At 38.3% G+C, this 1,153,433-nt stretch overlaps 9 protein-coding genes and 1 pseudogene across 31 annotated transcripts; 5 read left to right on the top strand and 5 right to left on the bottom strand.

Annotated features, from left to right (window-relative positions):
* Positions 1-27,370: 27,370 nt before the first annotated feature.
* Positions 27,371-40,700, top strand: TMEM229B (transmembrane protein 229B). 4 transcript variants are annotated; one of them, XM_022570309.3, is made up of 2 exons: positions 27,371-27,481; positions 38,592-40,700. In XM_022570309.3, the coding sequence occupies exon 2, from the start codon at positions 38,610-38,612 to the stop codon at positions 39,111-39,113; it is 504 nt and encodes a 167-aa protein (XP_022426017.1). In that variant the 5' UTR covers positions 27,371-27,481; positions 38,592-38,609; the 3' UTR covers positions 39,114-40,700. The 4 variants fall into 4 exon arrangements, 3 of the variants coding, with proteins under 3 accessions (XP_022426017.1, XP_022426026.1, XP_089763992.1); XM_022570318.3 differs by lacking the exon at positions 27,371-27,481 and adding an exon at positions 31,648-31,725; XR_016392203.1 differs by lacking the exons at positions 27,371-27,481; positions 38,592-40,700 and adding exons at positions 31,734-32,079; positions 32,248-34,705.
* A 47,237-nt stretch (positions 40,701-87,937) lies between these two features.
* On the top strand, positions 87,938-112,120 carry PLEK2 (pleckstrin 2). 2 transcript variants are annotated; one of them, XM_030763398.2, is made up of 9 exons: positions 87,938-88,098; positions 95,645-95,809; positions 104,873-105,054; positions 106,269-106,360; positions 106,718-106,863; positions 107,100-107,201; positions 108,937-109,020; positions 109,914-109,992; positions 110,746-112,120. In XM_030763398.2, the coding sequence occupies exons 1-9, from the start codon at positions 88,057-88,059 to the stop codon at positions 110,871-110,873; spliced, it is 1,020 nt and encodes a 339-aa protein (XP_030619258.1). In that variant the 5' UTR covers positions 87,938-88,056; the 3' UTR covers positions 110,874-112,120. The 2 variants fall into 2 exon arrangements, with proteins under 2 accessions (XP_030619258.1, XP_022426028.1); XM_022570320.2 differs by having other exon boundaries at positions 87,942-88,098; positions 106,676-106,863.
* A 2,229-nt stretch (positions 112,121-114,349) lies between these two features.
* Positions 114,350-133,250, bottom strand: EIF2S1 (eukaryotic translation initiation factor 2 subunit alpha). Of its 2 annotated transcripts, none has more exons than XM_022570321.3 (8): positions 133,050-133,250; positions 128,801-129,049; positions 123,776-123,855; positions 121,852-122,003; positions 117,701-117,807; positions 116,252-116,349; positions 115,372-115,515; positions 114,350-114,579 (listed from the first exon to the last, which is right to left on the bottom strand). In XM_022570321.3, exons 2-8 carry the CDS (start codon positions 129,039-129,041, stop codon positions 114,454-114,456), a joined length of 948 nt encoding a protein of 315 aa, XP_022426029.1. In that variant the 5' UTR covers positions 129,042-129,049; positions 133,050-133,250; the 3' UTR covers positions 114,350-114,453. The 2 variants fall into 2 exon arrangements, with proteins under 2 accessions (XP_022426029.1, XP_089763989.1); XM_089907863.1 differs by lacking the exon at positions 133,050-133,250 and adding an exon at positions 130,683-131,442.
* Positions 132,985-146,474, top strand: ATP6V1D (ATPase H+ transporting V1 subunit D). 4 transcript variants are annotated; one of them, XM_089907864.1, is made up of 9 exons: positions 132,985-133,295; positions 138,310-138,427; positions 139,208-139,287; positions 140,891-140,958; positions 141,667-141,711; positions 142,807-142,910; positions 143,361-143,427; positions 144,582-144,660; positions 145,771-146,474. In XM_089907864.1, the coding sequence occupies exons 1-9, from the start codon at positions 133,270-133,272 to the stop codon at positions 145,910-145,912; spliced, it is 729 nt and encodes a 242-aa protein (XP_089763990.1). In that variant the 5' UTR covers positions 132,985-133,269; the 3' UTR covers positions 145,913-146,474. The 4 variants fall into 4 exon arrangements, with proteins under 4 accessions (XP_089763990.1, XP_089763991.1, XP_022426035.1 ...); XM_089907865.1 differs by having other exon boundaries at positions 133,245-133,346; XM_022570327.3 differs by lacking the exon at positions 132,985-133,295 and adding an exon at positions 133,688-133,861.
* A 1,907-nt stretch (positions 146,475-148,381) lies between these two features.
* On the bottom strand, positions 148,382-250,309 carry PALS1 (protein associated with LIN7 1, MAGUK p55 family member). Of its 11 annotated transcripts, XM_089907855.1 has the most exons (17): positions 250,195-250,306; positions 221,043-221,123; positions 213,884-214,404; positions 199,614-199,822; positions 184,851-184,928; positions 184,165-184,311; positions 182,811-182,972; positions 180,687-180,764; positions 171,002-171,185; positions 168,051-168,122; positions 167,625-167,696; positions 165,174-165,341; positions 163,935-164,137; positions 162,047-162,157; positions 151,223-151,395; positions 149,390-149,462; positions 148,382-148,571 (listed from the first exon to the last, which is right to left on the bottom strand). In XM_089907855.1, exons 3-16 carry the CDS (start codon positions 214,248-214,250, stop codon positions 149,402-149,404), a joined length of 2,085 nt encoding a protein of 694 aa, XP_089763981.1. In that variant the 5' UTR covers positions 214,251-214,404; positions 221,043-221,123; positions 250,195-250,306; the 3' UTR covers positions 148,382-148,571; positions 149,390-149,401. The 11 variants fall into 11 exon arrangements, 10 of the variants coding, with proteins under 10 accessions (XP_089763981.1, XP_089763979.1, XP_089763984.1 ...); XR_016392202.1 differs by having other exon boundaries at positions 149,390-151,395; positions 250,195-250,304; XM_089907853.1 differs by having other exon boundaries at positions 148,382-149,462.
* Positions 250,310-270,273: 19,964 nt separating this feature from the next.
* Positions 270,274-306,227, bottom strand: GARIN2 (golgi associated RAB2 interactor family member 2). Its single transcript, XM_089907852.1, has 6 exons — positions 288,366-306,227; positions 285,167-285,366; positions 283,946-284,462; positions 280,859-281,106; positions 273,590-273,618; positions 270,274-270,907 (listed from the first exon to the last, which is right to left on the bottom strand). The coding sequence occupies exons 1-6, from the start codon at positions 288,522-288,524 to the stop codon at positions 270,843-270,845; spliced, it is 1,218 nt and encodes a 405-aa protein (XP_089763978.1). The 5' UTR covers positions 288,525-306,227; the 3' UTR covers positions 270,274-270,842.
* A 98-nt stretch (positions 306,228-306,325) lies between these two features.
* Positions 306,326-913,228, bottom strand: GPHN (gephyrin). Of its 5 annotated transcripts, XM_089907848.1 has the most exons (26): positions 912,520-913,227; positions 798,272-798,350; positions 695,306-695,363; positions 647,905-647,997; positions 635,243-635,281; positions 608,502-608,596; positions 568,073-568,139; positions 561,920-562,192; positions 560,486-560,593; positions 525,646-525,780; positions 509,743-509,799; positions 507,476-507,547; positions 468,647-468,689; positions 414,307-414,444; positions 403,281-403,373; positions 394,047-394,102; positions 387,549-387,683; positions 385,977-386,035; positions 384,757-384,910; positions 372,854-372,975; positions 334,669-334,756; positions 322,911-322,984; positions 318,699-318,763; positions 315,296-315,399; positions 307,756-307,852; positions 306,326-306,637 (listed from the first exon to the last, which is right to left on the bottom strand). In XM_089907848.1, exons 1-26 carry the CDS (start codon positions 912,581-912,583, stop codon positions 306,504-306,506), a joined length of 2,502 nt encoding a protein of 833 aa, XP_089763974.1. In that variant the 5' UTR covers positions 912,584-913,227; the 3' UTR covers positions 306,326-306,503. The 5 variants fall into 5 exon arrangements, with proteins under 5 accessions (XP_089763974.1, XP_089763976.1, XP_089763975.1 ...); XM_089907850.1 differs by lacking the exons at positions 560,486-560,593; positions 635,243-635,281 and having other exon boundaries at positions 387,564-387,683; positions 912,520-913,228; XM_089907849.1 differs by lacking the exons at positions 507,476-507,547; positions 635,243-635,281 and having other exon boundaries at positions 912,520-913,226.
* CNPY1 (canopy FGF signaling regulator 1) lies at positions 347,559-348,817 on the top strand. Its single transcript, XM_089907847.1, has one exon. It carries the CDS (start codon positions 347,573-347,575, stop codon positions 348,080-348,082), a length of 510 nt encoding a protein of 169 aa, XP_089763973.1. The 5' UTR covers positions 347,559-347,572; the 3' UTR covers positions 348,083-348,817.
* LOC149750312 (uncharacterized) lies at positions 912,582-914,788 on the top strand (annotated as a pseudogene).
* A 13,865-nt stretch (positions 914,789-928,653) lies between these two features.
* On the bottom strand, positions 928,654-942,011 carry CCDC196 (coiled-coil domain containing 196). The gene is made up of 11 exons (XM_089906273.1): positions 941,660-942,011; positions 941,403-941,555; positions 940,018-940,114; positions 938,933-938,983; positions 937,123-937,200; positions 936,837-936,920; positions 936,254-936,313; positions 935,673-935,883; positions 932,261-932,311; positions 930,852-930,907; positions 928,654-929,087 (listed from the first exon to the last, which is right to left on the bottom strand). The coding sequence occupies exons 1-11, from the start codon at positions 941,707-941,709 to the stop codon at positions 928,968-928,970; spliced, it is 1,011 nt and encodes a 336-aa protein (XP_089762399.1). The 5' UTR covers positions 941,710-942,011; the 3' UTR covers positions 928,654-928,967.
* Between the last annotated feature and the right edge of the window lie 211,422 nt (positions 942,012-1,153,433).

The following is a 1,153,433-nucleotide window of genomic DNA, read 5'->3' as shown; positions in this document are numbered from 1 at the left end:
CGGCCTCCAACTTCCATGCTCCAGCTCCCTCCTTCCTGGTCCTTCCTGCTCTGGCTGCTGGCCCAGTCCCTCCACTGAAATCACCCTCTGGAGCAACATCTCTCCTGACTCGTAGTCAGAGGGCAACCCCCAAAGAACCAGTCCTCTCTAACGAGCATACAGAAGTGTTTTTCTGGTGCCCCTTGAAAGTCATTGAGAAAACTACTTATGGTGGACAAGAGCTACGGCTTTTATGGATGGTTTGCTTTGTAGAAGGGCAGAAAAGTTCTGCCTGTCTTTCAGAAAATATGATTAAGAACCTAACATATTCAAGGCACTTTAGAAACACAAAGACACTTGAAAGACTGTCTTTTTCCCTGCCTAGTGGTAGAAGAGAAATGTGAAGAGAAAGACCATTAGTTGCCTGTGGTGGCAGGGAATTCAAACTACGTATGTGTTCCTGGCACTGTGCTATGGTCCTAACACGCATCATCTCATTTGTGCTTGCAACAGCCATGGGGTTGAGTTTTATCACCATTTCCATTTTGCAGATGAGGAAATAGGCTCAGAAAGCTTAAATAAACTGCCTCAAGACATCTGGCTGGGATGTGGGGTCTGAACTCAGATCCAAGTTGCTCTGATAAGACAAGAAGTCAAAGGGCTGGCATCCTTTGGCGTGTGTTAGTGCGGTGGGGCTTGGTTTGCCCCATGGCCCTCCACCTTGAATCTATACTTGAATCACTGGAACCACTATCATGGTGCCTACCTTCACCCAGGGCCACCCCGCCCCAATCCATTCCCAGAACACCGCATGCTTGCCTCAGCATTCTTTGGGTGAAAAGCCAGGGGACTCACTTGCTGCTACAGATGCTATTTTTAGGTCTGCTTCTGCAACAGACAGCTCTGTCCTGTACACACCTGATCTTATTTGAAATCTTCTAGGTGCAGATGGAAAGGACCTTGGATGGGGTGCCAGAAGGCCAAAGTTTGAACTGCATTCTGCCTTTACTAGCAATATAACCTTGACCATATATAATCTCTCTGAGCCTTGATTTCCTCATTTATAGAATGGGGATTAAAAACAGCTGCCTTACCCAAAGAGAGAAGATATGTCCATTGTAATGCATTATATAAATTTTTATTAGGAAGAAATGATTCCTAATTTGGGAATGAGGAAGACCCAGATGATGGAGTTAAGTCCATAGGAGAGCTGGTTACAGGAGAGAGTGACTGATGCCAACTCTTGTGCCTTAGTTCCCAACTCTTCCTTCTTCAGATTCTGTAACTGGCACCTTGGCTTCTATATACTATGGCTTCTATACTAAAATTATATAGGAAAACATTTTCTTTGACCTCAAAGTTTATTTTTTGCCTCTGATTTCAAAAGAAATTCAAACATTTTTGCTGGCCCCCAAAATATTGTGGGTGCTAGGCACTGCAAAGTACCTAATGGATAAGTCATCCCAAATTCAGATCTTCTGCCTTAACAGACCGCTGTGCTTTCCTCTGAGCAATGCTGCCTCCCCCAGCCAGAAGGGAGTAGGATCAGCGGCCAGCCACAGATTGAGAACCAGAGTAGAACTGGTCCTCCGAGGCAAGGGGGCGCCAGGGAGGTCCCTCTGCAGCAGGTGGGCTTTGCTGCCAGACTTACTGAAGCCTCTTCTTGCCAAGGTGTTTCTCGGAGGGGGCTGTCTCCTGCCTCTCTGACAGTGTTCTAGGACAGCCCACATGCTTCACTGTAGCTCTGATCGCTTCTCCCCATCTCTGCTTTACCCCCAGCAGAAAACACTTTCCTGTTATTGAAGGCCTACTGTACTGAGGACTCTACATACATTGCTATTGGGTCATCACAATATACTTATGAAATAGGCGATATTATCTCCATCTTAGAGGAGGAAACTAACTCAGAGAAGCCAAGAGCTCTTGCCACTGGCACCACATGGCTGTGCACTTCCTCTGTGGGTTTGAGAAACCCAAGACTTAGGATCAGATTAGGTTCGGACTGGAGGACAGCAGCTCAGCTTCTCATCCAGAGTGGGGCAAGGCCAGCTGGATGAACCTCAGGTTCCTTTTCTTAGAAGACTCTGTTCTGCCTTGGACCCCTGAGAGCTCTCTGTCACTGTGGCACGTGACAAAAAGGGGGTGAGGGCTAGGAGGGAAGCAGCCATCAGACCTCACAGATCAGGCCTTGGCACACATATGGTCTGTGTGAGAATTAGAAAAGAGCACCCCCTGGACGGATTATTTACAAAAAGATACCTTCAGGGGGCACTAGAAATTGTAAAAATGTCCTTCCCTCTTGGCTGCAGAGCCCAGGGCCAAACCCAGGCTTGGTGTAGGGATTGGGGCTGCATTGCCTTCCTACTCCCTGCGCAGCCTTTCTGCAGGACCCAGGACCCGCCTGAGGGGCCTGTCTCAAGGCAGGGCCCTCTGCCACTGATTTCCCACAGTTCCACATACCAAAATCTCCAGGCTTTCTAGATGACATCCATTATTTTCCACCTTCCAATAGAAGAATCGAGATTGACTTCAGAAGGAAAATCTTATGTTTAATCTTTGTGGTATAAACCAAACTGTGGGCCTTGGACGTTCAGGCTCTGCCTTAGGTAGATTCCTTAACTTCCACAGGGCTCAGTTCTTCCATCTTGAAAATGGGGATAATAAAACTCATCTTGCAGGCCCGTTTCAATGAATGGACGGCACGGAACATTATGCTGGCATATAGTGGGTCTGCAATACCATGTTGACCGTGGCCCTCAGGTAGCTGGGACCTACAGGATACCCACAGTGGACATTGTACACGCAGTCCACACAACTCCTACAAGCTGGGAGCTGAGGGGTCCCGGCTGGTCCTCTCCTCGGGGCTCCTGCAGACACCTCAAACGCAGGCGCGGTGGCAGGGGCTGGGAGGGCCGAGGAGCTCTGCACTGCAGCCACCTGCGCCGCGGCCCGGACCGAGGGCGCGCTTCCAGGCGCCCGGGGCGCCGCCGACTGACGGCGGCGCGAGGCGGTGCGGTCGGCCGGGCAGCGGACCCGGCGGGGGAACGGGGGAGCGGGCGAGCAAGGAGTTAAGCGGGGCCGGAGGCAGAGCGCTTGTCAGACGCGAGCATGTGCAGTTTGCACCGCATCCGTACTATGGGTGAGTGCCGCCGCCGCCGCCGCCGTCGCCGGCTCCGTTCTGCCCGGGCAGCGGCGGCCACAGACCCCCGACCCCCGCACCGCCGCCGCGGCGGCCGACACACAATGCGGGACTAGGCGCCGCGCGGGAGGACCGGCTGCGTGGGGGAGGCAGGGCCGGCAACTCGGCGCGGGGGGAGCCCGAGCGCCGGGCTTGGGGGCGGGGAGCAGGCGGCGCAGGAGAGCGCCCCGAGCACCGGCGCGGGAGGAGGAGCGGGAGCGAGCAGGGGAGACAGCGCTCCCGGCCGCACCTGCGCCCGGCAGGCGGCCGGCCCTGCCCTGCCCCTGCTCGCGGCCCCGGCCCCGGCCCCGCACCGGTAGGTGCCCCCGATGCCCGCAGAGAGGCCTTTCCGCCGCCGGGAGAGGTGGCCGCGCGGGGCGGGCAGCGCCGAGTGCGGGGGGGCGCGGGCGATGGTGCGGTGATGGGGAAGACCGGGCGACCGGGCTGGGGGCGCTGCCGGATCCCGCTTCCTCTTTGCTTTCGGTTTCGAAGCGGTGCCCCGGCTCGAGAGCGTGCCGCAAATTAGATGGTGCGCCCAGGCTTGGATTCCCTGAGGGGGATGGGCGCACAGGGGGGCGTGTTGGGGAAGGGGGTGCACGCTGGCAACTTTCACCTCCTGAAACAAAGGGGGCTTGGGGAGATGCGAGGGGAAGGGGTCAGCCGGGGATCTCCGGCAGCGGATGGTTGACATCCCCTCTTCCTCCGGGCGGAGAGCATCCCCTAGGCCGCCTCAGGGGAGCGGAGGGGGCGTCAGGCTGGGTGGAAGCTAGAGAGGCTTGGGAGTGGGAACCACGGACCCTCCTGAGTTTGAGGCTGAGGACTTTTCTGAAGGGGAGGGAACCGTGCCAAGATGAACCCTCTCTCCAGGGTGCATAGAAAAACTAGGTGATGGTGGACTGCACACCTAGGCGTCCTCCCCTTCCCAGCCCCCTGGCTGCCAGCTCTCCATCTGCCCACCCTGATCTCCGGTCCTCTGTGGGAGATGCGGGGCCGGGATGGGGACCATTACAGCAAGGGGAAGGCGATATTGGCCTCTTTCCCAGGTGTCTTCCTTTCCCTCTTTCTGTGCCCAGTCAGAAACTGATCCCCTTCCCTTCCTGCCCTGGACTATGTCTCCCTCTTTCTCCACAGTTTCCTTGGGGGGTATGTTTGTTTGTTTGCCTCAGGTACAGAGCTTAGGGTGGCAGGTTGCTCTGATGCCACTTCGAGCCCTCCCAGGAGGAAAGGAGCAGGACCCTTGGGAGCTGTGCCAGCATAACCTTGGGGGCTCAGCTTACCAATTCTCCTGCGTTCTCAGCACCCAGTAGCAAAGGAGCTGTTATTCCGGCCTTCAGACTTGGGTCATCAGGGGGCCTGGGTTTTTCTCTTTGCTGTAACCAGGAAGAGGGGTCAAGGGGAGGGCTGAACAGCCTTCCCGGGGCAGGGATGGGGGATACAGTGTCTTTCTCTCTAGAAAACAAATGGGCCAGTTTCCAGGTCCCCAGTCCCCGACCTTGTGTCTCCAAGAACAAGGTGCCTCCAGCTCTGATCTGGCTTGCATGTGACCACCGGCTTCCATCCTGTGGCAGGACTGCCCATTGCCTTTCTTCCTCTTAGAAAAGACAGCCCTTTGAGAGTCGGGTTTTCCCCCTGGTTGCAAGGCAGTGCTACATCTGCTTGCCTGTGGAGACAGAAGGCACTGGATTGTGTGTGTGTGTATGGGGGGGGGTTGAACTGCTGGGTGACTCTCCTGTCTGCTCCTGTGACTGAACTAATGCTGTGAGTGGTTGGGCCAGGGGTGGGCCTCCCAGGACACCCTAGAGGAATGGAGGGGTGGGCTGAGATGAGGCTTGGCCTTTCTCCCCTAGGCTTTATATTTGGGGACAGAGTTGAGTAACTGGGGAGACAGTAGAGAGTGGGCCAATTTATCTATCTCATCCTTGGAGGGAAATTACAAGCTGATTTAGTGTTGACTTTGGTCACTTAAAGGTACAGGAGGGAGGGAGCAGTAAAGGATAGCAGGAAAAAATGAAGTCCCCTGAGCTATAGCTCTATATGGCCCTGGACCTTGTGGCTGAAGTCAGATGCAGGTGCTAGACCGGAGAGCACCACCCGCCCCACTTCTAGGGCCCTTTCCCCTCTAGATGGGCAGGGTTGATTATGGCTCAGTTCTCCTTTGGGTTAATCCGCAAGCTATTCTGAGCTGAGGATAATGGTATAGAGGCCTGACCTCCCCACCTCCAGTGGTGAGAGAGGGGCTTTTCCATGGACTGTTACTCAAATGTACTGACCATAGATGGGAAAATGATACTCCCTCCGACTCCCCCTTTTAAAGTGATGAGGCATGAGTTTTTACATTTATAAAGTGACTTAAGTGCCTTGGGTTCTTGAATGAAAGATGTTAAATGAGTTAGGGAGCCTTATACTGTGTTTAATTTCACTTGTATCAGATTCACATACTGTTTCTAAAGGGAAAGGTGTCATTTTGCAGGAAAGGGCTACATTACAGCATTTGTGATAGGGAAAGCGCAGTGTTGGTTTTAAAAGTGTAAGTTTTTAATCAGAAAGGCACTTGTGGGCAGCAAGTGCTTTTCTGTCTGCCTCTGCTCTCTGGATACCTTCAGGTTACTTCCTAGTAGGGTTTTTTCTGGTAGATGGTGTGCAGCCTGGATGTCGGTGACAGTCACCCTCCAAGCTCTCAGAAGGGTCTCTGATGATGTTGGGGACGCTGATGTTATAAATTGAGACCTGGGGAAGGGCAGTAAAGTGAAGCCGCTTGACCTTATCAGCAGCCGTATCAGATCTGGCTGTCCTTGAGGGAAGGGAAATCTAACCCTGGCACAGCCTGACTGTTTTCAAATTTGTATCTCTTTACTTTCCTCCGCACTCCTCCCCCACCCCCAATTTACAGACAAGGTGGTTTGGGTTATTTTTTTTTATTTTTATTTTTTGTTCCAGGAACATTCCTTTTAAGGTGTGGATAATTTCTGACTTGTCAGACTCTCAGCTCCCTTTGTGGCAACACCTGGCTAAGGAGGGAATGTCGAAAAGGATACTGATGCTCTGAGCAAGAAGAAACTCAGCCTTACTGACCAGGTGTTCTGCTTCCTCCACCACCACCTCTCGGAAGTCAGAGGCTTTGTATTTGAAAAGTAAAGTCTAAGCTGATTTCTGGGGAAGGGCTGGGAGGTGGTACTTTTGACTGTGGCTTCCATGGAGGGAAACTGAGTCACACTAAGGGTTAGCACACTGGCTGTGGTGTGTGTGAACGTCTGTGTCGGGGAAGTTTTCCTTTCCTGGGATTTAAGGATGTTTACCGTTAAGTACCGGAGGAGATCCACTGGTTACACTTTTCCATCTTGAGATAAAGATGCACTGATAGACTTTAGGTACCTATGTGTTTGATTTCAAATGTACATTTGCCTCAGACTTTGAGCTGTGGGACGTGCCACGCTGCTATGATTCAAGGAAAACGAAGGGGTTTTCACCCCTGCAACTCACAGCCATAGATAGAACTGAGGCTGAATAAGGAACCTATCCCATTTTCTATCCCATTCCCAGATGAAAAAGAGAATCTGCTCCCTTCCCTTGGCTCACATCCATCCTGCAGGTGTGAACTCCACTCTGCTTCGCCCTAAGGCTGTCCTCAATGTTCATTTTAACATCAGTTCCTTTATGTATAGATTTGGTGGGGTCGAGGTCACAGAGTGAGTGCTATTGGCCCCCTGGTCCCTTAGAGGATGGTTCTGAAAGGTAACTTTCCACCCTCCCCGGATGTTGGTGCTTCTGCCTTTGGGGTCGGTCACCATCAAGTCTGGCAACTTGAGTAACCAAAGTCATTGCCAACTCCTGTTTCTGAACATCCAGCTCCCCATTGTTCTTTACTCTGCTTGCTCCCCAGCAGGGAGTTTGATATCCTTTGAGGGCTCTTGGCTCTCAGTGTGGCTGGTATTATAGAGGGACAGCATCCTTGGAATTAGGGCAGACAGTCTACATGGGCAGAACTTGGGTCCTCAGATTGCTCCTTTTTGCTGCTCCCTCTGGAAGCATGGCAGTTAAAACAAAGTAAGACTTGCATTGTTAAATCCTAACTTACCATAGGGAGATCTAATAAATCGGGGGCGTAATTGGAGAGGGCTCTTTCTGCCATTCCTTTCCACGTCAGAAGCCCTGCATTCAGGACACACTGGATTAGCCATTTCTGACTGCTTTCGTAGTTGGACTTGAATGACGAAGGCCTTCTAGCTGATTCATTCATTTGTTGTTTCCTTTCAATTTTTTTTTTTTTTTTTTTTTTTTTTTTTGCGGTACGCGGGCCTCTCACCGCTGTGGCCTCTCCCGCTGTGGAGCACAGTCTCCGGACGCGCAGGCTCAGCGGCCATGGCTCACGGGCCCAGCCACTCCGCGGCATGTGGGATCTTCCCGGACCAGGGCACGAACCCGTGTCCCCTGCGTCGGCAGGTGGACTCTCAGCCACTGCGCCACCAGGGAAGCCCTCCTTTCAGTTTTTAAGAGGCACTCCTGTCACGTGAGTTTCTGGAATGGTCCGTTTTCATCAGAAAGGTCACTTACCCTGAGTTTTCCTAAGGCCTTGACAGCAGCCCCGAGCTAGGGATACCAGCCAAGAAGGAGATTGAAGGGCCACAAAGAGAGGATTCTTTTCTGGAGTTCTGGAGTTCTTTGGAGCAACGGTGGGGACCACTGCCAGCCCCCATCTTCTTTTTCATAGCTGTCCTTGGCCAGACTCCATTTAGTCTTCCGTCCCTAGGACCCACACCGCCCCTCATTCCCGATCGAAAACGCCTTTCTAAAGCCAGGAATAAGGCAGCCCGGTCAGTGGTCTTACTTTCATCTGCCTTCTGAAAACACAGATGGACGAGAAATATTGTCACCAGTGGGAAACATAAGCAGCGGCTCCAGACTTTCGTTTTGTAATTGTGTTTTTGCCTGCCACAAACAAGGAGATGACCTTCCTATGCTGATCTGTAGATGCCTTAAAGCTTTCATATAGCCTGCCCAGTTTCCGGCACATGGCGAGTACCTATTACATCATCAGCCGTGGTACTTGGATATGATCAGAGACCCAGATTTCTAGGTTGTTGGGCAACGCTGTTGTTTGTGCAGGAGCTGATGGTTGGCGAAGGCTTCCGGAATTAGGAAATCCGGGATCCCTCCCTGACTCACTTGTGTGACCTTGGACAGCCCATGTCAGCCCTTTGGGATTTAATTCCACACAGGGGGCTTCAGCTGGCTTCAGTGAACATAGCAATAATAATGACGACAGCCACTGTTTATTGAATGCTGACTATATGCCAGGCATTGGGCTAAGCACTCGACAAAGGATAAAGTCACTGCCCATGTCACACAGCTAGCAAGAGTCCAAATTGGGATTTAAACTGAGATCTGTCTGATGCTACTGTGTTCAATAACCTTGGCTTGCGTGGTGGAACAAACGCTGGGGAGGAAGTAAAGTGGAGGTGGTGTTAGTTAAAGTATAGGAAGGAGAGCTGGTGCGGATTAAACACAGCTACTTAAAAGGAGACGAAAATTGAGATTCTCCTTTGAAAAACAATATCCTGACGAATGTTTGGGAAGAGAGGGGTCGGTACCCTGCACTGGGGAAGCAGACCAGATGGCCTGGGATTTGCTATAAGAGGACCAGACTTCTGCTTGGCATAGGGATGTATCTCATAAACCCCATTTCATTTGGATGCCAGATTTTTCTCTTGCTTGATAGGCTGTCTGGGCAGCATTTTGCCTTCTGTCACCCTCCTTCCACTAGTCATAGTGGTTCATCTTAGCAGATTCTTGACTCCAGGCCTCGTCCTCCAACCTAGTTTCTGGGCCTTCCCCTGCCCGTCATTATGGTCCAGCTGTGGAGACCTTGATTATGACTCCTGGTCCCAGGTATACTCTGCAAAGTACGGTAAGCATTGGACCGTCCTGTTCTTCTGAGGAAGTACTTGTGGCCACTGATTACTCCATCCAAAGGTGACCGGCCAGTTCATCGGGATGGTCCTCAACTCTTTTATCCTTGTTTGTTCTAGGCAAGTTAACTCTGGGGCTTTCCTACCACTTTGAGGTGTTTGTGGAAGAGGAATGAAGATTGAGGTGGTGGCCTGCGGGAGGGGAGCTGACCTCCTTTGGGAGTTATCATGACGGTGTATAATGGAGCGTTGTGCTGGGGTCAGGGGACTTTGTTTGGTTCTTGTCTCAGCTCATGTGACATGAGTTCGTTTCCTTGTCTGTAGAATGAGAATGTTGGAAGAGATATTCTCTAACACCTCCTCCAGCAATCATGCTTGGGTCATCTAGTAGAATCTGGATAATTTGGTTTTTTCTCAAATGATAACTCAGCTGGTCTGGAGTTGGAGGAAGTCACAGCTGGGAGAGCAGAGGTGGGGTTGAAGGAGAAAGAAGCCAAATTGGAAGTTAGGGGACTAAGATACAGTTGGAGCAAGTCCCTTCTTGGGAAGGGGACTAGGTTGGATCATTCCTCATTTGTTTAAATGGGGCAGCCGAGAGGTGGCGTCTGTTCCCCCTTATACACGCCATCTCCTAAATGATGAGGTACACCTCTTGTATCTTGAAGTGAAGGCAGCAGGGAAGTTGTGCCTTGGTGTATGTCTTACAGTCTGCACTTACATTTAGCAGATACCAGGGCCTGGTTCAGTCCAGGATCCTCCAGGGCTCCGGGACCGGAGGACGTTGGCTGTTGCTTTCCGAACGACTCAGAGCCAATGAGAATGTATCTCCCTCTGCTGCCCTAGCTCCACTTAAAAGAGCAAGATCATACTATGAGCTCAGCCTAGGAACTCAGGGAATCACAGCTTTTCTGTTCGTGAAATTGGGCCGCCTTGATTTCCCTTTGCGCAAGCCATTTGTCCAAGGATTCTGTTCTCCATTGGTACGTCTTCTGTTTTAATTTCATCGTGTGCAAGGTTGGGGAGCAAATGAGTTCCCATTGAACCCACCAAACCAATCTTTTCTGTCCCTACCTGCCTTGCTTTATTCCTGAGTTCCTTATTGCCCTATAGCAGTGATTTCTAATGGTGGTTACCATACCACTGGGAATATTGAGAGATGATTTTAGTTGGTAAAGGGACAAACATTTCATTTTAATAGCTATGTTTCTAATGAATGTAAAGAAACATGACTCATTGGGATGACTTAACTCACTAACACGACTTAATTTTGTCTCCTGCTGGACCTTTATGTTGATTCAGTGGGATTAGTTGTTTCCCTGCCCTGGGAGGAAAACTCAATCAGCCCCCATAACTTTCTGGGTCATTCTTAGGCGGTAGGAGGTCCTGTGGTCACTTTAAGTCACAAACGGTCTCAATTCAGTACTTAATACATCCAGTCCTTTGTCACTGGCCTGAGAGGGACAGGAAAGGGCTTACTTGGCCAGCACTGTTGTCTGCCAGCTCCCAGCTTCCTGGGCTTGGCAGGTACTTAATGCTGAGTCTCTTCTCGTGGCCACGTTCATGGGTTTCTCAGACACTCTTCCCCCACATTTGCTGGGACCATTTACTCCTGGTTGTCTTGAAAAGAGCAAATTATCCACTATTCTAGATCACTGCTCTCTCCTCAGCCCCTAAAATCCGCGATTCACCTCCAGCCTCTTCCGGCTAAGGTCCTTCTGTCTGTCCGAGTGGCCCTCCTGGACAAGACCTGCTCTGATCTCTTGCCAGCCCTCACTTGCTTGTGGCCCACTTTAGCCCAAGGAGACAATCACACATCCTCTGGCGCAGTGAACCTGGGAATGCAGGCCCATCCCCCAGCTCAGCCGGCTCCCTTGGCTCCGCCCACAGCAGATGGCCAGCTTTTGTCTCACACCTTGTGTGTCTCAGGTATAGTCAGATGCCAGTCCATCCTGTCCTTTCAGTTGCAAGGTCAGATATCAGATTTCCTGGGTGGTTCTTTTGGAGGCCCTCTTACCAGCTTGGGAGCGTCCTACCTGTTGTATTCACTGCCTTAGTTAAGACTTTTGATGGACCCTCTTGTTATGTATCATCAAAACCATAGCTGTCACAAGAAGCCCAGGATTTCATGGATATTATAGCTTAGGATAAGGCTACAGTACATATATAACTACAAATTTAACTTAAATTAACAACAACTAACACTTATTGAATACTTAAAATGAATGCCAGGTACTGTTTTCAGGACAGTAAACACTCTTTCATGTAACTCTTACAAGGGAGGTACTTATATTATTTCTATTTTACAAATGAGTAAACTGAGGCAAAGAGAGGTTAAGCAGCTTGTCCAAGGTCACACAGTTGGCATCAGAGCCCGGATTCAGATGGAAAGAATCTGACCCCAGAGTGGGCTCATTTAAATAGCCATGCTCTGCCTCTTCCTACGAGGGTTGTGGGCAGCCATAAATCATGAAGGCAGAACTCAAATGATTGGGAGATGCGGCCTTAGGACATAATTGTAAGTTCTTCACTCTGGCATTTAAACTCTCTATGCATTGCCTTTACCTGCTTTTCTAACAGCTCGTTCTGTGCCCTTCACCAGAGCCTAATCCACGTGCCCAACTCACCCGCCATGCACCCGCCCGCCCTGCCCCATACCTCATTATTTCCCTGCCAGGAGGTCCCTCCCCTGCTTTGCTGCCTCCCCAAATTACAGTCCTTGTAGAAGTCGGAACCCATCTTTGCTGCAAAGGTGTGTTTGACCAAAACCACTTCCGCTGGGATCTTTTACAACTCTTTTCATTTCCTCACTAAATTGGCAATTATTATGTGCTTTTATGCAGGGAGCAGTGAAGAGCAGTTTCAGCACACCTGAGTCTGATTTCTCTGTGCCACTCACTTCCTGTTTCTAACTTGTGCAAGGCCTTCACCCTCTCTGAACTTCGGTTTCATCATTTTTGAAGTGTGGGTGTGGATTAGCCCTTTTCAGATTCCAATATTCAATGATTTATGGTCACCTTCCAGTCTCCTCTAACTTTTCAGCTCTTGAGGGCTGGACCCGTGTCTAGTATGTCTCAGTACAGCCCAGGACTTTGTACAGGCTTTTACACACACACAGTATTTAACAATGTCAGTTGGTTGGTTGGCTGGTGGGAAATGCTTTAAGTTTGCTCTGGGCTTGACCAACTTTTAGAAATCGCCTTCCTCTGGGTGATCACTGCTGAGGACCGTTGCAGCTCTCTTTTCTGTACAAGTTTATAACAAAAGTTTTGGGTCCAATCTGCCGCCTTTTTTCTTTAAGAGATGTAATGTAATGCTATTCAGGCCCACACTTTTTTATCTGCAGTTTCAAAATTCAAAACATTCTAAAACCAAAAGGCTTTTCTTTAACTCGTGTGATGGCAAATCCTGACCTGGACGAACCTGAGGCCACCGGTGGTCTCTTTACTAGGCAGAGTGTGAATATTCATAGATCTGGCTGCAGAAATGTGCATGTGTTTGGGGGTGCTGCCCCCAGACCCTGCTGTGGGGATTATGTAATCTACTGGATATGCTCTACTTTACCTTTTAAAAAAAATCTAAACAATTCTGAATGCCAAGGGTTTGGGACCAGAGATTGTGGCTCTGTGCGGTATTTCTTCAGAGATGCTATTGGCAGTAAGTGGTGGATAGGTCCTTGGGATGCGGGACTGTGCTAACATCACAGACCCTCACGTGACCTCGCCTCCTTGGCCTTGCTCTAATCTTGGCCCTGGTTCCAGTATGATAGCCCACGCCTTGGTTTTCCAATTTGTTTTTTTAAAATATTGCATTATGATATAATTTATCTTGATTAGTAAGTCTTTCTTGGCACCTCCTTAAGTTTTGTGCCGAGGCAAGTGTCACTCCTCCCTCACCCTAGTCCCAGCCCTGCTTGACTCCTAAACCAAGAAGGCTTCCCTGTTGCTGCTATGGCATCTCAGGGATGAACTGATGTGTCCTCACGGTGGGAGTGACTGCTGGGTGCATGTACGTCACTTTAATCCTGGGATTGGGGGTGGGGGGAAGGGCCCTGTTGGCCCCCTGGCTGAGTCAGCTCTGCAGAGGGACTTGTAAACTCGTTCCTAGATGCATGTCCTACATCTGGATGTTTCTTCAGAGCCCAAGTGAGCCAGGTTCCTCTACTTCCTTCTGGGAAGGGATGCAGTAACTCATCTGAGAGTCAATCTGCTTGTTAATCCCTACGGCTGCTTCGACCTGACATTTTAAAATTAAAAGCAGAAAAAAAAAAATACACACACACACACACACATACAAATGTTCCTGGAAGAACATGAAAACAACAGAAGAACGTGCGGTGGTGGAATCGAAAGTGTTCTATTATGTTTTCTTCATTTTTTTTTTGATGAGGAAACCAAGAGGAGAGGTAATGGAGTCGTGAGGGTTAGTGGAAGAGCCAGGCTCAGAAAGCCTGTTTCCAGGCCTCCCATTAGCATCCAAGCCAGCAGGCTGTGCTGTTCCTTTTGTCCCAGTCTCCAGGTGTCCTCAGATGGGGAGGACACATGAATCAGTTAGCTCTCCCCTCTTGATTGAAGGACACTTTTTTTTAACCTTTCATCCCTATTTGGCAGTGACGGGCATGCCTATGGGAATTTAGGCCACCTTTCCCCTCCCATTAAATAACCAGCCCCTCTCGGATTCGGAGCCCTAAGTATTTCTGGCCTGCCTTTTTAACCTATTACATACTGTTTACTCATCTTCTCATGCATTAAGAAGATATTCCCCAGACCAAGCCTGGCACCTAGTTCTCTGACTTCTTCTAAACGCACCACTGCCTCCAGACGTTCAACCATTTGTCGTTTCCCTGGGCCCTGCAGATGGTGTGTGGTCTCCTACCTATTGTCATTACGTGCTGGAAAATGCCGCGGTGTAGTATAACTTAAATTAATCGTGGACATGAAATTTCCCAAAGGTCCCCAATTGAATAGCTCTCTTAAGCCCCATGGGTTGACCACGTCGTGTACCCATCGTTCAGGAACTTCATGTCAATATCTGTAAAAGACCATTGAATTTACTCTGTGGGGATTGATCATGCGAAGCCACCCTGATTCTACTCACCCCTCCATTTCCCTCAGCACTGCAGTTTCCCTTGCATCCCACAATCTGGGATGGTGCCCCTTTTTATTAGAACAATTATTGGTAATGCCTCCCAATTACCCCGAATAAAATTCATAGATAATATGACATACCTGTATACGTAAATTAAAAAAAAAATCCATATGCCTAAACTGTATTAAGAGAAATAAAGGAAAAGTTAATTATAATACAATATCACGTATTCCAGTATGTAATTGTTTGGGCACGACGACAGAGAAAACAGAAGGAAGGAGTCAGCTGCTTGAACCTGTACATAGAATCACTGAGAATGTAACAGCTACAAATACCCACAAGATACAGGTGTGTTGTGTGGGTGACTCAAATACCAGGAGAGGTGACGCTGGGGCTTTTTCCCAGCTGGTGGACCACTCTTGGTAAAGTTCCAAACACACAGTACAGTATCCCCTCGACTTGCACTCCGGTGGCATTCCTGGATGAGTCAGTATATGTTAAAACCATGCAAAAATCCTCTGTTTATTTCAGAAAGGGAGTTTGGTTCTAGATGCCGATAATTATGAATGGGCTTTTCACCTCTGTGAATGCCTAGTGGAATGTTCTAAAGTTATGTGTGTGGGGGGGTTCTTTTGTGGGTTGTTGTGGGAACTGCAGGGCGTCTGGCATTCCAGGTCCCCACTAATAAGTACCTGTGGTACTCCCCACCCACCATGATGCTGACAGAAGGCCCTTACCCCCGCCATCCCAGGGGTGGCCCCATTGAGAACAACTGGTCTGGAAGAAGGACCAGGACCAGGAACTGGGAGATCTGTGTTCTGGGTCTGGGCCACAGCACCTTAGTACTTGTATGACCTTAACTCTGGCTACCTGGGTCTCCTCTCTGTAAAGGGATTATTATTATTATTTTATTTATTATTTTTTTGTGGTACGTGGGCCTCTCACTGTTGTGGCCTCTCCCGTTGCGGAGCACAGGCTCCGGACGCGCAGGCTCAGCGGCCATGGCTCACGGGCCCAGCCGCTCCGCGGCATGTGGGATCTTCCCGGACCGGGGCACGGACCCGTGTCCTCTGCATCGGCAGGCGGACTCTCAACCACTGCGCCACCAGGGAAGCCCAGTCCTGCTTTCTTAATAGCTCTGGAGTCTTCGCTGATTTGAGGTGGCTGCTTGACCCTTGTTGGCATTTAGGATTGTGACCTCTACTTACTGTTTGGCTGGATTAAGATCTTTAGAGACTCTCAGCACTGACAGGCTTAGGGTCCCCCAGGTAATTAAAAATAAGTTAATATAATTCTAAATTATAATATAAAACCATGTACTTAGAAACAACAACATTTATTTGTGCGCTGAAGCCACAGTAGCTTCTTTCTGATTCTCACTCATTTTCTCTTCTTTAGAATAACTTCCTCTGGTGTCCCGTTGTGGCTGGTGCCCTCAGTGTGTGTCTAGTGGGCCAATCCAGGATCACTTAGAATGTCAGCCACCTGTGGCCCGAGCTTGGCCCTTTGCCTCTTGGGTCTTTGCGTGTACCTGGTGGCATGACATAGATACTGGGTAATTGTTTAAGGAACGTGTGAAGGAATGCGTGAATAATGAGATAAACTTGAAGTAAGTTCATTTAAGTAAAAGGCACTGTCAGAATGGAGGCTCTTATTATTTGTAGGCTTCTGCTATTTGACGCTACAGTAGAATTTCCACTGTTGTGCTTCAGCTTTCATACTCCAACCCACTTAGAATTGAGTAGTCTGTGCATAAAAGATGCATATAAGGATTTCTGAATTAATAAATAAATGAAGTTGCGCGATGAGCTGGTTTGCCCGATTCCCTTTCCTGCAGTGAGGCTGCTTAAAGAGACTCCATCAGCTGCTCCTTATTTAACGAGGTGCATTATTTAAAGTGGCTACCCCTCCTCATAGTACCTGGGGAGGGGGGCTGTGCTTGTGTGTGGGGAGGGGAGGGCAGGGGGGTTTACTCTGGAGCTAGGTGGTGGTGATAGTGGTGGGGTGTGGGAAACAGAGCATCTACCCTAGAAAGCCTGCATGAGATCTCAGAAGGGATGAACGTGGTCTAAAGGCCTAAAGTCAGGCAGAATGAATAGGACTAACCACAAATTTGCGGGGGGTGGGGTGGGGGTGGGGGTGGAAATGAAATACCATGAAACACCTAGAAGGCTGTGGCTTAAAAAATATAACCTGACTCGTTAGTATGGGCTTGTGGACAAAACAGGTGTCAGAACATCTCCAGAAAATATTAACTACATATAAGAATAGATCCAAAAGGTTAACCAGTTCTGTCCTGTGGTACTGTTAGGGCGGCCTCCTGGAAGATTGCTGATCTTGGGTAGAGGAAGGAGTAAAGAGGTGGAGAAGTAAGAAAAGGGGAGGGCCCCATTGGAGAGGAAATGTGTCTATGAGGGACATTTTGACAGGGCTGGAATTTTGGGGCTGGTGTAGACATGTGAGGACAAATGTCCTCCCTGGATTCACCCTCCATGTCTGCTCCACCCCACCCCACCCTGTCTAATGGAAGGGACCCCTTTGTTGTTGTTTTTTTCTCCAAACTTTTTGTTTTAAGTCCTTATTGAATTTGTTACAATATTACTTCTGTTTTATGTTTTGTTTTTTTGGCCACGAGGCATGTGAGATCTTAGCTCCCCAACCAGGGATCAAACCACACCCACTGCATTGGAAGACAAAAAGTCCCAACCACTGGACCGCCAGGGAAGTCCCTCTCCAAACTTTTTATTTGGAAGTAATTTCAAACTTACAGAAAAGTTGCCAGAATAGTACAGAACACGCATATACTCTTTATCCAGATCCAGTTTTTTTTAACATTTTGCCTCATTTGCTTTATCATTTATGTTTTCTCTCTCTCCCTCTTTCTCCCTCTTTTTCCTGAACCTTTTTTTTTTTTTTAATTTATTTATTTTTGACTGCGTTGGGACTTCGTTGCTGCACGTGGGCTTTCTCTAGTTGCGGCGAGTGGGGGCTACTCTTCGTTGTGGAGCGCAGGCTTCTCATTGCGGTGGCTTCTCTTGTTGTGGAGCACGGGCTCTAGGCATGTGGGCTCAGTAGTTGTGGCACTCAGGCTCAGTAGTTGTGGCTCTCGGACTCTAGAGCGCAGGCTCAGTAGTTGTGGCTCTCGGGCTTAGCTGCTCCATGGCATGTGGGATCTTCCCGGACCGGGGCTCGAACCCATGTCCCCTGCATTGGCAGGTGGATTCTCAACCACTGCACCACCAGGGAGGTCCTTTCCTGAACCTTTTTAGAGTAAGTTGCCTACATCACGGCCCTTTCTCTCTGGATATTTCAGTGTGGATTCCTAAGAATATTGTTTCACAGAACCTTCAGTAAATTGAACTTTGATATGATACTTTTATCTAATCTGCTGGTTGTCTTACAGTTTTGTTGATTGACTTAATAACGTCCTTTACAGCATTTATTTCCTCTCCAGTCCAGAATCCAGCACTGCATTTAGTTGTTATGTCTCTTTAGTCTTTTCATCCAGAACAGTTCCTCAGCCTTTCTTTGTCTTTCATGACATTGACATTTTTAAGAATATAGCCGCCTCCTCCTCCCCCTTTAAAAAAAATAGAATGTTCTTCCTTTTGGATTTCTCTGCTGTTGCCTCACATTTAGACCGAGTTATACCCTCCTGGCTAGCATACACATGAGTGATGTTGTATCTTTTTCATCGTATTACATCCAGAGGCACCGGATGTCCATTCGCCCCTTACGTGTGATGTTAAGTTGGATCACTTCGTCAAGGTGTACGATTTCTTCACTGTGCATTTACTGATTTTTCCTTGCTACTAATAAGCAATCTGTGGGGAGACAACCTAAGACCATATAAATGTCTTACTCCTTATCCACATTTTGCCCCGAGATTTACCAGTCATCCACCCTGGGTTTGCAGGTATTTCTGGATCCCAGGCAAGGCATGGGAGGTCAAGCTATCTGCGACCAGGTGACCCACTTTCGAGGGCATCACCCACGTGGGAGGACCTTGCTGTGCTGTGCCCAGCCCTGTTGAGAAACCACATTTCCACAATAGTTTTCCTCTTTCTACTCCCACCAGGATCAGAAGCTAATTCGTCGTTCATTCAACTGACACATAAGAATGTTCTTGCGAAAGCTTCTCAGCTTTATTTGGGCACAGTGGGGTATGGAACGAAAGCTAGTTCCCTCTCGGTGTCTTTAAGGAGCCTACCATTGAGTTGGGGAGACAAGACTTGGTCACTGAAAGGTAAAGGACATGTAAGTTGTCAGTACTGTGACCCCACAGGGCAGCTCAGTGAGAGCTGTCCTATGACCCTGGAGAATTAAGTGCCCTTAGGAGTTTGGGGGAGGAGGGATCAGAGTGGGTTAGGTACGATGAAGGGACATTTCATTAACAAGGGTAATCTTTGGGCCTTAAAGGACAGGCAAATCTGGGTAAACAGCGATAGATAAGGGCATTCCAGGAGGGGAACAGTGTGCACAGAGACACGGAGACGGGAGCATGGATGGAGAAATTGGGGGACAGCAAGTTATGTACCAGTCTGGATGGGGCCAAGGGTTAGTGTAGGGGGCAGGATCTACCCCCTTACTGAGCACCTACCTCGCGCCAGGCATTTTAAAAAATAACTTTCCCGATTCTGAAAGTAACACGTTTGATATAGGAAGTTTAGAAAAATAGTTTTTCTATATAAAGAAACATTTTAATGAAGTTGCTCTATTCTTTCATCCAGAGATAAGTGGTTAACCATGGTGTATTTCCGTCATTTCTGAGATCTTTATCATTCTTCTGGCAACAGCTTTGTTTGGGTTCATAGATTCAGTAGCCCCTCTTATCCCTCAGAGGATATTAATCATACTTTGAAAAACATTTCATTCTGGTGACTTTATTGATTTTGTTTTCCAGCTAGAACTTCTGTTCTCTAATTCGGTGCTTCTTTGGTTGCTTTGGTTTTTGTCAAACGTTTGGTAAGTCTTGCTTGTGTTTCTTCTCCCTTTGTATTTTCAGGGTTTTCAGTCACCTCTGTGTGAAACCTGATTCCGTGCTCTAGAGCCAGCTGCCCCTGGTTGTGGACAGGAGGGTGGGATGTGTCTGCTGGGAATGCAGGAGCCGTCTACGTGTCCCCTTGCCTCCCTACCCTAACGTCCCGGCAGGAGCCTGGGTGGAGAGGTGGGGCAGGAGCCCGCTTGCCTGGCTCCTCCAAAGCCTATGACCAACCACTCAGGGCCTCTCCTGGACCCCTAATCTCTCCAAACTTGGACCCTGCAGAGCCACTCCTCTGACTGAGTGTAGAATCCTCAGCCACACTGCTGGGGTTCAAATCCTAGCCCTGGCACTTACTAGCACTATGACCTTGGGAAAGCTGTGTAACTCTGGGTCTTATCTGTAAAGCAGGGAAAATAATAGTCTGTATTTCAAAGGATTTTTGTGAAGGTTAAATGAGATAATATGTGCTTAGAACAGCGTCTGGCACATATATGTGCTGTATGAGTGTCATTATTATTTTTATTCCATGGTTTTATTTTGGGGGGTTGTGGTTTCTGTATCTGTTTATTCTCATTTGCTTCCATCTTCAGGGAGCCCATATAATTGCCTCGTTTTCTGGTGCTGTAATGGATTTATTCTTCTTAGAAAATGTCTTTTCTGTCATTTTCTAAGACTTGGGGGATTCAGGCATTCGCCCCTGGTCTGCCGTCTTGATATAGTCATACATTTCCTTCAAGTTCTTTTTCTGTGAGCCTGTATGAGTGTGTTATTGTTATCTGTAATACATACATGAAGGCATCCGTTGCCATCTGTGTCCACTCACCCAGGAGCCTGGCCCAGGGCAGGACTCGCCACCTGGTCTAGGTTCCCGGATGCTGACTCTGTCCTGTGCAGGCCTGGGAGGTGATGAGTTCTCTTCTCGGCCTTCCTCAGGCTGGTCTGAGGCGTCCTGATGAATGTAATGGGTCCTCTGCTTCCTTCGTCAAAAGGAATGTTAATTGTTTTCAGCAGTCTAATTACGTGCCTAATGAGAGCCTGACTGAGATAACATTCCCTTTAATTACTCTTGCCTAAGTGCTGTTTGGAGCCATATTTGAGAGTGTTGCAAGGCTCGGTACTTTCACAGTAGATGAAGCTGTCTGGCGAGAGGCTGAGTGAGGGGCCAGGGTTGCTGGGCTTAAGGCCCACGGTGGAAGGGCCTGCTGCAGTCAGTGCCCAGCCCGGTGTATGCTGGCCTTTCCTCTGGGCCATTACTTAAAGGAAAGGGACAGTCAGATTGGGTCATGTATGGAGCAAACAGCACCCATCACGGCTCCCCCAGAACAACTCATTTCTCGGTCTTCCCCCCAACCCACCTGCCCTTCAAGCTCCTCTTGGCCAGGCCCCTCGCTCTTGGAGGACCTGCCCCCGTGCCTTTCCCTCCATTCAACACTTGGATTTTGAGTCCCTACCGTATGCCAAGTTTTATCCAGGACATGAGGATGCAAAGGTAAGGAACTCGTGGTCCAGATGGCTTTCTAAAACAAAAAATTTGATCATGCCCTTCTCCTCTTTGGCCAGGAGAAATGCTACATGTCTGACCCCTACCCCCTTCCAGGGTTTATCTTCTGTACTTCCTTTGGTGGCCTTCCTTTTGTTCTGATGTGGTGTCTTTCAATAACCGGGCCTTCATGGGCAGACCCTTGGAAGGCAGCTCTCCCAAGCCCCTGGGTGGGCTTGAGTAGGCTGGAAGGGACAGCTTACATGAGATTGTCTGCCCTGAGAAAAAAGGGCAGCTCTAGGTGGCCCACTGCCATAGGTAAATTAAGTCCCCTAATTCCTGTCTGCACATCTGCACCTCCCATGAATGGTGTAGCAGGGGGAAAGTGCTGATGAAACCCTTGGCCCTCCCATTTTCTAGCTGTCATTTAACCTCTGAGCTTCCCTTGCCTCCTGTCAGTCGGAGTTAATGCCTGCTTCATGGGCTCATGGAGGGGACTCATGAGATGACCTGTGTGACACCTGCCTGGCACATAGAGGGTACTCAATAAATGGTTTGGAGTTTTTTAAATACCCCAAGCAGCACCCCCTACACTGAGTTATAGCCAGAGACTCAGGGGCTGGCCTCATTTTACCAATGGCCAGAGCCCTCTCCTGGCCTCTTGGATAAAAGTCACTCTTCAGACAGTAGACAGTGACTTTCTTGGAACAAGGGTTCATCCTCCCCCATCTCACAATGGCAGCCTTGGTTAACTAGGCTTGAGGGAGAGAATGAGGGCAGTGGTGTCTGTTCAGAAAAAAAAGAGGATTTCCAAGAGCAAGGAAGCTCAGCTCAGCTTTAGGTCTGCGTGTTTCGCAGCCTTCTCATCACCCTTGGTAAGTTCTAGAGCAATGTCCAGTGGGACTTTCTGTGATGATGGAAATGTTCTACATCCGCACTGTCCAGTATGGTAGACACTTGCCACGTGTAGCTATTGAGCACTTTAAATGTGGCTAGTGAGACTAAGGAACTGACTTTTTTTATCTTATTCATTTTTAAAGTTAAATTTTAAAGAGTCACATGTAGCTAGTGGCTATCAAACTGGCTAGTGCAGTTCTGCAGTTTTCAGAAAAATATCTCTTTGTGCACTTCTTGATCTTGGCTTGGGCCTCGTCTCTAGGCTACTAGTTTTCACATGTCCTGTTTGCAGAAGTCGAGGTGTGCTAGTTGCTGGCAAGGACCAGGTAAGTCAAGGGGAACTGACAAAATCAGTGACTGGGAGGGTGATTTGGAGCCCCCAGAGCTATAGCCATCCTGCTGAGATTCACCCACCATGCCAGGCATCTGACTTTCTTATTTGAGATTCTGCCCCTTACTGTCCGCAAAGAGCAGAGCCACTGGTTTTCACAGCAGCAGAGGTGGGTAGGTGGTGCTCAGATACATGACTCTCGTGCCAGCTAGGTGTGTTCCAGATGAGGAGGAATCGTCTGTGCTAGTTAGAATTTTCTTGATTGTAAGTGACAGAAAATCCAACAAACTACCCGGAGTAAAAAGGAATATTTACCTTCTTGTTAAGGTAAAACACCCAGGCTAGAGAGGACCTGGTGAAGTTACTTAAATTCTTTTGATCAGAAACAGGTGGAAATTCCAGGCCATGAGTCAGAGGATTTCACCTTCCCTTCGTTTGTTAATAAAATTGCCAAGGAACAGCTGATGAGGGATCCACGGTTTCCAGCCCCCGCCTGCAAGAAGAGTCTTCAGTTGACTGGCTACATTTATTTGGCGGTTGGGCACTTTGCCCTGACCTAGTTGGCCCTGTAGGGATCACCAGATGACCCTTGCGATAAGGGGCAGGGAATGTCTGACCCCTAATTACACAAACTTTAGCTTCTCTGGCCTGGCTATTTCTCAAACTTGTTTAGCTTGTTTCCCTTACTGTTCCCCCTGCCTGGAATGCTTTTCCCAAAGCTCTTTGCAAAGCTTCTTTGTGTCTTTCTGATGTAGGCCCTGATGCTAGATCCTTAGAGAAGTTTAAGACTCGCCCTCCAGCACCTAATCTCTTTCTCTCCCCTACCAGGCCTTTGCCCTCCTTCGTGGCCTGTTACCAGACATTACAGTATGTGCTGGCTGGCTTACTTATTGTCTGTCTCCCCACAGAACTGTGAGCACCAAGGGGGCAGGAGCCTTGTCTTGTTCACACGGGGTACAGTGCCTGGCCTGCACCAGGTACTCAGTCAATATTTGCTGGAATACAACACCTTGTATAAACAAACCAGCCTCCACAGGACTTCTGGGACTGGGTCCCCTGGCTGTTTAGAAATCTCTGGGGGTGGCTTGGCTGTAGCAAGCTGTGAAAAGTAGGGCATTGGGAGTCGCGCTGTTGAGATGCTCCAGATTTGTCCTCCGAAAGACCAACTGGGCTTCTTTCTGCCTCCACCGGGGAGGCAATGAAGGGGCAGGGTCCCCATTGCTCCAAAGGCATGGTGCGGTGGATTCACCTGTGGGACATCCGAAGGATGTGGGCAGTCATAGGGAGAAAGCAGATACATAAATTCCCGGTCACTTTGTGGGTGAGGCTGTGAGTCCACTGCCTGTTCCTGTCCAGCTGACAGAAGGAGCCTTGCTGGTCTCACGTGATGAGGATTCTGGGGCCCCTCAGCTGCCGCCTGATGGGATCTGCATAGGGGACTATTGACGAAGGGGGGGTGAGGCGGCTCTTTACAGTAACACATGCCTTGCTGGGATGGCAGCCAGGCAGCTAATTAGAGAGCCCAGCAGCTGTCCAGCCTTTCAGGCAGTGAGCAGCAGCTACACAGTGCCAGGGGGTGGGATGGGAGGGAAAGGAAAGGAGCACGGGGCCAGAGGCCACCCTCTAAGGTGTAGGGGGTGGGTGGTCAGGGTTGGTTCCAGGGGGGGACATTGGGAGGGGTGTGTCAGGTGGAGTGGGCTGCATGGGGAGGAGGAAGGAAGAAGAGGAGGTTGTCAGGACAGGGTAGCCTGCAGGTGAGACAGAAGACAGGGTGATGAGATGTCCAGCAGGCAGGGTAACCTAGATTCCAAGCCCAGAGTGAGGGGCATGGAATGGAAGGACATGGCCAAGTGGAGGGAAGGGGGGGTCCATCCCCTATCTACACCCTTTCTTCCGCATGCCAGCCAGGCCCCAGGGCCTGGGTCTCCTTGCTCCCAAGGGGGAGCTGACCAGACACAGCCTTTCCCCTGGTGGGGGGGGGGGGTTGGCATTCCCATTGCGTTTGTAGCTGAGCACGGTCACTCCTTGGTTTGGGAAGTTGCCAATCCACTTGTGTTCAGGGCTGGTCTTACTACAGGACAAGTAGAAGCAGTTGTTCTGGGTCAAAAGGGAGGAACTGGGGAGGATTTGAAAAACCAGAGGGCTCCCCAATGGGTCTCTGGGGCATCTTCTCTTTACTCTATGGGCACCTGGGTGGGGTGATTTGGGGAAGAGGAGAACAGGAGAGAAAAAGGGATAGTGTTTGCCTGCCACTTCCTGGCTTCACTCTTAGGTTCCAGGCCATGGAGAAGGGTGGTGGATGGGGGTAGATTTGATTTTGAGGTTCCGGTCAGAGAAGCAGAGATTCAATCCTGCAAGCCCAGCTTACCTTAAATAGTTATAGGGGAGGAGAGAGAATGATGCAGAGGGAATTTCCTGCCAGCAGCTGCTGGTTAAACCTCTTTGGGAAATGAATCCTACATATATGGAAACTGGACGCTTCTTTGGAGAGTGCCAGCACATTGTAGAAATAACAGAATAGGCACTGTTATTCTCTGACCTGAACCTGAGCTTGGCTCCTTGCCCATATGAAAGCCTGCGGTGTCTCCCGGGATGCCTAGGACGCTCTGTTCCTGCCCCATCCCTCCTCATGTGACATGTCTTCTGTACTGTCCAGACCCAAGGCACTCACCCCATCTATCCTCACCTCTCAGCCTGGGTGATGGCTCTTGGAGGTGGGAGAAAGGATAGCGAGGACCCTCCTTTCTTCCCTGGTCTCCAGAGACAGCCCTGCCCATTGTAAACCAACGTTTATGGTGCTTTGTGGGAGAGAACCCTTCCATGATGGTGGCCTAAAAATTAGAGAAGAACGCCAGACATCATTATGTTTGGTTAATAACACTGGATGTTGCAATCACCCAGTAATTTAGTTGGATCCTTCTCTACCTTGCTTGTCCCTGCATCCAACGGAAGTTTCATGGTCTCAAGGAATTCATCATGTGGAGGGGGAAACAGACACATAATCATTTTAAGATGGGGCAATATGTTTCAATAGGAGGCTGTTCAAAGTCCTGTGGGAACATCAGTGATGGAATACCTGGGGGGCTGTAGGAGGATGGCATCACAAAGGAATGAAGAGGAGGCAGGGTCTCAAAGGAGGAGTGGGTGTGGTGGGCTGCAGAGGAGGGCAGTTAGAGAGGGCTTGAAATTGCATGGTAGTCTCTGCCCCTTCAAGCTTCTGGGGCATCGGGACATGTTGAAGGAGAAGCTGGACGGACTTGGCTGTACATTTACAAATAAGCTGCTTACAGGATGGACTAAGTAGATTACACCGAATGAGGGATGAGTGCACGCAGATGTGTGCCTTGAGAATGAGATTGGGATGGAAAGCAGTTTGAAGGTATGCTATATGGCAAGAGGGGTGACTCTGGAGCCCGAGGACCAGGCTTTGAGTCAAATGTATGGATGTAGCCTAATCTCTTAATATCCTGAGGCTCAGTGTTTTCATCTTTAAAATGCAGCAGGGTTGGGGACAGGGTGGGGGTGGGGAGGTAGGGTAATTCCTGCCTTCCCTGCAGGAGTCTGGGGAGAATTATGAGAGGTCATATACTTGAGAAAGTACAAGTACTACCACATGTTAGTTGTATAAGGGCTCTTCACACATTCCTCTACTCCAAAAACTTCTGGTTCAGGTCATGCTGTCCTCAAGGGAGCCTCGTGCCCTCTACACCCTGGGACCTGGTCTAAGGGACCAGAGGGTGTCAGAGGGGTCTGGGGACAGCTTGTGCACTTGGAGGCAGAGGTGGGACCCCATCACCTCCTCGTCCAGCTCTTCCCCTGGGGGAAGAGCCTGCAGACCAGGAAGCAGGAGGTGTCCAGCATGAGGCTGGCCCCAGGAGGGAGCCTGTTCTGACTGCCGCGCTTCATCCGCCAGGGCGGCAGCCTAACCAGCCTCGGGCCCCCAGGGCTAGCCGTGGCGACCAGCGGGCTGTGCTGTCAGGATGTGGGCTTTGGTTTCTGTTTCTGTTTGGTTTTGACTAGTGCTGTTAATGCGGCCTGCTTAGGGCCCAGAGAAGGGGAAGTGCCCGTGGGGGGATCGAACTCCCCAGGCACAGGGTCATGGTGGTGCTGGAGATGGAGGGCGCGCTGGACATGCCCCTGATAGGTATGTTCCAGGGTGATCCCTGCCCATGGCCCCGGCAGGCTGGGAGAAGGGAGGGGTGGGGACAGGTGGGGCAGGGTTGGGGGCTCCTGTTTGTGGAGGAGCTGGGGAGGGACAGAGGCCAGGAGAGCACAGCAGCCCGCAGCACTTCACCCACTCTGTCCTTCACTTCTCTCAGTGCAGAGGCCCAGGGGAGAGACCCGGGGGTGCATGCCCTCCCTGCCTGCAAGCACAGGTGCACACAGTGAATTTCAGGTCCCCAAGCCCTGCACTTTCACTTCTCTTGGCTCCCCTGCTGCCTCGCAAGTTGTCACCTTCGGGAGCAAAGGCCCGAGTCACCCCTGCTCAGAGAGCCTGGGGGGTTGGGGGAGGGAGGAGGGTGGCCATGGGCATCAGCGCAGGGTGGTGCCTCTGTGGCCCACCCTGCTTGGTTGTCCACTGGGGGATGGGGGCAATTCCCTCCCCTGGTCACACACTATTCTCAGCTTCTGAGCAGCCGGTCCATCCCTCTGTAGGGCTGGGCTGGATCTGATCTCTGTCCCTGGGCTCGTGCAGAAGGTACAGTTTATCCAAGGGATTTTCAGGGAAGCTTCAGCACCTTCATATTAAAGAAAAAAAAATGTCGAAGTCTCTATCAGATGGTCAAGTCTTAGGGCTCTATTAAAAATATGTATGTGGCAAGGGGCATTATAAAGTCAGATTTATATCAGCTTATAGTCAATTACCGATGTTAATAGGAAGGGTCTCGACAATAATAATAAAATAATAAAATGAAATAAATATGAGGGCAGTGGGATTGCGGGTAGAGGTTTTTAGCACACATTTTGTTGGTGTGCTTGTTTTTGCACGTGCTTGGCTCCCCAAATGCTAAAACAAATGCTCTACATCGTCTGTCTTCCGTGAGGTTCTTGACTGCCCTTGAGAACAGATGTACCCACTACAGGGGGAAGGTGAGAGTGTAATTTGAAGCTAAATTGAGAATGGAGCTGGATTCTAAAATTATATCCCTGCTCAGATTTACAAGTGTGCACACACTTCACTCATGGCACAAGAAGCACCGAGTCCTAGCCCCCATGTGAACTGCCTGGGATCCATTCCAGGCTCTCATCTCCGGATTAACCAGACCTGGGCAAGCAGGATGGCAGAGAGGAGGTGGCAGGCTCCAGGAGAGGCCCCATGGCCTGGGTGTGATGAGTGTCAGGTGCTGAGCCTGGAGCCCGGAGCTGTGGTGTTTGCCTTGAGGCCGCCTCTCTGGCTGGCCTGGTGGCTCGGAGCTGGGGATGGTTTAAGCTAATGAACTCCTCCTCTTTAATTCCAGGGACAAATGGAAGCCACCCATCCACTAGCCGAGGATCAGCTGAGCCCTGGGGCTGATGCTTGCCCACACTGTTGAGAATGGCACCGAGGCCCAGCCAGGCACCGGGACAAAGGTTAACCCGGGACACTCCTGGACGGTGATCCTGATGTCTGTTCGGAGCCGCGCACTCAAGGGTGTGATAAGTGAGTATGTTACTGGCTCCCAGGGGATCCCTGGCCCTTCCTGCCTCAGCAGCATGTGCACAGGCCTGAAGGTTCCAGTTCTGAGCCTGCTTCCGGTCCAAGGGCCTGTCACAGGGCTATGGTCCTGGAATGGGAGGGGGTTTTCCAGCAGTTTCTTGCCGTGTCACATGCTAGAGCCATTGTATAGCCACATGGCCTCTAAGAACTGGGTCAGACCCAGATGGGCTGACATGAGTGATGTGAGACACCCAGCACTTAGGAGATGGCATCTTCCCCAATTCTCTTTCTTATCTGTATGCTCATGGGTGCTTTGGGCCCTGGGCTTCACCTCTGTGCAGTGGGAACTGGATCTCACCTAGGCTTCCAGACTCTGCCCAGAAGCCATGAGTGGTTTGTGTGGCCTTGGGTAGAGCATCCAGGGCACTGGATGGTGAAGGCTTTGTGGTGCCTTAGCTGCCATAAGCGTGGCCACCAGGGGGTCGAGAGGAGCAAGTTCTCTGCTGCTTCTGCCATGTTTCAGCCATATCTCCTCCTCAGTCCAGAGGAGCGGCATGTAGGGCGAGGGGCCCCCTGGCTGGGGAGTCTCACCTGTCCTCACATAGCCTTTCTTTCCAGCCTCGGCCTCTGGCTTTTCCTTGATGATGCTTTAAAAAAATGACAGTTGGCTGCTCTCCCAAGCCGCAGAGGCTGTCCGGCCTAAAGGCTGTTCTGTCTGAAGAGGGCAGACAGTCCCACTGTGGGACCGGGGGCCGGCAGGCAGAGAGCTCCCCGGGAAACCAGGGCAGGGAGCGCTGGTGGGTTTGTACTCGGACACGTTTTAGGAGCTGTTGGACTGGTCCATGGGAGCCCAGAGCCCTTAGCTTCTATGTAGGAGTTTGCAGAGAGGGAAAGGGTAAACCGGGTATTTCTCAGCTTTAGATAGATCTTGACTCCGCTGCTAGTTGAGAGTTTAAAACTCAAGGCTAGAATCTATTTTTCAGTCAACCGAGGCTTGCAAAATCAGTTTGTGATTGGAGGGTCTTTCAGGAAGTGTGTTACCGAGTTGATTTATAGCCGGGGTGGTGTGAGAGAGCCTGGACTGTGGGAGTGGGATGGGGGGTAGAGAGATGGTCGTGGGGGCCACTGTGGGAACGCGGTGACTCAGACGGAGACCTATTCCCCGCATTACACAGAATTCCCCAGAACAACCTACATCGTCAGCCTTAAAACAGGTGTACCCTTTTGTTCAGTGACACCACTTGTAGAATTGTTCATTAAGAAATCTTTCTTTAGGAAATAGCTCCAGCAAAGAAAAGGGCTGAATCCTCTTGTTACAGGCACAGGAGAGATGTTCTTGTGGTGTCATTGTCAGAGTAGAAATGGGAGACGGTTGCTCTCCCTTTGTTGAACACCTCGGTTGAGTAAATTCTAGATTTCCACTTGGTGGACCATTACACAGCCATTATAATAAGGAGAACATAGGAAATATGACACCTTGGAAAAATTGATTATGATGTAATGAGTGGAAGTGTCAGGTTACAGGATAAGTACATTATGGTAACTTGTAAAATAAACACATGAGAAGAGATCGCAAAGGGGAAATGATAATGGCTGCTAGTTTGCTGGAATTATGAATGCCTTTTCTTCCGATGATGCATGGATTTGTTTCTTTTAAAACTAAATTAAATCTCAATGAGTACACCGCATGCCACTAAAAGTGATTTTCTCTGAGATGTGGGATGATGGGGGACTTTTGCTTTCTATATCATTCCTTTCTGCAGTGTTTAAATTTCAACGGTGAGCAAATGTCACTTTTGCAATCAGGAAAAAGAAAGACATTTTAAAATGCTAGATATAAAAAAATTTTAAAGGCTATATTTCCTAAGAAAGAGGAGAAGAGAAAGGCTGAGCTCTTTAGCTCTTTATACCTGCTCTCATCAGTGTTTAAGGGCCTGCGCCTGTTTGGGCCCATTCATTCATTCATTCATCAATCCATTCATTCACAGGTATCAGTGGGTCTTACTGCCAGGCACTGTTCTAGGCACTAGTTACCCAGCAGTGAACAAGGCAGAGCCCTGCCCTTGTGGAACTTTCACTCTAATTGGGGGAGACAGACAATGAACAAGTAGCGAAATGTCGGAAAGTGAAAGCGCTAAGACTAAAATGGGATGATGTGGGTGACGGGGAGGCTATTTTGGATCAGAGATTCCTCTGAGGGGTGTTGGTTGAGCTGAGATCTGAATGACAACAGAGAGGCAGCCATGTAAAGTCTGGGAAGGGTCCTGCAGTCCCCACCCGCAGGCTGCCCTTTGCTGCCTGAGCCCTGGTGAGCCTCGGTGCCGGGCTGACTCCGTTCCCCAAGCCCACTTGCCCCCACCGCACCTGCCAGCTGGGATTTGCTCAGCATCTGAGGCTGTCCGAAATCCTCCCCGGCCGGCTGCCCTGCACGGATCGGCTGCTTCTGCTACTCTGGCTGCTGTCGCTGCTGCAGGCACAGGGCTTCTCTGGGCAGCCTGCACGCTGGCCGCTGCTCTTGGCTGGCATCTCCGTGGCAGGGCTGGGGCGTCTGAGATTCCCGGCAGCATTGGGGCAGGCGGGCCATCGGGGAGACTCTGGGTAACGTGTGTCCTGGTGAGAGGTCTTTGAATGGCACGTGCCTTAAGGTCCAAAGGGGTGGCTGCTGCCACGGTCCTGTGAGGGTCAGCTGTGACCCTGGAGGATCTTCGTGTGGACGCTGCCAGAACGTGGCTTCGGAACAGAACTTGGCCCCTCAGAATAGACGGAGAGCCTTCAGGAGCTCTGACACCAGTTCTGGGCTTCGCTGATGATCTACCGAGAAGCTCACATCCTTCTTGCTTCCTGTTGTCTCTCCATATACCATCTCAGCCTTCCACAAGCAGAAACTCAGAAAACGGTACTGCCCTCAAAGGAGCCTGTAGTCAGCCTCAAGAACAGTGCAATGTGCTGACTGGGAGTGAAGGCTCTGGAGCTGAGTTCGAATTCCAGTTCTGCCTCGTGGAGCTGTAAGAACTTAGGCTAATTTTCTAGCCTTTCTCTGCCTCGAATTCCCCATCTGTGAAATGGGCTTGAAGATTATCTGAGTTAGTACATGGAAAGTACTGAGAAGAGTGCCTGATTATTACTGTGACTTGGGAAGTGGCAGGAGGACCAGCCCAGGGAGCTTTCCTGGGGGGGCGCCCACAGCAAGAGAGGGTGGAACTCTATGGCATTTGGGCGAGCCAGTGACCACCGGTATCTTCCCCCACTTGCTTCCCTTCTGGCCCTGAAGCAAGCCCATGTTTTCCTCCCCCTCAACCTGATGACCACAGGGGAGGCTCAGGACTGTTTCAGAACTTGCATCTGGCACCCAGAGGTAAGGGCGACCGCCCACCCCTCATTAATTCCACTACCCCACCAGGAGACTGCACTCAGGGTTGCTCAAGCTGTGCCCCCAATGCCTTGTCCTCAGAGACCCCTGGAAGGCCTGTGCATCTCCCCAGAGCAGTGGTATTAATTAACTGTAATGGTTTTGTTGCCTGGGGATGGGGAGTGAAATTTGGGAAGTAAATGAGGTGAAAGAGGAAGGCTTGCCCAGCCTGTCTGCATGGAAGGGGAATCCTGATTTTCTAGCAAGACGCTCCTCTGGACAAAAATTCCCAGAGTTGTCGTGTTGTTCCAGGAAGTTAAGATGCTACAAGATGGGGGGTTTTGGCAAAACCAAGAGCAATCATCCCATCCGGTTTTGCCTCCAGCCTGCCTTGGACTTTGACGGCATCGCTCCTCTCAACTGCTCACTCTGCACTCTGTCACCCTAGGGAATAGCTCAGCGGGTTCCAAGAGCGGCAGGTGAGATACTCCTAGGGAGCAGGGCTCTGAAAGCCAGCCCTCCCCCTCCCCCACCTGTCTCCTTGGAGGGGCAGTGCCGTGTCCTGATGACTCGCCTTGGGTTCTGGCCCTTTGCTGGGACTCCGTGTGCCTGGCTCTTTCATCACACATGAGGGCTCTTGTACTTGAGTGTTGTTCCCTAAAATCCCGCTTGAGAAGCCATCCACTGCTCTGCAGATTCTTTTCTCTGCTTTCAGTCTTGCCCACGCTCTCCTCTCTACTCCACCCTGAGTTTTCATTCCTGGGCTGTCCCATCTTTGTGTCATGGTCCTCAGGATGGTTATGTCTGTCACCAGGAGAAAGAAGCAACATCCCGTGAACTGCTGGTTCCTCTTGATGCAGGTGGACCCGGGGCTTCGATCCCAGGGCTGAACAAGGAGGTACTGGAAGGGTCTGGGGCAACGGGCTCAGGTTGGGGGAGGCCAGGCAGGGATGGAGGCTGTTGGGCCCAGCAGAGGGAGGGGAACCTGTCCTAGCTCAAAGTTCAGGCACAGCTCCGGTGAATATTAGAAGTGGGTTTGGGGAGTGGAGTTCTGAAAATCCACCCAGGCCAATGCCTGCCTTTAATTTTAGCGTCTGTCCCATCACAGTGTGAGCTGCCATCCCACCTGACGACACTGTCTCACGTCCCCGCCCCTGTCCTCACCCCCGCCTCCTGGCCCCCGCCAGCTCTTCCCCATTCATCTTCCGTGGACCAGTCCAGGTCTCCTCAGACACCACCTGACCTCGCCTAGGTATGCTTCCCCTCCACCTACCCGTGTTCCTCCAGGCACAGAGATTCTAAAACCAGAATCCAGGCCTCGAGCTCGCCCTGTTCTCTCTCCCCACACCCTCTCTTCTGTTCGGCACTTGCCCTCTCTCCCTTTGACAGCCACTCCTTTAATCTTGCTTCTGCTCCATAGGGTTTGGGCGTCCAACTCTTCCAAGTCACCTGCTCCGGGGGTGTGGGCGTGGCTGGAGCCTCTGATCTGTAACTGACTGGGAAACCATTCTTGGCCTCCCCCAAAAGATCAGACCAAGAGGCAAGGAGAGTAGGGTTTTAAAATCAGCATCAAGGAGGGGACTGGCCAGAGTGATGACCCCACCAGTTACATGAGGCTGCTGAAGTGCACATCTGAAGAAGTCCCTTCTCCGGATCCTGGGGGACAGAGGGGCCAGGGCTACAAGTTCCCGTCAGGTGGACAGACTGCGTTCAGAGGACCCTGAGTCGGGCAGGAGGCAGAGGGGTCTCCAGGCCACCACTGTCCACCCACCTCGGACTGCGGACCCCTCCTCGCTGCTCTGTGTTTCCCTGGAGCCCAAGCTCTGTTCTGGGCAGAGCTTAGCAACCTGTTGGGAGTTCAGCATAAAGCTAGAGCTTGAGAAACTGTGCCAGGAATGCTGGCCCTTTCACTCACGCTTCTTTTAAAGCCAGGCCCTCACAGGGCTGCTTCTGAGACCCCTCCCCTTTCATCACACCTCCTCAGCCACACGGGAGCTGGAAGCTCACTTCGATTCTCCTCAGCTGAGTTTTTGTTCCATGGGCTGTATGTGTGATTACTGTTTTCACGGGTAGCTTGGCTGCCAGGTTAGTGCTCTGGGTGGAGGTGAAGACCTGACTTGCTTGGCACAGAAGGCTGCCCGGCTGCTAGTGAGGCCAGGGGCAGAAAGGCCCTGCCACAGGTGGGAGGGAGAAGCGGACCAGGAATCCTGGCTCTGTGCCAGAAATGAAAGCCATCTTTTTTTGAGCATTTGCTGTAGCCCTAGTAGTGGATATCTCTTAGCTCATTCATCCTCACTGTAACCCTCTGAGGTAGTTACTCTTCTTCTCACTTTACTTATAAGGAATCTGAGACAGAGAGGTCAGGTAATGTGCCCTAGATCCCACAGGTGGGGGGTATTATTGTCCGCAACACAAACCCAGGCAGTTAGGATCTGGAGCCCCTGCACTTAACCCTACACACCATTCACACCTGTGAGTCATGGTTTGTTGTTGGGCATGGCTCAGGAGGGAAGAATGGGTGTTAATTTTACACAGTTTCAGGTTTCCTTAAGTTCACTTGTCTGGCAAATTTACTGAGCATCTTCTATATACAAGGTGCTAAGATGATTAATATATAGTCATTCAACAAATAGTTTTAAGGGACCTCCCTGGTGGTCCAGTGGTTGAGACCCCGTGCTTCCACTGCAGGGGGTGCGGGTTCGATCCCTGGCTGGGGAACTAAGATCCCACATGCTGCGTGGCCAAAAAAAGAAAATAAAACAAACAAACAAAAATAAATGTTTTTAAGATACCATTATTTTTATAAAAGTTATACATACTAGTTAGAAAAAAATTTTAGAGTCTACAGAAAAGTATAAAGATGGAAATAAAAATCACTTATGATGTCACCATCTAGAGATGATTGTGCCTAAATTTTTTGTATATTTACATGTGTGTATGCCTTTGCAAACTCAAAATCATACTCAGCATTCCACTCTGAATCCTGCTTTTTTCTCTTAATGTTGTATTAAACGTTCATCAGGTGGCTACTGGTGCTGGCCTCCAGAGGAATCATGGCAAAGCTGAACGCTAACGTTATCACAGAAGTGAACGGGATGCAGAGGTGGACAGGGCAGTGGACAGCTCCAGGGTTGCAGGTGTTTAGGAAAGTCTTCACAGAAGAGCTGGATCTTGAAGAAGGATTATGGCTTCGCAGTCCATGGTTGGGGGAAGGGCACCCCAAGTGGCAAAAACAGCAATGGAGAGATCGGGAGGACAGGCTCCGAAGCAGAAGTGGATCACGGTGGGCTTTGCCAGTCATGCCTAGGGGTTGAGCCTTACTCTGTAGATGTTAGAGATCCACTAATGGGCTTTAAGTGGGGAGAAACATTGGATGTGCATTTTAGAAAGACTGCTGTTTCTATACACGCTTTCACAGTAGTGATGAGTAAATTGAAAGGAGCAATGCAAGGCTGGGAGACTGGCTAAGTAAGAGACTATTGGAGTCATCCAGGTGAGAGATGACGGGGCTTGAACTAGAGCAGGAATGAGAAACAGGAATGACAAGGAGGAGATGGATTTCAGATGTTTAAGAGGTAGAAAGGATAGGCGTTAATGGCTGACTTGGTGGCTTTGCCATGTGACTTGCTTGGGCCAACAAGATGTTAGTGGGTGTGACTTAACAACTTAACTAGTATTGAAAAGCACCGGTGCAGTGGGGTTGCTCACTCTTGGGCCTCCACCCTTGCCATGAGAAGACCTTGCCAGGGCTAGTCCACTAGGCCCAGAAGAAGGACAAGAGGCAAGTGGAGCAGAGCCATCCCAGCCAAGCATAGGACAGAGCCCCCAGATGACTCACAGCCTTGTGACTGAGGCCAGGCAAGATCTGCCAACCCATAGGCACGTGAGTTGTAATAATAAATGAGAGTTTATTTAAGCCATTGAGTTTGGGGATGATTTGTTATGTAGCAATTGCTGAGTGATAGGAATGTCTTCATTCTTTTTTTTTTAATGTACATATTTATTTATTGGCTGCGTCGGGTCTCAGTTGTGACACGCACAGCATTTTTCGTTGCAGTGCACGGGCTCTTCATTGCGCGAATGGGCTTAGTTGCCCGACCAGGGATCGAACCAGTGTCCCCTGCGCAGTAAGACTGACTCAACCACTGGACCACCAGGGAAGTCCCAAGAATGTCTTCACTCTTGAACTGAATGCTTACTGTGTGCAAGGCACTATTCTAGGCACCTGGGGATGCAGTGCTGAATCAAAGTCCTTACTTTCAGGGAGTTCAGATTAAAGGGGGGAAGTGGCAGAGGAAGCAAGAATGACCTCTCTCTGCTAACTGGGTGCATGGTGGTACCATTAATCAAGATGGGGGTCAGGGCTTCCCTGGTGGCACAGTGGTTGAGAATCTGCCTGCTAATGCAGGGGACACGGGTTTGAGCCCTGGTCTGGGAGGATCCCACATGCTGCGGAGCAACTAGACCCGTGAGCCACAACTACTGAGCCTGCGCGTCTGGAGCCTGTGCTCCACAACAAGAGAGGCCGCGATAGTGAGAGGCCCGCGCACCACGATGAAGAGTGGCCCCCAGTTGCCACAACTAGAGAAAGCCCTTGCACAGAAACGAAGACCCAACACAGCAAAAATAAATTAATAAATTAATAAACTCCTACCTCCAACATCTTCTTTAAAAAAAAAACAAAACACAGCCCAGGCTTTACCTCCTTTGTGAAGGCAACATTAAAAAAAAAAATATATATATATGGGGGTCATACGATCCCTGAGGTGGACCTGGGTGACCTGGCCTGAGGCGGCACCTCCAGTGGGAGGCCCTCCGTACTCGCCTCGCAGCAAGGGAAGGTGACCACCCCTTCTGCTGGACAGAGGACAAGCGGTCCCCTCCCGGCCACAGGTGTGGGACAAGACACGCTGACAGTCGGGCACCAGTAGGGACGGGAAAGCTGCTGGGGCTGGAACTGCCTTCCCCCTTCACCCTCCCGGGCCCTGAGGGGCTGCTGTTCGGTGCCATGGCCGGAGCAGCGAGGGGAGCTTGAGCCTGAGGCCAGAGGCCTGGGCTCCTATCACCGGCCGGTCCTCCTACACTCTCTGTGTCGAGTTGTGTGCTGGGTGCTCCTTTAATTGCATAATTTAAAAAGAAAAAAGAAGCTAAGAGTGGACCAAAACATTGCACAAAGTGTTCTAATTTCCAAAAGAAAAAGAGAACAAATGATGGGGGTCATAGGAGATATTGGGAGGGAAGATAATGAGTTTGATTTGGGAAAGGAATATGAGGTGCCTATGTGACACTTAGGTGGAGGTGTTCGGGAAGGAGTGGGGTAAATAGGTGTAGAACACAGGAAAGCTGTTTGGCTGGGGACTGAAAGTCATCAACAGTGAAACAAAATCATCTGTACCAAAGAGAGACAGAGTACATGCTGTGGATTTTCAGGGGAGGAAGAAAGGATTTGTGGTTGGGAGGATGAAAAAGATTTTGTTCTGAAGGTAACCTGTAAGCTGGGTTTGTACTTGTGGAGGCAAGAGGAGAAAGGCACATAAAACACATTAGATGGGATGGTGGTAAGACGCAGAGAGCTGGACTGTGAGAATTAGGCTGAAAAAGTAGATTGGAGTGAGATCAGGGAGTCTTGAATGCCAGGCCAACGACACTGCAGCGTTTCATTAGCAAATGGGGAACCATTGAATGTTTTTGAGCAGGGGAGTGACATTAGGCACGCGTGTCTAGGAGATGGCTGAAGTATGATGAGTTTTGAAGTCGAAATCAAAAGATACGGATTCTAGTCTCACGTCTTCCATTCAGTGGCCCTGGGATATGGGGCAAATGACTTCTCTCTGAGCTTCAACTACCTCTCTTAAAAAACAGAAGTCAAACTACCTGCCCTTCACACGAGTCTTAATTTAGTAAGAACCAATGACAAAATGTGAATGAAAGTGATTGGAAGACCACCAAGCAATGTGCATGGGTAGGCATTATTGTGACTAGGTCTGCTTTAGCTGAAACGTAAGGCTGGGATTCCCAGACAGGTGGGCAGACTGCAAATGTCATCTTGTTAACCTGTCCCTTCTACCACCTCGGAGAGAGGACTGCCAGAGGTGTCAGCCTGGAGTCCACTGGCAGCTGGGGTTCATGTTCTCCTGCTCTGCCTGCCCGTTCTTGATATAACCCTGAACTCTCCCACCCCACCCTCCACATAAATGACGTGTCATTTAGAGAACACCTGCTCAGGGGAGGACTGTACCAAGGCCACAGAACAGAGGACCGGGAGACAGCTGCTGCCATCAAGGAGTACACAGGCTGGTTGGATAGTAACTAGGGGTGGCATTGAGTAAAGGGTCAAATGAGTGGTCCACACAGTTGCTGGTGGAGGGCCAGGCCAGTCTTCGGAGAAGCATGATGGGGCCTTGAAGGCCAGTGGGGTTTAAAAGAGAGGATCGGAAGGGAATGAGAAGTAAAGGGGAGGACTCTCTCCTCTGTCAGCCCACTGGTTTCCTCTCAATATCGAAACTAAACACCAAAACCCCACTTAAGGGAGCAGTTAAAAACAAATGCGACCACAGTAAGCAACCACTTCACACCCATTAGAATGGCCATCATCACGAAACCAGAAAATAAGTGCTGGCAAGGATATGGAGAAATTGGAACCCTTGTGCATTGCTGGTGCGAATGTAATATGGTACAGCTGCTGTAGAAAACAGCAAGGCCACTCCTCAGAAAATAAAAACAATTACCATATGATCCAGCAATTCCACTTCTGGGTAAATACCCAAAAGAACTGAAAGCAGGGACTCGAACAGATATTTGTACACCCGTGTTCAGAGCAGCATTATTCACAATAGCCAAAAGGTGGAAACATCCATTAATGGATGAGTTGATACACAAAATATACCTAGGTAGATCACAATAGAATATTATTTAGCCTTAAAAAGGGAAGAAAATTCTGACACATGCTACAACATGGATGAACCATGCAGATGTTAGGCTCAGTGACATAAGCCGGTCACAACAGGACAAATACTGCATAACCCACTTAAACGAGATACCTAGAGTTGTCAAATTCATAGAGACAAAGTAGAATAGCGGTTGCCACGGGCTGGAGAGGGGATGGGGAGATAGACAGTGTTTAATGAGTTCGGAGTTTCCGTTTGGGATGATGAAAACATTTTGGAGATGGATGGCGGTGATGGCTGCACAATGAGAATGTACTTAATATCACTTCAGTGTATACTTTAAAACAGTTAAGATGGTAACTTTTATGTTATGTATATGTTCACATACACACACATAAAAGACACATGTGACGGGCTGCTTAAAAGAGCTCACTTGAAGTATGAGTGATGTGGAACTCACCTGAGTTTGAGAAGAAGTGGGGGAAGAGATGGGGACCCCAGTGGATGGGCCTAGTGAAAAATGAGCAAGTAGCCTGGAAATGGGGGTACTCTTCCACTGACTACCAGTCAGCCTAAGGAGTTATTATAGGGAGTGTAGTAGACACCTCTCTCCAAGTAGCACTTGAGTAGCGTTTCTCAGAGGAAGCCAGTGGGGCTGTTTGTTTTCCTCCTTTTATTTCTCATGCCTACCTGGCTCAGGTAAGGAATATGAAATAAAGTAATGAACATGGAATAGGGTTAGGAGTATAATGAGTAACTAAAAGAGAAAGGTAGAGGCAGGTTTGAAATCCCCTCCGGCCTGGTCACTCCAGAGACTTGGGGCGGGCAAGTCTGTGGGCCTCCTCCCTCACTTGTGTCTCCTTTGCGTCCCTAACAGCCAGCCCCAGTCAGCGCCATGGCTTCCGCCGAGCCCCTGACGGCGCTGTCCCGCTGGTACCTGTACGCCATCCATGGCTACTTCTGCGAGGTGATGTTCACGGCGGCCTGGGAATTCGTGGTGAACTTTAACTGGAAGTTCCCGGGGGTCACGAGCGTGTGGGCGCTCTTCATCTACGGCACGTCCATCCTCATCGTGGAGCGCATGTACCTGCGCCTGCGCGGCCGCTGCCCGCTGCTGGTGCGCTGCCTCATCTACACGCTCTGGACCTACCTGTGGGAGTTCACCACCGGCTTCATCCTGCGCCAGTTCAACGCCTGCCCCTGGGACTACTCCCAGTTCGACTTTGACTTCATGGGCCTCATCACCCTGGAGTACGCCGTGCCCTGGTTCTGCGGGGCCCTCATCATGGAGCAGTTCATCATTCGCAACACCCTCCGCCTCCGCTTCGACAAGAACGCCGAGCCCGGGGAGCCCAGCGGCCCCCTGGCCCTGGCCAACGGCCACGTCAAGACTGACTGAGCTGGGGGAGGGGGGTGGGCTGGGAGGCTCTCATGGATCCTGCGGACAAGGGTACCAAGCTGGTAGGGTTGCCCCCTCTGTACAGCACAAGCCCTGCCCCGTAGGGCACACGGAGCCCCCGTGCCCCACCCCCCGCCACCGTGGGCGGGCGTTGGGGGCGTGGTCAGGCGTTGGGGGCGGAGTGTGGAGGCGGCAGGGGCACTTCGGGTAGGGTCTGTGGATCTCAGCCCAGCTCAGGGGCGGGAGGCCTGTGGCTACACAGGGACGGGACTACGTGGGTGACTTTGGAAGCAGCAGGCCCTGTCCTGACTAAGGGACACAGAGTGGAGCAGAAGGTGGGAGGCAAAGCCTGAGGAGGCTTTGGGCTGCTGCGGGGGCCACCTGCCTCCCTCTCACCTGGTTTAGTTGGGCTTCAGCTGGTTCCATTAGGCAATATTCAGGTGCTTGCTTGCAACCAATACCTCCCCCAGGGGCCTGCTGAGCTGCAGCCTAAGAAGAGACTGGGCAGCCAGGAGGCTGCTGGGCAGGAGTGCTGGTCTGCAAGGGCTGGGAGGTCTTCCCTTGGCTCCTTTCCCCTCCCCCAGGGTCCCACGCTGATCCCTTGGCCTTCGGGGGCTCCCCCCCTGGTGCTGGATTCCCACCAACCTTGGGCTTTTGGAGGTTTCAATCCCTGTGTGTTCGGCAGCATTTCCCCCTTTTCTCCTATTTTCAAAGCCTTTACCACTAGCAGCCCCTTTATCCATGTAAGCACCCCACCTGCCCCACCCACAACTCCCTAGGCAACACAGCAGCTGCCAGAGATAGAGCCCTGAGCAGACCCCTCCCACCCTCTTGCAGCCTTCCCTCCACTATTGTCGATGGCCCGATTCCTGAGAAGTCCCCCCTTATGCCTCCCCACCTGCCCCGGTCTGGGGGATTGTGGCAGGGCCCCTGGTGCTCACCTCCTTGCAGTGGCTAAAAACGAATGATAGCCCCAACGCACAGTCAGGCCATCTTGGGCCCCATGGATCCACAATGGGGACCTAGAGACAAATCAGTGTGAAGGGGGGAAGTTGGGCAGTGAAGGTACCTGACTGGTTTATTTTCAAACCAGCCGGGGCAGTCTAGCTTTCTAGGTGGTGGAGGAGCAGGTATGCAGTGCTGGAGAGTCATGGAGACTGAGGGAGGGAGAAAGAGAGAGCCTTTCAGCTTTGGGAGGGTCTTCGAAGCATCCTTAGTGGGAATGGGTCAGTACTGGTTCTGCCATAGCCCCAGCCCTGCAGCAAACCTCCTCAGGGCTACCCTGTCCTCAGCCCTCCCAGAAAGGCTGACCCACTGAGCTTGCTCCTTAAACAGTATTTACCCTGCCGTGCTCATGGGCATTGTCATCTCGGTTGCCCCGCCTTCCTCAGTGACAGGTCCATTGCTGGCAGTAGACAGGTGAAATCCTAACTCCAGCCCACTTCCAGCTCTGCCCCCTCCCTGAGTGGAGGGGTCCATCAGAACACAGCCTTTCCCATGGTACATGGTCTCTTCTTGACCACACTATGACTCTTAGGTAGAAATCAGCCTTTCCCTTTTTATAGAACATTAAAAGTGATAATACCACCTGTGGAGAGAATCTCCTCTTCTTGCTGTACTGCTCCACCTAGACTGTGCAGACAGCACCAGCTAGGGCACAGGCCAGGGTGGGGATGCGGGGTGTGGGCAGGGGCGGTGTCCTGGATTGGGAGAAAGGCTGGGAGACTCTGCCTTTGGCAGGGTTGTGTTCTGCAGTGACCCTGTCCAGGACAGTTTGAAGGGCGATCCCCAGCCTCTATGTCCTGGGCAGGCTCCTCCAGTCTAGGCACAACCTACATTCTGCAGGGGTTAACCCTACCTTTGATTTTACTGTGGCCCCAATTCCAGGGCTTTGGGGCTTCTAGGGGTTCAGCCTTCCAGTGGGGGTCAATTGCTTTCCATCTACAGGTGGAGGGGATTCCAGAGGAAGAATAGTGTCTGGTTCCCCGTTCTGTCAGTAATTGTTTCCTCGGTCTTTTCCCCTTGATCCACATTATCTCGGTCTCCTGGACCCCACTACCCCTCTAAGCCCCTTAGACCACACTACTCACCTTTGCTCTCCCCTCCACGACAGAATCTGGTGGTCAGCTTGTTGATGTCTCCCAGCCCAAGGCCTCCATGATTCTCTGCCAGAGCAAGCCCTTGGGTGGCCCACTGGGTCTGGCCGCTCCAGAGGTTGCCCTGTCTGTTCCCTGGCACTATCTCTCTGGGCCCTATAAAAACTCCCAAGTGCGAGAGGTCCCCGAGTAAACCTGCCTGCCTGGCAACGTGCAGGGCACTGTACTTCTGCTTCATCCAGGTGCCCTGAGGCTCCTATTCTCCCTCGTAGGGGACAGAGCCCCTAGCAAAGGGAGGTGATGACCTGGAGCTTGACCACAGGATCTGTGTGTCTTCAGGGCCCCAATCCCATAGTGCCCAAGGACTCAAAGTTTGGAGTAATCCCAGCCCTGCAAAGCAGAGAATCTGCTCACTTTTTATGAACCTCTGGTGTCCTGGGCCTCTCTCCACAGGACATGGCAGCATCTCTGAGTCACAGATCGCCATGTGCTGCCCTGCATGGTTGAATCGCTTCTGACATCTGCTAGGCATCCTGTCCCTTGTGCCGTGTCCCCCCCCCCCATGCCAGTGAGTCACAATGGTCTATGCTTATTCACAGCAATAATACCTAGGGAGTGCCCGTGAAGTCCTTTTGTCCTGGTCCCTCGCTTTCTGCATGGGTCTCCTGGGGAGGCAGCCACTGAGTGGGTCAGTTAGGAGAGCCTGTATTTATAGAGCTCTGGGCTATGCAGACACCACCACAGGGGATGCAGAAAATTGGGAGGCTCAGGCCTGGAGGGCTTATGGCTAAGGCAGGGAAAGCACCTTCCACTCTGAGGCCACGCCAGGCCTGGAGGAGCGGCAGGTCCCTGCTCTACAAAAGGGGCTTTGAGGCGGGTGGGACTGTCTCCCAGCTATGGCACCTCTTCAGAAGGATACATGCCTGGTTTGTGCACCCATTGCCTGCTCTGTCTCCACTGGTCTCTGTCTCTTTCTTTTCACATTCATGCACACAAAATATACCGGTGTTTGTGTTCCAGGACTGGCTCTGACCCATCTCTGTTTCTTCTGTTTTGGAGCCCCTTTCCTAGGAGCTGCTGGAGGCCAGGCCCTTCACACTCTGGCATCACACTGTCCTGGAGCATGCTGGATGGGGCCATGCTGTGGGGAGGGCAGGTGGCATTCTCCACCAGTCCTTTCCACGATCTCTGTGCTGACCATCTCTGGTAACCTGAATTCTCCAGCCGACCCCCGACTCCCCATCATAGTCTGGTCCAGTCCTAACTTTGGGACCAGGCTGCAGGGCAGATGGGGAGGCCCGGGCAGTATCCAGGTTGACTGTGGGTTACTGCATCTTCCCATGAGATGGGCTTCTCTTGAAAATGCCAGCCATGACCTGCAATGTCTCATGGGGCGGGAGGGCCCATGGAAGGAGTCTGAGGGTACCCCAAAGAGCTGGAAGGCTAGAACCCCTTACTTCTCATTACCTTGAAAGTCATGCTTTTTAGAGTTCTGCTCTCCCCCTGGCAGTGCTGCTTTCCCCTAGAAGCACATTTGGAGGGAGTCATCCCTTCCTGCTCTGTGTACCTCTGTTCTGTCTAGCATCCCTTGTCTGCCTCTCCCCGCCACCATGGTCCTGCCTACTTTCCTACTTCCAGGAAGAGGATGGAGGGTTCAGAATTTGCTCAGCCAGTTTAACCAAAACCAAAATGGCCTGGCCCCCCTGGCATAGCCAGACTGTAGAATACCTGCTGGTTTTCCGGATGGAATAGGCATTGTGCTTTCTGAATCATTGAGAAAGCCCTCTGCCTCCCCCACTCACTCGATGGTGTTCATTTCAACTGAAAGCCCTTCCCCTTATGCAAATGAGCAAAGCCCCAACAGTCATTTACATGTTAGTATAAACAAATCTATAAGGCTAGTCCATTAGAGCAGGTGTTTATAAAAAGAAAGAGGCAAGCATAATGGAACAGGGTCTACCTAATGGAGCTTCAGACAAGAGGCAAGAGGTAGGACCCAGAACAAGGAGGCCGAGGGGACTTGAGACCCTTCTTCATTGGCCAGCTCCTTCTGTACTCTACTAAATGGGTACCTTTCTTTCTTGATACTTTCCTTCCTCACCTCCTCTGCCCCACCCTCACCCGATTCAAAGAGACCTTCTGACTCATCACACCACAGGTTAGAAGAACAACTGTGGTCCCTGCTGCTGCTAGTCCTGCGACTGCGGCCAGGCACTGCACTGATTGCTCGCCCTCGTTCGCAACTTTTCTCCCATCCGTGGTGAGCACCGTTATTTCCCTATTTTACAGAGGAGGTCTGGTGGCAACCAGTCTACAATCCCGATTTACCATGTCACTCTTTTGTTAAAACGTAAGCCGAAGACCCTTTGGGGAGAACTTGTGATGAGTCACGTGTCCTTTTGTACTTTGATGAGACTCTGGATGCTGTTAGAGTCCAGTCCCTCCAAATGCTATTCACAACGTGAAATTAATGTTCAGGAGGGGGAGGTTTTTGGGAGGAGAGACGGGGTTATAAAAAAGGAAGTATGGGATGCCATCTTGGCCAAGACTTAAACCAATTGGCACAAGGATCCCTCCTCACGGAGGAAGGGTTGTGAAATTTTGGCCTCTGGCAACCCCGGGTTTGGAGGTGACATCTTCTCTACCTCCCACATGCAGCTTTATTTATTCCCCGGGCCTTTCACCTTTGATCCTATTTCCTTCTCTTGAGATTAAGCTGGGCCCCTAGCTGTTGGTGCTCTCAGAGGGTTTGAAACTACCAGGTGAAATCGTTCTCCTTTTGAAAACTCAGATGGGCCTGAGCATTGATCTGGTTAGTTCTTCAACTACTTATTGGACACCAACAGTGAGCCAGGGACCGGGCTGGTTACCGGGGTGCTCACAGCTAGTCAGGAGAAAGGCGTGGACTGCTCTTTCATGAAGACAGTTATATCAGTACAGTACAATGTTGATCAGGCCTCCAAAAGAGAAGCCTCAGTCTAACAGAGGAACTGACTCATCCACGGGGATACGTACGTAAGGCTTCCCCAGGGAAGAGACACGTAGTGCAAACCTGAAGGTCAAGTACTGATGCTTTCAGGGGTGGGCTGGCTTCTCACTGTCTGGAAATGGAAGTCTCACAGTATGTCAGCCCTAGTAAGCCCACCCTAAAAGCCAAGCTGAATGTTCCAGAGCACCACAGTCCCCTTTGGGAAACTGGAGTTAGGAATCCTGTTTGAACAACAATCCTCCCTGCCATATCTGTGCCCACCAACATAGAACAACTCACCGCCCTCCCTGCTCTTCCCAAACCATTAGTTCCCACACAGCCCTGCCAGCATTCTAGCTTCACTCTCAGAGTCCTTGGACCTTGGCCAAAGACCCAGCTCCATTGATTTGTCCAATGCTTCATTCTGGTGATATGCTTTCTAGGTGTGGGCAAAGGTGTCCTTTCAACGCCAAGCGGTACAAAGAAGAAGGATCCACTGATAGTCTAGCCTGGCTTCTTGCCTCTGTTACAGTCACACCTTCTAAACAGAAAGGAAGTGTTCTGGTTCATAAGGGTCCACTGATGGTGAAGGGTCCTGAGGCTGAATCCTCCTAGTTACAGCATGGGGATGTATTAGTTTCCTGTGGCTGCTGTAACAAATTACCACAAGCTAGCTGACTTAAGACAACAGAAATTTATTCTCTCACGGTGCTGGAAGTCATAAGTCTGAAATCAAGGTGACAGCACGGCTTTCTTCTGGCAGTTCTAGGGGACAATCATTCTTCGCTTCTTCCAGATCCTGGTGGCTGTTGGCATGTCTTGGCTTCCTAGGCCTGTGGTAGCATCACTCCAGTTTTTGCCTCGATGGTCACATGGCCTCTTCCCCTTCTGTCTGCGTCTTCTCCTCTTTTGCCTCTTCTAAGGACATTTATCATTGGATTTAGGGCCCATCTAGATAATCCAGGCTGATCTCATCTCAAGATCCTTGACTTAATTACATCTACAAAGACCCTTTTTCCAAATAAGGTCACATTCACATGTTCCAGGGATTAGGTTGTGGCTGTCTCTTTTGGGGAGCCACTCAGGTGTTAAGGAGGGAGATTTCTTCTGAAGCCCTGCATCCTATACCCATTTAGGGATTCCATTAAGAGCGAGAGCTAGAAGTACAGTGTGGGGTAACCTGGGAGAGAACTCAAGGATTTAGGTCGGGGTTGGAGCTCTTCATCCCGAGACACATCCTGTAGCTGCAATGGTTTCTCTGTTTAGATGCAGATCTGATTACTTCACTCCCTACTCCAGACTCTTTAATGATTTCCCACTAACTTTAAGATCAAGTTCACCACCTCGGCAAGGCTTTACACAGCCCTTTGTGGTTTGGCCTCATTTCTCACCTCCCCCTCAGTCCTGCACAATCCAGGGAGACTGACTTGTGGTTTCCCTGGCAGCTCCCTGCTCACTGCCTGTGGGCCTTTCCTCTTCCTGAAACACTCTTACTCCTTCTCTTAGCCCAACTAGAGACGGATGAGCTCAATTATAGCCAGCATCGTTGGTCTCTGTTTACTTCGAGCTCTCTCTGGACCCAGCTCTTGTTTTAGTTCAGGCAAACTCAGGATGGAAGCTGTCTCCCTGGAAACTCTCAGCGTGACAGCTTCCAGCAGCAGTAGCTAAGTTCTTCCAGTGCTGTCCATGCAGCAGACCTTCGTTCGTTCATTCAGCCTACTAAGCACCAGGTCCTGTGCTGGGCCTGTGCACAGCAGTGAACAAGGCAGACTATCTTTGCCCTCCCTGCCTGAAGGCTTCACCTGAATTATGGGGTGCAGAGAACGCTGATGGGCTGATTTAGGGAAAAGGAATTAACTAGAGATAGGGGTCAGGAAATATGTCTGTGTCGGATAGCCAGGAGAGGGGGTGAAGTGCCGGACTCCAGGTAGAAACGACAACACACGCAGAGACTGGGAACTCAGAGAAAGAGCAGGGGCCCCTGTGGTTCTGCAGTAGCTCCCAGGGTGAAGGGTGGAGTCCACAGGAAGGCAGGCTAGATCAGGAAATGTCTTGTAAACCAAGTCAGGGAGAGACAGATATAAACAAACAAGAAAACAACAGGCTGTAATACATTAACAGAGTGGTATGCAAATGACTAGGGAGCACCTTTAGATCAGGTGGCCCTAAAAGGCCTTTGGGGAGAGACGATATTTAGGTTGAATCCGGATAATGAGGAGGACCAGCCACGCGAAGATGGGGAAAGAGTATTTCAAGCAGAAGAAACAGCTGGTGCAAAGGCCAAAAAGTGAGAATGAGTTTGGATAGCTTGAGGAACAGATGAAAGGCTGGTGCAGCTGGAGCTTGTTGAGGAAGGGGGTGAGGAGGACATGAGAAAGGGGGTGAGGAGGACAGTGTGGAGGTGAGAGAGGCAGGCGAGCATCACAGTGTGTGGGGCTCTGGAGGCCTGGGTCGGGGGGAAGAGAAACGGAGGCGAGAGCTCTCAAGGAAGGAGACTCGTGGGGCCTGGCCCAACCCCGGCCAGGGATCCCTTTCTGGGGGTGGGGCCCGGTAGGGGAGACTGCAGGTAGAGCCTGGGGTCCCGCATGCCCTAGCATCTGTCCTGCCCTCCTAGACGCGGGGTCATGGATTGGGGTCAGCATAACTGAGACGTGGGTGTGTTTGGTTTCTGCAAACCCTTCTCTCTACCTGTTATATAAGCACTCCTGCCCTGGGGTAGATTATTCCAGGCTGGGTCCTGCAGGGCTTAACAAACTAAACTTCTCTCTCTCTCTCTCTCTCTCTCTCTCACATACATACACACACACACACACACACACACACACACACACACACACAAACCACATACACAACACACACATTCTCCTCATTCTGAGCAGCCTCTGAGGACCCATCCTTTGACTCACTCACCCTGACTCAAGCCTTCTCTCAGGATGCACAGGCCAGGGGTGTCTAATCCACCACACATCCAACCCATCTCACCTCATCTCACCCCACCTCTTACGCTTCAACCTTTGTGAGATGGGCCTGCAGAGCTGTCCTGAAGCTACCTGTGAGCCAACCCCCATCCCACCCACAGACCTTTGGGGTCTCAGGGCCCTGGCAGATTGGGGCAGCCCAGAGCAGGGCAAGGGTTGGGAACAGCATAAGTGCTGAATCAGACAGACTTTAGGCCTAACTCTGGCTCTGCCACTTACTCTCTGTATGACTTCTGATAAGACACTGAGCCCCTTTGAGATTTAGCTCAGTGGATTTAGTTCACACTTAGTTTAGTTTGATTCACTGGGAGCATATCCTAGCCTTCCTGGCAAAGCTGAGTGTAAAAGTAACCACGCTGAAGGTTTGGAGCAACCAGAGGGGGCATTACAGTCCAGTTCAGCACAGCAAACATCTTACAGTGGGCTATTTGCCACCCCTATTATTAAAAGTCTGTGGGCGTTGCCCTCAGGGAGTTTTAACTGGCCAGCTCTGGCCCATCACCGGTTGTAGGGAGACCAGCCCTCCCAGCTTGCCTGGGACTCAGGGGTTTCCTGTGCCAAAACGGGAGAAGTCTTAGCAAACCAGAGCAAACTGGTGACCCTAGCTGGTGGGCGTTTACAGTATCCTTACCAAATACAATACAATGTAGTTCCTGCTTTGCAGAATGACCCCTCTCCCCCTCGACATGCTCTTGGCGGGTCCTCCTCTCCCAGGACAAGGAAGGACAAGGAAGGACAATCAACCCTTTTTTCTTTCATTTGAGTATCAAAACGAAGCCTAAAGGGACTGTCCAATAAATCATTCCTGCCACATGGATCCCCAGAGGACTTTGGGTTCCTGTTGTTTTCTCAGAGTGTTCTTTGGTCCTTCCTTAGACACCCTGAGGTGCCCCTCACAATTTTCCAATTAATTCCTTCTTAGTCTGTGTTAGTCAGTTGATTCTGTTGCTTGTAACCTAACCGACCCTTCTCCCACTCTCCACGCAGCAGTGTTCTCACTTCTGTGTGTTGACAATCCAGATCCCTGCTACATACCTGACTTCTTTTAAGCATCCAGCCGTCACTTGTGATCATATCTTTAGCCCTCATGCTCCTCCTTCCTAATTCATGAGATGTTGCTCATGCCTTGAGCTAATACCCTCTACCCTGTCTGCACCCCACCTCTAGGAGGCCTCACCCATTACAGTCTATGCTTGCCACACCTGCACCTGTTCGGAGCCTTAGGTTGACTGTTGAAAGCTGAGGAAGCTCCAACATGGCCCTTCCTTTATAAACTGTAAAGCACCCAGAAGTGCGAATCATGACCTTTCAAAATTTGTGTATAGGGACTTCCCTGGTGGTCCAGTGGTTAAGACTCCGTGCTCCCGATGCAGGGGGCCCGGGTTTGATCCCTCGTCAGGGAACTAGATCCCGCATGCATGCCACAACTAAAAGATCCCTCATGCTGCAACTAAGACCTGGCACAGCCAAATAAATAATTTTTTTTTTTTTACCAATAACCACTTATCACAGAAAACCAACAATTTTGGAACGTTTCTTATGGTAAAGGAAAATTGTGCGACATTTTAAGATTGGCAAGTTTTTTTGTTTTTGTTTTTTTGTTTTTTTGAGGTACGTGGGCCTCTCACTGCTGTGGCCTCTCCCGCTGCGGAGCACAGGCTCCGGACACGCAGGCCCAGCAGCCACGGCTCACGGGCCCAGCCGCTCTGCGGCATGTGGGATCTTCCCGGATCGGGGCACAAACCCGCGTCCCCTGCATCGGCAGGTGGACTCCCAACCACTGTGCCACCAGGGAAACCCGTAAATATTTTTATAAAAAATGCATACACATGTAAATGTGTATGTGGTACTATTTTTTAAAAAATTGTGTATATTCCAGGATTCAGACCTGATCCAGTTGGGAGTAATCTGATTTTGTGTGTGTGTGTGTGTGTGTGTGTGTGTGTGTGTGTGTGTGCTGCATTTGGTCTTCCTTGCTGTGTGTGGGCTTTCTCTAGTTGTGGCAGGCGGGGGCTACTCTTCATTGCGGTGCGTGGGCTTCTCATTGCAGTGGCTTCTCTTGTTGTGGAGCACGGGCTCTAGGCACGTGGGCTTCAGTAGTTGCAGCATGAGGGCTCAGTAGTTGCAGCACACGGGCTCTAGAGCACTGGCCCAGTAGTTGTGGCGCACGAACTCTAGAGCACTGGCTCAGTAGTTGCAGCACATGGGCTCTAGAGCACTGGCTCAGTAGTTGTGGTGCACAGGCTTAGTTGCTCCATGGCATGTGGGATCTTCCCAGACCAGGGATCGAGCCCATGTACCCTTCATTGGCAGGCGGATCCTTAACCACTGTGCCACCAGGGAAGTTCCCGAGTAATCTGATTTAGGAGCTATCCTTTTCTGCAGTAGGGTCTCCAGGAAAACTATAGAGCTCTGAACAAATATTAGCTCTGTTTTCAGATGGGGAAACTGAAGCTCTCTAAATCCTTTAGAAGCAGGCAGTCTGCTAACCACCTCTGGGTGGACAGTGAAGGACAGCTAATGCCCACTGCCTACCTGGCTTGCCCACGGGCTGCTCCCTGGGACAATCTGTCCTGCTGAACCAAAGCCAAGGGTCAAAGCAGGAGGCAGAAACTTGTCTAGACCTCTTCAACACCAAAGAACAAGTGTCTTCCTTGAATCACTTTAGAAATGAGAACAAAATGATGTTAGGTGTTATTTTGCTGACTTTCACTCTATCTGTTCCCCCAGGGCCTCAGGCCTGCTGACCAGCAGGACCAGATGGCACCTTTTGCGGGAATATCTCATCATTTTGGCCTGTGTGTAGGCCTTGAACATCCTAAGAAACGACTCACCTTCTCCTTCTGACTGACATATCCGTGCATTCCTTCTAGTTATCCATATATTTTCCTTTCTGTGAGTCTGCTAAAGGCACTCGGGACCCAATTCTAGCTTATATTTCACGACCTTGAGATGCCAGCTGACCTTGTTGTACACAAGGAGGCAGGATGAGGGTAAGGGAGGGGAAAGTGAAGGCATAGAACCAGGAAATGGAAGGACCAGATTGTTCCACATTTATAACTCTATTTGTAACCGGCCCCTTTCTCAGTCTTTCCAGAATGTGGCCATCTACACTGTGTGTTCCCCTGGCAAATTCCTGATTGCTCAACAGAAGATGCAACATTCCAGGCTTTGGAGTCATTAGACTTGAGTTTGAATCCCAGGTCCCTGACTCACTTGGGCGTGTTATGGAAACTGTCTAAGCTTCAGTCTCCCATCTGGACACGGGGTTAATATTAGTCCACACCTCCCAGAGTTGAGGAGATCAGATGAGACAATGCTTGTCAAGTGCTTGGCATGCAATCAATATCAGGTATTAGGAGAAATATTCTCCTTTGTTAGTCTCATAAGTCAAAATGCAAGCAGATGTCACTCCAGCAAGCATCTCTGGACTCCTGCTGATGTGGTCATGGTGGCCAAAATCATGGGCTTTGAATGCTCCCAATCTGAACTGGGCCACTTATTATCAATAGGAAAGCTAATTAACCTCTGTACACACTAGCTTTCTCATTTGTAAAGTGAGAATGGTCAAACCTACTCTGTAGGATTATTGTGAAGGTTAAGTTAAATAAAATTATACGTCTAGATGCTTAGCACAGGTCCACGATTCCTTACCCCAAACCCATGGGATTTTGCAAGACTTTCTGGATTTCAGAAAAACAATAACATTTATATGATGTATATTTTGTGACTCCTGAACCAGGTATGAGTCAGCACCCGATAGTCAAACACATTATTATTTCTACAGGAAACCTATGAATATCATACCTTGTGAGACAGGCAGGGCAAGTATTAACATTCTCACTTGACAGATTACAGACTAAGGTTCAGGATAGTGGGCTGTGCAAGAGCACGTGGTCTATAATTGGCAGCACCAGGATCCCTGGGTCATCTGGTCACCTGGCCCAGGGACTCTTCCCATCACACCACACACTGTGAGAGACACCACCCTGCTACAATCATCCCCTTTGCTTAGTGAACTTAAAAAAAAAGCAGCTACTAAATAGTCAAGTTTTCTTCTCGTCTTTCTAAGTGGATGTGTGTCTATTTCTACACTCTTCACATATTCCGCTTTTCCCATTTTGGTGCTTGGTACACATTTCTCTGTATGGTATTGTGTTGTAGTGTCATTGTTAAAAACTATACAGTCTTCCAGAATCTTAATATAACTCAGTTAGCTTAGCTATTCCCCTATAACAGGGTATTTGCATGTTTCCAGTTTTGCACTGTTCTAAAATAATGCTCAGTCACTCACTTTAAACTTTGCCTTGGGGATGAGCAAGCACATTGATCTGAAAACACCTGTGCCTTGAGCCCCTGGCTGGCTGGCAGCCTTTGGGAGATTGTATTTCCAGGCACTTCCACCATATATTTGTTGTTCCCAATCAACTAATCAGTTAGGGTTTATTGAACGCCTACATGGGGAACAGGGAGCTCTTTGGTGCTGGGAGGGGGCACAGAAGCATAAGCTGTGTCTCTGACCCTTAAGAGGCTGATGTGTAACCCAGGAGGCCTTTCAACTTCAAACCGAGATGGGTTTGAGTCCTTCTAAGCAGGCCTGGTAAAGATGGGCCAGGGTGTGATGTGAGTGATGAAAGCAAGAACTTTAAATAGGTCTCTGATGTATTCCCTTGCCTGTCAAGGGCTTTGGTTCCATTCAGGAGGAAGGTGCTAAAAATGAAACAGTGAATGAGGAAAACAAGGTCAGGTATTCCATGAAACCTTCCCTAATTTATCAGGTTTTACTTTCAGACTCTAACGGTCAGGACAAATCATTAAAAATCAATAGAAAGTACCACCTCCCTGAATCCCCTTGGTGGGGGGTCAGCAGAAGGATTAAGCAAGATCTGGTTGCTGGTTCTATCTAGCTTCTCCTTAAGCAAATTACTTAACCTCTCTCTGCCTCTGTTTGCCCATCCATCAAATGGGAATGACAATAATGTTCTCATGGGACTCAGGATTGTAACGAGGACAACTTGAGATCCTGACAAATGTGTCAAAAAGAACAAAATGTTGCCCAAATGATCTGGGGGAGGCTGGGGACCACATCTTGCTCACTGCCGCATCCCAAGCACCTATACAGTGTGGGTCTGGAACATAGTAGGAGCTCAATAAACATTTGTTGAGTGAATGAGGGAATTGGCAGGTGTAATCATGAGTCCATAAAGGGCAGAGAACCGCACGTCATTCCATCAACTCTGAGCCTGTGGAGGAGACTCACTCCACTCCACCTTCAACCCCACATCCATCCTCCCCAGAGCAGTTCCCATCCTGATTCTGTCACCCTGTATCCACTATAAGGAGTCCCTCATTCAGGGCAGCAAAGATTCAAAGCCTTAAGTTCACCTGTGGTTGGGGAGCAGAGGCCAGCACTGACCTCAGCCCGTCTCCTCGGGTTTCAGGCTGCAGCACTCTGTCACAAGAGACTGGCCAGCTTCGCCCTCATTTCCCGCTCCTGTCTGCTGAGGCAAGGGAATGTCGGGCCACAAGAGTCAGCAGCCAACAGCTGCTCTCTGGCCAGCTGAGAAGGACACCACCAGAGAGCAGCCATGCCCAATGCACCACCAGCCAGGGCCTCAGGTGCTCCATCATCTCCTAGCCCAGCCCGCCTGCTGCTCCTGGGGCATTTGGTACCCACAACTCCTGGCTGGCCTGTGCTAAGGAGTTCAAAGAGGCTTGAGTCCGGACAACTGGTTGACTTTCCCAAGGTTTCCTGTATTTCTTGAGTCAATGTCATCTTTCTCATTGTGATATCCTCAAGGACAGGACAAGCTGTGAAGGTCTGCAGCTGTGGGGTTGTGACAACCAGTCACTTTCCGAAGTCTGGTTTCTTTGTGTGTTTGTCTCTTTATTCTCTGGCTTCTCCATCCAAATGTAGGGTCCAGAGGGCAGGGCGCATGTTTAACCCTTTCACTGCTTTCTCGTCCCAGTGTGAGAACCGTGCCTGACCCAAAGCAGGTGCTGAATTAATATTTGTGAATGAATGAATGAACAAACAAATGAACTCTTTTGCAATGTTTGTTATATGTGATAAGTGATAACTAGTATAAATAAGTAATTATTATAAATTACTTTAGGGCTTCCCTGGTGGTGCAGTGGTTGAGAATCTGCCTGCCAATGCAAGGGACAGGGGTTCGAGCCCTGGTCCGGGAAGGTCCCACATGCCGCGGAGCAACTAAGCCTCTGAGCCACAACTACTGAGCCCAGGTGCCACAACTACTGAAGCCTGCATGCAAAAAGAGAAGCCATGACAATGAGAAGCCTGCACACCGCAACGAAGAGTAGCCCCCGCTCGCCACAACTAGAGAAAGCCGGCGCACAGCAACCAAGACCCAACACAGCCAAAAATAAAAAAAAATAAAAATTAGGGCTTCCCTGGTGGCACAGTGGTTGAGAGTCCGCCTGCCGATGCAGGGGACACGGGTTCATGCCCCGGTCCAAGAAGATCCCACATGCCGCGGAGCGGCTGGGCCCGTGAGCCATGGCCGTTGAGCCTGCGCGTCCGGAGCCTGTGCTCCACAACTGGAGAGGCCACAACAGTGAGAGGCCCACATACCGCAATAAATAAATAAATAAACAAATAAATAAAATAAAAAATAAATTACTTTAAAGGAAGCAGTAACTTTCAGCCTCTCAAAATTAACATACACATTGTCCTGTCTTATTCATTTTAATTAATTCATTAATTCATTCAGTTATTCATTCAACCTTATATTGGCTTGGCCAAAAAGTTCGTTCGGGTGTTCATACCAGCTTACAAAAACCCGAACGAACTTTTTGGCCAACCCAATATTTGATCTGTAGGAGAGATTGGAATTATCCAGTCACGTAATGTGTATTTCGGGGTACAAAATACGGGTACCAACTTCTGCAAGCATCTATGATGGGCCAGGGGTGGGGGATTTAACCTAGTCGGGGAGGTCAGGGGAAGATTGCTGGAGGAAGTTGCATATAAGCCAAGAGCTAAAAGAAGAAAGTCATTGACTGGGAGTCAGAGTGGGGACAGAAGGATACTGAAGGAAGAGTGGAGGACATGTGAAAGGGCTGGGGGTGGGTGGGAGCATGCAAGAAGGAGAAACTGAGGACAGCCAGGGAGTGAGGAGGTCAGGATGAAACTGGGTCACCACCTTGGTGAGGCCTGAGCAAAGCAGATGGCCAGCAGCGTCCAGATGTGCTCAATAGGGGCCCTGGGCCAGGGCAGGTGCCCTTTGTAGGAGACATCACCTCCTCCAGGACACTGGTCCTGACCCGCCAGCCTAGGTTAGTCCCCTCCTTTGTGTTCCCAAGAGACCAGGGCTTCCTCTCATCATTTAACTTACAAAAGTCTACTTTAATGATCTGTTTTCTTATTTTTGGCCTCTCGATTTGTGAGGTCCTTGAGGGCAGAGACGTTGGCTATTCATCCTGTGCCACCGGTGCCTAGTACAGTGCCAGGGACGTGACACATGACCCCTTAGCGCTTGATAACTGAATGGATGGAGGGCCCTCAGGCCCTGGTGGTGCTGGACAGGTGTTTGGATTCCTATACACTCAGGAAGCCCCAGCTAAGCCCTGTGTTGCTAACAGAAGAGTGTGGATGGGGGTGTCTCTGCTGAGTGCTGGAGGGGAAGGGAGCCAGAAGGCTGGAAAAAAGAAAGGTCAGAAGATAACTGTGCAGTTAGTACCACATGAAGGAAAAAAGGATATACAGTGCCATCCTTAAAAGGAAGGAGGGATGACAGTGTCAAGGCGGATTTTCTTACGAGATGCGTAAAAGGAATTTCGACAGGTGAAGTTGCATGGGTTTAAAAGGATGAACAAGAACGTCAGCTGGGTATTTAGCAGACTCTCATGTATTACATGCCAAGCACTGTTCTAAGTTCTTTGCAGGTATTTAACATTTAAATCCTCATAACAATTGCGTGAAGCATTTAGCTGTGACTAGGTCTATTTTACAGATTCAGTACCTGAAGAGCAGAGATGTTAAATACATCTCTTAGGGCCAAGCAGCCAGGCTCTGAACGCAAGCACTTTGGCCCAGAAGCCAGGCTCTTATCCCCACCCCGTGCTGCCCTCAAGCCAACCCTTGCTCTTTGCTGGTATAACTGAGGAATTGGCTTTAAAAAAAGATAAATTTATTTATTTTATTATTTTATTTATTTATTGTTTCTGGCTGCGTTGGGTCTTCCTTGCTGCGCGCGGGCTTTTCTCTGGTTGCGGCGAGCGGGGGCTACTCTTCGTTGCAGTGCGCGGGCTTCTCATTGTGGTGGCTTCTCTTGTTGCGGAGCACGGGCTCTAGGCCCACGGGCTTCAGTAGTTGTGGCACGTGGGCTCAGTAGTTGTGGCTCGCGGGCTCAGTTGCTCTGCGGCATGTAGGATCTTCCCGGACCAGGGATCAAACCTATGCCCCCTGCACTGGCAGGTGGATTCTCAACCACTGCACCACCAGGGAAGCCCTGGAATATTTTTTAAGATCCTCCTGAGAGGGAGGTATGATTCTTCCCCATTTTGCAGATCAGAAAACTGAGTCTCAGAGAGGTTAATTTGTAGAAGACCAGTCAGCTGGTAAGTGGCAGAGCCAGGATCTATGATTACAGCCACGCTTGCTGTCTCCCATGTCCCCCTGATGCTCTCAACTGATCTCTTAACCTGGGTCGTAGGCCACTCCCTCTGCAGCGTGGGAGCCCCAGCCAAGGCCTGGCAGATGCAGTGCCCCATGTACGTATCTGACTCAGCAGCACCTTCTCTACTCCGCAGTTTCCCATCCCAGCTCTGAGCCTCTAACCCACCACTACAGAGACAGGAACACCATCTCGACCTGGCACGAAGTTAGGAGCAGCTAAATCCATCAGCAACTTTTGGGGGAAAAAGTAAAATCTATTTATACATCCCTGATGGGCAGGAAGGCAACAGCTCAATCTAGGAGAAGGTGGTTAAGGACTCAACTAGTCAGCATCCTGGGGACCGGCGTGGTCCCTGTGTAACATCCCACGCAGGGCTTGGAGCCTCTGGCAGATGCCCCATCTCACTTGGATGCCAGGATGTTTTCCCTGGTGCTGCCCCTCCCTGCTCTCCTGGTCCATCCATCAGGGGCTCCATTGGTGCAATGGCTGACAGGCTCATACACACCTGAAACCAGGGAAAGGGGCAACTGGACCCAACCCAGCCTCCTTGACATACAGGCCCAGGGCCAAGTTGATAGCTCAGACCTGTCAGGGTCCTCTGACAGCTTCCCTCCAGTACAGTCCTCCTGTGCTGAGCTAATTTTGTATGACTTTTGGTCGCTTACAGCTGAAGGAGACCTATCTGTCAATACATTCTTTGTCTTAACATTGTAACACTATTAATCCAGACTAAATAATCACACATTAATTTTCTCTCTCTCTTTCTCTTTTTCATTTGAGCTGCTATAAATTCGAATCTCCCCCTCTAGACTTTCTTGTCTAGCTCAGGAGTCAGACAGATAGATAGCAAATGGTTTAGACTTTGTGGACCATAAGATCCCGGAGCAACTCCTCAACTCTGCCATTGTAGTGTGAAAGCATGTGAACAAATGAATGTGACTGTGTTCCAATACAACCTAATTTTACAAAAACTGCTGCAGGCTGGACTTCACACACAGGCTGTAGTTTGCCAACCCTTGATCTAGTTGGTCTTTTTGGATCCGAGCCTGGTCTTCTCATTTCTCCTTATTAAACATAATCTCATTAGCTTCAACCCATCTTTCAAGTCCAGGGGCAAATTTTTTTTTGTTTTTTGCGGTACGCGGGCCTCTCACTGTTGTGGTGTCTCCTGTTGCGGAGCACAGGCTCTGGACGCGCAGGCTCAGCGGCCATGGCTCACAGGCCCAGCTGCTCCATGGCATGTGGGCTTTTCCCGGACCGGGGCACGAACCCATGTCCCCTGCATTGGCAGGCGGACTCTCAACCACTGCGCCACCAGGGAAGCCCCGGGGGCATAGTTTTGAATCCTGTTTCTACCTTCCAGCATAGCAGCTCTCCCTCCCTGCTGTATGTCACGTGCATATTGAATGAGCTTTCGGGGTCTTCATGGTTCATCAGAGCAGCAGGCCCTTGAAAATGCAGTAAGTGGCGCCATGCTGCCCATCCTGGGAAAGGACACACGAGGGAGAAGTCAGGACCGCCAAGGGTAGGGTGATTAACCGGACGGCCTTCTAATCACACAGCCTCTGTTGACCAGCACCCAGTCTCTCTCTGTTTCTCTGATTTTCTGGCTCAGGGACGGGCCAGGAGTCATCTGGAGGCTGTTTGATTCTCTGAAAAATTCCTTTACTCAACACTCATTGTTATTCAATGTGATAAACCCCCATGCCTGCTCTTTTACTGTGTCCTCCAGCAATCTCTGGGGCACCCTTCCTGGAATCCCACTCTTCAGGCTGGATAAACCTAAGCATTCATCAAGCCCAGTATCCCTCATTTTACGGATGAAAAATCTGAAGTGCGAGATGGGAGCAACTTGCCCAAGGCATGCAGGGCATCTGTGGAAGAGCCAGACTGGAACCCTAGGTCCCTCTGCTTCTTTCCACATCCTTCCAGAAGGAACTGCCTCAGGTGAGCTTCCAGGTCATGAAGGCCCAGCAGCCCTCCTCTTGTACCAGTCCAGTGACAAGAGAGGACAGGGACCCGGGAACTTGTGCATTCCAGTGCTTCTATCTGGGCCTCCCACTTTGCCATTAAATTGAACAGAATATCTAGTTTTTCCCCGAGAAGCCCTGTTTTTTGTGAACGTCTCTCACAAGCTTGGCTCTAAAGCCAAAAGGAATTTGCATTAGCCATAAGCAAACTGTGAACTGCATGAGCGGCTTTGCAAATTGTCTCCTTTAAACAAGATTGATGATGTTTCCTTGTGAATGACCATTTCTATATGCATGGGTTTTTTTTTCTGACGCCACATGGGGTTTTTTCCGTATATCCCACGTATTTCCAACACCAAATACATGTTGTTTTTCCATATCAATTCTCCAATTCCCTATCACCAACTTGGTTTCCAATAATTCAATTCAATTCTGATACTACCTACCTAGAGTTAGTATCAGATCCCACCAGTTAAAGAACTCAGTCCCACAAGATTTCCCCCGCTTTAGATGCTAGCTGCAAGTAGAATCCCTAGATGACCCTCACTTCTACCTGACCAACTACAAATCTGGGGGTTTCCACAACTCCCCTCAAGTTCTATAATTCACTGGAATGACTCAGAACTCAGGAAAGTGCTCTACTTACAATGACCACTTTATTGTAAAAGATACAACTCAGGAAGAGCTGAATGGAGGAGATACACAGGGCAAAGTATGCAGGGGTGAAGCTTCCATGGCCTCTCAGGGCACACCACCCACCAAGCACCTCGATGTGTTCACCAGCCCAGACGTTCTCCAAATCTTGCTGTTCCAGAGTTTTTATAACTCAATCTCCAGCCCCCCTCCCCTCCTCAGAGGTTGGGAGGTGGGGCTGAAAATTCCCACCCTCTTACCACGTTTGGTCTTTTGGTTGACCAGCCCCCATCCTGAAGCTATCTCTAGGGGTCCCATCCTGAGTCACCTCATTAGCATAAACTCTGATGTGTTCAAAAGGGCCTGCTATGAATAGCAAAAGACACTCCTATCAGGAATTTCCAAGGAAGCTCTGTGCCAGGAACCTAGGACAAAGACCAATTTTGTTGTTGTTATACTACACTATACTATGGAGTTCCTAAATCAGCTAGGATGTTTATAGCTAGAGCCCTAAAAACACACTCTGGACATGCACTTTATCATGCTCATCATTAAGAGGCCACCCTCCTCCCACGAAAGAAAACGATGCTCCCTTTCTTTGTACCTGTTTCCCTATTTGGGGTAAGGGGATCGACTGGGGCCATGTCATTCTTATGCCCCCAGTTCTGAGTGGACAGGACTTCCTGCCATTCCCAGGACACTGGCCCTCCTCGCCTTTGCCTGTGCCATGTCGTCTGCTTGGAATGAACTTCTTTCCCTTCTTTTCCTGTCAGATTGCAGGTGATCAAAAATGTAGGGCACAGAATGCTTTGTGATGTTGGTAGGTCTTCTATGACAGGGTACTTTTAATTTACATTTGTTTTTTTGGCTAGAAGAAATCATTTTACACTGTCACAGAACAGAGGTGTAATTTGGGGCTCACAACTGACAGCACTCATTTCACATAACTGCTGTTGGTTCTATCACATTTCTGATCATCACAAATTCTTCCCTGTGGGCAGATGCAAGGGCACACGCCCACACCCCCCTTTTCCCTGAGGCTACATTTGTGGTCAAAATCACAGCCATCCTCCCAAGCCCTGTTCAATCACTCCCTCCCGTAAGAAGCCTTCGTGGTTCATCCAGGCAGAATTAAAACAGGTCTTCCCATAGCACTTTGTACTCTGCTCCATTAGATTGTTAACAGGCTGTTTGCCTGCAGAGGCTGTGAGCATCCGGTTGTTGATCTCTGCCCTGAGCAGTATCTGACACATCATGAAGGCTCACTAAATACTGAGTCTGGGTCTACAGGAGAGAGAGGGTAACCTAATTAGACAAGATCCAGGACAGGACACAGAGGAAAACTGGTGGTGTGGGTAGGGAGGGCGCTCCCTGACAGCTAGCCTCTTCGGAAGGAGAAGCTATTGGTCTTGAATGTCTGGTTCTGATTTACTCTGCCTTCTGCTCTGCTAGATCCACCCCCACTAGACACACACGCTTCTATTAATAGATACAACTCAAGACAGCATCTTCAGAAATAACCTCTTCTTCAAGGTCAGTGCGAGGCCATAGAAACACCATCCTGGTCAACCCGCTGAACCAATAGGCGGACACTGGTTCTCAGATAAAAAGACCCCCAACCCTCAAGGATGGGGCACTGTGGAGGGTGAGCGGGACCACCTTATGCATTTCATGGGCCTTAGGCACTTGCGCCCTCATAGCCCATTCCTCTAAAAACATATATTTTAGGTTATACTTTATGACTACATTGGCATAAAGACAAATATAATTCAGCCTTGACTCATTTTTTATATATTCATTATTATTATATTCATCTTCTACTTCTGATTTTTAAAAATTAAATTAAAACACTTTCATGGGCCCCTAAAAGTATTGTGGGCCTGTATTAGACTGGGCTCTCCAGAGAAAGAGAACCAGTAGGAGATATATAGATATAGATACATAGATATATAAATATAGAGAGATTTACTGTAAGGAATTGGCATATGTGGCATCAGAGGCCAAGGAGTCCCACAGGCTGCAGTTGACAATCTGAAGACCCAGGAAAGCCAATGGTGTACGTTCTTGTCTGAGTCTGAAGGCAGGAGATCAATGTCCCAGCTTGAAGACAGCCAGGCAAAAGCTTGAATGCTTCCTTGCTGTCTTTTTTTGTTCTACTTAGGCCTCTGACAGATTGGACGAGGCCCGCCCACACTGGGCAGGGCAACCTGCCCTACGGGTCCAGCAATTCAAATGTCACTCTCATGTGACACAAACACACCCAGGGTAATATTTAACCGGATTTCTAGGTATCTTACGGCCCGGTCAAGCTGACACATAAAATTAACCAAGCCAGGGCCTCAGGCTCCTTGTCTACTGGGCCTCCTGGAGAAGTTGGCCCTGAGCGTCAGGGAGTAGGTTAGATATGGCCCTTTCCTTGGAGTTACCACTTTGTCAATGGGACCCACAGAAGAGATGGCTCTTGCACACAGTGGTTACCTGGGCTCACTGCCAGGGGTCTTGGGCCTGGGGGCTGAGACCCAGGCATTTTAACCTCTAGTTGGGAGGAATGGGAAAGAAAGAGGGTCAAGGCCTCGGATGACTGGTTTTCACGTTTCCTTCGTCACAAACCATCTCTACCCTTAGGACACTACAACAGTTAAGATCAATATTCTGCCATCATTCCCTGCCGTCTCTTCCATCGGCCCATTAGCTGGATGGCCTAGAGAAGGCCTAGAGAAGAGTACCCATTTGCTCAGGGTGTCAAGGCAGGTGGTGAAATAGAATCATGGCAACACCAGGGCAAACTGGGAGATCCATGGAGCGTGTCTCCCATGCCCCAGGCCTGACCAAGGAGCGGGGACAAGGCGAGAGAGACACAGAGTTCACAGCTAAGATTTTCAGGACAAATCCTCCCCGACTGCATATTCAAATCACAGACCGCAGTCCATGCACCTAAGGCCCATTTCATGTTGCTTTACATCCATATCAAGGAGGTTTGATCTTTGAGAAAATAAACACTGACCCAGCTTCAAACAAGTCAGACCTCCTGCTATTTATTTTTAGTTCTCTGGATGTGTACAGATCATCACCAACGCAGTAAAGAAAATGCAGAAAAGAAAAATGCTTCCCATAATTACCCAGCTAATAAATCCTGGATGAAAGGCTCCTGGGGACAGTGTGTTCTGATGACCTTTGCTGGGGAGGTAGCTCTGTCCCTGAAGAAGAAATAAGATGTGTTGGATGTGGGGTGGATTAGACACTCCTGGCTGGTGCATCCTGAGAGAAGGCTTGAGTCAGGGTGAGTGAGTCAAAGATGGGTCCTCAGAGGCTGCTCAGAATGAGAATGTGTGTGTATGTATAGTGTGTGTGTGTGTGTCGGGGGGAAATGAATGTGTTGCGTGTGTGTTTGTGTATGGGGTGTCTGTGTGTGTGTTGGAAAGGGTCTGGTGGAGGCTGAGGGAGAGACTGGGGAAGTCTAGTCATGGGTTTTGAACCAGAGATGGGGGTCTATTTCCAGGGTTTTCATGGGCACTCGAAGTTTTTTTCCTGCCAAGAATCTATTTCTCCTTTTTTCTAGTTGAAATTCTTCTTGAATTTCCCTTTTGCTTAAGCCAGTGGGTTTTACTCACTGGCAAGTGAAAGATCCCTAAGTGAACAATGGAAGAGTCCAGTAAAAAGAGCACTGGACTGAAAGTCAGGAGACCCAGGTTCCAGCACTGGCTCTGTCACAAACCAGGCTGTGACCTTGGGTAAGTCACTCCTTCCCCTGCTCTCAGTTTCCCCATTTGTCGAAAGACCAGTGGTTTTCAGATTTGGGGTTTCATGGACCAGTTTAAATCATCATAAATAACCACATCACCAGCAACGATCACCAACATTTTATGGAAGAAAGACTATTTTAACCCCCAAGGTACAAAGGACAAACTCTCAAAGTTGAAAAATGGGGTAAATCTAGATTTAAGAAAAATCCACTAGTTCGTATTTTTTCCCAATATTGCCCTAGACAGGAGAAAAGAGCACCGTAGATGTACTGCTCTGGTGCCTGGAGCTTGGTGACTATTAAACTTCACATACTCCCAGGTCCATCTTCAAGCTCTAATGTGGTAGGATGAATCTTTCAGTTCTGCACCTTTGTCCAAAATTATCAGTCTGTGAACGGTCAGTAGCCCAGCCCTTAGCTGCCCTTTCCTCCTTCTGCAGATGAGAGAATGGAAACATCTACGACGGTAAAGAGACATTTCCCCCAAACCATGCTGATGAAAACCTACTGCCACTACTGCTCCTACTATTACTACTGCTACTGCCCCTGCTACTGCTATTGCTACTGCTGTTACTACTGTTACTGCTACTACCATTACTGCTACGAATGCCATTACTGCTACTACAGCTACTAAAATACGAACAACAGCCTGTTCCTGACACTGTTAGAAGCACTGTACATATTTAGAGTTTAAAAAGCTAACTCAAGTTTCACAACAACCCCATGAGGTAGAAATGATTATTATTTGCATTTTGCAGATAAGGACATTAAGGCACAGACAAAATAATGAAGTCACAAAATAATATTCAGTTGACCTTGGACTCTCCTGACTCTGCAGAGGTCAGATTAAATGTATGTGTGTGTCTAAGCCTTGGGACATGTAGACCAAAGCTCATTGTCCCGGATCCTATAATTTCCCACCTGCCAGAGCGAAACTGGTACCTGTCCCTGTCCCTGTATGGATGGTCTCCTTCAGTCAGGGTCCAACAACAACACAATCACTGCAGCTACCATTTACCTTGATGCTCTGGATGAGGCCCTTGGGCTCCACAGTCTCGCTTTATCCTCACAAGACTCCCATAGGAAAGGGGTTTATTGTTTCTCTTTTGAAGGTGACATAACTGCAGCTTACAGAGGCGACCTGCCAAGGTCACACAGCTGGCTGGGATTCGAACTGAGGTCTTCCTGACTCTAAAGCCCCTATTCCTAACCCTGTAAAGAAAGGGGGAGACTATGTCCCATTTTGCAGTCAGAAATATAAACTGCTCAGAGAAGGGAAGTAATGGTCCCAGACCAGGTTGGAGCTGAAACCAGCATCAGGCCCAAATCTCCATGCTTCCTAGGTTCCTGTCCAAGCCCACGAGCACCCCACCTTCTAGACGCTGACCAGGAGAGGGCACTGGACAGGCATTTTTAGAAAAGGAAGGAGACTCAAGGGGAGATTGGGGACAGGACAAAATATCTTGGGGCCAGAGCATGCTGTCCTTGGAACTCTTGCCAACGTGGCTCAAAGTGGCCTTGGCGAGGTATTTGGGAGGGGGTTTCATAGCTGGGCTGGGAAAGAGGGCACCAGGCTGGGCGCAAAAGTTCCCAGATGGCAAACTGGTTCCTTGGTGTCATCTCTCGGCCCCGGCTCTTGACCTGCTGGGCTCAACCTAGTTTTCTCAGCCTGGAAAATGGGGTTCACAGGGCTTACTCAAGAGGCTGGGCAGGAACATGAGATAACGACTTCCTTGATTTTGGAGTGAGGACAAGCCTGAAGACCTTGTTCCGCTCCCATCCCCCACTCCCTGTCCCCCTCTGTCTCACCAGTCCTCCCCACCTTGGTAACTGGCACCATCCATCATCAGGCTTCTCAAGCTGCAAGTCTGAGATTCAGCCTCGCTTCCTCCCTGTCTCTCGCTCTAGCCCATCAGCAAACCTCCAGGTCCAACCTCCCAAATATGCCTCAAGCTCCACCCCTTCCCCTCCACTCCACCACCGAGTCCAAGCAGCGTCCTCTCTCACCTGGACACTGCAGGGGTTCCTGAATGCTCTCCTTTCCCCCACTCCTCCCCTAAAGCCTATTCCCAGACCTACAGCCACAGTGATGCATGAAAATTTAAACCAGATCCTGTCACTTGCTTAAAAGCCTTCAATGATCTCCCATTCTACATAGACACAAATCAAAATCCCTAGAATTGGTCTGACTGGTCTGGCCCCCGCCCATCCAACCGTTTTAGGCCACAGGTCTCACCCTCATTCAGTGAACCCCAACCCCGATGAACCTGCAGTTCCTAGAATCCATCTTCCTCCAAAGGGCTTTGGCACCTTCTGGTCCCTCAGCTGAATGCTGTTCCCGGTCAACAGCTTCCTATCACCCAGGCTCAGCTCAGAGAGGTCATCCCTGACCATCTTTTCTGAAGCAGAATTCTACTTTATATTCTAGCACAGTACCTGTTTATTTCCTTCTGAGCACTCACTACAATATAAACATGTCATTTCATGGCTTTGCTTACTTGTTTATTTTTGGCCTCCTCCATCAGACTGTAATTCCCTGAAGGCAGGGGCCTGTCTGTTTACAGTCGTAGCTCCCTAGCACAGCACTGGCACTCACATATTTTGGATGAAAGATTAAAAGTCCATTCCAAAAGTCACAATAGGATCTCAGCCCAGTGCCTCTCCTGCCCCTCCTGCTTCTACTCCTCTGCTCTCTTCCTCAACGGGGTGGCCCGCTGCACAGGAGGCTGGGAAAGTGAGGAATCTGCTCTCTGGGCTGGGTTCTGACCCCGTGGGAAAAACCTGCAAAAGGGCTGAAAGCGGCAGTGAGGTTATAGGGTGTTGATGGGGGCTGGAAGCAGAGTGATAACTCCCAATCGCCCACTCTGGTGTCCTGAGGAGATTCTTTCCCCAGCCTGGTCTCCCTCGTGGAAAAGAAGCCCCCTCTGCTGGACCACACAAGGATGCCGAAGACTGGGTACCACCTAGAGGGAGCAGCTGTGAAATAGCCAGGAGTGGGTGAGATCTGGTATTTCAGGGCCAGGAAACAGATGTGGTAGTTTGAAAGAAAGCATTTGTACTCTCCCTCAGGGCTGCAGAACATCAAGACTCAAACCTTGGGTATGTCGCTGGGCAAGGTCTGGGTCCCCCACTAATCCCCCGCTGCTCCATGTAGAGAGCGGGTGGGCTCTCCCATCCCACACAGGCACCTGGAGTCCTGGGCATTTGCCCAACCTTCTTAGGGGAGGTTGGCCAACCTTGACAGGACAGTAGTTTCTTGTGACATCCCTAGATCCTGGCAAGAAGCCCCAAGGCTCTGGGCAAGAATGGATCTGTAGGTTCCAGGAAAGAGGCTTCTGTGGGAAGCAGAGCTATGGTGACATTTCTGTACCTCAGGGATCGGCTCGCAAGGAAGTAAGCCCTCTGCGAGCCACAGAAGCTCAGAACTGCGTTAGCAACACACCCTATCAGAACTGTCTCCCCTTCTCATCCTGAAAAGGAAATATTCAGCAGTCTCCAGAAAGCTGCCTGCTAAGCTCTCCCTGCTCCCCAGTTTATTGCAAAAATGTGTGGGCAGTAAACTCTCCTAATGAGAGGACTACATCCCACACAGTGGCGCCAACGCCAGACACGGCCAAGGACGCGGTGGGGTGACACGTAAAGGGATGCGAGGGCTTGGATCGAATCCAAGGCAGAAAGGGCCTGTTACCGCCTAGAGACTGGGGGTCCAATGGAGGGAAAGGGGAGGGGGTGACATCCAGGCAGGTTTGGCTCGAGGCAGGGATCCTGGAGATTATTTGTAAGTGTTCTGTTAACTTTTCAAGTGCCCTTCCTGGGATTTTGACAAATCAGTGAAAACTTGTATGACCGTGAGGAATTTTTTAAACAGTCTCTAGAGCAAAATACAACATAACAAGCACCAAGGACTTAAGTGATTCTACCCTGTTGTGGCCACTGCTCTGTGGGCATCTCACATGGGGCATTGGCTGCCCATGGGCTTTGGTGTTTTCTGCAGTCATCACTATTCCTTCTATCCAGTTCTGTGCAGGCACAGGGTCTGTCACCTGAAACGCCGTCTAGTCCTCTAAATGTTCCCATGGTCTGCGGTTTGCTTAGAGGTTAGTGGTTCTTAAACTTCAGTGTTGTTATGGGTCAGCTGACCTGCTTGATAAAATGAATATTCCCAGGCACCCTTCAGAGATTCTCATTGACTATGTCAGAAGTGTGGCCCCAGAATCTGCATTTCTACAAGCATCCTAGGTGATTCTGATGTAGGGGATCCTAAGACCCCACTTTGAGAAGTACTAAGAAATCACTGTGCAATTGATTGCTTTCCAATTTTTTTCTATTTAAATAATACTGCCATGAAGACGTTGTAGAGATGATTTTTTTTTCTTTTACCTTATTTTCTTTAGACATTTTCTTAAAATAAACATTACGGAATCAAAGGATTGGAATTGTTTTGTAGTGTTTGCCAAAGTAGTCTCAAGGGAATTTGAATAATTGAACATTAAGTTTTAGCATTTAAATTGATTTTTATAGCAGTATAAAAGTTGTCCATATTGCAAGTTCAAGATTTATAATAGGGCTGGTCATTTTTCTATATAAAGCTTTGTGTGTAAACTATCGGCTCATTTTCTCTGATTACTTCTCAAAAAAGGAACAGGATCCTGGCCTTTTATAGTTATATCAATTCCTTAGCTATTTTGGATAGAAAGCTTCATTTGCCACATATATTTCTCCCCCTTCTGTGGCTTTCATTTTTGGATTGGCTTTATTACATTCTGTGGCACAAAAGGCTTTTAACAACACATTTGGGTCCATCCATCCTGTCTCTGATATCTCTTTCAGCAGTAGTCAAAATGTTTTCTCATCACAGTTGAAACGCATTTGCTTTTCCATTTCCTTCTCTGGCTTTTTATGACCCATTTGAAATGTATTGTAGTGCACGGTGGGAAAAAATATGGATATAAGCTAATTCTGATCCATGCTGATGTCCCACGATTTTTTTGAAAATTTATTCATTTATTAATTTATTTTCTTTTTTGGCCATGCTGTGTGGCATGTGGGATCTTAGTTCCCCGGCCAGGGATTGAAACTGTGCCCCCTGCAGTGGAAGCATGGCATCTTAACCACTGGACCACCAGGGAAGTCCCCATGATGTACCACGATTTAGATGATATTTGTTAAATAGTGACTCTTTCTTATAGCCTTGTGTTGATGCTCATTCATCTTACATCAAGTCCTTAAATAACTTCAGTCTCTTTCTGTAGAGTCTATTCTATTCCCCTGGGCAGATTCTCTTGTCTTTACTCCAAGAAAATACAGTAATGGCTGTCTGGTTATTTTAAGTTCCCCCAAAACATTTTTTGACATTTTGCCCATTCATATTCCAGCTGAGTTTTAGAATTTATTTGTTAAATCTTGTGATCCATCTCATTGTGTTTTTAAGTTATATTCTTTTGTAATCTTAACTTTATTTAGACTTTATAATCAAGAGGAGAGTTCTTCATTCATTCATGTTTTCCTTTACCCTTCCCACTTTAAAATTTTCTTTAAAAAAATATCATTGAGAGGCTTCCCTGGTGGTGCAGTGGTTAAGAATCTGCCTGCCAATGCAAGGGACACGGGTTCAAGCCCTGGTCCGGGAAGATCCCACATGCAGTGGAGCAACTAAGCCCATGCGCCACAACTACTGAGCCTGCGCTCTAGAGCCCCCGAGTCACAGCTCCTGAGCCCGTGTGCCTAGAGCCTGTGCTCCACAACAAGAGAAGCCACCACAGTGAGAAGCTCATGCATCGCAACGAAGAGTAGCCCCCGCTCGCCGCAACTAGAGAAAGCCCACGCGCAGCAACGAAGACCCAACGCAGCCAAAAATAAATTTTAAAAAATAAAAATTTATAAATATACATATATATATATCATTTTTTCCAAGTTAAATGAATTCCCAACTATTTTGGGGGGAGGGAGGATCATTTTTGTGACTAAGCCAGCTCTCCCTCTTCCTTTTTCCTTCCCTCTGCCCCACTCTTAATTTATCCTTATACTCACTAAAATATGAGTGTTTTGACCCAAAATCCATGCCAATAAAATGATACACTCCCCCACCCCCACCCCCACCCCAGGCCCAGCGTATGTTGCTTCTTGGCTGCAGCCAGCAGCAGTATGTGAGCTGCTCTGAGGTCACCTCCATCTGTCTTACTCCCTTTTTCTTCCCCTGCCTGTAAGATGGGCAGAATTGTCCTGGTACCATCTTCCTGGGTTAGGACATAGCTGGTTAGGAAGACTTAGAGTATTCCAGAAGTGTCATCCCTATTTATTGAACAAAACAGGAAGATACAGTGTAGTAAGTTGAATGAGTATCCCCTCAAGTCCATACAGAACCTCAGGATGAGACCTTATTTGGAAAATAGGGTCTTCGCAAATGTAATTAGTTAAAATGAGGTCATACCTGGATTAGAGTTGGCCCTAAATCCAATGACTGTTGTCTTTATAAAAGAGAAAACAGAGACACAGACACTCACACAGACAGACACACAGACGAAGAATGCCATTTGACAACAGAGGCAGAGACTGGCGTGATGATGCATCTATAGACTAAGGAAGGCCAAGGATTGCTGGTCACCACCAAAAGCTGGCAGAAAGGCCTGGAGCAGATTCTCCCTCAAAGCCTCCAGAGGGAACCAACCCTGCCAATACCTTGATTTCAAACTTCTGGCCCCCAGAACTGTGAGAGAGAAATTTCTGCTGACTTAAGCCACCCATTTTGTGGTACTGTGTTACGGCAGCCCTGTGAAGCTAGTCTACACAGGATCCCTGGTCTCACCTGAAATCGTCCCCAGTGCTGACTTTTCATTGTAGGATTATCTAAAACACAGAGAAATCTCCTTGTAAGCCTGCCCCAAAGCAGAGCATGGACAGTCCACTCTGGAATGTAAATACTCAAGAAATGATGAGATTTTTCCTGTTTCCTGACCAACCACAAGTCTCTCTTTGTAGAAGGTGAACTATTTATGGCATATTCCAAGTTCTAAGAACCCAGGGCTCTTTTGCAAGGGAGGCAGTGTGATGTAATTCAAAAAGCTCGGAAACTGGGCTCAGACCACCAGGGCCTAAATCTCGACTCTCATTTACCAGAAGTGTCGCTCTGAGCTGGTCACTTAATCTCTTTGAGCTGGACTCCCAATCTGTAAAAGGAGACAATAAAAATTTATACCTAACATATTTTAGGGAGTTATTGCTGGGGTCTGATGAGACAGTTTATGGGAAATCATTGTTTAAATTGTAAAGCATCAGGCAGATGTTATCAATCACTAGTGTTTGCCTGTGGGGTGGGCAGGACAGAGAGGAAGGGCAGGAGGGACATTTACTTCTCACTGTATCCTTTTTTTGTTGCATGCACATAGTGAAAATAATATGTTAAAAATATTTTAATGTGTAATGAAGGGGAAAATGTAAATAGAATTGTGTGCCCATTTCCATCGTCGCCCAGAGAAGACATCTAGAATGTGGGCACCAATGGCCCTCAGGTAGGAACCTCCGTCTCTCCTGAGCTTCCGGTGCAGGAGCTCCTGGGACATGACCCAGCTCATATCTCCTGAGCCATTTTTCCTTGCTTGTGTTAATCCACAGTTTGGAAAATAGAATTGGGTGTCCAGCCCTGCCATGGATTTCACATTGTCTGATTTACCTTTTTGAAATCTAGAGAGAATAGGGACCCCTCTTGCCAAGTGATTGGGGCAACTTATAGAATTGTGTGTAAAGACAAAGGCATATTTGGGAAGGCATTTTCCCAGAGCATTTTGAGGTCTTGTGCTCATCCCAAAGGCAGGGCAAGAAGTAAATGCTTTATACCCAGACAAAACTATAATTCTAAAAATACATGCACCCCTACGTTCATAGCGGCACTATTCACAATAGCCAAGAAATGGAAACAACCTAAATGTCCATCGACAGATGACCGGATAAAGAAGATGTGGTATACACATGTACAATGGAGTATTACTCCACCATTAAAAAGAATAAAATAATGCCATTTGCAGCAACATGGATGGACCTAGAGGTTATCACACTAAGTCAGAATGAGAAAGACAAATGCCACAGGATATCACTTACATGTGGAATCTAAAATATGACGCAAATGAACATATCTATGAAACAAAAACAGACTCACAGACATAGAGAACAGACTTGTGGTTGCCAATGGGGAAGTGGGAGGGGGAGGAAAGGACTGGGAGTTTGGGATTAGCAGATACAAGCTATTATATATAGGATGGATAAACAACAAGGTCCTACTGTATAACACAGGGAACTATATTCAATATCCTGTGATAAACGATAATGGAAAAGAACATGAAGAAGAATATATGTATAACTGAGTCACTTTGCTGTACAGCAGAAATTAACACAACATTGTAAATCAACTATACTTCAATAAAATTTAAAAAAAAAGAGGTGATTTAATCAGAGTCCCCGAGGGATCAGAATGGGAAGCAGAGCCTTGCCTCCACTTAATGAAGCTCTCTGCCCACCCCCTGCCAGGTGATGAGCAGGTCCTCCAAGGTCCTGAGGGCTCATCTGGGTCCTTCCCCCTGATTCTATGTCCCAGGGCTGTGTCTGACACTCGCACCAGCCCATTCACTGCCAAGACTCCACTCCTCCAGTTGTCACCACTGGCCTCTTCGAAAGCTCTATCCCCTCGACACCATCAGCACTAGCTGGTCAATGTGACACTCTACTTGGGTCAGCCTTCTGCCAATAAAGGCCCCCTCTTCATCCTGCTTTGGGGGTATAAGGCTTAGAGCAAAGTCCCTTGAGCCCCCAGTGGGAAGGCTCCTACGGCTCTGCCACACAGCCCTCTCCTTCGGAGCACTGACATTTCAGTCCGGCACCAGCTGCGGGGCCAGCGCAGCCTTTCTCCAGAACCAGAGGCATTTTGGCCTTGGTTTTGAGTTGGAGCCACCAGGTGAGGATCCTTCCCCACTTTAGCAGTGCCCTGATGTTATTCCCCACAACCTATCTTTCCCAAGCCCCAACTGTATATAAGTGAGCTCAGATTGTATACAGCATTCAGGTTCTGTCCCAGGAGGCCCTGGGTCCTTGTCATCCAGGGTGTGGGGTTGTCGAGCATAAGAGGGGGCTGGCATGTATGACTGTGGCCTGTCTCCATGGGCCCCAGCTCTAACCAAGACATAGCCAGGCTTGCCCTCCTCTTGTCAGAGTTTAACAAGGATGCTTGTGATTCCCTTATACACTATAATAGTTCAAGAGCAACAACTTTGGAGTCAAAGACAAACCTGGGTTCAATCTCAGCTCCACAGTTCACAAGCCATGCAACCTTGAGCAAGTTACTTAATCTCCTGCAATCCCAGTTTCTTCATTTGTAAAATGAAGATCAAATAGAGCCAGGTTACAGGGATGTCAAAAGAAGGAAATGAGATAATGCATATAAAGGGCTAACTGTTGGTACCTGGCATGTAGTGAGCACTTACTAAATATTAATTTGTTGTTGTTATTAATGAAATGATTTAGTCTCTAGTGATAGCCTGAGCTTGGTGAACTTGAGCAAGTTATTTCACCTCTGTGGGCTCTTATTTTATATAAAATGAGAGGATGGGTCTTGAGCCTTGTATTCCTTCCTACTCCATGATCCTATGATTCCTTTGACCCTAATGGGGTAATTCCACCTGCCACGGGGACCAATGTTAGGATGACCAGATGAGAGAGGCTGCCAAAAGTCTACCAGGCTTCTTCAAACCAAAGCCTGTCTCTCTCCTGGCCTAGATCCCAGGGTGGCGGCAGGAAGGGCTGTGGGGAGTTTGCCTGTAGGAGTAGCCTGGTAGATAACCAATATTAAAGGAAGGAGTGCCAGGCCCTGAAGTCTACCTGAAAAACAGAGTCTGAGTTCCAAAGGAACAGGCATCGCTGAGTAGGGTAAATGTCTGCCCCAGACTGAGTCCTAGTAAGAAAAGTTGTGAGGTGACTCCGGGCTGAAAACCCGGTTTCTTGAGCTCTGTAAAGAGGCATTGTGGGCATTGGTTAAAGACCTGGCTGAAGAGCCAGGCTGCTTGACACTTTCCTAATGACTTACACACACTTAGTCTTCACAACAACCCAGAATCTTGGTTCTTCCACTAAGCAGCTCTGTGACCTTGGTCAAAGTACTTAACCTCCCTGGGCTTCACATTCCTCATTTGTGTAGCAGGGGTAATAACAGTAGTTCCCCCCACTGAGTTGTTGTGAAGACTGAGTGCATATGAGTCCTTAGGAAAGTGCCAGGCATATAAGTGTTATGTAAGTGCTGGCTGCGAATATTTTTATGATATTGCTTTGGGCTTGGTATGCTGAGGACACTTTTGCACGGGGGAAGGCAGGTGGTCCCTGTAACGTTGCAGTAGAAACAGTCAGGAGCTTCCCCCTGGAGGTCTGGGGCATAGGTGGAGCTCCTATAAGACACTCTCTGGAGAGTCTCAGAAATGTGTGCAAAAGGCTTTTTGGATGGTCCCATAACAGTGGCAGAGTATACCAGAAAAATATAGTGTCTCACAAGTTACTATAACCCCCCATGCAGGGGCCTGAGGAAACTAAGTTTACCCCATCATCATTCGGGATCGAATCCCCTCAAGTCGGATACCCCTGGATGGGCTAAACAGTAAATTGTCATCTGCCATTCAGCGCAAATGTGTTTCTCAGATGAGCCAGTGTTTTAGCAGAAAGCGAGGAAATGAGAACTAAAATTGGATGGGGCAGGCGGGTCCTAGCACGGGCTCTGTGTGGGACAGCAGGTGGGTGGGCCCTGGGTGGCAGACAGGAAGCTCTGAGTGTGTTTTGGGCATACGTGGGGATTGCAGAGAGCAAGGAGGCAAGCACCCGACAAAGGTGGCCTGCTTCAACCTCGGGTTGAAGCCCCTGGGTCCACCATTGACAGACTCTCCGTGGGCCACAGCCCACCAGGGCTGCCCCTCATGCCCTCCCCTGGCCGACCGAGGTGGTCCTTCCCCACGGAAGCCATCTCGACCCTGTGGGACTTGGCTGCCCCCTAACGGCCACTAGGCAGAAGTTCTTCTCTTATACTTGGAGAAAACGCAAAGATTTTACAACAGCATTTGGATAGCGCTTTTCAGTTAAAAGGCACTGTCACAAATATGAGTGTAGCCTTTCTGCTGAGTACGCCCCCTATCTCCCATAGTCTTCAGCCACTTGGAGCATATTTCCCCCCACCCGTCCCCAGCCACCTCCAACACTCCACCTTTCCGATTTCCTGGACTCATCTAGTTTTTCCTTATGGATGGAGGAAAGGGTCCTGGAGCCTGGGGAGGACTGCGTGAGTTCTGACTCCTCCAGGGCCTTGGGTCCTTGCTCCAGCCAGAGGACTGGAGAGCACAGCTGGAAAATGTCAGCCCCTCCGCTCAGCTTGCCCACGCTCTCCCTTCTTCACACAGTGGTCCTGACCCCCTGGACACACCTCAGGCCTAGAATTGCTCTGGGTTGTCTTTGCTTCTGAGTTGCAAACCCCAGGAGTCTGCAACTTTCAGCTCCTCTTTAAAGCGGACTCCATCCACACTATCTCCCCCAAACCAGCACACATCCTGTCCTTCCTCTGCTGCTGTTTGAGGGGCTTACCGATCGTCCCCAGAGTGAAGGGGGTAGCAGATAATGAAACCTCCAACAGGGCAAATTACAGAGGTTCCCATACTTTCAAAGGTCTCACAGCCATGATCCCTCGTCTTTGGCTCCTAACTCTGCTGAGATCATTGAAAACCCCAAGGGTGAGGTTCAGATCCTCTTCCCTCCTCAGGAGCTCGGCCAAGATGCTCTCAGATCCAACAGTATTCTCTCTTGTGTGGAGTGTCCTAGAGGCCATTGCTGATTATCTTTCCACAGGAAAAGGTAATCTGAGAGTCATACTGAATATTTTAAATGTTTGATGTGGTATGTGTTTTGGTTTTGGATGTGTTATTTTGAGAAACCACTTACCGATGTCTTGTTTGGGGCAGCATAAGCCAGCCATTAAAATGGTTTCATTCTGCATATTAAACTTTGTTTCCCCAGGCAAGGCAAAGCAGTTGAGCCAGTTGGGATGACGTCCTTCCTCTCAAAGTGAGACCTGGGAAGAATTAAGGCAATGAGAGGGGAGGATGCAATGGAGGGGAGCTGGGTCTGCTCTGATGGACAAGAGCTGGGCTAGGACCACGGGGGGGACCGACTCCCAAGCACATGATGGGATCACAGCAGTGGTCATGGCTTTCCTGATCCGATGGCACCCTGAGAGCCAGCCTGACCCCTTGAGCTTTGCCCCCCATTGAAGCCTCAGCAGTCTGGGGCCCAAGAAATGGGGAGGATGTAGGATGCTGAGAATGGATGTGAGAGGGAAGATGGGGGTGGAGGGGGTTGGTTCTACTTCCTTCTCTCTTAATGACCCCTAATATTTCAGCTTCTCTCCCCTGCCTGGTGTTGAGCATTCGGTTCCATTGGACCATAATAGGTGAGAAGAAAGAGAGGGATTTAAAATCCTTGAATTCCTCCAACTATTGCAGGAGCCATCAGAAACACCCACCAAGGGCTCACTTGCACTTGGATGCTTCCGAGTAGGGTGACAGCCACACACTTGCCCTCTCTGGGGGGAAACAACACGCCCTGAGATGGAAGAAACACTCGGGACCTAAAGGTAGCTGCATCAGCACAAGCTCGTCATCCACACCCTTCCCTTTTTTGCAGCTCCCTCTGACTGTGTCAATATTGCCACAACTCTCTCCAGTCTTGTCTCAGACTTCCCGATTCCTCTTTCCTGTGCTACCCCACTTCCCCTGAGTTCCCCAGTCTGGCAATGGGCACAGCCTCTCCCCACTCTGTGGCCCCTCCCCGCCTCTCAGTCTTGGCCCCCTTAAGGGCTCCCCATTCTGTGAGCACCAAGAGTGCCCGGACTGTGCTAGGGGCTGGTAGAGGAAATTCCTATAGTACAATCTCTCTTACGAAGAAGCTGGTTGGGGAGGAGACTGGGGAGGGGTGGTCACAGGTCAGGAAAGAACTACAGGGACTTCTCTGGTGGCGCAGTGGTTAAGAATCCGCCTGCCAATGCAGGGGACACGGGTTCGAGCCCTGGTCCGGGAAGATCCCGCGTGCTGTGGAGCAACTAAGCCCGTGTGCCACAACTACTGAGCCCGGGTACCACAACTACTGAAGTCCGCGCACATAGAGTCCATGCTCTGCAACAAAGAGAAGCCACCGCAATGAGAAGCCCGCGCACCGCATCGTAGAGTAGCCCCCGCTCACCGCAACTAGAGAAAGCCCGCACGCAGCAACGAAGACCCACGGCAGCCAAAAATAAATAAAAATTTTAAAAATTAAGAAAAAGAAAGAACTACAAAGCCTTGTCGTAAGTACTATCCTAGAGGTTTATACAGATGGTCGCTTAATTTTTTAAATTCAGTCTTGGAAACAATATGCTCCCAGTCCCTTTTTGTCCCTTTCCTTCCAGTTTGGGACACTTTTGAGAGAATGTGACGTTTGTTGCTGCAAACACACTGAAGATGACAGGGCAGAAAAATGGGAAAAGCCTGGTTTTTGATGGCAGCATTAAGCCATTGAATCAAGTCTGAAACCATCTATCTCCAGACTTTTTGTTAAGTAAATAAAAACATCCCCCTAGGGTTTAAGCTACTGTTAGTTGACTTTTTGGTTACTTGTAGCCCAAAGCATTATAACCAATACATATTTTCTTCCCTGAATGAGAGAAGAAAATTAAGGGGGATTTGGGGATGGACAAACCACAGTTCTAGTGACCAGTCTGGGCAAACCCAAGTTCTTTGTGGAAAGGGGCAGAAAATCCTGTGGTAGATGGGCCAACTTCACCTTTGTTTAACTTTTTCAGCCAATATTTATAGAGTGGCACCTACGTCCCGGGCATCAGGGTTAAGTTGCTGAGGCTAAAATCAAGAGCAAAACCACACACGGTCCCAGTTCTCATGAGGTTTAGAATCCAATGAGGGAGTAAGACATTAACCAAATAGTAATCCTAACAAGTAAATAATTAGAAGCTGAGCTAAGCACATGGAGGAAAGGAACAGATGCTGTGAGAACCTACAATACAATACATACAACAAAGCCTGGAAGCTGGAAAGACCTCCCTGAGAAAGCAATCTATCTATCTATAAGCTAGGAGCTGAAGGAGGAAGGGGACGGGTGAACCAGGCAGAAGCTAGTGAGGGCTGGGGATACTGGGAGAAGTGCATGCAAAGGCCCTGGGGCAGGAGGGAACCAGGCTGGTTTAAGAGCTCTGAGAGAAGCAGACTAGAGTTTAAGTGGGTTGAAAAGTTTGCCTTCAGTGTCTCCCCACATGTGGCCTACCAGTGTTCCCCATGATCCCCCCTGCTTCTTTGCTCATCCCACACTGCCCTTCAGGAACCCTGTGTCCTCAAGGCTCTTTGACTAAAGTTTGCACATTCTGGAACTCCACCCAGACCTGCCTTTCCCTCTAACCCCACCCTTCAAATGACCCTCCTCCCTATCAAAACCCCCTTTGCCTCCCCCAAAACCAATCTATCAAAGAATTTCTCCTATATTTTCTTCTTAAAAAAGAGTGAGAGGGCTTCCCTGATGGCGCAGTGGTTGAGAATCTGCCTGCCAATGCAGGGAACACGGGTTCGAGCCCTGGTCTGGGAAGATCCCACATGCCATGGAGCAACTGGGCCCGTGAGCCACAACTACTGAGCTTGCGCATCTGGAGCCTGTGCTCCGCAACAAGAGAGGCCGCAATAGTGAGAGGCCCGCGCACCGCGATGAAGAGTGGCCCCTGCTTGCCACAACTAGAGAAAGCCCTCGCACAGAAACGAAGACCCAACACAGCCATAAATAAATAAATAAATAAATTTATTAAAAAAAAAAAAAAGAGTGAGAGAGCAAGTGAATGAGATATTGAGAGAGAAAACCAGCCTGTCACTGTTGGAATTCAGACAGCAAGCAAATTTTAGGCAGGAGGCAGGCCCTGGACCTGGCACCTCCCACACACCCTCCTCCATAAGACACCAGTGGGCTCTGCATGGGAGATGCCTGGGGTGCAGTTCGGGCTCTCAGGGTGGGCCGGCTGCTCCCTTCCCTTCCTGGATACACCAGTAACTTCTCCTCCGCCATGGAACTCAGAGAGCTCTGTACCCAGGTTTCTCACTGCAACTGTGCCCTGGGCTTTGGGGGAGGGCTGGGCCACCCTCTGAAGAACTGACCTCAAAAGGCCTAAGGAGCGGCAGTGTGGCCCAGTGGGAGGAGGCTGGCTTTGGAACTAGACAGCTCTGGGGCGTGACCTGGGCCATCACTAAGCTTTCTGAGCCTCACTTGCCTCACCTGCAAAAAGGGAGTAAGATTATCTTCTTTACAGAGTTTCTGTGAGGATTAGAAATAAAAATGTATAAAAGAAGGAGAGAGGAGATTTTTAAACCTAAGCTAGGGCTCAAGCACAAATCTAGTGTCCAGGAATTAGCATTCAGTCTCAATTTCAAATATTTTGCCCTACATGTCCACTCCCGTGTATTGGGCCCTGGGTCCTGAGTTTTTATTTGGAAAGCAAGATGATCCCTGTAAGTCAAGATCTGCACGGTCCAATTTGCTAACCACTGGTTACATGTGGCTACATGATTCTAACTGAAATAAAATTTAAACTTCAGTTCCACACCCTAGCCACATTTTAAGCGCTCAATAGCCATCAGTGGTATTGGACAGGGCAGATATAAAACATTTCCATCAGAAAAGAAAGTTCTATTGGATAACGCTGGCTTAGAGAAAAGGACCATGTGTAAACAGGAGGTCTGTTTATTTTACTTGTCATCCCACTCCTGGACCAAGGCACAGACTGGGACCAGCTGGTGGTTAGAGAAGCACTACATGCGTGCGATTGTGTCTGTGTGTGTGTGTGTGTGTGCGCGCACATGCATGTGTATATGGGTGGTGGACAGGCCAGGTGTCCAGCCCTCAGACTTTTAAGATGAGCTCAGTGACACCACTTGCAGGGCTAGAGCTGGTGGGTAAAGTCGCAGAATGAGAGTCCACCACAGAGGTCTCAAACCTGCCCCATCTGTGAGACAGCAAGGCTGGGGGCAGCGAGGAGGTCCCCATCCTGGAACCCAGTCCTGACTCAGGACCCCAGGAGGAAGGACCTCCTGGTGTTAATTCTAAGGCAGAAGGAGAAGAAGGCGTGAGGCTACAAGATGCAAATGTGCAGCCCTTGGGGCCCAGGGACATGTAACTCGGATAGCTACCTTGATTCAGGGGCTACAACAAGGAGCCAGAGGGTAAAACAAATACACTTCCCAAGAGTCTGCTCCAAAAAGGACACATGAGGAGGGGACTGAGTCATCCCAGGTCCTAGGGCTGGGCTGACCCACCCCAGGTCTGCCCTCCCTGGTTGCCTCTGGGTCTCACACACAAGCACTGCATCCTCTCAAGTTGACCATGGTCTTCAGGGAAATATGGACTGTTCCCCACCAGGCCTACTTCCCAGAGACCCTGACAACATAGGTGACAGGCCTCCTACCCAAGTCCACTTCCAGGAGCCAGCAATGTACTGAGCAGGCCACAGCCACAAGGAGAAGCACCTCAAGGCACCCCAGAGCATTTCAGGCCTGCAGACCAGGCAGCTCCCTGGGATTGTGCTACAGAGTTACCTGTCCTCCAAAATGCCTCCATCCCCTGCATTCTGTTATTCATTCAGAAGTCACTGGAGGGAGATGCAAGAGGGAGGAGATATGGGGATATATGTATACGTATAGCTGATTCACCTTGTTATACAGCAGAAACCAACACACCATTGTAAAGCAATTATACTCCGATAAAGATGTTTTAAAAAATTAAAAAAAAGAAGTCACTGGAGGGATTTCCCTGGCAGGCCGGTGGTTGGGACTCTGTGCTTCCACTGCATGGGGCACAGGTTCAATCCCTGGCCGGCGAACTAAGATCCCATGTGCAGAGCGGCACAGCTAAAAATAGATAAAGTAAAATATTACACGTTTAAAAACAGAAAAAAAAGTGATAGAAAAGAGAAGTCTTTGGAGCACCAGGCCTCTATGCTGCTCCATTCCTTGGGAGACCACCTCCGTAGAATACAATACACTACCTCACTGCACCTCTGAGGTTACGAGCCCAGAGTTGGAGTCAGACCTGTATCACCTTGGCAAGTTACTTCTGTTTCTTTACCTGTACATGCAGAGAAAAACAGCAGCTATCCCACAGGCCCGTTGGGATTAATGGACCCCTTAGGACGGTACCCTAAATATGGCAGCTATCATTATTACTAGTAAGCTGTGGTTACACACAGGGCTGAGCCACAGCTCTGTCTGGGAGTAGCTGAAGGGGGCTTCAGTAGCTGAGGTGGGTCTGCGACAGGCAGGGTCATATGCTAGAGAGGGAAGTGGGGAGGACCATTCTGGGAGGAGGACAATTGTCTTGCCCAGTCCTTGGGGCTGCCTACCTGACTGGGCTGACCCCTGAGCCTCCCCCACTTTTCCCTTCCTAAGCCAATCAAGAGACACCACGAGGGGTAAGAGGGAGAGAGGGAGGAGGCGGCCATGATCTGTGTCCTGGTTTGGGGTGGATACAAAGCTGAGGGCTGGATAGCTCACCACCGCATCTTCACATCTCTGGCCATAGCGTGTCCCCATCCCTGGAAAAGTGCCATGAGGGGTCCAGGATTGTCCTCAACATAAGCTGCCTGGCTGTGGCCTCTAGAAAGAGAAGGCACAACTACCATCTTAGCACGGATCACCCTGTCTTGTCATAGGAGGTGACGAGCAGGTCTGGTTCTCAGAATGACCTCAGAAACTCACTGTCGGTCTTTTTATCCTAATAATGACAACGAAAATTGTAACAGTGGCAGTAATGTTTAAAACCTGCAGTTTTTCTGGTATCAGTTTCCTTATTGCTATGTTGATATCTCATTCATCCAGAATTCAGTATCTGGCAACCTCACTCATGTGCAAAACAAAGCACAGAAACAGAAAGCAGGTGAAGGAGGAAAAGCCTGGAGAAACTGAAATAGATATCACATGATGACAGCACTAATGCTTCTGGACGCCATTTATCCCTTTTCTTAAGCACCATCTAATAACCCGGGTTAGTTGTCTGGGTCTAATCAGATTGTAGGCAATTTATAGAGTAGCCGCTGGAGATGGGCACCCTGACAGCAAGAGAAGTGGCAGCCGGTAATAAGGGAGGAGAGAGAGAAACTATGAAAAGCAGACCACAAACCATAAAGCACAGCAGTCTGGATCTGTTTCAGAGGGCGTGTTTGACAGCATCTCTGCAGTTCCTGCATAATTCCATGCTCTTACCAACGGGCTCAGAAGATACATCTCTAGAAGTCCAACGGGTGAGTGATGCAATGGTTAGCATTGTGTTCATATAGGGCCAACCCTCACCCATCCAGTCTCAAGCTCTCCCCAGCATTTCTGAGAGATGCAATGTTACCTACTTCTTGTTACCACTTTTTTTTCCCCACTGAGGAGACAATCCAGAAGGAAGATCCCTAGCCTGGTGTCTGGAGACCCGAGTCACCCGTCCACCCAACCGTTATTCTTTGAGCTCCTGCTATGGGGCTCCATTTCCTCCCCTGTAAAGCGAAGGTTGGTCTACGTAAGCTCTCAGACTGATAGTTCATGTTTTCAGGACGAGGCTGTTTGGGGCTGGGCAATAATGATCACTAACGTTATCAAGGGTTTACCAGGCACAGGTGCTTTCTAAGTGCTTTACATAGCTAAGCTTTAATCCTCCAAACAACCCTATGAGGCTCAGGTTAAGTGGCAAAGGGCCCAGCAATTGTTTTAATACCTAGCTATCAATGTCTTGAAATTCTTAATTTTTGAACCATGAGCCCACCTTTTCATTCGGTATTGGGCCCTGCAAATTATGTTGCCGGTCTCCCCTCTAGAGTAGCTGAGTAACTGACAGTTGTGGTCCCTGACCAACGACAATAGCTAGCATCATCTGAGAGCTAGTCGGAAATGCAGAGTCCCAGGCCCGACACAGCCCTCCGGAGTCAGATCTGCGCTTTTATCAAGATCAGATCCAGAGCCTGCAACCTCAATCGCTGTCGTCTGCCATTTCCTTCCACGTCCGCATTTACTGGAAACAGGAAAGACCTCAATTTCTGATCATCAAGTGAGGGGAGATTCACCTTGCTTCTGGGAAGTGGGCTTCTAAGGGCCCCAGATCCTAGAACAGCGTGGGCAGGCCCCCCGCACAGACTGTCAGCAGCGTCAGCTAATTCAGACGTTACACTGTCCCCAGGACCGGACTGGGGTGGGACTAGGACAACGGCGCCAAGGAGAGGAGGGCGCAGAATTTAAGGAGGCACGCGCTCCCAGGTACTGATTCCGCAGCCGCACGGCTCTGATATGCGTGCCTCAGGTGAGAAAAGTGAAAAGTGAAAGTGAGGGGAAAGTGAGAAGTCTCGGTTAGCTGGCGCTTCCCCCACCGGTTCGGTGCCCGTCCGCGCTGTTCCGCAGGCGCGCGTGGGGCGCTTAGAAGAGCCAGGCTCCAGTCCTGGGGATTTCTGGTTACAGCAGCTCCAGTACAGGGTACGTCAAAAAAGAGCCTGATTGCTCAGAATCAGAATTCAATCCTTTCACCATCTCTTATCATTTTTAACCCTAGGAAGCTGGCAGCAACCCTCTACCCCTCTGGTACCTTTAAGCTCACAGCTCTGCGTTGGAGATGGTTGGGGCTGCCTTCACCCTGCATCAGAGAGCCCCTCCCGGGGCGGAGCTGGGTGCGTGGGGCCTGTGGCTTTTGTGCCCGCATGAGTGCAGGCGGGAGGCCAGGCTGGAGATGGCTCACCTGAATTCAGCTCGAGCCATTCACAGCACCCGGGAGAGGCCAGAGGCCCCCTGGGGCAGCGTCTGGTTGGGGCTGCATCAGCAAGGGCGCTGATCTGCAGCTGGTACCCATGGCTGCTGGAGTGCAGAGGGTCCTGCTGATGGGAGGGCTGAGAAACTTAGTGATTTTCCAGGGCCCAGGTTCCCAGAGCCAATTTACCTTCAGAGCTTTTCCTCACCTGCAGAGATTTCTAAAATTAGGATTCTCCAATCCACACACATCAGAATCTCCTGGAGATGGCCCCTGCTACTTTTGTATGAAGTAGAAAAAAGGTGCCCACTCTGAGCAGATGTGCCCTGCTGGGATGTGGCTTGGCAAGTGGATGGAGCCTTCAGGCGAAGAAACACCCTCCACTTAGGAATGCAGCCCTGGGGGCTTGGAGATCTTGGACTGAGGGACACACGTTGCCCTCGGCCCCATTTGTCCACTTTATGCAGAACAAAACCTGCACTGCTGTGAGCCATGGACCTGGGTGGGGTTGGTAAAAGCCTTGCAGGTATTTCTGATGACTTGCCAATGGGAGTCTCTGAGGCCTGGAGAGTGAATGTGATACATCTTGGCCAAACATGGTGCCATGGCCACTCACTTCCTGTGGGGTTCCTCAGACATTCCCAGGCCAAGGTTCTGCCCCTTTCTTTATTACCCACACAGAATAAACAAAAAGAAAGCCTAACCTCCAGGAATAACATTTAGGGAAGGGAGTGAAGGAGGGAAGAGGAAGGAAGGGGGAAGAGAAGGAGGGGAGGGCCCTTATCTACATTAAACAGGTCCAGCTCTGCCTGTGAGCACAGCTGAGTCATGCTAGGTGTCCTGCTCCACCCCCCACCTCCTGGAAGTGAGACAGCTGCCAATGGGCATTTCTCCTTCAGGACTGGGTTCTGGGGGCTACACAGGCTTGCTGGTACTGGTGGCAGGGAGTCTGGGCTCTCCTCCACCAAAGGCTGGCTGAGCACCCTGGAGGGAGTGACACCCCTCTCAAGGTGTTCCAGCCTTTCCAGTGGAAAAGGGAGGTGAGTTCCAGGGTGTTAATGAGAGGGCACTCCACCCCTTCATGTCTGGGAGAGGTTCCGAGTCATGTAGTTCTTTTGGCATTGCCCTGTAGCATCCATTATGGTGAGAGTGGGCAGCTGGGATAGAGAGGTGGGTGTATCAGTTTTCACTAAGTTACACCATGGTAACAAACAACCCCTCCCTTCAAACCTCAGTAATTACAACAACAAAGGCTTACTTCTCACTCAGTTTGGCTGCAGCTCCCTTCCCAGGTTGTCTTCATTAATGGATCCAAGCTGTAGGAACAGCCCCTCTCTGGGTCATGCTGGGCTGTGGCACAGGGAAAGAGCAATGGTGGAACCAAGTGATGGTGCTTAAAGCGGCTGCTGGGATATCCAGCTGATGTTTCATTGGTCAAAGCAAGTCACGTGACCCATCCCAAGTCTCTTGCGTGTGACTTGGAGCAGGGACGTATGATTCTATCACAAGGATAGGGCAGTGAATAATCAGGAACAGTAATGCAATCTCCCACAGTGGGACCCTGACTTAGGACAAGGGGATTCCTTCTAAGGAAGAGAGAACATCCTTTGGCCAAAGGAGACAGTATGAAGTGGTGAAAAGAAAAAGGCTTGGAATCAGACAGGTCTAGATTATAACCTGGACTCAGCCACATACTAGCTGTGTGATCTTGTCCAAGTTATTTACCTTCTCTGAATCTTCTTTTCCATCTACAGAATGGGTATAATACTTAGTTCACAGGGAAATTTTGAGGCTTAAATGAGATAGTAAATATTAAGTCTTTGGCACATAGTAGGAATACCGTAAATAAAAACTCCCTACTCTACTCCCTGCCCATCTTTTGTATCTTATCCATAACTCTGGAGGTATTTATTACCAAGACTCCATCTACTAACCTCACAGGGTTGGGATCAAGTGGAACAGAGAGAATTTATTGTGTCCTTACTACGTACCAGGCACTGAACCACACAGTTTACCTTCATGATCTCACTTGTTTTGTCCAATAACCCTGTGAGGTAGGTACGATTATTACCCCATTTTATAGATGAGGAAAATAAGGCTCAGGGAAGATAAGTAACTTGCCAAAGGTCATGCAGTGACAGAAATAGGATTTAAAGCCATGCTTTAGATTCCAGGACCCATGCTCTAGAGCCATGATTTTTGAGAGTGATTTGTTTGGTAGATAAGAAAAGAAACTGAGAGTAAGTTTGGAAACTTATGGCAGGTGGACACTGCCATGACATTCAAGCTAAAGCGAAATAGCCTTATTTCGCTGAACAGAATACAGACTAGTTTAGGTGATGTAGAAGTCTCTGGTAAGTTGCATGTGGTGGAGGCCATTCTAGTCATGCAAGTAGGACCACACAATTGTCTATGACTCAGAGGAAATGAAAATCGCTGGTCGTCACCACAGACGGTGTGAGGGGCAGGGATCTGGAACACTGAATTCACTATGTGCTGGTGGGCCTGCCGGGTCAGCTGCGGCAGACCAGGGAAATATTTGTGGTTAATCAAAATGATACCTTGTTTACACGGATGGGTGAGGCCTGGGGGCAGGGTTTGTGTATTACCCATGGCAACTGGTTTGTGCCTTGTACACAGGATACACTCTGAGTCTCCTGCTCCAGTGAGTGAATGCATGAATTGATGGATGAATGAATGAATATGTTTCTCACTGTAAGAGGGCAATTTGATGGCCTTGGGCAAAGCCAAGGTTTGGGCAAAATTTCTCTTCCAACTTTTCCTGTTGCCTGCACTCTTAGCTCCTCTCTCCTCCCCCTTTTTGTCTCTGCCTAAACTTTTACATTTCAGGACCCCACAAGCCCTCCTTTTCCTGTGAGTGGTGCCCTATTCTGGGCCTCTCACTGCCCCTTTCCCCAGCAGCTTCCCAGTTCTGAGTCTCTTCCAGGGGGACCCCCTCCAGCTGACTGCTCCTGGGGAGTAGGGGTCCACTCCCAACAGAGATAAAACAGAGATAATACAGAGCATAGGCAACTGGGGATGGTCTGTGTTGGGTCTGATAGACACAGGAGACCGGCATTAATATATGCTGCTGGTGAGGGCATCTAGAAATGTGGTACATTTCTAGAAAGCAGTTTGGCAACATGTGTCAAGAATTTTAAAAATTTATATGCTTTAACCTAAAATTAAGCCCTAGATATTTATCTGAAATAATCAGGGATGTAGCAAAATCTTTATGTATAGAGATATTTATCATAGCATCATTTACACAGTGAAACAGGAAATTCAACCTAAATGGAAATGATCAAATAAATACATTATGAAATAGGCATGATGAAATATTATGCAGCCATTAAAGTTATGTTTCTGAATTGTTTTTAATGATTTGATGAGATGCTTATTAGCTATGACAAATGGAAAAGGAAGGGTTTAAATTTTTAAAATAAAATTTAATAAAAATATACGTGCATGTAAAAATACTCATCACCTGTCTAGGTGATGGGATTTGAGTGGTTTTATCCTTTTGGGTATTTTCTAAACTTTCTATAATGAGCACAGATTATTTTTATGATCAGAAAAAATATAGAAAACATTGTTTAAAGTCTTTTCTGGTTTTGCAGACAGTCACTCCCTCACTGCAGTCCTGCTCTGATGCAGGACACTGTTGGGGGAAGTGCCCCTGCATTTGCCAGGAGCAAGCCTTACATGGTTAGCTTGTATTCTGGTCCTGGCTTTGCCACTAACTGGCTGTGGGACTGTGGACAAGTCATTTTATTTATCTGGGCTTTGGGGTCCTCATTTATAAAATGAGGTTACTGGATTAGATGATTTAAGAATTAAATTCTGATTCTGTGGTTCTAACAAACTCACTGGGTCAAGGTATTCATTGTGAATAAGGCTTCATGATTTATCCTTTTCTAGTGTTAGTAAATGGGATTCTTAGCTATAGCTAAAGAAGTGACTCTCCAATGGTAGAATTTCACATCAGGCTGTGAATCACCGACACCCAAATACTGACCTTATAGCTCTCTACAGCTTACACATTCTAGACATCAGCTGGCCCTTTTGAGAGAGTCAGAGTCCCTTCCACAACAGCCTCTGGCCCTGAAAAGGAGACGGGAGGTGTCTCTCTGGAAGAACAAGTTCCTTGGTCCCGAGTTTCCTTCCCTTCCCTGCTTCCTTCCTCCAGTCTCAAGCTGTTTCCCACTGTCTCTCTGCTTCCTCTGTCTCCATCCTCTTCGCTGTGGTTGAGTCTGGTTTATGTTAGTGTAGTTCCCTGGTGGACTGGTGGCTCAGCCACCACAACCAGGGGAAGAGGGAGTGTGACTCATGCCCTGTGTCCAGTGAGTCAGACTTGGGGTGGGCTGGACCAGGGGCTTTCCTAGGACAGGAAGCAGGTTCTAAGTATGCAGAGGCCTTAGCTCCCTCCTAATATGGATGCTGCCAGGATAGAGGACCAATCTTTCTCCCTTTCCCATTTCTGTGAACTCATTCAGGAACTCCTCTTGCCAAAGAAAATGCCACCTCTTCTAAGCCTCAGAAGGTTGTGTCTGGGTAAGGCCAAAACTGCCTCTGTGCCAAATGACTGCCCCCCAGCATCCGAGAAGAAGAATAACAGACCATAGTTAGAGCCAAAGAGGATAAGAATTTCCCATTCCAGTCTCTCATGTCCTGGGTTTGAGCCTAGCAAGTTTTCACAGCTCCGGTTATCCTTTCCTCCTCTTCCCAGCTCTTGACATGAGAAACAAGTGCATTCACACTGCCCTGGGGTTAAAATCCAAGTTTGTGTGACCTTGGGCAAGTTATTTAACTGCTTCAAGTTTCAGTTTCCTTGGCTGGAAAGAATGAGATAATAAACTCACCTCATGGCATGCTGTGCATTAAATAGAACCCAGCACCCAATACAGGCCTGGCTTTAGAAGGTGCTGAGTCGATGTTCAGTCTGCAATGGAGTGGAAGCCCCATTGCTTTTGGACTCCTCTGAGATCCAAAAGTTGCTTTGTGCAGAAGGCTGAAATGGGCCATTTCCAGGGCACAGGAGCCTGTTGTGCTTTGGGAGTGGGCTCCAGGCTGGGTCTGAAAGGCAGCCAGGGGCACCATCTCCCAATCTAGAGCTTTCTCTTCCCTTTTACGCATCTGGGGCCTTTCCCCTTCCTGGTGAACAGTCCTAACAGGGCCCTTCACACTGCGGGGCAAACAAGGAATAAACTGACCTTCTCCTAAGGACTACCACACAGGATCAGTTTTACTGATGCTTCCTTTTGTTTCAGGCTCCAATATGGCTTGTTGTCCATCCATCCAGTCCTCACTTAAATTTGTGACATTTTGTTCATCATGGATTTTTTTTTTGCATTAATTTTTACTAAAATTTTTAAAAATATTAACATATTTTAAAACATTGCATTAAAATATTATTTATCTTGATTACTGAGCTCCTTGGCACTCCCTTAACTTTTGCCCCTAATGATGGAAACTTCAGCTCTAACTTTTTGAGGGGAGAGGTGTATTTTGGGGACCGACTGTGCCTGCTTCCTTAAACCTGTGACCTTGCTAATGGGAACTTTTCTCTGCCCCCACCAGAGGCCAGGATAAAGCTCCCAGCCTGGTTCCAACTCCTCCACTCTCCCACCCCCATTTCCATGGAGCTCAGGAATGACCCCAAATCTTTGAAATCCTTTCGGTTCAGCTTAATTCCGTTAAGTAATAGTCAACAGCAATATACTAAGTGCCACGCAAGTACCTGGTTAAGGCTGGGAGTGGAGGAAGATGGGCAAAGACGGGAAGAGTCAGAGGCGCAGAGCGCGCTGGGGGAACCTGGATGGAGAGAGCCTGGGCGGGGGAGGCTCCGGGAGGCGACACGGGGGCGGCCCTCCCCTGAGGACTAACCACGGACCTTAGGGCACCTTCGGCGGGGAGACCACGTCAGAAATCCCATCCGGGACTGACTTCCTGCCCGGGAGGCCCCGCGGCCTCGGGCTCTGGGCGCGGGCCAGCGGGGCGGCGCCGGCGCCGGATCGGAGGCGCTTCCTGGGCGCAGCGCGCGCCGAGCTGCGCGCGGAGGAGCGGGAGCGCGGGACGGCGCACCGGGGAGGGCGCGCTGGCGGCGACATGGAGGACGGCGTGCTCAAGGAGGGCTTCCTCGTCAAGAGGGTGAGCGCAACGGAGCCTCTCCGGACACAGCCCGGGGCGGGCCCGCGGCGGGCGCCGGCTCACCTGAGCCGCGGTCGGCCGGCCTGGGGCCACGCTGGGCGGAGTCGCGTGTAGTAGGGAAAGCCGGGTGGACGGTGGTTGGGGGTGAGCTTTAGATAGAAAAGAGGGGCCAGGGCACAGGCGAGGAGGAGAATCTCGCTTGGCTAGGGCGTGTGGGGTACAGGGGGCGGCTACTCGTAGTGGACAGCTTAATTAAAACAACTTACTAAAATACGAAGCGTATAGGATTTAAATATGATGTATTAAAACAACGAAAGTGTGTTCGGTAGTCCCCAGCGCCCGTCCAGTTAATGCATCATCTCCTATATTCTTCACAATAACCCGTGTGGGAGGAGGAAGCCTATGTTTCTTAAGCCCCTACTGTGCACCAGTCCTGGACGTTGTCTCCTTTAATCCTCCCAACAGTCCGACAGGTTGGTGGTACCACATTACCCCCCCCCCCCCGTTTCTTCAAGGGGAAAACAAAGCTCCAAGAGGTTAAGTAGCTCAGGATCTGGACTAGTGGGTGATGGAACAGGATCAAACCCACTCAGGCTGACTCCAAACCGTTTTCTGCCCACTGCAGGGTGGGTATTGTTATTCCTGTACTACAGATGAGGAAACAGGGGTAGAAAGATGAGAGCGCTTGCCCAGAGCCCCAGGGCTAATAACAGCCGGGACTGGAACCGCCATCCTCGTTTCTTCCACATCACCCCATGTGGCCTTTCCCACAGCAAGCAAGAGTCCAGACAAAAAGTCAACATATCGGGAGGGCTTCCCTGGTGGCGCAGTGGTTGAGAGTCCGCCTGCCGATGCAGGGGACACGGGTTCGTGCCCCGGTTCGGGGAAGATCCCACATGCCGTGGAGCGGCTGGGCCCCTGAACCATGGCCGCTGAGCCTGCGCGTCCGGATCCTGTGCTCCGCAACGGGAGAGGCCACAACAGTGAGAGGCCCCCGTACCGCAAAAAAAAAAAAAAAAAAAGTAGAAAATGAATGAAAAAGCAGCTGCAAGAGGAAATTAGATTTTTAAAAGTTCTTTTAACATTGATATTCACACTAAACATTTATGCTAACCCTAAGAGCAGAGCATAAAATCTGGGGATGAGCCTTTTGGCTCTTCTGAGTTTATAGCTTTGGAAGGGGGATGGATGAAGAGGGATGAAGGGACTCGGCCTCCCCTGGCCACCAGATCAACCCTGAGGTCTCAAGTCACTTTCTGTTCAATAGGTAATGCAGCCATGTTATTTTACACACTATTTGACATAGGAGGGTGGGTGTGTTGTTTGCTCAAAACTGTAAGCAGGAGGTGTAGGAGGCTGTGCCGGATCAAGGGTCAGAGTGGATACAAGCAGGTACAAAATTCCACGCCTGTTCCATGCCACTGGGATTAAAGTGATAGGTTGGTCCCTCACAGTTTGTGGAGGCAGCTGCACCTCAGAGAGACCACCTATGGGGAGCTTTTCCTGCAGCTCATAAGGTGAGAGGGAGAGGGGTTTGGGCAGGGGTTTTGATGGGCATTGTTGATTGCCGGGATAGCCGAGCCCTGGTAGGGGCCTGTTGAGGACAAGCCCTCGCAGAGGGGCCCTTTGGGGCATCCCCTTGTTCCTGGGGGTTACTTTATATGATTCCCCACCAACACCACCACCACGCAGAGTCAGGGGAGGGCTGGAGGGAAGGAAGGATGTGAGTTCTCTTCCAGATGGGCCACCCAGTCCAGGGTGGCAGCTTAGGGAGTATAGGGTACAGGGAAGTGAGGACAGTCAACAGGTCTGGCCCCAAAAGCCCACCGAGGGCCTTGGCTGAAATACCTAAAGCACATTCCAGCCAAACCCAAAGACAAGAGTTTGGAGCTGGAGCCTGACCCTGAGGCAAGCGGAAGCCACACCCTTTCCTACAAGGCAGGGATGGGGCCCCTGCCCCTGCTAACTGTCCCTGCCCACTGATCAGGCGGACTTTTCCTCTCCCCCATTTCCCCCCTCCTCCTGGATGGCAACAGCAGCCCCCGTGGCCACTGGAGAAGGTGCAGGGCTACGACGGTGGGATTCCACAGATTCGGGGGGGGATTACTGTCCAGAAGTGGGGCAGGGCCTAAGCTGGAAACCCAGCGTACAGAACAGTCGTCACCAGTGAGGGCAAAGCAGGAGACGGGCAGGGACATGATGGATTTGGCTCTTAATCCAGCCCAGACAAGAAAGAAGCAAAGCTCCCGACAGAAATGCAGAGTGCTCACTTGGCCTGGCTTTAGAAGGAGCGTGAGGGGGAAGGAAGGCGGATCTGCACGGGTAGGACTGCTTGTGCTTTAAGAAGCAGCTGAAGCACTGAATCAGGCATTGCTGCCCGGCTCGTACCTCAGAAACAACACTCAGAAAATGACATGGCAGTGTCGACACGCTTTGGCCTAGAAATTTCATTTGTAGGACTCTATCCCCAGGAAATGCCATACAAGCTTTAGGAACAAAGTGTTATTTCTGTAGTGAAAAAACTGGAAACTACCTATATGTCCCCCCAAATAAACAAATGATTACAAGTGAATTTCAGTTATGCAGAGGTTAAAAATGTTTATAATATTATAATCCAAAGAGTAAAAATATAAATGGTATGAGTAAGGAAAAAATTTGCTTGGAAGAAAAAAGCAAGAAGGCTAGAAGAAGTTTCGAAAGCTAAAGGTCTCACATCGAGGTGTTCGCAGGGCCATACTCCCTCTGAAACCTGCAGGGGAGAATCCTTCTTTGTCGCTTTTGTTTCTTGTATTTGCAGGCTGTAAAGGAAACACGCAGGTTTTTCCTTCCTGTATAGGAAAAACCTAGCTCTTCCCCACTGTGTGTTTCTCTATCCTGTGGGGTTCCTTTACTTTTACACAGAACACTTCACTTCTGACTCTTCTAGTCACCAAATGTGTGGAGGTTTTTCCCTACACCAAGCAATTCTCTGCAACACCCAGTGTGTGTCCTACAATTTAACTCAAGGCTGACGCTATCTACTCAGAGACGGCGTTAGATCCCACAGCATAAGAGCTCAGTCCTACAAGACTGCTTCCCCAGCCCTCCCCCATGCCCCAACACACACACACACACTTCAGACACCAGTCAAACGCCCAGGTTGTCACCTGTACTCTGACCAACTGCCTATAGATCAGAGGTTCCAGGGAAACACTTAATTTATGTTTACCAGCTTATTAAAGAATGTGATAAAGAAATGAGCATCCAGATGGAAGAGATGTGTAGGGCAAGGTATGTGGGAAGGGGCCCAGAGCTTCTGTGCCCTCTCCGAGTGTACCACTCTCCCAGCACCCCCGTGTGTCCCCCAACCTGGAAACTCTCCAAATCCCATATTTCTGGGATCTTATGGAGGTGTCATCATGTAAGCATGATAGATTGTTAACTCCATTTCCAGCCCTTCTCTTTTCTCAAGAGAATGGGAAGGGGGGCTGAAAATTCCAAGCTTCTAATCATGGTGTGGTCTTTCCAGTGACCAGCCCTCACCCAGGAGCCCACCCAGAGTTGCCTCATTAGCACAAAAGATACTCCTGTCACCCAGGAAATTACAGGGGGTTCAGGAGCTGTGTACCAAGAACCGGGGGCAGAGAGCAACATATTGCATTTTCTGTTATCTCACACAGGCACTCCTTGCTGTTCCTTGAGTTGTAGATGCATCATTCTATCTCTGCCTCCATCGTCACATGACTGTCTTCTCCCTGTGTGTCTTTCAGTGTCCAAATTTTCCTCTTCATATAAGGACACCAATCATATTAGTGTTATTAGGGCCACCCTAGTGTAGTATGACCTCATCTTAACCTGATTACATCTGCCAAGACCCTATTTCCAAATAAGATCACATTCACAGTTCCCTGGGGTTAAGACTTCAATGTATCTTTTGGGGGGACATAATTCAACCCACAACAAATACCATCTCTGCTTCTTTGGGGTTGTAGGGTCTTGGGCAAGACCTTTCTGGGTCTCAGTTTCCTCATCATTAAAGTTAGGGAGTATAGTATAGGCTTTTTCAAAGGGTCCTCCAGCTGTAATATTCTGTGCTTTTTTTTTTTCAATTTTTATTTATTTAATTTTTATTTTTGGCTGCGTTGGGTCTTTGTTGCTGTGCACAGGCTTTCTCTAGTTGCAGAGAGAAGCTAGTGGGGGCTACTCTTCTTTGCGGCGCGTGGGCTTCTTATTGTGGTGGCTTCTCTTTGTTGCGGAGCTCTAGGCGTATGGGCTACAGTAGCTGTGGCACGTGGGCTCAGTAGTTGTGGCACATGGGCTCAGTAGTTGTGGCTCGTGGGCTCTAGAGCACAGGCTCAGTAGTTGTGGCACATGGGCTTAGTTGCTCTGCGGCATGTGGGATCTTCCTGGACCAGGGCTCGAACTCGTGTCTCCTGCATTGGCAGGCGGATTCTTAACCATTGTGCCAGAGAAGTCCCATTCTGTGCTTCTTAAGCCCAGTCCTAGGGTCACATCCCAGCTTATGGAATCTCCTCCTTCCCCCTAAGGGGGCTCTAAGCCATTCATGGTCCAACTGGCCTCTGGTCCCAGTCAGCCACTTACAGACAAGGAGCCTGGAGAGGGAGGCAGATTCCCAGGTGAAGGGAAGCCTGGGTTCTTTTTCAGCTTATACCACTGTACTTTTGGCCTCTGACACCATTTGCCTGCTGATTTTGGATGAGTCCCTTACGCCCTCTGATTATGGCGAAGCTTATCTGAGAAGCAGGGATAATGGGGCTTTCCTTCTCATTTTGTGGATTATTACAGTAACCTCCAGCTGAGCTGGCTGCTCCAGTCTGGCCGACCTTACTCAGCTGTTCTGCTCAGGTGTGGTCGGTTGATCCTTTTAACATGAGAACCTACGCTTGTCATCCTTCTGCTTAAAAGTCTTCAGGGACTCCCCTCTGGCCACAGTGAAGTCACCAGCTGCTCCGAGTTTTCTACCTACGTAGTAGATTCTATCTCATCAGCCTTTCTTCGATTGCTCTCCTTTGCTGTCTGGATTCTTAGCTGCTCATAACACGGTCCACTCTAGCAAGTTTCAACGGAAGGGATTTCATAGAGAATAATAAATATCAAGTAACTCAGGAATATTTGGGAGGGCCGGGTGCCACACAGCCAGAGATGATGCCGCCAGACCAAAATATCCAACAGCACCACCAGACGTTTCTTGTGGAAACGTCACTGCCGCCACTGTTTGCCACTTGTCCCTGGTAACTCTGGGGATTGGGTGTCAGAAGAACCTGTCCTTCCACCACTATCCTGCCACCTTGGTGGCTGCCAAACATGTATCAATGCCCCATGCACAGGACTGGCAGCAACCTGGCCACCTCCCTGTTCCTTCCTGCCATCGATTCTGGGAAATGTAGCATTTTGTCCAGGAAACGTAGCCCTATCTCTATTGGTTTGTTCTGCTCAACATGTGTTGGTTACACTTTTCTCCCTAACATCTCCAGGCCCCTTTCTCCTTTCCGGTTGTTTTAGTTTATTAGGGCTGCTATAACAAAATACCACAGACAGGACCACCTAAACAACAGATTTATTGTCTTGCAGTTCTGGAGGTCGGAGTCTAAGGTCAAGTTGTTGGCAGGCTTGCTTTCCTCTGACGCCTCTCTCCTCGGCTTGTACATGGCACGTCTTGCTGTGTGCTCACATGGCCTTTCCTCTGTGTGCATGCCTCCCTGACATCTGCGTGTCCAAATTTCCTCTCCTTGTGAAGACCCCAGTCAGATTGGATTAAGGCCCAACTAATGGCCTTATTTAACCTAATCACCCCTTTAAAGGCCCTGTCTCCAAATACAGTCACATTCTAAGGTAGTAGGGGGTTAGGGCTTCAACATATGAATGGGGAGGGGGGGATAATTCAGCTCAGAACCCCTATGTTTTAAGGTTTAAGACTATTTTGCCCCCTCCCCTTCTCCGCCTCACACCGGCCCCCATGCCGGAGCCACACCTGTGTGCCAGCAACTGCCTTTACTGCTAATTGCTGCGCCAGGACCCCCTCAGCAGGGATTGCTGGGCGAGGGGACTTGAGTCTGGGCCATGTGGTCTGGTGTAGACCAGTGCTCACACAGTCGACTCCTTCGACAATTTTCGGTTCCCTAACACAGTCAGTACACGCGCGCTGAGCGTGGAACAGAATTGCAGCGCCACAGATATGAGAACTGAAGCGGCCTTTGAAATTACTAAATGCTGGGTCAGGAAACCAGTGAATCGGGGACAGTCTCTGAATCAGATAAAGTGCATCTCTCTTGGTTAGAATCCAGCCCTAATTGGGCTCTGCTCTGGGAAACATGCCAAAAAAGTCACTTTCATGAGCGTGTACAAAATCATTTCATTCTGATTCTTCAGCAGACATTTTCCCATCCACTGTTCTGTTCTAGAAACAGACTCTCTGCCTTCACCTGACTATCCTGTCCACTAGCTCCATGACCCACCTGAGAGCCCCCCCAACTCCCCTGCCTTTTAGGCCTGTCACAGCAGGCTAGGTAAAAATGTTAGGGTCCTTAACAATTTGTGGCTTCAACTTTACAAATTGCCCACATCCTTCAACTAATAATATTCTTTTTTCGGAATATATCCTAAGGAAAAAAAATTAAGAGATGCAGATCAAAATTTATGTGCAAGGATATTCATTGCAGAGTTGTTTATAATAGTGAAAAAAAACAACCTCAGTTACAACAGGAGATGGACAAGAAAATGATGCATCCACCTAGTGGTCATTAAAAGACATGTTTTAAAGAAATTTAATGGTGTGAGACGATGCTTGGCAAAGTCAGCAAAAGAAACACTAGAAAATAAAACTCATATATGTAATATCCTGATTTTTAAAAAAACCAGAAAGTAAAAACTAAAAGGGAAAAAGACTGGAAGGAAATACAAAATGTTAACAATGGCTGTCTCCCAGTAGCAGGATCTTTTCTTCTGTTGACTTTGCAGTTTCTTTCAAGGCTTATAACCAGAAAAAAAGAACAGATGGGAACTAGAAAGTCAATGCCAAAGGTGTTTGTTACATACTCAAAAGAGATGACAAAGAGATCCAAAGCTCATGCTTTCTTCATGAAAATGAAAATAAAACATGTGATTATGAACTGGATCCTTTGGCAGTTAAGGACATTATTGGGGTAATTGGTGAGACTTGAATGGAGTTTGTGGAACAGATGAAAATAATATATTCATGTAAATTTTCTAATGTCGTATTGTGGTTATGCTGGAAATACCCTTTTTATTTTTTGGTAGGAGTTACACAATAAAATACTGAGAAGTGATTGGAGCTTCATCATGTTAAAAACTAACTCTTAATTGCTTTTGTAAAAAAATTTATAATTTTCTTCAGCTTTTCTCTGAATTGAAACTATTTCAAAGTAAAAAAATAAAATTAAGCTAAAAAAGAGAGATAATTCTGTCCCCGTATTGGAGAGTTGATCCCATGGCACAGTCTGGTCACCTGTGCCATGGGCCACCTCTCCCTGGACACCACGTTGTCCCCTCGGCCACCTCACCTCAGGGTTCTCCTGTCTGTCCTCAGGGTCACATTGTCCACAACTGGAAGGTGCGATGGTTCATCCTTCGGCAGAACACGTTGCTGTACTACAAGCTCGAGGGGGGTCGGAAAGTGATCCCGCCCAAGGGCCGCATCCTTCTGGATGGCTGCACCATCACCTGCCCCTGCCTGGAGTATGAAAACCGACCAGTAAGTGAAGGCCCCCGCTTCCCAGCTCCTCCCTCCCACTCCCTGGACCCTCCCGTCTCTGGCCTCTTTGGTGAAGGTGGTGTGGGTCATGGGAAGAGCTGAGTTACCGAAAAACCTAGACTCAAATCCTGGCTGCATCACGTACCAGGCATGTGACCTTGGGCAAGTAATTGCATCTCTTCGAGCCTTAGTCCCTCATCTATAAAATGGGATAAAATAATGACACCTGACTCTCACGACTGTGATGAGAATCATGAAGGTAACGGTGGGTCAAAACACCTTGTAGGCTAGGAGCCACTACACAAACGTGAATAATTACTGCTACTTGGGGTTCAATAGGATGACTTTCATCCCCCGAGGGGCACATGTTCCAAAAGTTCGGGGCAGCTTCAACTCTACCATCAGAAACGAATCTGAATTAATCATTTACTGAGGGCCCATTAAGTGCCAAGAAATTTGCTGGGCTTGGAGGTGTCAAGGAAGAAAATGGTAAGATTGCTTCTTTCAGTTAATGATCTTATTATGAAAGCAAGTGATTAACAGAAAAACATTCAGAGTTCCAAATGTTGGTACAAACATCGTTAGCCGTAGAGAACACTATTGCTGAAGGGGAGGAAAATGCCATCATAGGCTGTCTGGTCAGGTACAGCTTTGAGAGGGATAGAGGTTTGGGCAAAGATCTGAAAGAGGAAAGAGGCAGAGTTTCCAGGCAGGTCGAAGGTCTTGGGTAAAAGTGGAGGGACAGGTAGGGATAAATTTAGAGATCAGGATGGCCATTGTGGCCAAAGGGTATGTTCACTGAAGGAGTGGTGGGAGATTGGCTGGGGCCAGGTACAGGTAATAGGGAGCCATTGAAGGTCTTGACTGAGAGAAGGGGCTGGTGAAAACTCTCTTAGGAAGACCAAAATGAACACCTAAGCTCAGTTCCTAATAAGATAACTAGTTCCATAAAGAAGGGATCTTACCATTTTCTTCTTTCTTATCATGTTTTTCTTCTTTGACTCTTCTAGACAAATTGATGAATCTTCTAAGTATAAGAAAATATTAATGACAGTCAATTCTGGGTAATGGGTTTACTGGTGTTTGTTTTGTACTTCTTTATAGTTTAAAAGTTTTCTCAAATAGGAAACAAAAGGAGCTGTTAAAATAATCAGGCGTGAAATGAGGCAGAAAGAAGGGATGAACCTGAAGAAACATTATGAAGGAAACATTGACAGGACATCGTTGACTGGATGTTGAGGGCAAGGGAGAGAGAGGCATTGAATATCATTCCAGCCTAAGAGGCTGCAAAAGTGAAATGTCATTCTGTAATTTCCACTGCAAACCTGGAAATGCCACTGATTAAGAGAGATGGTGTAGCTCTCCGTGGGGGTGGGATGGGACTGCTGGGGAGTGCTGAGCCTGGTAAGAGACTTGGGTCTGCATCTTCTTCCTTGTAGCATCATCAGACCAGACACAATGTCTGGGCACATAGTAGATGCTCAGTAAATGTTTGTTGAATAAATGGTTAATAAAAAAGAAAGATTTACAGATAAGTGAGACAGTTCTAAGAAGACAACCTAGTTTTCTAGGTGCATTTAAGACTCTGGGTTTCAGTAAATTAAACCTTGGAACTTGTATGTTAACTTTTTCTTGGGGGTGGTAATTTTTAAAAATTGGAGTATAATTGCTTTACAATGTTGTGTTAGTTTCTGCTGTACGACAAAGTGAATCAGCTATATGTATACATGTGTCCCCTCCCTCTTGGACCTCTCTCCCACCCACCCCTCATCCCACCCATCTAGGTCATCACAGAGCACCAAGCTGAGCTTCCTGTGTTTTATAGCGTGTTCCCACTAGCTATCTATTTTACACATGGTGGTGTATATATGTCAGTCCTAATCTCCCAGTTCATCCCACTCTCCCCTTCCCGCCCCGTGTCCACATGTCTGATCTCTATGTCTGTGTCTCTATTCTAGATTCCACGTATATGCATTAATATACAATATTTGTTTTTCTCTTTCTGACTTATTTCACTCTGTATGACAGACTCTAGGTCTATCCACATCTCTACAAATGACCCAATTTCATTCTTTTTTATGGCTGAGTAATGTTCCATTGTATATATGTGCCCCATCTTCTTTATCCATTCATCTGTTGATGGACATTTAGGTTGCTTGCATGTCCTGGCTATTGTAAATAGTGCTGCAATACACATTGGGGTACATGTGTCTTTTTGAATTATGGTTTTCTCGGGGCATAAGCCCAGCAGTGGGATTGCTGAGTCATATGGTAGTTCTATTTTTAGTTTTTTAAGGAACCTCCATACTGTTCTCCATAGTGGCTGTATCAATTTACATTCCCACCAACAGTGCAAGAGGGTTCCCGTTTCTCCACACCCTCTCCACTATCTACTGTTTGTAGATTTTCTGATGATGGCCATTCTGACCGGTGTGAGGTGATACCTCATTGCAGTTTTGATTTGCATTTCTCTAATAATTAGTGATGTTGAGCATTTTTCATGTGCCTCTTTGCCATCTGTATGACTTCTTTGGAGAAATGTCTATTTAGGTCTTCTGCCCATTTTTGGATTAGGTTGTTTGTTTTTCTGATATTGAGCTGCATGAGCTGTTTGTATATTTTGGAGATTAATCCTTTGTCAGTTGCTTCATTTGCAAATATTTTCTCCCATTCTGAGGGTTGTCTTTTCATCTTGTTTATGGTTTCCTTTGCTGTGCAAAAGCTTTTAAGTTTAATTAGGTCCCATTTGTTTATTTTTCTTTTAATTTTCATTACTCTAGGAACTGGATCAAAAAAGATCTTGCTGTGATTTATGTCAAAGAGTGTTTTTCCTATGTTTTCCTCTAAGAGTTTCATAGTGCCCAGCCTTACATTTAGGTCTTTAATCCATTTTGAGTTTATTTTTGTGTATGGTGTTAGGTAGGGTTCTAGTTTCATTCTTTTACATATAGCTTTCCAGTTTTCCCAGCAAAGAGACTGTCTTTTCTCTGTTATATATTCTTGCCTCCTTTTCATAGATTAGTTGACCTTAGGTGCGTGGGTTTATCTCTGGGCTTTCTATCCTGTACCATTGATCTATATTTCTGTTTTTGTGCCAGTACCACACTGTCTTGATTACTGTAGCTTTGTAGTATAGTCTGAAGTCAGGGAGCCTGATTCCTCCAGCTCCATTTTTCTTTCTCAAGATTGCTTTGGCTGTTCGAGGTCTTTTGTGTTTCCATACAAACTGTAAAATTTTTTGTTCTAATTCTGTGAAAAATGTCACTGGTAATTTGATAGGGATTGCACTGAATCTGTAGATTGCTTTGGGTAGTATTGTCATTTTCACAATATTGATTCTTCTAATCCAAGAACACGGTATATCTCTGCATCTGTTTGTGTCATCTTTGAGTTATTTCATCAGTGTTTTATAGTTTTCTGAGTACAGGTCTTTTGCGTTGTTAGGTAGGTTTATTCCTAAGTATTTTATTCTTTTTGTTGTGATGGTAAATGGGATTGTTTCCTTAATTTTTCTTTCTGATCTTTCATTGTTAGTGTTTAGGAATGCAAGAGATTTCTGTGCATTAATTTTGTATCCTACAACTCTACCAAATTCACTGATTAGCTCTAGTGGTTTTCTGGTGGCATCTTTAGGATTTGCTATGTATAATATCATATTATCTGCAAACAATGACGGTTTTACTTCTTCTTTTCCAATTTGTATTCCTTTTATTTCTTTTTCTTCTCTGATTGCCATGGCTAGGACTTCCAAAACTATGTTGAATAAGAGTGGCGAGAGTGGACAGCCTTGTCTTGTTCCTGATCCTAGAGAAAATGCTTTCAGTTTTTCTCCATTGAGAATGATGTTTGCTGTGGGTTTGTCATATATGGCCTTTATTATGTTGAGGTAGGTTCCCTCTATGCCCACTTTCTGGAGAGTTTATCATAAGTGGTTGTTGAATTTTGTCAAAAGCTTTTTCTGCATCTATTGAGATGATCCTATGGTTTTTATTCTTTAATTTGTTAATATGGTGTGTCACATTGATTGATTTGCATATATTGAAGAATCCTTGCATCCCTGGGATAAATCCCACTTGATCATGGTGTATGATCCTTTTAATGTGTTGTTGGTTTCTGTTTGCTAGAATTTTGTTGAGGATTTTTGTATCTATATTCATCGGTGATATTGGTCTGTAATTTTCTTTTTTGTGTGTGATATCTTTGTCTCGTTTTGGTATCAGGGTGATGGTGGCGTCGTAGAATGAGTTTGGGAGTGTTCCTCCCTCTGCAATTTTTTGGAAGAGTTTGAGAAGTATAGGTGTTTGCTCTTCTCTAAATGTTTGATAGAATTAGTCTGTGAAGCCATCTGGTCCTGGACTTTTATTTGCTGGGAGATTTTTAAATTACAGTTTCAATTTCATTACTTGTGATTGGTCTGTTTATATTTTCTAATTCTTCCTGGTTCAATCTTGGAAAGTTGTACCTTTCAAGAATTTCTCCATGTCTTCCAGGTTGTCCATATTATTGGCATATAGTTGCTTGTAGTAGTCTTTTATAATCCTTTGTATTTCTGTGGTGTCAGTTGTAATTTCTCCTTTTTCATTTCTAATTTTATTGATTTGAAACCTCTCCCTTTTTTTCCTTGGTGAGTCTGGCTAAAGGTTTATCAATTTTGTTTATCTTCTCAGAGAACCAACTTTTTTGATCTTCGCTATAGTTTTCTTCATTTCTATTTCATTTATTGCTGCTCTGATCTTTATGATTTCTTTCCTTCTACTAACTTTGGGGTTTTTTTGTTCTTCCCTCTCTGGTTGCTTTAGGTGTAAGGTTAGATTGTTTGGATTGTTAGATTGTTAAATTGTTAGATTGTTTATTTGAGATTTTTCTTATTTCCTGAGGTGAGATTGAATTGCTATAAACTTCCCTCTTAGAACTGCTTTTGCTGCATCCCATAGGTTTTGGGTTGTTGTGCTTTCATTGTCATTTGTTTCTATGTATTTTTTTAGTTCGTCTTTGATTTCTTCAGTGATCTCTTGGTTATTTAGTAGTGTATTGTTTAGCCTCCATGTGTTTGTGTATTTTACAGTTTTTTTCCTGTAATTGACTTCTAATCTCATAGCGTTGTGGTCAGAAAAGATGCTTGATACGATTTCAGTTTTCTTAAATTTTCCGAGGCTTGATTTGTGACCCAGGATGTGATCTATCCTGGAGAATGTTCCATGTGTACTTGAGAAGAAAGTGTATTTTGCCGCTTTTGAGTGGAATGTCCTATAAATATCAATTAAATCTATCTGGTCTATTGTGTCATTTAAAGCTTGTGTTTCCTTATTATTTTCTGTCTGGATGATCTGTTCATTGGTGTAAGTGAAGTGTTAAAGTCCCCCACTATTATTGTGTTACTGTCGATTTCCCCTTTTATGGCTGTTAGCATTTGCCCTGTTTTGAGGTGCTCCTATGTTGGGTGCATAAATATTTACAATTGTAATATCTCCTTCTTGGATTGATCCCTTGTTAATTATGTAGTGTCCTTCCTTATCTCTTGTAACAGTCTTTATTTTAAAGTCTATTTTATCTGATATGAGTATTGCTACTCCAGCTTTCTTTTGATTTCCATTTGCATGGTATATCTTTTTCCATCCCCTCACTTTCAGTCTGTATGTGTCCCTAGGTCTGAAGTGGGTCTCTTGTAGACAGCCTATGTACGGGTCTTGTTTTTGTATCTATTCAGCCAGTCTGTGTCTTTTGGTTGGAGCATTTAATCCATTTACATTCAAGGTAATTATCCATACGTATGCTCCTATTACCATATTCTTAATTGCTTTGGGTTTGTTTTTGTGGGTCTTTTTCTTCTCTTGTGTTTCCCTCCTAGAGAAGTTCCTTTGCTGTAAAGCTGGTTTGGTGGTGCTGAATTCTCTTTGCTTTTGCTTGTCTGTAAAGCTTTTGATTTTTCTGTCCAATCTGAATAAGATCCTTGCTGGGTAGAGTAATCTTGGTTGTAGGTTTTTCTCTTTCATCACTTTAAGTATATCCTGCCACTCCCTTCTGGCCTGCAGAGCTTCTGCTGAAAAATCAGATGACAACCTTATGGGGATTCCCTTGTATGTTATTTGTTGCTTTTCCCTTGCTGCTTTTAATATTTTTTCTTTGAATTTAATTTTTGTTAGTGTGAGTAATATGTGTCTTGGTGTGTTTCTCTCTGGGTTTACCCTGTATGGGACTCTCTGCACTTCCTGGGCTGGGGTGGCTATTTCCTTTCCCATGTTAAGGAAGTTTTTGACTGTAATCTCTTCCAATATTGTCTCAGACCCTTTCTCTTTCTCTTCTTCTGAGATCCTTATAATATGTATGTTGGTGCGTTTAATGTTGTCCCAGAGTTCTCTGAGACTGTCCTCACTTCTTTTCATTCGTTTTTCTGTGCTCTGCCCCTCAGCAGTTATTTCCACCATTTTATCTTCCAGGTCACTTATTCATTCTTCTGCTTCAGTTATTCTGCTATTGATTCCTTTTAGTGTATTTTTCATTTCAGTTATTGTGTTGTTCATCACTGTTTGTTTGGTCTTTAGTTCTTCTATGTCCTTGTTAAACATTTCTTGTATTTTCTCAATCTGTGGCTCCATTGGATTTCCGAGATTTCGGCCCATCTTTACTATCATTACTCTGAATTCTTTTTCAGGTAGGTTGCCTATTTCCTCTTCATTTATTTGGTCTTGTAGGTTTTTACCTTGCTTCTTCATCTGTAACATATTTTTTTGTTGTCTCATTTTTTTTTGATGGGTGGGGCTGTGTTCCTGTCTTACTGTTTGTTTGGCCTGAGGCGTCCATTACTGGAGTTTGCAGGCAGTTGGATAGAGCTAGGTCTTGGTGCCAAGATGAGGACCTCCAGGAGATCTCACAACGATTAATATTCCCTGGGGTCTGAGGTTCACTGTTAGTCCAGTGGTTTGGGCTTAGTGCTCCCACCACAGGAGCTCAGGTCTGAGCCCTGGCCTGGGAATCAAGCCGTGCAGCGCAGCAAGAAAAAAAAAAAAAAAAAAAAGCAAAACAGTAACAAAGAATAAAAAATAAAATAAAATTAGAAAAATTAAAAATATATTAGGAAAAATAAAAATATAAATGAAACAACCACAAGGCAAAACAGAACCACGACAGCAAAAAAAAAAAAAAAAAAAAAAGAAGCCTGGAAAAGGCCTTGGTGGTGGGCGGAGCTTAGGTGCAGCGCAGCTGGAGGGGGTCCCGGAGGGCTGAGGTTTAGGCCCAGGGCCCCAGCAGGCTCTCTGGGGCTCAAGCAGGCAGGGGAGACGCTAGCCTCGTTCCCCTCCGATCCCCCAGTACCCCAAAGGTCTCTCCCCATCCCTGCTAATCCCTGCTCCATGGGCGGGCTCCTCCAATCATGGGAACCCCTCCCTTCCCCCAGCCGCCCCTCAGGGGTGCCAGTCCCATCCCGCCTCCTCTTTTCCTCCCCTCCCCCTCGCCCCCAACATCCTACCTGGTTGCTCGGGGATTCCTCCCGTCCCTTTAGGTTTCCGAGGTCCCTGACCAGTGCCTGGTAGGGGCCCTAGTTGTGAGGAGACGCGAACTCCACCTCTTCCTACTCCGCCATCTTGGCTCTTTCTCCGCTGTAGGTTAACTTGTTGACCTGATACCGCTTCATTGTCTTTAAGGAACAGTGGAGAGCAGAAGTGCTGGTAGAACAGGCTGGCGATAGGAAAAGTTTGTTCTGTGTTTCGAAAAAGGAGACAAGTTGCTAACTGGAGCTGTGAACTTCTTGCTAATTCTATGTAAAATTCTCAAACAGAAAATTGGCATCTGCCAGTTCATGACTACTTGAGGGGGAAGAAGCCAAGAGGAGTCAGTAGGTTCACTAAGAACACGTTATAAAGTGTATCGTGTGTGTGTGTGTGTTTATTTTTAATTAGGGAAGCTATAAAAAAATGTGTCTGGATTTCACGTGGAACTTTATAGTCTCTCCTGAGATCTTTTCATTAAAATGGCGAACTACAGACTGACAGGGTGCTGGTTGAACTCATCTTTCCACGATGTTGATGAGTGAATCCATGTTAACTTGGAGGAACAGCTTCATGGTACTCTTTGGGACCGTGAGCCCGCCTTGTCTTATCCACCATTTTTGCTGTTTAGGTGAAGGACTTGATGAAGTTTGCAAGCAAAGCGAGGTAGGAGCTAATACATTGGAAACCAGAATCAGAATGAGACAGAATCCTTCTGTTTTCCAACAGAAGTGGTGAGCCCCGTCTACTCGGATGACATTTAGTAGGATCAACATGCAAAATCTCACAATGTTTGAAAAAAAACCCTAAATGCCCATTTAAAAGATGGAGGAGATGTGGCCCACCTGAAAAAGACTCTCAGCTGACTGCACAGAGCATCAAGCCCTGAGGATGCCACTGCTAATGAGACCTCAGGCCCATGCTGTCTTGTACCCCCAGACCTTCCCTGGAGCAGTTTGTTCCATTCCAAGGGTCATATTTTATGAGAATGTTGAACCAACTGCAGAACCTTTAGCAGGGCATAAACTGGTTGAGAAAGTTTAAACAGTATCATATGAGGAACGTGTGAAAGACTTGGGATGATTAGACCCGATTAGAAAGAGGATGAAAAGGAACAGAACTAACAGTTCCTTCAAGGTAGGCATTAATAGCCTCATATGACAGATGAAGGAACTGAGAGTCAGTGGGTCCTTTAATGTGCCCAAACGTCCATAGCTAAGTATCCACATCAGTGTGACCTGGAAGCCTGTGCATTTCCCACTTCAGCACAGGGGCTGTCATAGGAGGTGAGCTTAATCTATGTGGTTCTAGAAGGCAGAATCAGGAGCAGAGAGACCAAGTGCCCAGGAAGCAGACCCTATGCTAATGAGTCTGTCCAAAGGGGAAAGGTGGTGTGCTCCCCATCACTGGAGGTGTACAAGCAAATCTTTAAAGACCACAAGCTGGGGTGTGGTTGAGCGCTCAGGCACTCGGCAGTCACTGGACCACGTGGCCTCCTGGATTCCCCTCGGTTCTGTCATTTTAGCTGCTCAGCCAGCATTCTCTTGCCTGCTTGGTCTGACTGGCTGTCTTCCCACAGCTCCTCATTAAGCTGAAGACTCAAACATCCACGGAGTACTTCCTGGAGGCCTGTTCTCGAGAGGAGAGGGACGCCTGGGCCTTTGAGATAACAGGAGCTATTCACGCGGGGCAGCCGGGGAAGGTCCAACAGCTCCACATATTGAAGAATTCCTTCAAGCTGCCCCCTCACATCAGCCTGCAGTGAGTGCCTGGGCCCTGCCCTTGCCCTATCTGGCCTGGCTGCAGACTCTTCTGTGTGTGTGCAGCGGGGATGCAGGGTTGGGGTGGGGTTTGGCGGGGGGAGCGGCCTGTGGCTGTTACCCAGGCCTGACTGGTACCACCATTGTGCTTCAGGGCCTTTCGCTGTCACTGTCCTGCTTACATTGTTTTCTCTGCCTGGGAGTGGCCCTACCTACCTGCCCTGGGAACCTCTTGGGGCCTCTGCCTCTCCTGCCCCCCCTCAGTGTCTTGACACCCTCTCTTCAGTTTCAGCCAGGGTGCTCAGGGCTATGTGACAGCTCCCCAGAAATCCCTGCTCACCCAAGTCATTAGTCTTGTTTGCAGCCTGGGGGCAAGAACGATGTGTTCCGGTAGCGGTTGCATTCTCGCTCTGTGGGATTCTTCATCCATTCATCCATTCATTCATTTATTCATTCATTCAAGAAACAGTTATTGAGTGCCTACGGGATGCCATACATTGCTCTAGGTGCTCAGGAGATGCAAATGAGAATAAACAAAGTCTCATCTCAGGGGCTTTCCAGCCCAAGTACATAAACAGAGAATGAGAAAAGATCTTCCATTTGTGGCAGGAATCATCCCACAGAACAGAAGGAAAACAGTAGTGGAGGCGATACTATAAAGTAGGGACGGATGAAAGGAGTTCCCATCATGGAATCTCTTACATCAGCCCATCTGCAGGAAACACCCCCTAACCTTCCAGGCAGCAAAACTACCAAAAAGCTTCATACCAGGCTCTGGGATCTTGATTGTGCATCTAGGGCGCGGCTGAACCGTGGTGAGTGCAAAGCAGGACCAGTGGCAGATGGGTGCGGGTTCAAGTGATGGGTGACTTTGAGAAGCAGCTGGAGGAGTTTGAACTTTATGCAGTAGATCATAGAGAATCATTACTGAACATTCTTTTGTTTCTAAATTAAAAGCCACAGCTCATTAGTTCTACTACAAAAGGAATACCTGTCTAGTCTAGAAATATTAGAACATTTAGATGAGCAAGAAGAAAAAGGAACGTCCCCAAATCCTGCCTCTCAAATTCTGATGCATAATGGAATACCCCCTTTTTTGCGATGTGTATCATCCCATGTGCCATGTGCTTTATACCCTTAGCAACGACTCTTGGACCCTCCCTCATACCTGTCAGTGTGACCAGGGTCCCTCTCCTTTGCCCTCCTTCTGTGTAGTCGCATCGTGGACAAGATGCATGACAGCAGCAGCGGAATCCGGCCAAGCCCCAACATGGAGCAGGGAAGCACCTACAAAAAGACCTTCATAGGTGAGCCTCCCCTCTCGGGGGCTGGGCCAGGCACTGGAAACCTGGGGCTGGGTGATCCGGGACTCAGTGTGCTTGAGCGGCTTGTGTTGAGGCCAGAGCTGCCTGCCAGCCAAGGGGCTGGCCTGAGATGGCCACGTGTGAGTGCGGCCACAGCTCTGAGCAGCAGGTGTGACCTTCGGTCTGCTCTAGGGCAGAGCCCCAAGGCTATGCAAGGCTGCCCAAGAGGTCAAGGTCAATGAGGTCACAGCCAAGCACCCCTGAGGAAGCTGGTCTGGAGCCTGTCGTCTGACGGGTGCTGCCCTTACCCTGATGCAGGCTCCTCCCTGGTGGACTGGCTCATCTCCAACAACTTTGCAGCCAGCCGTCTGGAGGCCATGACCCTGGCCTCCATGCTCATGGAGGAGAACTTCCTGAGGCCGGTAGGCACCCGAAGCACGGGAGCCATTCGCTCTGGGGATCTGGCTGAGCAGTTCCTGGATGACTCCATGGCCCTGTACACTTTTGTAAGTTAGGGAGTGGGTTCCTTTTGCCACAGGGGCAGAGAGAGGAAGAGGCAACAGAGTTGGGGGGCGGGTGGGGATCCACAGTCACGGGTGAGAGGCCAAGGCTGGGGGAACAGCTTCACCCCAGGTGGAGTGGGTTTTCTGTATGGAGGCTTTTCCTTTCCCCCGCGGTAGCCTCCACAGCCTAGAACTAGGACTTTTTGGTAACAGAGTCCTTGCTTTCTCCTTCCCGCTAGGCTGAGAGCCCCAAGAGGAGGATAAGCTCCAAGGAAGAAATCAGTCTCAGCACCGTGGAGTTAAGTGGCACAGTGGTAAAGCAAGGCTATCTGGCCAAGCAGGTATGGCCGCCTTGGAGCGGGGAGCAGATGGGCAGTTCGCAAGCTCGGGGGAGGCAGGAATCCCCGCAAAGGGCGGGAAGGGCTGAGACTGCCAGGGGCACTAATTATCAGCAGAATCTGCTAAAGTCAGGGTCCAGTGGCAGCCACCGGGAGCAAATCAAGGGGCATGCACGTGTCCACTCGCGCATACACGAGCCCCAGACAAGGGGGCGTTCCGGGAAAAGTGCACACAAGTAGTTATCACAGCATTAGAAAACAATGCCTGTGTCACTGCCCAGTTCACTTATTTGTCTGGAAGGGCATTGCCTGCTGGTTGGCATTTTGCCTTTGCTGGCTTTCTGCTCCCTGAGGCTTCCTGGGGTCTCTGCCTGCTTTTGTGGTACTCTGCCTGCCCCCTTGAGAAGTATTTTCTCCACCTACTTCAGTAGGTTGAAGGTGAAATTCTGCAGTGTAATCTCTGTGTTTAAAAACTGACCGTGGCCACTGCTCCTACCACATTGGGAGAGCGGCCACGTTAAGCGGGGATAGCCAGGTCACAGTCACACCTGCGGCATGTCCACCTGTGCCTGCAAACCAAGCTGCCGCGTCCCGGCACGTGAGGTGTAAGCCAGTCTCCTACACACCTCTTGTGTCTATGCAGTCCTGACACGCCACGTGAATGTGTGCGTCTGTACAACACTGCTCAGCACCGTTCCCATCTTCTTGGAGCACTCGATGTCATTGTCACCTGCTTCTTGCGTATCAGGATCCCCTTCTGCTCTTAGATTGCTTACCGTCCACGTAACTGCCTGTTTATTCCAAGGGCTCTGCCTCTGCTGGGCCTGAAGGGAGTCTGGTGAGGGGAGGTAGTGAGGTCCTGGGAGAGGAGGAGGGTGTGGGAGGGACTCGGGGTGCTCCAGACTAGAGGGTTAAGGAAGCTTTGTGACCTAGGGGTGAAGCCACAGTCACACGCACGGCAGTATCTTCCACGCTTAGATTTAAACATATAATTGATTGTTTCTTACTCTTTTTTTTTTTGCAGTAGAGTTGATTTACAAGGTCGTGTTAGTTTTTGGTGTCCAGCAAAGTGATTCAGTTATAAATATATATATATATATTCTTTTTCCTATTCTTTTCCATTATGGTTTATTACAGGATATTGAATATAGTTCCCTGTGCTATACAGTAGGACCTTGTTGTTTATCCGTTTTATATATAATAGTTGGTATCTGCTAATCCCCAACTCTTAATTTATCCCTCCCCCACCCCCTTTCCCCTTTGGTAACCATACGCCTTACTCTTTTTCTGATGCAGAATGCCAAAGTGGTTTTCACTGTATATAAGTGCACATATATACCTGTAGGTGTAGGTTTGTTTTCGGACTAAGTTGACGCTTAAAATTTGGTGCCCTTGGGTTCAAGTTTGCCTGTGAGTTCTTGGTTCAGTTGAAACCTGTGACCTCCCTGTCCTCCGTGTGCCCTGAGTGGTGTCCAGGCAGTGCTCCCCCTTTCTTTCAGTGCTGACCCTCTTTGGCTGTGTCAACTCGGCTAAAGGTGACTGCTGTTGGTGAAGTGTCACTGAGCCGTGAAGTCCATGACACGTCACTGCGATCCCCAGGTCTCCAGGCTCTTTTGAGAAAGTCATTCGTTGGAGCAGGCTGGCTGGGAGGTTCGAGGTTCCACACTGGAGGCACAGAGGTGGGAGGAAGTGACTGAGAGCTGTCACTGATGAGCCTTGCACCCTCTCTTTGCCTCAGGGGCACAAGAGGAAAAACTGGAAGGTGCGGCGCTTTGTTCTGAGGAAGGACCCGGCTTTTCTGCATTACTACGACCCTTCCAAAGTGAGTGCCTTGTCATGCTCCCAGACATCTCTCCAGAGCAGAGCAGGCAGCTGGCTTCACCTCCGCCCTTCCTCCCAGCATCCCTACCATAACTCCCACCCACTATGCCTTTCCTTGCACGGTGCAAGCTACCCCTCACAGTCTGATCACTCCTTTCTTTCATCGCATTGTTGCCTGCTCAGTGGATCTACATTGTTTTGAGAGGAAAAGCGTCTTTCAGTTTCTCCAAAGCTGGCTGTGTGCCTAGGGAAGGTGAGGTGGGCTGATCAAGAGACTCCTAACTGGTGCTTTCTAGTCTCTTTTCACCCCTTTCCAGCCAAAGAGTCCAGGAATTCTGCCCCCTCAACCTCATGTCCCCACCAACGTTTTGAAAGGTTTCTTTTACCATGTAATATTTAAGCCATAATTCTGAGTTTCAGATAATAAGTATTCCTGCATGCTGGGTTTGATCTAATTCCAATCAGAAGAAAAGAAAAATGTCCTTTCAGTCAGCCTGTTCAGCCTTGTCTTGGTAGACGTATTCATTTGTTTTTTGAAATAAGAATGGACGTTCCTCCCTTGCTGAGCTTCAGTCAGGAACCCCACCCTAAGCTGAGAAACTGAAGGAGCTTGAAAGAGCCCCCCACCCCGGGACCCTGCTAGACCACAGGGAGGGCCGAGGGACAGGGAGGGGGGTGGCACTGCTGCAGCTGGCTGTGGAATGAAGAAGCCCGGACTTCCTCGCTGGTGCAGACGACTTGCCATGTGATGTCCAAGTTCAGCCTCAACTGCTGTTACAAATGACTCTCACAGACTACTTTAGCAGGCTGACTGCGGGTGGTTATAGATGAGAGGGTGACTCTTCTTTTTTGTGCCTTCACACAGTTCCTAATCAGGTCTCCTTTCCTTTGCAGGAAGAGAACCGGCCAGTGGGTGGGTTTTCTCTTCGTGGTTCACTCGTATCTGCTCTGGAGGATAATGGCGTTCCCACTGGTAAGGGGCAACTTTCGCCCTGGCCTGATCTCGGGGGCCTCCCTCCTGTGCTCTCAGTTAACACTCTGCTGTTGAAGGGCTAAGCTGTGAGGGCTGATGGGCTTTCTCAGCGAGACGATGAAGGGTGTGAGCTTTGAAGCCGATTAGAGAAAGGGCAAGTGGGGTGTTCTTAGTGTGTTAACAACACAACTAAATGACCCTTGTCTTTCATATTCTTTCCCATCCTTTTCTGTGCTTACTGGCCCATAGGCTTCCGCCTAAGAACAGTAGCTTACAATAGTGCTTAAGGACTGACAACACACTGTTAGCACACTAATTTCACAATAGACAGTTGAGGTAGGAGGATAGTATTATTCTTAACTTATGGATGTAGAGATTGAGGTTCAAAGAAGTTACAACAATTCAAGTCAAATCCCACATCTGTGTCTGGTTTTAACATAAACATACTGGACTCTTTGATGTGAGTTAGACTGTAGACCTGTGGTTTGCATAGCGGGCGGGCCAAGAGGGCTTCCAAGAATGTCCAGACATAGCACTGGCAGGCCTTAAGGCACAGGTGAGGGAGAGGGGATGGACAGGAGGAATACAGGAAAGCGCACATCTGGTGGGATTTCCTAACCATACACATTTGTACTAAGAAATACTTCATGGTATGTGTTTTTGTCTGTGTCTCAGTTGACTTTCAGCTACTCCCAGCTGAAAGCAGACATGGATGTTCACTCGCTGATTTTTTTTTTTTTTCTTCCTGCCTAGGGGTTAAAGGGAATGTCCAGGGAAATCTCTTCAAAGTGATTACTAAGGATGACACACACTATTATATCCAGGCCAGCAGCAAGGCTGAGCGTTCAGAGTGGATTGAAGCTATCAAAAAGCTAACGTGACAAGGACCTGAGGGAATGGGATCAGGATTCCTCCCTCTTAACAGATGACAGGATTTCCTGGAAAAAGGGAATGTGTTAAGACTTTTAGCTTTTTCTATTTTGTACTGCTTTGGAGTGAGATTGGTGAAGAGTTCCTTAGATTACAGTGGGCAGTGGTGCTATTTCCTTCCCCACCTTCAAAGTTAACATGGAAATGCTAGAGTAGCCATTAGGCATCAGCATCTTGACTTTCGCTCATCATCACAACCAGCCATTCCTTGGGTACCAAAGTAGGTTTCCCTTGTCACACTAACTGGCCACGTTGTAATACTAAATAAAACACTATAGTCTCATGGTGGCGCTCTCTGAAATGCTGTCAGCAACTCATTCTTTGGAATGAATAAAAATTGTTATTTGTTCCTGGCTATTAGAATTCCTATACCAAGTTTTAGTTTTCAAAGGTTTTTCATGCTTAAGGCTATACGAATTATTAGGCAAGATGATTATAAAAACATCTCAAGTGATCTGTCACTAAAACATGCCTCATCTTAAAGTGGGGATGGGGGGCAAAATTTTGAAAATATCGTTTTGCTTTGAAAAATAAGCTTTCGTAAGTATTATACGTTGCAGAAAAGAAATCATGGACTCAGATTAGTCACACATACAAAAAAAAGTAAAATTACAGTTTTTCTGTGGAAAAAAATGTCATTTAGATAGACAGAGCAGGAGTTTGTTGAAGGACAGGAACAGGAGCTCTCTAAAGGACACAGAAAGATGTCAATGGGAAAAGAATTAAATCAAGGCATGAAATTTTGGGTTTTAGAATGAAGATTAATGGAGACAAATAGGTACCAAGAAGCTTCACCAGTTAGGAGGTTAATCTGAAGTAGTGAAAAGTCTGCATCATACAGTATCTTTAAAAACATTTTTATTACTTTCAAGTTTAATACAGTAATCTGCCAAGTACAAGTGCTTCGGCTTCCTTTAATGAATAGATACGTAACTTACATTTAAGGGGAGTGGATACTTCCAAAGTGCTTAAGTAAAAATTCATTCTCTTCAATAGTCTGAACTGTCTCCTCTTAATCTTGTCTAGAATAACTGATCTGAGGTTTTACTTTATTCCTCACATTCTAAGAGACTGCCTTTTAAAGCACCATTTCCCATTTGGCATTTCACCAAGGTCTATGTCCTTGGAATTAGTTTCTTTATTGCTTCTTGTTATCAACAGGTGTTTACCTGAATTAAACTGCATTTGGTTTGATGGCTTCTTGACTCTAAATTAGCACAATTACACCCCACTCTGTATGGTATCAGTATCGTGTGTTGAAAAGTAGTTGACTATCACCTTGAGGCAAGTCAGGGGTCAACTCTCGCCAAGAGTACTAGCACTTGAATTTTTAAAAATCCGGAACCATTTACACCGTTCTCGATGTAAAAGCAGCGAGGTCAAGTACGGCAGCTGAGTAGTAACTGTACAGCTTCGCACGTCTCTGTAGGTTTCCACTAAGTGTCTGAGCATTATCCATGTAAGTAATGGCTTGTCTTGTTTTACTAGAAAACGTGAAAAATGGTTTGCATTCATATTTTTCCAGGCCATTTAAGATTTTCAACTAATTATGCCTAATGGAGACCCAAACTATTTTCAGTTATGAGTCGATAACCACTTGACCTCAAAGGCAGCATGGGGAGTAGATGAAATTGTCAATTTTTAATGAAGTCTTTGTGGGGAGAGATCCATTTGGATAAACTGGTCAATTGTCTTTGTCAATCTGTTCAAGTTATTTGGAGCTGGGTGTGATCTTGTTCTCATATTTGAAAGTGATACTTTTAGGTCACCAGGGTAAGTTTAGTTAGTTCTCTCCTTCATGATCAGTGAGGTATTGATCTTTTTTCTCATAAGGGTCATAAATTTGCAAAATTGTTGCGTAACTGAGCAAAAGACCTGCATGGGATAAAATCACTCACCACTGATGCCACCGGTATTTCTCGACAGTTATGGCTTTTGAAGTATTAAAAAAAATTCAGTAAACAAAGTGAAAATTCAATTCCTCTGCTTACAGCAAACATTTAAGGAGCACCTGTTACAGTTTGATAACATTCTTGATGCTGTGAGCTTTATAGACTTTTTTTTGACTCCTCAGAAAGACTGAAGTGAAAATTATGTGCCAGATTCTCCTCTAAATATTCCCAGTATGCAAGCCAGCAATCATGGCTCCCTCGTGGAAACCGTTATATGAAATTAGACTTCTGGATTTAAAGAGCTAGTAGAGGCTGCTAAATTAAACAAAGGGACAAACCTTCAAAAATGGCTCAAATGGCTCACCAACACACTCTTCTATTTTCCATTCCCTTTAACACTGAGGTAAGTCTAGTCCTGGATTGACAAAGGTGGGTTAGGCTTAATCTTCTAAGAAGTATTTCTTGGGAATGATTAGTAAAATTAATTTATATAGTACCTCAAGTACCCTAAGAGATTAAATTTATGAAGCAGACCAAAGTTAACTTAAGACTTTCTACACCCTGGCTACTGTAGCTGTAACTGCAAACCATACGTTATCTATGAAATTTATTTACCTTTGTATATATATTATTTATTTACCTTTAGAACAATCAGCTCTTAAAGAAAAAAATGATGGAAACACAGAAAAACCATTGTAATTGTGTTCAAACAGATCCCCACTCTATTATGAAGAGAACTGAAGCTTCTAGGTGGCACCTAGCAGATATTTTACTGGAAAAAAAAATCGAAAGTTGGGCAATGAGACTCAAATAACTTAATTTAAAAAGCAGCATCTTTTTCTTAAAAAACAGAAGAAACACCCCTAAAACCTTTACCACCCTGAATTACAAACTCAAGGCAAGCAGCTTAGTACGCCAACAAGGACCAGTGTGACAAATTCTCCCTCATCCCACATGTTGTCATCAGTCTCAAATAGGTAAAAGGCACACAACCAATGTAATTCTTTAGTTGCATTTTAAGGCTTTTTCCCCCTAGGAGTAAACTTTCACTAATTAAAATTATGTTCTCTAAACCCTCCCTTTGAAAGGATCTGCTATATTGATCCTTTAGGTCACCTGCCTTTATATTACTACATTTCAAATAAAATGAAGATAATAGAATTAGGGTCTTAGTAATCATAATGCTTTTAACTGGTGACAATAAGGAAGAAACCTATGGTTAAATATCCCAGAAATTTATTTAATGTTTGCTTGATACATTTTATATAGAAAGGTTAGGACTATTTGCTTTGGGTGCCCCTGGTAAATCTCATGGAGGCACTGAACTACAAAGGGGTGCCAATCTGGAGACATCAGAAATGGAAATCACACGCCCCATTTTATGACTGTTCTTAAAGATTTGTCTCTAGTGAAATCAGGCCACTCCCTTAAAAAATGCTCAAGGTGTCAGAGCTACTGTGTGAAAACAGCTGACATTTAGGAGGGCATTTCACGTTTTGGTCTGTTGGAACATTTAAATACTTCGAAATAAAAAATATTCAGCTTTGAAGTTTTCAATACTGGAAAACTTTCAAGTCTAGGGTTAACAGCCAGGAAGGCTGCTTTGTGTTCCTTAAACTGGACTCTGTTGCCCACAAAGTTAATCTTCGGCTTTGGCTTCCATTTCTTCCGCATCGTCATCTCCATCCACTTCGGCATTTTCTCTCTCAAGCCTCTCCAGCTGCCTTGCAAGTTCAGTCTCATCTGTATCTGTGACCACTTTGGGCTGTGGAAGCAGAGGCACAATTTCAAAGTGAAGTAGTCAAACAGTACACAAATTCAATTTCAATAGTATTACTGCCTGGTATTTTAACTCTTAAAAAACACTTTGCTAACAACTCTGCCCTATCTGTTCACTTTTGAGTGCTGAAATATCACCAATAAATTCCATGAGATAAATAATAAAAGAAATTTATGAGAGTAAGACAATACAGGAAAAGAAAACATAAATATTAAAACCTAATACATTTTCTGTAATTTCTAACAAGCTAGAACAGAAAATATATGAAAATAATTGCAGTGGCTGTATCTTTCAAATACACAGAAAGATGTCCTGTAAAAATGCATCTTCTGGCTTCAAAATAAATTACTTACTATTCTTTTCCACAGAAGAAACTGTTTTGAAAATTATATATGAAAATTAGTTTTTGTTCTTGTTGAGATGAGGAAAGTATGAGACTATTCTTGTTTTTAATTCTGAAATCAAATTTTAAGCATTCTACATTAAATTCTGGCAATAACCAATCACTTATTTTCATTGTCTATTTTTTTCCTTTTGGGGGATCAGTGACCACAGTCCTGAATAACCATCCCATGAGAGTTCTTATTTACTTATAAACACCCTTTTAGGAACTCTCTGAGTCAATGATTATTTTATGCTTAGGGGAGTTGTAATCTTAAACGTATCTCATGTTTTAAAATGACTCCGATTAGATATTTTAGAATGCAAATCACTTAGATCCTTTAAATTTCTTAAGAACTTTAAGAACAAGGCAAAACACCCCAGTATTGACCTCACCTCCATTTGAACATTGAAGACGCCCCTCTTTTCCTCAATCTTTTCTTTTATAACAGCCATAGCTTGGTTGAGGACAGAGAGGCCTTCTGTTCTCTCCAGGGTGGTTGTAGTCATTACATACCGAGGAGGAGCTATTAGATTAATCTAAGGAAGACAAAATTCAATTATGAATGTACCTATACAACACACAACAATGAGGATGTTCGAGAATCGTTTTGCTTATCTGCTGCTTTAACAACAAATCACCCCAAAACTTACTCCCAATTCTGCAGCACAGCAATTTGGAGTAGTTTGTTCAAGTAGCCAAAGCTAACTGATACTATGATCTAATCCAGTAGTATAAACAGGCTACTGCAATACCAAATATGAAGGATTATGACTTCTGGGTCTTTGGTGGCTAAACTAACTATAGCTATCATTGGCACAATGGATAATTTGTCTCTAAAATTCCTGTTTGGTTCCAAACTAAACTGATAGAAGAAATTCTTCTATGAGATTCTGAATAACAACCATCCAGTTAATTTTATTGCTAATGAAAGATTCAAGGCAAACATCTTGAAAGCTCTGTGTGAATATGAGAGAATAAGTTGCTCTTTTCAAGATTCTATGAGCATTATGGGCACAGTGACTCTTTACTGTAAAGTAGGCTTAGCACAGCTGGCCCCTTGGCACTAAATACCAACAGGAATCTCCATCCACTGTGACAGTAGCAGTAGCTACAACAAAAAGCCTACACATAATTGTAAACATCTCCTAGAAATATCATATCAAGAACCACTTTTCATAACATTTGTTATGAGACATGATCATTAAAAAAATCTGGTTTGATTTGGTTTAGGTGATTTTGGTTTATCAGGGAGGGAAAAAACTGACTACTCACCTTGATGGGCATGGTTTCTGTAGAACAATTCAAACCTGCTCTCAGGGCTTCTTTTACAGCATCGATGCCTTCATAACCATAACAAGCCACTTCAATATCTAAAATTATAAAAATTCAAAAGCTTATACCAAAAAAATGCAAAAATTTTTTTTAGAGGTTTAAAAGAAATCAGAGACATGACAAATACACTAGTATTCAAATATGTATGAAAGCTTTCATCATCCTTTCAATTATCAATCAATCCCAGCCATTAATTTTCATAATTAAAAATATCTGAATATGCACTGAAATTGTATCTTCTCATTCACATCAAACCCCTGAATGATGAAACTATAAAAAAAAAGAGAAATTTAACGAACACCTTGAATTCTGGCTATGTCTGGGTTAAAAGTCATGATTTCAACCCCTCTGTGCTTCAGTTCCTTATTTGTAAAATGGAGATAAGGAGGAGTGTGATGAAGACTGAATGAAATAATAACCACAAATTGTTTACAACAGTTTATAAACTGCATACCCTCTGACCCAGCAATTCTACTTTTAAGAATCTGCCTTACCGAACGCTTGTATAAATGGGTTAAGTGTATGTGTATAAGGGTGTTAATTTGCAGTGTTTTTTGTAATACAGTTGACCCTTGAACAATACAGACTTGAACTGCATTGTCTGCTTACAAGTAGAATTTTTCAACAGTAAACACTACAACACTACACGAACCATGGTAGTTGAATCTTGGACTCAAAACCACATATACGGAGGGCTAAGTTATATGTGGATTTTAGACTGTACAGAGGATGGGCGACCCTAACTCCCCCACGTTGCTCAAGGGTCAACTGCTGTAAAAAGACTGGCACCATCTAAACACTCATCAAGAGGAAACTGGCTTATATCAAGGTTTATCATTCTATGGAATATTACTTAGCTATTCAAAATGAGAAAGATTCCCGTGTTCTACATGAAAGGGCAGCCATGATACACCAAGTGGAAAAAGCTAGTTGAAGAAAATTCTGCATAGTATCCATCCTTATAAAAACATAAAAATTTACATCTGAATATAAACAGCATACATTCCTATACACCATATGTGGATAGGAAAAATCTCTGCTGAAAGAATATGTTGCAAACTAACATAACAGTGGTTAATCCAGAGGCCTGGGAGGATATTACTGGACTGCTGGAATTTTAAAGCATGAACTAAAACAAAATAATCGCCACCCCCCATGCCCCAGAAAGCGGGCTAACAAGGTTAGCTGAACTCATTTACTTGCGTCAATATATATGTATTTTATAATTCTGTAAAAGCAAAGATAATTTCTTTAACTTTTCTTGTTATGAAAAACATTTAGAAAAAGGTAGATGTTGAGGTAGCAACATATTCTTTGGTGAGGCTCATTATGTAACCGCTTTTTTGGTACATGCAAAATATTTTAAACATCATTTAAAAAATCATTTACCTGCTCGAATTTTGACAGCCTGTGGAGTCAAACGCCTATTAATATTGTTAATGAGTACTTCCCGTTCATCTTCATTCAAATCTAAGCCATCCAAAATAGATGGGTCTCTGATAATTAAAAAAAAAACAACACACACATACACAAAACAAAATGTCAAGGTTACTTTACTGATAATTAGGACACCAAACATAATACCACAGAATAATGGTTAAGAGCACAGCCTTCAGTGTCAGAATTAGAGTTCAAATCCTAGCTTCACAATTTAATCACTATGTGTTTTTGGGCCTTTCTAGACCTCAATTTCCAAATATGTACAATTTGAATGAAAACAGTGTGTCTCACTGGATTGTACTATTAAATGAGATAATGCAAGTAAAGCGTTTAGGCCTGTATGACAAACACAAAACATCCAACTGATTATTATTAAAAGAAAAATTTTAGAGATCTGGCTAAAGCAAGCAATTTAAAATGTCACCTATACAGGCATACTTCGAAGATACTGCGGGTTCAGTTCCAGACTGCCATAATAAAGCATGTATAGCAATAAAGTGAGTCACACATCTGGTTTCTCAGTGCATACACAAGTTATGTTTACACTATACTGTAGTCTATTAAGTGTTCAATAGCATTATGTCTAAAAATATGTATATAACTTAATTTAAAAATACTTTATTGCTAAAAAATGGTAACCATCATCTGAGTGTTCAGAGAGATGTGATCTTTTTGCAATAGTAACATCAAAGATCACAGATCACGGTAACAAAATAATGAAAAATTTTGAAATATTGCAAGAACTACCAAAGTGTAACACAGAGACATGAAGTGAGCAAACGCTGTTGGAAAGCTGGTGCCAACAGACCTGCTTGATGAAGCGTTGCCACAAACCTTCAATTTGTAAAAAAAAACACAGTATATGCGAAGTGCAATAAAATGAGTTATGCTTATACGTCTCACATCCCACTATAATTAAGCATTTCCATGTAATTAGCAGTCCCTGCTTCAAGGAGCTTAAAAAGAAAAAAAACATGGAAAAAATTTTTTAAAAAACAAACAAAAGTGCATCCCTGGGGGTGAGGAGAGGAAGATATTAGTGGGGTCAGGAAGGGCTTCATGGGTGAAGTGGCATTTCATCTGACCCTTGTAAGTGCCACAAACAGGGACCACAGTCTTAGTCACTGGCATGTTTGCTGAACGAATGAACAAATGGAAAAAATGAAATGACGACTAAAAGAATGGTAGGATTTTAACGAGCTAAGGTAGAACTTAAAGTTTTAAGAAAGTTATGATATAACTGAAAGACAAACCAACAGAAAATGAGGAAATGAGATAAACAGATGTTTCACAGAAGAAATACAAATGGTCAATAAACATATGAAATGCTGTTAACTTTACCAACATCCAGCAAAATGCAAATCAAAACAAGACACTATTGTACGTCAATCAGTTTGGCAAAAAAAATCTGAGATATATACCAAATGTTGATGAAGAGGGAATATAAATTGTAGAACCAATTTGGGGAGTACTTTGGCAAAACTAAGTAAATTTAAAGGTGCATATAATCAATCCTATGACCCAACAATTCTATTCCTAGGTATCTTAGCAATTCCCAAACATTGTACAGAGAGACATGTACATGGACATTCGTCATAGCAGTTTTGAAAAGTAGGGGGATAAAAGGGCGGAGGGGATTATGTAAAAATCTCTTTATAGAGGAACAAATAAAGCATATTCTCACAACGAAATACTATATAGAAATTAATATGCAGTAGGCATATATCTATCAATTTGGACAAATTCTGGTCAATAATAGCATTGAGTAAAAATGTAAAGTACAGAAAATCTTGTTACAATGATAAAATAAATTTTTTTTTGTTTAAACAAATTATTTAAACATAAAAAAGATTCTATACATACTTTTCATAACCTACCCACACATGTATATGTATATAAATGATAATGATACATACTAATTTCAGAATAGTGGTTACCACTGATAAGTGACCGGAATTCCGGCTTGGGAGGAATAAAATATCGTTTCCAACAATCTCAGAAATTATATTTAATTATTTAATTAAGAGAAAAAAAAATGAAGCACATGTGGCACAGAATTATCATGAGCTAAATCTGGACAGCTGCAACATGTCTGATGAAGCAAGAAAAGAATGTGAACGGTGATGAGTGAATGTTAATTCGTTAAGATGAATGTTAATTTGTTAAGAATGTAACCTGTTATTTGTTAAGAATGCAGAGTGGTAACGGAGACGGGGTGGAGGCAGAAGCTAGAGAGGTAAGCGGGGCTGACAATGACAGCAAACCAAGGTAAGACATGTACTGACTGAGGGATCCAGGACTGAAGTCAGGGAGGACAGAAATACAAAGCAGTGCTTGATGGTTAATAGCATAAGCTCTGTAGCATAACTACAATGCCTGTGTTTGAGGCTCTACCATTTGGTAGCTGTGTGAACTTGGACAATTTAATCTCATCTCAATTTCCTCATCTATAAGATAGGAATAATAATGACACTTATACCATAGGTTGTCGTGAGAATTATATAAATGTTAGCTGTTATTATTCTCACCTTTCCCACAAGGTGATATTTAAAAAAAAAATAAGTCACATGAGGGGAGGGGGTAAACTAGAAGGTATTTGGAGCCTCTGAGGAGTAGGCCTGATGGAGGTTCTAACAGTTCTAAGCCCCACTTGGCCATTCTGAGGGCTGAGGAGACCAACAACCCTTGGCAGCACAAGGGCTGGGAAAGTAACAATGCAGTGGTGAGGCTGCTTGTGAGGTATTAACATCTAGGAAGGACTGGGAGGTGCAGAAGTAGAGCAGTAAGTACAGAGAACTTAAGAAATCTGGCTGTTAAAAAGAGAGGACACAGTGCTTGTGACAGGAGAAAGTAGAGGGGAGGTTGAAAAGTTCGTTTTTAGTATAAATAGGAGAAATCTGAGCATATTTTTATGCTGATGGAGCAAAACCAATAAAGAAAAAGGCTGAAGACCCAAGAGAGGGAATAGTAGATGGAAAGACATCCCTTAGGAATAGCTGGGCACAGGTGGTAAGATTACTTTGAGAGCAGGAAGGATCCGAATTCCAGTATGACAGGAGCACAGGAGGTAGTGACAGGTGGGATGGAGATAAGTTGGCTGAGAAAGTGGAAGTAGAGGTGATCCTGTGCAATGGCCTCTACTTTCTTTTTTAGGTAGTGAGCACACCAGGTGAGAGTGAGAGGAGAGGGACAGAGTGGGTATCTGAGGAAGAGTGTGGAGAAGTTCTAAAATAGCCAATCTAAGAATGAGAGGAAGAAGTGACCAGGAGTAAAGAGAATGTGGGGCAGCAGTTAAGGCCCAGCTGAGGTTGGAGACCATGAATATGCAGTGGCACCAACCTGCAAGACTGTGGTTTTTCCTAGCAGCACCCAGCAGTCTACAAGTGCAGAGAAGGCAGGAACATCGCTCCAAGGCTGGATGTAACAGAAGGAAAAACAGGGCAAAACTCATGACACTGGCAAGAAAGTTGTTGAAATGATGGACCATGGTGTGTCTATGCTGAATAAGAAAGAGAAGGCAGGAAAGGGTGAAAAAGGGAGAAAAAAAAAAGGTTTGGAATCAGAGCCTGATAATAATAAGAATTAAAACGACACAGAGTAGGACTAACTGTGGGAGCTGGAAGGACAGGAGGCTGTGGTGAAAGAACAGAATGTGTGAATTAAAGGTTTCGGAGACAGAGCAAATCCTGGTGACAGTAAGACCCAGGGTAAGGCTATATGGAAGACTAGCTAATGTGGCATGGGCTGAAGGTCTAAGGAACTGAGGTAAAGAAAGCAAGTTTTAAACAAAACATCTATGTTGGCCCTGAAGTCACCTAGGACAATAACAAAACTAGGAGAGGAGAGTATGTAAGACAGTAGTGTGAGATGAAACCATATGGTTTACAAAACTACATAACTATGGTATACCAAATCATATAGGCTCGGCTTTATAGGACTGGCCCATATCATGGGCCTAGTATACTAAAATATTTTAATCTAAATTTGGCAAGGACTTAATACATGAATGTTGTGCTATTAAATGTCAGGCTCTCAACTTGTGTGCTAGACCCAGCAGCTGTAGTATCAATGGAGAAGCAGAGCTAAGAAGGTGTTCTTACGAGACTGCGTGCTTAAATGCATCATAGGCACCGTATCCGGGTCTCTTGTACTTGTCATCAAAGACCCAAGCGGTCCTCTGGAACAGGCTTTCCAGCTGCTCGTCCTTGGTATATTCTAAGACCTCAGCAACATGACGAAGAATGCTGTAAACCTAGAAACAAAATGAAGAGCTCAACAATTCAAAGGTAAGAGATCTATATTAAAAAAAAAAAAGGTATTTTTACATTTTAGTAGATAGCATATAAAAACAAACATTTGGTTAATTTGACTACACTAATTCCTTAACAACAAAAGATCGCCACACACAAATTCTTTCTCCATAGAGAAATATTCGCTTTTCCATAATAACCAACTCAAGTGGGTATAACAAGTACAAGTAGTATAGCATTTACAACCTAAGACCCAGATCAAGTCAATTCTGGGACAAACAAACCTCTCTGAATATATTTCCTCAACTGGAAAGGGAGATACTAGTATCTTTCCTTTTTACTGTAGTGAGGTCTTACGGATCAAAATGTAAGATAGTATTATTACTACTCCATGAGAGCATGGAACCTGGATGGAGATTTTATTATTTCTTTTGCTCTGTTATCATTTAACAGTTATCCTTCAATCCTACCCACCTGCTGCCAAACTCTTCTCCTAATCTCCTAAACATAAAAGGGCTTAAAGAAGAGAAAGAGTATAAAAAGGCCTTCATGTTAATTACACACAAAATCTGAGTGAGGAAAAGTACTAACATTGGCTATTTCATTCTATCGTCTTATTATCCTAATAAGATCTATTATGCTCATTTTACAATATCCTAGGGGAACAAAACAAAAAGGAAGTTTCCCAGAGCAGTGCTTCTCAGATCTGGACTTGGTGGGACTTGAAAGATTTGGGTAATGGTCTGATGACTTTTAGATTTGTACTCTCTTTTACTGGGGTTAAGCAAGATTTAAAAAATCTTTTCTTCATGTAAACACTGTTTTCTTGGCATTTTATCTTGAGGACACATGGCAGAGGAACAAAAGACACAAGAGAAGGGTAGAGAAAACAGAACCAGTGGAAACTGCCAATAAGCACTGAGGATCTAAGGAATAAAGGAAAATCTAAATAGGACCAGAGAACAGAAAAATACAGAAAGATGAGAATGAAGAAATGACTGTCCTTGCTTTATTAGTGCTTACTGAGGAAATCACAGCAAAACTAATAAGAAAAGGAAAAAAACCAAGGTGGGTGAGGGGTGGGGTGGAGAACCACACTAAGTAACAGGCCCTGCCTTGCTTTCCTGGATTCAAAGACATTTTACAAACCTTTGCTCATTCTTTTTTTTTTTTTTTTTTGTGGTACGCGGGCCTCTCACTGTTGTGGCCTCTCCCGTTGCGGAGCACAGGCTCTGGACACGCAGGCTCAGCGGCCATGGCTCATGGGCCCAGCTGCTCCGCGGCATGTGGGATCTTCCCGGACTGGGGCACGAACCCGTGTCCCCTGCATCAGCAGGCAGACTCTCAACCACTGCGCCACCAGGGAAGCTCGACCTTTGCTCATTCTTAACAAACAACAGCTGGTTGTCTCTGTGATCCTTATCCCAGAACAGAGCTGAAAATCAAAAACTACATGCTGCGACAAGCCCAATCAGCTGAAATCACCCATAGTTAATTTAACCTAAAATACCTTAAAAACACTAATGGTCCAGTACTGATTTGAGAATATTACACATCAAGCAATGCTTTAAGGTAGTAACATCATGAGACAAGAACACTGAAGTCATACTCTTTTGAAATAAAGTCTTCAAATTGTTTTTCTATGTAACACAGAATGAGAAATGGTAATACTGTTACAGAAAATGTAGGTTTTGTTTCTGCCAGGAACACACCATGCAGATTATTTATTAAACACATCAAATAGTGGACTAATTTGATTAAAAAATCAACTTACAGTTTTGGATTTGGTAAATTTATCTTCACATTTGATTGCTTCCTCTGGAGAAACTCTTCTTTTTGACAAATCAATATATCCTATATGAGAAAAATTTGAAAAAATTATCTCTAAGTGCCAAAGAATCACTGTGACAATTTTCACCACCAGATTGTTGGGTTGGCATACCTACACTTATTCCCCACTAAAATCGTATCAACAAAATACTGCATAAAAAGTACAAGGTAAGAGATTTTTGTTTTCAGAAATGAATTTTTATCATCATGTAACTGCATATTCTATTACCTTAGTGGAGGGGATAATTTTCAATTATCCAAATGAGAGCTAAAGCCAAAAGACACTGTATTTGTCTATTTGGCATCCATTCATCACAGGGTCAACTGCATTAACTATATTTTCTGTATTCTTGATGCTCTGACATTTGTGGCCTGGCTGACTGGGGAAGAGACTTCCCTGCCTGGCACTAGACAATTCTTAGAGTTGGCAAAGGCCTCAGTGGGAGCAGCCTTTTACATGCAAATCAACCAATCTAGAGCCCATACCCCCAATCATCTCATCAAAGTTCCACACAGCAGGCCAATATTATCCCATGCCCTAAACCAGCATAGAGCCAGGTACCAAACAACTAGGGACAGCCCCAATGCACCAAGCCCTGCCCAAACTATTCAAATGAGCCAACCCTAAACTGTTTACGCCGACCTGCCTTGCCTTTGTCATGGAAACCTCAATAAAAGCTCTGGCCTAGGCTTTCCCCTTGCTCCTTCTATCTCCTGATCAAAACCGGTGCTTCCTCATGTGGCTTTGCATGGCATGCTGGGTTCCCATCTCTTGGGAAACTTTAATAATAAAAATGTTCTTTCAATGGCATTGGCCTCTCCATGTCACCAGTCACCTCCATAAATAAAAGTCCCATGGGTACACAATGAGACAAGTAGTTAAATGTATTTTAAAGAATTATGAGGGAGCTCCCCAATGCTCACTGCAGCACTATTTACAATAGCCAGGATATGGAAGCAACCTAAATGTCCATCAACAGAGGAACAGATTAAGATGTGGTACATACATACAATGGAATATTACTCAGCCATAAAAAAGAACAAAATAACGCCATTTGCAGCAATGTGAATGGATGGAGAGATTGTCATACTGAGTGATGTAAGTCAGACAGAGAAAGACAAATATCATAACATCACTTATATGTAGAATCTAAAAAAAGGGTACAAACTAACTTATCTACAAAACAGAAACAGAGTTACGGATGTAGAAACAAACTTATGTTTACCAGGGGATGGTGGGGGGAGGGATAAATTGGAAGATTGGGATTGACATATACACACTACTATATATATAAAATGGATCACTAATAAGGACCTACTGTATAGCACAGGGAACTCTACTCAATACTCTGTAATGGCCTACATGGGAAAAGAATCTAAAAAAAGAGTGGATATATGTATATAACTGATTCACTTTGCTGTACACTGGAAACTAACATGACCTTGTAAATCAACTACACCCCCATTAAAAAAAAATAAAGAGGGAGAAAATGGTTTTTTACGTTTACCCACATATTTTCCATTTCAGCCATCACAGTTCTTCAGCCTGAACAACTTCCTTTACCATCTCTTATAATGTAGGTCTTACCTGGTAATAAATCCCCCTAGTTTCTATTTACCTGAAAATGTTTTCATTTGATTTTTGTTGTTGAATATTTTCTTCAAATACAGAATTCTGGTTTGACAGTGTTCTTTCAGTGTTTTACAGATATCATTCAATGCTCTGACCTTCATTATTTCCAGTAAGAATGCCACAGTAATTTGTATTACTGTTCCCCTACAAATAACATCATTTTCCTCTGGCTACATTGAAGATTTTCTCTGTTTTTCAATAGTTTGGTATGCCTAAATGTGGTCTTAGTATTCATCCTGCTTCAGGTTTGCTGAGCTTCTCTAATATATAAACATTTTTCTTCCCCAGCAAATATGGGAAACTTTTGGCCATGGTTTCTTCAAATATATTCTCTGTTCTTTCTTTTTCTCCCCTTCTTTTGGAATAGAGCTTTTGATAGTTGACAGGTTTTTTTTTTTCTCAGTTCTTCAGATTGGTTCTTTTTAAATGAACTACCTTCAAATTTCAAGAAGCCTTCTGTCATCTTTTATCTGCTGTTAGCCCATCCAGTGAATTTTTTAGATATTATATTTTTCATTTTAGTTCTTTATGAGAGTTTCTAATTTCTCTACTGAGATTTCATTTTGTTCATTCACTATTAAGCATATTTTCCTAATATCTTTGAGTAGTTATATAACATTTACTTTAAAATGCTTATCTGCTAATTCCAGCATTAGGGTGATCTCTAGGTCAGTCTCCATTGATTACCTTTTTTGTATGGGTCATATTTTCCTGTTTCTTCAACTATTTAGCAATTTGAGTTGTATCCTTGACATTAGGAAATATATGTGGCACATTGTGAATTCCTTTAGGTTCCTCTTAGGGACACTGAATTTTTTCTTTTTTTTTTTTCTGGCTAATCCGCACGGCTTGCATTTCCCAACCAGGGATTGAACCCACGCCCTCAGCAGTGAAAGTGAGGCATCCCAACCACTGGGCTGCCAGGGAATTCCCAAGGATACTGAATTTTTGTTTTAGCAGTTAGCTTGTTTGAATTCAAAACTATAAGCTCTGTCTCCCCAGATGGAAAGCAAACAAAATTTGTTTAGATTTTTACCCTATTGGGCTGCAGTCTACCCTGTGTATTACTAGTTTCACGGGCTGGCCAGAGATTTCAGCAGAATTTATATATAAACTTGGGGGCTCTCCCTCTGTGTCTCTCCTTTCTCTAATCCCTATCACTACTTTCCAACTGTTGTGGTTGTCCAGAACTCTCATCTCTGGCTCTCAAGCCATTAAGACTGTATGTTTTCCCCTAGAATTGTCAATGCCCTGCTTGGAAGTTGTCTGTAACATGCACTCAGTCAAAAAACTGTAAAATTTATCCAGTGCAGTTCCTTTCTTCCAAGTGTCAACCTGCCTTCAGTTTCAGCCTGCTTTTGGTTGCTCTCACTCTCCTTGAGTAATTTTTATCACCCATTCAGATACTTGTTTAGGGTTTATAGCAGTTATGATGAATGGTTTATCCAATAGGACTTAATCTTCTAGTAACAGAAAGGATCCCTTCTATAGATCTTCTGCACTTTGCTTTTTTTCTTATCTTACCCTGGAGATCTTTTCATATCAGAATATTCAGATCCCATTCTGTATAAAATTGCCTTGATTGGTTGTGTCATGATTTATATAACCACAATTTAGATTGTTGTTTCTTGTTTTTAATTAACACTATGAAAACAATGCTATTATGAAAATAAATTTTTACATGTAAATACTGTACTTATACAAGTTTACCCTTTCACTTTTTCTGACGGCAGTTGAAAATGTATTTGATTCCTTTTTGTGTATATATTTCATATAATAGGAAAGCAATATAAGATAAGACACCATTCAAGGTCCTACTGGAGCAACAACGAAACACAAGTTTAAGGAATAATCTCAGTCTTCAAGCAGTTTAATAAATGGAAGCTGGGGAGGGTGCCACAAGTCAGTCATATCAAAGCATTTAGAATAATCAATGTGCTAAGTGGTAGCACCACCTAAGGGGTAATATAAGCTGCCTCGAAAGTTTATTGTCTAAGATTATAATCAGAAAAGAAGTCAGCTATGTATAAAATTATTCATTTGCAGAAGTATCAATTAACTAGGTGGCTGAGGAGATTCAGAAAGCCAAGCTCAGTCAGGGTGACTGATTGGTCTTTTAAGCATGACAGTAACCACTTGCCTGAAACTAAAATCTAACAAACTATAGTAAGATGACTAAAACAAATTATCTTAACTATATTAAGCCAGTTGAAGACAAAACCTACTCAATGGTATTATACAATATATTTAGAAAAATTGTGTTCACTAAGGTGAAGATTTACATGGGGTCCAAAGAAGGGGTACCCAAAGAGTAAATAAATGAATACCTATTCATCTCTGCCGGAAAGATCCCATAGGATCTGGGGGTCACAAACATTCTGATTATCAGAGACATACAATATTGGGTTTTGGGTGTGTGTCTGCAGTATATTGCTTTTTTAAAGACATAAAAAATATTCCTAAAATCCACTTACCTTTGCCCAATTTCCATCACTTATTCAATAACCTGATTACTAATCTAACTCTAAATCAATAAAAAGGCACCTGACAAATATGAATGAACTAGCACTCTGGTTTGCTTATTTGTCTCTCTGAGTTTGGTGAGTTTGGCAATGAGTCAATTATCAAGATCCTGATAACCTCTGGGAATAAAATTCAGGTTACTTGGCTCACAAAAACTAGTCCTGGGATGTACTAATTAAACCACTACTGAGCTTCCCTGGTGGCGTGGTGGTTAAGAATCTGCCTGCCAATGCAGGGGACACAGGTTCAAGCCATGGTCCGGGAAGATCCCACATGCTGCGGAGCAACTAAGCCCATGCGCCACAACTGAGCCTGCGCTCTAGAGCCCACGAGCCACAACTACTGAAGCCCGCATGCCTAGAGCCCATGCTCTGCAACAAGAAAAGCCACCGCAATGAGAAGCCCATGCACTGCAACGAAGAGTAGCCCCCGCTCGCCGCAACTAGAGAAAGCCCGTGCACAGCAACAAAGACCCAACTTAGCCGAAATAAATAAATAAATAAATAAAATTAAAAAAAAAAAAAAACCCACTACTAACTTAAAAGGTCTTGTTTAGATGGTTAACTAGCACCCTTCTCTAACAACTCTGTATGTAAAAGAGTTTAAAGACAAAAGGAGGTGTTTTTTTCTTTTTTTTTTACTTCAGTAGGCAATTTACAAAAAATATATTTTAAAATAAATCATTTTAAATAAAAATTTCCAGATATAAATTATTTAATATATGAATACTTATATATTAAATATAAACTTATATTTAATAAGTAAATATAAATTTTTAAAATATAAATTATTTTAAATCTTTTTCTCATTTACCTTTTTCTTTGTCCACTCTGATAACAACCACACATTCATTCCTGCCAATTCGGATGAGTTTGTTTATAGAACGGATACGCCTTCTGGACAACTCACTCAGAAGAATCATGCCTTCGATGTTGTTGTATTCCAGCAAGCTGACATAAGCTCCCATTTCAGCAATGGACCTTACATTCACCATCACTACGTCATCCACCTCAGGAAATTTGTGCTGATAAAATCTACAACTTAGACCCGGCATTCTGCAATCTGAACAAAACAATCAAGTAAGTGTTCAGTTAAGGTCAAAATTTTAAAATGTCAATTTTCCACATCTTGCCACTGGAAGAAGTTATCGGTTTTCTCCCCTCTTTAAACTTCTTAAAGACATAAAGAAAACAGAGGTACCAGAAAACAGAGGAATGTTCTGGAACCAAGCTTTAATTTTTATTTTGCTCCACATTTTTGTAAGGCTTGTGTGATTCTCTACCATCAGTTTCAGAGGAATCATAAAAAATAATGACCATTTACAAAGTCCTGACACTGAAGGATTAAAGGTATACCTTAAGAGTAAAATATTATTTTAATACTTTAAGAAATAACAAATGATAGGAAGCATCACTACTATTATAAACCTGTCAGAAAAACTAAAGCTACTCTTCCTCCAAGTCAGCTAAGACTGGATATGTTACCGCCTGCTATATGAAGGGAAGACTCTTCCAACAAATTAAATCCTAACCCTAACCATATATCAAATGATATACTCCATTATTTATTATAGCCAAAATTACAGTATCACATGTCAAGACAAAAACAAAAAATTTATTAATCACAAAAGACACTAATCTGAATTTTTTTCCTCTTAAAACAAACTTGAATTTAATTCACAACTACCATAATTTTTAGCTTCCACTTTTCCCATTACTCCCAAATATTCTTCTCTTTTGTTGAATAGTTATACCCAAGCTCGAGAACAGCTTTATAGGTTCCCACTACTATAAAGTTCAAGTTTCTCTTAACCTCCACACATTAAATATATTTAAAATTACTCCCTTTGATCCACCCAACCTATTTTCAACACCACTCCTATTATGACCCACAGGCCTAAAATCATACCATATGTAGAAACACATTTTTAAAAGGAAGCTCTCAAATTAATCATAGTTGATAATTTTCATGTTTTTCTGCTAACCTTAACTAATTTACTATTGTCAAAGCTCAGAAGACAGGCAATAATAAGACCTAAGGTCCTATGAAAAATTTGTGAAACTTCACCTATTTTTTTTTTCTTATTAATTGGGAAATAAGACTGTCATTACTTATCTTAAAGACAGAACACCTACATCCAGCTCATAGAACACCAGAGTTCTGCTTCAGAGCAGTTTGAGAACTTGCTACCTGTACCCACATGTTTCTTCCTCGTGGCTTACCCACTGATTTATACATTTTTCCACTACCTACAGGGTCCTATTTATCTGGCCACTGCCTATCTCCCTGAGGTATCACTTTCCTCCTAGTCTTCCCCATTTTATAGATGAAAAACATGAAGCATGGGTTAAGCATCTTGTTTTGTCATATACTGCTAACAAGTGACAGTCAAAATCTGAACCTATGAAGTTTGAATCCATAGTTTGTGTCTTATACAACAGGCTATATTTTCTCTCAATATCACTGATAAATACATGACAATCAGTAAAACATCTTAAACAAAAAGCACTATCAATGTACATATTCAGTGCTGGAACATAAACTATAAATTAGTGCAAACTTCTAGTATTAACCTATCCCGTATAACAAAAAATAAAGCTGCATATTAATAACAGTGGCAGAGATATATTTCTCTTTGAAGCCTGACAAAACAGGGATTTAGCAAATAAAGGGAAGCAGACATTCAATTACCCACCAAGAAACAGCTGAGCTGGTTGTTTCATTTTTTAAACAGGGCTTTTTTTTTTCTTGGACAACTGTTGTCAATTATCTGCACGTAAGGTACTAAAATTTGAGAGCTGAAAAAGTTTCAAACTGGATATAAAAATAAACGTTATGGAAATGTATGAAACAGTTTTAAGAGATTTAACAGGTGCTAACCACTTTTACTCACCAAGTTTCTTCAAATAGTAAAGCCAATAATTTTGGAGAAGCAAGACTTAATTCAATTGTAAAAGAACATAGGCAATCGTGTAAAAGAATCCTGAAGGGAGATATGGATGCTAATGCTTCAGGAGGTACAAGTCTCTTTGCAATAGACAGTGTAAATAAAGGAATACTGCTAATGGTATGTCATTCCCAGTAAAAGACAAGTAATGGAGTATAAAAAAAATCTACTTTGCAAAAGAACCTGCATAATGGTTAACAGATTTTGAACCTATCTCCTTATTTATGGAAATATTATGCTAATAACAGTAACTTTGAAAAAAATCAGTCAGGAAAATAGGAGTCTCACATCAAGTATCTATCAGCCCTCTTACATAATTTTTAAAGCACTTCGACTTATTTTATTTCACCCTCAATAGGGTCCTCAAGTCAGGCAAGTAGCATAGCCTGACTTTGGGAATAGTTCTAGACATGGGTTCCAGACTTCGCTCTCCTACTTACTAGCTGTGGCTGCTTGGGAAATGCATTCCCATTAACTGTAGTTTCTAGTGTGTGCCATGTACTTCACCGGTTTGTGGCGGGTATCAAATGAAATAATATACATGTGATAAAATTTGGAAAGTGTAATGTGCTATACAAATATAAGCTATTAAAAGGCAAAGGAGGTATCATTTCCATTTTGTAACTTAATTCATTAAACAATTATTTTATTATTAAAATAGAGTATTAAATGTCTTCCTCAAAGACAAATGCTTACTAAGTACAACAGGAGCTAAATCCAGGTCATCTGACATTGGCTCCAGAGTTTAACCCACAAAGCCTCAATATGTCAGAGTACTACAATACTGTGTGTGTTCTCCAGTAAAGAACACCCATCTTTCAAAATACATGAACTGAATTCCAAGATAATTTCAAATACCCTGCAATGTCAGTAATTTTGCCTGGTCAAACAGTAGGCAGGACTTCTGAAACCACTGCATGCTCAAGTCGCCATAATGGATACAGAAGTCCACATTCTTTTCCAAAGTAAAGTATGATGTGATAGAGGCAACTCCCATGATCATTCTGATTCGGGCCTGACACTTAGTTATGTTCTGAATGCTCGTTCTGACTACATAAGTGCTACACAAATAAAGCTTTTAAACTAGTTCACTGTCGTTGAAATAGGAAGCACCCATCTCTAAAAACATTACTGTGCATCTTTTTGAGATGTTTTGAGAATCGCTGTCATTTGGCATACAATGAACTGAGAAGAGGCAGTAAAGCTCTATGTAAATAATTCCAAACTGTTGAAAGACACAGAGTTACAAGGTTTTTTCCCCGTGGATAACAGCTTAAATCGGTAGAAAAAACAAGACTTCTTTGCTACACCTTTTCCCCAAGAAACAATGTTTCTTGTTAATGAACGTTAAAGTAGCCTAAGTTTGGGGCGCTGACAAAAAGGACCTAAAATTCCCGTATCTTATGTGTTTTAGTTCTGCTTAACCGTAAGATCACAGCGCGTATTTCTACAAGTCTATTCTCATCGGTGCTGAAACACGGCAAACCGATACGAAGAGTAATAAACTCTTCAGTAGGATCTTTTAGTGCCATCTTAAGGAGCGGCTCTCTCTCCAGAAACGCACCACGCCAGCAACACAGGGCGAAAGCAGCTTCGATTTTTTTAATATCACTTATCAGATGAACAAACTTGGATCTTTTTTTTAACCCAACTCTTGTCAATATCGTAGCCCAATCAACGGGTTCCTTGAAGTGCCAGGTCTGGTTACAATTGAGAGTATTTGCTGGGGCGGAAGAAAAAAAAAAACAAAAAAAGGATGGAACTCTCAGGCCCGGAGAGGGCAAAGTGTTCCGCGTCCCGGGGCGGGGGCGTCACGGCATTCTCCCAAGGCCGCCCCACCTCACGGCGTCCCCACTTGAAGCACACTGAAAGAGCTGTTCAGTCACTCGGCCCGCCTCCCTTCACGAGAGACCTCCGTTCGCACCATGACACCTCTGCTACACGGGGAGACCGACACGGAGCCGGCGGGCGGTGGCAGCTGTGTGCAGACACTTCCCGCGCAGGGACGGGAGAAGGAGGGGGTGTTAGCCCGGGGCCTACCCTCTATCGACCACCCATGTCACTGGACACAACCAAAGTGAATTCCTGGAGAAACCGATCGGGGCGCCTAGTCACCTGAGGTATGTGTGTGAATCCCGCACTGGTGTCCGGCGCCACGCTCTTCAATCGGAGAGACCAGACTTGATCCACCCGTAGCAGCCGCCGACTCTCAGCGTGCGCTTCGCTCGACCCCACCGCGCATGCGCAACCACCTCGCAGCACGCAAGCGCCAACAGGATGGAGGCCCCTCTTCGTCACTGACCATAGAGTCCAGGTCCTCCGAGAACAAAGAAGAATGTGGACCTTAGGAGGACCTGAAAAGTACGTTTTCTCGCTGTCTTTAGCTTTCGCTAAGTAACCTTCAAGGCGCAGGTAAGAGGGAGGACTCTGATTCCTTGTCCCTGAAAAATAAATCCTCTCTGAAAGCTTTAGTCAACCATGAGGTGGCGCTGTGACCAAAGATGAAAAGTGGAGGAAGAAAAGGAGTGTACTCTTCCCTGTTCTTTCGCCTCGCCCTGCGCAGCCGCCTGGGAGCTGGAGACTGGGGGGGGGGGGGGCGGGGGTGGGGGCTAGAAGACGAACCGGAAATGAGAGGCGGTTCCGGGGTGCGCGCGCTTCAACATCCGGGCATCGCCTTCTTCCTGTCGCCTTCCCCACACCCCTACCCCCTACCCCTACCGACAGGAAGCGGAAGTTAAGAAGGCGTATCCTGGCTGCCTCTTAGCAACGCCGGGGGGGGGTCACGGGACACAACCAGCTGACTCAGGTAGAGCAAGACTCAGTGGGTGGGCTTGTTGCAGCCAGGATTGCCTGGCCAGGGACCCGGGCCGAACAGACATCGTCAGAATGTCGGCCAAAGACCGAATTGAAATCTTTCCCTCGAGAATGTAAGTAAAAGAATGGAACGAACAGGTGTTCAGGAAGACCTGCCCGAGCCGCTGTCCCTCCATACCCTGGACCAGCAGCGGGGCTCCTTGTTTCCTGGGCCGACCTGAGCTCTCTCCAGTCTCTTCTCGTGAGTCCAGGGCGAGGCTCCCTGAGGGGCCCCTTACACATTCCTCTGAGTGAACCAGACTGAACAGAGGAAGTCCAGCCCGTGAGAACAGGCGCCCGGCCTGCTGGCTTTTGTAGAGATCAGCTTACTTTAGTCATTAATCGAGCCATTCATTCCATATTCCCTTATTGATCCGGACACTGGATTTATATAACTATGAATCGTCGCCACTCTTGCCCTAACAGAGCTCACAGTTTAGTGGAGGGATAGACAAGCGGACGAAGTTTGGTAAATGCTTTTTTTTTTTTTTGCGGTACTAGGGACTCTCACTGTTGTGGCCTCTCCCGTTGCGGAGCACAGGCTCCGGATGCGCAGGTTCAGCGGCCCATGGCTCACGGGCCCAGCCGCTCCGCGGCATGTGGGATCTTCCCGGACCGGGGCACGAACCCGTGTCCCCTGCATCGGCAGGCGGACTCTCAACCACTGCGCCACCAGGGAAGCCCTGATAAATGCTTTGAGAAGAGAAGTCTACTGCGGTGGGAAGCAGGCTTCTAAACCAATTTGGGGGTTTAATCGAATCGCCCTAAAGTGGGCGTCAGGTTTGATCTTGGATACCCATACTCATTTTCCAAGATCCCCTGAAATGTCACATGCGGTGGGAAGCTAGACCTGAATTTCTGAGGCACTCCTTTTGTCTGTCACCATTGCATGTCATTCAGACTTCTGTTAATAATCACCCATCACATTGTAAAGTGCATATTTGTTTATGTATATTTACCACTGAACTGTGAGCTCTCTCCAGGATGAGAAGTGTCTTGATTATTAATCCACAGAAGGTCCACAAAAAATGTTACTTAAATGAACCCATGCCATGGAATCTGTTCAGTTGTGGCCTCCTTTTCTCTTTGGGCCTGAATTCTTTGTCAGGAGAAAAATTTTGAGTTTTCTCAAATGTGCCTAACAACGTGTGGAAGGTAAAGATTGTTCTTATTTGCCCTCTCCCCCTCCCCCTCTTCCTTTTCCTCTTTTTTTCACTGAGGAGTAGAAAATCAGTTTTGGCTTTGACACTTAGATCTTTTGATTGTGGTCCTATCTCTTTGGGGGTGTTCTGCTGTTTTTCTTTATTTTGACTTTTTCTCAGAGAATCTGAGGATGCTTTAAAATAAGAGTTATATTTTAACCCCCAAAGCTAGATTTCTGTACCTACCTGGGTGGCTACAGCTTTTAATGAAATGAAGGGGTTTTTGTTTGTTTGGTTTCTACCTTTGCCTGTTGACTTTCTAATAGCTGTTAGTCCTAGGTGGGAAGTAAGTCAGTTGTGGAGAAAGGCAGTGCCTGTGAAATAGATAAGGCTCAGGACTACCCTGGGGTAGTGAGGACTGTAGAACTCCCAGCACTTAAAGACTGACTCCATCCAAACCTCTGCCCTAAAAGACACCAGACTCTAGCATGGCTTCTAGTAGCCTAAGGCTATGTTCCTAGAATGACTCCAGCCCCTAGTAAAATGCCTGCTTGAGAAAACTCATCCAGCCAGAATTTACTCTTTGTTCTATGCAACACCTGAGACTATGCCCCCGACCTCCCTTCCTTAATTGCCTGCTAGCAGACACAGCTGGCCTGATGGCACTTCCAATGCCCAACCTTTTGGAATTTTTCTCTGACTCGCGTCCACTCTCACTCTCCTCACTCATTTTAAAATGCCTAATCACCTGTGCACAATCCAAAAGGAGCTCAGCTCTTTCCCCTGCTGTCAGTGGTTACTGGATAATATCTGTTTTCACAGCTTTAACTGATGTCTGGCTGTGTTTATCTTTGATAGTAGTCAGAATGTTAACATTTTGTTTTGTTTTGTTTTTACTTTGAGACTAAGAGGTGAAAATACACTCTTTGGGCTTAGACAAGAATGATGGGTTTGTGAAGGTGAAAATTGCTATTTGAGAGCACTCAGCTTGCCGATTGATTAAGAGGAAAATCAGGTGCAGGAAGTAACTGCTTCTCTAAATATTTTCCCCAAGGCTTATCAGCAGGTACTTTGTCATGTAGTCAGATGTTTTTGATTCAGCTGGAAGCAAAGTCATCATCCTAGCTGAAGGTCAAACATTTTTGTAGGGCCAAGCAGCTCTGTGACTTGTAAAAGAACAAGTGTTTAAAGAGCGAGGCTAGAAAACACGCTAGTGACTTCTGTTTCAGACACTGCTACCTTACAGTGTTATCCTGTGAAATGGGGCTGTCACCCACTTAGGCACCAGAGAGAGCAAAACAAGTTTAGAGTGGAAGCAAAAGAGGCATGAAGGATTTGGAGTCAACAGAAGTCAGTCACATCCAGGTTCTCCTACATACTGGCTATAAGCCTTTGGGCAAGTCACTCTTTGAGTCTCAAGAATTAAAATTTGTCTATTTCATGAGAAAAGAAATTAAATATAGGAGGAAATTAAAATTAGCGTGGTGAATTCAGTTTTATGAACCAGTTCACCTTTTTACTGTAAACTTGCTGCCATTTGCAGTACTAGGACTTGACTTAAATTTGGTTCAACTCTTTGAGCCCAAAGTCTGGTGGTTAGTGTCAACAACACGGTATGTTAAATGTACACATTGGGGTGCATAGCTCTTGCTCAGGCTGGAAGCTGAACCAGCTTCACTTGGTTAGACCTCCAGTGAAGCTAGTCAGTGCAAATTCAGCCACTGATAGCTAGTTTTTCAAAGACAGAACTGTTCACCTGAATTATGTCCCCTTAATTATGTCCCCTTAATTATGTCCCCTTAATCTATAGGTGAGGTAGTATGGCATATGGCTGGGGTACAGTGGACCTAGGTTTGAACCTTGGTTAAATCCCTGGAGTCAGAAATCTGTTTCAGGTCTTGCTGTGCATTTTCTTCACCGAGTGACTGTGGGAAAGTCGTTTCACTTTTCTGAGCTTCGTTTTCCTATCTTTCAAGATAATGTCTAAAGCCCCTTCCAGCTATAGAATTATTTTAGTAATCTTTGGCCTATGGTAGAAGATTCAGTATAATCTAAGAATTTAGTCAGAAGTTTAGCAAAAACTATTTTGCAGTTGGTAATAACACCAGTCATATGAAATTATGTCCCCTTAAATCACTTTAGGTATGTTATACAATTGATTATTGAATCTTATTATCCACTTTTTTTTCTCATTATTAAATTTTATCTGGCATATGGTAGCAAGACTGGAAATGTCAATTTCTGCTGTTGCTTTCTTGACTTTGGTTTTGGGGTTTCTGATGAGAAAAGATTGAAATAGGGAGGTAAGGAGATTTAAGTGGCTTGTCACTTCTCAGAAGTGTTTACTTATATGTGTCATTTGTTACCTGGAGTCATTTACAAATTAGTAAAGTGATTGGTAGTAGAGTCTTAATTGATGATATCAAAACACTTCAATGCCACACTTTTTTTTTTTTTTCAATGCCACACTTTTAATGGAAAAAGTGATAAATGATTGTGGTATGAAATACAGAAGGTAAAACAGAATATAGTAGTAAAAAGTAAATCCATCTTTTTCACTCAACCTCACTTTCCAAAGGAAACTGTTACCACTTTCTGTGAACCTCTCTAGAACAATTCTCTTTATCTATATAAGCACATTCATCCCTTACTGTGCATAACTGAGACTGTAATATGAGGAGCACATGCAGATCTAGCTTCCTCTTTTTTTTTAATGGCTTCATATCATTCTGTTGTATGATGAACCATGATTTGTGGAACATTTAACTTGTTCCCACCCTTTTGCTATTATAAATAAGGCTGGACTACTCGTCCTTGACCTTGTACATGTTTTTGTGTACATGTCGGGGTAAATCAGGGGGATAAATCCCTTAAAGTAGAATTGTTGGTCCTGAAGGTAAATGCATTTCAAATTTTGATACATATCATTAGACAGATTTTTTTTTAAATTCTTAGTGCATCCCTAATGGAAACATATACTGTTTTAACTCACAAATCAAGTAATTATTTAAACTATGCTGGCATCATAAAATAGTTCTAACAAATATTTATTAAATCATAATAAAATTTATTAAATTATTAACCAATTATTAAGTAATATTTATTATTATAATTTATTAAATTATTAATGTTATTTATTAACTTATTTATCAAATTATTAAGTTCTTATTTATTAAAGGATTGTTTCTGTTTTAAATAAAAAAGACTTCTTATTTATGGAACACTGAGGGTGGAAATCTACAGTATTGAGAAACCAATTAAGCCTGTCAGTTACAAATGGTATATATTCTTGCTCTCATGACATCAAGGAATTCGCATAATTTTAACACCATATTGGGGAAGTATTTTTATTTTAAATGTCTTTAACTTTATTTACATAGGGCACAGACCATCATGAGGGCTCGGTTAAAAGGAGCACAGACAGGTCGAAACCTCCTAAAGAAAAAATCTGACGCCTTAACTCTTCGATTTCGACAGATCCTTAAGAAGATAATAGAGGTAGAGTGAAGTTTGCTTAGAATTGTATTTATTTTAGAAGTATCTATGGAAAATATAGCACGACCGTTGGCATTTTAATTAAACATTTTTCTTTCAAAAGTAAAAATGCCATTGTAAATGTAACAAGTTTCAGAAAGTACATTTAATAAGATTCAAACTCTTTACTCTTGCCCCCAAACCCCACTTGATCTACTCTGGCCCCTGCCTGCCCCTCTGATCTCATTTGGAGCTTTTTTGCTAACATCCTCTTCTAGGACCTTTGCATTAGCTGTTTCTAATGCCCGAAATGCTCTTTCCCCAGAATTTATTATGACTGTCCTCTGGCCTGTCTGGTAACTTTCTACCCACCTGTCCCAGTTTTTCTTCTCTTTCAAAAAAAATTACTGTGTATTCTCAAACATTAAATATTCCAGATTTTAGAATCACTGTGCCATTAGGATTTTGAGAGCAGTATAGTGAATTTAAAAGATTAATTTGAGCAAAACAGCATGGACTCATTCAGGAATAAGGTCGGCCCTTCAGTAAAGATTCAGTTTTCTATTTCTTAGTGCCTTTGTTCCAGTATTTTAATTATAAAACTCATGGTTTTGCAACATTGTTAGTAACCATAACCAAAACTGTTCAAGCAAAATTGGATATATTTATTTTATTGTTACCAAATCAATATTTACATGTACACCTAGTGTAAAATACTGATGGTTGTTAAAGGAACATGGTTATGATATGATTTTTCCCTGTAAAAAACTTGGTTTTATTGGCTGTTGGTTTTTGCTTTTCCAGACTAAAATGTTGATGGGTGAAGTGATGAGAGAAGCTGCCTTTTCACTTGCTGAGGCCAAGTTCACAGCAGGGGACTTCAGGTAAGAACACTTAAGTGGGGTGTTTTGAAAAACAAAGTGCTATCATGTTCATAATTTCATGTAAAAGCCTCTTTTAATTTAAAAAAATACATAAGCATTAAAGACAAATGATATAGTAATAATAAGAACACTTTTAACCCCATCACCTTAACACTTTTGTGTTTATTACCACCCACGTGTATCTGTTACATAGTTGCAGGCACAGAATACTTAATATTTTACAGTCCGTTTTCATTTAGTATTGTATCATAAACATTTTTCCCTATTTTCACATAGCTGCATAATCTTTAGGTGTATGATAATGTATTAACGTTTTCCTGTAATGGTGGGCCTTTGGGTTGATTTTCAGATATTTGGATTATTAGAAAAGGTGCCATGAACATCTTTATGTATATATTTCTAAATTTCTGTTGAATTATTTCCTTAGGAAAATTTTTGAGAATGGAATTGGTTGTTTAAAGGGCATGGACTTTATGGCATATGTCAATGTGTGCTTTACAAAGTGTACAAAATGGCTTAGTTATTGCTTTACATATGTTATGTTTGGTTATGTGATTTGATTCTCCAAATAAGCCTGTGAGGTGGACCAGGCAAGCATTGTTGTTCTCAGTTTAAGTTTAGTGCCTTCCTAAAGTCAAATGACTACTCAGGGGCAGAAGTGGAAGTTTTCAGGGTTTTTGATTTTAGTCTTCTTTACCAATAACACAATTCCTCCATTCTTAGCTTGTGTTATCTGGGAACATTACCTGTGGACAGTCTTACAGCTTGAGGGGCATAAGACCTTTTTTTTTTTTTTTTTTTTTTTTTGCAGTACGCGGGCCTCTCACTGTTGTGGCCTCTCCCATTGCGGAGCACAGGCTCCGGACGAGTAGGCGTAGCAGCCATGGCTCACGGGCCCAGCTGCTCCGCGGCATGTGGGATCTTCCCGGACCGGGGCACAAACCCATGTCTCCTGCATTGGCAGGCAGACTCTCAACCACTGCGCCACCAGGGAAGCCCGACCTTTCTTTTTTTCATAAGACATTTTGAAGTAGTAGACTTAATTTTTGCCAGTGTTGGTAGGATAACAATTTGCATTGACTTTTCCATGAGAGGGCGGGAATAAATAGTGTGTATGTGGTATGTGAAAGTGTTTTAGGGTGGTTATGGGGAAGACACTTTATTTTGTGATAGTAACAGGTGGGGAGTCAGACAAAGCCAGATGGAAATTAGATAGATTCCAAGGTAAAGGAATTGAACTCCTGCTTAGGCACACCTACAGATTTGAACAGCAAACCCAGAAGGAACGTTTTCTCCAAATTACATTAGTGGAATGAAAATCCCTAAAGTCACATCTATGCACCACATGTCTGATTGAAAACTTAAGCAGCCCATGTACATTAAAATCATTCTTTGTATTCTTATGGCTAATGTTTGAATATTGTTCATACTTTGCTCTCTGAGGCCCTCCTCTGGTAGCAGTGATTGTTCTTTTCTGAAAGAAGACAATCATCAAAGCATAATCATGACATCTTACTTTTGTTGAAGTCACCTGATGGGTCCCTGCTGGTTTATTTCTCACTCTAAAAACTCAACTAAATCAAGGCCTTTTCTTTTTCTGCAGCACCACAGTAATCCAAAATGTAAATAAAGCCCAAGTGAAGATTAGAGCAAAGAAAGATAATGTAGCAGGTAACTTTTCAACCCTTTGGAACTCTTGTAACATTTTAAAATTAACCCGTTTATACAGCAAGATCTTGATGGCCCAATTAATCTTTTCTCCTTAGACAAAGTTGTTTGGCTTTACATGTTAAAACTTGTTTACTGGTGGTTGCCAGGGGATGGGGGTGGGGAAAGCTGTTGTTCAGTGGATGTGAAGTTACAGTTATACAAGATAAATACATTTTAGAGACCTGCTGTACAGTAGTATAGCTACAGTTAATAGGGTGTTGTGCACTTAAAAACTTAAGAAAGTAGATCTCATGTTGAGTGTTAACACATACACGCAGGAAAAGGGACACAGATCTTTTGGAGGTGATGGATATGTTTATTACCTTAATTGTGATGATGGTATCATGGGTGTATGCATATTTCTATATTCATCAAAATGTATACATTAAATATGTGCAATTATTTGTATATTATGTATACCTCAAAGATGAAAGAAAAAAAACAAACATTGTAACAGCCAGATCCCTTACTAAGGATAATTTGACTTTTGAATAGGAATGAACACTTAAGAAGGAAGGTTCCTAAATTCATTCATTGAAACCAGTTACAGTTCCAGGCAATCTCTTAACTTTTGAGGATTTGCTGAAAAAGAAACACAGGAAACAGTGGTTAAGAAACAGTACTTCAAGGACATGTTTGTGAATCCATATATGTTTTTGTGTTTAACAGGTGTTACTTTGCCAGTATTTGAACATTACCATGAAGGAACTGACAGTAAGTGTGAAACTTTTTATGTGTGTGTCTCTGGGTTCTTCCAGTTCCTCTTTAAATGAACCTTATTCTGGAAAATGATGATAAATAGACCTGCTTAGAGTTCAGTGGTTTCAGTGTTGGAAACCTTCTTCTTTTTTTTACTTTTTTTTTGGCCTCGCCGGGCAGCATGTGGGATCTTAGTTCCCCGACCAGGGATCAAACCCATGCCCCCTGTATTGGGAGTGTGGAGTCTTAATCACTGGACCGCCAGGGAAATCCAGAAGCCTTCTTATCAGATATATTTGGGACAATAGTTTATCAGTTAATCAAAAAAGTGTTATTTCAGGGAGTCACAAAACATTATACATTGCTTAAAATATTTTATTTCAACCTAGAAATTTATAGAGTCATTTGCAGTTTTAAAAATATAAGGCCATGGCCTTTCTTTGAGTATGAATCCACTGATTAGACTTCCATGTTGTCTTTCTGCATAAACCACACCCGCAATGTATTGTTTATAATTTCCAGTTTGGGTCTTTTTAAAGTACAGTAAGATCTTAGGCACTGTGATGCAATCTGAATGCTGAATCTTCCTAGACTTTTATAGCCAGCCTGCCCACTTTTTTTATAATTGTCTCACCTTTTCCTAATTTGACAGCATGTTTCAGGTAGTAATGCATCTTTGTTGAGTCTTTCCAAAGTAATCAACTTTCTTTCATAGAAACAACAATATTCTTTCTTTGGCCCTCATATTAAATTGGTTCACATCAAATATTTAGTACTGCTTGAATAAAGAAGTAGAATATTCTAGAGAGTCACCTGTTAACAGAGTGTCAACCGTACTGGGGCATCAGGCAGTATAATCTACAAAGGGAAGGGGTGCATTCGTTAATCCAGCAAGGTAACTTCTCCTATAGTTAGATTTAGAATAGTATCCTTGTGCAAAACTATTCAGCAACATGTCCTACAGTTTTGGGGGAGTGAAATGGGCACTTAACGTTTGGGTTAATGAATTTGTTTTTCCATGTTTGGTATTATTCTGACTTATCTTCTTTTGGGAAGTTTATGGGAAAGATTACACCCTAAATACAAATGTTGTCTGACTGGTTCTTTCAGGTTATGAACTGACTGGTTTAGCCAGAGGAGGTGAACAGTTGGCTAAACTGAAGAGGAATTATGCCAAAGCAGTGGAACTACTGGTGGAACTAGCTTCGCTGCAGGTAAGTTTCTGAAATGGTGGCTTCTGCACCATCGTTCCTACTTTTTACTACTAACAAAATGTTTGTGCAATGGTATAGTTTCACTCTTGGCTAGGTGAGAACAGCAATAGTCAATATAGATTTAAATGCAAATATAATATGGTTTATGCATGAAAGCCTTTTTTCCCCCCCCTCTTTGTGGCCAGTTAATATATATCTAGGTCATTAGTGTATGATTCTCTTCTCTTGCCATCTTTATAACTTCAGGTGAGTCTGAAGTAAACAAATTCTAATAGAATGGAAATCATGTTAGCTCTATGGAAATCTCATAAGAATTTTCTGTTCTTTAAGTATGTTGAAGTAGTCTTGGTTTCCAAATGTTTCTACAAGTGCTGAGTGAAGGCGAGTGGTGGACAGGGCATGAGTAGGAAGACTTTGTGCTTACATTATTAATTTATCCTCTTATTTTAGACTTCCTTTGTTACTTTGGATGAAGCTATTAAGATAACCAACAGGCGTGTAAATGCCATTGAACATGGTGAGTGTAAGCTGCTGTGGGGCTTTGTCCATCCTCTTGTCCGCACCTCCACATTTGTCACGGACCTACTAGGAATCAGGCACTGATCGCCTACTGAATAAGATGTTGCCCCTGCCCACAGTGGGAAGGGCAGTGAGTCAGTAATACAGATAACTGTTAGTAAATCCTTTGATAGAAGTGTGTGTATGATTTAGGGGGTAGTTAGAGGAGAGTGGTGAGTTAAAAAGTACGGAATGTTTTACTCATTTCTGATTATTCATGAATAAAAGGTGAAACTATTTCTCAAGAGCCCTAATGTTTTTGTAAGTTCTTTCCAATGACTGAGTGATAAATGTTTTTGAACACATGAAGTATTAAACTTTAAAGCTCTCTTTCTTAGGCCTTATGTCCTGTTCTCTTGCTGTTCTCCTTGATTTCTAAAAATAAATTTTCCCATTGGATGCATTTATTTTCCATCTCTCATTTCATTATTTTAAAACTATGACTGCTGAATGTTGCCGCAGTACTTTTTGCTTAAGAAACTCAGTTTTCATTAAAGCAACACTTATTCAATTTTAAAGTAAGAAAGGAGCAAAATTTGAGCAGCAAGGAAATTATTTTGCTTGGGCTCTATTAGTGTTAAAGATTTCCTGACTGCTTGCTTGTGCCAGCCTCTTGCATGGAATTGCAAGCAAAACAAAATGGATAAGGTAACAGTTCCAATTCACAAGGAGTTCACGTTCTAGAAGCAGAATAGGCAAATTCTGTGTAAAGTAGAACCTTATGATTGACAGAAAATTCAACTTCCTGTATTCTCTCTGCTCAATGCTCCAGTTTTTAACAATGGATTGCTGTTGTATTTAAAATAACATCCATGGTTCAATGTTACATATTCATATAAATTCAGTATATTCAGTGTTGTATATATATCACGGTCCAGTGTTACCTGTCCATAGAAAAGACAGTATGAGGGCATATTCCAAAATATTTATAATTAGTTAACTATAGAGTGGTTGGATTATACTTCATTTTATTTCTCTGTGTTTTTGGTTTTTGCATTAAATGTACATTTATTTTACAGTTAGAAAAAATAAGTTACTGTTATACAAATGAGCACTGGCAATTTGAAAAAAGATTTGAAGTTCTCACTATATATATATATTTTTAAACCCTAGTCATCATTCCCCGGATTGAACGTACCCTTGCTTATATCATCACAGAGCTGGATGAGAGAGAGAGAGAAGAGTTCTATAGGTTTGTTGGAATTTGCAGTTATTGATCATTTTTTGTTTTTCCATATTCCAAAAGCTCGATTTGCTGAGACATGTTGGCTTATGTTCTTTAGAATTAGCACAGCTTGGGACTTCCCTGGCAGTGGTTAAGACTCCACGCTTCCATTGCAGGGGCCATGGGTTTGATCCCTGGTCGGGGAACTAAGATCCCACATGCAGTGCAGCGCGGGCAAAAAAAAAAAAAGAATTAGTACAACTTGTATTTTATTCTGATAAGAAACAAGGAATAATATTGCCAAAGGCTGTGGAGATAGATCTGTGCCAAGTTTTGCACACACCTAAAATATGGCATCTCTGAAAACTCAGGCCCTTCAGAGAAACTATAAATAGCCTCGATAATTCTTTAAAATGAAACAATGATTTAGATGGGGTGTCTCCTACATAAAAAGAAACTGGAATTAGTCAATCAACAAATATGTATTGCATGTTGGAAATGTTCCAGGAGAAGGTATAAAGTACTTGGGGACATTACATAATAAAATAAATCATACCATTAGAAAGTCAGAGTACTTGGAGAGAAATGATACCTGTACAGGAATTAGCTCTGAACATTTAGAGCTAGTAGGGACAATAAATACTAAATAGGTGGTGTGCAGGGGTCAGTGTGTCAGTTTCAGAGAAGTGGGAGATAGGTGAAGGCAGGCGTATTCAGGAAAGACATAGCTGTCTTGGACCTTGAGTAGCTTCTGAGTATGATTTATAATCGTAATTAGCAAAATTTAGTTTGTCCTTCAGTTGATGTGCAGGGTTGTGGTAATCCAGATTGAATGATCCAAAATTTTAGTGTCTGAATGCTGAAAACCTGTTCCATTATCAGGGAAAGGACATCAAAGTTTATTCACCCTGAGACAGGAGCTTTTGAAATCAGTTATTAGCTTAAAATGTGTGTGTATTCTACCTCAAATCTTTTTTTTTTAAATGGGTTATAAATATGTTACTGAAATTGAAATTAATAAGGGTAGAATTTTGTCCTACTTTGTAGGTGTTTATTATCCTTGTTACAAAACTAGAAGAAATCAATTCTACTTAGTACCAAAACAGCATTCAGAAAATTCCCTCCTTTATTTTATAGGTTAAAGAAAATACAGGAGAAAAAAAAGATTCTCAAGGAAAAGTCTGAGAAGGACTTGGAACAACGGAAGGCAGCTGGAGAAGTGATGGAACCTGCTAATCTTTTGGCTGAAGAGAAGGATGAGGATCTTCTCTTTGAATAATCTTTCCTGCTCTGATTCCTTCAGAAGGCCTAACATGGCATCATTTTAATTCACGGTGTGTAGGTTTGGTATGTGTGGCTATTTAATTTTTGGCCTAAGAATTTCACCAGTTGTAAAATTCCCTGTTGTCTGTTTATGGGATTACCTTTGCAGAATCATAATTCAGCAACCATTTATCACCAATGAGATTTGGAGAACCTGCCCAGAAACTTACAGAATTTATTCTGCGAAGTGTCACCCTACTCCACTTACATGTCTGTTGCAAGTGACCTGCTTACCAACATATTAAGAAATTCCCCTTAGGAAACAGCAGTGGTCTCAGGCCAACACACGTAGGCCAGCTACTGCTGGAACACCCTTTGTTCCTACCTACTTGCACACCGTTGTCTGAGATTGCTGCAGCCATCCTTGTGTTAGTTACTGTGGGACTTCTCTCCTCAAACATTATGAAAACCTTCACTTATTCTTCCTTGAATGACAGGTCTGTCTTGTCTGTCATGGGAGCAGTTCTGCCAGTTCAAATGTGACTATGGTAATATACAGTAAAATGATTTAAAAATGAGTTGTTCCTTTTTTAATGAATTTACTGCTAAGTTGTGTTCTTATGCTCAGATCACCACGTGGGATTGGCATCCAAAAAGAGCTTTCTCTGCAGACATGTATGAAGTGGGTAGCGTCCCTTTCCCCCCCTTCATAAACTTACTGAGGTGAGTGAGTGATTGTTGAATTTTGGGATACTAATAAATATGATTGCCAATGAGTTAAGAGGGCTTATTATTACTGCCATTTTTTCTAAGAAAAAATAATTAATTCCCATTTGAGAGTAATAAGGTAACTGTAGTATTTTATAATCAGTAACAACTTGAGGCATTTGAATGACCATATCGGGTGACTGAGGTTTTTAGTAGTTTGATCTGGTGTGAGCCATCCATGATTATTCAGGCTTTCCTGCACTCAGTTATAGGCATTGTTTGACATGATTGGCCATGGAACAGTTTTTAATTAGTGAAATTGTGACACTAGCGTTAACCGTATTGTGTTTAAATCAACTGATATCACAGCCTAGACTAATTTTAAAGTAGGTAATTTTAAAGTAATTTTGCATACATTTAACAAAGACCTACTATAAAATAGCTTAGTGGTATTAGACATTTGTGTTTTATCTATTATTATCTCATCACAACAACCATTAAGAGGTACGTATTGTTTTAATCCTGCATTTCACAGAAGAAAATTTTGAGGCACAATGAGCTTGAAGTGGTGAATCCCAGATTTAAATCCAGGCAGTCTACCTTCAGAATTTTTACATCCTTAACTTCTATCCTTTTTGCCTCCCCTATGTTAAAAACTTTGGGTAAAGGTAAAGACATAAGGCCTGTCCTGGATGAGCTGATTTTTAGGAAATCCTGTTGCTGCTCACAATAAAATCTCAGATTCAATGTAAATTCAGTAGTGATTGGAAAACCAACAACTGAGTTCATAAGTCTTGAAAATAAATAGGTAACAATGAACTGCTTAATATTTAATCCTCCCAACACTCTAGTGAGTTATAAATACCATCATCTCCATTTTGCAGGTGGAAGGCAGGCCAAATGTATCTTGATTTCAGAGCCTTGGTTCTTAAGTGGTATGTATGTATGTACGGCTCTGTAGGAGGCAAAAATTAGCTGGAAAGTAGATGCAGAGAGCCAGGTTTCGTGGGTTTTCGTTTAGATAAATTTATGTTCAACTTAAGGAACTAAGCCAGAGAAGTACCCTAGAGTTTTTCCTGTGGCACCATAAACCTCTGGTACTTACTGGCTTTGGCTACCCTCCCTACATAAGTAAGTGCAGAAGATTTTACAGTTTAGCATATTGTTAAAAAGAAAGAGACAAGAGTGGACAGAAAATTTGTTGTGTAGGGTTGGGGTGATTGGAGCTGTATGGGAAGGGAGTAGATCAGGAATAGGAATAGAAAGCTGGACTGGGGTAGCATGTGTGTGTATGTGTAACAAACACTTTCTGGTACCTGATTGGCCTCCTTTGGGAGATACAGAGTAGGTATTATAGAAAAAGGGAAGGGATGAAGAATGGAGAATGAAAATATGTTATATATTTGTCAACAAGTCATCCTATCCTCAGTGTTCTCAAATTGGTGGTTGCATGTAGTGGAATTCGCCTGAGTATTACATACCTTCTTCCCCAGAAAACTAGTTCCAGAGTTCACAGCTTTAAGTTGTCTATCTATCTATCTTTAATACAGTTTAAACAATTAAGGAAACAGAACCTACATTTGTGCCAGTAGGGGGCACTTCCCCACTGTGAAGAATAAATTAAAACGTATTTGTGTTTCACCCAGAGGTTCCAATGGACTTGATTCTGGCGAAACTTGAAGACAAGGGTGGGTCATTTTAGATGTGTTGAAACCTTGAATGGCAGAGGATATAAACACAGCAAGAGAAAGTATTCAGTGACTTTTTAAATTTGAAATATAATTTTACTTTTTATTTTTACATTACAATGTGCAGTGTTACATCTCAAAACAACAGAGTGCAGATACAGGCAGGATAAGAGTACAAAGGAGAATTAACAATAGATGTCAGAAAGGTTACCTTTATTAAGGCTAAATCCCTGGTTTAAATTTTCCACACACATTCACAGAATTACATTCAAATTATTCCTTAGGCCATGAGAAAAGGAAAAAAAAAATCCAGACATTAGATTTTCATAGAAAGCAAATCTGGATTAATCTAAACACTATTCTCCTTTCTGTTTGTTCTGACTTAAGGAAATTTAGTAAAGGAAGATTATTTCCTTACTTGAACTAATGTACATTTCATTAGCGATTGGTATCATTCCTATAAGTGGTTAAGACCTCCCTCCACACTGGGGTCTCCAATCAGAACCACAGAGGGACAGGAAATGGAATTGGCCAGAGCGGTGTAGGGCACAACTAGGTGGAGAGCAAGGCTTTTTTCCATTTTCTTTCAAGGAAGTCAGCAACAACTCAGTTTTCACTTTGTAGGGACTATGTCGAATATGAGCACATCCATATCACCAGGACTGAGGAAAGTTGGGATATAAACATTTCTATCCCTCTACCACTGCTGATGAGGAAGAAAAATATATAGGACTTAAATGATCCCCAAAGACCTCATCAGCTTAGATTTTTAAGAAGTATACTACGGCAGAGCATGTGCCTCGGTAGGGGACTTGGACTTGCTTGTTAAAGCCATGCCTGAGTCTGCATAGCACATGGCCCTAGTGTTGGCCCTGTGTCTACAGGTAACTCACTCAGGGACTAGCGCAGCAGCCACTTACTGACACCGCCTGAAATCTCATTCTAACTTGACTCAAACTGCAAACGTTTTAGATCGTAGGGTTGAAAATAGTTGTCAGTTATGATAAGCAGCTCACAAAACTCCACTGTCTACCACAGACTACCTTTCGTTCCTAAAGAGAAAGTATACTGGAAAACTGAAAAGATTAAGTACTTACGGTGCCTTGTTTTCAGTGCTGAAAATCACTGTGACCTTTGCATTTTCCTGCCATAAACTGGAGTGTTTCAGACCTGAAGAGACAGTATGTATGGCATTCCTTACCTCAACCTAGGAATGTTACTTTCTTCCTAAGGAACATTATCTTGAAAGTATTTCCACACAAGATATATTCCACAGCCAACTTTGAGGCCACGTGAATTTCAACAAAAAAAGGCAGCATATAAACTGTCTACAATTTGTTCAAATAATATTATGCAAAGGAGAAAAACTCAAGTATGTACATGACACTGAGACAAACTACTCATTAAAAACAGTTGCTTAGGTTAAATTAAGTGACAATTCAGTATCATTCCAGTGTTTAGCTTTGGGAACAGGAATTGTAGCTAAAGTCACCATATAAATAAAATCAAGACATTCACATTTGAGGTTGTTTGTCACACATCACACCATCCCTTAAGCCTTGAAAATACTACAAATTAACTTTCCATGCCAATTACAGAAGTTGAATTTTAAAGCTACAAGCTATAGAGACAGTATGAAAGTTTCATTAGCTTAAATGTTTTATGATTTAGCTTGTTGCATTCTGATCATAAGAGGCAGACCTTATCAGGATAAAAACCTATTTCTATATGCTTAACTTTTCCCCTGCAATGTTCTTTTCCTAAAATGTTCAAATGACTTTCAGGTCATCTTTTCCTTCTGATCTCAAAGTCAATTGTCATATCATTTCCCTCATATAATTTTATTCCAATGCTGAACAAGTGTAATCAATGACCATTTGTCAATCTATTAAATATTAGTATACAGTACAGCAACTATATTGATCACAGAATTCCAGTTTATTACCTACATATATGGCACAGCCATCAAATTATACTGTGCTCATATATAAAAATGAAAAAACTGTCAAATGTGCTATGTCCTTTTATGCATGTAAAAAACTATTTGCATCATGAGGAAGAAGCTTAACAGTCAGAGTTTACATCAGTATCTGCCATTCATAAAAATGTAACTTATACATTCTATTGTACTATGCAGATCAGGAAAAGGAAGTAAAAGTTACCCAATCAGTTGCAACAATTAAAGAAAAAAATTCAGAAAATCATTATACCTTTAAAAAGATCAGCATATGTTGTACATGTTTTAGATCAGAGTCTAAAACAGGTGTGACCTTTGCATAAACCTTTCACGTGTGCAGTGAAGTCTGATCCACAAGTTTGAGCTAAAAAATTGGTGCTTCTAACGGAATGTTTTTATGAATTAAAAGACATACAAATGAATTCAAGCCTAACAGAGTAGCTCCAGACCAAAGTGGCACCATTTTTTTTTAAAGTAGTTCTGGTGACTAACCAAATACTGTTGTCTTGCCCAGTGCACAGAAGCAGTTTCCCTTCACCCACAAATTCCCATGAAGTCATTTAAGTTAACTGTTAAATAACATCAATATTTATTACTATGTGAGACATGGACCATTGTGTATACACACAAAAGTTTTTCATGGAAATATGACTAGGCAGAAAAGACTTGGTTAGGTGAAAACAGAATTAAAAGGTTTTTATGTGGATAAAATGGAACTGCTCTGTTGAAAACTTCCATTTAAAATCCCCAAATGAGGCAAGAACCTCTAAAGCCCATGTACAGAGAATAAAGAATGCTGTTAATGAATTGCCTAAGGGGATTTTCTTCTCACTAGTTCAAGATCTAAGAACAGGTCTACAATTTATACTGCCTGCCACCTTCTCAGAGACTTGCTCAAGTATCAGGGCTATCTTCCTATTGGCAGTTTGCCAGATCAAGTCCAATCATGCCACAGAATGGATGTTTCCTTCACCTCAGCCAAGTGGATGGCACCCACTGAGGTTCAGTATCAAGTTTGTTAATCAACCTAAGCAATTCCTGATAGGCTTTATCAAGATCCGAGTTCACAATTGCTGTGTCAAAGTAGTGGCCATTGTTCTGCTCCATCTCTCTAGTCTTCTCAATGATTTCTCTCAACTCTTCAGGCTGCAAAGAGAAGATAAAAATTATGAGGTAGGGGCTTCCCTGGTGGCGCAGTGGTTGAGAGTTCGCCTGCCGATGCAGGGGATACGGGTTCGTGCCCCGGTCCAGGAAGATCCCACATGCCGCGGAGCGGCTGGGCCCGTGAGCCATGGCCGCTGAGCCTGCGCATCCGGAGCCTGTGCTCCGTCCGCAACAGGAGAGGCCACAACAGTAAGAGGCCCGCGTACCGCAAAAAAAAAAAAAAAAAAAAAAAAAATTATGAGGTAATCCATTCCTTACCAAAATATACAGTCAGAGATGGCTGAAGAACAAGAAATGGCCTTAACACTGCTTTCCTTCTGTGTCTCAAGATACTCAGCCTCCAGTGTTCAACCCAACCCTGTCATGGCCACAGGGATTTCCTTTGCTCTGGTATCTTCAGCACTCACACTGCGAACCATTTGCAACTCAATATAACCTGTTTATACTGCTGTTTAGGTTTTTATATATTTCTGTCTTATCCACAAGACTAGAGGCTTCAAGAGCACAGACTGTTACTTTGAATTCCCTATAGACGTTCGTTTTCAAACATTTCAGGGCACCATAACCTCTTCCTAAAAATAACATCTTCTGTAACAGTGAACCTTTCTGGCAGGACCTCAAGTGCCACCTGCTCTTGGCTCTTATAAAGAACCCCTGCCCTCTATATCTGTTGCAGAGTTAAAAAGAGTAAACATCATGAGAAAAGGATCAACAGAATGGGTACCTTTTTCTATGAAAACACTGCTGGAAATCCAAGATTTTAATAATCTAATATATTTTTGGGGGGAAATACCTTTTAAAATTGCTTCTCTGCTTTCAATACACAAAGGAGGTCTTCAAGATGCAAAAACAAGTATCCTAAGAAGAGTTTGGGAAGCCATATAGAGCAGGCTACTTTAATGCATAAAGGAAACAGCTGTTTCACAGATAAGCAGATGGCAAGGTTATATGCAAAACTTATCAAGAACCTTCTGATAATCAAGCACATGTGTCCAAGAAAGTGAAACTGCCCCCAAATCACCCCTGTCGATGAAGAGAACTAATTAAATGTCCATATGTCTCAGACATAAAGGCCACACATCAATACTATATTGGACCCACAATACCAATTTGTATCTTTCAACTGGTTGAACTTTTTTAACAGAAGGAAAACATTAAAAATATGACAGTGTATATAAGTCCATGCCACTCTCTCACTTTGTCACAGCTTACCCTTCCCCCTCCCCATATCCTCAAGTCCATTCTCTAGTAGGTCTGTGTCTTTATTCCGTCTTACCCCTAGGTTCTTCATGACCTTTTTTTTCTTAGATTCCATGTATATGTGTTAGCATACGGTATTTGTTTTTCTCTTTCTGACTTACTTCACTCTGTATGACAGACTCTAGGTCCATCCAACTCACTAGAGCCGCATAGCACAGGGAGATCAGCTCGGTGGTTTGTGACCACCTAGAGGGGTGGGATAGGGAGGGTGGGAGAGGGAAGAGATATGGGAACATATGTATAACTGATTCACTTTGTTATATAGCAGAAACACACCATTGTAAAGCAATTATACTGCAATAAAGATGTTTAAAAAAAAAACCATAGTAGAAGAAAGTAGTTACAAATACCACCTATGACCATGTGACCAGTTAAAGAAATAAGGACTGTAGTTGTCATAAGTATTTCTTCATTATTTACTTCAGAATACATTTTTATTAAAATATCTTTGTTTTCTTCCCTCTCTTATTTCCTTATCATGTAACATAAGATCATATATCATAGTGTTAAGTATTATTAATTTTATATCATTGTCTTTAAGTTATGGGATATTAAAGATAAAAACAAACATAAGTCAAGGAAAAAAAAAAAAAAGACAGCTCTGGCTTGTCCTGAATTAGTTTCTTGTGTGGCCCTCTAATTTTCATTCTGGAATGTTGTGCATCTGGCTCTGGTACACAGAATCCTTTGTTTCCCAGCAGGGACTCTACTACACCACTGTAACTGAACATACTGTGACATTCTGGTTAAAACTTATGTCTACTCAAAGCTCAAGATTATTGAAAGAACATTCTAGAATTCAAGGTAGAATCTAAACCTTGTGTTACTAGATTTGAAAAATAAATGTTAAGCCCCACATCTTACATAGATTCACTTGAATATCTAATCCACCTAGTTTTTCATCAAATTTAAGCATTCATCTTTTGCCAAAATGACTTATTTACTTGGTAGTTTATGTTTTAATTTTTCAAATTACAATTCATGACGAAATTGAAACAAAATGTTTTTGCTCAAATATCTTTGGCCTGAAAAAATTATCTATAGGCAAAATTGACCATAATAGTTCATACTATTAGTTTACCACTCTCAAGCCCCCATTACAGCAGAACAGATTCACAGTACAATGAAATAACTGATTATTTAAATTTTGCATTTGGTGAGGAACACCATCACTTTCTTAGTTAGCACTATCTCACAGAGTTAAAATTGAGAATTTGTTTTTACTCAACACTTCTACTGTGTGATAAAACACTATTAAATACCAAAGGAGATAAAACATAAAAGGCAATCAGATACACCACCCTTTACCCAACAGCTGCAAAATATACATTCTTACTGGTGTGCAGGAACATGCACCAAGATAGAACAGAACTGGGTCATAAAATAAGACTCACCAAGATTTGAAAGACTGACATCTTACAGAGTATGTTCTCTTACCACAATGGAATTGTAAATCAATAAAATATTTTATAAATCTCCAACAGATGGAAATTAGATACTTCTAAATAACCCATGGGTTAAAGAAAATGACAGAGGAAACTAGAAAATATTTCTAACAAAATGGTAATGAAAAATATAACCTTAATTTGTAGGACGCAACTAAAGAACTACTTAGAAGGAAATTTATAACTTTATATTAGAAAAGAAGAAAGGTTTAAAAATCATCTAATTTTCTTCAGAAACTAGAGCAAGTGCAAATTAAAGCCAAAGTAAGTATAAGAATAAAAATAAGTCAATTAAATGGAAAATAGTCAAACAGTAAAGAAAATTAACAAAAATGTCTCCCAACTTATTTCTTTTTCTAAAGTGTTTGGTTATTCTTTAAAATTTCCATACAATTTTAAAATAATCTTTTCAATTTCCAGAGAAAAGCCCACTGGGATTTATTTTGCCCAGATAACAGGTTTCTTGAGATATAATTCATTTACAATTCACCCATTTAATGGTGAACTGGAAGCAATTCAATGGGGGATTCATACAATTTACCCACTTAAAATGTACAATTCAATAGTTTTTAGTATAGTCACAGAGGAGTTGTGCAATCAACACCACAATCAATTTCAAAACATTTTCATCACCCTCCATCCCCCCTCACCCCCCTCCCTCCAAAACCCCATAGTCATTAGCAGCCACTCCCCATTTTCTCCCAACCCCCAGCCCTAGGAAACCACTAATCTACTTCAGGTCTCTATAGATTTGCTTATTCTGGACATTCCAAATAATGGAATCATACAAAATATGGTCTTTTGTGACTGGGTTCTTTTACTTATGTTTTCAAGGTTCATCCATGTTGTACCATGTATCAGTACTTCATTCCTTTTAATGACCATTTTTCGAGAAAAGATAAAGCTACAGTAATCAAGACAATGTGATTTAGCATAAATACAGAATAGAGTCCAGAAATAATCCCTCCCCGCTACGTATTTGGTCAAGTCATTTTTGACAAAGATGCCAATGTAATTCAATGGGAAAAAAAGGATAGCCTTTTTCAAGAAATGATACTAAAGCAATTGGATAGCCATGTGTGATTAAAAAAAACCAAACCCTTACATCACACTAAAATAAAGATTAATTTGAGATAGATTATAGACCTTAAAGGGAAAGCTAATACAAGAAAGCTTTTAGAAGAAAATACAGAATCAATCTTTATAATCTTGGAGTAGGCAAATTTTTTTAGACAATACACAAAAATCATTAACCATAAGAAAAATGAAAAAAATTATGCAGTTGACCCTTGAACAACACAGGTTTGAACTGTGTATACAGAGATATTTTTCAATAAATACATTTCTACATGATCCATGGTTGGTTGAATCTGAAGACATGAAACTGTGGATATGGAAGGCCAAGTATGGGACTTAAGCATCCTCCATTTTGGTATCGCAGCAGGTGCTGAAACCAATCTCCCATGCATACCAAGGGACAGAGGTACTTCATTAAAAACAATTCTGATCTTCAAAAAATATGTTTTTAAATTACAAAGAGTTTGAAAAAATATTTATATCCAGAATATATAAAGAATTTTTACAATTCAACAAGAAAGCAACTCAATTAAAAAAAATAAAACTTGAGACATTTCACAAAAGAATTTGTCCAAATGACTACATGAAAAGATGCTATCATTAGTTATCAGGAAAATGCAAATGAAAACCACAATGGTAACACTTCACACCTATTAGAATGACTAAAAAGTTGTTACAAAACAACAACAGCAAAAGTTGGTAAGGATGTAGAGCAAATGGAACCAAAGTGAGAGTGTAGAAAGGAAAACTTTATAAAATAGTTCTGTACTTTTTATACACTTAAAACATACACTTATCATTTGATCCAGCAATTCAAGAAAAATGAAAACATATGTCCACCAAAAAACTATGAATGTTTAGAGCTGCTTTAGTCACCAGCTCAAAATTGGAAACAACCCTAATGTTTTTTAACTGGTGAATGGACAAATTGTGATATATTTAGATCATGGTACACAACTCAGCAATAAGATATGAACTACTGTTAGATGCAACATAGATGAATCTTAAAAACATTATACTTATCAAAAGCTAGATACAGGACTTCCTTGGTGGCGCAGTGGTTAAGAACCCGCCTGCCAATGCAGGGGACACGGGTTCGAGCCCTGGTCCAGGAAGATCCCACATGCCACAGAGCAACTAAGCCCGTGTGCCACAACTGCTGAGCCTGCACTCTAGAGCAAGCGAGCCACAGCTACTGAGCCCACGTGCCACAGGTGCTGAAGCCCTAGCGCCTAGAGCCCATGCTCCGCAACAAGAGAAGCCACCGCAATGAGAAGCCCACACACCTCAACGAAGAGTGGCCCCCACTCACTGCAACTAGAGAAAGCCCGCGTGCAGCAATGAAGACCCAACACAGCCAAAAATAAATAATTAATAAATTTATTTTAATAAAAGCTAGATACAAATTTAAACTTACTTATAAATGGTTATAAACTTAAACTTATAAATGGTTTCCATTTATATGAACTTCCAGAACAGACAAATCTATAGTGACAGAAAGTAGGTAAGTGGTTACCTAGGAAAGAGTGGAGGGGTATTAACTTTAAAGGGGCATGAGAGAACTTTTCTAGAGTGATGCAAATGTTCTAAATGTTGACTGGCATGGTGGTTTCACAGGTACACATTTTGCCAAAACTCACTAAATTATACAATTAAAATGCACGCATGTAAAGTAATCTCAATAAAGTTAATTTTTTAAAATTAGAAAACTATAATTAGAAAATCAAGCACATTGTATACTGCTAAAACATTGTGGTAACTGATTAAGTTCCTGCTTTAAAAACATGTATATAGTTGACCCTTGAACAACACAGGCTTGAAATGCACAGTTCACTTGTACACAGATTTTTTTCAATAGTTAATACTACAGTACTACACTGTCTGCAGTTGGTTGAATCTGAGGGTGTGGAACTGCAGATATGGAGGGCCAACTATAAGTTACACACAGATTTTCAACTGTGTGGAGGTTTTGGTGCCCAAACCCCACATTGTTCAAGGGTCAACTGTTAATAGGTATTCTTTCTAGAACTCACTCAATCTGAATTAAAGTAGGTAAAAATATTTAAAATATTAAATATTACAATTAAATATTAAAATATCAAAAATAAAATAGGTTAAAAAATTCCATGAGAGCCCTGGCAGAGACCACCAACCAAAAGAAAGTTGCTTAACATGTTTTGGAACGGCATGTGGCCCTTGGCATGGTATCAAATTCTTGCTGGAGAAGAATAACCTAACAAAAAATAAGTGTGCATGTCAGAAAATAGAAAATTAGGTTGAACAAGTAAAATGGAGTCCATTTTGGTCCTTTATGTGCATTCCTCTCCTAGAACCACTACAGTATTTCTGGTCTACCAAAGTAGTTAACTGGGCACCAAGTTTCATAGACTATCGATCTAGTTTTCCTTATTATATGTGATCCTCCTCAAGAACAGCCAGCAAACATGTCTCATACTTTTTTTTGAATTTTATTTTAGTTTTTTAATACAGCAGGTTCTTATTAGTTATCTATTTTATACATATTAGTGTCTATATGTCAATCCCAATCTCCCAGTTCATCCCACCACCACCACCTCCCCCACTTTATGTCTCAGATTTCTTTTGTATCATCTCAAGTGCTTAGGACAGCAGATACTCTGACCCTACTTATTTATGAACTTGCACTTGTGTTGCAAAAATAAAAAAGGAGTGAAACACTACTTTAAACAGCTGGCCTACTTAGCCTAAATAAAGCAACCAGAATTATGCTCAACACAAAGGATGGGAAAGTCCCTGATGTCGAAGACACTGAAAAATACCACCTTCACATACAGACTGAATAACAAATGTAAGTAGACCCAGAGTAGAAAAAGATACCTTGGGGAGGAAGAAAGAGGGCTGGTGGGTGTGGTGAATAGTCAAGAATCAAAGAGTTTTGAGGAGATTTTAGGGAGGAATATTATTATGTGTTTTTATGGTTTTTAAGGAGATTTAAAGGCATAGCAAATGAAATGAGATCTAAGTGATTCCTCTGTAAAATAGAAATTTTTAGGAAATTGGCAAAAAACAAGGAAGAGTATTTGTTACTTTGATATAGCATGTCACTTGACGGTTTTCATTTCATACATTTAAATAAAATGTCAATGCTTTCTGATTAATATATCAATATATTATCATTTAATTTTTAGTACTGTTTGGTATAATATGGACTACCTCAACCACATCCAGCATCTAAAATAATTAGCTGCCTGGGGCCTAGAGTCCTGGGCGGCTGCTGAGAGGGCCTTCCTGGCCTGTTGGTGCCTGTGGGATGCTGCAGGCTTCTCCTGGGCGTCCAATCCTGGTTGGCTCCGTGTAATGGCCTGCAGGACTCTGAGTGGGCAGTGCCCTACACCAGCGATAGCCTTAAAGGGAGGAGAACTCGTCAGGGACGACACTGTGCGGGTTAATTTGGGAAGTGATGGTTAAAGTTTCTGGCTTTAGACTCCTTATTTGTGTTGTTAATTTTGATGGGGGTAGAGATGGAAGCTGGTCCCGTTAACAATGAGTTCTCAGTCTGGAGAGGAAAACAAATCAAGGTGAACTAAAGAAAATGAGTCTTTCCCTAAAAGAAATAGAAGATGGGGAAGATGAGATGTCAGGAGATAATGACAATGGCAGCAGAGATGAGGCTGTCGTCCCTAAGAATGGTAGGAAGGTTGCTACTGCTCCCGGAAATAAAATCGAAAAAAAACGTTTCTGGCTCCCATGTTTGCTGAGAAATTAATATCACCACACAGGAGGGGAGCCACAGGGGCCAATTTGCCAAAAGATAGGAGGAGTGCCAAGCTCAAGGACCATGAGAAGAGACATGAGACCTCGGAGGAGGATGAAGAGCCTACGAAGAAAGCACCTGATAAACAGAAGGAAATGACCAAACAGAAGGCTTCCACTGAAACCAAAAAACAGAAATTAGAAGGAGATTTGGTTAGTGAATTTTAAATCTGCTGATGACCAGGAAAAAGCCCTGGAACTCAGTGAAACAAAGGTCCCTGGATATGAAACTAAATTGAAGAAACCAAAGGGAAAGGAAACAAAGAAAGATCGAAATGCCAAAACACTTTTGATCAAGAACCTGCCTGACAAAGTGACTCAGCATGAATTAATAGAAGTGTTTTAGGATGCTTTTCAAATCAGATTGGTGGGCAAGGATAGGATGAGTGAAAGGATCGCCTATATTGACTTCAAGTCACAGGCCGATGCACAGCGAGCCTTGGAAGAGAAGCAAGGAACAGAGATCGGTGGGCTTCCTGTAGTTCTGGACCTTGTTGGAGAAAAAAGCCAAGGCCAAGATGAAAGAGACGGAAAAAAGAGCACTTGGAGAATGGGAAAACGAAAGAATAAGAAAGCCATGCATTTCAAGAAAAATGTGAGAGAGCGTATTTCTTTGTGGAGGTAAAGAATGTTCCTACATGTTTAATATGCAAACAAAGCCTGTCTGTGTCGAGAGAATGTAACCTAAAACACCATTATGAAAGCAACCATCATAGGAACCACGATGGATTTACAGAAAAGACGTGTGATAGAAAATTCAACAAACTGAAAAAAAGACTGAAATTTCAACATGATTTGCTTTTGAACGTGGATAAAATAAGTGATGCTGCCATGAAATGTAGTTATGTATTAAGTGAGAAAATTGCCTGGTCAGCAAAACCTCTTGCAGATGGTGAGTTTATCAAAGACTGTCTGTTGAGCGCAGCAGAAATCATGTGCCCTGAACAGACACGCATTTGCCAACATAAGACTAGCTGGTAATGTTGTTGCCCAGCATGTTAACAATACGACTGAGAACTTGCAGGACAAGTTGCAAGAAAAAGCTGAATCATTTGTGGCTTTTTTCCATTGTAGCTCAGGAAGGTGTGGATGGAAATAACACCCCCCCACGTAGCTGTATTTATTCATGGTGTCAATGAAACTTTTGATGTGATCAAAGAACTTCTGGACATGGTTCCCATAACAGGCACAACATCAGGAAATAGTTTTACGTGATGAGAAAAGTCTTAAAAAAATTTAACGTGGACTGGTCAAAGTTGGTAAGTATTAGCACAGATGGTGACTCTGTGATGGTTAGTGTTAAAGAACTAGTTACAAAACTGAAATCTAAAGTGTCAGGGCTTTGCCAAGACAGGGAACTTAAGTCTCTGCACGGTCTCATTCTCCAGGAGACACTTTGTGCTAAAAGATTAAAAATGGATCACGTCATGGACATAGTTTATACCATAACCCGGATACACTCCCATGGCTCGGACCACAGAAATCGGTGCTGTGTTTAATCAGTTAGACGCACAATATGGAAACATGTTCTGCTCTATGGAACTTAAGTGGCTGAATTGTGGTGTGGTCCTAAGGCAGCTTTTTGAACAGTTGGAGGAAACTGACTTTTTCATGTCTTCTAGAGGAAAATCTGAGCCTCAGCTTACGAGCAAAGATTGGGTCAGAGACTTAACCTTTTTGGTTGACATTATTATAACATATCTAAACATGCTGGATATTTCTCTGCAAAGGCGTTCACAAGTGGTGACACAAATGTATGATTCAGTTGGCTCCTTCCTAGTGAAATTTTGTCTTTGGTAGACTCACTTGGGAAGGAACAACTTGGCCCACTTTCCTACGATGAAATTAGTTTTTGAAAATGAAAATGACAGCCTGAACTACATTCCCCAAATTAAAGAGTTGAAGACTCAATTCCAAAAAACGTTCTCTGACTTTTCCAACTTTATGAGAGTGAACTAATCTTGTTTAGTTCCCCTTTCTCAATTAGTATTAATAATGTGAATAAAGAGCTACAAATGGAAGTTACTGAATTGCAGGTCAACACTATACTGAAAGCCAAATATGATAAGGTCGGAATCCCAGAATTCTACAGATATCTTGGGAGGTTACCCTAAATATAAAAACCATTATGCAAAGATTCTGTCCATGTTTGGAAGTACTTATGTTTGTGAGCAGCTATTTTCTGCTATGAAACTAAAGAAAACTAAGTGTTGCTCAAAGTTAAAGGATTCAAAGATGAATTCTCTGCTGCATGTTGCAACACAAGATTCGCAGCCTCATGCTGACTGATATCTTGGGGCACAGGAAAGGAAGGCCAGATTTTGAATTTCAAATCTGAGGAGTAAATACATTATGGAACTTTGAATAATTATTTATATTTCCAAATTATATTTTTTCAATGCCAAATTTAAAGTACAATCTCTGGCATCATATGTCTGTACCTTATAACATATAAAATAAAATTTGACTATATTCTGGCAAAAAAAAAATAACTAAAAACATTTTTCCATTTCAGATCATACGAAAAGATCAAAGGCAGAAGACAAACAGAACATAAAATTTCAATGAGAAAAAAGAAGAGAAAAGCAAGAGGACTCAAGTTTGGCTCCTTGCGTATGTGGACTACCTGCAGATAAAAGTGGGTAATCCCTAAGAATCTGCTGAGAATATTTGGTGTGGGGGGAGGGTGTTACCTAATCCTTGTTAGAAAAAACATAGATCTGTGTGAAGAAGTGTAAGGAAGTTTTAAGAAATGCCAAAGGTGTATGTATTACTGTATGTATATATGGTAGGAATACATAAAACTGTATGTATTACTACCATACATTTGGGGTGATAATAGGGAATGTATGCGGAACAACAAGAGAAGCCCCCTGCTTTGGAGAGCTGCTGAAGTCCAACCAGAGGCAACTGTGGCAGTTTTGGGGAAAGTGATATGGCAGAAAGAATAATCCATTTGAAAGCCTAAGCTGATGTAGTTTTTAAGCACTGTGACATATTAAGCCATGACTGTTTCATGTTACTTTCAATGGAATAGTATGACAGTATAATAACTTTACCTTTGGATTCTTGCCCTCTTTGGCCAATAATGCCCGAAGTCTTTCTTGTGAAGGGGGTGCAATGAAGATAATATATGGTTTCAAGTCTGAGTTCCGGAGAGTCTTCAATGACTGTAAAGAAAAGATAGATCTTAACCATTCAATATAAGAATATATTGTGTACCTATAACACACACAGAATATTGGCTTACTCTTTATATGTAATGAAATAAAATTAATGAAGAATTACAACTATGTGATGATAAAATACCCTGCTAATAAGATCACACGCAGATTAAAATAACCATATTAAAAATCCGTTTTGAAGGAATTACAAATGAGCAGTCACCTTACCATGTGCCAGGGTCTAAATGCAAAAAGAACCAGAGAAAAACTTCACATACACATACAAAAGAAAATTCTGGAAAAGCACATCCAAGAAGAAAAAGCATACTGTCTGAATTAAGAGACTGTGGTTTTCACCTTGCCTTTGCATGAATGTGTGTCCCTAAATTGAAGCACTCTACAAAAATGGGGATTATTAGGGACATGTCCTTTTCTATCTTAAAAACAGTAATTAAGACAATATGCTTAACTACTCTAAGTTCTTTGGTAAATCTGTTAGCCAAAATAATATAAAGAATTCTGAAGGAATTTAGTAAAAACATCAATCCTTCTCTTAAGTCTGATATTTATAATTGAAACAGCAGAGACTAATAAGCTCTTTTGTTCACTAAAAAATAAAGAAAACCTAATTACTATTTCAGGAAAGCCATTTTGGAATCAATTCTCTCTCTCTTCTTTTTTTAAATAAATTTATTTATCTTTGGCTGCGTTGGGTCTTTGTTGCTGTGCGCGGGCTTTCTCTAGTTGTGGTGAGCGGGGTGCACTACTCTTCGTTGTGGCGTGTGGGCTTCTCATTGCGGTGGCTTTTCTTGTTGCGGAGCACGGGCTCTAGGCACATGGGCTTCAGTAGTTGTGGCACACGGGCTCAGCAGTTGTGGTTCATAGGCTCTAGAGCGCAGGCTCGGTAGTTGTGGTGCACGGGCTTAGTTGCTCCGCGGCATGTGGGATCTTCCCAAACCAGGGCTTGAACCCGTGTCCCCTGCACTGGCAGGCGGATTCTTAACCCCTGCGCCACCAGGGAAGTCCCTCAATTCTTAACCCCTGCGCCACCAGGGAAGTCCCTCAATTCTCCTTCATATACATCTCTTTAATTACCACTGCCTATGTCTCGTGAGTTGACATACACAGTAGGTTCCACCACATTAAGGAAAGTTTTACGCTAAAGCTGTACAATGTAGAAAAAGAAAAAAAATTCACAACAAACACAATCTTAAAAATCCCAAATTTCTAAAATTATTTTATTTTTAATGGAAATCTGAAAAGAAACTGTTAGTAATTTTTGAAGGTTTTCTTTTGTATGACAGATAATAGAACAGTGGACATTTCGTTAGATACAACCCAGCACTCATAATGATACTTACTAATATTTGAACTATGTCATTTAAAACCATAAAAATGACCTCTAATTATTCTAATTTTTCTCATATAAGAATCAGGAAAGGGAAATTCTTTTATAACCTTTAAAATACCAAAGTATTTTATAACCTTTTATAACCTTTAAAATACTAAAGTATATACACATTTACCAGCACTACAGCTACTGTATTTTAAGTTTCAGAAAACATGTACATGTGTATATATGTAAGTATGGAATATATGTATTTTCCCCTCAGAGGAAACTGAAAGAGATTTAGCAACCTAAATTCGTAGGGAATCAGTGTGAAAAAACTGTATGAGAACTTAATTAGGTCCTGTGGTTCTTGGACCAAAATACAGTTCCCACTAAAAATTACTCTGTGAAAAATGTCCTCAAGTTCAACACCCTAAACCAAAATAGTTTTACCTGTGTACGAAGACTTAAAAGACATATTTTGCCCGAGTTGATCACTTGCCGTACAGAATCTATGCTGGTTCCATACAAATTTTTCTCAAATTCACCATGCTCAATGAACTTTCCAGCTGCTACGTCTGCCTCAAATGCCTGCCGTGAAACAAAGTGGTAATCTCTACCGGCTACTTCATGGTCTCGCCGACTCCGAGTTGTATCTAGGCAAACAAAATGAGGTAAAAATAATGGACGTGGATCAGAGTAAGGATGAGGGATAATTCTGTTAGTCAGAAAAAATGTTTATTTTGTAATACAAATTTAAAAATAATGAATTAAGGAAATGTTAGACCCCCATGTGTTTAATTTAACATTGACTGGTTTTATTTCTAGATTGAGAAATGAACAAAACTGTGTTTTTACTATCTTAATAACCATTACCTTTAATATGTTTTATGCTTACACTCCAAATTACTTCATCTTGCATTTCATTTAAAATACTATCACTCTGGGGACCTCCCTGGTGGCACAGTGGTTAAGAATCTGCTTGCCAATCCAGGGGACACGGATTTGAGCCCTGGTCTGGGAAGATCCCACATGCCATGGAGCAACTAAACCCATGCGCCACAACCTACTGAGCCTGCACTCTAGAGCCCACAAGCCACAACTACTGAGCCCGCGTGCCACAACTACTGAAGCCCACGTGCCTAGAGCCCTTGCTCTGCAACAAGAGAAGCCACCGCAATGAGAAGCCCATGCACTGCAACAAAGAGTAGCCCCTACTTGCTGCAACTAGAGAAAGCCCACACGCAGCAACGAAGACCCAACGCAGCCAAAAATAAATATAAATAAATTTTAAAAGTAAAATAAGATACTATCACTCAGTTTTTCCATAAGATTAGGTACTATACAATCTTTAAACAGAACTTCTGTATTCAGAAATAATTAGGTCTAAATTTCTATCTTCTGCATCAGTTAAAAAAAACAGGAGCTGATTCCATACTGAGCAGGGCATTGTGAGAGGCCCAAATTGAAATTCATTTAGAACGTAATTAGTACCATACTCTTAGAGAAAATGTATATTTATCAAGAGTGACTATCTTTAATAGCAAATTCTCAAAAGATTTGGTTAAAACAAAGTTCCTCTTTCTTGGACAACACTCTTTTGATGAAATGGGTGAAAAACTTCCCTACACAGTTAGGTTCTAAGGTGGTAAGCTGAAAAGTACAGGAAAATGGGAATGCATCCAAACTTACGAGGAACTGCAGATGCAAAGCGGTCTTTCTCTTTGTTCATGAGCCTCTGACGCAATTCATTCTGGCCACAGTTCTGTGGACCAATCAAAATGACAGGTCTTTTCCTATTTGCTGGCTGATGATAAAGTGACATTTCCTCATAAGTTAAGATCTCTTCATTGTCATAATCTTTGAAAAAGAAAAAGTTAAGCCCTTCAGACAGAATTATTGCCATGTAATAAATATATACTCATAGATCTTTCAAAAAATTGAAAAAAAGCACAAGTTATTATCGTTAAAAATGCTTAACTTTTGGGATCAAGACAGTAATACGGAAAATCATGAGTATTTTCCCATGTCATTATATCCTTGCCAGGATTATGAAAATAAATCAAATAATATATTAATCCTTCTAGAAATGTTTATTGCTTCTTGTTTCATACTGTGTTTGAATGTTTAATACAATATAACTATACTGATTCATATCAAATAGCTAGTTTGCAGCCAATACTTTGACAGAGGGTGAGGCACCAAGGCATAAACTAATGAGAATAATATCTGTCATTTTTGTAAAATGGGGATACTAATACTTTAATTAGAGGGTTGGTTTAAGGAGAAGACAATGTATATGCTGCAAACAATACCTGGCATAGACAAACATTTACAAATAGTGCTGCAACTAGTGTTATCAGAGAAAGCTGGAATACTTTTCTGTGATCATATAACTTGAAAACACAGCATATCTATGCTATCCAACTTTCTACACTTATGTTTACTTTATCCTGGAATACTAATACTAACCTGAGATCATGATTCAAGAAGAGGTATAAATTATAACAGGTGGGGTAACATTCCTAAAGCCCATAATCCAGATGAAATCAGAGCTGTCAAGTGGTAAGAACAAAGGCAGACAACTAGTGACCTGCTATCTTCTCAATCATATTACTTCACCTAACTGGGTAAGAGCATCAGATGTGTAGTCAGACCGTCAGCTATAAGTTCCATGGGGGCAGGGGACCATCTTAATCTTGTCAGTGCTTAGCACAGAGCACAGAGCAGGAACTCAAACTCTAGTTGTTTAAACTCCAACTCAACCATGTATTAGCTGTAAGAACTTAAGCAGGCCACTTTCACATCTGAACTTGAATTCATTAATCTGTAGTCTCAAGGAATTTATTGTGAGAACTAAATGGATGAAGGTTACTGCCCCTGGAATAGAAGTTATTATAAATGATAGTTATTAATAAAAATGTTAATTATGATAACAGCACCATGAACAGAAATGTAATTCCTTCCCTTCTCAAAACGCTTTTCCCTCTGAAAAATCTAAGTTCCTTCTTCTAACATGTACAGACTGTGGAAGCATTTTGACTCACAGATGTAGATATATCATAATATAACAGCTATTAGAGCTGAACCAGTTAGTTTTAGTGTATTTCAAAAGATAAGCAGATATTAATCACTTACCCAAGTATAGAGGAAAAGATTAAAATTCCAATAAATCTTCTTAGCTACATAATCTATCAATTAGCATTAAGGATGTTTATTTTGGGAAAAAAATTTATTATAGTAGATGGAATCTCAGGTTTAGTTTTGTATCAAATTTTCCAATAATCTATAACATTTTATTTTCACTAGTTCAATTTATGCCACTTAAGAAATTTTCAAGGTATTGAGAGAATAAAAATAAGCCTTATAAATTGTGTAAGAAGTTAAAGACTCCCTTTGCTTTATTATTTGGCTTGTTTCTAATGTGAATTAAAGAAGGGGTAGCAAATTCTAAAGCCCATAAGGACCAACCAAGAAGGTAATGAAAGCACTAAATCAGGCTGGGTTTATAAAACATTGGATGTGGCGGAGACTGCTGAACTAAGTAGGTGCCCAGTATAAAGGCAAAAGCATATCATTCAGGTCCAGCAGACCAGTGTCATGTGGGAATATGAGCCCAGTGTTATTAGAGCTTTTGATTTTAAGAGAAGCTACAACTTAAAAATTTTTTAATCTTAACAATAAATTAAAATAGAACAGAAAACTCTCCTGTGTGCCTGACTCAGTCAGCAGGCTCTATGCAATGGCTTGCCTTGGTGACATGAGTTACTATAGACAAAATGTTCATTTTTTACTTAAAATACAACTACATTGTTAGAATTTGTTAGAAACATGTATTAATTTTGCAAATAAGGAGTTTAAGTAGGAAAAAATTTATGAGGAAACTATCAATATAACACTGTACATGGTAAATTGTACTATAATTTTTATACCAGTTTTTCTCAGAATTTAAAACTGTGCATTCCTCATAGGATTCCAAAAGAAAATAATTTCTGCTAAATGGCTTTATTAAGCACACATGTTACATTAAGAGGCCAAGACCAGAAATAAAATTCCCTGAAAATATCAATTTAATTTCTTTCAAGTGTTAGATATGGACCTCTTTGGGATATAAATACAACTATATCTGAGAGTGGAACTTACCATCATTTTTATTGGCATTATATAAAACCTTTTTCCTCTTCTTTTTATTCTTCTTTGCACACCATAGTTTTCCTGTTGAGAATAAAAAACGTAAGTATAAATGTGGTATTTGTTTCCTTGAATAAAGCTACATATTTCAAATAGAAGAACTCAAATAGTTTTAAATTTATAGACACATGTTACATTGTTCATAGAAGAACTATTTTTCAGAGAAGTAGTTATAATTTTCCATTAATCTCACATCACAGATAGATAATCTTTAATACTTAAATCCTCTCCTTCCTTTACAGTCCTAAGGTAATCAGTTTTGCTTCTCACATCACTCTTGCCATGAATACATCTTTCTTGACAGTTATGATATGTAAATCTAAACCTGATTCCAGATGAAGACCCAAGAAACCTCAATGTCAAATACAAGCGTCCAACCTGATTTTTCTGGCTCCTTATCTTCTTCTATGGTTTGCTTCATGGCTTCCCTTTGCTGCTGAAAGCTTTTCCCTAATAAGCAGAAAGGAAAAAGAGTAAAATAGTTAAGTCAAAAGTATAGAAGTATTTTTTTTTAAATCAAGGGACACCACCAGAAGTAACTCTTCATTTATATTCCCTTCTAAATCCTCCTGCCACCACATCAGAGTATGTCAACTATGATTATACGCTCCAAACAGTTAAAGTATTAAGTCTCCACCTTGCTCTCAATCAATCCTAGAACATGTATTACTGGACTATATATATCATCTATTAAAAAAGATAAATAACAAACCAGTGCTAGAAAACTTAATAGTTCAATTTTTACAAAGTTTTCATTTAGCATCTACTATGTGGAAAGCACTGTGCTGGATGTTACAATGGTTCTGATCATTTGAATTACTGCAAATCAAGCAAATTAATTCTAGGAGTTAACTTTCCAAAATAATATGTAAACAGTCACCAGTTTTTGATTCCAAGACAGCATTCAACATATTCCCTTGCATTTATCATTTTCAATCCCTCTTTTTCTTTGTATGTATGTATATGCTTTAAAGATTTTTCATTTCTACCTTAAGCTACCCATGATACAAATAAATGAAAAACCTATTACATTTTTCCTCTCAGGATTAAGATTTTAATATAGGAGGCTTTCAAGGTTTCTGATTTTCATGTTCTTTTCAGACATCTACCTTAGAATCAAATATATTTTTTTCCTGAAGGATAAAAGTGGCTTTAGTTAGAAAATTCTGAATTAGAGTTCTACTTTTATATTTAATTTTTATATTTAATTCTTTCCATTTCAGGCCAGAGATTCTTAAAAATCAATAAGCAAATTCCATCTATGATGTTGGGATAATCTGTTGAACTTAGTGCATTTTATAAGAGCACAAGCAAAAACAGTATTGAGTTTGATATACATAAAAAGCATTAAAAGAAATCAAGTTATCTCCAGAAGCTGTACAGATTGTGTTTCTAGATAAAACAAGTAGCTATGACTATAGGGAAATTTTTAAGAGCACTAAATCTTTTAAAAAAGTATTTGACTTCAACAGATTTAGAAGAAAAAGAACAAAATAATTTAAATAATTTACATATTAAAATGTTTTAAAACATTACAGTAATGTACTGCTATGGCACATTTTTATAGTACACACATATGTAGACTGTTTTTGAAATAGAAGCAGACATTAGTGGGAGATGGACATTATAACCTCTTAGAAATCCTTCTGACAGAAAACCGTCAAACTCAAACTAACGTGGGTCCATTTATTTGTCCTATAAAAAGACTTACAAATGGTATCATTAAAACTTCCTTGATTTATCTATATATTTTCAGAAACTCAATGTAATCAATCAGTCAATAGATATTAGTTCTAAGTATTTATGGGCTAAAGCTGACATGGTGAAAGATATCAAATTGATATCTGGCACAAGCACTACGAACCATAATGGCTGCCCAGTACCCCAGGATTCTAGAGGAATGTTCCTGTAACCGTTACTGTGAAGAATCAAGGGTATAGTACCATCCTCTGAACTTAATATACGAAGCCCATTCCTCCTTCCTTGATATACGGGTCAGTGTACACAGAATCCCCGGCTTTGGGGTTTTAAAGCAGATGATTTGTGCCTGTGACTTCATTATACACATAATGTATTACTTGTAGTCACATTCACTGTAAGCCAAATTCTATAGCCAGATCTGTTATGCTCAAAATCTTAAGGTTTAATAGGAGGTATAATCCCGAAAAAATGTTATAGGCAAAAGTCAAGGCTTGGAAGAGTTTAAAAAAAAAAAAACAGCCTTAGAAGGTCTAATTCAGAAGCATCAGTTCTGGCAGAACTATTTTTAAAAACCACCTATTTATTAATTTAGCAGATACTGCCCTAAATTTAAAAGAATAAGTAAGATGTAGTCACTGGCCTAGAAGTTTACAAACTGAGAATATCCAGTACAAAGTACTGTAACAGACAATTCCATGTAAGTATTATAAAGTAGGGCACGCAAAAAAAGAAAAAAAAAACCTATTGTTTTACATTAATGTATAATTAAAGTATTAATGGATATGCTTTAAAGTCAAATATGGAAGAGAAGCTTATCTCAGTGCCTTATACAGTGCTGATATAACAGTATTTTTTGAGTGAATAAGCCGATGAATTATCACTTTATTCCCATTTCATCATTCTGTAAGTATTCCTTTGCCTTCACTAGTATCTTATACTTTCCTTGGTTCTGTTTCCCTCATTCCACCATACCCACATCCTGGGAACTGCAGGAACAATTTGTAGGAAAAATTACATCTATACACTTCATTCCATTAAGCATCATCTTCACTCTTCAGAAGAAATATGTTCCCTTAAAATCTTTATGTCCAATGTGAGCTAAAGTTTTATTTTAGTATAGTCTAAATTAGAGAGTCTTCTTCAATGAAAAGTTGGGGGCATCCTATTTCCACCCTAAGATATCTTAGGAGAGATAAATTCAGTAGTCTTACTCTCCTGATTCCTTATAAAGTGATGCATCTTCACAAATTCCTCTTTAGATATCAAGTTTGATGCTCCAGTTGATGATAATCTCCTGTTATAGTATAAGTTTTGTTGCCTTGATGCTTTTGTTGTTCAATACAAGTTTTGTTGCCTTGAAAACAGGGTAGTCTCAATGTACCTACAGTGAATGTAGTACAACATGGGATTGGCTGACGAGATTATATCGTAATTCCATTCTAAAGCCCAACAAATTGGTTAATTTATATTCAAGATACTTATGTTACAGATACAACATAAAAATCAACGACATGAAAAAGTATTTACATCATTTTTTAAAAGGCATGAAAAAGTGAGTTTTTCTCTTTGAAGATTTGTATTTTAAATGTTTTTTTAAACTTTGTACTTTCTACTATACTGTCTCTTACCTGGAACAAGCCCAGCTAGAGGCTGATTATCTTCATCCCCTTCCCTGTAGGCCTGCCACCAATTTGGATCTTCTTGACTGATTACATGAAGTATATCCCCTTTTTGAAAAGACAGACCTAACTCTCGACATGGAACATAAGGGTCATCTGAGGGGTCATAGTCAAAATGAGCCTTTACATGGATCTAAAAGATAAAAAGGGTAAAAGTAAGAACAACAATAATGAAATGGCAACACAAAATCTTCAGCATAAATATAATTAAAATGTTTCATTTTTCATTAGTGCAAAGATATTATGAATTGAAAGAAGGGAGGTTAGTTTAGTAACTGTATTTTGGGAGCAGAATTTTCCCAGACTCATCTGTTTTCTTCAGTTAAGACAGTCCTGTTGATTGCAAACATGTACAAGAGTATGCAAAACACTGCACTGTTAGCTGCTAACAAGCTGAGGTGCTAAGGGGCCTCAAAGGTTTGATAGAAGCAGAAGGAATGTAATAGAGACTCCCTCCCCTTCCATTCCTGACCTGTGAAAACAATGACTCTGCAGTAAGGTATGTAATTTCTAAACCACTACTACCACGAAAGGTAGACTGTAAACCTCACCACATCTGTCATCTAAGCAGGTGAGTGTCAGTTTCCCTGGTGCCACCATCCAGGGAAACTGTTCTTGACCACACTGTCAGTGCGACTGTGCCTTAATCTCTTTCAGAGTTTCTTCTAAAGGGATATGTTTAGGGTTCATAAATAATGACACCCTAAACTGCTAAAATTATCTAAATCAAGTGTATAATCATTCCTATCGTGTTCTATACATAGGCTTTATTACTAGTGGTATAAGTTAAAATTTTTGTTAACTGTGTTTTTGCATATCTAAAACCTGTTAACGCTCTTAGCACTAAAGGTAAGAATTCACATGAACCTTACTGAAAGCTAAGTTATTTCCGATGCTATTTTCTTCAATATATTCTATAAGATAAAGAAAGTATTCTTACTTCTTAGGAGGTATAAAGGAATTAATATTCTCTTTAACTCCCCTATCTGTACTTTTTATCCAAGCTGGTCAAATGGCATGTAGCATTTTCCAAAATCTGTAAGAAGCCCATTTTCATCTAACAAAATCCTACACCTATTTTCAATGAGTTTTTCTGCCCCACATAGGTTATATTTCAGGTTTGGGCTCAGTGAGCCAGGCACCTGATTGACAGCCTAAGAATTTTATAATTCTGAGTTCTTTTCTATCCAACTGTTGTTTGACTTTCCTTAAGCCTTTTACCCTAACCATGACTGAGGCCACCAATCATAAAAATAATACTGGTCTGCTTCAAAAACTATTTTATGAGAAAACACTATCTTTTTTCAGCTCCTGAAACACTTAAAAAATTGACTATTCTCAATCAATAATGAGAATATATGAAATCTGATAAAATACTTTTAAAGCGCTATATATATAATACATATCCCTCCATTATAATAACCAAGAATCCTCATGAAAGCAACAGCCTCTTTCAGAAATTTTGAAGGTATCTTTAGATAAAGAATACTGTATTTTTTAATTTCAGAAAAATATTTTACTGCTATAAATATGAAATGAGGAAATCTAAGTCTCAATATACAAACAGCAACACTGAAGTAAAGCAAGTGATTCAGTTAAAAATACAGAACTTAAATGCTAGTCTGCTTTTTGGGGGGTAGCTTTTCATTGATGTACTACATAAGTTCAAATAGTACACAAAATCCTAAATGTATAGCTCAATTAATTTTCATAAACAAAACAAACCTGTGTAACCAGCACCCAAATCAAGAACCAGAATATCACCAGCACCTCAGAAGCCCCGCCTCACGTTCCTTTCAGTCACTAGCCATGCTATGTCCTCCAAGGATAAACATCACCCTGATTTCTAGCATAGATTAATTTCCCTGTATTTTACTTCATATAAATGGAATCACATAGTACACACTCTTGGATTAAATATGTTTAAGATACCTCACTCAATTTAACAGTGTTCTGCTGCATTACAACTGGAGTGTGCCCGAAGCAGCCTTATTCTTGATATGAAAAACAGACTTTTTAATAAAATCTTGAAAACTTTTGTCAGTTAAAACCAAAAATGAATTTTAGAGAGTTACAGGGTAGTAGTGAGTCAAAACAGTTGAGAGACTGGGTAAAAAGACTATACATACAATTCTGTAACCCTGGCATGAGGTCTCTAATCTATAGGATGATTAAAAAAAAAATCTCTGCTTGAGTACCATCCCTGTTAATCAATAATGCTTCTACATCTGTTTAAATTGTTGCTTTGTAGTCAAACAATCTTAGCAATCTGAACATGAAATTATAGGCATCATTTATGGTGGTGGAGAGATCATTTTATTATCAGGCTTTTCAAAGATGCATGAAATCAGACTACTTGTCAGCCTGATGGATGATTTTATCAAATCACTTTCTGAAATCGATACCCAGCATGTTGTTTTCAAACTGTTTTTCTCAGAACACCTGCTAGGATGTTTATTAAAATACTGACTTCTTATGCCACATCTCAAACTTTCAGACTCTGTATTTTAATTATGTTCCTTGGATAATTGTTACATACATGCTGTTTAAGATGTACCCTAAAATCTCAGGGAACTACTACCCTGAGGGAAACTAAATAGACCAGTGAGGACGCTGTATCTAAGTCTATGACCTTTGCCAGAGGCCAAACAAAATCACCCAGAGATGCTTTTCTCCCTACTCTGCTTAGGTCTTACCTCTTCACTATTCAGATTTAGTTGGTTTGGAATGAGGCCCCTCTTTGTGCAGGCTGGGAAGAGGAGTAAAATTGAGAGCAAAGTTTATTTCATATCAGGGAAACTAACCATATGACTGAGTAAAAGTCTGAGTATTGACTTGACATGTACTATGTGACTTCTATCTATATATAGGCATACCTTGTTTTATTGTGTTTCACTTCACTGCATTTTGCAGATACAGTGTGACTCACTTTATTGCAGTGGTCTGGAATCTAACCTGCAATATCTCTGAAGTATGCCTGTATTCCACTGCAATTCTTATCAGCTCTAGAAGTTATCTTCAGCAATCTTTCCTCTTCAGCTCTGTAAGTGGCTAATTTATTTCCTTTCCCATACAAAAGAAAACAGAGTCCTTTTCAAGTGAAGGAGAGATGCCGACCCCTATAGGAAAGCTCCAGGGTTTAACAATGCTGTAGTATCACTACAATGTATCTGACCAAAACAATGTCTGATTTCTAATCCAAACAAAACCATCTGTTTAAACTTTAAATTACAGGGCTGTTTAGACACAATTATCTTCCAGTCCAACATTTTTCTCCTTGCCCCTTTTTTTTAAGCACATTTGAAATCCTAATGATGGGAGCACAGTAAAGGAATAATAATTCATTAATTTATTTACATCTTTCCTAAGGGATTCAATGCTCAAAAATAATTTTTCCTTGTAATTTTTATTTCTGTATTTCTTATTATACTAGACTTATCTCTAACTTTTAAAATTACTTACAGAAGAGAAAATAGTGAAAGTGTGTCTTCTTTTGTCTTTGGCCTAAACTTTACCATAAGGCAGATTATAAAACTAAGGGCAGCATCAAGAAAAGCCTTTGAGTGTCAAGCAACAGTTTTCAAATTCCTTCTCCTCATCCTGAGATTCCTCCTCTCCGATGCCCATTCAAGAAGGCATATCTTTATTATTTGTTCTCTTCCATTTTTAACAGGAGAAATTTGGGATATCTGTGGGGCATCCAGTTAATGGTTAGTAGTAGTAGGCTGACAAAAATATGAACCTTAGGGTAACAGCAAACTTAATAGAGCAACTGCCCTAACCTGAAAAGGGATGTCCATCTAATACACTGTACACTGAAATTTTCAATATTTTTTCATCTTCTGATAAAATATTTATAAAAATTTTATTGCATTATAAAATTACAGATCTTCTTCCAAATGAGAAAAAATTAAGATGAAAATTATATTATACATTTTATACCTCTAAGAGAAAAGTAAGTATACTGGATGGCAGTGGTTCTCAACCTTTCCTTTCAACCCAGTTATCTTCATAGGCTACGAACAATTCTTAACCTATCATTTTTTAAAATCTGTAGAAGTTTTTGCAAACACATAAAGTACATATAAACAGACTGTTCCCCTGACCTGATTTCCCCACAATAAATACAACTATGGCCCAGATCTCTCCTTAGAATTCCAAAATGATATATTCTATTCTATGCATTCGATATCTCTACCTGAATGCCTCTCAGGTATCTCAAATCTATAAAATAAACCTTTGGATTTTTCTCCCCAAACCAGTTTTTCCTCCACATTTCCTGTTAGTAAGCACCACCACTATCCACCCAGTTGTTCGAGCATCCTTGCTTCTTCCCTATCCTTTACTCTCCACATTCATTACAAGGTCCTGTCATTTCTACTTCAGAACATATAGCCTGATTCATATTCTCCACTGCCACTGCTATCATCGAAATTTATAAGTCAACATCATACTTTATAATGGCTTCGGCAACAGTTTCCTAAATCTCCTTGCTTCCATTATTCGCTCTACTAATCCAATTTCCACCCAGCAGCCACATGTGTTTTGTTTTTAAATACAAATCACACCATGTTACTGTATTTGAAATGCAAACTCCCTGCCACGGCCAAGAAGACTTACTTGACCTGGCCCTATCTACCTCTCAAGACTCATCTCTTAGAATTCCCTCCTCACCGTTCTACTCTCCTACTTGCTCCATTCCTACAGGCTTTCCAAACACAAAGTTCTTTAGAAATTATACCTGGAAGCCCTTCTGGTAATTAACAGGCCTGGCTTCATCTCATTCTATAGGTCTCAGCTTCATGTTGTCTCCTCCAGGAGGCCTTTCCTGCCAACCTTATATAATCAATCCCACCTCCTTTTATTCTCAGTGTTCAAATTCTATTGATTTCCATCTTATCACTTACTGCAAACTATAATTAATGTCATGTTCATTATTATAAAGCTAGCACTTATTAGCACAGTGTCCTAGTACACAAAAGGGATCAAGTAGATAATCACTGTGAGGAAAAAAACTATTTGGGGCCCATAATATTTCAATTATTAATACCACTGGCCTAGTGGCTAATTCTATGGTTTGTATCCCTGAACTGTGATTTTAGTATCCTCCTAAGTCTTTAAATTCCCCTAAAACTACATCTTTCTCCCATACTCCCAGCCCAGACCCCCAAAATCAAGAGACTTCAGTCATGCTCCCAGCATTATTAGAGTTATCAAGTCTCCTACAGATAGAAGAGATCCTACCTCAATTTCAAATACTGAAGTCTCATAATATGCTTTTATTATACTCAAAATCCAGACTCACTATCGTATCATATAGCTACTAACAGGTTAATTCATCCACAGTTACAATTTTCTATCACGGTATTGTAATTATTTTCTTTGGACTGATAATAAACAGTAATACAGAAACCTTCTAACATTTAGTAGCTTTGTGGGACAGTACCTGTTATATTACACAGCAGTTAAGAGCAAAAGTTCTGGAATAGGCATGGGTTCTAGTCCTGGCTCAGTCACTCACCAATAGTGGGCTTGGGCAATTAACTTGACCTTTCTAATTCTAGTTGCAATGCTTGTTAAATGGGAGTAATAAAGATAGCTATACTTAAAAGGGATACTATAAGGACTAAATGAGATAACACATGTAAAACAATTAGTATTGTGCCTGGCACAAAGTAAGTAATCATAATGATAGCTAACACTTATTGGACAATCAATAATCTCTGAATTTTCTAGTGCATATTCCATCACTAATAACTAGTGTGATCCCCTACATTTCAATTTACTCCTGTTTATATTTGGGCATCGGACTAGACGAAAAAAGTGCCTTTGGCTCAAATATTCTATTTCCTCCCTTCAATATTATTTCAATTATATTGTGAAATAATCTAAAGTTGTACACAACTTTTCTTTTAGTCAATGCGGGGAGAAGGTAACTGCAGTTTAAACAATGTATATGTTTCCTCAGACAAATGTGCCAGTAACCTAGGAAGCTAAACTACAAAGGTGTCAAGACTTTTGTCCACTGCAACCAATGGAGCAGCCCCTGGCTGCTATGTGTGATACAAAAGAAACTTACCAAATAAGGGAGTACTTCTCCTGACACAGCTTAGTCTTGCCATTTGTAATGTTATAATTCAGCAAGTGATTACGATGGAGTTTCAGATAACACCTATTTTGTTATCTTAAATGCATATTTCTTTCTAACATCACAAAACATACATCAGAATGATAACCTTTTGTTGCTCTTACTAGATACCGACCTGTACCATAATTACGCTTAGTAAGTTGGTTCTAATTAAACTCTATTATGAAAAAAGATATACGCACCCCAGTGTTCATAGCAGCACTACTTACAATAGCCAAGAAATGGAAGTAACCTAAATGTCCATCAACAGATGAGTGGATAAAGATGTGGAACATATACAATGGAATACTACTCAGCCATAAAAAAGAATGAAATAATGCCATTTGCAGCAACATGAATGGACCTAGAGATTATCATACTAAGTGAAGTCAGAAAGAGAAAGACAAGTGCCATATGGTGTCACTTATATGTGAAATCTAAAATATGATACAAATGAACTTATTTACAAAACAGAAACAGACCCACAGAGGTAGAAAACAAACTTACGGCTACCAAAACAGAAAGGGGGTGGGAGAGAGATAAATTAGGAGTTTGGGATTAGCAGATGCAAACTACTATATATAAAATAGTTAAACAACAAGGTCCTACTGAATAGCACAGGGAACGATAATATCCTGTAATAAGCCATAATGAAAAACAATATGAAAAAGAATAGATAGATATCTGAATCACTTTGCTGTACACCAGAAACTAACATAACATTGTAAATCAACTATACTTCAATTTTAAAAAATGGTTATTTCTTAAAATCACTAATCCCATATAAAATTATTCTGCATATGCCAAATAAAATTATGATATACTATCACTGTTTTCCTTGCGGAAATCTTCCATGCGAGCATTAATAATAGTAGTTCATTTCAAACCTGTTTAAGTTTGATAAAAACTTTACAAGAGATATTGCAATTGAGAGTTCTTCTCAATGAAAGGAGGAAATGAAGGGAAAAAAAATATTGCACACCATTTCTATTTTGAAAACACCTCTACCCGTCAAATGCTGTATTCTAAAAGGGATAAGCCTAGCATCTTTTCTTTTCCTTTCTCTCCCTTTCTTGTTAAAGTCATATAAGTAAGCAAATATTCCAACCTTCTTCTGTTGTGTCTCCTCACACTGCATAGCCACTTTTGAAGTTCAGGGCTTGCTCATGGGAGAGATATGTGGGAAAGGATAGTGTACTGAGAATAAGGCTGTTGAAACTCAAAGACAAACTATTTCCTCATTTCTCTTCCTACAAAGAACTTTAAACAGAAGGAAGGTTGCAAATGCAACACTGACTTCAATATGTTCCAATAAAGGGAAAAGATGGAACGACAGCCAAAATATAAAGCATAACTGTGATGAAATATTAAGAAAAAAATGAAACTGCGTTCCCTTTCAAATTGTTATGCTTGTACAAAAATTAAGAATAGTAACAGATGCAATACATCAGGCTACCATGTTAATCCAGCACACTGAAGTCTATGACTTTTTAACAGCTTTATTGAGATATAATTCATATGCTATACAAGTCACCCATGTATACACTTGGGTGGTTTTTAGTAAATTTAGAGTCGTGCAACCACAAACAATTTTAGAACATTTTTATCAAAGCCCTACTGATTGGGAATCACTCTTATTCCCTCCTAAATCCCCACCCTTTCACCTAAGTAACTACTAATTTACTTTCTGTCTCTATGGACTTACCCATTCTGGACATTTTATATAAATGAACCCAATACACAGCCTTTTGCGAATGGCTTCTTTCACTTAGCATAACTTTTTCAAGGTTCATCCACGTTGTAGCAATATATCAGTACTTTATTCCTTTTAACTGCCAAATAATATCCCATTCTTATGGCTATACCATATTTTGTTTTCCATTCATCAGCTGGCAAACATCCGAGTTGTTTCTACCTTCTGGCTACTATGAAAAATGCTGTTTTGAACATTCATGTACAAGTTTTTGAAAAGAGGTATGTCTTCAGTTCTCTTAGGATCTATACCTAGGAGTGGAATTGCTGGATCATATGGTAATGAAGTCTGTTTTTTACTATAGCTAGAGTATTTAAGAGTTGTGCATACTTTGTAAAAAGCACTTTTTCCCACTACACTAAGCATATTTAAGTTAAATAAGCCCACCTATACTGACAGAAAAAGACAAAGCTGAACATTGTAAGTCATAAAAATTCTGAAAAAGAAGTATTTTCTATTTTTTTACTTTTCAGAGTTCACTAACTCTGAAATATTAATATGTCATATTTATTTAAATAAAATCTACTGAATTTACCTGTTTTTACTTGAGTGCAAGAAATATTTAGAGTGACATTTCTGATGCTCAAATGATAAACATCACTGTGCATGCTTTTGTTTGAGGTTTTCAATTCCTTGGTATTAATGAGCTGAAAACTTATATCCACACAAAAACCTCCACAGGGGTGTTTGTTCATAGCTACCAAAACTTGGAGGCAACCAAAATGTCCTTCAGTAGGTGTGTGGGTAAACTGTTGTATATCCAGACAATGGAATATTATTCAGTGCTAAGAAGAAAGGAGCTATCAAGGTATGAAAAGACATGGAGGACTTAAATGCTTACCACTAGAGAAAAAAAGCCAATTTGAAAAGACTACATACTGTAAGATTCCAACTATATGACATTCTGGAAAAGGTAAACCATCGCAGTCAAGACAGTGTGGTTGCCATGGGTTGGGGGGAGGAAGTGATGAATAAGCAGAGCATAGAGGATTTTTAGGGCAGTGAAACTATTCTGTACGTTACGATGGTAGATATATGAAATTATACATTTGTCAAAACTCATAGGATGTACAACACCGAAATTGAATCCTAAAGTAAACTGTGTACTTTGGGTAATAATGAAACCATCAATTCACCAATGTAACAGATACACTACTCTGGTGTAGAATGTTGATAGCAGGGGAGGTTGCACATGTGTGAGAGTGGGAATTATGTGTGAACTCTACTTTCTGCTCAATTTTGCTGTGAACCTAAAACTACTTTTTTTTTTTTTCTGGCTGCATTGGGTCTTTGTTGCTGCATGCAGCCTTTCTCTAGTTGTGGCAAGTGGGGGCTATTCTTTGTCGTAGTGCGCGGGTTTCTCATTATGGTGGCTTCTCTTCTTGCGGAGCACGGGCTCTAGGCGTGTGGGCTTCAGTAGTTGCAGCACACAGGCTCAGCAGCTGCAGCACGTGGGCCCTAGAGTGTGTAAGCTTCAGTAGTTGTGGTGCGCAGGCTCAGAAGTTGTGGCTCGCGGGCTCTAGAGTTCAGGCTCAGTAGTTGTGGCGCACGGGCTTAGTTGCTCCGTGGCATGTGGGATCTTCCCAGACCAGGGATTGAACCCGTGTCCCCTGCATTGGCAGGCAGATTCTCAACCACTGTACCACCAGGGAAGTCCCCTAAAAATCCTCTTAAAAAATAAAGTTTGTTAATTAAGAAAAAAGTAAACAGTAACCATCAGAAAATAAATAATGAACATTAAAAAAGTCACTTACTACTGTTTCCTTAGCAGGAGGAGGCTTGATCTGTTGACTGGGAATCAGAACAAATGTCAAAGTACCATGCATATCAGACTGTAACAGAAAAAGTACATTATTTTAAAAAGCTGTATTTATGAAAATCATTCCATGATCTTATGATCAATAGTCCCTAAACTGGACTATTCTGGAACTCCAAGGAGACTTCAAAATAAAAAATTGGAAAAGATGAATCCCATTTTATCAGGAAGCACAAATTATGCCTTTCGTGGACTCCATCATAGAGCTACCTAGGAATATGACATTCTGCAATTTTGGTCCTCTCGTCCACTGGGAAAAGCCACTTAGCCCATAAGTCTTGGGTTTTTATCTTCCATTAAGTTTAAGTTTGGAAGATTCCACAGTGAAGGACTGGAAGACACTGCAGCACTTCAGGGTCATCTACTCTGACATATATCGATTTTAATACAGTAGAATTTGAAATAGTAATTTTACTAGGATTAGAAAAGCGATACAAGTACACAAATATTCTTACTTCCCAGATGCTTTGTCTCTGTCATTCATTCTATTTTATAACTGTATAGTCTTACTACTAGGTTCTCAATTATTTTCCAGTACAGTCGGCCCTCCGTATTCATGGGTTCCATATCTGTGAATTCAACCAACCGCGGATGGAAAAAAATTCCAGAAAGTTCCAAAATGCAAAACTTGATTTTGCCACCTGCAAACAGCTATTTACTTAGCATTTACATTGTATTATTATAAATAATCTAGAGATTATTTAAAGTATACTGGAGGATGTATGTAGCTTATATGCAAAAACTATGCCATTTTATGTAAGGGACTTGAGCACCCATGGATTTTGGTATCCATGGGGGCCCTGGAACCAATCCCCCATGGATACCAAGGGACAACTGTATACCACTGCCCACCTTGCTCAGCTACCTCCAGCCTAGACAGTAATCACACTTATGGTCCTGAGATAGCAGGGAGCAGTACTCAATCTAGAGACAGCAGCCAGTAAAACAAGGGCTAAGAACAATGACCACTGGCACTTTGTGCTATCAAAGCAATGAATGGCACTGGGTGACAATAAGGATGTGAGGATGTTTTCTAGATTCTTCAGTAGACGTCAGCAGATAGGAGAGATTTTAATGTAACAACTGATATTAAGTAAATAAGAATATAAATCTGATTGATGGGTATATATGAAGTGATCATAAATCACCCTCAGAAGTTGGCTCTAAATGGCCTCCTGATTATACCACCACTGTCTAGCAGGACTTTCTATGATGACGGAATTCTGATCAGTGGACTGGAATTGCAGAATGCCATATTCCTAAATCTACACCTTCATATGATAGCCATTAGTAACATACGCTTCTTGAGCATCTGAAATGCAGCTAGTAAGAATGAGGAACTGAATTTTAAATGTTACTTAAATAGAAATAACTAGCACATGTAGCTAATGGTTATTATATTCAACAATGTAGATCTATACCACTGCTATTATCTAATATTGCTAAGGAAACAACAATCAATTGTAGGTAATAAAAAACCAAAATAAGGGCTTCCCTGGTGGCGCAGTGGTTGGGAGTCTGCCTGCCAATGCAGGGGACATGGGTTTGTGCCCCGGTCTGGGAAGATCCCACATGCCGCGGAGCGGCTGGGCCCGTGAGCCATGGCCACTGAGCCTGCGCGTCCGGAGCCTGTGCTCCGCAACGGGAGAGGCCACAACAGTGAGAGGCCCACGTACCGCAAAAAAAAAAAAAAAAAAAAAAGAACATAAAATCATGAGGGTGTGAACTTTGTTTTGTTACTGTTTCCCTAGCAGCTAGCACACAGTAGGCATTTAATACATGTATTTTTGAATGAGTTATTATTAGTGATTTCAGAGGCGAACAAAATATACCTGGTAGTAATAAAGAAAAAAAAATCAGCAGCACCTCCACCCCCACAAGAATAAAATTCTACTAATAAATATTGTGGAAACAATTATACCATGGGAAAATTGTGCTAGAAATTGTATAGAGATCTTAACAGTTATTTTTAAAATGCTTTTTAAATATTTTATTCTGAAGTCCAATAACAAAGGAGGCTTTTGAGAGTCTATCAATTATTCTTCTACACGGGGCAACTTACCAACAAGTCAAAAACCTCATTGACATCTTTCCCCCGAATTTCAATGCCATTGATCTCCAGAACTTCATCCCCTTCATGTAACAGACCACTTTTTTCTGCAGCACCTCCTTTTACTATCCGACTAATGATGACAGAATCCATTTCATTACGAACTGTAGCACCCTTAAAAAAATTCAATAGCCAATATTGAAATAAAAATGCAATTTTTGGGTTCAACATGTACTCATTTTTTAATTTTTATTTTTGTATTCAACAATTCTAGCCTTCAGTTATCTTGAGAAAAAAATGTATTTACACAGCTAGAATAATCATGGCAATTAGGTTTGAAAGCTGATCATTTCCCCCACATTTTGTGCTTCAGAAGCATTCCATTCGTTAAAATTCTAAAATCAGGCTTTTGAAGCATACAACAGCATAAAAATGCACTTGTTCAAGAACAATGTGAAAGCCTATAATCAAATTTGTTCTCTATATGCTGGATGCTATTCAAATGGTTATACTATATTTAGGTATAATTAGTGAACATGACTTGTAACTAAAAGTCTTTTTAAATTCAAAATATCATTAAGAGATGAATACTAATCTGGTTAATTATCAAAATATTAAATATGATAGCTGCATCCAATTCACATTAAAATGTATTAAACATCAATATTTATTATACAAATTGGAAGTACAACTGCAATATATACACTCAAAAACTGGAAATATGAAATACAGAATAAAGCTTGAAATTAGATAGTTTGTAACACTTTTCTCCTGAACTTTTATTTTAAAATTTTGTCATAACATTCCCAATTTCTTTCTTTCTGGTTGGGAAAACCTAGTTACATAAAATTCCCTTTAATAAAATACAGTCCCTATTTCATATACCACACTGTGCAAGACAATTTGAGAACTTAGGATTCAAAAATATTTCTCTGAAAATAAAGAAAATTAAGTCAATGATAGCAGACTAACAGAAAAACGTTCTACATATAAAAACTACAAAATATTAACATTAAACAATGCATACTTCTAAGTATATGTGAAGTATGTAAGTAATTACATTGAATGAAAAGATCAGACTTTCCACTGTTTTTTTAAAAAGCTGGCAGACTAATGAAGCAGATTACTTGTCCCTTCTTTGTTCAACGATTACTTCACAAGCTATTATTTTCATCAAATTATGGGTGAGAAAAGATGAACAAATTATTTCTCAGATGAATAAGGAGTATGAGGAAGAACATAAAAGAATTCCAAAAAGTTAGCCTCCAAAGAGAAAAACTACCAGAAATGTAAACTCTTCAACTATCTGCCATACAGAAGACCCCTGTGTAGAAAGGATCTCATATCAGAGATGTGGGACACTTACCAATGGAATATCTCGAGCCTTTTCTATACGAACTATTTTTACAGTTTCTCCTCCATATTGGCCAATGCTTTCATAAACTCTCTCATCTGTAATGGGCTCTAGCTGCATTTCCTGCTCAGCAACCTTATCATGGGCCAGTAAAAGTGCCTGTTTCAAAGAAACCCATAGCATTTAAAGTAACAGCATGATTTATTTCTGTAGAGAGATTTTAACCTAATCATGTACATAGTATACTGATCATTAAACCTTTAAAAGAAGTGCTGTAATTAATTATATATTCAGATCTCTTTCCAAACTTTCCAACTGAAGTACAGATGCAACCCTGTATCTTTTATAGCTAATAATAACTAAAGATTTGTTAGGTATAATAGGGAATACTCTGGGATGAGTTATCAAAGTCTAAAATGCTTATTAAACTTCATAAAAAACAAAACTACCTCAAGGGTCCAACATCACAGATAATTAAAATTTATGGAAAAATATGACCAAAAAAGGGAGGAATTTGTAAAGAATAAGAAGTTGTTTCAAAAATAATGTGGTTAACAATAATTATTCTGCAGTGGAAGTTGTAAGCAATCAAAACAGGCTACATTAATATTTGAGGTCTCTTTTAGCCCAAGAGACTGATTCAAAGTGATTTTGGATGCTGGAAAAACCACACATATGATGCTCTCTCCATTTTCTACCTGAATATGTGGAGCATTCAGCAAAGCAGTTAATTCTTGTCCTTCCTTCTGGTGGATTGGCTTCAAAACACTTTGTACCTAAGAAACAAAGAATATTCTTCCTAGGTTATAAAAACTATCACTAGCATTTATAAAGATTTTTTTTAAAAAAAGGTATGATTTAAAATTGTAAAAACTGGAAAACGGGTTCAAGATGGTGGAGTAGAAGGATGTGCGCTCGCTCCCTCTTCCGAGAGCACCGGAATCACAACTAGCTGCTGGACAATCATCAACAGGAAGACACTGGAACTCACCAGAAAAGATACCCCACATCCAAAGACAAAGGAGAAGCCACAATGAGGCGGTAGGAGGGGCGCAATCACAATAAAATCAAATCCCATAACTGCTGGGTGAGTGACTCACAAACTGGAGAACACTTATACCACACAAGTCCACCCACTGGAGTGAAGGTTCTGAGCCCCACGTCAGGCTTCCCAACCTTGGGGTACAGCAAAGGGAGGAGGAATTCCCAGATAATCAGACTTTGAAGGCTAGCAGGATTTGATTGCAGGACTTCCACAGGACTGGGGGAAACAGACACTCCACTCTTGGAGGGCACAAAGTAGTGTGCCCATTGGGACCCAGGGGAAGGAGCAGAGACACCATAAGAGACTGAACCAGACCTACCTGATAGTGTTGGAGGGTCTCCTGCAGAAGCAGGGGGTGGCTGTGGCTCACTGTGAGGACAAGGACACTGGCAGCAGAAGGTCTGGGAAGTACTCCTTGGCGTGAGCCCTCCCAGAGTCTGCCATTAGCCCCACCAAAGAGCCAGGTAGGCTCCAGTGCTGTGTTGCCTCAGGCCAAACAACCAACAGGGAGGGAATCCAGCCCCACCCATCAGCAGACAAGCAGATTAAAATTTTACTGAGCTCTGCACACCAGAGCAACACCCAGCTCTACCCACCACTAGTCCCTCCCATCAGAAAACTTGCACAAGCCTCTTAGGTAGCCTCATCCAGCAGAGGGCAGAGAGCAGAAGCAAGAAGAACTACAATCCTGCAGCCTGTGGAACAAAAACCACATTCACAGAAAGACAAGATGAAAAGGCAGAGGGCTATGTACCAGATGAAGGAACAAGATACAACCCCAGAAAAACAACTAAATGAAGTGGAGATAGGTAAACTTCTGGAAAAAGAATTCAGAATAATGACAGTGAATATGATCCAGGACCTCAGAAAAAGAATGGAGGCAAAGATTGAGAAGATGCAAGAAATGTTTAACAAAGACCTAGAAGAATTAAAGAACAAACAAACAGAGATGAACAATACAGTAAGTGAAATGAAAAATACGCTAGAAGGAATCAATAGCAGAAAAATGGAGGCAGAAAAATGGACAAATGACCTGGAAGACAGAATGGTGGAATTCGTTGCCACAGAACAGAATAAAGAAAAAAGACTGAAAAGAAATGAAGACAGCCTAAGAGACCTCTGGGACAACATTAAACGCACCAACATTCGCATTATAGGGGTCCCAGAAGGAGAAGAGAGAGAGAAAGGACCCGAAAAAATATTGGAAGAGATTATAGTCGAAAACTTCCCTAACATGGGAAAGGAAATAGCCACTCTCCGGAAGCGTAGAGAGTTCCAAGCAGGATAAACCCAAGGAGAAACATGCCAAGACACACTGTAATCAAACTGACAAAAATTGAAGACCAAGAAAAATTACTGAAAGCAGCAAGGGAAAAACGACAAGTAACATACAACGGAACTCCCATAAGGTTAACAGCTGATTTCTCAGCAGAAACTCTACAAGCCAGAACGGAGTGGGATGATATATTTAAAGTGATGAAAGGGAAGAACCTACAACAAAGACTACTATACCCAGCAAGGATCTCATTCAGATTCAACGGAGAAATCAAAAGCTTTACAGACAAGCAAAAGCTAAGAGAATTCAGCACCACCAAACCAGATCTACAACAAATGCTAAAGGAATTTCTCTAAGCAGGAAACACAAGAGAAGAAAAGGACCTACAGGAACAAACCCATAACAATTAAGAAAATGGTAACAGGAACATACATATTCATAATTACCTTAAACGTGAACAGATTAAATGCTCCAACCAAAAGACACAGGCTCGCTGAATGGATACAAAAACAAGACCCATCTATATGGAAAAAGATATTCCATGCAAATGGAAATCAAAAGAAAGCTGGAGTAGCAATACTCATATCAGATAAAATAGACTTTAAAATAAAGAATGTTACAAGAGACAAGGAAGGACACTACATAATGATCAATGGATCAATCCAAGAAGAAGATATAACAATTATAAATATACATGCACCCAACATAGGGGCACGTCAATACATAAGGCAACTGCTGACAGCTATAAAAGAGGAAATCGACAATAACACGATAATAGTGGGGAACGTTAACACCTCACTTACACCAATGGATAGATCATCCAAATAGAAAATTAATAAGGAAACACAAGCTTTAGATGACACAACAGACCAGACAGATTTAATTGACATTTGTAGGACATTCCATCCAAAAACAGCAGATTACACTTTCTTCTCAAGTGCACACAGAACTTTCTCCAGGATAGATAACATCTTGGGTCACAAATGAAGCCTCAGTAAATTTAAGAAAACTGAAATCATATCAAGCATCTTTTCTGACCACAATGCTATGAGATTAGAAATCAATTACAGGGAAAAAACCCCACAAAAAACCACAAACACATGGAGGCTAAACAATACATTAGTAAATAACCAAGAGATCACTGAAGAAATCAAAGAGGAAATCAAAAATACCTAGAGACAAATGACAAAGAAAACATGATGATCCAAAAGCTATGGGATGCAGCAAAAGCAGTTCTAAGAGGGAAGTTTATAGCAATACAATCCTACCTCAAGAAGAAGAAAAACCTCAAATAAACAATCTAACCTTACACCTACAGGAACTAGAGAAAGAAGAAGAAACAAAACCCAAAGTTAGTAGAAGGAAAGAAGTCATAAAGATCAGAGCAGAAGTAAATGAAATAGAAACAAAGAAAACAATAGCAAAGAACAATAAAACTAAAAGCTGGTTCTCTGAGAAGATAAACAAAATTGATAAACCATTAGCCAGACTCATCAAGAAAAAGAGGGAGAGGACTCAAATCAATAAAATTAGCAATGAAAAAGGAGAAGTTACAACAGACACCGCAGAAATACAAAGCATCATGAGAGACTACTACAAGCAACTCTATGCCAATAAAATGGACAACCTGGAAAAAATGGACAAATCCTTAGAAAGGTATAAGCTTCCAAGACTGAACCAGGAAGCAATAGAAAATATGAACAGACCAATCACAAGTAATGAAATTGAAACTGTGATTACAAATCTTCCAACAAACAAAGGTCCAGGACCAGATGGCTTCGCAGGTGAATTCTATCAAACATTTAGAGAAGAGCTAACACCCATCCTTCTCAAACTCTTCGAAAAAATGCAGAGGAAGGAACATTTCCAAACTCATTCTATGAGGCCACCATCACCCTGATACCAAAACCAGACAAAGATACTACAGAAAAAGAAAATCACAAACCAATATCACTGATGAATACAGACGGAAAAATCCTCAACAAAATACTAGCAAACAGAATCCAACAACACATTAAAAGGATCATACACCATGATCAAGTGGGATTTATCCCAGGGATGCAAGGATTCTTCAATATACAAAAATCAATCAATGTGATACACCATATTAACAAATTGAAGAAGAAACACTATATGATCATCTCAATGGATGCAGAAAAGCTTTTGACAAAATTCAACAACCATTTATGATACAAACTCTCCAGAAAGTGTCCATAGAGGGAACCTACCTCAACATAATAAAGGCCATATACGACAAACCCACAGCAAACATCTTTCTCAATGGTGAAAAACTGAAAGCATTTCCTCTAAGATCAGGAACAAGACAAGGATGTCCACTCTCGCCACTATTATTCAACATAGTTTTGGAAGTCCCAGCCACGGCAATCAGAGAAGAAAAAGAAATAAAAGGAATACAAATTGGAAAAGAAGAAGTAAAACTGTCACTGTTTGCAGATAACATGATACTATACATAGAGAATCCTAAAGATGCCACCAGAAAACTTCTTGAGCTAATCAATGAATTTGGTAAAGTTGCAGGATACAAAATTAATGCACAGAAATCTCTTGCATTCCTATACACGAATGATGAAAACTCTGAAAGAGAAATTAAGGAAACACTCCCATTTACCACTGCAACAAAAAGAATACAATACCTAGGAATAAACCTACCTAGGGAGACAAAAGACCTGTATGCAGAAAACTATAAGACACTGATGAAAGAAATTAAAGATGATACAAACAGATGGAGAGATATGCCATGTTCTTGGAAGAATCAATATTGTGAAAATGACTATACTACCCAAAGCAATCTATAGATTCAATGCACTCCCTATCAAATTACCAATGGCATTTTTTACAGAACTAGAACAAAAAGTCCTAAAATTTGTATGGAGACACAAAAGACCCCGAATAGCCAAAGCTGTTTGAGGGAAAAAAACGGAGCTGGAGGAATCAGACTCCCTGACCTCAGACTATACTACAAAGCTACAGTAATCAAGACAATATGGTACTGGCACAAAAACAGCAATACAGATCAATGGAACAGGATAGGAAGCCCAGAGATAAGCTCACACACCTATGGTCAACTAATCTATGACAAAGGAGGCAAGGATATACAGTGGAGAAAAGACAGTCTCTTCAATAAGTAGTGCTGGGAAAACTGGACAGCTACATGTAAAAGAATGAAATTAGAACGCTCTCTAACACCATATACAAAAATAAAGTCAAAATGGATTAGAGACCTAATTGTAAGACTGGACACTATAAAAACTCTTAGAGGAAAACAAAGGAAGAACACTCTTTGACATAAATCACTGCAAGATCTTTTTTGATCCACCTCCTAGAGTAATGGAAATAAAAACAAAAATAAACAAATGGGACCTAATGAAACTTAAAATCTTTTGCACAGCAAAGGAAAATATAAACAAGACGAAAAGACAACCCTCAGAATGGGAGAAAGTATTTGCAAACCAATCAACAAAAGATTAATCTCCAAAATATATAAACAGCTCATGCAGCTTGATATTAAAAAAACAAACAACCCAATCCAAAAATGGGCAGAAGAGCTAAATAGACATTTCTCCAAAGAAGACATACAGATGGCCAAGAAGCACATGAAAAGCTGCTCAACATCACTAATTATTAGAGAAATGCAAATCAAAACTACAATGAGGTATCACCTCACACCAGTTAGAATGGGCATCATCAGAAAATCTACAAACAACAAATGCTGGAGAGGGTGTGGAGAAAAGGGAACCCTCCTGCATTGTTGGTGGGAATGTAAATTGATACAGCCATTATGGAGAACAGTATGGAGGTTCCTTAAAAACCTAAAACTAGAACTACCATATGACCCAGCAATCCCACTACTGGACATATACCCTGAGAAAACCATAATTCAAAAAGACACATGCACCCCAATGTTCATTGCAGCAGTATTTACAATAGCCAGGTCATGGAAGCGACCTAAATGCCCATCGACAGACGAATGGATAAAGAAGATGTGGTACATATACAGAATGGAATATCACTCAGCCATAAAAAGGAACGGAATTTGGTCATTTTTAGAGACGTGGATGGATCTACAGACTGTCATACAGAGCGAAGTAAATCAGAAAGAGAAAAACAAATATCGTATATTAACACATATATGTGGAACCTAGAAAAATGGTACAGATGAACTGGTTTGCAGGGCAGAAATTGAGACAGATGTAGAGAACAAACATATGGACACCAAGGAGGGAAAGTGGTGGTGGGGGGTGTGTGTGATGAATTGGGAGATTCGGATTGACATATATATACTAATATGTATAAAATGGATAGCTAATAAGAATCTGCTGCTTAAAAAAATAAATAAAATAAAAATTCAGAAAAAAAATTGTAAAAACTACTTGTAAGAAAGAAAAGCACTAAAGAGAATTATAACTTTAAAAAAGTATTTGTTTCTCACAGAGTTTTCAATCTTGTTACCTGATTGACAATAGCATTTTTATTTATGCCTATGAATGAGGTATTTCCTTCTTGAAAATTTCTGCAAACATACTATGTAAAAGAGACTAATAATGATTATATAAGGGAAGAACTGTTCTAACAGTTATGTTGCTATTTTATAGTGTTTTAATCATATGTTTATGTAACTACATTTTAAATCAGAGATGACATTTTAAAGAGTTACAGACTAACATATAAATTTATATTGGAGTAATGAAACAACCACCATACTACAGTGAATCACATTAAAAAATTTACCTAAGTCAAGCAATTCTTGCACTCCTAGGATAAACTCCACTTGATTATGAAGAATTTTTTTTAGTCTTTGTTTCCTCACCTGTAGATTGGCGCCTACAATGTAAGGTTCTTAAAAGATTGAGATAATCCACATAAACTGCTTAGCACACTACCTAGCACATAGTAAATTATTACCTTAATATATTTCTAGATGTGAGTTACTCACATTTTAAGATTTCTATATTAATGTTCATAAACAGGATTAGAGACTTGGTGAGCACAGTCATATACACTGGTTTACAGAACTACTGTTTTTAGTATCTATACTATTCTAGCACAATGAGTTGGGAAATAGTCAACATTTATACATGAAAACAGTTTATTTAACGTAAGACTCATATGTTCCTTAATGTTTTGATAGAGCTTGTAAAATTATCTGGGCCTGGTAGTTTATTTTAGGGGTGGATTTCCAACTTTCAATTTTATCTATAGTTACTACTTTTTTTGGTTACCTTTTCTTAAGTCACTTTTGGCAATTTACATTTTCTTACAAAAACCACCCACTTGACAGCACTTTCACATTTAGTGACATAAAGTTGCAATTATAATTTTTTAGTCTCCTGTGTTTGCATCTATGCTTCTTTTTTCTTTCCTAATGTTATTAGTATTTTTTCTTCATCTAACTGGTCAAAGGTTTCTCTATTTTCTTGTACTTGTCAAAAAACCAGCTTTTGATGTTAAATCTATTGTTCTTTCCATTTAAATAATTTAATTCCTTTTTTCTGCTCTAGTTTATTTCCCTTTTCAATTTCTAATCACTTGAGCTGTATGTTCAGTCGAATTATTTTCCATCTTTTTTTCTACCATAAATATTTAAAGGTACAAATTTGCTCTGTGGACTAGTTTTCCTCAAAGATTATACTATATATGTTTTCACTATTAATGCCTCTGATTTTCTTCCTTTCTGTGCTTCCTAACTCGAGTACCAAAAAGAGCACTTTGCAGCAATGCAGATTAACAAAGCCAAAATTATCATCATCAATGAAAACATATAGAAGTAAATTAATATATAGTATAATTTTTTAATAAAACTAACTCACGATTGGGACTTCCCTGGTGGCACAGTGGTTAAGAATCTGCCTGCCGGTGTGGGGGACACAGGTTCAATCCCTGGTCTAGGAAGATCCCACATGCCGCGAAGCAACTAAGCCTGTGCACCACAACTACTGAGCCTGTACTCTAGAGTCCACGGGCCACAACTGCTGAGCCCGGAGCTAAAACTACTGAAACTCGCGTGCCTAAAGCCCGTGCTCCACAACAAGAGAAGCCACCTCAGTGAGAAGCCCGTGCACCGCAACAAAGAGTAGCCCCCTCTTGCCGCATCTAGAGAAAGCCTGTGCACAGCAGCAAAGACCCAACGCAGCCAAAATTAAATTAATTAATTTTTTTAAAAGTAACTCATGATTAGAACAGGAATCTAGTAATTCTCTAATACCTCTTATGGCTATTTTAAATAATTTTTAAAGTAATTCCCCTATCAAACCTAAGAGATGATAATTTTGGGATTAACTAATTTGACCACAAGTAGATCATAGCAATAAGAGCATCAAAATTAGCCTGTCCTCTGGTTTTGGTACCTAGAAAAACATGTTTCTAAATGTAAAGTTCTATATGTATAAACAGGGGGGCATAGCAATTATTATCTTTTGCAAGAATTCGATTAAAGTCTTACTAATGGTCGAGTGCAGTAATCCAAAACTGTGAATAATTAAATGCTGATTTTTAAAATAGGGTACTTTTCTTTTTTAAATATATCATATCCCAGTTAATTTAAAATGAAATTTATAGTCCCTAAGAAAGTAATCCTGAGAGAGAAAGAAAATTTTGGATTAGAAATGCACTTTGAACAAAATGTACAAAGTCAACTCAATAATTTTGTGTATAGACACTTTTTTTCTATCTTTACCTTTTTATTTATTTATTTATTTTGGCTGCACTGCACGGCTTGCAGGATCTTAGTTCCTCGACCAGGGACTGAACTTGGGGCCATGGCAGTGAAAGTGCCAAGTCCTAACCACTGGACTGCAGGGGAATTCCCTCCTATTTTTACTTTTAAATCAGTTCCTAGCACCTCTGAGATAGTCCCTTCTAAAGAAATTTCAACTCCTGTTAAGTGTTTATTTCCTTCCCCTATTAATCCAGTTGTTGCCTATTTTAGTGTCAACATACAACATGAGCTACTTCTACAAAGGCCTAAGGAATTAAAAGGCTATTCTTACCTCATACTGGCTCCTTTCCATTAGGCTATAAAAATGCTCTAATCTCTTATCTTTAAAAAAAAAAGTTCTCTCTTGATCTTGTACTCTTCTCTAGCTAAAATACCTTCTCTATTTTCCTTCAGAGCGTTTTAAACTAATTTTTTTAAATTACAGAAACGGTATATGTTAAATGTGAAAAATCAGAAAATAGATAATCCAAAAGAAGGAAATAAAACTCACCATAATCCCCAAACCTAGGGAGAATCATTTGGTATATATCCTCCTATATTCTTATACTTGTTTTTACCAAAATATTCACCAAGAGATACACATCTGACAGGAGGACTTGTAACTAGAGTACATTAAGAACTCTTACAACTCAATAAAATTTACAATATGATTTTTAAAATGGGAAAACGATCAAAATATTTTCCAAAAGAAGATAAGGAAACAGCTTATGAAAAAATGCTCAACATATGGAAATGCAAACTAAAACAAGATACTGTTACACATCTGCTAGAATAATAAAATGGAAATAACCTAAATATCCACCAATAGGAAAGTGGTTAAACAGATTGTAGGATATGCATACGATGGAATACTACTCAACAAGAAGTTCAAACTACTAAATACATGCAACACACTGATGAATTTGAAAAACATTATACTAAACAAAACAAGTCAGATATAAAAGACTACATATTATTTTATTCCATTTATATGAAATTTCCAGAAAAGGCAAATCTGTAAAAACAGAAAACAGATCACTGGCTGCCTAGGGTCTGGGGAGTGGGAAGTGGTTACTGTCTACAAAAGAAATTAAGGGAGCTTTATGCATTCACGGATGTTTCTATAACTTGATTGTGGTGGTAGATTACACAGGCGTATACATGTGCCAAAAATATTGAACTATATAATGAAGCATACCAATTTTAAGTGTATGTAAATTATATCTCAATAAAGTTGGTTATCAAAAACAATACACCCATAACCTCAAAACCATGAGAAAATCTTTGTGTATATCCTTTACTTCTTACTTTTACCAGAATGAGATCATGCTAGTCATACTGTTTTATAACAATATAACTATTTCAGTTTGATACTAATTATTTTTTAAAATTAATTAATTTATTTGTTTATTTTTTACTGCATTGGGTCTTCATTGCTGCACGCGGGCTTTCTCTAGTTGCAGTGAGCGGGGGCTACTCTTCGTTGCAGTGAGCAGGCTTCTCATTGCGGTGACCTCTCTTGTTGCAGAGCACAGGCTCCAGGTGCGTGGGCTCCAGCAGTTGTGGCACACGGTCTCCAGAGCGCAGGCTCAGTAGTTGCGGCGCATGGGCTTAGCTGCTCCGTGGCATGTGCGATATTCCCAGACCAGGGCTCAAACCCGTGTCTCCTGCATTGGCAGGCGGATTCTTAACCACTGCACCACAGGGAAGCCCTAATTTCCTACTGAAATATTTCTTCACTTCATGTTCAATGGCTGTTCAAAATCTTACATCTGGACAATTACACTAGCCTCCATACTCTAAGCCGGACTCCATTCTTGATCTCACACATCTCCCGCAATGTTATCAGAATAATACTTTAAACAGGAAGCCTGTTTATATCAAACTCTTGTTTAAAATCCTTCAGTAGCTCTGCAATCACTTATAAATTTCTTGCTTTGAACTCTCCTTTAGTGGCTTTTGTGTATTAAATTTGAGAAACACATCAACATCTAAATAAGAAAATTACCTATATATCCACCACCCAGAGATAGCCTTGTTAATAATTTATTATTTCTCTCAATATCTCTTTACCTGCATTTTCAAATAGGGTATCTGTGTGTATACACATTTTATCTATACTTTAATAGGCCTCATGTTGACTACCAAATGAATCAAGGTTTTAGTTTTTCAAAGTAACTAGTTAAACTTATTCACATTTTCCCTGTTCCCCTACAACATTTCATGACTTTTCTTGTTTTACTGCACTAGCTAGTACCTCCAGAAAAATGCTGAATACTAGTGGTGAGAATCTGTAGATTCCTTTTATTATTCCAGGCTTAAAAAGCAACATGCTGGGGACTTCCCTGGTGGCACAGTGGTTAAAAATCTGCCTGCCAATGCAGGGAACACGTGTTCGAGCCCTGGTCTGGGAAGATCCCACATGCCATGGAGCAACTAAGCCCGTGCACCACAACTACTGAGCCTGCACTCTAGAGCTCCACAACAAGAGAAGCCACCGCAATGAGAAGCCCGTGCACCGCAATGAAGAGCAGCCCCTGCTCACTGCCACTAGAGAAAGCCCGCGCGCAGCAACAAAGACCCAACGCAGACAAAAATTAAAAAAAAAAGCAACGTGTTGGGTGTTTCATCATTAGGTAAGATGCTCCCTATTAGTTTCTGATACTGTTCTTTATCAAGTTAACAAAATGTACCTGGTTTTCTAAGAATTCTCATTATCAAGGAAAAGGTATTAAATTTTTTTCAGATGTCTTTTCTGCATCAAGTTGATCATATGGTTTTCTCCTTTCATCTATTCATGTAACTTAATTACTTTAAAATGTTTACTAATGTGGATCCATCGTAAGAAAATTTAAACTTATTAATATGGCTTATCTGGCCTTCAGGACCTGGACTCTATCTTGAAAATCATATCCTACTCCTTACTCATTGTGCAATAAATATGCCATGCTTTCTCAGTCACTACTATCTTTGAACCCTTTGCCAGTGGAAAGGCTTTTCTTTCTTGGGCTTTCAGGTAAATTCCCAACTGTCCTTCAAGACTTAGCATATTAAATTTTCTCTTTCTTCCTTCCTCCCAAATCTCCTCCTTTGCCATGTCTGCCTCTCCCCAACCCCTACTGAAGTAGGCACATCTCATTACGCTCTTGGTACCTTTTTCATACTGCCACCATAGTACTTCTCTTTAGATTGTGATTGTTAACTCATTTTTCTTCCACAGTGAGAGTCTAACTCAATTTTCACTGGCTGATGTGCATCTGGGCTCTTTCCAGCTTCTAATGATTATCTGGCTGCTATGAACGTTTATGCTTAAGCCTTTGTGTGGATATGTTTTCATCTCTCTCAGGTACATACCCAGACATAAAAATGTTGGGTCACAGATATAGGTACTTTAGCTTTAGCAGACATTTCCAAACATTTTCCAAAGTGGCAGTACTAATTTATATTCCACCAGTAACATTATCAGAGTTTCAGTTCCTCCATAAGTTCATTAAGATTTAACATTGCCAGTCTTTCAAAAATTTTTTTAGTCATTTTGGTGTCTATGTGGTAGTCTCTCATTTTGTTTTAATTTGCATTTCTCTATTAGCTAATGATGCTGAACTTTTCATACTTACTGGCTGTTGGGGTTTCCTCTTTTTGAGAAGTGTCTGTTCAAGTCCTTTGCCCATTAAAAAAAAACTAAGTAGTCTCTTTCTTGTTAATTCGCGACAGTTCTTTTGGATGCAAGTTTTTGTTATATATATACTTATACACGTATATACCTCAATATCTCAAAATCAAAAAATCAAATACCATTTTCTAGTTTGTTGGCTTGCATTTTTACTGGATAAGCAAAAGTTCATTTAACGAAACCCAGGTTCTCAACCTTTTCTTGATAAAAGCACTTTAAAAATGATCAAAAAACTTGTTTTACATTTATTAATGAGTATCCTGGATTGTCAAAGATATAATCTGGATCTCAGTATCTGAAGTTTTCAGAAGCTGTATTATCTATTATATGATATTTAATGTTTAACTGATATTTTAAGCTATAAAAACAAAGAACACTTCCTAATGTGTTAAGACATTCTTTCATCAAATTCTTGAGTTTTTTTTACTTACTTGGATTAAATTTCCATTTAAAAATGATATACTAACTGAAACATGAGGTAATTTCTTCCTTTAAATACTGTATATGAAACAAGCTGGAATTATGAATGCTAAAAAGCAAAAAATTAGGCAATGGGCATATGAGTAGCCTAGTTAGTCTCATCCCAGTCACAAAACCTCACCTGGCCTCAAAATTCAGAAACATAAAACAGAAGGGTTGAATAAGGTGATTGTTAAGCTTTTCCAGCTGTAAAATAAAAGCAATGAGTCCATTTAACCTTCAGAATTTTGTTATCAGATTTAACACTCTTCTTTGATGAGTTCCAAGTACATCCTTTTCTCACATGTTATGTACTGTCAAGTCAGGGCTGCCACACAGTTGTGCATGCACAACTCCAGGGGAAGTCATTCACTTTGTAGCACAACCGTATGTTGTTGCCCCAACTAGGTTAGTCATTTTGCACTCATTTTAAGACCAGTCTCAGCCCAATGTCACTAATCACCTACTATCCCACCACCACCAAAGCAATACAATTCTCAAGTATTACTGAAGGCTGTGAAAGCAAACTTTGAGAAAATCTCCTTGATATAGAATCAATACTTTTACAATTGTGAACCATGTACATGTTAACTATGCTAAATCTAATATTGAAAATTGAGTTTTTAAAGTCCTTTTTAACCATTTCTTTCTCTCTCAAAGCATTACTCTTTAAGCCACTTCTAGTTCTTTGCCTCTCAACTCCTAAAACCTTTAAAGCTACGTTGCCTCCTTTTTTTTTTCCTTTCCTTCCAGCCTTTCTGTTGTGTCACTTTCTTCCAATGGAGCAATTTAAATCTCTCTTGCTTATATCATTCTCTTTTCTACCTACTGTTCTTAACAAAACAAAGCCCCAGTACCTGGCTGGACAAACCTTCCTCCTAAATGGGAAGAGAAGGATTACAATGATCTCCCAACCCTACACAATAAAAGTTATACTATATTTGTGAATAAATAAGATCAAAGTACTGTCAGCTATTTCAACCTCTGTAAGGAATTTTCAGGAAACCCATTTAAACTATAAGTAAAACTACAGGGATAATTTATTAATGAAAAATTCTGCATATTTAATTTCAATAATAAAAAATGAGCACAAAGAATAGGTCTCAACTAGGTCTTTTAACTAGCAGATGGGAAATTTCCCCTCTAGGAACAGGTCCCTAGGTCACACTCCTATCCTGAGCAACATGAGACTGCTCTCTGCCACTCTTGCACATAGGACCTTCGCTCACTGTAAGCATCTACATGAAGAAAATACATTCTGTGCTAATTCAAAACGTGCCTCCTAACCTACTTTACGTGTCTGTAGCTCTGGAAGTCCTACCCTTCCCTCAGCCCACTTTCTGTTTTGTGTCTGGGTTCAGTGAAATAGATTTACCTGATGGGCTTCCAGAATTATTCATTTTAAAATAACTTAAAATCCTGTAATAATGACAGAATGTCCACCCCCCAAAAATAGGAGATGGCTTACTTACATCCTTTTAAAACCTTCAATTTAAAATATGTTTGCAGAGGGACTTCCATGGTGGTCCAGTGGTTAAGACTCTGTGCTCCCAATGCAGGGGGCCCAGGTTCGATCCCCAGTCAGGGAACTAGATCCTGCATGCCGCAACTAAAGATCCCACACACCACAACTAAAGATGCCGCGTGCTGCAACTAAGACCCGGCGCAGCCAAATAAATACTTTTTAAAATAAATAAAATAAAATATGTTTGCAAAACACATTAAACACTAAACATCAACAAGCAGCAGACACTAGAACTTAACTATCAGCATGTTAACATGAGAAACTCTCACTGTACATTAAAATTTAATTATTTTGGACCTTCTATACAGTATCTATAGAGGAAAAACTTCAAAATACCTACAAGTAACAAATCTTAGAAGTTACATATTTATGATACCTGATTATCGAATATAATTTAATCTCATCAGTATTAATTTATCTCAGTTTATAATGTATAATGCTTAAAATAAAACTATACTACGTTAAAATTTTTCCCCTTCAGTAATTTAGACAAATATTTCTCTTACTATGCAAATATGTAGTTGTATATACAAACCTAATGCTATTCTCTTCATGAAACAGAGCCCTGACTGTGAACTAAGGCATATATTTTTTTCAGGATAAAATACACATAAGCAAATTTTTCCTAACACAATAAATTATTAACATGTGATCAGCAGTAATTAATTCTAACAAACCTTATATTCACACCAGTATTTTCCAAGAACGCTGCCTTACTATCACTATCAATTACTTTGTATATGTCAATGAGACGTTCAGAATACATACCTCTTGTGCAAGGTCTTGCGCATTGGAGATAAGAGGAAATGGAGGACTGGCCTTGTTCATGTGTACTGTGACAGCGTTGTATATCTTAAATGCATTCTGGAAATCTTTATTTTGTACAAGTTGTAAAAGCAGTGAAATATCCTCCTGGCTCTGAGAATCTACCAAAGTATGTTGGATATGTTTAAGTGAAGAAAACAGGTCTTCCACTTCTAGTAGGAGAAGGAAAAGGTATCCAAAAATTAATTTTCTGTCTTAATTCCACATGTATTTTAAGATAAAATTTCTTGAACCAATAACAATCAAAGTTTTAAAGAAAAACAAAACTTGCAAATATTTTTGAGTGTCAAATCATTGTCATTTTACTGATTTTTAAGTAAGACTTTAAAAATTATACAACGGAATAACTTTTTTTCAAGAGTGTTTTAATTATGGAACTAATACATATCACTATAAAAATAAATGAAGGATAGAATACATAAATGAATAAAAAATTTAAAACCACCAATAGTCTCATCACTTAGAAACAACTTTAAAAAAAAATCGTACTGCATTTCCTTTTTTCATTTAACAGGGCATTTTCATTGTTTTCCCACATCACCAAACAGTCTTTAAAAAACTTATAATGGCTCCATGATGTTCTATTATATGTCTAAACTAAAACTTATAATAACCATTACACTAAGTTGAGCATTCAGGGTGCTTCCAATTTTTTGCTAGTATAAGTAATGAGCATTTCTGTACATAATGATCACTGCTATGTACAGTAAAAATGTCTGAGATTCTGGTGTTTCTTAAAATAATTCCAAGAAACAGAATTTTTAAATAAGATTCTGACATTTTAAAAGCCAAAGAGTTTTCTAGGGAGGTTTTACTAATTTATATCCCATTACCAATATTTTTACCAATATTCAAAATTACCATTTTTAAAAACCTTCTACTTCTTTAACAGGGAGGTTGAAGTTTACTCAGGCACTTCTTTCGTGGTTCATAGAACTCCTATGAACATGTGAGTCTCCTAAAATTTTACTGAAAATTTGGGGCATGTGTACATATGCACGTTCCCATTAGTATGCACGTGCAGCACATACATTTTTCTGGAAGAGGGTTATCCCAAAATGGTTAAGAACTACAGTTTATCTCTTCTCTGACCCCCAAGAGGTAGATATGTGCACATGTATACACTTTGTCACATTTGCTGGAAATAGTTTTCTAATTTTTCCATCTGTCTGTTAATTGCATTTGTGGTACCTTTATTGTAGAAGTTTTCGGCTGTTATGTGTTAAGAATGATCCACCTTTCCCTGGGTGATTTCTTTCACTGTCTAAGCTTATAAACTCCTTCCCCTAGGTCATTAAATGTTTACCTACATTTAAATTTTCTAATGGCTTCTATTTTGTAGTTAACTTCAATCTATCTGGAATTTTGTTATAGATTTGAGGGGAAATTTTAACTTCATTTCTTTTCTTCCAAATGGTTAACCAATTACTCTAACACCATTTATTGAATAATCCCTCCTTTTCCACTGATTTATGATACCACCAAATTCTTACATATATCAGGGTCTGTTTCTAGTCCACTGGTCTATCAGAACCACAATCTTCTTACAATAGTATTATGGTCTTTGCTCATATTGATATGACAAATACTTGCTCATTACTTTTTCAAAAATGTCTTGACTTCAAATGAGCTACAGAATCTTTTTTAAGATACCTCCTCACTCTCTATTTCCTATTCATCCAGAAAGAAAAACCTATTGAGATGCAGACTAAAATTAAAACTGTAAATGATTCTGGGAAAAACTTTCAGTAGATAGTATCTGTGTATATCTGTGTCTTATACAGTCACATTAAAAAAAAAAAGCAAAAAACCTCGTTTAAGTCTTTCTGTTAGTTTTCTTCACACAGGACCTGTAGAAAAGTTACTGATTCTTATTTATCTTATATCCTACTAGTTAAGAGTTGTTAAATGTTTTATAGGTTAGAATAGCTCTTCTGTTGATTCTGAAGTTCCCTATCTTTCCCCCCCAAATCAAAACAGCTTTAGCTCTCCTTATAAAAATTATATATGCTCTTTAGTAATTTAAAATGTACCAAAAAACTGGAAAAAAAATTGAAAGTCAAAACTGTCATTTGAATGACCTAAGAAGTTGTGATCCAGAACTAAATAAAACTTGAGAAACAGCCAGAATTTAACCATAAGTTAATGTTTTCTACAAGAGTAGACAGAATATAGATAGGGGAAATTTAAAGATGTTGGTCAAACAGTACAACTGTCAGTTTTAAGGTGAATAAGTTCTGAGGATCTAATGGACAGCAATGGTGACTAGAGTCAATAATACTGTATTGTATACTTGAAATTTGCTGAGAGTACATCTTAAGCATTCTCACCACACACACAAAAGGTAACTATGTGAGGTGATGGATGTGTTTATCAATTTAATTGTGGTAAACATTTCACAATATCACATTGTACACTTTAGATAAATAAAATTTTTTTGCAAACTATACTTCAATAAAGTTGGGGTGGGGGAAGAATATGGAGTGTCAGATTTCATCAAATTCGAAGAAGTTACCACAGAATTACCTAAGTGTATAAAGAATTCCCTGAGTATAAAGAATTCAATAGACTTAAAGTATCTTTAGAGCAAAACAGGAAAACATTTAAATATCTTAAAAGGAAAAAGAATTACAAAACCAACAAAGTAGTTAAGGTAATTGACTACAATCTTAAGGAGACTATAGACTTTCTGAGTGAATAATGAGACTTCTGTTTAAAATTTCAGTAATTATTTAAAGCGGCTCAGCCTGGTTGTCAGGGCAATGAGAAAATCAGGAGCTTCAGGATCTCACTGCTGAATGAAATCAATAAGCAACTTTAGACAGCCCAGAAGGTAACAAACTCCCTACTATGTCTCTTCAAGCCCAGGGGGATTTAAAATTTTAGAGACAAAGGAACTTCTACATAATCTCTGTGTACCAAAGCCACCCACAGACACTAAAATACTGACATTTAAAAGAAATTTTTTATCTGTAGTCATACCTCTCAGATATAACTACTGGTATTATTTTGTTATACTATATATATATATAGCCTTTCAGACTTGTAAAAAATGCTGATCCTAACCATAGAGGTCACATTGTAAATGTTGTTTTGTAATCTGATATTTTCCAATGTCTTTAGAATAAATTCTTAGGATAAAATTATCAAATATTTATCAAATATTATCAAATATATATCAAATATTATCAAATAATAAAAACATTTAAAACTTTGATACATATTGCCAAACTGCCCTACAGATTTGTACTAACTCATACTCCTACCACTAAAGAACTTGAGTGCCTGTTTCTACAAACAGCCCAAATTTTTCACTTTTGGTGATCTGGTTAGGAAAACATGTATTTCTTTGTCTAGTAGTGACATTTAATGTATTTTCACAAGGTTAACAGTCATTTGTATTTCTTCTTTCATCGATTTTCTCCTTATCTTTTGACCATTTTTCTACTAGATTTTTTTTCTTAATGACTAGAATTACAGAGATTATATAAATATCCCTGCAGTCTTAAGCAGAATGTACTAAATTTTCTTGCTGTATCAGAACAATGGTTTTTAATCAAGGATATTTATGAGAATCACTAAGGAAATTTACAAAGATATTTATGTCCTGAGTTCTACCTCAAACACAAACACAATCAGAATCTCCTGTGTCTTCTTTAATTTTATATATATATATTTTTTTTTAAGTTGACTATGTACCCTTCTGGTTAAGAACCAATGACTTACAGGCTTTATTAACAGCAGTTATTGTAATATTTTAAGACATGATATACTTGGGAATAACTAAAGCACTCACACCTATTTTCTTCTATACTAAATAACCTTGATTGCTGTACTGAATTTTTGTGTCTGCTTTATAGTTATTCTAGTTCCTCCTTTGCAACTATTCAATATTTCCTTTTGTTGCCCCCTCTTACTTCCGTAGCAAACCCAGTATATAATTTTCATTTTTAGAATATTTTACGCACAAATAAAATACTGTAGTCATAAGCCAGCAAGGAAATAGGAAAAGGTAGGGTAATCTAAACTAGGGATGGCTTAATGAGAGATAAAACTGGAGATCAATGGCCTTATTTCACGAGATCAGTTAACAGCTGAGATGCAGCACAGAGGCAACAGGAATTTTTCTTTTTTTTTTTTTTTTGCGGTACGCGGGCCTCTCACTGTCTTGGCCTCTCCCGCCGCAGAGCACAGGCTCCGGACGCGCAGGCTCAGCGGCCATGGCTCACGGGCCCAGCCGTTCCGCGGCATGTGGGATCCTCCCAGACCGGGGCACAAACCCGCGTCCCCCGCATTGACAGGCGGACTCCCAACCACTGCGCCACCAGGGAAGCCCAGGCAACAGGAAAATTTGTGGTTAATCCAAAAGGGATGATTGCTTTAAAGTTCTAAGAGGGGTTTCCCAGGTGGCGCAGTGGTTAAGAATCGATCACCTGCCAATGCTGGGGCACAGGTTCGAGTCCTGGTCCGGGAAGATCCCACATGCCGCGGGGCAACTAAGCCCCTGAGCCACAACTACTGAGCCTACGCTCTAGAGCCCACAAGCCACAACTACTGAGCCCGTGTGCCACAACTACTGAAGCCTGCGCACCTAGAGCCCGTGCTCCGCATCAAGAGAAGCCACCCAATGAGAAGCCTGCTTACCACAAGGAAGAGTGGGCCTCGCTCGCCGCAACTAGAAAACGCCCACGTGCAGCAATGAAGACCCAACGCAGCCAAAAAAAAAAGAAAAAAAAATTCTAAGAAATCAGTAGGCTTCTCGTGTTGATAGGAAGTTAGGTAAGGAATAGAGGTTCAAGATAAAGAGTAAATCTGGTCAATTTTTTCATATTGTGTTCATACTGAGGAATTCTAAAGACATAAAGACCATCCGGGACAGTTTAAAATCCAGAAAAGAAAAAAAAATCTCAGGGTCAAACTGGAAATGTCTTTCTCTCAGGAGATCAGGGACCAAGATAAGATCTATAAGAAATAGGAAGGCTGAAAGCAGAAGAACAATACAACTGAGTCCCAAAGAGGCTGTTGACTTAGTACCTATCTACTTAAGTAAAGGCTATCAGGAGAACTTAAGGACCATGCCAAGTGCCAGAAATAACAACTTTAACTGGGCTTAAGTTTCAAATTTTGTAGGTTGGCATCAAGACCAATTTAAACTTGTTAATTATCATCCTTTACAAATTCACTAACCTCTATGAAGTCCTATTCACGTTTCTGTTGTTTAATTAGTAAAAAGTGTTTTCACTGAAATTATCTTTTTTTAGGAGTTGTCTCCAGACTTACTGCATTAATCAATGTTGCTAGACTAAACTGAGATCATTTGCACTTAAGCTCAGCTTTCACAATGAAATATCACCAACCCGTTATTTGTAGTTGAAAAACTACAAATATGTATTTGGCCTGAATTACACACTAGTCACTGCCAATATTGAATAGAAAGACATAGAACAATATCTGTATTACAGGCATATATACATATATATTATTTTATTTAATCCTCATAAAATCTGAGAAACTTTTCCCAATTTAAAAATCCCACCAAAACCTGAGACATACATAGTTCAGAGCAAATCTCTACAGATGGAGAAAATGAAGTCATACAGAAAAATGGCACCTGGGTGAAGAATCTTTTTGAACTTCTAAGGCAGTGCTTTTTCTGCCATACCAAGGGCTTAAAAAAAAATAAATTTTTGTTTCTTTTTTAGATTTTAGGGCTTGATTGTGACATGTCATTTATCTGCTTTAGAAAAGCTGTCCTGAAGTGTCTTTCTGCCCAATATAGCAGCATGCAATGTACACTGACTAGTATTTAGAGGAGCTTACACATTCTATTTTACCTGTACGAAGAATTTCCTCTAGTTAACTGTGTTTGTACATGTTCACACATATAATACACCCTCCAAATGCTACTTTTATAATACTGTTGCATTTTATTTCTGCTGTTTTAACCAAGTGTCTTATGCTTCAAATATTTTCTCAGAGTATTTTATTTCAACTCTAACATCACAATAGTATGCTAGGCAGTACACTGTAAAAGTTCAGCAAAAGAAACCAAAACTGCAGTTCTTGTGAATGTAGAGGCTATGTATCTTTTTGAGAAATACTGTAAAAACATCTTTGATAGTGTAGCACTAGCCTGGGTAACTAAGTAGTTCAGCAAAATTGATAACTTATGATTTAAACGGGAAGTTTTCAGATAAATTCCGTATCTGCTTTCATGGCCAATTTAGCTGGGAAATTTTCCAGATAGCATTCTTAGGCAGGAAAGCTCCCCAAGTACTCTCATGCTTCAGGTTCAAATATGTTTCCATGACAAATGTTTAATGAACAAAGAGAACAGATTAAGTTACTAGACAATCAGAGTTTTTAAGACTTCATTAAATATAAATATATAGTTTGACAAGAAGATATGGATTAAACCATATGTAGCTGAAACAAATAAATATGTAAAAGGAAATATGAAACAGTAAATGATATAAACTTATTTATAAAGACATGAATTTCATCAGAGGGTTTATCAATTTAATGGAAATTAAAAATGATGCTGCCTCTGCCCAATAAAGTTTTAAGGTCACAGAGAAAGCAAAAAATATCTATCGCATTAGTCTTAAAATACTGATTATGATAAATTTTATTGGAAAATTCTGAATGGAATTCTGACAAAAGGTCTTTTCTTTGATATTAAGTATGATGTCATAATGAAAAATAATTGTTGGAAATATCAACTCTGGGATTCTCATTCTGACACACGTTCATTTTAGTTTCATATAAAAATTCTTAATTTCAAAAGGTATTTTGTTGTAGGTTTAAAAAACTTTGTTTCTATATGGTATATCTTTAAAAGTATTTTACAAATACATATTATGCAAAACAGCAAATTTTCTACACATAAGAAATGCTCCATTGTATGATGTAGTAATTAGATTACGTGCTACTTAAACGAAAACCACCTAAGTTCTTCGAAATTCTGTGCAATTCCAGAGGAAATTTGAAAAATCTAATCAGATGCAGCTAAATCCATCCTGTCAAATATGTACCCTCTTTTATAAAAATGATGAAGATAGACAACAAAGAGAGGACAGACTATAGAGAGAACAGAGACTCCCCATATACAGATATCAGAGGCTCCCTTCCCCTTTCCCATACACAGAGACACAACAGGCACAAGGAAAAAGAACCACATGGACAGAGAAGTAGAGAGATAAATAAAGAACACAGGGCTACCAAGAAAGAATGACACAGGTGTAGAGTGGGGAGTGAACAAAGAAGGGGTTACTGAGGAAGAGCAGTACCCAGAACAAGGCAGGATGGAGGGAAGACAGAAATGCGGACGGACACTGTGCTGAGGGGAAGGCAAAGGCAGGCATGGCAAATCTGGCTTTGGTGATAAACTCTAGTCTGTAGCAACTTCCCTAGAAGCAAGTTCTTTATATCTAGTTCAAATGCCTTGTCCTGCAGTTTGATCTATTTCCTCTTATTTGATGTTCAGTAGACATTGTTTTAAGTTTCCCATCTCCTCTAACGTTTCATACAACAGTTAAATCTTGATTATTTATGTTAAAAGAGAGGACATATTATCTAAAAGCAAGAAAAATCACTTACATTTGGCTTTGGGATACAATTAATCAGATAAATACAAACACACACATAAGCCCACAAATCCACCCCCCAACACTCTCCTCTCCCCTTGGCCCTCTCCTGGCTGCCTAAAATATAAAAGAATGAAGACTCTAAAATGGGCAACAGAAAGCAATCACCAAGAGTTGCTCTATCTGAAAATTCTATCTTCAAACACCCAAGACTCTGGAGAATTGTTTGGCAGTAAGGGTAAACAATAAAATTACTCAAGGAAGCTAAGGAATCTCCGTTTCTGGAGATCTTTCAAAGCAATGGAGATAACCATCTACCTTGGATTAGCTTTGTTATTTTCACTTACTGCTATCATTTACCCCACATGAAAACAGTTTCTACATATCTATTCTAGCATTAATATTCTTCCATTTCATTGTTTAAATAATACCAATTCTTTTAACCTATCCTCAGAAATTTCTATATTTCAACCAACTTCATGACTTTTTCCTGAACACTTTTAAAGATTTCTTCTTTTCCCCTAAACTGTACAGTCAAATTGACTATTCAGATGAGGAACTTAATAGTATTGAGTATGAGGAGATTATACCAGTTTCCAGTACATCTATCCACTGACTCGAAATTCGAATGTTCATTTAGGAAATCTTTGCTTAAGTAGGGATGGGTTGTCTTTCCTTTTTCTTTTTTTCTTTTTAAATTTAAGGACATAAAATTCAGATCTCTGAGCTTTGGTTTTCAGTGGACTAGGTTAAACTGCATTTATTAAAAATAACGAGAAGCTCATGAAACACCCTGAACAGTAATTAATCATTAAAAAATTGCATTACAAATTAAAAAGAAATTCTAGACAAGCATACAAGCAAAGATAGTTGAGAGAGATGGCAGAGCAAAAACCTGAGCCCTAAATATAAGACAATGGAAAAATATCATTGAAATGACTACTATTCAATCAAGTACAAAAGCTTCATGATTTTTCTCTGGACAAAACTGAAATGAGTTTGGTGAGCAAGAAAAAGACCCAAATTTGAAGGCAGAATACCTGGGTCCTAGTTATGACTTGGATCACTTACTAGCTGCAATATATATCACTGGAAAATCCATCTCAAGTCTCTGGGCCTTTCTATAAAATGAGTGGGTTTGACTTGGATATTATTTCTCAAACTTTCGTTAGTGATCCATTAAAAATGTGTATTTTTAAATTTCTCAACCCAGTATATACATCCCTATTTGAAATAAAAATTTATAAATACTTACATGCAACATAATATACCTTAATATCTTCTATTTTTTTCTAGTTCTTAAAAAAATTACTGGTTGGGCTTCCCTGGTGGCGTAGTGATTGAGAGTCCGCCTAACGATGCAGGGGACACGGGTTCGTGCCCCGGTCTGGGAAGATCCCACATGCCGCAGAGCGGCTGGGCCCGTGAGCCATGGCCGCTGAGCCTGCGCGTCCGGAGCCTGTGCTCCGCAACGGGAGAGGCCACAGCAGTGAGAGGCCCGTGTACCGCCAAAAAAATTACCGGTTGATAGGATGGCTAAAATTAAAAAGACATATTGATATAATAACAAATAGAAGCAAGAATGTAGAGAAACTGTAACCCTCTCATGCTGCTGATGAAAAGGTAAAATAGTGCAGGTACTGGGGAAAATACGGCAGTTCCTCAATGAGTTAAAACACAATTACCATTTGATCCAACAATTCCACTCCTAGGTATATACTCCAAAGAATTGAAAACAGATGTTTAAACAAAAATTATATGTGAATATTTGTAACAGCACTATTCACAATAGCTAAAAGGTAGAAACAACCCAAACATTCCACCAACAGATGAATGGATAAACAAAACATGGTATTTCCATACAGTGGAATATTATTCAGCTATAAAAAGGAATGAAGTAATGGTTCATACTACAACACAGATGAACCCTGAAGACATGCTATGTGAAAAGAAACCAGTTACAAAAAGCCACATACTGTATGATTCAGTTAGATGAAATGTCCCAAATAAACAAATACACAGAAAGTAGATTAGGGTGGTCAGGAGTTAGGGGGAGGAGAGAATAGAGAGTGAATGCTTATGGGTCCAGAGTTTCTTTCTGAGGTAATGGAAACACTCTACATAATGGTGATGGCTGCACAAATCTTGTGAATGTACTAAAAACTCATGAACAGTACACTTTAAAAGAGTGAATTTTATGGTATAGTAAAGCTGTCATTTTAAAAAATGAAATAAAAAATTACTGGTTAAGATCCACAAACTAATTTCATGGACTAAAAGGTTAGATGATCTCTGGTAGCTTCTGGTCCTTACAAAAGTTAAATTTTAGTCAAACTTACAATGTGCAACATGTTTATATATGTGTTTTCACTTGGTCCTCAAGAAAATACAGAAACTGAGGCTCAGGAAACTTAAGTAACTTGTCAAAGGTCAATAGCAAGTGAAGGTAAAAAGTATTTAAACTCTACATTTGACTCCAGGCATCCCTGTACCAATATGCAATGATATCACGCATTTCTGAACATAAAATGATTCAAGTCTTTGCAAGGGGAAAAAGTTAAAACCTATTAATACTTAATAGGTGGAATGAAGTTTTGATACATTGTGTCAAAGACTAAATGGTATAGCAGTTAATTATTTTTCAGTAGCATTATGCATATTTAATAACCAAACATTACATGACTATACACATATTCAAATGAATTTTTTAATCTTTATTTTAGGTTAGTTCTAATTTTAGCAATCTGAACAAATCAAAAAATCGTCAAATGTCCCAACATTTTAAACATAATACCAATGAGTCTAATCATTTCATTTCCAGAAAAAAAAAAAATTCTCAAAGAACGGCTAATAAAGTTTGGAAGTATCTATAGCAGTTGAGCAAAAATTTAATAGCAAGAATAATTAACTTCTCAGAAATGTATGAACTCAAGGTTTATTGGCACTGGAATTTTGTTTGTTGCCTTTAAATAAACTTTATTTTAAAAGCCAATCTTAAAAAAAGTTTATCACAATCCAGCAAAATTCCAGCATTTCCCACGGTCAATCAAAAGTCAAATAACATCAGAAACAAATGTGGAAGAAATATTTTATTTTATAACATCAAACAGAAGAATACTCTTGACTTAAAAGTCTGAATATTCAGAGACACCTGGCAAAAAATATGTAGATACTAATAAAGACTGAAACATGGTATTATTAATATTACGAAAATATTTTATTCATGCTAGTTTTCTTCCCCTTGGCGTGTCTTTTTTATTTTTTCTTAACACTAGTAGCATCTGGTGTAAATCAGAAAGCCCCTAATCATAAATTTCAAGAATCTCCTTATTAGCCACAAAACAGATAGCTCGCCATGGTTGTGTGATGGGTGGGTGTGTATGCCTTTCCTAAGGTCTCTTCAAAAGTGTGATAATCATACAGTGACATCCATGATAGACAGCAATGTTTCCTAGTTTATTCCCTTTAAATATTCTGTCTACTATATTTACTTGTCCACAATCCTGGCCCCAAATTACTTATCTTTGACTATAAAAATCAATCAAACAGTGAATTCTATAATCTAAAGACATCTGAAGATGATCCTACTCTACCTCAACCTACCTGCATTCTGCTCTTTTCTCAGAATTTTTCTCACAGGGTAGCTTGCTTTACTTATGAAAGAGAACAAGACAATGATATTGTATTTGTAGCAAAGCAAGTTTGAATAACTCGTGCCAATTTTACGGAAAGCCTCCCTAATATATCAAAATTCTTATAATTTATACTACTAATATTAATTATTCATTTGAAATTTCCACATCACTATTTTCTAATTTTCAATAAGATTCTAACTGCTTTTAAATAAGAAAATTCAGTTTATCCTTTCTGAATATTTTCTATTAATTCCATCCCTGCATTTTTATTATTATACAGTGCCAAATTTATAAATACGTTCATTAAAAACCACCACCCAGATAATTAAAGTATCTAACCTTTCCAATCACATTTTCAATTCTTTAAGGAGAATTTCCTCTACTCACAGATAAATGATGATGTATCATTTGGAAACTCAAGGCTCCCTCTCAAAGAAATAAATCAGTTGCCCCATCCTTCCCTCATTTAACACAAGGTTGCTGTTTCTGGCTGTGAAAAAGGCTGAGAAGTTGTCTCCTGGCATGTGTATATTAATCAAAACACTGGCAGGGAGACTCATACAACTTTAAGGGAGTACTGTTGTAGTCTGATGTGTTAGCAAATTATAAACAGGAAAAAAAATGTCTGATACAAAGCTAATATACTTCATTTTAAAATGAAAACTTAAAACTGAGTATATCCAAAAACTGAAGATTTGACTAACAACCTTATAACTTACGATAACTTTTCATGTTTCCTACACTTAACACATTTGTGTTGAGTGTATTAAAATTAAATCTATCACTTATTTCTCAAAATATGAAATATTCTCCTAACCAAGAAATGACTTACAGATACCTGGTACTACATTTCAAATTACTTTAAAATAAAATATAATAAACAGCCTTACGTTCAAAGATTGCACAAAGATAACTTTTAAAACCACACTGGATTGCAAGTTGGAAGAAAATATATCTGTACTTTAATCTATAGTTGTAGAAAAATTAACCAAGCAGCATACAAAAAGAAATAGGAAAAAGCAAAAATTTTAAGAGAAATGGTCTTCAGTTTTCTGTGGTTAGGTAAAAAAATAAATAAAAATTCCCTAAGTGAATCTGGCTTAAGCTGTATTTGTTTCCTCATGGAGATTACACGAATATTGTCTATTAGATGGACTTTTATGCCTCATACAATTAAAGCAAATGGACAAATACATTAATCTTAAAGAAATTTAAACAGAAACCCAGAAGACTCAATCCAGGCTTGGGTTGGATTACAATGTAAGCTTTCTCCAAGTCACAGAGAATATTTACAGAATATTTTAATATAAAATAATGGAGTGGTAGGAGATGAAGGCCAACAAGAGGCAATTGGGAATGAAACAATTTTACTCTAACAAAACTCTTAGGAAAAAAGAGCATAAAATTCCTTCACATAAATGTATTTTAAAAAATATGTAATCTTTCTGTTTTCACTATAATGCCTTTCATCTGAAGGCATTTAGCAGACTTCACTATGACTGAACACACCTATGATTTCTTAAGTCACAGAGAAGTGTGCACACTGCTTTCTGTCAAGAAATGTGGATCCTTAGTAAATGTATAGCAAAGAAAAGAAGCAGATGTTGTGATAAAGTAGAAACTGTTCTAGACTAGATTTAGTATGTATGGTGTATATACCATATATAGTATATATAGCACCTTTATATATACAGATTTAATATATATGGTATACTATATACAGAGAGAGAGTACATATGGTACCTTTGAGTAAATCAGAAAAAGGTGTTCCACTCTTGGTAGCCAAAGCTCTGGTCTAGTGAGTGAAGAGCAGGCTGGATATCAGTCTCCACTCAAACCCTCTGTTCTTTGCAGTACATCAACTGCATATTCAGATTAGGCAAATTCAAACTTGGCCCTACCACTTAGCATGGAGTCTTACACAAGTGATTTAACTGAGGTTCAATTTCTTTTTCTGTAATGGATATTACAGAGCCCTGTTAACAGGACTACTCTGGGTACTAAACAGAAAGCTGTTTGCTACAGCATCTAGTACAGGATTCAATAGACACTTAAATAAATGGCAAAACAACAACGACGAAAACCCTCTCCTTCCATAGAAAAGTGAAGTGTCTCTCTTTTCACATCTATAAATAATAAACCACTAAGAAATAAAATACTTCCTTTTAGTTAGCCTGGTTTTAAGGGAACACAAGTTAATGTATACCACTGACACTAGTTCAGGAATCTCTCCTGTGTGTGTGTAGGAAGAGAGGGCAGTTAAGTTCAATTATGAAATATTTTAAGTTTGGAAACACATATTCGACATCAATTTCTCTTATAGATTCATACCGCCTATTAGGTTATAAAGGCTCCAAGAAGTACTGTAATAAGAAGCTGTTTAACTTATTTAACCCAGTGTTCTCAAAGTTTATTTGATCACAGAATTCTTTTTTATTTATATCTATTAATATCTCATGTCACTAGTTTTTTTGTTTTCTTCACAAAATGAAATTTGGGAATAGTTAGTATAGGATTATGCCATAGGAATAGCACCAGTTCTTCTCATTAACAGCCATTAATTAAAGAAAATCAAATCAATGCTAAGCTACATATATTAATTTTATTACTATTTTACTAACCTTAAGGAAATCAGAAATTCAAAATCTGAAAACTACTTTTCAGTAATTTTGATATAAAAGTTTGAGTTTGAAATAAAACGTGAATTTCAAGGCTTTAAAAGTTAGGCCTCATACATAAATTTTTAATTCAAAGATTAGATATAAAAATTATGTTGTAGTGACTGAACACTTAGGATATGTGCTTTAGCTCTACATGGCTAACAGTAAACAATGGTCATATGGCCTTTCTGAGAAAGGAACTGATCTTGGTCTGAATTCAAATTGCTATTACTTACATTCTCTTATGTCCCTCCTCCTTCCTATACACATTTATGTCACGGCAAGAGAAACAAAAGCAAAACATTTTCTATTATTCTACTGTTTTTACTTACCTAATATTTTCACAGCATAATGAGGACTTTCTAAGATAATTCCTTCCTCTGTATCAAATATAGGGTTATCTATTCCAGTTTTTGGAGGAATCTGGGCTAGTTTCTTAAGTCTCATGGAAGAATTAAGGTCAAGTTCTTGTTTTTTCCCTTCTTCCTCTCGCCTACGCCTCATGTCCTCCTGTTGTTGCCGAATACGTTCCAACTGTGCACTTCGACGTACTGGCATCATCCTGGTGCCCAAATCTCCAGGGCAGTCAACAGCCATCTCTCGGTGCTTCTGATGTTCCTCTGGTGATGCAAGATCAACATTTTTTACTTCGTTGTCTGATTCCTCAGTAACATGCCCATTCATATGGGATGTTGTCATGGTTATCTATAAAAACCCGTACCACTTTTTATAATTCAATTTTTCCTATAAAGCCAATCTCTTGATTCTGTAGTATAAAATCCATGTTACTTCAAAAAAAAAAAACTTCTCACATCACATAATAACGCTATGAAAATGTATCCATGAAGGAAATCTAAGGGGAAAGATGGGGAAAAAAAGTATAAGAATTACAATATAAAAGTAGATTTTTTTACATAGTCCACTTCCAATCTCTATCTCTACACAATATAGAAAATATCTCATAAGTATATAATATTATCTTGCTATATAGATTAAATATTTTCCTTTCATTTTATAGATCTGAGGAAAACAAGGTGTTTCAAGAAAAAAAAGTACCCTCTCAAGTATACTGTTTAATTTTACAGCTAAGAAAAATGATGTACTAGAAAGTTTAGCACAGCAAGAAAATAAGAAGGTTCTGGGTACTAGTTTAGTAGAGAATGAGATATTTAAGGTGTAAAAGTATTTTAATCATCTTTACAGTTGTCTCAACACAATCCTTTATGCTCAATTAATATACATGAGATTGAAATCCCTTCCTAGTTAACTGCTAAAGAACCTGGCATACAGCAAGCCATGTTGCTGACTCGACATAAAGGCAGCACTGTGGGAGACAATTCACTTTTCGGAGTTTATGAGATGAAGAAGATACCCAATGAAAAAGAAATTTTAATTAGCAGCTAAGGCATCTACAGGATAAAACTACCTTAAGTGAGAAAAAGACTATGTCAGTTATCAGTCTTTATAACTGGTGGCAGTAAAAAAAGAATTAGGGTTAATTCTTTCAGAGGATTCATTTAGAGAAAATGGTAGTATCTGTTACCACTCAAAAATGTTTTAAAGTCACACTATACAGCAAACAAGAACCTATTGGACTTGGAGACCAGAAGACTGAATTTTAATTCTGGCTCTGCTACTTCCTCTAGCTTTATGATTTAAGACTAGTTTCTCTCTCTGAACCTTAGATTCCTTTGGAAAATTTATTCATAGAATTGTTCTGAGCTGTTTTTTTTAAAGACTTTTTTGCTGTGGACCATTTTTAAAGTCTTTTATTGAATTTGTTACAATATTGCTTGTTTTATGTTTTGTTTTTTTGGCCACGAGCATGTGGGATCTTAGCTCCCCAACCAGGGATTGAACCTGCACCCCCTGCATTGGAAGGCGAAGTCTTAACAACCAGACCACCAGGGAAGTCCCCTGTTCTGAGTTTTAAATGAGATAAAGTTTTAGAACTAAAAACTATTTATACTTATATTAATTCTTAGTATTAATTTGATTCTCCTATTTTAAAAATCCTTCAACGTATTTTAGACAAGAAAAATATTTTACTGGATGACAATGGCTTTTCATCAAGCCATTTCTTGGGCATAAATAGGCAGATTATTTATATATGTGCAAACCCACACATTAAATCTAATTAGTCTTCTTTTGCTCAAGACTTTAAAAATATTTACAATAATAAACCTACTACCTCCTTGAGTTGAGTAGCACTCCAGTTAATAGGTTGGTTAGAGAACATGCCAACTAAGCAAAAGCTGAGTTTTCAGACGATATTCCTAATGCCAGCCAGTCTTCTCTCAAGCAAACATCTTGTCACAGACTGCTTAACACAAACCCTCCTAGACTACCAGGAAAACCACTAGACCAATAATCAGGAAAATAGATGCAAGCTACATGAGCCACTAGAATTACATTTTCACAAGAACTCTGGTAGATTTTTCTGTCTTCCATCCAAATTATAGCTCTGTTTTCTTATAATTATGCGATCTACATAGAAATACCTTATTTATCATTAAATTGCCTTCTCTTGCATTAAAACGAGAGCTATTAGAATTATGTTAGATAGGGACTTCCCTGGTGGTGCAGTGGTTAAGAATCCACCTGCCAACACAGGGGACAAGGGTTCGAGCCCTGGTCTGGGAAGATCCCACATGCCTGCGGAGCAACTAAGCCAGTGTGCCACAACTACTGAGTCTGCGCTCTAGAGCCCACGAGCCACAACTACTGAGCCTGCGTGCTGCACCTACTGAAGCTCGCGAGCCTAGAGCCCATGCTCCGCAACAAGATAAGCCACTCAGTGAGAAGCCCGTGCACCGCAACAAAGAGTAGCCCCCGCTCGCTGCAACCAGAGAAAGCCCGTGTGCAGCAACAAAGACCCAATGCAGCCAAAAATAAAACAAATAAATAAATTTATATATTAAAAAAATTATGTTAGATAATTCTTGTTTTATAATATTGATTATATGCAAATGCAAATTTATCTTATTTAATATTTTCATTACAAGTAAGCAGAAATTTATGTAGGAGTTACGGTAGTGCTACGCTTAATTTTAATTTTAAAAATTTAGGAGTGTATGTACTTCCAGAAAATTAAAACTCTCAACTTTCTCTACCTACAACATTTATGGGATATTAAAAATCAAACTTAATCATGAGTATTTTTTATTTATATATATGCTGGTCTACAAAAATTATGATTTGAAATTAAAACTTAGCTTAAAAATTATAAGATTGTGTCCATATTCACTGTACTAAATCATGGAGGTGGAGATTACAATCATGCAAGAGAAACTAGGCCAGGTGATCTCAGTCAGAGTTCTCATGCTTGGACTATAATCATGCTTGTCTATCTGGATCTAGACTTTTACCCTCAGAAAAATTTCTGCAACCTGATATTAATTCACTTAAATCTCCATTTTGGTCACATCTCCCTTAGCGTGTTCATAGTCCACTGGCCGAGACAGCAAAGAAAATGAATGATTATTCTTCTCAGTTGATTTCTCCTCATTAGATTCTAAATTTGTTAAAAACGGGTCATTCATGTCTTATTTTTATACCTTCCCTGTACTTAACACAATACATGTCATATAGGAAATGCCCATTAAGTATTTGTTCAACTGAACTTAGAAATGTTATAAATTCAGATGATGGGCTCTAAAATTTAGTCTGTGATAGTCATAGCAAACCCTCAAAACATAAGGACACATTTCTTCCAGCAGCATTTCAAAAAACAACTAAAAATTAGCCAGATAGAACAGTCTGTTCCAGGCAGAAGGAAACACAAGACCAAAAGGAAGGAAGAACGTGAGAATATGGCACTTGCATGAAGTAGAATGGAATGCAAAATGGCTGGATGGGACAATGGGAGCATGTCATACATGAATAATAATAAAACTAGAAAGGCAAGCAGGGGGCCAGTTGGCGAAGAGTAACAGATGAAAACTTTGACCTTTATCCTGAAAGTAGTAAGAATCATCATAGGATTTAAAGCAGGGACTAACATGATCACACTCACTTTTAGAGAAATATCACTCTGGTAGAAGACTAGAGGATAGACTGAAGGGTGGCAATGAGACCAGTTTGAGGGCAACTGTAAGAAATGGGGTCCTGGGCTTCCCTGGTGGCGCAGTGGTTGAGAATCCGCCTGTCAATGCAGGGGACACAGGTTCGAGCCCTGGTCCGGGAAGATCCCACAGGCCGCGGAGCAACTAAGCACATGCACCACACTACTGACCCTGCACTCTAGAGCCCACGAGCCACAACTACTGAGCCCACGTGCCACAACTACTGAAGCCCATGGGCCTAGAGCCCGTGCTCCACAGCAGGAGAAGCCACCACAGTGAGAAGCCCGTGCACCACAAGGAAGAGTAGCCCCCGCTCGCCGCAACTAGAGAAAACCAGCACACAGCAACAAATATCCAATGCAGCCGAAAGAAAGAAAGAAAGGGAAAGAAAGAAAGAAATGGGGTCCTGAACTAATTTAAGACAGTGAGAATGAAGAAAAGTTATATTAAAGAAGCATGTAGGTTACAGAATTCCTAAAACTTGGTGTCTATATTTCATATAGCAGGGCAAAAAGGAGAGAAGGAAGTAGTAACACTAGAAGAAGAAGTAGTAGTAGTAGTAGTAGTAGTAGTAGTAGTTGTAGTAGTAGTAGTAACAACAAGTACAACATTTACTGAGCACATAATTCTATGCCAGACACTACTGCAAGCACTTCACATAGTATTCACTCATTTAATCCTCACTAAAACTCTAAAAGTAGGTCCAGATATGCCTGTTTTATAAATGAGGAATGGGGATTGAAGTAGCCCTTGAAGACAGGATGAAGGAAAAAGAAAGAGGCCATATGAACTGAAGACAAAAAATTAAATGTATGGGAAAAGTACAAACAAAGCTAGTTGAACTATAGCAGTCAGTTTGTATAAGAGAATACTGGCTAGAAAATTTGACTGGGTCCAACTTATGAAAGGTCTTAAATATAAGTCCTTAATCTCAAGGCAGTAAGAAAGCCATCAAAGATTTAGAAAAAAGGGGTGATCTGAACATAAATTTAGTTGAGCACTTACCCCTGGCTAGGTACTGGGGCTACAGAGACAGGATCCCTGCCCATTAGTTTATCTACCAAAATGTCTCACAGAGATCTAGAAATTAATGTGTCCATAATTAAACTCATATTTCCCTTTAATCCCCTCTATTCTCCTTGATCCTTTTCCTCCATTCTCAATTCTAATCAATGCCACTATATCTACCCAGTTACCCAAGACCACACAATGTTTAAGAGTATAGGCTCCAGAACCAGGCTGCCTAGGATCTAATCCTTGCCTATTTTCCTTTTAAGTCTCAGCTCAAATACATCCTCCTCTGGATTTCCATAATTTCCCAAACTGGATATGTGCCTCCTCTGAAATCCCACAATCCCTATCACATCTCTGATCAAACTCGACTACAGCTATTTGTATCTCTGTCTGTCTGCCCCAGACTAGAAACGCTTGGAAGTCAGGAACCATGCCGACCCATCTCTGGATCCGTGACACTGCCTAGTATAAGACCAAGCAAACTGGAGGCTCCAGAATATGAACCCAGGCAGTGTGACTTCATGGCCACTATCTTTGGGTCACAAGGTGGACAGCAATGTCATTAACTAAGATGGAGAATTCGACAGAAGGGGAGATAAATTAAAGGGCATTACGGGTTTAGTTTTAGGCACAATTTCAAGGTGATTATACGTCATACAGGTAAATGATCTAATCAGCAAGGATCTGTCTTATTGATCTCTATAGCCCTGATAACTAGTTAAGGGATAAACGCCTAATTAACCATATAAGCAAATTACTCCTGTGTTCAGAACATCTGATGACTTCCATATTGCCTAAAGAACAGAGTCTAAACTCACAAGGTAAATCCAAACTTTCTAACTGTATCTTTCACTACTTTCCTGTACAAGCCTTCGAAGTTAGCTTCCTCATTTGTGCCTGCCTATCCCATATCTTTCTCTTCCTGCCCAAATGTCTTACGAACTAAGAAATAAGAACTGCTTCTCCTTTCATCTTCTGCTTTCAAGATCTACCACAAATCACTATTCCTTCAAGAAATATTTCCAGATCACCCCAGTTAAATAATGATCTCACCATACCAACACTCCTAAAGACTTCATAATGCTCACAAGTTAATTCATGAGGTCCATGACAGATTCTTCCAGAATCAAAGAAACATTATGCTGTGTCCCACAGTTTTACCATTAAAGATCATTATAATTTTTAAACAGGCAAACCATGAATATTCTAGCTCATTTATGTAGTCATCACATAACAATAAACAATGAAAGAGAACTAGTCCAAAGGAATTATTCTGTCACTCTCGGGGCGGGGTGGGGGGGGTGGGGTGGGGGGGGGTGCCGTGGACGGGACAAAAAACCCTACAGTCCTTTGTTTGACAATTTGGAGGCTGGTAAATAACTGAACTAGAGAATTACCTCCTTATATGTAAATGAAAGACTGACTTATGCAGACAATGTAGTTACAAGCTGCTGGTCCTAAGAGTATTCCTCTCATCTCAATACTCTAATTATAAACAAATTGTTTTAAAAATGCCTCAGGGCTTCCCTGCTGGTGCAGTGGTTGAGAGTCCACCTGCTGATGCAGGGGACACAGGTTCGTGCCCTGGCCCGGGAAGATCCCACATGCCGCAGAATGGCTGGGCCCGTGAGCCATGGCCGCTGAGCCTGCGCGTCCGGAGCCTGTGCTCCGCAACGGGAGAGGCCACAACAGTGAGAGGCCCGCGTACCGCAAAATAAATAAATAAATAAAAATGCCTCAAAGGCCCACATTTCAAATCCTAATCAAAGTCTCAGCTTATTATACCCACACCCCCATGAAAAAAAAAAAAAGAAAGAAAACTTTTAAAAACAAAGCAAAACTCTTTACACATTCCACAAAAGAAGAAAATGAATTTTCAGGCTCGTAGGCCAAAGCTATTTCAATGTTAACTTTGAACTACTGGAGAGAAAGGGCTCTGCTTATGTGAATTGAATACAGAAGAAGGGGGTAAAAAGAAGCTAAATAAGCTTCAATAAGTACAAATGATTGAGACTGGGGGGCCTGAAATAGCCTGAGGGATATAGGCCCACTGAAAACTCCACACCAAGAAACAAAACCATTGGTGTGAGAGCTGGGAAACATGAACTGTTAGCAGGAAGACCAGTTTCTATATAATCAGTATCCTAACTTTTAGGCAAAGGGATATGTAAAACATATACTTCATATGAAAACAGTCGGTCTACACTAGCATTTAGAACTCTAGATTTTTTTTTTCAATTCATCCTTCCTCCCCTTCTCCCAGGAGTAATGCCCTTTGACCAGCAGCTGGGAAGTCTCATTTTAAGTGATCAGCATTCCTCTGACATTCTAAGAAGTTGCACTATTTGTTTCCATAGAAACAGCTTTGTCAGCTAACACAAAATTCAGGCCAAGAATAGTGAAAAGAACTTACATTATGCAAATTGGAAAGTCCTTGTCTACTATCCTTAGTTCTTCTCTGATTTTTCACAGAACTCAGACTAACTTTCTTACTCTGTAAAACAGAAAAGAGACAATTAATCAAGTGTAAAAGTCTGTAGTGTCTTTTAGAGGGAGGGAATGGCAGAGAAAAGTTAATTCAATACGATATCCAATTCTGTTTTCAGATGACTAGGGTTTCTCAGTATAAAGCAATAAAAATGTACACACACCCATCTCTAATGAACATCAATTAAAATCAATATAAATTACCTGAAGTCAATGATAAGAAAGAGGTAAACATAACTGGTTTAAAAGCTTTAAAAAAAAGCACAAGACCCTTTTGTAGATGATTTTTAATGACTTTTTTTTTATCTCTAGGTTAGGCTCAAACAAAAATGCAGTTTTTGGTTTTTTTCTTTAACTACAACTTCTGGATCCATTTTAAACCTTATAAATAGTTTCATAAAGTCAAGAAAATGAGAAGTTTAGGATCCAAAAAGATTCAAAAAGAATCTGACAGACAAGAACCACAGTTAATTCAGAGGCGGGAATGTTGATGCTACATTGAAGACCAAGATAGAAGAGGATCCTGTCCTAATGGGAGATTACATTCTGATAGGGTAAAAGATAATAAAAAGCAAATACACAATAAGATGAATTCAGAGAAAGAATTATAAAGAAAGTAAAACAGGGTTATACAATAGACAGTGATGTTTGGAAGGGGCAACATTAGATAAGATGGTCAGGGAAGGCCTATTTTAGGAGATGATAATTAAGCTGAGACTTGAATGATAAAAAAAAAAAAAAAAAGTTAGTTGTGGGAAGATCCAGAAATAAAGGGTTCCAGATTGAGGGAACAGAAAGTACATTTTTACTTTCTGGATGTCACCAGAATCTCAATTTCAATATATCCCAAACTGACCTGAACTTCTTCCCTACTATTGTTAATTATAGCACTATCTCCAAGATCTTCCTCAAGCCTTATTATCCAATCAGTTGCAAAGATCTGTTGATACCACAAGGCTTTTAGGATCCACTGAAAAAGTGGCAGAATAGCCACCCCAGAATATGCCACTAAAAGATACTGTTAAGAAAATGAAAAGGCAAGCTATAAAAAGGGAGAAATATTTGCAAAATACTTATATTCACTATAAATACTCTTATAAGAAAGTCAAATAATACAATTGTTAAAAAGAGGCAAGAAATCTGACCACCAAAGATATACAAATGGCAAAAAATAAACATTTGGAAAGATATTCAACACCATTAATCATTAGGGAAAATGCTAATTAAAACCACAATGAGATACCAGCATAAGGATAGACAGAAATCTGTGGAATAGAATTAAGAGACCAGAAATAAACTCTAACATTTACAGGCAATTGATTATCAACAAGGGTGCTAAGACAATTAAATAGGAAAATAACAGTCTCTTAAATGGTGCCAGGACAACTAGATATACAGACATCCACATGCAAAAGAATTAGGTTGCACTCTTACCTCACACCATATACAAAAATTAACTCAAAATGAATCAAAAACACACATGCAAGAATTCTATAAAACCCTTAGAAGAAAACAAAGGCATAAATAAATCTTCATGACCTTTGATTATTACGCAATGGTTTCTTAAGACAGGACATCAAAAGCACAAGCAACAAAAGGAAAATAAATAAATTAGACATGATCAAAACTTAAAACCTTGTGCTTCAAAGGACACCATCAAGAAAGTGAAGAGGCAATGCACACAATGGGAGAAAATGTTTGCAAATCATTTATCTGATGGGGGACATGTGTAGAATATGTAACAAATGCTTACAACTCTATAATAAAAAGACAAATAGTCTGATTTTAAAGTGGGAAGAGGACCTGAATAGACAGTTCTCCAAAGAAAATATACAAATGGCTTTATTAAATAGGTGCATAAAAAGATATTTAACATTATTAGCCATCAGAGAAAAGCAAATCAAAACCATGAGACACCACAACACCCACTAGGATGGCTAGAATCAAAAAGACAAGTGCTGATAAGGAGATGGAGAAACTGAAACTCTCATACACTTCTGTTGGGAATGTCAAATGGTGCAGCCACACTGTAAAATAGTCTGGCAATTCCTCAAAAGGCCAAACACAGAGTAATTCCACTCCTAGGTATACGACCAAGAGAAATGAAATATATGTCCAAACAAAAACCTTGTACAAAAATGTTTACAGCAGCATTATTAATATAAAAAGTGGGGGGAAAAAATCCAAATGTCCATCAACCGATAAATAAAATGTTGTATATCCAAAATGAAATATTATTGGGCAATTAAAAGAAAGTACTGTTACATGCTACAACATTGATGAACTTTAAAAACAGAATTGAAAGAAGCCAGTCACAAAGGACCACATACTGTATAATTCCAGTTATGAAATATCCAGAATAGGCAAATCTAGAGAGACAGAAAGTAAATTAGTGATTGCCTTCGGCTGGTGGGGTGGGGGGATTATGGCTAAGTGGGGTACATGTTTCTTTTGAGGGGTGATGAAAAGACTCTAAAATTGATTGTGGTAATGGTCGCACAGTTCTGAATATACTAAAAGTTACTGAATTGTACACTTGAAATGGATGAATTGTACATGGTATGTGAATTATAACTCAATAAAGCTGTTAAAAAAACACAATGAAATACCATTACAAACACAGTAAAATGGCTAAAATTTAAAAGATTGACAATACTAAGCTTTGGAGAGGATATGGAGAAACTGAAACCCTAATACAGGTGAGAACATGAAACGGTAGTCAGTTTGACAGTTTCTTAAAAAGTTAAACATACACTTATGATATAACCCACTGATTCCATATGAGAAATACATATTTTTATTTGTAAAAAAACACAAAGGTTTATATGGAATATTCACAGAAGCATTATTAATAATGATAGCTTAAAATTGGACACTATCCAAATGTCCTTCAGCTGGTGAATGGATAAATAAAAAAAACAGAATACTATTCAGTAATAAAAAAGAAAGAACTACTGATATATGCAACAACATGGGTGGCCTCAAAAACATAATGCCAGACACAGGAGTACATACTGTATGATTTCCATTTGTAATGAAATTTCTAGGAAAGGCAAAATTACTGCTGTTAGAGAAAGCGGTTTGGTGGTTTCCTGGAGCTGTGGATGGGAGCAGAAACTAGCTATAAAAGGAGACAAGGGAATTTTTTTATGGGATGGAAGTGTAATGAAACTAGATTTCAGTGATATCTACACGATATAAATTCAATGAAACTCAAACTGTACCTGTAAAACATGTGAATTTAATGGAATGTAAATTATACCTCGATAAAGTTGTTCTCAAAATTCATCAAATTGAACACTTAAAATTATTAAATTTTAATGTAAGTTATACCTATTGAGCTGATTTTAAATTACACATTTAAAATTGCATCTTATTACATGTAAATTATATCTCAACAAAACCAATTTTAAAAGAAGACCAAGTCATATACTGACATCACATAAAAAAAACCTATTTACTCAATAAATGTTTAACTCAATGCAAAAATTTTAGTTTCCAACAATGAATGCCCCACACATCATCTTCACAGAGAAGAAATTTAGCTAATACAAGTCAAAACTCAAATAGAGTTGACCCTTGAACGACACGGGTATAGGGACGCCAACCCTCTGTGCAGTGGAAGATGTATAACCTACAGGCAGTTCTCCGTATAGGTGATTCCTCCATATCCGCAGTTCTGCACTCATGGATTCAACCAACCATGAATCCTGTAATACTATAGTATTTACTACTGAAAAAAATCCACCTGTATGTGGACCTGCACAGTACAAACCCATGTTGTTCAAGCGTCAACTGTATTTGGGCTAGTCATGAAAAGTACTAGCTCAGAAATTACTAGTGACAACAATTTAAGCAAAAATATATAAACTCACCAAAGATTTAATTGAAAAACTAGTTTTTTCAATTATTCCTTATGGAGAACTAAACAGTATATTTTTAAAATAAAAAATAATATATTTGAAGTAAACTGAATTCAATAGGTAACAATGTAAATTTTTTTAAGCTGCAAAACAGATTTATACAACTGACAAACCAAGCCCCTTAAGAAAAAGACCAAATGCAAATGTCCTGGGCTTATTTTTTAATGGAACAGTCTGACAAGTCCTATAATAATGGCATTTCTAAAATTCTACTTAGTTTATGGTTTAGGTTTCAGATAAACGTACCTTTATTTATCATCCAGATAACTGCATGCCAAAGAAGCCACTGCTATACTCACAGCTTTAAAACTATTTATATATTTAGAATGTAGTATGTCAGATAAATTTGTATAGAATGGAAGCAAAATTCCTTCATTTGAAAAAAATCCTCAAAGTAGAAATCAAATGAGTAAATATTTCAAAGGGAAGTAGGGGTAACATATAACTTAAAGCCACATAAGTCATCTGCTCTCACAGACAAAAAAAAAAGAATGGTATGATTCCTGCTCAATGTAACTGGATATCAATAAGGCCATGTCAATAGCTTAGAAGACACATCTTTATCAGATGAAAACTTTCAGAGACTTAGCAGCTTTGAACATAACTGGCAAAAGTTGTATATAAAACATATCTGCAACAGAAAGATTTAATTTTCAAGTTCCTATTCTCACCCTGTAATTTTAGGCCATATGATTGCCTTAAGACAAAAATAAAAATAAGACAACATGGAAAAATTGGCTGGAAAAATAATGCTGCATTTATCGTTTGTTAAACATCTATATCCTAAAATATTCATTTACCAGTTTATCAAACATTTATAAATATCACCTTGACTCTTCTTAAAACATTTTTGGATTACAGTGGCTCTCCATCAAGGGTGATTTTGCCTTCCACCTGTCCCCACCAGGAGAATTTTGACAATGTCTAGACATATTTTTTATTGTCAGGACTGGGTTGAGGGGTGCTACTGGCATCTACTTAGCAGAGGCCAGAAATGTTGCTAAACATGTACAGGATAGCGTCCCCACCCCCAAAGAATTATCCAGTCCAAAATATGACAGTAATGCCAAAGTTGAGAGACCCTGAGTTAAACCAAGCAATCACTAACCCAAAATTGAGGCATTCACTCATTCAATAATTTTCAATAAGCTTCTCACACTTCCAAGACAAAACTTTAAACAGTCAAGCTCCCTTGCTAATAACCACTTAGAATATTTTCACTGATTGTTAGATTATTTTCACTGATTGTGTTTCAACTCTTTTTCAAGTACAGTACTGTTGGTTTCCAAATAAACTGCGGCTGAGAGATGCTTAAGTATCATCTAGTGTTTTTCAAAATGTTCAGGAAAGGATTTATTTCAAGAGTCATCTTGGCAGTGGATGGAAAGAGCAGAAGCTCATTTTTGTCATTCTTTTTAAGGTTCAAGGAATAAAAGTTCTGTTAACTTAAATGTTTAAATAATAAAACCTTTAATCTCATGAATTACTCTTACTTTACAAATCATAAAGTAAGGTCCAGAAAAATTTAAGTCACTTGACAAAGTGGCAGAGATCAATAAATCTAGAAATTCAACAAGGTAACGATCTCCAACAGAATAGCAACAGAGTAAATGGAATAAAAACTAGTGCCAAATAAATTGCCCTGTATTGCATACCAGAACCTGAGTGGGAAAGCAAATACAATTTCAGTAACATATTCCCCCCCACCCCACACCGGCATCAAATGCTTACCATCTGGCCAGAGACTAAACATGCATATAAAATGATATTTACATTAAGAGTGGCCCAAACAAGACTAAAAAAGTGTTTAGACAAAACATTTAATGGTCAAGCTAGTATTATTTACTGATTCTCTCTGTGTCCTGAACATTGGGCTACCAAACTTTATATAGTTAATCCTCAAACAGTTCTACAAGTTTAAGTACTACTGTTATCCCCAATGACAAAAGGGAAGACAAATTTAAAGAAGCAAAGTATTTTGCCCAAAGAGCACCTCAACATAAATATTCAACAGCTGTAACGTGCACTTTTATGTATATGGTTTCAAGTCCTTCGTATCATATAATCCTTACAACATCCTTATGTGGTATTTTACAGAGGCCAAAAGTAGAACGATTATTTAAATGGTTTTGAGTAGCAGTGATGGTGATAGCGGTTAGTATTAATAGAAGTAGAAGCAGTAGCACTTCTTGCCAGGCAGGGTGCCAAAAATTTCACATATATTATTCACATTCAATCCTTCCAACTCCTCAAAGTTATCCTCAAGTTTACAGATGTGGAAAACTAGTATGAAGAGGTTAAGTTGCTTCCCAAGGTCATAAATCTAAATGACAGAGCCAAGACTCATACCAAGTCTGTATGACTTCAGAATAGAAGCTCTTCACTCCTGCCATTACTTTTATCTAGTCTTATCCAATACAAAGAGGAAAGAAAGAAAACTTCTATTGATTATTCTCAGTTTGAACCTTCCTTCACTTTGTCCATAGAGAGTCTCTCTTTTAACCAATGAACTTCTATGAAAATCACACTTGCAGATCCAGATACCTAATAGCCTCCTCTTGCTTTTTTATGCCTAAAACTTAGCTTTGGCAATAATTATTCCCAGGGACCAATGGGACTACTTAAAGAACAATCATTCACCATGTTCCTTTACAAATCTGGATAGTATCCTGTTATAGTAGTACCTTGCAATATTAAGAACTATTGGAGGGGACTTCCCTGGTGGCGCAGTGGCTAAGAATCTGCCTGCCAATGCAGGGGACATGGGTTCGATCCCTGGTCTGGGAAGATCCCACATGCCGCGGAGCAACTAAGCCCGTGTGCCACAACTACTGAGCCTGCACTCTGGAGCCCGCGAGCCACAACTACTGAAGCCCGTGCGCCTAGAGCCCGTGCTCCGCAACGAGAAGCCACAGCAACGAGAAGCCCGTGCAGCACAACGAAGAGTAGCTCCCACTCCCCGCAACTAGAGAGCCCATGCGCAGCAACGAAGACCCAACGCAGCCAAAAATAAATATAAATAAAATAAATAAGTTTAAAAAAAAACTGTTGGAGGGACAAGAAATCATTTTGCTAACCAGATGATAATAAGCTCCCAATTTATTATGTAATATTCTGCAGAGAAAAGTATTGTTTTTTTTTTTCAATTCAGTGGGAAAATTCTCCATTTGCTTATATCAAACACAAAATAGAAGATATGGTGGTCTTTGGAGATATTCAAGACCACACACTCATAGTAGGAATTGGTTAAAAGCCAAACAGTATCAAAGATATCAAATGGTTGGTTACTTGAACTGCCCCATTATCACCTTCAACAACTTGGTAATGAAAGATTAAATGCATCCAAAAGGTTAAGTAAAGCTTCTGAAAAAGGCACTAAGACAAAAGTTAATTTACAACATTTTCAAACTGACTAGAAACGGATTTTTAAACTTGTGGGATAAAATTACTTGCAATATGGCTTTTCAGTAATATTGCTACCGATCAACAATATATATGGCCTAGTTGGAGAACAAGAACAGTCTCTGATAAGGAACAGAGCCAGTGTAAGAGATAGAAGATAAAGCCAGAACTGACTCTAAATGCAAGCTAAATTGTTTGAATTTTCTCCTGCAAGCAATGGGAGACTATGGGTTTCTGAGTTTTAAAAGAATCAAAAAAAGGTTTTTTAGAAAGTTAAATCTTCTCTACACTGTAACCACAGTTGACTAGGGGAAATGTAAGTAGAGAAGCCAATAGAGACAATGTTTTAATACTTATGCATGGGAGGATAAAGGAAGGAGAAGAAAGGAAAAGGGATAATTTCAAACAATGCTGATAACAAAGGATGATTTGACAGGCTTTGGAGACCAGGAACCAAATACAATTCTAAAATACTGAGCATGACAATTGAACCTGGCAGAAATTATGGGACCTTAAAATAGGAAAATTCAGAGAATAAAGTTTCTCTTCCTGGAAGTGAGAGAAAGAGAAGGGGGAGGATTAGAAAGACGATAAATTCCATTTTAGAAGTATTGCATTTAAAGTGGGAATTCTGTCAGGCTGTTAACTGCTAGTCAGGGAACCAAAGGCTAGAAATGAAAATTTGTAAGTGATTTCATATTCACATCTTGCATTTGTAAAGCTTTTCAGTTTCCACAGTAATCCAAGCACATTATCTCATTTGATCTCCACAGGTGCCCTGAAAGGTAAGCAGGTCAGATATCCCCATTTTCCAGAAGATATGCAAGCACCGCAAGTTAAGTCAGAGCTAGAAGTACTAGAATAGGAACTAAAATCCAGATGAGTGAAACTTTATGTGGATCCATAGTGCTAAGTTAGCTATATTTCTGTAAGACTACATACTGACTACAGGCTTCCTTTCAAAAATCACATAATTACATCATTCTTTTACCTTTACAATATGATTATAGAAAATTCATCTTTTCTCCTCAACTGGGTGCTTCATAAAATGAAGTTTAATCTGGTAATTAATTTCACTGTTACATGTGTTTAGAGACTACAAAGTTACTATAGTGCCAGATTGCGGCAGCATAACATCTATTGCTCAGTTTCTAAATACTCAGTCAAGCAGCAGAAGTAGTCAAGTGGAGAAACAGTAGAAAATGCAAGTGAATTTTCCAACCTATTTGAAAAGTGAAACTAAGCTACCAATATCCCAACTTCTCAGTAACATTTTAAAAATGTTATTCTCTACTCTGGATTGTTCCAATTTCAGTATGTCCTGCCATAGTGAGCCAAATGTCCTGTCTTGCCAACTGTTTTGATAATAAAATATTAATGTATAGCTTGAAAAATGAATACCATAAAAATACAATAGACCAGATGCTGCTGGATAAATTAGCTATCCCCATGGGGTCAAATTTAAGTACTGAAAATTATAACCTTAATACCCCTAAATATGTTAGTAACTAATTATACCAACTCCCATCAATTCTCCTTCCATAATATCTCACATATACCTCCTTCAGCTTCTCTCTTCTCATACTACTACCTTAAATCATATACACATTATTTCTTTCATGGGTTTTTCTATGAACTTCTTGATAGTCACCCCCAACTCAGTGTCTCTAGCTGACAATCATCTTACATTTTATGGAGTACTGCCAGATTAACTTTCCTGAAGCACACGTACAATCATGACAGTATCCCTTTTCAAAAGTTCCTGTTGCCTTTCCCCTATCTTAAGCTACTGTTTACCAAGGGTTTACTAGGTACCGTTCATCCGCTGAGCTAAACACCTTGTATGAAATATCTCATTTAACCCTCACAACCATCTCCTTGCTCAATTTTTTAATTTAGCAAAGATAAGTAACTTGTCCATTGCCAAAAGCTCAATGGCATAGCTGGGCATCAAACTGAAGTCTGTTTGACTCTGGCACTTAACAACTACTCTGTAGAGCACATTTCAAACTTCTTAGCCTGGAATATGGCTCCCCTTGACTTAGTCCAGAATACTTTTCCCACTTTATTTCTCCCTCCTCTGTCTTCCGTATCAAACTAAAGGTGACCCTTGAACAACACGGCTTTGAATTGCACAGATCCACTTATATGCAGATTTTTTTTCAGTAGTAAATGCTACATTATAACACAATCTGAGGTTGGTTGAATCCACAGATACGGAGGGCAGGTTATAAATTATACTCAGATTTTTGACTGGGCAGAGGGGTTTGCCCCTAAGCCCCAAGTTGTTCAAGGGTCAGCTGTACTTGCCATTTCCAGTACAAGCCCTGCAATTTCTTTCCTCTGCAACTTTGACTTATTCTTTCTCATACCTGGGGGAAAAGTCCTTTTTGTTCAATTCTTTATCTGTCATAATTTTCCTCTTCCATTAAATATCTTATGAAATCTTCCTTAATTCTGCCTGTTCCCATCCACAACCAACCTACCCTTCTAGGGTACTTAATCTATGCCTCTGCTGTAGCATTTATTTATACATTTCCCTCTCCCCATAAGTTATATTTCACTTTTTAGTTAAATCACTAATATATCCCCATACTACCTGGTAGATGATTCAATTTACTTTTTTTTTGCGGTACGCAGGCCTCTCACTGTTGTGGCCTCTCTCATTGAGGAGCACAGGCTCCGGACGTGCAGGCTCAGCGGCCATGGCTCACGGGCCCAGCTGCTCCGCGGCATGTGGGATCTTCCCGGACCAGGGCACGAACCTGCGTCCCCTGCATCGGCAGGCTTACTCTCAACCACTGCGCCACCAGGGAAGCCCGGTTCTAGAACTTTTGAAAGGGCTTTGTTGCTTCTGCTAATTTTTATGTACTTTAAGAAGGTAGTTGTAATTTTTAAAGTTTCTATGTTTTTTTCTTTCAAAAAAGTATTATCTGTGTGTTTTTTCTCCCAAATTATGAAAGTAACACTTTTTTGTCAATATTTTGTAAGATATCCAAATTGTACAGAAGACAGACCTCAGATGTCTGTTATCCTTACTTTTCAGAGATAGTAAGTGAAAACAGTATTGCATATATTCTTCCAGATTTTTTGTTAGTAATTTTATAAACGTATTTTTATGTGCATTTATAAAACTGGGATGATATATAAACACCATTTGGAAACCTAATTTATTCACTTGCCTTTGTTCCATGTTAGTTGATATAGGGCTTCATGCTCTAGTAACCACATTAAAAAATTTTTGAAAGAAACAGGTGACATTCCTTTCCTTTTCTTTTTTTTTTTTAGCTGCGCTGCATGGCTTGCAGGATCTCAGTTTCCTGACCAGGGATTGAGCCCAGGCCATAGCAGTGAAAGCCTGAAATCCTAACCATTAGACCACCAGGGGACTCCCTTAATAGTATATTCTATTTAACACAATGTCTAAAAAAAATTACCATCGCTACATGTATTAAATACAAAAAATAATGAGATGTTTTACATTTATTTTTTCCCCCACACTGAGTCTTCAAAATATAGTGTGTATTTTATACTGATGGCACATCTCAATTAGAATGATAAACTTTCATTGGAAATACTTGATCTGTATTTAGAGTTTTTAAAATTTACAGTTGAAGAAGTAGAGTAACATATCCCAGTTTTTCCAAACATACTTTATAGGATAAATTTCTAGAAAAGGAATTGATAGTGAAGGTTTATTTAAAATTTCTGGTATTTTTGTGGGAGAGGCCACAAAAGTGAGAGGCCCGCGTACCGCAAAAAAAAAAAAAAAAAAAGAGCTCTAGAACCATCAGGCAAAGAAAAGGAATCAAAATATTATTCCCAAGGCCCTAAACAATTTTATAAACAATGCAACAATAAATAAGAATTTCTAAATGAAGCACTTAAGCAATCCTTAGGATCATGACTCTTTGGAAGTCACGATTTCCTCTGCCACATAAAAATGCATACATTACATCTTTAATTTAAAAATGAGAGGAAACCAGTTTACCAATGGAATAAGAACATTAGTTTTAAGAAAAATTCCAAAAGCGACCACTAATACTTTACAATATAGTAAGTCAAGTTCATCTTTCATCATATTAATAATGCATAATCACAAACTCAAAGAATCCTAATTACCAAACTCACATGGCTATTGTTTTGCCTTCTAGATGCCTATTTCTATGGCTATTTTATATAGATTTTCTCCTTCCCCTTTAATCTTAGGTGTCAATCCTTTAGTCAATTACTTTCCCTGAAACACATGTGTCACAAGTTGCAGGTCTCTAAAAATATATTGTAAGAGATACTAAATTTTGACCTCAAGTGACCTCAAGCTTACTAGAGAACAAAAAATATACTCCAAACGTCAGCAAATTAGTAGATGATTACCTCTACCTAGATGAGTATACAATTCAACAAATGGGCATTAAAAAAAAAAAGGAATTTGCCTTGTCACTGAAGAAATACCATTTCAGAGTTATTAGAACAAGAACATTAAGCAAAATTAATAATCAATAGAGAATATTTTCAGAACCAGAAGTAGAGTTGTGTCATCAAAACAGGAAAGGAGGGCTTCCCTGGTGGCCCAGTGGTTGAGAGTCCGCCTGCCGATGCAAGGGACGCGGGTTCTTGCCCCAGACTGGGAAGATCCCACATGCCGCAGAGTGGCTGGGCCCGTGAGCCATGGCCGCTGAGCCTGCGCAGCCGGAGCCTGTGCTCCGCAACGGGAGAGGCCACAACAGTGAGAGGCCCGTGTACCGGAAAAAAAAAAAAAATTTGAGAATGAAGAAGACTGATGACGATAAAACTGTCACCAAGTTTAGAATCCACTGAACTTTTAGTACTATAGAATTGTTCACTGATGTCTGGGTATGAGTAATGATCTGATTTTGACCAGACAGTCTTAGAAGGCAGGAAAACATAAAGGGGATATTATGCAACAAGAAATAAGAACAAAAGGTCAATCTTAAAGATTACTGTACAGAAATACTATAGTTATGAAGGGTTACTAAACTACACATTCGTGCAACAATGTAAGTACCCATTTGGTACAAAAACATGGGATAGTCGTTGGCAAGAAAAAGACTGCTAAGGCAGAGTCTTTATCCTTAAGGAACTTAAATTCTAGTATGGAAAACAGGGACGTATACAAGCAAACAAACAAAACCCCTATAGAACTGCAATGGTATTTGGTAAGTGCTATACTACAACTGCAGAAAATGCTATAGGAATTACCTGTAGAAGAAGAGCATTCTAAGAAAACTTGTATAAATGGGAAAGAATATAAGACCCAAGACAAATATGAAAGGCTTCCCAAAAAAGTGAACAAAACACTAATGCAAGCACACAGACATGAGTAAAATTAAACAAATGCTTTCTAAACATAAAATTTTAAATCTCCCTAATTAAACTCAAACTCTACAAACTGTTACTTTTTAAGCCTATTTTAAACATGTGTAGTAAAAACGACCTAGTAAAAATTACCCTAGAATAATGCTTGAGAGTCAATAAGAGAAACTGATAAAGCTGAGTAGAACTTGATCTCACTACATACATAAGCTGTTTATAAATAAAGCAACAAACTGTTTTCCCCCATTCACTTTCACTATTATTTCAGAGATGAAAAAAGCTCTACCTCAACACACAATTATAATTATTCATCACTGACTCAGTCTATGACAACCAATTCACACAATTCCTATAAAACTGCTTAATCAAATTATTGACAATCATACAATCTATTCAAAATATATTTATTAAAACATAATGCAGCTCATTGCTATTCCATGTAAACATCATAAACCAGTTTTGTATTCTTCCTATCTCTTATCTATGGATAAGCATTTATGAAGTGCTTAATATACACCAAGTAGTATGCTAATCATTCTTTTTTTCTTAATTTTTATTTTATTTATTTTTTTATACAGCAGGTTCTTATTAGTTACCCATCTTATACATATTAGTGTATACATGTCAATCCCAATCTCCCAATTCATCATACCACCACCATGCTCCCAGGCCACTTCCCCCCCTTGGTGTCCATACGTTTGTTCTCTACATCTCTGTCTCTATTTCTGCCCTGCAAAACACTTCATCTGTACCATTTTTCTAGGTTCCATATATATGTGTTAATATATGATATTTGTTTTTCTCTTTCTGACTTACTTCACTCGGTATGACAGTCTCTAGATCCATCCATGTCTCTACAAACGACCCAATTCTGTTCAATTTTATGGCTGAGTAATATTCCATTGTATATATGTACCACATCTTCTTTACCCATTCATCTGTTGATGGGCATTTAGGTTGCTTCCATGACCTGGCTATTGTAAACAGTGCTGCAATGAACATTGGGGTGCATGTGTCTTTTTGAATTATGGTTTTCTCAGGGTATATGTCCAGTAGTGGGATTGCTGGGTCATATGGTAGTTCTATTTTTGGTTTTAAAGGAACCTCCATACTGTTCTCCATAATGGCTGCAACAATTTACATTCCCACCAACAGTGCAAGAGGGTTCCCTTTTCTCCACACCCTCTCCAGCATTTGTTGTTTGTAGATTTTCTGATGATGCCCCTTCTAACAAGTGTGAGCTGATACCTCATTGTAGTTTTGATTTGCATTTCTTTAATAATTAGTGATGCTGAGCAGCTTTTCATGTGCTTCTTGGCCATCTGTATGTCTTCTTTGGAGAAATGTCTAGCTCTTCTGCCCATTTTGGGATTGGGTTGTTTTTTTAATACTGAGCTGCATGAGCTGTTTATATAGTTTGGAAATTAAACCTTTGTCTGTTGATTGGTTTGCAAATATTTTCTCCCATTTTGAGGGTTGTCTTTTCATTTTGTTTATGGTTTCCTTTGCTGTGCAAAAGCTTTTAAGTTTCATTAGGTCCCATTTGTTTATTTTTGTTTTTATTTCCATCACTCTAGGAAGTGGATCAAAAAAGATCTTGCTGTGATTTATGTCAAAGAGTGTTCTTCCTATGTTTTCCTCTAAGAGTTTTATAGGGTCCAGTCTTACATTAACATTTCTAATCCATTTTGAGTTTATTTTTGTATATGGTGTTAGGGAGTGTTCTAATTTCATTCTTTTACATATAGTTGTCCAGTTTTCCCAGCACCACTTATTGAAGAGACTGTCTTTTCTCCACTGAACATCCTTGCCTCCTTTGTCATAGATTAGTTGACCATAGGTGCATGGGTTTGTCTCTGGGCTTTCTATCCTGTTCCACTGATCTATATTTCTGTTTTTGTGCCAGTACCATACTGTCTTGATTACTGTAGCTTTGTAGTATAGTCTGAAGTCCAGGAGCCTGATTCCTCCAGCTCCATTTTCTTCCCTCAAGACTGCTTTGGCTATTCGGGGTCTTTTGTGTCTCCATACAAATTTTAAGATTTTTTGCTCTAGTTCTGTAAAAACATGCCATTGGGAATTTGATAGGGATTGCACTGAATCTGTAGATTGCTCTGGGTAGTGTAGTCATTTTCACAAAATTGACTCTTCTAATCGAAGAACATGGTTTCTCTCTCCATCTGTTTGTATCATCTTTAATTTCTTTCATCAGTGTCTTATAGTTTTCTGCATACAGGTCTTTTCCCTTCCTAGGTAGGTTTATTCTTAGGTATTGTATTCTTTCTGTTGCAGTGGTAAATGGGAGTGTTTCCTTAATTTCTCTTTCAGATTTTTCATCATTTGTGTATAGGAATGCAAGAGATTTCTGTGCATTAATTTTGTATCCTGCAACTTTACCAAATTCATTGATTAGCTCTAGTAGTTTTCTGGAGGCATCTTTAGGATTCTCTATGTATAGTATCATGTCATCTGCAAACAGTGACAGTTTTACTTCTTCTTTTCCAATTTGTATTCCTTTTATTTCATTTTCTTCTGATTGCCGTGGCTAGGACTTCCAAAACTGTGTTGAATAATAGTGGCGAGAGTAGACATCCTTGTCTTGTTCCTGATCTTAGAGGAAATGCTTTCAGTTTTTCACCATTGAGAAAGATGTTTGCTGTGGGTTTGTCATATATGGCCTTTATTATGTTGAGGTAGGATCCCTCTATGCCAACTTTTTGGAGAGTTTGTATCATAAATGGGTGTTGAATTTTGTCAAAAGCTTTTTCTGCATCCATTGAGATGATCATATAGTTTTTTTTCTTCAATTTGTTAATATGGTGTATCATTGATTGGATTGATTTACATATACTGAAGAATCCTTGCGTCCCTGGGATAAATCCCACTTGATCGTGGTGTATGATCCTTTTAATATGTTGTTGGATTCTGTCTGTTAGTATTTTGTTAAGGATTTTTGCATCTGTATTCATCAGTGATATTGGTCTGTAATTTTTTTTTTTTTGTAGTATCTTTGTCTGGTTTTGGTATCAGGGTGATGGTGGCCTCATAGAATGAGTTTGGGAGTGTTCCTTCCTCTGCAATTTTTTTGGAACAGTTTGAGAAGGATGGGTGTTAGCTCTTCTCTAAATATTTTATAGAATTCACCTGTGAAGCCATCTGGTCCTGGATTTTTGTTTGTTGGAAGGTTTTTAATCACAGTTTCAATTTCATTACTTGTGATTGGTCTGTTCATATTTTCTATTTCTTCCTGGTTCAGTCTTGGAAGTTTACACCTTTCTAAGAATTTGTCCATTTTTTCCACATTGTCCATTTTATTGGCATAGAGTTGCTTGTAGTAGTTTCTTAGTATGCTTTGTATTACTGTGGTGTGTGCTGTAACTTCTCCTTTTTCATTTCTAATCTTATTGATTTAAGTCCTCTCCCTCTTTTTCTTGATGAGTCTGGCTAAATATTTATCAATTTTGTTTATCTTCTCAAAGAACCAGCTTTTAGTTTTACTGATCTTTGCTATTATTTGTTTCTATTTCATTTACTTCTGCTCTGATCTTTATGATTTATTTCCTTCTACTAACTTTGGGTTTTGTTTGTTCTTCTTTTCCTAGTTCCTTTAGGTGTAAGGTTAGATTGTTTATTTGACATTTTTCTTGTTAACTTGAGGTAGGCTTGTATTGCTATAAACTTCCCTCTTAGGACTATTTTTGCTGCATCCCATAGGTTTTGGATTGTTGTGTTTTCGTTGTGATTTGTCTCTAAGTATTTTTTTATTTCCTCTTTGATTTCTTCAGTGTTCTCTTATTTAGTAATGTATTGTTTAGCCTCCATGTGTTTGTATTTTCTTTACAGATTTTTTCCTGTAATTGATATCTAGCCTCATAATGTTGTGGTCGGAAAAGATACTTGATACAATTTCAATTTTCTTAAATTTACCAAGGCTTGATTTGTGACCCAAGATATGACCTACCCTGGAAAATGTTCCATAAGCACTTGAGAAGAAAGTGTAATCTGCTGTTTTGGGATGGAATGTCCTATAAATATCAATGAAATCTATCTGGTCTATTGTGTCATTTAAAGCTTGTGTTTCCTTATTAATTTTCTGTTTCAATGATCTGTCCATTGGTGTAAGTGAGGTGTTAAACTACCCCACTATTACTGTGTTACTGTCGATTTCCTCTTTTATAGCTGTTAGCAGTTGCCTTATGTATTGAGGTGCTCCTATGTTGGGTGCACATATAATTGTTATATCTTCTTCTTGGATTGATCCCTTGATCATTATGTAGTGTCCTTCCTTGTCTCCTGTAACATTCTTTATTTTAAAGTCCGTTTTAACTGATATGAGTATTGCTACTCCAGCTTTCTTTTGATTTCCATTTGCATGGAATATCATTTTCCATCCTCTCACTTTCAGTCTGTATGTGTCTGTAGGTCTGAAGTGGGTCTCTTGTAGACAGCATATAGATGGGTCTTATTTTTGTATCCATTCAACGAACCTGTCTTTTGGTTGGAGCATTTAATCCATTCATGTTTAAAGTAATTATCAATATGTATGTTTCTATTACCATTTTCTTAATTGTTATGGGTCTGTTTTTGTGGGTCTTTTTCTTCTCTTGTGTTTCCTGCTTAGAGAAATTCCTTTAGCATTTGTTGTAGAGCTGGTATGGTGGTGCTGAATTCTCTTAGCTTTTGCTTGTCTGTAAAACTTTTGATTTCTCCGTCAAATCTGAATGAGATCCTCGCCGGGTAGAGTAATTTTGGTTGTAGGTTCTTCCCTTTCATCACTTTAAATACATCATGCCACTCCCTCTTGCTTGTAGTTTCTGGTTAGAAATCAGCTGTTAACCTTATGGGAGTTGCCTTGTATGTTATTTTTCATTTTGCCCTTGTTGATGTCAATAATTTTTCTTTGTCTTTAATTTTTGTCAATTTGATTACTATGTGTCTCGGCATGTTTCTCCTTGGGTTTATCCTCCCTGGACTCTCTGTGCTTCCTGGACTTGGGTGGCTATTTCCTTTCCCATGTTAGGGAAGTTTTTGACTATAATCTCTTCACATATTTTCTTGGGTCCTTTCTCTCTCTCTTCTCCTTCTGGGACCTCTATAATATGAATGTTGTTACGTTTAATGTTGCCCCAGAGGTCTCTTAGGCTGTCTTCATTTCTTTTCATTCGTTTTTCTTTATTCTGTTCTGCGGCAGTGAATTCCACCATTCTGTCTTCCAGATCACTTATCCGTTCTTCTGCCTCATTTATTCTGCTATTGATTCCTTCTAGTGTATCTTTCTCTTCAGTTATTGTATTGTTCATCTCTGTTTGTCTGTTCTTTAATTATTCTAGGTGTTTGTTCTTTAATTATTCTAGGTCTTTGCTAAACATTTCTTGCATCTTCTTGATCTTTGCCTCCATTCTTTTTCCGAGGTCCTGGATCATCTTCACTATCATTATTCTGAATTCTTTTTCTGGAAGGTTGCCTATCTCCACTTCATTTAGTTTTCTGGGGTTTTATCTTGTTCCTTCATCTGGTATATAGACCTCTGCTTTTCATCTTATCTATCTTTCTGTGAACGTGTTTTTTGTTCCACAGGCTGCAGGACTGTAGCTCTTCTTGCTTCTGCTGTCTGCCCTCTCGCTAATCATTCTTGATACATCATCTCAATTAATCCTCAAAATAAAGACTCTGAAGGGGATCAGAATATTCCACCCCAAAATGTGACACTGGCATAAGGATTATTGTGAGCTAAAGGCAATTAAGAAACAGACACAGGAAAAAAAACTGTCCTCCCCTATCACGCTTAAAAAGGACAGCATAAATTTCCCTTTTTAAAGCTAGCATGAATTTCCATTTGTAAAAAGGTACCATAAAGAGGACCTCAACCCTGGGAGTTGACTCTTATCAAATCAGATGACACCAACTTAAATCTGCATAACAAACCTTACTAAAATAACCTTTATATTCAGTTTAGTTCCCCCCACATAATTACCTTCCCACAATTTACAGCCTCTAAAAGCCTCTTTTCCTTTGTCTTGTCTGGATTCCACAATTTATCATTCAGTCTCTCTGCTTCTTTGGTCTTCAACTCTTTTCTTTGAAGGTCTCCATATGCATAAGTAATAAACCATTTCTCCTGTTAATCTGTCTTTTGTCAGTTTAATTTACAGGGCCCCGGACAATGAACCTAGGAGGAAAGAGAAAAAGGTTTTTCCTCCCCTAAAGCCTTCTGAATCAGGCACAAGTACAACCCCCCACAAGTACAACATTCCTTATTCTGCAGATAACTAATCAGATTTTCACAGGTAAACTTGCCCAGAGTCACACACAAGTCAAGAAGGGTCAAGAAGGCATTTCAGCACAAGTCTGACTCCGTAGTCTTGAGTACTTAATCGGCGCAAGGTTTGTAACTATAATGTCTATCAGTAAGAGCCCACAAAAAAGCAAGACAAAGCCATGAGCAAATTCATCTGTTCATGTTTATATCTCTGTAAATGAAGTGAATCAAGAACCCTCCACCCATAATTAAACACACTTACAGCCAAAAGAGGATAAATGGAATTGTTCTGAATCTCAAATTCTCTCAGATTACAGGAGGTAACTAGATTAGAACAGTCTCTGGGATGAAACTCACAAGTAAGGCTAAGGTTTAACAAGTAAATGATTAAAAAGTGCAAACGGATAACATGCACCTACCTTGTGCCATATTAAGCAGTGAGATACTAAAATAAAAAGACATAGCCCCTACCCTCAAGGAGCTTACAATTTACAGGTTCAAAGTTCTTCACTTTAATTCAAGTACGATTTAAACACTAAATTAAGGATGGTTTTCCCAAAAAAAGATCTTAATCTTACCAAAAAAACAGTGTTAAACAAGGTAAGTCTTAAGGCAGGCTAAAATACAAAGTAGAAAAATCCAAGGGCTTTGGAGTCAAACTGAGTTCAAATACCTGCTATCAGTTACAATAGGACTCTGGATAAAATAATCTCTCTGAGCCTCTGTTCAGTCACAAAGTTGTTAATGTTTAAAACTATATACAGGGCTTCCCGGGTGGTACAGTGGTTAAGAATCCACCTGCCAATGTAGGGGACACGGATTCGAGCCCTGGTCCAGGAAGATCCCACGTGCCGCAGAGCAACTAAGCCCATGCACCACAACTACTGAAGCCCGCGTGCCTAGAGCCCTTGCTCCACAACAAGAGAAGCCACTGCCATAAGAAGCCCACACACCTCAACGAAGAGTAGCCCCTGCTCACCGCAACTAGAGAAAGCCCGCGTGCAGCAATGAAGACCCAACGCAGCCAAAAATAAATAAATAAAATAAATTTCTTTAAAAAACAACTATATACAAAGGATATCGCATACTGCATGACACATTAAGAGATGGGGCGAGGGATACAGCTCTGGGTAGGAGTTAGGAGAAAGCAAAAAGTACTGTAATTTAGCCAAATGCACTACTACTCTCACTATAAAATTTAAGTATAAAAGGGTAAGGTGTAAAGTATAAAAGGATAAGACATAAAAGGAACACTATCCCTTTAGATGCCTACAAAGAACCATCAAATTTCCTTTCATAAACTCTTAGGTATCTACTGATTACTCTTAAGTGAATCATTATTTTGAAAAACACCTGCAGCTTATTTGTATAGTTCTCAGACAAATCACTTGGATCAGAGGTTTAACTCTGGGGTTCATGATCTAATTTCCATGAATTCCCTGATATGCACAACAGTGTGTGTGTTTTGGGGGACAGGGCCAAACGACCATAAGACTCACAAAAGATTAACAGACAGTTAAGTTTACATGTCCAGTATTTATAAAGTAGAATTTACAGTTTTCAATGTGAGGCAATTTGAAGAAACTCAATAGTTTATGCTAAAAGAGTATGGCATTATCTAGTAAGTTGACCATTCCCCTATGCTATCATCCAGCAATTTCACTCCTAATTATATACTTTGAACAGTGATGTCAATAGAACTTTCTGCAATAATGGAAATATTCTATATCTGCATTGTGCAATAATAACATAGCCACTGGCCATATATGGTTATGAAGCACTTGAAATGTGGCTAGTGTAACTGAAGAGCTGAATTTTTAATTTTAGTTAATTTAAATTTAAATAGTCATGATTGGGATTGACATATATACACTAATATGTAGAAAATAGATAACTAATAAGAACCTGCTGTATAAAAAAATAAATGAAATTCAAAGATAAATAAATAAATAGTCATGTGGCTAATGGCTACCATACTAGAGAGCACAGCCCTAGAGAAACACATGTACATATTAACCTTGATAGACTAAACGTGCAAGGACATTCATGGTAACATTACTCATAATAACCAAAAGCTAGAAACAACTCACCAACAGTAATACAGTTAAATAAACTGTGATATATTATTTTTTTAAATAAACTTATAATTCTGTAACATTATAAGTACAATCCCACAATTTATTTGCATATTATTTGAGCAATTCTCTGACTCTGCCCGTTTCAAACAACTACTAAATTCTCTTAATCCAACCTAATCTCTAAGGGACTGTCCATACTTATTTCAAAGCCAGACCTTTGAGGGCAGTGACTTTATCTAATACTTCTCTATATCCTGCCCAAAGTCTTCACATTGTAAGTATTCAGTATTTACCTATAATTTTCTGAATAAACTAGTTAGGAAATCTGAGGCAGACAAAAGTGTGCAAAAGTGAACGATGATTACTTGTAGAACAAAGGAAAACCAACTCCTTATACATAAATATCATACAGATAATATAACCAATGTAAAGCAGAATTTTAAAAATCTGCTTAAAAACAGCCAACTTTTCTTTCATATTAAGTATAATACAATTATATTCTAAGCTGTAACTGTATTTAAATAATAATACAAAGTTTTCTTAGTAAAATTTGATAAGACTTTGCAACAGCTTCTGTTTAAGCTTTAGGGGGAAAATGGAGAATGTGGGACAAGAAAACTAGATTTCTGGGAGTCCAGATGCAGGTGATAACAGAGCTAACAAACCAAGCAATGGTGCAATGAAAAGAGTACTAGAAAGATTATGCATCTGGTATGTGAGATCCAACCCTAGTCCTGCCACCAACTACTGGCACAAAATTATTTCAACATCCACCTATGTGGCATCTCTGCCTCTGATCTGTGAAGGAGCACAAAATTTTTTTTTGGAGGGGAGTTAAAAATCTCGAATCCAGCTTTATCTTGACAGTAACTCAGAAAGAAAGAAAAACAACTTTCTGACGCTTCCCTTATGTCCCAAACATTACACAAAAATGAGTACCTAAATATGGGTACTTTTTAAGTACAACCAAATCCTAGCAGAGCACCTAGTTCAGTTCACTCACAGGAGGCAGTCAATTAACTTAAATGAATGCAGTCTTAAAGGCACTTCTGAAGCACACAAAATACAGAAAACCTACTTTTTAGGTCAAATTAAAGTAATGCATTTTAAGTGACATTATCAAACATTTTTTGTGACAATGTAAAATCTTCAAAACATGAAATTATATTTCAACACAAATTCTCAATTTTTTTCATGTGAAGTTTCTGATACTATTGTGAAACCAAACAGTTATAACTTATATGGCCAAAAAGCATAATTCAAAAGATAATTTAGCTATAAACACAACTATAATTTCTAATATTTGGAATAACTAATTAGATATACTACACACTGTAAAATAATATAAAATGGTGGGGTGGTGGGAGCAAATATTTATTGAGTATCTACTATGTGTCAGAATATTTTGCTCAGTGCCTTCCATACCCTATTTTTAACCTTTTAAATCATCTTCCGAGGTGGCCACATGTTAAAGATAAGGAAAGTGAGGGCTGGGCTGGGAATTAGAGCATGGAATAACCTCCCAACTCAGCTGACCCTAAGGGTCTTTCTGCTACATTACTATAATTATTTTCATTTCTCCTGCTAACTTTTTGCCCAAAACCAAAGTAGGAAAACTAAGCCCACAGGCCAAATCAAGGCATACCCTGATTTTAATAAACAAAGTTTTACTGGAACACAGTCACATTCGTTTGGCCATCTTTGCACTGTAACAGCAGAGTTGAGGACCTGCAGCAGAAATTATATGATCTGCAAAGCTTAAAATATTCACTATCTTGCCCTTTAAAGAAACTGGTCAACCCCTGCCTTAAAGGATCAATACTGCCAAGAACCTCAGAGGCCTCAAAACTTCGATATTTAGGGTCTTTGAGACAACTAATAACTTAAGAAGGAACTTTAAAATTATGTGGGAGAAATTGCTTGAATTTTTATAGTGGTTAAATCATATGATAAGCCCAAATTTATAAAAATGATAAAATTAAACAGCTTGATTATGAAGTTACTGAAACCTTCTTTTTTTTTTTTTTTTTTAGCCGCGCTGCACAGCATGCGGGATTTCAGTTCCCCGATCAGGGATCGAACCTGTGCCCCCGGCAGTGGAAGCACAGAGTCCTAACCACTGGACCACCAGGGAACTCCCCATGAAACCTTATTCTTAATAATTAAACTGTCTTCTGTAGTCTGAACTGATGGAGGAAAAATTTCACAATTCAACGTACTAAAGAATATTTAATAAGCATGCATCTTTTTACTATGTACCCACATTTTTCATGAAAGAATATCTTCAGTATAGCAAAACAGAGCCTGGCTTTTTCTTATAAGTACTTTATTTTATATTTCACTTCACACTTTTTAATACATTCACTTAATTCATTATACTTGGACCAAGCCAAACATTTATGTGATCACTCAAGGGTCTATTATTGATCTTCCGGTGTTGAGGAAGGAGCCTGTTTTTTTCCTGTGGTTGTTTTCATTCCAAGTAAAAAAAATCTCCTAATTAAATCATTTTATCTTCATTCAAAATATACTTACTATCCAAATACATTTAAACAACTTGCCTAAATTGAGCCAGCATGAGGAATGCTTGATTACAGTGTCACAAATAATATTTCCTTTCTCCATTTAGTAATTTTAAAGAAGAGTCCTCCAGTGGTACAGTCTATAAACTCCAGTATAGACAGATCAAGAAAACTTAAGTCCTACCAACATGTAAAATTTACACAACTGTTAATGAATACCTTGATTTATCTGACTTTATAAACACTTTGGTTCACAAAATCTTATGTTCAGTTTCCTTGTTTATTTTTAAGAAAAATGTTAATGTCAAAGAAAAATAATCCAAAATGATTTAGTTTGTAACAACGCTGGAGTTATTCCCAGAAACATGCAAGGCTGCATCAAATAAAAATTAATCAGTGTAATTCACCATATTAACAGATTAAAGAAAAAAATTCAAATGGTCACCTCAATAGATGCAGAAAAGCATCTGACAAAATTCAACATCCATTCATGATTTAAAAAAAAAACAACCCAAACCCTCAGCAACCTCAGAACAGAAGGAAACTTCCTTAACCTGATTTAGAGAATCTACAAAATGACCTATATCTAACATTATATTTTAAAGGTGAAAGACTGAATGCTTTAAGATTGTGAACAAGGCAAGGATGTTCCCTTTCAACACTCCTAATCAATATCTCACTGGAACTCCTAGACTGCAAAGTCAAGAAAAAGAAAAGACATACATATTAGAAAGAAACATTTCTCTATTCATAGATGACATGACTATCTCCAGAAACATTTCGCTATTCATAGATGACATGACTATATCCTTAGACAAATCCCAAGAAATATACAGGAAAAAGCTCCTAAAAGTTATAAATGAGTTTAGTAAAAACGCAGGATACAAAGTCAACATACAAAAATCAATTATACTAGCAATGATCAATTGGAAACCCAAGTTTTTAAAAATGATCATTTACAATAGGACTAAAAAACTGAAATGCTTAGGTATACATCTAATATTTGCAGGATCTACATGTTGAAAACTACAAAACATTCATGAAAGAAATCAAAGACTTAAACAAATGGAGAGAAATACCATGTTCATAGATTGGAAAACTCTACCTTGTTAAGATGTCAATTATCAAGTTAATCTATAGATTTAATACAGTCTCAATCAAAATCCTAGCAGAATTTTTTTTGATATATCAACAAGCTGATTCTAAAATTTAAGCAAAAGAGCTAAAAGAGCTAAAACAGTTTTAAAGGAAAAACAAGTTGGAGAACTCACATTACCTGATTTCAAGCCTTAATTTTAAAGCTATATTAATCAAGACACTATGATATTGGCAAAAAAAATAGATCAATGGAACACAGGAGTCTAGAAATAGACCCACACAAATGTAGTCAAATGGTTTTTGACCAAGAGACAAAGGCAATTCAATGGAGAAGAATAGTCTTTTCAACAAATGGTCATGGAACAACTGAATAAACGAAACTCAACCTAAACCTTTCTTTATACAAAAATTAACTCAGGACTTCCCTGGTGGCACAGTGGTTAAGAATCCGCCTGCCAGTGCAGGGGACATGGGTTTGAGGCCTGGTCCAGGAAGATCCCACATGCCACGGAGCAACAAAGCCTGTGGGCCACTACTACTGAGCCTACGCTCTAGAGTCCAAGAGCCACAAATACTGAGTCCGCATGCCTAGAACCCGTGCTCCTCAACAAGAGAAGCCACCGCAATGAGAAGCCCACACACCACAACCAAGAGTAGCCCCTGCTCGCCACAACTAGGGAAAGCCTGCGCACAACAACGAAGACCCAACGCAGCCAAAAATAAAAAGAAGAAAATTCAATTTAAAAATGGGAAAAGATTTGGAATTTGGACACTTCACCAAAGAAGATATACAGATAGCAAATAAGCAAAGAAGAGATGATCATCATCATTATTCATGAGAAAAATGCAAATAAAAACCCCAATGAAATACTGCTATATACCTATTAGAGTGACTAAAATTAAAAAGGTTGATCATACCAAGTGTTGATGAGGATGTAAAGTAACTGAACACTCATACATTGCCAGTGGGACTACAATTCAGCCTCTTCGGAAAACCAGCTTTACAGTGTATAGTTTCCTATGCTGCTTTAACAAATTACCACACATTTAGTGGCTTAAAACAACGTAAATTTATTATTCTCAGGTTCTGTAGGTTAAATATCTGACACAGGTCTCTCTGGGCTAAAATCAAGTTGCTGGCAGAGCTACAGTCTTTTCTGGGAGTTCTAAAGGTTAATCCATTTCCTGGCCTTTTCTTGCTTTTAGAGACCACCACATTCCTTAGCTTGTGCCCCAAATTCTCCAACCTCAAAACTAAGAACTCTGCATTTCTGTCCCTGCTTTCATTGTTACATCTTTCTGACTCTATCTTCTCTTTCCCCTTTAAAGACCTTCAGGATACACCAGCACAGCATCTGGATAATCCCAGGATAAACTCCCTATTTTAAAGTCAGTTGATTAATTCCATCTGCAACTTTCATTCACCTTTGCCATGTAACCTAATTTATTCACAGGTTCTAGGGATTAGAATATCTTTGTAGGCCATTATTCGGCCCACCACAGTTTTTTTTTAAATAAACATACACTTCACAGAAATTTCACTTGAAGGTGCTTATCCAAGAGAAATGAAGGCTTATGTTCACGTAAAAACCTGTTGGCAAAGATTTATAGCAGCTTTATTCATAGTCCAAACAAACAAACAAAAAACTCAAATGTCTTTCAACTGGTGGATGGATAAATAAATTGTGATACATCCATACAATGGAATACTACATTCAGCAATACAACAGAAGAAACTGCTGATACACTCAACAACATGGACTGCCACTCAGGTGTATTACGCTAAATGAAAGAAGCCAGACTCAAAAGGCTAAACACTGTATGATTCCATTACCTGATATTCCAGAAAAGACAAACTACAGGGAAAGACAACATCAGATGCCAGGGGTTAAGGGTGGGGGAAGAGCTGACTACAAAAGAGCAGCTCAAGGAAATTGCAGGTGCTGGAACTGTTGTGTATCTTGACTTTGGTAGTTGCACAGCTCTATGCATTTGTCAAGAAAATTGTACAACAAAAGGAGTTAATTTCACTTCACGTAAATTAAAAATAAAGTTAAAACCTCTGTGAAAGAAGGAAAATAATTATATCATTTGTCACCCATCAGATTGGCACAAATTTAAAAATCTGACAATGCCAATCTGACAATTCCAAGTTTGGACAAGGATGACTCATATACTGTTGGCAGGTATGTAAATTGTTACAACTTTAGAGGATAATTTGGCTGCAGCTAGTAAAGTTGAAAATGCACATCAACCTATGGCCCAGCAATTCATTCTAGGGAAAACTTCACAAATGTGCTCAAGGGGATATGCACAGGGATGTTCATTAAACATTGTCTGAAATATTGAAAAACTGAAAACAACCCTTCAGTCAGGGAATGAATTAATTGTGGTTAGTGGTTATTTAAAACAGAAAAGGAAAGAAAATGCAAGATGGAAAAAAAAAATCAAAGAAGGGTAACTTATTGGTTTGTTTATTTAACAATAGTATATAGTGAAAAGAACACTGTACTTGGAATCTGAAGGCAAGCATATTAGCACTTAGTTCCAACTCTGCCACTAACTAGTCTGTCTATAAACCTCACCTTCCTTTTCCTGGAAAATGAAGAGGTTAGACTATACAAAGACTAAGATTATTTACAACTCAACAAGAACACTGATACAAAAAAATGGACCAACTTTCTTGGCATGTCTGTGATGAGCTTTTTAATCATATAATAATAATTTAGAAAGACCATACAAACTCCTAAACTCACCCTACTGACTTGGGTAACCCTCATATCCTTTCGCATTTTAACATTCTAAACAAGTTAATATTAATGAGTCCACCTTGTCAAGTTCAGATCAGTCTGGCCAAAAGTCATTGAAGTACATGGTAAGATTTACTTGATTTTGCTTTAACAAAGATAAAATGACATATTGCTTTCCATATTTTTTGCCTGTTTCACCTACAGAGTTCCTACATTATAATTTAATAGCTTTCACCTTCTACAATAGTATAAAAAGTCTTTTAAAACTTATAGGGACTTCCCTAGTGGCACAGCGGTTAAGAATCCGCCTGCCAATGCAGGGGACATGGGTTCCAGCCCTGGTCCGGGAAGATCCCACATGAGCAGAGAAACTAAGTAAGCCCGCGCGCCACGACTACTGAGCCTGCGCTCTAGAGCCCGCGTGCCACAACTACTGAGCCCGCAAGCCACAACCACTGAAACCTGCACGCCTAGAGCCCGTGCTCCTCAACATGAGAAGCCACCGCAATGAGAAGCCCGCACACCGCAACGAAGAGTAGCCCCCGCTCGCTGCAACTAGAGAAAGCCTGCTCTCGGCATCGAAGACCCAACGCAGCAATTAAAAAAAAAAAAAATTGTAATATGCCAAGTCCACAGGAATCTAGTAAAAAAATCAGTAGTTCATAATCCAAAAAGCTTATTTAACAATTTCATTATCCCAGTACTAATACTTCAAAGACACCAATAACCAACATGCCATTTGTTCCTATTGCAGAATTTATTACGTTATTAATTTCCGGTATAATCCAAAGGCATAATTAGAATACTATCATTAACATATACACTTTTAAAAAAACCAAATATTAACTCCTTTCACCTTGTCATTAAAATCAAACTTTCAAAATTCTTGTGCTACAGGCTTTCCAAATCTAAATTCTCACAATCCTAAACGAGTATGGAGACAAAACACACACTATGTACTACTAGAAACCTTCTGGCTATCAGATTTTAATTTCAGCGCCAAATGCCAAGAAAAACCTTTCGACCGAAACCTAAATTCGAACACCTTACCGTATGTCAATCAACTAAACAGAGGTGAATTATTATCATTAGGAAGTTACATAATCTGCACCAAAGATTGTTTAAAGCCTCTCATTAAAAGCAGCTTAAAACAACTTACAATCTTCAAAGTTCACCTTGCAAACTTAAATTATCAGAAACCATGAAGAAGATTAGGCTCTTCTTGAAAATGGTTACGAGGAAGCAAGTTGTTTATTTGTTTAAAGAATGCAGCGAGCAGCCGAATACCAGCAGCTGAGTCGGGCAGAGAAACGCCAACTACATTCCGTCTTCTAAAGAAAAGTGTTCTTCGCCCCGCCGATCTCCCGGACCCTGCCTGGAGGGAGTCAGGAGAGTCGCGAACTCGGGAGCGCGGTCGCAGAGAGAAGGCGCCTCCCTGCACCTCGGGCCGGCCGGGCAGGAGCCCCCGCCGAGGTGAGTCGTTCACCAAGCCAGAGGGAGCGGGCACCGCCAGACAGCGTTCCTCCGAGGGACAAAGGTTGGGCTCACGCCCTCCGCTGCCGGCCCGGCGCCGGCTGCCTGCAGCAGCCCGGGGTCCCGCCCGGGCCCGGCGCGTGGGGGAGGGGGTGAGCCCGGCTGCCCCTCCCCCGGCCGCTCGCTGGGACCTGTTGATTAAGACCTCCACACCGAGCCGCTGCCGGTCCGCCTCTTACCTCCGCGCCACGGCGGCCGCCGCTTCTCCCGCCCTGGCCTCTCCCAAACACTGCAGAAACGACAGTTCCCCCGCGGCACTTAAAATACCGGATAAAGAATCCAGAAACTCGCGATTCCCCACCTCACAATCCTTAGTCCCCGCCCCCGCCCCACCGCCAGTCGCCGCCGTCGCCGCAGCCGCCCCCGCCGCCCGCAGCGACTCCACCTCGAGACCGCGCACGCGCTCCCGGCGCTGTTAGGCAGAGAGCCTGGCGCGGTTCGCCCAATCCCGAGCCGGCGCGGAGAAAGGGCCCGCTCATTGGACCGCTCCGCAACTCCGGGGGCCGGATCGCACACGCACTCGTGCGCCTCAAGTGGAAAAAGCGAAGTTCTTCGCGCTCAGTCGCTGGGGAACAGCTTTCGGCTTGAGTCTGCGGGCCAGGTTGTGGGAGGACGTGAGGTTGCCTTGAGACGCAATGGGCGGGTTAACGCTCTTGCAGACCTTTCTTCTCTCCCTGAATGTCTGTCAGCTCCTGAAGAAAATCTGATTCCTCTTGAGGCGACTCCTCGTGTCCTGTGAAACACATCACACAATATAACATTTGTGTAAAAAAGAACCACGACATACCTGAACACCTGGATGTGTGTAGTGTCCCACAAAAGAATTCTCTGCTACCACGGAAGACGCCACAAAGTTAGTACGTAGGACCGAGTTCTGAAAACCAGATAGGAAGGTGCCAAGGGCCACAGCTGTTTCACAAAACTCAAGTCCCTGGCTCAACCCACATCCAACGCAAGGAAATCCAGATAAACAGTCTTCAGGATTCCCTAGAAACAGCCATATCCAAAAAAGAAAAAAAAAAAAAAGGTTTGCATGTGTGTGAAGAGAGATCTAGTTCATTTTCTAAGTTCTTAAATGCATAAAATAAGTAATAATTCAAGAAATTTCCTTTGGTTCCTCAATGAATTTTTTTCCCCTTTAGCTCGGGGTTTCTCAACCTCAGCGCTATTGGCATTTGGACCAAATAATTCTTTCTTTGGGGACTGTCCTGTGCAATTTAGGATGTGTAGCAGCACCCCTGCTCTCTTACCCACTAGATACCAACAGCACCACTACCCCCATTTGTGACCCTCAAAAATGCCTGTAAACGTTGCCAAAGATCTTCTGGGGGACAAACTCACTTCCATTTGAGAACCACTGATCTAGCTGTTCAAAGAAACGGCCTCCTTATAAAGTAGTCTCTCTACCCATGCCTTCCAATTGCCTGGCCTCAAGCAGTTTTGCAAAAGACCCCACCCAAATGAACCCTGCAGCTACCTAGCCTTGCTTCCCCAGCTGCTTGGACTCCTCTGTCACAGAGCCCCATCCTAATAAAATGCTGACAACTCTCTGAGATAGCAGCTACTGACCTCAAAATATGTGGAAATTCCTTTGTGAAATGCTATACAAATGTTAATTATTATTTTTACTTTCTAAAGGTATTTTCATCTTAAAAAAGGGTAGAACCTATGGCAAATAAAAAATTTATTCTCTGGTAAATAGAGCCATTCCCGGAATCCCAAAATCACTCAAATTACTGGTCTCGTGTGCAAAAAATGAAGGATAGCTGGAAGAATGGAAGGTATAGAAACTGGAGGCAAGGTGATTGGATTTGAGTTTCAGCTTTGAAATTAACTAGTTCTGTGATATGGGTGCGTGACAAGTTTCCTGGGCCTAAATTTTCTCATGTGTAAATTAACAAGTTAACAACTTTTTCTTTTTTCTAGTTTTAAGATTCTGGAAGCCTCTGCTTATGTAATCTAACATGGATAGCATAGGGAGTTAAGAAAATATAATCTTCATCCCAAAATAGAATGAAATGGGCAACCTGTGGTTTAAACCCTCCTGTCAGAAGGCACTTTACCCCCTGAATCACCCTGGCAAATTTATAACTAAGTACTTTGGATGAATAATGAAAGCCAAACTGTAAAATCAAGTGAACGGTGCAGAGTAACCATAGTAAAAAATACCCTTCCTCCTTCCTCATCTTGGCATCTGTTCGGTCTATCATCTGACAACAGCTTCTATTACATGTTGATGTAATAAAATGTTGTGCTGTTTATTTCATTAAAGGCTTGGGGGAAATATATTAATATTGCATTTCAGATATTTTCAGCAGGTCTGAAATCTCAGTTTTCAAGATTCATTAACGGTTATATGTGAAATTCTTAACTAAGGCTATTATATCCCTTTGGTCTTATCACCTCTGTGTACTAGTGAAATCTGAGTTTTCATAACTGAAAATAATAGCCTAATCACCTTATAATTGTATGAACCAGATGATCAGAGATAATGTAAATTAAAAGAAGAATACTCACTGATTCAGATATGAGAAGTTATGAAACAACAAATTAGTAGGTACATTAATTATTAAACAAATATCTAAAATTTTTATCAATGCAAAAAAAAACCAGAAAGCAAACCAACAAACCATGAACTTTTCTAATTTACTTGGGTTTAGTTATTATTATTTTGATATTTTATAGTACTTCTTAACCTTTCATAAACCTACCTAAAAATATTATGTCCCTAAGCTAAGAACACTCTGCAGTTGTTGCCATGTGGAACGGGAGGTCCCACTGTCTGCAGTTAGCATCAGTATCATTCAGTATAGGTCAGTATCATTTGACTCAATTGACTTCAATAAATAGTCACTCATTAATTTAAAACATGTATACTGAGTACTTCCTATGTGCTTAGAACTGGGCTATAGGGAATCAAAACATGTGACAGCTCCTGTCCTGGACTATAAAAAGGTGAGGAAAGGGAGAAGTAAGGCAAGTTCATATAGGTAAGATACAAGGGAAAATATGGTAAATGAAAATAAGGTGCTCTATGGACTTAGAGAAAGGTAGTCTTATACTAAGAGAAACTTTACTAGCTTCTAATGACAGGGGGGTAGAGAGAGGGACAGAGAGTAAACTACAATGAAAATACCCACAGTAATAGGAAAACCGAGATCTTACACATGGCTTTAGAAAGATAGATATAAAATTTTTAATCAATTTGAATGACTGAGTACAGTCCACAGAGACAAACATGGGCTCATATGGGAACAGCAAGTAGTCTACAATAACTTCAGGCTAGGATATTCAATATATAGGATATTAATCATTTATCACACTTTTATTTGTACCCTTCTTAGCTGGTCCTTTGCTAGGATGAAGATGTATATATAAATAAAACATGACCCAGGAAAATTTTTATTTTGGAGAGAGGTAGTAGGCAAATTTGGAGGTTGGAAATTTTTCAAATGAAGGGAAGTCCAAGACTGAATGCCAAGAGAAAGGAAATCAAATTTGTTCTCCTTGAAAAAGGGCTATAAAGTGACCCACATCTTTTCCTCACCAAGCTCCCAATCAAATCTCTATTTTGTTAGTGTGTTAATCTCACCTGTCACTTTGATTCATATCCATATGTGAATACCTGTCTGAGACTGAGTCTGGAGTGGTACCTGTGCTCAACTCCAAAGAGCTGAACTCTAATGCCTCTTCTAGCCTCTCTTGCACTCACTCTGATTGAGATTTAACTCCACCACTGAGTCAAAACAGCCTTTCTCAAGAGCAGCTTTCCTAAATGCAAAGGTCAATGCTCAGTCCTCATCTTCCTTGACCTGCCAGCAGCGTTTGACACTGTTGAGCATTTTCTCCATTTTATCCTCTGGGCTCCCGAAGTACCACTCTAGCTTCTTGTCCTACCCACTGCATCCTCCTGTTCAGTCTCCTTCGCTGGTTCTTTTTTATATCCCCCTGAATGCTGAAAGTTGGAGTGTCCCAGGGCTCTCACATGGAATATTTTACTTCTCTGTCTGCCTGGGATTGAACAAACAGCCCTAACATTTACTAGCTGTTTAATCAGAAGAAAGTTACTTAATTTCTCTAAGACTCCATTTCCTCATCTATAAATTGAGAATAATAAAATTAGCTACCTCCAGCGGTCACAGGGACTAAGTGAAATGTACATGTAAAGTGCTTAGAACAGTGCCCGACACTGTATGCATTAACGACTTGTCCTTACTCTTTTCTTTTCATTCAGTCACCAAAATCATTTATTATAATGATATATTTAACCATCTGGCTTAGTTTTGTTAAATTTTTTCTTAATTTAATTTATTTTTAATACACCAAGTTCTTATTAGTGACCTATTTTATAGATATTAGTGTATATATGTCAATCCCAATCTCCCAATTCATCCCACAACCACCAGTATCCCCGCCACATTCCCCCGTTGGTGTCCATACGTTTGTTCTCTATATCTCTGTCTCTATTTCTGCCTTGCAAACTGGTTCATCTGTACCATTTATCTAGGTTCCACATATATGCGTTAATATACGATATTTGTTTTTCTCTTTCTGACTGACTTCACTCTTTAGGACAGTCTCTAGATCCATCCACGTCTCTAAAAATGACCAAATTTCGTTCATTTTTATGGCTGAGTAATATTCCATTGTATATACATATCACATCTGCTTTAACCATTCATCTGTCGATGGGCATTTAGGTTGCATCCATGACCTGGCTATTGTAAATAGTGCTGCAATGAACATTGGGGTGCATGTGTCTTTTTGAATTACGGTTTTCTCTGGATATATGCCCAGTAGTGGGATTCTTGGGTCATATGGTAACTCTATTTTTAGTTTTTTAAGGAACATCCATACTGTTCTCCATAGTGGCTGTATCAATTTACATTCCCACCAACAGTGCAAGAGTGTTCCTTTTCTCCACACCCTCTCCAGCATTTGTTGTTAGGAGGTTTTTTGATGATGCCCATTCTAACTGGTGTGAGCTGATACCTCATTGTAGTTTTGATTTGCATTTCTCTAATAATTAGTGATGTTGAGCATCTTTTCATGTACTTCTTGGCCATCTGTATGTCTTCTTTGGAGAAATGTCTATTTAGCTCTTCTGCCCATTATTGGATTGGGTTGTTTGTTTTTTTAATATCGAGCTGCATGAGCTGTTTATATATTTTGGAGATTAATCCTTTGTCTGTTGATTGGTTTGCAAATATTTTCTCCCATTCTGAGGGTTGTCTTTTTGTCTTCTTTATGGTATCCTTTGCTGTGCAAAAGCTTTTAAGTTTCATTAGGTCCCATTTGTTTATTTTTGTTTTTATTTCCATTACTCTAGGAGGTGGATCAAAAAAGATCCTGCTGTGATTTATGTCAAAGAGTGTTCTTCCTATGTTTTCCTCTAAGAGTTTTATACTGTCTGGTCTTACATTTAGGTCTCTAATCCATTTTGAGCTTATTTTTGTGTATGGTGTTAGGGAGTGTTCTAATTTCATTCTTTTACATGTAGCTGTCCAGTTTTCCCAGCACCACTTACTGGAGACACTGTTTTTTCTCCATTGTATATCCTTGCCTCCTTTGTCATAGATTAGTTGACCATTGATGCGTGAGTTTATCTCTGGGCTTTCTATCCTGTTCCATTGATCTATATTTCTGTTTTTGCACCAGTACCATATTGTCTTGATTACTGTAGCTTTGTAGTATAGTCTGAAGTCAGAGCGTCTGATTCCTCCAGCTCCATTTTTTTTCCCTCAAGGCTGCTTTGGCTATTCGGGGTCTTTTTTGTATCCATACAAATTTTAAGATTTTTTGTTCTAGTTTTGTAATAAATGCCACTGGTTATAGTAGAGTCATCTTCACAATGTTGATTCTTCCAATCCAAGAACACGGTATATCTCTCCATCTGTTTGTGTCATCTTTGATTTCTTTCATCAGTGTCTTATAGTTTTCTGAGTACAGGTCTTTTACCTCCTTAGGTAGGTTTATTCCTAGGTATTTTATTCTTTTTGTTGCAATGGTGAATGGGATTGTTACCTTAATTTCTCTTTCTGAAGTTTCGTTGTTAGTGTATAGGAATGCAAGAGATTTCTGTGCATTAATTTTGTATCCTGCAACTTTACCAAATTCATTGATTAGCTCTAGTAGTTTTCTGGTGGCATCTTTAGAATTTGCTATGTATAGTATCACGTCATCTGCAAAGACTGACAGTTTTACTTCTTCTTTTCCAATTTGTATTCCTTTTATTTCCTTTTCTTCTCTGATTGCTGTCACTAGGACTTCCAAAACTGTGTTCAATAATAATGGCGAGAGTGGACATCCTTGTCTTGTTCCTGATCTTAGAGGAAATGTTTTCAGTTTTTCACCATTGAGAATGATGTTTGTTGTGGGTTTGTCATATATGGCCTTTATTATGTTGGGGTAGGTTCCCTCTATGCCCACTTTCTGGAGAGTTTGTATCATAAATGGGTGTTGAAATTTGTCAAAAGCTTTTTCTGCATCCATTGAGATGATCATATGGTTTTTATTCTTCAATTCGTTGATGTGGTGTATCACATGGATTGATTTGTGTATACTGAAGAATCCTTCCATCCCTGGGATAAATCCCAGTTGATCGTGGTGTATGATCCTTTTAATGTGCTGTTGGATTCTGTTTGCTAGTATTTTGTTGAGGATTTTTGCATCTATATTCATCAGTGATATTGGTCTGTAATTTTCTTTTTTTGTAGTATCTTTATTTGGTTTTGGTATCAGGGTGATGGTGGCCTCGTAGAATGAGTTTGGAAGTATTCCTTCCTCTGCTGTATTTTGGAAGAGTTTGAAAAGGATGGGTGTTAGCTCTTCTCTAAATATTTGATAGAATTCAACTGTGAAGCCAACTGGTCTTGGACTTTTGTTTGTTAGAAGATTTTTAATCACAGTTTCAATTTCATTACTTGTGATTGGTCTGTTCATATTTTCTATTTCTTCTTGGTTCAGTCTTGGAAGGTTATACCTTTCTAAGAATTTGTCCATTTCTTTCAGGTTGTCCATTTTATTGGCATAGAGTAGTAGTCTCTTATGATCCTTTGTATTACTGTGGTGTGTGTTGTAACTTCTCCTTTTTCATTTCTAATATTATTGATTTGAGTCCTCTCCCTCTTTTTCCTGATGAGTCTGGCCAAAGATTTATCAATTTTGTTTATCTTCTCAAAGAACCAGCTTTTAGTTTTATTGATCTTTGCTATTGTTTTATATGTTTCTGCTTCATTTATTTCTGCTCTGATCTTTATGATTTCCTTCTACTAACTTAGGATTTTGTTTGTTCTTCTTTCTCTAGTTCCTGCAGGTGTAAGGTTAGATTGTTTTAGATTTTTCTTGTTTCTTGAGGTAGGATTCTATTGCTATAAACTTCCCTCTTAGTACTGCTTTTGCTGCATCCCATAGGTTTTGGATCATCGTGTTTTCATTGTCATTTGTCTCTAGGTATTTTTTGATTTCCTCTTTGATTTCTTCAGTGATCTCTTGATTATTTAGTAACGTATTGTTTAGCCTCCATGTTTTTGTGTTTTTTACGGTTTTTTTTTCCCTGTAGTTGATTTCTAATCTCATAGTGTTGTAGTCAGAAAAGATGTTTGATGTGATTTCAATTTTCTTAAAGTCACCAAGGCTTGATTTGATCTATCCAGGAGAATGTTCTGTGTGCACTTGAAAAGAAAGTGTAATCTGCTGTTTTCAGGTGCAATGTCCTATAAATATCCATGAACTCTATCTGGTCTATTGTGTCATTTAAAGCTTGTGTTTCTTTATTAATTTTCTGTCTGGATGATCTGTCCATTGGTGTAAGTGAAGTGTTAAAGTCCCCCACTATCATTGTGTTACTGTCAATTTCCTCTTTTATAGCTGTTAGCAGTTGCCTTATGTATTGAAGTGCTCCTATGTTGGGTGCATTTATATTTATAATTGTTATGTCTTCTTCTTGAATTGATCCCTTGATCATTATGTAGTGTCCTTCCTTGTAACATTCTTTACTTTAACATTCTTTACTTTAACATTCTTTACTTTAAAGTCTATTTTATTGATATGAGTATTGCTACTCCTCTTTCTTTTGATTTCCATTTGCATGGAATATCATTTTCCATCCTCTCACTTTCAGTCTGTATGTGTCCATAGGTCTGAAGTGGCTCTCTTGTAGACAGCATATACACGGCTCTTGTTTTTGTATACAGTCAGGGAGCCTGTGTCTTTTGGTTGGAGCATTTAATCCATTCACATTTAAGGTAATTATCGATATGTATGTTTCTATTACCATTTTCTTAATTGTTATGTGTTTGTTTTTGTGGGTCTTTTTCTTCTCTTATGTTTCCTGCTTAGAGAAGTTCCTTTAGCATTTGTTGTAGATCTGGTTTGGTGGTGATGAATTCTCTTAGCTTTTGCTTGTCTGTAAAGCTTTTGATTTCTCCATCGAATCTGAATGAGATCCTTGCCAGTTAGAGTAATCTTGGTTGTAGGTTCTTTCCTTTCATCACTTTAAATATATCGTGCCACTCCTTTCTGGCTTGTAGAGTTTCTGGTTAGAAATCAGCTGTTAACCTTATGAGAGTTCCCTTGTATGTTATTTTTCATTTTTCCCCTGTTGATTTCAATAATTTTTCTTTGTTTTTAATTTTTGTCAGTTTAATTACTATGTGTCTTGGCGTGTTTCTCCTTGGATTTTTCCTGCCTGGGACTATCTGTGCTTCCTGGACTTGGATTGCTATTTCCTTTCCCGTGCTAGGGAAGTTTTCGACTGTAACCTCTTCCAATATTTTCTCAGGTCCTTTATCTCTCTCTTCTCCTTCTGGGACCCCTATAATGTGAATGTTGTTGCATTTAATGTTGTCCCAGAGGTCTCTTAGGCTGTCTTCTTTCCTTTTATTCCTTTTTCTTTATTCTGTTATGTAGCAGTGAATTCCACCATTCTGTCTTCCAGTTCACTTATCCGTTCTTTTGCCTCAGTTATTCTGTTATTGATTCCTTCTAGTGTATTTTTCATTTCAGTTATTGTATCGTTCATCTCTGTTTGTTTGTTCTTTAATTATTCTAGGTGTTTGTTCTTTTTTTTTTTTTTTTTTGCAGTATGTGGGCCCCTCACCATTGTGACCTCTCCCATCGTGGAGCACAGCCTACGGATGCACAGGCTCAGCGGCCATGGCTCACAGGCCCAGTCGCTCTGCGGCATGTGGGATCTTCCCGGACCAGGGCACGAACCCGTGTCCCCTGCATCGGCAGGCGGACTCTCAACCACTGCACCACCAGGGAAGCCAGGTGTTTGTTCTTTAATTCTACTCGGTCTTTGTTAAACGTTTCTTGCATCTTCCCTTTCTTTACCTCCATGCTTTTTCTGAGGTCCTGGATCATATTCACTATCATTATTCTGAATTCTTTTTTGGAAGGTTTCCTATCTCTACTTCATTTAGTTGTTTTTCTGGGGTTTTATCTTATTCCTTCATCTGGTACATAGTCCTCTGCCTTTTCATTTTGTCTGTCTTTCTGTAAATGTGGTTTTTGTTCCACAGGCTGCAGGATTGTAGTTCTTCTTGCTTCTGCTGTCTGCCCTCTGGTGGATGAGGCTATATAAGAGGCTTGTGCAAGCTTCCTGATGGGAGGGACTGACGGTGGGTAGAGCTAGGTGTTGCTCTGGTGGGCAGAGCTCAGTAAAACTTTAATCTGCTTGTCTGCTGATGGGTGGAACTTGTTCCCTCCCTGTTGGTTATTTGGCCTGATGTGACCCAGCACTGAAGCCTACCTGGCTCTTTGGTCAGGCTAATGGTGGACTCTGGGAGGGCTCATGCTAAGGAGTACTTCCCAGAACTTCTGCTTCCAGTGTCCTTGACCCCATGCTGAGCCACAGTCACTCCCCCCCTCTGCAGGAGACCCTCCAACACTAGCAGGTAGGTCTGGTTCAGTCTGCCATGGGGTCACTGCGCCTTCCCCTGGGTCCTCACTACTTTGTGTGTGCCCTCGAAGAGTGGAGTGTCTGTTTCCCCCATTCCTTTCAAAGTCCTGCAATCAAATCCCACTAGCCTTCTAAGTCTGATCCTCTAGGAATTCCTCCTCCCATTATCGATCCCCAGGTTGGGAAGCCTGATGTGGGTTCAGAACCTTCACTCCCATGGGTGGACTTCTGTGGTATAAGTGTTCTCCAGTTTGTGAGTCACCCACCCAGCAGTTATGGGATTTGATTTTATTGTGATTGCGCCCCTCCTACCATCTCATTGTGGCTTCCCCTTTGTCTTTGGATGTGGGGTATCTTTTTTTGGTGAGTTCCAGTGCCTTCCTGTCAATGATTGTTCAGCAGTTATTTGTGATTCGGGTGCTCTCACAAGAGGGAGTGAGCACACATCCTTCTACTCCGCCATCTCTACTCTGCCAGATTTTCCTAAATCTCACAGTGAAGAAAGTCCAGCCCAGCCATGCTGTTGTCCAGACTGCCTTTGGACCCTGTCTGTAACATCAGCCCTTCCCTCAGTCTCCAGCCTGCCCACCTGCCCACGCAACTTGTATCTCTGGACTCACCAGACCCCCAGGCTCATGAGCCAAGGTTTAAAATAAATCTCTCTCTCTCTCTCTCTCTCTCTCTCTCTCTCATACACACACACACACACACACACACACACACAACCACGCACACCCTCCTGGTTCTGTTTCTCTGAAGCACCCTGTCTAACACAGGACTCTTAGAGGCACTAAGAGAGATGTACAAGGAAAAAAAACTACTTGTCCTTATTCATATTATCATGCTCTTTATCACTCATTTCCTACATGATTCTTTCTAGTCTCAGTGGCTTTAAATTCCATCTTTACACCATAAACTCTAAGCTTATCTCTAGCCTGAACTTCTGCCTAAACTCCAGAATCACCTATTCAACTGTTGGCTCAACATCTCCATTTGAATTTCTAATGAGCATTACAAATTTAACATGTCAAACTTTCATTTTCATCCAGTTTTCTTCATTTCAGTATAAGGTAATGCCACTATTCCAGTTGTTCAGGCTTTCTTTACCATTGAACTTCTGATCCATCAGGAAATCCTTTTATTTCTACCTTCCAAATGTTTCCAGACTCTAACCACTTTTTTTATAAATTATTTATTTTGTCTGTGTTGGGCTTCGTTGCTGTGCACAGGCTTTCTCTAATTGCAGTGAGTGGGGGCTACTCTTCATTGCGGTGCACAGGCTTCTCATTGTGGTGGCTTCTCTTGTTGCAGAGCATGGGCTCTAGGCCCATGGGCTTCAGTAGTTGTGGCACGTGGGCTCAGTAGTTGTGGCTCGCAGGCTCTAGAGCGCAGGCTCAGTAGTGTAGCCCACGGGCTTTGTTGCTCCGAAGCATGTGGGATCTTCCCGGACCAGGGCTCGAACACATGTCCCCTGCATTGCCAGGCGGATTCTTAACCACTGCGCCACCAGGGAAGTCCCCAGACTCTAACCACTTCTCACCAACCCCACTGCTACCACTGTACTCCAAGACTTCATCATCTTTTGCCTAGATTACTGAGATATGCTCTTCCCACCCGTATTTTCTCTTCTCGATACTACAGCCACAGTGAACCTGCTAAAATAAAAGTGAGATCAAGTCACTGCTCTGCTTAGTCGCCTATAGCCTGGCATGATCTCCCTGACCTCAACTCTTACTACACTTTTCCTTCTCGTTTCATACCAGCCACACTGGCATCTTTGCTGCTCCTCACATATTCCAACAGCTTCTGCCTCAGAGCCTTTGCATTTGCTATTTCTTATGCCTGAAACATCCAATCTCCATATGCTTACTCTCCCTCACTTCCTTTAGGTCACATTTCAAACATTATCTTATCAGTGAGACCTGTCTTATTCTAGATAAAATCTAGAATATCTCTCATGCACCAGCACTCCTTATCCCTTCTCCCCAACTTTATTTTTCATTGTATTTATTCACCATGTGACATATTGCATATTTGTTATCTGTCTCCCCAAACTAGAATGTAATGGCAAGGACTTTGTCTATTTTACTCACCACTACTTATTTTTAGATTCCCCAGTATCTAAAATAGTTCCTAACATAGTTAGGAGATAGTTCTAACTAGTACTCAATAAATATTTGATGAATGAATGAGTGAAATAGATCTGAGTATGTGGAATAAGGATGATGATGAAAGGGTCAAAGAAAAACTTCAGCTTTGTCAAATGTTTGGCCTATGACTAGCCTTAGAAATAAATTCTGCCTAAAGATGATTGTTTTTGCTCTTAGGTAGTACTCTGTGTTGAGGGAGGGAGACAGTATAACAAATAAAAAAAGGAAGAGAAAACTATCTGTTCTTCACGACCTCCTTCCTGTGCTTCATGGGTCATTCCATTTGCTATAAAATAAATCCTCATCTATCTGATAAAGTTGAGAATTAGAAAGCAAAAATCTCCTTCAAAGGTAGTAATAGATATAACTAATTCGTTGCACTTAACTTTCACTTCTGAACTTACACAAGTCTCTGACAAGCTTAGATATCTTGTTTCTAACATCCGACAGATTATAAGGGCTTATTATGTGTGCGACCCTTTAATGGACATGTCAGTTCAGAGCGTACATACCCCTGCCATGAGACAGGGTAGGGGAAGGGAGTTTCTGATGGAAATTACAGATCACATAGAGGAGATAGTTCTAACCAGGAATTTGCAAAAACTCAGTGGAAACATATATCTGGGACTTTACAAACTTCTTTCTCATGGACAGGTCCTAACTTTGATATGTGATAGACTCCAGGAGAAACAGAATATGCATTTGCCCTCAACTAAGTTTTAAAAAATGTGTTGGGTTGAATGAGAGATCTGGAGTACCACAGTGGACACTTTAGGGCCACTGAGAAAAAAAAAAGGTATCTTTTTCCCCCTTTTTCCGGAGTATATTTTAGAAGAATTTTTCAAACCATATTTGAGAATATAAACTGTTTTAAATCAAGTAAAAGTAAATAGTGTGAAGCTGGTGCCAGGGCCTGACTAACCAAGTACTTAGACTGAAAGCTTTCAGGCCTCATAGCACCTGGATAACACTTGAATCAAATGCTAGAGGGTGGAGTAGCAAACAGGAGTACCCCAAGCCTTGTGATCTTGGTTCAGGGCACAGAAGAGCTGAGAACAGTTTGGCAACAAGAATAAAAATGCACTGACTTTTTTTCTTTGAAGTCTAGAATAGGAAATGAATATACCTAGGATCATGGTTAAATGTATGAACTAACTGTTGGGTTTTTTTTTTCTAACTTAAAAAATATATAATTTGTAAACATCTATTACATCAACCACATGTTTAAAGGCTCTTGAAAGTATGCAGAAACTCTGAGAGTTTCCTGTTTCTTCTCATCTGGTAACCTAGAAGTCAAAGACATTATTCAAAATCACAGTTTGACAATTATTCCTTGAAAACTATCTTTTAGCAAATTATGTTTAGCAGTGAAAAGAGCTGACCCCTTGTAAAGCATTAGAAGATTAATAGTTACCTTTGCTTTATGCTATGTTATTTTTTCTCTTACATTTGAATTATTAGCTTTAATGAGAAAATTGAGCTCTTTCAAAGAGTGTCCAAAACATGTTAACATATTTCACAAAACATCTAGAAGTTCTCATATAAAATATACCCAGAAAGACAAGCTCTTCTAATAGTAGAATTAAGGCTGAGATTTTGTGATGCAAAATTACATGCAAATATAATCTGTTTCTGAGGGTTAGGAGACCGGGAGCTTAGTTCAGCTGGGTGGCTCTGGCTCAAGGTCTCTCCTAAGGTTACAGTTAAGATGTCAGCTGGGTCTGCAGTCATCTGAAGGCATGACTAGGACGGGAGGAAGTGCTTCCAGGAATTTTCTTCACATAGCTGTTAGCTAGGGGCCTTAGTTTCTTGCCATGTGGACCTTTCCTTAGGATATGACAGCTGACTTCTCCCAGAATAAGCAATCCAAGGGAGAAACAACCAAGATGGAAACTGCAGGGCCTTTTTATGACCTAGCCTCCAAAACCACACTCCATCACTGCCACTTTATCCTCCTGAAGCAAGCCTCTAAATCCAGCCCACACCCAAGGTAAAGGCAACAGATTCCAACTCTTGAAGGGAGGAGTACCAAGCATCTGTGGACATATTTTTAAAACCACCAGGTAATCTAACATTTTTTAAGTACTTTAGGCATCAATAAATTACATATGAACATATTTAGGGCTGAGGAGTATTTTATCTGTGAGCCTTGAGCTTTTTACTCTCCTCTGAGCAATGACCATGAGGATCAGGTAGATAAAATCAAATAATGTTCAAAGCATTATCACAGTCTATTGTCTGTGTCCACATTCTCTCTAACAATAGCTGTATTACTTGCCTCTCTCCCAAACCCACCCAGGACGTACTCCAGTTCTTGCAGAAGATCCTTATTTCCTTTCTTTTTTTTTTTTTCTTTTTTTGCGGTACGCGGGCCTCTCACTGCTGTGGCCTCTCCTGTTGCAGAGCACAGGCTCTGGACGCGCAGGCTCAGCGGCCATGGTTCACGGGCCCAGCCGCCCCGTGGCACGTGGGATTCTCCTGGACCGGGGCACGAACCCATGTCCCCTGCATTGGCAGGCAGACTCTCAACCACTGTGCCACCAGGGAAGCCCCTTATTTCCTTTCTTGTGAGCATAGGAAATGTCATACTCCCACAGCAGGGCTGCTTTCCACACATAGCAGAACATTTCTGATATGGCACGTTGTCAAAAGGTGTGAACAGTTCAAATAAATTCATACTCTAAAATTCTATAAAGTTGCCCTTGTTTTCACACAGACTTAGCTCTAGTGAACGTTGATAGATTCCTGTGGCATGAGTCTCCCTTTCAGAAGTCATGCTGCTTTTCCCCTAGTAAGAAGGCTTTATTTACGTGTTCAGTGAGCCACAGAGACTTTCTGCCCTGCAAAATCTAGATCTGCTTGATATATTGAAAGATACAAGGATCTCTCAAATAATAGACAAGTTATGATGGTGAGGTTTTTATATCAGTTCCAAAACCAAAACACCTTATTTGATCCATAATATTGCTCCTACAGAACTTCACCAATGCATCAGAAAATGTGTTCCAAGTTAAAACTTATTACTGTGGGAAGTGATTGCTTCCTGTAGTATTCACACTAGTTCTCTAGCCAGAAAATCTGGGACACCCCTACTTTGTCCTGGTCCCATGCAGTGGTGCCAGTAGCAGGGAAGGTAAGAGCTGCCTCTGTGGCTTGGAGTCCTGTAGCAGTAGCAGTGACAAAGGACAAAAGTGCACTTCTGATGGCTCAGCCTGTTTATAGCTAAAGGCTCTTCTAACAAATATTATACATTCAAGGACTGACTTTATGTCTAAATCATGGAGATCATCTGCTTCCTGGAAAGATAACACTGCACTCACTTGCATCAGCCATGTATTAATAATTAGCTTGCTGGTCTTTAGTTGAATTTTCCTTAAATATTGACATTAACAGACCATTAACAGTTGATAGCCAGTTATGCTCAAGACTAATATCTGGTATTTATAGGTAACACTTATTTATCCATCCACAGGGAATATCACGCTCTTTTTATTGAAAGATTTCCAAAGTATAGTTTAAAATATTTTTGTTTTAAAGTAGAATGAATCATGAACATATTTTTCCTTATAACAGGCATTGTCTTAAGAACTGTGTCCTAAGGCTAGGCTGATCATATTGGATAGCACAGATATTGAGCTTTTCATAATCACAGAAATTCTACTGGACAGTACTGTACTAAGGAATCAATGTGCTATCCCATGAACTATTTTTACAGCAGGACGATATGGAAAATAATATAAAGGAGTACTGGTACGAAATTCTAAAAGCTTAGGTAAATATTATAAACCTGTCTTACGTGTTATATAACAAAGAATAATGAATATTGCAGAAAGTTGAAATAACCCATTTATGGAATATTTATGAACTTTCTTTGACCAAAAACCTATTTTTAAGAAAAAAATTCAGTACATTATTAAGAGCAAGCAAGTTGTGTGTGTGTGTGTGTGTGTGTGTGTGTGTATGTTTAAACCTAATAAAAATTTGCAACTTCAGGCTGAACTACCTTGAGTTTCTTTTCTTCTATAAATATATGGTACTGGGCTTCCCTGGTGGCGCAGTGGTTGAGAGTCCGACTGCTGATGCAGGGGACACGGGTTCGTGCCCCAGTCCGGGAAGATCCCACATGCCGCGGAGCGGCTGTGCCCGTGAGCCATGGCCGCTGAGCCTGCGTGTCCGGAGCCTGTTGCTCCGCAACGGGAGAGGCCACAACAGTGAGAGGCCAGCGTACCGCAAAAAAAAAAAAAAAAGAAAAAAAATATGGTACTGCCTTAAAAAAATTGTTTTATTGAGGTATAATTTATATTCAATAAAATGCACCCACTTTAAAGTGTTAAGTTAGATAAATGCATACACCAATGTACTACCACTACCAGTCAAGACATAGAACTTTCCTTCACCTCAAAGAGTGTCCTTTACCACCTTGCAGTCAATACCTTCCAGCCCCCCCGATCCCATGCAACCACTGATCTAACTTGTCTTTATAAATTGGTTTTACCTTCTCAATGTTCATATAAATGGAATCATATAGTATGTATTCTTTTTGTATCTGACTTCATTGTTGTTGTTGCATCTCTTTTTGCTGTTGTTATTTAGTATCACTGTATGAATACACAGTACCACAGTTTGTTGAACTGTTTCTCTGTTGGCGGGTATTTGGGTTGTTTTCAGATTTTGGTTATTATAAACAAAACTCCTATGGGAGTTTGTGTATAAGTCTTGTTTTGAACATATGTCTTGTGGTGAACATGTTTTTATTTTTCTTGAGTAAATATCTGGAGTAGGATTGTTTGCTTATATGATACAAATGTCTTGGAAAAGTGTAGAGAGTTTAAAACAACCTGTTTGAAAATGGCATTCATTGATTCCCTAAGTATTGCCTCTTAGGCCAGCTGCTCACTGGAACACAAAGACGGAAAGAACATGGTCCCACCTTCAAGGACCCCAGAGTGCCCAATGTTAGAAACAACACAGTGGTGGGCTAATGTCCAAATGAGAAAAAGTAAAACCAAAGAGCATAACATATTTATCCAACAACCCCAAAGAAAAGAAGCTCTACAGATAAAAGTGAGTTTATGAATTGAAAATCTTATAGTTTGTATAGTTCTCTACTTATTTTAAAATCAGTACTCACGGGCTTCCCTGGTGGCGCAGTGGTTGAGAGTCCGCCTGCCGATGCAGGGGACACGAGCTCGTGCCCCGGTCCGGGAAGATCCCACATACCGCGGAGCGGCTGGGCCCGTGAGCCGTGGCCGCTGAGCCTGCGCGTCCGGAGCCTGTGCTCCGCAATGGGAGAGGCCACAACAGTGAGAGGCCCGCATACAGCAAAAAAAAAAAAAAAAAAAATCGGTACGCACAATGACAATAATTAAGATTTAAGAAATTAGATTGACATGGATTAAATGCTTAATGATCAGTAGTAGCCTTTATTTCTGCCACATGGAAGACACTGCTTTGTTTTCCCTTCCTTCGATTGTTATTTCCTGAGCTGTGCTTGTTTTTTAGTTTAGTAGTTTGTATTTATCTGGCAAAGAAAAAAAGATGGAGTCAGTTCAATTAATTCAAAAGTCTGAAATACATAATCTTTTAAAGTTATTACTGTTAAGTATAAAACTTAAAGTAACTAAACATGAGTAGAATAAGTGATTGAAATAAGTAAAATTACATTTATAATACAATACAGCATTTCTTCTTAATATAACAATAAATATCCTTGGACAGGTAAGATCTCATTTTTTAAATCTAGAAGTTGATGCAATATTAAAGGAACTTCTTAATTTCTTAAAATCTTTGTTTTTAAAAGTTATTTCTACCATGTAATAATCTAATAAATCAAAAAGTCAAGATTAAAATTATGGGCTTTTATTCTTTAAGACTTATAGATATTGTCATTGAATTATTTGCAAGTTCTTGATCTATGCTAAACTGAGTCCTGAAATAAGTCATATATATGTGAGATTTACATACACATAATTTATGCTCATTGTAAATAAGGGGCCAAGTAACTTTGACATTATTTCAGTTATAATAATACAAAGTCTTTATTAGTAGCAAACTTTTTTCACCATATAAAAAAATCATCTACCTTTTCCCATATATTAGCGACTCACAATTTAAATATTTGGGAGCCACTTTTTGAATTTCTGAAGTCAAGATTTAAATACGTTATGTATATCATCATTTTTGCCCTTCTTTGCATTTGTAGATCTCTCTTAATGAGACCACAATATTTGAAATGTCATGTTATAGAATATATCAATGAAAGGATGAAATCACTGTAGAATATTGGGTTAGCTTTTTAAAGGAACTTCTCTCTCTAAATGCTATAATATATTGAGAAATAGCTGGGCTTGGGACTCTCCCTAGGTGGGTATAGGAATCAGCATATCACCCTGAGTGCCATCCCTTCACTGTCCACCACCATAGAACACTGTTAAGAGCATACTTAATAGTGCATGCTCTTAAAAACACTATTAAGGAGTGACAAAAGAACAGCACAGACTAAGCAGAGTATGTGAAGGCCAGGGGATTATGGTGTGTGAACATTTGTTATTTTTTGGCCACATTGTTTTTCTCTGGTGCATTATCTCTGGCCCATGGTGTGTATCTGGGTGGGGCCCTGTTAATAAACTCAGTGCTCAAATGCTAAACTGACTTTGATGGCAGAGTGACAGAAAGGCGGAAAAGAGGGTAGGCACCTCAATTCCATCATCAGAGCCCTGAAAAGATGGGCATGTGCTTCCTGCTGAAGCCACCCCTGTTTCACCGAACTTCCCTTCAATTGTGTGAATTCAGCCTTAAACGCATGTGTGTGCATATGCACACACACACACAGTCTCTCTCTCACACACACACACACACACACACACAGCATTAGCTATATTGGGAGAGGCAACTGAGAGAAGTTTCATTCATAAGTAACTCACTGTAAAGTTAGTGTCTCAAAGAAATTTAGAATACTGTATGCCACCGCATACAGCTGTGCAAGTTACTCATTGCACAGAGACTACAACGTGAGTAGGACCCCCAACTCTGTGCAGTGTCCAATCTGCACAATTGTACATGGCAGCCCTGCAGGGACTCTGTGAATATTTGTATAATTTTGGTATGAAAGTAAGAGGCTTTGGCTGTGTTGGCTAATCTGAGAAAGCAGGTTGGGAAAGAGTATGATAAGGGAGCAAAGAGGAAGGTAGCAATGAGAAAGGAATCACTGTAAAAGCAGTAGCAAGTAATTCCCTGCCAGTGCCTCACCTGAAGCGCCTTCTTGCCCTGTGCTGATGTTACATTTTGACCCCTGGTGGATTCTAGAGCAGAAGCCACAACAATATCTCAATATTCCATTCCACCTCTATTGTTACTACAATAGAAGTAATAAGATTCAATGTTAAAAGATTCAGTTTATTGACAGCTTTTTGTGAAAAAGTCATGTCTGTCATTTATATCTATAGACTTATAATTGTAAAAATTACCTTTAGGTTGTCTTACTTGTTTTTTTCCATTGGCCTTTTCTTGTTTTACTTTCCTTTCCTCACATGTATTCCCCTGAGAAAGGGAGGACAGATGAGGCACAAGACTGAGGAAATTAGAAGAGGATTTGACAGGAGAGGAGAGAGCCAGAAAATACTGGGACAAGGTGGAAGAGAGGTCACTAGAGAGAGAGAGGAAGTGAGGAGAGAAAAAAGCCAAAAACAGGAGAGAAAAATGTCACAGAAGGAGAGAGAACTTAAATTTGAGTCTTAAATTCAAATGATGTTCCAACCTCCTCATCAAAAATGTCTTTATTCTTTCCGATGGAGCCCATTGTTAAATTTCACAGTTTCTCCCACTCTTTTTCTTTTTAGCCCTGGTTTCATAAACAGAGAATGAACCTGGCTGCTTAGGATTCCAAGGGTCTGATTTGCGGTAGTTAAGAGGAAAGTGGAAAAGAAAGATGGGTGGGGGAGGGGAGGACTCCCAGTATTTCTTAAATGAGTTCCCTCTTTCTTTTTTTGGTGGGCGGTTCGCGGGCCTCTCACTGTTCTGGCCTCTCCCGTTGCGGAGCCTGTGCTCCAGACGCGCAGGCTCAGCGGCCATGGCTCACGGGCCCAGCCGCTCCGTGGCATGTGGGATTGTCCCAGACCGGGGCACGAACCTGTGTCCCCTGCATCGGCAGGCGGACTCTCAACCACTGCGCCACCAGGGAAGCCCTCTTTTTCTTATTTCTTGAATCTCTATCCTTTGTCTCATTTCTTTCCATCTTGGAAAAATAACACGGGATTATAGATAAACCTATTGTTTGGGCTCACTGTAAAGAAATCAGCAAAGTTAAGGAGAATAAAGCTTAGAAAGGTAAGAAATTGAAAGTCAATAAAGGAGAAAGATGGACCCAGATCCAGAGAAGATGGGTTTAGCCTGGGCCCGGCCTTGTAGCCTTTTCATAAAAACAGTACATTTGCAGTGCCACTTTACCCAAAACCTTACTCAAAAAGGAGAAGAAGTGTCATTCTTTCAAACTGCTGAGAGGTTGGAGAGATGAATTGGAGACCATGGTCCCCAACTAGCCCTGCCCAGGAGTTATGTGAATGTGAATCTGATGGGGTTAATAGAAACAGCGATTTGTTTTACTGCCGTGGGAGCAGTTATTATTCTGGCTCCTGCCTAGAATAGAAATCAGATTTACAAACTCACTTTCCGTCTACATTCAGTCTAAATTCAATGGGACAAGGGATTAAAATTCTACTGATCTTTGCTTTTCTTGAGGTGAAGAGTGTTGAGTGTGAAAGGGGAAAAAAGTGATTCAGAAGACTGTGATAAGGGGGAAAGAAATGCTAATCAGAGGGAACATTGAAAAACTGTACAATCCTAAGTAAGGAAAAGCGAGAGGATATAGGAAAGGAAAGCGGGAAGAATGAGAAAGTCCATGAAAGAAAACAAACAGGGAAAATAATTAATACTTCGTGAACACTGCATGCCAAATGTGTATATCGTACCATCTTCGTGATTTAACAAGCGCAAGAGGGGAATTTCGCTGCACGTTTGCCGTATCTTTCCTCAGCTCCTGATTTCCAGAGCCCCATTTCAAGCTGCCTGGTAAATTTACATAGATGCGCCACCAGGACCTCAAACATGAGCTAAGAAAATCACAGCAGCAGAAAGGGCCTTGAGACAGCCAGTCGCGCCCTCCTCATTCCCCCACCCATATGCACACACATTTGATAGCTGAGGAAACTGAGGCCCAGAGAGATTAAATGATGCGTTCATGAAACAGAGGAAGTGCAGTTAGGACTCAAACCTAGGGCTTTTGATTCTCAGTTCAGTGTTTCATAGCTGATTTCTTCACCTTTTCCTTGCAGATTTTCTTCCTTTTCCCAGCTTGCTTCATGGACTCACTACCTCCTAGTCATGTGGTCTCCCAAACTCTGTCCTCCTCGGTCCTTTTTTTCTCGTGTCCACACAGGTAGTTTAGTCATTAAAGCTTGTTGACTGTGTGTTCATGTCCTTGTTCTCATCTCATTGCTTCTTGCCTGGCCAAGACTTTGGTACCCTTCACCTAGACTATTATAATGACATTCTGCCTCTAGCCTCTTCCAGCTTCTCTTAGAGACTGCAGTCAGAGTATTCATCCTAAAATGTAATACTAATTTTGTCATTTCCTTGGCTTTCAGTGACTCCTCCTTACCTACCAAGTAGTACTTTCCAAACACCTTAGTGTGGATTAAAACCTCCATGACCTGACTCCTGCCTTGCTTCCCAGCTGCCTCTCTCACTACTCCTAAATTCAACATGCCCAGCCCTGTCTCATTCCTTTGATTTTGCCCACACTGTTCCTTATATCCAGGATATCCTTGTTTCCCCTTTCCTAACTCAAAGACTGCCTCCTTCGTAGAATCTTTCATGATTTTCTCTCTTGAGCTAAAGCTAAGTTCTCCACTTTTCTCATATAGGGCCTATAACATTCCTATTTATGTTATTTGTGCACATGTCTTGAAGCCAGGTAATAGGTCCTGTTATTTATTTTTAATCTCTCCCAGAGCCTGTCACAGTGCCTCATATATAATAGATAGGCAATGAACGCTTGTTCAGTTGAACAAAATTGAGTTTGCGCCAGAAGACAGGTAAAAGAATCAGTCACATATAAGATGAAAATAAAAGTATCAATGTCCTACATTAATTTCAAATTTCCATGGCTAAAATAAGGAGTGCTTCAGAATGTACAAAGAATGTACTAATTATATGCTCCTGCACTAATTATGTATTAGTGGTAAGGCTGTTGCTAGATTTATCCTTGTCTTTAGAAAATAAGAGGAAAATGTTTGCCAGTGTAGGATATCTCTGGAATTTTTACAAATTTGATTTCTTTTTGAAACAAAATTTGGGATAGAAATTGATAGATGAAAATTCTATATATTGCGAAGAAAATTTTGTATTTTTCTTATAAACTATGATAGCATTTTCCTACATTGTTTTAGGTTTAATACTGTAGATTGGAATATAGGTAAAACCACATTACAGTGAAGTTCACCTGGTATTTTGGACACTAAATTCCAGTGGTGAAGGCCCAAAGACAAATCCTGCTTGTATAAATAGCTTTCCTATAATCATTTGCTTTTTAAAAATTTTATTGAGCTAACATTTATTTATAACATTATATGAATTTCATGTGTACAACTTTATATTTCTACTTCTGTATATCTTACAATGTGCTCCCCACCAAAAATTTATTTTCCTTCTGTCACCATACACTTGATCCCCTTTACCCATTTAGCCCTCTCCACCAATCATTTGCTTTTTTTTTTTGGTAGGACTCTTGCAAAAGTGACTAAAAATGTCTTCAAGTGTTTTTGGTATTTTTTTCCTCTCCATTTACATTTAGCTAAGTGTGCTTCTGTGTTCCTTCCATGATGTTCTTTTATGTGCGTGACTGGAGCTGAGGCCTATTCTACCCCCCAGAAGTTAGACAGTAACTTAGAAGCGGGTCAGCAGCAAGTAAGGGGAGAAATCTCCACCGGTGCCTACAAGACAGCCTCTACTTCAAATACTTGTTATAGGTTAAAGATCCCGAGACATGGAAATATGTAAGGAAAATGGTAATTAAGTGGTATCACCTGACAGCGAAGCAGAAGCCAAAGACGTAAGCAGGAAGGAAAGAGGGGCTAGGTGGTTTTAGATTTACCAAGAAATTGCGCTGTGGATCAATTCCCTTCCAAATCAGTAGGAATAAGAGGCCGTATCATGTTCAGGTTCTGCCCGCAGAGCTACCTCGGGAGTGGTTCACGCCCAGTGAGTTAGACATTCAGGGAATTAGGGAACTCTATCAGCACAGAAAAAAGCAAAGTGATGCCTACCTCTTGAAAGATAGCATGAATATAGTCCTTGAGGCAGTTTCTGCAGGATAGGACTCTCACAATGGAGCAAAGGCAGGAAAGGGAACGCATCAAAACATCTAGCTGGATTCCTTTGTTCTCAACTACTCTGTTCTAGGACCCAGAGGTGACTGCTTGATACCAGGGATCACAAAGAAATGTAGTGGAATTTGTTTCATACCTGAAGCGTCTGAATCAGTTCTCCTGCTCCTGTAAAAATAAATAGCACATTTCAAAGTTTTGGCAGTATAACCACAAATACTTAGAAAAGAACTACTAAGTATGAGATAATCATTCTCTAAGTGCTTTGTAGGTAGTAATGAAACATATTTAGCCAGCCAAGGGTATTATTCATTATAATACATCTTAGAGTAAAATTACCTAAATTTTCGTAACATGTAAGCTATCCAACATGTAAAAGCGAGTTGTATGTAATTACATATAACCTATTTTTTTTTTTTTTTTTTTTTGTGGTACGCGGGCCTCTCACTGCTTGTGGCCTCTCCCGCCGCGGAGCACAGGCTCCGGACGCACAGGCCCAGCGGCCACGGCCCACGGGCCCAGCCACTCCGCTGCACGCAGGATCTTCCTGGACCGGGGCACGAACCCGCGTCCCCTGCATCGGCAGGCAGACTCTCAACCACTGCGCCACCAGGGAAGCCCTAACCTATTTTTATTGTAACTATCACCTGTCACTCAGTGAGGCTGTGACCATCCCTATCCTGCTACCTCTCGAGCCCCTGAAAATTCATTTGAGGTTGAGACTCCAAGAAGCTAACTGCTGCTGCTCTGGGGCTTCCGTAAACAGAGTCAGCTGTGTTGGGAATATAGGCTCTCATAGACACGTGGGGTACATTCTGGAATGGAGGGGTGACTGGGGTTACAGTGCCTACTCTGCTAGCTCTTCATCACAATCTCTATGGCCCTGATGGGAATCTTGTAGGCGAATAACATACCCAAGTATTTGTCCAAGTTAATACACTTCTTATGGTTTAGTGGATAAAATAGGAGACTAGCTGTCAGTTTTTCAGGCTATTTCACTTTCAGAGATGTCTTTGGATAAAGAAGTTTGTTTTCTGCATGCCTGATTTTTAAAATTAATATCAAAAAATACTTACTTTCGTAACCTCATTGACATGCTAAAATATAAGCTTGTCAGTTAATTTTCACCAAATCTTTGTTCCTTGGCTACATTTCAGTAACTCTTTTGGAAGTATTGCTGTTTGAGTAAAAGGGTTTGGGAAGAATAATTATACTTAGATAATATCTTCCCAGATAAATGTGCAGAGACATAATTCTGATCCATTTAAGAGGTCTGGCAAATCCGTGCAGTTCAGTTTCTACAGTGGATCTTAAGGTTAAATTAGTAATTTTCTGAGAAGTTTGCAAACAAATACTCATGTACCAAGTAGGTCTGGTGATTTAAATAAGGTTGAGTTTAATGATAAAAGTTTTCAAGAGACTGAGAAATATCAAGAAAGTGTACTTTTAAAAAAAATAGGTGCAAATTAAAATAAAGCCTGCCATTATCCTCTTTAAAACAAAGGGAAGAGTCACAGTAGCACTATTGTCAAGGTATGCGAAGGAATATAAATGCTTTATAAAGTAAATTCTTCACTTCTAAAGCACCTAAAATGACATTATACAAGTCTCCAGCATCTTTCGCTCATCTAGATTTAAGTTGCTCAATTTACATTTTAAAGACCAATGAATCTGAGGGCAAAATATTCAACGACGTCATTGTTTAATTTTTTTTTTCCCATTGTTCCAAAGTATACGGTTAGAAAGTGTCACTGAAATCCATGGTCTTGGAGAAGAAAAATGAATATATACTAGAATTTATTTATCACTCTCATGGTGTCCTGACTTAATCCTGCAATTGTCCCAGGATTAAGCATCAGTGAATCCCATTCTGTTCTTTGATCTTATCACATCTTTCATTTATAATGAACATTCTCAAATTAGGTTCTAGCTAGTAATTAAGTTCCTGATGTAAATAGGCAATAAAATATAACTTATGCTTGATTAAATTGGACTTAAGAGGATTAGTTAGAACCAAATTTTTTTTTGCTTTGTTTTTATCTATTTCTTTCTTTCTCTACAGTAGGGTCAGCAGATAGATCACACAGGAAGCTGAGAGACTGAAGGGCAGGGCCTGGAAGAGTTTGGGGTTTGCTAACCAAGATCCTTTTCAATCTTTAAAATTCTAAGATTTTTGCTATTTATATAGGCATTCATTTTCTCATCATTTCTAATAGTGATCTAGTGAGACTAACAAAATTTTGCACCTGCAGATCATTTTTCAACCTAAAAACTTAAGTTCTCTCTACAATTTTTAATATTTAAAAAAACTGCTAAGAGCTTATCTAATGCTCAGAGGATTTTTAGGGTAGTGAGACTGTTCTTTATGTGGATACGTTGTCAGTATGCATGTGTCAAAACCCACAAAACTGTGCGACACAGGGAGTGAACCTTAAACTACGGACTATAGTTAATAATAATATATCAATATTGTTCATTAATTGTAACAAATGTACCACACCAATGCAGGTGTTAATAATAGGGGAAACTGGGGATGAGAGGAGGGTGAGGAGGTGGCAGTGGGGTGGGTATATGGGGCTGTATGTACTATCTGCTCAATTATTCTGTAAATCTAAAACTGTACTTAAAAAAAGTTTACTAATTTTTTTTAAGTTTTTTTTTTTAAAGGCATTAAAAGTTAATCCAGTGCTTGAGGGCATCTATTATTTGCAAAAGGACAAGGAAAGAAGTTGAAATGATTTAAACAGTTAACCTTGTTAGATTTTGAATCGTGTGTTTCTGAAGCCTTAGACAAGGGCGGGACAGACTTTGAGACATAATGAATGAAATAAAGCAGAAGGAAGATGTCAGAATGATCAGACCTGATTAATAATTATTTAGGACAAATTGCTAGATTGGATGGATTCAATTTTATCTCATTTGTTTTTTAGAAATCTTATGCTTTTCTATGGAAGTCATACTCGTACACAGCAAAAGATATATTTTCTATTGAGTGGCACCTGCTTCTATACCTTTGCCTCTTACATTCTTTGTTTTTCTCTCACTACTTCTGACAGATGATTGATTACTTTTTTTTTTTTTGCGGTACGCGGGCCTCTCACTGTTGTGGCCCCTCCCGTTGGAGAGCACAGGCTCCGGACGCTCAGGCTCAGTGGCCATGGCTCACGGGCGGGCCCAGTCGCTCCGCGGCATGTGGGATCTTCCCAGACCAGGGCACGAACCCATGTCCCCTGCATCGGCAGGCGGACTCTCAACCACTGCGCCACCAGGAAAGCACCGATTGGTTACTTTTTAAATCTCCCTTCCTTCTTTCTCCTCTAACACATCAGACTTCCAGTAGTCCTCCTGGGCATTATTTAGTTCCACTGAAAGAACTCAGTGGTTACCATCAAGAAATAATAGATCAGTGTCCTGAGGGAAATTTCTCTATTTCAGCTACTTCTCCACCCTCAATCTGAAGCAGGAAAGTTTCTTCCACCTGGAAAATAAATAAATAAATAAATAAAAGCATTCCAACCGAAAGCAGCAGGATACACATTCTTTTTAAGTGCATATGGAACATTCTCCAGGATAGATCACATGATGGGCCACAAAACAAACCTCAGCGAACTTAAGAAAATTGAAATCATATCAAGCATCTTTTCCTACTACAATGCTATGAACTTAAGAAATCAACTACAAGAAAAAAACTGCAAAAGCCCACAAATACATGGAGGCTAAACAATATGCTACTAAACAACCAATGGATCACTGAAGAAATCTAACAGGAAATTGAAAAAAAATACCTAGAAACTGAAAATGAAAATACGACGATCCAAAACCTATGGGACGCAGCAAATGCAGTTCTAAGAGGGAAGTTTATATAAATACAATCTTACTTCAGGAAACAAGAAAAATCTCAAACAACCTAACTCTACACCTAAAGCAACTAGAGAAAGGAAAAACAAAATCCAAAGTTAGTAGAAGGAAAGAAATCATGAAGATCAGAGCAGAAACAAATGAAATAGAGATGAAGAAAACAATAGAAAAGATCAATGAACTAAAATCTGGTTCTTTGAAAGGATAAACAAAATTGATAAACCTTTAGCCAGGCTCATCCAGAAAAAAAGGGAGAGGGCTCAAATCAATAAAATTAGAAATGAAAAAGAAGAAGTTACAGCTGACACCACAGAAATACAAAGGATCATAAGAGACTACTACAAGCAACTATATGCCCCAAAAATGGACAACCTAGAAGAAATGGACAAATTCTTAGACAGGTACAATCTCCCAAGACTGAACCAGGAAGAAATAGAAACTATGAACAGACCAAACACAAGTACTGAAATTGAATCTGTGATTTAAAAACTCCCAACAAGCAAAAGTCCAGGACCAGATAGCTTCACAGCTGAATTCTATCAGACATTTAGAGAAGAGTTAACACCTATCCTCTGAAGCTATTCCAAAAAATTGCAGAGGGAGGAACACCTGCAAACTCAGTCTATGAGGCCACCATCACCCTGATACCAAAACCAGACAAAGATACCACAAAAAAAGAAAATTACAGGCCAATATCACTGATGAACTTAGATGAAAATATCCTCAACAAAATTCCAGCTAATCAAATCCAGCAATACATTAAAAGGATCATACACCATGATCAAGTGGGATTTATCCCAGGGATGCAAGGATTTTTCAATATTTGCAAATCAATCAATGTGACACACCACATCAACGAATTGAAGAATAAAAGCCATATGATCATCTCAATAGATGCAGAAAAAGCTTTTGACAAAATTCAACACCCATTTATGATAGAAACTCCCCAGAAAGTGGGCATAGAGGGAACCTACCTCAACATAATAAAAGCCCATGTATGACAAACCCACAGCTAATATCATGTCAATGGTGAAAAACTGAAAGCATTTCCTCTAAGGTTAGGAATGAGACAAGAATGTCCACTCTCACCACTTTTATTCAACATAGTTTTGGAAGTCCTAGCTATGGCAATCAGAGAGGAAAAAGACATGAATTGATTTTTCTTTTATTGGGGTATAGTTGATTTACAATGTTGTGTTAGTTTCTGCTGTACAGTGAAGTGAATCAGCTATATGTATACATATATCCCCTCTTTTTTAGATTTCCTTCCCATTTAGGTCCACCACAGAGCATTGAGTAGAGTTCCCTGTGCTATACAACAGGTTCTCATTAGTTATCTATATGAATTGATTTTTAATATATTTTTTAATCCAAACTTCAAAGCTCTTGGTCATATAGGAAAAATTTCTGAAGAAGCCTCCCTTGAATTTGACCTGATTGTTCTTCCTATGGCTATGAAGGGGAATCCCCATTTTGGCTCTGGGGCCTCAGGAGAAGCCCTCACAAGCCTTGCTCAGCCCTGCTTTGTACCTAGGACTGGCTTCTCATAAGGCAACAGTTCTCAAACCTGATTGTACATTTGAACCACTGGGAGGCCTATTACAACACAAAATGCTGAGACCATCCCAGAGTTTATGATTCAGCAGGGTGGGGGTGGGCCTGAGAATTTACATCATTAACTGGCTCCCAGGTGATGCTGCTGACCAGCCACACATTAAGAACCACTGGTAGGGCTTCCCTGGTGGCGCAGTGGTTGAGAGTCCGCCTGCCGATGCAGGGGACACGGGTTCGTGCCCCAGTCCAGGAAGATCTCACATGCCGCGGAGCGGCTGGGCCCGCCCGTGAGCCACAGCCGCTGAGCCTGCGCGTCCGGAGCCTGTGCTCCGCAACGGGAGAGGCCACAACAGTGAGAGGCCCGTGTACCACCAAAAAAAAAAAAAAGAACCACTGGTATAGAAACCCTAGATAAGACACGATGCTTTGCTTAAGCATACAACCAAAAGTATTGAAATTATAATCAAGATCCACCAACACCTTGAATGTATTGGCACTTGGATCTAGAGGCCCTAGAATTGCGAGAAATGTGACTGCCCAGGGGCAAAAGCAAATGTTACTCTGACTTCAAGGCTTAAGAATCCTCTAAGGATCATCCATATTCCTTTCCTTCCCTGGACCCCTTCTTAGCTGGGAAAGAAGTTTAAGAAGAAAGCCAGTTTTGAACACTTAACCCTCAGTCAATTAAGATATTTTGTTTTCTGTTTTTGTTTTTGTTTTGACAGAAGAGCCAACTTTCTTTTATCTACGCTGTTGGAAATGAAGTAATAGTGACAATAATGATCATTTACTGACCACCTAACATGTTCCATTTATAACTGTTATGCAGTCAGTCAGCTTGGAACTCTATTCCCTCAGAGCTCCACCCTTCCTTCAGATCTCTGCCATTCCTCAGAGAAGCACTTCCTGACTACTTATATAAAATATCCCTACTCCCTCCTCAAATCTTTCTGTTACTTTTTGTTTTCTCGCAGCACATTCCAGCAGCATAATATACTTTATTTGATTATTATCTATACCCTCCACTAGAATGAAACACTCCATGACTCGTTTTCACTGCTGTATTTCCAGTCTCTAGCACATAGAAGGTGCTCAGTAAATATTATTGAATGAGTAAGTCAAACTTTTAAAAAGTTTGTTTCCCTGTTTTCCCCTGTTCCTTTTTATATTTATAAAGAACTTAGACATAATTCATGACATTCCTCATTTTCATTCTTGCTAATGTAGCATTTAGATCTCTATATTTTTCTCTGGTTTCTTATTAGCTGTTATTCCAGAATGATCATATTAATTTTTATCTTTATAATACCACAGTGTCTCTCACATTCATCTTGCAATTGGGTATTACAATTATAAAAATAGTTTTTCAGATTATTAAGTTATTCATTGGAAATGTAGAAAAGGGAAAGGGCGGGCTTCCCTGGTGGCGCAGTGGTTGAGAGTCTGCCTGCCGATGCAGGGGACACGGGTTCATGCCCCGGTCTGGGAAGATCCCACATGCCGCGGAGCGGCTGGGCCCGTGAGCCATGGCCGCTGAGCCTGCGTGCCCAGAGCCTGTGCTCCGCAACGGGAGAGGCCACAACAGTGAGAAGCCCGTGTACCACAAAAAAAAAAAAAAAAAAAAAAAGGGGTAAGGGATATGTAGAGAAGAAAATACAGAGAAGTGTAAAGATAAAAATACCTGTAAATACTCTAGCCTCTAACTCCAAAATGTGGACATCGTGATTCTGTTGTTTTCTTCAGCACACATCACTGACACCAGGCAGATGGCCCAGAATGCCAACTGAATGGTGTGAGAAGTTGGTGTGAAAATAAAAATTAGACAAAGTTGAACCAAATGTGGATAATTGAGTTGATTATGTTATCATTCAATTACATTGTATGTATGTCTGAGGATCTTCAGCAAACAATGCCCTAGTTGCAGGGACTTGAAAGCATGCACTTATTTACATACTTCACATCTTAGCATCACTTGGCATTTCCCTGCCTCACATACCTGGATTCTTCAGCCTTGAGAGCCGTGCTTTTAGAGTCTGTTGTCCTTATTTCAGAGGCCCTATCGCTCATCTCTTTGGATTTATTTGTCTCACCTTCTTCTGGAGTCAAGGTAGTTTGAAAACATCTTTCACCTTCGAAAGTTAGCATTAGGTTTGAGATGGTGACATGTTTTGAGGATTCTCTAAACTCATTCTTAATTTTTGTATCTCGTAGACAACCAGCCTTCAGAATATTTTCCATTTTTTCCTTTGAAAATAACAGGCGGCAGCAAATCAGGGAGCAGAAGAGCATCATACAGAAGCAGATTATTTAAGGAGCAGTAATTATTTCATCTATATTTACTGAGTGGCCTCAAGTGCACAGGCACAATGATGAGGGGGGTGAGGCTTGGTATTGCACAGCCATTGAGAAGAGCCCAGGTGGGCGCTGGAGCCTGGCAGCATGGGGACATGACACAGCACATGCTAGAACTCATGTGGTCAGGTATACCAATGTCACCTCACACAAGAAAATTAGGACTCAATTGCAGGACTTCCTCTCCCTGAATTGGCAGGAAAGGAAGGTTTTCTAGAAATGCCTTGACACCTGCTCCCCAATCCAAGGTTGCTCTTGATTTAAGAGCATCTAATAGGTGACAGAAGTTGGAGGTTCCTAGTAATACTAAAGAGTTTGTTTTTCAAAAGACTTAGAATCTAAAACTTAGTACCCTAAAATATCTCCCGTTCTAATGTCCTGGTTTCTGTTAATAAACCACTTCTGTCGCTCCCCGCCTTCCTTAGAATCTCTCTCAGGCCTCAGAGCAATAGGTCAGCCGGTCTTAAGGACTCTGTCTCTCTTGGACTTCTCTGGTGGTCCAGTGGTAAAGAATCTGCCTTCCAATGCAGGGGACGTGGGTTCGATCCCTGGTCAGGGAACTGAGATCCCACGTGCCGCGGGGCAACTAAGCCTGCACGCCTCAACAAGAGATCCCGCGTGCCGCAAACTACAGAGCCCATGAGCTCTGAAGCCCGCACACCACAACCAGAGAGAAGCCCGTGCTCCGCAATGAAAGATCCCGCGTACTGCAACTAAGACCCTATGCAGCCAAAAATTAAAATAAATAAATAATAAATCTTTAAAAAAAGACTCCGTCTCTCTGATGTCCTTCACATCTGCACCTTCTTCCTCCCTTTGTCATTACATAGTCCATCACCTCTATGGCTGTTCCTTGAAAATAATGCAATAATCTTCTCTAAAGCTAAAACATTTTTTTCTGACAATGAAAGTAATGTATATTTATCATAGAATATTTAGAAAATCCTAAGAGATATAAAGTTAGAGGGAGAAAATTATTGCTTGCTTGATGCCACAGGCCAGAAATAACTACCATGACACATTTCATTGTGATCTTTCTGTCCATTTATTTATTTTGAATGTGTCTGCTTTGTGGTCATATCCCACATTTTTCACTTAATGATTTATTATAAAATGTTATTAAAAACTGTGTAAAGCTACTTGAATCTTTCTAATTAAAAATTATTTTTATTGTAGGAAACAGAAAATTCAGAAATATATAAAGAAGAAAACATCAATTGCTTATAAACTTGCAATCTAGAAATAAACTACTATTAACAATATGACTTTTCCCCCTCCTATTGTCTGTGTGTTTACATGCATTTTTATGTAATAAGGATCATATTCTTTACTTCGTTTTTCACTCAGGTTTACATCATAAACATTTTTCCAAGTAAAGAAAAATTCTCCAACAATTTTAACAGCTACAGAGTAGTCATTCGTTTAACAAATATTTCCTGAGTGACTATGATCTTGCCAGTCACTGTAGTTGCTCCTGAATGAGATAAACATGGTACCTGACCTTTGTGGATTTAAATTCATTTAGCCATTTCTCTGTGGTGGATGTTTAGTTTACTTCCGTATTTTCATTATTTCATTTTTATAAACATGGTATAGATGTGGTATGATTAACATCTTTATAGCTAAATCCTCATTCCTTTTGATGATTAACTCCTTAAGAAAGATTCTTAAAAGTGGAATCACTGAGTCAAAGGGTGTCAACATTTCTAGGTTCTTGACTCATAATGATTTCAAGAAAGTTTGTTCCAATTCTCACCCTTCCATGAATCTTTACAAATTCCAAGGTGACCCCACCTTTACTAACACTGACTATTTTTATTCTTTTAATTAGCAGTTTTATAGATGAAATTTTTTTCAAGTTTGCATTTCTTTGATTACTAGTGAGGTAAAACTTTTCCACTAAATTCATTAGCTAGCGTTTTCTTCTTCTGGAAATGTCCATCTTTGCCCTCTGCCATTTTTCTGTTGTGGGCCCCACGGAGGTTTCTCAGCAGCAGTCTACACACTGATCTCTTTACCTGCCATCCATCCTTCCATCAGACTAATCTTTTAAAAACACAGCTTTCACTCCCTTACACAGAGATTTTGTGGCTAAGGTTTGCCCAAGGACTGAGTCTACACTTCTTATTTTGGCATTCAAGGTTTGCAAGCAACTTTCCATCCTATATCCTAATATTTTCCACATATGTTATGCTCCAGCCAAACTGATTTATTTTCAGATGTGTCTCTGTGTTTTTCCACTTTCTGGCCCTTTCTAAAGATGCTCACTTTGGGTATTTTATTTTCTTATTTCCACCTTCACTTCTTATTGAAATTTCACCCCATCCTTCAGTATACTTCATACTTTTGTGTACATTTAAACCTTAATATAGCCCTTGCATGATATTAATATCCCCATTTGAGAGGTGAGGAAACAGACTCATGCAGGTTCAGTGACTTGGCCAAACTAATATGCAGCAGGGCAAGATTCCAACCCAGGGCTTCTGATACCAAAGTTCCTTTTATCCCACCATAGCTTTCTGATACAGGGTTAAGTTGTATGGTATGGATGTGCACTGCCTGTTTCAGGGAACATCTTACAACTCTTTTACACCAGGGTTCAGGTATCAGAACTCATTATTAATATTAGGTTACTAAGAGTAAGTTCCATAGCATTTTGATAATCGATAGCTTACCAAAGAAGGTGAAAGAGAGTGATTATTAGAGAATGAAAGTCTTCCATGTCACATACCTTTTCCTCCTGCTTGGCCCTGAGTATGTCATCATTTTCAAACACCACTGTGACATTGCAGATGTCCGTGACTTCTGCGACTTCTGTGACAATTCTTATATCTGGGGCCTCGGTGACCTCTTTTTCTGGAATATCCGTGACATCGGTGACATCGGTGATGTCCGTGAATTCTGAGAAATCAACGCTTTCTATGCCATTGATGGGGTCTGAACATGTGTACAGGTGTGGGGTCTGTACAGCTGTGAAGGCTGCAATATGCGTGATGTCCACTGACCCTGTGATGTCTGTGCTGTCTTTGATTTCTGAGAGGCTGAAGACTTCTGACACTTTGGAAGCTGTGGCTTTCTCCTCATTCAAGAGGGAGATGAGTTCCACCCACTGACGGAATAGGGTGTCTTGTTTGCATGCAGGGGCACAGAGCTGTAGGTAGTAGGCTCGGCCACTCACCAGCTTTACTTTGATGCGCATATTCTCAGCATCATGCACAGAAAGAGTCACAAACTGCAGAGGGAGAAACCTGCAGACAAATGCAAATATCATCTGAAGGCCTGATTGGAAACTATCATGAGGACTTTCCTTTTATAGCAGTTTGTGGCGTGAGACTCAGGACAACAGGCGTGTCTCTCTGACAGGCCTGGGGAGGGGCAGGCATGGGATGGGGCAGGACCTTCTTGTGGCCATATGTTCCCAGGTCTGGTTCTTAGCTTTTGAGGGTCAAAACTTTGATTTTTAGTACATGTAATCAGGCTCCTGAGGGCCATCTGGCCTGAATCATACTAAGACTCTAATGAACTAAAATATCAACTATTTACTATTTATTTAGGAGAAGTTGTCCCATTTAGTTAATCCTGCAAGGTTGAGACTGAGAGAAGTTAGTGATTTGCTGTGGGTCCTACAGCAAGTTGGTGGCTTGAGACAAGACCAGAGCTAATTCTGATGGAAGTTGGGATAGGGTGGGGGGAATGTTCTAGAGAGGCATTTTATTATGAGCCTTCAGTTCCTGTTACTTAGGTTTAAGTTTTGAAAAGTGAATGGCCTGTTTGACTTCCAGGTTGTCAAACTATCTCCCCAGACTTTAAGGATGTGACTCTCTCATCTGCAGCAGGGAGCACAAGTGAGATGCTCCCTTGGACCACTTGTCATCTGTGTTTCTATTCTCAGCTCCTCAGGGGTAAAGCATGTTTTCTGAGAGGTCTTTAACCTCTTCTCTTTGTAACTCACCTGGTGAGCACCAGATTCTCCGGAGAAGGAGATGTCAGAAGACTTTTAAAAAGGGGTTCTGGATTTTTCTGGGCGGCGGGTGTCAGATGTGCCAACAGCATCATGTTGGGGGTCTTGAGGGTGGGACTGGAAGAGCAGATGCCTACAGTCACCCAGTTGGCTCGGTTATGAAGGTAAATAGATTCACCTCTCCTGTTGACCTGAGGAGAGAACAGGAAGAGGAGTTTTCTGTTAAAGTGTGTGGCCCTGACAACCTCGTTTACCCAAGCAGTGTAGGAATAAAGGAGAAATGAACCATGTTGCCTTTGTTCAAGTGAATTCTTAGAGATATCACAGAGAACAGACAGACACAGTCTCTGACCTGTGGGGTCCACTGGGGAAGGCGAACATTAAACAAGTATGTCACTAAGTGTTGTTGTAAGTGTTACTGAGTATAAGTTCAGGGTGCTGTGCTGTGGAGCACATCACAGAAGACTTGACTTGGGAGGAGGAAGGCAATGGTGTGCTGGTAAGTGTGTAACCACTGTCTCTCGGGAGATGCTCATAAGTTTATTATCAATATCACTGGTATAAAAGATGAGTAGCACACAATTTACAGACAATGATACACCATACTCTTTATGTTAAATCCATACAACCAATTGATTCTCCCAGAAGTCAAACTTGTATCCATAACCTCAAGATAATAGTAAAATGTAGTAATATAATAGGAGTGATGAGTTTTGAGTATTTGTTGCCTTTGGTTTTTTTTGGGGGGGGTACTTAAAAAAAAACATTTACTTATTTATTTATTTCCGCTGTACCGGGTCTTAGTTGCGGCATGTGGGCTCTTAGTCACAGCATGTGGACTTCTTAGTTGCAGCATGCAGACTCTTAGTTGCGGCCTGCATGCGGGATCTAGTTCCCCGACCAGGGTTCAAACCCAGGCCCCCTGCATTGGGAGTGCAGAGTCTTACCCACTGGACCACCAGGGAAATCCCTTGTTGCCTTTGTTTTGAATAGTTTTATTTTTATTTTTATTTTTTTTTGTGGTACGCAGGCCTCTCACTCTTGTGGCCTCTCCCATTGCAGAGCACAGGCTCCGGACACGCAGGCTCAGCAGCCATGGCTTACGGGCCTAGCCGCTCTGTGGCATGTGGGATCTTCCCGGACTGGGACACGAACCCACGTCCCCTGCATCAGCAGGCGGACTCTCAACCACTGCGCCACCAGGGAAGCCCCTGAATAGTTTTATTTATAAGTTTATACAATTTAATTCTTAACGATGGCTGTGTTTAACAACTGACTTGTAAACTTCCTGAACACTTACCAATCGGCCAGCTCCAGCACACCCTCACTATAGGGTCAGAAAATCCTCCCCTGAGGAAGGGACCTCTAGCTGAGACCTGAACAATGTGGGACATAGACTGTCTGAGAATCTCTGCCAGTTGGAAGAAGAGGAGACTGGAAAGTGGGTAGACAGGGATGTGAAGGAAGCCAGAGAGGGGAAACACTTGGTTTCTCAGCTGTACATTAACTGCTTCAAAAAAATAAATGACTTAAAAGCAAATATATTTAGAAAGAGATTGTAGCCTACACTATTGATTACCTACCCAAAGCCATGCTCCTATTCATCGGATTAATGGAATTCTGGTTTTGTCCAGTATCCACCCCTCAGGGATGCTGCCCCAGCTGAGGAGCTAAATCCTGATCCACCTAAACTGGTCATGGTGATCCATTCCATCCCCTGGCCAGTGATTGCTCTCAGCAGGCCCTGGCCAATGAGACACTGCTGGGGGCCTCCTGGAGGCTCTGGGAAAGGGTTCTCAGCCCTCACAGACAGTTCAAGGATGAGACACATCCTTTCCGTTGCTGGCAGCTGTCATGTCCTGTTTGCATGTGATATCACGAAGGGAGTGAATTTGAGGGTGACAACGAAAAGAGACAACCTGGGTCCCTGATGACTCCCAAGAGTGAGTTGATGTCCTGTGGTTCTTTCACTCTACTTGAGATAATTGTTCTTTTTCACTCACAGTTGAGTCAGGAACCTTGATAACTTGCTGCCAGAGACATACCGACCACAAGAGGTTGTGTGTGTTAAAGGGAATAACATATCCAGTTAAGACATGGGGCCATGTCTGATTTATAGAATGCTGACTGCCTCTCCCAGTGTTCATTAGAGCTTGAAAATGGTTATTTGAAAAAGGTGCAGAAGTGTGAAAAATAAAATAAAAAGATTATTAGTAGGAAAGAAGCGCACAGAAGGTAAAGAACGTCAAATCACAGCATCACATGCTTTCTGGGGCATGACTTAAACATTAGTGTTCTTTGAGGCATCACCTCCCTCCTATGGTGTCTGGAAGTGAGGAGGTCTCCCGTCAGTGCAGAGAATGTGTGTATGTTGTCGTTCCTGTCACTCCTTTGTAGAATCAGCCGAGGAGCCGCTTAAATGGGCATGTTTCACGTTAGACTTGGTTGTGACATTTTCAGGAAGTTTAAGGGTATGGCCCACACCATTTAACTCATTTCCCTGTTTCTTTGTCTTTTTTTTTTTTCCCTTTGGCCATACCTCACAGCATGCGGAACTTCCCCAACCAGTGATCGAACCTGCACCCCACTGCAGCGGAAGCACAGAGTCTTAACCACTGGACCGTCAGGGAAGCCCCTGTCTGGATAATTTAATGTTGAATGTTTAGCGGAAAGTTAGAACTGCTCTCAAATGCATTGAAGTGTAGTTTCATTCATCATGTAGGTACATTTTTAGGAGAAGGAAACTTTTCTCCCTGGCACAATTTGACAATTATATTTTACCTTCAGAACTAAGAACCAAAATGCATTTTAATCCCTAGTTGGGTCATAGATGTTATTCTTTAAAATGTCTCCTAAGTTAAGGAGTTATCTGAGTGCTTTCCTGTGGCAGAATATTCTAAAAATGACTATAATCTCTTTGTGTAGTTTTGGGGAGATGATGATAGAATGAAAATTTCAGTAGACTTGGGACAGAATTTCTAGGTAAGAGTTTGTTGGGAAAATTTGAAATGAATTTTCCTTTTACATCATAATTATTTTAGGTTGTTTGAAGTTCCCAAACTGTTCCCTTTAATTGTATCACACATTCCCTTGCCACATTAAAACAATTTTTCCAACCTTTTCTGTTGTCTTTGAGAAAATTAATTACCAAAGTTATTAGAACTTAATTCAGGGCTCAATTATTATTTACCTGGATAAAACTGCTCTCTAATGTGGGAGGAGATACAAAAGGGGCATACTCTCCTTCATCCAACATATTTTGAAGCTCTCCTGGATCCTTGGAGCCTGGGACACAGATGTCGTCTTGCTCGTCGATCCTCGTAGTAGACTTGCTGTTATTCTTCTTCATTGTGCTTATGTATAAACCTCAGAAAGTTGAAGAAATGGAAATACAATGAACAGAGACAGAGAAAATCTAATATAATAATTAAGTCGCCTCACTTTTCCACTAATTCAACTAATTTTATCAACATCTACGACATTCCAGGGACTGTGATGGGCACTGGAGATCCATGTGAATAAGACCAATAAGATGCCTGCCCTCACGCAGGTTACAGTCTCTGGAGAAACAGCGAGTAAGCAAGAAGATTTTGGATGATAAGGGCTACAAAGACTCTGGATCAGATCCATGTGATAAAAAGTGTCTGGGGTGTGGGACTGGCAACAGAAATTAGTTAGGGTGGTTAGGGGAGGCCTCTCAGCATCCCCCCTCCCCAAACCATTATTTTCCACCTTCCTAATTAATGGTACCTCTATCCTTCCCAGCATGCATGGGCCTAAAGTCCTTTTCTGTAAGTAGGGTATACCATACTAACCATACTAACCCGAGATCATCTCTTCCTGACCATTCACCCACTACCGAGGCTTAGTGAACAGTGGGTATCTATCTAGTCACTGACAGCTGTACATCTCCTGCTGTCGCTCTGGCTCTCTCTCCAGAAACTGCTTCAGTAGACACCAATGGCTCTACATCATTGGATTTCACCTTTCATCTACCAGAAATCACAGAATTCCAAGAAAGGAACAGGTCCTAGAATGCAATTCTGTTCAAACCTTCAAAAGATCACTCTTCCTTCTTCACAAACTCCATGCCGGTTAGAGGAAAGCAGTAAGTTCTGAATGCTTATTTCCACCTCAGTCCTTTCTCAGAGATCCTTCTTTTCCTTTCCCTAGCCAAGCTAGAGAGTAGCAGTGAACATGCCCCATCTCTGTCCCAGCCAGGGCCTGGGACACAGAGACCACCGCTGCCTGCTATCCCATGAGCGTGTGACCCTAGGAATTCTCATCAGACCTTCTGCTGGTGACAACACAATGCCCCCCTCCAGCGCATCTTACACATGAACATAGGGAAAGTGAAATAACTCAAGAGAAAGTGAAATAGTCCAGAGGAGCCAAAATGTAAAAAGAATGAGACAAAAGGGATCATTCAGGAAAAAAAGAGAAAGAGATAAAACAACAACCATCAGCTGAAACAGAGAGGATGGAAAATAATAACCAACAAAATATATTTAGTTCTTGCTTTGCGGCAGGCAATAATAGCTTTACATGCACTGTCTCATTTGATTCTAAAAGCACTATGAACTAGCATTTTTAAGATGCTTATTTTATACACCATGAGGCTTGGAGAGGGAAAGTAACTTACCCGAGGTCACACCTTATAAGTCCCCACACCAGGAATCAGAACCTCATAGTCTGACTAGAGGAGCTTATGCCATGGCCTAAGGTTCAGTCCTGCCCTGAGTGCTTGGAAAGATGGATGTGAGAATCGGCAAGGGTGCGAGGGGTCAGGATAGGTCAGGACGTATGGGAAAAAGGATAAGGAGGGTGAACCAGAGACAACAGAAGGTGCCTTCCCCTTCTTCCTATTCTCTTCCCTTCCTGAATAATTTAGTCCTAAATCCATTAGCTGGGACAAAGGGAGGCAGGACTCTGTAATGAGGGGAGTGAGGAGCCACAGCTCAGGACACAAGGGAGGCAAGAGGGCATCTGTTACCAGGAGAAGGGGTGCAGCCCAGTGTAAGAAACCAGGGCCGAGCAGCCTGAGGAGGGGGTCCGAGATGGAGAGAGGACGGTGGCAGAGATGGGTAATATGTTCATGCAGGGGAATTGATCTAATAAAATAGGAGACCATGAGACTCTATGTAAATTAAAATTTCGATGAGGAACAGAATATTTAGTTCAAAGTACCTCTCACCAACATATTTATCAGTGTCAAGGGGAAAAAATAACTGTACAGTGAAGAAGCCGGGCAGACACCGTCTCAGTGAAGTGATGAGTGAACACTATCAGTAATGGGAAAAACCAAAATGATGTACCACCTTACAGGATGCAACGAGATGCACACATCATTCTGTGATACTCCTCCCAAAGATGCATGACCTGAATCCAATTATTAGGAAACATCAGACAGATCCAAATTGAGGGACATTCTACAAAATAACTGGCCTGTGATCTTAAAAAATGTCAAACTAATGAAAGTCAAAGAAAGAGTATAGAGCTGTTCCAGACTGAAGGGGGCTAAAGAGACATGACAGTGATTCTGAACTGGATCCTTTGGCCGTGCAGGCCATTACTGGGACAACTGGCAAACGCTGAGTGGGGTCTCGGGATTAGGTGGTGGTAATAGGCAATGCTCCTGTCCTGGTTTTTGTTTGTTTGTTTGTTTTTGTTTTTTTGCAGTACGCAGGCCTCCCACTGCTGTGGCCTCTCCCGTTGCGGAGCACAGGCTCCAGACGCGCAGGCCCAGAGGCCATGGCTCACGGGCCCAGCCGCTCCGCGGCATGTGGGATCTTCCCAGACTGGGGCACGAACCCGCGTCCCCTGCATTGGCAGGCGGACTCCCAACCACTGCGCCACCAGAGAAGCCCCTGTCCTGGTTTTGATGGTTGTATTTTGGCTGTGTAGGAGAATACCCTTGATTGTATTTGGGGATAATAGGGCAACGACTTGGCAAATTACTCTCGAAAGCTTCAGGAAAAAAAAAGTCTTTGTATTGTACTTGCAATATTTCTGTTTGTGATTGTTTAAAAATTTTAATGGGAATAATAATACAAGGAAAGAGGAAGGAAAAGAAGGTATAAACCAGGGGTCCCCAACTCCCAGGCCATGGACTGGTACCAGTCTGTGGCCTGTTAGGAACCAGGCCGTGCAGCAGGAGGTGAGCGGCTGGCGAGCAAGCGAAGCTTCATCTGTATTTGCAGACGTTCCCCATTACTTGCATTACTGCCTGAGCTCCGCCTCCTGTCAGATCAGTGGCAGTGGTGAGTTGTATAATTATTTCATTATATATTACAATGTAAGAATAATAGAAATAAAGTGCACAATAAATGTAATATGCTTGAATCATCCTGAAAACATCCCCCACCCCCGGTCCATGGAAAAATTGTCTTCCATGAAACCGGTCCCTGGTGCCAAAAAGGTTGGGGACCGCTGGTATAGACGAGAGGATGGAGATGGGGAGATGGATGAGTTCTGAGTGTTTGGCCATCAGTGCAAAAGGCTGTATTTAGCCACTTCAGATTTCCAAGGAGAGAGCTTTGCAATAGCAATGAGAGGATCCTCACAGTGACAGGGTGGTAGGAAAAAGGCACATAATGGCCCATTGCCATCTAGGTTTTTTCTCCTCCGTGACATCCAGCAGGACAAGGCATTTATTTTATCATCGCTGAGTGGCTGAGAAACAATGAAGCTGCCTTAGAGAGTCAGAGGACACAGCAAGTGTTGAAAACATCAACTGGATTCTTTGGGGCCTAAATATATGGGGATCTCCTAGAATCTGACAAGAAATCACAAGAAAGGTGCATTTTTAGATGAGAGCAAGGTATGACGGAGGAAGGAAAGCAAAGGTCGGCAGCCTTTTGGTTCAGGGTTACCAGTAATATCACAGCAACTATTCACCCTTCACTTCCCAGAACAGCTGTGATTGCTTACACTTTTGTCCCTATCAGTCCAGACTCTCTACTATCAGTTCATGTGTACCTGCTTGAGGTCTAGAAAAGCTGATCCCTGTAAGCAATGTCTTTGGTACAGCGTCATTCCCAGAAGAGGAAAGGAGAAAGAGAAAGCCTGGAAAGTGGAGTAAGTAGAAAGCGAAGGGAGAGAGAGACCAAGGGTGAGGTCTCTACACTGCGCATGTGACAGTGTAGCTCTACGTGGTCCCCCCACACCCTGCCAGCCATATGCACCATCACCTCTTACCTCAACTCAGGGTCAAGCCACAGTCCTCTCAGAGACAAAGTTTTTAACTCACTTCATTTTGGGCTTCCTCCTTTTAATGATGAAGTCTTCTGTGAAGGAGACAAGAAATGGAAAATAAAGTGTACAAAGGAAGAAAATACTAATCCTTACTTTCATTTACTACATGAGGACCATGCCTTAAAAGGAGTTCCTCTAGGAACTTCTCTGGCAGTCCAGTGGTTATGACTCCATGCTTTTGCTGCAGGGGGCACGGGTTCGATCCCTGGTCAGGGAACTGAGCGGCCAAAAAAAAAAAAAAAAAAAATTAAAATAAATAAATAAAGGCTTTTGCCCATGCTGAAATTAAAAAAAGAAAAAAAAGAGTTCCTCTAATTACACTAGTAGTCAGAAGGTTGCTGTCTGTATTTGAGCTGAGCTGTTGGCAATGGTGCCAATCACGGTTTTTGGTGAGTGGAATCAGACAGTCACGAGTCTGTAGCCCATGGCTGGCCTGAAACTGCGAAATAAGTGAAATTCTGGGCTCCTATAGTCATGAGGATATTCTATAATGTGACAAAGCTAGTAATATGGACTCAAATAACCGTTGTGCCATGGAGGGTCGTAAGAAGCCTGGGTTATTGTCTTCCTATAAAGAGCCAGAGCACTCTATTCAACTCTCTACCATCCCAACTGGTAGTTGTGTACATGTATACACTTACATATGCTCATACTATTTTGTCACTAGTATGTAGTTCTCACACCGTATTGTGGTTGCAGACACTATAGACAATCCTTTTTCCTCTCCATAAAATTCTGAAATAACCCCTTCAGGAATACCTGGGACCAGGTGAACTACAACTATAATTGCTCTCAGAACTCAAGTGCTGTAAGGCCAGTATGGAAACTGGTGTGGTGGGGATATAAAGAATCTGGAGTCAGACATATCCAGGTTCATATTTGGGCTCTGTCACCTGCTACTTGGTGACCTTGGCATGTTACTTGATATCCCTGAGCTCAATTTCCTCATCTATAATATGAGGATAAAACCACCCAACTCGGGATTTCCCTGGTGGCACAGGGGTTAAGAATCTGCCTGCCAATGCAGGGGACACGGGTACGATCCCTGGTCCGGGAAGATCCCACATGCCGCGGAGCAACTAAGCCCGTGCGCCACAACTATTGAAGCCCGCGCGCCTAGAGCCCTTGCTCCGCAACAAGAGAAGCCACCGCAATGAGAAGCCCGCACACCTCAATGAAGAGTAGCCCCCGCTTGCTGCAACTAGAGAAAGCCTGCGCTCAGCAATGAGGACACAACGCAGCCATAAATAAATAAATAAATATTAAAAAATGAAATTAAAAAAAAAAAACAACACCCGACTCAACTCAGTGTTGGGACCACTGGATGCACCAATGTGTAAAAAACACTGAATAGCATGGCTATTGCACAGTGAGCACCTGTAGCTGCTTGTGCTGGTCCACCACACTGGACCCTGTGTCCAAAAGTATAACCTCCTCAGTGTTTGCTGGGCTGGGTTCCTTCTTGATCACTGTTAGTTTCATATTTCCCAAGTTGCATTCATTCTAAGGAATGAAGGAATTTCCTCAGCTTAAAAACTGTGAAATGGAGTGTGCCTTGTGATCACTCTCCACTGGCGGGGACAATTGCATGGTGGTTGTCATTTGGCTGTACCTGCATGGACTTAGTCATGGTTGTTCACATTAAATTATGTACATTGGTTGTACTGCATGCGTTGCATTTAATTGCCATTTAAAATGTGTTCCCAATGGGTACCTGAAAATCTTTTGTTGACACCTTCTTGTAAGATTGAGAAAGTTTCTGTATAAAACTTGCAGAATGCACATCAGAGGCTTGGAAGAAGGTCCAAGAGACCAGAGTGGAGCGCTCCTCTAAGAAATGCACAGAGGATGAGGGCACAGAGAGTGACAGATAAATATTGTGTGGAAGAATCCCAAGTAGTAAGAAAGCATTGAGTCATATAATTAGCTGCATTGTTTTTCTTTCTCAGTGGTCCATAGTATAATGATGTATCTTATAATTGATGGATCTCAGATTTGATAAAACACAGTAGTCAACTCTTGCTCATCCACAAGTGGATGATAGAGTACACATTTTTGGGGAAAAAAATCACTTAACAAAGTGACAACATCCACATATTGGAGGGTATGTCTACTGTTCACAAACACATGCTACTCTGTATGTGCCCTGTGGCCCTTTCGCAGCACAGTCATTTATGTGGCTTCCAGAATCCCTGGATCTGAGAACAGTTCCTCCAGAGAGAGGATGATCTCCCAGGGGAGCAGGTGTAGCTGTGGATCCAAGGCCACAGAGAGGGAGGAGAGAATGAGGAGAAGGAAGGGCTCCAGGGGATTGGTAGCCAAGACCAGGCCTGGCCCCTCTTGTCCCCTTTGAACCCCGGAACAAAGGTAGGGGTCAGCTAAGGAACAAAGAATGTAACCATATATTTTATCTTCTCTGGTTTGATGCTTTTTATTGTTTGTTGCTAAATATTTGTTCTGGAAATACTTTGATACTTTTGGATTATGTGTATGGATGGTAAATGTGTGCTGAATTTTAACTAGTTTTGTTGTAACTGTGATTTGAGATTATCTCTCTGTATACCAAAGCCTCCACCCCTAACCTCTTCAGTTATGCTGGTTAATTAATCAAGATAGCACTGCTCTTACGGCATATGAATCGTTCTGTGAAACCAACTGTGTGGCTGTGCACACGCACAGCACCACGCGTTTTGTCAGTGGTCCAAAAGCAGGGTCAGCTGTTAACTATTTACTAGGACCACTCTTAATAACTGGAGATAGTATTAAAGTTTTGGTATATATATATATATATATCCATATATATCTCATATCTTTCCAGTTTTACAAATCGCTTTAGCTATATAATATGTACTAATATTTTCCCATGATATTAGATATTTTAAAAAACAGCAGTTACCAATCATGGTGTGGACCTATTTGGAACATCACAGTCTCTTGTAAGATGTGCCAAAACGAACTGCACCCAATGGTTCAACCGATGTTTGGGAAATAGTTTTCTGTTAAAGGGCAGTGGATGATTCAAGGTTCTCCCTCTGATGAGTCTCCTGTGCTCTGCTGTGCTTTCTTGTGGGGAGATCACAGAAGGGCGGCCTAACATTTTGCTTAACTTACTGTGTTTGGGGTCTCCTTTTCTCAGGCTGCAGGTTTGTAGTTCCCGTTGTTTCTGGTGTCTGCCCCCAGTGGCTAAGGTTGGTTCAGTCGGTTGTGTAGGCTTCCTGGTGGAGGGGACTAGTGCCTGTGTTCTGTTGGATAAGGCTGGATCTCGTCTTTCTGGTGGGCAGGACCGCATCCAGTGGTGTGTTTTGGGGTGTCTGTGACCTTATTACGATTTTAGGCAGCCTCTCTGCTAATGGGTGGGGCTGTGTTCCTGTCTTGCTAGTTGATTGGCATGGGGTGTCCAGCACTGTAGCTTGCTGGTCGTTGAGTGGAGCTGGGTCCTAGCATTGAGATGGAGATCTCTGGGAGAGCTTTCGCCATTTGATATTATGTGGAGCCGGGAGGTCTCTGGTGGTTCAATGTCCTGAACTTGGCTCTCCCACCTCAGCAGCACAGGCCAGACACCGGGCCAGAGCACCAAGACCCTGTCAGCCACATGGCTTTTGGGAAGTCTGAGGTCTTCTGCCAGCGTTCAGTGGGTGTTCTGTAGGAGTTGTTCCACATGTAGATGTATTTCTGATGCGTTTGTGGGGAGGAAGGTGATCTCCACATCTCACTCCTCCACCATCTTGAAGGTCCTCCTCAACAGCTTGAGTTTTAATGGAAATTGGGAAGGGGAGAGAGTGAAAGTCTGGGAGCTAGCGTGCAAGTGTTTTCATTGGCTTTTCTGACCACTGAAATCAGAGAGGGTGTCTATAAATGCCCTGAAAATAATACCACTTCCATGTAGTCTTTCCCCGCACTGATATTTTGTGATAAAACATTTTTAAATCTATAACAAAGCTGAAAAAATTCTATAGTGAACACCCATATACCTACCACATAGTTTCTCTTTTTTTCTTTTGTTGTGTTATTTCCATAATGACGTGAAAGCTCTTGAATGATGAGGTTTACCTGTCACTCATTAGAACTGGTCTCTGTGATACTTGGAGCTTGGAGGTTAGTTCTTTGTAGCACTTTGAAGCATAGCATTTACTTAGTTTTTTTCTAAGATTCTTAACACAGCAGTAAACATCTTTTTAGTATTGGTCCATCACAGTCATAGGTTGCAATTCTGGTTGAACCTTAGAGAAGATATAACTGTTGTGGCCTCCCTCTCTACTGACAATGGGGCCCCAGCTAACCTTTTAGCTTTGAACAGAAAAGCCCTGTGTTCTAGATCTTCTCTGTCATTTGAATAATTTAAAATGACCACATTTCCACAAATTCATTCAATTCAGTCACTTATGGAAGAAAGTTTGAAAAATCAAAATGTAAAAATCATCAGAAAACTTGTTTTCAAAGAAACTCTCAATGAAACTATTTTTAAGAAAAAGAAATTCAGTAACCAGGTGTTAAGTCTCTGAGATTTCTTGCTTGCTCTGGTTGAAACTAGAAGGAAATGAAACTTTAAGGAAAAGGGGAAGGTGGAAAAAGAATAGACATTTTGCCCTCGAATTATGAGAATTCATTGAACTATCCTTTCCTTCTCTCTCAGGTTCACACCAAAGTTGCAGTAGGCAGACAGTCACTTACACAGAGGTGAGGATGAAACAGATCTCTGGAGATCTCCTGGATGTCTACTAGAATAGTCTCCAAATAGCACGTTTCCAGCTCTTTTCACATTTCTTTGGCAGGTGTTTTCAGTCTACTGGACAGGCAACTTACCCCTTAGTGAAAGAAGCACAGGAGGCCGGACTTCCCTGGGCATTGTTCTAAGGCTCCTGCCTCATAATGTGCTGACGTAGTCTCTGAAGTAAGAGAAGAACGCTGGGAGCAGCAGCCCTGAAGGTCAGGCCCTAACCCTGGGGTGAGGTGTTGCTAGCGTTCCTGTGGAGCTGCACAGCTCAGGAGCAGTAGTTCTGGTTGCCACGTGAAGTTTTCAGAGGCTTCCCTGGAGAGAAAAGCCAATTTAGCCATAGGATCACCATGGAAAAGATATCATACTGAGAAAGTTGAAAACACTATCATTTATCATTCAAGTGATAATTTATCATTCAATCTACCAACATCCCAATTTTCAGAGACTTATACATACTTAAGCCGCTTTGTGCTTCTATGAAGAAAAACTTCAAAAGAAGGTAGGATTCTTAGAGGGTAGAGGCCTCTTTATCTTCATACCTCCAGCTTCTAGTATATTCTGACACGTGCTGTAGTAGGCACTCAGTAATTGTTGGGTGAATGAATGAATGTAAAGAACTGCATGGTATTCTCTCTCTGAAGTTCTCCTCTCTCTTGAAGATACATGATTAGGTTACTTGTCTTTGCTTTTCTCTGTGGCTTCCCTGTCAGATTGTCCTTCTTCACCTTTGCGTTGTGGTCCAGTGCTGCAGATGCCCACCTGTCTAGCCACTCCCTCTCCTGCTCTTGAGGATGGAAGGGCACCAGGGGATGCAAACTCACCACTTAGGCCTGGGGGGCATGACCTTAGTGAATTAACTTCATTTGGGTCACCATATTCTAGATTCAAACACTTGCTTTGGACAGGGCCCAGAGGATATTCAGTCTCTCAGAATAAATATCATCTGAGCTTTTGAGTGGATGATAGGGTTCCTATTTCCTTAAGAACGGTAACTTCCATGCGGGACCATGTGTTGGGGTCAGGGAGACCACAGCATCCACTCCCATAGGATGTGTATCAGGCAGTTTTCCCAGAAGCAGTGTTGAGGGCTGGATGCATAAATGGAGTGTTTACTGGCATCAAGCTCTGGTGATAACTCTCCACGTATAACTGGCTCAGCCTGCAGGCAAGGGCAGTCTGTACATGTGCAGGATCAAAGGGTTTCCTTTTATTTTTGCCTCAGACACTCCCTTTCCCGTCTTTTATCCTGAATGCCCTCTTTCGGATGGACAAATTCTTCCTCTAGTTGTATGAGTACCATTGGCTCTTTCTTCATTCAGCATATTTGTTGTGTGATCCCTTGCCATTTTCTGTGCTTCCTGACTCAGGACCAGGGTACATTTCTGCATAAATCTGATTCATCTCTTCCATGTTGGTGTTACTAATTCTGATGTCTTGATGAAACCCTTCGTTTCTCACTTCTATTTTTTTCGAGGTTACTGGTATCTTAAAAAGTGAAGAAATACCAAAAGAGGGAAATAAAAATCATGGTATATTTTAAATATTTACCTTTAAAATATTAATGCTTTTTAACGTGCACAGCGTATTAAACCATACTTATAACTTTACGTGGAGATGATGTCATAGTTCTGAGTCTGAGGCACTTTGTTGAAATGAGGTCCATGACCAATTAACCTTCTGTCCTTGTTCCTCATGAGATGTGCCAACTTGCTCATGCCTGCATGAGGTCCTCTCTACTGCATGTCCTAAGCATGATATGAAGTTTTTATGCCAGGTTCTGTCTCTGGCTCCCTGGTGAGTGCTATACAAGGTCAGTTCTGTTGGTCAGTTTAGCAATGAGTACCTGCTATTTCCTGGGGCTACAGAGGTGAACAGTCTCTGCCATCAAGTGGAGGAGGGGTGATGTAAGCAGATAAATTCAGTGGGATGCAGAGATAAGTGGAAGCACAGATAAGAGGCACTAAGTCCAGTTTGGGGATTTAGGGAAGGGTTCCTGGAGGAGTTAATGTCCAAGGTTAATCTTGGAAGATTAGCCAGCCTGAGCAAAGGCATTGAGGCATAAAATGACATGCTTTGAAGGGGTAACTGCAAATGGTCTGGTGTTAAGTGAGGGGGGGATAGTGAAGGTGGACGAGGGAGGGGCTAGATCACAGAGGACTTTAAAGAACCTAACTGGGGGCTTGGACTTAATTTGTTGCAGCAGTTTTCTGATGAGGAGTTTTAGCACAGAGAGATTTATGCTCTGCATTGATCACTTTGGTAGCAGTGTGAAGGACAGACTCAGGGAGGGCAATTCTGGAGGCATACAGATTAAGATGGTAGCAGTGGGACTAGAAAAGAGAGGGTTAATTTAGGAACTATTAGTAGAGTTGACAGAACTTGGTGACTAACTGGATGTGGGAAGTGAGAAGAAAGAGTGACTCAGAGGTTTCTGGTTTGGGAAACTGGGTAAATGGTGGTGCCATTAACGAAGAAACAAAACACAGGCAGAGGAACAGGTGTAGAAGGCAGGAAGGATGAGTTCCTTGTTTGCAGGAGCCCTTGTCTAGCATGGTGCCTTGTATTCAATAGGTGTTTAGTAAATAAGAGGCTTTTTTCTTAAACCTCCAGTGGCTTCCCATGCTCTTAGGCTATTTGACATATATCATAGGGATGTGTGTGTGTGTGTGTGTGTGTGTGTGTTCAGTATACACCCAAGAGCCTATACATGTGTGAGCGTGATCTGGCTGCATCCCGGCTTCAGTTCTCTCCAGCTGTATCTCAGAACCCTCCCCTCTCCCTCATCATGCTTCTATCTCCTTTCTGGTGTCGTATTCTTTAAGCCCTTTCCTCTGTCTGAAATGCTCTTCTCTCAGTTCTTAACATGCGGGGCTTATTTTCACTCTTCTGATCTGACTTCAAATGTCACCTGTTTAGAGAACCCTTTCCTCAATCCCCAGACGAGTGATTGTCTCTCAGCTCTAAATCCACCATTGCATTCTACATTGTGGTGCTGGGGCTGGAACTCAGCTAATGACATTTTTTTTTTTTTTTGCCAGCTGGCTTCCTGTTAGGTTGAACAATAGGCTGCATTAGACTACAGGGAACTCGGCAAGCAGAGGGAGCGAAGAAGGGACTTGCGTTCGTTCCTGATTACTTCTTGATTCTTTCTGTCACCCTGGTAATGGCAACTTGTTCTAGCCTTTTTTTCCCTCACTCTCAGAATTAGCATCTGGGCAGTGCCCTTTCCTTGGAGGGTTGAGTCCTAGCTCCAAGAGGTCTGACCTCTGAGCTTCCAGATTCTGATAATTCTAACCTCTTCCTCCCATCTCCCAGCCCTAGTTTTTTGTGGTATCCGCTTCCTATAGTTATTATCTCTGACATTTCCATGTTTCTTTTGTGCTTTTCCAGATCTTCAGCACAGATTTAACTTATTGTTACGCTAAAGTCTCTGAGTGTAATTTCTGCCTTTCTTAATGGCTGGATCTTACAAAACTGAATATGATTTAGGGCTCCATCCAGTTACTCTCTAACTATAATAGGATTTTCTTCATAGACTTTTCATAATCTGTATTTCAAAAAAAATTTTTTTTTTTGCTTTCTCATAATCTGTCTTCTCTTGGATATGAGTCTTGGTCTCATTCATCACTGTATCCTCAGAGCCTAGCATGGAGCCTTGCATACTGTAGGAACTTAATATATGCTTGTTAAATAAATTATTGAATTATTACAAAAGACTACAGGAGACATATTGCTAACTGACCTTACAAAATGGCCAGAATTGAGCAACTTGTTAACCTCTTGGTTCTAGGCCAAGTTATAAATGAACTCTATAATGATGTAACTCTGTTATAGACAGTTGAGCTCAACACTTCTTATAAGCCTGTTAGAATACAATGTATTATTTAACATAGATCCACCCATCATCATTGGGATAATAAGAAACATAATTTATTTGCTTTGAATTCTATATGTACATAAATCCCTACTTTCTATAATTAGGAATGATAATGACTTACCTATTAGGGTTTCATGAAGATCAAGAGTTGGTTATGGGTTAGATCCACAAAGTTTTTTTGGTTAGCAAATAATTGAAAAAACAAAAGCCATCCAAAGGATCCACTTGCTGTAACATGCAACATCACTTAATAGCGTTTACTTGGTAAATGTAATCTGCTTATATTCTTTTTTTCATTGTGTGTTACATGATTTGAAACAACCAAAGCACAGAACCGAGAAAGCAGGTTAAAAAGGAACTGCTTACAAGGAATTACCATAGCACAGGGAATTATATTCAATATCTTGTAATAACCTATAATGAAATATAATCTGTAAAAACCCATACCTGATTCACTATGCTGTACACCTGAAACTAATGCAATATTGTAAATCAACTATATTTCAATAAAATAAAAACTACAATGTCTAAGATGAGAATTGCACTCGATAGGACTAATGGTAGATTAGACATTGCAGAAGAAAAGAGTAGTGAACTTAAAGCATAGAAACAGAGCCCATCCAAAATGAAACACACAATGAGAAAAAGAGTCCCCCCCAAATTAAGAGCATCTGTGAACTGTGGGACAATTTCAAGTGCCCTCATGTGCAGATAATTGGAGTATCCGAAAGAGAGAAGAGAGTGGGGCAAACAGAAAAAGTATTTAAAGAAATAACTGAAAACTTTACAAACTTGGTGAAAATGATAAATCCACAGATCCAAGAAGCTCAATAAACCTCAACCTCAATAAACTGCACCAATACACATCATAATCAAACCGATCAAAAACAACAACAAAGAAAAAAGTCTTAAGAGCAGCCAGAGAAAACATATATGCTATGTACAGAGGAACAAAGATAAGGATGACAGCAGATTTCTCATTGGAAACAATGCAAGCAATTAAAGTAATGAAAGGAAAACACTATAAACCTGGAGTTCTATACCCAGCAAAAATCTCTCTCAAAAACAAAAGCAAAACAAATACTTTTTCAGACATGCAAAAGCTGAAAGAATGTATCACCAGCAGACCCACACAACAATTTTAAAGGAACTCCTTCAGGCAACAGAAAAATGATACCAGATGGAAATGTGGATCCACACCAAAGAATGAAGAACCCCAGAAATGGAAACTACATAGATAAATATACACAATTCTTTCTGAAAGTCAAGCTCTGAAGGGAACAAGAAAGACTGGGTAATTGCTATGGGTAGGCAGGGGGCTAAGGGAGGTTTTCATTTTTGTTTTTAGGACATAGGAGAATTTTAAGGATGTATAAAGCTGATGGGAAAGCATGTAAGTAGGGAGAGGTGACACTATAGGTTAGATAGAGTATAGGGCTTGGGCAGAAAGGTGGGTCCTTGACAGAAGAGGGTCAAGCACTTCTTTGTGACCTAGAGAAGGGGCTGGGTCAATTTAGTGGGGGTGGCAGTCTTGCTGTAGACTTTGGTGGATAAGTATGTACTGCTTGTATAATCATAAGAAAAAACAAACAAACATGAAAAAAAGGAACTGCTTAACTTCCACACAGCTATAAGCAAGAATCTAAAAACACCTTATAATCTTTTATTTAAATATCAACTACTAAGACAAAGAATTGTAATACATCATACATACATAATTTTAAAATAATTTTGGTCAAATAATGCAAATAGATTATATGACATTGACTTTCACTGTGCCAAGTAGAACCATTTTATTGACCCTTAAGTTTTAAATTAAATTTCCCTTGAATCTACCTCAAATATGTTCATATCTATTTTTTTCCTTTTCTAATTCAGAAAGAAAAATGTTCCTTTTCTTCTCCAGCCTAACTGGGCCATCAGTGTCCTTTAATCCAGCCCTTCCTTCCTCTTCTCCTTTCCCCATCTGGAACCTTACTCTCAAATTTTTAATATGCCCACTACTATTGTTTTTCAAACAAATATCTTTTCTTCATCTTGTTATTGGTTCAAGCTACCATCCTGTGTCTATCTTTCTTTCCTCATGCCCAAGTTCCAAATATTTCATAGTCACGGTTTCTGTTTTGCTATCTGGCTTTTGCCTTCAACCCATTATTGAAATTGCACTCTTGCAGCTCACAAATGATTGCCTGATCAATACATTCTTTTGAGCCCTCATTCTTCTTGACATTTATTTTTGACAGTTGATTATCATTCCTTCTTGAAACTCTCCTCCCGTGTTCTGGGACACTGCAGTACCCTGTTTTTCCTCTTCTACAAACTGCTCTTCCTTTCATTGCATCCATGGCTTTTTCCTCCAACACTCCAAAATAAGGTGCTTCCCAAGGCTCTGTCCTCTTTTCTTGGCAAGTCCTTCCTTAATAATCTTTCCTATCTACCCTTATGTTTCAAATACTACCTTCATGTGAAGGATCCCCAAGGTTATATTCAGCCAGTATCTCTTCTGTGAACTCCTAACCTATACTTTCAAATGCCAACAGGACATGGCTACCTTAGGGCCCCTCTGACATCTCAAACACATGTCCAAACTTACCAGCTCCTCCACAAAATCCATGTTTCTGACTTTCTTTTTTTTGTTTCTTGTTGAACATGTTCTCAGTCAGCCAAGACTAAAGACTTTGAAACATCTCTTATTTGTCTAACTTCCTTTCCAACACTTGTAATCAGTCATAAAATTCTTTCCATTTTTTAGGTCCAGAGGCACACTCAGATGTCATGACCTTCCTATCACCATTACCCCTCTAACATTATGGTTAAGGCTATCGTCACCCCTCACCTGCACAATAATGATCACTTCTTAATTGGTGTCTCTCTTCAGTTTTTCCCCAATCCAGTCTATCCTATTCAATGCTGCCAGAGCATTTTTTTTTTCCCAAAAAATGATCCTAATACTTCCCTGATCAAGAATCTCTAATGGTTTAATTGTCTCTAGAATAAATCTAGACTCCTTACCCTGGTATTCAAGAAGTCCATAGTTTGGGCCTCAAACATGTACTGTTTTGGTCTTACAAATATATCAATTTTCTGTTTCTATGGCTTAGTGTTTGGGAATATGGACTCTGAAGCCAGATTGTTAAGTTTGAATCCTGGCTCCTCCTTTTATTAGCTGTGTCACCCTGGACAAGTTTCCTAACCTCTCTGTGCCTCAGTTTCCTCATCTATAATAGGAATAATAACACTTACAGGGTTGTTGTGAAAATTAAACATATGAAAAGTGCTTAGAAAAGTGCCTGGTAAGCTCTGTATAATGTTTCATGGAACAAACATTTACTTCTGCCTATCCATATGCACATATGCCAGGAACTCTAAGGATTTGGGGATAATATCAGTAAACAAAACAAACAAAAATTATTGCCCTTGTGGATCTTAAATTCTATAATAAAAATAACAATTATTATTAATTGTACATTCTGTTTCTAGAATACCCTTCTTCCTGCATTATCACCTTTAAAATTCTACCTTGACTTCAAGACCCACTAAAATTTCTTACCCCTTGAAATCTTACCTTGTAGAAGGTTCTCATTTGAACTCCTCCAACTCTTTAAATCTGAATTACAGCATTTATCACATTTTACACATTCTACCATGTTATTATCAAATATCAAACATATCAAATATTATGCTTACTTGCACATGTTTTTTTAATCTTCCTTGATGGACTGTAATGTTAGCAATTATCCCTATTCATTCTTGTAAATAGTATAGCATGATGTACCTTGTACTCAAGCACACAGTATATGCTTAATAAATATTTCTTGGATGAATGTAGGTAAAGAACTCCTTGCATGAGCTTTCATTTGACCTCTATTAATTAACCTTATCTTCTTTAATTGAACATATAAACTAAATTTAAAATGTAGAACATTTTATTTTCAACTTTGGAAATATCAAGTATAAGTATCAAATATTTATTGTTTACAAATTGGCTTTTTTCATTACCATCATTTGGCACCTTGTCTACTAGTGGGCTAATTTTTGTTGTTTGCTTTACTAAGTACTCTATAGCATATTCAATGTCCCCCGTTACCACTGTTTGGAAAGTGCCCCTAAGTTTTTATTAAAGAAGCCATTGTGGATAGCATATATTTCAACTGTATTTTCTATAGTCAGTACAGATTTTTCCCATTTTTCACTTCCAAACATGATAAAAAAAATGTCCAGGTACTCATCGGCAATTTTATGGCTCACTACTTATGTTCCCCCTCTATTCCAAGGAACTGTAGATGTTTGAAATTTGTTTTTATGACATCTGAAATAAAAATGTAGTTTTTTTCTAAATTATCAACTATCTTTCCTCTAAATTTGCTTGCTATTCTCCAGCTATGACTGGAAAGACCAGACCAACTACAGGTTCTCTCCTACTTTCTAATCTGTATTTGCACAATGCTACAGTAAAATATAGATTACTCTATATTTTTAAAAATCTCCTTTATACCACTTAACCTTGCTAAGCCATCTTAACTATTCCTTTTATCCAGGCAGAACCCCATCAGAATGGCATAACAATCTTCTCCTTTTTTATTAACAAGGCCAACACACACTGGATTTTAAATAATGATCGAGGATTTTTTTTATTCATTAAGTTTCAGTATCATTACAGAAAATGTTATGGTACAGAGCTGTTTAACATTGTTTTTTCTTTGCTCTTGATTTCCACATGAATGCTGGTAACACTAATATCTGTACAAGATCAGTCTTTGATTTTATTTTTTATTCTGTACAATTTTAAATGTATTGGTTAAAAAGGCTGTCAGCACTTAAGGAAGCATTTTTTCCCCCCAGTTTGTTTGTTCAAATAAAAGGTATCCAGTTACTGCCCAAGAGTACTGTGCCATGAGGCTACTGGGATGCGAGGCCCCCCCACCCCCGAACGCTCTGCGGGGATGGTTCTCCTTGAGGCAGGGCAGGGCCACCGCCCAGTCACTCTTTGTTTGGCACTGTGCACATAAACACGAGATACATGATAAAGAACAAGCAAAAGCTCTCTGTAAAGCGGTTATGAAGCATACTAAGAAGGGAAATCCAAGTGTTGCCTACGATAGTATAAATAAGCAGACAGCCTTGATTTAAGAGCATAAGTAGTTGTATTTTAAAGATGAGAAAAACACAAGTTCTGCAGGCACCTACTGCTGTCTACTAAAAGCTATCGCTATCAGACCTAGCATTGAACACACAAAGTAATTTGCAAGAAAGGAAAAATCTGCTTTGATATAATCAGAATAGAGTTGTCTGTTAAGATTTATTTTTAGGTGTTTTTTTTCTTTAAAAGGTATTTAAATTCTTTTGAAATATAGTTCAAGATGTTGACCATACAGATCAACTTTTATCCAAATCAGAAAAACTAGCTGTGCCGTTGCATATTACAGGATACAGTCAATGGTATGTAGACATGCATCAAAGCTTTCTCCCGCTGGTGACCATCATAGCCGTCCGATGACCATGACGTCCACCACCTCGCCCTTGTGGAGCTCCACGTACTGCTCTGTCTTTGGAGGAAGCATCAATAATCCGTTGGCGCTGCGCATGCTCATCAGACGGCTGCTCATCTGATTACCTAGGAGGAAATACTCTCATTACAGCAGCATCAGCGTCACGGTGTATGCATGCGCAGCCCTTGCAGTCCTTTTCAGAATAAAAACTGATGAACAGAAACACAGGTCTTCAAGAGGAAGAGAGATGATCAGACTTCCCAGTACCTTTTTCAGGTGGCCTTGCTACTGTATCCTACTACCTTCTCACTGAACTTTAAAAATAAACATTACAAATTATTGCTTAAAAGAACAAAACCAAAATTTTACAGCATTGTGGAAAATACCATAGAATTTCTCAATTCAGGCTAAAATGTGACGTGTGTCTGAAAAGACAGGCTTTTAAACCCTATTAAAATAATAATGATAATAACAGCAGTGGCTACCATTTCTTTAGTATTTACTAAGTACCAGACAAGGTGGTAGACCTTTTACTCAACTACCTTACTTAATTCTCAACGACTCAAAAGAGGTTAGATAACTTGCCTAGGGTCCTACTAATTAGTTGGTGGCCAATTTGAATGCAAGTCTGATGGCAAAGCCCATCAGAGACCTACTCACTGTGCTAGCTGATGTTTGCACTTGATAGGACCTTTGTTTAATTTTTTTCTGGAATCCCATCAAAAGTCAGGTAAAATATGACTAGAGAAGTTGGGGATAAAAGTTTAAAGTCTACATCAGGTAACTTCAGAACTCTGAATTATCAACGTTGATTTCTCAGTCCTTAAATCTTACCAATATCTAGTGTATAGTAAAGGCTACAGAGAATCACACTTTAATTGGGCTTTAATCTCACACTGATGGGTGGCATAGCCCAGTCCCCTCCTTTTCCTACAATCAAAGTTATGCTCAGAACTTACTGGTTGAACAAACAGATAAAAATCTTCTGTAATTTTAGATTTGTATTTCAAATGTTTATCTAGAAAATATGGCTCCATTGAATAACAAAATCTTTATTTATTTATTTTTTTACTCTTGTCCTGTTATGCTACACTGTTTTAGGAATAAGTTAACATCTAATCTTTCAAAAGGGAAAATGTACAATAATTACAAAATTAGGTATACTCAAGGAAGGAGGTTATACATAAATTTGTGTTTTAACAGGATGGGTGTATAGAGATACCTGCAGGTGTGAATGACTAACCTGTACTCTGTGCCCAAGGTAGCGGTTCTTGGTGATGCCAAGTCAGTATACACCGATGGTATTCTGGGCGAGGATCCAGTTTTACATCACATGATAACTACAGAAAAACGAGGAAAAGAAAACAAACTTGATCACCTGATCATCTCTTAAAACTACAGGGTGGTGGCAGTTGTGCAAAGAGTTCAATGGACATGGAAATATCTTGGCATTCTGCTGTCTCCACCACTGCCACCTTATGTTCTTAATACAGGAAGTCCAGAGGTTGCGTTGCTCTGGTGAAAAGAGAAAAGAAGGCTAAGAAGTTGGTACCCGCAGTAGGAAAAAGGGCAGATGAAAAATATAAAGTCTATTTTTGAATTCTAATTTTACCTCTGACCTATGAATTAAGAAATCAAGGCAGATGTTTTAACATTGAAAATAAAGGAGGTAGACCTACACAAGCATACAAGCTCAACATCCATTTATCGGTGTGTCATCCAACTGTCCATCCATCCATCCATCCATCCATCCATTCATCCATCCATCCATCCAGTAAAGATTTACTGAGGTGCTAATTCAGCTACTCGTTCATACACTTATCTTTAATATGAAAGGGATACTTCCTTTTTAAAATTTTTATTGGAGTATAGCTGATTGACAATGTTGTATTGGTTTTAGGTGTACAGTAAAGTGGATCAGGTATACATATACACAAATCCACTCTTTTTTAGATTCTTTTCCCATATAGGCCATTACAGAGTACTGAGTAGAGTTCCCTGTGCTATAGAGTAGGTCCTTATTAGTGATCCATTTTACAATAGTGTGTATAGGTTAATCCCAATCTTCCAATTTATCCTTCCTCACCTCCCCCCCTTACCCCCAGGTAACCCTAAGTTTGTTTTCTATATCTGTAACTCTATTTCTGTTTTGTAGATAAGTTCATTTGTACCCTTTTTTAAGATTCCACATATAAGTGATATCCTATGATATTTGTCTTTGTCTGACTTACTTCACTCAGTATGATGATCTCTAGGTCCATCCATGTTGCTGCAAATGGCATGATTTCATTCTTTTTTATGGCTGAGTAATATTCCATTGTATACATGTACCACATCTTCTTTATCCATTCTTCTGTTGATGGACATTTAGGTTGCTTCCATGTCCTGGCTATTGTAAATAGTGCTGAAATGAACACTGTGGTGCATGTATCTTTTTAAATTATGGTTTTCTCTGGATATATGCCCAGGAGTGGGATTGCTGGATCATATGGTAGCTCTATTTTCAGTTTTTTAGGGAATCTCCATACAGTTCTCCGTAGTAGCTGTACCAGTTTACATTCCCACCAACAGTGTAGGAGGGTTCCCTTTTCTCCACACCCTCTCCAGCAGTTATTGTTGGTAGATTTTTTGATGATGGCCATTCTGACTATCTCATTATAGTTTTGATTTGCGCTTCTCTAATAATGAGTGATATTGAGCATCTTTTCATGTGCCCCCTGGCCATCTATATGTCTTCATTGGAGAAATGTCTATTTAACTCCTCTGCCTATTTTTTGATTGAGTTGTTTGTTTTTTTGATATTGAGTTGCATGAGGTATTTGTATATTTTAGAGATTAATCAAAAGGGATAGTTACTTTCTTTTCTCTTGATTATCAGATTATCCTATTATCAGGACTGATTATATCAGTCCCAATACTGATAAACAATCTCATTAAAGCAAATAAAAATAGTCTCATAAAATTTATACCACTTTGGTTTGGTCACATCACTGGCACTAAAAGAATTCCTCTGAATGAGTCTTTGCTATGGAATGGCATCTTTCATATCTTTGTAACATAGCCAATTTCTGTTCACACACATTATACAGAATGACCAATCAACCTTCAACCTGGAGCCACTGGTTTTTTTTTTTTATCTATGTCATTAAAGTCATCCTGAAATCTGATCAAGGTGATAATGTGTTGGTAGCAGGTGCCTAAAAGGTATAACTTGAACAAGTTTATACAGTACATAATTATGATCTATAGCCCATCAAAGATTAGTTCAATGTTAGTGAAAACAAGACTCATTCCAATGCATGAGAATTAACATTTTCCATTAGCATAATAATCGTTTAAGTTACTCTATCTTAAAATGGTCTAGAAATCCTTTACTCAACTAAAACAGATATTGCTTGGATTAAATGATACAGTTAAAACTTGACCTGGAAATTTTTATTGAAGTGAGTTTATCTCTAATCCATTCTGGTTACTTTTTAAAAAGTATTCTAATAATCTAATTAGAATATTAAAACATTCTAATTATGCTTTTCCTCTGGAATCCAGAATAAAATTCAATTCTAGGGTGTTTCTCCTTGATTAAATCACACTCTACTCTTTCACATGATATTACTTATGTTTATACCCTATTTCATATCTACTGGGGGGTAACTTGCCATTGTTCCTAAATTATTCTGTGCTTACCTGAGGACAAAAATCTGTCTTTCAACCTGAGTGTGTGGGTGTGTGCGTTCTCCAGTACTAGACCACAAGAGCTATTCATGTGGCTGTGTCATTTGCTAAGTGTTTAAGGTTTTTCCCCAGCAATGGCACTGACTGGCTCATGGAAGTACAGTGGAGCAAATACTGTACTGGGAAGATACTGGCACCTAGGTTCTACTCCCAGTTTTACTGCTAACCGATGTGCTGTATTGGCAACTTATTTTGCTTTCCCATACCTGTTTGTTCATCTACAAAATGGGGTTGTTTGTTTTAAAGGAAGATATTTGTTAATTTAATAAAGAAGAATCAATTGCATCAAATTAAAGTGAATGAAATTTTTTCACAGCCTCACAAACAGCTGCTCCTTTTGCAGCAAGAGATGAAGCTAATTAGATTTTCATGGTATTTTACTGAAATGCAGAATACTTTATTCACCAATATATTTAGTTACACTGACATTATAGTTCTGGTATATTACATCAGTTAGCTTAAGAAAGCACCTATTTACTATAAGCTTCAGTGCTTATAAGAATGATGTACCATGAGTAAACATACACATATATCAATATTTTGGTGGAAAAACACTGCAAATGGTGGATGTTTCACTTCTGCCGATTTCTTCTACTCTTTCAAAACTGGGCAGTGAGCTGTGGGCTAGGAGTCCTCTGTTGCCTTTGAATATTTTGCTGGCACACAGTAGTCACTCAAGAGATAAAATTGTATTATTTGGTATAGTATTGTATGGTATGCTCTACATGTGAATGTCTAAGAGAGAGAATGAGAAAAAAAAAAAAGAAAGGTCAATGAAATGAGCTGATAAGCCACAGACTGGGAGAAAATAATTGTAAAAAAAACACACCTGATAAAGGTCTGTTATCCAAAATACACAAACAATTCTTAAAACTCAATAATAAGAAGATGAACAACCCAATTAAAAACTGGGCAAAAGAATTGAGCACCTTACCAAAGAAGATATACACATGAGAAGTAAGCATATGAAAAAATGTTCAACATCGTAAGTCATTAGGAAATTGCAAATTAAAACAACAATGAGATATCACTAGATACTTACTAGAAAGGCCCAAAATCCAAAACACTGGCCACACCAAATCCTACTGAGAATGTGGAAGAACAGGGACTCTTATTCACTACGGTGGGAATGCAAAATGGTAGAGCTACTTTGGAAGACATTTTGGCAGTTTCTTACAAAACGAAATATATTCTTATCATACAGTCCAGCAATCACAGTCCTTGGTATTTACCCAAGTGAACTGAAAGTTTATGTTCATACAAAAACCTGCACACAAATGTTTATAGCAGATTTATTCATAATTGCCAAAATTTGGAAGCAACCAAGATACCCTTCAGTAGGTGAATGGATAAACGGTGGTATATCCAGAGAATGGAATATTATTCCTTGCTAAAAAGAAATGAGCTATCTAGCCGTGAAAAGACACGGAGGAACAAACGCATATTAATAAGTGAAAGAAGACAATCTGAAAAGGTAACATACTGTATGATTCCAACAATATGACATTCTGGAAAAGGCAAAACTATGGAGACAGTAAAAAGATCAAGGGTGAGCAGGGAGGGAGGAACGAATAGGCAGAGCACAGAGAGTTTTTAGGGTTGTGAAACTGTACGATATACAATGGTAGATACATGTAACTGTACATTTGTCAAGACCCCTAGAATACACAACACTGAAAGTAAACCCTAATGTAAACTATGGACTTTGGGTGATAATGATGTGTCACTGTAGGTTCATTGATTGTAACAAGTGTACCACTGTGGTGCAGGACGTCAACAGCTGGGAAGGTTGTGTGTGTAAGGATGGGGTGGGGAGGAGGAGTAATACAGGAACTCTCTGTAGTTTCCACTTAATTTTGTTATGAACCTAAATGTGCTCTAAAAACAAAGTTTGTTACTTAAAAAAAGGGGAAAATATTTTTTTCCTTCCTCTTTGTCCTGTCCATCTTTTAGAGAAGTGACCTCAAAGAATTATCTAATACAGTAAATAATTAATTGCAAACACAGTGTAATAGGGCACAAAGAAGTAAATAATCAACCCTTCTTAGGGACACTGAGAAAGGCTTCACAGAGGGCATGATGCCTGAGTCTTATGACTAAGGAATTTTCCAAGCTGAGAAAAGAGATGGGGGTGATTAGGAGAGAACCTCCTAGGAAGGAGATCTCACGTCCGTTCTGGAGGCAGTAAAAAGCTTGGTATGGTCAGAGTGCAGGATGGGAAGCAGATGAAGCTGGAGGGGAAAACAGGCCTTGGGATGGAGGGCCTCCTGTGCTCACTTGAGCAGTTTGGATTTAACCCTGCGGTCATGGGAAGCATTGAAGAATTTTAATTGGAGATGCTGACATGATTAGAGTTAGAAAAGGGATTTAAAAGGAGGCAGGATTAGAAGAGAAACCATTAAACATTGGAGCCATCATTCAAACCAGCTTATTTGGCTACAAAACACAGGGGATGTGGATGGTGGAGGGCGCTTTAGGAGAATGGTGAAGATTTGGAAGACTGCAGTAAGGAATGGAAAAAGTTGATCCACAGGATATAAAAGGATCATCAAGGGGAATTTTGGCCCCTGCTGAGGTTTGTAAATTGGAAGTGATAGCTTGAACAGCTGTACTCTCTTCTCTAGTTGTACTCAGTGCCCTGGGAATAAAACGGAAGGACAAAAAAGGGAGGATTGATCTAAGCTTGTGGATTCTTAGAGTTACCACAGTTCGTGGAAGAAGAGGCAAAAAAAATTTGAGGGTGTTAGAAAAACACTGAGGTGATACGCCACAGGATTTAGGTTGGATGAGGAAAGGGGTAAAGCCAGAAGGGACTTATGGAAAGGGAAAAGGGAAGGTGTTATAGGAGTGTTTAAATTCTTTTATATCTACTGGTAGGTAACTTGCCATTGTTCCTAAACTGTATACCAGAGTTGGTGATTTTTGAGATGGAGCACTTCAGGGTATTAAAAAGGATATGTGTATTGAGTTGCTGAAGCAGAAATAAAGTTATTTAGAATTATGAAAATAAAGCAACTGATTCTAAGAGGTGAGGGAGAGAAGACTTTTAGACGATTGCCAAAGACCTGAAAGTCTTGGGAAGGTTTGATGGTGGTAATGAGGGGAAGGTGAAAGCTCCAGGAGACTCAGGGAAGAGGCTGGACTAAGCCGCACAGATTGGAGAAGAGAGTTTGTGAGAAAACAGATGACCAGAGGGGATTCTATTAGAGTGGAGGTCCCACGTGACATGCTCCAGGCCCTGGTTGGTACTAAGGGCCCGGACTCTGCTCAAGTCTGGTCAACACTTCCAAAGAGTGGTTAAAGGAGCTTTACACTAACTTTTAAAAGTACTAGAGAAGTTATGAGGCACTGATTTCATTAGTCCAACAGAGGGGCGCTCGAGCTCATCTGCCTTATAAATCATCTAAAATTTATCAAGTAACTTTAAAAATTCTTACACCTGTTGGTGCAGATCAGTTTTAAGTTAATTTTTCCAAAGTTTCTATAACCTAGTTATATTTTTCATCTCCGAATAATAATAAAACTGGTTTATATTTCTTATAAATCATAGACAGTTCTCTCATTTTCAATATGTTTTTTAACCAATCCATAGGCCATTATATTCCCATATAACAGGTATCCAATTATACCTTTTGATGTTCAATGACTGATCATTTTTAAAGCTGAATAATGCTCCATTGTACACATACACTTCATTTCCCCTATCCATTCATCTGTTGTTGGAAATTTGGGTTGTTTTCTTATCTTTGTATAGTGAATTATGCTATAATGAACACTGGGGTGCAAATATCTGTTTGAGATCCTGATTTCAATTCTTTTGGACATATACCCAGAAGTGAGATTGCTGGATCATATAGTAGTTCTACTTTTAATTTCTGAGTAACCTCATGCTGTTTTCCATGAGGCAACATGGATAAACCTAGAGGACACGATGCTAAGTGAAATAAGCCAGTTACAAAAATACTGCATGATTCCACTTATAGACAGTATCTAAAATAGTCACTCACAGAGGCAGAGAATAGCATGGTGGTTGTCAGGGGCTGAGGGGAGGAGGGAAGGGAAATTGTTGCTCAATGGATATAAAGTTTCTGTTATGCAAGGTGAATACGTTTTAAAGAATCTGCTGTACAACATATTACCTATAGTTACCAATGTGGTATTGTGCACTTTAAAATACTTTAAGAGGATAGTTCTCACATTAAATGTTCTTAGCATGAAATAAACAAACAAATCAAAGAACACAAAGAAATGTTTGGAGGTGATGGATATGTTTAGTACCTTGATTGTGATGACGGTATCACAGGTGTTTGCATATGTCCAAATTCATCAAAATGTCTACATTACATATGTGCAATTTGTGTATATCAATTATACCTTAGTAAGGCTTAAAAGAAAGAAAAGTACTGATTTAGTATTATAGTTTAAATTGCCAGGAAAATTGTTCATTAGTTATTACATAGAAACTGTGTTACATAATTAGTTTACTAGTAGTAGTAAAGCAAACTGAAGTTAGTGTTGGTGGAGAAGGGGACTATAATTTCGGAGTGATTTTTACTGCAGGTATAATTCCTCAGCCTTAGTGGTCCTTTTTCCAAACAATATGGTCTCCCTTTTCTTCTTCTTCACTAGAGTCTCTTTCTTGTCCTTTGTCTTTTTCTGAACTGTTTAAAATTTATCAGCGGGGTCACAGAAAAAGTGATCAGCTAAATTGCTGTTCTCTCTAAGTTTACATAGGGGAAATTCTTGTCCCTCCTTCCATATAGGTTTAGTATTAGTTTAGTATTCTATTGACCATTTTGTCATTACATATCCACTCCTAAATGGACTTCTAGCTGGAGAAAATTATTCACTTTAGGAGTCATGGAATAATGTGGGAAGGGAATAAAAGGGACTCCTTTCCCTCTGTTTTCTATCATGAAGAGGGGACTATAACCACATTTTTCCTCAAAACTAATATAAAATTCTAGATGTTTGTTTTGGGCAGTTAAAAAATCATACCCTAATTTGTTATTAGGCTTCAATTTTGGTTTCCGGTCATTAGAAAACATTACCCTGGCTTTGATGATGGTTGGCCGAGGATCCAAGATGCCTTGCATCTTTCTCAGTGCAGGCACAACAAAGAGATTGCAGGTGACCACGGCTGACACAGGATTCCCTGAAAGTCAACCAAGCAGTTATTTATAGTACACACATAAAAATTTGCCATATAATTATGACTGTCTATACCTTCAGGTATCATAGAGAGTGAAATGACTAACCACTAGCGTTCTTCTTCTGAATCACCTTGAATCCAAAAGGAGGCCAGAAGAGAGCTGTAGTTGACCAAATGCCACAGAGGGTGTAAATATTTGGATCTAGCAGTGAAATGCAGAGACTTCTGATGCACAGAAGCTGTTTGACACCATTTATATCTGTTTTCCTGAGAGCCGTACATTGAAAGCCTTTAGTAATGAGTTTGCACTTGCTATTTTTAAAATGTTCTAAAATTACCATAGTAGTACATGCTCAGTGCAAAAAAAAATTAGCAAGTAGGATAAGAATAAAGAAATTTATCCATAATCCCCTCTAACCAAAATTTTCTTTAAACTGAAAAAAAAAACAACAATGATTTAAGACGTGAAGGACTTGAAGGCAAAACTCTTAGGAACTGAATTATGTTCCCCTCAAATTCATATGTTGAAGTCTTAACCCCCAATGTGGCTGTATTTGGAGAAAGGACCTCTAAAGAGGTAACCAAAATTAAATGCGGTTGTAAGGGTGAGGCCCTAATCCAATAGGACTGGTGTCCTTATAAAAAGAGGAAGAAACACGAGTGTGTATACACAGAAGAAAGGTCATGTGAAGACACTGAGAGAAGGTGGCCATCTGCAAGCAAGGAAGAAAGATCGTAACAGAAACCAACCTTGCTGGCACCTTGATCTTAGACTTTCAGTCTTCAGAACTGTGAGAAAATAAATTTCTGTTGTTTAAGCCACCCAGTCTGTGATATTCTGTTATGGCAGCCTGAGCAGATTAATACAAATACCAAGTTTTTTTGCAGTTATAAGAAAAATTTGAGGAATTCAACTGTACCTCTCCAAGAAGAAATCTGGGTGTGTCATGCACTTCAAAGAGAGGTATGGTGGGCTATGAAAAAAATGACTGAGCTGAGAATAACAGATTTCGCTTCTTGTGTGGTATTGTTAACTAACCAAGCCATGCGACCCAGGCAAGAGTTCCAAACCTTTCTGGGTCTAACGTTACTCATCCACAAAATGAAAGGTTTGGATTATATGATTCTTAATATTCCTTTTGGTTCTAAAATTCAAATTTTACTAATACTTTTATACAGTGGTATGTGAGTATGCATATATATAGAGAGAGAGGGGGTGGGGAATGCTTATTATATTTTAGGTTACCTTGGCCTGGCTTTGTGCTGCTAATTTCATCATCAAAATAAAAGCAGTGGTCAGTTTAGCCTATTACTAGCTAAAAGCATACCTTTAATTTTCTTCTACCCACAAAAGCAGTTAAGAATAGATTTTTTTTAAGTTGTTAAAAAAAGTTGTGATGAATGACATTGATTATTTCAATAGAAAAAGTGAGTTGTCCCACAGGACAGCAGACTCTTAATGAGAATCAATTGCTTTCCTCTTGCCTCAAAATATAAACAGATGGAAATTTTTCTGGAAAAGCAAAAAAAAGGAAAAATAAAAGAAAAATAAATAAGAAAGCTATTGCTCAACAATGATTACAGTATTCTTGTAATGATACTGTTTTATAAAATTACTCTATAAAAAATGAATTGTTCTATATAAGAAAAGGGACTGGAAAAATCAACAACAAGAAAATTGCAAATAGTGGTTATTTCAGGGGGAGGGAGATTATGGATAACATTTCTTAATGCTTATCCGTGTTTTCTAATGTTTTTACAGTGAACACGTTACTATAGTAATTTTAAAAAGTTAAAAAAAGAACAAGTAGATAACACATAACTTTTCAACTGCATTAGAACTTATCAAGATTAGTAATGGCTTTAATTGCAAGGACCTTAAGAAACCAAAAATCCAATTCTGACTTTTCAAATCCTTATAAAAAGAACCACTTTGCTGGTTCTACAATCTGAACATGTGAATTGTTGCTGCCCTCTTTTGGTACTTTCAGGCTGAGCAGTGAAAATCTCAAAATAAAGCAGCAATTTGAAAATAGGCTATTTAATTATAACTTCTTTGGCAGATCAACAACACTTAGTAATGGCAAAATAGGCTCCCACTATAACATACTTTGTAGGTCAAGTCATATCTTCTGTAGACAACAAAAACAGTCTCTTCTAGTCAAAATGAAGCTAGGAAGATGATTTCATTTCTCTATATAATGGTCTTCAGAGTATCTAGGGATGTATTAAAGGCCCTAAGGAGTTTTGTACCACAGAAATCGTTTGAAGACTAAAACTTTATTTACATGACCTCGCTCTTAAAATTTCCTATATGAGAGAAACATACTCTCTTTTATGCTTACAGATAGGGGCTTTAAACATGTTTTTAAAGTTCTAAAATTTTCTGTCTGCCTTCTTTTCTTTCTATCTCTATTTTGAGCTTTATTTAATATAAAAAAGCAGGTAAATATCCCAAAGCCACCAGACTTGTACATCTGAAAGGAATAAGTAGGTTATTTTCTAAAGGAATCTATGCCAAAAAATAGAGAATGGGACACTGCTACAGATCAGAGGATAATTTTTAAAATTGAAAAAAATAAGTAGATACACAAAACTTCTAAACTGCTTTAGAATTTATCAAGATTAGTAATGGCTTTAAAACCTGGCTTTAAATGCACAGCCAAAGTCCAAAAATTGTAAACTGAACCACTTTGCTTTTTCTATAATCTGAACACGTGAGTTTCTGCTCACGTGGGAGAGGGTGGGGATAATGATGTGGTCAGACTGATGATGCCTGGGATTTGGCTGAGAAGCATCAGTATTTGCAGTCCCTCCTGTGTTGCTGCTCTCCCCAACCAGTCCAAATCTGGTGAGAACCAAAGGCAGCTTTGTACTTTTTTGTTCTAGTATTTCCATGGGCGATTTAAGGCCCTTTGGCCCATTGAGCATAATACTCTAGTTGTGAGAGGTAATTATACTGCTAACTTTGACCAATTTCCTGTAAGGAAAAGCAGGTGCCCTAGAAAGAGGTAGTGACACTTAACTCCTGATTACCATCTTAGGGTCTGAAATGTGCTTTGAAAGATACTAATTTGACTTTCACACCAACCCTAATTAGCCCCATTTTACAGATGAAGAAACAGCTTCAGAGAGGTTATGTGATTTGTCCAAGGTCATACAGTATGAAAAGCTGGGATTTGAACCCAGGTGTGTCAGATTCCAAATCATGCGCTCTGACAGGGGACTGGTCACCTGGGAAACAAAAAGATTTTGGTTATTTTTCCAGAAAAAGCAAAAGAAACTATTTCAATTATTCTTACCTGGTAGTGCAAAGATTATTTTTCTTACACCATCAATATCCAAAGTTGCAAATGTCGTTGGCAGGCTAGAGGAAAAGTAGAGGTTGTTTGTTAGTGACTGCTAAGCAACCTGAGTAGTAAGTTAAATACTGCAGTTTTCTTGTTACATGGTTCTTCATACAGGTCACCTATTGTGTGAAAGTTCTTTTCTGTTGATTCTCCTTTAAATCTTTATAACCTGAAGTGTTTCGAGGGCATTTAAATTAATTCTTTTTTAGCATCTTCTGTTTTCAGGTAACCAAACTTCCTGGTTTTCTGTAGTTTACATTGTTTTCCTTCTTGCCAGTGCCATAGAAGCATATGCCAAATCCTGGAGTTTCTCCACCCCTCTAGTTAACAATGTCTATACGTTTTTTTTTTTCTGCTGGAGAATAACAATCATTCTTTTTATCTGAAGACTACCTGGTAATACATGTCTATCAGATAACTACCTATTGTTCAAGATGAGTATTTCTCAGCCCTTTAAGACTATACTCAGAAATAAACATAAAAGTTTCCCTCCTATGAAGGGAATGTTTTGAAATGTCAAAATAAATAAAATACCATGACTAGAACAAAATTAAAGCAATAGTAATTTAAGAATATTATCAAATTATACTTCCTCAAAAGTCTGACATGAACGCTCATCATGGGGGTGTGCAGAGGGGTGTGAGTGTGAAGAGGGCAGGCGGTTAATAATAGTGATTTTTTTTATTGATTACCCTTAATATAGAATTTCAGCTAAAATTTTTATTATATTAATGAATCTTGAGTGATGCAAAATTCTTAGGGAATGCTGAGATTTAAAAGTAGCTGAAAAATTACCCTTTTAAGCACCCAAATTGTTTTTCTTTTTACTATTTTTGCTCGTTGGTTGAAAGAAGAAAGGATCACTCACTCATTACCTTTTGCAATAATATGATGAACATTAATATTTTTGATGAACTACAGCCATCATTATGGATTGATTCTACTCTGCTATGATACAGAGATTTTGGGTCACAGGGGTATTAAACCATAACATAACAGTACACGTGGCGGTGTTTCTATAGTTCTTGTTTCTGTTTTTTTCCCCTAGTTTTTTTTTCTGTAGGTCCCCTTAATGCTAGACTGCCATCATCTTGACCCTTAAAGCTGGCCTTTGGTTTGGGAACCAGAGAGCAGTAGTAATAGTTATATTGTTGGGATGATAATAATAATAGTAATAATAGAAGTTACTATTTTTAAAGAAACATCTAAGCATTATATCGTTTAATTCTTACAATAATCCCATGAGGTGACAATTGTCATCCCATTTTACAGATGAGGAAAATGAGAGAGAGATTAAGCAATTTGGCCAAAATTACTCAGATACTAAGATTTGAACCAAGGTTTTTCTAACTTTATGGCTCATAATTAGATAAGGCTCTCACAGGGTACACTGTGAAGTGTTATTACATGGACTTCGTAACATCTATTCTTGGCTACTCTGAGGCCTTTTTTTTGCTTACTTCCTGATTCTTTGCTGTGTTTTAGAAAACTGAGATTAGAATGTCATATCCATTTATAGATAGGTTATTTGGCAATGACTGTTACTGTGTGATGAAAATAATTTCCAAGGTACATTTTCGACAACAGCTATGCTCACTGTAGATGACCCATAAAAAACTGTGGTTGGTAGATCTGGTTGATAATATTCCAAATGCTTTTTGAGTATCTCCGTGTCTAAAAGGAAAGAGGTTAATTGCATTCTGAATGTACTGTATGTGGGAAGAGCAAAGCTAAATTGTTCTTGAGCTTTTTATATTTCTTCTTATTCTACTATTAAGTAGCAATTACCTTTAAATTCTTCTTATCTTCAGACAAGTATAAAATTCTGGACAATTAAAGGAAGCCCATTTAAACTTCTAAACCACTTTTTTTTTAATAGCAAACTAACACACATAATAAGATTGAGGAGGGAATGCATAACACCTTCCTTCTACTGTATTTAAAGCCAATTTAAATCATCTTTTGAACCTTGCAGACAGCTAGTGTGATTTCTCTGAAGGTACTCATTTTAAAAAGATTCCATTACAATAAAACATTTTGTTATGTGCGCTGCTATCATGAGTGTTTTATTGCTAGACTGTGAAGTTTTTGTTTAGGATCTGGAAAGCCATTTCCTTGAAACTCAACACCTATTGTTCATTTTTCCTCTTGAGATCAGAATGCAACAGCTTTTATACAATAACCGAAGTCACAGAAGTCCTACAGCTGAAGTAAGTGGTAAATAATAGACTAAAAATAAAATGAATACCAAAATTATACATCATGGATGCTGAGATTAATTTAAATAATAGATAATTTAAATAATAGATATTATACAAATATTTCTCCTCTAGAGGTGAGGGTAAGTAATGTCAGCTTCTTTCTCACTGCAAAGGAATAATCAATTCAATTTTTGAGATTAGTGAGAAGTACACTGACATACTTTTGGGATGTCCTCTGTATTCTAATCAAATTAGTACTGCCCATGGGGACAGAGTAAAAAAAGCCTGTGTACTCATAGCATAATAATATTTGCTTAAGACAAGATATTCTTAATAGGAATGATCCCAATCCAACACCTTCAATAGTAAAAGGGCCTTGTCAGTGGCAGCATATCAGAGCAACTACAGAAATATAATGCCAAGAATTCTAAATTCTATTACATTGTGGAGAAGGCTTTAGGGACAATCTTAACTTCATATTTAAATGTAAAGCCTGATCTCTGCCTTAGAACTGACACAAGGTATCCAATAAATCAGGGAGATTAGGAGTGCTGGCTTGACACTTAAAAAGGTTTCTGGAATTTGCTGCTAGTTCCCATGGCTCACTTGTAACAACTGGTAAGTCCCACCTCTACTTTCTCTTAGGGTTCATATGAGCACCCATCAGAGTATGACCCTGAACTAAAGCATCATTACTGTTGTCCCTGACAGCATGGAGGTGTGCTGGAATGCTCACCCACACACTGAGGGCTTTCAACAGTGTTTTTATAATGTTTACATATCACAGGTTTATAGAGGAGCAGGGGTCTCAACAGGCAGGCTGTTGTTTAAAGACATGGCCACACATATTTTATCAACACCAATGTTTGCATTCTTTGAGGATTTACAATGGATTACAGAACCTCCATTAGCCCTTCCTGAGGGAGCTATTAGTTTTCAGGAGATATGCAAGATCTAGGTATGTGGTTACTTTTCTTTCCTCTTGGAAGGTAGTAAGAAGCAGTATGAAACACTATTCATGAAGTATTCTTACAAAAAAAAAAAAGTTGAATCTGAATCTACTCAAACCTTTAGATCTAACTTCTGATGTACAGAATATACTGGAGAGAGACAGGAACAAATTAAATGCCACCACAAGGAAGCAATCAGCCAAATCCATTCACTAGGACAAAACTAGGACAAAAGATTCAGTTGCTTCAACAAGTCAGTGGCATGCCAAAAAAGGGGGGCGGTGGTTGGTAAATGTTCCTGTTTAATAGAAACTTAACCAAATACAGTGAGTAGACCTGACTTGAATCCTAATTCAAATAAAACATATGTAAGAAGGCATACTTTTCCTTGACATTTGGGAGAATTTTCAAATACGATCACAGTATTAGATGATACTGAGGTATTCTTATTTATTCTGTTACCTGAGATAATACCATTGTGATTATGTAAGAAAGTACTGCTGTTGTTATTAATATTTGAGATGTATACTAAAATGACATGTCTAGAACTTGCTTTAAAACAATCCAGCCCTCTGCCCCCCCAAAAAGGTGAAGAAGAGGATTGATAAAACAATTACAGAAAAATAGTTACTGAAGTTGGGCGATGGGTATATGGGGGTTTCATTGTACTCCCTGCTTTTGTGTACGTTTGAGAATTTTCATACTGAAATGTTATAAGTGAGAGAAAGAAGCAGAAAAAGAGAAGGAAGGAACTAGACATGGAAATTAAAGGGAGAAAAGGTTTGGAAAGTTGCTTTGCTTTGTTTAAACCAGACCCAGTGATTTATAAAGAAGATGAATTCCCATTTCAGATAGGATATACACTTGTTCAGAGAACTCTAATACTATAATATTTCTTTTATTAGAATAAATAATCCATAATAGAAAATGTAAAAAGAAAGCATTTAAAAACTTTGTTAGTCAAAGCAAGCCAAACCAACCCCATATATTAGATAACAAGATAATTTTCATACCCTGGTTTCATAAAAACCCTGCCAAAATGGATCTGGGCATGAAGATCAATGTCCAGCACCTGCTTGAGATAGTCCTGCAAATATGAAAAATAATCACTTTATTTTCGAACATTCTAATATCAGACTTTCAAACTTTAAATGAAAAAAAATAAATTTGTAAGATTGAAATGAAAAGAAACACCTTATTTTAGTGAAGTTGATTTAAGACAAATATTCCTTCATTCCTCATTCATTTATTCATTCAGTAAATATTTACTGAGCACCTGGTATATGTTGAGTATCAATCTATGTACAGGGAGATACAGCCTGGAGCAAAAGAAACAATGTCCCTTCCCTCATAAAAGGTACATTCTAATAGAAGTAGTTAGATAGTAAACCAAGTAACCACATTAACATATAAATCATTACTTGATAGGTTGTTGTCTCTCTTTTAAGACAGATTTTTATGTCTGAGAAAGGATGTTAATAAATATGACTTAAGTAGCTGTGCCTGGGCAGGGAAGCCACATGTATGCATCATACACTGTTCTGTCTAATAACTTAAAATGATGCACATTCCTTGAGGACACACTTGGACATTTGCCCACAGATTACCAAATCTAAATAAGTCAACTAAAAATGTAGGGAGGGAGCTCTAAAACAGAAAGTCAAGGGTGTTTAATTGCTCCAACTTTATATTCTGCTATTACCAACACAACCAACCTAAGGTTATGACCAACCCAGAGCCATCTGACAAAACATGATCTTTGGAAAGGAAAGGCAATACTGGCTTGTAGTTGGTTTTGTAAACATAAAGAAAAAAATTGCAGTTTAAAAAGTTTCTCTTAAGTAATACAACCTCTTGGTCTATTACTGAGTTTCCTGCTCACTAATCCAAGATTCTAGTAACCTACTAAAATTTTAAATATTTCACAAGTTATGGGACACTTTAATTTTTTTTGCGGTACGCGGGCCTCTCACTGTTGTGGCCTCTCCTGTTGCAGAGCACAGGCTCCAGACGCGCAGGTCAGTGGCCATGGCTCATGCGCCTAGCCGCTCCGCGGCACGTGGGATCTTCCCGGACCGGGGCACGAAGCTGTATCCCCTGCATCGGCAGGCGAACTCTCAACCACTGCACCACCAGGGAAGCCCGGGACACTTTATTTTTAAAAGCTGTCTCCTTCTATCTCCACAGCCTCAGCCAACATCATCTCACCTGAATTACTGAAATAGGTCTCTCTGCCAACACTCCTGCCCTCCTCCAATTTATTCCCGCCACAGTAGTGAGAGAGGCCTCCTGGAAACAAATCTGATCAAATCAATATATAATACTTCAATAACTTCCTGGTTTCCAGAAACAAGTCTCAGCTTTTAAATATCATAGCTAAGATTCTTGTATTTTCTAGTCCCCTTTTGCCAATCATTGCTCTTATCAGGCAATCCTTTTCCCACCAGCCTGATTCCTCTTCCTTAATCTCTCTCTCTCTACATTCCAGCAGGACTATATTGCTGTCAGTTTTTACACTTTCTTGCCTCAAATCTTTGAAAATTTTCTTCCTTCCGTTTAGAATACTCTTTCTTTCCACCCTCCTCTCTCTCAATCTCTGAGATGACTCTCAATCTCAGTCATCTTCTCAGCCTCCCCTGAATTCCCAGGGCTGGATAGTAGATTGATTAGTGTTTATTTTTAGGTTATATTATTAGATGCAGTAATTTAGAATTTACTTGATGAACTGATCCATGTACATATATGAATAGGAAATGTCCCTCCACCTAATATCTAGTAATCCTTTTTATCTTAATTTTCTCTGACATCAAGAGAGTCATACCAGCTATCTTTCCTTGTAACATTTTTCTCATCTTTTACTTTCAATGAGCTGTGTCCTTATATTTAAGGTGGGTCTTTTATAAGCATCATGCAATTTGTTGTTTTTTAAAATCCAGAATGACAATTTTTAATTGGAGGACTCAGTCCATTTACACTTAATATAATTATTGCTATATTTGGGGTTTAAAACTATTGCCCTCCTATTCATTACCTATTTGTCACTTTTGTTTTTCTTTTTCTTCTTTCATGTCTTCTTCCAATTCACCAAAATTTTTTGTTATTTAATTTTCTTTTTCTTCTATTTGTTAGTTACACATTCTCTTACTATTATAGTGGTTATTTTAGAGATTACAACATGCATTCTTAACTTACTACAATCTATCATAATTTGGTATTTTTATCACTTCCCAATGTAAGAACTTTAAAACATGTTAACTCCATCCATTCCTCTTTCCTTTTCGTGCTATCATGTATCATATACTCTATATACATTATAAATATGTGTGTGTGTGTATATATATAACTATTATATATATACATTCTACATATACTATACAAACAATATATACTCTATATATTCAATATATATTTATATACATTTAAACCTCAAGATAACAATTCATTTACATTTACCCACATATTAACCCTTTCCTTTGCTCTTTAGTCCTTTCTACATTTTCATGCTTCCATAATCTTTCCACCTGAAAAACTCCCTTTAGGATTGGTCTGTTCAGTTTTTATCTAGTTCAGTTCCACACTAGCTTTTATTTTCTTTCAGCATTTTACAAATGTCATTCCATTGTTCTCTCTTTTATGTTTTAGAAGTTCTGTTTTGAACACATTGATTTTGTTTTTATTTTTTTAATATTTTATTTTATTTTGGCTGTGTCGGGTCTTCATTGTGGCATGTGGGATTCTCTCTAGTTGTGGCGTGCAAGTTTTCTCTCTCTAGTTGTGGTGTGTGGGCTCCAGGGTGCACGGGGTATGTAGTTTGCGGCACATGGGCTCTCTTGTTGAGGCGTGCAAGCTCAGTAGTTGTGGTGCGTGGGCTTAGTTGCCCTGCAGCATGTGAGATCTCAGTTCCCTGACCAGGGATTGAACCTGTGTTTCCTGCATTGGAAGGCAGATTCTCTACCACTGGACCACCAGGGAAGTCCCTCCATTGTTTTCTGAGTTCAATAATTTCTGTTTAAATCATTTCTGTTAGTTCTATTTTTGGTCCTTTGAAGGTAACATGTCTTTTTGGTAAGATGTTTCTCTTTGTCCTTGGTTTTCAGCAGTTTTGCTATGACTACCTACGTATGGTTTCTTTGTATTTATCCTGCTTGAGATTAGCAGAACTCCTTGAATATCTGGCTTTATGTCTTTTATTAGTTTTGGAAAACTCTCTGCCATTATCTCTTAAATATTGCCTTTGTTCACTCTCTCCTTTCCTTTTGGGACTCCAATTACACATATGTTACACCTTTCACCAAATCCCATACGTCTTTTATGCTCTTTTCCATATTTTTTCCAAATTTTCATTTAGTTTTTATAAATAGATTCTAATTTTCTAGTGAAATTCTTTGTCATTTCTTTTTCTTAAACACATTAATTACAGTTTTTAAAAGTCCATATGAGGCAATATAAATGTCAGGACCATTTTTACGGTTGTACTATCTTGTTTTCCCTTCTAAATTTTTAGTTATTTTGTGCTATTTCTGGTAAAGTCCAAACATTATATATGAAAAAAATTCAGAGGTTTTGAATGATGATATATTCCTCCAGAAAGAATTTAATTTCTTCTGGCAGCTTAACTAAGATTACCTTGATATAATCAGAGACTGAGACAATTTGAGGCTCAATTGCAGTCTTTGAGAAGACTGCTTTTTTTTCCAGTTTGTCCTTATTCTTAGATCACAGCACTTCAAGGGTTTAAATTGAAAGCCTGAGATATTTGCCAGGGTCCTTCCTCCACGGCAGGTCTTGAACTCTTAAGACTTTTGAAAACTCTGCTTATTTTCTTAGCCTTTTAGCTATTCTGTTATGCTTAGATTCTTGACCTCTTGACCATTACATCATCCCCTGTCCCTCCTGGCTTAGGAGTTAGTAAATGCCTTGAGGAAATATATGGTGAAGAATTCCAGTTCAACTTCTCTGTGGTTCACTTTTCTCTGAGATCTTGGTGCCTTGAATCCCATCTGTCTTGGTTGTTCTCTTTGGACATCTTTTTCTTATTCTTTAAAAAAATTTACATAGCTTTTATCTATTTATTTTTAATAAATTTATTTATTTATTTATTTTTGGCTGTGTTGGGTCTTTGTTGCTGTGCACAGGCTTTCTCTAGTTGCAGCGAGTGGGGGCTACTCTTTGTTGCGGTGGGCTGACTTATTGCGATGGCTTCTCTTGTTGAGGAGCATGGGCTCTAGGCGCGTGGGCTTCTGTAGTTGTGGCATGGGGGCTCAGTAGTTGTGGTGCATGGGCTTAGTTGCTCCGCGGCATGTGGGAACTTCCCAGACCAGGGCTCGAACCCGTCTCCCCTGCATTGGCAGGCAGATTATTAACCACTGTGCCACGATAGCTTTTATAGTTGTCCTTGGTGAGAGAGTTGGTCCAAATAAGCCACTCCATCATAGTAGAAGCAGAAATCTCCAGGCCTTTCTTATGTGTTCTTATAGTACTATGTCCTCCTGACATCATACACTTAAGTAATACTGCAGTTTCCTGATAACAGATATGTATCCTTTATTGTACTATAAAGTTTGTGAGATCAGAAACCCTCTGTATATATATAATGAGTCCATGATGATTAGCACATGACTTTCATTCATTCATTTGCTAGTTCAACAAATATTTTTGAGTGCCTACTATGTATGAGGAATTCTATTTGTGCTAGAGATTTAATAGTGAACAAGATACATATGGTCCCTGGCACAAGGATGTCCTGTTATAGTTTACTGGAGGAGGAGACAGCCTAAAATAAGTAAAACAACAAATAAAATAACTATAAAGTGTGGTACATGCTATGAAGGAAAAAAGCAGGTGCTGGGATAGAGAATAACGGTATGAGGTAGAGAATAAGGAAAGGCCATTTTAAAAGAGGTGGTGAGGATGAGAAGGACTCAGCCATGAGAAGTGTGGAGGGATGAGAATTCCAGACAGAGGAAAGTATATACAAAACCTTCAAGAGCAGTAAAGAGTGTGTCTAGAACTGAAAAGACAATGGAAGGTAGTGAATGAATAGGAAAGAGGCATAAGGGGAGGTTGGAGAGACAGGCAGAGGCCACACATGCAGGGCCTTATGGGTAATGATACAGAATTTGGAAAGCATATATGCTCACTACATACTTATTAAATGAATGAAAGTATTTTATTTTTCTTGAAAAAAAAGGATTTCTGTTGTAAAAATGCCCCTTTTCATTCTTTCTGAACATGAAGAAATGCTTCATGTTTCTTGTGATGGAAAGCTTGTACCAGACATAGCAATAAAAGCTGAGAATCCTCACTGTTCTTAAGTTTCTGTCTACCTATAGAAGCAGGAAGGACCTCTGTCTGATGTTCTGAAAGCTAGATCCAGATAGGAAGAAGAAACATGAATGGATGAAGGAGACAGGTCTTTTCCTCAACTCAAGTAAGAACAAACAATGTCAGATAAATTATGAAAGACTTTGAAATGGGCAAAAAAGATGATTGGATGTCCAAACAACCTTCTGGGTTATTTGTGCCTTTCATTGTCTTTGTGCTATTTTATAAAAATTAAGCTGTAGAAATCTGATGGTGAACATGATTAGTATCCAAAGAAATGCAAATTAATTCTGTCGGTGGTGGTGTAATTGATTATTCTCCTGTGGATATAGAACAGTTCTGCATCCATTAGCAGACTGATTTCAGCATTTCTGATTACCTATAGGTGTCTCTGTTCTTTGAATTCTTAGAACCAGTTGCAACATCTTACTGGTTCCCTCATTAATTTATGAGTTAAATAAAATCATTGACACATGCTCATTTTATAAAATAAAAAAATATATGAGATTCATGATTTTATCTTTAAAAAACTATACCTTAATTCTGAAGGCTCCACTGAGATGCCGTATTGATTTATCTGACAAAACCAAGTAAACTCAATTGCCAGAAAAGTGCATTTTATGGGTGGCTTAAACCTGCATACATCGTTCTTTGGTTTCTGGAGTGTATGCCAAGTAGTAATAAAACCTGAAATCTGCTAACTTTGGGTTTCTCTATTTTTGCCTCCTCTATTAATTTTGGTTCTATGCATGGCCAGTAAGGTATTCCCCTTTGTAGCATCAATGACTGAGAATTCGGTTTTATGGTCTGACCATTTGGTGATTCCTATAAATGGGTAATTGAAATCTATTCTCTGTTAGGTAAGAGAAGATAGAGAATCTGGTTTGTTAGTCTTTCTTGTTTGTTTGTCTGTCATTTTGAGCCTAAACCAATTAAGAATTTTGTGACCTCTAGGAAGGAAAATAGCTCTTTATTTGTAGACTATTTTTTTTGTTTGTTTGTTTCTGTGTTTACTCTTAATCTGTGGTTGAAGTTGTAGAGCTGAAGCTGTATTTTGAAAAAAAAAATTTTATTTATTTGGCTGCATCGGGTCTTAGTTGTAGCGCTCGGGATTTTCATTGTGGCAAGTGGGCTCTTCATTGCAGTGCGTGGGCTTCTCTCTAGTTGTGGCATACAGGCTCTAGAGCATGCGGGCTCAGTGGTTGCAGCATGTGGGCTCTCTTGTTGTGGCACACAGGCTCTCTAGTTGCAGCGCACAGGCTTAGTTGCCCTGCAGCATATGGGACCTTAGTTCCCCGACCAGGGATCAAACCCACGTCCCCTGCATTGGAAGGCGGATTCTTAACCACTGGACCACGAGGGAAGTCCCTGAAGCTGTATATTATTTATGTGGTTGTGTGTCTATGTGTCTGTGATCCAGGAAGGCATTTATCTTGTTTTGTGAGTGTGAAATGTTTTCCTATTTCTGGAGGGTATTCATAAATTATATGCCTGTGAGACCACCATGCACAGTGGGCCTTCCTCGGAGTATGCTGCAGATTCAGGGTGTCCCCTACCCTGGCTCTCTCCATTTGAATTTGAATGTGATGGACGTGTTGCTGGGGAAACACAAGAGCCTCTCATCCCCAACTCTCTGGTTTAGCAGGACATGAAGAGAAGAGCCCTGATCTTAGGCCCACAATAAAGTTTGCTTTGCCAACGGGGAGAAAAATGAACACACCGAAACACTTCTAATGTCTCTTAAATTAAAGATACTCTATTCTGATTCATTTAGAGAGATAAGTACTTACATAAATAGAATATTCCTAAAGTTCCCAGATAATAAGAAAATTTATCTTATACTATTTTAAATATGCTGCACTAAAAAAAATTCTTCTTATAATTTTAAGAATAAAGTTCACATAGTTAAGGTAAATCTCTGGCAAATGAGACTAGCTTAATTATTTTGGTTAATAAGCAAACCCAGCCATGTTCTTTCTCTTATCAGTGTTAAGTAGGAAAATACATTTTATTTTGCTTGGGTTTGTTTTTTCCTAAAATTATATAGGTTACTCATCAAAGAGTCTAACGCTATTCTTATATAATACTTAAGACTGTGAAAAATCTAAAATTTGGTTCAATGAAATAGAATCATTATTCTGACAAACTTTTAATTTCAATAGTAATTATGTTTGTAGAATGTCAGCTTGAAAATAATTTTCAAGATTTTTAAGTAATTTAAAATCTTGAACAGTTATTAAATTGATTAATTAATGAATAATCATGAGATACCTTGATTTCTAAGTACAATAGGGTACTCGATCACTGCTTACTAAGCATGGCTTTTAGTTAATACATTATACTTTGCTTCTTATTTTAATATGCCATAGAGACGATATATCTTTGGGTCGTGTTGATGAGTATGTTTTCATTTTTGCTACATTAATAAGGTACAAAGGGGATGTGTGTGGCTGTACAAAGTTGTATTCTGTGTTTATGAACTTTGCTAGTCCGCTAAAATGCTTACATATGATTTGTCAGTGATTGATGCTCCCTAATTTTTTCTGTGAAATAGAAATTAGTGATTTTCTTAAACATTATAATAAATATGGGTGGTTGCAATTATGTTAGAAGTAATCATGACAGACAAGTAAACTATGCATATTCTTTCACTTTTCAGGAAAAAAAATATTAAAAAAAAAGTCCAATACTCAAAATACTTGGTCTCAGGACCCTTTACATGCTCTTAAATTAAAATCCATTAAGGATCCCTAGAGCTTTTGTTATGTGGGTTATGTCTATCGATATTTACTGTATTAGAAATTAAAACTAAGAAGTTAAGAATATTTATTTGTTGGTTCATTTGTAAACAGCAGTGATGAAGCTATTTCACGTTAACATAAGTAACTTATTGTTTATACATTGTTTTATAATTTTAAAAATCTCTTTAATGTTCAGCTTAACAGAAGTCAGGTGGATTCTCTTATTTGCTTCCGTATTCAGTCTGATGAGATATTATAGATCATACAGTCACTGGAAAAACTCACTATACAGTCATGAGAGAAGGAAAATAAAAAAGTCAAATAAAGTCTTAGTTTTATTATGAGAATAGATTTAACCTTGCAGACCTACTTAAAGAGTCTCCAGGACCCTCTTTGGTCTGGAGACCACTCTTAGTTCTAAAGTAAAGTGTCAGTTTGTTCCAACATATAAAAAAAGCATAATAAAGGACAAAACTCTGAAAATGACTTTGATTTGCCTTGGTTTAATTACCTGTGTTTGAAATGAAGCTGAGAAATATATTAAAATTTTAGTAAGTTCACTCAGTTTTGATGAGCTTACTTCTTTGCTTTACTGATTAATGCTTTCCCTATGATATGTAAGGTTATTCTTTTTGTGTAATATGCCTTTTTGTTTATTTTGTCTTTGATTATTTAAGGAAATGAAAAAGTATAGAACAAAGGTTCCTAATTTATGAATGAGCCAATATTATTTATGATCATGTTACCTTCTATGCTTGTTTTCCAATATTTTATTGTTGCTTTGAAAAATTAGGTAACCAAGTATGTTTCTTAGGTAGCTATGATCCTATCTTAATCAGGTGCCCAATTTTTTTTTTTTTGACAACTCTTTTTTGCCTTCTAAAGATCAGATCTAAATTTAGGAAAAAAAAATTTTTTCAGAATATCTTCAACGCCTAAGACTATGTTTGAAACTTCCTAGAGGGCCCCTAGAAAGTCACGAAGATTTGTTCTTTCATCTTCTAAAAAGAGAAATTAGAAATAGTTAGGTTTGTTTGATATGTTACCGTTACAGGAGTTTCAGAGGAAGGGAGTTACTGTTACATCTGAGAAGAAAGGCTCACTGTGCTCTAGGTTAGGTTTATGCAGGTAAAATGTCATTAATATAATGTTTCAGAAATTGTATGCTTTATGGGAAGTGTCTGGAGATTTGACAATGCCCTTGTTGTTCATAATATGCTTTCACCCTCAGGGGAAACACTGACCAAAACTTTTATGAAATAGTTACCTACTGTATACCAACAGAGAATCTTACTTATCTTCTAATATTATTGGTTACAGTAATAAATTAAGCACAGCTATTAAATATCTACTAGCTAAGGAAAGCCTCTGTTTTACTTTGATGCTGGCCTGAAGGCTCTGCTATATAAGCTACAGTAAATAGTTTGTGTCTGCAACAAAGACAGACTCAGAGCACTAGGGAAAAGGACAATCATAGGTATTTTGAACTATTGATGCTTCAAAGAATAGTCTCTAGGGTACAGGCTGCTGAGGTGATATAGCTTAGATAACTTTTGTACAGTACCAGTGGACTGAGTCAGGAATCCCAGGACTCTTTAGAATGAAAACAGATGGTTTCAAGAAAGCAGACTGCTAACCCAAGATCTAGCAGAACAAGAAAACCATGGGACTAAATGAAATGTTAAGGGAAATAAAAAATATTTTAACAAATTATTTATTTGTTTGGAATATTGTTCATTAGTTTTAATATTCTATTGCTATATGGCTGTAGATGTGTAAACCAAACTCAAGGAGACCTATATGGTTAATTAATACTTTTGTTGCTAAATAATCAGGGCAAACCTATGAGACCAGTCCTTTTCTGTGATCAGTAATGATCTTTGTGATTATTTTGATCATATGGGGTGGGGGAGACACTGTTAGGAAAAATTAAGAGACCTTGAAATAGGAAGAAACAATTATTTAATGTCCAGTCTAGCGTATCCTTATCGATTATCTACACGTTTCATTGTCTTTGAGCTATTTTACAATTCTGTAGGTGGTGGAAAATTTATAGTAATGCACACAATTCTTTAGTTTTTAGGGCAGAAAGCAAATACTGTTTACCTGAAACTTTTGGTGTTTTATAAAAATGAAAACTCTTTGCAAAGGCTATGTGAAACAGGAGGAGGTGGGGGTGGGGAGAGATTTTGAGGGAAGCAACTATGGAAGAGTCATTTCTCCTTGGCTGAGAAGAGGATAGAGGTCTGTGGGTCCCACAAGCAGCAGGGGCCCCTTTCCTCTGCCCTAAGACTCCCAGTCTCCCCATAATCCCAGTGCTATTAGCATGGCCCAAAAGAACAAAGATCTGAGATCTAATGGCATGACAAGGACACTCTAGATGTGTCCAGTGAAGACTGGTGATCAGATGTGTCTCCCTGATGCTCTGTTGCCTCTTAAGCCCCTCCCAGTTCTTTGGCATAATTTTTGGAGGCAATTAGTCCTATAGTGGCTTAAACAAAATTTCCTGCCAGTTCTGTAGCATAGGTACTCACAGTAGAATTTAAGTTGAATCACATAAATAATTTCTTGTGTACCTGAGTTTCTGCACTTAAAATTCATGTGTGCTAAATAATGCTTCTGGATCTTTCCTTGACTAACTTCCCTGTCTTTTCAGTGACTGGTTTTCAGGCTCTGCCCTTGGGCTGAAGCAGATGTTCTCTCTCTTACACTTTTCTTTCTTTCTGCTACTGAGGTACACTGGAATTCTTTTGGGGACTAGAATTTGCAGGCTGGCAGGAGTTTGCTGCATTGATGCTTTCTCTCTTTCTTCCTGGTTCTTCTTTCATATGATTCCCCCTCAAGGAGTTAAGAAGGACAACTATTAGCTCCTATGGAATACTCTGGGATGCCCAGTTCCTAAAAATCTCCTTCCTAGTAAATTAAAGGTTTAGTGTAAGTATCTTACCACACAGAGAGTAAAAAAAGAAAACCAATATGCTTTACTATATTGGCTGTTGACCTGTGAGCAAATCCCTGGGATAAATGACATCTTTGTTAGCACTAATAAAGAAGGTTAAGGTCCAGAAGTATTCTGTTCTTACCATAATTGAGCCACAATTGCCAAGCCTATGTAAGCTATAAGCTTGTTGCCTCTTCAGAAGTACTGGAAAAGCAAACTTCTGGTCTGCCAAATAGGTACTGTCCCATAATTAAGTTCATTAGCAACCAAGATAAGTTTTATACGAAATACTCCCTGGAAATAAGAAATTTAAAATTTAAGTACTCTTAACTTCAGGGTTTGCCCTCATGATGCTCAGAGCACATCAGGCAGTTTGATGGTAATGATAACAGACATGTTGCAAATTATTTCTTATAGCTTTGCTACAATGCAGACCTCAGCCTAGCCTTTGTGATCTTGGGAGAGGACTGCAGCAATCTGCTCTACCCAGGGCTCAAGACCTCTAGGAGACTTTGAGGGAAGACTGACCCAGAAATCTGTCTGCTATGAAGAGAATACCTATCTACATTTTAACACCTTCACTCCTGGATTTAATTTGAGATGGTAAGCTCTCTGACTTATCTGCACTGCATACCTTTTAGAATGCCCAGAAATTTCTGAAGCCCTGTGGATTTTCAGCTTTGTGGGAGTCTGGTTATGGATAACAGATGACTACCACACCACTGTTAATCAACTGCATACTTCATGAACCTCATTTTTTCATACCTTTTCCCCCATGGACACACCCCCTGATGTGATGATGACATCAGCACGACTGATACCCTCATTCAAGGCATTGAGTAAGTCATCTGGGCTGGAAAAAAAATAAAGACAAATAAATTAACACACAAGGAAAAGATTTTAAATATAGTGCCAACTAAAAACTAGACCACCTATTCAACGAGTAGGCATTACCATGAGTACAGCACAAAAGTCTGTATGAAGTGGGAATCAAAAAGGTCTCTGCACAGTAAAAGCATAATTCATTGTGGAGAAAGAAACTTGTAAGTGTGGAAATAGTAGTTACTGGTACTTTCACAGGCTTTTTACTCAACAAGGCAGTATAATGAGGGGAGACAGTGAGGTGTGGATAGGCTGCCTAACCATCCCAGTTTGCCTAGGAATATCCCAGATGTAGTGCTGAAAGTTACATTTCCTAGGAAATTTCAGGCACACCAGGACAGTTGATCGCCCTAGGTGTTGGAGACTTAGGACTCTTTAGAGGGAATATGACTTAATTTAGTTAGGCCTTGAGAAATGGGCTGAATTTTTACAGGTGGGAAGGAATGGGAAAGGGCCTTGTAAGCAAGAGGATCGGACTGTGATGAAGCCTGTGGTGTTCTCGATGAATGGGGAAAATGAACTGCTTGAGTGAGGGATCTGACTTGGAACGTCTGGGATAGGTAGTGTAGGGCATGATTTTGGAGGGCTCTCAAGGTCAAGAATTTGAACTTCATCTAATGGGAAAAGGGTGGGGGGGGGTCCCTAAAAATATAAAGAGCCAGTAGGTGTTTATTGGGAAAAGGGTAGAGAAAAAAAGAACAAGGGAGGCAGAGACAGTATGAGATATTTTGAGAGGATAAAGGGACAGGGTGAATGTTAGGGATTGAAATTAGTGAGATTCCTGACAGTCAACTGAAAAGACAAGTGCACCAGGCCCTCTGATTGTACAGATGGAAGGCCTGGAAGGAAGGATGGCGTGAAATCAACAGTCTTATCCTATTGATGTTAGAAGGGTTGCAAAGGCCTAACCTGAGATTAATCAAGTGAGAAAAAAACAAAATGCCAACCATCAGGGTTTCTGGAGAGATAGGATATCAGGCAATAGCTGAAAGGGACTGTTTAGTCACAATTTTAAATGCATACAAAGCTACTGGGCAATGTGCACTGCACTTGCATTTACCTTCAAATGATGGAGAGTACAGAAAAGGTGCCTTTTGAGGAATATTTGTTCAGCCTAAACCCTTGTTTTCTAAGAACTTTTTACCCTGTGGAGAAGGGAGGTATTTCCCTTTCTCCTCCATAGACATCTAACATGTACATTTAAAAAGGGAACAATCCTGGCTTCTGATGCTCTAGTTCTTGTTTTTAGTCCTTCCTGAGGCATATTCTTGGTCTTGTGCTCAAGGAGACAACTCTTCCCATAAATCTTCCCATAAATCCCCCCCTTTGCTTAAACTAGAATCAACAGGTTTTTGTTAACTTGAAATCAAATGATGTTTCAATGGGATAGCATATGTTCTCCCAAATCTCTCATGATAGTGAAGTTTGTTCATATCCTTTTCCCTTGATGCACTATTTCATGGGAGGATGAGGAGGAGGGAGAGGAGATGAAGGAGGAGGAGGAAGAGAGGAAAAGGAGGAGGAGGAGGAGATTTGTAACTAGCACAAATTTTATCCGGGGTGACAGAGGTAAGGAGAGGAACTTGAGATCTACCCGAGAGGCTCTTCAGGAGACAAAGTTGGGAGGTGGCACATTACAGAGATTAAGAGTGTGAACTCTGGAGTCAGACTGCCTGAGTTTAAATCCTGGTGCTACTACCTGCTAGATGTAGAACCTTGGACAAGTTGCTAAACCTTTCTTTGCCTTAGTTTTCCATCTGTAAAGTAGGGATAGTATAGGGTTGTTATGTGGGTTAAGTAACATAATATATATAAGTTTGTGGGATAGTACCTGGTACAAACTGAGTTTATAAGAAAGGTTGGTTGAAAAAAAAAAAAAAAAAGAAAGGTTGGTTGTTGTTGTTATTACTGTGGTACTGACAAAAGTTATCATACAAACCTAACAACCTGGCAGAGTTCAACTTTAGCATATTTGACTGTTTTTATTTAGGAGAATATCTATGACTAACACAGAAGAAAATCATAGATTGGACCTCAAATACATTCACAGAACTGTATGTGAAAAGCCCAAAGGGCTCAATAAATAAGCTAGGCCTGGTTCCAGCCTGAATAGTTCCATTTACTATTAGGTTCTCTTACTGACTCTAGATAAAATTCTCCTGCTCCTCAAGCACTGGCCTGTCCATGAGTGTACCAGAGGTTGTTTGGCTTTGGTGAGCAAGTTCCCAAGGAGACAACAATAAAAGTTTGAAAAATGGCTCACATGAGGTTCAATCTATAACACAGAGATCCTTTGAAATCATCTAGTTAATTGCTTATGCAGCCAAAAAGATACCCAGGTATTCAATGAAGGTAGGATCTATGTGTAAAACATTAAAAAAAAAAACTTAAAAAAAAATCCCTGACATGAATTTTGAAGCTAATTTGGTTGGGCAAACATCTTGGAAGAATTATATTAAAAAATGGGTGTATTTTTGAACTATGTATTTTGAACAGATTTTTCATCAATCTTTTTCATTTAGCTTTAGGGAAAAAGATAACAAATTATTCTTTTGTACTGAAATACTATAAGATATGTATGTGATGGATTCCTGATCACTGCATGCCCAGCACTCTGGTCCCCTTGCCTTGCTGAATCATTAAGCTGAGCCAAATGGTTGGCCTATGGAGTAAATGGGAAATACATCACAAACACAGGGTGATGTGGGATGTGATTCAGGTGAAGGGACAATGACTATTATCAACACAACATATAATTTTGTGTTAGTATAAGAGACATTTGCTAATTCTACCAATCTTACAATATTTAATTTATAGCTTGTCAACTCTACAGGATTATGGCAAAGTCACTGGAAACAAAGCAGCAGTGACATACACATCAACATCTTTGTAGGTGGGTAAAGTTCCTGGGACAGGCTAGCTGATGGCTGCAAATAAACATACTTTTCAGTGATTTTTTTCCCCCTTATTCCTTGTTTTCATATTATCTGGGAAAGACTTTTTCCTATTTTGTAAAACTGCAGAGTCATCAACTCTTCACATGATATTTTCTAACTTGCAGAAATAAACTAAAAGGAATTTTATATCAAGCAAGTCCTTACTATAATTTATTATGTTTCAAAGAATACACTCAATGCTGCTTTCTTCTCTGTGGCTGATGGATTCACAAAATCACCAAATCTTAAAATTGGAAAGGTCTTTGGGGGTCATTGTGTTCAGTAGCAGAGCTGGGAGCACTCTTTGGGGCTTGCCCTTCTCTATCTCCCTCTGCCCATCTCTTTAACTCTACTTTCAGTTGCATACTTCTGGTGTGTGGGACCTACTAAGAGATCATAGCTTACAGGGACAGGGACCAATGTATGGCAACTGTCAGAGGATTTGTAACTTCACTTATATTGCATGATATAACTCCATTTATTATTTCACAATAAATCTCTGAGGTAGATTGAACAGTATGATTATGCCTATTTTACAGAAAAGGAAAGTGATATTCAGAGAGGCAAAGTAGCATATTAAAGGCTAGGTGGAGCAGTAAGTGGCAGAGCTAGGACTAGAACCTCTGTTTCCTTGTCGAGTGCCTAAGCAGAGTGACTGTCTAGTTTTTTCAGGCATATGATATGTCATACAAGGAAAACTCTCATGAGAATGGACCGTTATGCAAAAGCATAAAACAGAGGATGCTAAGGCAGCAGGAGAAGATCTGTCTGGGATGACAAGAAAAATGCATCTGTGAACACGTTAGTTCTGCGGAATGAAACAAACATAGTTCTGAATCCTATATTCAGATGAAAACTAAATAAGATTTTGATTAAACATAACTTAGGGCTTGCTCACAAGTCATAAATTTGCTCTCTTTTTTTTGTGATTCATATTTTAAATGATGAAATATTTCTCACATAAGATAACAGTATAACACCCATGTATCCATCTCTCAGATTTGACAAATGCTAATATTTTCCCATATTTATTTCATATTCTGTCCCCCCAACCATTTCATTTTTAAGAACTAAAAACTGAGTTTGCTTCTAAGACTAAGAGATTACTCTGAATAATGATAAAAAATAGGTAGCAAGGATTATAATCATGGACATTATAGTAGGATAAAAATCATGATTTTCTCAGTTTTGTTAAATAGAGAGCATAGCATATTAATTTTTGCAACGATAGGAGAGTAAAATGAAAACATAATATGACCTTATATGTCTTATATATGACATTACTTCCTATATATAAGATCAGGTGATATTTAAGAAATAAAATTAATGACAATAACTCTCTTGTTTTAAAAGAACAATACACTGTCACACTTATGTGTTAATTTTACAACTCTATGATGTAGGCAGGGCAAGAGAGGTCAATGAAATTCACAGAGGTAGTGACAGGTTCAAGGTCACCTATGTTCACTCTACTATTCTTTTAAACTACAGTAGTATTCACACTGTGAAAGACACTTTGTTATATACATTGTCAGAAAAGTTATTTATCATTTTTATCTAAGTATGTAAATATTATTTGTGTATGCCAAATAGTGACGATCAAAAACCAATAACTTGTATTTTTTACATTTGAAATATCTTCTCACCATTGCCACTCGAAGGGATGTTCAATTAAGCAGATTAGTAAGTTTTCTAGGTATATACCAGTAGCTTCCCTTTTCTCAAAGAACAGCAGATCTTAAAGGGATATTGTGATATCAGTTAATTCTTTCTTCATTAAAAACTGCAGTTTTAATTAGATTTGAAAGGTGATTAACCATTTCTTTAAAGATAAATCTAATACTAGCATTAATCTTGATTTACTAACACTTTCTATCCATTTTCACTTGAAATAAGTACCTACCCATGGTTCTCTGACAGTACCAATATTATATGAAAACATTCTATAAGAGCATTGATTTAGTGCTAAATGCTAGAAATTTAAGTACTCGGTGACAGAAAACAGAACTGTCAACTGAAGCCTGAGTGTGTCAGGGCCTAGGATCCAGTTTTGTCTCTACTGCTGAGATGACTTTGAAAAATGAACATCATTTCTTGGGGTCTCATTATCCTTATCGGTAAAATGAGAACATTTTGACTAGGTCCTTTCCATGTCTAACATTCACTGATTTAAAGCACTAGAAGCTGATTGGGATGCAGTTTAAGCACAAAGGTATTATTTTTAAGTTGGCCCAGAAGTCTACTTAAAAAATACTAAGACTGCCCTATCCCTAACAACTGGGAAAGCCCAAACCTTCATAACTAAATGTCCAGGAAGCACAGAGGCTTCAATAGAAGACTGGCAGCTTGCTATTGCTGCTTTGCCAATTCAGGAGTTGTGACTTCCATGACTTTTACCACTTTGATCCTCTTTTCCACTATAACTACATTCCTGTCAGGTCTATGGCACCCTAGCAGCTTCTTGAGGGCTGAGGGTGAATACAACTCTCAGTAGGTAAAGGAAAATACCAGCAATTTAAGCTGCCAGCAACAGGAGGGTGGAAGAATAAGAACGATAGTTAGGATGGCTCTTAGTGAAATCAACATGTTGGGGGAAATAGATAATTTTAACAAGAAAAACAACACACAATTAAAGCACTAATGGAGATTCATTTACAACCTTAAAAGGATGTTCTGGAACAAAAAATATAATTTTCAAAATTTAAAATTTAGTAGATGAAGGTGAATATAGTCTCTGTTGAAACTCAATTAGTGGCATGGAAAACCAAGTAGTAGAAATGTCTCAAAGAGATGTACAAAAATATAAAATGACACAAGTCATGCAGGAGATGATAAGAAATTTGGAAGACACATCAAGACACTGACATATTATTAATAGGAATCCCATACAGGAAAAAAGGAACTGATAGAGGGGGAAAATAGAGGAAAATTTCATTTATTTGTAATGACTTGGCTTGGAGATTGAAAAGATTTACTAAGTTCCAGGTAAGACTGACAAAAAATTATACACCTAAAAATGTCCTGGTTAAATTTTATAATTTCAAGGATAAAGAGAATATCTTACAAGCTGTCAGACAGAAAGATTAAATTTACTAACAAAGAAAAAAAGAATACTGGTTTTGGACTTCTTACCTACAATACTAAAAACTATAAAACAGTAGATTAATATCAACATACACTGAGAAAAAAGGCTTGCAACCCACAAATCCTATATCCAGTCAGACACCACTCACCTGTCAGGAAAGAAGAATAATATTTGTGAAAATGTAAAAATTTAGATAATAAATCAACAAGTAATTTCTGGAAAAATGACTCTAAATGAAAAAAATTAACCAGATCAGAGACCTCAAGATAGGGGAAGATGAAGAGTAGAGAAAACACTAGTAAAATACACACACATTTATAAACTATATAACTAAATCTAAATGAATAACAATCAAATAAACTGGGGGATTATAATATATGTACTAAACATGGATTTCCCAGAAGTTATAGAGACATACTGCAAGAGAAAACTTAGTAATAGTCTAGATTTAAAAGCATTATCTCAGCAATGCCTAAAAGTTGAGGGAGTGGGAGGAGATGGGAGAAGTAAAAGTGTTCTCAAAGTCTCATTGGTGTAGGATGTGCATGGAGGAAACGGGAAGGCCTTGTAGGAGGGATATAGTGAGCACCTTTTAAAAATATAATAGTGGAGAAATGAATATTTGATTATTAGTATCAGAAATTAGAAGGAAAGCATGAGGGGGATGGTAGAGTACAGCACACCTTCCAAAATAATGAGTGAAAGGGAAAAAATAGCACCTGGATCAAACCAATAATAGGGAAAAGGACAAAGAAGAAATAACAAAGTTCTATTAATAGTAAAAATAAAGTAAGATGGAAGGAAAAAATATCAAGAGAATAATATATAGCAAACTTCATGGTAAAACAAAATGAACGTCAAGCTAGGATCAGGGTTACAGTAAGGCAAATGCAAGATTGAGTTTTTTAAAGCTCAATTCCCATTTGGATGTTATTTATAAGGGATACACTTAAAAGAGATGAAAGAATAAAAATAAAAGGTATGCCCAAAAGACACCAGGCTAATATAAATATTCAAAAAAGCAGGAATGGCATTTTAATGTCAAAGTGGAATTTAAAGTCAAAAGAACTAAAAAGGATAAAGAGAGGAAACTAATTGTGATAAAAGGCAAATTTATAAAACTGATACAATAATATATAACTGTCTCACAAGTCATGTTCTCATTTTATCTAGGCTTCTTGACTGACCTACCAAATCCCTGCACATTGTAGGCACTCAATAAATGAATGAACACTGGCCTCAAATTAATCTCTCCACAGTAGCTTTGGGAATAAATAGTGTACAATATTTACAACTATAATGATATTATGGGCAAATAATATTATCTGTGGGTGGAAGAGAAGATACTACTAACATTTACGTAATCATAAATAGTACTTCCTTTGAGAGGGTGTCATGTAGAAGAGGGAGTCAATTTATTTGGTGTTGCTCCAGGCAGAATTAGAACTAATGGATAAGAGAAACAGGGATAAAGACTTTGGCTCAGGGTAATAGAAAAACATCCTTGCCATAACAGCCATCCAACAATAAATGTTCTCCTCATGAGGCAAATAATATCTTTCTCACTAAAAGCATCAAACAAAAACCTGATGGCCAGCTGTTAGAAATTTTCTCTAACACCTCCACTGAGTAAAATATTGGAGAAGCTAACATCAGAAATTCCTTTCAATTCTAAGATATTGTATTCTATGGAAATACCAAAATTTATATAATTAACACAATGACTATTTTCTCTTCACATATAGACTGAACCAGAAATGGAGAAACTGATGCAGGCATTGCAATATAATACTCAGCTTGTAGATCACACGTGTCTCCCTCTCACTTTTTGGACACCAGGAACATTTGACTATTTGACTTGAGTGAAAAAAATAGAAGCATTTTTCCTCCCCCAAACTATGACATTCACCTTCATCTTGGAAGATGGTCACCAATAATAATAACAACTCTTCCTAGAGTTGTAACTTAATTAGATGTCAAAAAAGCTTAAAGTTAATAGAAAGGTAGATAAAAGAGAAAGAAGTATATCTCAAAATAAATCTATCAGAAAATGAATGTGGCTTTCTCAAGACTTTACATACTAATCAGTTTCTGTGAAGGAGGAATATGTCTAAAGGGTATGATATCTTTTGACTATTATATCTTCTCAGATTTCAGTGGGTATTGGTGGTCCACTTTCAGTTCAGACTCTGCTTTTTAAAATTTCTATCTGGAATAGGGCCAAGATGGCAGAGTAGGAAGACCCTGAGCTCACCTCCTCCCATGGGCACACCAAAATCACAACTATTTACAGAGAAACTATCGATGAGAATGACCTGAAGACTAGCAGAAAATCTCATTGGCAAAGGCAAATATACAGTAAACGTAGTAAACCAACCACTCATAAAGCTAGTAGGAAGTTTAAATGAAAAAAGTAGTAAAATCATCTATATTCACAGTAAGTAGTTAAGGGTATGCAAACAAAAAGATATAAAATATGATGTCAAAAATATTAAACATGTAGGGGAAAGTAAAAATGCAGGGTTGTTAGAATGCATTTGAACTTAAGAAAGCATCAACTTAAAATAATCATGTATATGTGTATGCAAACCTCATGATAAGTACAAACCAAAAATCTATAAAAGATACATATACAAAAAGAGAAAGGAATCCAAACATAACAATAAAGATAGTTATCAAATCACAAGGGAAAAGAGCAAAAGAGGAAGAGAGGAACAAAAAAGACCTACAAAAACAAGTAACAAAATGGCAATCAGTACACACCTATCAATAATAACTTTAAATGTAAATGGATTAAATGCCCCAATCAAAAGATAGAGAATGGCTGAATAAATTTTAAAAAAAACAACCATATATATGCTGCCTGCAAGAGACTGACTTCAGATCTAAAGACACACATAGACCAAAAGAGAGGGGATGGAAAAAGATACACCTTGCAAATAGAAAAGAAAGTTGAAGTAGCAATACTAATGCAACACAAAATGGACTTTAAAACGGAGAATGTTACAAGAGACAAAGAAGGACATTACATAATGATAAAGAGATCAATCCAACAAGAAGATATAACAATGTAAAATATATATGTACCCAACATAGGAGAACCTAAATACATAAAACAAATATTAACAAACATAAAGAAAGAAATTGATAGTAACACAATAACAGTAGGGGACTTCAACACCCCACTCACATCAATGGACAGATCACCCAGACAGAAAATTAATAAGGAAACATTGGCCTTAAATGACACATTAGACCTGATGAACTTAGTTGATACATACAGACCATTTCATCCAAAGCAGCAGAATACACATACTTTTCAAGTGCATGTGGAACATTCTCTAGGATAGAACACATACTAGGTCACAAAACAAGGCTCATTAAATTTAAGAACACTGAAATCATATCAAACATCTTTTCTGACCACAACACTATGAGATTAGAAATAACTATAAGGAAAAAAACTGCAAAAAAACCCCCAAACGTGGAGGCCAAATAATATGCTACTAAATAACCAATGAATCACTGAAGAAACCAAAGAGGAAGTAAAAAAGTACCTAAACACAAATGAAAATGGAAGCACAACAACCAAAAACTATGGGACAGAGTAAAAGCATTTCAAAGAGGGTAGTTTATGGTGATATAAGCCTATCTCAGGAAACAAGAAAAATCTAAAATAAACAACCTAACCTACACCTAAAGGGAAACTAGAAAAAGAACAAACAAAACCCAATGTTAATAGAAGGAAAGAAATATAAAGATCAGAGGAGAAATAAATGAAATAGAGACTAAAAAAGCAATAGAAAAGATCAATGAAACTAACAGCTGGTTCCTTGAAAAGATAAACAAAACTGGTACACCTTTAGCCAGACTCATCAGGAAAAAAAGAGAGAGGACACAAATAAATAAAATCATAAATGAAAAAGAAGTTACAACTGACACCATAGAAATACAATAGTTCATAAATGATTATTACAAACAATTATATGCCAATAAAATGGATAATCTTGGAGAAATGGATAAATTCCTACAAACATACAATCTCCTAAGACTGACTCAGGAAGAATTAGAAAATATGAACAGACCAATTACCAGTAATGAAATTGATTCAGTAATTTAAAAAACTCCCACCAAACAAAAGTCCATTAACAGATGGCTTCACAGGTGAATTTTATCAAGCTTTTAAAGAACCATTAACGCCTATACTTCTCACATTATTCCAAAAAAACTGAGATGGAAGGAATGCTTCTGAACTCATATACGAGGTCAGCATCATCTGATATCAAAACAAAGATATCACACAAAAAAGAAAACTATAGGCCAAAATCACTGATGAACATAGATGCAGAAATCCTCAGTGAAATATTAGCAAACAGAATTCAACAATATGTTAAAAGGGTCATATATCATGATCAAGTAGGATTTATTCCAGGGCGGCAATGATGGTCCAATATCCACAAATCAATTAGTGTGATACACCACATTAACAAACTGAAGAATAAAAATCATATGATCATCTCAATAGATGTAGAAAAAGCTTTTGACAAAATTCAACATCCATGTATAATAAAAACTCTCAATAAAGTGGTTACAGAGGCTACATACCTCAACATAATAAAGATCATATATGACAAACCTACAGCCAACATCATACTCAATGGTGAAAAGCTGAAAGCATTTCCTCTAAGATCAGGAACAGGACAAGGATACCCACTTTTATTCAACATAGCATTGAAAGTCCTAGCCACAGCAATCAGAGAAGAGAAAGAAATAAAAGGGATCCAAATTGGAAAGGAAAAAGTAAAACTGTCACTGTTTGCTGATGACATGATACTATATATAGAAAATCCTAAAGACACCAGCAAAAAAACTGTTAGAACTAATAAATGAATTCAGTAAAGTTGCAGGATACAAAATTAATATACATAAATCTGTTGTGTTTCTATACACTAACAACAAACTATCAGAAAGAGAAATCAGGAAAATAATCTCATTGTGTCAAAAAGAAAAAAAATACCTAGGAATAAAACTACCTAAGGAGGTAAAAGACCAGTACTTGGAAAACTATAAAACATCGATGAAAGAAATTAAAGATGACACAAGTAGAAAGATACACAGACTGTGTCCATGAATTGGAAGAATTAATATTGTTAAAATTACCATACTACCCAAGGCAATCTACAGGTTTCATGTAATCCCTATCAAAATACCAATGGCATTTTTTCACAGAACTAGAATAAATAATTTAAAAATTTGTACGGAAACACAAAAGACTTTGAATAGCCAAAACAATCTTGAGAAGAAGAACAAAGTTGGAGGTATCAAGCTCCCTAATTTCAAATTACACTACAAAGCTACAACAATCAAAACAGTATGGCACTGGCACAAAAACAGACCCATAGATCAATGAAACAGGACAGAGAGCCCAGAAATAAACCCAGACTTATGGTCAATTAATATACGACGGAGGCAAGAATACACAATGGAGAAAAGACAGTCTCTTCAATGAATGTTGTTGGGAAAACTTGACAGTGACTTGCAGAAGACTCAAACTTGCCTAATTTCTTACACCATATACAAAAATAAACTAAAGATGGATTAAAGACCTAAGTGTAAGACCAGAAACCATAAAACTCCTAGAAGAAAACATGGGCGGTATGCTGTTTTACATTGGTTGTAGCAATATTTTTTTTGGATATGTTTCCCCAGGTAAAGGAAAAAAAAGCAAAAATTAACAAATGGGACTATATTTCTTAATTAAAAACCTTTTGCACAGAGAAGGAAACTATCAACAGAATGAAAAGGCAGACTATTGAATGGGAGAAAATATTTGCAAATGATATGACCAATACAGGGTTAATATACAGCATATATAAATAGCTCATACAACTCAATATCAAAAAAACAAACAACCTGATTTTAAAATGGGCAGAATTGGGAGACTGGGATTCACATATATACAGTATTGATACCATGTATAAAATAGGTAACTTAACGACAATACACTGTATAGCACAGGGAACTCAATGCATTGTGGTGGCCTAAAAGGGAAGGAAATCCAAAAAGAGAGGGGATATATGTATATGTACAACTGATTCATTTTGCTGTACAGTAGAAATGAACACAATATTATAAAGCAACTATACTCCAATAAAAATTAATTGAAAAAAAAGATGGGCAGAAGACCTGAATAGATATTTTCCCAAATAAGATATTTAGATGGCCAGCAGGCACATGACAAGATGCTCAGCATAATTAATCATCACAGAATTGCAAATCAAAACCATAACGAGATATCAACTCATACCTGTCAGAATGGCTATTATAAAAAAGACAACAAATAACAAGTGTTGGCAAGGATATGGAGAAAAGGGCACGCTCGTGCAGTGTTGGTGGGATGTAAATTGGTGTGGCCACTATGGAGGTTCTTAAAAAATTAAAAATAGAACTACCATATGATCCAGCAATTCTACTTCTGGGTAGTTTTCCAAAGAAAACAAAATCACTAATTTGAAAAGATATATGCGCCGCTACGTTCACTGTAGCATTATTCACAATAGTGAAGATACGTAAGCAATTAAGTGTCCATTGATAGATGAATGGATAAAGAAGAGATGGTGTGTGTATATACTGTATATGGAATACTACTCAGCCATAAAAATGAATGGAATCTTGCCATTTGTGACAACATGGATAGACCTAGAGGGTATTACGCTAAGTGAAATAAGTCAGACAGAGAAAGACAAATACTCTATGATTCACTTACATGTGGAATCTAAAAAACAAGACAAATGAACATACATATCAAAACAGAAACAGAGGCGTGGCCAAAGGGTCCCCTGAATCCTCGCTGGATTCCGGAGGGAGAGGGGCACGCGGAGACGGGCACCAGCTGTTCCAAAGACAGTGCAGCTGCACCTGCGAGAGGTGTGATTCGATTCCCTTAGCCCAGTCAGAGGCATTCCTCACAGACCTCTTGGATAAAGTGTGTGAGCGAAGGAATGACTACAAGCTTGAAGAAGACCCCGTGACTAAGGAGAAGAATTTCAAGAGATTTGCTCCAAGGAAAGGAGACAAAATATACAAAGAATTTTTAAAATTCTATTTTTATTCTGATGCTTACAGACATTTGAAATTCGCGTGTGAAACTATAATGGAAGAGTACGAAGATGAAATGTTCTCACTTATGGCCCAGGAGGCACACTACCTCGCTGACAAGCTGTGCAGCGAGAAATCAGGTCTGTGTGAAACTTCTACTAATCACAGTGAACTCTAGGAATGATGGTGCTGCTAGCTAGAGGAGAGACAAGTCACAGCCCCCAAGGTCAATGTCTGCATTTCTGTCTTCATGTTTCTTCATGAGAAGAAACTTTACGTCTCTTGTTCATAGTGCATTGTCTCATGTTTGATATTTTATTGAAAATTCTTGTTTGGCATCATGACGAGCCCCAATTCTTTCTATAGGTGGAGCTGAGGGGTGCACGAAACGAATTACCTTTGTAGATTTTGATACAAACAGGCTTGGCAGGAAAGCATTTAACTTAGTAATAGGAAAAAAGTGAAGACATTTCATAAATGAAATAAGGATTTAATAATGTGTACCGTATATTTCATGTACATATACAAGTATAGTGTTCTGTTTGATAAAAACTTGATTTGATTTCATAAATACTTGATTAGTCATGAAATTAAGAAAACATATTGCTGCAAATTCCAGGTTAATTTTTCTGGGTTGTATGGCTATCACTGAAAGAAGCGAACTCATTTTATATCAGGAATGAAATTTAAATTTCTAGAAACCTTAAGTTTAAAAACTTTTTAATTTCTAAAATTTAATTAAATGCATAAAAAGCAGTGAGCACTTTTACAGGGAACAATAACTATATTGGCCTTTCTAATGCATACATCCTGAATTCAAATGATTTAGAAAGTTGATTTATTATTCATGTATTTATTATCATGTAGTCTTAAAGGATGATACCAATGGCCATGTTTTGTTTTGCTGCAAACTCTCCTGTCGTGCCTTTGTTTCTTAAAGACTTTCACCTAACATTTAGTGTGTAGATTTTACTACTAACCAACCTATCATTCTTTCTATGGCTGTTTTTGTAGGTGTGGAGATGGAAGGAGAGGTGGGAACTTATGGAAAATAGCCTTTTGACCACGTTAATAACAGAGTGTAGTAATAATCTAACTCTTGGAGATTTCATTGTCTCTGTTAAGTTTACATTCATTGGAATATAACTTTAATCATTTAAAAGGTCAGGACCTATTTTACACTTGTTTTAAAGAAGAAGTTCTCATTGTTGTCTCTGAGAATTTACTAGGTAGGATGCTTATACTTTGTCATGTGGATTTCTATTTGCTAAGAATAAGCCAAGACCAATGAATCCACTTCACTGAGGAGTGGAGAGTAGAATAGAGCAAAGTCCCCAAAACAAAAACTATTTGCCGTATGTTACCTGATGGCCTAGAAAGTACATTACTTAAGCCACTCAACTGACTCGTCAGGAGGAAATAATTTTCACATTTATAAAAATTTGCCAAAATGAAGAGAAAGAGGTTTCCATTCTTCTCCTTTACCCACCTCAACTCTTATTAAAAGTTACATTTTTAAAGTTAATTCCATTTATTTGGGAAAACTGAGAAGGTTTGTGATTTTTTGGTATGTCTGTAGCTGGCTAAGTAGTATAGATCCTACATATTATAACCCAATGAGGCTGCACTGCATGCAACTGACAAAAAATGGAAATATGATTAAAGAATAATTAGCATCATTTTTCAGTAGGGTAGTAAAATTGTGACTTAAAACATAGTCCCTATAACTTTAGTAAACTTAACTATTTAAGTTTAATTTAGCATTTCAAAAAATGAGTCATAAACATTTTCCTAACTTAGGCTTCCTTGGTAAATGCACTAAACTGTTTCTTCACGGGAACATGTAGAGACACTGGCACGAAGTTCCCTCGAAAACCATAACATTTGTGATTGAAGAAGTGTTGGCTGTGGTCCTTCCATACCCTCAATGGTAAATCTGACACATTCTCACATCTAGACAGTACTAATGCTAATCGTAGAATTTAAGAGATTTTGGGCTTTTGTTTCCCACCTAAAGGACCTTGGGGAGGTATGCCTTCCCTCCACTGACGGCTGTTTCTCACGGATATTGAGGCTTCTGCTTTGACTGGAGAGAACCAAATATCTTGCCTCTGATGGGGAATATCTTAAGGTTTTGCTAAATAGGGCTTTTCAGTTTTTTCTTACTTCCCAGTAAAAATAATCTTGTCTCTTGCAAGATTTTCAATATCTCATGACTTAGATAATTTTTTAATTTCCAGATCAAACTTGTTAAACACATGTAAATGTTTGTAGTTACCGATTAACACTACATTTGAGTGAGCCACTGCATTTCTCATGGCTGCGATGACTCTTAAGTTTCCCTCTGGGTGTGGTGAGGCTGCGCTGCTTTTGCTAATGAACAATAATGAGAGAGTAGCTAACTGCTGCCTTTGCCATGCCTCCAAACACATTCCTGCATTTTAATGACTTTTATTGACCAAAAACAAAGCAAAAGCAAAAAGCCAGAAAAAGAAAAAAAGAAGAAAAAGAAACAAAACAACACCTAGGGTGTGACAGAAAAGTTTCTTAGAGTCCATGAAAAGCACCTAATTCTGGGTCAGAAGAAAATCTCGGAGAAAAGGTGGGGAGAGGTTTATAATGCTTATTAAAATAATGTGGAGAGAAGACGTGTTTCAGGTGGATGATTTCAAATCGTACTTTTAGGAGATGGTTTCTTTGGGTCTCCATGGAAGACTTCTGTGAGCCTCTTCTCATAAAGAAAAGACCAAATTGGCTGAGATGAACAGCTTATATTTTGTTATGTGGATTACGATTTGCTAAGAAGAAGCCAAGACCAATGAATCCATTTCACTGAGGAGTGGAGAGTGGAATAGAGCAAAGTTCCAAATGGGAGAGATCAATACTTGATTTACTAAAGCAAGCCCTAAAAAAAAAAGTCAATAACTGGTTATATTTTTTATACCTATTTCTCTGCTTGGTTGATATTTATTAATATACGTAATAGCATTATCTAAATATTTTAAAATATAAAAAAACAAACAAAAAAACCCAAAACAGAAACAGAGTCGTAGATACAGAGAACAAACAGGTGGTTGCTAGAGGGGAGGGGATGGGGGAGATGACTGTAATAGGTGAGGGCAATTAAGAGGTACAAACATAAAATAAATGAGTCAAAGGGATAAAATGTACAGTGTGGGAATACAGTCAATAATAATATATCTTTGTATGGTAACAGATGGTAACTAATCTTATTATGGTGGTCATCTTGTAATGTATAGAAATATTGAGTCACTATGTTGTATACCAGGAACTAACATAGTGTTGTAGGTCAATTACACTTAACAAACAAACAAACAAACAAACCCATAGAAAAAGAGATTGGGCTTTTGATTACCAGAGGCAGGTGGTGAGGGGAGGGGGAATTGGATGAAGGTGGTGGAAAGGTACCAACTTCCAGTTACAAGGTAAATAAATACTAGGGTTGTAATGTACAACATGATTAATATAACTAACACTGCTGTGTATTATACATGGAAGTTGTTAAGAGAGTAAATCCTAAGAGTTCTCATCACAAGGAAAAATTGTTTTTTTCTTTTCTTTTATATCTATACGAGATGATGGATGTTCATTAAATTTATTGTGGTAATCATTTCATGATGTGGTCAGATGATTTTTAAAAGATTTTTATTGGAGTATAGTTGATTTACAAGGTTGTGTTAGTTTCAGGTGTACAGTAAAGTGAATCAGTTATACATATACATATATCCACTCTTTTTTAGATTCTTTTCCCATATAGGTCATTAGAGAGTATTGAGTAGAGTTCCCTGTGCTATATAGTAGGTCCGTATTAGTTATCTACTTTATATATAGTAGTGTGTATATGTCACTCCCAATCTCCCAATTTATTCCTCCCCCATGTTTCCCACCTTGTAACCATAAGTTTGTTTTCTGTATCTGTGACTCTATTTCTGTTTTGTAAATAAGTTCACATGTACCATTCTTTTAGATTCCATATATAAGCGAAATCATATATATTTTTCTTTCTCTGTCTGACTTATTTCACTCAGTATGACAATCTCTAGGTCCATCCATGTTGCTGCAAATGGCATTATTTTGTTCTTTTTATGGCTGAGTAATATTCCATTGTATATATGTACCACATCTTCTTTATCCACTCCTCTGTCGAAGGACATTTAGGTTGCTTCCATGTCTTGGCTATTGTAAATAGTGCTGCAATGAACATTGTGGTGCATGTATCTTTTCAAATTATGATTTTCTCTGGATATATGCCCAGTGGAGAAGACCTAAATAGACATTTCTCCAAAGAAGACATACAGATGGCCAAGAGGCACATGAAAAGATGCTCAACATCACTAAATATTAGAGAAATGCAAATCAAAACTACAATGAGGTTATCACCTCACACTGGTCAGAATGGCCATCATCAAAAAATCTATAAACAATAAATGCTGGAGAGGGTGTGGAGAAAAGGGAACCCTCCTACACTGTTGATGGGAATGTAAATTGGTACAATCCTATGGAGAACAGTATGAAGGGTCCTTAGAAAACTAAATATAGAACTACTATAAGTCAAATGATTATACCGTACACCTTAAACTTATATAGTGCTGGATGTCAATTATATCTCAATAAAAGTGGAAAAAATTGTATCTGCCTTAAGTTACTGTAATCCTGATTCTGGGATAAACTTTTTTTTGCTTTATCACATAGTCTACTATAGAAGTCAAAACAAAGACAGATCCTTTACCCAAGATTAGATTTTATGGACTTAGAGTATTCAGAATGCAAATGCAGTTTTATTTTAACATATTTAATATAAACACACAGATGGACAACAGCTGCTAATTAGTTTCCTGTTTCATCTGTTACACCAACTGTGAGCTGTATCATTTTAGGATGAGTGAAGATGACAGCAGGAGACTGAGAAAAAAATTCTAGGATTTGGAGGCTAAAACAATAATGGCAGTTGATCATACCAAGATAACAAAAAAAAAATAGTTACGGATAAACTAATCATATACTAATTTCTTCAGAGGTCAAGGATAAATTCCTGAACTATAAATATTTTCTGGGTGTCTACTTCACGTATAGGATCAAACTATATACTACATATAGTCATCATTTAGTCCTCCTTCAGTCTCACTGGGTTTTCAGGTACTATGGAGTCATATAAAACAGAACAAAGTATGGTCACTGCCTTTAAATGTACAAACCAGTGCAGAAAACATGTGACAAAATTTAGAAAACTGAATAAAATAAGCAAATAAATTAACACTGATTGAACTTAAAATACATTAATTAAAGTGAAAATACATATAAAAAGAAATGTTATAAATGTTGAGTGGAATAGAATGATCAGAATTGGTTTGGGATAATTAGGAAAGGCTTTCTGGACATATTACTCTTTATGGGAGTCAGGTCATATGAGAAAAACATTTCGAAAATTACAGTAATACCTAGAGGTAATCCTTGGAAGAAACAGTAACATCAACTGTAATAGCAGCTCTTAAGGATTAAAAAAGGCAAATGTAGTAGCCCCTAAAAAGTCTGTCATTAAGAATGGGAAGAATCTCTTGTCAATAAACACATGTTTTTTATGGTAAAAAAATATTTTTGGTTAACCAATAGAAAATGAGAGACCTCTGTTGATAAATGATCAGAAAATAAATCTATTATGTTGACTTAAAAATTAAAACTTTATTCCATAAGGGAAGCTGACAGTTTATAAAGAGGATAAGAACCATTTAAATTCAGATCTAAATTCTGATAATATGAAATTTCTAGTTTTATAAATTAAGCACTAGGAAGCTAGGATATGTTTGGTTCACAAATTGGAGGATGTAAGGCACTGGGCTCTGTTAAGTCTATCTTGATAATTCCTGCTAAATGTGTCAGTTTTATAAGAATCCAATTTGCTATCTCCGTGCCTGTTCCCCTTCTGTTTTATGCTTCGCTGCGAAGAGGCAGCTTCACAAATTGGCAGCAGCAGGAGCAGGCAATTTAAGTCCAAAACATCAATTTATGACAGAACCAAGCAAGCCCAGCATGATTTGAGTGGGGCAGGCTTCCGTGATGGCAATTTTCCAGAAGGGGGAATTCTTTTCTTAATTAAGGGAATTTCCCAGCCTTTCAGGCCTTAAAAGCCTAGAAAGTCCAAGTCAGCAGTTTGTTAGCTACCTTACACCAAGGTGTTTCAAAACTTATGTAGAAATATAAACAGCTCAATAGTTAAAACTCAGTTTTAGGAATGATATAAATTTAACCAATGCTGAACTTTATTTAAAAAGATTTCCTCGAGTGGATTTTGTGTATTTGAATCACAATTACTGCTTGGTGTATTTAAGAAGTTAATGTGTAATGTTTGGATGTTAATACCTATTGAATGATTAAATCCCCCAAATCTACCCAGTTTTTACTCTGTTACTCTACTTCTTTTGGCCTGATAGAAATGCATGACATGTTTTATTATAGTAGTTTTTTTTTTTTTTCTTTTAATACCTGCTGTGACCATCTAGTACTTTTTGGAGCATGAAGAGATGTACCCACTGAGAACTGAGTCCCTCACTCTGTTCCCTTTGCTACTGCACATGACAACACCTCTCAGAGATGTAGTTTTAAGCATTGAACTTGATATGTTAATTGGTTTATACTCATGAACTGGACAGATTCTTTAAAATCATCACCATCCTGCTCCTCACAATATAATGAGTCATTTTGTACTTAAATTTTCGGGTGCCAGAATGCATATATGTTACTCTGGAAAAACATTTTACCTTTTGTGAAAGATGGCTTGGGAGAATTAACTGTGTGTGAAGTGAATGAGAGTGACAATAAAAATTATTTTTTGGAAAAAAAAAAAGATGTTAATGTGTAAGATCATGTAAGCCAGTGGAAGCAGCTCCCCAACTTTTAAAGTTATAAGCTTCCTAAATTCATTTGGAATTCTGTTCCCCCATCCTGCCCCACATTCTTCAGAAATATAAAATGAATCATCCTAGGTGCAAAGCTTTATACCATGCATTTTTTTCTGAGGTACCTCAGTTACCGATATAATTTTGTTGTCAGTGCCATATTTTCTGGTCTGCTCCTATGGCTAAGGTTTTTGTACTCACTTTGAAGGGACCCTGTAAGATTTTTCTGGACAGTTGCACAGTTGGAAGTTTCTAGGTTCCATGGAAAAGGAGGATGGTATAGGAAAAGATAGCAGAGTTGTCTAATCTAGAAGAGGTACTCCTACTAAGTGCTATAGACATAGGGTTACCAAGACATACCTTGTCCTGGATTTCATGGAGCTTACATGTTGGGAAAGAAAACAACACTGGCTCAATATGAACAAATCCTTTTCCCACCCTGTTTAGGCCACATCAGGACACTGAGGGAAAAGAGAAAAAATGTAAAAACAGAGAAGCACATATGTGCTAAATGACCAATATCTTAACCAAGTCTGGCCACAATTGTCATGGCACATATAATACTCTGTACTTATGTATGTATGCAAACATCCTCATTTGTCTTAGACTTCCTCCACAGTAGGGAAACAGTATTTCATGCTGCCTAGGAGAACAAAAGGAAGCTAACAGGTTATTGAACCAGCCATGGGGAAAAGAAAACTAGGATATCTACTGTTCCATATTCAAAGTAGAAATAGGATGTAGCTTAGAAGTATTACAGTTTACCCCTGTAAACACAAACTAATTTGTGCCAGTTTGAAATCACTAGGTTTGACTAGTTTCATATTCAGACCATATTCAGTGTCCCCCTCTTTCCTTTCCTGTTACTTCCTGGCATTTATTGAGTAGCTACTATATGCTGGCAACGTTCTAAATTCTAAGGATAAAGCCATGAACAACTTGTTTCACATGCCTACCAGCAAGCAGTTGAGGATAGCAGTTGTTTTATTTATCATTTTACCCCTGGTATCAATATAGCTTTGCATACGGCAGACACTCAACAAATGGTCGTAAAGCTAATAAAGTAAAAAATTTAAAAACACTCTCAAATAATTGTGGGTGTATGTCAAGATTTAGTTATAAAGGTCTTCATCAATTACTCACAATTGAGAAAGATTAGGAACAATCTAATGTCTGACAACAAGCGATTGTATAAATCAGTCAAATTATACTTTTTACTAGAGAATAATATGTAGGCATTAAAATGACATAGCGGAGTACTATGTAATGATATGGACAGATGTTTATGGTATACTGAGTATAAAAATGGAGGGAAGGAAAATGGAAGGCAAAAATAAGTATAATTTCTTTGTTTTTTAATACACATTCACATACACATAAACTGTATACATGCATAGAATTAAAGAATAGAAGAAGAGTAATGTTGGGGAACAGGATTATGTGTTAATTTGCTTTAAAAAAATCTATATTTTGTAAATTTTCTTCAATGAATGTTTATTTGTTCTAAGATTAAAAAGTCACATTAGGGACTTCCCTCACAGTCCAGTGGTTAAGACTCCACGCTTCCACTCTCGGGGGTGCGGGTTTGATCCCTGGTCAGGGAACTAAGATCCTGCATGCCATGAGGCTAGGTCAAAAAAAAAAAAAAAGTTACATTAAAAATGTATAGCTGGGCGGGGGGCGTTCCCAAGATGGCACAGTAGAAGGATCCAGGACTCACCTCCTCTCATAGGCACAAAAATTTTAGAATTATTTACAGAACAACTATCAATGAAAAAGACCAGAACCTACCAGAAAAGATAATATAACTAAAGACATAAAGAAGGAAGCACAACAAGATGGGTAGGAGGGGTGAAGTCATAGTATAGTCAAGACCCAAACCCCCAGGTGGGTGACATACAAATGGGAGAAAAATTAAAATTGCAGAGGTGCTCCCTAAGAAGCAAGGGGTCTGAGCCCCACATCAAGCTCCCTAGCCTGGGGGTCCTGTACCAGGAAGACGAGTCCCCAAAACATTTGGCTCTGTTGGTCAGCGGGGCTTGCTTTCAGGAGTCCCAGAGGATTGTGGGAAATAGAGACTAAACTCTTAAAGGGCACACAAAATCTCACATGCTCTGGGACCCAGGGAAGAAGCAGTAATTTGAAAGGAGCCTGGGTCAGACCTACCTGCTGATCTTGGGAGAGTCTCCTGGAGAGGCAGGAGACAACTGGAGATCACCCTGGGGAAACAGACATTGGCGACAGCCATTTTTGAGAGCTTGTTCTGCTACGTGGACACTGGTGCTGGCAAATGCCATTTTGGAATCCTCCCTCTAGCTTATTAGTCTCAATACCCAGCCCCACCTCTGCCCATCAAGCTTGTAGGCACTGGTACTGCGATGCCTCGGGTCAAGCAACTAATTGAGCCAGGACACAGCTCCACTCACCAGCATACAGACTGCCTTAAGATCCCCTGAGCCCACAGCCACCCCTGGACACGGCCCTGCCCAACTGAGGGCACAGGACCTGTCCCCGCACACCACTGCATAGGCACTAGACCTGAGACCCCCAAGACTCTGCAGTCAGAGATACTGGGACCCAGTTCCACCTAGTAGTGGGCAGGCACCAGCCTCAGAATCCCCTGGGTCCTGATCCCACCTACCAGTGTGCCTGTTTTAGCCTTGGGAGCAGTTTCATGCAATAGCAGGCACCTTGGACGAGAATGCTAGGCCTGGGACAACTGCAGCTCCACAGCCCACTGTGGCAGGACCCAGACCACCCACCAGCAGGCCACTACCTGCCCTGGGACTGGCTGGGCCCCTACACTGCCCAACAGCAAGCCAACACAAGCTTTGGGACACCCTGGACTCCATAGCCAGCTGTGTCAGGAATGCCCCAATGACCAGTGGTTTGACACCAGCTCTGGGACCACCGGGCCCTGCAGCCAAACCCAGCCAATGGGCCAGCACTAGCTCCAAGACTTGGCTTCACCCACTGGTAGGTGGGTACCAGCCCCAGGATTTCCTGGACTCCGACTTCACCCACCAGTGAGCCAGCAATAGCCCTGGACACCCTGGGATTCTGCAGCTAGCTGTCTTGTGACCCAGCCCCACCAACCAGTAGCTGGAAGCTCTGTACAAGGCAGCACCTGGTAACCAACAAAACTGGGGGCCAGTCACACCTACCAGATTGCCCAGAGTAGTCAGCCTGCTGAAACAGAAGGACCTACATAGCCCACACAGGGGACACCCCTATAGCACATAGCTCTGGTGACCAGAGGAGGGTGCACTGCTGGGATACATAGGAAGTCTTCTACAAAAGGCTACTTCTCCAAGATCAGAAAATGTAACCAACCTACCAGATACTTAGAAATAAAAAACAGCAAGTTAGGCAAAATGAGGTGATAGAGGAACATGTTCCAAATGAAGGAACAAGATAAAACCCCAGAAGGAGAACTCAGTGACATGGAGATAGGCAATGCACCCCAGAACGCGTTCAGGGTAATGATCGTAAAGATAATCAAAGAACTAGGGAGAAGAATGGATGAACAGAGTGAGAAGTTAGAATTTTTTGACAATGACTTAGAAAATATAAAGAAGAACCAGAGATGAAGAACATGATAACTGAAATGAAAAATACACTAGAAGGAATCAACGGTAGACTAGGTGATACAGAGGAACAGATCAGTGAGCTGGAAGACAGACTAGTGGAAGTCACTAAAGCTGAAGAAAAAAAAGAAAAAAGAATTTAAAAAATGAGGACAATTTAAGAGACCTCTGGGATAACATCAAATGTATTAACATTTTCATTATAGGGGTCCCAGAGGAGAAGAGGAGAGAGAAAGTGGCAAATAACATATTTGAAGACGTAACAGCTGAAAATTTCCCTAACCTGGGAAAGGACACAGACAGCCAGGCCCAGGAAGCATGGAGAGTCCCAAGCAGGATCAACCCAAAGAGGACCACACCAAGACACACTAGTAATTAAAATAGCAAAATTAAAGATAAAGAGAGAATATTAAAAGCAGCAAGGGAAAAGCAATGAATAACATACACGGGAACTCCCCTAAGGCTATCAGCTGACCTTTCAGCAGAAACTCTGCAGGCCAGAGGGAGTGGCACAATATATTTAAAGTGATGAAAGGGGAAAACCTACAACAAAGAATACTCTACCTGGCAGGACTCTCATTCAAATTTGATGAAGAGATCAAAAGTTTCACAGACAAGGAAAACATAAAGAGTTCAGCACCACCAAAGCAGCTTCACAATGAATGTTAAAGGGAATTCTCTAAGTGAAAAAGAAAAGGCCACAATTAGAAACATGAAAATTATGAAAGGAAAAAGATCATCATAAAGGCAAATATACAGTAAAAGTCAACCACATACAAAGCAAGTAAGGAGGTTAAAAGACGAAAGTAGCAAAATCATTTATATCCATGATAAGCAGTTAAGGGATTCACAAAACAAACGGACATAAAATATGATGTTAAAAATAGTAATTTTGAGGGAAGGAGAGTAAAAATGCAGGGTTGTTAAAATGTTTTTGAACTTAAGAGATCAGTAACTTAAAATAATCACGTATGCATATATATATGTAAATTGCTATATACATAAACCTCATGGTAACCACAAACCAAAAATCTATAATAGATACACACACAGAAAAAGGAAAGGAATCCAAACATAACAATAAAGATAGCCATCACACCACAAGGGAAGAGAACAAAAGAAGAATGGAACAAAAAAGAACTACAAAAACAACCCCCAAGCAAGTAACAAAATGGCAATAAATACATACCTATCCATAATGACTTTAAGTGTAAATGGACCAAATGCTCCAATCAAAAGACACGGAGTGGCTTAATGAATACAAAAACAAGACTTATATATATGCTGCCTACAAGAGACTTGTTTCAGATCTAAAGACACACACAGACTGAACATGAGGGGATGAAAAAAAGGTATTCCATGCAAATGGAAATCAAAAGAAAAGCTGGGGTAGCAATACTTATACCAGACAAAATAGATGTTGAAACGAAGATTGTACAAGAGAAAAAGAAGGATGTTACATAATGATCAAGGGATCAATACAGGAAGATATAGCAATTGTAAATATATATGCACCCAACATAGGAGCACCAAAATACATACAGCAAATGTTAACAAACATAAAGGAAGAAACTTACAGTAACACAGTAATAGTAGGGGACATTAGCAAACCACTCACATTAATGGAAATATCATCCAGATAGAAAATCAATAAGAAAACATTGGACTTAAGTGATATATTAGATCAAATGGAGTTAATGGATATATATATAGAACATTCCATCCAAAAGTAGGAGAATACAAATTCTTTTCAAGTGCACATGGGACATTCTCCAGGACAGATGACATATTAGGCCACAAAACAAGCCTCAGTAAACTTAAGAAAATTGAAATAATATCAAACATCTTTTCTGACCATAATGCTATGAGACTAGAAATCAAATACAAGAAAAAATAAAACTGCAAAAAACACAAACACATGGAGGCTAAACAATATGCTATTAAACAACCAATGGATTACTGAAAAAATGAAAGAAATAAAAATACCTGGAGACAAATGAAAATGAAAACACAATGATCCAAAATCTATGGGACTCAGTAAAAGCAATTCTAAGAGGGAAGTTTATAGCAATACAAGCTTACCACAGGAAACAAGAAAAATCTAAGATAAACAACCTAATCTTACACCTGAAAGAAGTAGAAAAAGAACAAACAAAAACCTAAGTTAGTTGAAGGAAAGAAATCATAAACATCAGAGCAGAAATAAAAGATATAGAGACTGAAAAAACAATAGGAAAGATCAATGAAACTAAGAGCTGGTTCTTTGAAAAGATAAGCAAATTGGGTAAAACTTTAGCCAACTCATCAGGAAAAAAGAGAGAGGACTCAAATCAATAAAATCAGAAATGAAAAAGGCAAAGTTATGACCGATACCACAGAAATACAAAGGATCATAAGAGATTATAAAAACTACTATGTACCAATAAAATGGACAACTTGCAAGAAATGGACAAATTCCTAGAAATGTACAATCTCCCAAGACTGAACCAGGAAGAATTAGGAAACATGAACAGACCAATTGCCAGTAATGAAACTGAATTAGTAACCAAATAACTTCCAACAAACGAAAGTCCAGAACTGGATGGCTTCACAGATGAATTCTACCAAACATTTAGAGAAAAATTAACATCTATCCTCCTCAAACTATTCCAAAAAATTGCAGAGGAAGGATGCTTCTAAACTCATTCTATGAGGTCAGCATCACCCTGATACCAATACAGACAAAGATATCACACACACACAAAAATTACAGGCCAATATCACTGATGAATGTAGATGCAAAAATCCTGGACAAAATATTAGCAAACCAAATCCAACAATACATTAAAAGGATCACACACCATGATCAAGTGAGATTTATCCCAGGAATGCAAGGCTGGCTTGATATCTGCAAGTCAATCAGTGTGATACACCACATTAACAAATTGAAGAATAAAAACTATATGATCATGTCAACAGATGCAGAAAAAGCTTTTGACAAAATTCAACATTTATGTATAATAAAAACTCTCAATAAAGTGGGTATAGAGGTTACATACCCCAACATAATAAGGCCATATATGATAAGCCCACAGCTAACATTACATTCAATGGTGAAAAGCTGAAAGCATTTCTTCTAAGATCAGGGACAAGACAAAGATGCACACTCTCACCACTTTTCTTCACCATAGTATTGGAAGTTGCAGACACAGCAATCAGACAAGAAAAATAATAAAAGGAATCTGAATTGGAAGGGAAGAAGTAAAACTGTCACTGTTGCAGATGACATAATACTATACATTAGAAAATCCTAAAGACGCCACCAGAAAACTACTAGAGCTCATCACTGAATTCAGTAAAGGTGCAGGATACAAAATTAATATACAGAAATCTGTTGCACTTCTATACACTACCAACAAAAGATCAGAAAAAGAAATTAAGGAAACAACCCCATTTATAATCACAATAAAAGGAATAAAATACCCAGGAATAAACCCACATAAGGAGGTAAAAGATCTGTACTTAGAAAACTATAAGACACTGATGAAAGAAATTGAAGACCACACAAACACATGGAAAGATACACCGTGTTCATGGATTGGAAGAATTAAAACAACCACACAACACAAGGCAATCTACAGACTCAATGTAATCCTTAAAAAATACCAATGGCATTTTTCACAGAACTCGAACAAAAATTTTTAAAATTTGTATGGAAACACAAAAGACCTTGAATAGCCAAAGCAATCTTGAGAAAGAAAAACAGAGCTGGGGGAATCAGACTCCCTGATTTCAGCCTATACTACAAAGCTACAGTAATCAAAACAGTATGGTACTGGCACAAAAACAGAAATATAGATTAATGGAATATAATAGAAAGCCCAGAAATAAACCCATGCCCCTGTGGTAGTCAATTAATCTATGACAAAGAAGGCAAGAATGTACAGTGGAGAAAAGACAGTCTCTTCAATAAGTGGTGCTGGGAAACCTGGACAGCCATATGTAAAATAATTAAAGTAGAACACTTTCTCATACTATATACAAAAATAAACTAAAAATTGATTAAAGACCTAAATGTCAGACCAGAAACCATAAAACTTCTAGAAGAAAACCCAGAACACTCTTTGACATAAATTGTAGCAATAATTTTTTGGAGCTGTCTCCTAAGGCAAAGGAAACAAAAGCAAAAATAAATAAATGGGACCTAATTAAACTCAAAAGTTCTTGCACAGCAAAGGAAACCATTGGCAAAATGAAAAAAGAACCTACTGAATGAGAAAAAATATTTGCAAATGATATGACCAATAAGGGATCAATATCCAAAATATATAAACAGCTCCTACAACTCAATATTAAAAAAACCCCAAACACCCTGATTAAAAGATGGGCATAAGAACTTAATAGACATTTTTCCAATGAAGATATATGATGGCCAAGAGGCAGAAGAAAAGATGCTCAACATCGTTAATCATCACAGAAGTGCAAATTGAAACCACAATGAGATATCATTTCGCACTTGTCACAATGGCTATCATCAAAAAGACCACAGGTAACAAATGTTGGCATGGATGTGGAGAAAAGGGAACCCTTGTACATTGTTGGTGGGAATGTAAATTGGTGCAGCCACTGTGGAAAACAGTACAGAGATGCCTCAAAAAAAATAAAAATAGAACTACCATATGACCCAGCATTCCACTCCTGGGTATATATCCAAAGAAAATGAAAACATTAATTTGAAAAGATACATGCACTCCAATGTTCATAACAGCATTCTTTACAACGGCCAAGTTTGGAAGCAACCTAAATGTCCATCAACAGGTGAATGGATAAAGAAGATGTGGTGTATATACACTATGGAATACTACTCAGCCATAAAGAAGAATGGAAGTTTGCCATTTGCAACAATATGGCTGGACCTGGAGGGTATTATGCTTAATAATATAAGTCAGACAGAGAGAGACAAATACTGAATGTTACTGCTTATATGTGGAATCTAAAAAATACAACAAACTAGTGAATATAACAAAACAGAAACAGACTCACAGATACAGAGAACAAACTAGTGTTTACCAGTGTGGAGAGGGAAAGGAGGAGGGACAAGATAGGGGTAGAGGATTAAGAGGTACAAACTACTATGTACAAAATAGACAAGCTACAAGTATGTATTGTATAGCACAGGGAATATAGCCAACATTTTATAATAACTATCTATGGAGTATAATCTATAAAAATTTTGAATCACTATGTTGTACACCTAAAATTTGTATAATATTGTAAATCAACTATGCTTCAATAAAAAAATAAAATAGTAAATAAACAAGCAAATAAATAAAAAAGAAGAAAAAAAGAAAATGTATACCTAGAATATCTAGAACAATGGCCTAAGAAGTTCATAATAGAACTGGACCAGGAAGAGAAGGTGATCATGTTACACCCATTTTAAAATGTTTCACCGTCCTACTACTAATTATTGGGTTGGCCAAAAGGTTCGATCGTTCTTTTCTGTATGATGGCTCTAGCAGCACTTAGTTGCCTTTACCTTCATTCTAAACAATTTTGTTTGACTGTATGTGACAGCTGTCATATCAGCGTGCATTTAAAAAAAGACATCAAAATTTGTGAATTTTTGTGTAGTCATTTTTTTTTTTTTTTTTTTGCAGTACGCGGGCCTCTCACCGCTGTGGCCTCTCCCGCTGCAGAGCACAGGCTCCGGACGCGCAGGCTCAGCAGCCATGGCTCACGGGCCCAGCCGCTCCGCGGCACGTGGGATCCTCCCAGACCGGGGCACGAACCCGCGTCCCCTGCATCGGCAGGCGGACTCCCAACCACTGCGCCACCAGGGAAGCCCTGTAGCCATTTTAATATTGAAGATGGAGGAGAAAAAGCAACATTTTCGACATATTATGCTTTATTATTTCAAGAAATGTAAAAACGCAACTGAAACGCAAAAAAAGATTTGTGCAGTACTGTGACTGATCCAACATGTCAAAAGTGGTTTGCGAAGGTTCGTGCTGGAGATTTCTCGCTGGACGATGCTCCACGGTTGGGTAGATCAGTTGAAGTTGATAGTGATCAAATCGAGAATGGAGACATGAATTGAGAACAATCAACGTCATACCACGTGGGAGATAGCTGACAAACTCAAAATATCCAAATCAAGCGCTGAAAATCATTTGCACCAGCTTAGTTATGTTAATCGCTTTGATGTTTGGGTTCCATATAAATTAAGTGAAGAAAACCTTCTTGACCGTACTTCTGCATGCGATTCTCTACTTAAACGTAATGAAAACGGTCTGTTTTTAAAACAAATTGTGACAGGCGATGAAAAGTGGATACTGTACGACAATGTGGAATGGAAGAGATCGTGGGGCAAGCGAAACGAACCACCACCAACCACACCAGAAGCCAGTCTTCACCCAAAGAAGGTGATGCTTTATATATGGTGGGGCTGGAAGGGAGTCCTCTATTATGAGCTCCTTCTGGAAAACCAAATGATTAATTCCAACAAGTACTGCTCCCAGTTAGACCAACTGGAAGCAGCACTCAACGAAAAGCATCTGGAATTAGTCAACAGAAAATGCATAATCTTCCATCAGTATAACTCAAGATCGCATACTTCTTTGATGACCAGGATAAAACTGTTAGAGCTTGGCTGGGAAGTTCTGATTCATCCGCCGTATTCACCAGACATTGCACCTTTGGATTTCCATTTATTCAAAAATTCTCTTAATGGAAAAAATTTCAATTCCCTGGAGACTGTAAAAGGCACCTGGAACAGTTCTTTGCTCAAAAGGATAAGTTTTGGGAAGATGGAATTACAAAGTTGCCTGAAAAATGGCAAAGGTAGTCGAACAAAAGGGTGAATATGTTGCTTGACAAAGTTCTTGGTGAAAATGAAAAATGTGTCTTTTATTTTTACTTAAAAACTGAAGGCACTTTTTTGCCAACCCAATACAGCTCCTTAAACAGCGCTGAAAGACAGTATACAGTCAGTAGCAAGCTGACTGCTTCAGGAGAGTCTTCTTTCGCACAGGTAGTTCCTAACTCACAGATTATGTTCCCAGAGTCTATATGAGAAATTGGCTGTTTGGAAGCTGGAACACATTCCTTTAAAAATAATATTACAGATGGTGGGCAAGACTCCAGGGTAGTTAAAAACAAAAAAACAAATCTTCATTTAGCTCATAGTGTTACTAATATGTTGCTGAATTATGCTTTAGTATTAACCTGAATTTTGGAAACAAGGTGGAAGACTGAAGAAAGAATGTTGAAATGGAAAGCATTTGTTTAAGTTATCTTCCCATCTACCTTTCTAGGGTCCTTTCCTGCTGTCAAAGGTACTTCTTGCCATGCCTACAGTATCTTGCTATGCTAAGGTTCTGATGTGGTCCTGTTCAGGATTTGCCCTATGAGTCAAAGAACTCTAAGTTCTAAGTGATTAGTTCCTGTTTATTTAGGACAGCAGATTTACCCTGATGTTGCATGTCTGATTTGAACTATTAAATATTAATATGTGAACAACTCACTCTCAGGTAGAATACTTTTAAACACAAATGCACCTCTAAATATTAGACTATCAAGAAGTATAGCAAAGTGAACAGAACAAACACATTTGGCCAATGTGGAGGATATTTGGGCTTAATAAAACACCTCTCCTAAACAGACTGGGTCTTGAGAGTCAGGGAATAAGGAGATTAACTGTTCCTTTAAAGTTTCTTGCTGTTCATGGCTTTTGCCCTTTCACTTCTCAAAAAGCTTTCTCTCCCTTCCCTTCTCTTAAAAGTACTGACAGAGGAGCTTAGATGGTGAGTAGGGGAAAGGTTAGAATAGGGTAGCCATTTGTGAATCTCAGTCATTTATAACTTGAATTAATGTAGGTCTGAATACCAAATTACCATTATTTACATTGCATGCACGCTCTCGTCTCCTCTTTCCCATTCTCCTCTCTCCACTCCTTCCCACCCCCTGGAAGATACTATGAACTTGTTATAACAGATTACCCAGAGGTAATAAATGCTGCAAAAGTGGCTCTAGTAGTTGTGGGAGGAAAGATAAAATAAGAAATTATAAAAGGAAGGGGATTTTCTCTTTATGGAAGGGAGAGGTGTCTATTTTACAGTGAATAAGAAGCTATATTTAGGGGTCCAGAAAGTAAACTTGAGCTACCATAATAAATCCTCTTGCCTTTTTCTCCCACTTCTATATCACCTAAAGATGTAGAATTTTGCAACTCAAGTCCTTATAATTCATTCATACACACAGTCAATATTTAATTCAAAATTTAAACTAAATTTTCCTCTCTGGCTTTTGAAATATTGACAGTTACTATTTACTTAGGGGTTTTATCTATTAAAATGGATATAGAATATTTAGTTTATTAACCTTAATATTAATAAATTGTGGGTGCTAAGCCCAGTTAAGAGGGCAGCATGGTACAGCAAAAGGAGAAAGACCCTGGAGTTTGACAGGCCTAGGTTGGACTCCTCATTCTGTCTTTTACTAGTTGTATGACTCTGAACAGCTTATTTAATTTTTTTGAGCTTCAGTATTATTATCTACAAAATGGGGATAAAAGACACTTATCTAGATCGGTTGTTTCATGAGGCCTAAATAAGATAAGTAAGTGAAAGAATGTAGTATAGTGCTATATATATAGTAGGTAGTAAGTAAAGATTAGTATCTCTTTCCAGGAAAAGACTGGCATGTTTGGAGTGAGGAGGCTGGAGAAAATGGATGTGGATTGGGTGGGGAGGAAAGACAGGAGTGAAATAGAATTGAAAACTTTTTTGTAGTTCTTACTAATAACTATCTTACTCATTTCTGTAGTACCAAAGACTGAGACAACATCTGATATAGCATAACCCTTCATAAAAGTTTGTTGGATTATTAGAGTATACTTACCCACATATAATAAAACCCCAATTCTGCCACAAGTATATAATTGGCACCTTAGAAAGATCATATTTGTAGCAGAATAGAGGGTGAGTTAGAGGAGAACAAGGCTTGAGGCAGGGAGACCAGTTAAGAGGATAGCCTCATGTGCCTAGACAAAAAGTAAACGGAGCCCCAAACTAAGCCAGGATGGTAGAAATGAAGAGATAGGAACGTACAGAAGTACTGATGAGGGAAACTGTATGGGATTTAAATACAGGGCTGAGTGAGAGACAGAAACTTTCCATTCAGGTTTCTTATGGCTCGGGTGACTGGGTGGCTGGTGGGCACAGTCACTGAGCTAGAAGAACTCAAAGAAATGGAGTAAGATGGTAGTGGGGGGTGCAGTGAGAAAGGAAAGGAGGGAAAATGAATTTTTTAAAAAAATTTTAAATTCTTTTTCGGTACGCAGGCCTCTCACTGTTGTGGCCTCTCCCGTTGCGGAGCACAGGCTCCGGACACGCAGGCTCAGCAGCCATGGCTCATGGGCCCAGCCGCTCCGCGGCATGTGGGATCTTCCTGGACCAGGGCACGAACCCGTGTCCCCTGTATCGGCAGGCAGACTCTCAACCACTGTGCCACCAGGGGAGGCCAATGAATTTAATTTTACATGTTGAATTTGCTCTGCTTATTGAACTTAAAGAAAATATACCTAGTAAGCAGGTGGATCTAGGCATGGAGCTCAAGACAGAGATAAGATCTGGGAGTCAATAGCATACAGAATTAGAAGGAAAAAAGGTCAAGGGTGAGCCATGGTGACACTTCCATTTGGGAATGAGCATAGGAAGAGAAGCTGCCAAAACAAGAAAGAATAAACTACAAATGGAGAATGAAGAAGTTGAAATGGTGTATTGCTGGAGAGGGATGTAAAATTGTGGTAGAGAGACCTAATAGCTGGGTTATGCAGGCATTTTATTTGTGTTTACAGACACATACCATTTTGATGAGGCTTTGCAATCCAGATGAAGATGAATCAACACTGACACCCTTCTGTTCTAAGTAATAGCCTTCAGAATGCCTTTCGATTTAATCTCTTTTTTTAAAATTCTACTTCCAAATTTGAGCATAAGCTCTTGAACTTTCTAAAACATCTTTATTACTAGGCTGTAATTTATAGTGCATTTACAGTACATGTAATTTTAAGGACAAGATCTATATCTATTTCAGTTTTGAATCAAGAGCCTTTGGTTTAAAACTCATAGTAGAATCATGATTAAGTTTACCATACTCTGTTACTTCCTGTGATCCATGAACCAGTGGCTTGGTATTCTTGGGAACTTGTTAGAAATGCAAAATCTTGGCCCACTCCAGATTTGCTGAATCACAATCAGCATTTTTAATAAGATCTCCAGGTGATTCAAATAGGTACACAATTAATACTTCCTGACTAACTGAACAATGAATAAACAAACTGTGTTGTTCTTATTTCTAGTAGGTCTCCAACTTTAGCTCATGTGATACAACTTGGGCAAATTATCTTTCCAAAATATGGTTTACTATGTTAATTCTGCGTTTAAAAAAAGCTGCAAATTTAACCAAACTGGGTAGTGCTGCCTGGATTACAAAACCTTTCAAAATCTGGCTTCAAATTTCTACCAAATTTACACATATTATCCTTTTACCTGAACCTCCTACTCTAAACAGTCTGGCCTGACCTGAGTAAACTATTCTTTCTACTTCTCTATTTTTGTTCATTCCGTTTCCTACTTGGTTAACATACTCTCTTTTTCTAAATACACAAATCCTATTTATCCTTCCTGTTCTAGCTAAAATGAAATATCTTCATAATGATATTATCTTGTCTTCATAATGAGAATTGTGGATTGTTACTTTCAAGAAACTTAGATTCCATTTCCACCTCTGCCACTAACTTGTATATTGCTGGGCAAGTTCAATGAACATCTCTGGGTTTAAAAGCTAGTCTTTTTCATACACAAGGCCAATAGGCACATGCAAAGATGCTCAACACTGCTAATCATTGATAAATGCAAATCAAAACCACAATGAGATATCACTTCACACTTGCCACAATGGCTTTTATCAAAAAGACCACAAGTAACAAATGTTGGTGAGAATGTGGAGAAAAGGGAACCCTTCTATGCTGTTGGTGGGAATGTGAATTGGTACAGCCACCGTGGAAAACAGTATGGAAGCTTCTCAAAAAACTAAAAATTGGACTACCATATGACCCAGCCACTCCATTCCTGGGTATATATCCCAAAACACTAATTTGAAAAGATACATGTACCCCAGTGTTCACAGCAGCATTATTTATAACAGCCAAGATATGGAAGTAACCTAAAAGTCCATCAACAGATGAGTGAATAAAGAAGATGTGGTATATACAATGGAATACTACTCAGCCATGAAAAAGAAAAAACGTTTGCCATTTGCAACAACATGAATGGACCTGGAGTGTATCATGCTTAGTGAAATAAGTCAGACAGAGAAAGACAAATACTGTATGATATCACTTATATGTGGAATCTAAAAAATAAAACAAGCTAGTGAGTATAACAAAACAGAAACAAACTCACATATATAGAAAAAAAAAACTAGTGTTTACCAGTGGGGAGAGGGAAGAGAAGAGGGATTAAGGAGTAGAGGATTAAGAGGTACAAACTACTATGTATAAAATAAATAAGCTACAAGGATGTATTGTATAGCACAGGAATACAGCCAATATTTTATAACTTTAAATGGTGTATAATCTATAAAAATTCTGAATCACTATGTTGTACACCTGAAACTAATATAACGTTGTAAATTATACCTCAATAAAATTTTTTTTACATTATAAAAAATTTGTCTTTTTAAAGAAAAACGCTAGGAACCACAATGGTATTGTGTTCCACACAATGAGAGAAAATATGTCTAAGGAATGTGTTTTAATATTCACATAATAGTTAAAAATGAATGTTTTAAAAATATAGTTAATGCTCACGTATTTGAAGCACCCCTCCCATAAGCTCCACTGTACCCTCTTTTTAAATGAAATGTACAAGAAACAAAGGCAAAATTCATCCAGGTCAATCCAAATAAGTTATAGAGTCTTACCCTTCAATTTTAACATTTATTGTTAAAGTCATGGTAGGTGATAAGAATAAGAGCTAAGAAGTAGAATCATACAGAATTTAAACCCAGACTGAAACCTTTTAAAAATAACAAGAATAGCACTCTTACTCCCTACTCTTATCTGGCATAGCTGAGTAAGGGTTCTGTGCTTGCTGACATTCTTGAGCTATTTCTCTCCCTGCTTTAAACATAGGGTAGTTTCTCCCGTGACCCTGCTTGTTTCCCTGGAGAGCTTCACATAGAGGCTTCTGTATAACAACATTTGCTTTCACTAGCAAACGGCTATATAGGAAAGAGAAGAATGAAGAGGGAGACAACCTTCACAGAATATCAACAGGCTGCAGATTAAATGTGCGTTGTTTCCTTTGCTAAATTCCCAGCACAGATTTCCATCTGAACAGTTATAAATTCTTTCCTCCCACATTCCACCTCTGCATTTTAAACCATTTACTCTGGGCCTCTTCAATACAGCACTCTTAGGCTGAGAAAGTTTAGATTTGCATCAATTGTATTTAAAAAAAAAATTGTTCTCAGTTTTATGTAAGGTATTAAATCCAAGAAAAGAATATACTAAAGATGTGCATATTCTCAAAATTGCCTATATCTTGCTTATAAGTTTTGTTGTTCTTTATATGCTGTTTTCAAGGGACATTTTGAAGTTACATGTAATAGCAACATTAATTATTAGGAAATGTCTACAACGAGTCAACAGCTGGTCCTAGAAAATCAAATATTAGCATATCAACATAGGAACCTTTCAATGGTGTTTTGGCCTTTGTAGTAAGGTAATGGCAGCATAGCTTTTTATTTTAATACAAAAGTACAACATTAGGAGGAGAGAATGAACAGAATTATAGTCAAGGCAGCATAAGGTAAAAATGATACACACAAACAAAAAGCACCTTTTACCTTATAATAGTTCTTAGAGCTCATTAATGTACTTGGAGGCAGGGCCAAAGTCAGCGGTGGCTGGGAAACAAATTCTAAATCTGGTGCGTTTGTTCCCTAGAGTTTCAGGTCTGTTCTGTGCTGTTGGAACTCTTGGATTCATCCTACCTTCTCTCAGAAATTACTTTTTGCCTTCTTTAAAGGTGTATCTGCATCAGGATAATTTTTAGATGCTTGGAAGTTTTTATATATGAAAGGATGGGTTACCAGTCAGGTCCAAATTCAACCCTCCCTGCTTTTTTTCACTGGGTTCTTTCTATCCCTTCCCAGGGCTACGGAGACTGGGTCAGGGTGATACTAGGTAACCTGCAGCACTGGCTTCACCAGCATGGGTTCTAAGTTGGCTGGTTACTTACCTATGGACTTCTCTAAAACTAAACTTTCAGGTAAATACAAATGGTGAATTAAAAAAATAAAATGATGTTTGAAAATATGTGTCACAGACTCTACTCCAGTGTCCACAGAGAAAGAAAAAAAATCAGGAGGAAAGAAGAGAAGTTTAAAAGGTGAGATTAACATAAAAACTACTGCCTTTCAGGTTACTAGCAAGACGCTGTGTTCCAGGTTTGGACTACACTGTGTCCAGTTTGAGCCTAAACTGGGGTTTATAGGAGTCCCAGCATACCTTGTGAAATGGTAGGACAGAACCTCTTCAAGAGCATATTTGAGCCCTGGGAAAGCACTCATCTTAAGGGAAGGAGGATCCAGGCATAATGAGCTTTGCTCAGTGACAAGGTGGTGATAAGACAGATAGGGGCAATTATGGGTGACAGATACATCAGGGCATCCATCACTCAGATATGTCTCCTAGCTTTGTCTCCAGCAGGCTGTTGTTTGAGTGTTACTAAGAGCAGGCACACCTCTGGTGAACTGGAAATAGTGCCTGGTGAAAGATAGCTGAACAGCAGTGTTGCATGGAAGTGGGATGCTCAGAAAGAGCAGACTTGTTTTTGATTGCATGTGCAGCTGGAGCTGGAGACGCAGTTGGAAATTTATAGAAATACTTGGAGAATTTAGCAGAGGGCTGAGTTAATTTAGTAAATGGGGTAATATGCTCTCAGAGATGGGCAATTATAGTCAATGTGCCTCCCTTTGTATTTACAAGTGGGTGAAGCCTGGAGAAACTCAGGTTTTATAAGAGTACAAAAATCAATATAAAAGTCCTAGAAAATAATTGTACTTAAACTTCAAAGAATCACTTAGTACTAATTTTGACATTTCCTTCTTACTCTTCTCACCCATGTCTTCCCTATCTTTCTTGACATAAGTAAAAGTATGAATAGGAATAACACCCAAAGCAGAGCAACATATTTCTCCTATTGTAAAAGGCATTCCAGGAAAATGTCTATCGTTAAAGGACATAGACATCTCCATAATTCTTTGACTTCTGAAGAATGAAATAAGTGAAAATTATGGTATTAAATTTCTTTCTCTTTAGCAACAGTCCTGCCTAGTTAGTACTCCCAAAATTCATATTTGTACAATAACAACTTCAAAATAAAATCCAATACTTACTTGTCTCCCACAATTCCCAAGTTGATTGTGGGGTAACCATGTTCCTGAATTGTTGCTAAGAGGGTTGAACGATTGCTGTCTCGAATCTTTCCTGGTAAGAGGTCATCTTCAGGATTTAGCAGCTACAAAGCCAAAAAAAAAAAAAAACCACTACAAATTATTTTCTTAGGATAATATTGCCTATTGTTAATGGGGAAAAAATAGATCTAGTAAAAAGAGTTTAGCACATCTAGCACCTATAACAGTATCTGGCCCATAGAAGATATATGCTCAAAGGATCTTTGATAAATAATGAAAGCACAGGAGGATTAGAAAACAGTCCTCCAGAATTAAAAAACATGCAGAAATTTAAGTGGTGACTAAACAGCAGGCCAAATATCACACCAGCTTTGGCTACAATTTGACAGAATAGTGCTCTGGAGATAGCTGCCTTTCTACTGGTTGGTTGTTTACTGGGTCAAATTAAAAAAAAAACAACTTTCTTTTTTCCTCCCACTATTAATTTCTAATCTGTCCTTCACTGAGAGTATTTGCGGAAGAGACTGTGTGACATGATATTCTCAAGTCTGAAGAGAATGATCATTTATCTTTTCTTTCAAGCTTCTGATCTCTTTTGTGAAGTGGGATCAGTAGTAACAAAGAAGTTAAACTGATTTGAAGGAGAGGGAGCCAGATATCTTGCCTCTATTAGCAAACTTAAACAACTAATACTTAACTGCACACACCCATGATTCCATGACTTTGAATTGAATCACCCTTTAGAGATTTAATATCTACTATTATATGTCAATGAAGAAAATTATAAGAAGCTTATTTTATGTTAGGATGTTCCAATGAAGCAGTGTAGCGTAGTAGCAAGCAAGAGTCTACCTTATTCAGATAAGGTTCAAATTCAAGTTGCCCAAACACATTATGCCACAATTTTCTCATTTATAATATATAGTAATAAAACTACCTTGAAAGGCAGTTGTTAGGACTGAGATAATGAATACTCAGTTAACATAGATAAATATACAATAAAAACAATTCTCTGTCCTTTCTTTATGATACATGATATTGAAAGAGCACCTAATTCCCCCCAATTGTTCTCATATTGTTACTCCTAGGTGCTAGTATGGATGGAATCAGTTTATAACGTGAACACAGATTTACATTTATTAGATTATAAAATACTTAAGAGTAGGAGGTCCCTAACACACACAGACACATACAACATGCAAATTTAATTTACACAATTTTAAGATATACTTTGATTTCAGAAAATTACAAAATGAAAAAAAAAGTACATCTTTGAAGTGAGAAAATCTGGAATATCATCTTAGGAGGTTGAAGGCAAGCCTGCACATTTCAGATGCTTAGGCTGTTAATATGGCCAATACCCAGGGTTTTGTATCTCAGTTCTGCCAAACAATGACCTAAAGCCCCTTTAGTCTTCCTTCTGACTCATTAGTGATGCCATGTGGCTGGACCTTTGGCTTTATGTTGGAAAAGTAGTAGCTTTGCAAACAACTGTCCCCTTAAAATATCTGCAGAAAAACTTTGATCATCTCATTCACTGTCACCTGGGAGACTTCCCTTCAAGTACTGCACTAATCTAACTTAATCAGATCCCATGTGACACTGCAACCCACTTTCATCCTTTGTCACTGGCAGAGCTTGGAAAATTGCTATTGCAGTACTAATACAGATTAACTTTCTGATCTTAATTAACACACAGTTATTGAACTTATAATTTTATAAGGCCAAGGCTTGCAGCTTTTAAACTCCATTAATCACACAAGTTGCTGCAGAAAGAAAACTAAATGGTTATATAATATTTTTTTCACAAAGGGTACTGACCACCAACTGAGTAATAAGATTTCCCCGTTATTAGGGTGGTTTCTTGGCCATTCATGTTCCTCTCTGTTATTTTGCTGCACACAGTTCCAGAAATAATAGAACAATTAGCGATCACTGGAGAACCAGTTGTTTGTCTGTAAAATTGACATAATGAAATAATAGCTAGTTAAGTGAGGGTATGGGATTTCCAGTGCATTTTAAGTATTTTCAAAGAAAACATACAGAATCGAATGGAAGATTATAAGGTTGCATACACTAGAATAAATTCACAATATTCCTCTTTAAAAATGTAATCTTATTTTCCAGCTTCTTATACTTCTAGTCATCTCTGGAATGATGCCTGAAACTTATTGTAGTTAAAATATAAAAGAAAAAATACAATATAAAGTAAAATAAAACATAACCCAAAACAAACAAACAAGAAAACAAAAACATAACCCATTATCTTGATACCTTGTTACTTTCTTATCTACCCCATACTAAATTTCAATTTCCTGTTTCTGTTATTGTCAATGGTGCCACTGTATTTCCAGCTTTCAAACATTTAGCCTTTGATTTTTTTCATTTTGTAGTCCACTATCTTCCCAAAGGTTTCAATCCTTAATCCTTACTCCATCTTTTTTTTTTTATTTTTATGTTTTGCTGCTTTATACACAGGAATCCATCTCCTCCTTGACATTACATTTTTATTCACTCTCTTATCAACCCTCCCCATCCCCCAATTGGCTTTATAAGAAATTAAATTTTAATTGCCAGATCCTTAGTTAACTCTAAGATCTTAAACTAATATTAATTTGATTGACTGGTAAATAATCTTGGATATGTGGACACTGTAATGTTTAATATACCAGTGCCTGACGTAGAGAATGGACTTGAGGACATGGGGGGGGGGTAAGCTAGGAAGAAGTGAGGGAGTGGCATGGACATATATACACTATCAAATGTAAAATAGCTAGCTAGTGGGAAGCAGCCGCATAGCACAGGGAGATCAGCTCAGTGCTTTGTGTCCACCTAGAGGGGTGGGATAGGGAGGGTGGGAGGGAGTCGTAAGAGGGAGGAGATATGGGGATATATGTATATGTATAGATGATTCACTTTGTTATAAAGTAGAAACTAACACACCAATGTAAAGCAATTATACTCCAATAAAGATGTTAAAAAATATATTTACCAGTGTTTATATTAAGTACATCATTAACAGGTTAAAGTAACCATCATTAACAGGGTAGAAAGGATATATGAAGATAGAGGAATGCTTGTGCAAGGTAATGATTATGTTTTATTTATTAGGAAAAAACAGAACAATATTTTTCTTAAAGTAAAAATTACTGATTGTGCCAAAATATAAAGGAAGACAGTAAAAAATAAATTTAGGAGTATTATTCAGTAAAGTATAGAAGGTCTGAATGGAAATGACTTATTGCTTGGCAGTAATAACTACAAATAATGAATATACAGGAAGAATAATATATATTAAAAACATTGACAAAGTTGGCTACGTGACATGGGCTTATTCATAAGGAAAAAAGGCCTATGGATCTTTTATTGTAAATTGTTACTAGAATTTGGGTTTTCTTTTTGTTAAAAATGGCTAAGTTAATTTGTGTCCAGATAACAAAGGTCCCTTTTTATAACCAAAATATTCTGTTAACTCTCTGGTTTATGGCACATTCTTAAATCATTTTAATCAAAAGCTTCTAAAAATAATGGTTACTTATTGTTGATTAAAAATATTGTCTGTAAATATTTATTGTCTTTATTTATGACATATTAATATCTTGTTTCTTCTGACAACTCTTCTTGGTTTTGCCTTTCCCAAATTTGGAATAAAACTGTTGTCTTTTATACCTTTTAAGCAATTTTTGAGTTTACTGGATGGCTACTACATGATACAAAGATTTGCTCCTTTCTTCTTATAAAGAGAACCATGCTAAAATATTTGACATATTTTCATGTACAGGTTTGGAAGTCTAGAATCATGGCTTTGAAGTACCTTGCAAACTTTGGTAATATATTTGTCCTAATGTTTGTCTGTATGGCAGTGGCCGAATATATAAACTCTAGAGCCTTAAATGTTGCTGCACATTTGCTGTAAGCTATATGGTTCAACAAATTATCATGAAATAAAGAGTACACAAAGGCATGGTGCATGTAGAGATCAAAAAAACTACCTCAGAAAACCTAATACACAATCATAGCCCATCAAAAAGTGGTACCAATCTGGATTGATCACATCTCAAAGATAATGAGCTAATTTAGGCTGAAAGTGACCAGAAGTGGGGGCACTGAGAAATGAAATTGAAATCCGAATTTGCAAAAGTGTACTATGACTTTTAATACAGATAAATTGTGCCAAACCATAATACAGAGCACAAACTGTCTTAGCTGAAATTGTTTTTTAACACCAGCTCATTCAAAACCACATGTTCTAAGATCATGAACAAAGTGATTTAATAGTAACTCCACATAGATTCATATGTTCCAAAGATAAAGCTACTGACTGTCCAGTTCCAGCAACCTGCCTAGATTACAAATTCTAATGAGTCCTACCCAGGGCTCTGGTGGTCTTTGTACAGGGATTTTGACATTTCTGTTGCTCAGGAGCCCACATCTACTGAAAATGATCTTTCTCAAACACCAATCTTATGACTTTCTCCTCCTCAACTATCCTCAGCACTGTCTCCCTGTCTGCCAATCCATGGTCATTTTTTACATTGTTAAAAACTATACTGAAGGATCAAGACTCACCTCCTTTAAGAAACCTTATAAAGGAAGAAAATTCTGACGCATGCTACAACATGGTTGAAACTTGAGGATATATTGCTAAGTGAAACAAGGCAGACACAAAAAGAAAAATTCTATATGATGATACTCAGATGAGGTACTGAGAGTAACCAAATTCATATAGATAGAAAGTAGAATGGTGGCTGCCACAGGCTGTGGGAGGGAGGAAATGGGGAGCTGTGTTTAATGAGTATAGAATTTCAGTTTTGCAAGATAAAAACTGTTCTGGAGATTGGTTGCACAACAATGTGAATGTACTTAAAACTACTGAAGTATACACTTAGAAGTAGTTAAGATGATAAATTTTTTGTTATGTGTATTCTACTGTAATTAAAAATGAAAAAAATTAAATGTCACTGATGACCTTGGCAATAACAGTTTCAGGGAATAGTGATGCCTTTAAAAAAGTGGCAAGTCAGGAAGGAAGCATTCCACTCTTCCTGGTAGGAAGGGAAAGATGGTGAGTGAGATTAGGTAATGGTGGAACATCAGGTGGAAATATCCAGAGGAAGTTGTAAATGAAGGCTTGAATTTACAAAAGAGGTTAAGTTTAGGGCTACAGATATGGGAAGTTACCTGCATATATTTGACATGAGAGGAAAACTCTAAGGGAGAATTTAGAGAGAGTGGAAGACACAGTAGAGAACAGCATCCTAGGGGAATATTCCAACTAGGGAATGGGATCAAGATAAGGAACGATGAAGAAAAAAAGTAGTAGTTGGCAGGGCATCAAGAGAGAACAATCATGGAACACCAGGAAAGAGACAGTTTCAAGGTGGTGGGTGAGGAATGCCACTGATGTCAAATGATATAGACAGGTTAAGGAAGATAAATATCAGAGCAGGTTTTAGAGGTTAGGAGGTGAATAGTATACTCAGGGAAGCAGTTTCTGTACTAATGGGGGGCAATAATGAGATTCGGGAGTTTGAGGAGAAAGTGCAGAGTGAGGAAGGAAAGCCAGCATGTGCAGACCTCTCTTTCAACAAAGCTGGTAGTGGATAGGAGGTGAATATGCAGTAGCTCAAGGAGGCAAGAAGGTGTTTAAATATAGATTCTCTTCTGATAGTGGTAATCTTTGTCTTTTTGGATGTGAAAGGAGGATGAGCCACTAGAGAGAAAATAATCAGAGAACATAGAAGACACAGGAAGTAATTTAGAAATCAAAGTTCTGAGGAAGGTGAGAAAAAGTGGGTCTAAAGGTAGAAGTAGAGGAATTGTTCTTAGAAAGAAGTACCTTTTCCTTTTAGATTGGAAGAAAGGAGGATAGCTAAAGGAATGGGGAAATTTTCGAGGTAATGAGACGGGAAGAAGAGGGAGATCTCACCTAGTTCAGTTTGACAAATATATTTATTTTTTACCTTTACTTTTTTCCCATAAAGGTGGTTAGGTCATCTGCCAAGAGTACAAAATAGGGCTGCTACTGAGGTTTAAAGAGGGTATAGAGTGTATGAATGAACTATCATACTGGAACTGGAAGAATGTACTAGAAAATCAACAAGACAGTTACATCAGAATTACTGAACAACTTTAAGTGCCAGGTTGCCATTAAATGGCAGTAATTTGTAGTTGTTCAGGTAATCATAGTTCTATGAATTTTTTCAGTAATGTTTTTCTGCTTGGGAGCAAAAATGGAGAAAGTGGAGAATGGAGTCATTCACTTTGGGTATTACCACAGTAAGCAAAGGAATAGGTTAAAGGAGTGAAGCTATCTGAAGTGTTAGGAAGGCAACTTTAAAGTGGTGAGTCATAGTCCTTAATCTGGACAAGAAGTATAGTGTGGCTGAAGAAAGTAATGGACTATCTAACCTGATAGGTTTCAGAGATTGCCATTAAAAAGCTGGGGAAATGAAATTTAAGGAAGTGGGAAGCATTGTGGAATAGTGGAAAAAAGTCATTACAGCCGAAAGATTTAGGTGTGAAACCAGGCTTCATCACTCACACAACATATATAATGTTGGGTAAGTTGCTTTGTTTTTGAGCTTCAATTTTCTCTTATGTAAAAAGAAGGATAATTATATTAACCTCATAGTGTTGCTTTAATCATAAAGCACATAGCGGTACTGGTCATAGTAGACACTCAACTTCTTATTCCTTCTCTTATTAGTGGGGACAAAGATTTTAAAGATTCTACTTTTATAATAACAGCTGCTTGTGGCAGCTCCCAAAGAACAGTATATGGAAATTTTAGACAGACTTTATATATCTAAAGTTTAAACTTGTTTGTACAGACATCTGTTATTGAGAGTGGCCAAGAGATTTACAAAAGACAGAATAAAATAAGGAGAGGCATAGTGGAGATAAATACACTTAGTTCTGTGCATGTGTATGTGTGTGTGCGTGAGAGAGAGAGAGAGAGAGAGAGAGAGAAAGAGAGAAAGAGAGAGAGGAAGGGAGAGAGGGAGAGACAGGGAAGGAGGGGGTAGGAAGAATGAGAATGAATAGAAATGAATGAATGAGTTACGGAATATGGCAGAAGGTGACTGAAACTAGAAGAAAACTCACCATCTATGGAAGGAATATTTATTGCTAGTACTTTGGGTAACTAGATAACAAGCATACAATCTTGACTTCCTGAAGCTAATGGCAGCTGGCTGACTGATGTCCAGTTTAAAGACCTAAAATTCACCATCTACAGTTTCAAGGGAAACAATGTATTTTATGGAATGGAGCTCATCTTGATTTTTCACTTTCTCTTATCTTCTACCTTGAATTCACTGGCAAATCCTGTTTGTTGATTTTACCTTCAAAATGTATCCTGGATCTGATTACTTCTCACCATCTCCACTACCATTCTAGTCCAAATCTCTTGCTGGAGTATTGCATATCCTTTCCTTTTTTAAATTTATTTTAATTTTTAATTTAATTTTGTGTGTGTGTGTGTGTGTGTGTGTGTCAGGCAATTTTATCAGCATTGGTAATACAGTAGTGAACAAACAATACAAGTTTCAAAGAGGTACAGACAGTAACCACTGCATATCCTTTTAACTGGCCTCCCGGCTTTTCACTTTTTCTCTCCCATATGCCAAGCCATACATATAGAAGCCAGAGTGATCATTTAAAAATTTAAGACATTTTATGTTCCATGCTATGTTTCGCTTCCTCAAAACTGTCCATTTAGAATAAAATGATCTTGTTTCTGTTACCTCTCCAACCTCATCTCCTTTTACTTTTCTCCTTTCCCTCTATACTTCAGCCACATTGGCCACCTTGCTGTTCCTCAAACTTGATAAGCATGTACTCCAGGGCTTTAGTGTTTGTTGTCCCCTCTGCTTGAAACACAGTTCTGTTCACGAGGCATATACCCTCAATGGCTTCAGATTTCCACTCTAATTTCCCCTCATCAGTGTGGCCTGATTAGCCTTTGTAAAACAGAGGGCTCTACCTGTCTACCAGTCAGGTCCGGGACAAGGAAACCAAAACTCCTCTAGGTATTTCAAATGGAGGGGGTAGGAGAAGAGAGGATTTAATGCATGGGATTGGTTACAAATGTGTTGGCAGGGCTGGAGAAACAAAAGAAGAAACGTGTATTACTTAAGATCAGTAACTGCAGTCACCATCGTCCCCAGGGCTGTTGGAGGAAAGTGATGTTACTGAGTTGAGGAGATATACTCGTGCTACCTTCTTTCCACCTTCTAATACCATGTTAATGCATCTCAATGGCAAAACCTAACTGGACCGCAGCTGGAAAGAGAGTCTGGGAAACTGTTTTCAGGCTTCCAGCTTTATTGTATAGGGGAGAGAACAAAAGGGCTGATGTGGAATAAGTTTCAATAGATAATACCTGGCATATACCTCTTCTGCTAGCATTCTGTATTATCTCACTCGGCTTTTTAAAAATTCATATCATTTACCACTATATGTTTGTTTATTGACTACCTGCCCCCCCATCCCCATCAGAATATAAATTCTGTAAGAGCAGGGGCTTTCTCTGTCCTGCTTGCTGCTGTATCTCCAGGAGTCAGAACACTGCCTGACATCAGTATGGTAGCATACTAAAAGGGGAGGGGTTGTGAGAGAAGGCTGCCTCAGTGAAAAGGAGTATTTTATCACTGACATTGTTTAGGATTGCCAGTGCATGGTGATAATAAAGAACAGAATGACTTGTAGTTAGTTTTATTACTGTTTTCGAATTTTCTGCAGACAGTGCATTCTTTTATGTGAGGGTAAAGCCTTAATAAAACGCTTTCGCCATGTCTAAGGACAAATTTGAACTTGGGTTAACTTTCTAGCTCAGTTCCTCTGGAAATCTGATAAAGAGAAATGTCAGCTTGTTAGCAGGCAACACTTCTTATGGTAAAATGGTCTCTGATTAGTAACTTGCATATGGAATGGAAGAAATTACAGATGACCTATAAATCCCTAGTGGAAAGCCAAGCTTTGGGCTTCCACGAATGTGGTGACACTTGAAGCTGGGCATATCCCTTGTAGGGACTCTGGAAGTTGCCTAAGATTGTTATAAGAAATATTGATTCCTATGTAGGAGATGGTGCTTCTAAGTTGCTGGCTCCCATACTCCCCTAGGAGAATTCTTGTTCCCTTGCACTTAAATGTCACTTGAAGAACAAAGAGAACAGCTGTTGGGTGGCTGTGTGAACTGCTAAGATGACTGGTCCCACTGAAGAAAGCATGATGCTCCCCTGCTGGATGCTGAGTTTCCTGTTCAATATCTTTCTAAGTAAGCTGGTTCAAGGTACAGTATATTCATATATCGTTAAGTCTGATGTTTAGTTAAGAGAACCTCTGGTGAGCATTCCAGCATGTAACAGATGCTTAATAATCATATACTGAACAAATACATGAGGCTGGAAATGTACGACCACAATTAAGTAATTACTGAATGGTATTCTATTACCTAAATTTTAACCTGCATAGTTTGTCGAAATCAACAAATGTCTACAACAGCTGGTCTGTGTTAGTTATTGTTTACAACTCTACCTTCCCAATTCTAAAAGAATTCCTTCATCCTGAATAAGATCATGTAGTCACAAAATACAGAGCAGGCTTTAAATATAGTATACATAGACATCTTGTATGGCATTCTTTGGGTTGGCTAAGGTTACTGCTTTGCTTAGCAATATACCACACTGGATTCAAGAGGTGGCGTATGTGAAGCCATACATATCAGGGGAAATCAGAACTAATACTTAAGGGGAGCTTGTGCTGTGACTGAATAAATTATAGACTTGTCACAGTCATAGACAAATGTAATTTCTTTTGGCCTTTCTGAAATAAATGAATACTTTTTTTTCCTTATTATTTTCTGGCTATCTGAGGATCTCAAGCCTCAGGAGAGATACTATGCATTATTTATCACTTTTATCTCTAGTTTCCAGTATAGTGTCTGGCATAGAGGTATTCAACAAACATTTGTTGAACTAAACTATATGGTGATAGAGAGTCATAATAATAGCTAACTTTGGATGGGAGTAGGGAGGAATGTCAAACTACATGGAACCAGAGATCATGGAACTTAGAAGCATTATTCCCTTGGAAAACCATGTTAAGTACAGCAGGCCAGAAAACGTAGGGGAATCTGTCAAAGCTTCTCTAAGGACAATCAAATCTATGGGGGCAGGGAACTAGGACTACAAAATCTTCTTTAGATTCTACCATGTATGTACCATCTCTATTCTCACCCCATCACTTTTCCCTACTACTAGTAAATAGTTTTAATAAAGGGTATAAAAGATAGCTTAGGGGCTTCCCTGGTGGCGCAGTGGTTGAGAGTCTGCCTGCCGATGCAGGGGACACAGGTTCATGCCCCAGTCCGGGAAGATCCCACATGCCATGGAGCGGCTGGGCCCGTGAGCCATGGCCACTGAGCCTGTGCGTCCAGAGCCTGTGCTCCGCAACGGGAGAGGCCACAACAGTGAGAGGCCCGCATACCGCAAAAAAAAAAAAAAAAAAGATAGCTTAAAAAATACTACCAATGTACTCTGGGGGATAACTGATAATATTAATCCAGGCCTACAAAGTCATTAGGAAGAACACAATAAATGTAGCTTAAACAAAGTTGCCTAATAACTAGTTGTCTATTAGTTTGCTCATTGTACTTAGCTTTCTTAAACCCCATGAAGTCACTTAGATGCACAAAGCATATAAATAAATCTCAAATAAGAATAGATCATTAAGTCAACCAGTTTAACAGAAATTTCTTTCTGGTGCTGCACATAGTGTCAGTTCGTCCTAGGGATATTAGAATCATCACTTTGTAGATCAATTAAAAAGAATGTTTATTTTGGGTCGGTCAATAGTTTTTGGGAATGACTAGTACACCTATACTGGGAAGTAAGCAAATCTAGAATTCTGATTTACCTCTCCATTAGCAAAACAAAACATTCTTTTCTTTTGCCCCTTCCAAAAGAACTAGAAAGGTAATAGACCCTTGAAAACATCCATCTCCAAGACTCTAGGAAATTAAAAATAATGGTAGCAACCTCTTTTTAGAGGTTAAAAGAGAAAAAAACCCAAAATCCTGTTAATCTGTTTAAACATAGTATAAGATCTAAAGGAATTACTTAAAAAAATCTCAATAGTTTGATTCTGCTTTTAGGCTTTGAATTTCCAGTGGATTCACTTTTCAATATTCCCAGTTTGACCTTACAGCTTCCAATTGAAGTTTTGTATAACTTAAGCAAACAGGGAACAGGAAGTTTTTCAAGAGTTCTCATAAAAAGACTGACTAAATTCCCCTTCCTAAATCAGGGCTGAAATGACATTTTGACACATTCTGAATAGCATGCTACTAGAGATGCCATCTTTAGAGAAAAAAAAAACCTCTGATTTTCAAATCCTTCCTGGTGATTAAAGATCACATGGAATGTTTAGCAAGAAAAGGGGCTAGCCATGGTGTCCTAGTTCGTTGAATTATTTCCCACACAGAGGTGGCCCATCATCTCAGCAGCAGGGTATGCACAATTGATTGTCCCAACAGACTAAGTACTGGGTTTGCACAGTTGAATACCTATAGCTAGCAGTCAACATTCTTTGTTTATATGTACTGAGTGTGTGGAAGGTCATTGGTTGTAATATTTCATTTTAGTAAATGGAAGGGAACATTTCTTAATATGTAATTTCTAGTTCTTCCTTTTCATTTTCTGTACTTGAACTATCCTGAGGCCAATTTATTATTTCCTTGTTATAGAAATGTGGTAAGATCTATAATCCTTAATGTTCTATTTATAACACAGAACACAGAATGTCAGAAATACTTTCATCTGAAAGCCCCACTACCCACCATCTTTCCCCTGCTGTCACCCCCCTCCGCTTTTTTTCCTTACCTCATTCCCTGTTGACATGACTGCAACCACTGGAAACTTATTAACTTCAACCTCTGTGACACCTACAGTTGCCAGAAGACCAATCTCTGAGGGGCCCATGTGGGTTCCTTTGGCCAAAACACATTCCCCTCTTTTAATGTCATGGCCAATGGGTCTGAAAGTCAAAGCAGAACCATAAACAGTATGACTAAGAACAGTATTTTCTCAACTCAGGGGAAACTTTAGTGTTAAAGAAGGAGGACACTCAAGGGGGAAAAAGTGAAGAGATGAGGCAGGACCAGAATACTAAAACGAAGAGATTCTAAAAACTCTATGCTTTTTTAATTAAAAAAATTAAATCACATAACAGAAGACAGAAATAGATTTGTATCTATTGCTGTTAAACAGGAATATGTTACTTCATGTTTGAAAGTTATTTTATAAATTGTTTTGTATCACATTACAGTCCAAAACACCAATTGCAATCTTTCTTTGATGTAAGGCAAGCATTTATATGAAAATATCTAATGCCATGTCCATAGCTTGTTAGCTTTGTGGTGAGGAGAATAATGCTAATGAGGTTACAGTCATGGAGATAATTTCCATTTAGACCACTTAGGCTGGTCCAGTTCTGTGGCTGTGTAGGTCCATTCACTCTTGGCCTGCCGCCACAGGAACTGGAGAAGTATAGCTTTGTTACAAAACGTTGAGCAAATTTGCATTAATAGAATCAGGGCAAACATATTCAATTGTAAGAAAAATCATTTGACAAATATACACTACTTACGGTAAGACAGTAGTCTCATCTTTGTATATAAACAGTAGTACATTATTTCATTATTATTGGCAGTCAATAGAGGAGGGGCTTTCAGCTAATTATATAAATACTCAACTCTGAAAGTATCTGTGTTAATATCAAATTCTGGATTACCAAGGGGTAGGGATGGGTAATTCTGGATTATCTAGGAGGAGGATTAACTGTGGATTATGTAGGCTCATGACTTTGCCTCCTTCTCGTGTTGCTTTTGAATATTTCATTTGCCTTTACCAACTTTACAACAAAGTAGGGAGGGCAGACATGGGATACAGAATTCAGAAAATTAATTTTGCTACTTGTTAAAAGCCCTGAAAGCTAATGGTTAACTGATTGAGCTGTGAATTTATAATAGCCATGCTCTCCTGAGTTCATGATCATGGCAGAAACAAAAGTTGGCTATACATTCTATATGTTATGAACTTACCTGATATCTTGGCCTGGCCGAGCTTGCACCAGAATTCGTACTTCAAGCTCCTCAGTGCCCTATAATAAGAGCAAATCATGTAATTTCAAACAGAACAATCTAACTGAATTTTGATCAATAGAATTTAGCTACTCAGATGCTTTCATCATCAGATAGGCCCAGAATATATAAAAATATAGAGGAACAGAAAAGCCTTTGCTAAACCCTTTGAACATGATGAATTTCTACCACACGTTCCTGAAAAATCAGGTTTGATGCCAAGGAATGAATGAATGAATAAATAAACAAACAAACATTTTCACTGATTCTCATGCTTTTAAAAAATGTACCAATTCAAATACTGACTCTTACTTTGTAAGCAGCATTCTTTAGGAAAAAAAAAAAAGATGGCTACCCTAATAGATACAGTGAATATGCATGGAGATAACCTGTCTCTTCTAAATCATGGGTTCAATACTATGCCAAGGTTCCTTGCATATATACCTGCAGGTATTTCTGAAATACTTGCAGAAATTTCAGTGAAGGACTTATAGTTTATCTGGTAGTAGATTTCTATAAATTAATGGTGATCATCATTTTTACATTTATGGACTGTGAATAACATTGTGACACTGGAACTGTGTCTTGTCATCTGGCAGAGTCTGTGGAGGCATGTGTTCTGGATTTCAATGCTCTGCTGGCTTCACTGATGCCAATAAATCTGTTGGACAGTTTTAACAGCAGGGCAATGTGATCTGTGTGCCAAGAGTTGAATTTTATAAGACTTACTTGTGGGAAGGTGATTAAAGAGAAAATCCCCAAATCAAGAAAAGAGGGTGTGTCTCAGCATGGCCAAATTTTACTATATACCCAGCCGAGGAGAATATATATTTGTTATTAATTCTAACTTTAAAAATACAAGATATCTTAAACTTCTCAAAACAAGTAAGATAGCCAGTCATTAAAGCATCAGTTGAAATTATTCTTTTATTAGTGACTGATCCTCTGGTTTCAATAACTGCCACTAGTTTCAGTGAGATAAAGGCCTACTTAGAACAGAGTCCTTTATTTTAGGCAATAGAGGGGGAACTGACATAAATTTAATGTTTCCAGACTGTAATTTGGCGGCACAGATTTTCCTGAATTATAGAAAACCAGAGCTGAAAGGATCATTTGGTTTAAATGCTTGGCTTAGTGTAATATTCAAGAACTTGCCCAAGTGTTCTTTGTTAAATTCTTCTCTTTTAAGATCTCCTTCACATTTTATCAGAAGCTAGTCTTGATGAACAAGTTTCTCAGCTAGATGATAAGTCAACAGTTAATATCTCTGCTCTTCTATCTTGAGGTAGTTTGTTTCCTTGCTTGCATATGAAATTTCTTGGCTCAAATGTGGCTCAAATTCTGCTGTAATCACAGTAATGATCATAAAAACATCTACTATAACAAAAGGTTTTCAAGCCTAAGGCAGTTCCTTATTTACTATACACTACAATGTAAGGTTCTAACATAACCAAAAAAATTGGGCTAATCTCATAAACATTGCAGAAAATAGGCATGACTTATAATACCGCCATAGGAATGGAGCCATAAGACCTGGTAACGACATACATCATCAGATTCCCTGATCAGTTCAGTATCTTCCACTTGTACTACTGCATCAGCACCACAGGGGATTGGAGCACCTGTTGTAACCCGCATGACTTGTCCTGGCATTACTGTCTGAGTCGGCTGGAAATACAAACATGCAAGAAAGAGTTGATTTACTTTACTGCTGCAAAGGAAAAGTCTGCAGGAGATGTGACCGTTTTTGAAACAAACCATAAAAGGAAAATCTTACAGTCTTATTCATTTTGGGAAAATGTAATAAAAGTCACAAACAAATATACTTACACCAAAGAGGCTTTCGTTTGACTTAAGTAATGACTTAATTAGATGTCTTTCTTGGTGCCCTGCTTTCCTTTTGAAGAACTACCACTTATATTTGCCACTACTGTCTCTCACTCATTGTGAATTTTCTTAATATATGTAAAGTGATTTTACAGTCTTTAAAAAAATACCATGTAATATGATTTTATGAATGACAATTATGAAAAACCATCATGTTGATCATTTACTGAAGTTCTGATGTTTGAGAAATGTAGTATTTTATTAACCAACGTTTTAGTTAAATAAAGGCAAGCCAGAAAAATTATTTTAATTATTACTCTTGAAAATCTTTATAAAATATATTAGTTCACCTTGCAACTAATAAGAAAAGTCTAACAAATGTAAATAAATCATTTAAAAATGACTCCAGTGTCTGTAATGATTTGTGTTAAATATTATATCCAAGATTTTTATTGTTTGAGCTCTCATATGAATGGTATGGGAGACTGACTACAGGACCTACCTTGCACACTTCCTCCCAGCACAGGAAAAATCATATTTCTGTCAGCTCCAACTAATAGGTTTGATCTGGCCTCAGAAGAGTCACTTGTCATGGGCCATGATTTAGATCAGATTTGGGAAAAGGAATGCTTTAAATTTCCCCAAAAAGAAAATTCTGAGATAACATTAATTCCCCAATAAAAATGATATCTTTCCAAAGACATCTGCTTCTTAGGTATTTAAAATTTTAGGTTACAACACGTAAATATTCTTAACACTACTGAACTGTACACTTAAAAATGGTTAAGATGGTACTTTTTATGTTATACATTTTTTACCACATTAAAAAATATTAGGGAATGATTAAGGAAAAATACCCTTCCACTAGATGTACAATCAAAGTAAAACTGGAAATTTATTTGTTAGAAAAGCCTTAAAAAGCTTATTTCCATAATGTTATTGCTGTAAACAATACCATCAATAGCTAATATTTACTGAGTACTCAATCTATGCTAGGCAGTGTTAGATGCATTATTATATTCCAGAATATAAGCCTTATAAAGACAGAAATTTTCAGTTTCTGTTTGCCTCTCTAGATCACATTGTCATTTTCCTGTGCTGTGGCCCATAAGGCCAGCCTCTATGGACTGTTTCAACCAGGTTCCCATCACTCTGGCTTCTGGTTAGGTTCAGCCAATGGGAGGGGCCAACAAGAGATCAGAGGCTAGGAGAGAGAGAGAAGTACAGTTTTTATTCCCCTTGCCCTTTCCCTGCTGGGCTGCAGTTTGGTGATGGGTATGCCATTTCTACTACTGATGCCACAGCTCCTATTAGGTGGACCTCTCCCATAGCTATCAATCTCCCAGGTCTAGGTACTACTCTCTCCCTTTGCCCCTTCAAACCTAGAGGAGGTAATGAAATCTCACTGTTGCTAGTACCTGAGTGCTTCACATTCCTTTGTTAGTTTCCCCTAATCCTGTCTATATCTTGGGTAGAGTCATTTCATTAATCTTTAATCACCCTCTTTCCAGACATATTTATTGCTCTACCATCCCAAAGCCTAGAAAGTGTCTGGCACAAAGTTGGTAGTCAATAAATATTTCCAGAATGAATGAATAAGTATGCATGGTCTCATTACCACAACAACTACATGAACCATGTAATCCTTCTTGGTTTACAACTCCGGTGTTCTCACTGATTTTCTCCCACAAGTCACTGGAGAATGGTTCTTGGGATCAAATCTGGCATTGAATTACATACTTTATATCCCCATATCATGTTATTTGACAAAAAGACATTTCAGGGCTTCCCTGGTGGTGCAGTGGTTGAGAGTCCGCCTGCCGATGCAGGGGACACGGGTTCGTGCCCTGGTCCGGGAAGGTCCTACATGTCGCAGAGCGGCTGGGCCCGTGAGCCATGGCCGCTGAGCCTGCGCGTCCGGAGCCTGTGCTCCGCAATGGGAGAAGCCGCGACAGTGAGAGGCCCGCGTACCGCAAGAAAAACAAAACAAAACAAAACAAAACAAAACACATTTCAGGCTTATTTGGAATTGTTACATTCTAATGTAATTTTCTACCAAGATAATGCATAGAATTAAAAAAAAAAGCCTAGGGCCCAATGCATTAATTTTTTTTAATTTTTAGTTTTGGCTGCATTGCGTCTTTGTGGCGGTGCGTGGGCTTCTCATTGCAGTGGCTTCTCTTGTTGTGGAGCACGGGCTCTAGGCACGTAGGCTTCAGTAGTTGCAGCACGCGGGCTCAGTAGTTGTGGCTAGCAGGCTCTAGAGTGCAGGCTCAGTAGTTGTGGGGCGTGGGCTTAGTTGCCCTGCAGCATGTGGGATCTCCCTGGACCAGGGCTCAAACCCGTGTCCCCTGCATTGGCAGGTGGATTCTTAAGCACTGCACTACTGGGGAAGTCCTCAATGCATTAATTTTTTTTCAACCCCAGATACTACTTATTATCTGGTGCATCTCTTAATTCACTAAACATGACCATTTTGCAGTGCAGTGATTTTTGATGAAAAGCATTAATGTTTTGATATATGTGTTTTTTAGTAGAGGTGCTAATGTCAAAACTATCTTCTGAGACTGTGCAATAAAAATATTTAATGTAGGTCTAAAGAAGTCCTTCTTTTCCCCTGAAAGTGCCTTTTTGGCTAAGGCAGAAAGTGATTCCCAAAGTGAGTTTCAGGGTAGTTGCTTCTTAAGCTGATGTGTGTTAGCCTAGAGCCCTCCCTCAGTTTAGTCTGATTCAATGAACCATATTATGTAAATTTACTTCAAGCTTTACTGTGGCTGTACCTGTAATTTTCTCTGCTTCTTGGCTTAAACCAACTTTAAAGAAGTGTTTCTGTGTGGCTGCTAAATAAAAAATTTGGCTCCTCTCCAAAACCAGTAATTCTAAATGGTAGGTGAAGGATTCCCACCAGCTCACTTATATTAAATCTAATGTAAAAGATATTACTGGATATATAAAGACATTTATATATCTACTTAGAGTAGACATATAAACTGCAATTGAATTGAATCAACTGGAAAAACTCTAGCAATAAATAAAGTACTTCCTTTAGATTGTTAAGACTACCAACTCTTTTTTTTATTTTTATTGATATAGGTACCTTATATACTTTATATAAAGTAAAAACTATAAAAATCTTGATTTTTCCTTAATAGAGATATTGAGTTGGATTTTTTGAACTTTGTCCAATGATAGCACTTCATAATTACACAACTGAAAGTGTCCAATGTTAACCAATAGGACCAAACTATAAGTGATTTAAGGCTAAGTATTTTGGTACACCAATAAACCATGTTGTAAATAACTGTCTCAGTGTATGCAATGGTCCCCTAGTGCTCAAGTGTATTTACTTTCAATAAGTGAGCAATTTGGCTCTTGCAAGATCCCTGAGATTGCTGTAAAGAGTGTATGTGTATGATACATCAGTTATAGATAAAGTACATCACAGGTAACTTGAGGAAAAACCCTGTTTTCTTATATAGTTTTGATCTTTTTTCCCATCAAAATTTTATGAGAACTTACAAGAAGTTGGCAATTTTTTAATTTCACAACTTTTCTTGTGCTCCTTGTTATCAGTTGGAAGTCTTAACTAGTAAATAAAGTTTAAGGGCCCATAAGGCTCTTAACAATCTGCTACCTATGCCTAAGTATTCTAGGCTGTAACTACCACAAACGATTTGCCATTTCCTAATACCATGCAATTTTTCAAACACCACTGGGTCTTGACTTATACTGTTCTTTCTGCTTGGAATGTTCCTTTTTCATTTCTGTTTCTGTTTTTGTAAAACTCTCTTAGGCCCAGCTCCAATGTCATCTGCCTAGCCCTTCTAGGACAAAATGCTCAACCTCTCTATTGTGCTCCATAGCACATGACTGAGAGCATTAGTTTAACACTTAATATATTGTATTATATTTAGTTGTTTATACTCTGTCTCCTCCACTATATGTAAACTGTTAAGAGTAGTAATCATGTATTAATCTATTTCATATTCCTAGAACCTAGCACAGTGCTTCTTGGTACAAACAGTAGGTATGTTTGATAAATATTGGATAGACTCAGTTGAAGATCAGAGAAGTACTCCTTGAATAATTGATATTTTGGGGCTTTGTTAAAAAAAATGGATGCTTTGTATGTCCATTGCTGATGGATACACATACCAAGCGGTCAAGTAAGTTATGAGGTCATAATGCAAGTTATTTATAAAAAAGCGGCCTAGGTCTAGTTGTTCTTTTTGTCAGGAAAACAGTCATGAAGAGCAAAACCAGCCTGTGCACAGCATGGACAAGGATCCAATTACTACAGTGTCAGGCTTAGCTTCAGAGACCTGCACACAGTACTCCTCAATGCTTGGATGTAGAGGTGAGGCAGCTAGGGTTACCACCATTGGCACCATCCTTCTCCTATATACTTCCTCAACCCCTCTCTATTTTTAGCACATATGGGAGTACATGCTAAGGCGTGGGATATAGCTTTTGCTCAAACTGCCCTATTTATTTATTTATTTCCTCCTTTATTTTATTTATTTATTTATTTATTGCAGTACGCGGGCCTCTCACTGTTGTGCCCTCTCCCATTGCAGAGCACAGGCTCCGGACGCGCAGGCTCAGCGGCCATGGCTCACGGGCCCAGCCGCTCCGCGGCATGTGGGATCTTCCCGGACCGGGTCACGAACCCGCGTCCCCTGCATCGGCGGACTCTCAACCACTGCGCCACCAGGGAAGCCCCCCTCCTTTATTTTTATATAATCCTTATGAGTGTTTGGTGGTAGCAGAAGAGAAAAGTGCGTTGGTTTTCCCTTTGCCTCTAGTCAATAAGGAAGGTGCTCTTTTAACCAACTTTCAAAACTCACTGGATTAACATATGCTCTCTATTTCCTATTGAACGTAATGATGCCTACAGACACTTTGTTTGAAACTGTTAGACTCTTCTCTTGTACACCTAAGGTTCAACCGAGTTTGCTCCCAAACTTGTTTGTACCAGTTTGTGGCAATAGTTGCTACTGAATTAAGTTATTTAAATAAATATTACACAAACCAATGATATATGAGTGTAAAAGGAGTTATTTTTTTCCTATAAAAATTAAGTTAAACCTTTGGAAAAACTCATTTAAAAAAGGCTGCTAAAAAGAACTGATGTCAAATTAGGTATGGGTGAAGCAACTGTAAAAAAAATTATAAAAATATAATAAAAATCTAGAAGGCTTCTATACTTAGATACTTTGCAAAGGCCTTAAATTTTTTTCCACTTTAAAGAAACTAAAACTTGAAATCACATATAATGCCTTTTGGGTATAAGAGAAGTTCAAATAGCAGATACTTATTAAAAGAAAAGCCTTAGGGCTTCCCTGGTGGCGCAGTGGTTGAGAGTCCACCTGCCAATGCAGAGGACGCGGGTTCGTGTCCCGGTCCGGAAAGATCCCACATGCCGCGGAGCGACTAGGCCCGTGAGCCATGGCTGCTGAGCCTGCGCGTCCGGAGCCTGTGCTCCGCAACGGGAGAGGCCACAACAGTGAGAGGCCCGCGTACTGCAAAAAAAAAAAAAAAAAAAAAAAAGCCTAGCTCTCCATCAAATTACTGACAAATAAATGTTCATTTATTTAAGTTACATTTACATTTATTTTAAAAGTAAAAGATAATTTCCCACTTGTAACTTATTTCCAATTAAATGACCAATTACTGGTATCCAAAGCATTAATTAAGAGGACTTCTGTTGTACTTCGACCATGGCCCATCAGTGCTTCGTTTCTATTAAGAAATACCTGTTCTCTGGTTAGCTCCCTGATGAGAAAAATTAATCAAAATGATTAGCTAGAAAGATTAAATAATCTGCTTCTTCTAAATTTCCCTGTATGTAACACGAGTTGGGGAAAACTCTGCAAAGACCACTTAGAAATTTTAGCTCTATTCAAACATTAATGTTTATACCAGAAGAAAGATTCATCCAATCACAGGGCTGGAAAATGCTTGTGCGGCATGTCATCTGAGACATACCAGTAACATCATGCTGTATATTAATAGATGCAGATTCTTTCAGTTAAGAAATAATTCATTTGGTTCTTTCTCATGGGAACCATCCTTTCATCTCTTTGATAACCTGTCTAATCCTTCTCTAAGATTTCCATTACAACAATGGCAGAAGTCTAGAATTAGAAGCCCAAAGTCCATGAAACTAAAATCTTTAGGGCCTTTCAGGCTTATGAATCTCACCTGTTCACCAGCTTGGGATTCCCCAATGATGAAACGATCTCCTGGGCCATCGGCAGCTGTGAGATGAACAGAACCAAGAACAATCATCAGAATGGACCTATAGCAAAGAATAAGAACCTAGTGTTGGAATTCTAAAACTTGACTCAAATGATCAGCTAAGGCTTCAGGAAAGTGGAATACTTTTCTGATCTCCTAGTTTAGAAAAGGGCTTTGTTATTACTAGTTTGATCTTCGGTATCCACAACTCACAAGAACCAACAGTAGTGGTCCAGGTTGTGCCTTTTCTTGGTGTCTCTGGAGATAGTTTTCTTGTTGTTCCATAATTTCCACTCTTGCACTTTTTAATAGGAAGTTCTTTTAGCCTATCGTCCTAAATAAATGGTATGTATGTGTTATATGTGTGTACACACTCATGGAGACATATGTATGAAGTAGCAAGTGAAGTAGGAAGAACATATATTCTTTTCTTCATTTGACACTTGAAGGAAATGAGTTACAGAATGAAGAAACTCAGGTAGAAAAGATTCAGTACCTTTAACAAGTTCTGGCTAGTGGTAGAGCTAGGACTAAAACCCCAGTCCCTGAATTTCCAATACAGTATTTTTTTTTTTTATGATGGATCAAAATTCTGTTTCTAAATCAAAATACACGGGCAGTGCTGCATCACAATTCCCATTGACTGTTTATTTTTAATTGGAAGAAACACTTTCAGACTTGAGACGGAAAAAACTTCTCATCCAATTTTTTTCTATATACAGTATAGTAATGGCTGGATGAAAAAATATTCCTGGAGATAAATGTATTCAAAAGGGTTTTCTTCACATACAATTGGATTTCAGACCAATACTATTGGCAAGGCAATGCATACCTAATGAGTTTCATGATCATGACCATTATCTCCTTGTAATCAGCATACAGCAAGGGTTTGGGGGCACATACACAGCAAAGATAACACTATTTATATGAATATTTTAATCATATTTGCAGTCATGTTGATAAATAATAAAAAGTATTTTCCCTCTTTTAGAGAGGATATATAAAATTTATTGTTTCTTGGACTTCCCTGGTGGTGCAATGGTTAAGAATCCACCTGCCAATGTAGGGGATGCAGGTTCGAGCCCTGGTCCAGGAAGAGCCCACATACTGTGGAGCGGCTAAGCCCAGTGCGCCATAACTACTGAGTCTGTGCTCTGGAGCCCGTGAGCCACAACTACTGAAGCCCGCGAGCCACAACTACTGAAGCCCGCGCGCCTAGAGCCTGTGCTCGGCAACAAGAGAAGCCACTGCAATGAGGAGCCTATGCACCGCAAGGAAGAGTAGCCCCCGCTCGTTGCAACTAGAGAAAAGCCCACGCACAGCAATAAAGACCCAAAGCAGCCAAAAATAAATAAATAAATAAATAAATTTTAAAAAGAAAGAAAGAAAGCCAGATATAAGAGAATCCATGTAGCCTGATTACATTTATTTTTTTAAAAAATTATTGTTTCTTTATGTGACTACAAAGTAGTATTTTTTCTGAAGCCTTATATATACAATACCGTTTATAATAAGTCACTATTTTGCACAGCTGGCTTTGGTTAACCTGATGTGAAGAGGAACAAAAATTAACATTGGGTGTCTTCTACTTACTAGATGTTGTATCTTGTGCTTTTTAGACATTGTCTCAGTTAATAAACTCTTGGCTTTCTGGTGTTTTTTTGTAATGCTGTTGTATTTTCAGTGTTCACTTGTAAGAAAGAGAATACTGTAGTTTTCCTGCAATGGTATTCTTATGCTGCTTTCATGGGTTCTTTTTTCTTTCCTCTTTTTTTTTTAATGAAACAATTTAAAACAGACATAGAAATCACTGCTTCAACAATTATCAACATTTTACCAATTTCGTTTCATCTGCCCCCACACTTATTTTTGCAGTATTTTAAAGTTAATCATAATTTTCTTACTGTACAAAATTAAAAAGTCAATTATCTTTCAGAGTTCTGTACTAACTGCATCTCAAAACTCAATAAACTTAGTTTTGATTATTTCTCTGCTAGAGATATTACCAGCTTTCCACCTCCCGTAAGCAACCTAGATGTCTTCTCTTTTTACTTCTTGCTCAAGGGAAAATTAGCATGGTTTTAGAGTAAAAGCTGAATCTGAATCCTGGTTCTGCCTATTATTAGCCTCAGGACTTTCAGCAAATTACTAAAACTTTCTCTAACCTTCAGTTTGCTTGTTGATAAAAATGGGAATAACCATACTTTAAAAATAATACCTTTTAAGGCTTTTTATTCCTTTCATTCATTCACTAAATTTCTACTGAGGTCTTCTGTGCTCTTAGTGTTATATTAGATGCTGGGACAGAGTAGAGAGTAAAACTAGATATTGTTTCTATTCTAATGCAGTGTCAGTCTGTTGCAATGTTTTTCAAACTCTAGATCACAAATAGAGGTGGGCTGTAAAATCATCTTGTAAAGAAAAAGAACAGAAAATATATCTCGTCACACATGGTAAAGGTGAAAATTGTGTCAAGAAACTTATTTTTGTTTATATATATGCATGCATATATATTTATATGCATTGTATATGTTATATATGTATGTGTATATCATTGGTTTATGATGTCTAATGTATTAATGTGTGTCTTTCTATGGGTGTGGTGAAAACAAAACTCTTAAAGCCACCGATGTGAGGGAGATAGATATTAATCAAATAGTCACATTAACAAACATATAAATTTGTATATAAATACAAATTAAGAAAACCATTCTAAAGGAAAGGAACACGGTTTTATGAGAGCATACACTGAAAGTACCTGAACTACACTGGAGGGTCAGGGAAAGACACCCTGATAAAAGCATTTATGATTTGAATATGAAGGATGAGGAAGAGCTAAGTAGGCAAAAATATATGGGGATGGGGGAGAGGGAGAGGGAAAAGGAGAGGGAGAGATGGGGTGGGGGGAAGAGGGAGAGATGGGGAGAGAGGGAGAGATGGAGGGAGAGGGAGAGAGACAGAGAGGAAATGAAAATGCTTCATCCATAGATATTCACCTAAAGAAAACAGTATGTGTAAAGGCTCTGGTTCACGTCCTCCCTCTATCCTATAGTCTAGCTACTCTCAGGAGTACCTGAGAATACCAAGATGACTCATATTTCAGCTCCATAACATATGCTACTCTCACTGCTTGGAGTGTCCTTTTCTTTTCCCTGCCTTCTGGTTAAAGACTTCTTAGCTTTTAAGACTCAGCTCAAGTGTCACCTTCTCTAGGAAGTCATATCTGACTTCCTTTCCCTCAAGAGTCACCTACTTCTTCTTTTGTTTCCACAGTGTATTCCTGAAATAACTCTAATTACGGCTTCCTAATGTATTTGTAACCATTTTCTTATTTGTCTCAGGGAAATTCCTAGTACCTGCTGAATAACAGGTATTCAATAAATGTTCAATATACGAAGTATTCGAAAGTTCAAGAAACGAATGAGTGTGGCTCCTAAGAATCTTTGTAGAAAGATGCATGCATGAATGAACAATAAATAATATTTTCCACTGCAAAATGCTGTATTTTGAATGCCTTCCATTTTCTGCTGGTTCGTGTATATTGTTTTCTTCAAAATACGAGTCAACATTCACCATCTTTAGAATGTTCAGAAAGACTGCTCTGCTTAATTCTATATAACTTAGATTTTGTCTAGCATAGTGCCTAGTTCATCACTGATGCTCAGTAAATATTTGATAAAACAAAGAAATCAACTTGGCACTTCCATAATACTTAGGTGGGAAGTTTGTAAACTGTCTTATACACATTAGTATTGTGCTTTGTAAATTTTCTTAAATAATTTTATAAATGTGTGGTAGGTAGGGATCAATTCCTTTATTTCTTTTTTGAAACCCTCTGCTCTTCAGTCTTCCTCTTGTCTCCTGTTCCCCACACATGCAAATATACATACACTCAAAATGCTCATATCAGTGTTCTGCACAAATGCTCCAAACAAATGTCATTATATAATGAGTGGCTAGAGATAACCCGGGGCAAGGTTGATATAGAGTGTCAGGGAGGCCAACAACTGAAAGAGCCTTTAAGTGATTCTAAGAAGCAAGATGCTTTGTTGCCAAGGAAGGTACACTGACTGGGGAGAGAATATATCTCACTTTAACTGTGTTCTCCACTTTGCCCTGAAAATTTCCACCTGGGAAACATGCTAGATAAGGAAGGCTCAGTCAACCAACATTATAGAAAGTCCCAGGTACCAACGGAGGAGTCATTTTTACCATTTCCCTTATAACAGTGCTTCTCAACCCTTAATGTGCATAGAAATCACCTGGAGATCTTAAAATACAGATTCCGATTCAGTAGGTCTGGGACAGGCCCTGAGGTTCTACATTTCTAACAAGCTGATGCTTATGCAGCTGGTTCATGGACTACCCTTTCTGAGGAGCACAGCACTGTAAGATTGAACGGAATACAGACAAATTCAGACTAAGAGAAAACTTAAGAAATAAAAAATTAGTGAACTACAACAGAAGTCCTGATTTTACATCAACACCAAGGCTAACTATTTATTATAAAGACAGAAAAGTAACGATCAATCTACCTAACTTACTGATATTTATTTTAAAATATCTATTAAACAGACAGGTAAAAGAAAAGTTGCCATTTTCAAGATGAATTCTACCAGCTTGGGTGGGAGGGGGCAGAAGTGGAGGTACAGTGGCAGATGAAGCTAAAGCTTGGAAAGAACTTAAGTAAGCCACAGTACGCCATTAGAAAAGATGGATGGATTCCAAGGATTTCTGTAAAGGCTTAGACTCTTTCCCCCCACTAATTCTGACATTTCTATTAATAAGTTTTCTTTTCTGTTTTGTAACTGTAGAATTTAATTTGAAGGAAGAGATAAAAGCAATATAAACCAAATCCTAACAGCAAATGCACTGTATAATGCTTAATGCTAGACCCTGAAACTGCTCCCACTTCCACCTTTTTAATGTCCAGAAAACACTTTTAGTCTTTATTTGAAGATTTCTGATATAGATCAGATATAGATATATAGATATCAATATATCTAATTGATACCATTAGATAACTATTCATTGTGTCAATGTATAGAAAATGATCATCCTCAAGCCATTTGCCCTAGAATTATCCCTCATTTTCATCTTCCAGCCATGTGGGAGCTCTCTTTAAATCTCTTGAAATCCTTTATAGCTATTCACTTATTTTCAGTAACAAAAGCCTCATCGTTTCCATGTTAGGACTGAATAAACACAGGCCATAGATAGCATAACTTTCAGAGGTCCTAGGCGCCTCTATTCTTCAATAGAGGAATAAGGCAGAAGGACTAATATTCTGTTTATCTCTAATTATAGAACCAAACTGTCTAAGACTGGATGATAGGCAACAGGGTAATAGTATTGATATTTATGTGTATACTAAAATTAACATTGTAGAACGAGTTTGGAGTGGTGGCAAGGGTAGGTGACAAGACTAGCACAACAGGATTAATACTTGCTGCAGTTATACTGAGGGATTAAATCAGGTGAGTTGTTTGGAATTTTAAATCTGCTGCCTGGAAAGCAGGGAGCAAGGAGTAGAACAGATGAATGAGAAGGCATTTTATATTCTTTACCATCATCTTCCAGGAGAAAAATGTCCATATATTGTTAGTATTGGGAAAAGATATATTATTTCCTTAAATACATTATTTTAAGCTTTTGGGGATTAACTTAAATTAATTATTCAAAATTATCTCTCTGCTCACATGAGTAATACTCCTATATCATAAGGCTTTCTTTTTCATCCAAAGTGTCCTACAGTGGAAGGCCACTGGCTGTCAAATGAGTTGGAAAACCAGCTATGGCCAAACAGGATTTAAATGGACAAAACAGAAACTCTAAAACATTACTTTTGTGACAGAATAAGAACTAGCGCAAAATCAAAAAGGTTATACCGAATTTTAGTATGCATTTTAACACACTGGAAGGAAGTACAACAAAATGTTAATAGTAGCTAGACAGTGAGATAATGGGTTAAAATGTTCTTTTTGATTTTCTGTATTTTCCATAAGCATGTATTTAATCAGAATGTATAAAAGAAAAAGCTTTAATATTTACTTAACCTAAATGGCAAGGATTTCTCTTAATATAATTTTCCAGAATTGTTTGTTGCACATGGTTCTCAAAATAATTACTGGCTTGTTTATAATTTTCCCTTTTCTTAAATAATCCCCAAACTAATTCTGAAGTGATAAGCCTTTCAAATTGAACATTTTCAAGAGAGTGAATTTGGTATTCTGAGATATTTTTACCTTTATTAACATCTAAGAAGCAATTGTGAGACAATGGGCACCCACATCTCTATAGGAGCGTGTGAATGCATCAAGAAGATGGTTGGCTTAATCAGTGTGAAGGGAGAAATAACTCCTCAAAAATACGAATAAAACTATTGTATTGCTTCTAACTGGTAAATGCTACTTTCATTTTCTTTTCTCTTCTTTCATCATTCAAATTCATTCCCTCCTGAATGTAGTTTTAGGTTTATTAGTTTACATCATCACTTGATTCCTATCTTCTTTATACTCTATTCTTTATTTTTTAAAAGCTGTTCCTATTTCTTATTTCTTTAGCTATTTGTTACTGTCTTGATTTTTCAACCCACATACCTTAAAGCAAGTGATCCTCCAACTGGTTTGGAGTTTTATCCCACATGTTTCTGAAGGATACTGGCTAATGCTTAGTGATCCAGAGCAAGTTAGCAACCTCTTTACACCTAGAGGGTTAGCAATGCTCACAGGTGCCACTGGTTATTACTGGAAGGCCTAAGGCAAAGGCAGAGGAGAAGAAAAACAAGGAGAATAAAGGGAGTGGGGAGAAAGGATGGGAGTAAAGGAAGAAGGGGTGGAGAGAAGAAGGTATACAAAGTAGAGAGGTAGAGAGCCACAACAATAGCCTCAAGGATATTCTTTACCAAAACACTGTCTGGGGTTGGTATTATAACACAGAAAAGACTAAGACCATGCCTTTTTGTTCACTGATGACTTCTGCTGCCTTAATTATGTTGATCATAATTAACCAGTCATTCCTACTTTGAAATTTAACCATATCCATGATGGTTATCTGTTATGTGTTATATCTCTGTTATACATTCCATATCTTAGAGAACTAGCAATGTTTCACAGGAAAGAAAGAATGTGAATTAGCTGCATGGTGGATTATCTGTTGAACATTTTATACCGTAAGATGTCATTTTAAATGTTTGTGTGTGTGTGTGTGTGTGTGCTTGCGTATGTGTGTGAAATAACTAAAAACACCACCACTCTAAAACAAAATAAATGATATACTAAATGGTAATTTTATATACAAATTTCTTTGATAGATTCTACAGTTGCAGAAAGGCTCTTTCCTGGCTCACATGGGCTAACTAGAAAAGCTAAAAGCAATAGTTTCTTTTTATTGAGCTGCTGCTACCTCATCTAAAAATCACAGAACAACTTTCTGTTTCAGAATAATTCTGCCTAATATAATTTATTTTCTCACTTTCTCTTACTTTACATTACCGAGAATATAAAAAATAGACTTTCTTGTCCTTTTGGTGTTTCATCTGCTGTAGTTGTTTGTTCTACTCTGGAAGTAAGAATTCATCATTTCATAGCAATCCAATATGGCTACCAATTATAAGTTCAAACAGAATTTACATTTTAGGGGGAATAAGAAACAAGAGCCAGTGAGGCTAACAGAAGACTAAAATAAATTTCTTTCTGGATAATATTCATTATAATAAACACTATAGAAGAAATGAATTTGGAAGAGAAAACATAGGAGGCATTGGGGATTTGTTATTTATATTTTCAGAAATACTCTAATTTGTGAGATAGAGCTGAATCAGGTGCATTTAAGACAGTTTCCTGAGAAAGAATACACTAGTAGGAATTAATCTCTCCACCATTTTATGAGAATAACAGTTTAGATAAATGTTATCCTTTTTTCAGAGATGGTTTAAGAAAATGTGATAATAATAATAAAAAAAAAATAGTAATAATAGGTACTATTATTAAACATTAAAAAAACAACGATTGAGTGCTTTTTTGGTGTGTGTGTGTTTGCCATATACTTTAAAGCTTTCTACAGTCTCACTTAATTCTCACAATAACCTGTTGGGATAAATACTGTTATAATTATCACCATTTTATAGATGAGGAAACCAAGGCTCAAAAAGTTTAAGTGATTTGCTCAAACTTACATAGATGGAACTGGTGCTAGAACCCAGATCACTCTTACTTTGTTATCACTCACTTTTTTACCACTCAAAGTCCATAATCTTAACCATTTGTTCTACTGTCTCCAACAGAGAAAGATACTGCTAAGATATGGCAATGGAACACGGAGGAGGTCAATGAATGTATTTAATTACAAGAAAGAAGAAATTATTTTAATAGCTAGATAGAGTAAAAAAAAATCCAAAGCCCAAAAATCAAGTAAGGGACTCCACAAATGACCATTAAAAAGGAATTGGCCTTCTTAACAGCTCTGATAAACTGGGAAATGTTTTTAGACATTTCTTCAATCATACCAGCCTTGAGTTAATAACCAATAATAGTTTCTAAGCAATTCAGTTGCATTTTCATTTTGGGTTCTTTCGTAGATTGGACTTTAGGCAGGCAAATGCTATTTAGTATTTGCTTTTGAGCTTCATGCAATCCCAGGCAACTCTAAAGGCATGAGCTGCTGGTACCATCTGGGGCTTCAGAGCCTTGAAATATGGAATCTTCTAGGGAATTAGAGGTTTCCCTCATGCTTGCTTTCTATGAAGCCCTTATTGATGTTTGAGTTTAAAGCAGGAGAAAAAAAATTCCCCACTTTATCCCTGTGTTGGGAGTTTGCTCTTCTTTCTTGGACCATATAGATGTTTTCAACTAGAAAACATTTGGACTTCCAGACCAAGACTGTCTGCCATCTGGTATGTGTAGAGGCCGAAAGAATAAATCATGATACAGTGTCTTTATCAACCTCTACATACTTATTTGTAAGTAAGAATTTTCAAGTAACTATAGTACTGTCACTGAAAAGTTTTAATCAAGATTGTGCTGGAAAATATATAGGTGTAGGTTAACATTGTTATCTGTGAATAAAATTATTTTGACAGCCAAGGGGGAAATAGATGAAATAGTCATTAGGTACCTGGGCTGAGCCAAAAATCTGAAAAAAAACCCCAACAAATTACAATGTGAGTATGTTGATACTCAAGAAAACCAAAATATTTACCTCGGACAGCATAGCCATCTTTTACTGATGCTGGGAACGGGGGTAGGTTGTCTTTTGCATATACATCTTGAGCAAGGACTCGCCCCATTCCATCTGTAAGAGAAAAGAAGGAAAATATGGATGTTAAGTGCAGTGGGTTAAACAGGTAGTCCTAAACAAGATGGACATAGGTACTTGTCTGACAAGGCTTGTATAAGGGCTCAGTCAGATCTCCTGATTTCTATCCCAAGGAATAGGCGACAGAAGGAAGAGATGCATCCTAGTGTCTGAAATGAAAGATTAAGATTCAGTCAATTAATAGCAATGCTTCCAGGGATTATTTGAATATGAGTAGCTACACAGTCATCAAAGATGTGTTCAAGTTGATGTGTCATTAATCCTTTAACAATCCAAAGATGATTTTCTTTAAAAAGTAAATTCTTAAACAGTCATAGTCATTGATCCAGTAATTTCACTTCTAGAAATCTATCTTAAGAAAATGGATAAATCTTTCTGTACATGTTTATTTCAGAGTTGCTTACATTAGTGAGAAATGGAAAGAAATCAAAAGTTTAACAATACATAAATTTAAACAATGATGTATCCTTATGATAAAATATTATACAGGCTAAAGTAATATTTATGAAAAATATTCACTGACACAGGAAAATTCTTATGACATACATTTTAAAAACATGCAGAACTGTATATACAATGTATAATCCTAACTATGTTAAGATATATGTATATAGAGCAATAGAAAAAGATGGGAAAGGCATACATGAAAATATAAAGTATTTGTTTACTGCAGTATGTTAGAATTATGTATAATTTTATACCCTTTGCTAAAATTTTCTGAAAATTTCCAAGTTTTCTACAATGATCACATGTAATTTCTAGAGATTTTTTTTCCTTTAGAAGAGAAAAGTAAAGAAAAGAAAGGAGCTTCCTTATCATTCTATTTAACTTTAGCCAAAATTTTGGCTTTATTAATCTAAAAAAAATTAGTGACTATAAGAAGAGCACCATTGATCTATTGTGTGAAGTGACTATTCAAACCACTATTCATCCACTCTGGATGACAATCACATTTGGTTACAGCTCAGGAGTTTGATTTAGTGCCAAAAAGAATAAAAGTTTCAAGAGTCATGACCAATTCCTTAAATCCTCTAGTCAGAATCTGTCATTATTATTATTATTATTATTACTATTGTTATTATTCTAAAGGAGTAACAGAATAATTAATAGGAGATAGAGAAGGAAGAAGAGGAGGAGGAAAAAAAATCAAGCTTCTCTCCAAAGACTGTAAGTAATACAGAACTTGATTTACGTAAGATGTTTGTATAGATTTAGAAAATTCCATTGTTTCCAGAGCTGGATGAGTCTTTTTTTGTTTGTTTCTTTTTCGTTTTTAGCTTTGTCCTTCTTAGCCACCTAGAGCCTCTGGTTTCCAGATTCCAGGACAAAGAAGTAAGGACAGACAGATTTTAAATTTTGTACCCTGATCCACAGTGATAGTGATGTTGACTCTTTCTTTTTAAGGAAAGTGACACCTGAATTGGAAGGGAGAACTTCTTAGCAGATTCTAGCTGTAGGTACTCCCAGGAGGTTGAAGCTATTCTGTAGCTATGGACCATACTTTGTAAGACCAGGGAAGTGGTAGGACCAGAGGGTCTGGTTTGTATTCATATATACAACATTAACTCCCAAATGAACCTGAAGCTATAAGGCAGTCTCTGGTAGTGAGCCCCATGACATCTGTCCAGGGTCACAATAAACTACCTGGGGTAGCTCCTTATCTGAAACTATTCTGGTCTGGTGTGCCGAATGAAAATATAAGTGCTATGCCAGTTCAGATCCTAAGAGAATAATTTTCTGGGATGTGGAATAGCTCAGTAACAGTGGTTAATAATCAAATATAGCACCAGAGGTGAGTTTTTCTGGCAGCTGGTGTGGTTAATCTAGTAAATGTTTATATAGCATTTTATAAGTTACTAAGTAATATCATATACATATATAATCTCATTTAATCCTTAAAAAATCTAGTAAAGCATTATTATATTCATTTTACAGATGAAAAAAGAGAAATTTAAACAGGGTAAGTAACTTATCCAAGGTCATATATTTCACAGGTGGCTAAGGTAGGACTGAAATTTAGATCTTAGAGTGTCAATCATTACTACAATGGCAATAGCTACATACTCTCCATGTACAGCTCTTCCTCTGTTTCCCTGATGTTTAAAAAAGCTACAAGGTGATTCCTCAAAAAGTTAAACATAGAATTACCATATAATCCAGCAATTCCACTTCTAGGTATATATTCAAAAGAATTAACAGCAGAGACTTGAACAGATATTTGTGCACTATTTTTATAGCAGCATTATTCACAATACAGTAGTCAAAAAGTGGAAGTAACCCAAGTGTCTACTGACAGATGAATGGATAAACAAAATGTAGTATGTACATTTAAGAATATTATTCAGCCTTAAAAAGGAAGGAAATTCTGACATATGCCATAATATGGATGAAACTTGAAGACATTATAAAATAAGTGAAAATAACTGAAATAAGCCAGTCACAAAAGGAGAAATATTGTATGATTCCACTTATATGAGGTAATCAGAATATTCAAAATCAAAATCATAGTATCAAAAAGTAGAATGGTGGTTGCCATGGGTTGGGGAGAGGGAGGAATAGGAAGTTATTTTTTAATGAGTATGGAGTTTCAGTGTGGGGAGATGAAAAAGTTTTGGAGATGGATGGTAATGACAGCTGCAGAATAATGTAAATGTATTTAATGTCACTGAACTGTACGGTTAAACACAATTAAAATGGTAAATCTTATTTTATGTATGTGTTACCACCATCACAAAAAACTACAAAGAACTGATGGCATCAACAGCTAGCACATGTTATTTTTCCTTCCTAAGTCCTTGCCAGTAGCCCAGGAGAAGTGATACATGCTCATCATGGCTCTTTTTATTCCTGTATTCCAGAAAGAAAATATTTGCTAATGATGCTACTGACAAGGGATTAATTTCCAAAATATACAAACAGCTCATACAGCTTAATATAAAAAAAAACAAAACTGAACAACTTGATCAAAAAATGGGAAGAAGACCTAAACAGACACTGCTTCACAAAAGACATACAGATGGTCAATGGGCACATGAAAAGATTCTCAATATCACTAACTATTAGAGAAATGCAAATCAAAACTACAATGACGTATCGTCTCATACCAGTCAGAATGGCCATCATTAAAAAGCCTACAAATAATAAATGCTGGAGAGGGTGTGGAGAAAAAGGAACCCAATTACACTGTTGGTTGGAATGTAAATTGGTGCAGCCACTGTGGAGAACAGTATGGAGGTTCCTTAAAAAACTAAAAATAAGAGTTACCATATGATGCTGCAATCCCATTCCCGGGCATATTTCCAGAGAAAACTCTGATTTGAAAAGATACATGCACCCCAATATTCATAGAAGCACTATTTATAATAGCCAAGACATGGAAGAAACCTAAACGTCCATCAACAGATGAGTGGATAAAGTATATCCACAATGGAATATTACTCAGCCTTAAAAAAGAATGAAATGGGGCTTCTCTGGTGGCGCAGTGGTTGAGAATCCGCCTGCTGATGCAGGGGACACGGGTTCATGCCCCGGTCCAGGAAGATCCCACATGCCGCGGAGCGGCTGGGCCCTTGAGCCATGGCCGCTGAGCCTGCGCGTCCAGAGCCTGTGCTCTGCAACGGGAGAGGCCACAAAGTGAGAGGCCCATGTACCGCAAAAAAAAAAAAAAAAAAAAAAGAATGAAATGATGCCATTCGCAGCAACATGGATGGACCTAGAGATTATCACATTAAGTGAAGTAAGTCATTCAGAGAAAGACAAATATCATATGATATCACTTATATGTGGACTTTAAAAAAATGATACAAATAAACTTATTTACAAAACTAAAATAGATTCACATAGAAAACAAAGTTATGGTTACCAAAGGGGATAGCAGGTGGGGGGAGAGATAAATTAGGAGTTTGGGATTAACGTATACATACTCCTACACATAAAACAGGTAAACAACAAGGACCTACTATATAGCAAAGGGAACTATACTCAATATCTTTTAATTACCTATAATGGAAAAGAATCTGAAAAAGAATATACACACACATATCTGAATATATATATATATATATACACACATATATATATATCTGAATCACTTCTTTGTGCACTTCAAACTAACAGAACATTACAAATTAAACTAAAATTAAAAAATTTTTAAAAATGGGAAAGGACTTGAATAGACATTTCTCTAAAGATGTATGAATAGCTAATAAACTTATGAAAAGATGCTCAACATCACTAATTATCAGGAAAATGCAAATCAAAATCACAATGAGATATCACCCCACATCCATAAATTGGCTACTATCAAAAAATCAGAAAATAAAAAGTGTTGATGAGAATGTAGAAAAATTGGAATCCTTATGTAATGTTGGTAGGGTTGTAGAATAGTGCAACCAGCATGGAAAACAGAAGTTTCCTCAGAAAATTAAAAATAGACCTACCATATGATCCATCAATCTCACTTCTGAGTATATATCCCAAAGAATTGAAAGCAGGGTTTTGAAGAGATATTTGTACACCCATGTTCATATAGTATGGTTATTCATAGTAGTCAAAGAGTTGGAAGCATCCCAAATGTCCATCAACAGATGAATGGATTAACAAATGTGGTGTATATATCTAAATACTGTCACATGGCACAACATGAACAGACCTTGAGGACATTATACTAAGTGAAATAAGCTAGCCACAAAAAGGCAAATACTGTATGACTGCACTTATATAACATATCTAAAGTAGTCAAATTATTAGAAATAATAAGTAGAGTGGTGGTTACCAGGGGCTGGGATGAGGAGGAAAAAGCGAGTTGTTGTTTAATGGGTAAAGAGTTTCAGGTATCCAGTATGAAAAAATTTTGGAGATATGTTTCACAACAATGTGAATGTACTTAATGCCACTGAACTGTAATGGCTAAGATGATAAACTTTATGTTATATGTTTTTTTACTACAGTAATATTTTAAAAAGGAATGAGATACTGATACATGCTACAACATGGATGAACTTTGAAAATATTATTCTAGGTAGAAAAAGCCAGTAATAAAAGACCACATATTATATGATCCCATTATGTGAAATGTCCAGAATAGGTAAATCCATAGAGATAAAAAGTAGGCTAATGGTTGCTTACGGCTGAATGATGGGCTGTGGGGACAGGAGGAGGCTGATAGCTAAAGGGGATGGGGATTCTTTTTGAGGTGAATATGTTCTAAAACTGACTGTGGTGATGGCTGTACATATCTGTGAATATACTAAAAACTTCTGAACGGTATAATTTATGTGGGTGAATTATACTGTATATGAATTGTATTTCAGTAAACTTATTTTTTAAAGGGCAAGAATAAGAGATTTTTTTAAAAAGAATATTTCTCTCATTTTAACATATAGCTATATATAGAAGAGTCAAGAAAAGTCATATTTGAAGCACACATATACCATCTGGTCTTTTTAGATCTTTAAAATATCTTGGAAAGAAAAATAAAACATGTCATTTGGAAAGAAAGAACAGCTTCATGCTTAAGGTTATCAATATAAATCTAGTAATAGAAAATTGGCCAGATTTTTATTTTGTACTCATGCTAAATATAGGGATTTCTATCTTTAAGGTAAATTAGATCCCTACTGGATTAGTTCTGCTTTTGGAGTTGGTATAAAGTTAACCTACCAGCAGAACTTACGTCTCTTCAAAGAGAAAAACATGCATTACTTCAAGTTTTTTTCTAAAAGCCTGAGTAAGGCAAGGGAAAGGATTTGAAGAGAAAAATGCAATTGATTAGAAAATGGTAAGGACTCCCAGCTGGCAGCAAATACTTGAGAACTGAAGGCATAAACGTCAGGTACACCCCTCTGCTACAGCAGCAACTATATCCATATATCTCAGTAGGATTCAAGGATTAGACAATGGATAGCTCTTCCAAGCAGTCAATATTACATTTCATTCAATGATCGACTTTGGAACTTAAAGAGTATATAGTAGTGCTGCAAATTACTTTATCACATGGGGCAGTCTCTCTTGCATACATATAAATACTTAGATAGATGTTAAACCATCTCTTCTCTTTGCCCATAGGTGGAGCCCAAGTATTAGTGTTGAATAAACCTTGGGCACGTGGTTTTAGAAAAGGAGCCAGGCAGCAGTAACTTCTCAACTAGATATTGTGACTGTTTAGGCGCTCATAAAGCCCCCTTGTGTGGGGGAGTTCTTTTTATAGTTACACAATTGAGTAAAATTAACTCACAGAGGAATCAGACCTATAATGCTGGCTGAATTATTCCTATGTCACAACCACGTTGACTAATCATCCTCTTTCATACCTCCTTCTATGCATATCATATTTTCATATATATTTTTTTCTTTTAAAATATATTATAAATATATCTTGCTTTAGGTCAGAGACAGGGAGAACTACCTCTGTTGTGGTCAATATTCTAAAAAGGATACTTCACTGCTTTAAACTGAGTTCAGTAAACTTAAAGCTTCCTTGTCTAGAATTGCTTAAGTCTTTTGTGGAAATACAAAGAACTGAGGTCAGTGATGCTAAAGTCTTTGGTCATGAAATCTTAAAAAAAAGCCTAGCGCTTATAAAATAATGCTCCTAAGAAGGCAGAATCCTTTCTATTCAAAGATTATAGTTTTTCCATTGTTAACTGAACAATATTGGGGATTACAGGGAATTCTAGAATATTTTAATCTGCCTTTCAGTAGCTAGTACTGTACCAAGTGTGAATTTGTAATGTGTTCATGTCATGCATTTTATAAGCAAAGATGAATCATCAATGGTAGTCTTGCAAATGTTATCTTCTATTGGTATTCCTCTCCCAAGAAACCAAAGTAAGGTATTTCTAATCAGTGGAGCACTTGCTCCTTAAAGGCCTTGCTTGCAGATAGGAGCTGAAAATAGTAGATACACTAAAAGGCAGACCAGAGACAATAGAAAATTCACCTGTAGTCAAAATAGATTAAAACAAACAAACAATACACTTTACACATCTAGGCACTTACTTTAGAAGAATAATTTTCATACTGATTTGAGACGTACTTTGCTATAATGGAATGAACAGTAGACTAGGAGTCAAGAATCCTAGGTTCTAGTTGTTTTTAATCATAACAATTTGTCTAACTCTAAGAACATTATTATACCTCTTTGGTCCTAAATTCCTTTGTCTTTAAAGTAAGAGAGACTACCTCATCTCCAAGTTACCTTCTTATTGTAATATTATAAGTATTTAATATATTATATGGTAACATTCCTTCACAGAGTTACCCTATACGTATGACCTTGAGAGCATCACTACCAGCACTTCTGTATACATGATTTATTCTTAGTTTTCTGGATTATTGTTGAACCTTCACAGACATATAAAAAGTAATTTTAGAGATCCTACAGTAGCAAACTGCCTCATAGGTTCAGTGGTTCTGGATCTCTCTTAGGAAACATGGGCTTTCCTCTACAGGCTTCTATAATTGTAGGTGTCAGAGTATTTGCAGAGGCAAAATATTTGGGATTTCAGAGAACTGTGAAGGCCTTTCAGTCCTCCTCACCCCTATGAAATTCAATAGTTAGAGGTGCATCTAGTTGAAATCAAAATGAACTATGAAGGTTTGCTCATTAAAATGCAAACATCCTCGGAAAAGATAACATTTAAAGTATAGTGAGAATGAGTTTCTAATCTTTTTTCTGGGGAGAAATTGCTTATCTTGAGTAAGAGAATTACAGGCCACATTTGACTCAAAACTCAATTTATAGTGATTCACATTTAGATCACTCAGCTTTTTATACCCATGTTGTTTATTAGGGTACTTATGAGAGAGAGTGATCAAATATGTCAGTCATTGCTATTACAAAATGAATGAACAAAGTGCTATGGGGACATGGAGGAAGGATACTTAACCCAGCTAGGGAAAGGGAGAAGTGGACACCAGAAATGTCTTCATGGAGGAGAGCTTCTTAAGCTTAATCTTAAAAAACATGTACTGGCAAAATGGGGAGATGTTGGTCAAAGGGTACAAACTTTCATTTATAAGATGAATAAATTCTGGGTATCTAAAGTACAGCATGGTGACTGTATTGTCACAATGCTGTATTGTATACTTGAAATTTGCTAAAAGAGTAAATCTTAAGTATTTTCACCATACATACACATACACAGAGTAACTATAAAGTGATGGATGTATTAATTAGCTTGATTATGGTAATTATTTCACAATGTATATATATATTAAATCATCATGTTGTATACCCTAAATATACACAATTTTAATTTATTAATTATGTCTCAATAAAGTCAGAAAAAAAAGAATACATAGTGGCCAATTATAAAGGGCCCTATATGACATATCAAGGAGTTTGAATTTTATCTGGAGGTTATGAGGAATACTACTGAAGAGTTATATGCAGGAATGTTAATATCAAATTTTGAACAGATAACTTTGGTATGAAATTGGAAAATGGATGTAAAGATGCTAATTGGGGGAGGGAAGCCTTTACAATAATCCAGGAAGTTAATAATAAAGACCTAAATTAAAATCATAGCAGTGGGGATGGCAAACAAGGGACAGATTCAAGAGGACGTAGAGGAAATGAGTATTGTAGAAGTAAAGAAAATAAGTTTAATATTGGTCATGTTAAATTTACTAGCAGCAGGTATACATTTGTTGTAAGAGTTTGGAGCTCAGGCAAGGTCTGGGCAAAGATACAGATTTAGAAATCACTTAATAGTTGGTACTTGAAACAATTGGCATGTATGAGGTTATCTGAAGTGAATGTGTAAGATCTGAAAAGGGTCAGAGACAAACACTCTAAAGAAAGTTCATATTCAAGGAATTGACAAAGGAAGGCAAGCTTACAAAAGAGCCAGTAAAGGAGAAAATGTACCACATTGTTTATCTGTCCCTCTCCTGCACTACACAGTGAGATGCATGGGGTGGGGTTTTATTTTATTCATCTTTGCATTATCTGGACTTAACATAGTACCTGGAATTTAGATTTTTAATAAATAATTGTTAAACAAATTGAATTGTTTCTATATATGGTGTTGTTTTCTAAACAACTAATTAAAGTGCCTAGGAGGTTTAATTATAATGCTCTTTTGCATTACAAATCGAGTTTGATCCAACTCAAAGGTTGAATGCAAACCTAACTATTATTTTTCATCATCATGCATGGAAACACTTGACAAGAAGTTAACCATCCATGAAGAGTTTGCTTACTTATGAGTGACAACTGATTTGATGAACAAATGAAGGGGAAACAAGCACATGAAAGGAAAAGAGAATCCACCTGACAGTATTATTTTTTTTCTAGAGGAGAAATAGAAATGGCCATTTCCAGTTCTGTTTTTTCCTTAAAAGGACTGGAATTTCTGTCTAAATGTGACTTGGCATCACAGTGAGATTTTTCTAAGGACTGATGTTAAGAGAAACTACCCTGATATTACAAGAGGCCAGGGATGGTTAACTTATTTTTATAACATGTAAATTTTTTCAACTTAATTTTACATTCATATTTTCTGAAGATGTCTTTAGTGTTGCTTGACATAAAAATATCTAAATATCTGTACTTAATAATAGAAAGAAACCTATTTCATTAAAATTGATTTCTGAAATTATGTAGTTAATTCCTAACTCCCCACTCTAGTCAGTTTTATTATCTTTATTTCCTTTAATGAGGAATAAAACAAAAACAAAAGAAAAGGTTTAAACCTAATGATAACATATCTAAAAGAATGTAAGTCAAAGATGTAGGATAGGTGTAAGTTATGTAAAAATAATTTTTGTCTAAGTCGGGTCAGGGATCAAAGAGCTAGAATTTGGCATTTAATATTTCACTAATTTTAGGCCTTTTAATTTTCACATAATTTGTTACTTTATCTACTATTGTTTTTTATATTTTAACACTGGAAGAAGAGCACTATTATGTAGTAAAAATAAGAATGTTAAGCCTTTTTTTTTTTTCTTTTTTGGCCGTGCCACGCATCTTGCGGGATATTAGCTCCCGGAGCAGGGATTGAAGCCGGGCCACCGCCATGAAAGCGCCAAGCCCTAACCACTGGACTGCAAAGGAATTCCCAAGAATGTTAAGTCTTGAGCCTTAATCCTATTCCTTTTCTGCTGTTCTATCTGAGTTTGAGTTTTCTTGTAGAAAAATTATGGTGTCTGTATAGATGCTCTCTAATGTTCATTGAAATTTGAAAATTTTATGATCTGTGAATAAAGTCCTTTATTTGTAAAAGCAATCCTTTTGTATTGTTTTTATCTGTATAACAAAAACAATTAAGAAACTACATTTTATTCAGATTGCACCTGAACTGAATTTTTAGAAAGGGAAGTAGTTGATTAAAAACTGAAAACACTGGAGAAAACTACCCTTCCATTATCTTTCCACAAGCTGGTCTCAACGTACCACTAAAGTAAGAGCAGAAAATGAGAAGATATATGAAGCAGAAAAACTGAGATCAGACTGGTTGCTCAGTGATCCATAGATAAATTAACGTAGTATTTACATTTTACATTTAAAAACATGATTTCCACAAATGAAAATAATTACGAGACACATTAGTTATCTCCCATTTCTGTCAGAAAGGACATAAGGCAGACTCACAGTCAACTGTTTTTCTCACTCAGGGCTGACAACCCTTTCTTTAGAGTACTGGTATTTTGATGAACAGGAGAAACACTGTTGACTTTTTCCTTTTTTTTTTTTTCTTTATGTAAAGGAAGCTTTATGGGTATTTTACTCTGTATACCATTAAGATTGATCTTAGAGTTGAGTAGAAATAAGAAGCAAAAAGCAAGATGATGATAATTGCAGTAATAATAACATTTCTCTTTCAGGAAAACTGTGTATTAGTGTTAGATGAATCTTATTTGGAAAAAAATGAAAATAAAAGGCAATGGGCAAATATAACAGTACCTCGGTAGTTGATGATTTCTGTCCCAAGCACCGGAGTCATCTCCAGGACTGTGATAAAGGCTTTGTCCATAGATGTTAGAGGAAAAGGAGACATGCGGTGTCTTCTAGCCACCTTGGTGATATCAACAGCACTGTGACCTAAACAGGAAGATAATTAACTAAGAATATGATGCTGAAACACATTAAAAAGTGGGAAAGGCTTATAAATATCAACAATTCTCAATTTCATGTGTCCAGAAATGAAGATTACAAGGTAAGAAACTTTTTCCTGCTTCCAAAATATAGCCTGCTTTGGTGGAACATTAAATCAAGTTAGTAATGTTACATCATGTGTCAAAAGTTGGTGAAATTTAATAATGATATTGGCTAATCCTTTTTGTTGTTGTTGTTGTGTTTTTTTTGCGGTATGCGGGCCTCTCACTGCTGTGGCCCCTCCCGCTGCGGAGCACAGGCTCCGGACGCGCCGGCCCAGCGGCCATGGCCCACGGGCCCAGCCGCTCCGCGGCATGTGGGATCCTCCCGGACCGGGGCACAAACCCGCGTCCCCTGCATCGGCAGGCGGACCCCCAACCACCGCGCCACCAGAGAAGCCCTGGCTAATCCTTTTTGAGTGCTTAACTATGTGCCATGGCACTATTCTAATTAATCTTCACAACAACCTAAAGGGAGCCATCATTATTATCCTTTATTACAGATGAGGAAAAAGAGGTTTACATATCTTGGCCTAAATCGCAAAGCTAGAAACTGAAGAGCCAGGATTCAAACCTAGGTAGCCAGGCTTTAGAGTCCATGTCCTTAACTACTATACTGAAGTTTGAACACTTAATGAGCTAGTTAGTGAAGTGAAATATACAAACTTGAATTTATTCAGAATTTCATAGGAAATTTTCTTTCTTCTAAAAACATAGAAAAATATTATTATTTACTCACTCCCCATGTAACCTTATCTAGTCCCCTGGCATTAATACCACCCATACACTAAACTCCCTAATTTTATATCTCCAACCCCAACCCCTACCTTCACCTCTAGACTTATATGTCATCCAAATAGCTGGTGGATAACAGCGTATATCTACAAGCTTATAAATCATCAAATATGCACTTGAATGTGCAACAGGCAATTCAAACTTAACATGCTCAGAATCAAACTCTTGATTCCCCACCCTCCTAACCTACCTGCACGATGTCTTATTCTCTTGCAATTTGTATCTCAGTAAATAGAAACTCTACTCACTCAGTTATTAATCCAAAACCTTGGTGACATCTTTGATTCTTCTAGTTTTGTCAGAACCATATCTAAACTACCATTAAAATGTCTCTAGAATCTGATCATTACTCACCATCTCTACAATTATTACAATAATTGGAGCCATCAATTATTTCCTGGGAAATCGAATAGTGTCCTAACTTGTCTCCTTCCTTCTATCCTTGTCCCATTACAGTTTATTCTCTACACAGTAGTTACAATGCTCCTTTTAAACTGTAAGTTGAATTGTGCTAATCTCTGCTTACAACTCTCCATGACTTTCCATTTCATTCAGAGTAAAATCTTTGCTATGGCCCTCAAAGCCCAACATATTATAGCCTACACTGTTCTCTTCTCCTATCATTTCACCCTTATTCAATGTGCTCTAGCCAAACTGGTTCCTTGCCTGAGAATGTCAAATACATCTTTCTTTAGGGTCTTCATACTTGCCATTTCCTCTACGTGGACCATTCTTCCCCAGATATTATGGTTCCATTCATCCCTCATTTCTTTCAGGTCTTTGCTAAAGGATCACCTAATCAGAGGCCTTTGTTAAACATCCTACATAGAATATTACCTACCATCACTCTCTATTCTCCTTACCCTACTTTATTTTTCTTCATGGGAAAAAAAAAATATATATATATACATATATACACACATATACACATATATATTGATATTTATATACCTATAATATATATTTATACTTATTTGTTTATAACCTTCTTAGTAGAATGTAAGCTCCATGACAGCAGCAACTTTGTCTTTTTTATTCACTGTTGTCATCCCCAAAACCTAGAACAGTATCTGGCACATATCAGGCAATAAAAAATAAATAGTTGTTGACTTAATAAATGACTCATTTAATGACAAAAAGGGAATTCTTAGAGCACAATAAACAACTTGACCCATGCATAAACAACTTGGCCCAAAGGGTAAACATAAAAGGAGTAACTGCAAACACTGTTGCTTGGCTATTGTAACTGATATCCACAATTCCCTTCTTCCGTAGCCACCTTTCAGCTAAGACTGGCCATATGATATAGTTCTGGTCAGTGAGATGTAGGAAGAAGTCCCTGGGGCAGGCTTCCTACTACAAATAAAAAGATAAAGAGATAAAGCTTTAAGAGGAGAGCATGGTTAGATACTGGGAGGTGCCATAGCCATTTTTCAACCATGAGGATAGAAACCCACACATAAGTATTGGAAACACGAGAATAAAAAGAGGCAGAGTCTCTGATGACAATACTGAGCTGCTGTACAAGCCCTGGACTGCCCGCCTCCAGACTTTTTATATGTGAGACAAATAAGCTCCTATTTCTTTAATCCACTTTATAATGATTGTATATATTCCCCTGCAGTCTGTAAGTTCCTGGTCACTGCAATTTATTAAATTTAGTCCTCCTACCCAAACCCCAGCAGCTGCTTCAGACATATTCACTGAACTGACTTACAGGAACCGTCCCAAAGAGTTTTCACTCTAAGACAAATGACATTGTCATAGGTAGTCAAAGAAAAAGACATACAGTATGCTTATACTTATTTCTCACCCATGGGTAATCACAAAATTACAAAATTTTCAAAGCTTGAAGGACCTTAGAAATTATTTAGTGCTAAATATGAAAATTTTTTTCTACTTTAAGGTGAACACTTAAAGAAGGATTATGTATGATTTATCATTTACCTATAATTGAAACATAAATTTATACATAACTCACTTTCACTACAGTCCCTGCCACGTCATTAAATATCAATAAATACATATTGTCACAACCAGTGTAACTGAAGAGAATGATAGATAGGTGTTTCTATAGACCCTTTTATTCGGGTTTATAGATCTCAGATCTGATCTTTTCTAAGATATTCTTTACTTTCTTTATGGTGAAAATTGTGTACAATCTTATAAAAGCTGTGCTTTTAAAATGTTTGGTTTCTGAGGAGAAAATTGCACTTTATTAGAAAGCAAGTTTGACTATCAGTGACACACGCATCCATTCAACAAATATTTATTGAGTGCATTTTATGAGCCAGGCACAGTTACACCCTTGGTATACAAAGAGTGAGATACACCCTGCCATGAAGAATGTTTCAGCTCAGCAGAAAGGAAAGACATGTAAGTGAATAAAAAAATAAGGGCAGGAGGACAGTAAACAAATGGATGGTTCTCTAACTATAGAGATTGATATTTTTTTAAATTGGAAATTGCATACCAATTTCCCCCAGCCTGGAAAAATCTTTCCTGTCTTTAAGATAATTTTGTACCTTGTTTATATCTTTCTTATGGCAACTACCACTTTCTATCTAATGTTATAGACATTTAAATATTTGCCTTACCTATGCTAGTCTATCATAAACTCCTTGAAGGCAGAACCTGTATCTTATTAATCTGTGTATCCTTTGCTACTTTTAGAGCAATGCTTTCCTTATACTAACAGTAGGTACTGAATAAACGGGGTATGAATGAATAGCAAATCCTTCAAACAAAGCTGAAAGTTGGGAAGGAAGATTCAAAGTGGCACCTCCTGTTCTGCCCTTTGCGTCTCTAGGTCCTTTCATATTTATAAGTTCTCTGTCACAAAGTGACAGATAAATAATCCAGATTGCTAGATAAATAATCCAAACTTTGATGCTAATGGGTTAATATTGGTCCCTCACTAAACTATTTGCATGTTATCACAGGGGCTTTCTGGATATAAAATAAATTAACTGAAAGAAATGTCTCAAAGGAGGAGTATTTTAATTCTCTGGCACATTAGCAGATACGTGTGTGTGTGTGTGTGTGTATGTGTATGTGTGTGTTCTCAACAAGTGTTCACTGAGCACCTTCTATGTGCCAAGTGGCTTCTTCCCACTCAAGACCCACCCACGGTCACATAGTAGAAATAGTCAGCTACTTCACCAATAAAGAAGGGCTAACTTAGTTGTGTAAATATGAGAAAAACAGTATTGTTACCTTCTACACACAAGAATAAAACGATATAGATAACAGCTGCTCTTTTTAAAAATTGAAGTATAATTTACAATGTTGTGTTAGTTTCAAGTATACAGCTAAGAATATATGTATATATATATTCTATTTCAGATTCTTTTCCATTATAGGTTATTACAAGATACTGAGTATAGTTCCCTGTGCTATACGGTAGGTCCTTGTTGTTTACCTATTTTATATACAGTACTGTGTATATGTTAACCCCAAACTCCCAATTTATTCCCCCCCCCCGCCACTATCCCTTTTGCTAACTGGAAGTTTGTTTTCTATCTCTGTGAGTCTATTTCTGTTCTAAGTTTATTTGTATAATATTTTTAGATTCCACAAATAAGTGATAACATATGATATTTGTTTTTGTCTGGCTTACTTCACTTAGTATAATCATCTCCTGGTCCATCCATGTTGCTGCAAATGGCATTATTTCATTCTTTTTTATGGCTGAATAGTATTCCATTATATATATATATACACACACACACACACACACACACACACACACACACACACACACACACACACCATCTTCTTTATCCATTCATCTGTTGATGAACATTTAGGTTGCTTCCATGTCTTTGCTATTGTAAACAGTGCTGCAATGAACACTGGAGCACATGTATCTTTTTGAATTAAGAGTTTTCTCTAGATATACGCCCAGAAGTGGGATTGCAGGATTATATGGTAACTCTTATTTTTAGTTTTTTAAGGAACTTCCATACTGTTCTCCACAGTGGCTGCACCAATTTACATTCCTACCAACAGTGTAGCTGGGTCCCTTTTTCTCCACACCCTCTCCAGCATTTATTATTTGTAGGCTTTTTAATCATGGCCATTCTGACTGGTGTGAGGCAATACCTCATTGTAGTTTTGATTTGCATTTCTCTAATAATTAATAGCTGCTCCTTTTACTTAAATAGAATTAATATATAACGTTAACATACCTAGTTCTGTTGTATCCCTCACCACATATAGGATGACTATGTGACCACATAAGATTCCATTTAACAAAAGACTGTAGCTAACATAAGTTTGAAAACCATTGATCTAGGTGATGCAGTACTCTCACGTTCAGATCAAAAGTGGATAAGCCATGCCTGAGGGACAGCACCAGGGACACACACACAGAGCCACTGGCAGCTGGAGGCACAGGCTGAGGATGCACAGCACTCACATGTATAGCTCAGGGGCTCTTATGCAGGCCTCCCATGGGCTGGCATGGTGAGGCCCATTTTTAGAAGGCATACATTTCCAAAATAAATCTGGTAAGCAAATAGTTATGTTTCCTTCTTTTGTTTCCATAAAAAAAAATTTCAACTATTTTTTGATGTTGACACCAGTGACTGACAAGAAGCTTTAAAATGAAAGCTTCACGAAATTTAAGAATAGTTGCCTCTGACTTCTCCTATTTTGCAAGTTAAAACCCCAAAGCACTTCTAACAGTCCTGGGCCACTGAAGAACTGACTCAGACAGGAAAAAGCACCATGAAATGTTCTCCCCCACACCCCAGCCCTCTTCTTGATTCTGAGCTCAGCATAGAAATCTGATAGAAGAGAAAAAAACTGGGGAAAAAAAAGTATGCACTCTTGTCTCTGAAGGCCAGATGGGTTATAGCCTAGCAGCCAGTTTTCATTGAGTGGTCCATAAATCCATTTACAAAGAAGTAGGAAAGGAAGGAAAGAATAATTTTTAAAAAGAAAGAAGGTTATAACAAAAGGAAGTTGGGGTTTTGGACAGAGAAAATATCCAAAATTTGGATACAGTTTTTCCTATAAAGCAAAAGCTATTTCCCGGCCACAAACATATCCTGATGACTACCTTACAAATGAATACCAACAGTCACAAAGATAATCTGTGACTGTACTAGCTCCATTCAATTTAGGTAAACTACTGGGTTGGCCAAAAAGTTCCTTTGGTTTTTAAGTAAAAATAAAAGACATACTTTTCATTTTCACCAAGAACTTTATTGAACTACATATTCACTGTTTTGTTCCACAACCTTCTGCCATTATTCAGGCAACTTCATAATTCCTTCGTCCCAAAACTTTTTATCTTTTTGAGCAAAGAACTGTTCCAGGTGCCTTTTACAGTCTTCCAGAGAATTGAAATATTTTTCATTAAGAGAATTTTGTAAAGACCGAAATAAATGGAAATCTGAAGGTGCAATGTCTGGTGAATACGGCAGATGAATCAGAACCTCCCAGCCAAGCCGTAACAGTTTTTGCCTGGTCATCAAAGAAACATGTGGTCTTGCGTTATCCTGATGGAAGATTATGCATTTTCTGTTGACTAATTCTGGACGCTTTTCGTCGAGTGCTGCTTTCAGTGGGTCTAACTGGGAGCAGTACTTGTTGGAATTAATCATTAGGTTTTCTGGGAAAAGCTCATAATAGAGGACTCCCACCATATACACAACATCACCTTCTTTGGATGAAGACCAGACTTTGGTGTGGTTGGTGGTGGTTCATTTAGCTTGCCCCACCATCTCTTCCATTACACATTATTGAACAATATCCACTTTTCATAGCCCGTCACAATTTGTTTTAAAAATGAAACGTTTTTGCTACGTTTAAGTAAAGAATTGTGTGAGGAAATACGGTCAAGAAGGTTTTATTTGCTTAATTTACGTGGAACCCAAACACCAAAGTGATTAACATAACCAAGCTTGTGCAAATGATTTTCAATGCTTGATTTGGATATTTTGAGTATGTCGGCTATCTCCCACATGGTATGATGTTGATTGTTCTCAATGAAAGTCTCGATTTGATCGCTATCAAGTTCAGGTGGTCTACCCAACCTTGGAGCATCATCCAGCGAGAAATCTCCAGCGCAAAACTTCTCAAACCACTTTTGACATGTTCCATCAGTCACAGCACCTTCTCCATACACTGCACAAATCTGTTTTGGGGTCTCAGTTGCGTTTTTACCTTTCTTGAAATAAAAAAGCCTAATATGCCAAAAATGTTGTTTTCTTCCACCTTCAATATTAAAATGGCTACACAAAAATTCATTAATTTTGATGTCTTTTTTTAAATGCATGCTGATAATGACAGCTGTCACAATACAATCTAACAAAATTGTTTCAAATGAAGTTAAAGACAACTAAGCCCTCCTAGAGCCATCTTACGGAAAAAAACGAACTAACATTTTGGTCAACCCAATATAAAACAAAACAAAACTAACAAACATGGAAATATGTGTCCTACTGAGATTATTGTGTTCAAAGAAATATTTACTTAAACTTATAATAGTTTATAAAAATATATCTTTATTGAAGTATAACTGCTTCACAATACTGTGTTAGTTTCTACTGTACAACAAAGCGAATCAGCCATATGCGTACACATGGCCCCGTATCCCCTCCCTCTTGAGCCTCCCTCCCATCCTCCCTATCCCGCCTCTCTAGGTCATCGCAAAGCATCGAGCCGATCTCCCTGTGCTATGCTGCTGCTCCCCACCAGCCAACTATTTTACATTTGGTACTGTATATATGTCGATGCTACTCTCACTTCGCCTCAGCTTCGCCCTCCCACCCCATGTTCTCAAGTCCATTTTCTATGTCTACCTCTATTGCTGCCCTGAAACTAGGTTCGTTGGTACCATTTTTTTTTAGATTCCATATATATGTGTTAACATACGGTATTTGTTTTTCTCTTTCTGACTTACTAAACTCCGTATGACAGACCCTAGGTCCATCCACCTCACTACAAATAACTCAATTTCGTTTCCTTTAATGGCTCAGTAATATTCCATTGTATATACGCACCACATCTTCTTTATTCATTCATCTGTCAATGGAAATTTAGATTGGTTCCATGTCCTGGCTATTGTAACTAGTGCTGCAGTGAACATTGTGGTACATGTCTCTTTTTGAATTATGGTTTTCTCAGGGTATATGCCCAGTAGTGGGATTGCTGGGTCATACGGTAGTTCTATTTTTAGTTTTTTAAGGAACCTCCATACTGTTTTCCATAGTGGTTGTATCAATTTACATTCCCACCAACAGTGCAGGGGGGTTCCCTTTTCACTACACCCTTTCCAGCATTTACTGTTCCTAGATTTTTTGATAATGGCCATCCTGACTGGCATAAGGTGATACTTCATTGTAGTTTTGATTTGCATTTCTCTAATAATTAGTGATGTTGAGCATCTTTTCATGTGTCTCTTCGCCACCCGTATGTCTGCCTTGGTGAAAAGTCTATTTAGTTCTTCTGCCCATTTTTTTTTTTTTTTTTTTTTGTGGTACGTGGGCCTCTCACTGTTGTGGCCTCTCCCATTGCGGAGCACAGGCTCCAGACGCGCAGGCTCAGTGGCCATGGCTCACGGGCCTAGCCGCTCCGCGGCATGTGGGATCTTCCCAGACCGGGGCACAAACCCGTGTCCCCTGCATCGGCAGGCGGACTCTCAACCACTGCGCCACCAGGGAAGCCCTTTCTGCCCATTTTTTAACTGGGTTGTTTGTTTTTTTGATATTGAGCTCCATGAGCTGTTTGAATATTTTGGAGATTAATCCTTTGTCTGTTGTTTCATTTGCAAATATTTTCTCCCATTCTGAGGGTTGCCTTTTCCTCTTGTTTATGGTTTCCTTTGCTATGCAAAAGCTTTTAAGTTTAATTAAGTCCCATTTGTTTATTTTTGTGTTTATTTCTGTTACTCTAGGAGGTGGGTCTAAAAAGATCTTGCTGTGGTTTATGTCAAAGAGTGTTTTTCCTACATTTTCCACTAAGAGTTTTATAGTGTCTGGTCTTACATTTAAGTCTTTAATCCATTTGGAGTTTATTTTTGTGTATGGTATTAGATAGTGTTCTAATTTCATTCTTTTACATGTAGCTTTCCAGTTTTCCCACTTACTGAGGAGGCTGTCTTTTCTCCACTGTATGTTCTTGTCTCTTTTGTCATAAATTAGGTGTCCATATGTGCATGGGTTTCTTTCTGAGCATTCTATTCTGTACCATTGATCTATATTACTGTTTTTGTGCCAGTACCATAGTGTCTTGATTACTGTAGCTTTGTGGTATAGTTTGAAGTCAGGGAGCCTGATTCCTCCAACTGCATTTTTCTTTCTCAAGATTCCTTTGGCTATTCGGGGTCTTTTGTGTTTCCATACGAATTGTAAAATTTTTTGTTCTAAAACTGTGAAGAATGCCATTGGTAGTTTGATAGGGATTGCATTGAACCTGTAGATTGCTTTCGGTAGTATAGTCATTTTCACAGTATTGATTCTCCCAATCCAAGAACATAGTATATTTCTCCACCTGTTTATGTCATCTTTGATTTCTTTCATCAGTGTTTATAGTTTTGAGTACAAGTCTTTCGCCTCCTTAGGCAGGTTTATTCCTAGGTATTTTATTCTTTTTGTTGCAATGGTAAATGGGAGTGTTTCCTTAATTTCTTTCTGATTTTTCGTTGTTGGTGTATAGAAATGCCAGAGATTTCTGTGCATTAATTTTGTATCCTGCAACCTTACCAAATTCACTCATTAGTTCTTGTAGTTTTCTGGTGGCATCTTTTGGAATGTCTATCATTGGCAAACACTGACAATTTTACTTCTTTTTTTCCAATTTGTATTCCTTTTACTGCTTTTTCTTCTCTGACTGCTGTGGCTATGACTTCCAAAACTCTGTTGAATAAGAGTGGTGAGAGTGGACATCCTTGTCTTGTTGCTGATATTAATGGAAACGCTTTCAGTTTTTCACAATTGAGTATGTTGCTTGCTGTGGGTTTGTCACATATGGCCTTTATTATGTTGAGGTAGGTTTCCTCTATGCCCATTTTCTGGAGTGCTTTTATCATAAATGGGTGTTGAATTTTGTCAAAAGCTTTTTCTGCATCTATTGAGATGATCATATGGTTTTTATTCTTCAATTCGTTGATGTGGTGTATCACATGGATTGATTTGTGTATACTGAAGAATCCTTGCATCCCTGGGATAAATCCCAGTTGATCGTGGTGTATGATCCTTTTAATGTGCTGTTGGATTCTGTTTGCTAGTATTTTGTTCACGATTTTTGCATCTATGTTCATCAGTGATATTGTTCTATAATTTTCTTTTTTTGTGATACCTTTTTCTGGTTTTGGTATCAGGGTGATGGTGGCTTCATAGAATGAATTTGGGAGTGTTTCTCCCTCTGCAATTTTTTGGAAGACTTTGAGAAGGATTGGTGTTAGCTCTTCTATAAATGTTTGATAGAATTCACCTGTGAAGCCATCTGGTCCTGGACTTTTGTTTGTTGGATTATTTTTAATTATGGTTTCAATTTCAGTGCTTGTGATAGGTCTGTTTATATTTTCTAGTTCTTCCTGGTTCGATCTTGGAAAATTGTACCTTTCCAAGAATTTGTCCATTTTTTCATGGTTGTCAATTTTATTGGCATATAGTTGTTTGTAGTAGTTTCTTATAATCCTCTGTATTTCTGCAGTGTCAGTTGTGATTGTTCCTTTTTCATTTCTAATTTTATTGATTTGCATCCTCTCCATTTTTTTTTTTAACATCTTTATTGGAGTACAATTGCTTTACAATGGTGTACTAGTTTCTCTCCCTTTTTTCTTGATGAATCTGGCTAAGGGTTTATCAATTTTGTTTACCTTCTCAAAGGACCAGCTTTTAGTTTTATTGACCTTGCTATTGTTTTCTTCATTTCTATTTCATTTATTTCTGCTCTGATCTTTATGATTTCTTTCCTTCTACTGACTTTGGGTTTTCTTTGTTCTTTTTTCTCTAGTTGTTTTAAGTGTAGGGTATGATTGTTTATTTGAGATTTTTCTTGTTTCTTGAGGTGAGATTATATTGCTGGAAACTTCCCCCTTAGAACTGCTTTTGCTGTGTCTCATAGGTTTTGTGTTTCCATTGTCATTTGTTTCTATGTATTTTTAAATTTCTTCTTTGATTTCTTCAGTGATCTCTTGGTTATTTAGTAGTGCACTGTTTAGCCTCCATGTATTTGTGTTTTTTACAGTTTTTTTTGCTGTAATTGATTTCCAATCTCATAGCACTGTGGTCAGAAAAGATGCTTGATACAATTTTAATTTTCTTAAATTTTCTGAGGCTTGATTTGTGACCCAAGATGTGATCTATCCTGGAGAATGTTCCATGTGCACTTGAGAAGAAAGTGTATTCTGCCACTTTTGGGTGGAATGTTCTATAAATATCAATTAGATCTATTTGGTCTATTGCGTCATTTAAAGCTTGTGTTTCCTCATTTATTTCCTGTTTGGATGATCTGTCCATTGGTGTAGTGGGGTGTTAAAAGTCTCCTACTATAATTGTGTTACTATCAATTTCTCCTTTCATGGTTGTTAGCATTTGCCTTATGTATTGAGGTGCTCCTATGTTGGGTGCATAAACATTTATAATTGCCATATCTTCTTCTTAGATTGATCCTTTGATCATTATGTAGTGTCCTTCCTTATCTCTTGTAACAGTCTTTATTTTAAAGTCTATTTTATTTGATACTAGTATTGCTACTCCAGCTTTTTTTTTGTTTTTGTTTTTCTTTTTGCGGTACGCGGGCCTCTCACTGTTGTGGCCTCTCCCGTCGCGGAGCACAGGCTCCGGACGCGCAGGCTCAGCGGCCATGGCTCATGGGCCCAGCCGCTCCGCGGCATGTGGGATCTTCCTGGACCGGGGCACGAACACGTGTCCCCTGCATCGGCAGGCGGACTCTCAACCACTGTGCCACCAGGGAAGCCTCCAGCTTTTTTTTTTGATTTCCATTTGCATGGAATACTTTTTCCATACCCTCACTTCCAGTCTGTATATGTCTGTAGGTCTGAAGTGGGTCTCCTGCAGACAGCACATATATGGGTCTTATTTTTTTGCATTCAGCCAGTCTGTGTCTTTTGGTTGGGGCACTTTATCCATTTACATTCAAGGTTATTATCGATATGTATGTTCCTATTACCATTTTCTTAATTGCTTTGGGTTTGTTTTTGTGGGTCTTTTTCTTCTCTTGTGTTTCCTGCTTAGAGAAGTTTCTTTAGCATTTGTTGTAAAGGTGGTTTGGTAGTGCTGGATTCTCTTAGCTTTTCCTTGTCTGAAAAGCTTTTGACTTCTCCATTGAATCTGAATGAGACCCTTGCTGGGTAGAGTCATCTTGGTTGTAGGTTTTTCTCTTTCATCACTTTAAGCATATCCTGCCACTCCCTTCTGGCCTGCAGAGTTTCTGCTGTAAAATCAGCTGATAACTTTATGGGGATTCCTTTGTATGTTATTTTTTGTTCTTCCCTTGCTGCTTTTAATAATTTTTCTTTGAATTTGTTAGTTTGATTAATATGTGTCTTGGTGTGTTTTTTTTCTAGGTTTTATCCTGTATGGGACTCTCTGTGCTTCCTGGACTTGGGTGACTACTTCCTTTCCCATGTTAGGAAGTTTTCCACTATAATCTCTGCAAATATTTTCTCAGACTCTTTCTTTTCCTCTTTATCTTCTGGGACCCCTATAATGTGAATGTTGGTGCGTTTAGAGTTGTCCCAGAGGTCTCTGAGATTGTCTTCAATTATTTTCATTCTTTTTTCTTTATTCTGCCCCTTGGCAGTTATTTCCACTATTTTGTCTTCCAGCTCACTTATTCGTTCTTCTGCCTTATTGTTATTGATTCCTTCTAGTGCATTTTTCATTTCAGTTATTGTGTTGTTCATCTCTGTTTGTTTGTTCTTTAGTTCTTCTAGATCTTTGTTAAACATTTCTTGTATTTTCTCAGTCTGGGCCTCCATTCTACTTCCAAGATTCTGGATCATCTTTACTATCATTACTCTGAATTATTTTTCAGGTAGATTGCCTATTTCCTCTTCATTTATTTGGTCTTGGTGGTTTTTACTTTGCTCCTTCATCTGTGACATATTTTTTGCCGTCTCTCTCTCTTTTTTTTTTTTTTTTTAATGAGTGGGATTGTGTTCCTGTCTTTCTGGTTGTTTGGCCTGAGGTTTCCAACACTGCAGTTTGTAGGCTATTGGGTAGAGCTGGGTCTTGGTGCTGAGATGAGGAACTCCATGAGACCTCACTCCAATGAATATTCCTGGAGGTCTGAGGCTCTCTGTTAGTCCAGTGGTTCGGACTCAGAGTTCCCACTGCAGGAGCTTCTGCCTGACCCCAGGCTCGTGAACCAAGATCCCGCAAGCCGCTGGTTCGCTTTGGGGTTCCTCCCATCTCCTTGGGCATCAGAGTCCCCCATCAGCGGTGAGCAGGTGCCCTAGTGGTGGGGGGACGCTCTAGATAATTTTTTGATGTGTTCATGGGGGGAGGTGAGCTCCATGTCCTCCTACTCCACCATCTTGAGCTGATCAAATCTAAACTTATAACAGTTTAGCTGGTGATGTATGGTAATAATAATTTGTAGGTAGACTGGCTACTTTGAGAAAAATAAACTACAAAGTACTTTAGGATATGGGATCTTTATATGGGAGTAGGGATGGTGATGGGGAGTAGAAGTCTAGACATCTTCCCTACTCATAGATGTCCGACCTAAGCAAAGAGTAACAGGCTGAATTATTGTAACATCTAAATTGACAGCATTCTTATATGATGGGTTTAATTTTCTGAAGTAGATTTTCAGGATTAAAGCAATTCTAAATTAGCCACAGATTGATGATCTAGAGGTTTCTCTAATAAGCCTAGGTTTCCATTAGTAAAACTTAACTTGTCTCTTTTATATTTTCCTGTGTTTAGGTCCAGACATGGGGTTGATTATATGTGAGTTCAGAATCTTTGCAGGTAAAGTACTCAAAATATTATTGAGATTTCCTATTTTCCATGCAGCATTTATAATCACTAAGAAGACTATATATGATGTTCACTCAAGATTGCCATCATCAAAGACATATTTAAATACTAATGGCAATGTCTATGATGTACAAGGCCTTCAAAGGGACAAAAAAGTACAAATGGATTCCTTTCTACTGAGTAAACCAGGGATCTTTGTTATACAGCAGTAATCTTTTTCTTATGGCATGGCCATCTTAAATGAAGCTGTTCAGACCAATGGAATGACTTTTTCCCACTTCAAATGCATCCTTTTTAACCTGCCAATTCTTAATATACAACGTTTCATCTTGGCTTGAAAATCCATTTTTTAAATTAGAAGTAAATGAAAATTGAGAGAATCAAAAAAAAAAAAGAAGTAAATGAAGAAAAGATGCTTTCAGGTGACAGAGTATAATAGAAACAAGATGTTCATGCAGGTTCTTCTTGATTGAATTCAAAACCTCAAGAGAAAAGTTTATTCTTCAAAACAATCGATAAAAGAGTTCTCCAAACTACTTAAGGTGTAAATCATTATTCATCCCTTAGATACAGAAAATCTCACGGGAGAGACCTGGTCTGCCTTATTAATATTACTGCCTCTATTTCCCGTTGTATTTGAAGCTTGAATTTCTTATATTTCTACTTCCTGTATCTTTCTGAACACAAACCATTGAAGACAATGAATAACTTTCCTAGGAAGCTTAAAAAGCAAAGGTGATAGTAATTTATTCAGGTTAAATAGCTAGGGCCTTTGGTAATTCAAAGAATGTGTGGTTCAGATATACAAAGCATTTAGTCTTTCATATAAACCTCAAATTAAGAGAAATCAGGTCCAAAGCTCCAGGGAAACTGTGGCAATAGTAGCATTTGTAGGCTCGGGTCTACAGGGCACTTTGTATATCTGAAAATAATTTCTTATATTGTTTTCAATTTAATAGCCTTTTTCTACTTGATTATTCAATGTTTTTCTACTTGTTTTTTCAAGATAATGAATAATATATCTGACAAAACCTAAAAACCATGGCTGAGGGGATTGTGTTATTAGGATATGAACAGATAATACAATCAATTTAATAAAATAAAAATTAAAATCGATGAGCATATACTAATAAAGTAATGATTAAATAAAATTCTTCATTATAGCAGAATATCAACTGATAAATGAAAAGAAGGAATTAGAAAGTCACCACTTGGCAACTATCATAGTAATAATTGGTTCATGCAAAAATCATCAATGGATACTAAAACTAGAAGCTGAAAAACCTCAAGAAAAACAACATATTTATATAGTCTCAACATATATCCCCACAAGATTCTTATTAACCACAATAGTAATTTTACAGTGGAGAAATCTGACAGACACCACTTTAACCAAATGATCAAAGTTAATACCACTAGTAATGGGACAAAATGACATTATGAAATTCCTAATATAATGTACTAAGAAGGACACAAAATCACATATGAGGTATTACTGTCAAAAATCCATAATCTGAACCAAGTCATCAGGAAACATCAGAAAAGTCTAAATTTGAGGGATAGCCTACAAAATAACTCTCCTATACTCTTTGAAAATGTCAAGGCCATGAAAGACAAAGAAAAATTGAAGAATTGTTCCAGATAAAAGAGCCTAAAGACACATGATATCTAAAAGTTATGCATGATTCTGGATTGGATCCCAGATTAGAAGAAGAGAATGTTTTTTCCTTTTGGCTATAAAGAACATTATTAGAAAAATTGGCAAAATGTAATTTGAATAAGATTACATAATAGCATTATGGCAAGGTTCATTTCCTGATTTTGATAATTGTACTGTGGTTAGGTAAGAATATATATATATTTTTCTTTTGTTCCTTTTTTTTTTTTTTTTAAAAAAAGGATATAAAAATTTGAAGTATTAAGGGGTAAAAGGCATCATGTCTGCAATTTACTCATAAGCAGTTCAGGAAAATACGTATATTAATATGTAGAGAGAAATGATAAAGCAAATGTGGCAAAATGCTAACACTTGGGGGAATTTGGGTGAAAGATATACAGGAACTGTTTGTACCATTCTTGTAGCTTTTCTGAAGTTTGAAATCACTTCAAAATAAAAAAAATTAAAGAAGCTTTTTTCAACAGTCCCTTCTTTATGAAGCAATGCATGACCATTCTATTTTTTTCTGCACTGAGGCACTAGGAAATACTTTATCACAGGATTCTCATTGCATATTGTATTTACTACATATCTTACAGTAATTACACTTTTTTATATACATGTCTGTTTTCTTAACTAGATTAACAGCTCTTTGAGAAAGGAAAACATGTTTTAAGTCAAGGCCCAACAATACTGTGCACACAGCGGTCACATAGAAAATTTTTGATGAATGAGTTTCTAAATGCTTGATTTTAATCAGTCTAGAATACATAGATTGCCAAAGAAGATGGGCTGTAGAGATATATACATATTCTATTCTATATATATAGAATATATATGGTATTCTAGAGTTTGAAATACAATTTCAAACCCTATACTGGTCATTAATTTCAATGTTCTTTTTATTAGAACTGCCCCCCTTTTAAAGACAACTGCAGACATTTGTTAACAATGAAGTGAAAACTAGGTATTCCTCTCTCTTCTCTACCTTTTTGTTAAAAAGTAGTGAGTCACTGTAGTAGGGAAAAGAAAAAGGAGAGTAAAAAATATGATAATTATCACTTTTAGCTAAGGTCAAATAATCAGGGAAATGGAAAGTTAGCTTTGTTCAATGCATGTACTACTTAGCTTGAAGATTAAATGATAACACTGTAAGCAACACTGTAAATAAATCCTTATAGGTTCTTTTTGAGATCTAGAAGTTTATCTACAGAAAAATTATAAGTCCAAAAGGAGGAAAAAGTAATTCATTTCCCATGGTCAGGTATGAACTATCTTGGCAGCTGTCTTCCTTTGGCTTTTATTTTAAATTTGTCACATCAGATAAGTTAAAGATAGAAAACTAAAAGTAAATAGGTAAAAGAACTGACAGAACAGTGTAAAAAGAGATGAAGTGAAAAAAATGGTATTAGAAGATATAATGATTAAAGAGAACAGTTAAAGTAACACTAAAAAAGGATAAAATTATTAAAAAAAACTTTAAGTGTAGGAATCAAGTGCCAATATTCCTAACAAAGGAAGCAAAGCCTTTTGAGTTGAGGTGGTTTCAGATGATCAACAGTAGTTTTTCATGACTGTGTTTATAGGGCTGGATTTCACAACGAGGTATTCTTAAGGATGAGGGCTCTTGAGGAAGCTCTCAAATCGGGATCCCTGGGTTCTTGCCCTTACTAGCAGTGCTAGTGCTTTATATACATTAAGAATTGTGGGTACTGGTTATAGCCATTACGGCAAAAGACCAGCTTTCAGACACAATCTTCCCCTTCTCTGCCCCCATCTTTCTTCAGATCTTTCTCTTTGCTTACACTATTGGTAATTACCTTTTGCTTTGCTGTTATGCTGGTTCAGGAATATAAACCTCAGAGCTTGGTTTATATTTCCTTGGTTCATTCCTGTCCTACTATCTGATTTCTGGCTTGGTGCACTTTGGGTCTCTGAACTCTAGCTGCCTTTGTTAGGCTGCTAGGACCCCCCTTTTAATCTTCAGTAGTCAAAAAAGCTGACTGAGAATTCTCTTATTCCCCAAAGAGGCTGTCAAGATTCAGTTTCAGACATACATATATATCACGGTCTTTAGGCAAGTAGTAGATTTTAATTTGTATGGCTGAGAAAGGAAATCTTAGAACAGGTGATCATAGAGAATGAAGCAAATGTGAAGACTGAGTTAGTGTCATTGGTGAAAACAAATCTAGGTTTTAAGGTATTTTGCACAATATGTAGATAAAAACTATGTGGTTTACTCTATATTTATTGGCCACTTGATATGATCTAGGTCTTTCCATAGGCCTAAAAAGTAGGGTTAATTCACTACTAATTCTGCTGATATAAATGCCGTACATTAAGAAAAAGTATGAATCATAGTATGACTGTAACTGTAGAAATAAAGTACAATCCAAGGTATATACTGGAAGAAAATAATTATATGTGTTAGTAGTTGTTATGTTTAAGTAGTAGGATGAAAGTGATTTTTTCCCTACTTTTATTATTCAGATTCTTTTTTTTTTTAAATTTTATTTATTTATTTATGTTTGGCTGTGTTGGGTCTTCGTTTCTGTGCGTGGGCTTTCTCTAGTTGCGGCGAATGGGGGCCGCTCTTCATCGCGGTGCGCAGGCCTCTCAGTGTCGCGGCCTCTCTTGTTGCAGAGCACAAGCTCCAGACGCGCAGGCTCAGTAGTTGTGGCTCACGGGCCTAGTTGCTCCGCTGCATGCGGGATCTTCCCAGACCAGGGCTCGAACCTGTGTTCCCTGCATTGGCAGGCAGACTCTCAACCACTGCGCCACCAGGGAAGCCCTTATTATTCAGATTGTTGACTGATTCTACAATACTCAAAAATATTTAATAAATGCTTTTTAATTTGAAATTATTATTTTCTTAGTCAAACCTAGTCAATATCTTCCAAACTCATGGTCCAAATTCTAGGGTTATAGGGAAATTTTTCAACAGCATCTGATTTAATTGCACTTTTAACTATTAAAAGTTTCCTACTGTTCTAAGGATAAAGTTCAGGCTGCCTAGAGTAATGTGTTAGGCCTTTCATGATCTGTTCTTTCTCTTCAATTTCGTCTCTCTTTGCTCTTACACATACCCTTCTTCTAGCTATAGCAAACAATAATTTCTAGTACACAGCATGATTTTGTCACACATCTGTATCAACTCTCCTTCTTCTTGCAGTCCAACTAGCAAATACTTGCTTATTTTTTAAGACTATGAAAATAAGGTATGGATTATATCAATATATGGTATTCTAATTCTTATGTTGCTCAAGTTAGAAATTGGGGGTCATTCTTGACTTCCTTAACTTCCACATCCAGTTTCTAATCCTGTCAATTGTGATTCCTTAATATTTCAAAAATCCTGCTTTATTTTTCTATTACTATTGCTTCAGCTTTCATTCAAGCTCTCATCAGATTCCTGGTTCTGATCTCACCCTGACTCAATTCATTCTCCACATAGTAGTAGACATTATTTCAAAAGCTCAAACTTGATTTTGTCATTTCCATGTTTAAATTCCTTTATTGGTCTTTACAATAAGGTCCAAACCCATTAGGATGGCAATTAGGATGTCTGTCTGCAAAAATTATATGGCCAATTGGAGGTCATCATCTGGTAACTTCTTCAGCCTCTTTTTTCCCTCATTCCCTCCTTTCTCCTCCTCAAACCATACCTCCTCCTCTATCTGCATGTCAAACTGCCTGGACCATGGTAACCTCTCCATAAATGTTAAACACTTGCGTTAATATTATTTTTTATAGAGCCATCGACTGAGATAAATAGCCTTAAATTCAGGTAGTGAGAACAGTTTGAATAAGGCCGCTCCATCTGTTCCTTCTCATCACTGTCACTCTTCTCTACCCTGCTCTGTGCCTTCAAGGAGCTAGTGTTTATGAATAGGACCAATGGTTTCCCTGTCCCTGTGGCTTCTGCTTGAGTTCAGCCAATGGGAAGTATTGCAGGAGAGTGGTGAGCAGGGGAAGAGTACAGAACTAAGGTATTTCTTCCCCTTGGCCTCCTGTTGGTGGGAGCTGAGACCAGAACAGTAACTAAAACCAGGCTGTGGAGGCCTCTGAATGCTAGGCTTTGAACTTTATCATGTAAGCCGATGGAAAACCGTTTACATAATTTTATCATGTAAGCCAACATTTTAACGTTTTTAAGCATGGGTGTGATGCCCATAAATATTTCTTGTAGAAAACAAATTCTACCACAGAGAGGTTAAAAGATTAGCTCAAAGTCAAATGTCTTAATAGACAGTAGGTCAAGATGAAAAGACCAAATCTCCAGCTTTTGTCTGGTGTGCTTCCTCCTATCTGACACTAGGGGAACTTTCTTTGTCAACTTCATTTACTAAATATAAATTGAATACTCTCTCTATATAAGGCTGTTTATTAAGCATTAGGGAGTGAGGTTAAGGTAAATTAGATGGGATTCCAGTTTCCATAATCTCATGGAACACACAAATCAGGCTGTGTTTTAAGTAAAAAAAAAAAAAAAACCTGTAAATACTTATGTTTTAATGTAAAAGCAAAATACTATGTATGATAACACAGAAAAGGGAATAACTAATTCTGATGGAACAACCTGCAAAACTTCATAGAGGTGGTAACAATTGCTTTGATCTTTAAACAATAAGAAAAAGGAAGGAACATTTGAAACAGAATGAACAAAAAAAGAGAGAGAGAATTCTCATTTTAGAGAATAAGAAATTGCATAATGAGGTTAGAGGTTGGATGGAGAGGATGAAATATAAGACATAAACTGGTCAATTCAGTTAGGACAAATTTTGAAGATGCTTATAGTACTGTGGAAAATAGAGAACTATTCAAGACTTTTTATAGTGAAGTGATACATAAAAATGTAATTCTTGACTAATGGTAGATTGTAAGGAAGAGAGACTATAGACAGGCAGAGCAGTTAGTATGCTACTGCAATCCTAAAGCTAAAAGACAATGAAGGCCAGAATACAACAGAAATTGGATAAAGGATATTTAGAAGAGCCATAACAAAGGGTTCTATGAGTGATTGTGCTTTGGGAAGGAGAAGGTAAATATTATAGTGAAATTTCAAGTTTGGTTATTAGGGTGGGTGAGAGTATCATTAACTAAGAGAGCAATATAGAAACAATTTGGATGGAAGGGTACTAAATTTGGTTACTGATGAGGGAAATGTGAGATGTCAGTAGGACATCAAGGGGTGATTCCAGTATGCAACAACAAGGAGTATCTGGAGTTTGGGAGAGAAGGTAGGCCTATATTTAAGCATCAGTAGTATACACCTAGTAAATCCAATAATACACACTTTTTTTTTTACACTCTTAACAATTTATAAGTGTACAGTATAGTCTTGTTAGCTGTATGCACATTGTGTACAACAGACCTCTAGAACATTTTCATCTTGTGTGACTGGAACTCCGTACTTATGGAACAATGATGCCCCATATTTCCTCCTTCCTCCAGCCCCTGGCAACCACCATTCTACTTTGTTTATATGAGTTGATTACTTTAGATATCTCAGATAAGTCTAATCATGCAGTATTTGCCTTTTTGTGACTGGCTTATTTCATTTAGCATAATGACTCAAGGTTCACTCGTGTGGTAGCATATGACAGATTTCCTTGTCTTTAAATGCTAAATAATATTCCATTGTATGTATATATTCATTCCTCTGTTGATGAACATTTAGGTTGCTTCCACATCCTGTCTATTGTGAATAATGCTGCAATGAACACAGATGTGCAAATATCTCTTTGAGATCTTGTTTTTTAAAAAAATTTATTTATTTATTTTGGGCTGCACTGGGTCTTCATTGCTGCATGTGGGTTTTCTCTAGTTGCGGTGAGCGGGGGCTACTCTTTGTTGAGGTGCGCAGGCTTCTTACTGCTGTGGCTTCCCTTGTTGCAGAGCACGGGCTCCAGGCATGTGGGCTTCAGTAGTTGTGGCATGCGGCCTCAGTAGTTGTGGCTTGCAGCCTCAGTAGTTGTGGCTTGCGGCCTCAGTAGTTGTGGCTTGCTGGCTCTAGAGCACAGGCTCAGTAGTTGTGGTGCATTGGCTTCATTGCTTCGTGGCATGTGGGCTCTTCCCGGACCAGGGCTTGAACCCATGTTCCCTGATTAGCAGGCAGATTCATAACCACTGTGCCACCAGGGAAGCCCCAAGATCTTGTTTTTAATTCTTTTTGCTTATTTATTTGGAAGTGAGACTGCTAGATCATATGGTAGTTTTAATGTTAACTTTTTGAGGAACTTCTTTACAGTTTTCCATAGTAGCTGCACCATTTTACAATCTCACCAGCAGTACACAAGGGTTCTGATTTCTCCACATCCTCACCAACACTTGTATTTCTGTTGTTTTGATAGTGGTCATCCTAATAGGTGTGGTTTTGATTTGCATTTTCCTTATAATTAGTGATGTTGAGCATCTTTTCATGTGCTTGTATATCTTCCTTGGAGAAAGGTCTCTTCAAGTCCTTTGCCCATTTTTTTTAACAATTTTTATTGTTGTTGTTACTGAGTTGCAGGAATTCTTTCTGTATTCTGGAAATTAACTCCTTATCTGATATGTGGTGTGCAACTATTTTGTTCCATACTATAGGTTGCCTTTTCATTCTACTGATTGTGTCCTTTGCTGTGTAGAAGTTTGAAAGTTAGATGTAGTGCCATTTGTCTATTTTTGCTTTTGTTGCCAGTGCTTTTGTGTTATATCCAGGAAATCATTACCCATTCCAGTCTTGAGGCTTTCCCCTTATGTTTTCTTCTAGGAGTTTTATAGTTTCAGGTCTTACCTTCAGGTCTTTGAGACATTTTGTGTTAATTTTTGTATATGGTATAAGATAAGGGTCAATCTTCATTCTTTTGCATCAAGTTTTCCCAACATCATTTGTTGAAGAGATTGCCCTTTTCCCATTGTGTAGTTTTGGCACCTTTGTCAAAAATCATTTGACCATATATGCAAGGGTTTGGTTTGTTCTTTTTTTCTAGTCCCTTAATTTGTCCAGTTAGGTTACTGACTTGAGACTTTTCTTCTTCTTTAATGTAGGTTTTACTGCTATAAACCTTCCTGTTATTACTCCTTTTCCTGCATCCCATAAGTTTTGGTGTTTTGTTTTCATTTTCATTAGTCTCAAGATATTTTCTAATTTCCTTGTGATTTCTTCTTTGACTCATTGGTTGCTCAAGAGTTTAACTTTCACAAATTTGTGAATTTTCAAACTTTCCTATTAGTTGGAAGATTTTGAGCTTCTTGAATTTCAAATTCCATTTCTTTCCTCAGCTTTGGGAAGTTTTCAGCCATTATTTTGTCATATAAGCTCTATGTCCCTTTCTCTCTCTTCTCTCCTTCTGAGACTCCCATGATACATATATTAATCTGCTTGATGTAGTCCTATAAATCCCTTAGGCTTTCTTCACTTGTCTTCATTTTTTCCTTTTTGCCCTTCTGACTTGATAATTTCGAATGATCTTTCTTCAACTTCTTTCTTCTGCCTGATTAAGTCTGCTATTGAATGCCTCTAGTGAATGTTTCAATCTAGTTATTGTATCCTTCAGTTCCAGCATTTCTATTCGGTTCTTTATTTAATTTCTATGTCTTTGTTGATACTTTCATTTTGTTCATGAATTGTTTTCCTGATTTTGCACAGTTTTCTATCTGTGTTCTCCTGTAGATCATTTAGCGTCAAGAAAATTACCTTGAATTCCTTGTCAGGAAATTTATAGATCTCTGTGCCTTTGAGGTTGGTTTCTGGAGATTTAGTTTGTTCATTTGATTGGGTCATGTTTCCCTGTTTCTTCACATGCCTTGTGAATTTTCTTTTTTTTTTTTTTTGGCTGAGTTTTATGCATTTGAAAAACTAGCCACATCTCCTAGTCTTTATGGACTGGCTTTGTACAAGTGAAGACTTTCACCAGTCAGCCTGTCTAGAGATTCTGCAGGCCTCTGAAACCTTTTTCTGGGTGATGTGACTTCTCTTGGCTGTGCATGTAACTTTCTAATCAGAGGTTTGCCAGTTTCTTTTCAGAAGTCCATAATCTCTTATTCCTTCTGGTGTCTGCCTGCAGTGTTGCAGGTTCTCTGGTGCTGCATTAGCAAACCAATCTACTCTTTTATTCTTAGGCATTGAAAGTATGCTGGCTCAAATGTCCTGAGTCAGGTAGACAGAAGCCTCCCCACCCACAAAAAAAAAAAAAAAAAAAAAAAAGCCGGACACATGCTCTACTCTTCTCCCTTCTGCCCAATGGAGAAACTGTGAGTTGGGTGCTTTCTCCCCATCAAACTGAGCCATGCTGGCCTCTGCACCATTTCAGGCTCTGTGGTGTCAGTGCAAGCTGCTTCTGCTCTCCCTTGCTTTTAGTGGCCCCCATGTACCCAAACTATGTCGATTCCATTAGCATTGCATCAAGCAAGACAGAAACGAGTTCCTTGGGCAGCCTTGTGAAAAGCTGGAATGTTGGGTGCACATTCTATTCTTTTCTCTCCTTGTCCCTCCAGTGACAAGACTACAAGCCAGGTGCTCTCCGCTGATCATGGTGAGCTGTGTTGGCTTGGGGGAGGAGAGATCACAGGTAAAGTGAAAAGACTCTTCTTACCCAGTTTAATGCAGCTGTTCTTGGCTTGTTCTTGGCTTTGCCCACACCTGGGTACTGCAACATCTTAAGTGGTTTCTGAAGTTCTCATAAGATATTTTGGTCCATATATTGTTAAGTTGGTGTCTGTAGGGGAAAGAAGGGTAGGACTTCCTATTCTGCAATCTATTAACTTAATGTTTTTAGCTATACCAGATACAATACTGAAAATGAGGAGGCTAAAAAGATTGACTAAAAGTAATAAATGAGTCACGATTTTTCATATAAATTAAAAATGTGATAAGCTAGGAAAACAAGACAAGTGAGATCAAATTTAAATTGAAGGTAAATACTCCTTATGGAATTATTAAGTTTTACAAATAAAAAAAATATTTGAAAACTTGGTATATAAACTATATGAGGATATATGAAAGAAACAGTTGATTTATTCTGCTAAGCAGCTGTTGTTTGACCCAGTAAGTGCCAATTAAGGGAGTAAGGAATTAGTTTGCAGAAGGAGAGAACTAGGAAATTTCTTCTAAAAATAAGAGCTATAAGAAATGAGCATACTTCTTCAAGAACTATTTCATAATTCTCTTTTCTGAGGAATATGAAGAAAAAAGAAAACTTCATGTTTTTTATGGCAAGGTGCAAGAAAATTAACTAGAAGATTTATCCATAAAGAATAGATTGAATGGCATAAGACTAAAACCAAAAAGTAATGATACACTCCAGGTAAGAGGCAGTAATAGGTCCTAAATCTGGGTGATAGTAGTGAGAATGAGTGAAGGAATAAGGGCCAGAATAAAAACACAAAATAATTTAAGGAGAAGGAGCAGTTAAGAAAAATAGTGTCGGTAACAAAGAGGTTAGCATTTCTGCTAATGTCTATTGTTTTCCTTCTCTGCTCCCATTCTGAATTCTTACTCTGGATGTTCTGCTGTCCCTTGCCTGCTCTGCTTGCCCAAGGTCTTCCTCTAATTTATTTACTCACTTACCCATTCAACCCATTTATTGAGAAACAGTAATTGTGCTAGATCCTGAGAATAGTACTGGTGAACAAGACAGATAAGGTAAGGGACTATAGGGCACAAGAGAAAAACATAGGAGGGGCACTTTGCTCAGATTTGAGAGGTGCCCCTTGAGGAAATATAAAATAAGTAGAAGTTTTCCAGGGAAAGAGAAGGGACAACATTTTGGAAAAGAGGGAACCTTTTGCAAATTGAAAGTGTCGTATGGCTGGAGCACTGAATTCAAGGGAGTGGTAAAGGTAAAACTAGAGGTAGGCAGAAGCTAGACTATAAGCAATTTCAAGGATTTGGGACTTTAAGAACAAGAATAAACTATTAAAGAATGAAAGTCATTAAAAGAGTATGACAGGTTTAGATTTGCATTTTAGAAAGATAATAATGGTTGCAGGAAGAGGAACAAAAGATAAACACTGGAAAGATTTTTGGTTTGTACAACTAGGTAGATAGTGATGTCATTCCTTGAGATGTGAGGAAGAACAGGTTAGGATTATAAATTTAGTTTTGGTCATGCTGAGTAGGAGATAACTGTGGAATATCCAAGAAGAGATCTACAATAGATAATTGGAAATAAGTCTGAAGTTTAGGGAAATATATAGGTTTACTGAAGCTTTGTGAGTAGATGACCTTGCACATGCAGAATACAGAGTGTGAATGCAAGGTCTAAGAGAGAGCTCTGAATAACACTGGTATTTAATGACTAGGTCTAAAATAGGAGCCTTCAGAGAAGCTGGAAAAAAAGGAAACAGATATTTTAAAAGGAGAGGACAGAGCCGCATAGCACTGGGAGATCAGCTTGGTGCTTTGTGACCACCTAGAGGGGTGGGATAGGGAGGGTAGGAGGGAGATGCAAGAGGGAGGAGATAATAGGGATATATGTATATGTATAGCTGATTCATTTTGTTATAAAGCAGACACTAACACACCATTGTAAAGCAGTTATACTCCAATAAACATGTTAAAAAAATAAATAAAAAGAGAGGACAATGCCAAGGAAGATAATTGTTTCAAGGAGGGGGTGATTAGAAGAGTTGCCCAACCTTGACCTACCTACCTTTAGGCTTTCCCTTTCTCTTATACCCTAATAATACTACTGTATGCACCCATTTTCTTAAAACTCAACACTTAGAGGTCGCAGCCAGATTATCTGATAAATTTACCTGAATTAATGGATTCTAAAGGCTTGATTTGTTACCCCATTCAATGAACAGATTATCACTGAAGTAGTAGTTTTTTTTTGAAACAATGCCTTCACTCTAAAGAATAATTATTAAAATAATAACAGTAATATCAGCAGTACTACTAGTAATAATAACAATAAGTAGCAGCTAACATTTATTGAGTGACTACTGTTTACCAAACATTTCACAGTTCAATCCTCATAATAACCTTTAAGGTAGATACTCTTATTATCATTTTACAGATGAAAAAATGAAGGCTAGTAAGTAGAGAAACCAAGATTCAGGTAGTTGAATACTAGAGTGTGTTTTCCTGTATAAAATGAGCCAGTGAGGACAGGTGTTTGAGATCCACAGATTTTTCATTGTATCTCAAAATATATAAAAAAAGGCACCCACTTGCTCTGCTTATGTATGTGCCTGAATTTGAGCAGCACATCAATTTAGAGAGTTCAGGCTTGTTAAATCATAAATCTTGCTTATTGAAAGTGTTTCATTACTTTCTTAAGTTAGAATTAACATTTGGGACTTATAATACTTTAAATACTAAGGGGTTTTAATGGACTAGATCTGTCATTACAGGAAATGTTTATCAAACCTGATGGTAATAGGATGATGGACAGGTTTCATACAAATATTTAAGATCACTATCATTAAGGTGATGATGGCATCATTAAAAAGATGATCCATTACGTGTGAATATTATGTATGTAATATCCATACATAAATGTAGTATCACATTTATGTATGGATATTAAAAGTATGTGAACAGAAGGAGATATAAGTAAGGTTATAGATAGAAAATAATTAATTATAAAATAAAACAGAAGTAAATCTAACTCCTGAAACCTTTGCCTGAAGTATTAAGGTCACTGAGAGGAACCCTAAAAAATCATAAAATTCAGTTGATTAGAATAAGACTAGCAAACTTTTGTGCATAAAGTAGAAAAAGCAAAGCCTCACAGAAAGTTAGGAGCTGCAGATAAACTAACATATCTTAAAATTTTCATTTATAGTTATGGTAAGAATTTTAATGAATGACATTTATCTCATCTGCATCCCACTGAACCCTGTTTTATCATATAATGAGTGTCTCCAAATAAACAGTAATGTCTTCAAGTAAATGTGTCTGTAAGATAAAATTACTTTGAAATTAAAAGCCAATTTGAAACCTGGGATGAATGTGCTAGTCTTTGAGAACTGCCAAAACAATTTGGAAGAAAAGAGTAGCTTGAAAAGAAGGACAATGCTGAGTCAGTTTCAAAATAGAGCCATGGGAAATCCTTTACTTCAGTAGTGACTCGACAGAATCATTATTCCAGTTTTTTGCTACTGAAGTAATAAAATGTCTTAATTCATTTAAAGAAGAAAGTCAGAAGAGACCTTCAAGATGGTGGAGGAGTAAGACATAGAGATCACCTTCCTCTCCACAAATATATCAGAAATACATCTACATGTGGAACAACTCCTACAGAACACCTACTGAATGCTGGCAGAAGACCTCAGACTTCCCAAAGGCAAGAAACTCCCCACGTACTTGGGTAGGGCAAAAGAAAAAAAAAAACAGAGAAAATGAATAGGGATGGGACCTGCACCACTGGGAGGGAGCTGTGAAGAAGGAAGAGTTCCCACACACTAGGAAGCCCCTTCACTGGCGGAGATGGGAGGTGGGCGGGGGTGGGGTGGAGAAGCTTCGGAGCCACGGAGGAGAGCGCAGCAACGGGGGTGCAGAGGGCAAAGCGGAGAGATTCCCGCATGGAGCATCGGTGCCGAACAGCACTCACCAGCCTGAGAGGCTTGTCTGCTCACCCGCCAGGGAGGGTGGGGGCTGGGAGCTGAGGCTCAAGCTTCGGAGATCAGATCCCAGGGAGAGGACTGGGGTTGGCTGCGTGAACACGGCCCGAAGGGGGCTACTGTGCCACAGCTAGCTGGGAGGGAATCCAGGAGAAAGCCTGGATCTGCCTAAGAGGCAAGAGACCATTGTTTCCGGGTGCGCGAGGGGAGGGGATTCAGAGCACCGCCTAAACGAGCTCCAGCGACAGCAGCGAGCCGCGGCTATCAGCGCAGACACCAAAAACTGGGCATGAGGTGCTAGGGTTGCTACTGTAGCCACCAAGAAGCCTCTGTGCAAGCACAGGTCACTATCCACACCTCCCTTCCAGGGAGCCTGTGCAGCCCGCCACTGCCAGGGTCCTGTGATCCAGGGACAACTTTCCCGGGAGAACACACGGCACGCCTCACGCTGACCTCTGCCGTTGCAGGCTCGCCCTGCATTCCGTACCCCTCCCTCTCCCCAGCCTGAGCGAGCCAGAGACCCCTAATCAGCTGCTCCTTCAACCCCATCCTGTCTGGCCAGGAACGCATTGCCCTCAGGCGACCTACAAGCAGAGGCGGGGCCAATCCAAAGCTGAACCCCAGGTGCTGTGCGAACAAAGAAGAAGAGACAGGGAAATCTCTCCCAGCGCCCTCAGGAGCAGTGGAGTAAATCTCCACAGTCAAGTTGATGTACCCTGCATCTGTGGAAAACATGAATGGACAAGGAATCATCCCAAAATTGAGGTGGTGGACTTTGGGAGCAACTGAAGGCTTGGGGTTTGCTGAATGTGACTGACTGGTTTCTGGTTTTATTTTTATCTTAGTTTAGTATTTAGAGTTTATTATCACTGGTAGATTTGTTTATTGATTTGATTGTTCTTTTTTTTTTACATATATATATATTTTTTTCCTTTTTCTCTTTTTGTGAGTGTGTATATGTATGCTTCCTTGTGTGATTTTGTCTGTATAGTTTTGCTTTTACCATTTGTCCTAGGGTTCTGTCTGTCCATTATTTTATTTTTTTTTAATATAATTTTAGCACTTGTTATCATTGGTGGATTTGTTTTTTGGTTTGGTTGCTTTCTTCTTTCTTTTTTCTTATTACTTAATTTTTTAAAAACAATTAAAAAATTTTTTTATTTTAATAACTTTATTTCTTTTTATTTCCCTTTTTTCTTTCTTTCTTTCTTTTTTTCTCCCTTTTCTTCTGAACCATGTGGCTGACAGGGTCGTGGGGCTCTGGCCAGGTGTCAGGCCTGTGCCTCTGAGGTGGGAGAGCCGAGTTCAGGACACCGAACCACCAGAGACCTCCCAGCTCCATGTAATATCAAAAGGCAAAAGCTCTCCCAGAGATCTCCATCTCAATGCTAAGACCCAGCTCCACTCAACAACAAGCAAACTACAGTGCTGGACACCCTATGCCAAACAACTAGCAAGACAGGAACACAACCCCACCCATTAGCAGAGAGGCTGCCTAAGATCATAGTAAGGTCACAGACAACACAAAACACACCACCGGATGCGGTCCTTCCCACCAGAAAGACAAGACCCAGCCTCATCCAACAGAACACAGGCACTAGTCCCCTCCACCAGGAAGCCTACACAACACACTGAACCAACCTTAGCTACTGGGGCAGACACCAAAAACAATGGGAACTATGAACCTGCTGCCTCCAAAAAGAAGACCCCAAACACAGTAAGTTAAGCAAAATGAGAAGACAGAGAAACACAGCAGATATAGGAGCAAGGTAAAAACCCACCAGACCAAACAAATGAAGAGGAAATGGGCAGTCTACCTGAAAAAAATTCAGAGTAATGATAGTAAAGATGATCCAAAATCTTGGAAATCGAATGGAGAAAATACAAGGACCTAGAAGAACTAAAGAACAAACAAACAGTGATGAACAACAAAATAATTGAAATTTAAAAATCTCTAGAAGGAATCAGTAGCAGAATAACTGAGGCAGAAGAACGGATAAGTGACCTGGAAGATAAAATAGTGGAAAAAACTACTTCAGTGCAGAATAAAGAAAAAAGAATGAAAAGAATTGAGGACAGTCTTAGAGACCTCTGGGACAATATTAAATGCACCAACATTTGAATTATTGGTGTCCCAGAAGAAGAAGAGAAAAAGAAAGGGACTGAGAAAATATTTGAAGAGATTATAGTTGAAAACTTCTCTAATATGGTAAAGGAAATAGTCAGTCAAGTCCAGGAAGCACAGAAAGTCCCACACAAGATAAATCCAAGGAGAAATATGCCAAGACACATATTAATCAAACTATGGAAAATTAAATACAAAGGAAAAATATTTAAAGCAGCAAGGGAAAAACAACGAATAACATACAAGGGAATCACCATAAGGTTAAGAGGTGATCTTTCAGCAGAAACTCTGCAAGCCAGAAGGAAGTGGCAGGGCATATTTAAAGTGATGAAAGGGATAAACCTACAACCAAGATTACTCTACCAGGAAGGATCTCATTCAGATTCGACGGAGAAATTAAAACCTTTACAGACACGCAAAAGCTAAGAGAATTCAGCACCACCAAACCAACTGTACAAAAAATGCTAAAGGAACTTCTCTAGGCAGGAAACACAAGAGAAGGAAAAGACCTACAGTAACAAAACTAAAACAACTAAGAAAATGGTAATAGGAACATACATTATCGATAATTACCCTAAATGTAAATGGATTAAATGCTCCCACCAAAAGACACAGACTGGCGGAATGGATACAAAAACAAGAGGCATATATATGCTGTCTACAAGAGACCCACTTCAGACCGAGGGACACATACAGACTGAAAGTGAGGGTATGGAAAAAGATATTCCATGCAAAGGAAAATCAAAAGAAAGCTGGAGTAGCAATTCTCATATCAGAGTTAACAGACTTCAAAATAAAGACTGTTAAAAGAGCCAAAGAAGGACACTACATAATGATCAAGGGATCAATCCAAGAAGAAGATATAACAACTGTAAATATGCACCCAACATAGGAGCACCTCAATACGTAAGGCAAATGCCAACAGGCATAAAAGGGGAAATCGACAGTAACACAATCATAGTATGGGACTTTAACACCCCACTATCACCACTGTACAGACCATCCAAAATGAAAATAAATAAGAAACACAAGCTTTAAATGATACATTAAACAAGATGGACTTAATTGATACTTATAGGACATTCCGATCCAAAAACAACAGAATACACTATCTTCTCAAGTGCTCATGGAACATTCTCCAGGATAGATCATATCTTGGGTCACAAATCAAGCCTTGGTAAATTTAAGAAAGTTGAAATTGTATCAAGTATCTTTTCTGACCACAATGGAATGAGACTAGATATCAATTACAGGAAAAAAAATCTGTAAAAAATACAAACACATGGACGCTAAACAATACACTACTTAATAACCAAGAGATCACTGAAGAAATCAAACAGGAAATCAAAAAATACCTAGAAACAAATGACAATGAAAACATGATGATCCAAAACCTATGGGATGTAGCAAAAGCAGTTCTAAGAGGGAAGTTTACAGCAACACAATCCTACCTCAAGAAACAACAAACCTCTCAAATAAATAACCTAACCTTACACCTAAAGCAACTGGAGAAAAAAGAACAAAAGAATCCCAAAGTTAGCAGAAGGAAAGAAATCATAAAGATCAAACCAGAAATAAATGAAAAAGAAATGAAGGAAATGATAGCAAAGATCAATAAAATTAAAAGCTGGTTCTTTAAGAAGATAAACAAAATTGATAAACTGTTAGCCAGACTCATCAAGAAAAAAAGGAGGAAGACTCAAGTCAATAGAATTAGAAATGAAAAAGGAGAAGTAACAACTGACACTGCAGAAATACAAAGGATCATGAAAGATTACTACAAGCAACTATATGCCAATAAAACGGACAATCTAGAAGAGATGGACAAATGCTTACAAAAGCACAACCTTCTGAGACTGAACCAGGAAGAAATAGAAAATATAAACAGACCAATCACAAGCACTGAAATTGAGACTTTGATTAAAAATCTTCCAACAAACAAAAGCCCACGACCAGATAGCTTCACAGGCGAATTCTATCAAACATTTAGAGAAGAGTTAACACCTATCCTTCTCAAACTCTTCCAAAATATAGCAGAGGGAGGAACACTCCCAAACTCATTCTATGAGGCCACCATCACCCTGATACCAAAACCAGGCAAAGATGTCACAAAAAAAGAAAACTACTGGCCAGTATCACTGATGAACATAGATGCAAAAATCCTCAACAAAATACTAGCAAACAGAATCCAACAGCACATTAAAAGGATCATACAGCATGATCAAGTGGGTTTTATCCCAGGAAGGCAAGCATTCTTCAATATACACAAATCAATCAATCTGATACACCGTATTAACAAATTGAAGGAGAAAAACCATATGATCATCTCAATAGATGCAGAAAAATCTTTCAACAAAATTCAACTCCCATTTATGATAAAAACCGTCCAGAAAGTAGGCATAGAGGGAACTTACCTCAACATAATAAAGGCCATGTATGACAAACCCACAGCCAACATCGTTCTCAATGGTGAAAAACTGAAACCATTTCCTCTATGACCAGGAACAAGACAAGGTTGTCCCCTATCACCAATATTATTCAATATAGTTTTGGAAGTTTTAGCCGCAGTAATCAGAGAAGAAAAAGAAATAAAAGGATTCCAAATCAGAAAAGAAGAAGTAAAGCTGTCACTGTTTGAAGATTACATGATACTATACATAGAGAATCCTAAAAATGCTACTAGAAAACTACCAGAGCTAATCAATGAACTTGGTAGAGTAGCAGGACACAAAACTAATGCACAGAAATCTCTTGCATTCCTATACACTAATGACGAAAAATCTGAAAGAGAAATTAAGGAAACACTCACATTTACCATTGCAACAAAAAGAAAAAATACCTAGGAATAAACCTACCAAAGGAGACAAAAGACCTGTCTCTAAAAAACTATAAGATACTGATGAAAGAAATTAAAGATGATACAAACAGATGGAGAGATATACCATGTTCTTGGATTGGAAGAAACAACACTGTGAAAATGACTATACTACCCAATGTAATCTACAGACTCAATGCAATCCGTATCAAACTACCAACGGCATTTTTCACAGACTAGAACAAAAAATTTCACAATTTGTACAGAAACACAAAAGACCCCAAATAGCCAAAAGCAATCTCGAGAAAGAAAAACAGAGCTGGAGGAATTAGGCTCCCTGACTTCACAGTATACTACAAAGCCACAGTAATCAAGACAGTATGGTACTCGCACAAAAACAGAAATACAGATCAATGGAACAGGATGGAAAGCCCAGAGATAAACCCATGCACATATGGTCACCTTATTTTTGATAAAGGAGGTAAGAATATACAATGGAGAAAAGACAGCCTCTTCAGTAAGTGGTGCTGGGAAAACTGGACAGCTACATGTAAAAGAATGAAGTTAGAACACTCCCTAACACCACACATAAAAATAAACTCAAAATGGATTAAAGACCTAAATGTAAGGCCAGACACTATAAAACTCTTAGAGGAAAACAGGCAGAACACTCCATGACATAAATCACAGCAAGATCCTTTTGGACCCACCTCCTAGAGAAATGGAAATAAAATAAAAAATAAACAAATTGGACCTAATGAAGCTTAAAAGCTTTTGCACAGCAAAAGAAACCATAAACAAGACAAAAAGACAACCCTGAGAATGGGAGAAAATATTTGCAAATGAAGCAACTGACAAAGGATTAATCTCCAAAATTTAGAAGCAGCTCATGCAGCTCAATATCAAAAAAACAGACAACCCAATCCAAAAACGGGCAGAAGACCTAAACGGACATTTCTCCAAAGAACATATACAGACCGCCAACAAACACATGAGAGGATGCTGAACATCACTGATCACTAGAGAAATGCAAATCAAAACTACAATGAAATATCACCTCACACCAGTCAGAATGGCCATCATCAAAAAATCTACGAACAATAAATGCTGGAGAGGGTGTGGAGAAAAGGGAATCTTCTTGTACTGTTGCTGGGAATGTAAATTGATACAGCCACTATGGAGAACAGTATGGCAGTTCCTTAAAAAACTAAAAATAGAACTGCCATATGACCCAGCAATCCCACTTCTGGGCATATACCCTGAGAAAATCATAATTAAAAAAGAGTCAGGTACCACAACTTTCATTGCAGCTCTATTTACAATAGCCAGGACATGGAAGCAACCTTAGTGTCCATTGACAGATCAATGGATAAAGATGTGGCACATATATACAATGGAATATTACTCAGCCAGAAAAAGAAACGAAATTGAGTTATTTGTAGTGAGGTGGATGGATGTAGAGTCTCTCATACAGAGTGAAGTAGTCAGAAAAACAAATACTGTATGCTAACACATATATATGGAATCTAAAAAAAAAAAAAAAAAAGTGGTCCTGAAGAACCTAGGGGCAAGATGGGAATAAAGACGCAGACCTACTAGAGAATGGACTCGAGGACATGGGGAGGGGGAAGGGTAAGCTGGGAGAAAGTGGGAGAGTGGTAGTGTATGTATGGACATATACACACTACCAAATGTAAAATAGCTAGCTAGTGGGAAGCAGTCGCATAGCACAGGAAGATCAGCTGGGTGCTTTGTGACCAGCTACAAGGGTAGGATAGGGAGGGTGGGAGGGAGGGAGACACAAGAGGGAAGAGATATGGGGATATATGTATATGTATAACTGATTCACTTTGTTATAAAGCAGAAACTAACACACCATTGTAAAGCAATTATACTCCAATAAAAATGTTAAAAAAAAAAAAAAGAAAAAAAAGATGTGGGGCCTCCCTGGTGGCGCAGTGGTTGAGAGTCCACCTGGTGATGCAGGGGACACGGGTTCGTGCCCTGGTCCAGGAGGATCCCACATGCCGCGGAGCGGCTGAGCCCGTGAGCCATGGCCGCTGAGCCTGCATGTCCGGAGCCTGTGCTCCGCAACGGGAGAGACCACAACAGTGAGAGGCCCACGTACCGCAAAAAAAAAAAAAAAAAGATGTGGCACATATATACAATGGAATATTACTCAGCCATAAAAAGAAATGAAACTGAGTTATTTGTAGTGAGGTGGATGGACCTAGAGACTGTCATACGGAGTGAAGTCAGTCAGAAATAGAAAAATAAATACTGTATGCTAACACATAAATATGGAATCTAAAAAAAAAAAAAGGTTATGAAGAACCTAGGGACAGGACAGGAATAAAGATGCAGACATAGAGAATGGACTTGAGGACGTGGGGAGGGGGAAGGGTAAGCTGGGATGAAGTGAGAGAGTGGCATGGACTTATATACACTACCAGATGTAAAATAGATAGCCTTATATATACTACCAAATGTAAAATAGCTAGCTAGTGGGAAGCAGCTGCATAGCACAGGGAGATCAGCTGAGTGCTTTGTGACCACCTAGAGGGGTGGGGTAGGGAGGGTGTGAGGGAGATGCAAGAGGGAGGAGATATGGGGATATATGTATATGTATAGCTGATTCACTTTGTTATAAAGGAGAAACTAACACACCATTGTAAAGCAATTATACTCCAGTAAAGATGTTTAAAAAAAAGAAGAAAGTCAGTTCTGTCGTTGTATAACCCAAATCCCGAAGCCTCTATTTTACTTCTTTTACAGTTTGTTCAAATACTCTCCAGAAATTAGCATAGAATTTTACACACAGTTAAATGAAGAAGAATGCCTTTTCACCAAATTAGGTGCAGATAAATTATTTTGCACTCTAGGGATATTTCTGCCTAGATAAATAAAGTTGACTACTATGTTAGAATGAGAATTGAAACATGACCTTACTATACTATTGTTTTCATAATCATAACTTTATTAATCCAGAAACTTCTTGCCCAGGAAGATAAAACTTCAAATAACTTTATTACTCAATCTAGGAATTTTCTGAAAGAGCTATTAGCTCTTTTGCGTGTGTGTGTGTGTGTGTGTGTGTGTGTTTCTTCTTTTATGTATGTATGTATGTATGTATGTATGTATGTATGTATGGCTGTGTTGGGTCTTCATTGCTGCATGTGGGCTTTCACTAGTTGTGGTGGGGGGGGGCTACTCTTTGTTGTGGTGCCCAGGCTTCCCATTGTGGTGGCTTCTCTTGTTGCAGAGCGTGGGCTCTAGGCACAGGGGCTTCAGTAGTTGTGGCATGCGGGCTCAGTAGTTGTGGCGCGTCGGCTTAGTTGCTCTGCGGCATGTGGGATCTTCCCGGACCAGGGCTCGAACCCATGTCCCCTGCATTGGCAGACGGATTCTTAACCACTTCACTGCCAGGTAAATCCCGACCCATTAGCTCTTAAATAGACAGTATCAAAGACAGTTTAAACACCAAGACTATTTTAAGCCCTCATCCACAAATCCCTGTGTGCTGGGGGTGGGGTGGGGGTGGGGGCCCTGGGCACTGCTGTGGTACACAACCTCTTTCCAGGGAGTGAGGCATGCTGTGGGCACATGGCCCTGGTCTCCACTGCTGGCCATGAGGTGGCCTACTGCAGAACTAGCAATTGGCCTGGGCTGCCTGGCCCTAAGCCCTGCCTGGAAAAGCAGGTGGGAGGAAAAGTGGGGAGGGGTGCCTGGAGTCTGGCACAGCAGATCATATTAATCCCAAATTTGGCATTGATATGCTGGTTTCACTTTGGGGCAAGAAAATGAAAGAGATATTTGTGTGATAAAAGTTCCTCCAGAGATGAAATATACAGATTGTGTATATTGTGTATACAGATTGTGTATATACACATTGTGATTGGGAATGGAATCTCCATCAGATACTTACATGTCATGGCCTACCTAGTTCACTGTGAAATGTACAAATGCCTGAGATATAAAAGTGAGCCTCACATTAAGATCCAAAGGAAGACAGATTGAAAGATTTAATATTGTTAAGATGGTAATAGTACCCAAAGCAATCTATGGATTCACTGTAATACCCATCAAAGTCCCAAAGATCTTTTTCTTTTCCCCAGAAATGGAAAAGCCAATCCTCAAATTCATATGAAATGGCAAGGGGCCCCAAAGAGACAAAACAATATTGAAAAATAAGAATAAGGCTGAAGGATTCTCACTGCCCGATTTTAAAACTTACTACAAATCTACAGTAATCAAAACAACGTAATATTGGCATAATGATAGACATATAGATTAATGGAATAGAGAGTTCAGAAATAAACCAATTCACCTATAGTAAGTTGATTTTTGACCAGGATGCCAAGACCATTGAATGGGGGAAAGAATAGTCTCTTTAACAAATGGCACTGGGACAACTGGATATCCATATGCAAAAGAATGACTGGATCACTACCTCACACTATATACAAAAATTAACTCAAAATGGATCAATGACCTAAATATATAAGAGCTAAAACCATACAAGTCTTAGAAGAAAACATAGGAGTAAAGTTTCATCACTTTGGATTTGGCAATGAAATCTTAGATAGGATATCAAAAGCACACACAACAAAAGAAAACATATATATATAAAACTTCATCAAAATTAAAAACTTTTGTGCATCAAAGAACATTATCAAGAAAGTGAAGAGATAACCTAGACAGTGGGAGAAAGTATTTGCAAATGATATATCTGATAAGGTCTAGTACCCAGAATATATAAAGAATTCCTACAATCAACAACAAAAAGACAAGCCACCTGAATAAAAACTGGACAAAAGACTTCAAAAGATAGTTCTCCAAAGAAGATACACAAATGGCCAAGAAGTACATGAAAAGATGCTCCACATCATTTCTCATTAGGGAAATGCAAATGAAAACCAAAATGAGATACCACTTCATTTCTACTAGAATGGTTATAATGAAAAAAACAAAAAACATAAAACAAAAAACGAAAAACAAAGTAACAAGTTTTGGCAAGGATGTGGAGAAATTGGAATCCTTGTACACTGCTGCTGAGAATGTACAATGGCTCAGCCACTGTGAAAAATAGTTTGGCAGCTCCTCACAAAGTTAAACATAGAATTAATATATGATCCAGCAATTCTACCTCCTAGGTATATACCCCAAAGAACTGAAAATAGGTACTCAAACAAATGTAGGTACAGGCATGTTCAAATCAGCACTATTCACAACAGCCAAAAGGTGGAAACACAAATGTTCATAAACTGACCAATGCATAAACAAAATGTGGTATAAATATACAGTGGAATTTTATGCAGCCATAACAAGGAATGAAATACTAACACATGCTACAACATGGATGAACCTTGAAAACATTAAGCTAAGTAAAAGAAGCTAGATAAAAATCGTCACATATTACATTCATCTGAAATTGTATGATTCCATTGATATGAAATATTCAGAATAGGCAAATCCTTAGAGGCAGAAAGCAGACTGGTGGTTGTCAGGGGCTGGGGAATGGAGAGTAACTGCTTAAAGGGTATGGTGTTTCCCTTTGGGGTGATGAAAATGTTTTGGAACTAGACAGAGGTGGTGGTTGCACGACATTATAAATTTACTAAATACCACCGAATTATTGACTTTAAATGATTAATAATTTTACATTATGTGAATTTCACCTCAATTAAAAAAATTAAAAGGAAAGACACTGATGATTGGTTTTATGTGGACTTTGGCAGCCATGGTAATTCATTTGATGTTCTAGAAACCAGAGAAACCTACCAACTAGAGAAATTACGGATCATGTACTCATATGACATTTAGTTTAGATAGCATCTAACATTACCTAAAGATTTCATTTTTGGAATTGAAGATGACACTTCATCTCTGAGTCCAGTGGAATTTGAGTATGAATGAAGTGAAATGAACTATTTTAGTCATTTCAGATTGGGAATGACTCATTTCTCTGAAAAATATAACTCCTTATCGCTACATAGTTTGGTTAGGTTGTTATTAACATAAGCCTTACCTGTGTCCTGGGTACTCATGCTGACTGACACGTGAAGACTGTAGCTAAATGACTGAATACACCAAAAAAATCCATATGTTCAAGTCATAACTTTAACATGTTGTCTTTATTTTTGGGGATCCCTGCAGGATTTCCTGGAGTTAGCATTGGCCCTTTTGTTCAACTTGAGCTTTGCTCAGGTTGTAATTAATTTTACTTACATGCAAATCTATTCTGTAGAGTAGAAAGGCCAAAATTAAAGTAAAACCAAACAAAGCCACACACCATACACACAAAATCCTTGTCTTGCTGTATCCACCCATCTTACACTGTTACATCATGATCTTTACCCAATTCTAATCAAACTGTCACAATGAAAAACTCAACTTAAACCTAGCTTCAAAATATCATAAATACCTCAATGTTGAGCGCACACTGGCATGCTACTAATACTCTGTTAAGGTGGTATTCTCCCTGGCTACACTAACCTCATATTTGTGGGGAGTCAACATTCAACAGTCTTAGAGGCCATAAGGAGACCCAGTCAAGACTGACCCCTTCCCGCCAAAGCGCAAGGTTCTTGATTTGACAACAGCAAGCTCCTCTGAGACCCCTTGACCCTCCTGCTTTGGGGAATGGGAGTGTCTCTAATCACCACAGTGAGATAAGTCTCACATTAGACTGAGCACTCATTTATTTTCTTTGAGCTCCCCAACAGCTAAATTTATTTTGTCTTGTAGGAATAAGGAACCCATCTTCTTACTAACATTACTGTTTGTCTCTGTCTATCCTTGTCATTTTCTGTTGTACCTCTATAAGGGGAAAATTCATATGGAAAAATATGGGCGTAGGCCCCAATAAGTCTATTTTGCAAACTGGCTCTGGGAATTGAGAGGTTCAGGTTTCTTCTCAAAGTGGTGTCCTTTCATTAAGCTTTGCCCTGGGTTACCCATCAACCTCTGAGAACTTCCCTTGTTCTTATTTTGTTAGTGAGAGTCTGACTGTGGAAGAGAGCTCCCCTTCAAAGCTTTTGATGCTCTGGAACTACAAATACGTCAGTTTGTAGTTGGACAGTCCACTCATTAGGTTGGGGAGTCTGATGTATGAGGTGTCCAAGCAACACCTTGGATGGACTATTCACAGGTTCTCGTTTGCGTTAGTCTAAACTTAAATCTATGCCTCTATCCAGGCCAGGATCCTACTTTTTACATGCATTTATGTTATACCCCAAATCTATGTATTTATCTTTAATTTCACCAAGGATAATTTAGAATTATAGTGCTCACTTTGGGGAACTTCTGTTATAAACAAAATTGTTTGAGAGGTGCTGTAGGACAAAAAAGGAACAAAATTCCAAACATCTAATGGGCTGGATATTTTTGATTGGTGTGAGGAAATAACCAAAAGAAATTCAGATTCCAAAATTGCTTAAAGAAATTCCTTGGCAAAGGCAAAATAAAAATGTGAAAAACTTAAAATAATGTTTGTTTAGATCCTCCAAAATCATACCTTGAACCTAGTGGATTTTATCTTATTTCTCTTTCCCCATCCTATACTCCTCCATTTCCCTCCATCCATCTCTCCCTCTGTTCCACTCCCCTTTCCTTGTGGCTGGCCAGAAACTTCCAAAGCTCAGTTACCTCTTAAAGTTTAACTTCCTTCAGAACAGAAAAAAATCCCCTTATGGTTGATTTTAAGCTCCGTTCTTCCTCTGAGCTGAGAGTCATCAATGACTTTCCAAAGCCTAGAAAGGGCAGAATGAAATTTGCAGAGAAATTTGGAATAATTTTAAGAACATACCCAGGGCTTCCAGTTCTATAACAATTAGTTCTTATGTTTGTGGAAGCTTGAGACGCAAAAAATTCCATGAGAAAGCAGAATTGAAGAACCTGAGGGTAACTCAGAAGAACCTAAACTGCACAGGAAACCAGAGGGGTTTAGAAAAGCTAGAGAAGTTGGTCATAGTCTTTTGGAGGCGATTCCAGAAGTCCTGCCTGAGAAAGTAGACTGGGCTCTGACTTAGTCTTACAAGCAAGGGAAGGATAACATTGGAGACCTCAGGGATAGGCTCTTTAACAGTTTTAGACAGCACTCAGGAGTAGATGTTAAAGCAGATGTGACTCCTAACTCTCTTCTACATTTTTGTAAACAGTCTTAAGCCAAATAGGGGATTTAGTAGGCAAGCAAAAACTAGTATGGGAAGTAATGCCACTGCCAGAACTCAAGCACCTTGCTGAATATTTTGAGAGTCTTAGAACAAAAACAAAATAAAACTCAGAATAAATTGATAGCGTTAGAGATAAAACAACTAGATGTTTCTACCAGGGTCAGTAAATCCCAAAAGAGAGGAATCTCTTGATAAAGATACTTACAGATACTATATAAAAAAGGATATTGGAAAAAGAGCTATCTTGTGTTAGCTAAGAAGCTAAAGGGGAAAAAAAATAAATTAATGAGGGGTATTTTTTGTTTTACCCTTAAATTCCCAGGGAGAAATTTCTCTAAATATTAAAGGAGAACCTTGCCAAAAAAAATTTTTTTTTTTTTTTTATTGACATAGAGGCACTCGACCACTGTTACACAATCTCCCCCATGGGGTAACAAAACCTACTCAGTGGGTATCTCTAATAATCCTTTTGTTGGTTCCATGTCATTCATAACTGTTATCCTTGGACATTTAACAAAATAACATTCTTCCTTCTTCTGTGATATCATACCTGCTAACTTGCTAGGCAGGGTATACTATAATGGAATTGTTAAATCTTTTCCTGATGGTTTCTTTCTTGAAATCTCTGAGGACTCCCTTATTTGCAAAGAGAATATAGCTAATTTGGAAATTGACTTACTAGTATATTTGTGTTTAAATCAACCCTAAATTGAAGATCTGAAGGAGATGCCAGACTTTTTCATTCTGTGAGCAAAAATTCTATGAATATAGGGAGGATTACAGGGGCTGAACCTATTAGTACCCAAATCAAGCCATTGAAACCTATACCCCAAAGTGTAAAATGCTCTCTTGAACCAGAAGCTAAAGAAGCACTAAAACTAACAGGTAAAAGTAAATAGAGAAAAGATGCAACATATGTTGTACTAGTTTTTGTAACACTTCTATCCCTCAGTCAAAATACTGCATGGGTGGGGAGAGGGATTTGTTCAGCACAACAGGCCCATAATAGAATAGTCATTTCCCACTTCCATGTAGTACCAATCCCCAAACGTATTTTATCTTCAGTACCTCCTGAGGCTGCATATTTGACTGTGGAGATTTATGTTCTGCTTTCTTTAATGACTCTTTAGGTCAAAATAGTCAATATTTGTTTGCCTTCTCCTGAGAAAATACAAAATATACTTTGACTGTTATGTTGCAAAGATTTACTGAAACACTCTCCTACTTTTCACAAGTCCTCAACCAGGACCTTAAGACTTTATATTTCCCTGTGATCCTACTCTAATTCAACATGTGGGTAACGTTGTGTTCTAAAGATGGAGTGAGCTCTAAGATTGATTCCATCTATCCACTTACTTTTTTAACTCACAAAGAGGATAAAGTTTCCAAAGAGAAGTTACAACTTTGTCTAAGTAAAGTTCATTACCTAGAACATGATTTCTCTCAAGGAAGTAAATCTCTTACTCCTGACAGAATATGGACTTTAACTAAGAGATAATAAAAAGGATTCTTGAGTCTCACTGACTGTCGTGGGCCATGCGTTCCCAACTTTTCTGCAATTGCCATGCCAAAAAAAGACTTAACCAAGTCCTTTGAAAGTGAACCTCTTCCCTAGGCACCAAACATGAACAGGCCTTTTGTGAGTTAAAATTAGCTCTTTACTAACTTCCTACTTAATTTTTATAAAATTTCATCCCTAGGATATGATCCTTTGTCAGAGGCAAATCTTCCCAGATGGCAGAACTCTGTGAGCACACCAGAAGTTTTAGTTAGCTACAGATATTAGGGTTAATATATGCATTGACAGTAGATTTGCTTTTGGGTTATTCCATGATTTTGAAATGCTTTGGAAACAAGGAAGGGTTCTTGACCTCAGAAGGAATCTCAGTTAAGAATGGTTAGCAATTTAGGGGCTTCTGTGGTGGTCCAATGGTTAAGACTCCACACTCCCAATGCTGCGGGCCCAGGTTCGTTCCCGGGTCGGGGAACTAGATCCCGCATGCCGTAACTAAAGATCCCACGTGCTGCAATGAAGATCCCGCGTGTGGTAACTAAGACCCAGCGCAGCCAAATAAATTAAAAAAAAAAAAAAAAGGTTAGCAATTTATAGAAATTTTAAGTGCTCTAATGCTTCCTGAGGAAGTGGCTATTATAAAAATAGGAGCTCAAACAAAAGGAGATAATATGGAAGCTAGAGGAAATGTCTTGACTAATCATCATGCCAGACAGACAGCCTTCACTAAAATTATAGCCCTTATAATACCCCAAGGGACCAAGTGTTTGCTTCAAAAGCGAATTGAGTTCAAAGCCCCTATTATAGAATGCTAGCAATCAGCTCCAGTCAGAAAAGAGGTACCACGAGAAAGCTGGGTATAAATTGCACTATTAGCTATTTAGCAGCACTGAAGGACTTCAAACAGAATCTTATAAAAATTTTACATGAAATTACCCACAAGTTAAAGAAGAAATTTGCCACTGTACATAATTAATACTGATGGGAAGCTTTACTCTATCTCATCTGTCACCACTATAATCCTGGTAAGAATATAAAGGTGGGACATGGATAAGAGTCCAAAACTCAGGGCCCCCTCCTGAGGTTTAAACACCTCCAAATGGGTTTCATGAAACTACTCTCTGGGTTTTGAATATGTTCATGGTGATTGTTTACTTATTCTTAGGATGGTTTGAAGCCTTCCCTTGATAAAGAGCTATAACTCTAATAGTAGGAAAATTTTCTTGATTTCATGTTCCCAATCCAGGGAATTCTGACCTTTCTCTCTAGTGATGGAGGCATCCATTTTCCTGGGCCTATTACTAAAGAGTTTTGGAAAGATATGCCACTTACTAATTTCACCCCCAATCTTCAGGAAAGGTAGAGAGAACAAACATAGAGACTCTTGAACTTCCATGACCTAAGGCATTGTCTTTAATGGCAACGAGATCAAATCTTTCTGTGGTTCATCAACTCTCCCACATACATCTAGGAATATCTCCTTAAATTCCACACTATTGCAAGCAGATATGGCTAAATATTGCAAGGAATTATTCATGCCATACACCAAGTCTTATAAACAGGTACAAGCAGCCTTTCATCAACAACCTTTTAAATAACCTTGTATGACCTAAAACCCAGAGAAGTGGTCTTTTGGAAGAGACATCAGAGAAAGACAGCTCTGGAACCCCGTTGGACCTTATCAAGTACTGTTAGTAATCAGCACAGCTATACAACTCTAAAGGTTTGATCCTTGGATTCATGTCTCCCAAAGAGGCATAATCCATTCCTGAATTGGTAGATTTTAAGCCGAGGAGTTTTTAGAAATCCTCTAGAAACAGACAATTCTCTGAAAGAGACATCCTCCATCCAAGACCTTTGACCATATGAGTGTAGGGAGCTTCTACCCAAGATCCATAGAATAAGAAGGTGGACTGCCACAGTTTTATCTGCATTCTATTGTTCTTTATTTTCATTGTTATTTTCTTCCCTTTCTTCCCCTGGTTTAATGTTTCTTTAACTGTTATCTATATTGCCCTATTCTTAATATTGCACTTCGTTTGCATCCTTAATCATTCATTGGTATGTATCTAATACTTGGCTGTTATTTACTTGTGAACTAGCTAAAGCATACAACCAAACTGGTTTTGCACTACATTATTATTATTATTTTTGGTAGCCACCCAGATTCCTTTGGTTCCACTTCCTCATAATGAATCTGTTGGTTTCCTGGGGAACTATACTCAACTATTAGGTGACTTTTCCAATGACAAACTATATAACAAAGAGATGGAAATCTAAAACCCTTTCTTAGGTCATACCTAGAAGACAAGGTTCTTGACGCCACCAAAATAATTCTCTAATTTTTTTGGGTGGGAAGCAAACTTTGAAAGAAATAGAACTTGTAAGGGAACTAAGAAGCAACAATGTATTATTTGGAGGCTGTCTCACTTTTATACACCTTACAAGTTACTATTTTTCTTTTGCTTCAGATCCTCTAAATGGACTCAACACTTTAAATTTTATTGTATGGTGCAGAATTATTTTTGATGAGTGGCTCCAAATGTTATAACATATTTGATAAGCACTTATGGGTATTTTGGTCCCAAATAGGTCATTGGGTGTTCCCCAATTACTGGTATTGGATTTGTGGTACAAAGCCTACAGACTGGATAGGATCTTACTATCTTTGTAAACTGATGCCTGCCTTCAGCAGAGTCCCCAGCATCATCCAAGATCCATTTTTAAGCCATCAGTTTCTTTTTGAAGAAAAAAAAGATTGTTAGATAATTTAATTTTTAAAAAAGTAGGAAAAGTGGACCTTGATTTAAGAATAAATATCATGATCACTCCAGAGAAATTCTGGATTTCTTTCTTCCTTTCTCAAGCCTCTTTACTTCAAGCTTTACAAGAGGCGCAGAAAGTAGGGAGTGTGCTACATGCTCTGATTCAGAGACTAGTAGGTGAGTTAGATAATGCCACCAAGACTAAAGAACTCCTCATTTGAAACATGAAATTACAGTGGCAGTGGCTCAGCTGCTTTAGATATAATATTGGCCTTTGAAGGAAAACATGTGCTGCTTTTAGATAAGAATGTTGTTCTTACATGCCTGTATACGTCTCTGGAATCATTTATATTACTAAAAGGGTCCAGTAAGCAAACAAAGAAGTCAGAAAATTGGGTAGTTTGGCTAATAACCCTATATCTTCTTCTAAAAACTCCTCAGATTGGCTTAATTTTGTTTTTGTTTCTCTCCCCAGTTTTATTGAGATATAATTGACATGCAGCATTGTAAGTTTAAGGTGTACAGAATAATTTGACTTTCATATATTGTGAAATGGTTAATAGAATAAGTTTATTTAACATCCATCACCTCATATAGATACAAAAGAAAAAGAAATTTTTTTCTTGTGATGAGAACTCTAGGGACCTATACTCTAACAACTATCAAATATACCATACAATAATGTTAACTATAGTCACCGTGTTGTACATTATATCCTCAGTACCTGTGTGCCTTATATCTGGGAGTTTGTACCTTTTGACCACCTTCATCCAGTTCTCCTAACACACACTCCCTGCCTCTGGTAACCACAAATCTGATCTCCTTTTCTAGGAGTTTTTTTTGATTGTTATGATAAGTGAGATCATACAGGGTTTATCTTTCTTTGATTTATTTCACTTAACATAATGCCCTCAAGGTCCATCCTTGTTGTTGCAAATAGCAAGAATTCCTTCCTTTTTAAGGCTGAATAATATTCCATTGGGGGTGTGTGTGTGTGTGTGTGTGTGTCTATGTGTGTGTGTATACATGACACAACTACTTTATCCATTCATCCATTGGCGGACATAAGTTCTTTCCATGTCTCAGCTATTGTAAATAATGCTGCTATGAATAAGGGATGTAGATATCTTTTCAACATAGTGTTTTTGTTTCCTTTGGATATATTCACAGAAGTAGCATTGCTGAGTAGTATGGAAGTTCTATTTTTAATTTTTTCAGAAATCTCCATACTGTTTTCCCTGTTGCCTGCATCAAATTACAGTCCCACCAACAATGAATGAGGGTTCCCTTTTCTTCCCATCCTTGCCAGCATTTGTTATCCCTTGTGTTTTTGATGAAAGCCATTTTGACAGGCATGAGGCGATATCTTATTATGATTTTGATTTGCATTTCCCTTATGATTAGTGATGTTGAGTGCCTTTTTCATGTACCTGTTGGTCATTCGTATATCTTCTTTGGAAAAATATCTATTCAGGTCTTTTTATACTGGATTTTTAATTTATTTATTTTTGCTATTGAGTTGTATGAGCTTTTTATATACTTTTAATATATCCTTATCAGGTATTCAGTTTGCAAATATTTTTTTCCCATTCTATAGGTTGTCTTTTCATTTTGTTAATAGTTTCTTTTGCCATGCAGAAGCTTTTTAGTTTGATGTAGTCCCACTTGCTTACTTTTTATTTTGTTGCCTGTCCCGTAGGTGTAATATCCAAAATATCATCGACAAAGTCCATGTAAAGCAGCAGTCCCCAATCTTTTTGGCACCAGGGACTGGTTTTGTTGAAGACAATATTTCCACGGACTGGGGTGGCGGGGGAGGATGGTTCAGGTGGTAATGCAAGTGGTGGGAAGCATGGTTCAGGTGGTAATGTGAGTGATGGGGAGCGGCAGAAGAAGCTTCGCTCACTCATCCGCTGCTCATGTCCTGCTGTGCGGCCCAGGTCCTAACAGGCTGCAGATTGGCACCGGGCTATGGCCCAGGGGTTGGGGACAACTGATGTAAAGGAACTTTTTTCCTGTGCTTTCTTCTAGGAGTTTTATGGTTTCTGGTCTTACATTTAAGTCTTTTAAGTCATTTCCAGTTAAGTTTTGTAAGCGGTGTAAGACAGGTGTCTACTTTCCTTCTTTTATTTTAAATATTTATTTATTTGGTTGTGCTGGGTCTTAGTTGTGGCAGGCGGTCTCCTTAGTTGCAGCTCGTTGATTCCTTAGTTGTGGCAGGTGGGCTCCTTAGCTGCGGCTTGAGGTCTCCTTAGTTGCAGCTTGCTGGTTCCTGAGTTGCGGCACGTGGACTCCTTAGTTACAGCAGGCAGCCTCCTTAGTTGTGGCATGCGAACTCTTAGGTGCAGCACGCATGTGGGATCTAGTTCCCTGACCAGGGATCAAACCTGGACACCCTGCACTGGGAGCTCAGAGTCTTAAACACTGTGCCACCAGAGAAGTCCTTAGTTTCCTTCTTTTAAATATGAATATCCAATTTCCCCAGCACCATTTATGGAATAGTCTTTTCTCCATTGAATATCCTTTGCTTCCTTGTCAAATATCAGTTGGCTGTATATGCATGGATTTATTTCTGGGCTCTTGATTCTGTTCCATTGGTCTATGTGTCTGTTTTTATGCCAGAACCATACTATATGATTATTATAGTTTTATAATATGGCTTAAAATCAGGATGTGTGATGGCTCCCATTTTGTTCTCCTTTCTCAGGATAGCTTTGGCTATTCTGGGTCTTTCATGATTCCATACAAATTTTAGGATTTTTGTTTTCCACTTCTGTGAAAAATGCCATTGGAATTTTTTTTTTACATAAATTTATGTATTTATTTTACTTTTGGCTACACTGAGTCTTTGTTGCCTCATGCGGGCTTTCTCTAGTTGCGGCGAGCAGGGGTTACTCTTGGCTGCAGTACGCGGGCTTCTCATTGCGGTGGCTTCTCTTGTTGTGGAGCATGGACTCTAGGCACATGGGCTTTAGTAGTTGCGGCATGCGTGCTCAGTAGTTGTGGCTCACAGGCTCTAGAATGCAGGCTCAGTAGTTATGGCACATGGGCTTAGTTACTTAGTTGTTCCACAGCATGTGGAATCTTTCTGGACCAGGGCTTGAACCCGTGTCCCCTGCACTGGCAGGTGGATTCTCAACCACTACACCACCAGGGAAGCCCACCATTGGAATCTTGATAGGAATAGTCTACTGTCTATAGATGGCTTTGGGTAGTATGAACATTTTTAACAATATTAATTTTTCCAATCTATGAACAAAGGATACTTGTCCATTTATGTGTGTCTTCTTTGACTTCTTTCATCAACGTCTTGTAGTTTTCAGTGTAGAGATCTTTCACCTCCTTGGTTAAATTTATTCTTAAGTATTTTATTCTTTTCGAAGCTACTATAAATGGGATCATTTTCTTTATTTCTTTTTCAGATAATTGTTAGTTCAGATAAGCTACTGAATTTTTGTGTGTCAATTTTGTATTCTGCAACTTTACTGAATTCATTGATCAGTTCTGTTTTTTGGTGGAGTCTTTAGGATTTTCTCTATATATAATCATGTCATCTGCAAATACAGACTGCTTTGTTTCTTCTTTTCCAATTCTGATGCTTTTAATTTCTTTTTCTTGATTGACTGCTCTGTCTAGAACTTCTAGTAATACGTTAAGTAGGGATGACGAAAGTGAGCACCCTTATCTTATACCTGATCTTAGAGGAAAAGCTTTCAACTTTTCACCATTGAGTATGATGTTAGCTGTGAGCTTACCATATATGGCCTTTATTATGCTGAGGTACATTCCTTCTATACCTATAAATTTGTTAAGAGTTTATTTTTTTATCATGAACAAATGTTGAGTTTTGTCAAATGCTTTTTCTGTGTCTACTGAGATTATCATATGATTTTTTTCTTTCACTCTATTAATGTGATGCATCCCATTTATTTATTTGCATATATTGAGCTGTCCTTGTAACCCAGGAGTAAATCTTAATTGATCACAGGGAATGATCTTTTTAATGTACTGATAAATTCAGTTTGCTAGTATTTTATTGAGAATTTTTGTATCTATATTCATTAGGGATATTGGCCTGTAGGTTTCTTTTCTTGTGGTATCTTTTTCTGGCTTTGATATCAGGGTAATGCTGGTCTTATGAGTTTGGGAGTGTTTCCTTCTCTTCAATTTTTGGGAAGAGTTTGAGAAAGATCAGTGTTAATTCTTCTTTAAATATCTGGTAAAATTAACCAGTGATGTTATCTGTTCTTGGCTTTTTTTTTTGTTGTTGGGAGATTTTTGATTATTGATTCAATCTCCTTACTAGTATTTGGTCTCTTCAGATCTTCTATTTCTTCCTGATTCAGTCTTGATAGGCTGTATGTTTCTAAGAGTTTTTCCATTTCTTCTATGTTGTCCAGTTTGTTGACATATAGTTGTTCTTGGCTTAATTTTGGACACTTTTGGATCCTGGCTGAAAAAAGGACTACAAACTCTGATCATAATCCTTCTCACATTTGTGTAGCAGGGTTCAGATGTGAGACCTCCACAGTCCTAAATGTTGCTATATAGCTGCTGTCTCATTCAATAGTTCAATAAATGACCATCCAACAACAACAAACACAGGCAAACTGACACTTATGAAGGTTGAAAAAACTTTCCTAGATAGTTGATGTAATACTGTGATTCCTTAAGTAAGGGTGAAGGTCTAGATTGATTGATTGATCACATCCTTAGATGTTAATGGTCTATCTTTCAGCTTAGGCTGATCACAAGGGGAATTCTGATACCTGAAACCATCTGTAAATGCACAGCTTACTGTTTTCATTAGCATAACATTACTATTCCATTGTCTTTATCAGCATAACTTTATTATTCCAGAAGATTCTTCCTTGGAAGATAAAAGTTATAAATAACTTTATTGCTCATTCCAGAAGCTTCTTAAACAGAAAGCACCAACAAACGGTTTATACACCAAGACTCAGAAGTCCTTGCCTTGCCATGTCCGTGATTTCTAAATGATTATATCATGATCCTTATTTAATTCTAATCAAGCCCACATTAAAAGAACTGCTTTAAATCAAATTTCAAAACCTCATAAATATCCTGACTTTGCCGTTCCCTTTCTGAGACTGAGACTAAGACTTTGTTGAAGTGGCACTCTCTCTCACCAGAGTAAGAATAAACTCAGCCTTTTATCAACAGGTTGTTTTAATATTGGTCAAAAAGTTCATTTGGTTTTTTTCTGTAAGACGGCTCTAGTAGTGCTTACTTGTCTTTAACTTCATTCGAAACAATTTTGTTAGATTGTATTGTGACAGCTACAATATCAGTGTGCATTAAAAAAATACCGTATCAAAATTGGTGAATTTTTGTGTAGCCATTTTAACATTGAAGATGGAAGAAAAAAAGCAACATTTTCGGCATGCTTTATTATTTCAAGAAAGGTAAAAACGCAACTGAAACCCAAAAAAAGATTTGTGCACTGTATGGAGAAGGTGCTGTGACTGATCGAATGTGTCAAAAGTGGTTTGCGAAGCTTTGTGCTGGAGATTTCTCACTGGACGACGCTCCACGGTCGGGTAGGCCAGTTGAAGTTGATAGCGATCAAATCGAGACATTCACTGAGAACAATCATCGTTATACTCCACGTGGGAGATAGCCGACATATTCAAAATATCCAAATCAAGCACTGAAAATCATTTGCACAAGCTTGGTTATGTTAATCGCTTTGATGTTTGGGTTCCACATAAGTTCAGTGAAAAAAACCTTCTTGACCATATTTCCGCATGCGATTCTCTACTTAAACATAACAAAAACGGACTGTTTTTTAAAACAAATTGTGACGGGCTATGAAAAGTGGATATTGTACAATAATGTGTAATGGAAGAGATCATGGGGCAAGCAAAATGAACCACCACCAACCACACCAAAGACCAGTTTTCATCCAAAGAAGGTGATGTTGTGTATATGGTGAAATTGGAAGGGAGTCCTCTATTATGAGCTCCTTCCGGAAAACCAAATGATTAATTCCAACAATTACTGCTCCCAGTTAGACTCACTGAAAGCAGCACTCGACGAAAAGCATCCAGAATTAGTCAACAGAAAATGTATAATCTTCCACCAGGGTAATGCAAGACCACATGTTTCTTTGATGACCAGGCAAAAACTGTTACAGCTTGGCTGGGAAGTTCTGATTCATCTGCCATATTCACCAGATATTGCACCTTCAGATTTCCATTTATTTCGGTCTTTACAAAATTTTCTTAATGAAAAAAATTTCAATTCCCTAGAAGACTGTAAAAGGCACCTGGAACAGTTCCTTGCTCAAAAAGATAAAAAGTTTTGGGAAGACGGAATTATAAAGTTGCCTGAAAAATGGCAGAACGTAGTGGAACAAAAGGGTGAATACATTGTTCAATAAAGTTCTTGGTGAAAATGAAAAATGTGTCTCTTGTTTTTACTTCAAAACCGAAGGAACTTTTTGGCCAATTCAATAGTTTTGCGGTGCTAAAGGAAAGTTACCTCTTGCTTGAACAAAGTTACCAAAGTTAACTCTTCCTTGGACAATTCTGAACAAGCTCTATTAAGTTCTAACTTTTTTCCTTTCTCTAGTATCTGCTGATTTTTGCTTTGATACATTTTTATATGTGCTAAAAAATAAGTTGATCATAGTTTTCTTTTTATTAGCTACATTTTGGAAATGTTTTCCTTGAGGATAGTTAATTCAGTAAGTAAATGAAAAAATGATTAAAATAGAAGAAACTGTATGGGGTATACAAGAAGGATTAGTCACCTTGCCTTGGGGGAACTCAGAGAAGCCATCACAGAGGAGATCACACTTGAACTGAGTATGGAAGGATAAGTAAGAGTTTTCTAGGAAAATAAGGGGAATGGATATTTTATGCTCTGAGGGAAAGGGTCCCAAGGAATAGAGGCAGGACATAGCACTGAGAGAATGGGAGAACTGCTAATAGGGTCTCTATGACTGCAATATAGTACTACATGGCAAAGGAAGAAAAAAAAAAAGATAAAAGTAGACTAAATAAGCAATGAGATTAAGAAGTTCAGAGGTAGAACAGCTCATGAAAAGTCCTGGGTGTGGCTATGGGCATGAGTATGAGTTACTAAAGCAGTATTGAGAGGAACGACCTTAAACTTATAGAACTCACAGAACTAAGAGGCTACAATGTCGGATGGGCTCTCTACATGGATCTAAATGGCTATATGGACCATCTACATGATTATTTTATCCTAAGAAAAGGTGAACAGAAAAACCTGGACCATCATAAGGTCCATCCAAAGTGATTAACAACCAACAAGCCAGTTAGAGCATAAGTGAAATGAAAGCAGTTCTAACAGCACAAAGATCCATGATAGAGGTGAAAAAGGTTTCAAAGAAATCTGTTCTCAGTAAGAAATTTTTTTAATTCCTAATCACCACAATCACTATCAGTGATCCATCATCATCTCAGGATCAACAATAAATGGAAATCATACAGTAATCGTCAAAAATGTCATTTTAAAATTTCATTTATTTCTATTGTTTTATTTTAGTAAATATTGAATCATCACTTCCTTGACTCTTAGTTTTCTCAACCTTAGGTCTTAAGAAGGGATTATAGGACTTTACATCTCCTATTATTGAAGCACCTCCCTCAGATTCACACGCCTGTCAGATGTTATGAAAACTCACAAAAGTATACAAGTTAAACATGCCTGTTTGCATTTATTTTTATATAACTCTAATATGAAGGTCCTGGACAAACAACTGAAGTGTGCTTGCCTAATAACTCAAGGTTTTCAAGCTAAGGTAGCAGATTTACAACACAGAAATGGGAAAATCTTACATTAAAAAAAATAAAATGAAACAAAATTTTACCTCTTTGAAGTTCTCCAGGTACTTTTTAAATTGTTAAATAATACAGACATTCTACTGTAAATAGAAATCATTCCATTTACTAAAACTCCCAGTGGTATAAGGACGGACCCATTTCAGTATGGTCCTCCTGCACTTCTTCTCTTGATAATGATCAGGAAGAAGATAGGGTGATACCATTAATATTAAGTGACAGAGAACAATATCTACAAAATTAGCATTTATACAGCACTTTTCTCTTAGAATCCCAAAGCTTTCAAGGCACAACCTTTGATGTCACATCATTTCAAGGATACAGGTAAGGAAAAGCTATTTATATTTCCTTTTTATAAGATAGGAAAATGAATAATACACAAAGTCAGAAAATGAATAATACACAAAGTCAAATGACTTCCATGCAAATGTTACTGGTGATAAAACAGAAAAATAAGGTTTCTTCATCTTTGGTTTAGGGCACTATGTTCTGAAATATGCTGCCTGTGAAGATAACATCTTTTAGGAATTCATATTCACAAAATGATTATGATGTACCTGCTTAGGGGTCCTTTTTTTCTTTTTTATATTCATTTAGTGGATTTATATTACATTATTTTCAGTTAGTCTGTTTTCAAATAACTTTTTGGCAGTGGGGCAATTAAAGAGGGTTCTCATCTTGGAGTCACAGAGGAGCTCATTACTACCCTAACCAGTAGTGCTGTCAAAGTTCTGATGTCAGAACTTGCAAAAACAATTGTGATAAGGGAAATATTCATTAATATATTGATACTGTTATTTTTAGAAGGCAAAAGCTCTAAAATTCATATTCTTGACATAAACTTTCCCCATTGCTCTTCTTCATTCTTTCACCAAAATGTCATTTTTAGCTTTCCTTCTTGTTGAACCACAAGTTCTAATCCAGTAGTCCATCTGAAATAATGATATACTCACTGGCTCTGAGAATGTTCTCCTTGCTGCTGCACCTGGACTGGACCTGCAGAGAGAGCATAAACTCAGTAATTTAGGGCTCATAACAGAGATAGCCAGATATGTATATTTAATGGGCAAACTCCTGAGGTCTAGGAGCAAAGGCTTTATGTATCTCACATATAAAAACATGTTAATAAAAATATGTCACACTTATTCCATATATTTTTAATTTTTCCTTTTCTTACTTAAAGAAAGGACTGATTTCTAGAAAAAAAAATTGGGGGCACAATATTGTACATGGGACAAGGGTAAAACTAATGGCATTTTTAAATTGATGTGTATTGGAAATTAGTATATGGGAAAAAATTCAAGTTACCACATATTCAGTTGTGAATTCAGATGCTTAATATTAAAGATACTGTGCTTATCTCTTGACTAAAATAATAATGCAATTCAAGTAATAAAGCTGTAATCAAATGTTCATTGGTAGTCATTTTTAGTTACATATGTTAATGAGGGGAAAAGAGAAATCTTCATATACAATATTTACATGTGAGTCTAATAACCTTTGTTATTTACTGATTATAATAATTGATTATAATTATAATATTAGTTATGAAAGATGTTTCAATTAGAAATCAATGAAATTGAAGTCATTTATTTGCCAGTTCTTAAGTGTGTATATAGTTATCAATCAGAAACTCATGCTGATTCAAATATTTCAGGTCAAAGTGGAACATTCTTTTACATGTTGCAAAACTGATGAATTCAAGGGCCATGCTGGATGGCATTGACACTTGTTGATTTCAGAGGCAACTGTATTGAAACTCCACACCTCTTCTTCCCACTCCCCAGCAGCTTGCCCCAAATGGTATACACAGCAAATTAATTTCTATCGCTTAACACAGTCTACTATTGTAATGAAACAATTATGAAAGTAATGTTGCAACTTAGGGTGGGTAATGGTTGTCCTTCCCTGAAAAAAACAATTGTTAATGTTTAAAGAAACAACAATAAAAAAAATCACATACACACAAGACACACCAAAAAAAAAAAAAAAAAGAGAGGAAATATAATTCCGGATGTTAAAGTTATTCCCTTTTGGCCCAGAGTGTTTAATTAGTTTTAAATACACTAGAATGAAGAAGCTAATCTGTAAGATAATATTCTTATATTCTTTTTTCGAAGTTTTATTGGAGAACAATGCTGGACCAAATGGGAAAGAAATTAATGACTACTTAAAGAAAACAATACAGTAAGGAAGACACGAGAGCAAGGAAAAGAAAAAAAAGAGAGAGAGGTTTGAGGAGGGTAAATCTAGTAGATATAAAAGTATGGTCTTATAGAAGGGGGCAATATGTAAATGCAGAATGTTCTGCTATTTCTTATTGAAAATTCATACCAAGAGGGTAAGAATGACCAATGAACTTGCTGCAAAATAAACAAGCAAGTTGGCATACCATGGAATGAAAATAAGTGTTAACTATATCACTAAAGCCTTAAAGGAGAAAAGAAACAAACAGTAATAGACAAATTAATAGACAAGCTTAATAAAGAGATAAACTACATTTTAAAAACGATTCAAAGAACACAGGAGATAGCCAAAAGAGTGAGAGAAAAATCTGGAGAGAGAAGGAAAAGAAAGGGGAAAATGTTGAAGGACAAAAACAGAATTCAAAGAAGTCAAATGGAAGTCAAGAAAGTCTTCAACAGGATGTAGAAACAGAAGGAGCCAAACCCATAGCGCAAAGCAACGTTTGCGAATGGAAAGCAGCTCCTTTGATCAGTAATAGTTACTCTTAAGTCGTATCCTCTATTCCTCCAGAGTTCATCTTTAAGCCCTTCCAATCTAGAGTGGAGCTAGTGTATGGATAGAAACAAGAGATTTACAATGAACAGAGCAGTTCAGATGAGTAGTTCAAATTGTCTCATCAAATGTTTCAACAGACTTATATAATGTCTAAATGGAAATGGAGGTGAAGTACTAGCTGGCTTTACCAAAAAAAGCAAACCAAATCAAAACCACAATAAAAAAAACACTCTCTCCCTTTCTTAGGTGGCCTAAAAATTAACAAAAAATTCATTCATAGCATTAATTTTTTTAAAGTAGTTTTTTTTTTTTAATTTACTTTTTAATTTATTTTTGGCTGCGTTGGGTCTTTGTTGCTGTGTGAGGGTTTTTCTCTAGTTGCAGCAAGCAGGGGCTATTGTTCGTTGCGGTGTGCAGGCTTCTCATTGCAGTGGCTTCTCTTATTGCAGAGCAGGGGCTCTAGGCACGCAGGCTTCAGTAGTTCTGGCACATGGGCTCAGTAGTTGTGGCTCACAGGCTCTAGAGCGCAGACTCAGTAGTTGTGGCACATGGGCTTAGCCACTCTGCGGCATGTGGGATCTTGCCGGACCAGGGCTTGAACCCACGTCCCCTGGATTGGCAGGCGGATTCTTAACCACTGAGCCACCAGGGAAGTCCCTCATAGCATGAATTTAATAAAGAAACCCAAGTCTTGCTTTGTGGCACATCAGTTTAGAACGATATATTTCAAACAGTTTTGAAGAGAAATTTGGATGATGAGAAAAATTCAATATTCTGAATCTGGGTTCAAAAATTGCCAACATCAGTATAACCAATGTCTTCTCATTTACATTACATTGGCTATTTGACCCAGATTTGAGGGAAATCACTTTTAAAAATCAATGATTAAATGAACTTCTTTACTGTAGTGATTTTGAGTACACATTAAAAAATTGAGAAAATTAATTTAAAACATTTTAATACTTATGTGTGCAGTAGATGCCCTTTTCTGTACCATGAAACTTGTCATCATTATAATACTGACTTAATTTAATAAAATCCCAATATGAAGACTTTGCCTAGCTCACAATGTAATGGGATTTACTTGAAAGAATAAAGTTGAGAAACAACTATTGTTCTCACGATATGGACTATAAAAAAGGTAACACAGGTCTGTTTCAAGTTTTATGATTTGCTGTTGTTTTTCTTTATCTTACCCAATTTGTCAGGGATTAAAAATGAAAAGTATGGTGTTGGATGATCTGTTACTTTATTCTACTGGATTATGTTATTTTACTAAGATAACATTTATAGTATTGACAATTAATTCCCCTTTCAACTGAAATCAAAGCTAAAATCATGTGTAGAAACAGTATATTAAAGTCAATGGAGGAAATAAAAAACACAAGAGACTTACTGAAAATGAAGGTATTCATTTACTAATCAAGACTGCTTTCAGACATCAAATAATTCATTTAATTCATTTCAACATGTGTTTACATGTATAATTTTTGCTGAAGATCACATTGTCCATTAAGACATCTTAAGCAATGAAACAGAAAACAAAAGGAGGGAGAGCACGTAATAAACGGTAAGGAAAAAAAGTGAAAATGCTTTAAACAAAGCTGAGAAAACTTTAACAAACAACCACAATCTTTAGATACAGTTAGAGAAGTGACTTACCTTATGCTTAGGTCTTAACAAGAATAGCACAGTGTTTAAAGTCAGCTCTTCATTATGGGAGGTACAATTGAAAGCCATAGGTTATAATAACATGAATTGCTACACAGAAATGAAGACTTTTTCAGCCCAACATGAAAAGCTAACTCTTACGGGAAAACATTTCAACTTATGTTTAATGCAACATGAAGAACATTTGAGGGTGTAAACATCAAAACACATGAATCTCACACCAATAAGAGAGAGACAGCCCAATCTCTCAGGAACACAGAAGATTTAATCTGTGACCATAATCTGTGACACATAAGGGAAGGCACATCACTCTAACATAGAAAGATGCATGCATAATGTGTAAGCATCCACTGAAAGCCCCCACACCCAACCCCCATCCCATTTGTACACACAAAAGCCCACTAAGATACAGAGAAAGAATGTAGTGCCAAGCTGTTATGAAGAAAGCAGGACACACGGAAGCACAGCAGTGGTCATGTGATTTGAGAGGTGTTCTTCCCTTAAACCATCCCATCACCATGCTTATTTTAAAGAAGCCAGGAAAATACCCCTTTCAATGCTGCAATAGCTACGAGCCCCCAGCTTGAAGCTAGTGTGTGGAATTTTGATCACCGTTCCCTGCGATGTCAGGGGCTCTCCAGTGGAAGCCAGATGTGTAACACCAGTTAGTGGGGTACAAATATGTGAATAACAAACATCTTTTCCCTTCTGCATTTCACAGAAGTGAGGGAGGAGAGAAACAAAATAAAACCCATGTCAAGAATAGGTTCATAACAATATAAAGATGTGTAAATATTAAAATGGAGATTACATTTGATTGCAGGTTAACACAACTCAGATTTCATAAAAACTGCCTCTATTTTGCTGCTCACTGGGTTAATTTGTATTCTTTTTCCTTGTAAATATTTGGAATAAATCTATACAATATGGCTCATATTTAAAATTCCTGAGCAGTTGGTCAGATGGTGTCAAAGTCAAGAACAAAAGTCATCTTCTTTGATGGACATTATGAAAGCCCTCTCTATTTTTAACATGATTTTACTGGCTGGCAGTTACATTTTAAATTAAAAATTAAGCTTCTGTATATATGCTTACTTATATAATCTGAGAAACTCTATGTCAGTGGTTTGCTTTAAATTTTAATCTGTTTAAATTTTAAAAAGCAAATAACAAAAATGACTACCTATTTAGAAATTGTTAGTAAGCTCCCTATGTACTTTTCTTTACTGTTGATAAATCTTATTTTAACATGGGCTGTTCCAGTCAATAAGAGGGTTTTATCAGCTTATTAGAAAAAATGTCAACTTTGGATTCCTATTATTGATGACAGTAGTTAACTTTATCTGTTTTATTTTTTGTATGAGATGGGTTTTGATTCATGTGTGGCATGCAATTTAGTTAGCAGATTTTTAATTGTTTAAAGATCATTTACTTATATTACCATTTTCTCTCCCTCATCCTATTCTTAGCAGGGCAGAATATCTTGATCTTTACTTTAGCATGTCTTTATTATTTTAGGCTCTGGACCCTCCTTTCATCTTACTTTCTTCATCGGTAAAATAAAGACTGTTACGGGCTCAAAGGAAATAATGTATGTATCAGTGATTTTAAGCTATAAAGACGGAAACAAATGTCAGTGGTTGTTATGATCAGTGGAGCCACTGACAGCTGTGAAACATTCTGAATTATACACACTCCTCATTATAACTTTCTCATCAGCTCAAAATGGAGGCAAGTTCTTATTTTTGATGGAAAGAAAAAATATCCATGTACAGTTGTATGTTTTTCTCAATAGGGATTGACCAAAACTTTCTGGAAATGTCATAGCCATACGGCCATATGTACTGGTAGGAATGAAAGCCATATAATCTAAGTCATGGAGCAAAGTCTGAACTAGCTCCTCTAGCATATTTCTTGTACTCCTGAGCTTTTAGACCTTAGACAAGCTATTTCCTCTTTCTAGAATACTCTGTTGCTTATTTTCTGATCCAAATACTACTTGTCCTTTAAGATACAGCTTAAATTGTATTTGGGGCAAAAAATATTCCCCAAGTTCCTCAACCAGAAATAATCTCTTCTTTCCCTGAACTCTTTTAACAGCCTTACTGAGAAACAATTTACTTACTATAAAATTCTCATATTTTAAGTACACATTTGATAGCTTTTAATAGATTTATATGGCTGTCCAACCATCACCACAATCTAGTTTTAGGGTATACCTAAATTCTTAAAGCCTCTTAACTGAACTTCTACTTTAAGAGATCTCATAGTTACTCACATTTCAATTATTGATGTAGGTTCCCAAATATACTGTTTATTTTTGGAGAGAGAGGACCATGACTTTAATTCTCTTCATATTTCTAACTAAGTCAAATATAGTGCTTTGTATAAACATTTGCCAAATCTCAATGTGTTTATTTTTGTAGTAATTATAGTTTTTTTCAATCTCAGCAGATTCAAATTTATTATTTATAGTATAAGTATGATCATAGCTATTCCTGTACTATCTTAAAATGTTTTTTATTTATTTGGATCAGGTAATATTAAGAGATACAATATGAAAAGTATGTGGATTATAGCAAAGAAATATCTGAATACCCTATAGAATGATTATAAGAATTTGGAAAACAAATTACTATTAATACTGCTTAAGGTTAATCAAATAGTGACATTTGGAGTCCAATAAAGGTTATTCTATACCATAGGTTTTAGGTCAGGTTAAGAAGATTTCTTTGAGAGAACAGAATGTCCTGTATCTCATAGGTCAGGTCACTTGAATGACAGAGATATTTGATGTATCATGGCCCTTTTGACTTTAATTTCTCTACCTTATTAAACTTATTTAAGAGTAATCTGTCTCTGAAAGAACAAACTTCACTGAATACCATTAACTCATAAAAGTAAAACTGAAGAGAATAGAGAAAAATGACCTCATTGGCATTTACTCAGATTACTTGCCTCTTTAGCCTACCTTGAAAGAGAAGGAAAGAAAGGATTGATTTAAACAACATTAAGCCAACAACTCTACAATCTTAGACTCTTAAATTCTATTTCTTTCTCTTCTCCCTTCTTATTGCAAAAATGGAGACTTGGTCTAGAAAAGCTCCATTCCATAGTTCTATTCATTCATCACTTTATCTGGATAAATTAGGATATAAGTATTGGGCTCATCTGTGCCCGATGACCATTTATTTGTGTTTAATTTGTGTTTATGATATCACAATACATATGTGACTGAACTCAGAGTTTTATTTATAACGTGAAAGGCAGCATGATAAAGGAATGTTCTTTGGAGTCCAGTGGTATGGTTTCTGATACTGGTTTTTCCTTTTCTGATCTTTAGAACCTTAGACGACATTCAACATCCTGGAGTTTTAATTTCCTTATCCATAAAATGAGGAAAATTAAGCAGGATAATATATGTAAAAACTATTGTAAATGAAAAAGAGCAATACAAATCTAAGTCATTATTATTATCCTTACGTACATTTTAAGTCACCTACATTTTATATAGGTAGAATCTGAGGCACAATGAGAATAAAGAATTTGCTCCAGATCATGCCATAAATCAGGGACAAACAGAAGACTATAATTGCCAATTTCTAGACTAAAGCTTCAAAAAAGGCTGAGTTAAGGTGTGAGGTTACCACTGCAAGGGTTAATCTAATTCTGTGTTGTATGATTTTAGTCAAGTTATCTCACTTCCATGGGACTTAGTCTCTTTATCTGCAAAATGAGGATGTTTTCAGGGGTTTCAGCTGAGGTTGATGGACCCCTTGAGAGAACCTGTGGATAAAAATGAGGGGTCCATTTACTGTGATGGAGAAAAAAATTATCATTTTTATATTCACCAACCTAATTAAATTTTACTATTTTCTTTCATTATGAGCTTAGGTGACAAATTATAGTAATAATAGCAGAATCTATCGCTTCGAATTATTATGGATATTTAAAAATATTGTGTATGTTCACCAGGGTTTCAAATTACAGTAGTCTAATGACTTGCTGCTAAATTTTGTTATTTGATGTGTTTTTAAAAAGGCAGTATTATTATATCATAATTTGTAATAGATATTTTGCTAATGATTTCAATTTAGTTTTTTTTGTAATCCTATGTATTTTATTATATATATATTTAAAACATTTTTCTGAAAAAGAGTCTGTAGGCTTTGCCAGATTCCCAAATGGGTCTATGGGAGCAAAAAGGTTAAAAAAAACTCTGAACTAGATAACTTTTAAGCTTCCTTTTATCTCTAGGATTTTGTTGCTGTAAGAAATCTTTAACACCTCCGTCTGCTGCCCTTTATCAAACCACATATAAAAGAAGCCCTTCTCTTTTTGAGAAAATTATATATTGGTCACTGAATTAAGCAACTGCCCATTTAATAGACAGACCATCTCAGAAACAAAAAAGATACATGGCTTTTAAAAAGTTATAAAGACCTCAGACTTAAAAAAAATTCTGCTTTACTTGTTCTTTTCCCATTGGTTTAGATAATTAATTAAATGGAATAATCATTTAACTGTCATCACATTTCAAACTCTCTAACCAAAGGTGAACTTACACACACACACACACACACACACACACACACACACACACGTGTGTGTGGATAAATGTGTATCATTAATTAATATTCTTTGAACCCAGTCATACCTTGATCACAGGTAGAGAGCAACAATGCTGTTATCTAAGTATAACATAAATCTTTGCAGGCACACAGACAATATTTATAAGCAACATAATTTTACACATCTTTTCCAGAGGACCATTCTTAAATGTTTTCCCACCACCATTTGAATTACTACTGTCTTAAATTCCACTTAGCTTTCCTAAGTCCTAGGTAAATGTGAAGAATTTCTCTTTTTTCAGTATTAACCTCTTCTAAAAGAAGCTGAACTATGGCAGGTTACACAGCTGGTGAAGTGAATAATTACCATTAAAAATGAAAAGCCTATTTATGCTGCTTTATAGGTAACATGGTGAGTTCCTTATTCTCAAAGAGAATACTATAATATGTAGAACATATCTAAGAATAGAACTGATCACACTATGACTCAAGGGAATATAATTTGAACATCAATCGTGAATATTCTTAATGTATTTCCTATTTAAAGCTTTAATTCTAAATTGAGTCACTCTCAATGACCTTGATTTGTACCAAGGGACAATGATTTGTACCAAGGGAAGTCCTAGGTTGGTCTTCCCTTGGTACAAACAATATTTGTGAGTTGATTTTTGTTCTGAGAATTTTAATGTTGATCATGATAAACATGAGGAAAATACAACTACCTAATTATATATATATGTATATATATATATATATATATATATATATATAAATTATATATATATAACAAACCTAAATAAAATTTTTTGACTAGTAGGGATTTTTCAATTATTGATGACACAATTTCTCAATCTTCAGATGAATAACTGATTATTTTAAAGAGAAATTTATATTCATTCTAGAGATGAGAAAGCAAGGATTGTTACTGGCTTTAGATCACACAGTAAAGTAGTAACGGAACTCAGCCCTCTTGACTTCTAAATCCATTTCTCTGTACACTAGTAGATGACCTTATCTCTCTAACCTACCAATGGCAAGCACTGCATTCCTAATTAGACCTTGAACTTTCATTGACTCTTTGCTCCTGACTATTTCTCTTAGCAATGAAAACCATTAAGAATAGGTATGTGAATGCAGGAATGAAGAAAAAATGATATAATGGAAGGCAGTTTGGGGAGTAGCACTCTGGAGCCAAACTGGATTTCAATCTTGATTCTATCATTATTAGTTGTTGAAACTGGATAAGTCATAATCTCTCTGTGTCTTTGTTTTCTTATGTATAAAATGAGAATAATACCAATAATTAACTTATAGGGTTGTTGTGAAGAAAATGAGATAATATACATAAAGTGCTTGCTTAGATGAATATCTGGCCCAGAGTGAACAGTGTATGAGTATTAACTAATACTGTGTTTGCTGTTGTTATCAATACTATTACCATTCTCTGTTTGGATGATACTCTAGATCTGTAATAAAGAATGTTGTCTAATTTCTTTCATGATTTTGACAGCTCTCATAAATAAGATCAAGTAAGATTAGTTTAGATAAGTATTTGAATAGAAAGTTTAAAAAAAAAGAATATATCTTATGAAATAAAGCCTAATAGATAGTCAATAATATAAAAACCTGAATTATTGAGCACTTGTAATTATTATCATTTTCTGACATTCTTAGAAGAAAATCACCTTCGTTTTCATTAAATATGAGTTTTGAAATGCTGAGTTTTTAACTAGATTTAATATTCTCCTTGGTTTTCCTTGAGTGGTAGCAGAAATGTGCCTCTTTGGCATAAAGATTATTTTGAGAAAGAGCAGACATAGAAGAGGCTCTGAAAACAGAGTAGAAGTTACCCTTTTGTAAGGGAAATTTACACTTATGAAATAAATTTCCATTTATACTGGGGTCTCAGTCCTCTGGACTTGGAAGAAGAACGATGACTCTTAAATCACAAGATAAATCTTGTCAATGGAGAAGGCACCGATTTAATCTATATAACAAACCTTATTCTTGTTTGCTGTGCTTTTCCTGGGAACCTCTCTGTAACTGGCCTTACTGCCCCCACCTTTCATTTGTCTTTAGTTGAGGATGATATTTAAACTGGTAGTTTAGGCTATCTTAGGGAGTTACTCATCTTTTCCTGGTAGCTCCCAAGTAAACATGAGGTATACATGTTAACAAACTTTTGTTTTCCTCTCATTAATCTTTTATCACAGGTGTCTCAGCCAAGAACTCAGAAAGGTACATGAAAAATTATTTGCCTCCTCTACACATTCTTAAATGTCATGTCATATCACTTACTTACTCATTAAAACAAAACAAAAAACCTACTAGTTCTAGTGAGTGTAATATACCATGGAAGAGTATGGCTGCATTGTTCTCCTTTCTAAATCAAAGGCTGTTGTATTGCAGTTGTTAAAAAACAAAATTCAAGTGAGAAAATTTGACGATCTACTTGACTTTTTTCAACATTCCATGAATCAAGCATCATCCCACCTAGTAATTAGTTAGGAGCTCTGAGAAGCTGTACAAAATGGAAGGTTTTTGAAGGCAGAAAGGCAGTAAGACAAGGAAGTCATAAACAAAAGAAAGAAATATTTTAGGCTAGGCTAACTTCCTTGAGGGTGGTGGAGGGGGGTGGGGGAAGGCAGGTGTCTATCAGGTGGATTGCCTCACCAGTGCTGGCCAGGAAACCCTAGATTGACTAGTTAAAGGTTACATTCCTGGGAGAGGCTGAAACTGCAATTAGGTTAAGTGTTAAGTCTTGGTTTGCTGATGTAGGGTTTAGCGCAAGTGACTCCATTTTGGGCCTCTTGTTTCTTTTTAAACACAGCATTGGTTTAAAAAGTTGTGACTTTTATTTCTCTAAATGCTTAATTAGCATTCGTAAGGCACATGGAAGATGTATGAAGGCAAAGACATTTCTAAAACATATTAGTAAGTAGCAATGATTTAGAAAATGTTTAGGCAGCTCCTGTGAGGCCTGGAGATACGAGCTAAGTTTTCTGAAGCCTTATATTGCAGCCATGTGTGGTGTATATTATATTGTCAATCAAGTCTCTCATGACCTAACCAAGTAAACAGTTAACAGATATAGTTTGATATTATTGTTAGACTTCTGTTTACATTATACATATCCTTTCCATTTTCTCTGAATTCTCAAGTTTTGGATGTCTAGGCTTAATCAAAGGAAAGGCAGAAAAATCCAGTCATTAAAACAGAACTTTTGGCTTACAGAGAAGGCATAACTATTAAAAGTTATTATTTTTTTTGAAAGATAAACTCATGACTCTCATACAAATATAAAATGAACATCTGTTAAAGATTTTGTCTAAAGTGTTAATTAATGAGAGAACCAGGAAGATGTTTTAATTGGTTCAAAAGAGAATCAAAAAAACACACATATATGGGCCATCAGGAATGTTGAAATGAATTTTCAGATTAACTGAGCAAAAATCAATTGTATTTCCAACTGGACACAATGTGCATTTCTATGGATTAGGATCATTTACATTACTATTCATATACTACAGTTTAATCTTGTACAATAGCTCAGATGGTAAAAGAAGGAGATGACTCAGAAGGATGCCCTAGATAAGACAGCCAATAATCATTTTCATTTATTTCAAAGTCTTTCACAATTTTACCTGATAACTTTTTGACCTGGGAGTAACTATTAATAGAATTTATGTCTATTAATTGAGTTCTAGTTTTGTTTAGTTTAGTTTAGTTTTAGATACTTCTTCCCCTAGTGTATAACTTTGCCTTATAAGATTATATGAAATACCTACTGTAGTCCCTTTTAAATGGACTTCAGTTTTTGTGTTGATTGTAATATTAAAATAAGTTTACTACATTGAAAAAATGGAATTTATATGAAATTTGCATTCTTTTTAAAATCTGACTTGAAAAATATAACTTCCAAGTCTTAATACACACACATTTTTGTAGTTTTCTTTTTCATCCAAGTTCAGTGAAAACTCAGTTTGAATATAAACCTTATCTTGTCAAGATTCAGTCATGAAAAATTCCTAAGGGAAAGAGAACCTTAATATTTATTAAATCGAGGTAGTCAGTGTATGGGTGTTTGTCAGCTATATTCTTTACTATATATTTGAAATATTTCATTAAAAAATGAGAACTGTAAAAAAAACAAAAGAAAAGAGGGGACTGATTTACCAAAGGACATTGACATGATGCTGTCCATACTCAAATCCTTTGGCTTAGATTTCTTACATTTAGAATTTGGGATCATCTGGATACCCTTTTGCCCTCTTTATTCTAAAAATATCCAATGCCAATGATTTCAACCCAAATATTTTTCATCATTTTTTTTTCTCTTTACTAAGTATACACTGTACTGAGAATGCTGTTAAATTGCAACCACTGTTCTTGATAGTTTCACCATTAGCCAGTTTACTCCCTCAACCCTTCTCAGGATTGCTTCAGGTAGCTTTGCTGTGCCTTGCATTGCTCAGTTGTTACATGAGGAATACAATCACAATCAACTCAAAACTCCACAGAAATGCATCCATCAGAGCTTTCCAACTCTTAAATCTCTTATTTACTAGCTGTTCTTAAAATTTTTCCACATAGGGAATTCTTAAATAATAATTCTTCCTTGTATACATGCTTCTTTATTGCTAATTTACTCTACTGTCTCTGTAGAACTCCCTACTTTCTCCTCTCTTTTCTTCAGCTCACCATCCATGTTATTTGTTTCTGTTAAATGTTAATACCAATTGACATGGGAGAGTTCATGGGTGATTTTTCCTCCCTCTTTGCTTATCTATATTCTTTACTGAACATGTGAGAAACAAGACAAAAGTCATTGAAAATGAAAGGAAAATAGAAACTGTCATAGAAAATGATAGACATTTGATTTTTTAAAAAATTCTAAAATTCAAACCTTTTAGTATAATATAGATTGACCATTATAATATTTGTTCAAGTCAGTCTCAGTCAATCGCTGATAGGTTTATTTTGAACCATCAACACATACTTCCTCAGTCCTTCCTCTGCATACATATCTGCAATAAGATACTTAGGATTAGTTTAGAGTCTATAATCATAGAACAGCTGTGAAGCTAACTGGTTTTATAAATTGCAAACCTGGACTCATTAGCATTATGTTTTCACTCATCTAAGCTGAAAAAGGCACATAAATACTTTATAGTCTTTTCACAGGATCACTGTATTTTAGACTTAGAAATTTTACCTGTAGAGATGTTATATCTAATTCATTTATGCTAGTTTCATCCAGATTACCTCTCCTAGACTGCTGTGAACTAGTTGGCCTAGAATTGAGGCACAGTATATGGTTGAGTCACCATATTTAAACACTAGAGCAGGTATGTTCATCTTATTTTGTCCCTTTATAGCAAAATGAGATACACATATTCATTTTAACAACAATCATTAAGGTTCATACTCTAATTCTCAGTGGCTGAGATGGGTTTTCACTGAAAATGGAAAGGAAAACAAGAAACAGCTAGATAAAGGCAGGTAATTTCTATTATAAAACACACACAAGGAAAGGGGAAAGCAGCACAGAAAAGAGTGAAGTGCAGGGAACTGCGTTAGGAAGGTGGATGAATGTAAATGAGGTAATAAATAAGGGAATGAGGATTCGTATAGATTATTCTCCTCTTTACACTTCTTACGTCAACCTTCAAAACACACGGCAGACCTTAACACCACCAATATCATCCCTGCTCTGAAACTGTCTTTTAAAGTCAAAAGTCATAGCTTATAAAATTTAAAAAAGTGTGTGTGTAAGAAAAAAAATAGGTATTTTGAAACACATCATGACTAATCTTTTTTTTTTTTTTTTTTTTGCTGCATGCGGGCCTCTCACTGTTGTGGCCTCTCCCATTAAGAAGCACAGGCTCCGAACACGCAGGATCAGCGGCCATGGCTCACGGGCCTAGCCGCTCTGCGGCATGTGGGATCTTCCTGGACCGGGGCACGAACCCGTGTCCCCTGCATCGGCAGGCGGACTCTCAACCACTGCGCCACCAGGGAAGCCCCATCATGACTAATCTTAAGAGCAGTAGCAAAATTTCTCTTTGTGGATGGGATATTTAAAAGGAAACCAAAGTGATTTCAAACACAACTTAAAACAATGACACAGTATGACCACATCCACCAGGATAAATGACTCGGTAAAGCAAAGCCCAAGTAGGTAACTCTAGCTGGAGAATATTTCAGACCAAAGTCTTGAAACAGAGGTCAGTTATGCTGAAAGACAGATAATTGCAAGTGAAAGGATAGTGATATAGGTGGACTGAAAGAGTGGTACCTAAATGAACGCTTCAGAAATGCTACTAACACTGACCTGTAATAGTGAGAATGGCTACAGAGATCCTTGCTATATGGTGGCAGTTAAGGTTGAACAAATAACCCAATATTATTTTGACTTGTCCTTTGAACTCCTGAACTGTGCTACATGGCTCTGAAACAGATGAACTGGGGAGATTACAGATAAACTTGTTATGTATAAAGGGAAATGAGCGGAAGGAGGCAATTTAGATGATTCTGAACTTCTGGTCATACAACATTTTTTGTTTGTTCAAACTTCATTAACCTACATATCAAGGTTGGAGTAATTGACAGTTGCATGGTTCAATTTCTGTACTTACATTTATTTGAGAACATCCTGATATAAATTAGGTAAAACTTAATAATTCATGCCCAGAAAAATTGTTTAGGAATATAAAGATTAAATGCCCAATTTCACGACCATTCACTTGCTTCCCATCTTTTCAAGATCAAATTGTAATATCAAAGGAAAAAAGGAAGGTTTATTTCACTTGGAAAAATAGTGTCTAGTTTATTTTCTAGTAAAGAAAAAATGTATACATGAAACAAGACAAATGCTTAACGGAACTAATAAAGGGCGTTGATCACTTGATCATTAAACCAATGCTCCTAATTAAAATACTGAAGGCAATTATAAGGTTGTTTACAAAAACAGCTTGAAACTGTCATGGTATGAAGGAGTTAAGTCATGTTCAGTATATTTAATGCTGGATGATTAGGCTGTGAAATCTCGTGGCAAGGTAATTAAAACCAGTCTCATTTTCACCCAAACTACTTCAGACTCTTGAGCCAAATATTTGAGATTAAGAATTGACCCAACATTTCCTTATACAACCTCTTTCAGTTCTCAATGGCATCCTTTTATCTCTTTCCTACTCTCTCACTCATGTGCATGCTCTGAAAGGATGCCTACCTCCTCAGATGAAAAGTACCAACGACTAATTTAGCAGCATCTGACTGCAAAAGATCATTTTTTCCTTCAGTTTCCACTTTTATTCCTGGGGAATTCCCTTCTCTGTCAAGCACTGTACAGGAGCTCATCATTAATTACTGCAGCTTTAATACTAAATTCAAAGGGCTAAATTGCTACAGAAGTTTTCTTTCAGTGCAGATATACACAGCAGCGTTCTCAAAGAGCCATGCATTAGTTCATGCCATGCTTCTCAACAAGAAAAGTTAGGCATGGCAGCCCAAACAGAATTGGATTTAATTGCTGTGTGCTGGGATAGCAGCAAGTTGCCAGAGGGGGGAAAAAAAAAAGCAGCAAGCCTGATTTTTATGACTGTAGGCAATACTGACTGCAGAATGGCAAGGACAAAATTTCTAAAATAGACCCTTCTTTTCTTATCCTAAGGCAGACTCAGAAATAGAACAAGGAAAATTGCTAATATAATTGAAAACTATGGCTATAAAAGTTCATATGAATCTGGATTCCATTCAGGGTTTCATAGAACATGAATCTAAAAATATCTTTAAGGTCTTTCTGAATTCACCTTGTTCTATAAGTTGTTCCTTATGCTCTGCAACTATTTAATATGGGAAAGTTAGAATAAGTGACCAATTTTTAAAATATTGAGGCAGAAAAGGGAATGAAAAACTAGGGCTTGTTTCCTTTTTCCATCTCTCCCTTTCTTCCCTTCCCCTTGTCCCCCACTTCTCTGTTTCTTTCTTTTTTTTTAATTTCTTATAATGCAAAACATTTGAGTACCAACATACCTACATTTTCTCCCCACTCAATTCCAAGGGATATATGCCATTCTAGTTTTCCTATTCATAATACACATCGAGATGTGTTATATTAAAAATAATGTTATTTTATATAATAACATTACTATGTTTCATAACGTAAGTCACATGGAAACTAAGTCAAAAGCACTTTAAAAGGTAGATTCATAAATGTTAATAAGCACATATATTTAAAAAGCTGTATGTAATTACAATTTATCATCCAATGCATTGATACTTATTCATGGATAAAAAAATATACCTCACTGAAAAACCAAACATGAATCTGGGTTCCTGAAATACTTAAGCTGAAGAGAAGTAAGTGAATATGATAAATGTGCATACCTGTGAAATACTCTGACATTATATATATGTAACTACACAAGCTGAACTTTTAAAAGCTAATGGAATGAGTATTACCATACGTTATCCATTTTTATTTCTAGCTTAGCCTACTGATGATGATAGGGTGCCTTGTGGAAAAACCCTCGACAGTTCTTTATAATTCCAAATTATGTAATTCTTGTTAAAAATGAGGATAAAATGAAAACTCTATCTTAATGAGAGATGCTGTGAAAAGATAAAAGAATACCATTAAAAAACTCTTGAATAATAGACATAGTACACATAGGATTAACAAGACTGTGAATATTATAGATTAATCTACTTCGGAGAATGATAGCTGCAATTGTAAAATAGGGTGTTACTAGATAACACAGGTAAGTGCCTAAAATACACACGAAAGACTATCAGTATGATAACAACGGATTCCACAGGATTCAAAACATGCCCTTAAATTCAATTGAGTAGACTTAAAAAAACATATCAAATTCCTTTTCATAAACGATATCTCCTTTGCATATGCTATTCATCCTGACTTATAATGTTTACTGGAGTCCTCTGTCTTCCTATACCACTCCAATGTGTCAGACAGCTTAGCAGAGCACAGGAGAGCATTTAAGTGGTGAAAATTTGCCATAAGCAATGGAAATAAAATGTAATATCATGCTTTGCTTTTATTTCTCTTTTCCAAAGAGGTGCGTACTTGGCAAATAAATTAAATAAGACCTACCACCAATTTAGAATAACTGACACCATCTCTGTGTGGCCTAAAGAAATATGGCATTTTTAAAGTTATAAAATAAGATCCCAAGAACTCAAATCTATTCTAGGAAAATCTACCCTATGCAAGTTCCTTTTTGAGACTTACTGATAACTTCGTAAATTTTTGAGTAATTCCCCCATGACTATTTTGTAAACACAGGACCTCAAAATGATAATTTTCCTATGGATTTTTTTTGATGCTAACACTGAAGAGCTTTAATTTTCAAGCCAAAGGCATTTTTTCTAGTAATATTTTCAAACACCACAGCCTGAATACATAGAATACGATTTAAAAAAAGACAATATTCCAATTTGTAAAATCCTTAAGTGAGGCCCCATATTTAATTTTTGCTATGTTCTCTATATACTTAATATGGTAATATCTACTCTGCAGTGTAGATGTTCGACACTAGATGACTAATTGTGACCTACTGGTAGGGTCTGCAATAATACTGGAAGCATAAACAATCAAGTAAAAATAACTATCATATCAAATACAATTTTTACATTAATTCAGGGCATCAAGATGCATTATAGACTTTCAAGCTCTAAGTATGTTTTTTATCTGCATTTGGCACTATGACTGAACTTTCATGTAGAAAGCAAAATGGATACAGGATACTCAAAGTCCAGTTCCTTTAAAATTATACCATTAATATTTTAACAGGATTAAAAATCCTGTTTGCTACATTCATTATAATATTCATATATTAGTTTTCTCGTGAACAGACCACGCAGTAGAAATCACCTCTTTTAATTCACAGTCATATGTCTGTTTTACTTTGCTCAGCTGGCTCAAAGACCTATATCTTGTTTACAAGATACTAAGGACACAGAACGCATTTAATAAGTCAGAAAAATCAGCATTCACTAGAAAGAGGAATTAGAAAATAATAATACCATACTATAGAAAGCTTATTGAAACTTAACTATATAGGCATAACCCCTTCATATAAACATTCAATTTATAAATTCATTCAACAAACACCGACTGATGGTGCTGTGGAGAAGTCCTTGCCCCAAACTGCCAGTTTCCCTCCCCCTTTACCTTCCACTACAATGAGTATTTTAAAGAAGATGTTCCATCTGAGCTGTTGGAAGAAGAAAACAGAATGTAAGATCCTGTTGCCATTCAGAATTTGCCAGGGTAAAAATAGTTTGGAGTAAGCTGGATTCTGTTAGAGGTTAAAAAGCATTTTCGCAAGAAATAATGTTACATATAGTACATAGATTCCTACATTAATCCATATATGTCTATTTGACCCTCAATTCAGTTAAACCGTAGCACCATTTCAGCTTATTAAGGGTTATATAAACTTTTGAGAACTAGCCTAGGAATCTGGTAACCAGTTATAAAGTTGTTTTCATTGGAAACTGCTTTGCCCCACTTATAAGTTGGTGACTGTCTGTAGAGTATGGCATATAATGGAATTTAAGGATAATATAATGATGGGGTTCAGGACGTGCTACCCAAAAACATGGCATCTTGCATACTGAATAAAACTGAAGAAGTATGAGAAGATGGCGAAAGCAAGAAGGTCTCTTGCCCTTCCTCTGCCCTTCCCCCCTGAAAAAGGTCAAAACACTCTCAAACAAGAGGTGTCCTCCTTATACCCTGAGGAAAGGAGCATCGTTTTCTCCAAGACAAAAGGGCACCAAGAAGAATAAGAATGAACAGACCTTACTAAGTTTCTTCTAGTTTACTACCCTAAGCTCATACTTTATGCCCCATCATATTTCTCTGTGACTGTCCTCTTTTCATCAAACCTAGCATAACAACGCTCAGATTTAACTATTTCTTTGGGTCTTCACTTCCTTATGAAGACTCCCGTGTCATGTAAAACTTATATTAAATAAATTTGAATGCTTCCTCCTGTTAATCTTTGTCAGTTTAATTTTCAGACCCAACCAGGGACCCTAAGGGGGTCAAGAAAAACTTTTTCCTACCCTAAAATAATAATTATAATAAAAAGTGCTATTCTTTTTAGCCATAATCTTCAGTGAGGTGGGGTGTGTGTGCATAAATAATCCAGCCACTAAATAGGAAAGTGATTTTGAAGAAACAGATAAGATAAAAACTGGAGAAGACAGTCAACTCATTGAATGAAAAAAGATATATCTCGTAGATATATGTTCATATGTATCATCTTCAATACACTTGACAATGATTAGGAAAAAGAAGCAAGGCAGGAATTGCACAAGTGCTGACATTAACTTGTGTCAAGTTGACAGTGAAGCTAATAATATTTGATATTTTAGTCAGATTGTGGCTAACAACCATATGCAAAACACATTCTACTGTGTGACAAATGTAGCGTATAATATGTCTGACAGAGTTAGTTCAAACTAAAAATAACTTTACCTTTAGGCCTTTAGTATAATAACCAGTACTGATAATAATAATAATTATTATTTATTGAGTACTTATTCATATCAGGCACTGCACCAAGCAGTCTTTAGCAATTCAATCCTTAAAGTGGTATCATTTCCATTTTATAGAAATATGAAGTGCAGACAAGTTAACTTAATCAAGTTTACAATCAAGTGCTTAATATTACAAAGCTAGTAAGAGGCAGGGCTGGGTTTCAAATCTAGGGCTGGGATTGAAATCTAGCCCAATCTCAGATTTTTAAGCACTGTGAGACAACCAATAAAACATTAATTGCCGCCAAAGCATGAACATCTTTGGAATATGTTAAGAGGCTGGTTAAAGTTCTTGATTCTTCCAGAAAATTAAAAAGCTTATTTAAAAAAACTCTCAAATGAAAACAGGGCCTCATACTCTCAACTCTTAAATTCACACACTAAGCATGAAGCTATTTAGAGATTTTAGTATCCAAAGAATAAGGCAACAGGGAGAATTCCCAAAGAAGAAATATTAAGTACGTTTTTAAATAACAAATGGCTTCAGGAAGCACTGAACTACTTAAAAAGCAAAGAAAGAATTACTATCTTTTTCAATTCTGGGAGAGAATTAAGCCCTGATGCATTTTACATCCATTGTATATAATGAATTAACTTCTCTTTTATGAATCTAGAATGGCACCATCTTCACAGGAGCTTTAGAAAATAGCCACACAAGTCACTTCTTGTACTGTGGTTTAGATGAGGAACTCTGGCTAAGAAAGGAAGTGCTTTTCAAAGGGGAAAAATAAGGTGACTAGAGAAAACTGATAATTCTATTTGCTGAAGTCCAAGCTATATATTCCATTGTATCCAAATGCATATTTCTGTAAACAAGTAAAAGAAAATTTACATTGCTAGTAGTCAAGAAGACATTTATCAAAATCTTTAAGAATTAGAACAGGATTGGTGGTAAACCAAACCTGTCTGTAAATCTATGGGTATGAACCACATCAGGGTATGGTCATGAACTGCTCAGAATTCATTAAACCTCTGTAATTTACAGGAAGCTGTGCAAGCATGCATTGGTATTACCTCCTATACAGAAGTGACAATTGGGTTAAGAAAGAAAAAGAAAAATGGAGACACAATGCTGGCCTGTGGTGCATAAGGGCACATGAAGGAAAAGAATGATGGGCATGAGCCCAATGGGGAGTAAAAATCACTTTGGTGTCAATTTCCCTCACTATTGGTTACAGAGTACAAAAGCCACTGGAAATTTATATTTTGAGCCTTCTTTTGACTTAAATTGCCTGTCAGTACTCCCTTTGTGTCTTGGTAATAGATGAAGAAGCTTTAATCAGAGGCCTATATACAACTTACTTATCAATCAATAACATTAGATTCTGACTACAATTTTGTTGAAAGCTAACTAAGAAATACTTACTGACTTAACAATAAACCTCAACTTTCTATTTTTTTGCTTGTGTACCGATTCTGATTCCCATATGAATTCCCATCTGAATTTACGAGAGTGTGATTTTTCATAGACTTTTAGTTCCCAGTGGTTTTCAAACAGGATGTCAAGGAGACTGACTGCGGTCACAGAGAACAAAGCTGCATTGCTCTATGTAAACTTCAAGTTTCAATAATAGGGCAAGAAAGTCAATTCTACTGTTTGAGACTCTTCCCTCCTGTTACATTCAAGGTCAACAAGGAATTAAAGTTGTAGAGACTGGGATGACTGTTTGATACTGTTTGAGCCACAATGAAGAAAAATGGGGCCAGCTACCCCTGTTATTTATTTAAAAGTGGAATATTAGAGTAGACTGTAGGAACAGTCAGGCAGTGTAGAATTAAAATGTTTTAGAAGCATTGACCTAGATTAATATATGCTTCAGGGAATTAGAAGAATGCATACAAATCTTAGGGACATTTGATACATATATAATGGGATATTTGAGACTGGGTTGTAACTCATGATTTGGGTAATGTGTGTTTATTAAATGGTTACTGTGTGCTAGATGGGGTAAAGAAGCTAAATAAATGTCTTTACCCAACCAAGTTTCATAGTCTAATAACAAAGTGAATATTATTATATATATAGCAATTAAGGCATAATTAATGTCATTCATTCAACTTACACTTGCTATCTGCTGTCTGCCCCACACTAATCTGGCCTGTGAATTACAGGTTAAAAAGAAAGCAGCCTCTGGTCTCCAGAAGTTCACAATTCATTACAGAAAGACAAGTAAAGCATACAATTACAATACACCATGATAAGTAGTATAATAGAATTTAGTACAAACTGCTATGGGGATATGTAAGAGATGCTCCTAACGCAGATGATGGGGGGGGGATGGGGGAAGGTTATCAGGAAAGGTTTCCTGGAGCTGGGATATATGAGCACAGTTTTAAGGGACAATTATAATTTGGGTGAAGAAAAGATTGGAAAGTCAGAGAAAAAGGCTAGCGCAATTCAGATTTGAGGGATCCTGGCAACTGGGAAATGGCAAAAAGCATGGCTGAAGCTAGTTTTAACCATGATAGGGAGTGGTAAGAGGAGTAGTTGATGATGTAGGTAGGGACCAATTCCTAAGGGCTGTGGAGAGCCACTGAAAATATTTTAAATAGTGGAATGACAATGATTACATTAACATTTTAAAAATTTCATTCTGGTAAGCATGTGAAGATGGATTAGAGATATTTATGGAATAAATTATGATGGTAGAGGAACTAGTCTGGATATTAATCTAGTAATCCAGATGAAAAATCCAACTAAATAATTGAACGAGGTTCTGGAGAGAAGGGCATAGATTCTAGAGATACAAAAGAGGCAGAATCTTTAAGACTCAGGTCTGATTGGTTAGAAGGGATATAACTCCCAGGTTTCTAGTCTGCGTGATTGGGTAGTGTCATATACTGAAATAGTGGATGAAGGTACAAATTTGGGGGTTGAGTTATGTACAACGTGCTTATAACTCTGGAGAGAGATCTGGGCTGTAAATAGGAGTTGATGCCAAGGCAGTTACTATATAGTGATGTAATATTAATATATGTGAAGCTCCTAGAATGATCCCTGACCAAAGTAAGCGCTATATCGTAAGTAGAATAATAATGATGATGGATGGTGATGATCATAATAATAAAAATGGTTGATTATGAGATAACTCAGAAGTATACAGAGCATCATAGAACTTTTTGTGATAATGAAAATGTTTTATGTCTATACTTTAAAATATGGTAGCCAATAGCCACATGTGACTACTGAGCACTTCAAATGTGGCTGTTGCAATTGAGAAAATTTTAAATTTTATTTAATTTTAATGAATTTAAATTTAAAAGTCATATGGAGCTGCTGGTTATTGTTTTGGACAGTGTAGATATATAGTGAGAAATGAAATCAAGAGAATCTGGGAATTAATCAAGTTGATCATCAACATGTAAGGAATAGCAGAAAAACAGTCAAATAGGCAAAAGGAAAAACAATATAGGGTAATACGGTTTAGAAGCACAATTGAAATTCCCTTGATAGGATTATTAGGATGAATGGAAGTTGGTAGAGGAAGCTTTCTGGAGGAGTATGGACTGGAGCTACGAAGTGGAGGAGGGCATTTCAGGGAGACAGGCTAGCACACATAATGGCCAACAAGAAAGAAGGAGCATAATATGACAAGAAGGTTCACCCTGACTGGAGTGGTAGGCACATAATAGGGAGTAAGTGGTCAACGGTCCTTGTTTGCCAGGGACTAAGGGGGTTCCTGGGATGCAGAACTTTCAGTTTTAAAACTGGGACAGTCCCAGGACATGGTACTTCAGTGCTAAAATGAGGGAAGTCCTAGGTAAACTGGGAGGAGTTGGTCACTAGAGACTACTACTAGATAAACAGTGGCTGGCCAAAGTATGAAGGACTTTGAAAGAGAGGCAGAGAGGCATCTACCCTTGATACAACAACTCAGAGGTAGGCTATTACAGCTTTTTCAATCAGGGAACTAAAAGGAATTAAAGTAGTGCTTAGGAAGATTAGTCTGCCATTAGAGGGAAGAAGGACTATACAAAGGGGATCCAATTATTTAGCTACTATTGTAATCTAAGTCTGAGGTGATTAGGGCTTAAAATAGAAACTTATGTTTACTTAATCCTTACTATATCCCAGGTACTCTACTAGATTTTACATAAATTATCAATTCTTCCTGACACTCAGATGCTGAAACTTTTATAAACCTTTGAAAAGTTGATTGATTTATTTGTTTAAACAGTTACTCATCATTCCCAAATATTTTTTGTGACTTCTATATGACACACCAAGTTCATTACTTGTCTTACTAAAGCCAGAATTTGAAAGTAGATCTGGCTACAAAGTTCATTGTATGTATTAGAAGTAAGAATAATTCAAAGGAAGAAATAACAAAAATGACAAAATTTAATGGCACACTGTCAAAGATGAAAAATAAGGAAGGGTAAAAAATAACTAGAAGATTTCTATGATGGGAAACTTTAAGAACATGATCTAAGAACTTTAAGAACATGATAGAAGGGATTTAGATAGAAGTTGGATATACTAGTTTGAAATCATAAAAAAAAATTCAAACAACAGCAGCTGGAAATATAAGTATGAATGCAAGTGAGCTATGTCACTTTAGTGTATATTCTAACAAGCTAACATTTATTTGGGCTTTAACTATCGATAACTCTAATTAATCTATTGTATTTGTAAATTCTCTATGGCATAGGAAAAATGATAACATCGCGACAATAAGCTAATCTATTTGTATAAAGCTGGATTTCCACATAAGAAGAGATTTTTACCAATCTACCTACCTACCTACCTATCTATCTATCTATGTATCTATCTAGATATATGTGGTGCTCCAGGAACAATGATGCTTCAAGGACAAAGGACGACCCTGCCTGAAAACGTTCAAGCGTTACACCCCTTACTGGACTCTTAATCACCCTCCCCACCATGTTGTGATGGTTACGAAATTCCTGAGCCCACCTGGGCAATGGGACCTGTCCCAAATAAGGAAAGGAGTCTGGCCTGTCCCACTCCTACCCTGTAGAAGGAAGGTATATGTGCCTCAAACAATCAGTAAATGAAATTTTCACCTCGGACCATTCTTTTGTTTTCTGGCTATAAAACCTGAACAATAGCGCATGTTCGGGCTTGACTCTCCCAAACTACTAGGAAGTCGGCCCCACTGTTCTGGCAGCAACCCTTCCCTCTAATGAATTCTACCTTCTTTACATTCTGCTTTGTGTCTGGAAATTCTTTTCCAACCTGCGTTTGGACCAAGACAATATATCTCTATCTCCTCTCTCTCTCAAAGAGAGATATATATAGTTTATATTTTAGTTTAAGACACTTACCTCAAAAACTTCCTAAACTTGTTATCTATGCATTAATATTTCTTGATCTTTGGAATTGGCTTCACGTTTAGAATGTGTAAAATATTATGAATGTAATGAGATCAATGGCTCATGTTGTACACTATTGTTCATTCCTTCAAGCCAAGTTAAGGAAAGCTGGGGGGAGATGGTGAGCAGGGGAACTCACCTGCTCATATTAACAGCATTAATATTTCCTCATCTTAAACTTTAGAATTCTCGTTTCTTATTTCCATTGATGACCCTCTTTTGTACTTCAAATGACCTGAGTATATGAGGCAATATATGAGGATAAGCAGAAATTCATTAGTGTCAACTACAATAATGTGTTTCAAAAATCTTTTTTATAATAGAAATTTAAGAATGTATGGCCAAGTAGAAAGAAGCACCCATTGTCTTTTGTCAAAAATTATCAACCAATTCTTTTTCAAGAATGTTTTGATTATATGTATCAAATATCCCTGTCAAAGAGAAAGTCATGTGCTTTCCCACTATCTTTATGGCTGGTCACTTATTTGGATGTCAGAGAGAAATATGTACTTAATTTTCTTATTTTGACTCAAACAATTTAAATATTCCAATTCTTTTTTTTTTTCATTTCAAATTTCCTTTTTAATTTTAAGTCATAGCTTTGTGTTGTAACACTACTTGTTCAAAAATTAGATCATGAAGGTACCTTCCTATGACCTCCAAATAATCAAAATGTTCTTCAATGGGCTATATAAAAAGCAAGTAGAATATTCCTAATTATCAATCTTTATCTTGAGTCATATAGTTCTTGTAATTTCAAGGAAGAGAAACTCAAATGTAAAGTGTTACAACAGCCAAGCATACCAGCACTGTTATATAACCATTTAGCAATTTTGTCTGCCAAGTCGCTCTGAACCTTAGACTACTGAGAATGTGTTTTTAATTTTTAAGGTTCTCCTCTTTTGAGTTAAAAAATGGTTACAATTTTATAAGTAAAATTAAAGAAAAAACACAAAATAGACCATCTGAGATATTTCCATTAGGCATTTTATATATATATATATATATATATATACATAATTTTAATATATATACACATATAAATGCACTGGGATAAATCTCCATCTTCTGTGTCAGTCGGACATAGGTCCATTTTCTTAGGAACAGGGAACTCCCTTCACAATGGTAGTGAGGAAACTGGCTCGACCATCCTTCTTGAATATAATTCCATGAAGACGCCATTTAAGGTCGTCTGGATCTTGGTTCCTTCTAGCAATCTACTACTCCAACAGTGTGTAGTTCATCAAATTCAGGTCTTTCTGAAGCCAGGCTAGAAATACAAAGTGAGGTGGACGACTAAGGTAACTGACCAAAAAGGAGGAAAGGACGAGGAGCAAAACAATTTCCCAATTTCATTTTTTCCATATTCTCTGTGCTTGACAAGGGAAAAAATATTCAGGTCTGAGTTCCTTTCATTCTTAGCCATTGTTGGTTCAAAGTTTTTTGTTTTTTGTTTTTTTTTTTTGCGGTACGCGGGCCTCTCACTGTTGTGGCCTCTCCCGTTGCGGAGCACAGGCTCCGGACGCGCAGGCTCAGTGGCCATGGCTCACGGGCCCAGCCGCTCCGCGACATGTGGGATCTTCCCGGATCGGGGCACGAACCCGTGTCCCCTGCATCGGCAGGCGGACTCTCAACCACTGCGCCACCAGGGAAGCTCGTCATTCACTTTTTAACTTGAGTTTTAATTTCTAAAAGTCAAATTTCAGGCATCCTTCTTCAGTATGTTTTATAGGCATGTTCAGGAAACAGAGCAGTGATTAACACAGGTGAATATAGCCTCTCTCGAGCTATGCCCTTTCAGGGAGATCATACTGAGTTCAAGAGCTTTGTCGAGAAATCTTTTTTCTAAAGCATCATCTCCTTTGGTGTTGCCAATGTGGAATGGAATATTCATCTTGCTTCTATTCTGGGGCTCCACAATTCTAATAGTAGCTTTTCCTTTTTGACCACTTCCCAAAATTATAGTTCTCTTTTTCTGTCTAGCAGCTTTGGATGGTTCCTTCACCGATGGAGAAGTTATCCACTGGTACTCCAAGCCACAAATCCTAAGAGATTCTGCAAAAGCACTTGCACCCAGGTCACCAATGAGCAAATTGCAGTTCAGAGTGATGCGCCTCAAACCAGCCATACAGTCAAGATCAGGTCTCCTGGAACGAAGACTCTCAGCCCAGGTTTCTTCATGCCTTCTGGTAGTCTGATACTTTAAGATCTTGGCCATGTGATCTGCTCCCTGCCATGTCAGATTACACCCCGTGAAGTTTACTGTCTTAAGAGTGATAGAGTTCTTTACACCTTGACAAATAACTGTCTCGCCCAGCCGTGGCTGGAAGAAGCTCTGGATACAGATCAAGGGCAGAGGGTGCTCAGGAGCGGCGCCCAGTCTACCCCGCGGAGGCGGTCGGTGTTAAGTCCAGCAGGGCCTCCCGCAGGGAAGCGCGAAAGGCGGGCAGAGACACCGAGCCCTGCAGCGCGCACAGTTCCTCACAGCGCGGGAAGAAGTCGGCCGCGGTGTCGCAGCGCAGCTTCACCGAGTGATCATGGCCCGAGCGCGGCTTCGGGGACGCTGGCTGTGGACACGATGCCCATACCCGCCTGGGGTCCCCGGCTCGCCTCCCGGCCCCTCGGGCGCTCACTGCCCGGTGGCTGCGGCCCCGCAGCGTGCGCAGGACCCACGTCGCAACCAGACGACGCAGGGCCACGAGCCCCAGCTAGGCCAGCCCCTCCATGCCGCGCTCCCGCTGCGAATTGCCGGCCATTGGCGCCAGCCTCATTGCTCTCTGCGCGCGGGGCTGCGGTTCCCCAATTCATTTTTAAAGATTCCAAAAAGAGGTATGAGTTAAGAAACTTGGTAGAGTAGTTGCAGTGTTTTCAAAAGATACATTTCTAACAGATCTCTTTACACTATCTCCAAATTTCCAACTATTATATAGAAACAGCATGAAAATAATTCAGATAAGAGTGAAAGGAACGTGGAACACCCCAGACAACTATATTGAACTAAATAAGAAATAAAGATTTTCTAAGGGAGATTTTGTAAAGTAGAAAATCTTATGTGATTATCTCGCAGTATATTCATTTTATGAATATTTTATTACAGTTTCCTCCAGCTTAAACATTTTGTGGCCCTGTTGGTTCTAAAAATTGGTCCCATTTTTCCTTTTGAAACAGGAAATGCTACAGTGCTTAAAGTCAAGCTTTATTCCTTTCCTTCCTTCCTTGAATCTCCTATCTGCAATTCAACTAAAACTTCCATTTGTATAAGCTCAAAATTGTCAGTCAATTAAGGTTTGTTTAGATTAGAATTGGTGTGCTAATAGTGGGTTAAGAGTTCAAATGGCAACTGTTTTGCATGCTACAATTTAAAAATGCCTCCTTTTCTTTAAAAGTTAAAGGTAAAAGTTCTTTTTTTTTTGGCCGCACTGTGTTTGGGATCTTAGTTCCCCAACCAGGGATCGAACTGGTGCCCCCTGCAGTGGAAGTACGGACCTCCAGGGAAGTCCCCTAAACGTCCTTAAGCATTAAGTAAAAATATAATTAAGTTTCAGTCTCTGTCCACTGAACAGGAAAAATGAATATAGCTTCAAAATCTCAAATTTTCTAAATCAATCTTGCTACTGGGAAATCTAAGACATTAAAAACAAGATTTCAAAAGGTTCAATGTTTATTAATTTTGTTGTTGTTGTTTAGATACTGTTACAAATCATAAAAGACATATCTAGTATATACTCCAGCTTTTCAAATAAGTCAGAAAGAACACTATTTCTACCAAGAGATAGTACTATTTCTGGCTTTGGTTTAAGCTAAGGGAATTCTGAAGCAATTTTTTCAAAGGATTTAAAAAAATGAACACTGTTGGAACAAAGTTGAAGATTAGTTAGAGATATGGAAGGTGAGTTCCCCTGTTCCCCCAACCCCCAGCTTTTTTTTTAACTTGGCTTGAAGGGATGATTAGTGTACAGCCTGAGCCACTGATCTCATTACATTCATAATATTTTATACATTCTAAATGTGAAGCCAATTCCAAAGATCAAGAAATAGCTAGAGGATTATATTTAAGTAAGGCATAGTAGATGATCAATATTTATTAAATGACTAAATATGAGAAAAATAAGAATAATAAATTACACAAAGGAATGTCTTTCTAATATTTCCTTGAATTAAAGTTTCATATCTTATAGAAATACCTGTATCCTTTCATAAGATAAAATCCAAAACTATATAATCAACCTGAACCAGGTACTATGAAAACACAAGACTACCACATGCCATTCAGAGAGCTGACGACTTTTAATAACTCCTGAAAAGTGAAAAGCATGGTTTTTAAGACAAAACAATTTTCTGCTACTCACTTGGCAGATTTTACGACTTTGGGCAAGGTATCTAACCTCTTTTTTTTTTTTTTGTCGGTACGCAGGCCTCTCACTGTTGTGGCCTCTCCCGTTGCGGAGCACAGGCTCCGGACGCGCAGGCTCAGCGGCCATGGCTCACGGGCCCAGCCGCTCCGCGGCATGTGCGATGTTCCTGGACCGGGGCACGAACCCGTGTCCCCTGCATGGGCAGGCGGACTCTCAACCACTGCGCCACCAGGGAAGCCCTCTAACCTCTTTGAGCTTCAGTTTCCTCATCTGCAAAATGAGGATGACAATAATATCTTCCCCAAACAGAGCTGTAGTAAAGACTGAGATAAGATAAATAAGATGTCAAACATAGAGCTTGTCACATAGTAAGAGAATTGTATTTTTTACAAAGGGGCTGTCAACTACATGCAGTAACATTTGCTGAGCCAGGTAAGGTTAGAAATGATCTTGTTTTTGTACATCTCATGGATAGATTAATTTTTGAACAAGGCTTATTATTTTGGTCTCATGAACGTCACAGAAGATAGTGACATGAAATTGGTAAAATCAGTGTGCTACATCAGGGAGTGGAGAATTTATTTCTTCAGCAGTGGAGATAAATGAAAATGATGTAAATGTGAGGGAAAGAAGAGAAGCCAAACATGGAAGGTTTGGCTACTTCCATAGTGATGCTATAAAATAAATAAGAAGAGGCTTCCATATGAGAAATAGAAACATGAGAACATTCCTTGAAATTCTAACTGTTAAGGCTTGTAGTCTAAATTTTGTGAAACAATCATTTACCAAATTAAAATGAAACAGGAAACAATTATGCAAGGTTATTTCTGTAAAGAGGACATCATGAATGTTAGATTCCCTAAGGAGTTCTTCACTGTATTGGTCATTACAGCTTGATAAATTAAACATAAACACCACCTATGGAGTCCACAGAAATGTGGCACTGAGTATAAAATATAGAAACCCTACCACAGATGACAAAAGGAGAAACACACTTCATGACAAGTAAATAAAGCTCATGTGTCACAATGAAAGAAACAAACCCAGGTGAAGCCAGAGTTCATTTAAGAGCTGAGTGCTATGGAGAAAAGGCCACGATCCCGACTCCCCAGAAACCAGTTCCGCATTCCAACCTGAGAGCCCTCCTGCAAACATGCTGTCACAGAGAAAGTAATACCCTGATGGATGCTGTAGGCTGTGATTGGAGATGATGCCAATGGTAAACTTCTTAAACACTCTCATGGGAAATGGAGAATTGCCTGGATGAAGTGGCAGAAAGAAATGGGTTATATATTTTTTACACTGGGAATCATAATCCTGAGGTATTAAGAAAAGACCTGTGGAAAATGCGGTGATGAGATACCAATCTTCTCTTTCAAAAGTCTTTGCTAATATCACAAGTTAATTCATTTCCCTTTCATTACTTCCTTTCTCCCTACAGACACACATTTCAAGAAGAAATCAATTCTCCACAAAATCAGTTTTAAGAGGAAAAAAAAATTTGTAACAGCTGCAACTTGCAAAGGAAAAAATTAAAGAAGATGGCTTTAATTCTATTGACTCAATAAGTTCAACTTTGTGAAGCTACAGGTTTAGCAATGCTATTCCTTTCAAGGCTTTTTATAAAGTTTTAAAGTCAGAAGATGATATTCTGCCTGTGGTTCTACATACATTTACCTGGTATTTTAGACAGTGCCATCTTTCTGTTTTTGGCATGAAATTCAGGGATATTTCTGTGATCAGAATTACGCTGACAATAGTGGACTGCGCATTAGTAGCTAAAGTTGCCTGCACAAAGTAAATATGTGTAGAAATATGTCTGTAAAGTAAAAAATTAAGATCTTAAAATTCACAGGCTATTAAAGGCCTGTTATTTACTAGTCATATTTTGAGGTACATACACTCTTTTCTCCTAGCTATTCAATAGTGTCCCTGCTTTGAATAGTAGACTTAAAGGATATTCAGAGCCTGTTAGTGATATTTCAGGGACCCTGGTTTACACAACCAGAAAACCCACTTATGCTATGGTTTAACACTGTAAGAATAAGAAATTAAACCTCTGAAAAGGCAAATAACATAGATCGAAGTTGATGTAAAGTATTCTGTTAAAAGAACATGAATCTCATGAGTGGTAAGCTTTTCCAGATTTTAAGAACCTTATACAAGTATCAAGGAGACTATTTTCCTGAGTAACCTAATCAGTTCTTTAAAAGGGAGTGAATCTTCTATTTTACATAAAAATAGGGGAATCATATTAAATTTTCATTTAATAATCAATTTGGAGGCTTTCCTCTGTCTATGGTTAATGGGACAGGATTGTTACTAATTTAATGTAAACCTTCAGCTACCAGAGACAGACCTATACAGCTCTGCAAACTGGAATCTTTGCCATTAGCCAACATGAGTTTAACAACAAATTACCCAGTTCAAAGGAATCTTTATGGAATTAAGGTGGTGGCAACAATTAAGTTGGCTGTTTGGGCTTTAACCATTTCAATTTGATACAGTGACTGCCAAAGAAAAGTTACTCAGAAAAAAGTGCTGTATGAAAATATAGAAGTTTCCCCATAAAACAGCTAACTTTTCCCCTTTGGAGCCTTCATCTCTTTCAGCCAAGTGCAAAGTGCAAGGCAAAAGGAAAATAAAATAAGAAAAATGGTGAGGGCGAGCATGTTGTTGACCATGTAAGTAAACTATGTGCGAAGTATACCTCAGATACACTATAGGTAGATGAGCACGAGGGAAGCTGAGCCTGGTTTTGCAGTGGGGAAAAGAAAACACTGTTAAAGAGGAAATGATAGCACAGTAAGGGTCTCAGAAGTTTAGAAGGTTCCATCACCAACACATTTGCCAGATAATAAAACAGCCTTATAAAGAGACACTTGAGCTTGAAATCTCAAGGTTCATACTATTTGAGGAGAACTGTGTGATAAAAAAATACCTGGCTTAAAAAAAAAATCCATGACGGAGATGGCTCCCCAGATCAGAATCTGATATGATCTTGCTCAGAAGACGCTCATTTAAGGTTAACAGGAAAGTGGAACACTGGTCACTTTTTCCTATGGTACCACACTGATCTCAGTCTTAACACTAGCAAACTACATGTGAGATTATTTATAGAATGACTCTATTGTACATTTTCATATTACTCTTTAAAGAGGGCACCAAAGCCAGATCAGTATTCTGATTCTAATTTCCTGTTCCTACTATTCCATTCTCATTACTGAATCCATTCAGTATTACTGAATCTAAATAAACAAATAAGCCAGTAGCAACACCAAAAAGATATTTTAAAAACTTAACCACAAAACTCTTCTCCAGACCTGTCTTTTATCAGACTGTTTCACTGATTTTTTTGCAATAACTATTTTATACTTAAAACCATGTTTAATCTTCATGACTTTCACTTGATAATTTCCTGGCCTGTTCTTACTTTCTAGGTTGTCACACTGCCACATTCAATTTTGTGGCCTCTTCTTTCATTATGTTGTCAGAATGCCATGTGAGCTAAATATTCAAGTATGCATTTTCTAGTTAGAAATTCTTCAGGAAGTTCCAAAATACAAAGTTAGGGTAGGGAAATAAGGTAAAGAAGAAGATGGCACAGTGGAGAAATCAGAAATGTCCTTGTTATCTGATCTGTTCTTTAAGTGTATTTCCAGCAACCAGCAGAGCGGAATATAGTAGGCACTCAATAATGGCTTACTGAATAAGTGAATATACAAAATCTTTTGCTTCTATCCTCAAAAACTGAATTGTGTGAAATAATATTCAGAAGGTTTTACACTTACCATCACAAAGATTTGTGATAAAATGTATCACTGCCACTTAATGAGTTACTATGAGGTAGTTTCTAAAATATGATCAATTCTATACGTATTAAGAAATTAAATCTTTCTTTCAACCACATACATATCTGATTTTCTTTAGCGGGATACTAGTTCTAAGAAAGCCTTTCTCTGCATGTTTGTTCTGTTCCTATAACTATACCCATAAAAGTGAAAAACTTTATCTTTCAAAATAGTTTGAGTCTTGTCTTTTTTTTCCCCTCACTTTTCCATTTTTAATTACTAGGGAAATTTACTTGTCAAGGAGATCTTTTACTAGTACCCTATTGTCTTAATGTCAATTCTGAGAAAGCAATTCCACAGTAAGCATTAAACACCTCACAGATGTGTCACTTCCACTCCAAATGATGTCTTAGGCTACAGCAGACGATTTTATAAGTAATAGATGGTTCAAAGCAGAAGACACATATTATTAATATGAGTAAATGCCAAAATGTCAAACAAGGAAGACTCAGGAGGCTCAATGTTCTACATACAAGAACAAAAAACACTGAAATTTGCTTAAAGAAAGTAGAGTACATAAACAAATTGATGCTTACTCATTTAAAAGCTACCAAAAGATTACTCATCTAAGGACTAATGTTCCAGTAGTTCTTCCTCACCTCAATCAAAGTAGGCTGATTCAATGTAGACACTTTCAGATTTTTAAGTGCTATATTAAGATATGATGTATTACTTGATCACTTCAGGGTGTCTTTCTTAGTTGTACGAAATTTCCTATAGAAGGTATGATTTTAGGTGAGGTCAAGTAGGAAATTTAGCAGAAATCAAAATTTGATCGTGGTTTTCAGGGGAAATATCTTTATTAAGATGCAAGGAAGTAATAAACAGAAAAATACAATGTGTACAGCAAAAATACTCTAAAAACACATTTTTATTTTTAAATAAAAATACTCTAAAAACACATTTAAATACTTAAATAAGTTTAAAGAGCAACAGTGGAATTTATCTTTAAATCACTGTAAGGGGCTCCCCAAAGAAGAGGAATTTATAATCGATACTTTATCCATATGATAGTTCTATATTTGAAGGGTTTAATGTAATTCCATAGTGAGTTTACCTTGTGTGCTTGGCATGCGAAGAGCACAGAATAAACAGTGTAAAAAGGAAGAATAAAAACATAAAGGTAGAAAATTTCAGGGGATCAACTCTTTTAAGTGCATGCTTCCATGCAGAATGATCCGAAACCATCCTCAGAAAAAATAAGCAGCTCTCCTTTTCTCAGTTTGTAAAACGATGATAATTTCACACAATCTCTATTATAATAATTTCTTTGTCAATGTCGCCTTGACACACTAACCAGTTTTAGCAGGTGTCAGCAAACTTTTTTGTAAACAGTCAGATAGTAAATATTTTAGGCTTTATGTGCCATATGGTCTTTGTTATAACTATTCAACTGCTGTTGTACTGCAAAAGCAACCACAGATTACAGGCAAATGAAAGAGTATGGCTGTGTTTCAATAAAACTTTATTTTTGGGACACTGAAATTTGAATTTCATATAATTTTCCACATGTCACAAAATGATATTCTTTTGATTTCCCCCACATCACTTAAAACTGCAAAAATCATTCCTAGCTCATGGGCCCACAAAAGAGAAACAGGATTTAGCCCAAGGGCTGTAGTTTGCTGACCCCTGAGTTATAGCATTAATTTAATTAATAAAAAAGTGCAAAAAACCCAAAGACAATTCATCAACAATATAAGATGAGTTAGTTTAGAACTAAAGCTGGAATGAAGACACTGATCTTGAAAGACATAAAATCACAACCATCTAATTCATTATTTGTATTACCCCATTTCATACCAGTCTTATTTTGGCACTCAGGAAATTATTAAACATTTAAAAACTACACTTCAAAAGATATTACTTTCTGGCTTGATTCAAACATTTTTCCTAAACTTAATAAAAATATAGTCAAGTGATAACTCCTCCCTTAACTTTTTCCACTTCAGATAATACCATCCCTTTTTTGTGTTAGCATAGCAGGTACTTATAATTATCATATTCCTTCTGCTTCATCACCTTTCTTCTTAGTTCACTTATGTGCCAATAATCTGTCTTCATAAGTCACCTTCCCTTTTACTGTTTGTTAAAGCCTTTAAAAAATTAACATATTTGATTATCCCAAACCTACCTGTATATATTTGTAGCTGAATGGAAATGTATCATCATATTACATAGATTGAGTAAAAATAAAAAATTTGTGGCTTTGAGGTATTTTTATTCATCTCCTTTCTTTTCTTTTTGTCTTTATTTCATGAGTACTTATCTACTTTTTTTCTGAATGTTTTAACATTCAAGCTTCCCAGGGCCCTATTGCTCTTTAATGAATTAACTTCAATTTTATAAATTTACCTTGATGTACATTACTTAAAGGAATTCATTTGCATTATCTTATGTTTTCCAATTATCATCTGTCTGCGTTGCTTTTTAATTAATTGTTTATTGAAGTATAGTTGATGTACAATACTATGTAAATACAGGGGTACAGTATAGTGAGCCATAATTTTAAAGGTTACACTCCATTTACAGTTATTATAAACTATTGACTATATTCTCTGTGTTGTACAATATATCTTTGTAGCTTTATATGTAATAGTTTGTACCTTTTAATCCCTAAACCCTAGGTTGCCCCTTCCCCTTCCCTTTCCCCACTTGTAACCATTAGTTTGTTCTCTATATCTGTGAGTTAGCTTCTTCTTTTGTACTCACTAGTTTGTTGTATTTTTCAGATTCCACATATAAGTGATATCATACAGTATTTGTCTTTCTTTGTCTGATTTATATACTTCCTACTAGATTCATGCATTAGATTACACGGAAAATTAATTTTTTCCTTTATGTGGTTTTATTCTTCAATCATTGTTCTCAGCACATTATCAATCTAAGGATTTGTAGTTACTTTTGCAGTAGTTAAATTAGGCAAACTGTGTTTAGGTACAAGATGAAAATTACTAAAAACTCATTTAGGGTTCAGAATACTTCAGTTTTGTATAAAGTACAGAAAAAGATGATACATTCTTAACTTAGAATTCAAGAATCGAATGCATCCTACTTTTTGCTATAGAAGAGTCCATGTAAAATTAAAAAGTATGTTTTCATATGAGAAATAAATAAAATTTAATACTGTTCTAAAAATTACCTCTTAATAAAAGTCTACTTTATATCATTGATTATAAGTAATAAATAAAAATGTAGGTCCTCTAAAAAATAATACATCATATAGATGATACCAATTGAAACATGAATAATTTAATTAAATTCTTATCCCAAACTTCTGAATGATGTCTCACCTTCTTCAACTATAAGATATTTAAGCGGCAACATGGTTCTGAACCTGTCATCTTATTGAAATATTTAGCGATGTTCAATGAATTAAAAGGCATTCATATACTTGCTCTTCTGTGTGGACACCTACAATAAATTTTCACAAAATGGAATGGTCACTATATGCCAATTTATCTCATTTTAGAAACGAAATTTATTTATATAGCATATGGGGTACTTAATTCTGCTTCTAAGCAACAATTTTTAATATACAAGGCATATTTTAAGGCATTCTGGGGCAATACGAATTAAAGGGAAGGAGAGACACTGAACATTCAGTTAAGATTTTTTTTTTTTTTTTTTTTTTTTGCGGTACGCGGGCCTCTCACTGCTGTGGCCTCTCCCGTTGCGGAGCACAGGCTCCGGAAGCGCAGGCCCAGTGGCCATGGCTCACGGGCCTAGCCGCTCCGCGGCATGTGGGATCTTCCCGGACCAGGGCACGAACCCGTGTCCCCTGCATCGGCAGGCGGACTCTCAACCACTGCGCCACCAGGGAAGCCCTCAGCTAAGATTTTGATTTGTGTCTTTTCCTAGCTGAACTCTGTAGAGAAAATACTATTATTTGTCTTTTGACAATATATTTTTTGTTCTTCTGTACTTTTCTAGTTAACAGGAATCTTAGAAGGATACACCTTATATTCAATCTTTTTAGAAGAAAGGTAATCAGAACAAAGTGTGACCCAGTGAAATGAAACAAAAGATGAAGACACTGAGACTAGTTATTATGTACTCCACCACGCAGTACAGGTATTGAAAAAAAGAAATTGAAGAGTGGCATGAGAAAACCAATTTCCAAAGCACAGAGATTTCAATTTAACCCTAATCTAACACAAACTCCCTATCATATAGATCTTAGCAAGTTTCAACTTTCTGGTCTTGGTTTCACTGAAAGAAAAATAATATCATTTTTTATGACTGGTTAGGGAAGAGTGTGGCACTAAAACACACATTATCAGAATCTTTTTAGGAGTTTCTAGAATGATATCCAGATATATCTAGACTGATTTAATCATAAAATTCATACTAATCTTTTTTATTTTTTTTAAAACAGTGGGATAGATTCTGGGGATGATTGTGGGTAATTTTTCAAATTCTCTAAGAATATGACTGAAAAGAAGGACTGGCTCAAAAGAAAGAAGCAGAAAAATGAGACGTGTATTAATTTCCTTTTCTGTTTAGCTATCAGAATTTAAAGACTGATATTATTAAAAAACTTTGAACTTTAGTCAACAGAAATTTAATGACGAGATATACAAAATACACATAGTATATAATTAAAAACAAAGCTAAGAAACCAGAGAATTATCATAACACTATTATTTTTTATTCTATCCTTCATAACAAAATTATTATAGCAATATGAATTAAATGTATGACAATAATCTCGGGAGAAGTAAACCAGGGCTAGGTTTCATAGGAACTTCTTTTTAAAGCGTCAGAAATAGGGGTCAAGGTTAAATAGAGCCAGCAATTATTTACTGTAATATTTTAGCTTTTCTTCTACCATATTTATACCATGTACCATTTTAGAGATTTTAATTCCATTTATCTTGAAAAGATATATTCAGGAGAAGGACCAAGCATTCTGAGTCTGAACTATCAGTCACAAAAAATACTATTGTTAGTATGCCTATATGACGTATGTACAGTATTGAGTGGCTATAAGGTATTGTTCTCCTTCAGTGTTGTCCTGGGTATATTAGCCATTATCTCAAGTATTTGTAAGATGTTACATAATAGTGTTCATAGTGAAGATTCTTACTGCCTAATTTTCTTATTTTTAGACAAAAAATGATATCTTATAGTTATTCCCAAAGAGTCTGAGTTAAGAGACGTCTATTAACTCAGAATAGATGTATCTACTTGCCAGATTAACTATACTGAGACTCTAACACTGAATACCTTCCTTGACAACTGAAACTGAAACATCAAGGCTCTATCACTTGGATCCAGCCCATAATTTATAATCCTGCTGACACATCCAACAAGGGACAGAAGACACAGTAAATGGAAAAGCTCCAAATGAAGTCTCATAAAACGATCGTCAGAAAATTATACAATTGTATAAGAAACACAGATTTTGAAAAAAAAAAAAAAGGTTTTAATTTGCACTGGAGTCAGAATGCTATTAAATCAAATGCAATGTTAGTGTGGCTTAAAGGTCTTCTATGCCGATTTAATCTTTCTTTCATAAATGTGAGCATGAAGCTGCAGTTAGAAAAGAAAGAAAGAGATAGGGAGAAAAGAGACAGAAAGTAAAAAAGATGGAGATGAGAGGACAAACCAATCAGATTTGGAATTACCAGTCAGCAGAAGTTTAGGTAAAAAAAAAAAAAAATCACCAGGTGAAATCGTACATTTACTCTGAGAGAGTATCCTTTCACATTGCCTTCTAGGTGATCTCTGAGCTCCTCCAGCTTTCGATGGAGCTACATGTAAACATCAGAAAATGAATTGAAAAAGCAACTTGGTCTCTTTTCAGTTTTCCTTTTTCCTTTTAAAAATAAGATCATAGCATTATACATTTCTCACTGCCTTTGGCAAACATTTCAAAACATCAAAGATCTTTGTATAGCGCAAGAATACATGCTCAATAAACCGTGACTAGGAAGAGAATATTTTATTTTAATTAAAGCCTCTTTTCTCCCCAAAGTGTTAGAGAAAATAAATACCTTAACTATCCTTATAAACCCCTAGAGATTCACTTTACAATTTTCTATTTTGTAGAAATATGGAATAAAGACATTTAAAAATTATGAAATTTGCCTTTCCCAAACACACTTTTTGATTTAAGTCTGCATCCATATTCAAATAAACTGATTGAACCCTAAAATGTATATTTTGTTCTTATACATATTTATGTGTATACACATAATCATATTGTATATACACTTAAAAACAATAAACATACAATCACAACTTGAAGTTCTACACATCCAAAAGCTGAACTTCGAGATAAACACACGTGTACTCGCACACACAATCCAGTTTATAACAGATGGTGCTGCAGTATGGATGCCATTTTATCTCTATTTCACTATCAGTCATTTCCAAAAAGTTATGTCCATCTGCACCTTTTCACTTGAATCTGAGTCATAATCCATAGTCTCAACAATAATGGATTTATCTTCCCTTAAAAAATTAAAATATGATACCTCACAGGTAGACAGTGAGGAATGCTACTGATATATCATCAAGATACATAAAGTCATATTTTTCTGACTAAATAATTTTAGCTTGCCTCGCTTCTGAAATAGGTATATAATAGACACTTCCCATCCCCTCTGATTATTCTTAGTGAAGTAACAACAACAACAAAAATGCTACCCAGTATATAGCAGTGTTAGAGAACAGAGAAGATGGCTTGTCTGGAATAAAGGACACAAACATACAGACACACCCTCATCCATGTGCACTCATGTGTGTGCACACACAGATAAATAAACAACAACAAAAAAGTAAAATTAAGAAGGCAGAAGAGGCAAGGAGAGGAAGGAGTGCAGAAATCAGTGCTTCATAAATTGTTAAATGGAAATAAATTGGAGGTGTGTAAAATTTTAAAATGACTTAATATTAGCCTCAAAGTAGTTATTGAATTTTGGGACATCCCAGTACAGTGAATTATGTCATTTTGATTAATTTAGCAGTTACTATTGCTGTAAGGACAAGTGGGACTGAGATAGAAGAAATGGTTAATATTGAGGGAGATTTCTCTGCATATTTTTAAAATTCAGCAAATTTTCTAACTTGCATTTATAGTGGCAGCATTAAAAGTGATTAATTGGCTATGTCTATATCTCTTAAGGGTGATAATTTATTTACCTTTCATTGTGATTAAATGTTAGAGTATCGAATGCCCAAGATAAATTGACCAAATGGATATTTAACGACTACCAAATGGGACCATTAGATCAGAAACCTTTAGGTGGTGTATTTGTAGGTCACATAAACAAATGGGCAAACATTTATATATATATATATATATATCAGTTTCTGTTGATTGTTATATAAATTTTTTAACTTTTAACAAATAAAACAAAGGGGATTAAGAGTGCTTACTATTAGCTATATGTGAGCCCCTATACTAGCTAGCATCATATGAAATTCCTTTTCTAATTAAGATTATATATATATATACACATATATATATATAAAATATACATGTTATTAACTCATAATAATTATTTTCTGGAATGAACTACAAATGGTAATGACACTAAAATAACATTTAACAAAAAAAAGTAAAAAGGGCATATAACATTCTGAAAATAAATATTAGTTCTCTGTGTAACAGGAACTTAACACATAGTCAGTGACATCAATCAGAGGAACGGTTTACTCTAGAACCCCAAATTACAGGCACCCGTAATGAGGCAGTGCCCTTTTTATTGTTTGTGGTGCCACTCAAAGCTAGTTATTTGGCAGCTTGCCTTCAGCTGGTTGCTCTATGTGTAGCTGAAACAAACAAAAAAAATATGACCCAACAGCCAATAAAAATATTAAAATAAAACAAAATGGGATGGTGAAAAATGGAAAAAGCCCCCTTCCTCCCACCACCCTCCAAAAAGGAAGAAGTGTAGGCTATAGACGAAATCTTGCCAAAAAATGTTAGAAACATATTTACTTTGAGGGATCCAACTCTACTAGCAACTCCTTTGCTTTCATCCGGCCGTCTAATTTGCTACAATGAGGGAAGATGGGTAAAAAAGACAGAATAAAGAAAAAGTGAACTTAAAAATTTTTCTAAACATTACTAAATAATACATGCAAAAACATCAATTGACTCTTTGAGATACATCTTAAGAGGCCAAGCCAAGGAGTTAACTAACCCAGAGGCTATATGACATGCTCTGCAGATAGGTTGGTCACTAGAATTCAGTCTTTGTTATGACACTATTCCTAAGATGAGGAAATGGGCACTTACTTTTGGTTATCTTGGGGACTTCTCATGAAGCAGTATCTGGAGTAGTGTTACATTTGCATTTGGCTTATGAAAAACAAAGAATTACAAATATACCTATGCAGAAAACGTTGTCTCCTTTAGTGTCTATTCCATTGTAATATCAGAAAACATCAGTGCTATGACTAGAAACACGAGTGTTCCTTAAGTGGAAAGATCAGTCCTGACAAGCATCATTCTTGACAGGTGACAGAATGAAGCTCCTCTGCTTGTTAACCCAAGCATTGAGGTTGTTCAGCTGTCACTGAGATTCCAATTAAACAATTGTGCTGCCCAACCAGAAAATTTTAATGCCAGACCAAAGTTAGATACATTTACTCCCTCAAAGTTTTCAGTTATTTTTTCCTTTTAGGTAAGATAGGAAAAAAAGAAAAGTAAAGCTGCTATTTTAAAAATTTGTTTCACCTCACTGTGTAAATGAGAAAAGGAAGATTCTAAACCCAATCTAATATACCTATTAGATTAGGTATAAATTAGAAATCCCTTTGCTTTTTAATAGAGCTGTAACAATAATATTTTGGTTAAAGAGGAAGTCAAACTAAAAAAGAGTAGGGGGGAGATTGGAAGGAAGCTTCAGACCAAGTGCTTTTACATTAATGGATTCCTACATGTGCAGAATAACAGTCTCCATTCAGAGCAGCATAGCTCAAGTTAGTTGTGATTCTCTTGCTTGTATTAGGAGACAACTGATGAAGTATCATTGTGATGCCAAATTCCCAGTGTTAAAGTCCTCAGGAAAAATAAGAAATCTGACCGTGCTACAAAATTATAGTTTCTGGAGACAGGCTATAGATTGTCTTATCCCTTTTAGGACATCTCTGATAGCATAAGTAGATTGCTTAGGAATAATACTGAGAAAATTGGATTTTCACTTTGAAAAAAAGCATCTTGATCCATAAGAATTCTGTCAACTTTCGGTTTTATTTGATATAAATAGTTTTTACTAATCCTTCAACATTAATTAAATTTCGTACCCTAAAGATAATCACTGATTCTCACCCTTCTTGGTTGAACAGAGTTCTTAAATTTAGAAACAGTGGATACTAATTAGAATGGAAACAGTCTATAAGAAAGGGCCTCTGGATGGACAGTGAGTTCATATTATTTTGTCATTTTCTTATGCTATTTTCTTTGATTTCAGAGAACATCTTTATATCAAAAGCTATTTTCCATTTTAAATTGACACAATATGTTGATTATAAACAACGTAGTTTTCTATAAAAAAATATAAAGTCTAATGTTTCATGCTGCTTTCTGAAAACTTTTAGAAACTGCATTGTTATATAGTAACAAGTGAACACCATTTTCTACATTATCTTTTATTTCTGGAAAGCTTAAAATTACATCAAGTCCAGCAACATGAGGTAGTTTCTTCAAGGTTACACAGGACATTAATGACAGATCTAAGACCACCACCATTCCTGGTTTCTACTTTAAAGCTGTATTCCCTTAATAGGCCTGGAAATAAATGGGTTGGAAAAAACCTGATGCTTATAATAGGATGTATATGTATACATGTCCCTGTGTGTCTGTTTGTCTATCTATCTCATTTATGGAAGAAATTTTATGTTACCACATTAATGTATGAATGAAAGTTTTCCTAAATCATTTCAATTCCAAATGCAAGTGCAAGTACAGAAGCTTAAAGGATGAAATATAAGAAGAGAAAAGACAATCACCATTGAACTCTGAACATGAAAAACAGACTATATACCAATTTACACAAAGACTTTTAGGAGCAGACAGTTCATCTGTCAATGCTTGACACCAATTTTCTGTATTTAAATCTGAGTTTGTGAATCCTTAACTATCGTAACAGGAAGACTGTTATCCCTAATTAATGAGAAATTATCATAACAGGAAGACTGTTATCCCTAATTAATGAGAAATTATCCCTAATATTGAAAAACTTCAGAAAGAATATGAAAAAGATTTGTCACATATACTAAAATTTGAGTTGTAGAGAAAAGTCAAATCGATAGATTTTAAGACATAATGCTCTCATTTATGCTAGTCAACCCTTAATCATCAATTATGGAGTAGTATAAATAAAAGAAATTCACAGCTAATCCAGATACCTGATTACTATTTTTCTTTGATTAGAATTTAAAAGAAATCACAAAAGATTAGCATTTGAATAAAATGAACTTTACTCTTCATGATAATTATAAAAGCCTCACATTGTTAGCTAATTTTATACATATTTTTCTATGAGGCTATAAACATTCTGTATCAATAACTAAGAGAGGCTAAACTGCAAATGTTTATACTACATATAAGATCACTGCAATATAAATGAAGTTTGAGAATTGGATGTAAAGAACTGTAGGGATTACAGGTTGGTTGAGATTATTAGTTTATAATAATGATATATGAAAACTAAAATGTTACCTGCAAAACAAAAAATATTATCACTAATGATTTTTGTACCCTGAAGAAATCCTTTTATAAATATTTTTACTGAGATTGTTAAGACATAAATCGGAGGATCAAAATCATTTCAATCTTCTATTCAGCCTCTCAGCCTAAATATATTTAACAAGATATCCATTAAAAATTGTCTGAAAAGATTGCACTATATCACCTGTTTTGCAACATTCTGGGAATATTTCTTCAGGAATTAATTACTGGGTAATCTATCCTCAGGAATTAATTACCAGGATGTGGTTACTAAAGTAGTGAAATGACTGTTATTTGTATTCACTTTTTTAAATAAGAGCTTGAATTTTAGATATATCATGCAACAAAAGAAATGGCCTGGGTGCTAACACAATACGGACTGTTGATTCCCTTTGATTTAGCTCAGTTCTCCAAAACTGAGCTCACTGTAAAATTATTTCCATTATTAACAAAGTAGAAAATTACCCCATCTCACCCTCATCTCTCTTGCCAATAATAAGTAGTTGTAAGTGTAATATTTTTTAAAGGCAAAAACAAGATTTTGGAGTAGAAATCCAACTTTGTATTGATTTTTGAAATAAAATATGAAACTTTAAGGAATTTTGGGGTTGTAGAAGCCACTTAAGGTAGGCACCCATATCGCTGGATGTATGCATTAACACATCTCTTTAGCTGCAAGACGTTTGGTGAAGAACTGTGAGAAAAGTTTATATATTTTGTGTGTTTGTTTTATTGATGAGAGAATGCAGGTCTTAGAGAGGTCCATTAGCTTTTTGGAGACATATCAATAAAAAAAGCATAGCTTATATTAGATTCTCTGGCTCTCAGGTCTCTTCATTAAATTTGGGCTCTCATTATAGAATGACTAATGTAGATTTCCCCCTTTTCTCCCCTGATATATTTTGTATTGATTTAGATTAAGATTGTACAGATTAAAAAAAAATTCTGTTTGTTTGTCCTAGGGATTGAATTGTTTTATTTTTAGAATTATCTAACTTAAAACATTCAGAACTACCCTGAGAGACAGACATTTTTAATCCTATTTTATTATGCCAGTTTCTTTTTTAAAGTATGGGTATCAGTGACAGGAAAGAAAACTTTTTTTTTTAGAAATTGTTTCTCTTCCAACCAATATCACTCAGTACATATTGGTACAGCTATAGATTGCTTCTGGTAGTTGTGACTGGAGAAGGAGGTTTTTAAAAAAGTTTTACTTGAGAACTCAAAATTTAAACAAACTCTTGTAAATAAAGAAATTCTTGTGGGGATCTGGTTAATATTTCAACTCACTATATTTCAGCCCTTTCAGTAAAACTGGTGCTTCATTGTAAAACAATTCTGTTTCATTTGTGATTTATTAAGGCAAAGTAAAAAAGAGGAAAGAAAGAAATGAAAGTAAGAGAAGCAATAATTCTATAAGTGTGTCGGGAAAAAATAAACACTCTAATGCATTTCTGGAGAAAGGCAAACCAATAAAAGAATAGAGAAGTTCAAGGAAATATTGCAAAGAATAATGAAGAATTAAGTCAAAAATTAGAATCTTGGTAGCAAGTCACAGCTCTACCAACTGCCCCACCCACTTATGAAAAATTTTTATACTTAGGAGATCCTTTATTTTAAAGGCTCCAATTTCTAATGGTTTATTAACATTTCAAATATTTATTTATATTTTATTGTACATTTATAATTTTGATCCCTAAGTTTCTATAATAGCTTTGATTCCAAAATAATACAATCTATACAAAATTAGACTTTTAAGCAAGTTATTTCCTGCCCACTAGCCAGAGAATAATTCAATCCATGCTCTTTTTCCCCAAGTTTCGTATCTGTCTAAAAAGAAATAATGAAGCCCATCACAGGTATGGTATAAAAAACTTATTAGGCATTTTGAAATAGATAAGTTTTAAATAGTATGTTTTTAAGAATTATTTATTATTTGTGTAGGAGATAGAAAAAAGTTTATTTTCAAACTTCCATTGAAATATAATTTTCTATCCAGCAAGATTTAGAATGGCTTAGCCTGCATATAAAAATGCTCTGGTATAAACAGACTTACAAACACAAACAAATAGTTGGCTTTATGAAGATTTGCCATAAATCTGAAAAGCAGGCAAAAGACATCCATCCTCGTCATTACCAGAACCTGTCTACATAACAAAACAAACCAACAAAAACTTACACTTTTCTGGTTTAAAAAACAATATAGATTATAAAATAACCTGTAATTTAATCCCTATGCAATTTTGTTTACTACTTTTTTAAACTACATATTTTATTTTGAGCATTTTCCTTTGTCATTAAATATTCTTAAAGATATGATTTTTTAGGTTATATAAATAACTCATATATATACATATTATTATACAAGTTATTTAACCATAGACATTAAGGTTGGTTCTAATTTTTCATGAATATGAATAATGCTGTGATAAATAATCTTGTACATAAGTCTTTCATGTCCTCTTTCATAACTTCCATTGAAAAATTTCTGCAAATAATATGATTGGTTAAAACACAAAAAATTTTTTATATATATAGTTTGCTTGCAAGGTTATACAAATTTATATTCCTACTAGTGTGACTAGGAATATTCATGTCACTGCTCATTATAGCATGGATGATTATAATTTAAAAATAGTTACCAATTTGACTACAAAATTTTTAACAGATTTCTGTGAGGGTACATTTTTTTCCCACATAATTATTTGCTGAATTTAATTCTTTTTATGAAATGGCTATTCCTGCCCTTTACTCATTTTATTTCTTTTTTTTTCCCCTATAAGATTAGAAGAGCTCTTTTAGGCTATCAAAGCTTTGATAGATTTGTTGTAATTTTTTTTTTTTTCTTTTTCACATCTGCTCCACTATAAGATCCTTGAGGTCATGGTTAGTAAGTCTTTGCATTGCTATATTCCCAAAACCTAGCACAGTACTTGACATAATATGCACTAAAAATATTCATTGAATGAATTTCTGAATTAATGTGTGTTTTGTCTTTAATGAAAGTAGGATGAAAAGGGACAGCAGATAATCCTGAACTTTTGGGCAAGAAAATACATGGCCAATTTTAGAATATGTATCATTTAAAAATATAAAGATCTAGAAAATAATTTAGTTTGGTATATGCTGTCTATTAAAGTCATGAATGAGACATGGCCCGTTAACTATATAGATTTGAATAATGGCTATATCTAATCAATTCTGCTGGTGAAATAGTGATGGCACAGATTACTTTTGTTGAGCTGCTTTTACACAAATCCTATAACTTAAACAAAATGCTAGTGAATACCAAGAGAAATCAATATTCCACTTAACAGAGACAAAGCTTGACCTAAATGAGAAAGATCTTAAATGAAGTTAGAACGTTTTCACTTCATAATCTTTAACTTTATGTAGTAGCATAAAATGCAAAAGCTGAAATAAATGTAAATTATTTTACATTAATTGGATATTAACATAATATCAGACAGAAGGGCTAAAGAGAATGATAATATTTATTCAGTCAGTGTAGAAACTTATTGCAAAGGAACAGAATTATAGGTCTAGAAGGGACTTTAGAGGCTACTTAATTTAGTATCATGATGTTACAGATATAGAAACTGAGGTTTACTAGTTCTAACAAAGGTATAAAGTGGCAGACTAGGGCTGATACACAATATTTGGTGCCTGATAGTGCAATACTTTTATATGCTCAATACTGTTGACTTTTCAAACAACTTTGGATCCATAATTTTTAAAATATCTGTCAGTAAATCTGTCAAAGGCAAATGCTAAAGACTGCTCCTTCCAGAATATCATTAAATTGAATTCATGAAGATGCAAAAATGATCTCTTCCTGATATCCATATGAATTATGGGAACCATGGGCCTAAAAGTTTGGCATATACTTTCAACAAAGGTAGAATTAATACAAGTTGCTAAGTTTAATTAAGAGAAGATTCTAAAACACTTCACTTCCAGAAGACTATCACAGCATTATATTTAAAACTAGGAAATAGGTAACAACTAAAATATGCAAAATGGGGACTGGTGAAAAAAACTATGCTATACCCACAAATTTGAATACTGAACAATAATTGATATTAATGTTGAAGAAGATAATTTAAAAACATGTAAAGATGTACATGATATAGAAAGAATGTTACTAAATGAATGAGATAGGTTAAAATATAGTTTCATAACAATAGCTAACATTTAGTGATCGTTTCTTATATTTCAAACACTGTGGTAAGTGATGTATATGCATTTAAAATTTTAAACTTTACAACAACCCTATGAGGCAAATAGTATTATTATTTTTCATTTTACAGATGATTAAGGTTATAGAAGTGAAGTAACGTTCTGAAAGCCACACATTTAGTAAGTGATAAAGCTGAGATTCATTGCCAAGCCTGGAGACTCTGGAACCAGAGCTCTTAATCACTGCCTTGCTATCATGATTCATTTATATAAAATATTTGAATGCACAGGAAAAAAAAACCAGAATGATATAAGCAAAGTTTTAACAGTTGTTATTTATTAAAGGCAGTCTTACAGGAACTCTTTTTTTTTTTTTTGCTTATATTAATTTTCTAAAATGAGCATGTATATTACTTTTTTTAAATTAAAAAATAAAAGACCATGCCACTTATAGACTGTCTAAACTATAAAACTGATAACTCTATAGCTAATAATTTCTGGTTAGCTATATCTTCTCAGGCTAGCTAATCAAATTTCATTTGTAACTCAGATTCCAAAGTGGCGACTGTACACTTCACAGTTAAGTTATTCTTAGTTTCAATGATAAATATAATTCTGTGAGCATTAAATAATAAGAAAAGGATGGGGCGAATTCCATTTTCAATTTTCATTGTACATAAAGGTAGAGGGGACACTTAATCAGATGAATGAAAAACAGAAATCAATGTAAAATCCTGTATATTTAGCAGAATGTCAAAGAACAACCATTTAAAATAATTTGTAAACTCAAAATTCATAGCTAAAATATATTATTACTATTTGGTTTTAGTTTTCTTCAAAGTGTCAACAACTAATTTACCATACTGGATAGTGTCTCTCCTGTTAGAAATGATATGAAAACAATCCTTTTTCTGAAGTCTCAAAAATCTGTTTGCTATCAAACTAGAATAAATAGCAAAATAAATATGCTGTTACAAATGAGGAGAAACTAGACAATAATGAATGAGAGTGGAAATCAGTTACTCAAAAGTCTATAGGAGCCAGGCATTTAATGCAAATAAGTAAAGTCGGCTGGAGGGTATAAAGAATGCCAGCTGAGTACTGATATATGTCGTGCTGGCCCAGTAATGTCAATCTGATTTTTTTTTTTTTTTTGAGGTACGTGGGCCTCTCACTGTTGTGGCTTCTCCCACTGCAGAGCACAGGCTCTGGACGCGCAGGCTTAGCGGCCATGGCTCATGGGCCCAGCCACTCCGTGGTATGTGGGATCTTCCCGGACCGGGGCACGAACCCGTGTTCCCTGCATCGGCAGGAGGACTCTCAACCACTGCGCCACCAGGGAAGCCCTGTCAATCTGATTTTTTTAGATTAGCTGAAAATTGTATTTTTATTTAAAATCTCACCAATTTTAAATGTTCCAAACTAGTTATAAAAAAAGAAGTCATCCCCAAAGATATCTCTAATAAAATTATCTTCCATCAACTAGGTTATGACTTAAAAGAGGGCTCTCTGTGCACCTATAAGTAGAAAGGAGACCCTAGGGAAACATCAGTTACTATACAAATATAGAAGTAGTATCACATTGGAAATGAGTAAAGTTAGCTGGGAATTACATTTTCTGGTTGTATCTTCAAAAGACTTTGTGAAGTCTTCTATTATTTTGAATCAGGGATGAGAAACTCTGTTCCCTGTCCTAGAATGAATCTAGGGTGAATCATTTATATTAAGCATGGTACCAGTGGTCATTTCCCTAAAGAATAAGATCTCTGGAATGAGAATACCACTGTAACATGGTCTAAATGAAAAAGAGAACACACGTAATTTTGACCCAGGATGTTTCCAAGAAACATAAACCACTCTGCTCATTTGATTATACTAACAGTTCTTTAAGTGTGGTCCACAGACCTGTGAGGGTCCCTGAGATCCTTTCAGGGGTCCACAAGGGCAAATTATTTTAATAATAATACTAAGACATTATTTGTCTCTTACACTATGTTGACATTTGCACCGATAGTACAAAAGCAATGGTGGGTTGGTACTATAGTAAAAAATTAAGGCAGTGGATCCAAATAGTGTGAATAGTTATTGTATTATTCACCACTATGTACTAACAGTTTAACACTTTCCTCAATGAAACAGTAAATACTAACTCAATTTAATTAAAGCTTGTCCCTTGAGTGTCACAAAATGGAAAGTATGAAATAAAATACTTCTGCTGCATAAGAAAGAATGACAGTTGTCTCAGGTTAAAGTACTTAGGCAATAGTTTGAGTTGCAAGCTGAACTAGCCAGGTTTTGCACAGAACAACATTTTTACTTGAAACAATGTCTGACAAACTATGACTATTCAGACTTAGATGTCTGGTAGACATTTTCTTGAAAATGAATGAAATGAGACTGTCAATTCATGGAAAACAGACAGGATTTGTTGGCTTTTCTTTTTTTTTTTGCCAAAGAAGAAACTACGTTTTAAGCAAAAATTAGAACTGTGGAAAATGTATATCACCATGAGCTTGAGAGCTTCCAATGCTTCCAAGGCATTTTTAATGAGCTTGGTGGTTATATTAATTAAAATGATTTTGGATATAGTCAACAATTGGAAGAACTTATATTTTCCATGTGATCAAAAAATATGTTACAAAATCATACCTGTATATAAGATCCAATAAACGTTCAGGACAGACCAATGGATTTTTTTCCCCAGAACAAACAACTTTTTATTGAAGTATAGTTGATTTACAATGTTGTACTAGTTTCAGGTGCATAGCAAAGTGATTCAGTTTTATATATATATATATATATATATATATATATATATATATATATATATATATATATTCTTTCTCAGATTCTTTTCCATTATAGATTATTATAAGATATTGAACAGTTCCCTGTGCTATAGAGTACATCCTTGTTTATTTTATATACAGTAGTGTGTCCGACAGATTTTAATACATAGGAGTATGAAATTGTCCTTGACAGGGTTTTAGATTCTACGCTTCAACTAACTTTTTTTTTTTTTTTTTTGCGGTACGCGGGCCTCTCACTGTTGTGGCCTCTCCCATTGCGGAGCACAGGCTCCGGACGCGCAGGCTCAGCGGCCATGATTCACGGGCCCAGCCGCTCCGCAGCATGTGGGATCTTCCCGGACAGGGGCACGAACCCGTGTCCCCTGCATCGGCAGGTGGACTCTCAACCACTGTGCCACCAGGGAAGCCCTACGCTTCAACTAACTTTTAATAGACTACTAATTGAAAAATTTTGATGTAGTGTCAAAGAATATCCACAATTATAAGAAAATGTTATTAAGATAGTCCTTTCTTTTCTAACTACGGATCTGTGAGGTTGGATTTGTTTCTTCATATACTTCAACCAAAATAACATATCACAACAGATTGAGTACAGAAGCAGATGTGAGAATCTACCTGCCTTCCATTAAACCAGACATCAAAATGAATGTGAAAAAAAAGTAAAACAGTGCCATCCTTTTTAGATTTTAAAAATTTTGGAAAATATTATTTTTCCCATAGCAGTATTATTTATATTAACATAGAAAGGCCTTATTATTCTCATTTTGAAGCAAATAAATAAACATTTAAAAAATTTCTAAGTTTTAATTTTAAGTGCAGTAAATATCACCAACTATAACTCACATAAACAAGCTATTTGAGGTCCTTAATAATTTTTAAGTTTGTAAAGGGGTCCTGAGACCATTAAGTTTGAGAACTGCTGGATCTGACCAATAACGTTGAGAATATTATTGCTCAATAACCAATGCCCCCATGGGACAGTTAACTTTGAACACAAAAAAACATATATTTTTATGTCCAGAGGATGTATTTTATTAAATTAATTAATGTTATTAATTCAGTTTTTCCCAACCTTTTTGGTGTTTGTTGACTCCACGTGTAGAACCCATACATTTCTACAATGTCATTAACTGCTCAACAGTTGTTGATATACCATTGTTGACATGACTTCAGACAAAAGCAAAGAAACCTGATGTTTAGTGTAGTCTTACTGATTTTATTTAGGCTCTCAAAAACAGTGGAAAATCATTTGCAGTCCTCAGTTATTGCCTTGATCTAGGCTAGAATTTTAGAAATTTCATGACATTCTCCAGAGACCTGGGAACCAATGAACTAGCCATATTACACAATCACTCTGATGTTCACAAAGGAAAGTGGTGATAACATGGAATAGTTTGTAAAAACTAACATCCTAGGAAAAAAATCTCAGAGAAAATATTACCCTGGATCAAATATTACTGGATCAAATAATGCCATTTTTATATGTAAAGGAAATCACACTGCCTTTCAGACATACACATTAAAAACTTTGAGTTAAGAAAATATTCTTTAACCAGAGTAATATAAATTCTTTTGCTCAAAGGACAATAACAGAAGCCTAGAGAGAAGTCATAATTCTGCATTTTGTTTGAATATAAGATTAGACATTATTACTAATTATTAAATGAACACATACTACCTAAAGATATTTCAATATATACATTTAAATTATTTTATAAACTTTAGTTTAATTAGACAGGGAGAATTTATATTTTCTTCTTAAGAGGAAAAAAAAACTTGCTGGTTAGTCTGGGCACAAAATTCTATTCTAACCTTTGAGGTACAAGGGAATATGTGACAAGAGATTACATTTATTCATTTATTTATTTTAGTCAAACTTCAGATGCTTAGGGAATAAAAGGAAAATTGAATCGGTCTTTGTAAAAAATTCTCTATTTTAATAACATCTATAGGGAATGGTGAATTGATTGGAAGTTTGGAATTTTTTTTCTTTTTTGTTCTGGTCATTATTCTCTACAACAAGCCTCTTGATTCTAATAGAGGTGCTGCTGCCTTTCATAATTGAAAATCAGAACTCATTTAAGTTGTGGATCATGCTCACTTTAAAACGCAGTTTGTTACAGAATTATTCTTTTAGCAAACCATTTTTGGGAGACTATCACCATTTTAGAACTTGAGTCCTCTAGATATTGCCCATTCATAGAATCTACATACTATTTGACTTTTTTGGCTTAGGCACTAATTTACTTAGGGCAATGAAAGACTAAAATCCCAAGTTTGTTTTTAAAATATACTTCACTGTGTTCTAAAGCAAGAGAAGTGAAAATCAATTGTCATTTCAGTCAGATTTCATTAAAAGAAAATATCTGATATGAAAGGGAAACGACTTTCTCCATATACAGAAAAATATGTCATTTCAGCAAATAAATTTTTGCTGGAGACAATGTCATTCTATGAAGAACTGTTTAGAAAAGATAACACCTTGTTGTCCTTGTTAGATTGTGATGAGTGTACTGAAAAGGAAATCCAAACTTTGTATGTTTTACAGATCGTGTTCTCACTATAGCTGGAGAATCTTAAAGGATCAAAGCACAATCAAAGCACAATTATATTGCAGTGAGCATAAAAAACGTGAATTCAAAATAATGTTTAATATTATATTGTTGACCTCACAGGAATAGATGCATACATACAAATGGACAGAAAGTTTTCATCTTAAATGCTGCCCCATGATAAAAAGCTACAGAGGGAAAGGTTGGAACTGTTAGTTTTTAATCATAATTTGGTTATTTAACCCTTCTGTGTTTTCACAAAGACTAGGGTAAGTGTTTCTGATGGTTATTCCCAGAGTATTCTGTACTCCTGCTGATAAATCATAGCACTTATTATACTTTATTATAATTTACAGTTGCCTGTTTTATCTGTTTGTAAAGCCAAGAACAATGTTATTTGCTCACCACTGCTTTCCCAGAACCAGGCAAAGACTTATCTGATAGATTAATAACCCTGTTGGGGAGGCAAGGATTACCAGCTTCATCATAGACAAAAAGCTCAGAGAAGTTGAGCAAGTTGCTTAATGCAGTGTAGTAATTAAGTAGAGAAGTCAGCATCTGAATCCAGGTCGTCTATTATCAAGTCAAGTGCTCTTTCTAGTGCTCATCTTTTAAGACTGTATTGTATTTCCGATGTAAAGAAAACATATTCGCACATATATTTCTACACATGACAGATTGCATGCCTAATCTGAAACATGGAAGGGGGATTTCTATGGGGTTTGGCTAACAGTAATATGTACTAAATTATAAATATCCCATCCAAGATGCAGTAACAATAACAATGTCAAACTCAACTTGTGTTCTAATCTTGTGCTAGATATCATTCCTGGGATGTCTTATACATACATTAGATTGAAAACATTCAAAACAAAAATGTATTAACCACTCTCCTTTGCTTTTTCTCTCTTATTCCTTAGTATAGTTAATAACATCATTTACCCATATCTCAAATTAGAAACCTGACTTCCTTTTTGATTTCTTCTCTGCCCTAAATTTTTATGCTATAAAATTAAAGAATTCATCTAGAACAGATTAATGTCCTAAAACCTACATCCTTGAAATTTGACTCAGCAGGCAAAGGCAAAAAAAAAAAAAGTCATTATTTAAAATAAAAAAGAATTGATATCTGAAGTTGGATTTTGAAGTCACTGAATTAGGTTATTTATGTACTAATGAAGTTTTAGTCTGAGAGTTCTTGATTGGTGAATACTACCTGTAAGGTGGTCATTTCTGCTGAATATAATTCTCAAAACCTCCACCTGGCAAAAAAGCTTTTGTTTTGTTTTATTCATCTTTCATGTCCCTGGTGAAATGTTACTCCTTAGAGCGGCCTTCTCTGATCATCTCATCTAAGTGAGGTTTCCCTCTTTTTATTTTCTATCACTACACTTTTTTACTTCTCCTTAGCGTGAATTTCAATGTATCATTATTAAGTTACTGTAAAAGTATATTTATTATAATTTAAACAGTTATTTTAAATAAATTTATTTTAAAAATACCTATTTACTTCAATATACCATTGACTAAACTGTAAACTCCACGAGGGCAGAGATTATATCTGTCACTGATATAAAAGTACATATAAAAGCATCTAGTTTGCATTCAATTAAGCAGTCTTATGATTTGAGACTTTTAATAGGAGGATTAATTTGATTATCTTCACTTCTTTTTAAAATATAAGTATTCAAACTAATTTTTCTATTATATTACTATTCTGATTCAACCGTAAAAGTTTAATTTTAAAATTACAACAAAGCAATAATTTTATCTTTGCGATTACATTCTGGTGCTGGTAAAAATTATTTAAAAGAAACAGAATCTTATTCGTAGACAAAAATGCAGAAAAAAATTCCTGAAAAAAAAAGATATTCAAATATTCGGTTTTATTTGAATTTACTGTCAATGTGAACAGCTAAGTGTTAACTATGGAAAAAATATCAAGACAAGCCACTTCCTCCCCTAAAATTCTGCAATAAGCAAATTAACTTAATGTAGAAATTTGGAGTGATTTTAAAAACTGTATTTAATATTCTCTTTGCAATTAAGATGTAATTGCAGAGTTTTAAAAAGGCTCAAGAACTACTATGTATAATTAAACTTAGCTTAAAATATTTATGTACACAGTATATCACTAAGAAAAAAATACTGTGTCTTAGATAATTCTGTATTCCCATCATTAAGGTCTTAATATTTGGTGAATGAGTAAACTTTTATACTGGACTTAACACTTAGCTTTAATTATTCCCAGACTTTATAAATGAGTACAACTTATACTGTTGGAATTTAATGAAGTCAAATAAATTATTTTGTTTTAAAAATTTATAAGATATGGATGAGATTCTTCTACCCAATTTATGTCTTGAGAACTCCATGTTTTCATTCAGTTGAAGATGTAGCTGACTGGCACCCCATGTATAAATGTATAACATACATTTTATATCTAGAATGTTTTTATAGTTTTTCTTTATTGAAGATTTAGGACGTCAATTTTTTTAAACTATAAAATTAATATCAGCTATTTTTGACACAAGTCTAAAAACAATGATATACAACAGTTAACACTCTGAAGACTTTGCTGAAAAGGTTGTACCATGGAATGTAAAAACAACTGCACTACACATATCAAGAATTGCTTGAGATTACTTCTAGTTAAATTCAATGATAACATTCATAAAACTCATAGAAAAGCTGGAATTGAGGAAGATAGCTATATAAGTCCTTAAATCTGATGACAGTGAAAAAGCCACAGTTTGAAAAATTACCTGGAGAGCCCTGAAATAAATTTACTGTATAGCCTGATATCTAACATCATATCCTATTAAATAAGAAGGAATGTTACTGTTAAGCTTTTGATGCCAATAGTGGATCCATCCCATAGAAAACTTGAAAGCACAAATGACTAACTTTCCCAGGAAAGAGATATTCCAGGAAAAAGCATCACAGTCATAATTAGGTTTGCTACTCAATTTTTCACATACATGAAGATGTCAGGTAGCAAATAAATGTCTAATCCTCCCCCCACCCCCTTACATGATTCAGTACTTGGGAAAAATTATAAAAATAAATACTAAGACACTTCCTCCCTCCCCCAAAGGTTGGCATTAAAACTTTCTTTCTAATCAATTTAGATTTGTTTCCAAATATTAGGCAGCAACATTCCAAGTTGAATATGTTTGAAAAAATTTGGAATGATACTAGAGCAGGGAGCTACCCCTGCCTGGACAAGTTAAAAAAAAATCCCTTTGGTGATATTATTTTATTTTGTTAATCTTTCTGTTTATTGGCCAGAAACACATTCATCCTCTGCATAAATAACTTCACTTCTATACTAATAAGTATGCTAAAAAGTGATAAGTCTACAACAAAGAAACAGGAGCTACACAAAGTAATACCTATCGCTGTGAGGTGGTAGGCATTTTGAATGAAATTTCTATTGCTCTATTGTTGGCCTAATACGACAATCTGTGAAACATTAGGTGGTAATTATGTTATAGCCCATTAATTTTTCAACGTATTATCTTGCATGCAATCCAATCTTGACAAGCGGAGGGAAATATTGGTTGGTTAGTTTTCCCAGATTCACATAGAAGAGCAGGTGTAAGGTGCCAAGGAACTGTACTTACTTTTGGTGTTGGGCAGGAAGCTGTAGATAGGCGAGATGTAGCCTGAGCACGAGGAGATTCTGAAGGAGTAGTGCTGAGGGAGGCTGTGTCTCGTGGGAGCACCTGAACGCCACGAGAAATGATGGAGTCTGGAATCTGGACAAGAGGAACAAGTATGGTTTAATATGCTGAAAATACCAACAACATGTAAAATCAATACCCACATCAAACATTTTTTGAGGGGGGCATTCTTTGCTGCTGAGCTCTCAGATATTTGGTCTCACTCACTGTTACGTATGAATGCATCCAACAATTTGGGATAGGGTAGAAACCTTCAGATTTAAAATATTTTCCTTGGCCAAATAATATTTCATCAAAGCTTTTTTTATGAGGCAGTACAGAATTGTAGAGAGAAGTAAAGTGTTTGGCATTCATATACTGGCTCTGCCACTTAATAGTTATTTAATTCCTAGATATTTTCCATTTCCCTTTCAGTTTCATTCTCCACCCTTCTTCACTCTCTCTGCTTGAAGCTAACCTGTACAGATAGAATCAATAAGCTATTTTGTGCTCTCTGGTTTCTAGCTGGGCTCAGCTAATAGGAGCCACTGTCAGGAAACTGAAGAGTTGTAGGAGAGTAAGGTCTGACATTTATTCCCCTGGCTCCTTCTCTACCAGGTCACTGCAGGTTGGCTAAGATCACAGCCCCTATCAGATGACCCTTGCCTTCGGCTCTTTTCTGGATTCCACAGCTCCCTCCCTTGCCCCATTAGGACTAGGAGTATTAATGATTCCCACTATTACTAGTCCCAGGGTGCTGCATCATGTTTTGTTGCTTTCCCTAAAATCTGCCCAAGCTTTTGTAAATATCACAGTCCTTTATTAAACTCTTTTCAATTATCCATTTAAGTATGCTGTGACTTTGCTGGGATACTGATGGATATATTTTTTTAATTTGCCATTTCCTTTACCTAAAAAATGTAGATAATGATAGCATTTACCTCACCAGATTATTGCTGAGGGTTAAATAAGATAATGTATATAAATTATATAACACTTACAAGTAGTTAATACTTAATAAATGTTGGCGATTGCTAGTTATTATATTATACCTATCAATAGGGTAAAGACTGATGTAACTGAATATTACTACTGTAAAAACATATAAATGTAAGGACAAATAATGTGGATTATTAAAAAAATTAATATTTACGTTGATTATAAAATTTATTATTTGGGGCTATGCATAATTTAGTTCATGTTCTGGGCTAGTACTAGTGAGAGTAGGTCTTCTAATCTCAAAATGAGAACTTGACTACTTTCAAGCAATTATCATTCAATCAACAAATATTACTTACTATGTGAAAAGAAGAAAACAGCAGCTAGATTTTGTGACTAGAAAGGTGCTCTCTATCTTACACACCATCTCTTTCTCACAAAGGACATATTATTTTCATAAATGCTCTTTTATTTAGTTTCCATACCTACATCCTCAATACCAAAGGTACTTCCACCATTTCAGGGCTTAACAATTTATGTGATTTATGAACAATAACCCCATAACTAGGATGAAAAGCAATGGGAATTCTGAGAAGAAAAATAGCTCCATTTGCTAGTATATTTGAATAGTGAATTGCAATAAATATTTTAAAGAAATGGAAGTAGTCTAATTTAGAAGAGCTATATGTTGTCACTTATGTCTAATATAAAAGGCCATGTATTGGAAAGAAAAAGGTCAAACGCCCCTATTATATTTCACATAATACCACGTTTCTCTCTTTCACAGAAATTACCCATACTTATACTACACTTATATGTATGCTAGTTTGATCAATGTCTATCTCCCACACCAGAATGCATTGTCATGATGATGGAACTGTGTTTTTGCTACTACTGTACATCCAGTAGCTAATGAAGCATCTGCACAAAGTAGTATACATGTATGATATATATTTCCAGACTTACACACACACACACACACACTATCTTCATCCCCCCAAGAAACAAAAGAGCAGGATATTTGAGGGAGAAGGTAACTTTAAATTGTGAGGTACATACTTTTGGGTTACTAGCCTGGAAATACAGAATTAACTATTGGAAATATGAAATTAGAGCTCAGGAAAAAGTTGGGGATTGGATATATACTTTGGGAATTATCACTGAAGGTGGTAGTTTCAGTCATGCAAATATTTCAGGTCACCCAAGGAGGGCATGTAAAAGAACAAAAGATGACGGTTCAAAATTCTAGGTGATATCCATATTAAGGGGCTAACAGAAGAAAAGGAATTAGGGGAAAAAAAAGCCCTGTAAATGGTATGATGATACAACCTTGTTTTCCTTGAATAATCTGGGTTTATATCTATTATCCTGACTTTATTAAATAACACATCTTCTCACTTTCAGAAGTGTTTCAGTTTGGAAGATAAATTATTTGGTCTTCCTATCTTTAAGAAACAGAGACAAAAGAGGAAAATTAAGACAGAGTGAACATAAGGGAAGAGAAAAGAGAAGAAAGATGTTACAAAAGATGTTACAAAATATCAACTATTGGGGAGAACAGGAGTAAGGTGAGAGTTGAAAAGATGCCATTAGATCTAGCAATTAAAGAAGATACAAGTAAAGTAAAAAGAATAGAAACGAGTTGAGGAAGCAAGTGGGGATGACAAACCAGGGTAATTGGTGGAAAAAAAAGAGACACATTCACTAATATTCTTTTCTTTGGTGCTTGGAATGAAGATCTATCTAATGAGAAAAATGGGAAGTAAAAGTGGGAAAGATAACTCTAGGAGAGTCATAAAAATCTGGAAAAATGCATTGATGACTGAAGCATGGAGGATAACTAAGGCATTGGCAAAGGAAATATCAACCATCATTGAGAATCCAGTTAATACTGGCAACCATAAATTTCCAATTTCATTAGGTAATATAGTGTGGAAATAAAATTTCACCCATCTCAAAAAAGAAAGTTATGCTACAGACAGAGACTTAGAAATTATTTGCAGAGATAAGATTGTGGAAGCTACAGAAATAGATGAGATCTGAAAGACAAAGACCATATGGAAAGAATACAGCAAAACAGAAAAAGGAGAAAGAAACAGACATTAAAGAACAAGATAGAGGTGGTCATTAGTAACCTAAAAGAAAGCTAATATTTGATGAAGATAGATACCTCAATATAGATGGTAAAGAAAAAAGTTGGAGGAAAAGGATGCAGTGAATATGGATAACTCTGTTGTACAGTGTTTATAATGTTTCCTTTTTGGAGATATTATGAACAATTCTTGTTCATGTACCATAATTCCCACATGCATTAATTCTAGGATATATATACTCAGAAACAGAATTGCTGGTTGTAGGGTGTGAATACTTTCTTTTACAAATTCCCAAATTGGTTAAGTCAATTTATATGTCTATCAAAAGAAAATGGTGACAATTCCTCTTACTCCAGTACTTAGCTCTACCTAGTATTGTCAGTATTATTAATTCTTCTTCAAATGGGATACTAAAAATATCTTAATGTGTTTTTTGAAAGTCTTTATTGAATTTGTTACAAGATTGCTTCTGTTTTATGTTTTGATATTTTGGATGCGAGGCACGTGGGATCTTAGCTCCCTGACCAGGGATCAAACCCACGTCCCCTGCATTGGAAGGTGAAGTCTTAACCACTGGACTGCCAGGGAAGTCCCCTTAATGTGGTTTTCTTTTCCCATCATTGTTAATGAGAGTAAATACCTTTTCATGTTTATCAGCTATTTAGATGTTCTCTTTTGTAAAGTCCCTATTCAATTTGCCCTATTTTTCCCTTATTAAGTCATTCATTTTTTATTGAATTGTTACATTTCTGTATCTATTCTGGATAACAAGTCCTTTATCAGTTTTATATGGTGTAAATATCTATTCCTACTATGTAGCGTGCCTCCTTTATCATGTATTGTGATGAACAGAATATTTTAATTTTAATTTAGTTAGCTCTATCAATATTTTCCTTTATAGTTAAGTGGTTTTTGCGTCTTAAAAGGAATACTTTCTGAGTGACATCAGTAGAAAGGTAGAGTAGGTAATGTCAATAGTCCACACCTCTACTAAAGAAGTGAATAAACTAACAAAATCTGTCAGAATCAACTTTACCAGAAATCTAAAAACTAATCAAGTTTACAGCAGCCAGATGAATGCTTAATCAAACCCCCCCACAAAACCCCCCAATTGATCCCCTACTACATAGCTCAGTGATGGCCTTGAAGACACAGCCCACATGTCTGGTAAAAGTTCTGAATACTGAAGGGAAACAAACCTTATTCTCAAGGGTTGTGGCTGTTTCAACATGTCTGGTAGCTCACTGAAGGATACCCTCAAAGGGCTTTCCTTTATTTTCCCTATCTTGGAACACTCCCATGGCTCAGGCAACTAACTGGAGGGGAGGTTATCCAAATATTTAAAGTCAAACATATTAGCCACTGCTGTCTGGGCAGTGGATAACAGGTGGAATGAATAACAGATTAACTTAAAAACCTGGGAGGAAAGGCCATGTAATGAGATGCTTTCAGGCATAAGAGCTTTGAAAAGCTCCCAGATATTCCTGAGTTCCAGGAGGTCATGATTATGCCCAAGGCAATGCACATCCTTAGAAGACTTCACCTAATGTTTCACCTCTTGCTGAACTAAAGATCTTGCACAAGTAGGAAGTGAAGATTAGGCAGAATAGTAAACTGCCTGGCTGAGTGTTGAAGGCATGCTCCAATATATAAAAAGAGCTCATCTGCAAAGAATGGGAGATTTTCCTTTTCTGTATATTTATATTTTCCAGGCATTTAAGGAAATTATGTCAAATCACTAGCTGACTACGAAGCTAATGGAACAGAGACTTCAGTGGCCACACACAACAAAGAAGAACAGACTTGACAAAAGTAGTTCAGATATTTGTAGTGAGGTGGATGGACCTAGAGACTGTCATACAGAGTGAAGTAAGTCAGAAAGAGAAAAACCAATACTGTACACTAACACATATATATGGAATAGAAAAAAAAAGAAAATGGTCAGAAGAACCTAGGGGCAAGACGGGAATAAAGATGCAGACCTACTAGAGAATGGACTTGACGATACGGGGAGAGAGAAGGGTAAGCTGGGACAAAGTGAGAGAGTGGCATGGACATATATACACTACCAAATGTAAAATAGATAGCTAGTGGGAAGCAGATGCACAGCACAGGGAGATCAGCTCGGTCCTTTGTGACCACCTAGAGGGGTGGGATAGGAAGGTTGGGAGGGAGGGAGATGCAAGAGGGAAGAGATATGGGGACATATGTGTATGTATAACTGATTCACTTTGTTATAAAGCAGAAAATGACACACCATTGTAAAGCAATTATACTCCAAGAAAAATGTTAAAAAAAAAAAGTAGCTCAGAAAAGTTAATCAACAAACAAACAACAACAATTATAACAAGCAGTAATAACATACCCTGGGGACGGGAGAGAATTTGATTTCCAGAGTTGCTACTAGAAATGTTCAAAGGGCCCAGTTTTCAACAAAAAAATTATATGGTATGCAAAGAAACAAGAAAGTATGACCCATGTATAGGAAAAAAAAAAAAAAAAGAAGAAGAAATAGAAACTGTTCTTGAGAAAGTCCTGACACTGGGCTGACTAGAAAAAGCTTTTAAATTAACTAATTGAAATATATTCAAAAAGCTAAAAGCAACCATGGAAAAGCACTAAAGAAAGCATGATAATGATGTATCATTAATAGGGAATATCAATAAAGAGGTAGAAATCATAAAAAGAAACCAAATAGGAATTCTAAAGTTGAAAAGTATAACTAAAATAAAAAATTCACTACAAGGGTTCAGTACAAGATTTGAGCAAGCAGAAGAAAGAATCAATGAACTGAGGAGCAGAAATAAATAAAGAATAAAGAAAAATGAACAGGGTTTAAGAAACATGTGGGAAAACAATATATGTACCAAGATATGCATAATGGGAATCCCACGTAGAAGAGAGAAAGAGGCAGAGAAAATATTTGAAGAAATAATGCCTGAAAACTTTCAAATTAGATGAAATACATGAATCTACACATCCAAGAAACTCAACAACCCCAAGATGGATAAACTCAAAGAGATCTACAACTAGATATATAATCAAATTATTGAAAGTGAAAGGAGAGAATCCTGAAAGCAGCAAGAGAAAAGCAACTCAAGGGATCCTCAATAAGAATTGTAGCTGATTTTTCAACAGAAAGCAAAGGGGCTGGTTGGCAGTGGGAAGACATACTCAAAAATGCTGAAAGAAAAATAATCTGTCAACGATAATTTTTCTGTCTGGTAAAACTACACTTCAAGAATGAAGGAGAAATCAATACATTCTCAGATAAACGAAAACTGAGAGAGTTCAGTGCTAGAAGACCTGCCTGACAAGAAATGCTAAAGGGATTCCTTTAGGCTGAAATGAAAGGACACTAGACAGTAATTTGGAATTCATGTAAAGAAACAAACAACACTGGTACTCTACATAGGTAAACATAAAAGTCACTATTAATGTATATTTTGGGTCATGAATCTGTATTTTTCCTATATAATTGAAAAAGAAAACTACATAAAAGACTAATTATAAATCTGTGTTGATGGGCACACAATGTATACATATATAATTTGTTAAAATAAGAATATAAGTGAGGGAGATAGTGAAAAGTTTTTGCATAATATTTAAACTAACTTGGTATTAATTAAGACTAGATTGTGACAAATTAAGATGTTAACTGTAACATTCACAGTAATCTCTAAGGAAATAATGAAAAAATATTTGGTAAAAGAAATGAGAGAAAAAACAAAATGGTACAATAGAAAATATCTATTAATCAAAAAAGAAGGAAGTAATGGAGGAAATGAGGAACAAGAACAACAACAAAAGACACTGAAAAAAAACAGTGAACTGGAAGAAATCTTACCTTATCTGTAATTACATTAAATATAAGTGGATTAAACTACTCAACTAAAAGGCAAAGACTGGCAGAATAGATTAAACCCCCCCCTCAAAAAAAAAAAAAACAAACAAACCCATGATCCAAGTATATACTTTAGATCCAAAGACACATATTGGTTGAAGGTGAAAAACTGGAAAAAATATTCTATGCAAACAGTAATCGAAAGAGAGCTGGAGAGGACGAGGGGAAGATGGTGGAAGAGTAAGACGCGGAGATCACCTTCCTCCCGACAGATACACCAGAAATACATCTACACGTGGAACAACTCCTACAAAACACCTACTGAACGCTGGTAGAAGACCTCAGATCTCCCAAAAGGCAAGAAACTCCCCACGTACCTGGGTAGGGCAAAAGAAAAAAGAATAAACAGAGACAAAAGGATAGGGACGGGACTTGCACCAGTGGAAGGGAGCTGTGAAACAGGAAAGGTTTCCACACACTAGGAAGCCCCTTTGCCGGTGGAGACTGCAGGTGGCGGAGGGGGAAAGAGCCGAGGAGGAGAGCACAACAACAGGGGTGCGGAGGGCAAAGCGGAGAGATACCCGCACAGAGGATCAGTGCCGACCGGCACTCACCAGCCCGAGAGGCTTGTCTGCTCACCTGCCAGGGAAGACGGGGCTGGGAGCAGAAGCTTGGGCTTCGGTCGGAGCGCAGGGAGAGGACTGGGCCTGGCGGCCTGAACACAGTCTGCAGGGGGTTAGTGCACCACAGCTAGCCGGGAGGGAGCCCAGGGGAAAGTCTGGACCTGCCGAAGAGGCAAGAGACTTTTTCTTCCCTCTTTGTTTCCTGGTGCGTGAGGAGAGGGGATTAAGAGCGCTGTTTAAAGGAGCTCGAGATGGGCGAGAGCCGCGGCCAAAAGCGTGGACCCCAGAGACGGGCATGAGACGCTAAGGCTGCTGCTGCCACCACCAAGAAGCCTGTGTGAGAGCACAGGTCACTATCCACTATCCTTACGGGGAGTCTGTGCAGCCCGCCACTGCCAGGTTCCCGGGACCCAGGGACAACTTCCCCGGGAGATCGCACAGCGCCTCAGGCTGGTGCAACGTAATGCTGGCCTCTGCAGCCACAGGCTCACCCTGCACTCCGTGCCCCTCCCAACCCCCGGCCGGAGTGAGCCAGAGCCCCCGAATCAGTGGCTACTTTAACCCCGTCCTGTCTGAGGGAAAAACAGATGCGCTTTTGTGACCTACACACAGAGGCAGGGCCAAATCCAAAGCTGAGCCCCTGGGAGCTGTGAGAACAAAGAAGAGAAAGGGAAACCTCTTCTAGCAGCCTCAGAAGCAGCGGATTAAAGCTCCACAATCAACTTGATGTACTCTGCATCTGTGGGATACATGAATAGACAACAAATCATCCCAAATTGAGGAGGTTGACGTTGAGAGCAAGATTTATGATTTTTTCCCCTTTTCCCCTTTTTGTGAGTGTGTATGTGTATTCTTCGGTGTGAGATTTTGTCTGTATAGCTTTGCTTCCACCATTTGTCCTAGGGTTCTATCTGTCCGTTTTGTTTTTCTTAATAATTATTTTTTTATTTTAATAACTTTATTTTACTTTATCTTCTTTTCTTTCTTTCTTTCTTTCCTTCCTTTCCTCCTTTAGACAATGAATCATCCCTAATTGACGACGTGGACTTTGAGAGCAAGATTTATGATTTTTTCCTCTTTTCCTCTTTTTGTGAGTGTGTATGTGTATGCTTCTGAGTGAGATTTTGTCTGTATAGCTTTGCTTCCACCATTTGTCCTAGGGTTGTATCTGTCCGTTTTCTTTTTCTTAATAATTATTTTTTATTTTAATAACTTTATTATATTTTATGTTACTTTATTTTATTTTATCTTCTTTCTGTTTTTACCTTCTTTCCCTCCTTCCTTCCTTGCTCCCTCCGTCCTTTCTTTCTACTTCTACTAATTCTTTCTTTGTACTTTTTCTAGCTTTTATTCTGAGCTGTGTGGATGAAAGGCTCTCGGTGCTGCAGCCAGGAGTCAGTGATGTGCCTCTGAGGTGGGAGAGCCAACTTCAGGACACTGGTCAACAAGAGACCTCCCAGCTCCACATAATATCAAACGGCAAAAATCTCCCAGAGATCTTCATCTCAACACCAGCACCCAACTTCACTCAACGACCAGCAAGCTACAGTGCTGGACATCCTATGCCAAACAACTAGCAAGACAGGAACACAACCCCACCCATTAGCAGAGAAGCTGCCTAAAATCATAATAAGTCCACAGACACCCCAAAACACCACCAGACGTGGACCTGCCCACCAGAAAGACAAGATCCAGCCTCATCAACGAGAACACAGGCACTAGTCCCCTCCATCGGGTAGCCTACACAACCCACTGAACCAACCTTAGCTACTGGGGACAGACACCAAAAACAATGGGAACTACAAACTGCAGCCTGCAAAAAGGAGACCTCAAACACAGTAAGATAAGCAAAATGAGTAGACAGAAAAACACATAGCAGATGAAGGAGCAAGATAAAAACCCACCAGACCTAACAAATGAAGAGGAAATAGGCAGTCTACCTGAAAAAGAATTCAGAATAATGATAGTAAAGATCATCCAAAATCTTGGAAATAGAATAGATAAAATGCAAGAAACATTTAACAAGGACCTAGAAGATCTAAAGATGAAACAAACAACAATGAACAACACAATAAATGAAATTAAAAAAACTCTAGATGGGATCAATAGCAAAATACCTGAGGAAGAAGAACGGATAAGTGACCTGGAAGATAAAATAGTGGAAATGACTACTGCAGAGCAGAATAAGGAAGAAAGAATGAAAACAACTCAGGACAGTCTCAGAGACCTCTGGGACAACATTAAACACACCAATATTCAAATTACAGGGCTTCCAGAAGAAGAACAGAAAAAGAAAGGGACTGAGAAAATATTGGAAGAGATTATAGTTTCAAACTTCCCTAATATGGGAAAGGAAATAGTTAATCAAGTCCAGGAAGCACAAAGAGTCCCGTACAGGATGAATCCAAGGAGAAATACGCCAAGACACATATTAATCAAACTGTCAAAAATTAAATACAAAGAAAACACATTAAAAGCAGCAAGAGAAAAACAACAAATAACACACAAGGGAATCCCCATAAGGTTAACAGCTGATCTTTCAGCAGAAACTCTGCAAGCCAGAAGGGACTGGCAGGACATATTTAAAGTGATGAAGGAGAAAAACCCACAACCATCATTACTCTACCCAGCAAGGATCTCATTCAGATTTGATGGAGAAATTAAAAACTTTACAAACAAAAGTTGAGAGAGTTCAGCACCACCAAACCAGCTTTACAACAACTGCTAAAGGAACTTCTCTAGGCAAGAAACACAAGAGAAGGAAAAGACCTATAATAATGAACCCAAAACAATTAAGAAGATGGGAATAGGAACACACATATCGATAATTACCTTAAATATAAATGGACTAAACGCTCCTACCATACGAAAAGACACAGATTGGCTGAATGGATACAAAAACAAGGCCCATATATATGCTGCCTACAAGAGACCCACTTCAGACCTAGAGACACATACAGACTGAAAGTAAGGGGATGGAAAAAGATATTCCATGCAAATGGTAACCAAAAGAAATCTGGAGTAGCAATTCTCATATCAGACAAAATAGACTTTAAAATAAAGACTATTAGAAGAGACAAAGAAGGACACTACATAATGATCAAGGGACCGATCCAAGTTTAAGATATAACAATTGTAAATATTTATGCACTCAACACAGGAGCACCTCAATATATAAGGCAAATATTAACAGCCATAAAAGGCGAAATCGACAGTAACATTCATAGTAGGGGACTTTAACACCCCACTTTCACCAACAGACAGATCATCCAAAATGAAAATAAATAAGGAAACACAAACTTTAAATGATACATTAAACAAGATGGACTTAATTGATATTTATAGGACATCCCATCCAAAAACAACAGAATACACATTTTTCTCAAGTGCTCATGGAACATTCTCCAGGATAGATCGTATCTTGGGTCACAAAACAAGCCTTGGTAAATTTAAGAAAACTGAAATTGTATCAAGTATCTATTCCGGCCACAACGTTATGAGACTAGATATCAATTACAGGAAAAGATCTGTAAAACATACAAACTCATGGAGGCTAAACAATACCCTACTTAATAACGAAGTGATCACTGAAGAAATCAAAGGGAAATCAAAAAATACCTAGAAACAAATGACAGTGGAGACACGACAACCCAAAACCTATGGGATGCAGTAAAAGCAGTTCTAAGAGGGAAGTTTATAGCAATACAATCCTACCTTAAGAAACAGGAAACATCTTGAATAAACAACCTAACCTTGCACATAAAGCAATTAGAGAAAGAACAAAATACCCCCAAAGTTAGCAGAAGGAAAGAAATCACAAAAATCAGATCAGAAGTAAATGAAAAACAAATGAAGGAAACGATAGCAAAGATCAATGAAACTAAAAGCTGGTTCTTTGAGAAGATAAACAAAATGGAAAAACCATTAGCCAGACTCATCAAGAAAAAGAGGGAGAAGACTCAAATCAATAGAATTAGGAATGAAAAGGAGAGGTAACAACTGACACTGCAAAAATACAAAAGATCATGAGAGATTACTACAAGCAATTCTATGCCAATAAAATGGACAACCTGGAAGAAATGGACAAATTCTTACAAATGCACAACCTACCAAGACTGAATCAGGAAGAAATAGAAAATACGAACAGACCAATCACAAGCACTGAAATCGAAACTGTAATTAAAAATCTTCCAACAAACAAAACCCCAGGACCAGGTAGCTTCACAGGCGAATTCTATCAAACATTTAGAGAAGAGCTAACACCTATCCTTCTCAAACTCTTCCAGAATATAGCAGAGGGAGGAACACTCCCAAACGCATTCTACGAGGCCACCATCACCTTGATACCAAAACCAGACAAGGATGTCACAAAGAAAGAAAACTACAGGCCAATATCACTGATGAACATAGATGCAAAAATCCTCAACAAGATACTAGCAAACAGAATCCAACAGCACATTAAAAGGATCATACACCATGATCAAGTGGGGTTTATTCCAGGAATGCAAGGATTCTTCAATATACGCAAATCTATCAATGTGATAAACCATATTAACAAATTGAAGGAGAAAAACCATATGATCATCTCAACAGATGCAGAGAAAGCTTTCGACAAAATTCAACACCCATTTATGATAAAAACCCTGCAGAAAGTAGGCATAGAGGAAGCTTTCCTCAACATAATAAAGGCCATATATGACAAGCCCACAGCAAACATCATTCTCAATGGTGAAAAACTGAAAGCATTTCCACTAAGATCAGGAACAAGACAAGGCTGCCCACTCTCACCACTCTTATTCGACATAGTTTTGGCAGTTTTAGCCACAGCAATCAGAGAAGAAAAGGAAATAAAAGGAATCCAAATCAGAAAAGAAGAAGTAAAGCTGTCACTGTTTGCAGATGACATGATACTATACATAGAGAATCCTAAAGATGCTACCAGAAAACTACTAGAGCTAATCAATGAATTTGGTAAAGTAGCAGGATACAAAATTAATGCACAGAAATCTCTGGCATTCCTATACACTAATGATGAAAAATCTGAAAGTGAAATCAAGAAAACACTCCCATTTACCATTGCAACAAAAAGAATAAAATATCCAGGAATAAACCTAACTACGGAGACAAAAGGCCTGTATGCACAAAATTATAAGACACTGATGAAAGAAATTAAAGATGATACAAATAGATGGAGAGATATACCATGTTCTTGGATTGGAAGAATCAACATTGTGAAAATGACTCTACTGCCCAAAGCAATCTACAGATTCAATGCAATCCCTATCAAACTACCAATGGCATTTTTCACAGAACTAGAACAAAAAATTTCACAATTTGTATGGAAACACAAAAGACCCCGAATAGCCAAAGCAATCTTGAGAACGAAAAACGGAGCTGGAGGAATCAGGCTCCCTGACTTCAGACTCTACTACAAAGCTACAGTAATCAAGACAGTATGGAACTGGCACAAAAACCGAAAGACAGATCAATGGAACAGGACAGAAAGCCCAGAGATAAACCCACACACATATGGTCACCTTATCTTTGATAAAGGAGGCAGGAATGTACAGTGGAGAAAGGACAACCTCTTCAATAAGTGGTGCTGGGAAAACTGGACAGGTGCATGTAAAAGTATGAGATTAGATCACTCCCTAACACAATACACAAAAATAAGCTCAAAATGGATTAAAGACCTAAATGTAAGGCCAGAAACTATCAAACTCTTAGAGGAAAACATAGGCAGAACACTCTATGACATAAATCACAGCAAGATCCTTTTTGACCCACCTCCTAAAGAAACAGAAATAAAAACAAAAATAAACAAATGGGCCCTAATGAAACTTCAAAGCTTTTGCACAGCAAAGGAAACCATAAAGAAGACCAAAAGACATCCCTGAGAATGGGAGAAAATATGTGCAAATGAAGCAACTGACAAAGGATTAATCTCCAAAATTTATAAACAGCTCATGCAGGTCAGTAACAAAAAGAAAAAACAACCCAATCCAATAATGGACAGAAGACCTAAACAGACATTTCTCCAAAGAAGATATAAAGACTGCCAACAAACACATGAAAGAATGCTCAACATCATCAATCATTAGAGAAATGCAAATCAAAACTACAATGAGATATCATCTCACACCAGTCAGAATGGCCATCATCAAAAAATCTAGAAACAATAATTGCTGGAGAGGGTATGGAGAAAAGGGAACACTCTCGCACTGCTAGTTGGAATGTGAATTGGTACAGCCACTATGGAGAACAGTATGGAGGTTCCTTAAAAAACTACAAACTACCATATGACCCAGCAATCCCACTACTGGGCATATACCCTGAGAAAACCAAAATTCAAAAAGAGTCATGTACCAAAATGTTCATTGCAGCTCTATTTACAATAGCCTGGAGATGGAAACAACCTAAGTGTCCATCATCGGATGAATGGATAAAGAAGATGTGGCACATATATACAATGGAATATTACTCAGCCATAAAAAGAAACGAAATTGAGCTATTTGTAATGAGGTGGATAGACCTAGAGTCTGTCATACAGAGTGAAGTACGTCAGAAAGAGAAAAACAAATACCGTATGCTGACACATATATACGGATTTTTTTTTTTTTTTTTTTTGCGGTACACGGGCCTCTCACTGCTGTGGCCTCTTCTGCTGTGGAGCACAGGCTCTGGACGCGCAGGCCCAGCAGCCATGGCTCACGGGCCCAGCCGCTCCACAGCATGTGGGATCCTCCCGGAGCGGGGCACGAACCCGTGTCCCCTGCATCGGCAGGCGGACTCCCAACCACTGCGCCACCAGGGAAGCCCTATATATGGAATTTAAGAAAAAAAAAATGCCATGAAGAACCTAGGGGTAAGACAGGAATAAAGACACAGACCTACTAGAGAACGGACCTGAGGATATGCGGAGGGGGAACGGTAAGCTGTGACAAAGCGTGAGAGAGGCATGGATATATATACACTACCAAACGTAAGGTAGATAGCTAGTGGGAAGCAGCCACATAGCATAGGGAGGTCAGCTCGGTGCTTTGTCACTGCCTGGAGGGGTGGGATAGGGAGGGTGGGAGGGAGGGAGATGCAAAAGGGAAGAGATATGGGAACATATGTATATGTATAACTGATTCACTTTGTTATAAAGCAGAAAGTAACACACCATTGTAAAGTAATTATACACCAATAAAAATGTAATAAATAAATAAAAAAAGAACTGGAATAGCTATAATAATATTAGATGAAATGGACTGTAAGGCAAAAACTGTTCAAAGAGACAAAGATCTCAGATAATGACAAAAAGGTCAATTCATCAGAAGACAAAACAGTTATAAACACTTATCCAGAGCCCCAAAATATATAAAACAAAACCCAACAGTATTAAAGAGATTAAAAAATATTTTAACAATAAAATTGGCAGACTTCAATGCTCTCAACACTTTCAATAATGGCTAGAATAGCCAGTAAGAAGATCAAGAAGTAAAACAGAAGATTTGAACAAGAGTATAAACCAATTAGACCTAGTAACCATATAGAAAACAATCTACCTATCAGGTAGATTGTTCCATGTTCTCAAGTGAACATGGAACATTCTACAGGATAGACCAAATGTCAGGCCACAAAATAAGTCTCACTAAAATACTGAAGTCACACAATGTTTCTTCTCCGACCATAATGGAAGAAAAGTAGACATCAATATAGAAATAAACTGACAAATTTACAAATATGTGGAAATTAGACACATTCTTAAACAACCAATGAGTCAAGGAAAAAATCACAATAGAAATTAGAAAATACTTTGATATGAATGAAAATGAAAACACAACATACCAAAACTTATGGGATATAGCAACAGGAATGCTCAGAGGAAAATGTATAAGGAAAGCAAACTAACCTCCCAAAAAAGAGGAGGAAGGAGCAATATAGATTCCAGTGGAGATAAATGAAATAGAGAACAGAAAAACACTGAAAGGATCAACAAAACCCAAATTGGTTCTTTGAAAATATCAACAGCATTGGCCAACTTTTAGTTAGACTGACCAAGAGAAAAAAAGATAAAACTCAAATTACTAAAATCACTAATGAAGTGGGAACATTATTATTGATCTCACATAAATAAAAAAGATTGTAAGGGGAATGCTATGAACAATTATATGCCAACAAATGAGGTAACCTAGAGGAAACAGACAAGTTCTTAGAAACACAAAAACTATCAAAACTGATTCAAGAAGAAATAGAAAATCTGGAATAGACAAATAACAAGTAAAAAGACTGAATCAGTAATTAGAAAAAAGCTTCCAACAAGGAAAAGCTCAGAACCAGATGGCTTCATCAAAGAATTGTGTCAAATGTTTAAAGAAGAATTAAATAATTCTAAATAACAAATCCTTCACAAACTCTTCCAGAAAATGGAAGAGAAGGCTTCCTAAACTTATTTTACCGGGCCAGTATTACCCTGATACCAAAGACAAATTAAGATGACACAGGAAAAGAATATTACAAACCAATATCCTTTATGAATATAGATGTTTGGCAAACATCCTAAATAAAGTACTATAAAACTTAATCTAACAGCATATTAAAAGGATTATATACTATGACCAAGTGGGATTTATTCCATTAATGTAAGGGTGGTTCAACATAATAAATATAATCAAAGTGTAATACAATGCATTAATAGAATGAAGAAAAAATCCACATGATCCCAGAATCCAAATGATGTAGAAAAAGCATCTGACAAAATAGAACACCTTTTCATGAGAAAAACACTCAGAAAACTCGGAATAGAAGACAACTTTAAACCTGATAAAGGGCATCTATGAAAACCCCACAGCTAACATTCTACTTAATGAAAGACTGAAAGCTTACTTTAAGATCAGGATCAAGGATGTCTGCACTCACCACTTCTTTTCAACACTGTACTAGAAGTTCTAGGGAAATTAGGCAGGAAAAAGAAAGAAAAGGCACCCGAATTGGAAAGGAAGAAGTAAAACAATCTCTATTCACAGATGACACAATTTTTTTTTCCACAGAAAGAAATATTTGAATAAATTCAGCAAAGTTGCAGGACATATGAGGAACACACCAAAATCAGTTGTATTTGTATACACTAACACTGAAAATTTAAAGAAAGAAAATTAAGAAAGCATTTCCATTTACAACAGAATCAAAAAGAATAAAATATTAAGGAATTGGGCTTCCCTGGTGGCACAGTGGTTGAGAATCTGCCTGCTAATGCAGGGGACACAGGTTCGAGCCCTGGTCTGGGAGGATCCCATATGCCGCAAAGCGACTAGGCCCGTGAGCCACGACTACTGAGCCTGCGCGTCTGGAGCCTGTGCTCCGCAACAGGAGAGGCCACGATAGTGAGAGGCCCACACACCGCGATCAAGAGTGGCCCCCGCTCGCCACAACTGGAGAAAGCCCTTGCACAGAAAAGAAGACCCAACGCAGCAAAAAATAAAAAAAAATAATAAATTACTAAACTCCTACTGCCAACATCTTCTTAAAAAAAATATTAAGGAATAAATTTCCTTAATTATTCCTTAAATATTAAGGAATAAATTTCCTCCATAAAAAGACATAAATAGGGCTTCCCTGGTGGTGCAGTGGTTAAGCATCTGCCTGCCAGTGCAGGGGACATGGGTTCGAGCCCTGGTCCGGGAAGATCCCACATGCCACGGAGCAACTAAGCCCATGTGCCAAAACTACTGAGCCTGTGCTCTAGATCCTGCAAGCCACAACTACTGAGCCTACGTGCCACAACTACTGAAGCCCGCTCGCCTAGAGCCCATGCTCTGCAACAAGAGAAGCCACTGCAATGAGAAGCCTGTGCACTGCAACGAAGAGTAGTCCCCGCTCACCACAACTAGAGAAAGCCCACACACAGCAATGAAGACCAAACGTAGCCAAAAATAAATAAATTTATTTTAAAAAGACATAAATAAATGGAAAGACATATATTGTTAAGGTAGCAATACTACACAGAGGGAATTACAGATTCAATACAATCTCTATCAAATTCCAACAAACTAACACAACATTGTAAAGCAACTATATACCCTAATAAAAAATAAATTTAAAAATATCACGAAAACTGGAAAAAAAATTCTAATAGAATTTTTTGCAGAAATAGAAAAGCCCATCCTAAAATTCATATGGAATCTCAGTGGACTCCACATAGACAAAACAATCTTGAAAAACAAAGTTGGAAAACTCACACTTGCCAATTTCAAAACTTACTTCAAAGGTGCAGTAATCAAAACAGTGTAATACTGCCATAAGGATAGACATATAGATCAATGGGATAGAATTGAAAGTCCAGAAATAAACCCTCTTATTCTTTTATGGTTAAGTGATTTCTGACAAAGGTGCCAAGACAATAGGAAAGAATAATCTTTTCAACAAATTGTGCCAGAACAACTGGATATCCACATTTAAAAAATGAAGTTCTCGGGCTTCCCTGGTGGCGCAGTGGTTGAGTCTGCCTGCCGATGCAGGGGACACAGGTTCGAGCCCTGGTCCGGGAAGATCCCACATGCCGCGGAGCAACTGGGCCCGTGAGCCACAACTACTGAGCCTGTGCGTCTGGAGCCTGTGCTCCGCAGCAAGAGAGGCCGCGACAGTGAGAGGCCCTTGCACCGTGATGAAGAGTGGCCCCCGCTTGCCACAAGTAGAGAAAGCCCGTGCACAGAAACGAAGACCCAACACAGCCAAAAAAAAAAAAAAAAAAAAAATGAAGTTCTACCCTTTCCTCACATGATATACAAAAATTATCTCAAAATGGATCAACGACCTAAATGTAAGAGCTAAAAATTATAAAATTCTCAGAAGAAAACAGAGGGATAAATATTCTTTACCTTGGATTTGGTAATTGATACTTAGATATGATACCAAAAGGATAAGGAACAAAAGAAAATTTAGACAAACTGGACTTCATCAAATTTAAAAACTTTTGTACATCACAGGATTATCAAGAAAGGTTGAAAAGACAACCAATAGAATGGGAGAAAATATTTGCAAATCATATATCTGATAATGCTTTAGTATCCAGAATATATAAAGAATACTTACAACAGAACAACAAAAGATGAATCCATTTTAAAAAAAAACAAAACACCTAATTTTAAGAAATGAGGTAAAAGACTTGAATAGACATTTCTCTGAAGAAGATATACAAATGGTCAACAAGCAACATGAAAAGATGTTCATTATCATCAGTCATTAAGGGAAATGCAAATCAAAACCACAGTGAGATACTTCACACTCACTCAATGGCTGTAATTTTTTTAAAAAAGGAAAATAAATGTTGTTGAGTATGTAGAGAAACTGGAAACCTCATACATTTCTGTTAGGTATGTAAAATGGTGCAGTTCTGTGGAAACAATTTGGCGGTTCCTCACAAAGTTAAACACAGAATTATTATATTACTCAACGGTTCTATCCTAGGTGTATATCCAAGAGAATCAAAAACTGGTGTTCAAACAAACGCTTGTACACAGATGTTGATAGCAGCATTATTTTAATAACGAAAACGTGGAAACAACGTAAATGTCTATCAACTGATCAGTGGCTAAACAAAAGGCATGACATCTATACAACGGAATATTTTACAGCCATAAAATGGAGTGCTGATGTCTGCTACAACACAGATGAACCTTGAAAACATGATGTGAAAGAAACTAGACAAAAAAAGCCACATATTGTATGATTCCACTCATATGTAATGTCCAGAGTAGGCAAATACATAACCAGTAAGTTGATAGGGGATGGGAGGTGGGGGTATGGGGAGTGACTACTTACTGGGTGTGGTATTTTTTGAGGGGTGATGAAATATTCTGGAATTAGAGGTGATGCTTGCACAATATTGTAAAAGTACTAAAAGTCACTGAACTGTACACCTAAACATGTTGAATTGTATGTGACTTTTACTTCAATTATATATTTAAAAAGAAATCTTTCCCTAATCCAGCACAATGAAAATTTTGTCCTATATAAATCTGTGAAAGCTTTATAGTTTTATCTTTCATACTTAGGTCTCTAAAAAATTTAGAACTTTTTTTGGGATACTGTATGGGATACGCGAATCAATTTCATTTTTTCATAAGGACTGCCTGTTGTCCCAGCATCATTTATTGAAAAAAGAACTTCACTAATCTGTAGTACAAACTCTGTCATATACAAAGTGTCCATATGTGTTGGCATTTTTTAGGCTTCTATTCTGTTCCATTGATCTAAGTGTTAATTCTTGCACCAATAATGCACTTTATATCATTTTAAGTCTTGGTATTTATAGAGCAGATCTTCTCACTCTGTTCTTTTTCTTATTCATGAGTATCTTGGTTATTTTTGGTCCTTTGCATTTCCATTCTGTATAAATTTTAGAAGCAGCTTGTCAAGTTTCTCTCTCCCTCTCTTAATTAAATACATACACAAACACACACACACACCACATACAAACTGTTAGGATTTCATTTACTACGCTTGTACAGAAAAGGATAATAGTTTTAAAGGATACCCCTCCAATTTACTGAAAAGTGTTTACTTCTGGGGGGTGTGTGAAAGCAAATGAGAATGAGATGAGAGGGTGGTTCAAGCAGATGTTAATCTTATCCACGTTTATTTTTATTTTTTAATAAAAAGAATGTACTCATGTATTATTGTACAATAAAAAAATTTTAGTGATGAAAACTATGGAAGGGATTGTTACAAAAATTAAGGAGTGATCAATGTACTCAAGAGCCTGAGAGAAGTAAAAAAAATGAGCATAATGTCTTGTATATAGTTGATAATTAATAATTTATTCTTTGATAATAAAGAAGCAGAAGCAGCCACCAACTCTGAGAATTACAAGCTCTCTTTGAGATAGAAGGAATGGAACAAAGTATTAACTCAGAAAAATAGTTTAATCAGAAAGGATAGTTGTTTAGCCTTGGTGATCTTTATTTTAATATAATAAGCAAGAGGAGAGAATAGGGGAAATGAGGAGATGAAAAAAGGTAAAAGTCTGAAAACTGCAATTCATTAACGTATATAAAGGAGTCAATAAGAGATGAATGAAAGGCTTGCTAAGTAGTGAGGTTCTAGAGCAAGCAGAATTTGTAGTGGGTAAGTCAGCACAAATAAGAAGGAGAAATGCCAAATAACTTCCAAAAGAAATAGCATTCCTACTTTTAGAGCACTAATCTGTATTCCTATTATATTATGCAACTGAGAAGATAGGGAAGACAATTTATTTCAGTTGATCTCAAACCCTCTGAGGATATGCACTGTAATTTCAACTGTGAATTATTAAACAACAGAATTTTCCTCGTAAGGGAAATTATAACTGGAATACATATTTTCTTAGGAACTGTGCTGATTCTTTCTAGTTATGTAGCTATTCTGTCCGAAAGCTACTTAGACTGATTAGGCAAACACTTCTAAAAGAAGAAATGGAGAATTATATTATCAAAATTAGAATACATAGCCAAAGTATCATTTCCCTTTATAAACTCTGTCTTTTGAAACACCAGTAAGAATACCAATGAAGTAAACATACAACTTCGTATTTGATGCTAGAGAAATTCTTTAGTGGGCATACATTTCCTCTTTGAAGCACTAATTTTACCACTTAATATTTTTTTGTTTTGAAAAAATATTTAAACTTACAGAAAAGCTGCAAGACTAATACAACAGAAGATCTGTTATTTGGATTTAATTTTGGGTAGCTAGTGAGCAGACTGATAATAATTGAAGTGAGTCTCCCAAAACAGCCATGCATGAAGGAGTATGGCTTCCACGGCAACAATTTGCCAGTCCCCATTGTAAGGCTTTTGCAGTCCTTGTCAGCCTGATGGTTAGCTCTATCAAATGAACCCTTTCCTGGTAACGTCTCTATTTAGAGACCTTTAAGGTAGGTTGCACTCTCTTAAAAATCCTACTATACATACAATTGTGCAACATAGGATCTGAACTAATAATAAAAATAGATTACATATGAATGCCTAAATGGGTTCTTTCAGAAAAAAAAAATATATATCATGTGTCTTCCCAGAGCTTCTAATACTGATCAGAACACCAATTAAAGTGTTATGATTAAGTGTTATAAAAATTTTACTAAAGAACAGAAGTATCAAACCAGAGTATCCTGAGTTCACTAAGGTATTTGACAAGTCATATATTTGACGAGAATTTAAAAAGTTCTTGGAACAAGATAGACAAAGTGCGTTTTGATGGGCTAGAAGAGAAACATATATTAGGTAGTTAAGCACTTAACCAGTAGAGTTTCTGGTAGTATGTGAAATAGCCTATCCTAAAAAAATGTTCCATCAGTAACTTGAATGACTTGATTAACATATTTGCAGGTGACAGCACTAGAAAAGACAGGTAAAATACCAAATGTCTGACACAGATTTAAAAAAAGGTCTCCTTGGGGTAGACTGATCAGTTAAATGCAAAAAAATGAAATTAAACAAGAAAATGTGAAGACCTGGATTTAGATTAAAATCAATGGTATAAAAAATCCACAAGAATTTATGATTTATATTTATAGAGAAAAGCCACACTTTATGATTTTGCCTAGACGGAGAACTTATGAGGCTTGACTATAACAGATCTTTTAAAATAAACATAAAAATTTAAATATTCATATGAGTTTGTTTCTTAACAACAACTGTTTATACTTACTAAAGTCATTTGGGATTTTTGTTGTTCTCAATGGTAGTAATCAGAGTTCTTATTATTCCATATAAATTTGCCTTCCAGGAAAATAAAAAGGTAAAACCTTGCTGATACCTGCATTCCAGTATCAATTTCTGATGGTGTATCTGTCTAAAACACTTAGAATAGTGTCCGCTACATAATTATTTAAAGCTATCTATCAATATTATCATTATTACTATAGCTGCTTAATACATTTGCTTACTATAGGGAGAGAATATACTGATTATTTGTCTATCTCATGGAAAAGTCCTTGTACGTAATGGGGATTGCTAAATATATTTTGGTTTTTTATATCTGTCTTGTGAACTTAGTTGGATGATGCATTGTAGTTTTTCATAAAACATATTAAACAAATATTCATACAGTGTATACTATGTGCCAAACTGTGTTGGATGTTGGATAAATCATATAAACTAACAGATGTGATCCTTGTCTCATGGACGTTATAGTCTACATATATAGAACTCAAACACATGAATAAGTATATAATTGTAAATTGTGGTAAGTGCTATAAAGGAAAAGAACAAGGTGTTATGAGAGAGAATAGCTCTGAGAAAAATTTAGATTGGAGGAGAAGATTAGTGAAGTCTTTCTGTGATAAAGACACACTGAAACTGGAACAGAAAAAATAAACAGAAGTTAGCCAGGTAAAGAGTGGGGTTAAGAGCTTTTAGGTAGTGGAAACAGCATGTGCTCAGAGCCAAGAAAAAGCTGGATGTAAACTTAGTGAGCAAAGGGGAGAGGGAGAGAGTTGGTAAGGGAAGGGCCTAGAACTAGATCATGTAGAATCTAGTAGAACAGAAACTATCTGATGCCAAAGCTCATGTTGTTAAAGCACAATGCATACTATTTCCCAGATCTGAAAAAGGTCTACGTAGTTTAATACAGTTTCCTACTTATTTTATTGATAATAATAGCAATCTTTGTGAAAAACTTATAAGAACATATACTTATTGGCCCAAATAGTGATTACTACAGGTTTACTACACATGCATACAAAATCAGTCCACAGTACTAAAAGGTTAATGCTAGGAAAAAACAACTGGCATCCTAAATAACTCAATCCCTACATTAACAACTATAGTAGTGATATAAAAACTTCTCGGTTTTTTCAATTAAAATTTTGAGAAAGTCAAACATTTATTACTAAAGATAACATAACCTTCTAAAAAATCCTGCTACATCGCATCCATATGAGTAGGAACAAATAAACAAGAATAAAAAAGCACATTAAGCACATGGACATCTTGAACAGAAATTTTATTTTATTCTGTAAACATCCATGCATTATTGTATTCCTTTCATATGCCAGGAAAAATTGTGAAAGACTTTGAAATGGACAAAAATATTCTTAGGTGTCTTGTGTAGTGGACCATTTTGAATTATCTACACTGTTTAGTCTTTTAGCTATTTTACAAATATAAGTTGTAAAAAACTGAGAGTAATGTAAGTAGTGTTTGTCCAAATGATCCTTTCGTACCATGGAAGTACAATGGACTGCCTTGCAGGTAATCACCAAGTGTTCCATTTATTTGTAAATTCATTTCAGCACTCCCAATGCCTATATATTTGTGTTCTTTGAATTCTCCTGTTAACCAGTTGTAACATCTTTCTGGTTCCCTCATTACTTAACGAATGAAATAAGATCTTTGACATGTATTCATTTGGTATTTGTAACAAAGACATGATTTTAACTTAAAAAATAATTCTTTAACAGTTTTAGAGATAATCCACTGAGATGCCCAATGGATTCACCTAATAGAACCAGTAAACAGCATTGCCAGAGGAGTGCACTTTTTTTTAAACATCTTTATTGGAGTATAATTGCTTTACAATGGTGTGTTAGTTTCTGCTTTATAACAAAGCAAATCAGCTATACATATATCCCCATATCTCTTCCCTCTTGCATCTCCCTCCCATCCTCCCTATCCCACCCCTCTAGGTGGTCAAAAAGCACCGAGCTGATCTCCCTGTGCTATGCGGCTGCTTCCCACTAGCTATGGATTTTACGTTTCGTAGTGTATATATGTCCATGCCACTCTCTCACTTTGTCCCAGCTTACCCTTCCCCCTCCGCGTGTGCTCAAGTCCATTCTATAGTAGATCTGTGTCTTTATCCCCGTCCTGCCCCTAGGTTCTTCATAACCATTTTTTCTTTTTAGATTCCATATATATGTGTTAGTATACAGTATTTTTCTCTTTCTGACCTACTTCACTCTGTATGACAGACTCTAGGTCCATCCACCTCAATACAAATAACAATTTAATTTCTTCTTATGGCTGAGTAATATTCCATTGTATATATGTGTCACATCTTCTTTATTCATCTGTTGATGGATACTTAGGTTGCTTCCATGTCCTGGCTATTGTAAATAGAGCTGCAATGAACACTGTGGTACATGATTCTTTTTGAATTATGGTTTTCACGGGTAAAGGTCCAGTAGTGGGACTGCTGGGTTGTATGGTAGTTCTATTTGTAGTTTTTTAAGGAACCTCCATACTGTTCTCCATAGTGGCTGTATCAATTTACATTCCCACCAACAGTGCAACAGGGTTCCCTTTTCTCCACACCCTCTCCAGCATTTATTGTTTCTAGATTTTTTGATGATGGCCAATCTGACTAGTGTGAGGTGATACCTCATTGTAGTTTTGATTTGCATTTCTCTAATGATTAGTGATGCTGAGCATTCTTTCATGTGTTTGTTGGCAATCTGTATAACTTCTTTGGAGAAATGTCTATTTAGGTCTTCTGCCCATTTTTGGATTGGGTTGTCTGTTTTTTTGATATTGAGCTCCATGAGCTGCTTCTAAATTTAGGAGATTAATCCTTTGTCAGTTGCTTCATTTGCAAATATTTTCTCCCATTCTGAGGGCTGTCATTTGGTCTTCTTTATGGTTTCCTTCACTGTGCAAAAGATTTTAAGTTTCATTAGGTTCCATTTGTTTATTTTTGTTTTGATTTCCATTTCTCTAGAAGGTGGGTCAAAAAGGATCTTGCTGTGATTTATGTCATAGAGTGTTCTGCCTATGTTTTCCTCTAAGAGTTTGATAGTGTCTGGCCTTACCTTTAGGTCTTTAATCCATTTTGAGTTTATTTTTGTGTATGGTGTTAGGGAGTGTTCTAATTTCATTCTTTTACATGTACCTGTCCAGTTTTTCCAGCACCACTTATTGAAGAGGTTGTCTTTTCTCCATTGTAGATTCTTGCCTCCTTTATCAAAAATAAGGTGACCATATGTGCGTGGGTTTATCTCTGGGCTTTCTATCCTGTTCCATTGATCTATATTTCTGTTTTTGTGCCAGTACCATACTGTCTTGATTAGTGTAGCTTCGTAGTATAGTAAAGAGTACACTTTTAAGCACTTACTTAAGCCCGCAAGTATCTTTTCTTGGCAATTGGAGTGAATCCCAAATACCAACAGAACTTTACTTAGATGACTGTTTATGTTTAAAAAAACAAACAAAACAAAACAAAAAACAACAGAAAACAAAACCCCATTGTTTTTTTTTTAAATAAATAAATAAATATATTTATTTAATTTATTTTTGGCTGTGTTGGGTCTTCGTTGCTGCGTGCGGGCTTTCTCTAGTTGCAGTGAGCGGGGGCTACTCTTCGTTGCAGTGTGCGGGCTTCTCATTGTGGTGGCTTCTCTGTTGCAAAGCACGAGCTGTAGGTGCATGGGCTTCAGTAGTTGTGGCACGTGGGCTCAGCAGTGTTGGCTTGGGGCTCTCGAGCACAGACTCCGTAGTTGTGGCCCACGGGCTTAGTTGCTACGTGGCATGTGGGATCTTCCTGGAACAGGGATCGAAGCCGTGTCCCCTGCATTGGCAGGTGGATTTTTTTTTTTTAAATATCATCTCTTTTATTTTATTTTATTATCATCATTATTATTATTTATTTATTTTTGGCTGCATTGGGTCTTCGTTGCTGCATGCAGGCTTTCTGTAGTTGTGGCGAGGGGGGCTACTCTTCGTTGCAGTGCACAGGCTTCTCATTGTGGTGGCTTCTCTTGTTGCAGAGCGTGGGCTCTAGGTGCATGGGCTTAAGTAGTTGTGACACGTGGCTCAGTAGTTGTGGCTCTCAGGCTCTAGAATGCAGGCTCAGTGGTTGTGGCGCATGGGCTTAGTTGATCCGTGGCATGTAGGATCTTCCTGGACCAGGGGTTGAACTTGTGTCCCCTGTATTGGCAGGTGGATTCCTAACCACTGCACCATGAGGGAAGCCCCAACCCCATTGTTTTTTGATTTGTGTTTTGTCTTTGTTTCTAGTTTGTGCACTGCCAGGAAATTATTGCTTCCTGGTGGCAGCAATGCTTGAGACTTTGCTTTTATGGTCCGACCATTTGGTGATCTCTGTAAATGTATTATAGATGTCCATTCTTTGTTGGGTGAAAGATGACACAGAATCCTATTTGTAGTCCTACTTGTAGTTTTATTTGTCTATTTCTCCATTTTGAGCTCAAAACAATTAAGAAACTGGTGCCCTCTGGGAAGGAGAACAGGTCTTTGATTTTTTTTTGGGGGGGGTGCATTGGGGATGAGTTTTTGTGTTTCTGTATTTACTCTGGACCTGTGGCTGAAGCTGCAGAATTGAAATTATGAGCCCTCTCTGTGTTTATCTGTAATTCAGAAAGACCTTTACCCTTTACCATTGCGAAATGTTTCCCAATCTCTGGGAAGTATAAAGCTATATTGTCTCTGAAGTTAAAGGAGCTCTGTTCTGACTGGCTTACAGAGATAAATGCCTAAATAAGTTAATTATTCCTAATATTTCCCAAAATAAACTGAATTTCTAATACTTCAAATATGCTAGACTTAAAAAAGAATCTTCTACTAGAAACTAACTCATAAATATTTTAAGAATCCAAGTTCATAAAATTAGGGTAAATCTTTGGCAAATAAGACTAGCTTAATAATTTTGGTTTAAAAATTGTCTTAAATAATTTTTAATGTTAAATATAATACAAGTACACATTTTGTTTTTCTTGGGTTGCTTTCCCTAAACATATACAGGTTTATTGACTGAAGAAGCTTACATTATTCCTACATAATCCATGTCAGCTTGAACATAATTTCCATGATCTTTAGGTAACTTAAATTTTGGAGTGCATTACATTAAATTAACGGATAATCATTAGAAGCCTAGATAATTTTTAAATAAGATAAAATAGGAAACATCAAGTACTAATCGTAAATAAACTTTTTTTTACTGTGGTGAAACATAACATAAAATTTACTACTTTAACCAGTTTTAAGTGTACAATGAAATGGCATTAAGCAAATTCACAATGTAATGCAAACATCACCACTATCCATTTCCAGAACTTTTTCATCATCCCAAAGAGAAATTCCATACCCTTTAAACAGTAACTTCCCACTCTCCACTTTCATCTATCCTATTTTCTGCCTGTATGAATTTGACTATTCTGAGTACCTCATGTAAGTGAACTCATACAATATTTGTCCTTTTATTTCTGGCTTATTAAATTCAGCATAATGTTTCCAAGGTTCATTCATGTTGTAGCATGTATCAGAACTTCATTTCTTCTTTCTGCTTAATAATATTCAGTTATATCTGTATAACACATTTTGTTTATCCATGTATCTTTGGGCTGTTCCCACCTTTTGGCCATTGTGAATATAGCTGCTATAAACACTGGTGTACTAGGTGCTTGCTTTCAATTCTTTTAGGTATATAAGTAGAAGTAGAATTGCTGGATCACATGGCTAACTTTTAGAAGAACCACAAAAGTGTTTTTCACCGTGGTGGCACCATTTTATACTCCCTCCAGCAATGCCCAAGGGTTCCAATTTCTCCACATCCTTTGCCAACACTAATTTTCTGGGTTATTTGTGTGTTTTTTTTTGGGGGGGGGAGGTTTTTTTTTTTTTTTGATAAAACACCAGAATGTATATAAAGTGGTATCTCATTGTGGTTTCGATTTGCAGTTCTCTAATGACTAGTGATGTTGAGTATCTTTTTGTGTGCACATTGCTATTTGTATACCTTCCTTGGAGAAACGTCTATTCAAATCCTTCACCCATGTTTCAATTGGGTTCCCTTTTTTTTCTTTTCTCAGTTGCAGCAGTTCTTTTTATATTCTAGATATTAATCATATCTCATACATGTGATTTGCAAATATTTTCTTTCATTCTGTCATTTGTCTTTTTCTCTCTTGACAGTATCCTTTGATGCACAAAAGTTTTTAATTTGATGGAGTCTTATCTATTTTTTCTTTTGTTGCACTGATTACTAATCATAATTTTAAGTTTATATACTTTTGCTTATTTTTATTTGCTATATAGATGCTAGAAATTTGTGTCATATTTATGAACATGTTCCTTTTTGCTACTTTAACAAGTAGTCAAAGGATTGCATGTCACTGTAGAAAATTATATTATGCATGTTTATGAGCTTTGCTGTCTGCTAATATATGCGTATGTCAGATAGTTCTTAATTATCTACCCCAAGTTTTCTCTGTGAAATAGAAATGACTTTCATTAAAAGTTATACTTAATATGAGTCGCTGAGACTACAGCAGAAGCAGCAGTGATAGAGATATACAACTGAGCATGTGCTTTTATTTTTTTAAGGGGAAAAAAAAATTGCCCTAAAGCAGCAGTCCTCGAACGTTTTGGTCTGTGGACCCCTTTACACATTTATAATTTATTTAGAACTCCTAGAGCTTTTGTACATGTGGGTTATAACTATCAATATTTACTGAATTTGAAATCAAAACAAAAATTTTACGAACTTATTAATTCATTTGAAAAAAGCAATGATTAACATGTTGCATGTTAAATAAACTATACCATTATATTATTATGAAGATAGTTTTCAACTTGTGGGTCATTTGAGAAAGAACTGTAATCCTAAAGCAAAGTATCAGTTTGTTCCAGAATATTTGAAAGAACATAATGAAAGATAAAACTCGGGAAGTGAAGATTATTTCCTTTGATTTATAATGCCCGAGCCTGAAAATAAGTTATAAAATGTGTTAAAATACACATTCACTTAAAACAAGGTTCACTTAATTTTGATGGGCTTCTTTCCTTGGCTTACTGATTAGTGCTTTTACCCACTATCTATGTAATCTGCCTAGATAGCAGAGATCCTGTGTCTTACCAGAATAATTTTCTCTGCTATATGTTAACTTTATTATATGCTTGAGTATTTAAGGGGAAAAAGAAAAAAAAGTTCCTCAGTTATGAAAGAGTTACTTCTTAACAACTGTGTTACCTTTTGTGCTTTTAAAAATGTTTTATTGTCATTTTAATAAAAAAAGGCAACCAAAAAATTATTTCTCAGGCATCCATGATCCTATCTTAAATCAAGTGTCCAAATTTCCTCTGACAACTCTAAATCAAATCAAATTATTAAAAAATTTCAGGGTATCTTTCACTGAAAACTATCTTTGAGATTTCCTGGCAGGCTCCTAGAAATCACAGAAATTTGTTCTTTCAGCATAGATAAGAGTGATGAAAGATATAATTAGTTTGTTTGATGAGTTACAACTATAAATTTCATAAGAAGTCGTCATATCAAAAGAGAAGCCCAGGGCTTCTCTGGTGGCGCAGTGGTTGAGAGTCCGCCTGCCGATGCAGGGGACATGGGTTCGTGCCCTGGTCCGGGAAGATCCCACATGCCGCGGAACGGCTGGGCCCGTGAGCCATGGCTGCTGAGCCTGCGCGTCCGGAGCCTGTGCTCCGCAACGGGAGAGGCCACAACAGTGAGAGGCCCACATACAGAAAAAGCAAAAAAAAAACAACAAAAAAAGAGAAACCCAGTCTTCTCTAGGTTAAGTTTATATAAGCAAAATGTTATTAATATAACTATTTCATTAATTGTGTGCTTTGTGTAAAGTCCCTGGAGAATTGTCAATTACCCCTAGTCCCTAATGGTTTTACTCTAAGGGGAAATACTGCTTAAAAACTCGTGAAATAGTTATATTCCATCCCTCAATAGAGAATTTTACTCCCTGCCATTCTGCTATTACTGGTTACAGTTAATAACTACAGCTATTAAGTTCCTGTCATCTACAGATGGATTTTGATGCTTACCTAAAAGTTATGCTGTAAGCTACAGACCAGAGCTTGTGCATTTAACAAGGACAGTTTCACAAGCCTCATAGAAAGAACTGTACCAGATACTTCCAACTACTGACACTTCAAAGAATATATTCTTGGGTACAGACTGCTGAAGTGATATTGCTTAGATAACTTTTAGACTGTAATAGTGGACTGGGTTAGTATTTCCAAAACTCTCATTAGTCTAGAAGCTGAAAGCTTCATGAAAGCAAACTGCTAAGATCTAGTAGAATGAGAATTAATTACATAGGACTGAGTAAACAGAAGAATTTTTTCCTGGCTATTTGTTTGGAATATTATTGATGTTTTAAATGTTCTATTTTTAGGGTATGTGAAGAAATTTCTTCTTTCTTCTCAATCTATATATAACCCACACAATTTCGTACATCCTGATTTCTTAAAACTAAAAGTTTTGAATCTCACCGAGTCCCTCAGAATTCAGAAACTCTTACTAGGTCTGCTAACTTTTTTTTGACAATATAGTGATTTCCATAGATTTATTAAGAATATCTTCCTTTTTAACATGATATAATTGGACAAACTGATGGTGGAACCAAGGACTTACCTGTGTCATGTTTGAGAATGGTGCCCATTTAATCAGATACGTCTACCACTTCTGAAGAACAAAGACTGGCTGTACTCACGAAGCTAATACCTATAAAGCCCTCCCAGGAAAAATGACCTGGTACCTGAAGTAGAGGGTCTCAGCCTTGCATGTGGTTAAGGAAGGTCACTTATATATGGTAATGAACTTTTGGTGACCTGGAGAAGAGAGGAATTCACCCAGTAACAGGTACCTGCAGGTGAAATAGGGTGAAGAGATTGTCTGGGGCTTGGTTTCCTAAACTTGGAATGGCAAAAATAGAAACTTTTAAAAGTAAAATCTGAGATTCCCTATGAAAACTTCCAGAGAGAAGTTAATTTTGCAGCCTCAGTATTTGCAAAGCAAACTCAGAGAAGCTACCTGGTTAATTAATACCTTGCTGCAGCTAAATATATAATCAATCCCAAACCAATGAGATCTGCCATTTTTTTGCAACAAAAATCATTATGAGATTATTATGATTGGGGGTGTAGAGAGCTGTCAAGAAAATGGGCAAGAAAGATTATTAAATGTCCTGATTTGTATACTCTTCTGGGTTATCTGCACTTTTTACTTTCACTATTTTACAACTCTGCAAGTTATAGAAAACTAATGCTAACGCAAATTATTATCTACAGAAATGCAAATAAATTTTGTCTTGAGAAGGAACAATTGATTATTGCCCTGTGTATACTGACCAATTTTGTATCTATTTATAAATTCATCCCAGTCTTTGTGACTGCTGATATATGTATGTGTCCTTTGATTTTTTTTCTTTGAACTGGTTTAACAGCTTACTGTTCTCTCATAAATTAATTAAATAGAATAACTGACACATTTATATTTCTATGAATGTTACGATTCAACCTTTAAAAATATTATCCTTTAACGCATATCATACTGTGTTCTCCGAAGTATTTGTTTTCATGGATTTATCTAAATATATTTCTGACTCCAATTGTGCTTATAGCTTAAAGCTTTGCTGCTTGGACCAGCAAACTTCCAGAGTAAATATAGTCTACTGTTCACAGTTCTTAGGTTGTGCAATACATTTTATCATTCAAGTATTCCAAACCAAGGTCCAAAAATCCTAATTCTCATTCTATAGAAGAATTTGTAACTAGCTAGTCATCTCCCATAACATCATTCTTTTTCTTTCTCTCTTGCACTGAGAGTTGCTATAGCAGAGAGGTGAAGAGTGATGATTCTGGAGCCAGACTGCCTGGACTTGAATACCAGTTTAGTCTCTAGCTGGTTATATGTCCTTAACCTCTTTGTGTGTCAATTTTCTCATAAGTAAAATGACAATGTATGTAAAGTGTTGGTATATGTAAAATGTTTAGAAGAATGACTGACAATATTATGTTAATATACTAAAATCATCATGGATAGGAAGAAACAATAAAACCATATATATATAAATATGTATATTCTTCAATTTTCTGACCAAAATTTTTTAAGTGCTTCTGGTCTTTTGTAATGGTATCATTTATCTCCAGGCAAATCTATAAGAGTGTCAGGTTGCTAACTTTTAGCATTTTCTCTCTTAAGTTCCAAATAAATGCCCTAGGAAGATAGACACTTCCTGACTGGCCATATCAATCTAACATATTTGTTTTCTCCATATCCTTTCCCAAAAGGAAATCAGCAACTCTTTCTTCCCAGGGCAAGCAGCAGATTTTCTTGCATCCAGTGGAGCTTGGGGACCATCATTATTATGTGGGACTTCTCCAGAATATTTAATTTCTGTCAGTAAGACAAGATTTCTTATTATGTATCTCCATGGCTATTTTTGTCTTAAATTCCTCCTTGCCTCTCATTATGCTTGGAGTTTTGCAAGCATAATACAAGCATTATGCAAAGTATAGTTGTAATTTCTTCAGGTTTGGATCCAGTCTCCTTGAAAAGACCTTTACACTTATTTAGTAATCACAGAGGGGCAAGATTTATTTTTCCTTTTTTCCTTCCGTGTGTCACACACCCCTACTCTCTGTTCTCTTGAATCAGGTTTCTCACACAAATATGAAACTTCAGGGATTCCTATTTGATATGTTTCAGTTATTATAAGGAAGTCTTTTCAGCTCTTTGATGAGACACTACATACTGAGAATTATTAGTCAAGATGCTTTTTGGTTGCAGAAAACAGTTTACCCATCTCTATCTCTAATTAGCTTTTTCAAAGTAACGTATTGGCTCAGGTAACTGAAAAGTCAAGAGGCGGGTATAGTTCAACAGGGGCTGGAGTAAGTGGTCGAAAAATGTGACAGGACCGAGTACCTCTCTTTCTCTCCCATTTCTTAGGAATGCTTCTTTACAGTTGGCTCCATTATTGGCAGGCATTACTTTCATGGTTCCAAGATAGGAATTCTTTGAGTTGTATATTTCCTCATTCATATTCAATAGGAAACAGAGTCTATGTTCCTAGTCATTCAAGTAAAATCTAAGAGATGAGACCCACTTGCTCCTATTGACCTGAATTATGTGTTCCTTGAACTAAAAACTGTGGTTATGTGAAATAGATATGCTGACTATACTAAGCCACCTACCCTGGAGGATTAGTCAATCTCACCCTAACTATATGACTGGGAAATGCAGTGTAGTGTTAGAAAGAGGGATGGGAAATGGCTGCTGGAGAGGCAACTAACAAATATCCATTATGAGAAGCACTTCTCAAGCCTCTTTGTTTCCTGAAAAAGCAAGTTGATCAGTTTGGCAATAACCAGTATTCAGATCACTAGGAGCTAACTATTGAAGAGTTATTCAAATCATTTTCTGTGTAATAATACGAAACTCAGAATATGATAACTTAAAAGCTTGGTTATGAATACAAAACTTCCAAATATTTTAGTTTGAAAACCAGGATAATTATTGTAGTTGCTGTGGTTGCTTTATAATATGAGAATACAAAAGACAGTTTGGTATACTTTGGAATGTTTATAAGTTATAGCAAAGCTATAGCTGGAGAATTCAGTTGTCAACTGGAATTCATTAATAATTTTATTAATCAATATTTACATTTTCTACTTGGCCTTTGACTCAGCTAAGTTTGTTTCCAACCAGGCATGGCTTGTTGAATATAAGCGTTAAAGTCATCATTTGGTAGTTTAGCTCCTAAGGGTCGACTGATACTAGTTTTCCTCCCTGCATCCCCCTGAAATCCTGGGTGTTTTTTCTTCCTAAGGATTAAAAACAAAATTACACTTATTACTTATTTTTCTTTTTCCTTCTCATTTTATATTCATATCAGGGACTGAGGTTTCTTTTGCAGCCATGGTCTAAATTGTCACTGCTTATTCAGCTATACTTATCAGTTTAATCTTTCCTAGCCTGACACTTTTTACAAAGTATCATTCAGCCAATGACTGAAAGAAGTGATAAACACCCTTAAAAGTTTCTATATGAAGATCAGTAATATCAGAATTTGTACAAAGACTCAACTTTCTAAATGGTTGTAATGAGAACATAGTGAAAGAAAAGAAAAAAAGATGCAAAATCATAAGGAAAAAAAGCAAGATTAATACAAATTAAATATTATCTTGACCAATCTGTTTGGATATTAAAACTTAATGTGATCCTCTTAAGGGATTATCTTAATTAAGCTAGGCAATTTATTTTAAGGTATGTGATGAAATTACTAAAGAAAAAGATAACTTCTGAGCAATGAATTTCTTGAAAGTCATGTGATGAAAGTTCATTGCCACATACTACAAAATCTTAATGATGTTAGAGTACTTTAGGTACAGGAGAAACTCTATTAAATTCCTTGATGGAAGATACTCAGTGGCACTTACACTTTCCCAAAAAAGCACTAGTGAAGGTCTTTCAGAGTAAAACACATCTTCCGTCATATGCTATAGCCTACCTCCAAGGATAGGAGGTAGGCTGTATGCTTGCAAAATCATTAATGCAAAAGCCTCTTGTCTTACCGGTTCCTCTGCACTGCCTGTTGCATCATGGGAATAACTGATGAGACCAGGGATGGGCTGCTCACCGTGTGCCATGATAACAGCAGGACTGGTGTAGAATGGATGCTTCTAATGCACAACACATAACAACTATGAATATAGTGACAGGAAAACATGAAACTATACAAGCAAAATGACTGGAAAGGAAAAAGGGTGAAAACAAATGGAACAATGGAATGTCAAAAATTTTCAAATGAAGAATGACAAAATTAGCTTAGATTTCAAATGGTACAAGCTTTTTTTAAGATTGAAACTGATGGTACTTTTAACTCTTTTAATTAAGAGTAAAAGAAAGAGAACATACGATGATTTAATAATGTATTTCATCAATCATTTCCATAAAAACAGAACAAACCTCACACACAACAAATACTTACTAGCCTTAAGCAAGGACTTAATGGATCACTGAATGGATCTGGAGACAGAATAATCCCATCTTCAGTGAAAGAACCACCTACTTGTTGTCTGAATGGACACTTCCAAAGGATCTCTATGATCCTTTCCAATATATACATTGTCAAAAAAATCCTCTCATGCTATGCTCATACCCAAAGTATCTGGATGAGCCATAAACTTTAAAAATTACTTCATATAGCGATTAGATTTTCAATTTTTACACTCTCAATGAACAATCATTACTCCCAGAAGTGATATGCTACTGTCTGAAGATTTTAAAGTGTACAAGGTCGGTTATACTAGATATGGATAATAATATAAATCATGTTCTGTGACTTTAAGATGATAACTAAATTTACTGAAGTACTTCATGGTACTATATTTACTCCCAGAATTGTTCAAAGAGAACTTGTAATACTTTGATGCTGTTTTAATGATATTTATTACTTTATTAAATTAAAAACATGAATATCTTACATCCATTTCTTCTCTTTATGACTGGAGTAATTTGTGTCCAATAGTTAAATAAGTGCTACTTAACTGCTGAAAAGTCTTGTCTTAAAAAAATATATTTATTAATCTTCCTCAGCTAATTTCTTGAACCACCTTAGGTATCTTACCTTCAGTTTGGTGCTCCTCTAAGAATTTGTGAATATTTGATGTTCTGAATACATGAACATTGTATATTTACTATGATCACAAAAATGACATCTTCAAAGAGTTCTTAAATGTCACATTGTTTATCATTGGAGCTATTACTTCAGTAGATAACAGCAGAATTTTTAATGCCTCAGAACGCAGAATAAAACTTCAATGCTTTCAAGAACTCTACATAATGGAGGGAATATAGCTGTGGAGTGTCATGAATATCCCCGTTCTTTTTAAAGGATGCCCTGAAGTGGTATTTAACTTATGGAAGAATGGGATGGAAAGAGAGATGAGATCAATACATTTACCTGTGGGTCCTTTAGATCTCTGGGTCTCTCTCAGCAGGCTTACCTTGGCCGCAATGGCTGCTGCAGTTATATGCGATGAAGAACTATCTTCTGTTGAAGCAACACCACTGTCTTTCTTCTCTTCTTCCTCTTCTTCACACTGAACCCCTTTGTCTTCTGTCTGTTTATGGGGGCTAGTTGTGGGAGGAGGGGAAAGAGGTGGTGGTGGGGAAGGTAAATCTTCAAGTTCATCATGCACTTCTTTTACTTTTACAATGGCATCACGTAAAAGGTCAATGGCATGAGGTAGGGCTGGCAGTATGAACTGAAAGCATTCCTGTATGCAAGAGGAAGAAAAAAAATGAAGATAAAGCATTTTTATAGGCATACAAAATGGCAGCAGTCAAATGTGTTTGTGATTTTGGATTTGTGATTTTCTCTCCATCTGTCTTAAGAAAGAATCATATTTAATGTATTGTCTTTGCAATGCAAAATATGAAGTAAGAATGGTATATATTACAGTATTCTCCATAAGCTGAAGAACTACACTATATAAGCACACAGTACATTTTTTGTTTTTAAGTAAAATTTCTATAAAACTTAGGGGTTTAAAGATACATTATGAGAGAGCAGGTAAGAATTTTTACCTTTCTGGTTAGAGAAGGATACTAGAACTAACAAACCAATTGAGTACTGAACTATTTTATTCAGAGAAATAAGTTCTGACTATAATCATAAAGTACAGCTAGACATCATTGTACAATATGTAAAAATAGGTATAAGTTTGTACAGCATAAAAGTCAATATAGTCTCTTGGTTTCTTTTTTTTAGTGGGCAGTGAAGGAAAGTACAGCATTTATTGCAGGGTGCCAAGCAAGGAGAACAGGCAGCTAATGCTCAAAATATATCCATTATTACCTATATTGTATCACCAAAAGAAAATAGGTGAGAATTTAAAAATCAGAACATAAGGCCAGATATGTTTGGGGAATATGTTTGAGCAGAGGTCTTTCTCTTTTACATTTACAGTAACTTACCTTAAAATCTAATATGTAAAGAAATATCTTACAATTTATGGACTACCTGGAAGGTATCTAATCTTTTAACCTACTGGAAAAAATTGTATAGTGAAGAATTTAACTTTAATCAAAGAGAGGTCTGGTCTTTACTCTCAGTTTTTGGGAGGTGATCTCTAGTTCCTTGTTATGCCATGCCTGATAAGAGTGTCTCTGTTTGCCTGGGGGCTTTGGCCACTGCACAGTCTAACAATGTGGTTTACTATGAGGGCTTTGGGAAACACTGTATCAGTTTTGCCTCTGGAAAGAACTGGGAATGGCTGACTAAAGGTCAACCATGTGGGCAATACGTGATCAAATCCTAATAAAAACTCTGAACACCAAAGGCAAAGGAGAATGTACATAGTTACCAATACTCTGTGTATACTGTCTTATATTGTGGCTAAGAGGAGGTGATGCTTCCATGATTCCATGGAAGAGGATGACCAGAAGTTCCCTGTTTGGTACCTCTCTTAGACTCTGCCATATGTGCTTCTTTCCTTGGCTGATTTCAACCTGTATTCTTTCCCTGTAATACAACCTACCCATAAGTATAACAGCTTTCAGTGAGTTCTGTGAGTCCTTCTTGTGAATTATTAAAAGTGAGGGTGATTTTAGAAATCCCCTCAATTGCAATTGGTGTCAGAAATGAGGGCAGCCTTATGGAGTGCTCCAACTTTGTAGCTGGCTAACTTCTGCAGTTGGTCAAAACTCCTTACAGTTGGTGTTAAGAAGTGGGATTTGATAGAAAGACCCTGACTCACTGAAACTTGTGATCTGGGAAGAGGAAGGAAGAGAGGGTGGCGGATAACGAATCTTTAGAGCCTAGATGAACACAGGGTCACCCACAGTATGGAACTGCAGCTGTACTGTAATTAGTTACTGGAGATAAAATTAGCAATGAAGTTTTAAAATGAAAGATCTAACTCCTAAGGTTATGTCAAAGCACAAGAAATGCAAAATGATAAAAAACAAAGTAAACACACTATTTCTTGGTTAATGGTATCTGTACTAGCTAAAACAAAAGTAATGGAGAATGTTGGGGTGGATCCTGAGGCTGGGCCAAGTTTGGATTCTGAATGGTCTGACATATAGCTGCTAGCCTCAGAGCTGCTTCCCAAGGAAAAATTTATGTCGAAGCAATAAACAGTAAATAAAGTTGGACTGATTCATAAGAAAATGGGGAAAAAGAAACAAGAGGTTCAAGGAACTTGTCCTAACAGGGTGGAAATATTTAAATGGTTATTAAGAAATGTATGAAAAAAGTGAGCATTGATGGGGACAAAACAGAGGTCTTAAAGAAGCACTGCTGTGGGCTGAATAGACAGACTGGAGACCCTGCTGGTCTCCTAACATTAAGGGGTCCTAAACAAATCTCTATTTACCCTGGTTTGGAGCAATTAAAAAAGCTAGGAAGCAAAGAAACCTTACCTTTAATCACCTTAAGTGATGGACCCATAATCTAATCAATATAAGGTCTGACAAAAGGGTATGGATCCCTTGACCCAACCCAGGCCTTAAACTCCAAGGCCATATGCACACAAATGGCTAAAATCATCAGGAGACAGAGAAGAGACTTTTCTGGAACTCCTTGACATGGGAGCTTCATGTACTGTGATTCTACAACCTGTTGAAATCCTAATGGGGGAGGGCGTACAGTTAGAATGGGAAGATACAGGAATGCAATAGTTGATGGGATTAAGGTGCATGTTTGGATAAGAATCAGAATGTTTGGAAAGTGAACTTTATGTGAAGTGGTGAATCTCCTTTACCTGAATGTATTATGGGCATGGATGTTGTGTCTGACTGGAGAATTCGTCCTCTACCTCATATTGTAAAACAGCAGGCATGTAAATCCACTCTTCCACCAATATAATTGGACATGCTAAATGGGCTCACAGAGTTCATTAATTTGCTGTACAAAAGCCCTGTGTGGAGTGCAGACTGGGCTTATAGCAAAAACTTGTGAGTGCCACCCAACAACAACTGCTGGGATTTTGGACCAGAAAATTTCCATTTGAGAGACAATTACTACTTGCTACTTGACTTTAACTGAGACTGCCTTTATAACTAAAGGACACAAAATAATCCTAAAACCTGAAATATCCAAAAGGTCTTGGGTAATTTCAGAGAAAAGCTCTAATGGGGACGGCAATGCCCAGGAGAGTTCCATAATAAAATGGAAATGTTGCATATAGAATCATGCTACCAGGAGAATGCAAGGAGGTACTCACGAGCAGGCAGCCTCTTTTCACCTAGGGCTGACTTCGGAACCACCTGAGGAGCTGCTGGATCCTATGGCCACTTGGGCCACTTGGGCGGTGCCCTATAAACAGCTTTCTATTGATCAACAAAGAGCTGCTTGGTTTATGGATGGCAATTCCAAGGTGAAGGGACAGCATCCTGTTTGGAAGGCCGCCACTCTGATTGAAGAAGGTAAAAACAAATCAGCTCGATGGGCTGAACTACATGTTTGCACCTATGTTTGGGTTTTTACTGAGTCACGGAAAGTGTCCAAATGGCCTGGCCGTATGGTCAGGCAGATGGGCAATGGAAAACTGGTCTATTAAAGGAATACCTGTATGGGACATGGCCCTGGGGAAATCACTCTGGGAACCTAAGGGGTATATTAAAGTAGATTATCTTAATGCCCACAAGAAGAACTCCCTTCCAGAACTGGAAGTTGATTGGTACTGGCGAGCAGATATCCTGGTGTACTTGCTTGAGATGGCCACCTGGGTCCATGAAATGAGTGGACACTGGAGGTCTGTAGCAATGCAGAGATGGGCTGAATCTAGATATATTCCTCTTACACTCTGAGACACAAAATGCCAATAAGAACTGTTTTGTCTGCTAAAAAGAGAGACACAGAGGCAGAGGGCTATGCAGCAAATTCCACAGGGGAAAAGTCCTACACATAGCTGTCATGTTGGACTGATGCTTTTAGTCCCTGGAGGCTACAAATGGGTCCTAACAGGTATAGACACTTACTCTGGTATGAGCTTTGCTTATCCCAGAGTAGATGCAAATGTTCAATGTACTATAAAAGGACCAGAACAGAAGATATTGTATCAACGACCATGGAGGCACATTTCTTCAGACCAAGGAACACTTTCATCCTCAGAGCAAAAATATGACAGAAAATTGAAACGGGCAATTGAAATATTTGTTGTCTAAAATGTGAGGAGATAAAGTCATGAAGCCTTCATTAGTGTGTGATCACACTCAACAACAGGGAGGCTAAGTGAGAGTTCCTTCTAGACAGATTCCTCTACTTTTCTGGGAAGAGGGGATGGCAAAGGATGCTTGTACAACTATACTTTTCTCTTTATGGTTAACCTTTTTCGTTTTTCCCCACGTCACCTCAACTTTCTTCTTTTCTACCTGATGCAATGGTCCTAGGACCAGGGCTGCAACTGTGGGTGCCAGAAGCAGGGATGATTCTTAAGCCCAAACTGTAACTATACTTTTAAATCTTTATGTCAGAATTCCTAAGGGCCTGATGGTATAGACTATGTCTTACTCCATCTGGTCAAATTGGGCTTGACAGTAAATGCAGTTATATGGCCTGGTGTTTCAGACTGCCTACTAGCTCGGTACCTATGTAACCTTAACCTTATCTTATATGAATGAAATGGACTGAGTGGGAAGTACTTGCTAAACTAGTATTACTAATGGCAATCTGGGCCAGCCCAGTGGCCAAACCAACGGTCTCATTCAAAGATGTTCAAAGGAAATGTCTGAGTATAAATGGAGAGAAGGAGGAATGGCAGTTGAAGGTAAAGGAATGAGTAAATGTGTTATGCAACAAGGGAAATCCAGTATTACCTTGGTGTCTCAAAAGAAGCTTAGAACAAAGACGATATTGTTTCTTGGCTCAGCTGTAGCAGATGCCAGAAAGGGAAAAGCCATATGTTGCTGAGACTACTCCTGCTTTTGGAACCTGACAAGTCTGTAAACCTGAGGAACATTGCTCTGGGACATGTTTTGATCATATGATATCATGACGACTAGGATAACTGTTAATGTCTGTGTAGGACTCCAGTAATGTGCCAGGATCTTTTGACTCTTATTTTTCAGGTTATATTTACTAATATACTATGATATGTTATAATACAGGCATTGTTAATAAGATTATAATGATGATATTGATAGTGATATATACTGGGAATTTGAATTAAAGCCTCCTCAATATGCAATACCAATGGGAAATGATTGGCCTGAGCAAGAGAGCTAATTTCTATGGTAAATAGCTGTGAGAATGTATCATAGGGCACAAATAATAGTAGATCAAGATGGAAAATTAGTAAATGAGTACAAAAATATGAAAATTTGTATAATGGCTTTAGAGGATGAATTACCTGTTTCTCTAAATTTATTCCTATCCCACTCTGGCTCCTCCAAATCTTAGGCATAGTCACACTGTTACTGATGTTGTGTCTATAATATACATGCTATACTAAATACAGATAGCCAGCCATACAAATATGATTGTTTTGTTGTAAGAAAGCCTTGGCCAGAGGCCAGGGGGTAGCTTGTGTAATACAGAATTAACCTTGCCCAAAGAGAGTCTGGCCTTTGCCCTCAGTTACTGGGAAATGAAAGGAGTGTCTTTGTTTGTCTGGAAACTCTGGCCACCAGACAGTCTAACTGTGATTTATGATGGGGGCTTTGGGAAATGTGGTATCAATTTTGCCTTTGGAAAGTGTTGGAGACTACAGGTATATGGGCAGTATATGATGTGCCTCAATAAAAACTCCAGATGCTAAGGGCTTAGAGCTTCCCTGATAAGCAATAATCCCTGTGTTGTTACACACTGATGCCCAGAGAGCAATGTGTTCATGATTCCACAGGAAGAAGATATTAGAAGCTCTCCATTTGGTACCTCTCCTTTATTCTGTCTTATGTACTCCTTCCCTTAGTTGATTTTAAACTGTATCCTTTCCCTGTAATAAACCATAACCATGAGTATACCACCTTTCAATGAGTTCTCTGAATCCATCTTGTGAATTACTGAAACTGAGGGTGGTTTGGGGAAGGCATTGAACTGCAATTGGTGTCAGAAGTGAGGGTAGTCTTGTGGAGTGCTCCAACTTTTTGTTTGGCTCTCACAGTGGCCAAAATTTCTTACACTAAACCATATAAATCTCAAGATAGCTTACCTGAGATCCTTTCTTGCTACCTGGCAAGTTAATTATCAGAGTTTTCCCTCTGATTCCACATACAGGCCTGGAAGGAAAGAGAAACCCGATGAATACTAAATTAGAATGATAGTTGGTTTAAATACATTCAACAACAAAGATCAATCATTGTACTTTATATGTGAACAACTGTTTTAGGAATAAAGTTGTTATAGCTAAAGATTCACCAATTGTTATACAAATTGGGCACTCACTCTAGCTGAGGTTTTTATAATAATGGTTAGTGTAGGGGATTTGAAAAATGCACTGAACATGAAATCAGAATAAATTAGCCACTTTAAAGAAATACTGGCCAAATTATCTTCTTCCTCTAACTTCAACTTTTTCATATCTCTTACAGTTCTAAGAATTCAATGAGATAGCATATTAAAAATGACTAGTATAGTAATATCTATGTTCAAAAGTCTAACACATAAGGCACTCATGAGTTGAGTGAGATGTTTAAACTCTTGCTTCTCAGGAAGTCTATAAGTTTTAAAGTAAGACAGGTCTCTCATAAATCAACAGCAGTGGGGAGAGTTTAGAGAGCTCAGCTGTTAACTGATTCATTGATAATGTGTCAATTTAAAGTAGAAAGGTCTTTCAGAGATCATTGTAAATTTTCAGGCCACTTTTAAACCAAGTGGTTAGATTAAGAAACATAAATAGTGGAAACGCATGGGAAACTGGAATAAAAAGTTGAAGGCCTATGGGCTTCCCTGGTGGCGCAGTGGTTGAGAATTTGCCTGCTAATGCAGGGGAAACGGGTTCCAGTCCTGGTCTGGGAGGATCCCACATGCTGCGGAGCAACTGGGCCCGTGAGCCACAACTACTGAGCCTGCACGTCTGGAGTCTGTGCTCCGCAACACGAGAGGCCGCGATAGTGAGAGACCCACGCACCGCAATGAAGAGTGGCTCCCGCTTGCCACAATTAGAGAAAGCCCTCGCACAGAGACGAAGACCCAACACAGCAAAAATAAATAAATTAACTCCTACCCCCAACATCTTAAAAAAAAAAAAAAAAAGAGTTGAAGGCCTAGATTTCATGAGAGTTCAAATCATGCTCTTCCAATAATTGGCTGTGTTACTTTGACCTGGTAATGATATCATTTCCATCATTTGAAAACAAAAGGACTAGAGCAGATTAGTCTATTTCTAAAATTTCACAACTTAGATTGTAAGCCACATAAGAGTCTTTTCCTAAAACTTCTGATTGAGTTTCTTCTTTAATTACTTTAACTCTTTGAAATAACCTAAAATTGTCTTTTATTTTATTGTTTTTTTCTTGTCCTATTCACAAAGTGTTCATAGCTATTTAAAACTTTCCATACGCTTTTCTTTTTAATTGAGATATAGTTGACAAATAACATTGTATTAGTTTTAGGTATACAACATAATTATTTGATATGTGTATAGTTTGTGAAATGATTATCACAATAAGTTAATATCCATCACCACACACAGTACAATTTTTTTCTTGTGATGAGAACTCTTTACAATCTACTCTCTTAGAAACTTTCAACTATACAATATTATTAACTATAATCAACATGCTGTACATTACATCCCCAGGATTTATATGTGGAAATTTGTGCCTTTCAACCACCTTCACGCATTTTACCCACGCACCAACCCCTGCCTCTGGCAACCACCAATCTGTTTTCTGTATCTATGAGTTGATTATTTTTAGATTGCATATGTAAGTGAGATCATATAGTATTTGTCTTTCTCTGACCTATTTTACTTAGCACAATGGACTCAAAGTCCATTCATGTTGTCATAAGTAGCAAGATTTTCTTATTTTTATGATTGAATAATGTTCTATAGCATATATATACCTCATTTCCTTTATCCATTTACCCATCAATGGATACTTAGTTGGTTTCCATGTCCTGGCTATTGTAAATAACGCTGCAGTAAAGATGGAGGTGCAGATATCTTTTTGAGATAGGGATTCTGTTTGCTTTGGATAAATACCCAAAGGTCGAATTGCTGGATCATATGACAGTTCTATTTTTAATGTGTTTAGGAACCTCCATACTTTTTTCCACAGTGGCTGCACTAATGTACACTGCCACCAACAGTGTATGAGGGTTCCCTTTTCTGCATCTCCTCTCCAACACTTGTTATTGTTTTCAGTAACAGCCATTCTAATGGGTGTGAGGTGATATCTCATTGTGGTTTTGAGTTGCTTTTCCTGAATTAGTGATGTTGAACATCTTCTGATGTGCCTGTTGGCCATCTGTATGTCTTCTTTGGAAAAATGTCTATTCAGATCCTCTGCCCATTTTTTAATTTTAAAAAAATTGTTGTTTATAGTTTTGAATATTAACCACTTATGGATACATGATTTGCATATATCTTCTGCCATTTGTTAGGGTTTCTTTTCATTTTGTTGATGGTTTCTTTTGCTGTGTAGAATTTTTTAGTTTGATGTAGTCCCATTTGTTTAATTTTGTTTTTGTTTCCTTTGCCTGACGATACATATCCAGAAAGAGACTGCTAAGACTGATGTGAAAAGTATACTGCCTACGTTTTCTTCTAGAAGTTTTATGGTTTCTGGTTTTACATTCAAGTCTTTAATCCATTTTGAGTTAATTTTTGTGTATGGTGCAAGATAGGGTCTAGTTTCATTCTTTTGCATGTGCTATCCAGTTTTCCCAACACAATTTATTGAAGAAACTGTCCTTTCTCCATTGTATGTTCTTTGCTCCTTTGTTGCAAATTAATTGTCCATATATGTATGGGTTTATTTCTGGGCTCTCAATTGTGTTCCATTGATTTATGTCTGTTTTTCTGCCAATACCATGTTGTTTTGATTATTATTGTTTTGTAGTATAATTTGAAATCAGGGAGTGTAATACCTCCACTTTGATCATTTTTCTCAAGGTTGCTTTGGCTATCCAGGGTCTTCTGCAGTTCTATACAAATTGTAGGATTTTTTTGTTCTATTTCTATCAAAAATGTCATTGGTATTTTGATGGGGACTTCACTGAATCGGTAGGTTGCTTTAGGTAATGTGGATATTTTAACAATGTTAATTTTTGTAACATGAGCATGGACTATCTTCCCATTTCTTTGTGTCTTATTCAATTTCTTTCAACAATGTCTTATAGTTTTCACTTCTTTGGATTAATTTACTACTAGGTATTTTATTCTTTTTGTTTTGATTGTAAAAGGAAATGTTTCCTTAATTTCTCTTTATGCTAGTTCATTCTTAGTGTACAGAAATGCAACAAATTTTTGCACGCTGATTTTGTATCCTACAACTTTACTGCATTCATTATTTCTAATAGTCTTTCTGTAGAATCTTTAGGGTTTTCTATATATAAAATCATGTTATCCACAAATAGTGACAGTATTACTTCTTCCTTTCCAATCTGGATTTTTCTTACCTAATTGCTCTAGCTAGGACTTCAGTACTATGTTGAGTAAGAGTGGCAAAGTGGCAAGAGTAGGTATCCTTCTCTTGTTCCAAATGTTAAAGAAAAAATTTTCAGTTTTTTCACCATTCAGTATGATGTTAGCTGTGGGTTTGTCACATATGGCTTTTATTATGTTGATGTATGCTCCTTCATTTTATTGAGTTTTTTTCTTTTTTAATCATAAATGGGTGTTGACTCTTGTCATATGCTGTTTTTTGGGCATCTATTGATATAATCATGATTTTTGTCCTTCATGTTTGTTAATGTGTTGTATCATGTTGATTGATTTGTGGATACTGAACCATCCTTACATCCCTGGAATAAAGCCCATTTGATCATGGTGTATGATCCTTTTAATGTATTGCTGTATTCAGTTTGCTAATGTTTTGTTGAGAATTTTTACATCTATGTCTGTCAGACATACTGGCCTGTAATTTTCTTTTCTGTGTGTTGTTCTTGTCTGGTTTTGGTATTAGGGTAATGTTGGCCTCATAAAAAGAGTTATGAAGTGTTCCCTTCTCTTCTAGTTTTTGGAAGTGTTTGAGAAGAATTGGTATTAAGTCTTTAAATGTTTGGTAGAATTCAGCAATTAAGTTGTCTGGTCCTGGATGTGTTCCTTAGGAGGTTTTTCATTACTGTTTCCATCTCCCTACTAGTGATTGATATATTCAGATTTTCTATTTCACATGATTCAGTCTTGGAAGAATGTGTGATTCTAAGAATTGATCCAGTTCTTCTAGATTGTCCAATTTGTTGATGCATAGCTTTTCACAGTATTCTCTTATGATCCTTTGTATTTCTGTGATATTGGCTGTAATTTTTCCTTGTTTCTGATTTTATTTATCTACACCTTCTCTTTTTTCTTAGTGAGTCTAGCTAAAGGTTTGTCAATTTTGTTTATCTCTTTAAAGAAACAGTTTCATTGACTTTTTTCCATTGCCTTTTTTAGTCTCTATTTATTTCTGCTCTGATTTTTATTTTCTTCCTTATATTGATTTTAGACTTTGTTCTTTCCCCCCACCCTAGTTCCTTTAGGTGTAATGTTAGACTGTTTATTTGAGATATTTCTTGTTTCTTAAGGTAGGCCTTATTGCTATAAACATTCCTGTAAGTACTGCTTTTGCTACATCCTACAGATTTTGATATGTTGCATTTTCATTTTATTTGTGTTCAGGTATTTTTTGATTTCTCCTTTTGATTTCATTGAACCAATAGCTGTTCAGTAGCATGTTGTTTAGTCTCCATATATTTGTGATTTTTCCAGCTTTCTTCTTGTATTGATAGTTGATCATGCCATGGCAGTGGAAAAGATGCGTGATATGATTTCAATATTTAAATTCATTGTGACTTCTTTTGTGTTCCAACATATGGTATATTCTTGAAAATGTTCCATGTGCATTTAAGAAGAATATGTATTCTGCTGCATTTGGATGAAATGATCTGTATAAATATCTTAAGTCCACTGTTTCATTTAAGGACTATGTTTCTTTTTTGACTTTATGTTTGAATGATATATACATTTCTCTGTGAATTCTTCAATTTCTTTCATCAATGTTTTATAGTTTTCAGTGTACAAGTCTTTCAATTTCTTAAATTTATTCCTAGGTATTTTATTCTTTTTGATGCAATTGTAAATGGGATTGTTTTCTTAATTTCTCTTCCTGATAATTTGTTATTAGTGCATAGAAATGTAACTGATTTTTATATATTGATTTTGTACTCTGAAACTTTACTAAATTTATTAGTTTTAACTTTTTTTTTTTCTTGGTGAAGCCCGTATACTATATATAATATCATGTCATCTGCAAAGAAAGACATTTTACTTCTTCCTTTCTGATTTGGGTGACTTATTTCTTTTCCTTCTCTAATTGCTCTGGCTAGGACTTCCATTACTATCTTGGATAAAAGTGGCAAGAGTGGCTGTCCGTGTCTTGCTCCTAATCTTAGAGGAAAAGTTTTCAGTTTTTTCACCATTGAGTATGTTAGTTGTGGGCTTGTCACATATGGCTTTTATTACATTGAGGTATGTTCCCTCTATACCCACTTCGCTGAGAATTCTCATCACGAATGGATGTTCAATTTTCTCAAATTTTTTTCTGCATCTATGGAGATGATCATATGATTTTTATCCATCATTTTGTTACTGTGGTCTATCATACTCACTGATTTGTGGATGTTGGGAATTTTTCCATATCTTCTAGGCTGTCCAGTTTGTTGGTGTATAATTGTACATAGCAGTCTCTTTGTACACAGTAGATTCTTTGTATTTTTGTGGTATCAGTTGTAACGTCTCCTCTTTCATTTCTATTTATCTGAGTCCTCTTCTTTCTTGATGAGTCTAAGCTAAAGGCTTGTCTATCTTGTTTATCTTTTCAAAGAACCAGGTCTTCATTTCATTGATCATTTCTATTGTCTTTTTAGTCTCTATGTCATTTAAGAAAAATAATACATTTATTTATTTTTGGCTGCATTGGGTCTTCGTTGCTGTGCGTGGGCTTTCTGTAGTTGCGGTGAGCAGGGGCTACTCTTCATTGCAGTGTGCAGGCTTCTCATTGCAGTGGCTTCTCTTGTTGCAGAGCACAGGCCCTAGGCACACAGACTCAGTAGTTGCGGTGAGTGAGCTCAGCAGTTGTGGCTCACGAGCTCTAGGGTACAGGCTCAGTAGTTGTGGCACACGGGCTTACTTGCTCCACGGGGTGTGGGATCCTCCTGGATCAGGGATCAAACCTGTGTCCCCTGCATTGGCAGGCAGATTCTTAACCACTGGTGCCACCAGAGAAGTCCCTTTTTTTTTTTTTTTTTTTTTTTTACTCTGGTCTTTGTTATTTCCTTCCTTCAACTACAGGCTTAGTTCTGTTTTATTTTTTAAAAATTCTTTGGAGTGTAACGTTAGGTTGTTTCTTTAAGCTCTTTCTTCTTTCTTAATGTAGGAATTCATTGCTCTGAACTTCCCTCTTAGAACTGCTTTTGCTGCGTAAGTTTTGGTATGTTGTATTTCCATTTTCATGTGTCTCAAGATACTTTTTGATTTCTCTTTTGATTTCTCCTTTGACCCACTGGTTGTTTAGTAGCATTTTGTTGAATCTCCATATATTTGTGGATTTTCCAATTTTCTTCTTGTAATTGATTTCTAGTTTCATACTATTATAGTCAGAAAAGATGATTGATATGATTTTAATCTTCTTAAATTTCAAGATTTGTATTGTGGCTTAACGTGATCTATTCTGGAGAATGTTCTATGTGCATTTGAGAAGAATGAGTATTCTGTTGCTTTCCATTTGATCTAAAGTGTCATTTAAGTCCAGTGTTTCCTTACTGATTTTCTGTCTGGATGATCTATCCACTGATGAAAGCAGAGTATTGAAATCTCCAATTATTGTATTTACTGTCTATTTCTCACTTAAGGTATGTTAATACTTGCTTTATATACTTTATATTCATAGGTGCTCCTATGTTGGGTGCGTAAATATTTACAAACGTTATATCCTCTGGTTGGATTGATCCCTTTATTATTATTCAGTGACCTTCTTTGTCTCTTATATAGTCTTTTGCTTAAGTTTATTTTGTCTCATACAATTACAGCTATCCCAGCTTTCTTTTGTTTTTTATTTGCATGGAATATCTTTTTCCATCCTTTTACTTTCAATGTGTATGTATCCTTATGTGAGAAGTTAGGCAGCATATAGTGGGGTGCTTTTTTTAAAAAAAATTCATTCAGCTACTGTATATTTTGATTGGAAAATTTATTCATTTACATTTAAAGTAATTATTGATAAGTATGCACTTATTGCCATTTTGTTAACTATTTTCTTGCTGTTTCATAATTCCTTTGTTTCTTTCTCTTGCTCCCTTCCTTTGTGATTTTTTTGGTAGTAGTATGCTTAGATTCCTTTTTGTTTATCTTTGTGTATCTACTATAGGTTTTTGCTATGTGGTTACCATTAAGCTTATGTAAAACATCTTTTATTTATAAATCTATTTTAAGCTGATAACAACTTTTATTTATGTCTATTTTAAGCTTATAACAACTTAAGTTCAAACACGTTCTAAAGCTCTACAGTTTTACTCTTACTATGTTTAATGCTTTTGATGTTGCAATCTGCATCTTTTTGAGTATTCACTAAACAAATTATTGTAGTTATAGTTACTTTTACTACTTTAACCCTTCACACTAGATAAGTGGTCAATCCACCGCCATTACAAGAGTAGATTATTCTAAATTGAACTATGTATTTACCTTTACCAGTGAGGTTTACATTTTCATATGCTATCCTGTTAGCACTCTTTCATTTCAGCTTAAAGAAGTCCCTTTAACTTTTCTTGTAAGGCCAATCTAGTGGTGCTGAACTCTTTTAGCTTTTGCGTGACTGGAAATTCTTCACCTTTCCTTTAATACTGAAGGACAACTTTCTTGGGTAAAGTATTCTTGATAGACAATTTTTTCACTTCACCACTTTAAATACATCATGTCACTCCCTTCTAGCCTGAAAAGTTTCTGCTAAAGAATCTACTGAAGGTATTATGGAAGTTTCCTTACATATAAGACATTGTTTTTCTTTCTTGCTTTTAAGATTCCTTGTCTTTACAATTTTTGACAATGTAATTGCAATATGTCTTTGTGTGGGTGAGTCTCTTTGGATTCATGTTTACTGAAACTCTCTGGGCTTCCTGGATCTGGATGTCTGTTTCCCAGGTTAGGGACATTTTCAGCCATTAATTATTCCTTTAAATAGGTTTCTGTCCCTTCCTCTTTTCTCTCTGGAATTCACATAAATGTTAATATTATTCTGCTTGATGTTGTCCTGTAAGTCCTGTAAGCTATCTTCACTCTTTCTCTTTCTGTTCCTCTTTCTGGATGAGTTCCATTGCCCTGTCTTCAAGTTCCTCAATCCCTGCTTCTGCATTATCTAGTGCTGTTGAACCCTTGTACTGAAATTTTCAGTTCAGTTATTGTATTCTTCAGGTTTGTGACTTCTGTTTGGCACTTTCTTATATTCTCTCTTTGTTGAAATTCTTACTTTGTACATGCATTGTTCTCCTGACCTTGGTGAGCACGTTTATGACCATTATTTTGAACTTTTTTTCAGGTAAACCATTTATATCTGTTTCATTAAGGTCTTTTTTTGAGGTTTTGTCTTTTAGGTACAGATTGATGCATGCCTCTGGGATCTTTGTAATTTTATGAAGCAAGTTCATTCTAACTGTGCTTATGTCATTTCTTTTTCTACGTATAGTGGTCATAAATTTATCCTTACTTAGAATGATGTTGGGTCTATCTACATTTTTAATTTATCAAGTATTACAAAACATGGAATATATTTTCCAAGAATATAACTATTTTCCAAGGATGTTTCCAAGAATGTTCCAAGTTTTATTAACTCCCTCCACCACAAGGTTAGTGACAAATTAAAATTCAGTCAATACTTTTAATTCCAACTTTTTGGTCATCAAGCCCAGTCCTGTTATGTCTCCAATAATACTTCATCTGCTCTAGGTTGATACCCAAATAGCACTGTTAATAAAGCTATGGGTATAAACTTCTACCAGTACTGTATGTACATAATAATCATAATACCTAGACCACTATTTCTGTATGTGTTATGTGTGTATGTGTGACATAATTAAAAGCCTTAGTATATAGCCATGAGAAATTATATCTTTTTTCCCCCTCAATCTCTTTGGCCTTTTATTTTGCCAAAAATATGAGATAAGACTTAACAAAAATTCTTTGTTAGTTCCCTGTTCTCTTTGAACGTTTAAAAATTAATTTTGAGGACTTCCCTGGTGGCGCAGTGGTTGAGAGTCCGCCTGCCGATGCAGGGGACAGAGGTTCGTGCCCTGGTCCAGGAAGATCCCACATGCCGCGGAGCGGCTGGGCCCATGAGCCATGGCTGCTGAGCCTGCGCGTCCGGAGCCTGTGGCCTGTGCTCCGCAACGGGAGAGGCCACAACAGTGAGAGGCCCACATAACACAAAAAAAAAAAAAAAAAAATTAATTTTGAGATGTGTTTTTTCATTTCTAGAACCTCCAGAGTTATTATAAGAAGAAAGTACTTTTCATTTATATAAACCTTTTTGGTTAATGAAGTATTTTTACAAACACTATTTTACTTAACAGTTTTCAAAAACATAAGCACCATATTCTTAGCATATTCCAAGACTTATTAAATGACCTGTAGTAAGTATTATGGGATAAATGCAACCCAATTCCTTAAGGAGTTTACAAATATTAATACAGATTCACAAAAGCATATAAACAACTACAAGATAGTAGGTGATGACACAAGTTATCCTAAAATACAATGAGCTCAAAATAAAAGAAATAAATTTCTATGGGAGGGTATGAAGTATGTCTTTATGCAAGAGATAGCTCTTGAGTGATTTTATAAAGGAAAATATTTCAACAGGTAGGAAAGTGGGGGAAGGGCAAGAAAAAGAGGATAGTTTTAAGTGGAGGGGAAAAACAAGATAAAAGCACAGAGCCAAAAAAAATAGCACCAAGTACTTTCTGGGTATATTAAGTCCTTCATCTAGTGAGAGCACATTGTACTCAGAGAAGTAATGTGAGATAAGAAGTACCAGTGGGAAGATGTTGCAGTCTGAAAGATTAATAGTTTGCAATGTGTGGTCTCTGTGCCAGCAATATATGCATCATTTGGTAAATTGTCAGAAATGTAAAACGTTCCACATTGCCCTGCTCCTTTCCTCACTGCGACTGACCTACTGAATCAAAAACTATGGGGTGAGATCTACCACTTAGTATCTTACTAAGCTCTCTAGTTGATTTTGTTCCATGGCAAAACTTGAGAACTACTGTGATAAACTATGCTTGAATTTTGGTATTACTATTTATTATCAGTGTAAACTTGCGTTAGTTACTGAGTCTCTTTAATGTAGTTTTCAAAATCTGAGTTGTTGTAGGAATTAATATAATCCTTGACATATAACGTATAGTACAGTGGATACATAATGTACAGTATGGTACTTAATGGATACTTAATAAGTACCTGGCCCTTTTTCTCTTAGAAAGTATATTGTGATTAGACACTGAAAGTCATAAATTCACGATAAAGAGCTAGAATGTATTCCTAAGGTATCAGGGACCACTGATGGATTCTGTTCAATATAATCAAGCACTACTTGAGGAATAACAGTCTAAAATAAATGGAGAGGGCATAATACAAGATACAAAGAAAAGAAAGTCTGATAATAGAAACACTAAATACAAGTTGAATGATTCCTGGTATATGTTCTGTGATGTATCTGTTTCAGTACCTCATACAGTACTTTGTTTTTTCTAGAGAAATCCTGCTTCCTTTTCTACTGTTTTTTCACTTTTCTTTTTTTGCAGGGAGAAAGGGGGCAACACCTGATTTTTTTCTCTTTTGCTATTAATGATATGGCAATGAGATTGAGAAGACTTGTGAAAAACTTAACATCTAACTAGTGCTTGTTATATGTCATGTGTTTTACTGGCATTTTTACATTACACACAAAACACCCCCTTGAGGTATGTATACAATAGTATATTACCTTCTAGTTTTTTATATGTAAATATAAATTACTGCCAACTTTGACAGATATTACTTGCCTTTCAGCTCTCATTTTTAGATATTTCTATATCTGATACAGAAGATAAATTATTTTTGTAAGCACTATAGTTAGAATAGCAACATTTTATTCAATGAAAGTTTGAGATATATTTGCCTGAATTTATACTTACAAAATAAATCTCAGAAATTAAAAAGGAAATTAGAAATAGAATAATAGGATTTTCGTTTATTTCCTTTGAAAGAATGTTCTAGTTTTCATCTTCTTTACAGATATCAAATGAGGGCTTCCTGGTGGCGCAGTGGTTGAGAGTCCGCCTGCCGATGCAGGGGACGTGGGTTCGTGCCCCGGTCCGGGAGGATCCCACATGCTGCGGAGCGGCTAGGCCCGTGAGCCATGGCCGCTGGGCCTGCGCATCCGGAGTCTGTGCTCCACAGCGGGAGAGGCCACAGCGGTGAGAGGTCCGCGTACCGCAAAAAAAAAAAAAAAAAAAAAAAAAAAAAGATATCAAATGAGAAGATGCATAAACAGCCAGAAATATTCAATATTAAATGGTAATGTAACAGTCGTTTTTTAAAAAATAAAGAATATATTTAAAAATCAGGTGAACTTGGTTAGTGCATAAACTTAAATGATAGACTGAACTGTCATTAATTTCAATATAACTCATCTAATGGAGAGCTATCAGGGGAAAAAAACAAGTACTAAAGACTATGAACCTATTTGCTAATTAATTGTGGGATAATTTAACATAAATTTCTTATTTAAAAACACCTTCTAAAATATATAAAGTATGGTTATCAGAGTGAATTAATTCATTCATTCAGTAAATATTTACTGAGTACTTAACCTGGGCAATAAGCAAACAGTGTTGCCCTAGGGGAGTTTACAGATTTATAGGAAAATATCAGTAAGTATTAAGATAGTTAACTAAGTTATAGGCATATTAATAGCTATAGGAACAACAGGAAGGGCACTTTAGTCTTAGTTGGGGGAGGGCAAGGGATGGTTAGGGAAGGCTTCTAGAAGGAAGGAAAACCTAAGCTGCTACCTGAAGAACAGGTGTTATCAGTTAGAGTGGGAAGAACATTCTAGGCAGGGGAAATGGCATGAACAAAGGACTCGGAAGCTAGAGACAGAACCTGAGGTGTGTAGTAACAATAATGAGGGTAGGTGGGTGGAATGGAGTGAATGTTTGTATCCTCCCCAAATTCATATATTGAAATCCTAACCCTCAATATGATGGTATTAGGAGTTGGGGGCTTGGGGAGGCAATTAGGTCATGAGGGTAGAGCCCTCATGAATGTGATTTAGTGCCCTTAGAGACTCCAAAGAGCGCTATAGAGCACCACACCTGTCACTATGTGAGTTCTTTTCTGTATCCTCAGTAGTGTACAACCTGGAAGAGGGTTCTCATCAGAATCTGACCGTGCTGGGCCCCCTATTCTCAGACTTCTAGCCTCCAGGACTGTGAGAAATAAATTTCTGGTGTTTATAAGCCACCCAGTCTCTGGTTCTTTGTTATAGCAGCCCAAATTAAGACAGTGGGAGATGCTGCTAAATAAACAGCAGAGACAACTTACACAGGTTCTGGAAAATAATCTTAAAGAATTCAGTCTTTATCCATAGAAAAATGAGATACCACTGAAGTTTTAAGCAGAGAAATAACATACTAATATTTGTGTTTTCAAAAGATGTCTCTGGGCTGCAATGTGGAAAACTGATTGAAGAGGTGCAAAGAAAACAGAATGTTGGAATATGAGAGGTGAGTTAGGATGGTTGCAATGGTGATGAAAATAGACAGGTTATAGTTTTTAAATGACTTACAGAGACTTACAGAGTCTTAATTTTTTGTGACTTACAGAGACTATAATGAGACAGTAACCTTTCAATTCTAAAATATATATATTTTTGTAAATTACATAGAGAATAATTCTTTAAAATGGGACATACTTGGATGAAAACTAAGTCCTAGTCTAGATTAATACCAGAAATTTGATATTCTGTGTTAACTTGATCACAATAGGCATGGATATAAAATAATATGAAAAATACCATTTTGTTTCCCTTAAAAATAAATTTTTATTAAGTATTAAATACATACAGTTTGTAATGTATGTATAAAATGTAGACAATAATGAAAAAAACCTACCTATGTACCTACAGTCTAGGTTAAGAAACAGACTATTATATCTTCAAAGACTCTGGGTGCTTTATCCTGATCTCAAGTTCTATTTTTCCTCAGATAACTATTTTCCTGAATTTAAAAATCATTCCCTTACTTATTTCTGTAACACCTTTATTGAGATGTGATTCACGTACTATACAACTCACCCATTAAAGTGAAAAACATTATTTTTAGTGTATTTCAGAGTTGTGCAACCATCACCACAATCAATTTTAGAATATTATATTAACCCCCACCCCACTCCCGCAAAAAAAATCCCATACCTAACAGCAGTCCACATTTTCTCCTAACCCTCAGACCTGAGCAACCACTAATCTACGTTCTGTCTCTATAGATCTGTATATTCTGGACATTTCACATAAATGGAATCATATAACATGTGGCCTTTTGAGATTAGCTTCTTTTGTTTTCAAGGTCCATCCATGTTGGAATATATGTCAGTCATAGTTAACTTAAAAAAATACTTTTGCACATAGGTTTATAGAAATATATTGTTCAGTTCAGCATGTTTTTGATATTTATACAAATGGAATCATGTGGCATATATTCTTATATAACTTGGTTTTTCTCACTCAATGATGTATTTGTGAGATTCCTCCATGTTGACATTCATTTTCACTGCTGTACAATATTCTATTGGATAAATAAAATGTGGTATAGTTATGCATTCTTCTGCTGATGGACATTTTTTGCTTCCATTTGTTGCTATTACAAAAAATCCAGCTATTAACTTTCCTTTACATTTCTCTTGGTATATATGTGTAAGTCTTTCCCTAAGGCAGTGTTTTTCAACTTGCAGGTCAAAACCAATTAGTAGAGCAGTGCACCAACTTAAATATTTGTCTTAAGTAGCATACACACACACAAATACAAAAAACAGAAAAGAAAATATCAGAATGCCTTCCTTGTAGTTAGGATAACTACTGTTTCCAAAAACTTGTACCTTCTAAACACATATGTGTCCATATATATGCATATATACATACCCACATACACAGAGCCATACACATACATATGTGTGAGGGTACTGGATTACAATGTGAAGTATATTTTTTAGTATGGCTCATGGTCAAAAAAGTGAAAGCTACTGTTCTAGGGAATATCACCAGATGTGGAGTTTATAAGTCATAATAATAAGCAGATGTACAGCATTACTACATAAAAACAAATCATATTCCATAGTGTACCAATTTATACTCCTATCAGCAGCAGTACTGCTGTCTATCCTGACAAAACTTGATACTGACATAGTTTTTTCTTTTTGTCTTTTTAGTTTAGCATTTGTTTTATTTTTAAAGATTTACTTTTTTTAAAAAATGAGGTAAAATGTATATAACATTATATAAATTTCAGGTGTGCAACATTATAATTCAATATTTGTGTAAACTTCAAAATGATTACCACCATAAATCTAGTTATCATCCATCAACATATAATTGACACCCTTCACCCATTTTGCCCACCCTCAAGTCCCCGTCCCCTCCGGTAACCACCAATCTGTTGTCTTTATCTATGAGTTTGGTTTTGTTTTATTTATTTGCCCGCCCCCATTCATGGGAAATGGAGCCCTCCCTTCTTTTTTTAATTGAAGTATAGTTGATTTACAATGTTGTTAATTTCTCCTGTACAGCAAAGTGATTCAGTTATATATACACACACACACACACACACACGTTCTTTTTCATATTCTTTTCCACTGTGGTTTATCACAACATATTGAATATAGTTCCCTGTGCTATACAGTAGGACCTTGTTGTTTATCTGTTCTCTATATTATAGTTTGCATCTGCTAATCCCCAACTCCCAACTGATCCCTCCCCCAACCCCCTCCCTCTTGGCAACCACAAGTCTGTTCTCTATGTCCATGAGTCTGTTTCTGTTTCGTAGATAAGTTCATTTGTGTCATATTTTAGATTCCACATATAAGTAAAATCATACAGTATTTGTCTTTCTCCATCTGACTTATTTCACTTAGCATAATACCCTCAAGGTCCATCCATGTTGTCCCAAATGGCATGATTTCCTTCTTTTTTATGGCTGTGTTGTATTCATACATATATACACAAATAAAACACTTTCCTTATCCATTCATTCATTGATGAGCATTTAGGTTGTTTCCATATCTTGGCTATTATAAATAACTGCTTCAGTGAACATAAGGATGCATGTATCTTTTCATACTGTAATTTCATATTCTTCAGATAAACACCCAGAAGTGGATTTTTTTAAACATCGGGATGAACAGATGATAGATAAGTGATAAAGCAACTACAGTAAAGGTTAACCGTAGAATTTAGTTAGAATACATAAAGGTATTCATTGTAAAATTCTTTCAATTTGGTATATGTTTGTTATTTTTCATAATGAAAGCTTGGAGAAAAATTACTTTAACTTAAATTTTCTAAGAGTTTTTTCAAAGCAATGTCATACTGGAAGATTCTTTCATTCTAACCACCATTCATTGACCTCATCCTGTAAACAGCTCTGAAAATACCACCTGCCCTAAGAGGTGCCCACAGAGTTAAGAATTTCATATTTCACCTTGACCAGTTTGGACAAGGATATCCTACTGATTTTCTCTAAATTCCCTGTCTACTATATTTATCCTTATTTCCCACCCTTAGAAAGGTACTGAGACTCTATATATCATTGTTTATTTATGTTTTAGCTTATTATTTTTCTCCTGTAATTTATGTACCTCCATCTGTTTGTGCAGGGTGCCTAAGAATTGTAAACTTCTGGAGGGCAGGTATGGACTTTTTCATATACCATCTAATACAATGTCATGATCATTTATTTATGCACTTAATTCAATTTTTATGAAACAAGGTAAGTTCAGAAAATTGTGCCGTTATAATCTCCACATTATGAAATAAACAAGAAATAAGCCTTACAAATGACTCCATTTTGAAAAAAACATTTTCGGTTTATAGGATAACAACTGGTGTATCTATCTTCATTTTTTTTTTTTTTTTTTTTGCGGTACGCGGGCCTCTCACTGCTGTGGCCTCTCCCGTTGCGGAGCACAGGCTCCGGACACGCAGGCTCAGCGGCCATGGCTCACGGGCCCAGCCGTTCCGCGGCATGTGGGATCTTCCCGGACCGGGGCACGAACCCGTGTCCCCTGCATCGGCAGGCGGGCTCTCAATCACTGCGCCACCAGGGAAGCCCTATCTTCATTTTTTATCTAAGAAACTTGATAAACTCTTTCACTGGTTCTAAAAGACTAGTGATTTCTTATAAGTTTCGACACAGATAATCATGAAGCTATGTTTTGGCCTTTTCAATGCTTATACAAGTTCTTTTACTTTGCACAATACTGAATAAAAGTAGTTATAGTAGGACTCTGCCTTATTCCTAACTTTAAAGAGAAAACTATTAGTCTAACATCTAATTATTAACTATATTTGCTTGATTAGATTAAGGGAGTTCTCTGTTCGAATCCCAGATTGCTAAGAGCTGTTATTCATAAGTGGGTGTTGAATTTAATAAATGCTTTTTTATGAACCCATTGAGAAGACCACATGGCTTTTCTTCTTTACTCTGTTAATAGATGACTCATGATAATCAGTTTTCTAATGTTGAACTATCTTTGTATTCTTGAACTAAATCTATCTTGGTCTTGATGTATCATTTTTTATACATTGCTGGATTTGTTGTGTTAATATTTTATTTTTGAAGTTTTTTATCTACGTTCACCATGACATTAGCCTATAGTTTTCCTTTTTCTACTATCCTTTTCCAGATTTGATAACAGGATTACCCTAGTTTCATAACATGAATTAGGAAACGTTTACATTTCTACTATTCTCGGGAACAGTTTATGTAAGATTGGATCTGTTCCTTGAAAGTTGTATAGAATACGCCTATAAAATGAACTAAACTTATTTAAAAAAATAAAGTTCATTTTTTAGAAGAGTTTTAGATTTACAGAAAAATTAAAATAGTATAGAGAGTCCATATATACCCTGCACCCAGCTTCCCCTATACATTATTCATATTTCCTAATGTCCTTTTTCTGTTCGAGGTTCCCATCCAGATTATAATATTACATTTAACTTTCATGTCTCCTCTTGGCTGTGACAATTTCTCAGGCTTTCTTTGGCTATAATGCTTTTGACAGTTTTAGAAGGCAGCTGTGCTCACCACTATACCACTAACGCTCTCTTGACAGTTTTTGAGTACTGGTCAGGTATTTTGTAGAGTGCCCCATTACTGAGTTTGCCTGATATTCTTCACATAATGGAATTTAGGGTGGAAGACCATAGAAGTAAGGTGTTATTTTCATCACATCACAGCAAAGGTCCATGCAATCAACATGATTTATGCATGTTATTAATCTTGATTGCCTAGCTGAGGTAGTTGGGAGATTTCTCCACAGTAAAGTTACTCTTCTCCTCTCCTTTCCATACTGTACACTTTGGAAGGAAGTTATTGTGTGCAGCCCATGCCAAGGAGTGGGGAGTTACGTGTCCCCTCCTCGAGGGTGGAATGTCTACATAAATTATTTGGAAATCTTCTGTAAGAGATCTCTGTCTCTTTTCCCTCACTATTAATTTATTCAATTATTTATTGATATCAGTAAGGACTCTTGAATATTTATTTTATACTTTAGGTTATAATCAAATACTACTTTATTTTGTTGCTCAAACTGTTCTATCTTTGGCCATTAGAAGCTTTGTCAGTTGGCTCCTATGTTCCTGTGACATTCATCCATAATATGGTTTTTAATTTTTTTTTTTGAGCACTTCCTTACTTTCAAGCACTAAAAGATACTCCAGGGTCATTTTGTATATTTCTTGCTCCAGTCCTAGAATCAGCCATTTCTCTGAGGCAAAATTCCGTTTATTGGAAAATGGTATTCAAAACCAAGAACTGAGCCATTAGATATGGTTGCTGTTACTGGGGTGTTGTTTCTTTTAGGTCCTCTCTGTTGACAGAGCAAAGGAATATATATGGGCATGCTAACCTGCATATATATACATATCTACAAATATTTCTATATATCTCATTTGTATCTGTATTAAACCTAACATGAATCCATACTGATTTCTCCAACTCTGATCCATTACACCACATGGATCATTCTAGCCTCCTCCTCTTGCTTGTAACTATGTGATTTCCTACTGTATCAGTGAGAAATATGGTTCCCACCACTCATCGCCCATTTACATTGTTCATTCCCAGTAAGGGCTCTGACTTACTACGATTTCTGACTTATGATTTTTTGACTTCATGATGGTGTGACAGTGATATACATCCACTAGAAACCATACTTCAAATTTTGAATTTTGATCTTTTCCAGGGCTAGCAATATATGCGGTATGATATTCTCTCCTAATGCTGGGCAGCAGCAGTGAGGTGCAGCTCCCAGTCAGCCATGCAATCGTGAGAGTAAAAAATGATACACTTACAACAATTCTTTACCCATATAACCATTCTGTTTTTCACTTTCAGTATAGTAGTCAATAAATTACTTGAGATAGTCAACACTTTATTATAAAACAAGCTTTGTGTTAGATAATTTTTCCCAACTGTAGGCTAATATAAGTGTTCTGAGCACATTTAAGATAGGCTAGGCTAAGCTATGATATTTGGTAGGTTAGAGGTATTAAATGCATTTTTGACTTATAATAGAATGGGTTTTTTTGGATGCAACCCCATGTCAAACTGAGGAAGATCTGTACAAATACAGTAAAATATCAGAATTGTTAATGCACACCAACATGGACTACAACATTATCAACAAAAATGCTTATGTATAGTTCCTTTCACCTTCAGTCTTATAAACACCACTCATATCCAAAGTTATTTAGGTCAGTGTCTTTTCCCTCTATCCCCTTTAGTGACACTTTTTCCTGTATTTGTAAGACATTCAGATTCTCTTGTCAGAGTCTGCATTATTTTATGTCTAGATAATGTTTTATAAAAATTTTGCATATAGTAAGCATTCTTTGTGATATAAAGTTCTGTGAGTTTTGACAGATGCATAATGTCATATTTCCATATTTCACCACTACAGTATCATATAGCATAGTGTTTCAGCCCTAAAAATCTGCTGTGACTCATCCATGCATCTATCCTCCTCTCCCCACAGACCCCTGGCAGTCACTGTCACTGATCATTTTACTGTCTCTATAATTTTACTTTTTTCAAAATGTCATAAAATTGGAATCATACAGCATTCATCCTTTTCTGACTGGTTTCTTTTACTTAGCAATATGCGCTTAAGGATCCTCCATGGTTTTTTTTTTTTTGTGTGTGTGTGTGTGGCTTGATAGCTCATTTCTTTTTAAACACTGAATAATATTCCATTGTATGGATGCACCACAGTTTGCTTATCTATTTATCTATTAAAGTATATCTTGGTTGATTCCAGCTTTTGGCAATTGTGAATAAAGTTCTTATAAACATTCACATGCAGATTTTTTCATGAATATAAATTTTCAAATCAATTGGGTTAATATCTAGGAGCTCCTTTATTTTTGATGTAAATTATTTTTCAGTTATTATGGTAGAATAACTAGACAGAAGATCAACAAGGATATAGAAGAACTAAAAACACCATCAATCAACAGTATCTAACTGACATTATAGAACATTTCACCTGACAAAATAATCTACAGTCTTCTCCAAAGCCCATGGAACATTCACAAAGAGAGATCATATCCCGGACCATAAAAACAAAGCTCAGCAAGTTTAAAAGAAATGAAATCATACAGAGTGTGTTTTCTAACCACAACAGGATAAAATTAGAAATCAATAATAGAAAGTTAACAGAAAAATTCCCATACACTTCAAACCTAAACCAAGTTTATAAACTTTTGAATAACCAATGGATGAAAGAAGTCTCAAAAGAAATGAAAAAAATATATTGAAGTGGGTGAAAATGAAAGGACAACATATCAAAATCTGTGAGATTCACCTAAAAGAGTGTTTCTAACAATACATTTAAAAAGAGGTAAAGTCTCAAATCAATAATATAAGCTCCCACCTTAAGAACCTTATAGAGCAAAATATGCTCCCCCCTCCAACCTCATGACCAAGTTAATAAAGGGCAGTTACAGCAATTCCTTTTACCCAGTTCATTATGTCTAGCTATTAAGAAAAAAATTACAAGGTATACTAAAAGGCAAAAAACACAATTTGAAGATGAGCAAACATCAGAACCAGACATGGCAGGGGTGCTTAAACTATAACACCAGGAACTTAACACAACTATCTGAGGGCCCAATGGTTAAAGTAGACAGCATGCAAGACCAAATGGGCAATGTAAGCAGAGAGATGGAAATCCTGAGAAGAACCAAAAAGAAATGGTAGACGTAAAAAACAATGTAAAGGAAATAAAGAATGCCTTTGATGGGCTCCTTAGTAGACTGGACACAGCTGAGGAAAGACACTCTGAGCTAGAGGATATATCAATAGAAACTCTGAAAACTGAAAAACAAAGAGAAAAACAACAGAAAAAAACAAAACAGAATATGCAATGACTGTGGAACAACTATCGATACAAAAGGTGTAATATATGCATAATGGGAATACTAGCAGGAGAAGAAAGAAAGGAACAGAAGAAATATTTGTAGCAATAATGACTGAGAATTTCCCCAAACTAATGTCAGACACCAAATTACAGATCCAGAAAGTTCAGAGAACATCAAGTAGAATAAGTGCCAAGAAAACTACACATAGGAGTATCGTTTCAAACTACAGAAAATCAGTGATTAAAAAAAAGATCTTGAAAGAAGCCAAAGGGGAAAAACTCTTACCTAAAGAGAAACAAAGGAAAGGATTACATCTGATTTCTCCTTAGAAACCATGCAAGCAAGAAGAAAGTGGAGTGAAATATTTAAAGTGTTGCGAGAAAAGAAAAACCAACTTAGATACTATACCCTGTGAAATTATGCTTCAAAAGTGCAGGACAAACAAAAATTGGGGGTATCTGCTGCCAACAGATCTGCCGTACAAGAAACGTTAAGAGAAGTTCTTTAGAAATGTCCATATCTGTAGAACTGAGTCAGTTTGCTGTACAGCAGAGATTGGCACAGCACCATACTTCAATAAAAAAAAAATTAAAAAGAAAGTTCTTTAGAAAGAAGGGATCAGAAACTCAGATCTATGTAAAGTAAGGAAGAGCATCAAAGAAGGAGTAAGTTAAGGTAAAATAAAAACTTTTATTTTTCTCATTCTTAACTGATCTAACAGGTAACAGTCTGTTTGAAATTGTAGTAATAATGTATTTAATTATGCATATTTATGTATATATATGCTTATGTATACTTATATATAAGTGAAATGAATGACAGCAATGATATAAGAGATGCGAAGAAGGAATTAGGATAACTTTATTATTATAAGGATAACTTCATTATTATAAGGTGTTCACAGTACCTGTGAAGTAGTATGATGTTACTTGAAAGTGGACTTGGATTAGCTATAAATGTATATTGCAAACTCTAAGGCAACCACTAAAAAAAAGAAAAAAAAAGAAGTTTATCCTATACCCTAAGAAAAGAGAAAAAAATAGAATCACATAAAAGCCTCAATTACAACCACAAGTGGCAGAAAAAAAGAGTGGAAGATAAAAACAGGAACAAAAAGGGGCAAGAAATAGAAAACAGTAACAAATATGGTAGACATTACTCCACTTATAATCACTTTGAGTACCAATGGTCTAAATGCATGAATTAAAAGACAGAAATTGTCAGAGTGGATTAAAAACACGACCCAATTATATGTTGTGTACAAGAAATCCATTTTAAATATAAAAGACACATATAGATTAAAAGTAAATAGATGTATAAAAATATACCATGCTAACATTAATCAAAAAAGCAGGAGTAGCTATATTAATTTCAGACAAAGCAGACTTCGAAGTCAGGAAAGTTATCAGGAATAAAGGACGTTACATAATGATAAGGGGATCAATTCTCCAAAAAGATATAATGATCTTTAATGTGTATGCCCCTAACAAAAGTGTCAAACTATGTGAGGCAAAACCACAAAACTGCAAAGAGAAATATATGAGTCCACTAATATAGCTGGAGACTCAACACCCTTCTGTCAGAAATGGACAGATATAACTCAGGGAAAATCAGTAAGGACACAGTTGAACTCAACACCATCAATCAACTGGGTATAATTGACACCTACAGAAACTTCACCCAACAACAGCAGAAAACACATTCTTCTCAAGCTCACACGGAATATTCACCATGATAGACCACAATCTGGGCCATAAAATAAACATCTTAACAAATTTAAAAGAATAGAAATTATACAATGTCTACTTTCAGACCACAATGGAATTAAACTAGAAATTAAACTTGTTCAATAACAAGAAGATAACTGAAAAATCCCCAAATTCTTGCAGATTAAATAACACTCCTGGAACTAATAAGCGATTATAGCAAGGCTGCAGGATACAAAGTAAATACACAAAAGCCAATTGCTTTCCTGAATGCCAGCAACAAACAATAGAAACTTGAAATTAAAAACATAATACCATTTACATTAGCACTCCCCATAATGAAATACTTAGGGATATATCTAATAAAATACGTACAAGTTCTACATGAGGAAAACTACAAAACCCTGAATGAAATAAATAAATAAACCAAAGAAGAACTATATAAATGGACAGATATTCCATGTTCATGGACAGGAAAACTGAATATTGTCAGGATCTCAGTTCTTCCTGACTTGATCTACAGATTTCATGCAACCCAAATCAAAATTCACGCAAGTCATTCTATGGATATCAGCAAACTGATTCTAAAGTTTATATGGAGGGGACTTCCCTCGTGGCGCAGTGGTTAAGAATCTGCCTGCCAGTGTAGGGGACACAGGTTCAAGTCCTGGTCTGGGAAGATCCCACATGCCACGGAGCAACTAAGCCCGTGTACCACAACTACTGAGCCTGCGCTCTAGAGCCCGTGAGCCACAACTACTGAAGCCCACATGCCTAGAGCCCGTGCTCCACAACAAGAGAAGCCACCACAATGAGAAGCCCGCACACTGCAACAAAGAGTAGCCCCTGCTTGCTGCAACTAGAGAAAGCCTGCGTGCGGCAACGAAGACCCAACGCAGCCAAAAATAAATAAATACATAAATTAAGTAATTAATTAAAAAAATAAAGTTTTTACGGAGAGACAAAAGACCCCAAGCAGCCAACACAATCCTGAAGGAGAACAAAGTTGGAGAACTGATACTAACCGACTTGGAGACTTATTATAAAGCCACAGTAACCAAGACTGTGGTATTGACAAAAGAACAGATAAACAGATGAATGGAACAGAATAGAGAGCCCAGAAAGAAACCAACACAAATATAGTCAACTGATCTTTGACAACGGAGCAAAGGCAACACAATGGAGCAAAAAATTAGGCTTTTCAACATATGGTACTAGAACAACTGGACATCCATCCACACGCAAAAAATGAATCTAGACAGAAACTTTACTTCTTTGTAAGAATTAACTCAATATGGGTCACAGCACAAAATGTTAAACACAAAAACTATAAAACTCCTAGAAGATGACATAGGAGTAGGTGCATTGACTTTTTAGATGTAACACCAAGGGCATAATCCACACAAGAAATAATTTATAAGCTGGACCTCATTAAAACTAAAAACTTCTGCTCTATGAAAGACAATGTTCACAAAATGAGAATACAAGCCATAGACTGGGAGAAAATATTAGAAGAAACACAACCATTAGGGGAATATTTATCAAAATAAACAAATAATTCTTAAAATGCAACAATAAGAAAACAACCCAATTAAAAAATGGGTCAAAGACCTTAACAGACACCTCACCAAAGAAGATATATAGATGGCGAGTAAGCGCATGAAAGGAAGCTCAACATCACGTTATCTGGGAAATGAAAATTAAAACAATAATGAGATACCACTACACACCTATTAGACAGCCAAAACTCATAACACTGCAACACCAAATGCTGGCAAGAATGTAGTGCAACAGGAATTTTCATTTGTTGCTGGTAGGAATGCAAAATGGTATAGTCACTTTGGGAGACAGTTTGACAGCTCCTTAGAAAATGAAACATATTCTTACCATACAATTTAGTAATTTTGCTCCTTAATATTTACCCAAAGGAGCTGAAAGCTTATGTCCACACAGAAACCTGCACGCAGATGTTTATAGCAACTTTATTCATAACTGCTAAAACTTGGAAGCAACCAAGATGTCCTTCAGTAGGTGAATGGATAAATAAATGGTGGTACATCAAGGCAATGGAATATTTTCAGTGCTAAAAAGAAAAGAGCTATCAAGCCATGAAAAAACATGGAGGAACTTTAAATTCTTACTACTAAGTGAAAAAAAGCCAATCTGGAAAGGCTACATACTACATGATTCCAACTATATGACATTTCAGAAAAGGCAAAACTATGGACATAGTGAAAAGATCAGTGGTTGCCAGGGGTTGACAAGGAGGGAGGGATGAATAGGCAGAGCATAAAGTATTTTTAAGACAGTGAAAATACTCTGTATGATACCATAAAGATGGCTACATGTCATTATACATTTGCCCCAATGCAAAGAATGTACACCACAAAGAGTAAACCTTAATGTAAACTGTAGACTTTTGGTGACTATGATACGTCAATGTAGCTTCATCAATTGTTAACAAAGGTACCACTCTGGAGGGGGATGCTGATAATGAGGAATAATTCTATACATGTTCATGAAAACCTGTACATAAACGTTCATAACAACTTTCTTCATAACAGCCCTAAATTGGTAAAGACCCAGATGTCTTTCAATGGTGGAACAAACTGGTACAACCATTCCAGGGAACACTATTCAGCAATAAAAAAGAACAAAGTATTGAACCATATAACAATTGGGTTGAATCTCTAGGGAATTATGCTGAGTGTAAAAAGCCAACCCCCAAAGTTACATACTGTATGATTCTAAATATATAAATTCTTGAAATAGCAAAATACAGAAAAGGAAAACAGATTAGTGGTTGCCAAAGGTTAGAAAAAGAAGGCTGAGTGGGAGATAGTTGGCTGTGGAAATAAAAGGCAACAGGAGGGATCTTTGTGGGGATAAAATCATTCTGTATCTTGACTATATCAATGTCAATATCCTGATTATAATTTTATGTTATAGTTTTACAAGGTGTTACCACTAGGAGAAACTTGATAAAGGGTACATGGGATTTCCATGTACTGTTTCCTACATTTGCATGTCAGTCTACAATTATCTTTAAAAAGTTTTAGTTAATAACCAATTTTTTAAAAATGTACTGAATTTTGTAGATATAAATACTTTTATATGTAAATATCAGCCAAAGGTATACTAAGAGGTACACATTTATAAAATTTGAATATAAAAAACTAAGTGGTGTTCTACTAAGAAATTATTATCTGGGGAGATGGTTTGATGGTCTGCCTGTATTTCAAATGCTTTAGTGGAAAAAAAAAACATTTTATATGCTTTCTACTTGTCTTGCCTTTTTGTTTCTTTTTATTTTCTCCCTCCTTTCAGTGCCTTATTTTGATTGTTTTCCTCATTTCATTTCTTCCCTTTGTTTTTGAAAGTTATATCCATTCTTTTAGTGATTACCCTAACAATTTTAGTATGTACATTAACTTTAAAAAATTAATCAGTATCTTTAATCTACTAGAAAAACCACAGGACTTTTAGAATATTTAACTGTAATCATATCAACCCAATTTACATGTTATTTTTTTTTCTTTTTTAATGATTTTAATCTTTCATTTATTAATGTGGCATATTACACTTATTGACTTAAATATGTTGAACCATCCTTGCATCCCAGGGATAATTCCCACTTGATCGTGATATATAATTCTTTCAATGTCCTGTTGAGTTTGGCTTGCTATTTAGTTGAGAATTTTTGCATCTATAATCATCAGTGACGTTCTTTTCTTTACTTTGACTCCCTCCCTCCCTCCCTCCTTCCTTCCTTCCTTCCTTCCTTCCTTTCATTTTTGGCTGTGTCGGGTCTCAGTTGTGGCACACAGGATCTTTGTTGAGGCATGCGGGATCTTTTGTCGCAATGCGTGGGCTCTTTGTTGTGGTGTGCGGGCTTCTCTCTAGTTGTGGCGTGCGGGTTTTCTCTTCTCTAGTTGTGACACGCAGGCTCCAGGGTGCATGGGCTCTGTAGTTTGCAGCATGTGGGCTCTAGTTGAGGTGCACGAGCTCAGTAGTTGTTGCGCATGGGCTTTGTTGCCCCGGGGCATGTGGGATCCTAGTTCCTCCACCAGGGATCTTACCCACGTTCCCTAAACTGCAAGGTGGATTCTTTACCACTGGACAACCAGGGAAGTCCCAATGTTGTTGTTTTCAAAAATTAGTTCCAGTGTCTTTTTCTCATCCATAAAGCAGACATTAACCATTGTTCCCTTTTCCTTCTTGAATCCTCACTCTTCAGCTGAGAGAATTTCTCTTCTGCCAGAATATCCTTCAAATCTTTGAAGTGAAATTCTTTTGGTGATAAAATCTGTCCATTTGCCTTAGTAGAAAAATAACATTTTTTTTCCTCCCTCATAATTGACTGTCAGCTTTTCTGGTTGTGAAATTCATGGTTAACAGACAGTTTCTTTCAGCACATTGAAGGTACTATTCCAGTATCTTCTTTTTAATTATTGTTATTGAGAGGTTAGCAATTAGTCAAATTGCTGTCTAAATTTAGGTACTCTGTATTTTCTGTCTTTCCAATTTTATTTTTAAAGATTTATCTTCATAAAACTGAAATTTATGTTTGACAAATACTGTAAGTAAAATGTCTGTATGACTAATTAGAAAAAAATTACAAGTGAAGTTTAAAATCTTAACATATAAAAAAAAAACTCATAAAATCAATAAGGAAACATACCAAACTAAAAATTGATAAAGGATGTGAATATTCAACTAACAAATGAGGAACTATAAATAGTCAAAAAAAACACATGTAAAATGTTTAATATTGCTATTAAGCAATGAAATGTACAGGTAAATAATGACATATCATTTACTGCTTATCACAATGAGAAAGAATCAACTTTATAATGTCAAGATGTAGAAAATTCCACTTTTTAAAACTTTACTGAATTTACACACCATAAAATTCATTTTCCTGGAAATTTTTAATATCTATTTTTCTGTGATATTTTACAGGGTTACTACCATGTGCATAGATAAAGATTCCTTTTTTTTTTTTTTTTTGCAGTACAGGGGCCTCTCACTGTTGTGGCCTCTCCCGTTGCGGAGCATAGGCTCCGGACGCGCAGGCTCAGCGGCCATGGCTCACGGGCCCAGCCGCTCCGTGGCACGTGGGATCTTCCCGGACTGGGGCACGAACCCGTGTCCCCTGCATCGGCAGGCGGACTCTCAACCACTGCGGCACCAGGGAAGCCCAAAGATTCCTTTTTATTCATCCTGCTAAATATATGTTTGGATTCCCTAATCTGCAGGTTGATGTCTTTCGAGATTTTGAGATTACTTTTGGTATTATATTTCAACCATTTCCTTTCCTTCATTCTCTATTATCTCCTCCTGAACTCTATGTATATTTTATATTTTCTAACTCTATCTTCCATGCTTAACTTTTCATTCATTTTTATGTTTCTGTCAATCTGAGCTGCATTCTGGATAATTTCTTCAAATAGTTTTATTTGGTTCCCCAATTCTCTCTTCAATTCTATATAATCTGCAATCTAATACATCTATTAAGTTTTTAAACTTTCATTATTATATTTTACATAACTAAATGCATATTTAGTTCTTTTTCAAACTATTTGTTCCTCATATATAATTTTCAAGCTTCTTTTTTAGTTCTCTAAATATATTACATTTATTTATTTTTATTCTTTTGATAATACCAGGATTTTAAGTCTTTCAGGATCCAACTGTAGTCTCTCATTCCTTAGTATGCCTTGATTCTTATGTTTTTTTGTCAACTTTTATTCTGTATGTGTGACCTGCTAATTTTGTTAGAACTTTATCTGTGAGAAATCTTTGAGATCTAGGTTGAAGTAGAATTCTTCCAGAGAAAATTTACTTCTGTCCATTGCTTAGATAAACATGCCCATTTTAAAATTGGGTTGCTTTTGCTTCTGGGTTGAAGTTCTTCATATATTCTGGATATTAAACATTTACCAGGTATATGATTTGCAATTATTTTCTCCCATTTGGTGGTTGCCATTTTACTTTGTTGATAGTGTCCTTTGAGGCACAAAGATTTTAATGTTGATGAAATCCAGTTTATCGAGTTCTCCTTTTGTTGCCTGTACACTTAGTGTCATATTCAATAAAATGCTACCAAATCTAATGTCATGAAGCTTTTCCCCAACGTTTTCTTCCATGAATTTTATAATTTTAGCTCTCATATTTAGGTCTTGATCTATTTTGAGTTAATTTTAGCATATGGTGTAAGTGTCCAATTTCATTCTTTTGCATGTGGATATCCAATTTTTCCATTACCATTTCTTTCTGAAGACTGTTTTTTCCTCTTGGCACCCTTCTTAAAAATCATTTGACCCTATATGCAAAGGCTTATTTCTGTTTTTTCTGTTTTATTTCATTGGACTAGAAGTCAGACTTAATGCCACTACCACTGTTTTTTGTTTTTTTTTTTTCTTCCCACTATAGATTATTGTAGCTTTGTAGTAAGTTTGATATCAGGGAGTGCGGGTCCTCCAATTTTGCTGAGGTTTTTTCAAGATTGTTTTGGCTATTTAGGGTCCCTTTAGAATAGATTTTTTTATTTCTGCAAAACAATATTGCTGTGCTTTGACAGGGATTGAATTAAATCTGCAGACTGCCTTGGGCAATATTAATATCTTAACAATATTAAGTCTTCCAATCCATAAACTTGAGTGTATTTCCATTTATCTATGCCTTCTTTAATTTCTTTCAGCAAAGTTTTATAGTTCTTAGTGTACAAGTGTTTCACTTCCTTGATCAAGTTAATTACACAGTATTTTATTTTTTTGATGCTATTGTAAATGGAATTGTTTTCATAATTTCTTTTGCATTGTTCACTGTTAGTGTATAGAAACACAACTGATTTTTGCATGTTAATTATATATCTTCAACTGTGCTGAATACATTTATTAGTCCTATTAGATTTTTTTTTTGGGGGGGTGGAATCTTTAGGGTTTTCTACTTATAAGATCATGTCAAACAGAAACAAATTTCCTTATCCTTTCCCAGTTTGGATATCTTTTATTTCATTTTCTTGCCTAATGCTTTGGTTACAACTTCCAGTGGTATGTTTAATGACAGTGGCAAAAGGAGGCATCCTGGACTTGTTCCTGCTTTAGAGGAAAAGCTTCCTCTTTCAACGCTGAGCATGACATTAGCTCTGTGTTTGTTTGTTTATTTATTTATTTAAAGATAGTTTCCTTCTATTCCCAGCTTGTTGAGGGTCATTTACGTGAAAACATGCTGAATTCTGTCAAATGATTTTTCTGCATCAATTGAGAAGATTTTTTTTTTTCCTTTATTCGGCTACTGTAGTTTATCACATTGATTGCTTTTGTATGTTCAGCTACCCGTGCATTCTATGAATAAATCCCTCTTGATCATGGTGCATAATCTTTTTGATATGCTGAATTTGGTTGTATTTTGTTGAAGATTTTTTTGCATCAATGTTCCTAAAGGATATTGGTCTGTAGTTCTCTTTTCTTGCAACTCTTTGTCTTTGATCTGCAGGCAATGTTGGCTTCACAGAATTAGTTAGGAAGTGTTCCCTTCTCTTCAGTTTTTGGGAAGAGTTTAAGAAGGACTGGTGTCTGTTTTTCTTTAAATGTTTGGTAGAATTCTCCAGGGAAGTCATTTGGTACAGGCGTTTGATTTGTAGGTAGGTTTTTAATTACTGAATAAATCTTATTAGTTACAGATCTACTTGAATTTTCTACTTTTATGTGATTCATCTGGGTAGGTTTTGTGTAGGAATTGGTCCATTTTATCTAGGTTAGACATACACATACAATTGTTTAGTACTCTCTTATAGCCCTTTTTGTTTCTGTAGAATTGGTAGTAATCCCTTCTTTTGTTTCTAAGTTTATTAACTTGAGTCATATCTCTTATTTTTCTTAGTCAATATAGCTAAAAGTTTTCAATTCTGTTGATCTTTCTGAAGCACCAATGTTTGGTTTAGTTGATTTTCTCTATTGTTTTTCCACTTTCTCTTTTATTTAACACTGCTTTAATCTTTATTATTTTCTTCCTTCTGCTAGTCTTGGCTTTACTCTTTTTCTAGTTCCTTAAGCTGTAATGTTAGCTGGTTGTTTTTGAGATCTTTCCTTTTTAATGTAAGCACTTACAGCTATAACTTTCCCTCTTAGCACTGTTTTCTCTGATGAATCACCGAAATTTTGGTAGTCTGTGTTTTCATTTAAATTTGTTCATATATTCTAATTCCCCTCATGATTTCTTCTTTGACCAGGTGGTTGTTTAAGAGTGTACTGGTTTAATTTCCACATATTTGTGGATTTTCCTGATGTTATTTTTTATTTATTTATTTATTTTTTGGCCACATTGCATGGCATGTGGGATCTTAGTTCCCTGACCAGGGATTGAACCTGCAGTGGAAGTGTGGAGTCTTAATCACTGGACTGCCAGGGAAGTCCCTGATGTTATTGATTTCTAACTTCATCATTTTGTGGTCAGAGAATATACTTCAGATGACATTTACCTGTTTAAATCTATTGAGACTTATTTTGCAGCATAACATATGGTTTATTATAGGAAATGTCACATGGGAACTTCAGAAGAATGTATATTCTACTGTTGTTGGGTGGTATGTTCTTTATATGCCTGTTGGAGATAGCTGATTTATTGTGTTTCTCAACTCATATCTCCTTACTTATCTTCTGTTTGGCTTTTCTATCCATTACTGAAAGTAGGATATTGAAGTCTCCAACTACTATTGAAGAACCATCTATTTCTTTTCTTTATTTTAATAAATTTATTTATTTTTGGCTGCATTGGGTCTTCATTGCTGTGTGCGGGCTTCCTCTACTTGCGGTGAGCAGCAGAAACTCTTCATTGCGGTGCACAGGCTTCTCTTGTTGCGGACCGTGGGCTCTAGGTGCGAGGGCTTCAGCAGTTGTGGCTTATGGGCTCTAGAGCGCAGGTTCAGTAGCTGTGGCACACGGGCTTGGCTGCTCTGTGGCATGTGGGATCTTCCCAGACCAGGGCTCCAACCCATGTCCCCTGCATTGGCAGGCAGATTCTTAACCACTGCACCTCCAGGGAAGCCCAGAACCATCTATTTCTTCCTTCAATTCCATCATCATCTATTTTTGTTATTTGTCTGTTATTAAGTATATAAATGCTTATCACTGTTATATCTTCCTATTCAATTGAAACTTTTATTACTATATAAATATCTTGGTCTCTTGTAACCTGTTTTGACTTAGGATATTTAACCTTTTAAAATTTAAAGTCTATTTAGTCTGATATTCGTATAGTCAACCAGGTCTTTTGGTTAATATTTGCATGAATATCTTTTTCCATCCTTTAACTTTCAATATATTTGTGTCTTTGGATCTAAACCAAGAGTCTTGTTCACAGTAAGTCATCAGATTATGCTTTTCTAACCATTGTGCCAGTCTGTATTATTTCTCGGGAGAGCTTAATCCATTTACATTTAAAGTAATTACTGATAAGGCGGAACTTACTTTTGCCATTTTGTTAACTGTTTTCTATATGCCTTATAGCTTTTTTTTGTTCCTCATATCCTATATTAGTATCTCTTTTTGAGTTTAGTTGTTTTTTTTAGTGAAATATCTTAATTCCCTTCTCATTTCTTTTCGTGTATATTTTATAGCTATTTTCTTTGTAGTCACCATAGAAATTGCACTTAACATTCTAAAATTTAACAGTATACTTTGCATGTATACCAGCTTAACTTCAATAGCATATAAAAACCCTCCTCCTAAACTGCTCCATCTCATTCCCTTTCAGTTATTGTTGTCACAAATTCCATCTTTATACACTGTGTGCTCCAAAACACTAATAATTTTCTTATGCATTTAAATTGTAAAAATTTAAATAAAGAAAATAAAAAGTGGAATTACAAACCAAAATTTCAATAATACTAGTTTTTATACTTGTCCATATTTATACCTTTATTGGAGATCTTTTATTTCCTCTCAAGGCTTTCAGTTATTGTACAGTGTCCTTTTATTTCAACCTGAAGAACTCCTGTTAGCCTATTTTGTAGGTTGAGTGTAATAGTAATGAACTTGCTCAGCTTTTGTTTATCTAGGGATGTCTTAATTTTTCCTTCATTAAAAAAAAAAATTATTTATTTATTTATAGTTTTGGCTGCGTTGGGTCTCCATTGCTGCACGTGGGCCTTCTCCAGTTGCAGTGAGCAGCAGCTATTCTTCGTTGCGGTGCATGGGCTTCTCACTGTGGTGGCTTCTCTTGTTGCAGAGCACAGGCTCTAGGTTTGCGGGCTTCAGTAGTTGTGGCATGCAGGCTCAGTAGTTGTGGCTCGTGGGCTATAGAGCGCAGGTTCAGTAGTTGTGGCACACAGACCCAGTTGCTCGTGGGCATGTGGGATCTTCCCAGACCAGGGCTTGAACCCGTGTCCCCTGCATTGGCAGGTGGATTCTTAACTGCTGTGCCACCAGGGGAGCCCTCTCCTTCATTTTTGAGGGACAGGCTTGCCAGTTATAGAATTCTTGGTTAACAGTATTCTCCTTTCATTACTTTGAATGTTTCACTTCCATACCTGCTTCTGGCCGCCAATGTTTCTGATGAGAAATCAACTTATAATCTTTTGAGAATCTCTTGTATATGATGAGTGTCTTTGCTCTTGCTGCTTTCAATATTCTCTGATTTTGGCTTCTAACAGATTGATTATTATATGGGCTTCTTTCAGCTTATCCTATTTGGAGTTTAATTGTTTTTTTGTTTTTTTGTTTTTTTGCGGTATGCAGGCCTCTCACTGTTGTGGCCTCTCCCATTGCAGAGCATAGGCTCTGGACGCACAGGCTCAGCAGTCATGGCCCACAGGCCCAGCCGCTCCGCGGCATGTGGGATCTTCCCAGACCAGGGCACGAACCCGTGTCCCCTGCATCGGCAGGTGGACTCTCAACCACTGCGCCACCAGGGAAGCCCCTGGAGTTTGTTTTTTATCTTGGATTTGCAGATTTATATCTTCCATGAAATTTGGGAAGTTTTCAGCCATTATCTCTTCAAATAATCCTCTGCCGCTTTCTCTCTTTCTTCTCCTTCTGGGATTTTCACAAAGCATGGTCTAATGGTGTTAGACCAAGAACTTAATGGTGTTCCACAGGTCTCTTAGGCTCTGTTCACTTTTATTCAATTTTTTTTCTTTCTGCTCCTCAGACTTGATAATTTCAATAGCCCTATCTTGAAGTTCACTGATTCCTTTTACTGAAACTGGTTCTGAATCCCTTTAGTGACATTTTTATTTCAGTTGTATTTTTCAACTCCAGAATTTCTTTTTGCCTTTTTATTTTTTATCTTGTTACTTATGTTTACATTTTACTCATATCATTTTCCTGATTTTGTTCACCTCTTTAGTAATTTGAGCATCTTTAAGACAATTGTTTTAAAAATCTCTGTCTAGTAAGTTTACCATCTGGTCATCCTAGTCAGTCTTTTCTGTCAATTTTTCTTTTTTCTTTTAATGGGCCACACTTCTCTGTTTCTTTCTATATCTTGTGTTGTGTTGTTATTGTTGAAAACTGGGTATCTGAATCTTGTAATGTGGTAATTCTGGAAATCACATTATCCCCCTCCCTGCAGGGTTTGCTATATTTTTGATTGTTGTAGAGTGTCTCTGTGTTGGGATCAGTCTGAGGTGTAAACCTAAGGCCAACTCAGGTCTTTTCTGAGCCTGCATTCCTCTTTGGGCATGTGCAGTGGCTTTTTAAATTCCCTTATGTATGTGGTTGCTCTTGAGTGTCCTAATCCTTAAATGTCTGGCTCCCAAAAAGGGTAAAAGAGAAAATTGTAAGGGAAAAAAAAAAGGCACTGTCCCTTTAATTCCCCTTGAAGTCACTTCAGTTGGTGGGGGTTACAACAGCGGCCACCTGCCTTTGTCCGTACCCCTATAATCAAAGCAGTAATCCACAAATAGAACCTAGATTCCTGATATTTGAACGACAAGGTCCTAATTGCCCACTCTGGCTCCCACAAGCATGTTAGTGTGGCTGCCTGCCATGGGGTTGAGGGATTGGGGAGTGTATAGTTACAATTATTTTGGGCTGAAATTGACTAAAATTAACCATAGTTTACCAACTAAACCTACCCCTGGAAGCTGAAAGCCTTCAAATACACTCTAGATATCCAAAATTGTTATATCAGATTCTGTTAGTCAACTATTGTCTAGGTCAAGAAGTGGATTACTGGTACTTCCTCTCCATCGTCTTCTGCCCAGCTCCCTTCTACAGCCTTTTATAAGCTAAGTATATTTGGTTTTAGGTTAAAAAATAGAAGCACTTCAAGATGGCAATACTGTTATTGTCAATTATTATTTTAAATGATCCATGTTGTTTTAACATGTATTAAATAATACTAGGGATAATTTAATTCACTGATACAAAAATTTAAATCCAGTATTTTTTTCCTTAAAAAACTTTTAAACAATATTAGCATGAAACCATTTTTGGCACTGAATGGAAAAAGTTTACTCCTCCACAACAACAGTGCATGTGTTTTGAGTGTTTATGTTCAGTTACTGACTAGATGAAGCTGAGATCAAATTGGTAATAATGGTAGATAGTAGGGCAAACTGTAAGAAAAAAAGATTAGTCCTACTTCATATATTAAAAACTAACTAGAGACTTCATCTTCTATTTCATAAGATAGATATTATGGAAAATTCTATGTAACAAAAAAATAAGCTGAATATTTAAAACACAATTGAAAGATACGTTATGGAGTATTACGATGGTAAATCTCTTTATAAGATTAAAAACTCCTTATCACTTTTTCTTTTTATGAATTTAGCTATTCATATGATAGTTTTTCTTAGTGAGTTAATCTACATAGGACCTCATAACATTTCCATGAGCTATGTGAAGGCACTAAAAAACTATGTAGAGATCACAAATCAAGTTAATGACTGAACTGAGAATAAAACCAGGATTAATTACGTCTCAATGTGTAACCACAGTGGTTGCTCTATTACTGTCAATGATGCTTAGAAAAAAAAGTATTTGATCTCTTTAAAAAGTGAGTGGGGCATAAATTACAGATTTGGGGAGCTTATATGCTGAATTTCTGTGGGCAGTTCAATTAGCTCCTGGGACTGGAAGTGCTAAACCTAGCTGAGTAAATTTCCCAAGGTCACATAGATAGTAAATGCTAGTAAATGCTAGGATATAAACTCAGGGATCTGATTTTTAAAATAGAGCTCTTTTTCTGTTGGTGTTGACCAACACAGTAGAACCTTAACTATGGCTCTGTCTCCTACTTATTGGGAACAGAAAATCAAAGAGTGACTACCTGAGAACTCTGAACATAAACAATAGCAGGCAAACTGGGGACTGAAGTCAGAACTTGAGTCAATAACCCTTAAGGGGGCTAATTCCAGTTACACAGCTGTACTACTGCGACTGTGATGGTGCAAGCACTAGAACCCGGTGAGAAGACCTATCTCTCTGGCTAAAGTGTAAAAGCTTGGGTGAGAGGAAGCTCTGTTATTATTTTTTTTTTTCCTTTTCTTTTGCCTTTGCCCTGAAGGTGTTCCAATTGTGCGGAATTGCATAATAGCACAGGGGATTAATACTCTACAAGAAATATCATCTATTTCCAGTTCCTTTAGCCAGAAGCTATTTCTTATAGAGTATTAACTGGGAACTGCAGAGTGTAGGGCAATTCTTGGAGAGGAGAGAGTTGGAGAAGGCAGATTCCTTAATTCTGTGAATGAACTGACACAAGTTCCAGGCTCACTCCTGAGCTAAGCACATGTAACAAACTCAAAGAATTATAAGAAAGGCTTTTAAAAACATAAGTAAAATATACTCCATTGCCCACATCTCAGGCTAACTCCTGAATGGTTCATGTGCTGGGCAGACCCAGACAGTATAGCAAAGGCTGAATCACCATCCACATAAGTCGAGACAAAATTTTCAATCTGAATCCAATCAGCTTGATTCCTGAAACAAATTAACTAACTAACTAACTAACTCTCTCCAGAGGATTTTAACAGAGTCCAGAGTCTTAAAAGATAATACTCAAAATGTCCAGGGTACAATCCAAAATTACTCAACACAGAAAAGAATCAGGAAAATCTGAGCACTTCTCACAGAAAAAATCAACAGATGTTAACTCCAAGGTGATACAGATACTGGAATTGTTAGAAAAATAATATTAAGCAGCTATTATAACCATTCACCTTTTGAAATAAATGGAAAGATAAAAATTCTTAGCAAAGAAATAGAACCATAAAAAAGCAGCTGAATAAAAATTTTAGAACTGAAAAAATACTATATCTGTAATTTAAAAATGCACTGGAGGGACTTCCCCGGTGGTCCAGTGGTAAAGAATCTGCCTTCCAATGCAGGGTACGCGGGTTTGATCCCTGGTCGGGGAATTAAGGTCCCACATGCCGCTGGGCAACTAAGCCCATGTGCCACAACTACTGAGCTCGTGCGCCTCAGTGAGAGAGCCGGCGTGCCGCAAACTACAGAGCCCACATGCTCTGGAGCCCACGCCACAACTAGAGAAGAGAAAACCCACACACCACAACTAGAGAGAAGCCTGTGAGCCACAATGAAGAACCCATGTGTAGCAATGAAAGATCCTGTATGCCTCAGTGAAGATCCGGCATGCTGCAACTAAGACCCAACGGAGTCAAATAAATAAATAAGTAAACAAATATTTTTAAAAATTCACTAGATAGGCTCAAAGGCAAAATAAAGATGAAAGAGGAAAAATGTCAGTGAACTTGAAGATAGATAAAAACAATCTGAAGAATAGAGTAAAAATGAATAAAAAAAGTGAACATCAGAAACCTGTGATATGTTATCAAAAGATGTATAATCCATATCACAAAAGTACCAGAAGAAAATGAGAAAGAGATTGGTGCAGAAAAAGAAAAATCTGAAAAACAGCTAAAGATTTCCCAAATTTGGTTAAAGACATAAGTTTACAGATTCAAGAAGCTCTTTTAACCCAAAAGGATAAACTCAAAGAAAACCACAACCAGATACATAATAATCAAATTATTGAAATCAAAAATAAAGAAAAAATATCTTCAAAGCATCCAGAGAAAAAAATCATACATATAAGGGAATATCAATTCAAAAGACTGTGGATTTCTCCACAGGAACCATGGAGCCAGAAGAGAATAGAATAACATTTTTTTAAATGCTGAAAGGAAAGAATTGTCAATCCATAATTCTATATCTAGTGAAAATATCCTTCAGGAATAAAGGTAAGAAAAAGACATTTCCAGATGAAGGAAAGCATTAAGAGGTTCTGCCAGCAGACTTGCTCTAAGAACTAGAATTCTGAACAAATAACAACACAACAGTGATCAACACTTAAACTTACTATGAATCAACTGTTCTGGGCACTTAAGCGGGCTAGTTTACTTAATGCAAGAAGGCTGGAACTACTAACATCCTCATTATAGAGATGAGAAAAAAACGATGTTATGTAACTAGTAACAGAACAAGAATAGAACCCAAGCAGTCCGAGTTCAGAGATGACACTCTTAACCTTTACTTGATGCAATCTTCCAACTTACTTGTATAAAAAAACCTGGAAAACTGGAAGATATTAAGTTAACCAAGCAGATGAAAACCATTTAAACAGATGTAGTAATTTAAAAAATTATTTTTATTTAATGCTGCTCTCTAGAGATAAAAATAGGAAGGCAAGGCACCAACTTGATGCATTACTTAACCTTGAAAAAAAATTCTATTACAGCTAGGATGAAACACTGAGTTATCAATAGGAACCATAACAAGAAACATTTTTTTGAGTACCTACTATGTGTCAGAAATTGTTTTGGGGCTGAGGATATAAAATGAATAAGATAAAGCTGCTGTTCTTAATACAAATTTGGATTTTATACAAATTAGGTAAAACAGACAAGAAAGTAAATAATTACAATATAGCACGTGTTATAATATAAGCATGTACAAAGCCCCAAGTACATACAAGGTAAAAATGCTAAACAAAGGAAGCATCAATCTAATCATGGCTGTTTAACATTTTTTTTAAACGATTTGAAAAGCACCAAAAAATAAACATTAAGGGAAATAGTCCACAATTCCCTTTTCCATAGCTCATGCCAACTACTATCTCTGTTTCAAATTTGTAAATAAACTCTCAGTTCAATAGGTAATGAACATAAAGAAAAGCCAGAAGAATCTGGCTGTGTATACCATGTGTATATAGAATCTGCTTGTGTATACTATGCTGTGTACACTTTAGTTTTCAAAGCCTTCAGCCTAAAGATGATGGACTTATTTCAAAATACTTAAAATCAGCTCTTGCTAACTTATTTCCCATTCACTCAGCAGTCTACTGCTCAGTAATTATGTGGATTCAGAAGGGAGAGGAGAAATTAATCCAGAAAAATCTTTCAATAAGGCAAAAGTGTTATTTCTATATTAGATCAAGAAAGCTATATTCAATTTAAAGAGTTACCTTAGCAGTTGTAAGGAACAAGTTCTCTCCAGATAAACTGGGGATCCTGAAGGTAAGGACCATTTCTTACTTTTCTTTCCATACTTACATCCCTAATGGTTAATGCAAGGCCTGGCAGATAGAGTATTATTATGTCTGTTGAATTAGATTTTTATTATAAAATAATTAACAAGAGGTAACGTTTAATTCTTTCTTGACTATATTCCTTGAATGCCAAGAAAGAGTTCTTTTATGTTCAAAGACTACTACTTAATTCCATAGAGAAAAGAGACCAAATGTGACCTTTGATCTCCTACAGTCAGGTAATATAAGTAAGGGTTAAAAAAAGAACAGCATAGGGCTCCCCTGGTGCCACAGTGGTTGAGAGTCTGCCTGCCAATACAGGGGACACGGGTTCGTGCCCCGGTCCGGGAAGATACCACATGGCACGTAGCGGCTGGGCTTGTGAGCCATGGCCGCTGAGCCTGCACGTCCGGACCCTGTGCTCCTTAACGGGAGAGGCCGCAACAGTGGGAGGCCCGCGTACCGCGCAAAAAAAAAAAAAAAAAAAAAAAAAAGAACAGCATAAAAGAATCAATGTGAGTTCATTAAAGACCAGCATGGACTTTTAAATTCAAAATCTCTATCAAGCTACTTTAGTTCTTTTTTTGCTCTTATTAAAATGAAATGTTATAATATAGTATTTGTAGCAGGAAAGAAAATACAGTTAACTAATGACCCATTCACATTTCCCTGTAGCTGTGCTTCAAGTGGCTGACATTTATGGCATACAAACTTAGTCTAAGTAACAGAAAGAGCATTATAACTCATATTTTATGCATTCAATATATATATTTACTTTTATATTCATATTGCACACAGGATCAATAAATGGCTATAAATAATGATTGTGAAACCCTGCAATTATAAAGTTGCTGTGTATTTTCTAGATTACTCTGAAATCAACTGTATTAATCAATGGTCATTAAATCAACAGATTTTCACTAAGTTGATATTTCTGTCTTTAACGTAAGTGATGTATGTTGTTCTCATTAAAGGGGATTTTAATCTAAGAATTGCTAAAATAATAACAAATAAATAACTAAACCAACAAATTGAGGATGGATGTCACCATCTAGGTCAACAAAGGCATAGTTTTAAATACACTAATTTAATATACTAGTAATATATTATTGATTGAGCTTCTTTTCATGACCACACATCAACATGCCTATTTACAAACTGACTTGTAAAAACTTATTAAAAAAGACTCTACTTCTTAGTTTTACTAAATTAGTATTTAATGACAACTAAGGGAAATTAATTGATGATTATAATCACACAAAAAAAGAATATTTTACATCTTAATAAACTGGACTCTTCTTGGGGTTATAACTGATAACTTTTAGCAGTAATACAATATTTTCTAAAAGTTTCAACACAATATGCAAAAACAAACAAAAAAAGAACTTGAAAGAAACTGTGGCCAATATTTAACTAGACAGGATACTGAGACTCATAACTCTGGGAAATAAAGGGGGCAAAATTAAGTGGTATGACTGGAGTTTCTTAGGTTTATCAGTCTATTGTAGTGATTAGTGGTATGGAATTAATTTTCTTTGCAACATGTTGGTGACTTTCTTACCTAGAGAGCATGCCCAGAGGTGTAACATTAAGTGATCCCATCAGCATTGCCAGGGCCATCCCTGGCGCTTCCCGTTCTATTACTTCTTTTGTGGCCTGTAATTAAAGATTAAATAGCAGACTGAGTGAAATTAACCAAAAATAAGGAAGGCAGAGTAGTAAAACTAACTTAATTATAAATCATGCTATCTATAAACCATACTTAGTAGTTCTCCAAATATTTTTTTTAAGGCATCAAGACTCAATTCTTTGGGACCACTGAATAAAAGCTGAGGACCAGAACATCAAGGGAGCTTTTACATTAGCAGACCTTTCTTATCCCTTACAATTCAGAAGTATTTAATAGAAATTTCATCTTGCCTAATAACCTGTATTTTAAAATTAAGCCTCAGATTGCTATAAGAGCTCAATAGATTTTCACAGAATAAAAAATCTGGGTAGTTTTCTTTGTCTATTACTCTTGAAATAATTAGTCCGTAAAAACCCAAGGTCACCTTATATCTCTCCTAGCTCTATGATTTTATGATATAATAAATGGAACTCAAGAAATCATCGAGTCAACTTTCCCCATAAATTGGGTAGAAGAAAAACTCTAGATTTACCATTTCCGTATCTTCGATATAAATGAACTGATTGTTTTTAAAAAAGAATTAATGAAGTGATAGGCTTTAACTATATAATAGAAGTTTTAAGATAGGGCATTCTTAAGACAAGTGTGGTTAAACCTCGAATAAGGTACTGAAGGAGGCAAGAAAATTTGATTTTCTAAAGGTCAATGAAAATAGGCATATATTTATCATAATGTGATGGTAAAGATATGTTCTAGGCTAAAGTTGGGAGTGAAACACATGACTTAATCCATTTCTAATCCTCTTTCTACATATGTAGCAGGTTACAATAACTGGGAGCAACACAGGAAGAAAGCTTGCAAAATAAAGTATTACAGTAAGTAAGAAGCAAGGCAAACAAAATAAAAAGTAAGTTATGGAAAAATATAGTGAAAGATTGATAGTTCAATATTTCATTAGAAGTCGAGTGATCGTCCTAAGTAAAATCACTGTTCTAGGCAAAATTTAGGTTGGTAAATATCTCATCTAGCCTAATAACCTAAACTTTAAAACGAAGCCTCAGATTGTTATAATAGCTCAATAGATTTTTATAGAGTAAGAAATCTGGGCAGAGCAGTTAAAATGCACCAAGTATGTGTTACATGCCAGTTGATGTTATAAATAAACTTTTAAGATGCATATAAATTAGTTAATCCCTTATAATTATATAGAATAAAGGATTACTGGAATTGATGTAATCTACTGGTTCACTGAATCCCAGCATAATGCAATATTTAACAATGTCAGAAATTTTAAAGGAAAATTAACACTACCATAATGCTTTTCAATAAAACCTGCTTTAAAAATAAGGGGCGAGCAGGAAGGAGAAAAGGACATACTTAAATTTCTAAGTTTGGGAGTTAACTACTTTCGTTAAAATATCAATATATAGCTGAAAATTGTTGAGCTAGTGTTATATATAATCTATCCCATGTTTTCCAAATTTAATAAATCCGATATGATTTTGAGGTCTCCTGAGAAGAAACACTATTTCCATGTTAAAATTGCTTCACTGAAGTTTACAACTTCTTCTTAGGGACCTTAAAATCTTAGAGCCCTAAAAATCAACAAAGGGATGTTACTGAGAACAATCTTAAAACAGCTCTTTGTATAGGGTTAATATTTATTTCATTATCTGTTTGAAAAAGTCACCTAAGCAATGCGTGACATTTAATGAATTTGAGGGTCCACATAAAGATGATATACTCCAAAGTATAGTAGCCCACGTTATTTAAGGACAAAGGAAGAAAATATCAACAGAGAAGTGACAGAGGAAGTCTTTCACTTACATACTTCAAAGCACAGCATTTATCCATCCATACAACAAATACTTATTAAGCACCTACTATGTACTAGGTGGTATTCTATGCAATGATGTTGCAGTAGTGAGTAAAACTTGTAAGAGTGTGCAAACTCACTGTTATCTAGTACATGAAAAACTCAACTGACAAATTACATATGAGAATTACCTAAAAGAAATGTAATTCATTCATTTTTCGAGATCCTCTAAAATATACCATCGGATTTAGCCAGACCACAGTGGTCTACCTGAAAAGGCTCATCCACTTTTAAAAGAATTGTTTTACTGGACTTTGCTTTTATGGTATGCAGGTGGATACAATTAAATGGCTCAGTGAAACTCATATTTATTTTAGCGAGTATTTGAGACCATTGCTCACCACACTGTACTGAGGTCCTCTTTAGGAGGACCTGTAGGAGAAAGTTCCTCTTATGTATTACAACTAGGAATGGGGTACACTTCTGTGATACCAGTTTGTCTTTAAAATTATGATGACTGTGAATCAAGTTACCGTTGAGAAGAGAGACTAATTTATGAATATTTTTTAGTAGGCTTACTGAATACAACCCAATTTCACCTTATTTTTCCTTGCCCTATTTCTCCATATTTATCTTATTAAAAGTTCTGTTGTATTTTATGTATTTGGCTAAACCATCTTAAATACTTTTTAGGGTATTAGTAAATATATGGATAATAGATGGATGAATGAATGTATGTATTCTTACACAGGGGTCTTCATCTTTTTCCAAACATAATTTAGGGAGGACAGTTAATTCTTTCTGAAGACTTTCTAGACAATGTTGGCCTATAGACATAAATCTTGTACAGCATAGAACATAAGAGGAAAATATATATTGTGGTGATGCCACTACAAGGCATTGGTGTTGACAGGGGTGAGTGAGGAGGGAGACCCTCTCCGGGACTAAACACAAAGCAACTCTTTTGCTATATATTCCTAAATAATGCACAAATATAGTCTTTCTTACATCTATATCAAATACATCTTTTCCATAAAACATCAGAACCATTCTATTTACTTTTTATTTTCTCTTCTTCTGTTTGGTGTAGCAAAAAGATCACCATCTGTGAAGTCAGACAATACCACCATACAATTAAGGTCTGGAGAGTAAGGACTGGATCTGTTGAAGCACCTACCATAGTGTCCAACATACAGAACGTGCACTCAATAAATATTTGTTGAATAAAGGAGTGAACAAATGAACCCATATAGGCTTGAAACCCGGCTTTGTCACTTAGTTGCTCTGTGAATTAGAACAAATTAGAACAAAATATTTAATATTTAAAATATTTAATCTCTCTGAGCTTCAGTGTATTTATGAATAAATGGAGCTAATAATAAAGCATACCTACATTTTATGAGAATTAAATGATGTAAGTAAATCACCTAGCATAGAGTAGGTATTCAATACACGTCAATTTTCTCTATGCCTCTGCTTTCCAATTGTTACATCCTTGTATAATTTTGATTATACCAGTTAAAGAAGAGAAATAATACAAAAATCCAGAAACCAAACCTAGAAACAGTGGTTGAGAACCAAAGATGAGGGGAAAGAGAACAGAGAGCAAGAACCTAAATGTAAGAACATTGACAAGTTGGGGGCAGAAAGAAGAATACTGAAATAATGGTATCTAAAGGGAAGAAACAGCCAAACGAGATGGAAATTGGAAGATGGACAGGAGGGCAAGAGCTGGGTGAAAACATCTGTAAACTGTAAATGGAGAGGCTCAACTAGAAGGCAAAGAGCAAGAGAATAAAAGTTAGTTTAGAATAAAATGAGAAAAAACTATCTGTCGAACTTACTAGAAAATCCAAACAGAAGAGTGGTTTTAACAAATGTAGCTTTATTCCTTCAATCATATACATTAGGATGACAAGCACAGATACATGAAGGTTATCAGTACTTGTTAACAAGTAGATAACAAGCAATCATTATCAATGGACTATTCATAATCAATGGCAAAAAAAGATGCCATTAAAAGTTTGAAATCCTTTTTTCTTAATTAGTTTCATTCCGTTTCCCACATTTTTTAAATAAATTATTAAATTTGATTATCAAATTCTGTTTTTCCTTGAGCAATAGTAGAAATTTATATTCTTACTTCAGATATAACCTTTTTTGGACTAGTAGATTCCAAAATAATGAGGTTTAATTGGATTTAGCTATACTCTTTAAATAAGACATTTTGTTTTTAACTTCTAAATACTTTCTAAACTTTGAAGGTTGCAATCTCCTATGCAAAATCACTTATTGTGATTTTTTTCTTTTACCCTTGACACTTTGAAGATAACATGAAAGTCAGAAAGATGCTTCAAAGACTACTCAAGTTGCAAAAAAGGGTGTCATAAACAATGATTCTATAGTCCAGGGAAATTGTCAATGAAGTTCAAGTCCATTTTTAACCTTCATAGGAAAAATTACCTTAAAAAACATTATTGCTAAAAGTCAATGATATTTAAGTATGCACAGGACACACAATAGTTAAATGTAAGTGTGCAGAAATTTCTTGTATGCATGGTGGTGGTGAAAAATCACTTAGTATAGTGCTTTTACTTATGTTTATAGACATACTTTTATTAACAGGTATAATTTATGCATTAATATTTACATGCTTGTTACTTGACCATGTAGATTTAATACAATTTCCTCCTAACAACTACTACAGTGCCCTCTGCTGATTAAATAATCTTAAATAACAAAGACTATCTTTGAAACAGTATCTAATGGGTACTAATAACCTTGTTAAGCTATCAAGGTGGGATATGATTACAGCAGTGGTTCTCAAACTTTAGTGTGCATCAGGATCTCCTAGAAACCTTGTTAAATGCTGATCGCTGGGCATACCCAGAGATTTTGATCCAGAATGTCTGGCTAGAGTCTCAAATTTTGCATATCTAACAAGTTTCCAGGTTATGCTTGTGATGCTGGTCAGAGGACTACACTTTGAAAAACAGGCTGCAGATAGAAGGAATGAGGTAGATCCATGATAATGTACACAAGTTGTTCTAATATTCATAATCACCTTATATTCAACTTTGTAAAATAGATTGAAATAAATGTGAGGATCCTTCATCAGAGCAAAATATAGACCTAGTGAGGAGATAAATTAGGTAAAAATAGGCAGTTTAATGCCAGCCAATCAAACTTTCCTGACTCTATCCATTAACATCAGCCAAATACATTTTCTTGACTCAAACACATAAATTTTATTTTACACTTTAATAAAAGGTTATAATAAACAAACAATTCAGATCTTGTCTCTATATGTATCCTATGGTACAGAGAAGCTATCTTTAATATATTTTTTTCTCAGGACTATACATGATGAATAAAATTTACATAGATGACTAACTCATAGGGATGTTCAAGGAACACCAGCTATAAATTTACTCTTTTCTCTCCTCATTTAAGACGCAGAGCAGAGTCGAAATAAGAGTTGCAGTATTATAAGGGCAGTCTTTAATTTATTCCACTTGATTAAAAACATTCATATACAGATTTTGTTAATTTTATATTACTAATTACAAACACCTTTCAACTAATCATGTCATTGTATCGTAACAGTGTGACTAAGTGGTTAAAGACTACTGCTACAAAGAAGAAGCTGCAACTAAGTAATGAAAATATTTATTCCAGTTTAATTTGAGAGTTATGAATGCACTGGTAATGTATTTCTCTTCCTTGGAGCTTTAGCCTTCTTAAATATTTACATCTTTTCCCACTCTTGGAAGAAGCAGAAAGCTTTTCAAAATGGAGATACTCCATTTTGTTTTTCAGTTAAAGTGGTACAATATTTAAGTAAGATCTGGTTATAATGAAAGATCAAAGGAGACAGTATAATTATAGAGAAAGAAACAAAAAAATAAAAATAAAAATTTAAGTACTCCAGGCAATTTCATCATCCATTCCATTCAACGAACATGTACTCTGCAGTGAGCATGAGATGCTGAGTGAAGAGTCTACTGTTTCCATTGTTCATCTCAACCCTTATTAAATAACCAAGTTGAGTATATGTATAGCAGTGAGTACTCCAAAGTTTTATAATTTATTTACCCAGTGAGTACTTTTTCATATTATTTTCCTCATTTATCTAAATATTGATAGTCAAATTATCAAACAAAAAATCAGGGAACTCAAATGAGTGAATTATTTTTTATAAGAGATTTTCACAAGAATAGCACTTATCTTTATAGTCTACTTATAAATTGTACTATTTTATATCTCATTCCAGGAAAAGGGAGAAAATAGTGGTATTTCTATGGATTATTAGCATTTTTATATATGCATTACACTTTTATTCATTTTTGGCACTATGCGAAAAATAATAAAGTTCTCCTTTATTGTAGGTTGTTGGTTACATGTCCTTTAATCTATAGAGAAGAAAATGTTATTCATTCATGTTCTTCAAAAGTTGATATATAGATATGGAAAAATATCCTGTTTCTCAAATCTGAAGAAAGATGAAGTAGAAAGATGATCCACTTTGAAATTGTACTGAAAGGCTGTTGTCTGGTCAGCTAACTGGTGAATGTATAACCCAGCTTCTTTACTCCAGCTACTTTGGAATTTTGTTTTTTTAATGTAGTTAGTGGTGTATAATATAAGTAGAAACATAAGAGCTACCTAAAAAAATCTATACATTGGATTTCCACTCTATTGATGGTCACACATAATTACTTGGTTTACTAAAAGCAGTGTAAGTTTTTAATGTTCATATAACAACATAATTTAAGCCATTCTTAAACATCTTAATTGAGAATAAAGGAAATAAGCTCCTACTTTAGACTTATAAATACTATTTGCAAATGACTCACTGCCAATTGATTTTAGAAAATCTAAAACTTTGCTCTTTTGCCTTAAGATACAATAATTCTCACTGGTGGCCTCTTTAGGAAGTATCCACACTAGGAACACATAATTATCACATCTGCAGTTCTCTTGCGACAAAACTAGATTCTCACCAAAACAGACACATGTGAAAAAGTGAGAGGAAGAAATAGGTGAGGTAAAGGAAAGAGTGAGTGGAAGAACTGCTAAGAAAAGAGAAAAACCAAAAACAGCTCATTCCTATTTTAAATATTATTATAAGGTGTTGCATTTTGTCTTCTCATACCACCCTCAGTTTTAAAATTACAGGCCAACTGGGAAAGATGGAAATGAGCACAGTACTTCCTAAAAGCAAAGAAATCCAATATTGCTGTTGTCTTGCGATAAGCTTAACTTAGTAGAAGTTTCAATAGTAAAGATGAGAGAAAAATCCGTACACATTAAGTATTTGGAGGCTATGACATGCTGTAGCTTGAATTAAATAACTTGTTCTCTTACGGTTTTGCTCATCTAAAGATGGATTTTAAAGCTACTAACCTCTCACTTTATGAGCAGGCTTTTTATTCATCATCTATAACCTAATAGCCCTTCATTATTCACATATTAAATAAATATAAGCTTTTGTTCTTATGCCTCCAGAAATTTATCCATCTCTCAGTTTCCCATTTGTAAAAAGGGGTAATAATATTTGTTATCCATCTTATAAAACTAAATTGTTAACACTATAAAACAATTTTAGTTAACTAAAAGGATGTCATATTTATAATGCTAGTATGATAACATTATATATAACATAAATTTATAATGCTGTGAAAAAGCTCTTATTTCTCTTATTGCACTGGAGAGCTAAACATGAATACTATTATTTAGCAACATAATTTAATAATAGGAGAAATATTCACATCAGAATGTTTTATTTATGGAGCCTTTCTTACAAAACATCTATAGAAATTCTCTGTTTAAGCACAACATATTACTATATTACATAATACAGAGGAGACATATTTTATTATCTTTTTGTAAGTGAAGAAACAGACACACTAATAAATTCTATGAATAATGCAAAGCCACACAGTAAATCAATAAAACTTAGGCCTGTAGACTCCAATTCTGAAATTAATCCATTAAATCTATTATATGTTTTCAGTTTACAAGGTATTACACCCTATTCAGACATAGAAAGGATCTTTGTACTTTCCTTAAATGCGACAGAACATAAAAATGCTCAGTATCATTCCTAACACGTAGTAAGTGCTCAACAAATGTTGAATACTATGATTTGTACTAAAACAAAAGTCTAAAGTCACTTATGTCATACAAGTTGCTGTAATGGACTACAGTCAAAGCAATTGTGAAAACTGAATAGTTCTACCAGAAGCAGTACAGGATAGAAGTTATGGGCACGTTTGTTTTGAATGTGTGTGAATTACCAGATGTCTGAAGATTGCAATATGCTAGCAATAATCTTGAAAACTTAATGAAGATTTATCAAGAAACAGCAGTTTTGGAGATACCAATGACCAGGAATATAGCCTTGGACATTACCATAAAGCCTCCAAAGTAAACTGGGAAAAGAAAATGAGAAGATTATAAATATATTTTGAAGAAAAAGAACTAACAGCACCTCCTGCATTTATGCTTTCACCTAAGTCCAATAGAAAACAGCTATGTAATTACATACGTAAGCAAAGATGAAAAAATATAAGCAAGTATCCATAACTACTTATGGTAAATAAATTGTTCAAATTGGTAAGCCAAATAAGTTTATATAATTTTTAAAATTTCCATAACAACCATACATTACAAATTAAGGCTGTGAAAACAACATCAGACTGACAAGTCAGAATGGACTTGGACCCAGGATGTTGTAAAATAGGGGAACGCAAAGAGGCAACGTTTGACTCAAGTTAATGCTCTGCTGCTCATGCTAAACAGAGGGGTCTTATCATAATCACTTAAAATCAACAACATTATACTTTATAGTAGAAAAATCTACTTTGCAAGAGTCTCTCAAAAAAAAGAATGAAAAATAAAAAATAACTCAGTGAGTTACAACCTGGAAGACATATAAAAGCAAGAACACATTATTTATTAAATAAAATTGATATAAGTCAGATGAAAGAAAATCTTTACCTTTATTATAATGGAAGAAAAATCTCTTAACAAGGACTTAAAAATAATGAGAGGCCCAATTTTTAAAAACTATTCTAAAGGGTTGCAGCTATCCTTCGCCAATGAAAAAGGTAAAACTGTAGGAATGCAAAAAAGATAAAAAAACTTCTTAAAAAGTTAAATAACAGCTCTTATATACACTCTAATTTGAAAGATAAAAGAAATATTTTATTCTATAATTATGAGATTCTTCCATGGAATCGTAACTTACATATTTGTGTGTGTGTGTGTATACCCTTGTGTATACACACACAAATATATTTTTTTGGTATGGAACTTAGAGCTGATATCTCAGAATCAGGGTCTATAATTTAAGCTCTGAAGATCACAAACTCTTTTCAGAACATCCAGACTATGATGCTTAGAATAAGGTAGTTCACTATCCAAATAAAGCCTATGTTGCCTTCAAATCTGAGATTTAGAAGTCAGAATAGAGTCCATCCTTGAACAAAACAATTACACTTCATAAAACTGAGGATAATGTATATGTGTGTGTACACACAAGTACATGTCTTAGAACTGGAGTTGAGTTCTTTAGGTTAGGGCTATAAGCAACTGAATAGTTGACTTTATTAGGGCAGCTGGTGGGAATGGGGAAGAAGAAATTGGTTCTATCTACCACCACTAAACAAATCCCATCACCTAGTCAGAATGAGTAGAAATGACCATTTCTACTAACATGCAAACAACATACACAAGAATATGCACACACACTCCTGAGGCTGCTCATTTACAACACTGCCTCTTTCAATGCTACCTTGATGTTCATTTTAGCCCAATTATATGCTTTACCCCTAACTGTACCCCTAAGTGTAGCTCAGCATATGGTAGGCCCAAACCAAATACACAAGAATCAACAACCAAAGGATATAAAAAATTCAGGTTTATAAAACAAACCTGAAAGATTTGGTAACCAGATAGGTAATTATGAAAAGAGTTAACTCAGATCTTCTCTTCACATAATAAAAATTAAGTATCCAAGAGTAGAAGGTGCCCAAAGTAGGAACATTAACTGGGGCAGATGGAAGTTGACATTTTGCTCAATCAATGCTGTAATAGGAAGGGCAGACGTCTATACCTAACCAAGTTTGTCTCTAGAGAAAGGAAAGAAAACAAAGAAATAGGTGGGGATGTGGAGAGTGGCAACATTAGATTCTGTCATGTCCTGGTTTCCCAGAGGAGTCTTTGTTTTTTCCTTCTTTTTCTTTTTTGAACACAAGTTTCCCAGAAGTTATCAGACTTTTTAGAATTTTCTGTGAATAATTTTCAGATACCACCACTTCTGCAAATTCTCTATTTTTTAAAAGCTTTTTATGTTACAACATGATGGGTGCACTTAAGGAATATTCTCCTTAATCTTTCTGACCTGTCTCTGATCTCCAGGAGCAATGACAAGAAAACATCAAAGAGAAACAGCAGTTATTTAAACTTGGAAGGAATCATTAAAAAAGAATGAAATTATAGTATTAATTTCCAGCATCTCAAAATAAATGTGGCCTAAATCAATCAGGGAAAATGTAGATTTACTCTTAAAATTATTTATTAAAATGGAGGGTAGGTCTGAATTGTTCTTGTGTCATTGGCAGAGGTAGGTTAGGAAGCTAAATAAATAGTAATTAATAGAAATCCAAAACATTAAAGACTATTTAAAGCAGTAAAGACTATTTAAAGCAAGGGACACACTCCTGGGCATATTTAAAGCAATAAAGACTAGTTAAAGCAAGGGACACACTGCTGGGCATATATCCGGAAAAGACAAAAACTCTAATTTGAAGAGATACACGCACCCCAATGTTCATGGCAGCACTATTTACAATAGCCAAGACATGGAAGCAACCTAAATGTCCATCTACAGAGGAATGGATAAAGATGTGGTATGTGTGTGTGTGCATAATGAAATATTAATCTGCCATAAAAAATGAAACATGATAGATCTAGAGATTATCATACTAAGTAAATCAGATAAATACAAATATCACATGATATCACACACGTTGGAATCTAAAAAAAATGATACAAATGAACTTATTTACAAAACAGAAATAGATTCACAGACATATTGATAGAAAACAAACTTATGGTTACCAAAGGAGAAAGGGCAAGGAATAAATTAGGAATCTGGGATTAACAGATACACACTACTATATATAAAATAAATAAACAACAAGGACCTATTGTATGGCACAGGGAGCTATATTCAGTATCTTATAATAACCTATAAAGGAAAGGAATTTGAAAAAGAATAGATATATATATCTGTAAGTATAACTGAATCACTTTGCTGTACACCCGAAACATTGTAAATCAACTATACTTCAATAAAAAATACAAAAAAAAAAAACAAGAGACAAATGATATGATATGACACAATCATTATCATAATTGAAAAGTAACCTCAAAATTACTTACATGCTACTTCATAGAAATATGAGACACTATATTGTTTTCAATCTAATATGATATATTCTGGGCATAAATCTTTACAGATAAAGGGAAACTGCTTTTGGTTAACTATGGATAACGTTGACATGAGTCTCAAAAATCAGTGAGTTTTCAATGCTGGCATATTAAGATCATTCTATGGATTGCTCTCAAGATTTTTCAAAGTTTACCAATTAAATAAAACAGTAAAATTATTATAAGTGAGAAGCAAAATTACAATGTGGGAGAAGCATAGCTTTTAATATATTATTTTTACTATTTAACATATACTATTTTTATTACATGATGGAAGAGTTTTATTTATTTTTTAGGGATGTCAAATAAAACACAGGATATCCATTTAAATTTGAATTTCATAAGTGAATAATTTTTAGCTTAAGTACTCCCTAAATATTGAATGGGCATATGTATGCTAAAAACATACCTATTTATCTGAAATTCAGATTTAACTGGGAGCCCTGTATTTCTTTCCTTCCTTTCTTCCTTTCTTTTTTCCTCCCTCTCTCCCTGCCTCCCTCCCTTCCTTCATTTCTTCCTTCCTTCTTCCCTCCCTCCCTCCCTTCCTGTTTTATTAAAGTACAGTTGATGTACAATATTATATAAGTTACAGGTATATAATAGAGCAATTCATAATTTTTAAAAGTTATACTCCATTTATAGTTATTAAAAAAGTTGGTTATATTCCCTGTATGGTACAATACGTCCTTGTAGCTTATTTTTTATACATAATAATTTGTACCTCTTAGTCCCCTACTCCTATTTTGCCCCTTCCTCCTCCATCCTCCCCATTGGTAACCACTAGTTTGTTCTCTATATCTCTGAGTCTGCTTCTTTTTTGTTATATTCACTAGTGTGCTGTATTTTTTACATTCCCCATATAAGTAATAACATGATGGAAGATTTTTAAAAATTGTTCCTCAAAACATCAAAGTGAGAAGGCAGGTAGCAGTAGAAAAATAGAAAGTATTAAATATTATATTAGGAAGAGAAAATAATACAATATTTAGATATTTAATTCAGTTTTGAAATATAACTGTTTCATTTTAATATTAGTAAAGAAAGTCAAACATGATTACTAAGTTTGAAGCATCTAAGATATCTTCATTCAGGAAAACATTTTGTAACTTTTAATACAAACCACAAATGTAACAGGTACATGGTATCCTATGTAATAGGTACATGGTATCCTATGATAATATTGTTGTCCTGACCTAATGAATACGGTCTAACTGCTCTCTATCCAAAATTTTAGAAGAAGTTTTTGTAGTATATTGTGAACCTCAAAATAAACACTTCACACATGTCACAAAATGAAACCCTGTACAAAATAATTTCCAATATAACTTCTTTAATACTTTTAAGATATTATTCTATTATCTATTTTATTCCAATGTTGTTTAAAAGCCTGCTGTCATTCCTATATAAGTGATCTGTCCTTTCTGACTACTTTTAAAATCTTCTCAGTTATTTTGGTTCTAAAGTTTTACTTTTATGTATTTAGGCATCAATTTATTTTATTTATCCTTCTTGAGATACACTATTCCTTCAGGATCAGTGGATTCATGTTTTTCCATCAGTTCTGTAAAATTTACAGCCATCATCTCTTTAATCATTGCCTTTCCTCCATTCTCTTCTTTTGGGGCTTTGATATAATAATGTATCTTGGACCTACTGATTTCATTCTCTATAACCTATGTCTCTCTTTTTCCATTACATCATCACTCTATGTAATTGTTTCCACATGAGGTAATTTCCTCAGGTACGTAATTCAGTATGCTAATTCTCTCTTCTACTGGTCCAATCTGCTGTTTTCTCTGTTCTTAAAGTTTTTAACTTGTGTTTTCTTATTGCTAAGAGTCCCATTTTCTCCCCATTTGCTCATTCATAAATGATGGTCTCTTGTTATGTTTTCACCTTTTAAGTATTGGGTTGGCCAAAAAGTTCCTACAGCTTTAAAGTAAAACTAAAAAGACACATTTTCATTTTCACCAAGAACTTTATTGAACAATGTACTCACTGTTTTGTTCCACTACCTTCTGCCATTTTTCAGGCAACTTCATAATTCCATATTCCTCAAACTTTTTATCTTTTTTGAGCAAAGAACTTTTCCAGGCACCTCTTACAGTCTTCCAGGGAATTGAAATTTTTTTCATTAACAGAATTTTCTAAAGACCAAAATAAATGGAAATCTGAAGGTGCAATGTCTGGTGAATATGGCAGATGAATCAGAACTTCCCAGCCAAGCTGTAACAGTTTTTGCCTGGTCATCAAAGAACATGTGGTCTTGTGTTATCCTGATGGAAGATTATGTGTTTTCTGTTGACTAATTCTGGAAGCTTTTCATCCAGTGCTACTTTCAGTTGGTCTAATTGGGAGCAGTCCTTGTTGGAATTAATCATTTGGTTTTCCGGAAGGAGCTCATAATAGAGGACTCCCTTCCAATCCCACCATACACACAACATCACCTTCTTTGGATGAAGATTGGTCTTTGGTGTGGTTGGTAGTGGTTCAGTTCGCTTGCCCCATGATCTCTTCTATTCCACATTATTGTGCAGTATTCACCTTTCATCGCCCATCACAATTTGTTTTCAAAACAGAATGTTTTTGTTACGTTTAAGCAGAGAATCGCATGTGGAAATACGGTCAAGAAGGTTTTTTTTTCCCTTAACTTATGTGGAACCCAAACATCAAAGCGATTAACACAACCAAGCTGGTGGAAATGATTTTCAGCGCTTGATCTGGATATTTTGAGTATGTTGGCTATCTCCCAAGTGGGGTATAATGACTGTTCTCAATTAATGTCTCGATTTGATTGCTATCAACTTCAACTGGTCTACCCGACCGTGGAGCATCGTCCAGTGAGAAATCTCCAGTAGTAAACTTTGCAAACCTCTTCTGACACCTTCAATCAGTCACAGCATCTTCTCCATACACTGCACAGATCTTTTTTTTTGAGTTTCAGTTGCGTTTTTACCTTTCTTGAAATAATAAAACATAATATGCCCAAAATGTTGTTTTTCTTCCATCTTCAATATTAAAATGGCTACACAAAAATTTACCAATTTTGATTTTTTTTTTATTTTACGCACGCTGATATGACAGCTGTCACAATACAATCTAACAAAATTGTTTCGAATGAATTTAAAGACAACTAAGCACTACTAGAGCCATCTTATGGAAAAAATCGAACTAACCTTTTGGCCAACCCAATATGTCTTTGTTCTTCTGGATATTTCATCGTACACTACTTAACCTTGGATTGTCAGGGACAGTTTGATATACTTCTGTTGTGTCTGCATCCTTTGTGGTTTAGTATTTGTCCTAAACAAAATTTTCCAAATATGGATAATAAATGATAATGCTCACCTAATTCTTCTCTGTATTTTGTATTTGACAGTTCTAGCAGTCATCTTTTCATTCCATCTATTGATTAATGGTTTTGCTGCCTTACTTGTGCTTGGTGAGTTTTGGTAGTACATTCATTACTTGATTTTAATCTGTTGGAGTATGGCTGACCGAAAGTGGGGAAAACTTCCTGCAGAGAAAATTTATTTCTGCTTCTACCTTTAATCAGAGGACACCACTGACCAGTTCCACTTCAGCCTCCCACAAGTGTCTCATAGTCTCAGGGATCCCAGGCTGAGCTTTACACATTGCTGCTTGTCTAAGGTTAAGTGTCTTACCGGCAGTGCTGCGATGGTCATCTGTCCTCAGAGCATCTCCTTCTCCCTCTCCCAAGTCCTGGCTTCCTACATTTCTGGCTCTTGCTCCCTGCTCCTTGGTCTCATGGTATTTTGGGGCAAGAGTGAATGTAAAGACTGACAGTATATGTCCTTTAACAGGGTATGCCTCATAGGTTATGTCCTTTTACTGGGTCAAATTTTTCTACAGAGGGAAGGTTTTTCAAAGTTCCAAATCAACAATTATTCCAGGCCATATACTATTCGCAAACTGCTTTATTCTCCTATAAAATGAATGTCTTTTATATCATCATTACACTGAGGTTTTTGATGCACTGCACACCGCCCTACAAGAAGATGCTAACAATTTATATGCCAAACAACAATGCTCTTTTCGTCTAAACCCTGCCAATTCCAGGCAATCTCAGTTTTAAATAGTTATTTAACTGATGTGTACAAAGAAACAGAATATTTTAAAAATTTACATTTCTTACCAGTTATGAGTACGTATTTAAAAGCAACGTGCTTCTTTCCCCTTGCAAATGGCCTGTATATATCCTTTGCCTGCTATTCTACTCATTGCCATGTTATTCCTATTTAATATTTAGAAAACTTAATATATTGAAAATATTAAACCTTTGGCAGTTAAATCTATTGCAAATATTAATTTTAAGTTGACATTTGTTACAATTTTTGTTGCTTAGTTGCTTAGTAAAATTTGTTACTTAGTTGACATTTCCATTAAGAGGTTTTAAATGCTTATACAGGGGTTCTATCATTATTTTTATTATATTTTCTGGGTTTCATGTCTCACCTAGAAAGGTTTCTTTTACCTAGAGATAAGAAAAATAACATCTTAATTTTTAAATCATAAGTTTGCAGTTTTTAATATTTAATGTCTGTAGTTTAATTCTGTGTTGCATGATCAGTCTTCTCCACCAAAATGGATAGCCAATTTTCTCAACACCTTTTATTGAATGACCGACCCTTCTTTCCTCCAATGTCTTGATGTATCATATATATATAATACTAAATTCCAATTTTATACATAGGTATGTTAATGAAATATCATTTGGTTGCATTTCTTTCTGAGTTTATTTTCCTGTCATTGCTGTGCCTTATATTTTATTGTTTTACTTGGAAAAAATCACTAGTTATTTTCATACCTTTGCTATTTTAAAATGAAATTTAGAATCAACTTTGTTGATTTAGAATCAATTTCTCCTCCAAAATTCCAGTGGGAATTTGTATGTATTAATGTATGTATGTATTTGTATGTATGTATTAATCAAGTTAAGGTAAATTGATAAGTTACACAAAAAATATTTTCACAAAAATATTTGCATCTAAGAATATCGCATGACCTCCTAATCATTCAAGCTATATTTTACGTCCTTTAATAAAGTTTTCTTTTTTCAGGTCTGTCTGTCAAATGGCTTAAGTTTATTCTTAGGTATTATGAAGTTTCCTTTTTTCTGCTATTGCAAATGAAATATTTCTAAAATTTTTTCTAGTGGGTTGTTTCTAATTTAAGTAATATTAGCATATAGATGTTTATAAAATAAAATACTCATATTCAGCTGCCATCCTGAATTCTTCTTGCTTCTAATACCTTTTCAGCTGATTCTTTTGGGTCTTCTAGGTAAATAATCACATCCATAAATAAAGGGCTTACAGCTTTAAAAAAATTCATGTTAGAGTTCTTCATTTTAAAAACATTAATAAGCAGTGTGCTCTGTTATCAAAAGCTAATTGCACTCATTCTCTAGGTCACAAAGAGACAACTGACTTTACTATCTCAGATAGCAGTCAATGCATCTTTGAAGTGATGCTATTAGGGGTGACTACGGGGAACTTTCTGACTCACTGCCTTTATTCTCTTTAGGGATGCATACACAAACAAAATTAAAACACAGTAATCTTCCTACCTAGAGATAACTGGGAACTCTATTAATTCCACTTCAGACAATTTCCTTCTTATTCACAGAGATGCAATATTTTAACCCCTTTCTTCCTTTCCTTTCTCAACTTGTGCTTTTAGTACACATACACACACACAAACACACACACACTTATCTCTTATTTTTTCTTCCTGAACTGCAAACCACCTTATTCATGACTAAATGTACAAATTTAGTAAAAAAAATAAAAATAGCAAAATTCTGAAACAACAAAAAGGAAGACATGAGTTTTAGATTAAAATTAAAACAAATAAAGGGCCAATGCCATTAACCTTCATCTAAACTGTTAACAATTTTCCTACATATTCTCCATAAAGATTCCCATCAATTTATTCATTTTCAATTAATGATATCTGTTTTTCTACAAGTTCGAACACTATAGATACATTTGAATGTTATTTTGAATTCAATTTTAATTACTAACATTTAATTCTATTATTTTTCTTCATTGCACACATTTTGTATGTCAGGAACACACAAAGTCTTTTGAAAGGTGGCTCAGAAAACTACTCTCTGCAATCTCCATACCTCGTTCGTCAAAAAGTGTTATAAATTCTATCTTGAGAGTAATCTACCCTTTCTACCCGCATCTGCATTTAGGTTCTCAGCATCTTTTGTTTGAATATTCCAATAACATCCTAATTGGTGTTGTAGCTAAGTTCACTCCCATTCAACCCATTCTCTATTCTGCTGCCAAAGTAGTCTCTCTAAAATGCAAATCTCATTAAATTCATTGCTGTTTAACATCTTTAAAAATATATATATCTTCATTTCCTACTAGAAAGAAATCCAAATGCCTTTTTTTTTTATGACACAGAGAGCCTTCATCATTTGACTCTACCCCTCTCCAGGCTCTTTCTTGCCACTGCCTCCTCAAAACCCATTCTGCAGGCAGACTGACCTATTGGCAGACTTATGATTTCAGCCATTGTGCCTTTATTGTAGAATTAATCAATTCTTTATACAATGGTATATTTATACAATGGCATATTTATAAAATGGTAATGAGAATCAACAAACAACTACATGCAACAGTATAAATCAATTTTACAAATATAATGTTGAGCAAAAGAATCCAGACACAAAAGATTACATACTACTATACACTTTCAATTACATAATGGTTAGAACAAACCCAAAAAATCTATGATGCTAGAAGTCAGAACTGTAGTTACTCTCACGGGTTGGGCTGTGATGAAAAGGGGGCACAAGAGGGTCTTCTGGGACACTGATAATATTCTGGTTTCTTACACATTGTAAATCAACTATATTTCAATTAAAAAAAGAAGAGATTAAGAAAAAAAATTATTCTGGTTTCTTGATCTGGATGCTGGTTACATGGGTATGTTCATTTTCTGAAAATCCATTAAATTGTAACTATACTATTTGTACACTTTATGGAAATTTAAGTAAAAGGTAAAATAAGAACAACAACAGTTCTAGTATCACTTTTTTGAAAATTTCCCTATGTCCCTCAGATAAACTTTATCTTACATATATACCAATATTATATTGATGATCAAGTTACCTTTTACATATCCAATTCTTTCCTGAGTACTAAGATAATAAATTTCTCTAAGGAACTTCCCTGAGTACTAAGATCATAACTTTCTATCCATGTATCCCCATGCCCCAGCACAGTGCCTGGCAGTGAGTAATCACTAATATTATGTAAATGAGGGTTTCTCAATTTATGCACATTTAACATTTTGGGCCAGAGAATTCTTTGTTGTGGGAACTGTCCAGTTCATTGGAAGATATTTAGCAGCATTCCTGGCCTCTAATCACCCAATGTCAGTAGCATCCCTCCAGTTGGAACAACCAAAAATGTCACAAAGCATTAAGTGTACCCTGGGGACCAAAATGCCCTACTTGACAATCACTTACATAAAAAAATGTTTCTGTCAAAAAATACAAGCCACATGTTTTTCCGCGTGGCTTGCAGTATCTTAGTTCCCCACTAGGGATCGAACCTGAGCCACTGCAGTGAAAGCGGTGGACACCAGGGAATTCCCAAGCCAAGCCAAGCCAAGCCAAGTGTTAAACAATTCACTTACCAAAAAACTTTGGGCGTTACATGGTTTGCTTCTAAGGGGCGACTAAAAAACGTAGGCTGTCTTGAACACTAGAGGAGAAGTTAAGCTCTGTCAGGAAAAGTTTATAAAATGCTTTAAATGTCTAGATAATCAAATGTAATTCATATTAATTGCATGCTAGAATATTGTTTCCTTTGGAATTCTATGCAGAAAAGTGAGTTTGCCAAGCAAAATAATTGTGTAAATAGGACTGTACATTGTGATGTTTTAAAAAATGACAGTTAATAGTAGCTATATGTATTCAATGTCCTAACTATAAATTATTTTGCAAGGTTTGTATCTATGAATTGACCATTAATTTTAAAATATTAAGGTTCATAATATTCTATCCATAAAACATTTAGTGTGAATATTCCATAAGAAAAGAATAGTTAGAAAATAAAGTACTGTGCATCAGCTATGAGAAGAAAGCTTGACCAAGGGCATAACTAGCTTGTTAGAAAATAATGTGTTTGCACTTTATAAACTGCATGTTTTTGATTCAGAATGTGTTTTTGAACTTGACCTCTGTTGCAAGATGGTGAGTAGTGAAATAATTGAGTACTATTATGTTAATGGAGTTCGAGAAAAGAGAAAATGAATTGGTTTATATTTATGTGTCAAACTGATACAGTTAAAGTATAAATCTGACTCTGCCAAAATTATTTCCTGACAAGCAATTAGAATCAGTCTTTAAGAACAGGCTGCTGAGCCAAAACTGAATATAGAACACAGGCAGTTAATAAAAGAAACAAAACTGGAAAAATACAAGAAAAATGTTTAATCTCATTATCAGTCTGCAATATGCCAATAAAGGCATACAATTTTCACCTATCAAAGTAGTAAGATTAAAAATGATAATGGATGTGTACTTTCATAAACTGATAGTATGAATATATAAATTTGTACATATTCTGGAGGGCAAACTGGCAGACTTAGCAATCTTGACTGTTATTCTATTTTAAGGAAATATTTCTAAACTGGTAATCAGAGAAGTATATGACAATTTATATAAAGAGAGTGTTGATGATAGGAAATAATAAAGGACCTAAATGATTAATGACAGGGAAATTAAATTACTCATAGCTTGTTTATACTCTGTAGTGACTGACACATCCCTCCTCCCCGTTTTTGTTCTTTTATAAGAACACTAACGAAACAGAGAAAATCTTACTTTATATGAAAAGGAGAGTGATTAAGAACAAGGGCTCTAGAGTCAAGACTACCTTGTTCAAATTCTAATTCTATTATCTTCTACTCTGTGATCTGGGTTAACTTATTAATGATTTAATTTTTCTAAATCTAATTTTCCTGTTTGTAAAGTGGTACCCCTTGTGTAGGTTTGTTGTGAGGATTAAATAAGACATTACATAAATGTTTATCACAATGCCTGGCACACAGTAAGTGCACAATAAATTTTCATAGCTATGGTATCACTTGGGATGATGTTATTAAGAAACCCAAGATATAAACCTTAATATTTGTTGGGTTTGCTACTGGGCAAATTAATCAATTAGTCCTAGCTAATAACTATATGTTGAGATTACTGGTGGTTTGTATTTACTTCATTTTGCTTTTCTGTATTTCCCAAATTATTTTTTGGCAAAAACAGTAAAATCAAAATATATTTAGAAATCTACATTCAGAAAAAAAATTTAAAGCTATTCATAAAAGGCATTTTATTATGCCTTTTGTAAGTCATAAAAACATCTGTCTTTTCCTTATCCTAAATGACCATATGTTTTTCAGTTAAAATCTCACCTTTAATACTGTGTCTTAATAAAAAGGTCACCATTTTTACGCTCTTATTAAACACCTATAATACACAAAATGCTGGGGTCCTAATATTCTCATTCTGATTCTAACAAACCAGGAATTATGGAAATTTGAAGACAGATTTTCTGGTTAATAAAATAGGAGCTTTCTGCATATGGCCTTAAGTTTTATTTTTAGTTACTAACCATCATGAGAAACAGGACATCTAAAAAGGCTTTTGCCTTTTATCCTTCTCTCAAGATTGATCTTAATTTTGACCAGAGGACAGCCAGTTGGAGGATGAGAAAAGAATTTAACTAATAAGAGATATTTTCTTTCAGAACATTTGCTCAAGATTTCTATAATGAGATTACTTATGATTGCACAGTAAGTACACATCTACTACTGTAATATGGTTATGAACAAACCAAATAAAAATTGATTCCTGAACATCTAAGATGTTTTTATGCTGCTTATATGAATAGAAAATAATCTCATTTCTTCATAAGTACTAAATATTACAAGAAATCTAAAAGCATTCAGAGATAAATACAAAAAGTTTAGAGTAGTTTGTATTTTATAAACATCGAAATATCTAATTAGTGGACTTTTCAGGTATTGATTTTGATGTTCACGGAATTAAATACTGGTAAATATACATGAAGAAGTTTGTATTGAAGTTTCTTTATCCAAGGCAATTGACTTTTCCCTCAATGGTCTCTCTCACTCCACTGGATCTCTTGTGCCACACATGTAATGTGTTAGTTTTTGCCAGCAACACTGAAATATTTGATGTAGGAGACAAAGGGTAGAAAAAGAGATTGGGGTTTCAGAGACTGGTTATTAGTACCTGCTACTGTCATTGCCTACATTCAGAACTGAAGGAGTGAAACTTCCTAACAAAATGCTCATATAAGGAAGCTACATCTTCCTTTGCGAGGTATTGAATATGATCTACTGTGCTTCAGGAGAGAAAGGAAAAAAAAAAAGAAAAGAAAATGAAAAATTACACGACAACTTGTTTGTTAGGAGTAGCTGCCTACAAAGAATCTCCTGATTGCAAAGAAATTTAGAGGATCTTCTTATTAAATATAAAAAGGACTTTATAAAGGTATGAGAGAAATACTGCCTTTCAGGTTAACCTTTACAAAAAAATACATTACAAAACTCTATTTCCAATTGAGCTTCCCTCAAAATAAAAACAGAATTTCAGATGTCATGAGAAAAGAAAAAGTATATTTATTACAAATAAAACAAATTGAATAAAATGATGTTACTGATATTTTCCTTTATCCCAGGTCTTATACTTTAAAATACATAAATCGGGCTTCCCTGGTGGCACAGTGGTTGAGAGTCCGCCTGCCGATGCAGGGAATGCGGGTTCGTGCCCCGATCCAGGAGGATCCCACATGCTGCGGAGTGGCTGGGCCCGTGAGCCATGGCCACTGAGCCTGCGCGTCCGGAGCCTGTGCTCCGCAACGGGAGAGGCCACAACAGTGTGAGGCCTGCATACCGCTAAAAAAAAAAAAAAAACCTAAATCATTTATTTTCATTAAATATGTTCTTCAGAATGAACACAAGTGAAGAAAAATCTTTTAAAATTATTCACCATTGTTAAAAAAAAAAAAGTTAAATCTGGATGTAATTTCATTTTAGTGCTTTTCTCCTGACATGAGAACTTTGATCTTCCCAGCTGTGCTGTCAAAATAAATAACTTTAGTAGGACATCAGGGGATGGGAGGAAAAATAGGTTACTAAAACTTATCTTAAGTGCAGCACTTTTAAAGAGATTACTTTAAAGGAATCATTGTGAAGTACTGACCAATAGGAATGAAGCTAATTGCTCTCAAATTTGAAGGCACACATCAAGATAGGGAGGACAAATAAACTCCTAGTTCAAATGATAAATTAATCAAAACCATAATAAAAACCAATAAATGCAGCCAGGAATTCAAGTGAGCTTTAGTTGACAGTGAGAATAAATTAAATTACCAAACATTTTCAGTATTAGTATATAGTTGTACCTCAGGGGGTAAAATCCCTCATTGTGCTTGCAATTGCATTCAAGAACAACCTCCTGAACATTAATTATCTATTTATCTCTAACCATTCTCTATTCTTCCACTATAAAACCAATAAGCTTGGTTTTAGGTAATGCTGTTTATTAACAGCTAACCAATGAAATCAGTAATCTGTCACTGAATGCCCTAGGTTTTAAAATTAAAGAGATTCTTATTGGCATTTAAACTATTACCAGAATCCTTCAGCTGTGACAAGGTATTAACATAGAAGACATTCTTTTTCCTGAATCAGTGATGCTTAGAAGAGGTGAAACGATTCCCTCATATACAATCACTCTGACTTTGAACATTTTCCCTGAAGAATTAGAAGAAAATAACAAAATTTTATGGATGATATTAGAAATATATTTTTTTGCTAAATGTCTTTTTCCCTCTTTTGGAATGTAAGTTCCTTGAGAACAAGGCCTTATCTTTGTGTTACAGACACCTAACAGAGTATATGGCACAGAGTAAGCCTCTGAGAGAATTATTGGATGTATTGAATTAACTTCTCTCCTATGCATACAGAATAGTACTAGTTTATACACCACCCTTGGGAGAACTGAGAAGACAGTCACTCAAATCATTTTCTGTGTTTGATACTTTAGATGAGGAACCTTGGCTCAGAAAGGCTGGATAGAGTATGTAAAATCACCAAAAAACTGTTGAGTTGTGAAAACATTATCACCTAAAGGATTGAAAATCTTCTTTCCTAAACACATTATTATTGCATATTTAACTACTCTAGTTTCAAACCCCTTGAAGACAAGGAACAATTCTTTCCAATCTTTGTAACTCCTGTAAGGTCTAGGACACTATGGTGCAGAGTTCAATTCAGGTAGAAAGCTGGGTATCCAGAATTGAAGACCACTGAATTGAAATGAACTCCTGTTCCCATTACTGGTTCCTATAAATACAACCTGGTTGCCTCATCTCAGTTCTGTTAACTTCATTTAAACCTTGCCTTTCAAACGCTTACCTCCTCTTCTTTTGAAGTCTGCATTATTCCACTTCGAGTATTTTTTAAATTCAACCTTCTCCAGAATCACTTTTGCTGTCCTTCAAACATCCAATATCTGTGTTATTTCAACTTTATTCTCCCTTTTATTCTTAGAATATAGTGTCTTCTAAATCTCACTTGGCCTTCTGTGGCCTTTCTAAAAGTTTGTAATTTCTTCGACTCCTGATAAAGTATCTTGGACTTATCCATCTTTCGTGTTAATTATGTAGTTTCCCTGATGTCTTTGCTACTAATTTAATTTCTTCTTAGACAAAAGTATTAAAAGCTACTGAATTCACTTCTAGGTAAATACCCAAAAGAATGGTAAGAAAAACAGGTACTTGCATACTAATGTTGACAGCAGCGTTAATGTAAGAGCCAAAAGATGGAAACAACTCAAGTACCCATCAACAGATGAATGGATAAACAAATTGTATATACACACAATGAGGGATGAAATTGTGATATATGCTACAACATGAATGAACCTTGAAAATATTGTTAAGTCAGACATAGAAAGACAAAAATCGTATGATTCCACTTATATGAGGTACCTAGAATAGGCAAATTCAGAGACAGAAAGTAAAATAGAGGTTACCAGGGGCTAGGGGAGGGAGGAATGGGGAGTTATTGTTTACTGTACAGTTTCTATATGGGATTGTGAAAAAGTTCCGGAAACAGATAGTGGTGATGGCTATACAAAACAGTGAATGTACTGTACTTAATGCCACTGAATTGTACACTTAAAATAGTAAATTTTATGTTATGCGTATTTTATCACAATAAAAAAATTAAAACCTACAGAAGTAATTTTCTTGACATTCCTAGAGCAGTCTTTTGCTTCATATCAATTTTATCTCTATCACTAAAGGAAAAGGAGAGGGAGAAACAGAAGCAAAACCTATCCATACCTTTTCCTGTATTCCCTGTTTATCACTCTCTTTTTAGCTTTTCCCTTCTCCTTTTCCCTCTCATTTTTAGTAAAAATAAAATAAAATTTAATATGGATACTCAGCATTTTCCACACTTCAAGCACAATGATGTTGTGGATACATACACACATAGAACACTTCAAGTCTACATACACACACTTTCATGCATGCATACACACCCCACTTTAAATCTCCTCAGACTCTTGAAATTGTGTGAAAATTTCACCAAGATTCTTCTCTACTTTTTGTTTGATCTTGTCTTTCGTTTAAATACAAGTGAATAAGACAATAAGCTTTATAGTCCGGATAATTAAAACTTTTTAGTCTAGTTGCCAAATACTTAGTAAATAAAGGAAAATTTCAATTTTAAAAGTTTACCCACACAAAAGAAAACACAGTCTAAAATGTGGGAGGGAAAGATAAATACATCAAAAGGATCTCTAAATGATATTACATAAATTATGGAGTAGCAGAGAAATGATATTCTCAAAGGAAAAAATGGAGCAGAGTGGAAAGTTACCTTAATCTTAACTACAAAGAGCTATAAGACAACTAAATTTATTATTTTTAGAGATGATACTTTAAAGTTTCAAAAAATTCTTCTGGTCTTAACTAAAAAGGATAAAATTAATAGGAGTAATTTATCCTCATGAAGCCCTGGAAAAATCAGGGAAAATAAATTAGGAAACAAATTTATTATATGGAAAATTACTGAAAGATCCCATACACAAGGAACAAAAGTACATAATATATGATATGAAAAGGCAACTGAAGCAAAGATGATAAATGATTTAGAAAAAAATCTATTCCTAAATAGAGGGAAGAATGTGGAGTTGTATAAAAAAGCAGAAAGATGGTGGTAGCGAATTTAAAAGTCAGTTTAGGAGTAAATTGGACTGGACTTAAATAGTGAGGCATTTTCCTATTGCTAAGATATGTTTGGACAATATGTAGGCAACACTTCTTGGAAATAAAATCTGATCAGGGTTACAAGACAACAGAGGAGCAATGCCAGTGATTTATCAGATGCAGAGAAGTATAACGGAGGCAATATGGACCAATCAGCAAGTTGCAAGGCTGAGTACACAGGCGATGAATGTGATGTCTCATGTCAACTAATGGGGCAGCCACGTGCAGCAAATAGGTAGAGAAGAACAGCAGTCAAGCAAATTCAGTCAGCAGTCCAACTTAGTGGCACAAGGCAAGTAGAGATAGGTAACAAAAGTGCTAAACAATCTGAACCTACTTCTAATATTACTGGTATAGATTGGGTAGGGCAAGATCAGGCAGACAGATAGCATAGCACTTGGAAGGCCACAGTATAGGAGAATGGTAGGAGAGCCGACAGACAATGCTGGGCAGTCTAAAATGCTAAAATAGCAGATGAATATGTAGTACCAGGCCATTTGCTGATGGACAAAGCACCAGTGAGTGAAGAATGCAAATCATTCAGCAGATACGTAATGGGGGGATAAAGGAGAGACAAAAATCAAAGGCAGTTAAACAGGAAGACAGAACAGCAGAGAAGTGATGACAGATCATCAGAAGCAGTTGGGTAGGGTAGTGAAAAGCTGTCAGCAGGAGAACAAAACAACATTCAGGAAAAGAAGAGATTAAGAGTGAAGCAGTCTCCTGAATGGGGTGTCTTCCATCTAGGAAATAGTCATCAATAAACTGTGTATGAGAATCCACAAGAGAAACAGCACACAAATGGAGATAGCATATGGATCTGAACTCTACTGCCCAGGGATACGGAATGACCCTAGAACATAGATACATAACAATCCACAAGGAAATTAAACAGATGGGAAAAATGGGTCCAAGCGTTTTCTTTATGATGATAAAAGAAACCAAAACACTAAAAATTATTAATCTGGAAATGATTGGCTGGGATTGAAGTCTTCGCTTACCCCTTTCTGGAGCCCACAAAATGGGAATGTTGGGAATTTCTGCAGCAGAAAAACAGAAGAGAAAAGGGATTTCTGACTCCCAGTTTGAGGAAAGCAGGTCAAATTTAGGGCTGTATAAACTGGTTCAGGGAAACAAGAACCAGCCTGAACCTTCTCCCTCCCTCAGAATCAGGCCATTCCTGAGGTTTGGGAAAGGTTTAGGAAGCCCTCACCCCATCATTCCCCACAACCTCCCCCTTCACACTTACCTCCAGTGCAAACAGTTCCAGCAAGGAGGTACTTGGGAAAATTCACTCCCATGTTTACACCATGGCAAAATTTCAGGCTAGCCAACTAATAGTACTTCCTGTGTAGGCCACGTTCCTGTTCAGTGGGATCCCTTCCACCCTTCGTGAGTGAGCAGAGGGGACAGGTTACTAGAAACTACCTACCTCTTTGAAAGTGGATGGGAAATGAAGCAGGGGTAGTAATACAATAAATAAATAGTAATACTAGTAAATACCTTGATGATCTCATCAATTGTCATGGATTTTAATTCCATTAAGATACTGATGACTCTAAAAAAAATAGTATCTCTAACCCAGACTTTTCCTTTGAACTTCAGATGCATATACCTAACTGCCAACTTAACACCTCCATTTGGATATCTAAAGGCAATTCAAATTTCCATGACCAAAGTAAAACTCCTGATCTTCCTCCTCAAACCTCTTCTTCCCCCAGTCTTCTCCATTTCACTGAATGGCAACTCCATTCTTCCAATTGCCCAAGTCAAAGTCCTGGATCTTATACTCGACTCTTCTCTTTCTCTTACTCCATCTGTTACCTCTACCTTCAATATATAACAATAGTGTATTTCTCACTACCTCTATCTCTATCATTGGTCTGAGTCACTATCATTTTTCACCGGGATTATTTCAATAGCCTCCTAAATGCTTTCCCTGTTTAAATATAAGTCAGATCATGTCACACCTCTGCTCAAAACTCTCCATTATACTAAGGGTGACACACAGGCTCTACATGATCCATGGCTTGCTCCTTCTCCTCCTTTAGGTCTTTGCTCAAATGTCACCTTATCAATGAAGCCTTGCTTGACAGCCTTATTTAAAATTACAACCCTCTTTCCGGCCTGTACTACCTATCCACCTTCCCTGGTTTATTTTTATCCATAGTACTTATCACCATCTCTAATACTATCCATTTTACTAATTTACTTATATTTGTGACACACCACTAAAATGTAAATTCCATAAAGGCAGAACCTTCGGACTTCTTTGTTCATTGCTGTATCCCCAATATCTTGAACAGTGCCTGGTATATACACAGTAGGCACTCAGGGCATATTTGAGTTTATGAAGTGTTAATTTTCACAGGGCAACTCCTTTCTCTCTTAAATTCTCAGAGCGTTTTTCTGAAAAGCTTACACACTATGAGCTTTTGATTAACAGAGCAGATGCTAATACACTATAGGTTAGGAATGTCCTAAAGTAAGGGGTGGCAAACCACAGCCAATGGGACAAATCTTGCCTGCTGTTTTTTTGCATGGCCTGAAATCACGGTAATCTTCGCATTTTTAAATGATTGAAAAAAAACTCAAAAGAAGAGTAATACTTCATGACATGAATATTATGAGAAAGCCAATTTTAGTGTCCATAAATAAAGTTTTATTGGGGCACAGCATGGCCCACTCATTTATATCATCATATGGCAGACTTTGTGCTACAGGGCTGGCAGGGCTGAGTAGTTATGACAGAGACTATATAGCCCACAAAGCCTGAAATATTTATTATCTCTAAATATTTACTACCTCTAAAGAATAAGTTTGCTGATCCCTCTTTTAAGGTATTTTATATTTAAAAGGCAAACAGTAATAACTAAAGTTTGAACAAAGATAAACTAGAGCATTATTATTAATACTGTTGCACAAGATACACCTATGAGGGAAGGTGCATTTATATTAGGATAGGCTTTCAATATTATATAAAAGCAGACCTCTCATTCCTCTAAATATTTAATACTGATGGTGATATTCATTCATCTATCCACCCCACAGAGCAATCCCATCTTAAGGGACAGGATACAGTACAGGCAAGTCTTAAAAAATGCCAAAAAGGGAGTAAACGAGACAGGGAAGTAAATAGGACCCACAAATAGAACTCATATCAAAGTATCACGTAATTACCCAAAACCTCTAAATACTGTGCTTAACAATAGTGGGAAATTGGCATGACGTGAATCTCTTTTGAATCTTATCAATGGGGTTATAATGTGGGTCTCCTATATAAAATATAGTCTTGAATCACTGCAAGCATGAGAAACATTATAAGACGACCCCATTTTACTTTACTTACTTATTTACTGCCATGCCGCATGGCATGTGGGATCTTAGTTCCCCGACCAGGGATTAAACCTATGCCCCCCTACACTGGAAGCACGGAGTCAACCACTGGACCGTCAGGGAAATCCCGTATTTATACAATATTCAAAACTAATTTTGTCATTGCTTCCAATGCCTACATTTTGTAGAAAAGTATTCTTAAAATTTGCAGAACTCTATTCAAAATCATCTCCTAATCAAAACTGACCTATCTTCTCCTCACATAAAATTTCATGCTGAGGATTATTACATGCAAGGGCCATATAACATATGCTGCAATCAAACTTATGGGAAGGAGTGAAGAAGGTGAGGGGAAAACACTTAAATTATTCAATGACATCCAACAATATAATGCTATCTTCAGTCTTCATAGAGGATTATAATATATTGCCTCTTATCAATTGGTCCTTTCAGCACAATCAATTGCTTCTTCTGCATTGTTGCCTTTGATATTTCATGTCCTTCTCCCTCTCTGTGCAACTGGTAACAGTTCATTTTCAAACTCCATACTTCCAACAGCTTTACTTCTTTCTTCTCAGCATCTTTTGAAGGAACTTGGATTCTTCCTGTAAATTCTCAGTTGTGTCTGTTATTATGATTATCTGAAATGGTTACTCCCTCTGTTGGATATTTGTCTGCCATTCTTTAATAGCAGCCATGGTTTTCCCAAGTTCCAATATGAGGAAATAATACTAGTAAAATTATTAGAATAATTCCTAACAGTTTATTTTGTTATCTGAGTCCATTTTCTTACCCTCTATCAGTTTCCTTTTATGCCTGGCAATACAAATATTCTGCTCTAATTCAGTGATATAATTCTAAGAAGCTCAGAGGACTTGATAGATATAAATCCATTTGTCATCATATTACATTTTGTGTGAAAAGTGATATTAAGTCCATTTTATAGATGGAGATCTAATAAAAGGAAGATGAATTCACATTCTTGGTTTCAGACAATAATGAAGAAAGGAATATTCTGAAATCTTCATTCCTGAAACTATATCTCTACATAAACATGCTTTTAGCATTTTATATTTGCAAAATATTTAATGATGCTTTATTGTCAATATCTTAGCATATATTTTGCAAAACTATTCTAGTATGCCAGTCTCTGTTCATTTTATGAGAGTAGGTTGTAAGGGTGAGTTGGAACACTGATTTCAAGATTTTATTACTCTGATAAATTCAAGGTAAAAATAAACATTTAGCATGTCATCTCTGTTTCTTTTTCCTTTTCTGTAACTTATCCTGCTTGATTTTTTCCCCAGAGAAAAATTCTTTCAATATTTACTCAACCATTATCTACTTACTTTTTAAGCTAAAGTTCTATTTAGATTGTAGGTAATAATAGGAAATATTTATGTAGCAAATAAATATTGCTTTTACTCACATTAACTCACATAATATAACTACCCTCTGAGGTAGGTACTCTTATTCTCTCCATTTTACACATAAGAAAACTGAGTAAAGTAAGTTGTGTAAGGTCACATGCTAGTAAGAGGTGAATCTAGGATTCGAATCCAAGTAGTCTGTGCTCTTAAGCACTATGTTATGCTGCGTCACAAATGGTTATATGGGCAACACTACTTTTCTAGTAAGAGCTCTAATTAGACATAGAATTTACGATAATAAGTATATTTGTACTCACTTGTATGTTAACTGATATGATTCATCTCTCTTCCCCATTAGGACTCCCCAAAAGTTGAAAACTTGTTCTGATGCAGAGTAGGCATGCAATAAAGAAACGTACTTAAGGGAAAATGAAGACAGCATTTTATTTATGGGTTCTTCATATATGAAATTTTTCTTTTTGCCTTATGCTAAAAATTCCAAAATCCCCACCTCAAGGAACAATGTACACTTCCTTCTGTATTGCTATGTGGAACAGGAGGCTTTCAACATGATTTTTAAATGCAATGTCACATATTGCTCTAATTATCTAAATGTTCTAATGTTATACCTGTTACTTTTCAACTGGGATAGTAATACTAAGGAGCTTTTCCTTTTAATGCATAAATAAAACAAAGGGTAAATGTCTTGGGTAAGGTGGCAGGGTTGGACTTTCAAACAATTAGAACTACACAAGCAATTAACTCTCAGATGAAAGAAGCTGTGACTGAGATGTTCACACAAAGGCTGGGAATGATGAAAAGGTCATGCTAGGACTTTGAACACGACGGATTTTGAATTCTCATCAAACAGTGAGTTCTCTATTATTACCTAGTAATTTTATATAAAACATTAAGCCAACTCGAGGTACAGCACTGACAAAAAAATCTATGATAAAAAATATCCCTTGTTTTGATGGTAAGATAAGTATTGACTGAAAAGGTTTCCAAACAACAAATCAACAAAATTGGAACCTGGTACTTCACAGCAGTTTAAATTTTATATACAAATAATGGTATGGATAGTCACTAGGTTTGCACATTACATCAGAACTTCAAAAACAAAATAAAACAAAACAAAAACCAGGGCAAAAAAAACCAATCTTCAAAAATAATCATGTTAGTCTTACTGGGGAATGTACACTTATTGAATAAGTGCCAATTCTCAAAAGCGTTTACTTTTAGAAAGGATTGATGGCACGGTTTTACTGTGTGTATTGGTTGATAGTCATCTTATGAATTTTGGCTTCAGAGGAATCTCTGAACAATGATAGTTGCTGTTTTGCATCTCCACAGATGGTACTACTCTAGCTGTTCTAAGAAAGAGATTAAAATAACATAGTTCTAGTTTATCCATCCTTCTATGTAAAGTGAATCTTCTGCTCTAGCCAGGAAGGTTTTCTTAATTTTATCTTTCTCTGTAGCTTGATCATACATTTCCCTTTCTTTCTTACTCCCATCAGTAATGTCTTCTCTCCTAATCTAAATCCTATTTCTCTCCTTCAATTTAGTTTAAATTCTACTTGTATAAAAATTTCATTGATAGCTCAGCTTTATATTAATCTTTCCCTTTAAAGAATTTTTTTGACCTGAATTGTCTGAATTTTTTTTTTTTTTTTTTTTGCGGTACGCGGGCCTCTCACTGTTGTGGCCTCTCCCATTGCGGAGCACAGGCTCCGGACGCACAGGCTCAGCGGCCATGGCTCACGGGCCCAGCGGCCATGGCTCACGGGCCCAGCCGCTCCGCGGCATGTGGGATCTTCCCGGACCGGGGCATGAACCCGTGTCCCCTGCATCGGCAGGCGGACTCTCAACCACTGCGCCACCAGGGAAGCCCATTTGTCTGAACATTTTTGATACTAAGTTTGTATTGTTTTGATTTGTCAGGTGACAATTTTAGGAGTACATGTACTTTAGCATTCACTCAATAAAGCCCAAGGTGCTTGGTAAATACTTGTTAAATTGAACAAAGACTATAAATGTTGTTTTTAGCAAACTGGTAGGTCATAAATGTGCCCATGCTCTGAGGCATATACTACTTTACAATGGATAATGCAAAATAAATATAAACCCCAGATAAAAGGGACTATTACTAAAAAGCTATCCTGAATGTCACATATTTGGGCCATTTCAAGCCATATTCCAAACATTTTAAACTACAGAGGTACAAAGTAAATAGGTTCAGACAGGATATCAGGAGGTACTTAATGCAACTGCACTAATAATCCACATATCATATAGACTACAGAAATTCTTGTTCCTTTGCCCATGCCTTGAAGTAGTAGTGGGAAAATGTTGACTAACATTCTTATTTTTTAGACATATCCACCAGGTATGCTAATAGCTAACAATAGGTATCAGAGTACAATGGTTAGTAGCAGAAACATTTGGGGCTGTCATATCTAATTAGAGGTAATAGGTAATATTATTAATTAAATGAGAAAAAAAAGGTAAAGGAAAAAAGGACATTTACTGAGCATCTACAGACAAGCCAGGTTTTATACTAGATGCTTTTACATGCATTATAGTCACTTCCTAGCTTGGCTAACCTTGGGCAAATCAATTAATTGATCTGTCTCAGTTTCTCCACCTTTAAAACAGATACAACAATAGTACCTGCCTCATATGGTTGTTTTGAAGGCTAAATGAATTAACATATGCTTGAAATAGCTCCTGACACGTAGTAAGTGCTATATATGTTTGTTAATTAGTATTATTGACTACTTTTATTATCTCAATTATCAGAAAAAACAACCTTGAGAGGTAGGCATTAGTTAATTGAGTAGATGAGAAAACTGAAGTTTGAACAGGTTAATTTGCTTTAATCTCATAGTTAGTTAGTGGTAGAGTTTTAGATTCAAATTTAGGTCTGTCTGACTCACTAAGTGTTAGTATCAGGATATAGACATATTGCATCCCAACATATTTAGACAAAGGTAAAAAGATGAAAACATATTTCCCATGTCCAGGACTATTTCATAAAAATTACAAAAAGAGCTCCTTCAAATGGCATAAAATATAACCTTATTTGACCATAAAGGGATAGTATATTTTATTGAATCTAGTTTTAAATATTTCCAGTACAAGAGTTTCTAGTATTCTGCTTTCTTACCAATTTCACACTGTTTAGTTATCCTATTTATACAGAACAATTTAAAAATACTCAGAATTTTATTTCAATATGGTTATTTTTACCTTTACCATGTATAATAGTATTTTACTTTAGTCATAACAATGTTAGAATTACAAAATAAATACTCATAGAGTTCTACAGTATCAGTATATATTTTGCTAGGGAAATTAACGTTTTCTAGAGAATATTGATATGTACTTGAAAGCAACTATATAATTTAAATGACCTACAGTAGTGATCAAATTTTCTTTCAAAAACACAAATTATTAAACATGGTGTTCTGCTATGCTTCTGCTATAATACAGGAGAGTTCTTCTGGGTTTTAAAATGTCCAATGTTAACTTTTAGATGGTGCTGTTAAATGTAAATTCTCACTGATTTTCACAAGAGTCACAAATTAAGAATCATTAACATATAGTCAGTAACTCAGCTCAATTATGTCTCCTTCCTTTTACTTACACAGTATTCTCGTTTTTGAAGCATTATAATGTAAGAAAAATGGTTAATGACCACATAAAATTATAGTTGACTTACAGTACATTCATACCTGAAGTTATGAAATATATAAATTTCAATATACTGATTATGAAATAAATTTTATAAAATAAATAGCTTTTCTTTGATTTGATATTTCTATAAAAAAATTCCTAATAACCCAAGTGGAAAATATTTGTAGAAAGTTTAGGTAGTAATCTGTTCCAAAGAAATATAAATATTTTAGGCTATAAACAAAATATGTGATCTGGAATTCATACTCTTTTCCTAGAAATTCATCCTTTGTACCAGATTTTACCTCTTTCAGCATTAGTCATTTTGTCAGATGCCTCTTCACTTCCAAAATGAACCATAACAACCCTTTTAAATGAACATCCTTTACATCAAATTTATAGTTTCCTGAAATTTTTGCGATTCCTCCTTTAGTTTATTTCATAATGACAACTTTTATCAGGACACTTTTTAGGAGATACTACTACGAACAAATGCTTGAAAATTTTTTTGGAGTGAGACTTTACTTAATGTATAACAAATCCAATAATTTGATCAATTTTGAAGGTTCAAAATTTTATATATTATTTATAATGAGGGATCTTTTGTTTTTATTATTCTATATTGTCTACTGAGACAATGGTGCAATACACTTTATTGTGGAAGAAAAGTGTTCTTTCTTTGCTCCTTCTAAAAGTAAAAATTTAAGAAATGAAACCTAACATCATTTCAAATTACTGAAGAACAAAAAGTAAATTTAAAAGTCAGTTAAAAATGTGAGTAAAGATGACTTATGTTCATCTAACAGACCAGAGGTTGGCAAACTTTTTCTGCAAAGGAACAGATAGTAAAGATTTTAGGCTTTGCAGGCCTATATGGTTTTCATTCAACTATTCAGTTCTGCTGTTGTAGCCATAGGCAATAGGTCAATGAATGAGTGTGGCTATGTTCCAATAAAACTTCATTTATGGACATTGAAATTTACATTTCAAATAGCTCTCGTGTCACAAAGTATTATTTTCCTTTTGACTTCTTTCAGCCACTTAAAAATGAAAAGTCCATTCTTAGTTCACAAGTCATACAAAGAAATATGACAGGCTGAATTTGGCCTACAGGCCATAGTTTGCTGACCCCTGCAATAGATCGAGTTTCTTGAGGACAGGGACCATGTCTTATTCATTTTTTAACTCCAGCACCCAGCATGGCATCAGATATATATCAAGGATTAAAAATAAAAAGCTTGATAAAGTAATAAATAAATGAGACCTAAGATGCATGCTAGGCTTTTATTTAACTCTTTAATTCATAATCAAAATAATATATTACTATACAACCTTTTATTCTGGTGTAGCTTAGTAGTCTAAAAGTGCTGAAAATTATTTTTACCTTACAAATATTAAATAGTTCAGTATTTTCTAATTTACCATAATATATTATCAAACATTTCTTTGTAATTGCAAAGATGTTCTTTTTAAAATAAATGTTTCTTCATCTTTTATTCTCTTCTAGACTTTATGTCTAAAGGGCTTTCACTTTACCTCACTTATACGTCCTTAATTATACTTTTACCTTTTAAGAATAATAAAAGATTCTTTACGTAATAATACCTATTTTGGATATAATTGCTTTTAAGCGATAATGGGACATGAAGAGATAATATACTTGGTATAGCAATGAGTTACATTCTATAGAATTTTATTACTAGCATTTCACCAATGTCAATGGATTATCCAACCTTTATCAGATCCGAGAAAATGCAATCTATTATTAAAAATAAAGCTTTTCAAAAGTTGTAGAGTATGGATTATTATGCTACTATATGTAAGCTTTGATAGTATCTCATGTTGAGAGGCAGGGAACAGACCAGCAGGTACATGACTATCAGATAAACCTCATTCTAAGATACAGGGCCTAAAAGTAGAAACAAATTCGTAATTTAGGAAAATCAATTCTGATTGCCTTATTCGTATAAAATATGTAAATAAGATACATTTTACTAAACTTGCTATTTCCATTTTTCTGTTAATAGACCTGGAAGAACTCTAAAGCTATTAAACTTTTCATTTTCTCTAAGGTTCAAACACAGTGCCAATAACTTTAGATTGCTTTATTTCACTCATTCAATTTATCATTTTCCCCCTTTCTTTTTTTTTTTTTTTTTTGCGGTACGCGGGCCTCTCACTGTTGTGGTCTCTCCCGTTGCGGAGCACAGGCTCCGGATGCGCAGGCTCAGCGGCCATGGCTCACGGGCCCAGCCGCTCCATGACATGTGGGATCCTCCCGGACCGGGGCACGGACCCGTGTCCCCTGCATCGGCAGGCGGACTCTCAACCACTGCTCCACCAGGGAAGCCCTCCCCCTTCCTTTTTTTAAACAACCCACACAACTCACAAACATTGTCTATTGTGTTTATAGATCAAACTTATTACTGACAATTACTGACTATAAAATATTAGCACCTTAAGGGAGAAGTTTTATATTATTTTACCTTTATCACTAATATTTGTGTTTTCTGTCAATAACTTCTGACTCTGTTTAAAAATATTTGCAACCTTAAGTTGTATATAGGTACATATGCTCTACAAATAGGTTTCTCTTTTTAGGCACAATTATCTAAGACAATTAACTATATTATTACAGGTCCAAAATTATATTTCTGGATTCCTAGCTGACATCCCAGTGTTAAGTTTTAGATATTATAAAAATTGCAACTATTTAAAGATAAGAAGAAATTAAGAGAATTATTTTTGGGTGGTCTTACATTGCTTTTATGTTTATTTTTCAAAGGCTTAACAGCCCTATGGACTTTTGCTGTAGATAATCATACCTTATGTGTGTGTGTGTGTGTGTGTGTGTGTGATATAATTTGAAATAAAGTAAATCTATTAAAGATCAAGATATTCACAATCAGGTAACTTACTTGTTTTCAAAAATAGATATTAGAGAAGACATAATTATATGTATTTACCCTAATACAATTTTAGCCAGGTAGTTGCTATAGGCATATACAAATATAAGAGCACTTCTAAGGTTTTCTGGTAACTGAAAAACTGCATTGAAGAATAAAGAAAGGACTTCTCAATTTTCTGATATAATGAAATACACAAAGTCATGGAAAGACATAGACTCTTGTTAACAGTAGCAAAAAAAAGGTTGGGCGATAAACAGATACTAGAATGGTAGAATTTCAAGACCTCTGAATTATATGGAGATGGAAAAGATAAAATATGAAGCTTACTATGTTAAAATTTTAAAAAATTTAACAAGATTGTGACGATTTCATGGATATACTTTAAATCTAGTATACGACTATTTTTGCCCATTTGATAGTTATATATAAAAAATACTACAAATTTGTCCACTTTGGTAGTTATGTAATAACTAATAAAAAAAATTAACCCTTATAAGTTAACCCTTACATAGTGCTTACTAAAATGCCAGGAATAGTTCTCATTGAAACCTCACAGCCACCCTGGTAGATAAGCACTTTCATTTCCCTCATTTTATAGGAAATTAAGGCACAGAATGATTTAATAATTAGTCTACACTCACCGTGTTGCAAGTAGCAGAGCCAGAATTTAAAAGTTTGGATTTGCAACCTAGTGTTTTGGTATTAACTTGAAACTCCACGGAATACAAAATATTTAATTTTGTGATGCAAATTATTTTCCCACAATTAAAAATAATTTTGTTAACTGGTTATGAATGAATTCTATGGTAACATTTTTTTACTTTTCTGATATAAAAGTAATATTATGAAAATATCAAACCAGTACACAAACAACAAGGATATATAAAACCAGGGTCATTTACTTCAAACACTTAACCCAACACTCAAACTCCAAAAATCAATGTCTTCACATATGTGGGAGATTTTCTTACAAACAAAACAAAACATAAACACACCTTTACAGGAGATGGCTCCCCTCCAATTGTACTTTTTAAGTTAGTCTCACAGTTTAAAAGAAATATAAAAATTGGCCAAAGGACCATTTCCCCTTAGGACCCAGAAGCTATATAAGAATTACTTCTTTTTTAAGTAGTTGAAGCTAACAATCTCCCAGAATTCTATTCTAATTGCTTAACAAAATGACTTTATTTATAAGCTTAATTATAATAATATTCCAAAAATTTCTGTGCCATGATTTTTACATAGAAGAATAGAAAACATTTTAAAACTTGTTAAAACAATGTGCATTTTCACATACTAGAGCCAATGGTTCCCAAAGTTTGGAAGCACGGTCTATGGGCCAGCAACATGTGTATTACCTGGGGCCTTACTAGAAACACAAATTCTTGGGACCCACTGCAGATTGACTGAATCAGAAACACTGTGGGTGAGACACAGCAATCTGTTTTACCTCTAATTGTGGTACAAGCTAAAGTTTGAAAACTGCTATATTAGAGTAAGGACAATAATTATTTAATAGGTACTGAGCAGAAGTATCTTGCTATGAATAAGATAGGAGACACAATGGTGCACTGATTTGGAAATAAAAAACCAGTTAACAGTAGGTTGAAATTCAGCCAAGAAACACTTTTCTGGGAGGTAAAGGAAACAATGTCACAAGTATTAATATAAGTCTGCATATGACTCTGAAGTGACACATGAAGCTTATGGCTTCTTTAAAAAGAAAGAAGGACTTTCCCCCTGTATCACTGAGCACTGTCTATTCTTCATTCTTTCCCTAATTTTTTTTCCTGTGCAAGGTTGAAGGTGATTCTTGTGGCATGAAGCCTAGAGATTAATTCTGCCTTTTGGCTTATTAAATTCTGCATTTAAATTCACATTTAAAATTATGGAATATATAACTTTCTCATCAAATACTATAAAATTGGTATAAATATGCTATTGCAGTCATCCTACTTGAGACCAATGAAAAGGGTATCTCAAGACAAATCAGAAACATTTTGAATTATATTAACAAAGCACATCAGACCAGATGCCATGCTGAGTCAGAGTTCTGCTATTACCTACTTTGGCAATATGCCTGAAATTCAGCCGATACCACAGACCACTGAGCAAATGCAGGATTACCTTCTGGACCAGCTCAATCTTCCTCATTTTAGATAATTTCTAGTTTAAGTCCAAAGAAAAGAAGTCAAGAAAGTTTTTTTTAATATAATGATTCTCCCACAGCAAAATGTTCACATTCTTAGAACCACAGGTCTCTTGTTCTGTCTAGCAAAATTACATAAATCATATAAAAAGAATAAAAAGGATTAAAAATAACATGAATAGTCTACTCATTGAATATCAGAAAAGCATATACTATCTCACCTCTGGAGTGACATCTCGTGGCGCAAACCCTGTTCCTCCAGTTGTTAATATCAAATTAAGTTCCTTTTCATCACACCAATCTATCAGGGTTTCCTGAAAGAAAACAATAATATTTTCACATGCAGAAGGACTTGCCTGACTACTCAAAACATTCACATACTGAAATACTTCGTATACAGTGAAGAAACAGATTCTTTTCAACACTCATTAAGAAAAATGTGAAGCACAATTCATGGAACAGTTTCCACTGTTAATCAAAAGACACTGCAGTTTTGGGTATGTATTTTATTCATTATAGAAAATGAAGATGCAACCATCATATTCTTGAAAGTAAATGTAACACAGGAAATAGCATAAATAGTTTATAATTAATGTTCATTATGTATTTAAATGGCATGTCTGACATCTTGTCAGCCACTCAAAATATATTCAGGTTAAAAAAATTGAGCACTATTTCTAATTATATGATCTCATTATTTAATAAGTATAGCAATCCTGTCAGGTAAATATTCACACTTCAGTTTTATATTTAAGGAAACAGACTCATTGGTTTTTTTCATTAATAGACTCAGAGAGATCAAGAAATATACTTGCTCATGGGCTCACAAACTAGAAGGGGAAAAAGCTAGAATTTAAGCTTAGAGCTGTTGGACCCTCAACAGATGTTCCTCTATATTTTGTCTATGATTGAGTCAATATTTTTTTTTCCTAAGTTTCAAGTGGTTTAGGAAAGTTTTACGTTTTTCAGGATTTTATTTTACATAGTTGCCTTAAAGGAAAGGTGTAGGAATAAATGATTGGTTAAAGTTTCTCTTTTTCCACACCAATATTACGACACTTAGTTGAGATTAGAATTACATATCATAAAATTTTGGAGTTGGTAGAGACCTTAGTAGATTTGTCTATTCATTTTACAGATAAGACAACTGAAGTACAATGTGGTTAAATAATTTACTCAAAGTTACCCAGCTAGTTTGTAAAGAAGTGGGACAAGGATCTCTGCTTACTCTACTGCTAGTTCTATTCATCCATCCTACATTTTGGCTATTTATTAAAAAGAACTATTAAGTGCTCATTTAAATTATAATTAAATATTTGCTTTGGTATTTTATTGTTTCATTACCTTTATACAATTCAGGTCCAAAACTTAATAATACAATTATATCATTTATGTACTGACAATGAGATGTGAAATACCAGTAGCAGGCTGATATCTATATGTAAAATACAATGTCCTCAGTTCTCTAATTCATCAGTGAGACAAAATGCATGATAATTATTCAGAAGGACAATTCAGGATTTTTAAATGATTTTTTTCCCTTTCCTTACTCATTTTTATTTCATCCTGGTATCACAGGAATGGAGAGCGCAAAACTCCAAATGAAGGAGATTTTTTCCCCTGCTGTGATTAACTAATGGCAACAAACTATTTTTAAAAAGACATAAAATATAGACTACTAGAGACTAACTGAAGAACTCCCACCACTGATATAGTTACAATTTTGTTCTGAGGAAAGCTCACACACACAAAAAATCAATGGTTAATCTACAAAAAATAAATGCTGGAGAGGGTGTGGAGAAAAGGGAACCCTCTTGCACTGTTGATGCGAATGTAAGTTGATACAGCCACTGTGGAGAAGAGTATGGAGGTTCCTTAAAAAACTAAAAACAGAACTACCATATGACCCAGCAATCCCACTCCTGGGCATATACCCTGAGAAAACCATAATTCAAAAAGAGTCATGTACCACAATGTTCACTGCAACACTATTTACAACAGCCAGGACACAGAAGCAACCTAAGTGTCCATCGACAGATGAATGGATAAAGAAGATGTGGCACATATATACAATGGAATATTACTCAGCCATAAAAAGGAACAAAATTGAATTACTTGTAATGAGGTGGATGGACCTACAGTCTGTCATACACAGTGAAGTAAGTCAGAAAGAGAAAAACGTACACCATATGCTAACACATATATATGGAATCTTAAAAAAAAAATGATTCTGAAGAACCTAGGGGCAGGACAGGAATAAAGACACAGACATAGAGAATGGACTTGAGGACATGGGGAGGGGGAAGGGTAAGCTCGGACGAAGTGAGAGAGTGGCATGGACATATATACACTACCAAATGTAAAACAGATAGCTAGTGAGAAGCAGCCGCATAGCACAGGGAGATCAGCTCCGTGCTTTGTGACCACCTAGAGGGGTAGGATAGGGAGAGTGGGAGGGAGACACAAGAGGGAGGGGATATGGGGATATATGTATACGTATAGCTGATTCACTTTGTTATACAGCAGCAACAAACACAACAATGTAAAGCAATTATACTCCAATAAAGATGTTAAAAAAACAAAAACAAACAAACAAAATCAATGGTTATTATAATAAAGGTGATTATGTGGTGGTTTCACAAATCAAACTTAAAATTTCCATTGTTTTGCTCTTCTATTTATTTAGAAATTAGAAAAGCAAAAATACTCATCATTCTAAGTAGTTATTATTTCTGGTCTATAACAAAATATATAGTTGACTCCATAACTCAGCAATGAGATGAACTGATCTTGTCTTCCCACTAATAGACCTTAGAAACTTTAGATTTCTTTGTAATATTCCATATTACTGAAGTGTTTGTGCCACAGCATTCTAGTCTTTGACCACACCTCCATTTGTATCAGATCTTGATAAAAAGTGATGTGAAATCCAACTTGTATCAACAAAACCGCTCAAGCACTAAAAAAAAAAAAAACTATATCAAATACTAATTTTCAGTATTGTCAATACCAAGAGGGCAATTCAAACTTTTCAAATTTCAAGATGCCAACAAAAATAGTCAAAATAGTCCCTTTAGAGTGAAGAATGCTATTGTTTGGCAACAGGCAATAATTCTTATAACATATTTCATCCATTGACTAAATAAACATTTACTGAGGACCTATACCATGTCTTAGGTGTTAAGAGTTAAAAAATAAGTGAAAGACTGACCCTGGTTTTAAAGAGGTCATAGTCCAGTAATGGTTCTCAACTTTGGTTATACACTGGAATTATCTGTGGAGCTTGTAAAAATGCTGATGCTTGGGTCTCATTTCTGGGGTACAGCTTGGAAATTGCGATTCTAAAAAGCTTCCCAGGTAATTTTAAAATGCTGCCAACCAGTTGAGAACTACTAGCTTAAAGAGACAATAAGTTCAGTTATCTGAAGGTGAACTTCACAGCTAACCCAACTGGGTGGGCCCACAACGATATCATAGCTTAAGGTTAGTTGCACCACAGGAATATTACTTAAATTTTTCTATTCCCAGGATGGATAACTGATAACACATACTCTATAGATTTTCTTTCATTTAAATAAAATTTGATATCTTGAGCTCAGTTAAGGATATGTTCTAGTATTTGAAAAGTAATATTTTGTGGTCCAAAGTAGCTGTGTGATGTACCACAGTTTTTCAACTGAGCAAAAATCTTAGTTAGGATTTTGCACTTTTAAGAGAAAATAGCAATCTTATCATTCACTCAGCTGGTCTCCAAAACATAAGGATTCTTTCTCAGCCGTTAATATAAAATACGAGTATTCCAGACACCTAGTGGTCATATACTTATTTAACACATCAGTTCGTTTATTTAACAATAAAGTGCCTTTTATTCAGGCACTTCATTAGATAACAGGGATCCAAAGACAAATAAGGCCCTGGCCTCAAGGATTTAGTCAAGTATAGGTGCTGTGTGTCTAGTCAAGAACGTTGCTACTAAAAGTATGATCTGAAGACCAGTAACATTTGTTTTACCAGGGAGCTTGTTAGAAATATAGAATCTCAGGTCCCATCCAAGACTTACTGATTCAGGATCTGCAATTTTAGAAAGACTTCTCAAGGTGCTATATATGCACGTTAAACTGGACTAAGCCATGCTTTCTAACCATGTACCACTCAGGATATTGTGAGTCTTACTTTTCTATCACGTTAGATCACCTGAAAGCAATTTATCTCATCATATATGTTTCTGCACCTATAAGATACCTTTCATTTTGAGATATACCTGGCTGCTACCAGGTAGTATGTCATTGAGGATTTCTACATAAACCATCATTATGAAAAATTCCTCTGCATCTGTTGCAAAACTGAGACTGAAGACATTGTCTATTTTAATGGTTATTTTCCCTTACATAAAAGGTATTTCTTTAAAACTTTACTGCCTTGAGCTTACAGGTTATCACAGTAGGATCAAGCTGTAACAAAGAATTTCTGCCTCTCCATATCTAACAGAAATCAACAACAACAAAAAAGAGTAAAAACTAGAGGAAAAAACTTCCACCAGCAATGATCAAACGGGGAAAAATATACAGCTTTATGTCATAAATCTCAAAAGTTGGGTGGTCAACGACAGAAATAAATGGTCTTTGAGAAGCATACTGCAGCAGGGTTGAGGCTCATAATGCTGTTCTGGCTCCCAAAGAAGTCATAATGGTGAATTATCCGAATCATAAAAATTCTCACTAATACCTTCAAATCTAGAGAGATGTAAACTGAAAGAAACTATCTTTTCATCTTGAAAGCAGCTGCTGTGAGAAACAAATGAAACAAGGGGTTGAATCTCTGTGATCAAGTTGAAGGTTCCAGGAACAAATGCACACTGAATTGGGGAACTAATCTGAAACCCAATGATATCCCCACATAAACGGTGAGTTAAACCCTTATCTAGGTAGAAAAACTCTAGTACTGGACATTTAATAAAATCTCACAGAGAAAAACAGGGCATTCCATAAAAGACGATATGTTGTCTCTATTCCCTCGCTTCCTCTATTTTCCTTTGTGCAAGTCTGTCAAGATCTGATATACTCTGGGCTGACTTCATCTTTCTTCCTACATCTCTGCAATGGTTTATAAAATAAGTTCAGATTGAAGACTGGATATGTACAAGCAGGTTTTCTTTTTTTTTTTTTTTGATAACCATACAATAAACAGAAATTTGAAGGCAAGGAGAGGGTAGTTAGAAGGAAATGTAACAGTGCTAGCTTCCTTATCTTTCAACAAACCCTAAGGTTTAAAAAGTTAAAACTATGACTGTAACCTATTAATGATTTTCCTGATTTTTTTTAACTTTAGAGAGATCTCTGTTTAGTAAATAATATCTCTTGTAATATGCTCTTTTCATTCATTTTCTTTTCCCTCTGTTTAAATGAAATAAAATGCTATTCTGTATTAACTTTAGAGAATTATCCTAATTTCATATAGCTCTATCTTTTACTCAATTAAACATTCATTCATCCATTCTTCTACCTATAATACTGCACAGAAACATGTTAGAATGTTTTACAATTAATCTTAATAATATTTCTGGGTAATCAGATTTGAAGTGCATTTTATTTTTTACTCTTTTTATTTTCGTTTTTTTGTATTTTTGGAATTCTTTATAATTCCCATGTATTATTAAAAACTAAAGGGATTTAAAAAATTTAATTTTCTGTCCTGTTTCAGGAACTAACATAGTGTTGTAAGTCAATTATACTTCAAAAATAAACAAACTTAAAGAAAGGGAGATCAGATTTGTGGTTATCAGAGGCAAGGGGTGGTGGGAGGGGGAATTGGATAAAGGTGGTCAAAACGTACAAACTTCTAGTTATAAGATAAATAAGTACTAGGGATATAATGTACAACGTGATAACTATAACTAACACTGCCATACATTATATATGAAAGATGTTAAGAGAGTAGGTCATAAGAGTTTTTATCACAAGGAAAAATTTGTTTCTATTTCTTTCTATTCACTAAACTTATTGTGGTAATCATTTCATGATGTATGTAAGTCAAGTCATTATACTGTACACCTTAAACTTATATAGTGTGGCATGTCAATTGTACCTCAATAAAACTGGAAGAAAAAAATGGATTCTTCTGGTATTAGTTCTTCATTCTGGTAGCTAGTACTTTAATGTCTCATTTCCCCCTCATTATGAGCCAGCTGAGAAACAAATTTTATACTTAACAACAACTCATGTATTATTGTGGAAGATTAAATATGGCCACATATTCTTTATAAGTCCTCCTATCAAGAGGTGGAATGTATTTCTACAACCTTTGCATCTGGACTGGACTTATGACTTTGGCCAACAGAATGGGGCAGAAGTCATGGTGTGTGAGTTCTGAAGCCTATGTCTCAAAAGGCCTCACAGTTTCTGCCTTCACTCTTTTGGTATACTTCTATTAACATGATAGGAAGCCCAGGCTAAATCATGGAATGGTGAGAGATGATGTGGAGAGAAAGGCCTAGCAAAACAGATAGCAGCAAGGCCCTAGACATCTGACTGAGGCCATGTTAGACTCTCTAGCCATAGCTGAGCTAACGAATTATTTCAGCCACATGAGTGATTCCAGGTAAGACCAGATGATACACCTACCTGAAACCAGCAAATCTACAGATTTGTGAGAAATACTAAGTCATTGTTGTTTTAAGTCACTAAGTTTTGTGGTGGGTTTTGTTTTGTTTTGTTTTGTTCTTTTGCGGTACGCGGGCCTCTCACTGCTATGGCCTCTCCCGTTGCGGAGCACAGGCTCCGGACGCACAGGCTCAGCGGCCATGGCTCATGGGCCCAGCCGCTCCGCGGCATGTGGGATCTTCCCGGACCGGGGCACGAACCTGTGTCCCCTGCATCGGCAGGCGGACTCTCAACCACTGCGCCACCAGGGAAGCCCTTGTGGTGGTTTTTAATGCAACAAATACAGTACAGATAACTATTTTCATAATTAGCATTTTTGCATCCTTCTCTTTCTCTATTTCCAGTTTATATCTTATTAGTCATAAGTTTATACAAACTTTATAATAAATTTCCAAATAGCTTTGAAAGTGAACTTGATGTGAGTTACATTTAAAAAAACTGGCATAAAGTCTCACGAAAGTGATTGTATCATTTAATTATTCAGTTTAAGAAACATACCAATGCCTAGTATGTGCAGGAAAATGTAGGAATGGGGGGAAAAAAAAAAACCATGACAAATGTCCTTGATATCAAAGAGCTCAGAGGTATGAACAAATTAATATAGTATGGTACATCAATATATCATGGTTAGTGCTATGAAAGAGGGATGCCCATGTTAAGAAAAGTTTTTTACAGATATTACATATTTATGAATATATAACAGTTTCTCTACCATAACTAGGATGAAAACTATCACTACAGAGGTTTTTAGCAATACTTTTCTCTTGCCCAAGAGTGAAAAACCCAATAAAGAGAAAAATGGGACAATAAGAGATATGAGGAAGTAAGTTTAGACAAGCCATATTTCTCTACGTCCGCCCGAAGTCGCATACTCATCTAGATCTAAATCTAAAATAATACATTTTCTTTTTTTCTCTACATTTATTGACAGAAACATGAATCATTGAATTAAGCAGACCTCACCAAAATAAAATCATTTGAGAAATGTTACATTTTTCTTTGGTCTACTAAAGAGCTGTGAAATAACCACCTGAAAAATTCCTATGTGTACATAATGAAACAGGGTCTTAGGGTCATCTCAGTAAAGTCTCCTCTAACGCCTCCAGGCAATTTGTTCCCGGAGTGTGTTCCTCTGGAAAGCACTTTTTACAGTTTAAAGAAATTTACATGTTTACATGTCTCATCTCTGAGAGTAACCTCCAAAAGGTTGATCATGAATCTCTATCAGTAAACAATTTCTGAATGTTATTTTCATAAACCACTGGAAAAGCATGTAGTATATCACACTTAAATAGAAATTTTAAAAAGATGAGCTAAAGATGACATAATATTTTAAATAGCTTTTCATTTTATTTTACTAAATAATGCGCAAAAAGTTCTCAACAATGTTTTTGTGAGAGCAATGTGATTAATACGCGTTATTTTAGAAAATCTTGGTTTGATATTTTGTGATATGGTAATTAAAAAGTAAAAAATAGTTTTAAAAGATAACTAGACTGAAATGGAAGAAGTACTTTACCTATATTTACTACATCATTACACAACATTTATTTTTCAATCTCATCCACCAAACACGCAAGTGCCTTTTTGAAATGGGGTTAATAAATTTCCATCTTTTATAATATTAATTAGTTGTTTCTACAAAATAATTGGAAGATGTTACTTTGAAAATATTAACAAATAGGTTCAAAATCCACTAAAATTCTTCAAATGGAAAATTTTTAAATCGGTTAGAATTTTGTTTCCTAGAGTTTTTAAAACTCTGCAGTTACTAGTTTTTATAAATAACACAGTATCATTTCCACTAACAAAATAACTTAATGTGAACAATTTTAAATATCCAAGTATCTTAAGCATGTTTTAATATTTTAGGAAAATTTTCTTAAGTTCTTCTTTCACGTCATTTTTTCCAAGTTGTCTCCTGAATTGTTTTAACTTCTCATTTATTAAGCAGATCCTCCCATTCCTTGTCCATTAGTATCACCTTATCTGTATTCATGTATTATCTGGGCTTAAAATCTCTTTCTCTGGTCCTTTTTGGCTTTGTCAATCTACTCCAAGCCACTTTAAAATTAATATTCTAAAATATATTTCCTTAAAACTTTTTAAAAATAACATTTCTTCATTGGAGAAAACAGCAACACATTTTCTAAATACTTGTTAACATAGCTGAAGCTTTCACTAAGCTCTTAAAAAAGTAAATGCAAACAACAGGTATCATCTATTAGACTAAAGAGCATAGCAAGTGATTAAAATGAGAAGTATAAGGGTTTCTGAGATATTTCGGGGGCTGTAGAGATAAAAAGGAAGCAGGTGGCTTTATCCAAGGAGTATTCATCCATAATTCTTCATACATTTATATTTTCCATTTCCATGTATATGAACATTATATGCATTCAAAACATCTATTTTTAAAAACATATATATGTGTTGGACTTCCCTGGTGGCACAGTGGTTAAGAATCCACCTGCCAATGCAGGCATGGGACATGGGTTCAACACCTGGTCTAGGAGGATCCCACATGCCACAGAGCAACTAAGCCCGTGCACCACAACTACTGAGCCCGCGTGCCACAACTACTGAAGTCCACGTACCTAGCACCTAGAGCACATACTCAGCAACAAAGAGTAGCCATGGCAATGAGAAGCCTGCACGCTGTGTTGAAGAGTAGCCCCCGATCGCTGCAACTAGAGAAAGCCTGCGTGCAGCAACAAAGACCCAACGGAGACAAAATTAAATAAATTAATTAATTTTAAAAAATATATATGTATGCATGTTTATAATCCTTAGGACATCTCTTATGTAGAGAATATCCCAAAACTAAGATTTGTTGCATTTCAAATCATCATTCGTTATTCTCTTACACCCACAAAAAATGTCAACCCAGGTGCTATTTCAGGCTAATTGTACCTTCTCCCTTGTAAGAAAGTGAGGCTGTTCTTTTATTCAAGTTGTCTGATTCTTAACCCCTGGACCAATTTCAGTTTACTTCTATACATTTAGACACCAAACACTATATAGTTTTCCAATACTGTAGGTACTACTTATATCTTTATTTTAAAGAATGTGAGTGATTAGAGTTCTAACCATTGTTGATCTTCATTAACATAATGTAAGACCTTGCACTGATTGTGTCAAATGGTTGTGGACAGCAGATAAATATTACTTATGATAATCCCTTTCTTGTGCTACTAAATGTCTTTTATCAATATGATTTTCTCAACCTTAACTAGGTAACAGTATATTAATCCTCTCACTGCTGAAAGAAATAGAAATGAGTAGATACAACTATATCACATGCCTAATTATTCAAGTATAAATAATTTGTGCTTGGGCATCTCCAGTGTATTGTTCTGAAAGAAGGTAACCCGGGTCCACATTCTTCAATTATCACAATAGTGTGGGAACACTGTTACGATGAGGAATTAGTAACTTGAAATGTTTCACAGAATACCAAGGACTTGCTCCTAAAGATGGAATATCACAGATGGAAGTTAAGCACTTGGCAGAATACTTCAGACATAGCAAGGGCTGAATAAATGATTACTTTTGTTACTTTTCAACATTATTTCTGTCAGAGTTACACTGTCTAAGTATGGAATTTCTCCACAAGTTAATTACCTTAGAAGATATCAGTAGAGCTCAGGGTTCATGGTAATCTTCTTAGCATGAATTATGATAGGTCAAAATCGAAATGACATTTTTTAAAAGATAAACTGCAAAAGAGAATAATCAAATGATTTAAAGACCTAAATGGATTTAAGAGATATGTCTTTTGACCTTTTTATCCTATTTTCCCTAAGGCCTTCACTAAGCTTAAGAGCCATATCTTGTGCATATCTGTACTCTTCAGTGATCTTATATAATAGGTTACGTGAATAAATTGTGATGATGCTACCGACATAAAGCTTTTCCTAAGATTGACTAGAACTCTGAAAGGACATTGAAATAAATAATAGGAAATCAAACATATTATCTCAAGATGACTCCAACAGGAAAACTTAGGAATCTACCTAATATATGAAATGCAATTTCAGGCTTTCTCCAATCAGTCAAGTATTTGCTACCTAGGAAAACAGAATGGTTAAAATATGGAAAACAAACTAATAAAAAAGCATCCCTCCAAAATTTCCCTTAGGATTCTAAGATTAGTTTCCTCTCTCTAACACAATAAACAAAAATAAACTCAAAATGGATAAAAGACCTAGATGTAAGACTGGACACTATAAAACTCTTGGAGGAAAAGATAGGAAGAACACTCTTTGACATAAATCACAGCAAGATTTTTTTGACCCACCTCCTACAGTAATGAAAATAAAAACAAAAATAAACAAATGACACCTAATGAAACTTAAAAGCTTTTTTTTTAAACATCTATATTGGAGCATAATTGATTTATAATGGTGTGTAAGTTTCTGCTTTATAACAAAGTGAGTCAGCTATACACATACATATATCCCCATATCTCCTCCCTCTTGCGTCTCCCTTCAATTTTCCCTATCCCACCCCTCTAAGTGGTCACAGAACACCGAGCTGATCTCCCTGTGCTATGCGTCTGCTTCCCACGAGTTATCTATTTTATATTTGGTAGTGTATATATATGTCCATGCCACTCTCTCACTTCATCACAACTTACCCTTCCCCAACCCCGTGTCCACAAGTCCATTCTCTACGTCTGCGTATTTATTCCTGTCCTGTCCCAGGTTCTTCAGAACCAGGTATATATATATATATATTTTTTCAGATTCCATATATATCTGTTAGCATATGGTATATGTTTTTCTCTTTCTGACTGACTTCACTCTGTATAACCTCTAAGTCCATCCAGCTCACTACAAATAACTCAATTTCGTTTCTTTTTATGGCTTAGTAATATTCCATTGCATATATGTGCCACATCTTCTTTATCCATTCATCTGTCGAAGGAGACTTAGCTTGCTTCCGTGTCCTGGCTATTGTAAACAGAGCTGCAATGAACATTGTGGTACATGACTCTTTTTGATTTATGATTTTCTCAGGGTATATGCCCAGTAGTGGGATTGCTGGGTCGTGTGGTAGTTCTACTTTTAGTTTTTAAAGGAACCTCCACAATGTTCTCCACAGTGGCTGTATCAATTTACATTCCCACCAATAGTGCAAGAGGGTTCCCTTTTCTCCACATCCTCTCAAGAATTTACTGATTGTACATTTTTGATGGTGGCCATTCTGACCTGTATGAGGTGATACCTCACTGTAGTTTTGATTTGCATTTCTCTAATGATTAGAGATGTTGAGCATACTTTCATGTTTGTTGGCAATCTGTATAACTTCTCTGGATAAATGCCTATTTAGCCTTCTGCCCATTTTTGGATTGGATTTTTTGTTTTTTTGATACTGTGCTGCATGAGCTGCTTGTAAATCTTGGAGATTACTGCTTTGTCAGTTGTTTCATTTACAAATATTTTCTCCCATTCTGAGGGTTGTCTTTTCATCTTATTTATGGTTTCCTTTGCTGTGCAAAAGCTTTTAAGTTTCATTAGGTCCCATTTATTTTCATTTTTATTTCCATTTCTCTAGAAGGTGGGTCAAAAAGGATCTTGCTGTGATTTATGTCATAGACTGTTCTGCCTATGTTTTCCTCTAAGAGTTTGATAGTGTCTGGCCTTACATTTAGGTCTTTAATCCATTTTGAATTTATTTTTGTGTATGGTGTTAGGGAGTGTTCTAATTTCATTCTTTTACATGTAGCTGCCCAGTTTTCCCAGAACCACTTATTGAAGAGGCTGTCTTTTCTCCACTGTATATTCTTGCCTCCTTTATCAAAAATAAGGTGACCATATGTGCATGGGTTTATCTCTGGTCTTTCTATCCTGATCCATTGATCTATATTTCTGTTTTGTGCCAGTACCATACTGTCTTGATCACTGTAGCTTTGTAGTAGAGTCTGAAGTCAGGGAGCCTGACTTATTATTACTTCGAATCAGGGAGCCTGATTCTTCTAGCTTCATTTTTCTTTCTTAAGATTGCATTGGCTATTTGCAGTCTTTTGTGTTTCCACACAAATTGTGAAATATTTTGTTCTAGTCTGTGAAAAATGCCATTGGTAGATTGATAGGAATTGCACTGAATCTGTAGATTGCTTTGGATAGTATAGTCATTTTCACAGTGTTGATTCTTCCAATCCAAGAAAACGGTATACCTCTCCATCTGTTTGTATCATCTTTAATTTCTTTAATCAGTGTCTTACAGTTTTCTGCATACAGGTCTTTTGTCTCCTGAGGTAGGTTTATTCCTAGGTATTTTATTCTTTTTGTTACAATGATAAATGGGAGTGTACCCTTAATTTCTCTTTCAGATTTTTCATCACTAGTGTACAGGAATGCAAGAGATTTCTGTGCATTAATTTTGTATCCTGCTACTTTACCAAATTCATTGATTAGCTCTAGTAGTTTTCTGGTAGCATCTTTAGGATTCTCTATGTATAGTATCATGTCATCTGCAAACAGTGACAGCTTTACTTCTACTTTTCGGATTTGGATTCCTTTTATTTCTTTTTCTTCTCTGATTGCTGTGGCTAAAACTTCCAAAACAATGTTGAATAACAGTGGTGAGAGTGGACAACCTTCTCTTGTTTCTGATCTTAGAGGAAACAGTTTCAATTTTTCACCATTGAGAACAATGTTGGCTGTGGGTTTGCCACATGTGGCCTTTATTATGTTGAGGTAAGTTCCCTCTATGCCTAATTGCTGGAGGGTTTTTATCATAAATCGGTGTTAAATTCTGTCGAAAGCTTTTCCTGCATCTATTGAGATGATTATATGTTTTTTCTCCTTCAATTTTTTAATATAGTGTATCACATTGATTGATTTGTGTATATTGAAGAATCCTTGCATTCCTGGGATAAACCGCACTTGATCATGGTGCATGATCATTTTAATGTGCTGTTGGATTGTTTATTAGTATTTTGTTGAGGATTTTTGCATCTGTGTTCTTCAGTGATATTGGCCTGTAGTTTTCTTTTTTTTGTGAAATCTTTGCCTGGTTTTGGTATCAGGGTGATGGTGGCCTCGTAGAATGAGTCTGGGACTGTTCCTCCCTCTGTTATATTTTTGAAAAGTTTGAGAAGGATAGGTGTTAGCTCCTCTCTAAATGTTTGATAGAATCCGCCTGTGAAGCCATCTGGTCCTTGGTTTCTGTTTGTTGGAAGATTTTTAATCACAGTTTCAATTTCAGTGCTTGTGATTGGTCTGTTTATAGTTTCTATTTCTTCCTGATTCAGTCTTGGCAGGTTATGCATTTCAAAGAATTTGTCCATTTCTTCCATGTTGTCCATTTAATTGGCATATAGTTGTTATAGTAATCTCTCATGATCCTTTGTATTTCTGCAGTGTCAGTTGTTACTTCTCCTTTTTCATTTCTAATTGTGTTGATTTGAGTCTTCTCCCTTTTTTTCTTGATGAGTCTGGCTAATGGTTTATCATTTTGTTTATCTTCTCAAGGAACCAGCTTTTAGTTTTCTTGATCTTTGCTATTGTTTCCTTCATTTCTGTTTCATTTATTTCTGATCTGATCTTTATGACCTCTTTCCTTCTGCTAACTTTGGGGTTTTTTGGTTCTTCTTTCTCTAATTGTTTTAGGTGTAAGGTTAGATTGTTTATTTAAGATGTTTCTTGGTTCCTGAGGTAGGATTGTATTGCCACAAACTTCCCTCTTAGAATTGCTTTGCTGCATCCCATAGGTTTTGGGTTGTGGTGTTTTCATTGTCATTTGTTTCTAGGTATTTTTTGATTTCCTGTTTGATTTCTTCAGTGATCTCTTGGTTATTTAGTAGTATACTGTTTAGTCTCCATGGTTTGTACTTTTTATAGGTTTTTTCCTGTAATTGATATCTAGACTCAAAGTGCTGTGGTCGGAAAAGATACTTGATATGATTTCAATTTTCTTAAATTTACCTAGGCTTGATTTTTGTCCCAAGGTATTACCTATCTTGGAGAATGTTCCATGAGCACTTGAGAAGAAAGTGTATTGTTTTTGGATGGAATGTCCTATAAATATCAATTAAGTCCCTCTTGTTTAATGTATCATTTAATGCTTGTGTTTCCTTATTTATTTTCATTTTGGATGATCTGTCCATTGGTGAAAGTGGGGTATTAAAGTCTCCTACTATGATTGTGTTACTGTCGATTTCCCTTTTTATGGCTGTTAACATCTGCCTTATGTATTGAGGTGCTCCTATGTTGGGTGCATAAATATTTACAATTGTTATATCTTCTTCTTGGATTGATCCCTTGATCGTTATGTAGTGTCCTTCTTTGTCTCATGTAATCATCTTTATTTTAAACTCTATTTTGTCTGATATGAGAATTGCTACCCCAGCTTTCTTTTGATTTCCATTTTCATGGAATATCTTTTTCCATCCCCTCACTTTCAGTCTGTATATGTCCCTCGGTCTGAAATGGGTCTCTTGTAGACAGCGTATGTACGGGTGTTGTTTTTGTATCCATTCAGCCAGTCTACGTCTTTTGGTTGGAGCATTTAATCCGTTTACATTTAAGGTAGTTATTGATATGTATGTTCCTATTACCATTTTCTTAACTGTTTTGGGTTTGTTATTGCAAGTTTTTTCCTTCTTTTGTGTTTCCTGCCTAGAGAAGTTCCTTTACCATTTGTATTAAAGCTGGTTTGGTGGTGCTGAATTCTCTTAGCTTTTCCTTGTCTGTAAAGGTTTTAATTTCTCCGTCAAATCTGAATGAGATCTTTGCTGGGTAGAGTCATCTTCGTTGTAGGTTTCTCCCTTTCATCACTTTAAATATGTCCTGCCACTCCCTTCTGGCTTGCAGAGTTTCTGCAGAATCAACTGTTACCCTTATGGGGATTCCCTTGTATGTTATTTGTTGTTTTTCCCTTGCTGCTTTTAATATTTTTCCTTTGTATTTGATTTTCCATAGTTTGATTAATATGTGTCTTGGTGCTTTTCTCCTTGCATTTATCCTGTATGGGACTCTCTGTGCTTCCTGGACTTGATTATTTCCTTTCCCATATAAGGGAAGTTTTCAACTATAATCTCTTCAAATATTTTCTCAGACGCTTTCTTTTTCTCCTCTTCTTCTGGGACCCCTATAATTCCAATGTTGGTACATTTAATGTTGTGCCAGAGGTCTCTGAGACTATCCCCACTTCTTTTCATTCTTTTTCTTTATTCTGTTCTGTGGTAGTTATTTCCATTATTTTATCTTCCAGGTCACTTATCTGTTCTTCTGTCTCAGTTATTCTGCTACTGATTCCTTCTAGAGAATTTTTAATTTCATTTATTGTGTTAGTCATCATGGTTTGTTTGCTCTTTAGTTCTTCTAGGTCCTTGGTAAATGTTTCTTGTATTTTCTCCATTCTGTTTCCAAGAGTTTGGATCATCTTTTCTATTATTACTCTGAATTCTATTTCAGGTAGACTGCCTATTTCCTCTTCATTTGTTTGGTCTGGTGGGTTTTTACCTTGCTCCTTCATCTGTTGTGTGTTTCTCTGTCTTCTCATTTTGCTTAACTTACTGTGTCTGGGGTCTCCTTTTCTCAGGCTCCTGGTTTGTAGTTCCCATTGTTTTTGGTGTCTGCCCCCCATAGCTAAGGTTGGTTCAGTGTGTTGTGGAGACCTCCTGGTGGAGGGGACTGGTGCCTGTGTTCTGGTGGATGAGGCTGGATCTTGTCTTTCTTGTGGGCAGGGCTGCGTCCAGGTGTGTGTTTTGGGGTGCCTGTGACCTTAATATGAGTTTAGGCAGTCTCTCTGCTAATGGGTGGGGTTGTGTTCCTGTCTTGTTAGTTATTTGGCATAGAGTGTCCAGCACTGTAGCTTGCTAGTCGTTAAGTGGAGCTGGGTCTTTGCATTGAGATGGAGATCTCTGGGAGAACTTTTGCCATTTGATATTATGTGGAGCCGGGAGGTCTCTGGTGGACCAATGTCCTGAACTCAGATCTCCTACCTCAGAGGCACAGGCCTGACAACCGCCCAGAGCGCCAAGACCCTGTCAGTTATACGGCTCAGAAGAAAAGGGAGAAAAATGGAAAGAAAAAAGAAATGAAAATAAAATAAAGTTATTAATATTAAAAAATTACTAAAAATAAAATAATTAAAGTTATTAAAAAATGAAACAAAAAGAATGAAAGAAAGAAGAGAGGAACCAAACCAAAAAATAAATCCACCAATGATAACAAGCACTGAAAACTATAGCAAAAAAACGAACCAAAAAAATGGACAGACAGACCTTAGGACAAATGGTAAAAGCAAAGCTATACAGATAAAATCACACAAAGAAGCATACATATATATACACACTCACAAAAAGAGAAGGAAAAACATATATTTTTTTTAAAAAAAAGGAAGAGAGCAACCATAGGAGTAAACAAATCTACTGATGATAAGAAACTCTAAGTACTAAACTAAGATAAACATGAAACCAGAAACACATTAGACGCAAAAAGCAAACCCCAAGACTACAGCTGCTCCCAAAGTCCACCACGTCAATTTTGGAATGATTCCTCATCTATTCAGGTATTCCAGAGATGCCAGGTACATCAATTTGATTTAATCCACCGCATGGAGATTTAATCCACTGCTCCTGAGGCTGCTGAGAGAAATTTCCCTTTCTCTTATTTGTTCGCACAGGCCCTGGGGTTCAGTTTTGGATTTAGCCCCGCCTCTGCATGTAGGTCGCCTGAGGGCGTCTGTTCTTCGCTCAGAGAGGATGGGGTTAAAGGAGCAGCTGATTAGGGGGCTCTGGCTCACTCAGGTCAGGGAGAGGGAGGGGTATGGAATGAGGGGTGAGCCTGCGGTGGCAGAGGGCGGCATGACGTTGCACCAGCCTGAGGCACGCCGTGCATTCTCCCAGGGAAGTTGTCCCTGGATCCCAGGACCCTGGCAGTGGCGGGCTGCACAGGCTTCCAGGAAGGGACATGTGGATAGTGACCTGTGCTTGCACACAGGCTTCCTGGTGGCGGCAGCAGCAGCCTTAGCATTTGATGCCGGTCTCTGGTGTCCGAGCTGATAGCCGGGGCTTGCGCCTGTCTCTGGAGCTCATTTAGGTGGTGCTCTGAATACCCTCTCCTTGCGCTCCCCGAAACAATGGTCTCTTGCCTCTTAGGCAGTTGCAGACTTTTTCCCGGACTCCCTCGCATCTAGCTGTGGTGCACTAGCCCCATTCAGGCTGTGTTCACACAGCCAACCCCAGTCCTCTCCCTGGGATCTGACCTCTGAAGCCTGAGCCTCAGCTCCCAGCCCCCACCCACCCCAGCAGGTGAGCAGACAAGCCTCTCAGGCTGGTGAGTGCTTGTTGGCACCGATCCTCTGTGCGGGAATCTCTCTGCTTTCCCCTCTGCACCACTGTTGCTGTGCTCTCCTCCGTGGCTCTAAAGCTTCCCCCCTGCCCATCAGCCGTGTTCACCAGTGAAGGGCTTTCCTAGTGTGTGGAAACTTTTCCTCCTTCACAGCTCCCTCCCAGAGGTGCACGTCCCATCCCTATTCTTTTGTCTCTGTTTTTTCTTTTTTCATTTGCCCTATCCAGGTATGTGGGGAGTTTCTTGCCTTTGCGGAAGTCTGAGGTCTTCTGCCAGCGTTCAGTAGGTGTTCTGTAGTTGTTCCACATGTAGATGTATTTCTCATGTATTTGTGGGGAGGAAGGTGATCTCCACGTCTTACTCCTCCACCATTTTGAAGGTCTCCCCCACTTAAAAGCTTTTGCATAGCAAAGGAAACCATAAACAAGGTAAAAAGACGGCCCTCAGAATGGGAGACAATATTTGCAAACGAAGCAACTGACAAGGGAATAATCTCTCAAATATACAAACAGCTCATTGACCTCAATATCAGAAAAACAATCAAAAAATGGGCGGGAGACCCAAATAGACATTTCTCTAAGGAAGACACACAGATGGCCAAGAGGCACATAAAAAGATACTCAACATCACTAATTATTAGAGAAATGCAAATCAAAACTACAGTGAGGTATCACCTCACACAGGTTAGAACAGGCATCACCAGAAAATCTACAAACAACAAATGCTGGAGAGGGTGTGGAGAAAAGGGAACCCTCTTGCACTGTTGGTGGGAATGTAAACTGATACAGCCATTATGGAGAACAGTATGGAGGTTCCTTAAAAAGCTAAAAATAGGACTACCATATGACCCAGCAATCCCACTACTGGGCATATACCTGAGAAAACCATAATTAAAAAAGACACATGAAGCCCAATGTTCACTGCAGCACTATTTACAATAGCAAGGACATGGAAGCAACTTAAATGGCCATCGACAGATGAATGGATAAAGAAGATGTGGTACATATACACAATGGAATATTACTCAGCTATTAAAAGGAACGAAATTGGGTCATTTGTAGAGACGTGGATGGACCTAGAGACTGTCATACAGACTGAAGTAAGTCAAAGAGAAAAACAAATATTGTATATTAACACATATATATTGAATCTAGAAAAATGGTACAGATGAACTTATTTGCAAAACAGAAATAGACACACAGACATAGAGAACAAACGTATGGACACCAAAAGGGGGAAGCAGGGGGGAGGGGGTGTGAGATGAACTGGGAGATTGGGATTGACATGTATACACTGCTATGTATGGAACAGAGTAACTACTGAGAGCCTGCTGTATAGTGCAAGGAACTCTACTCAATGCTCTTTGGTGACCTAGATGGGAGGGAAATCCAGAAGGGAGGGGATATGTGTATACATATGGCTGATTCACTTCTCTATACAGCAGAAACTAGCACAACATGATGAAGCAACTATACCTCAACAGAGTAAAAAACAAAACAAGACAAAACAGACATATGACCAATAGTTTGAGAGCAATTCAACGTTAGGTATTCAATATATTTCAATCAGAACCAACAGGGCTTTGGAAACAGGAGAGAGAACCATTTATCACATCAGTATACTAGGTCCCCAAAGTTGTTAAAAACAACTGAGAAACAACATTCACACATAGAACACACTGCTACAGTATTTACACTTTGCTCAATTTGTGTGTGTGTGTTACTTGTACCATCATTCCTTTTCTACTATAGATACATTCAGATTTCTAAGTCTAGGGTGGTATATTGTGGCCCATTGCTAAAGAACTCTGCAAGGTAAGGACAAATCTGCTCATCCCATGAGATAATTGCAAAAATATTTATCCCATTTTATATAAAGAGATATCACACTAAATTTATGAGATATTTATATGACTAGCCTGATAACAATCAAAGTTCAGTAAGATTCCAGATTACAGAATCAATGTAGCCAATAGAAATATAGAAAAATGCTGCTTCCAAGGTTGAACATTTGGAATAACAATATATGTGTGGATTTGTTTACATACTAAAGATATAACAAGATCTAAGAGAAAAGGGGATGATGGCATCTTCTTCTTCGACCTTTAGCCTTAAGATTCTTGAATCTCAATGGAAAACAGTCAATATAAACTCTTGCTTCAGGGAAGCTAATTTTTTTAATGATTAATTAAAATCTTTATAGAACAAAAAAGATTGTTCTATTGTTTGTTTATAGAACAAACATATTTGTTTTATTTTTCTAATTTTTTTTTTCCTGAAGAGTATACTTTCCATACTTCAATGAGGTAATGGAAAATAATATTAGAATGAACAGCTGGGATGCTAAGAAGGCAAACATAAATGTTTATTAGAATATGGTTTTATTTTTGTTATCACTACTGGTACTCTTTCCATTCATTATCCCCTATTCATATGCTTTACCAATGTATTTTGTTCTTCTATAGTAAGAGATTTGTTTAATTAGTACTGGTAGATGGTAGTAATAAAACTCTGGTCTCTATAGATTCCCAGCTCTTTACCCATTTTTACCATGGTTTCAGAGGGCTCTTTTCTTGTCTTACATTCTTTCTCTCTCTGTATCTAATTCTTTATATCAACTTTCTCTCTCAAGAACTCCTAAATCTTTTATCCAACTCAGGCTATATCATTAGAGTAATAAGGCACTATGTTCTTACCATGGTCCATGATTTACATTTCTTGTAAAATCACATCCAAAAGTATATACCTATGAGGATCTTCTGGAGAGACAAGGGTCAAGGTATCCATAACCTCCAAAAAATTAAATATAACAGCTCTAGCAGGTCACACAATATTCACACACATTCAGGCAGTAATGATATATCACTTAGTAAACAGTGTAAAGGTGAATATGCATCCAGATTACATAATTTAGTATTTCTTGGCTGTCTTATTTCCTAATCCCAGTTCATCCTGATCTGCTTCAAATACACTAAGACCAGGAATGGTAAAACTAATTATACACACTTAAGGTCTATATTAGGGTCTATTATATTTAAGGTCTATTATTACTTACCAATCCTTTTACATTTTCTCACTATTTAGCCCATCCCATGGATTAGGCTTACTTAAGAAACTTTATTTGTGTGAGCTCATAATCTTTTTTTTTAAAGAGCTTTATTGAGATACAGTTCACATATCATAAAGCTGTATATTTAAAGTATACAGTTCATTGGTTGTTAATAAATTCACAAGGTTGTGCAACCATTACCATAATATAATTTTAGAATTTACCAACATTCCAAAAAGAAACCTGGCAAACATTAGCAGTCACTACTTCTCAGACTGGGAGGGCCCAAGCAACCACAAATTTACCTTCTGTCTCTACGGATTTGCCTATTCTAGACATTTACACAATTGGAGTCATACAACATGTGGTCTTTTGTGACTGGCTTCTTTTACTTACCATAGTGTTTTTAAGACTCACACATGTTGTAGCAAATTACCAACACATAACTCTACTTTTCTTTTCAAAAAGTTTTTTATTGTGATGAAATATTTATATAATAAACCCTGCCATCTTAACCATTTTTAAGTGCACAATTCAGTGACACAGTGGCATTAATTTCATTTACAATGCAGTGCAACTATCATGACTATCTCTTTTCAAAACTTTTTCATCACCCCAAACAAATCAAAATTATTGATTCAGTGTTTGCTTGGCTGCTATAAACCTCTATTTTCTGAAACAGAGCTCTGAAAAAGTTGATGCTAACAGTTGTTGCTTGTTTCTCTTGTTTCTTTGTTATTTTAAAGATTTTTTTTTGATGTGGACCATTAAAGTCTTTATTGAATATGTTACAATATTGCTTCTGTTTTATGTTTTGTTTTTTTGGCAGTGAGGCACATGGGATCTTCGCTCCCCGACCAGGCATCGAACCTGCACTCCCTGCATTGGAAGGCGAAGTCTTAACCACTGGACCGCCAGAGAATGCCCTGTTTTTGTTTTTTCAGAGGAATAATTCTATTCTTTTAATTGAAGTATAGATGATTTATAATATTCTGTTAGTTTCAGGTATATAGCAAAGTGACTCAGTTATATACACTTTTTTCAGCTTATTTTCCATTATACTTTATTACAAGATATTGAATACAGTTCCCTGTGCAGTAAATCTTTGTTGCTTACCTATTTTATGTTTAGTAGTTTGTATCTATTAATACCATACTCCTAATTTATCCCTCTTCCCCCTCCCTTTCCCCTTTGGTAACCATAAGTTTGTTTTCTATGTCTGTGAATATGTTCCTGTTTTCTATATTTATTCATTTGTATTATTTTTAAAATTCCACATGTAAGTGAAATCATGTAATATTTGTTTATCTCTGTCTTACTTGTCCGAGTATGATATTCTCTAGGTCCATCTATTTTGCTGCAAATGGCAATATTTCATTCATTTTTATAGCTAATTAATATTCCACTGTGTATATATATATACCACATCACCTTAAAACAATTGTCTGTTGATGGACACCTGGGTGGTTTCCATGTCTTGGCTATTGTAAATAGTGCTGCTATAAACATTGGAGTGCAAACAGATTTTTGAATTAGAGTTTTCAACTTTTCTGGATATATGCCCAGGAGTGGAATTGGTGGATTATATATGGCAGCTCTGTTTTTAGTTTTTAAGGAAACTTCATACTTTTTTCTATAGTGGCTGCACCAATTTACTTTCCTACCAACAGTGTATGAGGGTTCCCTTGTCTCCACACCCTCTCCAGCATATATTATTTGATGATAGCCATTCTGACTAGAGTGAAGTGGTATCTCATGGTTTTCACTTGCATTTCTCTAATAAGCAATGCTAAGCATCTCTTCATGTGTCTCTTGGCCATATGTACGTCTTCTTTGGAGAAAGGTCTATTTAGCTCTTCTGTTCATTTTTCGATTAGCTTTTTTATTGTTGTTGCTCTGTACTAGCTTATTTAAGTGATCGTCAATTCTTTTTAGAAATTTGCCTTTCCTATTGTGATATTCCCTTTCCTAGAGATTCATGCTTCTTCTCTATTTAGAGAAGACCTTTCAATATTTCTTTTAGGGTACATTACTATTGCTGTCTTCTTTTAGTTTTTGTTTGTCTGAGAAATTCTTTTTTTTTAAAACTTTTTATTTTATATTGGAGTATAGCCGATTAACAATGTTGTAATAGTTTCAGGTGCACAGCAAAGGGACTCAGCAATACATATACATGTATCCATTCTCCCCCCAAACTCCCCTTCCACCCAGGCTGCCACATAACATTAAACAGAGCTCCCTGTGCTACACAGTAAGTCCTTGTTGGTTATCCATTTTAAATATAGCAGTGTGTACATGTCAATCCCAAGCTCCCTAATTATCCCTTCCCCTCATCCTTCCCACCGCCATAACCATAAGCTCCTTCTCTAAGTCTGTGAGTCTGTTTCTGTTCTGTAAATAGGTTCATTTGTACCATTTCTTTTTAGATTCCTTATATAAGGGGTATCATAGGATATTTCTCTTTCTCTGTATGACTTACTTCACTCAGTATGACAATCTCTAGGTCCATCCATGTTGCTGCAAATGGCATTATTTCATTCTTTTTAATGGCTGAGTAATATTCCATTGTATATATGTACCACATCTTCTTTATCCATTCCTCTGTCGATATATTTAGGTTGCTTCCATGTCCTGGCTATTGTGACTAGTGCTGCAATGAACATTGGGGGTGCATGTATCCTTTCAGATCATGTTTTTCTCTGGATAAATGCCCAGGAGTGGGATTACAAAGTCATATGGTACCTCTATTTTTATTTTTTAAAGGAACCTCCATACTGTTCTCCATAGTGGCTGTACCAATTTACATTCCCAGCAACAGTGTAGGAGGGTTCCCTTCTCTCCACACCTTCTCCAGCATTTATTGTTTGTAGACTTTTTGATGATAGCCATTTTGACTGGTGTGAGGTGATATCTCATTGTAATTTTGATTTGCATTTCTCTATTAATTAGTGATACTGAACATCTTTTCATGGGCCTCTTGGCCAGCTGTATGTCTTTGGAGAAATGTCTATTTATGTCTTCTGCCCATTTTTTGATTGGGTTCTTTGTTTTGATGATATTAAGTCTCATAAGCTGTTTGTAAACTTTGGAGACCAATCTCTTATTGGTCACATCATTTGCAAATATCTTCTCCTAATCTGTCGTTTGTCTTTTCGTTTTGTTTATGGTTTTCTTTGCTGTGCAAAAGCTTTTGAGTTTAATTAGGTCCCACTAGTTTCCTTTTGTTTTTATTTCCGTTATTATGGGAGAAGGATCGAAAAAGATATTCCTGTGATTTACGTCAGAGAGTGCTTTGCCTATGCTTTCCTCTAGGAGTTTTACAGTGTCTGGTCTCACATTTAGGTCTTTAATCCATTTTGAGCTTATTTTTGAGAATGGTGTTAAAGAATGATCTTGTCTGAGAAATTCTTTACCTCTCCTTCTATTGTAAATGATAATCTGTTGGGCAGATTATCTTAGGCTGCAGGCTTTTCCCTTTCAGGACTTTGAATATATCATGTCATTCCCTTCTGCCCTGCAAAGTTTCTGCAGAAAAATCAACTGATAGCCTTATGGGAGTTCCTTTGTAATTGACTCTTTGTTTTTTTCTTGCTGCCTTTAGAATCCTCTCTTTAACTTTTGCCATTTTAATTATGATGTCTTGGTGTGGGTTTGTCTGGATTCATCTTGTTTGGTATCCTCTGTGCTTCCTGTACCTGGACATCTGTTTCCTTCTTTAGGTTTGGGAAGTTTTCAGCCATAATTTCTTCAAATACTTTTTTTTTTTTTTTTTTTTTTTGGCGGTACGCGGGCCTCTCACTGTTGCAGCCTCTCCCGTTGCGGAGCACAGGCTCGAACCCGTGTCCCCTGCATCGGCTGGCAGACTCTCAACCACTGCACCACCAGGGAAGCCCTCAAATACGTTTTTAATCCCCCCTTCACCTTTTGGAACCCCTATCATGGGTAGGGTGTCACACTTTATATTATCCCATAGATCTCACATGTTTTTTTTTTCATGTTTCTATCTGCTGTTCTGATTGGGTGATTTCCATTATTCTATCTTCCAGATCACTTATTTGTTCTTCTGTGTTATTTATTCTGTTATTCAGTGCTTCTAGATTGGTTTTTATTTTGGCAATTGAGTTTTCTAATTTTGATTGGTTCCTCTTTATAGTTTCTAGTTCCTTGTTATAATAACCTGCATTTCTACTGATAATCTTTCTTAATTTCTTTAGTATTTTTATTACCTCCTTTTTGAACTTGGGGTCTAGTAGACTGGTGAGACATTTCATTACTTGTTCTTTCAGCGGATTTCTCTTGTTTTAATTGGGATTAATTCCTCTGCTTTTTCATTTTACTTAACTTTCTCTGTCTCTACGAATTTAGGAAAAACAGTTATCTACTGTGATCTTGAAGGGGTGTTTTTATGTGGGAGTGTCCCTGTGTAGACTGTGTGAGTCCAATATTTTTGATGCAAGGGGTGTTTTTGGTATGGATGCCAGCCACGTTTTTCCTCAGAGTGTGCTGGCCATTATTCCCTTGATAGGGGGTGTGATTGGTGTTATGGTTTTCAGAGCCTGCACTGGATGTTAGGTGGGGCCTCCTCTCTGCTCACAGCCCTGTAGAGGGCAGGGTCTGCTTCCCAGTTGGAGTAGAACTCCTGAGGGTTGGGTTTTATAAGGTTCCACTGCCTTTAAGTGCATGATTTGTCCCAAAGGAGGTGAGTGCTGAAGCAAGTGAGGCCCATGTGGTCACAGCAAACCTATCTGCTGCCCGTGCAGGCATCTGTGGTTTTGCCTAGAAGCAGCCCAAGGTTGCATCCCTTTCTCTGTTGTGTTCATCCCAGACCTGGTGCTAGGCTGGTGCTGGGGGCCAGGGTGCTGTCACTGCAGGAATTGAGTTGGTTGTGCTGTGGCCTGGGACCTGGGTTGCTTCTGTGGCAGGCCTCTCCCAAGACCTGTCACCCCAGATCTGGCTCCAAGTGCTGGTGTAGGATGAGCAGAACTGGTATGCTCCCGCTGGAAAATTAACCACTTGTGTACTCCTCCCCAGAGGCTGTCAACCCGAGACGTGAATTTCTGTGGTGCCACCTGCTGTGTGCACCAACAAACTCTGTGGTTGCTTAACCCGCACCCACCCACCTGAGTGTTAACCGTGGCTCTGATTCAGGACCTGTGGCCTGCCCCTGTGCACACACTGACAATAGGCTCTGAGATTTGGTCTGGACTATGCCCCCAAGGCCTCCAGGCTGTCTCCATGCACCTAGACTGAGTCCTCTCCCAGGGCCCTTCCGAGATTCAGTACCTAGCCTCTGTGCATACTAGTAACCCTGGCTGGTGCAGGTTTTGGGCTAGGAAGTGTAGCAAGATGGCAGCTGTCAGCATAGATCTCTATCCTGATTGCTATCAAGCCAGCATGAGCTCACTCCTTGCAAGCAGAGTCCTGGCCCCATCAGCCCCTCTGTGTATCCCGGCAGTCATCCCAGCAGGCAATGGGGCTCCCCAGGGCAAGGGGCTGCCCATGTGGGCCTTCCCTCCATCACAGATCCCTCCCAGTGGCAATGATCCCATCCTGATCCCTTTTTTCCCCCATCCTACCCATTTACATGGCTATCTTTCTTGAAGCTTTCATTGTATAAGAGATCTTCTGCTAGTTTCCAGTTGGTTTTCTGTGAGAATTCTTCCACATGTAGGTGTACTTTTGATGTGTCTGTGGGTGGAGGTGAGCTCCACATCCTCCTACTCCACCATCTTGATCCTCTCCAATAAGTTTCTGCTTGTCTTATAGTGTTTCTGTGGAGGGGTGGGAGCTTGAAGCTCTAACACTAGCTGTTCTACTATCCACTATTAATTCTAAATAGATATGCTATATTACATAAGAAATTTGCCAAGGTAAAACAGTGTGTTACCTTTAGCATGATCTCTGTCTCATACCCAAAGATGATTTTTCAGAGTAAGAACTGTGAATATTTTCCAGTTTTCCTTTTATTCTACATTTCCACAGTACAGCTCCACTAACAAACAATACCAAAACTTTCCAAACACAAATAACTAGGCATGAATTCTGTTGGTTTGAAAGTGAATCCAACATGCTGTAAAGTTTTATTTAATAACTCTATGCATTTATTACATGGTCTTATTGCCATCATTCTTAAATTAGCTCATGTGAGACCCTGAATTAAAGATAAAAAGATACTCTCAAAACACTTTTTAGCTATTGTATTTTTCAGTTCTAAAATTTTCATTTGGTTCTTTTTAATAGTCTCTATTTTAGGGCTAAGATTTCATGTCTCTTCATTAATTACAAGCATGTTTTCTTTAATCACTGAGCCTAGATATAGTAGCTGCTTTAACAATCTTTGTCTGTTAATGCCAATAGCTGGGTCATCTTGGGGTTAATATCAGTTGATTGTCCTCTTGAAAATGGGTCACATTTTTTTATTTCTTTGTATGTTAAATAATTTTGGATTGCATCCTGTACATGGTTGAATGATATGTTGAAGAGATACTAAGTTTTGTTATATTATTCTGAAGAACATGGATTTCTTTCTATTTCACTAAGCAGATGACTTAGGTAGACCTAACTGAAAACTGTCTGTTCTGCAGTGGACGGCAATCCAAAATTTAATTCAATTCCTTTAGCCTTAGCTGTGCTGACAGTAGTTTACTCATGGTCCAGATGTCAGCCAGAGATCTAGGGAGCTTTTTTACAGAATTTGAGGTGCCTCTCTTTGGCTCTATCTTTTCCAGGATTTCCCCACTCACATTTCTTTTTATATTCTTTTCCATTATGGTTTATTACATGATATTAAATATAGTTCCCTGTGCTATACAGTAGGACCTTGTGGTTTATTTTATATACAGTAGTTTGTATCTGTTAATCCCAAACTCTGAATTTATCCCTCCCCCACCCTCTTTCCCTTTTAGTAATCATAAGTTTGTTTTCTATATCAGTGAGTCTGTTTCTGTTTTGTAAATAAGTTCATTTGTATCATATTTTAGGTTCCACATATAATTGATGTCATATGGTATTTGTTTTTCTCTTTCTGACTGACATTACTTAGTATGATAATCTCTAGGTCCATCCATGTAATGCTGCAAATAGCGTTATCTCATTCTTTTTATGGTTGAGTAGTATTCCACTGTGTATATGTACATCATCTTCCTTATCCATTCATCTGTCAAAGGACATTTAGGTTGTTTCCATGTCTTGGCTTGTGAATAGTGCTGCTATGAACATAAGGGTGCACGTATCTCTTTGAAGTGTAGTTTTGTCTGGATATACACTCAGGAGTGGGATTACTGGATCATACGGCAACTCTATTTTTAGTTTTTTGAGGATCCGCCATGCTGTTTTCCACAGTGGCTACACCAATTTACATTCCAACCAACAGTGTAGCTGCGTTCCCTTTTCTCCACACCCTCTCCAGCATTTGTTATTTGTAGATTTTTAAGGATGGCCATTCTGACCAGTGTGATGTAGTACCCCCATCACTTTAAAGCAGCTGTGGCTGCCCAAACTCTGTTTTTCCAGCCAGTAAGCCTACAGATTTCAGCTGCCAGCTAGGCCAAACCGGGGCCTATTCTGGGGTTAAGTGTTATAAAAATGGGATACTCAACTAGTGCCTTCTTCCAAATGTCAGAATCTACTTGCTCTTGGTCACTCTCCAGTGCTTTCAGGTAGTTATGGGGTTTTTTTGGTCCAGACTTTATAATTGTTATTTGTGAAAACAACAGGGGCTTCTAATAGGGGGCTTCTAATAGGAACTACTACGCTATACTGGAATAGAGCTTCCTCTCAAAGCAGTTTAAATGCTTATTATTTTATCAATAAAATTTAGTGCCACCTCTATGGGTCTGTCATTTAAAGTCATTCTACTCACTCCTGTAGAATAGGCAATATGAAAAAAAAAAGAAATGGCTATGTGAGAGAAGTTTGATTACACGTATCATCTGTTATACAATTACAAACTAGGTTCTAGAAATGACCGTTGGTGAAAAAAATAAATGTTTTGTATTTTAACCTGTTCCTATTTTTGTACCACTTTTAATTTTTGGGTGCCAAATGAGAACAGTCTTAGTGATTTTCATGATTCTAAACATACATGCTTACTGAAAAAAGACAAAAATAATTCAATCAAAATAAAGAAGTATAAAGAATTGAAAATCACCAACATTTTACCAGAGATAACCCATTTAAAACTTGCTAATCATCCTTCTATACAAATTTCCATATATACACACACCTGTGCTATTAACTTGATTTTTCAGTTTGACAATATATCATTAGTAAGTTCACTAAAATGATTTTTAAATCTACATAAAATAGTCTATATATTTTAATTTAAAAGCCCTATGGATAAATATTTTTGCTGCTTTTAGTTTTTCACATCTATAAACAACACTATTTACCTTTATAAGTTTTCTAACTGTGAGCCATTGGGGTAGAAGAAAAGGTAATAGAAAGGGAACAGGCTTGGAGGCAAGACAGACCTGGGTGCCTGTTTCAGTTCTAGTCGATTTGCTAGCTTTATGTCCATAGGCAAGTTAGTGAAATTCTTTGAAAGCTGGACCACTGTTAAGAGGAGTAAGGTAAGCAAGGACATGAAAAACATCTACTATAATTCTGGGTACACAATAGGAACTTAAAAAATAAGTGCCTGTTTGTATGTGCATGGACGCACATACACACACATTATAAAACTATTAAGAAAGCAAAGATACTTGATCAAAGCACATTTTTTTTAAGTATTTGAAATTTTGGTTTAATTTGCAACCTAAATGCAGAAGAGATTTATTTTGTTTCATTTTCATTTTAATACATCTCTACTGGAGTATAATTGCTTTACAATGTTGTGTTAGTTTCTGCTGTACAACAAAGTGAATCAGCTATATGCATACATATATCCCCATATCCCCTCCCTCTTGAGCCTCCCTCTCACCCTCCCTATTCCAGCCCTCTAGGAGGTCACAAAGCATGGAGGTGATCTCCCTGTGCTATGCAGCAGCTTCCTACTAGCTATCTATTTTACATTTAGTAGTGTATATCTGTCAATGCTACTCTCTCACTACACCCCAGCCTCCCCTTCCCCGCCATGTCCTCAAGTCTGTTCTCAACGTCTGCATCTTTATTCCTGCCCTACCACTAGGTTCATCAGTACCATTTTTCTAGGCTCCATATATATGTGTTAGCATACGGTATTTGTTTTTCTCTTTCTGACTTACTTCACTCTGTATGACAGACTCTAGGTCCATCCACCTCATTACAAATAACTCAATTTCATTCCTTTTATGGCTGAGCAATATTCCATTGTATACACGTGCCACATCTTTATCCATTCATCTGTCGATGGACATTTAGGTTGTTTCCATGGATTAAACCACATTATTTATTACTGACTTATGCATATACCAAAATTTTGTGTGAGAATCCATCTTCATATTCAAATTTTATAATGAGTAGGACATAAAAGAATTTTTTTAATTACATCACCTTCTTTCAAACGTCAATGATATGCCTCTGACAAAGTTTTGTATATGATGTGGTTCTCCTTTGAACATTTTATTCCAGGCTGAATATAGCTAGGTAAATAATTGGGCATAGATAACACCTATTATTTAATTAATTTAATGCTATTTAAAAATCTCCTTAACAAAAGTTATCTCAAAACAATTTTATTCACTGATATTTAGTCATATGTGGAATATAAAAGGTCTGATTTTCAGTAACTTTAATGGTAATAACCATCAGTATGGTTTAGTTTTCAATAAGAATATCAGTGGTAAAAATATTTTAAGATGTTACAATATAATTTATATGTTTATTAGTAAAGAAGAGCAGAGGAAATTCATTTTAGTAAGGTTAAATATAGTATTTGGATGGAATTTTTGCCAAGACCTCTGTGTAAAGATATTAATAATAATTAGTAAGAGGAACAATAAAACACTGATCTATCTATAGGCAGCGAAAAAATAGAAGAGAGGTAGGCTTAAACTATCTTTTCAAAGAGAGCCAAGAACTACTCATTTTACCAGATCAGATTGTTCTGATGTTGAGAGGAAAATTACCTACTCCACATTGCACAATGGTAGTGCAAAGTCTGTTTTTTTTTTTTTCCCCCTTAAGGGACTAAATGATCAGAAATATGGTAGAGAGAAAACTGACAGCAATATAATATTTCTAATATTTTAAATAAATACGTTTTTTCCATCATTCCTCTGGGATGCCCTTATCCTGAGGAGAATATAACATAGGAAAAGGTGCTCTCAATTAAGTGAATAGTACCAGAAAAGAAGAGAGATGAAAATCATCAACACTGAACAAACCAGACAAGAACACTAAATTAATTGGGTTGGGAAGTGAATAAATTCCCAGTTTTAGATTCTTACCTATATGCCTTAAAGACCCCCAACATTCATTAGTCCTCCCAAATATGATTTTTTCCTTTTAATTCCTGACCTCAGGGATTGGCACTATCTTCCACGACATTGTCTAAGCTAAAAACCTGAATCAGTCTATTTCTACTCCTCACTTCTCAAGTCTACTTGGATCATATCACATAGGTGCCATTTACTGTGTGCTCACTATGTACCAGGCACTGTGCTAAGTACTTTATAAACATTTAATCCCAAAATAACAACAGCAGGTTTTGTAATCCAACAAAGGCTGGTTTGTTCTATCCATATTTTTAGGAAAACACAGAATGGTTAACATACAGGCACAGTCACAATCCAATTAAGATACAGAGTCTGTTTTATTAATCACTGTGATGTACCTCCCATATTTTCCATTACTGTTGGAAAGACATGAGCCTTGCCTTTATCATCATTCATCTAGATTGGTATAGAGCATCCTAAGTATTCTGCCCCTATACCTCCTTCCAATTCATTTGCTAAGGATAGCAAATCCTCTGAAATATACCTGAAAAAATGTCTTTGTTTCAAAATCTTCAAAAGTTTCCCTCCCTAAGACATACAAATCATTTACAATGTGACTCCAGCAACTTAACATTCCATTGTCATCTCCTAAAGTTATTCTTAATAATCCCTTGACTTTAGACAAACTTGCATTTCTCAAAAACACTGTTTAGGGCTTCCCTGATGGCACATTGGTTAAGAATCCCCCTGCCAATGCAGGGGATATGGGTTCGATCCCTGGTCTGGGAAGATCCCACATACTGTGGAGCAACTAAGCCCGTGCACCACAACAACTGAGCCTGCGCTCTACAGCTCGTGAGCCACAACTACCGAAGCCCACGCGCCTAGAGCCTGTGCTCCACAAAGAAGAGAAACCGCCGTGATGAGAAGCCCCCGCACCGCAGTGAAGTGTAGCCCCCACTCGTCACAACTAGAGAAAGCCCACATGCAGCAACGAAGACCCAACGCTGCCAAAATAAATAAATAAATCTATTTTAAAAACCAACTGTTTATTCATATATAGTGTCTTTGCTCACTTTTTTTTTTTTGCTTTAGAAGCCCTTCTCATCATATTCTTCATGAAGAATTCCTTTACCCTCTAAGCCAAAATTAGTCACTGTCCCCTCTGTGCTCTAAAAGTTTTAGTATACATATTTAACATAAAAATTACATTTTATAATGAATAAGACTGTCTCTTGCACAAGACATTGAAATCTTCAGGATCATTCATTTAATCAACAAATATTTCTTCACTAATTATAACTGAAAAGGTTGACAAGCTGACTTACATAAAAATTTGGAATTTCTATTTGTCACAGACACTTATAAGAGAGTAAAAAGGGAAGCAACAGACTGCGAGAATAAATGTGTAATACACATAACAAAGGACTCATCCAGAACATATAGGTAATGCCTACTATAAAGAAGAAAAAGACAGCTAACCTAACTTTTAAAACAGTCATTTCACAAAAGAGGATATCCAAATTATATGAAAATATGCTCAATATCATTAGTTATTTATTAGAGAAATACATATATTGGAAACATTTTTGGTCACAATTCTCTGAAATAATTAAATGAAAAAAGACTGACAATACAAAATGTTAGTGAGAATGTGAAGTTAAGTGGAGTTCTCCTAAAATGCTAAAGAGAATATAAATGCATACATGTACTTGGGAAAACTGCAGAATCTAGTAAAATTATTCATTTATATACCCTACGATCCAGTATCTCTAGGTCACATCTAGCTTGTCTATTAGGTGGATATCTAATGAGATTATGTGTATATATGTGCACCAAAAGACATGTTCAAGACTGTTTATTGCAGCATTATTCATAACAGCCCCTAACTGGAAACAACCCAAATATCCTTCATCAAAAGAATGGATAACTAAATTGTACATTTAATAAACCAAAAAGCACAGCAATTATCCATTGCTATAAAGTTTGATACAGGTAAAGATAATTCATGGTGACAGAAATCAGATAGTAATTACCTTTGAGGAAGAGGGAAGGTGTAGTGATTGGAAGGGGGCATAGGGAGATTTCTGGGATGCTGGTGATACTGTATTTCTTTAGCTGTGGGTTACTCAGATGTGTTCTCTTTGTGATAATTTAACAAGCTTTACACTTACGATTTGTGACTTTTAGGTACAACTCATATAGAATATTATACTTCATTAAAAAGTTTATTTTAGGAAACAGAACCGAAACAAGAGCTATGAAACTGGATGAGATAACCAAGTGAGTTTAAGTACAGAAGAAACAAATGCTAAATAAATTATTATTGAATAAATAAAAGTGCAAATGAGAGATTTAAGAACAGCAATCCAATTAAGAGAAGGGGTATCAAAAAGTAACAAATATTGGGCTTCCCTGGTGGCGCAGTGGTTGAGAGTCTGCCTGCTAATGCAGGGGACACGGGTTCAAGCCCTGGTCTGGGAGGATCTCACATGCCGCAGAGCAACTAGGCCCATGAGCCACAACTACTGAGCCTGCGCATCTGGAGCCTGTGCTCCGCAACAAGAGAGGCCGCGATAGTGAGAGGCCCGCGCACCGCGATTAAGAGTGGCCCCCACTTGCCACAACTAGAGAAAGCCCTCGCACAGAAACGAAGACCCAATGCAGCAAAAATAAATTAATTAATAAACTCCTATTTCAAACATCTTCTAAAAAAAAACCAAAGTAACAAATATTGAAGTAAACATTTCCTCAGTGGGTCTGCTTTATTCACGTAGAAAGATTGGGTGAATGATGTTTTGTATCTATGCTACTACTAATTCTCATTACCATAAAAGAATCCAGAATCTGGGCTTGAACCTGGCTCCACCACTACTTGCTGTGTGACCTTGGACAAATCACTTAATGATCTTTGCTTCATTTTCCTCACTTATGAATAGGAACAATAATAGTACCCACCTCATATGTTTGTTATGAGGATTAAAATGAGTTAGTAGTTTTTAAGCAATTACCACAGTGTCTGATACGCTGAACATTAAACAAACAAACAAAACACAATCCTGGCAAAAGGATGTGACTTTGTGATTTGACTTTACTGAAGTTTATTTAAATCAATCAACTGAAAAACTACTAGATATAATAACAATGTTTCCTAGCAATAATCAGTTAAAAATATAATGCCAGAGTTCTGCTTTTGGGCAGAGTGCAGTAGATCATAGCACGTCAATACTTATATACCATAATGAGTAGACAATCAAATAATTACAAAAATCCTACTTTTTAAGAGACACTGAAAAGCTACAGAACCAATAAATTAGACAAAATAAGATTTTAGAAATGGGGAAACTTTTCTAAGTTAAACTGATAATCTGTAGCTTTTCTTACCCACCGCACCCATCTACACTGGGGATATTTGCTGATTTTGGTCACAGGGCTGACCACCAGCTTTTCCAGGCAGAGATCCTCTGCTGGGAGGAAAAGAAACCAGAAAGCTTTTAGACATTTAGAAACTGGAAACTTGAATAGACTTAAACACATGGCTGTTTTTTCCCTCGGAACAATTGTGGATTTCAGTGTTGTACATAAATCTGCAAAGCTAGACAAAAAGCTTATGAAAGGCAGAGTGAAATCCTTTGCATTCTTCATGGTGCTTAAGAAAGAAAGATCTGCTAGGGAAGGCTGACCAAAGAACAATGAAAGTTTCCACTTCAAGATATCTGCCAGTTTTTGAGGCTTATATTGGTTAGGCTGGAGGCAAGAGAGCTAGGCTGGAACCTAAGACTATCAAAGCTAAATCTCCTATTGTAACAGGAAGGAAGGGATGAAAACCCACCATATTCTCAACTCAGCTCTAATCCAGCAAAATTCTTGACTGAATTGGAGTGATCACTTTCTCATATTTTCTACCTATCAGTAGAAAGGGAGACAGTATGATGGATGATAAATCATCTATAACCAATATGACTGTTTTACACAGGAAATATATTTATAAAAATTACTTGGTACGTAAGAAAATAGGGCACAATATTAAAAAGAAAACACAGATGAAAAGCCCCACAAGAGATGCATGGGGAGTTTGCAGACAAGAATTTTAAAGTAAACTATGATTAATATATTCAAGAAAATAGAAGAGAGATAAATAAAACAGAAAAAATGATGGAAAATTTCACCAGGAAATGGAATCTATAAAAAATTAAATGGACATACTAGGACATAAAACTTACAATATCTGAAATTTAGATCTAAATGAGTAGGTTTATTAGGATTGAAGAATGTAAACACAGGTCAAAAGGAAAAATGCAGCAGAACACAGAATATTAAATTCAAAGACAAATAAACAAAAAAGTACAAACTGATGTAGAGAAAATAAAAAGAATGAACAAACAGGACAAAACAAATATGTGAGACATTCTCAAACGGATATATATATATATACATATATATATATATAAACTAAATACTATATATGTTTTAGAGCTATTTCCTTAGTGATTGCTCTAGGGTTTACTATATGTATCTTATCAAAATCTACTTTAGATTTAGAGTTTATTAACTTAATTTCATGAGATATAGAACCATTACTCCTACATAGTTCTAGTCTCTCATCTTTCCTTTTTGTGCTATTGTTATCCACGTTACATATACATATATATATATATATATATGTCTTTGTACATACAAATACACATGCATCAAATTCAACAATTTGCTATAATTAAGATTTTATATAATTTATGTTTATTGAAAAAGCCAAGAAAAGTAAGAGGGCAAGTAAATATTTATAGAGTTTTTGATATTAACTTTCTTATTTACTATTTCTGGTTCTATTTGTTCCTGTGGATTCAAGATTTCATCTGGTGTTATATACTTACTCTAATGCAGCTTTGCTCTCCAACCTACCTTCTTTGTTTTGTTATTTTCAAATATATTACATTTCTATATATTATTGGCTCAGCAAAAGTTGTATATGTATTGTCTTATACAATTGCTTTTCAAATCAGTAATGAGAGGAAAGGACAAAGAACATTCATCTATACTGTCTTTTATAACTACATAATTACCTTTACCAGTGCTCTTTCTGTGTGTGCATTTACTTTATGGGGCCACTTGTTTTCGGCCTGAAGAATTTTCGTCAGTATTTATTGCAAGGTGAATCTGTTAGCAATAAATTCTCTCAGTTTTTGTTTACCTGGGAGTGTATTTCATCTTCAATTTTGAAAGACAGTTTTCCTGGATACAAGATCCTTGGTTTGTTGACAGGTTTTTTTTCTTTCAGTACTTTGAATGTGTCATACTACTGGCCTCCATTTTTACTGATGTTAAGTCAGATGTTAAATTTATCAGGTTCACTTCTTTTTGGTGAAAACTTTTTATAACTTTTATAAAACTTTTTATCTTTGTCTTTTGGCACTTTTACTATGATGTGTGGTATGAAATGGAAGACTGTGTCCCACCAAAATTCCTGTGTTGAAACTGTAATCACAATGTGATGGTATTTGGTAGGTGTGGGGTCTTTAGGAGGTAATTAGGTCATGAAGGTGAATTCGTTATGAATGGAATTAATGCCCTTATAACAAAAGGCCAGGCAGCTAGCTAGCTCTCTTTCTCATGTGAGGAATGGGAAGAAAGCTGTCTGCAACCCAGAGAAGGTCCTCATAAGAGCCTGACCATACTGACACCATTACCTCCAGAACTGTGAAAAATAACTTTTGTTGTATATGAGCCCTCTGCTATAGCAGCCTGAACTTACTAAAACCAGGTGCGTGGGTATGGATCTATTTTAGTTTATCTTATCTGGAATTGGTGGAGCTTCTTGGATGTGTACATTAATGTTTATAATTAAATTTGGCAAATTTTCAGCCATTATTTTTTAACATATTTTTTGTGCTCTTTTGTCTCCTTGTACTCCCATTACCATATGTTGGTGTGCTTAACGGTGTTCCACCTTTGTCTGAGGTTCTGATCATTTGCCTATCTTTAAGTCTGCTGTCAACTCAGAACAGTTGTTGAGTGAGCCCCACTAGCAAATCTTCCATTTCATTTATTATACTTGCAACTCCAGAATTTTCATTTGGTTCTTTTAAAAAATAATTTATATTTCTATTGATAGTCTCTATTTGATGAGACACTGTCATCTTGGCTTCTTTCCTTCTTTCAATATGGCTTCCTAGAAGATTTGTTTCTTTTTCTAAAAACGTATTTAAATAGACTGCTTTGAAATCTGTTAAATTCAATATCTAGGACCTCTCACAGGCAGTTTCTGCTGTCTGCTTTGTTTCTTGTGTATGGTCACACTCTCCTATTCTTTGTGTGTCTTAAAATACTTGTTGAAAATTGGACATATTATATAATATATTGTAGCAACCTGGGATACTGACACCCTTCCCTCTCTTCAGAGCTTTGTTGTTTGATTATTTATTTGTTTACTGAAATCAGCTAGGCTACTTTAAAAAGACTATTTCCACCCTGTATGAAACTTCTGATATTGCTCCTCAGAGGGTACAGCCAAGGCATACACAAAGTCACCTTGGGAAGACAGTGGTTTTAGTAGGGGTTTCTTCAACTGTCTCTTTTCTTTCCTTGATCTGTTAAGCTATTTGCCTCTTTGCTGGCACATCCAGCTGTTATGCTCCACTAATGATACTACTGTGATGAACAATGCCTGGGGACATACGTTGCTCCACAGTCTGATCAATTAAATTCAGACAGGGTAGATTTTCATTTCATCTTTGAGGTTTGTTCTGATCCAAGGATTCTTTTTAGCTGACTTTCTCCCAGGTTCAGTCTGATAAACTAATTTAGCTTCTTGCTCTTTTAGAGAGATTATCAGCCTACTCTGAATTGTTTACCACCAAAATATCCATTGTTTTTGAGAGTGACCTTAGGCTTGAACTTCCCCACATTGTTTCAAATAAGGCCTTTCCTTTGGGAATAGCTTAAGAGTAATATATTCTTATGGACTACCCTGGAAAAAATCTTTAAGCCACTGTTCCAAGTGCTGTGTAGGGGTGGTAGCCTTTGGTCTGCTTGGGTTGCCTCTCCTAATGTGGATGTTCTGCCCTATGAGCAAGCTGGAGTGAGGATGATGAGGCCTCCAGTATTCTCAGTGTGCTGCATCAGGACTACAGCTACCCTCCTATGAATGGGGGCTGGGTAAAGGAAGGGAGCCCCTGACTTTCAACTGCATTCATCAGGAATCCAACCTCTGCAATTCAGAGTTGGAGGCATGAGAAATGATGAAGGCCTGCCCATCTTGGAGAGATACCATAACCCTTAATTGGGAGCTGAGGGGAGAGGAAGCCCCATACTCGAGGCCACATCTACCCAGAGTGAAATTTCCATCAAGATGAGGAGGGGTTACTCCTACACTGTTGGTGGGAATGTAAATTGATGTAGCCACTATGGAAAACAGTATGGAGGTTCCTGAGAAAACTAAAAATAAAATTACCATATGATCCAGCAATCCTACTCTGGACAAAACTATAATCCAAAAAGATACATGCACCCCTAAGTTCATAGCAGCACTATTCACAATAGCCAAGATGTGGAAACAACCTAAATGTCCATCAACAGATGAATGGATAAAGAAGATGTGGTATATATACACAATGGAATACTACTCAGCCATAAAAAAGAACAAAATAATGCCATTTGAAGCAACATGGATGCAACTAGAGATTACCATACTAAGTGAAGTCAGAAAAAGAAAGACAAATACCATATGATATCACTTATATGTGGATAATCTAAAATATGATACAAATGAACCTATTCTACAAAACAGAAACAGACAGACATAGAGATTAAGACTTGTGGCTGCCAAGGGGGAGAGGGGGAGAGAGAGGGATGGACTGGGAATTTGGGGTTGGTAGATACAAACCATTATTACATTTAGAATGGATAAACAACACAGTCCTACTGTATAGCACAGGGAACTATATCCAATCTCCTGGGATAAACCATAATAGAAAAGGATATTTAAAAAAGAATGTATATATGCATAAAACTGAGTCACTTTGCTGTACAGCAGAGATTGGCACAACACTGTAAATCAACTATACTTCAGTTAAAAAAAAAGATGAGGAGGGGTTAAAATAAAGAGAGAAAGCATTCCATTTATAGTAGGAAACAAAAAATAGGACATAAACTCTTTGCCTAACCATAGGTCTTGAACATTTGTCCTTTTATTCTCTTAACAGCTTTTGTTTTATATTTAAATCTATAATCCATTTTGAGTTAATTTTTATATAAGAGGTATAAAATGGGTGAGGTTAATTTTTTTGCTTATGGATGCCCAACTATTCCAGAGTCATTTGTTGAAAAGGTTATCCACTGAAGTACTTTTGTAGCTTTATTAAACATCAAATGGACATATTTGTGTGAGTCTACTTACTGGTTATACATTCTGTTTCATTGATATTATCTATCTATCTGCCAATACTACACTATCTTGATTACTGTAGCTAACAGTAAACCTTATCATTGGGTAGAGCTAGTCCTTCCCTTTATTCTTTTTTGAAATTGTTTTAGCTATTCTAGAACCTATGCCTTTCCATATAATTTTAAAATAAATTTATGTAATTGTATGTCATAAAAAAAACTTGTTGGGTTTTTTAATAGAAAGTGCATAAACCTATATGTCAATTTGGAGAACAATGACACCCTTACTATGTTTAATCTTTCCATCCATGAACATGGTATGTCTGTCCATTTCTTTAAGTGTCCTTTTATTTCTTCAGCATTTTGTAGTTTTAAGCATACAGATATGTGTGTTCTTAAGCGCGACCTATTTAATTTTATTTGAAGTAATTGTAAATGGTATTGTTTTAAATTTCAGCTTCCTACTGTTGTAATTATATAAAAATCAAATTGACCTTTTTGATGTTGATCTTATATCCCCCAAATTAACTGAACTGACTTATTAGCTGCAGTTTTTCTCTAGATACTTTTTTCTACATAGACAATCATGTCATCTGCAAATAGGGAGTTTTATTTCTTACTTTCCAATCTTTGTGCCTTTTAATACGTTTTCTTGCCTTCCTGTGCTACTGAGAACTTCTAGTGCTCGGTTGGAGGAAAGTAGTGAGAGCGGACAACCTTGCTTTTTTCCTGATCTTAAGAGGAAGGCACTCATTCTTTCACCATTAAGTATATTGTTAGCTCTAATTTTTTGTAGATGTTCTATATCAAGTTCAGGAGGTTTCCCCCCACCCCATTCCTATTTTGTTAAGAGCTTTTTCAAGAACGGGTTTTAGATTTTGTCAAACACCTTTTCTGCATCAATTGATATGACCATATAATTTTTCTTTTTTAGCTTGTAGATATGATAGATTACATTGATTGTTTTTCCAATGTTGAACAAGTTTTTACCTCAAATAAATTCCACTTAGTAGTAGTGTGTAATAATTTTTTATACATTGTTGGATTTGATTTGGTAATATTTAGTAGAGGATTTTAAGTTCGTAAGAGATCTTGGTCTACAGTTTTCATTTTTGTACTGTCTTTTTCTGATTTTAGTATCAATGTAATACTAGCCTCATAAAACAAGGTGGGAAATGACTCAGTAAAGCTGAGTAAAATAGATATTAATTCTTCTTTAATGTGTGACAGAATTCTCCCATGAAACCATCTGGGACTGGAGCTTTATTAGGAGCTTTTTCATTACAAATTTAATTTCTTTAATGGTTATACAACTATGCAGATTGCCTATGTCATTGTGGTTAGTTTTGGTAGTATGTGGGTTTTGAGGAAGTGGTCCGTTTCTTCTAAGTTGTCCAATTTATGAGTATAGTTTTTCAAAGCCTTTTCTAATAATCTTTTTAATGACTAGAAGATATGCAGTGATAGTCTTTGTCCTATCCTAATATAGGTGATTGTGTCTTCTTTAGTTTCGTTAGTCTAGTAAGAGGTTTACTAATTTTATTGAGTTTTAAAAGAACCAGCTTTTTATTTGATTTTCCCCTGTCGTTTTAATGTTCCCAATTTCACTGATTCCAATTCTTAAGTATCTCCTGTCTTCTTCTTGCTCTGACTATATCTGGCTCCTATTTTTCTAGTTTCTTGAGGAAGAAACATAGATTAATGACTTGAGAGCTTTCCTCTCCCCTAAAAATTAGTGTTTTCATGGTATATCTTTTTCTATCCTTTTATTTTCAACCTACCTATGTCATTGTTTTTCAAATGAGTTTCTTGAGAATGGCATATGTTGGATCATTTCTAAAAATCCATTACATCAATTTCTGTCTTTTAATTGGTATATTTAGATTATTTATTTAAGGTAATTGTTGATATCTCAGGATTTAAATCTGCCATTTTATTATTTATCTTTTGCTTGTATCTTCTGTTTCTCTTTTCATGCCTTATTGTGGATTACTTGAGCACTTTTTAGGATTCCATCTTAACTTACAGTGTTTTTGAGTACACAATTTTAAATACTTTAGTGGTTGCTTGGTGTTTCAATATACAGATGTAACTTAAAACAGTCTACTGGTATTGGCGTTTTGTCATTTCAAGTGAAATACCGAAACTCTACTTCCACTTAGGCACCTTTACCCTCCCACATTTTAAATATGATTATGTTCATTATTTACTTTACATACATTGTGCACCACATCATATGGTGTTATAATTTTTGCTTCAACCTTCAAATGTGATTTAAGAAAATCATAAAAAAAGATCAGCTAATCTATTTACCCATTCTGCTGTTGTTCTTCCTTTCTAAATTTTCAAGCCTTTTTCTCTTATCATTTCCTTTCTCTTTAGAGAATTTCTTTACCCATTCTTTCAGGATAGGTTTCCTAGTGACAAATTCTTTTATTTTTCTTTTGTCTGAGTATCTGCTTCCCATTCATTCCTGAAGGATAATTTGACTGGATGTAGACTTTGTGCCGGGTAGTTCTTTCTTTCAGCACTTGAAAAATGTTGTGCCGCTTCCTTCTGGAGTCACTGCCCACCCTGCCACCACACACCCCCCCGCCCACCTTCAGTGTTTTATATTGGAGATGGTACTTTTCAGTTCTGTAATTTCCATTTGGCTTTTTGTAATTTCTATTTTCTTCATTTGTTTCAAGAGAATTACTAATAGCTTGTTGAAGCATTTTTATGATTGTTGCTTTAAAATCCTTGTCAGATAATTCCAACGTGATTATTCTTCATACTGGTGTCTGTTCACTGTTTTCTTCTCATTCAAGTTGTGATTTTCATTGACCTTGGTATGATGAGTGACTTTTGACTGTTCCCAGGACGTTCTGGATATTATGAGACTCTGAATCCTATTTAATCTTTTTAAGATGTCCTCTTGTTGACTTGTAGTATAAGGGCCATATGTTCAGCTTCTTGCTGGGTCCCACTGACACCACTCTGGCAGAAGTGAAGCACTGATTCCCACTGCCTCATTGAAGACAATAGGGTAGAAGTTTAACTCTTCTCTTAACCTTGCTGAAACCTTTCTGGTGAAAGTGGTGCATCACCTTGCTCCACATTGTTGTTAGTATGAGATATTCAGCTCCCTGCTGGACCCTGTTAACACTGAGAGGGGAAGGGAAGTAGAAGGTTGACTCATACTGAGAGTGCAGTAACATCTCCACTGATGTTGATGTATATGAGGGTGGAGTGTCATCTCCCTTAAAGGCCTCATTAACACAGTAAAGGGAGGGTGAAGTAGAGCGGTGACTAGTCCTATCTTGCACTGCCTCTTGGTCTAACTTCTGCTGGGTTGGGGGAGTCTCGGCTCATCACTGGACCCTACTGACACTACCCTACAGGAGGAATCAGAGCATAACCTGTTTCCACTGGGCTGGTGATAGAATATCAACTCCCTACTTGGTCCCCACTACCATATTCTGGCAGGGAAATCAGAGAACTGTCTACCCTGCTATGTGAGAGATGGAAGAATAGCTCCCTGATCACCCCACCAACACCACTGGCAGAGGGGATTCAGAGATCTGCCACCTGCTTCTGTCAGGTGGCAGGGGGTGAGCTGGAAGATCAGCTCCCTTCTTGGCTCTGCTGAAACTCTGGGAAGTTAAGTAGCTTTCTCATTGGCATTTGGCTGGAGTAGGGAGGGTATGCCATAAAAGGCTTTCTGTTCTGTTAGTCCACCCTTGTCTTGGGTCCTTTGGCAAGAGGGAACAGGCTTTTCTACGTGCTTTTCTTCTCTGCCTGTTGGTGGTTCCAGGTTGGAGGCTGGGTAAAATGGGAGACAAAAAGAAACCCAGGTAACTCACTGCCATGTCATTCCTCAAGTCCTGAAGTCCTAAGGCAGTCTGATTTCTTCTTCCTACCTTTCAGAGGCTTTCTATGCTTGTTTATTTTTTAATATAAACAAACAAAAGTCCAGGGATTTTTAATTGTGAGAGGAAAGATTTTGGAAGAACAGGGCTACTCCACCTTGGTTAGAACCAAAAGTCTTCTCAGTAGGAACACTTTTGAACTTGACAAACTCAGTGTAATATCTGGAGCAATTAATACATGAGCCAACAGAATAAAAAAGAAAAACAACATACAACCTTTCCTACTATACAAAAAAAGCACTATAATCATAATAGTATGGTGCTAGCAAAGGAACAGATGAACAGATCAATGAAACAACAGTTCAGGAAGAGAGAGATTTGTGTATGTGCATGTGTGTGTCTAGGCATATGAAAATTTAATACATGGTACCTGAGGCAGTTCAAACCATAGGGGGAAAAGATGGATTTTTCAATAAATTGGGCTGGGGAAATAGATACATTTGGAAAATATTATGAAAGTTTAGTCATCTCATTTGTAAATAAAAACAAATTTATACCAATATAAATTACAAATATATTAAAGAGTTAATACTTAAATATCTCTATTTTAAATAAATTTAGCCAAGTGGCAGTATAAATTGGCTTAACTACCTTGGAAAACAGTTTGATTTCATCCAGAAAACATACATTACTAAAACTCAGGAATCCCATTCCTCAGTATATATTTCAGAGAAACTCTTACACAGGATATTTTATAAGACTTTTATAGCATCATTTTTCATAATAGTTCCAAATGGAAATAAGTTGAATATTCTTCAACAGAAGGATGTCTCAATAATTTGTGGCACAATGCACTATTTTATAGCAAAAAATAAAACAAAAAAATAAACCAAAAACAACCCCCCAAAAACCTTAGCTATAGACAACAACCTGATGAATCTCACAGTATTGAAAAAAAGAAGCAAGGCACAACAGATTGAATACAATGCGACTCAATTCATACAAAGTTCAAAGAGAAACAAAAATAAATTGTAATATTTAAGCATGTATACATATATAGTAAAACTAAATAAAAGAAAGGAACTGATAATGATAAAAATTCAGGGTATTGGGTGGAAGAGATGGTTGTGATTGGGCTAGGAATGTATTTGCTGTTTATCCCTTAAGGCTTTGGCCAAGCAGCCATTCAATATGAGGTGATTTACGGTAAATTATAAATGTATGCTTAATTCAAACTATATATGAACTAAATAATGATTTCTGGTGCTAGAAGCATTGTGAAAGATTACCACATCTGACAAAAATTGAATTATGCTTCATCAACCAATCATATCTTTTTAATAGTAAATGTACACATGCATATTTATTTATACACGGTATACTACAAAGAGTATATTTCAAATTTAGACTTAATTGTACTATTTAGGTAATTTAAAATTACTCATATACTAGCCAAATAAAATAAACATTACAACCAGATGTTTCAAATTTCCTCCAATCAAAACAAAAAGATATCAGCTGAAAATACTAATGGTGCCAAAAAATGCTGAAATATTTTATGACTGTTTTTCTTCCAACACTTTTGAAAGGAAGAATCAATTTCACATTTTTTTATGCCTCAGGCCTCAAACTCTCTAAAGCTGTTTTAGATACAGTAACTGATGGAAAAAAATCACTATTACATGTCATCCATGAATCATGTTTTTTTTCAAGGAATCTCTTGAGGAGTAACTGTTAAAATTCTATAATTAAAAAGAAAACACGGGCTTCCCTGGTGGCGCAGTGGTTGAGAGTCTGCCTGCTGATGCAGGGGACACGGGTTCGTGCCCCGGTCCGGGAAGATCCCACATGCCGCGGAGCGGCTGGGCCCGTGAGCCATGGCCGCTGAGCCTGCGCGTCCAGAGCCTGTGCTCCGCAACGGGAGAGGCCACAACAGTGAGAGGCCCGCGTACCGAAAAAAAAAAAAAAACCACAATGAAAAACACTACTCCTTTAGAGAAGTCACTACTAAAAAATTGAAAACATTTCTGCTAATTAATTAAAAGAGTATATTTATCCTCTGTTTCTAGGATGGGCCTTCCCCAAGGCAACAGTTTTGGGCCACTATTATGATCTCATATAGCTCTTTTAGGCAATTCCACTAACTAGCATGGCCTCAGCTAACTTTTTCATAATGACAAATCTCAGTATCAACTGAAAGACAGAATTATCTTTCTTTTGAGTTACAAGCTGATTTACCCAATGGCTTAGTGGATATATGGTTATCTAAGAGGAACCTCAAATTCAGTAAGTCCAAAACTTACCCTATTTCCTCTCAAACTTATTCCTTGTTTTGTATCTCCTCTTTAGGTTAACACCAACACAACCTACTCAGATTCCCAAGGCAGAAACCTAGGTCAACCTTTCCAGCTTCCCTTAAATATCCAATAAATCACCAAGTATTGTTGATTCTATTTTCTTAAATAATATTTCTTGAATCTGAGGCTTTTTTCTTCAGCCTCACTGCCACTGCTTTAGTTCAAGTTTCAATCGTTGCCTATATTCCTGCAATCTGGTCTCCTTCCTTATAGATGGAACCTCTTCTCCACTGAAATAATTTTTCTCACTCATCAAAGAAAAACCTAATAAAATCACCAACATGATTATGCCACTTTCTTTCTTAAAATCACATAATGGCACCCCATAGTTTTCAGTTTAAAAATCCAAATTTCTTAACATGGCATAAAGGCCCAATGACAATCCTACATCTCAACAATCTTTATTTTACACGTGTGATCTATCTGGTGTCATATTATCTCCTATCTATGCATTCACAAGTGCCTCTGCTTCTGTACAGAATTCCAATTTGCTTAGTACACCTCTTAGAAAGATTTTGCTGATTATCTTTTTTGAATGACCAAGTGTCCTTCCTTCCTATGTATTTCATAGAATGCTTTGTTTACCTTTATCACTTAACACATATTGCAACTGTAATATAAGACAGAGCACCTTTAAGCACCACAAAAAATTAATTTCAACAAGCTCACCTTTATTAATTCCCATTTTATTTTCCGAAAAATGAGAGATATGGATTAGACATAAGGTTCCTCTCAGCCAAACTACTTTATGAATTTATGTCAAGTTGGAAAGAGTCTCTTGACACTCCTGACTTTTTTCCCCCACTTGCTGCTAGAATACAATCATGGTATTAATTACTGGTGTTGTCCACACAGAACACCTGAGATACTGAAAGTAACAGTATAGAACATAAACATGAATTTAACTTATTTAAAAATAATGTAACCAAGTTTAGGAATTATTTACTAAGATTTGAATTTATTGAACTTGATTTAGAAAAGTTTGATCAAATCAAACTTAACAATTTGTTGAGATCTTTACATGTACTGTTAAGAGGCTCAACTCGTCTTGTTTACCCTTGCTATCCAATTGTTAAATTTTATTCAAGGAAAAGACTAAGTTCAGTTCTCTTTAGACTGTAAACTGCTTTTAGGAAAGGGCCACGTGTTATGCTAGAAGACTAATAGTCCACAGGATTTAGTAAAATGTTAGAGACAGAAAAATGTAACAATGCTGTAATATTCAAAGAATAAGGTCAATTTTTCATGTATTGTGCTGTAAATTTTAAATTGAGATTGACCTACTGTGTTATCAAAGGAACCAGGAACTATATACTAGAAGACTAATATTATTTATAATTGGTGAAAGATGATAGGGAAAAGAAATTAAAACAAGATTTTAAAAAGTCCATTATGCATAGTAATGCTTATAAAGTGTTTTCTTAAGTAAATTTTCAATGAAGTTTACAAGAAAGGGTTGCTTTCTTGATTCTCCTAACATGTATTGATGATGGTAGATGAAATCTGATGATGATTATCTGATATGTATATTTTAATTCAAACAGGATAACGGAATTAAATGATGTCCTAACACTGCCAAAGATTCAACAGGATAAAGAAAAAACAATTATTTGCCCACCTTCCCACTGAGACACTGATTCTTTGTAGAGGTGAAAAACGCCATACTATACCTTGATTTCTTCTATTTCATCTGGTACTATCTTGTATGCTGATATAGTCCCACCCAACCTGAAATTAGGAGAAAAAAATATTCTCAAAACCGGCAACAGTGTATTAAAAATATGGACTATTTCTTCCATTAGCATCAGAGTGCCACCAATAATTGCCCATTACCCACCCCAATAACCATGGAGGAAAAACAACCATTCGTGCTCAGGTTTTCCATATAGTAGTTTAAAAAGATAGACAGTAAATGACTACTGAAAGAGGAAACATAAGTTAGATTTTTAATCATAATTAAACTTCTCTTATCAATGGTTTTAATGATGCTCAAACTGTCACTTTTACTGATAGATTCTGTCACAACTAAGATGTATCAAGAACAATAGCAGACATTTCTATTTTCATGGCATCATGAGACACAGCTAGGTTTAGAATATCTATCAATTTAACATACCATCAGTATTCTATAGTATTGTACTCAGGAAGACTGATTCCAAATTTCATGTTCTTTCCCTTATAACACACTGCTTTCCTCACTAAAGGAATCATTCTAGAGGTAAAGTGCTCTTTTACTCTAATCGCAATTTTTCAAAGGTCCCACAACTAGGAGTGGCAGACTGGGCTTAAGAACTCACTTCCAGAAACTGATAAGCAAATTCTAAAATTCATATGGAAATTCAAGGAACACATAACAGTCAAAAAATCTTGAAAAGAAGAAAGCTGGAGAAGTTACACTTTCTGATTTCAAGTCACTACAGATCTACAATAATCAAGACAATGTGGAGCTGGCGTAAGGAAAGACATATAAAGCAATAGGGTACAACTGAAAGTCCGGAAACAAACATCACATTTATGGTCAACTAGTTTTTGTTTTCCTTTTTATTTTATTGTAATAAATATAGTTAACATTTTAACCATTTTTAAGTGTACAGCTAAGTGACAATTACATTCATAATGATGTGCAACCATCATTACTATTTATTTCCAAAACTTATCCATAACTTAAACAGAAACTCTGTAATCATTAAGGAATAACTCCTAATTTTCCCCTTCCCCCAGGCCCTGGTAACTCCTAAACAACACTGTCTTTACGAATTTGACTATTCTAGGAAACTCACATAGAGGAATCATACAATATCCGTCCTTCTGTATCTGGCATATTCCACTCAGCATAGTTCTCAAGCTTTATCCACATGGTAGCATGTATCAGAACTTCAATCTATGAATTACTCAATCATATGGTAATTCCATATTTAGCATTTGAAGGACTGCCAAAGAGTTTTCCACAGTGGCTGTACGATTTTACACTACCACCAAGAATGCATGATGGTTCCAATTTATCCACATCTTCATCAATACTTGTTATTCTATTTTTTTAATGGCTACCCTAATGGGTGTAAACTGGTAACTCATAGTTTTGAGACTCGCATTTCCCTAATAAGCAGTGATATAGAGCATGGGTCCCCAACCCAGGGAACGGTGGGCAAGCGATGGGCAAGTGACTAAAAGCTTCATCTGCCACTCCCTGTCCCTCGAATTACCACCTAAACCATCCCGCCCTGCCCTGTCAGTGGAAAAATTGTTTTACATAAAACCGGTCCCAGGTGACAAAAAGGTTGGGGACCACTGCTACAGAGTATCTTTTCATGTTCTTATTGGCCATCTGTATATCTTCTCTAAAGAAATATCTATTCAAGTGCTCTGGCAATTTTTAAATTGGGTTGTTTGTCTTTTTGCTGTTGAGTTGTAGTTTTCCATATATTCTGGATATTAAACTCTTACCTAAGATATTATTTCCAAATATTTTCTCTCATTCTGTAGGCTGTCTTTTAACGTTCTTGATAATACTTTGATTCACAAAAACTTTTAATTTTGGTGCCGCACAATTTATGTATTTTATTCTTTTCGTGCTCACTTTACTGGTGTCATGCATAAGAGTCCATTGCCAAGCAGAAACTAACACACCATTGTAAAGCAATTATACTCCAATAAAGATGTAAAAAAAAAAAAGAATCCATTGCCAAATCCAAGGCCTTGAAGATTTATCCTTATGTTTTCTTCAAAGTGTTTTATGGTTTTAGTTCTTCTATTTAGAACACTAATCTGTTTTGAGTTCATGTTTGAATACGGTGTGAGATATGGGTTCAAGTTAATTCTTTTCCATGTGGAAATCCAATCATTTAGCAACATTTGTTGACAAGCTTTTTCTTTCCCAAAGCTGTTGTCAAAGCTTTGACGTAGCACCCTTGTCTAAAATGAATTTTCCATAGATACGGGTTTATTTCTGGATCCTTAATTTTATTCAATTGGTCTATAGGTCTATCTTTTTGTGGTTCTCAGCATAGAAGTCTTTTACCACACTGGTTAAATGTATTCCTAGGCATTTATTTTCAGATGCTATTTTAAATGGCGTAGCTTTTAATTTCCTTTCAGATTGTTTATTGCCAGTGTATAGAAACAAGTAATTTTCATGTGTTGATCTTGTACCCTGTAACTTTGCTGAACTTGTTTATTTTTTTAAATTTATTTATTTATTTTTGGCTGTGTTCAGTCTTTGCTGCTGTGCACGGGCTTTCTCTAGTTGCGTGGGCTTCTCTTGTTGAAGATCATGGGCTCTAGACGCGCGGGTTAAAGTAGCTGTGGCATGCAGGCTCAGTAGCGGTGGCTCGAGGGCTCTAGAGCACAGGCTCAGTAGTTGTGGTGAATGGCCTTAGTTGCTGCACGGCATGTGGGATCTTCCTGGAGCAGGGGCTGAACCCGTGTCCCCTGCATTGGTAGGCGGATTCTTAACCACTGCGCCACCAGGGAAGTCCCTGAACTTGTTTATTGACTCTAGTAACTTTCTTGTGGATTATCGATATACAGGATCATATTATCTGTGAATAAAGGTAGATTTACTTCTCACTTAACAGGCTGGATGCCTTTTATTTCTTGTCCTTGTCTAAATACGCTGGCTAGAACTTCCAATGCAACGTTCAACATCAGTGGTGAAAGCAGGTATCTTTGTCTTGTTCCAGATATAAAAAGAAAGCTTTCCATTTTTCACAACTGAATATGGTGTTAGTTGTGGGGTTTTCACAAATGCCTTTTATCAGGTTAAGGAAGTTCCCTCTGTTCCTAGTTTTCTGAGTGTTTTTACCATGAAAAGAATGCTGGATTTTTGTTAAATGCTTTCTCTGTGTCAAATGAGATGATCATGTGGTTTTCTGCTTTTCAATCTTTCTATTAATGTGGTATTATTGCAGTGATTAATTTTCTTATATTGAACTACCCTTGAACACCTGGGGTAATCTCACTTGGTCACTGTGTATAATTCTTTTAATATGTGGTTGCATTCAGTGTCCTAATACTTTCCTATTTTGCATCTATATTCATAAGGGTTATTACTCTATAATTTTTCTTTCTTCTGGATGTCTTTATCTGGCTTTGGTAGCAAGGTAATTCTGGCCTCATTGAATGAGTTAGAAAGTATTTTCTCCTCTTCTGTTTTATGGAAGAGTTTGAAAAGCATAATGTTAATTCTTTAAATGTTTGGAATAATTTACCAGTGAAGTAATCTGGTCCTAGACTTTTCTTTGGTGGGAGATTCTTTTTTGTAATTAATTTTTACTGGAGTATAGTTGTTTTACAATCTTCTGTTTGGTGGGAGGTTTTTAATTGTTGAAAATCTGTTTACTTGTTACAGATCTGTTGAGACTTTCTATTTATTTTTATGTCAGTTTAGGTAATTCACATGCTTCTTGGAATTTGTCTATTTCATCTAGGTTACCAAATTTGTTGGCATACAACTGTTTAGAGGATTTTTTATAATCATTTTTATTTGTGTAAGATCAGTAGTAATATTCACATCTTTATTTCTGATTTGTTTTTGAGCTTCCTCTTTTTCTTAATCAATCTAGCTAATGGTTTGTCAACTTTGTTAATTTTTTCAGAGAACAAACTTTTGTTTTTGTTGACTCTGTACTGTTTTTCTATTCTCTATTTAGCTCCACCTTAATCCTTATTATTTTCTTCCTTGATCTTTTCTTTTTACCCTGCCTCCCTCCCTTCCTTACATTAATTGTCTTACGTATTTAAGCTGATTTTTTTTCTTTTTCTGTAGTGAATCATTTTAATTCCCTTGTCATTTCCTGTTTTACAACTTTTAGGTATTTTTTTAGTGGTTACCATGGGGAATACATTTAATATTCTAAATTTATAGCAATCTAGTTGACTGATAACAACTTAAATCATTATATGAAATGTCTGCTCCTAAACAGGGCTATCTTCCTACTTTTATGTTGTTGTCATAGCTAAGTTTGCTAGTTTTGGAGTTAGTTTTCTCTTTTTCTCTAGTCCTTCAGGGTATAAAGTACTGTATTTATCGAGGATGTTTCTTTCTTTTTGATGTGGACATTTATAGCTATATATTTCCCTTTGAAGAGTGCTTCCACTGCATCCCGTAAGTTTTGGTATGCTGTGTTTTTGTTTACATTTGTCTCAAGGTATTTTCTAATTAACCTTGTGATTTCTTTTTGAACCACTGGTTAAGAGTGAACTGTTTAGTTTCCATATATTGTGAATTTTCTAGATTCCCTACATTTTTGTTTGCTAGCATCTTTCCAATGTGGCCAGAGAAAATACTTGGAATGATTTCAATCCTTTTAAATTTACTGAGGCATTTTTTTTGTGTCCTAACATTTGGCTTATCCTATAAAATGTTCCAGGTCTTCCTTTGTGTATTATCAGCAATTCTCTTTTGAAACATGACTGTGCTTGTGTCTGTTAATTTACTGTTAGAATTAAATGTGATAATACATTTATTTCCTTAATGCAATTTCATTTAACAGGCTTCTAATTATATGACTTTTCTGAATGAATTAATCTATGTAATAAAAATAAAGGAATCTGTAGATAGTGATTGCCATTACTGAAACAGTTCCAGAAAAAAAATATTGGTCCAAATTCATTAGGAATAGAAATATTTAAAGGTAATTCAAAGTTGCTCAGAAATATTTTAATTTTCTCCCCAACTCTAATCTGCTTCTTCTACAGTTCTCCCCAGTTTTTGTTATGGTAAATGTTAATTGATCCAGTAGTCCATGTCGTAAGTGTGGAAATCTTTCAAATGCCTTTACCTTTCTCAGCCCCTACAACAAGTAATAACAGTCAAATTTTTATTGGCCTTAATTTATCTGGAAAATAGCCATTCTTCCATTTCCACTTCAGTACTTTAAGATTTTATCATTTCTAACCACAGTTTTAGTAGTATCCTTACCACAGTTGTAACAAGCTGTATCTTTCTAAAATGTAATTCTTCTCATGTCACATCCTTATTAATGGATAATACCTTAAGAAGTGATGAGAATTCCCTTTATAAACTCGACTCCTCAGTCCATTTCTTGTTTCATTTCCTGTAACCCTTTCACAGTACCTCTTTGTTCTAGCCATGCCCAATTGTCACTAATTTCATAAATGCTTTATGCCTCTCTATTACCTGTACCTTGAATGCTCTTCTATACCCCCAAAACTCCATATCAACCTTCAGGAGTCAAATACCACTTTGAAAACACTTACACAAACTCTGGAAGCAGAAATAAGCACCTCCTCTACTGTGAATAGTGCCTTACTCACACTTGCATTATAGCTTTTATCCTACTATTATAATTAGCTGTTTAGAGAACTACCTTCTCCACTAGATTATGAAGGTACAGATTATATTTTAAATTACTTTCTACACTTGGCAAATAGTGAGTAATTAAAGCTTGATAAAGCAGCACACATTTGGTAAATTAATGCGAGAGGTTAGAGGAGCCAGACATGTGAATTTTCACCAAGATCATAAACAAAATCTTTTTTAAGAGCAGTATCTCCAGACTTTCAGATCAAGATGGATGAGTGGGAGAAAGCATGAACACACCAAAAATACATCTACATTACTACAGGAGGCAGGTCAAAAAGATCTTGCTTTATGTCAGATAGTGTTCTGCCTATGTTTTCTTCTAAGAGTTTTATAGTATCCAGCCTTACATTTAGGTCTTTAATCCACTTTGAGTTTATTTTTGTGTGTGGTGTTAGGGAGTGTTTTAATTTCTTTCTTTTACATGTAGCTATCCAGTTTTCCCAGCACCACTTACCGAAGAGACAGTGTTTTCTCCACTGTATATTCTTGCCTCCTTTGTCATAGACTGTGACATGGAACAGGTGCGTGGGTTTATCTCTGGACTTTCTATCCTGTTTCATTCACCTGTATTTGTTTTTGTGCCAGTACCATACAGTTTTGATTACTGTAGCTTTGTAGTATAGGCTGAAGTCAGGGAACCTGATTATTTACACTCCGTTGTGCTTTCTCAAGATTGCTTTGGCTATTTGGGGTCTTCCGGGTTTCCAAACAAATTGTAAAACTTTTTGTTCTAGTTCTGGGAAAAATACCATTGGTAACTTGATAGGGATTACATTGAATATGCAGATTGCTTTGGGTACTACAGTCATTTTGATACTGTTAATTCTTCCAATCCAAGAACATGGTATCTCTCTCCATCTGTTTGTGTCACCTTTGATTTCTTTCACCAGTATCTTATAGTTATCCAAATACAGGTCTATTGCTTCCTTAGATAGGTTTATTCCTAGGTATTTTATTCTTTTTGATGTGGTGGTAAGTGGGATTGTTTCCTTAATTTACCTTTTACTCTTCTACACTGTTGGTGGAAATGTAAATTGGTACAGCCACTATGGAGAATAGTATGGAGGTTCTTTAATAAACTAAAAATAAAACTACCCTATAATCCAGGAATCCCCCTCCTGGGCATATTCCCAGAGAAAACCATAATTCGAAAAGATACATACACCCCATTGTTCACTGCAGCACTATTTACAACAGCCAGGACATTGAAGCAAGCTAAATGTCCATCAACAGAGGAATGGATAAAGAAGATGTGGTACATATATACAACGGAGTATTAATCAGCCATAAAAAAGAACAAAATAATGCCATTTGCAGCAACATGGGTGGACCTAGAGACTGTCATACTGAGTGAGGTCACACAGAGAAAGACAAATATGATATCGCTTATATGTGGAATCTAAATAAAAGGTCAAAATGAACTTATTTACAAAACAGAAATACAGTCACAGATGTAGAAAACAATCTTATGGTTACCAGGGGGAAAAGGAGGGGAGGGATAAATTGGGAGATTGAGATTGACATATACATACTACTATATATAAAATAGATAACTAATATGGACCTACTGTATAGCACAGGTAACTCTACTCAATACTCTTTAATGACCTATATGGGAAAGGAATCTAAAAAAGGATATATGTATAACTGATTGACTTCTCTGTACAGCAGAAAGTAACATTATAAATCAACTATACTCCAATAAAAAAAATACATCTACATGAGGAACAATTCTCACTAAAAAGTAACTGAAAATTGGCATAAAGACTCCTGTACAACTAAGGTTGTAAGACAGAATCACAGGGAATCAGGCAGCAAGGGAAGTGATCAGGTCAGGACTTGTGCCCCTGGGAGGGGACTCAGAGGAAAAGGGAGATTACAGGGGTGGAGAATTTCCCTGGAGATGGTTCCAGCCACGTATTAGGTGCCCTAGTACTGGAGTCTGACACAGGGAAGATAAGCCCCCTTGGCTGGTTGAGCTCTGCTGCAATGAACAGGAGGGCTGTCAGCAGCACGGACTTCATTTGTGAGGAGTTAACCAGCACTGGCTTGCTCCCATGGCAGAACAGAGAGGGAGAATTAGGACTGCATGAGTGACTACCCAGTTTCCCACAACAGCCCCAGCATGCACCCCAGCCCAAGCTGAGCTAATGCTCCAGCCATGCTTATTTCACCTCAGAGCTCCACAATGGAGTGACAGTTGCCACAACTGGGAAGGCTCATCTGTGGGAGGCAGAGGTGACTCAGACCTGGGCAGTGTCTGAGCACAGCACGGTGGCCAATGCTCGTGCTTACCGAGAAAGCTTATCAGAAGCAACCCTGATCTCTGACACTGGCCAGACTTCACAGCCTGCATCCTGATACACATCAAGAGGCCAGGTGGGCTCTGCCTGCCCTGTGGCATAGCCCTACAACATTACAGGGTTAGTGGAGACTGCGGAGGAGTGTGTGGCTGCAGGGGGAAATAGAGACACAGATGCAGCAGGGGCTGTCATCACAGGCAGCAAATTGGAGGTAGCATAAAACTCTGTGGCCAACCTGCAGAAGCCCATGCCCCATCATGAGCCCAGAGCCTGCATGGCCGCTGTTGGTGCAGCACTGCTCTCCTAGGGCAAGGATGCCAGGTACTGAAAGAGGAGAGAGCACATATTTTAAGGAAACAAATCCAGCTCGTAATCAATATTCAAGGCTTCTGCTCCTTAAACTTGGGATCCAACCCCAGCCCCAATAGGGCAGAGAGGGACAATGAGTAGAGGGGAAGCACTGCCTTACAGTTAGCTCTGGCCCTATCCCTTCATCTCCAGCCCTATCCACTACCAACGTGATAGATGCCACAACGCCCTGAGGAAAGATGTCACTTCTGTTCATGTCAAATCCAGCTCTCTCACCACAGGCATCAGGCACACACAGACTGTATAGAGACACTTCCATATAGGGACATTCTTTCAAGACCACAATAGGTAACTGTTTTACCTAAATTCATAGTGACAAAAAAAAAAATGAAAAAAAGGGCTTCCCTGGTGGCGCAGTGGTTGAGAGTCCGCCTGCCGATGCAGGGGACACGGATTCGTGCCCCGGTCCGGGAAGATCCCACATGCCGCGGAGCGGCTGTGCCCGTGAGCCGTGGCCGCTGAGCCTGCACGTCTGGACCCAGTGCGTCTGGAGCCTGTGCTCTGCAACAGGAGAGGCCACAACAGTGAGAGGCCTGCGTACCGCAAAAAAACAAAAAAAAGAAGAAAAAAGAAAAAAAAATAGGGATTTGTTTCAATTGAAAGAGCAACAGAAAACCTCTGAAAAAATAATGAAACAGAAATAAACAATTTACCAGGTAAAGAATTAAAAGGCATCCAAATTCGAAGGGAAGAGGTAAAACTGTCACTATTTGCAGATGACATAATACTTTATACAGAAAACCCTCAAGTCTCCACCAGAAAGCTCTTAGAACTAACAAATGAATTCAGTAAAGCTGTAGAATATAAGATTAACATACAGAAATCTGTTGCTTTTCTATACACTAATAATGAACTATCAGAAAGAGAAAGCCAAAAAAAAAATTCCCTTTAAAATCACATCAAGAGTAAGACACACAGGAATAAACTTAAACAAGGAGGTGAAAGATCTATACTCTAAAAACTATAAGCCACTGATGAAGTAAACTGAAGATGATACCAAAACTATGGAAAGATATCCCCTGTTCATGGATTGGAAGAATACTGTTAAAATGTCCATACTACTCAAGGCAATAGATTGATTTAATGCAATCCCTAACCAAATACCCATGACATTTTTCACAGAACAAATCATTCTAAAATTTATATTGAAAAACAAAAGGCCCAGAACTGCCAGAGCAATCTTGAGGAAAAAGAACAAAGCTGGAGGTATCATGCTCCCTGACTTCACACTATATTAAAAAGTTACAGTAACCAAAACAGCATGGTACTGGCACAAAAAAAACAGATCAACTGAACAGAATAGAGAGCCCAGAAATAAACTGACAAACTTATGGTCAATTAATTTGTAGCAAAGGGGACAAAAATATACAATGGAGGAAAGATAATTCAATAAGTGGTGCTGGAAAAATTAGATAGCTACATGTAAAAGAATGAGATTAGAACATCTCTTAACATCTACAAAAATAAACTCCAAATGGAGTAAAGCCCTAAATGTAATACCTAAAACCATACAACTCCCAGAGGAGAATATAGGCAGAACACTCTTTGACCTAAATCACAGCAATATTTCTTTTTAGATATGTCTCCTAAGGGAAAAGAAAAGCAAAAATAAACAAATAAGACCTTAATTTAATTTAATTAATTTAAAACCTTTTGCATAGCAAAGGAAACCACCAACAAAATGCAAAGACAACATACTGAATGGGAGACAATACCAAATGACATGCACAATAAGGGGTTAATATCCAAAAGACATAAACAGCTCATACAACTAAAAATTTTTTAAAATCCTGTATAAAAAATAAACAGAAGATACAAATTGACATTTTTCTAAAGAAGAAAGATAGCTAACAGACACATGAAAAGATGCTCAAGATCACTAATTATTAGAGAAATGCAAATCAAAACCACAATGAGATAGCAATTCACATCTGTCAGACTGGCTAACATCAAAAAGTATACAAGTAACAAATGTTGGCGAAGATGTGAAGAAAAGGAACTTTTGCACAGTTTGTGGGAATTAAATAGGTATGGCCATTATGGAAAATAATATAGAAAAAACTAAAAATAGAATAATCATATAATTCAGCAATTCCACTTCTGTGTCTATATATGAAGAAACTGAAAACATTAATTTAAAAAGATACATACACCACAATATTTATAGCAGCATTACTTACAATAGCCAAGATATGGAAGCAAACTAGTGCCCATCAACAGATGAATGGATGAAGAATATGTGGTAACTATATATACAATGGAATATTACTCAGGCATAAAAAAATGAAATTCTGCCATTTGCAACAATGAGGATAAACCTAGACAGTATTATACTTAGTGAAATAAGTCAGAAAGAGAAAGACAAATCCTCTATATTATCCATAATGTGGAACCTAAAACATAACTGAAATGAATGTGTATAACAAAACAGAAATAGACTCATAAACAAAGGGAACAAACTAGTAGTTACCAGTGGGGAGAGGGAAAGAGAGAAGGATAAGATAGCCTCAATTACCAGAAGGTAAGAAGCAGAAGCAAGAAGAACTACACTCCTGCAGCCTGTGGAATGAAAACCACATTCACAGAAAGACAAAATGAAAAGGCAGAGGGCAATGTACCAGATGAGGAACAAGATAAAACCCCAGGAAAACAATTAAATGAAGTGGAGATAGGCAACCTTCCAGAAAAAGAATTCAGAATAATGATAGTGAAGATGATCCAGGACCGTGGAAAAATAATGGAGCCAAAGATCGAGAAGATGCAATAAATATTTAACAAAGACCTAGAAGAAATAAAGAACAAACAAAGAGAGATAAACAATACAATAACTGAAATGAAAAATACACCAGAAGGAATCAGTAGCAGAATAACTGAGGCAGAAGAATGGATAAGTGACCTGGAAGACAGAATGATGGAATTCACTGCCGCAAAAGTGAAAAAAGAAAAAAGAATGAAAAGAAATGAAGCCACCCTAAGAGACCTCTGGAACAATATTAAACACACCAACATTCACATTATAGGGGTCCCAGAAGGAGAAGAGAGGGAGAAAGGACTCGAGAAAATATCTGAAGAGATTATAGTCAAAAACTTCCCTCACATGGGAAAGGAAATAGCCACCCATGTCCAGGAAGTGCAGAGAGTCCCAGGCAGGAAAAACCCAAGGAGAAAAATGCTGAAACACATAGTAATCAAACTGAATAAAATTAAACACAAAGAAAATTATTAAAAGCAACAGGGAAGAACGAAAAATAACATACAAGGTAACGCCCATAAGGTTAACAGATGATTTCTCAGCAGAAACTCTACAAGCCAGAAGAGAGTGGCACGATATATTTATAGTGATGAAAGGGAAGAAGCTACAAACAAGATTATTCTACCCGGCAAGGATCTCCTTCAGATTCGACAGAAAAATTAAAAGCTTTACAGAGAAGCAAAAGCTAAGGAAATTCAGCACCACCAAAGCGGCTCTACAACAAATGCTAAAGAAACTTCTCTAAGCGGAAAACACAAGAAAAGGACCTACAGAAACAAACCCAAAACAATTAAGAAAATGGTAATAGGAACATACATATGGATAATTACCTTAAATGTGAATGGATTAAATGCTCCAACCAAAAGACACAGGCTTGCTGAATGGATAAAAAAAATAAGACCCATCTATATGCTATCTACAAGAAATCCACTTCAGACCTAGCGACACGTACAGACTGAAAGTGAGGGAATGGAAAAAGGTATTCCACGCAAATGGAAATCCAAAGAAGGCTGGAGTAGCAATACTCATATCAGATAAAATAGACTTTAAAATTAAGAATGTTACAAGAGACAAGGAAGGACACTACATAATGATCAAAGAATCAATCCAAGAAGAAGATATAACAATTATAAGTATATATGCATCAAACATACGAGCACCTCAACATAAGGCAAACGGTAACAGCTATAAAAGAGGAAATCAACAGTAACACATTAATAGTGGGGGGACTTTAACACCTAACTTACACCAAAGGACAAATCATCCAGACAAAACATTAATAAGGAAACACAAGCTTTAAATGACAATAGACCAGAGAGATTTCATTGAGATTTATAGGGCATTCCATCTGAAAACAGCAGATTACACTTTCTTCTCAAGTGCACACGGAACATTCTCCAGGACAGATCACATCTTCGGTCACAAATCAAGCCTTGGTAAATTTAAGAAAATTGAAATCATATCAAGCATCTTTTCTGACCACAAAGCCATGAGATTATAAATAAATTACAGGGGAAAAAAAGGTAAAAAACACAAACACATGGAGGCTAAACAATACAATACTAAATAATCAAGAGATCACTGAAGAAATCAAAGAGGAAATCAAAAAATACCTAGAGACAAATGAAAACAAAAACACGACGATCCAAAACCTATGGGATACAGCAAAAGCAGTTCTAAGAGGGAAGTTTATAGCAATACAACCCTACCTCAAGAAACAAGAAAAGTATCAAATAAACAATCTAACCTTACACCTAAAGGAACTAGAGAAAGAAGAACAAACAAAACGCAAAGATAGTAAAAGGAATGAAATCATAAAGGTCAGAGCAGAAATAAATGAAATAGAAACAAAGAAGACAATAGCAAAGATCAATAAAACTAAAACCTGGTTCTTTGAGAAGATAAACAAAACTGATAAGCCTTTAGCCAAACTCATCAAGAAAAGGAGGGAGAGGACTCAAATCAATAGAATTAGAAATGAAAAAGAAGAAGTTACAACGGATGCCACAGAAATACGAAGCATCATAAGAGACCACTATAAGCAACTCTATGCCAATAAAATGGACAACCTGGAACAAATGGACAAATTCTTGGAAAGGTATAACCTTCCACGACTGAACCAGGAAGAAACAGAAAATAGGAACAGACCAATCACAAGTACTAAGATTGAAACTGTGATTAAAAACCTTCCAACAAACAAAAGTCCAGGACCAGCTGGCTTCACAGGTGAATTCTATCAAACATTTAGAAAAGAGCTAGCACTCATCCTTCTCATACTCTTCCAAAAAAATTGCAGAGGAAAGAACACTCCCCAACTCATTCTACGAGGCCACCATCACACTGATACCAAAACCAGACAAAGATAGTACAAAAAAAGAAAATTGCAGACCAATATCACTGATGAATATACATGCAAATATTCTCAACAAAATACTAGCAAACAGAATCCAATAATCGATTAAAAGGATCACACAACATGATCAAGTGGGGATTTATCCCAGTGATGCAAGGGTTCTTCAATATACACAAATCAATCAATGTGATACACCATATAAACAAACTGAAAAATAAAAACCATATGATCATCTCAATAGATGCAGAAAAGGGTTTTGACAAAATTCAACACCCATTTCTGATACAAACTTTCCAAAAAGTGGGCAGAGAGGGAACCTACCTCAACATAATTAAGGCTATATATGACAAACCCACAGCAAACATCATTCTGAATAGTGAAAAACTGAAAGCATTTCCTCTAAGATCAGGAACAAGACAAGGATGTCCACTCTCGCCACTATTATTCAACATAGTTTTGGAAGTCCTAGGCATGGCAATCAGAGACGAAAAACAAATAAAAGGAATACAAATTGGAAAAGAAGAAGTAAAACTGTCAGTGTTTGCAGATGACATGATACTATACATAGAGAATCCTAAACATGCCACCAGAAAACTACTAGAGCTAAACAATGAATTTGGTAAAGTTGCAAGATACAAAATTAATGCACAGAAATCACTAACAACGAAAGATCAGAAAGAGAAATTAAGGAAACAATCCCATTTACCACTGCAATAAAAAGAAGAAAATACCTAGGAATAAACCTACCTAAGGAGGTAAAAGACCTGTACTCAGAAAACTGTAAGACACTGATGAAAAAAATCAAAGATAACATCAACAGATGGAGGGATATACCATGCTCTTGGATTGGAAGAATCAATAATGTGAAAATGACTATACCACCCAAAGCAATCTACAGATTCAATGCAATCCCTATCAAATTACCAATGGCATTTTTTTACAAAACTACAGAAAAAATCTTAAAATTTGTATGGAGACACAAAAGACCTGGAATAGCCAAAGCAATCCTGAGGGGAAAAAAACGGAGCTGGAGGAATCATACTCCCTGACTTCAGACTATACTACAGAGCTACAGTAATCAAAACAGTATGGTACTGGCCCATAAACAGAAATATAGATCAAAAGAACAGGATAGAAAGCCCAGAGATAAATCCACGCACCTATGGTCAACTAGTCTATGACAAAGGAGGCAAGGATATACAATAGAGAAAAGACAGTTTCTTTAGTAAGTGGTACTGGGAAAACTGGAGAGCTACATGTAAAAGAATGAAATTAGAACACTCCCTAACACCACACACAAAAATAAACTAAAAATGGATTAAAGACCTAAATGTAAGACCAGACACTATAAAACCCTTAGAGGAAAACACAGGAAGAACCTTTTTTGACCCACCTCCTACAGTCATGGAAATAAAAATAAACAAATGGGACCTAATGAAACTTAAAAGCTTTTGCACAGCAAAGGAAACTATAAACAAGGCAAAAAGACAACCCTCACAATGGGAGAAAATATTTACAAACGAATCAACGGACAAAGGATTAATCTCCAAAATATATAAACAGCTCATCCAGCTCAATATTAAAAAAACAAACAACCCTATCAAAAAATGGGCAGAAGACCTAAATAGACATTTCTCCAAACACATACAGATGGCCAAGAGGCACAGAAAAGCTGCTCAACCTCACTAATTATTAGAGAAATGCAAATCAAAACTACAATGAGGTATTACCTCACACTGGTTAGAATGGGTATCATCAGAAAATCTACAAACAATAAATGCTGTCGAGGGTGTGGAGAAAAGGGAACCCTCTTGCACTGTTGGTGGGAATGTAAATTGATACAGCCACTATGGAGAAGAGTCTGGAGGCTCCTTAAAAATCTAAAAATAGAATTACCATATGACCGAGCAATCCCACTACTGGGCATATACCCAGAGAAAACCATAATTCAAAGACACACGCACCCCACTGTTCATTGCAGCACTATTTACAATACCTAGGTCATGGAAGCAACCTAAATGCCCATCGACAGACAAATGGATAAAGAACACATAGTACATATATACAATGGAATATCACTCAGCCATAAACAGGAATGAAATTGGGTCATTTGCAGAGACGTGGATGGACTTAGAGACTGTCATACAGAGTGAAGTAAGTCAGAAAGAGAAAAACAAATATTGTATATTAATGAATATATGTGGAATCTAGAAAAATGGTACTCCGGTTGGCAAGGCAGAAATAGAGACACAGATGTAGAGAACAAACGTATGGACACCAAGGGTGGAAGGGAGGGTGTGGTGGTGGTGGTGGGATGAATTGGGAAATTGGGTTTGACATATATACACTAATATGTATAAAACAGGTAACTAATATGAACCTGCTGTATGAAAATATAAAAATAAAATAAAATTCAAAATAAGAACAGAGAAGAGAATAATAGATGTGTGGAACACAGTAAAAAAAATGGCTATAAAAAAAATAAAGAGAGAAGGATAATATAAGGGTATGAGATTAACAGATACAAACTACTATGTATAAAATAAATAAGCAGCAAGGCTATATTTTACAGTAGAGGAAAATATAGCCATTATTTTATAATAACTTTAAATGGAGTGTAATCTATAAAAACATTGAACCACTATGCTGTACACATGAAACTAATATTACTTTGTTAATTATATTTCAATAAAAAGCACTTTCTCTACCTTAATAATATACATTTGTGGTATGCACATTATGCACATTTCTTTTATAAAATAATTTTTACACACCTTAGTTTGAGCAGTGTTATATTCCTCAATGCTTTCAACTTGACTGAACAAGCAAGCAGAATATCTTTAGAGATTTTCATAAGAAGCCAAATTATTGATTCATACATTAAACTTCAATGAATTAGTCTTGCTTAGACAGTGTTCAAAAAATATCTCTGCCCTTGGCTTGGTTCCTGCCATTTGAAGAAGTTATCAGATGTCAGTTTAACATTAAGTAACATTAATCTTATTTTTTTTCCAGCAAGAACATGTTGTCTAAATAATGCTAAACTTTTTAATCCCAATAGAAAGGTTCTTCTATTAAATATAAAAGTGAGACTACTAGTCCAACTAATACACACATATTCAATAAATTCTGTAAGTGGTTATTTTTAGAGTTTTCTATGCTTAAGGCCCTGTTGTGGCAAATAAAGTCCCGCTTCCAGCTCTAATTAAAATTCAAATCTAAAACTGCTTCAAGGGAGTTCCCTCGTGGTCCACTTGTTAAGACTTTGCCTTCCAATGCAGGGGGTGCCGGTTCAAACCCCTGTTCGGGGAGCTAATATCCCACATGCCTCGTTGCCAAAAAACCGAAACATAAAGAACAGAAGCAATATTGTAACAAATTCAATAAAGTCTTTAAAAATGGCCCACATCAAAAAAATCTTGGAGAAAAAAAACTGTTTCAAGAAATTATATCTCCTGGTAATGTAGTTTATTACTGATTTATTGTAAAATATACAATATTAAGAAAATGAATACTAAAATTATCAAATCAAGAAACTGGGAGTCTCTTTATTCAATTATATTTCTGTTACTGAATTGTTCTACTGATTCATTCAACAATCATTTCTTTCTAAAAAGACTTTCAATGTATTGAAGGTTTTTTGAATGCTAGAAAATCAGCGGGTGCTGCAACGAGACCTCAAAAAATTTGAAAAACCATCCTTCTCTAAAAAGTAAATTATTAATGTCTAGGTCCAATCATAATTGGTCACATAATACAAAATACTAATGTATACATCTATCTTTCAAAAATGGTTTCTTCGGACAGAAATCTATAAATGAACAGTCCTTGGAAATACAACTTTACAAAAGCAAACCACTTTTGAGATTTCCCTAGATTTTTAAAGAAATACACTTTTATGTCATTTGGAAATGCAGGTACAATTTCTAAATGTGCTATTTAATAGAGTTAAAAATAAGCAACAGTTTGGAAAGTGGATCTTAACAGGACAGTGATTAATTTTCTTAAGTCTAATATTTATGGTACTAAACTATGTCCATGTTATCAGTCTTCAGCATGTGCAATGTACGTGTAAAGAGAAGATGGAGGAAAGAAAAAAATGTCCTTTGATTACAAAGGGCATGACATTAATTTTCTTAATGTGGCCAGCTATTAAATCATATCTAGAAAAACCTGAATAACTGTAAACTCCTTGAGAGTACGATTGAGATTTTATTCATTTTTGAATTCCATACAGTGTCTAGGATAACGTCATACAGGTATCAAACAAATCTGTATTGAATGAATAATGAAATTCATGTAGCACTCCGAAAACAGTGTTCTTTGAGGTGTTAATAAATACACTCCCTCCTCATTCCAAAGTTAAATATACAAATAAACTTAGGACACCAACATGTTACGTCTTTTGTGGATATATTCTTCATAGTTCTCCTTAGCATAATAAATAATAAAGGTGCTGGGAAGTTCTATGATACAGTGCTGAAAGAAAAAAACTGCCAGCAAACAATATTAAATCTGACAAAATTATCCTTGAAAAATGAAAGAGATATAAAGATTCTCAGAGAAACAAAAGCTTCGGAGCCCATCACTACTAGACCTTCATTACAAGAGATTCTAAAGGGAATTTTTCAAGTTGAAACAAAATGAAACTAAAGAGTAACATGAAAGCATATTAAAGTATAAAACTTACTGGGAAAGATAAATATAAAGACAAATACAGAATACCATGATAACTCAATAGTGGTATGTAAATCACTTCTAATTTTAGTATTAAAGTTAAAAGACAATAATAAGATTAAATTTTAAAATATTAGAGATGGATACACAATAAAAAAAGAAAAGGAAAAGTGTTGAGTTTTGTGTGCTATTGAAATTAAATTGTTATCAGCTTAAAATAGACTGTGATAAATATAAGATAATTAATGAAAATCTCATGGTAACCACAAAGCAAAAACACATGATATACATGAAAGGACTCAAAGCATACCAGTAACAAAAGACCATCAAATCACAAAGGAAGAAAGCAAGAGAGGAAGAATGGAACAAGAAACTACAAAATATTAGAAAAAATGAACAAAATGGCAATAGTAAGTCCTTAGCTATCAATAGCTGTATTAAATGTAAATGGATTACACTCCCAAATCAAATGACATACAGTGACTCAATGCGTAAAATTTAAAAAAGAAAGAAAAGAACAAAGATTGAACTATATGCTGTCCACAAGAGATTCACTATAGAAATAAGTACACACATGCAAGAAGATACTCTATGCAAGTGGTAACCAAAAGAGAGCAGCGGTGGATGTACTTATATCAGACAATATAGAGTTCAAATCAAAAACTGTCACAAGAGAGAAAGAAGGCTATTATATAATGTTAAAGGGTCAAGTCAACAGGAAGCTATAACAATTATAAATATATATGCACTCAGCATCAGAGTACCTAAATAAATAAAGCAAATATTGATAGATTTGAAGGGAGAAATAGACTACAATACAACAATAGTAGGAGATTTCAATACCCCACTTTACATAATAGACAGAACATCCAGACAGAAAATCAGCAAGGAAACAGTAGACCTGAAAAACACTACAGTTCAAATGGACCTAACACACATATACAGAACACTGTATCCAATAGCAGCAGACTATACATCCTTCTCAAGTGCACACAGAACATTCTTCAGGATAGATCACATGTTAGGTCACAAAACAAGTCTCAACAAATTTAAGAATACTGAAATTACAGCAAGTATCTTTTCTGACCACAATGGAATGAAACTAGAAATCAATAATATAAGGAAAACTGGAAAATTCACAAATATGTGGAAAAACAACAGACTCTTGAACAGCCACTGGGCCAAAGAATAGATCAAAAGGCAAATTAGAAAATAACTTGAGACAAATGAAAAGAAATAGAAAGCACACCCAAACTTATGGGATACAGAAAAAGCAGTGTCAAAAGGGAGTTTTATAGTGACAAATACTACATTTTAAGAAAAGAAGAAAAATCTATGGGCTTCCCTGGTGGCACAGTGGTTTAAAGTCCGCCTGCCGACGCAGGAGACACAGGTTCGTGCCCCGGTCCAGGAAGATCCCACATGCCGTGGAGTGGCTGGGCCCGTGAGCCGTGGCCGCTGAGCCTGCGCGTCTGGAGCCTGTGCTCCGCAATGGGAGAGGCCACAACAGTGAGAGGCCCATGCACTGCAAAAAATAATAATAAAAAAAAGTTTAAAAAAAGAAAAATCTCAAATGAACAATCTAACTTTATACCTCAAGGAATTAGAAGAGCAACAAAGTTAGTCAAAGGAAAGAAACAGCAAATGTTAAAGCAGAAATAAACAAAATAGATAATAGAAAACCATTTTAAAAATCAAGGAAACTAAGTTGTTCTTTTTAAAAAACAAATAATTGACAAACTCTTAGCTGGACTACAAAAGAAAGAGGATTCAAATAAAATCAGAAATGAAAAAGGAAACATTACAACTGATACCACAGAAATAAAAAGAATCATGACACTATTATGAACATTTATATGCCAACAAATTGTGTAATGTAGAAGAAATGGATGAATTCCTACAAACATACAATCTACCAAAACTGAATCATGAAGAAATATTTAACCTGAACCGGCCTTTAACTAGTAAGTTGACTGAATCAGTAATGAAAAATCTCCCCAGAAAGAAAAGCCCAGGCCAGATGACTTCACTGGTAAATTTTACAAAACATTAAAAAAGTAACATTAATCCTTCTTAAACTCTTCAAAAAATTGAAGTATAGGAAACACTTCCAAATGCATTTTATGATGCCAGCACTACACTGACATCAAAGCAAGAGAAAGACACTATAAGATAAGAAAATATCAAGCCAGCAACCCTGATGAACACACACGCAAAAATCCTCAACAAAATACTAGCAAACCACATTCAACAGCACATTGAAAGGTAATACACCATAACCAAGTGACATGTATCCCTGGGATGCAGAAATGCCTCAACATAACTAAGTCAATTAATGTGATAAACCATGTTTACAAAATGAAGGATAAAAATCACACGATCATCTCAATAGATACAGAAAAGGCACTTAAAATTCAACACACATTTATGTTAAAAACCCGCAACAAATTGGGTGTACAAGAAATGTACCTCAACATAGTAAAGGCCATATGTGAAAAGTCCACAATGAAAAAAAATCAAAATCAACACAGGAAAACTGAAAGCTTTTCCTCTAAGCTTAGGAATAAGACAGGGATGCCCACTCTTATCACTTCTATTTAACATAGTACTGCAATTCTATAATTCTGTAATTGCCATAGCCAGGGCAACTAGGCAAGAAAAGAAATAAAATGCATCCAAATTGGAAAGGAAGAACTAACACTGTATCTCTTCACAGATTACATGATTCTATATATAGAAAACTCTCAAGACACACAAAAAAACTGTTATAAGCTAAAAAAGTAATTCAGTAAAGTTGCAGGATACCAAATCAATATACAAAAGAAAAAAAGAATCAGTTACATTCTATTCTATACTAACAACAAACTATCCAAAAAGTAAATTAAGAAAATGGTCCCCTTTACAATAGTATCAAAAAGAACAAAATACTTAAAAATGAATTTAATTAAGAAAGCAAAAGACTTGTATACCAAAAACTTCAAAACATCGCTAAAATATACTTTAAAAGACAGAAATAAATGGAAAGGCATCTGGGTTGATAGAGTGGAAGACATAATACTGTTAAAATGTCTATATTACCCAAAGCAACCTACAGATTCAATGCAATCCCTATCAAAATCCTAAGAGCATTTTTTTAAGGAAATAGAAAAAACAAGCCTAAAATTAATATGTAACCATAAAAGACCTCAAATATCCAAAGCAATTTTGAGAAATAACAAAACTCTAGGCATCACATTTCAAAATATATTACGAAGCAAAAGTAATTAAAATAGTATGGTACTGCAGAGACAGAGACATAAACCTATAAAAAAAATAGAGAGCCCAGAAGTAAATCCACTTATATATTGTCAACTGATCTTTGACAAAGGTGTCAAGAATACACAATAGGTACGGGATAGTCTCTTCAACAAATGGTGTTGGGAAAATGGGGTGTTTTAAGAAAATAATTTGAATGGAAAAAAAAGGTGGAAAGAGGAAACTTTTAGATTTAAAAATACTTAAACATATCAAGTCAAAACAATTTTGTTTGGATACTGATTCTAACAAATCAACAGTAAACATAAAGAAGAATTATAAGACAAATCTGGAAAATTTGAACATATACTGAGTATCTGAGGGTATCAAGATAATAATGTTAATTTTTTAGGTATGATAATGGTATTGTGGTTATGTTTAAACACTGAAGTGTTTTCACCTTTGAGAGATACATACTGAAATATTTGTGGATAAAATTATATGATGACAGAAATTTCCTTGAACATAATCCAGTGGTGTATGGGGAGACATGGGATAGAAATGAAACACGTGTGGCCATAAATTATTAAATGTTGAAGGTTTATAATGGGTAAATTAGGATTTATTACACTAGTCTCTCTTTTACACATGTTTAAACCTTTACATAATTTTTAAAAGGAGAGAAAAAGAATGGGAGGAGAGGAGCTGTAGATAGAGAGTAGAGAAATTTTCTGCACAATAAAGGGAAGACTTATTAAAGAGGAAAAAAGATAAATGGGTCAATAACTGAAAAAAGAAAGGGAATCAAAAGATATCTTTTTAAAGGATAGGAAAATACCAGCATAACTGTATGCTAATGAGAAAAAATCAAGTAGAAAGAGAAAAGCAAAGATTCAGGAGAGTTGTAAATTGTAAGAGCTACATATTTGGATGGATAAAAAGGGATTAGATTTAGTACACAAATGAATGGCTTGAACTTTCGTAGAAGCCTACATGGTTTTTCATGTATATGTGTTTTCACGGGTACTGCACAAGAAAACAGATTGTCTGGATTCAGATGAAGGAAAGTAGATCAATATGATGAAAACATAGGAAAGTTGTATTAGACTGTTTTTCTTTACTCCCTAACATAAGAAACAAGATCATAAGCTAATAGAAAGGACTGGGGAGGAAGTGCCGGAGAACTAAAGATTTAGAGGAAGTTACAACTGCCATCTAGCATTATGGGAGAGAGAATGTATTAGGGCAGGGCTTGGCAAAATCAGGCCTGCTGCTTTTTTTAAAAAATAGTTTTATTGGAAAATAGACAACATTTATTTGTTTATGTATTATGTCTATGTCTACTTTTGTGCTAGAACAGCAGAGTGGAATAGTTATGACAGAGACCATATGGTCCATAGTCTTAAAAATCTTACTATCTTTTACAAAAAAGTTTTGCCAACTCCTGTACTAGAGAAATAGGCTGAAATAAACAGACCCATGTGAAGTCAGTGATCATGAATCTAAAGACAGATGAGTCAGTATGGTTACACGTTTTTCTCCATTTTATTTAGCTGCAAGAAAGCAGGCCCAAAATAGATGGAAAGTTAGGATTTCATCAGCTTTATGAATTAGCCAAGTGTATTAGTTTCTTGTGGCTACTGTAACAAATCACCACAAACTTGGTAGCTCAAACAACCAAAAATTTATTCTCTCACAGCTTATGAGGCCAAAAGTCTGAAATCAGAATCACTGATACAAGATTATCACTGAAGTCAAGGTGTCAATAGGGCTACACTCTCTCCAACGACTCTAGGGGAGAATCTGCTCTCTGCCTCTTCCAGCTTCTGGTAGCTGCCACATTCCTTAGTTTTTGGCCACATGACTCCAATCTCAGCCTCCAATTCACATGACCTTCGCCTCTGTGTTTGTGTCTTCTTTTGTCTGTATGAAATCTTCATCTACCTCTCTCTTATAAGGACACTTGTGATTGGATTGAGGTCTCACCCTGATAATACAAAATATTCTCCCCATCTCAAGATCATTAACTTAATCATATCTGCAGATACCTGTTTTCATTATAAGGTAAAAGAGTCCCAGGGATTAGTATCTGTTATCTTTGAGTGAGCATTATTCAGCCAAGCAAGCACAGTGAAACATGAGTAAGACTTGAAAATTAAAGATGTGTTCATAAGAGTAATTATAAAGATTGACCACAGAATGCAAATTAAGTAAGAAGGGAAATGAAAACGGTAAAGAGCTAATCGAAGGGCAGTGAATTGGAGGTCCAAGTGAGATCAATTGCAGTTGAGTTACTAGACGAGTTAGAGAAAGAAGTGGTGATTGGTGAGAGGGATGATTGAAATAAAAATTACAGAGGGATTATAGTTACTGGTAATAAAAAAGCCTACGGTATGACCATTGGAGGCAGTGGTTTAGGAAGGGTGAGGGATATCATTAGGTGAAGCATATCATTGGATGAAAGGTGGTAAAGGAACTGAGAGGCCTGAAAATCCTTTTATACCTCCCACTTGAATCATTTAGTAATATTTTTAGAATGTCAGTGTTTCATAGAACATTGTATGACTAATGCAGAATTAACGAATATGCACATCTTAGTTACTACTAAAAGTAGAAAGCTGTGATAACTGCAAATAACATACTGTACAGTAGAAGGACTGAAATAGATTTTTCCTCAAAACCTCTACAGAGCAACTGTCAGGCTTTATAGGTTTCAATGTTAAAGTTAATATATAATTAAAGAAAATCCTAAACGGGATCAAAAACTTTAAATTATTTTTTAAAAATATACCAGATACAATATCATAACTAGCAAATTCAAGAGGTGAAAGAACAGTAAGAAGAATTAAATTTGATTCCCTTCTAACTCAATTTCTTTATATTTCAAAGACGTTTAGCAATTTTTTAAAAGTACTGTTAATAAATACTGTGCATTACCTATATTCTTCACTGTTTTGAGACAGAATAACACCTCTTCAGTCTCATTTCCCAGTATTATTGCTTCTCCAGTCCACCTCAATGCACATACCGAAGTCTCAACAATTCAAAACCACATATAGATGCCCAAAGAGCCAAAGTTTTTCACACATCCATATCTCTGTACACATTGCCTACAGGGTTCTTCTCTAACTGAAGAGCTGTCCTCCTGGTGGCAGATAGCTATATGTTCTTTAAAACCTAACTGAAGGGGCTTCCCTGGTGGCGCAGTGGTTGAGAATCTGCCTGCCAATGTAGGGGACACGGGTTCGAGCCCTGGTCTGGGAGGATTCCCACATGCCGTGGAATAACTGGGCCCGTGAGACACAACTACTGAGCCTGCGTGTCTGAAGCCTGTGCTCCGCAACAAGACAGACTGCGATAGTGAGAGGCCCGCATACTGCGATGAAGAGTGGCACCCGCTCAACACAACTAGAGAAAGCCCTCACACAGAAACGAAGACCCAACACAGCCAAAAATAAATAAATAAATTTATTTTTTAAAATAAAACCTGAAGCCAATTTTTCTGGGAAATTACTTTGGATATTACTCTCCCACCCCTCCACTACTCCTTCTCCCTTGAGTAGTTAATCATGAACTCATGAACTCTAGTCTATCTATACCGTATATCTATTTCTATTGCTGTGCTTATAAATCTAGACTATAATGCACTGTTCTTCTACACACTTATGCCTATTACTAAAAGTGGGGTACTGAAGTCTCCAACTATTACTGTTGAATTGTCTATTTTGTCCCTTCAATTCTGTCAGTTTTTGCTTCATATATTCCAACTCTGCTGTGAGGTACATGTGTATGTTTATAATTGTTACTTCTTCCTGATGGACTGACACTTTTATCAGTATAAAATGTCCCTTTTTAAAACTTACTGCTTATAAAACTCTCTTCTACAGAACTCTGAAAAGTCAGGAACAGTAGGTCTATTATAGAACTTGGCCTAGTACTTATAATTAATTGATATGACATAACCATAAAAAATCTATTTTAATTTTCAGTGAAGTAGATATGAAATAAATTTATAAAATCTATTTTAATTTTTAATAATTTAGAAAATAAATTACATTATCTTCTATAGTAATCTATTACAGTGTCTCATATTGTATACTTTTCCCCTCTAGGATATATACTAAAAATCCCTCATTTTGCAATTCATACTGACTTTCTTTTGTTCTGTCTTTGGTATATATATCAAACAAATGTTCAGACTCATATACATATATATGAGTCTGATGTATATATATGAACTCATATATATATGAACTCATATATATATATATATCAGTTCTGTGTACTAGATGGTTAAATCATTTCTCAGCTTTCTCTTTAGTAACTTAAAAATTCTCAGCTTATCATAAATCTGACTTTCTAAATCTTTGTATGTTCCTGTAGGTCTCTTCTAAATTATGTCCAAAGTTTTGAAATAGATCCATATCTTAAATTAATAATTTTAATCATTGTGTATCCTTATTTATTTTTACTGTTTCTTTTATTATAAACTTACATTATTTAGTATGAGTGTTAGATATTTTCCCTGATATATGCAGTATTCTCTTCTTTAGTAATTCCCAGAAATACTACTGACAATTACTTTTATTTAATAATCCTTTCAGCACCTACTTTGTACAAACTTTGTTATATACTCCTGGGAAACACAAAAGAAAGTGAAAGAATTTATTATAAATGTATGCTATTGGGGGGACCTTGAAGATGGTGGAAGAGTAAGACGCGGAGATCACCTACCTCCCCCACAGATACACCAGAAATACATCTACACGTGGAACAACTCCTACAGAACACCTACTGAAGGCTGGCAGAAGACCTTAGACCTCCCCAAAGGCAAGAAACTCCCCACGTACCTGGGTAGGGCAAAAGAAAAAAAGAAAAAAACAGAGACAAAAGAATAGGGACGGCACCTGCACCAGTGGGAGGGAGCTGTGAAAGAGGAAAAGTTTCCACACACTAGGAAGCCCCTTCGCGGGCGGAGACTGCGGGAGGCAGAGGGGGGAGCTTCGGGGTCGCGGAGGAGTGCACAGCAACAGGGGTGCGGAGGGCAAAGCGGGGAGATTCCCGCACAGAGGATCGGTGCCGACCGGCACTCACCAGCCCCAGAGGCTTGTCTGCTCACCCGCCGGGGCGGGCGGGGCTGCGAGCTGAGGCTCGGGTTTCGGTTGGAGGGTTTCGGTCAGAGCGCAGGGAGAGGACTGGGGTTGGCGGCTTGAACATAGCCTGAGGGGGTTAGTGCACCAAGACTAACCGGGAGGGAGTCCGGGGAAAAGTCTGCACCTGCCGAAGAGGCAAGAGACTTTTTCTTCCCTCTTTGTTTCCCGGTGCGTGAGGAGAGGGGTTTAAGAGCGCTGCTTAAAGGAGCTCCAGAGATGGGCACGAGCCGCGGCTAAAAGCGCGAACCCCAGAGACGGGCGCGAGCTGCGGCTAAAAGCGCGGACCCCAGGGACGGGCGGGAGATGCTAAGGCTGCTGCTGCCGCCACCAACTGGCCTCTATGCGAGCACAGGTTACTATCCACACCCCTCTTCCAGGGAGCCTGTGCGGCCCGCCACTGCCAGGGTCCCGGGATCCAGGGACAACTTCCCCGGGAGAACGCACGGCGGGCCTCAGGCTGGTGCAACGTCATGCTGGCCTCTGCCGCCGCAGGCCCACCCCGCACGCAGTGCCCCTCCCTCCCTCCCTCCGGCCTGAGTGAGCCAGAGCCCCGGAATCAGCTGGTCCTCTAACCCCATCCTGTCTGAGTGAAGAACAGACGCCCTCCGGGGACCTACACGCACATGCGGGGCCAAATCCAAAGCTGAGCCCCTAGGAGCTGTGAGAACAAAGAAGAGAAAGGGAAATCTCTCCCAGCAGCCTCAGGAACAGAGGATTAAAGCTCCACAATCAACTTGATGTACCCTGCATCTGTGGAATACATGAATAGACAACGAATCATCCCAAACTGAGGAGGTGGGCTTCGAGAGCAAGATCTATGATATTTTCCCCTTTTCCTCTTTTTGTGAATGTGTATGTCTACGCTTCTGTGTGAGATCTTATCTGTATAGCTTTGCTTCCACCATTTCTCCTAGGGTTCTATCTGTCCATGGTTCTTTTTTTAATTTTTTTCTTAATAATTAATTTTAATAACTTTATTATACTTTACCTTCTTTCTTTCTTTCTTTCTTACTTTCTTTCTTTCCTTCCTTCCTTCCTTCCCTCCTTTAGACAACGAATCGTCCCAAATTGAGGTGGTCTCTGAGAGCAAGATTTATGATTTTTTTCCCCTTTACCTCTTTTTCTGAGGGTGTATGTGTATGCTTCTGTGTAAGATTTTGTCTGTAAAACTGCTTCCAACATTTGTCCTAAGGTTCTATCCGTCCCTTTTTTTTCTAAATAATTATTTTTTAATTCAATAACTTTATTAAACTTTATTTTACTGTATCTTCTTTCTTTCTGTCTTTTTTCCTTTCTTCCCTCCTTCCTTCCGTCCTCCCTCACTCCCTCCCTCCTTTCTTTCCTTCTTGCCTTCTTTCCTTCTTTGCTTCTTTCTTTCTTTCTTCCTTCCTTCCTTCCTTCCCTCCTTTCTTTCTTTCTTTCTTCATACTTCTACTAAATCTCTCTACTTTTTCTCCCTTTTATTCTGAGCCGTGTGGATGAAAGGCTCTTGCTGCTCCAGCCAGGAGTCAGGGCTCTGCCTCTGAGGTGGGAGAGCCAACTTCAGGACACTGGTCAACAAGAGACCTCCCAGCTCCACATAATATCAAACGGCAAAAATCTCTCAGAGACCTCCATCTTGACCCAGCACCCAGCTTCACTCAACGACCAGCAAGCTACAATGCTGGACAACCGATGCCAAACAACTAGCAAAACAGGAACACAACCCCACCCATTAGCAGAGAGGCTGCCTAAAATCATAATAAGTCCATAGACACCCCAAGACACACCACCAGACGTGAACCTGCCCACTAGAGAGACAAGATCCAGCCTCATCCACCACAACACAGGCACTAGTCCCCTCCACCAGAAAGCCTACACAACCCACTGAACCAACCTTAGCCACTGGAGACAGACATCAAAAACAGCGGGAACTACGAACCTGCAGCCTGCAAAAAGGAGACCCCAAACACAGTAAGATAAGCAAAATGAGAAGACAGGAAAACACACAGCAGCTAAAGGAGCAAGATAAAAATGCACCAGACCTAACAAATGAAGAGGAAATAAGCAGTCTACCTGAAAAAGAATTCAAAATAATGATAGTAAGGATGATCCAAAATCTTGGAATTAGAATGCACAAAATGGAAGAAACAGTTAACAAGGACCTAGAAGACATAAAGATGAAACAAACAATGATGAACAACACAACAAATGAAATTAAAAGTACTCTAGATGGGATCAATAGCAGAATAACTGAGGCAGAAGAACGGATAAGTGACCTGGAAGATAAAATAGTGGAAATAACTACTGCAGAGCAGAATAAAGAAAAAAGAATGAAAAGAACTGAGGACAGTCTCAGAGACCTCCGGAACAACATTAAACGCACCAACATTCGAATTATACGGGTTCCAGAAGAAGAAAAGAAAAAGAAAGGGACTGAGAAAATATTTGAAGAGATTATAGTTGAAAACTTCCCTAATATGGGAAAGGAAATAGTTAATCATGTCCAGGAAGCACAGAGAGTCCCATACAGGATAAATACAAGGAGAAATACGCCAAGACACATATTAATCAAACTGTCAAAAATTAAATACAAAGAAAGCATATTAAAAGCAGCAAGGGAAAAACAACAAATAACACACAAGGGAATCCCCATAAGGTTAACAGCCGATCTCTCAGCAGAAACCCTGCAAGCCAGAAGGGAGTGGCAGGACATACTGAAAGTGATGAAGGAGAAAAACCTGCAACCAAGACTACTCTACCCAGCAAGGATCTCACTCAGATTTGATGGAGAAATTAAAACCTTTACAGACAAGCAAAAGCTGAGAGAGTTCAGCACCACCAAACCAGCTTTACAACAAATGCTAAAGGAACTTCTCTAGACAAGAAACACAAGAGAAGGAAAAGACCTATAATAACGAACCCAAAACAATTTAGAAAATGGGAATAGGAACATACATATCGATAATTACCTTAAATGTAAATGGACTAAATGCTCCCACCAAAAGACACAGATTGGCTGAATGGATACAAAAACAAGACCCTTATATATGCTGTCTACAAGAGACCCACTTCAGACCTAGAGACACATACAGACTGAAAGTAAGGGGATGGAAAAAGATATTCCATGCAAATGGAAAACAAAAGAAAGCTGGAGTAGCAATCCTAATATCAGACAAAATAGGCTTTAAAATAAAGACTATTAGAAGAGACAAAGAAGGACACTACATAATGTTCAAGGGATCGATCCAAGAAGAAGATTTAACAATTGTAAATATTTATGCACCCAACATAAAAGCACCTCAATACATAAGGCAAATACTAACAGCCATAAAAGGGGAGATCGACAGTAACACATTCATAGTAGGGGACTTTAACACCCCACTTTCACCCATGGACAGATCATCCAAAATGAAAATACATAAGGAAACACAAGCTTTAAATGATACATTAAACAAGATGGACTTAATTGATATTTATAGGACACTCCATCCAAAAACAACAGAATACACATTTTTCTCAAGTGCTCATGGAACATTCTTCAGGATAGATCAAATCTTGGGTCACAAATCAAGCCTTGGTAAATTTAAAAAAATTGAAATTGTATCAAGTATCTTTCCCGACCACAATGCCATGAGACTAGATATCAATTATAGGAAACGATCTGTATAAAATACAAACACATGGAGGCTAAACAATACAGTACTTAATAACCAAGATATCACTGAAGAAATAGAAAATAGGAACAGACCAATCACAAGCACTGAAATTGAAACTGTGATTAAAAATCTTCCAGCAAACAAAAGCCCAGGACCAGATGGCTTCACAGGTGAATTCTATCAAACGTTTAGAGAAGAGCTAACACCTATCCTTCTCAAACTCTTCCAAAATATAGCAGAGGGAGGAACACTCCCAAATTCCTTCTACGAGGCCACCATCACCTTGATACCAAAACCAGACAAGGATGTCACAAAGAAAGAAAACTACAGGCCGATATCACTGATGAACATAGATGCAAAAATACTCAACAGAATACTAGCAAACAGAATCCAACAGCACATAAAAGGATCATACACCATAATCAAGTGGGGTTTATTCCAGGAACGCAAAGATTCTTCAGTATACGCAAATGTATCAATGTGATAAACCATATTAACAAATTGAAGGAGAAAAACCATATGATCATCTCAATAGATGCAGAGAAAGCTTTTGACAAAATTCAACACCCATTTATGATAAAAGCCCTGCAGAAAGTAGGCATAGAGGAAACTTTCCTCAACATAATAAAGGTCATATATGACAAGCCCACAGCCAACATCATCCTCAATGGTGAAAAACTGAAAGCATTTCCACTAAGATCAGGAACAAGGCAAGGTTGCCCACTCTCACCACTGTTATTCAACATACTTCTGGAAATTTTAGCCACAGCAATCAGAGAAGAAAAGGAAATAAAAGGAATCCAAATCGGAAAAGAAGAAGTAAAGCTGTCACTGTTTGCAGATGACATGATACTATACATAGAGAATCCTAAAGATGCTACCAGAAAACTACTAGAGCTAATCAATGAATTTGGTAAAGTAGCAGCATACAAAATTAATGCACAGAAATCTCTAGCATTCCTATATACTAATGATGAAAAATCTGAAAGTGAAATCAAGAAAACACTCCCATTTACCATTGCAACAAGAAGAATAAAATATCTAGGAATAAACCTACCTAAGGAGACAAAAGACCTGTACGCAGAAAATCATAAGACACTGATGAAAGAAATTAAAGATGATACAAATAGATGGAGAGATATACCATGTTCTTGGATGGGAAGAATCAACATTGTGAAAATGACTCTACTACCCAAAGCAATCTGCAGATTCAATGCAATCCCTATCAAACTACCACTGGCATTTTTCACAGAACTAGAACAAAAAACTTCACAATTTGTATGGAAACACAAAAGACCCCGAATAGCCAAAGCAATCTTGAGAACAAAAAAAGGAGCTGGAGGAATCAGGCTCCCTGACTTCAGACTCTACTACAAAGCTACAGTAATCAAGACAGTATGGTACTGGCACAAAAACAGAAAGGTGGATCAATGGAACAGGATAGAAAGCCCAGAGATAAACCCACGCACATATGGACACCTTATCTTTGAAAAAGGTGGCAGGAATGTACAGTGGAGAAAGGACAGCCTCTTCAGTAAGTGGTACTGGGAAAACTAGACAGGTACATGTTAAAGTATGAGATTACATCACTCCCTAACACCATACACAAAAATAAACTCAAAATGGATTAAAGGCCTAAATGTAAGGCCAGAAACTATCAAACTCTTAGAGGAAAACATAGGCAGAACACTCTATGACATAAATCACAGCAAGATCCTTTCTGACACACCTCCTAGAGAAATGGAAATAAAAACAAAAATAAACAAATGGGACCTAATGAAACTTCAAAGCTTTTGCACAGCAAAAGAAACCATAAACAAGACCAAAAGACAACCCTCAGAATGGGGAAAAATATTTGCAAATGAAGCAACTGACAAAGGATTAATCTCCAAAATTTACAAGCAGCTCATGCAGCTCAATAACAAAAAAACAAAGAACCCAATCCAAAAATAGGCAGAAGACCTAACTAGACATTTCTCCAAAGAAGATATACAGACTGCCAACAAACACATGAAAGAATGCTCAACATCATTAAGCATTAGAGAAATGCAAATCAAAACTACAATGAGATATCATCTCACACCAGTCAGAATGGCCATCATCAAAAAATCTAGAAACAATAAATGCTGGAGAGGGTGTGGAGAAAAGGGAACACTCTTGCACTGCTGGTGGGAATGTGAATTGGTTCAGCCACTATGGAGAACAGTATGGAGGTTCCTTAAAAAACTACAAATAGAACTACCATATGACCCCGCAATCCCACTACTGGGCATATACCCTGAGAAAACCAAAAGAGTCATGTACCAAAATGTTCATTGCAACTCTATTTACAATAGCCAGGAGATGGAAACAACCTAAGTGCCCATCATCGGATGAATGGATAAAGAAGATGTGGCACATATATACAATGGAATATTACTCAGCCATAAAAAGAAACGAAATTGTGCTATTTTTAATGAGGTGGATAGACCTAGAGTCTGTCATACAGAGTGAAGTCAGTCAGAAAGAGAAAGACAAATACCGTATGCTAACACATATATATGGAATTTAAGAAAAAAAAATGTCATGAAGAGCCTAGGGGTAAGACGGGAATAAAGACACAGACCTACTGGAGAACGGACTTGAGGATATGGGGAGGGGGAAGGGTGAGCTGTGACAGGGCGAGAGAGAGTCAGGGACATATATACACTAACAAACGTAAGGTAGACAGCTAGTGGGAAGCAGCTGTATGGCACAGGGATATCGGCTCGGTGTTTTGTTACTGCCTGGAAGGGTGGGATAGGGAGGGTGGGAGGGAGGGAGACGCAAGAGGGAAGAGATATGGGAACATATGTATATGTATAACTGATTCACTTTGTTATAAAGCAGAAACTAACACACCATTGTAAAGCAATTATACCCCAATAAAGTTGTTAAAAAAAAAATAGATAGCTAGTGGGAAGCAGCCATATAGCACAGGGAGATCAGCTCGGTGCTTTGTGACCACCTAGAGGGGTGGGTTAGGGAGGGTGGGAGGGAGGGAGACGCAAGAGGGAAGAGATATGGGAACATATGTATATGTGTGACTGATTCACTTTGTTGTAGAGCAGAAGCTAACACACCATTGTGGAGAAATTATACCCCAATAGAGATGTTAAAAAAAAATAAAAATAAAAAATAAATAAAATAAAATGCTCCTTCTTACTCAGCCATTTCATTAGATCACTAGTATCAAGGATTTCATTGATTTATACTTGTAGAAAAAAATGAGACCAAGGCTTCATCTTCTTTTAAATATGTTAAAAGTAAATTACAGATTTTTTTTATTCTTATGAACAATTTCCTGGTCTCAGAAAATTTTTAATTTTAAAAATTTTGAGAAATACCCTAAGTATTATAAATAATATGACTAACATCCTGTACTCACTACTTAAACTATGATATACAGCATTACTAATACAGTTATAGGTCCCTGTTTAAACCTTTCTAATCACATAATCATACTCACTCCCCTAACCCAAAGAAGTACCCACTATCCTATATGTAGTTTAAATCTTTTCTTCATAGTTTTACCTCCTAGGGCTTTAAACAGTAATTAGTTTTGTTTTATTTATTTAAATGGTATTACAGTATAAGTATCATTTGGCAATTTGTTTTTTTCTCTCTCCATACTGTGTCTTTGAAATTCATCCATGTTAATATGTGGAGCTCTGCTCATTCATTTTCCCCAACGTATAGTATTCAATTTCTGAATATACTACCTACCCACTTACCTACTGGTGTTCCCTTATGTTGTTTTCTATTATTCACTTTTACACACAAACATCAAATTCTTTACCTACATATTAACCACCCCTACTTCCTGAAACTTTCTATCCTTGAATTCCATCACATCATGTTTGGTCTCCTCTGTTTGATACTCTTCCTGTACTCATCACTTAAATGATGTTTCCTTATGTCCCTTCTTTTTTTTACCCTGTATACTCTCCTTAGATGTTCTCTCACTCACTCCCATGCCGGCCTAAGTCAAATCTGTATCTCCAACCCTTAATTCTTGTGAGTGGCTACTAAGTCTAGAACATTAGTTGAATATCTAATAAAGGGTTATATATCACATTACAATATGTGATAAAATAATATTATCTATGTTTCCAGATTTTATAGCCACTCTGTATATCTAACCACCAATAAATACCTCCACCTGATAGCCATAATGGAGGATGGAGGACATTCTGAATTGTATTATCATATAATTTATGGCTTAGAGACCAAAACGATTTTTTCCACACAATCCTAGATAAAATTTTATCTAGGATAAAACCCCACTTTCACATACTCTTTCTTTAAAACTTTCACATACTCTTTCTTTAAAACTTTTTAAGAAACCCCACTTTCACATACTCTTTCTTTAAAACTTTTCAAAATGTCACAGTAGGTGGTTTTCCAACTTCTGGTCTAAGAACCCCTGTACTCTTAAAACATATTAAGGGCCCCAACAGTGAAAAAGGCAAATACGTCTTATTATAAAAATAGCTTTGACCTCAGGGACCTCCAAATGAGTGCCTAACACATTTTGAGGGTCATTGGTCTAGGAAACTATTTTCTAGAGATGTTTCTGGTGCATCAGAGAAGTCATTGGAATTCTGCCTGAACAAATGAAATCAACAAATCATTCCCAAAGATTCCTTAGTAGCTACGGATTGAGGTACCCAGGTTGGCTGACTTATAACTTTCTCAGTTTTTTAAACTCAAATCAGCCTTGGTGCACGGACATGCCTGAAGGTGATGGAATAAAGATAAATGAGACAGACTAGACCAAAACTATTTAAAAATAAATGAGATATCTTTTTAAAATATGGTCAAACTTCGATTCCTAAATGTCTTTGTTAGAAACTTTTTTTTTTTGCGGTACGCGGGTCTCTCACTGCTGTGGCCTCTCCTGTTGTGGAGCACAGGCTCCTGACGCGCAGACTCAGCGGCCATGGCTCACGGGCCCAACCGCTCCGCGGCACGTGGGATCCTCCCGGACCGGGGCACGAACCCGTGTCCCCTGCATCGGCAGGCCGACTCTCAACCACTGCGCCACCAGGGAAGCCCTAAATGGGTATTTTTTAACCTCATAATTCTTCTCCACTGTTTTGGTAAATGAGAAGAGTTTCTGTTGCCACTTCACCCAGCAAGAAAAGAGAACTAGAATTTACAATGGGCATTGTACATTGAACTACAATTTATAATGGGCATTATGTTAGGCATTTTTACATGTACTGTCTCAGTACAGTCTCTGTGGTTCAGAAAGGTTAATTTGCTTAAGGATAGACAGGAAGCAAGGAGAAAAGTGTCATTTACCTAGATCTATCTCATTCCAATGCCCAGACTTTTTTTTTACCAAAGTCATACTTCTCTGCGTCAGAAAATATGTTTCTTCGAATTAAGTTTTCATATATAAATGTTATTCTAAAGACTGAGAATGTTCTTCAGACTTTAGTTTATTTAAACAATAGAAAACTTAATTATCATTAAAAATATTAACTGTAATACATTCTTAATTTAAAACAACTCTCATATAGATTAACCACTGGAACACAATTTAAATTTGTATTATTATGCTTCATAAATTAAAAGAGAAAGAAATTTAGGAAGAAGTTAGAAATCTTTTAAGATCTTTAACAATTTGACATAAACCATTAGTAATTAGTATATTGGATACAAGCCTTTATTTGTAACTATGCCATTTCCCTTATTTGCAGTTTTAATTTGTTTTGTAGTCTTATTTTTAATAAACACTAATGAAATTCCATTGCATGTATTTCACATAATATAGTTTACAGTAAATATGAAGAACTCACAGATTATATGATAATTTTCCCAGGACTAACATAACTTAACCTCTTGCTGATATGCAAAGAGTGTAATCCATAATTAAATGAGATTGGAGAGTAGTATTTAAATTATCTAAGACAGAAACATCTGTGAGTCTCTAAAGCCTTATTTACAAAGATTCTTTTGATATGCTACTAAAATTCTGTTAATCTATTTGCTAAAATAACATGTCAAACACTTTTCTTCATCCATTCGATAAATATTTATTGAGTACTTATTATATGCTAGGCATTACTCCACATGCTAGAGAGAAGGCAATGAAAAAAACAGATTTGGTACTTATAATTATGGATCCTACGTTCTATCAGGGGATACAGGCAATAAACAAGGAAAGAAATAAGAATATTTCAATCCAGTAAGTGCTGTGAAGAAAACATAAAAACCAGGATGATATGTCAGCATGCACAAGATTGGATGGTGCTAGTTAAGCTCTGAGAAAGTACTAACTTTAAGGTCTGATATTAATTATCCTAGTATTTGTATATATTTAAAGTAATAAAGCTATTCTAAAAATAAGCAAAAACTTATAATTCAAAAGTTTCTCTATTTTAAATGCCAATTTAATCAACATTTTGTTTAAATTAGTGAGATTGTGTATTTCTATATCTCTTGGTCTAGGCTAAAAGTAATCTGAATTTATCTCTACTGCTTCCTTTCCTTCTTCTTTGACTTTCTTTTATCTTTCTTTCCTACTCCTATAGTATGCCATGTTCAGATAAAGATCAATTATGTAGTCACCCTAGGCACTACCTAAGCACCTGCAGAAGGAAATACCAATGACAAGGTGATTCATCTTAGAACTCCTCGAATACTTAGGAATTGTAGGTATAAAGTACTGTAGAAGGTGGAGAATTATAAGCTAGCAGATTGCTTATACAGAAAGACTCTCAGGTCCTCAGTACAGGTAAACAACTACTTATTCTGATGGTGAAGGAATAGCAGAGAGGTATCCAGGTAACAAGCAGAAATCAGATTATTTAATGAGTTTGAAGAAGTGGTAAAGAGTACTGTGAGAGATTTCACAGAGCTCTAGGAGGAAGTGAGAAAATGTAGCTAGAGTTTGAAAAAAAATTTTTAACAAGGAAAAAATGAGATAATTATGCATAATAGGAAAAACAAAAAGTTGTGCGTAAATGAAGTACACCACTTGGTTCAGCCACTAATATTTACAAGCCCTAAAAAATGAAAACACTGAATATGGATTCAATAAAAAAAATGTGATATTAACTATAAAGGGACAGTAGGTAGAAGTGAGGGAAAGTTAAGAGAGCTAATAATATTCTTATCTATCATAATGGGAAAGTATAGTAGGTAGAATAACGCCCCTGTGAATAAGTTAGCTACGTGGTTTGTGGAATTAAACTTGCAGATGGAATGAAGCTCATCAGCTGACTTTAAAACAGAGAATTTATTCTGGATTATCTTGGTGGTTCCCAGTGTAAAATTACAAGAGTACCTTAAAGGTGGAAGAGAGATGGCAGTGTGAAGACTAGGCTTCCTGATGTTGCTTGCTTCGAAGTTGGAGGGGGTGATGAGCCCTGGAAAGAAGGTGGCCACCAAAAGCTGGAAAAAGCAAGGAAGTGAATTCTCCCCTTCAGCCTCCAGAAACGAATGTAGTCCTGCCCACATCTTGATCTCAGCCTGTGAGATCCTATATAGGATTTCTAAACTATAGAATTTGTAAGATAACAACTACTTCTTGTTTTAAGCCATTTATAATAATGTTATGGTAACTACAGAAAACTAATACAGAAGTCAACATATAATGTCTAAAATACAATAGAAGGGCTTCCCTGGTGGTGCAGTGTTTAAGAATCTGCCTGCCAATGCAGAGGACACAGGTTTGAGCCCTGGTCCGGGAAGATCCCACATGCCATGGAGCATCTAAGCCCGTGAGCCACAACTACTGAGCCTGTGCTCTAAAGCCCGTGAGCCACAACGACTGAGCCCACACACCACAACTACTGAAGCCCACGCACCTAGAGCTTGTGCTCTGCAACAAGAGAAGCCACTACAATGAGAAGCCCACACACCGCAACGAAGAATAGCCCCTGCTCGCCGCAAGTAGAGAAAGCCCATGCGCAGCAACGAAGACCCAACGCAGCCGAAAATAAATAAATTCATAAAAAACAAAATAAAAAATAAAATACAGCAAAGGGCACAGTATGAAATATGTATGCAAATATCAGAAGAAACAACTACAAGAAAGAAGTTGCTTTTGGAAGCAGCAGGAAAAAAGCAGATAGTTGGTTTTTATTGTTGTCATGAGCTATTTTAGCATTGCTTGACTTTTTTTAAAACATGTGAATGCATTACTTCAATGAAAAATAAGAATTAAGTTTAAAAAAAGGAAAAACAACATAAACTAAAGACGTTGTATGGTAGAAAAATCTGATTGCTCTTCAAATGTTTGCCAGGAGTGAGAGTGGAAGATTCAGCTAAGCTGAGCTGTAGCTGATCGTTTCACTGTTTTTATTTTTAGCATGAACCAGCAATTATCTTTCAAACTTTTCTGTTCTCCTCACCTCAAACATATCTGTTATTCCTACTCAAACTCTAACACTATAAAATAAACAATAGGACTACCAGGAAGAAAGGTCTGCTAATCATAACTTTCAGCAGTAGAACAGTTTATTTTCACTTGCAAGTTAATTGCAGAGAGGTTAATAGAACTCACAGTACTGTATTAACCCATATTATTGACTGGAAACTTGTAGTCAGAAGAACGTGTGGCTGGAGAATATCCAACTTCAGGTCCATGAAATGAGCTCTAAACTCCGGTAAAAATTTGAATGAGGAGAATAACAGTACAAAGATAGTCTCATTTTTAGAGAAAGAGCAGAGTAAAAGCAAAATGCTCCTAGTAAAAACTCCTTAGAAAAAGACCATTCCAAGATAAGATGATCTCCCTTCTCTATAGACTTTTAATATTCACTTGTTATCCCAATTCACTTGTCATGTAATCACATATACTGTCTTATTTTTGTTATTGTTTCTGGTGTGTGTGCACGATATTTTCACAATGAATTTATATTTAGCAGGAACAGTCCTACCTTTTTAAAAAAAGATATTCCATTCAGTATTTAGCACTCTTGTATGCAAACATAAGACACTTTATATATAACTTGAACAAATAATATGGAGACGTTTTGCACTGAGAAAGATGAACAATTAAGGATGGAACTTGTTAATTTTTTTTTTTTTTTTTGGTTTCTCTCTATTCCTATGTTTTCCCTGCTCCCTGCTAAGTGGTTCATCCAGGCTTCCTGCCAAAGCTAATTTAACATTCTGACAATTTACCTTAGACATTATAAGCTACTGAAGTTATAAATTTGAATAGCACTGAAGCAGCATATCCCTATAGCATTCTTTATAGTTCAGCAACATGTATTTGTAATAGCATGGAAATTCAATAAAATGCTTAAAAAGAAAAACCCCAAAGGTACTTTGAATAAGATTATAATTTTAATTGGCTTATCTACATTTTTATGCTCTGTTGAAAAAAAATCTGCTAAAACCACCGGAGCGGCTGTCAACTGGCAGCAATTTTGCTTCCTGGGGACATTTGGCAATGTCTGGATACATTTTCATTATCTACAGCTTAGATAGTACTACTGACATCTAGTAGGGAGAGACCAGAGATGCTGTTTAACATCATACCATGCACAGGAGAGCCTCGCACAACAATTATCCAGCCCAAAATGTCAATAGTGCTGAGACTGAGAAACCCTACATTAGAGGAATAGAGAAACCGAATAGAAAATGAGAAAACATTTTCTTATAAGTATCTACAGTAGTACAATATATTTATCATGGATTCTGATACAGATGAAGGTCTATTAGTTATGTCCCAGGCTGTCTTTCCAACATACTAATTTAACAGTAACAATAAATACGTAGTTTCATTTATTTAAATCAAAAAATTTAATTAGCACCTATAATACACAAAGCATCACACTGTATACTGAAGAGAACACACACAAAAAAAGTTTAGAACATGAAGTAGTTTAACTTATCATCCTTGTCTATCAGGAACTGCCAAAATAGTTAGGGGAATGTGATATAATTAAGTACAACAACATATAATTAAAATGAATGATACAGACAATGAGAACTATCAAACAGTAGAATACAGAATACAGAAAAAAATCAGGGTAGGGCTTCCCTGGTGGTGCAGTGGTTGAGAGTCCGCCTGCCAATGCAGGGGACACGGGTTCGTGCCCTGGTCCAGGAAGATCCCACGTGCCGCAGAGCGGCTGGGCCCGTGAGCCATGGCTGCTGAGCCTGCGTGTCCGGAGCCTGTGCTCCGCAACGGGAGAGGCCACAACAGTGAGGGGCCCACATACCGGAAAAAAAAAAAAAAAAAAATCAGGGTATACTAGAATGGCTACTCAAGACCTGACAGAGAAAAAATAAATTATTTAGGGCCTACAGTCGTTTGAATTTAGATAGGTAGAGAGAAAGACGGAAAGTACTTCATGCGAGAAGCACAGTATGAATTAAGGTAGAAAGGACCTATACAGATCACCTAGAGCAAAAGTTGGATGTTCAGATGAAGTAGTCTATAGGACTGGAAAGACACAAGGGGGCAGGACCAATGAGGTCTTAAGTGTTAGGCTAACAGCCATTATTATGATGGCAATGAGGAGCAACTGACATTTCTTTGATGAGAGAAATAACATATGAAAGCAGATTTAGGAAGTGTATTAGTCAGGGTTCCCCAGAGAAACCAACAGGATATGGATACAGATACAGAGATAGAGATTTGTTATAAGAATGGCCTCACATGGTTACGGAGGCCAAGAAGTCCAACGATCAGTCATCTGCAAGCCTGAAAACCATGAAAGCAGGTGGTATCATTCAGACGGAGTCTGAAGGCCTGAGAACTCAGGGGCCACTGGTGAAAAGTCCCAGAGTCCCAAGGCCCAAGAACCAGGAGCTCTGATGTCCAATGGCAGGAGAAGATGGCTATCCCAGCTCAACAGAGAGAGAATTCACCCTTCTTTGGCCTTATTGTTCCATTCAGGTATTCGGTAGATTGGATGATGCCTGCCCACATGGGTGAGGGGTGACTCTTCACCCAGTCTACTGAGTCAAATGCTAATCTCTTCCAGAAATACTCTCACAGATACAACCAGAAATAACGTTTTACCAGCGACTTGGGCATTCCGTAAGCCTGTCAAGTTGACAAATAAATTAAGCCACCATGGGTAGATTAGTCTGGAAACAGTACTGGAGCATGAGGAAGAGTGCTTCCAGAAACATCAGAAAAGAGACAACTGTAATAATTCATGTATGTGATAATGAAGGTCTGATTTAGAAGAAAGAATAGACTACAGGCATACCTCAGAAATATTGTAGGTTCAGTACCAGACCATGGCAATAAAGTGAATATTGCAATAAATTTATGGTTTCACACAAATTTATCGTTTCCTAGTGCATATAAAAGTTATGTTTACACTATACTGTAGTCTATTAAAGGTACACTAGCATTATGTCCACAAAAGCAATGTATATACCTTAATTTTTAAATGCTTTATTGCTAAAAAAAAAAACCATCGTCTGACAATACAGTGTAGCCAAAATCCTTTAATCTATAAAAAGATGCAATATCTCGGAAACACAGTAAAGTGAGGGATGCCTGTAGAAAGAAGCAGGGAACATTAAATTAAGGAAGAACAGTCAGAACTTGGTTTTCTTTTTTATTTTAGAGGAAGAGTAAACATTTTGCACTTAAGAGTTTAATGAAAGTTAGAAACACATAGTTCAGATACGTCTGCACAAGGCCAGACAGAGAATCAAAAAACCCTAGCTTAATAACAGCTTCATCTACTAACAACAAGTTACAAGACTTTAGGTAAACTGGTTAATCTCCCAGATTTTACTATTGGTAAAACAAGCAAAATTGTGAGCAACCTGCTTACCTCACATCTTTGTTGCCAGAAGCAAATTAATTAATATATATATATACCTTATAAAGTCTAAATGCTATAGAAATTGATTATTACTGTCATTTAAGAAAAGCTGAAACAGTATCTGATCATTTTAATAATTATAATGAATATGGACTTACTAAGATGATGATCTTAAAATGAGTAAAAATTTATCTTATTTTTAATTTACAATGATTAGAACCTAAAACTCTAACTCCAGGCTTTTGTATAAAATTTTATTTTAGTTAGCTATAGTTCATTTTCTCTATTTTGACACTCTTATACATATTTCTGAATACAGAAGTGACCTTCAATTACATGTATTTTCTTACTATAGATTTATACAAAACAGATGATATGGAAATGCTATAGTATAGTGAGAAGAGCACTGACTTTGAAGAGATAATATTAAAAGGAAAAGACAAAATATAAAGTTCTCCAATAATTCTATATGCAATATTATGGTCACATATTTGAAAAATATAAAGGAAATAAAAGATTTCCTAGGAGAATATGAATTCTAAAAATCGATACAGGAGGAAGTTTATAAGTTTTTTAAAATGCCAGCAACAATGAAGAGATGAAAAAAACAGGTAAAATCCAATTCTAAAAAGGCATAATAATCAGAAGCAAGATGGTTTTCACATGTGAGTCTTATAAAACAGTGAATTAATAGATAATTCCTATGCTATACAAACAATTCCAAAGCATTGAAAATGATGGAAAGCTGCCCAACATATTCTCTAAAGCTAGCATCAACTCAGTATTAAAACCAGGTTAATGTCTTTTTAAAATGTAGATGTAAAAACCCTAAAATAGGCTCTAGTAGTGCATTAAATAAATAACATTATCAAATAACATGTTGAAGTAAGGTATACCTCTAGAGTACGGTTCAATGTAAATTAAAAAACATAAAACCATCTCAACAGATACTGGAAAAGTACTTGATAAAATTCTATATACACTCCTGCTTTAAATAAGCAAAATCTAAAGCTTCAAGTAAACTAGGAATAGAAAGAAATTTCCTAAGGAGGTATACAAGAAATCAAAAGTAACATTTACTCATACTAAATGGTGAGAAGTCTCATACTAAATGGTGAGAAGTCAGAAACCATCTCACTAAAATAAGTCAGGGAAGCATACTATCTTCAGCTGTAATTAAATTCATATTAAAAGGCTTAGTAGAATAAGTAAGTGTTGGAAGGTTAACAAGCAAAACTCAAAATATCAATAATGACCAATTAGAAAATGTAAGAGAGAATAAAAGGACTATGTTCACCACAGGAAATACACAAGCAGATGTGCATGTGTGTGTGCACACACACACTATCTATATATAAAACTAATGAGAAATTTGAAGAATCTGCTTTTTAACCAAAGAAAGCTGTATGTGTGTAGACATAACACATAACTGTTTTTAAAGGCACTGATTTCAAATTCAAAGTTCTTCCAGACACCTAAAGGTTGATCCCCAAAGTCAGAGGTTGGGTTGCAAACTTAGCCTAGGATGAATTCAATCTTCGAAGGTGATTTCTTTGGACATTTGTATGTCTGTTTATGTGAATGCCTTTAATCATGAATGAACTCTATAGGTTAACAAAGTTCCTAACTCTCCCTATTGTCTTATACAGGAACTTGGAATGTTTGTAATACTTCTCTGGAAACTGAAGACATTTGAGTTTGCAGGTCTAGATTTTACTATATGTCAACTTGAGTGTACAATTTCTGAGGACATTAAAACATTATATTTTTATCTTCTGCAGAACCTAATACAATTCCTAGAAAACAAATGCTCAATGAATATTTGTTGGTTTATTGATTTTTGAATGATTTGGGGGAGGTTATAAAGCACATTTGTGCTAGAATAATTGTGGATATAATGTCCAAAATAACTATAGAGTTTACACATTTAAAGTATTAAAACATTTGCTTCTAAATTCTTTTTGATTGCCTTTTATACATGTTTGCTAGAAGATAAACTCTAGGCATTGGTTATAGGCTTACACTCATAATCTAATGATATGGGAAAGGAAGTGTAGTTCGAATTCACTATGATAAGCATAGTAAACATACATGCTCTTGATTAAAATTAGGCAATTTCCGAAGAATGTCAACACATTATAGCAAATGAACTTGCTACACAATGGGAATGATAAAGCCTTATAGGAAGTTTCCTAGTGAGAATACAGAAATTAAGAAATATCTTTTCCTCCTGGCAGCCTACACAATTCCACTTCCTTTTCCACAAAGTGTTAGTACAATTGGACATCCATATGCAAATAAAAAAAATTTGATTTAAACTTCACACCTTATACAGAAATTAACTAACTGTAAAATTATAAAATTTTGTTAAAAAATACAGGAAAAAAAATCTTTGTGACCTGGAGTTAGGCAAAGAGTTCATCAAAATTGAGAACTTTTGCTCTGTGAAAGACATTTATGAAAAGACAAACTACATATTGGGAAAACATATTGGCAACTCACAAATCCAACAAAGGGCTTGTATATATCTTTACAAAGAATATATAAAGAACTCTCAAAATTCAACAGGAAGAAAGCAAACAACTCAATTAAAAATAGGTAAAAGATCTGAATAAACACTTGACCAAAGTTGATATACAGATAGCAAATAAGCACAGGAAAAAATGTTCAACATCATTAGCCAATATGATAGTGAAATAAAAACCACTATGAAATACCACTACATACCTCTCAGAATGGCTAAAATAAAAGATACTGACAACAGCAAGTTTAGACGCAGAGCAACCAGAACCCTCATATATTGTTGGTGGGAATGTAAGGTGGTAGAGCAACTTAGGAAAACAATTTGACAATTTCTTAAAAATTAAACATAACTTGTTTATAGAAACACTTATACTTGAATGTTTACAGCAGTTTTATTCATAATTCTTTCAAAACTAGGGCTATCTCACATAAAAACAGGGGTTTCAGATTTTCATTAAAAACCACAAAACCGGGGCTTCCCAGGTGGCGCAGTGGTTGAGGGTCCGCCTGCCGATGCAGGGGACACGGGTTCGTGCCCCGGTCCGGGAAGATCCCACATGCCGCGGAGCGGCTGGGTCCATGAGCCATGGCCGCTGAGCCTGCGCGTCCGGATCCGCAACGGGAGGGGCCGCAGCAGTGAGAGGCCCGCGTACCGCAAAAAAACAAACAAACAAAAAAAAAACCCCACAAAACCCTAAAAGATCTGGCAGCATGGATCCCACCTTAGGACAGGACAACACTAGCTGATAATGAATAGCAACTTGTCTATGTACAGGGCATGCCACAGCTCTGCCTCCCCTCACACAGTGAATGCATATGCATTGACATCTGGCCCATTTCACTTTTGTATATTACTTGCCTAGTCTTTTGTGGCAGAACTGAACATCAAAAATTTGTGTTCCTCCCACCACAGTGTCAGATATATTGCTGCACAGTGGCTGCCTCGTCAGGAACTACATTTTCCAGTTCCTTGGATCCAGATATGACCACATGACAAGTTCTCTATAACTGAATGTGAGCAGAGTGACCTTTTTGAATTCTAGGTTGGAGTTTTTAAAAAGTAGACTTTTCTCTCCTTTACCATCGGAAAGCAACAGTCTCCAAGCTCTTAAGGGATGATGAAGCCACAGATGAAGAAGCGAGACCAGCTCCAGACATAGAGAAATATTCACATTGGACTATTACATGAAAAAGAAATAAAACTTAAATTAAATCATTGAAATTTTGGGTTTATTTGTATAGAATCTAGTGTTACTCTAACTCTGTGCTGTCCAAATAGGGTAGCCATTAGCTACATGTGGTTATTTAAATTTATTAAAATAAAATATTTTGGTTTCTCAGCTATACTCATTCATATCAAGTGCTCAACAGTCACATATAATTAGTGGCTACAGTACTGGACAGTACAGGTGGAATATTTCCATCTTCACAGAAAGTTCTATTGCATAGAGCCACTCTAATACATTCCTATAAGCACCTGAGTTTGTGACTCCTGATTTAGGACTTGAAACAAAGAGAAATATAATATTCTTGTCAATTTTAAATGATTATTTAAAACCCTATTAACATCTATATGACATTTATAGGTTAAGAAATACTTTCACATGCATTATCTAATTTGGTGTCCTAAAACCAACTTTTTGACGTTGGTAAGCACAAATTTCACCTTTCATCCATAGGAGCATTTTCCATCAACAGATCTTTCTGGTTGTGAAGGTAAAATTTAATATAAGAAATACATAATTGACATAAAAATACAAAGAAAAGTATTTATTACTGAGACCAACTTAAAATATCTAAAACAAATAAGGGTAGGAAGAGTAATGTCTTTGTTACTATTCTTATTTACTTCTATTTCAGTAAGTATTAATGATTTTCATAATTACTTGTTATACAAAAAACAAAAAGTACTTCAGAGTGGAAATAAAATTCTGGAATTCCCTTTTAGATCAATTTTGGCTTCTTTAGGATGAAGACATATTTGTGATTTTGAAGAAGAAAATTCTTTGTTGAGATTTTGTTCAATGGGTAAATAAATGGGTGTTGACCTCCCAGAAAAAGACCAAACTACTTGATCTCTAGATAATTAAAAGAAAATTTATTAGGTTTTTTAAATTCTCAAATAACATAATTCTCTTGCGTTCTGTGGTCAAATTCACTTTGGATTTCTAATGATTTTCTGAATGTTGGCTTACGTTCACAATCTGACTCAAAAAAAGGTGCAGCCCTTTTCTTCTTGTTCTCTCTTCACTCATTGTCATGATTAATTAAATTGCTGGTCACAGTCATGCAAATAAACATTGTTCAAGCATTTATAATTATAGCACTTGAACACTTAGAATCATCAGGGATGCAGCAACAGAATGAGATAAATCTTTTCTCCTACACAGAATCTTATATGAGGTTAAATCACAAAGACAGTAAGTACCTAAAAGGGGACTTCTACGATGTCTAAGAAAAGGTTTATGTATCACTGAGTCATACTGTAATTGACTCAGACAGCTGACATCACCTTCCAAATTAGTGATTTTTTAAATTTTGAGTACTTGCACTCTTCACGACCTATGAAACCATCATCTTTTCTTCTCATATTCCAGTGAAAAACTTAAAGCTAACCAAGAAATGGTAATTATGAATATAATATAAGAACCTGATGACATTCCCCTTTATTTTTCCTTTTACTAATATTTGAATATGTTTCCTGGGAAAAAAAATTTTCCTTTTCATGTACATTCAATAATCCCATCCCCTAAATGTGGCATATTTGGTTTACCTTCAGTACTTCATGGTTTAAAAACAAAAATTGCACAATATGATTGGGATTCAGTGAAATGAGACAGCAAGAAGATGGTGACTACCAACAGAGTCACAATATATAGGCTCAGTGAGAAAAAGGTGAGAAATAGCCACGTGGAACATGATGCATTTTTAAAAAACAATGCTATCCTAGGCCATTAACAGAATGTATAGAGCTAACTTTCCTCTCAAAAATTAAACATATCCTCCTTCTATGTTTTACTATAGTATCAAATTTTTTGCTAACTCAGTAACATTTCCTTCTAGGTGTTTTCCTACAAATTACACACTTGGAATTGGAGGCAGCAATAATCATCCCTACACAATTCCTGAAGTTGCATCACCTTCCTGACGTCCTAAATGTTAGCAGTACAACTAAGATCTAACAAAGATCTTACCTGACTTTCATTCCAGCCTTTCAACAAGTTCTATAAATTGCTAATTCTAGTAAATCACTTCCTGCTTGAAAAAGCCAGGGTGATTCCTCTTCTCCTGGTTGAATCTTGACTGATTCAACTAACTAATCAAAAGCTAGAAAAGTGACACCAAGCTAAACTTCTCCAAGGTGGTAAAGGGAAAGAAATAGGCAATAAAATGGAAAATCACACTGAGTGAAAAAGGGAATATTTAATGTAGAAAATGAAAAATACATTTCTGTAGTTAAAACCATAAGAAATCTCTGAAGTTATGAAGATTCATTCAAAAACACTATTTAAAAAGCATGGGAGGGGCTTCCCTGGTGGCGCAGTGGTTGAGAGTCTGCCTGCCAATGCAGGGGACGAGGGTTCGTGCCCCAGTCCGGGAGGATCCCACATGCCGCGGAGCGGCTGGGCCCGTGAGCCATGGACGCTGAGCCTGCGCGTCCGGAGCCTGTGCTCCGCAACGGGAGAGGCCACAACAGTGAGAGGCCCATGTAAAGGAAAATAAATAAATAAATATAATAATAATAAATAAAAATAAAAGCATGGGAGAGGGAAGATGGCGTAAGAGTAAGACGCAGAGATCACCTTCCTCCCCACAGATACATCAGAAATACATCTGCACGTGGAACAACTCCTACAAAACACCTACTGAACGCTGGCAGAAGACCTAAAACCTCCCAAAAGGCAAGAAATTCCCCCACGTACCTGGGTAGGGCAAAAGAAAAAAGAATAAACAGAGACAAAACAAGAGGGACGGGACCTGCACCAGTGGGAGGGAGCCGTGAAGGAGGAAAGGTTTCCACACACTAGAAGCCCCTTTGCGGGCGGAGACTGCAGGTGACGGAGGGGGGGAGCTTCGGAGCCACGGAGGAGAGCGCAGCAACAGGGGTGCAGAGGGCAAAGCGGAGAGATTTCCGCACACAGGATCTGTGCCGACCAGCACACCCACCAGCCCGAGAGGCTTGTCTGCTCATCCGCCGGGGCTGGCGGGGCTGGGAGCTGAGGATCGGGCTTCAGTCGGAGCGCAGGGACAGGACTGGGGTTGGAGGCGAGAACACAGCCTGAAGGGGTTAGTGCACCACGGCTAGCCTGGAGGGAGTCCGGGAAGAAGGCTGGACCTGCCAAAGAGGCAAGAGACTTTTTCTTCCCTCTTTCTTTCCTGGTGTGCGAGGAGAGAGCATTAAGAGCGCTGCTTAAAGGAGCTCCAAAGACGGGCGCAAGCCCCGGCTAACAGCGCGGACCCCAGAGACAGGCATGAGACGCTAAGGCTGCTGCTGCCGCCACCAAGAAGCCTGTGTGCGAGCACAGGTCACTTTCCACACCTCCCTTCCGGGGAGCCTGTGCAGCCCGCCACTGCCAGGGTCCCGGGATCCAGGGACAACTTCCCCGGGAGAACGCACGGCGCGCCTCAGGCTGGTGCAACATCCCGCCGGCCTCTGCCGCTGCAGGCTCGCCCCACACTCCGTACACCTCCCTCCCCCTGGCCTGAGTGAGCCGGAGCCACCGAATCAGCGGCTCCTTTAATCCCGTCCTGTCTGAGCGAAGAACAGACGCCCTCCGGCGACCTACATGCAGAGGCGGAGCCAAATCCAAAGCTGAACCCCAGAAGCTGCACGAACAAAGAAGAGAAAGGAAAATCTCTCCCAGCAGAGTCAGGAGCAGCGGATTAGATCTCCACAATCAACTTGATGTACCCTGCATCTGTGGAATACCTGAATAGACAACGAATCAACCCAAATTGAGGAGGTGGACTTACAGAGAAAGATTTATAATTTTTTCCCCTTTTCCTCTTTTTGGGAGTATGTGTATGCTTCTGTGTGAGATTTTGTCTGTATAGCTTTGCTTTCACCATTTGTCCTAGGGTTCTATCCGACAGTTTTCTGTTTTTTGTTTTTTCTTTTACTTAAAAAAATTTTTTTAATAATTATTTTTATTTCAGTAACTTTAATTTTACCTTATTTTATTTCCTCCCTCCCTCGCTCCCTCCCCCCCCCTTTTTCTCCCTTTCATTCTCAGCCGTGTGGAAGAAAGGCTCTTGGTGCCCCAGCCAGGAGTCAGTGCTGTGCTCTGAGGTGGGAGAGCCAACTTCAGGACACTGGTCCACAAGGGACCTCCCAGCTCCACGTAATATCAAACATCGAAAATTTCCCAGAGATCTCCATCTCAACACCAACACCCAGCTTCACTCAATGACCAGCAAGCTACAGTGCTGGACACCCTATACCAAACAACTAGCAAGACAGGAACACAACCCCCATTACCAGAGAGGCTGCCTAAAATCATAATAAGGCCACAGACACCCCAAAACACACCACCAGACGTGGACCTGCCCACCAGAAAGACAAGATCCAGCCTCATCCACCACAACACAGGCACTAGTCCCCTCCATCAGGAAGCCTGCACAATCCACTGAACCAACTTTAGCCACTGGGGACAGACACCAAAAACAACGGGAACTACGAACCTGCTGCCTGCAAAAAGGAGACCCCAAACACTAAGATAAGCAAAATAAGGAGACAGAAAAACACACAGCAGATGAAGAAGCAAGATAAAAACCCACCAGACCTAACAAATGAAGAGGAAATAGGCAGTCTACCTGAAAAAGAATTCAGAATAATGATAGTAAAGATGATCCAAAATCTTGGAAATAGAATAGAGAAAATGCAAGAAACATTTAACAAGGACCTAGAAGAACTAAAGAGGAAACAAGCAACGATGAACAACACAATAAATGAAATTAAAAATATTCTAGAGGGGATCAATACCAGAATAACTGAGGCAGACGACCGGATATGTGACCTGGAAGATAAAGTAGTGGAAAGAACTACTGCAGACCAGAATAAAGAAAAAAGAAAGAAAAGAACTGAGGACAGTCTCAGAGACCTCTGGGACAACATTAAATGCACCAACATTCGAATTATAGGGGTCCCAAAAGAAGAAGAGAATAGAAAGGGACTGAGAAAATATTTGCACAGGTTACAGTTGAAAACTTCCCTAATAAGGGAAAGGAAATAGTTAATCAAGTCCAGGAGGCACAAAGAGTCCCATACAGGATAAATCCAAGGAGAAACACGCCAAGACACATATTAATGAAACTTTCAAAAATTAAATACAAAGTAAACATGCTAAAAGCAGCAAGGGAAAAACAACAAATAACACACAAGGGAATCCCCATAAAGTTAACAGCCGATCTCTCAGCAGAAACTCTGAAAGCCAGAAGGGACTGGCAGGACATATTTAAAGTGATGAAGGAGAAAAACCTGCAACCAAGATTACTCTACTCAGCAAGGATCTCACTCAGATTTGATGGAGAAATTAAAACCTTTACAGACAAGCAAAAGCTGAGAGAGTTCAGCACCACCAAACCAGCTTTACAACAAATGCTAAAGGAACTTCTCTAGACAAGAAACACAAGAGAAGGAAAAGACCTATAATAACGAACCCAAAACAATTAAGAAGATGGGAATAGGAACATACATATCGATAATTACCTTAAATGTAAATGGTTTAAATGCTCCCACCAAAAGACACAGACTGGCTGAATGGATACAAAAACAACACCCGTATATATGCGGTCTACAAGAGACCCACTTCAGACCTAGGGACACATACAGACTGAAAGTAAGGGGATGGAAAAAGATATTCCATGCAAATGGAAATCAGAAGAAAGCTGGAGTAGCAATTCTCACATCAGACAAAATAGACTTTAAAATAAAGACTATTACAAGAGACAAAGAAGGACACTACATAATGATCAAGGGATCGATCCAAGAAGATATAACAATTGTAAATATTTATGTACCCAACATAGGAGCACCTCAATACATAAGGCAAATACTAACAGCCATAAAGGGGAAATCGACAGTAACACAATCATAGTAGGGGATTTTAACACCCCACTTTCATCAATGGACAGATCATCCACAATGAAAATAAATAAAGAAACACAAGCTTTAAATGATACATTAAACAAGATGGACTTAATTGATATTTATAGGACACTCCATCCAAAAACAAAAGAATACACATATTTTTCTCAAGTGCTCATGGAACATTCTCCAGGACAGATCATATCTTAAGTCACAAATCTAGCCTTGGTAAATTTCAGAAAATTGAAATCATATCAAGTATCTTTTCCAAACACAATGCTATGAGACTAGATATCAATTACAAGAAAAGATCTGAAAAAAATACAAACACTAACAAGACACTACTTAATAACGAAGTGACCACTGAAGAAATCAAAGAGGAAATCAAAAAATACCTAGAAACAAATGACAATGGAGACACGATGACCCAAAAACCTATGGGATGCAGCAAAAGCAGTTCTAAGAGGGAAGTTTATAGCAATACAATCCTACCTTAAGAAACAGGAAACATCTCGAATAAACAATTTAACCTTGCACCTAAAGCAATTAAAGAAAGGAGAACAAAAAACACACAAATTTAGCAGAAGGAAAGAAATCATAAAGATCAGATCAGAAATAAATGAAAAAGAAATGAAGGAAACGATTGCAAAGATCAATAAAACTAAAAGCTGGTTCTTTGAGAAGATAAACGAAATTGATAAACCATTAGCCAGACTCATCAAGAAAAAAAGGGAGAAGACTCAAATCAATAGAATTAGAAATGAAAAAGGAGAAGTAACAACTGACACTGGAGAAATATAAAAGATCATAAGAGATTACTACAAGCAACTCTATGCCGATAAAATGGAAAACCTGGAAGAAACGGACAAATTCTTAGAAATGCACAACCTGCCGAGACTGAAACAGGAGGAAATAGAAAATATGGACAGACCAATCACAAGCACTGAAATTGAAACTGTGATTTAAAATCTTCCAACAAACAAAAGCCCAGGACCAGATGGCTTCACAGGCGAGTTCTATCAAACATTTAGAGAAGAGCTAACACCTATCCTTCTCAACCTCTTCTAAAATATAGCAGAGGGAGGAACACTCCCAAACTCATTCTATGAGGCTACCATCACCCTGATACCAAAACCAGACAAGGATGTTACAAAGAAAGAAAACTATAGGCCAATATCACTGATGAACATAGATGCAAAAATCCTCAACAAAATACTAGCAAACAGAATCCAACAACACATAAAAGGATCATACACCATGATCAAGTGGGGTTTATTCCAGGAATGCAAGGATTCTTCAATATATGCAAATCAAACTATGTGATACACCATATTAACAAACTGAAGGAGAAAAACCATATGGTCATCTCAATAGATGCAGAGAAAGCTTTCGACAAAATTCAGCACCCATTTATGAAGAAACTCTCCAGAAACTAGGCATAGAGGGAACATTCCTCAACGTAATAAAAGCCATATATGACAAATCCACAGCCAACATCATCCTCAATGGTGAAAAACCAAAACCATTTCCCCTTAGATCAGGAACAAGGCAAGGTTGCCCACTCTCACTACTCTTATTCAACATAGTTTTGGAAGTTTTAGCCATAGCAATCAGAGAAGTAAAGGAAATAAAAGGAATCCAAATCGGAAAAGAATAAGTAAAGCTGTCACTGTTTGCAGATGACATGATACGATACATAGAGATTCCTAAAGATGCTACCAGAAAACTACTAGAGCTAATCAATGAATTTGGTAAAGTAGCAGGATACAAAATTAATGCACTGAAATCTCTGGCATTCCTATACACTGATAAAAAATCTGAAAGTGAAATCAAGAAAACACTCCCATTTACCATTGCAACAAAAAGAATAAAATATCTAGGAATAAACCTACCTAAGGAGACAAAAGACCTGTATGCAGAAAATTATAAGACACAGATGAAAGACATTAAAGATGATACGAATAGATGGAGATACATACCTTGTTCTTGGATTGGAAGAATCAACATTGTGAAAATGACTCTACTACCCAAAGCAATCTGCAGATTCAATGCAATCCCTATCAAACTACCACTGGCATTTTTCACAGAACTAGAACAAAAAATTTCACAATTTGTATGGAAACACAAATACCCCGAATAGCCAAAGCAATCTTGAGAACGATAAACAGACCTGGAGGAATCAGGCTCCCTGCTCCCTGACTTGAGACTATACTACAAAGCTACAGTAATCTAGACAGTATGGTACTGGCACAAAAACAGAAAGACAGATCAATGGAACAGGACAGAAAGCCCAGAGATAAACCCAGGCACATATGGTCACCTTATCTTTGATAAAGGAGGCAGGAATGTACAGTGGAGAAAGGACAGCCTCTTCAATTAGTGGTTCTGGGAAAACTGGACAGGTACATGTAAAAGTATGAGATTACATCACTCCCTAACACCACACACAAAAATAAGCTCAAAATGGATTAAAGACCTAAATGTAAGACCAGACACTATCAAACTCTTAGAGGAAAACATAGGCAGAACACTCTATGACATAAATCACAGCAAGATCCTTTTTGACCCATCTCCTAGAGAAATGGAAATAAAAATAAACAAGCGGGACCTAATGAAACGTCAAAGCTTTGGAAGGCAAAGGAAACCATAAACAAGACCAAAAGACAACCCTCAGAATGAGAGAAAATATTTGCAAATGAAGCAACTGACAAAGGATTAATCTCCAAAATTTACAAGCAACTCATGCAGCTCAATAACAGAAAAGCAAACAACCCAATCCAAAAATGGGCAGAAGACCTAACTAGACATTTCTCCAAAGAAGATATAAAGACTGCCAACAAACACATGAAAGAATGCTCAACATCATTAAGCATTAGAGAAATGCAAATCAAAACTACAATGAGATATTATCTCACACCAGTCAGAATGGCCATCATCAAAAAAATCTAGAAACAATAAATGCTGGAGAGGGTGTGGAGAAAAGGGAATACTCTTGCACTGTTGGCGGGAATGTGAATTGGTACAGCCACTATGGAGAACAGTATGGAGGTTCCTTAAAAAACTACAAATAGAACTACCATACCACCCAGCAATCCCACTACTGGGCATATAACCTGAGAAAACCATAATTCAAAAAGAGTCACATACCAAAATGTTCATTGCAGCTCTATTTACAATAGCCAGGAGATGGAAACAACCTAAGTGTCCATCATCGGATGAATGGATAAAGAAGATGTGGCACATATATACAATGGAATATTACTCAGCCATAAAAAGCAACGAAATTGAGCTATTTGTAATGAGGTGGATGGACCTAGAGTCTGTCATATAGAGTGAAGTAAGTCAGAAAGAGAAAGACAAATACCATATGCTAACACATATATATGGAATTTAAGGGGGGAAAAATGTCATGAAGAACCTAGGGGTAAGACAGGAATAAAGACACAGACCTACTAGAGAATGGACTTGAGGATATGGGGAGGGGGAAGGGTAAGCTGTGACAAAGTGAGAAAGTGGCATGGACATATATACACTACCAAACATAAAATAGATAGCTAGTGGGATGCAGCCGCCTAGCACAGGGAGATCAACTCAGTGCTTTGTGACCACCTAGAGGGGGGGGATAGGGAGGTGGGAGGGAAGAGATATGGGAACATGTGTGTATGTATAACTGATTCATTTTTTTATAAAGGAGAAACTAACACACCATTGTAAAGCAATTATACTCCAATAAAGATGTAAAAAATAAATTAAAAAATTAAATAAAAAAAATAAAAAGCATGGTATTTAAGTATCTGACCAAAACATTTATGCAAGATAACAGACAGACTTCTATAATGGCAATGGATTTCCCCCCAATTAATCAAAAGTTTCATATTTTTACTATTCTCCATGAAACAAAAACATGTGAATAGACCATTGAATAAATTTACTTTCTACTGTATAGTCTATTCTTTTGCTGTTTTAATGATGAATAATGATAACCACCTGCTACAACTGCAAAAATAAACCTGCAGCTCTACCATGTCCAGGTGTTTTCACTGGAAAGGAAAAAGTCGGTGTTGTCAACCGAGGTCATTCTAGTAATATAAATTTTCTCCTCTAAACTACTTTTGTTATTAGACATCTTTTTAGTTCCTTATATTAGGTTAAAATTCAAAATTTATCTCCTATTAGATCAGATTTACATAGTTTCACAGTTTCCTTCTGTTAAAACTAAAACTCAGCTGAAGGAAAGAATTGTAATGAACTTCTACTTCAAATACTCATATATAATTCATTTCTAATAGCTTAGTTTTAAAGTAATTTTCTGGGATATTGACAAAGACGGCAGAGTAGGAAGACCCTGAGCTCACCTCCTCTAACAGGCACACCAAAATTAAAACTAAAATCAGCAACCATTAATTTAAAAGACAAGAATCTACTGGAAAAGATTGGTAACAAGGACATAAAGAAGGAATCACAAGGAGACAGATAGGAGAGGCAGAGTCATGATATAGTCAATTTCCATACTACTGAGTGGGTGACCTACAAACAGAAGCAGTACAATTGCAGAGGTTCTCCCAACGGAGTGAGGGGTCCAAGCCCCATGTTGGGCTCCCCACCCCAGGTGTCCTGCACCATAGTTGGCCCCCCAGAGCATTTGGCATTGAAAGCCAGTGGGGAAAGTCCCAAAAGGCTGGGGTAGATAGAGACTTCAGTCTTAAAGGGCACACTCAAAGTCTCAAAAGCTCTGGGATCCAGGGCAGAAGCACTAATTCGGAAGGAATCTGGGTCAGACCTACCTGCTGATCATGAAGAGTCTCCCAGCGAAGCAGAAGGCAACTGCAGCCTACCCTGGGGACTTAAGACATTGGCAGCAACCATTATTGGGAGCTAGTTCTACCACGTGGACACTGGTTCTGGCAAGCACCATTTTGGAATCCTCCCTCTAGCAGGATCCAGCCCTGCTCTGGCTCAATAAGTGTAGGCACCAGTGCTAAAGACACTTCAGGCTAAGCAATTAATGGACAGGGATACAGCCACACCCACCAGCAGACAGGCTGCCTTAAGACCCACTCAGCTTTCAGCTTCCTCTGGACACAGCTCTGCCCACCAGAGAGCCCAGAACCTGTCCCCACAAACAAGTGTACAGGCACTAGAACCAGGATCGACAGGCCCTCCAGCCAGAGACTCCAGGACCCAGTTCCATCTACCAGTGGGCAGGCACCAGCCCCAGAATCCCCTGGGCCCCAGCCCCGCCCTCCTGCAAGCCATCTACCAATGGGCAGGCACCAGCCCCAGAATCCCCTGGGCCCCAGCCCCGCCCTCCTGCAAGCCTGCTCTAGCCTTGGTACCAGCTTCACCCATCAGGGGGTAGATACCAGCCACAAGAAAACCGTAGCCTTGCAGTCTATAGATGCAGCCTACGCACCAAGAGGCCAGACTCTGCCCTGGAACAGACATTACACAATGATCAAGGGATCAATCCAAAAAGAAGATGTAACAATTGTAAATACACACACACCCAACATAGGAGCACCTAAATATATAAAGCAAGTATTAACAGACATAAAAAGAAAAACTGAAAGAAACACAGTAATAGTGGGGGACTTTGACATCCCAGTTAGATCAATGGAGAGATCACCCAGACAGTAAATCAATAAAGAAACACTGGCCTTAAAAGACACATTAGACCAAATGGACTTTATATACACATACACACACACATATACATATATATTTAGAGAGAGAGAGAACATTCCACCTAAAAGCAAGAGAATATACATTCTTTTCAAGTGCACATGGGAACATTCTCCACAACAGATCACATGTTAGGCCACAAAACAAGCCTCGGTAAATTTAAGAAAATTTAAATCCTATCAAGCATCTTTTTCAACAACAGTATAACGAGACTAGAAATTAACTACAAAAAAATATAAAACGTGCAAAACACTCACATGTGTGAGGCTAAAAAATATGCTACTAAACAACAAATGGATTCCTGAAGAAATCAAAGAGGAAATAAATATCTGAAGACAAATGAAAATGAAAACACAAAGACCCAAAATCTATATGATGCAGCAAAAGTATTTCTAAGAGAGAAGTTTATAGCAATACAAAGCTTACCTCTGGAAACAAGAAAAATCTCAAATAAAGAACCTAACCTTACACTTTATTAAAGGAACTGGAAAAATGAGAACAAACAAAACCCAAAGTTAGTGGGAGGAAAGAAACCATAAAGATGAGAGCAGAAGTAAATGAAACAGAGACTTAAAAACAGTAGAAAAGGTCAACGAACCTAAGAGCTAGATCTTTGAAAAGAGAAACAAAATTGATAAACCATTAGCCAAACTCATCAAGAAAAAAAAGAGAGGGCCCAAATCAATAAAATCAGAAATGAAAAAGAAGTTGCAAACAACACCACAGAAATACAAAGGATCGTAAGAGACTACGAACAAGTATAATATATGACAATAAAATGGACAACCTAGAAGAAATGGACAAATTCCTAGAAATGTACAATCTCCCAAGACTGAACCAGGGAGAAACGGAAAATATGATCAGAGCACTTACCAGTAATGAAACTGAATCAGTAACTTTAAAACTCCCAACAAACAAAAGTCCAGGACCAGATGGTTTCACAGGTAAATTCTACCAAACATTTAGAGAAGAGTTAATACCTATCCTTCTCAAACTATTCTAAAAAACTGCATAAGAGGGCTTCCCTGGTGGCACAGTGGTTAAGAATCCGCCTGCCAATGCAGGGGACACAGGTTCGAGCCCTGGTCTGGGAAGATCCCACATGTCGCAGAGCAACTAAGCCCGCGCGCCACAACTAAGTGAGCCTGCGCTCTGGAGCCCGCAAGCCACAGCTACTGAGCCTACGTGCCACAACTAGTAAAAGCCCGCGCACCTAGAGCCCATGCTCCACAACAAGAGAAGCCACCGCAAAGAGAAATAAGCCCACGTACCACAGCGAAGAGTAGCCCCCGCTGACCGCAACTGGAGAAAGCCCGCGCACAGCAACGGAGACCCAATGCAGCCAAAAATTAATTAATTAATTAATTTTTAAAAAGAACCCCATAAAACAAATAAAAAAAAAAAAACTGCCTAAGAAGGAATGCTTCCAAACTCATTTGAGTGTGCCCTTTAAGAGTGAAATCTCTATTAACCCCAGCCTCTTGGGACTTTCGAAAGTAATCCCCACAGGCTTTCTATGAGGCTAGTATCACCCTGATACCAAAACCAGAAAAAGATATCACACAAAAAAGAAAATTACAGGGCAATATCACTGAAGCACACAGATGCAAAAGTCCTCAACAAAATACAGGCAAACCAACTCCAATAACACATAAGGATGACACACCATGATTAAGTGGGATTTATCTGAGAGATGCAAGCATGGTTCAATACCCACAAATCAATCAATGTGATACATGGTATTAACAAAGTGAAGGGAAAAATATCAGATGATCAGCTCAATAGATGAAAAAAAAGCTTTCAACAAAATTCAACATCCATTTATAATAAAAACTCTCGAGAAAGTGGGCATAGAGGGGACATACCTCAAAATAATAAAGGCCATATACTCCATGGTGTAAAACATCATACTCAATGGTGAAAAGCTGAAAGCATTTCCTCTAAGATCAGGAACAAGACTAGGATGACCACTCTCACCACTTTTATTCAACATAGTATTGAAGTCCTAGCCACAGCAATCAGACAAGAAAAAGATATAAAAGAAATCCAAATTGGAAGGAAGAAGTAAAACCGTCACTGTTTGCAGATGGCATGATACTCTACAAAGATAATCTTAAAGACGTCACCAAAAAAACACTAGAGCTCATCAATGAATTTGGTGGAGTTGCAGGATATAAAAGTAACAAACAGAAATCTGTTGCATTTCTATAAACTAACAACAAACTGAGAAATTAAGGAAACCATCCCATTTAAAATCGCATCAGAAAGAATAAAATGCCTAGGAATAATGCTGCCTAAGGAGGTGAAAGACCTGTACTCAGAAAACTCTAAGAAACTGATGGAAGAAACTGAAGATGACACAAACAGATGGAAAGATATACTCTTTAATACAAAGATTAAAAGAGTAAGCAACGGAAACTCACTTTAGCAATATTCAGGGTTATCTGTGGGATACAAAGAGATGGTTTTTGGTTCCACGAACTTTATAATCTTGATAGAGAAGCAAAACATATGTAATTATGTAATTACATATATATATAATGGGCACATATATATGTGTGGCTTATATATTGTATATGCAGGTATTATATAAATTATTTGCATGCTATATATAAAATGTTAGGGCTTCCCTGGTGGCACAGTGGTTGAGAGTCCGCCTGCCGATGCAGGGGACACGGGTTCGTACCCCAATCCAGGAAGATCCCACATGCCGCGGAGTGGCTGGGCCCATGAGCCATGGCCGCTAAGCCTGCGCGTCCGGAGCCTGTGCTCCGCAATGGGAGAGGCCACAACAGTGAGAGGCCCACGTACCTCAAAAGAAAAAAAAAAGTTAATATATTTTACTTTATATTAATGTATTTTTCTCATATTTTTTCATACATATGAGAAAAAAGACATATATGAGAAAATATGAGGAAAAACTATTTTAAATATAAAATATGTGAATGAAGGAATTACACTGCATACTACCTGCACACAGCAAAATTTCTTGAAAGGTCTTTTTGTCAATCTCTAAGGGAAGAGAGTCATATCTTATTTAACTGCAATCTCTCTCCTTTCTCTCTAAAACTTACTCAAAACTTATCTCTTACTTTAATGTTCCTTTCCCCTTTCAATTCCTCCTTCTCCAGTCATCTCTTTACTATGTGAAGCAATTTAGTGGCTTCTCTCACTTGCCTTTCTAACTATTATCCAGAAACGGAGTTGGGAGATATGAAGGGTATAGAATGTTACAAATATTTTAATATATTTATTTCTCTACCACATATGACTGGACAAAGTAGGAGATAACCCTGAAAAAGGGAAAAAGAATATGAACAAAAGCCCGGAGGTAGAAACTGTAGAACTGTACATGTAGAAAACAGAAGGCAGCAAAACACTGGAACTGTGCAAAATTTAGTGGAAAATAAATATATGTAAATAAGGAGGGACTAACTTATGAAAGCACTGGGAGCTTATGGACTTTTGACTAAGATGGAAAAACCTTTTATAAGAATAGCCTGCAAAATGATCTAATTAGTGAAAGATTAAAGACAGAGAAGTCAGAAGGATAGTGAAATATTCCAAATCATATGTGATAAGGGACTGTACAAGGATAGTGGAAGCCAACAGAAATAGGAAAAATAAATTGATATTTAGCCAACAGAAACAGAAAAAAAACTGATATTCTAAAAGTAGAAATGCAAAAATCTTCAACAAAATTCTAGCAAACTGAATTCACCAGCACAATAAAAGGATCATATGTCATGATTTAGTAAGATTTATACCTGGGATGCAAGGACAGTTCAACATATCCAAATCAATTAATGTTATACACCACATTTAACAGAATAAAAGGTAAAAATCACCTGTCATCTCAATAGATGCAGAAAAAGTATTTGACAAAATTTAACACTTTTTCGTGATGAAAGCACTCAACAAATTAGGTTTAGAAGGAATATATCGCAACATAATAAAGGGCATACATGAAAAGTCCACAGCTAACACCATACTCAACAGTGAAAAACTGAAAGCTTTTTCTCTAAGATCAGGAACAAGACAGGACGTCTAATCTCACCACTTCTGTTCAACATAGTAGTGGAAGTCCTAACCAGAGCAATTAGGCAAGAAAAAGAAATAAACGGAATCCAAATTGGAAAGGAAGTATGACACTGTCTATGTTTGTAAATACATGACATAAACTTATACATGAAAAACTCTAAAGAATACACACACATCTGGTAGAAATAATTAATGAGTTGAGCCAAGTTTCAGGAAACAAAATCAACAAACAAAAATCAGTTGCATTTCTATATATTAACGATGAACTACCTGAAAAGGAAATTAACGATTCCATTTACAATAGTGTCAAAAAAAATAAAATATTTAGAAATAAACTTACAAAAAGGCAACTAACTTGTACAGTAAAAACTACAAAACCTTGCTGAAAGAAATCTTAATATTGTTAAAATGTCCATACTACCCAAAGCAAGGTACAGATTGAATACAATTCATATCAAAATCCAAATGGCATTTTTTACAGGAATAGAAAAACAATCCCAAAATTCATATAAAACTGCAAAACCCAGAAATAACGAAAGCAATCTCAGGAAAGAAGTATAAAGCTGCCAGTATCACACTTCCTGATTTCAAAGTATATTACAGGACTAAAGTATTAAAACAGTATGACTCTGTCATAAAAACAGACACATAGACAAATGGAACAGAACAGACACTCCATAAATAAATCAACATATATACATTCAACTATTCTTGACAAGAATGCTAAGAATATTAAATGGCAAAGGATAGATTCTTCAACAAATGATGTTGGAAAAACTAGATATCCACATGCAAAAGAATGAAACTGGACCCCTGTCTTATACCATATACAAAAAAGAAACCCTCAAAATTAACTAAACTTAAATGTAAAAATCTGAAACTGCAAAACTCAAAGGAGAAAACATAGGGGGAAATCTTCCTGACATTTGTCTTGGCCACTACCTCTTGGATTTGACACCAGAAGCACAGGCAACAAATCCAAAATACAGACAAGTGGGAAGGACTACATTACTAAAAAGACTCTGCACAGCAAAGGAAACAATCTGCAGAGTGAAAAGGTATTCTACAGAAGGAAAGAAAATATCTGCAAACCATCTATCTGATAAGAGGTTAATATTCAAAATATTTAAGAATCTCCAACACAATAGAAAAATAATAATGATGATGATAATGATAAGCCAATTAAAAAATAGGCAAAGGACTTGCCTAAGAAGACATACTCATGGCCACCAGGTATATGAAACATCACTCATCATCACTAATGATGTTTAGCATCACTAACCATCAGAGAAACGCAGATCAAACCCACAATCACCTACCATTTCACACCTGTTAGGAGGGCTATTTTCAAAAAACCAAGAGCTAGCAAGTGTTGGCCACAGTGTGGAGAAAAAGGAACACTTACACTGTGTTGGTGGGAATGTATAACAGTGCGGCCACTCTGGAAAACAGTACGGAGGTTCCCTAAAATATTAAAAATAAAACTATCATATGATCCAGCAATCCCACTTCTGGGTATATATCCTGAAGAACTGAAATCAGGATCTCAAAGAGATATCTGCACCATGTTCACTGCAGCAGTATTCACAATAGCCAAGATATGGAAGCAACCCAAATGTCAATTGACAAATAAATGGATATGGATAACATGGTGCATACATACACTGGAATATTATTCAGCCTTAAAAATGAAAGAATTCCTGACATCTGCAACAATATGAATGAGCCTAGAGGACACTATGCTAAGTGAAATAAGGCAGTCACAAAAGGAAAATACTGCATGATTCCACTTATATAAGGTATCTAACATAGTCAATGCCACAGAAGCAGAAAACAGAATGGTGGTTGCCAAGGACTGGTGGGGAGAGAGAAATGAGAAATTCTTTCCCAATGGATATAAAGTTTCTTTATACAAGATAAGTTCTAGAGATCTACTATACAACACAGTATCCATAGTTAACTATATGGTATTTATTAAAATATGTTAAGGACAGATTTCATATTAAGTGTTCTTACCAAACAACAACACAAAAGAACACAGAAATTTTTGGAAGTAATGGGTATATTTAGTACCTTCATTATGGTGACAGTTTCATGGGTGTTTGCAAAAGCACAAACTCATCAAGATGCATATATTAAATGTGTGCAATTTTTAGTATATCAAATTATATCTCAATAAAGCTAAAAATTTCTACAACTTCATTTCTGATATAAAATAAAATACAATAATTATTGATAGGCTTCATGAAATTAAAGGAATCAAACATATACTTAACGTGAAGATGAACAAAGAATTCAGTTCACAGGCAGAACTGAATAAAATAATAGCTATTTTTAAAAAGGTAAAGGAAAAGGATATATCTTAAACATTTTAATTATTATCAAGTAGAGGACACTAGATCTAGAAAAACACCATGGCTAATATCAAAATTGCTAATAACCAATTAAAAAGAGAAAGCTCTCAGAAAATTCAATTGAAAATCATAAAAATCATAAATTCATTCTGATTACAGTTTTCTCCCAAAATGTAGAAAAATTAACTTGCTTTAAGATATCATTATTTTTCATTTAAGTTACTTTCTGGAATAAATAATACACTTAAATGGTTGAAAAAAAAATCCAATGTTAGGAAAGCATGGTGAAAACTCTTCCTCCCTACCCTGATACACCAGTTTCCTGTGTGTCCCTCTATGCATATAAAAGCAACTGCATAGATAGAGATATATACAGATATTCCCTTTTTTATACATGGATATACACTTCTGCATACTTTTTTAGTCATTAAGACTGACATATTCTTTAAAAAAAGATGATCCTATATAATGAATACCTCCAGTTCTCTAGTTCTTAGTTCTTTAGTTCTTAGAGATTCTACCAGTCCAAATAAAATATACCAGTAAGTTTTATTTTTCATATCATCATGGGTTTTTCCAGATTCCCCATCCCAATCTCACGTAAACACACTCTCAACAAAATATCTTGATTTACTCAGTTTTCATCTCCCTTCACTCCTTGTATTATTGCTTACTGCAACTGGTTTTAAAGAAATAATAGAAAATTTAATGAGCTGAACTCAAGTATTTGTAGAACAAGCAAGAAAATAACTAAGTTAGGTCCACTATGTGCTCCTCCTTCATTAATTGCCATGGATTTCTATTTCTGCTTTGCAGAATTAACTTAGAAATAAGGCTGCTCTGTTTTCTTTTATGTAATTCAGATTTAAACGAACAAAACCTAAACTTATGAAATATCATGCTCATTATCAAAGATGACTATTATTTTCAGCACATATGAAATAATCCAAAGTACTCATTTATTTGAAATAATAATTATATAGACCTTAATTTTGCAACCATCCCTTACTTAATGAACAACTGGGTATATGATACAAAGTTAATATAAGAATCCAAAAGATACTAAAAACAAATGGTTTGAGTCCAGAATCTGTCACTTATAAATCTACGTGTCCTTGCAGCAAATTATTTGCTCTATCTAAACTGCACATTGCTTGCTTGTAAAACAGAAACTGTACCATCATCTACCTCACAGGATTACTGACAACAAATAATAAGTGTTAAGGCATTTATAACCTCTAAGTAAGCACTAAATAATTCTTAGCTGTTAAATATTGACATGTAAACATGCAATGAACATTTATACTAAATCTGTAAGTTCTTCATAAGTACTTTTTAAGTAAATATGTAAGTTAAACATTCAAATTCATGAATATTTTTAACAAATACTTTTTTGGGCAAATACTACTATGTATCAGACAATGTAATGGGAATGGGGATAAAGAAGAGACTAAGATAGACAATCTTTGCACTCATAATTCATAATAAAAGGAAGGAGGCATTAAGCAGATATTTGCATAAATATTAACTAATCATAATTTTAATAAGTTGGTAGGGAGAAACTCTTGAAGGTCAGGACCTGAGGCAAACTTTGACATGTATTACCCTGTACTTCTTTTGGTCATTCACCAACCGAAATTTTTTTTTGGTACCATTTTAGAAGTCTCCCTTTTAAACTATTCTTTTCCTTTTCCTTGTTTTAGAGACTAACAGTACACTGTACTTAAATTAGTACCTTTCCAATCCTGACTCACATTACACTTCAATAAAAAAACAAAACAAAATATATAAATGTAAGTTTTAACATTTTCGCCTCAATCCAAAACATTACCATATTAGATAGGGTAGGTAGGCTTAGATGATATAATGTCTCCCCCAAAATTCAGTGACAAGGCTCTACTATTTTCAACATTTTGCTTCTAAGCTTTTAATAATGGTCATCTCAGTCCTGGTTAGCAAGAGGAAGGAAAAAACAAAATAGAAGAATATGCATAGACGTTTATAAGGGCCAGGCCGGGGAAGTAGCAAATAATGTAAGCTCATATTCCCCTTGGCTGGCAGTCAGCGCATGGCCATGCCTAACTGCAATAGAAGGTTAGGAAGGAAGAAAGAGAGAGTAGATTTTGGTGCACAGGATTTAGTCTTCGTCACAATGGTCTCAAAAAGCTGTACTCTGGAGTATATGCCACCCACTTCAGAGACCATTACTCTACATTAAGTGGGCATGTGAACCACATGAGAGCCTGTTAAAATCCAGATTCCTGAATTCCATCCCTAAAGATTCTGATTCCACAGGTTTTGGATGAGGTCCAGAAATAAGCATTTTAAGCAAGCACTCTAGGTGATTCCGATGTGAGTGGTCCAAGATCATAGTTGGAAAAACACTGCTGTGGACCTCTGGTTCTAAATATGTGATTCATAAACACAAGCTTGCAAAAGGAGGAAGGTACCCTAATCTCTCCTCTAACCAGAGTTTGTTTCAAGTATGAAAAGAAAAGATAAAAAGAAAACAAGGATATAAATATATCTGTATAACTGAGTCACTGTGCTGTACAGTAGAGACTGGCACAACACTGTAAATCAACTATTATACTTCAATAAAAAAATAAACAAATATTCATAGAAAATAAAATTTTTTAAAAGAAAACAAGGATAGGTATAAGACCAATATACTATAGAACAATGCTTCTTTTAGGAGCCTTCAGAAAATCATGTCCAAAATGCGAGTGCCACAAATTTTTCAATATCATTTTCTGCTCTTCTGCTATTTTTAAATTTTACAACTTCTAGAAAAAAAAAGAATATTATAAATACAAATCTTACATTGATATCAAAGTAACACATAATTCATTCTGAGCCAAATCTAAAAAATTAGAAAATCAGCCAAAGGCTATCCCAGCAAAACAAACAAAAATTTTATTTTCAGGACAATTGTTCCAGCTTGCCTGGCTTGCTGGAATCTAAGCCAAAGCTATGTACCACAATTAGGAGTAATAGTAACATGGGAAAATAAATAAAAAGGGTCAAAATCATGAAGTCTTAGAGCATGTTCAGTCCAGTCTCAAACTCATTTAGTTGAGGATTTAATCATCAGATTTTCTACATGTATAAAATACAAGAAGGCCAACAACATTTATAATTTTACTGAGCCCTATCAAGCTTTAATTTATTTTGTTCCTACCACAAAAAAGAAAAAAAAAAAAAGTACAGGTTGACATTATAAATCAAATTTACCTCTGCTTAAAAAAAAAAAAAAGGGGCTTCCCTGGTGGCGCAGTGGTTGAGAGTCCGCCTGCCGATGCAGGGGACACAGGTTTGTGCCCCGGTCCGGGAAGATCCCACATGCCGCGAAGCGGCTAGGCCCGTGAACCATGGCCGCTGAGCCTGCGCGTCTGGAGCCTGTGCTCCGCAACGGGAGAGGCCGCAACAGTGAGAGGCCCGCGTACCGTAAAAAAAAAAAAAAAAAAAAAAGAAAAGGGCACTGAGGCCATCCTCCTCACTCCCCCCAAATTAATACATTTTTCTTCTTTTTAACGTATAAGACCATGGCTACTACATTTGTGCCCTTTCTATATTTCCAGATTCAGAAAACAGAGCTATTATAAGTTTGGTTTGATTTTAGTATCAGAGTAGTGACACTTGCAGAGTCAAAACTCAGAACCCCAGAAAAGGAATGCCTTCTGAAAGAAGTCGAAATCTATAAAAGAGTGACTGCATTTGTTTGGGTTATTCTGTTTGGGTTTTATGAAGGAAAAATAGCTCAGAAGTAATTTAGCTTAACTCTCTCCATTTTAAGATAAAAAACATATATAAGTGCCTAGTCCAAGGTCATCCCAGTTAACGTTGCACCAGGCATAGAAGTCACACCTCTTGGCTCCTATTCCAGTATTCTACTTCAACACAATGTTTTTGTACCTTTTGTTACCTAGTTAGGTGAAATGTAAAATAGACATCAAATTTGGGAGATAATGCCAGGCACATTTTTTAACTTGTCTATAAAAAAGGAATGAACAAAGTAATGGGTTTGTATGTTAATGATTACTAGTGCTCAGCAAACTTCGGCTCCAACGATAATAGTATTCAACTGAATAGAAAGGCATATGGACTCAGGAGACATAAACTAAGGGGGAAAAAAAGAAAAAAAAACTGTAATGTAACAAAAAGCCTCACAGTTGTTTAATATTCAAAATCTTTTCTGATAAAGAATAATCATTAGAAAAAGCAGAACTGATTATGTTTCATTGACTATGAAAACTAGGCCTATTTCAACATGAGTGTGTTGGTTGATTAATCAATAAAATTAGTTAAGGTAAGGAATCATAAAAACAATTCCTTACACATTCCATTTTACCTTAAAACATATAATGAACATCTACTCACCAATCTTCTGATGTGACTTGGCTAAGGTTTTTCTCTGAGTACGGGTCTTCTGATTGGAGTTTTGCACCAGGTTTCTTTCGATAATTAATTATCTATAATTTCTTATGGAACTATCATTACAATAGATTTGTATGATTTTATCTCATATAATATCTAATTTTCAAACAAATTTCTAAGTAACTCAACTTTACAATCTTTCTAAAAATAGTTTTAACACAAATGAATTTTTCGCTTTCTTATTTCAACAGTTTTTATTGTTTAATTCAGTGATTATAATAAAAAATTCTATCAGGATAAACTGGTTTGAGATAAATACAACTGATTCTTGGAAGCATAAATGCCAATTGCTGGGAACAAGTATGCAGTTATGCTAGAGAACAGTCTGTTACTCTAATGGAAAAGGTTTAGTATATTATGAACATCTGTCAGTGTGTTTCACAGAAGTAATTAAGAAAATAAGTTAAATGGTTAAGGGGAAGTTATTAAATGTGCATGTATTATACCTTGTACTCCTTACTTTTGGCATTTATCTTATTCCACCTGTTTTATTATCATGGCTTTCTACCTTACCACACAAGGTCTTTAAAATCAGGAACTATTTCTTCATTTCTCCAAAGCTTAGAAATATGCCCAACTACAGGAGGAGCTTTATGTATGCTTATTGCAAGAATGAAAGAGCTGAGATCTCTTAGTAACTCATCAAGTTGTCTAAATTTCTCAGAAATTTCCTTTACAAAATGGCAGTAAGGATATTCATATCTTGTTATATGAAATATGTGTCCTGGTATAGAGAAATACCTTAAGTCAGAAATATTGGGAAGTGCATTTTGAGTAAAGTATAGTAAAGAAATGATACTGGAGAAAATGGCCCTGGGAAAAGGAGGTAACTATGGAAGGGCATGATGAATGATCTTAGTCAAAGTCACCAAATTCCAAACTCATAATTTCACTTAATTTTTCAATATTTTAGAATTTTAAAAGTCATCAGTAACATATTACGTTTGACAGGTCTAAGACAATCTTAAAATCTATAGCTAATGATATTTTAGTTCAAGTTTAATACCTGGTCTATCAGTTCTACATCAACATACTGATTAAAGAAAATGCCTGATGACTAATTTGATCTCTTAGAGACTGGATATAAAATTACCTAGAGGAAAAAAAGTATAAAGTACACAATGATATAAGGTATTTATACACTGGTAGAAGACAATTTTAAAAGACTATGGACTTCTGTTTTCCAGTCTGGCAGTTAAAAAGCTTGGAAATTGTTTATTTAATGCTGAAATTATAGTTCACTACCTAAGTAAATAATGTGGCATTTAAAGTTTTGAGACAAAAAAATATTATGGCTTCATTACAAAAATATGAAATATCTTCCTTTTACCTGCTGGGCCAATTGTTTATTTAATTTATAGAATTATTTTAAATGAATTTTTAAAAATCTTCAGCTATTTCATATATCAATGCATTAATGTACATTTAGCTTTAACATGGCCCCACACCCTTAAAAGTTGTATCTTAAAGAATAAATTAAAAAATACTTTAAGAAAAAAAAAACTTAAGTGTTCTCTTTGCACTTCTGAACATAGTGTTTTTACAGTGTACTATAAATGCCTGTCTCATATCTGTTACCCCCTTACAGAAAATAAACTCTACCTATCTTCATTATCATATTCCAGTCCCAGGCATAGAGGTGCTATTTATTAAGTTTTTATTGAATGAATAAATGAATGAATTAATATTTCACTTAGGATCAATTTCTTATGATGTTCTAGTTACACCTTCCACAAATTTTATCTCATGCCAAAGGTACAAATAACAATGACAACAAAAAGAGCCTGATGTTTGTTTTAAATTCGCTTTTCCCACAGTTTGGAAATTATCTACTAAAGTAGATGGTCAATTATATCCTCAATACCCTTTAAAAATTCAATTAGCAGTTCTGGTTCCAGTGAGATGGAATAAAGACCAGTCTCCTTTTAGCTCCCAGCAATTTAACTATAAAACCTGGACAGAATGTTTGAAAACTGTGCAAAGAAAATGCTAACAGGCAGATCAGGGAAGAACATCAAAATTCAAAATACCACTGAAACAGTGATAAATTTAACATTTCTTCCCCTCTTATCTCTTGCCTGAACTCAGTGAAGCTAGGAACCAGGAACCCAGAAGTGAGTACTGTGTGATGCAGGTGAGATCCAGGAGAAATTCTCTAAACCAGGGGTCCCCAACCCCTGGGCCACGGACTGGTAGTGGTCCAGGACCTGTTAGGAACTGGGCTGCACAGCAGGAGGTTAGCAGCAGGAGCGCAAGCGAAGCTCCATCTGCATTTACAGCTGCTCCCCAACATTCGCATTACCACCTGAGCTCTGCCTCCTGTCAGATCAGCGGCAGCATTAGATTCTCATAGGATCATGAAGCCTACTGTGAACTGCGCATGCAAGGGATCTAGGTTGCATGCTCCTTATGAGAATCTAATGCCTGATGATCCGAGGTGGAGCTGAGGCGGTGATGCTAGCACTGGGGAGCAGCTGCAAATACAGATTCTCATTAGCAGAGAGGTTTGACTGTACAGAGACCATAATAAATCAATTGCTTGCAGACTCATACCAAAACCCTATCAGTGAGTGGCAAGTGAAAACAAGCTCAGGGTTCCCACGGATTCTGCATTATGGTGAGTTGTGTAATTATTTCATTATATATCACAATGTAATAATAATAGAAATAAAGTGCACAATAAATGTAATGCACTTGAATCATCCCCAAACCACCCCCCGCACCCCCAGTCCATGGAAAAATTGTCTTCCACAAAACTGGTCCCTGGTGCTAAAAAGGTTAGGGACCGTGGCTCTAAACTCTTAAAGCACTGATAAAGAGTTGGAGAAATCCCTAGGTTCTTTTCTTTTTTTCCTTCTCCTTTGTTCCATACCACAATTGCCTGGGCAGTCCCACAGCAACTGTGATAAGTGAGGCCGGAAATGAGAGCTTACAGGAGCCAAAACTCTGAGGAAGGTGAAGCTAACTCTCAGAGGAGCAGTGACAACCAAAAGGGCAGGGCCAAACCCTGTAGGTTTTTTCTGTATGTCACTGTCTTCCCACCACACAGCCCTGGATGTAATGCAACTGCTGAAGAGAGCAGTTTCTTCCCTGAGGAACAAAAAGCAGACCGCAAGGAAGCAGAGAATACCTAGGCAACAACTGAGAAGGGAGACCAGGAAAGCAACCCCATAAAGCTGTTGTGAACTGACGGACTCACTCTTGACCTGCCCATTTATGGATGAATCTGAGATCCTAATTAGCATACCAAAGATTTAAAGACCTTCAGTAATGAGTAGACCCACAGGCAGGTCCTGAGTGACCACTAAGGGTGCACTGAAGGACAAACCCAAATAGCATGGCAAAGTCTTGTAAAACAGGGCTGATATTAGAATCACAGCCCACAGAAGTCCACAAAAATATCATTATTCATAGGATCTAAGACTCAGGGTCTTATAATACAGGATACAAACTCACACGGAAAAAGACAATCAACTAACTCCAGTGTCAAGATGATGCAAATGTTGGAAGGCAGTTTGGCAGTTTTTTATAAAGTTAAATACACATTTACCATATGACCAAAGAATTTTACTTCTGAGTATTTATCCCAGAGAAATGAAAACCTACGTTCACATAAAAAACTATATATAAACGTTCACAGCAAATTCATTTGTGATAGGCAAAAGCTGGAAACAATCAAGATGTCCTTCAATGGAGGAATGGATAAATAACTGTGGTATATCCACAGTTGTTCAGTAAAAAGGAATAAATTATTGATACACACAACTTGGATGGATCTCAAAGACAATGCACTGAAAGAAGCCAGTCACAAAAGGGTACACACCATCTGATTCAGTTTATTTGACATTCTAGAAAAAAAAAACTATAGTAATGGAAAACAGATCAGTGTTTGTCATCAGAGGTAGAATGAGGATGTCATGGTGTGACTATGAAGTGAAAATACAAAGGATTTGGGGGGCATAATGGAACCATTCTGTATCCTGATTGTGGTGGTGGTTAGAAAAGAAAGTCAGTTTTACTATATTATTATTTTAAAAATAAATTTTTAAAAAGAGATAAAAGAATTTTAATTAGGGCATCACAAACACATACATCCATAAGTAAACTGTTTTCAAGGAATATAAGTCACTTTAAATAATAAATTCAACTATATAATAAAAATTACAGTGGAATATTTCTAAATTATCTAGATATATATATTTTTTTCATGACTGAAAAGACACTTTCCATAGTTGCTAAAATATGGAATTATTCTGCATCAAATTTCTGACAACTTATATAATAAAATGAAGAGATATCTCTAACAAATGCTATTCATGGGACTTCCCTTGTGGCACAGTGGTTAAGAATCCACCTGCCAATGCAGGGGACACGGCTTCGATCCCTGGTCCAGGGAGATCCCACATGCCATGCAGCAACTAAGCCCGTGTGCCACAACTACTGAGCCTGTGCTCTAGAGCCAGCAAGCCACAACTACTGAAGCCCGCGTGCCCTAGGGCCCGCACACTGCAACTACTGAGCCTGTGTGCGGCAACTACTGGAACACGTGAGCCTAGAGCCTGTACTCTGCAGCAATAGAAGCCACTGCAATGAGAAGTCCGCACACCACAACGAAGAGTAGCCCCGGCTTGCCACAACTAGAGAAAGCCCGTGCGCAGCAACGAAGACCCAACGCAGCCAAAAAATACATTTTAAAAAATAAATTAATTAAAAATAAAGTACAAATGCTATTCATGATTCTTGATGGAATATTGAATTTAAAAATATATAAATAATATTTTGGGAAAACTGGAGAAATCTAGACTGGACTGTAAAATAGGTGATATTATTATATCAGTGTTAAACTTCTAGCATATGATAAGGGTTTTGTGAACAATACCCTTATTTTTAGGGACACATGCTGAAGTATTCAGGGGTGAAATGCCATGATATCTGCACATATTTTCAAAGAGTGGAGGGAAAAAAGTGAGCCATATATATGTATAGATAAAGCATGTATTAGAAAATACTAACATTCATGAATCTAGGTGTGCAGTGTATAGGTGTTCATCACACTATTTTCTCAACTCTTCTGAAAGCTAAAAGTTTTCAAAATAAAAAGTTGAATAAAAGAGGCATAACAATAACAAAAAGGTGAAAATAATAAATTCACAAACAAACTTTATGTAGTATTTATAACCTCTATTGAGATGTAGAATTTTTTACACTTGAAAGCTTGGTGTCTTCACTCTCTTTTGCCCTAATGGGCCTTCTACCTGAAGTGTAAATAGAATCAATTTGACTTGAGGCTTTATGGGCATCTACCCTGGAGATGAAGCCCCTATACCATAAAAGACCTTATCCACACGTCAAACACTACTTGGGATCATAATCCCTCATAAAGAAGCTTTCTAAGATAAATTATTCATTGCTATATTAAATCTCCAACCAGAAATGGCAACTAAACTACTGCTCAAATAGATGACTGCCTTTCTAGGCAGAATCAATCAACAGAGTCCAATCTGCACAGCCAGTGCTTTTGTTAACTTGTATATAATAGCATCTTAAAATATTTTGTCAACTACAATTCCTAACTTTTTAGTATTCTGAAATTTTAGTCAATTATTCAATATATAAGAACTGAGTACCCACTACATTCTTTCATGGTGTAAAAAAAATTGCAAAATGTATTAGATAATTCATTGTTTATTCTAAGCATTGGATTTACAAGTAGATAGTTGCATGCATAGTATGATTTAATGGCTGCTATGAAGATATCTCACACACACACACACACACACACACACACACACGCACACCCTACCACTCCCCACCAAAAACAGTATATGACTTCACTCCTTGTTTAAACTGCAGAGTCCAGAGGAAGAACTTGTTTCTGACCACCAGCCACTTAAATCTTCAATAAACTAAGTGATCAGATCTTTTCCTGAGAAAAGATTTAATAAAAGGAAGAGGGAGATATCATGAAGACAATGAAGATAGGAGAGAAAGGATAATAGAAAGGAAAGTAGAGGTAATACAATTAAACTCTGTATACTACAGTAACTCAGAGTAGGCTTTCATTAGTCTCTTACTTTACTCAAAGCAATTTTATAATCAAGCTGTAGACAGAAAGAAGGCTACAGAACATACACAATTGGATCCAGTATCATCAACCAATTACATATAGTTGTGCTAGTTAAAACTGTAAGTTATGCTTTAATTGAGATGGCTGAAAGCTTGGGAACTTTTAGGAGAAAGGATGAGAAGCAGTAAATAACTTCAGAATTCTGAAGGCAAAAATAAAACTTTTGTTTAAAATAACAATATGGCTAATGTTTATTCTTCACTAATGATGACTTATTCCTATACTGACTTGCCAAACATTAAATTCTAAAGTTTTTCCCTTTTGACAAGGTAAAAAAAAAAAAAAAAACCCAAAGAAGAAAATGAGCCTTGACCTTGTTAGCTATTTTCAAGTAATTAAAGAGCTTTTATATGGAAGGTTGAGTAAGCTTTTCTGGATGCCTTGTGAAGGGATTTAGAACCAGCAATGAGATAAATCTGGGCTCAATAAAAGAGAGGATACTGAATACACTGGAGCCATGTTTTAAAAAAAAAAAAAGAAATGGCATATGTTACCTTGAAAAGCAATTAATTTTGTCTTTTTAAGTGTTTGGATAGAAAATAGAATACTATCAGTGTTTTATTTTTTTTAAAAGAAAACTATTAGTGTTTAAATTGAGAGTGGGGCTCATAGGACTATGAGGGGAAAATAGAGATTAAAAATCAACCAAAAGTATAAACTGGAGCCATTCAAAAACAAACAAACAAACAAACTCTCTACATGGCGGTGACATGCTCATGTTCAACAGAGGCAAGCTTTTTTCCTGGTTTGTGTTCACAAGGAGGGAACAGTTGAGAAAATGCACAGGGTCCTTCTAATGTGAAGGCAATTACCAAAATAATTGGTTGCAAACAACCAAAAAACTAACCCCATCTTTATTAAGCAAAAAAGGGCATAAACAAGAAATAGAAGTTTGAAAATCCAAATTAAGGCCAGAAAATCAGGCTTAGAAGACAAGTGGAAACAAAATCAACTACAAAAGGAGCAGGAAAAATAACTGTATTATATTTTAGTGGAACAAAGAGTATGGCTTAGACTCTAGAACATATTTCTCCAACCTCAGGCCACTATCATGGCTGCTGGATACTGGACCATTGCTTCCACAAATGAATCCTAACAGGGGAAGGATACTAGACAGTAAAAAATTAATAAATTTCTTGCTTTGGGGGCATATACAATCCCATCCAAATAGAATAGAATCCACAAATGCAACTGCCTCCAAATCAAACTACACAACTTGTCTAGTGTTTCTGGTAATTCTCATTCATGGTACATGATTTCCTTGTGGCTTTTCATATTCATAGGAAATAATCTGTGGTATTTCTTTGAATTTTAGGATAAAATATATTCACCAGGGAATTTGCATTTGTTTCTGTGAGGTGCTCAGAAGCACTACCAGTCACGAACTGCTTTAAACTAAATTCACACATTTACGTTTTTCTGTACAGTCCAGGTGATACGAATTTGAATTGAAAATTCATTCTAAGATCATGGTTACTACTTCTCAGGGACTTTTCTTAAACCCCTATTTTGTCCATCTCTAAGGCATCTTTCTTTCCATTTTTCAGTCTTCTGGGAATGGGTGTGTGTGTGTGTGCGTGTGTGCACACACATGTGAATGCGTGTGTGTGAGTGATGGGTGAGCAGAGGTAGTACAAGCGTGACTAATCTCTCTCCAAATGTTTAGAGAAATGACATCCAAAAAGGAAATATGAAATAAATTTTCAACAAAACATGTATTCATAAAAATGGCTAATTAAAGACATTATTAATTTTCTGGAGTTATAAAGGCAATATTAAAATGATTTCATTAGGAGGGAGTGAGGAGCAAACTTTTCTCCACACATTCCTAACAGAAACTTTCTTAGTTAATTAAGGTAATGATTTTAAACATAAATTCACCTAATAGAATTTTAAACTTAAAGAGTTAAATATATATACAAAATGTCAAGAATAGACAAAAAAAGAGTTAAATATATTTATTGTGGGAATAAATATATTGAGTTTCTATTTAAATTTATTTAGATCACAAATTGTATTTTTAATAAAATAATTTCAGATATCGAGGGTCCTTTCTGTAAGAGGATTTTTAATTTTTTTTTAATAAGGGTAATGTAATGTTTTGCAAGTAAGCTCACATGAGCATCAATCTATTTCACTCAAAGCAAGACACATGCTATAAAAAAATCAAGTCAACAATGAAAAGGTTTTCAAGTATTTCCATTTTTCAGATTTTAGTCTAAAATACTTACGGGTATTTAGGAGAGCAGATGGCTCAAAAGGATAAATATTCGTAGCTTAACATTTTAAATAAAGACTATACCCTTTATAATAGAATGATTTCTGTGACAACAGACTGTTCTTATGTAACTATTTTAGGGCAGGAAGAAAATCTGTTTTAGCTTAACACTTTAATATAAAACAGAAAAGATAGTTTTGAATTAACGGTGCTTCAATTTATAACTTGAATTTTATGTTACTGTTTTGGCGTAATATTCAAGAATGAATATAGAGGGCTTCCCTGGTGGTGCAGTGGTTGAGAGTCCGCCTGCCGATGCAGGGGACACGGGTTCGTGCCCGGGTCTGGGAAGATCCCACATGCCGCGGAGCAGCTGGGCCCATGAGCCATGGCTGCTGAGCCTGCGTGTCCGGAACCTGTGCTCCGCAACGGGAGAGGCCACAACAGTGAGAGGCCCGCATAATGAAAAAAAAAAAAGAATAGTGTATTTGTATTAATTTAACAGAGAACAGGTAAGACATATTTGATTTGTCTTCCAAAGAAATGTTTACTTTGTGGCACTATTTGATATTTTATGTTTTCTAATTTCAGCAATCTTTGGCAGTAGCTGTTACTTGTATGTCTTTCAGTTGAAACAGTATCAGTCTTTATTTCATCTCTTTTGATCTAAGAACCCAGAAGAAACTGATTTAGAGCTGATGACAATAACAGATCACGATGCTAAAGACCAGATTTCATCTTGGTATATTATAAATGTCAAGATATAGTAGCAATTTCAATAGTAAGCTGTCAGAAGGACTTTATTGACCTATTCAGTACCACATATGAATTGCATGACCATCTTGTAATTCTAAGGTGAACATTAAAAATGGAAATATTTTCTTTTAAAAAAACCAGAAGCAAAATTTTAGTCTATATATAAAAACTGGATTCGATATTCTATATTTACAGAAGAATATAGAAATGGGACAATTAAAACTATCTGTCCTTTCTGCACCTAAAAACATTATTTTCAAGGATCTACTGCCACACCATGAAGTGTGGCTATCTCCTGCCACACTATGAAGCACATTATTTTCCAGTAAAGGCAAGGAATATGAGGGGAAAATATTAGAACTAAATAAAGACTCAACTAAATCAAGACATAAGACAGTAACTACATACTCCTTAAACTTGACAGTTGTATAACATTTAAGCTTGCCAGGTATGTTAGTCAGCTCATGCTGCCATAACAAACTAACAGATTAGGTGGCTTAACCATCTGAAATTGATTTTTTCACAGTCCTGGAAACTGGAAGTCCAAGACCAGGGTACCAGCCTAGTTAGGTTCTGGTGAGAGCTCTCTTCCTGGCTTGCCTGGCCACCTTCTTGCTGTCCTCGTACTGGTACCCTGATCTTGGACTTCCAGCTTCAATGCTGAAGCATGAACTAAGTTAAACCAATCAGCACATTCTAACCCCTTGCCAAAGTGATCACTTCAGGTATACTACCTAAGCCAGCCAATACAATCAAAGTGAGTCTATGATCGTCCACTGGGAATTCAGAGACATAGAAGCTTTCTCTCGATATCAATAACCTAGAATTGCTGTCTACTTTGTCAGCCTGTGAGAGGGCAAAGTTGAGAGAAGTATAAAAAATAAATATTGATAAATAAGCCAATCAACCAACTAATCAATCAAAACCAAAAAACACAGCTGCAGCTCTGATTAAACTATACTTGAACCCTAACTACCTATAAACTTGTTAAATTTTATAAACCAATATATTCCTTTTGTAGTTTAAGCCGAGTTGCATTTTCTGTTGTTTCCTAATTGATAAAAACACAATTTAGTAGATTAACTTTCTCTTAGAATGATAATCCAGAAAAATCTTAAGACTCGAACTGTCCGACAAGAATAAATAAAAACAACCTATATGATAGAAAACAGAAACTTTCTTGTATCATGCCATACCCTATTTTCTGCTTTACCATTTGCCACCAATCTGTCATTTAACTGATTACTCATCGACTAAAAGATACCAACAAGGGGTGGGAGTACCAAATTTATACTAACTGGCTGTGTTTAGGTTTATGGTATTTGTGTGGGTGTGTGTAATGTCAAATCCTTAATGCCTGTCAGCTCTCTTTTCATAAGCCAGCAGGTGAGCAGAAAGCATTAACCCTTAGTGTAACATTCTAGAATTGTACTGATAATTAATACATTTTCTCTATTTTTGAGAGTCAGAAGGATCCCTGACATCAGGGCTCTACTCAGCAAATAGGCTAGAGAGGACCCAATGCCTCTGAATCTATAGGAAAGTGTTGACAATAAAACTTGTGAAGCTTCATTTTTGTTTTATCTTGGGAGAGACTATATGATACAAAGAAAGCTGAGTCTGAAAGCATAACTCATTGAATTTAATCCATGCATTGTCCAAATAGCTTACAATGGGTTCATACGTATATATACCCCCCTTTTAAATTAATCCTAGGCCAACTATTTTAAATTTGAGCATATTCCTTTCATTCTTTGTGACACCTGCCAAGTTATATTTTCACACAACTGCAAATACTGTGTGCGTATAAATTATGCTTTCTAATTTTCTATATATTTTCCTATGATACTGTAATACTTACAATTATAAATCTAATGGTTATGCAATGATCCGCTAAACAGATAAACAATAATTCAGATAGCAATCTATATTTAGACATTGTCATATTTTGTATCAAAATTTTAAAATAAAGGATGAACTAATGTAACATTTTGGATTATTTCCTTAGGAAAAATAATCAAAAATGGATTTACTGAATCAAATCATAAAACATTTTTGTAGCTTTTGATAGAAATGCCAAAATTCTTTCCAAAGTTGTACGATTTACATGGCAACTAGTAATATCCAATGCATCAATTCCTATAATAGCTCAACTGCTACATTTTCTGAAACTCAAGGAAAATTTCTGAAAATACGTTCCATAACGGGTTTACCTGTGATGCTTCTTAAAAAGAGACAAATTTCTGGAATTTACCCCTATTCTAGAATCACAATCTCTCAGCTGTGACCTAGGAATATATAATTTAATAAATTCCTAACCTTTGTACAATAAAATTTGCCCAATAAAGTTTGAGAACTATTCTAGTTAAGTACATATACTGCTTTCGCAGATTATCTAAATAACTCAAATTATAAAAATAATGACAGCATCTACTGAGTGCTTTCCACTTAGCAGAATCTGTTCTAAGAGCTCTTACTAAATTATCTCATTTAAGCCTCACAATAATCCTATGTAGCAGGTAAGATTATTATCCCAGTTTTATGGATATGAAAACTGAGGCCCAGTGGTTAAGAAGCCCTGTTAAGAGGAAAACATACTATTTCAATCCAGGCTGTCACACTAGGATCTGAGCTCTTAACTTCTGTGCTATATTGTCTCGCATGTCAATTATTTTCCCAGATACTACTCCACCATAAATACTACTTACCAGATGTTCTACCTGAGGGTAAGGAAGCAGATCTGATTAAGTGTGTTACAGAAAAGATAAAGCAGTATAAAATAAAAGGAGAGAATTAAGTATAGGGAGTATAAAATATAGGGAGAAATAATATTTGTAAAGCACTTTAAAAAGAAAATTTATACATATAGTGCTATTTTTATATTCATGTATATGTGAAAAAGACATATCACGACCTGGATAACTAGCAGCTTCTGAAACGTGATGATGCACAGACTAAACTTAGATCCACTTTAACATAGCTCATATAATATGTAAAGTGTTTTGAAAAAGAGACTTCTCAGATTCCAAACCCTGAATATATATTCTGGGATTTATAATCAAAGAGAAGCAAATTATTATATGACTGATGACTGGAATCTATGTACCATATATTTGTATTGTAGAAGTAATTCTAGTATTTCCACCACTTAATATATAAAGTTATTAACTTTTGAAATATGAATAACTTAGAACTTAGGGTGATTTATGGGAATAGTCAAGTATGTACAATTGCATTAATAATCTCCATGCTTTTCTGGATCCAGCCCATTTCATGCACACTACTGTCAGTTAATTATCCTTTTAATGACAATTCCCAACATGCCTTTCCTGCTCAGAAGTTTTCTTTCCTTTGCCATTCAAGTCCCTTCCTTCAATAGTTTCCCATTACTTTCTTTTATGTATTTAATGCTCTGCACATTCATTATTTGCCAAAAAATTCCTATTCTTTTTTTTTTTAAATACCCACAACTGTGCTCCTACAATCTACCTTATCTCTGGATATTGATAATTCAAACACTCTTTCCTTTTCCTTAACGAAGTCTTTGGCCAAAAGGAGATAGACTCTCCCTTTCGAATACTCTATACTTTTTTTTTTTTTTGACATCTTTACTGGAGTATAATTGCTTTACAATGGTGTGTTAGTTTCTGCTTTATAACAAAATGATTCAGTTATACATATACATATGTTCCCATATCTCTTCCCTCTTATGTCTCCCTCCTTCCCACCCTCCCTATCCCACCCCTCTAGGTGGTCACAAACCACCTACCTGATCTCCCTGTGCTATGCGGCTGCTTCCCTCTAGCTATCTATTTTACGTTTGGAAGTGTATATATGTCCATGCCACTCTCTCATTTTGTTACAGCTTACCCTTCCCCCTCCCCATATCTGCAAGTCCATGCTCTAGTAGGGATGTGTCTTTATTCCCGTCTTACCACTAGGTTCTTCATGACATTTTTTTTTTCTTAGATTCCATATATATGTGTTAGCATATGGTATTTTTCTCCTTCTGACTTACTTCACTCTGTATGACAGACTCTAGGTCTATCCACTTCACTACAAATAACTCATTTCTTTTTATGGCTGAGTAATATTCCATTGTATATATATGCCACATCTTCTTTATCCATTCATCTGTTGATGGACACTTAGGTTGCTTCCATGTCCTGGCTATTGTAAATAGAGCTGCAATGAACATTTTGGTACATGACTCTTTTTGAATTATGGTTTTCTCAAGGTATACGCCCAGTAGTGGGATTGCTGGGTCGTATGGTAGTTCTATTTGTAGTTTTTTAAGGAACCTCCATACTGTTCTCCATAGTGGCTGTATCAATTTACATTCCCACCAACAGTGCAAGAGGGTTCCCTTTTCTCCACACCCTCTCCAGCATTTATTGTTTATTGAGTTCATGCAGCTCAACATCAAAACAACAAACAACCCAATCCAAAAATGGACAGAAGACCTAAACAGACATTTCTCCAAAGAAGATATACAGAATGCCAACAAACACATGAAAGAATGTTCAACATCATTAAGCATTAGAGAAATGCAAATCAAAACTACAATGAGATATCATCTCACACCAGTCAGAATGGCCATCATCAAAAAATCTAGAAACAATAAATGCTGGAGAGGGTGTGGAGAAAAGGGAACAGTCCTGCACTGCTGGTGGGAATGTGAATTGGCACAGTCACTATGGAGAACAGTATGGAGGGTCCTTAAAAAACTACAAATAGAACTACCATATGACCCAGCAATCCCACTACTGGGCATATACCCTGAGAAAACCAAAATTCAAAAAGAGTCATATACCAAAATGTTCATTGCAGCTCTATTTACAATAGCCAGGAGATGGAAACAACCTAAGTGTCCATCATCGGATGAATGGATAAAGAAGATGTGGCACATATATACAATGGAATATTACTCAGCCATAAAAAGAAACGAAATTGAGCTATTTGTAATGAGGTGGATAGACCTAGAGTCTGTCATACAGAGTGAAGTAAGTCAGAAAGAGAAAGACAAATACCGTATGCTAACACATATATATGGAATTTAAGGAAAAAAAGTGTCATGAAGAGCCTAGGGGTAAGATGGGAATAAAGACACAGACCTACTGGAGAACGGACTTGAGGATATGGGGAGGGGGAAGGGTGAGCTGTGACAAAGCGAGAGAGAGGCATAGACATATATACACTAACAAACGTAAGGTAGATAGCTAGTGGGAAGCAGCCACATAGCACAGGGAGATCAGCTCGGTGCTTTGTGACCACCTGGAGGGGTGGGATAGGGAGGGTGGGAGGGAGGGAGATGCAAGAGGGAAGAGATATGGGAACATATGTATATGTATAACTGATTCACTTTGTTATAAAGCAGAAACTAACACATCATTGTAAAGCAATTATACCCCAATAAAGATGTTAAAAAAAAAAAGGAACCGGTAAATGATAATAATAAAATAAAATAAAGAAAAATACCAATCCTTCTTGAAAAGATATCTGCACCCCTATGTTCACTGCAGCATATTTACAATAGCCAAGACATGATAACAACCTAAGTGTCCATGGATGGATGAATGAATGGATAAGGAAAATTCTGTGTATACATATATATGTGTGTGTGTATCTATATATATACACACATAAATACACACACTATGGAATATTATTCAGCCATAAAAAATAAAATCTTGCCATTTGTGAAACATGAATGGACCTTCAGGGCACTATGCTAAGTGAAATAAGCCAGAGAGAGAAAGACAAATACTGTATGATCTCACCTATATATGGAAGTTTTTAAAAAAACGTGATAGACACTGAGAACAGATTGAAGGTTGCCTGAGGCAGGGGGTGGGGGATGAGTGAAATGGATGAAGGTGGTTAAAACGTACAAACTTAGAATGATGAGATAAATAAGTTCTTGGGATATAATATAGAGCATAGTATCCATAGTTGACAATACTGTACTGCATATTTGAAAGTGCCTAAGAGAGTACATCAAGAGTTCTCATCACAAGGAAAAAGAACTACAGCTATGTGAGATGACAGATGTTAACTAAAACTTATTGTGGTAATCATTTGGCAATACATATCTTCCTCAACTTACAATGGGGTTACATCCTGATAAACCCATCATAAGGAGAAAATTTTGTAAATCGAAAATAATTTAATATACCTAACCTACTGAAGTTCTTAGCTTAGCCTAGCCTACCTTAAAAGTGCTCAGAATACTTATATTAGTCTACAGCTGGGCCAAATCATATAACACAAAGTCTATTTTATAATAAAGTAATGGATTTCTCATGTTTATTGAACACTGTACTGTAACTGAAAAACAGAACAGTTGTATGGGTACAGAATGACTGTAAGTGTGTTGGTTGTTTACTCTCACGATCGCATGACGGGGAGCTGCGGCTCACTGCTGTTGCTCAGCATCACAAGAGATATCATTTGGTACAGTGCTAGCCCAGGAAAAGATCAAATTTCAAAATTCGAAGTATGGTTTCTACTGAATGCATATCACTTTCACACCATCGTAAAGTTGAAAAAGTCTAAATCAATCCATTATTAAGTCAGGGACTATCTGTATCTATATATTTTAAATCATTATGTTGTTAACTTAAACTAATACAATGTTATATATCAATTACATCTCAATAAAACTGGGAAAAAATTAAAAGGTAAGGAAGGTGTGATGACAACTTCTCATTAAATACAAAATAACAACAAAAAAATTATAATACAGGAACCAAATTGAAATTCTGCAGATGAAAGGTATAAAAGTGACATGGGGGACTTCCCTGGTGGTGCAGTAGTTAAGAATCTGCCTGCCAATGCAGGGGACACGGGTTCGAGCCCTGGTCCGGGAAGATCCCACATGCCGCGGAGCAACTAAGCCCGTGCGCCACAACTACTGAGCCTGTGCTCTAGAGCCCGCAAGCCACAACTACTGAAGCCTGCACGTCTAGAGCCCGTGCTCTACAACAAGAGAAGGCACCGCAGTGAGAAGCCTGTGCACCACAACGAAGAGTAGCCCCCGACTGCCGCAACTAGAGAAAGCCCGGGTGCAGCAACAAAGACCCAACACAGCCATAAATAAATAAATTTATTTTAAAAAGAAAGACATGGAAATTCACTAGGGGAACATTAAATATGAATTGGCAATAGAAAGAATTGATGAAATTGGAGATAAAGGAATGGAGATTAGGTAAACCAAAGAACAGAGAGAAAAGAATAAAGAAAGATGAACAGGGGCTCAGAAAAGTCTGGGACACCACCAAAAACATTAATGTATGTGTAATGGGAGTATCAGAAGGAGAAAATAAAGTGAATGAAGGTGAAAAATATTACAAGGAAAAATGGCTGAAAACTTCCAAAATTTGATGAAAAACATTGGTCTACACATCTGAGAGCCTCAACCAACTCCAATTAAGATAAGACATCCACAAATAAACCCACTACAGTAAAAATGTGAAAGACAAAATCATGAAAGTAAAAAGAAAACTGAATTATCACATATTATGGAACTCCAATAAGATAAACATTTGACTTCTCATCAGAAACAGAGACTAGAATGCAGTAGAATGAATGATATAAATATTTAGACCACTGAAAGAAAAAAAATGGGTCAAATAAAAATTTAAGTCCAGGGAAGTAATATTTCAAAAATGAGGGCAAAATAAAGGTATTCATAGATAAATAAAATAGGCAGAATTTATTGTTAGCTGAACTACCTTACAATAAATACTAAAAAACTTTCAAGACTGAAAGCCAATACCCCAGAGTAATTACAATATACACGGAGACACACAGACACACACAATGAAGAGCGAAGGTAATTGTATAGGTTAATTATAAAAGACAGTATAATTGTATACTTCTTTTTTTCTTAACTGATTTAAAGAGCAACTGTATAAAATGACATTTGTATGTATATAGAGAAAGACCTAATTATATTGTTGGGCCTATAGCACATAAAAACAAAATATAATTGACAAAATAGCACAAGAAGCTTGAGGGACAAAGCTGTGTTGGGTTAGGAATCATACTAGATGATAACGCCACAAGAACAAATGAAAAGAATAAAAAATAGTAAGAATATTAACATAATGAACACTTTTATACACACATACTTTGTTTCCTGAAAAGATATAAAATTATATAACCTAATTATAACAATTTATGTGTTGGGATTGTAACATTTTTGAGAAAATATGTATAATAATTGTTTTTAAAAAGGGAGGAAAATAAATAGAGCTATACAGTATTAATATTTCTATATCTCACACAAATTAAGTTATTATAAATAAGTAGGATCTGTTAAGATATTTGTTGTAAGCCATAGAGTAACCACTAAGAAAATACTTCAAAAATATAGTGAAAAACTGTTAAAGATATTAAAATGTTACTCTGTTGGAAAACTGGATGTCCATATGCAAAAGAATGAGTTGGATTCTTACCTTATGCCTTACATAAAAATTAATTTAATATGGATCTAAGACCTCAATGTAAGACTTAAAACTACGAAACTCTCAGAATCAAACGTAGGCCAAGGGAATTTCCTGGTGGTCCAGTAGTTAAGGCTCTGCATTCCCAATGCAGGGAGCCCAGGTTCGATCCCTGGTCAGGGAACTAGATCCCACATAACACAACTAAAGATCCCACACACCGCAACGAAGATCCCACACTCTGCAATGAAGCTCCTGCATGCTGCAGCTAAGACCTGGTGCCACCAAATAAACAAATATTAAAAAAAAAAAAATAGGCCAAAAGCTTCATAACATTGGATCTGTCAGTGATTTCTTGGATAAGACATCAAAGGCACAGGCAAAATAAGAAAAAGAAAAAGACAAACTGGACTTCATTAAAATTAAGAAATGTTCTTCATCAAACAACAATGTCAACAAAGGTTAAAGGCAACCCACAGAATGGGAGAAAATGTGGGCAATTAATATACGTAATAAGGGATTAATATCCACATTATACAGAGAACTCCAAAAACTCAATAACAAAAAAACAAATAACCCAATTCAATAATGGGCAAAGGGCTTGAATAGACACTTCTCAAAGAAGACACACAAATGGCTAATAAGCACATGGAAAGATGTTCAACATCTCTAATTATCAGGGAAATTGGGGTACTACCCCACACCCATTAGGATGGCTACTATAGCTTAAATGTGGAAGTAATCTAAGTATACTTTGACAAATTAACTGATAAACCAAATGGGCTATTTGCATACACTGGAATATAATTCAGCCCTAAAAAGGAAGGAAATTTTGATACGCTGCAACATGGATGAACTCTGAAGACATTATGGACATTATGTTAAGTGAAATAAGCCAGTTACAAAACAACATATACTGTATGATTCTACTTATATGAGGTTTCTGGAGTAGTCAAAATCATAGAGACAGAAGTAGAATACTGGTTGCCAGGAGCAATTCCTGGGAACTGCAGAGAAGCACAGAACTGGAGTTAGTGTTTAATGGGTACAGAGTTTCATTTGGGGAAGATGAAAACGTTCTGGAGATAGATGTTGGTGATAAGTGCACAAAAATACACACATACTTAATACCATCAAATTATACACTTAAAAATTGTTCAGATGGTAAACTTTATTGTGTGTATTTTACCACAATACAAAAATTTGGGGGGAAAGGGGGTGATTCTGGCACTTCCTTAAAATGTTAAAATATGAAGTTACCATATGACCAAGCAATTCTACCGCTTGCTCTGTATTAAAGAGAAAAGACAACATACTTCCATACAAAAACCTTTACAACTAATGTTCATAGCAGTATTATTCATAATTCCAAGAAGTGGGAAAATCGCACTGTCCATTAACTGATGAATGGATAAACAAAATGTGGTATATCCATACAATGAAATAATATTTGGCAATAAAAATAATGAAGTATTGGCATGTGAAACAACATGGATGGACTTTGAAAATACTATGCTCAGTGAGAGAAGCCAGTCAGAAAAGGAACATATTTATTTATTTATGCAAATTATCCCAAACAGGCAAATATACAGACAACGAGTAAACTAATAGTTGTCTAGGAGGGGGAGGTTGGGGAGTCGTTTCTGGGGCAATGAAAATATTCTAAAAAATTGATGGTGGTGATGAGAGCACAACTCTGTGAATACAATAAAAACCATTAAGAATTGGAATTGGCCAGCAAGATGGCAGAGTAGAAGGATGTGAGCTCACCTCCTCTTACAAAAACACCAAAATCACAACTAACTGCTGAACAACCATTGACCAAAAAAAAAAAAAAAAAAAAAATGCTGCAACCTACCAAAAAAGATACCCTACATCCAAAGACAAAAAGAAGCCACAACGAGATGGTAGAAGGGGTGCAACTGTGATAAAATCAAATCCCATACTCGCCATGTGGGTAACCCCCAAACTGGAAAATAATTATACCACAGAAGTTCTCCTATACAAGTGAAAGTCCTGAGCCCCACGTCAGGCTTTCCAGCCTGGGGGTCTGGCAACGGGGGGAGTAGCTGCCAGAGAATCTGGCTTTGAAGGTCAGCAGGGTTTGATCGCAAGAATTCCACACGACTGGGGGAAACAGAAACTCCACTCTTGGAGGGTGCATACAAGGTCCTGTTCACACCAGGACCCAGGGGAAAAAATCAGTGACCTGTGGGCCAGGCCTACCTGCCAGTATTGGAAGGTCTTCTGCAGTTGATGGCAATATAATCTTACCTCAGGAAACAAGAAAAATCTCTAATACACAACCTAAAATTAAACCTAAAGCAACTAGAGAAAGAAGAGCAAACAAAACCCAAAGGTAGTACTAATAGAGGGAAAGAAATTATAAAGATGAGAGCAGAAATAAATGAAATAGAAACAAAGGAAACAATAGAAAAGATCAATGAAGCTAAAAGCTGGTTCTTCAAAAAGATAAACTGAATTGATAAACCTTTAGCCACACTCATCAAGAAAAAAAGGGAGGGCTTCCCGGGTGGCGCACTGGTTGAGAGTCCGCCTGCCAATGCAGGGGACATGGGTTCATGCCCCGGTCCGGGAGGATCCCACATGCCACAGAGGGGCTGGGCCCGTGAGCCATGGCCGCTGAGCCTGCGCGTCTGGAGCCTGTGCTCCGCAACAGGAGAGGCCACAACAGTGAGAGGCCCGTGTACCGCAAAAAAAAAAAAAAAGATAAAAAAAGAAAAAAGGGAGAGGATTCAAATCAATAAAATTAGAAATGAGAAGGGAGAAGTTCCAACGGACACCACAGAAATACAAAGGATCATTAACAACTATATGCCAAAAAAATGGACAACCTGGAAGAAAGGAACAAACTCGTAGAAAGGTACAATCTCCCAAGACTGAACCAAGAAGAAATAGAAAATATCAACAGACCAATCACAAGTACTGAAATTGAAACTGTGAGTAAAAATCTTCCAACAAACAAAAGTCCAGGACCAGATGGCTTCACAGGCGAATTCTATCAAACATTCTGAGACGAGTTAACACCTATCCTTCTGAAACTATTCCAAAAAATTGATGAGGAAGGAATACTCCCAAACTCATCCTATGAGGCCACCATCACCCTGATACCAAAACCAGACAAAGATACCACAAAAAAAAATTACAGGCAATATCACTGATGAACATAGACGCAAAAATCCTCAACAAAATACCAGCAATCCAAATCCAACAATACAATAAAAGGATCATACACCATGATCAAGTGGCATTTATCCCAGGGATGCAAGGATTTTTCAATATCCACAAATCAGTCAGTATGACACACCACATCAACAAATTGAAGAATAAAAACCATGATCATCTCAATAGATGCAGAAAAAGCTTTTGACAAAATTCAACACCCATTTATGATAAAAACTCTCCAGAAGTGGGCACAGAGGGAATATACTTCAACATAATAAAGGCCATACTTGAAAAACCTACAGCTAACATCATACTCAATGGTGAAAAGCTGAAAGCACTTCCTCTAAGATCAGGAACAAGACAAGGATGTCCACTCTTGCCACTTTTATTCAACATAGTTTTGGAAGTCCTAGTCACAGCAATCAGAGAAGAAAAAGAAATAAAAGAAATCCAAATTGGAAAAGAAGAAGTAAAACTGTCACTGCAAATTACTTAATATTGGGTTGGCCAAAAACTTCATTCAGGTTTTTCTGTAACATCTTAAGGAAAAACCTGAACAAACTTTTTGGCCAACCCAATATTATTCACAGAAGATCTTAAAGATGCTACCAGAAAACTAGTAGAGGTCATCAATGAATTCGGTACAGTTGCAGGATACAAAATTAATACACAGAAATCTGTTGCATTTCTACACACTAACAACGAAAGATCAGAAAGAGAAATTAAAGAAACAATCACATCAAAAAGAATAATTCCTAGGTTTATTCATACCTAGGAATGAACCTACCTAAGGAGACAAAAGACCTGTACTCCAAAAACTATAAAATGCTGATGAAAGAAATTAAAGATGACACAAAGAGATGAAAAGATATACCGTGTTCTTGGATTGGAAAAATCAATATTGTCAGAAGAGTATAATACCCAAGGCACTCTACAGATTCAATGCAATCCCTATCAAATTACCAATGGCCTTTTTCACAGAACTAGAACAAAAAATCTTAAAATTTGTATGGAGACACAAAAGACCCTGAATAGCCAAAGGAATCTTGAGAAAGAAAAACAGAGCTGGAGGAATCAGGCTCCCTGACTTCGAAGCTACAGTAATCAAAACAGTATGGAACTGGCACAAAAACCAAAATACATGTCAATGGAGCAGGATAGAAAGCCCAGAAATAAACCCATGTACCTATGGTCAATTAATCTACAACAAAGGAGACAAGAATATACAATGGAGGAAAGACAATCTCTTCAATAAATGCTGCTGGGAAAACTGGACAGCTATGTGTAAAAAATGGAAATTAGAACATTCTTTAACACCATACACAAAAATAAGCTCAAAATGGATTAAAGACCTAAATGTAAGATCAGATACAACAAAACTCTTAGAAAATTCTCTGACATAAACTGCAGCAATATCTTTTCCAAGCCATATGCTAGAGTAATGGAAATAAAAACAAAAATAAACAAATGGGACCTAATTGAACTTAAAAGCTTTTGCACAGCAAAGGAAACCATAAACAAAATGTAAAGACAACCCACAGAATGGGAGAAAATATCTGCAAACGATGTGACCCACAAGAGATTAATCTCCAAAATTTACAAACAGTTCATCTGGCTCAATATCAAAAAAACAAATAACCCAATCAAGAAATGGGCAGAAGACCTAAATAGACATTTCCCCAAAGAAGACATACAGATGGCCAAGAGGCACATGAAAAGCTGCTCAACATCGCTAATTATTAGAGAAATGCAAATCAAAACTACAATGAGATATCACCTCACACCAGTCACAATGGCCATCATCAAAAAGTCTACAAACAATAAATGCTGGAGAGGGTGCAGAGAAAAGAGAACCCTCCTACACTGTTGGTGGGAATGTAAATTGGTACAGTCACCATGGAGAATAGTATGGAGGTTCCTTAAGAAACCAAAAATAGAGCTACCATATGATCTAGCAATCCCACTCCTGGGCATATATCCAGAAAAAAACATGGTTCGAAAGGATACATGCACCTCAGTGTTCACTGCAGCACTGTTTACAGTAGCCAAGACACGGAAGCAACCTAAATGTCCACTGACGGATGGATGGATAAGGAAGATGTGTTACGTATATACAATGGAATATTACTCAGCCATTAAAAAGAATGAAATAATGCCAACCTCAACAACATGGATGGATCTGGAGATCACCATAGTAAGTGAGGTAAGTCAGACAAATATCATATGATATCGCTTATATGCAGAATCTAAAAAAAAAAAGATACAAATGAACTTACTTACAAAACAGAAATAGATTCATAGACTTAGAGGACAAACTTATGGTTACCGGGGAGAAGGGTGGAGGGGAGGGACAGATTGGGAGCTTGGAATTGACATGTACACTGCTGTATTCAGAACAGATAACCAACAAGGACCTACTGCATAGCACAGGGAATGCTGCTCAATATTCTGTAATAACCTAAATGGGGAAAGAATTTGAAAAAGAATAGATACATGTAAATGTATAACTGAATAGCTTTGCTGTACACCTGAAACTAACACAACATTGTTCATCAACTATGCTCCAATATAAAATAAAAATTTTAAAACAACCCATTAAAGTGTACACTTTAAATGGATGAACTGTATGGTATATGATTTAGATCTCAATAAAGAATAAAGTTGTCTAGACATTAAAGAGATCCTTAGGAGAGGAGGATAATGCTTCTTCTGTTCAGGCTCCCTACCTGCTCCCCACTCCCTCCAAAAAAAAAGTTAAAGTAAATTCACAAAGAATTAGAAGTGCAACAAACAATTTCAGCAAGTCTTAATCTCTTCAGTGATAGCCAGATCAAATCTAAAACACTGTCTTCAGTTTTTCCATTACACTTTAAGTGAGGCACTGACAAACTACAGCTTGTTCTGGATGGCTTTCTCAAATCCAATTATCCTGACTAAATCACTGGTCTGAATAAATCAATGAAATAACTAAATTTAAAAGTTATAAATAACATATATAACAAATGATCTAAATGATCTAATTCTACCCTTTTGAGAATGTAATATACTTTATTAGGACACACAACTGACCTTTGGATTACATCTTTTTAGCAATATCTGACACCTTCCCAAACCACTGTCCTTTATAAAGGTATTCTGGAAACAGAAAGAGTAACCTGAAGTCCATTTTATTAAAAACTGTCCCCCAAATTATGGCAAGGACCATGCCTGCTTTATTTACCATTATTTTCCAGGTCCTACCATATTAAATGACACATAGTATATACTCAATAAATATTCATTAGTTATTTTTTAAGCACTTCTAAATTCTTGACTTAATGATAGAGGAGAAAAGAATGTTTTAAACTAAGTATTAAAAAGTACCCTATTTACATTTCATTTTTTTCTGCTAAAAAATGTCAAGACTTAATATCACTTTGCTTCCAATTTAAGTGAACTATAAAAATTTGCACTCAATGCCAGGTGGCTAAGTGAAAGTCTGACCAGAATATAAATGTCACTTCACCTCACAAAGTGCAACTTAAATATTTTTTGTCTGACTATGCTCTTAGTTATTTATAAAAGAGGGGAAGATAAGATACAACTTTACAGAAAAGAAAAATACTATCTTAACTTACTTTTTAAATTACTGTCTTTTAAGAAACAAGTTAAAGTAAGACTGAATTACTCAAATTATTTTTTTTCCTCTACAAAATTATGCTATGAGAGTTATTTTCAAAGTGAACTGTTCAGAAATAGATTCAATTTTGAAAATGCTTTCAGGGATCTTCCTCGATTTCATCAGGAAAAAATGGAATCCTTTGTTGGCGACATCTTCTCAGTATTCTAAACAGCAACTGCCTATAAATCAAAACCATGAAGATTAGTGACTCCTTTTGCTCATGGAGTTAGGTCTCTCATTTATGTCATACACACTTAGAAAGATACTGAGGCTGCAGAAGGAACCAATGCTGATCAAAGTTTAAATACAGCTATTAGGTCAACAGAGGGTAGACTTGTATTGAACATCAATAAAGGGCTGAATGTCAGAACTGCCTGAAGAATGGGGAAAACGCAGGTTTTGCCAATGTATATTCACTATACATTCAGTCTGTTGATCTCTTACTCTTTCCATTACCCTCTCTTTCATTTAGTCACTAAATCGCACATTCATTCCTTCACTCAACTATTTAAGGAATATGTCTGGTTGGGTCTATTGTGGTAGGTGGTAGCGATATAAGATTAAACATGAACAGTCTCTGCCCTTAAGTAAGTTATAATCTACTGAGAAATACAGACAGTACATACACAAACAATGATAATATAGTGTAAAAAGCTATGATAGAAGTTTAGGCAACATATAGGAGGAGCACATGGGAGATCATAGAGGACTCCAGGAAGGAAAAAAATCCAAGCTCAATCAGCTCAACCAGCCTTCCTCCCTAAATGGATTACCCTAAATTTAAAATTTAGGCTTCCTTCTTAACGTTCATTTAATCTCTCTCGGAGGGAAAAAAAAGATTAGGGTAGTTAACATTTACCACAGTGACCAGGTAGGAGTGGAAAGAAGGGGCAGCAAGGGCTAGTCTCCTTTAAACTGCTGCCCAATTGTCTAGTATTGTGGACGTTTTCCCAGCTGGGTAAAGGTAATTTAATTCTCCTTACTCTCAAAGAATAGTATTTTAAAACTTTAAACTCTTAAAACATCTAGAAAAGAAATAAATGGGTCTCTCCTAGCTTTTCTTTTGTCATTTTCTTCCTAATGTGAGCTGAGTCACAAGCAGGTGTTTCTTAGGAAACTCATTAGGGAAGCATACTTAGGCAGACTTGATTAGCAAGCTTCTTTACCTGCCTGTTTGTCTTCCCAACCAACAACCAACAATCTTCCACTGAAAAATCCAAAAGGAGTTCACATATAGGACTCAACTGTCATTATTTCATCGAGGCTTTTCCTTTGCAGGTGTTAAATCTCACTTTCAATCTCACGTTTAGTCTCTGCAGATACCAACATAAACCATAACCAAAGGAAACAAAAATTCTGTTCCACCTCCTCCTAATAAAAATTGAGAAAAATATATATATATAAAAGTTCATGGTGAGAGAACAATTAAATGATCAAAAGTCATATACCTGCAAGCCATATAGAAAAAAATATTTTCAAACATTTTAATGTCAGTTCCTAGGTGGCCAGTGCTAAGATGTTATTCCATCATATTTTTAATAAACGCAGCAATACAAACTAAAACCAAATGTGAAGTCATTATGCTGTAGATCTTAAACTTACACACGCAGCAATACAAACTAAAACCAAATGTGAAGTCATTATGCTGTAGATCTTAAACTTACACAGTGCTGTATGTCAATGATATCTCAATAAAACTGGAAAAAAATTTTTTTAAATGTGAGAACAAAATCAAGAAAGTCAAAACTAAGGCGAGGAGTAGAAAGAACGCAATGTCTGGTTGTCAGGAGGCCCATCACCATGTAGTTTTAGGACCTTAGATAAATCACAACTCAGCTGAGCTTTAGGTTTTACATCTCTAAATTGACAGAACTAAACTAATTGAGTATGATTCCCATGCAGAAAAGGCAATTTCAATGTAGTGGGCAATAGACTGTAAAGATGATGGAAGGTGCAAATGGAAACTAGCCAACTCCCAGCAAAAAGCAGGATATACAGTCATACAACACAAGGATACAAATTCTGCTAACAACCTGAACTAGTTTGGAGCAATCTTCCCTAGTCAAGCCTCCAGATGAAAATGCAATCCCCAGCCAACACTTAGATTTGCAATCTTGGGAGATCCTGAGCAAAGGAACCAGTTAAACTGTGCCCAAAATCCTGACTGTGAGATAATAAATACGTATTGTTCTAAGAAAGTTTGTGGTAATCTGTTACACAGCAATATAAAACTAATATAAGTAGACAATGCAATCATTCATTTTTTCACTCTGACCATCAGTGTCAGATGTATCAATGTGTTCTTGATAAACGAAATACATGGATATCAAAACTTTGTTTTAATCACTAGTTTTAATCTCGTAGACTCTCATTCATCTTCAGCCAAACTGAGTTTCTAAAAAGTGTAACATACCCCTGGAGTTTCTATTCATTCTCATCATCAATCATTCTCTCCCTCTCTCTCTGTTATTCCTTCTTTGCTCCCTCCCTTCCTCCTTTCCTGCTTTTTTTTTTTCCTTAACAAAAGCTTCATTTCAAGGATCACCTCTTTTTAAAATACTTTGTCAGTGCTCCCATTAAACTTTTATATGCCTCTATAATAATATTCCTCAGTTAAGGTATTACAATGGAAAGGGGGATGAGAATCTTTGACTCCTTTTCCTTTTTTGACTGATAGCGGTAACGTTTCTTTTTAAGAAAGAAGAAAGTATGGAAAGACAGAAATAATCTGTTATTATTCCACCTGCTGTCTAGCCAGTTGTAATTAATGTAATAAATTCATCTGAGTCATTTCACATTTGCGTGTGTGTACTACATAAACAGTAAATAATATCAGGAAATAGGGAACAACTATTATCAATTAATTGAACTATGCAGTCCTTTAAAATTATTATAGCTATTACTACCAATACCTATCTAATTGAGATGATATGGGAAGGCAAGCAAAATGTTCTGCTTTAAAATAATAACAATTCTTGACAATGTATACATTTGTCCTTAAATTAACAGCTGAGACTGAATACACTACACATCTCTTAGTTTTATCACTCTTTTTCTGGGACTATCTTCTCTCTCATTTAATTAGGGTATTCCACCATTCTGACCACAGGCATCTCTCCCATGACTGGTAAGTCAAGATAGCCTATACCCCTGGCCACAGTGATTGGCTGAGGTTTGGACACATGACCAGATTAACAAAATCAGAACTATTCCATGAGATTTTATGTTTTAGAGATGAACTGAAGAGAGATCATGAAGCTAGAAGGAAGGGAATTAGAGTAAGTTATCAGCCATCTTGCCCATTTCATGGAGAAAGCCTGACTGCCGTAAGTGAGAATAAAGCCAAGAAAAACCAAAAGAGATGATGACGGAAAGTGAGAGAAACAAAACCAGTTGCACAAACTCTCTAATTCTCTTCTTTGAGGCTCCCACCCTTGATCTGGTTTCTGAAACTCTTTCTTGATTCCTTGAGAAGTACTCCTTAGTTACATATGCCAATCAAATCACAAATTAGCTTTTGAAGCTAGTTTGACTTAGGTGTCTGTACCCTGAAAATGAAAGAATCAACTAATTAAAACAATACATTATTTATTTCATTAAAAAATTCTAATACTGGATTGGTCATCTATATGCCTCAGGCAGACAACTCAGATATTATCCATCTTCAATCATATGTTCCTTAATTACAAGAACAATGTCAATTAAACCTAATTGCTGAAGGATGTAAGATGAACATCTACTAGTGTTTTGATTAAATAAATTTTTAAACAAATGAACCGATAAAAACTGCAACATACATTCCGAGGAATGTACGGAATGATGGAAATGAGAGAAAGTCTTCTAAAAGTAAAGTATAATCCAAAGTCTTTGGATTTGCAGTTCTGACATAGAGCACAGTACCATAATACCTTAGCACCAGCCTAGATTAAGCTGTACTGTCCAAATATATACTTTACAGTCTAATAACCATATAATCCAAAAAGGAACCTGATTAAAAATGATAAAAACTTACAGTTAGAGATGTTACTACAGACAAGACAGCTTTGGTATCTGTCTTAGATTTAGCAGAACTATTGGCAGCAGAGCAAAATGAATGATCAATAATGTTTAAAATGCTGTCCTTGGGAAAATCATTTCCACATCAAATGAAATTTATCTTAAGAAAAACAAAGGATAACAATATAAAAACTCATATTTTGTTTAATAATTAAAGGTCTCTTGGGACTTCCCTGGTGGCACAGTGGTTAATCATCCGCCTGCCAATGCAGGGGACATGGGTTCAAGCCCTGGTCCGGGAAGATCCCACATGCCACAGACAACTAAGCCCGTGCACCACAACTAATAAGTCCGCGCACCACAACTACTGCATCCTGCGTGCCTAGAGCCAGTGCTCCACAACAAGAGAAGCCACCGCAATGAGAAGCCCATGCACCACAACGAAGAGTAGCTCTCGCTCGCCAAAACTAGAGAAAGACCGCATGCAGCAACAAAGACCCAATGCAGCCAAAAATAAAATAATTTTTAAAAAAAAGCTAAAGAGAAATATTTTTTTAATATATTAAAGGTCTCAAAGATACTCTAAAATTGAAATTTAATAAGCAAGCCATAAAAAACATTAAAATTGAAATGTAATCAATAAGCCGTAAAAAACATTAACTAAAATCATCTACCTGCAGTATGAGAATGTACAGCTCTACGGAAAATAACCACTTCAAAAACCAGTTTATCTTCTGTTGACTGGCATTTTTAAGAAATTCAGTTCACCACGGCAACCTGTCTTAACACCAGCAGATAAGTACAGGCTATATTTAGATATGATTGCTTTCCAGACGGCAATCCTGCCTTTCCTTCATGTTTAATGTCATGATCCAAGGGACCAAAATATCATTCAATCAGATTGTAGTGTGAAGACAAGTATACATACTCAGGGGGATGAGGCTGTGTTTCAGGACCATGAAAAGAATAGCTTCCACCAAAGGTGGTAAAATTTGTAAAGAAGCACATAAAGGTAAATAAAATGTTCATGTCTAAGAAATTTACAATCAGATACAACTATTTTGTCCAATTTTATCTTTGTTCTTAAACATTAAATGCCATTATCAAACACTAATGATCTATACTATCAAAACACATTTCAACTAGCAGGTTTTTGTTATTATTTAATTAGTATGCTGCATTTCCAATCAGGCACCTTCTAACTAAAAAAAGAAAATTACTTTTTACCCAAAAGCAATCCTTTAAAGATTAGGTATAACAAAGAGAAGTATTAATACAAGACAAGTAATACAATACATAACAAGGAAGATTAATTGATTAAAATGATACTGTTATGAAATTACCCTGGGTGTGTTTGTACTTTATAATCTTTGTAATGATAGTGAAAAGAATTTCTATTTTACTAAGTAACACAGTTTACTTCACAAGGTACCGAAGTATCATAATAATCAGAGAGAGTACCTTTTATTTTTCTTTACTCTCTAGATGAGCTGCATCAAAATTATTAAAGATAAAAGAAGTGAAGTTCAGTTAAAAATACCAAGAACACATCACCTCACACCCATTAGGATGGCTACTATATTAAAAAACAAAAACCAACAGAAAATGAGTGTTGGTGAGGAAGTGGAGAAATTGGAACACTTATGCACTGTTGGCAGGAATATAAAATGGTGCAACCACTATGGAAAACACTATGGAAGTTCTTCAAAAACTTAAAAACAGAATTACCATATGATACAGCAATTCTGCTTCTGGGTATATATCCAAAAGAATTGAAACCAGGGTCTCAAGGAGATATTGGCACACCCATGTTTTAAGCGGCATTATTCACAACAGCCAAAAGGTAGATGCAACTCAGTGCCCATCAATGGATGAATAAGTAAAAAAACTGTGATATATATATATATATATATATATAATAGAACATTACTCAGCCTTAATAAGGAAAGAAATCCTGACACATGCTGGAACTCCCTTGAAGCAATTGTGCTAACTGAAATAAACCAATCACAAAAAGACAAATATTGCATGATTCCACTTATGAGATTCCTAGAGTATTCCAAAACTACTGAAACAGAAAGAACGGTAGTTGCCAGAGGCTGGGAGGAGGGGAATACAGGGAGTTATTGTTTAATCGGTATAAAGTTACAGCTCTCCAAGATGAAAAACTCTAGGGATAGGCTGCAACAGTGTGTATATACTTAACATTACTGAGCTGTACACTTATAAATGGTAAAATTGGTTAAAACAGTAAATTTTATGTTACACTTATTTTACCACAATTAAAAAAAAACACCAAGAATATTGACAAGAAGTATTTCCTCATCCATAATACAATTTATCCAGAATTTATAAATAAGATTTCTATTTTACTGAATCATCCTTTCTTAAAAATCACAAGAGGTCATAATTTGGTAAAATCTTTTTCAAAATCTTAACATTACTGAAGCAACTGAAAATACATTCTGAATAACAGAAAGAAAAACAACAAAGACTGACATAATTGTCATGTTTTGCAAAATTTTCAAGGAATATAAACCTTCCCTATTTGCCCTATAAAGAAAATTACTAATATCCTACATTATGAATTATATTTCTAGTATTCACAGATGGACAATTCTTCTATGAATTAAACAATTCTTCCTCTGATTTACATATCACATATCTACGATGCACCAAAATTTTTAAGAGCTTTTGCAAATTAAACAAACAAGGCACATCCATCTATAACCCCCTCCACACACACACAATCAGCATCAACACAATGAGTAGCACAAACAGGTATTCAATTTCTGTTAGTCCTTTTCATTCTTATGTTACATTTCCTCTTTTGATTCTTAAACAGCTTTTAATAATTTCTATAAATGAATCTGAGTTCACATAATTATCTCTGCTAAATAGTTTATAAATAAGCAATAACAAATCTAAAGCATAAATATGGTAATATGTTTTATCTTTCATCTTCAGCAAATAGACAATGGAAATTTGAAAGCATTTTTGAGAATTATCACTATAGAGAACACAACTGATATAACTTAAAGTATGCTATATACAGTATCTCCTGTATGCTATATACAGTATCTCTTTTTCATATAATAGTCATCTCTCCAGCATAGATAACAAGAAAAAGCAAAAATTTTCATGATTTAAATAGCACATAACCCTCCACTTAAAGAGAACAAAAATTAATTATACCATGTTAATAGTTTCTTGTATGTATGAAAATTACGTATCACATTAGATACGTTTCTAACATAACATCAAGTTACATTTGACACTTTTCAATGTGCCATTGAAGACCACAAGTAATACAAGAAATCTCATAAAACAACTCAAATTGACAAATTATACATACAGCAGAGGAAATCATTCTTAAAATGTTTATAATCATAAATAGAAGATAAGTAATTAAAACTGTTAATTGTTTATTTCAAAATTTAACACGCATGCAAATTACTAAGTCAAACAAATCTTTAGGCACATTATTAGCAAAAAGTGAAAGTCAAGTTCCTCTACTTGGTCTTGTACGTAACACCTACAAGACTACGACAGAAACAAATATTCTTAGAGTAACTACCCAAAGAAGAGAGCTTGTCATGTACTCCCCTCACCACAACCTTGCCACAAGTCAGATTCTGCTCTCATTATTACAACAAATCAAAAGTTAGTAACAAGATCAGAAAGTCTTGCTTAGGGAGTCACAACTTTATTTTTTTTTCTCCTCCCATGGCATCCCTCCTTCATCATGTTCACACAATATAGCTCACTCAGTTCACTCAAGCCCAATAATTACTTTTACTACAATGATTTTACTAAAAATCTTGGGTTGTGTACTATACACAGTTTAGATAAACTACAGAGGATCTATCACATTATTCCATTAGCTTGCCATAGATACGAGTATAAAGTAGTCACTTTTGGTTCTGCCCTTTTGCTCTCCTCTGTGGCAGTAAACCTCTCAAACTTCATTCATTCATACATATACACACATACAACTCGGTTTTATTACTATACTTTGTCCACAGATATTTCATACCTGCTCATTTATCTGATTAAGACACTCTACACACCATTCTGAGTGTCAATATTGATCAGATTAGCCTGGGTTCTTCTCAACCTACTTTTTCCTTCTCTCTTTATTCTGTCTTCCTTTCTCACAGCATTAGTGATTGAAACACAGTACTTAATTTTTCTTCACACATCAACTCCTTTCAGCATCAGGAGCTCACGTAGGTGAAGCATAGTACAAATCTGCCAGGCGTATTAACATAGAGCATTCATTCAATACACATACCTTATTCTAATAATATTTTTTATTTGGAACATTTATTAAAATAACATATTATACAATTTTAGCAACCCTTACACTAGTCAGGAGTACTCATCAAATGCCAGTTATTTTTTGAGGGGATTTTTGCAGAAAAGTTATTTCCGAAATATTTTCTACTTAATGTTACAACATAAACAATTCATATAGAACCAAAAAGTAGTGTACATGAACTGATGAACAAACAGTAAAGAATTACATCAAAAGTCTGGGAGTCTGTGCCAGACAAGAGGTATGTACTAAGGTATGTACTAAGTTAATGTTGCTATAGAATAGTAACTCAAAATAAAATATTTCCCATCATAACAACTGAAAAAAACACATTCGTTTTCCACATCAGGCATTTCTTCCCCTACAGAATTTCAGCAAGTAAGAAATATATCTTTAAAAAATGAACTACAGTCATTAATAGTACATTTTGACAATTCTTATTAAGAAAAAAGTTCTTTCCAAATCCAAGTGTCAAGGGCAAAGACAAATTCTTGCTCACTGAATTCTTACATTCAAGACTAATGCCAAGAGACTAATGCCAAGTTAAGAGAATGATGTTAAATTAAGCTATCTAGCTACTTTAAAACAGAGACGTAGAATTATTTTGTCCACTTCAATGCAGTAGTGATCTGAGATAAATTTCTCTTAGAAATTTTCTCTAAGATTAAATTCCTATTTTAGTGATAGGTGACATTATGAATATTATTCTACATTCTAGGAAGAAGTACCAAAGTGTTTCAAAACACTACAACTCATTATTATAATCCAATTTTCAAGTATATTCTCCACAGCTTTTATATTATTGAAGTCCATATAAGCATATTTTTTTCCAAAAACACTGCATTAAAAAGATATATAATCCCACTGTACCAAAAATATACCTTACAAATAATACAATGGAATAATTTATTTTATCCAAATGGGTGACATCTTTCAATGATATTGTAAAGCTTCTTCCCATATCCTCATGCACATGTTATTCAATATTTACTTACTAGGAATATTTATATCCACATAGAACAACTCTATTCTTCATTAAATATTTATAGAACTGAAAGGACAACTTATCAATCTTCCTTTCAATAAAAATCATGGAGAAAGAATATTGACAATCCTTTTGAATGAGGAAAAGAGAGACATTAAAAAAAAATTAGAGAATTGGGATTGGAAACTCATTTCAAAACTCGTTACAATAATGAGTTCATTACAATAACTTCAATATTCAATCATTTTCACCATTCTGTCTTGTAACTATATTTTTTTAATGACTTGGAAAATCATTATGAAATCAATAACCTTCAGGTTCAACACACTCCTGTGTTTTATTCCTCACACAATTTTAAATGAATTACTAGTAAAATCTGGATGAGTATAGATTACATCTGATGTGGAAGAGTAATTTTTTGTTATAATATATTTTACTGAATGCATTCAGTATCATTAAAGAAAGCATCTGCCCACACTCAATTTTCTTTCCCTGCTGCCCAGGGCTTAACTAGTATTGAATGTTTTTTTAATAAAAGGTGATCTTACTGAAAGGATATTTTCCTACAGAAGATAGTATGCATGATTTGCAGTTAATATAAAACTGAAAAAAATTGATTCATGAAATAAAAATAGAAAATGACATTATATTCTGATATGAAATATGTCCTGATAAAGAATGGAACTGACTCATGTGCCAGAACATTAAAAATTGAAACCTACAAAACTCTTCAAAAATCTTGTGCTATACATAGTGTTCTAATGTAAAACATCAGAAACATATTCAATACAGTCAAGTATATTGTTATTACAAATAACCGTTTTACATTTGTAATTATACTTACAAATGATTATTATAAATTATTCAAAAAAGCTTAAAATTGATGTAAACAAATTCAGTCTTGCCTTCCCAAGCAAAACAACTACTAACCATCTTCCCTTCCTACTATCTACTGCCACATTGGTAAGATATCATCAACCATTAGTAGATACTCTTTGAAAGTCAATCATTAATCACAACTTGATCTCTTCTTCTAAAATCTCCTCAATTTCTAAACAGAAAGTGTTCCATAACTTCACTTCTGTTGAAACTGTTCTATGTGCTTCACTATATGTAACACAAATTGTCAGAAAACAAGAAATTACTCAACCTTAAATCAGTTCTGTTACAACTCTTCTGGAAAAAGTCACACAAATCATAAAGTTTTAATTTACACTTAATACTGAAAACCAAATACTTACAAAGAAGGATCTTGTACAAGATCTTTGAGATTTATCCCACTGCGATCTTCTGCAAGATTCCTGAAGCAACTATCACTCACTAAACAGGAAAAGGGGAAAGAAAAAGAAAATTAATTTTTGTTTACATTTCATTTAAATTATTACTGTCCAAAAGGAATTTTGAAATTAAAATTGGTTCTCTGGATAGGGTTTTTCTAAACATCAAGAATGATCAATTTCTGGGCCTGGTAGATTAAACAGCAAATATTAACATTCAATAACATCAATAATCTAACCACACAGACTTTATATAAATACAATATATAAAAGAATAAACATACGGGTCTAAATTTTATTTTACTTTTACAAGACTAATTTACCAGTCCATAGTGGCAAGTCACTGCTTCCACAACAACTAGAAAAACAAAAAAAGGTAAACTATCCCCCAAAATCATATTTTTAAAGACAATGGAGAACTTTGGATACAAAAAGGATAAACTAGGAGAAAAGTGCTATCTCTTCTTGGGTAAGCTGAGCCTCCTGATTGTTTCACTACTGGGAGGACTTACCATCTAGACGTAAGAACCAGACAGAGGGACACTACCAGGGAAAAGAGAAACCAGCATAGTTTGCGATAGCTCTTGGGCGGGCAATGACAGACTGGAATCCCATGGGACCCACAAGACACAGACAGTTTGCTTCTGGGAGATTTGCTGGGGCCTAGGACTGCACAAGAAGTTCTGGGGGAAGGAGAAGAGAATGGGACACAGGGCAAATAATGTTTTCTGCACTGCAGAAGTGATTAGGAGTTAAAGTCACACTACAACAGATGGAGCCTACCACTTTCAGTGCAGAATTTCAATAGGTCTCCCCTCAAGATATTTGCTCTCAATCAAAAGCATCCCACCTTGAGAGGTGAGATGAGTAAAAGGGGGCAGAAGCCAAATGGTAGAGTAAAATCTCCAACAATTTCATAGTACATTAGTACAAAGCCACAGCACAGAGGAATAACTGCAACGCAACAGGTCTGGCCCTTAAGACATTTAAAACCAGAGGCACACTAAGTATATCTAAAGCTGTCACTCAAACCACCCAGCTCAATTTGTGGCTGAGTTGAGACGGTTAACACTTAATCATTTCTTTCTAATATAATATTGAAAGAAAATAACATTTACATCAATTTCTATCCTAGTATAGACAGTATTTGGTATACGATAATAATTACAAAGTACAGGAAAGGGGACAAAATGTGACCAATAAACAGTTGAAAGTATATGCCAACCCACAGATAATACAGAATTAGAAGACAAAGACTTTAAGAAAACCATAAGTTAAAGAAGATATACAAAAAATGTTCACAGTAGATGAAAATTCTCACATTTCAATAGAGAATTAAAATCTGTGAAAAAGAATCTAATAGTAATTTTAGAACTGAGAAATACAGTATCTGAAATTAAGAAATCTGTGGGTGGGTTTTTAGCCAACTCAACACAGCAAAACACAGGATTAGTGAACTTGAAGAGAGCATCCAAACTGAAGTAAAAAGAAGAAGAAGAAAAAAAAGAACAGAGCATAAGAGACATGTTGGAATCAAACAGCTAATGTAATTGTAGTTGAGAAGAGAGAGAATGGGGAAGAAGCAATACTTTCAGAAAAAACAGCTGAGAATATTCCAAAACTGATATAATACATTACTCATTGACTCTGGGAATACAGCCAACCCTGTACTGGAAAATGTGAAAGAAAACCACCCTCAGCAAACTGCTGAAAATCAAAGATAAGAAGAAAATCTTAAAAACAGCAAGGGGAAAAAAAGGACACATCACCTTCAAAGGAAAAACAATAAAACTTGCAGCTGAGCATCCAACATAAACTATGGAATACAGAAGACAATGGAATAATATAGTTAAAATGCTGGGGCAATATCTAGAATCTAAGTCTATACCTTGATAAAATATCCATCCCAAAATTAAAGGTGAAATAAAATTTTACTCATATAAAAGTTTTGTATCTGTAAGCATAAATATTAAGTTATTATTTCCTATTTCAATTTAACAGTTTTATTATGTATCTCTTAGCCATTTTCAATCTTCATAAGGAGCAACAAGAATATAACACTTGCCTTGTCCCTTTCAAAAATCCATTACCTAATATTTTATTCATATTTTATATTCCCTTTTCTTACAGCTCAAAATTATAAGCTCCCTAAATCTGAATCTGCCTCTAATATAAATAAAAAATGTATATAATGATGCATTTAAAGGATCTGAAGTTGAAATCAAGTTTGCAGTTTTATTATTAATTCCAAAAAGGTATCCCCTACTTTTTTTTTCACAATGAGGTAATTTTGATCAATATATAATTTTCTCTCCATATTTAACAGACACTGATCTCAACCTATTGATTTGAGACAAATTTCCTGCTCTTCATAATTTTAACACAAATGCTCATTACAACATTTCCTAATTAGGGCCAAAAGGAAAAAAATAAAATGTTGCCACACTATAAGAAAAGTTGGTTTCCAGCTGCGTTGAACTAATATTGAAATTATAATATATTATATCATAAAATTTGTTCTCATAAAGTTTCTTGCCCAATTTGGCAAATATGAGAGCTTAGTTAAAACTTCAAGAGCCTGAAAGTTTGGGAGGCTTAATTAAAATAGAATAAACCTTTGCTCCTATAAAGGCTTATTAGTCAGCTAGTGAAAATGAATTTTGCTAAAGGAGGCACTTTCTAACGTTCATATCTCATCCAAAGTTTAAGTTTAAAACAGAGCAAGAAATCTAAAGAAATTCAATAGTTTAACAAATATTCTGAAACTCTACCTGCCTAATATATTTATTTTTAATAAAATATATTTAAAATATTTAAATATATTTAAAATATAAAATAAAATATATTTCACCAATGTAACAAATCTTGTTTTTGAATTATAAATAAGAATATGGTAGATTTTAAGAAGCTAGTGAACATACTTTTTTCATGTGTAAATCACACCAAAATCAATCAGTTTGGTCATCATATTTTTTTGTTGTTCTTCCCCCCCGCCAGTATATGCCAACAAAAGGAATTACTATGCTCTTTGTTCCAATGATTAATATCACAAAATTAAGAGCTGGTTCTTAGGAACATACATATTTTTCAAAAATTGTCCCTTTCTATGATCACAGTGTGAAAGTTAAAGGTTTAGTGGAAAATGTCATTATGCTGTAATTTTAAAATATACCAAAAAATATGAGCACTTAATTCCTTTTATTTTGAAAATATATCAGATAGTTCAATTAATACCTGATATAAGAAAAATTAGACTAACTCCATAATTCCTGGTTTCATTTTTTTAAGATAAATCTCTATATTTTTTGTTATTCAGATGAAAATCACATAACACAAAATTAACCATTTTAAAGTGCACAATTCTGTGACATTTAGTTCATTCACAATGTTGTGCACCTCCACGTCTATTTCCAAAACATTTTCATCATCCCAAGAGAAGACCTGGTACCCGTTAAGCAGCAAGTCCCCAATCCTCCCTTCCCTTCCCCCAATCACTGGCAACCGCCAGTCTGTTTTTGATCTCTATGGATTTAATAATTCTGGATATTTCATACAAATGGAAGCATACAATATAGGACATTTTGTGTCTGAATTCTTTCACTGAGCATAATGTTTTCAAGGTTCATCCATGTACAGAGAAAAATCATTCCTCTTTATGGTTGAATAATATTCCATTGTATGTATGTACCACTTTTGTTCATCCACTCACCCTTTGTTGGCCATTTGAGCTGTTTCCACCTTTCAGTTATTGTAAACAGGCTAAGTAAGCACGCACGTACAAATATTTGTTTGAGTACCTGTTTTCAACTCTTTGAGGTATATACCCAGAAATGGAATTGCTGGATCATACGGAAATTCCATGTTTAACTTTTTGCCAATTGTTTTCCAAAGCAGCTGCACTATTTTACATTCCACCAACAATGTACAAGGATTCCATTTCCCCACATCCACAGATGTTATTGTCTGTCTTTTTAAATTTAGTCGTAACAGTGGGGTGTGAAGTATTATCTCATTGTGGTTTTGATTATATTTCCCTAATGATAAATGACGTTGAGCATTCTTTAATATGCTGTTGGCCATTTGTATATTTTCTTTGGAGAAATGTCTATTTAAGTTCTTTGCACACTTTTTAATTAGGTTGTTGAGTTGTAAGACGTCTTTATATATTCTGGATACTAGACCCAGACATATGATTTACAAATATCTTCTCCCATTCTGTAGATTGTCTTTATGCTCTCTAGATGTCTTTTTTTTTTTAATTAATTAATTTATTTATTTATGGCTGTGTTGGGTCTTCGTTTCTGTGCAAGGGCTTTCTCTAGTTGTGGCAAGCAGGGGCCACTCTTCATCGCGGTGCGCAGGCCTCTCACTGTCACGGCCTCTCTCGTTGTGGAGCACAGGCTCCAGACGCGCAGGCTCAGTAGTTGTGGCTCACGGTCCCAGTTGTTCCGCGGCATGTGGGATCTTCCCAGACCAGGGCTCGAACCCGTATCCCCTTCATTGGCAGGCAGATTCTCAACCACTGCACCACCAGGGAAGCCCTCTCTAGATGTCTTTTAATGCACAACAGTTTTTAATTTTGAGGAAGTTCAATTTGTCTATTTTTTCTTTGGTAGTTTGTGCTTTTGGTATCATATTTAAGAAACCATTGCCAAGTCCAAGGTCATGAAGAATTTCCCCTATGTTTTCTTGTAAGAATTTCAAAATTTTAACTGTTATATTTAGGTCTTTTATTCATTTTGACTTAATGTTTGTACATGGTGTGAAAGTAAGAGTCTAGCTTCATTCTTTTACGTGTGGGTATCTAGTTGTTCCAGCACCATTTACTAAAGAGGCTGTTCTTTCCCCATTGAATGGCCTTGGCACTCTTCTGAAAAATCAAATACTCATAGACACATGAGCTGATTTCTAGACTCAATTCTATACCATTTATCTATATGTCTACCCTTATGCTAATATCACACTGTTTCTATTACTGTAGCTTTGTAAGAAGCTTTTAAATTGGGAACTGTGAGTCCCCCAACTTTTTCTTTTTCAAGATATTTATGGTTACTCAGCATCCCTTGCAATTCCATATGAATATTAGGACTCTAATCCATTTCTTACACCAAATTTTTTTCCCATTTTAAGTAGATTCATTTTAAGACGCATTTGACTATTACCAATTACCTACCCTCATATGCCACTTTATATTTTTTTCCATGTTTAAGTCCTACCATTTTCTACCTCCTAGAAGAAAAGTTCCCTGAATTCTCCTAAAAAGGATGCAAACTAAGTAAAGAACTATTACTGAGCAAACTGAAGATAAATATTGTCATGATGGAAATTTAGTAATGTTCTTAATATATCCAACCTAAAATTACAAGCCAAAATAATGCTAATATGTAAAACCTATACTATGATAACCATTTCACAACTACCAATGATGCCTGAATCTTAAGTAATTTTAAGTAATTTCAAGCTGTTGTGCACTTTGCTGTCAAAAGGTAACACATTCCCAAGCTGAGAAAATTTAAAACAATAAGCGAAATCTCCTTTCCCAATAAATTTGCAACAGATATGTTTCCTGAGTTCAAACTACAGTTTGAGCAGGATTTTTTGGATCTGATCCAAGTGGAAAGAAATTTTTTCATATTTTAAAATCCACTTAATAACTATGCAACTAAGGAGCCTCCACCTTGTCTTCAATTGGACGTTGATTATTCTGCAATGTAATGTACCTGCTAAAAGGCAAGAAAACTTAATAGAATTCTAAAACCACATTCCAAATAATTAATGTGCTCCATTAAAATTATCTGTTCATGGACTGATATCAGTATTCACCAATAACTATCTTTTCAATGAGTGGAAAGACATACGCAAAAATAAAACACTCCATACAAATCAGCATTAATAAATGAACATTTACAATTTATTTTGATGACAAGAAATACTAACTGTAAACTCTAATCATTCCTCACCCAATTCCATTCTTTAAATTGGTAAATGTGTATGAGAAATACGGCACTTAATTATTATAATTATATTTGGATTTCATAAATTTTAGAAATTGTAAAAATATGTTTTCTTTCTTGTGATAGTAGTATATACATAATATTTTCAATTTTGCCTCTTGGCCCACAAAAACCAGAATATTTACTATCTACCCCTTATGGAAAAAGTTTACCGATCTCTGGTTTATAGGAACACAGCAGGATTACCATGCACCATACAGAGCTAGTTGATGTTAATCCCTAGCACATGCATTAGTATAGCATATTTCCATGACTATGCACAGAACAGCATAAATTACAGAACCGATTTATACTCTCCTCTATTTTTTATATCTCTGGCTAAAGCCCATATCAAAACTCAAGTTATTGGGAAAACTTCCAAATATATTCATCCATCCTCATATATGTTCACCGACCAATCCTAGACAATGAGAGATCACTGAAGACTCAGTGGGGGGCCAGAAGTACCATTCTCACCCAGCAGTGCCGTGGAGAGCCTAACTCAAGTATCAAAGGAGGCCAAATGGAGAACTTGACTTCTACCCCAGCCTGGCAGTAAAGAGGAAATGACTACCTCCCTTTACCTGCCTGAGCAACGTGTGAGTAAGCCAGCAAAAACAGAAGATTTAAATAAGATCCCAGTTCATAATGTAATACCCAAAATGCCCAGGTTTCAACAAAAATATCAACTGTCATTATGGATTAATGGAACAGAATAGAGAGCCCCCAAAAAACCCCTTACACCTATGGTCAATTAATCTTTGACAAAAGAGGCAAGAATATACAATGGAGAAAAGACAGTCTCTCCAGCAACTGATGCTGGAAAAGCTGGACAGCCTCATGTAGATCAATGAAGTTAGAACACTCCCTCACACTATACACAAAACTAAGCTCAAAATAGCTTAAAGACTTAAATATAAGACATGACACCATAAAACTCCTAGAAGAGAACATAGGCAAAACATTCTCTGACATAAATTGTACCAATGTTTTCTCAGGTCAGTCTCCCAAGGCAACAGAAATAAAAGCAAAAAGAAACAAATGGGACCTAATCAAACTTATACATTTTTGCAAAGCAAAGGAAACCATAAACAAAATGAAAAGACAACCTACGAAATGGAAGAAAATATTTGCAAATAATGCGACCAACAAGGGCTTAATTTTCAAAACATACAAACAGCTCATGCAATTCAATATCTAAAAAACAAACAACCCAATCAAAAAATGGGCAGAAGGGCTTCCCTGGTGGCGCAGTGGTTGAGAATCTGCCTGCTAATGCAGGGGACACGGGTTCGAGCCCTGGTCTGGGAGGATCCCACATGCCGCGGAGCAACTAGGCCCATGAGCCACAAGTACTGAGCCTGCGCATCTGGAGCCTGTGCTCCCCAACAAGAGAGGCCGCGATAGTGAGAGGCCTGCGCACCACGATGACGAGTAGCCCCCACTTGCCACAACTAGAGAAAGCCCTCGCACAGAAACGAAGACCCAACACAGCAAAAATAAATTAATTAATTAAAAAAACCCTGAAATTTGGAGTTTAATACTGAATTCTGCTTTCTAAAAAATAAAAAAAAAATGTGCAGAAGACCTAAACAGCCATACAGCCATTTCTACTAAAAAGACATACAGATGGCCAACAAGCACATGAAAAGATGCTCAACACTGCTAATTATTAGAGAGATTCAAATCAAAACTACACCTCACACTGGTCAGAATGGCCATCATTATAAAGTCTACATATAACAAATGCTGGAGATGGTGTAAAGAAAAGGGAACCCTCCTACACCGTTGGTGAGAATGCAAATTGGTGCAGCTACTATGGAGAATAGTATGAAGGTTCCTTAAAAAAACTAAAAACAGAGTTGCCATATGATCCAGGAATCCCACTCATGAACATATATCCAGATAAAACTCTAATCTGAAAAGATACGTGCACCCAAATATTCATACATGCACTATTTACAATAGGCAACCTAAATGTCCATCGACAGATGAATGGATAATGAAGATGTCATATATACATATATATACAGTGGAATAATAGCCATAAAAAAAGAATGAAATAATGCCATTTGCAGCAACATGGATGGACCTAGGGATTATCATACTGAGGTGAATCAGACAGAGAAAGACAAATACCATACGATATCACTTATATGTGGAATCTAAAATATTATACAATGAACTTACTTACAAAACAGAAACACTCACATAGAAAACAAACTTATGGTTACCAAAGAGGTTTGGGGAGGGATAAATTAGGAGTTTGGGATTAGCGGATACAAACTACTATAAATAAAATATATAAATGACAAGGTTCTACTGTACTGACAGGGAACTATAGTCAATATCCTGTAATAAATCATAATGGAAAAGAATATGAAAAAGAATATATATACAAAACTGAATTACTCTGCTGTAAACCAGAAACTAACACAACATAGTAAATCAACTATACTTCAATTAAAAAAAAAAAGATAAAAAGTCAATTGTCATAAAAAGAACCAGTAAGATCTCAAACTGAATGAAAAAAGACAACTGATAGGTACCAATACAGAAATGATAAAGACGTTTAATCACAGAAAAATAGACCCCAAAAAATTAAACAAAGCCTCAAGGACCTATGGGACCATAACAAAAGTCCTAACTTTCCTATCATTTGAGTCTTAAAGGAGAGGAGAAAAAGTGCAAGGCTGAAAAAGTATTTGAAGAAATAATGCCTTGAAAACTTCCCAAATTTGGCAAAAGACACAAACATACAGATGCAAGAAGCTGAGCAAACCTCAAACAAGAGAAAGGTAATGAAATCTGTACCAAGACAGATCATGGCCAAATTTCTGAAAACTAGAGACAAAGAAACAATCCTGAAAACAGTGAGAGAGAAACTACACCTTATCAATAGCAGAAAAACAACTCAAATGACAGGAGATCAGAAACCAGAGAAGAAAGAAGTGCTCAAATAAAAGAACTGTGAACCTACATACTATATATAGTGAAAATATCCTTCAGAGGTGGAAAAGAAATTAGGACATTTTTCAAATGAAGTTAAAACTAAGAAAATTTGTCACCAGGACACATACCCTAAAGAGCCGGGTCTGAGAAAAGATCAATTAAGTTGACAAACCTCTAACAAGACCGACAAAGAAAAAAAAAAAAATAGAAGACACAAATTACCTATATCAGGAATAAAACAGGAGGTATATGACTACAGACTCCATAGAAATCAAAATAATAATAAAGGAATATTACAAACAACTATAAAGGAGTTAAATTTAGCAACATAAAGAAAACAGACCAATTTCTCAAAAAACACAGATTACCACAATTCACCCAATATGATATAAATAATTTGAATAATCCTACAACTATTAATGAAATTGAATTTGAAATTTTAAAACTCCCCAAAAAGGAAATCTCCAGGCTGAGATGACTTCAGTGGAAAATCCTACCAAATATCTACAGAACAATTAATACCAATTCTATACCATCTCTTTCAGAAAACAAATGGAGGGAAAACTTCCAAATTGATTTTATGAATCTACTATTACCCTGATGCAGAAACCAAAGACAGTACCAAAAAACAAAAACAAAATCCCACAAATATTTCCCATTTGAATATAGACTCCAAAGATCCTTAGCCAAAAGTCAGCAAACAGAATTCAGCAATATATAAAAAGAATTACATACCAAGACCAAATGGGGTTTATTCTAGGGATGCAAGGCTGTTTCAAAATTTGAAAAACAATTAATGTAATCCAACATAGTAAAAGGTTAAAGTACAATCACATGATCATTCAACTGAGGCAGAAAAAGCATTTCACAACATTCAGCATCCCTCCATAATAATAAAAAAAAATCTCAAAAACAATAGGAATAAAAGGGAAATTCATCAACTTGATAAACAGCATTTATAAAAATCTTCAGCTAAAACCATTCTCAATGGTAAAAAGACTGAATGCTTTCCCCTAAAGGTCAGGAACAAAATGAAGATGTCTTCTCTCATCACTCTTACTGAATGAAGTAATGGAAGATTTAACCAGTGCAACAGGCAATAAAAGGAAACAAAAGGCATACAGATTAGAAAGACAGAAGTAAGCTATCCCTCATTACATATAACATCGTCGTCAACACACAAAACACACAAAATCTACCAAAAACTCCTTTAACTCCTTTAAGTGAGTTCATCAAGATGTTAGGATGTAAGATCAACATATAAAAATCAACTGTATTTCTATGCATTAGCCATGAAAACATTATCTTAAAGTTAAAATATAATACCATTTACAATTGTTCAAAAGAAAATGAAATACTCGTAAGTACATCTAACAAATCTTGTACAGCACTTGTATACTGAAAATTATAAAATGCTGGTGAAGGAAATCAAAGAGCTAATAAGAGAGACATATGGTGTTCATGGATTGGAAGACTCAACACAGTACACAGTAACAATACATATTCTCCCCAAATTGACATCCAGTTTAGCATGCTTCCTATCAAAATCTCAGTGAATTTTTTGTACACCTGGACAATATCACTCTAAAATTCATAAAGAAAGACAAAGGAACTAGAATAATTAAAACAATTTTGAAAAAGAACTAAGAGTGAGGAACCACTCTTCTAGATTTCAAGACATATAGATACAGTAATCATGAATGTGTGGTATTAGCAGAAGGATGAACACACATATCAATGAATCAGAACACAGAACCCAGAACAGACCCAGACAAATATGCCCAACTCATTTTTGACAAAAGTACAAAAGCAATTAAATGAAGGAAAGACAATCTTGTCAACAAATGGTGCTGGAAAAAGTGGACATCCAGAAGCAAAAAAGTTTAACCTCCACCTGTGTCACACCTTAAAGAAAAATTAACTCAAACTAGATCATAGAGTTAAATGTGAAATGTAAAATTATATTAAATTCTTAGAAAAAAAACAGAAGAAAGTCTTATGGGCTAGGCAAGAATTCTTAGATTTAAAACAAGAAGTACCACCCATAAAAAGAAATATATATAAACTGTATTTCATCAAAATTAAAAACTGCTGCTGTGTGAAAAATCCTGTTAGAAAAGTGAAAGAAGCTACCAAAAATTATCTCTTTTTAGAACAACCAAATATGTCTGCATGTAATTTAAAATAGTTAAACCTTCTTCCTTTTAAGAAAAACCTCTGATGCTCACCTCCTTACAAAAGCATAGTAGTAAAAGTGATAGAAAAACATTTATATATCTTTTATAAGTCCATAATTGAATACCTTATCCATTATGCTTTATAAATTGCTTATGTTGCATATTACTCAAACTTTTTTTTAAGAGAGAAGTTTGACTCTCCTGGAAAACTGATATGATTCTTCTTTTCAGATAATGATATCCACAGGACATTTTTTTTTTGTTCCTATTTTGTCTTGGTTTCCAGGATACTTAGAGTCAAATCTAGTACTCGATTGCAATAAAGTGTACTGGACGTGTTTAACAATTACTATTCGTGTGTGTGTGTGTGTGTCTGTGCCTCTGTGTGTCTCTGTGTGTGTGTATATGCTTCTACCTTGTGGAAGTTATTAGATCATAATTTGTAATAAATAAATAAAAAGTCCTGTCCATTCTCAGTTTACATGGAATTAGAAATCAGTCCTGAGACTTCTGCTGAAGACAAAAATATTCTGATTTGTAAGACCTATTAAGCAATCAGGAGTTTTCTCTATAAGGAACTGAAGGCTCAGCAGCAATTCTAGCTCCTTCTCTTCTAGAAGACAAATATCAGATAACTAGCTATGGAATACAATGAGTAGTCACCAGATCTCCTGGAAAGATGCCCAACAAATTGTACATTGTATTATGAAAAAATTTTAAGAGTAATGTTTGCTGCAATCAATTTAATTAGCCATAGTAAAGGACAATGCTTCTCAAACCATAACATGCATCAGAAACATCCAGGGAATTTTTGTTTTTTTAAGTACCAGAACCTCCTTCTGTCTCAGCAACTGTGAGTTAAGATTTTGGGGTATAGTCAGGTTTTAAAATCAATGGTACAATAGAAAGAACAGTAAGAGTAAAGTCTGAACAGCGACCTCAAGTCTGGTTCTATCAATTACTAGCTATATGAGTGTAAGTATATATCCTTCAGACTCTTCACCTATATACACAACGGGAATAAGACTATCTGTACTACCTAATGTTCAGAATTGCTGAAAAGAGCAAATGGGTAATATGTTAAAGCACATTGAGACCTGTGAGATACCATATAAATAAGATGTATGGTTAACATTACTAAGGCAAAGAGATCAAAAGGACTGATAAATGTACAATGGGTTTATAATTAAATTCAAGGTTCCTTGACTGACATTATGGAATATTTTCAAGAGTAAATGTTATTTTATAAATTTCTGAATATGTGTCTTTTATTAAAAATATCTCTTCTAACATGGCAATAGCCATCAGTAAGGATTCCTTTAAGGTAAAGGACTTTGAATCATGCAAATCTCAGATCGTCTTCATTGGAGCTCTGTTTCCCTCATTCATTTTGTAGTCAGTATGCAGAGTTAAACCCACTGCAGCAAAGTCTCCAAGTGTCCATAGTTAAAAATCCTTCTCTCCACATCATTCACAATCATTTCCAACTATTTGCAATCATAAAACTTATCCCCAGAACACCAATAATATTTGGGTTATTTGGCTGCAAAATCAGCTGATTTACATACACACCACCACATGATTCTTAACCTTCTGATATCACATTATGAATAACTCCATTGTGGTAAAACTGAAAACACACAGGTAATAGCAAATTCACCTGAATTTGCAAGTTGATTGCCATTGCAAGTTGATCTTTAAATCAAGGTAGCAACTTAAGATGATATTTGAATATATATTTTAAAATCTTCCTTTATTTCCCATTTAACACACATAAATACTACATAAAATATTTTGAGTTGTTATACATCCAAAAGTAAAAGACCTGCTGATATTTGGTTTCTTGTAATAATTAAAAGATCTTTAATACAAGGGAAGGAGCATATCTAACTGTAAGAAAACACATACACATTTCTTGTACAGCTTTTAATCTCTTTCTTAAAAATTTAAATTGTATTTAAAGTATACTAGGAGGCTTTGGAGGGTTGGCATAATCTGATTTACGTTTTTCTTAAAACTTTACAGAATTCACTTTTAAAATTTTAATTATGGTAAAATACACAACATAAAATTCACATCTTAACCATTTTTAAGTATATATTCACACTGCTGTGCAACCAATCTCAGGAACTTTTCATTTTGCAAAACTGAACCTCTGTACCCATTAAGCAACAATTCCTCATTTTCTCCTACCCTTAGCCTCTGGCAACCATAGCTCTGCTTTCTGTTTGTATGCCTTTAACTACTCTAGGAATCTCATGTAAGTGGAATCATACAGTATTTTCTTTTTGTGACTGGCTTGTTTCACTTAGCCTAATATCTCAAGGTCATCCATGTTGTAGCTTGAGTTAGAATATCCTTCCTTTTTAAGGCTGAACAATATTCCATTCTACGTATATACTACATTTTGTTTATCCATTCAACTGCCAATGGACTTTTGGGTTGCTTCCACCTTTTGGCCAATGTGAATAATGCTGCTTTGAACACAGGTGTACAAATATTTCTTCAAGATCTTACTTCCAGTTCTTTTGCATATATACTCAGAAGTGGAAATGCTTTATCATATGATCATTCTATTTTTAACTTTTTGAGGAACTGCCATATTGTTTTCCATAGCAGCTGCACCATTTTACTTTCACACCAGCAGCACACAGGGGTACCAGTTTCTCCAAACCCTCACCAATACTTGTTATTTTCTGGATTTTTTGATAGTAGCCATCTTAACGGGTGTGAGGTGATATATCATTGTGGTTTTATTTTGCATTATCCTAATGATTAGTGATGTTGAACATCTTTTCATATGCTTGTTGGTCATCTGTACATCTTCTTTAGAGAAATGTCCATTTAAGTTTTTTGCCCATTTTTAATCCAATCATCTGATTTTCGTTGTTGAGTTGTTTTTCATCTTTTGCAACTAAATTATAACTCTTAATAGTGTGATTTCAATCATATGTAAGTTTTTTTAAATCGTATTGAAAGTAACCAATAACAGTAGAAAAAACCCACTGTGTTTCAAAACACAGTTATGTTGCATTATTTGTAAGGTGACTTTGTATATACATTTTAACCTTTTTAAGCATTATGCCCCTCATCTATACAATAGGGACAATTATATGTCCTTATCCGATCTCATAGGGGTAGCCTGAATATCAAACGAGATAATTGTAAAACTATAAAATAAAGTTATATAAATAAATGCTGCATCCAAATCAGTTTAAACAGCTTTGAAAATTTTAAAATAAAGATGTACCAACCTGGAAAGAGACTGAGGATTGGGATGTATGATAAGTAAATCAGAAAAACCTGGATAAATGGAGCCAGATAAATATCTTTCAGATTAGTGTCATTCTTATCATTCATACCAATTCTTTTTTATTTTTCATTTGCTTCATAGATTTTTAAGTACCATGTTCTCCATGTAATGCTTGCTTCCAGAATACTCTTATGAAGTTCCTAAATATTCAGGAATTTCCAAGGAGCAATTTAAGAATTCCATATCAACTTCATCACATGGAGCTATAGAACAACCTGCCACTCTTCCATAGGATAGAGCATGAATTACTTTCTTCTTTCAACAAAGAAAAGAAAAACACAGCAAAACTTCTAAGCATGAAATAAGTAAACATTTGCATGCCTTACTGCATATTTTAAATTAGTATTTTAAATATGCAATTATAAATTTTTATGTAAGAATTAATCACTTCTATTTAAATGTAATAATTAACCTCTTCAAAACTTTGTAAAAACCTCAGACTAGTTTACTTAGCAACTGAATTTTAAAATCTCCTTATCCTTCTTTTACTTGCATAGTGGTTTAAGAACACAGACTCCAAAGTTAGATGACCTGGATTTGATCTTAGCATCCATTTAATCAATGTGTGACCTTCAGCAAGTTAACCTCTCTGTTCCTTGACTTTTTCATGTTTAAAATGAGGCTAACAATAATAGCACCTCTCTCAGAGCTGTTGCAAGCAGTAAATAAGTCAATACAGATGAAGTGATTAGAATACTGCCAGACACATTATAAATGTTACTGCTATTATTTCTATTATTATAATCATTACTATTATCTCTGCTTTGGCTTTGTGATACATTCCCTTAAAAGGATAAAAGCAAAACTGAAACATTTTTGATGGCACATTTCACAGTTAAAGGTTTATCTAATTAACAAGGCAATCAGAAAAGATATTAATGTGGGCAGAGAATGAAATTCATCTTAGAAAGCATCATGAATATCTAAAAAAGTATACTGAACCACTAGATTACACTGTAATTTATATAGACAAATTTAAGAAAGATGGTATCTGAAGTACATAGATTTTTTGAGAACCTTACTATATACTTGTAATTACTTCTTCCCAAACTCACAATTTAACCCAAGGCTTACTGGAAATTTTACAGAAGTAATCATAAATCTAAGTAATAAAGAAATCCAAATTTCAACGAAGTCAGGCAGCTCTAAAGGTAAACTCCAATGAAGGCCAAAAACCTGGTTAATTAAAAGTAGTAATTTAAAATCTCACTAGAATTAAGCCATCACTTACAAATAAATCTCAGTTGGTTACCTTTGACTATGCATATACCTTCCTATCTACCTGCCTGGCACAGGTACAAGACTCAAGTAAAGGTGTAAATAATCAGTACCATTAAACTGATGAAAGTGAAACAGAATCACTTATCACATAGAAAAGGAAATAAAAGAATTAAAAGGCCAATTCCTCTAATATAACCACAGTAGAGGATAATAAAACCATATATTAATATAACCATAATATAACCATAGATGTTGTTGGAAGCAGGGTGTAAATCTTTACTTTTTTAAAAAACAAAACTTCCACTCACTACTCCACCCATAACAGTAGGAATTACTATCTGACTTCTGAAACTATACGTTAGTTTTTCCTGTTTCTGAACTTTATATAAATGAAATCACACTACAGGCAGTCTTCTTCTATCTAGTACCTTTTGGTAAACATTATGCTTATGAGATTCATCTACGTTTTTAAATTTAATTGTGCACTGTTCATTCTCATTGTATAGTATTTCACAGCATGAAAATGCAATGATTTATTTATCTGTTCTAACATAGGCAGACATCTGGATTGTTTTCAATCTAGGCTATTACAAATAGCACTGCTATAAACATTTTGCACATGTCTTTTGGTGAACATAAGCAAATATTCCTGTCAGATATATACCTATGAGTGAAATTCCTGGATCACAGAAAATATGTATGTTCAGGTTTAGTGGACACTGTTCAGCTTCCCAAAGTGGTAGTACCAATTTGTGTATAGGATAATTGTATAACTTCTTAACACTTGGAAATGTCATCTTTTTATCCAGCCACTGTGGTGGAAGTATAGAGATATATATTTTGTGGTGATTTTAATTTGCATTTCTCTAATGATTATCAGTGTTGAGCACCTTTTCATGTTCATATTGATCACATACTGTTTGTGAAGTATCTTACAAGTCTTCTGATCATTTTTTAAATTGGGTTGTTAGAAATGAATCTCTTGCTGTATATATGTATTGCAAATAACTTTTTTCATTCTATGGCTTGCATTTTAGTATTTTATAGTATCTTTCCTAAAGTTCTTAATGTGATCCAATTTTACAGTCTTTCCTTAAGTTGTAATGTGATCCAGTTTATCAAATTTTCCTGTTTACTGTTTAAGAAACCCTTGCCTAACCCAAGATCATGAAGATATTTTCCCATGTTTTCATTTAAAAGCATTATTTTTTTTATCTTTCTCAGTTGGACCTATAATATATCTGAAATGAATTTTTATGTATGATGTGAAGTGGGGGTCAATGGTCATCTTTTCCATAAGGATATCCAATGGGGGAAAAATTCTCTTCTGTACAGGACTGCAATGTTATCTTTGTTGTAAATCAGATGATAGTGGATGTATAAATCCTTTCCTGGATTTAATAGTTTTCTGTTGCTACTGTAACAAATTAACACAACTAACTTAATTTTAGTAGCTTAAACCAACACAAATTTACCATCTCACAGTTCTGTAAGTCGGAAGTCTGGGTTGGCTTGGCTGGTTTTTCTGCTTCAGGTTCCACAAAACCAAAATCAAGGTGTCTGTCAGCTTGGCTTTTATTAGGAGGCTCTGGGAAGAATCCACTTCCAAACTCATTCAAGTTCACAGAATCCAAGTCCTTTGGTTTCAGGACTCATGTCTCTGTTTCCTTGCTGGCTGTCAGCTGGGGACTGCTCTTAGCAACCAGAGGCCTCTTTCCAGCCCTTGTACATGGGCACCTGAATATCAGAGCCAACAATAATAGTGCATAGAATCCTCCCAATACTTGAAATCTCTCCAACTCCCACCTCTGCTGCATTTATCTGCTGCTTCCAGCCAGAGAAAGTTTTCTGCTTTTAGGGGCTCATGTGATTAGATTGGGCACACCCAGATAACCCAGGATCATCTATCTATCTAAACATCCCTAATTGTATTTGCAAAGTTCCTTTTGCTATATAATGTGACATATTACAGGTTCCAGGGATTAGGGCTGGACATCTTTGGAGGCCATTATTCTCTCGACTATAATGAACACTCTATTCTGTTCCATTAGTTTACCCTTGCACCAATATCACTGTCTTAATAACTCTAGTGTTACAGAAAATCAATATCTGGTATCCTAAAGTCTTCCACTTACTTTGTTATTCCTTAAGATTCCCTTGGCTATACTTGGCCCTTTGAATTTCCAAAGAAATTTTAGACTAGATCATCAATTTTAAAAAACAAACAAAAAAATCTATGTGTCTTATAATAAGAATTGCACTAATCTTTACAGCTATTAATCTATATGACCTATGTGGTCAATTTTAGCTAACATTTCATATGAACTTCAAAAGAATGTGTATTCTATCATTTTCCAGTGACATGTTGTAGAGTTATTAACGAGGTCATTGATTACTCTTCTATCTCTTTATTTCTTGATCATCTACTTCTATCAGCTATTGATAGAGCTATCATAAATTCTCCCACTATGATTGAGGATTTGTCCAGTTCTCCTTTTGTTTCTACCAATTTTTGCATTATATATTTTAAAACTATCTTACCATGTCCATGTAGATTTAGGATTGTGATAACTTCCTAAAACACTGACCCTTTTATCATTATATTCATACATCTTTTATATCTAGTCTTGATTTTAAAGTTTACTTTGACATTAGTGTAGCCACACCAGACTTCCTTTAAGAGTGCATGGCAGATCTTTATCTATCCTTTTACTTCAACCTCCCCTGGTCTTTATATTTAAGATGTGGTTCTTGAATGTAGCGTGTAATTGGGTTTTGTTTTCTTTTATACAGTCTGACAAGTTTAGTTTCAATTGGAATTTTAGTCTGTTTATATTTAATGTAATTGCCAGTATGATTAGGACAGAACAGGTAGACTGAGACTTAACACAGATGCAACTAAGACTTAAAATATGCCCCCAACATAAACTCAGCTGTTCATATTATAGTAATGTAATGTAATATAATGTCTATATTTTATCCTGTTTTTCTAGGTAAGAATGCTAATTTGCTGCCAGCTACTCCACTGCACTCAAACAGTTTCGAAACTTAGCTTCTACATCATCAAATACTTACTTGAAAGCGTATATTAAATCCAAAATGATGTTCAAAGTCAAACTTAGTCTCTGAATAATTTTTGCGCCATAAGCAAGTTCTAGCAGCACCTTTGACATTTTACAGTTTAATAAGGTAGCGGTACACTTTTAAAATTCCAAAGGGTAAAAAATATTTAAAGTAAGTCATACTATTTTATATTAATTTTTAATGTGACCTAGAAAAACAACTATTGTAGATGCCTTCCAAAACCACTTCTTGTGCCAAAAAAGATTATCTCACACACACACATCAACTCAGGAATAAACAAAATAATATGATCCATTCCACCTAGGCATTTCCTCTTCTTTAAAACCAATGCCATACCCCAGTCCATATCATCCCTAATCCCTCATTAAATCCCTACATTTAATCTTTTCTTCTAAGAGGCCATAACTTAACCTCCAATAGACTCAGAGTTACCCTTCTAAACACAAATATGATGAGCACTGCTTACTTTTATATATAAAATCTCCAAGTGACAAACATTGATTTTAGATAAAATACAATCCCTTGAGATGTCATATGAAGTCTAGTTTTTCATAGGGGATTAATGAATTTGGGGTCCAAAAGGTTTTATGTATAATGTTTGATATCCACATGGATAATAACCAAATAGGCTGGCATGAACTATCATATAACTCAGGAAAGAACCCATGTGAATATCATATAATTATCAAAATTCTGATGAGATATATTGCTAAAGATAATATTAGATATACTAGGAAATTAACTGTAATATGCTGGCATTCTATAGAAAGTCATGTTTTTTCTGCCTCTGACTTTCCTCTTGTAGTATCAAACAACTTGGTAATGTGCTCTCTGATTTCTACCCTATCATGTTACCTGGTACTATATTAAAAAGTTGTCACAAATTACCAGCAATAGCTACAATGCATTTTTAAGTAAAAAAATGTGTTTTTCTTTTGCTTTTGAATCTTCATGATAAAAATTTCCATTTAATACTTAATATCAGTGCAGTTCCTTGATTCTGAAGATAAAAACACAAGAAAAAATATTCTTTTTTAAATGATATTCGTTTTCTCTATCTGATTTAAAATATTTATTGTTCCATATTTATTTACCTGATTCTGCCTAGCTACAATGTTTGGATCACAGAGGAGATCATAATAAAAGAAATTTGACTGCATAATCTACTCCTTTGAGAGAAGGATAGCATAAGTAACAATAATAGCAATGACACAAATAAAAACTAACATTTATTGAGTGTTCCCTATTTGTGTCACAAAGTGCTTTCTATGCTTTATATTATTTAAAAGCTATTCCCTAGAGACTTCTTCTTCTGCATAAGTTACAGTCACAAGAGTACATCATTCTCACCCTAAATATAAGAACATGTTGAATAAACCAAAAAATCATTATTTAAAAAAAAAATCATAGAGCTGGGAGGTTTCTTCTACCAAAGAAACCTAAATGAAATAAATTCCAGAAAATGGAAGAAGAGCTGCTTTCATCCTTGGTAAAACAGCTGTAACAGGAGGAAGTCACCATAAATGGGAACAAGAAGAAACCAGAAAAATTTTAACAAATATTTAAAGACAAGTGTGGGCTAGCATGATGGCTAGAATCTCTAGAACCCCAGCCACAAATAAAGTCTGTACCTGCCATCCAACTCTCCCCATTTTGGCTAAGCTGACACCTTGAGGATATACCAACCATTATAGCCTAGTAACTATTACAGGAAAGAAAGAAGCATTATGCTCAGGAATAGTTAAGGCAAAATCTTGAATTTTCAAAATAGGTCTACATTATCTTCTGCCCTTTTAGACCTGATCATTATTAGCAAGGAAGCAGTCAAGAGATGATCATTTTCTGAGGATGGCCACATTTAGTGTCAAATTGCCTTACCAAGGTACGTGCACCAGGAGGTGGTGAAAGAGAGTCAGTCAAAAATGTTTTTAAGCTGTTGTTGGAGAAGGGCAACTCAGTACTCAACAATACCAGATGCCTGTGGATGGTATGAAACACAGAACTTCCATCAAACAATTTGACTACTGCCCCACCAAGTTTGGCCTTTGTGACAAAAAGAACACCAATGTCAGAATGTAAATAGTTCAGAAGGCCAAAAACATGACACATTCGTTTCAAGGGTCACAACGGTATAGCCAGTCAGTTGATCTGACTGGACGACAAAACCTTTCCTCAAAAAGTTATGTGAAGGACCACCACTAGACCCAAGATGGAGTCAAAGGTCCTTCACCATGAGAAAAACAGGCCAGCTTCTGCCAGGGGTGACAAGTTTGGCAGGCAGTGATGGCTTGTACATCATAAGCATATAGTACTGTATCTTTGGCCCAGTCTACGGTGGTGGATACATTAGCCACACCCAGTGCAATGATGGATCCAGGTGGCCGTGGTGGTGACCTGAGCAGTGTAGGCTTGATCAGCAATTTGATTCTAGTCACTTTCATGAAAAAACAGGCCCTTACTCTAAGCATCAATATGAGTGACCAAGACCTTCCAAATGGCAGCTGTGATTTGTTTCCACAGCTGTGGTCTCATTGAGGATGTGCCTTTAATCTGCTATTCTGTAATCCTACCCAAGTGAGGCCACTGTCAGTAGCCCACCACTCAGGAAAAATATAACATACTTGATCCTTTAGAGTACTGGCTAAAGCAGGGATTGGGTAATTTTTTATTTTTGTAAAGGGTGAATAGTAAATATTTTAGGTTTTATAAGCCACATACAATCTCTGGTGTGTATTCATTTTATTCCCACTGCTTTAAAAAGTGTATAACACATTCCCAGGCTCAAAGCAGCACAAACACAGTCTGCAGCCAGATTTGGCACATGGGCTGAAGTTTGCCAACTCCTGGTCTAAGGCAAAGAAAACAACTTTCAATTTAGCCTATTGTGCTAATCATAATCAGCCCTTACCACAATTGGTCTTTCAGAGCTGTCCTTGGAGCTGGAGAGTGGCTGCCACCCAGTGGACACCATCAGTTTTTCACTTAGCTGAATCATCAGTGAAACAGGCCCAAACATTTAAGGTAAACTCTGTATATGTAATCAGTCTAAGGGCTTTACCCAGAAGGTCAATTTAACATTATTTCCCAGCTGCAAACTTTGTTCAAATCTACCAGTTGAATTCAGGTACTTTTTCCCCTACCAAAATATGACCAAGATGTCTAATAAGCACACATCAGGGGCTACAGTAATAGCCACAAATGATTACAAATGACACTCCCAGGTGTAACTGCAGGGAAAAGCAGGTAGCAAGAGAGAAAAAGGATGCTGGGGACACCAAGAGCTGTAGGTAGGCTTCTTCTCTCCTTTAGCTTCTCTCTCCACAGTTGGGTTCAAGCCCTGGGGTTGTTTCCTCCCTCATGTAACTTCCAATATATGGAAAGCACCCCAGCTCAGGGGACCTACATATCACTGCAGCTCTTCCCTTCAGTCTTTGGCACTTTTGGTAACACCTGTGGCCATCTTTTCCTCCTCACATGGGACCAGGAAGGATGGTGAATTCAGCACCTGTATTCAACAGAGCCATAAAAATTTGAGTCCCTCCTCTCCTTCAGAGTTCCCAAGAGCACTTAGTTTATCCTTTGAAGCATCTGAGGTCAAGGTACACAGGGAAGGTGGGATAAGAGGATGCAGACTGAGAAAGTGGCACAAAACAATAAACATGGCTTTGCATTTACTTTCAGTTTTGAGCAGCCAGTCCCATCGTTCAACCAAACCAACTTCTAATATTGTTCCTTCACCCAAAGGTCTATATCCTCACTGCTGACACAATTTATTTCATTTTGGGGGACCTGTTGATTCAGCAGCCAAGCAATATTGCCTCTGACTAGGGCCACAGGGCTTGCTACCACATTCTCAGGATAACCTTCCTTTTCCTCCCACACAGAAGAGAGTGAACAACCGAAGTACCATTTGGGCAGCTTGTTTGAATCCTGGAACTCACTGCTTAACCTCTAAACATCATCAATCGGTAGGACAATGGGGGAATTCCCTCCCCACCCAGCCCTCATGCTCAACACTTAGGTAAAGCATTGGTTATCAGGTCCCAGGGAATCTTCTCACATTTCATAACCTAGCCAATGAGGGAATTTGTCCTCCCTCCCTAAAGCCACATCTCTATCAGCATCCGAATCGCTCATCAAAGCTACACAAAAACTACTAGAACTAGTAAGTTTAGCAAGGTTACAGAATACAACATCAGTGTACCAAAAAAAATTGTGTTTCTATATACTATCAATGAACGAAGGGAAATTTTTTTAAGTACCAACTACAAAAACATCCAAACTATGGAAATGTTAGGAATAAACGTCACAATAAATGTGAAGGACTTATACACTGAAACTACAAAACATTACCGAGAAAAATTAAAGATCTAAATAAATAAGACATATACCTTGTTTGTGGGTAAAAGACTCAATATTGTTAAAATGCCAATTGTTTCAAAATTGACCTATGTAGATTCCAGTCAAAAATCCAAGCAGCAGCTCAATATCAAAAAAACAAACAACCCAATCCACAAATGGGCAGAAGACCCAAATAGACAATTCTCCAAAGAAGATTTACAGATTGCCAACAAACACATGAAAACATGTTCAACATGTAGAGAAATGCAAATCAAAACTACAATAAGGTATCACCTCACACCACTCAGAATGGCCATCATCAAAAAATCTACAATCAATAAATGCTGGAGAGGGTGTGGAGAAAAGGGAACCCTCTTGCACTGTTGGCAGGAATGTAAATTGATACAGCCACTATGGAGAACAGTATGGAGGTTCCTTAAAAAACTAAAAATAGAACTACCATATGACCCAGCAATCCCACTACTGGGCATATACCCTGAGAAAACCATAATTCAAAAAGATTCATGTATCACAATGTTCATTGCAGCTCTGTTTACAATAGCCAGGACATGGAAGCAACCTAAGTTTCCATCAACAGATGAATGGATAAAAAAGGTGTGACACATATATACAATGGAATATTAGTCAGTCATAAAGAGAAAGGAAATTGAGTTATTTGTAGTGAGGTGGATAGACCTAGAGACTGTCATACAGAGTGAAGTAAGTCATCAAGAGAAAAATAAATACTGTATGCTAACACATATATATGGAATCTAAAAAAAAAAAGAGTTTCTGAAGAACCTAGGGGCAGGACAAGAATAAAGACGCAGACGTAGTGAATGGACTTGAGGACATGGGGAGGGGGAAGGGTAAGCTGGGATGAAGTGAGAGTGTGGCATGGACTTATATATACTACCAAATGTAAAATAGCTAGTAGGAAGGAGCTGCATAGCACAGGGAGATCAGCTCGGTGCTTTTTAACCACATAGAGGGGTGGGATAGGGATGGCGGGAGGGAGACGCAAGAGGGAGGAGTTATGGGGATATATGTATATGTATAGCTGATTCATTCTGTTATAAAGCAGAAACTGACACACCATTGTAAAGCAGTTATACTCCAATAAAGATACTACAAAAAAAAAATCCAAGCAGATTTTGTTGTAGAATTTGATAAACTGCTTTTGAAATTCATATGGAAATGCAAAAGATCTAGAATAGCCACAAAAAAATTTGGAAAAAGAACAAATTTGGAGGCTAACATTATCTGATTTCAAGAACTATCATAAAGATGCAGCTGTCAAACTAGGATGGTATTGGTGTAAAAACAGATAAATAGATCAAAGGAAGAGAAAAAAGTCCAGAAACAGACCCTGACATAGGTAGAAATTTGTTTCTAGAAAAAGGTGAAAATGAAATTTAGTAGAGAAATGTCAGTCTTTTCATCAAATGATGCTGGGAAAATTGGACAAGCATGCAGAAAAAAAAAAAAAAAAGAATTTCAATCCAAACCTCACATCATGTATAAAAATCATTTCATAATGGATCACAGACCTAAAGCTTAAAATTGTATAAATTCTACAAATAAACCTAAGAAAATATTTGTGATTCTGATTTAGCAAAAGATTTCTTAGAATACCGAAACACAATCCATTAGAGAACAAACTGACAAATTGAATGTTATCATAATGTAACTATTTATTCTGAAATAATCACAGACTCACAGGAAGTTGCAAAAATACTAGAGTCCTGTGTTCCCTTCACCTAGTTTCCCCCAATGATGATATGTTATATAGTACAACATCGAAGTTAGAAAAATTAACATTTGTACGTTACTGTTACCTAGTCTACAAACCTTATTATTTTCAACATTTTTTTACATGTATTCATTACTGTATATAGTTACACGCAGTTTTATACCATTTATGGACTTGTTTAATTACTACCACAATCAAGATACAGAACAGTACCATAAACTACAAAATAACTTCTCATATTATCTCTTTGTATTAACACCTACATCCCACACCATGCTTGTCCCTGCTCCTGTGGCAACCACTAGTTTGTTCTTCATCTCAATTGATATTTTTTCTGGAGAATGTTATATAAATAGAATCATATAGGTTATAACCTCTTGACATTGACTTTCTTTACTAAGCCTAAAGTCCTTAAGTCCATCCAGGTTGTTTCATGTTTCAATGGTTCATTCCTTTTTATTGCCGAGTACTATTCCATTTTTTGAAAGTACCAAAGTTTGTTCAAGAATTTAACCAATGAAGGACAGTCTCAATAAATTTCAAAGGACTGAAATTATACAAAGTATGTTCTCTGACCTCAAGAGCATTATATTTTAAAAAATCAATGATAATAATGTAACTAGAAAATTCCCCAAATAATGGGAAATTTAAGAATGTATTTCTAAATAATAATGCCATAGAAGAAATCACAAGAGAAAATAGAAAATATTTCAAACAAATGATAAACATATCAAAAATTTCAGGAGATATCTAAAACAATTTATAGGAAAGTTTATAGTTTTAAAGGAAGAAAAAAGTTTAAAATCGAAGATCTAAGTTCCTACCTTAAGAAGCTAGGGGGTGGAGTGAGGAAGAGCAAACTAATCCCAAAGTAAATAGAAGAAAGGAAATAATAAAAGAACAGAAATCATTGAAATAGAAAATAGACAAACAATAGAGAAAAATTACATCAACAATTGGGGTCTTTGAAAGCATTAATAAAATTTATAACCTGTGCCAAGACTGAGAAAAAAACAACACACACATAATCAATATTAAGATTACAAGATTTGGGACTTCCCTGGTGGTGCAGTGGTTAAGAATCCACCTGCCAATGCAGGGGACATGGGCTCAGGCCCCAGTCCAGGAAGATCCCACATGCCACGGAGCCACTAAGCCCTGTGCCACCACTACTGAGCCTGCGCTCTAGAGCCTGCGAGGCACAACTACTGAGCCCATGTGCCACAACTACTGAAGCCTGTGTGCCTACAGCCCATGGTCCACAACAAGAGAAGCCACCGCAATGAGAAGCCCGTACACCACAAGAAAGAGTAGGCCCCACTCGCCGCAACTAGAGAAAGCCCACGCACAGCAATGTAGACCCAATACAGCCATAAATAAATAAATACATACATACATTTATTTTTTTTAAAAATTAAAAGATTTGACATACATCATGAAAGATTATACAGACATTAAAAGATTAAGGGTATATTATGAACTATTGCTTGCTAATATACTTGAAAACTTAGATTAAATGGATCAATTCCATGAAAAACTACATCTTACCAAAACTGACACAAGAAGAAATAGAAAATTGGAATGGTACTCTCCCTAATTAAGAAATTTCCAGGGCTTCCCTGGTGGCGCAGTGGTTGAGAGTCCGCCTGCCAATGCAGGGGACACGGGTTCATGCCCCGGTCCGGGAAGATCCCACATGCCGCGGAGCGGCTAGGCCCGTGAGCCATGCGCGTCCAGAGCCTGTGCTCCGCAATGGGAGAGGCCACAACAGTGAGAGGTCCATGTACCGCAAAAAAAAAAAGAGAAATTTCCACCTACCCCATCCCATCTAAAACAACCATATACAAAACCTGCAAACCCAGATTCCAGCCACTGATGACTTTATTGGTAAATTCTATTAAATATTTAACTTCCCAATTTATTTTATAAGGCCAGCATAATCCTGACAACAAAATGACCAAGGACATCACAAGAAAACAAAAAACAGACACAGACCAGTACCCAGCATGAGTATAGATGCAAACATCCCTTTTAAAAATAGAAAATGAAATCCAGAAATATATAAAAAGGATGATACATCATGACCAACTGGGTTTATACCACAAACACAAAACTGGATTAACATTTTAAAACCTCTACACAGATCAATGAATATATAACCTCAATAGATACTGACCGAAAAAGCATTTGAAAAAATTCAACACAAATTCATGACTGAAAAAAGAAACTCTCATTAAACTAAGGATAAAAGTAAGCTTGCTCAGTCTAGTATAGGGCATCTAATAAAATCCAATAAATAAACCAAATGCTTAAAATTCTCATAGTATTAAAGTACTGAAGGCTTTCCCTCTAATAATTGGCAACAAAGCAAGGATATTCACTCTGACCACTTCTATTCAATATTGTACTGAAGATCCTAGACACTCTCATAACACAGAAAAAGACAAACAAGAGTAATAAAGTTCTGAAAGAAAGAAATACCATTAGTATTATAAACACTCTTTCAGAAAAGAAGTGAGCCCTTCCAATATTACCCTGATATCAAAATCAGACAAAAAAATAAGACAGGGCTTCCCTGGTGGCGCAGTGGTTGAGAGTCCACCTGCCGATGCAGGGGACGCGGGTTCATGCCCCTGGGAAGATCCCACATGCCACGGAGCGGCTAGGCCCGTGAGCCATGGCCGCTAAGCCTGTGCTCCGCAATGGGAGAGGCCGCAACAGTGAGAGGCCCACGTAACGCAAAAAATAAAAATAAAAAATAAAAATAAAAGGTATGGTCTAATAAGATGTAGCTGAAGAAGACAATGAGTCTAGTATTTAAAAAGTAATATATGAGGGGGAAAATCCTCTGTACTTTAGCAATTTTTAATAATTACCTGAATTTTTTTGTTTGTTTTACTCTGCCACAAAACACTCACTCTTTGCAGGCCTACTTGGAAATGCCGATTGGTTTCAGCCAATATTTCTCCGTCTAGCTAATGTTTCTCCATCTTCCATTAATAAGAAACTCATGCATTTACGTTAAAACTGCCATGGGGACTTCCCTGGCAGCACAGTGGTCGAGAGTCCGCCTGCCAATGCAGGGGACACGGGTTCGTGCCCCGGTCCGGGAGGATCCCACATGCCTCGGAGCGGCTGGGCCCGTGAGCCATGGCCGCTGAGCCTGCGCGTCCGGAGCCTATGCTCCGCAACGGGAGAGGCCACAACAGTGAGAGGCCCGCGTACCGCCAAAAAAAACAAAAAAAAACACTGCCATGTTCCTCTTCCAATTAAGGGCATTACTGTCATATTTTCTGACATTACAAGAACAGAAGAAAAAGAGATAGTAATTGAAAAAGGGTCACAGTGATAACATGAATCCTGAAAATTAAGAGCCTGACCCTCCACTATCACTTCCCTATTCCAGCAATACTAGAACCAGCCATTATGTAACAAATGAGCACATTCTGAATTTAAGTAATCTCTTCCATCCTCACAAGCCCATTTAGTGCAATTTTATTGATTTTTCAAGGCTTAGTTTAGATACTATCAGCTACATAAAACCCTTCCAAGATCTCTGAAATAATCTTTCCTCTGAATACTTATTATATTTTGGTGGTATTACCCTTAGGCTACTTAACAAAAATTACTTTGAATTTAGTTATTTTAGCAAAACACCCTATTAACCCTTTTAGACAGAAAGGGCCCCTAAGGGCAGGTACTATGTCATGGTATCAGTTCTATTGTTTTAGTAGTGTCCTAAGTTCATCACTCGCTGATTGTGTAACACTAAAAAAGCTACTTAACCTCTTTGTTGCAGAGTACATCATCTACCATAGTGAAATCTACCTCACGGGACTGCTGTGATGAATAAATGAATGAATACATATTAAATGCATAGAAGCACAGTCACTCCTCATTATTCATAGACTCAGTATTTGTGAATTCGCCTACTCACTAAAATTTATTTGTAAGCCCAACATCAATACTTGCTGTACTTCTGCGATTCTGCAGGAATATGCAGAACTGAGAAAAACTTGAGTCGACTCACATGACCTCAGCTGAGGTCGAACAAGGTGATACTCTTGTTTCAGTTCACATACTGTAAACAAGTATCCTTTACACAGTCTATTTAGTGCCATATTTTTGTGCTTTCTGTTGGTGATTCATTATTCAGAATGGCTCCCTTGCATAGTGCTGAAGTGCTGTTTAGTGTTCCGAAGTGCAAGAAGGTTGTGATACGCTTTAAGGAGAAAAATATATGTTAGATAAGCTTCATTCAGGCATAGGTCATAATACTGTTGGACATGAATTCAACATGAATGAATCAATTACATATTAAATAACGTGTCTTTAAACAGAAACACACATAAACGGAGGTTATATGTATTGATCAGGTGACCAAAATGCTGTGACCAGAGACTTTCAGGAACCTATCCCTGTAATTCCTCCAGGAGCAATGGTTCAGTATCTACTAAGTCAGTATATGTGGCATCTTTATAAAAGTACAAAACTACTGCAAGTTAATGAGAATCTTAGAACACTGACAAATACATAGTGAGAACTCAGTATCTATTAATTACCATTAATACTTTATTGTTATTTAGCACATAGTAGGTACTCAAACCTCTGTTGAATTACTGCCTGAATAAAATCAAAGTAAGCACCAGATAGAAAAAAATTTCCAAATTATTTTTATAAAACAAGTATGACACTGATGCCAAAACTTCACAAAAGCTACAGAAAGAGTATTACAGATCAATCACACATATGAAAAACAATGTACAAGTCTTAAGATATTAGGAAAAAAAATCCAAAACACTAAAAAAAATCATAAAGAAGTGGGGTATACTCCAGAGATTCAAGTGTACTTCAATATTCAAAAATCCATCATAAAATCTATATTAACAAAAATAAGCAGAAATTTTAAATATTCATCCTTATAACTGCTGAAAACTCAAGTAACAAAATTCAACACGATTCATGTACAAAAAATAAAAAAAGGTTTAAAATAGAAATGAAGAGATATTTTCTTAACCTGAATGTGTGTGTGTGTGTGTGTGTGTCTAAAGATCCAGCATCTTATTTAATGGAAAGTGCTAGACACTTTTTTCACTCAAATAAGGAACAAGGAAGGATGTCCATTATCACCTCTATTATTTAACATTTATTGGTAGTGTTAAACAATACAATTAGAGAAAACATCAGAGGCAAAAAAAAAAGGAAAAAAACACATAAAGCAATCTCTATTTAGAGCAATCTATACTTATGGTATAATTTATTACACTGTAAAAATGCAAAAATAATCAACAGAAATCTATAACAAATCACAAGAGAATTAGTAAATAAGATGTAAAATTAACAAATAGGAAGTATATAATTTCATATATACCTTCCCCCAAAAAACTACTTAGATAAAAAAAATGAAGAGAAGACTCTGCCTATAATGAAAATAATAAAATAAAATACAAAGGCATATATACAGCAGAGAAATAAGTGAGCTCAGGGTAAGGAAGAAAAAGTTTAAAAACTTCCATCCAATGAAAGATTTAAAAATAACTATTACAGAAAAGCAATGAACACCCCTAGCAGATTAAACTCCTTAAAACTACTTTCCATTAAAAAGAGTTTCTTTAAGGAAAGAAAATGTACAAAATGAGCTGAGGAAATGTTATAAAGATTCATGCCTCAAAAGCTTCTTAAGCTCAACATATACAAAACTATACTAATGGCCTTCCCTCCCAAACTATTAGAGTGTTTAGCTAAAGATCACATAAACTACAGGGTTGGATAAAATGACCACTGAGTTTCTTTCCATTTCTTTATTTTGCTTTTGGCTTTTAGGGGTGGAAATCAGGAAGAAGGAGCAGTGTATCTTTTGGCTAAGAACATTCATCCAAAGTAAGACTGTTGGGTTCACTAGACATATAACCATGAGCAAGTTAATTAATGTCTTTGGCAGAGTCTCAGTATTCTTACATTTAAGAAAGGGCAGTTGTTAGGATTCAATGAGACAATACAAGCAAATTACTTACCACAGTACTTAGCACAATAAGGAGAGACTACAAAGAATAAAAAAGCAATAACACTTAAAAAGAATATGGCTAAGAGTTTTCCACAACAGATCAAGGACTTGAACCTGCAGATAAAGGAAGAACAAATGATGACAAATATAAATCCATACTATACATAATCCAGATATATTACAGAAACTGTAATACAAAAAAAGAGATCTTTAAAACAGCCCAAGTAAAAGGACAGTTCACTAACAAAGGAATAACAATTAGATTGATGAAAGACTTCTTAATAGCTCAAATGAAGCTAGAAGATAAATGTAATAATAACTTCAAAATGTTAAGAGAAAATAACTACCAACCTAAACTGGTAATGGTATACCTTGGTGAAAGGGGAAAAATCTTTCCCCAAGAGCAAGACCAAAACAAAGACATTTTCAGATATATAACAAATGAGCTTGTCAAGCTTTCAAAAAAGAATTTCTCTTTATGGCTGAGTAATATTGCATTGTATATATGTGCCACATCTTCTTTATCCATTCATCAATGATGGGCACTTAGGTTGTTTCCATCTCCGGGCTATTAGAGCGGCAATGAACATTTTGGTACATGACTCCTTTTGAATTTTGGTTTACTCAGGGTATATGCCCACTAGTGGGATTGCTGGGTCATATGGTAGTTCTATTTGTAGTTTTTTAAGGAACCTCCATACTGTTCTCCATAGTGGCTGAACCAATTCACATTCCCACCAGCAGTGCAAGAGTGTTCCCTTTTCTCCACACCCTCTCCAGCATTTATTGTTTCTAGATTTTTTGATGATGGCCATTCTGACTGGTGTGAGATGATATCTCATTGTAGTTTTGATTTGCATTTCTCTAATGATTAATGATGTTGAGCATTCTTTCATGTGTTTGTTGGCAGTCTGTTGTAATGAGGTGGATAGACCTAGAGTCTGTCATACAGAGTGAAGTAAGTCAGAAAGAAAAAGACAAATACCGTATGCTAACACATATATATGGAATTTAAGAAAAAAAAATGTCATGAAGAACCTAGGGGTAAGACAGGAATAAAGACGCAGACCTACTGGAGAACGGACTTGAGGATATGGGGAGGGGGAAGGGTGAGCTGTGACAGGGCGAGAGAGAGTCATGGACATATACACACTAACAAACGTAGTAAGGTAGATAGCTAGTGGGAAGCAGCCGCATGGCACAGGGATATTGGCTCGGTGCTTTGTGACAGCCTGGAGGGGTGGGATAAGGAGGCTGGGAGGGAGACGCAAGAGGGAAGACATATGAGAACATATGTATATGTATAACTGATTCACTTTGTTACAAAGCAGAAACTAACACACCACTGTAAAGCAATTATACCCCAATAAAGATGTTAAAAAAAAAAAAAGAATTTCTCAATAAAGCATGCCAAAGAAGAGGAAATATGTCCTTAAAAGAAAGCTGTAAGAAGTGAATAAAAATGATGATCAAAAAACTTGTGGGCTTCTGTGGTGGCACAGTGGTTGGGAATCCGCCTGTCAGTGCAGCGGACATGGGTTCAAGCCCTAGTCCGGAAGGATCACATGTGTTGCGGAGCAACTGGGCCTGTGCACCACAACTACTGAGCCCGCGTGCCACAACTACTGAAGCCCATGCGCCTGGAGCCTGTACTCCGCAACAAGAGAAGCCACAGCAATAAGCCCGTGCACCACAGCGAAGAGTGGCTCCCACTCGCCACAACTAGAGAAAAGCCCGCATGCAGCAACGAAGACCCAATGCAGCCAAAAATAAATAAAATTAAATGAATAAATTTATTTTAAAAGCTTGTTTAATGCAAAGGCAAACCTAAACAAACACAGAATAAAACAACAGTATATATAAAAGAATTTAAAAACTGGTCAAAAATGAATGAATACGTGTCTAAAACAGTGCTTGCTAACAAATGTTCAAAAACGATTTTTTAAAGAAAGAATGAAATACTACAGAAAACTGAAACTGAAAAGGATAAAGAAATGTAGCCAAAATCAGATCTAATATAATAAGCCACTGTAATAAAGAAAAAAACAACATGATCATCACAATTGATGCACAAAAAGCATCTGACAAAATCCAACACCCTTTCATGACAAACACACTCAACAAACCAGGTATAGCAAGGAACTTACACAACATGAAAACAGCATTTACGAGAAACACAGTTAACATCATTCTCAATGATAAAAGAGTTAAAGCTTTCCCTGTAAAATCAGGAACAAGAAAAAGAAAGCCCACTTTCATGACTTATACTGAACATTGTCCTAGAAGTTTTAGCAAGAGCAGCTAGGCAAGAAAAATAAAAGGCATCCCAGTTGAAAGGGAAGAACTAAAATACTATCTGTATTTGTGGAAACATGATCATGTACACAGAAAACACATAGGAATTCACAATAAAATTATTAGAATAAATTCAGCAAGATTGCAGGATACAAAATCAATATACCAAAATATACAGTATTTCTATACACTAGCAATGAATAATCCAAAAGTGAAATTTAGTAGACAATTCTATTAACAATAGCATCAAAAGAAAAAAAACCCTAATCAAATCTTAGGGTTTTGGGTTTTTTTTAAGTACAAGACTTGGGCACTGAAAACTACAAAACGTTTTTTAAAGAAATTGAATAAGATTTAACTATGTGGAAAGCCATTGCACAATCATGAACTGACTCACTACTGTTAAGACAGTAATATAATCCAAATGTTCTACAGATTCCGTACAATCCCTATCAAAATCATAATGGCCCGGGGGACCTTGAAGATGGCGGAAGAGTAAGACGCGGAGATCGCCTTCCTCCCCACGGATACACCAGAAATGCATCTACACGTGGAACAACTCCTACAGAACACCTACTGAAGGCTGGCAGAAGACCTCAGACCTCCCAAAAGGCAAGAAACTCCCCACGTACCTGGGTAAGGCAAAAGAAAAAAAGAAAAAACAGAGACGAAAGAATAAGGACGGCACCTGCACCAGTGGGAGGGAGCTGTGAAGGAGGAAAAGTTTCCACACACTAGGAAGCCCCTCCGCGGGCGGAGACTGCGGGAGGCGGAGGGGGGAGCTTCGGGACCGCGGAGTAGTGCACAGCGACGGGTGCGGAGGGCAAAGCGGGGAGATTCCCGCACAGAGGATCGGTGCCGACCGGCACTCACCAGCCCGAGAGATTTGTCTGCTCACCCGCCGGGGCGGGCGGGGCTGCGAGCTGAGGCTTGGGTTTAGGTTTTGGACGGAGCGCAGGGAGAGGACTGGGGTTGGCGGCTTGAACACAGCCTGAAGGGGTTAGTGCACCACGACTAGCCGGGAGGGAGTTCGGGGAAAAGCCTGCACCTGCCGAAGAGGCAAGAGACATTTTCTTCCCTCTTTGTTTCCTGGTGCGCGAGAAGAGGGGTTTAAGAGCGCTGCTTAAAGGAACTCCAGAGACGGGCGCGAGCCGCGGCTAAAAGCGTGAACCCCAGAGACGGGCGTGAGCCGCGGCTAAAAGCGCGAACCCCAAAGACGGGCGCGAGCCGCGGCTAAAAGCGCGAACCCCAGAGACGGGCGTGAGCCGCGGCTAAAAGCGCGGACCCCAGAGACGGGCGGGAGACGCTAAAGCTGCTGCTGCCGCCACCAAGGGGCCTGTGTGCGAGCACAGGTCACTCTCCACACCCCTCTTCCGCGGAGCCTGTGCAGCCCGCCACTGCCAGGTTCCCGGGACCAAGGGACAACCTCCCCGGGAGATCGCACGGCGGGCCTCAGGCTGGTGCAACGTCACGCCAGCCTCTGCCGCAACGTCACGCCGCCTCTGACGCCGCAGGCCCGCACTGCACGCAGTGCCCCTCCTTCCCCCCCCCCACCCCCGGCCTGAGTGAGCCGGAGCCCCCGAATCAGCGGCTCCTTTAACCCCATCCTATCTGAGCAAAAAACAGACGCCCTCCAGCGACCTACACGCAGAGGCAGGGCCAACTCCAAAGCTGAGCTCCTGTGAGCTGTGAGAACAAAGAAGAGAAAGGGAAATCTCTCCCCGCAGCCTCAGAAGCAGCGGATTAAAGCTCCACAATCAACTTGATATACCCTGCATCTGTGGAATACCTGAATAGACAAGGAATAATCCCAAATTGAAGAGGTGGAATTTAGGAGCGAGATCTATGATTTTTTTTCCCTTTTCCTCTTTTTGTGAATGTGTACGTGTATGCTTCTGTGTGAGATCTTGTCTGTATACTCTTGCTTCCACCATTTGTCCTAGGGCTCTATCCATCCATGGTTTTTTTTTTTAATTTTTTTTAATAATTAATTTTAATTGTAATAACTTTATTATACTTTACCTTCGTTCTTTCTTTCTTTCCTTCCTTCCTTCCTTCCCTCCTTTAGAAAACGAATCACCCCAAATTGAGGAGGTGGTCTCTGAGAGCAAGATTTATGATTTTTCCCCCTTTACCTTTTTATGAAGGTGTATGTGTATGCTTCTGTGTAAGATTTTCTCTGTATAGCTTTGCTTCAAACATTTGTCCTAAGGTTCTATCCGTCCTTTTTTTTTTAAATATTTTTTAATTCAATAACTATATTATACTTTATTTTATTTTTACTGTATCTTCTTTCTGTCTTTTTTCCTTCTTTCCCTCCTTCCTTCCTTCCTCCCTCCCTCCCTCCTTTCTTTCCTTCTTTGCTTCTTTCTTCCTTCCTTCCTTTCCTCCTTTCCTTCTTTCTTTCCTCATACTTCTACTAATTCTCTCTACTTTTTCTCCCTTTTATTCTGAGCCGTGTGGATGAAAGGCTCTTGGTGCTCCAGCCAGGAGTCAGGGCTCTGCCTCTGAGCTAGGAGAGCCAACTTCAGGACACTGGTCAACAAGAGACCTCCCAGCTCCACATAATATTAAACGGCGGAAATCTCCCAGAGACCTCCATCTTAACACCAGCACCCAGCTTCACTCAACAACCAGCAAGCCACAGTGCTGGACAACCTATACCAAACAACTAGCAAAACAGGAACACAACCCCACCCATTAGCAGAGAGGCTGCCTAAAATCATAATAAGGCCACAGACACCCCAAAACACACCACCAGACGTAAACCTGCCCACTAGAGAGACAAGATCCAGCCTCATCCACCACAACACAGGCACTAGTCCCCTCCACCAGGAAGCCTACACAACCCACTGAAACAACCTTAGCCACTGGAGACAGACATCAAAAACGGGAACTACGAACCTGCAGCCTGCAAAAAGGAGACCCCAAACACAGTACGATAAGCAAAATGAGAAGACAGAAAAACACACAGCAGATGAAGGAGCAAGATAAAAATGCACCAGACCTAACAAATGAAGAGGAAATAGGCAGTCTACCTGAAAAAGAATTCAGAATAATGATAGTAAGGATGATCCGAAATCTTGGAAGTAGAATGGACAAAATGCAAGAATCAGTTAACAAGGACCTAGAAAAAATAAAGATGAAACAAGCAACAATGAACAATGCAATAAATGAAATTAAAAGTACTCTAGATGGGATCAATAGCAGAATAACTGAGGCAGAAGAACGGATAAGTGACCTGGAAGATAAAATAGTGGAAATAACTACTGCAGAGCAGAATAAAGAAAAAAGAATGAAAAGAACTGAGGACAGTCTCAGAGACCTCTGGGACAACATTAAATGCACCAATATTCGAATTATAGGGGTTCCAGAAGAAGAAGAGAAAAAGAAAGGGACTGAGAAAATATTTGAAGAGATTATAGTTGAAAACTTCCCTAATATGGGAAAGGAAATAGTTAATGAAGTCCAGGAAGCACAGAGAGTCCCATACAGGATAAATCCAAGGAGAAATACGCCAAGACACATATTAATCAAACTGTCAAAAATTAAAAACAAAGAAAGCATATTACAAGCGGCAAGGGAAAAACAACAAATAACACACAAGGGAATCCCCATAAGGTTAACAGCTGATCTCTCAGCAGAAACCCTACAAGCCAGAAGGGAGTGGCAGGACATACTGAAAGTGATGAAGGAGAAAAACCTGCAACCAAGACTACTCTACCCAGCAAGGATCTCACTCAGATTTGATGGAGAAATTAAAACCTTTACAGACAAGCAAAAGCTGAGAGAGTTCAGCACCACCAAACCAGCTTTACAACAAATGCTAAAGGAACTTCTCTAGACAAGAAACACAAGAGAAGGAAAAGACCTATAATAACGAACCCAAAACAATTTAGAAAATGGGAATAGGAACATACATATCGATAATTACCTTAAATGTAAATGGACTAAATGCTCCCACCAAAAGACACAGATTGGCTGAATGGATACAAAAACAAGACCCTTATATATGCTGTCTACAAGAGACCCACTTCAGACCTAGAGACACATACAGACTGAAAGTAAGGGGATGGAAAAAGATATTCCATGCAAATGGAAACCAAAAGAAAGCTGGAGTAGCAATTCTCATATCAGACAAAATAGACTTTAAAATAAGGACTATTAAAAGAGACAAAGAAGGACACTACATAATGATCAAGGGATCGATCCAAGAAGAAGATATAACGATTGTAAATATTTATGCACCCAACATAGGAGCACCTCAATACATAAGGCAAATACTAACAGCCATAAAAGGGGAGATCGACAGTAACACATTCATAGTAGGGGACTTTAACACCCCACTTTCACCCATGGACAGATCATCCAAAATGAAAATAAATAAGGAAACACAAGCTTTAAATGATACATTAAACAAGATGGACTTGATATTTATAGGACACTCCATCCAAAAACAACAGAATACATATTTTTCTCAAGTGCTCATGGAACATTCTCCAGAATAGATCATATCTTGGGTCACAAATCAAGCCTTGGTAAATTTAAGAAAATTGAAATTGTATCAAGTATCTTTTCTGACCACAACGCCATGAGACTACATATCAATTACAGGAAAAGATCTGTAAAAAATACAAACACATGGAGGCTAAACAGTACACTACTTAATAATGAAGTGACCACTGAAGAAATCAAAGAGGAAATAAAAAAATACCTAGAAACAAATGACAATGGAGACACAACGACCTAAAACCTATGGGATGCAGCAAAAGCAGTTCTAAGGGGAAAGTTTATAGCAATGCAAGCCCACCTTAAGAAGCAGGAAACATCTCGAATAAACAACCTAACCTTGCACCTCAAGCAATTAGAGAAAGAAGAACAAAAAACCCCAAAGCTAGCAGAAGGAAAGAAATCATAAAAATCAGATCAGAAATAAATGAAAAAGAAATGAAGGAAACGATAGCAAAGATCAATAAAACTAAAAGCTGGTTCTTTGAGAAGATAAACAAAATAGATAAACCACTAGCCAGACTTATCAAGAAAAAAAGGGAGAAGACTCAAATCAATAGAATTAGAAATGAAAAAGGAGAAGTAACAACTGACACTGCAGAAATAAAAAAAATCATGAGAGATTACTACAAGCAACTCTATGCCAATAAAATGGACAATCTGGAAGAAATGGACAAATTCTTAGAAATGCACAACCTGCCAAAACTGAATCAGGAAGAAATAGAAAATATGAACAGACCAATCACAAGCACTGAAATTGAAACTGTGATTAAAAATCTTTCAACAAACAAAAGCCCAGGACCAGATGGCTTCACAGGTGAATTCTATCAAACGTTTAGAGAAGAGCTAACACCTATCCTTCTCAAACTCTTCCAAAATATAGCAGAGGGAGGAACACTCCCAAATTCCTTCTACGAGGCCACCATCACCTTGATACCAAAACCAGACAAGGATGTCACAAAGAAAGAAAACTACAGGCCAATATCACTGACGAACATAGATGCAAAAATCCTCAACAAGATACTAGCAAACAGAATCCAACAGCACATTAGAAGGATCATACACCATGATCAAGTGGGGTTTATTCCAGGAATGCAAGGATTCTTCAATATACGCAAATCTATCAATGTGATAAACCATATTAACAAACTGAAGGAGAAAAACCATATGATCATCTCAACAGATGCAGAGAAAGCTTTCGACAAAATTCAACACCCATTTATGATAAAAACCCTGCAGAAAGTAGGCATAGAGGAAGCTTTCCACAACATAATAAAGACCATATATGACAAGCCCACAGCAAACATCATCCTCAATGGTGAAAAACTGAAAGCATTTCCACTAAGATCAGGAACAAGACAAGGCTGCCCACTCTCACCACTCTTATTCAACATAGTTTTGGAAGTTTTAGCCACAGCAATCAGAGAAGAAAAGGAAATTAAAGGAATCCAAATCGGAAAAGAAGGAGTAAAGCTGTCACTGTTTGCAGATGACATGATACTATACATAGAGAATCCTAAAGATGCTACCAGAAAACTACTAGAGCTAATGAATGAATTTGGTAAAGTAGCAGCATACAAAATTAATGCACAGAAATCTCTGGCATTCCTATATACTAATGATGAAAAATCTGAAAGTGAAATCAAGAAAACACTCCCATTTACCATTGCAACAAAAAGAATAAAATATCTAGGAATAAACCTACCTAAGGAGACAAAAGACCTGTATGCAGAAAATTATAAGACACTGTTATAAGACACTGATGAAAGAAATTAAAGATGATACAAATAGATGGAGAGATATATCATGTTCTTGGATGGGAAGAATCAACATTGTGAAAATGACTCTACTACCCAAAGCAATCTACAGATTCAATGCAATCCCTATCAAACTACCACTGGCATTTTTCACAGAACTAGAACAAAAAATTTCGCAATATGTATGGAAACACAAAAGACTCCGAATAGCCAAAGCAATCTTGAGAACGAAAAAAGGAGCTGGAGGAATCAGGCTCCCTGACTTCAGACTATACTACAAAGCTACAGTAATCAAGACAGTATGGTACTGGCACAAAAACAGAAAGATAGATCAATGGAACAGGATAGAAAGCCCAGAGATAAACCCACGCACATATGGACACCTTATCTTTGATAAAGGTGGCAGGAATGTACAGTGGAGAAAGGACAACCTCTTCAATAAATGGTGCTGGGAAAACTGGACAGGTACATGTAAAAGTATGAGATTAGATCACTCCCTAACACCATACACAAAAATAAGCTCAAAATGGATTAAAGACCTAAATGTAAGGCCAGAAACTATCAAACTCTTAGAGGAAAACATAGGCAGAACACTCTATGACATAAATCACAGCAAGATCCTTTCTGACCCACCTCCTAGAGTAATGGAAATAAAAACAAAAATAAACAAATGGGACCTAATGAAACTTCAAAGCTTTTGCATAGCAAAGGAAACCATAATCAAGACCAAAAGACAACCCTCAGAATGGGAGAAAATATTTGCAAATGAAGCAACTGACAAAGGATTAATCTCCAAAATTTACAAGCAGCTCATGCAGCTCAATAACAAAAAAACAAACAACCCAATCCAAAAATGGGCAGAAGACCTAAATAGACATTTCTCCAAAGAAGATATACAGAATGCCAACAAACACATGAAAGAATGCTCAACATCATTCATCATTAGAGAAATGCAAATCAAAACTACAATGAGATATCATCTCACACCAGTCAGAATGGCCATCATCAAAAAATCTAGAAACAATAAATGCTGGAGAGGGTGTGGAGAAAAGGGAACACTCTTGCACTGCTGGTGGGAATGTGAATTGGTTCAGCCACTATGGAGAACAGTATGGAGGTTCCTTAAAAAACTACAAATAGAACTACCATATGACCCAGCAATCCCACTAGTGGGCATATACCCTGAGTAAACCAAAATTCAAAAAGAGTCATGTACCAAAATGTTCATTGCAGCTCTATTTACAGTAGCCCGGAGATGGAAACAACCTAAGTGCCCATCATCAGATGAATGGATAAAGAAGATGTGGCACATATATACAATGGAATATTACTCAGCCATAAAAAGAAACGAAATTGAGCTATTTGTAATGAGATGGATAGACCTAGAGTCTGTCATACAGAGTGAAGTAAGTCAGAAAGAAAAAGACAAATACCGTATGCTAACACATATATATGGAATTTAAGGGGAAAAAAATGTCATGAAGAACCTAGGGGTAAGACAGGAATAAAGACGCAGACCTACTGGAGAACGGACTTGAGGATATGGGGAGGGGGAAGGGTGAGCTGTGACAGGGCGAGAGAGAGTCATGGACATATACACACTAACAAACGTAGTAAGGTAGATAGCTAGGGGGAAGCAGCCGCAAGGCACAGGGATATTAGCTCGGTGCTTTGTGACAGCCTGGAGGGGTGGGATAGGGAGAGTGGGAGGGAGGGAGACGCAAGAGGGAAGACATATGGGAACATATGTATATGTATAACTGATTCACTTTGTTATAAAGCAGAAACTAACACACCATTGTAAAGCAATTATACCCCAATAAAGATGTTTAAAAACAAAAAAACATAATGGCCTTTTCTGAAAAATGTAAAAGTTTATCCTAAAGTTCCTAGGAATTGCAAGTAACTCTGAATAGTCAAAACAATCTTGAAACAGATGAACAAAGTTGGAGGAGTCACACTTTCTGATTTCGAAACTTACTGCAAAGCTACAGGAATCAAAATCGTATGTTATTGGCATAAGGATAAATATAAGGATCAATGGAACAGAATTCTGAGTTCAGAAATAAAACTATATATCTATGGTCAAGTGGTTTTTGACAATAGTGCCAAACCATTCAATGGGGAAAGAATGCTGTCTTCAAACAATGGTGCTGTTACAACTGGATATCCCCATGCAAAATAATGAAGTTGGACCCCTACCTCACATTATATTCAAAAATTAACTCTAAAGGGATCATAGACCAAACTGTAAGAGATAAAGCTTTAAAACTGTTAAAAGGAAACACAGGAGTAAATCTTCATGAACTTGTATCAGGCAACAGTTACTTAAATAGGACACCACAAGCACAAGCTATAAAAGAAAAAAATAGACAAATTGGACATCGTCAAAATTTTAACATGTTATGCTTCAAAGGATATCATCAAGAAAATGAAAAGACAACCTACAGAATGAAAGAAGAATTTTACAAATCATATATATGAGGGATATGAACTCTTACAATTCAGCAGCAACAACAGAAAAGCAATTTAAAAATGGGCAGAGGATTAACTAAAAATACATCATAGATCTAAATATATAACATGAAACTATAAATATAAAACTCCTAGAAGATACATAGGAGAACTCTTAAAATTCAAAAATAAAAAAAAAACAATCCAACTAAAATATGGGCTGAAGATCTTAATGGACACCTAACCAAAGAAAATATACAAGTGGCAAATAAGCATGTGAAAAGATGCTCAACATCATATGTCATTAGGGAGATGCAAAATGAAATGACAGAGAGACACCACTACACTCCTATTAAAATGGCCAAAATCTCAGTCACCCTACCAAATGCTGGCAAGTATGTGGACCAAAAGGAACTTTCATTCATTACTTGTGGGAATGGAAAATGGTACAGCCACTTTAGAAGGCGGTTTGGCAGTTTCCTACAAAAGTAAACATACTCTTACCATACAATCCAGTAATTGCACTCCTTGGTATTTACCCAAACAAGCTGAAAATGTATACCTACACAAAAACCTGCACACGAATGATAACAGCACCTTCTTCATAACTGCCAAAACTGGGATGCAACCAAGATGTCCTTCAATAAGTGAATGGACAAACTGTGGTACATCCAGACAACGGAATATTACTTAGTGCTAAAAATAAATGAGCCACCAAGCCATGAAAAAACATGGAGGAAATTTAAATGCATATTACTAAGTGAAAGGAGACAATCTGAAATGGCTAAACACCTTATGATTCCACTACATGACATTCTGGAAAAGGCAAAACTGTACTGACAGTAAAAGGATCAATGGTTGCCAGAGACTATGGGAGAGAGGAACAAGTAGGCAGAGTGTAGAGGATTTTTAGAATAGTGAAACTACTCTGTAGGACTTTATAATGGTAAATACATGTGTTAGACATTTGTCAAAACCCATACAAAATATGACACCAAGAGTAAACCGTAATGACACCAAGAGTATCACCCTATGACTTCGGGTGATAATGATGTGTAAATGTAGATTCATCAATTGTAACAAATGTACCGCTCTGGTGTGGGACTTTACGATAGTGGGGAAGGCTAGCTATATATATGCAGGGGCAGGAGTAATATGAAAAATCTCTGTACATTCTCCTCAATTTTGCTGTGAACCTAAAACTGCTCTAAAAAAATAAAGTCTATTTTTAAAAAGTAGGCAGAGGACCTGAATAGATAGTTCTCAAAAAAAGATATTGAAATGGCCAATAAGTACATGACAAGATGCTCAACACTGTTAGTCCTCAGGCAATGCAAATCAAAATGACAATGAGATATCAGAGGATGAATAAAGTAAAAAAGACAGATATAGCAAGTCTTGACAAGAATGCAGAGAAACTGGAACCCTCAAACATTTACTGGTGGGAATGTCAAATGATGCAGCCACTTCAGAATGCTTGGCAGCTCCTTAAAAAATAAAACATAAAGTTGCAGTATGACATAGCTATTCCACTACTAGGTATTTACTCATGAGAAATGAAAACACGTCCATAGAAAAACTTGTATATCAATGCTCATACCAGCATAATTCGTAATACTCAGAGTGGAAACAACCCAAATGTCCATCAACTGATCCATGGATTAGCAAAACGTGGTATATTCATAAAATGGGATGTTATTTGGCACTTAAATGAAGTATTGATATATGCTACAATGTAGATAAACCCTAAAAGCATATGCCAAGGGAAAAAGGCCAGACAAAAAAAAACACATACTGTATGATTCCATTTATATTCAATGTGCAGAATAGTCAAATTTATATGGAAAGTAGATTAGTGGTTGCCAGGAAGTGAGGTGAGAGGGAAATAGGGAGTGACGGCTAATAAGTACAAGATTTCCTTACGGGGTGATGAAAATGTTCTGGAAGTAGAGAGTGGTAGTAGTTGTACAAGTTTGTCAATATACTGAATACTACTCAATTGTACTTATTCAAAGAAGAGAGAACCCACTAACCACAAAATCAACAAACATACTAAAAAGACAGCTTGTTACCATGTCATCAAATTACTTTTATCCTAATCCTAGTTATCAAAAAATTTTTTGCTGCTTCCCAGAAACAAATAGTATCTCACTCAGTGAATGTGCTAACAAAAGGTTTTTTTCTTTAATTATAACATTACCAATATCTTTTATTAGGTCCACTTTGCAGGGTTTTTTGCTAATCCAGTATCATACACACTTCAGTTCCATAATAATAAATTGCAACAGAAATATATAGATGGCTAAAGGGATACAGAATATAAAATGTAAAAATGAATTAACATCTAAATATTTATCTGGTTTCAGAATAATTTGCTTTAATGGTACTCTCCAATATAATGTGGTTTAAAATGGTGCTACATGAAAATTAGGTTTGCTTTTGATTATTGTGTTTTTTTACTATCTAAAAAAAAAATTTTAGTACTTTCTATTTCTGAAAAAAATCCAAGCAAATTTAAGAAAGTAGAATAAATAAATCTAATGGCCAATACTGCTAAACATATATCCATCACAAAAAAACCCTCTCAAATCCTCATTTACAGTACTACTACCTTTTTAAATTATTATTTTAAAAAAGCATTAGGATTTCAGTTTGGGGCACAACGTCATGGACTCATCTCTCCATGCTTCTCCATGCTAAGAACAACTAAAAAAACTGGAAATAGTATACTAGACAGCCATAGGAGAAATCTGAAAGATGGAAAAAAGAAGGCAACTGGCTAGGGACCCCAGAACTTGAAGAATAACACAGCAGCGCAGCATTGCTCAATCTATCACCTAACTAAAAAAGGCACCCCAGCCTTGATGTTACCCGACCCAACACTCAGGGGTAAAAAGCAGCCCAGGCAGGTTGAGAAACACCTTTGGTTCCAACAAAAGCACCAACTGGAATGGAGTGGGAGTCCTGTCAGCAGCAGGCAGCCAGGGAAAGAGTTTTCCGTGTCCAAAGGCCTGACATCTACCTCTGACCTAGCAGATCCAGACCAGAGACATTCATTCCACAACTGAGGATGGCACCATTAGGGACCAAACAGGATGCATAGGAGACCAGAATAGCATTATAAAAGCTCTGAGCACTAAACTGTCATTGGAACCACAGCTCCCAAAAGTAGGCTGAGACTATGCATTAAACTGACAGTGTGCATGCTTACCAAATTAGAAGATTAAAATAGAATCAATAACAACATCCAACATTTGTAGGACACAACCAAAACATACTCCTCAAACCAAGATCAAGGAAAATCAAAACTTCAATGAGAATAAAAATCAACAAACACCATCAAGAATCAGAGGCTGGAATTATCTGACAAGGATTTTAAAGTAGCCATCATAAAGATGCTTCAAGGGACTTTCCCTCGCAGTCCAGTGGTTAAGACTTCACCTTCCAATGCAGGGGGTGTGGGTTCAATCCCTGGTTGGGGAGCTAAGATCCCACATGCCTCGTGGCCAAAAAACTAAAGCATAAAACAGAAGTAGGGGCTTCCCTGGTGGCGCAGTGGTTGAGAGTCCGCCTGCCGATACAGGGGACACGGGTTCGTGCCCCAGTCCGGGAAGATCCCACATGCCACGAAGCGGCTGGGCCCGTGAGCCATGGCCACTGAACCTGTGCGTCCGGAGCCTGTGTTCCGCAATGGGAGGGGCCACACAGTAAGAGGCCCGCATACCAAACACACACACACACACACCAAAAAAAAACAGCAGTATTGTAACAAATTCAATAAAGATTTTAAAAATGGCCCACATCAAAAAAAAAAAAAAACATTAAAAAAATTGCTTCAAAAACAATTACAAACGCTCTTTGAAATTCTACCAAAACAGCAAAAATAGACTTAAAAAAACACATACACAGAAACTGAGGAACCTGTGGGATAATATCAAAAGACCTAAATTCATATCACTGGAGCAAAAGAGAAAGAGGAACAGGCTGAGAAGAATTTACAGAAATACTGCGAGAAAATTTCCCATTTGACAAAAGACATAAGACTATAGGCAAAAAACCCAGAAGATTCCATGTCAAGCCACATCAGGATAACCCTCCAAAATCCATTCCAAGTCATATCATAATTAAACTTCCAGAAATAAAAGGAAAAAAAATCTTGAAATCAGAAAGACAAATAATAAACACTGGAGAGGATGTGGGGAACCCTCCTACACTGTTGGTGGAAATGTAAACTAATGCAGACACTATGGAGAACAGTATGAAGGTTCTTCAAAAAACTAAAAACAGAGCTGCTGTATGATCTAGGAATCCCACTCCTGGGCACAAATCTGGAAAAGATACACACTGTAATTCAAAAAGAAATGTGCACCACAATGTTCATAGCAGCACTATTTACAATAACTGAGACATGGAAGCAAGCTAAATGTTCATCAAGAGATGAGTGGATAAAGAAGATGTGGTGTATATATACAATGGAATATTACTCAGCCACAAAAAAGAATGAAATAATGCCATTTGCAGCAACATGGATGGACCCAGAGATTATCATAATAAGCGAAGTGAGACAGAAACAAAATCATATGACATCACTTATATGTGGAATCTTTAAAAAATGATACAAATGAACTTTTTAACAAAACAGAAATAAACTCACAGTCATAGAAAGAAAACTGAAGGGGATGGCAGGGGGAGAGGGAGTAAATTAGGAGTTTGGGATTAACATATACACACTACTATACTGAAAACAGATAAACAAGGACCTACTGTATAGCACAAGGAACTATATTCAGTACCCTGTAGTAAACCATAAGGGAAAAGAATCTAAAGTATATATATATATAAAAGAATATATATATATATATACTCAGTTATACATATATATGTATAACTGAATCACTTTCCTGTACACCTGAAATGTTATAAGTCAAATATAATTCGACAAGCCTCTTAGATAGCCTCATCGAGCAGAGGGCAGACAGCAGAAGCAAAAAGAACTACAATCCTGCAGCTTGTGGAATGAAAACCACATGCACAGAAAGACAGACAAAATGAAAAGACAGAGGGCTATGTACTAGATTAAGGGACAAGATAAAACCACAGAAAAACAATTAAATGAAGTGGAGATAGACAACCTTCCATTAAAAGAATTCAGAATAATTATAGTGAAGACAATCCAGAACCTCAGAATAAGAATGGAGGCAAAGATTCAGAAGATGCAAGAAATGTTTAACAAATACCTAGAAGAATTAAAGAACAAACAGAGATGAATAATACAATAAATGAAATGAAAAATACACTAGAAGGAATCAATAGCAGAATAACTAAGGAAGAAGAAGGGATAAGTGACCTGGAAGACAGAATGGTAGAATTCACTGCCATGGAACAGAATAAAGAAAAAAAACGAAAAGAAATGAAGACAGTCTAAGAGACCTCTGGGACATTAAACACACCAACATTCATATTATAGAAGTCCCAGAAGGAGAAGAAAGAAAGGACGCAAGAAAATATTTAAAGAGATTATACTCGAAAACTTCCCTAACATGGGAAAGGAACAAGCCACCCAAGTCCAGGAAGCACAGAAAGTCCCAGGCAGGATAAACCCAGGAGAAAAACAACGAGACACATAGTAATCAAAATGACTAAAATTAAAGACAAAGAAAAATTATTAAAAGCAGCAAGGGAAAAACAACAAATAACATACAAGGGAACTCCCATAAGGTTAACAGCTGATTTCTCAGCAGAAACTCTACAAGCCAGAAGGGAGTGGCATAATATATTTAAAGTGATGAAAGGGAAGAAACTACAACCAAGATTACTCAACCCAGCAAGGATCTCATTCAGATTCGACAGAGAAATCAAAAGCTTTACAGAGAAGCAAAAGCTAAGAGAATTCAGCACCACCAAACCAGGTGTACAACAATGCTAAAGGAACTTCTCTGAGTGGGAAACATAAGAGAAGAAAAGGACCTACAAAAACAAACGCAAAACAATTAAGAAAATGGTAATAGGAACATACATATCAATAATTACCTTAAATGTGAATGGATTAAATGCTCCAACCAAAAGACACAGGTTCGCTGAATGGATACAAAAACAAGACCCACCTAGACCTAGGGACACATACAGACTGAAAGTGAGGGGATGGAAAAAGGTATTCTATGCAAATGGGAATCAAAACAAAGCTGGAGTAGCAATATTCCTATCAGATAAAATAGCCTTTAAAATAAAGAATGTTACAAGAGACAAGGAAGGACACTACGTAACGATCAAGGGATCAATCCAAGACGAAGATATAACAATTATAAATATATATGCACCCAACATAGGAGCACCTCAATACATAAGGTAACTGCTAACAGCTATAAAAGAGGAAATCAACAGTAACACAATAATTGTGGGGGCCTTTAATACCTCCCTTACACAAATGGACAGATCACCCAGACAGAGTATTAACAAGGAAACACAAGATTTAAATGACACAACAGACCAGATAGATTTCATTTATATTTATAGGACATTCCATCTGAAAATAGCAGATTACACTTTCTTCTCAAGTGCACACAGAACACTCTCCAAGTTAGATCACATCTTGGGTCACACATCAAGCCTCAGTAAATTTAAGAAAACCCAAATCGTATAAAGCATCCTTTCCTACCACAACCCTACGAGATTAGAAATAAATTACAGGGGAAAAAAACGTAAAAAACACAAAACATGTAGAGGCTAAACAATACGTTACTAAATAACCAAGAAATCACTGAAGAAATCAAAGAGGAAATCAAAAAATACCTAGAGACAAATGAGAATGAAAACACAGCAATCCAAAGCCTATGGGATGCAGCAAAGGAGTTCTAAGAGGGAAGTTTGCAGCAATACAATCCTACCTCAAGAAACAAGAAAAATATCAAATAAACAATCTAACCTTACACCTAAAGGAACTAGAGAAAGAAGAACAAACAAAACCCAAAGTTAGTAGAAGGAAAGAAATCATAAAGATCAGAGCAAAAATAAATGAAATAGAAACAAAGAAGACAATATCAAAGATCAATAAAACTAAAAGTTGGTTTATGAGAAGATAAACAAAACTGATAAACCCTCAGCCAGACTCATCAAGAAAAAGAGGGAGAGGGCTCAAATTGATAAAATTAGAAATGAAAAAGGAGAAGTTACAATGGACACTGGAAAAATACAAAGCATCAAAAGAGACTACTACAAGCAACTCTATGCCAATAAAATGGACAACCTGGAAGAAATGGACAAATTTTTAGAAAAGTATAACCTTCCAAGACTGAGCCAGGAAGAAATAGAAAATATGAACAGACCAATCACAAGTAATGAAATTGAAACTGTGATTAAAAATCTTCTAACAAACAAAAGTCCAGAATCAGATGGCTTCACAGGTGAATTCTATCAAACATTTAGAGAAGAGCTAACACCTACGCTTCTCAAACTCTTCCAAAAACTTGCAGAGGAAGGAACACTCCCAAACTCATTCTACAAGGCCACCATCACTCTGATACCAAAACCAGACAAAGACACTACAAAAAGACAATTACAGACCAATATAACTGATGAATATAGATGCAAAAGTCCTCAACAAAATACTAGCAAACAGAATCCAATAGCACATTAAAAGGATCATACACGGGCTTCTCTGGTGGCACAGTGGCTGAGAGTCCGCCTGCCGATGCAGGGGACGTGGGTTTGTGCCCCGGTCTGGGGGGATCCCACGTGCCGCGGAGCAGCTGGGCCCGTGGGCCATGGCCACTGGGCTTGCGCGTCCGGAGCCTGTGCTCCGCTGCGGGAGAGGCCGCAGCAGTGAGAGGCCCACGTACCGCAAAAAAAAAGGATCATACACCATGATCAAGTGGGATTTATCCCAGGTATGCAAAGATTCTTCAATATATGCAAATCAATCAATGTGATAAACCATATCAACAAATTGAAGAAGAAAACCCATATGATCATCTCAATAGATGCAAAAAAAGCTTTTGACAAAATTCAACACCCATTTATGATACAAACTCTCCAGAAAACGGCCATAGAGGGAATCTACCTCAACATAATAAAGGCCATATATGAAAAACCTACAGCAAACATCATTCTCAATGGTGAAAAACTGAAAGCATTTCCTCTAAATTCAGGAACAAGACAAGGATGTCCACTCTCTCCACTATTATTCAACATAGTTTTGGAAGTCCTAGGCATGGCAATCAGAGATGACAAAGAAATAAAAGGAATACAAATTGGAAAAGAAGAAGTAAAACTGTCACTGTTTGCAGATGACATAATACTATACATAGAGAATCCTAAAGATGCTACCAGAAAACTACTACAGCTAATCAGTGAATTTGGCAAAGTAGCAGGATACAAAATTAATGCACAGAAATCTCTTGCATTCCTATACACTAATGATGAAAAATCTGAAAGAACAATTAAGGAAACACTCCCATTTACCACTGCAACAAAAAGAATAAAATATCTAGGAATAAACCTACCTAGGGAGACAAAAGACCTGTATGCAGAAAACTATAAGACACTGATGACATAAACTAAAGGTAATACAAACAGATGGAGAGACACACCATGTTCCTGGACTGGAAGAATCAATACTGTGAAAATGACTATACTACGCAAAACAATCTACAGATTCAATGCAATCCCTATCAAATTACCAATGGCAATTTTTACAGAACTAGAACGAAAAATCTTAAAATTTGTATGGAAACTCAAAAGACCCCGAATAGCCAAAGCAATCTTGAAGGGAAAAAAAGGGGGCTGGAGGAATCAGACTCTCTAACTTCAGACTATAATACAAAGCTACAGTAATCAAGACAATATGGTACTAGCACAAAAACAGAAATATAGATCAAAGGAACAGGATAGAAAGCCCAGAGACAAACCCATGCACCTATGGTCAACTAATCTATGATAAAGGAGGCAAGGATGTTCAGTGGACAAAAGACAGTCTCTTCAATAAGTGGTGCTGGGAAAACTGGACAGCTACATGTAAAAGAATGAAATTAGAACACTCCCTAATACCACACACAAAAATAAACTCAAAATGGATTAAAGACCTAAATGTAAGGCCAGACACCATAAAACTCTTAAAGGAAAACATAGGAAGAACACTCTGTGCCATAAATCACAGCAAGATCTTTTTTGACCCACCTTCTAGAGTCATGGAAATAAAAATAAACAAATGGGACGTAATGAATCTTAAAAGCTTTTGCACAGCAAAGGAAATTACAGATGAAAAGACAACCCTCATAACGGGAGAAAATATTTGCAAACAAAACAACGGACAAAGGATTCATCTCCAAAATATATAAACAGCTCATGCAGCTCAATATTAAAAAAAAAACAACCCAATCAAAAAATGGGCAGAAGACCTAAATAGACATTTCTCCAAAAAACACATACAGATGGCCAAGAGGCACATGAAAAGCTGCTCAATATCACTAATTATTAGAGAATTGCAAATCAAAATGATAATGAGATATCACCTCACACCAATTAGAATGGGCACCATCAGAAAATCTACAAACAACAAATGTTGGAGAGGGTGTGGAGAAAAGGGAACCCTCCTGCACTGTTGGTGGGAATGTAAATTGATACAGCCACTATGGAGAACAGTATGGAAGTTCCTTAAAAAACTAAAAATGGAATTACCATATGACCCAGCAATCCCACTACTGGGCATATACCCAAAGAAAACCATAATTCAAAAAGACACATGCACCTCAATGTTCAGTGCAGCACTATTTAATACCCAGGTCATGGAAGCAAACCAATGCTCATTGAAAGATGAATGGATAAAGATGTGGTACATATATACAATGGTATATTACTCAGCCATATAAAGGAACGAAATTGGGTCATGGATGGACCTAGAGACTGTCATACAGAGTGAAGTAAGTCAGAAAGAGAAAAACAAATATCATATATTAACGCATATATGTGGAATACAGAAAAATGGTACAGATGAACCGGTTTGCAAGGGAAAAATATAGACACAGATGTAGAGAACAAATGTATGGACACCAAGGGGGGAAAACAGGGGGCGGGGGTGGTGGGATGAATTGGGAGATTGGGATTGACATATATACACTAATATGCATAAAATAGATAACTAATAAGAACCTGTTGTATTAAAAAAAGTAAAAGTATGGTTGGCACAAAAAAAGAAATATAGATCAAGAGTATAGGATAGAAAGCCCAGAGATAAACCCATGCACCTATAGTTACTTAATCTGTGACAAAGAAGAATATACAGTGGAGAAAAGACAGCCTCTTCAATTAGTGGTGCTGGGAAAACAAAACAAAGCAAAAACAAATATACTTCAATTTTTAAAAAATTTTTTAGAAAAAGAAAGAAAGAAAGAAACAATGTATAGAGGAGCACTAATTCCAGTGACAGTGGATTTCTAACCTGACATCATGGAAGCCTGAAGGAAGTGGCATAACATTTTTCAAATGCTAAATGAAAAGACGCATCAACCACAAATTCTATATTCAGCAAAAATATCCTTCAGAAATGAGTGGGAAACAAAGACAGTCTCAGACAAGCTCGTCGTTAGCACACATACCTTTAAAGAATGATTGAAGTAAGTTCTCTAAACAGAAAAGAAGTCTTGGAAGTTCAGAAAGGAAAGAAGTCCAGTGGAATAGGTAATGACAGTAATAAATATAACAGACTATCCTTCTCCTCATGAATTTATAAAATCATATTTGATGGCAAATGCAAAATTTATAACACAATCTGATGTGCTCAATACAAGTAAAGGAAATAGTTATAACAATTATATTTTAAATATAAGGGCAAGTGGTCTAAATGAAATTAAGTTTTCTACACTTCACTTGAAATGGTAAAATGGTTACACCTACCAGTAGACTATGATAAATTATGTACGTTTATTATACTACCTATAACAACCACTAAGAAAACTATACAAAGGGTATAGTAGTTTTGGTTTTGGAGGAATTATATGGATAACTATATACATTATAATCAAAGTAAAATTCTAAAAAGTGTTCAAGTAATCTATATGGGAGCCAGGAAAACAGAAATAGAACAATGAGAAACAAGGGATCAAAGAGAAAACAAATAATAAAATGGCAGACTTGAGCCCTCACATGTAATTACTTTAAATGTAAACAGTTCAAACACACACACACACAAAAAGGCAGAAATTGCCAAAGTGAATTTAAAAAACACAACTGAACTATACACTCTCTACAAGAAACTTATTTCAAACATAAGTAGATTAAAAGACAAGGATGTAAAAGGAGATGTCATGCAAACATTAATTTTAAAAAAAGCAAAGATGGATACATTATCACCAGATAAACTTCAGAGCAACAAAAATTACTAGGGACAAAGCAGAATCTTACCTTATGATAATAGGATCAACCCATCAAAAAGACATAGGAATCCTAAATATGTATGAATCAAATGACAGAGCTTCCCAATACATAAAACAAAAACTGAGGGCTTCCCTGGTGGCACAGTGGTTGAGAATCTGCCTGCTAATGCAGGGGACACGGGTTCGAGCCCTGGTCTGGGAGGATCCCACATGCTGCAGAGCAACTAGGCCCGTGAGCCACAACTACTGAGCCTGTGTGTCTGGAGCCTGTGCTCCGCAACAAGAGAGGCCACGATAGTGAGAGGCCCGTGCACCGCGATTAAGAGTGGCCCCCGCTTGCCACAACTAGAGAAAGCCCTCACACAGAAACGAAGACCCAACACAGAAAAAAATTAATTAATTAATAAACTCCTACCCCAACATTTCTTAAAAAAAAAAAATTATATAAAAAAACAAACAAAAAACAAAAACTGAGAACTAAAAGGAGAGATAGACATAGCCACATTTTAGTTGGGGACTTCAACATCTCACTTGCAGCATATGAAAGAACTACTAGTCAGAAAAATCAGCAAAAATATGAAGGAACTGAGCTGTACTACATGACCAAGCAATAGAATCTAAATGACATTTATAGACCACTCCATCTAGTAACAACAAACACTTTTTTTGAGTTCCTATGGAACAATCACCAAGATAGATCATATCCTAGATTATAAACCTCACAAACTAAAATGATTAACATACAAAGTATACTGACTATAACTGAATCAAACTAGAAATCAATAATGTAATGACAACAAGAAAATCTCCAAACTCTTGGAAATTAAAGAACATACTCCTAAATAACCTAGGGGTGAAAGAACTCTCAAAAGAATTTAAAAATACATAGAACTAAATAAAAATGAAAATACAACTTATCAAGTTATGGGTGCAGCTAGAGCCGTACCAAGAGGAAAATTCATAACACTAAATGTTTATATCAGATAAAAGGATAGGCCTCAAATCAGTAATCCAAGCTCCAACTACTTCAAGAAACTAAAAAAAGAAAAAAAAAAAAGGTAAAATGTACCCAGAGCAAGCAAAAGGAATAAAATTATAAAACCAAAAATTAATAAAATTAAAATCTGGAAAACAATAAAGGAAATTGATGAAGCAAAGAGCTGGTTCTTTGAAAAGGTTAATAAAATTTTAAAACTTGTAGCAAAACTGACAAAGAAAGAAATAGGGATGATACAAATCATTAAAATCAGGAATAAAGCAGAACAGTAGTAAAGATCACATAGCCATTAAAAGGTAATAAAGGAATACTACAGATAACTTTACACTCACAAATCCAACAAACTATAAGAAATGAACCAACTCCTCCAAAACCACAAACTACTAAATACAACCATGATGAAAGAGTCCTGAATATCTGATTAGGTCTACATATCTGATTAGCTTCTTATTAAAGAAACTGAATTCATAACTTTAAAAGTTTAAAAAAAAAGAAAACAAATCTCCAGGCCCAGATGTTTTCACTGGAGGATTCTACCACATATTTAAAGAACATTTTTACAAAATCCCTTCTGACACAGAGAAGAGAAGGGAACACTTCCCAGCTCATTTTATGAAGCTAATATTACCCTGAACCCAGAAAAAGACAAAAATAGTACAAATAAAATTACACAGCAATCTCTCTCATGAACTTAGATGCAAAACCTCTTCAGTAAAATGTTAACAAATTGAATAACAGTATATAAAAAGAATTACACACCAAGACCAAATGGGATATATTCCAGGTATGCAAGACTGTTCAATACTCAAAAAAAAAAAAAAAAACAACGTAATGTGCCATATCAGTAGAAGAAAATTGATATGATCATATCAACTAACAGAAAAAAAACCCACAGAAATCATCTCAGTGTTCTATGAGAACATTTGAAAAATGAAAATTTTGCTAATACGATGGTTGCATTTACTATGTGCCCAAGAATTTTTACTATAAACTTTTAATTTTTACACATATAAAAGATTTTACAATCATAAAAATTTGATAACTTCAATGACCCAAACACTGGAAAAATATTATACTTAAATGAGTAGTTTTAGTTTTTGAGTTTTTCATTCATTTACATTTATATTTCTTTCCTGTCACTCGTAAATAACACTATGATCTGAAGATTGCTAAAATTAAAATTTTTGTACCTGGTATAAGAAAGATAAAATGCACATCAGAGCCAGATTAAGAAACTTATAAAACTTGACATAAATTTTTCAATAATAGAGCAACTTCTTTATGTAGTCCTACACTGACACTGCTTGCTGGCTATGAAATTTACCACCAAAGGTAAACAAACTGAATCACCTAGTAGGTATTACACTAGCAGATAATACTCTTAGTTTTTGGAAGTCCATATTTGCTTTCTTTGCCTGTTGAAAAAATAAAAGTATGTAAGAAAGTATGTCTCAACACATACATTATAATTGGTCACTTTAACTTTAAAAGCAGGCATTTCACCTCTGACACTAAATCATAATAAAGTTCATTTACGGTATTTTTATACCAGAATTACATTAGGTCATCCACCACAGTCAGCCCCTTTCTCTAGCAAAATTATTTACCACATGTAGATTTCTGTTCCCAGCGTGGTCTTGATTTTCTAATGTCAACTCAGAGCCAGCTAGAAAGACTCTGTCATACGATTTGTGATCATTTCCACTCTCAATTTTTTTTTAACCCAGAAACACATTAAACAAATAACATCCACAGCATCTGTTTCATCATATTTGGGGAAAAATAAAATCTAGTGTGTTTGGATAAAATATAACCCATAGTGATTTCCATTCACTGATCCAAGTGTATAGAGATTTCATCTACCTCACATCATACACAAAAATTAATTTGAGATAAACAGGCCTAAAACTATAATGGTTTTAGAGTAAAACATATATTCTGTCTTGTGGGCAGAGAAATGTTTCTCACAGTTGACAAATCCACGATTAAGGCACTGGCAGATTCAGTGTCTGGTGAAGACCTGTTTCTTAGTTCACAGACTGCCATTTTCTTGCTGTGTCTTCACATGGTGGAAGAGATAAGGGAGCTCTCTGGAATCCTTTATAAGGGCACTAATCCCATTCGTGAGGGTTCCACCCTTATGACCTAACCACTTCCCAAAGGCCCCGCCTTGAAATACCATCACATTAGGGATTAGGCTTCAATTTATGAATTTTGGGTGGGACACAGTCTACAGCAATATGGATTTTGGTTACACAGATATACACATGTCAAAACTTAGGGAAGGGGCTTCCCTGGTGGCACAGTGGATGAGAGTCCGCCTGCCAATGCAGGGGACACGGGTTCGTGCCCCAGTCCGGAAAGATCCCACATGCCGCGGAGCGGCTAGGCCCGTGAGCCATGGCTGCTGAGCCTGCGCGTCTGGAGCCTGTGCTCCGCAACGGGAGAGGCCACAACAGTGAGAGGCCCGCGTACCACAAAAAAAAAAAAAAAAAAAAAAACTTAGGGAAAATAGACTTGAGATTTATTTCACTGTATGTAAATTTTACATAAAAAGAAACCTGTAAATTAATGCTGAATCTAGTTAATAACATTCATGCTGAAGTATTTAGGAAGAACCATACTGATGTCTGCAATTTACTTTGGGTTTTTTTGTCTTTTTTTTTTTTTTTTTTGGCTGCACTGGGTCTTCATTGCTGTGCGCAGACTTTCTCTAGTTGTGGCAAGTGGGGGCCATTCTTCGTTGCAGTGTGCGGGCTTCTCATTGTCGTGGCTTCTCTTGTTGCGGAGCACGGGCTCTAGGCACGCGGGTTTCAGTACTTGTGCCACGTGGGCTCTAGAGCACAGGTTCAGTAGTTGTGGCACACAGGCTTAGTTGCTCCACAGCATGTGGGATCTTCCCAGACCAGGGCTCGAACCCGTGTCCCCTGCACTGGCAGGCAGATTCTTAACCACTGTGCCACCAGGGAAGCCCTACAATTTACTTTGAATGCACCAAAAATAAAATGGACTAACAGACGGAATGTGGGATAGACAGATGGCTAGATACACATGATGAAACAAGAAAAATAAAATATTAGTAGCAGAATCTAGATGGTGCTATACAGATATTCAATGTAAAACTCTTTCACCTTTGCTGTATGTTAGAACATTTTTAGAATAAAACATTAGGGGGAAGTTGAGAGATTTCCATTTATTTATTTTACTAATATTTATCAAACGAAGCTGGCTCTTTCTTTTTATAGAAGAGAACATGACTACAATTAAGCAACTAGGCCATAAATCTAAGATATGATTAGAATCTAAATTCCCCAAAGTACTGCTATTTCACCCAAAATCTCACACTGAATTATTCATGAAAGGAGTTTGTCAACGTATTCTTTGCTAATAGTATATAACAACATCAACCAATTGCTTAGCATCTTTTTTCAGTCTTAGGTCATAAGACACATTGTGGTGATTTAATAACGTCCACTTGGATAAGCCAAAACTATGTTTCCCAGAATCCTCTTCTCTGATTAGTTCTGGGCTAATCCATAGAAATTTCCATGAGACCTGGAAGGCGGAGGTGAAGCAGTAGCCATTAGTTTCCGAAGATCGTCATGGTTAGATGTGATGAAAGACAGAAGCACAAGCAACAGCCTTCCACAGACTTACCCAGTAGCTATTCTTTGTGATCCCACTCTAATAGTTTGAAATGCCTGGCTTCCCATATTCCCTTGCAAGCTCCAATTAATACACCAACATCAATGTCTCAGAATAGGTGATTAGTGACTTTCCTCTGCATTTCCAATTTCCCTTGTAGGATTCTTAGTTGACAGTTTCTCCCACAATTATACAAGGTTTTATGTCTGTAATACATCCTTGATTCCATAACACTCATGATGGTTCTGCTTCGCTTACTGAACTCTGACTGAGAATACCGGCATACTTCCCTTATTCCGTTACATGTATCTCTAAAAGTTATAAAGAAATTAAAAAGTTAAAAGTTATTTTTATTTCACCAAGGACTGTGAAAGCCTTCTGATGGTTTTTAAAGGAAGCATAATTCTTTTATAAAGTAAATGTTCAGCCTTTAGATATTTTGTAATAAATTTGAATTTTTTTTTCAAGAGAGAAACAGTAAGGTATAATGGTAGAAAAACTAAACCCAGTCAGCCTAAGATATGAATCATGGCTCAGTCATTTATTAGCTGAGAGACCTTAGTCAATTTACTAAACCTCTCTGCAACCTGTCTTCTTATCTTGAAAATGTGTATGATGATGCCAGTGATATCTATGTAAGAGGGACTCCTGGATAGAAATCTGCCCGGAAGAGCATAAAGCTAAAAGACTTAAATTTTCACAGCAAGCATACTTTCTATATGCAATCTAAATTTATTTGGAAGGTTTGGTGGGGGTGGGAATTTTTGGTGGAAATAACAGGAAAAGTTAAAATACCCTCATGTCAATCCCACGGTGCTACCAACAGAATAATACAATCATGTAATTAAAACTAGTATATTCCTTTTCTCTCCCCACCTGGTCGTGCCGCACAGCTTCTGGGATATTAATTCCCGGACCAGGAATTGAACCCAGGCCCTCGGCAGTGAGAACACGGAGTCCTAATCACTGGACCACCAGGGAATTCCTGAAACTAGTATATTCTTAATAAACGCTGGCTATCATCTTTCTCTTCTGTATTAAAGAGATGAACTGTTTTTTAATTCCTTTTTTTTCTCTAAAATGAATTCTAACCATTTAAATAATTCACAATTTGAAAAAGTATTATCAAGTTTAATTGTTCTTCAGTTATGCTAATCTACATGAATCTCCCCATTTCCCTTTTTTCAAATCAATTCCTATGCCTTCTAAAACACTTTCACCTATGTTCAGATGAGCAACTGAACATTCAAGTAACAACTAAAATACATAAGTAGTTTATAGCAGTGCTTCTCAAACTTTCATTTCCATGTAACCACCCAGGAATCTTGTTAAAATGCAGATTCTGATTCAGTAGGTCTAGGATTGAGGCCTGAGACTCTGTGCTCCTAATTAACTCCCAGATGACACTGTTACTAGACCACAGACTACACTTAAGAGCAGCAAGGAACTTAAAGTAGGGTATATAGTAGGTTATTACAAAACTTTAGAGCTGGAAAGGACTTTACAAAATTTATAATCCATCTAAAAACACAGAGAGGCTTCCCTGGTGGAGCAGTGGTTAAGAATCCGCCTGCCAATGCAGCGGACACAGGTTCAAGCCCTGGTCTGGGAAGATCCCACATGGCGCGGAGTAACTAAGCCTGTGCGCCACAACTACTGAGCCTGCGCTCTAGAGCCTGAGAGCCACAACTACCGAGCCCACGTGGCACAACTACTGAAGCCCGCATGCCTAGAGCCCGTGCTCCACAACAGGAGAGGCCACCACAATGAGAAGCCCACGCACCGCAACAAAGAGTAACCCCCTCTTGCCGCAACTAAAGAAAGCAGGCGGGCAGCAATGAAGACCCAACGCAGCCAAAAATGAATGAATTAATTAATTAATTAAAATAAAAACAGAGAGAACTTAAGGGTCCTAAACAAGGTCACTATAGTTAGTAGTAGAGCCAAAGAAAATCCAACTTATCCTAACAACAGATTCCGTGCACTTTCCACTACACCAGTGCTTCTCAATCTTCAATTATTTATATGTAATTACAAGGCAATTAAATCTATATAGAGAACCTGAAATCCTTCAAATGTGTCATGCTACAATCGTTCCTTCTTCAAGTAACCTATCGTATTATTAAATTATGGCAAGATTTGCCAATCAAGGTTGAAATTATATCAGTCACATCTACACTATGGGAAAATGAATAACACATGCAAATTCTCCTTCTGAAATTAAGAAATCCTACTCCCTGCTGTTTTGACCAGTCTAAGATATTTTAGAGAGAGACTTATCCGTCTGATTACCAAAATATAGCAAAAGAAAAAAACTAAAGGAATTTTGCCTGAGAAGAAGTCTGATGAGATTTCACTAGGGATAAACTTATGACTAAATTTCACCATAGGACCCAAAATATCTATCCTAGTAAAGGTTATGCACAATCCTTCTGTACTCCTCTGCCCTTAATCATTGAAGGAACAATATCATATCTGGAACCAACACCCTTTGGACAAGTGAAGAGTCCCACTTTCAGACAGATGACTGAAAGTAGAGCACATAAATATTAAGACATTACATTTGATAAGGAATAAAGACAGAATGAGTACCTTTGAACCATCTCTCCTAAAATTTCTACCTTGTTGTGATTTAAAAGAAATTAAAACAATCCAGGCAAGAGAAGGAAGACATTAATTTTGGCAGTTCTTGAAACAGTATACCAAATTTCCAATGTTAGCCATTTTTAATCAACTCACTTTTTAAAACAAAAACTTCCAAACAAAACCTTTATATCATTACCACAAATGAGAGAAATGGATGACTTGCCATAAATAAAAGATAACAGTATATATGTCAATCCCAATCTCCCAATTTATAAAAGAATGTAAAAAAGAGTATGTGTATACGTATACGTATAACTGATTCACTTTGCTGTACAGCAGAAACTAACACATTGTAAATCAAGTATACGCCAATAAAAATTTTAAAAATATATATATATATACACACAACAGTAAAGATAACAGTAGAATATCATTAAATTCTACTAGAGAATTTTGCCCACAGAATGTTCTGAGCCTGAGCCCCTCTTTGTTAAAAAGGGAGAATGTGTTCAAGAGGTGCTAAGGGCTTATGTTTATAGATACAAGGAAAAGGATTGAAAGAGAAAAACAGAAAACGTTTTTATGCAATTTGATGTTATTTAATGCTCTGTCCTGAACACCTTATATTCATCCCAAGTATCTGAATGTGACACACTTTGAGAAACACTACACCACACCATGTTGTTTCTTAATTGATATTTCTCTCTGGTTAATCCCCTAAATAGCTTAAAATTCTATTGACAGGAAATGAATATTGTATTTAATTCCCCAGAGCACCTAGTCCAGTAACTGGTACACAGTAGGCACTTAATGATACGTTTAAGTGAACCAAAAAGTTAAGTCATTAAAACAAGCAATTTATTTAGAATTGTTGATTTCTCAGAGCTGAAAAGACTAATGAGATCACCTACTAGTTTAACTTACTCATTTAAAGATGTGAATGTTAAGTATTGAGACAGTAAGTGACTAGCCTAATCAGAAGTGTTTTTAGGGACTCAAATTTCTTAGTTCTCATTCTAACAGCTGTGCAGGCAGATGTCAAATGAATGGCTTAAGGCAAAGAAATCCTTCTGACATTTTATTTAGGGTCAGAAGGACAAGAGATTGGCAGGGAGGAAGCAGGGAAGGGCTATACACATTTAGGAAGATAACTTGCCCAAAAATATTCCATAAGAAGTAGAAGGAGAAATCTTAGGCTGGCAAAGATACTCACCCAGAATTCCACCCACATTTCTAAGACTGTCCCAGGTTAAAGGGTAGAGAGGCAGAGGATACTCTCAAGGAAGGTGGCTGTGTTCAGAACCTTCCTTAGTGAGAATTTTCTAAACTTCTTTTATCATTACAAGAATTGTCCCATGCCTGGAATCTCAAACATTTGTTGACTTCACTAGTTTCCTCCCAAATCCCCACCCTCATTCCTGAACTAATTAGAAGTATTACACATGTTCCAAGACTGAAAGAAGAGTGGTAATAAAAATATAAAACACAAGTATCCCTTGAGCCGAAAACCTTGTTTCTAAACCCTCGACTTAATGATAAAATGGAGGCCTTTTCTAGCCCGCAGGAAAAGATTTAAATTTGAGGACTAAAGCAGAGTCAGCTTTCTCAGCAAATGTGCTTAAAAAATGAACTGGCAACATTAAGTATGAAAAATAAAGATTTATTTTGATTGTAAATGATATAACTTAAGTTTTAAAAAGAGAGGTAGGGTATGGTTATTATAGGATATCTAGACATCTCAGTGTATCAAAAACTGGCCAGATATAGGGCCACTACAGGGACAAGAGGAACTAGAACCTGGGAGTTGACCACACAGTCAGGATTATCTCTGCCTCTTCACTCTGTGAGTGGATCTCATTCTCTCCAGCTAAACATAGGTTATCTATCTACATGGTGTGGGAGATGGAAGGGTGAGAGCATGACCTTTGGTAGGTTAGAACTCCTGTCTGCCCCTGGATATGCTGCCATAGCCAGTGGGATGGGGCATTATAATTGACTACATCTGGATTAAGTCCCCACCTCAATAAACAAGGGTAGAATATTATGTTCGGTAATCTCAACAAAAGCACAATGGTATGTGTTGGGGGAGGAAGGGGGTCTGTTAACAGAAATGAGAGAAGTATACGGAACAGAGAAAAGTAAAATCACATTTTAATTCAATTTCACGACAGTGACAGTTTTCCCTTTCAGTTGTGTACAACCAATTCCTTAGCATACCAATAGATTTATTCATGCAGGGGAAAACAGGTTTGCTTAGTTCTTGAGGAAGAGTAACTTTTTCATCAGTCATGGGTGATGAAAAGCACCCATGGTGAAAAGCACCAAGTCATGGGTGGTGAAAAGCACCAAGTCATGGGTGATGAAAAGCACTTCAACAGAGGTGCTTAAACACAGCCATAATTCAGTACCAATAAATTAAGAATAACAAATCAAAAATATATATATTACATACTACTTCATGTGCTTAGAATGATTTGAATTTAGCTACAATATACAGCACAACATATTTTCTTCAAGATGCTTTTTTATTCTTGGAAATAGAGATTTCCTAGAATATCTTTTCAAGGCCAAATGTAACCATATGTTTATAAACATGCTATGAATTTATATAATGATGGGATATTGGGATAATTTTCACAATTCACTTAATTACCCCACTGAATTGAAAATATAAGAATTCAATCCATTATTAAAAAAACTTTGACTTAAGAAGCAGAAAAATATGCTTATGGAATGAGTATAAAAGTAAGAAAGCATGGGGATGATGATGGATAAAGTGATATATTCTACAAGTAGTTCAAGAGGCTTTTGATAGCATTCAATCTGTTTAATGTACTAGAAAAAGAATGTATTTAAAGCTCAAATTCAATTGCTATTTCCAACCAAGGAATTTTTTAGCATCAAAGCACATGTTTACTCATATTCTTTCATTAAAACTTCTTTTGATACTGAACAATTAGATTTGAAAATAAAATAAGAGGGCTTCCCTGGTGGCGCAGTGGTTGAGGGTCCGCCTGCCGAGGCAGGGGGCGCGGCTTCGTGCCCCGGACTGGGAGGATCCCACGTGCCGTGGAGCGGCTGGGCCCGTGAGCCATGGCCGCTGAGCCTGTGCGTCTGGAGCCTGGGCTCCGCAGCGGGAGAGGCCACAGCGGTGAGAGGCCCGCATACCGCAAATAAATAAATAAAATAAGAAAGAAAAGTAACTTCATAGAAGTATATTTCCCTCTTTTTTTCCTTGTAAATAACAGATGTTAAATCATGTTGGTGACTCAGTAGATGGCACTGTTCTCATTAAATTAAAATGGATCTAATACAAAAAACTGGGCACACAAACTTAACCAACACTAATGTGCTTTCACCCAAAAATATAAAACAATATCCTGAACATCTGTATTAATTAATGCATTGAAACAATCAAATCTTAAATACAGTGAATGATTATTTACAAAACATTTACTTCCTACTGCAGCTTGACTAGAATTCTATAATTTTTCTTTTGGAAATATTAATGAGTGACCTAATAACACCTCTACTGAAAAATAAATTGGTTCTCTTTCCTCTAATTAAAATGTGAAATAACAGTACTTTCTATTTCTTTTAACAGTGCCTTTATTAGAGAATAATGTTTTCAAAATACTAACTAGGCTGGCATTATCAAGTTTTGAATGTACAGTTACAAATATTTTCTTCTCAAACATCACTCACTGCATTTACTGACTTGCAGTTACCTAACTTCCTCTGAGTTAGCTACGGTCACTTAAGCTCCTTACTGGCAGAGAGTACATCTTACACTTTATAGATCCCACAGTGACTCTCAAAAAACACCTACTGAAAAAAGACACGAAATCAAATTAATCACTAAACATAGTATACAGCAACAAAATGTATTCAATAATTATTTACTGAGTAGGGTATACATCAATGAACAAAAGCAACAAAAGTGATACCAATAAAATCTATTACCCAGATCAGTAATTTAACTCGGAGATTTTATATTCAAGTTCTGAGGTGATGAGTTTATTATTCCCATAATCACATAGAGGAAATGATCCACATAACTTAAACTAGGTTGTATGAATAGCCCTAGGGCATCGAAGTGACCATTTACATTTAGTCAGTCATTCAACAAATATTTTCTGTGAACCTACAATGTACTGTCAAGATCCAAACAAATCCCTAGGGATTTAACAGGAATCAAGGCAATCCTCCTAGATTGATCAGCTCTGCATCCCACCCTCTCTCATTTTCTTGCTCTATATCTGGACAAAACAGGCCTCTGGAAGATTCCAGATGAAAGCAATTCAGTATTAAATAGCCTTACCTATTTATCCATTAGGGCTTAGCATTAGTCACCCTTCCAGACCAAGTAATGACATAGAGCCACTGCTGCCAAAGCTGCACCACCATCGCAAGTCCCCTAGACTGCTAAACAAATCTAAAGATAAGATACCACCTCTAGGCTCTAATGCTGCTCTGGAGTCTCAGCTTTCTCTAACCTAGTATGCACAAGATTCCAGGGTTGGATTCTGCTTTAGTGCCTGCTTCTGTTTTCTTACCAGTTCTTTATCTGGGGGTCTAAATTCATATCCCAGGACTCTGCTAAATGGCAAAATTTGGCTCCAAGGTAATAATTACATCCCTTCATGATGTTTACCTATATTGAATTTCCTGAAATGCCCTGCCTGATTGGCACTAGCTCCATTTAAAAATGTAGTGCTCACAACACTTTTAAAGACAACCTAGCCTGCCACACCTTTTGGTTACTCTCTTACCTATGGGATTTATTTTCCAAAGTCCACATCTACAGGCAAAACTATGCTACAAAGTTTCAGAGAGGCTAAGTCTCTGTTAAGTCTCACATTCCTTAACTATCAACAGCCCGGTGTTGCCAAGAGAAATGTTGTCATTGCCCCAAAATGTGATGTCCTCTGCCTTATTCTACAAAATATTTAGGAGTCTATAAACACTCTTAAGCCTCTAAAACTCAAAATATCTCCAGTTCAGAAAACAAACCAACAAACAAAAGCTGACTGACTACCTCCCAGGGCTGTGCCTGATTAAAGATCTTCCAGATGAAGAAGAAATTCCTTCAAGGAGCTCAGCCTAGTGGGGTCAAAAGGTTTACATTAAGTTAACAGTACGGATAGTTTAGGAACCCATACAACCTAGACTGGGAAAAAAGTAGACAATAAAAAAATACTATCTGCTTACTATGTGTCAGAGACACAGTCGATACAATTCCTTAGCTTTTTTTATTCCCTCATAAAACAGCCTAGCTATCTTCTAAAGTCAGTTGCAGAATTAAGAAAATACCCAAGATACAAGGATTTATGTCTCTTTTATGCCCACCTATTTGATTAAATGGAAATATCTCTTCAATGAGTGCTATTAAATACCTGAATGGATTTCAGTGAAATAGTGGAATCTCTTTCTCCAGAGACTTTTAAAAGTAGGCTAAAGATAACTCAAATGTCAAAAATACTTTTAAGGTTCTTTAAGGCAAGAAGATGAATTAACTAAATTCCCAGTAATATAAAATTTAAAGGTAGGGGAATGAAGGAAGACTTTTTTTTTAAAAAATGACATGAGATGATATGAGTTCAGTTGGTGTTAAAATTATTATCACTCCTAATGAAGAAAGAAGAATCTTTAGGATTGATAAACTGATGGTATTAAAAAATAGAAAATCCTAAAATAAATAGAAAGTAGAAAAATGAATTTTCTTTTTGCTTTTTCTTTCATTTTTCTCTTATATTCTTTTTTTCCTGAAAGTCTTGAAAGAATTTCTCAAATCTAGCACTATATTTTAGTTTCATGTTTTCAGTATTTCCTTACTTTAAATCTCACATTATTTATGTATAGTAAAATGACTAAAATGAAATTAAGGATAAAAAATGTAAGTTATTATCTGTTAGTTCACAAACAAAAGCAAGGGTTTGGAGTCAAAATTTTCTGTTCAAGTATTTCTTGTGTTTTGTAGTTTTATGCGTGATATCTTTTGCTACTGTTCTTCTTGGTTTTTAAAAATTAGGGTAATAATAACTGGTTACAACAATAAAAATCATTAACATTTTTCAACTGTCATCTTTTTATACTCAATCATAACAGTCAAATAAGGCTCAATAAGTCTGTTGCCAAATTATATAAAAGTAAATCAAGGTTCAAAACAGTTATTCATCTATCCAAAGATGGTAATTTTAAAAGGGAAGAAGTTAGAGTGGATAATTTCTAAAGCCCTTTTCAGTCCTAACATTTTATGACTATAGTGTGTGTTTCAAGCCCTTGCTTTGCTTTTGTCACTCAGTACTAAAAATGGCATACCAGAGGATATGCTATTTTTCTTACATTGGAAATGCTTACTTTGTGGCATTTAACTTAAATTTAGAGTGAACTTTTGGCAACTACTAGAACAGATCAAAAGCTACTACTACCAAAAAAGGGTAAAAAAAACAAAACAAACCAAAAAATCCTTTGATTCTTATTTCCAATGGTCATATATTTCAAAGAAACAAAGCCTAATCCTCTACAATTAAACACCAATGAATTATAGGTAAGAATATGGCAGTATTGCAATAGTAAAGCAAACTTTACCTTATACTTTGAAACATAAAATACTCTCTTGTTTTAACTGTAAAACTGTTAACATATTAGTCATAAGACTGTTTAACAGCTCATCTCAGTGTTCAGTGCCTTCATAGTTTGGGACAAAATCTTTTGTTAATCAGCACTTACATGATTTTAACTAAAAATTTGAGAGAAACATCTCCCCATTCCTAATCATTTTTCTTTTACCAAATGAACAAAAGAAAACAAATTGTTAGGTCCTCTTATTCATATCTCAAGAATTTAGATAAAAGTATTCTCTATTTTTAAAGTATTTTAGCTCTCTAGTTTTATATTAAGAAGAAATACTTGAGGTCTAAGATTCCTGGTACCACCATGTAACAATTTTACCCTGTGGAAACAAATGGGACTAGCAAATAATAACCCTCATTCCTAGGCAAGGTATAAAAAGTCCCTGCACCCTTTCCTACAAGATGGATTACATTTTTTTCCCTAAGATAAAATGAGTAACTTCTACAAATTCTGTGTTGAAAGATCTCTTATTTCTCTTTTTCATGTTTGATATGTTTGTCCCCATATATAGATTATAGGACAAATCCATCTCCTAGTTTTCTAAACAAGGCAAAGAGAAGTTGTCACTGGACCCCACAATTTCTTCCATAGAGAAAGGTCAGAACACTTCCTTTTGCTGGAGCAGTCATTTGCTAGTATCTACAGATGCCTGGACACAGATTAGAGGCAAAACTCTCCTGTTGGTCAACCTACAATCTTTAAGCTAACAAAGCTAGTTCTCAGTACAAGGACTTTTTGGACAATTCCCACCTTCAGGTGGGTACAGAAAAGTAGAGGTATTGTTTACATTCCTTTGGATAGGAAATAAAGGGTGGGAGAAATCCTTTTCATAGGTTTCTGTTTCCTAGTGTACTGAAATTTAAATCTCATTGTGATCAAAAGAATCAAAGTACATCCAGTCCAGAGAAAAGCAGTTCCAGCATCCCTAAAATTGTCAGTCTCTAGAACAAATATGTTTCAACATTAGCCCACAGAATAAAGCAAGTTAAGAAGTCAAAAAATAATTTAGTCCAAATACAACTTGGAATAAAATTGCTAATTAACTTAGGTGGTTAATTAACCTAGGTGCTAATTTAACCACACTCATCAGGATTATCTCCCCTAAGTGTTAGAGCAGGCAGTTAGCCAGATGTGAGCAGAGAAGCTAGTTCTCAGTGAGCATGTCACAGGTCATGTGACAGGAAACCATACATCTTGTGATAACAGGGGTCCTAGAGGCAAAGAAAGAAAGGCAGGAACCTCCAGAATCTGAAAGTAACCTTTTGCTCATTATTCCCTCATTTCCACAGAATCACCCTTGCAACCAGAGCAGTACCCATCATGCACTTGATGCCATGACAGATCCAAGAAGACCAAATAAGGACAAAAATTTCCCCTCCCTTCAGGAAGGTGGAGCTGGGATAAAAACCAGGAAATTACCCCCAAAACTCCTCCCTCCTCAATGAATATTCCACCCAATCATTTTCACATCCCATATAACCATCTTGCTAAAAGGAACTCTGGGGCTCACCTGAGCCTGCCGGCTTTCCCTTCGGAGAGTTGTACTGTCGCTCAATAAATCCTCACTTTGTTTACTTGGCCTCCATGTCTCATCTCTGAATTCTTTCTGTGACGAAACAAGAACCTACCCTGCACTAACATAAGGAGGAAAATCCTTAATATATAGGGAGAAGTACATCAAAACCATAATAGCCTGGTGGAAACTCACTGTAGCTAGGAGAGGGAAGCATAGGGGGAAGAGATGCTCTACTCTTGAAGGAGCAGGAATACATGCTAGTTCCAGCCTTACAACTAGAAGAGGGAAAGGAACACTTGTAAAGGCCTTAATCCCTATATCCAGGTACACAATGCCTGCCTACTGGGACTTAACGATAACATTAGTTGATAGCACGAGAGTGAATTATATACACTTACATGTATGTGTACATATATATATATATATATATGTACACATACCTTTAAATACATACATAACAAATACATACATACACATAAAGTATTATTCCTATCTCACACTAGCCTAGAACCACTAACTCCTTCCTTAGGTCGTACATCGTGGTCAGCAAAGGGATTATTAAGAAGATTCTCTCTGGTTTAGAACTTGTACCCTCTCAATTTCAAAGTCCTAAAACCATATTTATATATAGAAAAAAATAAAAGGTAAATTTAAATGTAATTCAAAACTATCTTGGCCTGGGGGGAGGGGCTGAAAAATCTTAAAATGTCACCAAATTTTAGAAGTGATTGGGATTTCAGAGATAAACTAGGAGTTCAACTCCACTATTTAAAAAGTGAATATCATATGACATTGTTTATATGTGGAATCTGAAAGAAAAAAAAAAGACAGAAATGAACATATTTCCAAATCAGAAAGAGACTCACAGACACAGAAAAAAAACTTATGGTTACCAAAGGGGAAAGGAGGGTGGGAGGAGGAATAAATTAGGAGGCAGTGATTAACATATACACACTACTTTGTATAAAATAGATAACCAACAAAGGACCTACTCTATAGCACAGGGAACTTTACTCAATATTATGTAATAACCTATAAGGGAAAAGAATCTGAAAAAGAATATATATATATATATTCAGTTATATATATATAGCTGAATTGCTGGCTATACACCTGAAACTTACACAATACTGTATATCAACTATACTTCAATAAAATTTTTTTTTTTTAATAAAATAAAAAGTGAAGAAACTCAAGCCCACAGGGATTTTCCCAATGTCATACAACTAAGTAATGACAGAGTCAGGGCTGAAAGTAAAGTTATTCAGTTCTTAGCTGATGAATATAATAATTGTACTTGCTAGCTCATTAAAAAATTTTTCCAGAAGTGTAGATTCAAAAACAAAAAATTACTATTATTTAAGTTCTCTTCCCTGACAATAAATTAACATTAGCTTCCCATACCCTACAAAGCAGAAATTCCCTGCCTAACTTCGAATGTTGTAAAGTTAAACCTATGTGTCCCTTTAAACATACCAATAGTCATAATCATCATAATTACAACACTGATTTTGAGCCAAACTAGAATTTAAGAAAAAGAAATCTGACGAGCAGTATTCAAGCTAGATAACCTTAACAAATATATTTAATTTGTATATTTATACATAAAGTATATCAGGCAAGGTCTAAGAGCAAGTTTTTCAAATTTGTAAACTACACCATGCAACCAATTCATTTAAGATTATTTGGGTTGGACTGTGTAATCGTTCAAGGTTATCCAGTTTATAAATAGAGAAAAAAATTTTTTTCACCTAGCTAATATTACTTAATTTTGAAATGTCAAACACCCAGCATTAAATCTCATATTAGTTGCTTCTGTCTGAGAAGTGACTTTCAATAAGTTAAACTAACACAATAAGAAACAGTATGCCAAAAAATGCATGCACCTTATACCAGTTAAGCAGATTTCTTTCATCAAGACACCAAATTCATTGTCTAGGAAACCTGTCAAGTCCAGGTAAAACAGACCTATGATGCTCAAAGTATCACTGTGCTCTGAAAGATGTCCATTGTTACCAAAGAGGAGTCTCAGCCCACAGTTCAGTGATTTGCTCAAACTAGTTATATCTCAGTAGGAAAGAGAAATGTAATCAAAAAAGTACATAACACTTAGCTACGGAACATCAGCAAAAGGAATGGATGATACATTTACAATAAAAAGAACCAAATGCTTTATACTATGACTGCTATGATAAATCTCATTTTTATGAATGGATATGGTTGTTGGCATATAATATACCCTCTCCTTGTGATAATTTAATACCTTTCCAAATTAAACAAAATCTGACATACACACTTACCCTTCTCCTCTTCCTCCCCACTTTATAGATGGCTCACCCAACACAAAAATTAGCCAGAAACAGCAAATTTTACTTCTTACACATACTTTGTTACAAAATTTGAGGAAAAGATTTACTGATATACATGCCAAGGAATAATGCTAATACTTTTAACTGGTAAAAAAAAAAATTATTGGCTTACAATCATTAGCACTTGTAAAGGAGTAATTATTATCAATCAAGATTTAATTGTAGCATACTAAAAATATAACAAAGTACTATTTATTTTTTTGTATCCTTACTTGTACGAAGAAGCATCTAAATATAAGTGTATTAAAAAATGTGTGATGAGAGCATAAATTAAACATAAACTCTTAAAAACAGAAAAACAAGGGTGAGGCCAAAGTAGAGCCAGGAATAAAGCTAAAAATGTACCATAAATGTAAACCCATTGCTGTATGTTTTAATAGATGTATATATTAGAAGACATGTTTAAATATATCCAGGTACTGGTATATGTATAAAATGTTTTTTTAAAAGTTATACTAGAAATTTACAGTGACTACCTTTAAAGAAAAGGACAAGGGATTGAGGTTGAAAATTTTTTCATTTTAAACATTTCTGTGCTATACTGAATGTATGTATATATTAAATACAAATAAATCAGAAAGTACTAAGCAGACCATGAAAAAAGCATTAGATAGCCACAACAACAAAATTAAGGCTCAAGGGTCTGGAAAATACAGAGGATTACAGAGTACTGAATACATAGTGGGAGAATGTGCTGTTTCTGTAGGAAATGGACAGTAAGGGAAGCAGAAAGGATAAAATGTTATTTACTATATCAAAATGTTAGATGTGCGATCAAAGCAAGTCACCCTAAGAAAAAGACTACTAAGTACTTCTAAATTCCTCTTAGCCTTTTGTTTCAACCAGTAGCTAGCTGTAAGGCTTAAGAAAGCCACATACACTGAGACCGAAGCTTCACTTAAATAAAAGGGAATGACTACATTAGTGGTACCCAAGACCAATTTTTTTTTAAGTTTAAGTCATTCTCAGTAAACTCAGAAAAGTAAATGACAATGTATTGAGTTTTTCTATAAAGCTAACTTTATTAAACTTAGAGGGCTTTTTTATTCAGTGACTTCGTCCTTTTTTATACGTTCAAACATTCCTTTATGACGGTGATAGCTGATAACAGTTGGGTTTTTATTATGCTCTTAGAAAAATAAAAAGTTGGCACTTCTTTGTCCATCCTCCAAGCTTTTTAATACATTTTACTAGTCCATGAAATCCAAAATTTTAGAAACCACTAAAGTAAATGCTAAAGACAGGTATGTTTTGAGTCCAATGAAAGGTTTAAATCTCCCTGTATTTTAATAAGGAACCACATTTATACAGTGGTAGCTATCTATTTCCCCAGAGGTACAAAGATGAATAGCAACTTGAGAAATTGTCAGGAAATTGTTAAGAATATATGTTCATGCCTTCTGAATGCTTCAAATGGAACATGTACTTAATTTATTCATCAAGTACTTACTGTGTACCTATGCTGACAGTAATGTAAAACATTAATATAATAAAAACTTGCTGTGGTCTCCTTAAACTCTGAATAGCAGAACCAAGGATTTGTCAGTGGGCAAGAAAAGCCAGACTAGAAATTACTACCATTTGCGATTACAAAGAGACATACAAGTGTCCAATGAAAAAAATGCAAGCAGTCAAGCAAAATTACCAAGATGAGTTGGCCAAAGAGGTGGTGATGAATCAGACATGATACGTATTACTGGAACCAAAGTACTAAAAAAGGGTTTGGTCATAAGACATAAAGAAAAATATTAGAACTGGGATGTAAAATAAGAATATAACTAGAACTGGGGTGTAAAATAAGAATATTCTGAAAATATTAGAACTGGGATGTAAAGTAAGTTACTGACTTAGGATTGTTTACATTTCCTTTATCTAGAAAGAAGTTGATGCTATATTAAGGTCTGACCTAACTTTCAAATGAGCATTTAACAGGCTCAGATGAAAACTTTAGAGAGCTAAAAGGAAAAGGGGTAAAGTCATTTAAATGAAACCTAGTATTCAGAAATAATAAAGAAAGAATTCTTCATTCCTGCTTTTGGGACAGAAGTGAAACCATCAACAAAGAATTAGGTTAAGTATATAATAAACCCACTAAGTACCAAACCTTGTATATTAGTATGAGGCTTAAATTACATCTTAATTTAATGTGCTCAAAATTAGCCATCCTAGATGTTACACCCTATATTATTCTTTAAAATTACGTTTCTAGCATTCAAAAAACCAAGTTCATTAAGTCTTATAATTAAAATTTGTTAGTCTTAGAGAGGTCTAGAGGATTACATTTTGTTTAATAAGAAGCTCTTCACAGATTACGATTAAATCCTTTAAGAAAAAAAATTATATGTGCCTCCCCACTAAAATCTGTAAACATCCTAATCCCCGGAATCTGGGAATATGTTATTTTACATAGCAAAAGGGATTCTGCAAATGTAATGAAAATTATGGACCATAAGATGGGGAGGTTATTCTGGTTTATCTGAGTTGACCCAATCTAATCACCTGAGTCCTTAAAAGAGGGTACCCTTCTCAATTGTTTTCAAAGAAAGAAAACAGGATGGATGGTAGTATGAGAAGGACACAATCCATCATTGTTGGCTTTAAGGATGGAAGGAGGCCATGAGCCAAGGAATGCAGGCAGCCTCTAGAAGCTAGAAAAGGCAAGGAATCAGATTCTCCCCTATAGCCTCCAGAATGGAATGCAGCCCTGTTGACACCTTGGCTTTAGCCCAGTGAGATCCATGTTTTGACCTATAACACTATAAGCTAACAAATTTGTATTGCTCAAGCCATCTGTGTGATAATTTGTTACAGCAGCAACTGAAAATATATATTCTATAACTTCAGTTTTATAAATTATTTTAACTTAGCCTATTTTTAGAAATAATACACATACAGACATATATAAAGCAAATTACTAGACTAAAAATAAGATAACCTGAATTCTAGCCACAATCTGACAGCTAAATATCTGTGTGACCTTGGATAAACCATTTCTTCACCACTGGGACACCAATTTCCTCATCAGCAATATGAAACCCATAAGCAAGTGTTATGAAATAAATCAAAACAGCAATTATAGTCAATCCTAGACTCCGGAAACCTGAGGATTAAACAGAATATAGAAATAGTTATTAATTTAAGATTATGTTAATGAGAATAGCATTACATAATTAATTCCATTTATAACAATGAATTCTATACTAAATGATATAAGCAATTATAAGAATGACTTAAAATGAAGGATCAAATTTCAGGGCTGAGCAAACAAAGATTTTTTTGAAAGGAAGCCACATAAAAAAATATATGGGGGGCTTCCCTGGTGGCACAGTGGTTGAGAGTCTGCCTGCCGATGCAGGGGACATGGGTTTGTGCCCCATTCTGGGAAGACCCCACATGCCGCAGAGCGGCTGGGCCCGTGAGCCATGGCCGCTGAGCCTGCACACCCAGAGCCTGTGCTCCGCAACGAGAGAGGCCACAACAGTGAGAGGCCCGCGTACCGCAAAAAAAAAAAAATATATATATATATGTATCTGATGAGTATCATTATCTAAGACAGACAGTAAAATCAGATTATTTTTTTCACTCTCACACCTCATTATTCAAATTTTCATTATTCTGAGAATTTCACAGAAAAATTGTTTCTGATCTTCAAGACTATATGTTGTCTTCTTCATGTATTCTCCTCACTGTATTTCAGTACTTTTTGTACAAGAGATCAATTACAACACGGTATTTATGTCATTTCTTAAAATAAATTCTAAGTGGGAGTACATGTTACCATGATGCTATAGTTCCTCAGCAATCAATAAACATTCAGTTTTATATAGTGAAACTTCCTAGCACACAGTAGTAAAGATTACCATAATTCTTCAACTGGAAACCTATCCCACGTTAGTTTGAGAGATTTCATTTAGTGGGGGTGGGGGGGGGAGTCATTTTTTTCAGGTGAAGGTTTTTAGTAATTTTTCAAATAAATTACTAAACTGCTTCTAAAATAATGATTATTATTAAATGTCTCCAGTGGATAGTAATTAGTATGCAGCCAGGTCAAAGAAATATTCTCAAACCAAAATGAGAATCAAGGGCAAGAGGATTATCATAATTTGGAATTCCACAACTATAAGATACATTAATAACTCACATAACTGGAAAATAACTCAGTTTTAAGGGATTTATTCCACACATAATTCTGAAGTAGAATACACTTTTAAAAGTCAAGATGATTTTTGATGACAGCCTTGTTTAAACACACTTAAATCACAGAATCCAGTGGATTCAGAAGGGAACATACAGATAATCTGACAGTGAGACCTTACTTTTCTTGTAATTTAATACTTTGATTTTATTTGCGAGAAAACACGTAGGCTTTGAAAACTTCAAAACTATGCCTTCAAAAACTATGTAGCATGTTCCATCTTATAATTTAATGTAAAAAATGTATCTTCTTTTCCTTAGAATATTTCCATTAGAAATCATCATAATTCTGCCAATACAACTTTCCTAAAGATGACATAATTTACATAAGCAGTCATTCTATTTACAGGTGTCAAGTATCGCAGTCATTGTTCACTTAAATCAGTGATGACTTGTGTTTTATTTTAAAGTGGTAATTACAAGTTGCTTTTGCATTAAACCATCGTTTTGCCATTATATTCTCAACAAAGCTTGGGAAAACATTGTAATATCTTAGTATTCATTAAACATTATCAGTTTGTTTTTTTAATTAAGACATGTAACAAATGCTTGAAGTAGAAGCCTTTGTATATTCTAGCACCCAAAGATACTATGACAGTTGCCTTGAAGGAACACCAATTTAAAATGGTAATGAAATAAAATATGTCAAGGTAGTCTGACATATGTAATATGACATATATGTAATCTGACATATCTGACATAACAGTACAACAGTACTTCTGTTATTCTTTAATGAAGTCAATGTTAAATGTTCAATATATTTAATATAAAACTATATAAACAGACTTTTAAAACTATTTTTTAAATGCAGAAATTTAAATTTTTGGATCCAAAAGTTAGTCTTACACTAATCTCTCAAAATCTTATATTGATCCGAATAAAAACTAGTTTCATTCCATTGTTTTGATCAGGATATATATCTGCAAAAGAATATTTAGTGGGATTATTTAGATATTCCCGATTATGTCCTTCCATTTCCATTCCCATAGTTTTTTTGCAATCCCTTCATATGAAAAATTCTGCCTTTGAAAATATTCTGTCTTAAACTTTCTATCAAAATGGTATAGTGAGTGGGACTTCCCTGGCGGTTCTGTGATTAAGACTCTGCGCTTCCAATGCAGGGGGTGAGGGTTCGATCCCTGGTTGGGGAACTAAGACCCACATGCCACGCAGCACAGCCAAAAAAAAGAATGGTGTAGTGAGTTTATACAGACTCATCGCATCAGCTCCAAACACACGGTAGTGACAGAAAAGAGAAAAGAAAACTGGGAAGGGGAAAAAAAAAAAAAAGATATTTAGTGAGGCTTAAAAAAAAAACTCAATTGAAAAATGGGCAAAAGATTTAAAAAACTTAAACAGATATTTCACCAAATAGTATACAGGGATGGCAAATAAGCACATTTTTAAAGATGTTCAACATCATTAGCCAATAGAGAAATGCAAATCACAATGAGATACCAGTACATTCCTAAAAGAATGACTAAAATAAAAAATACTGACACAAACAATACTAGTGAGGATGCAGAGCAACTGGAACTCTCATACATTGCTGGGGGGACAAAAATGGTACAGCCACACGGAAAAGAGTTTGGCAGTTTTTTAGAAAGTTAAATATACACTTACCATAGGTCCCATCAATCCCACTCCCAGGTATTTACCCTAGAGAAATGAAAACGTATGTTCACTTACCCTAGAGAAATGAAAACGTATGTTCACAAAAACCTGTACGTGAATTTTTAGAGCTGATCTGTTAAAAAAAAAACAAACAAACAAAAAACCCAAATGTCCTTCAACTGGTGAATGGATAAACAAACCATGGTACATCTGTACAATGAAATACAACTCAACAATAAAAAGAAATGAACTACTGATAAATGCAACAACTTGGATGAATCTCAGAAGCCATTATGCAGACTGAAAGAAACTAGTCTAGAAAAGGTTAAATACTGTACGATTCCATTGTAATAACATTCTTGAAAAGATAAAACTACAGTGACAAAGAACAGATCAGTAGTTGCCAGAAGTTATAGTCAGGGAGAAGGTGACCAAAATGACATAGCACAAGGGAGGTTTTTGGTAGGGTGAGATTGTTCTGTATCCTGACAGTGGTCATGGCTATGTGAATTCATATATGTATTAAAATTTATAGAAGTGTACCAAAAAAGTCAATTTTACTCAACATTCATTTAAAAATATATTTATATAAATAGTACATAAAATACTTATTTTCTATAGTTATATACTTATATTTTATATTTATGTATACATACTTGTGTGTGTGTGTATGTACATATATACACACACAAACATACAGCTGACCCTTGAACAACGTAGGGTTAGGGGTTCCAACCCTCCGCACAATCGAAAGTCCATGTATAACATATAGTTGGCCCTCTGTATCCTCAGTTCCTCCGTATTCACAATTCCGCATCCACGGATCCAACCAACCTCAGATAATGTACTACTATAGTATTTACTATTGGAAAAACTCTGCATATTAAGTGGACTCGTACAGTTCAAACACATATTGTTCAAGGACCTACTGTTTATATATTCACCCCACTCCCATCCTGTGGTCTGGAAATAAAATAAAAATGTAAAGTGAGCTGAGTGAAAGCTACAGACCTATTGAGCTCCTCTGTACAGAAGAAAGCAGTGGCAGATAATCAGTCAGTTCCTGTAGGGTAACGGGAACCAAAGACCACAGCTAAATTCACTGCTTGAACTTATACCTCAAACTTCTCCCACACCACCACAACCCGAGCTTCTGAAAAGAAGGCTGGGGGAAAACAAATAAAACTATTATTAAACCACTACTGGGACTGAGACTTTAAAGGAATTGCAGAGTAGGAGGCTAAAAACCTGTAAAGATATTCCCTCCAGTTGTTCACATACTCCTAAACTTTACATGCACAGAGCAAAACTCCAAGAATGCCAGCAGAAAATGGCAGAGGTTTCAGTAGTCACACATGTTGGTAAGACTGTAATTTAAGTTAAAAAGACCTTGGGACTTCCCTGGTGGTCCAGTGGGTAAGACTCTGTGCTCCCAATGCAGGGGGCCAGGGTTCAATCCCTCATCGGGGAACTAGATCTCACATGCAGGCCGCATTAACCACATGCCGCAACTAAGAAGTCCACATGCTGCAACTAAGATCCTGCATGCCACAACTAAAACATGGCGCAGCCTGAATGAATGAATGAATATATATATAATAAATACACACACACACACACACAGACACACACAGACACACACACACATACATATAAAGTTAAAAGGACCTTGATAAAGTACCCTAGGCTTTAAGTTGAGACTTCAGAATGGTCTGGTCTACATGGAACAAGAGCAAAAGTGAAATAGATCAGCCCTAACAAAGGCTAACACTAATTCTCAATAAGATTACAAAAGATGAGTCAAAGAACAGGCATATACGTATTTGACATTGCAATGTCATTCCTGTTTTAAGTATAAAACTTCAAAAACTTAAGTCCTTATTGTATATAATTTAAAATACTGATCCAAGTGAAGCCAGTTTATGTGTCATATCTAAGTATTCACATAGCTATTGCTCTGATCTCTCTACTAACAAGCTACTTTACTTTCTATCCTTTCTCTTTTTTGCTTCCTATGACTTCAGCCAGTACAAGATTCAACTTAATATAAACTAACTCAACCTCATGAAATCTCATTATTTCAGCTGCCCTGCTAAATCATTCATTTTCTTAATTCCCATCAGATTAGATAAAATCATCTTCAGACACAAGAAGATAAACAGATTACAGGCCAGTTTATTTACTGAGCATCTCTTGAAACAGGTGCCCCCTCTTAAGTCCAAATGGCTATGGCTGGAAAGAATGGTATCAAGAGATACAAAATGCACACCTGCCTCAGCATGCCACTTTGGCAAGGGCTGTAATAGTACAGAAGCTGTTTGCCTTACAAAGATATGGGTAGAAAGGCACTTAACAACATCTCTTTAGAGTCTTGGCTTAAAGGCCACCAAAGTCTCAAACATAGTTCTGCTCTGCAACCTCCTTTTAAATCATTCAACATGTATTGGCCATCACCTACATGAGTAATATTACACGATGTGGCAAATAATTGTATAAAAGAGGGCCTCCATACTTAAGAAGCATACAACCTATTTAAATAACATTAATATACATGAAACATTTAAATAACAAATAATACAAGATAGAAGGTGATTAAATGCCAAAATGAATGGAAACCATTGAAACTGAGGGTAAAAAAGGTCATATGATAATTTTAGGTACACATCACATAAAAATGCTATAGCAATTACCTGTCTATTAACAAACAAGTTAATGTTCATGAAGCAGACTAAGGAGAAATCCCAAATACTAAGACAAACCCCAAATTTTGAGGATAACAGTTCTATTTCAGAGGATTTTGTATAGGCTTATGCCTCAACTTTATAATGTATCTGGTAGTACAGTCAGTACAAAAATGAAATTCATCTCTGTATGCACTCTTTAAAAAGAATTCTTTTAAAAATTGTATGCATTCGGGCTTCCCTGGTGGCTCAATGGTTGAGAGTCCGCCTGCCGTGCAGGGGACACAGGTTCGTGCCCCGGTCTGGGAAGATCCCACATACCGCGGAGCGGCTAGGCCCGTGAGCCATGGCCGCTGAGCCTGCGCATCCGGAGCCTGTGCTCCACAATGGGAGAGGCCACAACAGTGAGAGGCCCGTGTACCGCAGAAAAAAAAAAAAAAAATTGTATGCATTCATTTATTCATGCAATAAATACTTATTAAGCATCTACCATATGCCAGACACTATAATAGATGCTAGGGAGATTAGAGTGATAAACAATATACACATTTGCAAAACAGTCACTTCATTCTTACTGATAAACATCTATGAATCCCATATCAATATAGGAAAGATGAATATTATTACTTAGTAATATGATAGCACTTAATACAACTTAGGTAAATGTGTGTACATAAATAAATGTGCATAAATATATTTGATATAATGTACCATACTTGTAATATACCATTCTATGTAACCTACCATATGTTCATGATCTGCTACAGAGATTTTGTTTTGTGACATAATAAAAAAAAACATTAGGTGCTTATGCTACTACCATCTTTTGGTTTTTGTTTTGTTTTTAAACTAGTGTTTTTAAACTTGTTTATCCTTCAAATTCTGAATCCACCTTTGTTCCAATATTTTAAATCTATACATTAATATTATTTGCCACAAATTGGCTAAAAACTATTGAAACCTTTATATTGTACCATGTATGTATTATACTATGTATTTTTGCTTAACAATCTGCATTAGAAGTATCTTTCACATATCTGTTCAACTCGGTGTGAATGAAATCCTTACATACCCACTTTCAAAGAATGAAAATGAGGTTATTAGGATCACTTCTAAAGTCTGTTCAGGTACTAAAAGTCTATGATTCCCTAACTGTACAACTGACAGTATAAGAGCAAAACTCAAGTAAAATCCAATCATTTACTGGGACCTGCACCTAATTTAAAACGTCTTTAAAGCCATAGCCCCATTTGTTGCACTAGCCATTCTACCCAACATAACCTTAATCTCATTTCTGTCCCCATCCCTGCCCTTGATTACACACACCAATCCTTGCATAAATTGTAAATCCATGTGGTTTTTAAACAATAAAACCCAGAAAGTTCAGGAAAGTAAAATATCCCAAAATGTAAACTTTTAGATAATTAGCCAAATATTTTTAATTTGTACTAAATTATATCTAGTACCATTTTATAATCAAGATGAAATTAAATAAAAGGGCTTTTGATGAAATTAAACAAAAGGAAGATCAAGAAGCCAGGAAACTATCCATATAAAAACCAATAACAGATTAACTGAGAAATTAACTAAATGGAAAACATAAAGAAATTAACTAAATGGAAAACATAAAGAATTTCCAAGTGGAAATTCTAGAACTTAAAAGTACTCGAATTGAAATTAAAAGTTTACTACTGGAGGGGCTTAACAGTATACTGGAGATGGTATAAGAAGGTGAAGTTGAAGACCAATTATTAAAATTACTGAACCTTGCTGAGAGAAAAAAAAACTCAAGAAAAATGAATTAAGTTTCAGGGACCTGCAGACATTATCAAATGATCTAAAATATGTATAACTGTGGTCCCACTGGGGAAGACAGTAGACTGGGGCAAAAGAAATATCTGAAAAATAAATGGCTGAAAACTTCCCAAGTATGATGAAACACAGCAATTTCAAGAAGTTTAGCCAATCCCAACCAGGATAAATATAAAGAGAACCACATCTAGGCATATCATAGTCAAATTGATAAAAACCAAAGATAAAGAAAAAAATCTTGAGTGCAGCCAGAAAACGGAGAAAAAAAGCGGGGAGGGAAGACACATCACGCACAAGCAAAACAAGGATAAGAATGACTACCAACTTCTCATCAGAGGTCGGAAGACAACAGAATGACATCTTTAAAGTACTGTGGGTGTGGGGAAGTAGCAACCTAAAATTTTATATTCAGTAAAAATATCCCTCAGACATGAGGGTGAAAAAAGACACTTCCAGCTAAACAAAAGCTGAGAGAAGGAATACTTGCCATGTGATCTTCACTATAAGAAATGCTAAAGGATGTCCTTCAGGTCAAAAAGAAAGGATACAAAATGGATACTTAGATCTAAAGGAAAGAACAAAGAGTAGGAGAAATGGTAAATAATTGGGTAAATATAAAGACTATGTTTTCTTTCTTCTTATATCACTTAAAAGTCAAATAACTGTTAAATGCAAAATATAGCAACACTGTAAGGTGGGGTTCATAACATACACAGAAGTAAAACATATGTTGAAAAATCACACAAAAAGGGGCAAGAAAATGGAACTATAGTCAGCCCTCTGTATCCATGGGTTTCGAATCTGTGGATTCAAACATCTTGCAGATCAAAAATATTAAAGAAAATTTTCAGAAAGTTCCAAAAATCAATACTTGAATTTCTCATGTGCTGATAACTATTTACATAGCATTTACATTATATTTCCAACTACTTACACGGCATTCACACTGTATTAGCTTATTATAAATAATCTAGAGATGATTTAAAGTGTATATGGGAACTTCCCTGGTGGCGCAGTTGAGAGTCCGCCTGCCAAGGCAGGGGACGCGGGTTCGTGCCCCGGTCTGGGAAGATCCCACATGCCACGGAGCGCCTGGGCCCGTGAGCCATGGCCGCTGAGCCTGCGCGTCCGGAGCCTGTGCTCCGCAACAGGAGAGGCCACAACAGTGAGAGGCCCGCGTACCGCAAAAAATAAAATAAAAAATAGAAAAATAAAACCCGGCTTTTTTTAATCTATGTTAACATAACTCAAGGACTTCACAAAATGCTACCAATGTAGACTAGATGACTTATTAATATTAGCATGCTTGGAAATACCTTATTTTAGCATTATTTTGTATAAATAAAATTTCAGTGATATTTCTTCTGTATTAATTCAAATTGATAACACTTGTTTTAGAAAAGACAGGTGAGTAACTTTACCAGGTTCACTGGAAAAGCAGGTATTTCAGTGCCATCTTCTGTTTAATTTCAGTTATACCAACACATTCAAAACTGATCACTTAATCATTTTCAAAAATACTAATTTCATTCAAAGAGCTAATTATGGTATCTTTAACATTATTTCATTTATCTCAATGAAATAAAGTTGTAATATAATGCAGTGGGGTTAAGAAAATGGACAACCCAAACTACCCAAGTTGAAATTCTAGCTCCACCAGTAAACTATGTGACTTAGATATACCACTTCATATCTCTGTACCTCAGTTTTCCTCACATGAAAAAATGGAATAACAGGCCTTATTATTTTAGATTATGATTACTTTTAACCTAGTTAATATATGTAAAATGCTCAGTACAAAGCCTGATATATACTAATCATAATGATATGTGTTAACTATGATTATTAGAGTATTTCTCCTGTTACATAGAAAAAGCCCTGGATTGGGGCTTAAATTCTAATTTCACCACTTGTTGCAGATTTTAGCAATCTGCTTGACTTCTCTGAGACTCCTCCATTTCCTTACCTATAAAATGAGAGACTCTAAGGTAGGTCTCTTCCAGTTTGAGAATTTCCGCTTTTGGAGAAAATTCACATTCTCTCTTCTCATTAAATTAGGAGCTTATATCATCTCTTTCCCCTGCTCATTCTGAAATTATTTCTTTCTCCCTTAACTTCTCATTTATTTTCATTCATTTTAATATTTACTAATTTTCTTCAGATTCACCAGCCCCATTTTTTTTTTTCTTATTCGCCTCTGGTGACATTTTCCTAGGAGCTTGATACAACTGTATTCTTACTTGCCTCTACTCAGTCTTACCATTTCCTATAATCTCAGTACAGTCATGGTCTGCCACCCTGTGATAGAATAATAACACCAAAAACACAACATTTTTATAGCACTTTTACATTCATCCTCTCATTTAAATCTCACAACCATCACCCTGTAAAAGGTTATCATGCTCAGAGAAAGAATGTGATCTGACCCATAACCTGCAGAGCTAGGACATAAACTTAGGATAAATGCCTCAGAATGTTAATTTTGTGTTATTCCTTATTGTTTCCTTGTCTTACTAGAATGAGCAGGAAATTAGCTATCAAGAGGACCTAATTTTGAGCACCAACTCCGATACTTACTATTTGACCTTGTACAGGATATATCACAACTCTGAACCTGTTTCCCCATGTATAACACTGGGATAACAAATGTTTTGTAAGAAAAAAAAAAAACAAAAACTGACTTATAAAATCTAAGGGGCTGTACTTTTTTCAAACACCTTGTTCATGCCAAAAGCTGTCTATCTCTGATTCACTGCATAACTAAATTTTCTCCCCCTGGCCCATGTAGCATAGGACTATATCAGCTTTTTCCTCACTGTTCTGAATTAACCCCCTAGTTCTCAGATACTTCTGCTTCATTTGATCCATAGAAGAAACCGTCTGTGCTTGGAAAGATCAATTCCACTGAACAGAGGAAATAGTCATTCAAAAACTGTTGAGCATCAACTACGTTCCGTGAACTATGAACCAGAAAATAATATTGGAGAGAAAGAAAAAAAGAGATGTACTAAAATGAGAGAGATAGAGATCATTAAAAGAAGTCTGATAAATTTTTTATCCATGCACAAGAAGATTAGAGACCTCTTTCCCCTCCTCTTTCTTTCTACTCTTTTAATTCTAACTCCTTCCCTCCTCTGTTGGATAGAGGAAGCGAGCAAAAAGAAGAATTAGGAAAAGCTGGGTTCAAGTGCAAAGGCTACACCAGGAAGAATGGGATAAGATATGGTATCTAGAAGTCTACAGCACTCCTAACACCTCCAGATAACCTACATAAAGCATCAGTAACTAAGAAACAGAGGATGAAAGAGAACAAAATTAATAAGTATGTACAACTTGCCAGTTATTGCATGAGGTTCACACAAGTACATTATCACATTTAATATCTACACAATCTTGAGATGCAGGCGATTCTTTCACTTAACAAATATTTACTGGGCACTATATGCTAGGCAATGTTTGGAGTACTCAGAATATAACAGTAAACAGAACTAATAAATGAAGATCTCTGCCCTGGTGAAGCTTATTCTGACAGAAGAGATAGACAATTCAAGAGATGCTCTGTCTTGAATTCAATATGTAAATTAAGAAATGTGTTAAATGGCAAAAAATGCTACAGAAAAAAACAGAGCAGGTAAGGGGGATTAGAGGTATATAGGGGAGGAGTGTATGTGAAAAAGAGATGAGGATGCGATTTTAATTACAGTGGTTTGAGATGGTGACATTTAAAGAAGTTAGTTGTGTGGTTCCTGGGAGCCACTGGAGAGTTCTAAACTTTTAGAGTTTTTCTAAAGGGAAAATCCCTTTTTGAAGGGATCACTCAGCTACTATGTTGAGAAAAGACTGTTAGATGGCATGTAAGAGGGCAACTGGGCTTCCCTGGTGGCGCAGTGGTTGAGAGTCCACCTGCTGATGCAGGGGACACGGGTTCGTGCCCCGGTCCAGGAAGATCCCACATGCCGGGGAGCAGCTGGGCCTGTGAGCCATGGCCGCTGAGCCTGCGCGTCCGGAGCCTGTGCTCCGCAACGGGAGAAGCCACAACAGTGAGAGGCCCGCGTACCGCAAAAAAACAACAACAAAAAAAGAGGGCAACTGAGAGACAAATTACAAGGTTACTGCAGTAATCCAGGTGAGAGATAATAGTGGTTTGGACCAGGGTGAAAGCAGCTTAGGTAGTGAGAAACTGACATATTTTAAATATATTTTCATATTTTGAAAGTAGGGCTTGACAAGATTTTGATTACAAATTGGTTATGGGAGTAAGAAAGAAGAATCAAGAGCAGCTCCAACTGGAAGAACGTAGTACACATTTACTGAACTAAAAAATATTGTGGGAAGAGCAAGTTTTGAGCAGGGAATGAGTAATTTGGTTTGAGACATATTAATTATAAGATGTTAATCAGAAATCCAAATGGCAGTGTCAAGTAGAGGATCTGTACACAGTATCTATGAGTCTGGAATTCAAGAGAGGGATCTTAAATGGGGATATACGGTTGACCCTTGAACAACACAGGGCTTAGGGACACATGACTCTCCACACAGTGGAAAATCCAAGTATAACTTATAGTTTACCCTCCTTAGCCAAGGTTTCTCTGTATCCTTGGTTCTGAATCTGCAGATTTAACCAACCATGGATCATGTAGTACTTGTAGTATTTACTAGTGAAAAAAATCCAAGTATAAGTGAACCCACAGTTCAAACCCATGTTGTTCGAGGATCAGCTGTAAATACAAATTTATGAATTTTCAGGATATAGGAATTTTCAGGGTATAGTTGGTGTTTAGAGCCATGGTCATCAAGGGAGTGAGTATAGACATAGAAAAGAAGCCAAAACAAATACTCCAATATTTAAGAGACTGAGAAGAGGAGGAAAACAAGTGACATAGGAAGAAAGATTTTTGAAAACTATAATGTCCTGGAAGCCAAGTGAAGAAGGTATATGTAAAAAGGGTCAGTTGTGTCAAATGCTGCTGCTAAATTAAGGGAGATGAGTATGGAGAAATTAACTTGAGATTTAACAATATGAAGGTCATTGGTTAACATTGTCAAAAGTAGTTTCAATGCAGTGGTAATGGCAAAAGCTTGATTGTACTGGATTTAAGAAGAAATAAAAAGAAGGGAATTGGATACAACACAGACAACTCTTTCAAGGAGTCTGCTGTAAATGGGGAGCAAATAAAGTGTTACCTGGTAAGTAGGGGGAAAAAAAAGATATTTTAAAGATAGAAAGAGCAGTAGGTTTTCTTGTCTTCTTATGGCAGTGATACAGTACTGAGAAAACTTTATGACATGGTGAGAGTGGAGAATTGATGCTCTTAATTAGGCATAAAAAAATAGAATCTAAAACACAATGGAGGGAATTGGCTTTAGAATGGTAGAAAGTAATAGGTGAGAATACAGACTATAGGAATTAGAGATGTTGGTAGTAGGTAGATGTGGTAAAAGGAGTCCATGCAATCAGTTCTCTTCTGATTGCTTCATTTTTTTTCAGTGAGAAAGGAAGCAAAATCATCAGCTGAGGACAAGACGGGGGATGAGATATTGTTGGAAGGTATCATGACAGAAAACATGAAATCAGTCATTTAAGAGAATAGAAAAATAAATGATCTAGGAAAATATGGTACTACTTATTAAGGATTCACTTGACATTTGTGATGAATTTAAAGTAAAACTAGTCAGCATGATTGTGCATTTTCCTCTAGACACATACAGCTCCACAGACACAGATTGGGTTTAAATGAATATTAGATTTAATCTGGGTTATGGTTTTTCCAAGTGAGTGTAACCACATTAGAATGAGACAAGAAAGTTAAGGGTATATGCCAGGGAGTTGAGGATGCATGCTGCAGATAATGAAGGACCATGAAATTAAAGTTGGATAAAAGAGGAAGTGGTGACTCAAGGGACAGAGGAACAAATTAAAAGATGGTAGAAGCAATAAATCAATTATTTCTATTTTATAAATAAGACTTAAGTTGCCCAAATCACACATCTTTTTTTTTTTTTTTTTTTTTTTTTTTGCGGTACGCGGGCCTCTCACTGTTGTGGCCTCTCCCGTTGCGAAGCACAGGCTCCATACACGCAGGCTCAGCGGCCATGGCTCACGGGCCCAGCCGCTCTGCGGCATGTGGGATCTTCCCGGACCGGGGCAGTAACCCGGGTCCCCTGCATCGGCAGGCGGACTCTTAACCACTGCGCTACCAGGGAAGCCCTACACATCTTTTCAGTTACATAACTGGAACAGAATATGAACTCAGATGTGCTTCATTCAAGTCACTCTTTCCATGGTACCAACGGCGCCAGGCTGTCTTGTAAATTTGATTTTCACTGGCATGCCACCCTCTGCCAGGTTGGACCTAAGGCAAATTACAAGTTAAACAATTTTTTCCCAGGCCTCTTCACCTCCCTCTTCTTCCATGTCTCAAACGCTAAGAGCCCTTCAGTGTCCAAACTCACAAATGAGTCTTGCCCTCCCCCCGATTTATACAAAATTACTTTCATTTTTCCCTACCAATGGACCCCCTTCATGAAAATCTGAATCGCTAAGAATCGCTCTGAATGTAAAAATACTGAAGTTTGTTCAGGTTTTTCTAGTAACATCTTACAGGAAAAAAACCTGAACAAACTTTTTGGCCAACCCAATATCTCAAATATAAATGACTAAATAAACCCTCTTCATGGCTATTCTCATTCTAACAGGAAGTCTGGTTAACCCACTCTAAACTTCATTGTGAACCATATTAGGTAAAATAACTGAGCTGCACGAGAACTTTTTATTGACTTTTCTTATTTCCAGCACTCTCTCCCTTAAATATATCCTTTATAAAATCCCACAATACAGAATTTTATCTTCTCTCAGCGAATGAGAAAGTGATAACACTACAAGCCATGAATCAGACCCAAACTTGTGTTAAAGTTGGGATTGACATATATACACTAATATGTATAAAACAGATAACCAATGAGAACCCTCTGTACAGCACAGGGAACTCCACTGTACAGTAGAAACTAACACAATATTGTAAAACAACTATAGCCCAAGAAAAATTTTTTTAAATAAAAAGATATTTTATATTTAGAAATGTAAAGTGAATATTACAGTAAGTCTGAAACTACCTGCAAGCAAGAACTAAATGTAGCCAGTTAGAGGTCTCTTCTGTTATTATAAGTAAATGGCTGAAAAGACAAAGGTCTTATTTATAATTTATGTCGACTATTTTTTTTTTTTTTTTTTTGCGGTACGCGGGCCTCTCACTGTTGTGGCCTCTCCCATTGCGGAGCACAGGCTCCGGACGCGCAGGCTCAACGGCCATGGCTCACGGGCCCAGCTGCTCTGCGGCATGTGGGATCTTCCCGGACCGGGGCACGAACCCGTGTCCCCTGCATCGGCAGGCAGACTCTCAACCACTGCGCCACCAGGGAAGCCCGACTATTATTTTTAAAGAAACCATCAAGTTAGGACAATAAGAAGGCTTTAATCCTGAATATATACCAAAGTATCCCCACTGACGATCTTGGAGGGCAGAAGGTAGAATTCTACTATAAATACTATACATCTCTGCATTTATATTCAGTTAGCATGGCTACTAAGTTTTATTACAATTTGCAATTATTCATTCTACCTTTCTTCAAAAGGAGAAGAAACCTCTACCTCTACTTGTTCCTATGTAACACAGTACTTTTATAGGAGTAAACATCTATGCCCCACTGACTTTGGCTTTGGCCAATGACGTATAAACAAACATCCAAGCAGAAGATTTAAGAGCCAGAAGGTATTTCTGCCAAATCTTTCTTTTTTCCCCTGTTGGGAGAACAGAGTGGCCCAAATAGGAGTTGTTCTCCAGCCTGGATCTCAGAATTAGAAGACACACGGAGCAAGAGCAGAGCCACTGCCAACCTTCAGGTAACATGTATCAAGAGCAAAAAATAAACCTTTGTCTTTGTAAGCTAGTGAAATATGGGGGTAATTTGTCATGCAGTATAACTCAGCAAAAGTTAATTCAGCACATATTACTTTTATAATCAGAAAAAAATAGATTTCACTGCTTCCATCTTTAAGGACAATAGGTGTATAATACTTCAACAACAACTAGGGGAAAAAAATGAAGGAAATGTGATATTTTTAAGACATCAAAGAACTTAAGAAATAACAAGAAGTAGATAAACTGAATTTCCACCTAAAGAGCCCTCTTTAGGTGAGGTGATAATCACCTGCTATTTCTTTCCTAGGAGCATTTAAAGATTCCAGGCATAGACTGAGAACTGAGACTGGCCCAGGCAAGAGGACTGGTGAAAACAGTAAGCAGCACAGCTTTTAAGTGTGATGGACTGAAAACCAGAAAGCTCCAAATACAAGGCTAAAAAGGACATTTGCTGAGTTCTACAGTGATGCAAGAGGCTGGGGTAATGAGCTAGAATTGCAGAGTGAGATTTCCCTTAGTTTCATGGTACTTAAGAGAAAACTTGCTAGAAGAGGGAGAATCACACAAGCAAAACATGACAGGTCTCCAACATTGCCTGAATTTGAAGCAGTGTGAAGCAAGAGATGAAAGGGCCAATCTCAAGACCTCCAAAGAACAGAACTGAACCTCCTGTAGTCTTTCAGGACTGTGGAGAAGAAACCTGACAGTCTCTCAATCAAAAATCTAGTAGGGCAAGGTTGACAAGTAAGAGACGATTCAATCTTACTAAAATATTACTGTAACTGCACTCCAGACTGACCCTGATTAAATCCAGCTCAATTCTTAATTAAACTGAGGTGTCAGCACCTCACCCAATTGGCCTAACAGTTGAAAAAGGGAAGAAAGATACCCTCTGGAGGAAGATACCCTCTTCAGCCTCTATATAGTTAAGTAACAATATACAGTGTTCAGTATATAATAAAAAATTTGAATTTCTATTAATATAACCACTCTTTTCATCAATATTTGCATGGTATATTTTTTTCCTTCTGTCACAACGTATGTAAAGAGACAAGAAAATATGACCTATAATCAAGACAAAAACTAGAAAATAGAAGCAGAGTCAGAGATGATGCAGATAGTGTAATAAGCAAAGACTTTAAAACAGCAATTATCAATATTTTCATGAAAGAAAAAAATAGAAAAAGTGTGTGAAAGGATAGAGACAGTCAACAAAAATGGGAATCTATTTAAAAAGACTATTTTAAAAATGGGACTCTATTGTTTTTTAATTCCTAAAACTGAAAAAATAAGCTATTTGAAGTAATTTCAGTATTTGGCTGAACACATCAAGAGAGAACAGTAAGCTTAAAAAACAAGTCAGGGCTTCCCTGGTGGCACAGTGGTTAAGAATACGCCTGCCAAGGCAGGGGACATGGGTTTGAGCCCTGGTCGGGGAAGATTCCACATGCTGCGGACCAACTAGGCCCATGTGCCACAACTACTGAAACCCGTGCACCTGGAGCCCGTGCTCCGCAACAAGAGAAGCCACCACAATGAGAAACCCGTGCACTGCAAGGAAGAGCAGCCCCCGCTCGCCGCAACTAGAGAAAGCCCGCATGCAACAAGGAAGACCCAACACAGCTAAAAATAAATAATAAATTAATTAATTAAAAAAAAAAAGTCAATAGAAAATACCCAACTAACCCACACAGAGAAGACAGTAAAGAGGACAAGCACAAGAGGCATATGAGATACAGTCAAAACATCTAACAAGGTTGAGGAGAGAGGAGAAAGATTGGAGTAGAAGTAACAAAGATATAAAAGCCAAAGTTTTTCCAAAATTAGTGAAAAATATCAACCCAGCAAACCCCAAACAGGATAAATGCAAATAAAATCATGCTTAGATACCACACAAACTTTTAGAAACTAAAAGCAAAAGGAAATTCTTAAAAGCAGCAAAGAAACACACATTACCTTTAAAAGAGCAACAATAAGACTGATGGCTGACTTTTCAAAGGAAATTATGGCAACCAGAAAAGGAATGACATATTTGTACTGTAGAAAGAATAAAAGACACCAACCTAGAATTCTGTAACAGAAAAGTTTTCCTTTAAAAAGAAAGGTGAAGTAAAGATGTTTGCAGACAAAAAACAGCTAAGAAAATCTCCCTCCAAGGGATCAGCAATATAAGAAATATTAAAGGAATTACCTCAAACTAAAGGAAAATTATCCCAGATGATAGCAGAGAACTGCAAAAATGAATGAAGAGCACTAGAAAGAGTATATATATGGATAAATAGAAAAAGATATTGTTTAAAAAGTATTAATTTAAGATACACCAATAAATCAAAGATGTTTATGAAAATCTCTAGGATACTAAAATAGTATAATTATACGAATGTATAACTGAAAAGTTAATCAGTAAAAATGAAATTTATAAAAGTTGACAAATCAAAAAATGCAGGAAGGGAAGAAAGAAAACAAACACAAGAAACAGATGGGATAGATAAAAAAGAGTTGGTGAGATGACAGAATTCTACCCAACTATGTTAGTAATCACATTAAATGTAAATAAACATTCCAATTAGAACACAAAGACTGAGACCTCCCTGGTGGCGCAGTGGTTAGGAATTCGCCTGCCAATGCAGGGGACACAAGTTCAATCCCTGGTCCAGGAAGATCCCACATGCTGTGGAGCAACTAGGCCTGTGTGCCACAACTACTGAGCCTGCACTCTGGAGCCCATGAGCCACAACTACTGAGCCCACATGCCACAACTACTGAAGCCCGGGCACCTGGAGCCCGGCTCCACAACAAGACAAGTTACCGCAGTGAGAAGCCCACGCGCCGCAACAAAGAGTAGCCCCTGCTCACTGAAACTAGAGAAAGCCCGCGCGTAGCAACGAAGACCCAACGTAGCCAAAAAGATAATAAATTAATTAAGAACTTAAAAAAAAAAATCCACAAAGACTGTCAAACTGGATCAAATAAACATGACCCAATAATATGCTACTTCCAAAGGATATATCTTAAACAAGAGAATACAGATAGCTTGAAATCAAAAGAAAGAAATAAGCTGTAGAAATACTGATGAAAAGAAAGAGCAATCATATTAATAGAAGTTCTAAAGTAGACTTCAAGACAAGGAATACTACTAGAGATAGAGAAAGACATTTTATGATGACATAATGGTTCAATTGTAAATTATAACAATCCTAAATTTTTATATACCTAACAAGAGCTCCAGAATACATAAAGTAAAAGTTGAAAGAACTGAAAGGAAAAATCTATGGTCATAGTTGGTAATTTTAAGATTCTTCTGTCATAACTGGCAAAAACAGAAACAAAATCATTAAAAGATTTGATCAACATGATTAAACAATTTGACCTTGTTGACACATAACACTAACATCAACAAATTGCAGAACATTCTTTTCTAGCAGATGAAATGTACCAATCTAACACAAACTCCTTCAAAGAATAAAAAAGAGAGACAGAGACTAGTTTTTATGAGGCCAGAAAACTTGATACCAACACCTGACAAAACTTTTTGCAAGAAAGGAAAATTACAGGCTAGTGAATAGACATAAAAATCCCATACAAAATACTGACAAATTAAATCCAGTGATACAATACATTGTGACCAAGTGGGACTTATCCTAGGAGTGCAAAGTTAGTTTAACATTGAAATCAGTGTAATTCACCATATTACAGAATTAAGGGCACAAATCATATGATTTATCTCAGTAAGAGCAGAAAAACCATTTCATAAAATTTAACCATTAATAGTTAATTTATATTTAAATTAAATATAAATAAAATTTAGCCATTAATAATATAGAAAACTAGGAATAGATGGGAAACTTCTTTAATCTGACAAAGGGTACCTACAAAAACCTATAGCTAACGAAATAATTAATGTTGAAATAGTGAACATTTCCCCCCCCTATGTTCAGGAATAAAACTATCACTACTTCTACTAAACACTGTTCTGAAAGTCTTGATCATTGCAATAAGGAAAAACAAAGAAAAAAGTATAAAGACTAGAAAGGAGTAATATCATTATTATCCTCAGATGATATGGTTGTAAACAGGAAATACAAAAGAATCTACAAACTACTAAATATTAAAAATAAGCTAATTTATTTGCCATTTGCAGCAACATGGATGGACTTGGAGGGCATTATGCTAAGTGAAATAAGTCAGAGAAAGACAAATACTGTATGATATCACTTATGGAATAGGGAAGAACAAATCTGACTCCATATTGGATCTCTTTCTTTTACTTTAACCTTTGTGTTCTATTGCTTTTGCTACAAGTTAATAAATAAAAGAATGTTGCCTATAGCCTGAAATATACAGGCTAGACCATTCTCAAGGCTCTGACCTTTAAAACTTTTCTATTCATAGAGAGATTAAAAAGTTGCAGAACAGAGAATAACATTTGTCTTGATGGAGGTTTATAGGGACACTGTGACCAGACCTAGCAGACAGCTACAAGAACAAAGGATTACAGCACCAAGAAATTTGCACAACCAACCACACTCCCTCCTCTTTTACTATAAAAGAAGCCTAAATTCTAACTCAGGCAAGATGGTTCTTCGGGACACTAGTCCACCATCTTCTCAGTCTGCTGGCTTTCCAAATAAAATCTCTATTCCTTGCCCCAACAACTTGTCTCTTGAATTATTGGCATGTTATGTGGCAAGCAGTATGAGCTTGGACTCAGTAACACTTATATGTGGAATCTAAAACACAACAAACTCAGTGGGAATATAAATTGATACAGCCACTATGGAGAACCATATGGAGGTTCCTTAAAAAGCTAAAAATAGAACTATCATATGACCCAGCAATTCCACTCCTGGGCATATACCTGGAGAAAACCATAATTCAAAAAGATACATGCACCCCAATGTTCACTGCAGCGCTATTTACAATAGCCAGGACATGGAAGCAACCTAAAAGTCCATCAACAGAGGAATGGATAAAGAAGATGTGGTACATATATACAATGGAATATTACTCAGCCATAAAAAGGAACGAAACTGTGTCATTTGCAGAGATGTGGTGGACCTAAAGACTGTCATACAAAGTGAAGTGAGAAAGAGAAAAATAAATATCATATAATATCACTTATATGTGGAATCTAGAAAAATGATACAGATGAACTTATTTGCAAAGCAGAAATAGAGACAAAGACACAGAAAAGTAGAGAACAAACATATGGATACCAAGGGGCGAAGGTGGGGGGGGATGAACTGGGAGATTGGGATTGACATGTATACACTACTATGTAGTAAACAGATAACTAATGAGAACCTACTGTATAGCACAGGCAACTCTACTCAGTGCTCTGTGGTGACCTAGACAGGAAGGGAATCCAAAAAAGAGGAGATATACGTATATATATAGCTGATTCACTTTGCTGTACAGCAGAAACTAACACAACGGTGTAAAGCAACCATGCCCCAATAAAAATTAATTTAAAAAAAAATACAACAAACTAGTGAATAAAACAAAAAAGAAGCAGACTCACAGATATAGAGAACAAACTAGTGGTTACCAGAGGGGAGAGAAGGGGGGAAGGGCAATAAAGGAGTAGGGGGAAAAGGGGTTTATTATGGGATTATATGAAATCATGTTTGTAAAACTTCTGAAAACTGTAAAGCACTATAGAATTTAAAGAATCTTTAATTCAATTTAAAAAATTAAAACAATTTTTCAAATAAATAAAATAGAAAGCAATAAAAAAGCTAATTTAGCAAGGCTGCTGTTTATTAGACCAAAATACAAAAATCAATGGTATTTCTATGAATATGAAACAACTGGAAAATGAAATTTAAATAAACAATACCATTTACAACAACATTTTTAAAACATTACATGCCTAGCCATATACTTAACAAAAGTTATGCAAGCCATCTAGATTGAACACCATAAAACACTGCTAAGAGAACTTAAAGACCCAAGGAAATAGACAGATAATCCACAGTCATAGAATGGAAGACTCTATATTGTAACATGCCAATTCTCTCCAAACTGATCTACAGCTTGGATGCAATCCCAGTCATAATACCAACAGATTTTTTAAACTGTAATCTGATTCTAAATGCATATGACAATACAAATGATGGAGTACAGCCCTCCCCCCCCAAAAAAAAACAAAAAAAGAGTTGAAGAAGAAAAACTTTGGAGAACTTATACTACCAGATATCTAGACTTACTATAAAGCTATAGTAATTAAGACAAGGTAATGTTGGTGCAAAGATAGACAAACAGACCAGTGGAACAGAAATACTGTAGAAACAAATCCGCCTGATTTATATCAAAGGTACCCTACAATCCAGTGGGAAAAGGACAGTTCTTTCAAAAAACGATGCCAGATCAACTGGCTACCCATATGTTCAAAAGAAATTCTTGATCTCTACTTCGTCGTGCATACAAATTAATTTGAAATGTATCACAGAACCTTAAGTAAAAGGGAAAGCAATAAAGCTTCAAGAAAATTTTGGATAATATTTTAATGATCGTGTAACAGGCAAAGACTGTTTAAACAAGACACAAGAAATCCACTAATCATAAAAAGAAAATTTAATAAATTGAACTTCATTACTGTTAAGAATTTTTATTTATTAAAAGACACTATCAAGAGAGTGAAAAGCCTAGCCACAGACTAGGAGAAGGTATTTGCCATACATATACACAGAGTTCCCATATTCAGAATTATAAAGAATTCCCACAAATCCATAAGACAAAAACAGTCCTATTAAAAATATATATTTTTTAAATTAATACATTAAAAGGTGTTCAACATCATTACTTATCTGGGAAATATAAATTAGAAGCCACTACACGCTCACCAGAATGGTCAAAATTAAAAAGACTGACAATAGCAAATTTTGACAAGAATGTAGAGCAACTGAAACTTTCCTCCATTGTTGGTGGGGACAGAAAATAGTACAACCTTTTGGGGAAACAATAACTCAGAAACTCTGCACCTAGAATGGAGACAATATATTTATCAAAAGACCCATATGAGAATATCCATGACAGCTTTATTAAAAATAGTCAAAAACTAGAAACAAGTCAAATGTCCACCAACAGAAAAATAATAAATTTGTTCTGTGGAATACCACATATTAATAAAAAGAACGAATAACTGCTACACACAACAACATGGATAATATCACAAACATAATAATGAGTGACAGAAGTCATTAATTTATATAAAATTCAAGAACAGGCAAAGTTAATCCTTTATGATAAAAATAAGAATAGTGATTACTTGGAGGTGGCAGGGGAATTAGATATTGACTAGTAAAAGGCATGAAGGAAAATTCTGGAGTGCTGGAAATGTTCATGGGTGGTATTTACAAGGATCTATATATATGAAAAATTCACCATACTGTATAATTAACATTTGTGTGTTTTACTGCATACACGTTATATCTTAAATTTTAAAACTCCTACAGTAGATAATTTGAATGGGATATTTGGGACAAATCTTACTACAAAGGATACACCATATAATTTTTTTAATACCCAAGACTAGGAGTAAGGTAGCCTGGATTTAGCTCCAACTCTATCATTTAGATGTGTAAACTTAAATAAGTCATTTAACTTGGTCTTAGTTTCTTTATGTACTAGAGTGGGTTAGTACAGATAATCCTTAAAGTTCTTTCTATATGCAAAATCTGAGTCTTTGAGATATACTCTTTTATTTACTAAATCAAATTTCAAACTACCACATAGTCACCTAAGGCCTGAATGTAGCAAAACCAAATCAGCTCTTGTAATTTTAACCGAAAACGGTTAAAAGAAGTACAAGCTGCTATTTATCCTGAATCCTCTATACCTATATTTAAGCTCATCTACTTTAGCCAAGACATTCTGGTGCCACCCCTTCAACAGCGAAAGAAACCTGTCAGCCAGATTACCTTTCCTTGTTTTTCTAAGGATGGGTTATTCATTCTTCCACGCCCGCTCAAACCATCTCCTTTAAAATACCATCCCTCCTACAGCCACTCAGTCAAAATTAATTGTTCCTTCCTCTGTGCACCCGCAGTATGTTGCTTGTATCTATTACAGCTCTTATTTCATTCTGTATTATAGTTCCTGCATTCTTGTATGCAAGTGGACCCTTTCCAGAGAAAGGATATACTCACTCAGCCAACCAGATCACCCAAATCAACCTTAGGAATCAATGAATAACAGCATAGTAGGATCACCTTCATATCTGAGTCTATGTTAATGGTGGCAAAGTGAAATAATAGATACTAAATGCTGCTATACCCTACTCAAAGCAAGAAGAAATTACAATGAATATTCAAATACTGAACTAATTCCAGTCCTTACTTTAGCCTACTCTCCAGCAGAACAATGAAACAGCCAAAGGCAGACAGCTGAAGAAAAAAAGTAAACTAGGCCTGAAATGGGGAAACAAATTATTTATTAAAATAATTACAAAATTAGTTTATGTCAGGAAATAGATGGTTAGGGAGAAAGCAAGCGAACTACTTGGGAGTTAAATATTCAGCATCCCTTTTCTGTTAACTGCTCCTGCTCCTGTCCACATGGTACAACATAACCTCTATCCTCTTATCACAAATGACTGTCCAGGACAAAGTTCTTCCTCAAGTATTTTAGAAACAAAACTGTGAAAATAAAGTCAGTCCTTTTCTGAATGGCTGAAATGGGAAGATCTAAACAATACAGGAGCAGTCAATGGTAATGTTTTTCACACTGCGAAAAAGGCAGATCTGTGGTAAGAGAAAATAGAGCTTACTTTACAGAGTGAAGCAAGATGAGAAACAGTCCTTAGGACCTTCAAACCTTGGGTCCAATATTCCTAGGGCCTCATCCCATATTTAGGTTCTATGAGATAGACACCCCATTATTCTTACAATAAATGTCCCCTTTACTAAGGCTAGCCCAATTTGAATGGTCACTTGCAACCAAAACAATCCTGTGATAGACTGACACTTTGATGATCCCAAATTAATCATGCTTCCTAGTATTCCTAGTCTCTTCCCATGATGACTCTGGGCTGAGCCTCTGAGCATTTTGACCAATAGAATAATGTCAGAAGTGAGGCTATGCCAGTTTCAGGCCTACCCCTTAATCATCCTGGCAGATCTGTTTCCTCCCTGTCACAATGCTTGCTCTTGGAATACTTCTTGGAACCCGGCCATCACACTATGAGGCTAATGAATCAGCCATGTGGAGAAACCCACATGCAGGAGAACCAAGGTCCTGTTGTCCAATCAAGCCTCCAGATGTCTGCAGCTATACCAGAACCCCAACCAATGCCACATAAAGGAGAATAACTGAGTTAATTCATAGAAATGTGAGAAACATTAAATTGTAGTTTTAAGCCACTAAGTTTTGTGGTGGTTTACAATGCAAATTTTAATATAAAAGTTTAATTCACATGCAGGTAACTTAAAATTATACTTTCCTAACACAGACTATGTCTCTGAGCATGGATTGAGAAACTATGGCCCTTGGGTCAACTCTGGCCAACCATCTGTTTTTGTAAATAAAGTTTTGTTGGAACACAGTCATGCTCATTTATTTACATATTGTCTGTGGCTGCTTTTATGCTATAAGGGCAGAGCTGAGTGGCTAAATATAAAGCCTAAAATATTTACTATCTGGCCCTTTGCATAAAAAGTTTAGTAAACCCTGTCATGCAGGACTTGGCAAGTGCTTTAATATATAAATAACTAAACCTGTAAACCTACTTTACAACCAACTCCTCGTACCTAAAGGATGACACTATAAACATTCAGTAGTATTAGCTTAACAAAACACAAAGCACATCACATGGCACATACCTGCCAAAGGCTGAATATTTGTGTCAGGCCCCACCAAATTCACGTGCTGAAACTTATTCCCCTAGTATGTGGGGCCTTTTGGAGGTGATTAGGTTATGAGGACACAGCCCTAATGAATGGGGTCAGTACCCTCATAAAAGAGACCCAGAGAGTTCCCTCCCATTTTCTTCCATGTGAGGAGACAGAGAGAAAATGGCTATCTATGAACCAGGAAGTAGGCCCTCACTGGACACTGAATTTGTTGGTAACTTGATCTTGAACTTCCCAGGCTCCAAAACTGTAAGAAGTGAATTTCCGTTGTTTATAAGCCACCTAGTCTATGGTACTTTGTCACAGCAACCCAAGTAGACTGAGACAGTTACTGAATTGTGTTGTATTGTCTGTTAACAAGTCAGGCTATAGTCAGACTAACAGATTAATCAACAGGAAATGACAGACCAGGAAAACAATAGTAATAAAATCAGATCCATACCTATTTAGCTGTTTAAAAGTTCCTACTTATGGGGTTGGGGGGGGTCTCTATTTCAAGTTTCTCATGTTATTAGATATGAGCCACTTCTGAATTGCATTAAGAATCAGAAAGTAATGAATGTTTCATTATGATGCATAAGTGACAATTTTTTTAAATTAATAATGCTTCAGAGACCCATCTGCAGAAGAAAACCGGAAAATTCCAAGTCCAATACTGACCTAAGTCAATTATTCTCAAACCTTCCTGCCCAAAATCATCTTTGGCAATGCTTTAAATTCTATAGATTTTCTTTTGGTACCTGATTTTATAAAGTATCTCTCTCCTTTTATATATAATATTCATTTGTCTTATGCCCCAAGTCAACCCAAACACAAGGTCTAAGCCTTGGCTCACTGTCCCTGGGATTTACTATTTTCCTCGTATGTCAATTAAAACTCTCTTTTCTACAAATCAACAATTATCGATGTAAATAGTTTCATTTTGCTATCACTTTACCACCCTGTATTACTGCACCATTTGTATAACACTTAAAACTTTTCCACTTTCTTAACTATAGTAAAGTATTCCATAACTATAATATCTACATATCTGTATGTAGAGGCAGTTTTCTCCACAGATCTTAACAAGCCCTAGAGGATATCAGAAGCAGTTTCCCATATATACTTTACTTTAAACCTACGCCTCAAAAATCTCAAATTCTTGTCCTTAGTTACTACACTACAAACAGCATCTTCTGACTCTAACAACACCAGAATTAAGCTAGAAAATAAGAATTTAGATCTAGCAAAACCCCAGTACAGTATTGTTCCTTAATGATGCTCCTAAAATAAGATACAATAAAAGAGAAAAACAGCATGGAAATAAACCATGATTGGGTCAGATATCTAAAAGTTATATTGGTTGCTTTCTGTTATCATCTTTGTAAAGGTAATTAGATTCAAATTATTACAATATATAACAAACACTTAATGAATATTTATTATGTGGGCACACGCACTCAACATTTACATTTATTATTTCACTTATCAAAACAACCCTCTAAGGCAGGCAATGGATTTTTCCCCATTTCGTGGATGAGAAAATTGAAGCTTGGAGAAGTTAAGTAACTCTAAAATCTACACTTAACTCAGGTATAAACCCAGGTGGTCTAATCCACAGCCTACCTACTATTCTGAATATCTGTGTGAACCTAAAACATAATATTGTTCATGAAGGTATATGTCTTATTTTTACAATAGCTTCATTTTAAATATTCAATAGCAAAACAATCATAGTATTTGGGGAGAATACTAATTTTTGCTTTCCAGGTCTCTGGTATACCACTACAATTTAAATTTAAAAAGAAAAAGGTAATACCTTGAAACCTCTAAATCTCTATTATTCTTCTAAGCTTAATTGTGTGAATCAGTTATTACACTTACATGTGTGTAATTCTTATTCTAAATCTTAAACATTTTGCAATTTGAACTCTCTGCAGCATGTGATAGTGAATGAAATAAAACTGCACAAATTTTGCAATGGAAGTTACAGACATTTATTATTTCCATTTACACTTGGTATGAATGTCAGTGTCTTCTAGCAGTTTTTCCTGTTTGAAGCAAGGAAGACATTTCAAATCAATAATTTTGCTGTCAGTAACAGGTTGTAGAACGTGAATACAAGCAATGAGAGAATGGTAAACATGAGGTATGTATGTTCCTGAGATTGGGATTATTAAGATTTTAGAGCTGAAGGAGATTTTAGAGAGCATCTCTTCATCTTTACATTTTACAAATAACGATACCAAATGCTCACTGGAAAAATCCAAAATAGAACTTATTCCAGGGTTCTTTCCCCATATAGTAGTAACAGAATCAAGACTGGTCTTTGCTATCATAGATTTTCTGAATAAGATAATATAGTCAGCCAATCTTTTAATGTGGAAAGAAAAAGAAAAAAAAGTCAGAGGTGATAACTGGGAAAACAAAACAAATATATATATATATATTTACAGTTTAAAGTATATATACATATATATACTTTAAAGGCAAATCCAGAAAAAAAGAATTAATTTTCATAGTAGAAATTACTGTAGGAAACCACTATTTCTACAGCAAAAAGCTAAAAGAGGCTTCCCTGGTGGCGTAGTGGTTGAGAATCTGCCTGCCAATGCAGGGGACGCGGGTTCGAGCCCTGGTCTGGGAAGATCCCACATGCCGCGGAGCAACTAGGCCCGTGAGCCACAACTACTGAGCCTGCGCGTCTGGAGCCTGTGCTCCGCAACAAGAGAGGCTGCGATAGTGAGAGGCCCGCACACCGCGATGAAGAGAGGCCCCCGCTCGCCGCAACTACAGAAAGCCCTCGCACAGAAACGAAGACCCGACACAGCCAAAAATAAAATAAATTAATTTAAAAAAAAAAAAAAGCTAAAAGAATATAAAGGTGTTATATAGACTTCCAAAATATCATTTGCAGGGGAAAGACCACTATTTCCCAAAGAAGTGTTGAACACAATTCTGGTATGTCTTGAAAAACTGTTCCATTCTCAAAAAGTTTTGGAAACACTAAACTAAATAAAGTTCAACAGGCTCCACAACTGTAACACTATTCACATTTTTAATATGTTAATATGCTCTAGTATACTGTTAATCTCCATAAGGAGAGATACATTATATACCACTTTCCAAATTTACTTGACCACATAAAAATCTCTTAACATCATACCTATGATAACATTTCCCTGAGAAGTGCTAAACTTAGGAACAAAACTTAGGAAATACTGGGAGCGATCGTTTGGAGGAAAAAAAAGACTAAAGACTCATAGCTAGGGACTTCCCTGGTGGCGCAGTGGTTAGGAATCTGCCTGCCAATGCGGGAGACACAGGTTCAAGTCCTGGTCTGGGAGGATCCCACGTCCCGTGGAGCAACTAAGCCCGTGCACCACAACTACTGACCCTGAGCTCTAGAGCCCATGAGCCACAGCTACTGGGCCCCTGCACTAGGACTACTAAAGCCCGCACGCCTAGAGCCTGTGCTCTGCAGCAAGAGAGGCCACTGCAATGAGAAGCCTGCCCACCGCAGCAAAGAGCGGCCCCCACTCACCGCAACTAGAAAGGACCCGCGCACAGCAACGAGGACACAGGGTAGCCAAAAATAAAAATTAATTAATTAATTAATTAACTTGTTAAAAAAAAAGACTCATAGCTGATCAAAAATTTAAATAAAGCAACATAAAAGAACTGTAAAAACTAGTAAAATCTTACTCTATTACATGCATACTACTGTTCTAAAATGTCCTTAGATAACCACACTTATGCAGTGTATGAAAAAGTGGAAGTCAGTCATTGTGAGTGCTCCTGATAAACTAACCACTGTTGATATTAGGGGGCCCTGAGTTTAACCCACTAGTTCTCACACATTAACTTGTTCCAGTTCCAATTAGAACTATCTGCCAGAGGACCACTTTCATGGAAGAAGCAGGAGAAAGGAAATAGGGCACATAAACTATACTCTTAGGGGGGAAATTAAGAAAGCAAAAAAGGCATAATAAAGACTTAAGAAAACCTCTAAATTCTGCCCTTCTAGTGGCAGAAACCCCTCTTCTTTTGAAGGCTTCCCTATCCCCTTCTGCATGTGATTCTGGTGACACTGCCTATTTAGTGTCCCAATCCCAAAACAGACATGAAATACAGACCTGGCCAATCATAGTCCTCACTTTCCTAGTCACAATGATTGGCCCAAAGATGGACCTGTGAGCCAAGCCAGGTGAAGAAGCAACCTGGAATTTTATATACAAATGCCATGAAAAAGAAAATCTCTCCTCTGGATTCACTAGTTGGGTACGGAAAACCTGACTGCCTATTACTATAATCTCCTAACCTGCACCCTCCCTGCCCCAATTCTGGCTACATGAAGGAAGTCAGCATGCAACAAACTGAAAAATCAAAGCACTAAAACGGAGAATAAGTGTCCATCATTACGGTAATCCCCTGGACACACTGCTTGAGTATCTAAAGTCAGTTCCTCCTCTATACTCTATGTAAATTAATAAATTCCCCTTTTCACTTAAGGTAATTGTGAGCTGGGTATCTGTCGTCTGCAATCTAATCCACGTATATAACTCAAGAAACAGTTGTATCTCAAAAGAACTCGTAAAGATTAAAAAGATAATACCAAATGAAAGTGAGAATACTAATTACAATTAGTACAAACTTGTCTTCCAAAAAGGGTGTAATTTCTATCAAAAATTTTAAACGCAGATACTGTCGACCCCAAAATTCTATTTATAGTAATTTAACTTATATTTTTTTAAAAACTCACAAATAAGCAATAATAAATGTACAATGTTATTATCTGCAACATTTGTCACATGAAAAATAAGAAACCGCTATGGACATCAATTGAGGACGGACTAAATATAGCATAACTTACAATGCAATACAATAGAGCCATTACAAAGAAAGATGTGTATCTATATGAATTAATTATTAAATGCCAAGGAGTATAATGTAGTGGTTAAGAGCTTACACTCTAGGAACAGACTACATGGGTTCAACTTACAGTTTGGCCTTTTATCAGCTTGGCTTCTTATTGCAGTAATTTGAGCGAATTACTTAATCTCTCTCTGCTACAATTTCTTCAAATGTAAAATGGTAATACTATTATGAGGATTAAATAAATTAATAGGGTCTATGGCAGGCTCTAGAAAATTATTTCACACTTGGTAAGCTCTTGATAAACTCTGTATTATCATTTTCACTAATATGAAAAGTTGCCCAAGATATGATGTTAAAAGAAGAATATGTATGAGCAAAGATCACAAACTCAAATACCTATGAGATGAGGCAGATAACAAATAGGTTAAGTGGGAATCGTGGCAAACTGGAGAATACATGCCCTATCTCAAACCACTCTAACCAACTACTGTCCTGTGGGAAAGAGGTTGCAGTGTTGCTGAATCTTAAAAAGCTAAATGTACGGGTTTATATAAAATGTCATTTTTTAATGTTAGAAACATACTTTTTTGTAAAGACACAGTATGGGCCTAATGAACATGTGTACTGGTCAGTTATGGTCTGTAGTCTGCCACTGACTGCCACAAAAAGGCAGCTCCAGTAGATTAGAAACTAGAAGCGGGGAAGGGAACAAGTGTGTAAAGTCACAACTGAAAAGAAAACACTACAGAGAACTATACTACCACACTCCACAATAAAAGATATTCAGAATAGAATATAGAAATGTAATTGCTCAGAGTGCAGTCAGACCTGTGATCGAATTCTGGCAGGGCCACTGGTGTAATCTTAAGCAAGCTACCTATTTCTCAGGCGGTGTAAACGGAATAATATATTACCTTATAAAGGTTGTAAGGATAAAATAACATGGGCAAAGTGCTAAGCACAAACAGAACATATTTATGCTATATATATGTATGTATACATATAAACTCGACAGATGTTAGCTATAATTACTTAAACCTGAATGAATAAAATAATTATGTTCAATATTTTCTATCTTAGAAAGCAGGAGATGAGTAATGGTTTAAAAATCTGTGTCAAAAATGGCTTGACGTGAAAACGGTTTTGGTGCTTATACTTATCTACAACAAAAACAAAATATACAAGCACTTTATTCCTTGAAATGCAACATAAACGAAGCATGATTTGTCAACATCTAACTTGACTAAACAGTGTGTTCATGTTAGTGCTAAAATAAAAGCCCCAAGAGGATAAGGACTGTGTCTGTTTTATTCACTATTGTATCCCTCACTTTAGCACAGAGCCTGGCACACAGTAGGTGTTGATTACTGAAAACATTATTTCCTTTCTCCCTCACATTAACTATGTAAGGTAAGCATAATTTCCTCCATTCAACGCTAAGGGAACTGAGGTAAAATGTGGTTAAGTGTCTTGAAAGTAGTAGAAGATGTAGAACTTTTGACTCCTATTTTATGCTACTTTGACCTTCAGAATTAACCTTCAAAATAACCTTCAGCATTTTCAGAATATTTTACCTATAATTTCAATTTTTCATTTTTTAAGATGACAGTTTAAAAAATTACTCTAAAAAAAAAAAAAAAAAAAATTACTCTAAAATTACTCTAAAATAATCCTCATACAGATTACGCCCATCAACTAAGAATACATATACAAATTAATTAGAAAATAGGTAAGAAAATACATAAAGAAATACATAAGGGAAATATAAAAAATATATATATTAAATTTGATAGTATAAAATATCTCAAATAGACATCATTGATATCATCCTATTACCAGTAATAAATATACAGAAAAATACTAAACCCCACTCCATCTACCCTGAACTGTCTTTTTAGTAATAATTGCGAAGTTCTAGTTTATCTAAATGTTTCTCAGTAGCTGCTTCCTAAACTACTAAATGTCACACCATCCAATTTTTTTAAACATCTTCTATGCAAATACTTCATTAATAGGTACTATGACAAAAAGGCACAGCAGAAGTGAAGAACACCTGTTTCAAGAACTTTAAAATCTACTTTAAAGAAGATGCTTATATATGAAGCTATTAGCAAATTATGCCAAAACAGCATATGAAGAGGAAACGAAGATTACTGAGTATACAGTTAACCCTTGAACCAGAGGAGTTTGAACTGTACAGGTCCACTTTCACCCAGGATTTTTTTCAGTAAGTACTATAGTACTACACAATCCAAGGTTGGTTGAATCAATATATAAGGAACCTTGGATAGGGGAGAATCACAGCTATGGAGGACCAATTACAAAGTTAAACTCGGGTTTTGGACTGTGGGGGGTGGGGGATGGGGGGTTGGTAACCCTATTCCCCCCACCACCCCACTGTTCAAGAGTCAACTGTATAATCCAAGTTAGACATACATGGTAGGCATTTTCACATACATTACCTCAGTTCTTTTTTTAAATTTATTTATTTGGTTGCACCGGGTCTTAGTTGCAGCAGGTGGGCTCCTTAGTTGTGGCAGGTGGGCTCCTTAGTTGCAGCTCGCCAGCTCCTCAGTTGCAGCTCGCCAGCTCCTTAATTGTGGCGCATGGGTTCCTTAGTTGTGGCATGCGAACTTTTAGCTGTGGCATGCATGTGAGATCTAGTTCCCTATCAGGGATCGAACCTGGGCCCTCTGCATTGGGAGCACAGAGTCTTAACCACTGCACCACCAGGGAAGTCCCATTTTTTTGTTGTTGTTGGTTTTTTTGTTTTTTGTTTTAATATTTATTTATTTGGCTGCATCAGGTCTCAGTTGCGGCGCGTGGGCTCTCTAGCTGTGGTCTGCCGGCTCTAGAGCTGCAGGGCATGTGGGATCTTAGTTGCCCGACCAGGGATCGAAGCTGTGTTCCCTGCACTGGAAGGCGGATTCTTAACCACTGGAAGTCCCCTCAGTTCTTAACAACTCTGTGAAGTAAGCTTTGCCATCTTCATTTTGGAGAAGGAAATTGAAATTCATAGAGGTTAAATGACTTTCGAAAATAAAGGGCATATCAGGATCTGAGATCTGAAATACAAGTCTAACTCCAAAGTCTTTTTTTTTTTCTTTAAACTACATCTTGCAGCCTCCCACATGTACATGATTACAGGGTGTAGCAACATTTATAAACACTAAAGGAAAAGAAAGAAAGACATCATTGTAGAGAATAATTCCCAGGAAAGATTTTGTTGTGGAAATGAAGTGTGAGCTGAGTCTGAAATTAAGTATAAAACTGAAACTACTGTTAATTTTGTGATTAATACCACAAAAATTTCTAAATAAAAAAAAATCTAAACATTTTCCCTTCGGTTTATACTGACTGGACCTAATCGCTGAAATTTTTCATCCTTTCTTCCATTTCTTATCCTCATTTTTTTTTTTTTTTTTTTTTGCGGTTCGCGGGCCTCTCACTGCTGTGGCCTCTCCCGTTGCGGAGCACAGGCTCCGGACGCGCAGGCTCAGCGGCCATGGCTCACGGGCCCAGCCGCTCCGCGGCACGTGGGATCTTCCCGGACCAGGGCACGAACCCGTGTTCCCTGCATCGGCAGGCGGATTCTCAACCACTGCGCCACCAGGGAAGCCCTCCTCTTGCATTTTTAATGTATAATCTACCCCTCCCCCATAATCATTCCCATTATAAAGCCAAAAAAAAAAAAAACACCTACGCCTGATATCCTATATTTCCCTTTCTGGCTGGTCAAGATACTAAAGGATAGAAACCTACATTGCCATATGAGCCTCCTTCATGCTAGTGGTGAGAAAAGCTGAGAGAAAGAGTTAAATACTACTGCTCAAAGTTACAGGACGTTACTGGCCAAACTAGCATTAGATAGAGTCTTCTAGAGTTCTTTCTGTGTCCCTGTGCTCCTTAATTTTTTCTCACCAAAGTACCAATAACAGAAGAACAATGAGGTCTGTAGTTATACAATGGGTTCACTTGAAATTTCTTTGAAGTTTGATTTTGTCTAAAAGCTCCTTTAAAATTCTATATTCATGCCTAATTTACTCATGCTTACTGTAATATTAAAGTGGTTTAAATTATATACTCTAAGTAAAATCGATACTTCAAGAATTATTATGTTTGTTCCCATAGCTTAGATTCTAAGGCTTAGAATCCTTAGAGTATCCCTTGAACACAATATCACGTATCCCAACTTGAGAAGCAGGGCACAAATTGCGTAAAGTTCCTTCCACCACATTTGCCTGCTCCTTTATTTGTCAAATCAGGACATTTTTGAAAGCACAGTAAATTTAATTCCATTCTTTCAAAATATATACGTACTGGCAAAACTATTGTATAAAGTTGTTGGAGTTGTTTATTTTAATTACAATATATTCAAGAAGTTCTACTTACTTAGTTTAAATCAATTAAGTACAAACTCACTTATGAACTCATTAAACAACCTGGATGGAATTTCTACATCACAATACCTCATTAGACATTTGCTTTTCGGGGAGGTCACTCAAAAATTAAGTAAGGTTTCATGCTATTCATATTAAATACAGATCCAATTAGTTTTTATTTTTAACATCTTGATTAGAGTATAATTGCTTTACAATCACTTGTTAGTTTCTGCTTTATAACAAAGTGAATCAGCTATACATATCCATATATCCCCATATCTCCTCCCTCTTGCATCTCCCTCCCACCCTCCCTATCCCACCCGTCCAGGTGGTCACAAAGCACTGAGAGATCCAACTACTTTTAAACAGGTTAAATAATCTTTTCTTCTTCCTTGGTATTCATCTTCTCTGCCCAGAGGTGAAGGAAGAAACCCCTTGTGGTTTAATTTTTTTTTTTAGGATTTTTTTTTTAACATCTCAAATTCCAAATATGCTTAGTTCTTCAATCCTATTTACAGGTGCAAAGTATAGACTTTATCTATTTTACTCACTGTATCAAAAAAGCACCCTATTCATCTTAACCAGGAATCTCTCACCAGTAAGAGAAAAACAGATTCATTCATCATTTCCTCCCCAATAACATACTGCTGATTCTCCACGACATACCTTAAAGTCAAACAGTCATATGTACCTTGAATATAGTTAAAACTCTTAACTATGTTTACATACTACTAGTTTATAAAGTCTTTGGTCAGTGGTGATAGTATTAAATGTATTCAATAGAAGTTAATGTAATGATTTCTTACTTTAATCACTAATACATTGCTTCCAACCAAAAATTCATGAAAGAACGACCTAGTTTGAGAAATAGGCTTCTTTTTAATAACAGTCATATAGATCAATATTGGTATGTTTGCCAGTACACACAATTCCATTTCACAGGATATAGGTTTTGTTTGCAATAGTGATTTGCCTTACTTAATGACAACATCTATTCTCAAAAGATATATTTATATATCTTTATCAATAAATGGGCTTTTCAGAAAATAATATTGACACATATAATGCGCAAGGATAAGCATGAGGAATGAAATAAACGACTGAACAATTCCAGAGTCAAATGATTATTACCTCCTTAGCTTAGAACTTGTTTTTTTAATATTTTGAATGACTTTATTTATAAATGACTGAAATACTCCCTACATGTAACTAATATTTTTGCTTTCTAGTTTACAATTAGTCTTTTATCCAATCTTTATTATCTAGTTTTATATATGTCTAATAACTCTTCCTGATTACAAATCTACAATTTAGTGCAATAAAATGTATATTACTAGAGCAAAAACATGATTTTAAAATGCCCTTTCCTAAAAATTTGTATCTTTTTCTCATCCATGCCACTGTTCGTGAATATTTAGGTAATGGATTATCATCTTTAGCTAAGTGCTTTGGTATACCAAACATTAGCAGTGGTTAGCTAATATGATATTTAATAACCAACGAAACATAATCTATCCCACTCTATATCACAAACATATATGTATTGATTATTTTCCTGATGTTTCCATGGAACTTATAGTGGTAGAAGTAGTGTGCTCCCTTGATAAACAGCTTCTTTAGAAATAGACAAAAACAGGTGAAAAATGACACATTTGATATAGTGAGCCTGCTGTGTACTTGTTAAGACCTTAAGTATAATTACTAATGAAGTTGTAAAAAAAATAATAAAAATTCCTACATCTGCCCCACATCTTCTTTCTAGTTTCAAAGCAACAGATATTTGTTTATTTACCTCATGTTATTCATCACATTGTCTTTAGTCTGTTAAAAATAGTAATAGGGCTTCCCTGGTGGCGCAGTGGTTGAGAGTCCGCCTGCCGATGCAGGGGACACGGGTTCGTGCTCCAGTCCGGGAAGATCCCACATGCCGCAGAGCGGCTGGGCCCATAAGCCATGGCCGCTGAGCCTGCGCGTCCGGAGCCTGTGCTCCACAACGGGAGAGGCCACAACAGTGAGAGGCCCGCGTACCACAAAAAAAAAAAAAAAAAAAAAAAATAGTAATAGAAGTAAAGAACATTAGATACAGATGCATTAAAAACTAGAGCTTAAGGCTTTCCCTGGTGGCGCAGTGGTTGAGAATCTGCCTGCTAATGCAGGGGACACAGGTTCGAGCCCTGGTCTGGGAAGATCCCACACGCCGCGGAGCAACTAGGCCCGTGAGCCACAACTACTGAGCCTGCGCGTCTGGAGCCTGTGCTCCGCAACAAGAGAGGCCGCGATAGTGAGAGGCCCGCGCACCGCGATGAAGAGTGGCCCCCACTTGCCACAACGAGAGAAAGCCCTCGCACAGAAACGAAGACGCAACACAGCAAAAATTAATTAATTAATTAATAAACTTCTACCCCTCAACATCTTCTTAAAAAAAAAAAAAAACAAACCTAGAGCGTAGATCACTAAAGACCATATAACTTTCATTTCTAACAAATCAACATAAAACAGTTACTAACAAAGGTATTGTTTTTAGAGATTGACAATAATCTCCAACATAAAATGTTTCCATGAAAATCTATGTAAATGTTTCCATTTTCCTGAACAAAACGATAATATAACTAAAATATCCATGTTACATTAAGTATCATACTCTGATTTCCAAGTTCTGAATGATTCAAGATAGTAATACAAAAAAATAAATGCCTTTGCTAAATATTTTCCTACCATATTCTTTCAAAATTCTAACAGTTAATTCATTTGATACGGTTTCAGTAGACTGCGTACCATATTTGCCAAATTCATAGCTGAGATAAAGATTACAAAAACACCTAGAAGATGAAAAGTTTCAAAGTGGTATAAAATCTATCTTTCAAGACATAATCAAAGATGTCACAAAGAAATCAAAGATTTTAGAAATGACAACACAATTTACCAAAATACTAACATATTGTAAAATGTGTGCATTTCCTCTAAAATATGTAAAACCTCTAAAACCTCTAAGTTTTCCTCTAAAACCTCTGTAAAACAGACTTAGATAAAATACTTAAAATCACTATTATGAAACATGGAGAGGATATTTTATAAAACAAGCCTTCCACTTTTAAGAAAGCCACAAATTATAACTCACAAAATCAAGGTTTTAGGTGCGGCCTCAAATTCAATTTTCTTAAGTATGAAATCATAGTACTTAAGTTCAGTAAAGAATAATTTTACATAGTAAAACTGCAGTACTTGAAAGTTCTACAAGACAAAATTGTGCAACATGGCTTTATTTCTGTAGGTTTTCTTTGTGTGTACAAAATCACATGGAATGTTAAGACCATAAATATTAAGTTGTTTGTAGTAAAATCCACTATTCAGACTGGGGACTGGTGCTCTTTCCTATGATTCTTCTCCACATTTCCAGGCTCTATCATAGCAGACAATACTTATATCACTAACTTTAAGTAGAAACCTCTCAGAGTTATTTCTGACTTCAAATATCCATTTCATCACCAAATTCTATTGTCCTCTGTTACCACTTCTCTGTTGCAACATTCCTTCACCTATATCCTTATTCCTGACCCTAGACTTCTCCCCCTAAACTACTGTACCTCATTCTCATGAGATAGTTTCCCTAGATTGTCTTTAATTCCACTGCCAAAGTTATCTTCTCTCATTGACATTCTGCTCGTGCCACCTACCTATCCTACCTGAGCATTCCAGGGCCTTTGCATTACATTTTTTTTTCTGCTCAAGAGCCTCACTCTCAGCAACATATTCATTTATAAGGTTGCCACTGACTTTCAACTCCCCTTTAAAATGTCAGTTTCTTCTTAGCCCTGCTAAATGTACCAAATTATCCCTTCAGGTAATCACATTTGCTCCTAATCCATCTGAGTATGGAATACCTTTTATATTTAGCTCTCAATCACACAAGTAATTTATTTAGACAATTTTAGCACAGTGATGACATACACTGTTTCTTTAGTTGTTTGCATACCAATGTCATCCCTACTGGACTGCAGAGACACAGATAAGGGCTGCATCTTTCAAAGCATTCTGTACAACAGCTATCTACAATGTCACTTAACCCAGGTAGGATGATTCATTAAATAAAACTATTATAGAAAGCTTAAATAAAAAAAATTTTTTAATCTCTATGGTTTAACTTTAAAACATCTATGACCTTTCATTTCCATGGACAGTTGACATACTTTGGTTTCTATTAAGCTTCATTCTCACTACTCTAATAATTTTCAAAGCACAGCTAGAATTTAAAGTGCAAGTTGAGGGTTGATATAGGGTATATACTTTTACACCCCGCAATTAGATTCTTTGAAAATCAGCAATGTCAACTCCAAGATTTCTGAGTTACAACTGAATCTTCACACAAGGCAAGAACTTCAGCACCAAAAGAAAAGAACAGCGCATCTTGTAATGGGGGGGCGGGGGAGGGTCCCTTCCCTGCAACTGGTTTAGACTAGTTTCTCTATCGCAGGGGCTTTCAATTAGGAAAATTCAATAAATCACCATTAACATCTGGAAACAATATCAGAGAAAGGCGACCCAGCTACTTAAAAGACAGGAAGGGGTACCATGGAAATCTTTTTCATAAAACTCAGCAGCCAAATTAAGCTTTGCATTTTTTATCTTACCAAGAGAAATTTTTTTCTACCTAATAATAAAAGCAAGTCTCATTCAATTCAGTTCCTTCTCGAGCACCGTCTCAACCTGTCAGAATTTGACAAGGGAAAAAAATCTTAAAGTGTGTGTGCGTGTGTGTGTGTGTGTGTGTTGGGGGGGCGGGAGGTGGGAGGAGAACACCAGGATTCCCGTCTACCTCGCTTCTTTTTCCGAAATCATCAAGTCCTGGATTTCCTTCACTCCGAACTAAGCCCTCAGGTTCCAAATATAGCTCTTTAACCCCCACCTCGCCACTCAATTACACAGAAACCTTACCAACCACAGAACCACAGCAGAAACCCCTACAAATCGGCTTGCTATTCATCTCGGAAGTCATGCCCTGCAGCAACTGCCTGTCGCCGAACTGAGGGATGTTACCCAAATACAGCGCAACGGAATCAGACATGCAGAGCACACACGGCTTCCGCGAGGGAGGGAAACGCGACCCGGGAAAAGTGCGCTCCTCAGAAGCCTCGGGACCATCCGGGCGGGGGGTGGTCCCCGAAGGGAGGGGAACAGAGGAGCCCGAGTGGGGGAATCCTTCCCTCTCAAGTAAAAAGGGCTGGATCCCTGGCCGCAGATAACAGTCTGTCCCTCTAAGAAAACGAAGAGGCGGGCAGAGGGCCCTTTGCTTGGGAAGGAGGAATGCAAACACTTTCCGAGGTCCGGGTGCAAGCCGATCCCCCACCTCCCGAGGGAGACGAGGGGTGTCCCGTGAGTGGCTGAGGGGATTCCCGGCTCGCGAGGGGCAGCTGGAGGCGGAGCAGAGTTTCGCCTAACGAACACCCGTATCGGCTCCGGCCGGTGCCCCGCGAAAGCACGCCTAGAGCAGAGCGTGGGGGGAAGGGAGAGGAGGGAGGGGGTGGAAATGGGATTCCCCCCTCTCTGGGACCAGCAGTAACGGAGGAAGCGCGCGGGCCAGCCGAGAGCGGCGTGCTCCAGCCTGCGGAGCCGGGATCCCGCCGCCTGCGCTGGCAGCAAGGAGCCCCGCAGCGGCCGCCGCACCGGCCCCTCTGTCCCCAGGGGCCCAGGACTTCGGTTGCGAAAGCAGTGGGACCTGACATCCCACGGGGTCGGCCGCAGCTCCCGGGGGACCCCGCGAGAACACCCCAACCTCCAGCAGTTCTCAACGGTTGTAAAACGTCCGCCCCCCCCCCCAGTCCCCTTCCTCAGCCTTCGCTCCTCCCGAGGCCACAGAGAAGGGTCACCACAGGCGAGAAGCCTGAGGCAAGCCGGGGACAGCAGCCGCGGCGGTCCTGGACCTCCTCGCGCGGTTACCTGTGAGGACTCCGACCCGGATTTGATGGTCGTGGTTAGTTAGGATCATTCCCTCGGTCGCCATGTTTCCCAGCGCAGTCACCGCACTGACGGGAGCCGGGAAAAGCCAGAGGCCGGAGCGCGCGGGCCGGGAGCGCGCTCGCCTGGGAAAGCGCGAGAGCGCCTGGGAAGCGCGAGGCAAGCGCGAGGCAAGCGCGAGGCGAGCGCTCGGCGGCCTGCGCGAGTGAGAGGCCGGGCCCCGAGGGCGCGAGTCCGCGGGGGGAAGTAGGCGGAGTCAGGGCGCGCGACCCGGAGTCCGGGTCCGAGACAGCGAGCTGCGGGTGGGTTACGCGGTGGCTGCTGAAGGAGAGCGCGCGGAGGCGTAGGAACGAGGCGGGAGAGACTCCCGTCGCTTTGCGGAGCGCGAGACCCAGGGCCGCTGGACGGCAGGAGACTGAGGGGAAAGGAGAGAACAAGCTCGGGAGGTCGCGGGGGCGGACTCGGGGACAGGGGCGGAGCTACACCGCGAATCGTGGAACTCGTGGCGGGTGAGGGGAGGAGTAAGAACTCGGTTCCGAGAGCTGGGAGCGGGAAGGAGCCGGCGCAGCCCGCTCAGAACCGGCGAACGCTGCTGGGCGCGCGAGTAGCGCGGGATTGGTTGGGAGAACGCGGGTGCGCGCGAGACGTGAACGCTGCCTCAGCCGAGCTCCAGACAGAAGCAATCTCCTGCCGAGCCCGGCGTTTGTCAGCTACTCCCGGCGGCTGTTGGGGCGGCAAAGCAGCTCTCCCGAGGGGAAGAGGAAAGGCTCCAGGGACCCTGGAGGTGCCTTAGAAAGCTGCGTGGGTGGCAGAACCGCAGCTGCTGTGACAGCCCGCGGTTGGCGAGGAAGGAGGTATCCTATCCTGCCTTATCTTCCCGCTTGCCGCCCTACCGTAGGATTTCCCAAGTCCAGGTCCAAGTCTGTACCTTCAGGAGGATCCTCACTAGCGAAGCTTAGGAGCCTGCGGCAGAGCATCTTGAGGAGAGATAGCTGGCTTCTCTTTCTCCCGCTGTCGCATGGTTTTGTGGCATCAGGCTTCTTCGCTAAAGGCTCTGCTTTTAGGTGAAAAGCACCAATCTTAGAGAATGAGATTAGAGAATGTTCCTCCCCCCTGAGCCACAATCACAAACCTGGAAATAGAACCCCGGTGGTGGCAATTTTCATTTCAGTATTTGTGGGATATGAGGTTACCATGAAAATAGCTTTTGTTGCCACTTACCTTCATGTGTCTTTCATAAAGTGTGATATGAATCACCTGTGGCTATTTCAATGGGTTTCTTAGTTCCTTTCTTTCTAGCCCTTTCAACTAATGAATAAAAAACATATACACACACATGTATATGTATTTTTTTTCTCAGCTTTGGTAAAACCGGGAAGCATACAAATGAAAAGCAAAATGTCAAAAAAAATGTATAATCGTCATTTGTATACAATTAAAATCTCAGTTTGATGGTTATGTTTTATTGTGCCAATGAGAACGTGGACTTACTCTCTAACTGAAGAGTCACATTGTTATGTATTTCATTTTAAATAATGGGAGTACAAAGGAGATGATGGGTGGAATTGAGGTGGGAGAAAATTAATCAGTAAAATTTCTTTTGAGTATGTGTATTGCTAGTATTTTTGACAGTGGATTTAAAATTGAAGCCAGATCATGAACCCACCTCCTATAATAATCTATCACCATAGAGCCTGGGAGCCAATGGATTCTTAACTAGTTTCAAATGAGAGATATATATGTGAAAGTATGTTTTCTTTATTTCAAACTAAAGATGAGAAAATGGTTGGTTACATTGCCTTTCTATCTTTATTCCCTCTAGCGCCCCCAAATTTGAAATGATTTTTAAATGTCTTGAATTTTCAGAGAGATAAATTCTAATTCTGCCCACTATAGGTTCTGTAAACGTAAATGAATTGGGGTCTTTTTCTTTATCGTTTATATAAACTGGTAGATAAGCACCCTTTCAATTTACAATATTCCGTTATTATTCATGGAAAGAAACTGGCACTTTTGTTTCACAAATAACAGAAAACAAGGGACTTTCTGTATCTATAAAAGCAGCAATGGTGAAATTCATTAAAATTTTCACTCGGGACTTCCCTGATGGCGCAGTGGTTAAGAATCTGCCTGCCAATTCAGGGGACACGGGTTCGAGCCCAGGTCCGGTAAGATCCCACATGCCGCAGAGCAACTAAGGCCGCGCGCCACAACTACTGAGCCTGCGCTCTAGAGCCCGCGAGCCACAACTATTGAAGCCCACATGCTGCAACTACTGAAGCCTGTGCTCCGCAACGAGAAGTCACCGCAGTGAGAAGCCCATGCACTGCAACGAAGAGTAGCCCCCACTCACCGCAACTAGAGAAAGCCCGCGCGCAGCAACGAAGACCCAATGCAGCCAAAAATAAATAAATAAATAATAAATGTATAAAAAAATTTTTAATTGGGAAGGGTGAAGATGAATTAAGCCTTTTTAAAGTATATGGAGGTTAGTTTGTTAAACCTGCTAAAATTGCTGAAAAGAAGTAATGTTAATAGAATTAAACTGGACAATTATAATAGATGCTTGTCTTTCAACAATTTTCCTCAAGTATATTCATCTCAGCTGAATTTAGGAAGCTCTAAGAAAATTTACACAGGAAAAGCCTAGTGACCTTGCTGTCTAGTGGGACTTTTTGTTTTACTGCTGGTTATTGAATGAATATTGCAGTATCCACATGCTTTTTAACTCCTGTTACCATGTGACATTTCTTCAGAATTCATCTGGGAATCAAGTGTTACAACAAAGAAAACTTTCTGGAAAGTAGGAAGAGAGTAGCATTTCCAAAGATTTATAAATGTCTCAGGAACATATTTGGGGGGGGGAGAAAGTGGAAAAGTTCAGAGTTTGTATATAAAGCATTAGAAGTGCCCAGGGATTTATTCTCTCCATTCCTGAGATATTAATAATGAAAATTGAGTTTACACTGAGAACACAAAAGATGGGTAAACACTTGGCTGTCATAATGATTTTCATTATAAAGGTGAAAGTTTATCAGTAGAAGTGAATTACTGAATGAAGAACAGTTGAGTTTTTCTGGTACTGGTATATTTACATTTAGTCCTCCTAGTACTTTAGTTTTCCTGTGGTTAATCACACTTTCAATATAAATAAGGCAAAAGTTTACTGGCTTTTCTGGGGTTAGACTCTCCTCATTAGCACTAGATGTAAGCAAGAACAAAGTTGGCAATGCATTATTCTTCCACTAAGGCTTATTCTACTCTTGCCTCTTTCCCAATTGGCTAATAGCCACAACTGAGTGGATTACAAATGGGTGCAAGCAACATTTTGAATATACTTAATGCCACTGAACTGTACACTTTAAAATGATTAAAATGGTAAATTTTGTTTGGTGTAGTTAGCACAATTTTTTAAAAACTGGATGTAAGGTGAAGCTCTGGTTGATTTAAACATAGTATTTTCCCCAAAGGAAGGGTGATAGAGTTAAGATGAACCTTTGACTGACTGAATCAGGCAAGGTATTAGTTCCTAGGGCTGCCATAACTAAGTACAACAAACTCAGTGACTTAAAACAACAGAAATTTATTCTCTCATGGTTCTGGAGGCCAGAAATCTAAAATCAATGTGTCAGCAAAGCCATGCTCACTCAATTCTCTTGAGAAGAATTCTTCCCTTGCCTCTTTCTAGCCTCCAGTGGTTGCCTGCCATCCTTGGCGTTCCTTGACTTACAGTTGCATCACTCAGTCTTTGCCTTTGTCTTCACATGGCCTTCTTCCCTGTGTGTATTTTTACTTGCCCTTCTTCTAATGATACCAGTCATTGGATTTAGGGCCCATATTAATCCACTATGACCTCATCTTAACTAATCACATCTCCAAAGACCCTATTTCCAAATTCCAAGGTTCTATGTGGATGTGAAATTTGAGGGGACACTATTCAACCCAGTACAGGTGGTAATAGATTACATTACTGTGTAAACATATAAATTACAAACTCAGCCTATTAGAAAAGAATGTTCAGAAGTTTCTCTAAAAGCTAGATTTAGGGACTTCCCTGGTGGCGCAGTGGTTAAGAATCTACCTGCCAATGCTGGGGACACTCGTTCGATTCCTGGTCTGGGAAGATCCCACGTGCCGCGGAGCAACTAAGCCCCTGCGCCATGACTACTAAGTGTGCGCTCTAGAGCCTGAAAGCCACAACTACTGAAGCCCACAGGCGTAGAGCCCATGCTCCACAACAAGAGAAGCCACTGCAATGAGAAGCCTGCACACCACAACAAAGAGCAGCCCCCGCTCAATGTAACTAGAGAAAGCCCGTGCGCAGCAACGAAGACCCAATGCAGCCAAAAATAAATAAATAATTTTTCAAAAGAAATAAAAAGCTGAGATTTAGAAATTAGACACATTTTTAGAGAAAATACAGCTCTATAGAATAGAGAATACTGGGGAAATTTAAAATTTTTGACCTAAATAGCCTAATGCTTTCCCCCCCAGAAGTAGTTTTCAAAATTAGAAATTTCCAAAGTCTAATAAGATAAATTTAGTCAGTCCTACTAATGAAATTGACATTTTGGTTTTAGTTCTGATGCCCTTGTTATCTTTTAGTAAAGTGGAGCTGAGCCACATCGATTTCTCATGGAGTTTGATGACACTTATTTGGGAACAACTAGGACAATGTTTTCCGATGTCTGCCATGTTTATTAAAATTAATTGAACTTTTCCTTCCTTGGGCTTTTGATATTATATTCTGCTGCCCAGATTGCTGCTTGAATAATTTTGTGCCACAGTCCTTTGTATTTTTCCTCACACTTACTCTCTTCCTCTGAGGTCCCCAACTGGAAATCCAGATGAATGAGGCTGTTTTTGGTTGCAAGTGACTGATGCTAGTTTAAGCCTAAAGGAATTCATTGGCTCACGCAGCTAGGAAGTTCAGACGTGTATTGGCTTCTGTAAGCTATAATTTAGATGAGTAGTTTTCGAGTCCATCTAGGGACACCGGGAGACTCCAAGATCTTTTCAGAGGGTCTACAAAGTCAAAAGTATTTTCATACTAATACTAAGCCATTATGTGCCTTTTTCCTCTCATTTTCTCATTAGATACGGTAGAATTTTCCAGAGGCTACGTGATGTGTAGTGATGTCATCACTCTGATAGCTAATGGAATGTGTGTTTGTATATTCTCATATTTTAAAAATTTTAATATAGTAAATACCAATAGGTATAACCTACTTAAACAAAAGCTCTTTGGAGTCCTCAATAATTTTTAAGAGTGTAAAGGTGTCCTGAGACCAAAATCTTGAAAACCACAAATTTAGGTCATGGAGAGTGATGTGAGGTGAGAACTCCACCAACCCTAAAAGGTCTCTCCCCTAGAATCTCCAGAAAGGAACACAGCCCCGCTAGTACCTTGGATTTAGCCCAGGAAAAGTCCAAGCTACAGAAAGTTTTTCTAGGTTTGACCAATGGGAAGCAGCAGATGCCTATAGGAGGGAACAAGAATGTCTGAGCCGTGTGGATGAAAGGCTTTTGGTGCTCCAGCCAGGAGTCAGGGCTCTGCCTCTGAGCTAGGAGAGCCAACTTCAGGACACTGGTCAACAAGAGACCTCCCAGCTCCACATAATATTAAACGGCGGAAATCTCCCAGAGACCTCCATCTTAACACCAGCACCCAGCTTCACTCAACGACCAGCAAGCCACAGTGCTGGACAACCTATGTCAAACAACAAGCAAGACAGGAACACAACCCCATCCATTAGCACAGAGGCTGCCTAAAATCATAATAAGGCCACAGACACCCCAAAACACACCACCAGACGTAAACCTGCCCACTAGAGAGACAAGATCCAGCCTCATCCACCACAACACAGGCACTAGTCCCCTCCACCAGGAAGCCTACACAACCCACTGAAACAACCTTAGCCACTGGAGACAGACATCAAAAACAACGGGAACTACGAACCTGCAGCCTGCAAAAAGGAGACCCCAAACACAGTACAATAAGCAAAATGAGAAGACAGAAAAACACACAGCAGATGAAGGAGCAAGATAAAAATGCACCAGACCTAACAAATGAAGAGGAAATAGGCAGTCTACCTGAAAAAGAATTCAGAATAATGATAGTAAGGATGATCCGAAATCTTGGAAGTAGAATGGACAAAATGCAAGAATCAGTTAACAAGGACCTAGAAGAAATAAAGATGAAACAAGCAACAATGAACAACGCAATAAATGAAATTAAAAGTACTCTAGATGGGATCAATAGCAGAATAACTGAGGCAGAAGAACGGATAAGTGACCTGGAAGATAAAATAGTGGAAATAACTACTGCAGAGCAGAATAAAGAAAAAAGAATGAAAAGAACTGAGGACAGTCTCAGAGACCTCTGGGACAACATTAAACGCACCAATGTTCGAATTATAGGGGTTCCAGAAGAAGAAGAGAAAAAGAAAGGGACTGAGAAAATATCTGAAGAGATTATAGTTGAAAACTTCCCTAATATGGGAAAGGAAATAGTTAATGAAGTCCAGGAAGCACAGAGAGTCCCATACAGGATAAATCCAAGGAGAAATACGCCAAGACACATATTAATCAAACTGTCAAAAATTAAAAACAAAGAAAGCATATTAAAAGCAGCAAGGGAAAAACAACAAATAACACACAAGGGAATCCCCATAAGGTTAACAGCTGATCTCTCAGCAGAAACCCTACAAGCCAGAAGGGAGTGGCAGGACATACTGAAAGTGATGAAGGAGAAAAACCTGCAACCAAGACTACTCTACCCAGCAAGGATCTCATTCAGATTTGATGGAGAAATTAAAACCTTTACAGACAAGCAAAAGCTGAGAGAGTTCAGCACCACCAAACCAGCTTTACAACAACAGCTAAAGGAACTTCTCTAGGCAAGAAACACAAGAGAAGGAAAAGACCTACAATAATGAACCCAAAACAATTAAGAAGATGGGAATAGGAACACACATATCGATAATTACCTTAAATATAAATGGACTAAACGCTCCTACCATACGAAAAGACACAGATTGGCTGAATGGATACAAAAACAAGACCCATATATATGCTGCCTACAAGAGACCCACTTCAGACCTAGAGACACATACAGACTGAAAGTAAGGGGATGGAAAAAGATATTCCATGCAAATGGAAACCAAAAGAAAGCTGGAGTAGCAATTCCCATATCAGACAAAATAGACTTTAAAATAAGGACTACTAAAAGAGACAAAGAAGGACACTACATAATGATCAAGGGATCGATCCAAGAAGAAGATAAAACAATTGTAAATATTTATGCACCCAACATAGGAGCACCTCAATACATAAGGCAAATACTAACAGCCATAAAAGGGGAGATCGACAGTAACACATTCATAGTAGGGGACTTTAACACCCCACTTTCACCCATGGACAGATCATCCAAAATGAAAATAAATAAGGAAACACAAGCTTTAAATAATACATTAAACAAGATGGACTTAATTGATATTTATAGGACACTCCATCCAAAAACAACAGAATACATATTTTTCTCAAGTGCTCATGGAACATTCTCCAGGATAGATCATATCTTGGGTCACAAATCAAGCCTTGGTAAATTTAAGAAAATTGAAATTGTATCAAGTATCTTTTCTGACCACAACGCCATGAGACTACATATCAGTTACAGGAAAAGATCTGTAAAAAATACAAACACATGGAGGCTAAACAATACACTACTTAATAATGAAGTGATCACTGAAGAAATCAAAGAGGAAATAAAAAAATACCTAGAAACAAATGACAATGGAGACACAACGACCTAAAACCTATGGGATGCAGCAAAAGCAGTTCTAAGGGGGAAGTTTATAGCAATACAAGCCCACCTTAAGAAGCAGGAAACATCTCGAATAAACAACCTAACCTTGCACCTCAAGCAATTAGAGAAAGAAGAACAAAAAACCCCAAAGCTAGCAGAAGGAAAGAAATCATAAAAATCAGATCAGAAATAAATGAAAAAGAAATGAAGGAAACGATAGCAAAGATCAATAAAACTAAAAGCTGGTTCTTTGAGAAGATAAACAAAATAGATAAACCACTAGCCAGACTCATCAAGAAAAAAAGGGAGAAGACTCAAATCAATAGAATTAGAAATGAAAAAGGAGAAGTAACAACTGACACTGCAGAAATAAAAAAAATCATGAGAGATTACTACAAGCAACTCTATGCCAATAAAATGGACAATCTGGAAGAAATGGACAAATTCTTAGAAATGCACAACCTGCCAAGACTGAATCAGGAAGAAATAGAAAATATGAACAGACCAATCACAAGCACTGAAATTGAAACTGTCATTAAAAATCTTTCAACAAACAAAAGCCCAGGACCAGATGGCTTCACAGGTGAATTCTATCAAACATTTAGAGAAGAGCTAACACCTATCCTTCTCAAACTCTTCCAAAATATAGCAGAGGGAGGAACACTCCCAAATTCCTTCTACGAGGCCACCATCACCTTGATACCAAAACCAGACAAGGATGTCACAAAGAAAGAAAACTACAGACCAATATCACTGATGAACATAGATGCAAAAATCCTCAACAAGATACTAGCAAACAGAATCCAACAGCACATTAAAAGGATCATACACCATGATCAAGTGGGGTTTATTCCAGGAATGCAAGGATTCTTCAATATACGCAAATCTATCAATGTGATAAACCATATTAACAAATTGAAGGAGAAAAACCATATGATCATCTCAACAGATGCAGAGAAAGCTTTCGACAAAATTCAACACCCATTTATGATAAAAACCCTGCAGAAAGTAGGCATAGAGGAAACTTTCCTCAACATAATAAAGGCCATATATGACAAGCCCACAGCAAACATCATCCTCAATGGTGAAAAACTGAAAGCATTTCCACTAAGATCAGGAACAAGACAAGGTTGCCCACTCTCACCACTCTTATTCAACATAGTTTTGGAAGTTTTAGCCACCAAGTTTTGGCAATCAGAGAAGAAAAGGAAATAAAAGGAATCCAAATTGGAAAAGAAGAAGTAAAGCTGTCACTGTTTGCAGATGACATGATACTATACATAGAGAATCCTAAAGATGCTACCAGAAAACTACTAGAGCTAATGAATGAATTTGGTAAAGTAGCAGCATACAAAATTAATGCACAGAAATCTCTGGCATTCCTATATACTAATGATGAAAAATCTGAAAGTGAAATCAAGAAAACACTCCCATTTACCATTGCAACAAAAAGAATAAAATATCTAGGAATAAACCTACCTAAGGAGACAAAAGACCTGTATGCAGAAAATTATAAGACACTGATGAAAGAAATTAAAGATGATACAAATAGATGGAGAGATATACCATGTTCTTGGATGGGAAGAATCAACATTGTGAAAATGACTCTACTACCCAAAGCAATCTACAGATTCAATGCAATCCCTATCAAACTACCACTGGCATTTTTCACAGAACTAGAACAAAAAATTTCACAATTTGTATGGAAACACAAAAGACCCCGAATAGCCAAAGCAATCTTGAGAACGAAAAAAGGAGCTGGAGGAATCAGGCTCCCTGACTTCAGACTATACTACAAAGCTACAGTAATCAAGACAGTATGGTACTGGCACAAAAACAGAAAGATAGATCAGTGGAACAGGATAGAAAGCCCAGAGATAAACCCACGCACATATGGACACCTTATCTTTGATAAAGGTGGCAGGAAAGTACAGTGGAGAAAGGACAACCTCTTCAATAAATGGTGCTGGGAAAACTGGACAGGTACATGTAAAAGTATGAGATTAGATCACTCCTTAACACCATACACAAAAATAAGCTCAAAATGGATTAAAGACCTAAATGTAAGGCCAGACACTATCAAACTCTTAGAGGAAAACATAGGCAGAACACTCTATGACATAAATCACAGCAAGATCCTTTCTGACCCACCTCCTAGAGTAATGGAAATAAAAACAAAAATAAACAAATGGGACCTAATGAAACTTCAAAGCTTTTGCACAGCAAAGGAAACCATAAACAAGACCAAAAGACAACCCTCAGAATGGGAGAAAATATTTGCAAATGAAGCAACTGACAAAGGATTAATCTCCAAAATTTACAAGCAGCTCATGCAGCTCAATAACAAAAAAACAAACAACCCAATCCAAAAATGGGCAGAAGACCTAAATAGACATTTCTCCAAAGAAGATATACAGAATGCCAACAAACACATGAAAGAATGCTCAACATCATTCATCATTAGAGAAATGCAAATCAAAACTACAATGAGATATCATCTCACACCAGTCAGAATGGCCATCATCAAAAAATCTAGAAACAATAAATGCTGGAGAGGGTGTGGAGAAAAGGGAACACTCTTGCACTGCTGGTGGGAATGTGAATTGGTTCAGCCACTATGGAGAACAGTATGGAGGTTCCTTAAAAAACTACAAATAGAATTACCATATGACCCAGCAATCCCACTACTGGGCATATACCCTGAGTAAACCAAAATTCAAAAAGAGTCATGTACCAAAATGTTCATTGCAGCTCTATTTACAATAGCCCGGAGATGGAAACAACCTAAGTGCCCATCATCAGATGAATGGATAAAGAAGATGTGGCACATATATACAATGGAATATTACTCAGCCATAAAAAGAAACGAAATTGAGCTATTTGTAATGAGATGGATAGACCTAGAGTCTGTCATACAGAGTGAAGTAAGCCAGAAAGAAAAAGAGAAATACCGTATGCTAACACATATATATGGAATTTAAGAAAAAAAAATGTCATGAAGATCCTAGGGGTAAGACAGGAATAAAGACGCAGACCTACTGGAGAACGGACTTGAGGATATGGGGAGGGGGAAGGGTGAGGTTTGACAGGGCGAGAGAGAGTCATGGACATATACACACTAACAAACGTAGTAAGGTAGATAGCTAGTGGGAAGCAGCCGCATGGCACAGGGATATTAGCTCGGTGCTTTGTGACAGCCTGGAGGGGTGGGATAGGGAGAGTGGGAGGGAGGGAGACGCAAGAGGGAAGACATATAGGAACATATGTATATGTATAACTGATTCACTTTGTTATAAAGCAGAAACTAACACACCATTGTAAAGCAATTATACCCCAATAAAGATGTTAAAAAACAAAACAAAACAAAATAATTTAGGTCATGTCTCCATCCCAAAGCACTAAGGCAAAGGCAATAGCATTTTCTAATTGGTTGGCCTCAGTCATGTGTTCACCCAGAGGATCAGGATCAGATGAACCCCTACCAAATAGACAAAGATCAAGGGAGGATGCATCTGGGTACCATATGTAAGGCTAGTGCCTTGACAGATTAGTAGTTAGTCAGAAAGGGTTTAAAGTGAAATGTCAACTGAGACTTAAAATTGTTTCTGGTGATAAAAAGTTGAAAAGCTGGATACTTCCATTAAGGCATCTGAAGTAGCATAACAGTTGGGAAAATAAATGCATAACACCCCCCCACACACACACACACAATATCTCCTATCTCTCTCTACCATTACTATAGATTTTAATCTTTTCTGAGGGCTTTAATTTATACATTTGATACGACCCACATTGTTTCATGTTAATATTCAGAAGCTAGAGAAGCTCTTCCCTGTGTGTCCTGACAATTTACAAATGTGCAAGGTCACCACTTATTTATATGGCTGCCTACCTGATAAAAGAGGGAAACCAGAAACAAAAAATTTTGTTTCTAAAGAAAGCACTGGTTTTTCTCCCTCCTTAATTCAAAGAAAGTGTAGACGAAAGAGGAGGAGGACAGTATTTGCTAGAAGATGAAGGAATTATTGGATAAGGGAAGGGAGAATGAGATTTGTTAAATGGAAAAGTAACATTAAGTGTCCAGAAACTATTTAATTTCTTCAAAGGGCTCTGTTTACAAGGCCTTCAGTTTTTGGGATTCAGTATACACAAGTAAAGAAAAAATAGTCCCTGGGACTTCCTTGGTGGCACAGTGGTTAAGGCTCCGTGCTCCCAGTGCAGGGGGGCCAGCTTCGATCCCTTGTCTGGGAGTTAGCTCCTACATGCATGCCGCAACTAAGAGTTCACATGCCACAACTAAGGAGCCCACGTGCCACAGCTAAGGAACCCGTGAGCCACAACTAAGAAGCCCTCCTGCCACAACTAAGACCCAGTGCAACCAACCAAATAAATAAATAAATAAATATTTTTAATAAAGCAAAGAAAAAATAGTCCAAAGCTTAACCACTGACATGGATTAAGTTTAAGTGAGCTTTTTAAAAAAATTAAAAATTATTATTATTAATTGGTTTCCATATAATCAAAGCCCAACTACCCTAGAAAAATAGTTTTGTCTCTATAAAAGCAACAAAAAATTATTTTGTTAACCTAAGTAACCTCATTTTCTCCCAGGTTGACTAATAATTGGAGGAAGTATGGTCGATAGGAATGTTTATACGGTGGTTTAGCTTAAAATGAAACTGCAGTAGAAGTTTGAAATGTTAAAAAGCATAAATGAATTGGTGAAGGAAGAAGAGATGATGGATTTTTCAGTTGTGCTGAAAAATCTCATTTTACCATGTAATAATTACATTTCATATTTATCTGTGTATCACCTGCTGTGGGATTGATTGGGTGCAGAGCGTGAATCCCTTTCCAACAGAGAACCTTGTTTTCTTCCCATTTCCTAATATTTGATGACTAAATACAGAACATATAAGGCAATAGGGACTTTGAATTGCTAGCAGTGCAGGCTACTCCCAAGGTACCAGAGGGGCTGTTAGAAATTTGCCTTGCCATGTAACAGCTTGCAGAAGCCTCTGCCTATAAAAGGAGACACCAGCTAACCTGGCCAGAGTTCACATAAACAATATTAAAGCTGGATTTTTCTGCCTGGATCTAAAAGAGTAAAGCGAAATGTTGCATACTGTCCCTTGTCCCCTTTGATGACTGCAATTCTAGATTAAAGATGAAAATAGCAGACTGTTGTTGTTGGCCTTATTTCATTTAGGAAAGAAGTATGACAAACATTACAAATCACTTTGTGGTCATTGCAAAACAGCAACTTTTGGGGGTGAAATGTTAGCAAATATTCTTTGAATAGCTAGAATGTAAAGGTAAAATAAATGAGATAAGCCACAAAAATAGTACTACCCAAGATTATGGTTATTAAATGTTTTACTGATGGGATAGAGTTTTCCTCAGTTGAATTTAAAATTGAAAAGTATCTCCCAAGTACAGTCAAGAGTATCAGTGATTTTATTCTGAGAGAAACATAACTGGAATATTATGAGTATAAATAAAATTGTAATGTTTCAGTGCCATAAATATTTTCTGATTACTAATTCAGTTTTGCTAATAATTTGATTCTGAGATGGGAATGCCCTAAATATAGACATTTTCCAACCATATTGGAAGGAACAGCCCTCCCTGTAATTTAAACTAATATTGGATTTATCAGTGATTCTCTTGGGAGTTTGGGTATCTTGAATGAGTCTCTGATCTGTTGGGTAAGTTGACCGAATAAATTTGTACCCACAAAGCTGAGATCCATATTCTGGACTTATCAAAATGCAGACACCCAGGCATAGCCAGCCAATCGAACTGATAACTTTGCACTGCCATATAGGTGAAAGTCGGAATCCAATGTGAAGTCTTAAAGACAGTAGAAAAAAAGGCTATAATATTTCAGTTTTGTGCTTTGAAGAAATTGAAAGATTTGGAACATTTGAGGGAAAGGTGATAAGCCTAATAATAATGAACATACAATTTCAGTACTTTAGAGATGGCAAATGGTTCACTTTTTAAGAAGTTATACATCTCTGCTAGCAAGTGAATTGTTTATTTCATGCTTTGGTTAACAAAAAAAAAAAATGGGAAAAAAGGTCAGATACTCATCTAAACCCATTTCAGTGGTAAAAACAAACAAACGAAGACCATGATTTTAAAACATTTGAATGGTGTTCTTTTAATCCAATTTTTAAAAGGGGAATCAAAGGCCTTGTGATTAAATGATGTATTCCAGATAGTCAGTGGTACAATCAGATTTTATTTTCCTGAATTTTGTTCTCATTGCTCTGTCTAATCCAATTGACTTGGAAAATCTTTCAGGACTGCTAAAGCACAGAGGGCCTAGATGAGAACAGATGTGGCTTTCTTGAAACAGAATGTGGACTATACACTCAGCTAACTCAGTTGGTAGAACATGAAACTAATTGTCTCAGGACTGCAGAGCCTGTTATTTTTGTGGTCAAGAGAGGAAAGATATGAGTTAAATTGGAATATGAATTGGCAGTAATAATACCAGGCTCTGGTAATTAGCTTAACTGTTACTGTGGGGCAGTAACATGTGGGACTTTGGACACCCTTTCAACATATCTGAACTTCAGTGTTCTCTTCTGTAAAGTAATGGAGATTTATACTTGTTTAAAGTCCCATCTAATGCCCAAATTCTATGATTTCATGTAAAGTTTTCCAGTCTGAAAGTACATTTTTAAAAATCCGCCTTTAAAGCAACCTTTAAAAATGTAAATTGACCTTGGGAGACGGAAGATTTTTACTTAGTTGGCTTACTTTACTCATTACACCATACAAGGGATTCCTACAGGTAATGAAGTGTTTTGTAACAAATCAACTTTCCTCATATTGACATGAGATAGGAAATTAATGACAACTTAATTAAAGAAAAGATCTGAAGATCTCAGGGACTACAGTATGATCCAGTGGTATCATACTGAAACAAGACAGGGTGTCAATAGACCTGGGACTTTGGAATTAACTTTCTGTGGCCTTATGCCATACCTGAGGCTCTATCAAATCCCAGGTACTGTGTTAGGTGATCAAAATGAAAAGATGAAGAAGACACAGTCCTGGGTCTCAAAGAGCTCACAGTTTGGTAAGGGAGATTAATAGCTGGGTAAATAAACAATTGCAAGATAGTTTGCTAAGTGGTATGGTAGACGTAAGGTAGCCTGAACAATGATTCTGAAACCTGGCTTCACATAAGAATTTCCTGGGGACCTTTTTAAAAAATACAGGTGCTTTTACCCTCTCTCTCAGAGATCATAATTTTTTAAAAAAATTTTATTTATTTTTGGCTGCGTTGGGTCTCCATTGCTGCAAGCGGGCTTTCTATGGTTGCGGTGAGCTGGGGCTACTCTTCGCTGCGGTGTGTGGGTGGGCTTCTCATTGCGGTGGCTTCTCTTGTTGCAGAGCACAGGCTCTAGGCACGTGGGCTTCAGTAGTTGCAGCACATGGGCTTCAGTAGTTGTGGCTTGCAGGCCCTAGAGTGCAGGCTCAGTAGTTGTGGTGCATGGGCTTAGTTGCTCCATGGCATGTGGGATCTTCCCGGACAAGGGGTTGAACCTGTGTCCCCTGCATTGGCAGGCGGATTCTTAACCACTGCGCCACCAGAGAAGTCCCTCAGAGATCATAATTTACATGATCTGGAGAGAGGCTTAGTGAATTGGTGTTTTTAAAAGCTCCCAAGGATATTCTGATACACAACTAGGATTGAGAATTACTGGGATAGTAGAAGGGCACCAAACTTGGCCCTTAGGTCAAATAGGCAACAGTCAAGCAGACAAGAGGAGAAGAATTTTTCAGACAGAGGAACAGCTTTGTGCAAAGGCATGGATATAACAGAACTCATGGTGAATCAGGGGAACTGCAACTAGTTCTGTGCAGCTCACTGTAGATGTATGAGGGAAGGGGGTTACAGTGAAAGATGAGATTGGGGATGTAGGCAGGAGGCAGATCTTTATGTGTTTTGTGAAGGAGTTTGGACTTTATACTGAAGTCAAGGGGAAATCAGTAGGGACGTAACATGATCTCATTTCTCCTTTCGAAAAGATAGTTTCAGTGGTGCTGGGGAAGATGGATTAGAGGGGCTGGAATCAGGGAAACTAGTTAAAAGAGGGTGTGGTAATCAAGGCAGGAAAGAGAGCCTGAACTAAAACAGTGGCACTGGGAAGGCAGAAGATATTCAAGGAATAGATAACAAGGAGGCAGTATCAACAGGGCAGATGGGTGTGGTGGGTGAAAGAGTAAGAGGAGTCTATGGAGTATTATTTCCTTATTTTGTAACTACTTTTGCTCATTTGCTAGTGGAGGATCTGCTCAGAACTAAACACTTCAGAGGTGGAGAGAACAGATTTTTATGGACTTGTTAACAACATACAGTGTGGTTTGAATCTAGTCATTTCAAAAATCAAAAGCTATCAAAATAATCAGAGGCTGTTTACAATCCCTAAATGACTAAATTCCTGACACGCTTAAGGCCAAGCATCTAACTAGTATTTCCACCCATTGTGGAGGGGAAAGAAAGTGGAAATAGCACTAAAACGAAGGTTTGAGAGATTTTAATTAACACAAATGGCTGTACCTAGTCTTTAAATCTGTCCAAAGCAAAGGGAGTGAAAGCTTTCTAATCCTTCAGCGCTTCTTCTGGCCTTGACCTCAGAAAAAAGAGCCTCCCTCTTCCTTCATCAAACTGACTTCCTTTAGCTCCTTGTTGTTCTGTGTAGGTCTTTGCGCCCAGAATTCTCTAAGACAGGAAAAAACAGAAAAAAATGACAGCTAAAGCACCAAGTGTCCTGGCACTCACTTTGCAAATCCTCTAAAAATATTAAATTAGAATACTAAAAATATTAACAAATGCATTCCAAAATTCTACACCCACTATCTATTCAAGCCTTTGAAATGATTTCGAAAACCAAAGTAATTTTCACATTAGATTCACTTTTGCCAGTAGTTGCTCTGCTCATAGTTGCAGTGTCCATGGTACCTGATGGGGAAAATTAGGAAAATGAGAGCTTTCTTTGAGTAAAAAACCTAGTTTTATTTTGAGTTGCAAGGCTATTAGCATTCATCATAGTACCATATCATTGTAGGACTGACTCTGGTATTAGCATTGATGTGGATTTTCTAATTGTTGTTTTAGAAAATAACTTCATCAAACAATGTTTTTAAAGTTGAAGTGGCAAACCTTCTTTTTTTTGGTGGGGGGGTGGGTACGTGGGCCTCTCACTGTTGTGGCCTCTCCCGTTGTGGAGTATAGGCTCCGGACACGCAGGCTCAGCGACCATGGCTTACGGGCCCAGCCGCTCCGCGGCATGTGGGATCTTCCCGGGCCGGGGCACGCACCCATGTCCCCTGCATCGGCAGGCGGACTTTCAACCACTGCGCCACCAGGGAAGCCCCAGCAAACCTTTTTTTTCTGTTGAGAGCTCATGTCCCACAGGACAAAAAAATCGTTTGAAGATTACATCAAGTAAAAACAATTTTATTTGAGAGCCTACAAAGTGTGCTTCCAATACAACTTTTAAATGAAGAAATGAGATGATAAATCATGCACATATCTGCACACCCTCTGGTAACCCAGGCACACATTCCACAAAAATGGCTAACTGTGGACAGCGGAGAACAAACAAAAGATGAAAGTGGGGGTTGGGATGAGAAAGAGGAGGCAGAGAGAAAGGCACAGACTGAGAGAGAAAGGGAGAGAATAAAAAGGGAAAGAAGGAGAATTGTAGGGTGCTAAATAGGCTCTGTGGTGAGTCAGTCCTAGGTGAGGGCTGCCAGACTAAAATATAGGACACCCGGTTAAATTTGAATTTCAATAAACACCAAATAATTTTTAGTATATGTATGTCCCATGCAATAGTTGGGACATATTTAAACTCAACATTTATTGTTTATCTGCAATTCAAACTTAACTGGGGATCTTCTTTCTATTACCTAAGTATGACAACCTAATCCTAGACAACCTTCTGCTCTCCTGATTGTGTGATGCAAAAAAGTTTAGAATATATTGTCACTCACTGAAATAATCATAATATCAATACAGGTACAGTTTACTTTTTTTTCAACCTTCAAAATTTATATTTAGGAAAGAAGACTTTTTTTCTCCCCTGGACTTCTGTGGAGTTTTATAGGAAGTGAAAGAATGAGCTAGTTTAGACATTAACTTCGGACTTCCCTGGTGGCATAGTGGTTAAGAATCCACCTGCCAACGCAGGAGACACGGGTTCTATCCCTGGTCCGGGAAGATCCCACATGCCGTGGAGCAACTATGCCCATGTGCCACAACCACTGAGCCCGCGTGCCACAACTACTGAAACCTGCACACCTAGAGCCTGTGCTCCACAACAAGAGAAGCCACCGCAATGAGAAGCCTGTGCACCACAACGAAGAGTAGCCCCCACTGCCTGCAACTGGAGAAAGTGCACGCAGCAACAAAGACCCAATACAACTAAAAATAAATAAATAAATAAATAAATAAAAAGTTAACTTCATGACCTACTAATACCATGAACCGAAGGCTGACATTCAAAAGGTTCAAGTTGCTGCAAGGCTTGAAAAAGCCTGTATTTGAGGGCAATGTTATTTATCAAGGACTCAGTTTGGAGCCAGCTGTGGGTTTCCACCCCTGCCTTTCAGAATTTTAGCCTAACACTACTATTTTCCTTTCAGCAGCACCTGCTGGAGTGTATTCAGCCATCAGGAGGAGTAATACTAAAGTGAAGCAAAGGTTGAAGCTGGGGAGAATGACTTGGTTTCAGAACAGAGGGAGTTATAGAATAAATAAGGTCTCAAGAGTATTCATTTCCCACTGCACTGGGCTTTCATCTGAATTTATAAGTGTAGCAAAATATTCACATGCAACCTTCAGCTTCTTAAAAGAGCTCAAGGAAATGCTAAGAGTTGGGGTGGGCGTTTGGGGGTGGGATAGGGGAGGAGAGAAGAGCAAGGCTGTCAGAATCAAGTGTCTTATCACCAGTTCTATTATTATGGAAGATAAACCTCTTCTTTAAATACCGGCAGATGTGATGGGAAACAGCTGAATTTAAAGATTGCTTCGTGCCTGTGCGCTCTAAGATAGGTGACTGCCAAAGGCCAAGAACTGCTCTCTTGACTCTACAGAATTCTGGGTAGGGCTGCCGTACACTCTGGGTCAAACTGTAATTTTATACTCGTCTGGAAGTAAATCCCTTCAAATGCGACCCGTCTCTGGAAAGACTTCACCGTGGCTGTAAAATATTTTTCTCTTCTATAAGACTAGGTGATGAAGTATGCTAAACCGATGAGACTGACCTGGCTAATGATACATACAACCTGGGCCTCAAGGGAATTTGCACGTAGGGATTGCTTGAAGTGTTACAAAGTCAGTATTAACACAGGATTATATATATATATATATATATATATATATATATATTTTTTTTTTTTTTGGCAGTACGCGGGCCTCTCACTTATTGTGGCCTCTCCCGTTGCGGAGCACAGCCTCCGGACGCGCAGGCTCAGCGGCCCTGGCTCACGGGCCCAGCTGCTCCGCGGCACGTGGGATCTTCCCGGACCGGGGCACGAACCCGTGTCCCCTGCATTGGCAGGCGGACTCTCAACCACTGCGCCACCAGGGAAGCCCCAGGATTATATTTTGCCAGCCAAACAGATCACACCACTGCAATGCAGCCAACCAGCACACAGGACAATCGATGTGGGAGGAGGAATTCTTGGCGAGGAGCAGTGCGATAACCCTCCCTCTACTTGGAAATGCCTATAGCAGAAGGGCCTGTACCCTGATTTGCTGGAAGGTGTGTCCAAAATTCCATTCAATCCTTTAAGACAGATCTGTGAAATTCAATTCTTTTGAAACTAGAGGAAAAGGAACATTATCCAGGAACACTACTAAGTGCTTAAACTTCAAAAGGTCCCCACCTTGCGCAATTGCCTGATTTTTTAATTCCTTGTCCTGATCGCCTGATTTATCTGTGGTAGAAAAAAAACAAACAGTATTAGGGATTGTGGAGGGCGGGACAGTGGCTGTTTTTGGAATGGAGGACACTGTTCCATTCTCCCCAGCTTCAACCTTTGCTTCACTTTAGTATTACTCCTCCTGATGGCTGAATACACTCCAGCAGGTGCTGCTGAAAGTTCACGGAGTGGAATAATAGGTACAGATTTTGCAGCAGAATGCTAAATTTAATACGGGATAATCAAGGCTGCCAGTAATACACCTCAGTGTCACAAAGCATGGCAGAAAACACCAAGAGATCTTTTAATTTTTTCATTTGATACATAAATGTAGCACATTTTGTCCTAAGGGCAATAGAAGACTGATGGCTCCTTGCAGGTTCCTGAATTACCACTGTTTATGGACTAAAGGCCTGGATGTGATTGGTGCCACCTACTGGGCTAAATGAAGAATTACAAATCTGTCAACCCCTTTTGGAAGTAGTATTTCTTTTGTTACTGAACAAATTAATGTTGGGGGTATGATTCTTTACTGGGAGGATTATACATTAAACAAGTGATAAGCTTGAATTCAAATCATAGCCTTTAGTTGTGGAAGAGTCATAAGAAATCACATACTGGAACACTGTCACTTTATAGCATATTTTAGGAGGTGAACTTTGGATATGCAGTCAGAAGCCTGGCTTCTCTGAACTAGTTTCTTGTTCTATAATACCTACCCCATAGAGTCATTGTGAGGGTTACACAAAACCATGTTTTCAACATGCTCTATAATATGTTATGGTTGCTTTAGATAAAGAAAAACACTGAAACAAAATGACTGGTCCAGGACATCTAAATGGTTAGCCTCAGAGTAAGGCCTGCAACTCATATATCTGACTCTAAATCCAGTGCTTTTCCCAGTAAATTGCTATTTCCCAAAATTTGATGGTGAGATGATTTTAGGAGGCAACTGCAATAAATTTAGGAGGTGCTGGAACACAGCATTAAATACTATAAATCACAGTGAGAAAATTATTCCTTTTTTGATTCTTTCAAACTTGACACCTTGATGGCATCAAGGAGAAGAGTTTCAGTTTGGTGCTGGTTTTCTTTAAAACTCTCTACATCTTGCTGATCTCACTTCCTAATAAAGATAAAACAGGTCTTAGGGTTCAGCACTGTGTTAGAATACTAAAATTTTGTTCTCAGTATACTTATTATGTTTACTTTCTATTATAGAAAACTACATCTGTTTTTCGTTTACAACACATATTACTGTTGGTAATAATATCTTAATATAACTACTTTAAAAATCCCTCTACGAAGAAAACTAATATTTCTTTTGTTTTCTTTTCAATAATTAAACACTAGGTTATAAATAGGTCAATAAAACCAAAATCTAAGACTTAAATTTCATATCCACTTGGGCTCAGACAAACTCAGAGCTTTTGTATATGTGTGTATTAGAAAATGAAACTGGTCTACAATCCGTGCTCAATGCATGTGCAGTCAATAACACACAAGCAATGGGTCACGCATGCCTGTAGCTACGTGCACTTGTGGTAACTGAACAGTTTAGTGTCCTATCGCTTAATACTCCAGAAGCATTAGAGGAGAGAAGAGAAAAGAGGATGTCGATCTGTGGGCTGTTCTAGTTCAGAGTTCAGAGATTCAGTGTTCTGCAAGCAAGGGAAAAAATATCTTCCGCAGTGATCACGCTGAATGGAATCTTTCACTATTTTCTTGGCTTGATTTGAATCCAGAGTGAAAAGATTTTTGGCTCCTTACTCTATGGATCCCTTGAGATGACTTTCAGCTAATTTTAAATGAAATGAGACGTGGATCTCTCGCCCTCATAACGCTCCCCTCCTCTATCTTTTTAATTTGCATATTAATGACTTTATACTGCTTCTGGTTGTATTCCAGGTTCTTATTGGAGAAGAAAACCTCAAGCTTTCTGCTTTCCAATTCTTATCAGAACAACAGTTAAAAGAGAGACATGAATGGAACACTGGCTGAAGCATAGGTAGTTCCTCCAATCATCCAGATTTTCTAAATTTTAAATATGGATCAAGTCAGACCAACAGAGTGCTATGGACCTGGACCAAATCATCTTGAGCTGATCCATCACTTTTTTAAAAAGTTCACATCAGGGGCTTCCCTGGTGGCGCAGTGGTTGAGAGTCCGCCTGCCGATGCAGAGGACACGGGTTCATGCCCCGGTCCGGGAAGATCCCACATGCCGCAGAGCAGCTGGGCCCGTGAGCCTGCGCGTCCGGAGCCTGTGCTCCGCAACGGGAGAGGCCGTAACAGTGAGAGACTCGCGTACCGCCAAAAAAAAAAAAAAAAAAAAGTTCACATCAATAATTTCTTATCAGATTGTGCCAAGGAACAGATAAGAAACAGCCTAGGAAATTTAGATTCTGAATTTATTTTAGAAATATTTTTGAGGACATTAGCTACTATGACACACATAGAGTGTCCTGTTCCCCTGATGAGGACCTGGAAGAGAAATTTCTCTCTCATTTCAGTACCAGTAAAAGCTGTGTTTCTTCTGAGAACTTGGTTTATTTTTATTTTGTGGACGCCATAAATTCATGTTTCTTTTTCGGGGAAATTCATAACCAAGACTGAAGCCTACCTGTACCAACTGTATGGTACTTTCACTACACATTTTTATGTATTTACCTGGCTTCAACTTATTTTCCCTTTGCCTTGATTTAGTCATCTGTTTATTTGATCTTCATGCTGTGTGTGATTTTATAAGTTATTCAAGCCCTTATGGAATATGATTGAGAAGAAATTAGAGACATACATATTAATACTGATAACACATTGGCATCCCTTAGCCATGATTTCTTATTGCATGTCTCTTTTTTAAATTACAGAGTTCAGATTCATAGATCCATGAAAATTTAAGAGCCCTTTCTTCCTGTCCCTAAGAAAACCATTCCTTTATTTTTTTATGATAAGCTATATGATTTCCTCTAATGATGCCATAAATCCTTTGGGGTGGGGAAATGGTGAAACTCCCAGAGGAATATCTGGATTGGTGAAACTCACAACCATTGTTGGATGTCTCTTTGGCCTTCTATTCTGAAGTAGCAGAGTCTATTCCAATAAGATTTGTGAGATCAAACTACTCTAATTCCTAAGAAAGGGGACGAGGTGAGGAGAAAACTGATATTTTATCAGGTGTCAACTATGTATCAACTACATATGCTAAGCACACAATATATTACTTAGTCTTTACAAAGGAAAATTTTATTTCCTCTAGAGGAATCCTTATCTTGATATAAGAGTTTCAATGTAATAATAATGATGATGATAGTGAAAACATTTTTTATAACACCGCTAACTAACTTACTGTGTGCCAGGTATTGTGTTATCGCTTTACAGGTAATGGGATCTCCAATGTAAAACCAAACAAACCTCAAATTGTGTACCTATGATACTCCACCTACCTCGGGACCCATGAAGATTAAAAAATGCTTGCTTTGGCTCAAAATTCTGCTGTATGTACAGTGATAACTTCAGATCATTGGGCTTCTGGTAGTTCTTCAAGGCTTCAATTCTCAGCGCAATCACTTTGCCATTGAAGTCATTCTATAAGAGAACATTTTTCAAAACTACTTATATAGTATTGACTTCTCTAAATCCACTATTACCTGAATCCTTTTAACTCAGAAGTTTAAAAATGAACCTATCATGCTCAGTCTTTAAAAGTGGGCAGAAATTATGTGTGATTTTTTCCCCCCATTTCAAATAGGACAAAATCAAGATCATAGGGAAAAAGTGCTATACTCAAGGTGAAGCTGGAGATAGGTCTCTTCAGTCATCTTCCCACAAAACATTGCTTTTAGCATGACAATTGGTAATCCAGATGAGAGGATCAGGTTTACCATTAGGAAACTAAAAGCCTCTATATTGCATGAATGAAATTGTACCCTGTGTCCAGCCTTGGAAGACTTAGTACCTGAATGAAGTTAGCTTGTTCCTGATACCTGACCCATTCCATTTTCCTCTGTTGCTTTTCCTGGTGGAAGAAAGAGCCTCTGGTGACAAAGTAAATTGAGATCAGAAATCAGTTTTCTCAATATGCTGCAAAGACTTTATAGCAAAATTATGGTGTCATAGATTCACTAATATATTGGTTTCAACTGCAGTCCTCTTAATTGGCATCACCTGTACATCCCACTCTCCCAAAGCTAAAAGCTAGAAGAACAGGATGTTTTCTATCAATGAGTTGGCTGCAGGAAGATTAGATACAAGCATAATATCTCTAAATAAATGTTCAAAAACAAATTAACAAGTGTTTTGACATCACATAGCTATTTCAAAGTTGTCATTATTGGTACAGATTTTCCCACTTTGCTCTAGCTATCATGATTTACCAGAAACTTGCCGTGTCACTGACTCAGATGTAATACCCCAAGGGAACCAGATCTCCTATAAAATTTTGTATCAGTTCAGGAGCACACTTAGGCAGATTATTGCTACATTAAAGATTTCTAATCTATCAGCTCTAAAAGCCACTACTTTCAGAAAGATCATACTACCTTCCTTATTTCCTTCACTTCCTCTGCACACAATGTCTCCAGTTCATTCTTGGTCTTCCTAGATGATGAGGGGGTTTGGGGAGCCTGGGAAGAAAGAAGAGAGCTAAAGGAAAAGGAGGTCCCAGGAAAGAAATGCAATGTCTTAGCAGACAGTAAATCCAATATACCCTTAAGGCCCAGATCCTTCCTATCTCTCTACCCTAATCAGTCCTGATTCTCAACGGGCTGTTGCCATCTGTGTGACATCAACAACTTTGAAATTCTGAGCACCATGCAGTCCACTTGCCTTTCTGTCCTGTAAGTCTGCTTTGTTCTTTATCTGCAGTGCTTTTTGTTGATCACTGAGTTCTTCTGTGCTGAATGTCTGTAGAGAGACATTTTGGCAAAGCTTTAAATTACTGGGACTTCATGAGGGAAGTGGAAAGCCAATGTCAAGGCTTTTGGTTCCTGCCAGTCAGAAAACTCTCAGGGCCTGATATGAAAAGTGTACTACCAAAGGAGGTTCAGAATGGAATGAGCCCTTCCATCTGGTCTTTTGAGTGAAACTTATAATAATAAAAACTATTAACTGAACCTTTATTATATGTCAATCACTACTGTAAGCTACTTACTACAATTACTTATTTACTCTACTACATTACAAATGTTCTCATTTAATCCTCACAGGACTATTTTTACTTCCATTTTATAGATAAGAAAACTGAGTCTTAGAGAGGTTAAGTCATTTGTTTAGGGTGACTCAGGTAGGAAAGTACGGAGCTAGAATTTGAACCAGATCTCTTGGACTCTGAAGTCTGTCTTCTTAACCACTAGACATACGATCTTGTCTCTCTATTTCTCATTGTCTAAAAGTATGGGGAGGGAAAGTCAATCACAAGCTCAGGTATATGGACATCCCTTATACAAAGTCTTTTGGGAGCTCTGGAGAAACTGGATTTTGATAGAGGAATGATGCTGGCATATTTCCTATCACTAAGACTCAAGAACTCAGAAACTAAAACTTCTCACAACTCATAGAATTGATTTGTAGCTGCCACTAAGAACTAGGAGCAGATCTCAGTACAAGATGCAGGGCTTGATAGTATCCTAATTATCTGTGGAAAGGTGAGATGGAAAAAGCAGTCAGCGATCACACTCACACCTGTTTATATCACAAGACAATCTGCTATTCAGGTCTCATAATTTGTGAAAAAGCACTTGGATCCCAAAGCCTTAGTCCACAAAGGAATTTCTACCCCTGCTTGGTTCCCCAGCAAAAAAATTTAATTTATTTATTTAATTTATTTTATTTTTTATTTTATTTCCCAGCAAAAATTTTTATTTCTACCCCTGCTTGGTTTCCCAGCAAAATATTTTTATATTAAACAATGCTGTGATTATTGCAAAGTCAAAGGGGAATTAGAATCAGGTATTCATTCATTCAACTTACATTTATTGATTGTCTACTATGTGTCAAGCATTGTGCTACATGCTAGGGATCCCAAGATGAACAAAGCAATCAAGATACTGGAGAAGCATGTATTCCAGAACCGGGCAGGGAGATAAGAAACAAATAATAATAACACAATAAAATTTAAAAAATAGTGAGCTTATATTATAAAAAGTGCTATGGAAGACATGAACAGAATTGTATAATAGGAAGGGTGTGTGTGTGGGGGTGATGTCCTTTTTCAGGTGGAGTGAATAAGGAGGGCTTCCCTGAGGAGGTGACATTTAAGCGGAGACCTGAAGGATGAGAATGAGCCAACTATAAGAAAATAGCATTACAAAGCCCAGGGATAAAGCAAAAGCAAAAGTCTTTAGAAAGGAAAGGTCTTGGCATGTGGAGACCGGTGTGGGAGGGGAGGACTTCTATGAGAGGAGACTAGAAAGGTAGGCAAGAGCCAGACTATACCTGGAATGGCTGTAAAGGGTTTTCCTAAGGAGAGTGACATTATTTGATTGTTTTAAATAAGATCAGAGAATGAATTGGAATGAGGCATGGGTGGAAACAGAGACATGAAAAAATGAGGATGTAGACCAGAAAAAAGGGAAGCTTCTTTGCATTCTGGTTTGTAAGACAGATACTTTCAAGAGATCCTTAGAGGCACACATACCTTGCTCCATAGCATCTCCATTTCCTTCCGAAGCATCTTGTTCTTCCTTTCCTGGTGGAGAGGAAAAAGCAAACAAATAGAAATATGTGTTTGTCTAGTCATTAAAGTTGGAAGAAATTACTAATAGGGGGACTAAGGGGTAGGGGCATAGTAAACCACAGAGGAAGGCAATAAATGGGCCTAGCCCCAAACCCAGGAACATGAGAGATGAGATTGGTGATGATGATAAAAAATAATAACAATTTGGAATAGTAACTTTAATTATGGTAATTGTGGTATATCAATATAGTAGTGAGTTTCTCACACTTGAAACACGTAAGATGTTCTGATCATATGGCAGTTTCTTTGGGGCTTAGACCACTAATTTTTAATTTTTAAGATTTTTTATGTTGTTAATTTTTAAAAATAAATTTATTTATATTTATTTATTTTTGGCTGTGTTGGTTCTTTGTTGCTGCGCAAAAGCTTTCTCTAGTTGCTGAGAGCAGGGGCTACACTTCATTGCGGTGCGCGGGCTTCTCATTGTGGTGGCTTCTCTTTGTTGCGGAGCACAGGCTCTAGGTGCGCGGGCTTCAGTAGTTGTGGCTCGGGGGCTCTAGAGCACAGGTTCAGTAGCTGTGGCGCATGGGCTTAGTTGCTTCGCGGCATGTGGGATCTTCCCAGACCAGGGCTCGAACCCGTGTCCTCTGCACTGGCAGGCGGATTCTTAACCACTGTGCCACCAGGGAAGTCCTATATTGTTAATTTTTAAAAATCTTGAAAGAATCTCTCAGACCAAACTCTTTCCTTTCTTTTACTTTGGTTATTTTCTATTTCTTCTGAAATGTGAGGGGTTAATATGCTTGTATGCATTAACCTTTAGATGAAAAATTTTTCAAAAGTCAAAAAAATAAAATTTTTGCTAGCTAGTTCTTATTCTTCCCGACATTTCACCTGACTCCCTTTGGTTCACCCAGGACTTTTCTAGATCAAGGACCTATGAGTGTTGGAGCACCAATGCTAGAGATGAGCACTCTGTCTGACAGCAATGGAATTGAGAGCCCTGTTCAGAAGGCCATTCCCTGGAGTGCCCACCAACCTCTTACCAGATTCTGCTTCATCTCTTCTGCTTCCTTAATGAGCTCAATGACTGAGGATTCACCATTCCCCTTCCCTGCCATGATCTGCCTCATGATCTGCAGACTAGAAAGAAGACAGAGATATCACAAAACATAATACTTCCTAAAAAGAAATATTAATATTCCATGACCAGTCAGAAACTGCTCTACCATGAGAGGGAGATAGGGGCTGCAATCACAAGATTTATGGAAGTCCTTCTAGACATAGAAGGTCTCAAAAAGACAATTTCATTCCTAATTGACGTTTGCCTTAGGTATGTGCTCTATAACAAATTCTGTGCTCTGTAAGGCTCAGAACTTAGGTGTCCAACAGCTAGTGAGACTCCTCTCCACCCCTTCAGAAGAAAGTTTTGTTATATGACTTTTGGGGTAGAAAGGGACGTTTTTTTTGCCTCTGTGAAGAAGGAGGTTGAAGAACCTCTTGTCTTAAGGATAAATCTCAGAACTATTCCCTACCCCCATCTCTGTTCATCTCCCCTACTTTACTTCTCCACATAAAAACATTTGAGTTAGTTGGAGAATCCACTCATATCCTTATGGTAGCCTCTAGAGAATCAGGCCATCAAGAAGTTTCTGATAAAATCCAAATATCCAATCTATGACTGTAAGAGAGGATATTCTTTAAAGGTATTAATTAACTTATGCTTATGCTCTTTGTGCTTTTCCCTCTCTATTTATAAGCAAAGAAGCAAGCCTTTGTGTTCTCTTGCCCTGAGAGGGCTGAGTTTCTCGGTTGTAAACAGCTGGTGCTTGACTACAACAACTTTCTGCCTGGCTTTTGCTCTCCAAAAGTCTGAGCTCCCTGAAAGCTTTACGGTAGGGTAGAGAATGAAGGTAGACACATTAAGGTGAGATTCTCTGAAACTAGAAAGGAAAAAGGGGGTTGGTGGATCCCAAGAACAGTGAGTGCCCTAGCAAAGAGTTAAGACCTCAACTGCCTAGTACATTTAGTAAGGCCAGACCATAATCCAGAGGACTCTGATGCTCAGAAATGATTACCATTTCACTGTGTGGCAATGGAAGAACAGAGTCATTTATCCTAAAGTGATTCCACAAACATGAATGAGGAGCTATCTGTGTGACCATGATGGATTGAGGATAGTAAAGTCTCTTAACAGTTTCTTGGGAAGAAAAGTAATAACTGTAGCCCTGTGAGATGAGCTGAGTTATATTTAATTCTACTAAAAGAAGAAGGATTCCTTGTCACCCTGATTTTGTGGTTACATTCTTTTAATTTACTATAGCTGAAGGTCTAAACCTTTTAAAAAATGTAAATAATCTTTGCTAAATCCTATGGATTAAAGTTCTCTTGCCTTTCCCCTTCTAGGAAATCCTGAGAAGGGAACACTTACCTTCTTTGTCTTTCCTCCAAGTTAGACATCAACTTCTGGAATAACAGCTTGTTCTTATCTTCTAGAGGTTTTAGCATCTCTAGCAGTTCCTGCTTCCTTAGTTTTAAGTCCTCACTCGACTCCTTCAAGTAGTTGTCATCTATTTTTGGACTTCTGTGGGAAGAGACACTATATTTGCCTTCAGCCCGGGCTAATAACAGAGACCCTCTTTTCGTTCCTGGATAGTTACCACTTGGCATCTTCCGTCAAAGACTCACCTTGTTTTGGAAGATAAGTAAGATCCTGGAGAGTTTGAAGCACTTGTCATCTTGAAGGAAAACTTCTACTCTAAGAATAAGAAAGGTCTTCTTGAAAATATGTGCCTTCTTGTTCCATTCATTTAAGTCATCATTTTTGTGCTGCTGTTCTTGAAACTCCTGTTTCATTGGACAGATTTTTAGCTACAGGTTGAGGTCACAATGGCACTAAGACCACAGATTTAACAGGTCTTTTAAATAACTCCAACATCAGAGACAGCTTGTTGACTGAAAATACTACTAACTACATCTGAGCAGTTCTTGCCTTAGCTTTAACCAATGCCAAAAGTTTTATTCTGAAGGTTTTGACTGAGTAGGGTAGAATCATAACACATCTATATCATGGAATTCCTATTGTGTTAGAAAATGATGGCTTGTCAAAAATAACTCATCAACACCATCTTCCGTGGCAATTGACCTCCATGGAATGCCTACTATATGTAGGGCACAGCACTGGATTCTGTGAATAAGGAAAAGATAAAGACAAAGCATCTGCCTCTGGGAGACTTAGGAGGAGGAGGGGATACCTCTAGGATACTTTTAAAAAAAATAGAGGCCAGGGCTTCCCTGGTGGCGCAGTGGTTGAGAGTCCGCTTGCCGATGCAGGGGACACGGGTTTGTGCCCCGGTCCGGGAAGATCCCACATGCCGCGGAGCGGCTGGGCCCGTGGGCCATGGCCGCTGAGCCTGCGCATCTGGAGCCTGTGCTCGGCAACAGGAGAGGCCACAGCAGTGAGAGGCCCGCGTACAACAAAAAAAGAAAAAAAAATAGAGGCCAAACTGACAAATACAGGTATGGGTATAATATTGAGTAATATAATACATGAGCCAATTGTCATTACTTTCCTATCTTTTTAAAAAAATTTTATTTATTTTTGTCTATGTTGGGTCTTCGTTGCTGCTCGTGGGCTTTCTCCAGTTGCGACAAGTGGGGGCTACTCTTCGTTGCGGTGTGCGGGCTCCTTACTGCGGTGGCTTCTCTTGTTGCAGAGCATGGGCTGTAGAATGTGGGCTTAAGTAGTTGTGGCACGCAGGCTCAGTAGTTATGGCCCACGGGCTTAGTTGCTCCACGGCATGTGGGATCTTCCCAGACCGGGGCTCAAACCTGTGTCCCCTGCGTTGGCAGGTGGATTCTTAACCACTGTGCCACCAGGGAAGCCCCTACTTTCCTATCTTTAAAACGTGATATATCACAATGGGAAGGTAGAATTATATCAGACATGAAACAAGAAGATATAATTTGTAAAAGATCATACCATCAGTATGTCATTTCATAGCCAAGTTCCTTCCTGAGAGGCTGTAATTCTAGACTTACCTCCAGATTCTGATTTTGCCTCCATTTTCCTCTCCTTATTAGAATCACGTTTCTCCTAGACCCTAAAATCTCCCATCTTCAACTATTCACTTAGTGATCAGAAGATAAGTGTAAGAGTTATACATTTGTTTCTTTATGTTCTTTTTTTTTTTTTTGGCCATGCTGCGTGGACTGTGGGATCTTAGTTCCCTGACCAGGGATCAAACTTGGGCCCATGCAGTGAAAGCATGATGGAGTCCTAACCACTGGACTGCTAGGGGATTCCCTTTTATGCTCTTTACACACAGTTTTAGGACAATATTTTTTTAAAAAAAATATTTATTTATTTGGCTGCACTGGGTCCTAGTTTCAGGATCTTCGTTGCAGCGCACAGGATCTTTAGTTGTGACATGCGGGATCTTTTAGTTGCTGCATGCAGGATCTTTTAGTTGCGGCATATGGCATCTAGTTCCCCGACTAGGGATCGAACCCAGGCCCCCTGCATTGGGAGCGCAGAGCCTTAGCCACTGGACCACCAGGGAAGTCCCTAGGGCAATGTTTTTAATGATGTTCTCAAATGTGAATTGTCATGTTAATTTCAAGTATTAACTGAGACTTTTCAGGGATTTTCTAGGGGCATTCTCCAAAATGACTTAAACCTTTTGTCTTTTGGGAAACCTTAAAGGCAGAGTATTGCAGTGAAAATAACACAAGATTTAGTTTGTCGGGATCTTTGTTTGAATCTCAGCTTTGCTGTGAGAAGTGGGCTGACTGTGAGCAAACTATATTCTCTAAGTCCCAGTTTCCACTTTTATAAAAACGAGAATGGTAAATTAAAAGGTGTGTTGTAAGAATGAAATACAATATGTGAAGTTCTTGGCTCATGTCAGGTATTTACATTTTAGTGAATTTTTGGATGGTTTGGGTTTAGGTATTGTTTAATGTCCTAAGTAAGAGGTCAAATACAAAAAAGCTGATTTATATTATCCCAATGAAGCTTAAGCTTCAGAGCCCTTCATTTTCACAGACCTCTTCCAAAGGGCCTTGGACGTCATTTGGTATTCATAATTTTGTATTCATTTTTGGAAAGAGAAAACTCCCCAAATTATATACACTTTAAGGGTATATAAAGTATCTTCTACAGCAAAACTTCTCTTTAGGCAGTCTCTACAAATACTTTTTCTAAAGCATATATATGTCACTTGTAATTTTTATATGATAGCTAGTGTAATATGACATTACATTAGAATAGCCATATCAGGTGAAACATAATGTAATTCACATTGGTTGCCCTAGGATTTTCCATGAAAAGTTTGGATTGAAAGAATGTGAGCGAACTCCACACAGTTAAGAGAAGGAACAAAGTGGACTAATTATTAGTTGTGGCTTTTTAGACTGCAGACGTGGCAGGTGGTAGCAAATAGAGAACAAAAATGGCATTGATCACTGAAGCATGACCTCTTTAAATTTCTTGTTGTGACATTTGGTTGGCAGAATTATGTTAGAATTTTAAAACTTTAAATGCACATGCAGAATCCCAACTCACTTTCCCTTCTGTCCTTGGTTGGGAATGATTGAAAGTAGAACACTTGCTATTCTGATGTGCTCTTTTCTATAGCCAATCAGTACCTTTAATTTCCTAACATTCTGATGCCTCTTTCTTCAACTTGGAATATGACTTCTAAGAAGAATATTTGCCTTGTAATAATGTACACAGACTTTAAGAGCTTAAAACTCCCCCCAAAAACCCCCAAACCCCCCAGTTTTGAAAGGGGATAATTGACATACTACATTATCTCTGGGACAGAGGTAGGGAGGGTGAAGATATAGATGAACATTAGAAGTGGAAAGGAAGGAAGTTGAACACTAATTTTTCCTGAAGTAGACGTTTAGGTCATCTGTTGATAGGAAGCATGGTAGGAAACTTTGGAAGAGTAATAACTTGAGGTTTGGAATAGCACTTGAGCAGTGGGAAAGGAAGCCAACCACGCAAGAGTGAAAGGATTGCCAAGTAGTGCTAAGGGTCAAGGTAATCTGGGAATTGCTGACCTGCCATGGCATGAATCAGCAGTCATGCAATTTCTCCAGCAGTACTTGGCAAACTAGAAGCAGTAGTAGAGAGAGCAGATGGTTGTTCGATTCTGAGCTGCGACTTGGCAGAATGGATGTGCAGAAGTTCAAGGGAGTAAGGATACTGAGAGCACTGGTGAGAGTATCAAAAGGCTGATCATCTCATTCAGGTGATGCAGGGAAAAAAATGAAGAAGGGGGTAGCTAAGAGGGGAAATCGAGAAGGGGTTGAATTTAAGGAGTTTGGGATGGAAGAACAGGAGGTTATGGTTAGCAAACATACTTCTTATGAAATAACTTGTAGAACCTCATCACTGATTAGATAAATTTTAGTAACAATTCATAATTCTTTTTTCTGCAGTAAGCTTTCTGTTTCTTCCTGTCACTGCATAATATTCACCGAAATTCATGTGATACCTCAAAATAGACCTTATAACAAGCTATTCACAATGACCTCATCCAACATTATAGCATTTGATTTTAGTATCTGTTAAGAGAAAGTGTCATTGTTCTATAATTAGAGAACTCAGAGCAATAGCATTTTTGTTAGTTTTACCAGTAGAAAATCAGATTAGTTTAATTAAGCCAGGTCTCCAAGAGTAGAGACAATTATTTTCATATTAAAGAAAAAAAAAAAGTTTTCCTATCCTCCTCACACTCAGCCTTGGTTGTAGCAATAAAATTACAGAATTCCTCAGCGAAGAAACATGAGGACCTTCTGGTCCTTTCTGACCCAGAGCCAGTTCAGCCCCTGAGGAGATTTTAAGAATTCCATTAACTAAAATAAGGAGAGATGTGCTGGCAAAATCATAATAGCAAAAATTGTAGGCTCTTGAAGATCTCCCACATCTCCCTGTGTTGTCTGTTATGACCGTTTTGTGGTCTGCTTCACTTTAATCTGTGCTATAGCTGTCCCAGGCTAGAGTGCACCTACATTTGGAGTGAATCCGGGTAGTTAAGAAGATGGAGATTAAATTTTGGAACTCTTAAACTCTCTGTTATTGTTGAGGACTTTTTGAAAGTATTCTCTCAATGTGTCCAGATACTTAGCACAATGGTCTTCAAACTGAGGTATTTGAACTTTCACAAAGACTTTTTAAGAAATGTGGAAACAAGGGTAGTTTTCAGGGGATCTTGCTGGATCCTCGGTTTCCATAAGTACTCTTTTACTGAAGTGGATCTGCCTGAAAATGCCCCTTGGTGGCTTTTCCTATCTCCCCTTTCCTAATCACACTTTTATATGGGTTTTGGCTTATAATTCAGAAGGATTTCAAAGACCTGAGACTGCTATAACAAAACACCTTCCAGTCCTATTTACTTTGTGTAAACAATTTTTCTAAGTGAGTATTTTATGTAAAGCAAAAACTATGAATAAAATTGATGCTGAAGTCTGTCTTATTCTAGCCATAAATAATATTCACCTATTAATAGAAGAATTAAATAAGGGGGAAACAGTCTACCCATCAAATTAATACAAGCATTTCTAAAATAATTCATTATAATTAAAAATTATTATGAAAATGTCTATTTTTTGTCAATGTGTACTACTTACTAATAATTATAATGCTAATGCAATTCTGAAGAAATTTTAACATTTAGAAACTTAATGTCACATGAAATAAAAAATAAAATTTCAATGTACATGCATATTTTGCAGAGAGGAATGATAGGGTGATAAAAAAAGACTTCAAGCATAAAATACATTGCATTTGAATAAAATTCTGTGGGGGAAATGGGAAGGAAATTTGAGTTCAAGGAGAAAATGTAAAAAAAATTGTTTTTTTTAAAAGAATTATTTATTTATTTATTTATTGGCTGTTTTTGGGTCTTCATTGCTGCATGTGGGCTTTTCTCTAGTTGCGGCGAGCAGGGGCTACTCTTTGTTGCGGTGCGCAGGCTTCTCATTGCGGTGGCTTCTCTTGTTGCGGAGCATGGGCTCTAGGCACAGGGGCTTCAGTAGCTGTGGCTTGTGGGCTCAGTAGTTGTGGAGCACAGGCTTAGTTGCACCGCGGCATGTGGTGTTTTGCCAGACCAGGGCTCGAACCCATGTCCCCTGCATTGGCAGGTGGATTCTTAACCACTGTGCCACCAGGGAAGACCCCAAAATGTGAAAATTTTGACTGCTAAAGAAGAGCTTGTTCATGTATTTAGATTTTATTGTATATGGGTTTTTAAGATTAATTGTATACATTTTAAAGTGACATAAGATTTATTTGAAAACAACAATATTACATCAGAAATTGTATTTTTTTAACTACTTAAACTTACAATAAAAAAGTTTAGATGTCAATCTAAAAACATGTGAAATGATACCTAGCTCCCTAGCGTTTCAAAATTCTTTTAGAATAGACAAGCAAAAAATAATAAGTCTAAAGACCACTGCTCCAGGGCAGTGGTTCTTGACTCTATTGTATTTAAGAATCCCCTGGGAAACTTGTAAAAGCTGCAGATTTCCAGGCTCATCCCCCAGAGATCCCTACTCTGTAGATCTGGAGAAAGTACAGTTTTAACAAGCAGTCTCTGGTGATTTTGATAGGTCATCTGTGGATTGGCCTTTGAGCAATACCACTTCAAATTTTCTTCTCAGATCACAATGCATCAGCAGAAAGCTACTTGCTTGAATCAACTTTTTCTGGGCCATCTGTAGAACTGCCTGCTTCCTCTGAGTCATATTTTGTGTCACACCTTCACCTTTCATTTGGGAGGCCTTGAGAAAATTCTATGAAGACTTCCTGCATTTGTAAAGAAGATTATCCAAAACATCATTCTCTGACCTATTCTCTCCGGCCACCACTGCTGCCCACAGGTGACCACACATCACAAATTTCACTCAGAATTGGGTACTAAAGAAAGTGTTGCCTCTTCAGAGAACTATTGGTATGTAGTTTTCCTTAGGGATAAGTCAGTAAACTGGTTTTGCTTTTCTTTTCTTCTGGTTTACTAGGAATCTCAGAGAAAATTTTGTTACTTTGGACATTTGGGTCCTAACCCCTGCTTATGATCTTCTAACGTAATTAATATTTTTCTTGGTCCTGATTTTTTAAATGACTTTTCCCCTTTTTTATTATTTTAATAAATCACCTCAGATCCTTTCTACAGAAGTAAATCTGTAAGCAAATAAATCAGTAAAAAAATAGCAAAAAACTATTCTTTTGTATATACTTTAAATATATATGGATACAACACATTGGAACCAAAATATTTTCTAGTTTTATTCATCTATGTGTGTGTGTGAGTGTGTGTGTGTTTATACATCTGTAAAGGAAGTTTGCTTTGCTTATGGAAGTAGAAAATGGATTGATGAAATTTACTGTTACATTTTGGGTGTACTCAGTGGTAAGGCAAGTGCTCCACAACAAGAGAAGCCACTGCAATGAGAAGCACGTGCACCGCAAAGAAGAGTAGCCCCCGCTCGCCGCAACTAGAGCAAGCCCGAGCGCAGCAACGAAGACCCAGCGCAGCCAAAAATAAATAAATAAAATAAATTTATATTAAAAAAATAAAAAAGCAGTTCAGTAACCCAACTATTTCAAAATCTGATTTCCTCTCATTTGTCACTTATTAATGGGCCTATTTTCTCTCCAGTGTTTCTTATCCCCCTGATATATTTGAGGAAACTCTTTTTAAATCCTTAGGGCTATTATGACATCACTAGTTCTTTTTACTGTTTTTTTTTTTTTTTAATCAGGTTCAGAATTTAATCACTCTATATATTCCTTGCCTCCCCCCTCCACCCCGCTTTTCTATTTCAGGTACTGTTTTTTCTCTTCTAAATCTAGTATTCTGAAAAATCCCCAGTGAGTCCAAGCTGGATGTATTTTTGTTTTGAGAAATTTATCAGTTGGATTATAATTTATTATTGCTTATCTCTAAGTTATTTAAGGATAGTCTGGTCTTTTTTTAGCTAACAATTTCCTATATCTTCCATCATTAGGGTACACAAACATGTAGCTTGTTTTGTGGGTATTTAATATTTTCTCCTAATTTTGACTTGCTATTGGTTTCTTAATTCATAAAAATAGGCTTATTTGGAACCTGTTTTTAACAAACCTTGCCTTCTAAACATGTCTCTTGTCTGTGTCCAATTCTAAGGGCCACTCTAATGTTCTTTTGCTTTTCAATATTCACTTGGTGCTATTGAATAGCAGACTCAATAAAAGAAAAGAAATTCTTTGCTATTAGAAGGATATTGGAGAGAACAAACATTAGGTTCAGAGTCAGGAATCCACTGTTAAGTTTTCTGTTTCACACTTTTTTTTCCCCAGGCTTTAACTATCCCTCTTTCCCCATCGAAAATCAATCATCTTCCCCTCTTTTCTTATCTAATATTAAAAAAATGCATAAAAATTTTGCAAAGCACTATGAATGCCTGTTGAAAGGGCATTATGTAAACATCCAGTATTATTATGCTGGAATTTTGCCATTAGGTTGTTTGCAAAAGAATAAGGTTTAGAATAATATTATGTCCTTTCAATCTCCAGTCCAAGGAGCTTCAGTTACCAAAATACCAGGAAAATGGTTCTTATATGGTAGGCCCATAGAAAAGCTCCAAGACACTAGATTTAGGCCTTTTTTAAAAAAATTGGTGATTACTTTCATTGTTATTATGTTTATTCTCTTGGGAGAGTCATGACAATGGAAGGAAGGAATTGAGGGCAGGATGTGCTGCTTTTGCTTATTTTGCTTAGAGGAGCAGAAAGGTAACAAAGGAGTGGGTCCTGGCTGTAGTCCAAATAGTTCAGTTTATGCATGAGAGGGAGGGAAAAGTGATGTTCCATAATGCAAATGAAATTTGTATAAATATTGACATGGTGTATATAGGATATAAGAGTAAGTACTGCCTCCAGAGCCACTAGAAGGTACTAGTGGCTGTACTAGACATTCCTAGATGTAAAGGAGCAGCCTACACTGGGCAATTTAAGGGCACAGAAAAGGTCAGTCAGCCTCAAAATACCTCTTGCTTCCTGGATGCCACATTCTGAAATCTCCACCATGACACCTACTCCACTGGGTTGCATTTGCTGTCAACTATTCTATTCAGAGCCCCTGCATAAGACTAGGCAGTCTAACTTAATGCAACTAGCAACTAACTTGCTGTAAATATGCAAAGGATTGATTTTCAGATCTTCATGGAAAAGATGATTTTATGATGAGAGGTCTTGAAGGATGAGTAGGGGGTTGACAAACTCAAGTACCTGTGCAGTTAACATAAGTATATGAAGTAGACTAGGTACAACACAATAGGTGCTGAGCTGTTTATGTTGCTGGGTAAGAATAATATGTGCTTCATTACCTATAGGCCCAATGAAATAGCCAACAAAACATATCCAGGGCCCTACAGAAATCCTAGGCCACCAACTTGAGACCTCTGATTTTATATAGATGGAGGAAGGATAGTGAGGTATTACAGATTGAAGGGCAATATGAAAAAGAAGTCACTGAGACTTGCATGTTTTCTAAGAGCTCTACTGGCATTGGTTAATTTATCACAGGGTAAGTGGTAAGGCCCAGTGGTAAGGCCAGGTAAGAATCACGGGATTGGAGACGGAGGAAACGTAGCTAATATTCAATTTATTAATCACTGGTCTATTGCACACAATTAGCACACAACACAGGTTAGTCAAAGTAGTGAAAAGAGAAAATGACCCATTCCAAGGAGAAGCCTCTGGCAGCCTCCATCTGCATTAGTTCTCAGCAGCATGGAGTCAGGTCCTCCAGCAAAGAGGCACTGGGCTCAGAGGTCTCATTTTAAGGAGTCTGCTAGTAGGGTGTAACTGTTATGCCCCCAGGAGTCTTGTCTCTATCATTTCCCCCTTCTGTTCTAGTGATATCTTTCCTTGGAGTTAACAAACAAATTCCTTATCTAAAGTAGCACTCTTTATTTATCAGACCGAGAGACACTTGCAGTCCTATACCAGACGTTTCAAAACAACTAATACAGAAGTTCGCTTTGGCCACTGTGACTCTATCTTGAATTACTTAATACAGCTTAAATCCTGAGTTTCACACCAGATGAGTAGGAATCATAATACAAAAGAAATAACATCATAATAATTGGAAATATTTCATAAGCAAGGATATAAGAAATGGCTTCTATTCTTTTGATGAGATAAAACAGTAGAGCAAGATCTGGTAGCCTTGAGTGTGCAAAGGGCATCTTAATGGTTCAAAGGTTCAGAAATATTTCCCATAAACATTTCACTATTTATGCCAATGCATTCTTTTTTTTTATCTTAGAAAAAAATTTTTAACATCTTTATTGGAGTATAATTGCTTTACAGTGGTGTGTTAGTTTCTGCTGTATAACAAGTGAATCAGCTTTATTTACATATATCCCCATATCCCCTCCCTCTTGTGTCTCCCTCCCACCCCTCTAGGTGGTCACAGAGCACAGAGCTGATCTCCCTGTGCTATGCAGCTGCTTCTCTCTAGCTCTCTATTTTACATTTGGTAGTGTATATATGTCCATGAACGCATTCTTCTTTAAAATGCAGGTGTCAATCAGAAAAGTTTAAATCAGATTACCTTGTATAACCTAGTTTAGATGAACTCCAAAGAGAGAATAGAAGATTATAAAGGGGGATGGAGGGGGAAAGTTTAGAGCTTGAGGCTCCATTCCGGTAGAAGTCAGAATTGTAGGTGGGTGTGAGTGCTCTGGCAGGCTGAAGGCAGCTGAGGAATCCTGCAGGTATGGGGGTGAGTACCGCAGGAGAGGGAGGAGGAAAGCTTTGCCTACTGTGCAGTGTTGCCGAGGACAGCTAATTGCTTGTGCCCAGAAAATTGCCTCTGGAAGCCTTGGGCAATATGCCGTAGGTTTTCCCTGATGCCTAGTTTATCAGATTAATTAGAAATTTGGTAGGGAGGAGAGGAGGGGAATGATGAGCTGAAAGAATTCCTGCGCTGAAAGAAACCTTAAAGATCACCAACTTTTTCAACCAATTAACTGTAATGACAAAAGAGGGAATTTGAACATCCAGGAATTCTACCTTAGCCCTAATCAACCCACCACAAGTGAAAATGTCTTTGGGTACTAAAAGGGAAAGTGCAAGGGGGCTTCACTTTATAATTTTTTTTCGGATTGACTCTGGTATGAAGAATATATAAGTAAGGGAAAGGACCTTACATTTGTTGCGTCTCTATTGTGTACCCAAGTTTTGTACTGGACACATTATATTTATCTCACTTACTTTTCACAGCAATAGTGGAATGAGTTGTCACCATCGTATAATACTGGATTAACAAATTTTGAGATTAACGAATTTGCCCATGGTTGCTCAGCTATTAAGAGGTTGAGTGAGAATTTGAATTCAGGTGTGTCTGACTAGGCCATACTGCCTCTTTTTCACAGATGTTGAAAGGTAAATGCTAGATGCTTTAAGTAAGGAGCTGATTAGGGATATAAACTAGGAGCTGATTCTCTCCTTGTCTCTCCGAGTTTAAAATCTAAAGAAGGAACACTTTAATTAATTAACTGATCATCTTAGCTTTCTATAATGTCCCAACCTGGTAAATAAGTAGGGGACATCACTTATAGCCACATAAGTTGGAAGGTATTCTCAGTGTTCATAAAACCTTTTGAAATATAAAGTGAGGTGCCACACATGACCAAAGCTTTTTTCATTAATCCTTTATAGCTTCTCATGGCAGATAAAAGAGTGTTCCCAAAGTGTCCTAAAATATTAATAGGTTCAGCAAAAACAAAAACAACCCCCAAAACCTGGTGGGAGCGATATTTGCTTCAAAAGTGCGTTTCAAAAAAAAAAAAAAATATATATATATATGTGAGAAAAATACTAAGTGTATTTCTGTTGCCCTTAGTATGCAAAAGTCTGTCCTCAAGATATGGTGGGCAATTCTAAGAGCAAAGGAAGTTGCATATGTCACCTGAAGCATAATTGACTGGTGTTCAATTTGTTAATTAATGCAGAGTTAGATTTGACCATTTTACCAACTTAATCTAAACAGCAACGTATGTCAAATTTCCCATGATCCTCAGCCTGTATTACACACATTTGTGTTATGGATAAAATTTTAATGATGTCTAACAGCAGAGACCACTTTTTTACTGTCTACTTTAATCCAGATGCTTATTATATTTTATGAGCTGTTGATTTTTCATCACCACATTATAATCAAACATGTTTGGGAAACACTGACCTAGAACTTGCTGCCAAGTCGCTACCATGCTCTGACTGCCAGTTTCCCAAAGGGTACACTCTCTTTTTGATTTAGTTTCCTACTTTTTGAACTTTTGGCACTTCATTGGACAGATCCACAATGTCCAATGCACGTAGATCTACAGTATTAAATGCACATAGTTTGAACACTTTCCTTACACACTTGATAACAAAAACCATATTGCCAGAATGGTTAAAACAGTAAATTTAATATGTATTTTACTACAATTAAAAAAATGCAACAGGGGTGACAGTGGTACATGAGTAAGAATATAAACTCATTGCAAAAGATATTTTTGATGTCATATATAAAACAATAAAAATATTTTATTAGTGTGAGAAAAACATATAAATAGTAGCTAAATGTTCCCTAGAAACAAGAAATATACTTGTGAGAATATTTACATAAAATTAAGTAAAAAAGTTGGACCACAGTTTCCATGAGGGAATTGTTCACTGGTGTGTCCTCAGCATTTGGTACAGTGCCTGCCACATATATAAGTTCAACAAATATCTGTTGAATGGGTAAAAAGTTATTTTAGCTCTGAGGCCCTTTCCCTGGTTTCCCATTTAACCTGTTTACTTCCTAGAGCAAGTTACATAATTTATACTTAATGTTTCCCTGTTCCTGTTTCCCTTAGAACATACTGATTATAAAATTTTTGTTAAATCTCAGATTAAAAACAAACAAACAAACTCTGTTGTATATAACAAATATATGTGTGTAAAAGTAATCGTTTAAAAATATTTTTAGGGGGCTTTATTTTAAAAATCATTTATATACATTTAATTATATTAGGATGAACCATATGAAATTGTCAGTTTTTGGTGGGTCAAAAACTGCCAATTTCATTTGTTTGATCTTAGTTTACAAATTACCAGCTAATTTATACCTATAGTTCCAAGTGATGGAAACATTGAAGCTTGGAGAAAATGTACTTTAATGTTCATTAAAAGGGTTCTTCTTTACTTACAAATGCCAGGGACTGAAAGTGATCTCAAAAATTAGAACAAATATCATAGCATCTTCATTAAAATATGTGAAGCAGACATTTTACTATGAACTTTTATGGCTAATCATAAATCTCTTACCACAGACTGTGGAATGACCATCTGAATGTATTATAAAAAGATTTAATGACCTTAAATATTGATTACTTTAACACATAGAAGTCCCTTCCATTTCTGAAGTTAAAACAAGCACTCTCAATTATTATGGTTAAAAAGGATTGCATGTATTTCATAACTAAGAATATAGTAATAAATTGAATCTATAATTTGTTTTAAAAAATATTGCCATTAGTGATACAAAGCAGGGAGATTAATTTTGATCATTCACTATTTGAACAATTTCAAATCCCTGAATAATCATAAAATCATTTGAAAGGCCTAGGTCAGGGGTAGGACAATGGCCCTAGAATCACAGCAGTGACCATGGACAAAGTCCTACACAGGAAATACAGTAACTTTTGCTTCTGTTGTCATCCACGACTCCTTTGGCTACTTGTGGACATTGACACGAGAAACCCCAGCAGAAAACCCTTCAACACGAAGAGGTATACAGGGAAGAGTTAGAAGGTGCAGACTGCTGCTCCTACCTTCCAGTTGTAACCAGTGTGTCCCCTTTCTTCTCCCAGTCTCTGCTTTGCAAGAGAAGGTTTAGGTTGAGCTTACACAAGAATGGCTGGTTTTCTAGACTAGCTAGTAGACCATTGCAATGTTAGTGGGAGGGGTGAGTGGATGATGTGCTACATTTTGGTGAAAACCTTCGAGACATCTTCTGTGCTTATATTAACTTATACATTAAAAAAACAGTACCATAGAGCATATGCTGCATTGTAGCATGCTTTTTAAAAATGAAAAAAATATATGTTATGAACTTCACTCCCCGTCACTCATTATTTTTGTACATTCTCTTTAGAATTGCTTAAGATTCTATTGTGTGTGTTGTGCTCCACAATTTATCCAAACAATCCTCTGTTGTTGTTATTAACTTTTTCTGAATTCATTTCTTCACTATTAATGACAACATTACAGCTAAATCTGAGCATAACTTCTTAATTCTTTTTTAGAATAAATTTGGCAAATTCTAGAAGTGTAATTTCATGGTTGACAATGGGGATTTTGAATGATTTCCTGAAGAAAACATTTAGCTCCCAAGAGCAGAGATAAGGAAGAGATACAGGCAGTAGAGTGGACCCTTTCATACTGGGGGGAGCTTCTGAAGAGGGTCTAATATTTGCCACCTCATATTTAGACAATAATTTCAGACTAAGGCCAGAAAGACAGACAGACTGAGGAAGTCTGAAAATGGTTAACATTTTTTGAGTATTTATTATGTGCCAGGCAGTGCTCTAAGCATTTTCTGTGTATAATCTCACTTTATTCCTACCATAACTCTAAGAGATAGGTAAAATAGAAGAAAGAGAAGTTAAAAACTTTCCCAGTGTCCCACTTTGAGGACACGGCAGGGCACAGAGCCATCTGTGCTTTTAACCACTGTGCGTTCTTGCCTCCCAAAAGTCCCCAAAGAGTCTACAGTGCACACTACATCTTTCTAAAATCTCCTACTTTTCTCTTTTTCAAAAGTTTGAAATTTTTTACCAGTGCCACATTCTCTCTTGGTAGTAAATACAGTGACTATAAACTGAAGTATTTTGCTATTTGTCACTAATCATGGATGCCATTTAAAAAACTGATCTATGTTAATTATAAGGTATGGCATCAACTGTTGCTACAGTTTAATTACTAAATTCTGATAGTTGGTATAAATAAACAATTATTTTTGTGTGATTGTACTTGATCAGGACATTGCTGAATTCTTATTGGGTATATTCTCATTGGATATATTATGTTCCAGTTAGCTCAGTTCCTTTTAAGTGCTAATGGGTAGTACAGCATATTGGTTAAAGAATGGATTCTGGAGCCAGACTTCTCAGGTTCTAACTCTACCTCTGCCATTATTTACTAGCTGCGTGACCTGGGAAAACTTCCCTAGCTTTCTGTGCCTTAGTTTCTTCATCTGAATCTCCAAATCTACATCTCCAGCTTTGACTACTCAGAACTCTATAGTTGCATGTGAAATTACCTAGCAGTATCTCTACTTGACTATCTGAAAAGCATCTCAAACTTAACATCACCAACAGAACCTGCTTCAGTCACACTCCGCCCTGGCCTATAAGTGGCAACACCACTTACTGTTTGCTCAAACCCCAAATCTAGGAGTTTTCCTTGATTTTTCTTTTTCCCTCATTCCCATACCTAATCTATCAGTTAATCCCATCCCCTTTACCTCCCAAACATCTTTCAAATATGCCTGCTTCTTCCATTTCCACCAACTCTGCCATATCCAAGCCACTGTCCTCTGATGTCTGGGCTCCTGCAATGGTTTCTTTACTGGTCTCCATTCTTCCACCTTCCTTCTCCTTCCTATTGTCAAAACGATTTTTTTAAAAGCATAAATCATATTAGTCACTCCCTTACTCCGAATTTCCCAATAAATTTATTAACATATTTAAGATAAAAGTCAAACTCCTTAATCTGGCTTTCAAAGTCTTACAAAATGGGTGCTGTAGGAGGTTAAATAGTGTCCTCCCCAAAATTCATGTCTACTTGGAACCTCAGAATGTGACCTTACTTGGAAACAGGGCTTTGCAGATGTAATTAAGTTAAAATGAAGTCATACTGGAGTAGGGTGGGCCCTAAATCCAATTACTTGTGTCCTTATAAGAAGACGAGAGGACACAGAGACAGAGGAGATATAGAGAAGAAGCCCACACGGAGACGAAGGCAGAGATTGGAGTGATACAGCTGTAATACAAGGAGCACCAGTGCTTGCTGAGAGCTGGTGGAAGCTGGGAAGAGGCAAGGAAAGATTCTCCCCTAGAGCCTAGATCCTTTAGAGGATGTAGGTCCTGCTGACACCCTAATTTCAGCTTTTGGCCTCCAGAACTGTGAGAGAATATAATTTATGCTGTTTAATCCACCAAGTTTGTGGTATTTTGTTACAGCAGCCTTAGGAAACAAATACAGGTGTATTTATAACTCACTAGCTTCAACTCTATTGCCCTCCTCTTATTCTCTGCCCTCCAGTCCAGCCACCCTGGTCTCCTTTCTGTCCTTGGTGTTGGAACACCAAACTGGTTCTCACCTCAGGGCTTGTCACCAGCTGTTCCCTCTCCTTGTGATGCTCATCCTCTGATATTTTCATGGATCCTTCTTGTCATTCAGATGGCAGCTTAAATGTCACTCTGTCAGATTCCTTCCTCAACCACCCATTCTAAAGTTGCCTCCCAAACACTCTCTATCACATCACCCTACTGCTTTGCACTTAGTATAATTTGATGTTTCTTATTCGGTTAAGTATTTATGGAGTCTGTTTCTACCCCCTCACTACACCCCCCACCCTCACTCGTGCATGCACTAAACCACACTAATATATAGCCACTGGCCACTTATGGCTATTTAAATATAAATTTAATTTAAATTAAATAAAATACAAAATACAGTTTTCAAGCTGTGTTAGTCACATTTCAAGTTCTCAGTAGCCACATGTAGGTAGTGGCTACCATATTGGACAGCAGAGATATAGAACATTTCCATCATTGCAGAAAGTTCTATTATATAACACTGCTCTAGAATATAAGTCCCAGAAAAAGAGGAATCTTGTATCCCCAGTCCTTTTTTATTTTAAACAAGTTTTCCTTTTTCTTAAATTTAAAAAAAGAGGTATAGTTGATTTACAATATTATATTAGTTTCAAGTGTACTACATAGTGATTCTAAATTTTTATAGATTATACTCAATTTTAAGTTATTATAAAATATTGGCTATTTTCCCTGATTGTACAATATATCCTTGTAGCTTATTTATTTTATACACAGTAGTTTGTGCTTCTTAACCCCTATCCTTATCTTGCCTCTCCCTTCTTCCCCCTCCCCACTGGTAACCACTAGTTTGTTCTCTATATCCGTGAGTCTGCTTTTGTTTTATTATACTCATTTGTTTCATTTTTTAGATTCCACATATAAGTAACCACATACAGTATTTGTCTTTCTCTGTCCCACTTATTTCACTAAGCATAACACCCTCCAGGTCCATTTATGTTATTGTAAATGGCAAAATTTCATCCTTTTTATTACTGAGCAGTATTCCATTGTATATATATATATATATATATATATATATATATACCACATCTTCTTTATCCATTCATCTGTTGATGGACGCTTAGGTTGCTTACATATCTTTGATATTTAAATAATGCTGCTGTTATTTACAACGTTGGTATGTATATAGCTTTTTAAATTAGTGTTTTTGTTTTCTTTGGATATATATCCAGGAGTGGAATTGCTGGATCATATGGTAATTCTACTTTTATTTTTTTGAGGAACCTCCATACTGTTTTCTATAGTGGCTGTACCAATTTACATGCCCATCAACAAGAGTTTTCTTTTTGACACATCCTTGCCAATATTTGTTATTTGCGGTCTTTTTGCTGATAGCCATTCTGACAGGTGTGAGGTGATATCTCATTGTGGTTTTGATTTACATTGTTGAGCATCTTTTCATGTGCCTGTTGGCCATCTGTATATCTTCTTTGGAAAAATGTCTGTTCAGGTCTTCTGCCCATTTATTTTTTTCTGCCCATTTTATAATCAAGTTGTATGGCTTTTTGATATTGAGTTGTATGAGCTGTTTATATATTTTGGATTTTAACCCCTTATCTGTCATAACATCTACAAATATTTTCTCCCATTCAGAGGGTTATCTTTTCATTTTGTTGATGCTTTCCTTTGCTGTGCAAAAGCTTTTAAGTTTAATTAGGTTCCATTTGTTTATTTTTATTTTTATTTCCTTTGCCTTGGGCTGAGACAGATCAAAAAATACTGCTATGGTTTAGGTCAAAGGGTGCTCTGCCTGTGCTTTCTTCTAGGAGCTTTGTGGTGCCATGTCTTTTTTTTTTTTTTTTTTGGTACGCGGGCCTCTCACTGTTGTGGCCTCTCCCGTTGCGGAGCATAGGCTCCAGACGCGCAGGAGCGTGGCAGGGCCCAGCCACTCCACGGCATGCAGGATCTTCCCGGACCAGGGCACAAACCCGTGTCCCCTGCATCGGCAGGCAGACTCTCAACCACTGCACCACCAGGGAAGCCCTGTGGTGCCATGTCTTATACTTAGGTCTTTAACCCATTCTGAGTCTATTTTTGTTTATGGTGTGAGAAAATGTTCTGAGTTCATTCTTTTACATGTAGCTATCCAGTTTTCCCAGCACTACTTATTGAAGAGACTGTCTTTTCCCATTGTATATTCTTGCCTCCTCTGTTGTAGATTAATTGACTATAGTTGTGTAGGTTTATTTCTGGGCTCTCTCTTCTGTTCCATTGATTTATATGTCTATTTTTGTGCCAGTACCATATTGTTTTGATTACTGTAGCTTTGTATTATAGCCTGAAGTCAGAGTGTGATACCTCCAGCTCTGTTCTTCTTTCTCAAGATTGCTTTGGTGTAACCCCAGTATGTTGAAGTTGTGTGCGTAATAGATGTCAAATATTTTTTGAATAAAGAATGAACGCACTTTCAAGAAAAACATTGCTGACCCTTGATGTCAATGTGCTTTATAAAAGTAAATGACAATATCACTGTTAATGGAGAGCAATATGGCTTTCTGGAGAAAAATAACTTCCATTCTCTTAAACTTTTCCAAGTCTAAGAGCAGGATTTCTATAATATAACCACAACTGCCATGGATTATTCTTTTGTTTGTTTGTTTACCCAGTAAAGTAAAAAATAGATCTGGCTGTAAAGATTTCAAAAATTTTTCTTGAGTGGTGGCTTCTTTGGGTTATAAAAATTTTTAGTAGAGACTTTTTGAAAAGTGGAAGGAGGGCAGATGGAGGTTTGAGTTGGATATTGTCTTCTGTGCAGTATAGTGTCTGCTCTAGATGTCTCAAAAGACAGTGTTCAATCTCACATCTTTAGTAATAATTTCTCTGAGCTTTGATTAATGTGGGTGTGAAATGTGTCTAATGTAGCAGTATGTGTCTGAAACATTCTAAGAAGAGTCAAAAAGTATTTTTAATTTTAAAAATGAATTTTAAATAGGTTAAAATGGAGTATTATTTAATATAACAGGTATGATACAAGATTACTGCATTAGAAGAAAAAGTGTAAAAATATATCTTTGTCATACTTGTAGGAAAAATAGACCCAGTATGTTTTGAAGCCATTGAATCCTTGACTGTCAGAGTCCTATTATTCTGTTTTCAAATCATCACAATGAGGTTAAGATGAAAACTTGTACATGTCTGATACTATGTCTGACTAAAAAAAAATCGTTGGTTTTTCTACTCCATCCTATTCCTCTATTTTAATACTTAGATAACTGTCAAAGTTGTTACAAGGAAGCTCATTGATTAGCTAATGGAAAATTATTATTGATTAGCAATGGAGAATGATTACTTCAGCAATACCTGTGATTGAAATCTAGGGACTGACAAGAAATCTGAAGACCAGTTCAGAGTGGGTGAACTTGACTAATATTTATTAAAACTTACCCATTTCCTATTACAAAACTGATCACAGAGTGGGCTTATGACACTATGGAAGTGTAGTAGTCAGAACTTGGTCTGAAACAGTGTACAGATGCTCCATGCACTGTTAACTAATTAGAATATAGTATTTCCAAATCATAAAATTTATGGCTTTAGAATCATTGCTGATGTTTTTACATGCAATTGAAATGGAGGAAAATACAGGGAACTAGATAGGAGTTCTTTGCTGTAAAATAGAATAAGAAGTGTGTGTTTGTGTGTGTGTGTGTGTGTGTGTAAAAGAGAGGGGGTGGGTAGCGGGAGGGAAGAGAACAAAAAACTAGAAATGATGGGAGTATGTCTGATTTCAGAAATAAAAAAACTGAATATTAAAAGGGTTCAGAAACTTCCGTCCAGGCTCTAGACTAGATGATCTTCTCTTCTAACTCTCCAGCGCAAAGTGATATCTCAGCATTTCTGTGTTGTGTTCAATGGCCAGGAGTGCATGCCTGAGTGATAAAGCTATTCTGGTAGAGATGAGAATACCTTATTCCCACTGGGGTTCTGTGAGAGGCAAGAAAGGAGCATGAGGGCTGCAACACAATGATTCTTGAAACCTTGATGAATAGTGCCGTGGTTAAAGTGACCCAGTTTCATATCCACTGATGTATGAAAGAGGGAAGTCCTTTGGCCATTGACAAAAACAATGAAGAAACAAGAGTGTGCTGCCTGGGTGTCCCCCTGTACAGTCTACATTTTCCAGAAAGTCAGTCTCCTCTGTTAGAGTCAGTATTCCTTCAGGGAAGTCCCCATATTTTCTTTTGCTTTGTATGTTTTCTGCCATGCATGGAGAAGAGGAGAAGAGGGTGAGTAGAGAAGAGCCAGGGAGGAAGGGATAGGAAAAATAAGGGACAAAATATGGTAGTCAGGAATATTTTTGAGGATTCCAGATAGGCCTGAAAATCAAGATTCCTATGGTCCTGCTTACAAAAGGGTATCAGGTTAAAATATATTTAGATAGATGTATAGATAGATAGATAGGTACACAGTCATGAAGCATAACTTGTAAAAATGTACTCTCCATAAAAATCAAATGTCAGCCTCTCCTGTGTGCTACCAAAGAACTCTCCTTCTTTCCCCTTTGAATAGTAGTTCTGGATAAAAAAAGCACTGGTTTCTGGCAAAGGAGGGGTGTTGTGGATTGGAGATACATAGAGAGAGGGGAAACAGAGGAGGAAAGACAGAAGGTGAATGCTTCTGCTGGGGGTGTTGCCCAGGAGTTTCCTAAGATGCTCTAGGCAATTGCAGAACTGAGCTTGTGTCTTGAACTGGCCCCATGGCTCCTCTTCTAGACTTGAAAAGAACACCCACTTTATCTCCACTTTTCTTCTTGTTCACTGCTCCTCCCTTCTTCTTCTTTCCAAGCTCTCTCCAGTCACCGTGCAGAGAGCAGTTGCTGTGGCAACTTTCATTTTGATTCTTTGACCTCCAACTTCTCATTCCACAAAAAGCTTTGAGGACCCCACAGGAGTCATGGTCCCATTTCACCTCGGCCAGGCACTCATTGTGCCTGGATATTGAAGGAAGAAAAGGATTAATGGCATTATTTTGCTGACTTTTGGTTCAGGGTTGAGCTAAAACAAAGATAGATAGGAAGACCGTGAAGAAATATAAGTTGGGCAAATAAACAATTGTCCTCTTTTTGAGAAAATCTTTGCATGACAATTCTCAAATTGAAAAAGTAGGATTAACACTTTATATTGCATGAGCCATCTGTTACTGCAGGTTCAGTAAATCAAATAGCAGATCTAAAATCTCTCAGTGATATGTTATTCTGCAAAAGATAAGAACAAAATCTGTGATTTGGGTGTTGCAGAAATCAGAAATATGGGATCAGAAAAAGCCGATCTCCTGATGGTCTAGTTGCTGAACCCTAAAATCTAGTCAATATGACATTACCAGATCAATCTCCCTTAAGCTTGTTTTATCACATGAGTTCCCTACTCCAGAAATTTCATCCTATCCCAATTTCAAATATTTTCTTTCTTTCTACACACTTTCTCCTAAATTGACATTCCTGCAAATTTTAAATTAGGCATTCAAAGTCCATTTCTAGTTTCCCATCATCCGTCTATATGACCTCTGTTTCAGTAAAAGCATATGCCCATAAATCCACCACAATCAGCTTCTGCTCCTTGCCTCTTTGGGGTTTGATCCCTTTACTCTGGAATATGTTGCTTTCTGTCCAACTTCATTTGCTCCAGAGTTCTACATCTTGGTCTAGTTCAAATCCTCTAACTTCAGTGGAGCTATCACTGAATGTACCATAACTGGTACCTCTCTCCTCCAACTTTATACAGACCTTAATAGACTACACAGTCTAGTATTTGATTATATACACTTGCTCACCCTTAAATAATATGTGAAAACGCCTTGCAGTCTAAAGAGCATAACAGTGTCTGGCATATAATAGTCACCCAATAAATATTCATTCATTTATTTCCTTCTTCATTATTGTTGCATATTAATTGTTTTCTTCCTAACAAGGCTGGCAACTAATTAAGAAAGTAATCATTTTATTTCCTCTTTCCCCACAGGGCCTGGCATTCTTGAAGAGCACTCAGTAGATAATCAATAGATACTTACTGACTGAATGATTGATTGACCAATGCACTTTGCATTTGGATTCCGAGTACAGAAGCCCTTGAGGATGTGCTGGTTTTCCTCCATGTGATCTAAAATTGACCTCTACTGTACGGTGGAAGATTCACTGCCTTTTTTTTTTTTTTTCTTTTTTACAGATGAGAAAGTTGAAATACAGAGAGAATTTAAATACTCCCAAAGTCAAATAGGATGTTAGTGACAGCTACAAGCTAGAATTAGAGGCCAGGCATTCTGACTGCCAGTCAATTGAATTTGGAGTCATTGAACTATGCTTTTTTCTGGCATGAGTAGGTTTTATCCACCTGTTAATCTCTGATGTATAAGCTTTAGCACATTGCAATATGACTCTGCTTCTCTTTCTTTTTTGTTTTATTTGTTTATTTTTGAGTAACTCATAGGTAAAAATGTATCTAATTATCTGTCATTTTGTTTGCTTAAATTTTTTTAATTGAGGTATAATTGATGTATAACATTATATTAGTTTCAGGTGTCCAACGTAACGATTTGGTATTTGCATATATTGTGAAATGATCGCCATAATAATCCAGTTAACATTTGTCACTATACATAGATAGAATTTATTTTTTCTTGTGAGTAGGACATTTAAGCTCTACCATGGTGGTTGTTTTTGGTTCTTTGTTAGCCTTTTAAGATCAGGAACTGTGCCTTATATGCCCTTACTTACATTTTTGGTGTCTAGCACAGTACCTGATATTTAATAGATGCTTAATAAAATTTGTTGAATGGATGGTATTATCAGAAAAATGATCTTTTTAGAGTACTGAACAACTAACATACCTAACCCGTTTATAGCATTGAGGGGAGTTAAACTTATAGTCTTATTTCATTCATAGCAATCTATTCTTAGTATTGAATTATATTTCCTGTGCCTAGTTATTGTCCTTTAGGGATTACACACAAAATTGAACTACCATAGCATTGTCCTTGGTTTGATTCCTAACTATAGGCTAACCTGGGCTTTAATTTCCAATCTGCAAGTAAGAGTATAACACTTACATATTTAAGAAAAGAAAATAACTTCTCCCAACTGAAATAAGAGGTAATTTAAGGAGACAGAATTACTGGCCCCAAGTTAGCAGAAGCATTTTATCACTGACTCATCTGAGCCGTATGGATTTCATAAATGATGATTAGCTTCTCTTAATCAGTTGAACATCCATTTAAGGGACAAATTGATTAGCTCCTTGTATAATTAACAGAACACTAAGTACCATCACTTTGAATTGAAAAAATTGTTTTGATTAACAGCAAATATGAACAGTTTGACATTAAGACATTAAATGGTGCTATCTCAAATCATTATTAATCTGTTTTTTTAAAAAATGTTGAGGAGGTGTTTGCATCTAGCTCAGTGACCAATGTTTGCAATTCCCAAACCATTTTCATTTTTCTGGCTGGCATTAAATTTAATATACCTTTTCCACAGAGGATAAGATTATAATATACTAATATATAAATAATAACCAACACTAGTATGTGATCAACTCTTAGTCTGTACTCTCTGCTTAGTGAAATGGTAAACAACACAGTTCTGAGTCATAGAACAAGGAAAATAATTAAATATTAAACTTTTGCAAATCATTTCAAAAAGAATTGTTGAGGAATTGGAGAAACATTGGCATGGATGTCAAAATGGGGAGAGTGGTTATTAAAGATGTCAGGATCTATAAAGGACATGATTCATGAGCTAGAAGAAATCACAGAGTTGAACAATGTGGAAATATCCAAGAGTAGAAGTGAACAAGACATTAGACCATTAAAAATGTGAAAGACTCTGCCTGCTGAAGTGAGGTCCAAGAAGATATTCCAATGGGGAAGAACAACTGGGAAATGGATGGATCTTACAATCCACAGGAGGCCAGCAAATTGTTTAAAGATGTGCTATGTCAGTAGTCATAAAAAACTGCACTAAATTACACAAACACATAATTAAAGCTAAACATTCAGAATGTTAAGGCTGTGTCATCCTGAGACACATGGTAGCTGGTTCTGATTACACATTAGGCACCGAAGACCTAATTAGTCTCTTCAAGAAGGTGTGCAGGTGTCAGTCAATTCTGGAGTTAGTGCTGAGCAGGACAGTTTAATGGAGACACTGGAATACTTGAAATTGGTGAGGCCTGAGGCAAGTTTCAAACACTATTTGCAGAAGTTTAGGAACTTAGTGAACATGCAGGAAATTCGGTTTAGGCCTGTTTCTGAAAGTCTACATGCGCGACGTTTGTCTTTTTAACTCATCTCAAATTACAGTCCCAGTAAAGGTTGGCTTTAAACAGGACCATTTTGTAGGCTCCAATCAATAGGACACTGAACAACTAATCTAAAACGGTCATGTTACCTTAATATTATTACATTCTATTGATTCACTAAGGGATGTTTGGCTGTAGCAATGTAAATATTACCTGAATGGTAATTGCTGAGAAACAATAAAATAACAGAAGTTCCACTAGACCAGCTTCTCAAATAGTAAGTGCCTGGCTAGCAAGTTGAAAATACAGATTCCCAGGATCATCCTCAGTGATTCTGATTCAGTTGGTTTGGGGTGGGACCTGGGAATCTGCACTTTTAACAAATACAGGTAGGAGATCCATGCACCATCCTTTGAGAATCACACACAAGCCAAGAGTTCCTTGAGGGTAAGGACCATTATTTATTTTTTTGTTTGTTTGTTTGTTTGTTTTTTGCGGTACGCGGGCTTCTCACTGTTGTGGCCTCTCCCGTTGCGGAGCACAGGCTCCGGACGCGCAGGCTCAGCGGCCATGGCTCACGGGCCCAGCCGCTCCGCGGCATGTGGGATCTTCCTGGACGGGGGAATGAACCTGCGTCCCCCTGCATTGGCAGGCGGACTCTCAACCACTGCGCCACCAGGGAAGCCCCCATTATTTATTTTTTATAAAAGTTTCAGGATTTAATATAATGATGCTTGACAATAGTTAAATGATTTGTTGAGTCAATTAATAAATAAGTGGGTGATTATTTCTCACTCTGGCTTACTCTCACTTAATATCAAAGTATTTTCAGATTCCACAATGTTTGCCCAGATGTTCTAGTCTTAAATTCTTCATCCTAAACAGCAGAATCATGCCTCATATTTGGGGTTTCTGTATATTCATTCATTCAACAGTCAAAAAATATTCATTGAGCTCATACTTTATACGAGGGACTGTTCTAAACACTTGGGGTGGGTCAATGAGACAGAAAACAAATATGACTCCCTCATTAAGCTCACATTCTAGAAATTTGCATGTATCCTACTTCTAACTCCAAAGTTTTAAAATTATTTTCTGGGAGTATAATTATGTGTTATAAATTCTTCACACTAAAGAGTTTCTTATAGAGTCTTGAATTAAGTAAAACATTCATTTTGGCAACTTTCAAAGCTCACTGAGGAGAAGAGAGATTGGCTTAAAGCACGAGGGAGTTTTATTTTTGCACATAAATATTTATGTGTGTAAAGGGGTGTGTGGTTAATTATAAGTGACGGGAAGAGAATGACAGATGCTTAGATCCTCTGTCCCCACGGAGAGACAGACCTTGCTTGTTGGAGTGTAGTGGCACATCGTGTGGTCTGTGTACTGAATCACTGATTTAAATATTGCAGCAGCTGGAGTGCAAAGTATATCAGCAAATACTACAGGAGAAGGAGCGTGTGTGTCTTGAATACAAAGTAAGAACAAAATAGGTTTGCACAGTCACATTGAGTAAGGATGTGGATGGCCCTTTTCTTTTTATATTTCAGTTTCAAAGGAGAGCTGGAGAAGGGCAAATGGACAGTCCAGGGACACAGGCAGATAAATAAGTAGAGGGCCTGGTGTTGTTTCCTAAATCCTAAATTTCTATTCCCTGAAGAGAGAGAGAAAGTCTCACCCTACCAGGGAAAATCTATTCAGAGAATTCATCTCCATAATGAAAGTACTAAACCAAACAAGTATTGTCCCTACCTCAGTGCTCATGGGGAAAATGAGAAGGAGAAACTAGTTTTCTCCAGCAACTTTCATTTTATTGCCTCTATTTTTGGTCTAATATAAAGTTCAAAACCCTTTTCTCAATTTTCTTTTAATAAATAATATCAATAAGGGCTTACACAGACCACACCTGACCTCATTTACTATTCCCCAATTTACAGATTAGGAATTTGAGGTGAAGAGAGTTCAAATGATGTTACACAAAGATATACAATCATTTAGTAAGTAGCAGAATGAAAACTAATTTCAGGTTCTCTGATTAAAAAATCTGTTTCCACCATTGTACTGCCTCTTCTTACTTTTATTCCTTTTTTGTAGTTGTTGTTGTCTCTTTTCCCTTATAATTCCCCAAGTTATAAATGACAGGAAAGCTGGGGGAGTGAGTTATTTTGGGTGGGAGGTGAAGAAAATGGTTAACACTGATGGGTAGAACTTTCCTACTTACAGATAAGGTATTGAAAAGGAGTAGGAAAAAATAAAGATCAACTTTAGAAGGAGTATGAATTCAAACAGTAAATGAACAGATACATTTCATACTTAAACAATAAAATAGCTTAAAATGTTAACTCTTTTTTCTCAATTTTCTAGATCTCTATCAACTGCACTAAAGATTTCCCATCATCTGGTAAACTTCTTGGGGAGATCACCTAACCAAAAGCATCCTCCAAAAGTTCCATGATATCACAAGAAGAGATGCCTCATTCTCAACCTGAAAATGTCAATGATGGTCACTGGAAATTATGGGCCAGGTCATATAACACATTCATTCTTTGTGAGTCTGAGTCACAGCTCACCATCCATATTGATGCCAGCTGATTTGGTAGTGTTCATGTGGAAACAGCAGGGAACAGTGAGCTAGGTTCCATTCTGCCTCATGCCTCATCAACCAGATGGTTGGCTGTATCAAAGCCAATAATGCTGATGTCAGAGGCGAGAGAACACAGCTGGATTTTCAGGTTCAAGGGGAAAGAGGGAATCTGTAATGCTAAAAGTTTGGAAGGAAATTGCCTTTGGACTAGTAGACAGAGACAACTAGAACTGATGGAGAGTTTCTAATGTTAAGTCCTACAGCTACATTTCTACGTAATTTCTTCTGCGGGCATGGTAGGATCTGAACCCTTTTTATCTCACACCTGCTAACAGGATTATTGGTGCCAGTTAGCTAGTTATCGTGCACCAGATCCAGAGGAAGTTTTAGCACTGACATACTAGACTCCTACCAACTCCTGTATCATATTATCCCAGGGATTTCTGATGACTAGCTTGAAACCAAAAGGTACAAGGGAAAATACCTTAGAGCACCAGCTCCTAGGAACTTGTGATGAAGATTTTATTTTCATGAGTATATCACCGTAAATTCGCACTTTGACTAAGATGTAAGAAAGGTAATTCATGCTTTGTTTACTGGCTTGGCCACGTTAGGGCTAGCAGGAAATCTAATTGCAGGCACATGGGGCAGGGGAGGGTGGGACAGGGCTGTTCTCCTACAAGGATTTCCTACACAATGTAGGAAACTTGGAGAAAGGCCCTCAGTCTTTATTCTATCATAGTTGCTGCTAAGATGTTCATTGCCCAAGCCTATCTGGTCCTTTTAAATATGAACACTCCCTTGTACCAAACTTGGTCATGGCTCCAAAGACCATGATACCTGGTATCCATGTGTTGGCACAGCAGAGGTCTGGCCACTGCATGGGAGTAAAGGCCAAGTCTTCCATCTACACCTGAAACACACAATACCTCTCTCCCCCCTCCAAGAACCTCCTACTCTGAAGGAATCCTTCTCTTTCTCCAGAAGTCAGGCCATTATTCCCTGTTTTCCAAGTATCAGCTTCTTCTCAGAGATCTGAGTGTGAGAGGGGTGTTGCTTTCAAGGTCTCTTCCGAATCACAAAAAAGCTACTAAAATAATTCTCACAAAGCAAGGGAGGCTGGTCACAGGGGCATGATTATTTTTGGAAGGAAGGTAGGATGAGGAAAATTTCCCTTTCATTCTTTGTATTCTCCTATTACAGCAGGAACAAGGTAAAATTAATATTTCAGTGAATCATCCTGCCACAAAGAAGGTGACTTGTAGGTTACTGAGGTTCAGTGAAGACTTGTGGGATATGCACAGCCTATTGATGATTGAATCGAGTTTGGGAATGTAGGACCAGAGAATAACTGAGCAATGATTTGCAGATAAATGCTTGATCCTGGGAGATTCAGGCAATAGTTCATTGGGACAGTAATTATGGCATTTGGTGTCAGGAGAGTAACACAACCAGGGAAGGAGAGCTATTTAATCCTAAATGTGCAGGAAAAATACATAGTATTTCTGTTGTCGGGAGTACCCACATATGTGTGCGTAAAATGCTTAAGCAGTAAACCCTCTGTGATGCTGCAAAAAAAAAAAAAAGTTTCTCCCACAGTTGCTACAGCAAAAGGGGTGCTGTGGATTTCAACTCCCAGGAATTAATGTATGTAAATGACTTCTGGGTAAGCAGGAATGATTTTTTTTCAAAAAGCACTCAGCTCAGAAGTTGCTCTTTTCTTGTCAATATTCTGGGTGATTTATACAACTGTTCCCACTGAAGAGTGCAGAGAGAAGGGATTTTGCAGCAGAACATGATTGTGGAATTGGAGGCAAGAGACGTCCCCTGAAGTTGTAATGATTGCACAGAAGCAGAGTGAAAAGATCAGTTGAGCCAAGACAAACACATTTATTTTAGCTATAACTATATACTGATGAGATAGAGTTAACAATTGGTACCACAGCTACCTGATCCTTATTACTGTCTATCATTTGTAAATAATAACTACTACATGCTTGTTGTATTATATTAAAATAAAAAATAACTAACATGTATTAAACAGTTATAATTTTGCTAAGCGTTTATAGTAGATAGCAAAAGTGGCCACAAATTTGCCCCTTTTCTGTATTCACACCTCTGATGGTGCCTTCCTTCATTGACTCTGGGCTACACCATATGACTTGTATTGGTAAATGGGAAAATAGAAAATTTGACAGAGGCAGAGACTTGAGAAGTACTTGAGCAATGGAGCTTGCACTGCTGTTGCTCTTGGAACCCTGAACAGTTATATGAACAAGCTCAGGCTACCATGTGGGAGGATGAGGGACATGTGGTGCATTTACCCCCATCATCAGAGCCAACAAGGAGCTGAACCCCAGAAGCAGAGTCAACTAGCTCATTGGCAACTGACTGTAGATGAATGAGTAAGCCACACTGAGACAGCAACGTTCAGAAGTGCAATCAAAACTGTGACCTACCCAATAGAAACAAAAGCAAAAAAAAACAACAAATGGGACCTAATCAAACTTACAAGCTTTTGTACAGCAAAGGAAACCATAAACAAAGCAAAAAGACAACCTACAGACTGGGAGAAAATATTTGCAAATGATGCGACTATAAGGGGCTTAATCTCCAAAATATACAAACAGTTCATACAACTCAATAACAACAACAAAAACAAAACCCAGTTGAAAAATGGGCAGAATACCTAAATAGACATTTCTCCAAAGAAGTTGTGCAGATGGCCAACAGGCACATGAAAAGATGCTCAACATTGCTAATTATTAGAGAAATGCAAGCCAAAACTACAATGAGGTACAACCTCACACCAATCATAATGGCCATCATTAAAAAGCCTACAAATAACAAATGTGGAGAGGGTGTGGAGAAAAGGAAACCCTCCTACACTGTTGGTGGGAATGTAAATTGGTACCGCCACTATGGGAAACAGCATGGAGTTTCCTCAAAAAACTAAAATTAGAGTTGCCAATATGATTCAGCAATCCCATTCCTGGGCATATATCCAGACAAAACTATAATTCAGGGGCTTCCCTGGTGGTGCAGTGGTTAAGAATATGCCTGCCAACGTAGGGGACACAGGTTTTAGCCCTGGTCCGGGAAAATCTCACATGCTGCAGAACAACTAAGCCCGTGCACCACAGCTACTGAGCCTGCGCTCTACAGCCTGCGTGCCACAACTACTGGGCCTGTGTGCCTAGAGCCCGAGCTCCGCAACAAGAGAAGCCCGCACACCACAATGAAGAGTAGCCCCTGCTCGCCACAACTAGAGAAAGGCCGCACACAGCAGTGAAGACCCAATGCAGCCAAAAAAAACCCCCCAAAACCCAAGAAAACTATAATTCAAAAAGATACATGTACCTTTATGTTCATAGCAACACTATTCACAATAGCCAAGACATGGAAACAACTTAAATGTCCATTGACAGGTGAATGGATAAAGAAGATGTGAGATATGTATATATATATATACACATATATATATATGTGTGTATATATATGAATACTACTTAGCCATAATAAATAATGCCATCTGCAGCAACATGGATGGACTTAGTTTATCATACTAAGTGAAGGAAATCATAAAGAGAAAGACAAATACTGTATGATACCACTTATATGTGGAATCTTAAAAAAATGATACAAATGAACTTATATACAAAAGAGAAACAGACTCACAGACAGAGAACAGACTTGTGGTTGCCAAAGGGGAGGGGGGGTGGGGGATGGCTGGATTGGGAGTTTGGGATTAGCAGATGTAAACTATTATATATAGAATGGATAAACAACAAGGCCCTACTGTATAGCACAGGGAACTATATTCAATATTCTGTGATAAACCATAATGGAAAAGAATATATATATATAGATATATATCTGAATCACTTTGCTATACAGCAGAAACTAATACATTGTAAATCAGTTATACTTCAATAAAATAAATTTTTTAAAAAATTGTGACCTATCAAACTGTGAGCTAAGTAGGTTATTCTTTTAAGTCACTAAGTTTTAGAGTATTCTGTTATACAAGTTTGTTACTCAGCAATAGATTATGGCTAGAGTATCTTATGCACAAATGGCTCACTTAAGGTTCACCGCAACCCTATAAAATAGGTAGCCTTATCACTCTCATTTTACAGGTGGAGAAGCAGAGAGAAAGAGGGAATGAGAACATGGATCAGTCTCATTCAGCTTATAAATGGCAGCACTAAGATTGAGACAATCTGATTCCAGAGTCCATGCACTAAACTGTTATGCATGATTAAACTTTAACTTATGTCCTAGGTAATTGTTTATTAAACCAACAAAACAAAATACCTATCTTCAAAAAGCAGTTCAACTATTTTCAATTAATACTTTTAATGTGAGACCTCTAAAATGTCTCACATTTAAAGGGCCCCCTCAGGAAACCTTTGGCCATGACTGAGTAAAAAAGACCATATTCATTCACCTTCCTTAAACAACTATAAAACTGGACAAAATGAATCAATGGGTTTCAGACATGGGACAACAGGTGGCACAGGGCAGTGATCCCTGAAGCCAGGGAAACAAATGAGGTGAGTCCTACAAATATAACAGATTATTACCTGGAGAGAGTTTCCAGACTGCAGCACAGGAAGGGGGAAGCCAAACAGGGAGTAATAGTCCTGCTGAGATGAGAAGACAGAGTTTGAAGTTTAGGCAGACCAAGGTGGCCAGAATATTCAGGGAAAAATGTGGGAGAGGTGAGAAATTCACAGAAAGAAATCTTTACATATCTGTAGAAGGAGTTCCTTGAGTCTTTGGCTGAGTAATTATCTACTGCATCTGAGAAAATTACCTGAGGTCATGGAAAGAACCCTGGAAAAGAGTAGGTAGATTTCATAGGTCTCAGAATAGCTGGTGTTCTCACTAGCCAGAGTGGTAAGAATTTCTAATACAAAGAGCCTACATCCAAGAAAAAAATTGCCAGACATCCAAAGAAGCAGTAAATAGTATCCATAACTAGGAGAAAAATCAATAGAAGCATATCCAGAAATGATAGAGATGATGGAATTATCTGACAAAGACATTAAAAATGCCCATCTCCATATGTTTGAGTAGGGAAAGCATGAAAATGATGAGAAAAGAAAGATTAATTGCATCTCAGTTGAACTTCTAGAAATGAAAAATACAATATCAGAAATAAAAAACATATTGAATGGAATTGATAATTAGAACTCTGCAGCAAAAAAGATCAGTGAATTTGAAGATATCACAGTATAAACCATCCAAAATTAAGCATACAGAGAAAAAAAATCAGTAACAAGAAATCAGCAATTTCAGGGAAACTATCAAATGTTCTAACATGTACATGTACATGTAATTGGAGAAAACAAGAAGGGATGGCAGAAAAATATTTGAATAATAGTAAATAATAGTAAAAAATTTCCAAATTTAATGAGCCCCCAAATCCCACAGATCTAAGAAGTTCAATGTACCTCAAGTAGTAGAAACAGAAGAAAACCACAAGACATATCATAATCAAATTGCTGAAATTCAGTGATGAAGACAAAATCTTAAAGCAACTAGAGATAAAAGCCATTAACAAAGAGGGAGAGAGAAACGATAACAGATTTGTTAAAAACCATGCAAGTCAAAAAACAATGGAATATCGTTATAGTACAGAAGGAAAGTAATCTAACCTAAGATTTTATACCCAGCAAAATATATTTTTCAAAAAATAAAGGCAAAAAAACCATTTTCATAAAAACAAAAACAGAACACATTCATCACCAGCAGTCTACACTGCAAGAAATGTAAAAGGAATTTCTTCAGACAGAAGGAAAATGGAAATTTGGATCTACTCAAAGAGGTAAAAAGACTGGAAACAGCAAATATATGAGTAAATATAGAAAAGCTTTTTTCTCATTAAAAACTCTATGAGGGGCTTCCCTGGTGGCACAGTGGTTGAGAATCTGCCTGCTAATGCAGGGGACACGGGTTTGAGCCCTGGTCTAGGAAGATCCCACATGCCGCGGAGCAACTAGGCCCGTGAGCCACAACTACTGAGCCTGCGTGTCTGGAGCCTGTGCTCTGCCACAAGAGAGGCTGAGACAGTGAGAGGCCCGCACACCATGATGAAGAGTGGCCCCCGCTTGCCACAACTAGAGAAAGCCCTCGCACAGAAACGAAGACCCAACACAGCCATAAATAAATAAAAATTAAAAGAGTTCCAATTTCAAAAAAAAACCTCTATGAGATGATCATTTAAAATTATAACAATGTATTTTGGGATTAATAATTTTGTAGAAATAAAATACAGAACCACATTAGCACAATGGATGAAAGGGGAGATATGGAAGTATATTGTGGTAAGATTCTTATAATATACTTGAAGAGGTATAATATTATTTGAAAGTATTATAGAGTGTGGTAATTACAGTATATGTTTTAAATTTGAGAATAAAAAAGTTCCTAAAAACTTATAAAAAGTCTTTGGTCATTATGAAAAGTACAAATAACCCAATCAAAAAATGGGCAGAAAACCTAAATAGACATTTCCCCAAAGAAGACATAAAGAAGGCCAGGAGGCACATGAAAAGATAATTAACATCACTAACTATTAGAGAAGTGCAAGTCAAAACTACAATGAGATATCGCCTCACACCAGTCAGTGGCCATCACCAAAATGTCTATAGACAATTAATGCTGGAGAGGGTGTGGAGAAAAGGGAACCTTTCTAAACTGTTGGTGGGAATGTAAATTGGTACAGCCACTGTGGAGAATAGTATGGAAGTCCCTTAAAAAACTAAAAATAGAGTTACCATATGATCCAGCAATCCTACTCCTGGGCATATAGCTGGAGAAAACCATAATTTGAAAAGATACATGCACCCCAATATTCATTGCAGCACTATTTACAACACCCAGGACATGGAATCAACCTAAATGTCCATCAACAGAAGAATGGATAAAGAAGATGTGGTACATATATACAGTGGAATATTACTCAGCCAGAAAAAAGAACAATAATGCCATCTGCAGCAAAATGGATGGACCTAGAGATTGTCATACTGAGTGAAGTAAGTCGGACAGAGAAGGACAAATACCATATGATATCATTTATATGTGGAATCTAAACAAATGAACTTATTTACAAAATGGAAATAGAGTCACAGATATAGAAAACAATCCTATGGTTACCAGCGGGGAGAAGTGGGGGAGGGATAAATTGGGAGTGACATATACACTCTACTGTATATAAAATAGATAACTAATAAGGACCTACTGTATAGCACAGGGAACTCTACTCAATACTCTGTAATGACCTATATGGGAAAAGAATCTAAAAAAGAATGGATATATGTATATGTATAACTGATTCACTCTGCTGTACTGCAGAAAGTAACACAACATTGTAAATCAACTATACTCCAATAAAAATTAAAAAATAAATAAATACAATTGATCCTCATTATTCTTGGATTCTGTATTTGCAAAATTGCTTACTCACTAAAATTTACTTACTTGTAACTGCCAAATCAATACTTAACAGTGCTTTTGTGATCATTTGTAGACATGCACAGAGCAGTGAAAAATTCAAGTCACCCAACACTCACATTCCCAGATGAAGTTGAATAAGGTGATGTTTTGCTTTCTTGTTTCAGTTCTCATATTATAAACAAGTTTCCTTTTTGGGGCTCCAATGTCACATTTTTCATATTTTTTGCTTTTTGTTGATGAGTTTGCAGTTTAAAATGACACCAAGAATAGTGTTAAAGTGCTGTATAGTGTTCCTAAGTGCAAGAAAGCTGTGATATACCTTACTTGGTTTGGATAAGCGTAATTCAGGCATGAGTTATAGTGCTGTTGGCTGTGAGTTCAACACTAATGAGACAATATATATTAAGTTGTCTTTAAACAGAAATAGACGTAAAGCAAGATTATCTACTGATCATTTGATGAAAATGTTGTGAACAGAGATGCACAGCAACCTAATTCTGTATTTTCCCTAGGAGCAAAGGTTCAGTATGCATTACTTCAGTGTTTGTGATGACTTCATAGAGCATAGCTACTGCAAAAATGAGAATCAAGAGTACTCAAAATGAAAAATTGAAAATTTAAAGTAAAAAAATACCATTTACAATAGCATCAAAAACTATGTAATACTTAGGGTTAAATTTAATAAAACATGTACCAGACATGTATATTGAAAAATATACACTATTTAATTATGAGAAATTAAAGACCTAAATAAACAGAGAAGTATACCATGTTCATGAATTGAGTGACTCAATATTGTGGATATAAAAATCCTAGCAAGATTTGGTTTTTTGGTAGAAATTGACATGCTGATTCTAAAATTTATATAGAAACACAAAAGACCTAGTATAGACAAACAATTTTGGAAATAAAGAACAAAGTTGTAGGACTTACAGTATCTGATTTTAATATTTACTGTAAAGCTAAAATGATCAAAATAGTGTGATTTTGTCATAAAGCTAGAAAAATAGATCAACAGAACAGAATAGAAGGTCTAAAATATATCTTAATATATTTGATCAACTGATCCTTGACAAAAGTGCCAAAGTAATTCAATTAGAAAATATAATCTTTACAGCAAATGTCTTAGAAAAATTGAATATCTATATGCAAAAAGAATCCCCCAGGTGTGATTTAGAAGAGACTCACTGTATGAATGAACAATTGAAAACAAGATTCAGGGGTTATGGAGCTTTAGAGGGTGATGCCTGGACAAGGTCTATTCTTGGTTTATTACATCTCTGAGGAACCTCGAGTTCTGGGGATGACTTCTATTTCTGAAGATTGTTGTTCTTAAGTACATAATTTGTTACTTATTTTGAGTTGAAAAGCTGCCTGTCCTCCAGTATTTTAAACAGCTAGCCTCACCCACAATGCCTAAGTACATATTTTTAATAAGGAATGTAGAAGAAATCTGACTATGTTTCAAAATGTTTAAGCTTTGGGTAGAGACCTGTATATAGAAAGGGGAGATACTTCGAAGGCACAAGAGAAAGGTGTATTTCATATATCATCAGGTATAATTCTGGGTTTAGCACAGCAAACTTGTTTAATAGTCTATTAATGCATTAGCCATAGACTTCAATACTTTGCCTAATTTTTCCTAATTCACTTTTTTCAGTCTTTAGAGATGAGTTTTTTTGGGGTATTTCTGTGGTAAAATATATGTAATATAAAGTCTACCATTTTAAAATGAGAAATTCAGTGGCATTAATTACATTCACAGTAGTGTGCAACCATCACCATTATTTATTTCCAAAACTTTATCACCCCAATCAGAAACTCTCTAAACATTAAGCAATAAATCCTCATTCCCTCTCCCTGCAACTCCTAGTAACTATCAGTCTACTTTCTGTCCCTATGAATTTGCCTTCTCTAGATATTTTATACAAGTGAAATCATACAATATTTATCCTTTTGTCTCTGGCTTATTTCACTTAGCATAATGTCGTCATGGTTTATCTATGGTGTAGCATGTATCAGAACTTTATTCCTTTTTATGGCTAAATAATATTCCATTGTATGTACATACCATGTACTGTTTATTCATTTATCTGTTAATTGTGAATAATGCTATAATGAATACTGGTGTACAAATATCTTTTTGAGTCCCTATTTTCAATTCCTTTGGCTATATGCTTAGGAGTGGAATTGCTGGATCATATGGTGACAGGATGATTTTGTAAAAGCATAAATAAGGCATAACTATTATAAAAGAACGAACATATGGAGATAAGCTTGAAGAAAACAACAACAAAAACAACGTCTGCCTATTAGTAGTACATTGTTTCTCCAAACTTGTTCTGTGCTTCTTACCTAGCAGAGTATAATGTTTAAATATAAAGTTTGTGTACACGTGGTATCTGAAAGTAGTTTTTGTAATGACCTTCCCTTGTATTTTATACACTAGCTACTTGCTCAAAAGTGATATGGCTCTCTTTCCAAGCAGGAAAAGAGTAGAAGGAAATCATGACTGAAAGAGCACAGGAGGAGGATGAACAACTCCTCCCAGTTTTCTCAGAACTTTGCTGTAGACAGTAAATCACCATACGTCATACTCTGCCAATAACCTGTACTCTTCTACACAAAGACATTTTTGTTGCTGTTGATGTTAACGGTGGTAATTAGAAAACTGTGCTGGGTCTAGGTTTTTTTTGTTTGTAAAAATTGTTATGTTTTCTATAAATACTATATACACTTTGGGTAAAATATTATGTAGAAGTTCTTTGGAAAGAACTTAGCGAAATGTCTGGTGATAGTGGTGGTAGTGTCTTAGAAGGGTGTTTGTGTGAAGGCTCCATGTAATGCCTGTCTCATTTTTTACCAATAATTACAAGTTTTAAAAAAAATGTTTTTTGCTAATAATTAGACATGCTTACTGATTTAATTTTGGTTCCTTTCTCTTTCCTGTCTTTACTTTGTTGAGTCAAGTGGCTAAAACCTGGGTTGCAGGGACAATTGCAAGGCAGGAACATACGTCACAAGAGTCTAATCAGTTGAATGGGAAAGTTGCCTTAGGTGAGGCACTGTGCTGAGCTCTGTAGGAAAAGAGCTGGTGACGGGTGACTCTCAGGATTTCCAGATATGATCCTGGATTATAGTGTTTACAGGCCACCATAAAGGAATGACACAATCTGTGTATATTATATAACACAGCCAGCATGGTCTGGGTCAAGTACCCTGCAATCAAATGCATGAATATTTCTGCAGTGAAATGTGTAAGGACTATGAATAGCTTCCCAGCCATTCAGGTCAAGTTTGTCGACAGATGAATTATGAAAAACTTTCAGTTTTAAGAGCACTTTGTGTTTTGTAATTGTAGATAAAAGACTATGCAGTTTTCAGCGAGTTTTGCTAGTGTCTGTTGGGTTGAACTCATGAAATATTAAAAACAACAGAAGAGAATTCAGGGGTCATCTTATCCAACTATTTTTACCTGCTAGGAAGTAATAATATTAAGTGAGCACTTAAGATTCCAGCTTTGCATTATCTCATTTAACTCTGTTTAACCATCACATTAACAAATGTCAGTACTAGCCTCCAATAACAAATCAGACCCAGATAATACTTGGGTAAGTCAAAGAAGGTTGGTTACTAAATGACACAGAAGGAAATCAGCGTGGCGGCAAAGTTATCCAATGAGACAGAAGTCTAAGCTTTCAGAGTTTCCCCCAAAGGGCCACACCAGTGGATACATAGTGGTTGTTTGCTTAGTCTGAATGACTTGGTACCACAGAGACATGGGGTTAATTCATGAGAGTAGTTCTTCCTGAATATTTCACTTAAAAATAATTTTCCTGCTTGACTTATTCTTCAGCTCTATCAGTCTCATTATTATAAACAGAGTTTCTAATAGAAAATAGCTAGCCTTTATTAAGTGGCTAATATTTGCCAGGAATATTATCTCTTTTAAAATTGAAGTATAGATGTTTTACAATGTTGTGTTAGTCATCAGTTTTAATCCTTACAACAGTCAAGGTACACAATATCATTGCCATTAACAGATATGAAACTGAGGTTCTGATAAGCTAAATACCTTGCCCAAGACTACACACAAGAGACATTAACTGGGATTTAAATATGGGCTTGTTTTTCCTTTATGGTGTAGCCTTGAGGCTTCCCTTTAAGAAAAGTGCTCGACAGAAGTCTAAACATAAAAAATTTATCTACATTATAAAATAATACTTATTTTATAGACAAATATTCTTAAATTGCAAGATTTCTTTAAATTACAGTTTCCTTGGCACATTTTGTTTATTGATCATTAGTTACTTGATGCAGAGTCTAGGGAGCCATGGCCAAATGCTGATCAATAAGAAATGAGGATACAGAATTTCTGGAATAATAAATCACAGGAAAATACAACTTAATATGTTCCATTTTCCATAAATACATGTATCCTAGAAGTGGATTGATTTGGGCTGGAAATGTATTCTTGCCTAGGTAGTTAGGAGACGTATTTTAGAAGGCTACATTGAAAAGAACCCTGTCAGATGTCATTAGGAGAGTCACTGAACTGAGCTGAAAACTGGAGACAAGATTCTTATTTATGAAATGGAAAGACCAGATAAATAGGTTATACTAAATTCTACAAGTAAAGAAATGCTGCCAAAGTCCGACTGAAAATGTTGTCATAGTTATTTTTACTCTATCAGAGTCTTCAAACTTAAAGATCCCCTGCCCCACTTCCCTTTAATTACTTCTATTTCAGATATATGCATGGAATACCCAAGTACTACTCAAGAGGTACATTGATTAGAACCACAGAAGGAGATTTAACATCACAGAATAATAAAGCATTAGTGGATAAGATGTGATAGGGCATATTTTGAGTAAACAAAAATTAGCTTTCTTGTGAAGGGCTCTTCAGTATGAGAATGTGACAAAAAAAGATAAAAATGATGTGAAGGGAAATTGAAAAATAAGCTTCTGCTTTAATAAAACCCTATGATTAGGTAACAAGATATATGCACGATTAAATAAGGCCCAACCGCCAAGACATTAATTAGGCTGATTCAGGGAAGCAATTCTTCCTAAATACTCCATTTAAAATAATTTTCCAGCTTTACTTTCTCAGCGTCATCAGTCTCTTATTTTGTATTATGTCATTGCTTTTCAAATCTAAGCATTTGGCTTTATCAACATATTCATCATAAGCATGCTTTCTCTTTTTTTTTTTTTTTACAGATTTCTCTACATTTCAATTGCTCTTTACCTACAAGATACTTAAGTTTCTTCCCTTCATAGAAGTAACAATAACAAAAATAATAGCATCTGCTATTTGTGGACTTCTTTTTCTCTAGAATGTTAAGGGCTCTACATGATTTATTCTCATTTAATCCCACAACAAGGAGGAAACACGTTTAGAGAGATTATGTGATTTTTTTCAAGGTCATACAGATCTAAATGGTAGGGTCAGAATTTGAATGGAAGGATCTGCTTGACTTCAGAGTCATTGCTCTTAACCATCTCATATCACCAGCCTCCCCTCCAGGTGTGGCATCCTTGTGGGTGGTAGGGTAGTAGTCCTGAGACCACCCATCATGGGGAGGAAGAGAGGGAGATCTCTCCAAGAGGCTTCAGGCTCCTTCATCTGATAACTGGGCAGTAACTTCTTGGTCCCTCAATCTACTTATACTCTACTCTTTAATTCCTGATTATTCTTAGAAGCTCTTTGGGGGAATAGATAGACAGCTATTATTTTAAATCTCAAGGTTAGGTCAAGAAAGAGAACTAGTCAAAGATTAAATGACTTGCCAGGGGAATGGAATGGGAGGGTGAGTTCCTCTGGGCCAGGCTCTGTGGGAGAGAGTAAAACAAGTCAGATGGGATAATTTGCCCCACCCTGGTGTTCCTAGTCTAATGGGGCTCAGAGCTCCGAGCTCTTGATCTACCCCAGCTCCTACAGTGGTTTGTTTCTCCACCACTAATCTTTGCCCCGGCAGAACTGTGTAATCCTGATTTATCTTAGTGTACCTTGGGACTGCCTCTGGAAGGCTAGTGCATATACTTACAGTAAATTGAAGTCCATGTTTCTATAATGGATGGAAAGAAAAGCAACAAAACAAACAAGTCATTATGTTAAATCTGATTTGAATTCTCCTTAAAAAAATAAAGCAACTGGCATGATATTTTGGCAGCTTTTTGACAGAGCCCACATTTGATTTGACGAGATGCGTGCTCCTATTTGAGTTATGTGCAAAAGAGGGCAGGCAGATGGAAGGCTTTTACAAAAGGAAAAAAAAAAATCCTGGTTAGTGTAAGCCTGGAATTCCTAATTTGCTTTTAATTTTTTTTTTAAAAAGCAATAAATAGGTCTTAACAGATGGGTTAACACTTGAGTTAGAAGCATCCTTTGAAAAATTACAAGCAATGAATGCCTTTTACAGATGTAGAGAGTTCAAATACATGAAAATCACAGCAAACCACACAGGGTGAGGCTCGAGAAACTTTCTGAAAAAGGAGGTTTAGAGAAATAAACATATACTCAGCTATAGAACAATTTGCTGCAGCCCTCCAGCATAGCTTTTCAAACTGAGTCATGACCCATTAATAGGTTATGAAATCAGTTTAATGGGTTGTGACCAGAAGTTGAAACAAAAGGTGGTGGTGGGAACAGGAACAGGAAATATTCAGAGTGCACCATGTGTATTAAGAATAAATGCAGTTCCATGATGGTTTGTTCCATTACACACTGTTTACTGGGTTATGATGTATTTCTTACTAGAGGTCATGATTAAAATTTTTTCAAAGATGCTGATCTAGCAGATGACTAGTGCAACTATATCACAATATGACTCCATTCATGAATAACCAAGCCTTATTATGTATTATATAGCATAAACACTTGAGTAGTGCTTCTGAGTATGCCAAGTATAGTCAAGGAAATCCTAGTTGGCTTGAGCAGAGTTGGCCAGGAGTGGCCTGTGAAAATGTCCTACCTGCCAGGTATCCCCGGCAAGGATGCCTGGGGTAGACCCAGAAACCTTGTACCTGTTGCCATAAGGTGAACACCCAGAGAGCAGGTGATCAATTGCCTTTCTTTTGTGGACCCAACTCAAAGAGATGCTGCTTTCAGATCCAAGAGGATGATGTGATTAGGTATGTGATAAGAAACAAGAGATCTGGAAGCTAAGCACAAAGAGGTGACACCTTGCTTCCCTATAAGTAATTCTTAATGAAAAAGAATGGTAATCTAGCATTTAGTGAGCACTTACTATATGCCACTACTGTTTTAAGTATTTTCCATGAATTATCTAGCAATAATCCTAGGAGAAAAGGCACTATCACTACCATTTTGTACATGAGGGAAGGCTATGCTCAGGGATGAAGGAAAATCTGTCCAAAGTTAGTTATTTGTGATGGAAACAGAACTTGAGTTTAGATTTGCAGCCAAAGCCTGAGTCCTCCCTAATCCTCCATACTGCCTTGGTTGCATCAATTTATTGCCTCCATTGCCTAGGCTTAATGGTGTTCTCTTTCACCACAGCAGACAGCAAGGACTTAGCTCTGTGAATTAACTTAGCTCTGTGAATTATCCTTACTTGAGTCCCTTTTTTCTTCTACTCTCCACATCTAGTCCATTAGCTCTGTGCTCAAAAAAGGGATATACCACATCCATCCACTTCTTTCCATTTTCACTGCTTTCGCCCTAATCCAAGCCACACCATCTCTCGTTTTAGGCTATAGAATACCCTGACTCGTCTCCCATCTGTCATTCATGCTGCCCTATAATCCATTCTCCATATGGCAACTAGAGGAATCTTTTAAAAACAAATCAGATAACAACACTCTTTCACCTGAAATTCTCCACTGGTTTTCTTTTCAATTTGGAAAAAAATGTAGATGAGGATGTGTTCACTGACCCACTCACCTCATGACAATAAATACCCTCTCAGAGCCCCCGTACCAGTTGCCTCAGATTTGCTTTCTTTGCAGCACTGTCTGAAGATCTTATTTGTTTACTTGTTTATTATCTGTTTCCCCATCTAGGAGACAAAGCCCTGGGCCCTTGTCTGTATTGTCCTGGGCTGTATCTTCAGCATTTAGAACAGGACCAGCCTGGCAAATAGCAGGCACTCAAGAAGTATCTCTGAATGTACAAATGAATGAGTAAATTTGTGTCATGATTTTCCAGAGGCCCACCGTCTGAGTGTAAAGCTAGAATGTTCTCTTGGCCCTGACAGTTAGATGTGGCATTTCAAAGCCAAAGCTTCCAAGTGTGGCTCTCTCAGTTACTGCCATATTTGGTTCTCCTTCCTTACAAGACTCATTGCCACCACGCTGACAGACTTGAGAGTCAGGAAAGTGGTATCAGAAAACCAGAGTTCTGTGACCTCTTTGAATCTTGATTCTTTCATCTGTAAAATAAAGATAAGTCTACGTAGTAGAGATCCTTTGAGGGTTAAAGAAAGTAGGTATGAAAAACAAATGATTGTGATTACCTGTCTTTTAAGGTACTTTGGAGAAATGAGAAGTGGATGTGAAAGCGCTTTGTTAATTCCAAACTCAGGAAATTGCCCTCCATCTGGTGTCATCCTCAAGACCTCATTTCCCTTTATCCCCACATCCAATAATTTACCAGGTTCTATCAACACCTCTTCCTCTCTGTAAAATGGGGACATACTTCCTTAACCTGTTTATCATTTGTGGTCTCATGCAGGGCCCAAGAATTTGATGAGATGAATTGACATGCCTGGAGCTCAGAGATATTTTTAAAGTATTAGTTTTTCTTTTCCTGAGAAAAGTTCACTTGTACCTTTACTCAAGATACCCTGCTTTTCAGTGTCACACAAGGTTCTCTTATGCTATGAAGGTCAGGGTGTTTTCTCGGGCTTGTCAACTCTCAATTGTTTAGATTTAGAGGGAAGGAATAAATCCTCCTACAGCTTCTCTTCTTTCATTCCTCATATGATTTAAATAGCTGCTGAAACCTGAGAAGATTCCACCTGGGTACCTCAGCAGTTAACTTTACATCTAACTTCTAACAAGCTGAAGTGATCACATACTTTTACCAAACCAGTTTTACCTGCCTGGAGTCCTCCTTCATGGTCTTATCCAGGAAGACACTTATACTTTCACTGCTTGCCTTGCGCTTTTGCTGGTAATAAACCACCTTAGTTTATTATGATTTTTTTAATAAACTATTTCCCCATTCTTTCTTCCTTGCCCATCTAATTTTTACCAGCTGGCCTACTGTAATGGCCACTAAGTGGTTCCCTTGCCTTTAATCTCACACCCCTCCAATCTAACTTGCTGTTTTTATTATTATCTCATCCCCTTAGGCCCATCTCCTGACTTTCACGATCAGGTAACCTAGGAAACAAATTAAAGACAGAACAGTAGAGCTGGTGAGACATGGCTCCTACCTTTCTTATCCATCTCAAAGGAGCTACTTTAAGTGTGCTAACTGTGGACCAAATGAGAGAGTATTGCCCCAGCAGACCAATTCCAAGCCTGACTATGCGCTTGTGGTTAAACTGGGCAACTCACATCATATTTCCGGGTCTGATTGTGCTCATCTGAAATGATGAAAATAGTAATGGTTAAAACTTCTTTTGTATTTACTATGTGCCAGGCACTACTTTAAGCACTCTACATGGATCTATTTATTCTTCCGATAACCCTTTCTGGCAAATACTACTACTATTGTCTGCATTTTACAGATTAGAAAAATGAGGCATAGAGAGGTTAAGGAACTGAGGCAAAGGCACACAGCTAGGAATTGTTGGGACTCTGATTCAAATCCAAAGTCTGCACGTGGATGCTGTTAAAAGGAAGAGTTGAATTAGATGAGCTTCTGGGGGTCTCTCTAGCTCTAAAAATACCTTAAGTCCACATGCCAGGGAAGGCTGCTGTTTCCCCCAACAAACACAAAGCGCAGGCACAGAGCTGTGTTAAGGTGTGACACTGCAGCCAGTATAGTTCATCCTCAGGCAGGGAACACTGTCTAAATATAGAGCTCCCTTAACATTGGAAGGTCTGACTAAACTGGGTTAGTTGCCAGTTGAGGTGCTAGAGGCAGAGCAAGATGAAAGGTGTGCCAGCTGCGCAGTGGCACCGCATAACAATGTAGGGCAAAATTCCTCCCTGAGCTCTGCCCTGCTTGCATCATTGCTTTCATGGCACGTCCTTTTGTGGGATTATATAACGCTGATTAAGGTAGATTACTTTAGGAATCAATCTGCCTCTCAGAGAAACGAGGGCATTTTGCCAAACCCTTCTCCACCAGGGTGACAGTTTCACGCCTTTAGGTTTTGCGTTTGTCAGTTGCAAGAGAAACTGTCTTGTGTCTGAGCCATGCAAACCTGGATTGTCTTTGGACATGCATACTTTCCAACGATGTTAACTTCCTGCCTGGCATGCTCTTTGAAAGATGTTTCTAGGCCCTTTAAATACTGTTGTGGGTTGAATTGTGTCCCCCCAAAAGATGTTCAAGTCTTAACCCTTGGTACCTGCCAAAGTGGCCTAATTTGGATACAGGGTCTTTGCAGATGTAATCAAGTTATGATGAGGTCATTGTAGGATAGAGTGGGCCCTAATCCAATGACTTGTGTCCTTATAAGAAAAGGGAATTTAAACATTCAGACACATAGGGAGAACGCCACGTGATGATGAAGGCAGAGATTGAAGTGATGTTTCTACAAGCCAGGGAATGCTAAGGATTGTGGGAAAACCCCAGAAGCTAGCAGAAGGCAAGAGTCTTACCTAGGGCCTTCAGAGGGAGCATGGCCCTGCTAACACCTTGATTTCAGACTTCTAGCCTCCAGAACTGTGATAGAATACGTTTCTGTTGTTTTAAGTCACCTAATTTATGATACTTATGGCAGCCTGTTGGGCTGCACCCTGCAGGCCTGCAAGCCTTGCAGTTGCCCAGCCTCAAGACGGAAGAAAGAGCCAGGAGTCAGTGACAGAGACATCTGTGACTTATTGGACTGCGGGAATCTTACATACCTGAAGCAAGGTCCTGGAGTGACATCCCACTGTGTGCAGGAGATGGCAAGCAGGACACAGCAACTGTCTTTGCTACTCGAACAAGGGAGAACGAGGGAGAACGAGGCTACCTTTTATAGGGGGGAAGCGATGTTATATGGGCTTATTAGTTACCAGGGGCTAATTAAGGTCTATAATTAAGAGGATTGGATAGTCATGTGAGTAAAGCAGGGACTGGTTGTGCAGGGGAGGTAGAGAGAGCAAGAGAACAGTCATCTTGAATGGCCTAACCACACACAGCCCTAGGAAAATAATACAGATACTTCTCTAGATCTTTTGCCAAAGACATTTGAAGGACTTCATAAACATAATTCCATTAATCCATACAACATAATTTGAACTGCGTGGAAGGAAGAGTTCCATGGAAATAGAGCTAGGACACAGGCCTGAAGACCAGAGATGTAGCTCTAACTCTGCTACTTACTAGCTCTGTGATTTAGCGGCAAATCACTTAACCTTTATGAGTTTTTAAAAATTAGTTAAAAAATGGAACTATTGTAAAAGTACCGCCCAGTTTGCTTCATAAAGTTGTGGTGAGGATCAATAATGATTTACATGGCCCTAAAATGTTTGCAAAGCACATCCAGGTGAAAACATTACCTTCTTTGTTTTTCCCAATCACCCTACAAGGTGGGTAGTTTTCTGATCAATACAGAATTTAGAGAAGCTGTTTACTTGTCAAAGGCAACGCAGCTGGTAAATCCTAGGGACAGGACTTTGGTCTCCACTCCATATGCTCCACTGTCTTGTGTTTAGGAAAACACTTGGTCCATAGTAAATGCTCAACATGTATCTGTTGAATGAATAAAGGAATGGATGAGCCTTTGTTATCTGACACTTAAACATGTGAATCTTTTAAAACATTTCAGCTGAGAGAAGGCTAATATATTTGTGAAAATGAACAAAGGAAACCTCATTTAAATTGCAGTCAGGAAGCCCTGAAGGGGGAGCTCTCACACACGTATCACTCACCACAATTTATAGACGCCAGCAGGCAGAACGATTTCCTTCCCACCCATCAACTACAAGCTGCCCACCGCCTGCAGCCAATGAAACACCATCACAGCCCTCCTCAATTTCCTCCTTTCCTTCGCCTCTCCTCTGTTCTCCAGACTTGCCTATGGTTTGCCAGTTTGCTTGTCCTGAATTGCAATTCTCTACTGTTCTCAAATAAATTCATTTTGCTGGTAAAATAACTTTTCTTAAGGTCTTATATTAAAGTATAGAGTATACAAAACTCATTCATGTACACAAAATTATTTGTGGAATGTTTACTAAGTGTTAGGCATGGGTCTAGGTACTAAACATACAGCAGTGACAAAATAGACCAAGTCCCTGTTTGGGTAGAGCTTACACTCTAGTCGGGGAGATAGACATTAAACAGACTCCTATCTTGACATGACATTTTTAGAGAGAAAATTAAGCAGAATAGTGGAGATAGGGCTTATGGGGTTGGGGAGAGGGGAGGAAGGATGTTATTTTACATAAAGTAGTCAGGAAGGGCTCTCTGATAAGGTGACTTTGGAGCAGATCTGTGAAGGAAGTGATGGGTATCTAGGTAAGGCTATGTCAGGCCAAGGAAATAGCAAATAAAAAGCGATTTCAAGGAGTTTTCTTGGGATCTTCAAAAAAACAGCAAGGAATCCAGTTAGAAGAAGAGTGGATTGGAGGTCAGAATGCTACGGGAGGCCGGATTACGTGACTGTCCTAGATCAATGGCAAGAGGTAGTGGTCAGATTCTGAATACATTTTGAGGGTAGGCATGACAGGATTTTATGATTGATTGGACATGGGGTGTGGAAGAAAGTGATGTATCAAGGATGACTGTAAGGTTTTGATTTGAGTGACTGGAAAAATGGATTTAAAAGTTATTAAGATGGTGAATTCTATGAGAGAAGTAGGTTTGGGGTTAGAGTGGGGAGACCAATTTAATTTTGGACATTTTAACTTGAGATTCATTGTAGACTTTCAAGTAGAGTTGTTGTGTACACAAAAGGATATATGAGTCTGAAGCTCAGGGAAAAGGTCCTCCTTAGAGACAAAACCTTGGGAATTGAGAGCATATAGGAAGTATTTAAATCTATGAGGTTGGATGAGATCACCTAAGGGGTTGCATATAGACAAAGAATATGTTCAGAGCTTGTGTCCTGGGACATTCCTCCTTATAGGGGTCGGGAATATGAGAAATAATAGGCAGAAGAGATTGAGAAGGAACAGCCAGTGAGGAAGGAGGAAAACAAAAAGGGAGAGATGTAGAAGCTGAGGGAAGATGATGTTTCAAGAATGTTTGGAAACTTATCACACAGAAGAGACAGGGACAATTGCTAAAGCAATGAACTCAACTCACATAATGCTGACCACCTGAGTTAGGTGAGACTAAGTTGTTTCCACCTATTATGACAACTTGGAAGTGATTAATAGGCAACCTTGACAAAAGCAGTTTAGGTGTAGGTGGGACCAAATCCTGCTTGCAGTGGATTCAGAAGAAAATAGTAGGAGAGGAAGTAGAGACAGAATATAGAGGCCCTTTAGAGGAATTTTGCTGCATAAGGGGCAGAAAAATAGTGTGGTAGCTGGAGAGTAATTTGCTGTCAAGGGAGTGGGAGGATGGTTTGTCTGTTTGCTTATTAAGAGGGGAAATACTTGTGCAAGTTAATGGTAACAACCCTTAGAAAGGAGAACATTGAATGTACAAGGGAAAGAAAGGAGAATTGCTGCAGTGATGTCCTTGAGTCAGTGGGGGAGGTGAGATCCACTGAACAAGGGAAAGGTTAGCTTTGGAAGGGAGCACGGAGCAGAGTCATTGTCACAGGGGGGAAGGCATAATATATGGGTACAGACACGGGTAGGTTGCTTGTCACACAAGTGAGAGCCTGTGCAAGTATTCTCTGAATGCCTCTATTATCCCAGCAAGGCAGGAAGAAAGACAGTCAGCTAAGATCAAGGAGGGGCAGGAACTGGAATTATGAAGGGATGCAACACTCAGAAGTGTGGGAGAGTGAAAGGACTGAGGAAATGTAGTGGTAGGATTTCCAGGCAGCATTGTAAATATAAAAAGGTAAGGGGTTATTTTTTGAATAAAAGCCAAAGGATGGGAATTTTATACATTTGTTGACAAGCCCATCCGTAGAAGCCAAGCTGCAGGCCTTGGTATACACAGAAGAATTCTGACCTCTAGGAATCTAAAATCATGTAAGCAATAAATAATGAACACATGAAAGATTCAAATAATAGTTGAAGACAACAGAAGGGCTGTATGTGACAGGGAAGCATATTAAATTGCCAGACATGTGTAAGGAGTTCAGAGGAAGGAGAGAGGTGATCTAGAAGGAATATGATGGTTGAGCCTGATACAATAGATACATTCATAGAGGGGCAAGCAAACATAAAGGAAATGATAGGAACAAAGACTAAAGCCTGGATGGAAAAAGGCAGAGAAATATCATCACCAAGTAGAGTTGCCAGGTAAAATACAGGACACACAGTTAAATTCAAGTTTTAGTTAACCAACAAATAACAGTTTAGGTATAAATACATCCCATGCATATTTATCTGAAATCAAAGTTAACTAGGTACCCTGTAGTTCGCTAAATCTGGCAACCCTATCACCAAAGTTAATGGAAATCAGAAGAATGTTAGTTGAACAAAGGGAGGAGAGAAGTACAAGAATGCAGAAGGTGCTCAGTGGTGACAGATACTTCCACAGAGCCATGGAAATGAGGTTTTGTCATTAGGACACCACTGGTGGCATTTGACACAGCAGTGAAGGCAGAGGACCAATGCAACAGATAATGCGCCACTCAGTAGAGAGGTTTGATAATAAGACAGGAGAGAAATATAGTCTACGGCCAAATGTCAAGATAGACCCCAGGCCCTGGGCTTACAGCCACTGGGGTGATATATGCATTTAGTTAATGTGTGGAAAACCAAGATCCTGTCTTTAGAAAATTCTATAAAGGCCAGAGATTAATAGTGAGGCCACAGCTTATCTGGCTTGGTACTCTAGGACTCAGACATCCCATTGTGGAGCACAGGCTCCGGACGCACAGGCTCAGCAGCCATGGCTCACGGGCCCAGCCGCTCCGCGGCATGTGGGATCTTCCCAGACCGGGGCACAAACCCGTGTCCCCTGCATCGGCAGGCAGACTCTCAACCACTGTGCCACGGGAGAAGCCCTCAGGCATCCTTTTGTTGGGGAGCAAGACAAGGGAAGGAGACACATTTTTGCAAATGAAATAAAAAGAGAAAAAACAAAAGGACGGGAATCCTGCTGTTGGCAAAATGTTCATTTTAATTATATAGTAGACCAAATTCAGATACGCTCAGATGGAAGTTGGATTGTGAACTTTAGATTATAAATCACTTAATAGAACACACTCTTGGCCCAGGAGGCTTGCCCTATACTGGATTTTATTTCATTGCAACTGGGTAGAAGAAAGCATCAAAGAAACTCTGAGAGCCAAGCACTGATGTGAAAAAGGCAGTGGCAGAATTGTCCCGGCCTGGCCACCAGAGGTTGGGCCTTGGTCACTGAGGACAGCAAGTCTAAGGGTTGTGAACTATTAGAGTTAGAAGTGTTAGAATGACAGTGACATATGCTTCTCCAGTCACGTTTTATCCTTAGGCATCTCAAGGTTCTATGGTATCATTACAGAATATTTATTACTGAAATGCCTGCCCTCAGGAAGAAAAGGGGACAGCTTTTGGAAGGAGGTTTTAAAACTGAGGGTTAACAGAGTGATCTTTGACAATAACTGCTAATGGATTAGGGTCAGGGACAGCTCAGTGCTCACAGACCTTAAAAATATTGTCATCTATATTTCTCCCTGAATGGAGTGTTCATCTTGCCAGTTCCTATAGTTAATGAGATTGTTAACTCTGTCTATTTATAGCAGCAAACCTTCACTGGCATGTAGCAAACGCTGATTATTAATCAGGGGCCTCTACCGACTCAGGATGGAATGAAATGTAATTATTCAAATTAGATTTAGGCCAAGGTCCAATGACCTCACAGGCAACATCCTGATTTTGCAAGCCTAGTTTCTGTAAGCTGCATCTCTGGAAGATGTTGAGATTCCAATCTTCAGGAACCTTGGCGTGAATAGTGATGCTGAGTTTAGGCATCTCCTGGCACCCTTAAAAGAATTGAATTTTCTGCTATAAATGCACCTATGCACCTGCCAGCTCATGACTCAAAATCAGCTTTACAGAGTAAATCATTATACAAAGTAGTTATGGATGTAGAATTTTAATAGCAAATCAATGAAAGTTAATTTTCATGGATGCTATTAGGAAGGGAGTTCAATAAGCCTGTCTCCTATATCATGTTACTTTATACTTTGGGAGAAAAGCTAAGCTCTTATATAGGTGATTTAAAAAAAAGAAAAAAAGACAGGCATGGGAATGGCCCAACCCTCTCTACTATACTTAAGTGAGTGTCCTCCCTGACATTTACCATTTAGCCCTTCAGTGGGAAATAAGGATACCCTCAGGGTAGGTAGGGTGGAGGGAGAAAACTTGAGAGGGGTTCTCTGAGAAGTTTGCAGCTACCTTGAAGGTGGACTTCCTTCAAGCCCTGATTGAGGAGTCAGGTGAGACCAGTATTTGCTGTGTCTTTCATGCCCCCTGGCCCTTGGGTTAGACATATGTTTCTCTAAGCTCCTGCTATGTTTGGGCCTCCGAGCCTTTTCCAAAAAAATTTACTTATTTTATTTTTATTTATTTTTGGCTGCGTTTGGTCTTTGTTGCTGCACGCGGGCTTTCTCTAGTTGCGGTGAGCGGGGGCTACTCTTCGTTGTGGTGAATGGGCTTCTCATTGCGGTGGCTTCTCTTGTTGCGGAGCACAGGCTCTAGGTGCGCGGGCTTCAGTGGTTGTGGCTCTCGGGCTCTAGAGTGCAGGCTCAGAAGCTGTGGTGTGAAAGTGTGCTGACCAAGCGAAAGTGAGCTTTCCTTTCTTCAAGTAGAATCGGGTATTTTGTACTTGATGGTATTTCTATTTTCATATGGGTGTCTGAGAAACCTGGAAAGTGCTTTTAACATCTCGGTGGGGTGAGAAGGGGAATGAATGCTTTAACTGTATTGTCATTTACTTGGTACTGGTCTTGGACAGGGATTGTTTGGTTCCAAGTAACAGAAATCCTCTCAAACAAGCTTGAGCAAAAGTGGGGAACCTATTAAGTAGATACAGGGGTATCTCCCAAGGGCAGGATGTTCAGATGGGTCTCACGAGGATCCACACTAGGGCTCAGAGAGCTTCGCACTCCGGGGGCTGCCAGTCACCTTGTTTCTCCTACTCCTGCAATGTCTGCTCCTTCTCTGTTTCCCTTGCAGACCAGCTTTCTCTGCTGAGCTTGTGTGTGGCTCATTATGGATGCCCATGAATGGTACCCTCAGTCTCTGTGTTATAGGAAGTTTCCTGTCCACAGCCCATTCCTATCTGACTTAATCTCAATGCTTACTTTTAATATAGTATTTTTTAGAAATTGAGATACATTTCACATAATGTAAGATTCACCATTTAAAGTGTTCACTTCTGTGGTCTTCAGTATATTCATTATGTTGTCCAGCCGTCACCACTACCTAATTCCTGAACATTTCCTTCACCCGAAAAGAAACCCTGTATCTCTTAGCATCTAGTCCCAACTATCCCCTCTCCCCCATTCTCTGGCAACCACTAATTTACTTTCTGTCTCTTTGGCTTTGCCTATTCTGGACATTTCATGTAAATGAAACCATATAACATATGACTTTTGTGTCTGGCTTCTTTCACTTAGCATAATGTTTTTAAGGTTCATCCATGTTGTAGCATGTAAGAATACTTCATTACTTTTTATGGCTAAATAATATTCTAGTATACAGAAATGCCACATTTTGTTTATCGATCAGCTGATGGGCATTTGAGTTGTTTCCACTTTTTAGCTATTATCAATAATGCTGCTATGAACATTTGTGTACAAGTTTTTACAGGAACATATTTTCAATTCTCTACCTAGGAGGAGAATGGCTAGGTCATATGATAATTCCATGTTAACTTTTTGAGGAACTGCCATACTGTTTTCCATAGTGGGTGCATCATTTTGCGTTCCCACCAGCAATGTATGATGAGGCTCATTGTCTTTTTGTTTGTTTGTTTTTTTGTTTCTTGCGGTACGCGGGCCTCTCACTGCTGTGGCCCACTCCCGCCGCGGAGCACAGGCTCCGGACGTGCAGGCCCAGCGGCCATGGCTCACGGGCCCAGCCACTCCGCGGCACGTGGGATCCTCCCGGACCGTGGCACGAACCCGTGTCCCCTGCATCGTCAGATGGACTCCCAACCGCTGCGCCACCAGGGAAGCCCCCCCGCCCCTTGTCTTTTAATTCTAAATTTCTAGGAGATAGAATCCGGTTACTCCATTTCAGTCTCAGGATGGGTTCCCTTTAGGTCAGATACCTACTCTGCTCAACATGGCTCAGGATGGGGATGGGCAGTGGTGTGTGGGAGTAGAATGGTCACAGTCATGCAGAGGCCCACCATGGAGCAGTTCTCAGAAAAGAAGGAGTGGTTTGGGTATTTCTGGAATTTCTCCCTTCCTATCTAGCCCTTACCTCACCCTCAGCATACCACCTTTATGATCGATAGTCCTGAGTCATGGAAGTGGTCTGTTGATGACAACTTGTTATTTTTAAATTAAACTGAGCCTCAAACTTTTCTTTATGACAAGGCACAAAAATCTCTAGAGGCTAGTAAAAAGTAGCATGTTCACTTTGAATAGACATTTGTAATATCAAACCTGTGCTGCAAATGAAAACTCCAACTCCATGTAGAGCTTTAACTGACATGTGTAAGATCATAAAGTGAGTTAGTGACTATCTGGAATTCGCATTTGGAACCTCAGTGCTACTGACTGAATTCTCAGGCCACTTGTGCGTTGATACTATAATTATTGTCCTTTCTTATTATTTTGGGACCCAAATTCCCATTCTTTATTCATGCCTTTGGGGAATTTGTAGACAAAACCTTACTTACACTTTCCAAAATGAGTTGCTTTATAAAAATCCCAGAACGCAGTCAAGCCCATCTGCTTCCTCTCCTATATTAACTTATTTGTTGCCGTAAAGCTCCAGACAGTCCTTAGAGAGATGCAGTTACAGGAAAGAAAACTGACTATGAGGGAAAGATTTTAGGGTCGTTGAGATTTATTCCCCCGATATGCAAAGTCTGTGTAATGTGTGCAGTAGCCTGAGATCACCTTGGCATGAAGCATGGCTCCCGTTTGAGCAGCTCATCACGCAGCCTGCACATGAGGGGAATAGTAAGCAAAGGATTCCCATCACAGAAGATTTAACAATCAGGAGCTTAAGATCCTGCGATGGAAATGAGGCCGCTTGTGCAGCATTTTAACTGAGCATTACTCTGGAGCTTGTCTCCGAGGATTAAGTATTAAGGCTCCCAAAAGTTATTGATTTGGATCCAAACTGGAAGAAGGATTTAACATTTGCCTTGTTTTCTGTGAAAGTCAAGATATATGTACACCAGCAAACCTGAACCTGATTTAGACTCGTGTGTGTGTGTGTGTGTGTGTGCACGTGTGTGTGTGTGTGTGTGAGAGAGAGAGAGACAGAGAGATAGAGAGAGAGAGAGAGGGAGAGAGCGGGAGAGAGAGAGAGAGAGATTAAGTGGTTGCAGAAATCTGAGAGTGGAAGTTAAATAATGATAGATAGATAATGATTGATTTACTCCACATTATTTATAATAATTTATGATTATTCTTTGTTTTACTTGTGGGGTTAAGGGGACAGGGGTCTTCACTTCTATCTCCTAGATAAGGCTCTATCTGAGAGGTGGCGTTAGGTGGCTGAGTCCCCGTGGAGTGGCAATTCAAATGTTACGTGAGCCTGCTTCCCAAGTCACAGATTGTGGGCAGTGTTGCTCCCCCACCACTCCTGTCTCCTCGAGAGCCTCCAGACACAGCAGGTGACACTGATGGATGGTCCCCACCTAGCTCTTTACTGAAGCCCCACACTGTACACAGAATAGGCGAGATGGCTGATGCCTCAGTAAGGGTGGACAGCTAACAGGTCAATAGAAACTCAACCCAAAATTGCTGTCACAGCAGCTTGTTATAGCTTTTGGCTTTGATGTACAGCTACAGCGCTGTGTAATTCAGCAAATGCAGTGTTTCAGGACTGCTCCATTAGGTGTAGCTGTAACCAGAAGTCAGGTGATCTGGAGCCCAGTTCCAGCTGGAGCTTATGACCTTGGGATGATTTCTCAATGCTTCTGAGGCTGTTTCTTCATCTGCCAGAGCAGTGGAGTGGGGGTTAGACTTTCCTAACCAGAATTGACTAGGATAATGCATGTGGAAGTACTTTGAGAATGAAAGGAAAAAGTATTATTCAAACAACAAAGCTAGGCAGGTCGGGATCCCCTTGGGGACATTTCCCCTTCTAGGTTGGGAAAAGTGGGAGAAGAGAACTAATGTTCTTCTGAAACAGGTATCACATATTTTGTCTCATTGAGCCCCATCAAGGTGGGTGTTAGTCCCATTTTGTAGATGAGTTGACTAAGGCTCAGAGAAGATAAGTGCCTGCCTCACTGTTAAGCCCTGCACTTACTTCTGTCTTAACAACCCACCCCTTTCCCCCTGCTTCTGTCTCTTAACTGTTATATGATCATGCGGGGAAATTAATCCCTTTGAGCCTGGATCCCTCATCTGTAAAAACAGAACTAATACCACTTGTCTTGCAGGCTCACGTGAGGATTAAAGGAATTAGTCCACAAAGAGTCCCTGGTCAGTTGTGGGAACGGACAAGGTGCCTGGTCTCTCCTCACCTCCGGCCGCCTGCCTCATCCATGCTGCCCCCTCTACACTGCTCCCAAAGTTCAACCTGTGCTTGGGACCTCCCTCCTCCCTTCAGCAGGAAGAATGAGAAAATGTCTCTCCACATTATCTTTCCATTTTTACTGACATTAGAAAAATTTTGAGAAACACCCTTAGATATTTTCTAAGCTAGGCACCTAAGCAAGTTCTCTGGGGGAAAACTATTTTTCAGCGGAGGGAAGCAGTGTGCCTTGAGCTGTTGTTCAGTAAAAGCTCAGGGCAGAGATTTTTGACATCATCGATCATTTTATTTGTATTTCTTTAATGGCTGAAAGCCATGGCACTGTTTTTCTCTCCTAGTGCTCGTTATTAATCCCATTTAATATTTATCATTAAGTGAATATTGATAAAGTTTGTGAAATAACATTATTTCACTTAAGATAGTGATTTGAATCCACACATTTAACTCTTCTTCTTTTCACCCCATTTCCATTTGAAACAGCTCAAGAAATATTAGCAAACATCTGCAGCAGAGCTAGAAAACAGAAAACCATGCAACTGGAGGCCAGAAACGTTAGAGACATTTCTATAAGATATAGTTCATATAAAGCTTGATTTAGGGTCTTACTATTTAGTAATGAAAAATTCTTACTTTATGAATTATTTTTAAAAGCTTTGTTGTGGGTTGTGTCCCCCAGAATAATATGTTCAAGTCTTAACTCCCAGCTCCTGTGATGTGACCTTATTTGAAAATAGGATCTTTATAGATGTAATCAAACCCAGATGGGGTCGTGCTGGATTAGGGTGGGCTCTAATCCAATGATTGGTGCACTTACAAGAAGAGAGATATTTGGAACAGATACACGGGAATGAAGGCCATGTAACAAGCGAGGCAGAGACTGGAGTGGTGCAGTTGTAAGCCAAGGACTGCTGGCAACCACCAGAAGCTAGAGAGAAGCAAGGAAGGATTCTTCCCTAGAGCCTTGTGAGGGAGCATGGCCCTGCCAAAACCTTAATTTTGGACTTCCAGCCTCCAGAACTGTAAGAGAATAGATTTCTACCGTTTTAAGTCACCCAGGTTGTGGCAATTTGTTATGACACCCTTAGGAAACTAATGCAAGCTTGACTGAAGACTTTAAAAAGTGGATTTAGAGGAGTACTGACTCCAATGTATATGAAGAAAAGACACCTGAACAATAAGTGGGTAGATTCCCTTAGCAGAGCCTCAGATAATCTCCAGGCTCAGACAACAGGGGCTCAAGTAAATGTGGGACACATCTGAGCCCTACAAATTACCTTGGGAAGTTGGACTTTGACTCCATCCTTGCCATGAACTGCCATGTCAAGTAAAATGGAGGCATCATCACAGCAGTTTGGTACTAAGGAAAGCTGTGCCATTCAGAGAAGGGGCTGGCTTGAGGGACCACAACAAACATAGAAAAGCATCCCCTAAGTTCAATGGGCTAAGCAGGCAAACTTTCTTGCACATGCTTTTTCCTAACTTCTGGGTACAAACTAGACTGCCAATCTTATAAAAATAAAGTCATGAAAATATGAAAATTTCCTTCTTCTTTGTCTGAAATGAAACAGTTTGAATAGAGACCTGCACAGTTTCTGATAAGCCACTTTTCAAATCCCCAAACAGGAAAAATGTAGACATGCATTTGTTAACAAATTTTTGTTGAGCACTTACTATGTGCCAGGCGTTATGCTAGAATGAGAGCTTCATTCAGAGGTTTTGTATCATATACAAAGATCTGAAGGCAAAACAAAAGAAAACATGGGTAGAAGAAGAGAGGCCAGTCAGAGCAATCCAAGGAAACAGCCCCTCTGAAATGAACTTATTCCAAGAAATCAGAAGAAGAAAAAACTTAGGTGAATCACCAGTTCCTTTTAATATTTCAATACGAGATTAGAGAGGACACTGTATTTATGAAAATGGAACAATCTAACGGTAGGAAATATTGCCATAAAATCAGCAATATAGTCTTTAAAATTCTCAATAAAGGCAGCATAGAGAAAATTGAACCCTGCAGTAAATTGAATTGATGAATTAGATGATTAAGTTGAGAAAGTCTCCTAGATTGCAGAGGAAAAAATACAAACTTAACCATAATGCATATATAAAGGAAACATATACAGGGAATAAATCCAACAGATCCAATTTAGGTATAATAAAAATACCAAAAGGAGAGAGCAGCTACAGAAATGGTAACAATAAAGAAATAATAGAAAAAAACTAAACTTATAAAACATTTGCGTCTTCAGACTGAAAGGACCTACTAGGAATCAGGTAAACTTAGTGTATAGACTCCTACACTAAGATAGAGCCCAATGCAGGTCCCTTCCTGCACTCAGGGAAAAACAACAAAGAAAAACAGATTATCTGGAAAAGGGAAAAAAGAGCATCAGCATACTACTTTCCCACCATACTAATTGTTGGACAACAGGGAAAAACATACATAGAATTTTGAAGGAAACATTATTGCCCAAGAATTTCTTATTTGGTTTATGTGAGAGGGCATAGAGAAATCTATTCTCACACATTCAAGAACTAATAAAATATTCCTTTTCCTGAGAAAAATTCCTTGAAGAAGTCCTATAGCAATTCAAGAAAGGAATCAAAATAAATAATTCAAACTGGAGGAAGCCAGAGCATCACAGAAGTTATTGCAAAAGATGAAACCAATAAAATTTAGTATTAGTGTATAAATGATTGCTGTTAGCATTATAAAATATAGCAAAAATATGAAAAATGATAATAATATGATCTAAAAAGGTAGATTATTCAGATAAAAACCTGAGAGTGTGGAGGAAAGAGGGAGAAATAGAGGCTCTGTGAGTATATAAGTTTTGTCTGATCTGTTTACTATTTTATCCCCAGGCTTAGAATAGTGCCTGGCATACTGCAGGTGCTTAATGAATGAATAAAAAGTCTGCCAAATCTCTATAATCAATTATAATTTAAAACTCCCATGAAACAATAATAAAAAGACTGATAGAAAGATTAAGGAAAAATTCAATTTACAGCAATTTGAAGAAAATAAAAGCCGAATGCCCCCTCCCTCCCCGCCAAAAGACACTCAATCTAACTAGTAATCAGAAAAATGCAAATTTTATTTAACAAAGACATATTAATTCTTATCCATCGATGTGATTGCCAAAGATTAATATGTCTGACAATACCACATGTTGGTGACCATATGGGGAAACAAACTCTCTTAATCTTTTGGTGGACTTTAAATTAGTACTAATACTTTGGAGAATTTGGTAATATGAAGCAAAACTGAAGGTGTGTGTATTCAGCTACTTGATTTCTAAGTATACACTTTAAAGAAACTCTTGTAAATGTGCTTCCCCATGAACTCCTCCAATGGTGTCCCTGTTTGTAATAGTGAGGAAGTGGAAACAATCTAAATGTCCATCACAAGGGGAATAGATAAATGAACTTGATTAATTCACACAATTAAATAATATACATTAGTTAAAATTAGCGAACTACATTTGTGTTTTAACTAAATATCAAAAACATAAAGTTAGTTAAAAAGAAAAAAGAGCAAATTCCAGAATGGTATGAATACCATGCTAGGATTCATGCACATTTAAGAAGCACTCAAAGCCATACCCACTTTACTACGAAAATTGCCTACAAAGACAGCGATTAACAGTAAGAAGCAAGAACTAAGTGGAAACATACCAAACTCATGATAGTGATTACCCCTGGGGAAGAAGGGTAGGAGAGTTTTGAGACTGTGGTTTGAAATAAAAGACTTCAACTTCATAATATTTTGCTTCTTTTGTTCAAAAGAATCTGAAGAAGAGTGACAGAATGTTAACATTTGTTAATTCTGAACAGTGGATACATGGGTGTTTGTTATACTATTCTTGTACTTTTCTTTATTTTTAGAAACTTTCATACTCCCCCAAAAGTGTGATAAATATCTAAACTTATGTCCTTACAACAATAATTTTTTTATGAGATTGATGAGTTCTTAGGGAGGCCGTGGGTCCATGTAACTCTGACATGATATTAAAAAAAACAAAACTTCCTGTGTATACACATTGTATTTTTTGGAAGGGCACAACCCTATCCCTTCCAAAGGCATTTGGAAATGTATGGGGGGAGATTTTTTTTTTTTAACATCTTTATTGGAGTATAAATGCTTTACAGTGTTGTGTTAGTTTCTGCTGTATAACAAAGTGAATCAGCTATATGCATACGTATATCCCCATATGGGGGGAGAGTTTGATTTGCATAATACTTAAATGGTGTTACTGGCATTTAATACCTGGGGCCAGGGATGCAATTTGTAGGACTGCCCCTATAGAAAAAGAATTGACCAGCCCCCAGTGCCAATTATGTCCTTTTGGGAAATATTGAGTTAGAAATTGCATTCTGCTGAGGATAACAGAAAATCCTACTATTAGTAGTTTAAACAAATAATCATTTTCTTTTCCTTATGTAACAGGAAGTCTGGAGGTTGCTGGTGTAGGTTCAAGAGTGGCTCAAGGGTTTCAGGGCTCAGTTCACTGCATTTCTAGTTGTCTTTTCTTCATAGTCTCACAATGGCTGCTGAAGCTCTAGCCATCAAATCCAGTGTCCAGACAGGAAGAAGAAGGCCTAGGGAAAGAAAGGATGATATCTTTATTTGGAAAGCAAGATTTTTCCAAAAATTCCTGATAGACTTCTATATATGTCTCATTGTATCACATGGCCTTGCTTGCTGAAAGAGAGTTTAGTTTCTGGTTTTGCAGCTTTTGTACTAGAGAAGCCAAGGAAAAGGGGGTTTGGGATTGATGTTAAGTAAGTCAACCCACAGTATTTGCTGTAAAAATGAATAGGTTAAATCTTCGTATTAAAATTAAAAGGGTGGGTATATCAAGGTTCACTCAGGAAAACAAAAGGCACTGAATATTTACCACAAAGGGAGTTTAATGTAGGAAGTCAGTTACACAGGGGATTGAAGAGTACAGAAGCTAAACGGGGGACAGCGAGGCAGCCCAGAGATTAGCAACCTCAGGAAACTATTGTCCACTCAATGTTAGACAAGGGAGAAGGCAGAACAGGCTCATTCAGGAGGAGCTGGAGCCAGAGCGGAGCTGCAGTTATTGAAGAAAGAACACATAAGAGGTGGGGGAAGAGGAATACCCCTGCTTCTTTTTTTCTCTCACAGATTTCTTCTATTGGCCAAACCCAGTGGGAAGCCAGCTGAGAGTCTGTAGGGACCCCACTATGATGCAGAGCTAAGTAAGAGAAGCACAAGGAATAAATTGGAGGGAAAACAGATCCAGGACCAAGTACACTTGGTCAAAATACAAGACACACCTCTATTTAAAGTAGAGAATAGTATGGACAATAAAAGTAAATCAGGGGTGACAATATTAATATCAGATGATGCAGAATTCAAGGCCTGGGCCATTAAATGAGACAAAGAAGCGTTTTTCTATTTCTTTCTTCCTTTTTCCATCGCTAATAGGTGCAATCCATAACAAAGATGAAGGAATCATTGAAACTTTAAGTGCTAAATCGTGTACATCAAATATATATATATCAAAGCCTCTTAGAAATATGAGAAATCCACAAGAACCATAATCATAGAGGGGGACTTTAATCCCTGTGCTAGATCAAGCAGACAAAATTAAATAAGGACATTCAACAAGAGCTCATAGTAAGTCATACGGCAGCAGCCAAACCTGAAATCAGAGATAGTCACAGCTTTAAGTGCTTTTATTAATACACAAGAAAAATGAAGATAAATGGATTCAATTATGGCTCCAACTCAAGAAGACAAAAAACAAATATAACTTTAGGAAAGCAAGAGAAAGGAATCAATAAAAACAAAAACAGAAATCAATACATTTGAAAGAAATGTGAAATTGATAAATTTACCAAGAGCCTATTTCAAAAAGATCAATAAAAGAGACGAACTCTGGGAAAACCTTATCACAAAAAAGTGAGAAAGGACCCAAATACACAGCATTAAGAATAAGAAAGGTTATATAACCACAGATACGGAGATTAAATACCTTGTAAGAGCAACATTGTATATGACTTAATCCTCAGACATTTAAAAATCTCAATGGTAATGATGATTTTATAGGGAAATAAAAATATTACAGAATTAAAAGAGGCCTTATTATGGCTCATGAAGCCCTGAAGTTATACTCTGTCATGGAAATTGGAGTATGACATCTATTAGGATGGAATACAAACTGAGTTTACTGAACTGTTTTCCCTATTAGACTACAAGCTTCCTGAGGTCAAGAACTACACTTTATTTGAATTTGCATCTCCAGTATGTAGCTAAAGTATACACTGCAGATGTTCAGGGGATGTTTGTTGAAAACATTTCTTCTTTCCTCCCTCCCTTCCTTTCTTTCTCCCTTTGCCCTTACTTCCCTCCCTCCTCCCTTTTCCTTCTTCAACACATCATGGAATAATCAGGAACCATTTAGTTTAGAATAAAGAGTGCTCTATTTATGTCTCTCTTTAGGTCCTAGCGATGGTCTGTTCTCTATAGATCACTCTATGAGGCAGGCCCCAGTGTGGGGTCCACAGAGGGTTCCTCTGCAAGCCGCACTGCTTATCAGGAGCTGCCCGGAGCTGGTGACTCAGAATGGCCCAGCAGGCCCTGGCTGTTGCTAGGAAACCACAGTTCCCTGGTGGGACCCAGCACAACGCTTGCAAGTTGTCCCTGATAACTTAGAGGAAGCCAAGAGCTGTCAGAAAAAGTAGGGGGAGAAACAAAAAGCTAAAATGAAGGAAGTAGTTTTCCCTGCCCAGCACTAAATGACATGTATCTATGGGGACTAGAGACGAAAATAGTTGGAAGAGAAGTTAGCATCATTAAAACCACTTTTGCTCTTGTTTCTTTTGATGTTGTAAAAATGTGCTGTGAGAACATGGCCCAGAAGATACATCTGTTCTGTAGACAGTCTTGGCGTTTTCTGGAACTTTGGCCACGGGAGAGGCTGGGGAAGTGACAGAAGGGTCTTCCGCAGGATCCCTGACACTCTGATTTGGACCTCTCCAGCTGCCTGGTCAGCCATCTTTTGCAGGTGAGTGCCTCCTGTGGCCAGCAGTCAGCACACTTTTACCCAACTGCAAATCAGTGTTACCCAGGCACACTGGGAACAGCAGAAGGACAACAAGGAACTCTACAGCTGTGGTTCTCCAATTTGACTGGATGTCAGAATTCCCTGGAGGGTTTCTTAAACACAGATTGCTGGGCCCTCCTCCCAGAGTTTCTGATTCAGGAGGCCTTGGTGGGGGCTGAGAATGTATGTTTCTGCTAAGTTCTTAGGTGGTACTTATGCTGCTCCTCCAGGGACCACACTTTGGGGACCTTGGCCCCAGACTATTAAATCTTGCAAGGAATTAACAAGTCAGTGAACTGATGGAGAAACAGAGGTTCAAGGAAGTGCAGTGGACTGCCCAAGGCCACTTAGCTACTGATGGTGGCCTCAGACCAGGTTTCCTGGATTGAACACTAGTGCTTCCTCCACTGCAAAATGCTCTCCAAGCAGTGTCTCTTTAAAAATTCTCCAAGACTCCAGATGGCCGCCAATAGGGGTGGTCCTATGAAGTGAATGCCAAGTTGCTAAATCTAACCCTGATAGCAACAGATTTGAATGTGAAGCCAGAGACAGTTTGCAAAAGCCTTTGTGTTCTTTGTAGCGTTGTCTCTCATCTTTCTAAATGCTGTAGATAGAAGAGGAAGCATCTTGAGGAGGAGCAGACACAGCTAAGCAGGGCTCCAATACGTTTCCAAAGAGGCATGCCTCCAGTGCCACACTGCCAAACCAGGGCTGCTGGTGGGAAGCCCCATCGGCTTTGGACTCAAATCACAAGGCAGGTCCCCCTTTTGCCTACAGCCCCCCTGCTCCTCTTCGGCCTCTGTGTGTGCCGAGATAGCTCCAGAGATACATTTAAAACTTAAAATAAAATACACGTTCTTTTCACTTTTGCTTGAGTATGGGCTTCATCAGCCATCAAGGCTAATTGTAAGCTGCTGGATACAAAAAGAATGAAAATCAGGCAAACAACATATATTAACAAGGTCTGGCTAAAGCAAAACTAGGGCGAGTATGGACTTTGCCGTTGGTCCTCCTGGTCTCCTCTTTGACCCTCTCGTGACCCTCCAAGGCCCTCCACTCTTCCCTCCCCCTCCTGATTTCTATTCCTGTATGAATTTGCTCTTCTTTTCCTTCAGCTAAACTCTACTCAGGTGTGAGATACAAGAGATTTAAGGGCTCACAGATCTTCTAATTTTAATAAAGGACTTTTAAAGACTAAAAACCTTCCAAAAGTTGAATAAATGAAGCTCTAATGATGAAATCTGGGGGGTATGGGAGAATGGGGGGAGAATCCCTAAGAAACAGGACCTCAATCAGAATTTTTTATATTGTACCTCATAGGTGGCCACTAATTTGTCTTATGCTAAGGCTGAGACTTACATTGTGCATTAATAATACTGACAGAGGGTCATACTTTAGGAACCCTCACTTGTATTTGCCGTACTTCCATTCTCATAAGAAATTTGTGCCCAGATGACATTCAGTTGGAACTGGTGGACAAATTCTTGTTTCTATAGCATAATGGTGCTAAGAAAAAAAATAACTAGGGGGTTTCCCTGGTGGCGCAGTGGTTGAGAGTCCGCCTGCCGATGCAGGGGACACGGGTTCGTTCCCCGGTCCGGGAAAATCCCACATGCCGCAGAGCGGCTGGGCCCGTGAGCCATGGCCGCTGAGCCTGCGCGTCCGGAGCCTGTGCTTCGCAACGGGGGAGGCCACAGCAGTGAGAGGCCTGTGTACCGCAAAAATAAAATAAAATAAAATAACTAGGGAGCTCCTCCTTCCTGCCAGGGCCTTAGCTTTGTTCATATTGTCTCTTCTTCATGGGGTGAACTGTATGTTTGTGAGTGCTACCAAGTGAATGAAGAAATACTTGACATTGTACTTGTGTGTGGTGCTTTATAGTTTTCAGTGTGCTTCATATACATTATCCCCTTTGAGCTCATTTCTTGAATTTTTGGAAGTTATAATTTCCATTTTACCTCTGAGGGTACAGAGGTTCATATACATCAGTTAGGTAGTAGCAAAGCTAGAACTTGAATCAAAACCTTTTGTTTTTTTTTTTTTTTTTTTTTTTTGCGGTACGCAGGCCTCTCACTGCTGTGGCCTCTGCCGTTGCGGAGCACAGGCTCCGGACGCGCAGGCTCAGCGGCCATGGCTCACGGGCCCAGCCACTCCGCGGCACGTGGGATCTTCCCGGACCGGGGCACTAACCCGCGTCCCCTGCATCGGCAGGCGGACTCTCAACCACTGCACCACCAGGGAAGCCCAAAACCTTTTGACTTCTGATTCCAAATAGACTATATTTCATCCAAACACAATAAATCAAGGATGTATCATAGAGGAGGCCGACTGGGTGGGTAGAGAGGCTCTTGGAGGACTAACTAGAGCTGGGAAGTCTCTGGTCAGCCTATGAACATATTGAAAAGGGAAACATTATGGAGCTGGCCCTCCTTCTGGTGATCCCAGTGGATGTCATGATTTGTGTGTCCTAAGTCCAGGGTAGTGGCAACAACATGATGTGGCCTGTGACTCTCAGGAAGTTAGGAGAGCAAGAAAATGTGGGTTGGGCTGGCAGAGAGGAAAGATGGAGCTTAAATGGAGCAGAGGGTTCTTCCTGTTACCTCTACGATTCCACTCATGCAGTGAAGGTAAGTCCTGAGAAGGTGGGGAGGCTCCTTCAAAATCATATTTCACCTGGGAATGCAAAACTGGGCAAGTAGAAGGGCCTGTGCTGACTGAGGTCCCTCAGGAATTATGTGTGTGTTGTCTGCTCGCTCAATGCTCTGTATAAGTGTTACACAGTATTGTATTTCATTAATACTGTTTTGTCAGAGAGTACTTGTCCTACATTTCAGATGTTCCCAGGAATGCTGGGAGAAGGAATAATGTTAACCAGCAATATTCCATGCGTTTAATTACTCCTGGGAAATTATGATAGCCATAGCATTGACTAAGGAGTTAAGAGAAGGAAGGCATTTCAGGTGTGTGGATTAGCAGGCACAAAGATACTAAGACGGAAATGAGCTTAATCTGTGGCGAAGAATAAAATCCCCTGCCTTGTCAAAGTGGAGAATCTGGGAATAATAGAAAGTAAGATTGAACAGGTAACCTGAGACTGGATTATAGGGTCTGGAGTGTCACATTGAAGAGGGCTGCCTTGATTGCGGGCAGCACTGAAGGTTTTTAAGCAAACATCATTTTAGGAAAGTTATTCCAGCAATGCACAGGATGGTTTGGAGTGGGAAGAACCTGGGGGCAGGGAGCAAAGACATAAGGCTACTGGAGTAATTTTTATAGGAGGTAATAAAAGCTGACCTTGCATGGAAATGGAGAGGAAGGACAGATATGAAAGACATTAAGATGAGTCTTTTTTAGTTGTCAAGGGGAAAGTCGATTGTTGAACACATTGTCCCCGCTGGGATCTTGTGGGCAAGAAGCAGGTTTTCCTGCTATTCTCTTAACCTACACTCTTGCTGCTTGTTTTCTCAATGTGGTCTCCTGTTGTCTTAATGGAGCAGTGGAGCTCTGCTCATTAAAACTGTGCAGCACATTACAAGTTTCACTCATTTTAGGTAACTGATTTTATAGCATTTCAAACCTGCCAAGTTGATAAATTAGGCACTGTACTATTTTACAAAATCTGGAGTCTCAGGTTTAGGGAATTTTGAAAATTAGCAAATCCTATGGCAAATGGCAGCACCTGCTGGCAAATATGATATTACAGGCTAACTCTAGTAGGCAATGGAATGGCCCAGAAAAAGATGAGCAAAGAGAACAAAGCTGCAGGAGCTGGAAAGGTTGAGGAGGGGAATCCATAGACTAGGGAGAAATTGACATATTCCAGGGAAAGATAGGAAAAGAAATCAGTGGTGGCAAGAAAACCCCAAAGTTGGAGAAATCAATTCAGAGAATTTTTAAAGAACTAATATGTGTCTATCACTATGCTAGGTGCTTGGACAATATAAATGTGATATCAGACAAGGTTCTTGACCTCATAGGTGATTATATATTGAGAATAATAAATTCTAAGTGCTGCAAAAACTTCTTTTAAGATAATATGGCAAGAGATTGACTACCCTCCCCAAACCTTCCTCAATAATGATTTTTTATTTAATGCGTTTAAGAATTATTTTCTTGGGAATTATTTTCCCTGTAAAAATACTTTTTAACATTATATTGGAAATTGGTGTGTATATGGGGGAGGTGGGGAATGGTTTCACTTTACATGCCTTGTTACTAGAATTCATACATTCTAGAAAGTCAGATTTTTCAGACTATGTGATTTGCATTCGTGATTCAAAGGAGATGATAAAAGTCTTTATAAGGTCTGGTCCTAGATTTTCAGGGAGACTGGCATGTAAAAGACTTCATAATTTATTTGCTTATATCCACCTTTTTATTTTCCCGGGAAGAATTTAAGACTAATCTGAGGCAGATAAGATCAGCAACTGTAAAGAACTAATTATGTGCAAACCTCTGTACTAGTTATGGGAAGGGGTAAGATGAGGCATGAGACATAGTGACTGCTATGTGGAAAGGTAGGAGCAGGGATAAAAAGTTAATGAATAATAAAAGATTAACTATTAGAACATAGTTTTGGAGTTTGACTGCCTGGGTCAAAATCCTGGCTCTGCAGTTGTTTAGCTGGGCAACCTTGGGCAGGTTGTGAGAAGCTTTCAGTGTCTGATCTGTAAAAGGGAGAAATAATAGTACCTGCCTCCTAGGTTTGTTGTGAGTTTTAAATAGGTTAATATATGTAAAGCACTGTATAGAGACAGGCATTAGTAAGCGCTATACGTGTTCACTACTATTATAATGGAAAGTGGTAAACGAGTGGCGAGTGGTTTAGTCAGCAGTCTCTGCAGGAGTGAGCTGTAAATCCTTCTGGGAAACAGTGTCATAAAGAAAGAAGTCGTGTTGAGAAGAAAAGAGCACAGATGGGTGAACTGGGGAGGCTTACTGGTGGTGACTCTTGTAAGCTCAGTCTTTGAAAAGAAGTAGGATTTTTATGAGAGAAGAGGCAGGCAGAATGGCCTGAATAATAGGGGATGGAAATGACGGGATGGGGCCTGTTACGGGGCGGGAAGAGAGGCTGGTCTGTCTGGGGCCGTGTGAGCTTAGAGAAGTAGTTGAAGCCCTATGTTGGGATGCTCATGGGGGCCTTGACTACCATGCTGAGGAGTCAGAACTTGACTGAAGACTTGGGAGCCACGGAGGGGGTTTGAATGGGGGAGTGTGGCACATTAGGAAACTTAATCTGTGAAGGATGCTGCAAGGCCAGGAGACTGATTATGCGTTGCAGGGGAGGAAAATAATTTTCCCTCTACCCTTCTGAGTTCTTAGCTGAGATCTCTTTAGTAAAAGACAGATTAACAAGAGAAAACAAATAGAAATTTATTAACATGTAGCCCTCATGTATACATGGGAGATACCCAGGGAAAAATGAGTAACTCTCCGAGGTGGCTTAGAATTCAGGGTTAAATGCCATCCTAACAGAGAAAGAGGAGGGGTACATAGGCCCCTTAAGGGGAGAGTAAATGGTTTTTAGGAAAGATGAATGGACTTTAGAAGAACAGAGGGGAGGTGTGATAGTTTGTGACAAAGTGTGTCTGGGTGTGGTGTCGACTTCTAGGCTCCTCTCCTGTGATAAGAGTCAATCTCGCCTGGTTGATGAAACTTCTGGGGAGGGGATTTATGACAAGTGAGATCCTTTTGGAGGATCTCACTTTGGGCAGATAAGGGAGTTCAGAGGAAGCCTCTCCCTGCGTTTGCTGTTTTTCAAATGCCTACAGTTCAAAATAATTAATTTACCAAAGTAGCCTATTTTGGGGTGGCATGTTCTGCTACCCTCAGGGTCAAGTCAGTGTAGAATCAGAACTGCAATGATGAGAATCTGGACAAGGGGAAGGCAGATGGAAGGATGTTGAAGTGGACCTAAGGAAGACTTGATGACATTGAGTGCTGGGGCCAAAGCAGAGGGTGGAGGAGAGCCCGCTGTTGAGGCTGGAGACATTGGGATAGTTGAGGTACCAAGTGAGCTTAGGAGGAGGCTGGGGGTACTGCAGGTGATATTCTAGACCTATTGAGTTTGCGGTGATAGGAATAAATGAACACTCCTAAGGTCTGAGGCAGTTTGCATTAAGGGGCTCAGATAAATGGCCCTGGCAGTTCTAGGGTAGAGGGTCTCCTTGAACACGAAGTATATCTCTAGACAGATATCCAAATGATTTCCTCAACTTTTCATTTTTATATATGTAATGTCATTACAAGACTAGTGATTTCACTGCTTTTAGGCTGAATCAGGGTAGCATTTGTCTGCGCTCCTCAAGAAGCACTTGAGCAATATAAAGTCTTCATCATTATCAGCATTACGTGTGGCCCATCCATCCTGGCTAATTCACATTCAGCCTTTTGTGCTGACTTTCTGCCCGAGGACCCCAATGCCTCTCCTTCCAATTTAGCATTAGTACTAATGATGGGTGCTAGAGCAGAAAGTCAGATCAGTGGGCAGAGTCAGATCTGCTCCTTACAGAGTTTCCAGTTTCCCCAAATGCAAATGTCTTCGGGGCAGGGGGCTGGGGGGCGATTTTTGTCCTTCAGGTGAAGTCGGGTAAGTGATGAGAACTCCTTTTCTCGAGTGAAAGGCTGATGCCATTAGAAGTGGTTCGCTCTTTGCAACCTCATTTAGCAGCAGACTAAGCAGTGGTTCATTAAGCTGTAAGCAGCTGTGTAGTGGCACCAGAGGCTTCTTAGGGCACTGGGCTGAGATGGTGGCTTCACTGTTTAACTTCTGCATCTGGGACCATTTAGAGCTCTGTAGAAAGAACAGTGAGTGCGGTGAAATGGAACATGGCCAGATTTGCCCTAACAGTGAATTAAGGCTATAGGCTCTGAGATCCAGAAATAGTAACAGCATCATACATAAAACAAGATGGGGTAAATTTTGCAAAGGAGCATTTGTTTTCCCATTTCAAGTGATCAGGTGTAATAGGGATAGGAAGTAAAGTAGAAATAAAAATTGTAATCTATACCTCGGCCCAGATGCCAAATTGTGGTGAGGTGCATTTCAGTATGTCTTGGGCTTTTACCTAAACATTTTCTTTCTATGTGGCATTGTGGATGGGTTCAAAATTAAAGGTATGGGATTTCTCTGGTGTGTAATCTGTTCACTTAGTTCTCCTTCCACTTGTAAGTCAGCAATGCCCCCAGTGGTAGTGAGCACAGGTAGCTCAATATGCTGAGTCATACTTTCCATTTTTATCACTTTTGCTTGTTTTATAGTCTAATTTTAGGCCTGACTTATTTTTTCCTCTCTTACTGCTATATTAATAAAATTCACAATGCCTTGAATGTAGCAAAGAGTCAACTGTTCATTGAATGACTTGTTTCATAATTGTAGTAGACAGTAAAGTGCTCAGAATGTTGCCGGCTTTGGCAATTCTATCGTGCAAGCAGTGTAGGCATAAGAGTAAGGCACACTCGGGTTCTCTAAGTCACCAGAGGCAAGTTGCTTGAACTATCTGTATCCCAGTTTCCTCATCTACTAAAGGGGGAGTGTATGATCTTCACAGAATCATTGTGAAGAATGAACAGAAAACATATAAAAAGTACCTAGCAGAATACCTAGCATATTAATACTCCTTTAGAAAGTATTTGCCAAGGAAATAAATAACTCCAAGGCAAGATTTCAGAAGACATAGACGGTCTTCCAAATACAGCAAAGTTTCAGAAGTGTCATGCTGATGACATACCCAGTGTGGTGCTAGCTATGTATTATAATCCTTTATTTCAGTATACATTTTTTTAACTGCCAGATTTATGGTGAAAGGGAACTTGGATATCTAAAATGTTGTGAAACTTTTCTAAAGGTGAATTGAAAGGGATTTTCTCTCTGCTTTTAATAATGTAAACCAAGAGCAAAAATGGACTCTATAAGGCACATTCCAACTTGCCATGAGAACTTAAGATTGCTTAAAATGATGAATAAACAAAAAAGAAACAGTGTGAAGTGAGCTCTGTGAAAACTTCAGTGTCTCAAAAGAGTATTTGGAGAGAATATTGTGATACCATGACCTAAAGATTGGACCACTGCCCCGCTGGGAGCCACCAGGGGTATTCATGTTCTCACGGACTTCCTGTACCGTTTGTGGACACCTCTAACTATCATGAAGAAAGATAGTGTAATGGACCTATTTTCGCTTTAGGGCTTAATTAATTTTTCTTCACAGTGCAGTGAAGTAAAATTATTTCTGGGAAAGAAGTGGAACTTTGTTGAGAGTACTGTTAGATAATTTGGACTTTTATATCCATTAGCCATAACTCAAGAATTCAGAGAAGAGAGACAGGCTTAGAGTTAATGAACAAACCACTCAAGAAATGAGGTAAAAGTGGAAAGCCACAGATTCATTTTTTATCAAATGTTCTCTAAACTTAATGTTGGCTGTGGAAATTGATCACATGGTCCTCCGGGAGACTGACTAGATTGCGTTCAGAGCCACTAGGTGCATCCAAATTGCTCTAACTTAACCCCCTTCCCATTTTTTTTAAAGCCTTGGCTTACTTCTCAGTCACATTTGAGGATTTTTTTTGGACCCTAAGTCTTAATTTAATTAGTATGGCCTCTCAAAGGGAGAAATTTACCACTTCATAACATTAAACATATACACCAAAGCTGCCTTGCGAGGTAACTGTCTTAAGCTTTTAGGAGGAACTACCCTTATTTTAGCAGTAACCTGAGGTGTCTGTTTTGTAGCTGCAATTCAGAACTCCTGGAGAGGGTTATAAGGCTGTATCCAACTTACTTATAACCTTACTCAAATATGACAGTGGTGAACTCCTGAAGATGGCAGCAGCACTTTAAATTTCACCAGCCCAGGAAGGGCCTATGGTTAACACAACCAGAAATCAAATGATGCTGGCAATCCTTACTGTTTTCCCTGCGCCCCCAACATTTCCAGCCACTATTTCAGATTTCCACTTTACCTCTTTGAGCCCTACACAGAGTAGAGTATAGAAAGAAGGAAGTGAAGCCCCCAAAATGTCTGTCTAATCCTCTTTATCAAAGAAGAAAGGAATTTTTAAACCTTTCAACACCACCAGCCCCTCCATTTCCCTCCTAAATGTGGATTTTCTCTCTACCTGAGGGTGAAACTGAAGGAATAGAAAAGGAGATTGTAGATTATACACTGATTTTTATTTTTTATTTATTTATTTTTCAAAATTCGTTTTTATTTATTTATTTGGCTGCGTTGGGTCTTCGTTTCTGTGCGAGGGCTTTCTCTGGTTGCGGCGAGCAGGGGCCACTTTTCATCGCGGTGCGCGGGCCTCTCACTGTCGCCGCCTCTCCTGTTGTGGAGCACAGGCTCCAGATGCGCAGGCTCAGTAGTTGTATATACTGATTTTTAAAACATTACCCTTCACTAGCTAGCTATACTGTTAAGCAAAGAATGAGCAAATTATCCCTTCTGTTCTCTATTGCCAGCAATGCCCTTTAAAGAAAATTAATGTTTCTTCTGTAATTGCTGAGAACTATAAATTACAATGCCTGTACATAAGAGATCTCCATAAATATAAATCTGAGTCTTTCACATTTGATCTGAAAAGCTATATTATTTATATAATTTTCTATGTGGAACTGAAGATCTAAAACAAATTTTCTATGCTGGTTATTACATTTATGTTTATAATTATTTTAACTTAGATTTTTAAATTGCAGAGACAATACAAGCTTATATAAAAAGTCAAACAATTCAGAAATATATATGGAGAAATTTAATAACCTGCTCTGCCCATCCTACTTCCTGAGGTAACTGTCAAATATGCTCAGAAAAATAGCCCCCAAAATGGGATTGTACTGCACACACTATTGAAACTTTCTCTGGATCGATAGATATAGATCGAAGCCTTTTAAAGTAGCCGCATAATGTTTCATAGTATAGATGTAACACAATTTATTCAGCCATAGCTCCTGTGATGGACATTTGTACTCTTTCCAGTTTTGTCATCACCACAAACACTGGTGCAATTTCATGTACAGCCTTATGGACTTATGCTTTTATTTCTGTAGGCCACAGTCCTCAAAGTAGAATGTTACTTAGAGGGTTTTGTGTACTATAAATTTTAGTGAATACTGCCAGATTGCCTTCTAAACAGGGTGTAACAGTATTTGAATGTTCATTTGCTTGCATCCTTACCAGCGCTTGATGTTACCAATATTTAAAACTTTTTTGCCAATCTGTTGGATAGAAAATGGTATCTTATTTGAATTTACATTTCCTGCATAGTACAGTGTGTAAAAGCATGGACCCACAGCCCACCTGGCTGGCTGTGCTGCTTACTAGCTGTGTGACCCTGGCAAGTTACATAGCTTCTCTGTGACTCAGTTTCATTGTTCCCATTGAAAATGGGAAAAATCATAGTATCTGCAAAATAATATTATTATTAGGATTAATTATGTTAATGTTTGTAAAGATTTAGAATGGTGCCTAAACACTGCTTAGAGCAGTGCCTGACATAATATGCACTATATGAGTTAAATAAATGCATTCCAGTGATACTGAACATCCTTTTATATATTTATTAACCATTTGCATTTCTTCTGCTAAATATGAATGCCCAAGTGTTTAATGCTTAGTGTAAAAAAGTGGATGGATTTTTTTTTTTCACTTTTGAAATCAGATCACTCCCAAGGAAAAGCACAGTAATCCCTGACCCCACTACTCCACTGGTTGAAAATGCCAGACATGCAGAAGAATTTTGCTGAAATGTTTGAATGAGAAGAAAAATAGAAAGGTTTAAAAAAACAAAGAATTTTCCAAATAAAATAACATTCCAGGATTAATTCCTGCTAATACAGATGGGACCTCAGTTTACTTGGATAGAGATGTAAATCCATTAGGGAAGGAGGGAGGGAGGGAGGGAGGGAGGGAGGGAGAGAGAGAGAGAGAGAGAGAGAGAGAGAAAGGCAGCTGGATAATTGCCAAGGGTATAATTTTACAAATGAGAAATCATCATTTGATATCTTGGATTTCAGAATAGCTCATCCTTTCTTGTTGAGATCACTAAACACATACCTCTCTTCTCAATTGGTTATTTTTCACTTGGATTTGTCCTCTACAGGGAATCTTGTATTATTTATCAGTCATATAAATCTAAAAACACCCAGCATCAGGCTTGCTTAGATGCCAGAGACAACTATTTCTTGTGTTTTTCCTCTCAACTTCTATCAGCAACATGCTCTTTTTATGTTTTCTCTACATCTTCAGAGCATCAGAAGGATGCTCTTTCATCAGGGATTGGTTTTAGTCTGTTTCAGTTAAATTCAAATTTGAGCAGTTTTATTCCATTTCAGATTTATGAGGGGGGTGGGTGAAGGGAGGGAGGAAAGGGGATGGGGAGAAGCAGTAAGAAGGGTGGTGGGAAGGGGAGATTTTTCTGAACCACGTTCCTTGGCAGTTGTGCAGTCTTCTTAGGCAATATCAAACTGACTCTTACTGAACCTTAGAAATAACGGCAGGCAATGAGAATGTTGATGGAAATGCATTCCCTTCATAATATCAATTTCAAATATTTTGATATCCTACCACCATCTACCATCTGTCAGGCTCATTCCCTCCAGTAGTTGGACTCCAATAGCTCTTCTGCCTCACCTCCAATCCTTTGACTCTATCCCCTTTGCACTGATCATTATCTCCCCTCAAGTCTTTACTGCCCCCCTCCAAATTTCTTTGCATGTATCTTCAATTCCCTTGCCCCCTTATTTCTCCATTGCTGTACTCTGAATTAATTACCACAGCCTCACGTGGATCGTGTAGCCAACCAATCTTGCAGCATTTCCCTAGTCAATTCCCTCCATCCCTGCTAGAACATCATCTCATACCTTCTCTCCTCCAGCCTTCAACGTCCCTCCCTACTCCTCGTTCTCAGCTCATGACCTAATTTCTTATTTCACTGAGAGGATACAAGCACTCAGAAGAGAAATTCCACATGCTCTCACCACCCAAACTCATAACCTAGCTGCATCTGTACCCACGAACCTGCTCTTGCTGTTGCTGCAGTGGGTGAGCTATTCCTGCACCTATATAGGGCAGTCCTTCCACTTGCGGGCTAGATTCTGCACATCCCCCAACCTTGCTTACCCAAGGACATTTCTGCAATTTTACACTCTCTCCTGCATGATCCTCCTCCTTAGTCGATCATCGCCATGCATGCTGCAATAACTCACCTTTTAAAAAATTTCAGTATTGGTGTTAACTATAAGCTAGATAAACAAATTTCTGTACAGTCATTTTAATAAGGGAAAATATTATGTACAAAACATGAAGCTGGCTCCTCTCCCTGAGTGAAGTGTAAAACATTTTTTCAAAGCTCAAAGTTAGTGACACAATAAGCAGACAATCTATAAAATATGCTAAAGCAAACCTTAATTGTCATATTTAAAGCTGGGTAGTCTCCAATATTAAGCAGAAACAGGCATTATTACCAGGTTTCTGTGGAAGAATTAAATAAAATCAACAATGATGGGCCATAAACTTCTAGTAAACTTAGGAAATCATATAACTTTGATACAGATGATGTTAGAATAAGTTTAGAAGTGGTATAGCTTAGACTCTCCCACTCCCAAGAAAGTACCAGAAAGATAATATGCACATTCTTAAATGTGAAGAAATGTGAACACATTTGTTTCTCTAAATTCTTTAATTGTATTGCTCAGCACTGTTAAGATTCATCACCTGTGAGGATACAGAGGGAAGGTGTATGGTGCCAGATTGCTCTGTCAGCCAAGTCCCTGGACTCATTGGTGCCTCTCATCTATGGTCCCATGAGCCATGGAGACACCTGGCTGCCTTGTAAATGGCTGCTAGCCCCCCATCTGACTATCTCCTATTGGACCTCGAATCTCCCCCAGCTGCCCCCTTCATCTGGGTCACATCCTCTGTTCCAGCACCTGAATACTGCAAGGACATGCCTGAGGTCTTGTGCTGCCTCTTCAAAGCCCTAAGCATCTGAGCAGTAGAAATATAAGTGTTTTCAGTTCCATAATGCCTGTTTCTATTCAGAAACAAGATCTCTGATTGCTGAAAAGACGACAAACCATTGTTTCAGATCTCTCTGATTTTCCAGCAGTCAGAGGTAGTAGCACCCTAGATACTCAGCCCCACAGCGTCCACCCAAACCTGAAACTCCCAGGGTTAGGGATTTATATGTCACCCCAGTGACAGTGGTGCATTCTGGGGATTAAGTTAAACTTGCTGTTACACTGTGCGCATTTTAGACACTCCTGGTCTGGGACGCACTGTGGCTCTTCCACTCCAACCTGGCTGCCAAAGCTCTGAGTTTGTGTACAGGAGAGTACCAGCTTCTCTGTGTCAAGTGCATGGCCACTCTGGGGTCAGGATGCCAATTCAGTCCCCTGTCCTGGCTGCTGGCCACTGTTTCATCTTATAAAAACACTTCCTTTGACCACAAATCACACTCCAGCTACTGCCCACTTATATATTCCCCATTATAGTAAAACTCAAAAAGTATTGCCTACGTTCTTGTTCTCTTTTCCCATTTTTTTTCTTCAATCCACTCCAGTCAGACTTTCCTCCCCCTGTACTATTAGTTGCAAGTGACACAGTTGATCACTTCTTCCTTCTTAGAACTCTTTCTTTACTGGGTTTCCTTCTAGACTCTTGGCTGGCTCCCTCCCCTTTCTCATCTGTTTACTTTGCAATGCCTCAGGGCTCACTCCTTGGGCCATTCTCTTTCCTCTGTCCACATTAACTCCCTATGTGATCTCAGCCAACCTTACCCACAGGGCTGACAAAAAATACTGGATTCCCAGTTAAATTTGAATTTCAGATAGACCACCAAGAATTTTTTAGTCCTGTGCTTTTATTTTCTAAATCTGGCAACCTTGCCCATCCAGTCTTTTCCCTGATGACTCCTAAATTTCTATCTCCAGCCTAAATCGCTCTCCTGAATATTTTACAGATGGGAGAAAAACCTTGCATATTTTATAGCCTCAGCATCTCCACTTGGATTTCTAACAGGAGCTCAAACTTGCCATGTCCAAAACAAATGTTGATTCTCTTACCTCTCACTGCTTTTATTCCTCCTGTAGGCTTCCCCCGTCTTGAGCAATGGCATCACCATTCTCCCAGTTGACCCCTCTTTCTCACCTGCTGCACACCTAGTCCATTAGCAGCCCCCAGAAATGGAATCGTCACAATAAAATCAGAATTCTCACTTTCACCACCTCTACTGCTACCATGCTAATCTCAGCCATCATCATCTCTCATTTGGACTGTTGCAGCAGCCTCCAAATTGTTCTCTCTGCTTCTACCTGTGCTCCTACCTGTGCTCCTCTCTTCCCCACTCCCTGCATATATTCCACAGAGGAATCTTTTTTTTTTTTGCGGCACGCGGGCCTCCCACTGCTGCGGCCTCTCCTGTCGCTCAGCACAGGCTCTGGGCACGCAGGCTCAGCGACCATGGCTCGCGGGCCCAGCCACCCCGCGGCATGTGGGATCTTCCCGGACCGGGGCACGAACCCGCGTCCCCTGCATCGGCAGGCGGACTCCCAACCACTGCGCCACCAGGGAAGCCCCACCACAGAGGAATCTTTTAAAAATATAAATAAGACCATGTCACTCTTCTGCACTAAAACCTATAAATCTTCTCTTATCACTCTGAATAGAATGCAAAATCCTTACCATGAGTTTCAAGACTGCACACCCCCTGTCCCTCCGCCATCTCCCTGACCTCATGGGTTATCCCTGTCCCCTTGCTCTCACTGCTCCAGGCACAGTGACCTCTTGACTCTTCCTAGAACATTCCAAACACCCTCTAGCTTCCAGGATTTCATACTGTTCCTTCTCTTTGGGATATACTGTCCCCACATATTTGAGTGACTTCCTGCCCTGCTCTCTTTAAGCCTCAGCTGCAGTCTTGCCTAATGAGAAAGGCATAATAACCACCCTGCATAACACCCCCTCCCTCCATCATACTCTGCTCCCTAAGCCTGCTTCATTTTTCTTCCTAGTACTTAGCATCCCGCTCCCCCCCCCCGCCGCCCCCCCCTCCGCATGTTTATTTCTTGTCTATTTCCACCAGCTCCCACAACTAGAATGTGAATTTGATGAGAGCAGGGCCTTGGTTTTGTCACTGCTGGATATCTGGGGCCAAGAATAGTGCCTGTGGTCATAATTGCCATCAATATTTGTTGAACAAATGACTGAAGCAATTAAGAAATGGAAAAGAAGAGATTTATTATGGAGGTTGTGATTAAAGAAATTACTATCTTTCCTTTTGTTCTGTATCTTAATTCAGTTTATAACCTAGCAGTCTCTCTTTTTGTTGGCCTACCTTTTCAGTTTTGTAAATTGTGTGGGGATAGCTGTTCTCCTCCCCTAATAATCAGTAAAAAAACCTTCCATTATTTACAAGGATTCAAGAAGAAGGGAGGAATGCATCTTTCACTAAACTAATTTAGAGGATCAAGGAGGGGGAAACATCAAACCAAAGGTGAGTAAAAATGTTAGTTGAGTATTTGCCCTTGTAGCAGAGGTGGAACTACTCCTGGAACCTGGTTATCAGCTTCTGCTCAGCCCAATCAGACAAGAGGTAAGGCTTGGAAACTGTTATTAGAATCACCTGAGTTGACTGTGAGTCAGGAAAAATGTCTTTCCTATAAAAATTATGGACAGAGCATGCAAAAGTGACACTATCTGAAGTAAAATTGAGAATTTTCATAAAAAGATTGAAATAACAAATTCAAAGATACTTTTATTTTGGCTGCCATTTTTCTTATCTGCATCTGTTAGATTAGAGTTTTATACATTTTTCCATATTTTCTGTTCAAGAGTGAACTGTTTTATGGATTTCTCAATCTTTGGTGGCTTTTGAGACTTTGGAAGCCTGAGATCCAGAATATGTTTGTCTTAGTCTGTTTGGGCTGCTATAACAAAAATAGACTAAATGGTTTAAAAACAACAGACATTGATTTCTGACACTTCTGGAAGCTGGGAAGTCCAAGATCAAGGCACCAATAGATTTGATGTCTGGTGAGGGGCTGGCTTCTTGGTGCTATGTCCTCACATGGCAGAAGGGGCTGAGACACTCTCTGGGGCCTCTTTTATAAGGGCACCAATCCCATTCGTGAGGGCTCCACACTCATGGCTTAATCATCTCCCAAAGGTCCCACCTACAAACACCTTTACACTGGTGATTAGATTTCAACCTATGAATTTTGGGGGATACAGACATTCAGCCTATAGCAATGCTTACATTATTTTTTAAAGACATAATTGCCATAAAGTCACAAAATTAAAAGAAAATTATAATGAAGTACCTTGTGGATCCTGGAGGATCCTAAGATCTTATTTTCAAAAATACTTATTGACTATTTCCTTCTCATGGTAGAACATAATATATTCTTTATTATAGGATAGGTTGCTTTACAGCCTGTTATTCAATTTTTTAGAAGTGGAAAACGACCAGCACTTTGCATGTTGGTATCTGCTCTCCAATCTTTGCTGTTAGAAAAACAAATTCATTCCAAAGTCAGTTTTCAAACTGGACCTGCCATGTTTACCATTCCTGGTCACTATCTTCCTTCTGGCTCCTTCTCAGGAAACAGCACAAGTAGCAAATGTGATACGAACACCCTCAGAAACTGGCTGGTCAGAAATGTAAGGTGAAATGAGAATCTAGCTCGTCCCAGCTCATTTCTCCACTGGCCTCTGGTTCTCCTTCCTCCTACATGGTTTTAAATTTCTACCTGCAGGAAATGTTGGGGAGAAGTGGGCCTATTTAGGGCTTTTCAGAGAAGGTAAAAAGCCTTAATAGGGATAGTTGAGATCCAGCCTCTAAGTAAGCAACAGGGGTTTGGCTAGAGGAGAACTGAATGGATGTTTCTGCCAAGGAAAAGGAGAGGGGCAGAAGGTTTATGCAGATCATATGATGAATGATGCTGAAAGAAAAGTGCTTCTTGGCAATGACCTGTTGCAGTTCTAAGGTATTTACCCTCTGGAGTATTCAGACCGGAGACAGACAAGAAACCTTGCTTTAGTTCTCTTACTAATATTAGCAATCTTACTCCTTCATTGCCCAACAAAATTTTACTTGAATCTGTACCCATTCTAGAGACACTTGTGAGTAGTGGTGGCCAGAGGGATAGGCTAGGAGGTATATGAGTGACAGCTGGATGAATAGAGTCCGGGGGTGCTTGCACCAGAGAGCTTGGTGGCTGTGGTCCCATCTGTAGCGTGTAAGGAGGGCCAGGGAGTGTCAGGGGCCAAAAGTTGTTCAGAGAGCTGCCTGCCTGTCCGGAGAGAGGCAGTGTATTTTTCAGAAATAGGACATCAGCAAGGTTGTTCAACATTTGCCCTTAATGATGAAAAATATCTTGGACTTGTAGAATGCTTACTATATTCTAGGTTCTACTCCACACACTTTACATGCATTCACTCATTCAATCCTTATGACAGCCTACGGGGGAAACAATTTTCTCATGCCCAATTTACAGAGGAGGAAGCTGAGACACAGAGGGGTTCAGTAACTTGCCCAAGGTCAAGTAGCAAGAAACTGGCAAAGCTGAGATTTGGACCCAGGCAGTCTGACTCCAGAGTCTGTGGCCCTTTCACCACATGACACAGCCTTACTATCCATGTCTCAGCAGTGGCTGGATGATCAGACAGTTATCCAGTTATTCAGGGTCAATGACCTGAGATAGATAATTAGGATTGGGGGTAGAGTGGGGGTGGTGTGTAGGTGGGGAAGCAGCAGCATAAGTTAAGAAAATAAATACTCGGAGGTAATGATGGGAAGGGATGTTGTACCAGAAAAGAGGGCATTTGAATGGGATGGTGGTGCTTTTTTGCATGATGTTTATAGGCTATCTGTACAGATATTCATGGGAATAGCACAAAGAAAGAAACTGGAGTTAGCTATTGGCAGCTTATTGTCTAATTTTCTTTAGGCCCAAAGTACACAAGTTAGTGCTTGTTTTCATGTTTGCTGCAGAATTTCAGATAGGAAAGCTTTAATGGGTTACAATCTGAGTTCAAAATGTTCACATTTTGTACCTGGCTAAAATCACTGCAAGTTATTGGATGTTCTCATTCTGAAAAAGAACCAGCTGTTTTCAGTGTCCTTTGCTTCCAAAAAAAACAAGTTAGTCCCAGGTTATTTCCAGCTACATTTTATGACATTCTGAGTCTTTCTGCCATTTGGGAAGTTCCAAGATCAAAGACTAGATAAATGATTGAGATCCTGCCACTCCAGCAAAATATCTGTTTTATGGTCAACTTATCTGCAATCAGAAGCTTAGACTTCCAGACCAGGCCACAAGCCCTGTTGTACCACCAGAACTTTTCAAAACCAGTTTAAGATTAGTCAAGGCTGATTGTCTACGTCATTGAAACTAAGGACCAGAAGTGACACTTGGTACTTCTCTGTGGAAATGACAACTGTCTCCTCCTCCACATCATTCCCTTCACCATCATCAACACCAACAAACATTTGTATTGTGCTTTACAGTTGACAAATCGTGGCATGTGATGCCGAGTTTGCTTTTCTTTTTCTTTACTGTTTCTGCGTTCCATTGAAAGCTAATACTAAATCATTGAATGTCAAAATTGTTCTTTTGTCTTTTAAAATTGTGACAGGGACATACAAAGTTACCAACTCTTACTTATCTAAACTAATTGAACAATGGTTAAAATATGTCAACAATAATTAGGTCAGTTGATTTGGACAATTAAGATACAAATATGGCTTTTGAGTAGTAAAATAAAACCAGGCTTTGTGAGACTGATGGAAGGATAATTCCAAGTATGTAGGCTTTTTATATTAATGCTATTTCATAACAGAAATTCATCTTAGAAGTGCCTAGAGCTGACTGTAATAGTGAATAAAGACAAAGATACTAGGGATTGAGTAATAAACTGCTATGGATTTGGCCTGAAAAGTTTTCTAAAAGAAACAACCTAGATGATGATGAACAACCGGGTTTGGGAGTATGACGGTTATCTACCTTATTTTTAGTCCTTGTTTCAAAGATATGTACTCAAATATTGCTTCTTGATTTGAGATTCTGCTCAAAACTTGGCCTCCATGTGACTCTTTTGCAGACTGGCATTCTCTGACCTGACCTCTAAAAGAAGGTTACTGCTCAGGGCCGGCTGATAGGAATGCTTATAAATAACAACCCAAAGTGCAGTGCTATGCTGCACTAATGCTGAACACCAACGGTAACGATACAGAGTGGGAGGAAAGGTTTGCTGTTTCCTTGGCCGAACTAGGCTGTGTACAGTTTGACCTCCAGGAAAGTCACTTTGTTTGTGGGTGTGTGAGCGCGTGAGCAAGACATTTGAACTATCAGAGGATATAGATTTAATCATTTTCAGGTTGCATTTTAACTTTTACATCAACAACTTTAAGAGTTTTTAGATATCAAGTCAGTAACATTTACATTTGTCAAATGAAGGCATTTTTGTGCACCAACTTTAAAATTTAAGAAAGGAATTTCTTTATTGGCTGCTTCGGGTCTTAGTTGCGGCACATGGGATCTTTGTTGAGGCATGAGGGATCTTTTCGTTTCGGCCGTGGTCTACGCAGGTTTCTAATTGTGGCGCATGGAGTTTTCTCCCTCTAGTTGCGGTGCATGGGGCTCCAGGGCGCGTGGGCTCTCCTGTTGAGGGGTGCGGGCTCAATAGTTGTGGTGTGTGGGCTTAGTTGCCCCGTGGCATGTAGGATCTTAGTTCCCTGACCAGGGATCAAACCCACGTCCCCTGCATTGGAAGGCGGATTCTTTACCACTGGACCACCAGAGAAGTCCCTCTGCACCAGCTTTTTTCTCCTTTATCTGAGCTTGGATATATACATAGATGGGAGCACAGAGTTTTTCTTGTTGTTAACAAACTTTAAAGGCAACTTCAGTTAAATAGGCTGTAGCTGAGCACTCCCAGTCCCGTCAGCCTCTCTCTGCTTGAGCGCAGGCAAGAGTAATTCACTCTCAGTGGGAAACAGAAAGGACATGTACTGTTTTCCTAAGAAACATAAGTAAAAGCTGTGTGTCTGACAGGCAGTGACATCCTCCACCCCACTCCCAGTGGCTGCTCTGTAGCAAGTCTGTTGAGAGCATTTCCCACAGTTGTCACTGAAGTGTGGGGATTTATTTCCCAGAAGGACTACTCCCTGGAACAGTCTTCCTGTTGAGACTGCCCTCCCAGTAAGACCTCATCCTGATTTTGCATTTAGCTGTTACTTCCTGGAAAAGGGTCAGAGACCATAAGGAAGAAAAGTCTACTTGTAGCCATACCCCAAATATTGTAGGAAATGTGGATCCAGTTTCCTCTTGAAAAGACCTCATTTGAGAGAACTCAGTTCTCACTTGAAAACTTAATTGGACTGGATGACTTTTGTTCCCTTCAAATTCTGCAACATTTGGTTTTCTTCTATGAACACTACAGGAAGCTATACTGTAGAGAAGCATCCCATTTCTCAAATGCTTTTAAAGTTAAAACAAGATTTGTCTGGCAAAGACATCACAGTGTTTGGCAATGTCCCAAACTGACTCCTATTTTTCTGTCCTTATTGGAAAATACATCTGGGCTCATAACCTTTAATCCATAACCTTGAATCATCAACTGTTGTCTCACCAAGATCTTTTAGGGAGGAACATTTCATCCATTGTTGTTTTTCACTTGGTCTTGGGCTTAGAGATCATGTGGAGAAAGTCATGAACTTTAATTGCAGTATCGAGTCTATTATGAATCTGTACCCAACCCAGTCCTTGATAGCATGCATTCTGCTTCTCAAGAAAATGTGGAGGGGGGAATCCCCTGGTGGTCCAGCTGTTAAGACTCCACCCTCCCAGTGCAGGGGGCCTGGGTTCGATCCCTAGTCAGGGAACTAGATCCCGCATGCTGCAACTAAAAGCCTGCATGCCGCGACTAAAAGATCCCGCATGCCGCAATGAAGATCCCACGTGCCGCAACTAAGACCCGGCACAGCTGAATAAAAAAATAAGTAAATATTAAAAAAAAAAAAAAAAAAAAGAAAATGTGGTGGGAAGTTTGTCTGCCAATCATGGCTTTGTCCTTCATCACAGATAGATGTAGCCTCTGGCATTTCCTTTTTGCCTATCTGTCTACCACCTGTGACCATGGCAAACCCCCTCAGTTTTCATCTAGCATTCAAAAGTAGCTAAAACAAAGTGCAACTTCTCTTCTTCCAATTCTTGGAGTACCTTCTAGAGGCAAGGGGCTGTTTTGGATGCAGAGCTCACCACTCTCCCGCAGCTTGGTGGAGAAAGCAAGAGAACATGTGTAAATACTATGCACGTACTTGCTCCTGAGGGCCTTTGTTTCCTTTCTCTCATTTATATCTCAGTGGGAATGTGAGCCCACAGGACAGAGATCGGATCTAACTGTACACTGTGTGATATCACTGCTGGCATTCAGTGTGTTACCTTTTACAAATAGTAAGAACTATAAACCTATTTTTGGTGCTAGCGAGAGCCTTCCTAGGAAAGGAAAGAAGGAGGTAGAGATTTTCTTAAGAATTTCAAAAGGCCATAAAGCTCTCAGAGACCTTGACTTTCCTGGTATTTATCTTTTTCTCCCCTCCGCATTTTGAGTATCACTGATTTACACCAATAAGCAGGAGTGAAGACTGTCTCTGCCTGTGCAGATTCTCCTGGGTCTGGAGAGAGGACATGGTTTCTAATACAGACTGCATGGAATTCCAGCTTTGATGAATGGTTCTTTGATGAGTCCTTTGATGTTGCTCAATTTTTAGGGATCTGTTTCCAGACACCTGACAATAAGTACACTCAGCAAAAACAGCCTTCAGACTTCATTTCCCTCCCACCCAGGGAAGCCACGCACCATGCCCTTTCATCTCCTCCACGAAAGCCAAATTGTGTCTCTGACTTGAACTTGCTGAATTCATATTAGAGCTCTAAACTTCCTCACTCGTTGCCTTTTTTCTCAAATGCAGCAGCTGTTGCTGGACTTTTGATGAAATTGATGAAAAGAGACTCAAATTCAATAACTCCTTAGAGGGCTGTGGTGCCTGGGGAGGTGTAAAAGAGGAGGACTACAGGCAAGGTTTCCAACAAAGCCTGGCTCTTATTTCCACCCACTTCTGCATTTTTCCTAGGTTAACAAATCCCAGTGCTGAGCACAACTGAAACACAGAGGGTGATGTGCACAACTAGGACACAGGACTGCCAGGCTGTGGATGGTGTGACTAGGATTAATAGCAGGAAAAGAGAAGCAACTAACTCTGGGTAGTCAGGAAATATATGCTTATCCCAAGGTTCAGAAATTGAGTATATGTACATGAAGAGCCTTTCTGGGTTAAATTAAAAAGGAAAAGGAGCAGACTTAGGTATTTTAGCATATAGTTATAAACCTCTTACTCAAAATGGTCTTTTTTAAACATCTTACTCATGCTGCTAAGTCATAGGACTTCATGCTGATGGGAGAGTTTAATTAAAAGGATATTTCCTGGAAAAAGAGCATACCAGATCATTGTCAAATAGGTTTTTAAAACAATACATTGGGGACATTTTTGATGTTGGTGTTAGAAGAAAGGTAATATTTTAGCAGCCCAGAGCATTGGATGACTATCTAAATGATACAGAGAATTCATCCAAAGGTATGATGAGAAAGGAGAGATCAGTGGAAAGGGTCAGGGAAGGCTTTGTGTGAGAGGTAATGATAATAGCCATCAGGTGCTACGGTGGGCATTTCTTTCTTTATAAACTATTTCACGGACTTCTGGAAAGAGAGGATTTTACAGATTGTGAAACAGAGCCATAGCGAGGTAATTTGTCTAAAGCTTTCCAGTTCATCAGTGGTAGAGCTAGGGCTTGAACTGGGGCAATTGGATCCTTTCCTCTATGCCACACTGTCTTCACGTGGGCTGGACATGATTTAGTCACAAGGTAGAGCAGCTTAGAATGAAGGTTAGACCTTGAGGATCGGAGTGGCCAAGGAGAGAGAAAGATGAGTGAACACAGTTCCTTGTCTTGCCCTTCACCCTGCAGTGATGGAGAACCAAGGGGAGAACAGCCTGACGATGAGTGTCCAGCCTAGATTCATCAACCTAAGTCCTCTGACACCAAATAAAATACTCTTTCCACTACGTTTTAGCAATAAAATATTTTATTCCAGAGTTGGAATAAAAGATAATGTCTTAAAGTGCAAAAGCATAACATGTTGTAAATGAGTTTGCAAATATAAAAAAACATGGGGGACAAGAGTTCGAAAGTCAAGGACACTAATCTAAGTTCTTGAAGAATGATAGGGAGAAACTGAAGACAATAGCATCTATTCCCTGGTTTTACCCCAGGGTGGTGGTGGTGGTGGTGTGTGTGTCTGTGTCTGTTAGTGTGTATTGGGGCACAACTGGGGGCTCCCAGAGATAATTCCTGCCCTGTTTGACTCAAGTCTACCTGCTCTCAAGGGGCAGAACTAATTGTTTCAGCTTTCTCTATCTTGTCATTGGCAAGACTTAGTATTATTTTCCGTCACCCAACTCCTAAACACCTCACATCTCTCTCTCTGTCTCTCTCTCTCTCTGTCTCTCTCTCTCTCTGTCTCTCTCTCTCTGTCTCTCTCTCTGTCTCTCTCTCTGTCTCTCTCTCTGTCTCTCTCTCTCGGCTAACCCAGGTTCTATAGGAACGCAACTGTAGCAAGACATATTTAAGATGATTCTGGCTGGGGTGAAATTTGGTCACACTGTCCAGGCTTTCTGTCCACCAGTTCTGCTCTGAATATCCGATTCCTGAGTTCCTCCTATTCCCCAGCACTTACTTGCATGCGTGGATTTTCTTTCAGCTTGGCATAGCCTCTGGTTCCCAGGAACTTTCCAGGTATAGTTCCTGGAAAGGCACACAATCTGCCCTCTTTGTTCTGTTGTAGAACTGCTGGTCTGGGACCCTGCAGTGGATGTCCACTGTTTCTGCCTGCCCTTCCTTCCCTCCTGGTGGTAAAACTACCCTTCCCACACCGCAAGCAGCTCTTGATGAGACTTTTGCCTGGAGCATGTCCTTTCTTAGTGTGTGCACGTGTGCACGTCAGACTCTGATGATTCTGCAGACGTTTGGATAAATAATTATGACAGGGAAAGGTGTTTCACTTTCCCAAGTACAAGAAATGTGAGAAATTCTGGAATTCTGTCATGGTCCAGAGAAGACAGAATGGAGTGAAGCCATCTATGCCTATAGCAACAGAAAGAGATGATATCTTGGGAGCAATGGGAAAGATGCCCTAAGGAATGTTTGCGTTAAAATTGTTTATATAACCTAGAAGCTGATGAATACTTTAAATACATTATTACTGTAATCTTTTAAGACCTAACACACACACACACACACACACACACACACACACACACACACACACGGAAAGCCAGCCCAATCAGATATTTTCTTCAGGAGTTTAAATCTTAAACAGATTGACCCAAGGATGGATTGTTTTAGGAAGAGTGACCTGAAGTGACTGTCCAATGGTCCTACTATTGAGATTGTCTAAGCTGCCCTTATTTTGGACTGCTCTAAAATCTAAGGTTTAGCTTTCCTTTAATTTTTGTGAACTGCCCCGTGTACTTCCTAAGGTTTCTTTTTAATTTGTTGTTCAAATTAGCTAGAGTCAGTTCCTGTTGTTTGCAACCAAAAAACCTTAATCAATACAGATCCTTACTTATTTGAAATCACAACTGCCAAGGGCAGGGTGGCGGTCAGTAAGATGACAAAGCCCTTTCTGCTTGGGTCCTAAGATTGCTCACAGAGTGTAGGGATGAAACTGTTCTCTCTGTGCTCACTTGAACCTGATCTGGCAGCATTTCCTATGCTCTGCCATGCTGGTTACTTTGACCCGGCTTGGTCTTCTTTGGACATTTCCATTCCCAGGAAGCTGCTTCTGTTCTATCACCTGTTTTAGTACTAAAAAGTTTATGCTTTTTGTCTCTGGTAGTTTCTCTAAAAGTCTTCTAGTTTCTCTATAAACTCCATGGCAGGGCTTCCCTGGAGGTGCAGTGGTTAAGAATCCACCTGCCAATGCAGGGGATGCGGGTTCAAGCCCTGGTCCGGGAAGATCCCACATGCCGTGGAGCAACTAAGCCCGTGTGCCACAACTACTGAGCCTGCGTGCCACAACTTCTGAAGCCTGTGCACCTAGAGCCCATGCTCTGCAACAAAGAGAAGCCACCGCAATGAGATGCCTGTGCATGGCAATGAAGGGTAGCCCCTGCTCGCCGCAGCTAGAGAAAGCCCGCACGCAGCAACAAAGACCCAAAGCAGCCAAAAATAAATAAATTAAAATAAATAAATTTTAAAAACCCAATAAAACTCTGTGCCATGCCCAAGTGGGATTTCTATTCTCCCTTCCTGGAGATTCACTGTTTCAGGAACTCCTTTCTCCCGGGTCCATAGCCTACTGGCAGTAGAGTAGTAACAAAGGAGTGACTCTGGGATTGAGACAGACATGGGTTAGCATCTCACTCTTACTACTTATGGGTGACTTTACCTAATCTCTCTGAGCCCATTTTTACAGAAATAAATGCTGTTCATGGTTGCAGGACTTCAGATGCTCTTAGTGACTCAGTACTGGTGTGTATTGAAGACAACGGTTTCTGGGCAAAAGAGTGTGGATAACTTAGTGCAAAACCACTAGTCTCTTGGGAGAAATGACTCTGCATGGGCTCTAGAGATGATAAATTTACTAGTGTCATCTTTAATATGAAATGTTACAAATAAAAGACACCCAGAGAAGTTCAGTCAATTGATCAAGGACATTCAGCTAATTAGTTACAAAACCATATCTGAGATCCACCCCTCCTAATTCTCTTTGAAAAGCACTATTGATGCCAAAAGTTGCCCTGAATGCTTTGTCTGCATACTTTTGGGGTTTTTTTTTGTTTTTTTTTTTTTTGCGGTACACAGGCCTCTCACCGCTGTGGCCTCTCCCGCCGCGGAGCACAGGCTCCAGACGCGCAGGCTCAGCGGCCATGGCTCGCAGGCCCAGCCACTCCATGGCATGTGGGATCTTCCCGGACCAGGGCACGAACCCGTGTCCCCTGCATCGGCAGGCGGACTCCCAACCACTGCGCCACCAGGGAAGCCCATGCATAGTTTTTTGATATATTAACTCTAGTGCTGAGTTCTGTCACTGGAGAGATTCTTCTACCTGTGATGGGCGTGACGGTAGCGGTCTGCATCTAGAGAGGGAGTGAGCTTTTCCTAACATAAGATATAGGATGGGTCCCTTTTGGTTTAGTTTATTCAATCAGGAAAGCACAAACTCTGCAGCTCAGAATCTGAGCATTCTCCAGTGACTTTTCAAGGCAGCCCTGGTATTAGGCCTTCCATATCCAGCCAGCAGAGATAGCTCATAGGACTGGCCTGTGTCTAAGCAGGGAATGGACACCAGTAAGGGTGATCTGGTCACCGTGGCCCTGAAAACCGGATTTAGCAGTGAGGTAGACATAGCCCCAGTGAGCCAGTCTTCTTATCACTTACCAGTCCAGGCAGGCTTCCCTGGGCAGAGGGAGGACTGCTGAGTTACATCAGACGTAAATGAATCAATACAAACCAATTCCTTCACAAAAGAAAACCTAATTAGTCACACTGCTCCCCATATCAACAGTGTGTCTCTCTCTGAGCAGCTGACACATTCCAATTCCTGCAGACAACTGCATTCTAACGCTCCTTAATGAAAAATACATATCTACTTTGTTATTGCCAAGTTTAAGTCTTGCCAAGTTTGTTTTCTAAAACATAACCAATAATGGAAACTTAACTGTGGTCTTAGAAGGCTTTTCACAGTTTAGAGAAGATTCAGGCTTTATGTTAGGAAGTAGAATGTGTACATAGAGGATGATGATCTAATCAGAGCTTGGTCCATACTTGGCTGCCTTTGCAAGAGGGAGATGCAGAGCTGGGGGATGAAAGCGAGAGGTGTGACCCCATGGCACCTGCTGGAAGGTGTTGCAACCCAACTGTAGCCTCTGGGAAGAAAATGCACTTCCCACAGGCCTTTCCTGCTAATAGATGCTTTGTATCACTGCAGGAACCCCCAAGAAGTCAAAGGCCACCTGCTAAGGGAAACTCAATTTTTCATTCATTCATCAGTCATCACTCTTCTCAATGACCCTGGCAACCAGAGACAACTGTCTTCTAGAGCCAATGGAGAGCATTCTTTACTACACCAGCAACTTCAGATGCCGTGAGTGTGAATTAACTATCGAAGGTGGTACCATAGATGGTTGAGCGTGTGGGCTTACAGTCAAATTCCTGGGTTCAAATCCTGACTCTGCCACTTACTAGCTGTTTGACTTTGGACAAGCTGACTTTATTTCTCCAAGGTCACATTACTTCATAAAGAAGAATTGGGCTGATACTGTATTTTCTTAGATCTAGGATGTTAACATTACTTTTTATACAACTAATGAAGAAAAATGCCTGCCAGTCAAACTATGACACAACATTGATTGTAAAATTCACCTATTTTAGAGATGTTAGTATGTTTTTTAATAAAAGGATATTACAGTTGAGGAAGTAGGCTGGCACCTACCTCATGGTATTCATGTGAGGAATAAGATAATTCATAGAAATTCTTAGCACTCTGTCAGTCACAGAATAAGCCCCAATAAGTGATTACTACTAGTTTACTACCAGAAGGTGGTAGTTTGGGTAATTTCAGCAAATCATTTAACTCTCTGTGCTTTATTCTCTTCATCTTTAAAATGAATGGGTAACCATATGGTCCTGCCACCCAGAATTGGGAAGAAAAACTAATTAAAAAATCATTTTTAGGTCCTTAGCAGTTCTAACTGTGAAACACTATCAACTCCTTCTGCCGCTCATCTTCTGTGCTTAAAAACTAATAAGGAAATATACTCTGTATATTTTTATGTATGTATTAATTTAGCTGGAATTCCAAGGCCAATTTAAACTTTCAACTTGGAGTATTTATATTTCTATTGTAATTGTTGAAAGAGAACTTTTAAGTTTTTATTTATCTTCCTCAATATAACTCTGATTTTTCATGAGTGGTTTTGTTTTTAACTGAGAAGGGAAAGTTACCCTAATATAGTATCTCCATTGTTGGCCAAGCCTAAAGAAATAATATCTGATTGCAAAGCTTTGCATATCTGTGAACTCCCACAAATTTTAGAAGACTGGTATTAATAAAAATTAATCTCAGTTATACTAGTTGGGTAAGAAAGGAAAATACATTCCCGAGTATTTCAAGTTATAACTAAGTACAAGGGAGATTCAAATACTAGTCCCATAGGGCCTTACTCTTAGATCCCACTTTGAGTAGCAAGGAGCTAGACCAATAAAGGCAGCTGTTGTGTAAGAGAAGTTCAATTTAACTGAACTCTCAGTTATTAAACCTTTAGTATGATGCAGGCATGGTGTTAGGTGATAGAGATGCAAAGGAATTTAAAACAAAGTTCTTGCCCTCCTAGAATTTACAGTCTGATAAGAAATGCTAACATAGTGTGATAAATACTACAAAAGTGACATGGGAATATCAAGGAAGCAGAGACTGGATCTGCCTGGGTAAGCAAAAGAAGGCTTTAAGGATTGTATAGGAGTTTACAAAATGGAGAGTTTGGGAAAGAGTATTGCCTACAAAGAGAATAGTGTTTGCGAAAGCATGGGTATAAAGAAACATGGGTTTCATGTAGCTTAGCATGACTACTGTGCAATGTACAGTGTGTGTGTGTGTGTTTGTGTGTGTGTGTGTGTTTATGTGTATGGGGTGGGGTCCCTTGTGGTAATGAGAGACTTGCAAACAAAGTTGAGATAAGATTGTGAAGGACCTTAAGTTGCTACATTAAGGAGTTTGGACATTATCCCAAAGGCAAAAGATTTAGATTCGAGAAGTGTTTGGTGGTAGATTCAATGGAACGTAATGACAAATTGGCTATAGGCTGCTGAGCATTACAGAGGAACTAGGAATGATTTCAGGTGTCTAACATGGGCTCCTACGTGACTGGAGTGGGCAGCATTCACTGATAAGGAACATAGGAAGGGCAGCTACAATGAGAAAAGCACGTAACTGAGACTCAGAAGACCTGGAATTTCGTCTGAGTTTTTGAAAAACTACCTTGAAAATAATTAGATTAGGTTATTGTTATATAAATACTAAACCCCTTTGGGCCTCATTTTCCTCATGTTTACGGAAGTAAGATGGAGAAGAAATATACCAAGATGACTTAGGAGTCAGGGTGCATGAATTCACTTCCTAATTCTGACAATTACTAGCTGTGCAATTTTTGGCCAGCTACTTAACCTAAGTCTCTTCATTTGGAAAATGAGGATAATAAACACCAGAAGGTTGTTATAAGTTATGTATCTGGCACATAGTAAGCCCTCAATAAATGTTTGTTCTTACTATTTTTATTATTATCTCTATTATAAAAGGATATATTTGTCCTTTAATTTGAGACAGCACAGCATAGTGGTAGAGAGGATGAACTTGGCACCAGTGTTTGAAATTTAGGCTGCATTTGCCATTTGCTGCTGTGTGATCTTGGGCAAGTTAGTAAACTTTCTGAGCCTCACTTCACTTATCTATAAAATAAGGATACTGAGGGGATCTACCTCATAGGGTTGTTGTGAGGATTAGATGAAATGCTATATGTGAAGTGCTCTGATGAGTGCCTGGCACAAAGTGCTTATGTGTTTGTTGTTACTATTGTTGTAATTATTATTGTACTAATTTTAATTTTGAGATTATAAATTGTTTGGGAGTAAGTGTATTCCGTAGAAAATTAGTTACTTTTCCATGTCAGTGACTTTGTTCAGCCAACAGAGCAGGCTCTGAAGAGACAGTCCTGTATTTAGTCAGGTGACACATGGCATGCCCTGCAGGCCGCTGAAGCTGAGGACGGTGGAGGGCCTCTGAAACAGCTCCTCTGAATTAAATGGGATGACTTTCTCCTCCAGATTCTGTGTGGGAGGCTTATATATTTGGTTTGGTAATGAGTTTGCTTTCTGAGCCAAAGAAGAAGAGAGAATAAAAGGAGAAAGAAGGCGTGAGAGGCAATCATAGAAACCTGGAGGCTCATATCCTCCAAAATGGAAAAGGAGCCTGCATTTCTGCAGAAACAAGAGAGAAACAAACAACAATCTCAAAGCTCATTATGATTTAACTTTGAGATAGCACCAAATGACAGCGATGTGACTACTGAAGCCTGTTTGAACTATAAGCAGGACAAAGTGGGAAATGGAGTGTATTAGCAGGAGCGTAAAAGATAACCTCCTCGCTTACAGGCTGCGCACACATTCGTGCACGGATGTGATGTTAAGGGCTATTAAATCTCTCTAAAGTGGCCATTTCCTTTTCTATGGCAAATGACTGAAAAATCTTTTTATGTATTTACTTGAACAAAATTCTTAGAATCTTTTAAGACACTTGCCCTCTGTTGTGAGAAGAATGCAAACTCGTGACTGACAGGGTCAACAAGCAGGAAGCAGTGATGAATCCTGAGGGCACGTTGCCTTGCATCGCTCAAAAGAGTGAAGTGTGAATTCATTTAATTTTTTTTCCTGTAAAGAAGCATTTCTCTTTGTGTTCGAGTTTTGTAGAAGATTGAAAAATAGAAGCATCTGAGTGCCCTATTTTCCCACTGATTGACAGTGTCAGCTCCTCTGCTTCTCCACTTGTCTGTTATTACCATGATTATCACTAGGATCATCTTTCTTTGACTTTTCCCATCTGAGAAGAGCAAATTATCCTCAGCGTCATACTGTGAGACAGAAGTCTGAATGGAGGTGCAGTGGTTGGGAGTCTACCTGCCAATGCAGGGGACACGGGATTGAGCCCTGGTCTGGGAAGATCCCACATGCCGCAGAGTGGCTAAGCCCGTGCGCCACAACTACTGAGCCTGCACTCTAGAGCCCATGAGCCACATCTACTGAGCCCACATGCCGCAACTACTGAAGCCCGTGTGCCTAGAGCCCGTGCTTCGCAACGAGAGACGCCACTGCAATGAGAAGCCTGCACACTGCAACAAGGAGTAGCCCCCGCTTGCCGCAGTTAGAGAAAGCCCACGCACAGCAAAGAAGACCCAATACAGCCAAAAAATAAATAAAATAAAATAAATAAGTTAAAAAAAAAAAGAAGTCTGAATGGAATAGCTAGACATTAGTGTTTGTCTACATTAATGGCATAAATTGGGAACTTTGTAATTTGATCTTGGGTATTAGAAGAAGTCAGTGTCCATAACTGTCTAAGGTAAACTTTTATTTTTTGCCAGTGTTTTGGCCATTTAATTTCTATTTAATTTTACATAAAACAAGGACTTAAAAATAAGTATCACATCTAAGCAATATGGAATCAAAATTAAGCTTGACTTTTGTATTGTAGAGGTGCAGTTTATGTAGAAAGCAAATACCTTTCAAGCATTAACAGGACATTTGAAGGAATTATCTGTAAATACATAGCTTTTCAGCTGTAGACAGTAAAGTATAAAGGAGGGCCAAAGGAAATTTATGGGAAAATTCAGGTTCAGATATTGCTTGCTTTACCGTTCTTCTTTTTTAAAAAATTTAGATACAATTGACATATAACATTATATTAGTTTCAGCTGTACAACCTAATGATTCGATTATTTGTATATTCTGTGAAAGGATCACTACACTGAGTCTAGTTAACATCCATCACCACACGTAGCTACAACACTTTTTTTCTTGTGATGAAAACTTTTAAGATTTACTTGCTTAGCAATTTCAAATATATAATACAGTTTTATTTACTATAGCCCCCATGCTGTACATTACATCCCCATGACATTGATTTTATAGCTGGAAGTTTGTACTTTTTAATCCCCTTCACTCATTTTGCATCCCCAAGCCCCCACCTCTGGTAACCACCAATCTCTTCTCTGTATCCGTGTGCTTGATTTCTTGTTTGCTTGTTTTGTTTTTAGATTCCACTTATAAGTGAGATCATGTGGTGTCTTCCTCTGTCTGACTTTTTTCACTGAGCATAAGGCTCTCAAGGTCCATTCATGTTGTTGCAAATGGCAAGCTTTCCTTCTATTTATGGCTGAGTAATATTCCATTGTATATATATACTACATCTTCTTTATCTGATCATCTATTGATGAACACTTAGGTTGTTTCCATAACTTGGCTATTTTAAATAATGTTGTAATGAACATGAGGGTGCATATATATTTTCCAGTTAGTGTTTTCATTTTTTTTTCAGATAAATACCCAGAAGTGGAATTGCTGAATCATATGGTACTTATATTTTTAATTTTTTGAGTAACCTCTGTATGTTTTCCACAGTAGCTGTACCAATTTACATTCCCAGCAACAGTGTACAAGTGTTCCCTCTTCTCCACATCCTTGCCAACACTTTAACTTAAATACTTTAATATACATCATCCAAAGAGGAGTTTTGCAGAATTTCAATATCTCTGAAGAATTTTTAAAAAATGTAAGTCAACTGAATTGACTCATTAAAATGCACTTCAAAATGATATCAAGGGGCAACTGCACAACTGCAAAGCAGAGATGCAGGTCTGTAGATGTCATTAATTCAGTCACATTTGTTGAATTCAAATGAGGATATATAGTTCCCGGTATAGAAAAATGCAAAAGAAAGAAGATACTCATTTTTTTTTGCTTGAGGTGCTTACTCTGGCTTTTGGCATCACAACTTTATATGTACAATAAAGTAGAAGGTGTTATGAGTCAGGTGACCAGGGTCAGTGCCCCTTGCTGCCTCTTTATGACCTTGGGCAAGTCTCTTAAAGCCCTGTAGGCTGAAGTTTCTTCATGTGAAAAATGAACAGTTTAAAAAATATATTTTCTAATATCTTTTTCAGCTTTAAAAGTGTATGGTTTCAAGTGAATGAAAATTAACATGGTGTGAACAAACTGCTTCGTTCACTTATTCACTGAGAGCATCCTAGGAGCTAAGTACTCTAATGGGGCTGTGGATATAAAAGACAGGAACATTTGGTCCTGCTTTCAAGAGGCTCACAAAGCAAGAGCAAGACTGACCAGCTAGCAATTAAAATGAACTGTACTCAGTGTGCCCCAAATCACTGGGAGTTCAGAGGAGGGCAGGTTTATCTCTGGGGTTAGGTGGGGCAGCCATCCAGGCTGTGGCGGTAAGATGTGTGATAGACCCCAAAACATAAGTGGAAGTTTGGCAGGTAGAAAAGAAGGGAGGATGCCTCTGGCAAACAGAGTAGCATTGACAAGACATACACCCTGGGACTTCCCTGGTGGCACAGTGGTTAAGAACCCACCTGCCAATGCAGGGGACACGGGTTCGAGACCTGGTCCGGGAAGATCCCACATGCCGCGGAGCAACTAAGCCCGCTAGCCACGACTACTGAGCTGATGCGCCACAACTACTGAAGCCCACGTGCCTAAAGTCCGTGCTCTCAACAAGAGAAGCCACCGCGATGAGAAGCCCATGCACCACAACGACGCTCCCTGCAACTAGAGAAAAGCCTGCGCGTAGCAACAAAGACCCAACGCAGCCAAAAAAAAAGAAAACAAAAAAACATACACTCTGTGCTTGAAGGGTTAGTGAAAAGTAATAGAGACAGAAGAATTGTTTGAGACTTGATTGTGAAGAGCTTTAAAAGTCATGCTAAGAACTTTTGACTTTATCCCAAAGGCATTGGGGAACCATGAAATTAGGAGACATGATCAAATTTCTTTCAGAAAGTTCACTCAGGTGGCACTTGTGGAGTCTGGATAGAGGGAAGATGGAAGGGAAGCTCTTTGGAGACTATTTGGATGGTCCATGGGAACAATGATGAGAGGCTTACCTGGGGCTATGACAGTGGGAACAGGGAGGAAGGGACACATTTGAGAGATGGCTCAGAAATAGAATCAACAGCATCTATTTATTCATTCACTCTACAGATTTATTCAGTCTGTGCTATGTGTCAGCCAGAATGAACCATGAAGAGAATATAAGTACTTGATGCTGACAGGGGAGTGGTCAGATTAGAGCAGAGGGAGGTGGTACTAGTTTGGATGGGCTTCCTGGAGGAATGCAGTCTGACCTAACTTTCCAAAAAAGGAAAAGAGACATGAATTCATAGAAAGAGGCAGGGGAACATTTTATTGCCCGATTAAGGGCTTGTAAGAATGCAAGAATGAAGAGATGACCAGCAGGTATGCTTGACTAGCAAAGAGAGTCTTTTTTAACCTGGAAAAAATGGAGAGATGGGTGGCATTTGGGAGAGAAGACTGAGAGCAGAAACATCGAAATTTGATGTAGTGACCACAAGGTACCCCTGTAGGTTTTTTAGAACCCATAGGGAACTACTGTGGGTTTTTAGGAGGAGAGGAGCTGTGTGGTAGAGTAGAAAAAAATGATGGAATTAATGTTTGTAGATCTGGATTATGCTACTAACTAGCTGGGTCATCATTCAAATCATTTAATGTCTCCAAAGCTCATGTTTGTATAGTTAGGATGGGAGCAAAAAGGCATTTAGATGGAAATCCAGCTAAGAGGCAACTACAGTAGTCAATGCAAAAATGCATGTGAAGTACAAACCATGGACCAGACACTATATAGACACTGGGGAACAGGAAGAATAAGAAATGGCAGGGAAATGGACTTTCCAGCCTGCTGGGCACCTGGAAGTAAGAATATTGTCCAGGAAAAGCTTGGATACTTGCCTTTATTTTCTTCCCTCCCATCTCACCCCATTTCTGCCTCTGGATATGGCCTTGCTGATGCTGGGTGTGACTCAAGAAACAAAGGGATGATGGTATCTGGAAATATTTCCTATCAAAGGTATGAATTATTTGCATACATTCTTGAATAGTGATGCAAGTCCCAGGTATAAAAGGATTAGACTTGGGCTGCATCATGACCCCCAGCCCCTCAGGTGCTTTGGGCACCAAGGGAAGCTGCTATAAACAGCTTCATCTGCTTCTGCTCTGGGTGGCTGCCCGACTGCTTCCAGCGTTCTTGGCCAAAGAAATCAGGCACGTAACCTTACAGATTAAGCAAAAGTGGTTTCTCCCTGCCAGTTTAAACCTACCTGTATGCTTCATCAGTCTTTGGCTTTCAATGGGATTACAGTCTAATAGGAAGGTAGACATATAAACAAATATATTACAGTGCAACAAGTGGTTCTTTTTTCTATAGACTGGCGGTGTGGTGCTGGGGAACTGAAATGGAACAACTTTCTCTGCTGAATTTGGCTTTGCCAACAGATGAACTTCTTTCTGTTTCCTCGTAAAACATCGTGCTGAGTCCTGACAAGTGGAGGTGCCCTGGTTGCCTAGGAGGGAATATTCTCCCAGGGGCTGGGCAGGGACTTGAGACAAGGGAAATGTGGTTCTTCCTGTCCCCTGAAAAAGTAACACTGGATTTTCCGGCCTAGAGGTACATTGCCTAATCTGCCTCGGTGCTTCTCATCTTTCTGTGTCCTGGCCCTTCTTGGGCTGCTGTCTGAGGGAAGATGATTGATGAAAATAACCTTTCTTTGTCTTCTGTAGACGCTCACCCAAAAATCAGGCACCAAACTGGAGAGTCTCTGCCGTTATTTAGAAATGAAAATTAAGGCAAGTCATGTATCCTTTTGGGTGTAATTTGTTCATCAGTTACAAAGAGACTGTCCTTCCTACTCAAAAGGCTAATATGAGGATGAATACAATTTGGGAAGATATCTTTGCAACATAGAGGATCACTAAATACAATGCACCATTTAATTATCAATCCTCTCCATAGCTTTTTCTAGCCTCCAGCATCTACTAGCCATTTTTAGTTTCATCCGCTGCCTTAAAGCATTCTCCTTAAATTCTTTCAATTTCAGTCAAACTCCTGATGGGCAAGCATAATTCACATTCTTGCTGAGGGACACCTGAAGTCAGCTTTCACCCCCTAACGAGGTATCCAAAGCCAGATTTATATTTCTTTTAAAACAAGGGGAATGAAATCCTCAATAGAAAGGTTGTCTGGCAACCGGATAAAAGAAGAAATTCCTTTCAGGCTTTCCAAGAAGACAGAATGGGAGTCTTGAAATATAAATTACTTTTTATTGGTGTCTTGAAAAGGTATTATTCTCAACCATCTGCCTCTCTTACCCCCGTGACTGAATATGGCCTATGCAAGCAATTAAACCATTGTGTGTCTTTAAATTGAATGAAAGTAGAGGTATTTTAGGAGATGGAAGAAACCTTAGAGATTTCCTGGTTTATCCACTTATTTCTTGAAGTAGGGAAGTGGAATTTAGAACAGGTCAAAGATTTCCCCTTGATCTCTAGCTTTTCAGTGCTGAGCCAAGATCAAACCCAGGGTTTCTAACTCCCAGTTCAGGGTCCTCACCCCTGGGCTAAAGATAAGATACGAGCATGAATAACTACAATGGAGGCAGAGAATGGTATTCTAAGTCTCACACTAGGCCTCAATGTCCAGCCTGATGGTAAGTGTGGTAGAAGCAGTCAAAGGCCCTAGGCCAAGGGGACATCATTTCTGCCCACACTGTCAAAGGGCATTTGGGTTGGAGAGCATAAATGACCCTTCAGATGTTTACCTTGGAGGTATTAAATTCCAACTGTGCCTATTTCACAGAGGAAGGACAACTGGTTGGTGTCCTTTCTCCTAGCTCAGAATTGCTCCGGTTATTCTGATCTTTCTGCTCCGGTTTAGGCCCTCCCTCATGGTCTGCCCCAGTGGAAAGCTTGGTGGCTTTCCTGGGATGTCAGGTTATGGAGAATAAGAGTGCCTAGGAGTGGGGAGAACATACTTCTGGTCAAATTCCATGATAGTGAACTCCCCATGCCTGGGCCAACTCCCTTGGTGTTAATACAAGTCAACCCCACTTGAGTTACGTAGGCCAATACCTGGGGCTTAGAAATATTTGTTTCACATGATCTCACTGTGATGGAACATTCCTCCCTCCCTGTATCTTTCTCATAGCAATGAATTTCTGATAGTCCAGAGGGAGTAGAGTCTACCTGGGGTCATGGCCTGCCCCTGCCTCTACCACTGTCTCTCTGTTCCAGGCCTGGGTGACACAGCACAGGGCTCTCGGTCCTTTGCAGTACACGATGCACCATGTAGTAACTTATCTTGCTGCTTCCTAGGGCCTCTCTGGTGAACTTGGTGGCCAGTGGGGACTTCCCTGGAGCCTTGAGGGTTGTGTCTCTGCAGTGGATTTTCAGGGAGTTATTTATAGTTATACAACTGCCAGGTGGAGGATGGGCAGTGACTCCCCGGCTGGGGGAATTGAAGTGTTAAGAAGTTCTATGTATGAGGGATTCTGGGCACACAGAACCATAGAGTCCTAAAGCTGGAAGGGGGTTAGGATTACCTGTGTCACAGGAGATGGCTTTGCTGTGAGACACTTCAGGGTCTGGCTGCAGCACAGGGTCAATGGGGAAGTTCGCAGGGGAAAACACATTTGTTCATGGAGACCTAGCAATTACGAACTGGGCAAGAAGGCAGGGGAAGAGAAGGCGTTCCCTGCAGCCCTGAGATGAAGTGGCTTGGCTAAGGACACATGGGTAGTTCTCTTTCCTGTGCCACCCATCAGGTGGACCTGCTTTCTAGTGGAGCTGATTTGAGGAGGTGAGGAGAACCAATCTTCATTAAATGAGTCGGAGTGAAGCCAGATGTTTGCAGCTGGAGTTGGGCTATGTGACTCCTGCCACCTGGTGCTGCTAATTTGTTCCTGGGTTGACCATCTGATCTTCTGCCCACAAAATGAAGCAGTGAAACACTCCTTCTGCCAACATAGTAAGTGAACGTGTTCTCCTCCCACTGTTCCATCATGAAAGTAGCATATCTGGTGTCTGTAGGTGTTTGAAGGATCCAACTATTCATGTCATCTGCTGCCTGGATCCTGGACCAGTTAAAGACTAGGCACAAGGGTCCAAAAGGGCTCAAAGCACCTGCCTTATTCCAATCCAAGGAGAACAGTCTTCCCCATCTGAACTGAACTTACGACCCCATCACAAGCAGCGTGGCTAGATTCCACAGGAGTAAAATGTAGACTTTTAAGGCATGGAAAAGTCTGGAGTGTGGAGACTACCTGAGGCCTGTGGCAGGCTGGATCCAAAAGAGAGCCAGTGACAGCTATTCTCATGCTTAGGACACCTCCCTCTATTGGAAGATGGGACTTAAAGGGAATGGAGAAGCTGGGGGCGAGAGGGCATAAACTCTTATTCTAAGATCTGGTTCAGGACTAGGAGGAGAAGATGGCTCCTCTACATCCATTTTTTTTTCTTTCTCAGTGAAACCTACATCTCTCTGTACCTTCAATCACTGTTATCACCGGCTGTCCTGGAGCTTATCTTCGGCTTAGGTTGTGTTTCCCCAGACCACACGGTACTGAACACAGAGTAGGTTTCTCAGCAAATCCATGTTAAGACCTGGGTTTACATCTTGGTGAAATAGGAAAAATCCAATTCAGCAGGTGATTGTCCTAGGTTGCGTCTTCCCTGAGACAAGGATTTGGGTGCCTGGAGTTTATTTGGAAATTGATTCCAGGAAACACCAGTAGAGGAAGGGGAAAGTGAGACAGGGAAGGGAGGCAGCTGGTAAAGGGGTGTTATCAAGTGCCCACTTGGGCAACTAGAGTTTATGCCCCTGGGGAACTCTACAGCCAGTGTACAAAAGATGCCTGGAGTTCTCCCAGTCGGAATGAGGGAGCTGGGCGTTTATTTACCACATTCCATTGGTCATCCTTTGAGACCACTTTTCTAGCACTGCATGTAGCATGCACATGATACACAATTTGTGCTTTTTGGAGAAAACCCATCTAGCAGATAGGTGTGAGCCTCTCACCAACTCTCGGTGGTTTGTCTCTGTGTTTTTTGTTGCCTTTGTCACAAGAGGCTGTCTAAGCTCCACTCTTGGCTGGAATGTACTGCGGCAGCCTCTAACAGTTCAATCACTTGTTGTGCTGACAACGCTCCCTCCAAGAACTGTCAACCTCTGACACATACGAGGAAATGACAGCCTTGTACAAAGCTCCATAACCAACTCCCTAACTGGATGAGGTCTCACAGAAACTGTCAAGACAATGGCAGGTACTACAGTCCTTCAGAAGCTCCACAAAATGACTGCTGCTGCCGAATTGCTGCCTTCATTTCAGACATTGACTAGTTGAGAGTGAATTGGCTTCTGACAAGTTTCTTCCTCTCTGAGTTTGGGATGGATCCTGCCTGCTTTCTACTTGACCATTCAAAGTGTTGGCATGGGCACCTGGACTGCCCCTTGGAGCTGGTGCCTGGAACTCACCTGCTAGGATGAACAAGAAAGTGAATCATGAGAAGAGTCCTAGGAAGGCTGCATGTCAAATGGATGCTTCACACGAGCTTCCTGGTTTCTATCCTGCTCCCTGCTCTTAGGCATCTCTGTTGTGCATAGACAACCTGGGCGGCCCCCTCTGCTGGTCTTAGGTATCTCCTCTGGCACCTCTTCAGTGCAAGACTCAGCACATGGTAACTTATTGTGCTGCCTCCTAGGGCTGATTCTCTGGTGAACTCGGTGGCCAGTGGGGTCTTCCTTGAGGAGCTTCCTTGGGAACCTTGAGGGTCATACCCCTGTAGAGGTGAGGCAGTGGATTTTCCGAGGACTATTGCAAATTCTGCTAAACTTAGAGACAATCTAGTGTGAGATGTATTCTAGGCTACAGGTCAAGCATTTTCAAGAACAGAACCTTACATTAGTTTTCCTGTATTTAAATGCAAGTGAAATAGTTTTGGAGATTCAAATTTCAGTCTACATAATTCAGGTGTGCAAAATTAGAACTTTTTTTCTCTTTAACTGACCTTAACACTTGTTGTGGGTTGAATTTTGTCCTTCCAAAAAGATATGTTGGAGTTCTGATCCCCCAGTACCTCAGAATATGACCTTATTTGAAGACAGGGTCTTTACAGAGGGAATCAAGTTGAAATGAGGTCATTAGGATGAGTCCTAATCCAATATGACCCATGTCCTTACCTCAAGGGGAAAATTGGACACTGACATGCACTTAGGGAAAACACCACATGCCAAAGAAGGCAGAGATCAAAGTGGTGCTTCTAAGGCTAAGGAATGCTAATGATTGCCAGGGAACCAGCAGAAGCCAAGGCAGAGGCATGGAACAGTCTGTCTCTTGGCCCTCAGAAGGAAGCACCCATGTTGATACCTTGATCCTGGACTTCTTGCCTCCAGAATTAAGAGAATTGTGAGAGAGTACATTTCTGCTGTTTAAGCCGTCCAGTTTGTTGTGCTTTGTCATGGCAGACCTAGCAAACCAACGCAACACTCAAATCTTTTTCAATGATGGTGATAAACTTGATCTTGCCAATTCAAAGCAAATTCGGGAGTCTTCAGGTGAATTCAGTCTCTTTTGAATAAATACTCAAGCAATTCCTATTTTCCTCTTCTTCTCTTCCCTCCTTCCTTTCTCACCAGGCTGCGGCCCTACACGGAGGTATCTGTCCTCTGGATTCTGCTGACATGTCTCTTTTCTTCTTTATTTCATTGGCTCTAAATGATCCGTGTCTGTTACTGATGTATCCACTCTGCATGCCGCCCCTGTATCAGGTCACTGGATCCAACCAGTTTATTCAACTTCAACACCCTCATCTTAACTGTGAGGTTTAGTCAGGGCCACCAGCTCATTCTCAGCCTCATCTGCACCTGTCTTGAGCAAAGTAGGGACAGGATGGGCTCAGCCAGGGGCAGGGGAACCTTTCAGATGTTGTTCTGAACCTGTCTCTGGGGCCATAGGCTACCAGGACAGGAAATGGTGGCCCCAGGACATACCTCTGCCATCCCAGACCTATCCTACCACCACTTTGCCTCTCCTCTGGCTACCCATGTGTCAAGGGACCTTCTGTGAGGCTGAGATGTGTGATCTCTGTGGTATCATTGCAGTAATAACTGGAAACATTCTGAAATCCCATCAGTGGGAGAAGGATTAAATAAGTGAAGAGTATTCATATTGTGGAATACTGTACAGCTGTTAAAAAGAGTGAGGGATCTCTCTTTATCCTGACATGGAAAGATCTCCAAGACATATTATGTTCTAGAACAATACTATGGTATGGCTCCATTTTTGTGGAAACAAACCTATATACATGAGTATGGATGCAAAGGCATAGAAAATCCTGGATGGGCACATATCTAAGTGTTAAGAGCATTACCCAGAGGAGACATATGAATTGGGAGAGGGGAGCAGGTATGTGAAAGAGGATGTTCACTTTTTCCTCAGAGTCTTTTTGTATGATATGAAATATTAACAAAACTGTAGTAATGAATTATGAAATTTTGACAAGTAAAAAAAAATTAGCCAGACCCCTCCAAAATACCATAAGCCGTACTGAGAATGGCCTGCCTGTCCTTTTCTTGATAATTAAACTGTTCACTCTTTCTTCAGTCTGAAAAGGCTCAGGCGTACTTGTTGGCTTAACTGAACCTCTCTTTCACTCAGATGTTGTTAGCACAAAACTTTAATGAATAAATGAAAGACCAGAGAATACAGCTCCAAATTGCCCTCTAGACCACAGCCTGTGTTGTCACAGAGGCCTTTGGCAATCCAAAAGGAATAAAGTTGAATCAAGTAACAAGGGGAAATCAATATCTTATTCACGTTAAACCTGCCCTTATGCTCTCCATTATGTGACTTGCCACACTGAGAATCGATCTGTTTCTCTTCATGTGGAACACAGGGGCTCTAAAATTTTCATTTATATATATTAATTTTTAAGAAGAGAACTTCACTTCATGGCGCTATTCCTTTCCCTGTAAAACTGGTGGGTTAATAGCAGAATTAAAAACAGAACTCCTCATGTTTGACTCAGCTCCAGTCCTGCATACTAAGTAAACGTTCTCAGAGGAATGGTTCTTGGGTCAGGACAAGGATAATAATGGTCATTAATAACCATCACTCATTACATGGTTCATCTTCCCCGAGCTCTTCTAACCTACTGTTTATAAATGCTCTTTAATGTGCCAAGTGCCCTGGTCCCACCGAGGCAGACACACACTTGGAGGGAGGGTAATTGCTGCTGTCGTGATGAACCCTGGCCTGTGCACGCAGCATTCCCAGATCACTTCTCCTGCCTCTGGGGCAGAGGGTTAATGGTCACTGTCCAAGACCGCTTGGGACAGGGAGTGGTGGAATCTAATTACTGGCTCTTGTGGGTGGACCCATGTGTGTCTTGATGAACAGGATGAGCTAAAGTAATCTCCAAATCTGCATGCTAACTACCTTCTGGAAGTTATTGTTATTTTGAAGGCCCTAAGGAAATTACATCTTTATTGTGAATCTAAACGGTCCTCTATTAACTCTCGCTGTTGCCTTACCTGATTCTTATTGCTCTGAAACCTTGATCCAGCAGCAACTAAATTACCTCCTCATTTTGTCCAAGAGAACCTAGATTATTTCTGTCTGTGGAACCACTGTCCCCAGCGTAGATCCCTGTCCTCATTTGTACCCTGCCTACCCTCCTCACCAGCCCCCTCCCCAACTGGTAGATCTTATATGGGAACAAGTACATAATTCTCTCTTTCCAAACAAATTGGATGAGATTTTGTTTTCTGCTTTTTGAAGATATGACTGGACACTTTAACTAAAGGTTCTTGCACCTTTATTTTCTCCTTTTTGAGTAGGCGACTGAGTCGTCAGAAGTCAGAAAGAATAAGCAGGGTTCATGGAGAAACTTATAATTATGGTTGGAACTTGAAACAGTATTTGCAAGCTATTGTTAATATTTTTTTTCTGGTTTGTATGTGTGTGTTGCAGTAATATATATTTCCATTTATTTTCCCAGTGGGTAAATTCTTTATTCCCTTGAACCGCTGGAAAACATTTCTCTGTTAACACACAGGTGACTATTCTGCACACATACACATCCCCTTGCCATGAATCTTTTTTTTTTCACATCTTTATTGGAATATAATTGCTTTACAATGTTGTGTTAGTTGCTGCTGGATAACAAAGTGAATCAGCTAAATGTATACATGTATCACCATATCTCCTCCCTCTTGCATTTCCCTCCCACCCTCCCTATCCCACCCCTCTAGGTGGTCACAAAGCACCGAGCTGATCTCCCTGTGCTATGCGGCTGCTTCCCACTAGCTATCTATTTTACATTTGGTAGTGTATATATGTCCATGCCACTCCCTCACTTCTTCCCAGCTTACCCTTCCCCCTCCCTGTGTCCTCAAGTCCATTCTCTACATCTGCATCTTTATTCGTGTCCTGTCCCTACGTTTTTCAGAACCATTTTTTTTTTTTAGATTCCATATATATGTGTTAGCATACGGTATTTGTATTTTTCTTCCTGACTTACTTCACTCTGTATGACAGTCTCTAGGTCCATTCATCTGTTGATGGACACTTAGGTTGCTTCCATGTCCTGGCTATTGTAAATAGAATTGCAATGAACATTGTGGTACATGACTCTTTTTGAAATATGCTTTTCTCCGGGTATATGCCCAGTAGTGGGATTGCTGGGTCATATGGTAGTTCTATTTTAGTTCTTTAAGGAACCTCCATACTGTTCTCCATAGTGGCTGTATCAATTTACATTCCCACCAAGAGTGCAAGAGGGTTCCCTTTTCTCCACACCCTCTCCAGCATTTATTGTTTGTAGATTTTTGATGATGGCCTTTCTGCCCGGTGTGAGGTGATACTTCATTGTAGTTTTGATTTGCATTTCTCTAATGATTAGTGATGTTGAGCATCCTTTCATGTGTTTGTTGGCAATCTGTATATCTTCTTTAGAGAAATGTCTATTTAGGTCTTCTGCCCATTTTTGGATTGGGTTGTTTGTTTTTTTGATATTGAGCTGCATGAGCTGTTTGTATATTTTGGAGATTAATCCTTTGTCAGTTGCTTCATTTGTAAATATTTTCTCCCATTCTGAGGGTTGTCTTTTCGTCTTGCTTATTGTTCCCTTTGCTGTGCAAAAGCTTTTAAGCTTCATTAGGTCCCATTTGTTTATTTTTGTTTTTATTTCCATTTCTCTATGAGGTGGGTCAAAAAGGATCTTGTTGTGATTTATGTCATAGAATGTTCTGCCTATGTTTTCCTCTAAGAGTTTTATAGTGTCTGGCCTTACATTCAGGTCTTTAATCCATTTGGAGCTTATTTTTATGTATAATTAGGGAGTACTCTAATTTCATTCTTTCACATGTAGCTGTCCAGTTTTCCCAGCACCACTTACTGAAGAGACTGTCTTTTCTCCATTGTGTATTCTTGCCTCCTTTATCAAAGATAAGATGACCATATGTACGTGGGTTTATCTCTGGGCTTTCTATCCTGTTCCATTGATCTATATTTCTGTTTTTGTGCCAGTACCATACTGTCTTGATTACTGTAGCTTTGTAGTAGTAGTCAGGGAGCCTGATTCCTCCAGCTCCATTTTTCTTTCTCAAGATTGCTTTGGCTGTTCGGGGTCTTTTGTGTTTCCATACAAATTGTGAAGTTTTTTGTTCTAGTTCTGTGAAAAATGCCATGGTAGTTTGATAGGGATTGCACTGAATCTGTAGATTGCTTTGGGTAGTATAGTCATTTTCACAATGTTGATTCTTCCATCTAAGAACATGGTATATCTCTCCATCTGTTTGTATCATCTTTAATTTCTTTCATCAGTGTCTTATAGTTTTCTGCATACAGGTCTTTTGTCTCCTTTATTCTTTTTGTTGCAATGATAAATGGGAGTGTTTCCTTAATTTCTCTTTCAGATTTTTCATCATTAAGGTATAGGAATGCAAGAGATTTCCGTGCATTAATTTTGTATCCTGCTACTTTGCCAAATTCACTGTTTAGCTCTAGTAGTTTTCTGGTAGCATCTTTAGGATTCTCTATGTATAGTATCCTGTCATCTGCAAACAGTGACAGTTTTACTTCTTCTTTTCTGATTTGGATTCCTTTTATTTCTTTTTCTTCTCTGGTTGCTGTGACTAAAACTTCCAAAACTATGTTGAATAATAGTGGTGAGAGTGGGCAACCTTGTCTTTTTCCTGATCTTAGTGTAAATGGTTTCAATTTTTCACCATTGAGAATGATGTTGGCTGTGGGTTTGTCATATATGGCCTTTATTATGTTGAGGTAAATTCCCTCTATGCCTACTTTCTTGAGGGTTTTATCATAAATGGGTGTTGAACTTTGTTGAAATCTTTTTCTGCATCTATTGAGATGATCATATGGTTTTTCTTCTTCAATTTGTTGATATGGTGTATCACATTGATTGATTTGCATACATTGAAGAATCCTTGCCTTCCTGGGATAAACCCCACTTGATCCTGGTGTATGATCCTTTTAATGTGCTGTTGGATTCTCTTTGCTAGTATTTTGTTCAGGATTTTTGCATCTATGTTCATCAGTGATATTGGCCTGTAGTTTTCCTTTTTGTGACATCTTTGTCTGGTTTTGGTATCAGGATGATGGTGGCCTCGTAGAATGAGTTTGGGAGTGTTCCTCCTTCTGCTATATTTTGGAAGAGTTTGAGAAGGATAGAAGTTAGCTCTTCTCTAAATGTTTGATAGAATTCACCTGTGAACCCATCTGGTCCTGGTCCTTTGTTTGTTGGAAGATTTTTAATCATAGTTTCAATTTCATTACTTGTGATTGGTCTGTTCATATTTTCTATTTCTCCCTGGTTCAGTCTCGGAAGGTTGTGCTTTTCTAAGAGTTTGTCCATTTCTTCCAGGTTGTCCATTTTATTGGCATAGAGCTGCTTGTAGTTATCTCTCATGATCGATCCTTTGTATTTCTGCAGTGTCAGTTACTTCTCCTTTTTCATGTCTAATTCATTGACTTGAGTCTTCTCCCTTTTTTTCCTGATGAGTCTGGCTAATGGTTTATCAATTTTGTTTGTCTTCTCAAAGAACCAGCTTTTAGTTTTATTGATCTTTGTTATCATTTCCTTCATTTCTTGTTAATTTATTTCTGATCTGATCTTTATTATTTCTTTCATTTTGGTAACTTTGGGTTTTTTATGTTCTTCTTTCTCTATTTGCTCTAGGTGTAAGGTTAGGTTGTTTATTTGAGATGTTTCTTGTTTCTTGAGGTAGGCTTGTATTGCTATAAACTTCCCTCCTAGAACTGCTTTTGCTGCCTCCCATAGCTTTTGGGTCATTGTGTCTCTGTTGTCATTTGTTTCTAGGTATTTTTTGATTTCCTCTTTGATTTCTTCAGTGATCTCTCGGTTATTTAGTGGTGTATTTTTAGCCTCCATGTGTTTGTATTTTTTACAGATTTTTTCCTGTAATTGATATCTAGTCTCATAGTGTTATGGTCAGAAAAGATACTTGATACGATTTCAATTTTCTTAAATTTACCAAGGCTAGATTTGTGACCCAAGATATGATCTATCCTGGAGATTGTCCCATGAACACCTGAGAAGAAAGTGTATTCTTTTGGTTTTGGATGGAATGTCCTATAAATACCAATTAAGTTCATCTTGTTTAATGTATCATTTAAAGCTTGTGTTTCCTTATTTATTTTCATTTTGGATGATCTGTCCATTGGTGAAAGTGGGGTGTTAAAGTCCCCTACTGTTATTGTGTTATTGTTGATTTCCCCTTTTATGGCTGTTAACGTTTGCCTTATGTATGGAGGTGCTCCTATGTTGGGTGCATAAATATTTACAATTGTTATATCTTCTTCTTGGATCATTATGTAGTGTCTTTCTTTGTCTCTTGTAATAGTCTTTATTTTAAAGTCTATTTTGTCTGACATGTGAATTGCTACTCCAGCTTTCTTTGGATTTCCATTTGCATGGAACATCTTTTTCCATCCCCCCACTTTCAGTCTGTATGTGGCCCTAGGTCTGAAGTGGGTCTCTTGTAGACAGCATATATATGGGTCTTGTTTTTGTATCCATTCAGCCAGTCTATATCTTTTGGTTGGAGAATTTAATCCATTTACATTAAGGTAGTTATCGATATGTATGTTCCTATTACCATTTTCTTAGTTGTTTTGGGTTTGTTATTGTACGTCTTTTCCTTCTCTTGTGTTTCCTGCCTAGAGGAGTTCCTTTAGCATTTGTTGTAAAGCTGGTTTGGTGGTGCTGAATTCTTTTAGTTTTTGCTTGTCTGTAAATGTTTTAATTTCTCCGTGGAATCTGAATGAGATCCTTGCTGGGTAGATTAATCTTGGTTATAGGTTTTTCCCTTTCATCACTTTAAATATGTCCTGCCACTCCCTTCTGGCTTGCAGGGTTTCTGCTGAATGATCAGCTGTTAACCTTATGGGGATTCCCGTTTATGTTATTTGTTGATTTTCTGTTGCTGCTTTTAATATTTTTTCTTTGTATTTAATTTTTGATAGTTTCATTAATATGTGTCTTGGCATGTTTCTCCTTGGATTTATCCTGTATGGGACTCTCTGTGCTTCCTGGACTTGATTTACTATTTCCTTTCCCATATTAAGGAAGTTTTCAACTATAATCTCTTCAAATATTTTCTCTGTCCCTTTCTTTTTCTCTTTTTCTGGGATGCCTATAATTCGAATGTTGGTGTGTTTAATGTTGTCCCAGAGGTCTCTGAGACTGTCCTCAGTTCTTTTCATTCTTTTTTATTTATTCTGCTCTGCAGTAGTTACTTCCACTATTTTATCTTCCAGGTTACTTATCTGTTCTTCTGCCTCAGTTATCCTGCTATTGATCCCATCTAGAGAATTTTTAATTTCCTTTATTGTGTTGTTCATCATTGTTTGTTTGCTCTTTAGTTCTTCTAGGTCCTTGTTAAACATTTCTTGTATTTTCTCCATTCTCTTCCCAAGATTTTGGATCATCTTTACTATCATTACTCTGAATTCTTTTTCAGGTAGACTGCCTATTTCCTCTTCATTTGTTTGGTCTGGTGGGTTTTTACCTTGCTCCTTCATCTGCTGTTTATTTCTCTGTCTTCTCATTTTGCTTAACTTACTGTGTTTGGGGTCTCTTTTTCACAGGCTGCACGTTTGTGGTTCCCTTTGTTTTTGGTATCTGCCCCCAGTGGGTAAGGTTGGTTCAGTGGGTTGTGTAGGCTTCCTGATGGAGGGGACTGGTGCCAGTGTTCTGGTGGATTAGGCTGGATCTTGTCTTTCTGGTGGGCAGGACTGCGTCCGGTGGTGTGTTTTGGCGTGCCTGTGACCTTATTATGATTTTGGGCAGCCTCTCTCCTAATGGGTGGGCTTGTGTTCCTGTCTTGCTAGTTGTTTGGGATGGGGTGTCCAGCACTGTAGCTTGCTGGTCGTTGAGTGAAGCTGGGTCTTAGCGTTGAGATGGAGATCTCTGGGAGAGCTTTTGATGTTTGATATTACGTGGGGCCAGCATGAATCTTTTGGGTAGACATTTTTGTTTTTCTATGAAGGCAGGAGCTAAAGCATAAAATTATGTCACCTGAGAAGTGATTAGGGAATTTTTCTTCTTCTTCTTTTTTTTTTTAATAGCGGAATTTTTCTTCTTAAACCAAATGAATGCCCAGCCAGATCAGCTTCCTAAAGTGAAGTGAGAACTGCTCAAGCTGTGCCTGGGAGTATTAATAAAAGGAAGAGATGCCTCTGCCCACAGCTTGTCATTTCAGTGTCCCCCAGCCCTGCAGGCAGCAAAGACTGGAACCATTGGAGATCCTTAAACCTCCGATTTAGGAGGTTGAAGCCTGCCATCTAGTGGCTATTCAGTAGAATTAACCAACATTTTGTTAAGTGTAAGCATGGCAACGGTTGGAATATACCGAGGTGTTACTAGCATGTACTCACAAATGCCATCTGAATTTGGGCTGTGGTTATTCTGTAATAATACCAAGAACTCTAAAGCTTGAAAACGACTACCAGCACATCTTTGTCTTTAGGAAGCAGACGAGAAGGTGGATGCTGGAGAGGGAGGTATACTGTGCTGTCAGGTTCCTCCCCTCGAATCTGTAATGCTGAAAAGTGGGACCATCTGGAATGCCAGTGACTGCAGCCACCTCCAGTTCTAGACAAATGGGTAATTTCTTAAAGCGCCCTTCTGATGAGCAGACGAACTTCAGGCTTGTTAGCTAAAGTGTCATTTGTGGGTGAACCTGGAAAGATCATAGCAGGTGATGCAGTAGAGCACCCAATTCACGAGGTTGATCTGTGTATTGGGTGCTTAACACATGAAAAGTCATGATGACTGCTGGTGGCTGGGGTATTTCCCTTCAACCTGGACAATGGGGATGAAAAAAAAAATGAGAGCATCTTTAATCGTTCCCTGTGGCTTATGATTTTAAGGGTTAGAGAACACCTGAAAGGGTTTGCTTTAAAAAAAAAAACCTATTGGGTGGATTTCAGTGATTTTTATCACAACCTGCTCCTGCTTTCTGCAGGTTGTAGGAGTTGGAAAATGATAGGGGAAGATTTTTGCTATGATATATGCAATCTATCCGAAGGTCAGAGCATGGGAAAAAAACGGAGAAATTGGGCTTACTGAGATCCCAAGTTCACATAAGAAGTAAGAGCAAGGTTGAGGAGATGAGTAATTTATGCATGAGCTGCATAATTCTTTTCAGTTTTCCCATCTGTGAGCTGGAAATGAAGGAATGATCAAATTTGCCAACTGATTGTCTTCCCATGATGTTAAGGTGGTGGGACAACCTCTAAGGGTGTTAAGAGTAGCACTTAAATATATACTCTATTTAAAGCGGTTCGCTGACAGATCAGGGCCTTTCCTTTTTTTTTTTTTTTTTAATAGTGCCACCTGATTCAAGTTGGGAACAGAAAACCACCTTGAAGTAAATGTTCCTTGTTCTACAAAAGATGCTTGAGTAGGTTCCCTTGGTTATGTAAATGTCAGACAAGTTGGCCTCCGGTCCCAGGAGAAGGGAGTAACAAGACATCCAGTGCTTTGAATGGTTTAGAAAAGTTTGCCTCACATCTGGTGTGAGGAATGGCTGGCGCAGAACAGCAGCAGGAGGGCTGTGTGCTACGTGCAGTTGTGTGGTCAAGTCAGATGAAAATTAATTAAATACTCTTTGGATTTAGTTGCCCACTCCCTGTTTTCAAAACGCTCATCTTACCTTGGCTTTTGTGCCCAGACTGTCCTGCTGCTTTCACCTGCTTCACTGGCTGCTTTTTCCTTCCCTCCTTTGTAAGATCATGTTCCTCCACCATCTGCTGGTGTTCCTCAAGGGCTTGGTCCCGCTAAAGCATTTTCAAAACGGTAAAATCAAGTCTCACATAAATGGGAACGGAACACGTTAAAGATTTTATGTAGCCCATTAATGAATGAAGAAACCAGGAAGGTGTTAAAATCAGGTTCAGGGAGAATTTGAAAAACAGGCATATATATTCAGGAATGCTGAAATGAATTTGCTAATAGATGCAAAATGGTTAATATAGAACAGTAAAACGTAATTCTTGGGGGCATCTTTTCTACAGGGTAAAAATCAGTTGTATCTCTATTGGGACAACATTTATTCACCATGCTATGGACAACAATCATTTGCATTGCTATCAGTTTTCCACAAATTAACCTCTATCCCTAGAAAGTTGTAAAATAGCCTGGCCAATAGGAAGACAATGAAAGGTGCACAGCTCTACAGAATCAGATAATCCCCAGAGGGTCCACTGGACAATGCCCAGAGCTCAGTAGTCTCTATGGCCCATTTTTGAGGTTTTGATGATTTTCCCCAACACTCCTGAGCTCTCTAATCATTCTGTGTTCTTTCTGGGCAACCTCACCTAAGCCCGAGCTTCAGTCGCCTCCAACAACAGCTGACTTTCAAGTTTATATCTTTGGTCTAGTGCCCTCAGGTCCAAACCCGTGCATCCGTTACCTGACAACTCCCCTTAGATGTTTTTGAGAAGGTAACTTCCCAAAGTCATTTAGCTTTTTAGAAGAAGAGCTGAGGTTTGAACTTGGGACTAGTCGATTTCAGAACTGGAGCTAGAAGCCTACAACATTAACAGGCGGTAGTTTTGAAGTGTCCAAAGGTAAGGGGCTGGAACCTAGGCAGTTGACCCCTTCTCCTTCTGTCCTATAGTGGTGGTGCTTCAGGGTGGGTGGGGGCCCCTCCCAGGGCCTGAGAGTGGGCTCTTGTCTAACACTCAGAAATGAATGGTCCAAGGAGACACAAGTACTGACAGAGCAAAAGACCTTATTGTAAAAGGGTGCTGGAGGGGAGAGCAGAGGCGTGAGGGAACCCTGGAGAATTGCTCTGCCTCCTGGCTTGCAGTCTCAGGTTTTATGGTGGTGGAGTTAGCCTTCCAGGTTGTCTCTGGTCCATCATCTTGCTCGTGCCCATATTTGGTCTCGCCAGGGCCCTTCTTGTTGGCACACGCAACTCTCAGTCAAGATGGTTTACAGCGCGAGCGTTTCTGGGAGGTTGGCAGGACATATCAGGGGCTGGCATCTCCTCCTTCCTTTTGGCCCCTCCCAAATTCTTCTGGTTGGTTTTGGCGGCAGCTGTCAGTCCCTTGTTCCTTATTGGGACCTCCTATTATGAGGTAACTCACTCAAGCGGCTATTCTCGTGCCTGGCCAAGGAGGACAGTTTCGGTCAACAGTTTCCTACCAGTGAGGGGTGTCCTCTGAGGAGGAAAAAGCTGGAGACATGGACCTCGCTGATTCTCTGGCTGAACTTCAGATAAGAGACCGTGCTGCTGGCTGTCCCTGGTGAGTGTTGCCACTCCCTGATGAAGAGGCAGGAGTAGGCGATACCTTTTTTCTATGGTTCAGTTTTCAGACGCTGGTGTTCTGGTGTGGCTACCTGTTACTTTTTCTTGCGTGAGAAAGAGGCCTCCAGCCTGGGCGGAGGGTAGGAATAAAGTGTGTGTGTGTGCGCGTGCGCGTGTGTGGTGGTGGGGTTCCCAGGTATTCTGAGGGTGTTCCGCATCTTCTACCCTCACCCTGCTGACCTTGGTTTCTGCTGCCCTCTCCCTTTAACTCTTCCCTCCTTCAGTGTCCACACTTCCCTTCAGGAAGAATGAAGTCTCAAGCCCCATCGAGCCCTAACTGGTCTCACAAGGTTAATAGCAAATTTTGACCCAAGTAGGTGCTCATTTCTTCCTGTGTGGTATTTTTCTTCTCTTTCTGCCTTCCCAGCCCCAAACCCAGAGACTGTTCAATCAGTGGCTGATCAGATGAAAACAACTGACACAGAGGTGAGGATAGCCAGTAGCCATGGCCCTCGTTCAATACCTGTGGAAAAAGTGAATTTCTGCCTGGTAGAAAGTATGTGGGAGCTATTCTTAAGCCTGCTTTCAGACACATCTAACTACTTGCTGGCTCTTCATTCTTTTCTCTGCCAGGGAGTCATCATGTACACAGTCCCTCCCTTACTGGCAAAGACCATCTCAGTGGGGATTTTATTTACTTTATCAGGAGGGTGAGAGGAGGATGGGTCAGGTTGCCTGGCCTTGGTGTTGACACAGAAACCAGGGAAAATGCATTGTGCTGAACTTGGTGTTCCCTAAATTGTAAACATTCTTAACACAGCATTCTGGAAAATAAGTTCTAGTGAAAAGAGCACTGTAAACTGGGGAACTGAGGGACTGAACTGGAAGGGGCACTCATTTTCCCCAGTTGCTCAAGTTACGGACAAACCATGTCACAGGTCACAGAAACGGGCTCTGCCACAGTCTCATCGAGGTGTGGTCGGTAGCATCGTGAACCGACCACAAGTGCCAGCACAGGTCCACTGAGGGCAGTGGGGCAGGGGTGGGAAGGCCAGCCTTGTCCAGGTAACTCCTCTTCCCAGACCTTGGGCCTACCCAGGGCTGTGCCCCCTCCCACTTTGCTGGGTGACTCCTAGCTGGGGCTGGCTCTCAGGCCCCAAGTATACTTTCAGCCTGCCCTTTCTGAGAACATTTCTAGTCTTATGAGATAAAGGCTTACCTGCAGCCAGAGAATCCTACACACACCTCCTTTGAACTCCTGCCACTCTGAAAAGCCAAAAACATCTGCCCACAACACACCGTTTTGGAAGTCTCTTTTCCTTTTTTTTTCCGTCAGAACTGTCTGAAACCACTTTCTACCTTAGATGAAATTGCTATCTGGTGCAGTACTTCGAGTGTGAATGCCTTAGAAGCCACCTTTAATTCTTTTGAGTTAAAGAAAAGAATACTCTTTTTTTAGGGTCTTTCTCTAGGAATGAGGTGATTTCCTCCCCTACCAACTGTTTCCCTACCTTTTCAGCAGGCTCACCTTCTTTTGGTTATACTTGGTGAAAAGGAGGCTTTTAAAAAATATTATTAAATTGAGGTATAATTCATATATAATTCATGCTTTTCAAGTTGTACCATTTAGTGGTTTTCAGTGTATTTCAAAGTTGTGCAACCATCACTGCAATCTAATTCCAGAACATTTTCGTCATTCTAAAAAGAAACTTCATACCCATCAGAGGCCTCTCTTCATTATTCCCTCCCCCCAGCTCCTGGCAGCCACATTCTACTTTCTGTTTCTGTGGGTTTGCCTATTCGGGACATTTCATGTAAACGGAATCACACAGTATGTGGCCTTTTGTGTCTGGCTTCTTTAATATTTTTAAGGATCATCCATATTGTAACATGTATCAGTATTTTATTCTTTCTCATTGATGAATAATATTCCATCGTCTGGATAAACCACATTTTGCTTATCCACTCATCAGCTGATGGGCATTTGAGTTGTTCTTTTTGGCCAAAAGCAATAAGGCCGTGAACATTCGTGTACACATTTTTGTGTGGAGGTATGTTTTCAGTTCTCTTGGATATCTATCCAGGAGTGAAATTCCAAGATCACATTGTACTTTGTGTTTAACTTTTTGAGGAACTGTCATACTGTTTTCCAAAGGGGCTGCCTACTTGTATATTCCCACCAGCAATATGAGAGTTTCAACTTCTCTGCATCCTCCCTAGCACTTGTTCATCTTTTTGATTATAGCTATCCTAGTAGATGAGAATTATAGCATCACGGTTTTGATTTTCATTCCCCTAATGACCGATGATATTGGGCATCTTTTCATATGCGTGTTGGTCATTTGTATATCTTATTTGGAGAAATAGCAAAATGATTTGACCATTTTTCAATGGGTTGGATTTTTGTTGCTGAGTTATGAGTTCTTTATTCTCTATACAAGTCCCTTGTCAGATACCTGATTTGCAAATTTTTTCTCCCATTCTGTGGGCTTGTCTTTCACTTTCTTGATACTGTCATTTGAAACATGAAAGTTTTAAATTTTCATGAAATCCAGTTTATCTATTTTTCCTTTTGTTGCTTGTTCTTTTGGTGTCATGTCTAAGAAACCATTGTCTTACCCCAAATCACGAATATTTATGTGTATGTTTTCTTCAAAGAGCTTTATAGTTTTGGCTATTAAATTTAGGTCTTTATACCATTTTGATTTAACTTCTGTGTATGGTGTGAGATAGGATCCAAATTCATTCTGTTGCATGTCCTAGTACCATTTGTTGAAAAGATTATTCTTCTCCACTGAATTCTCTCCCCTTATTGAAAATCAATTGACTGTAGGCATATGAGATTATTTCTGGCCTCTTAACTCTATTCTCTTGCTCTATATGTCTATCCTTACGTCAGTAGCACACTGTCTCGATTACTGAAGCTTTGTAGTAAGTTTTGAAATCAGGAATTACTAGTCCCCTCCAATTTCGTTGTTTTTTAAAATCGTTTTGGCTATTGTGGGTCCCTGTCATTTCTATGTGAATTTTCGGATCAGCTTGTCAACTTCTGTGAACAAGGCAGGAATTTCTATAGAGATCGCATTGAATCTGTAGATCGATTTGGGAGAAATTGTCATCTTAAAAATAATGTCTTCCCATCCATGCACATAGAATGTCTTTCCATTTAAGTCTTCTTTAATTTTTTTCAGTGATGATGTGTTTATATACAATGTAATGTGTATATAGGTCTTGCACTTTTTTGTTAAATTTATTCCCAAGTATTTTATTTCTTTTGATGTTATCATAAATGGAACTGTTTCCTTAATTTCATTTTTGGATTGTTCATTGCTAGTGCATAGAAATGCAATTGATTTTTATATATTGATCTTATATTTTGCAACCTTGTAGAATTTTTTTTATTAGTTCTGATAGTCTTATTGTGGATTCCTTAGGATTTTCTATGTTCCAGAGCATGTTGTCTGTGACTAGGGATAGATTTACTTCTTCCTTTCCAATCTTGATTCTGCCTTTTATTAGGAGGCTGTTTTTATAAACAGTCTTGCTCCTACTATCCTCCCCTCCCCCGTCACTGCTCCTGTCTCCTCTGGAGCTGCTGACCTCTCTCAGGATCACATAGCACAGCAAACAACTTTAAACTTGGTATCAGACATCACTGCCCTAAAGACCATTGACCATCTCCCTACGGGGGATTTCTCCCTGGCCAGTTTTCTCTTCTGATGGCCCCAATGCCTGGGCATCTTCTTGAGCCTCTTTCTGTCTTCAGGTTGCCTTCATACCTCTTCCATTTTCGGTCAAGTGCCTTATCTTCTCTCTCTGGGGTGCCCTCAAAATTTTCTTCACCTTACTACACAGAGCAGTCCAACTCTCATTGTTTCACACACTCCTATCCATTTACACTCAGGTGCCTACAGTAACAGCAAAAATTTTTTTAAATGAACCAAAACCAGGCCCCAAATAAAAACACCCCATTAAGATGCATCAGAGTATTTTTCTAAACTAAAGAATTGTCTCTCTGCAGAGGAATTTTGCTTCTCCCATAGAAATCAGAAGTAGCTACCATTAGTTTTGCTAATGGATAGTAGTTCCCCCCCCCCCCGCCCCCACTACAGAGAAGTTAAAACCAGCTTTTTCTTTTTTGAGAGGCTCTAGTTTGATAAAAGAACCATTTTCTGGGAAATCAGAATATCCTCAGATCGCCAGGTCTTACGCTGGGAGTCTGAAGGTGTCAGTGCTCAAGCGAAGCAGGGTGATGCTGGCAAGTGATGTGAATCTGCAGGGTGTAGAGCAAAGAAAGTGCCTGCCACCCAGTTCTACAAGGATCAAGTCATTAGCCACTGTAGTCGCTGACCTTCAGTACACCCTGAAAGGAATTCAGGACAAAAACAGGATGAAGCATTCCATGTTTTGGGTATATGAGCTCCTAGCTAGTTAAAATGCATATCTAAGGAAGAATTTCAATGACCCCAGATTCTTGCATCTTCCCATATAGAGATAAGCACTAAAATCATGAACTTGAAATATCTGGGTTTTTTTGTGATTAACAGTAATCTTTTACCAGGATGTATCCTTGAATACATATAATTCCCAGCCAGAAAAACTCATATACATCCTGGCTCCTCCCCTAACCCTTTGGAGCAGGTCCTCAGAGCTATCTGAGAGGCTGTCTTCTGGGCTATAGTCCTCAGTAAGGTCCTCAAATAAAACTGAAAGCCACAGCTCTCACATTGTGCATTTTTTGTTTCGGTCAACAACGGCATAACTCAGATCCTCTGCATGTTATGTGATGGGGAATTCAGGGGTGTCCCACGTAGGGTGTCTCCTCTCAGGTCCAGGGCAGAGGAAACAAAAGTTAATACTGACGAAGTAGTTAGGAGTTTGGACTCCGGAGCCAAACTGCTTGGGTTCAAATCCCAGCTCTGCTACTTAATAAATGCGTGACCGTGGGCAAATTACTAAACCTTTGCTATAATTCTACCTCACATGAAGTTCTCTTATTCATACCTAAATTTTTTTATCTGTAAAATGAAGATAATAATAGCATCTTCCTCACAGGATTGTTATGAGGATTAAATGAGTTAATATATGTTAAGCTCTCAATACAGTTCTTGGCATGTAACTAAGAAAGTGTTAAAACAAACAACAGTTGCAAGAATAATACCCTGATGTGTATGAGGTCTTCTTTTCCAGATTGTGAGTTTCTAGGTAGGGAGACACTGTGTCTTATGGAACTTTGCATCTAGCATCAGTGCCTGGCACATAACAAAGACCTTCATCAAATGTCTATTCTTGATGGAATGAATGAAATTTTTAGATCCACTCAGAGAGCGATTCCTTAGGCTACAGATCAAAAGTAGACGTTATCAAGCGCCTTTGTGAGCATCCTTGGGGGAAGTGTTCTCAAAGCTGCCAGGGAGTGTGTGGATGAAATGTTACAGAGATTTAAATTTCAGGAGTTAAAGAAGATGCTGTAATTTAGAAAGAATTGTCCAGAGAGAAGAAAAGAAAAACATTAAGCAATGTAAGAATAAAGGTCTTTATTTCAGGGGAAGGAGAGTCTGTAATAGTAAGATGAAAAAATCCCACTAGAATAGGGATTGGCAAACTTTTTCTGTAAAGGGCCAGATAGCAAATATTTTAGGCTTTGTGGGCCATGCAGTCTCTCTTGTCACTACTCACCTCTGCTGTTGTAGAGTGAAGCAGGTAGAGACGACATGTAGACCAGTGGGCCTGGCTGTATTCCTATAAAGCTTTATTTACAAAAATAAGAGGTGGGCTGGATTGGTCTTTGGGCTGTAGTTTGTTGACCTCTGCGCTAGAACAATGTTGGGAATGAATAAAGGAGTATCAGTGGGACTGTGACAGCTGGAGAAGCAGCTTGCACAGAATCCTTTTTGAGAGAAGAGGATGGCCACCGCAGTATCCTGGGGAATCCTTCTGCCATATGTGTAGCTACAGGGAGCACTTAATACGACCACTTCAGTCTTAAATGTGGTAAATATGGAGAAGAGTAGACAAAAAACATGTAATATCATAATTTTTTTTTGAAGTGAAAGGACAATTCAATTGGATTGAAACCCATTTATATTAAAAATAGAACAGATAATCCAAAAGAGAGACTCCATAACTTATTTCTATTTATCTCCAGAATGGATTTTATATCTATGTTAAGGAAGAGACTTATGACCTGGGAATTCACAGGATTTTAAGAACAATAATGAAGCCAAACTTGAAAATGTCTCCAGACTGCCACTTCACATGCCCCTCCGCCCCCGGCATCCCCCCGCCCCGGCTTCCTTCTCCATGCTGTAGGGATGCTTTAACCCCTCCTCAGGCAGGATGGGACTCACCCAAGATGAGAGTGGTTCATTGGACAGCCGAGAAGTACAGCCTCTCCTGGACCACATGTCCATTCAAGAACTCATAATCTATAAACCAATCTGGAAACCATTTTCTTATTCCTGAACAAGGTTTTCTTTCTATGTGACTCCCCGCTGGCAAAGAATGGAGGAAGAGGGAATGGACTGTTTTACAGAGGCAAACTATTCCTTCCTCACAATTCCGTTCTATAGAATGTCCCTACGGCACCTTCTATAAAGAAGCTGAGGATATTTGGTTTTAGCTCTAATAATCAGTTCTGGCATACTAATTTCCTAACCACTGGAGTCTCCATGTGGTTGCTAAGTTTGCTGCATCACAGAAGAAATATACCTTCAGCCTGTTGTATAATTATCTCAGGAATTATAAAGGCAATAAATGCATGATTGCTTTTTTAAATTAATGCATTAGAGCAGAGATGAATAATTGGTACTTTAATGATCTAGTGGCAGCAAATTAGATAATAATGTGATTACAAAATGACAATTACTTTTGGCAATTAATTGGCATCACCTTTTTCACTACATTGCTTGGGACTCTTCATTCCAATGAGAAATAGGATTGTTCTAAGCCTGAATGGGAGCTATGGGGAAGAGTTAAGTTAATTACTTAACAAAACAAGTGGTTGATCTTTATATTCTTGATCAATGGGTCTTTGGGGTTTAATAACAACAACAACACACTATACCTTTTCCCCTGAATAATACCCAAATGATGTATAAACTTTTCGTAATGTAATTACTGCCCATAAATCACTTCATTTCTGAAATATGGTGGCTTCTGATGGGATGAGATTGCTTTTTTCACAATCCCATTAGTTTAAGAAGGAAAGAAAAAAAATCTTGCCTCTAATAGGGAGGCAGGTAAAAATGGAAGGTGATTTCATCTCATGTTACATGCAAACTGGCTGAGAAAGAAACAAAAATGTCTCATATCTTTCCGAGAAAAAAAAAAAGACATAGTGTTGCAAAATGCTTTTACATGCACAATTAAATTTAATCCTCATAGCTGTGTTTTGGTAGTAGTGGATTTATAAGAATTGTTCTAGAAAAAGTCCCCAAATGTAAATGAAGTGGTTTATATCAACCAGGTGAAATTTCTGTAGCCTTTCTATATTTGATGGGGCTTTTGACCTGTGTTTAACAGATTAAAAAATTTTAATAGGCAACATACCAAAAAATATTTTTACAGCGTTTTGATTAAATAGTTATAATTATTGACAGTTAAACTTATTTTGAAATTGGTAATGTCAACATTACACTATCTGTTGCTAACTCGAAGCTATATATTATGTCTCTGTGGAATTTCACTACATGCCTCCTGTTCTCTCCCAAAACTGAATAATGAGATTAAGCATCTCTCAATAATGAGAGCAAGACACTGTATCGACGGATTTCTAACTGCTCAGCTCTATCTTTGATGTGTTTTTTTTTTTTTTTTGTATATGACTCAGAGTCTCTAAAAAGTTCTTTCTGCATTTTAATATCTAGCACCAGACACTGTATTATAAGGTAACTGAGAACACTGGCAGAGTGAGAGCTGAAATTGAGGCCACCCCACAGGACCTTCAGATCTTTATTTGAAAAGGCCATTTTGCAGGGCTAGAGAGATGGTGCAAACCTGGGGACACTCATATCTGGAATTCCAGTTCCAAGTACCCAGAGTCAATGCATAAAATCAGTCCTTTGTGTTTTCAAGTTCTTGGATGCAGGGTGAATATTTACGACTCCGGAGACATACACAGCACTCATTCATTCATGTTTTTGTATATCCAACAATTATTTATTAAATACCTATTATGTTCCAGGCAGTGTGTTAGCTACTGGGCATACAGAAGTGAACAAAGCAACTACGGTCTTGACTTTCATAGGGAACACAGCAGAAAGGAGAAGACAATCCCATTATTGTTCTGATTATAAGTGAACTTTAATCCAGATGGAACTGGTTGGTTTCTCTCTTTCTTCTCTTTCTTTCATGTCTTCCCTTCCCCTCCATTTTATTTCCATCTCAGCCTCCTTCTCCCTTCCTTTCTGTCTCTTACCCATGGGGTTCTGAAAGTTATTCTCAGTGTAATACAGATTTGATGTCATTTGGTTTCTTAGATAATGTTAATTTGGGGATGTGAGATAACAAAGTCCTGGGGACCAGCTATATTTTATATCTAATTCACATTCCTTTTTTGAGGGGTTTTAGGTTTTCTGGCAGTATTGAACATCCCCAGGAGGAATGTTAGTATTTAAGAATACCTTTGCTAGTTCCCATTCTCCTTTCCTTCATTTATTTTTAACAAAGGAGGAATAGAAAGAAAGGCCAATATCTATTCCACTGAATAACTACCATTTTTTGAACTCCTACTGTGTGCCATGTACTTTCTGTATGAGACAGCATTGTTATCCTTTTTCTATAGATGAAGAAATTGAAGCTGAGTAAGGTTTGGTAACTTGCCTAGGGACATACAATTTGCATGTGAAGGAGCTGGGGTTTGAACTCATCACCATGAGAATATAAAGCCCTTGTTACACTCACCAGTTGCTGTGGCTTCTAGAGCCCTTAAGTGACCTTAAATCTGCAGCTTGATAATTTGGACTCTTCTTGTTTCCTTCGAGTAAGGATACAAATGGTAGATGCCTTTCCTTTTCCCCTGTCTATGAGACTGAGTTAACTACCTTTTTGGAACATATAATCAACCTGGTGATTTTGATTTTAGCCTTAATCCTAGAAAGAACTGGTTCCAATCATGGTACAAAGTCTGGCCATGTCTTTCAACCCATGAAGAAAAATGAAAATTTTATTTCCTCTCTTTCTGGGATACTGAGGGAGTTGACCCCATCATTAAAGTGTTAGTTAGGAACACAGGGTCTCTATAGATTCTATTTTCACATAACATTAGCTGCCACCTTTTGCAGGTAGAAAAAAATGAGGTACTAAGGCATAACCAAATTAATTTTACATCACTCTGGAGTTAGTGATTAGTTGCGCAATTATAAAGATTGTATTCCTGGGGTTATCACATAAAGATGAAAATATTTTTAACAGAAAGATGGTGTTGGTTGCACTGATGTCTTTTGAAGTTTTACCATCATATAGCATTTCTTAGAAGGTAGTCATAGGGCATTTGTAAATAAATATCACTGGCTGCACATATTTTATTTTAGAAACATTATTTGCTTACCATGAAAATGAAGGTTTTGAAGTCTGCTCAGCTAGAAAACTGTATTTGTAGCTGAATAAAAGCTTTTAACTCTTGATATGTTGCCTTTGGTTGCTTTTATGCCTGTTTGCAATAACTTCCCGTAAGATCCATGCAAAGCAAGCCCCAGTGCCAGTAGATAAGGTGTTTTAGAAGTTAGAATTAATTGCAGAGGTCTAAGTGAGACACAGTGTTCATTTGCTTCAAGGTTTGTCTGGAAGCTCAAGGTTATATGCCTAAAACTGCTTACAGTCAGTTATTAACAATGGTGGCTCAAACTATGCATGCTGGAAGGAATTTCCTGAAAAAGCTACACACACTTTTAATATACTTGGAATATAAAAATTCATTCATTCACTTATTCATTCATTGATTTTCAACAATGATTCATCGAATGCTTATTATGCACTAGGCACTAGGATAGAGATGAAACAGAAGAGAACAAAACAGTCACGATTCTTGCCTTTGTGGTTTATAATATAGTGAAGAAGATAGAAATTTAAGAAGTAAAAGAATAATATAGACTTGCAAATTGTGATAAGAATTCTGAAGGGAAAGTATAGGGTTCTAAGAAAGGAAACCATAGGGTGGTCAGGTTGCCCAGTGAGAAGTGAGGAAGCAAACACTGCAAGTCGGGGGAGCAATGCTGAAGCGGAGACTAGCTTGGCAAATGCAAAGAACTGAAAGAGGCCAGCGTGACACAGTGGGTGAGGGGGACAGTGATGCTAGGATGAGGCATGGAGGCATGTAGACCTTGGTAAGGATTTTGGATTTTTTTTCCCAACAACCTTAGGGAGTTGTTAAACAGGCAGTGATGTAATCTGATTGGTGCTTTAAGAATATCACTCTGTTTGCTATGTGGATTCGGAAAATGGTTTGGAGGGGGCAAGAATAAAAACAGGGAGACCAGTTGTAAGTCTATGGTCGTAATCCCGGTGAGAGATGGTAGTAGCCCAGAGTGGTAACGAAGGAGATGGAAAACAGTGGTAATGAAAGAGATGGAAAACAGTGGTAATGAAAGAGATGGAAAACTCTGGAAATATTTGGAAGTAGAATCAATAGACTGATAAGGGATTGGGTATGAGGCTGGTAGGAGACAGAGAGACTGAACCCTAAATAATAGCTTTCAGATATTTGGCTTGAGCAATTGGATGGATGGAGACGTCATTTTACTGAGATGGAGAAGGTTCGAAGAAGAGGGGCTCTGGAGTGGATGATTAAGGACCTAAGTGTTATTTTAGGTTTTTGTAGATACTCTTTATCAGATGAAGGATGTTAATTTCTTTTTCTAGTCTGCTACCAGTTTTTTTTTTTTTTAATCATGTGTATTGAATTTTATGAACTGCTTTTTTCTGCATCTACTGGATGGTCACAGGATTCATCTCCTTTATTTTATTAATGGAGCAGATTGCATTGAATGATTTTTGAATGTTAAACCAACTTTGCAGTTCTTGCATTTCCAGCTTGGTGGTGATGTATTGATATAATATTTTTCACACATTGCCATATTTGATTTTCTAGACTTTGTCTAGATTGTTTTTAAAAAAATCAATGTCATAAGTGAGCTGGGCCTCTAATGTTCCTTTCTTGAAATGTCCTTGGCCAGTTGTTTTATCAAGATTATTCTGGCCTTAAAAAAATGAACTAAATTTATGAGTAAGTCTGGCTAAAGGTTGACTCTTAGGGGAAAACATAGGCAGAACACTCTGACATAAATTGCAGCAAGATCTTTTCCCACCCATGTCCCAGAGTAATGAGAATAAAAACAAAAATAAACAAATGGGACATAATGAAACTTAAAAGCTTTTGCAAAGCAAAGGAAACCATAAACAAGAAGAAAAGACAACCCTCAGAATGGGAGAAAATGTTTGCAAACAAAGCAACTGACAAAGGATTAATCTCCAAAATATACAAACAGCTCATGCAGCTCAATATCAAAAAGCAAACAACCCAATCACAAAATGGGTAGAAGACCTAAATAGACATTTCTCCAAAGAAGACATACAGATGGCCAACAAACACATGAAAAGATGCTCAACATCACTAATCATTAGAGAAATGCAAATCAAAACTACAATGAGGTATCACCTCACATGGGTCAGAATGGCCATCATAAAAAAAATCTACAGGGGCTTCCCTGGTGGCGCAGTGGTTGAGAGTCTGCCTGCTGATGCAGGGGACACGGGTTCGTGCCCCGGTCTGGGAGGATCCCACATGCCGTGGAGCGGCTGGGCCTGTGGGCCATGGCCGCTGAGCCTGCGCGTCCGGAGCCCGTGCTCCGCAACGGGAGAGGTCACAACAGGGAGAGGCCCGCGTACCGAAAAAAAAAAAAAATCTACAAACAGTAGATGCTGGAGAGGGTGTAGAGAAAAGGGAACCCTCATGCATTGTTCGTGGGAGTGTAAATTGATACAGCCACTATGGAGAACAGTATGGAGATTCCTTAAAAACTAAAAATAGAACTACCATGTGACCCAGCAAACCCACTCCTAGGCATATACCCAGAGAAAATCATAATTCAAAAAGACACACGCACCCCAATGTTCATTGCAGCATTATATACAATAGCCAGGACACAGAAGCAACCTAAATGTCCATCAACAGAGGAATGGATAAAGAAGATGTGGTACATATATACAATGGAATATTACTCAGCCATAAAAAGGAATGAAATTGGGTCATTTGTAGAGACATGGATGGACCTAGAGACTGTCATACAGAGTGAAGTAAGTCAGAAAGAGAAAAACAAATATTGTATATTAATGCATATATGTGGAATATGAAAAAATTTGATATAGACGATCTTTTTACAAAGTAGAAATAGCGACACAGATGTAGAGAACAAATGTGTGGATACCAAGGGGGAAAGGGGGAGGGTGGGAAGAATTGGGAGATATGGATTGACATATATACACTATTGATACTATGTATGAAATAGATAACTAACGAGAACCTACTGCATAGCCCAGGGAACTCTACTCAGCGCTCTGTGGTGACCTAAATGAGAAGGAAATCCAAAAAAGAGGGGATATATGTATACGTATAGCTGATTTACTTTGCTGTACAGTATAAACTAACACAATATTGTAAAGCAACTATACTCTAATAAAATTTTTAAAAAATGAACTGAAGAGTGATCTTTCCTTTTCTCTTTTCTGGAAGAATATGTGGAAAAATTGGCATTGTTTCTTCTTGACATATTTTGTAGAATTCACAGCAAAGCCATCTAGGCCTATAGGTTTCCCTGGGTAGGTTTTTAAGCAGTGAATTACTTTTTAAATTACTTTTAGTTTTGCTAAGTTGTGTGTGTGTTTTATGGAATATACCATCTAATTCATCTAAATTTTCAAATATTGGCATGTAGTTAAAAAAATATCTTATTATTATTCTTTCATTGTTTGTAGGATATGCAGTGGTATCCCCTTTTCATTCCTGACATGAATTATTTGTGCCTTTTTTTGAAGGAGTATTACCTTATTAGTTTTTTCAGCAAAACTGCTGTTTTCTTGGATCATCTCCTCTACTATTTTATTTTCTTTTTCATTAACGTATGTTCTTATCTTTATCATTTTCTTCTTTCTCATTTCTTTGGGCTGAATTTTCTGCTCTTTTTCTAGCTTTTTGACGTGGATACTTAGTGCACTGATGTTCAGGCTTTCTTCTTTTCTGTTGTATGTCTGTAGGGCTATAAATTTTCATGTAAGTGTGATTTGAATATGTGTTTAAAAAAAATCTTTGGGTTAATATTTGTTATATAATTTCCTTTGTGATTTCTTCTTTGGCCCATAGGCATTTAGAAATTTACTTCTTATTTTCCAAATTGAGGGATTTCCTACTTGTTCGGCTTAATTCCACTGAAACCAAACATATTCTGATATGATTTTGATTTTGAAATATATTGAGACTTGCTTTATGGCTCTGAATATGGTAATTTTGTCAAATGTTCTGTGTGCCCTTGAACAGAATGTATATTCTGTAGTCATTAGGTACCCTGTTCTATAAATATGTCCACCAGGAAAAGTTTGATTGTATTGTTTAGATCTTTGGTGTTCCTACTGAATTTTTTGACTGCTTGCTCTACCTATGAGATAGGTGTGTTAAACTCTTCCAGTGTAATTGTGGATTTGCAGACTTCTCTTTCTGTATTTTTTTATATGTTTTGAAGCTATGTTCCAAGGAACAAGCAAATGTAGGACTGTTGTATTTTCCTGGTGTATTGACTTCTTTATTATTATGCAATGTTCTTCTTTAGCGCTAATAATGTTTCTTGTTCTAAAGTCTTAGTTATCCAATAGCAGTATAGCTATTGTAGTTTCTTTTGGTTAGTATTTTCATGGTATACCATTTTTATCCTCATGCTTTTGACCTGTCTATATTATATTTAAATGTGTGTCCTTAAGCAGTGTGTGTGTGTGTGTGTATGTATGTGTGTGTGTGTGTGTATGTGTATATATATATATATATATATTTAAATACATCCTGATAAGCTTCCTCTTTTAATTGAAATATTTAGTTCATTTACATTGAAAGTAATCACTGACATATTTGGGCCTAAATCTACCATCTTAGTATTTGCTTTTTATTTGTTTCACCTATTTTATATATTTTTTAATCTCTCCTTTGTATTTAGATTATTTTCTATTATCCCAAGTTAAACATTAATTTACTATTCTATTGGTTATCCTAGAGATTATATTATATATCCTTGACTTATCAAAGCCTAATATAATGAATACTTTTTCCTAATACCAAATACAGTTGACCCTTGAACAACACAGGGGTTAGCAGCAAACAATTCAAGTATAACTTATAGTCAGCCCTCCATATGTGTAGTTCCACATCTGTGGAGTCAACCAACTGCTAATCATGTAGTATTGTTGTACGTGTTTACTGAAAAGAATCTGCATATTAGTGGGCCCTCGCAGTTCAAACCCACATTGTCCAATGCTCAACTGTAATGCAACGATCTTAGACTAGTTCTACTCAAAGTGTTGTTCTTAAATCAGCAGTGGTCTGTGACCTGCAATGGTTGATTTTGTATGTCAACCTGGAGAGGTCTCTGCACCTAGATATTTGGTCAAACGCCAGTCTAGCTGTCACTGTAAAGGTATTTTTTAGATAAATTTATATTTCAATCAGTAGAGTTTAAGTATAGCAGATTTTCATCCACAGTGTGGGTGGGCCTTGTCCAATCAGTTGAAGGCCTGAAGAGAAAAGACTGAGGTTCCCCGAGGAAGCGGGAATTCTGCCTCCAGACTGCCTTCTGACTCACGCTGCAGCATCAGCTCTTCCCTGCGTCTCCTGCCTGCTGGCCTTCCCTGCAGATTTCAGACTTGCCAGCCCCCATACTTGCATGTCCCAATTCCTTAAAATTTCTCTCTCTCTTTCTCTCTGTCTCTCCATCTTATTGGTTCTGTTTCTCTGGAGAACTCCTGAATAATGCAGGGTCCAAAATCAAGCCCCAAAGCTTGGGAACTTTAAGAGTGTTCCCTTCCTTGGCAGGCCCCAAACTGTCATTTTCGTCCCCTTGCCTTATCAGTTTGTTGAATACTTTGCTCAGTTTCTCTGCCTCTCAGCCATCTCTATGTAATTGGAAGATCTCCCCAGGGAAAAAGTAGTCCCCAAAGCTAGGCTCATTTCTCTGGGTTTCTTTCTTTTTTTGGATCTTGGCCTCATGGTTATTCACTGCTGTGTTATTGATAGTTCTCTGAGGCCCTCAAACATATATAGAACTATTTTCCCTGGCTTTTGTAGCTGTTCTCAGTGAAAGAGTTGGTCTGATTTATGTAGTTCCCCCATTACCAGAAGTGATTCTCCTGGAATAGGTGGCTGTCTGTCCTTCTTGATCAAAATCCGTGAGGGAAGTCTCAGATATTTCTTTTGGGTCAAGACTTCAGTTTTGCTTTTGTTAAATTTGAGGAGCTTTTGAGACATCTCAGGTGAGATAACGGAAAAGTGGTTGGATAAACAAATCTAGACCTCAGGAAGAAGAATCTCCATGGAGAAATTTTTTTGGCACACCAGTATACAGATAACACTTAGAAAGATAAAATGAATGAGATCACCTAGGAGAAAGTCTAGATAGAGAAAAGAATAGGGGCTGGGAATGCGCTTTTAGGAACTCCAGCATTTGAAAGTTAGTTGGAGGAGGAGGTATGAGTGAGATACTGGGAAAAAGTTGTCAAAGGGGTAGAAAAATACCCATGAGAGTATAATGTCATAGATGCAGAGAAAAAAGAGAATTTAAAGAAGTAGAGTATGATCAAATATGATTTATCTGATGAAAAGTCTGACAAAATAAGACCTAAAAAGTTTCTGGGCATTTGAGCCTCACAAATATACCAGAGACACTTGATGGATGGCCGTACTTGGGAAGAAGAGTGGGCGGACAGCCTCAAAAAGAGTGATGCAGGGCTGTGGGAAGCCTGCCCAGCAGCCATCACCCTGGTGGCTTTCAGTCTCTAATCTGATCATGAGCTTTGTGCTATCTTAGCTTGAAAGACTTATTTGAAACCTGTGCTCTGTCCTTTTGGCAAATAACTTGGGTAAAACCTGTCAAGAGCAAAAAAAGGATGGCGGTATTCATGTCTCCTCCTAATACTCACCAGCTCTTTGGGGAGCAAACCTGTAGTTCTTGTTCTCAGCCAGAGCACAGCTGCACCTCCTGAGGCGAGCTTGCCTTGCTCATCCTGCAAAACTCCCTCTGACGCTGGATGTCTCCCCAGAGCCAGGAGACAAGAAAATGCTTATTTCTCATCCTAGAGATGTGTACTTTTTCACAGCAAGCCGGTACTATTTGAGCTCTCAGGGTAATTTTCTTTAGTTATTGGTCCAGAGGAAAATTTAGGCTAAAGGAGAACTTGTTATTTCTATTTGCCAATATTTCAGAAAAATGAGTTATATACAGCATAAACCTCATTATGGCCTCCTTATAGTCCTAGGAAACATTAAAGATTGGTTGCTTCCCTTGGAAGCACGTGGCAATGTGTTTGTATACTTATGCTGAGTTTGATTACCAGATACACTGATGGTTTCTAGACCATAGTGTAAAGGACAACTGTTTAGCAAGGAAAATATTGACCCCCAAACCCATTACCCTTGTGGGATAAGTGTGGAGTAAAATACAAGCCCTCACTCTGAGTGTATTGACTTGGAACCATGGGCAAAGTGAATTTAGTTATTTCTTTATCTGATTCACACCTGATGAGGCAAGCAGAGCCTATGAGTCTGGCATGAAATTACACCAAACTGCTTCACTAAAAGAGAGAGTACTTCAGAGAGAAGCCATCCTGCTGCTTTGGGGAAAAGCAGGACACAGTTGGACACAGTTTAAGGCTCCGTTAAATGTAGTCTTTAATCAATGCAATCCTAGTCAAACTGTGTACCGCTACTCGTTTGTTGGGTCTTGATGGCTGTTAAAGAGGGTTTACTCATATATGATAATATCTCAATGAATGAAATTAAATGATTTGCTGAGTGATTGGTAAGATGACACAACCTAAAATCTTTTAATTCTGCGTAACTGAGTCACTTAGTCTTTCTGATTATGATCCCTAAATGTAATGTGAGAATAACAGAATACTTGTCCTGCCTACATCACAAGGTTGTGAAGATCAAACAGGATAATGTATGGAAAGCTCTAGATAAAGACAGAACTTTGTTTGCTGTAATGTAATCACCTCCATTTCAAAAATCGTAAACGTGGCTTTACGTCCTTTCAATCACTGAGTGTTAGGAAGGCTCTTTGTGGTATCACAACACTGCCCTAGTGTATCAGCATCCAGCACGCATAACCACCTAGGACTACCACGAACCCTTAGGAGACTTAACAAAAAAAGACTACTATAAACACTGAAGAAAATTGCCAAGGACTTAAGCCAAAAAAGTCATAGATAATGTCCTGTAATTGACCATTTTACCAGCCCAGAAGGAAAAGTGTATTTTCGTTGGCTGGTGATAGCTATAATAGATAATTCTGGCAGCACCAAAGCCATAAAGCATACAAGAGTGAGAGTAGGAAAAGGCTGGTGCAGAAGGGTTCTCCAGAGAAAGAAACCAATAGGATATATACACATATTCTAATAGAAAATTAGATAGATTTATTTATTTATTATAGGAATTGGCTTACATGATTATAGAGGCCAAGAGGCCATCTGTAAGCTGGAGAACCAAGAAAGCTTGTGGTGTAATTCAATTTGAATCCAAAAAGCTGAGAACCAAGGAAGCCAATGATGTAAGCCCTGGGTGGAATCCAAAGGCCCAAAAACCATGAACACCAACGTCCAAGGGAAGGGGAAGATGGATGCCCCAGTTCAACCAGAGAGCAAATGTATTCCTCCTCTGTCTTTTGGTTCTGTTCAGGGACCCAGTGGGATGATGCCCACCTGCACTGGTGAGAGCAATCCACTTTACTCAGTTTACCTATTCAAATGCTAATCTCTTCTGGAAACACCCTCACAGATACACCCAGAAACAATGGGCTATCCAGGCATCCCGTAGCCCTGTCAAGTTGACACATTAAATTAACCATCACAATTGGAGAAGAGGTGAGAGAAAAAAAAAAAAGAAAAAAGAGCAGATAGTTCGGGAGAGAATAGCATAAAGCAGCAGCAATGGTTGAAAGTGATAATAAGGGCAATAATAAGAAGCTCTGGATCAGTGGAGAAAGAAATTGTAAGTTTTTCAATTCAGTCCAGGGACGGCAAGTACATAGGTCATTTGGGGCGGACTTCCCATCTTGTGTCCACAGCAGACATTGTTGATCAATCATTGTATTCTTTTTATTCAGTCAAGACACCTGAGTGGCAAGGCAGAGTGATCCCAAAGCTGAAGCACTTACTCTGTGGGAATATGAAGAGTCTCACCTAGAGCCTATTGGAACAGTGTGTGAAAGGGATGGATATAACTCATTAAATTATTTGGAAGTCATGTAATGAGATGAGCAGATCCAGAGGGTCAGGCTCAGAGATGTAGGAATACGGTCCTCGTAGAGTGCTCAAGATTGTGCTTTAGGTAGCTTCCACAACTCAGCTAGAATAGGCACAAGAGATACAATCTATTTGCCAACCAGAATTTTATTCAACCTCCTCATTTGACAATCAGGAAATTGAAATAACTTGTTCAAGTTCATCCAAAGAGTCAACCAGGACTAAAATCCAAATTTATCTTTCCCTAGTTGGAAACTCAAGACCCATCTCAGTTTGGAGCTTTTTAGCTGAAGACTGATTCCTGGAATGGTTGGGCAAAGTAGAGAAAGGAACAATTTTAGATTTTAGAGTTTAAGCCAATGGATCTTGAGCCAGGGCTTTGAAGTTTAGTGTATTAATATGCTTGGCCTGCTGTCACAAAATACCAAGAACAGTTTGGCTGAATTGATTGCCTCACAGTTCTGGAGGTTAGAAGTTTGAACTTAAGGTGTCAGCAGGGTTGCTTTCTTCTGAGGGCCCTGTTCCATTCCTCTTCCCTAGCTTCTGGTGGTTTGCTGGCAATTTTCGTTGTTTCTTGGCTTGTAGACACATCGTCTTGATCTCTGCCTTCATGTTCACATGGCATTCTTTCTGTGTGCATGTGTGTATCCCTGTGTCCAAATTTCCCCTTTTTATAAGGACACAGTTATATCGGATTAGGGACTACCCTAATCACTTCATTTTAACTTCATCATTTGCAAAAACTCGATTTCCAAATATGGTCACATTCTGAAGTACTAGGGGTTAGGACTTCAGCATATGAATTTGGGGGACACAATTTAACTCATAATGTGAGGTTCAGTTTTCCCTAAGTGTCAGGTCTCTGGCTATAGGAGCCAGCTTGATTTTAGTGTAAAAGCTTTCTTAATGAAGTCATGTTTAACATTAGGGTTGATTCTTCAAGAGGTTGCCAATAATAGACCATGCAGATGAATTCATAAACCATTATCAGTTCTAGGTTTATTGGATAATAAGGATGTTCAAGGTCATGTTACTGTGATTAAGAAGGAGAGGGAGTGGCTAGGTGGAGGTGATACCCTGCAGCAGAGAATGAAACTTCAGAGTGAGGTGATGCTATTCTGCTGCTAGTTAGGGGGACGGACCAAGGACTGCTACAGCGTGGGGAGCTGGAAGATACCTTTGGACAAGGTTCCTCTATACATAAAGATCTAAAGATATAGATATGAATCAGGAGATGTCAGGAAACCACCATGTTCTCTGCCACTGGACAGAATACAGAGGCACGTGAGGTGGACAAAGCTCTCTGCTGCCTGAGAGCCCTGTTCCCCAAGAAAAGTAGTGAAATTTGTGTTTGGTGCCCATTCTATGCTTCCCATCTTTTCCTCCCAGTTACTCCAGTCTATGGGGGCACCTCCTTTCCAACTCCCTCAAACATGCAGAACCATGTTCCGTCCCTCTTCCTCCTGTACAAAACTGTTCTTAAGGGGAGGTCTAAAACATATTAATTCACATTTAGATGTGATTGACTGATAAGCGTTTAAAGTGGGCTCTGTCTTGAGCGATTTGTAAGTGACTGTCAAGAACTTAAAGTAGAGGAATGAAGCTCTAAGGCTAGAAATACAGGATCGTTCAACTCTAAATGGAACCTCTTTTACTAGCTAATCAGCTCCTAAATTAAAAGGCCAGTGTTGATTTATCCTCTAGAATTGTCAGTGATCTAGGAATTTATTGATTACATTAGCAAGTTTTCTTTAATTCTAGGAAGATGCAAAATAGGAAGTTATGAAGATATGAACCTACACTTGTTGGCCATATTTAAATCATCTACATTTTGCTGACAATCTCACCTGACTTATCCAGAATTTGATAGCACAGGACTTTCTCTTCAGTTTTATCACAGCCCCCTCTCTTTTCAGCTGGCTTGAAAGTGTAAAATCCAATCGTGTTTGTTCCTTGGCAATCAGACAGGAACTGCTCTTTCCACCATGGTTTCCTTGATGGTGCCAAATAGTGCAGAATCACTTTAAAAGAAGGGCTTCCCCTACTTCTTTCAAGAGTGAATTTCACCAGCCTTCTCTTTCCCTTGTCCCTGCTCAATCTCCCTCAGTTTTTTGTCCAACTCAGTCAAGAGAAAGGGTATAGATATCTTCGTACATGTTAGGTGTGGGTGTAGGTATAGACATAGGTGGGGGCCTGGCAGAATCTGTGGGAGATGAGGATGGCCTGGAATGAACGTTTCTTGGATCCTGACTTAACTCCCTGCTGTCCCTCAGTGGCTCTGGAGCATGGCTTGGTCAGCCACTGAAGGTGGTCGTCGGCCACCATGGGGTCTCTCTGGCAGAGTCAACACCCTCACCCCTCGGGAGAGTTCACAATACCCTTCCAAGGGACAGGCAGGATTCCTTTCGGGGGGTTGACACAAAACCAGAAAATCCCTGCTTTTGCTCTCTCTCTTGCTTCAGCAATTGACCTGACAACTTTAGAGGACATATTAGCAACTGGTGTATACAGGCAAGAGAACCAGCAGATAATCAGTACCTTGGTAAGATGTACATTCCAGAAAACCAAGCTGATGTGACTGGAGATTTCTTAGATAAGTAGAACATTTCCAACCACTCATTACATTATATTGTTATCACAAAAGCTAAGTTACTCTGATTTTAAGCATTATTTTCTATGAAAAGAATGGCTGGGGAAGCTAAAAGTTCTGGGGAGACCAACCTCATAGTTACATTTGAATAGCTTTTCTGGATGGAGCAAATGCATTTAAGTCAATTGTCGGTTCACTGAGTTTCTTTGGCCTTGGGATCCAGTGGGTGCCATTATGTGCTCTGAGGCTTCACTTTGGCAGAGAATGGAAGGGTGAAGATTCAAGTCTAATTTTTTTTAGCAGACACTCCCAAGGCATGATATTCCTGTTTGGTTGGATGAAGTCTTTGAGGGGAAGGTGGAATTGATCTATGGCTTTCTTGACTGCCTGTCACCCACACTTTCTATCCTTTAGTTTCTAATTATTTACATTTATTTGATGTATATAAAATATTCAAACACTCAAAAAACAAGAAACTCCCCCTCCAAAACTAAAACTTCAAAAACTACCAAAAACTCCCTAAAAAGTAGAGTCTCTTTCCACCCTTGACACACAGTTTCCTAGTTCTGTTTCCTATAGGCAGCTACAATTAGCAGTTTCTTATGTGTCTTTCCAAAGATCTACTAAGTAAATATTAATATATGTATATTGCTCTCTCTCTTTCACCTATATAATCATACTATATACATGGAACTACACCTTGCTTTTTTCATTAAACAATATGTCTTGGCCATTGTTCTTTCTTTCTATCTATCTATCTATTGAATGGGCCAAAAGTTTCATTTGATTTTTTCTGTAAGGTGGCTCTAGTAGCACTTAGTTGTCTAACTTCATTCGAAACAATTTTGTTAGATTGTATGTGACAGCTGTCATATCAGCTTGCATTAAAAAAAAGACTTATCAAAATTGGTGAATTTTTGTGTAGCCATTTTAATATTGAAGATGGAAGAAAAAAAGCAACATTTTTGGCATATTATGCTTTATTATTTCAAGAAAGGTGAAAATGCAACTGAAATGCACATAAAGATTTGTGCAGTGTATGGAGAAGGTGCTGTGACTGATCGAATGTGTCAAAAGTGGTTTGTGACGGGTAGACCGTGCTTCCACGGTCGGGTAGACCAGTTGAAGTTGATAGCGATCAAATCGAAACAATAATTGAGAACAATCAACGTTATACTACGGGGGAGATACCCGACATACTCAAAATATCCAAATCAAGTGCTGAAAATCATTTGCACCAGCTTGGCTGTGTGAATTACTTTGATGTTTGCGTTCCACGTAAGTTAAGCGAAAAAAACCTTCTTGACCATATTTCTGCATGCGATTCTCTGCTGAAATGTAACGAAAACGTTCGTTTTTAAAACAAATTGTGACTGGCAATGAAAAGTGGATACTGTACAACAACGTGGAGTGGAAGAGATCGTGGGGCAAGCGAAATGAACCACCACCAACCACACCAAAGGCCAGTCTTGATCCAAAGAAGGTGATGTTGTGTATATGATGGGATTGGAAGGGGGTCCTCTATTATGAGCTCCTTCCAGAAAACCAAACGATTAATTCCAGCAAGTACTGCTCCCAATTAGACCAACTGAAAGCTGCACTCGATGAAAAGTGTCCGGAATTAGTCAACAGAAAACGCATAATTTTCCACCAGGATGACACAAGATCGCATGTTTCTTTGATGACCAGGCAAAAACTGTTACAGCTTTGCTGGGAAGTTCTGATTCATCCACTATATTCACCAGACATTGCACCTTTGGATTTCCATTTATTTCAGTCTTTACAAAATTCTCTTAAGGCAAAAAATTTCAATTCCCTGGAAGACTGTAAAAGGCACCCGGAACAGTTCTTTGCTCAAAAAGATAAAAAGTTTTGGGAAGATGGAATTAAGAAGCTACCTGAAAAATGGCAGAAGGTAGTGGAACAAAAGGGTGAATACATTGTTCAAAATAAAATTCTTGGTGAAAATGAAAAATGTGTCTTTTATTTTTACTTAAAAAACTGAAGGAACTTTTTGGTCCACCCAATATCTATCTATCTATCTATCTATCTATCTATCTATCTATCTGTCATTGGCCAAATTCTTTGTAATGGATGCATAATATTCCATTTTATGAGTGTACCATAATTTATCTAGTCAGTTCCCTATTGATGCTTGAGATGTTTTGTCTTTGGTTGAAATGATTTCTAAGGTGGTTTTTGGGCTGGGGTACATGTGCAGAGACTCTAGGCTTTTGTTTTGATATTTTGATATTTTGTTTTGATATTTCCTAGATTGTTTGGACAATTGAAGTGCATTTGTGGAGGTTGGGTGGGAAAAGGAGAGGAGTTACATCATAGGAAGAGGTCCAGTGGGGGACTGGGTGAACTCTTGCTACATGGAATGTGATTTCATTTTCTCCTCCACCTCCCCAAGGAAATCCTCAGTAAAACTGCCATTACTGGCCAATGTTTTTGGCAGTCATTCATTCATTCAGCAAATATTACTGCATTCCTTCCATGTGTTAGGCACTGCTTTAGGTGCTTTCTCCCCAGCAGAGCAGTGAACAAAACAAAGTCCCTGCTGTCATGATATTTATATCCAGTGGAGAAAAATAAACTCAAAATCAAATAAATATATAACTTCTCTAAAGGCAAATAAAGCAGGGCAGGGGCTAGAGAGCAACAGAGGATGTTGGAATTGACTTCCTCAGAGGTGATGCTGTGTGGGTTCAGAGTGGGTGCTGAGGTCTCTGGGCAGTACTACCACATCTAGGTTCCCTGGAGTGCCCAGTGACCTCCAATTTCCCACAGGAGCCTGACTCCAGCTGGATGTTGCCAACAGATGCTCCCTCTGTAGCCAGGAATGTAGCACCATCTCCTTTCAATGTCTGTGATGGAATTCGTGAGGGAGAGAGAGAGGAAAAGGGAGAGGGAGCTAAAATAAGGGGATGGCAGCCTAGGAAAACATGTGGACATTCTACCATAGATTTAATTCAACGCCACTGAATTACCAAAGGGCTTCTCATCATTCACTGTTTAGCAGGGGGCAGGGAAAATTTTTCATTATTCAACATGAGATGAAGTAAAAACGCCACACTTTGTAAAACATGCAAGGTTACCTACTATGGTAACTGCTTGCAGAGTTTTATTGTGTCTGCAGCAAGGCTAATTAATTTGCTCTGAGCTTCATTGGAATTCCTGTTGGAGATGATTGTCTTGGTAACTGAAAGCACCATAGAGAGTGAGAACGTCAGAAATACCATTTGGGGCTGCTGGCACAATCTGAGTCTTTCTTAGGGCTTTCTCAGACACCAGCAAGGACTGTCGTGTGTCCCCGTCTTGTCCCTCTCAGACTGGTAGTGGGGGCAGGGTTTTTCAGAAATTGCATAGCCTGTAGTGTTATATGTGTTTAGAATCCAGGCTCTGAGTCAGACCAGTCTGGGATTTCACATTTACTGGCAGCCACTTACTGTGAAACCTCAGCATTCAACGACACTGTGTCCTTATTCGTAAAGTTAGAATAATTTTAGTATCTACCTTAGAGAGATGCTATCAAGGTTATAATAGATGTGTTTGTAAAGCACCTGGTCTATTGTAAACTCTCACTAAATAGAGCTATTTTCTACTCCTTCTCATTCTCCTCTTCTCCTTCTTCATCACCACCACCATCACCATCACTATGACCATCATCATCTTTTTTTCTTTTCTGCCTGTATGTCTAATTCATGTGGTGGAATTTGAGGTATTGTGTCCAAACTGGACAAACTATAAAGGGCAGTATTAGCACAACTGAATCCATCTTCTAAAGGCCTCAAGGAAATAAGGAATTTAGTGACCTGAACCCTGGTTGGTCCAGGCTTTGCTGCTGCTACGTGATTTGGACCAATCCTTTCATCTCTCTCTGGGATCCACCCTCCTCTTTGGTAGGACAGAGAGATAGAAATTAATGATCTCTTAGGTCCAGTCCCACTCCAAGGTGAGTGGTGTCTAATGGACCACACCTAAGTAAGTTAGGGTGTATTTGGCAGCAAGTAGCAAAGTAACCAATTAACAGTGACTTAGACAAATGGCGTAGACTTAAAAAAAAACTTCTAAGCAAATTTTAGCAAACCATATTCAGCTATGTGGAAAAAAGATTTTATATATGTATCTTTTTTTAAATTAATTAATTAATTTATTTATTTTTGGCTGCATGGGGTCTCAGCTGCTACACAGGCTCTCTCCCGCTGCAACAAGCAGGGGCCACCCACTGCCCACTGCAGCACACGACCTTCTTATTGGGGCGGCTTCTCTTGTTGCGGAGCACAGGCTCCAGGTGTGCGGGCTCAGTAGTTGTGGCTCACGGGCCTAGTTGCTCCGCGGCATGTGGGATCCTCCCAGACCAGGGCTCGAACCTGTGTCCCCTGCATTGGCAGGCGGACTCCCAACCACTGCACCACCAGGGAAGCCCAAAGATTTTATATTACAACCAAGCTGGAGTAGTTTTCTCTTTGCGTCCTCTGAATACAGCTCATTCAATAATTCACTTAGCACATGTATATTTTTCTCCTCAACAACGTTGGAGAGCGTTGGTGGTATATACCTTTGTACCTCCCAGAGTTCCTAACTTAGTGTTTTTTTCTGAATAAGTATCTGTCAAATTAAATGAAAAACTCAGAATGAATGCAAAATCCTGGGTAATACCCAGTATCTTACTGCTAGAATCTTACTGCCAGGCACAACTTGGGTCCATCAACAACTTGTAAATTAGTAGATTGTTGAGACTTCTGTTTTTAGTCTAATGGTTTGCATATATAACTTCTTGGGAGCTCTTAATACATCACAAGAATACTCTTAAGCAGCAATTAACCTTGTGAACAAAAGAGAAGTCACAAACATTATTTATTACTTTGCCAGTCTTAATAAAGACCTAATGTGCTAACAGCTTCTCGTGGAGACAACTGCCATCAGTTAAGTAAAAACATCATTAAGTTGTAATCGCAAGTAGCAATAGAGGCAGAAGCTACTAGTTTTCTGATTGCTGACGGGCATTAACTGGTTTATGGGTATCCGTTCCAATAGCTCTCTGCTGTATTGTGTTATTTTACCACTGTCTATTAAACTCATTCACATCTACACACATTTATTGAAAGTTATAGCTGAGAGGCACTTGAAGGACGTCTCACCCAGCATTTTGCAAACTATGGCCCAAAGATCTCTGAGGGGTTTCTGGAAATCTCTTAAGGGATTTTCTGGGTATCAGAAGGTCAGACAGTGTATGGTTCTATGGGTGAAGCAGGGCATTTTGACATGCTTATCATGATGCAAAATTCATCTTGGCTCAATCATTTTGATACAGATATTGTGGCATGGCATGGCTGCACAAAATGATCCTGTAAAATCATAAAACCCCGGGTCCTTATCATCAATAAAGTGTGCCTGGCTAGCCTTGATGCTTACTCTACCCCAAACCCAACCCCTGTTGTGGTGATTTTCATTTTCTATTTTACTCACTTATCTATTGTTTGAATTTTTATTCATATTTATTACTTTTACTCAGAAAAATATATTAAAGGTATTTCTTAAAAGTCTGATTAAACTGGGATATGTTCTTAGGAGCATCAGGCTTATCTCCCCAAACCAGAGTTACATAGGAATATTATGAAATGAAAACATATATTATCACAGGTTCTGAGAGGACTGCTAGAAATATAATTGGCAATTTCCTGTGCAGTCTGGAGCTGAGAATAAGGGGCTAAATATCAGTATGCACAGTGTCTTTAACTCTGATGGTTGAATGAGAGAATTTGAGACGTGGACCAGCCAAGGTATAAGTAAATTCTTTTTTTTTTTTTTTCTTTTGCGGTACGCGGGCCTCTCACTGTTGTGGCCTCTCCCGTTGCGGAGCACAGGCTCCAGACGCGCAGGCCCAGCGGCCATGGCTCACAGGCCCAGCCACTCTGCGGCACGTGGGATCCTCCCGGACCGGGGCACGAACCCGTGTTCCCTGCATCGGCAGGCGGACTCTCAACCACTGCGCCACCAGGGAAGCCCCTAAGTAAATTCTTAAAGAATTCCTCGGTCTCATCCTGTCTCTGAACCTCATCCACCTTCACCACATCTTTCATCTTGACCTCACCCCTACTTCTTCATCCTAGAATGATATTGGCAGTGTGCTAAAGGTAAGGTATAGGGTGGGCTTACTCATGTTTCACATTACCTGGTATAGTAGTTTCCTGGGCTGCTGTAACAAATTGCCACACTCTTGATGGCTTAAAACAATGGAAGTTTATTCTCTCATGATTCTGGAGGCAATAATTCCAAAATCAAGATGTCAGCAGGGCTGTGCTTCCTCGGAAGCCTCCAGGAGAGAATCTTTCCTTGTCTCTTCCAGCTTCTGGTGGATCCAGGTGTTCCTTGGCATGTGGCTACGTAAGTCCAGTCTCTGCCTCTGTCTTCACATGGCCTTTTCCTCTGTGCCTGTGTCTTCTCTCCCGTCTCTTATAAAGACACTTCCATTGGATTTAGGGCCCACACGGATAATCCAGAATCATCTCATCTCACAGTCCTTAAATTCATATGTAAAGACCCTTTTTCCAAATAAGGTAACATTCAAGCTTTTATCATATAAGGTAATATTCACAAGTTCTGGGGATTGGGATGTGGATATACCTTTTGGGGGCCACCATTCAACCCCCTACATTTGGTAATTTAAAAAGAAAATTGGTAATTTTTTTAAGTTGAAAGTTTAATTGATTGTATTTTCTCCTGAGTCAAAATGTTCCTTGGTCAAAACATCTGTCAATATCAAAATGTCACTTTTGTGACTCTGGAGTTCACCTCTACTTCAGCCAGAGCCACTTATGTCTAATACTTTCGGCTGTTGTAAGTGAACTTTGACCAGAATAAAACTTACACAACTAAACGTCATTGGAAACTCCTACTTCTTGTCTAATAACTTCATTTTTCTGTGAGGAAATGGAGACCCAGAAGTTAAGAGAACACTGCCTTTGAGTTCTAAGAGCTGCAGACTTCATCCCGTCTTCGCCAATCACCGGGTCTGTGACTGTGGTTATATCACCTCATTTCATTACTCTTGTTTCCTCATTGAAAAAAAAATGATAATAGTACTTCTATGTCTAACTTAGAATTGTTATGAGTATAACAATGCTTTGAAAATAGGTATAAAGTTCTCTTTGTGATATTATGATGGTTTTTCAACATATATTTGAAATGTGTTTATGCTTCTCCGTTAAAAGAGAACAGGAAAAACAGACAATTATGAACTCTGAGCTAGAGGGGATCTACTCCTCCATTATAGCCTGCAGTGACCTAGGGAGCTATTGAGAGCACACACAAAAATTATAACTTAAACTTTCAGAAAGGGAAGTAGGGAGGCAGCTATGAATAATAGGACCAGTTTAAAGCAGAGTTGGCAGATTCACAAGCTTAAAGAGGCCAGGCAGGTAATATAAACAAAGAAAGCAGGGTAAGATTAAGAAAAATAGTAACAGACATGTAATGGAAAATTGTAAAGGATATAATGGTTGGGGGCAATGATACGGAGCAGTGGGGATTGTAGTGAATTGGAGACCAGGGAGCAGTATTTAGTTCAGTCTAAGGAAATTGCTAGTCTTCATCTGCCAGCATAAGATGCAAGCCCAGCAAGCTAGATCTTCCAAGGAAGAAATCTGGATTTTTCTATGAGATAGTCTTATATCAGTAGTTGGTTAGGCTAGCCTATGCTGTGATAACAAACAGCCCCCAAGTCCTAGTGGCTTAACAAACGTTTTTCCTCCTTTATGTGAAGTTCTCTGGGAGTCTGGGCAAGTCTCCAAGGCATCTTCCCTCCATGCATCAACCCATCAAGCCATCTGTACCGGCTCAACACTAGGTTTCCGTATAACCAGGGGCCAAGTGTTATGGGTTGAATTGCATCTGCCCAGAAAGGTATGTTGGAGGCTTAATTCCCAGTACCTGAGAATGCGACCTTATTTAGAGATAAGGTCTTTACAGAGGTAATCACTTTAAAATGAGGTCATTAGGTGGGCCCTATATCAGTATGACTGGTATCTTTCTAAAAAGGGGAAATTTTGGACACTGGGACATGCACACAGGGAGAATGCCATGTGAAGATTTGAGGTTATGCTGCCACAAGCCGAGGAACTACCAGAAAGGAGGGGAGAGGCCTGGAACAGATCCTTCTCTGCACCTTCAGAGGGAGCGTGGCCCTGCCAACACCTTGATCTCAAGCTTCTAGTCTCCAGAACTGTGTATAATTTCAGTTGTTTAAGCTACTCGGTTTGTCACAGCAGCCCTGGGAAAACAATATACTGAGAAACAGAAAGAGTGGAGAACACACACAGGAACTTTTCCCTGACTTTGCCTCAAAGACACATGTCATTTCTGCTCACAGGCCATTGGTCAGAAGCAGTCATGTGGCCCCACCTACTACTAAGGGACTGGGAAGTATGTTCAGAAAAGCCTAAGTGGAGGTTGGTGAGCATTAGTAATATCTACCCTCTACTCCTGATTTTTAGTGTTAGCAACTATACAGTTTGGAAGAAAAAAAGTAAAAAAGAAAAGGAAATGAGACTGAACAAAGCTTCGTTCTTTTTTTTTTTTTTTTTTTCTCTTCTTGGCTGCGCCAGGCAGCTTATAGGATCTTAGTTCCCCAACGAGGATCGAACCCAGGCCCCCTGGCAGTAGAACTGTGGAGTCCTAACCACTGGACTGCCAGGGAATTCCCTGAACAAGCCTTCATTGAACGAGCCAAACAAACCCTCCCTTGGTGTTGTTTTCACCAGGCAGTTCCAGACTGGGACGTGTCCTGAGGACAAGCCCATGGGCAGTGCTGCTCTGTTCATAGGGTAAGATTTGTGCTTCTGAGGGAACGTGGTTTTTGGTCATGGGCAGGGATAAGCACAGTGGGTGCCTGAAGCCTTTGGTATCAAGTGGAGGTCTGAGCTTGGAGAAAGGATTCCAGAACCTGAGAATTAGGGCAACATGGCGGTCTTGGGAAGGGGACGGTGCACAGACCGCCGCTCTGTAACAGTTTTTAGCTGGGAGCTGTTTTTTTTTTTTTTCAATTCTATGCTCTCCTATCCTCTTTTTCTTCCCTTTTGAACACAGAGTCCATGCTCCCCAGGAACCAGATCAGTCCCACCAATGCATCTGCGTTATATAGGTGAAAGGTTTTTGGAGATAACGCTGGGAATCTGCTCACCATTCATAGCATTATTTCTGTAAACATACAGTCTAAATTTCAAACAACCAGCTTAGGAAATAATTTTTACAAAACAGCTCATTGGTGAATTTGGGACCATGTGTGTGTGCAAGTACATATTTACAACCTTGATTTATATTCAACTTAGCAACAGCATTTTAAAATTATTTGTGTGCAATATACTTTACTCATGTGCATATAATTTAAAAATGATATATCTAGATGCTTTCAACCGAATTTCTCTCAGAATATGTATCATATTAACTTGGCTTATGGATCGTGCTCAAAACTATTCTTAAAGAACATGCTTGGTTGGTTTCACTGAGCCAGAATTTTTTGAATATTCTCAAAAGCAAGAGAAAGAAGTGAGACAAATTGTACTGTTCATGTACTGTGGCACAAGCTAGAGAAATATAATTGGGCTTCAGGCCAAATTCTGAAGGCAATTGGAGCTGCCTGTGTCAATGGGGCATAATTTTTCCTCAGCTCCTGTTGACAGAAAGAAAAATTGGTAGTGATTCACTTCCCAATGCTGGGGATTCAGAGAGAATATCTGGTCTCCAGATCACAGCAGATGGGTGTGTATAGAAGCCACCGATTTGTCATTTGCAGGGAGCAGGGAACCCTCCAGTTTGAAAGAGTCCTTGTGAATCTGTTGCCTTGGGCCATCTGTTCTATGGCTGAAGGCAGTACCATACACCAAGTAGAGGTTTGTGGAATGAATAATGAATCTTTCCAAGAGACCTTCCTTGCAAGTGTGCCCACCTTTTCTTTTCATCTGACCACTATATGGTCCATTCTTTGGTGATCATGGGAAGGTACGAGGTCTGCACTGAAAAGATTAAGGTTCCCCTCCTAGATTCATTTATTCAGCAAATATTTATGAAACCTAAGTAGTGTTAGGGACTGTGCTAAGTTCCAGATGTCTAGCTGACCATAGTGCAACCTGGAAAAATGGGTTTTTCCTGAGAAAGAGGGAGATGTCTGAGCAGACGGTGGGGAGGAGAGGTTAGAGCCTGGGCATACTGATCCTCTGTTCTGATTTCAAGGATGTAATCTGTCCACGTGAAAGATTCTTATGCCTGATGCCATTCCTTCCACCTGGACCCTGGATTGCATCCCCTTGCTTCCCTGGGGTTTTATGCTATCGGTTTCTTTCACTTGGTTATATTTTCAATCTACTTGTTTACTGGCACATCCCCTCAGCATATAAATGTGCTTAAGTCTTTTACCTAAACAAAACCAAGTCCTTCATTTGCTCTTAAGTTTCCCTTTAGTTTCCATTCTTTCCTTGTCATTTCCTTCACACAAGCAAATTGAAAGGATCGGTTTACTGAGCAACCCCCTTCCTCACCCGCCTTGGTCAAACCCTCCCAGGGTGGCTTCTACCTCACATTCTGTGCTAGAACTGTTCCGATGGGGGTCATTTGTGATCTCTCCGAGCTGAGTCCATTTTAAGGTCCACACTGTTAATGTTTTGGTGGCATTTTTGACCCTGCTGACCAGGCCTTTCCCAAAACCCTTTCCTCCCCTGGCTTTCATGACCTCAGATGCTCTTGATTTCTCAATTACCTTCCTGGTTCTTCTTCTCAGGCACCTTCACAAGCAAATCTTATTCCACCTACTCTTTAAACGTTTTTTTTTTCTTTTGTTCTGTTTTCTGAGGTTTGGCTCTTGGCCATTGGCCATCTCTTCTTTTTACTCTACTTACTTTCCTTGGGTGATTTCATCCACTCTTATGTCCTTAATCAGCCCCTATCTATGCTGACAATTCCCAAATCTGTATTTCCAGCCTAGATTTCTTTCTGGAGGCAGACCACATACTTACTACATGTTTAATTTCTCCACTCGTATGTCCCCCAGGAACCTCAAAACCAACAGTTAAAACATGAACTCTTCATCTGTCCCCTACCTACTGTTTTCCCTTGTCAACCTTAAACAGAGCGAAGAACAATTTTATTTAAGCAAAAAAAAAAAAAAAAAAAAAAAAAAGAGTTTATTTGGGAATAGCAGAGGAATTGCAATTTGGTACAAACTATGTGAACCATAGGCAAGCCTGGAGAACAAACAAGGAGAGCATTCTTTCACAGAGGAAAGGAGGAAGTTGGCGGGGTTGTTTTTAACAAAAGTTCGTTGGAGGAAAATGAGAGTTCCAAGTGGTGGCAGCTTCTCATTGCCTGCAGGAGATGGCAGCTTACTGTTGCGGCTGAGAGAGGAAAGCTTCCTTCTTCCTACTGCACTAAAGCAAGCTGCGCAGGGGCACGTGCATGAGAGCCTGCACTTCACGGCTTCCCGATTCCAATTTTGAGTTAGGTTTCCTTAATACATTTTCACACCCTCCATCTCAGTACCTGGTATGATTCGTCCCTACTCAGTTGCCTAAGTCATACCACAATGTATGAGTATCATGTCTCATCAGTCCTACCAACTTTTTATTTTTCAGATGCTTCCCTTTTCCTTCATCCCTACTCCCATTAACTCAATGCAATGTTTTGCTTGAGCTGCTGCTGCTGCTTTCACCTCTCTAGCTTGCCTGCAACCAGGCTTGCCCACTGTTATGGACTGAATTATATCCCCCCCACCCCAATACATATGTTGAAGCCCTAACACCCCCCAAATGTGCCTATATCTGGAGATAGGGCCTTTAAGGAGGTATTTAAGGTTAAACGAGGTCATAAGGGAGGGGTCCTAATCTAATATACCTTGTGTCCTCATAAGAAGAGGAAAGGACACTAGGGATATACAGACCACAGAGAAAATACCACATGAGGGCACAGCAAGTACGTGGCCATCTGCACGACAAGGAGAGAGACCTCAGGAGAAACCAAACCTGCTACCACCTTGATCTTGGGTTCCAGCCCACAGAACTGTGAGAAAATAAATTTCTGTCGTTTAAGCCACCTAGTCTGTGGTATTTTGTTATGGTAGCCTGAGCAGACTAATGTAACCACTTAAATAGATTCTTTCGAAAACAGACTTGATCATGTCACTGTCCTGTTTGAACTCTTCTTTGTGTAGAAGACCCCTCTGCATCTGCCCCTTCCCCTCCGCAGTGCTCTGGACTTGCTAAATGATGGAATATACCAAGCTTTCTCTGTACCTTTGCCATATTCTTTCCTTGGCTGGGTTGTTCTCCCTTGTCCAGTCTATCTCCTTCCCTGATAACTTCCATTTGCTTTTTGTGACCTGACTCTTGCCTCCCTGGTCTGTGGGGTGCTATCACAGAGCTTCCATAGACCTCAGCTGCCTCCCCTCCAGACTGTGAACCCTTGAAGACAGGACTGAGGTCTTATTCATTTTTCTATTGGCACCATCTGCATTATGCTTGGAATATAGTAGGTATTCAAAAATGATCTTGGATGAATGAACAAAGAGTAAATCTATTTATTCTTAGGAATACAAAAGAAAATTTGACAAATCACCATGTTATCCCGGTGAAAAAAGCCAGTCAGGGTGTAACCTCCTCTTGGGTCTGCTTTATATTATGATCTATTGAACCTATACAGGCCTGTGGTCCGAAGAACCAAAACCATATTATCATTATTGTCATCACTGTAATAGCAATAGCAATTTTCATTTATTGAGCCAATATTGTATGCTGTGGGTTATATGTAAAGCATCTCATTTAATCCTCACAACCACTCTATAAAGTAAATATTTATTATTATTGCCACTTCACAAGTGAAGGAACTGAGGCTTAGAGAAGTTATATAACTTACCCCAGCTTACAGGTGATAAAGCTGGAATTCAAACTCAGCTAATATTCTATTAGTTCCCCTACATTTCCTAGTTCTCTTGCTGTTATTTCTAGTCTGGATAGGACTATATGACTATTTCTGAGTCATGAGCAGAAGTGACTTGTATCAATTATGGGCTCAAGCATGATTCTCTAGCATCTCTTTCCCTCCTGAAGTGAACCTTGAAGCCCCATCTTGAGATAGCAGAGTGTCCATCAGCCTTGACCCCTGAATGACACAGGGTAGAAGAACCCCCAGCTGGCCTGTGTTGGCTATACAGTGTGAGTAAGCAATAAACTCGAAGTATTAAAGCAACCAAAATGTTGAGATTGTTGTCACTACAGCATGCTCAATTCTGTCCTGACTATTAAACATCTTTGTCTCCCTCTGCACAGGGCAGCCTGGGGTCCACTGCAGCAGTCCCATGTCCCGTATAAAGAGAATATGCAAAGCAGAAGGGAGACCTAGTACCTCTCAGAAATCTAATCATCTCTCTCAACACAGGGTAAGACTACTGGATGTCAGCTGCTCAACCAGGTCTTACTGGGTTACTAAGTGTATATGAAGCATCATCTCCATGAAGACCTTAAATATCCAAGTTAAAGAGATAAAAAGGGTGAAAGTATAATCAATAAAAATACATAAAAATATAGGCAGTAATTATGTGAATGCATTGTGGAGGTGGTTAGCCATGGAATGATATTAATTATGGTAAATTACTGATATTAATCAGGGATGAGGGATATAAACCTTGAACTGTCACTTCAAAGTTGGAGGAGTTTATTGTAGGGTTTTCCAATCTCATGATCATTAATATTTTGGGCCAAATAATTCTTTGTTGTGCGGGCTGTCTTGTGCATTGTGAGATGTTTAAGATGTTAGCAGCATTCCCGGTTTCGATTTACTAGATGCCAGTAGCATCACCACCCAACTCCAGCGTGACAAACAACAATGTCCCCAGACATTGTCATAAATTCCCTGGGGGCCAAAATCACCCCCCCCCCCCAGTTAAGAACCACTGGTTTATTAAATACAGCTGGGGATAATCTTCTCTCATATATTTCTACTAGGATGTAAACAAGTGTAGTTTGGGGAAAATGGTACTTGTTTACACAGCAGATTTAAGGAGCACCAGGAATGTCGTGCCCGCAAATGTTTCTCCTCCCTGAAAGATAAACTCCCTGGAGTCTGGGGATTCCTTGTTGTGGGTTAAAGCAGAGAGGCCCTGCTTTCCCTTTTAATGTCCACTATCCTTGGGAAGGATTACACAGTAGATGCTAGCCTGGAATTTATACATCAACAAAGGGAGGATCTGAGAATAAATCTGAGCTAAGAGGGAGAACAAAAAAAACAAGACACTTGGCACTGAAAAAGCAGCAAGGCCAAGGAGGGAGAGCTGATAGCAGAAAGGGACAGGGGCTCTAGCCCAGGATGCGAGCCTGTGTGTTTTCATGGGGGAGGAAGGAGGCTAATAGAATTTTGAAATGCTTGAGGAAAGTGTGCAGTCAGTTGCAAGCTTGGGGGAACTCTGAGGACACTGGGCTCTGGGGTGAGGGGATAAAGAAAAACCAAAGGAGAGAAAATCCTCAGGGCTCTGGCATGTGTACAAGGGCCTGCTGATCTGGCTGTGGCCTCTTCTGTGGTCTTATCTCACTGCACTCCCTCTCATGCTTGGGGTCAGCCATCATGGCCTTCTTCCAGTTCTTGAAATGCTCTGTGTTTAAACCTTCCTGCTTTCCACATGCTGATCCGCCTGCCTGGAGCCACATTCCCTGACCCACCTGTTCTTATCTACCTGGCTTCTCTGAGTTAACTGTTCCTCATGTTTCAATCTATTACTTCCTCTGGGATGATTCATAGCATCCTGCTCTTCATAGCACATTTCTTAATGTATAACTGGATATTGATTTGTGGGATTACTTTATTACTGATATCTCCCTCCCAAACTTAAAGCTCTAATGATGGTAGAAAGTGTGTAAGTTTGGCTCATCATGGTCTCCACAGAACCTAACTTCAGGCCTTGAATGTAGTATGTGCTCAATAAATAATTTTTGAATGAATTTCTAAGGGTCAGGATTTTCCTACTTCATAAGTGTGCCTCGTTGAGTAGGGGCAGGATCCAGAGTGGTAGAAAAAATGGTAGGAAGGATAAAGAAAAAAAAATCACAACAAAAGACACAAACGCATCACACCAATAGTCTTACCTTTGTCATTCAAAAATCTTTGTTCTCCTTTTTCAAGTTCTAGGCCACTAAAAAATGGCATTCCTGGCCTATATAATCCAATTTACCCTATAAAGATGCTAATAGTTAGGTCATGGGACTGTCTTGGTCAGACCCTGGGTATGTGGGCTCAATGAATCTGACTCTATGTTGGGCAGGAAGCAGTTTCTGCTTCTGGGTTTATCTTACAGAACTGAAACAATGGTATAGAAGCAATTCCTGCCCCTCTTAGACTGCTCAGAGGGTGCTGGGTATCCCTGAACATTTCACATTGTAATGATCTCCAAGAGTGGCTGAACAGGGGTTTGAGTCACTGCATTTGGACAGACTGTGTTTAGAGTTAGCTGGTAACACTGAAGTTCCATCTGGCAATCCCTTTCTCTACTTTACATGATCTGGGCCATGAAAGTCAGCTCCGAATTTAATTCCTTCTAGATGTGTTCTTGTTTAGGGGGTTAGCAAATAATAGAAGATAAATGCAAAGAGAACCTTCTGTGAGTTGTTTTGAGTCAAGTCAGCTTTTGTAAGGATCAAGGTTGAGACTTAATATTTTTTTAAGTGCTGACTGTATGCCTAACATAGTGCTAGGAACTGAGGTGACAGTGTTGCACTGGACTGACATGGAGTTTGCAGACTAGATTTCTAAAATAGTGAGATAGACCTGTCTGTCTATCTGCCTATCTATATTTTATCTATCTATCTATCTATCTTCCTACTTAACTTATGCTAACAAGGAGTATACTCAAAAATAAAATAATCAAGGGAAACTCTGATTTAGTGACAGTTTAAGCAAAAGTACTGAACTTCTAACAATAAAAACTCATTAAAAGGAAAGAAAATTTTGCCTGAATACAAGCAGGAGAAAAAAACTTTAAAACATTTTCATTATTTTACCTATTCAAGAATGGAGATTATCTTTCTTGACAAGGATTAACAATATAAAATGTCCTCCTTTTTTTTTTTTTTTTTTTGCGGTACGCGGGCCTCTCACTGTTGTGGCCTCTCCCGTTGCGGAGCACAGGCTCCGGACGCGCAGGCTCAGCGGCCATGGCTCACGGGCCCAGCCGCTCCGCGGCACGCGGGATCCTCCCAGACAGGGGCACGAACCCGCGTCCGCCGCATCAGCAGGCGGACTCCCAACCACTGCGCCACCAGGGAAGCCCTAAAATGTCCTCCTTTTAATAGTTGCTTCTATATAAACACACACACACACACACAGATGTGTATATATGTTTATACATGATATTCAGGGATTGGGATAAATTTTGTTCTTTTGTACCTGGTATGAGCTTGTTTTATAAGCTCAAAAAGGTACATGAAGTCTAGTGATAGACCGGAACATTTGAATTGGAACAATCTTGGAAACTCTCAGTCATAGAGTAGCCATGCATATCTCTTAGCTCTTACTGTTTGTTCTCTGACTTCCTCCTGTCCATGACTGAAAGCTGTTCTCTCATTAGATATATGTATATGTAAACCGTGGTTCCATTGCCTATGTAAGATGCTTACTCTGCATGGTCTCATAATGATCTCTTACCTCCACCTCCTCCATATCTCCCTCCCCATCCTCTGGACATACTTGGGCTTGGGATACTAAAGATCAGCTGTAAGGCTTCTCCCAGCATGACTCATGTGATAGTCCTGGTCCTCCAGAAAGCAGATGTCAAGACAGGATTTTATTAAGGGAAATGCCTGAGAAAATGGGAGGGAGCTGAGAGAGACTGGAAGAGCCATCAGAGCAAATCTGACCTTGAGTGAAGGACAGAGGAAAGAAATGTTGCATGGGAGCACCCTAGATGCTGAGCAGGCTATGGAAAGTTCTAAGGAAAGTTTGGCAAGGCTCTGGGGGAGTCCTTGAGCCAAAGTCACCCATTAAAGGAGTCCCATTTCTCCCAGGAAAGAGCCTGCCTTAGACTCCTTGCTGTGCTTAGTCATTGCCTGGGAGCAGCTTTTGGGAAGAACGGCCTAGGTGCCACAGCAGTGATGAATTTCAATGGATGTCAGAGCCAGCAGCAGCTTGGGGCCCTTGAGCAGTTACACTTCCTGCAGATGGAAGTTTGTGAGGCCCATTGTCATGACCATCACAGCTTGTGATTCATTCAGAAGTTGGTTTGGAAAACCTGCCTCCTCTAGGCAACAGATGGGAAGGTTTTCAAGATTCCAGGGAAACATTTGGCAGGACAGACCCTAGTCTTAATTACTGTAATTTCTTTCTAGAATACTGGCTGTCTTCTATATGGATGGAGTCATAGAAGAAATGATATTTGGGGAATGGAGTGAATTTTTTTCTTCTTTATCTGGTGTCATCAAGTTTTACAAACTCAAAAAGATGCATGAGGTCTGATGATAGACCCGAATAGTTGAACTGGAGCATACTGGAAAATCAAGGCCATAGAGTCATTAGGTGTATCTCTTAGCCCTTCCTGTTTCTTCTCTTGTTTCATCCTCTCTCATGACTAAAGCTTTTTTCTCATTAGATTGAAAGAACTTCCTGGCAGGGATTGGCCCCTTCAAACTTCACTCCACCCTCTTTCTAGTTTGATATGATAGGAAGCTATAAAAAACTATATGTCGCATAGAGAACAGACTTACGGTTGCCAAGGGGGAGGAGGGGCAGGGGAGGGTTGGACTGGGAGTTTGGGATTAGCAGATGCAAGCTGGTATGTATAGAATGGATAAACAACAAGGTCCTACTGTATAGCACAGGGGACTATATTCAATATCCTGTAATAAACCATAATGGACAAGAATAAGAAAAAGAATATATATATATATATATTTGGTGTATATGTATATATCCCTGTGTAGTCACCAGATTTGTAGGTATGAAGGGTAGTTGTAGCCAGGGCCAAAGGAGCAGCTTCCTGATCTGTGGCTTGTCATGGTGAGGTGACCTTGAAATCTATAGGTCTAGTGGCAGCTCTCTGACTGATTCATGCTCCTCCAGTTCTACCAATGTCTGTGTAAGCCCCTATTACCCAATATTAAGCTCTCTGCTTGAATGATCTGGACTATTTTTCTGTTATCTACACTCAACCCTGATTATATGGTAACTAAACTCCCCCCAGAGAAGATTGTTATTCATTAACTCATTTGTTCATTTGTTTGTTCATTCATTAATTCAACAAATACTTATCCATTTAGTTATTGACTATTGGACTTGTGCCAGGCACTGCAAGGCACAGAGGATTCTCTGGAGAAGACATGGGTTTTTGCTGACAGGCAACATGATCTGGTTGGGCCCCTTCAGGGAGGTGGAGTGGTGGTTTCAAGGGTAAAAGGGCAGTGTTTAAAAAGTTCATGTTTAGAAAAAGAAAGAAATCCCATCTTACTTTCTTAATTTTTTTAAAGGCAATTTTTTCTGTTGAAAAGACCTATGTTTTCTTTTTAACTGGAAGGGAGGAACAAGTAAAATTATGGAACTATTTTTTTTCCTTTTTCTTAGCCTTTATTACTATAAAGAAGACCCAATTAAAACACGCCATTTCTGATATATCAAAATGTATGCTATGCAGACATACAATAGAAATGGTTACAAAAATGAGAAAACTATTAACTGCCTGCCCTCATGGAGCTTACAGTCTAAATCCTCAAATTAATTAGCAGAACAGAGTACTGGTAAGTCTTTACATATTACAGAGTAATGACCACTGAATGCATAAGATTTACATTAAATTTTTTATGACAAACGTTAACAAGTATTATTGATTGCAAATCTATTTTAAAGGTGTAAAAAACATCAGTAATATGACAGAGGTGGATCATTGTTATAAAACAGAATTCTAAATGAAACAACTATTAACAATTAGAAATAAAACTGGCTCTAAAGGAATGATCATAATAAAAAAATACTAAGGATTTTCATGTATTTTTGCATTCTCTGTGACATACTGACTCTCAAGAAGGTACTAGGGACCTATTCCTTCCTTCGATTTTTAAAGTAGTAAATAGAAAGCCTTGAAACAATGACACATCCTCTAAAATTTATGGAACTATTTTATTGTCTATCCTCACTTTCCTTGATTGTCAGATTCCATCTTAATACTGTTTGTCTCCCAAGACTCTAATGGATGGTTGCCTTCCAAAATTTCTAAATCTCCTTCCTGAAATTTAAGTGGTAAAGATGCAGGTGATTGTTTTATATTTTGTAGCAAACACCTTAACCTTTTCGAAGATTCTAATAATCACAAATGAACTGTATCACTCAAGGTCTCATTTTCTCTCTGTTTAATAAAAATTTAAATGGGTGGAATTTGGTGGTTTCTTCCAAATAAATTACATTTTCTTGGCCCTTGGGGTAGAAGGACCCTTTCCCATCCTGTATGGCATGGCTGCTGAAAAGTTAATGGGACCTGAGACTGAATTAGTCAGTAAGTTGTCTAGTTCAAGGGAAATAAAAGTCCCACTGTACTTAATGAAAGGGAGCTTGGGGTTAAACGTGGGTGTCACACTTTTTGAAAACTACCTACAAACTGGAATTTATAGAGGAAGACAATTGGGGTGGTGAGATGGCTGAAACCTATGTTGTATAAGGAGTGGTAAAGAAACTAGGTTGGGAAAAAAAGGGTGTGGAGTGGGAAACAGAATAAAGTCAGTACTATACTCACCACAGTGTGGAATTAATCTCTTATTTCAGATCTCAGGACATTGAGATCTAACAGTAATACGAAAAGTTCTTTTTCAAATATTTAGTATTTATGCTTAGTGCTTCATTTGTTTGTTTGAATCATAACAACCTCAGAGGTAGGCATTATTATTGTCATTTAACAGATGAGAAAACTGGGGTTCAGAGAAGTTAAGAATCTAGCCCAAAGTCAGGGAGTTAATAAAAGCCAAAGCAGAATTAAAACTCAGTTCCCTCTGACTGTAAGGACAATGCCCTAAAAGGCAGTGCATGTATGCCTCAAAAAGGAGAGGTGGTAAGCAAAACAACTGCTTGGATGTGGAGAAAATAAAACGTCCTTTGTTTTATGTGTGGCTGTGTCTCTGTACCTTCCTACCTGATAGAGTGAGAAACTGCATTACCTCTAATTTCCATGCATTAGCAAGGTGAATGCATCCCACTCATCTCAATTTAAAGAGCAAATGCCATGGCATGGGTTCAACGGGCATTTTCTCCCTTGTGTTCCAATCTATGGCTGATGTGACAAGGACAGAATTGTCAGAACAGCTACTAATTAAATAGTCCAGAGCTTCATTAGGAAGATGTGCTGAATGCAGGACTCACCAGGCAAGTGTTGACATCATCGCTGACACTAATTTGTCCCTTGGCTGGCAGCCTCGACACAGCAGAAGGGCTGGACTCTGAGAGGAGGGCAGGGCTCCCAGGCTTGCTGAAACCGCTTTCAAGAGAGATTCAGAGATGGTCACTGTTGGTCAGGAGTAGAATTCCCACGGGCACCTGGGTTAAGCTTATCACTTTGGTTTTCTCTTCTTCAGAGAGTCAGTGGCCTTCTACACCCAGAGCACGTCTGTCATGGTTGACATGCACACGCACGCACACACACTCACACTCATGTGTGCATTCCCTTAGAGATCGTGCAAGAACATAATAGAGTTGTGGGTGTCTCTGTTACAAAAACAGAACTAACCTATTAATCTACCTCCTTTGGGGATATGATCAGTATTCGGGAGACAAGGCCACCCTAAGAGGCTTTCTGTATGCAAATAAAAATGAATTCTTGCCCTTGTACCTTAATAGCCAGAACAGGTGAAAAGACGTGTGTACCCACTTGTTCAGTCCCAGCTTCCGTGACGCAAGTTCTCATGGTATTGTGGGGCCTTCCTGACTAAGGGATTCAGGGGCCGACATTTTATTTCATGTCCAGGGACATGTAGGCCACTCTGAGACAAGAAACTACTACCACAAACAACAGATCTTCCAAACAGATCAAGAAATCTTTTAAATATCAGAATTCTGGGTCTATCACTGATTTGTCTTTATACTTTGCTCTCTGAGATCCTGCATGAGAAAAGCAATACTTTGATCTCACAAAGGGCAGTTACTATTTTCTCCATTTTGTAATGATGAAGCTGAGGTTTAGAGAATATGAAGGTCCTTATGCAAGGTCCTAAAATTGGTAAGAGGCAGAACAATGACATGTTTCCATTCTTTGGGCCCTACCTTTAATACTTGCTCTGCTCTGTGACGTCCCCATAACAATTCTTCTCTTTCCCACTTGTTCTCCTGAGATCTCACCATGGTACTCTGTACACACTTTTTTTTTTTAAGAATGTTCTAATTTCATTTTTTTAAAAAATATTTATTTATTTATTTGGTTGCACCGGGTCTTAGTTGCAGCCGGTGGGCTCCTTAGTTGTGGCATGCAAACTCTTAGTTGCGGCATGCATGTGGGATCTAGTTCCCCAACCAGGGATTGAACCCGGGCTCCATGCATTGAGAGCATGGGGTCTTAACCACTGTGCCACCAGGGAAGTCCCCACTGTACACACTTTCACCATTTCTTTCCTTGTCACCAAGTAACTTTGGTCAAGTTCCCTTCTGTGCTTTATATGTTTGTTATCATACAAATACCCTATATAAACACAAGGTAATTAAAAACAATTGAACAGTGGTTAACCTTATCCCCAGATATCATGCCATCCAACTTCCGCTTGAGAGACTTCAAAGAACCTTGTGTTTGCTCTACTTTGCAGTGAGTCAATGAAGGAAGGCATTGTTGCTGTCATTTCAACCATCAACCGACAAAGGGTCCAGAATGGATTAGACTTCAGGATTGATGTGTGTCCTATGGAAAGAGCGATGCATATGGATTTCTATAATCTTACATTTGTAAGATTATAGAGAGACTGTAGCAGTTCCTTTACAAATTGGTTTTGACCAATTGTTCATCTATAACCTAGTTACTGAGTAATACATTTTTGAAAGTATTTATTTCTTTTTTAATCATGCTGTATATTTTACACTCATACCTGCCTCCCAACCCCAGTGGAATTCCATCAAAGGAGAGGAAGGGTTTGGTTTTTTATTTATTAATTTATTTTTGTTGGCACTTGAAGCAATACTTTAAAAGTTTGGAATCATAAGCACTAGTAAAGAAATTTTTTTTATTGTATGAAGCTTTTTGTTCTGTGGACTTACTAAGTTGTTATATTTCTGAAGAGGACCTTGCCACTCTCCCTAAATCTAGTCTGGGTTATTTGAATTCTGGAGTGCCATGTATTCTGGTTTCCTAATTTACTCCAGGCAGCCTAACTCCATTTCCATGAATACTATTTTCTGGAATGGCTGTCTTGTCTTTTAGTCACAGGGGCAGCTGGCCTTGTCATGGTTCCTCCTGAAACTCCACAATCTGTTGAGCTGGGACTCTTCCTCCCAGCTGGTTGGCTCAGGGTGTGGTCTCATCCCTGGGGACCTGCCTCAGGACACACTTCCTCTGCTTTGGACTTGACTGTCTGAGTAAATGAGCACCAACTCGGTGAGATTTCTCTATCTTCTAACTGAGAGAAGCATCATCAAGTGGATCTGCTTTGAGAAGGAAAAGGACTCACCCTGTGAGCTCGTTGACGGTTAACACCTTGCCAGCCAGGGACCAGGGGCCTCTGAACTACAGCCTTCTTTCTCCATGTTTTATTCTCAAGGAAACGCCATCTTCATGCCTCTGGTTAAAGCGACTGTGGCTTCTTTAAATGGAATGTTTGGTCTTCCTATTTGGGATGTGCGGCTGCTTTGACATTCAGGAGAGCCATCTGGGATGGGCACATCTTTCCCTAGCCTTCCTACAGCCCACTGTCCAGCACATAGGCCTGCAGAAATAGCTCTGATCTTCTGCTTTCAACGTGGATGCAGAAGGGCAGTTATAAATGGGAATTTCTAGCTCAGAGAAAGGAAAGGAAAATACATTCTGTTTTTAAAGAAAAAGTAACATACCTTATTGTTTAAATAGCAATTAAATTACTTCAGATTTTTTTGGCTCAAACATAGTTGTTTTTATTCATTTATTTGACAGATATTTAATATGCTCCTCTATTTCTTTAATAATAATAACAAAAATTTATAAAGCCCTTACTTTGGTCTAGGACTGTGCTAAGTACCTTACAAGCAGTATCTTAGTTGGGCCTCTCAAAAACTCTATGAAAAAGGTATTATTATCAATCCTATTTAATAAATTAGGAAAGAGAATCTTAAGAGGTTAAAAAAAATTAAGGGGAAAGAGCTAGTCAGTGTTACGGGGGACATGAAGGAGAGACAATCTTTGTCTTAGAGTCTAGAATGTTTGAATGAGAAGGAAACTTAGAGGTCTCCCATACAACCATGTCATTTTATAGAAAAACCTTGAGAGCTTCAATCACTTGCCCAAGAACCCACAGTAATTACAGGCAAAGGAGGGCTGGGCCAAGAGCTCCCAATTCTCATCCCAGTGTACTTTTCATTCTATACTGCCTTCCTCCAGGAGTTTAGAATATTATAGAGATAACACCCTTATCCACCAACCCCCAGCATTGTAACAGTGAATGTAGGCATGTACTTAATGTAGACATGAGGGATGCTGCTGAAAAGTTCCGCAGGTGCTGAGAGAAGGAGGGGATTTTGGGGGGTTGCTGGTGTTCCAGGAAGGCCTGGTAAAGAAGGGGACACTTTAGCTCAACCCAAAGTGGGTGGAAGATCTGAATATTCAGAGAGAGAAGAGAATAGGCATCCTAAGGACTGGTTTGAACAAAAACTTCGAGTTTCAGGCAGGGATAAAGAAGAGACCTTCCTAGTTGGCAGAGGGTTCATATAAGGGAGTAATGGAGACAAAGGAGACATTATGCTGAGCTTTGCATGCCAGGTACACCAGGGACAGAATGGAGGCAGAGGGAGCTGGTTCTGGAAATAATCTAGTATAAAATGATGAGGTTCTGGGTAAAAGTGGTGGCCATGAGAGGATGGAGAAAGCACATTTTCATGTGTCGACAAGATTTAGGGTATTTCAGGGAGAAAATGTGGTAAATAGGAAGATTCTAGGGGGAGGAGATTGAGGTGGGAGTGAGGCACTGTCTTTGACAAGCAGGAATGATGCGCTTCAACTTTGGGCTTGGAGCCAGGTGCAAGGCCACAGGGCTGAGTGCAGCTGATTTACACCCTATTGATTTTCCTGAGCAGATCATTTTCACCTCATTGATTTTCTTGGTTGATTGGCTTGTGTTTTCTTGTTGGTTAGAGGTCACTTTGCTCCCTTTAGATTCATTTTTGGCTTCTTGCTACTTCCTCTGTTAGTGTGTGCTGCTCCAATCATGACTGCCAGCTACTGACCAAATATGACATTTCCAGCTCTGATAGCTTTTCTGTTTGGAGAAAAATTGCAAACGAGAAGTTGAATTTACAGTGGAGTTTGGGCTTAGCTCAGCCATCCTGAGAGAGTTGTTGCCATGGGTAGCACAGAAAGACTGGAATCGCAAGAAGGTGACACTGTCCATGTGTTAAATGCTCGAGTGAACCATTAGGGGTGGGTGGGAAAGTGACTAGAGTTGCTGGCTCACACTTCTTTCTCGCTCCCACAATGACAGCTGAGCCAAGTGTATTTAAGACAGCTATGAAATGACCCTGGACAAAGTTACTTCATTATACTGGGCTCAGTTTTCATCCTCTATGAAGGGAAAAGTTGGTATTGACATGGGATTCCCACATCTGGCTCCTCCCGCTTGTTAAAATCCTATACCCCACCCCAACTGGTTCAGATTCAGTAGGTCCAGGGTGGAGCCTAGGAGTCTGTATGTTTAACAGTCTCTTTAGAAGATTCTAACAAATTGGTCTGAGGGCTGGTGTTTGGAGAACTCTGATCTGCCTGCCCTCCAGGATCCTTCTAGTTTTACTCGTTTGCCTTTTTCATTGGGTTCAGGTGGTCTTTAGGATGTACTGTCTCCCCTTTTAGTGAGGACCTCCCAGTTCCCCACCCTTCTTGTAAACAAAGCATCTCCCTACTTATATAAAATCTGCTTTTTTATCTTAATAGGAACGTATAATAATACACTGTACCACCCATCCCAGCACTATATATATTTTAAGTCATATTTCTGTTGTGGAATGACAGTGTTTGGTTCCAATTAAAGGAATTCAAGCACCAACAATCATGTAGGGAAAACAGCTTTGGGGGAATATGGGATGGGACAGGGTCTTCCTGTGAGAGAGTCTGTTTAAGGGCAGCCCGATATTTGGCTCCATTTTACTCTCCCTGACCTTCCCAGAGAGGAGATGGGAAACCACAGCAGATTTAATTTCTTCCTACCTATAAATTTTATGCCTCTTGCCAGGTTCCAAATTTAAATAAATAGTCTTTAAACAGCACAAGTGTTTTAGCCTTATGGAGAGCTTCCCAGGAGAATTTCTTCCCTAGGAATAATAATTACGGATGGTAATGGTGATAACTATCTCTACTGAGCGCTTACTACGGTATATACACACTGTAACAAGTGCTTTCATACATCATTTTCATTTAATTCTCACAAAACCAATCTGAGATAGATCCAGTTGCTACCTCCACTTGACAGACGAGCAAATGAAGTTTAGAGAGGTTAAATAATATACCCATAACCACAGAGCTGGTGGGCAGGGGAACACAGATTGACCTTTGCTCTCTAGGTCCTTAAGGCCTGAGGGCTGAATCGTCATACTGTATTGCTTGCATTGTGTGGTCTGACAAATGAAAGGAAAAAGCAGGGCATGATCAGCAGGAGACCCTGGATTTGGATCCCCAGATATCAATCTATTTTTCACTGCCTTTCTCTGCCCAGTTATCCCTTGGTATCTGTGGGGGATTGGTACCAGGACCCCCGTGGATATGGAAGTCCTCAGATGCTCAAACATAAAATGGCACAGATTTACATATAACCTACATACATCCTCCTGTATACTTTAAGTCATCTCTGGATTACTTATAATATCTAATACAATGTAAATGCTATGTAAATAGTTGTAAATACAATGTAAATGCTATGTAAATAGTTGCCAGTGTGCAACAAATTTAAGTTTTGCTTTTTGGAACTCTGGAATTTTTTTAAAAAATACTTTTGATCTGCAGTTCGTTGAATGTGTGGCTACAAAGGGCTGACTCTATATACATCTCAAGTCACAGCAAATCATAGGCATTTTCTGCTAGATGGGGAGGAATGTGATAACCAAAAATAGCTTTCCTACTATGTGTGTTAATTTCACAGTAAATTATAAAGCTTTTGCCTGTCTTTATCTGCATGTGCAACACATGCTTTGAGACCAGTGTAGTCCTAGAAGACCATTTAGCTCCCTTCCCAACCTGGTGAAACCAAAGTTTCTAGTTAAACTGTCTATCCCTCTTTTATAAAATTTAGTTTAATTTTGTCCTGGTTAGAGAACATAATTTGTGTGACTTCTATTTCTTTAAATTTGTTAAGATTTGTTTCCTAGTCCAGAACATGGTCTGTCATACTGACTGGTCTATGTTCATTTGAAAGCAATATGTTTTCTGCTTTTGTTGGGTGAAGAATCCTGTAAATGCCAATTAGCCTAAGTTGGTGGATAGTGCTGTTCCTTACTGATTTTCTGTCTTTCTGTTCTATCATTGCTGATGGAGGAGTGTTGAAGCCTTCAATTATAATTGTGGATTGGTCTATTTCTCCGTTCAGTTCGACTGTTTTTTGTGTTATCATTGGTCTTGCTTTATTTATACAACTGAACAATCTCTACATTTTAATTGATGAGTTTAGACCATTTATAGTTAGTATGGCTATTGATACGGTTGCTTAAAATCGACCATCTAGATAGTTGTTTTCTATTTTTCCATCTATTTAAAAACTTTTTCCTCTTTCTTTCCCTTGTTGAATTAGTTAAACATATGATTCCATTTTATTACTGCTATTTGTTTATTATTTTTACCCTTTTTAATTTTTTAGTGATTGCCAGTCGGTTTGCAATGTACAACTTTATACATCTGTAATTAATTACAGTCTATCTTCAAATAATATTATACCTCCTTGTGTGTAATGTCAGGACCTTACAACAGTATACTGCCAATTTTTTCCTTTCATCCTTTGTGCTATTGTTGTTATATAGTTTACTTTTACATATGATATAAATACACAATACGTTGCTACTATTTTTATTTAAACAATCACCTATTTTTGGAGCCATTAAAAATAAGAAGAAAAAGAATTTTATTTTTACTTTCATTTATTCCATTTTAAGGGCTTGTCATTTCTTTGTGTGAAAACTTGATACCAAGTTTTCTGCTTGGTATCATATTGCTTTTGCCTGATATTTTTCCTTTAATATTTCTCATAGTTCAGGTCTGCCGGCAATGGATTCTCTCTGTTTTTCATTTGTTTGTTTGTTTTTGAGAAAGTATTTCTTCATTTTTGAAAATTATTTTTGCTGGTTATAGAACTGGTTAATAGTCTTTTTCTTTTAGCACTTTAAACCCGTCACCCCATTGTCTTCTAGCTTGCTTGGTTTCTAACAAGAAGTCTTCTGTCATTCTCATCTTTGTTCCTATGTATATAATGTATCTTTTCCCCAGCTCTATTAAATGTTTTTTAAACATTTGTCTTCTGTTTTCAGCAGTTTTGATAGGATATGCCTAGTGTTTTTGGCTTTATCTCTTGACAGTATTGTTTTCTTCTTCTTCTTAATATGCCTTATAATTAAAAAAAAATCTAGACATCTTATATAGCATAGTGGAGACTGTAAATAGTTTTTGTACGTAGAAATGAGTGCAACTTTCCTTCTGCTAGGCTTCTGGTGACCCGAGCTTGGGGTTTGTTGTTGCCATGATTAGCCACAGCCCATTGCAGACTTAAAATTCCTCTGGCATTACCTTGTGTTGAGGCTAGGGGCTGGCTTGCAGAGGGTTTTTCTTAATGTCTTCTCCATCCTCAGGTTTCCATCTTCTCGTTGAGATTTCCTCAGGGAGAGTTTCTCTCCACACTTTTGTAAGTCTCTCAGCAATATTCGATTATTATTTGTTACTTGCTGCTTGTTAGCCTGGTCATAGGAAGTGTTGGGCAGTGGAAAGGCATTCTCTGTCATTCTCATTAGAAGGTGTCAGACAGGGGCTATGTCCCTGGGTCTCAGTGCTTCTGCCCCCTCCAAGAGGTAGTTCTAGTACAGCAGGTATTACTGCCTCATCCCCAGGAGTAGAGGGCTCTTTTTTGTTTTCTTCCCTTGGCTGCAGTAGGTTATCTTCTGTGCCCTAAGAGTGATAGTGTGTGTTGTTCTTCTTCCGACAGTTTAAAGCTTTTGTTCTGTTGGGGATATAGTGCAACAGGATCTGGGTGGGGTTTCTCGTGTTTCCTGCAGCAACAGCTGTTTCCTTTCCACAAGCCTGTGGGACAAGGGACACTTTCTCAGAACTCTTGCCAGACTTTTCTGTGAGTGCCCAGTGAGATCCATGAAGAAGAAATTACAAGTGGCTATTGATCCCCCCTCAGGGAAATCCCCCAGGGGTTCTAAACATTCTACTTGTCCTTTACCAATTTGCTGACAATTTTAGCTAAATTCTTCAACGCCTAACAACATCCATTCCAAGTAAGCAAGAGCACACGTTTCATTTCTCCTTGAAGGTGCCTGTCTTTTCTCAGATTTTGTGTTAATTAGTTGTCCTGCCACCTCAACTCTTTGGTGGTTTCAAGAAAAGTTTTGGATGTACTGTTTTCTTTGTAAAGTAGTTTTTTTTGTAAGTGTAGGACTGATGCTCTTCCTGACTTTCTCCATCTCACGTGCACTTGTAAGCCTCCTGCTTTTGCACATGTTGTTTGCTCTACCTGAGATTCCCTCCCCTTTCCTCCACTTGGCAGCTTCCTACTTGTCTCAGTGACCTCATGTTCTCATCTGCTCAGAAGACGGGCATATTTACACAGATATTAAGCCATTAAATTACTTTGTGGATTCATAGACAAATATCAGGGTTTACAGTCTGAAGATGTAGTATTTGAGCCTCATCTTGATCCTCAGTAAATCCCTTGTTGAATTTGAGCCTCATTTTTCTTACTGTAAAGTAAGAATGCTAGTATCTGCCCAGCCTCCTTTGCCAGGTGAGATAATGTGTGTGACAGTATCTGACACACTTTTAAAGCTCAGTTTCAGCCCATCAGCCTAGCAACAGGCCTGTCCCGAAGAAGATCCCACTCTTCCCAAAACTCAAGAGGTTTGCCGCCCAAGGGGTGCCAGCTTGGTCTTGTGTCAGAGTGGAATTTCTAGGGGGACAAGCCCTGTCCTCAGTCAGCAGCCATGAAGTAGAAAAAGTTGAAGCAAAAGGCTGGCTTGGACCCGGAAACCCTATATTTTCTTTTTATTTACAAAATTTACTAAGGAAAAGAAATTGATTTCCATCTTTACTGATGTGTTAAAATTGCCACAACACCTCATATTACCAAATAGATTTACTGTATAAATTGGAACATAATTGGTACTTCAGGCAGGTCACAAATCTACCTTCGCAGGAGCATATCATTCACAGTACATTGATTATAAAAATTAGTTAATTCAAGACAAATGTTGCATCCTCTAATTCCTGGCACAAATCCCTCCAAATCCTCCATGCGTTACTGCTATTGAACTAAGAGATAGATATCCATCAGGTCACTTGATTCTCTGCAGACCTGATTTAGATGGTACTTATGCTACTGCATCCACCAAGAAGAGATAGATCTCATTTATTAAATCTGCCAGGCAGGAACCTAAATGATGGGATTTAGTAATATTGCACTAATCTGTTGCTTTTATTTACTGCTCCCTGTCTTACTGGTGTAAATCTTCTCACAGAGAATGTCTCCTAATTCATTTCATTTGACTCTGCTGGTGAGGAGCAGGGGTGGCTCATTATCAGGTTCATCATGAGAACTAGCATTTTTGAGAGCTTCTGTACAGTGGACAATGTCGGTGCTCCACCGAGATCCCCTTGAATAACTTTGCAGTGGCGGCGGTGGTGGCGGTGGTGGTGGTGATGGTGATTGTTTGTGTGTGTGTGTGTGTTGGAGGGGGTGCAGCACATTGAACCAGACACTGTTAAAGTACGTTATATGTATGTTTCATTTAATCTTCACAACTCCATGAGGTAGGTACTATTATTTTTTCTGTTTATAGATGAGGAAGCTGAGGAAACTTGCCCAAGGAACTTGCCAGAGATCGTGGTTCTAGGATGTGGTGTTGCCTGGGTGTGGCTCCAGGGCCACTGCTCTTCTGCTCATTTCCTTCTATGCATTTCAGTGGCTGGGAAGATAATGACCATGTAAGATGGCAGGTGGCCAGCCCTGGTGTATGTGGTCCTCTCACCCTCCTTTGCAATTGTTTCTGAGTCCTGTCTGACTTGCAGAATTACCTTATCCGCACCCCTCTCTAAAATATCGTGACAGTCCTTTGTTGCTACTTATCTGAAGATCCTGTTCAAGTTACAGTTTAGATCCTCCAGGATGTGATTGCTACTATTTTATACATTAACACAAGCTTCCTTTTATTTCACACAGAGTTACTTTGCTCGAGCTTTTGCTGTCGGTCAGGATATACCAATATCTTCCAGCAAAGAGGAAAATTGAAAGACAACTGAGAGCTACAAGTCCAAGCTTTTCCTCTGAGTTCCGTGTTCAGGGAAAATATCATGAAGTATCTCTTTAGCAAGCTGAGAGCGTGACTTCCTGTATAGGTAAAAAGAGATGCTGCTGGGTATAAAAAAAGAAGGGAAAAATGAATTTGATAATGGCAGGAAAAGATGGCAGTTGGGCAGAAAAAAATGAAAGCCAGATACTCAATTTCCCAGGAGAGCCAAAACCTGGAGCTAATCATGTGAACTACTTCTGACTTACAGTGTGATTTTAGGAGAGATGGCAAGACCTGATCCCAGCTCAAGACCTCTCTCACCTCTTGGCTGATACCAGAAATTCCACCTTCATTGCTCATTTCCTTGGTTTGATTTTGTTATGAAGGCCATGTCAGCCAGAAAGAAAAGAAGGAGGAGTTGAGGGATGAAAAGATAAGGCTAAGAGCAATGAGAAGAGCATATGCTGAGACGATTTTGCCTAGAGTTGGCCCAACTTCTGGTCTGTCTGAAGGTCTCATTTAGTAGCACTTCTCACTTGAGCGATCCTCTCTCCTTCCCTCCCTCCCTTCCTTCTTTTCTTCTTACTGTTCTGTGTCTTTAAAGACAAGTCTAGGTTTGTGTAACCACCACTAGCACCATCATCCCCCCAAATCCCTTTTTGTTGTCCTGTTATAGTCACACTCTCTTCCCACACCTGCCCCTGGGAACCACTGATCTGTTCTCCATCACTATTATGTGTTTTTTCAAGAATGACATCTAAATGGAGTCATATGGTATGTAACCTTTTAAGACTGGCTTCTTTCACTCAACATAATGCCTCTGAGATCCATCCATGTTGTTGTGTGTCATACCATCTGCTTTTGATCTCTCATTCATTGGATCTGCCCTCACTCAACAACACGATGCTTGCAGTATAGAGACTGGGACATAATACTGTCTGTTTTCAACTCTTATTAAAAGCCTGCATTTTGGTCAGGCTCTTTATTTGCAAGGAATAAAGACCTACTCAACCTTACTGGAGAAATTGAGAGTTTATTATAAGAATCCAGGGCTCCCCGAGGCATCACCATAGCTAGGTCTGGAAATGGGAGGTGGTTTGGATCCAAGGCAGCTTTGGGGGAGAGTATATCATCACAGTCTCTCTCAAGAGCTGCATGGTCTCTGATTTGCCCTGTTTCTATCTCTGTGTGTAGATGTGCTCTGTTCTTACTCTTTACCAGCTGTCTTTCCTAATATCATATGGCATCTTCTTCCCTCTTCCTCAACCTCAGTACTTGGCCATCCCAGCTTTTCCCACCTCTGATCTCAGAACAATTCCTGATGCCAACTGGGGCTTTGGATTCAAATTCCTGGGGAATAATCTGCTTAGCTCTGTTCATCTTTCAAGTCAGGCCTCAGGAATCTGGCCATCTGATGAAATGCCTGCCCTTCTCTAACCACCTGTGTCCAGTGCAGGTGGGGTCATGGTGGCTTTACCATGGAGTAGATTCCTTAGGGGAGGGAGACTTGGAGAGTGGGGCAGGCCATGATTGACCACTAGTATTTTCCACGAAGAAAGTACTCTTTATAGAGGACTGTTGAAAGGCCCATTCATTTTTTCAGGTATTCTATTCTTCATTCTTTGATCAGGCCAGACCATAGGAAAGATGTGGTCAGGCCATCCTGCTTGGCCTCCAGCAGACTGCTTTCACTGAGCTGTGTTTTGTTACCCTGCTGGTTCACCAAGAAAAACGACAAGTGCCCTATTGAAATTGTGACTGCACTTCATGTTGTTGAGGGCATTGTCCATGCAGTGTCTCTAATATGAAGCTTCATGGGAGAAATTTATCTTAGGGAAAAATTTAAGGACATGCTTTACTTCCTCTGAGGAGATGGCACAGTTCCTTCCTCTTGAATGAAGAAAGCTGGGAAACTCATCAAACTCCCTCTGTGTTGATACCCAGGAAACTCAATTCTCAGTAAACCCAGGTTCAGCTATTGCAGCTACCCAGCTCCTTTGGTGAACTTCTTGTCTCACACAGGAAGTTGATTGTCAACGTTGATTTTATCTAATCTAAGTACCTCTTTAGTGCTTTGGTTCTCTCATCTGCAAGTGCTTAACTTATTTGACTATGACCAGGGCAGGAATGATGCTAAACATCCCCACCCAGTAGAAAGCATAGAAGGATAAATCCTGGTAACTCACTTTTAATGCTAAAGATAAGATTTTACCTGTGGAAACTTGTTGCAGGCACTTTTGGATGTGGGAATAAATGAAGGAAAGGTTTGTGTTCTGAAAAACTGTGGGGCTGACCCTGATGGACCATTGGCTTTCCTTGGAGGGATAGAAGCTGAGAGGGGGTTGTTACTGAGCAGCTCTGGAGTCACTGCTACTGACCTAATGTCCCTGGAGGGGCTCACCCATGCTCCTCTGACAGGAAACTGCTCCTTGTACTATGGGGCAGTTGGGAGACATTAGGTTTAACAGTGCCTTTGTAATCTTCATTATAATCTATCATGGGGCCCAGAGAGACTGCTCCTGAGCTGCAAGGACGCAGAACAGGTCAATAGCAGGTCAGCTGTTTTATAAAGCCACAGGGGCCACTTAACACGGTAGCACTTGAAAAGGCATCATTGCCAGGCAGATCCGAAGTGGACACCATGACTCTATGCACAGAGCTCAGCGCAGGGATACAGTTAGAACCAGGGGGCTGCCCTGTCTCACCTCCACCTGCAGCCCCTTGAAGGAAACACTGGTATTTTTGCCATTGAGAGGCCAAAAGAGAGTATTTATGCAGAACCCATGAGATCACACATTTCACCTTCCCTATTAATAGACTGGGCCTGCTGGGAACGAAGGTTTCTCATTATTCATAATTACCTGGACATTATTCCAAGCCAAGCTGTCCTGAGACCAGGTTGAAAGGAAGAATTAGGATGCCACATCTCAAGTTTCCAGCCAGATGATTTAGGATAAAAGGTCTCAGTCAAATGTTTTTACCGACCTTCATCACAGACTCCGTTTTCTAGCCACTGACCGGGACTTCAAACTTTGAATCACACAGGAAGTCAGAGGTTTTGTACCCAAGAGGATCCAGGAAAGGGTAATAATTGGAAATCTCTTGTGGAAGGCTCCAGGGTCATGGAAATATCCAGTCCCATGGAACTACTTGCCTCACCTGCTTAAACTTGAACTAGAGGGGTCAGTCTTTTGGGGGAAGAGAGTGGTTTTGAGCAACAGACTGGAAGACCAAGTCCTCAATTTCCTCCCCAAACTTCCATTCCCTATATGAATTTAAACAATTTTCTCTTAGGCTGCCAGCCTTGGGAAAGCAGAAACAATCCCCACTTCTCTCAACATAGGCCCCTTATGAGAGACCCTTATTTGAAGAGTTGGAACCCATTTATGTTAATCACCCTCCTACAAGGAGAAGATGGAAGAGACAGAGATATATTAATTATAGCCCCCCTCCCTCCTAGACTACAACACTATTGTTCAGAATCTCTAGGGCCTCAGTCTCCTTCCAACTAGACTTTCTTTGTCATTTGTGCTTCCCCCTTCAGGAAACCACATGTCATGAGCTTTGCAGAACATGCAATGCCATTTAACACCTCATTGCTTTCTCTTCCTTCAGAACTCCCCTTTCTGGCAGCAGCCAGAAACCTCCCCAAAGCAAATGAGAAAGTGAAGGAGGGGATGAGAACTCCTGGTTGGGGGAAAAGATAACAAAAAAGGAAGAGAAAGTCAAACCAGAGCCAAATGAATCACAAAAACAAACAAACAAAATAACAACACCCCTCCCCCCCCCGAGCAAGTGTATACGTATTTTTGGAATACACTAAAACTCTGCTGTAATGTGTCATATGACTCTATAATTTAAACCTGAGTTTCAATCATTTTTGACTGTGTCTTATAGTAAGAAATAAATTTTATATTATGACTCAGTGCACACACCCAGTTTTACAAAACAGTGTTCACCCTTACTTCATGGGATGCATGCTGACATTTTTTCCTATCTTACCCTTCCTTATTCTATTCAAACCTTTTTTGTTCTGTCACTTAAAAAAAAAAGGTAATGGTGGCTACCCACTAAATTAATTTCATGATCCACTAATTATAACTGGCAATTTAAAAAATACTGTTTTGTTAAACTTGATGGAGGACAGATGTCTGGATTCATGAGCTTTCAGAACTGTAGATCATCCATTTCTAGTGTAACCTCATTTTCCAAGTGAAGACACTGAGGCCCTAAAGAAGTTGTAATTCATCCTTGATCATATAGCTGATGGCAGAAACAGTGTTTTTTTTCCCACAAATTCACTTGGTGATGCAAGAGAGAATGTGGTGTGGGACAAAGAGCCTGGGGTTGGAATCTGTAGACACATTCTGTTTAGAACTCTGTGACTTAGAGCAAATCATTTAAATAATTTGACCCCAGTTTCCTATAAAATGCGTTGTTGGGGGACCCAATTAGGTAAGATATAGGAGAGGCTTTGTTAAGTGGCGTAGTCCAAAGTCCAGTTCTCCCTTCCTTTCTGCAATAGCCTGTGATGCAGGGGCAGGTGTTATCTGTATCTCTAGACCCCTGGCATTGGGAAAGGAGGAAAAATCTGTGCAGCAATTGGTCTCCTCTTCATCATAGATTCCCAATGTCCCTACTTAACTCTCTTCTCTTTTTTGAATGATTTTTTTCTTCTTGATTTTATCTTATCATTTCACATTTCATAATAAAGATCTTTGTCAATGTTTTTTGATTTTTGAGTCTTCTTGAATTAATCAATGCCAACGAATGGTCAGAGGTAAACAGTCCATATAAAGATGACAAACATACTCAAAAGTGTCTGCGCAGGTCTGTAGCAATCAATAGACCTGTGTTTCTCTCAGTGTGGGAAATAGAAAGAGGCAGACTAGCCATCTGGAAATTCATCTAAGATGTTCCACTTGTGTCGTAAGAGAATGATGACATTCCACAAACAGGGTCAGTAGGAATGAGAAAGCCATGTGGATCCTACTGGTTCCAGGGGAGAACCATGTTGGCCCTGGTACATGAGATTTTCTCTGACCTGAATGTAAGCAAGTGTGAAGGGTCTCACATGAGGAGAGGCCACTCTTTCATGTGGTGGCTTCAGATGGCATCTGGAGGACAGAGTCTTATTTACAGGTGGCTTTGTCCAGAGAGAGTTTCAGTTGGCATCACTCACCTGTCAGGGGCTCTGCTTGGACATTCAGGTTCCTCAGGGATGAGCATCTCAGGAAATCAAGAAGGAGGAGGCATGTTGTGTGCTCTCCTAGCAGCTCCTTATACTTGGTTTACCTTGGCTAAAAGCTTCCAGAAGGAGAGTTGAGCTCGATCTGGCCTCTTGGTCACCCTGGGGCCATTTTTCTGGTCCAGATTGGAAAGAGTTCAAGGGACTGGAGTTCACTTCCCTCAGGACCTTGATATGTCTTAGAACCACAGGAAAAGTTTGCCTGGAAAAAATTTAAATAAATCCATCTGCTTATCCCTCCTGTTTTATATTTGAAAGATACAGCAAGGGTAAAGCTCATTTTGCTTTTTCTCCTACCAACATAAATTCTGCTCAAATATCTGGTTAGGTTTCTTTAGTAATTTATGCATTCTCAGCTCAATGATTTTCTGCAGAAACAGCCTTTTATGAGAAACTAGAATTTTCCTGGGGAGAAAATTGCCTTCTCTGTCACTGTAGTCTATATTTAGTGCATAACCACCTGTGTGACATGACCTACGTTTCCACATCTGAAATGAAGAAGCTGTACCTAGAGACGATATCTTTTCATGGTGGAAAAGAGCACAGATTTGGAAAGCAGACTGCCTGGGTTTGATCCCTACTTTCCACTTATTAGTGGTGTGACCTTGAGAAAATTACTTAACCCATCTGTGTTTCAATTTTTTCACCTATAAATTAGTGATGATAATAATAATATCTATGTCATGAAGATGATATGAGTTAACACAGTGCCCACTTATAGTAATTGCTATATGAGATTTAGCATTTTTCTCACTCAGATGATCCATAAGTTCCCCTGTCATTTTAAAAGGGGGTGGTTAGATTAAAATAATACCATTTTACATTGGAATAGCTATTTATTGTTTATAAGACTTGCCTTCATATATTAAACTCTGGTTGAGGAAATTGAGGCTGAAAAGTTAAGGAATTTGTTTAAGGACATATTTTTTAAGCAGAGCAACTTAGTCTTGGGCTGAGCCTTCTAACTTCCAGTTTCTGGCATCTTCCTCGCATCATTATATCATTCAGCTGTGTATTCAAATTCCCCTCTTTAATGGTTCTCCTCTTGTAACCCCTCATTATATTAAGACAGTGCCACCATTCTCCAAAGTACTGGATGCCACGAGGGACCCAAAAGCATCCATGGCTTTTCTTGCCCCTTTATATTTTAATTAAGATAACACTAGCTGCTGTAACAGATAAACTAAACACAATAGCAATACACGTCTCACTCACGTAAAGTACAATATCAGTGTTCTCAGTTAGTAGGCAGCCTTCAGTGTGGTTACTCAAGGACACAGGCGTCTTCCAAATTATCTCCAGTCTCCTCCAGGACCTTGGAATTCTCTCCTTCCGGGTGACAGATGAGACAAAAAATCATGGGGATTTTTCACCCACTTTTTTTTTCTAACATCTTTATTGGAGTATAATTGCCTTACAATGGTGTGTTAGTTTCTGATTTATAACAAAGTGAATCAGCTATACATATACATATATACCCATATCTCTTCCCTCTTGCGTCTCCCTCCCACCCCTCTAGGTGGTCACAAAGCACCGAGCTGATCTCCCTGTGCTATGTGGCTGCTTCCCACTAGCTATCTATTTTACATGTGGTAGTGTATATACGTCCATGCCACTCTCTCACTTAGTCCCAGCTTACACTTCCGCCTCCCCGTGTCCTCAAGTCCATTCTCTACATCTGCGTCTTTATTCCTGTCCTGCCTCTAGGTTCTTCAGAATCTTTTTTTTTTGATTCCATATATATGTGTAAGCATATGGTATTTGTTTTTCTCTTTCTGACTTACTTCACTCTGGATGACAGACTCTAGGTCCATCCACCTCACTACAAATAACTCAATTTCATTTCTCTTTATGGCTGAGTAATATTCCATTGTATATATGTGCCACATCTTCTTTATCCATACATCTGTTGATGGACGCTTAGGTTGATTCCATGTCCTGGCTATTGTAAATAGAGCTGCAATGAACATTGTGGTACATGACTCTTTTTGAATTATGGTTTTCTCAGGGTATATGCCCAGTAGTGGGATTGCTGGGTCATATGGTAGTTCTATTTTTAGTTTTTTAAGGAACCTCCATACTCTTCTCCCTAGTGGCTGAATCAATTTACATTCCCACCAAGAGTGCAAGAGGGTTCCTTTTTCTCCACACCCTCTCCAGCATTTATTGTTTGTAGATTTTTTGATGATGGCCATTCTGACTGGTGTGAGGTGATACCTCACTGTAGTTTTGATTTTCATTTCTCTAATGATTAGTGATGTTGAGCATCTTTTCATGTGTTTGTTGGCAATCTGTATACCTTCTTTGGAAAAATGTCTATTTGGGTCTTCTGCCCATTTTTAGATTGGGTTGCTTGTTTTTTGATATTGAGCTGCAAGAGTTGCTTGTAAATTTTGGAGATTAATCCTTTGTCAGTTGCTTCATTTGCAAATATTTTCTCCCATTCTGAGGGTTGTCTTTTCATCTTGTTTATGTTTTCCTTTGCTGTGCAAAAGCTTTTAAGTTTAATTACGTCCCATTTGGTTTTTTTGTTTGTTTGTTTTTAGTTACATTTCTCTAGGAGGTGGGTCAAAAAGGATCTTGCTGTGATTTATGTCATAGAATGTTCTGCCTATGTTTTCCTCTAAGAGATTTATAGTGTCTGGCCTTACATTTAGGTCTTTAATCCACTTTGAGTTTATTTTTGTGTATGGTGTTAGGGAGTGTTCTAATTTCATTCTTTTACATATAGCTGTCCAGCTTTCCCAGCACAGTTTATTGAAGAGGCTGTCTTTTCTCCATCGTATATTCTTGCCTCCTTTATCAAAAATACGGTAACCCTAGGTGCCTGGGTTTATCTCTGGGCTTTCTATCCTGTTCCATTGAACTATATTCTGTTTTTGTGCCAATACCATACTGTCTTGATTACTGTAGCTTTGTAGTATAGTCTAAAGTCAGGGGGCCTGATTCCTCCAGCTGCATTTTTCTTTCTCAAGATTGCTTTGGCTATACGGGGTCTTTTGCATTTCCATACAAATTGTGAAACTTTTTGTTCTAGTCCTGTGAAAAATGCCATGGTAGTTTGATAGGGATTGCATTGAATCTGTAGATTGCTTTCGGTAGTATAGTCATTTTCATAATGTTGATTCTTCCAATCTAAGAACATGGTATATCTCTCCATCTGTTTGTATCATCTTTCATTTCTTTCATCAGTGTCTTATAGTTTTCTGCATACAGGTCTTTTGTCTCCTTAGGTAGGTTTATTCCTAGGTATTTTATTCTTTTGGTTTCAGTGGTAAATGGGAGTGTTTCCTTAATTTCTCTTCCAGATTTTTCATTATTAGTGTATAGGAATGCAAGAGATTTCCGTGTATTAATTTTGTATCCTGCTACTTTACCAAATTCATTGATTAGCTCTAGTAGTGTTCTGGTAGCATCTTTAGGTTTCTCTATGTATAGTATTATGTCATCTGCAAACAGTGACAGTTTTACTTCTTCTTTTCTGATTTGGATTCCTTTGATTTCTTTTTCTTCTCTGATTGCCATGGCTAGGACTTCCAAAACTCTGTTGAATAATAGTGGTGTGAGTGGACAACCTTGTCTTGTTCCTGATCTTAGAGGAAATGTTTTCAGTTTTTCACCATTGTCTCAATGATGTTGACTGTGGGTTTGTCATATATAGCCTTTATTATGTTGAGCTATGTTCCCTCTGTGCCTGCTTTCTGGAGGGTTTTTATCATAAATTGGAGTTGAATTTTGTCAAAATCTTTTTCTGCATCTATTGAGATGATCATATAGTTTTTCTCCTTCAACTTGTTAATATGGTGTATCACATTGATTGATTTGCATATATTGAAGAATCCTTGCATTCCTGGGATAAACCCCACTTGATCATGGTGTATGATCCTTTTAATGTGCTGTTGGATTCTGTTTGCTAGTATTTTGTTGAGGACTTTTGCATCTGTGTTCATCAGTTATATTGGCCTGTAGCTTTCTTTCCTTGTGACATCTTTGTGGTTTTAGTATCAGGGTGATGTTGGCCTTGTAGAATGAGTTTGGGAGTGTTCCTCCCTCTGCTATAATTTGGAAGAGTTTGAGAAGGATAGTTGTTAGCCCTTCTCTAAATGTTTGATAGAATTCGCCCGTGAAGCCATCTGGTCCTCTGTTTTTGTTTGTTGGAAGATTTTTAATCACAGTCTCAATTTCAGTGCTTGTGATTGGTCTGTTTATATTTTCTATTTCTCCTGGTTCAGTCTCGGAAGGTTGTGCTTTTCTAATAATTTGTCCATTTCTTCCAAGTTGTCCATTTTATTGTCATATAGTTGCTTGTAGTAATCCCTTATGATTCTTTGTATTTCTGCAGTCATTTATTGCGTCTTCTTTTTCATTTCTAATTCTATTGATTTGAGTCTTCTCCGTTTTTTTCTTGATGAGTATAGCTAATGGTTTATCAATTTTGTTTATCTTCTCAAAGAACCAGCTTTTAGTTTTATTGATCTATGCTATCGTTTCCTTCATTTCTTTTTCATTTATTTGTGATCTGATCTTTTTTATTTCTTTCCTTCTGCTAACTTGTGGAGTTTTTAAATTCTTCTTTCTCTAATTGCTTTAGGTGTAAGGTTACATTGTTTATATGTTTCTTGTTTCTTGAGGTAGGATTGTATTGCTATAAACTTCCCTCTTAGAACTGCTTTTGCTGCATCCATGGGTTTTGGATCATTGTGTTTTCATTGTCGCTTGTTTCTAGGTATTTTTTGATTTCCTCTTTGATTTCTTCAGTGATCTCTTTGTTATTAAGTAGTGTATTGTTTAGCCTCCATGTGTTTGTATTTTTTACAGATTTTTTCCTGTAATTGATATCTAGTCTCATAGCGTTGCAGTCGGAAAAGATACTTGATATGATTTCAATTTTCTTAAATTTACCAAGGCTTGATTTGTGACCCAAGATATGATCTATCCTGGAGAATGTTCCATGAGCACTTGAGGAGAAAGTGTATTCTGTTGTTTTTGGATGGAATGTCCTATAAATATCAATTAAGTCCATTTTGTTTAATGTATCATTTAAAGCTTGTGTTTCCTTATTTATTTTCATTTTGGATGATCTGTCCATTGGTGACAGTGGGATGTTAAAGTCCCCTACTATGATTGTGTTACTGTTGATTTCCCTTTTTATGGCTGTTAACATTTGCCTTATGTATTGAGGTGCTCCTATGTTGGGTGCATAAATATTTACAATTGTTATATCTTCTTCTTGGATTGATCCCTTGATCATTATGTAGTGTCCTTCTTTGTCTCTTGTAATCGTCTCTATTTTAAAGTCTATTTTTTCTTATATGAGAATTGCTACCCCAGCTTTCGATTTCCATTTTCATGGACTATCTTTTCCCTCCCCTCACTTTCAGTCCGTATGTGTCCCTCAGTGTGAAGTGGGTCTCTTGTAGACAGCATATATATGATGGCTCTTGTTTTTGTAGCCATTCAGCCAGCCTATGTCTTTTGGTTCGAGCATGTAATCCGTTTACATTTAAGGTAGTTATTGATATGTATGTTCCTATTACCATTTTCTTAATTGTTTTGGGTTTGTTATTGTAGGTCTTTTCCTTCTCTTGTGTTTCTTGCCTAGAGAAGATCCTTTAGCATTTGTTGTAAAGCTGGTTTGATGGTGCTGAATTCTCTTAACTTTTCCTTGTCTGTAAAGTTTTTAATTTCTCCATCGAATCTGAATGAGATCCTTGCAGGGTAGAGTAATCTTGGTTGTAGGTTTTTCCCTTTCATCACTTTAAATATGTCCTGCCACTCCCTTCTGGCTTGCACAGTTTCTGCAGAAAGATCAACTGTTAACCTTATGGGGATTCCTTTGTATGTTATTTCTTGTTTTTCCCTTGCTGCTTTTAATATTTTTTCTTTGTAGTTAATTTTTGATAGTTTCATTAATATGTGTCTTGGCATGTTTCTCCTTGGATTTATCCTGTATGGGACTCTCTGTGCTTCCTGGACTTGATTGGCTATTTCCTTTCCCATATTAGGGAAGTTTTCAACTATAATCTCTTCAGATATTTTCTGCATCCCTTTCTTTTTCTCTTCTTCTTCTGGAACCCCTATAATTGGAATGTTGGTTGTCCCAGAGGTCTCTGAGACTGCCCTCAATTCTTTTCATTCTTTTTTATTTATTCTGCTCTGTGGTAGTTATTTCCACTATTTTATCTTCCAAGTCACTTATTCGTTCTTCTGCCTCAGTTATTCTCCTATTGATTCCTTCTAGAGAATTTTTAATTTCATTTGTTGTGTTGTTCATCATTGTTTGTTTGCTCTTTAGTTCTTCTAGGTCCTTGTTAAACATTTCTTGTATATTCTGCATTCTATTTCCAAGATTTTGGATCATCCTTACTATCATTACTCTGAATTCTTTTTCAGGTAGACTGCCTATTTCCTCTTCATTTGTTTGTTCTGGTGGGTTTTTACCTTGCTCCTTCATCTGCTGTGTGTTTCTCTGTCTTCTCATTTCACTTAACTTACTGTGTCTGGGGTCTCCTTTTAGCAGGCTGCAGGTTCGTAGTTCCCATCGTTTCTGGTGCCTGCCCCCAGTGGGTAAGGTTGGTTCAGTGGGTTGTGCAGGCTTCCTGGTGGAGGGGACTGGTGCCTGTGTTCTGGTGGATTAGGCTGGATCTTGTCTTTCTGGTGGGCATGACCATGTCTGGGGTTGTGTTTTGGCGTGTCTGTGACCTTATTATGATTTTAGGAAGCCTCTCTGTTAATGGGTGGGCTTGTGTTCCTGTCTTGTTAGTTGTTTGGCATGGGGTGTCCAGTACTGTCGCTTGCTGGTCATTGAGTGGAGCTGGATCTTAGCGTTGAGATGGAGATCTCTGGGAGAACTTTCGCCGTTTGATATTATGTGAAGCCAGGACGTCTCTGGTGGACCAGTGTCCTGAACTCGGCTCTCCTTCCTCAGAGGCACAGGCCTGTCACGTGGCCGGAGCTCCAAGACCCTGTCAGACACATAGCTACTGCTGTAAGGGCATTTCTGGAACCAGCCTGGCTCCTGGGAGATGTGGGGCGGTGGCTGGAGAGGAGACCCAGAGGGCTGAACAGACCTGTGGTGCTGGGCAAGGGCGGGCACCCGTGGAGGGGGTTGGGGAGAGAAGCGGGAGGGTGGCCACTCCAGGGGCAGGTGCGAGGGTGCCAGGACGATCCCAGGCCAGGGAGCCCCCTCTCCCCCTCCAGCGCCCCCTCTCACCCACTTTTTAACCACTTTGATCTGGAAGCGACATACATTACTTCCTTTCACATTTCAATGGCAAAAGCTAGTTGTGTGGCCCCACCTAGGTGCAAGGGGGGTGGAGAGCTCCACCTAGGTGCAAGGGGAATGCGGAAATGTAGTCCCTGGAGGGGCAGTCACTTCTTGATGATATTCTAAGGAAGCATGAATTTTTGGTCATCAGCTAGTTATCCTGGGCCTGCTCATTCACCCCATGGATTCAATCACTTGTCAACCATGCCTTTTCTCTCCCGAGTTTTCTCTCATAGTGGTCCTTTACTTCCATTCCTGTTGCCACTCACCTAATTCAGGCCCTTCTAATCTCACACTAAGATATCATCATCACTCTTTAAGTGATGCTCTTACTTCTATTCTCCACACTTTCCCAAGTCTCCCTCGTGCCACAGCCAGATTAATCATCCTGAACTACTCTTTCAAAATGTCTTTTTCATTAGCTGCACTCAGCGACTCAACAAACAGTGTTGGGGCTCCTATCCACAGAGTGATAGGTACTGAAAGGGCAGAAAAAATGGTCCCTGAATTTAAGCTGCTTATAATGAACTATGGCCCAGGACAGGAGTAAGTGCTAGGATAGAAGTATGAATAAATTGCTATATGTGTATGGAGGAGGGAGATATCAATTTCTCAGAAAGGAAAAGCAATTCTAGTTAAGAATTATTAAGGAAACTGAAGCACAAGACTCGGGAGGAGGTAATAAGAGTGTAGTTTCCGAAACTGAGCTCAACTCACTGAGCCTGGGTGAATTTCATTTCAGGAAGCTGAGAGAGATGTGTTTCAGGAAACTGTCATTGCTCTCACCCTCTTTTAAAAAAATTAATGATTTTGGTGGAAGACTTGATGCTCAAGTTTATGGTTTATGTGAATTTCAGAGCTAAGCTAGTATCTTTGAAGTCGTGAATTCTTCTTGAAATTCTATGGGTAATTTTCTAAACTTGAGGTTAGAATGAAAAAAGACAAATGAGATATTGTCTTATGTATGATCATTTTCTTCTGTGTATGTATATCCCTTTGGAAAAGTAGAAGCCAAGGAATTTCTAATTATATTTTGTCTCAGAAGTGATCACAAAGTTAACTTTGTACCAGTGAGCACGACTCAGCCAGAAGGCTCTTCTTGTTCATTAAATTAAAAAAAAGAAGTAGTCAGATAGAAGTTAGACCCTGCATCCTCTGCCTGAGTTTCAGGAGGAAATAACTCAGTTATTACTGAGTTATAACTCAGTGAGTTGTCTCCTGCATGCCTCCTTAGCTGGTGCTCCCTACTTCTGAAGTAACAGCTTTGGGGAAAAGGATCACTGAGAAGCTGGCTGTGCTCTAATGAACAGAAGTCTGGAAATTCAGCATAAACATCTGAGACCTGGGAACTAACTGGAAGTGCTGTGGTTGGTAGCATCAAGGGATGTCTGAAGGCCCAGCTCTATTTCCCTGGATATCCCAGGATGAAAATCAAGGGGACTGCTAAGCTGAACCATGGTTTAGATGGTCTAAAATCATGACACCACAAGCCAACACCATTCCAAGGAGAAAGACCCTGGATCATCTTCTACTCTTGGGCCAGGGGTGAAGGAATACGGGGTGGGTCCATGCTCCTAATAAGTGGACTTCTTTTCTTTTGTAAAAGCCTAGAGCTAGAGAATGATTAGTTCAGTTGAATCATGCAAGGGGCTGTCTTCTGAGTCAACAAGGACCCGTATCTAGAAATGTTGAAACAGAAACCCCCTGGCCCCTTGCTAGTGATGTTATAGAGGGAGTTCCTCAGGAAGTTCCTCCTGTTGTAGAAGGCAGGAGTCAAGAAGGCTTTGGGAGGAGGGGCCTTTGAACATCCCTTTGAGTACCAAAAATATTCAGACTCCCCAACTTGCCACTGTCTGGTTAAGAGCTTGGACTTAAGGATCAGAAAATCTAGGTTTCAGTCCCAGCCCTGCCACTGACTGTTGAAACACTGAACAAGTTTGTTCACCTTCCTGTGCCTCAGTTTCCTCATCTGTAAAGTGGGGATATAATATTAGTATGTCCTCAATATCAGTGGTAATATTAGTAGTTGTCTTCAAAAGACAACTAAAAAATATCTGTTGCTCAAGCACAGCTAAGTTTATTAGACTTACTGCAGTTAAGGAAAGATCATCACTTGGCAAAGAATATAGTGTCTCAGAAGGGGGAAGTCAAAAGAGGGTTTTTATAGGGTTTTAGGTCCTGGGCTGCATGACTTTAAGGCAGGTCTTAAAAGGCAGGAGATGTTGGGATTGGGCAGTTTATGACAGTAGCTTTGGATTGGTGGGGGCCAGGAGGCAAGAGTCTTGACGTGAGCTACTTTATGTGCTTCACAGTCTTATCTTCCAGGAGTAAGTATTTCAGGAACAAATAGCTAAACTATTTTTGCCTGTTCCTATTATTGTTTCCAGGGATGGGAAAGTGTGTTGGTTTCGGTTAATAGTTACTCCATAAGGTTGTTATGAAGATCAGATAAAATAATGGACGAAAGTACATAAAGCACACGGCAGGCGTTCAGCAAATGTGAGTCAATGTTAACTATTGATTGTCCATTCCTTTACATTTCCTATGTTACTTGTGGCCAAAAGAAATCCCACCTTTATATGTCAATATCTTTGTAAATATCATTGCCTCATCCTGCAGTTTCCTCTTTCAACTCATGCTGTTTTAGAGAAATTCAAAACTTTAAAACTGCCCATTGTCCTGCCTTCCTAGACCTCTCCTAGTAGGGAGAGATTTTGTCTTCTGAACTTGATGTCTTAGTTTGGAGCCATCCTTTGTGATACTCATTACATTCTACTCTCTACCTGTGATAGTTACGTGCATCTAGATACTATTTCTCCTGTTAGACTCTAAGATTATATTTTTCCCCAAACATAGCCCTCCTCAGCGCTCAGCCCAGAGCTTTGTCCATGAGCGGTTCTCCAAATGCTTGACAATTTAATAAACATAATTAATTATAGACCAAATGTAAAATTGAAGACCTTAGGCAAAAACTTCAGCTCAAGGCAAAGCCTGGATCTTTATGCATATTTTGCTCACAGTAGGTGAATCCAAAGCATTGCAGTATCTGTTAATGTGACTGGATGATGGCAAGCACTTATGTCCAGGTGATAATATGGAAGAGGCTGTGTGTGGAAATAGCACATAGGCAGTGGAAAGTGGTGGTAAGAGACTCCAAAGTAGTTAAGGTCAGAGACATTGGCCAAAAAGACCATTTCAAACATGAATCATTGTCTCTAAGTCATGGCTAAAGATCTAACAGGAAAGACCAACTAGCAAATTCATAAAATGATACTGTTTCCCTTAGGTCATGGTCATTGCTTGTTAGGTTACCACATTTATCAACATTTCCCCTCCTGGGAGCCATCTGACAGGCCCCACATTATTTTTGAAGTTAACCTTGGAAGCAGAGACCTAATTTTTTAAGTTAGAGACTGCTTATGTTAATTTAATATGTATTAAAGCTCCATACGTAATTTATTTAACATTTTAATGAAAAGAGTAGCACATTGTTTTATAATAATAGCTACCACTTTATAAATGTGGTGCTTTATTATACATTAACTCATGTAATTCTCACATGACCCTATGAGGTAAGTATTTTTTGCCCCCATTTTCCCTGCAGGGAAACTGAGGTTCAGAGGGGTTGAGTAAATTGCCCAACATCTCTTAGCTACCAAACGGTGGAGCCAAAATGCAAACTTAGGGCAGCTTCACTCTAAAGTCATTTTTTTAACCGTAAGAGTAATTAAATATACATATATATTAGATAAGTTTCTCATCTGAAAGCAAGAGTTGTTACTACATGAAACTGATTGTGAGGGATCAGGGGAGACATCATAGAAGAGTTAGCATATGAGTATTAGATATAAAGTTATATAAGTTTTTCTGAGACATATATATAGGTTTAATTATACATACATGTATGCATATAAATAAACTCAACTAATTATAAATATGAATAAAAATACATATTTCTATCAAGTTTGCTCAATTAGTCCTTAGCTATGTCAATTTTACATACTTTTACATACACATTCTGGTTATAAGAGATACATATTTATTAATAAGTTAATATAAATATATATTAATAAATATAAGGGGAAAGACTGATGAGCCAGCACTGCTGCTGCCACACAGGATGTGTTGCTCAGGGTTCTGTCCTGCTGTTGGGTCTTCAGTAGATCAACTGAATCAGAGTACCTTCCTCTTGATACCTCCCTGAAAGTTCAGGCAGCAAGCAGAGCTGTTCCTACTATTGCAGGGTAAATCTTTTGCTACTGTTCTTGCTTTCCCAGGTTGTTCATCTCATAGAATTTTAGAACTGGAGGAGAGCTTAGAGATCACCTGGTTTCCATTGTCATTTTATTGATATGGAAATCGATAGGCCTAGTGGATCCAAAGGTGTGGTCCTAGGACCAGAAGCATCAGCCTCCCCTGGGAACCTGTTAGCAATGCAAATTTGCAGGCTCCATATACCCAGGGAACCTGAAACTCTGGGTATGGGGCCCAGCAATCTGCATGTTAACTCTGGGGTGGGGTCCAGCATTTTAACCAGCCCTCCAGAGGATTCTGAATAATTATACTATAGTTTAAGAAACACTGGCTTGGGCTTCCCTGGTGGCGCAGTGGTTGAGAGTCCGCCTGCTGATGCAGGGGACACGGGTTCGTGTCCCAGTTCGGGAAGATCCCACATGCCGCGGAGCATGTGAGCCATGGCTGCTGAGCCTGTGCGTCCGGAGCCTGTGCTCCGCAACGGGAGAGCCCACAACAGTGAGAGGCCCGCGTAACGCAAACAACAAACAAAAAAAAAACACACTGGCTTGAGCCATTTGTCCAAAGTCATACAGTTGCCAGCAGGACACAAACCCAGGTTTCCTGGCACCCAATTTAGAGTTCCTTCTGCTCCATTGTTTTGCCTCTGCCCCTTCCTGAGCTTACACTCACTGCATTTTTTTCTCTTTGGCATTTTTTTCTCGTTGGCATTCTTCTGGAAGCTGGTATTTATTCATTTAGTTTTAATGAGGTCCAGTGTAGCTACCTTTTCTCCACTCTCAGTTTGATGAGAGATTTAAGTTCAGGAGCTATTACCTAATTATAATAATTTCATGTCTAGGGACTTTAACAACAATTTCTTCAAAATGAAGTTTTAATTTGACCACGAATCCTTACCCTGCACGGAGGTACCGCTAGTTCTCCTGGTTCATAGATTTTTCTTTGCTCTTCAAGCAAAGTTCAGCAGCTGAGCAGATGCATTTTCTTTCACTCTTCTGAGTAGGCAGGAAAGGCTCATGCCCTTTCATGAGCAATTTTCTTTTTCTAGTGACAGTTTTTATTCTATTCTGACAAAACCACACTTCAGGATTATATGTCTTTCAATTTCACCCTCAAAGCATCAGCTTCAGTGTCGCGCATTGACTTTCACACGTTGAAAGAATGAGGCTGTCTGAAGCTTCTGAGGCCCTCCTTTTGCCTCAGCGGATCCCAGGCAGGACAGACACCCTGTCTGACCCTCCTCGCTCTTCTTCAGGGATATCCTCCATGTGGCTGGGCTTCCAAGGGGTGTCCACTTTGTTTACTCTCTATTCCCTCTGCCTGCATTTCCTCTGGGCTTCCATCCTCAGGCTAAAAGCCCTGGATGTTGTGGTCACAGGCCCTGGCTGGAAGCTGTGTGTCTTATGGCTTTTTCCTTCCCTGAAAGAAGTTTGCATGAAGGCTGAAAGGCGCTTTTGAACTTGACTAGCCTCCTTGGTGCAAGGCTTAACCTGGGGCCAGGAAACTCTGAGGGCCTTGGAATGATGCTTTGTTTCTTCTCTCCTTCCCAGCAGAGCTCTTTCAAATCTAGATCTTCTCAAGGTGGTTAACGCAGGCCACACCCAATCTGAAGAGCTCTTGGGAGGCTAGGGGAGGATTCCAGGCTGAACTCTGTGGTATGTGTGGAATGAGGTATACTCTGGGGAGACTTTGAACCAACACTCAAACCCATCTTGAATGGGCCCAGAGGGCCTGGACTTGACCTGGCTGCCCAAGGGCCGCCCCCCGCCCCCCCAGGTGAGGCTGGCCCTGGGAACCGACCAGAACCTGGTGAGCTACAGGACGAGAGAGGTGAAGATTTTAGGCAATTTCTCCTAGGTGTTTGGATCCATGATGTTTGTCTACTTGAGGTTAGGTTTTCAATGCTGAAGCTGTAAATATTAATATTTATTTGGTGCCTCTGGTCTTGGGTTTAAATGATTACATCTTGGTGATTCTATTTACAGAAGTTGCTGTGGAGTCCCTCTTGATACATAAAGAATGACAAAGATTAATAACTACTATGGAGTCCATGCTGTGGGTTCCAGTAATAGGTACTTTATAGACTGCCACTAATTCTTCTATCCAACATGCCAAGTGGATGCTATTAGCCTCATCCAGGTGAGGAGACAGATACTGAGGTTAACCAATTTGCTTAAAGTAAAACATTTACTAAGTAAGGAAATTTAGTGACAGTTGTCTTTTTTCCTGTGAGAGTTTGGTGTAGTGGTTAAGTGAATTGACTCTGAAATCAAACTGCCAAGTTCAAATTCTAGCTCTGCCCCTTAACATTGTAAGACCTGACCATATTCAGTCTCCCAGTACCTCAGTTTTCCCATCTGTAAAATGGGCATAATAATGACATCTACTTCATAAGGTTGATGCAAAGATTTAAAGAATTAGTGTACATTAAGAACTTAACAAGTGCCTGGCATAAAATGCTCACCATATGTATGTTGGTTATTAAGAAAAGCCCAGCTTGAAAAAAAAGCACTGTTTCAAATTATTTGCCAGATGAACTATTTCTTTAAAGTATGTTTTCCACATGTCTGATACTCATTTTCTGGCTCTCTTCAGGACTTGGTAATAAAACAATTCAGTGCTTAGTGAGAAAGTCCAAGAGGGGATATGTAATCTTTACTTGGAACAAATAAACAATTTATCACTCCTCTCACCCCCCTCCTCCTCTCCCACCACTTCCAGAGTGCTCTCTGGGCACCCTGATCTTTCTAACTTCTGTGGCTGCAAATCACACAGCAGCCAGAGCTGAATCCCATTTGCAGTACAGAGACTGCCAGGAAGGAATGGGCTTAATTAGTAAGAGATGTTCAAGGTAAAGTCTTCACAAAAGAGCTAACTGTGCTGTGTTAAAGGGAAGAAATATGATGAAAGCCACTATTACAGGAGCTAGGATGATGTATATATTTTCTTAGCCTTTGCCTGCCAAGTCACATCTGCTTAGATGTTCCAGCTCCAATTTCAGGGGTAGTTCAAAGCTGAGGTTTCTGACTAGGAAACCACAGAACAGTGCAAAACCCTTCGGGCTTATGCCGTCAGATTTGTAACAACTCTGGCCAATTAACATGCCTACTGGGAGTAAATGTAAGTGAAGAAAACAGGGACCCATCTCCCAGAGCTTAATGTGAGAAAAAGACGTGGAAGTAGCCAATCTCAAATACAATGAGAGATTTCTAAGCTTAAGCTTGAAGATAGAGCACTATGGGGGCATATTAATGAATCTGGATGCTGAGATAGCAACAGCTAAAAAGAGGCAGCGACAGCTCAAGAGAGCTGGAACTTGACCAGGTTACCAGGTATAAGGGAAGGATATCACAAACAATGGAATCAGAAGTCTCGGTTCTGATGTTGGCATTATTTTGCCAGTCTCATGACATTGGTGAGTCTCTACAGCTGTGGGCTGTAGGTTTTTAAGGTCTTATGTATTATTCTCAGTAACCTCCACATAAGCGTTAAGTTGCAACCAAGGATTTTAAGGAAGAGATAGAGAATCTTCTCTAACAAATTGTTAAAGGCTCCAGAGAGACTGGTTGGAGATATTTATAGGACTTAAATGGAATCTTTGCTTCCTCTTAATTCATATATCTTACCCAGCAGTTGGTGGGCATCTTAGAATTTGTGGCTATTCCAGAAACAATTTTCAAACCATAATTAGGTGGTTATTAACTATTTCCTGGCTTTACTTATGGTCATTAGTATGGTTTACATCTTGTTTCTAGAACTGATTGTCTCTTTGGGAATTTAGGGAAACTTCTTTGACCAAACTAAATGTGTAGACTCTATTCTGAGCCTTCTAATATTGTTAGGGTTCTTGAGGTTAAATGATACTTAAAATAATACGTAAACTGAGCAAACTTGCTCATTCATTCATTCAACAAATATTTAATGAGCCTTGACTATGTTCTAGGCATTACAGTAGGTGCTAGGGAGATGGCAGTGACTAAGGAAACCCTACTATGACACAGTCAAAAATCTGCATGTGTGACAACTAGTTTCATGAGTATTTACAATAGAAAATTATAGATTTCAAGATACAGGAAATGTAGGAAGAATGGCAGAGGCTGTTAGACTCACCCATCTGTCTGCTTTTCTACATTTCTCAGCCCCTTGCATTTGGTAGGGTTGTGATTAATTTTGACCAAAGGCATGTGCGTGGAAGCAATGTGTCACCTTCATCTAGGACATACTTTCTCCATACTCACTCTTACCTAGACTTGATGACTTTGGAGACACATGCCAGCGAGCATAGTTACAAATGGAGGAGGGCAGCCCAGGCTGCTTCAGACTATGATGTGAATGAGAAAAAAACTTTTAATGTCGATGTCATAAAAGGCAAAGACAGACAGTGATAATGTTCCAGATTAAAGGAGACAACTAAATGCTATATCTGCCCCTAGAATGGATTATGTACAGAAAGGGGAAAAGTGCTTCTAAGGACATAATTGGATCAGCTGACAAAATTGGAATGTGAATATTAGGTTGGATTTTTTAAAATATTGTATTAGATTTTTTAAAGTATTGTATTGTCAACCTGTGAAGATGCCAGTTGTGCTATGGTTATGTAAGAGACCTCTCTATTCTTAAGAAATACACACTGAAGAATTCAGGGGTGAAGGGCCATAATCTATATAACTTACCCTCAAATACAAAAGCAAATGGGGGTAAAATATTAACAATAGGCAAATCTGGGTAAAGGGTGTATGGATGTTCCTTGTACTGTTTTTAGGTTTGCAACTTTTTGTAAGTTTGAAATTATTTCCAAATTAAATTTAAAAAATTAAAATGTTATTAAGTCACGAAGGCATTGGGGTTTATTGTTGCCACAGCACAGCTCGTACTTTCTTGACTAGTACAGATGCAATTGGGAATACATTATGTGGCTACAAGCTAGCTCAGTGGATGAGGGAAGAGTTCTAGAGGAAGATGATCTGAAAAATAAGTAGGAATTAGCCAAGTGAAGAGGGAGGAGTATTCCAAGCAGAGGAACTATGTCTGTGAAAGCCCAGTAGTGAGAGTACAGTGCATTCATGGAGTAGAAAGAATTCAACATGGCTAGGACATAGAGTTTGAGGAGGGAAGAGGTGAGAGATGACTCTGGACATGTAGAGAGACCAGGTCCTAAAGGGCCATATGAGTGCTGTTAAGGCATCTGGACTTTGTACTAAGGGCAATAGAAAACGTTGAAGGGTTTTAAGCAAGAGAACGCCATGATACAATTTACAGTTTAAAATGGATTGGAAAGGAAGAAGGCTATTTCAGCAAAGGCCAATGGGACAGTAGTAGTGGCCACAGGTATGGAGATGTGTGGGAGATTTGAGATTTGAGAGCTAGTTAGAAGAGGAAGTCCATTGTCCTGGGTGATTGATGGGTGAGAAATGGAAGGAGTGGATAATAACTCCTCAGTTCTGGCTGGGGGAATCTAGTAGATGGGGCTACCATTTCCCCAAGTAAGAAACCAGGAAGAGGGTCAGGCTTGTTGAGGGAAAATAATGATATCAGTTTGGATGTTTCATTTGGGACATCCATTAGAGCAGTGGTCAGAAGGCAGTTGGATAAAGGGGCAGGGAGCTCGTAAAAGAGGTCAAGGCTACAGGTAGAGATGTGGGAGCTCTCAGCACATTTATGGGAGTGGTGAGGGCACCAGGAAGAGGGTAGAGTAGAGAAGAGGGCCCAAGGCAGAAACCACAGGGACTATAGGAGTATGGATGGTAGAGAACTTGACAATACGCCTGGGCTCCAGCAGTGCCAGTGTAGATAGGCCATTGCTACTCTTGTGATTCAGTTTTCCCCTTTGAAAATTAGTCCTATCTCATTGGAATCGTAAAGCTCTGCTAACTGATACTTAGACAAGGTCTTAGATTAGATTTAGAAGCTTCAAAATACATTTACAAGAGATTTCTGTTATGTTTACTGATTAAAGTATTTTCTATGGTTAGTGAGTGATTTGTTGACATCTCATTTTATAGATGGGGTCATGGAGTTCAAGAGGTTTTAAATGCATTTACTTCCTATTTCTCAGGGATTTGGCTAACAAGCTAGGAATGGTATGCCAAGATTTTGGCTCTTAGACTTAATATAATTCCAAATTAATTATTCAGAGGTCAAGACATGTTACATATGCCTTCTTATATTCTTTTCTGGGTTTTAATCCTGAATTTATTCTATGATTCAATTAGCCGGCGCTCTCCTTTTCACTGTTGTGTTTTTTGGAAGGCTATATGGAAACACAACTTTTCAGTCAACCAGCAGATCACCATCCTTCAACTCCTGACTCCTACTCATGCTCCACCACCAGGTTCAGGTGTGCTCCTGGAAGCATTGCTCACTCTTCCTCCCTAGGCTGGGCTAGGTGCCCGTGGGCAAACTTCCAACATTCTGCTGACAAGGTCTGTTTCCTGTGGCTCTCTCCCACTAGCTTGTGAGCACCCTGAGGGCCAGGACTGAGTCTGATTTGTTCGTCTTTGACCCTTCGGCACTATTAGCGGGTCTCATAGAAGATGCTTATATTTAGGATTTGCTTGATTTAGCAGAACTGACTGAAAACAGACTTTCATTACTGAAGAGGCTGAAGGCTCAGATGGCTAAAATAACCATTTCCAAAGTGGAGTGCATACATCTCAGAAGTTGCACAAGATGATTCCATGGAGAAAAAAAGAAATAGTAGAATTACTATTTAAGGATATAACTGTTCTTTATCCCTTCACTTAAATTACTGTGTTTGAGTATGTTTTATAATAGATACAATTATTAGCACACGTACATGTATAAACATGTATTTATGTGTGTGTGTAATTGTATTTGCATTTATATATGTTGAAGCGTCATGCTCAAAATTTTTCTTTGGAATGTAGATTTAGGTTGTGGGTGTGATTCCTTTGTGGGTCTGTCACTGGCTATTTCAAGGCTGCAGAATGATCTGGCAATCCCACTTCTGGGCATATATCCTAAGGAAATGAAATCGCTATCTTGAAGTGATACCTGCACCCCCATGTTGATTTCAGCATTATTTGCAATAGTCAAGACATGGAAACAACTTAAGTGTCCGTTGATTGAAGAATGAATAAAGAAAATGTGGCGTATATAATTTTTTCAATGAAATATTATTCAGCCATAAAAAAGAAGAAAATTCTGCCATTGTTAACAACATAGATGAAACTCGAGGGCATTAAGCAAAGTAAAATAAGTCAGACAAAGAAAGACAAATGCTGTATGATCTCACTTATATATGGAATCTAAAAAAACTTATAGGTTATAGGAGGGTCGGGGATGAGTGAAGATGGTTAAAAGGTACAACCTTCCAGTTATAAAGTGAATATGTCCTAGGGATCTAAGGTGAAACATGGTGATAATGGTTAACAATACTATATTGCATACTTGAACATTTTTGAGAGTAGATCTTAGTTCTCTCCACATCCAGAAAACAAAAAGTGGGGTGATGAGGTTGACTAACCTTACTGTGGTAATCATTTCATGTATCAAATCATCATGTTGGACCCCTTAAATTTATACAATGTTATATGTCAATTCTATTTCAATGAAGCTGGGGGAAAAAAATCTGTAGAGTTATCCCCTTATTACTGCTTAGCCTCCTTTCATGCAATTGTCAGCTTTCAGAGTTACTCACTGAGCCCAAACCCCTCTTCTCTGTTGGTTTCTTTTTTCTGCACCCTCACCACCCTGTACAGTATTTGGCTTTTGTCACGGAGTAATCTGGCCTTGCTAGGAATTTATTGACCTTATCTTATAGGACATCTTTTATAAAACTAGCACATAGCAGACACCTAATTAATGATTATGATGGTAATAATATATTGATGATTGAACGAGACACTTTCTGTTAGTATTGTATCCTGTAGGGGTTGCTGTCTTCCTTTGTTTGGATCAATGTCTTTGGATTAGTACTTGAAAGATGATTGTGGATGTCATGGAAACGAATATCCAGGTAAGCTAGCAGACCTGATGGGCTTGTATTGGTAGGCTGGCTGGAAATTAATACTGCATGAGAAGGTAGGAGGGAGGGAAAGATAGAGAGAGGAAGCAAAGGAGGTAGAAATGAGAGATTTGAAGGAATGAGTCTCTTGGAATAATGGCTACTGTTTTTCATTTTATAGGTCATTTAATCCTCAAAATAACCCAAGTATTGTCTTTATTTTTGCAGATAAGTGGTGCCCAAAGAGGTTAAGTGACTTGCCCAAGATCACATACTTAGTAAGGGATAGAGCTAGGATTCAAACCTAGGTTTGAGTGACTGAAAGCCCCCAGAACACAGCAATTCTGAGTAGCTGGCTTGAACACATAGCTAGGGAGCCCTGGAGAGATACCTGTAGGCCCTTCTGCCCACCTGAAATGAGAAAAACTAGAACATGGTGCCCCATGTGACCACCTTGTGACCACTGAAGAGTTAAAGGCTGAGTTGGACCTTTAAGGATTTGCCTGGAGCAGGCAGAGCCTTCTGTAATCACTTCACAGCTGTTCCTGGGGTGGCGGCAGCCTGGGCACCCCTCTTTGCTGTCTCCTTTCAGAATGTTCTTTCTTGCTCTATTTGAATTGTTGAAGTGACGGCATCTGGTATTTTGTGTGCATTTTCTCTGAAAGTAAGAAAATTGTTGTTCTCCCTGCAGCAAAATCTCTGTCTCTCTCCCTGCCCACCCTCCCCCCTTTTTAATTTTAAAGCATTTCTTTGCCATATTCTGCTCTCTCCGGACTGTGTCTGCCTTGATGAAATGCAGGCTTCGAGACTGTCTGCTCTGGTTCCAGTAGGATTTTGAGGACTTTTAAATTTGTGAGCCAGTCCCTTCAAGCAATGGGCTACCCTTTCAATAATTAAAGGAAAAACCCCAAAGCTACTAACAACCTGCCCTTCCTCTCCTTTTTTTCCACACTGGTTCCAGCATTTTTGGTTAATACTACTGCTGGATAAATTAGAAAACAAAATCTCTGTGGGTGACCAGGCAAAACTTATTAATCATATAACCCTAGCAGACGGCATAGCCCTAATACAAATATTTGTGCTTCTGTCACTGGCACTCATCTTGATCACTGCCAAATAGTGACAGATTTTAAAGACAATCACATTAAGTATTAATCAAGCTTGAAAGATGCAGCCACTCAGAGGCATACTAAACAAGTAGGCATTTCCTGCCTGCTTTCTGCACGAACAGCATATCCTGTGCCAGTGTATTATTGAAAATGTCCTTTTCCTTCATAAAGCCTTCCTTTCAGCTGCCTAAAAATCTACAATGGCCATTGGCTGTCTGGATGACCTTAAGCCAGTGACACAGCTCCTACTAGTACAAGCCTACTACAGCTCCTATTTAAGCCTGGGTTCCAGGCTTCCCTGACAAGCTCACCCTCCTTATTCTAGCTTCTCTCTTGCTGCTGGGGTGTGGGCAAGTGCTAGATGTTTGGTTCGGCAATTAGTGAGAACTCTTGGAGGTTAGAAAGGGAACCGGTTCAGGGAGAAGGCTGCCTGGAGCCAGGGGTGCTCAGGCTGGGCCTGGAAGGAAGGGAGAGAATACTGCAGGAAAAGGACTGGGGTAACGGTGGGAACATGGCATTGGCCATGTTTGCCTGACTTGGAGAATAGTAGGAAATAACATTTGCTAAGTCGGGTGGGGTTAGCAAAGACAAGAAATTAAGAAAGAAATTCACACTGTTTCATTGAAAACTTCTGTTTGCCTGAGGAGGCTCCTCAAAGTCAGAAAACATCAGGGAGGGCAAGAACTGCCAGTCTACACACTCTGGGAAGCTGGTCCCAGAGAGAAAGGAATTAGGTGGAGACTTAAGACGACTCAGGTGGGCACTCCAGAAAGATGGGTCCAGCGATGCTTGGAGGATGTGGAGAGGAGGAATCAGAGCTCCAGTCCTACCACAGATCCTCCTTGTGTTGCTCAGTCTTTACCCACAGCAAGGGGACCCCAGAGGCTCCAGAGCTGCTCAGAGCTCCTGGGTATTAATGCTGAAGAATGAATAGACAGAGTTACCAAAAAGAGAAGTGGGCTGGCATCTCAGTCAGGGCCTCGTGGGACCCTGCCCAACTCGGGGTCAGCTTTTAAGCTTTGTGGTTTCAGAAATATGAGATTGTCTCTTCTGAGAAAGTTAGACTCAGGGAACTGACTCACATTCAGCAAACTCACGTGAACTTGATGTATAAGTGGAAAATCTCAGATATTTATAATGAGAACATAAAATTTTGGGGGTGAAGCAGGGGTGAGTGTGTATTTGTGTGTGTGTGTGTAAATATTGAATTGGCTGGTTTGTGCCCTCTCTCTTTGTAGGCAAATCCGTAAGTTATCATTTTAAAAGTTGTTTGTTAAGTAAAAGCCCATAAATAGGCTATATCATCCTCTAGGCAGTGCTGAAAATGTGACAGCAAATTCTTGTTGTTTGGCCTCTGTTTGTCTAGACTCTTTATTTTATTTTTTGTCTAGACTCTTTAAAAACGACTTCCTCTCATTCTGTTTACACCCAACTTTCTGTACAATTAATTAGGTTCCAAGTTGTTTCTTGGAGATTAAAACTCCTCCAGTTAGGGTTCTCTTAGGGTGGAGGTGGGGAGTTAGGCCCTGCAGGTGGGATACTAGGTAGATAGAATCAGAAGATAATTATCTCTTGGTAACTCTTTGCCAAGCTACCAACCCATTTAAGCTCACAACATTACTTTCTTCCCTTATTATTGGGAAAAACCACTGGAACATAGAGCTTTAGGAGCTGGAAGAGGCCTTAGAAATAATCTATCCCAGCTTTTTGGCTTGGTATAATAATCTACTCTTTTGGCCACTTGAATTGACTTCTCACTCATAAATCTTCATCTTTCCCTTATTCTTTCATCTGAGGAGTAGATGTTCTCCTACCAAGACTAGCTACTCTCCCTCCTATATGCTTGATCACATTTCCTTTATTATGACCATATAATTTATTATCCAAGCTGGGACACTATTGTGAGTAAAAGGGGGCATTATTAATAATGAAGCCAGGACAATAGGAAAAGTTGGACATATGGTCGTCACCATTTCTACTGCCTTCAGACCTTGATTCTTCAGTAGCCCTTGTTTGTCTCTTTTTCAATCTCTCCTTTTCATCTGTTTAGAAATAAAATCCCTCATCAGCATTCATTGTGAACCTTCTTTGTGATAACCTTTAGGGGCTTGGGTTGTGCTTTTCCCCTTAGGAAGACTTACCTCCTGCCTTGGGAAAGAGGGAGTAAGGGCAGGGAATGAAGGGCAGGAGCTCGTTCCCCTGGTGCTCCCCCAAAGGCAGATATTTCTCTGGTAGGAATTCTGAGTAAGAGGGTCAAGGTAAGAATGCTGAGAGAGAAATCGTTTTGCTATAAGCAATCTTTGCTGCTGCTTCTGCTGCTTCACCGGGCACCCACTCTTGCTTCTTCACCTGCTCAGGATCCCTCTGACTCTCTTCATCCCCCCTCTCCTCCTTCACCTGGGGACTTGCCCCTCACGGCCGCCCCTTCTTCTTGAAATGCTTGTCTTTGCCTCCAGTGTCAGTCCGCTGCCCCGAGGGGTACCTATGTGGTGCACCGCTCACCGTTCCCTCTGCACATAGCAGAGCCTAGCATACAGTAACGGCAAGATAAATACCTGTTAATTGGAATGAAAATGCGTGGCTGTAGTGCAGCTTCAGGGTTCTGTTTCTTCAGCTCTGTTTCTTCTTTATTCTTCCCCAGAAAGACTGAGTATTTTTGGCATCGTCACATCTCCACCCGGAAGAAGGAAAACTGATGTGTTTGGAGAGTCATTCGTTCACACAGTAGGAGACAAATTTTCATTGACCCACTAAATCCTTCAACTTAGTGTCTCATGAGAGATAGAGGGCAGAGATCCTGGGGTATTGGGGCATCCTGATTTCAGAGGCTGATGAAATCCAAAGTTACGTCTAAGCTTCTCTCATCTTGCAGTCTTGGCTCCTCCTGTACCTTAAAGGTTAAATGCCCCACATAAAGCTGCTGACAGTATAGTGAGATGTCCTCTGGAGGCTGCCTGATGACCCCTTTGTACCTGTTGGTTGAAGCTGGTTCAGCTTCAGAGGTGTGGTTAGAGACATCTTTACTGAGGATTTGTGAAATTTGTCCCAGGAGTCAACTCTGGGGATTTGTCTATTAACAAGGCTGGAACCATTTCCTGACCCCTTTTCATCTTCTTGCCAGAAATCTCCAAATGTTCAAGAAGAATTGAGTTCATTTCCCTTGAATTGCTTCCTGTTCATTATTTTAACGTCAACCTCATCTTGATTTCTCACTCACAGTCTAACTAGCAATGAGGAAGAAAATATTGATCATTTCCCAAGAAGCTGCTTTAAGAATCTCTCCAGGGCATTGAATATGCAGCTTTTGGGCAGGGTTAATAGTTCAGAATATCCTTCAGGCTTCTAGATATTTAGCTGCATAGAATTTTCCATTTGTGACCTAAAATAGGTGATGCACCTTTTGCCCACGGGCAGATTCAGGTCCAGCCCCTACTGTGTGCCAGGCTCCGTCTACTCTTGACACCTTTTTACCCTCTTGACACGTTTTTACCCTAACTCTTCACTTCTCTCCCAGGTTTGGTGCACTTTTGCTCCCATCAGCTTGCTCCTGCTTTTCTTCTCTTAAGACTGCTCCCAGCCACTAGAGTCCTCTGTCTCCACACAGAGTTGTCAGGGCCTGGAGTTCAGGTCCCTGGGGCAACCCTTAGCCAGTGATTGACAGGTGTGGAGTATGAAAGACCAGCTCCCTTGCTTGGGTTGAAACAAACTCAGGCATAATTTATGCTCCCAGGTTGCTCTGTGGGATCAGGCAGAAGTACCTCTCCATAAGGCTTTGCCTGAAATTGCACCCTGGCTTAGTTTCTTTCTCTTCCCATCCTGCTTTCCCACTGCCTTACCTGCTTCTCCTGGGAGCATTTCATACTGAAACACTTGCCTGCGAATCTTCATCTCAGGCTCTCCTGGGAAATCTGATCTAGGACAATGTAATCTCATTGAATTCTCACAGCCATTCTGTGAGAATTAAAGTTTTAAAAATTTACTTTCAATATTCTCATTTATAGATGAAGAAACTGAGACCCCTAGAATTTAAGTCCAGAGCCATACAACTAATAAGTAAGGTGCAGAGTTGGGATTTAAATCCAGAGCTTCTGACTTCAAATCTTGGCTCTGCTTAATTTATTGAGAAGAATTTTGGTTTGAGGGAGGACAGGTTTACATGAAAAAACAAACTCTTTTCTGCCTAAAAGGCAGTGGCATTCAGCTGAATGAAATTAAGTTTTAATTTTGTATTTTCTAGCCAGATAAGTTTAATTTTGCAAGCTTCATGTGGCCAGGAGCTGTGTTTGTATAGCTTGCTCTCACTGGCTGTCAACAACATGTAAAAATTCTATCTGTACACAGCTTACTGCTCCTCCCACATGCCCCAAGACCTTGGCAAGCCTCCTTGGTGCCAGCCAGCAGCCCCTAGTAGTGTAAAAAGCAATGGCAGCTATGCTTCCCATTGCAGAGTCCCTCATTAAAATCTGTGCTTGGCGGAGCAGCTGGTCCCAGATCACAGATTCCAGCTCGCGGTGGGGAGCACCTAGGATGGAGACAATGAATGCACACAGCTTGTTAATGACGCCGTCAGAAGATGGGGTTCCTTTCCAGGTATTTCTAGAGAAATCTGGGCCATTTATTACACACACAGACATTTATTCACTCACACCTGAGCTCTCATATTCTTTCTCTGTGGAAGTGTTATTAATAAGCAAAACTTTTCAAAGTTTTTTCTACTTGGTCACTATAAAGAGAGAGGTGCTGGAGCCTGAGCTATCTTTGAACAAACCCAGTTTGGGTGATAGGAGTGATTCCAAGAAGTAAAGACCATCCCCTGTCCTTAAAAGAATCCTTGTGATTTAATTATCATCAGGGGGAATAATGGTGATGACGATGGAAATACTCATTCATAGACTGCTGTTTTATACTTGATGAAGTATTTTCACCTGTATTAACTCATTCGTCCCTTGGTCCTTTCCTTGGAGTGGGAACTCAGCAGTTTTGCTCCATATTGATTTATCATCAATAAACAGAGACGCTGGCTCTGCTACCACTGATGCAATCAAGGTTCCAGGGCTGTCACCTGTGAATGACCCACGCCTCAGATTACATGGAAAAAAATCTGTCTGTGTCTGTATCTACCTTTAGACATGTGAGGTTGGAGTCAGTAAAGCCTAAAACAGCTTGTATGGCTATTAATTCTCTTAAGGTCTATTTGAATGTAGTTACAGTAGAATAGTATTTTCAGCTTCAGAAATGTACACTCATACCCAGAACCTCAAAAATCAGGGATAAAAGATTTTTGCTTAATAGACCCTTGGTATTGTAAGATAATGATTTTTTAAAAAATTTGTTGTGGCCTAACTAAATTGTAATATAATAATGATAATGGTCAAGACTTACTGAGTTCCTACTATGTGCTGGGAAGTTTGCTAAGTACTGTGGAGTCCAAGAGGTGTAGGCCCTCAAGCAGTTTATACTCAATTTGGGAAAACCCACTTAGGCTGAGTGGAAGATGCCTGGTATGGAGAAAAAGCTTAGTAAGATGGTCTGGTACAGTCAGAGATGACTTAGAGAGGAGACAGGATGATTTAAAAACCTTAAGTGAAGGATAAAATTTAGATAAGTGGAGGGGCTTGGGAAGAGTGCTGCAGGCAGGGGTAGTAGAAGAAACTAGTCTTTAGACCTGGGGATGTATGAGTCATATTTAGAAGACAATGAACAGAAGAGTATGACTGGAGTGAAATGCTAATGTAAGAGAGGGCAGCAGAAGCATAAGCCTAGGAATCCAGGTAAAGCTTACCTGCCAAACCAAGACGTTAGATCACTGGTGGTGGCCACCATATACTATATGATAATTAAATATGGTAAATGCAATAGTAATGATGATTGGTGCCAAAATTAAACGTCTAATATTTACCTGGTCCTGTAGTAGATACTTGATGTGATTTCTCATTTAATCACTCTTTAAATCGCTAAGTATTTATTGTCCACTAGAATTCTTACAACAGTCCAGTAAGGTACTTGTTATTACTTCCATTTTAAAGATGAGAAAACTGAGGCCTAATAGGACAGAGGAACTTATGCAAAATCACACGGCTAATGAGTAGCGGAACGAAGATTTGGCCCCAGGTCTCCTGACAAAGCCCGTGTTTTGTTGTATGATGCTACACTGCAGTTTTCTGAGTGTTTTTAGAGGGGGAACAACGGAAGTTGTTTGGGGAGGTGAGGATGTCAGAGCAGAAAGTGTCTGTAAGTATTATAATAGGTAACTATTATAATAGACCAAACAGTGAAGTGGTGACTGCAGTGCGAGGAGAAAAATGAGAAAGGCGTTTGTTGTGAAAGTTGAGGTGAATGGAAGGGAAAAGATGAATTCCAAAGACACAGTGAAGGAATGAGAATGTTCAGGACTTTGTGTTTGAGGGAGGGCTCAGAGACATGTCCAGAGTTTCTAGTCTGGGATTGGAATGCGGGATAGAACGACGATAATCAAGACTCCATGACTTCTTAAATGTACTAGAATATGTGCATCTGAAAAATAGGGTCCTTTAAAGTACTTACCTTGGGAGACTTTGGTCTTGTTCTGACACTGCTGTCATTGCTAAAAACTGTTGGGAACTCTTCCTTCAGGACCGCCTTCAGCCACAAGGGAAGGTCTCCTAACTTTAGCCAAGATGTCCTTTCTCTGCCTGACCACCCACCTGATTTTCCAAACCTGGTTCCAAATCACTTACTTGATTAAAAAAAGTAACTGTAAGGGATTATATTAGTCGGGGCTCTCCAGAGAAACAGAACCAATGGAATACATATATTCTAGGAATATATCCCAGGAAAGCCAGTAGTGTAATTTAGCCTGAGTCTGAAGGCCTGTGAACCAGAGGAGCTGATGCTGTAAATCCCAGTTCAAGGGCAGGAGATGATGGATGTCAGGCAGAAAGGGATGGGTTCTCCATTCCTCTGCCTTTTGTTCTAGTTAGTCCCCAGTGTGGATTGGGTGATGTCCATACACACTGGGGAGGGCAATCTGCTTTACAGAGTCCACCAATTCAAATGCTGGTCTCATCTGGAAACATCTTCATAAACACACCATGAAATTTATACAAATATCTGGCACTCCATGACCCAGTCAAGTTGATACATAAAATCAGTCATCACAGGAATGAAGTTCTGCCACTTTTTAGGGTATTCTCAGACTCTTCTTACTCCTCGGGAGGCAGTTTGCACAACCCAGACACCAGGCAGTCCTGGGTCTGAACCTGGTCTCAGCCAGTTCCCCAGCCAAGTAATTTAACTCCACTGCATTTCTGGTCCTTCAGCTAGAAATAGGATATTACAATTTCTTCCCCAGGGTGGTATAGTTTTAATTAGGATGCTTTCAGCAGCAAATAACAGAAAGGTCAACCCAAATGGACTTAAACAATGTGGAAATGTATTTGCTCACATAAGGAGAAGTCCAGAGGTAAAGAGGGCTCCAGGCAGAATGCAACTGGGGCCCAAGTTATGTTATGTCTGTGTCCTCTTCTGATTTTCAGCTTTGTAGTCAGGCTGGCTCCCTTTGCATTTGCAAGAGGGTCAGCAGCAGCAATTGGGGTAACATGCTTTCTCCCTCATGTCTGGTGAAGGAGAGAGCAAAACCTCTGCCCCAAGAGTTGAGTGCATGCACTTTCCCTCTGTCTATTTGGACCCTCTTAGAACACATGCCCACCCATGGACCAATAGCCAGCAGTGAAATGCCATGGATGGATTGGCTGAGCATGGGGTGGACTGGGTGTCAGGAAGGATTTAATTGTATAACCCCTGGGCATTTTCCAGCCCAAGCTAGCCCTCAGTAAAAGTTAGTTATTTTTCCAAATAATGAAGAGAGTATTATTTGGGTCAATTACACATATACACCTGACTGTATATGGAATGTCCTCTCTCTTTAATGTTTATCTTCAGTCCTTCCTTTGGTCCCGGGGCACAATCTTACTTCCCATCAGAATGGATGACAAGGCAGTGTACAAACTGGGATGGTAGCCCTTGTTTAGTGCATGAAAGGCAGCTCCGCTGTTACGTACAAAGGCAGAAATTAGGACATTTGACCAGGAAAGGAATGCTGAGTGGGGGCTGGGAAAGAGGAGGAACTGGGAATCGGGAGCAGACACTTCAAAGTGCTATCGACTTTACTTTTGCTCTATTCTGTCTCTGGTGCTGTCTCTGCCTTCACAAGGACTCGTTGAGGCAAGAAATGCAGGGAGGGGCTGTCACAGCAATTAGAGGGACGTTTTAAACAATTCATCCATCCAGGCATACTTAGAACCCCATTTCATCTTTATGTATTTGGCAACTAGCTGGGTAAGACCAGAACTGAGGCTTTCACACCTATTTAGCATCTGGTTAAGCATCACTCGGCACCTGCCAAATGGGTCTCTGGTATTTAGGGGGAATTTGCACTGATTACTGTACTGGTTAAGCAGAAGTCATTGCTACTCACAATCATTAGGCTAAATAGGCTTCTGGGAAAAAGCCTTGATAAGCAGCTGCCCAACTGAAGTGGATTCGGAAGCTCCCCCTGCACATGAGTTTGTGCACTGACAGTTGCTCACGTGTCGCCAGCCAGTACGAGCTGGATTATTTTGAGCAGGTTCTTGATGATGACTGAACCCAGGGATAGTTGGTGGTCTCAAAGTTAGGTGACATAGGTTGTAGAGTCTTAAAAGGTGAGATGCTCATACTTAATTGAGGTAAATGATACGAAGTACCAAGCTTGAGGGGCAGGTCTTGCATTGAGTAGACATTTCACATGTGCTTTGGCTTGTACCGCTCTTTCATTTCCTTTGCATAAATGCTTTTGGGGTAAGCAGTTCCCTGCCCCAGTGACTTCCTGTATTGTCCTACAGGTCACTTAGAGCATTTTATAGACTCATTTTGTGACTAGGATATAGTAGGTTGTCTGAATTATGATTCTTAGGATTTATATGAACTGGGTGTTTGCTGGACAATTTTTTTTTTTGAGAGGAGGGTGTGTGTGTGTGTGTGTGTGTGTGTGTGTTGGGAGGGCATATAGCAATGGCCTTGATATGCAACACGCTGGAAATGCTTGTGAGTGTCTGAGGACCTTTCCTGTGGGCAACAGATTCTCATAAGAGACCAAGAACTCCTCAGATAGCATTAGACACTATGGCTGAAGACAAGCACTTTGGTTTTTTGGTTTTTTTTTGTACGCGGGCCTCTCACTGTTGTGGCCTCTCCCATCGCGGAGCACAGGCTCCGGACGCGCAGGCTCAGCGGCCGTGGCTCAGGGGCCCAGCCGCTCTGCGGCATGTGGGATCTTCCCGGACCGGGGCACGAACCCGTGTCCCCTGCATTGGCAGGCGGACTCTCAACCACTGCGCCACCAGGGAAGCCCAAGACAAGCACTTTTGAATCAAGGCACAAACTGCGTCTGAAGACTTGTCCTTCCAACTTTTTTTCTTTCTTTCTTTTTTTTTAATAACAAAGCTACTGCTTTTTATAGAATGTTGTTTTGAAAGTCAGGGAATATTGAACTGAGTGGGCATTGTGAAAAATATAATATGGAGAAGAACCTAACATATATATATTTGGGGACAAAATTTACTACTTTGAGATAGGCTTGGAGACATTGTATTGTCTACATCTGAGTTGTTAATGTGCATATGAGGTCAGTGAATTTTCCTAATATTGTGTATGACTATTTGTCTTCATCAGATTTTCCTGGAACTCTAAGGGAAGTTGTTTCTTTGGAGGGGAGGAGTTAGCTCCATATCGTTAAACATTGTAATGATGTTTTGGGGCAATTGCATCTCACTTTCTAGAAGGTCAGAGAAAGGAATTCAATTTGACGCCAGTGGAAAATTTCAAACATGGGTGGAATCTCATATAGCAAACACCACTGTAATGAAAGTCTCTACATCCCAGTGATTCCCAATGGCCTATTTATATCGGTAGTATTCAGTGAGGGGAGACTTTGTCCTAAATAAAAATGTGGACAATCTTTTGGAGTTTGTTCTAATGGGAAACTATTGCCAAAAACCTTGAGGGAGTAGAGCAGTGAAGGAACACTGACTTAGAGAGGAGCTTCTGGAGGAAACTCTCAAAGATTATTTGAGACTGGTGGGGAGGGGAAACCAGGTGGAGAGGTGACCATGAGGACATGAGTCCTTTCAAAAACACATAGAAATCTTGGAGTTTAGTGGAATGAGGGAGTGATGCTCAATCCATTTTATTTTTCAAATTGAAGAAAAGGAAATTATCCAGGAAAGCTGGATAATTTGGAATACAAGGTAGCAGACATTTGCGTGACATTTAAATGACATCATGCTGGGATCTCCCATCCATTTAGTGCAGATCCCATCCATTTGGTACCTGCTAGGTGTGTATTAAATAACTGTTGTGCGTATAAAATGAGAATGGACACAAAGGTCCAGGGATGGGGCCCCTTTGATGGGAACCTTGCCACAAAGCATGCAGACTGTCTACACTTGGCCTGAATTGTGGGATGGTGAGAGGCCCAGGGGTTACATGTGCTCAGCTGCTTTGCTATTTATGTTTTCCCCCTGTAAATCCTATTTTATATCTGAACCACACGATCCCTTTGCTCCATGGGAATTAGGGTCTTTTTCAAAATGAAGTTCAGGCTTTCCAGGCTCCTGGAATGGCAGAGGGACAATCTCCCTGCCATGAGGGATTAGCAAAAAAGAAATCTTTTTCCTGGAGCAGGTAGACCATGGCCTGTCAGCAGGAGAAAAGGAAAGAAACAAGAAAATCTTTCTTGATGCTGATGAGAAGCCGATTTCCAGCCCTTTCCTTTGAAAAGGATGCTGTCGATTGATGCTTTTCTCCCCACTTCCAGAAGCTTCCTAAGGCTGCTGTGGTGTTTGGGACTGACTGGGTTTCTGCTTGTTGTCAGGGAAAACAAGGATGGTGTTACTGAGGAAAGAAAGGTTCTTTCTGGCTCCCAAGTGAGGACAGAATGAGAGACACCCCTGATGGGGAAGCATGAACCAGTGGAGTGGTTTATTGGTCAGTATGGGAAGACTTGCCCAAGCTGTGGGCATAGAGGCTGGAGTGGGCACAGCTCATTACTGGAGGTGTTGTCCATCCTTCAGCAGCCTCCAGTTTCACTATTTCTTCCAGAAAGTGCCCCAGAGAGCTGGCATGAGGCCCCTGGTCAGATGCCCTTGCTGTGCCCTGCTGGGTGAAGCACCCGAGTCTGGGCAGGGGACACTGCCTTAGCTATTGTCCCTGAAGGCTGGCTAAAGTAACTACAGGAAGGATTGATTTCTTTTACTGCTGAAAGGCAGCCTTCCTGCAGATGGAAGGTGGCAGTTCTTGATCCAAGACATTGATTTGCTACAGTCAGTCTGCTCAAGTTGTAGAAAAACTGCACCATTGGCTAGCTAAGGAAGCAGAGAGGAGGCTCAGCCATGCAGACTCAAGTTGGGATGGGGTCAGATGTGGGTGGAGCCTGCAGGTCTTCAGTAGCTCAAGTAAAGGGCTCTTTCTTACTGGACCTTGTTCCAGTCCACACAGCTCTGGGGTTCCAACCTCAGCATGGGAGTCAGACAGCCCTGGCTTCCAATTCCCCTTCCCTCAGGTACTAGCTGTGTGGACTTGGTTGGGTCCTTAACCTCGCCTCATTCATTTTTATATTTACAAAATTTTTTATTGCGCTCTTACTGCACGTGCCAGACACTATGCTGGGCCCCAGGGGTGAGTGGTGAGCATGACAGTTCACCTCCAGCTATAAAATCCAGCCAACACTAGTACCAGTGTCTGGGGTTGCTGCCCAGGGAATGTCAGGCTCAATTCCTGGGGAATCTTTGCATCTTCACACACCTGTGAGGCAGGTTTGGTTCCTGTTCTGGATATGTGAGAACAGCCAAAGGTACAGATGGGAGGGAGGCGGCCTGGCTTTCCTCACTAGCAGTTTAATTGGGAAAGAAACTTGGACCCAAGATGGCCCTTCATGTTCTGTGAAAAACACTATTTTGTCTTTCCTCAAAAGGAGTCTGGAAGCAGCCAGAAACTCTGCTAGGAGAACAGAGGGGCAGCTGTCACCTGAGAGAGGCCTTAGCACAAATCACATGGATTCCAGGAAAGGAGGGCAGGTTTAACTAGAACATTAGGACACTCCTGGTTTTTAGCCATTGACAACCTACCAGGGAACTGGGTTATGTTTCCTTTTCCTTTTCCTCCAAATCAGACACTTTTGAGCTGAAAACCCCAGGCCCTGATACTACCCTGTTCAAACAGAAATAAAGGACAACTATGAACCTCCGAAGGTGGTCTTTAAATCTCTCTGTCTGTACCTGCCTTTCCAGGGCAGCCGCTGGGTGAGCTTGTCAGCACTCCAGGCACATCCTCTCCTCGGCTGCCCGATGCTGTGACCGTTTGCTGCTAACTGTTGGGCATATTCCCAAATCATAGTTCCTTCCAGTTAAACATGGCAGTTTAACTCATGCAATCAGCTCTTCTTCCTCCTGAAACCTCACTAAAGTGACTGCCAAAGTAAAAATAAAATATGATGAAGCCACAGGATAGAGGAAATGAGGGACACTAGGGAAGATGTCAACACATTCTCGGAGGATGGAAAATAAATGAAAGAGTGGCAACTGATTTACCTACCAGAGAGGGGGAAGCTACAGCCTCAGTGCCCACAGAGAAGGGCACTGAGGAGAAGCAAGCTGATGGCCCCAGAAGTGCAGCAGGGGTCCTGGGACATGGGCTGAGCCAGGCCATGGGTTGAAAATCTCTCTGGGTTCAGTTAGCGCCCCAGGTCCCTCCCGACACCTGCAGAGAGGGGACAACCACACTTCTCCCCTCTAACACTCCCAACTTCTCTCTTTAGAAATTGAATCTGGAGAGGCTCGGGCTATGAGGACATCATGAACCACAGATGGTGGAGGTAACACACAGGTAAAATATGGGGATCAATTATATGTCTTCCCTCCAGCTACCCTGCCCTGCCCTGCCCTGCAGATGCTGGCAGCCAGGGCCTAAACCCCTGCAGGAGACGTGGCTTCTCCTCTGGGGAAATGGACCAGGAAATGTTTAGAGATCCTGAGGTTTGAGGACCCCCGCTTAAACCTTGCAAGTTGGTAAGCCTGTCCTGGGCGTTCAGAATGTCTCATCACTTCTATTTTTATTTATTTTAAATTATTTATTTATTTTTTAAAAATTGCCAGGAAGTTAACTTGTCTGAATTTGAACTGCAAACTGCCCTGTGGTAGGCAGCAGCTGACATTTTTGTTCCAGACTTTAGCCTTAGCTGAGCTGCTTGAAGTCAGCTTGATATACTGTGGGTCAGGGGGCAACCAGAGATGGGGTGGGAGTTTCTACACAGAATTTGGGGTTTCCTTTTTCTGACTCTCTCCTTTTTGGATTGCCCCTCACTTTGTTGTTGTCCAGGAGTTTGATTATTCAAGCCAGCAAGTCTGTGGGTTTCTCGTAGTATTTTGACCTTCGTGTAGTACAGACTGGGACTTGTTCTCAGGCTAGAAGCTGTACAGAATGAGAAATCACCCAGTGCTTCCTAATGTCAACTCTTCTCCAGTATCTGGCCACTTTTGGTCACTCGGTAGTGCCTTCAGGTGATTGTTTGTTCTATTTTGTTCAGGGTTTACAGTGGTCTTCTGGAGGAGGGTTGGTCTGATAAGAGCTGATAGGAAGTACATTTTGGTAGTTATGACTATTTGGTAATTTTTATTCTGCCATCACTTTTCTCCATCTTACTTTTAAATATGAGTTAACAGCTAAGGATCAGCAGAAGTCTGAAGAAAGCATCCAGCATAAAAGATGGAGAAACAAAATGAAACCAAAAAAATGGAAGAGAGGTTGGGAAGGGGTTGCTCAGAGGAAACGGAGATACCACCCAGAGCAGAACAAAATGTAAAAATAAATCCTCCACAATAATATTTGTAGAAAGACAAAAATATTTCACCTGCAAAACAGAAGTGGGCTACTGTTTAAAAAAAGAATCCAAAAACAAGAAAGATGTAAGAAATTAAAAAATAGAATTACAAAAGATATTCAATAGTGGGAAAAATCTCCCATAAAGTAAAACAAAACGACAGACAATAAGAAAAGACAAGGAGGGCGTCCCTGGTGGCGCAGTGGTTGAGAGTCCGCCTGCCAATGCAGGGGACACGGGTTCGTGCCCCGGTCCGGGAAGATCCCACATGCCGCAGAACGGCTGGACCCGTGAGCCATGGCCGCTGAGCCTGCGCGTCCGGAGCCTGCGCTCCGCAGCAGAAGAAGCCACAACAGTGAGAGGCCCGCATACCGCGAAAAACAAAAACAAACAAACAAACAAAAGACAAGGATATTAGAGAATTAATCTAAGAAAGCCAACGTCTGACTAATAGAAGATCTAGAAAGGGAGAAAAGAGAAGATGGAGGGAAGGATTTTATCAAAGAAATAACAAGAAAATCTCCCTGAACTGAGGGTCATGGGTATCTAGAGTCTAGATCGGGGGCTGGCAAACAGCCTGTGAGTCAAATTCATGCTGTTACCTTTTTGTAAATAGAGTTTTACTGGAACACAGCCATGCTCACTTATTTACATATTTGTCCACAGCTGCTTTGCTACAATGATACAGTTGAGAAGTTGTGACAAAAACTGTATGGCTCACAAAGCCTAAAATATTTGCCATCTCATATTTTACAGAAAAAGTTCGCTGATTCCTGGTCTGGATGAAAAGATCCTTGCATTGGCCAACACAATGAATATAAAAAGACCTAGATCAAGGACACTACTGTGAATTTTCAGAACACCAGGGATAAAGAGAAAATCCTAAGAGACTCCAGAGAGAAAAGGAGGTCACGTACAAAGGATCAGAAATCAGAATGAGATTGAATTTCTCAAAAGCAACAGTGAAGGTTACAAGGAGGTGGAGTGATGCCTTCAAGATACTGCAAGAGAAACAACTTTCAATCTGGAATTCAGTCAAGTGTAAGGATAGGATAAGGTGTTTTCAGACAGCCATGACTCAAAAATTGTACTTTTTGCCTTCTGTGGAGCTTATGCTTCACCACAGTACGGGAGTAAACCAAGGAAGAAAAAGCTATGGAGGCTTCCCTTATGGGACATACTGGCATGACAGCTATATTCCAGCCCCCTGCTCCCCGCTCCACAGCAGCCAGCCTAGGCAGGAGCAGGGAGGCTGGGGGCTGGGGGGGCAGCGGTGGTGGGAGAGTCTCCAGGGAAAGTACAGGGAACCAACGGCTTATCTATGTAGGGGGAGAAAACTTCCTTCTGCCCTCTAGGTTCTGTGGCTGGCCTAAGAATGAAACTGACATAAGACAGTTTAACAGGAGAAAAACATACAAAGTTATTTAATATTTTTATTTGTACATAGTAGTCTTGAAAAGGAAAATGAAGACCCAAAGAAGCCAATAGGCCATAAACCTTATATACTTTTTTATACAAAGAAGGATAAATTGTGGGGATGTGACAAGACAGAGGGGCTTGGGCTTGGGATGGTCTGTTGTGGGACAGTGACTGGGGTATATGGGTGAGGGGGAGGAACTAATGAAAGATAAGGATTATTTTACTAGTTTTGTTTGCATGGGTCCATTCTGGTGGTGAGATTGTTCTTTTCTTCCTGCTATAGGAAGGGCACCTTTCTCGTGGGAACTTTTACGACCTGCTTTTATGTAGAAAGGGGGAGCTGAGAGAACCCTTTCCTGCCTCTGTTATTTCTCAAGTACCTTCAGCTCAAAATAATCAATATACCAAAGCAGCACATCCTGGAGTGGCATGTTCTGAATCACTCCATCTGTGTGTCGGACCAAATGGAGGAGAGCATTGAGAGAGTTTTCACAGACTGTTTGGGAACACTTGGCACTAGTTATTCAATAAACTAAGCATATCACAGAAAAATGCAATTATTTCAGGAAAAACAAAAAAAAATTGTATGAGAAACAAAATGTAATTACAGTACTGACTCAGCAGTTAATAATATTAACATAATCTGCCAGGTGGCCCCAGTAGTTCCCCCTCCTGTCAAGCAGCCCGGAACACCTCCTTCTCCTGGTCCCTCCAGCCCTGGGGGAGGCAGGAGCTGGAGTTACTGATCTCTGTTTGCTCTTTCAGCAATTCTAACGCTTTCTAACTAATATCCTATATTAAATTTCCCTCTATTAAATTATCTAGCATAGGTTTATGGAGTCTGACTGGTACAGAAGTCAATTAATAATGTCTGAAATTGATAAAGCAAGAAATAGCAGTGTAAGCATCATGTTAAAAGATATGGACGTAAAAACCAGGGGAAAATGGAAGCAAAAGAGTTGAAATGTTTACCAGTGAACTTGGGTGAGGGGGATGCGTAAGGGTAAGTGGGGTATATTAGGGGAGATGAAGAAGTGAGCATGATTATTTTTAGAAATAGGTTAATGTCCTTTTTGGTTCTGAAAGACAAGGTTTTGGTGTAGTTTGAAAGAGGGAGATTCTGACAAAAGGGGTTTTACCTGCTATGCCGAAGCAGAATTATTGAGCCCCTCCATCCACTCTGCCATCCTCAGGCTGTCAGTGTAGGAGATAAAAACGGCAGTTTTGGGCTTCCCTGGTGGCGCAGTGGTTGAGAGTCCGCCTGCCGATGCAGGGGACACGGGTTCGTGCCCCGGTCCAGGATGATCCCACGTGCCGCGGAGCGGCTGGGCCCGTGAGCCATGGCCGCTGGGCCTGCGCGTCCGGAGCCTCTGGTCCGCAACGGGAGAGGCCACAACAGTGAGAGGCCCGCGTACCGCAAAAAAAACAAACAAACAAAAAAAAACCCGGCAGTTTCTCCAGGGAGAGAGGAGATGGGGGAACCAGCCCCAAGCACCTGATGACCCACCAGCGTGTAACCGTAGAACCAGGTCAAACAGGCCCTATACTGTTTCTAACAAGACACTGAGTTGTTTTTTAGAGACAGACCAGTCACACAGGCAAAGCGTGCACAGAGGAGAAAATTTTGACCTCAAATAACAACCGGAACCAAAGTTTCTCACCCTGCCTCCCACACGGAACCAAAGGACCAGGACACGACCGGAACCTGAAAGCCAAATCCTTTCAGAAGCACAGGGGCCGACGTGCCGGAAGATCTTTTGCAGAAGACCCCTTTACCGTATCTTACCATAAATGGCCACGTTCCAAAGCCCTCCAATGGAAATCTGCCCCACCAGTTCTTCTGCACACCAGCCCTCCCCCTCTAAGTCATAAATGTTTGACCGAACCCCAGATCAGGGAGACAGATTTGAGTCCTGTCTCCTGTCTCCTTGCCAGTAGACCTGGAGATAAAGCTCCTTCTTTTCTCAAAAGCCAGTGCCATAGTATTGGCTTCTGTGCCCCTGGGGCAGTGAGCGCTTGTAAGGAGAGTGAGGGAGAGAGCTGGTTTAAAATGGGTCTCCTGTGGCAGAAATGGTCAGAGGCTCGAGGAACAGTAATGTTCATCCGACTTCCAAGGGGCATGTTTTTCTGAATTGTGCAGTGATCCTCATGTGCTGTGGAGAAAAGGTGAGCTTCACACACCAGCCTTGTATTAGAGATGTTACGGGGATGGAAAGAGAAAGCGGCCAGCGTTCATGTGCCCACACCTGGTGAACAAGACTCAAGAGAGAGGAGCGGATGTGCCTGGAGTGGAGCTCCGAGGGAGCTCACGACAACCACCTTGAAAACCGAAGCACCCACCTCCGCTTGAAGCTCAGAAGTACTGAGGAGGGAGCTGGACCTCCTGCTGGACCCAACAAGTATCTATTGATGCCCTTCTATGTGCCAGGCCCTGTCTGGAGACACAGGGTAAATAGGACAAAGTCCGTGCCCTCATTTTATTTCTCACAAACTGATTCCAGTGCCTTTGGTCTTACTATCCTCTCTTCAAAAGGTTGTCTTTCATCTAATTAACCTCACTGGCTAACTCCAGGTCACAGACCCTCAAAGGTAAGGTCATATAAGCCAGATAGACTTCTATCAATAATGGCCATTTATTGGTGCTATGTGCCAAGCATCCTGTCAAGCTCCCCATGTTATATAATTTAATGTAATAAGCTGAGTCTATCTGACTCCACAGCACTGTCCTGGACCATTTACCATCACTCGCAGATACTAGCATCTTTTTTTTTGAATTTTATTTAATTTATTTTTTTATACAACAGGTTCTTATTAGTTATCCATTTTATACATATTAGTGATACTAGCATCTTAAAAGAGTAATTTACTTTCCAAAAAAAGTACTTCAGGTCCAGCCAGTAGAGGATTACTTCAGAATCCACATCTCTAAAGGAAGGACAGTTTTTAAGCATTCTTTCTCCCAGGGGAGTTTTTTGGTTATCCTTTAGATCAAGTATGGCTTAAATAGCATTACTGTTAAAATATTCTCTTTCAAATGTTAAGATATTCCCTTTCAAACTCTGGTCCCTTGTTTACCCAGGTCTCTAGAAAGTGCTTTTTGGGCTGGCGTTAACCTTTAACATGTTAATACACAAGAGAGTACATCTTCAAACACAGACAATGGAATTCAATTCTTCACAGAGCCTCCTGGAGGTCAGATGAGGGTGGGGGTTAGGTTGAATATGACAAGGTCTCATAGTCTCATGCAAAATGTCCCCATGTTTATTAAGATAGAACTTAGCCCATCTCCTGGAACTGTTGCAGAGATATCCCTGGGAGAAAAAAAAAAAAAGCTAATATCTTATTCCAATTACCAGTATGCTCTTTAATTCAAATAAAATGCCCCCAGTGTGCTGGATGCTTTATGAGATCCATCACAGAGATTTGCTCCAGCCCTCAAGGGATTTCCAGCAAGGAAAGATAAGACACATTCGGGGGTCATAGGGGGTCAGACAAATAATACAGAGGAGAAGGAGAAGGGCACTTGAACTTGTTTCCCTATGTCAGAGACCAAAGAGATTGGACCCTGATTAACATTTCTTCTCTTTTACAGAGTCTCTTGCTGTGGGTAGAGAAAGAGAGTGGATTGAGCAGGAGTGATGCTTCCTTCTCTTAGTGTGTACATGCTCATCTCAAAATCAAACCCTCAACTGTCAGCACTTACAAGGGAAGTAAAACCCACACAGCCTCTTCCAGACTTTCTTATAGCCAATTTCCTCTTCTGCCAAAATATCTCAGGAATTTGTAAGCGAAGTCAGCTCTTTTTGAGACTGTCCCTGCTCGTTCTCTGCTGTGGAGGATGTTGACTAGGAAGACGGCCATGTGTGGTAAGTCTGGATGACACTGGTTTGATCAGAGTCTGCTAGAATGAGTTGTTTTTCCTGCTCTGCTTTTCTGTATTGGAGGTGGTGGCTTCAGCTCTCATCTGGGTACAAATTGACTTGGATATGTAGTCATGCTAGGTATATGTGTCAGTTAAGATTACTTTAGTAAGACTGCAAATAATAGAGGACCCTTGTTAAAGAATATATCTTTTTTAAAAAGGTAAAGTTATGATATCCATACAAATATAGAATGAACACATGCCAATGATTTTATTTAACTCATTAATTAAAGAGGCAACCAGTAAGATATTACAGCCAATTCAAAGGGTAATCCAGAGAACAGAGACATATATAAGCAATCAGGAATACTAAACTGAATCGGCTTAGTAGAGCAAAACTGTGGGAGATCAGCTGCACCTCTGCCAGACAAAATTCATTTGCATGTTTATGGACAAGAATCATTTGCCTTGCTGTCAGTTCCATATAATTTACAGAGTTGTAAAATAGTTCAACAACATTGAAAACTGCAGAGACCCCATAGAATCAGACAACCTGGAAGAGTGCATTAGTCAATGCCTAACTTTCCTTTGAAGACAAGTGGTCCATTTTAAAGTCTTTCAGACTTTTTCCTTTACCCAACAGTGGCTGAAATCAGCAAGGCCTTTATTTTTCTCATGTCCCAAGAAACCTGAAGATAAGCAGCCCTAGGCTAGAGCAGTGCTTTTTTTTTTTTTTTTTTTTTGCGGTACGCAGGCCTCTCACTGTTGTGGCCTCTCCCGTTGCGGGGCACAGGCTCCGGACGCGCAGGCTCATCGGCCATGGCTCACGGGCCTAGCCGCTCCGCGGCATGTGGGATCTTCCGGACCGGGGCACGAACCTGTGTCCCCTGCATCGGCAGGCGGACTCTCAACCACTGCGCCACCAGGGAAGCCCTAGAGCAGTGCTTTTTAAGGGCAATACACCTGTCTCCTATCTCCTGCTTTCCGTTCTTAGTTTCATCCATGTGGTTTCAAGATGGATTCTATGCCTCCAGGAAGCTCTTTCTGAATTCCAGGCAGGAAGAAGGGGGAAGAGCCCTAATCCTTCTTCTTTTGAGACAGACTTTCTCTTCATATTTGGAAAGGGAACACCTCTTCAGGGATCATATGGCTACCCCTAGCTGTAAGGGAGACTGGGGAGGTAGGTGCTCTGGCTTTTGCATTCTATAGCTGAGGAAAACAAGGGAAAAGAGGTACCTAGTGGTTTGGGGCCAGTCAGTCTATATCTGCCGTACTATACCTAATCCTTTATCCATAGTTTCAATTGGGGATCCTAAAAAGAGTTTCTTCACTTAATACTATACATAAACTTTTACTTAAGAGTTTAAAGACATTTAATTAGTTATATGCAGCTAAGTACAAATGTAATAGTAAGACTAGAAAACATTGAGCTTAAATATAAAAACTCAACCTGCTACTGGGAGGATTATGAACCAAAGTTCCAAGTTCAAAAAATTCCTCAGGCATGCAG

This window comes from Delphinapterus leucas, chromosome 2, assembly GCF_059928025.1.
Source record: "Delphinapterus leucas isolate spDelLeu-1000000601 "Yukka" chromosome 2, BTC_Dleu_Yukka2, whole genome shotgun sequence".
NCBI lineage: Eukaryota > Metazoa > Chordata > Mammalia > Artiodactyla > Monodontidae > Delphinapterus > Delphinapterus leucas.
Note: the sequence above shows the minus strand (reverse complement) of the source record. Positions and strands in the feature narration are given on the sequence as shown.

Coding starts and splice junctions, on each gene's coding strand:
- TMEM229B (XM_022570309.3), top strand. CDS start 38,610: ATGGCTTCCGCCGAGCCCCTGACGGCGCTGTCCCGCTGGTACCTGTAC.
- PLEK2 (XM_022570320.2), top strand. CDS start 88,057: ATGGAGGACGGCGTGCTCAAGGAGGGCTTCCTCGTCAAGAGG. Junction 95,810..104,872: donor TGGAGTATGAAAACCGACCA/GTAAGTGAAGGC, acceptor GTCTTCCCACAG/CTCCTCATTAAGCTGAAGAC. Junction 107,202..108,936: donor AAGGCTATCTGGCCAAGCAG/GTATGGCCGCCT, acceptor TCTTTGCCTCAG/GGGCACAAGAGGAAAAACTG.
- EIF2S1 (XM_089907863.1), bottom strand. CDS start 130,710: ATGAAACAACCAGCTCAGCTGTTTCTTG. Junction 123,856..128,800: donor CAGAGTGGACAAAGAAAAAG/GTAAATGAGAAA, acceptor TTTCTCATATAG/GATATATTGATTTGTCAAAA. Junction 115,516..116,251: donor CAGAAACCATGCCCATCAAG/GTGAGTAGTCAG, acceptor TGTCTTCCTTAG/ATTAATCTAATAGCTCCTCC.
- ATP6V1D (XM_022570327.3), top strand. CDS start 133,821: ATGTCGGCCAAAGACCGAATTGAAATCTTTCCCTCGAGAAT. Junction 138,428..139,207: donor TCCTTAAGAAGATAATAGAG/GTAGAGTGAAGT, acceptor TTGCTTTTCCAG/ACTAAAATGTTGATGGGTGA. Junction 139,288..140,890: donor TTCACAGCAGGGGACTTCAG/GTAAGAACACTT, acceptor CTTTTTCTGCAG/CACCACAGTAATCCAAAATG.
- PALS1 (XM_089907853.1), bottom strand. CDS start 214,250: ATGACAACATCCCATATGAATGGGCATGTTACTGAGGAATCAGACAAC. Junction 182,973..184,164: donor AGGCTCGAGATATTCCATTG/GTAAGTGTCCCA, acceptor AATTTTTTTAAG/GGTGCTACAGTTCGTAATGA. Junction 168,123..171,001: donor TCTAGCTGGGCTTGTTCCAG/GTAAGAGACAGT, acceptor TCTGCTTATTAG/GGAAAAGCTTTCAGCAGCAA.
- GARIN2 (XM_089907852.1), bottom strand. CDS start 288,524: ATGAAGAAGAATAACAGCAAGTCTACTACGAGGATCGACGAGCAAGAC. Junction 285,367..288,365: donor TAGAGAGCAGTTTTATCCAG/GTAAATAATAAT, acceptor TTCTCTCCTCAG/GTCAACAGGAGAGGTGAATC. Junction 273,619..280,858: donor CTCAAGGCTGAAGAATCCAG/GTATGTGAGGCA, acceptor TTATTTTTACAG/GAGCAGGAGAACTGATTCAG.
- CNPY1 (XM_089907847.1), top strand. CDS start 347,573: ATGTGGAATCTAAAAAACAAGACAAATGAACATACATATCAAAACAGA.
- GPHN (XM_089907848.1), bottom strand. CDS start 912,583: ATGGCGACCGAGGGAATGATCCTAACTAACCACGACCATCAAATCCGG. Junction 384,911..385,976: donor CGGCCAGGCCAAGATATCAG/GTAAGTTCATAA, acceptor TTTGACTTTCAG/ACCCATTGGCCATGACATTA. Junction 322,985..334,668: donor GTGTGTCCATGGGGGAAAAG/GTATGAAAAAAT, acceptor TCATATTTGCAG/GACTATCTCAAGCAGGTGCT.
- CCDC196 (XM_089906273.1), bottom strand. CDS start 941,709: ATGACAAGTGCTTCAAACTCTCCAGGATCTTACTTATCTTCCAAAACA. Junction 941,556..941,659: donor TACTTATCTTCCAAAACAAG/GTGAGTCTTTGA, acceptor CTCTTCCCACAG/AAGTCCAAAAATAGATGACA. Junction 938,984..940,017: donor AAGAGATGAAGCAGAATCTG/GTAAGAGGTTGG, acceptor CCTCTCCACCAG/GAAAGGAAGAACAAGATGCT.